Below are 1082884 nucleotides of genomic sequence, written 5' to 3' on the forward strand. Positions count from 1 at the left end.
GAAGCACCATGTGGATACATAGCCTTTAAAAGATATTAAAATTTTATAAAGTACACATGCAGCTTAATCTTTGTTTTCAAAGCACTTTGTTTAAATATTTTTCTTCAAATTTGACCTGAAATAAGAACAGCGATCTCTGCCGACAGAAAATTGAGGTTAGGGCAGGACGAAGGTAAGACTTGAATCCAGAGGTCCCGGGAAATTCCTTGGCTAATATTTTCATCAAGTTACAACTAAAATCCAGCTGCCATGGGTAGAGAGGAGTTTTGTCATTGGATCATTTCAACCAAATTAAAAATTCATTGCTTTCACTAAGTTAAAATGGAATCCTGCTTAAGCCAGAGACAGTCAAGATTCACTGGTTTATTTACTTTTACATAGAAAAGAGCCTAGATCTAAACAGTCTGTACTCATAAGACGGCATCACATCATGCCTGTAATCCCAGCACTTTCGGAGGCCGAGGTGGGTGGATCACTGGAGGTCAGGAGTTCGAGACCAGCCTGGCCAAGATGGCAAAACCCCATCTCTACTAAAAATGCAAAATATTAGCTGGGTGTGGTGGTGGGCACCTGTAATCCCAGCTACTCGGAAGGCTGAGGCAGAAGAATTGCTTGAATGCAGGAGGCGGAGGTTGTAGTGAGCCGAACTCCAGACTGGGTGACAGAGAAAGACTCCGTCTCAAAAAAAAAAAAAAAAAAAAAAAAAAAAAGAAAAAAAGAAAAAAAGAAAGACGGCATCACAAATGGGTTCTTGAAAACCATATTCCTAAGAGGATCCCATGAGTACTGTGCATTTCTTCCACAGAATGTGGACTCTAACTACCGTGGGTTTACGAAAATGCAACTGATAAACCATATACCCCCCAAGCATGTGTAAAACATTACCCCAAATACTCACTCATTGGATGGATGTGGAAAAGACTAGTCCACGTCTGATTTTGTGTGTGGACTATGCTGTACCTTCACATCAACTTTCTCATTTTAGCCAGGCACATAAATAACATTTTTATTTTATAGGTAAGGAACTTGGGTCCCAGAAAAGTTAAGTAACTATCCCAGGAAAATAATTGGTACTCAAACCTAGAATTGATCCCAAAGCGATGCTTCCAACAAAGTAGAGGAAAAAAACACCATACAGGTGGATTGAAACTTTAAAGCTCATGAAACATTCCAAATGTGACATCCAAATCCTGTACATACATGTTTGTAACATTTTGGAAATGGGTGTGGATTTCCTTTTCATAACCTCCTAGGTTTACTGCTTTAAACTGAAATACGATACAAATACAGAGCAGTGCAGAAATCGTTAAGTGTACAGTTCAATGAATTTTCAAAACCTCAATATATCCAAGTAGCCAGCACTCTGATTAAAGAATAAAACCAACCAGGCATGGTGGCTCAGGCCTGTAATCCCAGCATTTTAAGAGGCTGAGGCAGGTGGATCACCTGAGGTCTGGAGTTTGAGACCAGCCTGGTCAATGTGGCGAAACCTCCATCTCTACTAAAAATACAAAAATCAACTTGTACTGGCGTGTTGGTGCACACCTGTAGTCCCAGCTACTTGGGAGGCTGAAGCAGGAGAATTGCTTGAACCCGGGAGGTGGAGGTTGCAGTGAGCCAAGATGGCACCACTGCACTCCAGCCTGAGTGACAGAGTGAGACTCTCTCAAAAAATAAAAAATAAAAAAATAAAACTATACTAGCCCCTTTCATGCCATCATTCCTAAGTTTACTGTTTTTTTTTTCTTTTTTTGAGATGACATCTTCCTTTGGCACCCAAACTGGAGTGCAATGGTGCCACTGTAGCTCACTACAGCCTTGAACTCTCAAGGCTCAAGTGATCCTCCCACCCCAGACTCCTGAGTAGCTGGGACTACAGGCTTGTGTCACTGCACCCAGCTGTTTAAATTTACTTTCTAAGGCAGCCTTTAGAGTTTACAATTTAAGTTCGATGTCTGTCAGAAGCAACAGAGAAAAAATGTTTTTTTCGCAAACACCGAAATGAAAAAAGGTAGGGTTTAAGGCTCAAGAGGTACATTTTAAAAAATTATCTTTATTTAGGTTTCTGATTCAGCACATGTATCAAAGACTAATCAACATAAAGGAGTAAATAAGACATTAATTGAAGTCTTACATCTCTCTAAACTCTGACCAAGAATGTCAAGATTGCCACTATTACCAGAACTCCAACCTAGTCAAGTTGTAGACAAGCTATCATGAACAACATACAGTGTGCACAGATATGCAGAGGCAAAAGGCATGCTAGCGCTTGGCTCTCCTCTTTTCCTTGTTGACATCTTTCTGTTGGACAGTCCACTTTTGCTTTCCAGGCTAAGTTCCAAATCAAGTCCAAAGAAGGCTCAGGGGCAACCTGACCAGATACTCTTCTGGAGGAATGCATTCTTAAACTGTTGTGCCTGCAACTTTGTTTTTGCCAGGATGAAGTTCAGACCGAGATGTACGATACAATCTAGATGACGGTGCAGACTAAGTCAAGAACTAAAGTTGAGCAGTAACCCGAGTTAAGGCATGAATGCACACACACACATGCACACACACAGCACCCATGCTATCAAGACACAGGATTTTTTTCAGTTGCCTCACGAGAGGCAACCTGGGCTTGGCAGTTAATGAGAACTGCTGAGCATTCCAGAAAATGCCCCCCATGACTTTATGCTAACAGCTGTGTGTATGTTTTAATCAAAAAATTAAAGAAAAACTAAAAAAAAAAAAAAAAAAAGAAAAAAGAAAAACCAACCAAACAACAACAACAACAAAAAACAAACAAAAAAACCCACCAAAAACCTAGAAACCCCTTAATCTCTTACAATGGCTCTTGAGCATGGAACTCATGTAGCAGCATCAATGGCTGGCTCTTTAACAATTTGGAAATAAAAGGTTGTTTTACTATGTATTTCTTTGGTAGTCATCACTACAAAGTTTTCAGTGTTGGTTACCTATAAGACAAGTACTAGACAGAAGATCAAGTTACACAGAAATATTTCTTCTGTACTGATAAGATACAAATATTGAGCTCTCAAAGCACAAGTTACTATGCTTTTTCTTGCCTTATTGGGCATTCTCTAAAAGCAAGGCTTTGTGCAGGAAAAGTTCATGTCTACCTAAGGGTGATACATGTTCTATTTTCCTACAAGTGAACAATTAACAAAAATTCACATTATCAATTGTTTCTGGTTGAATCCATTAGAAGCCAATTACAAAGGGACAGCAGCACTTGGTGTCAAAGCCACTTTCTGGTCACACATTCATTCCATGGTTGCTAGTCAGTATCTCAGGAGGTCAGAATTTAAAACTCCTCTCAGTCAACAAAGGAGTAAGTTCAATTAAAGACTTCCACTATCTGCCAAATTTCTAGAATTCTGTCTCGAGTGCTAGCATGCTTGATGAGAGAAAGCAGTTCAGAGCCCAGAGAGGTGTCAGGTATTAGGTAAGTTAATTTGGTTTTGTATAAAAGGCATGGTAATCTGGCAACAGAGTACTTATCCTATTAGCAGCACAGTGGTAGCCAAGGGTCTCTGTCTGCAAGACAGGAAAATGAAGCTACTGAAGTCCCTGTTGCTCCCGCCTGCCTGCAGGATGGCTACTGATTTTACAAAGGCCTTCTGGGAGCCAATCCAGGGCTCACCTGGGAGAGTGGGTAACAGAATGGCAGTAACCATGTTTGGCCCCCATGAGAAGTGCCTGACTGAGGGAAGTCAGCTGCCCATGGGTGAGGGGGCTCTTGCCATTATGGGCTCAGAATCTGAATCTTACTGATCCCTGGTAGCTAGACAATTGCCAAGAAATTGTCCTAGCTGGTACTACCCAAGTGTTACAGTCTCTGTATAGGGTCCTCAAACACTTTAAAGGACATGAACCATCAAATTCAAAAGAGTAGTGTTTGTTCTATCAGTTCTGAATGTCCACAGGGAGAGGCAACTAGATTTATGCGGAAAAAGTGCTGTTTGAAGGAGCTGTGTTTTCTTTTGAACGGAAGTGACTTTGGGAACCAGAACATTTCTGCAGATGTCTGAATGTCAAGAACCTCTCTCTAAAAGGCATTTATCAGGAATTGTTTGCTCACTCCAAGTGCTTTTTAAAAATTCAACATATGGCAATGTTTTAATTTTTGTGCTTTCAAGAGGTAACTAAATCAATAGGAAGCTGAGGGAAGGACATTCCATTATGGACTTCCTTGTTTGGCTGCAAGACACTATCCACAGCACTGAAATCTATAATCTCATAAAAGATTCTTATAAACATCTACCATATTTCTCCTATAAGAAAAACTGAGAACTGTACCATGAAGGCAAAATGTTTGCCTACTCTCAGAATTCCTTGGAATGGCAATGTACCAGGAGGGTCAGTGAACTGTTGGTGAAAATTCCGGGTTTGACATGGCCCAGTCTGAAAGTATCAAAAACCTAAAGCCTTAACGATTAAATGCCAAACTTCTTCCCTGCATCTGAGAACTGTATTATGATTATGTATATTACACATACATTCTAAATAAAATTTATATAGACCTACAGTTTCTTCCCAACAATTGAGTGATGTTCTCAGTTTGGGGGTGGAAGCAGGAAGAGGTGAAAAAATCTTATTGTTGCTTTTACTCTCAAGTTCTTAAAATGCTAGTCAAACACTATTATCCAACAAGACTTTTTTTTCATTCTGTTAACTCTTAAATATGTATTCGAAGGCAAAAATGGAGGTTTCTATACTGTACAATATTAAATATCTACAATGTCATGGTTCCTTATTTTTAGGAGTGTGTTTAATAAAGAGTTGGCTATTAGAGATGGTTGTCACAAAACATGGACTCTTAAAAATTACTGATAAATTACTTTTCAGTTCTCTGATTATATCCAACAGATACACATTCTTGTCATAAAATATACATTCTCTAGTAAGTTATTTTCATCCACAGCATATATAAATATGCAAACACAGGTGGTAAAAATCACTTTACTACCAAAGTACAAAACAGCAACTGCTGAAAAACAAAAATTAAGATGTTGCTAGTATTAAGAAAAGAGTGACTCAGTGTTCCACTGCAAAGTGAAACCAAATGATTTGTGCTAAATGAATGAAAATAATGTATTCAGAATATACTTCTTTGTACACTGCACTTGCTTATACTGGGTGAAATGAGCAGCCATCATTGCTAATGTGCTACTTTCCTTTATACCTTTTTTCTTTTTGGCCAAGCAATACAGTATTTTCTGGCCATTATGCCAAGATATTCCGATAATGTCCATTTCAAATAGTATTTTCTAATAGTATTTTGCACCTTTAAAATATTTGTTCGAACTTTAAGAGAACACAAATGAAGAATGAAAGGGGAAGCCGCACTGTTTTTGTTACAATCATACTGCCTTCTGCAGCAGAAATCAAATAACACATTCTAATTAGCCATTGAAACCACGGGTGAGTAGGACAACATTTATCGACTCATGTTAGAGGGGGCCAGGTTAGGTAGATTAACATGAAGGATAAAAAAGAGAATCACATCTTAATATACGATAATTATCCATCCCATTTATGTGGAGAAGGTACAGCCACATGATTCATTACTTTAGGCCATCTGTTTTACAAGAGACATGGATGTCAATAATACAATGAAAATAACCTGTAAAAAGTGTATCTGTAGAAAGTTCTGTTAAACAGAAAATGTGTCTTGGGCACTGATTCATCTAACTTTCTGTTCTATACTGAAAGCCAGATTTTCAAAGGTCTCAATTGTAGTGCTGAATTATTGGTATGTTTGGTAAACACCGTTATAATGAGAGAAGAGGGTAACAACAGCTCAGTAATTTACTGCAAATTCATGGAAAAAAATATAAAAAAGATATCCCTTTTCCTTTTACAAACCTAAAAGCCAGGAGAATGAAGCTCTGGGCCAAGCAAAAATTGCACACTGCTGCTGAAATACCAAATACCGAATAGCGAAGGTTCCAGCCAGGGAATGGACGTACATGAAGATTCAAGTAAAACACTGATGGAAAAAGTCGTCTGGTTAGTGTTGTAGACCCACAACACTGGCTGCATTTCTGACAAACATTTACAACACAATGGATAGTGAAGCCTAGATAACCTCAGTGCAAATAAGTCATATCCAAATATGCCAGAGAAGGAAGCCTTTGGCGTTGAGTAGACGGCTCCATTGGATGAGTCCCAACTTGAAATTCAGACTAAGCTCATGCATTAAGGCTGGGAGGAGGGGTGCACCGAATGTTGCGAAGGAGTGGGCTGCGAGGTGGCTGCTGAGGGGACCGTGGGCTGCATGGGTGGCGGAGGTGGAGGCGGAGGTGGCTGGACTGGTGTCTGTGTGTTGGGAGATGGAGGCGGCGTGGGCCGTTTGAATTTGTCAGGACTGTTGCTTCTCCGTGGTGAAGGCCTCTGCAGAGGGGACAGGAACAGCAAGTCAGTCTAGGTACAGATGGCTCACTCTACCCAACACAGGCTGACTTGGCACTGGGACTAATCAAACACTAACCAACAAAGACAAGAAACCAGGGATTTCTTTCTTCATCCCTACTGGTTTCTGAACTAAGAATAAAATTTAAATAAGGCAGTGTTTACACTTCCACCTACGAAAAAGCTACAGAAAATGACTGCACAACTTGTGTTGAACAAATTGCTGGACTTGGGTCCTTCAATGAGAGCTGTAAAATATCCCCTTAAATCTTTCTTTCAGTGTGTGTCACCAATTCCTTCTATTGCTTATCTCCAACAAGTTGTCCATATCCTGAAAGATACAGCTCAACAAAAATGTTTCTATGTTTGAGGGCAGGCGCAGTGGCTCACACCTGTAATCCTAGCACTTCAGGAGGTAGAGGTGGGTGGATAACCTGAGGCCAGGAGTTCGAGACCAGCCTGGCCAACAGGGTAAAACCCTGTCTCTATTAAAAATACAAAAAGTAGCCGGGTGTGGTGCCATGTGCCTGTAATCCCAGCTACTCGGGAGACTGAGGCCAGAGAATCCCTTGAGCTCAGGAGGCGGATGTTGCGGTGAGCGGGCATCATGCCGCTTAACTCCAGCCTGGATGACAGAGTGAGGAGAAAGAAAAAAAGTTCCTACTTTTCCATAAAGTCCATCAAACTGGCAAAACAGCTTCAGAAATACCTTAAGTGCATTCTTAGAATAGGGTTCTTCTTTAAAATATTGGAATTTATTCTTTGAAATATGGGTATTTCTGTTATTGGAAATACCCTTAATACTGTCACTCTACTAGCTATATTGCTTATGGCTCTATTAGTCAACTATATTGCTGGCTCTAAAGAAAAAAGTCCCTTGGGTAGAGCTGGAACCAGATGCACTTAAGCTTCCTTGTAATTCAAGGAGAGAAAATTCTGAGTAACATTACAAATAAGGCGAACTTCAGGAAGAACACTGAAGGTCAGTGAACTGTGAAGGTGCGGACAATAAATATCTTTAGACACTACGGCAACCAACAATAATGCTTTATAGCAAGGAGCTGGCCAGAGTTCAATCAAAGCACTGGCCAGAGTTCAAATTATATTTCACAAAGGGGAATTTTTCATAGGAAGTGAAGTGAAAGTTTTGTCTCCTGGGAAGGATTTTAGTTTCAATACCAGAATTTGGTATCAAACTGTTTTGAAGTCTCTACAGTTTCAAGGTGAACGATGGAGGAGGCAGGAAGAAGGGCAAATGTCTAAGAGCACCGATCCTGTTCTCCGGAACACCAGTCGGTACCACTTTCAGGAGTGAAGTGCTGCTTCCTACCCTGTGGACACTTACTGTGATACCATGGGATGTTCCCATGTGCTGCACGTGAAGACCCGGGGAATTGTAATAAGACATTCCGGCTCTAGTCAGTGAAGTCGGTGGCGTGAAACCAACCGTGTGACTTGCATATGATAGACCTGAAATATAACAACAAATCAAGTATCATTTTAAGCTCAACTATCTGGTGTCTTCAACTATCTAGGAGGTTTTAAATTGCAGTAGTTCTCCATCACCCACAAAAATACAAACAGATGAAAAGAACGGTGGGCTCACTAAATGGTGTGGATAACAAGGGCAATAAAAATTAATTCCTAGGATAGAATAGAGAGCCCAGAAATCAACTCACACATATATGGTCAACTGATCTTCAAAAAGGGCACCAAGAATACACAATGAGGAAAGAGGACAGTCTCTTCAACAGATGGTGTTGGGAAAACTGGATATTAAGTGACACTGGACCTTATCTTACACTATATACAAAAGTCAACTCAAAATGGATTAAAGACTTAACTATAAGACCTTAAACTATAAAACTCTTAGAAGGAAAATAGGGGAAAAATTCCTTGACATTGATCTTAGCAATGATTTCTCAGATATGACATAGGCAACAAAAAAAAAGCAAAAACAAGCATGTGGGACTACATTCAACTAAAAAGCTCTGGGCTAAGGAAACAGTCAACAGAGTGAAAAGGCAACCTATAGAATGGGAGATGTTTGAAAACCATATACCTGGTAAGGGGTTAATATGCAAAATACATAAGTAACTCCTATGACTCAAAGCAAACAAACACACTCAAATAGTCCAATGAAAAAAATGCACAAAGAACTTGAATAGACATTTCTCTAGAAAAGATACACAAATGTGCTAATAGACATATGAAAAGATGATTATCACCACTAACCATCAGGAAAATGCATATCGAAACCACAGTGAGATACCACCTCACAACTGTTAAGTTGGCCATTATAAAAAAAAAAAAAAAAGAAAAAAGATAACAAGGGGTGGTGAGGATATGGAGAAAAAATCCTTATACATTGTTGGTAGGGATGTAAAATGGTGCATCCACTATGGATATCAGTATGAAAATGCCTCAAAAGATTAAAACTAGAAGTACCACATGATTTAGCAATCCCACTTCTGGGTATTTATACAAAATAATTGAAATCAGGATCTCAAAGAGATATTAGCACTCCTATATTCACTACAGTGTTATTCATAATAGCAAAAATGTGGAGGCCAGGCGTGGTGGCTCACGCCTGTAATCCCAGCACTTTGGGAGGCTGAGGCAGGCAGGTCATGAGGTCAGGAGATCCAAACCATCCTGGCTAACACGGCAAAACCCTGTCTCTACTAAAAAAATACAAAAAAATTAGCCGGGAGAGGTGGTGGGTTCCTGTAGTCCCAGCTACTCGGGAGGCTGAGGCAGGAGAATGGTGTGAACTCGGGAGGCGGAGCTTGCAGTGAGCTGAGATTGCGCCACTGCACTCCAGCTTGGGCAACAGAGTGAGACGACGTCTGAAAACAAACAAACAAACAAACAAACAAAAAACAAATGTGGAAACAACCTCACTGTCCATCAATGGATGAGCAGATGAAGAAAATGTGGTGTATATGGACATACAATGGAAAAAAGGGGAAATCCTGCCATATGCAATAACATATATTAATCTGGAGAATATTGTGCTAAGTGAAATAAGGCAGTCACAGAAGGACAAATCCTGCATGGTTCCACCTATATGAGGAGTTTAGAATAGCCAATCTCATAGACACAGAGTAGAATGGTGGTGAACTGCTACTCAGCAGGCATCAAGTTTCAGTTAAGCAAAACGAGTAAGCTACAGAGAGCTGCTGCACAACGTTGTACTATAGTTAACAGTACTGTATTATACTCTTAAAAATACGAGGATAGAACTTATATTAAGAGGTCTCACCACAATAATGATTTTTTAAAGTCAAACCCTGTCAGGAGTTCAACTGAGATTCAAGAAGGCAAAAGACATGAGAAGGAACAAGAATAAAGTGGAGAAAATAGAGCAAAGGAGTAAATATCAAATGCAAGAAAACCAGAGGTGTCAAAAAATGTATCAATAATTGACCAAACTGGAGATAGATATTAAGTAGCCAAATAACTCAACCTCCTAGCCAAAAAAAAAAAAAAAAAAAGAAGGAAAAAAAAATCAAGAAGAAGATAGGGAGAGTGTGGGCATGAGTGAGTGACTGAGAGAGAGAGAGAGAGTGAGTGACTGAGAAAGAGAGAGAGAGAGTGTATGTGTGTGTGTGTCTCAGCCATAACAGCAAACAAAAACACTGGGAATGTCACAACTTGAGGATATTCAATACAAGGAATGAAAGCCCTGCCAACGTTCCCTCAAAGAACCTGGTATTTAAGGAAGAAACAACCCCCAGTCCACCATAATGTTGTGCGTAGTCTTCATCTAGGACTCCAGGATCATCTCCACTGTGTTTTTAACATCTGTATGTCCAGACTCTCCTTACTGTTAGACAGGTTTTGATTGGGGTTCATATTCTGAAAACATCTAAAAGCGATCCTCACCTACATGTGGCATGTGCAGCCCTGGTTTCCAAGAGTTAGTGCAGAAGTCACCAGTTGGTCTGGGGTATTACTTGTTTCATCACTGCACAAATGTGGCTAGCTTTCTTTACACCTTTGAGTTCCCAACATCTACCACAATACCTAGCACGGGGTAGGCTCCATACTGGCAAAGTGAAAAGGGAAAACAAAGGAGCTCTTTGGGGAAATGTGGATAGAAATCACCTATGGACAATCACTCTGAACCTACTATCAGCTATTAGAGGCCAAGCAATGTGAACTCTACTTACTGCTTTTCTGAATTACGTAAAAACAAGAAGCTGTTAAGTATGCTTTTCCATCTGTCTTTTTTGTTTCCATGACAGAGATATTCAGCCAAGCCTTCCTTTAGTTGTGCTATTATCACAGGACTTTTCTGTGCCCTCAACATCTAATACTTAAAGTTTATTTTGTGATTTGATGATCAATTAGTGATGCTTTCTATTTGACATATTTCCATTTCCAATTGTGGAGTTTTATTCACATTTACAAAATGGAGGTCCAGGATAATGGACAAGTCTTTGGGAACTAAGTGGTTGTTTAATGTGGTATTTACTGGAATCACAAGAACTTTACTCATCTGGGAAAAGAAAGAAGTTGTTTTCTTTAAAATAACATTGGAGAATAAAATCTTAATTTTATTTCATATGAAAGTGATTAAGAGAAAGGCAATAAAATATAAAAGTTGGCTGGGCGCGGTGGCGCATGCCCGTAATTCCAGCACTTTGGGAGGCTGAGACGGGCAGATCATGAGGTCAGGAGTTCAAGACTAGCCTGACCAACATGATGAAACCCCATCTCTACTAAAAATACAAAAATTAGGTGGGCGTGGTGGTGTGCGCCGATAATCCCAGCTACTCAGGAGGCTGAGGCAGGAGAATCACCTGAATCTGGGAGGTGGAGTTTATAGTGAGCTGAGATCGCGCCACTGCACTCCAGCCTGGGCGACAGAGCAAGACTCTGTCTCAAAATAGTGGATCCTTGTCTCCAAATAGGGGATTCAGTTCATTTAAAAAAAATGCAGTCAATTTTCTGGTATCACCGAGTTAATTTTTCTGAAGGGTAATTATGAGTATTGCCTACTTATTAAAAAAAAAAAAAAAAAATCCTGGCCGGGCATGGTGGCTCATGCCTGTAATCCCAGCACTTTGGGAGGCTGAGGTGGGTGGATTACTTGAGGTCAGGAGTTCGAGACCAGCCTGGCCAACATGGTGAAACCCTGTCTCTACTAAAAATACAAAAATTAGCCAGGCGTGGTGGTGCATGCCTGTAATCCCAGCTACTGGGGAGGCTGAGGCAGGAGAACTGTGTAAACCCAGGAGGCGGAGGTTGCACTGAGCCAAGATTGTGCCACTGCACTCCAGCCTGGGCGACACAGCAAGACTCTATCTCAAAAAAAAAGAAAAAAAAAATCTCCTTCTCTAGCTGTTATCAAGACTTCTGCATTTGGCTTCAAACTATATTCTGATGCTCCAGGTCAGTGGTTCTCAACAGTGAATATCAAAGTTCTGCTTGCCTTATCCCAAACCAATGAATCAGACTCACAGGGAGCTGGACCCCAGGGCAGCTGTGAAGAGAACCACAGTGATTTTATTGCTCTTGATTCAGACCTCCATGCTTCTGTTAATGGTGTGCCCTAGCCTGAGAATGTCTTCTTTACCATAGCTTCTTCCTGTTCCCAGTGCCAATCAGCACCTCACTCATCCTTTGCAGAAGGCAAGGACCACAGAGTCTGGAGCCAGACTATGTTGGATCCTAGCTCTGACACTTGGCACTAAGTAGACAAGTTCCTTAATCTCATTGTGCTTTAGATTCCTGAGCTGTTCAATGGGAATACTGTAGCTACCTTGCAAGGTTGTCATGAGGATGAAATGAGATAATATCACAAAATGCTTCCAGAGTGCCTGGCAAAAGTAAGGTCTGATATGCTTTAGTTCATTAACTCCTCTCAAAGCCCATCTCAAAAGCTCTCTAAGCTGGTCACTCTCTCTTCTTTGAACCTCTTTTTAAACTATTTTGCCTTGGGTTTAAAAAAATTATTATTATAACTTTTTATTTTGAAATAGTTTATAAGTCACAAGAAACTGCAAGAATATTACACGGTTCCCACGTTGTCTTTCACTCAGCTTCCCTTGATGATACCCTATATAACAATAACACATTGTCAAAACTAGGAAATTGACATTGGTACAATACTAGTTACTAAGGTACAGACTTTGTTCGGATTTCATCAGCTTCCATGTGTGCTCTTTGTGTGCCTATGCATGTGTACAGCTCAACCATCCTTCTCCTAATCTTAACCTAGCAATGACTGATCTGTTTTCTATCACTATAATTTTGTCACTTTGCAAATGTTGTAGAGATGGTATCTTATAGTAGGTAACCCATTGAGATTAGGTCTTTTCATTCAGTTCAATGCCCCTGCAATCCACCCAAATTGTTCTAAGCGTCAATAATCTGTTTATTGCTGAACAGTATTCCATTGAATAGACATACTGCCATTTGTTTAACTACATAACTTTTTAAAGGGTATAAAATATACACAATTTATGCAATTTATTACATTTAGCCTTGTATTAAAGTTTTTTTTTTTTTTTTTTTTTTAAACTTACTTCTATAGGCCCTGCTGTTGATTACAAGCTCTTAGAGGTTGGAAACCATGTACTATTGATTTTTGTTTTTCCTTAAGTTCTAATTATCATGCATCTTCACCCTCTGACCCAGGAATACAATAAAGGATAACCCCTCCCCATCAAAACCTAAGTTGACATTGCCAAACCACAAACACCAGCTTACTAAGTATAGTCCTATTGTTTTATATCAAGTCTTTGCTGGAATAAACTTCTTTTGCTTTGATACGGAAATGTATTAACAAAAGCCAAAATTGTAAGATTTATTTCACTGTCAAGACTGCAAATTTAAAAAATGATTAATTAAAAGCGACTCATGACTGAGAAAACACATTAAGCAATATAAAACAAGACACAAAAGCATTTCATAATATGTATGGAACCAACTACCTGAAGGAAAATTGCAAGGGGTAGGATAGGAGACACCTGAAAACACTAAAACATTAACACTGCCTTTGGATGAAAGAATTCTGGATTTTATTTCTGGTTTATTATACCCTTCTGACTACCCCAAGTTTTTTTTTGTTTTGTTTTTAGATGGAGTCTCACTCTTTTGCCCAGGCTGGAGTGCAGTGGCGCGATTTCGGCTCACTGCAAGCTCTGCCTCCAGGGTTCACGCCATTCTCCTGCCTCAGCCTCCCAAGTAGCTGGGACTACAGGCACCTGCCACCATACCCGGCTAATTTTTTGTATTTTTAGTAGAGACAGGATTTCACCATGTTAGCCAGGATGGTCTCAATCTCCTGACCTTGTGATCTGCCTGCCTTGGCCTCCCAAAGTGCTGGGATTACAGGCGTGAGCCACTGCACCCAGCCCCCAAGTTTTAATATATCTTTGCTAAAGAAAAAAAAAATTGTGGAAACAAATTAAAGGCAGGCACCTTTTCTTCCTATTTGACACATACAAGTTATATATGAAAACATCTTCCTTGTTAAAATTCAAACAATTTAGATACAATATCCTCTTTAACTCTATCTGATCTGGCTGCTGTCCCTACCACTCCATCACAAACTGCTCTAGCTAAGGTCAGCGGTGAGTTCTGTGCTGCCAGTCGCCATCACAGATCTCCACTCCTAATTTTACTTGACCTTGCAGCTGAACAATCCCTTCTTGGTGAAATTCTTTGCCTTGACCTCAGTGACATCATATATCAATTTTCTTTCCACTTTTCTGGTAGCAACTTCCTAATCTCCTTTGCCAGGTTTTCATCTTATACTTGACCTCACAGTCGCATAGCCCACATTTAAGGAGTAGAGTTATTTCCACCTCCTTGAGGATGGAATATCTACATATATTATCTGGAATGCTCTCCATGAGGATTTGTGTCTTCTCCCTTATTTATTTCGTCATTTATTCATATCAGTATGGACTTTGGATATTTGTTTGATATTTGAATTAGATTTTATTATGTTAAATAATGTTATAATATAGTAATTAATACTGCTCAAATTGTTCCAGTTTTGGTGTCTGGGAGCTCCTGTATCCCTCTGACATACCCTCATCACTTTGTTGTCTCGGCACTTCTTTACTCTTTTGCACTACAAGATATCTCACCCAGCTCATCTCATACATTCTGTGCCCCAGCTCTAGAAATATTAATTTCTCCAAATAGCTCTAGTTCTTTCAATTGGCGAAAGGAATTCGAAACCATTATCTGCGGGGTATGTTCATTGCTATGACGGTGCAGACCTATTTTTTAGATCTCATTATCGCCTATCCTTAATTCAGACACATCAAAACAGGCTGAGAATGTCCTTTATTACACTGCATAAAATGATGGACAACCTGAAAAGATAACACTCTTCTTATATATAATTCATAAAAGCAGTCCAAATATAATAAAGATGATACTCTTTCTTAGTTTTAGGCTACATATTTTCAAGTACATTTTCAATATGTAATTTCCAATACTTCAACAAGTTAGTGAAAACACGAGATTTCCAACGTCAACCAGAAAGGGAGGAAAATTCAGAGCCAATATGTTTAAAATGGAAATGAATGCTATTCAAACAGCGTATTTCCACTAAGGAAGTGATTAGATATTCTTAATACTCAGAGCCACAAATGTTTCCAATAAAAACTAATGTGAAAAGAAAACTGGAATATTCAGATTTTGGTGATCTACTACCACTATGTATAGCACTACAATTACTAGATCAGAACAGAGTAATTCTGCTGCCAAATAGATACAATCTCCTTTGGTGATGTTATAGAATTTAAAATAGGATAAAAATATTCTCATTTAGGCTAGCTGTAAGGAAAAAATCTAGGTGTTACTTATGACATAGTTTAAGAAAAGTCAAGGCCGGGCGCGGTGGCTCAAGCCTGTAATCCCAGCACTTTGGGAGGCCGAGACGGGCGGATCACGAGGTCAGGAGATCGAGACCATCCTGGCTAACACGGTGAAACCCCGTCTCTACTAAAAAATACAAAAAACTAGCCGGGCGAGGTGGCGGGCGCCTGTAGTCCCAGCTACTCGGGAGGCTGAGGCAGGAGAATGGCGTAAACCCGGGAGGCGGAGCTTGCAGTGAGCTGAGATCCGGCCACTGCACTCCAGCCTGAGACTCCGTCTCAAAAAAAAAAAAAAAAACAAAAAAAAAAAAAAGAAAAGTCAAATAGCTTAACTATCCAAGCAAGCCTCACACTTGATGTAGGTACAGGCACAGTGAAAGTAAAAATTACGTAAATAGAGTAAGATTTTTCTGAAGAATCTTTGTTAAAATATAAGGAATATTCCAAACCAAGGTCTGACATTCGTTCTTTTTCTTTTCTCAACGATTGCAACAATCTTTTTAATCAATCGGAAATTACATGCCTCAAAGGCTTTAGGTTTAAATAAATCAAACAGGGTATTAAATTATATTTAATATGAATCAGCATCACTATCACAAAATAATGAAATAATCCTCCATTTTACTTCTTCCTGACTCACGACTTCCTTTTACATCAATAAATCAAAAGGCCAAAAGGACCTTTATCATGGTAATGAAACCCAAGTGCTATTTTGGGAAAACTGAGAGGCAGCTAGAAGAGAAGCTTCTGAAGAGAGATTTAATGGCACTGGAGGGTGGAAGAAACAGGTTTGGGAACATCCTTTTGGCAAGAACAAGTTGTGATGATCGCGCCACTGATCTCTGATAGAAAGTCCTTCTGCTTTGCAATCAGCATCTTTACCCCTGCCTCACACCAGAGAGCACACTGGCCCATCGGTACGAAGGCGGCCTCCCTTTGTACTAGACTTTTGACTTTTATCTTTTGATTGCCTCTTTAAATAAAAAAAAAAAAAAGTTAACGGCAGCACAGTGCTGTGAACTTTTGTTATCCTGATGCAAAGCTGTTTCACTTTATAAAAACTTTATGCTGCCATCCTTCAAAGCAGTCACCCCACTCTATTCTGCTGCAAAACTCTGCCTCTGTCACCCTTCCCTCCACACTTTTCTCCCAACTCCGTTGAAAATCTGCTTACCAGCAAGCCAAAGAAAATCAGTCTCATTATTTTGGTAACAAGATGCGATTCTTTGGCCCATCACCTTTTTTTTTCTCCCCCTATTCCACTGGCCACCCACTCCACCCTCTGCTTCCTCTTTCTCTCTCACTGGATCAGTTACTTGTCTTCCTGGCCTGAGAGCCCCACGCTGTGCTGGTACTGAGCCACAGAGCTCAGGAAAGAGTTTCTGGGGTCAGATGGAGACAAGCAAGCCTTTGAGGGAAAGGCTGTGAGGGCAAAGCCAGAAGCAGACAGAAGTTCATTCCTGACAGAAGTTTGTTCCCTCTTCTGCAGCCTGCCTACTAGGGCCAGGTCCCACTCACCAATCAGTGGAAATATCAGGAGGCAGCTCATGCTAGAAAGAACACATAGGCTTTGTAAACAGACAGGCCCTGCCTTGCCCCTTTCTGGCTGTGTAACCAGTAGTGACCCTCTGAATTGCTGGTTCCTCATTTTAACATGGGGAACATGATGCCTACATTAATTATTCTGAGGACAAAAATGAGATTAATGTATGTGGAATATTGTAAAAGAACCCGTAAAAGGTGTGCTATGATGCATCTTGGAAATCTACCTAAGGCTTTTTTGTCTACCCATCAGCACTGAAAATCATAGTCAAAGACATTCTTCATTTTAAAAAGGTGTTTTAAAGTCAAATTCCTTTTAGATTAAAAAAAAAAAGAAGAAGAAGAGAACCACCAGCTGACACTATAGCATTTATGCTCAAAATTTTCAGACTCTTAGCCTTGAGAGTGATGAGTTTTTGATGTTTTTGAAAAAGACATGATTATCATCTGTTTCCAAGGTTTTTATCCACTAGAAGGGAGAATAGTCACAGTTGCCTATTCAATGTACCAGGAATCAGTCACCAAAATAGCCAAAGACATATGCTTACCAGGTGATATAGGCCTGCTTGAACTCGGAGAAGGCGTGTAAGGGATCGGGCTGGACACAGTGCGAGGTCTTAATCCTTGTGCTGACATCTCATTAAAATACCTAAGAGGAGAGAGGAGGAAATGATAAAACCCCCTGTATTTAAATAGTCCTTAAGAAAGTTTTTAGGAGAAAATGTTTGGGGTTCACACCTTGAGGTCAAAATCCTGAATGTTTAGATTGATGTTATAGTTAGAAGGCATTTATACAATGGACTCCTGAGTGACACCACTCTGCTGTTTGACAAACCTCACTCCAAGGGGTACCGGTTGGGAGATCTAGGATGTTTTAGCTCAGGATAGAAGCCAGGTGAAAGAGGTGCACCACACCACAGAGAGGACCAGTTTTTCCTCCACCACACAACAGCTATGCTGGAATTCACCTCCACTGTCCCAAGAGTTACAAAGATATTCACGTGTTAGTGCCTACATTTACATTGTTATTTGAAACTCAAAACCAAGCAAGCCCTCTGAGATTTATGTCATAAAATTAAAGCCTACAGATACTTATTCCTGTGAACTGAGTATCAACTGTTTACAAGCAAGTCCTGCTTAACAGACAGTCAGTCACACACTAGGATTTAATGAGACTTGAGTACTGAACACCTACAGCAGGTCACGCTTAGCCACACCATGCTGAGTCTGCCTTTTTCCTGGATTCAGAAGTCACATCAGACCCGAAAATGCTGAAGTGTGATCATCAGGAACATCAGCTTACGCTCTGTGAAACGAGCACGGAGCGCTGACGAGGAGAAATTTCTGCTTGAGAGACTTCCTGATAAACCATCCTGCGCGAGCAACCCACCCTAGTGGCAACAGGTGGAACTTCTTGTACTCTACACATCCACTAGTAGACAAGAGGCATCTTGTGGTCTCTTAAGTGCTGGACCATTTTCCTTCTCCCAAATGTAGTATCATTGTTCCTAGTAGGGGAAGTATTTATTGGGCAGCTGTGGATAATCTGACCTACAAAAGGTAGGGCAAACTTTCTGAAATGAATACCGGTTCTGGAAAAAAATATTTATCTGGAAGGCTGAAACTGCTTCACTAGTGACACTGCAGTCAGAAGACACTATTTCCTCAGAGTGTATCTTACCCCAAACTGGGTCCCAGATGCTATATATGATCTGTATCTGAAGGTAGTTAATAAGCTATTTAGTATTCTAGCTGGCAGTTTTAGTCAAATAGTTCTTAAGGGATATAGATTTTAGAAAGAATAGGGAACTGTAGTTTTATAAGGCAAAGTTTTGAGAAAGAATAATCTTTTATTATTTCCCAATGAAGAGGCATATACATAGGTATTTAAAATAGGATAACCTGTTATTGTTTTCCTTTTTTTCTCATTATAAAAATATAGACTTTCATTACAGATAATCTTAAATTTTTCTTTAAACAATAATGTCACTGTCCACAGCAAACTGATCAACAGCGTTGTTAGTCCTCTAAATATATTCCATAACAGAAACAGAATGCGGATGTGCTAACATTGTCTGTATGTTTCAGACAGCTTGTATTGGCATCAACAGACAGTACTACTTGTCACAGCCATGAGTAGCCCTGGTTTCAGACACCGAATGCCCAGTCCTGCTGGAGGGACCCCCAAGAATACTCAGTCTTACCTCTCACACTAAGATATGGCCCATGTAACGCCAGGACATCCCTGATCCAGAAGAGATAATTTCCTTGCAGAAATGTAATTCTCTAACTTCTGGGTTTCTCCACAGATTAAACATTTTTTTCCAATTATATTTGTTTGTTTTCTTACCACTACCTTATCCCAAGTTTAGAGAGGAGGAAGAGGGAGGAGAACTGGATGAGGCACAAACACTTGAGACCATTTCTGCTACTTAACCAAAGGATGGGTCTCTCATTCCAGATCACTCACAGTGGGGCAATGAGGGGATTCACTGCTTAGGTTTGAACAGATGAATACAATCCATTAGTTTTATTTTTTTTTTAAGTGGCTACAAAACGGCTCAAAAGTTATCAAGTGTGTTAAGACAAGTCCTGGGGATTTCAACAACCTCCACCTGTGTCCCTGCTGATTCTTTTCAACCTATAAATGCACTGTTTTCCTGGAGCTGCACTATAGCTTGCTTTATCCTTGTACAGTACAGGAATTAATATGTGCCCATGCTTTAAACAAATATAACACTGGATTAAACTAATTCAACAACAAATGCAAACTCTGCTCCTTCTCTAATATAACGCTGTCTCCATTTCTCTCCCCACCAAATAATTTTAGAGGTGATTTTTTTCATCTTTTTGTGTTTAAGGAAAATGTTCAATCTTTATCCCATTCTCAGCATCTATTATAATGCAGTGGCATTCATTAGCACAATAAATACATATTTAAGCTATCCCCTTATACACCTAACAGGATACCAAAGAAAACCCCTGTAGAACCTGGGTTTTATTTTTTAAACAAAAACAAGGCTCATAGGACATGCACACACCTTTCGTCATCCATTTCTAAGCTGGACTCACTCTCGGAGAGCTGTCGACAGAGGGCTTCTCTTCTCTCCATCTCCCTCTGCAGCTTCCTCTGCAGCCTCAAGTTCTCTTCCCTCATGTGACGTTCCTCCTCCAGATACTGTGCCATTTTCTCTGAATCTGAAAAGTCAGAGTTTTCAATTAAACCATGTTTCATGCAATCATATCCAAATCTGAAAAAAGGAGACTTCAGTTCAGCCCCTATGCCACAGACAGAGTGAATTGTTACAAGATGGTCTTTCTGGTCGGATATGGTGGTTCACACTTGTAATCCTGGCACTTGGGGAGGCTGAGGAAGGTGGATCACCTGATGTCAGGAGTTCGACACCAGCCTGGCTAACATGGTGAAACTCAGTCTCAACTAAAAATACAAAAATTAGCCGGACGTGGTGGCAGGCACCTGTAATCCCAGCTATTTGGGAGGCTGAGGCAGGAAAACTCCTTGAACTCGGGAGGTGGAGGTTGCAGTGAGCCAATACTGAGCCACTGCACTTCAGCCTGGGCAATATAGCAAGACTCTGTCTCAAAAAACAAAGAAACAAAAAAGATGGTCTTTCTCATTCTCCTGCACATATATGAGATATGGATTTAAAGTTTATCTCAAGTATAAAAGTTTACCAATGATTTGCATTTAGAAAAAAATATAAAAGGCAGTGTTGGCAGGTTAGGCATTGTCAGTCCCCCTCATTTGCTTTCTAAAGTGCTTTAAGTAGACGAGGAAATGGTGGAATTGTAGCTGAGTCTACAAGTAGCCACTACCAGAGCTCTTCTCTACATTGCTGGAGCTGGGAAAGGAGGGAGGCCCAGATTCTGCCCACGGGCAGACCTCAATTTGGCTGCCTCTCAACTCCAGACACAGCGAGCCGTCTAGGGGAACCTGTGACACCTGTTGGCATCCCCGCTGTGCACAGCGGTGGTGGCACACCAAGAACCACCGTACTAGAACACATGTGATAACAGTTAACATTCTTTTCATGAGAATAGACATTGACATAGTAAACCAGAAAACTTTAGATTAATATTTCCAAGTCTAATTTGTGGTATGTGTGTGGCTGTCTGTCACCCTGTCTCACGCCCATGCTACGACAGAGGGCAGGCGAAGACCTGTATATAGCTGGCACCTCTTGGGATGGCATCTTGCTTATGACAAATACCCTTTCCTCAGGAGCTCTCCCACAAATCCAGGTCTCTGCTACAGCACCCATCTCCCAGGACAGAGCTGACTAGCTCCCGGACTAGATGTTGGACCCAGGCTGAGCCACTTAGACCACCTCTCCCAGGAATCTGAAATGGGGAACTGACATCTTTATGGGGATCCAGGGTCTCCTCCAGCTAAGTTCCCTGGAGCCATCAAAACTCTTGTCCTTCTGAGGTTATTCTTCACAAGATTCTGTGCCATACTCCGCAACCTTCCAAAAAAAGAAAAACACGTCTTCCTTCCTCTTTTGACAACCTCCCCGCCGCCCCCATTCCTTTCTGGTTTATCTCACGCAGAATCTGCTACCAAGTAACCAGAATTATCTAATACAAAATGTGGTGTCTACCCATCTTCTTGCTTCATTTCTTTTCCTTGTCTTTGTCAATGAACTTGGGAAAAGTAAAATCTCCATATACTTATCTTTTCTGAAAAGCAGTTACAAATTCAGAGTGGCCATAAGCACATCTAAGAGAGTTTCCTGTAGGCTGCTGTTCCATATTGTCAGTTCGGTCCAAATTTAGGGAAGAAGGAAGGAGCTGTATGCCACATTGAGCATTTTTCTCCCACAGACTGACTCTATTTCAACTCTCAATGCCCATCAAATTAGTTTTAGTTTTAAGCAACTCTACAAAAGTCTGACATTTTAGCCAATAAATACTTCTGATAAGTATTCAATGGTTTCCAAGACAGCATCATTACAGAATATACAAAAGCTCTTGAATATCCTTATTTTAGAAATTCAAATAAAAATATCAAAATTATTAAACACTATTACGTGCACTAAACACTAAATCCCTTGGCTGTTTCAACACAGCCAGAAACCCTGCTGTCTAATCCAGACGCAAAAATCTCTTTAATTGAAGGCATGCTGGGAAAATATTTACAAAGTACACTTTTAATATAAATGACTAAATTATTTCATCCCAAATATGCAAGCATGCAGAATTTTTCACTTAGCTCTACAGGAAACAAAAGATTGACCCCTTAGAGTATTTGCTGTTTCTAGAACTAGAAGGGTGACTGTCAGAGCACGCTGACCTTCTTTTCCATAATAGGAATCTTATAATGCCTTTTACAGGAAAGGTGCTGGAGACTGCCATGGAATCCTTTGCAGAATTAACGATTAGTGAGGCTCCAAGAACAATAACCAGAGAACACTGTCTTTCAAAGAAAATGATTGCAATCCTTTAGCACTGGGGTGGCCGGGGGTGGGGGGGTTGGGAACTCAGCAGGGGGATCCTTAAACAATATATCTATAGATAAGAATGTCCCCTGCAGTGACTGGCTGGGAAGACTTCCTGGCAGTTCAGCAATTGACCTAGAAGACAGAGGCACAGAGAAGGCACCAGGCCCAACACCTCTTGGTGTCACAGACTCATACACAGAAGGTTGTCACCAGAGCATTCCTTGGCTGCCCCCTGCTGGCACACAGCATCACCTGACTGGATCTGTTCCTATGAGTCCTCCTCCTTCCTCTTGCACACAGAGCTCCCTAGTACTTAGGGGCCACAGCTTGTATCTCCCCAGGTCTACAGCCATCTCCCAATATAGTAGGCCCTCACTTAACATCATCCACAGATCCTTAGAAACTGTGACTTTAAGTGAAACAACATATGTATGCGACAGGAACTTAACTCTTCTTTGTATCAGTAAGCCTATGGTAAAATTGGTTTGGTTATACAGTAAGTTGTTTCACTTAAAGTCTCAGTTTCCAAGAACCCAAGGATGATGTGAAGTAAGGATTTACTCTATTTAGTCAAAGATGGTGTGAACTGAGGATGACTTCCACAAAGATTCCAAAGAGGTGGCTCCCAAATGATCCAAAGGTCTGCATGGCTTGCATTCCCTTTCAAGTTCATGGTTAGGAAATACCAGTGCCCAGACCATACCCCAAGCCCATTAAGTCAGAATTCCAAGGATAAGTCCTAGCCACTGGTCTATCAAAAGCTGGCCAGGAGATGCCAACATTCAAACATGACTGAGAACTGTTGAGAGAGACGTTCAAGTTCAGATGCAGTCAGGCTTGGAGGATGAGGAGCCACCTCCCACAGCTGCATCCAAAAGAGGCCCAGGTCATCTAACCTAAGGAGAATGCAAGGAATGGATGATGAAAAGTCATTAACACATCCTTTAGGCCCAATCCAATCACTGCAAGCAGCTAAGTGCCACTGCTGCTTCTTTAGTTCAGCTTTCTCTGTCCTCACAAAATCGGAAATAGCACTTACAAATGCCTCTGTTAGTATCTGCAGTCTCTTCAGAGGCTAAACAGTGCAGCATGGAGACAGTAGTAAGCATAAATTCTCCCCAAATTCCTTCTAAAATTTTTGCTAGGGTCACAATGGAGCAGTATAAATGAGGAGGAAAAATGCAAACTGACAGCACTGGAAAGAGTTCAGGAAGGTGCTGAAAGATATTTGTGTACTCACATGGTAAAAACTCAAAAATCTTAAAATAATTAATATTTCATAACTATTTGGTATATCTCATTTGATTTTCACTGAATGAACACACATAGTAATTATCAACCTGAGGTTCACATCAGGATTACTTATACATATATTTTTAATATGCCCCTTTTTTACTCCATGGAGTAAGCCCAGAAACCTGTATGGTGCTAGAATCATGATTCTCTAAAGATGTCCACATGCTAATCCCCAAAACCTATAAATGCTACTAACCTCACTTGACAGAAGGGCCTTCACAGAAGTGATTAAGTTAAGGCGCTTCAGATGGGTAGATTATCCTAGATTATCAGAGTGGGCCCAACATAATCACAAGGATCCTAATAAAGGGAGGCAGGGGAATCAGAGTGAAAAGAAGATGTAACAACAGAGGCAGAGGTGGGGTGGTACGATTGCAAGGAAGGGGCCACGAGCCAGGGAATCCAGGCAGCCTCTAGAGCTGGAAAAGGCGAGGAAACAGGCTCCCCAACAACCTCCAGAAGGATGGCCGCCCTGATGACACCCTGATTTTAGCCTAGCGAGTCCCATCTTAGAACTGTAAGATGGTAAGTTTGTATTGTTTTGAGCCTCTAGGTTTGTGGTAATTTCTAATAGCAGAAATAGCAAAGTACCACACCATATTTCTCAAAGGCTCCAAGGATGATGCTGATGCACCATCCCAGATGCTCCACGGCACAGGAATTTGTAAGGAACTTCAGAGAAGAAAACAAAGGTAAGAACCACTGAACTTTTTAAAATGCATATTCCATGTGGCCCAACAAATCCCCTTTCTGGAATCCATCCTGAAGGTGTTCTTGCACAGGTATCAAACATGTGTACAGAAATGTTCATTGTGGTTGTAGCATAGCAACCAAAAAAGGGCCACTGGTATGGAACTAGTTGAATTATGGCATATCCATACAATCAAATACTATGCAGCCTTTAAATAAGGGATGAAGGCAGCTTTGTGTGTATCGGCAGGGGAAAAACTACAATGCATAGTAAGTGAAAAAAGAAAGGTGTAAAAAGGAGTGTGTTCATTGTATTACTACAGCTGTCCCTCAGAACCTGTGACTCCCAAGTATATCAATATGTGTGCATACTCAGGTCCCACAGTCAGCCCTGAGGAACCCACAGATAGGAAAAGTCAGCTTTCCACACCTACAGATTTGACATCCCATGAATATTGTATTTTCCATCCATCTTTGGTTTTGGATGCAGAACCTCCAGATGTGAATGGACAACTGTATTTATTGAAAAACAAATTCCACAATATAAGTAAACTAGCACAGTTCAAACCCATGTTGTTCAAGGGTCAACTGTATTTGTATAAATAAGTTTACATACAAATATATCTGGAAGAATACAGTACAAATGTATAAATTGTGGGAATAGGGTGGCTAGAGACTAGGAATGAGAGGAAGACACATTTTTTTCACTGCATACCTTTCACTGAATTATCTGTTCAAAAAAATAAATTTGAACAGCCAAAAACAAACAAATAGGAGAGACCCAAGAAACTACACAGGGACCTAATCAAGTATTCAGAAATCTAGTCCTTTAATTTTTCAATTCAACATCTTAGCCTCTTCCAAAATATTAAGTATACATTTCAAAAGCATTTACTCTTCAAATAGCATGAACAAATGTCAGCTAAGGTTGAATGTAGTAGTAAGGAAGGTAAACTACTCTCTGCCTTAATATTTTGAAAGTGCTTTGAGGTCTGCTGCAATATTTTTGTCAGCACAATCCTAGAGATAAACATGGCAGAGAAGATTTAAAATGTTACCTGTGATCCTGGATGTTGCTGAAATTACTTGAATTATTTTCTGGAAGTATTCTAAATGGTTTTGTTCTCCCCTACTATAACACTCAAAAAAAAAAAAAAAAAAAAAAAAAAAAAAAAAAAGAATCCATTCCAGGATAATAAACTTAGGTAAACATGCATCAGTAATATATGAATTTAATTATTGCATAGTCAATGGTAATTCAATATTGGTAATACCCTATATTTGGTAAAGTTATTAATTCTACGGGCATAAAACTAGTGAAACCAGAGGCTACGTACGCTGTAACTGAGCGGCTCTTAGTTGTTTCTTCAGCCGTTCCACTTCATTCTTTAAAAACCTGATGTGACGCATCATATTTTCTGGAGAATCAATCTCCATGGAGATATCTCTAGGCGATGGTGGAGCAGAGACGGGCTGGTCTAATTTTTCCTGCAGGATTCTTCATTGAAAAGAAAAATTTCAACAATGACAAACAGTTTTCCTTGAAAAGACAAAACAACACACTAGCTGGCAGGTTTGTTTTGAAAGCAAGCTCCTGTTTACTGCCAGAATTCACAGGGTTGCTTAATTCCTCTGCCCATTTTACATCAAACTTCTGGTTGCTCTTATCTGGTATCTCAGGCCAAAGGGCAGAGCTGATTCTAATCTCCTTTTTTCCTTTTAAATGACTACTGGTAATTAAACAATACTGAAGAGTCTTTATTTAACATCTGGATCTGATAATTATGCCTGGAATACAGTATGCACTTAGAATTATCTGCTGACTCAATGTTCAACTTCTTGGGTTTAGTGCATGAAGATGCTGAGGAAATTCCACTTTCTTATCTTCTAAGATACTATGAATCTCCTTGGAGGGTAAAGTAACAGAGACTCAACTTCTAAAATTCCCTCCTGCAAAACTAATTGCAAGGTAATGGCAAACTGGACTAGGTGCCCTTTGCTTTTGGGCACAGCAAAGGTAAAAAGTTAAAAACAAAACCAGAATTATCAGGTTAATAATTAAAAGTGCCACCTTCTTTACCAATTATTTTTATGTTGAATGATGATATTCAACAGCTTTGACCTACAAAATGAAAACTTCCATACTGTTCAATCCAATAATTTGGCACTAATACATGTAAAACCTCCAACTGCCTTCTACAAAGTCTTCCTTTGGCAACAGATCTCTAAATCCCTTTCCATAGCTGCTGGGGTTTTTGTTTTGTTTTTACTTTGTACCTTTGAGTTTGTCCAAGAGCAAACTGAGTTACCTCCATCCAGGTCTACCCTTGAGAAAAATAGTGTGTTAAAATATTATAATGGTTCCTGCATTTATTACATAGAATGACTTTTCATAATTCAACTTGTTACTGTTGCTACAATAATACGTATCAGCAAAGCAGAGTGGATATGATTATACAAGTATTTCTTATAGATATAGCTCTAATTTTCACTTTTCTTAAAGCTATGTGGTATGCCTATATTTTGCAAATGTAGACATGAACTCAAAACAATTACAAATATGCACCCAAACCAAATACTTAAGGAGGAAAGACTCTGGGTAGCAAACAAAAGATCTTGGTGAAATGGATTAATGACCATTTTTTAAAAACTCACTTTTTACACCCATACACACATTCCACATACAGAATCTTCTTCCCATTCTTACACGCCCTGCCCCATACACTCCCAAAGTACTCAGTGCTTGAAAACAAGGGCCTAACTATCTTGCACAAAGGGGTTTAAGAAATGTTTGCTGTTGAGTGACATTCCACTTGCAAGTATATACATTTTACACAAAGAATTCTAGTCTTAAGTATGTAAAGGTATTTCTTTACAGTAGGCTTTAAAACAATTTTACTATTAAAATCTCAGGCTTCCTAATAAAGTAAATGCCAGAGATGTATAAATAATAGTACATAGTATACCCTATATACTTTAGAAAACAACTGAGGAAGCCAGTTCAATAAGGTGGAAAGTTGAAATTGCAACCATCCTTGAAAAGACTTTAACGTGAACAACAGCAGCATGACTAATTCTCTCACAGCCTTGTAACACCAAATGAAAAGAAATTCTACTGGGACAGTATGATAGCAAACAATAAAGAGGTGCCCAACATGGGAATAGTTCAGAAGGCTTTCAACATATTTTTTCCTTTGGCCAATTAAAATGTGCATCACCAAAGAATTAAGGTGTCTTACTGCTATCCCTCAGTCACACCCAGAACAGCAACACACACACACACACACACACACACACCCCCCCCCCATATATTGAACAGCAAGACTAAACAAACCGCTTTTCAGCTTCAAGCTTATCCATCCTTTTCCAGAGGCGATTAACTAGTGCTTCTTGTTCTTGTTCCAATGTATTTTCAAGGTCAATCTTCTCCCGTCTCAACTAAAGGAAGGAAAAAAGTGTGCCAAAATGTCAGGCCACTTATACTTTGTTAATATATTTTTTGATTGAACAATTAGGACCCCTTTTCTTGGAGAAAACTGCAAGCATGTGGCCAATTTTCTGGCACAAACATATTAAGTGCCTCTAGTTCTTAAACTTTGAAAAAAACTAGACAGTTTCATTCTCGGATGTTAATGCTTAATTGTTGTCTGGTACATGAAATGCATTCCTTGTTTCCGCATTTATTCGAGGCATGTGGAAAGTCCTTCTCGGAGAGGTCTTTAGGGGAGTTTGGTGTAGTAGTCATATCAGGACTCTTCTGGGCTTGTCCCTTACAGTTCCGGGCTTAGAGTTACCCTTCCGGGCTTGTCTCTTACAGAAGTCAGAAAGGTTATATTACTATTTATATAAACAACTCTTAAAAGCTCCCAAACAACTCTACATACTGGCTAATGGAGATAAATAAACATGTACTAAGATATAAAAACATGCACAAAAGATGATAAACACCAAATCCACAATACTGGTTACTCTAAGGATTTACGGAAAGAAGAAAATTTGATTTGGGGGGAGGCTTTGCAGTTGGGGAGGGAACCCCAACAGTGTTCTATTTCAATGAAGCAAACATGAGAAAATTCAATTAATCAATATTGTAGTAAATACTGAGAACAATGACTGGATAATGGGGACATAGCAGTGAACCAAGGAGTCAGGAATTTCTGCCCTCATGGATCTTCCTTTTAGTGGGAGTCAAGACAGTAAATCAAACAATTATATACTTGTGAAATAGTATAAAAAAGATATGTGGAAAAAGAGGGCTGGTAAGAGAGACTGAAAGTGCAATAAGGTTTCATAGCAATGAGTAGAGGACATGTGTTCTATCATTCTCTATACTTGACATATTAAACAATTAAAACAAAATTTTCTTAATGCAGAGAGCCTGTGCTACTGTCTCCATGTTATTTCTTCAACCAGTGGCAATTCACCATTTCAACGGTTGAGTCAACAAATTATTCTTGATTGCACAAAGATGTTAATAGATTTCACATTTCCTTAGTGGGTCACAGAGGCAAGCTCCTCATCCAAAGATCCTGTGTGTATACATAAGGCAGAACCAAAAAGATGAATAAAATGTAGTCTTTTAAAGCAATCAAACATCAGAATATCCAAAGTGTGGTTTTATTTTTACAGCCAAATGACGTTCCCCTTTCTGAAACTCTTGGTAGCTTAGTCTTAAGAAGCACCAATCTCAATCCCCTGAGATGACTGGTACTACCAACACCACCCAAGGTCCTTAAGGAGCTCACAGAGAGCAAAAGACTCGCCCATATTCATACAGGAGCACAGGACAGCCACATGAAGGTGAGCAGCTACTTGTTCCACATCTGAACCAGAATGAATATGCATAAAATCAGCTGCCTTAGAACCTGAACAATCAAGACCTGAGAGGAAATGATATAAGGATAATGGTATCATCACGTTCTAAATTTAGAGAAAAAAGGAGGTCTCAAACAGATGGGAAGCACACTCTCATATGATGACAGAGCTCTAGGCTTTTCTCCTCTGAAAGCCATAAAAATAGCTGTAGAAACAACTGGCCATTTGAATATTTAAAATATTTCCTACAAACTTAGGTACAGTCACAAAACAGCAGCCAATGCATCGGGGGGAGACTCCTGTAATTACACTTCTGTCTTATGATCATAGACTTTGAGCCAAATGCCTAGGTTCAAATCCCAGCTCTATCAATCACTAGTTAGAAAATGTTGAGAAAATTAACCAGATATAATTTTATCATTTGCAAAATGAAGGACAAAAATAATGTCTGGCTCATATGATTACAGTGAGCATTACATTTGTAAATCTAGGTAAACCATTGATAATTAATTGGCACTTAGAAAGCACTCAACACTTTTTGGCTATGATAATCACTATATTTGGATATCCGTTCCATTTCTGTTCCAGCCCTCCAGAATGTTAAGTTCTACAAGGGACTTGTCTTGTCTGTTTCATTCACTGGTGTATCCCCAGTATCTAGAATAACATCTGGCACCTTATAGGCCATCAATATGTATTAGAGGGCTTATTTGACAAGTGAATAAGCCATGATTACATAGCAAACTGGAAACAGAGTTTCAAAATATGTTGTTTTTGCATGGCAGAATGTGATTCTGAAGAGAAATTCAAGGGCAAAAAGGGGGAGGTGCAGGGTGTCAAAATAAGTCAAATATATTGTGCTGCAAAGTTGGGACCCCATTAACGTGCAAATGCTCCTCAGAATGTTAAACAGTTCCTACCTGCAGCAACAGTGAGAAATCCTGGAACCCTTGTATGACTCCTATTAAACTTCGTGATTCTCTGCATTCATCATACTTTTTGGCCAAGCTTTGAAGTACAATCAACAGTCATTTCATTTCGTTTCTTTTTTTGAGACGTCTCATGCTCTGTTGCCCAGGCTGGAGTGCAGTGGCACGATCATGGATCACTGCAGCCTTAACCCACAGGGCTCAGGCAATCCTCCTGCTTCAGCCCCCCAAGTAGCTGGGACTACAGGCACACACCACCACACCTGGCTCATTTTTTCTTTTTGGAGAGATGAGTTTTTGCTATGTTGCCCAGGTTGGTCTTGAACTCCTGGCCTCAAGCAATCCTCTGCCTTGGCCTCCCAAAGTGCTGAGATTACAGGCATAAGCCACTGCCTCTAGCCTCAGAATTATGTTTATTTAAACAAATAACTATGAGGCATTTACCTTTAAGGATCCCAATTCCAGTGTTTAAAAGCATCATAGGAGGTAGAGATAGTTGATAAGCAAGAAAAAAATTCAAGCAGGCATCATTTTGCAGTACGATGTTTAGTGGAGAAATGCCTGCTCAATTACTTTTAGAGTAAATACTCGTAACACTAATCAATAACTCTGAGAAGCAAAATCAAGACAAAGCTGTCTTTACCCATATGTAACTAATGAGGCATGTGACTCTGAGCAGGTCACTCAGCTGCTGTAGCCCCGATGCCCTCATCTATGAAATGAGAAGTTTGGCCTGAATGATGCCTCAGGTCCCTTTCTGGCCTACCCATTCTGTCATTCCCTGCCCAGTGTCAAGACAGTAGCTGTCTTCAGTCAGAGCTAGTTCTGTCACACATATTTAGAGCTAGAAGCAGCAAGGCAAATCATCATTTTAAAACTGAGGAAACCACTAGCCTGCAAGACGACATGACTCAGGCAGTCATACCACCAAGATAGGAACGGATATTGGTCACCATGGCAGCCAAAATTGCTGGGTCCTGTCCAACCAGCAATTACAGAGGAACTTGAGGGAAACATGGATTTAGAGCAAATCATGCTGTGGTTTGTGGGCCTATCTCCTTTGCCAACAATACTTGGGAGTAGCAGAGTTGGGGGTAGCTGATGCCAGGGAAATAAGGGCAGTTTAGGGAGTCTATGAGCAATTTTGGAAACAGACAAGATCAGGAAACATGGTGGAGCTCTATGTGAGTCTTGGCTCCTTCCTGGCATCTGTTGGTAGAGTTACCAGCTATCAATCTACTGCCCACCTCAGCAAACCCGGGCACTCTGGGTGTGAAACCTGGGTTTGCTGTCCCAATTTGCTCTACTAATTTATTTCCACGACGCAGGCAACACAGGAGGCCCCAGCTCAGCAGTGTGGATTCTCAAGTACAGTAGGTCCTTGCATGTTCAACGTCCTGTTATTATAACGTTGACGAGGGGGGAAGAAAAAAGCAGATTCTCAGTGGGGCCTCTGTCTATATAGAGTTCACATGTTCTCCCTATGTCTGTGAGGGTTTTCTCCAGATACTCGAGTTTACTTCTATATTCCAAAGATGTGCAATCGGCATGTCTACATGGTCCCTCTGGAGTGAGTGAGAGTGTGTGTATAAGTGTGTCCTGCAATGGGTTGGTGCCCTGTCCAGGGTTGGGTCCTGCTTTGTGCCCTGAGCTGCCATGACAGGCTCCAGCCACCCTTGATCTGAACTGGAATAAGCACATTAGAAAATGAATGAGTACAAATTATTATAAAATACAAATTCATAAAGTATATGCCAATCATACAAATGCATGAAAATCAATGATGCAGTATGCAAGTGTGCAGCAAGCCGCTGTAATTGTTTCTATTTGCTTTTGAACTGTGAGTTGGGAGGAGGTGCTCCTTACAATTTTTACTTTGCAAACATTTATCCTTGATTTAACACATCACTACTATGACCATCACTCACTGATTCACTAAAAATGGGGTAATTAATGGTTTTCATTAATCTTTCTTTAATATATGCATAACTCACATTTGTTTCAATGTTTAACATTAGAATTACGTCGCGTCTTTATTTAGAAGTGTGATAATGTTTTTGTGACCAGAAATATGTCACAGGAACTTAAGTCTTGTTTATATCAATCAGCTTCTGGTAAAATTGATTTTCATATATGTTGTTTCACTTAAAGTCAGTTTCCAAGAACTATACTGACAATGTTAAGTGAGGACTTACCGTATTTCATTACATAGACTGGCAGTGCTATAGGACTCTATATTGTCTTTAACCCTGCAAAGAGCAGGGCCTCTTGTTTTTTCAGTTTTAAAAATCTCAACTTTTCAGCATTGCTGAGGAGCTCTGGCTGACATTAAAGAGCAGAGAAATTAGAAGAAATCATATTGAGTCCCTTGGTTTATTTCCCCTTAAGTTCTTTTTTTTTTTTTTTTTTTTGAGACGGAGTCTCGCTCTGTTGCCCAGGCTGGAGTGCAGTGGCCAGATCTCAGTTCACTGCAAGCTCCGCCTCCCGGGTTTACACCATTCTCCTGCCTCAGCCTCCCGAGTAGCTGGGACTACAGGCGCCCGCCACCTCGTCCAGCTAGTTTTTGTATTTTTTAGTAGAGACGGGGTTTCACCGTGTTAGCCAGGATGGTCTCGATCTCCTGACCACCATGATTGGCCTCCCGTCTTGGCCTCCCAAAGTGCTGGGATTACAGGCTTGATAAGTTCTTTATCAGTGTCCCCACCACTTCCTTCCCACCTAATTCCAAATCCTACATATTTAGAGCCAAAGTGAACATAAAACAGTAAAAACAGATTTTCAATGCTTAGTGTCCTGGTCATTGCACAATCTCATAATACATGTTAAGTTTCCAGGGTAATAAGTTGGAAATTCTTGCTTCAGGTGTAAAAAGCTGAGTGATACAGTGCTTTCAATATGCTGGTCTCTATCTGTAATAATCTCCCTTCCACATCCTTTCTAATAATATCTGATCACATAAAAAAAAATTGGTGTTCATGCAATATGTACCCCACTCATCCCTTACCAAACATCTAATTCTCAGGCTAACCCAAGTCCCGTACTGTGATTATTCCACAAGCACCCAGCACCAAGGGATATAGCTGATTTATTCATTGGAGCTGAATATTCATTGGAAAGCCTGCTTTGTAATTAAGTCAGTTCAATGAACTGCCAAATTCTTTACTCCTCTTGAGTAGCTCTACTTTTCACTGCAGGTTAATTAACATCAGACCAGGAGTTCTTATTATGTTCCCAAAATAAATTTAGAACTTCTTCAATGAATAAACTCAATATATAAAAATGCATCTGGCTTATTTGAATTCACAGCCAGTCCTACCTGTGTCTTCTCAGTAGACAGATCCTGACCACCACCCAAAGAAGCAGCAAGGGAGTAGGGCAGCCGAGAGGTGGCTCTCAATGCTACCACAGTTCTTTCTTACTATTGCATTTTTCCATTTAAAGAGGACTACGATGCTGGGGTGGGAGTAAGGAATGTTTGGCAAAAAAGTCGGATGAGAACTCTAGCTAAATATTATACTCAGTTATAGGATTTTGAAAGGTTTTAGTGAAACTTTTCAATCTGCTTTGAAAGGTTTTAGTCTAAGTACCTTATTATCATCATTACTATGGGAAAATATGTTTCGAAACCCAAACATCTGATTTATAAAACAAATTTTGGAAAGCAGTCCATTATAACTAAGGCATGCATTAATCCAGGCATAATAAAGAGAAGGGGAAGCCTATGAAATAAAGGCTATCATATAAATAGAACACAAAGTTTGCCAGGCACTTAAAGCCTGGGAAACACAGTGAGATCCCGTCTCTACAAAAAAATAAAAAATGAGTCGGATGCAGTGCCACGCGCTTCCAGGCCCAGCTACTCAAGGGGCTGAGGCAGGAGGATCTCTTGAGCCCAGAAGCTTGAGACTGCAGTGAGCTATGATTGTGCCACTGTACTCCAAAGTGGGTGGCAGAGCGAGACCCTGTCTCAAAAAAAAAAAAAAAAAAAAAAGGAAAGAAAAAGACAGCAGAATGCTTTAAGATCCACATTAATCAAACTCTTAAGCTGGACAGATTTTTTTTTTTTTTTTTTTTTTTTTAATAAGAGGCAAGTCCTAAGAAAACACAACAGTGTGTTGGGGATTTAACACAACAACTTCCCAAAGCCTTCCAGGTTAGGCTATATCTAAAGGCTATGTCTAAAGGCCACTAAAAGCTTAGCCCCATCTCCTATCACTTTACTATGTGATTTCATAGATGTTCAAGTGTTCAAAGTGCTGACCTGCGGGTACATCAACATCACTTGGGAAAATATAAGTATGTATTTTCAAAATATATACTTATTCAAAACTAAATCAAAGTCAGAAAAATGGTCACAGTTTTGCTTCTACTACAAGAGCAGAGATAATAAGAGATCCTACCTCATTCCATCCTATTTTCCCACACATCTGAGTTAATCCAGATTGTGCCTATATATTGGAAAGAATGACTAACAGAATTTGTGAGGGGGCTATTAAAATACATTACGTGCATCTGACATGAAAATAGCTGACAGCAAACCACAGCGGTCCTTGGCAAAGCCTTCACAAAGTAAAGCAATGGAGATAACTAAGGTAAAACGAGCAATATCTGTGTCAGCTGTCTCTACAGGTGATCAGTGGAATGTTGCTCAGTCCTGGCAATTCTCCTAAGGTGGAAGACATCTGACCCTTGCATTCTGGAAAACTGTCTTTTTAAAAAAAGACAAAACAAGTAGTCAGTCTGTGTTACAGATAAGCTAAGACAGGTGTTCACAGACCATAGAGTCCTCCCAGGTGTCTATTTGGTTAATCAAGCTGTGATTGCTTTCAGAATTTTAAGAACAAGCTCTAGGTCATCACACGGCCCATGCAATGCTGAGAACAGAAAGAGCCGAAGAAGTCTGCCGTTGAGGAGCAAGGAAAAGGGAGAGGAAGAGCGGTCACTTTCTAGACTAGAAGGTCAAAGTTATAATTGAAAAGAAACTTGCCTACATATATCTAAAATACAGGCAAAAGGAAAAATACACACAAAAAAATCAGAAAGAACTATACAGCAAGATAAATATGACTGTCCTTTGGGTGAAAGTTACGCTGTTGATAATTTATCTTCCTATTTTTTCCTGGCCTGCCCAATTTCTTAATCAACATCTGCTATTTTTATAATAGAAAAAAAATAGATATCTAATCTTAAAAAAACTGAGTTTCCTAGTGTAACTGAAGTAATAGTACATTCAAAAACAGCAATCCATTAGTACAGTATTATCTGACATATTTAAAATATAGAATGAGCCAATCAACCTTCAGAAGAATAAATGACAGTGAAAGTTCAGTTATTTGGAAGACAGAATTTTCCGGACAGCTCAGAGATAACCTTAATACAGCTTACATCTTTTTTCTTCTAAAAAATTATGTTCCTGTAAGAATTAGATTTGTTCTTTGAAACTGATATAATTTCAGGACAATATTAATATGCCATTATTAACATGAAAATGATACTATTTCATAACTTATCATCAGTTCAATAAATATTGCTTTCAATGAGAAATAACTTTTTAAATAGACACACATTTAATTACTGAGATTAATACCGTTTCTGGTCTTAACATTTTCATCACTTTGACATCAACATAATATTACAGAAATTTGCATACTGGGTTCATTACTCAAGGGAATTCTTTTAACAGACAATTGCCATTGAGGGAAAGCAAGTTTCACAGTATTGTGTATACATTCTTTTACTACATCAACAGTTCAGTGGAGAATGCCTTAGGAAAGAAATGACATCTGTAACTGTTGCAAATATACTATCAGATCAGTGGCTACCATCAGACTATTACCTAAAATAAGCATCTTGCTGGGTGTGGTGGTGCCTGCCTGTAATTCCAGCTACTTGGGAGGCTCATGCAGGAGGACTGCTTGAACCCAGGAGTTTGAGACCACCCTGGGCAACACAGTGACAGGGACGGGGGGCAGAGAAATTCTAGGCAGAAAAGGGCAGGTCCCTGGGAAAATCCTATCCTCAAGCCAAAAAGCCTGAAACCACAGTTCAAAGTGAGAATTCATATCCCTGTTTTTCCACTCAAATGTTGCCTTTTCCTAAACCACCCATGGCCCTGTCCCAACCCACCCAATGCTTATAAAAACAAACAAACAAACAAACAAACAAAAAAACCCAGACTCAGCCGGTAGACGGAACTACAGCTGGAGGTTAGAGAGAAGTGGTTTGACTTTGGAGGGACAGCTTGCGGCCTAACTTTGGAGAAGAATCCAGGCAGACTTCAGGGGAAGATTACCTACCTGCCCTATCCCCCTTTCAGCTCCCCTTCCCACTAAGAGCCACTTTCATCGGCAATAAAATCCCCCATATTTCCCATCCTTCAATTCATTCGTGCAACCTCATTTTTCCTGGATGCCAGACAAGAGCTCGGGAGCTATGAGTGCAGATACAAAAGGCTGTCACACTGGCCCTTTGCCCTTGCTGGTGGAGGGCAGCCGACTCACGCAAAAAAGCAAGGGGCCCCTGAACTGTTAACACTTAAGCCGTCCACGGACAGCAGAACTAAAAGAGTACTGTAATACGCCCTCTGGGGCTTCAGGAGTTACAGGCACCCCCACCTAAATGCTGCTATGGGGCCAGCACAGAGTTCTTCCCTGCCAGTACCTAAGCAGCCAGCCGGTGGCAGCACTTGTTCACTCCAGTTCCCACACTGGAGTTGAGAGTGGTGGGCTGAGTAAATGAGACACCACTGTCACAACTCCTGCGAAGGGGTCAGGGAAATATCCTGCTTCAATAGCAAGACTTTGTTGTCTCCCAGCCCAAAATATTATTAAAGTTAAAACAAGCTTCTTTAAGAAAACAACAGGGCAACTTCTCTTGCCCTAATGTGATTTATCCAAAACGTAAGTTTTGGGCAAACTTGATGTTCTTTATCCAAAATGGAAGTTTCCTTGATAAATCATTTTTTTCTTGTCATTACCACATTCATCCAACTTCCTTACATAGGGATGACGAGTTTACTTAGCCATTCATTCATTTGCTGTGTGTTCAGCTAGGGAGAACACCTAAGTCATCGAGCAAGTTCTTGTTCTGATCATAGAGAAAAAGACCTGTGTATTTCACAATTACAACTAGGAAGTCTCAGTACAGTATCTCTGGGTTTGACTGCTCTACTGCAGCACACCAGTGTCCTTCAATTTAACATGCAAGGTCTTTGTCCCCAGTGGATAACCAGAAGACGCACGTCACTGGATCATGACGAGCTGCCTCTCCTTTGACACAGGAAATACACTGAGTTTTTCCCCTCCCATCATGTAACATCATCTGTACAAGTTGATCTATATGTGGCATCTGATGCTTCAAAATAAAGTCTTACAAGACGGAACACAGTGAGTTTTTCTATTTAATTGAAATAGAGTCTAGGAAAGGAATTCTGGGGGATTTTTCTCCTTTTTCATGTCCTATAGAGAGACTTATCTGTGTCCCTTGACAGAGCTCAGAGTCTGCTTTCACAGGTCTGGAGCTGGCACCCCTTAGTTGGCTTCATTACATCCCAACAAATGGATTCCAAAGCAAATCAACTCAACAGAGAGCCTCCTGAAGCTTCTTTTGAGTATGGTGTATTGACCCTAGTTTTTTCACTTCCAAGGCACAAAATCCCACTTATTTTTCAGCTGTTATCTGAGGTTTCCTCCCCACCTCTCTTGGACAAGCAGTGGGTGGGATGAATGTACCCAAGCTTCTCACGCAAGTGAAACATCACCGTGGATTTGCTATAAACAAATTCCCACCAAACCGACTTCAGGGTTTACTATGATTATGTCTCCAATACGGCTTATCTAAATGTGCAGACTTAAGTTATTATGTTTTATTTTTTAAAGAGCAGGGCAGTCAATTATAAATCCACTTAAAAGGAAGAGGAAGAGAAAAGAAGAGGAGGAGGAGAAGATGCAGAAAAACATCAATAGCTGTTTTTCTAGGCAAACTGCAATCTAGGTCATATTTTTTCATTTTTGTACTTTTTTGTACTTGTTTTCCAAACTGCCTTGAAAGAACAACGGATTACTTTTACATTGCAAATGTTTGATTTAAAAAAGATTCCAAGACTTCCATAATCTGAAATTTGTATTTATAACTAAACTACAAAGTAAGCATGGTAGTCACTAAATTTCATTTCCTTAATGCAAGTGACTCCTCAAGGAACATGGTTGCTCTTTGTGTTTTCAAAATGGCACACAAAAATCAGTAGGTGCTCTACTCAGCACAATTTCAATGGATTCCTCTAGCTGTCAGAATCTGCAAGGGCAGCTTTTAGCATGAATGGAATTCTAAACAAGAGCCAGTATGGTCACACTACCTGTGAATTTAAGAAACAACCACTGATATAGTTTAGCTCTGTGTCCCCATCCAAATCTCATCTTGAACTGTACTCCCATAATTCCCACATGATGTGGGAGGCAACCGGTGGGAGATAATTGAATCATGGGGGCAGTTTCCCCCATAGTGTTCCCGTGGTAGTGAAAAAGTCTCATGAGATCTGATGGTTTTATCAGGGATTTGCGCTTTTGCATCTTCCTCATTTTCTCTTTGCCTGCTGCCGTCCATGTAAGATGGGACTTGCTCCTCTTTGCCTTCCGCCATGATTGTGAGCCTTCCCCAGCCACATGGAACTAGTCCAATTAAACCTCTTTCTTTTGTAAATTGCCCACTCTAGGGTATATCTTCACCAGCAGCATGAAAAAGGACTAATACAACCATGTTCTACAAGATTAGTAAAACCAAATCACCCAAGGATGCAAACGTGAATATGAGCCACTAGCCACTCTGTTCACTCATAAATCACAAGGACACAAAGATTATCTGTATAATTCACTAGAGTTAGTTGCTGTAGCTTCTAAAACAAGTAGCATCAGAATTGTATGGGGACTGGCTATGTCAGTTTGGTTATATTTTTGAATGAATTACCTTCTAGACAACCAAGGCAGAAAGGCCATCTTGTTTCCTTAGCAGTATCATTAACTGTTTTTAACATCTTAAGAGCCACTATTCTAAGAACTGGAAATGTGAAAAGTTTCTTTCCTTCCTGATAGACTTTAAAATATACTAAATATTTTCCTGCTTCATTAAGACAATGAATTCAAAAAATTTTGTCGTGAGGATTCAAATTCATCATTCTAAACCCTGGCCTCTGTGATTTGCTGCAGATGTAGATGGTGAGGGGCACTGAGATGAGTGAGGGTCACTCCCTGTGCTGCCCATGGAAGCTGGGGTCCCATCAAGCCCCTTTAAGTCACCCAGTATCATCTAGTGGCTGAAGGTAACCACTGAGCATGGTTAGCACTGAGGCTTGCACAAGCCCTGGTAGAGCTATGTGGCTTCTTTCCATCTGGCATTCACTGTAAAGATGAGCCTAAGCCCTCAAGTACACCCCACAGCAGATACCAAAACCTCCTCTTACTCCATGACTCCCAAAGTAGAGGCCGGGAGTCAACTTCACATCTCCTTCACAGTTCTTTTCTGTTCTTGGCATCTTTACGTAGTACCTGCAAACACTTTTTACTACCTATTTTCTCTCCTCATTTCTGCCTCCTCTCCCATCTCTGCTTCCCTGCAACATGGCTGAATGCAGACCCACTTAGCCAGTGGGTGTCTTTTCTTCTGCATCAGTCTCACAGCACCTGCAGGCATTCTCTGCTAGCTAGGGGGCTGGTGTGCTACGGTGGGAGCCCCACTCCTCTCCTCCACCACAGGACTCTGCCCAGTGCATCCCTCAGCACTGGCCTCCCTGGACCAGGCTCCTCAAGGCCAGGGACCTCCCATCATCTTTCTTAGAAGAGTTTGTGATACACAGCAGGCATGCAATACAGGTGTATTGGACTAATGCAGGATGCATGCCATACAAGGGCATCAACAGCAGCATGGGCAAAGAAGAAAGTTAAAGAGGCCAGATCACAAATGACATATGAGCATAAATATGTCCATAACTGAAGAGACAGATAACCAGTTCAAGGAAGATAGTGAGACATTTGAGGCTTAAATAATATACACACTTATTTTCCTGGAAAATAGGTAGGGCAAAGTACCATAGGAATTAGATGACACTTTTCAGTATAAGTGGCAGCAGCTACAATTTTTGGAGAGCTAACAGGTTAGAGTCACCAGGGGTACAGTGTTAAGGTCAACCTTGTCTCAGCCCTCTTTCATCTTATAGTGAAGCTATAAGAAAGAAACAATTAAACAGAGTACTGAATGTTACAAGAGTAGGTCTGAATATTATAGAAATTCCTCACAGCACAGACACCTAACTGACTGCAGGAGGGACACTAGTAAGGCTTGAGCAGGGATAGGATAGAGGAGGGATAAAGTGTTCCAGGCAGAGGAAACAGATCCATGCAGACCTGGAGGGAACAAAGCATTGGGCAAGGTAGAGCACTTTTTTCAAACTGGATTGTGAAATTAGTCTAGTCTTTTGTGATCTACATTTTAATAAAGATGAAATATAATTAAATAGAAAATTAGTGCAAAGCATGTAAGTACTGTTTTATGAAACTCATCACAGTGACACAATACAATTACACATAATCAGTGACTAGGTTACCATAAAAATGTATTTCTTGTTATGCAGTCCACATTTGAATAATCCTGCATCAGAAAGAACTTTAGTACACACATGGAGTGTGAGGACAGGCAGGAAGGACAACTAATCCTCCCCAAAATATACAAATAAGACTTGCGACTGCTTCACAAAAGAGGCCAAATTGCATGCATGAGGCCACACTGTTTATTACAGATGAAAGGGAGATTTGAACCCAGGGAAGTTTCCCTAAACCACACGGGCTAAGATGTCATTATAAATGGATGCTAATAAGCTAAAATTAATAAATCAATCCTAAATCCAACCTTTATATATGGGTTTTAGTGCTATGGAAGAAAGGGGACATCTCAGATAAGAAAACATGTCCCCAAATTCCAGGAATAACTGAAAAAAAGACACAGGGCCAACTACAGGAAGGAAAAAGTAAGGGGCCTGGTACACGGTAGGCAATTCTGTTACACCATGTAAGCGTTAGCTGAATTACATGACTAACCCTCCACGGATATAGTCCCCTATTTTTCTGTAGTACTACTTAATAACCATTGAGTGTCTAACACACGTACTGTATGCCACTGTTGTCTTCTTCCCCATGAGATAATTTTCAGAGCAGAGTACACAAAAGGCCCTCATATCTGATGAGATAAACTTCACTTAATATATAAACTAATGTGTGCCTTTTAATGCTAGACAGGTAACGAAAATTTTCCCTAATTGGCAGAACATATTATTCGGAAAAAGATTTCTTGACATGAACAGGAAATTCCAAGTTCCAAATGTTCTTACCATCACCTAAGAAAATGTGAATACCAAGTAAGAGATGTATAGTGACTGCGTTTGAAGAAAAATCTTCAAGTCAGGGTTTACAGGCACTGGCCATCAGTGTTTGTTTAGAAAACCCCAGTATCATTAAAGTCATGTTGACTAGATGAATCCAATTTACTAGTCTAATACTGTGTGCTACAAAGACCACACAATTTTACATGATTCTGAATATGCTTTTTTACATCTGCTTATAAATTGACTTTTGGCATCACGCATTTAAATGCTAAATAAATGACAAAAAGGTAACTAAAATAAATGATTAAGAACTAATGCAGGCTGTTTGAACAGGAAAGCAGCAGAGTTCTTTGAAATATAAAAGAAAGATGACATTGCCTTTACTTTTGCAAAGGCTAAAGTCTTTCCAGGGTCTGAGGATGATGGCTTCCAGCTTCATCCATGTCCCTGCAAAGGACATGATCTCATTCTTTTTTCATGGCTGCATAGTATTCCATGGTGTATATGTACCACATTTTCTTTCTCCAGTCTATTGTTGATGGGCATTTGGGTTGGTTCCATGACTTTGCTATGGTAAATAGTTCTGCAGTAAACATACATGTGCATGTGTCTTTATAGTAGAATGATTTATATTTCTTTGGGTATATACCAAGTAATGGGATTGCTGGGTCAAATGGTATTTCTGGTTCTAGATCCTTAAGGAATCACCATACTGTCTTCCACAATGGTTGAACTAATTTACACTCCCACCAACAGCATAAAAGCATTCCTATTTCTCCACAGTCATCCTCAGCAAACTAACACAGGAACAGAAAGCCAAACACCATATGTTCTTACTCATAAGAGGGAGTTGAACAATGAGAACACATAGACACAGAGAAGGGAACAACACACACCAGGACCTGTTGCGGGTGGGAGGCAAGGGGAGGGAACGTATTTGATGGGTCAATAGGTGCAGCAAACCACCATAGCACACATACAACTATGTAACAAACCTGCATGTTCTGTATGTGTATCCCAAAACTTACAGTAAAATTTTTTTAAAAGGCAAAAAAAAAAAAAAAAAAAAAAAGTCTTTCCAGGATCTGAAAGACCACTAGGACGAGAATGAGGGGACCACGTTTGCCACTCATTAGCTGTGCAGCTTGAGAAACCTGCCCGATCTCTCTCTGGGTTTCCATTTCTGAGAAGGGAGCATGAGCAAGCTGGGCCACTCACAGGCCAAACTGATCTATTACTGAGCAGTGATTCCCACCAAGCCCAACTCTGCAGCAAACTCTGGAGGGAGAGGAAATGGGAATAAGAGCCTGTTGTCCCAAATTCTAAGAGCAGAGCTGATGTCCCTACCCCTGGATTTATTCGTGATTTTCCCACTGTCTCATGTCCCCACTAGCATCTGGGGACAAAGGTAGTCTTCCCCACATCATGGACTTCTGGTTCCAGAATTCTGTGAATTATAATACTGCAAAACACCAACAGAACCATTTATAGCCCAGAGGCCTTAATGATCTAGCTGTTAACCTTCCCTGTTTGAAAATAAGAGAATTCCAGATTCGAGGCCTAAGAAAAGAATGAATGGTATCTGACTAATTGAAGTGTCCATACCAAAGGACTAACTTTCAGTGAGATAAACTTACAATGAGGCCCTGCTTGACACGTGAGTTAACTGGGGTCTACCTAGGAAGAAACTCAGCCCAGTTAAGTTCTGCTTTACAGAGGACAGGAAGGAGCCTACTCAGAAACCATGATAATCCAAGCTCTACTTTCAAAACAAACACGTTGTAACCAACTCAAATCTCTGGCAGGATGCTTTCCAATACCCCTTCTGCAGGTTCAACCCACTACATGCAAAGTATGGATTATTTTAAAATTACATTTTGGTTGCACAATTTTAAGGAGAGTTACCATGTGACCCAGCAATTTCACTCCTTGCCATACGACTAAGAAAAATGAAAACATATGTCCACACAAAAAAATTATACGTGAATGTTCACAGCAGCATTCTTCGTAATAACTAAAAGATGGAAACAACCTAAATGTCCATCACATGACAAACGGATAATTGATGAATGTGGTATGTCTATACAATAGATGATTATTTAGCCAGAAAAAAAGAAGCAGTACAGATACAACAGGGATGAAAACATTATGGTAAATGAAAGAAGTCAATCACAAAAGACCACATATATGATTCTATTCATATGAAATGTCCAGAATAGGTAAATACACAGACAGAAAGTAGAAGAGCAGTTGCTTAGAGGTTATAAGGGATTAGAGGTGACAGATGAACGGTACGGGGTTTCATTCTGAGTTCAAGACAATGTCCTAGAATTGATTGTGGTGATGGTTGCACAACTCTGAATATACTAGAAACCACTGGGTTGTACCTTTTAAGTGGGAGAATTGTAGGATATGTAAATTACATCTCCCTAGAGCTGTTAAAAAGAAAGTGAACTGGTGAAAGGATTGTTAAGTAGAGGGAACGGGTTCACACCTGGTTGCTTTGAAGTCAGTGCCCAGGCCCTGAACACTAGCCTGTGCTGCCTTCTAAAATACAGAGGCAGAGGACCACTCACCATTCACATGCCCAAACCTACACTTACCACTGATCTGACAAAGCAGTAGGACATGTGGGAGCATACATGATAACTGCCTTCAAGTGGCTTATAGTTTAAAAGCACTGACTGTCAGTAAAGCAAAGGCATAAACTACATGTCAATCATGATAAGGCATAGTGTAGTGCATGCCTTTGCTCTTCTGACAATAATATAGAGTACAGGATATCCTTTATAATATAATATAGACTATAACACATACTACATCATATCATACAATACAGATGATAATTCCAAGAGACGGTCTCAAGGGCTGGTCAGATTATATCCATGGAAACTAAGAGATTTCTATTAGAGGGAAAAACCAAATATGCCCCTTAAACGCTGATTAAAATTATTTATAGTCAAACAAAACACATTTAATTACCCCAGTAATACCCAAAGCAAAATGGGGTAAATGTTTATGACAATGTTAAATTTTTCCACTTTAATTAAAACACAGGCTTCATATGCTGGATCTGAGGCTTACTTCTAGAATGGGCTTTGCATTACACATATTTTATTGCGGAAATCTATTTCTTTACTATCGAGGACTGAAATAAGCCTAAAGGTCATTAAGTTATTAACTTGGTATAGAGAATGAATGCTTCAGACTTCATTTTAAAGGGGTTCAGCTACTAAAGTCTGCAAAGGGTCTTCAGACAGGAAGGCAGGACTTGTTCCCAGGAACACTAGGATGAGACAGCCCTTCTTTCTAACACTAGGCCACTACCTCCCCCTTGTGGCCATAGCTAAACCCTCTGGGTCACAACCCTAGTTTCAAAGTCTCCTTTAGGAGCCTGTGAACAAATACCAGAGAGAAGCTATTATATTTAAAATATTGACAACCATCATTGTGAAGGGCATGGCCAGGCAAAGCTCTCCTAATACCAACTTCTGTGAGAACTTCACTTGGTCACTTGGTTAACTCTTGATCAACAAGTAAATACTTGGTGTGTCAGGGACTTAAACACAAACCTTCGAAGCTGAACTTGAACAGAACTGGAGCTACTGTCTACCCTGGGAATTAAACGGCTGAACCTCAGAACAAAATGTTTTTAAACTAGGGGGGCACGGGGCATGGTGTCTGATTATTAATTTAGACACTGCATTTAAATTTGGAAGATGAATGATAAGAATAAATTACTCTAGATATGTACAAAATAGCTAACCCTTGAAAACTGAACTTTCATCACAGAAAAGAGGAAAACACTTTTAGGGTCATCATTCAGTGTTAGAAAACCCAGTACCATTCCCTGCTTTGCTACAGGTAAAAATAGAACAGTCTTACTTTAAGACAAACTCTAACTTCCCTTCAAACCTTGCAGCACAATCATTGTTTCATTCTCAGGTAAAATATTCAAACTAGAGCGGTCCTGAGAGTGGCTGATGGAGTGAGTCAACACGGAGTAAGGTGTACAGGGAGAATCCTGAGTGTGAGATAAATCAGACAACTTTAATGAGGCTTAGCCTAATCAGGGCAATCAGGATCTCAAATACAAACAGCTGGAAGATCTTCATCTACTGCATTTTACATGGAAACCCAGGTAGCAGTACACTAGCATCAGCCTCTTATAACTTAGGGGAACTAAAATTTCAGGACGCTAGCATGGGAAAAGGCATTGGGGAACACTGAGGCTAGCAATAATATAGTCTGACATACCCTGAATGGAGTGACAATAGCTACCCAGAGTTCTGTGTGATAATGGGGGTATACAGACCAAGTCCGAACTCCCAAGGCCAATGTCCCAACACCAACGCCTGCTGAGGGCAGAGGACAAAGGGATTGTATGCTATGACTACTTCCCACCTTTGTACCTTGTTAAGTTTGCCATTTCTGGTTTTAGTCTGTCCTGCTCTGTTTACAAATGGAGAACTTGAGCCCAGAGAAATTAATAAAGTTAATATAAGGTCACAGAACCAGTCAGTGGCTGACTCAAGGTGAGTTACTGAGTCTATGACCCTGTATCTGTACTAACAAGTCTAGACTGGGAGAAGAGAAGGCTCCTGTAAGGTTGCCAATCATTCAAAGAGGAAAATGTTAATTGTTTATTCTGAAGAAGTTTTGAAAGACCAGTTTTAGTTCCACAGCAACACTGTCTTAGAAACTTTCACAGAAACTATCCTGTGGTCAAAAACATTCTTCTCCCTTTGCTTTGCAAAAAGGAACCTGACATTTCCTGCTATAAATCAGTACATCAGAACTTATATCCTGAAACTTTATTAATTGTGGTTAAAAAAGAGAAAATGTGTGAGAGAACGATAGGAACTGTGTAAACCTGTCAATGCTCACTTCAGAAATGAAGTCTCCACTGCGGGGAGAGAAAGCTGAAAAATACTTTTCACTTAAATTCCTCCAGGCATCTTAAAGCTTAAAAGAACAAGCTGATAACGAGAAAATACAATGTAAAGGAAGAGCTATAGGTGCTTACCTGTTCTAATGTAAGTTGCTTAGAAATGGTGTCATTCTCCAGTTTTTTAATTTTCTTCATCAGTTTGTTGACCTGAAATTCCTGCTCTTGTTCAAGATGCTGTTCTAGTTCGGCTTTCTCATGCTGCAACTGGAAAATGAAAAACACACGGATGGGGAAATCCGGCAACTCAAATGCCATGGAAACACTGGCTCCAAAAGGTGACTATACAAAGAAGCTATACCATAAAAGTTACATTACCCATTTTTGCTCAAATTTGCAAGTGTATACCTAGTAATCTGTGCCTAACTGGTTTCTCTAACTTAAAACCAAAAGTCAGGCCAGGCGCGGTGACTCAAGCCTGTAATCCTAGCACTTTGGGAGGCCGAGATGGGCGGATCACGAGGTCAGGAGATCGAGACCATCCTGGCTAACACGGTGAAACCCTGTCTCTACCAAAAATACAAAAAATTAGCCGGGCGAGGTGGCGGGCGCCTGTAGTCCCAGCTACTCGGGAGGCTGAGGCAGGAGAATGGCGTGAACCCGGGAGGCGGAGCTTGCAGTGAGCTGAGATCCGGCCACTGCACTCCAGCCCGGGCGACAGAGCGAGACTCCATCTAAAAAAAACAAACAAACAAACAAAAAAAAAACACCAAAAGTCATAGGGGATGGAAATGAAATTTGTGTTTCGCAATATACTTTTTGCTACCTTTCAGATTTTATACTATAGGGCTACAAATAAATTTTTTTAAAAATAGAAATTTCATACAATTTTTATTAAATGAATTGCGGTTTATTCAGATTCGCATCATGTATGTAGACAGAGATGTCAAAATCACAGAATATACTTAGGTAAATTATTCAGAATGCTATTTCCTAGTGTACAAGGACATCTTCACAAAAATCAGCACAATTATTTTTCCATACAGAGACTGTACACCACAGTTCCTATATATTCCCTAAAAATCAAGAGGGAAAACATTGGCTAGGCATGGTGGCTCATACCTGTAATCCCAGCATTTTGGGAGGCCAAGACAGATGACCACCTGAAGTCAGGACTTGAAGACCAGCCTGACCAACATAGTGAAACCCTGTCTCTACGAAAAGTATGAAAATCAGCTGGGCGTGGTGGCAGGCACCTGTAATCCCAGGTACTTGGGAGACTGAGACAAGAGAATCACTTGATCAACCAACGAGGTGGAGGTTGCAGTGAGCTGAGACCACGCCATTGCACTCCAGCTTGGGCAATGAGAGCAAAACCCTGTCTCAAAAAAAAAAAAAAAAGATTCTTATTCATGCAGTAAAAAGATAAGGCTATGGTGTCATTACAAGAGAGAATTTAAAAACAAAAACAAACCAAACTCCAACCTACAAAACCAAAGGAAAATAAAAGAAATCCAGTGGACCCACAGGGACTTGGGGAGGTTCTCATTAATAATCACGCATTATTTTTTATAACACTCTCAACTGAGGGGTTTTGTTGATGCACAGCAAGGGTTGGCCTGATGTTTCAGAATTAAGGGAAAAAAGTAAAAGCTACTAAAAACAATGAAGCACACAAAAGTTTTATTTTGGGGCTGAATAGGACACTGCTCCCTAATTTTATGTTCAAAGCCGTTTCTTTTGGCAGACACTGTACACCAGGTTCTTCACATGCATGGAGACAGGCACGGTCACTTCCATTTCATATGTGACAAACCACATTATTAGACTGAAGCAATACAGCTGGAAAGTGACGGAGCTTGGGACCCAGACCCCGCGCCCAGAACCCCAACCAGTGCTCTCTCCCCCTGTATCACTGAGCAAACCCAAGAGAGGCCGCCTTCAGACTGCTCCGCCCATGAGTGCCTAGCACACCCTGAGCACCTGGAAGTCAAATGATTAAACACAGAAAAAAATACGCCACGTGTGCTTGCCCAGGGGATGCAATGTTTCTTTGGAAACCCTCCTTAGGGTACAGTGGACAACTGAGAGCTGAGGCAAGCCTGATCAACCTCAAAATGGCTACAAGTAACACTCTCCACACTTGACAGTGTCCACTGCCCTGAAAACACACAATCAGTTTAAGAAAAAAAAAATTGTTTTGGCCAGGCACAGGGGCCCAGGCCTGTAATCCCAGCACTTTGGGAGGTCGAGGCAGGTGGACTGCATGGGACCAGGAGTTCAAGACCAGCCTGACCAACATGGTGAAACCCTGTCTCTACTAAAAATACAAAAAAAAAAAAAAAAAGCCTGGTGTACTGGCATGCACTTGTAGTCCCAGCCATGCACCTGTAGTCCCAGCCACTCAGGAGGCTGAGGCAGGAGAATCCCTTGAACCCAGGAGGCAGGGGTTGCAGGGAGGTGGAGCTTGCAGTGAGCCGAGATCACACCACTGCACTCCAGCCTCAGCGACAGAGTGAGACTCTGTCTCAAAAAGGGGGGGGGGGAAGAAAAGGAAAAAAAAAGTTAATCTGACATAGTCTTCTAACACTGGAAATGTTGACTAAATAGATGCTGTTTTCCTTCCAACTGTTTTTGATGTTCAAGGCCAAAAAAAAGCTGGTCAACTTTGCAGGGACCCATGAGAAAAGCAGGTGTAAGGATGTGCTTACAGTGATAAGTCTATATTTAGCCAGCTCTTTAAAACTCAGGTTCTGCAAGACCAAGCAGCAATTAAAATAACTAAGATGAATGAATAGAGAACAAGAAGAGTTCCCAGCACTTTTGACAAAAAAAGAACCCAGTGGAACAAGCATCGCTTAGTAGGAAAAATATAGCAAAGCATGTACATCTGCGCCTAAGGCTTTCATTCAATAAGCATGCTGTGCTGTTTTCTATCTGCAGGTACTATGAGAGTGGTAGGCGAGATCTATAGCTAACATATCATCCTTGCCCTAAAAATAGTTACGAACACTAAGCTTTAACAGTATCTACTAGTTATTGGGAGATGACAAACTTGTCTTCAAACCTTTAAACTATTTGCATAGCTTTTTAAATATAGTAGCTATGTTTTCCTCCAATATGTTTTCAATTGCTGCCATTTTTATTTGAAAGAACCCTTCTTTTATTTTTCTCAGCATTATGCCTCTGCCCTGAGGTAAACTAAAACAATAAAGGATGCAATCTAACATTGAAAAATCTCTTGCCCACCAAGCAGCGTTTGTCACAGAACGTTAATCTAAGGTAAGGCTCTCATTGGCTTGCAGGAAAATATCCATATTTTGACAGATGGTCTAACACTGTCAGTAGCTTTAGGTACTTCCTTTAAGACTACACATTGAACTAGTAATAAAGCCTATCAGAGCTCTCAATTTTAGGAGGCAATTTCCTCTCAAGGGCTATACCCTAACGAAAATTTGATGGTAAAGCTGTCATTACCAGAACTCAAGTAAGGTCACTGGGTTACACTAACCCATTTGGAAAATACCAAGCCATTCTGAGATCTAACTCTGTTTGCTAAAGACTCACAGTTTTTATCGTCCCCCAAAGACAGTGCTAAAAGAAACAGTTCTGCTGCTTGCTTTGTTCTGTCACCTCTCAGGTGACATGCAACAGAAGCAGAGCATGGAGTTCCTGAACAAAGACAAGAAACAGAAAATATAGCTCTTCCTGGAACAAAGAAACTGCCAATAAAAAGAGAAACATGGCCAGGCACAGTGGCTCATGCCTGTAATCCCAGCACTTTTAGAGGCCGAAGCAATAGGATCACTTGAGCCCAGAGTTTGGGACCAGCCTAGGCAACACAGTGAGACTCTGTCTCTACAAAAAAAAATTAGCTGGACATGGTGGTGCACACACCTGTAGTCCCAGCTACTCAGGAGACTGAGGTGAGAGGACTGCCGGAGCCCAGAAGGTCAAGGCTGCGGTGAGCGTGAGTACACCACTGCAATTCAGCCTGGGTGACAGACTGTGACCCCGTCAAAAAAAAAAAAAAAAAAAAAAAAAAAGAGCTTGCTCGAGAGAAACACAGAAGTACCTCAGTCCCTTAAAATCATGAGACAAGGGTTAAGATGAGCAAGAGGTAGGAGGCAAATGTGCATAGGGACCTTGAAGAACTAATAACTACAGTATTTGTTTCATATAGTTTGTCTAAGAAAAATTCAAATATTCTCTTTTAAACAGATACCATGTAAACTCAAGCAACATGGTTCCAATAGGATTTGAACCACCACCCTGAATTGACTTGCCTATTTTAAAGTTATAGCTCATGGCACCACGGATAGAAAAATCCTGGGAAGCCTGGTGCAGGTTGACTCAAGACTAGCTGTCAGTTTCACCTCCAATGTCCATCTTCAATATGGGCAAACATTTCTAGGCATGACTTTAAATTTATAATCATAGGTCTTAATGTACTGTTACACGAACAACTTTAAATCTTCCAATAAAGTCAGAGATCCTGAACTAGAACAAAAATTATTCCATCTAATAACAAACAAGCATATTGATTAATATTTTGAAATGAAACTCATGTGTCTGCCTTAAATATATATAAAGCTAGATGCCTGGCAGATTAAAAGCTTTTTTCAAAAAACAGAATTTTCAACAAATACATTTTTTATAAAGCCAATCCTAAAGATTATGGAACACTTTTATAACCCTTATTTGTGCTATATGTTAACACTAATAAAAATATCCCTGTGGAATCAGAATCACATTATACAACAATGATCCCTCAGCAGATCACATTTTCAATGGAATTAGGGTTATATACATAAAAGTTTGTTCCTTAGGATCCAACAAGAAAAATATATTAACATAAATGAAAAGGGCGTAAATGAAAATGCAACTACATACTCAATTATAAATCAGTATAATTTTAAATTCTAAGTACTAAAGCAAGCATTTTCTTATATCATCCACTGATTATATAGTCTCAAAGTAAACTTCCAGCCCAATGAAATACACAAGTGTAGCATTAATTTGATCTTAAGCAGGCTAGCCTTAAGCATCATCCAATTACCAATAATTGTTGTGCTTATAATTTACAAAGGATTTCTGGAACCACTTCAATGAACCAGGCCTTTTACATAATAGATTCAAGAACTCTGCACCAAATGACTTTTTATTCTCAATAAATTCTCTCTAGCAGGTAGAGGCACTGAAAATCATTTACCTGGGAGAACCTCCTCCAACAGGTACCACAGGTGCATGTGTAGGCTGGATGCTGAGAGCACCTTCCCACCCAACATGCAGCAGGTTTGCTTTTCCTAGGTTTTACGAAATGTCAATCTGCAAGCCTGGGCTTGTTGTCAAGTCAGTCCTTGACAACTGAAGCAAGGCTTCTAGCCACTACCCCTAGGACCCAGGTTTTTCAAGACAACTTAAGAATAAACCAGGTCAGACGCGGTGGCTCACGCCTGTAATCCTAGCACTTTGGGAGGCTGAGATGGGCAGATGACCTAAGGTCAGGAGTTTGAGTCCAGCCTGGCTAACATGGTGAAACCCTGTCTCTACGAAAAATATGAAAAAATTAGCCAGGCGTGGTGGTGCATGCCTGTAATCCCAGCTACTCGGGAGGCTGAGGCAGGAGAATCACTTGAACCTGGGAGGTAGAGGTTGCAGCGAGCTGAGATCGCACCACTGCACTCTAGCGTGGCTGACAAGAGCGAGACTCTGTCTCAAAAAAAAAAAAAAAAGAAAGAAATTTGAGATGCCATGCCCCCAGCTTTGTTTTCACTAGTCAACTAATATCTCTATTACTCCCAGTACCACAACTAACATCCTTGGTTTACTGAAAATTACCAAGGAATGAGCTACCTGCATTGGACCAAGTAAAGGCCAGCCCAGGACAATAACTGCATTAAGCCATTAGACTGTCAAAAGCAATCATAATGTTATTAATATGAGCTTTGGAAAAAAGCTCAAAAATCTCTCTCAGAACATAGAAAGTCTCTCAAGAACCAACTTGTCAGCTGTTCTACTGAGCAAAAATTCAGACTCCCACCTCAAACTCAGTACTTCATCACTAAGGGCTTCTTGGGCCCACACTTATTTCCACCTCCTCCCCTTCTGTTACTGGTACCAGTATTCTGGGTCAATGCCTCACATCTCTTGAGTTACCAAGGCCCATGCAGTCAGCCTCCATAACAGCTGTCCCCCACACACACTCTCCTTTGTGTGTGCTATGTGCTCATGGCCCCAGTCTGGTTCAGGCCTTTTATTCCTTTTCCTTTGGGCTACTGCCAAAACCTCCTACTGGATCTCCCCAGGTCCACTGTAGATCATCCTAGCACAAGTCCTATTACTTCAATGTCCTGCTCAAAACTCTCAATGGCTCCCTACTACCTGCAGACTAAGTCCAAATTCACTGGCATAACATTCAGGTCCTTCCATGACCCAATCCCTATGCAAGCTTCCCACACCTTCCTCATGTTATTTTCACACTCAGTTGATGTGACAGTCCAAGGTTTGCAAGCATAAATGCCTTCAGGGTTCATGCATGCAGCAAACAAAGAATGGATGGGTTTAAGCCAGGGAGTGGTGGCTACTGTGGTTAAAGGAAAAGCTCATGTCCTTTTCTAGACTCTTAAAAAAAAATCCCATCATGCCAGCCAAACACTTTTGGTGACCATACTGGTCCAGGGGCCTCTAGATCACAACACCTGCTAGTCATGCCGGATCACTCTTACAGAAACCATGCCACTCACTCTGCCCACATGCCCCACCATGCTGTGCCTCTGCCTATAGGGTCTGAATCCCTCTCCTCAATTTACAGAGACTAGGTGATAGTGTAAGACTTCCCCAATGCTTTCCCCCAGGCCCTCAGCATAATGTGCACTCATCTTCCTTTAAGGTGTGAGAAGCACATTGTCATTCAAGTGCATTTTAATGTCTGTTTCATGATGTTTTTCTATATCTTTTCCATCAGCTACTTGTAAAGTCAGCTAATTCTCCAGGGTGATTATTACGTGTCAAGCACTTTATATACATCAACATACTTGATGGTTGAATCTTCATAACTCTACAGTAGAAACTGTTACCTGCATTTTGCAAAGAGTGAAACCACAGCTTAAAGAGGTTAGGTGATCTGCCTGAAATTTCACAGGTAAAGGGTAAATCCAGGGTTCAAACTGAGGTCCCTGGCTTCAAAGCCTTTGCCCTCATCTCTGATGTGTGCTGCCATCCTAGAACACTTGGGTACATTCTCAATCACTCTTTACAGGATTGCAAGCTCTAAGAAGGGCAGTGACTAGGATTTCCTTGATCCTACTCCAAAACATAGAAAATACATTGTGAATGCAAATACTGATTGAAAAAATGATAACACCCTCACTTCAGGATAAGCAAAACAACGGTTGGGGTGGGGGTGGATTAATCAAGATCTATGACATCACCCATATATCATGGTCTGCCCCAAAGCCCCTGTTTCTCTTCCTGTTTACAGACCCTCTCCAACTCCTAGACATAACCAATATCCTAATTCTTATGGTATTTACTTCCTTACATTTTTCCTAAAATTGTTTTTTTTAAACAACCTATGTATTCATTTATTTCCAAACATTAGTCTTGCTAGGTTTTGCATTCTTTCATATCCAGCTTCTTCTGCTAAATGAACTTGTTACTAATTGTGGTTTGCATTTTCATTGCTTTACAGAATCCAGCTATTTATACCACAATCCTCTCAACTGATGACAGGCACTTGGGTCATTTCTATTCATTTTTTTTTGAGAAAGAGTCTTGCTCTGCCACCAGGCTGCAGTACAGTGGTGTGCTCTCGGCTCGCTACAACCTGCGACTCCCTGGTTCAAATGATTCTCCTGCCTCAGCCTCCCGAGTAGCTGGGATTACAGGAAGGCACCACCACGCCCAGCTAATTTTTGTATTGTTAGTAGACACGGGGTTTCACCATGTTGGCAAGGCTGGTCTCAATCTCCTGACCTCGTGATCTGCCCGCCTCGGCCTCCCAAAGTGCTGGGATTACAGGCGTGAGCCACCACGCCTGGCCATTTCTAGTTTTTTATCATGATCAAAGAACATTCTTCTACATATCTGGTACACATGTACATGTAATATGATATATGCCCAGGAGTGAAACCACTGGGTCATAGACAATAAATATTTCCAACTTAATTAGGTACTACCAAATTGTTTTCAAATGGGTATAATGACTTCAGTTTTCTACCTGCAGTGCATAAGAATTTATTAGTAGTATCTTGTTGTTGTGGTTTAAATCACCTTTCCTGACTACTAATGAGGTTGTATACTTTTTCCATTTGTTTACTGGCTTTTTGGCCATGTACTTATGTGAAGAGTCTGCTTAAATCATTTGCCATTTTTTGTCTGGGTTGTTTGTTTTCTTGCTGATTTGTAGCTTTTTGTCATTACATATGGTGTGTATCTCTTCTCCCATTCTGTGGTTCATCCTTGCATTTTCCTTGTATGTCTCTGGTCCTTTCCTCTGGGCACACCTCCTGAGTAACAGCACTAATTTCCATGGCAATAAATAATTACTAAAGAAAACACTCCCAAATTTATATCTCTAGCCCCGACTTCTCTGTTGAGAGTCAGAACCTCTGTCCAACTGCCTGTCTGTTCTCTCCATTTGGAAGCCCAGACACTGCAAGTGAACTTCCGACCTTCCGACTCCAAACATACTCCACTTGCTGTCTTTTCCATCTTAAATGATGGTAACTATTCTTCCAGTCATTGAGACTCAAACCCCTAAGTCCTTCTTGATCCTTTTTTTCTATACCACTTCTATTCCATCCACAAATCCTATGAGGCTATTTCTTCAAAATGTACCCAGAATCCAAAGTTTCACCATCTTCACTAGTACTCCCTGAAAAATCCACTCCATCTCTTGGCATGTATTACCGAATATCCTTCTAATATGCATTGCTCCCACCTTGGCCCCCACTCCATAATCTCTTCATGACACAGCAACCAAATCAATCATTTTAAGAGTCACCTAGGATCATTTTGCTACTCTGCTCCAAACCCTGTGGTGGCTCCCATGCAGAATAAAAGCCAAAGTGCCAACAGCGGTTCCCAAACCTCTATCATATCAAGCCTCCAGACCCATTACCTCCCAATTTCATCTATCACTCTTCTCTCCCCATGATGTCAACCTAAACATATCAGTCTCTCTGCTGCTTCTCCAACATGGCAGGCACAATCTTACTTCAAGGCCTTAGCACTTTCTTGTTCTTTCTGCCTACAATACTCTTCCCATGAAAATCTATTTGGCTAGCTGCTGCTTCTCCCAGATTTTGCTTAAATATTACCTCAATGACTTGAACTTATTTAAAATTTCAACTGTCCCTATGCCCTTTACAGTATTTTATATTTTTCCATGGCACTTAATTGCTTCTCTTGGTTTTTTGATGCTTTCATATTTTCACATTTAACTGCTTATTGCTGGTACACAGAAATACAATTTTTCATGTGAGAAAATGGAATTCTAATTACTTATCTGTAGATTCTGAAGTTTTAAAAGTTTTTCACTTACACAATAATAAGTGGCAACATTAGTTCTTCCTTTTAATCCTTAACATCTTTTTCTTGCCTTTCTGCACTGGCTAGAAATCCACAACAAAAATCAATATAGGTAAATGCAGCAGGCATCCGTGTCTTGTTCTTGATTTTAAAGAGAAAGTTAACTTTTCATAATCAAACACAATAGTTTGGGCAGGCTTTTTGTAAACACTTTATTTATGTTATTTATTCTTGAGATGGAGTCTCACTCTGTTGCCCAGGCTAGAGTGCAGTGGTACGATCTTGGCTCGATACAACCTCTGCCTCCTGGTTCAACTGATTCTCCTGCCTCAGCCTCCCGAGTAGCTGGGACCACAGGTGTGCGCCACCACACCCGGCTAATTTATTTCTGGTGTTTTTAGTAGATGGGGTTTCACCATACTGGTCAGGCTGGTCTTGAACTCCTGACCTCAAATGATCCTCCCATCTCGGCCTCCCAAAGTGCTGGGATTACAGGTGTGAGCCACTGTGCCCGGCCTATGTAAACACTTTTTAAAAAATTCAGGTTGAAGTTCTATTCTTAGTTCACTAAGATTTTTATCATGAATTGTTACACTTTATCAAATCCTTTCTCTCCATCTATTAACATGATCATGACTTTTTCTTTCTATTCTGTGAATGTGGCAAATTACACTTGCTGATTTTCTACTGGTAAACTAAACTTGCATTCCTTGTATAAACCCAACATGGTCATAGTGCATTGTTCTTTTAATATATTGCTGACTTCATTTACTTATATTGTGTTTGGGATTTTTGCTCATGATTGAGGCTGCACTGCAATTTGCCTTTTCTGAACTACACTTAAGTTTGAGCATTAAAGGTTATGTTACCCTTAAAATATATTGGGGACCCATTTTGTTCCCTTTAGAATTTATGGAAGACAATTTTTTTTTTTTTTTTTTTTTTTTTGTGAGACGGAGTCTTGCTCTGTCGCCCAGGCTGGAGTGCAGTGGCACGATCTCAGCTCACTGCAAGCTCTGCCTCCCGAGTTCATGCCATTCTCCTGCCTCAGCCTCCCAAGTAGCTGGGACTACAGGCACCCACCACCACACCTGGCTAATTTTTTTTGTATTTTTAGGAGCGATGGGGTTTCACCGTGTTAGCCAGGATGGTCTCAATCTCCTGACCTCGTGATCCACCTGCCTCAGCCTTCCAAAGTGCTGGGATTACAGGCGTGAGCCATGGCACCCGGCCGGAAGACAAATTACTTTATCCTTGAATGTTTGGTACAACTCTCAATGAAACCATTTGGACCTGGAATTCATTGTTTATGAAGGTTGTTGATCTCTATTTCAATTTCTTTACGGGACAGAAGACAGTTTTCTTTTTCTTCCTCGGTCAGCTGTAGAAAGTTATGTTTTTCTAAGAACTTGTCCATATAATACAAATTTCAAATGTATTTCCATATAGTTATTCACTAGTTTTTCAGTTAACATTTGAACGTCTACAAGAAAAGTGATATGTTTCTGGTTTCCTGCCAAAGATTTCAAGGTCGGCTTTTATTTCTCTGAGTATAGTAAGCATGGTTGCTTTATAGTATAAGCCCGGTAATTCCAATATTTGAAGTATCTGTGAGGTCCATTTCTGTTATTTCTGGTCACTTACATTCATAGAATCTCATATCTTCATGTGCATGGATCTTTAACTATGGGCTGAATATTGTATTTGAAAATTTATTGGCAGGAGAAGCTTGTAGCCTAGTATGACAGTAACTTGCTCCAGAAAATTCCATTTTCTTTGGCTGAGCACCATGTTTGGGTCTACCTTAATCCAAAATCAAAGCCTTGTGTCTCTGATTTACCCAGCTGATACAAAACTAGTTCACTCTTAGCCTAAGGATGCAGCCCTTCATGATTCCAGCTTGAGTTAGGGTTGACTGATCACTCTCTCTTAACTTTGACCAAAAGCAATCAACTGACTTCTACAGCCCCAGCTCCACACAACGACCAAAACCACAATTCACTATCTCAGGTGTTTCTGGATGAATTCCAAGTGCCCTCTGAATAAAAGCAGCCTTGGGTGCTTCATTCCCACCCTCCTTCAGATCTCTGCCCAACAGTTCTTCACCATCATGTTAATTATTCGACAAAGAAGGATTTTGTTAAGTTTTTGTTTATCTTCAGTGAGGTATGTCTGAGTTATCTAATCTGCTATTTTCTACAGGAAAAGCCACAACATAACTTTTATAAAGAGAAAAAATAGCTACGTTCTTCCAGAAATTAGTTGTTATTTTGGTTCCTTGTTAGCAACACCGAGGACCAGAGTCAGGCCCTCACTTCTGAGCAGATGGCTTCAGGATAATATCAGACTTCCTATCTACTTGGAATACCTAAAGAGCTAAGTTTGAGTTTCCTGGATTTCCAGGAGCATGACGCCACTAAAAGCATTAACACCTTTAAAAAAAATCTGGTTAGGAGGAATATTTAAAAAAAAAAAAAAAGCTCCATGGAAAAGATTTTTAAAGTCCTTGCAGGGCATGGTGGCTTATGCCTATAATCCAGCACTTTGGGAGGCTGAGGCAGGCAGATCACTTGTGGTCAGGAATCCAAGACCAGCCTAGCCAACATGGTGAAACCCTGTCTCTACTAAAAAAAAAAATAATAAAAGAATAAAAAATTAGCTGGGCTAGTTACAATTAGCCCAGTTACTCAGGAGGCTGAGGCATGAGAATCACTTGAGCCCAAGAGACGGAGGCTGTGGTGAGCCAAGATCATGCCAGCCTGGGCAACAGAGAGAGACTCTGTCTCCAAAAAAAAAAATAAATAAAATGAAATAAAATAAAAAAGAAAAAGAAAAGAAATCCTTTTAGGCTCTGGCATATTGAAAAATCCATTCTGTAAAAACTGGCATTTTCTCCTGAGGAAGAAAGAGTGTTTAGCCCAAAGAATTCATTCTAAGATAAGGTATTATTGAAAATTAAAAGGCCTCATCTTTCTTACCAACTTTATGAATGGAGGAAACAGGAAGGTAAGGACAGCAGCAGGATATAACTCCGTATTTTAAAGTAATTACTGACTGGGCTGACTGTAAATTGTTTAAAAATGAAATGCAAAACATTGTAACATTTAGAACTACAAAGTTTTAAAGTTATTTTAAAACTGTTTTTAGTGATAGCTAGGGTCCATCAATAGTGGGGCCTAGTATCCTTCAATAGACAAGATTCACCTTTCCAACGAGAAGTAAGAATGTTTCTCCAACCTACTTTGGTAAATAAAGCAAGTTTAACTCCAGTTTCACCTAATTATTTTTATCTTTCTTTTCTTCTACCTTTATTTTTTCCCTCTACCTACTTTTTCTCACATTTTATGTCAAAAAAGTCAGCATGGGAAGCTTTTGAGCCCTTACTTTTGTCCTTGAGATTTTTTTTTGGAACCTGTGTTAGCACATCACATCTAGCCATAACCTTAGTACATGCACACATGCACACACACTTTAAAAGAAACTCAGTAATTTCAACACTGAAGAACTATATCAGGTTTATTGTATTATCTACTCATAACAAATGACATTGCAATGAGAGATTTTTCCCATGCTACTAACAGAATTCTGGCTTATAATTTGGCCACTGGTGGCTGTAGTATTTAAAATGCATTAAAAACAACCCAGTAGCTCTTTGTAGATGTACTGTGAATGCAATCTGTGAACCTCTTGCTCCTGAAAAGATCAGACAAAGCTGAGGTTCAGGTAATTTGGAATGAAAACAACAAGAAAAAGCTCTGTTCCAACTGTTTTGAAAGCTATTTTGTGATAGCAAATTTCTCTGATCACTATTAAGGGCCCTGAAAAACAAGCCAGGAGGGCCACAGATCTAGCCATCTAAATATAAAGGATATATTTCATTTAGATCTCTCCCCTAACATAGGGAGAACCAAGGTTTCATCTGAATGGATGCAATGGCGTCATGGTCTTGGTGCCTTTGAAATTAACTAAATGAAATTTCATACATTATTTATCAGCTTGACATGTGATTTTGCTGCTTGCATAAACAAAATAATTTCATTGCCATCTTAGTGGCTTGGGAAACTTGAAGGGGAGCGAGGGCGAAGAGGATGCTTCAGATTCTAGTGTACATGCTGGAAGAGAACTGGGAGTCTATACTCACTCCCTTTGCCTGCAGAAATGTCATGCTACTCAGAAAGAGACTCTTTCTGGGGTTAAGTAAGCATATACTCTAGAAAAGAAGGAATCCAGTAAGATGGTATTGCAAGGAGAAACCACTTCTCCAGAATTGACAAGTGAAAGAAGGCAAACGAAGTGCTAAGCCCTTTGTCTAGATGAACAGGCAAATCTGGAGACTTAGAAATTCTTCTTCCCCATTTTATTTCTGTGTAAATGAGATAGAAGAATAATTCTGTTGCATGATATCCTTCTGAGCTGCTCAGCTATAAATCATTTGGCAGAGGTAGTTTCAGCAGCAGTTTTGCCCACAACTTCCTTCCTGTCCTCTATCATCTTTCCAGAGATGCTAGAAAAACTCCAACTACTTTAGTTCTAGGAAGCATTCTTACCTCAGGAACCAAGTCAACAACAATAAAAATAAGCCATATCACCTCAATAAGAGATCCAGGACTTTTCTTCTTAAGTATTTCCAACCATCAATGTGTCCCCTTTATTAGGGTATGGCTATAATTTTTATTATAGTTGGAGCAGCATTATTTTCTGAGAATCAGATCCTATTTCAAATGTGAATTGAAAGTACCGTACTACAAATCTATTGATTATTTTAAGGTCTGAAATCTGCAAGCTGGATTAGATTGAAAAGATTAAGATATATGTAATATGCAGTACTCTTCTTAACCCAGTCGTAATCTATGGTTAAAAAAAGAGTTTATTAACTTTTGGTAGTGGTATTTGTTGAGAACAGTGTAGACAGTCCAGAACAAGCTGAGTGTGCTCCCAAAGAGCAGAAAGTCAAGTTGAGGCTTTGGCCCTGCATAAAAGCAGGTGGGAAAATCCACAATTCCTAAAACCATTATCAATCTCAGTGTCTGAGATAATTGATAAGTCTTCCAGTAGGCATTTGTGATTGGTGGTTAAGAGTTTGCCAGGGGAATTAGAATTTTTTTTTTTTTTTTTGAGACCGAGTCTCGCTCTGTCGCCCAGGCTGGAGTGCAGCGACGTGATCTCGGCTCACTGCAAGCTCCGCCTCCCGGGTTCACGCCATTCTCCTGCCTCAGTCTCCCGAGTAGCTGGGAGTCTAAAAGGCCATTCTTCAGAATGTTATAGAGTAATTATACTTGGGTGCTGAACTTACAGGTTATCTTATTTTCTTTGTGCCCTATTCCTTCTAATTTTGTAACAACAACATGATACTTTTGTAAGCAGAAAACATCTTATTTCTTGAAAAGGAAATTTTACAATTCTGATGCCTGGTTTGTCCTTACCTTTTGAAACCACCTCCTTCTGTGTCTTTGACTTAGAGAGCTCAGAGTCCTGCAATGCTAGTAGCATCTCTTTGTCATGGGCAGCAGTGCATGAAGCCTCCTGCAGAGTCAGGCTCATTTGCAAGTGGCAGGGGATTCTGGACTGCCCACATCATTAAGAACTAGTATAATCAGAATGCTCTAATGATTAGCTTAACTGTCTTGTCAGTCTTTGTATGATTCACTCTACTAGTCCTCTATTGTAAAACTTCTTTTCATTTTTTAAAAAAATTTCTAGGCTGGGAGTGGTGGCTCACACCTGTAATTCCAACACTTTGGGATGCCAAGGCATGCAGATCACTTGAGGTCAGGAGTTCAAGACCAGCCTGGCCAACATGGTGAAACCCTGTCTCTACTAAAAATACAAAAATTAGCTGGGCATGGTGGCGAGTGCGTGTAATCCCAGCTACTCAGAAGGTGAACCGAGATCACACCATTGTACTCCAGCCTAGGTGACAGAGTGAGACTCCATCTCAAAAATAAACAAAGAAATAAATAAGATTCATTATACGTCATTTCACTTAAAGACACAGTTTCTAAGAACTTACTGGCAACATTAAGTGAGGACTTACTGTATATTAAATTCTTTCTTTGAGACAGAGTCTCACTCTGTCCCCCAGGCTGGAGTGCAGCAGCATGATCTCAGCTCACTGTAACCTCTGCCTCCTGGGTTCAAGCAATTATCCTGCCTCAGCCTCCTGAGTAGCTGAGATTACAGGCGTGTGCCACCACACCAAACTAATTTTTTGTATTTTTAGTAGAGACGGGGTTTCGCCATGTTGGCCAGGCTGGTCTCATACTCCTGGCATCAAAGTAATCCACCCACCTTGGCCTCCCAAAGTGCTGAGATTAGAGGTGTGAGCCACCACGCTCAGCCTGTATATAAAATTCTGATAAGTTTGCTCACAAATGCTTCTTACAGGTTTTAATTACAAATAATGATTAAAGCACAACCTCTCTTCAAGGCATTCGAGAGTAGAATTTAGCTCTAATGTAGGTTCATGTTAAACAAAAGCAATAGAGTTCTTTTTGGAACAATGTCTCACCAATAAGGTAGTGAATCCCATGGCCTGGGCTCAGAGAGATGTAGACTTCTCAGTCAAGAGTTCTCATGAGATAAAGACACAACGTTGTGTCTGTACTGGATAGACACAAAAGCAAGGGAGAAGAGCTGCATGCTCCCTTTTGTGTGTGTTTTCCTGCTGGTGAGGATGAAAACATATGGAGGTGTTTAAGCCATCTCCCAAAATGGATCTTTTAAAGGGCAAAGGGATTTACTCTCATGTATACTGAATTAAACTTGATTTCATTTTTTAAAGGTATTGGATACCCAACTTGGCCATAGCAGACAGGAAGGGACACATCTCTTCTATAGCAAGTCTCATTTTGTTCTCAGGATCAAAGAATCCCTTTGAAATGCACATAAAAGCATTGTCCAATCAGTATTAGAAATAAAAGTCAAAGCACTCTGACAAAACAAAAATTGATCTGTCCATAGCCTCTCAGTGGCCTTTGGGTGAAAAATGTTGAACACTTTCATAGTGAACAGGTCAATGCACCCATCTGTCTGTGGGTGACACTTGTAGCATGATTTCTCTTAGCAGGTTTTTTTTAAAAGCAAGGTCCTATGCAGAAACAAACATCCTAGAAAGCCATATTAAAATAATTACGTAGTTGAAAAAGTTTATTAGTATCAAGTAGTCCAAAAATCTTCCAGATGGAAAACAGTATTTCCATGCTGGGTGGCAGAAAATGTGGGCATTCAACAAAAGACTGGTTAAACCTATTCAGGAAATACATATTGGGAGCCTGAGGGATGAGTATCATAGGCTGAACAGCCCTTCCCCTGCTGCAGCTATGATATCCCTCAATCGGCCAACAATGGAGGGCAGGTTCTTAGGCACTTATCAAAAAATAGACATGTTGTGATACCTGGTGTCTAAGGCAACAGATCTCCTATCATGCCTCAGAATGGCAACAGCTTCAGAACTTGCCAGAGACCTGAATCTAAAACTACCTGCTATCCATCTCCTTTCAAACACCTGAAGACCAGGGGAAGGGAATGGGCATTATTGTTTAATGGGCACAGAGTTTCAGTTTGAAAAAGTTCTGGAGATGGATGGTGGTGACGGCTGCACAACAAGGTGAAAATGCTTAACGCCACTGAATTGCACACTCAAAAATGGCTAAAGTGGTAAATGTTATGTTATGTAAATTTTACCACAACATTAAAATAAAAAGCCTAAAAACCAAGCTAGGATGCATGACAAATTGTCTCAGGGACATCCTAACCATCCATCTGTCCAGATTCTACAAGCTGAATCACCAACAAGCTACAGACCCATCCAGAGATTCCCAAACAATGTTTTCACAGAATCACACCTTCATACTATGCCCTTACTTTTGGCTGAAGGCAAACACAAGACAGGCCCGCTTGAAGGCTATGGCTACACATTGTATACCACTTTTGGCAAAAACAGTTCATTTTGTTCAGTTTATATACCATTCAATCCCTTTAGAAAGATCCACTATCCACTGAAAAATGTTTCCAAGTTTTTAGTCTATGACCTTTTTTTCTCCTGACCAAGATACACTGTTTTAGATATAAGAATTATGAAAACACAGTCACTACATTTCTATATCATAGCAATATTCAGAGGATGCTTAGAGCTTCAATTTTAAGTTCAAGCCTTCTTACACCAAGTATACAACTATAAATAACTTCCTTTGCTGTTGCATTATGTTCTTATGTTTTCATTCTTTTTCATGTTTTCATTCTTATGTTCTTATGTTTTCATTCTTTTTCAGTATCTTATTTTAAGGAACATCAATATCCTTGGGAGGTAGGTGGGTTACATAAGTGAATGAGAGGCCAATTACAGACTATACAATCATTCATACTGGAGATATATAATACAGAAAAGAAACATGATCTGGCTAGGTCTTGACTGTCCTATAATGTACTTTGGCTAAAGACTCCAAAAAACAACCATGTAAATTGGAAAAAAAAAAAAAATTCTTGCAGTGTCAAAAATTATGGCACCTGATTACACATACACTTAGGAAAAACAAACCATAATTACATCCCCATGATTCTAGAAGCACCAGGTAAAATAAGTCATTTAATGCTGCCCCAGTGAGATGTACTAAAAGGTCAAACTAACCTTCTCCATCCATTTCTCTCTAAATCACAATGCAAACGAGTCAACGAAAACTTTCAGTACAAAAATGTTGCCAAAAATCTCTGCTAGACAGTAATGCCTGGGTACCTGTTCTTCACATTTCAGGAACTACCATATAAACCAACTCTTGTGCAAGATTAACAGTATCTTTATTCAGTAATTAGGTAGAAAAATGAGACTAATAGAAAGACAGGGGTAAAAGCTGCCTGGAACATGTTATGGTCTTAACATTAAAGCTTCTTCATCATAGTTTCCAGTATCCTCTTACAGGACCATCTATGTGGGGAGGTAAGAAAATAACTTAGGAAGATTTTTTTAAAAGCCTCAAATAACTTCTTATTACAATCTCACTAATACATATACTTCAAGCAAATTAATGAAATTGTAATTGATGACGTCAAAATATATATATGGGGTTGTTTCACAGACATCTAAAGACAAAATGGTAATAATGTTCTGATAATTTTATACCTCCTCATTATTTTGGACAAGCTATGTTAAATAATGAAAACTCAATATCCCACTTATTTTTAAGTTCATACTAACCCACAAGATATTTCCCCTAAGCAAATTTTACTTCGTACTTTACCAGTAAGGTTTGAAGGGGGGAAAAAAAAGAAGGGGGAGAGAATGAGTCTCTGAAGTAGAGAAATCAAACCTTCCTATATGTTGTGTGTGGCACCTTCTATATATTACTTGTGATCAACGTTGAGTTTTAATAGCAGTCTGATATTTGTTCAGTAACATATTACTCACCCATTTGAACATGGTTGATTACGGGTAGTTTTAACTATCATGGATACCTTTCTATTTCCTAAAGATGTTTCACTTTATATCCTCATATTTTAGTGCAAAAGACCCACCTATGACTGCCAAAAAGTTTATGTACTTATTATCGACTCAACATAAAAGGAGAAAAATTTCACATTTGGCATTAGTCCCCATACTTCCAAAATGCTACATTCAACATCTCATGCCAAGATCTTGTGCTCATCAGCAATTTTTTAGAAATGCTCAGGGTACAAAATAGCTTACCTAACATATGCAGATGAGCTAGAAAACCACAGTCTTGACTATTACACCATTGCCACCCTTACCTGGTATTGTGAATCTCCAAAGAACTTAAGCTACAACCTCATCAGCAAATGTTACAAGTAAAGTGCCATATCAAAGTCATTTTCTCCTAGAGAGGAAAACAGGCAGGGAAGATGAGGGAGTAGAAAAGATAATTTACCTGCATCAATTTTCTGGAGAGCTCATTAGTGAGGAACTCTTCTTCTTTCTCATAATTTACAGCAAGTGTTTCCTTCTCCTTCTGCAAAGCCTGAATTTTCTTGAATAAAGTGTTACTAATGAATTCTTCTTCCTGCTCAGCCCTGGCTTGCTGTTTAAAAAAAAAAAAAAAAAAAAAAAAAAAAAGGAAAGAACAAAACAAAACACGTTAGGGAAACAGGAAATTTACTAATTGAAATATAGTTCTTATTTCCGGAAAGGGTACCCATCTTAAACAGAGCTCTATTTTTAGCTGTGAACCAACACACTCAAGAAATGCAAAACAGAGGAATTCAGCAGAGTCTATAGAAATGAATATTACTATTATGCCAAAGAGGCCCCCCTTCACTATGTGTGGTCCTTATTCTTAAAGTGATATTTCAAAGAAATTAGCAAAGATCACATTGCAGTTTTTATGAAACTATCCCGAATCAATAACCAGAATACAGAAAGATCCTTCTAATGTAGCAGACGGGTCCAGTCCTGTGCTATGTACATAAATTCATGATAACTCTCACAGGTTGCTACATCTCGAAGGTTTACAATTAAAATATCTGGGCAACATTTTTTTACTGAAGCAGAGCTCAACTCACTTAAAAGTAAAATTATATCACCTCTTTATAATGTCACCTAAAGGGTTTGGATAGGTTTGGATACGCCATTAAAAAGGCATTATGGGCCAGGTAGTGACTTCCACATGTAATCCTAGCACTTTGGGAGGCAGAGGTGTGTGGATCACTTTGAGCTCAAGAGTTGAGACCAGCCTGGGCAGCATGGCAAAATCCTGTCTCTATCAAAAATACAAAAAATTAGCCAGGCATCGTGGCCCACGCCTGTGGTTCCAGCTACTCGGGAGGCTAAGGCAAGAGGATCACTTAAACCCGGAAGACGGAGGTTGCAGTGAGCTGAGATCATGCCACTGCACACCAGCCTGGGTGACAGAGCTGACAGAGATTATGTTGTCTCAAAATAATAAATAAAATAAAAAATAAAAGGCATTACAAATGTACACGGACACATGTTCACTGAATAGCTGAATAATTACTAGAAAAAAAAATTACACCAAATGGCTGAAAACTAGTTATTAGGAGGTAGTGGGAATCTAGGGGTGAGGGGTAAAGGGGGGTGAGAGGGGCTTTATTTTTCACTTTATTTCCTTACTCGGAATTTTTTAGAGATGAAGTCAATAAGAGGGATTCGTGAATTTTAAAAATAGAAGAGAAGGGAGTCAAGCATTATTCAATGGAGATGAAAATATTCTTCTGTAGATACCCTCCTCTCTCCCTGAAAAAAATGTTTTAATAGATTAGGCTTATTATTATTCTGTCTAAACAGAAAAGCCTAACCATCTTTGAAGGAAATTAACCTTTTCAAAAAGGGCATCCGTGTTTCAAGCAAACTCAATTCTATTTAAAGAACTTTTTAAACCACAACATTTTGATTCATTTATACCAAATAATGCATTTCTGTTTTATCTGCCAATCGAGGGAGGAAGAGCCACATGAATTCCAAGCCTCCAGCACCTGTCATTTATAATATTCCAAGAGAACCAGACCAGCAGAAGACAAAAGGGCACCCACATTAAACGATTACCACCTCTTACTGTAAAAGGCTCCGACAATCAATCCCAACTCTGGCAGTTTCGATTTCTGTATATATTCACCAGCTTCCCCAACATCCACACACTCTAATATCCACAGTTTCTATGGAGTCCACCCTCCCTGCTCCCCATCACTGTGGCCCTACAGGAGGTATACCAGCTTTTGGTACTGCTTGCTGAGCAATTCTACAAAGAGAGTCACACATAGTACGCAGACTGAAAAACAGAGCTACACAAACACAAACAGTGGAGGCTTTGGGAGAAGGTCTAGTACTTACATTTTTTAAGCCATTCTGGGGCAGTCCAAGAGAGCTACGCAACAAAGACAAAATCCTTCAGCTAGTAAATTTGCATTACCAGCCAAGGCACCCAGTGAGCAGTCCATAGGTTCCCCCAGCAGTTCCCTTACATACCTCCTATTTCATTAACGCTTCTCAATGTCTTACTCCTTCCACTACAGTCAAGGAAAACTGCTAAGAACTCGTACTTCTCCTCCCCCTTTAAATCAATCCCCACTTGCCTTCCAAACTCTCAAACTTAAGGATTTCACACTAGTGCCATGAGCAGGAATCCAAAGTATTTATTTAAGACATATTTGACACATACATATCCAAGCCTGCCATCTATCCAAACTACTTGTTTTTCTGGTTTTGACCAACAAAGTCCTATATGATTTGAATTCTGACTATTCTAAAAGTTAAAGAACAGAAAGGTTGAGAGGAACTGTAGCGCTCTTGCAGGTGATTCTAGCCTTGGCATTCAAAAGGGTGGTTGCCATAAACTCATTTCATTATCAGATCAGACTCAACTTCTTGCACATTAACGCACATTTAGTATTTTAGATAACTGGTAAATTTTATTATAAGCAGTAAAAGTGAAGTGGACTCAGAGGCTAGGCAGAGCACCTTTCCCTTTACACAGGGGCCTGGAAGTGATAAATAGAAAATAAGAAACAAAGAGATTATTCCTGTGAGAAGCTGAAAATCAACCTTAATAAGAGTTTATTTGTGAAGCACCCCCCCCAAATCATCTAGCTACTAAGTTAGAGACAGGAGATTTCACTGTAACATACAAAAGAACTTTCGGTAGAAAGTAGATTGTGGCTCTAGGCCAGGCGCGGTGGCTCATGCCTGTAATCCCACCACTGTGGGAGGCCAAGGCGGGTGGATCACGAGGTCAGGAGTTCAAGACTAGCCTGGCAAAGATGGTGAAACCCCGTCTCTACTAAAAATACAAAAATTAGCTGAGCGTGGTGGTGAGTTCCTGTAATCCCAGCTACCCAGGAGGCGGAGGTTGCAGTGAGCAGAGATCGTGCCACTACACTCCAGGCTGAGTGACAGAGTGAGAACCTGTCTCAAAAAACAAACAAACAAACCCCAAAAAGAAAGCAGATTAGTGGCTCAAGCAGAGGGGATGGGGAATGACTGCTCAAGGCTACACAGTTTCTTTTTGAGGTGATGAAAATGTTCTGGAATTAGGGCTAATACTTTGCAAAACCTTCCCAATATACTAAAAACCACAGAACTATATACTTTAAAAGGGCGAGTGTTACAGCATGTGAATTGAATTATATCTTGATTTTTAAAAAAGGACTCATAATCAACACCCTGTATTCACAGAGGACCAGTTTCCTTTGCGTTTCTTCCCAAGGACGGCAGCAAAATGTAAAAATGGAGAGAGCTAGGCCTGCTCTAAATGTGCCTTCCAAAGATGTGTCACAGGTCCTGGGAGGCCGAGGCTTTGGCAAACAAAATTACTCACTGTTTTAGAATAGCTACTTATTTCTAAGCGAAGCTTATTAATAGAAAATGCCACTCTTCAGGACCACTGAATGAACATCAGAAACTGTTTTGGTGCAGCCTGTTAAAATCTGGCTAACTTAGCAAAGGGTTAACATGGCCTAACACAGCTTTAATCAGAGGTCTCCTTTAGCTAAGATTTTGCCAGTTCTTAGTTCTAATTGCCTCTTAGGGCATCTAAACACCCAGAGAAAACATCAGTACAGGATTTCCAGGTCCCCCAAATGTAAAACCCCAGCTCCCTCTTTTTCCAGTTGGTGCAGATCATCTTAGGAGTGAGCATATAAATGAGGACAAAAGGCAAACATGCTATATCCCATACAGTCTCAGGAAAAAGAAAATTTAAATTGGATACCGTGTCCTGACAATATGCATAAACTTAATTACCAGAGAATGAACCATGCATCATAAAAAAGTATTCAGTGTCCACTTGACCTCTCCCTGCAGATTTCTCCCCATATTACATGGAGTATCATCTCAATCTCAGTCTTAGTCCTGTTTGTTCCCCGCTAATCCCAAGGCAAGACTTTTTATTTAAGCTATAAAACAAATTACCTTTCCAAGGTATTGCCCCAAAAGCAGTCAGCAAGGAGCCAGGTAGACAGTGGCCTATAAGCAAAGAAGCAAGCCCCAGGTACCATTCACAAGGCATGAAGGTGCACAGAGGGGAGAAAAAACAGGCTACCTCATGAAATCTTATTATTAGGTTTATCAATATATTTCCCTTTTTACCTAAAATGCTTGCAAGTCTCAGCATATCTAAACACATCCCAATTCAAAATTAAAAATCTATTTCCAAAGCTAAATAAATGAAGCAACGTTTACCTATAGCTCTGTAAATTCTCAAATAAAAATGTGAACAAAAAAATTAGGAACTCTTTGAAGGAAGAAACATTTTCCTACTGTTTTCTGTTTGTAGGGTAGACTGGGAAAATCTGGGGGAAACAGAAAAATTTATGATATTTTCGTGTTCCATATTCCGGTTCTAGTAGCTATATTTAGAAATTAAATTTGGTATAATCATAATCAATTATTTGTGTAATTTAACACATTGCCCCTCACCCAGCAGTAATCACTGTCTGTTAATGTGAGGACTAGACCACAAAGCATCTCTTCCTCATTCTTTTCCCATCCTACTAAAATCTAATAAAAGGGAAATAAAAGGGAGAGTAGGAACAGGAGAAATTTACGAAGTCTCGTGGGAAAAATAAACACCAAAAATACAACAGAAAATATTTTCTCCTGAGTCACCACATATTTAGGCAACCACACTCTAAATGAGCATAATTTTCTGCAGATAAGGAAAACACAGTTTGTTCTGACCTACTGCTAACATGACCTGAGCACAAATTTGATAGATTCTAATGTGATTGTTTAGTGTTTCTGTTCTTTTATCAATGGCATTTTGGAGATCAAGGGTTAGTACAGAAAGAATTTTAAAACCCTTCACAATAGCACTCAACCACTGAAGAGAAAATCCAAGTGCCAAAACCAAAATCACGTAGGGTGGTGCAATTCATAATCTATTAAGCATAAGAAAAAGAACAGTTCTTCAAAGCAAGAAATGACAGACAAACATCTATTTGATAGCAGCCCTATGGATACGGTCAGGAGAAAGTTCAAGTGCCTACCAAGATAACATATTTGCACAGATTTTTTTTTAAAAGAATTACTTTTAAGTTAGTTGATGACTTGTTCTAATAACAAAGAATCATGAAACTAAGACATCTTGAAGCTTTAAGAAAGAGTCCAGGCAGGCTCTATTTATTATTCTCATTATTTAAGTTTACTAGTTTGTTGTCTAGTCACAAATTAATGATCTTAACATCTCAGTTTAAAATAGCATCTGAAACCACATTATTAGGATAGCAGGGACCACCCAACACACAGGCAACCGAATAAAAACTTGTTCTGTTTAAACTGTCCTTTCCTAGGTATACTACTGCACATAATGATTGTTCTGGGAGATGGTCAGAGTTTAGCAGAATCCCTCATGACCAATGGCTGGCAACTCTTATAGGATTAGCTTGACTGTTGGTCACAGAAATGGGTTTAACAACACCAACCGCTGTCCTGCAGGCATCTGTTTAATACTTAAGTGCCAGTGCAGCAGGGGTAGGTAACAGATGACATGGAGAACAAGCCTGTATGTGCCTTTATTTCTTGTATTAGAAGAAGCAAGAAGAAGATTTCAATCACATGCCTGAGAATCACGATTCTCCATTTAGTCTTAGGAAGCACTAGACTAGTATATGTTTCCTCCACATACTGTACACTAGTTCACAACAAAAGCAACTAATAGTTGATAATTGAAGCATTCATATTATTTCCTCCATTCCAGTATTGCCAGCAAGTCACTAATATACACAGGAATTGGAGCAGAATCATTATTAGCCCTGGCAAATGCGCTAATTCTGCCTCAGATACTAAGCCTAGGCCATAGTTACAGGACTGCAGGGCAAGAGAGACAATAGCACCAAAGAGTGACTTTCTGGATAAGAATTCTTAAGTTACTAAATTTTACCAACTGTGGTTTCTCTCAAACCAGCTTTCATGAAAGACCAGGTAGTCGTCAATGCCCACCCCCATTTGCAGTGGACAGACACATGTCCTTCTGGGCATGTTCCACTGCACATGACTAGAACACAGCTTTGCATACACACCTCATCATGTCAGTTCAACATCCAACCTGGTCCATGCCTGGTTCAAGAAGATGGATCCACTGGTCGCTTGCTTGGATACAGAGCAATGAGAAATTGCTAGAAAAGTAGCTAAATGTTTACGCTGGATTTATGAACTTATTTCCTTATAGGCAAGGGACACACAGTTGAAGTACTAGCCTGCAGACCACCCTTTAGAGGAGGTTCATAGACACTATCACACTTGACTCACACTGCCTGGTTTACAAGGTGGTTGTGCCTTTGTCCAGCTGTATGACCCTAGGGGAATCATAGAACCTCTTCAGGGTGCTGTTTTCTCCTCTAAAGTGAAAATAAGGGCACCTCCCTCTGGGTTGGTTGTAAAGATAAACTGAAATAATTCACATAAAGAGCTTATCCCTAGTGTCTTGCATGCATTAACACTAAAAAGATACAAAAAGAGTTGGGGAGGGGACATGAACAGAAGGATTAATGAGAAAACAAGGAAAGTTTCTGGAAAAAAAAGTGTGTGTGTGTGTGTGTGTGTGTGTGTGTGTGTGTGTGTGTGTGTATGAAGGTAAAAGAATCTCATGCTCTGTTCTCAAACGAAAATCATACAAAAGACACAAACCACCATAAATAAGTTCCAGCAGAAACAATCCATTTTGGATCCCATATATATGCACTAACTCCCCTAAATCCTCATCATCCACTAGGCCTGATACTCAAATTCTCAGAAACTATAAAATAGCTTTATAAAACATTTAGAAAACAAAATATGATGAATGAGCAGCAAGAGACCAACACAAAAGATCGGGCAGGTTTGAAAAGAAAACAGAACTTCTTAAATGTTTAGATTCATCTTGGGTTTTCCATTTCAATAGCAAATCTGACACCACCGAATAGCAAAGCAAGTAAACCAAAGACAAACCTAACAATTAATCCGAAATGTGGCATAAAGAAGCAAGATGATGGAAAATGAGAAAGATTATCAAATCACATAGGAAGGGAAATTAAAAGATTTAATACACATATAAGTAAAGACTAAGAAGACAAGTACAGAGAAAAAGAGGGAAAGAGTAACAAAAGATGATGGCTGGGAATTTCCCAGAACTAATGAAAGACATGAATCTAGAGATACAGAAACCACCACTTTGGGAGGCGGAGGCAGGCATATCACTTGAGGCCAGGAGTTCAAGACCAGGGTGGCCAATGTGGTGAAAGCCCATTACTACTAAAAATACAAAAATTAGCTGGGTGTGGTGGCACACACCTGTAATCCCAGCTACTTGGAAGGAAGGCTGAGGCATGAGAATCACTTGAACCTGGGAGGCAGAGGTTGCAGTGAGCCGGTATTGTGCCACTGTACTTCCAGCCTAGGCAACAGAGTGAGATTCTGTCTCAAAATAAAGTAAAATAAAATACCTTAAGCCACTCTGGGTGGAACAATAAACCCTCCAATCCCAGAGTCCAGGCAAAAAGGCACTGCTTCAGCATGAGAGGCATAAGCAAAACTGGTCTGTGTGTAGGAAACCCTCCCATCCCCAGGACTCAGACACAGATCCAATGCCCCCAAGGAAAGGCTGGAAACTCTTCTGCCCATATACACATCAGATTCAAGGCAGTTTGACTACCAGACGAAGAAGGTAAGAGGAAAGCTGAGGAGACCCTATCTCCATGACCCAGGTACCAGGGCCTACCTTAAACTGGATCAGAGGAACTGAGAACCATTCCCCTGCCTCTACAATGAGCCCAGATATGAGATCTAAACCACTAACGGTAATCTAATGCTGAAGAAGGGGCCAGGGCTAGATTATACTATAGCCCAGGCATTTGAGAACTTATAAAAAAGCTGAGAACATAAAGCAAGAACACTGAGGAAAGTGGGGCACTCCAGGCACTATTTTAAGTGTAAGGGAATAGCAGTTCACAGCTGGAAGAATTTAAAACCTGTGGCAGAATGAAGGAAATAACATGAAGACCCAAATCCAACTCAATTACTGATCAAATTAACTCACAATCCTGTATACGTGACCTAATAGAAGACGACGCGTGCTCATTTCTAGGCATAAAAATGACTGGGCATGATGGCTTATGTCTGTAATCCCAGCACTTTAGGAGGCCAAGGTGAGTGGATCACTTGAGCTCAGGAGTTCAAAACCAGACTGGGCAACATGGTGAAATCCCATGTCTATGAAAAATTTAAAAAGTAAGCTGGGTATGGCTGGGCACGGTGGCTCATGTCTGTAATCCCAGCACTTTGGGAGGGCAAGTTGGGTGGATCACTTGAGGTCAGGAGTTTGAGACCAGCCTGGCCAACATGGTGAAACCCCATCTCTACTAAAAATGCAAAAACTTACCTGGCCATGGTGGCGAGCACCTGTAATTGCAGGCACAAGAACTGCTTGAACTCGGGAAGTAGAGGTTATAGTGAGCCAAGATCTCTCCACTGGATTCCACCCTGGGTGACAGAGTTAGACTGTCTCAAAAAATAATAAAAAGAAATTAAAAAAAATAATCTGGGTGCAGTGGTATGTGCTTGTAGTCCAGCTATGCAGGAGGCTGAGATGGAAGGATCACTTAAACCCAGAAAGGTCGAGGCTACAGAGAGCCTTGATCGTGCCAATGCACTCTACTCTAGGCAACAGAGTAAGACTCCAACTCAGAAAACAAAACAATTTACTTTGGTCTCTACTGGTCTTCTACACACAATGTCTGGCATTCAATCAAAAAGTACCAAGAAAAAAAAGTCACAATAACATAAAAAAAAAATCAGAGATAAGACAACAGAAAAGACTCAGGGATGACCTAAATGTAGGAATTATCATACAGTGATCTTAAATAACCATGCTTAAGATGTTTAAAGATCTAATGGAAAAGGTAAACAACATACATAAACATATGGGAAATTTCACTGAGATAGAAACCAGAAGAGTTACATGGAAATGATAGGAATTTAAAAACTAATCAGAGATGAAGAATTCTTTCAATGGACTCATCAGTAGACTTGGCGTGGCTTAAGAAACTTTACTTAGCAAACTGAGTAAGTCAATAGAAATTATTTTAACAAATAAACTGAAACAAAGAATGATGGAGATGAGGGACAAACAGATTATCCATGGGTTATCAAATGGTCTAACCATTTTTTTCTTCTAATACTCCAGTTACACTAATAAGACAGAAGACTTGAGAAGATATGGAAAGTTTCTTCCAAAATTAATGAAACAGAATGAACCACAGATTCAAGAAGCTCAGAGAGTCCCAATCAGGATAAATTCAAAAGGAACAGAAAACAGACACATCTCCCCAAATAATTATAATCAAACTACAGAAAATCGAAGACAAAAAAGCAGCCAGAGAAAAACGACAGTATAAAAATAGTGAAGGGCCGGGCGCGGTGGCTCAAGCCTGTAATCCCAGCACTTTGGGAGGCCGAGACGGGTGGATCACAAGGTCAGGAGATCGAGACCATCCTGGCTAACACAGTGAAACCCCGTCTCTACTAAAAAATACAAAAAACTAGCCGGGCGAGGTGGTGGGCGCCTGTAGTCCCAGCTACTCGGGAGGCTGAGGCAGGAGAATGGCGTAAACCCGGGAGGCGGAGCTTGCAGTGAGCTGAGATCCGGCCACTGCACTCCAGCCTGGGCGACAGAGTAAGACTCTGTCTCCAAAAAAAAAAAAAAAAAAAAAAAAAGTGAAAAGGCAGCTGCGAAACTGAAGGATACTTACAATACACTGTAACAAACAAGTGACTTGTATCCTACATAAAGAACAACTTGATAAAGAAATATAACCTCTGGCCCAGCAAAGTGGCTCACACCTGTAATCCCAGCACTGTGGGACATAGTGGACGGGAGTTCAAGACCAGTCTGGTCAACATAGTGAAACCCTGTCTCTGCTAAAAACACAAAAAATTAGCCAGGCAGGGTGGTGGGTGCATGCCTGTAGTCTTAGCCACTCAGGAGGCTGAGGCATAAGAATCGCTTGAACCCAGGAGAAGGAGGCTGCAGTGAGCTGAGATCATGCCACTGCACTCCAGTATGGGTGACAGCCAAGCTCTGTCTCAAGAAAAAAAAAATTATATATATGTATATATATATACACACACACACACACACCACACACATACATATATACACACATATATACATATAAAACCTTCGATGGGAAAATGACACAAGCAGGCATTTTTTAAAATGAAGATTTAAATGACAAATTATTAAAAGTTCATAATCACCCTCAGAAGCAGTTAAAAAGGTTTAAGATCACAATATCTGATCTTAATCACAATATCATATCCCAGAGATTGACAAATAACAAGTTTGATAATATCAAGTGTTGACAAGTATGAAGATCAGTGGGAATTCTTATATAACATATATGGCAGTGTACATTGGTACAAATATTTTGAAAAACTAAGTATTTTTGTACTCTACTATGCAGCAATTCTACTGCTACGTATATGCCCTACATAAACTCTTCCACGTATAGAAGAAAGCAGTTGTAACATATTCATTGTATTGCTGATCCTTAAATAAAATACTGGAAAACACCTCAAATACCTATTCAGAAGAAAAACCATATATTCACACAGAAAATTAAAAAGCAAAGAAATCAAAAGAAATACAGTTAAATACAATATGAATAAAGCTAAGAAACACAGTATGGAGTCAAAGAAGCTGCAAGAAAGAACATTTTTTAATAAACTAAAAAAATCAGAAGAAATGATAAATTGCTTAGGGATACACTTATGAGATGAAGAGGTGGGAGGAACAGAATAGGAGTGAAATTCATAGGTAGATGCAATGGTATCAGTACCATTCTTGAGTGGTAGGAATCCAGGTGCTCATTCTGTCATGCTTTATAACTTACAGGTGTTATATGGTCCACTTATTCTTTTGTTTGAATAAAATATTGCATAATGAAAATGTTAAACAATGTTATAAATATAACTTGGTGGATAAACCATTTTCCCTCTTAGAATTCATACATGTTTTAATACAAAGCTGAAAAATATTATGCTACATGACAGAAGCTTGATGCCAAAGACCACATATTATATAACCTCATTTATAGAAAATGTCCAGAATGGGCAAATTTATAAAGACAGAAAGATGTGTGGTTGTGTAGGGTTGGGGCAGGGAAGGCTGGGTGGTGGGGAGAGGAATAGTGAGTGCTAAAATTAGATTATAGTTCAACTCTGTAAATATAATAAAAACCACTGAATTGTATATTTTACATGTGTAAATTTTATGGTATATAAAATTATATATCAACAAAGCTGTTTTTTAAAAAAAGCATTCTCTATAACATACATGTTTCTCATATATCAGAAATATCAATGAAATATAAAAATGTTAACCTTAGAAAGCAAGGAGATACAGACTTAAATGTATGACATAATTCAATAAAACGTGAAAAAGCCCTAACTTTACATCACTGTAACAATTCACTATAAAAAATGGGGCATGTCTAATACTTATCACTTTGATGTATTTAGAAAAATAGCTAGCCCATCGTTCAAATATCATTTCTACTATAGTTATAGGCACATTCCAACTTATAAATGCGCTAAAAGTTACAAATGTTCTAATTTATAAGTTAGTTGTTAGGATAACATTTTCTATTGCAACAACATAAACTGCAGTTAGTTCCTATGGCCAGCTTTCAAAAACTCATTCATGCCATGATGTAACTGAATTCTGCTATGAAAAGTAGCCTGAATCTGGGTTCTAAAAGCAGAGATTCAAAGTAGAAGAGAAGAAAGTCCCCCCACCTTTAAGTATGGAACCAGTTTAAGGCATAATTTTCAAAAGCTCCCTTGGTAGTTTACTCTTCCTCTCAGAATTCTTTACCACTTACTGCTATACTTACCAGAGGCACAGTCCACTCAAATTGCTAAATCCCTAACCCCAGTAAAGCATAACAACCAAACAATCCTTTCCCGAAAATAAATCATGCCCGCAAATCAGCAACCTTCCTTTCCTTACAAAACAAAGCTAGCGCCTAACAACCCTTTCAGTGGGCAACTGAGAAGAAAGCAATCAGACTGATCCAAATTATTAATATACTAAGATGTGAAAGGCTTTCTTAACGCTGATGATTATTTATTTTTTTTAAATTATACTTTAAGTTCTAGAGTACATGTACATAACGTGCAGGTTTGTTACACATATATACATGTGCCATGTTGGTGTGCTGCACCCATTAACTCACCATTTACATTAGGTATATCTCCTAATGCTATCCCTCCCCCGACCCCATGACAAGACCCAGTGTGTGATGTTCCCCTTCCTGTGTCCAAGTGTTCCCTGGTGGTCTAGTAGTTAGGATTCGGCGCGCTCTTAACCCTGATGATTGTTCTGTGGGGTGTAGGAGGGCATGATAGGATCCCTGCCAGAGTATTTTCTGCCAGAACAAGCTTACTCAATCAGTTACCTATTGTTATGTAACAAACCATGCCAAAACTTAAGGCTATAAACAACAACAATGTATTGTCCTTACTCTATGGGTTAATGGGTGGTTTCTTGGCTGGTTTCACGGGGCTCACTCACATGGCTGCATTCAGGTGGAGGTTCAGCTGAGCTGAGACCCAAGATCAAAGCCAAGATCAAGGGATAGGAAATAGACTCCCACCTCTTAATGACAGAAACAGTATAGACCTCCTCAGATGTATGCATGATATATACAAAAGAGATCAGACAAAAAAGGGCTGTGCCTAACAAGTCTCAAACCACACACATTTGTAAGAACGAGAGTCACAAACTACAAGGGAGCAATGAGTACATCGGTGTTCTGTGTTTGTGATTCATATCAACAATTAACTTAATGTGCGATCTTCAAGTTGATCAAATTACTACCTCCAAAACATTTCAGCTCAGAAGCTACTGGGGAAGTTTTTCACCACCCTTGGAAGATGTGTTGTTAATTATGAAGGCCTCTAACCAGCTTTTTACAAGAAACCTATCAATGCCCCACCCTCTACATCTCTACCTATCCCTGACACCGGAGGTTTCCAGCTCTGGCTCAGGGGCAATGTAACACCTGAAGAACGGGCTATAACATTTCAACAGTTATACATTCTTGGAAAATGTGAGGTGTTTCTCAGTTGCACCTGTGCAGAGAAAAGGAGGTAGTCAAGTACCTCCTAACTTCAAAGAATCAACAGGGGGAGCTCTGTGATAAAGTGACCTCTGCAACAGAAAGTAGGGCCAATTACAGACAGAGATGACTGCCAAATCCAAGGCTCCTCCCACCCTTCCCAGCAAGGTGCATTCCCTAGGACAGAGAAATCTTAAAGGAAATTAAAAACAACAAAACAAAATAAAAATCCAAGCAAAGAATAAAACTCACTGGCAGTTGATCTCCATGTGGAAGTTGATTGACTGTAAAATGACTGCAAAAGAATATGATTCCAGCTGGGTGCAGTGGCTCACACCTGTAATCCCAGCACTTTGGGAGACCGAGGCGGGCAGATCACAAGGTCAAGAGATAGAGACCATCCTGGCCAACATGGTGAAACTCTGTCTCTATAAAAATTAGCTGGGCGTGGTGGTGCGTGCCTGTAGCTCCAGCTACTCGGGAGGCTAAGGCAGGAGAATCTCTTGAACCCAGTAGATAGAGGTTGCAGTGAGCGAGATGGCGTCACTGCACTCCAGCCTGGCAACAGAGCGAGACTCCATCTCAAATAAATAAATAAATAAATAAATAAATAAATAAATAAATATCATTCCTATCATTCCAGATTAAATACTGGCCATGCATCATTCACTGTGTGCCTAATGCAAAGCTTCTCTATGCCAGGAATCCTAAATTTCTAAATAAGTTCCCATGACTTCTGACATGGGCAGAGAGAACCTCAACACTAGCCCCAGAAGGTTATCTTCCATCTGCCTCCTCTCCCCACACCCCATAATAAGTTCCTAACCAGAACTGCTGCCAAGTAGAAAAATAAGCTACAATCATTTGATTTCTAAAAGCTATCATCTATGATGGAGCGTCTCCTACATGGGAAGCACTGTGCGCATGTGACACTGCATAACACAGACACTGTCCCCACCCTGAAGGGGTACATAATCCTGCCAGCAATTAAAGAAAGGCAACATCATTAATCCATACATTTAGCAATTGGCCTTGGAATGATCTTGTCTTGGCTACATAAATAGCCTCAAGAATAAAGAGATTTAAAATGGGATTAAGCTGCACAGAGGAAAAAGCTAAGCATTTTTATCTACTGCAGTAACAGAAGAAACGAGAGACTACTCAAGGCCTGAGGTCTGGCACATAAGCATCCTCCTGCTGAATAGGGTGGAGCACGAACCTACAGAATTATACCAGCTGTATGGATGCATATACTCGTATAACACTGGACAATCACCCTTGATAATGGAGGAGAATGTTTAAATATTGATTGTGTTCCTGGCACCATGGCAGGCTCTTCCATACAGTATCGCATTTAATCCATACACTGACTCCACACATTTCGGCCCCACATCATATATAGGGAAAGTAGCTCAGAGAGGTCAAGCAACCTGCCTGAGGATCTCAGCTACAAAGTATGAGGGCTATGATTCAAGCAAAGCCTGGAATGGCTCCAAGGCTCCTAGTCCTACTATGGTCTAACTTCAATAATCCAGTAACAATACCTTCCTCTGATCCAAAGGCTGCAGCATCATTCTCCAAAAGTCACTAACTTGCCACAAAAGCCAACATTATTTGTGCTGCTGTCAGTGCCTGAACATCACAAAGCAGCTCTTCTTTAGAAAGACATGCCCTGTAATTTGCTTTCTCAAACTAAAGGGTAACTAAATGTTGGGTGACCAACAGGTACTCTTTAATATTTGCAAAAGAGCCACTTTCTGCTATTGCTGCCATCACTTCAAGTAGTAGAATACATATTCCCTGATGGCATACATGCCATATGCATAGTGTTCCTGTGTGTTGACAGCAAGTTGTTGTAGGGTAAATGCACCAGAGAGCAACAACTTAAGCACATCCCAAGAATGACCCATATGGCAGAGGCACCTGAATGTGTGTTCTGAGATAAAGAATCTGGGGTGGCCAATCTGGAGGTTCACATCTTCTAGACCAAAAATAAAATTCTAAGGCTCCCCTAACCATCTGAATGGACCCCTTCTCTCAGCCAAGAGTATTCCAAAGTTAGCCTGAAAAACTGATTCAGACCAAAAACTGATGGAAGAGAGGGTCAGACATGCCTCATTATACCCTCCTCCCTTTTTGAATTCAGGGAAAGCCAACCAGCATTAACATCAACATAGACCTTAAGTCTGGTAAGAAACATTTATAATCTGTTCTCTCTGAAGCCTGCTACTTTGGAGGCTTCATATGTATGATAAAAATGCAGTCTCCACAGCTCCTTAACATAACGCACACATTCCTTTCTATTGATAACTTTTTCAACCAATCGCCTTTTTTTTTTTTTTTTTTGAGACAAGGTCTCACTCTGTCACCCAGGCTGAAGTGCAGTGGTGCTATTACAGCTCGCTGCAACCTTGACTTCCCAGGCTTGGGTAATTTTCCCACCTCAGCCTCCCAAGCAGCTGGGAATACAGGCACGACACAATGCCCAGTTAGTTTTTGTATTATCATTATTATTATTATTTTGGTAGAGATGGGGTTTCGCCATGTTGCCCAGGCTTGTCCTGGGCTCATGCAATTCTGCTTGCCTCAGCCTACCAAAGTGCTGGGATTTACAGGTGTGAGCCACTGCTCCCGTCCCAGACAAACTTTAAATCTACCTACTCAGAGTGGAAGCCCCCACTCTGAGTTGTCCTGCCCTTCCAGATCAAAACAATGTAAATCGTATGCGCATCGATTGATGTATTATGTTTCCCTAAAGCATATAAAAACAAGCTATACCACCATGAGCACATGTCATCAGGACCTCCTGAGGCTGTGTCACAGGCATGTCCTCAACCTTGGCAAAATAAACTTTCTAAATTGATTGAGACCTGCTTCAGATACAATCTAAGCCCCCATCCCATCCTATGGCACATGGGCTGTACAGAGGATTAAGGCCCTGAGTTTTGGGGTAAATGAAGGTTGCCAGGTAGAAGTTAGTAAGGGGAGGGTGTGAAGTGAAAATTCTATACAAACTGCATGCTGTTTGCAAGGGTTGCTGTTTTCCTGCCAAGCCCATCACCACTGGACCGCGTGATTTTCCTGCCCAGTCCACCACCACTGGGCCATGCAGATATGTTGCCCAGCCCACTGCCACTAGACAGTTTCTGTAATTAAGGTGGTTCTTCTATTCAGCCCACTGCCACTGGATACTCTTCCCTGGATGAAAGCCCCTAATAAAACCCTACGTCTCATTTGCTGGCTCCAGGTCTCTTATTTGGCCTTTGAACCTGGTGCCCTCCCTACTGAGGTTGATAGGGGTTTGGCATGACAACTCTGCTAATTTAACTTTATTCTTCATGCTTTCCTCCCCTTCTCTTTCATGGTTCACTGTGCCTAAGCTTTACAAACAATATGGTTTATGATGAACACCTGCTTTCCTTTGAGATCCTGGAACTTTGGTACATGCCAAGCAGAGCCAGCCCCCAGTAAAAACCCTGGGCTCCAATGAGTATCCCTGTTACATGACACTTTACACGTGTGGTTATAATGCAATGCTGGGGGAATTAAGCACATCCTGTGTGACTCTACTGGGAGAGGACTCTTGGAAGCTATGCTTGGTTTCCTCTGGACTTTGTCCCATGCACCTTTTTCTTCTGCGATTTTGCTTTGCGGCCTTTTGTTCTAATACATCTTAGCCATGAGTATGACTAGATACTGAGCCCTGAGTCTTCCTAGCAAATCATCAAACCTGAGGGTGGTCCTGGGGACTCCTGACACACTCTGTATCTAAAAAGAATACCTTTTAACCTGTCTTTCAAAAGCCAATGGGAGCCACAGGAAAGAGCACACTTCATCCCTACCACGACCTAATGATCTCAGTGTAGTGGCATAAACCATAGCCCAAAGTCTTCCAGTTAAGTGCAACACGACTAAGAGGGACATGAGACCACTTAGCCAGAAAAGGCTCCTCAGATCTCCAGACTCCTTTTTTCTTTTTTGAGATGGAGTCTCGCTCTGTTGCCCAGGCTGGAGTGCAGTGGCGTGATCTCGGCTCACTGCAAGCTCCGTCTCACGGGCTCACACCATTCTCCTGCTTCAGTCTCCCTACCTAGTAGCTGGGACTACAGGCGCCCGCCACCACACCCGGCTAATTATTTTGTATTTTTAGTAGAGATGGGGTTTCACCGTGTTAGCCAGGATGGTCTCGATCTCCTGACCTCGTGATCCGCCTGCCTCAGCCTCCCAAAATGTTGGGATTACAGGCGTGAGCCACTGTGCCCAGCCAGATCTCCAGACTCTTAACCAACTGCCAACTTGTTGTCACCACCTAGAGAACATACAGGCACCTCTAACATAATCGACCCCAAACACCTCTCTGGATTCCTTCTCCTCTTTCCTAAGCAGTGAGACGTGGAGTTGCTCAAGCCAAAAAAAAAAAAAAAAGGCAAGAAGTAAGCCTTGGTTTTCTTTCCCTCACTACCCTTGTGCCTATTTAGCCCATCAGAAAGTCCTGTTTCTAATGGAAACAAATCTTGAATGTCTTTCTGGCATTCTCATTGCGTTTGCTCCAGCTCCTCATCAGGCTTACAACAGCCACCTACCTGGCCCTGCTGATGCTTCCACTCTCATGCTCATATAACCCGTGCTCATTCTGCACTCCCACAGTTTTAGAGATGGAAAGCTGACCCCTTTGTTGCCCTGCTCAAACCCTCCAATGGCTTCCCATCACACTAAGAAATAGTGATTCCTTACCCTGGATCATCTACCAGCCCTCCCATGGTCCAGCCTCTGCCTGCCTCTTGCCCCAACACTCATGACACTCCAGCCACTCCAGCATATCTGTTCCCACACATGCCACACTCACAATTCCTGCTGTGGTATCCAGGCACTAGCTAGGCTCTCTGCCACGTAGCAGGCTGGCTGTCATCTCAGATCCCCCCGAAGAGGCTGTCTCAGCCATCAAACCTAAAGAGCCCTCACCACCATTCACCACCCCATTACACTGTCTTCTTTCCACTGAGGATGCATCTTGCCTACTGCCACCGGGATATCTTTTTACTGTTTTTCATCCCCGCCAGAACAATCGGGGCCGCTGGTGACTTTAGAACCTAGAACTGCGCCTGGCATATGGCAAGTACTCCGATACCGGTTAACACATGCGCACTCACTGAGACGTGGAAAAAGGCTTCTCTCGATCTCAACCTTTTCTCCCCACCCTCCTCTGCCGGTTAACTGAAGTTCAAAGCACTGAGTCAAGTTCTCATGACAGAAAAAAATAAGGTACTACATCAGTGCTCTTGGAGGAGCTCAGAGTCTAGTAGTTCCAGATCCATCACCACTTTTCACACCCCCACATCCACTTGCACAGATGCCGCTGATACCAAAACACAGCACTATACTTGGTAGCTCTAACTCTTCCATCCTGTCACCACTGTTGGATCATGAATCAAGTTGTAGTGGATGGTACGTGAGTGACCCCCAGCATTAAGTTTCTTCATCCTCTTTTTGATAAGAGGACTCTCCTACATTCAGGTGGGACACAGGATCACCCAGCTAGATTACATGTCCCAGACTCCTGAGCAGCTAGGTGGGGCTACGGGGCTAATTTCTGATAAACAGGAGGTGGATGGAAGTGGCATGCAACTTTGGAGTCATAGCTTTTAAAAAGAAGCAGTTATCATCCATGCTCCTTCCCACTTTTCACAGGGTAGAATCAAACCAGAAGTTATAAGGCAGCTCCCACCACAATGGCAAGGCTAACACTCCACGAGATGGTACAGCTACAAAATAGGAAGACCCCAGCGAACAACCTCACAGAGGAGTCAACCACCAGCCCCGGACTATTAAATGAGAGCACCATAAACTGAGCAGCTGTATTTAGGGGTCTCCCCATCAGCAGTTTAGCTTCTGCCCTGTATAATTCCTGAAATGAAAACTCATCAGGATAGGAGGAGAGTCAGAGCTATGTTTAGAAATGAAAAGCTCCCCCAAGATACAGTAAATTGGAGAGGCAAAATGCTAAAGAGTATGCACATTATGATCCCATGAGTAAAGTTTTATTTAACAAGAATATATAAATAAAATGCTTTCATGTATTATACATGAGAGTTTATATTATATAAACTTGTATAAGTATCATGTATATAATTGTAAATATTTTAAAAATTAATAGAACTGTGTCTAAGAAATGTTAACAGTGCCTCTGGAGTTGTTAAAGAGGCTAATCTGTCACACCACATTCGCAGGGCTAAAAACACCACCTTGTATATACAAAGCACTCAAGTACATAAAAATAAACATTCACCTGTGTTTATATGTGTATGCACATACACACAAATCTAGGAGGGACTGCTTTGTAGGCAACGGACTCCCAAAGCTCAACATCAAGATTTCATTAGCATCACCTAATATTCATTTAAAAAAAAAAAAAAAAAGTTGATGCACTACTGATGCCCAGACCCTTGACCTGACAAACTGGGTCAGCTCTGAGAGATGGCGCCCCAAAGTTCCAATGAACAGTTTGGTTAGAGAGCCTGGAGCAGATAAAAGATAAGGCACTAGCTAATCAGGAGACCTCAGCCCTCGCCCTGGTTTTGCTGTTAACTCTTAATTAACCTTGGCAAGCTACTTACTTTCTTCAGCCTGCCTACATTTCCCCATCTGTAAAATGGGAGATAATGAGGAGTCCTTTATGGCACAGCACACATCCTGCCTTGTGAGGGGGCAGGGGACCCACGCTGCTTTGAACAAAAATTCCCACATAAGTATTCCCCAAATTCAGTTGCTATTTGGCAAAAAAAAAAAAAAAAAAAAAAAAAAAAAGATAGCACTCTGATTACATGTAAGGATACAAGTTCTCCTCCAATAGTAAAAGGCTCCTCAAACAAGGGACTTAGGAGGGAATAAGAGGGGAAATGGATTACAGAAAACTAGAAAATTCTCAAGTATAAAGAAAATAAGGAGTCAATTATGAAAAGCACTGCTAATATTATCCATCCCTTGTAACCTCTGTGCTTTCATTTTACAAAATTGGTTCACATTATATGCACACTGTATCCTCACTCTACTTACTAGATTTTAACTATCTCTACGATTAGATGTTCCTCCAATAATTTTTGATGTTGTAAACAACCAATCTCACTGATGTGCCAAACCATCTCTCTAATGCCTGACATTCCTTCCAGCTGTTTCCAATGCTTCTGCCCTAAGAAGAATCATTACAATGAACATGCTTGAACAGTCTGAGGCTGTGCTAGCTGGATGTTTCTTCCAGCAGATTCCCGAACCTTGGGTATCAGTATTCAGTTAAGATATGGAGGCTTAAGCTGCCTACATTTGCAGCTACAAAGCTGTGTCTGTTTCCTGTGCTGTTGCAGGTAAGAAAATGGTAGCCAATTTACATCCTGTTCTTTGTCTCCTTGCTCATGCGAAGGTATCCAGGGGTTGGGCTTCGGAACTGACTTACTATGGAAGCCAACTCCTCTGAAGAAGTAAAAGACACACTGCTTTAACTATAAGACTGGCTTTGTGAGTTGGAGGTTACTGATGTATGAACATTTTCTAATTTTCAGTGAGTAAAGAGGGATGGAAGGTTTAACCTCTAGCAAGGGGTTAACTTTCAGCATCAAGTTTCTATTCTAGTTGAACACAAGGATTTATGGTCAAACTAAATCTCACCACCTTGATACCTGGGGCTGCATCCAGTCAAAGAGAATAACTTTCCAGATTGCCGGCAGGGGGGCGGGGTGGGGGGCGCGGGGCTGCAGGGAGATAACAACATTAGATAGTGCAAGAGCAGTAACTCTTCCCTGCTAGAACTTCTAAGAAATATTGCTTAACCTGTCATTAGGAATTAAGGCGAAAGTCTAGCACAGGTCCTCAATCCTTTAAACACAATTCCAAAATCCAGAAGACTGAAAACCGAAAGCTACACTTGGCAAGTAACCAAACAACTGCGTTCATTTGGTGGCAAGACTGATCTGAATTGACATGAGGCTTTCTGCAGCTTTATCATCAAACTTAGCCTGCCTGTTCACATGTTTTGCTGAGGTGGTTTGATGTGTCTGCTGTTCCAACCCACTGGCGCTGCTACAGTATACGTGGTAGGTGCTCAGTACCTTTCCACAGCCCCACTCCCTTTTATGGGATGGATTGTGTCCTTGAAAAAGATATGTTCAATTCCTAACCTCACATACTTGTGAATGTGACCTTATTTGGAAATAGGTTCTTTGCAGATGTAATCAAGTTAAGATGAGATCATTAGACTGGGCCCCAATCCAGTATGACTGCTGTCCTTATAAGAAGGGAAAATACAGACAGAAACATACAAGGAGAAGATGACCATGTGACTTCAGAGGCAGGGACTGAAGTGCTGCAGCTGCAAGCCAAGGAACGCCTGGAGCTACTAGAAACTAGAAGAATCACAGAAGCATCTTCCCCGGCCAGAGGTTTCCAAGGGAGAACAGCCCTTACCAACACCTTGATTTTAGACTTCAGGCCCCTCCAGAACTGTGAGAAAATTTCTATTGTTTCATGCCACTGGGTCTGTGAAACATTGTTACAACAGCCTTGGGAAACAAACACCCAACTCCCACCACTGAAAAACCTAAATTCTAAAACACATCTGGTCTCATGGATAAAAGACTGTGGAACTATATTTTAATATTTAGTATTTCAATATGCCACTTTATTCTGAATATTTCAAAGTAACTGCAGGTTTTTCATTCTTGGTTTCTGGCAATGGTATTTACCTAAATTTGTGATGATTTTGTAATAGACAGCTAATTAAAAAAAAAAAAAAGGAAAAGGACACAGAACACATATTTAGCCTTTCAAATTATCAAAACAGAACAGTTAAAACAATCCAAGTACATCTTAAATCCTTTATATGAGAATGAATGTTCCCCATTTCTATGATGTTGAGGCAGTAGCACATTTGGACACAATACAGCTGTCAAAATCCCAAATGCTGCAAAATCATCCATGGTCAGTGAAGATCTATGACATCTAATACTGAAAGAAAACAAAGTGAAAGAATGGTGAAGCATGTCCGAAGTATAGACATTCATTTCCTTACACATTTACCTAGCAAATACACACACACACACACACACACACACACACACACACCCCTACGTCAATTCCATATGCCAGAAGGCACAGGGAATATAATAAAACTATAATGAGACAGGACCTTATACTCTAACAGGAATGTAACAGAGGCACAAACTGATCTTCTCCCAGTTCTAAAATGTTTTCTTTGGCACTAAACTTGCCTTCTGTTAGCCTATCCAATGAAGACTAGAGTTTCTATAATTTTATCATTTTTATCAAACATTAAAATTATCATTTTTATGAAACATTAAAATTATCACTTTGAAATACTCCATTTACTTAAAGGTGCTTCATGGATTAACCAAAGATATATAGAGATCAATATACAAAGATATTCACGGAAATGCCATCCATACCAATGCAAACAACCAATTCATCAACAATAGGAGACCAGTGAAGGCAGAATGCTCCCTCCTGCAAACTTTGCCTCAAGATGTCTACATTTGAATTCCCAGAACTCATGAAAATGTTACCTACATGCAAAGGAGAATTAAGGGAACAGATAGAATTAAGGTTGCCCATCAACTAACTTTAAAATAAGAAAATTATCCTGGATTCTCTGAGTGGGACCTGTATAATCACAGAGGTCCTTTAAAATGGGAAATGGAGGCAGAGAAGAGATCAGAGTGATGCCTAGTGACAAGGACTTGACTTGCCATTGCTGGGTTTGAGGATGAGGAAGAGGCCATGAGCCAAGAGATGCAGGTAGCCTTTAGAAGTTGGAGAGGCAAGAAAATGGGCTCTCCTCTGGGGCTTCCAGAAAAACTGCAGCCCTGTCACACTCTGATTTTAGTCCAGTGAGACCCATGTTGGACTTCTAACCTACAAAACTATGAGATGATAAATCTATGTTATTTCAGGCCACTAAACTTGTAATAATTTGTTACAGCAGCAACAGGAAACCAATATAGGCAGTAATAAATGATGGTTTATCCTGACAATGAAATGATATGTTGCCATGATTAAGAACAAGTGAAAATTGTCATGATATGTGTTCAGTTGGGGGAAAAAAAAAACCATGCCAGGAACCACAATATGACCCAAATTTTGCTAAAAGGCTCACACCCCCTCGGATACGTTAGAAATGACTAGAAGCACATAAACCAGAATAGAGGTTGTTGTGAGGGATGGCACTGATGGCCTAGTTATCTATATAACGAACCTGTTTTTCAAATTTTCTCCAAAAAATAGCTATTTATCATTACTAAAATATATTTAAAGTCTGGTAGAGATCTGCTCATCGAGGGTGGCTGTTACAGGGTACTCAGTGACTCAACCAGGAAAGGTTTGGGACAGGTGAAGTCTTTCTGAATTGAATACCACATAGAGGAAAAAGAAGGTTCGAAAGGCAGAGAAGTTCAAAGGTTCTTGTCCAGGTGAGCTTCAAGGACAAAGACCTTGTTTATCTTTCTATCTGTGAATGCTGAGTCCTTCACACAACTGGCACTTCAAGCACTAGCAGTTCATCTTAAAGTTGCTGATCTGTTGAAAACTACATCACAAGTCCAAGTTGCACCTCCCAAGGAACGAAAACCTGTTTAATTCTCTAGTTACAACATGGCAAAGTTTGAGTTAGTGGTCTACGCCAATGCTATTATTTCATCAAGCCCTAATATTTTTCGTGTATGATTCTGGAGAATGCAAAGTGTTTCAGGAACACATACATTACATTAAGACACAGACCTCTGTATGCAATTTGATGTTTAAGATCTACAAAGCAAGTTAACTAGGTAAACCAAGACAAAAGCTCTGCCCAGCCCAAGCCTGCCATATGACATTCTGAATGTGATTCATGATATTACACAAAGGAAATTGCTATTTGGACATTAACTTGGGAGTATATACTCCTATCAAAATACTAAACTCTGCAATCCCCAAAAAAAAATGGTTGTTAAAAAAAATCTTAATACATTTGCAATGCCAAGTACGTGGTCAACAAGCCTACACACATACACAAGTGCATGCACACACGTCTTTTTTTTTTGTTTTTTTTTTGAGACCGAGTCTCGCTCTATCTCCCAGGCTCACTGCAACCTGTGCCTCCCGGGTTCAAGTGATTCTCCTGCCTCAGTCTCCCTAGTAGCTGGTATTAAGGCACGCATCACCATGCCCAGCTAGTTTTTGTATTTTTAGTAGAGACGGGGTTTCTCATGTTGGCTAGGCTGGTCTCGAACTCCTGACCTCAGGCGATCCACCCACCTTGGCCTCCCAAAGTGCTGAGACTGCAGGTGTGAGCCACCACACATCATTTTTTAAAAAAATCACGGATGCATTACAAGCCCAGCTGCCTCACTAAATAGATTATTTGCCATCACTATTCTGCCACCATAAAAGTTTCTAACATTTTTGAAAAGGCTCCCTTACCTAGAAAGGATACCAGGCCCAGGCGTGATTTTTTTTTTTTTCCCTTAAATAGGCAAGGTCCACCAAACTTTTACGACAAAGACAGCTGCCATGTTATATAAACTACACCTGTCAAGGGGGGAAAAAATAAAGAAAAGCTATCCAAAAGTAGCCCTGCTTCCAAACTGGCCTATCAAAAAACCCAAAGACCATTTTTATATAGCACATATACAGAAATCTTGAATAAAATATTAGCAGCATGAGCACAGCAATGTATTAAAATTAAAAAAAATTATAAGCTGGTAGAGTTTATCTCAGAAATAAGTGGATAATTCAACATTAGACAATTGTATTTCATTACATTGAGATTTTAAAAATACAGTCAGGTGTTGCTTAATGACAGGTTATGTTATGAGAAATGCATTGTTAGGTGATTTCATCATTGTGGGAACATCAAAGTATACTTACATAAACCTAGATGGTATAGCCTACTACACACCTAGGCTATGTGGTATGGCCTATTGCTCCGAGGCCTGTACAGCATGTTATTATACTGAATACTGCAGGCAATTGTAACACAATGATTAGTATTTATGTATCTAAACATAGAAAAGGTACAGTAAAAATATAATATTTTAATCTTAAGGGACCACTGTCTTATACACAGTCCATCGCTGACTGAAATGCCATTATGCAGTGCATGACTACATAATCATCTCAATAGATGCAAAACATCTGATAGCAAAACAAACATCCTTCATCTAAGCATCTACCAAGAGCTTCCATCAGATAACATATTTAATAAAGCACCAGAATCTCTCCTGTAAAGTTCGAAACAAGAGTAGGATGTCTGCTATCATCAATATGACTCAACGTGGTACAGAATATCCTAGCTAATGCAAGAAACAGAAAGAAAATAAATGGAGGTGGTTCATCTGTTAGGGCTAGGTTCCAAGGTTAGGATGTAAGTGGGAAATGGCAGAAAGTCAGGTTCTCCTTGATTATGATACAGCTGGGGTAGGGTCAGGGAAAACGTTTCTGTAAAAAAAATCTGCACCAGTGGAAACCCGCACCAGTTCACAGAAACTGACGCGGTCATCTGAGGGAAGGAGACTGACTCAGGGCCTACAAATGTTTGCGGAGCAAGAGAGACAGTGGAGGAGCCAGCACTGTTTAAATTACCCCTCTCTTCTGTTTCGTAGGCATAGACAACAGAATATGTTAAGTTAAATGTGAGTATGACCCTATTCTGTGGTAAGAGATTGAGAGATGCTAGAAAGGAAGAGACACAAACTGTCACTCCAGACATCCACCTACAATGTGCAAGAAAACCAACCAATAATTGTTCATCAGTGAAACCATGTTTAGTTGGCATACACAACAGAATATGTTAAGTTAAATGTGAGTATGACCCTATTCTGTGGTAAGAGATTGAGAGATGCTAGAAAGGAAGAGACACAGAACTGTCACTCCAGACATCCACCTACGATGTGCAAGAAAACCAAACAATAATTGTTCATCAGGGTAACCAGAAGCCAAGTAACAACAAAAACACAAAACAAAATCACTTCTAAATACAATGATAAAGTAAAATTTTTAAAATCTTCACATTGGCAAGAACAAAGCACCTGAGAGAAATACCGAAAACCTGTACATCCTGTAAAAGTGTTTTCAAAAATACTTGAAAGTGTTAAAATAAAAAATGAACCTAAATAAATGGACAAACAGGAGATTTTAAAGACATAAACCCTCCCCAGTGTAAAATCCCCAAGGATTTCAAGGATGTAACATATGCAGGGAAAAATCATAACAGCCAAGACACTTTTGAAAAACTGTCAGAACTTGCCATTTGGGATATCAAAACCTAGAGTTATAACAATCAAAACAGACTTACTAACAGGAATAGAAATTTAAAAAGAGTGTACGCAACTAAGTTTGGCTATCTGTGGAATTTAGATGCCATTTCAAAGCATTCCAATGGAATAAATGGCCATATACTGTGTTTTGACAAAATTAGACAGTACCTCAGTTCCTTAGTATCTTAAGGAATAAGAAGTTACTAAAGTTCAATCCTATTTTAAGAACACCCATGTTATAAACTATAGATTTATGAAAAACAAGAGTCTAGAAATTTTTCTTGAGAAACAAATAAGTATCCAGGAGTTAATCGGACGCTCACAGCTAGACGTCATTATTACAAATATGCACAAGAAGCCCTACACTTGACAGCAAAATGTCTACATTTCCAGTTCCCGCCTTGCTTATTTCATCTACTTGAATTGGTCTGAGTTTTGATTCCATTGATCCAAGCACTCCTCTTCACCTTCTTTCCCTTTCCTTTCTTGAAAACTGTCAGGCTGGATACGGCAAGGGAAAACTCACCATTCATATTAGCCAGTTTCACAATCTGTCCCTCCCATGAAACCAAATGAGAAGGCATTCACAGCTGCAGTTTACGGATAAGGCTATGTAGCAAAACAGGGGTGCTAGAAATCAGAAGGTTAAATGCTCTGTTAGACAAGAAAATTAGAAAAGTATGTTCTGATCAAGTCACATCCCAATCCATGTGAGAAGATTCAGGAGTCTAAGGTGACCCAGAATGTGACACACCAACCCCTACCCCTTCACAATCAATCACACCATTGGGTTCGCCGAAGTATCAAGTCTTCTACTCACGCCCTGCTTTAAAAAGAGTCATAATGAGAGATTTCAGTGCCTCCATGAGGCATCCCAATGAAGTTTTTTTTGGATGAAGAGCCCCCTTTCAGAAAAATTTTTTTCATAGGCAAGGAATTATTTAACAATTGTGACTATTCATTTAGGCCAAGCCATAAGGGAAAGGAAAGGAAAAGATGCAGTTTGTGTGCTTGGAGGGAAGGGATATCTTCTTGGCCACCTCAAATCCACTTGGGAAGTAGGTATAGTATAAATAAGCAGTTATCATCTCACTGAGAGATCCAACAATTACTTCACAAGGGACCATTAAGAAATTTGGGTCACTGTTAAAATCATCCTCACTCGGGCCGGGCGCGGTGGCTCAAGCCTGTAATCCCAGCACTTTGGGAGGCCGAGACGGGCGGATCACGAGGTCAGGAGATCGAGACCATCCTGGCTAACCCAGTGAAACCCCGTCTCTACTAAAAGATACAAAAACTTAGCCGGGCGAGGTGGCGGGCGCCTGTAGTCCCAGCTACTCGGGAGGCTGAGGCAGGAGAATGGCGTGAACCCGGGAGGTGGAGCTTGCAGTGAGCTGAGATCCGGCCACTGCACTCCAGCCTGGGCGACAGAGCGAGACTCCGTCTCAAAAAAAAAAAAAAAAAAAAAAAAATCATCCTCACTCAACAGGTAAGGAGTAAACGGTCAAGTGCAACTACACAATTGCCAAAGGTCTACATGACTTGACAAAGATTACCTAAAACCTTCAAAATCAGTCCACGCAAGGCAACCCCAGTCACTTAAGAAGCCTGAAAACAAGGATCTAAAGGGTAATGTTCTAAATATACTTCCTGTTACTTAGTATCTTAAAGAATAAGAAGTTACTGAAGTTCAATCCCATTTTAAAGAACACCCATATTATAAACTATAGATTTATGAAAAACAAGAGTCTAGAAATTTTTCTTGAGAAACAAATTAAGTATCCAGGAGTTAATCAGATACTCACAGCTAGACATCATTATTACAAACTAGTCTGACACAGCTAACTCACATCATTCTACTATAGGAAGGACACAAGCAATCTCATTAAACATCTACACCAAACAAGGTCACTCTGAGACAATGACAAAGTGAGACAAAACAAGATCACTGTGAAACCCACAAAATACAAACATACCCCATTCTCGGCAAAATTGAGTAACCACCACTTCTTTACCAATTACGGCTGTAGCCTGGCTCTAATCTGCCTTCCCTAAAGGTACTGAGATACCCAATCACAGAATCGCTCCCACTTTCTGAAAACACCCAATCACAGAATCGCTCCCACTTTCTGAAAACACCCAACCACAGAATCGCTCCCACTTTCTGAAAACACCCAATCTGAAAGGAACCTTTGCTTCCCTGCCGCCACCAACCCTTCCCAATATTACCCAACCAAAGCCCAAAGTTCCCAATAGGTGCTTTCTAATACCCCTTTCCTTTCTTTAATGTGTTTTCCCCTCAATGCAATGAACAATAAACCCAAGTTTGTTCAATATGTTCCTAGAAGTCTCTGTCTGAGGGCACAAATGATTCATCATTTTACCAATTTCCCTTTTCTTTCACCATCAGGCTCCCTCATACACTTACATTTTGATAAAACCGAATTTAACTTCATTTGCAAATAAACTTTTCAGGATCCTAGCTATTGCATAGAAGCATGCTACATCTGTAAGACAAAATGTCTCTGGCAGAGACTCTGAGTGCATCAAGATTTTTAATCCAGGCCGGGCGCGGTGGCTCAAGCCTGTAATCCCAGCACTTTGGGAGGCCGAGACGGGTGGATCACGAGGTCAGGAGATCGAGACCATCCTGGCTAATATGGTGAAACCCCATCTCTACTAAAAAATACAAAAAACTAGCCGGGCGAGGTGGCGGGTGCCTGTGGTCCCAGCTACTCGGGAGGCTGAGGCAGGAGAATGGCGTAAACCCGGGAGTCAGAGCTTGCAGTGAGCTGAGATCCGGCCACTGCACTCCAGCCTGCGCCACAGAGGGAGACTCCGTCTCAAAAAAAAAAAAAAAAAAAAAAAAAAAAAAAAAAGATTTTTAATCCATTCTTCAAGAAATACTGAAGACATTTCCTTCTTAATATACAGAGAATCCTCTATACCAAGAACTCTGAAAACCAGGTAGCTTTTTCTTCTAATGCTCAAAGCATGGCAAACCACGATGACACCAATAGGACCACGTTTTCCAATTTTACAAGTTCTGAAAATACCGACTGTACACTCAGGGGATTTTACAGCCCTATAGTAACAAGCGGTTTTTCTGGACACTCTAGGTTCTAAGACCCAATCGCAGACGGGAAGAGACCAACAATATAGATAAATCCCACAGACATAATGCTGGGAGAAAGACATTAAACACTTAAAGAGTACGCACTGTCTAATTCCAGTTAAGCAGAGTTCAAACTCCGCACAGTGGCTACTCTTGGAGGGATAATGGCTGGAAGGGGGCACAGTGGGGTCCAGGTATTAGTAATATTCTGTTTCTGATCTGGGTGCAAGTTACACATGTGCCTTCAATCTGTGAAAATTAATCAAACTGTACACTTACCATATGTGTATAAGTTATACTCCAAAAAAAGTTTTTAAAAGGAAAAGATAGAGCGGTAGCATGTCACAGAGCAGCCTCCACTTAACTAAGGCTCTGACAGTGGCATACGTCCTCTATTTAGGCCAGTTCCTTAACCTCTCTGAGACACATCTTCCATCTGTAAATGAGGGTAACTCTTATACTCACAGGCTCCTTTTGAGAGTTATGTGAGTTACTGCTTGTATTGGGCCTGGTGCACAGAGGATGGTGGTTCAAACCACTGATGTCCTGCTGTCCAGTCTCTGCCCAGTGCTACCTCTGTGCAACTCGGGAAGGAACGATCAGTTCTGACATGATCACAGATAACCACCTTTCTATAATCTGGCAGAGCACGGCGTCATCTGCCCCGGCCCCTGCTGCACTCCCTTTATCTCCTCCTTCCCCAACCAAAGCCCTTCAGTCCCGCCCAGCAGGTCCCAACAGTCTCCTCAGCCATGTGCCTTCTGACTAAATCCACCATCACAGCCATCTTCAACCAATACCTTATCTACTGTTTTCACTGTGTTATCACAGATGTCACCATGAAGTGTGTTCACTTCCTACCACTCACCACTGTTGCTGGGCCCCGATACTGACAGCAACCCCAGCCCAGAGAATGAGAGGTCCAGGGCAATCCCTGAGAAGTAGGTGTGAGCCAGAGTGTGATGTGTCCTGTAAGACTTAAGAATGGTTTTAAGATGAACATCCCGGCAGCACATTCATAAGAAAAAAAGAAACTACTGGGGCTTTACATGGGGGAAATTCCACCTTCTTTATCTTGGTGTCCCAGAAGGGGCATAATGAGGTGAGACAATTTACACCCCTTTCCTCTGAGGGATCAGTTGAGGGCCTAGGAAAATTTCAGATTCATTTTGGGCTAATTTTTATACATCAATTCATTCTAAAATTCACTGGGGGGTTCTCTGCATAAAGGTGTAAGATTTTAAAGGGAGAGGAGGCATGGATGGCCAGAGGAGGAAAAAAGTCCAATATTCAAACGAAGCCAAAAGTTGAAATTACACACATGCTAATTAACAGGTAGTATGCATTTTGAAAACTTTGCTGAACATCCTGGCTGCCGAGCAGTTTTTGTTGCCCCAAAACTGAGGAGCTCTACTTGGTATTAAGACCAAAGAAAACAATTTTCTTGTGGGAGTCCCCATGAAGGGGACAATGTGTGATAGGGTAGATGTAACCTCAAAAACATCCTCACTCCACGTCCCTGTCCTTGGGAGGGGCACACTGAATACTTACGAATGAAGTGCTCTTATATCCAAAACCTGCTTTCGGATGGTTGGGCAAAAGGGAACAGAAACAGAGAGGGAAGGAGAGGGAGGGAGAACGAAAGCCGGGGAGAAGGAAAGGAAAGCCAGGGAGAAGTGGTGACATGGAAGTGGTAACCTTAAAAATTAGTGAAACTGGCCAGGCATGGTGGCTCACGCCTGTAATCCCAACACTTTGGGAGGCTGAGGCAAGTGGATCATGAGGTCAGGAGATCGAAACCATCCTGGGTAACATGGTGAAACCCCGCCTCTACTAAAAACACAAAAAATCAGGCGGGCATGGTGGCATGCGCCTGTAATCCCAGCTACTCAGGAGGCTGAGGCAGGAGAATCCCTTGAACCCGGGAGGTGGAGGTTGCAGTGAGCTGAGACCGCGCCACTGTACTCCAGCCTGGGTGAGAGAGCAAGACGCTGTCTCAAAAAAAAAAAAAAAAAAAAAAAAAAAAGAAAAGAAAAATTAGTAGAATTAGGTGAGGGGTGTAAGGGTATGTACCATATTGATTGACTTTAACTGAAAAAAAAAAAAAAACTTTAAATCGTAGGAAAAAGAAAAAAATGATATATTCGTACCCCCAAAACACTATGAGTCCCAGGGACCTGGAAGGGTCCTATCAACTGGGTCCAATGCCCACTGGGGTCTCTCCAGTCTCTGTTCCATCAATGGACTCTGAGTCTTAGTCTTTGAGTTAAATACCATGTATCTTTGCAATAAGCAGATAACACTGTCAGTTATGCAAAGGACTAAAGTATAGAAATGAGTGAAATGTGATACTGGAAGCTATAGGACAGGGAACAAGGAAAGGAAATAAACTCTCCCTTTTAAGACTTCCAAGTGAAATGATGGTATCAATACCTTGCAAAGTGTATTGCAGAATCAAAAACTAAGATGTACTCAGATGTCCCTGATGAGCCAACTATCACAAGTGATATTAGAAGCAATGCTAATACCTTTCATGGGAGCCATCATCTCCCTCTTGCTCTGCATTTAGAAATCTAGACTTTCCTTTTTCTTCTCTTTGCTCTTTCGAATTCTATCAGCTGAACCTATGTCAGCACAGGCTGAATACAGGGAAAAACTTAATGAATTAAAAAGTTTTACTGGAAGGTTACTCAAAATTATAAATCCTATCCAACTGGACCATAATATTAAAAGTTTATGTTCTTTCTGTTGGTTTGACGTACACAAATTGGAGTCAACTCAACTGATTATTTAATGAGGAAACGCACTTTCCTCCAAAACTCCCTAAACTGTATTTGAGAACAGAGGGCTAAGATCCCTATCACATATACTGATGGTGATCAGGATAGAGCCTGCTTTAAGAAACTGTATGCAGTATAAACTGGATAAAGTTTAATGTATTGTTGTCAGAGTTCAAAACCCTCACGTTTGACAGAAAGCCCCAAACTTTGAACAAATTTCCCAACATTTTCTAGCATTTTTACAAAGACCACCACCCTTCTTATGTGACTTGAGACGGTGATCCATACAAACAGGAGACATGTCTTTAATGGGCTCCAAAAACAGTTTTAAACTCCCAACATCAACCAATCTGCAGATTCTTACTAAGAAGGGCATTTGGTACTAAAAGCCATTTTATCTTTGTTCTCTCACTTACTTCTGAGGCATTTAAGCAAAAGAGGAGTTTAATGTTAAGAAAGTTGACTAAGTTTCAGGAAAAAAATAAAGGTAAGTAACATGGCAATTTGTTCTAAGTAAAAGCAACCCCTTCAAAACAAATACAAAAATAAGATGTTCCCTCCTACAGGACCAAAAAAAGAAGGCAAGAATACAAAAAGAAAAAAGGATTTCAGGTCGAGAGAGTGACGACAATAAACAAAAGATGACTTACTGCTGCCCAAGTGAATACAAACAAAATTTCAAAAGCACATACTCTAAAAACTGGTAATTCTACTCCTAGATTATCCTACAGATAATAAAAACCATTGCTACGACTTGTTAAAAAATTTTAAAAGAATGTTTCCTGCGACTTGCTTTATAGAAAGAAAGAGACTGAAAACAATTAACAGAAGAAGAGTTAAAAAGAGTACTCCCATTTCCCAGAATACTTTACAGCAAGCCCTTGAAAAGAATGGGGCAATTCTATACTCAGTGATGGGGATAAACTCATGAGATGTGTAAAGTGGAAAAAAAAATCAAGATACAGAACAGCATGTACAATATGCTCCCATTTCTGGGTATCTTTTAAGAGGACAATATAGGCACACAATTGCATTTGCATAATATGTATCCAGAAAAACACTTAAGGCATAAGATGGCCAGGTGCAGTGGGTCATGCCTATAATCCCAGCACTTCAGGAGGCCGAGGTGGGCAGATCACTTGAGGTCAGGAATTTGAGACCATCCTGGCCAACACGGTGAAACCCTGTCTCTACTAAAAATACAAAAATTAGCCAGGCGTGGTGGTGGGCGCCTGTAGTCCCAGCTACTCAGGGGGCTGAGGCAGGAGAACTGCTTGAACCTGGGAGATGGGGGTTACAGTGAGTTGAGATCCTGCCACTGCTCTGCAGCCTGGGCAACAGAGCAAGACTCCGTCTCAACAACAACAACAACAAAAAAAAAAAAAAAAAAAAAAAGGACAGAGAACACGTGTGAATCAGGGGAAGGAAGAGAGAAACCCAGCTTGGATACATTTGTTGTAGCTACAATCCTTCCATCTTCATTCTTTCTTCAATCCTCCGGCCATGTCGGGAAGTTTGCTTAACAAGCAGTAAATTATTTTGCCACATCTAGATTTTAAAACACTAAGGCTATTGGCAAAAACACATCTTAATGAAAAACTTCAAGAGAATGGATTGAAGTACCATTTTTGCAGGTCAAATTTATTCAACTAAAGAAAGTTCTAGATCAGCATGGTCCCCAGAATTTAAAAACCTATTCCTAATTTAAACGTACATATGCCAACATTATCCCTTAAATTAAATTCAAGGAATAATTCAAGTCCAATTCAAGACTGGTCTAATGCAGGTCCAATTCAAGATTCAGGACTGAGAGCCCTGTCAGACCTAGCCACACCTACTTCCAGCTTCAGGCCACATCCCAATCTCACTCTGACCACAACTGGTCTTTCAGTTCCTCAAACCTGCCCTGCAATTCTGTCGCTCTCAGATTTTTTGCATAGCCTCTTCCCTCGGCCCAGAACATTCCTTTACCAATTCTCTTTATGGTTAACTCTAAAAAAGATATACAGGGGATTACAGCCCACATGTCACTTCAGGGAAGCTCCATTGGCTGCCTTAAACTGCTCTGGTTCCCCCCATCATATCCTCCGAGAAACACATCTTTTGAAGGATATATCACAGTTTCAATTCTGTAACGTGAAATCAGTTGTCTGATGTCTATTTCCACCCACCCCTCCCCCGCCACACCCCCCAACTAGAATATCATCTGCCAGAGGCAGGAACTGTCTCAAAACTTCTTAGCACAACGCACAGAACAGGCTTATATACCGAATAACCTCAGAAATATTTGTATAATGAACAAAGAAGGTTTGTAATATGTATGCTATTTGTAATATCTGTGAGATGAACAAAGAAGATTGGCCAATATGAAAGAAGATTACATTTAAGGTCCACAGCTTTAAATCTATCTTTAAGCAAGGGAAATGGAAAATACTGCAGAGTAAAATAAAACCACCAGATAAACAAGCCCGAAACTGACCAGGATAGAAAAATAATGCCAATTACACTTGAATTCAGTTAAGCAGCAGCCTCTGGAGGAAGAAGGCGGCTATAATAGTATCCAAAATAAACAACTCGGTAATTGATCAATTAGTCAGAAGAAATTATCCTAATTCAAGATCTTATATGAAATATAAAGTGTTATACAGAGAAGGATGAGGAAAAAAGACACCAGGAGATGTATCTAATGTACAGTTGTGAGTTCAAGTGGTTTATGCAATTTAAAAGAATATCTGGCATCACTACTTCTATGCACTCTTCTGAATCTGTCTTAAATGCACTATCATTTAAACGAAAACACAAAAGTAGTCTGTCCTACTTTTTTCCAAAGAAGTAAATATACAGAAAGGTTTTACCATAAAATGTTAGCAATATTTCCTGTAGATTATAAATGACATCAAGAAACCATAAAAAAAACTTCACTGTGGCCAAAAAACACTGAAAGCCAAGTCAAAAGACAATTGACAGGTGGGAAATTTTTTTGCAACTCAAAATTGAAAAAAAGAGCAAGTCACTGTGTGACACAGAATGCTAAGAAAAATGGGTAAGAGAAAGACCAAGGTCCCCAAACACAAACAAGAAAGGATATCAACTATGCAGGTACAGAAAAAGAATACAAATGGCTCTCATAAACATGAGAAATGATGCTTATCCACCCCCTTGAGAGAAATGCAAAGACTGTACTAATATGTCACTGTCCATTTACCAGACTAACAAAATCCAGTTTGAGAAAACCCTCTGACAGTGCAGTATGGGGCCACATCTCTCTCATATCCTACTTATGGAAGTGCAAATTGTACAAGCAACATCTATTCAAATTTCACGTATATAGGGCATTCGACACAACAATGTCACTTCTGTGAATTTACCAAGAAAGGCAGCATCAAAAAGTGAGGGAATTCCTCTAGAATCAGCTTGCTTAGCTACGTGTCAATTCTGGCTCTCCTACTCTCTGGGGTATGACTTTAGGCAGGTCCCAACCCTCTCTGAGTCTCAGTTTCCTGTCTGTAAAACAAGGATAATATGCTACTGGCTACTTCACAGACTGATGCAAGGAGTGAGTCAATATAAGGAAATGGTTGAAGACAGTGGCTAGGAATTATCCCCTCTGATACACTCACCCACAGATACAATGACCTGTGTTCAAGGTGACTGTGACATTGTGAGACAAAAGACTGAAAACAAATTAAGTGCACAATGGTGAGAGATATACACACAACGGCTTACCATGCAACCATTAAAAAAAAAAGACAGAAAAAAGTCTCCAAAGTATAATTAAATGGCAGGGGGAAGGGCAGCACGGAATAGAGTATCGTACACACCACCTTTTGTGTTAAAGGGAAGGGGACCAAATACCAAGTGACGTCTTTCCTATTCAAAATAATTCAATTGAAAATATTTTTCAAATGAGGCATTATTTCAAACCTCAGGGGAAATTATTATATGTACTTACAAATGTATAGACTAGTGGTTCCCAAATTTTGTTGCTGAGTCAAAAGCAACATTGGAATTTCTTAGAAATTTTGGAATTGAATTCCCTTTGCTTGTAAGTGCTGAACTATCAGACCCCCTTTTTAACCTCCTCCTCTTCCAAGGAACTAACAGAGGAGAAAGAACCCTAGCCTGGGTGTGAGGCCACCTCCCTGGAAATCCCACCTGTCCCATTTACCAGCACTATTCCCTGGCCAATAATTTAACAGAATTTCACCTGAGCCCCAGATCCTTTATTTTTAAGGAGGCACACACTACCTACTCCCAGAGACTTGCCATGAGACTCAAATGAAGCAATTTAGCTGAAACCACTCCACAGATGCTCCCCAAGCTGCAGATTTCAGAGCTGGAGATTCTGGGCAAACACTGCTTGTTATTCTACCTGTCCAGAAAACGTGTCTGCACATACTGCCCACAGCTTCCTGTCTGGTGCTCTCCAGCCCTGCGTGGCTTCACACATAGCACTGCGCCAGACTTTCTGGAAGCCACAGATGCCAGTCCATCTTCCGAGGGCATGACTCCCCACAGATGCTCAGTCATGCTCAAGCTAGAAGCTTCCAGGGAAGGCTGCACAGGATGCCTCATTCAGATTTCCTTACCGTAGAGCCACAAAAGCCAGGTCTGCTTCACACAGGTGAAGTGGTGACCTAAAAGTCCCGCTGCTTCGTCATGGGGGCTGGGAAGCCAGTCTGCATACCTTCTGAGGGCAGAACCAGCAACACTGGGATGCTCAGAAGCTGGGGACCAGGAAACAGGGCAGCAGGTAAAAGGTCTCCGAGCCTGCCAACAGCTTTAGGGAGGAAGGTTAGAGCTAGGGCCAGCAGCCCAAGGGCACAGGGCTTAATAGCAAAGGGGAGGCAAGGATAATACCTTGATCACAGAAAAGCCTGTGATGTTTACCTTTCAAACACTAATTTCCCAGGGGAAAAACTGCTATTTTTGTCTGGTACGATAATGGTATGGTGGTTATAAAGTCCTTATCAGAGAGGCAAACTGAACCATTTATGGTGAAACTATTTCAAGACTATGTGTCAATAATTGGTGAAGTTGGTTTGTGGATTCACTCTACTTTTGTATATGCTTGAAAATTTCCATAATAGAATAAGCTTAAACAAAATTCACTATCATCATAAAAATAAATTTCACAGCAGGGAAATGTGAGAAAAGTATTCTCACAGTCTGATTGCATGCCAGACTTGCAGGGCCAAGAGATAAGGCCTCTAAGTCACTAACATGGACAGCCATTTCTCTTCCCAGGGTATGAGCATCCTCATCAGAGTTGGGGCCCTTGAATATCAAGGGACCCATGCACGCTTCACCCATCAAAACTGACTGGCACTGCTCATGAATTCCTTTCTAGGGCTACTGAGGCATCCCAAGATGCTCCCCACTGGCTACATGGTGCAAGCTCTGTGTCAGAAGCAGCTGGCCTGGAAGATATTCAGGTGCAGAGCTTCCCATCTGGCATTCCCTGCAGGAAAATGTGCATCAGCCATAAATGACAAATGACAACAGGGACACGTGAGAAAGCATTCTATGGGAGGGGCTTCTGAGACAGAAGGAGGATGGATAGGAAAGACCCAAATATCCAGCCATTCTGGGCTGCATGGGATGCTACAAGTGAGCCTGCTGCTTCAAGGTGCCATGCCTTCGTCCACGCTGATCCTTCTCTCTGGAATGCCCTTTACTCACATTTTCCTGAGGGAATAAAAACCTTTGAGTCTTCCAACCTTCTGCTGTCTACAAAGTACTCAACAGCTGTCCAGGCCAAACAGAGTTCCATATTCATTCATTTCTTCCTGGGCCAGCCCTGGGTCTGTCTGGCCCAAGATGCCTCACTACCCTTCTCTCCTGCTCTGCAAGGTACAGGTGACCTCTGCAGGCTGCATCTCCCAGTTCCCAAAGTCAGCCAATGAGATGCAGTCAATAAGAGGCACTAGCGAGAGATGGGAAGACGGAAAGGAGAACCTGGGGCATTTCTCCCCTTTCTCCATCTTGGGCAGCACCCACATCTCAAGGCCCACTGCGGTTCCAACTTCTTCTTGGTGACCGCAGCCCCTGCGCTCTGATAACACTACCTCTTCCCTTTATCCTCCAGAGGAGTTGTGGGAGCAGCGTTCTGCTCCTGCTTATCCCTGGGTTGTCTCATCACCCACCCCACTTCAGCTTCTCAGGAACTCTATCACTTGGATGACCAATCTCTGAATTACATTCTTCCCTCTCAATTCCACATGGTTTGTTTTCCTGTGTGAACACTAACTGATAAATTAGCCATCTTCCTTCACTCACCATGAGGACACTGCCTTCCCACAACTCTCCAAAAGACTCTGAGCTCCTTCATGGAAGGCACAAGGTCTTCCTGGGCTTCGGAAGACAGGAGCCTAAGGCAGGGCCCTCAGTTATTGTTTATACCCTGCCTTGCTATCTTAAAAGGACATCTCAAGCACATGGTTAGCACTTAGGATGTACATGAAAAATGTTGGGTTCAATGAATGCATGGGTGCCTCAATCTACACAAGTTAAGGAGGAAGGCCACAAGAAGAGAAGACTCCTGGAAACACCTTTCAGGGACAGAAGGAGGATTCTTTTGACAGGAAATTGATAAGGATTTGACACCCAAGAATTAATGCAACTGCCCAGGCTATAGGGCAAAGATTTGTATTACGAATTTTAAGACAAACAGCAGCAGCAACAACAAAACAGTGCTATATTCCAAACTCCTACAAGGAATTTCATGAACCCTTACTGCTGCAAGTGGTCTTAGAAATACAATGTAGTGTGGTAAGAAGAGAGGCTCCCAAGCCGGGCTGACAGATCCTACCCCCACCACCTACCAGATGAATGACCCTGGCAAGTTAACTTCTCTGCACTCCTGTTCTCTCCCTGGCCCTGTGGTTTTGTTTCAAGGGCTACATCAAGGTAGTGCACATTGGTCTTAGTCATTCATTATCGACGGCATACTTCAAGGGTCTCAAACTCAACTGCCATCAGAGTGGGAAGTAAATTAGTATGTGAAGCTGCAGAGGTGAAAAGCAACAGAGGGGCCGGGTGCAGTGGCTCACACCTGTAATCCCAGCACTTTGGGAGACTGAGGCGAGTGGATCACTTCAGGTCAGGAGTTCGAAACCAGCTTGACCAACATGGTGAAACCCCATCTCTACTAAAAATACAAAAAATTAGCTGGGCTTGGTGTGGGGTGCCTGTAATCCCAGCTAGTCAGAAGGCTGAGGCAGGAGAATCGCTTGAACCTGGGAGGTGGAGGTATCAGTGAGCAGAGATCGTGCCACTGCACTCCAGCCTGGGTGACAGAGCCAGACTCCGTCTCAAAAAAAAAAAAAAGAAAAGAAAAGAAAAAGAGAGAGAGAGAGAGAGAAAAGAAAAGCAACAGAGGGAGGTGATGCCTGCAACAGAGTAGAAGGTGTGCCCTTGCTCAGGCCTTTTCTTCGGAAGGTCTTTCACAACTCTAGAGCCAAACCCCTCACCTGTGGGCCAAATGCAAGCTGCCCTTTTGCAAACCCTGAATTCTAAACACACTTTTCTCAGGAAGCTGTGGCTCGTGAAAAAAGACATGACTGATGTCTCGTCCTGCAGAGAAGGCGAGGCATAGAGGCCCAGTTCTCCCAGTACCACTGCAGGCTGACGAGGAAAGGAGACATAAAACAAGGGGTTTGGTAACATGTGGCCAAGTAAAGGCAGACACCTGAGACATCCAGTTAATAATGACTTTCAGAGAGGAGGAAACTAGGAAGCTGGTGTGGAAGCACAGGAAATGTGAAAGCAAACTGAGAGCCGCTGAGGAAGAAGTGGAGGCACCATCCTGAGAAGACTCCAAAGAGCCCCGCAAAGGAGGCGATGCCATGTCGGCTTCTTCCCAGACAGCAACCTGGTCTCAGGCTTGTGGGGGAGGAAAACGGAAAAGGGAAGAAATGGGCAAGAAGCAACTCTATAATCATTGAATTGAGAAGGAAAAGGAAGAACCGTGCTGAATGCACCCTGAAAGCTTTCCTAAGTCACATCATTTATCCCCAGAACTGGAGAGCTAACATACTATGATCGCTTTTTAGAGAAGAGGGCAAGATGGCTTAGAGGTCAGCTAAATTGCCCCAGGTTCACACAGCAAGGAAGGGGCAAACAGATTTTTAAACACAGGTCCTCTAGGTTTTAGGACTACCAGATAAAATACAAGAGGCCTGGTTAAATTCGAATTTCAGATAAACAACAAATAACTTTCTAGTATATATAGGTGCCATGCAACATGTGGGACATATGTATACTAAAAAATAATTCATTGTTTATTTCTAATTAACATACAGTTGTGCATCCTGCATTTTTACTTGCTAACTGGTACTCCTACTTGGTTTCCAAGTTGCTTTCCGTTATTCCACGTTCTGCCAAAGCACCCTAGGGTGGGAAAATCAGAAAGCAGTTAATGAATAAAATTGAAAGGAGGGAAAATTCACACAGTCTAATACAGAATGCTAATTTGCAACATATAAAATAAAGAAGCATAAAAACAAAAGCAATAGAACCTATAGAAGACTTTGAGAACTGGGGAAAGAACACACTGTACTTATGAAAAGCAGTAAAGCCTACCGGTTTCCATTTGTGGCCCAACAAGCGAATCCCAGTTCCCTTTACACATCACTGTCAGGCAGCAATCACCCAGAGCTACAAGGCTCTGGGCCAAGTAAGAACCAACCACGGAAGGGATGACTGTCATTACCACTAATCTTCCTTACCTGAAAAAAGAGTTCAACGAGGTGTTCAGGCAAGTAGCAGAGAGGGAGGCAGAGAAACCAAAAGGCTCCAATAGTTTTGGCTAGAGCCCCCACAACTCTGGTGGACAGACAACAGCAAAAGAGGGAAGGGCAGTCGTGAGCTTACTTTAACTTGTTTATTTACAATGCAAGCAGAGTCCCTCAATCAGATAAAATATCCTCCTTGCCCTCTCTTATCATCCCAAAAGTCAATACAACTAAAATATTAATAGTTTGGGGAAAAGCATGCTCCTTAACCTTCAAAAAGTCCGCAGGCTAGAGAGCAATCCAGCGGCAGCAAAGAAAAGAGGTCACTTGAGGAGTCCCTGGCAGAGAATACTGCTGCCTCCCACAGACCACCCTGGCCCATCACCAGGGGCTGTCCTTCCATCATTTGGTTACTGCAATCCTGCAAAGTCAGTCCATTTCAAAGATTCACGGTTTGGTTTCTGTTCTTTAAACAAGCAGCTAAGGAGAAGTGGCACTAGGGCGTTGCCCCTCAAAGTCCACCTTCTAGAACCCGTACCCCCATGAAAGAAGGTCAAAAGTCTCAATCAGAGAGGCCAGCTTTGACAGTCTTCTGTCTGCCGACAGTACGTTAGTCAGAAAACGTGTACTTTTTCAAAAACACAATGGAAAGAGCTCTGTAACTGACCTACAGGGAAAAAAACCAGATCTTTTAGGAAGTGTGTTTACCTCCTGCAGTCCTGTTACTTTTACACAGTCACACAGACTGGTATAATCCTGGCTCCCCAAACACTCAGATACCCGCTCAGTTCCCAGGCATCCCCAAGCACCAGAGAAACACCGACGGTTGCGAGGTTGCGAGGCTCCCCAGCCTACGGTGCACAGGGAGCTTGGTGCTGCCTCAACCACCCCCGCTCAGCTTTCAAGAGGTTATTTTTCTATCATCATCTTGTAGGATTATCTAGAGCAGGACTGATTTTGAAATGTATTTTGGAGGACAATAGAAGGGGGCGGAGAAGTACTAATAATATTTAATATCATTTTCTACAGGAATAAGTCACACATTACCCCAAAACTTTCCTCTGTGTATCATCTCATTTGATCTTCATAACTGTGGGATGGGAACAAGATTTGTGTTAACTCTACAGTCTCTTACCAGGTAAATAACCAAGGCTCAAAGGCCCTAAATGCAATATAACTTAGCTAGTAGGGTAGCTAGAACCTCAATTAATATGCACATAAGTCCTGTAGGGCCTGTATGTCCTCTGCTGTGCCACACTCCTTTCATGTCATCCTGCTGCCCAGCACCAATACTGAGGGAAGGGGGTGGGGCCACCCAGGAAGCTGACTCTAAAACTGCAAATAATTTCACAGATACTTATGCAGACCGTTGCACAGCAATAAAAAAGAACTACCTCTATATGCAACTGCATGGATACTGTTTAATATTAGTGAAGGAACTAGGATAACCAAAGAATCCATATACATAAAATACGTTCTGTATAATTCCACTTACATGAAGTTCAAACACTAGCAAAACAAATCTATTAAATATATTAAGTCAGAAAAGGGTTACTTTTTTGGGGGGTACTGACTGGAACAGAGTTGCACATGACAGTGTCAGGGGTGTTGACAATTGCATGTATCCTAAGCAGGGTGGTGGTTACACCAGTGATTTCATTTTTAAATTCACAGAGCAGCCGGGTATGGTGGCTTATGCCTATAATCCCAGCATTTTGGGAAGCTGAGGTGGGAGTATCGCTTGAGCCTGGGAGCTAGAGATCAGCCTGGACAACACAGTGAAACCGTGTCTCTACAAAAAAAAAATCCAAGAAAAAAACAGCGGGCATGGTGGTACACGCCTGTGGTCTCAGCAATTCGGGAGGCTGAGGTGGGAAGATGGCTTTGAGCCCAGGAGGCAAAGGTTGCAGTGAGCCAAGATCGCCCCACTGCACTCCAGCCTGGGTGAAAGCGTGAGACTTTGTCTAAAACAAATAAATACATACATACATACAATGAGCACTGTTCGATAAATTTGTGCATTCAAAATTTGTACACTTTACAGTAAGTATATGGTTCTCCACTGAAGAGTTTACAAAGAAGAAAAGTGCGCACTTCCCAAAATCCATTCCACAAACTTTATTGAACAGCTGTGTTAAGCTTATGGAAAACACTAACGACCCTTCAAATGGCAGAGTCTTTACACGGCAGTCACCATGCAAGGTACCGTCCGACTGCTGTGTTCAATCCCTGCTCTACTGCTTCCTGCAATCTTCAAGGGGTTGCCGGGACTCCCCGTGCCTCATGTCTTTCATCTGTGACACTGAGATCACAAAGGGTTGTGCTGAGGAGTCAATGAGTCCCTAAAGGTAAAGTGTTGAGAAGTGTACCCAGAAACACCACAAGGCTGCAATATGTGGCAACTGTTATCATGGAATAAGATGGGTCATCCTACTGATAATAAATGACAAAAGACCTGCCTTCAAGTATTTCATTAAAAAGACACAAATAAACATCTGCACTAAGTAGCCAGAGTGGATTTCCAAGAGGCAGAAATGCTCTTACTGTTCCCCCGCCCTTCTGTAGTGAGCTCCTGAAGGGAATCCAGGCGCAGAGCCCAGAGTTGCCCAGCTGGGCACTGCTCTCCTCTCATCCTCATTTTTCTCTGGGCATTCAGGTTCTGTCTGGGTGTGGGAGGAGTGCCTTGTCCAACCATTACTCAGCCCCTGCTTCTTTTGAATTAACTTCGATTTATCCTTTAGATCGTGACTAAGAAACCTCCTCATTCCAGAACCTGCGCTCTCTGACTCTGCTTCCACTCCTGGATTGAATCAGGGGCCCACCACCAATGCCACCAGCACAATATCATCCCAGTGGTTATATACAGGCACACTGCCTGGCATACAGCAGACACTCGTGTTTGTTGAAGAAAATTTAAAAACCCACTTGCACTGTGCTCATCAGACTATTTTTAAGTAGAGATTGTAACATAAATGCAAAGGAAGGAACTGAGTCCAGGCTCGGATGGGGGTGGGGGGGCAGGGCGGGAATCCATAAGGCTATGCCATGTGAAGAGGTGGCAATATCCTGGGGTACGCTAAACAGGGTGCAGAAGTGGAGTAGACCAAGGCCCAACTGGAGGGCAACTGAGCCAGAAAGGGGAGCACAGACTGTCCCCCATGAGCTGAAGGCACCCTTCTCTGTTGTTATTTCTTTTCCAAGACAGGTAGTTTGCTACCCTGGCAACACTCCCTTAGGCCCAGCATCCTGGGAATTTGCTGTGGTAATGGGGCAGTCCTGACTATCCTAACAGAACAGAACTGTATAGGAACTTCTGATAGGAAAATGCCCACAACGAGACGAAGAAAAAACTGTTCCTGCGCTGGGCATGGTATCTTATGCCTGTAATCCCAGCACTTTGGGAGGCCAAAGTGAAAGGATTGCTTGAGCCCTAGAGTTCAAGACTAGCCTGGGTAACATAGTAAGACCCTCTACAAAAAATAATAATAATGACGCAGGAGTGGTGGCACATATCTGTAGTCCCCACTACTCCGGAGGCTGAGGTGGGAGGATCACCTGAGCTCAAGAGGTTGAGGCTGTAGTGAACTATAATGACACCACTGCGCTGCAGCCTGTGTGACACAGCAAGACCCTGTCTCAAAGACAACCGACCAAACAAAAAGGCCTGTCCCTAAATTAATTTATATGCCATCTTCCCGCAGACTGTAGAAGCTCTGAGGTCAGACCTGGGCTTAAATCCCAGTCTCATCTGATAGCCATGGGACCTCAGGTAAGTGATACAAGCTTTCTGGGCCTAAATTTGTAGGCTTATGGCTATGGATAAACAGTAGTACTGATCATATAGGACTGCGGTGAGGATTAAATGAGAGGATATACGAAAACCCCTTCCAATAGTTCCTGTCCCATAGTAAGCACTGGGTAAACATTCACTGTTATTACAGCCACACAAAAAGATTTGGAAGTGGGACAATGGTGGTGAATAAAAATTCTATAAGCTTTCTTTTTTCTTCCAACCTTTTAAAACTCTGGTTTACCTTGCACCCAAAGAGGTCTGGCCTTAGCCCTTGACTTTCTGGAGGCAATTTCTAACCCTTTGGAAGGTTATGACTGATAAGAGTGTCTTTTGTTTACGTGAGGGCCTTGAATCACACTGGAAAGCCTAACAGTGTGATTTAGCCTGAGTGCTTTGGGCCATGTGGTATCAGCACAGCCTTCTCAGGGCCTGGAGACTGAGATCTGCCCTGTGGATGGTCGACCATGTCTACAATGATGGAGCCCCAGTAAAAACTCTGCACCCCAAGGCTTGGCCGAACTTCTCTGGTTGGCAATACTCCATGTGTATTGTCACATGTTGTTGCCAGGAAAGTAATGTTGTGCACACTCCATGGGGAGAGGATAACTGGAAGCTCCACAGTGAAAAACGTTCCTGGACTCTGCCAGATAGGCTTTTTCCCTTGACTATTTTAACCTGCATCCTTTCCCTGTAATAAACTGCACCTGTGAGTATCAAAATAAGTAATTTAAAAAATAAAATCACAGTTTATTCCAACTGCTATCAAGGAAATTAAATGCATACATTTCATTAAAAATAAAAAATAAAAAGCAACCATCATCTGTGAGGTGTTGGGGGGAAGGTATCGGGGGGAAGACCCTTCCCTCCTGGAGGACAAGCTCTCGCCATGGGTTATTCCCTCATCCAGCATCTGGGGGCTTACTGGCACCAAGCCAGAGCTCGGCATAGGGCTAGGGCACTGCGCATTTGCTGAGTGATAGAAAAAGAACCATATATGGGACAGCTAACAGGCAGTACAAACTTAATTAAATAAGACATCAACACTTAAGGTCTAAATTTATAACTTCAAGACCAGGACAGTAAAAAGCAGCTAGCAGCTTTTGTAGACCAGAGTAAGTCTTTCTTTAAAAAAAAAAAAAAAAAAAAAATTAAAAGTCACTAGGAATAGAGCTTTGCCAGGGAGGAAAAAAAATGGGTATTATTATTTAATGGGTACAGAGTTTCCATTTGGGATGACGAAAAGTTCTGGAGATGGATAATGGTGATCTTTGCAAAACATTGTGAATGTACTTAAAGCCACTGAATTGTATACTTACAAATGGTTAAAATGGTGAATTATATGTTGTATATGTTTTTACCACAAAAAAAAAAAATGCAAGAAAAGTCACTGGTACTCTTCTTTGGGTACCTAAGGTATTTCTCAATATAAACTCCGTGCATGCAAGGTTCAAAATGGCATAAAATAGTTAATATACTTTTCAAGTGACATAAACCCTTACCAGGTAGTGATTTGAACCTGAAAAAGTCTAACTCTACTTTATGGAGAATACACTTAAAACAATACTCTTTGGTTAACAAAAGCATTAAAATCACCTAGTCAATTTTTTCCTCAAAGATTAGCGGGGCTACTAAATGAAGACACAATGTTTTGACTCAATAAATGTTTTTGTTTAGATAAACTCTGTCTAGTGAAGAACTCCACCCCATAAAAAACATCTCTCAGTAGAATAAGTTATCATTTCAGTTGGTATATTAGGATAATTTCTTTTTTCTTTTTTTTTTGAGATGGAGTTTCACTCCTGTTGCCCAGGCTAGAGTGCAGTGCAATGGCGCAATCTTGGCTCACTGCAACCTCCGCCTCCTGGGTTCAAGCGATTCTCCTGCCTTAGCTTCCCGAGTAGCTGGGATTACATGCCCGGCTAATTTTTTGCATTTTTAGTAGAGAAGGGGTTTCTCCATGTTGGTCAGGCTGGTCTCGAACTCCCGACCTCAGGAGATCCACCCGCCTTGGCCCCCCCAAAGTGCTCGGATTACAAGTGTGAGCCATCGCACCCGGTCTATTAGGATAATTTTTTAAAAAGTCAAGCTTGCATACAAGTTTTCTATATGAAACTCTAGGTATAATTATTTTTCTCTCAAATCTGTCCCTTTTAGCCTCTCTAAATCAATCTCGACAAGCAGATAGCACAAAAGACTCAAACTGTTCACTTATAGAAGCAACACATGAAATGTTTAACACAGGTAATTAGATTTCTAAGAATTTTCTTTAGTTCACCCGTAATCCCTGCTGCTTTCATTCTTTTACCCTCTTCCTTCCTCCTGTGGAAAACTTTTTGAATGATGACCTATGCCTGGCTGAACATCCCAACTCTGCTCTGCGGTACCAAGTGGCCTCATCTGATCCTCAGTGCCCTGAGATGCCCTGGTGAGCATTACCCAGATCACTCTGGACACACACCTGGCACCGCCAGGGCTGGATTGATCTGGAACAGATGCATGGAAGATTAGCCCATCAATCAGCACAGCTTTTGTAAAAAACTAGAATTCAAAATTGCCTATAAAATAGTACCTCTAATTTTACTGCAAGAAGTCTTTGCTTTTGGATAGTTTCAGATTAAAAACTTGAGAAATTCAGTCTATCCACCATTATTCCACGAAAGAAACATGGGTGGGCCTCGGAGTATAACAGGAATAGAGGGAAAAAACCACCTAGATAATTTCCATGTACTGACAGATGCAGATTATGAAATTAAAATACCAATGACATTTCTTTTCAATCATCACCACATAAAAACGAAAATTAAAAACAAACCAAAAGCCTCCCGGTGCCACCTCAGCATAAATTGAGCAACAGCTCTCCCCATCTCTGCCTTACAAAATAAACTACAAGCTAATTAAACTGCGAATGAATGTGATACACTGTTTTCCTTAAAGATATTCACAGAGATAAATGAACTTCATTTGGGAAGCTGCAAGGTAAAATTCCCCTCCCTGGGAACCCCTACAGGAGTCGGCCTAAGGTTCCCTTCCTGCGTCCATGTGGGTGTTGGTTCCTTCTGCATGCACTGCACAAGCCCCAAAGCTGGAGAGAAAGACTGTTTCCCTCTGCTCTGTATTCCCTACAGCACCAGGTCAGTGCCAGGCTGAATGAAAGTCTAGTATTATCCTCGCTATGCTACTGGGAGAGCCCTAACATTCCTTTTGGATATTTCTATCTAGCACACAGTATTATAAGCACTTGACGGCTGAATCCTGCTTCTTTGAGGCTATATTTATTTTATTTATTACATGCCATTTTGTACCTTACTGAACAAACAAAGGCGGGGGCAGAGACGGAGACCAGAAAATCTCCCAGCAAAAAAACAAATAAGTATTGTAATGAACTGTAATCATTACATTGCACTCCATATGTCTGATCTAAGAAACAATAAGTAAAGGGGAGGGTTAATTCTAAATGACCATCAATCATATTGTTAACCCTTTTTAAAAGAATACTTATCCCTGAAGAGAGAACCTACATGAAGTGACCTTTGCAATTTACTGGTATCAGGGTTGGAATAAACTTCACAGCTGTGGATTTCACAGCCATAAAAGATAAGAAAATTTGACAGCCTTGGAGAAGTAGGAAGTATCTGCAAGTTAACGCCACGCCAAGATCCTGACAATTAAAAATATTTTCCAGAGGATTAGTTCCTCTGTCAAGAAAAATTGCAACCACCACCAAGCAGGAACATACTGAACCTGTGAACATTTACTCTGCCAACTTTGACAATAATATACCTGAAAACAACCACACTGTGATTGAAAACAAAAAGCAACACCTACCCACTAAGGAAAAAAGTATACAGAGGGGACAGAAAAGATTACTATTATTCCTTACTCAGCCTGACTGCAGTTCGGTAGTTTGTATTAGCATTTTGAAGTGTAAACACAATTATTTTGGCAAGGCATGATTTAAGGAAAACACACACACACACAAATACACTGTGGTGACACTTGTGTCTCTGCAAGACACAAGCAGACATAAGAATTCAACAATCCCCCTACCCTGTTTTCAGATGCTTCCCCCATCACTGCTACAAGTCACCAGTATTTATTTGCATTAATGCATCCCCCTGCAATGGGCCAGAGTTGTTTCCCAGTGGGGCATTTCAACATTAAAGAGTCATACGAAACACCTGGAATGATCTGTCACCATCACCAAAACCAAAGCAGCAAATCTGAACACTTCCAGCGGGGCTACTTTGTCCTTCAAGCCTTACTCAGAAACACTTAGAAAGGAGAACCTGAAAATACTTTGTCCTCTTTCAGATAAAATGTTATCAGGAGCACCCAGGTATATGCTACAAGGTAGCCCACATCATCCAAAGCAAGAAGGCAAGGGCACACTGATTGCAGTGGTCCCCCAAAGTATACAATGTATCCATTCACATATCTGGTCTGTTTCATCAACTATGGTAAAGAAAGTGTTTGCTGTTGTGGCAGGGGAGTGGCTCTATGAAGACAAGGTCCTGGAGAGAGTGTTGGCACCTTCATGGCAGAAAGAAACAAGTACACACACACCCGTGCCTCTGGAGCCAGTTCAACAAATTTCTGAGCGTTTTCCCCATGCCAAGCGCTGAGGAATGCGATGAACAAGGCAAATTCTGCCCCCAAAGAAATTTACACATGAACTGGGAAAGATCTCTGCAGCCAAATGTCAGTGACAGAGGGAGGTCTACGGAAGAACCACGTAAGCAGGTGCATACCCCAGTGTGTGGCTGACAAAGAGGAAGTATCAGGGCATACCAGGAAGGGGTTCAGGTGAAGAAGGCAATACAGTCTACTTCAACTAACAAAGTAGAAAGGAGGGGAGGAATACAGAAGAACATTTCAGGGGACGAGGGGCACCACTGAGGAACCAGAGGAAACCTACTTAAGTTCTGGGTGCTAGTAGTAAAGGAGTGAAGTGAGAGCTTAGAGAATGCACCCTGGGCTAAATGCATGTAAGGGGTGTGGCTGTGAAGCAAGGAGGACATTCCAATCATGCAGAGCCTAGTAAACCACCAGAAGGTTTACCTGAATCCAAGGGCAATGGGGAGTCAGTGAATATTTTTAAGCAAGCAATGGCTACCTCCGATTTTTGCTATAGACCAGCCTCTCTGGTCCCGAACAAGAGTCACCACAAACCAGATACTGTGGATTCTCTAATGATTCCCCATCTCTAGCAAATAGGACAGCACTGTAAAAGACTGTCATGACCTTTAAAATTTTAGCTTTTGGCTGGGCGTGGTAGCTCACGCCTGAAATCCTAGCACTTTGGGAGGCAGAGGTGGGTGGATCACTTTAGGCCAGGAGTTCTGAGACCAGCCTGGACAACATGGTAAACACCATCTCCACTAAAAATACAAAACTAGGCCGGGCGCAGTGGCTCAAGCCTGTAATCCCAGCACTTTGGGAGGCCGAGACGGGCAGATCACGAGGTCAGGAGATCGAGACCATCCTGGCTAACACGGTGAAACCCGTCTCTACAAAAAAATACAAAAACAAAAACTAGCCGGGCAAGGTGGCGGGCGCCTGTAGTCTCAGCTACTCGGGAGGCTGAGGCTGGAGAATGGTGTAAACCCGGGAAGCGGAGCTTGCAGTGAGCTGAGATCAGGCCACTGCACTCCATCCTGGGCGACAGAGTGAGACTCCGTCTCAAAAAAAAAAAAAAAAAAAAAAAAAAGGAAACTAGATGGGCATGGTGGTGCATACCTGCAGTCCTAGCTATTAGGGAGGCTGAGGCATGAGAATCACTGGAACCTGGGGGGCAGAGGTTGCAGTGACCTGAGATCACACCACTGCACTCCAGTCTGGGTAATAGAGTAAAGCTGTCACAAAACAAAAACAAAAACAAAAAAGTTTTTTAAAATTAAGTACAAATAGAATATATGAAACACATAGAAGATACTTACAAATGTGAAAAACTCGTAAATGCTGAAGAAATATGAGAAAGTCCTCTTTAAGAAGACTTGTGTACAGTTAGACCTAACTGTGAGGTCATATTTTCCTCAAAGTTGTGTCTAAAATTGGGTGTTTCCATAAGAATCTAAGAAATACTTTTCTAAATGGGGGGAAAAAGATATCACACTCTCATCGTCACATTTATAAAGGCAATATCGATTTGTATCTTCAGAGTCTGACAGAAGTCTTAAAAATTGAAAATAACATATTATAGGCTTCCAGAGTAAATAATCTAAAACATACAACATCAACTATATGGCAGTTTTTACCAGTTAATGAAACCATTACACTGATGTTTAAAATAGCCAGGTTTTCTAACGATGCCAGATCAACATATTTTTTTCTATTATAACTTCAAAACAGCTTGTACTTCTGTATTTCCCTAAACTTCTACAATAAAGGATTAATTTTACAGTCAGAGAGACACTTACATATCAGTGATTTATTATAGGCCGTGATTTCCAAACCAAACACATACCAAAGGTCTGAAACTGCCTGGAAGAGGTACACACCCTAGAGAACCACCTGAGGCCCTGCTTATACACGGAGAATGCCAGCAACTAGTTGAGAACTTTGAAGCCATCCAATTACTGCCCACAACTGCATTTCCTCACCTTCTCTAAGACCACCACCCCTAAGACCACCACCCCACGATAACCCTCACTACACTGAATCATATAATTCACAGTCATATTCTCACTCATAGGACAAACAAACAGATCTGGCCTAACATACAAAAGCTACTCAAAAAGGTGACTATGCATTTGTTTATTTCCCCCACTCCAAAAAAAAGAAATTATGATCTGTAATCAGGAGCCTGATTCCCCTGCTGACTTAATGGGGAAAATTGAATACTCACTCAAAATATTCTATTCCACTTTTAAGCCCCAAATAAAATGGCCTAGGGCAGGCTATAACTCACAGGTGCACCAGGCACTTGTGGACACGACTGAAAGACTTCTTACAGCTGATTCTCTCCCACAGATGATGTTTACCACTGTTGTACAGATACTGAGAACACAGGCCCATGAAACTAGTCCTTCATTAAATGGGTAGTTTGACCAGAATAGCCACTTACATACCAGAAGAGACCATTGGTTAAGAGCTTCTATTAGCCTTTGGACTTGGCTTTAAAAAGGGCATAACAGAGATATTACTATACACCTATTGGAATGGTCAAAATCCAGAACACTGACAACAGCAAATGTTGGTGAGCAACAGCAACTCTTTTTTTTTTTTTTGAGACGTTGTCTGGCTCTGTTGCCCAGGCTGGAGTGCAGTGGCATGATGTTGGCTCACTGCAACCTCTGCCTCCTGGGTTCAAGCAATTCTCCTGCCTCAGTCTCCAGGGAGTCTGGGATTACAGGCATGCACCACCACCCCCAGCTAATTTTCCTGTACCTTTTTTTTAGTAGAGATGGAGTTTCACCATGTTGGCCAGGCTGGTCTTGAACTCTTGACCTCAGGTGATTCGCCTGCCTCGGTCTCCCCAAAGTGCTGGGATTACAGGTGTAAGACACCACGCCCGGCCCCGCAAAAGCAACTCTTACTCATTGTTGGTGGGAATGAAAAACAGTGCAGCTACTTTGGAAGACAGTTTGGCAATTTCTTATAAAACTAAACATACTCTTACCATATAATTCAGCAATCATGCGCTTTGGTATTTAAACAAATGAACTGATATCTTTCCAGACAAAACCCTGTACATGAATATTTCCAGCAGCTTTATTCATAATTGCCAAAAGGTGGAAACAACCAAGATGCCCTTCAGGAGGTGAATGGATAAATTATGATCCATCCAAACAATGAAATACTATTTAACCCTGAACAGAAACCAAGACATACGAGTTGGGGAACATAGAGAAAACTTAAATGCATTTACTAAGTGAAAAGGCTGCATACTGTATGATTCCAATTACATGACATTCTGGGAAAGGCAAAACTAAGGAGAGAGTAAAAAGATCAGTGGTTGCCAGGAGTTAGCAGGGAGGGAAAGATGAACAGAGCATGGAAGACTTCCAGGGCAGAAAAACTCTGCGTAATACTATAATGGTGGACATATGTCATTATACATTTGTCTAAACTCATAGAATATACAAGACCAAGTAAACTCTAGACTTTGGGTGATAATGATGTATCAATGTAGGTTCACTGACTAACAATGGACCACGATGATGTAAGACGCTGATGGTGGAGGAGGTCGTGCCTGTGTGAAGGCAAGGGTTATGTGGGAAATTTCTGTACTTTATGTTCAGTGTTACTCTGAAGATAAAAGTGCTCTAAAAAGTAAAGTCTATTAAAAAAACAAGCGGCGGCAGGGGGAGACTGTCTCTTCCCCAGGGAGTGACAAAAAGGCAATGTGCCTTCCTGAACATGCTCAAGGAAAAAGAAGGCCACAATCACCTTTAGTGCCCAAGAGCATGAACATTAATATCACAATTGGAACTAAAAAGAGCCAGAAAGGCAATTACCAGAATTATGGTACCATCTTCCCTTCAAATTAACAGTGAAAATTCTAACAGTGTTTTCACAGTGAAAAATCTAACAAGGTCTTCACTTAATTATCAGAAACTTCCTAGACTGCCACTAGCAAGGGTAATGCTTAAGTGAGCAATGTCAGGGATTGTACAGCTTAACCTTGATATAAACTACTAAAGTGTAGTTCAATGGACTCTCTGCATTCACAGACCAATTTCATGGAGTCACATACATTTCTCCTCCCACACTACATACCTGAGAGGTCAAACGTACCCCTACAGAATCTGGATCCTAGGTCAGTTAACACCTGCAAAATCTTGAAGGAATCTATTTCCTGCATTTATCATTCAGCTCCTCAGTAACAACTGCCAAGTATTAGGAAACCAGGCGAACCACAAGCACTTTTTTATTTGTCTCCCTGAATATATTAGTCAGAGATTAAAGAAGAACTGAGAGGCTTCTGGTACTTGTGCAGTGTCATCTAAAACAATTTTAACTTTACTCATTAACACCGCACGACATTTCACAAAGTATATTCGGCTGGATGTCAGTTTCAGTTAAGGGTAGTGCTAAGAAAAAAAGCCACCACCTTATACACTTTTCGAGCTAAGTACTCAGAAGGCCTCTGGTTTGAAACACCGGGAATGAACACATTTGTTCCTGCAAAGCCAACATGTGTAAGTACAGTTTACAAACCTACTTATAGTACGGTCGAAGTGTCAAACAGATAACCCTTTGATAGTCTCTGCATCCCTCATTCCTCCCTCCCCAACAAAACCAGCCTGAATTGCCTACTGCATGCAAAAGGCTATTTCACTTCGTGCAAGTTTTACTACTTTCCATGGTTCACAACCTCCAAGACACTAACCCTCTCATTTACTAACTCAAATCTTAAATAAACTGCCTCCACCAACTTCCCTCTCTTCTTAACCCCCACTCAGCAAAGACATCTCCGTCAGCCAAGAAAGCTGCATAGGAGGCTTGGAAGTGGCTGCCTCTGCAAATTCCCCGCCCCTACCCCCCTTCCTACCAAAAGGGCAGTTCAAGAACTTTACCATCTCACATGCACGTTGCTCCAATTCCATTCTCCAAAATTGGATTTGAACATGAAAAGTTTCTTTTTACAATCAACTGCTATTTAGGCTACTGATCACACTTAACCTGCAACTTGCTTTCTACACAAATTAAGAATGCCATCTAGTTCTCATGTATGAGCCAGCATTGGGGGTATACACACTCGCGCACATATATACACAGGCTCCTCCACCGTAGGCTATTTCCCGGCGCAAGGGGCATCCTAAACTTGCCCCATTTCCAAGATGGGACCCTCCATCCCCAAATTCAACCCTTTTTCTTTATTTCAAAGTTCAGCCTAATCCACTATTTTGCAGCAGCTATGGCAATTTATCCCCCTTGATTTCTTGACATTTTCTTCTCTCCTCCTGGCTGGGAAACTTCTGATTTGAATACAGTTGTCTGTGTGGGGATCCTGCATGTTAATGATGTGGTGAGCTGGCAGGGATGATAGGTGAGAGTACACAGTGTACTTTTTCTAGTTACGTTTCGCCTCATCACTGCTATACGGGCCTTTCTAAACGCTTGCCACACCAGGAGAGACCTGCAGACCCAAGCTTACCCTTTTCTGGGCAGCCTCCAGGGACCAGGTAGAAACAGAACTGATGGCCTGTTCTCCAGTATCTAGACTCAGAAGCAAGATGCTCCTAATCACTCTACGAATGGAGCGAACACACGTACCTCTGGCTCAGCCAGGGAGTCACAGTGGCTACCCTTCCCCTGGTTTCGGCCCCAGCCCTGTCCAGGCCTGAATGCTGCACTCTCCTTGCAGTAAACCGTCCACCCTCCCACTCCAAGGCAAAGAGCTTCCAATGGAGGTGGGAGCATTAGCTTGGTACCCGCCCTTCCCTCTCGATCCTGGCCAGAAAACTCCACTTCCCGGATTCCCGGCCACTCTCTCCCGCCCCGTACCCGGGCGATCCAGCTAGTGCCGTCCAGATGCCAGCTTAGTACCCAGCCCAGCTGCGAACCCCCACACTCCGAGCCAGGCCCCAGTAAGATATCCCAGCTTCCGCTCTCTCCCCCGGACTGGGGTTCCCCAGATTCTGGACGCACCCCTCAAGCATGCTAGGGCTGAAAAAAGTCCTACCCCGCCCCCCAGCCACGCCGCCAGCCTCCAGCCCAGCCCCGGAGGGGCCTCTTCTCCAGAGGCCAAAAGGGACCATGAATGGTTGCCACAGTAGCCTTCCCCCGCACCGCGCAAGGGTCCTCAGCCCCGCGAGGAGGACAGACCCGCGTGGCCCCGAAAGGACACCTCCCTCTCCTCCCGGAGGCCAGCAGGTCCCCGCAGAGAGTGTGCTCTCAGAGGGTCCCCGGGAATCTGGGGAAGACTAGGGGTTGCCTGGATGCGGGTGCAGCCCCTCCCGGGCCGGGCGGAGGTTGGCGCTGCGGCGCGCCCCCGGGGGGCACTCACGATGGTCACGCTGGCTTTGCGCAGGTCGCGGTTCTCCTCCTGCAGTGCCTTGCACTTCAGTTTGTAGGTCTCCAGCTCTATCTTCAGCACCTTGTTCTCTTGCTGCAGCGAGGCCAGGCGGTTGGTGAGCTCCTCCAGGCGGAACGGCGAGATGACAATGCCCCCCGACTTCCCACCGCCGCCGCCTCCCCCGCCGCCACCGCCGCCGCCCGAGGTCGACGAGCAGGACGACTGCATGGCGGCCGAGCTGCTGCTGTTGCCCCCCGCCCCGTCCGTGTCGCTCTCGCTGGCGCTGTCCGCCATGGCCGCGGCGGGCTGGGGAAAGGAGGAGGAGCAGCAGGGAGGCGGCGGCGGCGAAGGCCGGGCTGCGAATGAGTGGGCGCCGGGCGAGCACAGGGGAGCGCCGAGCTGAGCGCCTGGCACCAGGGCGCAGACTCGGAGCGGCGGCGAGAGAAAGAGAGGGCGCTTCCCGCTGCCAAGGGACCTCCTCTGCCAGAGAACAGAGACCCCGCCCGGGCTTGGGCAGTATTGCACTGGGGCTTGCTCCAGCCGGGCCGGGCGCGCTCACTAGGCCGCCCAGCAGAGCTGGCTGAAAGCTCCGGGACCCGCCCGCCGCCGCCTGGTGACCACCGGCGGGCTGGGAACGCGCAGGCACTGCGGGTGCGGGAAAGCCAAGTACTGCCCCCGCACCACCAGCTCGCCAGCCACACGTGTTCGAAGGGAGGGCCTATGAGCCCCCTGGTCTAAGCCCGCGGCCGCCCAGCCTCTTCCGGGCTCGCGCCCGCCCCAAGAAAAAAGAAACCTGATGCCCCACCAGCCTCGCAGGTGCCGGGGACACGTGGAAAGGTCAGCCGGGCTCCGGCGCCCATCCTCTACCGTGTTGTGGCCCCATCTTCCGCCGACTGTGTGTGCGCGTGTCTCCCTCTATCTGTTTCACACATACACGCAGTTTTATATTATCAAAAGCAAGGTGTTTTTGACTGGGAAGGCTTGGATAAACCTAAGAGAACAAAGTTCCTCTACAAGAGGCCGAGGAGGATGAAACAACAGCAGCCACAAGTTAACCTTGTTAAGAAAGAATTTGCGGGAGAGACACACACCCCCTTTAATAACCTTATAAACCACACTGCGCTCAATTGTTTAAACAAGGTGCAACTGTTTTTTTTTCTTTTTCTCTTTGCATTTTGCAAACATTTCCAGCACATGTCACGCAGTAGGATTAAGACAGTAACATTTATCTAATGAAGAAAAAAAAAAAGGAAAGCGAAACACTTTTAGCAGAAGGTTGAAACACCTCTTTAAGTGCCAATTTTCCAAAGTAACCGCGGACATAACATTATGCTATACAAATAGTAATGATTGAGTGGGAGTACAACATCACCCTTCTTTGCTATCCTGTTGCTCACTCCTAGAAAACTTTAGCATGTAAAAATAAAACAGTAATTACTACAACGCGGTCTAATTCAGGGTTCTAGCTTTGCAGTTTAAGAAATTAAAAATCAAAAACTTTTATTCCCCCTCCCTCTTCCCAAAGGCTTGCAGGCAATTGGCCCAGCAGGTAAGATGATTCTAAACACTTTGCCCTGTTGACACAAAACAGCTTTCACTTATGTATAAAAATTGGAAAGTGAAACTGACCAGACTAGTTTTATTACCCATGCTTAGTTAACATTAGAACAAACACATGGAAACAGAAAATAGAAAAAAAAGTGTAATTTTGTTTTCTGTTGCGTTGAACTTTCTGAAAGATTTCTAAAGCGTTAGGAAGAAGGAAGAATGATTCTTATTCCCACTCCCTCGTTATCTTTAAACTTAAATTTGATCTCATGATTAAACGGTGATTCAATGGCTCTTGGAAACTGGCACCTCAGAATAAACTCGAAAACACCAAGTGTTCCAAATGACATCATCTTTCACCAAGATGGCTGCTTTCAGCAAACAGCTTAAATGCCAACAGCAACTAAACCCCCATTTCTCCCAGGTAGTTTAGCTTAGTGCTAGAGGGCTTCTGAACTCTGTCACTGTTTGTGTAGCAGGAGGGGGGAAATGCTTGGCTTTGCTCTTGAGAAACATATAGGCAATCTAAATCATTCTGTTAAAAGTGATCCAGTTTAATTTGCACTGAAACTTAGTTCTCTCACTTTTTTGGGATCTAGTACATCAGACAATCAGCTAGTTAAGTTGGAAACGGATTCTGGAAAGCTCACTTGAGGAGTGAAATGGAAGAGTAAAGCTAGGAGGGAGCAGCACCACAGGGGGAAACAGATTTAACAACATTCTTTCCACTTTATTCAGCACTGTGATCGAATCTTAAGAGTGGGGCTGGCTGCCATACCTCACAAGTTTCTATTGTTCCCTATTCCATAGTATCTTAAAGCTTCCACTTTTGGAGCTTATTGCAACAGGAACATTCCTTCCAGGCAGAGCAGGGGGCAAATTAACTCTCTCTTAGCGTCACCACAAAACTAACCGCCTTGGAAAGGCGGACTCACACTGCTTCAAGTCAGCAGAGGGGTGGAGTTTGAAGCGCCTGGTTTTCTTAAAGGGCCCACGTCATGGTAAGCTTAAGAACGTAGTGGCCTTCAATAGGATTTGGAGGAAATTTGCATTTTGACATGGTACTTGTAGGTAGTAATCGTGTTTAGAAGACTTTAGGGAGAACCCATCTTCTAAAGCTTCCCTGCTGATACAGATGGGAATAAACTGGAGAATATTTTTTCTCCGTGGTTTTTATTGTTATCGCAAAGCAGAAGCGTGTCTAATTTTCTACGTCTTGTAAAAGTGATTTCCCTTATACACAGATCATTTATCACAACACTGGTTCCGTAATAGCATTACAATGGAAACACCAGTTACAAAACCAATAATATCATTATAAAACTCCTTCTCAGCTTTCTAGGGGAAATGAATCAGAAGAACAAATGGTAGTATGTGCTGCCTGGAGGAAAGAGGGACAGATTTAGGTAATCACCTCCTTTGGAGAAATAATGAAATTTAGCTTTGTCCTAAATTTAAGCTGCAAAAACACATGAACAAAGGAAAAGAATACCTTGTAGCCTAACTGCAAGGCACAACATCAAGATTTTTCTTTGTCTAATGCCATTTTTGCAAATGACTTACTCTATGGCCTTGGAACTTTAGTGTTTTCAACAATAAAATAAAATAATAATGGCATAAATCATAGAGCAATTTTGTTAATTTTTAATATCTATAAACAAATTGTTGCACATATCCAGTTACATTAATGTCAGATCTGAGTAATTTTATTCAAATTCTAAATGGATTTAGTTGTTGCAGGACTCACCATTACAGTTTTGAAAAGAATTAGGGTGAGCCGAGTATGAGCGGGATGTCACAGAGTGTCCGAATTTGGATAGAAATATAGAAGAATGTGTCCATGTAGCGCTATCATTTCTCCTTCTTTTTTTTTTTTAAGAAACTAGGTTTCTCTGTGTTGACCAGTCTCATCTTGAATTCCTGGCCTTGCACTCCTGGCCTCAAGTGATCCTCCTGCCTTGGACTCTCAAAGTGTTGGGATGACAGGCCAGAGCCACTGTGCCCAGCCTAGGGCTATCATTTCTTGAAAAGTAGTTGATAGTTTATTTATTTAATTACACCTTTAATTTAGAAGCTTTGCCTAGGTCTAGCAAGGCATTTCTGAACACTGACATTTGAGACTGGGTAATTTTTTTGTTGTAGGGAGCTGTCCTGCGCATTGTCGGATGTTTAGCAGCATCCCTAGCCTCTACCTAGTAAATTCCAGTAGTATGCCAGCCAAAAATGTCTTCAGACATTGCCAAATATCCCCTGGGCCGCAAAATTGCCTCCAGTTTGAAACCACTGGGCTACTGGTATAAAAGACAGCCCCATTTTGGAGTGGTTACACATTGATTAGATACCACTGAGTCATCAAGAGAATTTGCTTCTCATTTCATCTTCTCAGTGTCAATTAGACAAGAGATCCTGGGCCCAAACAACCATATCCACACTTTATACTATTGCTCTCTTTAGCCACTCTATTTCTTCTTTTTTTTTCTTTTTGGAAACTGAGTTTCGCTCTATCGCCCAGGCTGGAGTGCAGTGGCACAATCTCTGCTCACTGCAACCTCCGCCTCCTGGGTTCAAGCAATTCTCCTGCCTCAGCCTCCAGAGTAGTTGGGACTACAGGCGCCAGCCACCACACCTGGCTAGTTTTTTGTATTTTTAGTAGAGACCAGGTTTCACCATGTTAGCCAGGCTGGTCTTGAACTCCTGACCTCAGGTGGTCCATCCACTTCAGCCTCCCAAAGTGGGGGGATTACAGACATGAGCCACCGTGCCCGGCCCAGCCACTCTGTTTCTACAACATGCATTTTCAATATTTTACACTTGTTAACATTAAACTAGCCTTGCACATGCAACATCTCAACTCGGCAAGAGATCATGACTACAAAATTAATTACATATCTCATCCCTGTGCTCCTGTTTTTATTCACTTATTATTGGTTCACAGGAATCAAATACAGATGACAGTTTAAAGAAATAAGCCATCAGCTAAAGTAAATAATTTGAGAAGTAAGAATAGCAGACTGGGAGTAGTGGCTCACACCTGTAATCTCAGCACTTTGGGAGGCTAAGACAGGCAGATCACCTGAGGTCAGGAGTTTGAGACCAGCCTGGCCAACATGGGAAACCCCATCTCTACTAAAAATACAAAATAAGCCGGGTGTGGTGGTGCATGCCTGTAATCCCAGCTACTCAGGAGGCTGAGGCAGGACAATTGCTTGAACCCAGGAGGTAGAGGTTGCGGTGAGCTGAGATTGCGCCCCTGCACTCCAGCCTGGGCAACAAGAGTGAAACTCGATCTCAAAAAAACAAAACAAAACAAAATACATATGATTTATGGGTCTGGAGCTTTGGCAGTCAGTAATATCTAAAACTTTCCCTGACACAGAACATCTAGAATTGCTGACCAGGAAATGCTGCTTTAATCCTATTCAATACACAGCAGAGCTCAAAGAAAGTAAAGAGAAATCCCAGGCTCCAGTAGCAAAGAGGAAAATGAAACAACCCAAATGTCCACCTATAATATAAATCCTGTTGCATTTGTTCAATGGAATAATAACATTAATGAGAATGAACAAACTGTGGCTACATGAAACAACATGAATGAGTCTTACAAACATAATTATAAGCAAAGGAAGCCAGACACAAAAGAGTATATGCCATATAATTGCATTTATATGCAGTTCAAAAATAAGCAAAGTTCATCTATGGTGTTAGATGTCTGAATAATGATTCTTGTTGGAAGAAGGGAGTGATTGGAAGAATCCTATCAGGTTTCTAGTAATGTTCTTTTTCTTTAGCTGAGTTCTTGTCGCATAGGAATGTTCCCCCATGAAAAGATGTTGAGCTCTATACTTATGATTGGTGTACCTTTCTGTATATACATTATATGTCATTAAAATGTATGTATGAAAAAAGGGGAAGAGATAACCAAAAACCAAAGATGTAAACCTGGCAGCTAAAACTTGGGCAACAGGGTTGGGCACAGTGGCTCATGCCTGTAATCTCAGCACTTTGGGAGGCCGAGGCGGGTGGATCGCCTGAGATCAGGAGTTCGAGACCAACCTGACCAATATGGCGAAACCTCGTCTCTACTAAAAATACAAAAATTAGCCAGGTGTGGTAGCATGCACCTGTAGTTCTAGCTACTTGGGAGGCTGAGGCAGGAGAATTGCTTGAACCCAGGAGGCGAAAGCTGCAGTGAGCCAAGATCGTGCCACTCCATCTTTAAAAAAAAAAAAAAGACACTTGGGTAACAGCATTGTGGGTTTTATTAAACATGGAGTTTTAGTTTAATGTCCATCAAGAGGAAAACTTGAGGCCTTGGAGACATACAAGAAAAGAAGATTTAACTAAGACATACGCGGAATGCTGGAACCATCAAAAAGCTACACCCACACCAAAAGGCTGAACTAGAGGGAAAAATCTCCATACCAACAAACAGGTAGAAAACAATGAAGCTTGTTTGCCTTAAACAGAATTCAGAGTTTTGTTTCTTTTTTAAAAAATGTCTCTTTAGAAAATTATAACCCAGACCTAAGCCTGATGAAGTTAGACAGTTCACATACATACTTCGTACTACCTACATGGTCCAGAATTTTCCAAGATGGCATCTTATTTTGAAGGTTGACCTGAAATGGAAACTCTGGGTGACAGAAATGTTCAATATCTTTTTTTTTTTTTTGAGATGGAGTCTTGCTCTGTCATCAGGCTGGAGTACAGTGGCGTAATCTCAGCTCACTGCCACCTCCGCCTCCTGGGTCAAGCAATTCTCCTGCCTCAGCCTCCTGAGTAGCTGGGACTACAGGTGTGCACCACCACATCCAGCTAATTTTTGTACTTTTAGTAGAGACGGGGTTTCACCATGTTGGCCAGGATGGTCTTGATCTCTTGACCTCATGATCCGCCTACCTCGGTCTCTGAAAGTGCTGGGATTACGGGTGTGAGCCACTGCACCTGGCCAGAAATTTTCAGTATCTTGACTGTGGGAATGGTTACACAAATGTACATATTTATTAAATCTCCTCATACATAAAGAGTGAATTGCATTCTATGTAAAATATCACTGAAAAAATAAACAGACTTTAAAATAGTTGGTGCTGGAATGGTACTATACTTGGTACACCTAGCAGAGGCAAACACAGATTCACTAAGGAAGGACATAGTTTCAAAACGAAATGGGATTACAATGGAAAATTATAAAACACACAGAAATAATCTGTTTTTGAACAAAAATTAGCAAAAAGTAAATAGTAGAATTATGTCCCACAACTTCAATCAATACAAGTGTTGGATAGACCTGGATTGGGAAAATTAAATACGTTTAAAATAATTAGAGCTATAAAAGAAGGAGTAGAAAATATAGAAAAGAAAACACAGTCGAAATTAAAAACAAAACAGTCAGATTACAAACAAACCAAATAGAACACCTAGAAGTTAAAAATATAGTATATTAAAACCCACTTTGAAGCTATTTGAAAAAGCTAGCTTTATTTTGTTTCCTGCAGCAAAAAAGAAAACACACCAGAGGAATTGTGCAATGGGGATTTGCACTTGAACTGGCTATTTGTAAGCAGGAGTTAGCCAGGTGCTGCGGCTCATGCCTGTAATTCCAGCACTGTGGGAGGCTGAGGCAGGCAGATCACGAAGCCAGGAGTTTCAGACCAGCCTGATAAACATGGTGAAACCCGTCTCTACTAAAAATACAAAAATTAGCCAGGCATGGTGGTGGCCCCTGTAATCACAGCTACTCAGGAGGCTGAGGCAGGAGAATTGCTTGAACCTTGGAGGCAGAGGTTGCAGTGAGCTCAGTTCGTGCCATTGCACTCCAGCCTGGGTGACAAGAGCGAAACTCCATCTAAAAAAAAAAAAAAAAAAAAAAAAAAAGCAGGGGTCAGTTCTGGATCAGATGCTGTCAAGAAATGGAGGAAATTTGGTGATTTAATAACTTGATAAGTATCAGGAGTATTAAAGGAGGGCCAGAGGTATCACTGGCAAAAGAGCAGTAGTCACTTATATTAGTCAAAAGTGAGAAACTTAGTCATTTTTGTAGTTGCAAAGTGTCTTTTCTGTTTTGCTCTAACCATTGACATGAAGTATCTTTATATAGACATTTTCTATTCTGTTAGCATTGTTTTATTTGAGTTAGGAATATCATGATCTAGCTAGCAGCTGCTAGTTAGGCAGTTTTTAATTTTATCACATGATTAAAATGTTAACCCCTTGAGGGGTAAATTAATCAGCAAATTAGCTGAAGAGAGAATTAGCAAAATTGAAGTTAGATCTGAGGAAATTAGAATGTAACACACAGACTTACAGAGATGGAAAATTAAGAGCAGATGAGAGACTCAGAGGATAAAGCAACAAGGTCCAACATGCATATAATAGGCATTCAGGAATAAGAGAACAAAGAGAAAGAAAGGAGCGGCAATATTTAAAGTGATAACATCTGAGAACTTTCCAGAATTGATAGAAGATGTGAATGTTCATGTTCAAGAGGTACAATGAGAATGCAATAGAACAAATACAAATAAAACTGCATTGACAATATTTAAGCATATACTGGTAAAATCTGTACACCAAACCCCCACAACACACAATTTACCTATTTAGCAAACCTGCTCATGTACCCCCGAAACCAAAATAAAAGTTAAAAATATTTGCTGGCTGGGCATGGTGGCTCATTCCTGTAATTCCAGAATTCTGGGAGGCCAAGGTGGGCAGATCACTTGAGGTCAGGAGTTCCAGACCAGCCTGGCCAGCCTTGTCTCTGCTAAAAATTCAAAAATTAGCTGGGTGTGGTGGCAGGTGCCTGTAATCTCAGCTACTCAGGAGGCTGAGGCAGGCGAATTGCTTGAACCCAGGAGGTGGAGATTTCAGTGAGCCAAGATTGCACCACTGCTCTCCAGACTCAATGACAGAGAGAGATCCCATCTCAAAAAACAACAAAAAAAGAAAGTTTATAGAAATTACTAAAATTTATCAGGAAGCACAAACTGTAATTAAACCTATTAAAACCTACCTATTAAAACACAGAAATGATTAAACTGGAAAAAAAATATTCAGTCATGTGTTTTACAAGACTTAAAAGACACTAAAACCAAAATCTTGGAAAATTTGAAAGTAAAAGAATGAAAAATATATATTATGCAAATACCTACCAAAAAAACCCTAGAGAAGCCCTAATAAAATAAGTTCCTCAAAGAAATTTAAAAAAAAAAAACCACTGTGATATAAGAAAGGGTAGACATTTAATAATTTAAAAAATAACCAGGGAAAATATAACAATTCTAAGTTTTTAAACACCTGTTAATATAGCCTCAAATATGTAATATATAAATATATAAAATTAACAGTATTATACGAATAAGTTGACAAATCCACAATTATTGTAGGTGATCATAGCAGTTTTCCGTTGAAAAATCAAAGAAAAATTTAAAAGCATGTGGATGATTTGCACACTATTAACAAGCTTGATCTAATATACATATATAGAATTGCACCCAACACTTATAGATAAAGCGTTTTATTCAGGCACACAATATACCAAAACTGACAATGAACTTGGGCCACAAAGGAGGTCCCAGCAGAGAATCCCTCATATGTATTAGGCATGTACCCTGTGCCAAACTAAATGCTTTAGCGCTTTATATATATAATATGGAACAATACAACATTATATATAAAATTTAATCCTCACAACAACCCTACTTGGGTGGGCACTATTGTTATCCCCATTTTAAAGACGAGAAAACTCAAGCTAGAAGAAATTAAGAAAATTGCTGACGTTTATCAACTGATAAATTGGAAGATGGGGTTCAACTAGCACAATCTACAGATGTGCACCTTTTAGAAAAAAATTTTAAAGATACACACAAGCACATAGTCTCAACACCCTGAATTAACAAGTTTAACCATTTAGTTGTATTTCCTAGAATCTTTTCCTTCTTTCTAAAAGATATACCACATTTGACCAAGAAGCAGCTTTTCTGCTCCTTCTGGGATCGCCGTCTGGTTTGGCCCACCCACCTCCACTCCTGCCTCCACCATGTCCATCAGGGTGACCCAGAAGTCCTACAAGATGTCCACCTCTGACCCTCGGGCCTTCAGCAGCCGGTCCTACATGAGTGGGCCCGGTGCCCCGCATCAGCTCCTTGAGCTTCTCCGGAGTGGACAGTAGCAGCTTTCTCGATGGCCGGGGCAGCAGCTATGGTGGGGCCAGCGTCATGAGAGGCATCACCACAGTCGCAGTCAACCAGAGCCTGCTGAGCCCCCTTGTCCTGGAGGTGGACCCCAACATCCAGGTGGTGAGCACCCAGGAGAAGGAGCAGATCAAGACCCTCAATAACAGGTTTGCCTCTTTCATAGACAAGGTACGGTTCCTGGAGTAGCAGAACAAGATGTTGGAGACCAAGTGGAGCCTCCTGCTGCAGCAGAAGACCGCTGGGAGCAACATGCCCAACATGTTCGAGGGCTACTTCAACAACCTTAGGCGCAGCTGGAGACTCTAGGCCAGGAGAAGCTGAAGTTGGAGGGGGAGCTTGGCAACATGCAAGGGCTGGTGGAGGACTTTAAGAACAAATATGAAGATGAGATCAATAAGCCTACAGAGATGGAAAGTGAATTTGTCCTCATCAGGAAGGATGTGGATGAAGCTAACATGAACAAGATAGATCTGGAGTCTCACCGACTGATGAGATCAACTTCCTAGGGCAGCTGTATGAAGAGGAGATCCAGGAGCTGCAGTCCCAGATCTCGGACACATCTGTAGTGCTGTCCATGGACAACAGCCGCTCCCTGGACATGGACAGCATCATCGCTGAGGTCAAGGCACAGTACGAGGAGCTCGCCAACTGCAGCGGAGCTGAGGCTGAGAGCATGTATCAGATCAAATATGAGGAGCTGCAATGTTGGCTGGGAAGCAGGGGGATGACCTGCGGCTCACAGAGACTGAGATCTCTGAGATGAACCGGAACATCAGCGGGCTCCAGGCTGAGATTGAGGGCATCAAAGGCCAGAGGGCTTCCCTGGAGGATGCCATGGCAGATGCTGAGCAGCATGGAGAGCTGGTCATCAAGGATGCCAACGCCAAGCTGTCCGAGCTGGAGGCCGCCCTGCAGCGAGCCAAGCAAGATACGGCATGGCAGCTGCGTGAGTACCAGGAGCTGATGAACATCAAGCTGGCCCTGGACATCGAGATCGCCACCTGCAGTAAGCTGCTGGAGGGCGAGGAGAGCCGGCTAGAGTCTGGGATGCAGAACATGAATATTCATAGGAAGACCACCAGCAGCTTTGCAGGTGGTCTGAGCTCGGCCTATGGGGGCTTCACAATCCCCGGCCTCAGCTACTGCCTGGGCTCCAGCTTTGGCCCTGGCGCGGGCTCTAGCTCCTTCAGCCGTGGTTGTGAAGAAGATCGAGACCCGCGATGGGAAGCTGGTGTCCGAGTCCTCTGACGTTCTGTCCAAGTGACAGCTGCGGCAGCCCCTCTCAGCTTACCCTTTCTGCGCTGCCCCAGAGCCTGGGAGGGAGGCCACTGTGCAGGGGAGCACAGGGAACCGGAGACCCACCTGAGGCTCAGCCCTAGCCCTCAGCCCACCCGCGGGGGAGTTTACTGCCTGGGGACCCCGCTTGCCCATGCCTCCAGCTACAAAATAATTCAATTGCTTATTTTTATTTTTATTTTTTGGTCCAAAATAAAACCTCAGCTAGTTCTGCCAACTGTTTAAAAAAAAAAAAAAAAAGATGTAGCACACTTACAGTCAAGTCCCCTTTGACAACCTCTCACAGTTTGACTCCCAATGCCTTTTCTCCATGGTGGGTATATATCCTTCAAGTTTACATTTTATATATTTTTAATAACCATTGCCACCATTAGAATTATACAATATTGCTTTGATGAGTATGGACATGTAAATGTGTACATATGTATGGTATAAATTTTAATAGTTATATGGAGAACATAGGGTGGGGCATTTTGAGTAGGAAAAAAATAGTTTATGATATAAACCAAAAACAGTGAGAAATTTAGTGAGGCTAGAACATAAGCTGTATGAGAGCAAGTGTCTAGAGACATAAATTGGGACCAGATTTAAAACACTTTTTTTTTTTTTAATACTACAGTAACAAGATTGGACTTTATCTTGTAGGAATAAGAACAGTTATTTTTTCTTTCTAAGGAAGAAAGTGGTGTATTCAGATACTTTTAAGTAAAATAGAGACGTCATAATGTCTTATCTCAAATAATGTTCCTGTACAACATAATACAATTATTATCCATAATACAATTAATAGTAATTTCCTTAATATAATAAAATATCCTTTTGATATCAAAATTTCCTCAATTATCTCCAGTATGTCTTCTGAAACTGGTTTATTCAAATCATGTTCTAATCAAATACCACACATTGCATTGCAATTGGTTCATCTCTTCAATCCCTTTTGTTTTAATAAAGCCCCCATCACTCTTTTCATATCATTAAAATGCTGAAGACACTTACAGAACATCTCACGTCTAGATTTTCCCCAATTTTTCCTTTTGATATTGTTTTAACTCTTTCCTCTGCCCTTTGTATTTCCTACAAAACAGAATTTAGGTTTAAAGCTTGTTTTGAATCAGGTTAAATATTTTTAGCAAGAATACTTGATAGGTGATGGTGTGTTCTCCACATTGTAATACATCAGGAGGTACATGATATCTGGTTGTTGACTAAAAATGGATGCTAAGATTAATCACTGAGTTAAGCATTGCAGGTCTCACCATTGCACTGTTGTAGTTTATGTTCTTCTCCCAGCAAGTAATCTTTGGGGTGATGACTTGGCATTGGATACATTGTCATCCTGTCTCTCCTTATCACTTGACAAATGGCTCTGGCATACATTGGTGATCCTAGTTTGAATCACTAATTTCTTTTTTTTTTTTTTGAGACGGAGTTTTGCTCTTGTTGTCCAAGCTGAAGTGCAATGGCTCAATCTCGGCTCACTGCAACCTCTGCCTCCTAAATTCAAGCAATTCTCCTGCCTCAGCCTCCCGAGTAGTCGGGATTACAGGCATGCACTACCACACCCAGCTAATTTTGTATTTTTAGTAGAAACGGGGTTTCTCCGTGTTGGGCAGGCTGGTCTTGAACTCCTGACCTCAGGTGATCTGCCTGCCTTGGTCTCCAAAAGTGTTGGGATTACAGGCTCACGCCTCAATCAGTAATTTCTTTAGGGGTTACAAAATGGTAATTTTCTAGTTTTGTTACTTCTTCTAGATGTATTTGCTGTCATTCCTTTGTAAAGTAGAGCCTTTTCTTATTAGCTGAGATTATTTAGTTGCCCTGATATATAAATCTTACTAAAAAAATACTTAGTTATAAATACTTAATTATAGGACATATATGACCGGGCTATTTTGCCTCTGCAAAGAACCACTATGAAACTTTCTGATCATAATGCAATTGAATGAGAAATCATTAATAAAAATACCTGAAATAATATTTATGTTTAGATATTTAAAATAGGTTCTAAATAAATTGTGGATCAAAAGCAAATTGAACATGAAAATTGACCGATATTTATAAAAATAATAAGCTTAAACAAAGTAACAAAATACCAGACAAACAATGAGATTCAGAAAAAAAAATAAAGGGAAAACAACTATAAGCAATTTTACACCAAGAAATTAAAAAATGTAGACACAATGTACAACTTTTTAAGCAAAAATAATTTACCAAGAACAAGTAAAACACTTGAATATAACTATTGAATTAATTTAATCAGAAGTTTAAAATGTTCCTCCACTAAAAACACTGTCCACTGAGGTCAGAAAGATTTATGACAGAGTGCTACTGAACAACTAAAGAACAAATAATACTTGCCTTGTGCAAACTGTTCCAGAGAATAGAAAACAAGGCAATAACCCACAGCTATTTTATGAAAATAATATAAATGTAATACTCAAAACAGACAAGAGCAGTGTGAAAAATATTAAAGGCTATTAAACTGCTAACTGTTCACCAGAATTGTTCTCTCTTTTTTGGGGCATGCGATGAAACAATATTTCTTAATCTTCTTTATAGTCAGATGTGGGCATGTGACAATGTTATATTGTAATAAGTGGAAGTGATGTATCCCACTGACAAAATATAGAGCATAAAAAATTCCAGCCACAGTCCTCCAGGCTCTTCCCCTTTGTGACTGACTGTAATGGTGACCCCTCAAGGCCACCACAGAAGACACAGATTCATGATGGCAGAGCCCCAGACTGTGTCCCTGAGAAACCACATGTAGCAGATATTTACATTTCATATAACTGACAAAGGATTAGGATCCAGAGTATAAAAACAACTCTTATAAGTGAGGGGAAAAAAAAAAAAAAAAAAAAAAAAACCTTGAGAAGACAAAGGATATTGATCAGATAATTCAGTAAAAGTAAAAAAAAAAAAACAAAAAAAACAAAAAAAAACCAAACAGATGGCCAATAAAGAAATGCCAAAGTGCTCAATCTCACTAGTAACCACTGAACTCTAATGCAATACTGCACTGAGATACCCTTACTAAATTTTGTTTAGCAACAAAATTTATATGTGACGATAACAAGTGTTGGTGAGACTAGGAAGCAACAAGAATTCTTTTCTTTGTTTTTTGTTTTTGTTTTTTTTTTTTTTTTGAGACGGAGTCAGGCTCTGTCACCCAGGCTGGAGTGCAGTGGCGCGATCTCGGCTCAGTGCAACCTCTGCCTTCCAGGTTCAAGCAATTCCTTGCCTCGGCCTCCAGAGTAGCTGGGATTACAGGCGCCTGCCACCGTGCCTGGCTAATTTTTGTATTTTTAGTAAAGACGGGGTTTCACCATCTTGGCCAGGCTGGTCTTGAACTCCTGACCTCATGATCCACCCGCCTTAGTCTCCCAAAGTGCTGTGATTACAGGCATGAGCCTCCGCGCACTGCCAAGAACTCTTTTCTTTCATTCACTGATGACAGAAGCATAAATTGGAGAATAATTTAGTAAAATCTAATAAAGTTAAAAATAAATTATTTCTTATATTCCAGCAAGTCCATTCTTTGGTATACATTCTAGAAAACAATCACACATGTGCACAAGAAACATTGACAAGAATCTTTGCAGAATTTTATCTTTGCATAAAGAGCAAAGCGTAGAAACAAAAAAACACCAGCAAGAGAATGGCTAAATACAGATATACTATATAGCAAGAAAACTAAATTCTCTTAAGTAATATGTATGAACCTGGATAATTCTCAAAAACTTTATGTTAAAGGTAACACAGAACAAGTAGCAGAAGCATAGTACAGAAGATTTGCCTTACACAAAGTTCAAAAGCAGGCAAACCAATCATTGTGAGTACTTATATATGTCATCATGTAAAGGCATACATAATGATAAACACCAAATTCAGGATAGTGGTTGCCTTTAGAAAGGGAAAAAAGTTGTATGGCCATATCACCCTGAATGTGTGATCTTGTTTGAGAGCAGAAGGTAATCAGGGTTGGAACTGGTTAGTACTTGTATTGCAGGAATGAAGAAAGATGAAAACAGGGAACTTCAACTGAGTCTGTGATTTTTTTTTTTTTTTTCCTTTTTTTTTTGAGGTGGAATCTCCTTCTGTTGCCCAGGGTGGAGTGCAATGGCACGATCTCAGCTCACTGCAACCTCTGTCTCCCGGGTTCAAGAGATTCTCCTGCCTCAGCCTCCTGAGGAGCTGCGATTATAGGCACGCACCACCGTGCCCAGCTAATTTTGTATATTTTTAGTAAAGACGGGGTTTCACCATGTTGGCCAAGCAGGTCTCGAACCCCTGACCTCATAATCTGCTTGCCTCGGCCTCCCAAAGTGCTGGGATTACAGGCGTGAGCCACCGTGCCTGGCCAAAGTTTTATTTTAAAAAATAAGTGTATGAAGGACCTCATATAAATATAACAAAATGTTAGGATTTGACAAGGCTAGATCTTATATTTTAAGGTGTTCAATAATTTTTTGTATGTTTAAAATGCAGTTGATCCCATTATTTATGGATGCAACATTCATTAATTTGCTTACCTGCTAAAATTTATTTGTAACTCCCAAGTCAATACCCATTGCACTTTTGCAACATTTGCAGATATGAACAGAGTGGTGAAAAAATTGTCACCCAATATGTACATTCTTACCTGAATCAGAACGAGATGATACTCTGCCTTCTTACTTTAGCTCTCATACTGTGAAAAATGTCCTTTTCACAGTCTGTTTAGCACTACATTGCTATCGTTTGGATGTTTGTTCTGATGCAGGGCAGGTGAGTCCCCAAATTGGAGGTTATCATGGGAAGGTTCCTGGCTTCACTCAGGAAATAATTGATTGGTGTTAGACAGCAACTTATATTGGAGCGGCAGTGTACAGCAGCAGCAGAGAAACTGCTACTTGCAGAGAAGGGCTACCCCATAATAGTGTGCCCAGAGTAGCAGCTCAGAGGCAGTTCTGTAGCCATGTTTATACCCACTTTTAATTATATGCAAATTAAGAGGAGGATTTTGCAGAAATTTGTAGAAAATGGGTGGTAACATCTGGGTTGGTTTGTTGCCATGGAAAAGGGTGGTAATTTCCAAGTGTTGCCATGGCAATGTAAACTGACATGATACTGGTGAGTATGTCTTGTGGAGGGTGCTTTCACCTCCTCCCTGTTTCAGCTAGTTTTCAGTCAGGTCTGCAGCCTGAGCCCTGCCTCTGGAGTCAAGTCCTGCCTCCTACCTCAGTTCCCTCAAACCTCATGTTGAAATTTGATCTCTAATATTGGAGATGGGGCATCATGGGAGGTGTTTGGGCCATGGGGATTCCTTATGAATGGCTTGGTTCCATCCATGAGAGCTGATAGTTAATGAGCCTGGCACGTCTCTCCCTTCTCTCTTGCTTCCTCTCTCACAATGTGATCTCTGCACATGTTGGTCCCTTGTCACCTTCTACCATGAGGAGAAGCAGCCAGTGGCTCACACCAGAAGCAGATGCTGGTGCCCTGCTTCTTGTACAACCTGCAGAACCATGAGCCAAATAAACCTCTTTTCTTTATAAATTACTCAGCCTCAGGTATTCCTTTGTAACCACACTAAATGGACTAAAACACATGCATTTCACAATTTTGTGTTTTTGTTGGTAATTTCACTCTTTAAATAGCTCCCAAGCATAGTGCTGAAGTGATAGCTAGTGATTCTAAGTACAAAAAAGGCTGTGATATGCCTTAGGGAGAAACTATGTTTGTTAGGAAGTTACATTCAGGCATGAATTACAGTTTTGTTGGCCGTGAGTTCAACGTTAATGAATCAACAAGACGTTAAGGAGGTGTGTTTAGATAGAAACACACATAAAACAAGTTTATGTATTGATTAGTTGATGAAAATATGGTGACCAAAGGTATATTGGAGCCTAACCCTATATTTCCTCTAGGAGCAATGACTCAGTATTTACTAATTCTGTGTTTGCAGCAACAGTATAGAACATAACTACCATGAATAACAAGGATCAACTGCATTTAATTTAAAATAATATATACTTCCAAGAAAGGGGCAGCCTTTCAAATTTTTTCTCCCTGAAAAATTTGAAAATATATAGGAAACAAAGTATTCTAAGAAGATGGCAGAGTAGGAAGCACCAGGAATCTCTCTCTGCATATTGACAAAAATTGCACTAGCAGAATCTGTCTGATGTAACTACTGTGGAACTCTGTAGTCTACTGAAAGCTTGCAACTACCAAAGAAGGTTAAGATGGTAAATTGTAGCTAATTTTAGTCAATTTTAGCTTTTAACACAGTAGCAGCCACTCATCCCTACGCCCAGGCAAGTGTGCCTGTGTTCCAGGAGCAGCTTGCTCACAGCTTGTAGGAGCCAGGATGAACAAAAAGCATTCTGTTTTCCAAATATTGAGGATTTGTGCTCTGATTGATGATTGCTCCTCCTGATCACTGTGGTACAGACAAGAAGCAGGCGGCCATTGTTTTTGCACTTCTCTCATTGTTTCAGGCCTCTTTTCCTCCAGTGGAAGTGACCTCCAAAGAACTTAAAGGCCAGTGGCCTTTTCTTTCCCCCCTCGTTTTCATTTCTTTGTTTTTTTCCCCTTTTGGGAGCCAGGCATTAAAGACTAGAAAACTTGTAAGACAACCATAAAATCTAGGAAAATTAGAAAGTGACCATGGATGCCAAGGAGAAGATGCAGACCCAGAAAAGACTTAAGAAGACCTTAAGTTTATACCTCAGGCCGATCCTTGGCAAAGAGACACCCTCCAATAATTGAAAAACCTCCAAAACAATTTTAAAAAACACAATAACAAAAATCAGCAAACCCTGGGAGGGAGAAAAATCTGATTTCCAGAATTACAACATTATTAGATTCAAATGTCCAGTTTTCAACAAAAAAAATCACAAAGCAAAACTAAAAAAAAAAAAAAATCACAAGGCACACAGAGAAATTAAAAATGTATGGCTTCACATAGAAAAAAAATAAACCAACAGAAATTGTTCCTGGAAAGACCTGATGGAGAACCAACTAGACAAATATTTGAAAACAACTGTCTTAAAGATGCTCAGTGAACTAAAGAAGATGCAAAGAAAGCCAAGAAAACATGTATGAAGAAATGGAAATATCAATGAAGAGATAGAAAGCCTAACAAGAAACCAAAAAGCAATACTGGAGCTAAAATGTATAATAACTGAAATTAAAAACTCACAAGAGGGACCCAAAGGCAGATTTGAGCAGGCAGAATGAATAATCGGGAATCTTGAAAATATGACAATGAAAATTATAGAGTCTGAGAACAGAAAGAAATAAAATTAAAGGAAGAGAGCCAAAGGGACTTGTGGGACATCGTTAAGCAAACCAACATAACTAACATGAGAGTCTCAGAAGGAGAAGAGATAAAAAGAGGGGCAGAGAGAATATGCAAAAATAATAATGGCTGAAAACTTCCCAAATTTGATGAAACATATGAATATAAACATCCAAGAACCTCAATAAACCCCACGTAGGATGAACTGAAAGTGTCCCACAATGAGACACCTTGTAATTAAACTTTTGAAAGAAAAAGTAAGAAAGTGGCAAGAGAGAAACAACATGTCACATACAAGGGATCCTTAATAACATTATCAGCATATTTCTCATCAGAATCTTCAGAGGCCAGTAGGCAATGGGCCAACATATTCAAAGGGCTAAATCTAAATGGAAATAACTACCCACCAGTAATTCTGTATCTGACGAAACTGTCTTTCAAAAGTGAGGGAGAAAATAAGACATTCATGGATAAACGAAAGCTGAGGGAGTTTGTGACCATGAGAACTTTTCTGCAAGAAGTGCTTAAGGGAGTTCTGCAGGATAAAATAAAAGGATATTATACAGTAACTAAAAGCTGTATGAAGAAATAGAGATCTCAATAAAGGTAATTACATGGACAATTATAAAAGTATTATAATGGTTTGTAACTATATTTTTGTTTTCCATATGACTTAAGAGACTAATACATGAAAACATTATTAGATTAAAATCTAGTATTATTATACCATTGGCTTGTAACTTCATATTTTATTCTCTACATAATTTAAGAGACTAATGTATTTTAAAAATTATTAGTTTATGCTTTGGGGTACACAATGTATAAACGTAATTTTGTGATATTGACAATTGAAAGAGACGAAAAAGAAGCTGTAAAGGAGCAAAGTTGTGTGTTATTAAAGTTAAGCTACTATAAATTCAAATTACAGCATTATAACTTTAAGGTATTAAGTGTAATCTCCATGGGAACCACAAATAAGAGATATTTGTACACTCAAGTCTTTAGCAGCATTATTTTTAATAGCTAAAACATGAAAACAATCCAAGTGTCCATTGATGGATGAATGGATAAGCAAAATATAGTATATACATACAAAGAAATATTATTCAACCTCAAAAAGGAAGGAAATTTCAACATATGCTATAACATGGATGAACACTGAAGACATTATGCTACGTGAAATAAGTCAGTCACAGAAGGACAAATACTATATGATTCCACTAATATGATGTGTTTAGAGTAGTCAACACCATAGTGACAAAAAGAAGAGTGACGGTTGCCAGGGAATAATACAACATTTCAGTTTTACAAAATGAAAGGAGTTATGGAGATAGATGGTGGTGATGGTAGCACAACATTATGAATGTATTTAATATCACTGAACTGTGGTTAAGGTCATAAATTTTGTTATGCGTACTTTACCACAATTCCAAACTGATTAAAAAAAAAAAAAAAAAGAAGACAATATTCAGGTTGGGTCTAATCTAACTACAGAATGACTTGAATTGGACCATATCTCCTTGTTCTAAGATATATTTTTATTATTTTATTATTTATTTATTTATTTATTTTTGAGTTGGAGTCTCATTCTGTCACCCAGGCTGTAGTGCAGTGGCACGATCTCTGCTCACTGCAACTTCCACCTCCCAGGTTCAAGTGATTCTCCTGCTTCAGCCTCCCAAGTAGATGGGATTACAGGTGCATACCACCACGCCCGGTTAATTTTTGTATTTTCAGTAGAGACGGGGTTTCACCATGTTGGTCAGGCTGGTCTCGAACTCCTGACCTTGTGATCCTCCCACCTTGGCCTCCCAAAGTGCTGGGATTACAGGCGTGAGCCACTGCGCCTGGCCAAGATGTATTTCTAGCTTATGCTTTTTACACTTTCGAAACTGGAATGCATCCCACACAATCTATGTGCTCATTTAATGTGGACATACTCTTTTTATTCACCTTAAAATGTTTTCAAACTGATGATGGTTGTACTATTGATGGTGTTTGGAATACAGGCAATATGGTCAGTTGAAGTAACTCTGATAAGCTGTATTGAATGATATCCAGTGATTCCATGGAGTGGTGGGAATGTGGTCTGTGATTGAGTAGACACCTGAATGTTCCACCTGAAGCCCTTGCTAGTCTCTGCTCTACTTGGGCAGAATATATCATTAAGCTCCATCATAGTATTTTTCCCTTTCCTGATTAAAAACACTGGAGGAAAGAGGAAACAACCTCTGAAGAATCACTATTTCGGGTAGGAAAGGCTAAGGGATATAACAGCATTTGGGGGTATCAGCAGATAAGTGGGAGTAAAAGAGTGATTTTTTAAAGGGAAAAGAAAGAAGAATAAGGTAAGATGGTATGAAGCCAAATCTCGGAATGTATCTGGTTTTAAATTTTGATTTTGGAATCATATGAATATTCTACAGAACTGAAACAAAACAAAATAAAATATTTTACATAATTTAAAAAACAACAAATTTCTAAAAGTCAAAACTAACCCGAACAAAGGAATATGGGAATTATTGTATGTTCCATCTTTGCAACTCTTTGGTAAGTCTAAAATTATTCTGAAAGAAAAAGTTTTTAAAAATTACCTAAACAAGTAATCTTAACTATGTATTAAGTTGGTGACATAATCACAGAGAAAATAATTTTTTTTTGAGACAGAATCTTGCTCTGTCGCCCAGGCTGGAGTGCAGTGGTGCAATCTCGGCTCACTGCAAGTTCCGCGCCCCCGACCCCCCGCGGCCCAGGTTTACGCCATTCTCCTACCTCAGCCTCCCAAGTAGCTGGGACTACAGGCGCCTGCCACCACGCCCAGCTAATTTTTTTTTTTTTTTGTATTTTTTTTTTAGTAGAGACGGGCTTTCACCGTGTCGGCTAGGATGGTCTCGATCTTCTGACCTCGTGATCCGCCTGCCTCGGCCTCCCAAAGTGTTGGGATTACAGGCGTGAGCCACCGCGGCAGACCGAGATAATCATTTTTTAAATGTCTATATGTGGTAGGCAGAATAATGGTCTTCAAAGACATCCTCACTTTAATCCCTGGACCTTCTGAATAGGTTACATTAAAATGGCAAAAAAGACTTTGCAGATGCAATTAAAGGTATAGACTTTATACAGGAAAATTTGCCTGAAATATTTAGGCGGGTCTGATCTAATCACATAAACCCTTTAAAGCAGAGAACTTTGACTGAAAGCAGAAGAGACGTTGCAGAAGTGGAAATCAGAGAGATTCCAAGCATAAAAAGGACTCAATGTGCTGTGGCTGACACTGAGATGGAGAGACCCATTCCCCAGAACTAGAGGGTAGCCTCTAGGAGCTTACAGTGGTCCCAAGCTGACAGTCAGCAGAGAAATGGGGACCTCAGTCCTGCAGCCATAAGAAACTGATTTGTGTCAACAACCCGAGTGAGACTGGAAGTGAATTTTCCCCCAGAGCATCCAGATAAGTGCCCAGGCTGGCCAACTCTTGATTTAGCCTTGCAAAACCTGAAGCAGAGAAACCAGTCAAGCCAACCTGGACTTCTGACCTATAGAACTGTGAGATGACACATTTGTGTTGTTTTACATTGCTAAGTTTGTGGTAATATATTATGGTAGCAATAAAAAAGCAACACACTTTAAAACACATTTTGGCTATGTTTTCCTGGAGGGATATTTTGTAAGGATAAAAAGAAGTACAAAAAATGGTGAAATGTTATACTGAGTAGTCTTATTTTAATAATTGCAGTGGCATTATTTGAAACTCTTATCAATAAATATATATTAGTCATGGTTCTAGCAAGAAACAAGTAACAGACCTAAATTAGGACAATTTGAGGCAAATTTAATAAAAAGTGCTACAGGTATATGGGCAGAATATAGGGAAGCACACAAAGAGTGATGTAGGAATCTACCTGAAGGAGCAAAGGACCTGTAAGGAGAGAACTGTGTGAACTCTGCTACCTGACAGAGTGGTAGCATAGAGGTAAATGTTGAATGAGTGAATGAACTAATTTTGTTAAATAGCAGATCTGATCAAACTACCCATCCATGACATATAAACAAAGAAAGCACTATGAATCTAATGCGAAAACACTTTCTCTAACTTGTCCCTCATACCATCTTTACCCCCAGACTTTTTTCAATTCAGGTAGTTTGTCCTGGTTACTCATTTCTCTCTAATAAAAATACACATTTACCCCTCTTTTCCTTAGCTTTGCCATACCCTGTCTTTCCGAGCAGAGTATATTTCCTGTCCCATTGACATAAGCAGAAACTATAGAGGTGTTTTCATGGCTTGGACTTAGCCTCGTGCACTCCAGTGATCCAACAAATATTGGTAGCCACAGGTTCAAAAATACTGTAGAGAAGATTTAAACCCAACTTCCATTCTAGAGTCTACTGCCTCAGTGTAGAGCCATAGACGGTCATATGCAGTTGAACCCAGCTATGCCCAGACAAGCACAACCAAACTGGCGAACTTATAGACTCACATTGATCCAGAAACATTGAACTGGTGGCTCTAGCCATAGCAATTTAGTAAGAACAAGTAGCAAAAGGCATCCAGATTGGAAAGGAAGAAATAAAAATAACTCTTTTAACAGATGACATGGTCTTTCCTTAAAAAAAGTTTAAGGTATCCACTAGAAATTATTAAAAGTAATAAATAAATTTAGAAAGTTTGCAGAATTCTGTATCAGTATATAAAAATCAGTCATATTTCCATACACTAGCAATAAAAACTAAAAAAAGAAATTAATAAAGCAACTTCATTTACAATGGCATCAAAAAGAATAAGCACTTAGTAATAAATTTAACAAAAGAAGTGCGAAACTTTTACACTAAAAACTATACTACATGGCCGGGCCCAGTGGCTCACGCCTGTAATCCCAGCACTTTGAGAGGCCGAGTTAGGCAGATCACCTGAGGTCAGGAGTTCGAGACCAGCCTAGCCAAAATGGTGAAACCCCATCTCTACTAAAAATACAAAAATTAGCCAGGTGTGGTGTCACGTGCCTGTAATCACAGCTACTCGGGAGGCTGAAGCAGGAAAATCACTTGAACCCGGGAGGTGGAGGTTGCAGTGAGCCTCACACCATTGCACTCCAGCCTAGATGACAGACCAAGACTCCATCTCAAAAAAAAAAAAAAAAAAAAAAGAACTGTAATACGTTTTTAAAAGAACTTAAAGAAGATCTAAATAAATAGAAAGATGTCCTATGTTCATGGATTGGGAGATTAATGTTGTTAGGATGGCAATACCTCCCAAATTGATCTACATATTCAATCCAATGCCTAATAAAATCCTAGCTGCCTCTTTCACAGAAATTGTCAAGGTGATCACAAATTTCATATGAAAATTCAAGAGATCCAGAATATCGAAAATGATCTTGAAAAGAACAAGTCTGGTGGACTCACACTTCCTTATTTCAACACTTACTGCAAAGCTACACTCATGTCACAGACAATGTGGTACTAGCATCAACATAGACCTATAGATTAATAGACTAAAATTGAGAGTCCAGAAATAAACTCTTACATTTATATTTACTTGGTTTTCAAAAAAAAAAAATGCCAAGACAATTCATTATGGAAAGAATTCTTATCTACAAATGGTGCTATGCAACTGAATATTCATGTTCAAATGGATGAAGTTGGACTCCTACCTCACGCCATATACAAAAAAAATTAACTCAAAATAGATTTTAGACCTAAATGAAAAGGAATAAAACTTTCTTTTTTCTTTTTCTTTTTTTTTTTTTTTGAGACAGAGTCTCACTCTGTCACCCAGGCTGGAGTGCAGTGGTGCAGTCTTGGCTCACTGCAATCTCTGCCTCCCGGGTTCAAGTGATTCTCCTGCCTCAGCCTCCCAAGCAGCTGGGATTACAGGTGCCTGCCACCATGCCAGGCTAATTTTTGTATTTTTAGTAGAGATGAGTTTTCATCATGTTGGCCAGGCTGGTCTCAAACTCTTGACCTTGTGATCTGAGCACCTCAGCCTCCCAAAGTACTGGGGTTACAGGTGTGAGCCACCACACCCGGCCAAAACTTTCTTTTAAGGATTCTCCTAAAAGAAAATACCTTCATAAATTTGTATTAAGCATTGACACCAGGTGCAGTGGCTCACGCCTGTAATCCCAGCACTTTGGGAGGCCAAGGTGGGCAGGTCACCTGATGTCAGGAGTTTGAGACCAGCCTGGCCAACATGGTGAAACCTCGTTTCTACTAAAAATACATAAAATTAGTTGAGCATGGTAGCGGGTGCCTGTAATTCCAGCTACTCGGGAGGCTGAGGCAGAATTGCTTGAACCCAAGAGATGGAGGTTGCAGTGCGCCAAGATGGTGCCATTGCACTCTAGCCTGGGCAATAAGAGTGGAACTCTGCCTCAAAAAAAAAAATTTTTTTTTTTTGTATTAAGATTGCTTTCTTAGACATGACAACAAAAGCACAAGTGATGTAAAACAAAAATAGATAAACTAGAATTCATTAGAATTTAAATACTTTTGTGTTTCAAAGAACACCATCAAGAAAATGTAAAATAACTGCATAATGAGAGAAAATATTTGCAATTCATATAGCTAACAGTGGAATGTATCTAGAATATATAAAGGACTCTTATTACTTAACAATAAAAGAAAATTTCTCAATTTAAAAAATGAGCAAAGAAAAAAGAATAAAAGATTTAACTAGGCATCTTTTTAAAAGAAGACATAAAAATAGCTAACAGCACATGAAAAAGTGCTCAATATCCAATATCATTAGTCAGTAGGGAATTGAAAATCAAAACCATAAGATACTACTTCATAACACTGCAAACAAACAAAAACAGACATTATCAAGTGTTGGTTAGGAGGTGGATAAATTGGAATCTTCATACATTGATAGTTGGGTTATAAATTGGCAAATACTGGAAAACAGGTTGGCAGTCTCTCAAAATGTTAAATCTAGAGTTACTATGGTACTCAGCAATTCCATTTCTAGGTATTTAACCAAGAGAATTGAAAACATATATCCATACAAAAACTTGGATGCAAATGTTCATAGCAGCATTATTCAGAATAGTCAAAAAGGAGAAACAACCCAAATGTCAATGTACTGATTAATGGATAAATAAAGCGCTGTATATCCATACAATGGATATAGCCACTACAAGAAATGAAGTGCTGATATATACTATGACATGAATGAATGTTGGAAACATTATGCTAAAAGAAAGAAGAAGACATAAAATACATACATTGTATGATTCCATTTGTATGAAATGTTTAGTTAGGAAGATCATAGGGGTAGAAAGTAGACTAATAGTTTTCAGGCACTTGGGAAAGGGAGAAATGAGAGACAAATGCTAGTAGATATTGTTCAAAGTCACACACACACACACACACACACACACGAAGGTAGGCTTCAGAGTTGTATTTGTTTTTAAATGCATGTTCTCATATGATGAACAAAGCAGGGTATGTTAAGCCTGAGTGATTATTTTATGTATGTTTGTCACTCTATCTTTTCCTTCTTTCTTTGTTTCCTTTCTTCCTGCCTTCATTTTTCTCTTTTTTCTTTTCTTTTAATGTGAACTTTTCACTATAGATATTTTAATACAATAGAGATGACAATGGACTTCCTATTTATATATTTTTTGATAAATTTTATTTATTTATTTTTATTAGGCATTTTATTCCTTTTTTTTTTGAGATGGAGTCTCACTCTGTCGCCCAGACCAGAGTGTAGTGGCGCAATCTCAGCTCACTGTAACCTCCACCTCCCGGGTTCAAGCAATTCTCCTGCCTCGGCCTCCCAAGTAGCTGGGATTACAGGAGTGTACCACCACACTCAGCTAATTTTTGTATTTTTAGTAGAGAACAGGTTTCACCATGTTGGTCAGGCTGGTCTCGAACTCCTGACCTCAGGTGATTCTCCCACCTCGGCCTCCCAAAGTGTTGGGATTACAGGTGTGAGCCACCATGCCCAACCAGCAAAATTTTTTAACTTTTATTTTGGTTTCAGGGGGTACATGTGCAGGTTTGTTAAACAGGTAAATTGTGTGTTGTGGGGGTTTCGTGTGCAGTTTATTTCATCACCCAGGTAATAAACATAATACCCAGTAGGTAGTTTTTCAATCCTCACTGTCCACCCTCAAGTAGGTCCTAGTGTCTGTTGTTCCTTTTTTTGTGTCCATGCATACTCAATGTTTAGCTCCCACTTATAAATGAGAACATGTGGTATTTGGTTTTCTGTTCCTGTATTAGTGTACTTAGGAAAATGGCCTCTGGCTCTATCCATGTTGCTGCAAAGGACATGACCTTGTCTTTTTTATGGCTGCATAAGTATTCTATGGTGTATATATACCACATTTTCTTTATCCAGTCTACTCTTGATGGGCATTTAGGTTTATTTCATGTCTTCGCTATTGTGAATGGTACTGAGATGACCATATGTATGCATGTGTCTTTCCGATAGGACAATCTATATTCCTTTGGGTATATACCCAATAATGGGATTGCTGGGTTGAATGGTAATCTGTTTTAAGTTCTTTGAGATACCATCAAACTGCTATTCACAGTGGATGAACTGCCACCAGCAATGTATAAGCCTTCCCTTTTCTTTGCAACCTTGCCAATATCTATTATTTTTTGACTTTTCGGTAATAGCCGTTTTGACTGGTGTGAGATGGTATCTTACTGTGGTTTAGATTTGCATTTCTCTAATGATTAGTGATGTTGAGCATTTTTTCATATGCTTATTGGCTGTATGTTATTTATTTATTTATTTATTTATTTATTTATTTATTTATTTTGAGACGGAGTCTCGCTCTGTCGCCCAGGCTGGAGTGCAGTGGCGCCATCTCGGCTCACTGCAAGCTCCGCCTCCCAGGTTCATGCCATTCTCCTGTCTCAGCCTCCCGAGTAGCTGGGATTACAGGCACCCGCCACCACGCCCAGCTAATTTTCTGTATTTTTAGTAGAGACAGGGTTTCAACGTATTAACCAGGCTGGTCTCAATCTCCTGACCTTTTGATCTGCCCGCCTCGGCCTCCCAAAGTGCTGGGATTACAGGCATAAGCCACCGCGCCCGGCCTGGCTGCATGTTATGTTTTCTTTTGAAAAATGTTTGTTCATTTGACTTCCTATTTTTTAGACCGTACAGTGGATGATTAAATATACCCATCATCTACCTTTGACAATTATCATCAACAGATGGCCAATTTTGTGTGTGTGTGAGAGAGATGGAGTCTCGCCCTGTTGCCCAGTCTGGAGTGCAGTGGCACCTCTTGGCTCACTGTAACCTCTGCCTCCTGCCTCAGTCTCCCGAGTAGCTGGGACTATAGGCGCCCGCCATCACGCCTGGCTAATTTTTTTTGTATTTTTAGTAGAGACGGGGTTTCACCGTGTTAGCCAGGATGGTCTCAATTTCCTGACCTTGTGATCTGCCTACCTCGGCCTCCCAAAGTGCTGGGATTACGGGTGTGAGCCACCATGCCCGGCCAGATGGCCAATTTTTAAAACTCAATATCTCCATTGATCTCTGTATGTTAGTTTCAGAACTCTGAGAGGCAAATGTGAAGACAGGGTAAGATGGACAAGAGATTTATTGGGGAAAAAAAGGAAGGGAACTAGAGGGAGCTAACAGAGCTGTTAGAATGAAATGCAGGTTTAACTCCTGTAGAGAAGAGAAGGGAGGAAGGAAAGTTGGGTAGGAAATGTCTTAGACCTCAGTGGAGTTTTCAAAAAGTTTCAGCAAAGCCAATGGGAAATCCTTAAGCCAAGGTGACATGTGAGAAAAGTACCCCAAGAGGCCTGCCTAAGATCTCTGCTGCACAAAGTCATTGACTGGGAATAGTCCATGAGAAACATGACCTCTGTGTAAACTGGTGATGAATTGATTTCAGAGCACAGCAGCTGGAGCTAGTCCATTGTGCTCCTGGCAGTGGAAGATCTGAGAGGCATATTTCATGACCACCACCACCCTTCTCTCATCCAAGTAATTAAGAAGCAAACTCAGCGTTATACCATTTCATCTTCACAGTTCTTTTTAGTGAAATCAGCATAATACCTATACCAAAATTTAGCAAAAATGTCTTGAGAGTGGGAGATGGGAAATAAAAGCAAACCTACAGATTAATCTCATTTTATATAAAAACTTTCAATAAAATGTTAGTAAATAGAATTTAGTAGTAAAAAAATTATAAAATAGGATTCATCTCAGGGATGCAAGGAAATTTATCAATAAAATTTACCACATTGGCAGTTCAAAGTAAAAATAATACAGTAATAGTGGGAGATATAGAGCTTACTTGTAAGATAACTCATGAGATAACTTACACTATACTGGGGTGAGACAGGCAATAAACAAATAAACCTACAGTATAATGCAGGTATGGTACTGGTGCAGAAATAGCAATACGGATGACCAGAAAAGAGGAGAAAGTACAGAAATGAACACAAGTAATACTCATAACTTGTGCATAACAAAAAAGGATTTCAAAGCAGTTAGAAAATGATAGACTATACTAGAAATTGTGTTAGGTATTTTGCTAGCTATTTGGAATTTTATTTTTTATTTTATGTATTAATTTTTGAAACAGGGTCTCACTCTGTTGCCCAGGCTGGAGTGCAGTGGCATGCTCTTGGCTCACTGCAGACTTAACTTCCCAGGCTCAAGTGATCCTCCCACCTCAGCCTTTCAAGTTGCTGGGACTATAGGTGCATGCCACCATGCTTGGCTAATTTTTGTATTTTTTTTTTTGTAGAGATGGGGTCTTGCCATGTTGCCCAGGCTTATCTCAAACTACTGGGCTCAAGCAATCCTCCCACCTCAGTCTCCCAAAGTGCTGGGACTACAGTCATGAGCCACTGTACCCAGCCTCATTTGGAATTTTAAAAATAAATAGCTAGATCTACCCTATATCCTCATATGAAAATAAATTCCAGGTGGATTAAAACTTTGTCAACAGAGAACAAACAATAAAATTACTACAGTAAAATAAGTAAGCATTTATATTTTCTTGGAGTGAGGGAAGTTCAGTGACATGTTAAAAATTATAGAAACCTGATGAAAATGGCAGCACAGATTTATACACATTAAATAGTAAGAAATGTATATACTAAATACGATATTTTACCTTGAAAAAGACTTGAAGTTTGGATGCAGAAATGGGCTCAGTAGAATTGCCTCTTGTGAATTCTTGTGTGGTGATCCAAGAAGGGTTTTCTGAAATTAGAAAGTTTTAATGTGAGATGTGGGTGGGTGGGTTTGTAGCACACATAGTGATCTGAAGTAACTGGTAGATGTTTGATGTGTGTGCAGTATCTTTTATGCATTCTTATTTGAGTGTGTTCAGTTGGGTGCAGTTTTCTAGTTACCCCTAGTGTTTTACACCAGTAAAAATCACAGATAAACAAGCAAAAAAATTGCCTTACACTCAAATTATCTTCTAATACATCAGTTGCATTGGAATAAATTCTCGTTTTCAAAATAAGTGTCATAGCAGAACTGATAGAATAACAAAGATCTCTCCAGCTCTTCAAAGCAGCACTGAGAAAATACATTGTAAAACTGTGGGAGTCTGATGGGTCGCTCGACTCACTCCCTGTGCCCCAGGAAAGATTATGTGCCATGGATCTTCCTGGGCTACAGTTCCATCTCATTTCCTTGTAGCCTATGCATTTATCTACTTGTTTGTTAGAAAGGATGAGGTAGAATCAAACATGCCTTTGAAATTAAGCTTCTGTGGTCCAAACTGAAAGGGAATTTTCTAGAGCAGTTTGTATCATCTGGAGAATTCTCTTTTTTGATTCATTGATTTTCCAAGTTGTTCACTGAGTGGGCCCATTTTTCTCTTCTTCCTCTTTCTTCCAAAAGTCGTCAATTTCAAAAGAAATTTTACTAAAGTTCTCAGAAATCGCTAACCATTAGGAAATGAATTTTTTTGGTTCAGGAAACTTTTAATCACAATTTTAAAGGGCCTTGAGTTCCTTATTCCCCACAAGAAAAAATATTGTAAGACATATGTAATGTTGGCAGTATTGATAGAGTATTTCCTTAGAGAGTAACACATTTTTGAAGAATGTTTCTTAACATTTCTGTAATTCAGGAAGGAATGGGGTAGTATAGGAAAAGGTACCAAATGAACATAGGTAATTGAATTATGCAGGTTTTGTTTTTACTTTATTGTGATATAGTTATAATTTCAGGCCCCATAACATTGCCTGGAATAAATATTTATTGGAGTCTATGACAAAATAAATTTTAGAGACTATATTGTAAGGAAAATGAAATATTTTCTCTCATCCATTGCTAGGTTCATGACTAAAGCACTTATAACAAAAGACAAATTAACAAGAGAAAAGCATATGCATTTATTTAATGTAAGTTTTACTTTACATGGGAGTCTTCAAAAATGAAGACTGTCCCAAAGAGGGAAAGCTGAGTAGTATTATGCTTAAGTTTGATGAAGAGGGAACAGTCATGGAGAAAGATGACTGGACAAAGGGGGTATGATGTTATGGTAATAAACTGGGGATAATGTAGCAATCTCATTTGTCAAATTATTCTCTGTCTTCCTTTCTTTAGAGATAAGAACATTCCTTTCCTCCACATATAGGATAGGCACCGCTTACATGAGGGTCTTATGACCTACTTCAGGAGAAGATCAGGGAATTCTTCTACAGCCTGCTTCAGGGGGAAGGGCAGGAGAAGGTCAGAGAGATCTTCCTGCTTCCGCAGTTTTTTTCTCAAATGCCAAGGTGCCATATTTTGGGGTAGTGTCTCTACTGAAGTTTTTATTTGTTTTAACTATGGGAAACAATCAATTAACTATTAATTATAAATATTTATAACATATAAATAATCGATTAACTATTAAAGAAATACTTTTTAACCTTCATTTATTTAATATGATTATTTCATATATTTTTATTATTTCTGTTGATAACTTTTTATGATTTGGCTTCTTAAGATAACTTTATTGGATGGTAAAAGCACCAAACATAGTATAATTTTATAGGTAATAATTTTTCATCTTTGCAAATAAACTTCCAGTAGTTCCCATTGGTTATTCATTCCTTTAATAAAGCAATATTTGAATATTTAAATAACGCTTGAAAAAAATAATGTTTGCAGCAGTAATTTATGGAAATGAATTACTAGCCACTTAAGTGCTGCTCTTTGAAATTTCGTTCTTGAATATGGTGAATTTTCAGTTTTATTCTTATGTGTTGACATAATAGTTACAGAAATAAATTGCATTTTGTAGATTGTAATTAAAATGTTGTTTTCCTCTTCTTTTATTGAGAAGATTAGAGAGAATTCCTTGCTTTTGGTTTGGAAATATTTACTCTGTTTCAAAGAATAGAAACTGTCTCCTTAAGAAAAACCATAGAAGAAAAACCACAAAAATTGCTTTTTCTTTTGAGACAGGGTCTCACTCTGTTGCCCAGGTTGGAGTGCGGTGGCACGATCATGGCTCATTGCAATCTCTTCCATCCAAGCTCATGCAGTTCTCTCACTTCAGCCTCCCTAGTAGCTGGGACCACAGTTATGCACCACCACACCCAGCTTATTATTATTATTTTTTTAATTATTTGTAGAGACACGGCCTCTCTATGTTGCCCAGACTGGTCTTGAACTCCTGGGCTCAAGCAATACTCCCGCCTAGGCCTCCCAAGGTGTTCGGATTACTGGTGTGAGTCACTGCACCTGGCCTCATTCTTTTTTTAATTAAAGAGAAAGAAATCAGCATTTACTTCTTGTATAAGAAGGAAATATAGTTTCATTCCAGTTAATAAGAATACATGCTCTTTTACAAAAGACTGCCAACTAAATAAATGTAGAAGAGGTGATGTAATTACAAAGTCAGCATTCTGCACACCCTTCTGCCCCATGAAATAACAGACACAGGCGAAGGACATCAGTACATGCTAAATAACTCAGTGAAAGGTTGTTGGGAAAAGGGACATTACCACGTTGCCAAAGCATTCCCCTAAGATAAAGAGAAAACGGTATCTTTACTAGGAAACAGCCTAACAGTTATCATCTTAACCAACTCACCTAATTTAGCAATACAAGTAATGGGATAGGGAAATATTGTGTGACTATTACTGGGATGCAATATGAATTACACAGTGTCATCTATGAAATATGTATGACAAAAATGTTTAACCCAAATTGAACCAGATCTTTAGATGTAATTTCTAGTTTATGGTAAATAAAGGTGATAGAGCATCAAGTTGAACACATCATAAACAGTAAATCAAATCCAGAAGGTAAGATATTCTACAACACAATGACCTGGACTCTTAAAATACTCATCATCAAAGAAGAAGTGGGGCAATTTCTAGATGAAAAGATATTTAAGAGACATAACAACCAAATGCAGTAGAGAAACTTGATTGCTTCCTACTTTGGAGGAAAAAAAACAGCTATAGGAGACTTTTTGAGATTGTTGGAGAAATTGGAAGGTTGACTGTGTATTGGATGATAAAGAGGAATTAGTATTATTTTTTTACATGTGATAATGGTACTGTAGTTATGTAGGATAATTTTCTACTTTTACTGTATTTATGTAGGATAATTTTCTTACTTTTAGCAGATGCATGCTGAAGAGGTGTTGCCTGTAACTTCTTTTGAAATGATTTCTCAAACAAAAATATAAATATGTATACAAACATACATATAAAAATATTTTTAAGTGGCAAAATGTAAAAAAATTGCTGAATATAATGATAGGCATATGAATGATTATTGTACTATTCTTTCAACCTTTCATATTTAAAATTTTTCATAATAAAAACATGGGTGGAGGGGAAACTTCAATTTTTATTTTAATGAACTAGGCATTATTTCCTACAGCCTATATCATCATATGGGAGACTTAAGAATATGTAGGAACTCTGTAGCCCAGAGGAAAATTGGAAGGGAGGTAAGGGATTTAGTCTGTTAGCATTGCATGCATCTATGGACCAAGTTCCTTGCATAAAACTAGAAGCTTTCTCTGAACAGAGGTAGCTCTTGGCATAAGTCCGTGGGAGAAAATAATTCTCTCAGATGCCAAAATTATCTATGAATATAGATATAAGTAGGAAGAAAAGACAGGCTCAAGACTCCGAGGTGTCACCTTCAAGTGATTTTATTGCTCTGGATCATTGCTCAGCTTGATAAATACTAGGAATCTTGGCGAGTTTTGAGTTGAAAGTACCCTATAGATATCACTGCAGCTTACTGAATTCCACAGTGAAATGATCTTAAATAACATTAGTTTGAGTCCTAAGAAATTGCAGATATGTGACCCTTGTTGACCAACAAAAACAGAAATTTCATGTGGTTCTACTTAGTACTTCACGCTCCTCTACAACATCCTTGACAAAGGGTCACCCATTCTCTTCATATACAAGAGAAAGGTTCCAGAAGTTCATTTCATTTTCTGACAGACTTATTAGGATAGTCTTCCTTACATCCAGATGACATTTACCACCAGCCTGTCTCCATTATTCAACTTGCTCCTTGACTCTTCAATTTTTTTTTTTTTTGAGACGGAGTTTTGCTCTTGTTGCCTAGGCTGGAGTGCAATGGCACGATCTCGGCTCACTGCAACCTCTGCCTCTGTCACTGCAACCTCTGCCTCCCCGGTTCAAGCAATTCTTCTGCCTCGGGCTTCCGAGTAGCTGGGATTACAGGTGCCCGCCACCACACCCGGTTAATTTTTGTATTTTTAGTGGAGACGGGGTTTCTCTATGTTGGCCAGGCTGTTCTCAAACTCCTTACCTCAAGTGAGCCTCCTGCCTCGGACTCACAAAGTGCTGGGATTACAGGAATAAATCAGGGCGCCCAGCAGACCCTTCAATTTTTTTTTTTTTTTTTTTTTAAGACGGAGTCTCACTCTGTCGCCAAGGTTGGAGTGCAGTGGCGCGATCTCTGCTCACTGCAACCTCCACCTCCTGGGTTCACGCCATTCTCCTGCCTCAGCCTCCTGAGTAGCTGGGACTACAGGCGCCCGCCACCATGCCCGGCTAGTTGTTTTTGCATTTTTAGTAGAGACGGGATTTCACTGTGTTAGCCAGGATAGTCTCGATCTCCTGACCGCGTGATCCGCCCGTCTCGGCCTCCCAAAGTGCTGGGATTACAGGCGTGAGCCACCTCGCCCTGTCTGACTCTTCAAATTTTTGAAAGCAGTTCTCATGCTCTGCGAAGTTTCCCCTTCTCTGTATTAAACATCTATGGCTCCTTCAGTCATTCCTTTATCTAATACAATCTTAAGTTCTTTCATTATCATCTTTGAATTTCTCCCGGAGAAGCTTCCATTCATGGATGACCTGGTGTTCCTCACGTTGGATCTATTGTTCTAGACCAGATCTATTATTGTGGACTGAATAACTCCTTGTTGTGAGGGGGGCAGCTGTTCCTGTGCATCCTATGTTGCTTAGTAGCATCCTTGGCCTTTAAGGCTGGATGCCAGTAGTACCACTCCCCTTTCCCCTGATTTGACACCAAAAATATCTACAAATGTCTCCTGTGGGACAAACTGCCCTTAGTTGAGAATTGCTCGTCTAGCCACCAGAAAATAACATAGTTATTATTCCAAATGTAACAAATACTTCAATTTTCCATCGGAAAAACAAGGGACTCTTGCAGTTTGGGAAGAATTGATTGCTCTTCATAACAGAGGAAAGAAAATTTATAGTTTAAGAGGATGCGGTGAGGGTGAGAGGAGGAAGAGGGGGCATACTCAGAAGGAAGTCCTGTTTTTCTGCCTAAGGGGATTTCAGTACACAAATGTCTATTATGAGATTTTTAGAATTTGCTGCTGTGTTTATTCTGTAACAATTTATAATCAAGTTTACTATATTTTGGAAAGCTTTGGGTCAGGTTTTATGTTTTGTGAACCAAAGAGGGAGGCTCAGTTTCTGATCTGGGCTGATGCAGTGAAAATGCAAACAAATTATGTACAACAGGAGCCCAGAGACAGCGGAATCTACAGAATTCTCGTGGAGGACTTTGACCTTTTGTGAGGTATGTACTGTAGATTCAAACCAATCTGATCAGGTTCTTTTTTCTTTTTCCCCCTCTTCCAGCCGCCGAGATGCAGTCTTGCTTTGTCACCCAGGCTGGAGTGCAGTGGCACCATCTCAGCTCACTGCAACCTCTGCCTCCCGGTTTCAAGCAATTCTCCTGCCTCAGCCTCCCGAGTAGCTGGGATTATAGGCGCCCACCACCACTGCACCCTGCTAATTTTTGCATTTTTAGTAGAGATGGGGGTTTTACTATGTTGGCCAGGGTGGTCTCAAGCTCCTGACCTAGTGATCCGCCCGCCACTGCCTCTTAAAGTGCTGGGATTACAGGTGTGAGCCACCATTGCCCAGGTTCTTAAGAACCTGTGTAATCCCACCTGATATGCCTGTATTATGTACATCCTAACCATCAAAGCAGGGGAGGACTATAACTTCTCTTATTTATATTTCTGTTTATATGCACTAGTGTTTTTCTCCCAGCCACATTACGGTGATGATTCCTTCTATTAATATATGTATCTTTTGTGAGAAGTATTATTTAATAGTCAAAAGAACTGACTCTGAAGTTAGACTGCTTGAAATCAAATCATGGCATCATCACTTTTCTCTGCTACTATGCAATGCTACTTCCTTAAGCTTCACTTTCCTCATCTTTAAAATAAGGACAATAAATCTCATGGGGATACTTCTGAGGATTAAATGAATTAGTGTACACAGTACATAGCAGAATCTGAAAAAGCATAAGCCCTCCATAAATGTTGGCTACTATTATTTAGTCTGTACTCATCTAAAATGTGTGTTTTCTTCCACATGTGCTAACTCTAATACTTCTGTCATCCTGGGTTATATTAGGCCATTCTTGCATTGCTATAAAGAAATTATCTGAGACTGGATAAATTGTTTAAAAAGAGGTGTAATTGGCTCATGTTTCTGCAGGCTGTACAGGAAACATAGTGCTGACATCTGCTTCTGGGAAGGCCTCAGGAAACTTGCAATCATGGCAGAAGGGGAAACAGAAGCAGGCATCTCACCTACTGAAAGCAGGAGCAAGAGCAAGAGTACAGGGGTGGGAGGTGCCACCCTTTTTTTTTTTAATGGAATTTCACTCTTGTTGCACAGGCTGGAGTACAATGGCACGATCTCAGCTCACTGCAACCTCCACCTCCGGTTCAAGTGGTTCTCCAGCCTCAGCCTCCTGAGCAACTGGGATTACAGGCGCCTGCCACTACACAGGGCTAATTTTTGTGTGTGTGTGTGTGTTTTTTAGTAGAGATGGGGTTTTGCCATGTTGGCCAGGTTGGTCTTGAACTCCTGACCTCAGGTGATCTGCCCGTCTCAGCCTCCCAAAGTGCTGGGATTATAGGTGTAAGCCACTGTGCCCAGCCAAGTTTTGTATTTTTAATAGAGACAGGGTTTCACCATGTTGCCCAGACTGGTTTTGAACTCCTGACCTCAGGAGATCCACCCGCCTTGGCCTCCCAAAGTGCTGGGATTACAGGTGTAAGCCATCATGCCTGGCCAGTGCTACACATTTTTAAACAACCAGATCTCCTGTGAGCTCAGAGTGAGAGCTCACTTATCACCAAGGCACTGGTCCAAGTCATCCACGGGGGATCCACCCCCATCCAAAGACGTCTCACAATTTCCCACCTCCAACATTGGGGATTACATTCTAACATGACATTTAGGTGGGGACACATATTCAGACTGTATCATTGGTTTATGCTGTGTTTTGTTTTGGTTTTGGGGTTTGTTTGTTTTGGCTCTAAGTGCAGAAATTTACATTCATCTCTTCTTAATTTCGTCTTGATGAGAGTATGCCACCTGGTAATCAGATAACTTTGGTTTCAATTTCAATCTACCTACCTCTTACCACAATTGTAAGAATTAACTATAAATAATATGTGGTAAAGACCAAGTCAGTTGTTCTCATCTGGGAGTAATTTTACCTCCCTGGTGACATTTGGCAATGTTTGGAGACATTTTTGCTTGTCGCAATTGGGAGCTGCCACTAGTATCTAGTGGGTAGAGGCCAGGGATGCTGTCAACCATCTTACAATGTGCTGGACAGATCCTCACAAGAAAAAATTATCCAGCCCCAAATGTTAATAAGATCGAGGTTGAGAAACCTGCATTAAATTGAAAATGTTAGTTTTTATCTACTCTAGCACCAAACAAGCCTGATGAACTAATTTTGAATTCTGATTCTGTCCTCTAATACATTATCTCCTTCTTCCTGCTTTGGATTATGCTTAAATTTGACCAGCATGCCATCCACATCTTCATCCAAAGTATTAACAGAAATAGCATATAAGGACAAAGTCCTCCAGTCAGGTTGCTGTTGAGCCAGTATACATGGCCATTGAGCAGGAGTGCACTGATATGAATCTGCTGGAGTTTAATTCCCATGTCTATTGATTAACTACCATGTGACCATGGAAAAGTTATTTAATGAATGTGTGCCTCAGCTTCCTTACCTGTAAGGTAAAGAAAGAGTAATGATACTCCCATAGAGTTGGAGTGAGTATTAAATGGAATTAAAGCATACAAACCATTCAGTCTGATGACTAGCCCATAGGAAGTGTTCAGTGTTAACCAATCATTGAATATTCTTTGTTGTTAATGTTGCTGTTGTTAGAGACAGAGTCTTGCTCTGTTGCTCAGGCTGGAGTGCAGGGCAGTGGTGCGACCATGGCTTATTGCGGCCTCAAACTCCTGGGCTCAAGTGATCCTTCCACCTCAGCCTCTTGAGTAGCTAGAATTACAGGTGTGCACCACCAAACACACCCAGCTAATTTTTAAAATTTTTTGTAGAGATTGGGGTCCCACTATGTTGCCCAGGCTGGTCTCAAACTCCTGGCCTCAAGCAATCCTCCCTCCTTGGCTTCACAAAGTGTTGGGATTACAGGTGTGAGCCACTGTGCCTGGCTGAGTATTCATTAGTTGTACTTGTTCAGGAGTTGTATATTCCCTGCTCTGTAGCTCAATCAATAACATTATGATACTATTTGTCATATGCCTTGAAATCCTCTCATAATACACATTTTACTAAAAATATTCTCTAATGACTTCATTTCTTTCCTTCCTTCTTTCGGTGGTGTGTGTTTGTTTGTTTGTTTTTTGAAATGGAGTCTCACTCTGTCACTCAGGCTAGAGTCCAGTGGCTCGATCTTAGCTCACTGCAACCTCTGCCTCCAGGTTCAAGTGATTCTTCTGCCTCAGCCTCTGGAGCAGATGGGACTACAGGTGTGCACCACCACACCCGGCTAATTTTTGTATTTGTTTTTTAATAGAGACGGTGTTTCACCATATTGGCCAGGCTGGTCTCGAACTCCTGACCTAGTGATCCGCCCACCTCAGCCTCCCAAAGTGCTGGGATTACAGGCATGAGCCACCGCGTCCTGCCCTTTCTGTGTTTTTAAAAGACAACTGTCAGAACTTCAGAAGCCTGAGCTTTTACTACCTTAAATATTCTCTTTGAAACGACTGTAGGAAAATGTCCTAAAAATTTAATGAGACAATGCATGTAAACCACTTATCACTGAAATGGCCACATCCAATGCTTTCAAAAATGTCAACTCATTGTTATTAAAAGTATCACTACTCTTTTTTTTTTTTTTTTTTTTTTTTTTGAGACAGAGTCTCGCTGTGTCGCCCAGGCTGGAGTACAGTGGCGCGGTCTCGGCTCACTGCAAGTTCCGCCTCCCGGGTTCAAGCGATTCTCCTGCCTCAGCCTCCCGAGTAGCTGGGACTACAGGCGCCTGCCACCTCGCCCGGCTAATTTTTTGTATTTTCAGTAGAGACGGGGTTTCACCGTGTTAGCCAGGAGGGTCTCCATCTCCTGGCCTCGTGATCCGCCCCCCTCGGCCTCCCAAAGTGCTGGGATTACAAGCTGGAGCCACCGCGCCCGGCCTTTTTTTTTTTTTTTTTTTTTTTTTTTTTTAAGATCTTATTTGGTTACACTGGATTTCTCAGTCATGAATATGCAGGATAGTGAGACCCTTCTTTTGAAGAGGTGTTCAAAATATTTTAAACCGCCAGTGCATTAGCCTGAGTTTCCTATTTGAGAGAAGTGTTTGGGTTGAGAATCCTTAGAAAAGTGGCCAAGGGAGTCCAAGGTAGGGCTTAGGTGATGCGGGGGAAGAGCCACTGTCAAGGGATGGAGCTTGAATGTTGTAAAAAGATGGAGCTGGCCTTGGAGTTCTAGAGCCTTAAAAGAAGGAAGGCCTGAGTAAGACAGGGAACCAGAGCTCCATAGAAAGGCAAGATTAGAGAGGTGTAAGACCAAGAGCTGAGCCTCAGTCTCCCGCTGACCCCGCACCTCTAGCAGTGGCACAGTGCGAGAAAGCAGAGCTGACAGCCGCGCAGGCGCAGGTGTACTCTTCAGGTGTGCCAGGACGACTGCTTCCAGAAGACACCGCGGGCCCAGAGGACGCTGGGAAAGACGACTAGGCACTTTCTGCAGATGCCAGTGCTTCATTGCCCACTGCAACTGCCTTCTCCTGGGTATTGGGATCAGACAGCGGTGAGTCAATAGATGACTGCATCTACGAGTAAATAAACACACAGGGCTGATAGTCCGATGGCATCTTCAGAGGCACAGGTACAAAAAGGGACCTGGCTGGCCTCAGGCTTGTCCACCTGGATCCTTGAGGTGCAGGTGGGACAGAGAAAGCCTCAGAGGATGAAGGAGGTGATCTGCTGAAAAGACCATTTTTAAATTTTGTTACATGATAAACTCATATGACGTAAAACAGCATTCTATCCATTTAAAAGGGTACACTTTAGTGTCATTAAGTATCTTCACAAGCCATTTTTATTGTTAAAATAAATTTTAACAAAAAAAAATTATTGAAGTCTTACAGTGTTATGGTGCAACACTATTAATAAAATTCAGAGTGCTTATCCTGGCTTACAATGAGTTGCTTTGACCTTCCTGCAAGATTGGAAAGTATTCCTTCTTCAAAATAGTATCTGTTGAGTTTAATTTACATTTCTTTTCCCTGGTGATTAGTGATATTGAGCATTGTTTCATGTTTGTTGGCCATTTGTATATCTTCTTTTGAGAAATGTCTGTTCACATCATTTGCCCACTTTTTAATGGGATTGGTTTTTCCTTGCTGACTTTTTTTGAGTGCCCAGTAGATTTCGGATATTAGTCCTTTATTGGAGTATAGTTTGCAAATATTTTTTCCTATTCTGTTGGTTACTTGTTTTCTCTGGTAATTATTTTGCTGTCCAGAAGCTTTTCTGTTTAATTGGGTCCCATTAATTCATTTTTGTTTTTGTTGTCTTTGCTTTTGGGGGCTCATTGGTCACCGTTGGACTAGTTGCAACAGAGAGCACATCACTCAGCCCAGAGAAAGGGTGAGAATGCCTTTTACAAAGGGTAGTTGCATCTTGTTAGGAATAAGGTGTTGTATGGAAATTTACATATGTGTAAAAGGATGAGTAGCCAGAAAGTGAACAGTGCAGACTTTTAAACTATGGCTCTTAGCAGCCAATTTGCAGGAATCTCAAAGGGCAGAGGAATATTTGAAGTTTGTCGTGTGTCAGCAAAACCAGGCAGTAAGAAATGCTGCAATTGTTATGAGGAAACTTCAGACAAATTAAATTGAGCAAACTTTAATTGAGTAAAGAATGATTCATGAACTATGCAGCCCACAGAACCAGAACAGGTTCAGAGTGACTCTGGGGCTGCCACATGATAAGACAATATTTATGTGTTGAAGATGAAAGTGAGGTTTAGAAATAGCTGAATTGGTTATTGCTTGGTGTTTGCCTTATGTCAACATGATTTTAATAGTTGGCAGCCTATGATTGGCCAAACCCTGTAATTGGTACAAGAGTAGGTTACAGTCTGTTTATACATCCAGTTAGATTATTTTCACTATGTATGGAGAGAACTTCAGGCCAAACTTAAATAAGAAGGTAGCTTTAGTCTAAACTTAAATTAACAAGGTGAAGACCTAAAGGAAGAGAGGGAACATGCCTGGCAGGGGAATATCTAGGGGTTAGGGGAATGTGAATTCCAGGAAACAAAGTGCAAGGTCCTTGAGACAGAACCATCCTAACGTGTTTGAGAAAAACCCAGGAGGTTAATTTTATGGGGCGGGAGTAAGCAAGAGAGAGCATGAGAGCACTTGCATGCCACAGAAAAGATTTTGGATTTTGTTTTGAATGAGATAGAAAGTCATTTAATGGTTTTTCCCCACCCCACTCTCCTTTGTGGTGAGGAGAAAGTGGACAGCGATGTAGATCAAACATAAATGGCCGCAATTGTTGAAGCTGATGATGAGAAGGTATGGGAGTTTTATTACATTATTATCCTTTCTTTTGTATTTGTTTGAAATTTTTCATAATAAAAATAAAACAATCAAGAACCCTTCACTGCTGTGTTAAAAGTAGATGGAAGAGGGGCAAGTGTAGAAGTAAAGGGGATCAGTTAGAAGCCTCCTAGACTTATCCAGGGAAGGCTAGGGATGTTTACACTGAAGGTGTTGAGAAGTGGGTGGATTCTGGATATATTTTTAAAGGGGAAGTAGAAAGGATTGGTTAATTAGCTGGTTGTGGTGGCACGGGCATCTTGGGTGTTCCCAGCTACCCAGGAGGCTGAGGTGAAAGAATCACCTGAGCCCAGAAGGTCAAGGTTGCAGTGAGCTGTGATCACGCCACCAACGCACTGCAGCCTAGATGACAGAGTGAGACTCTGTCTCAAAAACAAAACAAACAAAAAAAGAAAACAAAAGAAAGAAAGGACTGCTTAAAGGATTTGGATGAGGAATGGGAGAGAAACAAGAATTAAGGATGACCGAGCACCTGGGAAAAAGGAGTTGCTACAAAATGAGATGGGAAAAAAAGGAGACGCCTTATTTGCCATAAGCCTAGTCTTTTTTTCATAAGGTTAGGTTTTTCTTTGTATAACTCCTTTACATAAGTTGACTTCCAATAGGAAGCCATGTTTAGATTTAAACATGGCCTTAAAGAAAAAAATGAAAAAGCAAGAGCTTTGCTACCATTAGTTGAGAATCCAAAGTTTAGTTTTAGTCTTGTAAACTTTTAGATGTATATTAAAGTAAGTGTTGATGTCAAGTAAACCATTGGGTATAAGAATCTGAGGATCAGGGGAAGGTTAGGGCTAGAGATATGAATTTGGAGCTGGAAGTATATAAATAGTATTTAAAGTCGGGTGACTAGATGATACCGCCAATTCTAATTCTCTAATATTCTGTAATTCTATTGGAAAAAGAGAACCCTCCTTCTACAAAAAGTTTGCATGCACATATGTGCACATTTGTTTTGTTGTTGTTGTTGTTTCAGATGGAGTCTTACTCTGTTGCCCAGGCTGGAATGCAGTGGCGCCATTTTGGCTCACTGCAACCTCCGCCTCCTGGGTTTAAGCAATTCTCCAGCCTCAGCCTCCCGAGTAACTGGGATTACAGGCACCTGCCACCATACCTGGATAATTTTTGTATATTTAGTAGAGACGGGGTTTCGCCATGTTGGCCAGACTGGTCTCGAACTCCTGACCTCAGGTGATCCACCCACCTTAGCCTCCCACAGAGCTGGGATTACAGGCATGAGCCACCATACCTGGCCACACATACACACACACACACACAGTCAGTTCTCTGAATGTAGAAACAATAGATTATCTGAAAAACGTACTCAGAACTTGGAGTGCACACATATTAATCACTTTTATTAGGGTTTCCAAGTGTCATTTAATAAATTGTTTGGTCTTGGGCAACACCAAATGGAGTCCACTTGTTCTGGCAGCATGAAAGGAAATAATTTTACATCTTGAAGGGTACAATGGGAGATAAATAAGTCATTCTCTTTTTCAATGTCAGTAATCTCAGCAGTTTCATTTAATATAAATTGTTTAGTGTATGAATATGCTAGTCACCCTTCTAATAACCTGCCAGTGAAGATGCCCATAATTATTTAAACCGAAAACCACATGTGAGAGCTATGAGAGTCACATTGTACTTTCTCGAGTCTGAACCTGTTGAGTATTATGCTCCATGGGTTCTTCTAGATTTCTTTCCCCACAGATAATCCGTGTTGTCCAAACTGGCTGATCATTATAATTGCTAGCAATGATTCTTGGGTCCCAGCTTTAGAAACTCCAAGTTAATGTGTCTAGGGTGGAGCCGAGGAATTTGTTTTTCACAAGTGCTCATGTTTGGGAAATACTGCTAAACAGTTTCAAGTAGCATTTGATTCTTTCTCTCGAGATGTGCGTCCTAAGCCTCATTCTCCTGCCCTATTCCAAAGTATTTTTTTACTTCTGCTTTCCTTTTGCTGTTGGCAGCAGGGAGCCAAAATCACAGATAAGATGGGGTGGGCTATGGAGGTGCTAAGTTCAAGTTGTGGGGACTCTTACCCTAACCCCCCAAGTTACTCTCAATCTGGTCACCTTCCATAAGCCTAGGTTTCTCTTTGTATAAGTCCTTTATGCAAGTAGGCCTCCAACAGGATTTAGTTTTAAACACAATTATAGAGAAGAAACAGAAAAAGGAAGAATCTTGCTATCATAATTGAGGATCCCACTACCCTCCTGAAGCCAGAGACAATGATTTAGATATTTTGGGAAGATGAATTGTAGGGTTGACAAATAGAGTAATTCTGAGGTTTTTTTCTTCTTTGAGGGGCTCGCCAGGTAATTTTCTCCCATTCAAGGTAATGAAGTTCCTAAATTCTATCTACGAATGTCTTAGGAGTGTCTATGGATCTCATGCTGGGAATCTCTGCCGAAAATCTATTTTCCACAGTCAAGCCAGAGTGAAAATGTGAAAAATATAAATCAGAGCATATCCTTCCCCTGTTAATACTCTTCAGTGGCTTTCTCTTGCACTTAGAAACCAGACTTCTTCTTTTTCCTTTTTCTTTTCTTTTTCCTTTTTTTTTTTTTTTTTTTTTTTTTGAGATGAAGTTTCACTCTTGTTGCCTAGGCTGGAGTGCAGTGGCATGATCTCGGCTCACTGCAACCTCCGCCTCCCAGGTTCAAGCGATTCTCCTGCCTTAGCCTCCCAAGTAGCTGGGATTACAGGCACCTGCCACTACACCTGGCTAATTTTTGTATATTTAGTAGAGACGGGGTTTCACCATGTTGACTGGGCTGGTCTTGAACTTCTGACCTCAGGTGATCCACCTGCTTCGGCCTCCAAAGTGCTGGGATTACAGGTGTGAACCACCGTGCCCGGCCGAAACCAGACTTTTTCAATACTTACCTTCCCCAAATCCCTCCATGAGTTGTCCCATGTTCACCTCTCATCGCATAACTCTCTCTTGCTTACTCCCTCTACTCCTACCATACTACAGAGCTACACACACTGGCCTTCTTTATCTACTTTAAGGCCTTTTTACTACTGTTTTCTGCACCTGCAATATTTTCCCTCAATCTTCACAGGTCTGATTTTATTGTCATAGTTTAGTCTCAGGTATGATAGCACCTTTTTATTTTCTGCATAATGCTTATTGTTAGCCAGTATTTTTCTGTTTATTAATTTGTCTACTGATTTACTTTTTGTCTTCTCTCACTAGAATTTATAAAACATCCATGAGAACAGGGATCTTATTGGATTCAATGAAATACCAGTGTCTAGAATCAAGTCTGGCTCAAGGTGCTCACTCAGTAAGTATTTGCTGAATCAATAAATGAATAAACAGGAGAGAAATTGGCAAGACTGATAAGGACCAAACTGATAAAGGTGGCTATCTCAGAGATGGGGGTGGTGAGATTGGAGGGGAAGAGGAAAACGCTTACACATGTTTTACTTTATATTATTTTCCACCACAAAAGGAGAAAAATGATTATACGTGATTTTAAATTTCCTTTTTGGGTTTTAACTTATTTTTCAAATTTTCTAAAATAAACACTTTTTACTTGGAAATTAGGAAAGTGAAATACAGTAAAAATAGCATATAATTACTTACCAAGTTTTGCATTTTTGGAGCATGGTAGCCTACACATTGTTGTACAAATGCCATTGCTTTTTTTTTTTTTTTTTTTTTTTTACAAAGGACCTACTCATCTGTTTTGGTGTAAAGCCACATATTAGAATACTTTCTCGATAGGTAACTGTCTGGATTTTCTTAAGCAATGCTAAGGGAAAAACATAAGACTTAGTTGGTCTCCATGGTAACTAACTCACAGCCAAGACTGATCCCTGAGGACAACAACAGAAAATATTCCAGCACTGGAAAATTTTTAAAATTGCCCCCAGGTTGGGGAACATCCTGGGCATTTAGTTATCTGAGTATCCATCTCAGAAACCTTCTTTAGTCAAAGGCTGCTTTCCAATTGTGATCTGAATCTAAACTGGGGAAAAACCTGCTATGCTGAAGCTGCCTCAATACAATCGTGTCCCCACTACACAAGTCCTCTCCTATCAAAATTTTATTTATGTTTTGCTCCTCAGATAAGAAGTTAATTTTTAGATGGAGTGAAACTTGAATTCTGTGTACCCCTCATTAGCCCTTATTTTATTCTACTTTGTAAATATGACTCTTACATGTCTATTTATTTCCTGAGATACTGACGGAAAGACCAAGTTATTTAACAAATATTAACAAATGTGATGGTTTATTTATTTATTTATTTATTTATTTATTTATTTATTTATATTTTTTGAGACAAAGTCTTGCTCTGTCACCAAGGCTGGAGTGCAGTGTCGCGATCTCGGCTCACTGCAACCTCCGCCTCATGGGTTCAAGCAATTCTCCTGCCTCAGTCTCCCAAGTAGCTGGGGATTACAGGCACATGCTGCCACGCCCAGCTAATGTTTTGTATTTTAGTAGAGACGGCATTTTACCGTGGTGCCCAGGTTGGTTGCGAACTCCTGAGCTCAGGCAATCTGCCTGCCTTGGCCTCCCAAAGTGTTGGGATTATGGGCGTGAGCCACTGAGCCAGGCTGTGATGGTTAATTTTAATGTATCACTTTGAGTGGCCCATTTGGCACCCAGATATTTGGTCAGATATTACTCTGGGTCTTTCTGTGAGGGTGTTTTTGGATCAGTTTAACATTTGAATCAATAGACTGAGTACAACAGATTACCTTCTCTAATGTTAGTAGGCCTCATCCAATTAGTTGAAGGCCTAAATAGAACAAAAAGGCTGAATAAGAGGTAATTTCTCCTGCCTGACTGCTTTTGAGTTAGGACCTCGGATTTTTCCCACCTTGAACTGAAACACGTGTGTGTGTGTGTGTGTGTGTGTGTGTGTGTATACATGTGTATACGTATATACATATATATATCATATTCTGTTTTGCTGGAGAACCCTAATACAATAAAGGAGATACTGTTACGTGTCAAGCCTTAGACTAGGAGATGGATTCCCCAGCTGTCTAGCTCAAAAGAGATGATAGGCTAGCTTCAATGTGAAAAGTGCTTTACAAAATGTTATAATTGCCTAAGGAGTTGAGGGGACTTCACTGAAGAGATGACATAAGCAGGGTTGTGAAAAATGACACCAGGTTGATAGGATTAAATAAAATTACTTGGTACATGTAACAACATGGATGAATTTCACAGTCATAATTTTGAGTGAAAAAAGTCAGACACAAAAGAGGACAGATGAATAAAGGTGCTATAGCCATCCTTGAAAAACAAATCCTTCCTAGCACTTTGGGAGGCCAGGGTGAGCGGATCACTTGATCCCAGGAATTTGGGACCGGCTTGGACAACATGGTGAAACCTCCTTTCTACTAAAAATACAAAAATTATCCTGGCATGGTGGCATCACCTATAGTCCCAGCTGCTTGGGAGGCTGAAGTGGAAGGATTGCTTGAGTCTAGGAGGCTGAGGCTGCAGTAAGCCAAGATCATGCCATTGCACTCCAGCCTGGGTGACAGAGTGAGACTCCGTCTCAATTAAATACAACAACAAGAAGTTCTTGATGCTGAACTCAGGGAGAAAACATCCCACATGTGACCATTTATTATGGTGTTAGCAGTGATATACTTAGCGTATATGACACCCCAAGAGGATCTTTTGTTAACCTCCCCCCTCCTCTATAAAAATTATTGTTTAATAATAAAGTAATAATCAGTAAAAATTGTTTTCTTAATATTTTAGCTTAAAAAAAGAACAACTTAAAAAGAATATATTCCATTTTATAGATTCTATTAAAATTTAGCAAAATATTTCATGTAGGAACTAAATTTACTCTTACTAAAACAATTACACTTCACAGTTAACACTGTTTAATTATTTTAAAATTTTAACAGAAATGAAAGCTCCAAATAGTCACATTGAATGACAGAATTGAAGTAACTTGTGTTCTCTTTGTTTTTACAATCACTTTTCTCATTGTTTTATTTTGAATTCATTGTTTAAATGCTGGAGTGTGTAGTACCACAGAGGTGGAAACAAGAACGATGTGTCAAGCAAGCTCAACTGTCGATCGTTATGAACTTTTTCAAATTTAGGCATGTAGCCGAGTCTGTGTGTAATTGAGCTAACTGTAGAAGTAGAGTCCTCCGAATTAACATATGCAAATAATAAAATGCTTATTACAGAGCAAGTGATAATAATGTACTAATTTGATAATTACATGTATTACTAAAACTCAACAATAATAGCAGTTGTTTAAAACAGCAGTGCTTAAACTTTTTGGTCTTAGAACATCATTCTACTCTTGTAAATTACTGAACTCTTTGGTTTTGTTTATGTTGGTTAAATCTATTGATATTTACCCTATTAGAAACTAAAACTCAGCAAAAGTATTAATTTTAAAATTAAGTTTACACCATATAAACTCATATTAACATACATAATATATTTATGAAGAATAATTAATTTTCTGAAACAAAACAAAATTTAGTAAGAAAAGTGGTCTTGTTTTACATTGATGCAGTTAGAGTCTCAAATATCCTTCTGCATCCAGTCTGTTTCCATATATTGTTCTAAAGCAGATGAAACAAATCTGGCCTTACATGAATATGTAGTTCAAGGAGGGAGGATATTTTAGTAGGCTCTTTAAATAATTGTAGGCTGTTTAAATAATTATTCTTTGACACTACATCAAAACTTGACAGAAGTTAATTTCTTAGGGTTAGTTATAATGTGTTCTGAAACCATATAAGTGAACTTTTCATACTATCTCACATTAAAATCTGTTGACTTATCTTATATTCTGAATCAATCTTTTTACTGATGCCTGAGTTTGTAGCATTATGCATTAACAATTTGGAAAATATTACTTCTCTGGTTTAATTCAACTTTTCCACAAGTTGACACATTTCTTTTTTAAAATCATTATATACAAAAAGTTTATTTTAGAAATCACATATCTTTAAAAAATCACAGAGGATATAAGTTCTTATCCTGACAGATATTATTCATTATTTGAATGCCACAGTGTTGTGTGGTAAAATTAACAAGATGCAGATACCAAGTCCATATAATATTCCTGGCATTTACACCAGGCTCAAAACATTGTGACTTTTTCTTTTTCTTTTTTCTTTTTTTTTTAAGTTATTGGATACACGTGCGAATGTGCAGATTTGTTACACATGTATACATGTGCCATGGTGGTTTGCTGCACCCATCAACCCGTCATCTGCATTAGGTATTTCTCCTAATGCTATACCTCTCCTGGCCCCCCAACCCCCGACAGGCCCCCGTGTGTGATGTTCCCCTCTCTGTGTCCATGTGTTCTCATTGTTAACTCCCAATTATGAGTGAGAAGATGCGGTGTTTAGTTTCCTGTTCCTGTGTTAGTTTGCTGAGAATGATGGTTTCCAGCTTCATCCACGTCCCTGCAAAGGACATGAACTCATCCTTTTTTATGGCTGTGTAGTATTCCATGCAAAAAAAAATAAAAACACAAAGCCCCAAACCCACAAAACACAAACCAAAAAACAAAAAAACAGCTATTTTTGAAACACCTAAAAGTATCTTGATCTTGTAAATACAGGTCCTGAAACTACAGATGCATTGCTGAGACTATTCCAAAAACTGTAAAATGTGGGCATTATTTTAATTAATGAACAACTGAAAAGATCCAGTGGAGTGCTGTGTGGTCATTTCAGTATGTGAGGCAAAGCAGAAAAATAGGGAAATGTTAAATCTGTGCTTTAGAGTTTAATAGGCTGAAAGAAAAAGGAAAGTCTGAAAAAAAGAAGTGGGGAGATTTGGTTGGTAATGTTTTTGGTAGAACTGGTTATCCTTGTTCCTATTTAGTGGGTGTTTTATAGTCTCACAAGAGTGGCACTCACAGATGACCAAGTTCAAATATTGGAGAATCAGAACGCAAATACAACCGTAAATTTATACTCACTATGGACCAAAAAATATGGCTCTTTGGAAATCTGAGCTAAAACCCTGTGATTTAACATGTTAAGAATGCTTAAGATAATTTCACAGATAAAAGAGTTAAAGTAATCCTCAAGGATGACTAAGGCAGAATTTTTACGCAATAACTTCAGTAATTTCCTATAGGTACTCCTACCCAGACCATAAGGTATTTCTGTTTTGTTTTGTTTTGTTTTTGTTTTTTTGGTTTTTTTTGAGATGGAGTTTCACTCTTGTTGCCCAGGCTGGAGTGCAGTGGTACAATCTTGGCTCACTGCGACCTCCGTCTTCCAGTTTTAAGCAATTCTCCTGCCTCAGCCTCCCGAGTAGCTGGGATTACAGGTGCTCGCCACCACGCCCAGCTAATTTTATTTTTAGTAGAGACAGTGTTTCACCGTGTTAGCCAGGCTGGTCTTGAACTCCTGACCTCGTGATCCGCCCACCTCGGCCTCCCAAAGTGCTGGGATTACAGGCGTGAGCCACCATACCCGGCCAGGTATTTGTTTTTTGGGATAAATACAAAGCAACGTTTATGTTTGTATGAGGATTTGAGTTTGTATGAGTTCAGGGTTCTCTGACTCAGCTAGAACTGAATCCAGAGAAATATTGTCGTCTTCTAAAAAGTTTCAAGAAAAAGAAACCTTGCATCAATTGGTTAATTGCATAAATCTTCTGAGAATGCAGTTACTATGTGCATCCATGATGAGAAGCTACAGTTCATGCTGAAGAGAACTGAAACGATTTAAAATCACCTAAGAACAAAGTCAATAGATATTAATCATTCGTGAAGATAAGCAACACCTGAGAGCAATAGTAAGCCGACTCAATTTGATTAGATCAGATATATTTTCAATTGGTTCCCATCAAATCATAATCTTATCAGAAATACAGTTACTAAAGAAAAGTATTGCAGGTACTGGAGGATAATGTGGGTGGTATGATGAAAGATACCATTCCTATAAATTGTCAGGAAAAACCAGTCATTAATTTTATTGCAGTGAAGAATGTATAACATTAAAGTTGCCGATCTGAGCTTTATTATCAGAATAACATCATTTCGGATAGAATTGAGAGATTCTCTAAAATACTTTTGATAGACACATTTCATTTTATAATAGCAAAAACACTACATTTATTAATATCATCACCAATCTCATCAGAAGAGTTTTCAAGCTCATGGCAGCTTTTGTGAAAGCTCACAGTAGCAGATATAAGTTTCCAACATGCAATTTAGGTTTGAAAGCTCAACTTTTAGATAACAGATATTTTAGTTCTTTTCCTTGAAGTGCCAGGCTTACTTTGATCATTTTAAAGAAAATTTCTGCGAAATAACTAAGTCTGAATAACTGCAGCCTATCAGTTGTTTTTTTTTTTTTTTTTAAGTCAAACTGTGTTCCATAAAAAGAAAAAAAAAAAGTGGCTAGATTAGCTCACAGTCAAATAATCAAAAAGTGCTTTTCCTTGAGACAACAGAACTGCTTTTTTTTCCATGTCATCATGTAAAAAAGATGGGTATGCTAAGGTCCATATTTAATAAAATCTTTTATTTTAAAGTGTATTAAGTCATTTTTTTTCTAGCTTGAGGTATAGTTGATTAAAAAGTTATATATAATGGTACATTGTGAAGGGATTACCACAGTCAAGCTAATTAACATTTTCATCACCTCACAGAGGCATTTTTTGGTGGTAAGAACATTTAGGATTTAATAAAGTTAAATGTTTTAGTAAATTTTTAAATTTTAATTGCAATTTTAATTAAAAAGTTAAATGATAATAATTTTTTTTTTAAGACAGAATTTCACTCTTATTGCCCAGGCTGGAGTGCAATGGTGCAATCTCAGCTCGCTGCAACCTCTGCCTCCCAGGTTCAAGCAATTCTCCTGCCTCAGCCTCCCTAGTAGCTGAGATTACAGGCATGTGCCACCATGCCCAGCTAGTTTTGTACTTTTAGTAGAGACAGGGTTTCTCCATGTTGGTCAGGCTGGTCTCGAACTCCCAACCTTAGGTGATCCGCCCGCCTCGGCCTCCCCAAGTGCTGGGATTACAGACATGAGCCACCACGCCTGGCCATAAAAAGTTAAACGATAATAAAATGTTTACTGCTTCATTAGCTGTATTTCTTAAGTAAAACTAGGTTTTTCTTATTGTTGTTAACTGTTAGCGTGTAGTGGTGAAGAATACATTGTGTACTAGTCTAATCTGTGCCACTGCCTTGTTTCCTGCTAAGGAACAAGTAGATTTAATCACCATTGTTTTGAACCATCAGCGCACACAGTCAACACAATGAAAAAGGAAAACAATATTTTAGTTATGAAAATATTCTGACTCCATGGACTCTGAAAAGATCTTGGATTACTCCAGATCTGTAGATCATACTTTCATTTAGAACTTAAACTAATAAAAGATATTTTTTTCTAGATGAATATTTTGTTATGACAATGTTTAGAACTTCCAGTGCATGATAATAATCAAGTACAGACTGACTTTCAGTGAGTTTTAGTATTGCTTTTACATTGTCAGACAATAAACCCTTTTACTGTCTGCATGCAAGGCAGACTTTCCCATTACCTTGCCCTTGGTACACCACTGGATGATGGCAAATACCTTCTCTCAGTCAGTGGTTTGTCTTTTCCTTCTCTGAACGGTATCTTTTGATGAACAGAAATTCTTAATTTTAGTGAAGTATAATTTAACAATCTTTTACAATTTGTCCTTTTTATGCTCATCCCAAGATTGCACTCCTGGCATAAATCCCACTTGGTCATATTATCCTTTTTACATAAAGGAGAAAAAGACATATATATATATATATATAAAATCATCTCAATAGATACAGAAAAATTTTTACATAAAATTTAATACTTCTTTACGATCTCTCAGTAATCTCGGAATAGAAAGAAGCTTCGAGGTTATGCTGATCTTATAAAATTAGTTGGAAATGATACCCTCTTCTTTTCAAGTCTCTGAAAAAGTTTTCTGTAAGATTGTTATTATTTTTTACTTAAATGTTCAGAATTCATCATTGAAGCCATTTTGATTTGAAATTTACTTTGTGGGAAGGATTTTTAAATGAAGGATTCAATTTCATTGATATTTAATTTCATTCGGATTTTCTATTTCCTTCTGTATTAGTTTTGTTAAATTGTGTTTTTCAAGGAATTTGTCCATTTCATCTAATTTTTTAACAGCTTTATTGAGATGTAATTCACATGTCATAAAATTTACCTATTTAAAGTATACAATTCAGTGTTTGTTTAGTATATTCTCAGAGTTGTGCAACCATTCCCACAACCTAATTTTAGAACGTTTCCATCACCCCAAACAGAAATCTCACATTCATTTGCAATCACTCCCATTTCCAACCCCTAACCCTAGGCAACCACTAATTTACTTTCTGTTTTTATAGATTTTTCAAGACATTTCTTAGAATATCTTGAAAATGTGCTGAGACAGCAAAAGTGCTGTATTTTTCATTTCACCACATGAAAAGGATGGGTATGAAAGGGTACAGATTTAATAAAATGTCACTAAATGTCAGTGTATTTTCAAGGAGAGAGGAATTAGGCCATGCCTCTTACTAGGAGGGGCAGCGAAGAATTTGTGGATGTACCTAATCTACTATACCAAATATACCACATCTGTTGGACCACAGTTCTGTTTTTATCTACTTGCATCTTTCCCAATTCCTCAGGTTGACAGATTGATATTCTTCCAAACTTACCTCCAGTGTCACAAGGCCTTTCTTGAGTAACAGGACGCCTACATGTTTGTTTTTTCTGTGATGCAGTTATAGGCCACGTCCCTTAAAAAACAAGAATAAGCCGACCTCTGGCTGATGAACTATAAACTGTCTAAGCTGAGTTGATCTTTCTTTTTTGTACCATGACAGTGTATTGTATTTATGCTTCGTCTTTTTTTTTTTTTTTTTTGCAATTCTTTCTGTGTGTGGTTGCTGTGCTACTAAATTGATCTCAAATCTCTGATTTTTATCTAAACGTTCTCAGTTTCAGGTAGTTAAAATCAGTGTAGTGAAAAGTATGCATGGGAGGAGGGCAAGAATTATTGCCTCAAGGTCACAAAATTGATTTTAAAAAAAGGGTGGTGGTGATATTGGCTTGTGGCAGGACTGGATCCAAGCAAACAATGCCGAGTGGTATGCTTCTTATCTTCTTTTCCCTTCCCCCTTCTTTCTTCTTCCTTCTCCTTTTTCCTCTCCCTTTCCCTTCCTTCCTCCTGTGTTTCCATCTGTGTGGTGGCTTCACTCCTGTAGGCACTGTTCCTCCAAGATAGATAGGTTTCCAAAATGGCGTCCCCAGGGGTACTAGGTTTCCAAAATTGCGTCTCCAGGGATAAGTGGGAGTCCTTCCTGATAGTTCCAGAGGAAAATTCCTGGAGGAAAGGTTCTGACTGAGGCCAGAGGGATGGAATACTGTGGTTGGCTAACCTGCGGTGATGAGGAAGGGTTTGTCTGTTATCAGAAGTGTGGTGGGGAATTCTTGCTAGTCAAAAGGCCACATTGAATTTGTCTCTTCCTCCAGAGCTCTGTTGAGTTATTGGCAAACAGTAGGAGCTTCCTAAATGTTTATTGAAGAAAATGAATGAATGAGTAGAAATAAAAGAATGAATCTGTGACTTGAAATGTTTTCCTTTTTGCAAAGAGGCTTTTGACCCTATGACACTCTCTCTAGGATATTTCTCACTGACTACAGAAGTCAGGGATTTTGTTATTTAACCATTTCACGGCCACCTCTGTGTCAGCTTACCTTCAAAGTACTAAAGTATGAAAGAACATGACTAAAATACCAAATCCCTTGGCTACCTTTGGGGTTTCATCTTCAGTATAGGTCTATTAGGTCAAAGGTTTAGTTAAGTGTGGTGTGTCCTCATGAAAGCTCCGTCTGGAAATCAAAGAGCCTCGTGGTGAGTCTGTGCTGGGGTTGCGGCTGAAACATAGCTTTAAGTCTCAGTAGCTTGTCATTATCAGCATGTGCTTGCCTTGAGAGCTATGGCAGTTTCTGATGACCTTATTGCAGACAGCAGTCAATCCACAACTCCTCGCAAAGGCTAGTGATTGAGCAATAAGCTTTTTGAAAACTCTTCCTGAGATCTTTCATTCACATTCACTGTGTTCAGAGAGTAGAGAATTTCAAAGACCCTTCATCATTTCATTCTCACCAGAGGTTATTCCTTTTGTCACTAGTGAGAAAAATCACAGAGTCTTAGAGAAAAAGAGAAGGACAGGGTAAATCATTTCTGCAGCTCGACTCCAGAATCTGCGAACCACTGCGGTGCCGCATCCCCAGCCCGCCGCCATGGCCGCCTACAAACTGGTGCTGATCCGGCACCGCCAGAGCGCATGGAACCTGGAGAACCGCTTCCGCGGCTGTTACTACGCCGACCTGAGCCCGACCGGTCATGGGGAGGCGAAGCGCGGCGGGCAGGTGCTGCGAGATGCTGGCTATGAGTTTGACATCTGCTTCACCTCAGTACAGAAGAGAGCGACCCGGACCCTCTGGACAGTGCTAGATGCCATTGATCAGATGTGGCTGCCAGTGGTGAGGACTTGGCGCCTCAATGAGTGGCACTATGGGGGTCTAACTGGTTTCAATAAAGCAGAAACTGCTGCAAAGCATGGTGAGGACCAGGTGAAGATCTGCAGGCGCTCCTAGGATGTCCCACCACCTCCGATGGAGCCCAACCACCCTTTCTACAGCAACATCAGTAAGGATCGCAGGTTTGCAGACCTCACAGATCAACTACCTTCCTGTGAGAGTCTGAAGGACACTATTGCCAGAGCTCTGCCCTTCTGGAATGAAGAAATAGTTCCCCAGATCAAGGAGGGGAAACGTGTACTGATTGCAGCCCATGGCAACAGCCTCCGGGGCATTGTCAAGCATCTGGAGGGTCTCTCTGAAGAGGCTATCATGGAGCTGAACCTGCCGACTGGTATTCCCGTTGTCTATGAATTGGACAAGAACTTGAAGCCTGTCAAGCCCATGCAGTTCCTGGGGGATGAAGAGACGGTGCCCAAGCCATGGAGGCTGTGGCCGCCCAGGGCAAGGCCAAGAAGTGAAGGCCAGCGGGGAGGATACTGTCCCCAGGAGCACCCTCCCTGCCCAGTCTTGTCCCTCTGCCCCTCCCACCTGCACATGTCACACTGACCACATCTGTAGACATCCTGAGTTGTAGCTGCAGATGGGGACTGGTGGCTCCCATTTTCATTTTAGCCATTTTGGTTTTTGCACCCACTCCCTTCGTACAATCTAGTCAGAATGGCACTTCTAGAGCACAGGTTCTCAGTCCAAGCTCTGGAAAAGCTCCCCTTATCCAACACAGTTTAAAGGTAGTGACCTGGGTTTCTGCGAGTTCTTTGTTTACTAAGGACTTGTGGAGAGGAACCATGCTAAGCCATGACCAATGAGGAGAAGCACCAGAGCCTGTCTGTCCCCAGGAGCCAGTCCTCTGCTCTTCTGCAGTCAGGCCACTGCCTGGGGGCTCTAGTCATTCCAGTGGAAGATGAATGTAACCTGCATGGTGATGTGACAACTGTTTTCTCCCTGACCCTAGAGGACCTGGCTCTAGAAGTTTGGGATCAATCCTGAATTTAGTTATGTGTTACATTTACTTTTATTAAAAAAGTATAGTACATATAAATAATACAAAATAATAACCCTTCTGGGGTTTCTTGTGGCGGTTGAAGTAGTCCCACATGTGGTCATCAGAAAATAAGCCATTCCTCATACCAGTATGGGATCAGTTCCTTGACCTCTGAGGAGCAGGTGTGCTTCCTGCTGTGTGTGTTAGAATCCCTTCTTGCCTTGCTTCATGGCAGCGAAATGCCCCTTGGTCCTGTCCAAGTGTGTCTTTCACTGATTTCTGAATCATGTTCTAGTTGCTTGGGTCTGCCACATGGGTCCAGTGTCCACCTGAGCATAACTGTACTAAATCCTTTTTCCAGATCAGTATAATAAAGTGAAAAATCAACCCACAGCCTCATTTCCTTTAAAAAGGTTTTCATGTTTTGATTTCTTTTGATCCCTCTCATTTGCATGCATTCCAGTATGAAGATAAAAATACCAATTAAGTTTTTCACTTAACATTATTTCAGACCTTTCATCTCATTGTTTTATTTTGTTCTTAATGAATGTCTGTATTGTCTTCATAGATTTATTTAAAGGAACAACGTTATTGATACAGCTTAGTTGCTGTTGCCATTATAATGTTCCTCAGTGTCATGAGAAGGAAAACACAGTAGCAAAAGGACAAAATCATATTTGTTATTTTTAAAAGCTGTTCTTTTTAAACTCTTCTGGTTTGAGAAGCATGTAACCATGAAGAGTTTATTTATATTGTATGGATCACTCAGTTGAAAACTGCAAGTAATCTTTGCATTTAAGCATCCCAAACTATTTTTCTTTTTTAGAATTTTTAATTGACACATAACAATTATACATATTCATGGGGTACAATGTGATGTTTCTATAGATGTATACATTGTGTAATGATCAAATTGGGTAAGGAGCACATTTGTCACTTCAGACATTTATCATTTCTTTGTAGTGGTAACATTCAAAATTCTTCTAGGTATTTAAAAATACATATCACACTACTGTGCAATAATAGCACACCACAACCTATTCCTCATAGCTAATTATAAATTTGTACCTGTTGACCAATCTTTCTCCATTCTCCCGTCCACCTTCCTCTCCCTAGTCTCTGGTAACCACTGTTCTATTCTCTATTTCTGTGACGTCAGCTGTTTAGAGTCCACATATGAGTGAGATCATGTGGTATTTGTCTTTCTGTGTCTGGTTTATTTCACTTACTGTGATGTCTTCCAGGTCCATCCCTGTTGTTGCAAATGATAGGATTCCATTCTTTTTTATGGCTAAATAGTATTCAGTTGTGTATCTATACCACATTTTCTTTATCTCTTGGTCTGTTGGTGGACAATTAGGCTGATTTTGTATATTGGCTATTGTGAATAGTGCTACAATAAACATAGGAGTGCAGATATCTCTTGAATGTACTTATTTCATTTCTTTTGGATATATACCAAACAGTGGAATTGCTAAATTATATGGTAGTTCTCTTTTTAATTTTTTTAAGGATCCTCCATATTGCTTTCCATAATGGCTGTACGAATTTACATTCTTACCAATTCTCTCTCTACATTTTCCAATATTTGTTATCTTTTGTCTTTTTCATGGTAGCCATTCTAACTGGAGTAAGGTGATAGCTCATTGTGCTTTTGATTTGCATTTCCCTAATGATTAATGATGTTTAGCATTTTTTCATATGTGTGTTGGCTATTTGTATGTCTTTTGAGAAATGTCTATTAAAGTCTTTTGCCTATTTTTAAATTATTGCTTTTTTTAAACTGTTGAGTTGTTTGAATTTCTTATATGTTCTGGATTCTTTTTTTTTTTTTTTTTTTTTTTTTTTTGAGACGGAGTCTCGCTCTTTCGCCCAGGCTGGAGTGCAGTGGCCAGATCTCAGCTCACTGCAAGCTCCGCCTCCCGGGTTCCCGCCATTCTCCTGCCTCAGCCTCCCGAGTAGCTGGGACCACAGGCGCCGCCACCTCGCCCGGCTAATTTTTTGTGTTTTTAGTAGAGACGGGGTTTCGCCGTGTTAGCCAGGATGGTCTCGATCTCCTGACCTTGTGATCCGCCCGTCTCGGCCTCCCAAAGTGCTGGGATTACAGGCTTGAGCCACCGCGCCCGGCCCTGGATTCTTTTTTATAACACATTTCCTGTCCTCTGATAAATGCAGTCATAGAAAAAAACCAACATATTGATAACTTAGACTAGGTGCTTTGACAGTAGAGTTGGTGAGAAGTGCTTATACTCAAGGTAGGTTTGCAGATAAAGCCAGACATTTGCTTATGAATTGGATATGGGGAAGTGAAGGAAAGAGATAAACTAATTATGTTTGAAGGCCTACTTTGGTGTAGAGAGAAAGATTAGAAATGTTTGCCAAAAAAAAAAGGATCTCTGCTGGCTCAGTGGGATAGAACTCATCGTTTAACTGTAGAACCTTTAAAACTGCAAGAACCTTTAAAACTCACTGAGATACATATATGACTAAAAAAAAAAAAAATACCTGCAGGAATGGGTGGGGAAATGGTGGATTTGGGAACTTGTTAATACATGTGATTGACAGGTCAGTGGGATCCATTGCCAAAGTGGTAGGAATCATTCTTAGGAAATTTTGATCAGTACTGAGTCAGGTACATGGATACCCTGGAAATCTCACTTCTGATTACAAAGAGAAGATCTCTTTTCCAAGCCTCTACCAAGTGAATTATTTTCCTTTACATTAAAACAAAAATTGTAGGCTGGGCACTGTGGATCACATCTATAATCCCAGCACTTTGGGAGGCTGAGGCGGGAGGATTGCTTGAGGCCAGAAGCTTGAGACCAGCCTGGGCAGAAAAAAAGACTCCTTCACTACAAAAAAATACATAACTTGGTCGGGTGTGGTGGCATGTGTCTATAGTCCTAGGTACTTGGGAGGCTTAAGTGGAAGGATTGCTTGAGCCCAGGAATTCAAGGCTGCAGTGAGTTGAGATTGTATCATTTATACTCCAGCCTGGGCGACAGAGTGAGAACTTGTCTCAAAATAATAATAATAATTGCTTCACTTACTTTTCTCAAGTTGACAAGTTTAACTTGACATTGTAGGTCCTGAATGAAGGTCATTAACAGGAAAGACAGGTACTGGGAGGCTGCTTAAGCACTTTAATGGGAAATTAGTAATTTGGAAACTATAGGAGCAAATATGTTGCACTGTGGCTCATTGTTTCTGTTCATGAAGGGATTTATTTTTGTAGAATAGGGCTGCACAGGAGAGGAATTTATAAAATCAAATTGTAAATGCTTACTTGATTTCTTAAAGACTATGTGATGTCAGGCAAACCATTTACCATCTCTGGCCTTTTATTTCCCCACCTATGAAATGAAATTAAAATTCCTGCTCTGTCTGCCTTATAGAAATATTATGAGCTTTAAATTAGATGAAGATAGTAATGATAACACCATTACATTTGACATTTAGTAAGTACTTACTGTGTGCCAGGCACTGTGCTAAGCCAGACACCGTGCTAAATTTAGTGGCTTAAAACAACCACCATTTTATTTGCTCACAATTCTGTGAATCAGCAATTTGGGCTGGACTCAGCTGCATGGTATTTCTGCTTTTCTTGCCTGGGATCATGCATGTGACTGCAAATTATCTGTCAGCTCTGATGGCCTAACTAGTCCTCTCTTGTATGTCTGGCAATTGGAAATGGCTACAATCGGTTAGCTGAGGGGGCTTCAGCTGGGAGTTTGTCTGTCTTCCATGTGATCTTTCATCCTCCAGTAGGTTAGATCAGGCTTCTTCACATGGGACTTTCAGAGCAGAATTCCAAGAGGTGTGAGAAGCTGCAAGCTACTTGTATTCTAGGCCTAGAAAACATCATTTCTACCATATTCTTTTGGCCAAAGCAAATCACAGGATCTAGGTACAACCTAGATCTATGGGGGAATAAAACGCCAACTTTTGATGGGAGGAGTGGAAAAGTCACATTGCAAATGGACAGGTGTATAGGAACAGGAGGATCTATCATAGCCATCTTTGTGCATAATCTATTGTACTTGTCAACATACAATCTCACTTAATCTGAATAGCAACCCTGTTATTCTCATTGGACAGGTGAGGAAACTGAGGCACAATGAGGGTGAATAACTTGTTCAAAGTCACATAGTCAATAAGTGTCTAAGCTGGGAGATGAACCCAGGCAGCCTGACTCTAGAGGCTATCCTCTGTTTTAATGATCTTCAAAATGGAAATCACATTGTGACAGAGATTACTTGTGTTTATCTATATCCAGTTTTTCCTTCTGGGGCACATGAGAAACCACACTTCCCATCCTTTAGAATTTAATTGCGGCCATGTAACTTGATCTGGGCCAGTGAAGGCATTTAACAGCAGGTGTAAATTCTTCATTCTCTTTCATCCGCTGTCTCTGTGTCTCTAGAAACCGCTGGTTAAAGTGGTGGAATTATAAGATAGAAGTAGACTGGATTGCCAAGTTACTATTTGAAAGGAAGCTGCCTGACCTGCAGCAGAAAAGAAATAAAATTGCACGTGTTAAGCGCAGGTTTTCTGATTTGTTGTTTTAGTGAAACCAGTTCTTTTCTAATACATGCCTCATTGTATTATTCTGCTTATAAAGTGAATCTGTAATTATATAAAAATTGTAGTTAAAGGCTGGGCACAGTGGCTGATGCCTGTAATCCCAGCACTTTGGGAGACTGAGGCGGGTGGATTATGAGGTCAGGAGATCGAGACCATCCTGGCCAATACAGTGAAACCCCATCTCTACTAAAAATACAAAAAAATTAGCCAGGCATGGTGGCACGCACCTGTAGTCCCAGCTACTCAGGAGGCTGAGGCAGGAGAATCACTTGAACCTGGGAGGTGGAGATTGCAGTGAGCTGAGATCACACCACTGCACTCCAGCCTGGGTGACAGAGCAAGACTCCATCTCAAAAATAAATGAATACGTTGTAGTTAACCAAAAAAGAATAAAGAAATATTTAAAAGCCATTCTAAATCCTACTCTTCAGGGACAACAATTCTCAATCTCTTGGCGAATGTCGCTCCAGATAACTCTGTGTGCATAAAGATACACAATTCGTATAAATAATTTCATGCTTTCCATATTGTTGGGTAGTCTCCTTTTATCATCAAACAGTATTATTTCAAAATTTTTCTTAGTCAAATAAGAGAGATCTATGTGGGAAACTCTGCTAATTATATAACACGTAATAAGAAGGGTTTTGAGAATATATCTAAGAGTATGGGTTCTGCGCCAGAGTACTTGAGGTCAGATCCTCATCCCATCATTGATTTACAGAAAGTTACCTCATCATACTGTGTTTCAAGTTCTTCAACAGTAAAAGGAGGATAACAATAGTAAGAATAGTACCTACTCCACAGTCAGGAATAAATAAAATTAGGTTTTATTTAACATTTTGTACAATGCCTGGCCTGTTGTTGACACTCAATAAATGTTCATTTGATAACAGGGTAGCAAGTTTACGCATTCTATTGAAATATACAAAGAAAATGTAGCTCTTTCTTTTTTTCCTTTTTTTCTTTTTTTTTTCAAACAGAGTCTTGTTCTGTTGTCCAGGCTGGAGTACAGTGGCGCTATCTTGACTCACTGCAACCTCTGTCTCCCAGGTTCAAATAATTCTTCTGCCTCAGCCTCCCAAGTTGCTGGGATTATAGGCGTGTGCCACCACATCTGGCTAATTTTTGTATTTTTATTAGAGATGGGGTTTCACCATGTTGGTCAGGCTGGTCTTGAACTCCTGACCTCAAGTGATCCACCTGCCTCGGTCTCCCAAAGTGCTGGGATTACAGGCATGAGCCTCTGCACCTGGCCTACTTCTTTTAATAGATTTTTCTCCTAACCCTTTGCTGGATAGCAGGGTGTGGCTCATGGTGGTGGAAGAAACTATGTTACATTTTGGTTTTAAAAGCCTTTCAAGGAAATATTTAGTCAGTCTAAAGTCCATCTTTATAATGAGACTGTTGCCTCCACACTATGTAATTTTCTTTTAAAGATTTCTTTGTATAGGGTAAAAGCTTATGAGGTTTCCTGGTGACAGAGGAAATTTACCTGTAATCTTTCTTAATTTGTCTCCCCATGGAATGGATGATTAGTCACTGCACTGGCATCTATTGCAGGAAAACTGGTTCCTTTGGGTCTTTTGGTAAACAATGGTATCCATTGCTGTCTTTACATGCCTGACTTGACATTGCCTCTAGCCATTAAAGGTCCTGAGCTTGCAGACCTTCTTTTCCCAACTCTAGGCCTCTGCAATTCCAACAATCTTCCCAGCCTCTCCCTATTTCCTCACCAGTACACACAGGAACTTTCTAGATTCACTGCATACCATTCACAGACCATAGGGAACAAAAAGCACTACCTGCCTCTCCCATTTCTCTTCAACCCATCCACTCTAACCCTCTGCCAGAGGCTGGCAGAGTGCCTTGCATGGAGGTCTCATTCTCATTCCAGGGTTTCAAAATGGCAGTAGATCAAAACTCCTTCTGTTTTGGGTTTTTATTCAACTTAAGTACCAACCCTCTGCCATTCCAGCCAAATGCAGTTCATCTGTCAGATAGCCTGCTTCCTTGACATTTTCCTCCTCTCTTGTCCATGATTTTTAGGTGCTGATTGGGATAGGCCTTCTCCTTTATCTTCTTGTTTGCAGGAACTTCCCTTATACTATTAAGCTCCACTGCTCAACTTTGATGACAGAAAGGTTAAATCCCTACATGATAAGAAACTGCATGACTCTTGATGTGAGAATTACAGGTCACTTAAGAACTAGAGTTAATTATAAATACAAATATATTTAATACTTTCAAATATTGCCCCGTTATGATATTATCATCATCATCAGCATGTAGGACATACTTATTTCTTTCTCAGTGCCCTTTGACTTTTTCTGTGATCTTGCATTGCCCATCACATTCTAGATTTTCTAGCTGACTTGCCTGTTAAAAGGCAGTAAGAAGGCAGTCCACCTGCTGTTTGCTTGGAACACAGGAAATGAACATCATACCATATGGGCTGTTTAACACCCACCCACATGGCCCCAGACACAAGCATCAGATCCTCTGGCAACTGTGGGCCAGGCACCAATGGGGTGGTTGCTTTACTTAGGAATGACATATTTTAAAAATCTTCTTAATTAAATTTTTATTGCACTGAAGCAAAATTAATTTTTGGTCTTTCTGTTGACTACAGACTGACCCAGGATCTCTCTGATTGTCCATTGTATGTATAGCCTAAAAATGAATAACACGTGTATATCATTGGCAACTGCATAATTAACACTATCACCTAGCAGACCTCACGTAGATTAAATTTAAAACTCTGAATGTGAGGCAAGGGGCTGCCACTGAGACCTTTCCTAAATGTGTACTCATGCCTCAAATACTACACTTTGTCATGTATTTCTTTAAATCAAGACACAGTTTTTTATAGCTTAATATAAATGTGTTTGCCAAACAATTTAAAAGTTAATTTTTGTCAAGGGAAGGAAGCTTAGGCTCCTATATCTCTGGGAGAATGAAGATTTATATGCCAAAGGAGAGACAAGTATAGAAAAGGAAGTATAGGGAAGCAACACAAACTTTACAGTTTATCAGAAGCAGGTGCTTAGGAGGAGTGGAATCTGGAAGAGAGGCCTACTGCGTTGCCATAGCTCTGTAACAGGCAGCAAAGTGATCCCAGTCGTACATGTCAGTTAGAGTGCTTCCCTAGGTGCTTTTTCAGCTGGAGTGGACTGGTATTGCCCCACAACAATTGAGAGGTGCTGGAAGTAGAAGGCCAGCATCTGCATGCTTGGGTAAACCTACCTAGTAAAGTGGAGATGGTATCTCTTGACTTGTCTTCATGGCTGCAGGCTCTCATTCTTTGAAACATGATCCCTTAATACCTATAGCTGGCTACAGGAAAGTGTCTGAATAGATTCCCTGCAGAGGCCAGGTGGGTCCTGTCAGTGCAACATTTATCAGCTGGACTTGGGGACACTATCTTCATATCTATCTTCATAGTTCTCTACAGCAGTATATCTCCTCCCCAAGTCACTCAGATATACACAGGTATTCTCAATAAAAAGAGTCAAACAGGGAAGATACCTTAAGGAGCAGCTAAGAGTGAACAGCAGAAAAGATCAAGGTAAGAGAGAGCTATCAATTGAGTGGAACCAGGACTCAGAAGGAAGCTTGCCAGCATCAGACCTGGAGAACTGGGATAGGCCTAGAAGAGGCCACACAGGTATTGGACAGTTACGGAGTGAATTCTCACAACTGGGAGAATTTTATGAAGAGGGACCTAAATGTTCCATGGAGCCCTTTCCATAGTGGAACCCTTTGAAATTAGAAAAAAAAAAAAATGTGTGTGTGTGTTTCCATAAACACATTGGTCTATGCTGTATATACGAATATATACTGGTTCTAGCGTGCTGGGTATGGAACGCCTGTTTCTTGTATGGCGCTGGTAGTATCTCCTTTACGGTACTATCTGGAAACCAGCCCTTTCTGTCTTTTATGGTGGAGTTTCCTCAGGGAAAATAAGCAACCTCAGGGAAAGAAAGAGAAAATATATAGGTAAGAGAGTGTAGAAGGGAGAGAGTAGCAGCCTAAAGGGAGCAAAAAGGAAAAACCCAGCAAAACACAGTGCATGCCTATGAAACAGAAATGGGGGTGTCAACCCTGCAGGAGAGAGAGAGCAGCCAGTTGCTGGGAAGAGGGATGTCAGCGTTGTTGGGATCTTGTATACAAGGGTGATATTCTGCAGGACCAGGGAGACGTGCATTTAGAAACAGTCATGGCCACAGTCCCGCAGAAGGAGAGACTGATAGTCATAGGAAACTTAAATTGGTGGAGTGTACTCTTAGGCATTTTTCTAATTAGTTCGTGTTCATTAAAGGATTCCAGATTATAGTTAAGCTCTAGTACTTTGTCGGTGTAACAAATTATTGTCCTCTAAATACCTCCTAAGAACCCTTGCCAGGTGCTGATTATGTCTCTCACACCTGAATCTAATGTGTCTGGCCCTCACCCTGATGATTTGCCGGAACTGATCACTGCTAGTCTCTCCTTCCAGAGAAACAAGGGGACAGAATTATTAACCAAACAGGAGGACAAAACGGGAAAAAAGCCTACATCAAAACAAGAATAGACTACTCTGCTGACCTGAGTTTCAGTTAGATACAAATTGCGTTTTCACAGAGGAGCTCAGCTCTTCAGGTTTAAATTAAACTTAGTCCAATAGACATTTATAGGGCACCTATTTTGTACTTGGCACTGGGCCATGTGGGAAACGGAACTGGCTTGGTCAGGTACGGTGGCTTAGGCCTGTAATTCCAGCACTTTGGGAGGCTGAGGCGGGAGGATTGCTTGATTCCAGGAGTTCCAGACCACTATGGGCAACATGATGAACCCCTGTCTCTACAAAAAAATACAAAAAAATGTAGCTGAGCGTGGTGGCATGTGCCTATAATCCTAGCTACTCAGGAGGCTGAGGTGGGAGGATCACCCGAGACTGGGAGGTTGAGGTCACAGTAAACTGAGCCATGATTGTAGCACTGCACTCCAGCCTAGGTGACAGAGTGAGACCCTGTCTCAAAAACAAACTGTAAGACATGGTTACTGCCCTTGAGAAGCTGAAAATATTCCCAAAGAGGCCAGTGTGAATGAGTATACAATAAGATTTTTAAAAGAGAGAAAAATTCCTTGTCAGTAAAAATGCGAGGAAATTCAGAGAATGGAGGCACTATCTCAAACTGGAGTGAGGAAGCTCTGGGAAGAATTTGGGATTTGGGACCTAGGCCCTTGGAACATAAACCAGATTTTGAGGTGAGAGTAAAAGAGATGAGAGCACCCAAATGGAGAAAACAGAATGATCTTATCAAGACAATCTCAGAACTACTGAAGAAGCTATTTGATAAAGGTGATCAACAGGCATGAATCCCTCAGTGGACTGTGAGTTCTTCAAGAGCTGGCATCATGGCCGGGCACGGTGGCTCACGCCTGTAATCCCAGCACTTTGAGAGGCCGAACAGGGCAGATCACCTGAGGTCAGGAGTTGGAGACAAGCCTGGCCAGCATGGTGAAACCCTGTCTCTACTATAGATACAAAAAATTAGCTGGGTGTGGTGGTGGGCACTTGTAATCCTAGCTACTCGGGAGGCTGAGGCAGGAGAATCACTTGAACCCCAGAAGTGCAGGTTTCAGTGAGCCGAGATCATGCCATTGCACTCCAGCCTGGGTGACAAGAGTGGGACTCCATCTCAAAAAAAAAAAAAAGAAAAAAAAAAAAGCGCTGGCATAATGTCTTAGGCCTCTTGGAATTCATTCATTCAACAAATCTGGGTGTTGAGGATAAGCAATGAGTGAAACAGACAGGGTCTCTGCCCTCATGCAGTGCAGCTTACAGTCTTAATGGCAGAGGCAGACATAAACAATAGACAACTGGCCAGACGCGGTGGCTCCCACCTGTAATTCCAGCACTTTGGGAGGCCAAGGTGGGCGGATCACCTGAGGTCAGGAGTTCGAACAGCCTGGCCAATGTAGCGAAATGCTGTCTCTACTAAATATACAAAAATTAGCTGGGTGTGGTGGCGGGTGCCTGTAATCCCAGCTACTTGGGAGGCTGAGGCAGGAGATTCGCTTGAACCCGGGAGGTGGATGTTGCAGTGAGCTGAGATCGCACCGTTGCACTACAGCCTGGGCAACAAGAGCAAAACTCCATCTAAAAACAAACAAACAAACAAAAAAAAAAATTGCAGGAGGCTAGTTACAGACTTCTTTTGCTGGAAAGAAGAGAAAAATATCTACATTTTAGATTAATTTATTTCCACATCCAAAAAGTCCAGCTGAATGGACTCTGTGGAAGTAGTACACACATATACATACAACTTAAAAATCAAGCTGTCTGTAAAGATTATTTGCCTATGTTAACTTAGTGAGCCTGCAGCAAGCCAAGTTCCTCTTTTTATTATTTCAGTGCTTACTACTGTTTTCCACATCATGTTCACACTGAAGATGATAGTATTTGTGTGGCTCACTGGGGTAGAGAGAGGAGATTGCACTCAGTAGAGGGAATAGCATTGGAGGTTCCACCCTCAGGCTCAAAGGGGGCAGTATTTCAGTACATCTCTAATCCATTTGGCTTATTAACTAGAAAGTTCTATTTTATTTAATCACAGAAAAGTCTATTTTTATAAAATACTTATAACCTTGATCTGTCCCTCCCACAAGTATCACCATCTCAGAGAATGATTACTCCACCTTTCTAGTTGCTCAGGGCAGAAATCTTGGGATCATCTTTGATGCTTCTCTCTCTCACTTGCATCCTTTCAGTCCATTAGTAAATCCTGTTAGCTCTACAGGGTCCCACACTTCTTACCACCTCCTCTGTGCTACTACCCTGGTCCACAGTCTTTTTGTGCCTGGATTACTTAAAATTCTTCTGTCTGGTCTCACTTCTTCCTCTCTTGCTCCTCTGCAGTCCCTTCTGTAAATAGCAGTGGGCACAATGCTGCTAAAACAGAAGGCCAGTAATAACATATCTTCAAAATTCTCTCATGACTCACAATCTCACTTAAAGTAAAGATCAGAGGCCTCACAATGGCCTGCAAGGCCTTCCCTCTAATGGCCTACCAGACCCTGCCCCATCTGCCTCCTCCTTCCTCTCTGAACTCACCTTTTACCATTTTCTCCTTTGCTCATTTCTCTCGAGCTACACTGGCCTACCTGTTCTGCTTTGAACACGCCAGACAATTCCTGCCTCAGAAATTTTGGTTTTGATGTACTGCCTGCCTGCAATGCTCAGATATCTTCATGGCACTCTCTCACACCTGTTGGGCCTCAGTTTAAATGCGACTTTCTTAGTGGGTCCTTCTTTGATCACACTATTTACCATCGGCTCCCACCTCCAAACTAACTCTGTTATATCCTATTACTTTCCTCTATAGCACTTATTACTGTTCTGTTTATTGTCTGACACCCTCACTGGAATGTAAGGTTCTTGAGGGCAGGGATTTTTTTCAGTTTTGTTCCCCTGTTGTAGCTACAGTACACAGAACAGTACCCAACATATACTAACAACTCAATAAATGTTTGTTGAATTGATGAATAAATTAATGAATGAATTCATATGCTACTTGGCATTCTAAAACCTGAAGTTGCCAGTCTGATCAAAACTGTTTATTGTTTAGAAAAAAGGCAGAGGACCTGGTTACAAGGTTAACCTATGACTGTCTCTGAAATATTACAGTGTTAAAACTTTGCTAACGGGTTATTTCCGAATGTTATCTGATCATTTCTTGTTCCATTATGATAATGTAATGAAACATGTCCAAAAGTGCCATGAAGAAAAATAAAGCAGGGAGAGAGGGCTTAGAGAATGATAGGGCTGCTTTTTTAGTTAGTGTAATCAAGGAAGGCCATTTATCAGAGGCTGGAATGAAGGGAGGGACAACCCTCTAAAGGGCTGCGGGCAGAACATTCCAGGCGGAGTGAACAATGAGTGCAAAGACCAAGCAGCTGGAACAAACTTGATGTTTTTGAGTAGCTGGAAGAAAGATAATGTGGTCAGACCAGAGTAAACATGCTGGAGAGTGGCAGCAGAAGGGGTTTGAAATGTAGCCAGAGGTCAGATGGTGTACGGGCTTTGATAAGGAGTTAGATTTTAAGTGTGATAAGAAGTCACAAGAGTATTTTGAGCAGGATAATAATATGGTTATATTTATGATTTTTTTATTTTTCGAGACGGGATCTCACTCTGTCACGTAGGCTTGAGTTCAGTGGTGAGATCTCAACTCGTTACCTCTACCTCCCAGGCTCAAGTGATCCTCCCACCTCAGCCTCCTGAGTAGCTGGGACAAAGGGGTATGACACCACTCCCAGAAAATTTTTGTATTTTTTGTAGAGATGGGGTTTCTCTATGTTACCCAGACTGGTCTTGAACTCCTGGGCTGAAGCCATCCGCCCACCTTGGCCTCTCAAAGTGCAGGGATTACAGGCCTGGGCCACCACATTCGGCCTGTTTGTTTGTTTGTTTTTTGAGATGGTATCTTGCTCTGTCATCCAGGCTGGAGTGCAGTGGCACAATCTCAGCTCACTGCAACCTCCCTTTCTGGGTTCAAGAGATTCTTCTGCCTCAGTCTCCCAAGTGGCTGGTATTAGGTGCACACCACCATGCCTGGCTAATTTCTGTATTTTTAGTAGAGACGGGGTTTTACCGTGTTGGCCAGGCTGGTCTTGAACTCCTGACCTCAACTGATCCACCCACCTCGGCCTCCTGCAGTGCTGGGATTACAGGCATGAGCCACTGCACCTTGCCCTGACCTGTATTTTTTATTTTAAGAGATCACTCTGGCTGCTGTGTGGGAATTGATAGTAGAGGCAAAGACCGGTTAGGAGGCTATTGCAGCAGTGTAAGTAAGCAAGGGAAGACGGCAACTTGGACTAGGGTGATGGTAGTAAATTTGATGAGAAGTGGTTGGATTCAGGACTCAGGGGTTATTTATTTATTTTGCCTTTTCATTTTGAAACAATTTCGATGTTACAGAATGCTTGTAATAATAGTGAAAGGAACTTCAAACCGTGTACACTTTAGAGGGTCTCATTAGTAACTCTTAAAGTTTTTCACGTTGGCATTCTCTCTTGCCACTCTCCCCATTTGCTCTCTTTATTCACACACAGACTCACACACACATTTATGGATCCTTATCCATGTCAATATTTATATAAATTGTTTTCTGAACCATTTGGTTATAAGTTACATACATTTTACCTCTTTACCTCAAAATTCTTTAGTGTGTATTTTCCAAGAACAAGACAGTTCTCCACAGTACAGTTACCAATTCAGGAAATGTAAAACAGATATAATACCTGTATCCAAGCTGCAGTGCGTATTCCAGTTTCATCAGTTGTCCCAATAACGTCCTTTATAATAAGTAGAATACAGTCCAAGACTTGTCTATTTGGTTGATTTTTACAAATTTATTACTTTGATCTATCTATTCTTCAGCGTAGTAACTTCTGATTTTTTTTTTTTCCCCATCTTAAGTTTTTGTTTTTTTTCCTAGTTTTTTGAGTTGGAGATTTGGAGATTTAATTCATTTATTTTTTGCTTTTTGTTTTCCTTGATATAAGTGTTTAAGGCTATGAATTTTCTTTTGATTATTGCTTTAAATCTATCCCATAGATTTTTACATAAAGTGTTTTTACCTCATATAATTACCATTTTTCAGAAATTCTTTAATTTTTGCTTATATTTTATTTAACCTGAGCTGTTTAGTAGATTTTGCTTTTTAACTTCTAGTTTTATTAAATCATGATTTCAGAGTGTATTCCTATATATATACATCCATATTTCCACAAAATATGGCTTATTTTCTCACTTATTCTTTGTCTAATGGTCTCACTTTGTGCTGAGGGTGATGTTAAAGGCTGTTATTATTATTGTTTCTGTTTCTTTTTCTTTTTTTTTTTTTTGAGACAGAGTCTCCCTCTGTTGCCAGGCTGGAGTGCAGTGGTAAGATCTCAGCTCACTACAACCTCCAATTCCCTGGTTCAAGTGATTCTCCTGCCTCAGCCTCCTGAGTAGCTGGGATTACAGGCACATGTCACCATGCCCAGCTAATTTTTTGTATTTTTAGTAGAGATGGGGTTGGCCAGGATGGTCTCAATCTCCTGAACTTGTGATCTGCCTTCCTCGGCCTCCCAAAGTGCTGGAATTACAGGCATGAGCCACAGCGCCTGGCCTATTACTTTTTCTGTTTCTAACTCTATCGCCTTAGTTTTGACTGTGTCCTTTTTTGGGTCTCATTTAATACTTTTGGGGGCTGAATTTTATTTTGTTTGAGATAAGAATTGCAACCCTGCCTTTAAAAAAATTACGCATTTTTTTTTTTTTTTTTTTAAAAACATACTTCAATTTTTAGGCAATTTTAGGCTCACAACAAAATTGAGTGGAAGATTTAGAGATTTCCCATATATCCCCTATGTCTACACATGCGTAAGTCTCACCCATTGTCAGCATCTCCCCCGCAGAGTGGTACATTTCTTACAACTGATGGACCTACACTGAGATATTATAATCTCCCAAAGTCTGTAGTTTACATTGGGGTTCACTCTTGATAGCGTACATTCTATGGGTTTAGATAAATGTTTAATGACATATATCTACCATTATAGTGTCATACAGAATAGTTTCACTGCCCTAAGAATCCTCTGTACTCCAGTTATTCATCCTAACCTCCTACCTCCAACCCCTTGAAACCACGGATCTTTTTGTCCTCTCCATAGTTTTGCCTTTCCCAGAATGTCATATAGTCGGAATAATATGGCATTCAGCCTTTTCAGATTGGCTCCTTTTATTTAGTAATATGCACTTAAGGTTCCTGCATGTGTTTTCATGGCTTGAGAGCTAATTTTTTAAAGTGCCAAATAATATTCCATTGTCTGGATGTACTGCAGTTTAGGTACCTATCCACCTACCAAAGGGCATCTTGGTTGCTTACACGTTTTGGCAATTATATCTATTCATAAGCAGGTTTTTGTATGGACATCAGTTTTCAGTTCATTTGGGTGAGAACCAAGGAGCACAATTGCTAGATTTTAAAGTAAGAGTATGACTAGCTTTATAAGAAATCACCAAACTGTGTTCCAAAGTGGTGGTTTCTTTTTTCATTGCCACCAACCATGAGGGTTGCCGTTGCTCCCTATTCTTGCTAGCATTTGGTATTGTCAGTGTTCTGGATTTTGGTCATTCTAGTAGTTATGTAGTGTTATCTCGTTGTTGTGTGGGGTTTTTTTTGTTTTGTTTTGTTTTTTGTTGAGACAGAGTCTTGCTCTGTCACTTAGGCTGGAGTGCACTGGGGCAATCTTGGCTCACTGCAACCTCTGCCTCCCAGGTTCAAATGATTCTCCTGTCTCAGCCTCCTAAGTAGCTGGGACTACAGGTGCTCACCACCATGTCCAGCTAATTTTTGTGTTTTTTTTTTTTTTTTTTTTTTGAGACGGAGTCTCGCTCTGTCGCCCAGGCTGGAGTGCAGTGGCCGGATCTCGGCTCACTGCAAGCTCTGCCTCCCGGGTTCACGCCATTCTCCTGCCTCAGCCTCCCGAGTAGCTGAGACTACAGGCGCCCGCCACCTCGCCCGGCTAGTTTTTGTTTTTGTATTTTTTAGTAGAGACGGGGTTTCACCGTGTTAGCCAGGATGGTCTCGATCTCCTGACCTCGTGATCCACCCGTCTCGGCCTCCCAAAGTGCTGGGATTACAGACTTGAGCCACCGCGTCCGGCACTAATTTTTGTGTTTCTAGTAGAGATGAGATTTCACCATGTTGGCCAGGCTGGTCTCAAACTTCTGACCTCAGGTGATCCACCTGCCTCGACCTCCCAAAGTGCTGGGATTACAGGAGTGAGCCACCATTCCCTGCCTCATTGTTTTAAGTTGCATTTCCTTGATGATGTATGATATATTTTTATACGTTTATTTGCCATCTCTATAGCTTCCTTGGTGAGGTGTCTGCTAAGATCTTCGCCCATTTTTTAATGCTTGTTTTCTTTTTATTGAGTTTTAATAGTCCTTTGTATATTTTGGATAATAGTTCTTTATCAGATATGTCTTTTGCAGATGTTTTCTCCTTTTGGTGTTATATTTAAAAAGCCATTACCAAACCCTAGGTCATTTAGATTTTCTCCTGTGCTATTGTATTAGTCCATATTCATGCTGCTTATAAAGATCTACCCAAGACTGGGCAATTTACAAAAGAAAGAGGTTTAATGGATTTACAGTTCCACATGGCTGAGGAGGCCTCACAATCATGGCAGAAGGCAAGGAGGAGTAAGTCACATATTACATGGATAGCAACAGGCAAAGAGAGAGAATGAGAGCCAAGCAAAAGGGGTTTCTCCATATAAAACCATAAGATCTCATGAGACTTATTTACTACCACAAGAAAAGTATGGAAGAAACTGCCCCCATGATTCAATTATCTGCCACTGGGTACCTCCTATGACACATGGGAATTATGGGATTACAATTCAAGGTGAGATTTGGGTGGGGACACAGCCAAACCATATCAGCTATTTTCTAGGAGTTTTATAGTATTACATTTACATATTGGTTTATTTTCCAGTTTCAGTTAATTTTTGTGAAGAGTATAAGGTCCATGTCTAGATTTTTTTTTTTTTTTTTTTGCATATGGACATCCATTTGTTCCAGCACCATTTGTTGAAAATACTAAAATACTGTATTTTCTTCACTGTAATGCATTTATTTCTTTTTCTTTCTTTTCTTTTCTTTCTTTCTTTTTTTTAGACAGAGTCTCGCTCTGTTGCCCAAGCTGGAGTGAAGTGGTATGATCTCAGCTCACTGCAACCACCACCTCCCTGGTTCAAGTGATTCTTCTGCCTCAGCCTCCCAAGTAACTGGGACTACAGGCGTGCACCACCATGCCCAGCTAATTTTTGTATTTTTATTAGAGATGGGGTTTCACCATAGTGGTCAAGCTGGTCTCAAACTCCTGACCTCATGATCCACCTGCCTCAGCCTCCCAAAGTGCTGGAATTACAGGCATGAGCCACCCCACCCAGGGACATTTATTAATATAACTGATATGTTTGGCTTTGAATCCCACATTATTTTATATTATAGTTATTGTGTTTATTAGATATACTTTCTTTTTTCTAAATGGTGTAACTTTGTGGCTCCTTCTTTAAAAATTTCGTTTGATATTTAGGACGGTTTGCATTTTTGTTCTAATGGTTAGCTTTGTATTTATAATTTAGACAGTGCTTAGTCATCTCTTGGTTGGATAAAGCTTATCCTGTTGTACAGGAGTCAGCAAACATTGAAAGAGCTAGATAGTAAATATTTAGGCTTTATGGGTTAAGAGGCAAAACAGAGGCTATTAGGAAACTACTTATATAACAGTTTAAAATATAATTGCTTAAAAATGTAAATGCCATTCTTAGTTCACACACACACACACACACACACACAGTGGCAGCTGGTCAGGTTTGACCTATGTGCTGTGGTTTATTAACCCTGGTCAAATATATTCTCTAGGAAAGATTCATGAATAAATTATTCTTCAGTACTTATATGTTTAAAATTGTTTTTCTACATCTTAATGCTTGAAGGATGACTTGTCTGGATACAAAAGTCCTTGATATGTACTTTCTTTCATTGGCTTTTTCAAAAAAAATTGCTGTTCTACTGTTTTCTTAGTCATATTTTTGACACACTCTTGACATTTTGTGTCAGGTTTCCTATATACATAGTAGTACATTTCATTTTATAAATTTTGGATTAAAAATAGTTCTGGAGAGTTTTGATTACAGTTTTAAATATATAGTCATCTTCCATTGTTTGCGTTATTGTCTTCATGGTCTGCAATTATATATATGTTGGATTATCTTTGTCTTACCATTCCAGACACTTTTCTTCTGACCCTTTTTACTTCTTTCTTCATCTTATTTTCATTATCCTATGGGTGTTTTTTTGTTTAGTCGGTTTTGTTGTTGTTTTTTTCTTTTTCCTGTGTCCCTTATTACATTTTCACTGGACTCTATTCTCAGATACATTATAATGTATTCATTATTCTGAGATATCTGTCATTAAAAAACTCTTTATTGTATTCACTTGTCTCATTTCACTCATTCCTATTTTTTTTTTTTTTTTTTTTTTTGGAGACGGAGTCTCGCTCTGTTGCCAGTGCAGTGGTGCGATCTTGACTCACTGTAATCTCTGCCTCCCGGGTTCACACCATTCCCCTGCCTCAGCCTCCTGAGTAGCTGGGACTACAGGTGCCCGCCACCATGCCCAGCTAATTTTGTATTTTTTTTTTTAGTAGAGACAGGGTTTCACCATGTTAGCCAGGGTGGTCCTGATCTCCTGACCTTGTGATCCACCTGCCTCGGCCTCCCAAAGTGCTGGGATTACAGGCGTGAGCCACTGTGCCCGGCCCATTTATTCCTAATTTTTTATATTTTTGATTTTAGTTGGTTTCTTTTTTCTTTTTCTTTCTTTCTTTCTTTTTTTTTTTTGAGGCAGAGTCTTGCTCTGTTGCCCTGGCTGGAGTGCTGTGGCAGAATGTTGGCTCACTGCAACCTCCATCTGCAGGGTTCAAGCGATTCTCCTGCCTCAGCCTCCTGAGTAGTTGGAATTACAGGCATGTGCCACCATGCCCGGCTGACTTTAGTATTTTTAGTAGAGACAGAGTTTCATCATGTTGGTCAGGCTGGTCTCGAATTCCTGACCTAGTGATCCACCTCCCTCAGCCTCCCAAAGTGCTGGGATTACAGGCATGAGCCGCCGTGCCCAGCCAATTTTAGTTGGTTTCTTTATCTTCAAATACTTGTTTGAGGATATACTCAATTTGCAATGCTGTGTTACAGTTTGATTTTGCTTCAGGGTTAGGTTCGGGGAAGTACATTTCATTAGCTGAAATGTTCAGCTTCTCAGTTTCTTTCGTCTTCTTATGGTAGCTTTGTATAGCAGTGGTCTGATTATTTTTTAAGTCTAGGCATTTGTTGATAGGGTTTCTAATTTATGAGTGCTTATTCAGACAGTTCAGACAGCATAGTGAAATGTAATTTCGTTAATAAAAGGTCTTGGTGGTGATGTAGTAGAGGAGGGGAGAAGAGTTGGCATGTCTTGTAATTCTCTTCTGTTTTCATAGGATCCTTAATTTTTTCTTCTTACTTTCTTTTTCTCTCTGTGGCACACATCTGAGGGCATCACTACTTCTATATATTTATCTTCTTTTCCCCTAGAAGCAGTAATTCCTCAAGGCTGACATGTCTGATATCTCACTTCATTTATTTATTTTTTGAGACGGAGTTTCCCTCTTGTCTCCCAGTCTGGAGTGCAGTGATGCGATCTCGGCTCACTGCAACCTCTGCCTCCTGGGTTCAAGCAATTCTCCTGCCTCAGCCTCCCAAGTAGCTAGGATTACAGGCAGCTGCCACCACGCCCAGCTAATTTTTTGTATTTTTAGTAGAGAAGGGGTTTCACCATGTTAGCCAGGGTGGTCTCAACCTCCTGACTTCAGGCTATTCTCCCTCTTCAGCCTCCCAAAGTGCTGGGATTACAGGCATAAGCCGCCGCGCCCAGCTTGATATCTCACTTTCAAGCCCTTTCCTGTAGGTAGTGCTGTGTAGTATATTAAGTCCCAGATTTGTTTTCAGTATTTTAGCACTCAGTTTCAGAGTGTCTCTGTCTGAGGGTGATTTTCTCTGTGTTCTAAGTAGTAATCTCACTTCTTTCCTTTTCTCTTCTCTTTTCCACATAGAATTTTCACTCCCCTAAATTTCTTATTCATAGGGTTGTGGTGGCAATGTAAATGCTATTGTAATTTTGTGTTTATATCTTACAAGTAATTTGAAGTTGTTACAGTTGAAGGCATGGGTCATGTGAGACTTTAATTACACTCCTTCCACCTCTTAGGTTTGTTTTTTAAAGGATGTTATAGTTTGAGTGTGTCCCCCGCCAAAGTTCAGGCATTGCCAATGTGATAATATTAAGAGGTGGGGCCTGGCTGGGCACGGTGGTTCACCTCTGTAATCCCAGCACTTTGGGAGGCCGAGGCAGGTGGATCATGAGGTAAAGAGTTCAAGACCAGCCTGGCCAAGATGGTGAAACCCTATCTCTACTGAAAATACTAAAAATTAGCCGGGCATGGTGGTGGGTGCCTGTAATTCCAGCTACTCGGGAGGCTGAGGCAGAGAATTCCCTGAACCAGGGAGGCAGAAGTTGCAGTGAGCTGAGATTGCACCACTGCACTCCAGCCTGGGCGACAGAGCAAGACCCTGTAAAAAATAAATAAATAAATAAATAAATAAATAAATAAATAAAATAAATTTAAAAAGAGGTGGGGTCTTTAAGAGGTGATTAGGCCATGAGGGTCCCTCCCTCCTACATGGAATTTTGTGCCATGTTATAAAAGGACTTAATGTTAAGAGAGTTCCTTCTCTTTTGCCCTTCCATCTTCTGTTATGTGAGTATGCAGCAAGAAGGCCCTCCCTAGAGGCTGGTGTCTTGATCTTGGACTTCTCAGCCTTCATAACTGTGAAAAAATAAATTCTATGTTTTATTATTCTAAAGAATAATTCTATTTGTTATATGTTACCCAGTCTTAGATACTCTGTTACAGCAGCACAAAGTGCACTAAGCTGTGTAGGCAGAACCTGTATTTTAGGGCTGACTGAAACTCTGAGGATTTATTTTAAGATAGAAAAAAGTAGACTTGTTGGCAATTTGAATATGAGCTTTGAGAAAAAGGGAAGCATCAAAAGTGCTTCTCAAATTATTGGCTGAGCAAATGAGGAAAAGGAGGTTGCAGAGAGGAATTGAGATAGAGGAAGTGAATAAAGATTTCAGTTTGGGATATGTTAACTTTGGGAAATTTTTGAGACATCCAGTTGGAGATATTGAATAGGCAATTGACTCTACAAATTTATATTCAGGGAAAGGTTAGGATACATGTGTTATGGATATGATAAATCTTTCACTCATTTTCTACTAAGAGAATTTTGAAAATGGTTGCTTCTGAGTTGAGTTGGGAAAACCATCTCTTTTAACCCCTAAGTTAAGTCTTGCTACAATTAGAAAAATGTGTTTTCCAGTTGTGCTTTCTTCAGAAGATTAGCAGATAATTGATGTCTTTTGAAAAGTTTAAATGGTCAACAACGTTTAAAAATACGGTGCCTGTATTGTCTGGAAACATTTAAAAACAGAGGAAAGAAAAACACTAAATTCAAATGGAATCTTGCCACATAGAAATAATCACTACTGATATTTTCATATATATTCCACTTTTTTGTATGTATATTTACAAATCAGAGAGAGACGCACTTAAAAACAAATAAAACAAAGAAATGATAGATGCTTGAGGTGATGGATATCTCCATTACCCTGATTTGATCATTATACATTATTTGCTTGTATCAAAATATCATATGTGCTCCATAAAAATGTATAGCTATTATGTATTCATGATAAAGATGCAACCATGCTATTTGCTATGGTTCTTAACTTTGTCTGCACTTCTTTCTTCCCAAAAGTCAATGCTAAAAACGAAAAACCAAAAAACCAAAAACCAAAACCAAAAAAACCTGCCAAAAAACCAAACCAAGTCAATATGCAATCTCACATTCCTGTATAATTAAATAAGAGCCTAAGTTCTGGATGATTCTTTACTTTTAACAAGAACTCCAGGTAATTAATATGATCAACCTCAACTTCAGTTTTTTTCTTGATGACTGCATATTATTTAAAAACCAAACCAAACCCTGCTATTCGTTTCCTCTTTCAGGTTAAATTATTCCAAGTGATTCCGATTAAGCAATTCTCATGTGTATCTCTTTAAGCTGTGACCAGGAAGATCTAAGAAGGTTCTATGGCATTTTGGAACTTTTTCCCTGACTTGATTGTATTTGAAGTTTTGCCAAAATGAAAAGTCAAGACCTGTGCTTTGGGGCAGAGCTGTAGAGCTACATCATGACTCTTGGTTTTCATTTAAGACAGGGAGGCCATTCTGGAAATCAAACTTTAATTAAGCGCACAGCTGGGAGCAGATAAGGGTCAAAGCCTGGAACTTGCCCCTCCTCCTCCTCCTACTATCCCAGGTGAGATGTATTTTCCTGGTATGAGAACCATTGCTGGGCTGCCTGAATCTTTCTGCAGAGAATTTCAGAAAGCAGCCTGTGATGCATGTTCTAAGGTAGGATTTGTCTAATTTCTTTTGAATTGGTGAAGATTGTATTGGGAACTAGGGTTAGACTGTTTCTAACCTCAGGAGAGTCACTTCCATACTGTTCCAGCTGATAGCAAACACTGATAACAACTTTCACAGCAGGAAAATAAATGTAAATGGCAATAATGTAGAAAAGTGCGTTGGTTTCAAAACATGTTGATAACTACTGCTCCTTTGTTACTCAGTTTTGCCCTCTATAAAAGTCTGCTATTATTTCAAATGCTGTTTCCTGAGTAGTTTTCTGGTCAAACAATATGAGGGATTAAAATGGTGCCTGGGGCGGGGGTGGAGGTGGGGGCGGGGAGTCAAGCTGAAGTTTCAGTACCCAAGTCTCATTGTACTTTGCTAGGAATACCTATGGCATTAAAGTAGGAGATTTTCTCTTTTTTTTTTTTTTTTGAGATGCAGTCTCGCTCAGTCATCTAGGCTGGAGTGCAGTGGCGTGATCTCGGCTCACTGCAGCCTTCACCTCCTGGGTTCAAGCAATTCTCCTGCCTCAGCCTCCCGAGCAGCTGGGATTACAGGTCCCCGCCACCACGCCTGGCTAATTTTTGTATTTTTAGTAGAGACAGGGTTTCACCATGTTGGCCAGGCTGGTCTCGAACTCCTGATCTCAGGTGACCTGCCCACCTCGGCCCCCCAAATTGCTTGGATGACAGGCGTGAGCCACTGCACCCAACCTGAAGTAGGAGATTTTCATCTCTTAATATTAAGCAAAGTTTTGGGTCATCAAGAAAGGGTTGTGCATATATGTGCCTGTTGTGTATACACGCAGAGTGGAGATGTTGAAGCAGTTCTAGACTGGTAGAAGCCAGAGGAAGAAGAGAATGGGGAGGAGAGAAAGGGAAAAAACAGAGAACTATTAAAACCATAGATGCTATACAGTGCAAAGACCATATTTTGTTTAGGACCTCCCTGCATCTTTGACTTTGTTATTCTCCATTTCAGGTCACTATGTGCTTCTGTCAGAGACGTAACGTCATATTCTAATGAGTCTAATTTATTATACTTGTTTATTCTATCATTCATTCTCCACTTACTTTTTTTTTTTTTTTTTCTCTTGAGACAGGGTCATGCTCTCTTGCCTAGGTTGAAGTGCAATGGTGGGATCATGGCTCACTGCAGTCACCATCTCCCAGGCTCAAGTGATCCTCCCACCTCGGCCTCCCCAGTAGTTGGAGCGACAGGCATGCCAGGCTAATTTTTAATTTTCTTTGTATAGATGGGGTCTCACTGTGTTACCCAGGCTGGTGTTAAACTCCTGGGTTCAAGAGATCCTCCTGCCTTGGCTTCCCAAAGTGTTGGGATTACAGGCATGCATCACTGAGCCCTGCCGTTCCCTTATTCCACTTCTGAAAATGTGTTTTCAGGGGACAAAGATTTGTCTTTATTCAGCACCGAATTTCTAGCACCTAGTAGGTGCTCAGCTTGTTGAATGAATGAAGGTTTGAATACACTAAGCACATCACTTACATGACCTCTCAATAATCTGAGCTCTAGAATGTTTTGGACTAGAGACAGGATTTTTTCCCCCTTGTTATTGTTGTTATATATATTTAAAGACAAAAACTTATGGGTAACTAGTTTGAATTCAGGGGTTTAGGGTATGTATGGCATTTGGAATGTGATCACTATATCACTAGGTATGTGCCACCATTCTATTATTTTTATGGAGTCCGTACATTTCTCTGATACATGAGCTAGGAGTTGAAAACAGTCTATTAAGTTAGTGTGCAACCTATTTTAGGACTGTTAGTCTCCAGGGTCTGACCACAACTGTTTAAACTTGTCTGTCATTGTCAGTCTTCATTGTCTTAAGTCTAGCCGGGAGCTGCTACTCACTGTTAGCAGAATCCCAAAGTTAAAATGAAGAGTATTCCAGAACCCATATCAAGGCCTCCTCATGTGGGCTTCTAACAGCCCACCTTAGTCTGTTACTGCTTTCTAAATCTAGCACCCTAGAGCTTTAGAGCTTCAATACTTCTTTTAAAGAAAGGTTAAAACTTGGAACAGGCAAGGTAGATGCATTGAGAGTAGAGAAACTGATAGGATATTTTTGGATGACAATTGGTTCATAGATTTTAATCCCTCTTCTCTGTTAAATCTCTCAAAGGAAATCTCTAGGTTTTGCACTCTTTGACTCTTATCCTCTGCTCAGTTTTGTCTTTTGTAAAGTATGTCCCCTTTTAAAAAAATTATAAAAGGACACATTTGCAGTCTCGTATTAGCACTCTGAAACCAGAATTGTTATCAGTAGGTCAACATGTGCATGCAAGACTACATTCTCCTCTGTAAGTTACAGATCTGAAAAAGGGGAAAGAATTATAAATAGTTATTCACTACTAATGTTCATCTATTTTTAAATCTACCATTGTATTTCTAAATTTCTTGATTTAGAAAATGTTCTATTTCTAAATCGCTTGATTTAGAAATAGAATCTTTTCATACTTGCAAGCTTTTATTTTTGTCTCCTTTCTTAGATTTTAATTATTCTTTTCAAAACTCAGAGTCTAAGTTACTTGGTGCCCACTGAGAAGGTAACATGTTATACCTGTTACACTAGAGGAAGAAAAAAAAAAAGATAATACCGGAGACAGGGTCTGCTGCATTAAAAGTGAAACATCCACATATGTCTACTCACACTTGGCTGGTGGTAGGGGCGACTCAGGAGAACTGATTTGAGAATCAATTTTACATAATAGTAAGAGCTGTTCATAGATTTTTGGCCTGATAAGTCCACTTTTTGTTGGAACATTTATAATATTTGGAAAAAACTGAAATATCGAAATATCAGAAAGTATAAATTATGTAGTCATATAAATTATATCTCTATTGGAAAGAATATCTAGCTTTTGAATTATGAAGGTCCTGGAACAGGATTTTCACTTTTTATTGGAACATTTATAATATTTGGAAAAAACTGAAATATCGAAATATCAGAAAGAATAAATTATGTAGTCATATAAATTATATCTCTATTGGAAACAATATTATCTAGCTTTTGAATTATGAAGATCCTGCATGGAGCAAAGGCTTTTTTTTTTTTCCCTTTTTTTTTGAGATGGAGTTTTGCTTTTGTTGCCCAGGCTGGAGTGCAATGGTGCAATTCCGGCTCACCGCAACCTCCGCCTCCCAGGTTCAAGTGATTCTCCTGCCTCAGCCTCCTGAGTAGCTGGCATTATAGGCATGTGCCACCACGCCCAGCTAATTTTGTATTTTTAGTAGGGAAAGGGTTTTTCCATATTGGTCAGTCTGGACTCGAACTCCCGACCTCAGGTGATCTGCCTGCCTCAGCCTCCCAAAGTGCTGGGATTACAGGCGTGAGCCGCTCTGCCCGGCCCTGGCAAAGCCTATTTATAAATGTAAGTGAAAAAAGGAAACATAAAGTTACACCACTCTTATTCACCTGTGGAAAAGAAAAATACATTTGATGCAAACTGGAAGAAAATACTTGTTTAAGGGTGTTAGAATTAAGCATGGTTTTATTTTTTAGTGTTTTTGTTTTTGAAGTAGAAAAAAATTAAATATGCTTATCCTAGAAGGTCATGTGATTTTTTAGCAAATGACTACACAAACTACGTTGATATTGTAAAATTGGCATAAGCCTTTACTAGAAAACTGAAATAACAAATGCCTCTTGGCCGGTCGCGGTGGCTCAAGCCTGTAATCCCAGCACTTTGGGAGGCCGAGACGGGCGGATCACGAGGTCAGGAGATCGAGACCATCCTGGCTAACATGGTGAAACCCCGTCTCTACTAAAAAGTACAAAAAACTAGCCGGGCGAGGTGGCGGGCGCCTGTAGTCCCAGCTACTCGGGAGGCTGAGGCAGGAGAACGGCTTAAATCCCGGAGGCGGAGCCTGCAGTGAGCTGAGATCCAGCTACTGCACTCCAGCCTGGGTGACAGAGCTAGACTCCGTCTCAAAAAAACAAAAACAAAAACAAAAAAAAACAAACAAAAAACAACAAATGCCTCTTGGTTACGCAAAATAGTCCGTTGTTCAACTTCATTTATTCTATCACTGCAAATGTTTGTAACCCAGCTTTTGTGAGCCTCATAGTGTACATCCACTATTTTTGAAAGCTATTCAGAAATATTCAGAATTATATGTAGTACTGTTCAAGGTATATCCAACAACACTGTGAGGAAAATAAGGGCCCAGGTCACACAACTAGTGAGGGATACTTCCTCCAGGAGTATAATATGTACCCCTTATTGGCTAACTTAAGGGAGAGAAGTTTATCTGAGGAACCCTGGCTGATATTACTGCTAGGGATGCCCTTGGGAGACAGGGCCTAAGACAGAAAGGTGAAAACTCAGGGAAACCAGACAAAGGAATACTGGGTAACCAGGAAGGAGACAAGTCAGGAAACAAACTAGTGGGTCTGAGATTGATGCCATATTAGTCATAATCCTTAGTTTTTAAGGAACAAAAACCGCAATTTGGACCATATTAAGTATAAAGAGACTGTACTGTTTTATGTAAGTAGGAAGAACCTAACTTCTAAGAACTCAAATTACTTCAGAATTCTTTCGCTGTCTGTCTTCATGTAACTTTCAGATCTGCTCATTTGTGCATTTTGGTTGGCCTCTCTCCTGTTTTATTTATTTTTATTTTAAGATATTTTTGTGTTTAAATTTTGTGGGTATAAAGTAGGTATTATATATTTATAATATATATACTATATATTATAGTATATATGCCTTTTGATACAGGCATACAATGTATGATGATAACATCAGGGTAAATGGGATATTTGTTACCTCAAACATTTATCTTTTGTGTTATACTCTTTTAGTTATTGTAAAATGTACAGTTAAATTATTGGCTGAACTCTGTTGTGCTATGAAATACTATATCTTATTTATTCTTTCTATGTTTTTGTACCCATAGGCATCCCCACTGCCCGAGTCCCCACCCTTCCAGACTTTGGTAACCATCCTTCTACTCCCTGTCTGCATAAGTGAAATTGTTTTAATTTTTAGTTCCCACAAATAAGTGTAAACATGTGAAGTTTGTCTTTCTGTGCCTGGCTTTTTTCACTTAACATAATGACCTCCAGTTCCATCCATGTTGTTGCAAATGATGGGATCTCATTCTTTTTTTGACTGAATAGTATTATATTGTGTATATGTACTACATTTTCTTTATCCATTTTCCTGTTGATGGGTACTTAGGTCGCTTCCAAATCGTGGCTATTGTGAATAGTGCTGCAATAAATATGTGAGTGAAGATATCTTTGAGGTATTGATTTCCTTTCTTTCGGGTATGTACCTAGCAGTGGGATTCCTGGATCATATGGTAACTCTATTTTTAGTTTAAACTGTTCTCCATAGTGGTTGTACTAATTTACATTCCCATCAACAGTGTACAAGTGTCCCTTTTTCTCTGCATCCTCATCAGCATTTGCTGTTGTTTGTCTTTTGGATAACAGTCATTTTACCTGGGGTTAGATGATATCTCATTGTCGTTTCGATTTGCATTTCTCTGATGATCAATGATGATGAGCACCTTTTTGTATATCTATTTGGCATTTGTATGTCTTCTTCTGAGAAATGTCTATTCAGATATTTTGCCCATTTTTAATCGGATTATTAGATTTTGTTCCTATAGAGTTGTTTGAGTGCCTTGTATTCTGGTTATTAATCCCTTGTCAGATGGATAGTTTGCAAATGTGTTCTCCCATTCTGTGTGTTGTCTCTTCACTTTGTTGATGATTTCCTTTGCTGTGCAGAAGCTTTTTAATTTGATGTGATTCCATTAGTTCATTTTTGCTTTGATTGCCTGTGCTTAGGGGTATTACTCAATAAATTTTTGCCCAGTCCAGTGTCCTGGAGAGTTCCCCTAATGTTTTTCTTTAGTGGCTTCATAGTTTGAGATCTTAGATTTAAGTCTTTAATTCATCTGGATTTGATTTTTGTATATAGTGGGAGATAGAGGACTAGTTTCATTCTTCTATGTGTGAATATCCAGTTTTCCCAGCACCGTTTACTGAAGACTGTCGTTTCCCCAATGTATGTTCTTGGAACCTTTGTAAAAAATGAGTTAAATGTAGATGTATGGATTTGTTTCTGGGTTTTCTATTTTGTTTCATTGGTCTATGTGTCTGTTTATATGCCAGTACCATGATGTTTTGCTTACTATAGCTCTGTAGTATAATTTGAAGTCAGGTAAAGGGATGCCTCCACTTTTGTTCTTTTTGCTTAGGATAACTTTGGCTATTCTGGGTCTATTGTGATTCTACAAAAGACCATCCTAAAATTTACAAATTTTAGGGTGGTTTTTCTATTTCTGTGAAGAATGCTTTTGGTATTTTGATAGGGATTACATTGAATCTGTAGATTGCGTTGGGTAGTATGGACATTTCAATAATATTGATTCTTCCAATCCATGAACATGGAATATCTTTCAATTTTTTCTGTCCTCTTCTATTCCTTTCACCAGTGTTTTATAATTTTCATTGTAGAGGTATTTCACTTCTTTGGTTAAATCCTAGGTATTTAATTTTATTTGTAGCTATGGTAAATGGGATTACTTTCTTGATTTTTTTTTCAGATTGTTTACTGTTGGCATATAAAAATGCTACTGATTTTTGCATGTTGACTTTTGTATCCTGCAACTTTACTGAATTTATCAGTTCTAATAGTTTTTTGGTGGAGTCTTTACATTTTTCCAAATATAAAATCATCTCATCTGCAAACAAGGATAATTTGACTTCTGCTTTTCTAATTTGGATGCCCTTTGTTTCTTTATCTTATCTGTTTGCTCTAGCTAGGATTTCTAGTACTATGTTGAATAACGGTGGTGAAAGTGGGCATTTTTGTTGTGTTCCAGATCTGAGAAGGAAGGCTTTTAGTTTTTTCCCTATTCAGTATAATATTTGCTCTAGGTCTGTCATATATGGCTTCTATTATGTTGAGGCGTTTTCCTTCCATGCCCAGTTTTTTGAGGGTTTTTATCATGGGGGATGTTGAATTTTATGAAATGCTTTTTTAGCATTAATTGAAATGATCTGATGGTTTTTGTCCTTTATTCTGTTTATGTGGTGTATGACATTGACTGATTTGTGTGTGTTGAATCATCCATGTATTGCTGGGATAAATCCCAGTTGGTCATAATGAATGATCTTTTTAATGTGTTGCTGAATTCTGTTTGCTAGTATTTTGTGGAAGACTTTTTAAAATCAATATTTATTGGATATATTTGCCTATAGTTTTCTTTTCTTGATGCGTCTTTGCTTTTGGTACTAGGGTAATACTGGCCTCATAGAATAATTCTGAAACTATTTTTTGAAATAATTTGAGTAGGATCAGTATTAGTTCTTCTTTAAATGTACAGTAAAATTAAGCAGTGAAGCCATCAGGTCCTAGGCTTTTCTTTGCTGGGAGACTTTTTATTATGAGTTTAGTTGTAATGGTTGTTACTTGTAGTGGTCTGTTCAGGGTTTAGATTTCTTTATGGTTCAATCTTTGTAGGTTGTGTATGTCTTGGAATTTATCCATTTCATCTACATTTTCTAATTTACTGGCATATAGTTGCTCATAGAAGCCTCTAATGATTCTTTGAATTTCTGCAGTATTGGTTATCATTTCATCTCTGATTTTATATGCTTGGGTCTTCTCTCTTTTTATCTTAGTCTGGCTAAAGGTTTGTCCATTTTGTTTATCTTTTCAAAAAACCAACTTTTCGTTTCATTTATCTTTTATATTGTTTTCTTCATTTCAGCTTCATTTATTTCTGTTCTGATCTTTATTATATTTTTTCTTTTACTAGCTTTGGGATTGGTTTGTATTTGCTTTTCCAGTTCTCTAAGATGTCTCATTAGGTTGTTCATTTGAAGTTTTTCTTTTTTGATGTAGTCCCTTATAACTGTAAACTTTCCTCTTAGTACTGTTTTTGCTGTGTCCCATAGGCTTTGGTATTCTGTATTTCCATTACCTTTTGCTTCAAGAAATGTTTCTATTTCCTTCTTAATCTCTTCATTCACCCACTGGTCATTCAGGAGCATATTGTCTAATTATCATGTGTTTGTAAAGTTTCCAAAATTCTTCTTGTCATTGATTTCTAGTTTTATTTCATTGTGGTCAGAGAAGATACCTGAAATTGAATTTTTTTTGAATGTTTTGTCTCCTGTTTTAATTGTCTTTCCTCTGGCGGGGGAAGGCTTTGCTACTGGACTACTCCAGCTTTGTCATCTATCTTAGAGACCCCAAACAATAAAGACTGCCCTTTCTCATTGTCCATATGTAATATATCAGAGGAGAACTCTGGCTAGATTTGAGACATGCCTTTCCTTAGGTATGTCACTTATTGACAAGGGGCACGAAACATCTTGATTAGCCAGGTCTGGGTCACAGGCCCATTCCATTTGTCCTGGAGATGAGATGTTATCCTTGTCAGCCCCAGTACAACCACCTGACATGGTAGACTGGCAGTTTCCTAAAGGAAGAAGGTGTTCTTACTAGCAGAGAGGGGAAGCGATATGTATTACAGTATCTAGGCCAGAAAAAGCTAAAGCAAATAAGCCAAATAAAATAAGGAAAAGGAATACACCAAGATGGAATATCAGGTAGAACAGAGAGGGGGGATCCAGGCAAGCACTTGGCAATCACCTGTTGCAGCATCTGGAACCTTTTAAATATCAGCTGTCTTCCCCCTGGGAAACGTGGAAGAAGACTTGCTTTCTTTTTTTTCATAACCACATTTTGGTCAAGAGAAAGACTTTCAAGTGGAAAGTTCCAGTGGTACGGTCCTACTTGAAAATCGTATCCTGGGATTTGTCCATCCATTTATGGATTGGGGGATTGTGTAATCTCATTGCACTCATATGTTTGAAGATAATTTTTCGAAAACACAAACTTATGGACTTCAGTTTGGCAGTCATGATAAACATTTTAATTGGCTTACTCATTGATGCAACAGTTTTCTGAGAATTTACCTAACCAAAATGCTTTGTACAAATGTGTAAAGATATGCACAAGTATGTTTATTGCTTCATTGTTGTAAGATTGAAAAATTAATGGCACTAAGAGTTTGCCAATAGAAAACTGATTGATTTGTACAATAAACTACTAGACAGCCTTGAAAAAGAGTGAAGTAACCATATATATATTAATGTGGAAAAGGTTCCAATATAAATTAAATAGAAAATAACAGGGCAGTTGGTATAGTATATCCTTTGTGTGTATGTGGAAGTTATAGATGTTTGCATGTAGGATTGTGGGTATGAGTATACATGCCTTTTGTGGATAATGCCTGAGAGCATGCATAGCTGCCTTTAGTGGAGTGGTATTTGCCAGGGGTGGGAATGGGAGGTGTTTTTTCCTAGTGTGTCCCTGTGTTGTTTTAATTTTTTAATGATCATGCATTATTTTAATAATATAAAAGAGTTTTAAAAATTGTACTCAATCAAACTTTAAAAGTGATAATAACTGCTGGCTGGGCACGGTGGCTCAAGCCTGTAATCCCAGCACTTTGGGAGGCCGAGACGGGCGGATCACGAGGTCAGGAGATCGAGACCATCCTGGCTAACATGGTGAAACCCCGTCTCTACTGAAAAAATACAAAAAACTAGCCGGGCGTGGTGGCAGGCGCCTGTAGTCCCAGCCACACCGGGAGGCTGAGGCAGGAGAATGGCGTAAACCCGGGAGGTGGAGCTTGCAGTGAGCTGAGATCCGGCCACTGCACTCCAGCCTGGGCAACAGAGCGAGACTCTGTCTCAAAAAAAACAAAGTGATAATAACTGCTTAAACGTTCTTTGGAAAGATTTATTCTTTAAAAATATCATTTTATGTATAGATACAGCGCCTGACTTGAAATTAAGAGAAAAACACCTGTTTTACAGTTCCTACCAACTCAGAGGTTAAAAAAGCAGCCACTGGCTTGGGCAGATTTTTCTTTCAAGCTTTTAGTTCTCACAGTTTCCCCTAAGTAGCTTTGTATGACTGGTTTAGATGTGTTCTGCAAAGCAGTTATTTTGTCTATTTGATAAAATTCCAAATCCATTATTTCCCTTCTCTCTTGTACTAGGTTTTCATTACAAAACCTCCGCATGCTGCCAACACTGAAGGGGCTGTTGATACTCAGGGATACTGTGTAGTATAACTACCAGGTGTGCCTTGCCTGTGATATCGCATGTGCAAACGATAGCTGGAGTTTTGTGTACCTGGTGCCTGTGAATTGTACTTACAAGTGAATGTTTCTTGCTGAGGATGCTGTGCCTTGGATGCTGACTGCCAGTTGTGGCTGATAATATCAGAGCCATCTTTCTGTCCCTGATAAAAATACTGATACTGAGAATCTCCCCTTAGTGAAAAGTTAGCCCAGAAGTAATTGAGTATTATTGTAAAAAATCCCACTAGAAGTAGTTGTCTTAAAAGAGAGAGAGAAAAAAAAGAGGATTTTGCTAACCAGTGTCCTCTATAATTATAGAATTTCAGACAATGGAACAGAGCTCAGTGAACAAACTCGAGATACGTTGGGGAAGACAAGCTATTTTACTTATTTCTATTTCTTCCCTTTCTTTTATTCTGAATCCCCAGCTTCTGTAAAACCTTCCGTTTTCCTCCCCTCCCTACCTTGAGTGGTTCCCATGGCGACAGCAGTCTGGTGGGGTGTAGCAGTAGTGTGTGTCTGGGTCATTTGTAAGTAGAGTGTTTATGAGGTAGGAACTGTCTGTACTGCATTAGTCATTTGTATCTCAACATCAAAGTAGGTTGGCTCTCTTCTAATGAGGAAGTATTTGTTCTTTTAATATTCTGGCAAGCTTACGCATTCTCTTCCTCATACAAGTCATAGAGACAAATGTGTCATAGGATTTTGATCCTCAGGAGGTATATGCAGTGAAAGGAAGCTTTATGGATGAAAAAGAGGAACAGATGGGAATAGCAAGAGTAGAAAGCAGGAAAGAGTTTTGGGTCTCTGTGAGAATGGTGGTAATTCCACAATGATTCAATCATATAGAGTAAACTATCACAAGTGAGCAGTATCCATCCTCAGTCAGATTTTGCATGAAAGTACAAATATTTGGTGGCTGTCCTTCCTAAAAGTTCTTCCCAGAAGGCTGTTAATGGGCCTTGGCTTCTTCATTAGCTGGTGTTCCTTGAGGTTAAGACACTGACAATTTTTTTGAAAAGGCAAAAATGTGAGGGTGGAGGTCACATTTACATTTATTTTCGTGCCTCCTGAGCCAGCTCCAGTGCCCAATAAATATTGAGTAAATGACCTGTCCAATATTATCAGCTAAGAATAGTTTACATTAGGTATTTTTAGCAGATTAATTCTAGTTATTTAATCATTTATTCAGCACATGTTTCCTAATGGTGAAGATAATAAAGAACTTTTGGCCGGTGCGGTGGCTTACGCCTGTAATCCCAACACTTTGGGAGGTAAAGGCGGGCAGATCACGAAGTCAGGAGATGGAGACCATCCTGGCTGACATGGTGAAACCCCATCTCTACTAAAAGTACAAAAAATTGGCCAGGTGTTGTGGCACATGCCTGTAATCTCAGCTACTCAGGAGGCTGAGGCAGGAGAATCGCTTGAACCCAGGAGGCGGAGGTTGCAGTGAGTTGAGATCGTGTCACTGCACTCCAGATTGCCCCACCGCAGTCCAGCAGTGAGAATTTAAGAGAAAAGAATGGATAATAAAGAAGGCTCATATTTCTTGTCCAAAAAGTAGGAAAAATTATTTATACTCCAGTAGGTTATTAGAATTAAATTACAGTTACACTACCTACTAGCTATGTGACCTTGGTCAACTTACTTAAGCTTTCTGTGCCTCCATTTCCCCATCTATGAAATGGCGTAATAATCTGACCCATCATATTTGGGCTTGGTGACCACTTGGATAGGTAAGGGGAAAGAATATTTGATATTTCAAATGAGAAGATTATAATTTCATTTTTAAGTCATCACTGCTTGAAAACTTATGTAGTCTCCTTAATGTATGACATATATTATTTAATTTAACAGTGAAAGAGAGGGATTATTCCCATTTAAAGATGAAGAAATTGAGGCTCAAAGGAGGGGTCTCTGTGTGTGTGTCTCTCTCACTTCTGGGGAGGTTTTCGTGCTGCTCTCCCTTCCTTTCTCACACACAGAGTTAAGATATTGATGTGACCATTTTACAGAATAATGAAAATAACAGAGGCTTAATCAGCATTAAAGTTTATTTCCCTCACAATGATAGGCAGATGATCCAGGGATCTTCTGTTTTGCTGTTTCACCCTTCTCTGGAGTTCTGCCCTAATCCACGTGTTTGAAATTGGTTTACCAGCACCCATTGAAGCGGGAAAAGGGAGTGGATGCCAAGTGGTTAGCTTTGAAGTAAAGAAGTTTTCAGAAGTTGCACCATTGTTCCTGTTCATATTTTATTTTATTTATTTATGTATTCATTTATTTCTTGAGATGGAGTCTTTCTCTGTCATCAGGTTGGAGTGCAGTGGCACCATCTCGGCTCACTGCAACCTCCAACTCCCTGGTTCAAGAGATTCTCCTGCCTCAGCCTCCCGAGTAGCTGGGATTACAGGCATGCACCACCATGCCCAGCTAATTTTTTTATTTTTAGTAGAGATGGGGTTTCCCCATGTTGACCAGGATGATCTCGATCTCCTGACCTTGTGATCCACCCACCTCGGCCTCCCAAAGTGCTGGGATTACAGGCATGAGCCACCACGCCCAGTCCCTGTTCGTATTTTATTGGCAAATATTTAGCTACATGGCCATGGCTAGGTGGAGACATGCTAGGTTGTGTATCTCTAGCTGGGCAGAGGAGTTATATTACAAAAATATAGAAAGGATAAATGGATATTGGGGGGATATTTAGCAATCTTTCCACTCTTCCATTTCACACCTCTCTCCTCTGGAAAGCATACTCTAGTATTTTCTCTATTTAAGGAGGGGAAGTCTTTGTTGTACAGAGAAGGAGACTTTGTTGTACAAACACATTGAACTTTTCAGGGAGGCAATTTTAATAGTTGTGGGATGAGGCTGATTGTGAACATTCCTGGGACAATATGTAAGTCCTAGGAACACACCTGGAGTTGGGGTGGTAGGTAAACTGGAGAGGTGCTGACAGCAAAATTTGGTTGTTTCACAAAGAACTGCCAAGATCTAGACCTTTGTCTAAGCCCTGGTTTAATTCTAACTCTAAGCCTAATCAGTCATTCTGCCAAAAACATTTTCTTTCCTCTAAGATTATAAACATCTGAGGTCAGTGCAAATGTCCTTATTATGCAGGGGTGAGTTCATTTTTACAAATGACATTGTGCTTCAGAAGCAAGTTCTTCTACTCCAGTGTTTGCCAAGTTAAATAGTTCATTTATTAGAAATAAATTTCCAATATATTTCACCCTTAACTGAATTGAAGTGAGCTGGAATTCCTTTGTTCTTGCCAGGACATTGATAGGTATTTTCAACTGCTTTTCTGTGCTGTTGGTGTTTTTGTGTGTATGACTCTTCAAACTTGTTTGTTCTTGCCGGTGAAACTTGAAGCAAGTGAGCAAGCACATTAGTCTTCTGTAGTAATTGTGGAGAGAACAAGAAACGTACAGAACATTTTTATTTCCTGGGAGCTTTATTCCTAGATCCCTTATTTTCTGTCTAGATGAATGATTATTTTTTATATAAAGGAAACAAAGACCAAAGTAAGAAATTTTTAAAAGGATTTAAATGCTGCTGTTGCTGCCATTGGCCTGCAGAGAGGCATGGAGAAAGAATACTGATTGGCTTAGAGTGGATTCTAACTGCCACTTACTAATTGTGTGAATTTAGATTAGTCGCTTGACCTCTTTGAGGCTCATGATTCTTGTGCAAAAAGTAGGAAAAATTATTCATACTCCTATGGGTTATTAGAATTAAATAACAGTTACACTACTTACTAGCTGTGTGAACCTGGTCAACTTACTTAAGCTTTCTGTGCTTCCATTTCTTCATCTATGAAATGGTGTAATAATCCTATCGTACAGTGTTTGTGTGAAGTAAAGTGCTTACAATGGTAAACTCTATATAAATGTTAGCTATGGTTACTATTCCATGAATATGTCGTAGCCACCAGTGTGCACAGGCCTTGATTGGGACATTGACAAGGTAGGGAAGGAAGTCAGTCTCCAGCCTGGTTCTTCTGTGCAGGCTGGAATTCTTATGGGCACCTACATTTGCAGAAGACAGTATGAAGGTTACTCAGAGGTGAGTTACAGTGTTCTTTTAAGATCTGCTGGGGATGCATCTGAGAGAATGTAAAACCATGAATTTTTGCTGAAAACGTAAGAGAAAATTCTTAGAATGAAAATATTTTCTTGGGGTAAAACAAATGCCACAGATGTGTAAATGGGAGCAATCCTAGAAATAGATTCCAGTGAAACACATTCAGTGATAAGTTTTATTTCTTTTTTTTTTTTTTTTTTTTTTTTTTTTTTTTTGAGACGGAGTCTCGCTCTGTCGCCCAGGCTGGAGTGCAGTGGCCGGATCTCAGCTCACTGCAAGCTCCGCCTCCCGGGTTCACGCCATTCTCCTGCCTCAGCCTCCCGAGTAGCTGGGACTACAGGCGCCCGCCACCTCGCCCGGCTAGTTTTTTGTATTTTTTAGTAGAGACGGGGTTTCACCGTGTTAGCCAGGATAGTCTCGATCTCCTGACCTCGTGATCCACCCGTCTCGGCCTCCCAAAGTGCTGGGATTACAGGCTTGAGCCACCGCGCCCGGCCAAGTTTTATTTCTTTTTAAACTTTTAATTATTTTAGTTTTGGGGGTTTTATTTCTTATAGTCCTTGGTAACATGAACCCCATCCTCCTCATGTGCATGATTTATTTTCCTCAAATGCTTCCTGGGATGAGGGGCCCAAACCTGTTAAAGTGATGCAGTTCTTATGTTAACAGGAAATAGCAGATAAAATGTTTCCTAGGGTACTGTTATCAAAGATTCTATCTCAAGATTTCACTCAATAGGCTACACAGAAAAGTCAATTCTTCGACAGCCCCACTTCCCAAATTTTCTACTTTTGAGATTCAACATCTTTAGGGATATTTAGTTCAAGAAACAAGAACAGCATCTGATTTAGAAAAACACACTTTTTTTTCCTCTTTTTTTGGAGACAGAGTCTCGTTCTATCACCAGGCTGGAGTGCAGTGGCACAATCTTGGCTCACTGCAACTTCCGCCTCCTGGGTTCAAGCGATTCTCCTGCCTCAACCTCCTGAGTAGCTGGGATTATAGGCGCCTGCCACCATTTCTGGCTAATTTTTGTATTTTTAGTAGAGATGGGATTTCACCATGTTGGCCAGGCTGGTCTTGAACTCCTGACCTCAGGTGATCTGCCCACCTTGGTCTCCCAAAGTGTTGGGATGACAGGCATGAGCCACTGTGCCCGGCCACACATTTTTAGTTCAAAAAACTGTGTTGTCATTTCCCTTTTAGCCTTTTTTTTAGTTCTTTCCTTGATCCTGGAAGAAGGTAGGGATTTATATCACATTTTATTGGTACTTTTCTCTATCATACAGATGATAAATTATCGAAAAGCCATTTGGTCTATAAAAATGAAATACACAGCTCATCCTTATCCAGCAGGCTGCTTGGACTGGTTCCAGCTGCTGTGAACTGCTAGGGCCCTGGAGTTGAAAAAACAAAGCAAATCTCTTACACATTATGGACTTGGTTATTTGTGGAGGGATAGAGAGAACAATGACCTGGTGGACTGTTGGCTCAATGGATGCTACTGAGGGCCACAGAGAGAGTCAGTTCTTTTATTGCCCCCCAAGGATCTTTAATTCATCTGAGTGTTGGAGTTCAGATTTTGTACCTACATTTTAGCTAGTTTTTGTTTTGGGCTCTAATCAGAGATAGTCATAGCTTCCAATAACTGACAAGGTTTTAAAATTTTCTCATAATTTCCTACAGTCAATATCAACCCTCATGTGGGTCACATACACCTTTGAGAATCTGAAAAAATTTCTAACTCCCTCCCCTCTTTTTGCACTGATGACACTTACACACAAACACACACAAAGCTTCAGAGTATTGGTGGACCCCCTGACCACTCAACTCTTCACAGATCCATGAATCTCTTATTAGATTATGTTTTTCCCTGTGGTTTTTAAAAATCTATGTTTGAAAACATTGGTATATTTTTTATTTTTCAACAATAGAAGATTATTTTACCATGACCTTCTATGTGAAGATAAAATCAACTAAGGGTTGTTTTAAAAGATTTAATTTTAATTTTAGGACACCTATCTTTTAAAATTCTTAATATTTTAAATCTCAAATTTAGAGGCAGAGAAAAGTACTTCATATTCTAAAATCTGTAACATTTTAAAACTAAAATCCAGGAAATTAATTGAAATTGAGCTAATAGTCCCATAGATAGTTTTTTTGATAAATATAGAAATTAACCCTTCTGGTCTTAAAGCTTGAAGTTTACATTTGTTATCTGAGTTCCTTCCTCAGGAAATGACTTTCAGGCCTCTAAAAAAAAAAGTATCAAAATACTGAAACATATCAGTATTTCAGGCTAAAGCAACCACATCCAGACAATGAGATGTGGGACCCTCATCATGATTGCTTCTTTGCCCCTCCCTAGTTCTTATTTTCTTACACATTGTTAACATTTCTTCTCTGCTATATAGACCCCTAGTTTGAGTGGGTCAGGGAGTTGTATTTGAGACTGAGCTGCCATGTCATTGGCTGTAGCAACCAATTAAAATTTTCTTGCATGGCAATACTTGTCATCTCAGTCATTGGCTTTCTGTGTGGCAATCAGCAGGACCTAGACCAAACCCCTGGTGTTTCAGTGATATAATAATTAGTTTTTCCCCAACTTAAATTTTAATATATGTAAACTAATATGCCTGCAATATAATAGAATGGCATTTATTTTGTCCATTTAATTAACCTCTAGTATTATATTAAAAGTTTTATGAGAACCATATTGATCAGATATTTTTGGCGAACTCCTGCTCACTTGTTTGAGCTGGAGGTGTGAAGGACTCCTTACTTTCCATTATCTCCTACTCATGTTCAGTGATGTTGACAGAATCATCAATTTTGGTTTTAGAAGGTAGTTTGTCATTGGCAGGCAGTTATGGGTATCTAAATCTTCCTTTTCACTACCATGCTGAAAATATTTAACCTCTTAAGTGTTCCATTTAGGTGTTTCAGGTTGTTTGTGTGGTTTTTTTTTTTTTTTTTTTTTTGAGATGGGGTCTCGCTTGGTCACCCAGGCTGGATGGAGTACAGTGGCACAATAATGACTCACTGCAGACTTAAACTCCTGGGCTCAAGTGATCCTCCTGCTTTTTAACTCAGTCTCCTGAGTAGCAAGGACTATAGGTGCATGCCAGCATACTAGCCTAATTTTTAAAGTTTTTTGTAGAGATGGAATCTTGCTATGTTGCTCAGGCTGGTCTCAAACTTCTGGGCTAAAGAAACCTTCCTTCTTCCACCTCCCAAAGTGCTAGGATTACAGGCGTGAGTCGACTGTGCCTGGGCTTAATGTTTTATGTCTAGGTGTTGTATACTTGGGTGCCTTCAGGGTCTGGATTCCATCATGAAGACTGCTTTTTACTACTGCTGCATTGATATGTTATAAGCCATCACTTGCCTCCCTGCTGTAAATGGTGACACCAGGGCTAGTTGACCAACCAGTGAGACCTCATCTCTCGGTGCATAATCATCATAAATCTCGGCATAGAGATAATGCTCAAAATAGGCATGTGAAAGGAGTGCAGAAATGAGTATGTGAGCAAATGTGCCCATTTATAATCTGAAAAACTAACTGGGGACATTGTTTCTTGTAGATATCTCTGATTTTTACTCCCATCTCCCTTGGTGGATGCTGTGGTTTGAAGGTTTCCCACAAAGTTCATGTGTTGGAAACTTAATCCCCAATGCAACAGGGTTGGGAGGTGGTGCCTAATGAGGAGAGATTAAGTCATGAAAGCTCTGCCCTTATGGTTGGATTCATGTTGTTATTGAGGGAGTGGTCCAGTTATTTTGGGAGTATTCTTATACAGGTGAGTTTGGCCTCCTCTTGCTGTCTTGATCTTGCTCTTTCTTGCCCTTCTGCCTTATGCCATGGGATGACACAGCATGAAGGTCCTTGCCAGGTGCCAGCACTATGCTCTTGAACTTTACAGCATCTAGAATAGTGAACTAAATAACTGCTTGTTATTAAAAAGAAAATCTACTGGTCACCACTCCTGTGGCACATTTGGGATCCCCTACCACTCACGACAGGAATTGTGCTTTGTGTGATGTCAAGTTGATAAAACTCCAGTTTTTTGTTAGTTAAGGATGCCTGTCTTCTCTGTTGTTAAGCTGACCTAGTGAGAACGTTCATGGCCTAAGATCCTGGTCTTTCATCTTAGGTAGATGTGAGTTTAAATTTCAGTTTCAACACCTGTGGAGGCTAAAGCGACTCTGTCTTGTATGCTAATCTGCCACGTTGACTTCTGAATAACCCTAGTTCCAGGAATGCTTCTAAGATTTCTGTTTTATCATTTCCTATGTAAAAGGAGGTATTTACTCTTAGGTCTAAACACCCTTAGTCATAAATCCTGCCCTTATGCAGATTAACAGCATTCTTGCCTTTCGCTGTAACTGCCCTACACATTACTCCCCTATGGGATGTAAGCCCCACGTCTGGAGAGTAATGGTGTCATCTCGCCACCACCTGAGACACAAGCATGGCTTCAGTTCTTAAGTCCCTATTATGTGTTTCTTTCTGAGAAACTGGCTATGTCAGTCTCTTTCTTCAACCTCTCTACTTTCTTGGACTTTGGGGCTAAGTTTGCACAGACCTGTCCACCACAGAATAATACCTAATGATTCTGGCCAGACGCGTGGCTCATGCCTATAATCCCAGCACTTTGGGAAGCTGAGGTGGGCAGATTGCCTCAGGTCAGGAGTTTGAGACCAGTCTGACCAACATAATGAAACCCTGTCTCTACTAAAAATACAAAAAAATTACCTGGGAGTGGTGGCATGCGCCTGTAATCCCAGCTACTCCAGAGGCTGAGACAGGGGAATTGCTTGAACCAGGGGAATTGCTTGAACCAGGGAGGTGGAAGTTGCAGAGAGCTGAGATCGGGCCACTGTACTCCAGCCTGGGGTGACACAGCAAGACTCCGTCTCAAAAAAAAAAAAAAAAAAAAAAAAAAAAGAGAGAGAAAAAAAACCTAATAAAAGTGCTACCACTTTTGCTGGGTTATTCTAAAAATGAAAGACAAGGTATGTAAAACACTCTTAGGTACTCAATGAGTGGTAGCTGTTCCTACTATGACTTTCTAGCCGTATTCCCTATCTGAAATACTAAAGGGAACCAACAGGTGTTTGTTTGATTTGCACAAATGTAAACTAGCAGAATATTTAATATTGGCCTGGGACAGCTATGATGGTAAGCGGGACAGAGAAAAGACAAGGGTTGCTGCCAATTGTTAATGCAGTTCTCATGTTGAAACAGAGCCCATTTGGAAACACATTACAGTCGTTTAAGGACTAGATCATCCAAGGTGAAAGTTATTGTTACTCAGAAAAAAATGCAAGTGAGGTGAGGGGATCATTAGCTACAAGTGGAATTTCTCACTAGTTTAGAAAAAATACTCCCGATCAGACTTTACCCGTGAGTGCAAATAGATTGCCTGTGATGGTTACAATTATGGAGAAAATGACTTCTTTGCATTTTGCAGCTTCACAGGAGACATAAGAAAAATTGATGTTTGCAGCTATAGAAAAACAAAATCACGGTCTTTGCAGCAACATGGATACAGCTGGAGGCCATTATCTTAAGCAAATTAATGCAGGAACAGAAAACCAAATACTGCATGTTCTCACTTATAAGTGGGAGCTAAACACTGGGTATTCAGGGACATAAAGAAGGCAACAGTAGACACTAGGGACTATTAAAAGGAGGGGAGGGAGGAGAGCAAGGATTGAAAAATTAATATTGGGTACTATACTCACTCACTGCCTGGATGATGGGGTCAATTGTATGCCAAAACCATCATGCAATATACCCATGTAAGAAACCTGCACATGTACTGTAAAATGAAAGTTGAAATTATTAAAAAAGAAAAAGGAAATTGATTCTGGGTTTTTCTTTATTTTCTTTTTTTTTTTTTTGAGATGGAATTTTGCTCTTGTTGCCCAGGCTGGAGTGCAGTGGCACAATCCCAGCTCACCGTAACCTCCGCCTCTGGGTTCAAGCAGTTCTCCTGCCTCAGCCTCCTGAGTAGCTGGGATTACAGGCATGCACCACCACACCCAGCTAATTTTGTATTTTTGGTAGAGATGGGGTTTCACCATGTTGGCCGGGCTGGTTTTGAACTCCTGTCCTCAGGTTATCCACCTGCCTCGGCCTCCTAAAGTGTTGAGATTACAGGCATGAGCCACCGTGCCCATCCTATTTTTTTTTTTTTTTTTTTTCTGAGTGCTTGTGGGGAAAGCCTAGTACTCTTTTCAGGATGCTGCTTTCATTAGTTTTAGACTGGATTGCTTGGTCTTTGAGGCCCTACTCTGGGAAATTAAAGGCAGTCTCTTTGTGTTTCCCACATGGAACTGATAAGGGGCAAAGACTTGTATTTAGGCCTCACTTGGACACACTGTTCACATCATGAAAAGTAAACTCAGTATCAGTCCTTGGAAAGATTTGGGGCAATTCTTGTCTGAACTTGCATATGAGCAGGGTATCTGAAGCTATTTTTACTGTGTCCCACATCTGGAAGAGAAGGGAGCACAGTGGAATCCTGAGAGTTTAATTGTGACCCCAAATTTACTCTGCCCATATTTAAATTAAGTCCACTCGTTTTTTAAGTTGGCTCAGTACTATTTTTGCCCAAAAATCCGGGTGCTTTCTGGAGTACCAGTTGTTTTACTCAGTGTTTGCCCGTATTAGTCTTTTTGGGAAAGAGAGCATGTGGGGACTCAGACCAGGATGGACTGTTAAGTTATCCTTGGCCATGAACCCTGCCTCACACTTAGCACTTTGTGACAAGGGCTCTGGGACAAAGTAGGTTCACACAGACAACTCAGCTGGCTCCTTTCTGAAGAACTGAAATGCTAAAGATTTTTGGTATCTGAACTGTTGCAAATGGTTTCTTTTCTCTCTTATCCTCTCTGTAGTTGACACAGATACAAAGTCTCTCTGTACTTGAGGGTCCACGGATGCTAATTTTCTCACTAATTAGTGAGTGTCTGCCAGGGTCATTACATATGGCTGTGTAGGTTGAGCATGCCATAACTCCCAGGGATGCTATTCACATAACTACAATGTGTTTGGTGCCCCTGGAGTTGAGCACAACTGTGCCCAGAAGCCATTGTGTTTGCTTTAAATGTAGAGTAGCAGGGGTTTGCAATTCCATTTCTTATGGTAATTGCACTTCAGATGTTGGCTTATTCTGGCAGAAAATGGTGGTTCCCATTTTTTAGTTTTTGCAGAACAGGAGCAGTCAGGGGTCCTTGCTCTAAGAATTCTAAGGATTGTATGATATCTCTTCTTCACAGCTGGTTCCCGGAAACCTTGATCCAGCAGCAACAATTTGGTCCTGGCTCAGGGCCAAGCTACTGAGATTCTGCAAGGTTCCTCACAGCCTCCTCTCAATTAATCAATCCTTTGGAGGGCTAAGATGATAAGACACCTAAACTATTTTTTTTTGGCTGAGTAGGGTGGGGGATAAGGCAAACTTTGAGGTCCATGATCAGAGCTGGCTCCAGGCAAGGCTGAATTGAAACTGGTTTGCTTCCCACACCTCTCTATCCACTGTTTCAAATAGGGTTCTTTTGGTTAGAAGAGATAGAAATCCGAACTCTAAGTGGCTTAAATAAAAATTAAGGGGATTTATTGGCTCATATTACTGAAAAGTATTTGTTGGCTTCAAGTGCTCAAATGATGTCATTAGAACCTAGTCACTTTCTCTCTTCTCCTCCTCTGCCCTGTTTTCCATCTCTCAGTTCTACTTTCCTATGTGTTGGCCTTATTCCCAGGCAAGCCTTCAGCATCTGGTGGTTTCCAGCACCTCCAGGCTTATGTCCTGCAATTTCAGTAATACTAGAAGGAAGATATTTTTTTCTTGGTAACCCCAGAGAAAAGGAGCTCAAAAGCTCTAAAAAAGACATCCTAATTCACACCAAACAAAAAGTACGAAAAAAAAAATATGCCAACACCAAAGGATTGTGTTCATGGTCTGGCTTGGGTTGTGGTTCATCATGGAATCAATTGCTATGGCCAAGGGAATGGAATCCTATGATTGGCCAGGTCTGAGTCATGTGTCCATCTGGTGTTTAGGGAATGTCTATCCTAAACCAAGTAGACTCTGAGAGATGGAGGGTTAGTTGCTAAAGAAAAATCAAGATGCTGTCACCAGAAGAAGGAAGAATGTATATATTGACAGCAAAACCAGAGTCATAAGGTCAGGCCTTTTCATCTTTTTTTCCTGAATCTATCATACAGGGTCAGTGGGTTGGACTTTTCAGTATGGACTCTACTTATACATGCCCTTCCTCAGATATATTTCCCTGTTTGGGGGTAACCTCTGCCATTCATTAAGACTGTTTATACTGCTTTTATCAAAAGTCTAAAGGCCTTGTTAAATATCAATAAGCATGTCTCTGCTCTTAACTTACTTGATCTTTCCATTACATTTCATACTGTTGACATCCATCTCCAATTAAAGTTGTCTCCTTTGTTGACTTTTATGACACTGGTATCCTTGTTCTCTTATTTCCCTGATTTCCGTAGATCTCTTTCCCTGATTTTCATAGATCTCTTTCAATGGCAGCACACTAGGTTAATCTACAAATCTATTAAACCACTAAATTCGTTTCCAGTCTTATCCCCTTGATAGTCATTAGATCTAGCATTTCTCCATCTCTACAGATACTTCATTGAGGTCCTCATTATCTTTCATCTATGATGTTGCTCTCCCTTCTAATAACTCTTTGCTTTTGTTTTTATGCTTCCTTAAATCTTTACTCCCAACTACTTCAGATCCTCTCAGTTTCCGCTGTTCCCTACTTGTCTAAAGATGGTAATACTAGGTCCTCTATTAATTCACTCTAGATCTTCTCTGTAGTTTCATTTCTTCCTTGCGTTCCCCTGGATTTGTCACATTAAACATCTTATAGAGCCCATTATACATATTACTTCAATCCTACATGTCTTTGCACCTGATGTATACTTTGCTTTTCTCCCACTTATCTACCTGGGGATCTCCTTTGATCTTTCAAAACCATTTTAAACAGGCATCATGTCCTCTTGAAAAGTTTTCTAACACCTTTACCATTCCACTCTAGGCAAAACGAATAACTCACTTTCTAGTTTCTGAATCAATTTGTACGTACGTTATTGCATATAATGTCCTATGTTTTAATTCCTTCTTTACATATATGACTTTTTCTTAAAACATGAGATTGAATACTTTTGGGTAGGACTTGCCATAGGCTCCACCACTAAATACTGACACATTAAAAAAAAAAAAAAAGCGGCTTCACACAGCCTCTCTTACCTTCTTAGCCACCAATGGCATTTGAGTTTTCATCCAAACTCCAATTAAACTGTTAGTATGTAAGCTTCTCGAGGGTAGTAACCTTTGTCTTATTTGCTATGCTTACCAAATAGTAGTTACTCAATGAATAAGTAGATGAATGAATGGGTAAAACAGCCCATTGGATTGCTCAGAAACACCTTACCTTTCATTATAGTCTTTTGTCAGTTTCGACACTTTGAGGAGGTTAGATGGGTTTCCTGTGGTCATCTCATTTCTAAGAGGTAAAGCCTTGAACTAGATATGGGTTTTTGAATGACTCAGGCTAAAGCTCCTTCTTTCACAATACTTGGCCTCAATCACAGACTGGAAGATTTTGCTTTTAATACTTTGGCCAGTGACATGTAAAGATTTTCAGCATTGTGTATTAGTAGCCCTTTATATATAAACCTCAAGAAAAGTGATTCAAGAAGACTGAAGAGCAAGTTCTAGAAACGCTGTGGGCCGGGAGTGCCTTTGTACTACTGCTACTACTACTGAGAAGAATGTGAGAGGGAAAAGAATAAAAGGAAAAATAAGAAAAAAATTTCTTTTTCTCCCTCTAGCATCTTTCTGCTCCAATTTTCTAAGGCCTTTCTGGCCTTGTCCCATGGCTTTAGGTTTCATTCTTTTGGTTTAACACAGTCATCGAATCAGTGTTTTTTTATTGTCAGCCTTCATAAGTGTTCTCTGAAGGTAGAGAGAGTATAGAAATCATAAACACAAAGGAAACCTTCTGTGAGGGAAACTTGGCATTTTGGGGAGGCTGCCAAACGTCTAAGCCACCTTCTGTTTGGTGAGTCTGGTAGGAGGTGAGGGTTCCACTTTAAACTGTGGAAGTTGAAAAAGGCCAAATGTTTAGACCGCTGAGCACTAGGACACAACCTAAGCTCCCGAGCTCAGTCCGTCAGGCCATCCCCGCCAGAACTTTGTGTCTGGAGTGAGTGTCACAAAGAAGAAGGGACAGTTTCAGATTCACGCCAGTGCCAGCAGTGGTAGCACTGAGTGTCCCTCGCAGTTGCAAGGTCTCCCTAACCAGGCTAACTGCAGCCTCAACCTCCCTGGGTTTAGGTAATCCTCCCACTTCAGCCTCCCGAATAGCTGAGACTGCAGGAATGTGTCACCACACCCGGCTAAGTTTTTGTATTTTTTGTAGAGATGGGGTTTTGCCATGTTGCCCAGGCTGGTCTTAAACTCCTGGGCTCAAGTGATCCACCAGTCTCAGCCTCCCAAAATGTTAGAATTATAGGTGTGAGCCACTGCACTAGGTGATTTTGTACTTACTGTTTTCCTCCTCCTCCTCCTTGTCATTCTGTAGCCATCAATACCGCTTCAGCTCCATTTCAGTTCCAACTAGTGGATTACACTAGATACTTGCATCTGAATCATGAATAATCAGCTTTCCTCCATATGGGAATGGCAAGTGTGACAAATACTGGTAATCGCTTTGCACAGAATGCAAACATACCTAATATGATCCTCAGGGAATATAGTTCCATGACAACAGGACGCTTGAGACTTTAGACAAATAAGGGGACATAAATATACTTAAAACCATTTTTTTTTTCTGTGCAGTACAGACAATAAGCAGACTTCGGATCTAACAGCAATCCCCAGAACTCGGTTTTAGAAGTCAATAAAATATACTTCATAATAAGGTATCTGAAGCATTATGTGTTTTCTAAGATATAAACAAGTTTTGCCCCTTTTCCCCCTCTTTGGAGTAGGTGGTAAAGATAGACATTTTCAGTTCCATGTGTCAAGAATAGATAGGTCTTTTTTGGTATATGTTTTGTTACAACTTAATTTCTCTATAAACAATGTGAAACCTGTCTTAGTACAAATAGTTTCCAGAGCAGTTATAATGGGGCACATTTAAAGATAAAGAATGTTTTTGACTCACAATCCATTTGCTCTCTGCCCTTTTTCTGTCTTTTATTCCTATCCCACCAGGCTGCATTCCTGCCACCGTGCAAGAAACCTTTAGAATGATTTCTTAGCTATGTCTGAATAGTGTTCAACCTGACCCTGTTAGGGCCATGGTAATTTAATTTCTAATCAAAATTCTGTCTCTGACTAAAATAACAGCTACCATTTACTGAGGATCAATTATATGGTAGTTATGGGATAAGGATATATTGTCTTGAATCCTCAAATACCCATGCAAGGTAGGGTTAGTGTCCTAGCCACATATGGAAATAAAATTTGCCTACAATCAGAGTTAGGATTTGAACCCATATCTTGGACACTGAGAAGCCTGTGCCTGTTCACTTCTCCATATTCTACCTACTTGCTTGATGTCTTCAGGACACTGTGACAACAGAACAAGTTCCTTTTAACTGGTACTAAAATTAATCATGTTGTTGTTTTAAAACAGACTTAAACTTAAAAAAAAAAGAAAGCTTATCACACCCAGAAAACTAGAGAAATCAGGAGAAAATAACTCTTTGGCATCTAATATTCCTTCTTTCCCCTATTAGTTACAAAGTAGCAAAGAAATAAAAGCAACAAAGCACTGGAATTAAGAATGTCTAGGCCAGGCACGGTGCCTCATACCTGTAATCCCAGCACTTTGGGAGGCTGAGGTGGGCAGATCACCTGAGGTCAGGAGTTCGAGACCAGCCTGGCCAACATGGAGAAACCCTGTCTCTACTAAAAATACAAAAATTAGCCAGGCGTGGTGCCAGGAGTCTGTAATCCCAGCTACCTAGGAGGCTGAGGCAGGAGAATAGCTGGAACCCAAGGGGCATAGGCTGCAGTGAGCTGAGATTGCACCACTGCACTCCAGCCTGGGTGACAGAGCAAGACTCTGTCTCAAAAAAAAAAAAAAAAAAAAGAACACCTAGTCCCTTGGCCAAGATAACAGACAGTTGTGAAAAGCAAACAGACTTTGAATGGTTTCTGATGAATCAGTGCCACCATACACTGTTGATAACAATAGCATTAAAAACAACCTGTGTTTTTGAGGCACTTTGTACTTTGCAGAAGACTTCCAAGGTGAGTGGTACCTTTAAGATGCTCCCAGAGTGAACAGTGCCACATTTGAAGGTGGCAGACCCAAGCAACAGGGGAAGCATTTAACAACAATCCTGAATTATTTCCTGACTCACCTCCTATCCCAACTGCTTGGTTGCCAAACTCAGCTTTGCCTCTAGGTTCGTGCTGTCAGAAGCTTTCCAGTATCCTCATGAGAACACCCAAGGACTGCGCTGACTTTACTGCCCACAATTACAGATCTTAAGTGTGGCACGGTGTCTCATCCATACCTGTAACTCAGCATGCTTTCTGGTTTAGGTCACTGCCCAGCTTGTACCCAGAAGAGGGAGTTCTCCCTTCTGATATCCTATTTAATTTTTCCAGGGCATTCACTCATTTATGACTTGGTAAGCTTTGAACATTACCTCTTCATCATCCCAAACCGAATTAGATAAATCATCCAAGAACCAAAAGCTTTTTATCTTAATCATTTGGCATAGTTAACTGATGTGGGCTCAACTCATAAAAATAGGTCCTAGATAGAAGTTTCCCATGACTCAACCCCTACTCCCCACCCAAGGTAGACACATGTTTTATGACTCTGAACAACAACAACAAAAATATCCCTTTTTCCTTGGAGCAGAAGTGGATGTAGAGAAACACGAATGAAATTGGAGACTGTTATTCTAAGAGGGACCTTTCTACTTTAGAGAAGGGAGTCAGTGATTGACTTTAGAGAGGGAGAGCTGCATGGTAGAGAAGGGGTGAAGTTTCTTAGGCAGGATCCTCACTTTTTGTCTCTGGGCTAGGAATGGAGGCCCATTTGCCTTGGAGTGTGGGTGGGAGAGAGAAGACTGCTGGAGCCCTGAGGTCTTAGAAACAGATTGGAGGCAGGACTGAAGGGGAGGGAAGCCAGAGTGGGTGTCCCCAGGCCTCTGCAGCAGCCTGTAGCATCCTAGAGCATGAAAGGTTGTCGCGAGCCTCCCACCTGCATGCACCACTACCCATAAGCCAGAGAGACCCAAGCAAGGCATTTTCCTCCGCTTTACCTCCAAGCATAATCCACCAGCACTACCAATAATAAAAAGCAGGTAACATTTGTGGAGCACACTTACTCTGTGCCAGATACTTTTTGAAGTGCTTTATATGGATGATCTCATCTTCACCATCTGTGGTTGGTAAAACTATCACCCCCATTTGCCAGATGAAGAAACATAACGGTTATGTAAATTGCCCTAGGTCATATAACTAGTACAGCAGGATATAAACTGCATAAAAGCATGTATGCACATGAAACTGTTTTCCTTGTCCTTGATATCTAAAAATTGGGACGGTTTTGGATATTAGTCTCACTTTGGCTGAATGGTCATAAATGCAATGTGGAAGGCTGTAGAGAACAGGCCTTACATTGCTCTCTCGTGCTTATTGTGATCCACATGGAGTCAGTCCCCACCCCCACCCAAGAAAAACAAAAAGAGTGCTGGCTTCTCTACTCTGTTCAGCTCATTCTATTTAGTCCCTCACATATGATGGATTTTCCTCTTGAACTCTTGGGGCTGCTCATGCCATTGCTCTCACTGTTGCTGAGGAGCTTCTGCCTTCTGTGGACTCCTTCATTTCCTCCCCTCCAGAGTCCTTCATCCCTGCTACACACCCACTCCTTTTTCTTCAAGGTCCAGCATATGTAAACATTTAGATTTTTTTGCACTGTCAAAAGTAACCAGCTTTGCAGTATTACAACTAAAAGGTTTCTGGCCCTTTCTTTTCTTGTAGTCACATTACAAATGTTCTCTTTAGTACAACTGTTTTAAAAGGGCACAGACCAAGAAGACATTGAGCAATTCCCCCAACACACACACACGCGCGCGCGCGTGCGTACACACATAGAATCATACAAATAACTGAGAGGGAAATTACAAAAACAAAATGTAATTGTCTTGGTATCTGTGTGGGATTGGTTCCAGGTCCCTTTGTGGATACCAAAATCCACAGATGTTCAAGTCCCTTATGTAAAGTGATGTAGTATGTATATCATATGCATATAAAATCCATGCATATCCTCTTATATAGAGGCATACCTCAGAAATATTGCAGGCTTGGTTCTAGACCACTAATACAAATATCACAGTAAGTGAGTCGCACAAATTTTTGGTTTCCCAGTGCATATAAAAGCTACTTTTATGCTATACTGTAGTCTATTAAGTGTGCAATAGCATAATGTCTAAAAAAGTGCATACCTTAATTAAAAAATACTTTACTGCTAAAAATACTAACAATCATCTGAGCCTTCAGTGAGTCATAATCTTTTTGCCTCAGTGTTGATGGCTGCTGACTGATCCGAGTGTGGCTGCTGAAGATTGGGGTGGCTGTGGCAATTTCTTAAAATAAGACAGTAATGAAGATTGCTGTATTGATTCACTCTTCCTTTCATGAAAGTTTCTCAGCCAGGCACGGTGGCTCGCTCCTCTAACCCCAGCACTTTGGGAGGCCAAGGCGGGTGGATCACCTGAGGTCAGGAGTTCAAGACCAGCCTGATCGACATGGAGAAGCCCCATCTCTACTAAAAATACAAAATTAGCCGGGCGTGGCGGCACATGCCTGTAATCCAAGCTACTCGGGAGGCTGAGGCAGGAGAATTGCTTGAACCTGAGAGGTGGAGGTTGTGAAGAGCTGAGATCACGCCATTGCACTCCAGCCTGGGCAACAAGAGCAAAACTCCATCTCAAAAAAAAAAAAAAAAAAAAAAAAAAAAAAAGAAAAAAAGAAAGTTTCTATGCAGCAGATGATGCTATTTGATAGATTTTTTTCCCACCGAACTTCTTTCAGAATTGGAGTCCGTCCTCTTGAATGCTGCCACTGCATTATCACCTAAGTTCATGTAATATTCTAGATCCTTTGTCAGTTCAACAGTGTTCACAGCATTTTTACCAGGAGTAGATTCCATCCCAGGAAAACCATTAAATTTTTTTTTTTTGCTCATCCATGAGAAGTAACTTCTCATCTGCTCAAGTTTTATCATGAGATTGCAGAAATTCAGTCACATCTTTATGCTCTACTTCTAACTCTAGTCCTCTTGCTAATTCCACCACATCTGCAGTTACTTCCTCCACTGAAGTCTTGAATCCTCATAGTCATCCATGAGGACTGTAGTCACCTTCTTCCAAACTCCTGTTAATGCTGCTATTTTTGACCTCCCATGAATCATGAATGTTCCTAATGGCATCTAGAATGGTGAATCCTTTCCAGAAGGCATTCAATTTACTTTGGCCAGATCCATCAGAGGAATCATTATCTATGGCAGCTGCAACCTTATGAAGTATATTTCTTAAATAACAGGACTTGAAAGTTTAAGTTAATCTTTGATCCTTGGGCTGCACAATAGATATTGTGTTAGGCATGAAAACAACATTAATCTCCTTATACATCTCCATCAGAGCTCATGTGTGATGAGGTGCATTGTCAATGATCAGTAATATTTTGAAAAAAATATTCTGGGCTGTAGGTCTCAACAGTGAGCTTAAAATATTCAGTAAATTATGCTGTAAAAACATATGCTTCATTCAGGCTTTGTTATTCCATGTTTAGAGCACCACGCAGAATAGATTTAGCATGATTCTTTTTTTTTTTTTGGAGATGGAGTCTCACTCTGTCACCTAGGCTGGAGTGCTGTGGTATGATCCTGGCTCATACCACAACCTCCACCTCCCAGGTTCAAGTAATTCTCATACGCAGCCTTCCGAGTAGCTGGGATTACAGGCACTTGCCACTACGCTTGGCTAAGTTTTGTATTTTTACTATAAATGGGTTTTCTCCATGTTGACCAGGCTGATGTGGAACTCCTGACCCCAAGTGACCTGCCTGCCTCAGCCTCCCAAAGTGCTGGGATTACAGGCATGAGCCACCACACAAGAACTATTTAGCATAATTCTTAAGGACCCTAGGATTTTTGGAATGGAAAATTCACATTGGTTTCAACTTAAAGTCCCCAGTTGCATTAGCCCCCAACAAGAGAGCCATCCTGTCTTTTGAAGCTTTGAAGTCAGGCATTGACTTATCCTCTTTAACTATGAAAATCCTAGAGGCCTATTCTCCCAATATAAGGCTGTTTTGTCTGCACTGAAAGTTTGTTGTTTAGTGTAGCCATCTTCATCAATGATTTTAGCTGGATCTTCTAGATAACTTGCTGCAGCTTCCACATCAGCACTTGCTGTTTCACTTTGCATTTTTGTTATGGAGACAGCTTTTTTCCTTAAACCTCAGGATTCCACCTCTTCTAACTACCAACTTTTTTTCTGTGGATTCCTTACCTCTCTCAACCTTCATGGAATTGAAGAGAGTTAGGACCTTGCTCTGGAATAGGCTTTGGCTTAAGGGAATATCGTGGCTTCTTTGATCTTCTATCCAGACCACTAAAATTGTATCCATATCAGCATAACGCTGTTTCACTTTCTTATCACTTTTCTGTTCACTGGAGGAGCACTTTTAATTTCTTGAAGGACTTTTCCTTTACATTCACAACTTGGCTAATTGTTTGGTGCAAGAGTCCTAGCTTTCAGATTATGCTGGCTTTGGACATGCCTTACTTACTAAGCATAATTATTTCTAGCTTTGATTTCCAGTGAGAGACATACGGCTCTTCCTTTTACTTGAACATTCAGAGGCCATTGTAGGGTTATTAATTAGCCTAATTTCAATATCATTGTGTCTCAGGGAAGAGGGAGGCCCAGGGAGAGGGAGAGATATGGGGAACAGTTGATCAGTGGAACAGTCAGAACACAAAACATTTATCAATTAAGTTTATTGTCTTACATGAGAGTGGTTCATGGCACCCCAAAACAATTAAAATAGTAACATCAAAGACTGAATACAGATCACAGTAACAGATATAATAATAATGAAAAAGTTTGAAATATTGCAAGAATTATCAAAATGTGGCACCAAGACATGAAGTGAGTGTGTGCTGTTGGAAAAATGGTGCTGATAAACTTGCTAAATGCAGGGTTGCCACAAACCTTCAATTTTTTTTTTCTAAAGAGGAGTGTATGTGAAGCACAATAATATGAGGTATGCTTGCTGTATTAGGATTCTTTAGAGGGACATAATTAATAGGATATATATATATATGAGTTTATTAAGTATTAACTCTCACAATCACAAGGTCCTACAATAGGCCATCTGGCAGAAAAGCCAGTCCCAGTCCCAAAGCTGAAGTCTGGTATTTGAGGGCAGGATGCAGCCAGCACAGGAGAAAGATGTAGGCTGGCAGGCTAAGCCAGTCTAGCCTTTTCACACTTATTTTCTGTCTGCTTTATATTCTAGCCATGGTGGCAGCTGATTAGATGGTGCCCACCCAGATTAAGGGTGGGTCTACCTTTCCTAGCCCAGTGACTCAAATGTTAATCTCCTTTAGCAACATCCTCACAGACACACCCAGGATCAATACTTTGCATCCTTCCATCCAATCAGACACTCAGTATTAACCATCACACTTGTGCTTTAAATAATCTCTAGGGCCTGTAATCCCAGCACTTTGGGAGGCTGAGGCAGGCAGATTTCCTGAGGTCAGGAGTTTAAGACCAGTCTTGCCAACATGGTGAAACCCTGTCTGTACTAAAAATACAAAAAAATTAGCTGGCGTGGTGGTGTGCACCTGTAATCCCAGCCGGGTATGGTGGTACATGCCTGTAATCCCAGCTACTCGGGAGGCTGAGGCAGGGGAATTGCTTGAATGAGGGAGGTGGAGGTTTCTGTGGGCCAAGATCACATCACTACACTCCAGCCTGGGCGACAGAGTGAGACTCCATCTCAAAAATCCCTAGGTTATAATACCTAATTCAATATATATAGATATAATACCTAATTCAATGTCAATGCTATGTAAATAGTTGTTCTGTATTGTTTAGAGAATAATGACACAAAAATGTCTATAATTGTTCAGTACAGGTGCAACCTTTTTTTTTTTTTTTTTGAGACGGAGTCTTCCTCTGTCGCACAGGCTGGAGTGTGGTGGCACGATCTCAGCTCACTGCAACCTCTGCTTCCCGGGTTCAAGCAATTCTCCTGCCTCAGCCTCCTGAGTAGCTGGGATTACAGGCATGTACCACCATACCCAGCAGATTTTTGTAATTTTAGTAGAGACGGGGTTTCACCATGTTGGCCAGGCTGGTCTCGAACTCCTGACCTCAGGTGATCCACCTGCCTCGGCCTCCCAAAGTGCTGGGATTACAGGCATGAGCCACCGTGCCTGGCCGCAACCATCCATTTTGTTAAAGAAATTTTTGATCCATGCTTGGTTGAATCCACAGATGCAGAACACATGGACTGGAGGGCCTGGTGTAGTCATGATGCTAGTAGGATTTTAGGTGGCTTTTTTTCTTCTTTCAAAATATCCTTGATATTGTTGTATTGTTTCATTGGTAAAGTACTAAGTATATTAAATCTATACTTGTTTATTTGATTCAATCTGGCCAGCTTTAATATATTCTATTTTATCCATTTCTTCAAGTCTCTTCTGTCCCAGGATTTTCCTAGATGTCTGAGCAAATGGAAAACTAGGTTATGTTAAGTATCAATGACTTTCAAATGCAGTAAAGATGAATTGGGGATTTAAAAAATACATGTTTCCATTTAAAGTCATTGTGAAGCCAACCCAATTGCCCCATGGAGTGTTCTATTTGATAAACGTAGAAATGGACCCTTCTGGTCTTAAAAAGCCTGAAACTTATATTTGTTTTATCTGAGTTCATTCCTCAGGAAATGACCTTTAGGTCTCTCAGAAAAAGTATGAAAGAACTGAAACCAGATCACCATACCAGATGCCGACTCCTAATTTCCCACGATTGCTTCCTTTCCCCTCCCAAGTTCCTGATCTCTTACACATTTTTATATCTCTTGCCTGCCAAATAAACACCTGGTTTTAGTCAGGGAGATGGATTTGAGACTGAGCTCCCGTCTCCTTGGCTGCAGCACCTGATTAAAGCCTTCTTCCTTGGCAATACGTCGCGTCATAGTGATTGGCTTTCTATGCAGCGAGCAGCAGGACCAAGACTGAACCCCTGGTGTTTCAGTAACAACTTCTTCTACTCAGTATGAACATAGTAACCAGAAAAGATTTTCTCTGCTTTTACTGAAAGAATATGAAAATATTTCTTATATTTATAAATTAGATACTAGAAGGCTCTAATGTGGAGAGGGAAGAAAAGAGTGGCTTGAATGCCAGACCCTACCACCCTGCGCCAAATACATCCTGGTATTAATGGAAAATCACTAAGATGGCCACAATTTCTTAGTATAGAATTTTCCCCTTACTCATCATGTAAAATACAACTGTAAAAATAGGGCTTACCAGTCTCCTTGCTTGGAGATTCCATCTTAATGGGCCTTGTATAGACCCCAGAAATGATATTTTTGACAGGTACACTCCAGATGATTCTTATGTCAGGGAACATTAGTATTACATGACAAAAATAGCTACCATTTACTTGGTACTATTTTGTTCTAGGTATGATAAGTATTTTACAAGAATTATTTCATTTAAGCCTTATAACAATCCTCTTGATTTGAAATGATAAATTATTTTTCCATTTAAAATTGACATGACAGTTTCAACTCTTCCTGCACAAAAGCATTTATTTTGTTATTATAGTAAAAGTTAGGGCAATTGTTTATAAGGTAGTAAGTCCTTCATAATGCTGGTATTTTTAACTCCAATTTATGCCTAACCCACTCTTCTTTACCCTTCCTTGACTTTTCTCAGAATGACCTTCACATTGGTGGTTTCTGAATAATTTGTAGTTCCCAGAAACTTTAATAGTTTCATCCTAATAAATGTATCCCATGTCCAAACCAATGGGACAAAAATTTCCCACTTAAAAAGGTCTTAAGAGTTACTAGAGAATGGAAAACCAGCCCTTGCTTTTCTGAGCCTTTGCATGTATGGGGAAAATAGTCATTTAAAAAAATCTGATTATAGTTATGCATCTAGTTGTATATCCCTGTACTAATAGCACTGGATCTGCCACCGCAACTCTGCCACTGGCTTGCTATGTGACACCTGACGTTCTTTGGTTTCTGCCCTGTCTACGTCCTAGGACGGTGACATCAAACAAAAAAATGGCTGAGAAAGAGCAGACAGAAGAAAGGAAGTGTATTATTACTGTTCGCAGAATTTTCTTTGACCATGTACAGTCTTCCCACCATATCCATGGGCTGCACTTCCATGGATCCAACCAACTGTAGATCAGAAATATTTTTGGGGGGGAAAAAAAACTGGGTGGTCGCATCTGTCCTGAACACGTGTAGGCTTTTTTCTTGTCATTCACTAACTAGTACAGTACAACAACTATTTATATAACAAGTACATTGTATTAGGTATTATAAGTAATCTAGAGATGATTTAAAGTATATAAGAGGGTGTGCATGGGTTATATGCAAATACTATGCTATTTTATATCAGGGACTTGAGCATCTGTGGATTTTCTTATCTCCTGGGGGTCCTGGAATAAATCCCCTATGGATTCTGAGGGATGGCTGTATTAATAAAAGGAAGTGAATTTTTTAACAAAGTATGCTATGCTCAAAGAATTGGTTGAGCATACAGTAGTACGATAATCAGACAGCTGAAACAGTGGGAGTGAGCTGTCAGGGGGTAGGATGGGCAGTCCTCACATTTCATTGAGTATTTAATACAGCAGAACAAATAAGGCCTGATCACTTATCTTGAAGAGCTCACAATTAATAGAGAGGGCAGAGAGAAGAAGCGATAGGAGAATAAACAATGCTGTTAAGCCACAGGGCAAGGGGAGGGAATCTAGAGAGGGGAGAATCTAAGTACTGCCAAAAGTACTCTTGTGAGGGAGCAGATGTTGGAACTGAGTTCCATCTCAGTTCCTGAGATCATTCCAGAATCACATTTTCTGAGCGGGTTTTAACAAAATTTTTTAAAGGACCAGTGTGAGCCACATAATGAAAGAGAATTGAGGGCCTACAGTTAGTAATAAACCCCAGCAGCTGCAATCCACTGAATGCTTCCTTTGTGTCGGGAACTTTGCCAATCATTTAACCTGCATCATTCAATCTGATTCTCTGCATAATCCAGTGAAGTATGGATTATTGACCCATTATATGGATGTGGAAACTGAGGCTCAGAGAGATTAAGTGACACGTCCAAGGTCTTACAGCTAAGTTTTATATGGTATTCAAAGGAGTTCATTCTTCAGAAGTAATATGATTAGAGGTTTTGAAAGAAATATATGCTCATGACCAAGCATGGTTGCTCACACCTGTAATCCTAGCACTTTTTTTTTTGTTTGAGACAGAGCCTGGCTCTGTCACCCACGCTGGAGTGCAGTGGCATGATCTTGGCTCACTGCAACCTCTGCCTCCCGGGTTCAAGCGATTCTTCTGCCTCAGCTTCCCAAGTATCTGGGACTATAGGCACACACCACCACACCTGGCCAAGTTTTGTATTTTTACCAATACAAAATTATGGAGTTTCACCATATTGGCCAGGCTGATCTCGAACTCCTGACCTTGTGATCCACCCGCCTCAGCCTCCCAAAGTGCTGGGATTATGGGCGTGAGCTACCACACCCAGCCAATCCCAGCACTTTGGGAGGCCGAGGCAGGTGGATCACCTGAGATCAGGAGTTCAAGACCAGCCTGGGCAACATGGTGAAACCCCGTCTCTACTAAAAAAAATACAAAAATTAGCTGGGCGTTGTGGTGGGTGCCTATAATCTCAGCTACTCAGGAGGCTAAGGCAGGGAGAATTGCATGAACCTGGGAGGCGGAGGTTGCAGCAAGCCAAGATCGCACCACTGCACTCTAGCCTGGTTGACAGAGTGAGACTCTGTCTCAAAGAAAAAAAAAAAAAAACTATTTTCAAGTGTCAGAGGTAGGAAGACCAATTAGGAGGTTATTGCAGTTACTCAGATGAGACTGGGGGACCTAAGGTAGGGCTGTGTGAAAGGCGACAATTGAAGAGACTAGGAGATATGATAGACATGTTTTTGAACTGGATGGGGTAGGGTAGCAGGGTGAGTACCTGAAGGTTTTTCAAGTGTCTGACCTGGTCACGAGATGGATGGTGATGCCATTCACAGAGAAGAGTATCTGAGCTGACTTCTTTTGAGGGAATGGGCATGTATTCATGTCTGGATATGAGGAATTTGAAGAGTCTGTGAGGTATCTGAGTGGACAGACCTCTGGCTACTGATATATGAGGTCTGGAGATTAGGGCAGAGATATGGTGGTGGGGGGAGTTAAAGACTGGGAATTATCAGCACATTAATATTTACTAAAGTTTTGGGAATAGATAAGATCACTCAGAGTTTTGGTCTATCCCAATGGTAAAAGGATGGGTAGGAGAAGAGGATCTCCTTGGGACCAACTAATCAGGAACACCTAGAGAAGTAGCAGGAGACCCAGCAAGAGGACTCTGAGGGAAGACAAAGGAAGAGAAAGGATGCTCAACAGGCTGAATGTTTAAAGGAATCAAAATTGCAGCTAGATAGGAGAAATGAGAAATAAGTTCTAGTGTTCTATACCACTGTAGGGTGACTATAGTTAACAATAATATATAGTTTCAAATAGGAGGATATTAAACATTCACAATACACAAAAATGACAAATATTTGAATGATATATATGATAATGACACTAATCTATTCACTACATTATATGTACCAAACATCACTCTGTACCCTATGAATGCATACAATTATTTGTCAATTAAAATACACTTTAAAATTTTCTCTTAAATAAAAGGTAAGGGCCAACGAGTCCTCATAACATTTCGATTTGCAGTCACAAAGACCTCAGATGAATCCAGCTGGAGCAAGATACCTTTTTGCACCGTCCCCTATACATGACTCTTTAGGTTCATCCATAAACCAACTGAGAGGCAGTAGGGTGTGGTGCAAGATGTGAGTTCTAGTCTTGATTCTACCACAAGTTGTCTGTGGGACACTGAAAGAGTCATTTAGCTTCTCTGGGCCTTAGTTTGCTCATGCTTCCTCATGTCAGTCAGTCAACAATTAGGATTTCATAAGTAGTTGTTTCTTGTTCTGCAGTTGATATTGGTTAGCTTTTAAATCATGCAAATGACACACACATCCAATGGCTTCTTTATTCTTTTTTTTTTTTTTTTTTTGAGACGGAGTCTCGCTCTGTCGCCCGGGCTGGAGTGCAGTGGCCGGATCTCAGCTCACTGCAAGCTCCGCCTCCCGGGTTCCCGCCATTCTCCTGCCTCAGCCTCCCGAGTAGCTGGGACTACAGGCGCCCGCCACCTCGCCCGGCTAGTTTTTTGTAGTTTTTAGTAGAGACGGGGTTTCACTGTGTTAGCCAGGATGGTCTCGATCTCCTGACCTCGTGATCCACCCGTCTTGGCCTCCCAAAGTGCTGGGATTACAGGCTTGAGCCACTGCGCCCAGCCCTTTATTCTTTATTCTTATTCAGCTGGCTTTAGAAAATGTGTTTGGTGAAAACTATGCTTCACTTACTTGGGAGAGGGATGAGAAATTGCTTTGTTAAGGTTACATGAAGATGGATTCCTATGGTACATGTCCAAAAAGATAGGTTTTCAAGCCCATGTATATCCCCCAGGTAACTCAGGAACACTTTTCAAATATGGACTCGGGTTTCCAAGCCTTAGAATCTTGCATGGTGAACCCAGTGTGTAATAGAACCTTGCACCTACTTTTTGCAAACATGCTGATGCGAGCAAACACACAAGATATGATTGATGAAGATGGCTGCTGAAAGCAGTGCCTAAAATTCTTGTGATGTCTAAGCTCTCAATGATAAGTCACTCTTTTCCATCTTTGTTCCTCCTTTCTCCTCAAATTCTGATTCAAACAAATTTTGCTCATGCTTCTTTGGATGGCTTTATGCTTCTAGCCTCTTTATTCCTTTTGCCCAGACCTCCTTTCTTCACATATTAAAGTCATACTTGCTTCTCAAGTTCTAACTCAAATGCTGCTCTTCTACTAAGCATTCATTCATTAAACTAGTATTTATCGTGCATCTAATAAGTGCAAGGCTCTCTGCTAGGCCATTTCCAGTTCACTTCATCAACCAATCCTGAGATCATTATGATAAGGGAATAATACTGTTAACAATCATAACAGCCAACATATGTGGCACTTACTGTTTTGCACTTTATACTAATATATATTGTAATGTTTTCTTGAGAAGAAAGTGGTACAGAATTACAGCCTGGTACGAATTCTTTATTTTGATACTGGTTGATGCTCTGCATAGCACTGCTCTAGCCACACCAGCTTCTTCCTTCTATTCCTCAAAAAATGTCAAGTGCGTTCTTTTCTCATCCCATCCCATTTGTACTTATTGGTAGAGGGCTGCCAGGCAAGCTCCATCTCAGCTTCCAAATGTCACCCTTTCTACGCCTTCTGTGCATACCCTCTCTCGAGTATCTTGATTCTCCCCAATTATTCCATCACATCACCATTTTTATTACCTTCATAGCATCTGTCACTATAATTACCTTGTTTATTTGTATACTTGTTTATTGTCCTTCTTATTCATTGCTGTATCCATAGCATTTAACACAAGGCCTGGCAATAGTAATCATTCAAACATTTGTTGAATAAATAAATGAGAGATGAAGGGAAGCACAAACAAGTATAGCTTTGGATAAATACCTTGTGAATGCTGTGAATGTCAAGGAAAACCACTCACATCTTCAGTGACTCACTATAAGGTATCAAAACTTCAGTTTGCCTTTGAGGGTTGCTATGCTTCCACCCCCAGTGAAGTCTTGCTGAGAAGAGCTTTATAACAACTCCCCCACCACAGTATTTCATGAGATTTCTGTTACTGTCAGGTGTCATAGTGTTTTTCCATTCTGTGCCAAGGACATGTGATGGGAAGGTTGTTAAAGTCATCTGGTATGTGTCATGGCATCAGATCTTTAGATGACTCTTTGAATCACCCAAGTACTGCACAGCCTCTGCGAAATTGGTGCTAGAAAAATGAGCCATCTTTCTGGCTGAAATGAAAATCTTGCTGGTTGAACAATAACAGAAAAGAACTGTTCAGGCAGCCTGAGTGAATACGTTCTATAATGTCTGCAACTCTTCTGACCCTAGCGCGGCAAAATGGTAGCTGCCATCTAAACTCTTTTGGCTTTACAATGGTCAAAAATCAAGTGCCACAGGACCCTGTGCAAGGCATGACAGAGTAGTAGAGACTGTAGAAAACTTGAGAGCACTTGCTCCAACGAAAAACAGTGCTAGTTAGCTCTACCACAATACTACAATGCAGGAATTCAGGCCCAGAATGGCCAGCTCTTCTGATTTTTCAAGAGAAGCTTGGAATCTGCATGAGGGGATGAAAGTGGGACATGGATGTATGTGGGTATGACTGTAAATCAAATTCAGCTCAAGCGGTATTTGTTTAGTTTATACTGTGTCCAAGTCACTGTTCTAGACATATGTATGTATCAGAAATAAAAAGGAATAAGAGCTGAGGCCCATGGACTCAAAAAAAGCTTTATTCTAGTCATAAAACCAAGATATGTTCTGAAATAAATACAACATAAGACTATATGGGGAGTGCTATGTATTACATAAGTTAACATACTGTATTTTTTTAATCAGCCGAACTAAAGAATATGCTTAGTAATGCAGTCGATTTACATTCTGGCTCAGGATTCTTGTCTCACTGCAGCCAGGTAACAAGGGATTCTCAGTCTAGGACCAGCCATGGGCTACACTTTATCACTGGTCTAAAGTGTAATGAGAGAAAGAGATAAGATGGCATGAGATGTGGTTATTACAGGTAGGCAGGGAACCATGCCAAGCCCAGATGGTATGGTGAAGTCTTCACTAAAAAGGCAATACAATGTGAGTAAAAAAGCTTAAGTGACTCCCTGAGATCCTCAGAGTCCTAGGGTTTGAAATGTTGCATAGAGAAAAACCAAGCTGTACTGAGGGGGGGATAAGAGGTAGTCTGTGAATCTGACTCAGGAGTCATTTGCTTATGCACACTAGTCTCACAGGGTGAGATAAAAAAAATCATACATTAATATATTTGTGTAGCATGATCTAAGAATGTGTCCATTTTGCAAATGCCAAGAGCTAGTGGCAGAGCTTGAAAACCGGCAACCCACAGGCATGTTTCATTTGGCCCATACACTATTATTAGGGAAAAAAATTAGTTGCCAATATTTAAAAAACTTCAAATCTGGCAGAGCTGGACTTATATTCCCACAAGGTAGCCTCATTAGAAGAGGAATGTGCTTACCCAGCACCCATCAGTCCTTAATGTCTTATACCTGACTTGTATATTAATTGGGATAGTGGTTATGCCACAGTAACAAATGACTAAAACATCTCTGGCTTACTAGAAAAGTTTGTTTCTTGCTCACATTGCTTATCCATGGTGGGTTGACTGTGGTTCTGCTCCACATCATCTTCACCCCAGCACCAGAGCAGGGAGCAGTCTCTCTGGAGCATCACTGGAGTGAGGAAAGGGTACATGAACAAAAATACACTACCTCCTAAAGTATCTGCTGTTATTTCATTGCCCAAAGCAAGTTCCATGGCAAAGGTGAAGGCACTGGGGCTGGGAAGTGTAATCCACCCTCAGGGAGCGGCAGCTAATATTTATGTACAATAGTCCACCACAACCCCTTTGCTCAGATGACCTGTCTAGTCTCCATAGACACTTCAATGTGACCACTCTGGGCTAAGGAACTTGAGAATCTAGTTTTATCATGGCCAGAAGCATGAGGGCTACTCCAAAGCTTACAATGCTACAGCTGTCACCACTACATTTGTTTTATCATTCTTTAGAGCCACGTGTTCTTAAATAGGTTAATATTTCACAGGCTTTTCCCTCGATACTCTTTACTTCTTATTTCAGGCTCCACTTGGGCAAGGCACACTAACTATGATAGCAGTGTCAGAAAGCCAGGCTGTGTGATAGCTCTAGCTCCACTCTTCACCGCACTTAGGCACTGGCTTCCAGTGGGTGGGGTGTGCGCCCAGACTGAGCTATCAGACGTGTATTGCAGCATCGTTGAAGCCTAAGGCTTTACCATAAAGAACAGGTAAATGATTAGGCATGTGAAGCTCAACATTACAAACTGTCTGTGTACCCAGCTCTGCTCATGGAAATGTGGAAAGCACAAGCCTTGCTAGAGAGCAAGGGGACTACCAGAGGATGTAGATTTGAGTGCCAAATTGTGAGGTATTCCTTTAGTTTGCCAGTTGCCAGTGTGGACTGGCATCGGTAGGGGTAGGCTCTGTGAGGTGGTCAAATTTATGTAGGAATTGGCATATGGAAGGAGAACATTGTGCATGAGTTCAAAGTTACTACTGGTTTCACCTAAATTCAGAATCTCTGGAAGTCAGATGGGCTTATACAATATTATAGAGTTGGTTAGCTGCCTTTAAAATGTTTTTAAAGTTTTCTATTGAAATATTTTTGTCAGGTCTTGAGTCCCACTTAATTCTGACTAGCAGGCAGAATATGGAAGTGCAGTGGGGCTGGGTGGCTCACGCCTGTAATCCCAACACTTTGGGAGGCCGAGGCGGGCAGATCACCTGAGGTCGGGAGTTCGAGACCAGCCTGGATTACATGGTGAAACCCCATCTCTACTAAAAATACAAAAAAAAATTAGCCAGGCATAGTGGCGGGTGCCTGTAATATCATGTGCTTGGGAGGCTGAGGCAGGAAAATTGCTTGAACCCAGGAGGCGGAGGTTGCAGTGAGCCGAGATTGCGCTATTGCACTCCAGCCTGGGTGACAAGAGCAAAACTCCGTCTCAAAAAAAGAGAATGTGCATTGGTTATGCTCAGCAGCCACAAGGCTGTTCCTCCCCACCTTATATATCTTCTCACATTCTTCAGCATGCACTGCCTATGATGTGCTGCAGTAGTTTTATTTCCACAAGTCGTTCTATAATTTCCTGTCCTGAGGAGCCCTAATTTAGATTTCACACAGAGGCTGGTGGTATTCTCCTCACTTTGACGGTAGTGGGTAGGGAACTGATGTATCCTGTGCCTGGGAGAGCACCTGGAAAGTGGCAGGCACTGAGTTACATGTTGTGAAATGAGACGAATGATTGGAGGGATGCATGGGTTTGGAGAACCACATGATGCATCCTTCTCTTCTCAGTTACATGCTCCTTTATTCCATCCTCTTACTGGCATTGAGAGAGACGGGATGAAAATGAGGTAGATATCTGACTTGCCAGAAAGAAGGATTTTAAACAGCATAGTATCCATTTGCCTTCCTTTCCTTCCTCTAATGATATTAAACAGAGATGTGGGATAGAAATGAATAAAGTAGGTTGGATTTTAGAGGAAACGGGAAAGGAGGAGGAGCTGTGGTGAATGGTGAAACACATTTACTCAGCAACACCAAGGTGGAGGCAACCAAACTAACTTTGTTATAGACAGGAAGGTTCATGATGGGTTATCCACACTCTTGCCTGGTTTCTCAGTGGCCAGTCAGTGATGAGGATGAGCACCATCGACCATGGCCACAGGAAGGATGGCAAGTCATTATTCTCTCTCAGCTCTCAGAATTATGCCAATGGTTGAGTTAGATGACAAAGGAGAAGTGGTAGTTGAGGATGCTGGGGATGTGGGGGGGGGGTGCGGAATCAGGCAGGGAGATCATGTTTTTTGGGATATCAGAGTTATATGGTGGTCCTAGAAAAGAAGTCCTCAGAGGTATTGCTTCTGGTGTGCTTCCTGTGGCATTCTAAGATAGTTCTTCTCACTGCCTTAGAATCCCCTGAGCATGTTCATCTCAACTTTGCTATGGAACTCTTTTGGAATTGGTGAGGAGTCTCAGGATGTCCAGTTGGAAATGCAACCCTCAGGGCATCTTATTCCCTAACTCAGGAAGCACTAGGGGCTGAAGAGTAAAAATTCTTCACTTTATGTTCACCTGCTTGCACATATCGTATGTAGCTATCAGTGAATAAGTGTAGCAGATACGATGGTAAATTTCATTTTACTCTATTTTGAACTATCTGCATTTAATTCTATTAAAGAAATGAAAGCTGTTGGGCTTGTTACTAAGGATACTTACCAGAATCTGCTCTATTATTTAATTTTTGTATTGGTACATATTTAGCCAGGTAACCGTGTAAAGAAATTACACCACTGCCTTCCACCTCGTATTATTAAAATAACTCTTGAAAAGTTTGGTTCAAATCTCAATCTTGTAAATGTTTACTTCTGGACAATTTGATCATCAATTCATGAAACAGAAGCAGTGTGATATGCCTGCGAAATTACACACCATGTAATATGCCACAGCCTCTTCAAGCAAAGCAAGAATACCAAGACTCACTCAGATAAGAAGTTAGTTTTTGGATCACTGGCTTCTTTAGAGAGACTCAGAAGATGCCTTATTATTTTTGTGATTTATTTCTGGGCTTCTCACATATCCCTGTCATACAGCCAAACATGAGCTGATGCTGATAATAGTTTATTGGCCATGGAGAAAATCCTCAGTCTTGATGGAACTCCAGGATGACACCAAATGAACAGCGAGGAACATCAGGATGCCAAAAAAGTCCTTATTTACAGAGGAAAAGAGGCTAGCTGCTTATGTGTTCAATGAAGAAATAGATGCCTCTTAAAAGTATTGAAATAATACTGCATAGTGTATTGCCATAATTTGGCAATACAGTGATAGCATATTTTAATTTAATAAATTCAATAATTTAGTTAGAATATAAAATGAAAAAAAACAGCAAATATCCAGAACTTATCAATCACAATTCATTTTTTACAGTAATGTCAATCAATGAAAAGCTTAAATACATATTTATAAGCTGGCAGGCCAAATATTATGTTAGAAATACATAATGTATGTCACATTCAATCCACACATACATGTATAAATATATTCATATACACACATATGCAAGTTAAATCTTGAATGTCATATTTTGGATACTTCTGAGTAAACTTATGACCTTCTGCTTGATTGGAACCAAAGCATATCACATATACCTAAAGTCAAATTTTTGGGTATATAAACACAACTATTTAATACGTAAACAGGTATACATCATTGAGTTTCTGGTTCAGGATAAACACCTTCTCTCAAAGACTGAGTCAGAAATTCATAACTCTTAGATAGGAAGTTAGGACACCTATATTCTGATCCTGGCTTTACAGGCTCAGAACTTTTTGGGAAAGTTTTTTTTTTTAAACTTCTCAAGGGTCTAACTTTACCCATCATAAAATAATTTTGGTGCAAGGGTAGTGGCACATTTTTAAATTTGGGATACCACACAGATGCAACCTAGCCCCATTCTTTATGCAAAGTAGATTATCTGTGCATTTCTTCTGCATTGATAGTGAGTCCTTACTGGGGACAACTCATTCTACTTGGCAACAATCTTTAATGAACAGGCAATATATAACATTGCTGAAAGTCTCTAAGCACTCATGTAATTTTATAAAAGGATCATTACCATCAAAGAAAGACAGTACCTAATTCATAAAGGAGATATAAGGACTAAGTAAGTAAATGGAATGTGCTTAGAACAGAGAATAGCATGTAGCGAGCACTCCAGTTTTAGTGGTGATGATGACAGTTACTACTATCACTACTACCATATGCTAAGCTGGTAACTAGAATCAAAGTTAAAACAGCCATGGTCTCTGCCTCAGTAGAATTTAGATTCACGCAGTGTATGGGTTGCAAACTCATTGTCAGGATGTACAAATATAAGAAATGAGGCTGTGGCAGTGATACCTGTAGACCCCATACCTGGCTGGAGTGGGCAGGGACAATTTGGCCCCAGCAGGTTGTTACCTTCTGGGAATGAGGTCCATTGTTGCCAAATCTTGCTTTTTAAGAGAAGTTAGCAACTTGATTATGTGAAATTTCCCAACTTGTAAGAATGGACAATAAATATAAATTAATAAAACAAAACAAATGCTCTGTGGGCTAAAAGCAACTGCATGTTGATGGCTCCTAGAAGTGCCAGTCAAGTTTTTGACATGCTGGCTATGGTATCTCCAATTCTCCACTTTTTGAGATGGCCTGAACAGATGTGGGCAAAATTTACTTGTCAACTAATCTTTAATTCTTGGCTCCCCCAAGAAATGCACAGAATTTATAAGCTGGGAGCTTGCAGGGCACATATGAATGTTAGAGACTGTCATCTCATCAGTGACCACAGAGGCACAAAGAGGACCAACGGGGTGGATTGACCAGGACTCATATGACAAGGGATTAGACAACTACCTTTTGCCAGAAAACACAAGGAGACTGTAGAGCACAGATAGGTGAAGAGTTTAACACAATTTATTTTATGCTTAAATAATCGACTAGGTCATCCAGTGTATGGTTTTTCATACATATGTCATTAGAGCTATGTGTCAATGAATGCTGATTTTATGTGAATATAATCAACAAATTAAAGAATTTCACCAAAACCCAAATAAAAATGCCCTTGAAAACACAGCAGCCTTATTAACCTAATATGACACTGCTAGAATGGTTACAAATGATTGGCTTACTGAAAGGTGTCTACATCTTATAGCCAGTACACAATACAGTAATAATTTTACAGCGTGCTGCCATTCTACTAGCTAAGAATTTCTGTTCAGTCCGTTTTAAATACCCCCGACTGGGGCCTCTTATGAGCACCATCCACCTCTAAAGCGGCAAGCATTTACCCCCTTTTAAGCACTAACAGTTAGCATCCCCCCACCCCCTAAAGCAACTACTGTATAGGTTATTTTTTTTTTGTTGTTTTTAGGTCATTTCATTGAAAAATTGGCAATAGCAACAAATATTAGATGAAGGGCTTTGTGTTTACAGATAAAATCTTTTGTGTTGCAGTATATTGTAGTGTTTGCAAAATTGGAAAAGATTTAATCAAAATAAGGTGATACACATGCATCAAAATATTAGTATTCTGAAGAAAAAATTTTTTCACAGAACTACAGAATTCCTCATTTTGGGAATTATTTAAATTTACAGCAGATTTTAAAGATTTGTTTTTCTTTTTAAAATCAAGCTAGCAGTTTTGCATATACAAACATTATAATTGCTAATATACAAGAATCAGTGAAGAGTCCCTCCCCCACCCAGAATCCCTCCCTCCTCTTCTAGGGTGAAGTCACTTGAGACCCCTATTTGTTAAATGCATTTGCAATATTCTGTTTGTGTTCTAAGAGGCAGTGCCTTATCAACATTTTATTCTATTTTTCTGTTAGAATTTATACAGTGTTATTATTTACAGCAAAACTATCGATGTTTTAAAAAAGAAACAAATAGTGTTTATACCCTGACAGTTTGGGTCCAAGAAAAATAAGGCGAGCTGTTGTAGATTTAGTAATTTTAGTGTTTCTCTGTGATTTGATCATTCCATCTCCTTCTGTCCCTTCTGATGGCAGGAATTTCTTCCTTTTGTAAATGACACCAAATTACTTGAGATAAACTGTTAACAGCATGGCTTCTTGTATATACACTGCATTGCTAATTGCACACGCGCCAATCCGGAAATGAAAGTGATTTCCATGCTCTGTAAATTGGCTCATGCTAAATTAAAATGTGGGTGGTTTTCTTTTCTTTTCTTTTTGCATAAAAAAAATCATGCCATTAATGTGTGGAAGCAGCGAACACACACATACTTCTCGGTGAATTTTTACTTCCTGCTGACATTTCTTCCATGAATTTCTCAATACTGGCAGTAAAAACTTATGATCCTGTGGAAAGAGACAGTAGACAGTGAGTTTAGCTTTCTTTTTTTCTCTTTTCTTCTTCTTTTTTTATTAAGAGAACTAGTGTAAGCCTTACTTGCCATTCAACAGAAAAGTCTTAGAGAATAGAGGCCCTCCATTCCCTATGGGGTGGTTTAACATGATGCTGCTACCTGCTTGATGCCTTAGAGGGTGTACTGGAAAGCTCTTAGAAGGCAGTGACCTTTTCTAGGTGACCCTGTGACCTCCGGGAGCCTTGCTTATTATTGTATTTGTGTTTTGTAATTGTACTAGACCACCTGGTTCAACGTTTTTTTTTTTGAGACAGAGTCTTGCTCTGTCACCCAGGCTGGAGTACAGTGGCCCGAAATTGGCTCACTGCAAGCTCCGCCTCCTGGGTTCACACCATTCTCCTGCCTCAGCCTCCTGAGTAGCTGGGACTGCAGGCGCCCGCCACCACGCCCAGCTAATTTTTTGTATTTTTAGTAGAGATGGGATTTCACCGTGTTAGCCAGGATGGTCTCAATCTCCTGACCTCGTGATCTGCCCACCTCAGCCTCCCAAAGTACTGGGATTAGAGGCGTGAGCCACCGTGCCTGGCCCTCAACTTTTATGTAACAAAGTTGTGAGTTGTTTTTGAGTTTCCATGGACCCCCCTAGGTTGAAGGTCACATAATCTGAGCATGCCCAGATGAACTAAATATGCAACCATAGGAGGAACCTAAGTTTTCAGACTGAGGAGCTAATTAAGAAGCTTATGCCTCATGGCAGGATCCAATCAGATAGAGCCTTGGTGTCACCCCATTGCAGGATCCAGTCAGATCATGCCTCATTACCCTATGCTTCTAAAACATGACCCGGCCCCCAGCTTAGAGAGACAGATTTGAGTGGTTCCTCCTGTCTCCTTGTCAGTCAAGCAGCAATACACCTTTCTTCTGCAAAAACCTGGTGCTAGGTGTTTGGTGTTTGACTTTCCTCTGTGCACGGGCAAATACCCAGTTTGGTTCAGTGACAGTTTTGGAGACTGTGTTGGGAAGACCCTCTTCTAGTTCTGTCTGAAGCTCAGGTTATTCAACTGCTTGGGGAAGCCATTTTGTAGCCCTTTGGGCCTTAGTCTTATCTGTGAAATGAGGTGGCTGAGAGAGGTAATCTCTGAGACTTCCCTAAACATCAAAATGTAAGGAGTCTGGGACTTCCATGAGCAGAAAGGGCCAAGGATATGGAGTCAGGATAAAGCATCTCAGCTATTTCTGAATGCTTTGTAAGTCTCTCACTTCTCCAAAAATTCAACTGATTTTTCAAAAGGAGGAAAAGTGTCATTACTTCATTACAATGAAATTTGTTTTCCATAACCAAATTAAAATTAAAGAGAAACTTCTACCACTGCAAAGAACTTTAGCTTTTTTTGTCCCTGTCAGTCATAATGGGACAAATTAATTTTATTTGAGCTTTTCAGTGGAGGCTCCACTGAGAACGTCTTGTCTTGCTGGATGATTCCTGCATAAAGCATCTGTGTTTTATAACCAGTCTTACTGTGTCAAAATAAATCATTCTTTGGCAGAGGTTTTCATACTTTTGTGCACTATTGTGGTATGAATTTGCCTTTTCCATAAAATGAAGTTCTTCCCATATATTGTCTCTCCTCCTTGTTCAGTGTGAAAAGCTGACAAACTTGCATGCCTGCCTCAGAACAAGATACAGCTCCTATAGAAATCCTGAGTAAGACAAGAACAATTTTAAGAATAACCCTGCTCACTCACATATAAACAACAGACTATATCTGCAGATCTAGGACAACCTTTAGAATTCGACCTCTCTTGGGGCCCAGGCGTGTTTCCAGTGACCTTGAAGATGTTTACTTACCTCAGACAAGTATCTTCCTCTTTAGATGGGTCACCTAGGACACACTGGCTTATGGAAATATGTTGGGTACAGCACTTCCTCTCTCTGCCCCACTACAGGCCTTGGCTTCCTTTTTAGTATTAAAAGTGCTACTGACCTCCATGCCCCAGGTCACTAATGCTTGGAGCCAAGAACATGAAAGTATCAATTCCTCCTATGTGATTTCAACACCCCTCCCCTGTGACTCTGTGAGGTTCCAAAGAAGGAAAGTGACTCACTTGGGTAGATCATCTTGCAGAGGGTGGGCAAATCAGAAGATGATGATCAGGGTTTCCTCACCTGCTTTTATCATTTAATCCTAATCTTTTAGGCACCAGGCTTCTTAGATGGTCCTATGATAATGTTACTATAGTCTCACTCCCTGCTTTCTCTAAACCCCTCCCCCTGACTTTTTGAAGCTTAATATATAATTTATATACCATACTTCAGCTATTATAAATACACACCCAGGCTGGAATGGAATGGCATGATCACAGCTAACTGCAACTCTGCCTCCCGGGTTCAAGCGATTCTCCTGTCTCAGCCTCCTGAGTAGCTGGGCCTACAGGCGCACGCCACCAAGCCCGGCTAATTTTTTGTATTTTTAGTAGAGATGGGGTTTCATCATGTTGGCCAGCCTGGTCTTGTACTCCTAACCTCGAGTGATCTACCTGCCTCGGCCTCCCAAAGTGTTGGGATTATAGACAGGAGCCACTGCACCTGGTCTGGCTTGATAATTTTTAATAAATTTATGTAGATGTGTGATCATCACTACTTTTCTCCATGTCTCCTAAAAACCAATCCAACTTCCCAGGTTAATTTCTTAATGAGTAGCAAGGCCTTTCTCTTCTCACCTCAATCCAAGCAAATGTTATCTTTCTAGATATACTGGATATGTTTCTATCATTTTAAAAAATGCTGTGAATGGCCGGGCGCGGTGGCTCAAGCCTGTAATCCCAGCACTTTGGGAGGCCGAGACGGGCGGATCACAAGGTCAGGAGATCGAGACCATCCTGGCTAACACGGTGAAACCCCATCTCTACTAAAAAATACAAAAAACTAGCCGGGCGCGGTGGCGGGCGCCTGTAGTCCCAGCTACTCGGGAGGCGGAGGCAGGAGAATGGCGTGAACCCGGGAGGCGGAGCTTGCAGTGAGCTGAGATCCGGCCACTGCACTCCAGCCTGGGCGGCAGAGCGAGACTCCGTCTCAAAAAAAAAAAAAAAAAAAAAAAAAAAAAAAAAAAAATGCTGTGATTTATGCCTACTTATATTCCAGTGAGGATGATTTGGGTGATTTTTTAAAAGTGGGAGTTAGTTCCTCTTATACATTTTTCTTTTCTTAGTTATGCAATCAGAGCATGTTGGTCCCAACCACACTGGGTACAGGAAGGTCATTCATTGGACAAAAGACTACACCAGGTACCATGTTGCATAAAAAGCATGAGAACCTTGGCTAAGTGACTGTGTACTTACTGTAAAAACATTGACACTTGGTATAAACTGTGATGACAGCGCCATCTGATGGGAAGGTGTGAGGGCAGAAGCCATCAAGATGACATTTCAAAAATAGAATTTTGAATCATCTCCCTTTTCTGGTTTAGATAATGGATATTGAGATAGATGCAGTTACACTTAGGAATCTGTCTTTCTTTGGGTTTTGTATGCCTTTCAAACCTAAAGGTGGGAGAAACTAAATCAGAAAACCAATCATTCCTTTTAGCCATTTCACTGTATTTTTAAGAAACATTTTAAAATATACAAAAATAGGGTCAGGCACGGTGGCTCATGTCTGTAATCCCAGCACTTTAGGAGGTCAAGGCCGGGGTGGGGGCGGATCACCTGAGATCAGGAGTTCAAGACCAGCCTGGACAACATAGTGAAACCCAGTCTCTACTAAAAATACAAAAAATTGGCCGGGCGTGGTGGTGGGCACCTATAACCCCAACTACTCAGGGAGGCTGAGGCAGGAGAATTGCTTGAACCCAAGAGGTGGAGGTTGCAGTTAGCCGAGCTCGCGCCATCGCACTCCAGCCTGGAATGACACAGCGAGACTTCAAACAGACAAACAAACAAAAACAAACTTGGAAACAGCAATTCATTGGATTTTCGTGGCGGTTGATACTTTACAGTTAAATATGTACTGCATACATTCAAGTCAGGAGCATGCTCTGGTACAGAACTGATTTGTCTTTTATAGGCGAATGGACATACCTGTGGATTTTAGACCCTAATGCCTAGCTTTAAAAAGGGTCTCCTATCTTTGATTTGGCATTTGAAACTCTCTGGTCCAGCCCAATGAACCTTTTTAGGCTTAATTCCTACTATCCTCCACTGAGGACAGATTGTTTTGCAATCTCCAGTGGTTCTCAAACTTGGTTGCACATTAGAATTACCTGGGAAAATTAAAACAACAATATCCAGGCCACATCCCATACCAGTTTATATAGAATTTTTCGGGATGGGGCCCAGCATCAAAAATTTTTAAAAACTCTAGATAATTTGAGAGCCAGTCAAATGTTCTGGAGCAGTGCTTCTCAAAGTTTAATCTGCATTACGTAGGAGTCTTTGAGTGCAGATTCTGATTCAGTAGGTCAGTGTGTCTGAAATTCTGTTTTTATTTATTTATTTTTGAGATGGAGTCTTGCTCTGTTGCCCAGGCTGGAGTGCAATGCGTTCTTGGCTCACTGCAACCTCCGCCTCCCGGGTTCAAGCGATTCTCCTGCCTCAGCCTCCTGAGTAGCTGGGATTAAAGGTGCCCACCACCATGCCTGGCTCATTTTTTGTATTTTTAGTAGAGATGGGACTTCACCATGTTGGCCAGGGTGGTCTTGAACTCCTGGCCTCAGGTGATCTGCCCGCCTCGACCTCCCAAAGTGTTGGGATTACAGGCATGTCACCACGCCCAGCCTGAAATTCTGTATTTCTAACAGACTTTCAGGCATGCTAGTCATGCTGATACTGTGGTCCACAGACTTCACTTTGAGGATCTAGATTACATGCCAGGTATCAACTACAAGTTGTTTTCCCACTTCATTGTCTTTGCTCATGATTTTGTATCCACCTATACTTGCTTCTCTGATGATCATTTGTGGCTAACTCCTCTTCTACCCTTCAAATTTGTTTCAAATGCCACCTCCTTGAAAGTGCAGACTTCACTCTCCCTAATGAAATCTACCTTTGTAGTTCAACTCTTACTCATCTTTAAGACTTAGCTGTGTCATGGCTTAAGGAAAGCCTGAGCCCACTGAGGACAGAGAGGTCTTTACTCTAGTTCTTTGTTTCTCTCCCTACCCACCTCTCCCTTTCCCTTCTTTTCTCTTTTTCCTTCTCTGTAGTTACAGAAATCATGCACTAAGACTTTTTTCTAAAAATTAATTTTAATTACTTTATGTAACTAAAATAAACTACAGTGCAGTTTTAACATAATTCCCAATTCAGGTAGCTTTGTTTTTTCACTAATACCAAGAAATAGGGCTTTTTTGTTTGTTCTTTTCTGTTCACTTGTGAGTAAAAAGTATCTTAAGTCAAACGGCTGGAAAAAAAATACTGGAAAACTATTCATGTTTTAGCAGTGAGAGAAAAACATAACAGTAATAAAATTTTATTACTGTTATTATTTTTATTAGGTAAAGGTATTCTAAACGGTTCTAAAGTGGGTTAGCTAATTTAATCCTAATAACCGTGAGGTACTATTATTTTTTCCATTTTATAGATAAGAAAATGGAGCCACAAAGCTTTTATTTATTTATTTTTTTTATTAATTTAGTTTTTTTGAGATGGAGTTTTGCTCTGTCGCCCAGGCTGGAGTACAGTGGTACGATCTTGGCTCGATACCTCTGCCTCCTGGGTTCAAGCAATTCTGCCTCAGCCTCCTGAGTAGCTGGGACCACAGGCACGTGCTACCACAGGTGCGTGCTACCACGCCTGGCTAATTTTTGTCTTTTTAGTAGAAATGGGCGGGGTTTCACCATGTTGGCCAGGCTGGTCTCTAACTTCTGACCTCAGGTGATCCACCTGCCTCGGCCTCCCAAAGTGCTGGGATTACACTGCGTCCAGCCAAAAAGAGAGCCATAAAGTTCTCTTAAATAGCGAGCTCAAGGTTACAGTTAATATATAGTGGAACCAGAATTGGAAATCAAGCCTCTAGCTCTTTATCTTGAAGCCAAGGCTTTTGTTAATAGGAATTTTTTAAGGGTAAGAAAAATAAAAAATATATAATACAAAAACGCATTTACTCTATATGAATTCTGGTAAAATATTGGGGAGGACAGGGCCCTGAATTTGTAGTGAAGCAATTCAGCCCATAGCTCTGACTTCTGAGAATCAGACTCAGGAAATCCAGACCTGTCATTAACTGCACTCAGCCTTAGAGATTTTGCTGTCTCTTTGTAACTGTTAATTCCTTAGTAAAGAGGAACAAGAATACCTGTTTTACTAATTTCCTAGGGCTACTATGAGAAACAAGCGATACGGAATAGAAACTTTTCTGAAGTGTAAACCACCATCACATGCAGAGGATTTCACACACTGCTGTTCTCACTTCTCCCAATATTATATTCTAGCATCACTGGCTGCTGCTTCTTAGTCCACCAGCTTCTGTAATCCAAAGCTCTTCAAGGTTCTATTCTTGGTTCTCTTAATACTAGTAATAGGTGACACTTATTGAGTGCTTACTAAGGAACATCATGGTTGGAGTTCTGCAGGAAGAGAGAGGTCAGAGGCAATTTTATTTTATTTTATTTTAAGATGGAGTCTCGCTCTGTCACCCAGGCTGGAGTGCAGTGGCGCGATCTCAGCTCACTGCAAGCTCCACCTCCCGGGTTCACACCATTCTCCTGCCTCAGCCTCCTAAGTAGCTGGGACTACAGGCACCCGCTACCACACCTGGCTAATTTTTTTGTATTTTTAGTAGAGATCGGGTTTCATCGTGTTAGCCAAGATAGTCTCGATCTCCTGACCTCGTGATCCGCCTGCCTCGGCCTCCTAAAGTGCTGGGATTACAGGTGTGAGCCACTGCATCCGGCTGAGGAAAGTTTTTAAAACTCTGAAATGTTGCTTTTGAGGACTCAACATTTGAGCCCCTTCTTGGCTTACTTCAGCTTTCTCCCTAGGTAATCACATCCATTCACTGGTATTCAATACCCAGGTCTTTTGTGATGATTTCCACATTTTGATATGCACAGCCCCAACTTTTCCTCAGAGCTTCGGACTTGTGTATGTAACATAAATACTTGGATGTCTCATAGCATTTCAAACTCAAGTCCAAGCCTGAATGCCTGCCACTCTTCTTAAAACTCACTCCTCTTCCACTATCATCTAGTTGCTTATACCAGAAATCTGGGAATCATTTTTGACTCAATGGTTCTTCTCCACTCTGCCCACCACACTAATCTATCAAGTGCTGTCAGTCTTCCCAGCCGAAGCCACCATTATGGCTTAGTTGAACTGAAGCAATAACTTCCTAATTGGTTACCTTCATTTTATTCTTGTCCCCCTATCCATTCTCTACATAGTCCGTGCTCTTAATTTTTTTTTTTTTTAAGAGGGAAAAAAGACCAAGTTAGATCCTTGCTTAAAATCCTTCAGAGGCTTCGAATTCTTTTACACACACACACACACACACACACAAAATTATTTTAAATTCAAGGGTACATGTGCAGGTTTGTTACAGATTATTTTGTAACCCAGGTACTAAGCCTAGTACCCAATAGCTAATTTTTCCTCTCCTCTCCCCTCTCCCCAGTGTCTGTTGTTTCCCTTTTTGTGTCCATGTGTTCTCATCATTTAATTTCCACTAAATGAGAATATACAGTATTTGGTTTTCTGTTCCTGGTTAGTTGGCTAACCAGGTTAGCAATTTTGGTTAGTTTGCTAAGGATAATGGTCTCTAGCTCTATTCATGTTCCTGCAAAGGACATGATCTCGCTCTTTTTTTTATAGCTGCATAGTATTCCATGGTGTATGTGTGTGTACTACATTGTCTTTATCCAGTCTACCATTGATGGGCATTTAGGTTGATTCCATGTCTGTGCTATTGTGAATAGTGCTGCAGTGAACATATGTGTGCATGTGTCTTTGTGACAGAACAGTTTATATTCCTTTGGGTATATACACCCAGTAATGGGATTGCTGGGTCAAATGGTAGTTCTGTTTTTAGCTCTTTGCGGAATTGCCACACCGCTTTCCACAATGGTTGAACTAATTTACACTCCCACCAACAGTGTAAAAATGTTTCCTTTTCTCTACAACCTTGCCAGCACCTGTTATTTTTTGAGTTTTAATAATAGCCATTCTGACTGGTGTGACATGGTATCTCATTGTGGTTTTAATGTGCAATTCTCTAATGATCAGTGATGTTAACCTTTTATTCATATGCTTGTTTGCTGCATGCATGTCTTCTTTTGAAAAGTATCTGTGCATGGCTGGGCACAGTGGCTCACGCCTGTAATTCCAGCACTTTGGGAGGCCAAGGTGAGTGGATCACTTGAGTTCAGGAGTTTGAGACCACCCTGGCCAACATGGTGAAACCCCGTCCTATGAAAAACACAAAAATTAGCTTGGCATAGTAGCATGTGCCTGTAATCCCAGTTACTCAGAAGGCTGAGGCACGAGAATCGCTTGAACCCGGGAGGCAGAGGTTGCAGTGAGCCAAGATTATGCTACTGCACTCCAGCCTGGGCAACAGGTGAGACTGTCTCAAAAATAAAAGAAAAAACAAAAAGCGTCTGTTCATGTTCTTTGCTTACTTTTTAATGGGGTGGGTTGTTTTTTGCTTGTAAAAAGCAAAAATTGACAAACTGGACCTAATTAAGGAACTTCTGCACAGCAAAAGAAACTATCAACAGAATAAAGAGACAACCTACATAATGGGAGAAAATATTTGCTAACTACGCATCTGACAAAAGTCTAACATCCAGCATCTAAAAGGAACTTAAATTCCCTTTAGAATGAAATCTAAATCCTTTCCTCTGGCCTACAGGGCTCTGAATGATAGTGTGGCTTTTTTTTTTTTTTTTAAATGTTTTCTTGTGCCTATCTTACCTACCACCAGCTCACCTAACATATTTGAAGAAATGGAAGATCACACACCAATCTTACATATTTGAAGAAATGAACGATCATACACTGATCTTTCATTTCTTCAAATATGTTAGGCCTATTTCCTACCTCAGGGTCCTTGCACATGTTGTACTCTTTGCTTGGGGTCCTCTTCTTCTCCATTATTTTCATAATTGGTGCCACCCATGAGGTCTTAATGTCACGATTTTAGAGAGACCTTCCCTAGCCCCCAAGTCTAAGTGCATTCTCACATTCTTTCATTGGATCCTGGACTTTGTATTTTCAGTGTTTAAACATTTGTACCATTTCTTTTTCCCATTTACGACTGGGAGATCCAGAAAGACAGGGACCACGGAGAATTTATTCACTATTGTAAATCTAGTCCTTCCGCTTTAAGCCAGGCAGATGGCCAAATATTGTTAACTTTTTGGCCTCAGATAAAGGGCTGCCTTGACAAGCGTCACCACTCCTGCCACTCTTGGCTTACACATGGCTGTGAGAACTTGAGCATTTTCCTAGAAGAGGTTTAGAGTACAGTATGTATCATGGAAGTCTTTGCCATGGCTTAAATGACCTTTTATCTGGGGATCTTCCCTTGCTATGACCTCACTAATCAGCCCCCGTTTTTGGTATTTGAAGTAAACTCTAGAGATTTAGAAATGAAGTCTTGCTTTGTTAAGAAAAAAGAATAAAAAAACATGAGTTCTTTCACTGTGTAGAGTAAGAAGAAATTTACGATGGGTTGCTCTTGTACCTGCATTTGATTCAGAATGTGTTTTTGGGTCTCTAATGATCAAATATTATTTATTAATATAAGTAGTAGTTAAGATCTATGTTCTAGATAAGTTCAAATTTTATTCTTTTGCTCCCTATCTGTAGTACCTTGAGTAAATCATTTAAGTTTTCTAAACCTCAGTTTCCCCATTTTTTAAAAAAAGGTGTTGGGGGATAGTTGTATTTACCTTATAGCATTGTTTTGGGGATTTCCTAAGGTAATATATAATTATTTACCTAGTGTCTGCCATATAGCAATCATTTCACAGAAGATGACTATTATTATTCTTTGTAAATACTTTGAGAGAGATAGCTTAATGTAATAGAAAGAACGTCAGGCTGAGAATCAATAATCTTGACTTCAAGTCTTAGCTCTACCAGTCATAAACTGTGTGAAGGCAGAAACATCATTTGACCTGTCCGAGCCTTAATATCCTCATCTGTAAAAGGTCACAAGCAAAATGGCCTGACTTGCCATAAGGATTAAATAAGATAATGTAAATGTACTTTGTAAAGTATAAATCACTCTATACTATGTACAAATCTTGGAAGTCATTGGCTTTTCTCTTTAAAAATAGGATGGCTATGACTCAATATTAAAGAAAAGCAGGTACAGAGTTCAGATAGCTCAAAATTCAACTGGTTCTACAATGGGAAATACAAATTTTGATGTTACTGTCTAGGACACAGTCATATTTGGCAGCATTCTACTTGCTTAGTTATTTTGTCTTTTTTTTTTAAAGAGGCAGCCAGCATGACTATAAAAACTCTCACTATAGTTGCAAATCGATTTTTCTGGAGCACATATATTCAGCCTCCTGGAATTCCAGGCAGTATTCTTGGACTCATTCCCTAAGTTCACTTATGGAAAGTAAGTACTACCTGGAAAGTAAAATTAGGCTTGTCAAGTCACTGTTCTTTCAGTCTGACACATTGTTTGCTTTAGCTGAAGTTATTTTCACATTCATATGAATCTACCCAACGTTCTCTCTCCTTTGAGTGGTGCAGCAAGTGAGTCTGACAACTTCTTTAGAGGATGATTATTTAAAATTTTAAAACCTCCTTTATATTTAGTGAGCAAGCTGTTTTTAAATGAACACAGTCTAAAGGACCCTGGAAGCATAGCACTGTCATATTTTTTGTGTCATTTATTCACAGATATTAGGAATATGTCATTGCAGAAAATGGCTCAGCCAGTGTAGGTAACCTTTTTGGTTCTTTTCCACTTGGAGCCTGAGAATACGATTGAACAAGCTGCTAAACTTTAGGGGCGTACTACAGTTGACTGAATTTTTTTCTACTTTTGTTTCATTTTTCACTTAGAATTGCATGCATGGACGAATTCAAGATAATAAACTCATGCTTAGTATTTTGTGGATCTGCTATAGAGAGGCCTTTCACCAGGTTCAGCAGTAGGGCATGCATAGGAGTGGGTTCATTCTAGATACCGCTACATTGATGTCGTCCTTCATGTTCTCATCTTGGATCCTTCTTATCCAATAAAAACCAAGTTGTGTTGATCTTTTTTGATTTAGCCATCCTCACTGCCAAGCTAGCTTCTGCAATAGTCTCTCAACAGGTTTTCTGTTCATTAATTCCCCGGCATTTAGAGCGAGTGATGCAGAACATAAACTAGATCATACCTCACTCTTGCCTAAAATCCCTTAGTGCTTTCCCACTGCTTTTTGGGTACAGCCCAGAAGCCTTACAGAGATGACTGACTCCTACTCATTCTTTAAAATTCAGCTCAAACATCATTCTCAAGGAAACCTTCCCCGTCACCTCTGACCCAGGTTAAGTCTCTGGCAAACAAGTGGACACTGGAGGCAGCTTGTTTGGGTTTGTATCCTAGTTCTGCCACTTTTTACTTTTGTGAGCTTTGGGCAATTTATGTAACCACTTTGGGCCTGTTTCCTCATCTATCAAACGGGGATGATGAAGGCCTTATCCAAGAGGGCTGGCTGTGAGGATTGCCTGAAGAGCACACATAAAACACTGGGAAGAGGATGTATAGTAAACATTCTTTCCAGAATGCTCTGCAGTTCTTAGTGGTTTTGTCACTGCCATTAAACGGTCATGTGAGAAAGTCTCAAAGAAATGAAGTAAATGTTATACTGAATAAACAAATGATAAGGCTGGGGGTGGGGGAAGGAGAATTGAGAACTTATCTGGACCTTAGTTAGCTCACATATAAAATTACAGGCAGTGAAACTAGGTTACTTCCCAGCTACTTCCCTCAGCACTCTGCATACCAGTATTCTGGCAAGTAGGGAACAGCAGATGCATGAAAATGAAAACTAGAATCTGTTTACTCTTTCTTACTACTTTAACCTGTGGGTCTAAGAGGACTGGAGGTGAACTAAAGAAATGATTTTGCTTTACCTTACAAACTATAGAGGATTTTCTTTTTCACCCCAAATGGCCTTTCTAATTGTAGCTAAGTATAAATAAATAGGACAATGTAAAAGGAAAATAATGTGATCTATAAAGAAAAGTCCAGGCAAATGTAAACAAAGCTCACTTACTAAACATTTATCTTAAACAATAAACAATAGTGCCATTAACCTCCTATTTTTTCCTTTTGTTTATATAAAACACCAGATAGATATGTCATTTAATTTAGACTTGGAAACTCACTTTATTTTAACCAAAATGATATCCTCAGATGCTGTTCTGCTAAAATGGTGAAAGGCTGGATCAATAAAACTCTCAGAGTATAACTGTAAGAATTATTTGTGGCCAAATAGTCTTCCTGTTAGACTGTATAAGGCTATTGTATTTCATAGTCAGCCTTTACTCTTATCACTATTTATATTTGCTCCTGGAAACATAATTTACAATAAAATTGCTGCCTAATTTATGAGGAGAAAGTTAATGGACTGTGAAACCGAAGTCAAGTTTCATTGTGTATATATATGCAAACATAAACAGAACTTGAAGAACTTTGTATTTGATTTTCCAAGCTGGAATTCAGTGAAAAGGAAAGGACGGGGAAAAACCTGAATCACTTATTTAGTGAAATTTTAAGTTTCACAGGAATTTAAGTCCTACTGTTGTTGATATGAACACACCTCACCTTGACTGACCGTTCGCTGTTACGAGTGGCTCTTCTTTTCGACGTGCCGGATTTCTTTCTTCGTTTTCACCTTAAAACCTTCTCCCTGCTTTAAAAGGAATGTACATATTAAGATTTCATAGTAAAAGAGTTTTGGTTATAAAGCAGTCCCATTCTGATCCTTGGAGGCTGGATTAGGACAAGTGAAACAGTTTAAAGCACTTTGTCACTTCATGTCCAAAAATACATACAATCTTTAGCTTAACCACACAGTTTAGCATCATCAAGGCAAGCTAGAGAGCACTGTCAAAGTGAATACAACATAATCGTACTTGACAATAATTCAGTAGGTTAGTGATAAATCAAAATAATGAGCAGCCTGTCCATTTCCTATAGCAGGCTAAAAGAAATCATCACCACAGCTCACAAGGCGGCAGAATTGTAACCAATCTGTTGCAATGAGACTCAAACTTCTTAGTTAAGTACTAATCCATGGAAATGCTGTTGATCTGAGGGACTATTTTTTAGTGGAATTGCCAATGACTTCCTCTTACTGTCAGACCAAGGTAGCATCTATTTTCTATAAACAAATCCTCTCTCTTCACTGAGAATCAGGAATATAGCTCCCCAAGAGCAAAGTTGTGGCACACATACTCAGTTTTTACCCTATTTTTAACAGCAAACAAATGAAGCCTTTTCAATTTTCTGATTTGTACTTCTGATAAATTTTCAGTTTACTTTTTCTAATGTAAACATAGTCTATTGAAGTTTCTATTTTTAAATTGAAAAGGGTAGAGATCTGAGAAACAAGTGAAAAATAACCAGAGATGTTTTCTCTGAGAGAAAGGGGTTGATTGGAGGGATTCTTTAACTGGCACATTGGAAATGGGCTGTTATAAACCCAAAGAGGGGAACCCCCTCCTCAGATTAGGATGGAGGAATTCAGATTTGCCACAGAACGTGTTGGAAAGAGAAAATGCATGGATTTGATGTGCAGATCTTGAACTGAGCCTTTTGCCTTTCTAACTTTTAAAGCCTGTGCTGTTGGAGTGCTCTCCGCCCATGTCCCAACAGACACGCAGCTGAAGGCCAAGCCCTGGGTGGGGCTGAGGCACTGCTCTGAGGTTTGGTGGTGAAGGGTTTTATCTTCTTTCTCCCTCAAACTGGCACATTCTGTCCCCTATAAATGACCTTATCTCTGTGAAAATTCTGAAGACAGTTAAAAAAAAAAAAAAGTATGTAACAAAGAATGTTAGGAAGAAAAGTATTTTTCTTTGACTCCGATCAAATGCATAAGATGTCAAAAGCAGCAAACACTTCAAGCTGCCACACTGCAGATGCCAGCCTGTTAGCAGCAATTTCTAGGGAGCGCACAAAGCTTTTGTCCTCTACATTCTCTTTGGCAATCCCTCTCCATTACCACATCATCATGTTTTCTCTCTTGTGGGATAACAATTCGTCTTAATACTTTCCGAGTGATCTGTAGGAAGTAATGGTGAAAAGTAGAGATTTTTCTGTTTCAGGAGGTGACACTACAGCACAAAAGTAGCAGAGTTTTTAATGTAGAAAATCTAAATTCCAAGAGAAGTATGAAATCTCAATGATGATTACTTTTCTGGTGATGAGGTTGCCTTCTTCATCGGTAAATTGTTCTTCTGTGACAGATTCACCAGGAATGTTTTTTGCTTCCTCTCCCTAAAGGATGTGGCATAAAGATTAGCAACATGCTATGGAGAAATCACACTAATCCAAACACCACACACATGCTCTGGAATTTTAGAGAAAGAAGTTGTAAATTCTACTTGCTACTCCAGTGCAAGGAAAAACGGCTGACTTCACTGACAGTTATTTAGCAGTCAACAACATTCAAGCATTAAACCTCAAGGATGTATAAGAGTGATGGTTAGCAACAGATTCTAGAAGGAAGAATTTGAAAATACATAATTATAGGATGCAGTTACACACTGTAAACCAAAAGGCTTCATATGTCGAAACAAATTTTAGCCAAGGATTAGAGCTCTGATTAGATCGTCTCCCTTTGAGCACTGTTTTTTCTTCATTAGTTCTACCAAATCTCTAGAGATTTTTGTGGATTGAGTTTAATCTAACTTGAACTAAGATAGTACCTTAGTTTGGGCATGATATTTATCACTCTGGTTTATTTAAAAATTCATTCATTAAAGATAATACATACATTTTTTGAAAGATTATGAGAAAAGCTGAGCGTACAGACAGAATACTGTTTTAAAGACTGAATCTTTCATAGCTCTTAAAATAAATGAGAATAACTGTGTCTGATACAGTTACATAGTTTATACACTGAAGTATCTTCATTGCTATAGGTAAAAAAATAGATAAAATCAATACCAAGGGAATTTAAGATGATATCTTCTGATCTATGCACCCACAATCTATAAGAACATAAAGTTGTTTTGTAATAAAAAAAAATGAGAACAAAACAATAGTGTTTTAGTCTTTATTCTGTCATTTTAAGTCAGAATTGCCTCTCTACTGGCTGTAATATATGGCAGTCATAGAATGTGCTCACCATTGGCTGGCATTGACAAAATTATCAGAGCCACTATCTTTTACATTCCAGTAGCACAGAGTTAGAATCTGGCTTTCTGGTTTGTTATCTAATTTTGGAGGGGAAAGTCTGAGAGGTCTCACTCTGTTTTAAAAATAGAATACATTCTTAACTCTCCAGGGTGGGTGCCTATTTTCCTGTTCATAGACAACTTGGTGGATTTAGATGGCTCCACAGTATCTCTCCACTAGCTCTATGATTGTATAATAAGACAATCTACTCAGCAAAAGTAGAACCATATCTGCAATACATTACCTTCATTTGTGTTTAACTTAAGATATGTGCCACTTATAATCTGGGAGAACAAAGATAAAGATCTTAAGGATGGATTAGTATTCCAAGGACCTATTGATCTTTCAGTCACACTTCTTATTGAAAAGGTGAAATGGATAATGATGCTTGGCAGTGTACAGATGTGGCTTTGTTTTGTTTTAGGGTGAATGGCCAATCACAAAAACAGCTGCCTTCCTGGAAAAGTGAGATTCTAACTCTTTGTGTTACTGGAATGGAAAAGATAGTGGCTCTGATAATTTCATCAGTGCCAGCCAATGGTGAGAACATTCTATGATCGCCATATGTCACAATCAGTAGAAAGGCAGTTCTGGTTCAAAATAGCAGAAGACAGACTAGAACACTATTGTTTTGCTAACAAAGTTTTGTTCTCATTTTTTTTTCTTATTACAAAGTGACTTTGTGTTCTTACAGTTTGTGGGTGCATAGTTCATGACAATGGGTGGGACATTTACCTGGTTTTTCCTCACTGATATAGGTGGAATGAAAACAAAACAAGGTGTTTCTTGATCTTGTTTAGTGCATCCCCAATCTTGCTTATGACAAGCTTGAATCAGCACAGTGAAGAGAGGGGAGAAAAACTGGGAAAATGTAGAGGTCTCATGTAAATGCACTAAAATTTGCAACACATTTTTAATGGGAGTGTTATTTGTATTTTCTATGGTTGGTGGGTTCGAATGTTTGGAAAAAACCCCAAATTTTATTTTAAAAGTACAGTCATAAAGACAGCAAAGAAAAGCCAACAAAAAGTAATGAAAGTTTTCCTTATAGCTTAAATATGAATGACAAATATTTTTGAGCTAACTTTTGGAAATGTCCACCTCTTTGAGTGATAGACAGTTAAAGAACCCAGCAAAATCGCTAAAATGGTATCCTGTTGGGCAACTAATGAATGAATCTTTTTGTGGGAAAAGATGCCAGTTAATTTTCAAATTGTCTGGACAATCTCTGAAAGGAACTATGAAGTAAGCATATGTATAAGCATAGTGAATACATACAAGTGTATTGACTTAGATTAATAGCCTTACAAAAGCAAAACCCTACTTATAAATAATAAGCCCAAATGAATAGGGGAATAGATTAGATAGGAGTTGATTAAATAGATAGGAAAGACAGTAGGGAGTCATAAAATATGTTTTTAAAAAATTTACCCATCTTTAATTCTGTCAACTATATTAGAGACCAAATGTTACCTAGGAGAGAGCTCTGAGGCCTCTCTTCCTTGGGAGAAAGTAATCTCAATGAGTTTTTAAAGTTCTTGAAAACACTTAGTACTTTTAAGTAAACAAAATTGTCTCCGTGGTCTTGTTGACAACATCATTTCTGGCAACCTCCCTTCCCTTCCCCCAACCATTATAAAGGAAAGTTATAGCACGTGTGGTGTTAAATATTCAGCTCTGGTGACGGCCTTAATGAAAATTAACTGTACTTCCCTCTGGACTCCTGCTAGAAGCACTACATTTTATAACCTCTATTTCTCTTTGAATTTTTGAATAAAATGGAAGAGTGACAATATGAAATGTACCAATCTGCTTTGATGTATACATTAAAACTTGAATTGTCCAAAAATAGGATTGATGTGTTATATTTTACAAAAAGCAAGTACTAAGCAGTATCAATAGTATAATCCATTTTTCTGTCTAAGAAACCTACATATTTTACACACATATTTGTATATGTGTGTAAAAACAATCTGAAGCTTGTGAACAGTGGCTACCTCTCGGAAATGGAATGAACGGATAGAACTTACCATACGTTTGAACTGCCTGATTTCAAACGTACGGAGAAACATACATATAAGCTCTTATTTAGAAAACCAGTAAAAATGTTGAAAAATTGAAATAAAAATACAGTTGTACTATATAGTAAAAATTTAGTTCTTTGAATTTTATGAAGCTTCACAATAGTTTGGTTGTGTGTTGGTTTAAAGATTTTTACCTTTGCAGTCACTGGATTTGCTAAGCAAATAAGGTAAACTCAGGACTGGTTGGTAACTTAAATTGCTTCTAAGCATTTGAAACCACTGTGATATTATCAAATTGTATCATCAGCACATTCATTTAAGTCCCATGATAAATGGGAGATTTTGTTAACTTGACTCATAGGAGTTTGAAAACATTAAATGTAAAAAGTTAAAACTTCATAGAAAAAGAATGGATCCACTTTGAAAGTAAACAGAAAAGTCACTGTCACCTCATTTATTACACAAATGGAATTCTAAGAAGACAGATTTGCCCAGACTTTCAGCAATCCAATCCTTAGCATACATACTGCTTCCTCTGGGAGATACTTCCCAGCCAGAGCTAGCTCTGGGAGGGATGGAACAACCCCAGAATAGTTTTCAGAACTGGGATACTAAGTGCTAGGGGCCTTACTATGGCAAACAGTGTTAACTATGTTGGTTCAGTCCACGCTTGGGCAGCATCCATGAGGTAGGTCAAATTCCCAGCATTCCAGCCCCATCAAATGGTTCCCAGGAATGACAGCCCAATGCTGCCCTCTTCTGTGCGGCTGAAAAGGTCTGAATGGCCAAATACCTGATTTAGTCTAGCAAAAAGTATTCCTTTTTCATTTGTTCTGGAAGAGAAATACATTTGTTCCTTAGTATCCACAGGGATTGGTTCCAGGACCTCTGCGGATAGAAAAATCTGCAGATGCTCAATTCCCGGATATAAAATGGTGTAGTATTTGCATATAAACTATACACATTCTCCCATATACTTTAAATCACCTCTAGATAACTTATAATACCTAATATAATGTAAATGCTATGTGAATAATTGTTATACTATGTTGCTTCTTTCTTCTATTGTTTATTGTTTTATTTTCTGAAAATTTTAGATCTGAGGTTGGTTGAGTTTGTGCATGTGGAATGCCCAGATATGGAGGTCCAATTGTATAGTATCGTGGAAAATGCACTTCACTAGAGGCCTAGGGATTAGGTTCTAGTCCCAGAGCTGCTGCTGTCTGGCTGTGTGATTTTGAGTAAATAAATTTATCCATCCTGGCTAACACGGTGAAACCCCGTCTCTAAAAAATATCAAAAAAAAAAAAAAAAAAAAAAAAAAAAAAAAGCTAGCCGGGCGAGGTGGCGGGCACCTGTAGTTCCAGCTACTCGGGAGGCTGAGGCAGGAGAATGGCGTGAACCCGGGAGGCGGAGCTTGCAGTGAGCTGAGATCATGCCACTGCACTCCAGCCTGGGCGACAAAGCGAGACTCCGTCTCAAAAAATAAATAAATAAATAAATAAATTTATCTCCAATCTTCAGTTCTGAGATCTTGGAAAGAGAGTAGTTTTAGTCTCAATGACCCGTTTAGGTACTACATTCCCATTTTGTTTTGGACAAGAGATGATTCCCATGTCATATTTACCATATACTATTATAGTCCTTGAGCTCTTTTCCATTAGAAAGATAGCAACGTATGGAATAAAGAGAAGAGGAACAGAAGTGTGACTCTTTGCAATTGCCCCAAAAATTTGAACAGAAAAATAAAGTGTTTTTGTTATACCTATAGCTTCCAATGATGATTATAACTATTTTTTAGCCTTTGTTTTTTCCATCTCATACGAAAGATATCTGTCAAAGCTTGTTTGTGAATGATCCTATTGTTTATACAATGCCTTCCTCAGTTATAAAACCTATTCTCTGATGACTCCACTCAATGTCTCTAAAATTACATTAACTTCAAGAAGTAATGGGGCTGGGTGCGGTGGCTCACACCTGTAATCCCAGCATTTTGGGAGGCCGAGGCAGGCGGATCACGAGGTCAAGAGATCGAGACCCTCCTGGCCAACATGGCAAAACCCTGTCTCTACTAAAAATACAAACATTAGCCAGGCGTGGTGGTGCATGCCTGTAGTCTCAGCTACTTGGGAGGCTGGGGCAGGAGAACTGCTTGAACCCAGGAGGTGGAGGTTGCAGTGAGCCGAAATTACGCCACTGCATTCCAGCCTAGCCACAGAGCGAGACTCCGTCTCAAAGAAAAATAGTATTTGGGGAGAATACAGACTACCCTGTTTCATGAAACCTACAACATTATAGTGGATTTTTGTCTTTTAAACCTAAGTTCTTGATAAAGATATTAATATGTTATAATCATATTTTAAGCTGAAAAACACAGATAACTTACTTAATAGCTAACTTGCTGGTGCATGTCTAGAATTCTGGGAGACCAAAGGAAACAGCCCTTATTGATTGGAGAGGTTTTTGTTTTTGTCTTCTCAGGGAAAAACTCCTTTATCCCCTGCCTTCCACTTTTTTTGCATGGCTATATTTGTTTTCTTTTGTCCTGGATAGAAGAAAGTCAACTTCTATCATGGGCAGCTATTATAAAGGACTGTGGTAGATTTAGATGTAACATTAGTATATGATGTGTTAAGCATAAAAGACAAGTTCAAAGCACTATGTGCTTTTTCTAGATGTTTCATTTTAAAATATCATTTCTTGAAGATACTAAGTATGAGAATAGTAAAAACTCAGAAAAACTGAATCAAGCATTCCCCCACCCCATCCCAGAGAACAAATGTGAGGTGACTGATTTTGAGGATTTTATCGATAGCAGATTAAATACTTGCAAATGTGCTAGACAGCAATAAGTAATTTGGCTTGCTTATATATATGGAATTTTCAAAGAAGTGATTCATGGTTTTTAAAGGAACCCTATTGAGCTTCCAACTGATTTGCAGGATAACTCAAAATTTAGACAAGGATTTATTTTCTTCCCTAATGTTTCCAGAGTCTTAGAAAAACTGTATTAGGGCAGATTTGGTGGAGTTTCTTCCTGAAAAGTGAAAAGCAGCAGGATTAAGAAATTTTGGACACCTGTGCCAACTTCTCTGCTTTCTGTTGGGTCTCTTGACACTTTGGGATTGGATATGTTTGATAAATGGTTTTCAATAGATATTCTCTTCCTCTTCCTCTCTAGGGCGGTAACCAAGAAGCCTCAAGTTATTTGGATCATATTCAAAAGGCTGTGCATTGAAAATGGCTTTCTAGTTCTCTGAACTCAATTATTCTAACCCTAAGAAAGATCTAATGACGAAGTAATGAAGACAAGTGGCAGACTGCAAGAAGCATTCTGTGGAATCTTACTATGCAAAAGGTAAGTGCTTCAACAGACCTTTGTGAAGGAAAGAAAGAATATTTATTAATAGCGTTTTCAATTGTGCCGTAATAGGGAGGAATTCTATTTTCCATTTTTTTAAATTGACTCCTATTCTTAAAAATACAGCTTGATTTTTTTTTTCTTGTGTGTTAGTAAAGTTAAACACCTATTTCAGATTTTTTTGTTTTACTTGACTTGCATTTTGTCACATATATCCATGCCAGGTTATAACCTCAACTTCTCAGCCACTGATTGCTTATGAAGAACTGGTTTTAATTTAATTCTTAAGGCAGTAGGAATTTGAGACTGAGAAGGAAGCCTTTTAATTCTTTCATTCTTTCTTCTTTATCTTGCCTCATACCTTATTACAGTTTCAAAGGTTTCAACTGAACATTTCATTTGATATTAACTACTGTGTCACCAAGACAGAATCTTTGCTCATTCACATAACACTTCTTCAAGGAAAGCAGGATACAAATGCCAAGAATTCTCAAATAAAACTACAACCACCACATATCAAATAGGCCTATACAGAATACCATGCAACAAGTTTTTTTTTTTCTTTTTGGTTGTTGTTTTTACAAGCTTTCAAGGGTGCAAAAAAAATTACACAAAGCCATTTCATTATCAAGCATGCTGAAATTTCAAAACCACAAAGAAGGAGTTTCTAATAGTACAGCAATGCCACATAATGAGCCAGCTACAGGATACCTTTATAATCAAACGCCGGCGAATAACTCGGGTAGTGACTCTCCGTTCTTCCTCTGAGCTTGAATCACTCTCACTGTCTTTCAAGTCCTGATAAATGCATTTTTAGTATAATTTTACCATCACACTTAAAATAAAAGACATTCTGAGAAGGGAAATCAAGAAAGAATTACATTTACTTGATTTTTTTTTTTTTTTTTTTTTGCCAACTAAAGAAAATCATGATGTATATTTGTGAGAGTCTTTAAAAAAATTTAAGTGGAAGAAAAATTTTGGCCAGGATTCTAAGTGAAATTACTCTGTGCATGTCTGTGTGTATGTGTACAGGTAAAGATCAAGGTAGTTATAAGTTATTAAAAAATAATTATGGAGACTTTTGGCATCAGAAACTATAATTAATCATTCATATTCCTTTTAAAACTAGTTTAAAATCTATATTCATCTGCCATGAATGTGTATACCTTTGTAATTTGGGCCACATTTCATTTGATCTACAGAAAGAGGCATAATTTGGAGTTTTAGGAAATCTTGGTCAAATTTGACAACCTTATCAAAAGCTATTTTGAACTTTATTAAAAATTAAAGAATCTAGCTGGGTGTGGTGGCTCACACTTGTAATCCCAGCACTTTGGGAGGCTAGGGCAGGTCGATCACTTGAGGTCAGGAGTTCGAGACCAGCCTGGTCAACATGGTGAAACCCTGTCTCTACTAAAATACAAAAACTAGCTGGGCGTGGTGGTGCACGCCTGTAAGCCCAGCTCCTCAGGAGGCTGAGGCAGGAGAATTGCTTCAACCTGGGAGGCGGAGGTTGCAGTGAGCTGAAATTGCATCACTGCAGTCCAGCCTGGGCAATAGGGCAAGACTCCGTCTCAACAACAACAAAAAGTAAAGAATTTTTATTAGCATATCTTAGCACATATATCAAGAGATTAATATCAGCATAATTAGTACCTAACACATAACTGGTACTGAGAAAGAATTTATTCAAATGAATGAAGGAATAAATGTGTAAAAGCTTGAAATCTTTTTTTAAAGAACTGATTTGAAATTAGAATATAAAATAGAATACTTCACAGACAAGAATATAGTTACTGCACAAAATATTAATTTTTAGGCAAGAAAGGTGGGAATCTGGAAAAACTACCAAGGGGAAAACAGTTCATAATTTGAAGGAGAAAATATCTTTAGCTTTCACTTAGATGCCTTGGGGAAGAGTATTTACTGAGTGGTTATATTTCTAAATTTTAATGGTGGAACTATGAAAATAATTCTCATACTTTATCTTTGAAGTTAATTCATTACCTCAAATCTAATAGTCCCAGAGATAGAACTTAATTAACATCTACTGGAAAAATGAATTCCAGTATTTGTTTAAAAAAAGTGGGAACAAAATAAAATTGCTATAGGAGGTACAGGTGTTAGATAAAATGCTTTATGGAATGTTAGTTGAATAGATATTAAACTAGGCCATTTTTTTCATCAACAGTAAACTTGACAACTTGACAAGTATTTAAAAATGTTAAACAGTAATATCAGCCTTGACTTTATAGGCAATTCACCTCAACAAACCACCCCACCAAACAATACTGTTTTAAAAGGAAATCATAGCCGCTATGCTTACAAGGAGTAAGAACTTGAACTAAGTTTGCTATTATTATTTTAAAGTTTTCAGTAAAGGACAGTAAATTTAGGAGACTTAGAATGATCTAAGTATTGTGGAAGGAAGCTTTGCAAAGGCTCAAGAAGGCAGAAAGAGGTAAAAGGAATCTGTGTTGATGAAGGAAAAGAATTGTTAGTCAGTATTCTGGGATTAATGGGTTGGATGAGGCAAAAGGGAAAACTGAATGTGAATTATCTGTACATGGAATCTTAAGTTGAGGAAAGGTTTTCACTTGGGTGAATTCAAAAGTAGAACAACATCTATGTTAAAGTAAACACAAACAACAAACCTAGAATTGATTATAGCATAATCCTACAAAAAATCATGTGAGGCCACACCCCCTTACATAAAGAAAAAGTGGCCATTTGGTCATTGTTTCAGTTTCCACTTTTTCCCTGGAATCTCTGCTAACCTTAAAGTGAAAATGGAAGAAGAATCTCAGACTCAGGATTCCTTTTAGTGAATTACTAGGAATTGGTGAAGGGGAAAACAAGGAAACCAAATGGAATTTTCTCAGTACTCCTTTGCCAATGGGTCGCTGCATGGAAACAGGTGGAAAATAGCAGAATTTTACCTTATAACAGCAGGCAGTCATCCGTGTAAGAGCCGCACCCGGACTTTTGACCTGATTTTTTAGGGGATAAAAAGGGGTCTGTTTTCTGAGATCATACATCAGATGACCTAGTTGGTTGCTATTATACTACGGTATAGTCACAAACGACACCTCCTAAACATCTTTGGATTTTTTGTGAGGTCAGGTTCATGTCTCCTAAAAGCTTTAATTCCATTATGGAATTTTTAGGTCATGAAGTCTTTACAAATTAGATAGGACTTGAAACTAATACCAGAGGTACAAACTCATTTACAAGAAATCTTGAAAATGTTTTCTAATGGCAAATTATTTTCCATTACTGACAAACTCGGCTGAGTTTCCACTCAGGGTTTAAAATGTAATTTTCAACAGTCTTTATGCCAATGGCCAATATGATTTTCCAGTGGCCCACACTTATGCACATGTACTCACACAGCGGTGTTTATATATACGTGTATAGTAATTTGCCTTTAGATCTTTAACAGGCTTTTGCAGAATAAATATTCACAGGAAAAGTACCACTATGTTATTGCTTCTCTCTATATTTTGTGGGATCATTTTAAAAGGAAACTTATCTAAAACTCCCACCACTTAAATATACTAAGAGTCAAGTCAAAGACGGAAATCAATATTCAAAACCACACTTGTCAGGACGGAGTTAAAGAAAGGCCTGAAAAAGACTTAAAAGAGCTTACAACTAAAAAAAAAATTAATAAAAATTTGATGAAGGCAGTTATTAAATGAGCTGGAGATTATTTTAGGATATCATTTAAGCAACTGATTACCACCCCAAATCTTATATCAAAGCAAATAACAGGGAAAAAATAGATGATCTGGAACTATACTTCCTCTTACTCTCCCTTCTAACAAGCCTGAAAATAGTCAAACATTGTCTGCAGAAGGGAAAAGGAAAGGATATGATTACTGATAAGCTGAGAATCAGCTCCTGAGCGATGGAGAGTTTGCTAAAAGTCTTCCTAAACCTCAAATCAATTTTAAACTCATTATTTTAGAGAAGACTTGTTTTTTCCTCCCAAAACACTAAAGTGGGTCTTCAGTGAACTGGGTATGTCTCAGCGAAAACTGTAAGTGCTACTATTAATCTCTGTCTATTGCAGAGTTGATGAAAAGACATAAAAATTGAGAGACTAAAAAGCAGTAAAAAATGTTGGAAACAGAGCTGGTTTTTATTTTCTTATATCCATGTATGAGTCATAATTTCAGTTTAAAATACTTTTAATGTCTAAAAATAGACTAAACCTCAAAGAAAAAAATCTATTAGATGGTACCACAAAAGTACAAAGAACAAGCAAATCTATCACAGTAAGGATTTAAAGTGATTAGAAACATGTTAAGACAATCATCATCAATTTATGTAAATTATAAAAATTATACTTCTAATTTTAAATTTCTAACTGCTGTCAACTCAGCTCATTTTAGGCTTAGAATTTCATCTCTTTAATTTTTAAAACACCCTTTTAGACAACAGACCATATAGAATAGAACTTAGATGGGTCAGATGCTATAGACTGTTTATGCCAAGGAGCCAGAAAGGATCAGAATGATTATCCTCCTCCCATAAGGAAGAACACGGAGTGGGAGTGGGAGTTAGGAGACCTAAATCCCAGATAAAATACTGGGTCTTAAACTAGTTACTTAACGTCTCTCTGGTTCTTGTCCCTCCTAAAAATGGCTAAACAGATACTTATTCCCTTTTACTGCACAATGAATGAAGGTATAATCAAATGGCATACATTTTACTAAGAACTTTTTTTACGTATGTGTTTAACTCAGTACTTTCTTTACCTCCACCATTAGTGCTACAATTTCACACATTTATAATTTAGAAATTGTAAAAAACCTTGGGCCCCAGACTACAAGATTAATCCAAAGAAGCAAAGCATCAATACTTTCCATTTCAATGACTGCTACCGGATGACTAGATGACATACCTTTTGCTCAGACCCACTGGACCCCTCTTCTTCGTGGAGGTTAAGCCTTGGCTTGCCATCTGCTGGAGAAGTCCTACTCATCTTTTTCATACTGACAGGCACACAGGGTTTAGTCTCTTCTATTACAAACTTGCTGGTTTCTTCTAGAGATTTCTGATACGCTGCTAGTGGTGATGCTGGTTCTTCAACATGACCAGATCCATGTATTTTTGGTTTCAGAGTTTCCTTGGTACTCTGTTTTCCCACATCATTTTGGGATTCTGGAAAGTAAGATTTTGTCTTTGCTTCCGGAGTGATTTCTGTATGGCTTCCATTTGCTTCAAATTTTCCAGCTTCTCCTTTGAGATATGAGGTAATGGAATCTCTACACTGGTCAGGGCTGCAAAGGAAAATTTGCAAATTTACAATGGCAACATATGCCTGAATATAGGTTTCAGAAACGAAAGTTTTAAGAACTGTGTCTTTTGACTACTTCTGAAGGCATAAAATAGAAAAGTTCGAAAAGTGTGGCCACTGGATTTAAAATGTAGCTGGGTGCAGTGGCTCGTGCCTGTAATTCCAGCACCTTGGGAGGCTGAGGCAGGCAGATCACCTGAGATCAGGAGTTTGAGACCAGCCTGGCCAACATGGCGAAATCCCATCTCTACTAAAAATACTAAAATTAGCCAGACGTGGTGACACGCGCCTGTAATCCCAGCTACTCGGGAGGCTGAGGCAGGAGAATTGCTTGAACCCAGGAGGTGGAGGTTGCAGTGAGCTGAGATTGTGCCACTGCACTCCAGCCTGGGTGACAAAGCGAGACTCTATCTCAAAATAAATAAATAAAATGTAAGGGGCTCTCATGGGTGAGGTGTCAGGAGGGGCTACACAGCTTCTAGACATCCCCCACATCTCAGTTGCCAAATTGCCTAGCTATGCTCTCATCTAAATATACAAATTGCAGTTCTATAGCTACTTGAATTACATCATCTTGATGAGTGATCCTGAGAGGCTCATGGACATACCTAGAGTTCCAAGCCCACCAATCTTAAAGGAGAAGATATTTCAGAATGCTTTTCTATCACCAGTAAAAAATAACCTGCTGGTCGGACTCATGGTTCTTGCCTATATTCCCAGCACTTTGGGAGGCTGAGGCAGAAGGGTCCCTTGAGCCCAGGAATTTGAGTTCGGCCTGGGTGATGTGGTAAAACCATGTCTCTACCAAAAAACTACAAAAATGAGTGGGCACAGTGGTGCACACCTGTAGTCCCAGCTACTCGGAGGCTGAGGTGGGAGGATCACTTGAGCCTGGGAGGCAGAGGTTGCAGTGAGCAAAGATGGAGCCACTGTACAAAAATTGCACCTTGTCTCCAAAAAAGAACAAAACACATTCCTGTGGTCAAGACTGTGGTATTCCCCCAAGAACCCCAAATTCCAATTCTTTGTATATGTTTTCAGTCATGAATCCTGTCATTACTTTTCCAACTCTAATACCTTTACTTGAATCTCATTTTTCTCTCCTCTTGACCTCTGCTAATCTCACTAGTGAGTTGAGTGTTGCACACTCTTTTCTACCTACTGAGAGAACTGTTTTTCCCTTAACTATTAAAACTCTTTCCTTTCCAACGCTTTCTTTTAAATTGACTTCTAAGTTTTCTACAAGTTTCAGTATAGACTATTTTTCACTTTTTTTGTAGCTTGTGTATTATTTTTAGCATGTTTGCTTATTACTGCTAGAAGGCAATAACTAGTACAATGCTTTATATGTATAATATATACTTATTTATGTGTGTGTATTCCTTTAAATCAGATTCTGATTATCTGAACATACTTATTTTTAAAAGACATCTATAGCACACTCTATTCTTTATGTGTAAGGATAAATAATCCAAGCATACTGTGAAGGTCTTGTAACATACAGCTTTATTTGACTTTGGTTTAATTTTCTACTCCCCAGTCCACATTGCTTGCGTACGTTCTTCTACTCGACATATTCTGAAGACAGGAGCAAAGTGACTGGCATTTTCCTCCTTCTGTGGAACCAGGGAATTCACTAGTGTTTTTTCTATATAATTCACTGGCAGAGCCTATATAAAACAAGGAATTTCAGCTGGTTTAATAATAATGAACACCTTTCCTATATCTATTCCCTGATATGCAACTATAAATTGTGTGACTATATCTGAACATCAAAATAAGTACTGTTTGTCGTCGTCTTTGCAATTGTCTCTTTTGTAGGCTGTAGAGATAATTCATTCATGCCTGCAATTTTTCAAAAGTAGTTTTGTAACCTCCCTCTTTGAGAATTTTTACTGAGCAAGAAGCTTATTAATGACATAAAAATATAAAATATGGTTATGAAATAATATAAGTAATGATTTGTGCCCAACTTAAGTTTATCACTAGCTGTCACTGAAGTAAAATATGTTTTAGTCTAATGTGTATGTAAATAAAAATAATGCCTAGTGCTACTGAGAAATTACTATTTGTGTCAGTCATTTGGTAGACATACATCCTCTCTTTTTCTATCTATAAATCTGTTTAAGGAAGGTAGTAGTATTCTTATATTTAAAGATAATTAGAGTGACGTTCTTAGAGCTTGGACATTCATCCCAAATCACAAAGTACATTCCTAATGGTGGTGGGATTTGAACCTATGTCTCAGATTCTAGACTCTCACCTTTCTAGAGCAAGGCCAGTATAAGAATTAACCAGATTCATGACCAGGAAATTATTTTTAGGTAAGGACAAATATTCATCATGGCAATATTATTTGGTGTAAACAACTGTGTACCTTTCAAATTATGAAAAACAGGACTCGTGGAAAAATAGAAAGGATATGTAAAATCAGTTTTTCCTAGTATGGTAGGAGAATGGATGGCTTTTCTTTTTGCTTCTCTGCACTTTTTACATTAAGACATTTAAAAAATCATGCATAGAAGAAAATCCACCAAAATGTTATTGGTAGATGATGGGGTGTATTGATTTGTTTAATCTGCATTTTAAGTTTTAATAATGAACATATTTATGTTTGCAGTTAGGAAAAAAAACAGTAATGTTTATATTTCTCAACAACATGGACTTTCATTCATTATTATTCTTATTTTTTTGGACAGAGTCTCACTCTGTCGCCCAGGCTGGAGTGCAGTGTTGTGATCTCCACTCACTGCAACCTCCACCTCGGGGGTTCAAGCAATTCTCCTGCCTCAGCCTCCTGAGTAGCTGGGACTACAGGTGCGTGCCACCACACCTGGCTAATTTTTGTATTTTTAGTAGAGATGAGGTTTCACCACGTTGGCCAGGCTGGTCTCGAACCCCTGACCTCAGGTGATCTGCCCACCTCATTATTTTAAATGAACAAGAATTACTGGCTATATGAAAAGAATCATACAAGTAACAAAGTAGAAAATAATAATATTCTAAAGTAAAGATGACATATACATCTTGGGCATGTATGTAATTTTTCTTGCATTTTATTTCAGCCTCTCACTAGTTTTGAATTTAAATTCACTTTCCTTTCCAGATTAGCATGATGAACTGGTCTTTAAAGCAGGTTTTATCCCAGAACTAGAATGGTAATTTAGAAGAAGTCACCGCTAAAAAGCATGTATTTAAGATAAACTATTAACAAGTAACCTGTGTTTCCCTTTCCCTTTTTTGAAACAGCCATACCTGTCATCCAGTCGATCTAGTAACCCACCAGTTACTCTTCGAGCTTGAGCGGGAGCCTCTAGGTTTCCACTTGATGTCTCATTCTGCCAACCTGTAATTGAAGACATTTCCAGTTCTGCTTGCTGAACACGCTTAAGAATAGCCTGTACTTTTTCTTCTGTCATCTCCTCAGACTCTACTCCTTCTTCAAGTTGAATGTCCTCAAATAGAGATTTGAGTTTCTCTTCCGTGATCTCCTCATCAGGACCAGATTTTCCTTTCTCCTGCTGTTCAGAGCTTACTCCTAGTTTTCTAGGCTCTGCTGGTTTAACATCTTTTGGGGACCCAGCCAAATCTCCAAGGTATTGAGGATACTCACTCAGACATACATTCTCCAACTGGCTCTCATCTACATCCACTGCTTCAGGCATTTCTGTTAAAGGCACTGAGTCTTCCAGTTTGCTGTCTTCTAAGGAAGTGTCTTCTGCAGTTACGACTGGAGGTCCATCTGCGGAATGCTCTATGTTCCCCTGGGAAGGCACTAGCCCATCACTCAGTCTACTGGGGGTTCTAAGGGGAGATTCTATGCTAGAGATATCACTAAAATAATCATCTTGCTGGAAAGGGGTAGGTGGTGTGTAGTGCAACCCTGTGGGGGTTTCCAGTTCCACTTGAAGGGAAGGATAACCTATGGAAGATAGTACATTTGGACTGACTGGAATGAATTAGAATACATCAAACAAAAACACATGGAATGACTAAAATTATATCAGGCATGAAAATGTATGATGAATTACAGATTAATGTCAATAAATTTATCGGTTTAGTTCAATTAAATGTAACACAATGAAATAAAAAGCCTAGTGCAAACTCCAATAAAATAGAATACTAATTAAGCTATCAATTGTTTCTGTTTTAGAAATTATGATACAATAAGTAAATATGCACACTAATCCAGAGTATGCAGACTAATCCAATATAAAGTTAGTTGTCATTATATGAGATACTTATTATCTTTCTATATTTAGCATGCAAAGTTCATACTGTGGTGGACTGAATACAGCAAGCCACAAGAAACCAATTTTTGTAATTAATTACCTACAACTTCTTTTAAGAACTGTACATATGAGCAATGCAACCTAGTTCTTACTTCTTTCACATGAAATTATAACACAGAAAAATGGATTTAATCTTTGGAAAGAAATGATTATTAGATTTTAGAGCAGTGGCACTGGGAAAAAATTTTAAAAGATGTTAAGAAAAGGATTGAAAACACAGACCAAGTTTAAAAGACTCCATGTAGTTCTAGGGTGTTGTACAAAAACAGATATGACCAAGATGAAAGGGTTGTGGAGTACATGAAGGTCTTGGTGAAGTTGGTGGTAGGGTCCACTCAGAACCACGAATCAAATAAAGAGAAATGATACACAACAGAGATAGTAGGAAAACCATTTGCAAGGAGCACTCTGAATATTCATGACAATGCTATGAAACGCAGAGTTTATTAACCAGCCTACGCAAAAGGGGAGAGGGGAGCTAATAATCCCTTGTTTTAAACATTGCTGCATGGACTATGGAAGCATTTTTCTGCCTTAGCAGAGAGAAAAGTCAACAATGGTCTGGTCATGGTGAGGAAAGGAAGTTTCATAAAAGTTCAACGAAGAGGAGAGACAGGAAAAAAGCAACAAAGCACAGTTTCTGAATTGTTGGTCTACAAAATGAAAGTCTAATTTTTCCATCAGTCCAAGGTAAATACCAACTTAGCTGCTGTTGTAAACTCAAATTGCTATAGGTAAGTGAACATTTTTCAGTTATGGTCATCTATAAACCAGATGCTTGTCGAACAGCTGGCTAAGACTAGCTGAGGTTTATAATCTGCCTTAGTGAAATTACTTCATATACATGTTTCTAAATTTCCCTAAGAAATTTTGAACAAGGAATTTAAAAATATTAAGATACAGCAACAAAAAGCCCTTTCATTTTTGACTATATTTTAAGGATATTCCAATTTAAAAATGTTCAAATTAAATAAAGCTTTCAACACTACTTCTGTTGTGTTCTGATTATCGTTTTTATTACAGTTACTTAAAAAATATTTGTTCCCAATAAAGAATATAAGAAGATTGTATAAACTATAACTTATCAATAATTTAAAATTTGATGATAAGAGGATCTATATTTATCTAGTGCAAAAAGCATGTGGTTACTAATATATGGCCTTGCATGTAAGACAAGGCCTCAAAGGGAGCATTTTTCCAAGGTGCTATGGTCTTTATAAACTTAAAAAGAATCACTTTTTACTTCATTACCTATTGTGTTTGTTACATGGATAACAAATATGCTTTAAATCTTTTGTTGACTTTAACTTTTTTTAAGAGACAGACTGTGCTCAGCCAGACTTAAACTTTTTAATAAGCAGAAACTTTCTAAGAATTTTGAGACATATTTCCACAAAATATATGCAGAATTCGAAGTTAATTAGAAGTTAGTGACTCTTGTTAGTCTAACTTTGCCAGTTTAAAAATGGAATAGTAGAAAAATATCCTTAGTTCCTATTCCTGCCTCCATACCATCATCAAATTTTCTACTCAAAATTCATTATAGAGGCTAGGTGGGGTGGCTCATGCCTGTAATTCCAGCACTTTGGGAGGCAGAGGCGGGTGGATCACTTGAGGTCAGGAGTTCGAGACCAGCCTGGCAAACATGGTGGAACCTCATCTCTACTAAAAACACAAAAAAGTAGCCGGGCATGGTGGCGCACGCCTGTAATCCCAGCTACTCGGGAGGCTAGACAGGAGAATGGCTTGAAGCCAGGAGGCAGAGGTTGCAGTGAGCTGAGATCATGCCATTGCACTCCAGCCTAGGAGATAGAGCGAGACTTCGTCTCAAAAACAAAATAAAAATTCATTGTAGGAATAAATTTTCATTTGTGAACGTAAGACGGGACTATTTTGAAAAACATAGGAAGATATTTATCATGTTTTTCTTAATATTTCAGTGAAAAAAGCACCAATTTACATAGTGAGGAAAAAATGACAAGATTATTATATAAATTAAGCTAATGTGAAAGAGGAATTATTATTAGTAACATCTATGCCGATTGAATTAGAAATTGCACTGCCTTTGAGATCAAGTAGTTTTCCAAAAGAATAAATGGCAGCATATTCATGAAGTTAAAATAACAATGCTAAATAACTAAAGCACTTACTTGAATGATACATTCAATTTTTTCAGTGCACATTTAAATACTTGGTGCCACAACAGTAAATTGCCATTTTACCTTACAATTTGTATACTATATGCTTACACTTTACTCAATACCTTGCTTCTTTGATAAAAATGGCTCATCATTTGTTTGACCTATATATGAATAAAAGAGGTAACTAGTTTGGGGGTTAAAAATTGAAAGTGACAAAAGATATTTAACTTTTATGAAATATTAGAAATACCAACTCTTTCAGATACCTTAGGTGTTCATACTTCGTGATTTCTATTGTATATAAAGAGGTATTTACCAAGTTTGCTCTGATATCAGAGTGTTTATTTGCAGACTCTGGCAGAGAAAATGCTGTGAAAATGAGAAACTAAGTCAAGCAAATCACAGTTCAGTTGCTTTTAAGTGACTGCCTTGTCTGACTGCACTTTCAAATTTTATCAAATGATTAAATAATTATGAACACTAAATTCAATTACCATCAACAGGGTCATGGAAAACATTGTTCTCATCTGCAAAACTTCTGGTGCCTGAAATATTTCCATAATCAAATATTGGTCCTTCTAGCAGTGTCACTATATCTATTCGATTAATTTTTGTCAAGACCGAAGTTAAGGCATCAGCTGAAAAGGAGAAAAAAAAGGTTGAAAACTCAATTAAATTAGGTTCTTTCAGTCAGCACAATATCTACACAAAGGCATGGCTTTTGCAGCCCTGTTGACATTTTAGCTCCTTCTTACTCCATCTCTGCAATCTCCCTATCCAGAGGACTCAGAATGCTCGCTGCTACAGGGAAGGTGTCAGAGTCTTAATCGCTTTGTAAAGCTGTGTTCCACTGGAACAGTGCCTTAAAATAGCTACATTCCTTTTGGTTATAAGGGGATCTAATAAAGCTAAAGTTTCCTTTCCTCTTAGAGTGCCAAAATAGGTCACCCTCGTATTTGGTACTTCGCATTTTAATGACTTTCTGAGGTCAAGTTGACACAGGCAAACCCGCAATAATGTATTCCACATTGTTGTGGGTTGGCACTTGCCAAAATATAGGACTACCACCCAATCCCAGCAGCCAACAAAACCAAACCCAACAACAGTAGAGCCAACCAAGCTGAGTAAAACTATTTGCTCCCCTAATATGACCCTGTCGTCCCTCTCTGCACATCTGCCTCCAACCATAGTGGTAACTTCGGAGTGTTTCTGATCACTGTGTCCCATGATTTAACAACTAACATTATTTTTTGCAGTTTTAATGGTCACAGAGAGAATGACAGGTCAAATGTGAAAAATTCCCTGCTACTTGCTTTCCAAAAAACTTCTGAGGAATAGAAATTTAGACTGTTAACACTAAATTAAACAAGTATAACGTCAAAAGACTTGCTGTTACCTCATGATCATTTATTTTTCTATATTAAAGATTACAGAAAATTAGAAGAATACTTGAATGAACCTAACAGTTGGCTCATCTAAAATATTACATTTATGCAGTTTTGAAAGTTAAAATAATATAATTTCGGCATACTTGTGGCATTTTTTCCGTCTCTGGTAACCCATTTTTTTAATAACATGAAGCTTTGAGAAATTAAAGAATTTGGGTTTTCCACACGTATTTGATTGATTTCATCCACTGAAAAATTCAGTTCCCTTGCCAGTTCTGTAGAAAAGAAAGAGAGTTACTAAGATTGCATACTCTACTGTTATCACACATGTTTCATAAAAGTAATTCTCAACCGCCACAAAAAGAAAAGGGAATTTTATAGTCAAGCTCAAGTACAGCCTCAGACATTAATTTTTATATACTTGGTTTCATAGCAAAGTAGTGACCATACGCAGGCTGTGACTTAACTCTCCTTAGGTAATGACTTAAAATCAGTTTTTTTTTTTTTTTAAGACCATCTTATAAAGATTTTTAGACTTAGGTTGGGCACAGTGGACCATACCTATAATCCCAGCACTTTGGGAGGCTGAGGCAGGTGGATTGCTTACACCCGAGTTTGAGACCAGCCTGGGCAACATGGCAAAACCCCCATCTCCACACACACACAACAACAAAAACACAAAAATTAGCCAGGTGCGGTGGCGCATGCCTGTGGTCCCAGCTACTCAGGAGGCTGAGCTGGATCACTTCAGCCCAGGAGGCAGCGGATGCAGTGAGCTGATACTGGGCCACTGCACCTCAGCCTGGGCAATAGAGCGAGATGCTATCTAAAAAAATAAAAAAGATTTTTGGAGTTTGCAAAGAGGATGTTGCATGATTCTTTTAACTCAGCCAAATTCTCTACAATCTGAGCAAATTACAAGATACGTAGAGGTATACAATTCATGTATATGGCACAAGAGATGCTGATAGGGTTTGTGCTAAGCAGTCTTCATGAAGGTATCTTTTACTCACATAATATTCCACCCTCTATGCCTTCAAGTTTCATAAACTCCACACAGGAGGTTATATGATGACTCCAGGCCAGATCATCTTATATGATATGAAGCTACTGAGTAAAAAAATAAAAGGGAGACAGCTTTCTGTCCACCTACTTGTATATACTCATATATACTCATATTCAATCTTGTAAATTGCAGAGTGTCTTTGGAAAGATACATATGATCTCAGTATTAGTGGCTGCCATGGAAGGGAAACTTAGCAGTCAGAGAAGGGAAGGAGACTTAGTTCCCACTGTATTTTTTTTTTATATTAAAACAATTTATCAAGTGTGTGTTACCTTAAATGATAACAAAAAGTAAGAAATGGGCAAAAATGATCCCATGGAAAAGGAATTGGTCAAGACTCTATCCCCCTTACAAAATACTTCCAGCAATTTTGCAAAATGCATTCAGAGACTCAAAAAAGTCCGTTATCTTTTGACCAAGTGATTCACATTTAGAAATTTACCCTGACAATATATGAGTTGTATACAATGATTTATATACATGAATGTTCATTGAAAACAATTGCATGTTGAACAAAAGGATAAGAGTTAATTTAAGGCAGTGGCTTGCAAACAACTGTTGTGATCATGGCCTACAGTTAGAAATACATTATATATCATGGTGTTTACATAAATAAAATCAGATCTCCACAGAGCAAAATTTAGCCTTAATACACATAATACATAGTCATTTTCTTTTATATAATATTCCATTTAAAAACAAAAACAAAGCATGAACTGATTTCACGTGTCATTGAAGCATTGTGAACCACAGTTAGAAAACCACCATCATAAGGTACATCTATTGGATATTTTTTATGCATTAAAACCAAGATCAGAAAATACTGAATTTTGTAGAAAGACACAGTTACAAATAAGCAGATTACATTGTATGTATAACATGATAAAAAGTTCTTATTTTAAAAAAAGCACATAAGATGTTAATAGTGGTTTCGAGGGACAGATGTAAATTTTGTTCTCTTAAATGCTTAATATTCTTAATAATTATCATTGAGCATACAGTAATTCTAGTTAGAGAAGTTAATTATTTTTAGTTCTTCATCTCTGTGTCTTAAGAGACAATACTCCTACTGCCCAATAAGCCTTGAGGACAAAACTGTATCCATTGCCTAGAGACTTAATAAAGAGCAAAGACACTGACACTAGGAATTTTAGGTTTATGGCTTTTTGTCTGGCTACTATGCCATATCTCCAAAAATTTACTCTGACTGTATTTGCTTAAGGAAAATAACAGTTCTCGGCATATAATAATGCAAAAGAAACATTTGCTCCAGTATATTTTCAGATTACAATGTCCAATGTCAAAATATAAATTTGATATTAGTAAATATTTATACATAATAAATTACCATTAACTCTCAACTGCCTACAAAACATTACTCAGACCACCTGTCTTTTCAGAACTCCACTCAGCTCCCAGCCATTAGCAGTATACCTGAGAGCAGAGACTAGGTTGATGAAGAGAGGAGGGTTTGATATGGGGTAGTGGTGGTGGGGGTGGACGGGGACTGGGGGCATTCAAAGGAAAAAACAATTAGATGAAATTGCTTCCTATTATCTAGTTTCATATTCTCCAATTAAATAGAGATAACTATATGGAATGTATGTTGCTAATGGTATGCAAGATGAATTTAGATGTGATGATAATGAATATTTATTATTTGGCCATGCATTAAAAAATATACTTAACCCATAAAACTTAAAATTTCTGATTCATGTGAGGTAGGATTTTAAGGGTCCTGTTAAGCTCAGAATTACAATGCAGAATTGTCCAATTTGTCCAGTTGATATGGAATCTCATTATCTTTTATTTTATTTTGTTTTACTGAGATGGAGCCTCGCTCTGTTACCCAGTCTGGAGTGCAGTGGTGCGATCTCAGCTCACTGCAGCCTCCGCCCCCCGGGTTCAAGCGATTCTCCTGTCTCAGCCTCCCGAGTAGCCAGGACGACAGGCATGCACCGCCACACCTGGCTAATTTTTGTATTTTCAGTAGAGACAGTGTTTCACCATGTTGGGTAGGCTAGCCCTGATCTTAAGTGACCTGCCTGCCTTGGTCTCCCACAGTGCTGGGATTACAGGCATGAATTTTATAGACTTCAACTTTTGTGAATTAAATGTATTTATTTACATACATACTTATCATATTTTAAAAATCACATTAAAAATTTTTAATTCAAAATTTAAACTGTCATTGTTTTCTTGTTTACAAAGATAATGCAAATAATCCTTTCCCATTATCAAAGTAATATAAGATTTTTCTTTTAAATAAATTTTTGAGCATAAAAGTGAGTTTACTTAAAGAAGAGTATCAGGTAAATAGAGTTTTATGTGTATATATCATAAAAATTGTGAAGAGGACTTCACAGTGAAGGACTAAAATTTGTGCAACCTAGGCATGGGTTAATTGAACTGTTGCCTAGAAAGCTGCTCTAAGGACATAAACCATGTGAAAGAATTTTGATTAATTAAGTCACAGGCCTTAGCTGTGTTTTCTTTTGTGCTACAAGATAAATTTGCTATTCAGTAAAAGGTTATCCTATACTACAGAAGTGACGTGAAGAAAATGCTTAAATTTAAGGTAAAATAAATTTAAATTTCTATTTCTTAGTGCATACGCATAGAAAAGGCTTTGGAAAAACACAGCATACAAGGTACAATCAGTATTTATCTCTGGGTAGATAAAATTGGTGATAAAGATGTTTTTTACTAGTTGCTTGTTTCTATTTTTAAAATATATATATTGAACTGCTTGTGAGTAAGACAAAGAAATGAAGAAACTAATTTGTTTCATTCAGCAGTGTATACACTTACCTGTCCAACTAAGTCCCAGGTGATCGGCTACTATTGCCATCCTGATATCTGTCCGTTCACATGGACTCTGTGGACCTACGATTTACAATTTCTTAATTAAAATAATCATCAAGAAAGATACGATACTGGAAAATTGCTTTTAGCAGTATGCAGATTTTACAGAGAGACTAATGCTAACACTGTACACTTAAATGTGTCCTAGTCACCTACATGAACACTTCTTTGCACATGGCTCACTTGTTTTTCACCTGCATCAGGCCAAATGTCAGACTACATGGATGCTCAATGTAATGGGATTGAACATGCTGACGAGCTAGCTAGTTTACAACGGTTACAGAAGTGTCGTGTTGGTGAAAACACCATGATGGGATTTCAACATCTGTGCTTTTACTTTGACAGAATCATATCCATTAGCACATTAAAAAAAAAAAAAAAGGTTGTTCATCTTGAATGACACCAATATCTTCAGCATGCTTCCCTAGCTGTCTACCGTGTAGTTTGGTCAAAAGGCAGAAAGAAGAGTATATACGACAGCACATACAGATGACAATGACATAATGAGAAACTACGGTTAAGTCACTCCACAGGCAATCACAACAGTTCATGCACTAGGGTCTACGAGTTGGAAAGTGTTTACAAACTATGCTCGTTCTCCAGGATGTGAGCAGAGTGCTCGAGAGACCTGACTGCCTTCATTCTCACCAGTCCTTCTACTGCTCCTTTTCTCACTGCCGGCCTTTTCACTCTTTGATTTTAAAGGTGCTGCCTCTGTTTTCTTATCTCTAGCAGACTTCGTTGTAACCGAAGGCTGGCCACCCCGGGAAGTCTCGGACAACGACGTGTTTCTTGAGGTACTTTCTTCCTCATCGGACAACTCGGACTGCATCTTTTTGTCTTCTTCAGAGAGGCGGTCCACAAGCTTTAAGGTCTCACCACTAATTCCCTTAAAATATTCAATGGAATGTTTACATACTTCCTTGAGCTGACTTTTCCTAACTTTAACTGTGCAGCTGGTGGTGGTGGTGGTGGTGGTGGTGGTGGTGGCAGTGGTGGTGGTGGTGGTGGTGGTAGTGACACAGGTGGATCTTACCTTTACTGGCAACTTGGATGGAAGCTGTTTGGCCTTGCCTTTCTCTGGCTGCCCTTGCTTTTGTGTGGCACATGCTTTTCTAACTGCAACTATGTTATCCCTGTGTGTGTTTTTCACTGGAATTCTGGACTTGGCATCTACACATGAAGAAGCAGTAAGGGCTTTGGTTTTCTCAGATTGACTAACCTGCTTCATTTTACTCGCTTTAGTGTTTGGCATATGGTTCGGTGGGAAGGTATCTTTTGGTGAAGTGGCCTTTACGGGAAGTTTGGATTTTTGCCTAATCCCTATCAATTCCTTTGTTTTTTGCTGTTCTCCAAGAACTTTCTGCTTATCTCTTATACAGTGTCCTTGTAGTACCCCTGTCTTTTTTCCTGATGAGACTTGCACTGGGTTGCCTTTCTCTGTGGTACAAGTGGGTGCAGAATGTTCTGTGAGAACTACATTATTTATAATGTTATCTGTCTGTATAGTGGAAGAATCCAAATTGTTGTTGTTATTAAAGTTATCTTTTTGAAAATCATGTTTTTCATGGGGCCTAACGCCCGTCTGGCTATTGGCTGTATTTGAAATCACTGTTAGAGTTTCATTTTCTAATCCCTGACAACTGGTCATCACCGCTTCTATCTTATCTGTTATTTCTCCAGGGCCTTCTTTCTTCATGGTCATGGTGGATGCAGAAATTCCCATTTTTATAGGCGTGCGCAACTTGGGGTCAACTTTAGAGGTGTTAGTGGCTGCTGCTGCTTTCTCCAGGGAGCCACTACTGGATGTGCCTTCCTGACACTCTCCGCTGGTCGGGATGCTGGGGTTAGGTTCCACTGTAGGTGTCTCTACATTTCTCTCTAGATTGGTTTCTACAGTGGTGTCCCCTGACTGTGGCTGTGGTGTGGCAGTGACCATACTTTTATCCCCTTCCCCCTGGTCCCCTGACTTCCCTTCAGAAGTATGCTCACCAATCTGGAAAAATTGGAGCCTCTCTTCAACAAAATCCCTCTTGCTCATGTCAATTGCACCACTGCGAGTCATCTCAAACATTTTTCCTTCATGAAATGGGAAGGGGTTAGGCTCACTAGTTGGGGTACTTTCATCAGTTGGCGTTCTGGCTGGCGTTGTATCAGGGGTTGTTGCTGGAGAGCGGTCTTCTACTGCCAGCCCAAATGGCTTAGTTTCATCTTCCCGTGATTTACTGTCAAAAACTTCATCATCCCCTCGGTTATTGGACCAAGGGTCAAAATCTAGACCTTTGGTAGCTACTGTTTTAAAAGGAGTGGCAAATTCTTCATCTACTTTGTAACTGAAGTAAGTATCAGGAAACACTGATCTGTCAGGATGTCTGCCTTCCAGCGTGAAGAACTGGGCCCCTGACTTCTGATCGGTCTTATCAGGAGTCCTTTCAGATGAAGAACTTTTATAAGGTGGCTTGTCTTCATCTGGTCCCACCTTTCCCTCCTCCTCAATAACTTCGAGTTTACTTTGGCTAAAAGAGCGGTCAGCTGGCTTCAGAATGCCCTCTGTGTTCCAGATATCTTTCTTAATTTCCATGACTTGACTTGGGAGTTTAGAATCACTCTCTGTCAAGCCATCATCTTCATCTTGCAGGTCATAGCCATCCAGAGAGTCGATCTCTGTGGCATCCGTGTCATGAGAAAACTCTGCTGTGGTGGCAATGGAACACTCTGTGATGGACTGGTCATTGTTCCCATTCTGGGCAGTTTCATTCTGAGGTGAATCAAGGCCAAGGCCAAATTCATTATCTTTTCCAGATCCATTACTTTCCAGTTCCTTCTGGTTGGAAGCCTTTTCAGCAGAAGCTTTGGATTTTTCTTTTTGTTCGTCATCCACTTCCTTTAATTTGAACGTATATTTTTTAACTGGGACTGGCTGATAAATAGATTCGTCATCACTCGAATCACTGACGTCTGCCCCGGGAGGAACTGGTGAAGGTGGCTGCACTCTAATGACAGGTTCAGCCAGCTGGTACTTGTCATGCTCATCTTGCAGATTGACTTCAATCATGTCAACCTCTTTTTCTGGGAGAAAATGATGCTTCTTATCTGACTCAATCTGGTCCGCATCCAGTGGTGGAGGAGGGGGAAATTCAATATAGGCAACTCTGTTATTTTTGGGTCTTTGGTTAGAGTCTTTGCTCACGTCATTAGGCATTTCACGTGCGACTGCTGTTTCCTCCACTGTAGTCTGCTTTAGGGAGGTTGACTTGGCCTGTTCCTCCTCCTCTGACTCCTCAGAAACCTCGGGAATTGGGCTGGGTTTGCCTGGTATATAAGCTATGAGCGAGTCAGGTGTCTTAGATGTAAATTCGTAACTCACTTCCTCTGAACTGGGCGTTTCTGGGGTTAAAGGGCTTTTCCCAGAGCTGTCTAGAAAGGATACTTGCTCTAGAGTATCATCTTCTGGACTACCTTGGGGAGAAGGAGGTTGCTTTTGCTGTCTAGTTGTATAAAAGGTGCCCCTGGTTTCTTGCACTGTCTTACATTCCTGACTTATGATTTTTTTTACACTTCCTTGTTGTATCTCCTTTTCATATTGCTTCCCCACTTGTACAAAACTGACATAAACGGGTAAAGTTTTTATCTCTTTCCCTCCCTCTGTCTGGGCTAGTGGTGCGAGTTTTTCCAATCCATCAATGGGACTGTGGTCGAATACATCACTAGAGGGAGATTCCTTTCCTGGGCTAAACTCTAAAGAATCAGGAGATTTGGTGGGGGAGGTTTCGGTTTCCTCGAGAGGTGGGCATAAACCTACATAACTCTGGTGTTTGGAAACTTTGCTGATTTCTGAATAGGTAACTTTTTCATCTTCTATAGAATTAAAGTGCTGTGTCTCAACTGTCTCTTTACTCATGCTTGACTGGGACAATTTTGGGGATAGTTCATGTTTTGGAAAGGCCGACTGTTCACAAAAACCATCGGAAATGTCAGAAGACAGCATTCTCCTCTCATCAGCAACTCTGACGGGAATGTGTGACATTGCTGAGCTCTCGCTCCTCCTGGAAGGCTGATCAAGCAATCCACCTGGATGGTCCCCTTCTTTCACAACATATTCCCTATATAAGACTTTTTTGGAGGGAGATTTTACAGTCATTTCTTTAATTTCTGAGAGAGAGCCATTTGTTAACAATTTGTGTTCTCTCTCAGTCACAGACATAAATTCACTCTTTTGATCAACACTTTTACTCTCAGGGTGACCAATGTGATTCTCTCTTACATCATGAACAAGTACATGCGAAAGTTTCTCTTTCTGAGACTTATTGTTAGTGGCTCCCGAACTCTCCCAGGTTCTAAAGACCTTTTTGTCCCATGGTCCCCTAGTTGCTAAATCTGAGGTTATATGACATGCCAAGTCTTTAGCCTGCTGCTCAGAAAAAGAGTCAGGCACTGCTTTACTTGACATTTCAGTTCTCTGTTTTTTCACATTATCAGAGCCAGAATCATTTACAACAATTTCGTTGCTTTGGGCATGCTCATCTTTGGCTTTTAATACCATAAAATCTTTTTGCACAGATACACTTTCATCTGGGAGGTCTATGGCCTTCTGCTGTTTTTCTCTAGCAAAAACTTGGTAGACGGGTAGCTTGCTCTCCTGTATTTTTTTAACTGGGATTCTGGACTGGCCATCTGACTTTCTGTCTTCTTGAGACATGTCCTTACTTTTTGCATGTGTGCCTTGTTCAAATTTTAATCTAATGGAACTGAGTTTAGATTGTTTGAGCTGGAATCCAGACTGGGGCCCATCCAGTGCTTTGCTCTGTGAAATACTTCCTTTGGCTTCCACTGTGGACTTGCTGTCCTCAGTCTGTTGGGAGAGAACCGTCTTCTCTGGGCTGCTGGGGAGACTGGGTGCCTTCTCCTCGGCCTTGGGGAAGCCTTGTCCATCAGGGCCATGCTGTCTTGTCTTCACCCATTCATCACCGGATGCCAGCAGTTCTGTCAGCAGCACTTTCTCAGGGCTGCTACTGGTAGGGCTTTGAGAAGAATATTCTTTGCCATTTTTAGGGCGTGCCTTTTTCTCTGGGGACTGCAGTTCATCATTGAGCTTTTCAGTTTTGTCACGAAAAAACTGTGACACTTCAGTCAGTTTTTCTTCAGCCTCCTTCACAGTCCTGTCCACCCTATCTTCATAAATCAACTTCTCTCTACCTCTGTCTAATCTGTCCTCAGTAAAGCGCATCCACATGGCATGTTTTGGACTACTAACATTGCCAGAATAGTGCAACACTGTCACTTTATCAAAATGCTCATCTTTAGACACTTTACCTACACCATTTTCAGAAACATCTTTATAGATTTTGGAGAGAATTTCTTTTTTGGGGGCAGTGGCTACTTTTTCTCTGGACCGCTTATCAGACCCCTGTAACTCTGAGCTAGGGGGTCCTGCATGGTCTGTAACCGATTCCTCAGTATCAGAATGAGATACATCTAGCTTTTCTGACAGAAGCATTTTCTCAGCAAACCTGTAAGACTCCCCTCTTAGTTCTGACAACTCATCGTCATGGTATTCTATTGAGTGTTGACTCAAAAGCTTCAATGTTTTATAAGAGTCATCAGATATGAGTTGAGCAGAACTAGGGCGGCTATCTTCTTCTTGGGACACAGGAGTGTTTACTCTGGAAGACTCCAGATAAGAAGGCAATGACTCTTCAGCAGTAAGTTCCTCTTCTTCTTGCTGACCCTGTTCCTCTGAACAAGGAAAAGCATCGTGTTTTTCTGGCAGAAAATCTTTTAGGTTAATATCTCCCCGGGATAAGTCTTTCTGATACACATACATTTCTTTTTCTGGATGCTTTTTGGTTTCTCTAATAATGACTTCAGTGGGCTCAGCTTGGTTACCTTTTTCGATGTGGACTTCTATTATACGCTCCAGTTTGGGTTTCATTTGGTTGTCCTTCTCTGCATGCTGGGCTGAGGTTTCAGCAGCAGACTTGTGAACATCTGGAGACACTGCCGACTTATGTTCAAACAGACCTGCCAGTTCTTTGGAAGGATCCCGCCCGGACTGAAAGGCCTTCATGATGTCATGGACTGACATGGTTTCTTCAATTCTTTCAGATGCACCTTCACCGCCTGGTGGAGAATGATAAACCATTCTGGTGGTTGTGGTTATGTGAGTTTCTTCTTTAACACGCATGCCTTTGCTTAAAACCCGATTGTGGTCATCTTCTTCGCTACTGGCTTTCATTTGAAATGCTTTAACTTTTTCTTTAATACTAGAGGTGGTGGGCGTTGGTTCCAATTCCATAAAAGTAGGTGAAGGTTTAGGTGACACAGGCTCCTCTGGTTGGGTCTGGGGAATATCCCCAGCTGAGGGCTCATAGCTCCTGATAACATGAACCACTTCAGTTCTTGTTTCTGTAATGACAGGAGGGATGGGAACTTCATGAAAAAGTGGTTTAGGACCAGTGCTTTCAGCGCTTTGTGGGGCTGAAGGTGTCTTTTCACTTCTTGTTTCAAAGCCACTGTCAGACAAGGGACTTTTATCTTGGTCATGTTGAGAAAAGTCATCAGGAGACTCTAAGATAGTATCTGTTCCAAAAAAGGAATCAGCCATTTTACACAATTCTTTCTCAGAGGTGGAAGGCCTCATGGAGGCTGGAGGCATTTTGAGTTTGTGTTCCTGCAAAGCGATTGCTGGTTTTAAAACTCTTTTCTGTCTCTCCTCACCATCCTTCTTTGCGTCTTCAAACTTGTATTTTAAGTTTGTCAGTGAACTACTCCCAATATCATTTGTTAGGTAATCAATAACTTTGGTCAAGTTATAATCCTTTTCGGAGGCGGCTTTTGCTTTTACTTGCACTCTCTCTGGCAGAGATGGAGAATGGCTCGCAGCAGCTTGTTGTCTGGCTTCCCGGATTTCTTCCGAACTAAATTCTATCCAGTCATCTTCGGGAGAGTGTCCTTTGTCACTCTTTGGTGATTTGGGTGATCCTTTATTATCTACACACACATCCTTTTTAAGGATTTCACTAACTTTCACTAAGTCTTCCTTTACTTTCTCTACAATTTTGAAAGGTTCTTCATCATCAATTCTCCCTTCTTTTGGGAGTTCAGGTTGGAATGGCTTCTCCTCAGGCACATCTGTCTGTAGTATTGCGGTCATCCGCATTAGGTCCTCTTTCATTTCAGCCACGTCTTTTAGTATCTCCTGACTGGAAGATAAAGAAGATGGTGTAGACAACTTAAGGGCAGAGGGTGCAAGGAACAAAGAGGACTTAACTGGAGATGAAGTTCGATTGAAGTGAGGCTGAGGACGTGTCTCCGTAGTCAATGTTTTAATGGGTGACAGCAAGGCTGCTGCTGATTTTGTAAATGAATTAGAGTCTGGAAGTTTCTTTAATGCTGGTTCTGACAAAACATTGACTACAGAGTATACTGGCACTGTTATAATTGATGAAGTTACAGATGAGGTAGTTGCAGATATTGACGACCCAAGGGATGTATAGAGTGCACTTGCGGAAGGAGTTCTTAGAGACTGAAAAGCTGATGGTGCTGCAGAAACATAGGACCTGAGTGGGGAAAATGGCATTGCAGTCGTGGTAGAAAACACTTTCTCAACTGTGTCAGTGGCTGCACTGACCACAGAGCTCACAGAGTTTGTAGCTGAAGAAATTTTTTCCTGTAACGTGGCAGTGGCTTTGCATCCATTAATTAAAGTTGAAGATGATGGATATTTTAGAGGGGAAATAGATCCGTTGACTAATGCTACCTCTGCATGTCCAGGCATCTGCTTCACAGGTGATGAGAGAGAAGATGCCATTGTAACTTTGGCTGATGAAATGACATCAACTGCTGATTTAACTGGAGACACCACTGACTTTAAAGGTGAAGATATTAGCGGTGCTGCTGATGTAATAATTGACTTAAATGGCAAACTTGAGGAATACATATTAATGTTTGATTTGGGGGAGGCAGGGGGTGTCATAGTAATCGATGACCTCTCCAAAAGAGACCCTGCTGTAGTCACTGGAGAGGTTCGAGAGGAAAACGTAGAATTGGATGCCAGCCCTTTTAAGGGCGTAGCTTCCGTGACTGCGGGAGCTCTAGCCAGGGTACCAGAGGAAACTTGGATATTGTATGGAGATTGTGACACCACAGTTTTTATCGGCGAAGAAATTGTCCGAAAGGATCTAATTGGAGATGCCACGTCACTAATGGATTTAACTGAAGATGTAGTTGACGCGCCTAATGTGGATTTGATTGGAGAAGGCGTCGAAACAGACCATATTGATTTTAACGGAGAAGCTGATGGCGTATTAGAGGAAGAACTTGATAAAGAAGTGAAGCCTGACTTGGCTGGCCCGGGCACTGTAATCGGAGCTGTTGTCCAGGACTGGTATGGTCTTGTAGAAAAGAATGGCTTGTATGAGTAAGTGGTGGGGAGGGATCTTGTTGCTCCTGTACTCCGTTCAACTGTTTCTTAAATTTTAAAATGAAATCAAACACAAAAATCAACAAAAATGGTTGAGAAACAGAGAGACCAGAGAAAAAAATTGGTCAGTAAACTTTGAAATATTACAAAAGCAAGTACAATTGTTTGCATGATTTAGAATGGAAGAGGCAAAAGGAACAATTAAGAGGAAAAATAAATTTCTACAGACATAACTAATCCAAAGTTAAAAAAAAAAAAACCACTAAATAAAAAAACAGAGTAATGTGAAATGAAAGAAAAAGCACATTGCAACCAAAGAGGCAAACAATGAAAAATAGAAAACACGAGGAAAGAATTAATGATGAGAAAAATAACCATAATGGAAAACTGTTCCCTACTTCCTATTGACTTTCTTATGTGTTGGTTTTGAAATATCAGTAGCCGTTCTATTTTGCCTGTATAGGTACATGTTTGTTTCGTGCAACCATACAACTTTCATTTTAGTAATTTCTAATGTCCTCTCTCTCCTTTAGCCTTTCCATGATACAGATTGCACCTACTTAGAACCATTTCAATATATGTAGCTATACATTAAATATCTAAAACTTTTTTCAAAAACCACTCAAGCCTATTTCATGCAGAATCCAAAATAACTTTTAAGTGACAGGCAACTGATGTGCAAACTGTGAAGCCACTGGATTTTAAATCTGTATCTCCCATGCACAGTTCGGTTATGCTTTACACCCATAAAAAGCCAATAAGAGCAAGAAGTTTTCTGAGTCAGAATTAAAAAAACAAACAAACAAACAAAGAAAAGGAATGTTTGCATTTATCTTTTCCATGCAGTATATTCCTTTTGATGAGGGGAAAAGAAAACATAATATGAAATGACTTTAAAATGCATGTGTACATATACACACACAAAGAAAAAAAAAAACAGAAAATATGGTTCATGGTTACCATAAGCAAGCAAAGCAACTGAAAACATTTTATCATGCACAATATATCATGGCAAACAAGCCAATGAAGTAATACAATTCCTATGCCATATTATGCACAATATATAACCTTTAAAAGATATTTTCATGAGGGCATTTAGAAAGAAGAGTACACTTTTTCCATGAGATATGAAGTCTTGGTACCTTTTGAGATTTTAGGAAAATATTTTCTACTGCACATTATAAAATCACCTGCAACTAAATATGTCCACGTCTGTAACTCTTCATTATGGATAAAAGCATATAGTTTATCTCAGATATTTTTTCATAACCTAATCTACATTTAATTTTCAAAAGCTGTCATGGGGGACATCTAAAAAGTACATTTGTATTTTTGACACCCCATATTTAAGTACCTACAGTAGGATATGTGGGGTGTGTGTATATATGTTTATCAATTTCAAAGGGACCAGTTCTGGTGCCTTCCCATAATATTCATGGGACTCATGGATATCACAAACACCGAAGCAGTCATGAGGTAGACCTGCCACTAGGAAGAATGGATATAGTAATACCAGCATTTCTTCTGGCAATGGAGCAAGAAACACACAAATGAAGTAAGCACACTTGCTGGGGAGCACAAACACATACTTGGTCCTCTCTGCCTCTACAACTCAAACAAACCAAGCTGGTCACAGAGATTTGCAAGGCCTGCCAAAGGCTAACGTTCTACATCAAAGTTGAATACAGCTTTGCTCCAAGAAAGCCCTGGTTCAGAATAGTGAAACTCAAAGAGAAAATGAGAATCTGCTTCAGCTTTTATGTTGTTCTTCATGCGGTGCCCGTGCCATTGCTACAATCCAGTCCTTGGATTAGCAGCACTCCGACAAGGGTGAAGATGTTCATTCCTAGTGTACATTTAAATTCAAACATTTCGAACATATCTTTTCCTAGGCTTACATATTATTCTAAAGAAAGTGGAAGAACTAAGGAAAAACTCGCCTATTCATTATCCCTTCTTGCCATAATTCTCAATATTATACTGCTGAACTCTTTTGGAAATGCCACGCTGCAAATGGAAGGTTCAGGGATTCCCTCAATTCAATGATTTGAGCTTAGTCTGTGTCTCACAAGCATTTATTTTTGTAACTATCAGACACTGACAAAGCATGTGTCCTTTACCACTGAAGGCTGGCTCTTTCAGGCAAAGAAGTCTTTTGAACCATGTCTATGGTTTTATACTTTGCAAGGAATGACCAACCTACCAATCTGTTACACGTTTTATGCTTTAAAGACATATGTTTTGGGATCCCTTTATAACAGGGAATTTCTGGATGTCAGGCACTGAACTAATCCAGAATCTTTTTCCTGGGGGGGAAGGGGTTGGAAAGGCAGCATGGTGAGGGAAAAGTGGCATTCACTTGGAGTTCCCATAACACCAGTTTTGAGACTTAGTTTTCTTTTAGTCACTTCCTATGCCTATTCATTTCCTTGTTTACCACGCTTATGTACCCTTTCATAAAACAGAAGAGTTCCCTCCTCTTCTACCAAAAGTCCGGGAACACAAGCTGTATACGCCTTAGCTGGATCTAATCTGTAACACTATGATAAGTGGGAAACATTCAATGGACTTGGCCTTAGTGACCAGAATCAGACGGAAACTCACCTGCCTGAAGGGGCCTCCGACCTAAAGCAGCTGGTCCATTGATCCTGTCCAAAGGTTAACAATGTTGCCTATGGGGTCTTAACCAATTACCCACTGAGGCTCTCCAGGGAAAATAGTATTCCAAAGAAAACCTCCTCAATGTATTCCAGTTCTACTGGAAACCATCTAGCTACACACACACACACACACACACACACACACACACACCCCTCTTCTGCTCTGTAGCATAATATGAGTTAATTTCAGCCCTTATGTTTCTGGGAGGATTTAGACATTTCTGCTAGAGGAGAACTGAGATCTGAGGAAACATTCTTGAATGTGGTAGGTTTCTTTCATTTCTCTTATATTCTCCATTTTGTATTTGAATATAAAAACTTCTCTAATAGACAAGGGGCTAGGCTCCAGAAGATAATGCTAAGACCATCTCAACTAAGTAGCGCAGTAGTGTCCTGCCGCAGATCTTATATGCTACGCTGTTGGCCCACAAAAACAAGACTTCAGAAAAGGTGGGAAAAGCCAAAGTTGTGACTCTTACTGGCAAATTTCCAAACCTCCTTGAACTTAAGAAACTGTGTCAATGGGAAACAGCCAGCAATTATTCACTAATTAAAAAATAATTTTTGTATAATTTCCTCTCATTTAGAATGAGGAGAATGGTTAAAGTGGCACCAATATGTCAGTCAAATACAGTGCTGTGCTCAGTACTCTTAGTTCCCTGCTGGTGGAGAGTGTTATCTTGAGGGCTGTAGAGATCACCAGAGGTGATGATTACAAGGATGAGGGAAGGAAAGGGAAGAGGAGGCAGAGAGAGAGAGAGAGAGAATATATAAACAGATATGACTGAATGAATCTGTATCTTCATAAGTGCATGCCAGCTAACAATGAATGAAAACAATCATTGAGAAAAGAAAAGGGCCTAACTGGTCTAGTGAAGACCAGCCTTAGCACCGATATTTTAATAAAGGACAGGAGGAGAGGAAGTGAGAGTGAGGGAAGGCGGAAAGAAGAAACCTGTAAAGAAGTGCTACCTCAAGAAGGCAAGGAAATGTGATTCTTGCAAAGTAGGAAGAAAAAGAATCGGGACTAGGATATGACAACCTATCTATACTGAGAAAAATGAGATGACAAAGTGTCATTTTTCTACCATTCCAAATATGAGTAATTTTTTTCATCTGAGCATAGATCTAAAGCAACTTTCATATTTATCTCCTAGCATAGTTAAAGTAAAAATCAAGGTGTTAAAAGAAAAGTAATAGATATTTCTAATTTAAAAATAGGTAATGGCTTTAAAAACTGTTTTGAAGTATGAGCTAGGGGTGTGTTTACCTCGCATCTTCAACTAGGCACAAAATATTACTTAGGTTTGTATGATAGGGTTTTCCTGCAGGCAATTTTTCTTTTACCATTGACTTTCCAAATGATAAAATTTGCTTTGTATAGAAAAAATGTCTCTTCTTATGAAAATCCACATAGATTAGTAAATGTGTTAGGAAACTCACTCATTCCAGGCTCAGTCAAGTAGCTGTAGCGCTTACGTAAAGCTAAGGATGCGAAGCTCTGTCGTCTATCTGTTTTCTCAATCTGAAAAGGAAAAAAATAAAAAGGCAACTCTATTTCCAACTTCCCTGTGACATCTTCACAGTTTTAAAACATTTTGTAGGATGGCATGTTGATAAGTTGTTTATTTTCCTTCTTAGGAAATGTTGATTTCCTACTGGGATTTTATAGCCCCACCCCCCGTGTCTTAACCAAAATCATTATTTGGCAAATTTAAGAGCACCAACACAGCAGACTACAGGGAAGTACAAGTAAAAGACAAGCATTACAGAGACTTCTGATGCTGAGCAGTAAATTTTCCTGGATCTGTTCATATCGAAAGCACATATATCACAAAGTACACTCACTCTATGTGAGTACATTCAAGGGAGAAAGGCAGACAAAGTTTATTATTCCAATTACTGCTGGGGTTTCTGTACGTTAATAGGCATAAAGTGTAGATGAGGAGATTGAAAACAGATGAATGGTTTTGTTAGAAGTACATTTTTTTGGGGGGGGGGAGGGGGCGGAGCGGGGTAGGGACGGAGTCTTGCTCTTGTCACCCAGGCTAGAGTACAGTGGCCAGATCTCGGCTCACTGCAACCTCCGCCTCCTGGGGTCAAGCAATTCTGCCTCAGCCTCCTGAGTAGATGGGATTACAGGCATGCAGCACCACGTCCAGCTAATTTTTGTATTTTTAGTAGAGACGGGGTTTCGCCATGTTGGCTAGGCTGGTGTCGAACTCCCGACATCAGGTGATCCCCCCCCACCCCCGCCTCGATCTCCCAAAGTGCTAGGATTACAGGTGTGAGCCACCGCGCCTGGCCAGAGGTACTATTACTGAGTCCTAAGGCTACTTGATTCTATTTATTACTATTGAGTGGGATTTAAAAATCTAATTGTCATATAACTTAGAGAAACATTAGGAGGCAACTTGGTTGAACTATATTCTTAAAAAAAGGTCAAGATAAATTTCTTTAGTGAGAATATCAAAGATTTATCAATAGCTAGTAAGCAAATATTTTATATCACATACAACATAAGTTATTTGTACAATAAAATTGCACATATTAAACGTGATCTTGATTTAAATGTTATAACATGCTGGATAGTAGGATATAGTTGATAGTAAAATAGGCACATGAAACTTTTGCAAAATGTCTATTTGGCAGGTCCGAAGGTAGTGGGTTATCTCAATTGACTGTTCACAGTCAGTCATAGATAGACTTCCTGGTCCTACTCTTTCCCCCTTTCTCACTATTGCACTTGACTTGTCTAAAAAAAATTTTAATGTTTATTTATACATGCCAATCTATCACATTTAAAAATGTTTAAAGAACTTTAGTTTCTAAATCATTAGCTGTATTATAATTTTGTTGAATATATTTAAATACTCTTAAGTACGTGTGGAAGAAGAGTGAACCATTTAAGAAAAATATATACCCTTTTACCTACTTAAGACCTGCAAAAATATAATTTATATGTTTCCCACACTTTAGTCCTCTGCAACTTCTGTCATACAGATTCAATTTCTATTCTACTTCTGATAGAATAAAAGCAGAAGTGTTTATATTACCTCATCATCTTGATCTGACTCTGTCTCCTTTTGGTTCCAAGATGCATTGCAGAGACAAGGAATATTATAATGTACAGCAGGGAAAAGAATATCAGGATATGAAAAGGACTGAGTAGGGAGCACAAATGCAAGCTGATTTAGAAAGCAAAGCAAATTAAAAAAAAAAGCCAACAAAAAATATCAAGAACTGTACATCCATGGCAAATTAACATATGACATTATTTGAAAGCATAAAAATCTATGCGCTACCAGCAGAAGCAAAAGCGATAAACAGAGAAGACTCCATCATACAAACTGTAAGAATTTGACACCACATTAACAAGACTTAGGCAATCTACACGAGGAGACTAATACAACTTCAGTTTTAAGAGCTTTATTCATGTTACAAAGCATTCCTTAATTGCATACCAAAGGCCCACTTCTTCAAGACCAGGGAAAGATGACTTAAAGCAGTACTAAAAGATACCTTTTTATGTGCTGGCAGAGTGATATTTAAGTTGCAAACCGCTGTCTGAGGCAGTCCTTTTGTTGTCTTTGGTTCTTTCAGAAAAGACAGACGACCACAGGGCTCTTGGCTGGTGTCTCTAATCTAGAAGAATTTTGGTAGTTGATGGTTATAGAATGAGACTTATCTGAGGATTTTTAACTGTATAAGAGTTAAATATGTTTGTTTTAACAAGCCCTATGAGAGGCAGGAAAGGTAAAGGGAAAAGATGATTACAATTATGAAGCAAATGGGGCAGTCACATCTGAACTCAGCAAGAGTTAGATGCCCGATTCCTAAACGCAGGATTGTTGTGTCTGATGATCTAATCCTGACAATTCATAATATAATCTGAGTTATGTGCATTTTCCTTCTAACAGTTTTTTTTTTTCCTGAAAGCTCCAGCTTTTGCAATAGTAACAGCAAATAATAATAATAAAACAATTTTCCTATCTCCTTTTATTCTTGGAGAAAGAAGATCCCTCTAGAATGTCCCTGGGCTCTACCAGAAATGAAAATGAAACTTGAATACTGAATTTGCATTTCATCCATTATTTAATTACTGAATATTAACCAGAAATAATACATTGTGTTACTCTAGATTGTTTGGTTTTACAAATGTTTGCTTAAACATAAATGTTATTGAACTCTTTAAAAAATAAAGATCCTTTTTACCAGTTATAAAGCTTTACTGGTTTGAAAGTATAATCTGGTAGAACCAGAACAAAAATCTGACTTTATGAGTTCAGCTTTGATGGGATATTACAAATTAAATAAATCATTAAAACCTTTTATTTTTATTCTCTAAGAGTATTTTTTCCCCCATAATTCACAGATTCTCTGTTAAAGACGATTTACCTTGATGGAAAATGGCAGTCTATTTTCTTTGAAAGCATAAAAATTAAAAACAAGTTGCTGTCCTCCTTTGGTAAGTGGGGCCAAATTTCCATAACAATCAACATAAATAGGTTTTCCTTCCAGAACCTTTTAGAGTAAAAGAAATAAATGATTTAATGTTAATCTGAGTTTGAAATATTTTGAGATTTTATGTCACATAACATGAAAAGACTGACATGATACTGTGTCACATTTGTCTCTGTTAGGCAGTTACTTCTGTGGTGCTATTTGCAATAAAAATAATGTTGTGTGCTTACAATTCACCAATTGTAATTGGAATCCATAGCATGGACATATACAGAACAGAATTATACATTTATTTTTATTCTGGCAACTTTAAAAATATTTAATAATGTGCCTGACATCAATCACTTATTTGTACAGAGTTTGAAAGCTATCTCTCTTTTTTTTTTGGACTGTTAGATCCTTACATGTTCACTGGGTTTGAAAAAGGAAAATCATAGTAATGTGTATAAACAGTGATTCTGGAAAGTAGGTAACTCAAGTGGCCACAAAAAAATGGAGACCATAACTTAAATTCATTAGTACTATGTTTTAACCAGTTAAGACAGCACCAAAGACACTTAAAATAATTTGAGTATTGGCCGGGCGTGGTGACTCATATAATGCCAATGCTTTGGGAGGCCAAGGCAGGTGGATCACGAGATCAGGAGTTTGAGACCAGCCTGGTTAACACGGCAAAACCTCATTTCTACTAAAAATACACAAAATTAGCTGGGTATGGTGGCAGGCACCTGTAATCCCAGCTACTTGGGAGGCTGAGGCAGGAGAATTGTTTGAACCCAGGAGGCGGAGGTTGCAGTAAGCTAAAACTGCGCCACTGCACTCCAGCCTGGGCAATAGAGCAAGGCTCTGTCTCAAAAAAAAAAAAGATAAAAAAAATTTGAGTATTAATCTATATCACATTTTTTAAAGTAAAAGTAAAATTAATAATGCACTTGGTATTTTATAGTAAGTGCTATTAAGGCCACAAAATAAAACCCCATCTCATGTAATGAAATGAACTTGTTTTTGTGAACAAGGTACCTCAATATCTTTGCTTCTTGCGACTTCCTCAAAATTCTCTTGTTGCTCTAAAGTTTTGTCCACTTTGTCATCTGTCATGCAGAAACATCGCAAGGAAGATTCTACAGGATCATTCATTTTGGCAAAAACAACAAACTTGGCCATATATGGAACACATATCAATTCTCTGTACAGTTGCGTGGCTAACCCCACAGTTTCTAAAACTTGATGGCAGTCTGCAAGCCAAAATCTGAGCAAAATGAAAAACAGAAGTATGAAAATGTGGCCATTTAAAAGCCAAATCTTAAAAAGACTCACAATTTAAAAAATCAGAATATACAAAGGAACTAACCCAAAATGTGATTAACTTGTTCATTTAAATAGCAAAGATGTTTTTTCCATGTATCAAACACAGAAACCCTGTGTTTGTCATTTGAGGATAATTTTGATAAGCAAATACTAAGAATTTTTTTTTTTTTTTCTCACAACATTGTTTTTTTAGTATTGAACACAACAATTTTTACATTCCAAAAGGTAATAAAAACGAATTCCTTACTGCTTTTTGGAATCCTTTATTTCCATACCTGGCTGAAACATTGGTTGTAAAAGAGACACAGTCTTTTATAAACGTCAAAGGAGTTGTTCCTGTGATGTCTTCCCACTGAGCAGGCGAAGTGCCCCCTGAGAGAACAACAATAGATACGTTGACTTGATCATGGGAGATGCTCCTCGTAAAATTTTCATCATCTCCTGTTCTTCTTTCTGCATAGCCACAAACTGGCAAAACTTCAGCACCTTCAGTTTAATAGTGTGTACTAAAGGTAGTTTTCCTCTCTACTCTCCGTCTATACTTTTACCAGGCTTATTGTGATTTCCTTGTAAGATGTTATTAAATTTAAAAAAATTCCTTGTTTTTTTGTCTGGGTACTAATGAATGGCTTAAACTTGGGGCAGCCACAATTTATAAGTGTATTTTATAAATGCAATGTGTAAGTGCAAAGATTTGTTGTTTCAGATGGATAATTAAGTCTCTTACTCTTTTTTTTTTTGTTTGAGACGGAGTCTCGCTCTTGTTGCCAAGACTGGAGTGCAATGGTACGATCTCAGTTCACTGCAACCTCCACCTCCTGGGTTCAAGTGATTCTCCTGCCTCAGCCTCCCCAGTAGCTGGGATTACAGGCGCCCGCCACCACGCCCAGCTAAGTTTTGTATTTTTAGTAGAGACGGGGTTTCATCATGTTGGCCAGGCTGGTCTCAAACTCCTGACCTCAGGTGATCCGCCCGCCTTGGCTTCCCGAGGTGCTGGGATTACAGGCGTGAGCCACCACGCCCAGCCTCTTACTCTTTAAAAAGGTAAGAACTACCAAAGTTAAGAAACAGCTCAGTCTGTACACGGCATTCTGTACGATTAATTACCGAGGGTAAAAGGGGGCATCAGCCATTAAAATTACTCTTTGGAGAACAAAAGAAGAACAAAACAAAGCCTATCTTTAATAATCTTGCAACTGCAGTTAAAAATCAGATTAGGATAATCAAAGGATGAATGGAGCTCTGGATTCCAGGTGCTTGTCACAAAATGTGTTCTTCTGAGCCCTGAATGTTTAAACTCTCGGATTACACTGGTGAGGAGTACAGTAGGTGAGAATAACCATGTACTCAACATTTTCCTATTACTAGTGCTCTGTGGGACATGTATTTTTCCCAAAGTCCACCCAATTTCCTTGTAGTTTAAAGTATGTTGCTAGGTCCATTACCTCTGTCTAGGTCACCAAGAAATTACCTAGATTGAATCTAGAAATTACCTAGATGCTCCAGGAGATTCAATGATACGTCTACTAATGCTAACCTTGATAGGAAAGATGCTATCGCTAAATTTTAAATGAGTCATGAGACCAGGATCTTAAAGAAATGATCCTTGGGAAACCAGGGATGAGGTGATGGACAAGTAAAATGTTTTGTTCTTTTATTTTCTCTTATAATGTTGGCATGGACATTTCAAAGGTTTTATGTCTTTGTACAGAATCTTTGGAATCAATAGGAAGTACAGCAGTGACTTAACCAAACCTGTAATGCTACAGAGAAGACGCAGATTGGGTGTACTGTCCCCTTTGTATCCATTGGATACACCTTCTCCTGAGGGCGGGGGCACCGGAATGGTCATTGTGATTGGTTTATGGAATTTCCTTCTTCTTGGTTCCACAGTGACAATTGGGCTAAACGTTGCTTTGTTTCCAAGGATCTTTTTCACAATTTCATCTGGAACAGGCTGGGCCTAGAGACAGAGAAAGGACTTTAAATGAAAGTGACTTCCCCCCACCCCCCATTCAGGAAGTTTACTTTTTAAGTGAGAAGGGAAAAAACAAAAACAGACAACCAAAAAAAACCCCATGTCTTTTTTAACCTTTCTTACTATTTTAGGAAAGCATGAATAAACAAAACCAAACACTAGGACAGGAACTGGTCAGTCTGAGTATTTCCCCAGTAGAACACAAATAGCACTGGCTTGCAGGAAAGAGAGGGTATCCAGTCTCATGGCATACAAATTTCTTAGTCTAGTCCAGATCAAAGGACAATAAATGCTGAGTCCAGTATATTTTAAGCCTATGCAGGACACTCAGTAAAACCTCATAAAGGCAACTCATACCCACATAAAAACTGAGGCTTTCAGAGTTAATAACAAAAAGGCATTCAAAATTTCAAAAGATTTCAATTCTAGTTGACTAAGCCTCTCTTCTACCATTTGGTTTCTTTTCTATTTGGTAAAATAACTTGATATGGGAGGCAGGTGAAGGGAGCTTCATACCCCTGAAATGTAAGGTGGTCTCGTTAGGGCTAAGTACTTAATCAAGGTCATTTCAGGACTTCAAGTGGGCTTGGCTCAAAACAGACAAACAAAACCCAGTAACTCCATTGGGCAGGGGAGTCCAGCCCACGAGAAGAGCAGAACCTTCAGTTAAACTATTAGTTACGATATTAATAATATCAATTAAGTTACTTTAGTTCATTTTCCTTATTCAGTAAGGAAAAAAATAACTAAGGTCTAGCTGAAATAAATATAAGAAAAATCTTTTTTTTCCAAGATTTCCAGTCAACTTTCCAAACCAAATCAAGTTCCAATTGGTTTGGATAAAACCCAGTATTTATGATTTACTTCAATCAAATGAAAACACTAAAGCTTGCAGGCTTCACTCTAAGTGATTTTTATGATGTGGCCTATCATAAACCATGGCTTGGTATGTTGTTCCACATACTGAGACCAATAACCTATGATTGAAAACATTATTTTTCATCAGAAACCAACTGAGACTTTTAAACAGAACAACCCTAAAATATGTATCTTATTTAACAAGCCAGTAAGCTAACTTTATACTTGGTGCTTTTTATTTGAAATAAGTAAATGATTCCCCAAATGGCCTAATTAGCAGTATCATTAAGGATGAGTTAGAATAACTATTTCCAGAGCAAAACATGCACTCACATGCTCTCTGCACATACTGAGGGAAACAACTTTTTGTGAACATTACCTGGAGGCCCACTCGAATTCTTTTAGTTAGGGCACCCTCTGGGAAAGATGCTTGAACAAGGGGCACTGTGGTGCTGCTCAGAATGCCACCTTCAGGACCAATCTGGTTGCTTTCTTGCTTAATCCGTGAAACCACTGCAAAATACTGGGGGAAATCTTTCGTGATAATCCTGCAGATACGCTTTTTCCCTAACTCTTCTGGGCTATCAAGTTCTGAAAAGACAAATGAAAGAAAATGCCATGAGAAATAAGCATATCTACAACATACCTTAAGTCAAAATGATGCTTATTTATTTATTTATTTATTTTGAGATGGAGTTTCACTCTTGTTGCCCAGGCTGGAGTGCAATGGCATGATCTTGGCTCACCACAACCTCTGCTTCCCTGGTTCAAGCAATACTCCTGCCTCAGCCTCCCGAGTAGCTGGGATTACAGGCATGCGCCTCTACACCAGCTAATTTTGTATTTTCAGTAGATACAGGGTTTCTCCATATTGTCCAGGATGGTCTTTAACTCCCAACTTCCGGTGATCTGCCCGCCTCGGCCTCCCAAAGTGCTGGGATTACAGGCGTGAGCCACTGGGCCCAGACGATACATCATTTTAATAGACAAAATCATTTATGCTCCATAGCCTAAACAGTTTTTATGATAAAGAGAAAATGGCAGTGACCATAAAATACTGGGTTTTGCAAAAATATTATAAAACTATTAATGTAAGTATTTGTAGAAAATATTTTTACTGAGTGGGAACAAACATCTTCAAGAACTGACATTTTACCACCTGTGGATAATTCCCAGTTTTCAAGAACAAGAGTGGGAATTTACAACACTTTGCCCCCAAGCTGCCAAAAGTAGAAATGAGTTAGGAAAAAAAAAAAAAGTGAGGCCTCATAAGAAAGTGAATAAGAGCTTAAGTATGCCTGAAAGCTCCAGAACTTCATTTAAAAACCTCTTTCAAATAGTTTAAAGTTATCCAAATGTTTAGCATCATCATCACCAATTTCTTCGTGTCTACTGATGGCTCTCATGCATGGAACTCAACCTGTCCACACATGGATACATCTTCTTTCCTCCAGTTTACCTCCAAAACTACTTTCCTCCATAGTCCTAACTCTAGGAAGGGTTTACAGTCTGCTCACTCCTTCACTCTAATAGTTATGACTCAGCTTCCTTCATACTTTACAAATGGTCAAAGTCCAAGTCCAGTTGATTCTCCTTTGGACGTGGCTCACCCTCCTGTCACCTGGGTGTTCAGGCCCTGTTTTAGCTTTGCCTAATTGCTAAGACCACCTCCCAACCAACTCACCTCTCTCACTCCTGTCTATCCCCCATAGTGCATCCAGATGTGTGTGTGTGTGTGTGTGTGTGTGTGTGTGTGTGTGTGTGTGTTTCAAAGCCAAATTTTATGCCTACTTCTGGTGGGTTTCATTGGAATAAATTAAAAATGTTTTCGAGACCATCCTGGCTAACATGGTGAAACCCCATCTCTACTAAAAAATACAAAAAATTAGCTGGGCGTGGTGGCAGGCGCCTGTAGTCCCAGCTACTCGGGAGGCTGAGGCAGAAGAATGGCGTGAACCCGGGAGGTGGAGCTTGCAGTGAGCTGAGATCCAGTCACTGCACTCCAGCCTGGGCTGCAGAGCGAGACTCCGTCTCAAAAAAAAAAAAAATTTTTTTTATAGCATAAGTGTTTGAGATTAGCAAGAGTATTTTGAAAAAGTAGGTTTGTGAAGGAGAATTTATCTTATATGATATTAAAATTTACTCGGAAGTACCATAAACAGCTAAACACACACATTATAGAAATACAAGAATTATACATAGGAATAGACAAATAGGTTGGGGGACAATCATAGAGATTCAACAAATAGATTCAAGTTTAAATATGTATACTATATATATATAAATCCATATATATTTACTTTTATATATGTCTTATGTATTTAAGTTATATTTAAATCAAGGTCATATATTTAAATTTCAAATAAGTGGGAGAAAGATGATTTATTTAAAAGATGGTATTTACATAATAGGAAGTCTACTTGGAAAAACAAAGCTAAATCACATCTTATTGTATATAAATAAAAAATTCCATTTGCTTAGGAGACAACTATTTTTAAAAATTAAAATCTGGCCAGGCGTAGTGGCTCATGCCTGTAATCCCAGCACTTTGGAAGGCCGAGGCAGATCACGACGTCAGGAGTTCAAGACCAGCCTGGTCAACAAGGGGAAACCCCATCTCTACTAAAAAGTACAAAATTTAGCTGGGTGTGGTGGCGTGTGCCTGTAATCCCAGCTACTTGGGGGGCTGAAACAGAAGAATCACTTGAACCCGGGAGGCGAAGGTTGCAGTGAGCTGAGATCACGCCACTCACTCCATCCTGGGCGATAGAGTGAGACTCATCTCAAAAAAAAAAAAAAAAAAAATTAAAATCTTACCAAAAAATTCAGGAAAATATGGTTCGGCTTTAGTTAGGGGAAACTTTCCTATACGAAACTGGAAACCCAGAAGCCTAAAGGCATAATATAAAAGGTAATATATTTGACTACATAAAAATGTAAAGATTTCCATGACAAAAAGAGTAAACTTGAAAAAGAAAAAGTAGACTGGAAAAATAGCCACACCTGACAAATAAAAGATTAATATGCTCAATACCAAATGTCTTAATAACAGGATAGCAGACAAGTCAATAGACAATAGCAAAATATTATAAACAGGCAATTCACAGAAGCTGAAAAATGGTCAATAAAACATATTACAAGTTCAAACTGGATAATTTATATGGAAATGCCAATTATAATGAGACACTATCTCCCTCCACACCCACTTCTTGGATTAGCTAAAATGAAACACTAATAACATCTTGTTATCAGAGAAAAATTCAGGGAAATAAGTGCTTTCATTATTGCAAGTGCGTATGAATGGCAATAATCTTTTAACAGTGTAACTGGGCATCATCTATTCAAATTGAAAATGCACCTACCCTGGACCCAGCAATATCATTTACTGACATCTTTTTTTGTTTTTTTTTTTTTTGAGACAGATCTCGCCTTCTCGCCCAGGAGTGCAGTGGGCACGATCTCGGCTCATTGCAACCTCTGCCTTCCCGGTTCTAGTGATTCTCCTGCCTCAGCCTCCTGAATAGCTGGGATTACAGGCACAGGCCACCACACCCGGCTAATTTTTGTATTTTTAGTAGAGACGGGGTTTCATCATGTTGGTCAGGCTGGTCTCAAACTCTTGACCTCAGGTGATCCCCCGCCTTGGCCCCACAAAGTGTTGGGACTATAGGCGTGAGCCACAGCACCCAGCAGCATTGCTTATAAAGACTAAAGCCTGAAAGAACTTGCATCTTTATCAATAAGGGAATGGTTACATAAGTAACAGTTTACCCATATTCTAGACATTCCTGTGGTTAGTAAACAGAATGATTCCAATTCATTCATTTACCAAGTTTCTACTGAGGGACCACCATGTAGAGCACTGATCTAATCACTGGAGATAGGGTAGAGAGGAAATTAAAGTCACTCTCACATGGAAATTTTATTCTAATAGGGGATAAAGAGGGGTAGGTACATCACTAAACAAATACGAAGAAAACATAAATCAAGGCGAGGGAATAGAATGTGACCAGGGAGGGTGGGGGTGGGAGGAGAGGTTCTCATTTGAACAGGATGATTTGAGATGTGACATTAGAGGGTAGACCTGGAGGGAGGGAGGGAGGGAAGAAGGGAGGGAGCCAGGCAGACAGTGAATGCCCTGTATAACCTGCAGAAATCGCTGTACACCTGAGCAAGATGCACAGCAATGTGCATGGGATGATCCTTTATAGGGGAAAATGTAATCTGCATTTTGTTTGTTTGTTTTTGTTTTTGAGATGGAGTCTCGCTCTGTGGCCAGGCTGGAGTGCAGTGGCACAATCTCGACTCACTGCAACCTCCACCTCCCAGGTTCAAGTGATTCTCCTGCCTCAGCCTCCCCAGTAGCTGGGACTACAGGTGCGCGCCACCATGTCCAGCTAATTTTCATTATTTTTAGTAGAGACAGGGTTTCACCATGTTGGCCAGGATGGTCTCGATCTCTGACCTCATGATCCGCCTGCCTCGGCCTCCCAAAGTGCTGGGATTACAGGTGCGAGCCACTGTGCCAGGCCATGTTTGTATATTTTCATAAGAAATACATAGAAGAAACATTCTAGGCTGTTAGCAATGGTTACCTCAGAGGAACAGGAAATGGAATTGGGGAGGGGAGATAAGAGGGTAGGGAACAAGGAGTATTACCCTTGAGTTGATATAGCTGCACTTGTTTTACCTATTAACAAAATAAAGGAAAAAATTTCCCAAACTTTGGGGGATGGGGGGTTGTTTTTGCTGTTCATTACTCCTATAGGCCTCTTTTCATACCTCAGATACATACTGCACATGTCCCACTGTCCCTTCACTATTAACATTTCTGCCTCCTTTATCAGATAATGTGAGGCTGAGATTATGGCTTATTTCAAATAGAAATTTGTAGAATGACAAAATGAATGATTAGGTAATTGGATCAATACATCTTTTCATTTTATGGATCAACCACTATACTCTGAGATGGGAGGATCAAATTATCAACTAGGAGAGAAACAGGGTTCAACCCAGATTTTTAAAATGAGCCACCAACAGAACTTTTATTATCAAACATTGATTTCCCAAATGGAAGAATGACTATAGAACTATTTTCTTCTTTAATTAAAAACGGCAACTATTAGAAAAAAAGAAACTGGAATTTTACTCCTTTTTGCCTCCTCAAGTATCTTCTTCTCCTCTGTAAACCTAAACACTGAAATTCTAGTGTAGGAAAAGAAAAGAAAACAAAGAATTTTGTTTTGTTTTGTTTTGTTTTGAGACAGAGTCTCTCTCTGTTGACCAGGATGGAGTGCAGGGGCACGATCTCAGCTCACTGCAACCTCCGCCTCCCAGGCTCAAGCTTCTCCTACCTCAGCCTCCCAAGTAGCTGGGATTACAGGCGTGTGCCACCATGCCCGGCTAATTTTTGTATTTTTAGTAGAGACGGGGTTTCGCCATGTCGGCCAGGCTGGTCTCAAACTCCTGATCTCAGGCAATCCGCTTGCCTCAGCCTCCCAAAGTGCTGGGATTACAGGCGTGAACCACCGGGCCCAGCCAGAATTTTTAAAAAGAAAGTTTTCCTACAGAAAAACAGGAAAGAATCAGTCTACTAGGGAGTTTTTACAGTCTGGAGGAGTTTTTACCTATTCAATGTAACTGAAAGGAGATAAACGTTTTCCATAGAGAACAAATATAGTTCCCTCTCCATGATTTGGCTTACTTAAGAGAGTGGATTCCTCAAGTTCATAACTCATGCTGTAGCTGAGAAAGTTCTGATTATCTATTTAAATTGCTATACAACATATCATCATCAGCTAAGCAGATATTTTTTCACTTCAGCTACAAAGATGTCATTTTGTTCTCCTTCAAAATAGCTCAGGACTCCTTATGGTGCTAGCAATTTAAGGAGAGATGACCATGAAATTACATCCTTCAAATGGGGCAGATTTCCTAATTCTGCTTACAACAAACTGTGTATCCTGTGAGTATGAAATTTACTTGAGATCAGTCTAGACCCACCAGAGGAACTGAGGCATCTTTTGGGGAATGGCAGTATTGTACACTTCTTAGCTACTTTTGTGTGTGAGAGAGTTCTGGGTATATGTGCACACGTTTGTGAGGATTAAAAGTAGAAAGAAACAGCTATAACACCCTTGAAAACGATGATAGCACTGAATTGAGAAGAACTGCCACTTTGTGTAATAGAGGCAGGCTGACCACACTTAAGCTATACTTTGTCACCTTTGATTGCCACTTTGTGTATTAGAGGCAGGCTGACCACACTTAAGCTATACTCTATCACCTTTGATAAGGCATTAAAGCCACCCCAAATATAAAGTGAACATGTACATTTCAGATGCAGCAGACAAGTTGTAAGTGGAAATGCTCAGATTTCTAACTATATAAACAGAGAAGCTCCCAGTACCCTCCACGTTCAACTTCTGACATATTTTAGAATTTCCCAGCAGCTCGGGGACCCTCTGTCTTGTGTCCATGTTTTTCAAAGCTTTTAGCAATTCTTTTGACACCATTAAAATTTGCATGGTTATTGACCTTCAATATACATTTTAACAGTATTTTGAAGATAAGCCCCAACTCAAAGACACAACTAATGTGGGAATTTCAGGCACTGCTGAATGCAAGGGGGACATTTAGCATCTCCATGTACTATTCCTTAAATAGAATCACATACACTGCCTTCTTCAACACTCAGATTTCCAGGTGTCTACATGATGAAATGGAGAAACAGTATTCTTTTTTTTTTTTTTTTTTTCGAGACAGGGTCTCACTCACTCTGTTGGAATAGAGTGCCGTGGCATGATCTCTGCACACTACAATTTCCACCTCCCGGGTTCAAGCAGTTCTCACGTCTCAGCCTCCCAAGTAGCTGGGATTACAGCCGTGCGCTAGCATGCCCAGCTAATTTTTGTATTTTTAGTAGAGATGGGGTTTCACAATGTTGGCCAAGCTGGTATTGAACTCCCGAGCTCAAGTGATGTGCCCGCCTTGGCTTCCCAAAATGCTGGGACTACAGGTGTGAGCCACCACGCCCAGCCCTCTCTGGTTTCTTATAACCAGGTTTCATCCTGTTTGTGTGCTTAAAATATTTATAAGTTTTTTTTCCCTGAGAATAAAAGCCAAGAAAACTACAAAAATATACAAATAGTATTACTTAAATATTGTTTTGTAAAGAAAGGCAAAATCTCTTAAAGGGCTGCAGTTGACGACTAGGCTATGAAATTCTAGGATATTGCATAAGTTAAAAAAAAATGACGTAGATGGTAGGTAAGTGTGAGAAGGCAAGAGGAAGAGGTAAAGCCGTCAGTAATGTCACTACATAATTCTTAGGATCTGAAAATTACATGACCATTAATAAGATTAGAATTAATAAATATTATATGTAAATAAAACACTAGATAACATTTTAATGTGTTAATACATTCAACTTAAACACGTTTTCCCCATTTCTTGCTTTTAAAAAAGGAAGGTGAAATACAAAACAAAATATCCTTAGCTCAGTGCTGGAAAATAGAGAACTAAATGCCCGTCCAAGGGGGAAGGAGGCAAGGGCCCTCCACACTCAGCTAACTCTCACACCCTGACTGTGGCCGCATTGCTCGGCATCATTAGTACCTTCCCCTAAGGCTTTTGAGTCTAATAAAATTATTAGTGTGTTTTAAAAATCAGGTGTTCTTTTCATAAAAAGTGAAGTAGCCATAGTTAAACTATATTAAACTAAATGATGTTTGATATTGAGACCTGGCACACAGCAGGTGCTAAAGGAGCATCCACTGAAGAAATCAACTGGGAATCAATGAGACTCAGACACTCTTCATATCAAACAACTGTATAGTTCTTTAAGTCTTGCTATAAAATACACGTAGTAGTAGAGACTGGTTATTGTTTGTTCTTTTAATTTATTATTTCATTTTATTAGGTATGAGGTTTCACTTTGTCACTTTGGCTGGAATGCAGTGGTATGATCATAGCTCACTCCAGCCTTGAAATCCTGGGCTCAAGCAATCCTCCCACTTCAGTCTCCTGAGTAGCTGACACTACAGATGTACATCACCATGCCCTGCTAATTTCTAAATTTCTTTTGTAGAGACTGGCCCTTGCTATATTGCCCAGGCTGGTCTTGAACTCCCGGCCTCAAGCAATCCTCTGTCTCAACCTCTCAAAGTATTTGGATTACAGGTGTGAGCCACTGTGGCTGTCCTAGTTTTAGTTTTATTTAAAAGAAAAAAATGCATGTGAAAAAGTGGTTCTAATCTTCCTACTTTTTAATCCACAGTGAAATCTATTATGTCCATGTGTTTATAACTCAAATTACTGTTTACCTAATGAACATTTACACAAAATGAGTTTAACTTTCATGAGAATATAAAACGCCTTCTGAAAGTTTTGTATTGCATATTTAAAAAGTATATCAGAGGCCAGGCGCAGTGGCTCATGCCTGTAACCCCAGCATTTTGGGAGGCCGGTGTGGGTGAATCACCTGAGATCAGGAGTTCAAGACCAGTGTGGGCAACATGGTGAAACCCTGTCTCTACTAAAACTACAAAAATTAGCCAGGTGTGTCAGCGGGTGCCTGTAATTCCAGCTATCGTGGGGGCTGAGGCAGGAGAATCACTAGAACTTAGGAGGTGGAGGTCACAGTGAGCCAAGATCACACCATTGCACTCCAGCCTGGGCGACAGAGCGACACTCCGTCTCAAAAATAAATAAAGAAATAAAGAAATAAAATAAAAGTGTATCAGAGAAGTCAGATTTCCAAACAAATAGTAATAAAGCCTGATAACATAAAAATGAACAGTGCCAATATTCTTTCTGGGACTGAACTTATGTGTGTTTAGATTTTAAAAACGGTCCTTACTAATTAGGTCAAAGAAGCAGCAATATATTACCAAGAATCTTCTGTTTTGTCTCATCCTATACATCACAGAAAAAAGCTCAACAAAATAATCTGTGGCACAAATGCAATGCCTCTATCACATTCACATCTGCAGAGTTCCTAGCTCCTAATGCGATGTTCTCCAACCTGGCCAGTTCGTTAAGAAACAACCGTACTACATGTTAGTACCACAGATTGCTGGCCTCCTGACTAGGCAGACCCGGGGTGAAACCTGCAAATCTGTTTTCACACTCTGTCCAAGTGACTTTTTGACACATTTTAAAAAGTAATGTCTTGGTAGACTCTCATCCTGTACTTTGTCTTAAAAATTCAGAACCCAAATTGTTAAAAATGTGACAACAGGACCCTATAAAAAACAAGAATGGTTTAATATGAGAAGAGAAGCTTATTGGCAAAAATATTCATTACTTTTATATGGTTTTGTTTTTTAGAAGGATATTCTAAGTAACTCCATAGCTACTGAATCAAGGGAGAAAATGGCATAAGTTGCTGTAAGGTAAACAATAGAACATAAACATAAGAGCTTCTTACCTTTCAGGGTGATTCATAATGCCATAGACTATGAAAAGACCCTGAAATTCCTCTCTCCTCTCTCTTTTTAAAATCTTTACTAACATACAAAAAGAGGATTAAAGGGAAAAGAGAAGTAAGTTCTGAAACAGGCAGTTTTGGCCAGGAGGAAGATTGAACTTTACACTTACTGAAGATCTATTTTGTGTCAGGTCAATTATCATTTGGCCCACGCAGCATTTTGGTAAAATAGGTGTCTGAAGTTCAGAGAGGTTAAGTGACCTGACCAGATGGATTTAGCTTGTCAGTTTTAGAGCTTAGAACCTAGGTCTAGGAAAGGGGCGTTGGGAAGAGATGAAGTCACACAGACATGGACTTCAACCACTCTTTAACACAGTGTCTTTGCAGACTGCCTGACACATGAGTGGTGGTTGATAAATGGATGAATAATGAATAGATTTGCAAGTGCCTTGGTGGAAAAGGTGACCTGACTTCTCATTGATCCATCGAAGCAGCAGGCCTGATTACAGAGCCACTAATGTTCTATAGCCTTCTTGCCTCATAAATAAATGATACGTTTCTTAAGCACCTTGTAACTCAGTTTATTTATAAAAGGTGGGACAACACTCTCTGTGACTGAGGTTTTGTTACAAACAATAAGAATCATAAAATGCTTTGTAAATATAAATGGTTATGGAGACCATAATACAATGAAGCATAAATAACATGACTGAAATCATGTTCTGACTAAATGGGTTATTCTTAATGCTTTCAAATGACCATCTTGATTAGTTTTTGCCTCACTCAAAATTAGATTTCAAAGGCTATTTGTGACCTGGGGGGTGTGAATAGTCCATGGAAGGAATACAAATGGCCTCAAGGTTTCCCAAAGGATGATTTCTGTATCAAGGTTAATTTCTAGTCAGATGCATGCCTTGCTCAGTTCCTGTAAAAATGGGGTGTTTGATATTGAGAGGTGAAAAAATAAAGGATTTTTAGAATGTTAGATTTCAAAAAGCAAGTTATAGCATCGTGGAAAGTCACTGTAGACAGGTGCACAGGGTTGAAATCTAGCTCTGCAGTCAGTGCACCTGGACCTTAGGCATGGTCCTGACCTTCTCTGAGCCATATGTTCCTCATCTATGTGATTAGGATGAGAAGTTTCCTCTGGGATGGATATGAAAATAAATGATAGAAAATCACCCAGCACAATTCTGTTCATATAATAACTTAGAAAAGGTATATATTCTTTTCAAGACCACACAGCTTTTGAGAGCAGCCAGAGAGCCAATCTGTAGCAGATCTAAGGGAATACACAATTTAGATTTTTAAAATAATTCTCTACAAAGTATAAATCTGAATTGCTATCATTTCCATTTCATTCCATTAAAAAAATCACCAATTACTGAAAGTTGAATATCAAATAAGTTGAGAGAAATGAGGAAAATAAAAAAGAAATCTATAATATTCAACTCTAGTTGTAGAATATGTAGAACAACATAGCATTTGTAATATATTCACTGAACTAGTTTAGAAAACTACAGGCATTTATCCCTTTGGAATTAAAGTTCAGCTCCATCAAAATATGCAACTTTCATAATAAGTTCACCTAAGATGTTATAGGGAAAAATCCTCAAATGATATAACTTGGTCCTTCTTCCTTGAAGTAAACATCATAGAAATCTTTTCAATTTTTAAAAAAACGTTTACTTTAAAATAATTATAAATTCATGGGGCATGGCAAAGATAATATGAAAGGCTCCATGCACCTTTTATAATTTTAGTGTTGAACTCATATTCTTATTCAATTCTGTCATCTGCTTTATATCTATTTGGGTCAGCATTATTTCACATCTTTATTCAGAGTAGAGATCCTCTTTGTTGTTTAGATTTGCATAGTGTAATAAGTGCTGATGATGCAGAATGTCCGGAAACAATGATATACCTGCTTGTTTTTCCCTCCAGTTTTCGCAGTCTATTAATATAATTTCTGACAATCATATATTTTTAAAGCTATTTTTAGAAGATTAATTTTTAATCATGTGCTTATGAGATATTACTTTAAAAATCAAGGAGAAATGTGACTAGTTTTTGAACACTACCTTCAGTGTTGATGTTTAAGATTACTTTGTACTCTGTGTGTAGAATGACTATAACCTACCCCAGAGCCTTCCCCAGGCCCCAGACTTCCTCTCCCCACTTGGTGTAGCCTCTCTTCTTCCAGAAAGTTTTTCTCTCTCTTGGGTATGGGTCACTGGATTATTGAGAAAAAGTGTCACCAACAGGGGGGCATAAGCCTGACACAAGTCATTATTTCTCATTCATTCAACAGACTATGATGAAGTGACAACTCTGTATCAAGAGTTGTTATATGCATTGGACATAATGGCTGTCAACAAGTCAGAGCTGGTCTCTGCCCTCTTGGACTTTTGCAGTGCACCAAGGAAGATATCAAAACTCAAAGTTGCAGTTATGGTGCTGTGGGTGTATTTACCAGTTTGATCTGAGTCTGGGGTTTAGGGAGGGCTTCCTGGAGGAAGAGAAGTAGGGGATGTCTGGCCACGTTGGAATAATCTTCTAAGGTTTTCTTTTATGACTGCAGATCAAGGGACTTACATTTGCTTACTTTTCCATTTGTGCAAATAAAAACATGGTTTCAGGCAATTAGTCCCCATATGTCACTTTTTTCACCCCATTGTTTAAGCCATTACTGTTACATCTAAGGGGAAATTCAATTAATATGATTCTATCTTCAAAATCCAGGATCATAAATAATGTCTTAAACACCATGAATCAATAGCCTCGCATGAGCAGCAAATACAGAACACACTAAACTCTAAAAGCTTAGACCTGCAGTTTCTGGCACATTGGTCTCGCTGTTCACATCAACACTAAAGGTAGCAGAGGCTCATGTCCAACCTCTTGGACCTGCTTCACTGCCCTCAGAGGGCTAAAAGCTCTACTGTGCCTGATATGGGGGGTGGGGGGCAGGATGGCTGATGTCATTATTTTGATCCACCAATGTTTCATAAAGACAGGTAATTTCTGGCAAATCCATATATACAAATGCATTAAAAACTTGCCCTTATTAATGCTCATTTGCTTTGGTCTAATTTTCATTTCTAAACTAGAATTTTTACTTCTATACTAGTTTGGGGGACTGTTCTGGTACAGTTTCCTTTCCTTTACAACATGATGGACATCATTCAGTTGATTTAAAATGTCAGTTTATGGCAATAGGCTGAAAGTCAGTATTTTGCTTTTTTTTTTTTAATTTTTTTTTTGCACTCCAGCCACAATCCTGATTCGGTTAAATTCCATTTTTATCTCCTTTAGAATTTTTCAAAACTGTTACTAGATTTCTCCAGCAGAGGGTGCTGTGCACAACATAAAGCTACATATTTCACTTACCAGTGCTCAACTGCTTCCACAATGACTTGACATTTTAAGACTACTATTGGTCTCATAGCAAAAACAATTAAATTATATTGAAATGAACCCAAGTGGCAACTTCTGAGAAGTCTGTTTCTAAGATATTGTTTATGTAGTCAGATAGTAAATTTACAAAATTTATTTTCTGTTACTTAGCAAGTATCAATTTCCCTTTCCTGTTTCTGTTTACAAGAAAATAGTGTAATTATTCAATCTAAAATGTATTCTCTTAAAAACTTCATTTGCTCTCATTGGAAAGTTCAGTAATGACAAGAAAATATGTTCCTAGCATTGTAAAATTGTTTGGGGGAACTTCAGCAACATTTTGTTCCAAGATAGTGATTGGGATTTTTAAATAATGACATAATTCATACATACTCAAAGCCTTCTGTGTAATATTTAGGTAGCAACAATTTTTATGTTAAAACAAAATAGATATGTAAAACAAAGCATACACACTGTCCAGACAGGCACTGTCCAGTAAAAATATAATGTAAACTGGGTATGTAATTTTAAATTTCCTATAGCCACACTAAAAAATAAGAATAAACAGGTGAAATTAATTTTTTATTTCTTTTTTAGAGATGAAGTCCATGTTGCCCAGGCTGAGTTCCTGAAATCCTGGCCTCAAGCAATCCTCCCACCTCAGCCTCCTGAGTCACTGGGATTATAGGCACGTTTTATTTAGATTAATATATCCAAAATATTACCATTTCAATGTGTAACCAATGTAAAAATTAATAATGAGATATGTATTTGGAGAAGGGTACTCATCTTCATGTATCTGGTGTATTTTACATTTGCAGCGTATTTCCATTTGTACTAGCTTTATTTCAAGTGCTCTGTTGTTCCATGGAGCTAGTGGCTACTGTACGGGACAGGGCAGGACTAGAACATTTCTGGAGCCTTTGATTTGTAAATTAAGCACCTCTACAGGAGGAAGGACTTCTTCTACCAGAAAATGCTCCCAGATCCAAGATAACTGTAAACTACAAAACACCCTTTGGGGTCTGACTTTGGAGGTGTAATTTTGAACATGTTTAATTCAACTTTGTGAGTTTAATTAAAGTTTTCATTAAACTTAAAAAGTGAATTCAGTTCGGTGCATTATAATTTGGTGGGGGGATGAATGTTTGTCTTCTGTTTGCAGCATCTTTCTCTCTGCTGAGAAAACAAAAATTGACAAAGACTAGAACAAGATCTATGTCTGCTGCCAAAGTGAAAAGTTGTTCCTGTTGCATGATACCTTAGTGGTGATGGCAGGTTCTTCACACCCAGACCAACTGTCCTTTGTGTGATTCTAGCCTCTTCAATAGATCTTTGCTAACACACCTACTTCATTAGCCAAACCACTGATGTTTTAGTCCCTGGGCTTGCTGGCGATAAGGAGTAACTTTTAATTCCCCCTTATTTTGCAGCTACTGTTTTTCCTGAAAATATACCATGTTTTTTTGTGTCATACAAAGAAACTAAGAGGTGCCTTCATTAGTAATGGAAAATTTAAATACTAGCTGACATATATGTGGCTCTTTTGTTCTACACAAAGCACTTTCACAGGCATCATTCATTTGAGAGCATACAGAGGCAAAGGAGCAGTGCAGAGAGACAACTAGGTGTGGAGACAGAAGTCCAGGTTTTGGAAGACTAAATCTATTTACTGTTTCCCAGCTGGGTGGTGGTGATGTTGAGTGTGTGTCACCATAATCAACCATGACCAGGGCTTTCACTAGCTGATGTAGTGTCTTTGTACGATTTGGAAAAGGGTGCCCACTTGGGGTGTACACGACCTTGTAGGTACACAGCTTGGCAACTAGATAGCAGCTTTGAGCAAATTAGAAAAAAGTACCCCTATGTCTTACAGGCCAGTATCAGGGCAGATGGCTTGACAAGTGAAAAGGGCAGGATTTTAGACCCCATTTGCTCTCCTGCACAACTTACATGGCAGCTGTGACTATGACTAAATACTGATTGATTCTCATATATCAGGCATCATGCTAGGAACTTTACATATATTAGCTCCTCTATTCCCTATTCGTTCACTATTAGACATCCTCACTTTACACATTTAAACCAAGGCTCAGAGACTGAGTGCTTGGTTACAGTCACAGAACGAATAAGTGGTGGAGCCAAGATGAGAAGTCTAGTCTATGTAACTTCCATAAATCATGATCCCAACCACCACATTACATGGGGCAAATTATCCTTCCCAGGAGTTATTCTAACAGCTAAATCTGATTGCATACATGGAAAGGCTTCACACATTTTAACACACTAAACCGATCTTTACAATTGTGTTAATAAAAATCAGTGATCAGAATATTTGCTAAGATGATTTTTAAATACTTGAATTTTAAGATTTTCAAAGAAGAACCTACAACAGAACTGGTTATAAAAGTAGCATATAGATTGGTTACAAAGTAGCACATAGAATTCATCTATGGAGAAGGGGGTTGATAAAAATAGACATTTATAACAAGACAGGCATTATCAAGAGTCACTTGCCACAGATGACAGATAAAGCTTAATTGTTATGAAATTAGTATGTTATATTAAATACTGGTAGGACAATTTATTTCTCTTTTTTTTTCTGAGACAGAGACTTGCTGTCACCAGGCTGGAGTGCAGTGGCGCGATCTTGGCTCACCGCAACCTCTGCCTCCCGGGTTCAAGCGATTCTCTTGCCTCAGCCTCCTGAGTAGCTGGGACTACAGGCACACACCACCACACCCAGCTAATTCTTGTATTTTTAGTAGAGATGGGTTTCACCATGTTGGACAAGATGGTCTCAATCTCTTGATTTCGTGATCCACTTGCCTCGGCCTCCCTAAGTGCTGGGATTACAGGCGTGAACAACCGCACCCGGCCTATTTCTCTTTTTTAAGGAAACCTTGAGTGATCTGGTCACTGGTTTCATTCAGGAACTATTTTTATCTTGTTAATTAACAGTTATTCAGTAGCAACATGGGAGAGGAACAGAGTAGAGAGGAGAAAAGAACATAAAAAAGATGAAACCTCTTAAACTATGTTTATGCTTCTCTCTGAACTAGAACTTTGAACAGTTGCACCTTCAAGGAAAAAGATAAGTTGTCTTTTTAAAAAGACAGATTTGGGTTTTATTGTTGCCGGTCTGTTTTTGAAGAGAGGAAAGTTCTGACAAGAATGAAGTGTGGTTGGGGATATGAAAAGAGTGGCGAGAAGGGCTCGAGTTTGGCATACAATTTGATTAACTGAGCTTTAATTATAAAATGTGCGTAATGGTTCCTTCATTACTATTAAGTTTAATACATGAAGAAAACCTGTGCCTTGAAAATTCCATCCTCATTTTTGCTCTAGTGGCCTCCAGTGCTTGATTCTTTAAGCCTGGAAGTATTTGCATTTCATCTAATTGTCTAAAATGGAACCAAAGTTTATCTGGTCTTTAAAACTGTGGCAAGGAAATGCTATCCAGTTTTTCCAAAATAGCTCATAGAATCTAAGACAGAAGATTATATCATTGTTTCTTCATACCTTGGAATATTATGCAGCCATAAAAAAGAATGGGATCCTGTCTTTTGCAGGAACATGGATGGAGCTGGAGGCCATTATCCTTAGCAAACTAATGCAGGAACAGAAAACCAAATACTGCATATTCTCACTTATAGGTGGGAGCTAAATGAGAACTTGTGGACACAAAGGGGAACAACAGACACTGGGGCCTACTTGAAGGTAGAGGGTGGGAGGAGTGAGATGATCACAAAAAATAACTAGTAGGTACTAGGCTTAGAACCTGGGTGAAAGAATGATCTGTATAATAAACACTGGCAACACGAGTTTACCTATGTAACAAGCCTACACGTGTAGGTTTGAGTTTAGTTCTCAATCTTTCTGAGCCTTAGTTTAGGCTGAGGCAGAGAATTGCTTGAACCCAGGAGGCGGAGGCTGCAGTGAGCCGAGATTGTGCCACTGCACTCCAGCCTGGGTGACAGAGTGAGACTCCATCTCAAAAAAAATAAAATAAAATAAAATAAAGAAAAGAAGTAGACCTAGATTTGGACCCCAGCCTTACTACTCAGTGGGATAACCTTAGATATGTTACTTGACATCTCTGAACTTCAATTTCTTTATAAGTAAGGTGGAATTAAAACCACCTGATTTGCAGTGCTATCCTTTCTTTTGAAATTTTCACATATGAAGGTATTTATCAGTGCCTCATGAATGCTAGACACTCAACAATTACTATTTTCCCTCTATTTTGCTGTAAAGGCATCTTTTAATTCATGGTAGGTGGTAACTGTGTCTTATACTAAACCTTTGGCATGACAATTTTTTCTATAGAATAAATATAATGTGATAATGACTCATAATTATCAAGGGCTTACTACATAACAAGAATTGTATTTCATATGTGCCTCACCTAAATTATTCTATTTATTCTCAACAATAACCGCAGGAAGTTAGGAAGGTAATCTCCATTTTGCAGAAGAATCAGAGGCTCAGAGATCAAGAAATCTGCACAAGGTTATTCCTCAAGTACCCTACACTTCATCTTGCTCCTTTGTTCACACCTTGAAACCGACTGGAGACTATGCTGAGTGCATTCCAAAAATCAGTGAATTAAAAAAGAGTGGATTTTCTGGAATACAAATTATATCTCTAATAAAGCTGTTATTTAAATAATTCCTAATTTGGAGTGATTAGGAAGTGAGTATAAAGGAAGAATTAGCTCTGATATTTTTCTTTTGGCATCAGACTATGGTGAGCCTGTTCTCTAATTTTTTTTTTTTTTACATTTTTAAAGGAAAACTCTGCATCAAACACCTAGTCTCAAAACCAGACTATTCCCAATGTCTACTAAGAAAAACTGCTCTGGTTCTTAGGGTCAGACAGCCTGAAGAAGTTGTGTATGACAAAGTGACATGCTCAGACATACCAGTCTTACTAAGTCAAAGAATAAGACACTGAAACACCACAGACTCCAATAATTACCCTGAAACATTTTTTAGAAACTAATTACGGCCCAAGAGAAATTAAAAATTTATGAAGGATACTGAAATTATCTGGGAGAAACTTGAAAAAGCTGAAAGAGTCCAGAAATAATTCCAAAAAGAAAATGTGAACATATTTTCTTCAAAATGCTCAGCATGCCTTGCATACCTTCCATTATTATTTCACCCTCTGTTTGCCCAGTTTTGACTTAGAAAACTTTCTTTGGTATTAGAAAGACTGATATATGTGATTAAAGATGGAATCATCAAAATACTTACACTTCTATATTACGGAGAACAAAGTTTGTTAGACTAAACGGAACTTCATGCCTTATGATATAGAAAACAGCAATAAAAGCTGAAAAACTTGGCCAGGTGTGGTGGCTCACGCTTGTAATCCCAGCACTTTGGGAGGCAGAGGCGGGCAGATCACGAGGTCAGGAGATGGAGACCATCCTGGCTAATATGGTGAAACCTCGCCTCTACTAAAAATACAAAAAATCAGCCGGGCGTGGTGGTGGGCGCCTGTAGTCCCAGCTACTCGGGAGGCTGAGGCAGGAGAATGTTGTGAACCCGGGAGGCGGAGCCTGCAGTGACCCAAGATTGCGCCACTGCACTCCAGCCTGGGCGACAGAGCGAGACTCTGTCCAAAAAAAAAAAAAAAAAAAAAAGCTGAAGAACTGGGGTCCTAGCTTAAAATATAAATGTGTGAAATTCAAGTCCTGTTTTACGTAATCTAGTCATTCCTTTAATTTCTGCCTGCAGACATTTACGGAACCAAGGAGCCATCATTATTACCTTCATCCATGCCATTAAGTAACTCGGTTAAATCTTCATTTTTGCTGTCAAACTGATGCTCCTTCCAAGTTTCACCATTTTCACTTCGAAGAACAATGAGTTCTCTTTCTTTTCCTCTCATGGACCCAAAGTGAGGGATTTCCACTATGACAGGGCTGGAAAAAAAATCCACATTATTTTGGTATCAAATTAAATATATTTAGAGTATCGTACTTAAAAAATGTTTCATTAACAGTATTCATTTGAAAATCAGAGGTGCCACTAAGGTTGGGAATGATTTCAAAGCTGCAGAATCATTTGCTAATTAAAGAATATTTTCGAAGCCTGATAACATGCCATCATTCATTCACTCACAAACAGTTCTTGGAGGACTACCATATGTTAGGCATAGGATTTAACAGGAGAAATTTTTCAGTACATATAAATAGGAATTTTGAATCAGAATGGAAAGTTATTAAAGTAGACCATAAGAAAGTTGGTCCATTTTTAAAAGACACAATAGGTGTATTATACAAATGCTAATGATTTAAAAGGACACAGTCATTTCTTTAAAAAAAATTCTATAAAGTTCCTAGTTTGAAAGATGATTGCTATATTTTCTCCTTAGCAAGAAAACAATCAACATGATAACGACTCCTCCAACAGGCAGATTCCATGCCTTTCATGGCCATACGGTTAAGAGAGTTCCTGTGCTTTTCAATTTGTGAAATGGTAGTAGGTAGCTTCAATTCCTGGCTCTAATATAACCTGCATAGGAATACTTACACTTTCTGAAAAAGTACTTGTTGGTTTGCAATGGTCATATAACGACACAGTAATTTTTGACAGTGTCCTTTTGCAAAGGAATGTAAAAGAATGGCTGCAAATTGAACATAGCCAATCAAGCCACGGGAAATAATTTTGTTAAATTTTAAAATAGGATAAATACTAAAAGAGATGAATGGAAGTAAGCAGACCACAATCACACACAGTTTATGTAGTTGGATTGTGCAGCTTTATTTTATGACATTTAAGTAGACAGTATCATTATTCTCCTACAGAGGTTGTATGGAACCCCACTTCTTAACCTATGTGTTTAGGTATATGTGATAACAGAAGATACAGACTTAAATAAGTAAGAGCAGAAAAAGAGATCATCATTATAATGATCAAATAACATAAATAAAAACATGAATATCGATTTATTGGAAGAGCATTCGCTTAAAACGGGGATGATAAATATGATCATTTTGCTTTTGGCAAAATCAGAATTCAAATTAAAGATTAAAAAATAATTTTTATAATGCCTTTATTCTTCAATAGGTAGAAACAAAATCAAGTGTTCTTAGCAGTATTCATAATTTCAAGATTAAGGTATTTACAAGAGTTTTTAACTACACCTTATAATTAAACATTAAATTGTATTTAGTTTTGAGAACAAGATACAATCTTTGCAGGTTAATGTGTCAGATACTGTCTCTGTAAATATTTAAGGAATGTGGCTTTATGTATGATGCTCAATGATATTGGAGAGAAGGTATGAACAAGGGTCTTTGACCAAGGTGAAAGCCAAGCATAGCTTTTCATTAACAGGGTTCTTCATGCAGACTGCCAAGGCAAATACAACAATCAAACAGACAAGCGAACAAACAACAAATACCAGTGCATTTCAGCTTAAACAAAACCAAACAAAACAATTTTATAACTTTCAAAGAATATTCTATCTGCTGTCTATTTACTTTTATTTAAATATCTTATTGTCCCAATACTTTTCAAAATCAGTTTACTTATTGATGACTTCTTCTCAAAGCCCATAAAAAATTACACAGTACTCATGTGCTTTTAAAAGATCTGATTACACACACATACATGCACGCACACACACACACAGGTGTACAGACATGTAATTTATAGCAAATTTTGACTCAAAGCCTGCAAATACCTTCTCTTACACTGGGTTAAAGACTGTCGCTGTCTTTAAAAAGTATCATATTCAGAAGAAACATTTCAAATTAAAGAAAGGTTTACAAAAGCACGAAGTTATGAAAGCAGAATGCTTGCAGTGAATTCCACATGCTTGAAAAGCACAAGATAGGTAGCGGTGCTACATTAAGTCAAGCCACTATGATTTTTTTTTCTTTCAGTGACACACATCAACTGAAAGCATTAAAAAAAAACTTAAAAAAATAAAAATAAACTTAAGACAAGAATCAGACCATGGGTGTGACAGAAAAAAATTGAAAATGGAAAAAAAAATTGTAGACATTCTGTATCTTGTCTATAAAGGTCCTACCCAATAAATTTTGTTCCTTGAGGCCCAAGCTGCAGGATTCGGCTAACCAAGCTCTCACCCTCATTTACAGGGGGAGGATTGGTAGGAAGATGCAGTTTACTGAATAACATCCATGCAGCAGAAAGAGAAACGAGAAGGGGAAATTGTGAACAAACTGTCAGTCACGACAGAGCCTGCCTGATTTGCACCCAAGTGCCACCTCAGAAAATGAATTAACTTTATTTTTCCTTTTTGTAAAATACCATATCACAATGAACTGTTTCCCGAAAAATTTTCTTTAAAAAGACATGTCCCCAAAGCAGCCATAGATTCAACGTGGTAAAATAATTCCAGCATCTGTATTTTTTCCCTAGAATGGTGCCTTGACTTCTACAGGGACCACTGGGGTTCCGTGCACTTGCTGAGCAGAGAACATGCTTCTCGGTTAGTAAAAGCCTTGACCAGCAAACTGAGTTAAGAAAGTATCAGCCTATTAGCCTTTCACAGAATCACACAGCTTTGTGACCTTTGACACTTTACAAAAAGTATACTCAATCAGGTCCAACTAAGCAGTTTTAAGAGTTAACTCTTTGAGTTAACAAGGGTCAAGAAAATCAAAGATGCGTTGTGAGGGCCAAGGTTAACATTGACAAAACAACTTACCCTAAAAATTGTGCCCCTGCAGGACCCATTTCTACCAGCCTACTGGCTAATCCCTCTCCTTCCACCATGGGGGGTGGGTTGGCCAGTTTATGTCTCTTTACCAAACGGCAGGTGATTCGAGTGGGGGCCGTACACTTGCGTGGAGGAATGATGATTCTCATCCCATGGTGACGGCTTCCTCTCATGGAACCCCCTCTCGCGTCCACCATAAAGCTAACCAGAAACCTGTGGGGAGAAGATCAGAGGCCAATTCAAGGATGGAAATAAACTGTGTTCACAGCAAGTTTTGAAATTAAATGTTAAAGTTTATTTAAAGTGACAGACAACGTAGCTATCACTTCCTCTCTTTAAAGATAAATCGGAAGTAAATACGGTGGAGTCACATCAAACATGTATTTAACTTGTGCACTTTGCAAAAACTGAAACACAACTTATTTTTGGTGGAACATGGCCCCCAAACAGAAAAGCCAACTACTTTACCAGGCTCAAATGGAAGGAATAAGGGAGGTTTCAAAACTGGAGTAAAAACTGTCTATTAAGAGGATTCTCATGCATTTAAAACAAAAAAAAACTGTGGTCTTTATATTCAAAGGTCATTTTAACTATGAGTGGTTTTTGCCATATGCTGCCATATGGTTTCCTACAAGTAAGATGAAACTCCACAGTATGTCTTGACATTTATGACTCATAAAATGAATGTATATTTAATCATACCAACACTAATTTTTACTATGATAAAGCAGAATATAGTAAAAGCAGGAGATGACTAGATTTGCTAAGGTGATTTTGATGGAAAGGGATTAAATGTTTTCAGTATAAATACGGGCTTAAAAGCTGTCTGAAATAACCTACATTTGAATATTTTATACAACAATTAAAAAATGGAACTTAGACTTTTAGAAAGTGGCTCTAAATTATATAATTCTGTCATTGGCCTTTTATTAAAGCTAATAAGGAAAAACAGTCTGCATGTATTGATAGGTATGGCAGTGTAAAGAAATTAACTGTTATATTCGGGTAGAAGCATATTGGAATCACTGTCTTCTATCACGTATGCACGGTTCCACTCTCATCATCACAGACTTTTAACACAGTTACTATCACAGAGTTATAAGTAAACATCAATCGGTGAGTCCAATGTGTGGAAGAGTTAAGGTCAGATAGCGGAACACAAATATATCCCTGTATTCTAGTTTCCACATATGAAAATATAGATTACTAGCACAGTACAAAATGGTGATAACTGGAAAATTGTCTGAATTCTTAAGGGTTTTTGGAAAAAAAAATCCCATCCATCAAAATTCTTTACTATTTTTTCCTCTAAAAACAATGCTAACATCCTGCAAACAGAATTTAAGACCTTGCATGGACTTCCTAGCTGGGGACCCTCTTCTGAAGAAGAATACCTCTTGACCTTGAAAGAGTGACCTTTTCAAGCCAACTGGCCTGTGATCCCCACAGGGAGAGGCAATGGGCTGGAGATCATTTTTCAGCCTATCAGATTCCTAGAACCAACTCTCCTCATCAGTAAGGTGGATTCATCTTTACACCCTTTTGCTCGTTTTGGATTTAACCATTTTGCTCTGAATTAATTTATGTCTTTTATAACATTCTATTGATTTTGGGAGATTGGGACCACTATGCTAATCAAGTTAAAGGGGAAAACACTGACTCTCTCAAAAATAAAAATAAAACAAAAATCACTCCTCCCTAGTCAAAGAAAAAGATACTTGTTTGCTTGTACAAGTGTTGGGATGAATTGTTACCAATGCTAAAAGACATGAGGCTCACCTGAAATTGCTCTGGGCTGCCCACATTTTCTTAGACATATGTATATTTAACAACTACTTTTATTCAGTAACAAGGCAATATGGCAATATTATAAGACAAAATCGAATCATTCCCTGCATTTAGTAGTTGTAACTACAAAATCAATTTTTCATTAGGAATAACAGTAACAGAATGGATTTAAAATGATTCACGACAAATTTTGGGCTTGAAGACTCTGTTGTGTCAGTACACACATACACACACACTGGAGTGTTTCCACTGAGAGGGGAATATTTGCCCTGGCAACCGCTGAGTCTCAACAATTTAGATAGTAATTCTGATTGGGTCTGTCTTGTTCACCGCTTGACCTGCAGAGCCAAGCACAATTCTAGCACAAAATAGGGACACGATAAATATTTACTGAATAAATCAATGAAAAAAACTATTTTGCTTAGAAACTGTGTAGGTGAGACTTGGTTACTAATACTAATTGACTGATGGGTGGATAGATAGGTAGATAGCTGATTGGAGCTGAGTGGACTGAAGGTACGGTTTATCAGAATTAAAATAAAAATAGCTCAGCTGTAAAGAATATCAGAACCAATGGAAAAAACACTAGTTAAGATGATATTAACAACAAACTGGAAGCGTCTCTTTCTCTGTATTCTGTATAGCACACAGTGCATGGCTGGGGCTCATCAGCAACCATTTATTGTTCTGAGGTTCTCAACTTCATGGAGTCAACAGACTGAGGAAAAGTGGGACTATTCATTAAACAGGACATGGGTCCTATTATTTAATAACATTATAAAATACAGTGATTTGTTTTACAAACCCGTCTTACATATTCCGTGTAAAAAAGTCATGCAATATAACTTCTAGAACAAATTAAAAGGTAATATGTAATAATATTTGTATCTTATTAATATTTAAACATAGCACAAATTCTACAAATGATCCTAAAACTAATACATGAATGTTTCTAGTTTTAGGAACAGCAGGATGACAAATGCTGATATACTACAGACATTGACACAATCTAATTATGGGAAAAATTCACATAAATTAAAAATACAAAAAGGATGGTTCACATAAAGGACACAGTTATCACCTTGAATCATACTGAGGAAGTGGAGAAGAATAGCTGCAAAATAATTTAGAAAGCAAATGGGAAAAATTAATGTAATATAATTAGAAGCAAGCAACAGAAAATGTCAATGACAAGCAAAGGAAAAATAAAAACCATCAGAAAATGAAACCAGGGCATTTGGCATTTGTGGGACAACCTAGAAAAATATCTGCCTTACGTAGGTGCATAAACTGCAAGGATCAGTGAAATATTTCTAAGTCTACACCAGGTCTATATTTTCCTTTTCCAATAAGCCCACACCTGATGCCATTACTTTTGCTTTCCTGCACGTGTCTATTGTCTCTGTTGTCTTCAATAACGTTCAAGGTGAAGGGGAGATAACTTGCATACTCAAATGCTTCATTGTTTTTAATGTATGGGAAAGTTCATTTCTGATTTTATTATCATGTTTCTTCAACTTCTCAGTTTACTAAATTAAGCCCTAGTACCTTGTCTTTGATTTGTAGAGAATACAAAGTGATGGTTTCGAGTCTTTGAAATATGGTGGCAATTCATCAAGCGTGATTCAAAAAACTCAACATGTTTGCTCCCTGAATGTATCCCAAATGTTGTATATTTTCCTTCTTGAATCCGATTTTTTTTTTTGCTTTTCTAACATTAGACTGATATGCATCGAATATAAATTATATAAATATTTTTAGCAGTTTAAAATTAAAATAATTCAAGGTTTTTCTAATTGAGTTGAAGAAATGCAATGTTAATAACTCAAAAGCCACCATAAAGTTTATAATTTATGAAGCACTTTCATGTCAATTATTCCCATTTGAATGATATTGATCTGTTTCTCAGAATCGTAGTATTACAAAGCCAAAATCTATAACTATACTTTAACCTGAAGCATTCCTGAGTCTGATTTTGTATTAGTAAAATGAGGATAATGAGTAATATGTATCTCACAGTATCATTATAAGGTTCAAGTAAATATAAATGAGACAACACATGTAAAAGATTTAGCACAATGCCAGGCACATGACAAGAAGTTAGTAAACGTTAGCTATTACAATTTATTTTAATTAGGAGCAGCAGCAAATATTTCATATAATATATGAAGCACTTCATGAATATTAATTATTGTTAATTTATTTAATTCCAAAATAATCTGCCCTTGTCCTTGACCACAATTAACTTATGGCCTAAATGCCAATTTCAAAGGCAAAAATACTTTGAGATATTCATCATTTTAATGAATTATTTTGATTCTACTTATATGGATGTCAATTATCCCAAATTTGAGTTACCCAAAGATGAAGAATCCAGTATCTAAAGATACACTAATTTATTAATTCAGTAACTAAAGCAGGTCCCCTTTTAGCCTCCTGCCTCAAATTCTACTGACCAGGGAGGCAGCATGAGGAGGCTGTCTCCTCATGTAAAAAAAAAAAAAAAAAAATGGTTTTTTTGTAAGTAAATATCTTTATTCTTTTTACTCATTTCTTTTTTTCTAATTACAAATTAATACAACTTAATTGTAATTTTATTTCAGAAATGCAGAAGGCACCAACTTGAAAGTTCAAATTTATATATTCTTTTAAAAGGAAAATCACAGAAAACAAATCATTTGTCAAATCAAAGACCTGTATCATATGAGAAAAAAATGACAATACCAGAGCTTACTGCTCATTTAAAAACTAAATATTTGCTGGGTGTGGTGGCTCAGGCCTGTGATCCCAGCAGTTTGGGAGGCAAAGGCGGGCAGATTGCTTAAGCTCAGGAGTTTGAGAACAGCCTAGGCAACATGGTGAGACTTCATCTCTATGAAAAAATACAAAAATTATCCGAGCATGGTGGTGCGCACCTGTGGTCCCAACTACTCAGGAAGCTGAGATGGGAGAATAGCTTGAGCCCAGGAGGTAGAGGTTGCAGTAAGCCAAGACTGCACCACTGCACTCCAGCCTGGCCGACAGAGCCAGACCTAGTCAAAAACAAAAACCACCACTAAATATTTGAGAGAAATTCTTCTATCATTAAGGGAAGCACAAAAGTCAGTTAAGGTAAATTAACAGGCATACTTACATATTTAATTTTCTATTGGAAAGAAAAATCAGACACCTAGAAAAATTTCTTTTGAATAGAAAAGTAAAACGGAGAAAAATCACTATGTTTCAAATTTTAAAAAATTTAAAAAGGAAATTTTCTGAAAAGGAAAAGTAAAGACCTAGAAGATTAGAATAGCCAGGAAAGTTTGTTGTATCAATAATTTCATTATTTTTTCTAACAAAATTAAATTTTTCTCAAAAAAACTCATACAGAATTACCTAGAAAGAAAATTTAATAATGATTTACAAATATGTTTCACATATACTAATGAATATACATTTCATACATGAATATATTCATATATATGAAGCTTGTTGATGTGAATTTATAACTGTAAATAATAAATGCACTGTTCATGTAGTAGGATAATGAAAAGTGACATTTAGGTTACTTACCCAGAATGAATGGGGCTTGAAACAAGATTGACATTGTCTAAAGTGTCTGCAGCCCAGCTGTAATGTCTAAGAGAATCTGAATCAAATTCCCTTGTGAATGTTAGATGCTGAAAAATAAAATGGTAAATTAAATTACATCAAAAAACCATACAAGACTGGTTTCTCTACACATATAAAATATATCCGTATTCCTCTAATTCCGGGTAGACTTACATTCAACATAAATAATTTTTAAATTTTCCTCTATAGAAATACATTGAAATCTGAGTATCGTAATGTTAGAAAATAAAGTCTATTGACATCTTGTTTTATTTTAATCTTTTAAGAAAGCTCCCTGGGTAACTGACATGGCAAAGAAATATCATAGAACTAACTCCAACTATGATTTTAAGCACTTCAACATGTCTCCAAATTAATCCTGTAACAACTGTAATTTTTTTTCTCAATTCTCAAAATAAAAAACGAAAAATTCAATCTTGATGACTTCTGGTTCCAAATGGGGCAGAGTAGCTAGTAGCAACCTAGTGCTTCTGCCAAGTAAGCCAGATAAAATACAGAAATTGTATCGGAATGCAGCAGAGAGCGCGGCTGAAGCATCAAGAACTAAAAGAACTACCGAACTCTGGGAGGGGGAACATCTTCAGGAGTTGAGTTGACTTTCTGTTGCCCATTTTTAACTTACAGGCTTTTGTCAGTTACCAGTGCAAACAGATTTGTACTTTTAACCTACAGGGATCACTGTTATTGAATAGAAAAGCCAGGAGAGTTTTGGTGGATATTTGGGTGGCCTCAAGCATGCTACAGTTTCCTGCTAAGAACATATGCTGAATTCTGAAGCTGTGCAGAACAGGAAGCTCAAAACCTAACCAGAAATATCTCTGAAGAGCGCAATGGAGATTTTTGGCAGTTAATAAGAAAATGACCTAAACGTTTAGAACTTAAAATGGGAAGAGATTTGAAGATCATACCACAATTTTAAATAAGGAGGCTGGTGAGCTGGAGGGAAAACAGAGGTAGTGTGAGCTTTCACCAGGGCTGCAGACCAGCCTCATTTCAGCAAAATCTTTACTGAATTAAAATTTACTATTCTATTTGCCTAGCAGAGGGAGGGCAAACATTCTGTGGAGGAATATATCACCTTTGGGTGTGTCCACAATTTTTTATACACCATGTCTAGTGTGTCCACAACTTTTTATACAACATGTCTAGCATAAAGTGAAAAATTGCCAAGCATGGTCAGAGTAGGTGGATAAAAACAGAAAAATGAAATAAAACCAAACCAAGCTAGATAGACACTATAAACAGACTCCTAGGCCATCCAGATTCTGAGGTAGGCTAATAAGTGCTTTATAATAACTATGATTAGTATGTTTACAAAAACACAGGGAAAGATAGAGAAAATAAATTAAAAGGGATAGAACACTAGAATATACATAAGAAGCAATCCAACGGGCATCAGTTCAGTGCTAAATACAATGTCAGTTCTTGACTTAGACACAATATAAAAGAGGGTTAAGTTAGAGCCCTAAATGGAAAAATATACAAAATGAAGGATAGGTTAAAAAAAAAATAGAAAACAGTACAAGACATGGAACACTGAGAGATTTTAACATAAGTGTAAATTGGACCCTTAGAAATAGAAGAGAAGAAGAGAATAAAGTAGAAGCTGTATTTGAAAAGATAATGGCTAAGAATGTACCAAATCTGATAAAAGGTTTTAGCCCACAGTTCCCCGCTAATCTGCTTCCTACTGAAACCTCAGTAAAATGACAGTCACATATTTAAAAATACACACACAGAAAGGACAGAGAGAATAAGAGAAAACACATCAGCAGAGAAACAGGATTGGCCAGAATTATCTTTAAAAAGTGATTTGACTTCCATAATCCCCTCAGTTGTCAAATAATGATCCCCTGCCATCACTACCACCAACCCTAGCAGAAGACTAAAGGCGGGAGACTAGAAGGCTAGAGGCACCATACTGAAAATGGGGATTGTATACTGAATATTCAGACTCCCAGCCTTCCTTTACTGGTCTCCCAGACACAGTTAGGGACAGAATTCTAGGCAGAAAAATGGGAAGTCTCTGAGGATTCTGACCTGCCCACTGGAATTTCCCAGTGAAATGTTCTGGCTTATTACTTCAGTGGAAATCACGGATAACAACCTCCACAAGATATAGAGAGCTTCCAATGAGCTTATTAATGAGTAGACAGTTGTCAGTCACTAGACAGTTGAGAAAAGCATCTAGTATAAAAACAAAACAAACAAGCAAACAGAAGGAAAGCAAATTGGAGGAAACAGGCTTTTCAGGGAGAAGAAAACAAAATTATTCATTATTATCTAGAGAGAGATGAGATATTTTTACACCCATGAAACAATAGACTACTTATTTAAAAAAAAAGAGACATTCAGGGAAAAATAATTCTTAGAAAGCAACAAATATATTGAAAAAACCCTAGAAAGTATAGAGAAATTTTTAACTCTAGAAAACAGGAGAGAAAATACAAGAAAGCAAAAGATAAGTTCAGGAGGTTCAAATCCTCCTCCTCAGTCTAAAGAAAAGAAGTTCTAGAAAGAAAAAAAAAATTGTGAACAAAGGAAAATAAATTAAGGAAACAATTTAAGAAACTTTTCCAGAGCTGAAGACAGAGTTTGCCAGAGTCAAATGACCCAGTGAGTGACCAGCACTGTGAATACAGAACCCATTATGGTACATCATTGTAACATTTCCGAATGTGGAGACAAAGACAGAGTCTATAAACATGCAGAGAAAAAATGGTCACAGATGGAGGGCCTGTATCAGACTTTTAACAGCAAAACGTGAAGGTAAAAGGCAATGGAGCAATTCCTTCAACATTCTGACAGGAAATGACTTCAAGTCAGAATTCTATAACCAGCTAAACTAAAAACAAGCATGAACTAGACAGATATTTCCAGATATATAAAACCTTAAAAAACGTTTTTTTGGTGCACTCTCTGAGGAAACTACTGGAAGATGTACTCCACCAAAATGAAGGACTAACCCAAGAAAAAGGAGGTCATGGACTCCAACACAAGAGAAATCAAAGGGAATTTTCATGGTTATGATGAAGGAAGACCCCAAGAGCACATCTGCGTGCAGTGGACCTACAAGGAATATGACAAGGAAGAAAGCTCTAAGCAAGATGAGGTAAGTAGACAAGACAGATAGATCACCTAATGAATGTGAACATATTGAGAGATATGTACACCTTGGGGAGAGTTTTGGGGTTGGACTATTGATATGCACAGAGGACATCAAGCAAGTGAAAAAACCCCAGGGAAAATAAAATATTGTGCTGGAAAGAAAAAGCAATCAGGTCAGGCGCGGTGGCTTATGACTGTAATCCCAGCAATTTGGGAGGCTGAGGTGGGTAGATCACTTGAAGTCAGGAGTTTGAGACCAGTCTGGCCAACATGGTGAAACCCCTTCTCTACTAAAAATACAAAAAATTAGCTGGGAGTGGTGGCATGCACCTGTAATCCCAGTTACTCGGGAAGCTGAGGCAGGAGAATCGACTGAACCTGGGAGGTGGAGGTTGCAGTGAGCTGAGATTGCGCCACTGCACTCCAGCCTGGGTGACAAAGCAAGACTCTCTCAAAAAAAAAAAAAAAAAAGAAAGAAAGAAAGAAAGAAAAAGCAATCACAATATAAGCCACATATGTAACATTTACATAGGCATAACAAGATAAGCATCAAATACAGCTATAAGCAAAATAAATTACAACTGTTTGGGGAAATGAGAAGATACAAACTGTGCATGGTTGGGGAGGAAAAGTGTGGGAAAAAATTAAAGCTTCAGCTTTCATTTGGGGAAGTCAATAAATCATTCCTGAAGTGGAGAAAAATCAACAAGAACAATATACATGTAGTATTTAGAGATATGCAAGCACAACATAGGAGTCATCAAAAATTATTCCAAGCACTTATCTCTGGAAAGGAGAAATTGGGGACTGAAGGTGTATATGGGGATTATGTTTCTTCCTAACAAGTGTGTCTTGTAGAATGATATGGCTTTTTATTTAATTGCATAACTTTGGTAATAATAAAATCTAAATTTAAAAACTTACTCTGAATTACACAGATTTTAAAAAAATAGCCCTGAAGTCAAACTGAAAAATAAATTTGTAGAGCAATTATATGCAAGTCACTATCTCACCCACATCCTAGGAAAATGCAAAAATGAATGAGGAACAGCTTTATCTGCATTTAATGAGCAAGGACACATCTAGTGAATGGGTGTGCAATTAAGCTTCTAACAAGAATCCAAGAAACCAAGATTCTAACCTGCCAAAGGCAATAAACCATTTAGGAAAGTTCTCAAATTCTATATGGGTTAACCAAAGATGAGGTGTTGGCTTCAGTCTGGCCTTATTTAACAACAACTTATACTGACTTTTGGAGAACCAAACCAACAAACCTTCAGAGTAGGGCAAAATACTTAATACAAAGTAGTGATGTTCCTTTAATTTTTTTGGCATGAGTGGAGTGGAGGGCAAGCTACAGTTCCTACACTGGGGAGCCTAAGGTTATTTTTCACAAAGGTTCATTTTTTTAAAAAAAGTTCTCATAAATAAATAATATCATTCCTCTTTGGTAATTACAGTAAATTATTTACCTTTGGTACTCTTAGAAACATGTACTGGTGCCATTAATTATTGAAACAATGAATTATATCTCACAAAAAGGTATCACTGCAATCATGTAATATTTATCAAAGCCAGAGTGTGCCAGGACATGGATTCCACATCCCTCTGAGTCCTTTCTTAACTTCTCTACTCTTGCAACTCTGCCACTCATTGAAGCTTTGTTGTAACACGAACAAATCTCATACCTGATCAAAACAATGAGCTATATTATTTTGAGCTATATGTCCCAATATTTGTCCCAGATAGTAACACTTAACTATGTTTTTAGGTACCTTAGTACTTTCTCTTCTGAGTTTTGTGTTTTCAGAGAGGTTTGCTCAGGTTTATGAACAGACATAACTCAAGTTTAATAACCTAAATACAGGCAAACAAAATACTCTTCCTACGGAGCATCCATCTAGCTATAAAATGAAGCAATTCAATGGAACCTATGGTTTTCTACATAGATACGGAATTAGTATTTCATTTCCATGCTACCTGTCTGCAAAGACTTACTCCTACAGGTTAGAATCTACTCAAAACCGAAATATAAAATTTCAACTATTCACTTACATTCGTTCTGACATGTTACTGCGCATAGCACCACAGTACTAGCAAAAAACTTTGCTTCTATTTAATTACTGAACAAATAGACATTTAAAATGATTAACAGGGCTTGGTGTGGTGGTGTCTCATGCCTATAATCCCAACACTTTCGGAGGCTGAGGCGGGTGGATCACTTCAGGTCAGGAGTTCAAGATCAACCTGTCCAATATGGTGAAACCCCATCTCTACTAAAAATTCAAAAAGAAAATCAGACAGGTATGGTGGCATGCACCTATAATCCCAGCTACTCGGGAGACTGAGACAGGAGAATCACTCGAACCCAGGATGCAGAAGTTGCAGTGAGCCGAGATCGTGCCATTGCACTCTAGCCTGGGCAACAGAGCGAGACTTCATCTCAAAAAAATTACAAATAAATAAATAAATAAATAAAAAGAAATAAAGTGATTAACAGATATTCCATGTTCATAGATTGGGAGAATGAATATTGTTAAATACTTAACAGTATGTTCACACTGCCCAAAGCAATCTATGGATTCAATGCAATCTCTATCAAAATAATGATATTCTTCACAGAAATTAAAAAAAAAAAATCCTAAAATATATGTGGAACTACAAAAGACTCAGAACAGCCAAAGCTATCCTAAGTGAAAAGAACGAAACTGGAAGAATCACATTATCTGACTTTAAATTATACTACAGAGATATAGTCACCAAAACAGCATGGTGCTAGGAAAAAATCAGACACATAGATCAGTGGAACAGAATATAGAACCCAGATATAAATCCATACATCTACAGTGAACTGATTTTTGACAAAGGTGCTAAGAATGTACATTGGAGGAATAATAGTCTCTTCAATAAATGATGCTGGGAAAATTAGATAGCCATATGTAACAGAATGAAACTAGGCCCCTATCTCTCGCCATATACAAAAATCAAATCAAAATGAATTGAAGACTTAAATCTAAGACCTCAAACTATGAAACTATTAAAAAAAAAACACATTAGGGAAACTCTCCAGGACATTGAACTGTGCAAAAATTTCTTCAGTAATACCCCACAAGCACAGACAACCAAAGCGAAAATAGACAAATGGGATCACATCAAGCTGAAAAGCTTCTGCACAGCAAAAGAAACAATCAGCAAAGTGAAGACACAATCCACAGAATGGGAGAACGTATTGACAAACTATCCATCTGACGAGGGATTAATAACCAGAATATATAAGGAGCTCAAACAACTCTCTAGGAAAAAAAAAAAATCTAATAATAATGGGCAAAAGACCTGAATAGATATTTCTCAAAAGGAGACATAAAAATGGCAAACAGGTATGTGAAAAAGTCCCCAACATCACTGCTCATCAGAGAAATTTAAATCAAAACCATAATGAGATATAATCTCACCCTAGTTAAAATAGCTTTTATCCAGAAGTTAGGCAATAACAAATTCTAACCAGGATTTGGAGAAAAGGGAACCCTCTTACACTGTTGGTGGGAATGCAACCACCACAGAGAGCAGTCTGGAGGTTCCTCAAAAAACTGAAAATAGAGCTACCATGCTATCCAGTAAGCCCACTGCTAGGTATATACCCAAAAGAAAAGAAGTATATCAAAGAGACATCTGCACTCCCATATTTATTGCAGCACTATTCACAACAGCCAAGATTTGGAAGCAACCTAAGTGTCCATCCACAGATGAGTAGAAATAGAAAATACATACACAATGGGGTATGTATACACAATGGAATACTGTCCAGCCATAAAAAAGAATGAGAGGCTGTCATTTGCAACAACATGGATGGAACTGGAGGTAATTATGTTAGCATAAGCTGGGCACAGAAAGACAAATTTCTCATGTTCTCACTTCTTTGTAAGAGCTAAAAATTAAAATAATTGAGTTCATGGAGATAGAAAGTAGAAAGACTGTTACCAGAGGCTAGGAAGGGTAGTAAGGGAGTGCGGGGGGTGGAGGATAGTGGGAATGGTTAAAATGTACAAACAAACAAAACAGAAAGAATGAATAAAGGCAGGGTGCATGGCTCATGTCTGTAATCCTAGCACTTTGGGAGGCCAAGGTGGGTGGATGACTTGAGCTCAGGAGTTTAAGACCAGCCTGGGCAACATGGCAAAATCCCATCTCTATAAAAATTACAAAAAAGAGCCAAGCGTGGTGGTGTATGCCTGTAGTCCCAGCTACTTGGAAGGCTAAGGAGGGAGGATGGCTTGAGCTGGGAGGTAGAGGTTGCAGTGAGCCAAGGTAGTGCCACTGCACTCCAGTCTGGGTGACAGGGCCAGACCCTTTCTTTAAAAAAAAAAAAAAAAAAAAGTATAAGACCCTAGTATTTGGTAGTACAACAGAGTGACTATAGTCAAAAGAAATTTAATTGTATACTGTAAAATAACTAAAAGTACATAATCGGATTGTTTGTAGCACAAAGGACAAATGCTTGAGGTGATGGATACCCCATTTACTCTGATGTGATTATGCATTGCATGCCTGTATAAAAATATCTCACGTCACCCATAAATATATATACCTACTATGTATTTACAAAAATTTAAAATAAAAATAATAGGATACCACATATGATGATGGTTAAAGATGAACTTGACCCGACTTTTAAGTTTCCTCAGCAAGGAGGGGTGTTGCCTGGGCTTAATGGAAAAGCTTGGCTTTGAAGTTGAGTCACAGACTTAGATTTGGAAATTGCCTTTGCCTCTTGTTAATGGAAACACTTCTTTCCCACTCCCGATTTTTCCAGTTTGAAAAGACAACTCAGTTGTGTAACTGTGGGCCTCTCCCTGCCCCTTTATATTCACTTTAGCCCTGGAAATTAAAGTGATGTATCTGAGTGACAGATTTGGGAAAGGTAGCTGGGAAGGTTCTGCTCAGATCCAGTTTTCAATCTATGGGCACAGAGAGTGAGCAGCCTCCTCTTCTCTCCAAAGCCTACTTTTGCAAAGAGTATGCCTGGCCTGGGCCAGCACCACAGTCAACAGGTAGGGGAGTATGCCTATCTCAGGGGTTCAGTTAGCAGGCCGACATGGCTTAGACACTAAGCTAGTCCTCGCCTGGCCTCCATCAGGAATAAAGGAGATATTTTTCCATTGACCTTTCTTTATCTTTACTTATTGAAAGCTCCTTCAGAGATGCCCCAGCATCACCTGCTGGTTTTGTGATCATTAGCAGATTACTCAACTTTTCTCAGTCTTTGTTTCTGCATTTTCAAATTGGGGATGGTTGATATGGAGATAAAAGAAAACATACGTCAAAGTCTGGCACTAATGCAGTGCTGGTGTTAGCATGGAATTATAATAACGTCTCCTTATATGTGTAAAGCCTTCCATACTTTTCAAAGGACTTTCACTTATATTAATTAGCTCATTTGTTACAATCTGATCATTTATGGGGGAAAACAGCAAAAATAAAAATATTCCAGTCCCAGCACTGGGGCATTGTAGTAATATACACAGGATGCTTTTATCACACCAATGGAAGCCATTTAAGAATGCATCTTATCAATGCCTAGGTCTTATTTATTGACTCAAAATATTTACATTCCTTTGTTAACAGCAATACCACAACTTACTGTGCATTAGTTCAACGGCCAAGGACTGACCTAGCCCTATACATTCATTTTTTTGTTTGAGTTGTCAGAACCTATTAGCCCTGGGAGTAATGGAGCCATTTGACAGATGAGGAAACTGAGGTTTAGAGAGACTTCAAAAACCAGGTCATACAAAGTTAACACCTAGCACTGGGTGGCTTTAGTAGAATACTATGTTAAAGAAAAATTCAATTGAATTTTTAATAATTTTTATTCCCATGCCAAAGATAATATGAATAAGCATATCACTTTTCATTTTGGAAGTGATGTCAAGGATTATTAAAGTGAAAATGCACATTATTTAATAGAGTCCAAAGCCTGACTAATGATGATATCATTGTCTCCAAGAGCTTAATACTTTCCAAAAATAGTTTCTCACTAGTCCTATTCATCAGAGGAAAGAGGAGAACAAGTACATACTGGCCTTACAAACAAGGACACACCCAAATGCCCAGGTCTGGAAATAATTGTCTAGGCAAGGAAGAAAAGAGGCAGGGTCAAGAAAGTGTTTGCAAGAGAGAGACAAAAAAGGAAATCCAATTAACTCCAATATTAGTAATTCTTTAGGTTGCTGACTGTCAACCTCCAGTGTTAGATGACATGAGTTAAGGACCAGAACTAACTCTGCGAGTTTCCTTATCTCAACAGCTCTACCACCTATGGGGGAAGGTGGTCTTGCATATTAACTGGTGGCCTTGACAGGCTAATGTTAACAGCAACCAGCAAATCTCCCAGTAACAGGTCACATGCAACACTCAGTGCAACAATTCTGGAAGACTGTAAATACAATTTAGTTTAGCAACAGTTGGATGATACAATCAGACTGGGAGCCACAGAAAGTAAAGGGCTATTGGGGATAACTTCACTCTCGGCCACAACTTGGACAGGGCCAAGGCAGGGGAACCCATGAGAGTGTCAGTTCCCCACACAAACAATAAGATGACTTGGGTCTGAATCAGGCTCTGTCACTCCATAGCCCAGTGAATGGCAAGTCAGAAAACTCACTAAACCTCCATTTCTGCATTAGGGTGACAGGTAGAAAATATTAATTGCCCTGATTCACTGTGAGAAGGTAATGGCCCAAGTAATGTGAAAATGACTTGAAAATTCTAAATTACCATGTAAACAAAAACATAGATGATGCTAATCTCATACCCTAGATATTTACTTATTTATTTTATTTTTTGAGGCAGAGTCTCACTCTGTCGCCTAGGCTCAAGGGCAGTGGCGCGATCTATCTTGGCTCACTGCAACCTCTGCCTTCTGGGTTCAAGTGATTCTCCTGCCTCAGCCTCCCCAAAGTGCTGGGATTACAGGCGTGAGCCACTGTGCCCAGCCTACCTCTAGATTTTTAATAATTGAAGATCATTTATTTCTTATATTTCTCAACTTTTCTCAGTCTTCGTTTCTGCATTTTCAAATTGGGGATGGTTGATATGGAGATAAAAGAAAACATACGTCAAAGTCTATGTAATGTTGCATCCCTCTATGTAGATATTTAGGATAGCATATCCTTTTCACACCACAGGGAGAAGTCAGAGCTGCCTGCTGGATTAACAAAAATAATAGTAGTGTTTTTGCTTTGCAAAATACTTGTCTACGCATCAATTCTTCTCATGGCTAATCCGCTTTACTCAGATCTGCTATGCTTCGCTTATTAGAGTGGCACTATTGCCTAGCGGCCAGGAGGAGAATGGATTTAAGCACCCATCAGATTTACAGTCCGTTCTCAGCTCTACCGCCTAATAGCTGTGGACAAGCTATTTAACTGGACAAGCTAAACACTCTTCACAGTCCTAGCCTCCTTGTCTGTAAAGTGGTAATCATAATACCCATTCCATTAGGTAGCCAAAAGCATGAAATGAGATGATGCATTTAACAAAATATTGTGGCAGGTACCGTATTAAGTATAATTATTGTGATGTGCAGTGGATATTGAGTGAAAAGGCAAACTCCTACCCAAATCGATAGTAGCAGGTTTAAATATCCAGCACAACTACATGGAAACACTTTTACAAAATGGATTCCATAAAAGGAAACCTGACACAAGTAGTAAAATAAAATAAAAATTAAAGGCCTACTATAATAGAAAAAGCAGGTCTTTTTTCCCTTACAGTATTTATTTTCTTGAAGTCAACTCTTATTACTCTTAAGACTTATTTTATTTGAGAATAGCACATAAAGAAACTATGTTAAATTTTCAAAGTGGATTGATTTCAAGACAATCTGGTTATGAACTTGAACAGAGAAAGTGAATCAAGGTCAGGGTGGAAGCTGAGTGTGTCAACACCCAGTTTGAGACATCAAAACTAACTGCACTACCTTAAGGAAGTCACAATACCAACCTCTCTGCCTTAAAAAAAAAAAAAAAAAATCTGTAATCTTGCTGACCAATCTTTGAGAAGTGTTGAATGGATCACCTGAGTAATGCTGGCAAAGCACTTTGAAGAGAGAAAGCAGCATATTAAATGTCACCAGTCAAATGTGCTTATCTTCTAGGGGGACTATCTCTAGCAAATCTTTAATCTGAGGCTGGCTACCTTCTGCCACCATGCACATTTCTGAGCACCCCCCCTTAGAAATTAGCTTACATGAAAGAAATAGCAAGGTTAATATGCCAATGGGTGTGGGAGATGGGGGTGGGAGTGTGGGTGGAATAGGGTTGAGAGGTAGAGGAGGAAAATCTGACTGTTAGCATAGGCAGCCTTTTGGGTTAGGTATTCTTCTCCCTTCGTATTACTGAGATAATTGAAAATGCCTAGATCTTGAAAATACAAGCAGGTAGTTTCTTCTGAAGAACTCTCCAATTTTCACACTACTTGCTAACATATCAAATTGTACATTACACATTATATGACTAAATGTATATGAAATCATCCTTAGCCTCAAAAAAGACCAAGTTCAATCCAAAGGAATCAGGATCCTTGGCTGTGAGATAAATGCAAAGAGTTATGGGGTAGAAGATGTGACAGCAGCCTTCCTGTACACGATGGCTATAATGAGGCCTCCAATATCACTTACAGAATGTTCTCCACAGTCAGCATTCAAACAGCCAGTGCAACTGTTGACATGACAGTCTAGTTAAGCCTTCTACACCGGTCACTATTGAAGGCCTGCCACTAGTCCCCTCAGGAGCAAACCATGTAGGCAAATCTGGTCTGAAAAGGAAGTCTTCAAAAGAAAGAAATCTACTCAGAGAGAGAGCAGGGCCAAACAGCTGTCCTATTCCTCTCTTCTCATAGATACACTGTCCTGAAGTCAACAGAACTGTAAGGAAATGGAAGGTGTTCAATTTAGAGTGATCAATTGGCAAGGGGCTCCTTTCTAAAATTTTTGTTTAGAAATACCCAAGTTTATCCAGGAGTGGTGGCTCATGTCTGTAATCTCAGCATTTTGGGAGGCAGAGGTGGGCGGATCACATGAGGCCAGAAGTTTGAGACCAGCCTGGTCAACATGGTAAAACTCCGTCTCTACTAAAAATACAAAAAAATTAGCAAGGTGTGGTGGTGCGTGCTTGTAATCCCAGCTACTGGGGAGGCTGAGGCATGAAAATTGCTTGAATCTGGGAGGCGGAGTTTGCAGTGAGCTGAGATCACACCACTGCGCTTCAGCCTGGGTGACAGAGTGAGACTCTATCTCAAAAAAAAAAAAAAAAAAGAAAAAAGAAAAGAAAAAGAAAAGTAAAAAGAAATTCCCAAGTTTATAGCATTCTCTTAAATCATAGTTCATTTTCTTTTTCTTTTGTTAACACTAGATTTATTTAATTTTAGAGAGAAAGCATAAAATAACAGAATCTCAAGGTTGAACGGCACTTTAAGATGCTAGACTTTTTATGTTTCCATTGATATGTGGTTGCTCCTACTAGGTTTCATTACCACCAACAGCAAGCACATTAGTAATGACAGAAAGCCAAACTGAACTGGTTTAAGATACTCCCTTTCCAGGGATGGGGGAGATTGAAATTAAATTGCTGGTTTATACGGCAAGAAAATCTGAATGATGCTAACTTCAAGGTTGGTTGAATCCAGCTCAAATGATAGTAGGAATCATTTGTCTTCACATTCTACTCCCAGCAGCTTTGGGCTTATGTCATCTTTATAGCTTAGGAACCCCAGTGGAGTTTTTCTTTCCCAAAAGGTTAGATAAAGTCTCAAATTTGAGTCTCACTGGACGGGCTCAGATTTCACTTTTCATCCTAAAGTAACTGCTGTAATCCAGGAGATACGAACGCTCTGAACGGCCTGATTTGGGTATCGGTGTTGCAGAACAGGAGGGACTTATGCCCTGTCTAAACAACATTAGCTGAGAAATGGGTAGGGGTTAGGGATTTGGCCACCAGATCCAGGCACTGCCATGGAAATGGGTATATGCGGAAAGCCAAATGGGTGTACTCAGGGAAAACCAACCGACATCGGTGACTTCTGCTCTTCTCCCGTCTTTGAACGACTCTATAGAAAGTCATACTGAACTAAATGCTTCTGCCTACAGTATATACATACCTTTCCGTCTTAGAACTAATTCTAGGGTCATTTAAAGGAAGATAAATTAATTGGTTAGCCTGCTATTTGTTTTTTGTCTGTTTGTTTGTTTGTTTGTTTTTGAGACAGAGTCTCGCTCTGTCGCCCAGGCTGCAAGTGCAGTGGCTGGATCTTAGCTCACTGCAAGCTCCGCCTCCCGAGTTCACACCATTCTCCTGCCTCAGCCTCCCGAGTAGCTGGGACTACAGGCGCCCGCCACCTCGCCCGGCTAGTTTTTTGTATTTTTTAGTAGAGACAGGGTTTCACCGTGTTAGCCAGGATGGTCTCGATCTCCTGACCTCGTGATCCGCCCGTCTCGGCCTCCCAAAGTGCTGGGATTACAGGCTTGAGCCACCGCGCCCGGCCAGCCTGCTATTTGTAAACTGATGTCATGCCTTCTACCTTTTATCTGTATGAAGGTCATATATTTCCATTCCTGTAATGATGCCTTCCATGCCATAATTTTTAGTTCTTTTTTTTTGAGACAGAGTCTCGTTTGGTCTCCCAGGCTGGAGTGCAGTGGTGCGATCTCGTCTCACTGCAACCTCCACCTACTGGGTTCAAGCGGTTCTGCTGCCTTGGCTTTCCAAGTAGCTGGGATTACAGGCGCGTGCCACGACGCCCAGTTAATTTTTTGTAGTTTTAGTAGAGACAGGGTTTCACCATGTTAGCCAGGATGGTCTCGATCTCCTGACCGTGTGATCTGCCCACCTTGGCCTCCCAAAGTCCTTGAATTACAGCCATGAGCCACCACGCCCGGCCAGTTCTTCATACTTTTTATAATTGTTACTGAATACATTATATCAGTTCTTTTTAAAGCACATTGAATAAATAAAAGACTTTATTAGGATTAGAAATAAATGTAATGAAGAACACTGTCTAAATATAATCTTTCATGCTAAAAAATAGATCACGATGGGGTTCTGTGGCCCGATCAAGAATACTAGCAAGTACAAGATCCCGGAGGACAGACTATAAAATACCTGGACTCCTTACAGGCCTTTTTCTTGCACTGAGCAATGCAGATGCAGAGTGTTCAAGATAAAATGAGGCAATCTGGAGCCAGATGGCCAGTGACTCTGCCACTTACAAGTTGTGTCCCCGGGGGTGAGTTACTCAAGCTGTCTGTGCCTCAGTTTCTTCATTTTCTTTTCTTTTTTTGAGATAGGGTCTCACTATCTTGCCCAGACTGGAGTGCAGCGGCGCAATCTTGACTCACTGCAACCTCTGCCTCCCAGGCTCAAGAGGTTCTCCTACCTCAGCCTCCCGAGTAGCTGGGATTACAGGCATGCACCACTACCATTCAGCTAAATTTTGTATATTTAGTAGAGACAGGGTTTCACCATGTTGGCCAGGCTGGTCTCAAACTCCTGACCTCAAATGATCCACCCACCTTGGCCTCCCAAAGTGCTGGGATTACAGGTGTGAGCCACCGTGCCCGGCCTCTTCATCATTTTAATGGTGTTAACAAATTATTTCATAGGGATATTGTGAACTGTAAACAACTTAATACTGCTAAATCACTTAGAATAGTTCCAGGCACATAATAGGAGCTCAAAATTAGCTGTTTTCACCACCACCATAAGTGTTACCACCATTATATCTCCTGACACTGAAGGCATCTAGTGAATAGCATTCCATTTATGTAATGAACACTGTCTGATGTGGATCACACACAGTAATGTGTCTTAAGTACATTAAGCTGTACCAGACAGTTGCTTTCAATAATTACATCAGAAGAAATGAAAGCACCATGCTATTACAATCATCCCAGACAATCAGGCTTCAGTTTAGACTCATCCCTTTTCTTTATTTATTAACTCCTGTTTGGGGAGGAATGTTTCCAAGCACAGGTGTTGCTCTCAATCTGACACACACAAATCTGAGCTTATAAAACAAATACATTAGATGTTGACTGACCAATACACACCAAGCTTCCAGTGAGAGTTGCCTTAAATCGGTAGTTACTAACTAATGGTACAACCCAGACATGGAAATTCTGATTCTGCAGGCAGCTTGCTTTTAAAAGAGTCACAGGTAATTCCAGTGTGCACCCCCACTGAAGAACACCGACTATGAATCAGTGGCTTTCAATCTTGGGTGCATTTAGAATTGCATGCCCAGGCTCTACACAGGCCAAGGAAATCAGGAACTAAGCAACTGTCTTTTTAAAAGTTCTCCAGGTGGCAGGGCATGGTGGCTCACACCTGTAATCCCAGCACTTTGGAAGGACAAGGTGGGCGGATCACTTGAGGTCAAGAGTTGGAGACGAGCCTGGGCAACATGGCAAAATTCCGTCTCTACTAAAAAATACAAAAATTAGCCGGGCGTGGTGGCACACGCATGTAATTCCAGCAAATAGGGAGGCTGAGGCACAAGAATCACTTGAACCCAGGAGGCGGAGGTTGCAGTGAGCTGAGATCATGCCACTGCACTCCAACCTGAGTGATAGAACGAGACTCTGTCACACACACCTCCCCCCCCCACACACATATCCCCATACACCAAAGTTCTCCAAGAGATGCTCATAAGTGGTCCAGATTGAGTCATTGCTTTAAATAGAAAGATCTTTTGACAAATCCAAGACATGATTTCATTTACATATACATTTTCCATAACATATCTTCAGGTGATTTTTGGCTAACAGACTTCTTTCATGTTTTCTGAAATTATTGCTGTGGAAAGGCTACATTTTGAAATTTATGAATACAGAGTTAGAGGAATGAAAGACATTAACTAATGATTTTTTGTCACTTAATTCTAATAGAAAATGTTTAAATGCACTTCTGAAGTAAAGGGAAGGTAAAAGAATAGGAAGTTCACGATAACCTGTAACAAAAGAGTCTACTCTTGACTATCCAGGAGGGAATTAAGTGGGTTATGGACTAATCAATACTCAGGCTCAACAAGGGGTGGGGATGGCTCCACCTCTCCCACTCCCCTCCCCCAGCTCTGGCCTCCACAGGTGCCTTCAGCCAGCACAGGTCCCCAGAAGGAGAGGTGGCAGGCCTACACTAATCACCCTGGGTCTCAACTGCACTTTAACCGTGGTTAATATGCAAACTGATTAATCAGCAGGCTAATAAAGAGGCAATTGTACTTTGTAAGAGTGAGATCTACTCATTGAAAAAGAGAAGTGTAGGAGAGTTCATTTTTACTCATTTTTCACCTTTACTTGTCAAGGCAACTTTAACTGGGCAATGACAGTGTAGTTTTAAATCTGACAACAAGTTATATGTCATTGATTTGGGAATTCTAAATACTGAAAACTTGTTTCATGCTTTCCAACAAAATTATTACTGTGGAAGAGCTATATTTTGAATATTATAAATATAAAATTAGAGAAATGAAAAACAGAAACTAATAATTTTTTGTCATTTAATCCTCAAGTGTTTAAATGCACTTCTGAAGTAAATGTTTCCCATTAGTCTTGCATAGTGTATCTAGACACTTCTGTCTGCCAGCTTCTTCTTTGAGGAATTAGCCGTTTCCTCCTCCTCTACAGCTATAATTTTATTTATCTATAATAATAGAAGTTCATTAACTTTTTTAGTCTCGAAACTAGAGACTTCAAAAGTTAATGCACCTCTTTCAGGATTTTTCCTCCTTCCTCCAAGTTACTATTTTGAAATTGTTCACACAAATAAAAAAGTTGAAAAACTGTATAAAAAATACCCATGTACCTTCCACCTAGATTCAACAATTAACATTGCTATATCCACATGTGCTTTTTTTGGCTGAACTATTTGGAAATAAATAGTTGAATTAATGATTGCTTAATTCTGGAAAACTTCAGCATGCATACCCCAATATTCTGAGTAGGTTCAGTAAGTAGCAGTGATGAGCTAAGAAAATTACCAATGCTAAAATTATCACTGCTAAGAAAATTATCAATGATTTCCTACATACACAGGTACCTCCAAGACATTTTCAAATGCCTTTAACAATCCCTAAAATGTCTATACAACTTTCATTTCCCCCTCCAAAATCTGCCAATTTATCCTGGATTTGCATGGCTCTGAGTAGTGTTATATGCTCATTAAACATGCTGGTTCCACAGGGAATGCCTATGCGGGTATTCTGTGCTCATTAAAGAGAGCAACTTCCTGTTTCTACATTATCAACTTAAAGTTTATTTTGAAAGATTTTCAGATGTCTTATGCTCTCCTTTCCTCTGATAGGTCTATAGACGTGTTCACGATGTCCACAGAAGTATTTCTGAGTTGGAAGCAACAACTGACTACAAGAGCATCAGTTTCATCTCAAAATTTCTCTTTGTCTTCTACTTCTGTTCACGAATCCTTAGTTCTGAGTAAATGCTGCCCCTCCAGTCTACCTCAGTAAGTAAGTCTTGGTAATAGTTAATAGGCAATGGTGTGAGAACCCTCAGAAGCCATTTTGTAGCACCACAAACACTTGCATTTTACTTCAACACTGATCTGCAGAAGTTGGGTGGTAGAGTAACTCTAACTATGGTGGTAATAGTGGTGGTGGTAGCGGTGGTGGAAGTGACAGTGATGATGGTAAGGTCATGGTGATGGTGGTGGTGGTTCCAATTTCATACCCTTAACCCGTGGCAAGTTAATATGCAGAAATATAAGCCACAATTAGGTTTGATCAGACATTCCCTGGCACATGCTTTCTACATGAGCAAAGTGTCATTGATACCTGGGGAGTCTCCTTTCACCTGTGATTTTGTAAGTTTTGTGGGGTTTCCTTAGAATGTAGAGAGTAACAGGCATTTTTATACTTATAAGTGTTATCAATATCTCCACTGCCATCTCATTTCAATTGGGAATATGAAAAGAGCAGGATTATAGACTAAGATAATGACCACGGCCAACCAAGCAGAAAATGTCAACCAATTCCTGGCAACACCCAAGAGCTTAGTTTCATTATTTGAGACAAGTGCTTTCTCTGGTACTAATACCCACTTAAAACCCATGACATGCTATTGCACTGAAATGGTTTGTCTGTGTCCCCACCCAAATCTCATCTTGAATTGTAGCTCCCACGATTCTCACCTGTTGTGGGAGGGAGCTGGTGGGAGGTAACTGAATCACAGGGGCAGGTCTTTCCTGTGCTGTTCTCATGATACTGAATACGTCTCACGAGATCTGATGTTTTTATAAGGGGGAGTTACCCTGCACAAGTTATCTTCTTGTCTGCCACCATGTAAGATGTCCCTTGCTCTTCCACTATGATTGTGAGGCCTCCCCAGCCAGGTGAAACTGTGAGTCAGTGAAACCTCTTCTTTTATAAATTACCTGGTCTCTAGTATGTCTTTATTAGCAGTGTGAGAACAGACTAATACATGCACCTGTAATTTTTTTTTTTTTTTTTTTTTGAGACAGAGTCTCGCTCTGTTGCCCAGGTTGGAGTGCAGTGGTGTGATCTTGGCTCACTGCAACCTCTGCCTCCCAGGTTCAAGCAATTCTCCTGCCTCAGCCTCCCGAGTAGCTGAGATTACAGGTGCCCGCCACCACACTTGGCTAATTTTTGTATTTTTAGTAGAGACGGGGTTTCACCACATTGGCCAGGCTGGTTATGAACTCCTGACCTTAAGTGATCTGCCCACCTCGGCCTTCCAAAGTGCAGGGATTACAGGCGTGACTCACCATGCCCAGCCTATAATCATTTTTAAAAGAGTTTTTTTTTTGTCTGACCAAATACTGAATAACCACTGTATTCACCTCTGTAAGGCCTGCTTGTTAAGAATGTTCTAGAGAGTAAAAAGTAATAAAATATTTATTGTAGGTCCCTATGAAGTACAACACACATGTGTATGTCTAGACATCAGCATCTGCAGACATGTGGGAGTCCCAAAAGTCTACCTACTGCTTAACCTCTACCTTGGCTATGATAAGTGACTATCACTTATTCATCTGATCCAATTCACCTTCATTGTGCAGTGAGTCAAAAAGCCCAGCATGATTTCACCATTTACATTGTTTAAATATTATACGTCATCTTTAAATGTTTTATTGTCCAGTTTCATCTATCATTAAATCACTACTGTGCATACTTAAAGCCAGGTATTATCTGTGTATTAATTATTCCAGGACCATCCTGAGCCCACATGCAGGAAAGCTGTGTTACTGGAACTTCTTAGAGTAACCCACTATCAATTCAACCACAATTATTGGAAGAAAAAAATTACACAAACACCAAATGCATATAGCAGAGATTCTGGTAGAAAGCAAAATACTATCACATCTTTAGACACCCATCAAAGGCAACTTTGAAGCTAAGGGAACAAAAAATGACCAGTCTCATCTTTACTTATTAAAAACAATTCTAACAAATTCCAACATAGATACACAGTTTGTTTAGCAAAATTCAGGCTGGGTGTAGTGGTTCACACCTGTAATCCCAGCAATTTTGGAGGCCGAGGCAGGTGTATCACTTAAAGTCAGGAGTTCTAGACCAGCCTGGCCAACATGGTGAAATCCCGTCTCTACTAAAAATACAAAACTTAGCTGGTTGTGGTGGTGGGCCTGTAGTCCCAGCTACTTAGGAGGCTGAGGCATGAGAATCACTTGAACCCAGGAGGCAGAGACTGCAGTGAGCTGAGATCACGGCACTGCACTCCAGTCTGGGTGACAGAGACTCTGTCTCCAAAAAACAAAACATTTATGAGGTTAATACCAGCAACTTCAGCTACTAATGATTATTAACTCTCCTTTTAAAAAATTGAAATAGATTTGACCTAGAGAAGAGAAAGGTAACTACACATTTCCTAGGACTTTCTGAGTTCCTCTCTGATATTCCTATCTTCCTCACCTGCAGAAGACAGGAATATTTCTGCTTATAGTACAACTTATTTTTTTTTTTTAAACTGGCTAGTACCAGAAGATTTACAAATGCAAAATCAAACATACAGAAATATATTTTTTGTCACAAGACAAAGAGCTTGTTTAAATCATACAAATGTAAGTTTAATAGTCAAAGGCTATTTTGAAAAGAATGCATACCTGCTCTTTGGATGGCACAAGGAGTTCTTCAATCATCATGCTGTCCCGTGCATAGGAGCTTCTGTTCAAGGTGTAAGACCTATCCGAACTGAAGGAGCGGAGGCTGTTGTATTTACAGTTAACCATTCAACAGTGGTAGATGATGATGAGATGAATAAAAAAAAATTAATGCATGCAACTTTAAGAACAGGCAAGATGGCTAAAAATATCAACAAAAGTTGTTCTTGAAAGGACATAGTGAAAAGTAAAATCCCTTATATTTGAGAAAATGTCTTCAGTGTAGACAATGTTATGATTAGATTTTGTTTAAAATTAGGCCAATTTTGAGAATATGAAATGCATGAAAACTTTGGATGTTTCACTATGAAGTTGAACCGACATGACAATTGAGAAGAACCAGATGATTCTAGAAAGTTGGTAGATTTTTCTAGGACAAGATCTTATGTTAGAATGTCTCCTCTTTCTGGTCTATGTCTACTTGACATGTGCTACTGATTAGAATTATGTCTACTTTAAATGGGTCTGTTTATAAGTCTTCGGGACTTACTGAGAACTCTGGTTTGTTGTTGCTACTCATAGAAAATATCAAGAAGGAAGTAGTGTTACGAATACACTTTGCACGATCCTCTTTGCCATCTTCCTGGCTTTCAGGAAACATTCATATTCCCTGCATGGTTATTTGTTCTTCACTGCAAATATTCTTTCTTTGCTCTACTGTTGTCTTTCTTGCTCCTTCGACTGTTCTTTCCAGTCTCTGTAAATCCTCCATATGGCCCTTGAACTTCTCAGATGCAGGTACCCTGATGCCCTGATATGCCATCATCACAGTGACCTCTAAACTAAAACCCAATAGAGTCAGGGCCCTTGGGAGAACAGTTCTGCCATGTCACTCTCATGACCTTGCATGTATTCACATAAGTCATACAGGCAAAGACCAGAATTGAAGCTAATCTGAGCCTTCACAGAACACCCTGTGATCTTCCAGGAACTCAAGAGGATGGAGGTTGGTGAGGAGCTTCCACGAGACCATCTGACTCAGCTCCCCGTCTCACCTGGGAGGCTGCCATGAGATAGCTTTCATCACTTCCTCTTTCTAATGATGTATGAGGATTCCTATTCTGCTCTCCTTGGAACAGAGCTGCAGAATATAAAACCATTTAGCTGAAGTCTAGTATTGGCTCCTCAGCAATGGGGTATCCCACAACTAGCATTGTAGACATCCAGCCCCTTTTGTTTTGGTGTCCTTTTAGGTGTAGGGGACAAGGATCATGAGAAGCCAGCACCTTCCACTTCTTCCTTTCACTGCCTGTATAATTAAAAAACCATCTGGATCTAAAAGTGGCTTCTTGTATCTTTACCAGTGGAACTAGTCAGACTTTGGCTTTGGCCTTGCCTTTTGTGTGCTTGATGGGGAAATGAACAAAGATGATATACATAAGAAGTAAATAAATGATTCTTTGCATAAAACAATTTCTTTTTCCCACTGCCTGCTATACTAAAGAAACCAGAAAGTGGGTATCCTTTTATCAAGGTACAGTGCATCCTGATATTAAAGGCCTCATTCTAAGTGTCTACACAGATAGGTATGTACATTCTTCTAGGATTGGGAGCCTTCACTTTTATGAGAATCTCAGATGGACCTCTCTTATCCCCAAACAACCATCATTCTACAGAGTCATTATTTAGTGTATTCAGCAAAACTTACTAAAAGACCATTATAAGCATAATTCCTGCACACAGGAACTTATCTAGTAAGCCACATGACTCTGGCCACTTGCACAGTCAGGCCCTCCATGCCCAGTCATGGAACCCATTACTCTGTTTTTTCCCCAGTTTCGATTGCAAGCCCTTCTTTCTGCCATTCCTGTTTCTAGTCTCTTAGTCTAGTTTCTAGTTTCTTCCCTCAAATACAGTAGAAGCTCCCTAAGAGCAGGAATTCTCTAACTCAACGCTGTCCGACAGAACTTTCTCCTATGAAGGGGATGTGCTAAATCTGAGCTGTCCAACAACACTGGCTACTGACCACTTGAAATGTGGCTGGTGTGAATGAACAACTGAATTTAACTAATTTTAATTTAAGTAACTATAGGTGGCTAGTGGCTACACTATTAGTGCAGCTTCTAAGTACTCATAACAACGTTAACTTTGCTCCAGTGGTGTGATTTGAGAGTCGCTGGCCACTGTCTGCATTAGACATTCATTTCTTCAAATTACGGTCCCCATGGCATGATATGTTAACATTGGTGGTGTATGAAACAGTTTTCTATGTGGACAAACACTTAAAAGTTTTAAAAAATAATTATCCATTCATTTTAATTTCTATTTTTAAATTTATCTAAAATTTGTTGATACTTTTTAAACATCTCCTCCTTCTTTTAATTTCTCTGTGAGTGCCAACTGCAGAACAGAGCCCAGAATTGGGAGCTATCAACAGAAAGGCCTAAAGATGTCTTCATTTTACATAATGTCTGAAGTTCCTACTTCTGATCATTCCAGACCAATTTAAGTTAGACATATGGAGTCAATTAAATCCATCAAGCTTCACTCTGAATCCTGAATACTTCCAAGTACTTCTAGCCTAAAATTAAAGATTATTTGTATGGGGATCTAGAAAGCATTAAATTGTTTTTAACTAAGGCCAACTATTTTATTTGTAGCCATCAGTACACCCTGAGTGTTAAATATAGGAAGTGTTAGAAAAACATGCCCCAGAATTCTAAATTTATACTAATTTACCTAGCACAACTCAAATAAAACAGCAACCAGCAAACAAACAGCCCTTCACATCAGGACTTTTCAAACCCAGTGAAATTTCTTTAATTACTTCATGCACTATACAAAACTTGTTAAGGGAAAGAAATTCCTTAAGTATTTGATCAATTTTGCATAAGTTTTATTATACACTTTCTAGTTTTCTTAAAATCACAAAATTTTTACTGATTTTTCTAAAGCTGAGCAGAAAAAAAGAAAGCACATCGCAGCACATCACAGCACATCACATTACAATGCTAAAGAAAATAAAAATGAGAGCATGAGCCAGGAAAGGGAAGAGAAACACTATAAAAGTGCCATGTCTTCTTACCTTATCTTGGGACTATTTTAAAGTAATTTTAGAAAAAAAAATAAAACAATAGAAAGCAAAAAATCAGACAGAGAAAAAAGAAAAAAAATGTTATGGTTGAATGAGTTACACATTTAATGTATTCCTTTTAAAATGTTACACTCAGAATATATTTTACTTGATAATACTCTAACATTGTGCTTAAAAATATTGGCTTTATAGAGTTTTTAAAAATGTTTGCCTCTGAGCATAACATGAGTCATCAAAGTAAAAAAAAATGAGTTACATATAATAGCAACAAATAATAGTGCAATCAAAATTAGAAGTATGAAAGCCTTGGAATTATATTAAGAAAAAAAATACAGTGTGATATTCTGGTTTCCTATGTCACTGGAGGTCAGCTACTACAGTTTTCTACATAAAAATGATTGATCACAAAATGTGTCATATATTATCAGAAGAGAAGACAAGCTAGTTGTTGGATTTCAAAAGTTATAAATCTCTAAGATTTAAACAAGATCTAAAGGATCTCAAGAACCTTAAACGTTCTACATATTTTCCATTTTAACTTGTTGCTATCTTTGATCGCCTAAAATATTGTATATTTTTTTAAAGTTATTTTTCCTCTTCCTGTTAATGACACCTGCTACAATAAGACTTTAAGGCCCTTTATAAATGTATTTATAAGGCAAAAGTTCTACTAAGCTATGTGAGTTTCAAATTCCTACTAAAAAAAGACTAGAAGAAAAATCAATTCAACATCCATACTGGCCACACCAACTACAATGAGAATAAACTCCAGGGTTTACTTTGTGGGAAGTGCCATTTACTATTAGACAATGAAACTTTTTACAACAGATCCTTAAACTATAGGAAAATGTCCTCAGGGCTCTGGCTTAGAAGGTTTAATTATTAGCTTTAAAATAACTTCACTGTCAGCAAACACTCTGTTAATCCACACTAGGGCAAAGAAGTCTCCAAATTCTGCACAAGGTTCTGTTTCTTTCAACAGTGTAAGAAAAGTTTGAGTCAAGGTTTTCCCATACAGAAGTTTTCCACTTCAGTTGTAAGAACTGAATTTGTCACCATTCCTGTCTGTGACTTTTGGTAAATCACTGTTATACTTCCAACATGTCCCTTATAAACAAAATAATGGAACAGTTTTAGAAGAGATACTCAAACACTTGGTGGACAACTTTAATAAACAATATAATTTTTTTTCAAAAATGCTCTCTTTTAATCTTGAATTATTATTTCAATAACAAAGAGAGAATAGTGAACAATCTACACATGTATTTCTTATTAGCAAATAATATTTTCTTTCAATATGGAACAAAACTTAATTTTGAAATATGTGACTCAGATTGGTTCTCCCAGTTTTGTCAGTGAGCTCTTTTGCTACTGTGCTGGAAGCATGACTGCAAAGTGGGAAAAAAAAGAACACACAATTAACATGGTCAATCACATGAAATTAACAACTACAAACCACAAAAGAAAACAGCAGAGCATGTGTATTTGCGTCGAGAACATTTCGCTAAATTCATGTCTTCATCCAAAGAACACATTTTGGGATAATGTGAAAAATGAACATGATTTTGATTTATGGCAAATCATGGTTGTTTTAAATTAACTATGAAAGACAGCAACAATGAAGTACCTGGCAGAACGCGCTCCGAGACTAAAGCCCATGTAACCCTCTGCAGGCAGGGAATCATCACCCAGTTCCTTAAGGTCCTGTGGCCCAAGATATTTGTCTGTGTCCCCCGTCATTGCATCTTCACCTGCAGATGTAGAGAGCAAGCCTGCATCAAAAGCTTCCCTTTTGAATGTGTCAGCTGTGGAGAAAATCACTCCTTTGATTATCAGCAAACCCTCCATTATCTCATATTCACCTTCCCCTTTCCCCTGGATAATTTTTTGTAACTCCCGTTTAGAAGGAAAAGGTACAGGTAAAGGTTAGTACACAATTTCAAGAGTGAATTTAAGTAGCGGAAACAATTCCTGGTATTAAGTACGAATCTTAAAACATTATCCCTATCCCTTTGCTTCCCCGTAAGCCTCAGCTGACTAGACAGGTAGATGTTTTATGTCAGAGTTCTCCTCACCTCACCTCACCCACGATGAGGGCAGCTTGTTTGAATGGACATGGATTACAAAATAAGAACCACCTCTTCATTACTGTTCTTGAAATTATATGTGGGAAGGAAACAGACATTTAAAAAAAAAAACAACCGGTTTTCTCACACACAGGATTTCAGTTTGGGGCTTATGTAAGAAACTAGCAAGTTATGTGAACCATAAGTTGCTCGGTTGGAGAGCCTTGGAACACGTCAATTTTGAAATGTTTCTAAACCTATCAAATTAACAACAGCCCAACTGTCCCAGTGCTTGAAATCTACATGGAAAGCAAAGCAGTATTCTCCAGTGATAATATGGGTGCTCTAGCACTTTGAAAGGACTATATAAATTGCTCTTTAATTATCAAGACAAAGAGTTAATTATGTGAAATACTTTTACCAGCTACGTATGCAAAACATGACCTCACAGGGAAAAACCACATTCCAAGAGTGACAAGGCAGGTTTTTCAATTGTCTTTTGCCCTCTGGGACATTTCCCATCCTTCTCAAAAGGTAGCACAGGCTGCAGAAAAGTTCCTTCCCCACCCAGGCAAACTCTTACCCTCTTTCTGGACACAAGCTTCGCTGGCCAAGAGATTGCAAACGTGTACATGTTGTGTTTTCTCAAAGGTACGTGATTCATTTCCCCAGATATATTTTCCAATTCCTATATTAGGTACTGTTTACAATTTCCATTCATTTAAACTCAGGAAACCGCAAGAGCTCAGCTTTTAAACTACCAATCAAGTCTAAAAATACACTGTCAACTACTGTTTTTGCAAATGTAAAAACTAAACAGATCAACTTTCTACTGCTGCTACCCAGTACCAAGAGATTATTTTAAGTAACTATTTACGGCTGGGCTATTTGCACATTCACTGCATCTCAAACAAAAACAGCACACACCAAGTACAACTCAAAGATCTTACTCTGCGGTAAAGCCATTTCCACTAGGCTTGGATGATCAAATGTTTTCCTGATGTTTCCAGGAATTCCTTAAGCAGTGATTTAGAATCAACCTCCAAACCAGCTCAAGCAAACCAGTGCCTGGTTTGTATCCACTCTCTTCACCACCGCTGAATTCCTCCCAGCATCTTGATATCCTCATAGGCAATTGAGGAATTACACATCTTTCCCCACTCAGGGTTCGAAGATTTTCAAAATTTCAGGCCTCCCAAAAAATCTTTAAAAAAAAAAGCCACTTAATTGAGATTAAGATCCTTTTGACCACTCCGCAGACATCCTTTTAAAGCTCCTTCTGATTGGATTAAAAACTCCTCTGGCAAGCCTCTAGCAGGACAGAATGGTGACATAAATGCAAGCCCCTGAGTTATTTGTATGTAAATATGAGGACTGCTCGGTGTAGACTTTCGGTAATTTGATACCAATGCGCGTTGCCTAGTCGGGTAACCGAGACAGCCTTCATGTAGGGAGAGAGAGCGAAGTGCTACATTTAATCAGGAGGTGACTCTTCTCAAATATGAATGAAGAAACAGCCAACCCAGGTAGAGGAAAAACATTAGAAGAAAACAAAGCAGTGGCCCAGGAGGGGAGTGGCACGGAGCTCCAGGCAAACTTTCAACTTTGTTCTCAGCTGGGAACACTGGGAGCCTCAGTTATTTATGGTCCCTGTCAGGTGGAAGGAGGGGAAAAAGAGAGAGGGAGGGCCTGCCCTTGAGTTGAGGTTGTGAAACTGGGGCTGAGGAAAGCAGCAGTGATTCCCACAACTCTCCAAGAAGCACTTTGCAATGCACTAATTGCCGCTGCTTTTTATCAAGAGTTTGAAGAAGGGAACAGAAGTGAGACAAGTTGGAAAAAGCAAATGGGTGTTCTGCTTTATTTTTGGCCCAAGTTCTTTCAACTATTTAATATGGAGGGACTCACTGGTGCTCCTTCGAAAGGTCCCTGGTGGAAGTGCAAAGTAAAGGGAGAATTGGGGTTGACTGGAGAGGCCTCTGTTGCCCCAGATAGGAGGCAGGGCTGAGTTCTGTCACTTTGCTGTTACATTGTTTCTTTCCCTCTCCACCAGTGGCCTTCCTTCTCAGCTGCTCCACCCTGTTATGTTGGCAGTAGAGGAAAAAACTAGCAGGACTTCCCCATCTTCCATCTGGATACACTGGAGAGGCCATTTTAATTGCTTTTTTTTTTTTTTTTTTTTTTTTTTTGCGCTTCCCCACTGCCCCTGGAAAGTAAAGGGTTTAGAAATTGTCTTGCTGAAGGAAGCACTCCTTTATAAGAGCACATCTATCCCCTTGGAATGTTACCTAAATACACAGGAATCTTAATCGTAGAACTGATAAAGTAGGGAAAAAAATCTGTTTTCCCTGGATACACGCATAAATGAATGGATAAATGCATGATTCATGTAATATTAGGATGCTATGACACCTGGTGCTTTACTCTGATCAGCCTGACCGTAATCAACATGGTAAATACATGGAAATAGAAGGGAAGTCATTTATAATGTCTGGAACATATTGAAAACTATTCCCAAGCAGAGAATAATTTCCAACTCTAAAGAATAGAAGGGGAAGTCTTGTTTAAAGAGAAATGTCTGAATGTTCATCGGCTTTTTAAGCCTGCATTTCGAACCCAAACTACAGTACTGAGCAAAGCCTTATTCAAAGACTGTCATTCATTCCAATTTCTGAGCAAGGCCTATGATGCAATGTTCCTTCCACTGACTTCTTGGCTATTTTTCCTTCTTGGCTATTCTTCCACACCCACCTTCCCTCCTGTTATACAGAATTTTTTCAGTCCCTAGAAGTCCTTAAACTCTTTAGACTTTGAGCCTTTACTAAGGTGTATTCTCTTGGTGGAACCTTTATTGTTTTTTCCAGATGAACTTCTCTAATCTTTGACTCTTTCTAGAAGCCCTCGCACCCTCTACTCACCATTAGGTGTCCCTCATCAGAATGTATTGCCAGTAAACACATCTGCTTAGTCTCTCCTATTGGCTGGTGAGATCCTCTAAGTTAGGAGCCATATTCTTCCTGGGCCAGGTATATTGGAAGTTCTCATAAATAATCTTGGAATCCATAACTGATAATAAATATGTTATTTTCATTTTTATCTTTTAAATCTACATGTCATGGCAACTTAGCACTCTTTTCAAATATTATGCTAAATGACTGGTATACAGTAAAATTTCAATGAAAGTAAGTTTCCATTATTCTTTAGCCACACTTCTTAGACTTCAGAAATGGTCACTATGAAACCAAAAGAAGTCTGGGGTAGGGGTGGGAGTTGTCAACACATTTAGCCAAAGATTAATGAAAATAAAATAGCCTTATAACATTAAATAATTATCCACTTAGCATTTTGGAATGGTGAGAACATTTCTTAAAAGACATAGAATTTAGAAATAAAAACAATGGTATTCTTTTAATGCTGTTTTGCACAGTAGGTGCTCTAGGTTCAAATTCAAGCTATACCATGTATTCATTGGGTGACCTTTGAAATACCATTTAACTGCGCTGAGTCATAGTTCCAGCCTCTATAAAACTGGGGGTAATAAGTCTGCCTCTACCCTCAGGCCTCCTGGGGAGATTCAAATGAAATAATGCACAGAGTAAGGGCTTAATCAGCACGGTTACTATTATTCTGTGGCACAGCTTTTTCCAGTGCCCAAATATCTGAATGCATGAACTCAAATAGCATTTAACTTGCTACTATTTATACTGGTAAACACAAAATCCAACGACAGCACTAAAGTGTCCCTGTTCTCCATTACTTATGATAAGCAAGGCACTGTGTTAGGTAATCACAAAAGTTGTTGATGGAATGAATAAATGAACAATAACAACAACAAAGTTCATTTACACTCCTTTCAATAAACAAAACTTTCTATCATTATCATATAGTACAACACACTGCTGTACCAAAGATTAGAAAGGGATGAGATGAATTTTATTGTGTGATTTGTTAACTTTCTCTAATCCACTATATAATCCAAACACATTTTGGCTACTGGCAGCTTCGAACAGGTGTGTATAAGCCAACTAAGGTAATTTTATTAAAAGATGACATGCATTTCATATCAGATATATTTAACTTAAAAATGTTACCAAGAGTCAAATATTTTCACTCACTAAAAAGGAGTTGTGTAGGTTTATGTTTTCTAGAGGTATTTGGTGCAGTGAAGTAACAGTTGTGTTATAGAGGAATTTGACTATTTTTAGGCAAAGAGGATTTTGGTAGCTCGTCTTTAAAATGCCCTCCTCACCCCTACCTCCAATGAACTACGTTTCCTTCTATTCATGCCCTTGTGTAATACCCCTACTTGAATCTGGGTTGGCTGAAATTTTGAACAGTAAAACTTGGCAAAGTGATTTTGAATGAATGAGTTTGTGTTCAAAGAAACCTTGCAGACTCCTCAAGTCTCTTGAAACAGTGGTTTGGGGGAAGCCAGTCCCAGTGTAAGAAATCTGACTATGATGATAGCACCATGTTATAAAGAAGCTCAAGGTAGCCCATGGAGAGGCTGCTTAGAACCAGAGAGAGAGAGAGAGAGAGAGAGAGAGAGAGAGAGAGAGAGAGTCCGAGAAAGAGAAAGAGAGAGAGAGAGAGAGAAATGCCCAGCCAACAACGCTCAGCTGTTGCTGCCATCCTAGCTGAGGTGTCAGACCTTTGGATGAAGACTCCATCTTGGACATCTGGTCACGTTCCTCTGCCTCAGCTGCTATCTGACTGCAATCTCTTAAAAGATCCCAAGACTCAGCTGAGCCCCAGTTAACTCACAGAACTGAGGGAGATAAAAAGACCTTAAATCACTGAATTTGGTGGGGGGGCTGTTATTTTGTAATAGGTAACCAAAACAAAAATGAGAAATGACAAGGTCCAAAGGTAAGCCAAAGGGGTTGCACTCTGGTTGCCTAATGTATCACTAATAAATTAAAGTTAGCTCTGTAGCGCAATAAATGATGTGTATACATAAAGCCCAGGAGCACAGTGGCAAATGCCATTAGAGAAGGCCTCACTTACTTAGTATTGACTTGATGCATTTTGAAATATTTATTTATTTATTTATTTTTATTTATTTATTTTTTTGAGATGGAGTCTCCCTCTGTCGCCCAGGCTGGAGTACAGTGGTGCGATCTCGGCTCACTGCAAGCTCTGCCTCCTGGGTTCATGCCATTCTCCTGCCTCAGCCTCTCGAGTAGCTGGGACTACAGGCGCCCGCCACAATGCCCAGCTAATTTTTTTTTTTTTTTGTATTTTTAGTAGAGACAGAGTTTCACTGTGTTAGCCAGGATTGTCTCGATCTCCTGATCTCGTGATCCACCCGCCTCGGCCTCCCAAAGTGCTGGGATTACAGGCGCGAGCCACCGCGCCCGGCCTGAAAGTTTTATCTTGAGCACTGATGTTCTTATTGTTAATGTACTTCCGTCAATAAATTATCAGAGCCTACAAAATATTTAAAAAGAATACAAAACTCCCCAAATCTACCTGACCCCACCACTAACCAATTAATAAAAACGGTTCAGAGGCATTTTACTTTAACTACCCAGCAATCTCCTCTTCCTAGTCCTCCCTACATCATGACTAGGCTGAAAGAAGAGATGGCCTACACCATAATCAACCATTGAAAGATCCATCAACTTTGTCTGCCAGGAAAACAATACAAAATAGAAACATGAACAAAGGACAGCAAGAGAGTATATTAAATGATTATCAGGACTGTGGTGGGCCAAACAGGTGTACCCTCATTCCTTTTTAGACTCCAAGTCAATGGTCCAGTATATTGTGTAATATACCCAACCCAACATCCTTGCAGTCTTTCATTACGCCCCCAGTGATCCTTTTTCATATCGAATAAAGGAAATAGTTATTGGCCTAATATTTAAAAGTATTTTCTTATCCTAGAAGTTCTTTTCTCTCCTTTTCTTCCCCTACGCGATCTACTTTTCTTCTAATCTCTTTCCACCTTAAGACCTTAAGACCATCACCAAGGAAAACGCCTGTCACTTTTCCACGGACTGAAAGTTGTTTTCCCATCTGGCTGGAGACTTGAGTCATAAAGTTCCTTAAGATAAGGATACCAAATTGTATTGTTAGAAACTTTGCTCAGAAGTGTTTAATTCTGCTGTAAAATATAGAATCTCCCATTGTAAAGTTTAAATTAATAGTTCATAGTACAGACCAAATAGTACAACCCTCCAAATTACACGGGATTAAAAAAGATTAGAAGGAATAAAGAGAAACAGTGTCTCTATACTCTACTGATTTACTAGGAGTTGATTTCTTAATAGAAATCAGCAAATAGTCTAATACACAAGAGTTTAATGATCAAACTTGACTTAAATTTACTGTTGCTTATCCTTTAGAAAGTGATTTTCTTTGATCATACAGCAAAGAGAGGAAATGAAAACTATTGGGAAAATAAATCCTTTAACTATCTCTAGTCAGCATTACAGAACAGTAGAATCAGATCAATTATAATTAACACTAATACTTATTGAGCATTTACTATGTTTTAGGCACTGTTTGGTGTTTTATATGTGTTATTTCATTTAATTCTCACAATCTTATAAAACAGAATTGTTATTTCCATTTCAAAATAAAACACAGTTTAGAGTGGTGGAATAAATACTCCAAGATGACTTAGAACATAGAGAAAATGGGATTCAAAATCAGTTGCTGTCACTCTAGAGCCCTTCTTTTAACTACCACAGTGGGCTGGCCATACAAAACTTAAGATACTATTGAATGAATATTACAAGAAATTTGTAATCAAAATGTAAGCTCCTTGAGGGCAGGGGGCTTTGTCGGTTTTGCTTCATATCATTGCCCAGAACAGAACCTGGCACATAGTAGGTGCTCAATAAATGTGGAATCAATGAAAAAGCAGTGATTGCCTTTCAAGATGGGAACTGTATTTACTGGGGCAAAGAGGAGGGAGACTTACTTTTCACCGTAAACTCTTGTACCTTGGGAATTTTGTACCATGTGCATCTATTACCTATTCAAAAAATGAATACAATTAACAAAATAAAACAAAACAAAATATAGGGACTGCAGATAAGTCATATAAGCTCTATGTTCCATCCACCAGAAGCAGTATCCAGACTTACGTAAGTCTGCCATGTAGATACAAATATGTGTATGTGTACCAGTGGGTATCCAGCAGTTAAGCAGAGGGAACACTCAATACTTTGATATTCTACCTTACATGCCACTTTAAGAGATGGAACAGAAAAAGTGAAGTAACAAGGCAGGAAGAAGGAGATGCACACTATTAATGTGGTACTTCTAGTAGTTTCAGGGGTACGTATGCAGGTTTGTTACATGGGAAATCTGCATGTCACATGGGGTTTGGTGTACAGATTATTTCTCATCCAGGTAGTGAGCATAGTACCCAATTGGTAGTTTTTCGATCCTCGCTTTTCTCCCACCCTCCACCTCCAGGCAGGCCCTGGTGTCTGTTGCTCCCTTTTTTTTTTTTTTTTTGAGACACAGTCTCACTCTGTCGCCCAGGCAAGAACAGTAGCACAATCTCGACTCATTACAACCTCTGCCTCCTGGGTTCAAGCAATTCTCCTGCCTCAGCCTCCTGAGTAGCTGGGAGGGATTACAGGCACCCGCCACCACGCCCAGCTAATTTCTGTATTTTTAGTAGAGGCAGGGTTTCACCATATTGACCAGGCTGGTGTTGAACTCCTGACCTCAGATGATTCAGCCTCCCAAAGTGCTGGGATTATAGATGTAAGCCACTGTACCCAGCAAAGATTCATATCTCATATATCTCATTCAACATTTAGACAATAAATTCTCAGCCTAGAGAATCCCAATGACTGTATTTGCTCACATTACTTTTCCCTTGATCTGATATTTTCATTCTCAAAGGAACAAGGAAGCAGGAGTCAGAAAAAGAAATTATGGTAGGATTAGGATCCTGATCCCTCAAACTTGGATTCTAAAAGTCTAATTCTAGCCCAGAGTTACAGAATAGTTGATGGGAACATTAGTTAGATGCCAGATCTGCATGTATTTCTCCTTTCATTTTTCAGTTTGGAGCAAGAGCTTGTGTTAAGTAAGGTTTCCTGTGAATATTCTGAGAAGCGACAAAAAGCAGGAGGTGGTGTTTGGAGGATGGAATTGTGCTGTCTACTTCAGGAGGTTCCTGCGTGTAGCCCAGGATCTTCTGTGTTAGGCTGGAGGACCTGCAAGCCCTGCAGTGGAGATGATGCAAGCCCAGCTCATCTCTGTACCTTCTGGCAGGACTGGAGGCTCAGAGAAACGCTGACAGTCCCATGCTCAAGGTATACAATAGAGTGAGCACTTACTTACTGCCCCCTTCACTCTCCACCTCTCTTCTCAGTAGGAAGAAGGAGAGGGTCTTCACTGTAACCCTTTGTTTGCCATCATATGCTGGCCATGGTTTTCATTCTTTCAAAACATAAAATAAGTGCTAGGATATACTTTTGACATGGTTTGGCTCTGTGTCCCCACCAAATCTCATGTTGAATTGTTATCCCCAGTGTTGGAGATGGGGCCTGGTGGGAGGTGATTGGATCACATGGGTGGATTCTCATGAATGGGTTAGCACCATCCATCCCCTTGGTGCTGTTCTCATGAGAGTGAGTGAGTGAGTTATCATGAGATGTGGTTGTTTTAAGGTGAGGGGTACCTCCCCTTCCTCTCTCTTCCTCCTGCACTGGCCTTATAAAGTATTGGCTCCCCCTTTGCCTTCCGCTATCATTTTAAGTTTCCTGGGGCCTCCTCAGAAGCAGAACCTGCTATGCTTCCTGTACAGCCTGCAGAACCGTGAGCCAATTAAACCTCTTTTCCTTATAAATTACCCAGTTTCAGGTATTTCTTTATAGCAGTGTGAGAATGGATTAATACAACTTTCTTGCTTTCCTTCTGAAAATGGGTGGTAATTATGGATTAAGTTAAGAAAACAGTTAAATAAGCATTTAACTAGGTAACCGAAGAAGGCCGAAGAAGTGTGTTCTCGTTTTAAGAGGTGCATGTACCTCCTGTGCGAGGGCCATCAGCAGCATTCTGCCTTCCTGTCCCTAGTCCTAGGTGCTCATGAGAGCCTGGCATTGTAGGTGGCCAAAAAAGAATCAGGTTTGAATGACAAAGTTTGCACAGCTCTGAAAGAACAGCAAACTGCCATTATTCATTCCACAGAACAAATGACTCTTTCTGCTTAAGCTGTTTTTTTGAGTACAAACTCAGTTTGATTCTTTTTCTACCTGTTCCCAGGAAAAACCTGAATTCTCTTTCCTTTCTGAGATGGGTTTGTTTATTAACCCAACCAAGATCACGGAGGACATTTTTCATTGCTCTGCCTGGAAAAGTTCCAACACTGAGTCATGCGTGCTTACTTTAGAAACTATATCTAGCCTGGATTAAGGAGCAGTAAAGTGCTATACAGGTTTTAAACAGAAGCACAGCTAGACACAAAGATAAAGATAATTCAGATTTTTCCTATGAAGAGGCAGAAAAAGACAATGTTGGGACAGACTCTAAAATGTCTTCATATTCTTTCTTATTAGTACCCCTTAACTTGGATACAGAAATTCCTTTAGTCCTCTAAGTAAGACGAAACACCGCACTGACTTGGTCAAAGGAGCACTGAAGTCTAAAGACAGAATGCAGGTAGAAAGAAGTACAGGATTACTTACACGGTTCTCGTTATCTAAAATCTAAGCCACTTGTGAAGAAGACTAGACAATGAACTAATTGCTAGCCACAAACTAACCCTGGAAAATCAGGCACAAAAATGTTGGTTCTCACTTGCAGAGAAACTAGGTAGCTAAATTCAAGGTGGCAGTGTCATGACAGCTGGTTTGTCCTATTCATTCTTCCTTAGCTATTTGTCTAACCTCAACCCCAAATCCAGACCTCATTATTCTTGCTTCTTCATTGCCTAGGCGCACAAGGACCATGAGTACAACACAGGAACACGTTCACCACTGTTCCCAGGTATAAAGAAGTACCAGGCTTGTGTATAAACAGCGATTTTGGCCTTTTCTTTCCCTTACACACAAATTGCCTATCATTGTGCCTGGCAATAAACACCTATTTATTGGTTTGCTTTGTATTTCCAACCTATACCCCAAAGATGTGTACACACGAGGCAAAGACACTTGGGGCCTGTCTTCAGTTCTCATTCTCATTGGGGTTCTGACTCACCCCTCCCCATTTGGACATCTTTCCCGGGCTCCTCCCACTCCTCTTGCTCCCAGCTCCCTGTGCACCACCCTGTCTTCCCCTTGCTCATTCATTCTCACTGTTGTGTTCGCCGAGCTAATGAGGGGGTTACAGGGTGGTCACATTAGGACAGCCTTCCATAGGAAGCAGGTTAGACTTTTCAGGTAGATGGAAGGGACAGACATGATTCAGGGGGAAAAGTATTCAAAATTACAATTTGTTTGGGGCAAATAAAAAAACCACAACAGCCTATTGTTTAAACAAGCACACAATTTCTTGGAGTCTATTAAATATCTCACAGGCTGCTCTAGCTGCTCATTCTATCATAGCTTCTTGGAGGAAAAAAATATACTCGCTATGACCTTCTCTACCTACACTAGAACTCCTGTCTTCTGTGTCTATATCCAGGATATCCCGTATGGTATGGCAGCTGCTGAGGTCACCAAGGATTCCTGTACCCCTTATTTAGTTTTGTTGTTGTTTGAGACCAAGTCTCTCTCTGTCCGTCCAGGCTGGAGTGCAGTGGTACGATCTCGGCTCACTGCAACCTCCGCCTCCTGGGTTCAAGTGATTCTCCTGCCTCAGCCTCCTGAGTAGCTGGGATTACAGGCAGCCACCACCACGCCTGGCTACTTTTTGTATTTTTAGTAGAGACAGGGTTTCGCCATGTTGGCCAGGCTGGTCTCAAACTCCTGATCTCAGGTGATCCACCCGCCTCAGCCTCCCAAAGTACTGGGATGACAGGCGTGAGCCACCATGCCCGGCCTCCTATACCACTTGTGCTCTTTTGATTGGAGCTTTCTAGGAAAGTTCCTCCCAGGCTTCCTTTAGCACCCACTCCTCAGGGTTTTTCCCCTTCATCCTTCACCACTTTCTGTTCATGTCAATTAGCATTCTTCTTCCTCTTATGTGTGCCCAGAGTTTTCTAGAACCGCTTCTCTTCCTCCTTGTGTGCTGCCCTGGGACCTCATCTGGTGCCCGGCATCTGCACCCTTGTCCCCACTCCTGTATGCTGAGCTCTCATGTGGGGGCCTGTGCTTTCCTGTCTCTGATACTTTGACCAACAAGTTTTCTAAATATGAAACACCTCTTCCCGATCCCCATCCTTCTACCCCTGCAAACTTTCTGTGTGTCCAAATCCTATCTATTCTTTAAAATGCCTTTCAAGGTTGTTTTTGAGGTCTTTAATAATCTCCCTGTCTTTTTAATTTTCTTGTCACTTGATCTGTTATTCTCTCATGGCACCTGATATGGTTTGGATGTCTTTACCCTCAGAATCACATGGTGAAATTTGAGCCCCACTGTTGAAGGTAGGGCCTTGTGGAAGGTATTTGGGTCATAGGGGCAGATCCCTCATGAATGGCTGGATGCCCTCCTTGTTGTAATGAGTGAGTACTCACTCTATTTGTCCACACAACAGGTAGTTGGTTAAAGAGCCTGCCACCTCCTCTCTCTCTTGCCATATGACATTCCTGCTCCCCCTTTTCCTTCTGCCATGAATAGAAGCTTCCTGAGGCCTCACCAGAAGCCAAGCAGATGCTGGTGCTATGTGTATACAACCTGTAGAACCATGAGCCAAATAAATCTCATATATATATCTCCCCCAGTCTCAGGTATTTCTTTCTGGCAGTGCAAAACAGGCTAACACAGAATCTTGAGTAGAAAGTCTAGGTCAAAAAATTATAAACGCAAATTCCAGTTTCCGTAACTGTGTGAACCTGAGCAAATATCTTAAACTCCTTGAGACTGACTCCTTAATGTAATTAGGCCTAATAGTACTTTAAATTAGGGTATTAAATTAGGACATAATATAAATTAGGAGTAAAAATAGTATTAATAATGCTGTTGAATACTTTGAGAGAAGTAACAAAGATAAAGCACCAAATAAGTAACATTTCCTGAGTTCTTACCACATGCCAAGTTCTAGGCTAAATGCTTTTTATGTATGTCATTATATATACTTTGAAGGTCTGTCTCCTCCAAATCTTATGTTGAAATGTGATCCCCAGTGTTGGAGGTGGGGCCTAGTGGGAGGTGTTTGGGTCATGGAGGCAGATCCCCCATGAATGGCTTGTGCCATCCCCTCGGTAAAGAGTGAATGCTTGCTCTATTAGTTACCGTGAGATGTGGTGTTAAAAAGAGGCTGGCCTAGGCTTTTAAGATTCATTCATACTATTGTACATAATTGAAGTTCCCTCCTTTCCTCTCTCTTGCTTTCTCTCTTGCCATCTCTCCTTTACTTTCTGTCATGAGTAAAAGCATCCTGAGGTCTTACCAGAAGCAGATGGATGGGCAAGGACAGATACAAAGTAGAAGAAAAAAAAAGTGTTCAAAATTATAATCTGTTTTAGCCACCATGCTTCTTGTACAGTCTACAGAACTGTGAGCCAAAATAAACCTCTTTTCCTTATAAATTATCCAGCCTCAGATATTCCTTCATATGAATGCAAAACAGATTAGCATAGTATTCAAACATGCAATAACCCAACCGTTATGGGGCTCTTATCTAAATTACCAGACAACATCTATATTAGAAGTACAAGGATTTGAATACTAGCCCCAGCACTTATGTTGTGTGACTTTAATCAAACTCCTTAATCTTACTGAAACTTATTTTCCACATCTATGAAATGAAAGTGACAATGGCTCCAGTTTAATCATTGTGAGGGTTAAATTACATAATGCATGAAATGTGTCTAGCTTAATGCCTAGCACATAGAAAGACTCAATAATGGTAAGTACCATTATTGACCAACAAGTTTTCTAAATACTTTGACACTTTGACCAACAAGTTTTCTAAACATGAAACACCTCTTCATGAAACAAGAAAACTTGTTGGTCAAACTTGTTTCTGATGGTGAGAGTATTAATTTATATGGAATCCTGAGAGGGGACAGAGACACAGGTAAATGTGTGGAATTAAGCCAGTGGATGCATTCATGAATGAAGGTACAGATGTATACACCCTAAGACCTATGACAGGGACCAGGACAACTCTGATCCTATGGCACTGACTAGTCTAGTTTGAAAGAAAATATAAAAAATTAACCATGAGTTGGCAAACTACAATCCATGGGCCAAACCCAGCCTCTAGCCTATTTCTGTAAATAACCTTTATTAGTTTCACACAATCAGGCTGGTTGGTTTAGGTATTTTGTACTACAAAGGCAGGGTTGAGTAGCTGTGACAGAGACCAATACAGACTAAATATTCAAAACTATTTACCACTGGCTCTCTATAGAAAAAGTCTGCTGACTCTTGAAATTAATGACTAATAAAATGAGATGAGTATTAGGATGACATAAAAAAGCATAAGTGAAAGGAAAATGGAAAGGGGGTAGCCAGGGACCGTATCATACAGGACTTACTAACCATGGCAAGCTACTGAAATTACTCTAGATGCAATATAAAGCCTTGGGTAGGTTTTAGCTTTGTATTTGTACTACTTTAGGGGTGTATTTATATTATTTGTTTGGCTTGGTTACTTTTGTTACAAAACACAGCAACCATACAGATAAGAATATAAAATATAATATATATTTTAGCAAACTGTTATAAAATAAGCACCACCCAGGTCAAGAAATAGAACATCATTAGCACCTCAGAAGACTCACACATCCCCTACCACAAGCACAGGCTAGGCCCCTCTTACCTCCTCAAGGTAATTGCTTTCTATATATTCTTTTCCTTGCTTAAAAATCTCACTAATTTTACTAGCATAGTTTATTGTCATCTGGTTCTGATGAATTCTGTTGTCTTTGCATAATATACAACTCAGCAATACTTCTTCCAGGTTTACATCCTACAGAAATGTATGCATATGTGTATCAGGAAACTTATATAAGAAGGTTTGTAGCAACAGTTCAAACTCAAAACAACCCACATTCTCATCAACAGTAGAGTGGATAACTCCATGTGGTATAGGCAGACAATGGAATATTATATAGAAATGAAAATGAATGAACTTCAATTATATGCAACAGTATGAATGAATCTTAAAAGACTAACTATAAGCTTTGGATGGTTTTAAGCTAAGGAGTGGAATAACATGATCCAGTGTATATGTTTAAAGGCTTGTGTGGATGCTGTGCAGAAAGCTGAGTCTACTGGGTAAGAGGAGAAGTGGAGATCTATAAGGAGGCTCCTGCAATATTCCATGTGAGAGATGCTGGTGGCCTGGATAGGGGTGGTGAAAATGGAGATGGAGAAGAGAAGACAGATTTGAGATGTATTCTGAAAGTAGGATTGATATGACTTGCTGATGGACTGTATAGAAATTTTATGGGAAGACAGAATGCATAAAACTCAGATTTTGCCTTGGGCAATGGAGCCATTTATTGAGATGGAAAAGGGTGAGAAGAGACACTATTTTCAAGGGGTATGTTTAGGTATCTTAAGGTGACTTAAGGTATCAGAACCTAAATGAAAATCTACATAGCTGCATAAGTGGACAGTGTGGGTGATAATCACTATATAATTCCAATTACAAAGACAGGATACCAATGATGGAACAGACTTTGCTTTAGAATAAAGGCCCTTGTCCCCGTCCACAGATCTTCTTTAGCTGGTAATTCTTTTAAATTCATCAACCAATCCTTGAGATGCAGATATGCTTTGGGAGAGTCATTATAAAGCTGTTTATCAACTTAAGACATAGCCTAGGACTGTGTCAGTAAAAAGGAGTTGAATGGAAGGAAAAGGTAGCATTGTTGGCAGTCTTCATCTTGCTTCATCTCAGAAACCTGCAAAACTATCCCTTGAGTATGCCTTCAAGTTGATGCAACCAATCAAACATGTATTGAAGATCTCCGTGTGCCAAGCAGTATACTAGGTTCTTGGGATAAAACAGAGAATAAGATTTAGTCTTTGCTTCTGGTATTTTCAAGTTGCCATTTTGGCTTTATCCCTGAGAGATGCATGCAATTATGTAATGTCTATCTGAAAGGCCAATTGTAAGCAGAGAAATCTTCAGGCAAAACGCTAAATGATATAAGAGGTTCTTGTAAAACAATAAAATTTCAGGTGAAGAATTTCTGAAGCTGCTAAGAACAGTGACTTAACGAAACCAAACCCTTGAATCACCTGAGGGCAACCTGATTTCCATAGTCTCTTTCCAGATCTATTAAGCTATTTATTTAGGATGATTAGGATATTAGGGTAGCAGGAGAGTCCTAGACATTTGGCAAGAGGAGGTCCTAACGAATTTTTTCCTGGTGGCCTTCTTCAGATCTACCTTCACATTTCCCAAAGTAATTCACCCTACTTTTTTGAGTTTTGGATTGTGTCAAGTCAAAATCTGTTTATTCGACCAGGTGTGGTGTCTCATGCCTGTAATCCCAACACTTTGGGAGGCCAGGGCGGGTGTATCACATGAGGCCAGAAGTTTGAGACCAGCCTGGCCAACACAGTGAAACCCTGTCTCTACTAAAAAATACAAAAATTAGCCAGGCATGGTGGTGGGCGCCTGTAGTCCCAACTACTCAGCAGGCTGAGGCAGGAGAATCACTTGAACCTGGGAGGCAGAGGTTGCAGTGAGCCAAGATCATGCCACTGCACTCCAGCCTGGGCGACAGAGTGAGATTCTATCTCAAAACAAAACAAAACAAAACAAAATGAAACAACCAAAATCTGCTTAATCTTTCCTAATGAGAATACACTGATACGTTTACTAAAACTACTGGCTTTTAGTTCTTAAAATCTATTTGAAATCATGTTTATATTTATTTTACTTGAATTTTCATTTTGGTGTACATAGTTCTTTTGCCAAAATAAACAGAGGAAGGTTCTCTAAATATTTACTATTATTGTAAAGGGGAGGAGAGGTAGAGAAAGATGGCCGAATAGAAAACTTCAGCGATTGTCCCCTCACAGGAACCCCAAACTGAACAACTATCAATGCAAGAAAGCACTTTCATAATAACAAAAAAATTAAGTGAGCAATCACAGTACCTGATTTTAATGTAATATCATGGATAGAGGCATTGAAAAGCTAGGAAAGACAGTCTTGCATTATCTACACCACCCCTCTCCCAGCCCCAGGCAGCACAGCAGAAACAAAGAATCTGTGGGCTTGGGAAAGAGCACAAAATGAGTGTGCAACATTGCATTGGAGCTCAGCGCTGCCCTGTCACAGTGGAACACAGCACAGGACAGAATTCTGCCAGTTCCCACGGAAGGAGCATTTAGGACAGTGCTGGGCCAGAGGGGAATCCTCCACCCCAGAAAGAGGAAACTGAGTCACAGCCAGCTTCACCATTGGCTGACTAAAGTGGCTTGGGGATCAGAATAAATTTAGGTAGCAGTCAGGACACAAGGACTGCAGTCCTTGGGTAAGCCCTGGTGCTACACTGGTCTTGGAGGTTGTGATAGTTAATACTGAATGTCAATTTGATTGGATTGAAGGATGCAAAGTATTGTTCCTGGGTGTGTCTGTGAGGGTGTTGCCAAAGGAGATTAACATTTGAGTCAATGGACTGGAAAAGGCAGACCCACCCTCAATCTGGATGGGTACCATCTAATCAGCTGCCAGCAAGACCAGGATAAAAGCAGGTAGAAGAACATGGAAGGACTAGACTGGCTGAGTCTTCTGGACTCCATATTTCTCCCATGCTGGATGCTTTCTGCCCTCGAACACCTGACCCCAAGTTCTTCAGCTTTTGGACTCTTGGACCTACACCAGTGATTTGCCAGGGGCTCTCAGGCCTTTGGCCACAGACTGAAGGCTGCACTATCGGCTTTCCTACTTTTGAGGTTTTGGGATTCGGACTGCCTTCTGGGTCCTCAGCTTGCAGACGGCCTAATTGTGGGACTTTATCCTGTGATTGTGTGAATCAGTTCTCCTAATAGACTCCCCTTTATATATCATATCTATCCTATTAGTTCTGTCCCTCTAGAGAACCCTGACTAATACAGAGGTGGTAGACTTCAGATGTGACACCAGCTGTGGTGGCCAACGGTGTGCCTGTGTCACTCATCCCCCGATTCCAGGCGGTACAGCTGAGGGACTCTTTACACTTGGAGAAAGGAGAGGGAAGAATACAGAGAGCTTTGTCATGTAACTTGGGTACCAGCTCAGTCACACTAAAATAAAGCACCAAGGAGACTCCTGAACCTCCTGACTCTGTGCCTTTGTTTCTGGACAGTGTTTCTAGACCCACCCTGGACCAGCAGTGAATCCACTGTCCTGATGGGACAAACCCAATTCTGCTGAATAAAGCGGCTTTGGCCTGTAATAAACATCAGCGACAGCCAGGCAGTAGTGACTACAGGTGTGGGGTGAGCCCCAGTACTGTGCTGGGCTACAAGGCTTTACATGTGACCCTGTGTGGTGCCAGCTGTCATGGTCATGAGAGTGGACCGCCTTATCCCTCCCCCAACTCCAGGCAGTCTGGTGCAGTGAGAGACTTCCTTTGCCAGAAAGAGAGGGAAGAGTGAGAGACTTTTTACCTGGTAACCCAGGGAATTCTCCCTCATTTTCCCCAAATCTACCAAAGCTATGTATCAAGGAGTCTGTAAGAGTTGCAGCATTCCAGGGCTTAGGGCACTCCCTAGTGCTAAAATGGCTGCAGTGACCATAGGCTTAAGTCACAACACTCAACCTCTTTTGAATTCTTAGAAAGTCCTCTCAAAAAGGATGGCTAAAAACAAGCCTATACTGTGAAGACTGGAATAAATACCTAACTCTTCGATGCCCAGGTATCAACAAATGTCTACAAGCATCAAGGATGTCCAAGAAAACATTACCTCACCAAATGGACTAAATAAGGCATCAGTGACGACCAGTCCTGGAGTGATGGAGATATATGACCTCTCAGATAGGGAATTCAAAACAGCTGTCTTGAGGAAGCTCAATGAATTTTTTTTTTTTTTTTTTTTTGAGATGGAGTTTCACTCTTGTTGCCCAGGCTGGAGTGCAATGGCACGATCTTGGCTCACCGCAACCTCCGTCTCCCAGGTTCAAGCCATTCTCCTGCCTCAGCCTCCTGAGTAGCTGGGATTACAGGCATGTGCCACCATGCCTGGCTAATTTTGTATTTTTAGTAGAGACGGAGTTTCCCCATGTTGGTCAGGCTGGTCTCGAACTCCTGACCGCAGGTGATCTGCCTGCCTTGGCGTCCCAAAGTGCTGGGATTACAGACAGGCATGAGCCACTGCGCCCAGCCTTTTTTTTTTTTTTTTTCCAGAAGGGTTCTCACTCTGTTGCCCAGGCTGGAGTGTAGTGGTGCAATCACAGTTCACTGCAGTCTTGACCTCCTGGGCCTGAATGGTCATACCACTTAAACACTGCAAGTAGTTGGGATCACAGGTGTGTGTGCCACCATGGCCAGCTAATTTATTTTTATTTTTTGTGGAGACAGTCTCCCTATGTTGCCCAAGCTAGCTCAATGCACTTCAAGATAACAAACAGCAGAATTTTATCAGATAAATTTAACAGAGATAAAAATAATTTTTAAAAGTCAAGCAGAAATTCAGGAATTGAAAAACTTAATTGACAAACTAAAAATGCATCAGTCTCTCAATAGCAGAATGGATCAAGCTGAACAAAGAATTAATGAGCATGAAAACAGGCTCTAGGAAAATTCAGTCACAGAAGAAAAAAACAAAAAAATAAAAAGGAATGATGCATATACCTACAAGATCTAGAAAATAGCCTCAAAAGGACAAATCTAAGTTATTGGCCTTAAAGAGAATGGTGAGACAGAATGAGAGAGGGAGAGAGAGAGAGAGAGAAAAGCGGTGGCAGGGAAGGAGGCAGGGAGATCGGGGTAGATCATTTACTTGAAGAAATAACAACAGGGAACTTTACAAACCTAGAGAAAGATATGAATATCCAGGTATAAGAAAATCGAAGAACAAGCAGATTCAACCCAAATAAGACTACCTTAAGGTATATAGTCATCAAACTCTCAAAGATCAAGGATAAAAAAAGGATCCTAAAGGCACTGAGAGAAAAGAAGTAAAGATAAAGACTTTCCCAGACAAACTAAAGCTGAGAGATTTCATGAAAAATCAGACATATCTTATAAGAAATGCTAAAGGGAGTTCTTCAGTATGAAAGAGAAGGATATTAATGAGCAACAAGAAATCATTTAAATGCATACAACTCACTGGTAAATGTAAGTACACAGACAAATACAGATTACCCTAACACTGTAATTGTGATGTACAAACCACTTACACCTTTGTAGGAAGACAAAAAGAGAAACCTATCAAAAATAATAAGTACAGCAACTTTTTGAGATGAATAGTATAAAAAGATATAAATAGAGGCAACAAAAGTCAAAAAGTGGGGAGGATGAAGTTAAAGTGTAGAGTATTTCCTTTTATTTTTGCCTGTTTTCTTTGTAATCAGAATGAAGTTGTCATCAGTTTAAAATAAATGATTATAAAGTGTTATTTGCAAGTCTTATGGTAAGCACAAAAAACCTATAATAGATATACAAAATGTTGAAAGCAAGAAATTAAACATACTACCAGAGAAAGCACTTTTTTTTTTTTTTTTTTTTTTTTTTTTTTGAGACAGAATCTCATTTTTCACCCAGGCTAGAGAGCAATGGTGCTATCTCGGCTCACTGCAAGCTCCGTCTCCCAGGTTCACACCATTCTCGTGCCTCAGCCTCCCGAGTAGCTGGGACTACAGGCACCCACAATTCTCCCACCTCAGCCTCCTGGGTAGCTGGGACTACAGACATATGCCACCATGTCCAGCTAATTTTTGTATTTTCAGTAGAGATGGGGTTTCACCATGTTGGCCAGGCTGGTCTTGAACTCCTGGCCTCAAGTGATCTACCTGCTTCAGCTTCCCAAAGTGCTGGGATTACAGTCATGAGCCACTGTACCCAGCCAGTAAGAAAAATCACTTTTTTTTTTTTTTTAATTTATTTAGACGGAATTTTGCTCTGTCGCCCAGGTTGGAGTGCAGTGGCATGATCTTGGCTCACTGCAAGCTCTGTCTCCCGTGTTCACGCCATTCTCCTGCCTCAGCCTCCTGAGTAGCTGGGACTACAGGTACCCGCCACCATACCTGGCTAATTTTTTGTATTTTTAGTAGAGACGGGGTTTCACCATGTTAGCTAGGATGGTCTCGATCTCCTGACCTCATGATCCGCCCGCCTCGGCCTCCCAAATCACTGGGATTACAGGCATGAGTCACGGCGCCCAGCCAAGAAAAATCACTTTTGTACAAAGAAAGGCAAGAAGAAAGGAAGAGAGGACAAACAAAACAATCAGAAAACAAATAACAAAATAGCATAGTAAGTTCTTACCTAGTAATAATAACACTGAATGTAAATGGACTAAATTTTCTAATCAAAAGATGTAGAGTGGCCAAATGGATTTAAAAACAAGACTGAACGATATGCTATCTACAAGAAACTCACTTTACCTATAAAGACACATACAGACTGAAATAAAGGGATGGAAAAAGATATCCCATGCAAATAGAAGACAAAAAAAAGAACAGGAATAGCTATACTTAGATAAAACAGATTTCAAGAGAAAAACTGTAAAAAGAGACAAAGAAAGTCATTATATAATGATAAAGGAGTTAATTCAGCAAGAGGATACAGAAATTATAAATACATACACACCAAATGCTAGAGCACCCATATATATAAAAGCAAATATTATTAGAGGTAAAAAGAGAGATAGACTCCAATACAATAGGTGAGGACATTAACACCCTATTTTCAGCATTGGACAGATCATCTGGAAAGAAAATCAACAAAGAAACACTAGACTTAATCTACTACAGACCAAATGACCCTAACAGACATGTACAGAACATTCTATCGAACACCTGTAAAATACACATTATTTCCTTAGCACATGGAACATTCTCAAGGATAGAACGCATGTTAGACCACAAAACAAGTCTCAAAAAATTTTTAAAAAATTGCAATCATGTCAAGTCTCTTTTCTGACCACAATGGAATAAAAATAGATATCAATAGCAAGAGAAACCTTGGAAACGATGCAAACACATGGAAATTAAACAATATGCTCCTGAATGACCATTATGTCAATGAAGAAATTAAAAGGAAAATTTTAAAAATTTCTTGAAACAAAAGAAAATGGGAACACAACACACTAAAACCTATGAGAGACAGCAAACGTAGTACTAAAAGAGGAGTTAATAGTAATAAATGCCTACATCAAAAAAGCAGGGAAACTTTAAATAAACAACTGAATGAGGCAGCTTATAGAATTAGAAAAGCAAAAGTAAACCAAACTCAAAATTTATAGAAGAAAATAAATAGTAAACATCAGAGTAGAAATAAATTAAATTGAGACTAAAAATGTACTACAAAAGATCAACAAGACAAAAAGTCGGTTTTTGAAAAGATAATCAACAAGCTTTTAACCAGACTAAATAAAAAAAGAGAAGACTCAAATAAATAAGATCAGGGATGAAAACGGAGACATTACAACTGATAGTGCAAAAATTCAAAGACTCATTAGAGGCTGTTATGAGTAACTACTATATGCCAATAAATTGGGAAACCTGTCAGAAATGGATAAATTACTAGACACATAAAGCCTACAAAGATATAATCATGAAGAAACAGAAAACTTTAATAGACTATTAATGAATAACAAGACATAAGTAGTAATAAAAAGTCTCCCATTAAAGAAAAGCCCAGGACCTGATACCTTTACTGCTGAAATTTTACCAAGCATTTTAAAAAAGAACTAATATTAATCCTACTTATATTATTCCAAAAAAAATTGAGGGAACACTTCCAAACTCATACTATGAGGCCAGTGTTACCCTGATACCAAACCCAGACAAAGACACACACACAAAAGCAAACGACAGGCCAATATTTCTGATGAACATAAATGCAAAAAATCTTCAAATACTTGCAAACCATATATAACAACATATTAGAAAGATCATTCATCATGATCAAATGGGATTCATCACCCAGGGATGCAAGGATGGTTCAATATATGCAAATGAATCAATGTGATACATCATATCCACAGAAAAAAGGACAAATCCATATGATCATTTAATTCATGCTGAAAAAGCATTCAATAAAATTCAATATCCTTTCATGGTCAAAAAACTAGTATAGAAGGAACATACCTCAATACAATAAAAGCCGTAAACAACAGGCCCACAGCTAGTATCATACTCAATGGGGAAAAACTGAAAGCCTTTCCTCTAAGATCTGGAGCAAGACCAGGACACCCACTTTCATCACTTTCATTCAACATAGTACTAGAAGCCCTAGCCAGAGCAATTAGACATGAGAAAGAAATAAAGAGCATCCAAATTAGAAAAGAAGTAGTTAAATTATCCTTATTTGCAGATGACAAAATCTTCGATTTAGAAAAACATAAGGACTCCTCCAAAAACCTATCAGAACTGATAAAACAAATTTAGTAAAATTCAAGATACAAAATCAACATATAAAAATTGGTATCATTTCTATGTCCCAACAGCAAATGGGGAAAGGGAAACCCTCATACGCTATTGGTAGAAATGCAAATTAGTACAATTACTATAGAGAAAAGTATGGAGGTTCCTCAAAAAACAGAATATTATATGATCCAGAAATCCCACTGCTGGGTATACATCCAAATAAAATAAAGAAAATCAGTATTGCGAAGTGATATTTGCACTCCCTTGTTTATTGCAGCACTATTCACAGTAGCCAAGATACGGAATCAACCTATGTGTCCATCAGCTGATGAATGGATAAAGAAAATATGGTACATACACACAATGAAATATTATTCAGTCACAGAAAAGAATGAAATCCTGTTCTGTTTTGTTTTTTTCAAAAACATGGATGGAGTGGGAGACATTATCTTAAGTGAGGTAAGCCAGGCACGGAAAGATAAATTTAGCATATTCTCACTCATATGTGGGAACTGAAAAAAAAATTGAACTCATGGAGATACAGAGTAGAATGATGATTTCAGGAGGCTGTAAAGAGTGGGGATAAAGAGGGGATGGTTAATTGGCACAAAAATATAGTTAGCTAGAAGGAATAAGATCTAGTGTCTGGTAGCACAATAGGGCAACTATAGTTAACAATAATTTATAGTTAACAATATATTTCAAAAGAATTAAAAGAGTGGAACCGGAATGTTGCAAACACAAAGAAATGATCAATGCTTGAGGTGATAGATAACCCAATTACTTTGATTTGATCATTACACATTGTATAATTGTATCAAAATATCACATATATCCCATAAATATGTACAATTATTATGTATCCATAATTATAAATTAAAATATTCTTATTACCTTCTGATAGTTTCCAAGAACATGATTTGTTCCTTTTCCTTAACACACACCCTTTTTTGAAGCTAAAAATATGCATTCTTGGGTTCTATATATAAGAAACATTTCAAGTTGGAATAGCAATGAAAGAGATGATCTATGCAGTGTTGTCTGCAAGCAACTGATCACAACCAGTTACAGATCTATGTGTTCCTTCTCTACTGCCAGTGTTTTACTTGACTGGACTTTGAGGGCAGGGGAATGAGATGATCTTAAACTACAGAGTGTCAGATCAGTCTTCTTGTCCAGCTCTGCCACAAACCTCATTGGAAAGACCATTCAGTGTGTATTTGGGCTTTCCTTCCTCATCAATGTAATGGCAGGAATAGACATACAAGACTCCAACTTGCCCCTTCAGTTCTTTGAAATCGGTGGATTTTAATTTGCTGTGGCTTCCACTGGCCACCAAATTTGGTGCAAAGCTACATGACTTTTCTTACCCCTCATGTCACTCTATTATCTGCTAAAATTTTATTGCTTTATTAGATCTCAAACTTACACCTACTTGATATTTTTACATGTATACTTAGCCTCTTATTTTTTCTTTTAATATTTAGTGTCTGCATTTGATTCAGAAAGATATTTTTCAGCTCTATCAAATTCAGAAGTAGCTTAGAATTAGAAAATTCTTCCTAGCAGGAGTTTGTCTCACCAGCTGCTGTCTCGTAAACCTGTTTAGTAGAGTCATATTTCATAGAGCTGCCTTTTAGATTTTTACTTTGCATGGCCTAATTCCGCTTCTCATTATGTCCCATCTATAGTTTTTTCGATCTGTAACTACAATCCAATCCACTAGAATTCTCAAGCTGAAACAACATTTTATACCCCCCACCCCGATTCATAAAATACATTTTATAGGCAGTTGCAATTTAAGATCAGAGTTGAACCAAAGCCAATGTGAAATCCCTTGGGAGGAGACACCAAACTCAATCACTTGAAACTTAATCTCAATTTTCCCTCTTTTTCTTTCTCTCCTTTCTCTTCCTTCTTCCTTCTTTCCTTCCTTCCTTCCTTCTCTCTTCTTTCTTCTATACACACACTCTTTCATATTTTCAATTACAAACAGAATTGCAAAACATAAGAATCAAACTAGCACTAAAATCAAGGTACTAATTTTGTATGTATATTAAAGTTACATAAATGTTATATGAATAGGTATTTTCTGGAACAGGAGACAGTAGAGCAGTAAGGTATCTACAAATGCATCTGACCCTCTGAGGAGCTCTGCTTAGCCCCCACCTGCCTAATGTGAGCTTAAAAACCTGCCTTGGACAAAGTTGCTTGACCTCTTCTACTGCTCTGCTTTGCTGATGCTTCGATCTGTGTTCAACTTTGCATCTTGGCCCCACTGTTCTCCCACCTCATTAAATGATAACATTGTCTAGTCTTGTATTCCTTAATTTTTTTTTTTTTTTTTTGAGAAATGAATCCAAACATTCTTTCACTTACACTAGTTTCTCATAGTGTACAAAAGAAAGAGGAAGATGGTAAGGAGAAAGCAAAGCAGAAAAAGGAAAAGAGAATGAAAAAGAAGAGATAGACTACTCTTGGCATTTCTCCCTTAATATTTATTTTACTTTTGCTTTTGTATTTTTTATCTTATTCATTTTGAATTTTAAATATCTACTTACAGCAGATTAGTTTTAGAATCAGATTAAAATTTTATTTTCCCTTATTACAAACTCATTTTTATTTTCTTTCTTGAGACAAACTGGCAGCCTATATTGCTTATTTTTATTTGCTTTTAAAAGCTGCTATTATTCTTTAGTACCCTGGGATACCAATGTGATGATGTCTCACTGGTTCTTGTAGATAGTTATACTCACAACATGCCTATGGCTTCATGGAAATGAACATTTGCCACAGCTGCATAGGAGCTTACTCAAATGGGTGACACTAAATCTAAGTAAAATGACAATCAAAGCTCTGGCAAGACTATCAGGCAAATGAGTCAGAAGTTAAAATTATCATTAAAGTTGTAGGGGTCCTTTTAGAATAAAAATTGCTAAATGAATTGTTTTGGAATTTGCAGTAGTTAGAAATGCTAATTTATACAGCAGAGGAAAACATAAATACATAATAGGGCAAATGTGGCTTACTAAAGCTCTTGTAAGCAAAATTTAGGGGCCTTAGCAGACAGTAATACTAATATGACTCAAATTAGAAGTGTATTATAACCTCAAAAGTATCTTAATCTTAAAAAATGAACTTTTAACATCTTTCATGAGAATGCAATAGCCCTGCTATACTCTGCTTTAATGAGACTATACTCAAATATTGTGTTCAGTTCTGGTCACCTCAACTTGAGATGGCACAGACATGTTGAAACATGCGCAGGAGAGGGCGACCAGGTTGGTGAGGGGAACAATAGAAGGAGGTAGCAATGATATACCTGAAAAAGAAATAATAATAAAACCAAGAAGAAATAGAAAAAGTATTTTTAAATATCTGAAAGATTGTCACACAGAAAAGGCAGATTTTGTTCCAAATACTATGTAGAATATAGTCTTCCCATCAACTTGGTCAAATATACCAAAGCTTGACTCAATGAGTAGAAGCTACAGGAAGTTCAATAACGTGAAGAATTGTTAAAGACAGAATTGTCCAAATGTACTGGGCAGTTTAGGAATTAAAGAATTCTCATTATTTGAAGGGCTTGGGCACAGGAGATCCTAAGCAGATGAGATTCTAGCAGATGTTTGTTCAGACTGAGTGACCTTTAAGGAATCCTTTTCAACAATTAAATTCGGCAATACCACAAAATCAAAAGCCATTTGATTCCGACAGCCCTGGACATACTAAAGTAAGGGCCAAAGATTTTAAAGAAAAGATGGATAAAATGAGAATTTAAAATTGCCAATTTCAAATTCTCAAGCTGAGATAAACACATTTCTAATTAAGTAACAAGGTCAATTAAGTTCAAATTTAGAGATTCAAAATCTCCATTTTTGAAATTATGTGGTTAGTTATTCATATGTATAAGGCTGTTAGATAGTCCATTCAAACTTGGCCTCTCATCAATGGGGATACTTTTGGACATTTTGTTAATGACCAGTACATTTTTAGGTCTGTGATTGTCATACTATGATTCCTAATAATTTCATTTGACAAACATACTTTTGACATCATGTTTTGTGTGTGTAAACATCTATGTAAGAATATTATTTTTTCTTTTATCTTCTGCACAGAAGAAGTTACTCTGAAATGTATGAGAAGGCAAAGAAACATAATGACAGTAGGCATATTACTCTGAAAGTCCTAAAGACGATAATAAATATTATCCATCTGGGGATAGAAGGGAGGTAAATGTATAGCTGATGTTTCAGAGAAAAAGAAAGAAAAGCGAGTAAATGTCTTTAGCATTAATCAAAACAACATTTACAAACATTGAGCCAGATCCTCCAAGGACCCTAAATGACCACCAGGACATTAGCTCATTGGGGTGTGTAGTCCCTGGCCACAATGCATTATAGTGGGAAGTCACTGGTTGAATAACAAAAAGATTAAAGTGGCTTCGGACCAGGTAGGCTTTCCCACTATGTAGGTTCCCACTGAAATTTGTGCAACTCAAAGAAAGAAATCATATGAATTAAAATAGGGAAGATTACTTAAAGGCAAAAAAAGACTAGCAACACTAAGACTAACCCAAAAGAAAGCTACTATATGAGAGGTGGCAAATGGAGGTCACAATAGGGTAGAATGTATTTGATGATCTCCCATCATTTGGGAGATTCAAATGATGTAAGAAAAACAGTTAAACACAATTTTCCCATGGTAAATATTTTGTCATTTCAGTGAAACTCCAAAATGTGTCATCTGTACAATATTTACTCACTATAAAAATGCTTGTTTTCCAATGGACCTCTTAAAGATGCCATTCATTGATATATCTGTATATTATGACCTGGTCAAAGTATTAGTTTTTAAGCAAGACAGAAACTAATTTCTGAAAACACATAAAGTACAGCTACAATAATATTTTGATCTCTCTCATTAAATCATTATTGAAAATTTCTATTTCAAAAGTTTTTTTCAGGTTGTTTTCATTATCAGTTCAAGATCAAAAGCTGCTTTTTCTACAAAGTTTAGCAGAATGGGCAAATCTTAGGGCATTTAAAAGGATTTCGTATAAGGAACCTTCTCGTTTTAAAACATAATGTAATCATAAATATTAATCATTTTTCTCTTTCTAGATTTCAGATGCAAACATAAAAGCATCAGTATTCTGTTTGATAGAAACAAATAGAAGGCAAGTAATCCAGATAATTAGTGATACTTTTATATTTTAAAGTTAGGAAACGGGTTCAAGGAAAAGAGGATTCAGAGACTTAAAAAGGAGAGTTAATAGTACCAGATATACATTATTTAAATAATAGTCAGATATACAAATTAATAGTCTCAAGATAATATGAAAAATTAGTAGCTCAAGGAAATATTATATTTCAAAGATAAGAAATGAAAGATAATGTTGGTAGTAGTTAAGTTTCATCACAGTAAAAATTTACAAATACCTTCTTCAACATCTGAGATATATTCGCCATCACTGAGCATTTCAGGGGCATTGGCTTTACGAACTGCATGATTTAAGTGAACAATATAAGTGGATGAAAAAATACATACTCTTGATATTACAACAAAACATTTCAATATTCCTGAAAGACATTTTTGCAATGGACTTTCTTCAGGAAACAAACGAAATACACAGTCACTTATAATTATTGTGAACTCAAAGAACATTTCATACCTTCATCATCAGACATATCAAGAACTTCATTCATCGTTTCTGGAACATTCATTTTGTGCTTCTCTGTGACGGTCTAGTAACAAAAAAGCAGTCATTTCAGTGTGAGCAGATTGTACACTTTAGTGGGCCTTTTCATTTATCTCTGAATTAATCAGTTTCTTGTGGAATGCATGTGTTGAATATCCTGAATCTCCCACATGTAAAATGACATCAAAATTGTTGTCCCTTAGTGGCACAAAGGTTGTCACCATATACAGAACACAGGAGTACACAGTGAAAGAATTCTAGTGGCAAAGTACCACAGCTTAAAAGATTTAGGTCTCTAATAAAGCTTTTCAAAGGAAAAGAGAAGATTCTGCCCCTCCTACTCCACTGCTGTACTTTTTCATGGTCTCATGAATCTACCACCCCATTCCATGAAAGGTCTTGGCTGAGGAAAAGCCAAATGAACTGCAAGAAATATGTGTCTATTACTTGTGCCAAGCTTTCCATCTATTTTGTGTTCTCCTCTTATATGTAATTTTAATTCCTAGGATAAACGAAAACATTAAAATAATATTTACAACAATAATCTTTACAACAATGTGTATGAAAAAATACTTTAAAGGTGATGCATTGGCAGATCATTTTAGCCTTCCCCCAAATCTAAAGAACAGTGTATTATGCAGCAAATGCCTACTGCCTCTTTTACTTGCTCTTTAATAGCTTAGATTATATCCATCCAAAAGACACTGTCAGAATCACTGATAAGGAATTCTTAGACCATATCTATCCAAAAGACATTGTTAGCATCACTGGTAAGAAATTCTCAATGACTTTAGTTTAAAAGAGAGTTTTTTTTTTTTTTTTTTTTAAATTCTCAGCATACGAGACACTAATGGTACAAGAGAAGACACACACATGTTTAAATAAGACAACTGAAAAAAAACCAGGTTGTTAAAGCTAAAAAAAGGTACAAATTCATAGTTTCTTAGAGATAATACTTGGTAATGTGATTTCTACCCCTATCCCCAATTATTGTGTTGAAATAAAGCATTATTTGACGTCTTTTCCAGCATGTAATACTGCAATGGAGCAGTTTTAAAAATAAACTTTTATTTTTAGAAGAGTTTGAGATTTATAGAATAATTGTGAAGATAGTAAAGACAGGTCCTATATGCCCTACACCAAGTTTCCCCTATTATTAAATTCTTTATTAATATTATTATTATTGAGACCAAGTCTCGCTCTGTTGCCCAGGCTGGAGTGCAGTGGCATAATCTCGGCTCACTGCAACCTCTGCCTCCCAGGTTCAAGCAATTCTCCTGCCTCAGCCTCCCGAGTAGCTGAGATTACAGATGTGCATGGCGAAGCCCGGCTAATGTTTGTATTTTTAGTAGAGATGGGTTTTCACCACGTTGGCCAGGCTGGTCTCGAACTCCCAACCTCAGGTGGTCCACCTGTCTCAGCCTCCCAAAGTCCTGGGAATACAGGCATGAGCCACTGTGCCTGGCCTATTATTAAAATCGTTCATTAACATGGAAAATATCACAATTAATGAATCGACATTGATACATTATTATTAAAGTTTATATTTTATTCGTTTTTCTTTAGTTTCTGCTTAATGTCCTTTTTATGTTCCAGGATCCCATCGAGGATACTGTATTACATTTAGTTGTGTCTCCTTAGTTTCCTCTGGGCTATGGCAATTTCTTAGACTTTCCTTGTTTTTTTAAAAAAATTAATGTAAAGTTCCAGGTTAAATGTGCAGGACGTGCAGGTTTGTTACATAGGTAAACAAATGTGTGCCATGGTGGTTTGCTGCACCTATCAACCCATCACCTAGGTATTAAGCCCCACATGCATGAGCTATTTATCCTGATGCTCTCCCCCTCCCCGCCCCCAGGCCCTAGTGTGTGTCCTTCCCCTCCCTGTGTCCACGTGGTCTTATTGTTCAGCTCCCACTTATAAGTGAGAACATGTGGTGTATGGTTTTCTGTTCCTCTGTTAGTTTGCTGAGGATAACAGCTTCCAGATCCATCCATGTCCCTGCAAAGGACATGATATCATTCCTTTTTTATGGCTACACAGTATTCCATAGTGTATATGTACCACATTTTCTGTATCCAGTCTATCATTGATGGGCATTTGGGTTGATTCCACATCTTTGCTATTGTGAATAGTGCTGCAATGAACATACACATGCGTGTATCTTTGTAATAAAATAACTTACATTCCTTTGGGTATATACTCCTTAATGGGACTGCTGAGTCAACTGATATTTCTGGGTCTAGGTCTTTGAGGAATTGCCACACTGTCTTACATAATGGTTGAACAAATTTACATGCCCACCAACAGTGTAAAAGCATTCCTATGTCTCCAGCTTCGTCAGCATCTGTTGTTTTTTGCCTTTTAAATAATTGCCATTCTGATTGGTATGAGATGGTATTTCATTGTGGTCTTGATTTGTATTTGACTTTCCTTGTTTTTGATGATCTTGACAGTTTTGCAGTGTACTGGTCAGATATGTCCATCAACTGGGGCTTGTCTCATGGGTTTTCTTTTTTCTTTTCTTTTTTCTTTTTAATGAATAGACTGGGGCTGTATGTTTTAGGGAGGAAGATCATAAAGGAAAAGTGCCATTTCATCACATTGTATCAAGGGTACATACCATCAACGTGACTTATCATTGTTGATGTTGACCTTGATCATATGGCTGAGGCAGGATTTGTCAGGTTTCTCCATTGTAAAGTTATCTATTTCCCCCTGCTTCCATACTGTTTGCTTTGCAAGAAAATCACTATATTCAGCCCACATGTAAGCAGTGGGGAACTATGTTCCACTTTGAGAGTGAAGTATATTTTCATACATTATTTGGAATTCTTTTGCCTGAGACATTTGTGTCTTCTTTTCCATTTATTGAATTACTTATGTATAATAGTATGAATTAATGGATAGTTATTTTACAGTTTGTACCATACTTCAATACTATTATATTTATTTATTTTTGCTCAAATTGTTCCAGCTATGGCCACTGGGAACTCTTTTAGTTAATTCCTATGTCTCTTCGACATACCCCCCACCACTGTGTCTCTGTATTAGTTTATTTACTTTTGTTGGGGGAGGGAGGAGCATTTCCTTACTTTTTGACACTCTGAGATGTTCCAGGCTCATCTTATATGTTTCCTTTGCTGGCCTTAGATTCAGCCATTTCTCCAAAAAGCACTGTTTGCTTTTAGTAGAGAATGGTATTAGCAACCAATATCTGCGTGCTAGAGGTATTCTGCTCCTTACATATGAAGTAATTGGGTATTTTAAACAATGCAGTTTCGATAGATACAATTCACATCTTTTGAATATCAGTTTCTATCCATTCAGTTTGGTATGCTGTGTTGATTGTAATCTAATTAACTAAACCATCTTTCTCAGCATTGCCACATCATGTATTTTACTAATATGGAAAAGACATTCTCTTTGTTTTGAAAGACTGAAGTCTGCTTATAGAGTCAATGGCTGCTGGAGTCCCAGTAACTGGCTATACAAATATCATGCCCGTGGTGGAGGCTGAGCTATAGTTATTAGCTTAAAGTCATAGACTCCACCCTGAATTACATCAGTCCTGTCTAAGCTAGTTTACACGTAACCACTAAAGCAAGGCTGACAAGGTGGTGTCTCAGCTCGAGAAAATGTACCAAATACCACAATGCTGGACAAAATTTTAGAGACTTCTATGGACTGTTTTTTAATTGATGTGAACACTTCTTTTGGTGGAAGCCTCATTTCTTCACTAGGCAAACTGGACCTTTCCAATTAGCATGCATAGTGTCTTCTCTTTTTTGCAGAAAGTCACCAACAAGGATGACTGACGATGTTGAGAGTGAAAAGGCGCTACTCCTGTAAACATTCTCTTCTCATGGGAACCTGATGGAGCTCTGAGACCTTTCTCTGTCTTTCAGTCGATTTTTTGAAGCTATAACTTTGTTTTGTTCTTAACTCTACTTTCTCTTAAAGCTTTTTTGATTTTGAAGAAACGTTTTGAAATTTCCTAATAGGTGAGAAAGTCATTTACATTCAACCAAATAAGATATTTATTTTGAACTTTTACATGTCTCAAGTCTTTTAACATTGAAATAGAAGTATTAATATTATCTATTTACTGCAATGGCTTCAAATCTTTATAGCATTGTGACACTTGGCTGTCGTTAAATAGTTTGTCCTCTTCTTCTCCTTTCCTATCCTAGATAGAGCTACATGGGATATAAAATTAAAGGTAATAAACATTATTGGTTTGAACACTTTTTTTGAGAACTTAATGATATATTTTAATATAATAAAATCCTCAAGAGCTGTATGAAAGCAACATGTGGAAATTTACCTCTTAGACAAAGTATATCTTGAAGTTTAGAATGTGTGCTGGTTGATAATCATTGTTCTATTCCATTAAAACAATTGTTTTCTCTTTCACAAATTACAAATTTTTTCTCCCGTAATCAGCAGGTTTGTGAGTAAAATTGCCAGAAAACTCAAACTGCAGGTAGCTACAGAGACCCTCAACCCTTTTTGTGAAACCCATTTTTCACAAAAAGCACTGGGTATACAAACTAATTTGCAGATGCTAACCATTTTCTCCTTCATGTTGGAAAGTGGTCGAAGAGAAAAGGGGACAGAACTGATAATTCAAAATGTTCCAGAGTCCTAAATTTACTTTGTTAAGAGTCAACCTCAGGCCTATGTGTTGAGTTATGGAGTTAGGAATAACTCAAATAAGCCTCTGATATCATGTAATATTTGCCCTTAATTCCAAAGTTACCAAATCTTGATGCTGTTCATAGGTACCAGATGGGGTTGGAAAGAAATGACTTATCCTAGAGACTGCAGCTTGTAAAAATGTAGTTGATGCAATAGGGCCTCCTGGTAAAGATCCACTTTAAATGTTAACAAAACAGTCTATTGTGTTTCTATGAAAACTCCAGGTGGACAGAAGATGAGTAACAGTAGCAGGCAAAACCAGTTCTGATTCATCTGGATTTTTTTAAAACAATGTAAACATTTTTCACAGGAATGATAATGGATCCACGTACCATTTGTGCATTAAAACATTTTTAAGGAAGCAACTTAGAGTTTTCAATTTCTTTACATTGCCAAGGAAGGATGTTAAAAAATTTCTGCCTTCACCATCATTTCATTAAAAACTTGTTATATCAAAGCAAACAAATAAATAAATACATTTAGCTGTATATTGAAGTAAAAACTCTATAGCTACAAATGCATCTTTTAAATAGGTATTCTTAGTGTTTTAAATTTTTATTCATATTAGCAATAAGAGTTTTCCTATCCTGACTACCAACAATGAGGTGACTGTATTTTAAAACATGGTGCTTAGTTTATGAATGGGAAAAAACCTTCATCTCAGAAAAGCCCAAGAAAACTGGCTGAAAGCTGGTTCCTAGGGTAACAAGGCTCTGCATTCCTTACTTACAGTTGTGGTCATGGTCTCTTCGGTCACTATCTTCAGGGTGTCCACTACTGAGATGTAGCCGAGGCGCCGGGCAATGCCAAGGGCAGTATTCCCATTCTGGCAAAAGGAAAATGTGAATGAGGAATTAGCAAGCCTCATTCCACATTTTTTTGCTGATACAAAATGTAAGGTGAGTGTCTCATCAGACCCATCCCGCTGTCATACACAAAAAAAGTGTTTCATTAGAGACATACCTTGCACAAAACCCACCTAACCTGTTTGTACTCACACAGTAAAGTCTGGGCAGCTACACATGCAATCCAAGAGGCTTTTTAACGTTCTAAGTAAGCAGTCAATGAAACCAACACAATTTTTTTTTCTTACATGTGTACTTCCTGCTAGGTGACAATACAGCAGGTAGTTTTCACATATAAAACACTAATCATCTGTCTCTGAACAGTCCAGAACAATATGGTTATTGTCCTTCTTTCCTCATTCTACTGAATGCTCCGTTTATGCCTCTTCATGAAAGTACAATGAAAAATGTAAGAAGACACCAGAGTCCAGGCCCATCTATCTCCTCCCTCTTCTCCTGAGCTGGCCCTGAGTGCTTACCACAGTGAGTTCATTGGGGGAGGCATTGTTCTGAAGTAAGACATTTATTATATGCGTATGTCCCTGCTGTGCTGCTTGATGTAATGGTGTATATCCATTCTGTAGAAGGAAGATGGAAGAGATGATTCTTAATTCCTTTGAAACAAAAATAAATGATTCTGGCAGAAACAAAAAAGGAAGGAGCTTACCTTTGTTTTGGCATTAACTTTTGCAGAATGCTGGAGCAGGAAATTAACAATCTTGATATTTCCGTAGTGGCAGCCCACATGCAGTGGTGTGTATCCCATCTGTAATTATTATTTTTTTTTTAAAAGAAGCATGATAATTATACTTTTACTAACAGCTATCCTAAACAGACGTAAAATCATTATTTAACCTTTCTTTTTGAGCTGGAAAAAGTAGGGTTTTTTTCTTCTCTATATAAAAAAATTGCCCTTGATAATTCTCAGCATAAGACTTAGGTATAAATTAAAATACCATTGCCCATAAAATTGTTAGCTCCTCAGAGTTCTTGCTTTATGTTTTATCAGCTCATCTTGTTCTTAGAACTCTTCAAGATAGAAAGGAAAGATGGACCAATTGACAGCATAGACAGACTGATTCAGCAGTTTCTTTCTCAGGGACAGAAGAGCACTTTATTGAGACTTGACTTGTTTATTGAATACTTTCTGAAAGCTTTAAATCTAGGCAAAAATGAAGGGGCTAAATAATAACACACGGCAGGAGGTGATCATCAGAATGCCTGATAGAGGTAGGAAGAAGCACAGAAACACTAAAAGGAAGAGGGAGGCTGGTGTGAGCTCGGGTGGTCTGAGAAATATGAACTCGAACAAGGTATATCAAGTTAGTTTTTTGCCTTCCTACCTAGAGTCCCAGAGTTTGAAAACCACTGATTTAGACAAAGAAATGGATTGTTTCTCAAATTAGTATCCACTGACCCCTGAGAGTCTATAAGTTCTCTCTCTCTCTCTCTCTGTGTGCATGTATGTGTCTGTATACAATCTAGGTAATTATTATTTTTTTTTAAATAAGGATATTCCAGATCCTTCTCTAGATGGCTGTGTTCATTATAACATACTACCCTGCAATTTCAGAGCCCCTGTTCATAATGACACGGGCAGTACCAGATCTCTGAAAGGGAGAACATTGACCTTTTATTACAATACTTCTAAACAAGAATAGGGGTGGGTGATCCATATTTTCAGGGGTCTGTATCTTATATGATGTCACTAGTGTCTTTATGGTGGCCCCAGCAAAGGAATACATTTGAATTTGAAAAAGAGATGCCCAAACCACTGTTGACTGTAGGAGGTGAAGATACCTTACCAGGGATGTGCTGCCCTAGAGAGGTGACTCTCGGTAGACTTTTTTTTCCCTTACATGTGTACTTTTTTGTCTCACAAAACAAACTGCCAGTGTACCCACACTGACCAGACTGTCCCTGAAAAGCTCATCATAACCACATAGAGGAAACTGACTTACAGCCTCTAATGCCACTTAATACATGATGGAGGACATGCCTTTTCGGTGACCAGAATCCATTTGCCTGCTTTGCAGGGTTCTCCTTTTCAGTACAGAGGAACTCAGATACTGCACTCATGATCAGAATACTGCTTAATAAGGGAAGCTTGAAAATAATGTGTCCAATAATGCTCAGTACAATTGGTTTAATTGATTGAAGTAACATTATTTCCAAGTTCAAAGAACTTCCCTTACAAGTCAAAACCATGTGGACCCAATATTTTCTAAAAATCTAAATATTAAAAAATTCTTTGAGATTTTAGTCAATTTGCCTAAGTTATAATACAACCATTTCTAATAGTTGTTGAGATGGATGTGTTGATTATATATATATATATATATATATATATATATATATATATATATATATATATATTTAAGACAGGGTTGATTATTTATTTATTTGAGACAGGGTCTTGCTCTGTCACCAGGCTAGAGTGCAGTGATGGGATCATGGCTCACTGTAGCCTCCCCTCCTAGGCTCAATCTATCCTCCTGCCTCAGTCTCCCAAGTAGCTGTGACTACAGGCATACACCACCACGCCTGGCTAATTTTTTCTATTTTTTGTAGGGCAAGGTCTCACTATGTTGTCTAGGCTGGTCTCAAACTCCTGGGCTCAAGTGATCTTCCTGCCTTGGCCTCCCAAAGTGCTGGGATTACAAGTGTGAGCCACCATGCCTGGCCTACATATTTTAATGAACAGGTTCTATTCATACTCATAGCTTCCCATCTAATTCTTACTAAAACCCTAAATCATTATAAAACAGTGTTAGGAGTTCTCTAATTCTAGTCTCCCCTATCCTCCTCATCCTCCATCCATACATCTTTTAATCCTCCCACCATTCTCTCCCTTGGTCGCTATGCTCCAGGGCACTGGTCTTCTTGCTGTTCCACAAACACTAAAGTGTTTTTTCAAAAATACGTGGGCATGGCCAAGAAGATTGAACTTGCATTCAGAGAAATCAGATGTGGGCTCCTCCATTCATTGGGGTTACCGGCATTCCCATACAAAATAGCACCTCACATAAATACGCTCAGAGAGGTGGGACGTGAGCAATTCTTTCCAATCAGCAGTAACAAATATTTCAAAGACTAGTTTTTTCTTGAGTAGCTAAATAAACAAGCAAACATATAAAGAGCCATAGCCCAGCAAACAGAGTAGCCTCTGCCTCTTTGCCATGGCAGCCTCACTGATAACATCATTACAAGCTGATTAGGTTTTTCCTTCCTTCCTTTGGGCAACACTGGATAGAGCTCAGGAAAACCCTGCAAAATACATTCGAGTCTTTAACTACTTTCCTTCCTTTTTTCCTCTCTTGATTACCAAGTAGTAGATGTTTACGTCCATTCACTGATCAGGCTGCACTTCTGACTGATGAGAACAGGGGAAAGGAGGGTCTCAGCAGCCAGGAGCCTGGACCTCAGAGGCAGACTGTCTGAGTTTGGGACCCAGCTCTGCTACTTACTATCTGTGTGGATTTGGACAAGTTACTGAACCTCTCTGTGCATTGGCTTATGCATTATAAAAGGGACTTTAGTAATAGTACCAAGCTCATTGTGTTGTCATAAGGATTAGCTATGTTAACAATTATTTCACCAGTGTCTGACACATAGGGTTAGCTATTATTACCTCATGCTGAAATCAGTGCCTGGCACATCATCACTGCTCAATAAATATCTTAAATATTTGGTAAATTAATGATTGAAAACAGGAAAAGATCAGGCCGGGTGTGGTGGTTCATGCCTGTAATCCCAGCACTTTGGGAGGCTGAGGCGGGCAGATCACCTGAGGCCAGGAGTTCAAGACCAGCCTGGTCAACATTGCAAAAACCCAGTCTCTACTAAAAATACAAAAAGTAAAAAAAAAAAAAAAAAAAAAAAAAAAAAAAAATTAGCCAGACGTGGTGGCATGTGTCTGTAGTCCCAGCTACTCAGGAGGCTGAGGTGGGAGGATCACTAGACCCTGGGAAGTTGATGCTGCAGTGAGCCATGATCGTGCCCATGTACTCCAGCCTGGGCAACAGAGTGAGACTCTGTCAAAAAAAAAAGAAAAGAGAAAAGAAAAATGAAAAGAAATTGTCATTTCTACCTGTGGCTCAGCCTATCCCATTTCTGATACCCCTTATAATTTTGCTAACCAGGCCAGGCATAGTGGCTCACATCTGTAATCCCAGCACTTTGGGAGGCCGAGGCCGGCGGATCACCTGAGGTCAGGAGTTTGAGATCAGCCTGCCCAATATGGAGAAACCCTGTCTCTACTAAAAATACAAAAAATTAGCCAGGCGGTGGGTGCCTGTAATCCCAGCTACTTGGGAGGCTGAGGCAGGAGAATCACTTGAACCCGGGAGGCGGAGGTTGCAGTGAGCCAAGATCACACAATTGCACTCCAGCCTGGGTGACAAGAGTGAAACTCCATCCCCCACCAAAAAAATAAATAAATAATTTTGCTAACCATTTTTCTTTCCTCTGGCATGCTCATCTCAGCTTATAGACATATTTTTACGTTTCCATCTTAGAAACAAAAAGTACTCCTTTCAAATATTTGTCCTTTTCTCTAGGTTTCTATCCTTTCAAAACTAAACTTCTTGAAAACAAAATCTTCATACACTATTCCGCCCATTCTCCCTACATTTCATCATCTCCACTACTCTAGTAAAACTGCTTTATAATATCCCAAGTGCCCAGCCATGCATGGCATGCATGGACTTTGAGCTTCTCTTATCTGAAACACTTTGACAGTTTTTCATAATTTGACAGCCCTATCATATTCTTTCGTCATTTCTCCTCTACCTTTGGACAGGCCCTCCTTTGCCTCCTTCATCCACTATAAAATGGAGTGGATCCCAAGGGTTTTGTCTTTGGTTTGTGCCACATTTTTCCTTGAGGATTACACCTACTTTCACAGTGTCAGCTAATACCTTTATTGCGATGATTCAGAAATCTGCATCTTTAGTCCAGCCATCCTTTCTGTGTCCAGATCAATATGTGAGTCGTTTATTGGGTTTTCCTACTCGAATGGCCCCTAGGTAATCTATAATTCAACACACTCAATACGAAACTCATAGTCCTCTTTCCCCAACTGGCTTTGTCTCCTTTATTCTCTGTCTCATTGAATGGTACTTGTGATCACCCAGTTGCACAGGTCAGATCCTTAGTTTCATCCTGAATTTCTTGCTTCTCCTCAGTCCCCATACACACATGGTCTTCAGATCTTTTTTTTTTTTTTTTTTTTTGAGATGGAGTCTTGCTCTGTTGCCCAGGCTGGAGTGCAGTGGCACCATCTTGGCTCACTGCAAGCTCCGTCTCCTGGGTTCACACCATTCTCCTGCCTCAGCCTCCCGAGTAGCTGGGACTACAGGCACCCGCCACCACACCCAGCTAACTTCTTTGCATTGTTTTAGTAGACGGGGTTTCACCGTGTTAGCCAGGATGGTCTCGATCTCCTGACCTTGTGATATGCCTGCCTCGGCCTCCCAAAGGTCTTCAAATCTTACCTGTTTGTATGTCTTTTAATTATTTCTCTAATTTCTCTCCTGTTCCTCAGTGTCTCATCTGCCACTTAGTTCAGGCCTTCTTCATTCTTCATTTGGATTTCACAATAGCCTAACTGCCCCTGCTCCAAGGTTTAAAATCAACTTATTCTTTGCATTGTTTCCCAGGATCTTTGTAAACCAGACTGCTGATCTTATCACATTTGTGTTTAAAACCTTCAGTGGCTTCTCAGCGCACACAGGATAAAAAGCTGAACAGCTTAGCCTGGTACATTAAGGCCCTCTGAGATCTTCTTAATTTTCTAGCAATATCTTAAGACATAATCCCCATTTTTCTTCTCACATTCCCATGATACTGAACAAGCTATAGCTTCCTCTATCCTACCTTACCTTTGTCAAAAAACTTAGTTATTACCTAATACTCTAAAATTATATATATATTTCTAGATATAGGCCTATGGTCAAAATCAGGCTTTGTAATAATTAGCTTTGGGACCTTATGCAAGTAATTACTTTTTCTGTGCCTCAGTTTTCTCATCTGTAAAATGAGGATGTTAATTTCACCAGCGTCATAGGGTAGTTGTAAGAATTAAACAAAATAATAACTATAAAGCACCGAGAATAGTACCCGGCACAGAGAAAATGGGTAATACATTGTTTTATTTTATTATGATGATGACTTTGTTATTATAATACTATGTGTTTTGCTCTCTAAACTATGAATTCTATGAGGGCAAGGAATGTATCTCCCAGGTAAGAATTTGGTCACCAGTAGGGAATCTATAAGTAAATGTGAAATGAGTAAGCATCACATAAGTTCTCAAAGCTTTTTACGCTTTTACACACATTTAAAGAAATCCAGTGTAACTCCTGATCCCTAATTAGTGTCCTCTAAGAATCAATGCCTTTCAGGGGTGGTCTAAATAAAATGCTTCCGGACATTATCCTTCTAAAAAGCAAAAGCAGTGGCTTCATCTCTATCAAACAACATTGATTATTATACCCTGTGGCACAATTTAGCTTAAAATCATTTGGTGAAACTTCAAATGCAAAAGGGGGGTGGGGTATAAAGGGTCAGCAAACTGGAGGGGTGCAGGGGGAGAGGACTTCAAAGGCTGTTACCAGGATTTTCTAGTCTTTTCCTCGTCAGCGAGAAGAGGTCTTGATATTTTATTATTATTATTGTTTCATGTAAGCTAGTGAGTTGAATGGTATACATCCCACCTGTGGGCTGCTTGGGGCTGTCTTCTTTACCAGCGAGAATGTGAACATTCCTGGGATACAACAAACTCCTTATGCACAAAACTAAGCAGCAAATGCAAGCAACCCAGCTATCTGCACTTCTGCTGTGCTCTAGTTATGGGACAATCATGGCTTCACTTCCTTTTGGTGGCTGTGACCTTTGCAGAGAAGAGAAAGGAAAGGAATAGAGGTTGTGAAGGACAGAGAGATGCTTTCTGAAGTGAGATGCTCTGCTCCGTTCATAAAGGGCAGGAAAAGTTACATGCCGCAAGGTATTATAAGGAGTATAAAAATGACTATGTGGCCAGGCACGGTGGCTCATGCCTGTAATACCAGCATTTTGGGAGGCCAAGGCAGGTGGATCACCTGAGGTCAGGAGCTTGAGATCAGCCTGGCCAACATGGCGATACCCTGCCTCTACTAAAAATACAAAAATTATCTGAGTGTGGTGGTATGCGCCTGTAGTCCCAGCTACTCAGGAGGCTGAGGTGGGATCGCTTGAATCCGGGACGTGGAGGTTGCAGCAAGCCATTACATTCCAGCTTGAGTGACAGAGTGAGATTACCTTTTGGAGGAAAAAAAAAAAAAAAGACTACCAAATGGAACCTGAGTTGGGCTGGGTTAGGAGGAAGCTGTGGTGGAGTCCTGAGACTCGTACACATCAAGGGGCCGTGTGTGCAAATGGAAAACAGACGGAGGCAGAGCAGTACTTGTTTCTCTCCTCCCCCACCTGGCTTTGAGAATCTTCACCATACTCCCTGGCTGAATTTTAGGGCATGGCTTGGATGTGCTGGGGCAGAAAAATGTTGAGAAACTTGACCCAGACCTTGCCTTCTAGAGTTTCATATCTACAAAAAGGAGAGAGAACCTAATAAAGTGTTTGAGTCTGTCTGTCTGTCTGTCTCTCTCTCTCTCTCTGTGTGTGTGTGTGTGTGAATAAGCAATATGGAATGAAGATATTTACCATGAAGTTGCAAACTTCCAAAGTCAATAATTATTTCCTGATGAAAGTATTCAAGCAACATAAGAAAATAAGCTAAATTCAATCTCATTTTGGTGTCAATACCCTTTTATCTAGCTAATTTGGGATAGTATTTCTATATTACTAGTTACTTCAATATGTCCATATACATCAGAACCTACTTATATTACATATAAAAATTTTATTCACAATATTTAGTAGTCATTCTTTTTCATGTCAAATATGGCATATAGAAAGAAAACATATGTGGCCGGGCGCTGTGGCTCACGCCTGTAATCCCAGCACTCTGGGAGGCTGAGGCATGCAGATCATAAGGTGAAGAGATCAAGATCATCCTGGCTAACATGGTGAAACCCCATCTCTACTAAAAATACAAAAATTAGCTGGGCGTGGTGGTGCACGCCTGTAGTCCCCGCTACTTGGGAGGCTGAGGCAGGAGAATTGCTTGAACATGGGAGGCGGAGGTTGCAGTGAGCCGAGATCAAGCCACTGCACTCTAGCCTGGTGACAGAGCGAGACTCTGTCTCAAATAAAAAAAAAAAAAAGAAAACATATGTTATAGTAGATGACACAAATCTGATATTAAGCATATAAAGAAAAATTTCAGAGAAATGTGATTAATGTGAAGCTATATCTTTGACGATGACATGAAAAGTCTTTTATTTTTCTGTGTTTGAATTGTGGCATTATATAAGACTAATCAGTAATTTTTTTTTTTCATTTTGAAATGAGAGTTTTTTTGTCTAAGAGAGGGAGAATGCAGGCAAGACTGCACAGACCATTAGGAATTTAGCAAGTGAGTAATATTTAAATAAGCCTTAATTTATCCTGTTTCATAAATCGTGCTGAACGAACATAGGGGTCATAAATTACAAGTTTTTCTATTTGTCTATTTGTCTGCATTTAAAAAATCCATCACACAAACTAAGAGAGGTACAAGCTTTCACATTCTGCCCCTAAAGGAGCATCTGTTGTAAGGAGGCTCAATAGTGTTAATATAGTGGGAAATTATTATACAGTTAGGATCAAGTACCCAGGCCGTTAAAGACAAAAGTCCCTGGAATATGGCCATCAGAGACTTTAGTGTTCCTTGCATAAATATATATTTAAAATACTACATAGAAAAGAGATGATTAAAGGGTTTGTTCTCCTAATATGAGTATAGTTTCTTCCTTACTGCGGTCACCAAATGGACACATTCTTTCCCGTGTGGAAAGGGAGGGGTGTATACCTTTGTCTGAGCGTCCACATGAGCCCCTTGGTTTACGAGGACTTCTGCCACATTCACTCGATCTTCTTGAGCAGCCAAATGGAGTGGGGTCAGGCCACTCTGCAAAAGATTCAAAGGGCACAGTCATCTTACGGGAAGTAATGTCACACACATAGCCACCATGTTTGAGAAACCACTTGTGAATTCTAAGATGGTAAGCCAAGAATTTCTATGTAAGAAAAAGCCTATGGAATAAATTTATATGCTTGGGAGGCTGAGGCAGGTGGATCACATGAGCCCATGAGTTTGAGACCAGCCTGGCCGACATGGCGAGGCCCCATCTCTACAAAAATTAGCCAGGTGCAGTGGCATACACCTGTAGTCTCAGCTACTTGGGAGGCAGGAGAATTGCTTGAGCTCAGTAGGAGGAGGTTGCAGTGAGTGAGAGAGCGCCACTGCACTCCAGCCTTGGTGACAGGAGTGAATAAAACCTCTCTCTCTCTCTCTCTCTCTCTCTGTCTCTCTCTCTCTCTCTCTCTCTATATATATATATAGTATACTGTCTTAGCACTGTGGCAACATTAGTATCTGTAGGCAGGAAAAATTGTAGGCATACCCAAAAGTGTAAGAAATGGAGTGAGCCTTGTATACTCATCACAGACTTAGCAATTATCAAAGTTTTCCTATATTTGTTTCATCTATTCTTCTTTTCCTTTTCACTCATTTACTTGTGGCAGTATTAAAACAAATCTAGACATTATAACATTTACCCCCATACACTTCAGTGTTCATCTCCAAAAATTAGACTTTATTTTTTACAAAATTATGCAAGAGTTTTAATATATTGTCAATGGCACTAGCTTTACCAAAAATTATTTAAATGATATCTGTTTACTAAGTGAACATTGACATATGCTGATAATATTTTCTCCATATTAATTCCCAAGGTCTAATGAATATTTTCTGTATGTCACTCTGGGTAGGAAAGATCGCCTGTGGAATGTAATGTGAATGCAAGATCATGAGAATTTCCAGGTCATTTAGATGATGTATGGGTTTAACAAGACTGACACAGTATTTGAAACTAACCCTATTAGAGAATTTGCAGAACACGTGGTTGCTCTCATGACCAAGAAAAAAAATTACTAAGACTATTCTCTGGTTGTAAAAAGCCTCTTTACATTGTAAACCATTTTTTTGTAATATTTAAGAGAAAGTGAGCTGGTGTAAGTGCTTTCAGATTTTTTGCTTTCATCCATTATGAGCACAGAAGTTAATATCTTAATCCTGGAAGTCTTTTCTCCCCCTCTAGCATCTGTGCAATGAAAATATCAGCCTGTCCTATTTGTCAGAGGAAAGGAGGTAATCAAAGGCAGTTTTAGGAAGAGCACAGAGCCTTCTAGATGTGCAACATTATTTATTCAGGGGTTGTTATTCCATCAGAGCAATTATGGAATGCAGAGAGTGTCAAGCTGGGACTTTTTAATAATGTTTACAGAATTTTGGAGGAAGCTCACTCGAACTGAATCAAGGGGGAAATGTGAAAAGCAGGACTGATGCATTCACTTGCAATTCAAGAAAAATAAGCCAGGGCCAAAATTGGCACCACCCAAACACTGACCTCATCATAGAACCGTGTTCCATGTTCTACTTCAGAGGAAATAATATTGTCAGCCATAATATTTTGTGAGTGTCATGGTCACCTATTCTAAGTTTGAGACTTTTGACACTGACGGTGCTTTACTGAGTAGCTCTCAGCAAAGACTGAGAAATGAGTTGTGGGCACATGTCCTCTCACGCTCCCACGTCTAGGTGCCTGCTGCTCACCTGGCTTACCCACTCACTGATGGAGTCACTTCAGGCTTCCCTGGCCTTTCTCTCTTCTCATTTCAATAAAGGGCCAAGTTAGTACATTTATTTGCAAACCTACTATGTGCTCACCTCAATTAAAACTATCATAATCCTGCATTTAAACTCTGTTTTCTTGCTTGTCTTCCTCAAACCACTGTGAGCTTATTGAGGCAAGTATTGTATCTTTAATTTTTATATAACCAGTGTCCAGCATCTAGCATTTAATCTACCCATTCATTGATTAAATCAGAGAAAAAAAGTCAAACATTTTTCTTAGGTAGAACAGGATAAATTATATAAATAACATTTTATTTTTATATTCACGGCTTTATTAAAAGATTTTAAAAAACAACCACAGCCCTGTTTGAGTTCAGAAGTTACCTGTTAATCTTTTATGGCATTTTGATCATTGCTCATTTTAAAAATAGCACTTAGGGCTGGGCGTGGTGACTCGTGCCTGTAATCCCAGCACTTTGGGAGACCAAGGTGGACGGATCCCCTGAGGTCGGGAGTTCGAGACCAGCCTGACCGATATGGAGAAAACCCGTCTCTACTAAAAATACAAAATTAGCTCGGTGTGGTGGTGCATGCCTGTAATCCCAGCTACTCGGGAGGCTGAGGCAGGAGAACTGCTTGCACCCTGGAGGCGGAGGTTGTGGTGAGCTGAGATTGCATCATTGCACTCCAGCCTGGGCAAAAAGAATGAAATTCTGTCTCAAAAAAAAAAAAAAAAAAAAAGAGAGAATTTATTTGAAACAGAGAAAACATCAAATTAAAATAGCAACAGCTCTGTTTAATATTCTTCCAGTTGTATAAAAAATATAGCATTGGGGTCTGCAAAACCTATATGGAAAAATAGGGACATCAAAAGCAAAATTGAATCAAATTGAACAGTAGCACCTCAACAATAACTTGGGGTTCATGATCATGATCTTTCCTTAAGAGTACTGGGAAAGTCCTGGTTACTAGTAAAAAAAAAGAAAGTAAAAACAATAAAGTGTTTAGTTCAACATAAATTATGAAAGCTAAATCTTTCTTTCAATAGTTATTTTTTAGCAAGGAAATAAAATGTAGTGTTATATGAGAAGAGGGAAAGGTAGGCAGGAGAAGGGAGGAGGGAACAGTGAGTAATTGATGCTTAAAACACTGACAACTCAGGAAAAACTGACAAAAACTGAGAGACAGTTCCTTATTGAATAATAAAAACTTTTGCTGCTTTTCTGTTTTCATATGAGGGCATGTTTAGTGCTTTATACTGAAAATGACAACTGAGAAAGGATGCAAGGATTTACAAATGCCTTCTCATTAGATCGTTTCTAATGAGAAGTTAGAAGTTAAAAGTATTAGAAGTTCTCAGAAGTTCCTCAAGTTCAACATGCTAATGGAAAGCCAGCTGATCTTTTAGAATTCCTCTAGGAATATCTCTGTTTGTGTATCATTTATTTAGGAAGGTGGCCAGAAATTTCCAGGTTTCCCTGGTTTACTATATGTCTTTGAGTCTTCAGAATTCCTTTCGTTAATTTCCACTCTACTAAAGCAAGCACAGAGAAAATTTTTGCCCTGAATATTTTTAGCCTAAAATCATTCTATGAGTCTAAGGTGAATTCAAGGCTGGGTATATATTGTACCAGTTAGCTGCAGGATTTTGAAGAAACAAAGTCGGTCACACTGCAGTTTGGTATCAAACCTACTGGAAATATTCAATGTAAACCAATTGTGAAAGTACTACATTGTTTCTGGAAGAACTGGTGAAATACAATATTATGGGCTCAGAAGAGAAAATACACTCTGATACCAGCATGTGCTTCAATTTGGGAAACAAAAGGTCCTCTTTGTCATAAAGACAAGTTGAGTTTTGAGGCAAGCCATTACAATTCTTGTCTCTAAATTGGTATATAAAACTATAGAAAATTCAAAAGATCAAACAAATCTTAACTATAATGACTATTATGAAATTGCTTTGTTATTCCCATTAATGCTGAGACATGCACTTATAAAAGGAATGTTTAACAAGAAAAAAATAAAATTAAAAAAATTAAAAAAAATTTTGCTCTGTAATGACCAAAAAAGATTTTCACAATACTAAAACTAAAAAAACATATCCCTGGTCTCCCGTATATGTCTTTTGGTCTACAGAATTTGTTAAATGACAAACTTGAGAATTCAGATTGATATGGAGTGAGCTTTTTCCAAAATTGTAAAAATTCTAAAATTAAAAAAAGATTTTTTCTTAGTCAAAAAAGTGTTGAATGTTATCTCAGTGAATCCTCACAGCATCTCCTGAAGTCAGTATTATTATCTCCACGTACTAAAGGACAAAACTGAGCCTCAGAGAGGTGATAGAACTTGCCTGAATGACACAGGAAGAATCTGACTTAGGATTCAAACTCTCTGTGATTTCAAAACACACACACATGTGTTAAAAGTATTTAAATTACTTGTTATTTGTCAACATAAGACGATTGCTATTTTGAAACCCTACTCCAATATCTGAGCTAGGGCTGAGAAATATCATAGCTATGCCCACACCCAGCAGGCAGAAGAGAAGCTAAATGCCAGAGAGTGGAGCTTATCATGAATCTGAGGGCCCTTTTGCATGGTTTCCTATTATCTGAAGATTTAGAAACACCTGTCTTGTGTTTTGGGCAAATCTTAATGAGCAATTCAGCAAAGCTAAATTCTTTGATATATACAGGGAGAGGCAGTAACTTCATTAACATGTTTCTGGTTAATTGTGGGCTGAACTTTCACTTTGCTTGATAAAACTCTAGTCTTTTCTTTATGAATAATGAGGATATCAAAGATGACAGCATGGGTGTTAGAAGAGTTTAGGGAATAGTCTTCACAAGTTCCTTCAAAATTGCCAGCAACTTCCCCTATCTACTCCATAAAATAGCTACGCTAAATTTGTTATTAAAATGAACTCACAAAGGCAGCAATATTTCCCATTTCTCTTTGTAACCTAGAACTTAAAAACGGATGAGCAAGGAGCAGGACCCCAAAAATGTTCGTGGAATAAAGCAATGGGCTACAGTTTGCAACTACTTATTTGCTATGTTATGGTGAAGTAACAATGGTGCTCTTTGAATTAACAGTATAACAAAACTTTATGTTACTACAAAAACTTCCTGGACTTCATTTTTATGGCTATATGTATATAGAGTCACCTGCAAATACACTCATTGTCTGACTGAATTATCTGAATTATTTGTTTACCATTATCTTTCTCTCTCTCTCTCTCTCTCTTTTTTTTTTTTTTTTTAAAGACACAGGGTCTCACTCTGTCACCCAGGCTGGAGTATAAAGAAGCAATCACAGCTCACTGCAGCCTCGATCTTCTGAGCTCGAGCAGTCCACCTGCCTCGCCTTCCCAAAGTGCTGGGATTAAATGCCTGAGCCAGAGCAACTGGCCCTATTGACTGTTTTTCTTATTGTTTAAACAGATTGTTTCCAAATTTTTGCTCTGTTAAGTAACACTTCGGTAAACAACTTGGTGCAATATTATACTTTACACATCCTATTTGACCCAGATCTTCTGTGAATTCTTAGTGACCTTTCTGAGGGGTGAGGTTTTGGTGTGCTGCATGCTTTGTCAAGAAAGAAGTGGGTTACCTTATTGCTCAGGTTCACATTCGCATTTCTACTAAGGAGCAGCGACACCATGTCCACATGCCCTTCCTGAGCTGCGAGATGGACGGAAGCAATTCCTTGCCGGGTAACTGCGTTGGCATCAGCACCATATTCCAGCAGAGTTGTTGCTATGTCCATCTGGTTCTTTTTGGCAGCGATGTGCAGTGGCGTATAACCATTCTGTCAACACAAATCACTTGGTCACATGCCCAGGAACAAGATAAAAATGTGTACAGTGCATTTTCAAATAGTAGCTGTCTCTTTCTAGTGGTTTTCTATGATTGCTGAAGAAATCATGATTAAGTAAGCAAATACTGGTAAACCAAGTGATACTATGAATATAGTGCCCTCATGTCTCCTGCATTCCTAAGTAGTAGGGAAAACATAACTTAATATGGACATTTTATTTAATTATTTATTTATTTTATTTTATTTTTTGAGACGGAGTCTCACTCTTCGCCCAGGCTGGAGTGCAGTGGCGCCATCTCGTCTCACTGCAAGCTCCGCCTCCCGGGTTCACGCCATTCTCCTGCCTCAGCCTCCGAAGTAGCTGGGACTACAGGCGCCCGCCACCGCGCCCGGCTAGTTTTTTGTATTTTTAGTAGAGACGGGGTTTCACCGTGTTAGCTAGGATGGTCTTGATCTTCTAACCTCCCGATCCTCCCGCCTCGGCCTCCCAAAGTGCTGGGATTACAGGCGTGAGCCACTGCGCCCGGCTTAACATGGACATTTTAAGCAAAAAGAGTCAGAGTATTATTGGTTTTCTAAAAGGAATATAGATTTCCCTTTTACAGGAAGTTATGTTACAACATGCTCAATAATTACTTGCTTTATTTAAATTGAGGACAGGAGGAAGAAGCAACAAACAATCAGTTATCACTAGGGCATGTTCAGAGCCATTCATTCTTTTCTTTAAAAAAATACCTTTAATGGCCATCTATTGCTTACAAGTTGAAATTTTTAATGTTCATGGAAGTTAAGACACTATAATCTCTTCTCATGTGGTCCTTTGATTTCCTCCTTTACAAAACTTGTCTTTATGCTGGTCTGTCATCCTGCACATCCCCCAAACAGAATAGAGTCTCATGTTTCTCTGTCTTGCCTTACTCTACAAGAATGCTCTTCCCTAACATGCCCAGGAGCCAGCATCTGTCAGCTGAAAATTCAGCTCAACGGTCACACCCTCCATGAGGTTTTTTATTTCTTCCCACCCCTCAAGCCTCAACCCCTACCTCCAACCCTGACTGACTCTTATCAAAGTCCTGGGGATATTTAGTGGTACTCTTTTGTTTACTTATCTATCCCCTCCTACTAAATATACATTTGTTAAGGGCACATATTGTGTCATATTTGTCTTTGTGTCTCTCTAGTGCCTCACAATAACTGCCACGTATTAATTACAGGAAGAAAGGAATCCTCAGATTTTGAATCAAGAGTACCAGAGCTTTCAGCACATTCTGGCATCCTTCTCTTGGCTAACCCCTGATAACCACAGAGAGACAATCAAGATTCCCTTGATAAACTGTTGGTCAGCTGTGCCTCAGGAGCCATCAGGGTCTCCTGCCCCAAGAAAGAGTTTTGGGGGATGTTGCCCTAGTTCACAGTCACTTACAAGAAGTGCAAGATTACATTTTGACATGGACATAAACCTGAGTATATCGAATATGCTAATGACAAATTAGAATGATTTTTTTTTTCCACAGACAGGAAGGTTTAGAAAAAGAAAATAGAATCTAAGAATTTGTATTTGGAAGTACGATCCAAATCTGGACAATGGATCAGTCACAATCCTTTTGAGCCATGTAGAAGGATCAGAAACAACACAGAGGGTTTTGAGGGTCTGCTGCACTCAGTACTCAGCCATCCTGCTGCAATGACCCTCACATTTCAGTCACTGGCATGTCCAAGTCCAACAGCATTCCTCACTTCACAAACCCTTATATCAACCCATGAAAGTGGAAATGTCACTTCTAGACTCTTCTGAAACTAGCCTCTGCCAAACTGGATGAGCCAGGGTAAAAGAAGATTTTATATCCCTATTTTTAATTTTGACCTATTGCCATCTGAAAACCCCAGCTGCCCTGAGAAGCATTTGGCCCTCTGCTGGGACACACCCTTCAGAAACCGATGCCCTCAGAGCCAACTGCAGAGCTTTGGTCTGAGCCCAACGCTGCAATGAGGGACAGGAGGAGGGGAGTTGGTTCATCTCCCCAACACTCCAGCATAAAAGAGAAAATTCACAAAGCAGCACTAACATAGGAAATATAATTAGTCAATGTGTCTAACACTAACCTAACTACTTCAAGTGGTAAAGACAAGATAAACTCAGAATTTAGCTTCTTATCATGTATCTTCTCTCTTTTTGCTTTTGCTGTTGACATAATCTTCAGGTTAGTCACTTCTCAACCCCTAACTAAGGTAAAGTAGCTCAAAACCCTCTCACACATGAAAATCTTGTTTACTTCTAATGCCACCAAAAAGTATCCTATGTCCTAAAAATTTTTTTTAATCAAGAGAACCGTAGCAGTCAGGCATGGTGGTGCATGCCTGTAGTCTCAGCTACTTTAGAGGCTGAGGCAGGAGGATCACTTGAGCTCAGGAGCTCAAGACCACCCAGGGCAACATAGGGAGAGTCTGTCTTTAAAACTCTGAGAGAGACAGACAGACAGAGACAGGGAGAGACAGATACAGAGAGAGAGAGACAGACAGACAGAGACGGACAGACCCAGCTCTGTAATATATGCCAATTCCAGACACATTACTATTATTGCTCAAGGATTTATCTTGAGCTCCTTACCTGAGACACAAAGGAAAGTACAAAGCAAGGGAAAAATGACTCACGTATTATTTTACTATGAAAAGTTAATCTCAGAAAGACTTAATAAATATCTTCAAATAATAAGCACATTTATCTTGAGGCTTCTAATGGAATTTTCTAAATTTTCTAAGTTGTTTCTACTTTGTGAAAAATAAAATGATCCTCACTTGCCACACTAAGAAAGGCAGATGCATCTATCAAAAGAAAAATTAAATAGCAAGTGATTCAACTGTAGAATAATTTTGACCTATATGTTTTTTTCCCTCTTGATGTAGAGGATAAAGCGCTTGCCACATGTGCTTTTGTATTTCAAAATTAAAGTAAAAGCAAATGCAACTTAAAATTATCAAAAGTAATATATAGCATTTAAATCATAATTGAATTTGTTTCAAGAACTTTCACAAATATACTGATCCACATCAATAGATATGTTGCATATTTTATGGAAGAGAAACCTGATAAATAATACTTAAAACTTACTATCTCTTCTACAATTAGTATCCAGGTTATACCTGAACTCAAGCCAATCCTCTTGCCAGCATAAGGTCCTGCCACAGGAAATAGATTGGACTAAAATAGATTAGAGCAGCCCATCTACTTTTCAGTACCCCAATTTCCTGAAACCTCATCACATTTCTAGGACATGTATGAGTAAGACAATACATTGGTAATTTTAAAAGAGAAGAAAGGAGAAGAAAGGGTAAGAAGAAGGCATCACATACTCTAAGAAAAAGGACAAAGGATGTGATTTGATGAAGAGTTAACATTGAGGTTGCTGCTGTCACATCCATATAGTAATCATGCCCTATTGAGGCTCTGTCCCTTATCTCTCACCACTGTCAGAATTCAGGAATGCCTGAACTTCCCTAGAGTAAAGAAGACCGATTGCCTGCTCTGTATTTGTTCTCCTTTCTTTTTTAGCAAAACCAAACAAACCCCCAAATCAAAACACAAAAAATAAAAGCAAAACAAAACAAACACACAAACTTCTCTGGCAGTGTGCTCAGCACTATTTCTCAACTTTTTTTGCACATAGAAGTGGCCAGTGGGGTGTAAGGAGATGTGGTTTGGTGGAACTTCTGGGAAAGCCCTGTTGTGCTGACTTTCTTGCTGCCTGTGGCTTGAAAGTAAATTTGGCAACCAATCAGCTCTCTTTGAAGGGAAAAGCCAAAGATTCATTGCAATCCATGTTAAAATATCCACGTCATTTTTCACAGAATTAGAAAAAGCAACCCTAAAATTCATAGGGAATCAAAAAGGAGCCCAAATAGCCAAAGCAATCCTAAGCAAAAAGAACAAAGCTGGAGGCATCATATTACCTAACTTCAAATTATACTACAAGGCTATAATAACCAAAACAGCATGGCACTGTTATAAAAATATATGCATAGAAAAATGGAACAGAACAGAAAACACATAAATAAAGCCACATTCCTTCAGTCAACTGATCTTTGACAAAGTTAACAAAAATAAACACAGAGAAAAGGACATCCTATTCAATAAATGATGCCTAGGAAAATTTGATAGCCACATGAAGGAAAATGAAACTGGACCCATAACTCTCACCATATACAAAAATTAACTCAAGATAGATTAAAGACTTAAATGTAATACCTGAAAGTATAAAAACTCTAGAAGAAACCATAAGAAAAACCCTTTTGGACATTGAGCTAGGGAAAAAATTCACAACTAAGACCTGAAAATCAAATGCAGCAAGTCAAAAAATAGACAAATGGGACTTAAGTAAACTAAAAAGCTTCTGCATAGCAAAAGAGATAATCAATAGAGTGAACAGATACCACATAGAATGGGAGAAAATATTCACAAACTATGCATCTGACAAAGAACTAATATCCAGGATTTATGAAGAACTCAAACAGCTCAACAAGAAAAAAAAAAAATAACCCCATTAAAAAGAAGGCAAATGACACAAACAGACATTTTGTGAAAGAAGACCCACAAATGGCCAAGAAGCATATAAAAAATGATCATCATCACTAATCATCAGAGAAATGCAAATCAAAACCACAACTGGATACCATCTCACACCAATCAGAATAGCTGTTATAAGAAGTCAAAAATAATAGATGCTGGCAAGGATGCAGAGAAAAGGAAATGCTTATACACTGCTGGTAGGAATGTAAATTAATATAACCTCTAAGGAGAATTGTAAGGAGATATCTCAAAGAACAAAAAATAGAACTACCTTTGATCCAGCAATCCTACCACTGGTTAGATATTTCCCAAAGGAAAATAAATCATTATATCAAAAAAGATACTTGCACTCATATACTTATTGCAGCACTATTCACAATAGCAAAGTCCTGTAATCAACCTTAGTGTCCACCAATGGATGATTAGATAAAGAATATGTGAATATGTGGGATATATACATTTTATTTATTATTATTATTTTTTTGAAACTGAGTCTCACTCTGACACCCAGGCTGGAGTGCAGTGGTGTGATCTTGGCTCACCGCAACCTCCACCTCCTGGGTTCCAGTGATTCTCCTGCCTCAGCCTCCTGAGAAGCCAGCCACCATGCCCAGTTAATTTTTGTATTTTTAGTAGAGAAGGGGTTTCACCATGTTGGCCAGAATGGTCTCCATCTCCTGACCTCGTGGGTCCTCCCGCCTCAGTCTCCCAAAGTGGTGGGATTACAGGTGTGAGCCACTGCACCCGGCCTATTTTATTCGTTTTTATAGCTGAGTAGTATCCCATGGTACGTGTGTGTGTATACAGATATATATACATACATATAGTAGTATTCCATGATATGCACGTATCGCATACCCTGTGTGTATGTATACATATATATGTATATACTATATGTTTATAGCTGAGTGGACTATTACTCAGCTATGAAGTCTTGTTTGACAAATATAAAGCTGGAAATCAATTATATATTATATACAATTATAATGTATATAATTTATGTGTGTATACATATATACACACATAAATACACACACACACCACAGAATACTACTCAGCTATAAAAAAGAATAAAATTATATCTTTTGCAGCAACACAGATGAAACTGGAGGCCATTATTTTAAGTAAAATAACTCAGAAAGTCAAATACTGCATGTTCTTGCCTAAAAGCGAGAGCTAAATGTGTGTACATGGACATAGCGGAATAATAGACATTGGATACTTGGAAAGGTAGGAGGGTAGGAGTGGGGTGAGGGACAAAGAATTCTCTAATGGGTACAATGTATACATTTTGGGTGATGGTTACACTAAAAGCCCTGTCTTCAGCACTAGGCGATATATCCATGTAACACAACTGCACTTGTACCCCCAAACTGAGTTTTTTAAGTCACAGGGAACTTGCCTCAACACCCTATATCAACATCAACAACTGCCCTGTCTACCTCCTGACTGTTTGTGCCATGAGAAAATGGAGGCTCATCAATTTAAAGCATTGTAGCTAGGGTTTTATTTTCCATAGCAGATAAAGCCAATACCTAAAATTATATGACTGGCTTTGCTTAAGATTAAAGTCTAGAAAAAGTTCCTGACCAGTACCACTGCCCCGAAGACAGGGATTGTTGGACATGTGCCAGAGATGGCATTACCCAGGCTCTTATGGAAGCAATTGTGCATGGAAATGAGAATCAATGTCCCATTAGAAACACCTGTGTTTAATTGACTATAAAAATATGCCTAAGGCTAATGGAATGTTATAAAAAATTATTTAAAGGACTGCTTCTCTTTTCAAATCTTTGTAAAGGATGTTTTGCAGATAGGGAACTATGAATACTAAGTCTTGTTGGACAAATATAAAGGCAAAATGAACTAGGAATATACCAACTATTGCCCTGTTTAAGTGTTATTTGTGGGCCTAGCACAGTAGCTCATGCCTGTAATCCCAGCAGTTTGGGAGAATGAGGCGGGCGGATCACCTGAGGTCAGGAGTTTGAGACCAGCTGGCCAACATGGTGAAACACCATCTCTACTAAAAATACAAAAATTAGCTGGGTGTGGTGGTACATGCCTGTAGTCCCATCTACTTGGGAGGCTGAGGCAGGAAAATCACTTCAACCTGGGAGGCAGAGGTTGCAGTAAGCCAAGATCGTGCCACTGCACTCCAGCCTGGGTGACCAAAAAAAAAAAAAAAAAAAAAAAAAAAAAAAAAAAAAAAGTTATTTGTGAACAGAAAGAGATATTGGAGTCACCTGCTGTACTAATTGCTTTATAACTTTGGTCAATTTTACACTGCTTTTTGTGCCAAAGTTACTATTCTCATTCAAGGAAAAAATAGTTCACTTACTAATTATTTACTTGTTATCTATGAAGGATGAAGGACTTGGGGTTACTTATACATAGGTCAAGGTAGCTCACCCCTGTAATCCCAGCACTTTGGGAGGCCAAGGTGGGAGGATCACTTGAGGTTGGGAGTTCGAGACCAGCCTGGTCAACATGGTGAAACCCCATCTCTACCAAAAATACAAAAATTAGCTGGGCATGGTGGCACATGTCTGTAATCCCAGCTACTTAGGAGGCTGAGACAGGAGAATTGCTTGAACCCAGGAGGTGGAGGTTGCAGTGAGCCAAGATCGTGCCACTGTACTCCAGCCTGGGGGACAGTGAGACTCCATCTCAAAAAAAAAAAAAAAAGAAAAGAAGGAAAGAGAAGAAAAGAAAAAGAAAAAGGAAAGTAGCCCACATATACCTGGGTAAAAATGAAATGAAATAAAATGTACAACCATTAAATTCCTTACAAATCTTTCTCCTTAAAATTATGCTAAAATATCATAACAAAATTTCCCATTTAAAGCATTTTTCAGTGTACAGGTCAGTAGTATTAAGTTCTGTGTATTCACATTGTTCTCCAACCATCACTATTATACATTCCCAGAACTTTTCAGTCTTCCTAATTCAGACTCTGTATCCATTAAACATTAACTCCCCATTCCCTTCTCCTTCTACCCTTGACATCCACCATCCTCTGTCTGTCTCTATAAATTTACTACTCTATGTACTTCACATAAGTAGAATCGTACATCTGTCCTATTGTGACTGGCTTACTTAGTACAACGTCTTCAAGATTCCTCCACGTATTATAGTAGCGTATGTCAGAATTTCCTTCCTTTTAAAGGCTAAATAATATTCCCTGTGTGTATATGTGCAGTGAGTATATGCATTCATCCATCAATTAATATTTGGGTTGATCTCACCTTTTGGCTATCATGAATAATGCTGCTATATCTTTTTTTCAAGATAAAGTTTTATCAAGTCAAGTCGTGGTTTTGTAATAGAAAGAATGTTTGTCAGGGTCAGAATTTATGGAGGAGAAAGCTACATTTAGATTAAAAGCAAAGTTGGGAGTTTGATTTTGAATTTGAGATTTCATTTTAGATTTTGAGGTATAATTCTGGAGAGGATGGGGCAGAAAATGATTGAAAGTTTCCAGGAAGAAATATCTATCAAAGATAACATACTCTCTAAACGGAGACAGTACCCAAAAGTTGGTCTCTTAGTGTATCTAAAGTAACCTAGAACAACCCCAGTTCATTCATCTGTGTATACAATGATGTGATCTAAACATTAGGTTTAAAGGAGAGCACTGCAGCTGCCCCGACATGGAATAGTAAGTCAAAGATGTAAAAAGCATAAGGGAGGCTGGGCGCAATGGCTCATGCCTGTAATCCCAGCACTTTGGGAGGCTGAGACAGGTGGATCACAAGGTCAGGAGATCGAGACCATCCTGGTTACGGTGAAACCCAGTCTCTACTAAAAATACAAAAAATTAGCCCTGCATGGTGGCGGGCACCTGTAGTCCCAGTTACTCAGGAGGCTGAGGCAGGAGAATGGTGTGAACCTGGGACGCAGAGCTTGCAGTGAGCTGAGATGGCACCACCGCACAGGTCTCCAAAAAAAAAAAAAAAAAAAGCATAAGGAGCATAAGGGATACTCAAGGGTCCTTCAACCAATAGTGTTTAGCGAAATAACTGAACACTGAAATGGTGGTGTGCATCATTTCAGTGTTCTCTGATCACAGCCACCTGCTCAACAATAGGAAGCGTATTAAAGCAATAGCACTCTATTAACCTGTCTTTAAGGAAGCTCTTCTTTATGATTTGTCCCTCAAATTAGATTACTAAAATAATAACATAGCTATATACCCACTCAGTTTCTCTCTTTTCTCAGAAATCTAAGTTGTCTACTGATCAAAAATGCCCTAACAATAAAGATCCTCCTTAGCAATAATAAAAACACACATGTAAAACCTCTCAACCTATTTTACTAAATTCAAATAAACAACTTGAAGGCAATTAGATGGCCAGAAAAATGTAACACATATTTCATAATTCTGACAAATCAGAACTTTCTTACTCCCTCAGGCTGTGCTTATGTTTTTCATCTGGCTAAACAGTGTTCCAGCTCTCCTTCCTCCAGGAGGTCCTGGATTGTCAAAGACAATCAACTGACAAGTAAATATTTCCTGAGCATCTACCATATTAGCAGACTAAATCACTGAAGGCACAGATGTCCTAAGGTGCTTCTATTTCTGTGATTTTTTTAGTGGTGCCTAAACTAGGAGGGTGCTCCTGGTGAAGCAGGAGTAGATGTGCAGATAGAGACTGATAGACCTTACCCATCAGTCTCCTTAGGCTGTGGAATTATAGGTACCTTTGCGGCTGCATGAGGTGAGGCTCCTTGGTCCAAAAGCAGAAGGGCCACTTTCTGATTATCGTAATGTGCAGCTACATGCAGTGGGGTTAGCCCGCTCTGAAAACACGTGCAGAAACAACAACCAGTGTCAAAGGTGTCTTAATACCAGAGGCCTAGATTGAGGAAATGAGATTAGATTGGATACAACATAGGGCATATTTACATTCCGGTTTCCACAGTACTTGGACCTCAGCATTTACCTTTTATTTCCCAAGTGCTCTTCATCCTAGTGGGACTTAAATATTTAGTTACAACTCAGGTGGCCATTAGTGAATATTAGCAAGTGTGTGTTTTGTTATCGGGGAAGTGGCCTGCTTCAGGGTTGCTGGTGACCTCTTACCTTCCCAGCAGCATCTGGAGATGCACTTTTCTGTAGCAGGAGATTGGCGACTTCAAGCTTTCCATACTTTGCTGCCACGTGGAGAGGGGTAAATCCTTTCTGGAAAAAAAGAAACATAAACATAATGAACAATAGAAATGACATAAGGAAAACACATGCAAAACCCAAACCAAACAATAAACAAAAAGATATGACATAAGGGCACTGCCTTCCAGAACTGATTAATTATTCTAGTGATGATGAGCAATGAAGTCTGCATTTAAAGTCCAAGACTCATAGATAAGAGTTCAAGAGCCTTCTTATCGACAGGGTGTGAGCACAACATACCAGGATACCTAATCTTTCTCCCTTCTGCTGACTGAACCACAACATGCTATTGGTTCTGGGAGTCATCAGGTATCTCACCAGGATGAAGTTGGAAAGCTGGATCTGGGGCTTATTCTAGGACTGCTTTTAGAGTTTCATATTGTGGGAAGAATAAGTTACAGGGTCCCAGACTCAGTTTGCACGGTTTGGGAAAATCCAGGGGAAGTCTGAACCTCTCACAATCTCACATCACCAGACTGGACACTTTCTCTTCTTCTTTCCCTGTTTCTCCATGTATACACAGTCCTTATGTGTCCTCTAGTCTTCAGGAGGAGTCAGAAATTCTCTTACCTTTAACACCAGAGGTGAACTTAATGACATGGTTTTAGAATGATGAGACGCCTATTCTGTAGGTGAACTGAATAATCACACATGGACAAACATGCAACAATTGGATGTTAATAGCTGAGTGGCTGCTCCCTCAGGCTTCCAACTCCTACAAGAATCTGTGTATCAACCAGCCAATCAGCACACTGTTGTGGGGGTCCCAATCATGAGTCAGGGATTAGGGGGTCATCAGCACATTTGACCTCATGAGACTACAGCAAACTAAAAGGAATGTGCAGCTGGTATGGTGAAATGCCTGAATACTCAAGACTCCATCACCCATTGCTCCGTTTCACATCAAATGAGCTTCCTGAACTTGCATCTCAACTCTACTGAAGAGCCCAAAGAATCACAAGAAATGAAATTTGAGGTAGTCATCATTTATCCTGATAGTTCTCTATTTGTAATTATCTTCTATATTGATTACACATTAATCTTTCTTATCTGCATCCAAATAAAAGAGTGCAGTACCAGTTACTAGCTTTGGAAGGTGCGCCACAAGCCAATTCATCTTGCTATCACATTTGCTAGGCTTATGTAGTATCATAAGAAAAATGAGCTCCAAATTTTGCATTCTGCACATGCAGAGCAACTGTTTATGTTAGGGTATTACTCTAAGGCATCAGAGTTGAGATAAAAATAAATCAAACCATAAATCGTGACAACAGACAATAATGACAACAGAAAGAACAAAAACAAACAAAAACAACCCCAAGAAAAATTTACTGCCAGTTTTCCAAGTGTTATAAAAGCATCTACCAACCAAGCTGTGATAGTGTGGTTTGTGTGCTTGGCCTGAGCATTTTGCTAATCTGTAGCTCTGTTTTTAAACTAAAATTTAAGGCCATCAAATAATTTACAAGAAGTCTGACTCTGGATATCATTAAGGTTTCATTGGAAGATAATGTACTAAGAAACTTAAGGCAAAAAAAACACCACAAAATACTATCAGTTACCCTCTCCCACCACAGAGCTTTGCTGGCCATATTAATGACTACTGTGGGATCGCAAGAATAGATGCTGTTGTGCGGCTTCTGGACCTGTGACTGTGCTGGGAACTGTAAGGAAGATGTATTTGGGGGAACAGAGCAGGATTCTGAGATACGCTTTCATACCTTTGTTGTTATAGATAAAGATGCTCCATGATCCAAAAGGAATGCGGCCACATCCTCATGCCCCTCTCGGGCGGAAAGGTGAAGTGGGGTGTACCCAGAAGTTGTGGCTGCATTTGGAGATGCTCCTTGCTGCAATAACTGTTGTACTATGTCTGCTTTCCCCAGTCGGGCTGAAATGTGGAGTGGGGTTTGGTCATCCTAAACAGCAAGGTAGAAATGTAAGGCTGATGAGCTGAGGAAACAATGGTGCCTTTATGAAAAATTCACGGAACATTAGATGCTTAATGTAAGAGGTACAATCAACTTTTTGAGTCAATGCTAAAAAAAATCTTATTTGTCTTTTTCTTCAATGTTCAGAAATGAGGAGATGGTAGGTCTAAGCTCATTAAATACCTCTGGAGAGTGAACCATTAATAAGAAAACTGTGAAAGGCAGTTCTGTCTATAAATGACCCCCCAACAACACCTGCCACAGAGAATCAAATTTGAACTTTAATTGCTCCTTCTTCGGGAGATAAGACAATGTATCCTCGTAAAACTCATATACCTGGGAGGGATATTATACCTCCACACCAGTTATTATCCACTCACATGGAATGAATTATTTTGTTGGTTCTGTCTTCCCATAGACAAACGCAGAGTGTGAGGAAGGCAGTGTAGGGTTGCGCAGTATACCTGTGCAAAGGCTCCCAGCCGAAGGGTCAGCAGGGGCTGATGCCCTCTGCTTGTCAAGCTGTGTATCCTGGTATGGGCTGCATCTGTCTAGACTGGAGAACCACCTCACTACAATTCACCCAAAGGCAGGAGGTACTCACCAAGTCCTGATCCCCTAGGATCTTATCCCCAAGTGGGAGGCGCAAATCATCTTAATTTGCTCAAAGATCCCTGTGGTAGTCCTCGAAATAGAAATTCTCTACTGAATTGTGATAAGGTTGAGGTAAACGGTTTAAGTAGGAAAGGTAGAGAAAATAGGCTAGAATAGAGGACACCATTTTGGAAGAATAAGGAGGACGAGGGTCAATGTCAAAGTAAGAGGGGCTATCTAACCAGTAGGAAGCATGAGAGGAGTTAGGGAGATGCCGCAAGAGAGAAGGGGAATATTGAAAGCAGAAAAAAATAGGTGCCAAGGAAAAATCTCATATACTGCTACTACTGCCACCCCTTAACTTGAAACTAGAGACTGCAGACTGTGCAAATGTATATTTACATATTGTAGGTTGAAATTAAATGGTTTATGATTCTGGACCTGAACTGCCATTCTGATAACCAGACCAAAGTATCCATCCCTATAGCAGCAGATAAGTGGGTTTCTCCTGCAGGTGAAATACGAGGCCAATTCTGAAGTGGCCAAACAGCTTGTATAGAAAAAAAAAAAAAAAAAATCCCTCATTTTCCTTTTGTGGCTGTTGACAGCTGACTTACAAGTCAACCAAAAAGGCTCAGTTATTCTTCCAGATTGTGATTGTTCTAGAAGCTTTGTGCATAAGCCCTTCTCCACGGAGTGTGAAGAACTTTGGACCAAGTCTAGATTCAGTCCCCAACCTGTTAGGGACTAGCCATGTGCTGACAGTTTCAGGCACAAGTTCTCATCTCATCCTATTTCATTTTGTTAAATAATTGAACGAACAAATGTGGAGGGAAGGGATTTTTCACAGTGTTACTTGGGTAGGGACTTTCCTTATTGGAGGTTGTTCACTATTTTTAAAGTATTCTTGAAAGACGGCATAAATATACTTAAAAGTTTTATGAAAATCAAAGGGTTTTTCCTCAATTTCAAACACTTTTCAAGTATTGCGCATACCTTAGCTTTAGCTTCTACCTGAGCTCCGTCTTGTACCAGATACCGCACAACTTCAGCTTGGCCGGAGCGAGCTGCCATGTGCAGCGCTGTTTCTCCTCTCTAGGGAACATGAGCCAAAGTAAATTAGCTGCAGCTCTGAAGAAGAGTGGTGTATTTTATTTGGCATAAAGCTTATGATGGACTTTTTTCAAAAATAAAAAATAGTCCTAAGCACTTCCTTATTGAAAAGATAGGAAGTCAAATGCATAAGAATTTCACAGGAACCTGGTCCATGAGGCAAAGACTTTGACATAAGCCTAGGGAGTCTTGTCACCCACTGTGCCAGGGGCGCTGCTCAGTAACCTACAATGTGGCCTCCCTTGGGGCTAGAAAGGCAAGTGCTCATAGGAGCTAAGCAGGCGGGTGAGTGAGTGCAGCTGGGCAGATGTGGAGTGCTTGAGAGAGCCCACACCTGCGCCGAAGCAGGCAGCCACTCCCCCCACACACACCCCCAACATCTTCAGCTTGCTGCTGTCACTATGCAGGATGCCAGCCTTACCATGCCACACCATGCAAGTTTTCAAAAGAAGTGGCAGTCTGGATTTTATATAAATTTTCCTATTCTTAAATATTGACCATAAATTCAGAATTAAAAACAAAACACTACATGGGCAACATAAACATAGTCAAGGGCCGGATTTGGCTTGTCAACAGTTGGTTTGCATTTCCTGTTTGATCTGAACAGATCAATATCTTAGTCTTTGGACATTTTTCCCAGTGGATCATTTTCTTTGCCCTGGACCACCCTCCCGCTATTTTTTCACCAAGTAGATTCTAATTCAGATTACTTCTTTACTTGATTAAAAATGAAAATGATATTAGAAACAGATACACTGAAATGGACAAAAATAAAAATGAAGGCCGGGCGCGGTGGCTCAAGCCTGTAATCCCAGCACTTTGGGAGGCCGAGACGGGCGGATCATGAGGTCAGGACATCAAGACCATCCTGGCTAACACGGTGAAACCCCGTCTCTACTAAAAAATACAAAAAACTAGCCAGGCGAGGTGGTGGGCGCCTGTAGTCCCAGCTACTCGGGAGGCTGAGGCAGGAGAATGGAGTAACCCGGGAGGCGGAGCTTGCAGTGAGCTGAGATCCGGCCACTGCACTCCAGCCTGGGTGACAGAGTAAGACTCCGTCTCAAAAAATAAATAAATAAATAAAATAAAAAAATAATAATAAAAAAAAAAATAAATAAAAATGAAATATATTCTCTCACATAGGTGATGCTCACTTTTAAACTGCCTTTATAAATTGAGCTTTGCTTTATAGGCCACCTACTTCCATGGAAGGACACGTGAGGACAGATTCCACAGGAAACTGGTGGATTGTGTTTATTGGAAAGGTGCTGAGGATGTCGTTTAGTGTATTACTCAGTGTTCCCTCTACGAATGAAAACATTCTCTGCAATTAGTACCAGGAAAGACTGCATTTCATCTGAGAAGCTGGTCTATTTCTATGTTGTGGTTGTGCTGCTTGGGGCTGCTGGAAGATGCAGTCTTACTGGGGAGCCCCACTCTCAGGGTAAGGGTGCAGGACCTCATAGCTTGCCCCTTCTGTGCCAGGATGGTGCTTGTTTAATTGTTACTTCTTTAATGCTCATGAGTCCAATGAGTGTTATTATGTTTATGGTCTGTTGTGCTAATATTATGATGTCAAATTTGAAACCCTGTAAAACAATGCCACATGCAGATCACGGGTGGTAAGTTACCACTCTGATAGCTACTCTGAAGTGAGCCTCGTGGTTCCTACAGAGCAATGTTTGGTGTGAGAAAATAATACCATTGAGTAATCTATGGACACAGAATTCCATGGGTTTGCTATAACATGGTGAAGCACATTAAAAAGAGACTACCTTGAAGTTAGTTGAAATCACTTCTTTTTTTTTTTTTGAGATGGAGTCTCACTCTGTTGCCCAGGCTAGAGTGTAATGGCATGATCTTGGCTTACTGCAACCTCTGCCTCCCAAGTTCAAGTTATTCTCATGCCTCAGCCTCCTGAGTAGCTGGAATTACATGCATGCACCACCACAACCAGCTAATTCTTTTTTTTTTATTTTTAGTAGAGATCGGTTTCACCATGTTGGCCAGGCTGGTCTTGAACTCCTGGCCTTAAGTGATCCACCCATCTCAGCCTCCCAAAGTGCTGGGATTACAGGCATGAGCCACCACACCCTGCTGAAATCACTTCTTTGTATAAATAACCATAGTGTCTAAATGACCTCTCCAACATGTGGCACTTTTTAATGTTTTTGTTGTAGAAAAATATTCCCCACACTTTATTTTTTATTTATTTTTATTTTTTTTGAGACGGAGTTACATTCTTATCGCCCAGGCTGGAGTGCAATGGCGCAGTCTCGGCTCACCACAACCTCTGCCTCCCGGGTTCAAGCAATTCTCCTGTCTCAGCCTCCCGGGTTGCTAGGATTACAGGCATGTGCCACCACACCTAGCTAATTTTGTATTTTTTAGCAGAGACGGGGGTTTCTCCATGTTGATCAGGCTGGTCTCAAACTTCTGACCTCATGTGATCCACCTGCCTCGGCCTCCCAAAGCGCTGGGATTACAAGCGTGAGCCACCGTGCCTGGCCACACTTTATTTTTTACAATATAATATCCAGTAGTAACGCACCTGTAAGTTTAATGAACATAGTTCATAAGTCCTAACAATTTGTGGCCAACTAGAGACTGAGCAGATCTTGCCTTTGAAGTAAAGGAAACAAACATATTCTTGAATTTTCTTCTTTTCAGTAGTCATATTAATTACATATTAATTAATTATAATAACAATAAGGTAGGGCATGGTGGCTCATGCCTATAAGCCCAACAATTTAGGAGGCCAACTCAGGAGGATTGCTTGAAGCCAGGAGTTCAAGACCAGCCTGGGCAACATAGTGAGGCCCCCATCTCTACAAAACATTTAAAAATGAGCCGGGCATGATGGCACATTCCTGTAGTCTCAGTGAGTTGGGAGGCTGAGGTGGGAGGAGCACCTGAGTCCAGGATTCTAGGCTGCAGTGAGCTATGATTGCACCACTGCATTCCAGTCTGGGAGACAGAGTGATACTCCAACTCTTAAAAAAATAAAAAACAAAAAAGTAGATAAAAATCACCTTTGCCAGTTTATTAAATACTCACAACGGACCTCCTTCATTCAAAGAATACTTACCACATTGGTGGTGTTTGGTGAGGCTCCATGATGCATTAGTTGTGATACAATATTTACATGCCCCATGAAGGCAGCAACATGGATTGGGGTAAGGCCCGACTAAGGGGAAAAGAAGAAAATGGTGGTTTGTTGGCTTAGCATAAAAAAGGTTTGTCAGTGAGCCTGCCTGCCTGCCTGCCATGCATCCATCCATCTAAACCAGTTTAATGATCAGATTAGAAGAATCAGGACATTCACCATTATGTTACAGATTCTATAATGGTAAATATATCAACACATAATCATCATTTTCTTAAAGCAAATTCTGTTACTATGAAAGACTTATGTCATACCTATTAAAAAAGAAAAAGAATTTATTTCATACTTTTAATGTAGATCTTTGAAAAAGCTGATAAATAACTTGAAGGTTGTTTTTCCCCTTTACTAATAAACCTTCCTTATCCATATGTGTGTGTGTAGAGGGAGGACAGCGGTGATTTCATATATATTAGTAAAACGTCAACTTTTATTTCAGATCCTATTCTGGGCTTTAAAGAGGATTCCCATTTATGTCACATATAAAAGAGCAGGGTACCTAACACGAAGCTGTTTCTTTAATAAATGAACAAATCAGCATTAATAGTTTCAAACATTTAATTTTTTAACTTTATGGGTGTTACAAATTAAGGCATTAAAAATAAAGCAAATATTACAATGTTCACTAGACTAGACTTGAATTGCTTCAGATCCTATGCACACATACATACACATACATGTACGTAGACCCCAGAATACTATTCAGCATAAAGCAGAATTTATTGATTCCAGGATATTTTATATTGAATATGCCCATGATTGTGAGATTTAAATAGAGTGAATAAGAAAGATAAAAATCTCAAGCCATTAATTTTTTAAAGAGTATAATTTACTTATGCTTTTTATATGAAATGATTCCATTTTAAATTTTTCAGACTTTAATTTAGCTTATAACATGAACATCATAACTTGATAAAACTTTTTTTTTAGTATATCTAGAAAAAGCTAACCTGTTTTTTAAAAAGGGACAGAAGGGGATAATTAATCTCAGCAGAAATTTGAGAAATGCCAAAAATATATGAAAGGAATTCTATACAATCAAAGTGAGGTAAAAGACAGAAAAGGAATAATTCTGGCTGCCCAGACTTCAAAAAGTGAGAAGAATGGAGGACAATTAGGAAAATGAGAATTTTGTTATAGTCTTGGCACCTTTTTCCATCGGCAGGGGGAATAGTTAGAGCTCGTGCAAGGCAAAATCTTGGTCTAAACTGCCCTTTAAAGCTCTTAGGGAACAGAGAGCTGGATTACTGGTTGACACCTCTGGACATTTACTCAAACATCAGCCAAGAATTTACTTTTATTTTAGAGCCTGTTCTGATCTCTAAGAGGGTTCCTATGCACTGAAAGTAAACTTTCTATTTTATACTTAAAAATAACAGGTTGCCTAATATGAAGCCATAAGCCTGACAGTATGGCAAATCAGTATTCATATTCTCAACCATTTCATATTTTAAAAATTATAAGTGTAAATCTAGGCAAATATTCCATTTGCAGGCAAGAAACTGAAGCCAAGCAACAATCACTAGACTAGACTTTAATTTTTATGTTTGCTTCAAATCCTATAGTTAAACATCAGGTATTCAACAAAACTTTACTGAATGATCTGCTATGTATGGGCCAGACACTGTGGGTATATGAAGACCAGTCAGACACAGCCCTACCTCCAAGGAGCCTTCAGCCTCTGGGGGTCTTGGGGGCACCACTGAGTCATAAGTCAGAGAGTTAGATAAGGGCACAGGATGAGGTGATGGTTCCTAGAAGGGACATGTAGTCCAGGCTGGGGAGTGAGGGGAGGTTTCCTGAAGAAGGTGGCTCAGATCTGGTTCTAAAGGATGTGCAGGATTTGCCTGGCCAAGGGGGTGCGACACACAGAGGTATAGACATACAGAGGCAAACAAGAGAGTGTCTAGTCTATGGAAGTGCCAAGGGTTAGAATTAGAATTAACAGAGATCAGGGTGCTAGGAGGTAGTGAGGTGGAGGTTGGGGGTCTGGGACAAGTCTGAAAGGGTAGGTGTCAGGCTTGGTTTGCTTTGTAGAAGGTGCAGCCCTGATTCTGATGGATCATTTATCTGAGTTCTGAGTTGGTTACTATGAGAGAAACTTAGATCTAATCCTTTACTAACCTCAGCAGCAGTTTCATTAATTTTGAGTTTTGAGACAGAGTAATCCTTACTTGACAAAAGCACCAAGGTCGTCTTGCGCAGGGTTTTGACATTTTGAATCAGATGATTTTTTGTTGCGGGAGACTGTCCTGTATACTGTAAACTGTTTAGTAGCATCCTTGGCCTTGACCCACTAGATACCAATAGTACTATCCAGTTGTGACAACTAAAAGTACCTCCAGACATGACTAAATGCCCCTTGGGGGACAAAACTGCACCCATTAGAGAAGTACTACAGTTTAGGATTTGATACAAATTATGCTTTCTGTGATGGGGCCGTTCCCCTTAAGCATATGTTTTAGGTTACATTTCTTGACATAGTGATACATTTGCATCCAACTCACCCACCAACAGGCTTGTCTGCTTCTCCTAAGGACTGGCAGCCCTTTTGCTGAATAGTTCAGAATGCAGTCTATGGCCATGATATACCAACAAACTAGCTGGTCCCTGGAGATGGCCCTGGGGCTCTGGCTTCTAAGGCTATACTCTCGGTATCTCAGGACTCCCAGAAATCTTAACTCTTCTCACCTCGGTTACAGCTTGGATGGATGCACCGTGTTTCAGAAGGAGTTCCATTACTTTAATTCGATTCTTCTTGCAGGCAATATGAAGAGGGGTAAAGCCATTCTGCAAGGGACAAATACATATACCTGCTTGACTACATTCCATCAAAACCCAGTTTCACTATGTACAGTAAAATAGTCTTGCTAAAATGATGTGCGGTAAATTGAAATGAACAGAAAGTACCAGGGTTAAGCAGCACGTAGATTCTATTCTGGAAGTAGTCTAGCTGCCCTAGGAATCCAAGGTGCCCTGGTAATTGTGAACAAAAAGTGAATTTTTGTTACAGTCTCCTTGTTAGCTGAGGTAAAAATGATCATTCATTTCGTTGTTTTATTTCGGAATTCGCTCTTCCAAATAATATGTTCCCGGCTGGGTGTGGTGACTTACAAGTGTAATCCCAGCACTTTGGGAGGCCGAGGTGGGTGGATCACCTGAGGTCAGGAGTTCGAGACCAGCCTGACCAACATGGTAAAATCCCATCTCTACTAAAAATACAAAAATTAGCCGGGCATAGTGGCAAAGCACCTGTAATCCCAGCTACTTAGGAGGCTGAGGCAGGAGAATCGTTTGAACCCAGGAGGCAGAGGTTGCAGTGAGCCGAGATTGTGCAATTGCACTCCAGCCTGGGCAACAAGAGGGAAATTCTGTTTCAAAATAACAAATAATAATAATAACAATAATAATATGTCCCTCCTCTACCTCATTTCAAATACGGACTGAAAACTCCTGGCCCCAACATTTGTCCTCACGGCTCTACTTCACCAAGGTTTATTCTGTTCTCTTTGCTGTGTTTTAGGACAACTACAAGGCCAGCTCTAAAATGTTTTGATTTCTTCTCTAGCTTTATGCTTCAAGTAGGTGTTTACCCCAAGGATGCAGAAATGTAAATAACCCATTATCTGAATAATTTGGTTTACTATTTAATCTAATAAAAGAATCTGCTTTTTAATAAATTATGTCCCAAGTTGTCCTGCCTGCCAGTTGAGACTGTGGCATGTATTTCAGCAGCCAGTGGAGAACTATAAATACCAGAGTGCACCGTAAAAGCTTAGGTCAAAGTCACTGCAGGTGTTTTCACTAAGACTTCTCAGACCATTTGGCCACAGTCCATCCCAGGATGACTGGCTATAACCTCCATATGTTGTAAAATCTTCAGAGTCACAGGAAAATGAGAGTGGGAACCCACGCCCTGTTTTGGGACTTATTTTTTTTTTTCTTGTATGGAAAAATGAGTCATGACTGTTAATTTCCTTTCTCCCTTCTCAGAATTCAGACACGTTTGATAGACTGGGTGGGTCAACAGACAGATCTTGAAATGCTGCTTTGGTAAAAGGTTTTGGAAATTATAGTGGCAAGGAGGTGTCTGGGGTCTGGAGAGTTTCTCTTTCGTCATTCTTTCCTGCCCACTCTGAATTTTAGAGCCCACAGAGTACAAAAGGTGGTAGAGATCTATCCAGACAGGATGACCACACTCTTTGGAAAGGGGTAAAAACCCTTCCTTAAAGGGTCGATTGGATGATGACAAACTTTACCTCAAAATTGCTAGTAAACTCACATGCTTTCCCTAAAATTGGGTGACTTATTTTTTCCTAAACATGGGTACTTATTCTGAAATAGACAGCTTACTAAGTTGGGACCATTTATTTTTGCAAAGACAACAAACACCATTTTGCTGAGAAAACCAAAGTATAGCATGGCTAAAGGTTAAAAGAACAAATTACTTTAAAGTGAAGCCTATAAACCAGACCAAAATTCTGATTGGCAAAAGGAAACAGAAGATTACAGGCAATATTTCATTAACTTACAAGGTTAAGATAATATAAAATTTTAGCTCACAAATTCCTAGACCGCTTATGTTTAAAATAGATATTTTTGATAACTTTGCCTCGTTTTCAGATCTCCGAATAAAATTTTAATTCACAGAATTATAAGTTTATCCACAATAAGATGACATTGGCCACCTTAGTCTTTTTATAATTGTGTAGTCTTTGGGTTCATAAAGGTCACTTACGTGACCATAAAAACATTAACAGTTTGGCTCCATCAGCCTTTCTCATGTCGGAAATAGAAAATTTTGTAGACTTTCCTGAAGGATATTTGAAAAAATTGACAAGAAGTACACTTTAACTAGCACCTTCCATTTTAACCTCCTCAAAGCATTCCCTTCACATACAGAGGCAGCAGGTTGTAAGCAAGACAACTGAGGCTGGACTCGCTGGTTGAGTCACTCACCAGGGCTTTGGCATTGGGGTTAGCTTTCTTATCCAAGAGAACCTTGGCGACTTTGTAATGGCCACAGTGGGCAGCCACGTGTAGGGCAGTCAGGTAGTCATTGGTGACATCGTCCACGGGCACATTATGCTGGAGGAGAAGCTGGACGCAGTTTAAGTGGTCCCCTTGTGTGGCCATGTGCAATGGAGACAATCCATTCTGGAACACATAAGGAAATCAGAGTTCATTTTTTTACCTTTTAAACACAAATGTGCAGAACACAAATAAAGTGCAAATATAAACAGATAAAAACTCCAGTTCTTCACATGAAAATACCTTCTATTTGTAAAAGCTTTTGACAACTATTTTGAACTACAGCTATTTTTAAAATTGGCCCTCCCAACTGCTTATGTCAGTCAATAACAAGTCGTCAAGGAAATGTCTTTTCCTAATTTAATAGAAGTGTGAATTGCAGCATGGGTCATAACCCAGATGAATAGAAATTTTACTTTTCTTTTTATTTTAAATAGAGTTATGGTTTCACTCTGTTGCTCAGCTGGTCTCAAACTCCAGCCTGAAGTGATCCTCCTGCCTCAGCTTCCCAAAGCACTGGGATTATAGGTATGAGCCACTGGAACTTGGCTGAATAGGAATTCTTAATATTTAAGACTAAAAGAAAATTAAAGGTAAGAACAGATTGGTATTCATTAGACTGGTATTAATTTTGTCCTTAGAGATTACTGATACCCAATATTGAAGACTACATTGATTTGACTTTAAAAATGGTCCCAATGTAATGCATTTCATCTCACATCAAAGAAAGGGAAACGTTTCCCTTTTCTATCAATCTGGTGCCCCCATGTGTCTATGATGAGGAAAGGCAGGGCATTGACAAAGCCAATAACTAATGCTCACCTTGTTAGTTTAAATCAACTGGGTTCAATAACTCAGTTAATCATGTGCAGTAGGAATGAGTTGAAAATTCATTTAAAGAGCAGAGAGAACAAATATATGTGGTCAAAGGTAAATAAAACCTAGAGTGACACCAGCATTCAATATGTTTCCTAATGAAGGCAAAACAAGGTATGAAGATGTCAATCCTTTCTTTTAACTATGATGGCAAAGTGGGGGAACCTGGGAAATTCCTAGAGAATTCAATTATCAAAAGAGGCTGTATCAATTATTGTAACATAGTTTAACATGTTTTTGGGAAAAGTAAGTTGACAGCAAATTCAGTTTCTAAAAAAATTGTCGTCAATGAATTTTGACAATGACAGATCAAATATGCACCAAGGAACCAGAGGTTTCTGAATCCTCTGAGCCAAATTATTTGCTCCAAATTTATCAATGAATGACATAAAGAAGGAATTCAGGATAAGAAAAAGTAATATGAGCTCCTCGTTAACCATTCCCGTGGCATTATTCACTCTCTGACATATATTTCAACGATTTGGGTTCCTTGAAGGCAAGAGGTACATGGTTATTATTTTTTCCATCGCACAGAAGAGAGCTTTGCACATACAGAAAGAATTCGGCAAGTTCTAGGTCAATTTAAAGGCCTCGTACACTGTCAGTCTATCAGGATATTTCTGCCTAAAAAATTTCCCTCAAATATTTTAAACCATAGAAATGAAGGTGCAGAAAAAGGTAGGAACATTTCCCATTTGAGATACTGCTACCCACGAGCATATGGACTGCTTTATTCCTGCCAAAACATTCTTTTGCTTTATGTTTTGATACAGTCTTAGAGGAAAACATGAAGTAAACAAGCAAACAAACAAAAAAACCCCACAAAATCTGAGAGAACAAAGAATAGTGGAGAGTAGAAATGGAAGGCAGTGTCAATAAAAAAAAAAAATTCTCTAGCAATGCAAAGACACAATGATTGTGTGGATGGGAAACTTAAAGATAATTGGAGAAGGACAAGAAAACAGTAAAGAAAAGACCATCTGCCCTATGGAAAGAGGTGGTATTACATATGGTGCCTGAAAATACTGATCCAATGTAATGGGCTTTCTTAGCTCCGTAAGACGAAATTCTTGAAGAACCGGTCAGATGGCCTTAAGCCTAGGAATGTACTCATTCACTTAATAGTCATTCAACAAATATTTACTGAAGCCCTACTGTGTTCTGGGCACAAATACAGGTGCTTGTGGGTATTGCACTGAACAAGGAAAAGTTCTTGCTTTCATTCTATTGAAGAGAACCAGACAGCAAGCAAGTAAACAAGCATATAATTTCAAGATGGTGTTAAAAGCTCTAAAGAAAATAAAATATGGCCAGATGGCACTGGCAGGGGGTGGTGAAGATGGGAGGGGTAAATCATGGGAAAACGCCTGTTTATGAGGAAGACATTTGCGTTGAAGAATGTACGGGGACCGCAGAGATCTGGAACAAGCTGAGGGAACTCAAACCAAGCAAACAGAAAATGAGAACAAAGGTGTAGTCTAGGAAGCAAAATAAGGCTGGTTAGCTGGAAGATGGTGAGGAAGGAGCAAAATGGGAGGAGATGAGGAAGAGAGGTGGTCAGAATATCTTAAGAAGTCTATCCTCAGTGCAGAGGGAGATTTCTGATCAAACACGGCAGATGTGATAGCTATATTTATCCTTCCTCTCCCAAAACTCCACCAAAAAGCAATAATAGATTTAAAGGGTGAAATCCAGAAGGGCACACATGTGCGTGTCCTTTTCCATTCCCACATATACAATGGGGAAGAAATCAAAAACAGATGAGGGTTGTCTCCAAACTTCAGAATATGAAAAGAGGATTTGAGTGTGGTCATTCATCCAGTCGAAGAGAGAGGCTGAAACCTAAATGTCTGAAGCAGTAGAATCAGTGCTGTGCTGACAAATGTTTAACATCCAACTCCTGGAAAAAGAAAAGCCCCAGTGTGTAGCACTAGCCAATTTCCATGCTGTCAATCCCCCCACAACAACCAATTTCAAGCCGTCCATCTGATGTTACTGAATGAGGAATTGGGAAGAGATGTACACAACCAGCTCATGAGCCAATACAATCAGGCTCCAGCACACTGCTGGGAATAAAAAGACAAGCTGATTTGCCTTTCAAATCCTCAAAAGGTGGAGGCTATGGAAGCGTAGTACCTCAGAAGATAAGATGAGACTTGGGGCTGCAAGTAAAATCGGATCAAAGACTGTGTATGGAGCTGTCAGGTCTCCAGGCCCTTCCCAACTCAGCAAAGTCAGATAACTGCCTCCTTCTAGCCTGAAGGACACCAGAATTAGTGTCTGGAGAAGGTGAACTAGAGAGATTCAGACTCAAGGGCCCAGACAGAACAGAGGGCAGTGATGAGGATTTGGACCGAGAATAGGTGATCACAGAAAAAGGAAGGAGAATGCAGGCGTTAAAGTTAGGCTGCTTGGGTTCAAATCCTTGTTCTGCCACTAACTGAGATATTTTGAGAAAGCTACTTTATCTCTTTGGGTTTCAGTTTCCTCATCTATTAAAAGGGAATAACAGTAATACCAGTATCTCACTTAATGAGGATTAAATGAGTTAATACGTGTAAAGAACATAGAGCCTGACAAGCAGTAATCACTATGTAAATATTAGTTATCAATATTATGATTAAAGTATGCATAAAGCACAAGACTGGCAGCCTCTTTCCCCTACTCAGAAGGTATTCACACAGGTGTGCACTGCAAAGGTTGGTGGATTTGTCTCTCAAAAAACTGTACCACCTACGGTAAAGGGAACATAATCCTGACATTAAAGAGCCCCTCTTAATCACTGCCACCTGATCAGCACTGCCTAAACTCTTTAGAGCTGCCACTCACATGTTTGTGCCTGACACAGTCAGGTACAGCCATTGTGGAAAGCCTTCAATATAAAAGATAGAGCCAAAGCAAAAAAAAAAAAAAAAAAAAAAAAAAAAAAAAAAAAAAAAAAAAAAAGAGGAAGAAAAGGAAATCTGAGGAATTAGAGACATTCAGGAAACAGAAAAACTAAATTGCAAGAAAGTTATCTCAAATGTTCTCAGAAAAGTAACAGAAAATATTGTACCCATTAAACAAGAACAGGATACTTTAAGAAAAGAAGCTATCAGATAACAAGAAAATGTTCTTGAAAATTAAAAGGTTGGAAGAAAAAAATCAAGATTTCTCAGAAAAAATCCAAAGCAATGAGATGAATAGGAGAAAAAAGATGAGCAACTCTCTGATTTTTAACATTCTTCCTTATTGCTTTGAGAAAATGAAAATCAATTTGAAAGAGAACAATGGGGATTAGTGGGAGGGTTTTTAAGCAGGAGGCTGACATGATTTGGATGACAGTTTATATGGCGACTTTGACTGCAAAGTGGGAACTGATTTGTGAAGAAGCAAAAAGGTAAATGGGGGACCAACAGGAAGCTACTACAGTGGTTCAGTGAGAAATGATAATGTGGCTTAGAAGACAGCAGTGGAGGAGGAAAGAAAATAGATACGGGATATGTAAAAGGAAAAGAACAAATAGAATCGTCAAGATAAGAAACACTCAAAAGGCCAAGATGTCATCATATACAATGAAAACATCATGGACGTTTAATTCCATTAGACAACACCCTCAACAGCTCACCAGTCTAAACCCTACATTTTAAATGAGTGATGGAATTGTCCAGACCATCTCAACCCTGTCTAGTCTTCCTAATATTGTTGAGGAAACACTGACCAGAGTGAAAATAGAAATAATACGTGCTTTTGTTGCTTTGATAATGTTTAGAGATTAAAGCTCTTAGTAAAGCTTAGTATCTTTTCCAAAAAAATCACTGGTTTAATAAATAAAAATAGTAGTGACAATGAGGTGGTTTATATGTCTCAAAATTTATTTGCAAATATTCTTTTCTTCAGATGATGTCAAATGGTTTTACTATTAAAAAAAAGTCTAAAAGAGAGTCAATCATTATTTTTTTTCAGGCAATCATCATGTGTTCCTTTCAGATATATCAACATTCCCAAAAGCCCAATCAAGGTGCAATATTTCCAAAGTTTCCAGTGTTCATCAGCTAAGCGATATCCTCGACCTTCTTAATAGCCTGTGAACTCTCAAGAAATAAGCTGAGGGGCTAAACACAGCCAGCATCCATACTTTAGAGAGTGTAGAAATTTTAGTCTCTCTTAACCTGACAAGCAATTATTTCTGAGCTATGAAAATTTCACAGAGTAAAATCAAGTAGTAAGCATTCCTGAAACAAAACAGAAACCACACACACACAAATGACTTTGTGGTGTAGCACATTCTACATAAAATTTTAATAAGCTCCAACTTATTTTGAGGTTCTGTAAAGATTTGGTGAACATAACTACTCTGATTCATTTTCTATGTGATTCAAAAGGCTGGATCATATAACCATCAAAACAAATACAGTCCAATGTCCAGAAACCTGAAAAGAAATTACCTTGGTTTTTGAAAGAATGGGGGCAGCTCGATCAAGCAACATTTCTACCACCTGCTCATGGCCACTCCTTGCTCCACAGTGCAGTGGTGTCAGACCATCCTGTTGAACAAAGGAAACATTACCAATTAAATTTGACAATAAATTCTATGAGTGCAGTGTACTTCTTCAAGATCCAGTATGGCACCCAACATGCTGTGGACAAGTGGGCTTCAAACATTTGCTCGTTTATTTCATAAAATACTTTCTTATTTTAGGTTGAAAACTACATTTTTTCATAAGTTTAAATAGCTGCAAAGTATGTAATTTCCCACAAGTCTGAATATCAACATTTAAATGTGTAGCTTTTCCACTACTGTTTTGAATAGCCAATAAAATCTAAGTACTACAAGAAATTTGATGCTCACCATTAACAAAAACACATGAATAAACTCTTAAATAGAAATCTGTAATAGAAATTCTACATTGGTTCTTTTTCCTCTTGAGTTTCTATTTCCATTCCATTTCCGCATACATAATTTTATCTTACTGTAATTTTATGCTTGAAGGTTTTTTATTGATTACCACATATTTCTCTGCCATAAAATTATATCAGTTTAAATTTAAGAAAGGTTTAAATATTTCCTGACAACACATGCCTCTAAGTATAAAAAATGAATCATCTATTGGATTACTATAATTATTTGAATATAACCAATCAAAACAGCAAAAATATATAAAAAGTTTTGTGACCATTCCACAAAAACAATGTATTAAAAATTTCTCTTTTAATGGGATATGCTTTTTTCATGACTAGTTTATGTATCTGCTAATGAAGATTCGTTATTGCTAGAACGAGACAGGGTTCAGCATCAATATTAGCCCTGATTTTTGCTTTTATAGATATTAGTGCTGAGAAAACTTGTTCGCATAGACTGTTGTAGTAGAGTTACAAATTCTTTTTTTTTTTTTTTTTTTTTGAGATGGAGTCTCGCTCTTTCGCCCGGGCTGGAGTGCAGTGGCCGGATCTCAGCTCACTGCAAGTTCCGCCTGCCAGGTTTACGCCATTCTCCTGCCTCAATCTCCCGAGTAGCTGGGACTACAGGCCCCCACCACCTCACCCGGTTAGTTTTTTTTTTTTTTTGTATTTTTTAGTAGAGACGGGGTTTCATCGTGTTAGCCAGGACGGTCTCGATCTCCTGACCTCGTGATCCACATGTCTCGGCCTCCCAAAGTGCTGGGATTACAGGCTTGAGCCACTGCGCCCGGCCTAGAGTTACAAATTCTCTGAATTCCATGTGACAAATTACTTAATGATCTTTTTTTGTCTTTCAAAAATTTTTAAAAAAATTTCTTCCAAAAGAAATAAATGGGATACATGTGCAGAATGTGTAGGTTTGTCACATAGGTACATGTATGCCATGGTGGTTTGCTGTACCTATTGACCCATCCTCTAAGTTCCTCCCCTCACCCCCCAGCCCCCAATAGGCCCTGGTGTGTGTTGTTCCCTTCTCTATGTCCATGTGTTCTCATTGCTCAACTCCCACTTGTGAGTGAGAACATGAGGTATTTGGTTTTCTGTTCCCATGTTAGTTTGCTGAGGATGATGGCTTCCAGCTTCATCCATGTCCCTGAGAAGGACATGATCTCATTCTTTTTTATGGCTGCATAGTATTCCACGATGTAAATGTACCACATTTTCTTTCTCCAATCTATTGTTGATGGGCATTTTGGTTGGTTTCACGTCTTTGCTATTGTAAATAGTGCTGCAATAAACATACGTGTGCATATGTCTTTATAGTAGAATGATTTATATTCCTTTGGGTATATACCCAGTAATGGGATTGCTGGGTCAAATGGTATTTCTGGTTCTAGATCCTTGAGGAATTGCCATACCGTGTTCCACAATGATTGAACTAATTTACATTCCCACCAACAGTGTAAAAGTGTTCCTATTTCTCCACAGCCTCCCCAGCATCTATTGTTTCCTGACATTTTAATAACTACCATTCTGTCTGGTGTGAGATGATATCTCACTGTGGTTTTGATTTGCATTTCTCTGATGATCAGTGATGTTGAACTTTTTTTCATATGTTTCTTGGCCGCATAAATGTCTTCTTTTGAGAAGTGTCTGTTCATATCCTTTGTCCACTTTTTGATGAGGTTTTTTCTTGTAAATTCGTTTAAGTTCTTTGCAGATTCTGGATATTAGCCCTTTGACAAATGGGTAGATTGCAGAAATTTTCTCACATCCTGTAGGTTGCCTGTTCACTCTAATGATAGTTTCTTTTGCCGTGCAGAAGCTCTTCTGTTTAATTAGATCTCATTTGTCAATTTTGGCTTTTGTTGCAATTGTTTTTGGCATTTTTGTCATGAAATCTTTGCCCATGCCTATGTGCTGAATGCTACTGCTTAGGTTTTCTTCTAGGGTTTTTATGGTTTTGTGTTTTACGTTTAAGTCTTTAAACCACCTTAAGCTAATTTTTGTATTAGATGTAAGGAAGGGGTCCAATTTCAGTTTTCTGCATATGGCTAGCCAGTTTTCCCAGCACCATTTACTGAACTGGAGATCCTTTCCCCATTGCTTGTTTTTGTCAGGTTTGTTGAAGATCAGATGGTTGCAGATTTCTGAGGTCTCTGTTCTGCTCCATTGGTCTATATGTCTGTTTTGGTACCAGTACCAGGCTGTTTTGGTTACCGTAGCCTTGTAGTGTAGTTTGAAGTGAAGTAGCGTGTTCTTTTTGTTCTTTTTGCTTAGGATTTTCTTGGCTATATGGGGTCTTCTTTGATTCCATATGAAATTTAAAATAGATTTTCTAATTCTGTGAAGAATGTCAATGGTAGTTTGATGGGAATAGCATTGAATCGATATATTACTTTGGGCAGTATGGCCATTTTCATGATATTAATTCCTCCTATCCATGAAGATGGAATGTTTCTTCATTTGTTTGCATCCTCTTCATTTGTTTGCATCCTCTCTTATATCCTTGAGCAGTGGTTTGTAGTTCTCCTTGCAGAGTTTCTTCACATCCCTTGTTAGCTGTATACCTATGTATTTTATTCTCTTTGCAGTGATTGTGAATGGGAGTTCATTCATGATTTGGCACTTACCAGTTTAAGGAGTTTTTGGGCTGAGATGGTGGAGTTTTCTAAATATAAAATCATGTCATCTGCAAACAGAGATAATTTGACTTCCTCTCTTCCTATTTGAGTATGATTTATTTCTTTCTCTTGACTGATTGCTCTGGTCTGAACTTCCAATATTATGTTGAATAGGAGTGGTGAGACAGGACATCCTTGTCTTGTACCAGTTTTCAAAGGGAATGCTTCCAGCTTTTGCCCATTCAATATGGTATTAGTTGTGGGTTTGTCATAAATAGCTCTTATTATTTTGAGATATGTTCCATCAATCCCTAGTTTGTTGAGAGTTTTTAACATGAAGGGATGTTGAATTTTATCAAAGGCCTTTTCTGCATCTATTGAGATAATCATGTGGTTTTTGTCTTTGGTTCTGTTTATGTGATGGATTATGTTTATTGATTTGCGTAAGTTGAACCAGCCTTGCATCCCAGAGATGAAGCTGATTTCCTCGTGGCAGATACGTTTTTTGATGTGCTGGATTTGGTTTGCCAGTATTTTATCGAGGATTTTCTCATCAATGTTCATCAGGGATACTGGCCTGAAGTTTTCTTTTTTTGTTGTGTCTCTTCTTGGTTTTGGTATCAGGATGATGCTGGCTTCATAAAATGAGTTAGGGAGGAGTCCTTCCTTTTTAATTGTTTGGAAGAGTTTCAGAAGGAATGGTACCAGCTCTTCTTTGTATTTCTGGTAGAATTCAGCTGTAAATCCATCTGGATCCTGGGCTTTTTTTGGTTGGTAGGCTATTAATTACTGCCTCAATTTCAGAACTCGTTATTGGTCTATTCAGGGATTCGACATCTTCCTGGTTAATCTTGAGAGGGTATATGTGTCCAGGAATTTATCCATTTTTTTCTAGATTTTCCAGTTTATTTCCATAAAACTGTTTATAGTATTCACTGATAGTAGTTTGTATTTCTGTGGGGTCAGTGGTGATATCTCCTTTGTCATTTTTTATTGTCTATTTGAGTCTTCTCTCTTTTCTTCGTTAGTTTAGCTAGCAGTCTATCTATATTGTCCATTTTTTCAAAAAAAAAAAAAAAAACAGTTCCTGGGTTCATTGATTTTTTGGAGTGCTTTTCATGTCTCTATCTCCTTTAACTCTTCTCTTAGTTATTTCTTGTCTTCTGCTAGCTTTTGGATTCATTTGTTCTTGCCTTTCTGGCTCTTTTAATTGTGATATTAGGGTGTCGATTTGAGATCTTTCAAGCTTTCTGATGTGGGCATTTAGTGCTATAAAATTCCCTCTTAGCACTGCTTTAGCTGCATCCTAGAGATTCGGGTACACTGTCTCTCTGTTCTCATTGGCTTCAAAGAACTTCTTGATTCCTGCCTTAATTTCATAATGTTTACCCAGGAGTCATTTAGGAGCTGGCTGTTCAATTTCCATGTAATTGTGTAGTTTTCAGTGAGTTTCTTAATCCTGAGTTCTAATTTCATTGCACTGTGGTCTGAGAGACTGTTTGTTATCATTTCAGTTCTTTTGCATTTGCCGAGGAGTGTTTTACTTCCAATCATATGATCGATTTTTGAGTAAGTGCCATGTGGCACTGAGAAGAATGTGTATTCTGTTGATTTGGGGTAGAAAGTTCTCTAGACGTCTACTAAGTCCACTTTATCCAGAGCTGAATTCAAATCCTAACTATCCTTGTTAATTTTCTGTCTCATGGATCTGTCTAATACTGACAGTGGGGTGTTAAATTCTCCCACTATTATTGTGTGGGAGTCTAAGTCTCTTTATAGGTCTCAAAGAAAATGTTTTATGAATCTGGGTGATCTTTTATTGGGTGCATATATATATAGAATAGTTAGCTCTTCTTTTGAATTGTTCCCTTTACCATTATGTAATACCCTTCTTTGTCTTTTTGGACCTTTGTTGATTTAAAGTCTGTTTTGTCAGAGACTAGGATTGCAACCCCTGCTATTTTTTTGCTTTCCATTTGCTTGGTAAATATTCCTCCATCCCTTTATTTTGAGCCTATGTGTGTCTTTGCGTGTAAGATGGGCCTCCTGAATATAGCACACTGATGGGTCTTGACTCTTTATCCAATTTGCCAGTCTGTGTCTTTTAATTGTGGCCTTTAGCCCATTTACATTTAAGGTTGGTATTGTTATATGTGAATTTGATCCTGTTATCATGCTGCTATTTGGTTATTTTGTACATTAGTTGATTCTGTTTCTTCATAGTTTCATCGGTCTTTATATTCTGGTGTGTTTTTGCAGTGGCTGGTACTGGTTTTTCCTTTCCATGTTTAGTACTTCCTTTAGGAGCTATTGTGAGGCAGGCCTGGTGGTAATGAAATCCCTCAGCATTTGCTTGTCTGTAAAGGATTTTATTTCTCCTTCGCTTAAGAAGCTTAGTTTAGCTGGATATGAAATTCTGGGTTGAAAATTCTTTTCCTTATGAATGTTGAATACTGGCCCCCAATTTCTTGGCTTGTAGAGTTTCTGCTGAGATGTCTGCTGTTAGTCTGATGGGCTTCCCTTTGTAGGTGACCTGGCCTTTCTCTCTAGCTGCCCTTAACAGTTTTTCCTTCATTTAGACCTTGGAGAATCTGAATATTATGTGTCTCGGAGTTGGTCTTCTCACGGAGCATCTTATGGTGTTCTCTGTATTTCCTGAATTTGCATGTTGGCCTATTTTGCTAGGTTGGGTAAGTTCTCCTGGATAATATCCTGAAGTGTGTTTTCCCGCTTGTTTCCATTCTCCCTGTCTTCTTCTTGTACTCCAATAATAGGTTCAGTCTTTTTATGAAGTCCCATATTTCTTGGAGGCTTTGTTCATTCCTTTTCATTCTTATTTCTCTAGTCTTGTCTGCATGCCTTACTTCATCAAGGTGGTCTTCAAACTCTGATACCCTTTCTTCTGCTTGGTCAATTTGGCTATTGATACTTGTATATGCTTTGTGAAGTTCTCATGCTGTGTTTTTCAGCTCCATCAGGTCGTTTATGTTCCTCTTGCAGCTGGTTATTCTAGCTAGCAATTCCTCTAACCTTCTATCAAGATTCTTAGCTTCTTTGCATTGGTTTAGAATATGCTCCTTTAGCTCAGCGTAGTTTTTTATTACCCATCTTCTGAAGCCTACTTCTGTCAATTCATCCATCCGATCCTCCATGCTTCATGATCTTTCACCCAAAATTCTTCTCAATGATCCATCACAGGACAACTTCATTAGGTCTTTGATTTTTGTGGGCAGCAAGGGGTTAATCAGATCACTAGAATCATGCAGTTCTCAGCAGAACACCAATATTTTGAATTCTTCTGTTTGCCCCCACCACCTCAGGAGTTTTTGCACCCTTGGGCAATGTGTGTGAGAGAGAGCTAGGCTTTTCTTAGTACTAGGGCAGAGGGAATATGTGTTAAAGGACAGGTGGGAAGGGAGACTCTGCAGGAAGCTGAGGAAGTAGAGAGTTATTCACTTAAAACTAAGTGGTCCCAATCCTGCTGGAGAAGTTTTCACAAGTGTTCTTGGTTTATGAGTTCCTCAACTTGAAGATCCCTGAGACTGGTACTTAGTCATACTTAAAAATACAAGAAAATTTGATTCATTATGTTCATATAACTTTCTGGACTGTGTGAGCAGATCTTGAAAGTAAGCCTAATTATTCTAACTTATAAGCAAAAAGGTACTACCCTATTTCTAAACTACTAGCCAAATCTCAATAGTATTAATGTTATTTAAAAATAAAATTTTAATTGCAAATAGTACATGGCCTAATTTGAACATTCTTTGGAACATGTTTATATCTTCTGCCTTTTATGTTGATTTAAAACATTTGCTTTTATAAACCAAAGTAAAGCAGCCTTTCAAGTGAAAACAGCATTTTGCTAATAAAATAAAATAAAATCTGGAAACATGCAAAAAATAATGTCCAAATGTCTACTTCATAATGTAAAACCTGAAAACATATGATGGAGAAATAATACACAAAAATCACATCCACCTTCCACCACCTACACACAAAAAAATTTCATACAGACTGCAGTACAGTGATTGTTTTTTATGAATTAAAAGGTCAAAATTGTTTCATTTTCTCTTCTGCAGATTCTAATAAGTAAAAAATGACAAAATATGCATAGACATGTCTGTAAACCAAAAATAAAATTCTAAGGCCCCCCAACCATCTGAATGGATCCCTCCTCTCAGCCAAGAGCATTCCAAAATTAACCTGCAAAACTAGTTCAGGTCATGATGGGTAGGGGAAGCCAGGCATGCCTCATTCTGCCCTCCTCCTTTTTGGAATTACTGCTAGAACAGACTCTGTAAGTCTGGAAACAATAGGAAACATTTACAATCTATTCTCTCTGAAGCCTGGGAGGCTTCATCTGCATGACAAAACCTTGGTCCCCATAATCCCTTATCATAACCTAGATATTCCTTTGTATTGATAACTCTTTCAATCAGAGTAACTCTTTCAATCAAAAAATCTTTGAATCCATTGATGACTTGGAAGATCCTCCGCTTCCATTATCCTGCCTTTCCAGATGGAAGCAATGTACATCTTTCATATATTGATTGATGTCTCATGTCTCCCTAAAATGTATACAACCAAGCTGTACCCGAACCACCTTGGGCACAGGTTCTCAGGATCTCCTAAGGGTTGCATCACGGGCCATTAGTCACTCATATTTAGCTCAGAATAAATGTATTCAAATATCTTACCAGGGTCTGACTCTTTTCATCAATAATTTCAAACTATGGTCACACAGAAAAATGCACTAATTCATCCTTGAAAATTATCTTCCACAGAGCAAAATGCTACATACTGAATGCAAAGTGTTTGGCTAAGAGCAAAATCTATCTCAACCATCAACTCCTTAATATTGTGAGGTATACTGTTTCACTGTTTCTTCTTACAGATACACATTTTTTGTTGATTTTGCCTTTTTTTTTTTTTTTTTGAGATGGAGTCTCTCTTTATCGCCCAGGGTGGAGTACAATAGCGCGATCTCAGCTCACTGCAACCTCCGCCTTCTGGGTTCAAGCGATTCTTCTGCTTCAGCCTCCTGAGTAGCTGGGATTACAGGCACCTGTCACCACGCCTGGCTAATTTTTGTATTTTTAGTAGAGACTGGGTTTCACCATGTTGGCCAGGCTGATCTTGAACTCCTGACCTCAGGTAATCCACCCGCCTCAGCCTCCCAAAGTGCTGGGATTACAGGTGTGAGCCTTTGTGCCTGGCCTGATTTTTGTCTTTTCAAGAAAAGTTTTAATTATAAAAATTTTCAAACAGATTGCAGATTAAAACAGACAGAATATTATAACGAATCTCCGGGTACCTAACTCAGCTTCAACAATTGTCACCCCATGCTCAGTCGAGACTCGTCTATATCCTGACCAAAAGTCAAACCCTTTTCTTGTATTATTTTGAAGCAAATCCAAGACAGCATATTATTATATCCTCATGATTAGTCTTATAAGAGTATATTTATTTGATAAATAGAGACTCCAAGTTTCAAAGAAGTGAAATTACTCATCCAAGGCTGCCGGCACCAAATTTAGAATGAGGCTTGAACTATGAGTGCTGGCTCTACAAGACAATCAAGGCATGTCTTCAGAGGGGTTACTAAGGCAAAGTCCCTGTGCTCACACTTGCAGCCACTCTTAGCCTTCCCTTAGCTACATTCAGAAGCTGCTACCTCTGATCTCTGTTTGTTTACTAACAACATGTGGCGTCTAAAGACTCAGCAGGGAAAGGTGACATTTCACCAGTGGAAGAGCTATGAAGTGTTATCTTCTTTAGCCATTGTTCCTTTAATCACCTTGCTTCCATGACAAAGTCAGCTGTTTCCCCAAGGTACAACTCATCAGCTCTAGCTGAACTGCGAAGAGCTACCTGAAGCACAACTCTTTCAACTGTAGTTTTCCTTGTAGTATTTTTAACACTGACTTCAAGTGTCAGTCTCCTTTGGATGGTCTACAAATTCAATCTGGCTCTTTTCAAAGGCGTGTAGCTCTTCGAGTAGCCAAAATTGCGGCCGGAGGGATGCCTCATCAGGAAGCTGCACAAGATGTCAACGATGCGACTGCCCCGCTGCACAGGCAGTGCTGGCCCAGCTGCTGGGACATTGACAGGTCAGTGGAAAACGAGTGCCTAGGGTGAATGTAAGATCTTTAATTAGCATCACAGTTCTTGCAGTCATGAAGACAGGCAAGACCAGCTGATCCACAGTGGGACTGAAAAGTACCTGCCATTTAATGATTCACACTTAATTCAGTTAAAAAAAAAAAAAAAAAAGAGGAGGAAAATTAGCAGGCATTGGTTCTACTTCACTCCTACTTTTTGGTTAAAAAAATAAATTTTGAACTAATTTCTTTGGCTTTGAAGTTGGTGTGGCCTATCGCTCACTTTCCTGACACACGGTTCTGATTTAGGATGTCATTCTGTTCAAAATGATCTTCAGTAACTGTCATTCACAGTTACTCCTCAGTCAAGTCTAAATTCTTCGTTAGCATTCAAAGTCGTCTAAAATCAGTTCCTGCTATACTTGGTCCAACTTGGCCTTTCCTGATTCCCTTAACTTATACTGCAATTAACAAACTCTCTGCAGCTTCTGGTAAGAGTCCCTGCTTTTCTTGTGTTACTGTCTTGCCCACGCCACTTCATGTACCTGAGAGTTCCCTTCCCACTTCCTACAGGATCCTTACTATCTTAGAGCAGAGCATTTCTTTGAAACCTTTTCACAAATTAAATGGAATCTTTCTACCTTCCAGACTCCCTATTTTCTATACCTCTTTTGGGGGACCTGTAACTTTTTACCTAGTATTTTCTTTACCTGTGGGCATGCATGAACATTTCTCGTGACAAAGATCCTCTTCCTTGACTTAACTCTCGTCAAGCTTCTCTGAATTCTCTTCTCATCTAGACCCTGACTTTTGGACTTCCATGTGTTAGTGTCTGCTTAGTTCAGTTTTAGCAAGCCTCCTACTGGGTCAGTTTAATGAAAATCCCAACCCTTACTATTAGATCAAATTCCTTATTTCCCACCCTGCCTCTCTTATTAATCTGACCTGCCTTTGGCAATAATCTAGTCAAGCCAGTTTAGCCAGAATTGCCCCTACCTTTGACATTTCCTCCTTGTAATTTTCTATTTACTGACCTCACACCTTACTCCTTGGCTATAAATTCCCACCCTTCCTTGCTGTATCCAGAGTTGAGCTAGATCTCTTTACCACTATAAAATTCATTTGTAGCGCCCCCTTTGGATAAAGTCAGCTTTACTGTTTTCTTACAAGTATCATGAATAATTTTTTTATTTAACACTAGTTTATCTCTGAGGACAAAGCTACCAGCTTAAGGGATAAATGAATCTCACAGAGGAGGTAACTTAGTACTATGTCCATGAAAGTTGCCTAATAAAAATTACTGCGTAAATGAATGAATGGAGTGAGTGAATGAATGTGTTTTCAGGCGAGTTAAAAAATATTTTCTAGTAAGTTGTTTAAAATTCTTTTCCTTGTTATCCTTTTTAAGAGGAGACTCATTTTGGCTACTTCAGTAGCACTATTAAAATACCTTATTTTTGCAGAAAAGTAAAATTCTTAATAGAATAAGTGACTTGTAAATTGGGATTTAAGGATGTGACTAAGTCTCTTAGCTTTCAAAATTTGCTCTAAATAAGATTCCCTTTTTCTACTCGGAATACTAATAAGCGTAACAAAAGAACTATGGTTGATACTGTGCTTTGCAATGCAGCACAGAACTGGCATATTCCTTTCCCTAAAATTAGAGCCACGCTTTTTTTCGATGCAGAATAAGGATTCTTACTTGCTTCCAACTCCTAGAAATGTATAATTAATGAACAAAGTAACTTAGAATGAGCTGTAGACCAAAAAGCAGTTTTTCAACTGCATAGAATAGTGTTGATCTCCAGTTGAAAAATGCTAGACAAAGGCAATTTTGAGGGATTGAGAGGGGGTTGCCTCAAGAAAGGCAACATATGCAGTTGGACTAGAGAGAAGGAGAGGGATGCTGAGTTGCCATAGTAACATTATGGAAGGGAAATGAGATTGCGTGGGGTTAGCAATATTTTCCAATTCCCTTGATTTTTAAAGCACTCACATAACAAACAAGTTTCCCTTGGGCAGAATTCTAAAGCAACACAAACTGGCTAGTCGAGATCTCATATTTCGTTTTAGTGACAGTAATCTTATTAGTGAGGAGGGGAACTGCACGTTACTGGCTGGACGGAATGCTCTCGTGTTAGCCTAAGAGCAAAACCTTGCACACACGAAGGTCAAAAGACTTTCAGGTCTGATTTTTCTGAAAAGCATGAAGCAGGATATTAAGGCATCGCACCTAGGACTATGAAACCAGAATGTGTCTTTAGCAGGTCAAATTTGCTCAGTGTCACTGGAGTGACACAAATGCGTGGTTTGGGAAATATTTTCAAGAAGAGACATATTTATTTTGAGTAGTATCCTTTAGGATACTCTTTCCTTCTTTTCTTTTTCACAAGCAAAATAAATAAATAAATACAAACCCCTCACTCAAGAGAAGGAAAAGGAATTCAAGCAGAGAGAACTCTGCAGATAGATCATGGCTGTAGAACAAGATATAACCTTGAATTAAAAACTGAAAACAATGAAAAAAATGTAGAGAGTCCTTCAGGAGAAGAGAGCTATGATGACACTGAAAGGTAAACTAAATGGCATCACTTACAGTCTAATAACTAAGCTCTTTTTTTTTTTTTTCTTTTTGAGACAAAATCTCGCTGTTACCCAGGCTGGAGCGTAATGGCACAATCTCAGCTCACTGTCACCTCTGCCTCCTGGGTTCAAGCAACTCTCGTGCATCAGCCTCCCAAGTGGCTGGGATTACAGGCATGCCCCACCACTTCCAGTTATTTTTACATTTTTTGTAGAGATGGGGTTTCACCCAGTTGGCCAGGCTGGTCTCAAACTCCTGGCCTCAAGCAATCCTCTCACGTCAGCCTCCCAACGTGCTAGGATTACAGGCATGAGCCACCACACCTGGCCAGCAAAGCTATTTCATATTGGCATTTTCACCAAAAATTTGGACTGTGTCCTCATTTTTTTGTGTGTGTGTTAGGCAGTTATTGAGATAGCCTAAGAGGTGAAATAAAATTTTTTGAATGTCCTCTATGTTATAGGCTTATTATAATTGTGATCTTATTTAATCTTTACAGCAATTCTATGAGAAAAGTATCAGTAGTTACATTTATAGACGAGAAAACTGCTCCAGGGGATTCGTGTACCTACTACTCAAGGTCACATGGCAAGTACATAGAGTAAACCGATGGAATTAGAATTTACATTCATGATTGCCTCCTTTGAAGGACTGGGTTTCTTCTATTATGCCAAGCAACCTCTTCAAAAAATATAAGCAGTCAATGTTCTATTTAAGATCAAGAGTTCATTTCTGCCATTTATATATAGGAGGGAAAATATATTAATTAGCTTCCTTGTTCTACTGTTATACCATCGATATGTTTAAATGAAAATAAGGTAAAATCCTCTTATGTCCTCTCTACTTGGAAAACTACAGCCTTCATTCTGTGACTAGAACACACCCTTATGTTATTAGTATTGTAGTTTTCCACTCTGTTCTTTGTGTTTATTGTCCCTCCTTGCTTGTCTCCTTTTGGGTTGAGAATTATTTAGTATTCTAATCATTGAAACATCATCTATATCATTGGCTATCTTCTGATTTTTTTAGCTAAATATTTTTTGTGGGGGAGAGTTGTTTTATAAATTAAAATGTGTATCTTTGACTTACTAGTGTGAATATTATAATATTACAAATTGTAATTCCTATAATGTAATAATTGTATATTATATATAATATTATATATAATATATACTATATATACTCTATATTATATATAATATTATATATGATATGGAGTATATATAGTACATATTATATATAATATAGAGGATATAGTATATATCTAAACAGTATTTATTGTAATATATAGTATATATTATATATGTGGTAATATATAGTATTATATATGTAATATATGTACTATGTATATATATTATATTATATAGTATATATAATATAGTAAATTATAGGATAATAAATTATAGTATAATATAGTGTAACAATATGTAATATATAACATACTATATAATATATACTATGTTTATAATCAAAATACATACATAGTATATAATATAGTATATATACTATGTATATAATCAAAATACATACATAGTATATAATATATATACTATATACAATCAAAAGCAAAAGTCAGTATAATATACAGCATATATAATACAGTATAACATAGCATAATATAGTATACTATAACATAATATATATTATATAGTATATATAATACATAGTATTCATTATATAAATATATTATAAAGTAATATTAATATTACATATATTATATACTGACTTAATATTATACCACTTTATGTATAATGAGAATTCTGCAATATTATAATTCTATTTACACTATTAGTTGTATCTTTTGTGCTATATATTTTATTTCTACCTACTATTATATATTATAGCCCTCACAATAGATTGATATTTTTGCTTCAACAATTGACTTTTAAAGAACTTAAGAAGAATAATATTTTATTGTATCCACATATTTACTCCTTCTAGCTCTTCTTTCCTTTATGTAGACCCAGTTTTCTTTTTGGTATCATTTCCCTTAGAGGGAAGAAATTTCTTCAGTATTTTAGTTAGTATGGGCCTGACGGTAACAAGTTATGTCAGCTTTTGCTTGTATGAAACAGTCTTTTTTTGCTTTTAGTACATAAATATAATTTTAGTAGATATAAATATATTTATTAGAATTTATATCAATTATATAAATAGATTGCTAGATATTTTTCATTCAGCACTTTAAAGGTGGCCCATCATTTTCTGACTGTCAGTGTTTCTGATGAGAAGTCAGATAACATTCTTATAATTGTTTTTCCCCTTCATGATATATCTTTTTCTCTGGCTACTTAAATGTTTTTCTTTTTGATTTTTTGTGTGATATGACTCTGTGTGGTTTTCTTTGTATTTATCCTCTTTGGGGTATGCTAAGTTTCCTTGATTTGAGGCCTTCAGTTTATGATCAAATTTGGAAGTAAATATAAACTTATTTTATGGCCCATTCTCTTTCTCCTTTGCCTCTTGGACTACATTGTACAGATTTAGTCAACTTGTTATTATTCCACAGGTTACTGACATAGCTGTGTATTTGATTTTTAATCTTTTATTCTTTCTGTGCTTTAGTGTGGATGATTTTTATGACTTGTGTTTAAGTCCTCCAATTTTTTTCTTCCTCTGTATTCAATCTATTTATCCTATCTAATGATTTTTAAAGTATTTCTGATATTGTGTTTTTCAATCTTAGGATTTCCTTCTGGTTCTTTTCCCCCCGTTATACTTGTTTCCCCTATAGCTTAACATATTTACCTTAGTTATTTTAAATTCAGCAAATTTCAACAGTGGAGTCATCTGTGGGTTTGTTTCTATTACCTAACTTTTCTTTTGACTATAGGTCACATTTTCCAGTTGACTTTGTTTAGTAATTTTAAAATTACATAGTGGGTACTTTGTATGATATGTTATAAATAATTTGGAACTTACAGCAGCTTGGTTTTGTCCAGAGCCAATGATTTTTCTCAGCAGAAGGCTTAGTCCAATGCAAGCTATTCCATCATAACTTAATGCCAGAACTCTCATACATTTGAATAAAAACAGGATACGTGACCTCTGCATATTATGCCATCATAGTTTGTATTTGTTTCTATCATGCACACTTATGAATATTTATTCTATGAATACATGAGAGAATTCTTGACTTTCCAGTTGGTAGATATTGAATAACCTACTATAAAATATGATTTCGGTCAGGCCAGTGGCTCATGTCTGTAATCCCAGAACTTTGGGAGGCTGAGGAGGGTGGATCACTAGGTCAAGAGTTCAAGACCAGCCGGGCCAATATGGTGAAACCCCATCTCTACTAAAAATACAAAAATTAGCTGGGTGAGGTGGTGTGTGCCTGTAATCCTAGCTACTCAGGAGACTGAGGCACGAGAATCACTTGAACCCAGGAGGCGGAGGTTGCAGTGAGCCAAGATTGCGCCACTACACTCCAGCCTGGGTGACAGAGTAAGACTCTGTCTCAAAAAAAAAAAAAAAAAAAAAAAAAAAAAAAATTAAATAAATAAATAAATGATTTCAAACATAAAAGGTGCTTTTATATGCTTCTTATAAGATGTTACATGTTTGAAACAATTTAATATTCACAATTTACAAAACACTAATAATTTCTTTTATCTTTATCTTTCCTTTGAGGAAGGAGGGTAATTAAAGATGGTTATAGTTGACAGCTATAGAGTAACTGTGTGCCTAACTGATGAAGAGCTATTAAAAAAAAAAGTTAGATGTGAGCATTACTAACATACATTAAGACAAAGTAGGAGAAAAAGCAGACAAGATTCTGACCATTAGCACTTGGAACCACATAGCAATTAACTAAAATAAAACTGTCCTGAGCCTATTTTGTAGACTCTTCAACAGAACGAGGCATATGACATTTATTAGGTTGGTGCAACAATAATTGTGATTTTTGCCATAATACTTTTAGATCTCTAATTTGGCAAGGGAAATGAGGTTTACAATGTAGTGTATAAACATTAGGAGAGGGAGAAAAATAGAACAAAAGATGCTCCCTCCATGTTCTCAGAATGCTTTGCAACTGTAAAAAACATTCTTTCCGTCAAAGATATTCTCTCGTGTTTTGAAGGCTAGTGGCATTTCATGATTACTGGTCCTTCTTTTAATCTAAATAAATATTTTCAATTAACTTGTAATCTTTTTGACAAAAATGAAAAAATTGATATATTTTTATATGACATGAAGAAACATTTTCAGGCTAGTTTCAACTAATATAGAATTCCAGGGTCTTCTTCACTATTTCTAATGTTCTTGTCAACATATCTATTTTAGAACTCAAGGAGGAAGTATTGTTTTAGAATTTCTTTTTCAGAGAGAGTATTCTATGACTTTGAAATATTTAATATTTTATTCAAGGATTTATTTTTAACTTTGGACAATCACATTCCTGGAAATATAATCAAAAGCAAAAGTCAGTATTAATAATTCTTTTTTTCTTAGTATTTAACCTGAGAAACAGAACCAGTTACATTTCTGGGAAAGCATGGGCTGATATTATAGTACATCCAAGTGTCCCCTGACACCTTCCCAGGCAGTAAAAATTTAACAATTGACAGATTGGAAGTGCTTTGAAAACACTTCATCTACCTGAGCATAAATACTTCTTTATTCTTGTACATAAACTGGATGCCATTAACTTCAGTGGAAAAATTACATTACCATAGGACCAGTATAAAGTCAAGTAAATTAAGATGTTTTGACAAATGTAATATTAAGAAGTATATCTTATTAGGCATTTAATATGCACCCGGAAGTTTGCTAAGTATGCTAAGTGTGACAGACACTAAGATGACCATGCGCATCTTAGAGTTAAGGTGTAGCTTTGCAAGTAATGCTGTGGTAATGGGATTCTCTGAGGATGCAGGCAGTGGCAACCTGCTAGGAAGGCTAGAAGTTGGGAGGGGCACAGTTAGAGTAACATTCTGGCAATCAGAGCATTGTTATTACCAACACTACCAGGGATTCTGCATCTTCTCTGAAGCACTAAATACAAGTATAACTGCTTTTATTATTAGATGAAGAGGAGTCAGTAAGAAGAGACAGAGAACTCAAGTCTCAAAATGGTTCTGATTTAGGGTCTATATTAAGTCTCTGATTGGTCTGTGAATTGATGCAGAGCAAACTAAAAATGACAAGAGACCAACCATTGCAAAGTATCTTCCTTCAACATGTACCAAATAATCATGTTAGCTTTAAAGAGGGGAAGAATTCAGTGGAAAGAAATAGGAGGCCATTCTTAGCAAAACATTTTAGTCTATAAAGAAATGAAGCCATTGTGATCTTGTCTGAAAAATGAACTACATAAATCATTTTAAAATTAGAAATCTGCATATAGACCAGACTGACAACTATGCCTTGATAGGTGTTTCTATCTCAGCACATGTCCCACCACTATGACAGAGATCCTCTATATACTTACTCTTGGCTATCAACAGGAGCGTGAGTTAACAAGCCAGTTGATATTAATTAGCATTATGGGGCTGGGAAAATGGGAAAGACTTTCCTGAAATGAGCTAAACAGAAACCTGAAGGGCCTGGGGGCTGGACGCGGTGGCTCACGCCTGTAATCCCAGCATTTTGGGAGGCCGAGGCGGGCAAATCACGAGGTCAGGAGATCAAGACCACCCTGGTTAATATGGTGAAATCCCCTCTCTACTAAAAATACAAAAATTAGCCGGGCATGGTGGCAGGCGCCTGTAGTCCCAGCTACTCGGGAGGCTGAGGCAGGAGAATCGCTTGAACCCAGGAGGCGGAGTTTGCAGTGAGTCGAGATTGCGCCACTGTACTCCAGCCTGGGCAACCGACAGAGTGAGACTCCGTCTAAGAAAAAAAAAAAAAAAAAAGAAACCTGAAGGGTCTGTAATTCATCAGATCCTAGCTAAACACCTCCAAGAAGATTCATGTGCAATCATCCTAAATTTTACAGTAACTAATTATTCTTAAGGTTACCATTTCCAGTGCCCTTCCAGCTGAGAGAGTGAGATGGTCAGGAACAACTTTCTGTCTGTACTGGCTGGAAAACTATGACTCAGGAGGGTGAACTTTTCTCAGGTCACAATTTCACTACTTGCTAGTCACACTTAAGCTTAGAGATCAGGCACTAGGGTGAAATTAAATTCACTCATGCTGCCTTTCCAGCTGGTAATATCTTGCTCTGATCCTACCTAAATTACCCTGAACACAATTCCAGTTTATATCCTTGAATGAAAGAGCTCTAAGGATCTTCTTTTAAAGTGAATCCTCCATTCTGTGAGCACCTAGGCAGGGCACAGAGCAATAGGAACAAGGTCCCTTACAGTGCTGGCCTCTGAGGTGAAATCCAGTGATGCTTTCCTGCCTCTAAAACACGGGGGATAAGTGTCTATACCAGGTCAGATTTACTGAATGCAAGCAAGGTTGCCACAATAGGAAGTACGCGGTGGCAGGCAGATGGGTAGATAACGGTATCTATTTTCTCAGGGGCTACTGGATTGGGTAGTTAGAACTTGTTTCTTTTGTGACAAATTCTCTTTTCTATTTTTAGGCTTGCCCCCATGGCTTTCTGACATTTTAGCCAGCTCCTTCCCTTTCACCCACACACCCAATCACTACTTTGTCATCTCAGCAGGAGGGAAGGGACACTTTGATGAAGAGAACACAAACAGTTTACATATTTCGGGTATATGCTATAATTTCTCCGATTTAGTCTGCCAGAAATTCAGTCTGTGCCGAAATGACACCCTTCCCCCAACCCATTCCATTCAGGACAACTGCAGAAGAATGTCAGGCTTTTCTGTCCTGTCATTCTCCGTGTCTTTCCTTCACATAATACAGGAGGAATGTAAATCCGAGTCAAAACTGAATGGGAGGTACAAAGGAATCTATATTTTTGTCGAAAATAAGACAGCCCTTCAGTACAGGGAGGCAAAGTGGCACAGAAACCAAGTTGCACACCAAACTTTGCCTATGTAGATGATTTCCTATCTTTGGTAGTTGCATGCAGAGGAATTTGTATGTTTTTCTCCTGGCCCTTCCCTGTGACACTCGATGCCCTCTAAAGATGGGGCCTGAACTTCCTATGTATCCTTTTCTCCTCCCATTGAACCAAATAGAACATGTAAGTGTTTGACAAATGATGAAAAATTACTGACAAATCATTTTGCTGTTCTGTAGATTGACTATATCAACAAAGAGAGAAATAAGGTAATTTCCAATCCATATACCAATTGAAATCTGTATATCCAGGCACCTCTTCAGACTTCTCTTTTCTGCGTGTCTTGGTAACCCTCATTTCCCTTTGCCAAGATTCCTCCTCTTTACAAATGTTCCTTTTCCTCCAGGTAATAATCAGGCAACAGACGCAATGCATCTCTACTTTTTATTCCTTACAACTCTTTAAATAGCCTATGCTTAGCAGAAGACCCCTGCCATTTAAAGCAATGTTTCTAGCATTCTTTACATACTGATAATTGCTTCTTATTGGAATGATGAATAATCAGTTCAATCAAACCTATATTCAATTTACCTCCCCAGTAAGACAGTCATTTAGGGGTAGGCTTCCCTCTTTCTTCCCTTTTCCTATTTAGAAAGTTTGTTTCTTTTAAGGTACATAGATGGTTTCCAGGTTCAATAGTAATCAAAAAAAAGAAGTCTGGGTCTCCTGCCTATGACTGGGCTGTCTTAGGGTCAAAGTACAGAATACAAACTAGACTTTTTGTTTCATAAGGGCAGGGGAAGTTGTGTCTTGCTCTGTCATCTGCTATGTCTGGCCCACAGTAGACACTCAATGATCATTTATTGGTTGAGTAAAGAAATGCGAGGAATAAAAAATGAAGTAGTAAATCAAAGCACTACAGAAATTAAGCTGAGGTTACCAGGCCAGTTTTAGGAACATGGAATCAGAATTTTTAGAAGAGGGAAGCACAGGATTGCAGGAGTTGCAGTTACAAGAAAACTACTTAAAACCCTTCGATAGATGGGTGTTTGTGCTGAGACCATCTTTTGATTAGATCGCTTCCTGCACAAGAAATACTGAATAAGAAAACCTGTGTCTAGAAGTTTAATACTAACTGGAGCTCTGAGATATACTAGCAGTGGCTAGAATTTATTTCTGGCCTACTTTATGCCAGCACAGTTTGCAAACATTACCTTGATCATCGCAATAACCCTACAAGGTGGCCATTAGTTTTCTTTATTTTCAGATAGAGAAAGTGAAATCAGTAAAGTTAAATAGCCTAGCTAAGTCAGCTAGCTAAGTTTAGAATTTGGATTCAAATCAGATTATAAGTCTCGGTTCTTTCCCCTAACCACAGTGCATCACACCAAATAAGCAACATGCCATAAACACCTAGATTCGACATATTTGTGGGTTTTTATAATTTTTTAATTTAAAAAAATGTCATTTTGTTTTGTTTTAGAGACAGGGTCTCATTTTGTTGCTGAGGTGTGATGAAAGCCTACTGTAGCCTTGAACTCCTGGGCTCAAGCAATCCTCCTGTCTCAGCCTGTTGTATAGCCAAGACTATAGGTGCATGCCACCACTACCAGTTAATTTTGTTCTCTTTTATCGGTAGAGATGAAGGTTTTGCTGTGCTGCCCAGGCTGGTCCCAAACTCCTGGACTCAAGTGATCCTCCTGCCTTGGCCTCTGCAAGTGCTGGGATTATAGTTGTAAGCCACTGGGCCCAGCCTTTAAAAATTTATTAATTGTGGTAAAATACCTACAACATAAAATTTACCCTCACAATCCATAAGTGGACGCTTCAGTGTTAACCACATTCACATTGTTGTGTAACAGATCTCTAGAACTTTTTCATCTTGCAAAACTAAAACTCTATACCTATCAAATAACTATTTCCTCTACCCCTAGTCCCTGCCAACCACCATACTACTTTTTTTCCATGATTTTCACTACTCTAGATGTCTCCCATAAGTGGAATCATACAGTATTTGTCCTTTTGTGACTGGCATATTTCACTCAGCATAATGTCCTCAAGGTTCATCAATGCTGTATCATGCAACAAGATTTCCTTCTTTTTTAAGGGCTGAATAATATTCCATTGTATGTATATACCACATTTTAAAATTCATTCATCTGTCCATGAACATTTGGGCTGCTTTTACCTCTTGCCTATTGCTGTATGAATGTGGTTATGCAAATATTTTGAGATCCTGCTTTCAATTATTTTGGACATATACCCAGAAGTGAGATTGCTGGATCATATGGTAGCTCTATTTTTAATTTTTTTTGAGGAAGCTCCACACTGTTTTCCATAGCAGTCACATCATTTTACATTTCTACCAGCAGTGCACAAGGGTAGACAGATTTGTTTTTAAATAGAATAACTTGCAGTTTTAGTATCAAACTGACCAAATAGCTTAGCTTACAGTGTCTTGAAAATTAAATGCAACAAAAACTCTAGACCTTTTAAAGCCAGGTACCATTTAACTGTGAATTAAGTATTTACAAATATAGATGGATGGCCATCCCATTTTAAAAAGAATAAAAGTAGCAATCATTTTCCAAGAGACTATAACAAACAGAACAAAAAATAAAGCTCATGTTGTATCAGTGCGAAGGTATTAGGAAAAGTGTTCCTACTTCCTGAATGTAAGTAGAAGCAGGTACATAAGTTGCACACTTACCCTGGTTTTGGCATCGATTTTAGCTCCTCGATCGAGCAGTAGTTTTACCATATTTGCATTTCCTCTTTTTGATGCAACATGTAAAGGAGTGATGTCATTCTGAGAAGAAGAGGAAAAAAAAGTACAGATTTGATATTTTTGGTTTCAACAAAATGTTCCCTTCTAAACTTTCCCCAACATATCCCCATTTTCCCCTCTTCTTTTCTAAACATCCTTTATGAACAGTGTGCTTCCTAACACTTCTGACAGGAATTTTCTTCAGAAGGCAACTTTAAAAAGGATGAATTGTAAGGGAATCTGTGAGGCAGGGTCCAAGTTAATTTATTTCAGTCACTTGAGGTGACTGATGGTTGTTTTTTTTTTTTGCTCAAAAAGCCTGCATTTTTAAGTCAATGTATTTTTCTATAAATGTGAGTGATACATACTGGCTAGTGAGTGGTTGACTAACAGGCTAATTAAGTCAGTACAGACTGAATTTAAAGGAGTGTCATATGACTTGGAGCCTTTCCCAGGTTCCGTTGGGAGCATCAGGTTGTCAAGGAGAGACAATAGGAACTCAAACTGGAAAATCTGTTACTTCTATACATAGTCACGTGACTTCCCATGTCCATGGTGTTTAAATGTGTTTACAGGCATTTGCTAGCAGTCTCATGAAAACTGTAATTCTTATCTGACAAATATTTGAAGAATAGCCAGATTGTTAGGGTTATCTGAAATTCTAATTGTGTTCTCCTTGATTTCAGTGGAAGGCTACCATAGTTATTCTTCTCTCCAAGCATCTTACAGGCACTATGATTGTTTCCAGACTGTCAAGGAAACATATGCACACATTGAAAACAATTCCCTGATTTCTTGTTTTATTTTATTTTTTTTTCTTTTTAAGTGACAGAGTCTCGCTATGTTGCTTAGGCTGGTCTCAAATTCCTGAGCTCAAATGATCCTCTTGCCTCAGCTTCCCAGAGTAGCTGGAACTACAGGTGTGCACCCCCATGCGTGGCTTATTCTTGTGTAGCAGCAATATGAGTTTAAGTTCTGTTGTTCACAAAGAATCAATTACATCATAAATGAACTAGGCTCACAGGGATTATTGATTTATAAGTTGATAACAGAAACAATATAGTAACTATCAAGTATTGATCACTTCCTACATGTCAGGGACTGTGCTAAACTCTTTACTATCTCATTTAATTCTCACAATCCTCATAATATCGTATATAATCTGAATTGCAATCCCCATTTTACACATGCAGAAACAATTGGCAGAACCAGGATTCAACTCTTCAACACTTAAACTTTTGAATGCATGATTTTAAAAACCACAATAATGAAAAATTCCAACATACACAAAGTTTGGGCAAAAAACCATAATGAATTTCAAGTGCTCCTTACCCTGGTTCAGTAAACACCAACCTTTTGCCAATATTGTTTCTTTTATGCTCCCTACGGTTTTTTTTTTTTTTTCCTTTTTTATCCTGAAGGAGTTTAGGAAGAGGAGAAAGAAAAATCTTGGCATCATGTTATTTTACCCATAAATACTGCAATTTATCTCTAACAGATAAGGACATCTCAAAAAATTACAATACCATTATCATAACGAAGAAAGTAAAAATAATTCCTTTATGGCACTCAAGACCGCCTCCATGTTCAAATCCTCCCATTATCTCCAGCTATCTCCATGAGTCTGCTCAAGTTGGAAGGTCGACATATTGCACTAGGTTGAAAGTCCTTTAAGTCTTTCTTAATCTCCACAGCTCCTCTATCCCACCTTTTTCCCCGCTGCGTTCATTTATGTATTGAAGAAACTGGGTAATTTATTGTGTAGACTTTTCCACAGCCTGGATTTGACTGATTGAGTCTTCATGGGGAGTTAACATGTCCTTTTCTCCCTGTATTTTACATAAACTTTTCTAGTTAAATGCTTTTAATGGTTGTAGGGTTAGGGTTAGGTTTACAACCTTTCCACAGATGGAAAGGTTGCATGTTCTCTTTGCTCACTATTCTTAGATGCTAAAATATAAATCTTAAATGAAAGAAGAAAGAGACCTGAGGAAAACAAATTTCTCTTAGTAATGCTGGTGGAAAGGAAACAGACTAATATTGCTGTTCCCCAGGGTGTAGGTAAACTTTTTCTGCAAAGGGCCAGATGACAAATATATTCTGTTTTGCAGGCCATACAGTCTCTTGTATCTACTGAACTCTGCCATTGTGGCATAAAAGCAGCCACAGGCACATGCAATATGTAAAGAAATGGGAGCGGTTGTGTTCCTAAAACTTTACTTACGAAAACAGGCAGTGGGCTGGATTTGCCCTGTAGGCAGTGGTTTGCTGACCCCTGCTCTAGGCCTACCAGCTTGCAGCTGCACAGCTTTCAACTGTGTATAACAGGTTACAAAAGAGGAACTGAAACTATAGGCTGTGCCATTGTGCACTCTGTGGTCTTTTTTGGTGTGGAGGACTATCTGTTGTGAGTGAAAGCTGGCAGAAGGAAATAAATTTCATGACAACTTTGAGATCTGCTTGCTTTTCTCTGTTTTCTGAGTACAAGTGTGTGCTGCTCTAGTGACTCAAGCGGCACAGTGGATGAATTCTAGAGCTGAGACGGCAGGTGGAGGGTCAGATTGGGAATAAGGGAAACACCAACCAATAGGAGAGCTCACTGAGCCCCAAGTGGGACGTGACATGAAGCCCTCATCACTTCCTGGCATGCGTAAGGGCTGGCATGCCATTTCCCTTTAAAACTATGACCTCACTGGTTGAGAAAGACTTACTTAAACTTTACACGAACAGGCTAGGTTTAGTGAGAGGAAGAAATCTATTTCTAATTTCACTCTATTCCATATTTACGCACTCTCTCATACTGTGGATGTGGAGATGACTAAAAGGTGTCTTGAGTTTCTAATTCTCACATTTTCTCCACCTCTCCGGCCCTTCCTAGAGAAATACTTTATATTCTACAGCACTTAAACAGTGTTGTAATTTCATTTTACCCTCACAACAATCCACTGAAATAGGATAAATATCATTAACCCCATGGGATAAAGAAAGTGGGGCACAGAACTGGTAATGTGCAGATTAGGAAACAGCTAATTAGAGGCAGAATCGGGATTAGAATTCGGGCTTCCAGACCCTCAGGCTGTGGTATTTTCAGGCAGGGTTCCGAAGACCTCTGTTTAAAAACCCTAGCTTCTCATCTCTGTCAAATGCAGCTGCCAATAAAATGCAAACACCTTTTATTCCTGAGTCACATCGTGGATGTGCCTGTGAAGTAGAAACAAATCAAAATGAAAGTGGTACCTCAGGGCCACACAATGGACTACTCGTATTTTGATTCCTCAGCTAACCAATAAAAATGCATTATGCCCTACTATGAGTAAGGCTGTGTGTTGCATTTCCACTGTCTAAGCAAGCAACAGAATTATGCAATCCCAACATATCAAAGAAACTCAGTGATGTTAGAGCTAGAAGGCCTGCCTAAGAGATCCTCGTTTGCTGCTGGTGAAACGTAAATTTGTACATTCTTGCTAGAATGCAATTTGGCAGTTTATATAAAGAGCCTTCAAATCTGTAACCATACATTAGGACAGAGTTTGGCTGCTGTGGTGGAAAGGGCAGGAATGTGGAGAAAGATCCAGCCTTGAACCCAGGCACACACCCTAAAGACTGAGTCTGAGCCTACATGAAAGACCCCCGACCCCTAGCACCAGCCTAGCACAGAGTAACAAGCAAGAGTAGTCAACTGCTGAGGTAAGGCAGGAGTGTGGGGGGACCTCCTCTGTGCTGCAGGTGTGCAGAGAAAGCTCAGGGTGGAGCACTAACACTAAGCAAAATTCTCTGATGCCCCAGCCTCCACCCTAAGCAGAAGGCAAGATTCCACTAGAGGAATCTGAAGCCTGAAACAAAATGTAAACTCAGCTCAACTCCTGCCTAAACAGGCTCCACCTCTCACATTTGCAGCACAGAAAAAAAGTATGAGTATGCTCAGTTCCAGGCCAAAATATTATTTAACTCAATCTCTCCCCTTCTACACACAATATCCAGTGTTCTATCTAGTAGGAACAACATGCATGAAAAGATAGGGAACTGCAGCAAAGGCATGGGATTTTTAGCAAAGAGTCAAATGGAAAAATTGCAGTATCGGAGTGAATTCCTTTTTTGGGCTCCTCAGTAGACTTCACACAGTTGAGGCAAGATCCATTGAACTCAAAGATATGTCAATTTAAGTTATTTAAAATAAAAACATGAAGGAGAAAAAGGAGTGGAAAAGAAAGTACAGAGCCTCCAAGAATTGTGGGATGATACAAAACAGCTAATGAGAGCTGTATAAGAAGAGACAGAATGGTACAGAAGACAAATTTGAAGAGGTAATGAATGGTCAAGAATTTTCTTGGAGTAATGAAAGGCAGAAAAATACAAACCCAGGAAGCTCAGGAGATACCAAGCAAGATAAACAATAAACAAACTGACCAACTAGACACAACAGTCAAATTGCCAAAAATGAAATATAAAGGGAAAATCTTGATGGTGGCCCGAGGAGAAAAGACACACCTCACACAGAGAACAAAGATAACAAGTAGAATGGACTCCTCATGAGAAATTATGCAATCCAGAAAAAAAGAAGTGACATCTTTAAATACTGACTGTCAAATAAGAATTCTACACCAAATGAAAATACCTTTAAAAAATTCAAGGAGTAATAAAGACTTTTTAAGATAAACAAAAGCTAAGAGAATTCATCATCAGCAGACCTAGAATACATAAAATGTTCAAAGTTCTTCAGACAGTAGGAATATGATAGTAAACAGAAACTTAGACCTGCACCAAGAAATGAAGGGCTCTGGAAATGGCAAAAAATGAAGGCAAATAAAAGAGACAACGGATGGTCCAAAGTAAAGACAAAAACAATGAATCATGGGGTTTCTAATATATGCAAAAGTAACTTGTTTGACCACAATCACACATAGATGAAAAGGAGGAATTGGAACTATACTGTTGTCAGGCTCATACCATATTTGAAGGTATACTGTGATAATTTAATGACATGGAAAACATGGATATATTATTAAAGATATCAAACTATGACAAATAAGAGCAATTATTATACATAAATATATATGCATTCTAAAATACACTGATCCAAATATATATATGTGTGTGTGAATACATATACATATATATATATATGTTTTTTTTCTTTTTTTTTTTTTTTGAGATGGAGTTTCGCTCTTGCTGCCCAGGCTGGAGTGCAATGGCATGATCTCAGCTCACCACAACCTCTGCCTCCCGTGTTCAAGCAATTCTCCTGCCTCAGCCTCCCTAGTAGCTGGAATTACAGGCATTTGCCATCACACCCAGCTAATTTTGTATTTTTAGTAGAGATAAGGTTTCTCCATGTTGGTCAGGCTGGTCTCAAACTCCCGACCTCAGGTGATCCACCCACCTTGGCCTCCCAAAGTGCTGGGATTATAGGGGTGAACCACCAAACCAGGCCAATTTTTTTTTTTGAGACAGGGTCTTGCTCTGTTGCCCAGGCTGGAGTGCAGTGGCGTGATCTCGGCTCATTGCAACCTCTGTCTCCCAGGTTCAAGTGATTCTGCCACCTCAGCCTCCCAAGTAGCTGGGATTACAGGTGCCTGCCACCATGCCCAAATGATATTTGTATTTTTAGTAGAGACGAGGTTTCATCATGTTGGCCAGGCTGGTCTTGAACTTCCGACCTCAAGTGATTGTCCACCTTGGCTTTTCAACATGCTGGGATTACAGGCATGAGCCACCACGCCTCGTGAGATATTAATCCAAATGTTAACAATTTCTTTCAGTAATGAGATTATAGATGACTTTTTGCTTCTTCATGCTTTTCTAAAAAATTTCTACCATGTACATTTGTACAGTAGAAAAATGGCTGTACTTTAATATTGCCTAATTTGCAGCCCACTACCACCATCTGTTTCAACTCTCATGCCTTACATTCTATAATCTGAATGCCCCAGAGAGGTTTAACTTAGCCATTAACTTCTCTAATACGTAAACTTTGAAGGAACCTGGTAAACCTGAGGATATCCTGCACCTAAAAATATGACTAATTTTTAATGGCTAGTGTTAAAGATCTATTTGCACTTTGTGAGAAGAAGCATGAATTAACATTTGGATAAAAACAAATTCAACCTGGAGTTTTGAATTTGACCTGATTTAGTGCAAACAAAAAAGTAAATACTATTGTAATTTTGTATATATTCGTTTCTTAATAGAATGTTTGCGCTTGTACCAAATAAATTTTTTCTTGTTCATTCAAAATGTTATAGAATACATTAGCATTTGGGAAGTTTCTGAAAGACCTCCGAGTTCATTCAGTCTAATCCCCTATATTACAGGTAAGGAAGAAACCAGAGAGCAGACTAAGTGATTTACATGGAGTTACAGAACTTGGTGCTTGGCCAAGACCCCAGGTTTCCCAACTCCCAGGTACTACCCCTTCCATTTCACTAAACTCTTTGGGCTTATTTATAAACCACTATTTTCATCACCAGCACAATAGCATCTTATTTAACTTAACTTTTCCATCAAATGATTCAAGGTGATACTTATTCACTCTAAAAAACTTAAGTATACATATGATTAACCAACAGCTTTTTTTTTTCTCTAGTATTTACTTCTCCTTAATCCTTTTTGAAAAATGGTGGACAAAGACAAAAAGGGGATCACATATATACACAGATACATTTTATGAACAACTAAGGGAATCGGCTATACATACATTTATATAAAGCATTAATGAGACCTGGGTAAATATTCAGAAATTTGACTGAGCAAAATTACAGTACATAGCAAGTTTACTTCTCTCAAATTTCTAGGCCAATAAATTAATTAAGTGCCTAAGAAAACAACATGGATCACTGCTATATCCTCTAATGTGTGGATTTTTGTTCTTACGTATAATACCATCTCTAGCCCTTTTTTCTTTTGTAGTTTATTCAGTTTCTTCTATGCGGATGTCCTTCCATCTTGATTTTCAGATAAGGTATTTTGTCTGTAACCTATACTCCTTGAAACCCCCTACCACTGAAGTTAGGGGATAAAATTCCAATTTAGAATAGGTTTTGCCTTCTACTTTTAGGAAAAAGAGAAGCAAATCACCCAGAACAAACGAAGATCGCTTAGGATTTGTAAAAATCCAATATATTCCTTTACAAGTTCATCATACTGCTCTACAGTAATGTATGTGTACTGTATGTTACATTAGCTCATCTATTTTAGAATAACTCTTAAAAGATCATCTAACTCCAAAAATAAAGATGACTTTTTACAGGACTTCCTAAACTATAAAACTGGCTTAGAAATGTACCAAAAAATTTTAATAATGAATTGGGTGGGGAGAGAAATTCTATCCTGGTTATAAATTTATTTCAGTCCCGTCCTTAGCATATGTCTAGTGGGAAGACATTTCATTGGGAATGAGAAGACAAGGCCCCACTCTCACCCTTCCACATCCACTTTCATGAGAGCCAATACTGAGAAAGTGCCTTATCCTTAATGAACTTATTTCCTCATCTGTGCAGTGGGCACAATGCCTCCACTGCCTCCATCACAGGGGTGTCAAGAGGAGACATGAGATAATTTGTGTTAAAAGAAGGAAATTCACAGGTATTTCACATCTTTTGTTTCACTTAATATACACAAAAACCCTACAAAGAAGTACTATCGAATGTTTTTCTTTATTTTACAGATGAGGAAATCTTTAAAAATCTGAAAAATTTGATTTTTTGAAGACTCTAAAAATCAAAATACCTTGCCAAAGGTCACAAAGCTGCCATCAGTTGTCTGATCCAAAGTTCATATTTTTTTCGCTAGACCAGTTCATGCCATCACCATACTTCGTAGCATACTAACATTTACTGATGTCTTACTATTAAAACATTTCTGGAGCACCTAAGAGTATGCTAAGAGAGGAAGGTTGCATTGTGGCAGAGCAGGACAGTGGTTAAGAGCTAGATTGCTTAGGTTCAAATTCCAGGCCTGCCCCATACTAGCTAATTAACCTTAGGTATGTTTACTTAAATTCTCTGTATCACAGATTTCTTATCTGTAAAATTAGACTAATAATAGTACTTACTCATATCATAGTTGTTATGGTTTGAATATGCCCCCCCTAATTTTATATGTTAGAAACTTAATCCCCAAATTCATATGTTGATGGAATTTGTAGGTAGGGAGGGTCCTTGGCAGGGATTAATGATTAGATAAGATCATCAGGGTACAGACTCCACAATGGGACTGTTGGCTTTACAAGAAGAGGAGAAAGACCTGAGCTGGACATGCATACTCTTGTTCTCACCATATGATGTCCTCCACCATCTTAACAAGACCCTCACTAGATGCAGCCCCTCCGCCTTGGACTTCCCAGCCTCCAGAACTACAAGAAGTTTTTTCTTTATAAATTACTCAGTCTGTGGTATTCTGTTATAGCAACAAAAAATGGACTAAGACAATAGACTGTGATGAGGATAAATGAGTTAATAAGTGTAGAGTCTTAAGAATGGTGCTTGGCATTTAGTAAACACTATAACTATTAGGTGTTATATTATTTTTATTACTTATTATACAGACATTTAGAAATGTATGAAATGACTGCATCTCACAAAGATATTATAAAATAATTTGGGTGGAAAGACACAGCGATCTAAAGTAAGCCTTGAACTATAAGGTACTAAATCAGGTGGATCTTACGAGGGATGCAAAAGGTCTTAGAGGAGAATCAGCTCAGAACAGGCTGTGTCTGTGAGCTATGCTGGGGTCAGGAGCAGCTGAGAGGAATGGGAAGCTCAGGCCAAGCTAGAGCTGATTTAAAATGACAGACATATGTGGTTTATAACATGATATATGTGATAGAATATGAGAGAAATATATGGGTACTATTGATGTCAGGGACCTGAAAAAACAACTGCCTTTGCTGGGAAATGGTGGAATTGCTTGCTTATTTCTTCTTTCTCAGTGTTTCTGAAAAACCCACCCAAATTCATTTCATGCAATAATCACCAAAACAGGAGCATGTCTGCAACTGCCCAAAGTGAAATCAGGGCCATTTTCTATATTACTTGTGATAAATGGGAAACTTTTCATTTAAATATGTAAAGGATGAATGTGAATTACTGGTGTCTCCCTCAACCCTCCATGTCTCTTCTTTTCTTTAAAAATGTCTGGGAGAGGTTATCATTAAGGGAAGAGTTAAGTGGATGATATCACTCAAACTCTTGTAGATAACGAAAGATTAACTTATATAGCTTTTTAGTTTCATTCCTTGACATGTTCCCATTGATGACAAATTCTAAAATAATTAAAGTTGAGATGGAATCCAGTATCTTCTGCTACTTCTTACCACTTGTCATAATTTTTGTGACAAGTTACTATTACGATTAAAAAATAAGTTAGTCAAAGTGGCGTAACGAATTGAAGATCAAGATTTCAGTGTGTGATTTACATTTAAAACCATACATTTTAAGATTTTTATGTTTTCTAATTCTATTCTCTTATACTTTAGCATTATTTCTAGTATATACAGAAACGGAACAATGATTAGTGAATAAGTTCACAGAGAAAGCACAGGAAATACATGGAAACAAAGGTTACTATCATCCTTGTTCACCCTATAAATATGTATCTTTTGAAAACTCTTTTAGCCTCTAAGGGAAGAGGTTGCATCTGCTAACTGTCCAGTACAGAACAGGTAATCAATAAATGTTTGATAAATTCTATTTAACAGTCATATAGGTTTTGATACAATGTAGAAAATTAGAGAACTGAATTTCTGTTCCCTTTAATTTTCTTAAGAGTATGAAAAGATATTTTTTCTGTAAGTTTTTGTTATCTTCCACTGAAAGTTTTCTCTAATGGTTTATTTTTACAATGGCATTATTAAGATTGACATATCATAATTTTCACCATTTTAAAGTGTACAATTCAGTGATTTTTTTAGTCTATTCACAAGGATCCGCAATCAGCAGCGGTATCTAATTCTAGCACATTTTCATCATTTTCAAAAAAGAATCCCATACCATTAGGTGGTCACTTCCCATTTCTCTGTCTCCCAAGCCCTTGTTAACTACTAACCTCCTCGCTGTCTCTATGGATTTGCCCATTCAGGACCTTTCATAAAAATGAGATTATATAATGTGTAATCTTGTGTGACTGGCTTCTTTCACTTGGCATGTTTTCAAGGTTCATCCATATTGTAGTACTCATCAGTACTTTATTTCTTTTCATGAGGACGCATAGTTTTTAAATTCCTTAAGAATCTCAGAAAACATATGCAAACAATGATAACTTCCAATGATAAGGATTTGAGATTTCAAGGATATACTCAAGAAAATTTCTAGTATTTGAATAGACTGATAAGAAAACACTCTAACCTTCCTAGGACACTATATGCAGGACATTTCTTTTTAAAAATTTGACTTAGATGACCTATTATTAGTGACACAAGTATAAAATAAACTCAGAAACTTCCTTCATACCATAGTGATCATTATTAAGATGACCACTAGGCCCGGCATGGTGGCTCACGCCTGAAATTACAGCACTTTGGGAGGCCGAGGCAGAGGATTACTTGAAGTCAAGAGTTCAAGACCAGCCTGGCCAACATGGAGAAACCCTATCTCTACTAAAAATAGAAAAATTGCCAGGCACAGTGGTGTGTGCCTCTCATCCCAGCAACTTGGGAGGCTGAGGCACGAGAATTGCTTGACCCTGGGAGGCGGGGCTTGCAGTGAGCTGAGATTGTGCCACTGCACTCCAGCCTGGGTGACAGAGAGAAATCCTATCTCAAAAAAAAAAAAAAAAAAAAAAAAAAAAAAAAGAAAGAAAGAAAAAGAAAAAAAAGATGACTACCATTGTCAGTAAGTTTTTTTTGTTTTTTTCCTCTTTCTTCATGAGACTTTAATTAAATGAAATAAGTCTTTTTAGACAAAGTCCTTTTCTCTTTTCCAGTTTTGCTAACTGTTTGCTTATTCTACACCAACTTTTCTCTGTATGCTTTCTGGATAAGGAGATTAAGTCCATAGTGGATTTGCTGAGACTGACACCGAAGATACTGACGCCAGTGACATTTCCTTAACCTCACTCCTCTCAGAGACACCAACTAATCCCATTTGATCAGACACCTGACAGTGCTGGCCTTCCCAGGAAGCAGCAGCAAATGCTTGGATGTTTGCTGTTTGTTGTGAAGTCAGGCTCTGAGTGTTGGGATCTGTTCTGCTCTAAATAACTCAAAAGCCTTATTTTCTTTTAAGGATAGTATGAGGCTGTTTATTGTTAATCCTGTCAGAGGGATCCCTTTGAATTAATAGAGATAGCTCATCAACAATTCACATAAGGCACTGCCAGGTCTTCCTTTGGTTCTCAAGTGATTTAGGGGAAAGGCACACCATGTTTAAAGATTCCCACACCTGCTTCTCCCCACGCACACCCTCAGCCAATACACACAATCCCAGGAGTTGCCAGAGGAGGAGAAAGACTAGGATGAAAGCTGATCTTGGATCTCCTCCCTTAATTACAAATTGTCTTCCACCTTTGCATGATTAGATGTTACAGGTGACTGGGTCTTTTTTGAGACAGAGTCTCACTCCGTCTCCCAGGCTGGGACAGTGTTGATAATCCCTTAATATAGCCTTGAATTTATTTTATGTCTTACATCTTACAAAACACATTTAGGTATAGTACATTTATTTAGGGATTCAAAAATGTATTTAGTTCATCTCACAAGCCTGGCCTAGGCAGAGACCAAATCACCAACAGGAACACAAGAGGCTGCTGTCAATTCTGATTTTCTTGTGATGACCTTGGATTACGTCAAAGCCCAAATACACATTGCCTTTGATGTTACAATATTATTAACTACACAGTTTTTATTGTCTTACTTTACTGTATCTTAGCATTAGCTCCACTACTTTGTGTGGCTTTGTACAAGTTATAGAACTTCTTGCTTCCTAGTGTAAAATGGAAATCATATCCACACCTCATGAAATTATTATGAATAATAAATAAAATACTTGCTACTGTACCTGGCACCCCATGATACATGAAAGCTATTAACTAAATTAGTTAGAATTTTGTGTTGTTTTTTCCACCTCATATTTCAGTGGGAGCTGAACAGAGCCTCAGGGTCTTCTGACCAACTGCTCTCTAGGGTGCTTTGCTGGGGGATGCTAGACACTTTCCGAGGAGCATCCCAGACCAACCATGGATTTCTGGGCCCTTCCTTCCCATCCTGGGACATCTCACGCTCCATTTCTTGGCTGTAAAGAGATGTTCAATCCCGCATGTCTGATGGGCGCATCACTGGCCTTTTGGTTGGGACACTATTATTTGTGTGAGACTGCCCCCTTCATTGAAGGAGGCTAAGTCATCCTGGCCCTCTCTCATTACATGCCAACCACCACTGTGACAACCCAAAATTCCTCTACAAATTTCCAAATCTTTTAAGGCAGATGATGCTCCTTTTTCCTCCATTGAAAACCAGTGGCTTTGGCCAGACTCCACAGAGGTCATCAGCAAGGAGAAGTGCATTATACTGGGGGCAACATGCTGCTCCTGTCCGTTCTTTTCTTTCTGTGACTGGAGTCAGCCACAGCCTGTAATTTCAGTTTCCTGATTTCCCCTTCATATGTGTCATAATTCACCTTAAACACTACTGCCATCATTCTACCCACTCAAAGACCTGCAATAAGTAACTCCCTCTGCCTGTAGGATCAAGGCCAGTGCCCACAGCCCAGGCTGGCATTCACTGAGCCTCTTCCCCACTGGGCTGGACTCTCATAATTCATCTCTAGTCTCATTTCACACCTGCATCTGCGCTTCAGCTTCCTTTTCTTGGAGCTGATCCCCATTTCTATATTTCCATCACAGCCTGGCTTTGCAACTTTTTCCTACTAATTATCGGTCCGTGCTGATCTTCTATCTGAATTTGTTTTCTTAGAACTTCTTGCTTAAGTTTGGAAGAGGGCCAGTAAATGATCATGCCTGTGTCCAAAGGGGCTGACACCTGTGCAACCCTTCAGTGCTATGAACCCTAACCCCTATACTCTAGGTACCCCTTTGCCCTTTCTGTATATTCTTCAAACCACCAGAGGAAGAAGAGCAATATTTTTTTCATTGCCATGGAAGAACTGCAGCGCTCAAGGAGGGGACCAGGGTTCATCTGAGCAGATCCAAATGCACTGTCTGATGACAAGGAGAGTAGACAAAGTGCTGGAACATTTAGCAGAGGATCAGTCTGGGGCATGGCAGCCCCTAGCTGTTATTTTCACTGAATGGGGGAAATAACAATTCTGCAGCTAATGAATAAATTCTCTTTTAAGGTGCAAATGAATAAAGTGAGCTTTGCCAACTCCTACCTTAATAGAACTTTATTTCACACAACTTCAAAATAGGATTTTTTAGGGTCATTTAAAAATGTTCTCAGAGCAACAACTCTAGAGCAGCACTCCAGGTGTCAGGGCACATATTCAAAGAAAAAAAGTGAAAAACCTTCCAATTTCTATGATTTATTTGATTGGCTTTCTTATCGTCTCAATGTCATTAATTAATGGTTTTTTAAAGGTTGACTTTCTCATACTGACAACCACCACCGCAAACAATGTAATTCATTCTGAGAAGCCACATCCCTTCTAGGTGTACTTTAGAGGGCTACCTTGGTGCCATTGACCTGACCTGCATCATGCTTTACATGGGAACGTGCCTTGCAGTGCCAGGATCCCCTCCTGGATGCAAGCAGTGACAACCACCACCATGTCTTGAGTCCCTGCCCATGTCTTGTGGGCCAGGCACTGTGTTAAGCAATTTCTGTGGATTATTTCATTCAATCATCACAATGAGAACGCATTAGGTTCTATCCACTGGACCCATTATATGGATGATTATGCTGAAACATAAACAACTTACCAAGAGCACCAGGATAAGCCGCAAGGCCAGTGTGGGACTCAGCAGTCTGACAGTGTGGTTTACTTTACCACTGTCCCATACGTACTCTATTGTGAACGGGGGAGGGAAGCTGAAGACTGCCTCCATTGCTGTCAGACAAGGTGCTTGGGCAGAGGGCAAGGGCCTGGGGTTGGCTGATGTCTCTCTCATTTGGCTAAAATAACTGTAGACCAGGTGATAAAGGGACTTGCCCTGGACCACATCAGCGATCAATGATACAGCCAAGACCAGAGTCCAGGGTTCCAGCACATGTTTCTCCCCTCACTCCACTGTCACTTAGAAATGGCACCTCTTCAAAGATCAGATGGCTGTAGATGTGTGGTATTATTTCTGAGGACTCTGTTCTGTTCCATTGGTCTATATCTCTGTTTTGGTACCAGTACCATGCTGTTTTGGTTACTGTAGCCTTGTAGTATAGTTTGAAGTCAGGTAGCGTGATGCCTCCAGCTTTGTTCTTTTGACTTAGGATTGTCTTGGAGATGCGGGCTCTTTTTTGGTTCCATATGAACTTTAAAGCAGTTTCTTCCAATTCTGTGAAGAAACTCATTGGTAGCTTGATGGGGATGGCATTGAATCTATAAATTACCTTGGGCAGTATGGCCATTTTCACGATATTGATTCTTCCTATCCATGAGCATGGTATGTTCTTCCATTTGTTTGTGTCCTCTTTTATTTCACTGAGCAGTGGTTTGTAGTTCTCCTTGAAGAGGTCCTTTACATCCCTTGTAAGTTGGATTCCTAGGTATTTTATTCTCTGGGGAAAGGATTCCCTATTTAATAAATGGTGCTGGGAAAATTGGCTAGCCATAAGTAGAAAGCTGAAACTGGATCCTTTCCTTACTCCTTATACGAAAATTAATTCAAGATGGATTAGAGACTTAAATGTTAGACCTAATACCATAAAAATCCTAGAGGAAAACCTAGGTAGTACCATTCAGGACATAGGCATGGGCAAAGACTTCATGTCTAAAACACCAAAAGCAACGGCAGCAAAAGCCAAAATTGACAAATGGGATCTCATTAAACTAAAGAGCTTCTGCACAGCAAAAGAAACTACCATCAGAGCGAACAGGCAACCTACAGAATGGGAGAAAATTTTTGCAATCTACTCATCTGACAAAGGGCTAATATCCAGAACCTACAAAGAACTCAAACAAATTTACAAGAAAAAAACAAACAACCCCATCAAAAAGTGGGCAAAGGATATGAACAGACATTTCTCAAAAGAAGACATTCATACAGCCAACAGACACATGAAAAAATGCTCATCATCACTGGCCATCAAAGAAATGCAAATCAAAACCACAATGAGATACCATCTCACACCAGTTAGAATGGCGATCATTAAAAAGTCAGGAAACAACAGGTGCTGGAGAGGATGTGGAGAAATAGGAACACTTTTACACTGTTGGTGGGATTGTAAACTAGTTCAACCATTATGGAAAACAGTATGGCGATTCCTCAAGGATCTAGAACTAGATGTACCATATGACCCAGCCATCCCATTACTGGGTATATACCCAAAGGATTATAAATTATGCTGCTATAAAGACACATGCACACGTATGTTTATTGCAGCACTATTCACAATAGCAAAGACTTGGAATCAACCCAAATGTCCATCAGTGACAGATTGGATTAAGAAAATGTGGCACATATACACCATGGAATACTATGCAGCCATAAAAAAGGATGAGTTTGTGTCCTTTGTAGGGACATGGATGCAGCTGGAAACCATCATTCTTAGCAAACTATCACAAGAACAGAAAACCAAACACCGCATGTTCTCACTCATAGGTGGGAACTGAACAATGAGATCACTTGGACTCAGGAAGGGGAACACCACACACCGGGGCCTATCATGGGGAGGGGGGAGGGGGGAGGGATTGCACTGGGAGTTATACCTGATGTAAATGACGAGTTGATGGGTGCAGCACACCAACATGGCACAAGTATACATATGTAACAATCCTGCACGTTATGCACATGTACCCTACAACTTAAAGTATAATAATAATAAATAAATTAAAAAAAAAAAAGAAATGGCACCTCTTCAGGTGAGGAACATAGATCCCACTCCACACAGGAAGATGTCAATGAAGTTCAAATATATAAGTGGATATCAGATAAAAATATTTCTTTAAAAAATGTATGCAAGAGATTCTCCTTCGATATGGCATTCAGGAAAAGGCAGAAATGAGATTTCATGGCATAATTATAAGAGCAAATCTATGTAAACACGCATCTCCTCCATTCTGCCACCTTACAAAAACTTACTGGTTTTGTTACTCCTGAAATGTTAATATCACCATGGCAACAAGAATATATTTAATGCAATAGACACATGGCTACTTTCCCATAACTCATATTCCTTTGCTAAGGCTCTCAAATCCCCATTTTCATTCAGGAGGTTTACATAACCCTTAAAGGAAAGAAAAGAAGTCTTTGTCTTTAATGCTGTTGAGCCTATACTAGGAGATAAACCTATTAAAAAACATGTACCCATAAAAAAGAAATGTATGCGTGTGTGGTCTCTGTTGGGATGAACATTCAAATGCTAAAAAAAAAATGACTGCTGTAAGTGGTTTTTATTTTCTCACTTGTGATTTATCGTATTTTGTTTAAAGCATGATTTGTATAACGAGAGGAAAATACACAATCATGCCATGGTATCCATGGGGATTGGTTACAAGACTCCTGAGGATGCCAAAACCCATGGATGCTCAGGTCCCTTATATAAAACAGCATTTGCACATAACCTACACACACTCTCTGTACACTTTAAATGATCTCTAGATTTATAATGACCAATACAATGTAAAAGTCATGCAAATTGTTATTATACTGTTTTAAAATTTGTATTATTATTCTATGTTGTATTATTTTTTATTGTTTTTTTTTCCCCCCAAATATCTTCCATCCATGGTTGGTTAAAACCATGGATGTGAAATCTAAGACTATGGAGGGCCAATTGTATTTTAAAGATATGTTTGCAAATGCATCACTACACAAACCAAAGTAGAGTCTCCAAAAGCCCTCCACCCTTGAAAAGCCATCAGGAGTTTGCCATACTCTTACTGGAGCCAGGCTCCCCTCTTCTCCATGCTCCAGTAGCTGATGTCCTTTCTAGCATCTTCTGGTGGTCATTTTGGGCCTTCACAGCCCAGAGCCTGGGGCTCTGCTTAAAACACTCTTAATTAAACAAAGCTTGGCAACAGACTTTTGTACTAGGCTTAGCCCAATTAGCCTGGGCCTGTCTTCCAAGGTCATCTACAGAGCTGAATGCAAAGTCTCCTTGCTGCTCAAATAAACTTGTCCCTCTGCCTCTGACATTCAACACTTAGGTTTGGTGCACTGGTCTAAAATTCTATTAGTATCCTGTGAATTTTTCCATTTCCCTTAATGTATCTGAGTTTAGTTTGGAAAGCAACTCCTAGACCAGGAGAGATTCAAGTTGAAGTAACAGGAATTTTGATAGGCTAGGGAGAGGAAAGCAGGTTTGCATAGGTGCTGGGTGATCAGGAGTGGTGGACAGAAAGACCTAGAAGTGATTTATTCATTCATTTTTGAATTCAATAAATATATACTGAATCCTTCCCAGCACCAGGTACTGGGCTATACTCCAGGTATTCCAAAGTATGTAAGATGACACAGGTTTGTTCTTGGGGAATTCAAAGTCTGCATGTGACGTGAAAAAACAGGATGTGGGAGAGTGCTATATTTTATTACATTTTTACTTTAGCCCTCATAGGATTGTTATATGTCAATAAGTGTAAAATGCCTAATAAAGAAGCTGGATAATAAATTACAAGTTAAAAAATCATTATTACTATAAATCTCGCCTGCAGAAGAAAAGAAGGGAATGGACATTTACTGAGCACTTATTCTGTAGCAGGCAGAATTGCTAATGTTTTTACATTCATTGCCTTCTAGCTGAATGAAATGCAGCTGAACATTTTGTTGACTCTATTAATATGTCAAGAAAGGCAGATAGAAAAAAGCCTATCAGGCAGCAAAATCAAATCATCCACTGAAAGACTAAGAGAATTAAGTTCATGTTAAAGTCACTAGCACAGAGCCAGGCACACGGTAAGCACCTGGGGACCAAAGGAAAACCTAGAGACAGAGGATGACTAGGGCATCTCAACCTTCCAGGGGCTTAGATAGCAAACAGAGTGTGTAAAATGGACAATAGCAGATAAATAAAATTATATTTGAGGCCTAATGTGAGTAGAAGTACAGGCTGTGATGCTCACCTATGGAGTCAGGGACTAACCATCTTCCTTGAGGGAAATGTTGCATTTTCAGGTCATTATGACATTGAAGGGAAGGAAGGCCTAAGATGGATGGTATCACAGCTTTGTTCAAAATAACTTTCTATGATGATGGACATGCGATATATCTGTGCCATTGAATAAGACAGTAATCACTAGCTATTGAGTACTTGAAATGCTCTTGAAAACTAAAAAAAAAAAAGTATTTAAATAGCTAGTTCCCCAAGTTAGTGGCTACTGAAGTAACATAGCCCAGGTATAGAGAAAACAGAGTTTCCTTCCTCACCGGGGCCCAGAGGCGGTTGAGAGGCCTGGACTCTGGCTAGGAGAGATCTGGTAAAGGGGTTCCCACTTGGGGGAAATGAGATAGACCCTGCCACACAATAGTCTCTGGCGGCTCAGGAGGGGTCACCAGACGAACTCCAAGGAAGGGGGCACAGCCTGAGGTCTTTGGGGACACTGTTACAGAGGACCTATCCTTCAGCTTTGCCTTTCTGCTTTCAACTCCTTTCATCAGTTCCTGAGTTTTTAGAAAAGTCCTGTTCAGCATTATAGCCTAGATGTAGTTACGCTTTGGGGACTTACAGGAGAAAGTATTACAGGAGAAAGATTGTATTATATGGTTTGGCACCTTGGTGCCTGAACAAATTGGTAGAGTAGGGACTATTAAAGTACTAAGCATTCTCACATTAGTAATAAGTACTAATGGTAGAGTAGGTAACTCAAGTCTGAACCTTCAGGTCCAGCTCATAGTAGATGCTCTATAAATATTGCTAAATTGGATTGAATTTAGAAAAGAAATTCCCAGATAATGCTCATCCATGGATACTGTTTTGCTCATGTATGTGCTAAGCCATGTTGGCCTCAGGTTTGGACAGAACATAAGTCTTTTATTAAAAAAAAATTCAACTTTTATATTCAGGAGGTGTATGTGCAGGTTTGTTACGTGGGTGTATTGCATGACACTGAAGTTTGGTGTACAAAAGATCTCATCACCTAGGTTGTGAGCATAGTACCCAATAGGTAGTTTTTCAACTCCCCCACAACAGTAGTCCCCAGTTTCTATGGTTGTCATCTTTATGTCCATGAGTACCCCACATTTAGCTCCCACTAATAAATGAGAACATGTGGTACTTGGTTTTCTGTTCCTGCATTAATTTGCTTAGGATAATGGCCTCCAGCTGCACCCATGTTGCTGCAAAAAACATGACTTTGTTCCTTTTTCACGGCTGTGTGGTACTCCACAGTGTATACGTACCACATTTTCTTTATCTAGCCACTGTTGATGGGCACCTAGGTTGATTCTGTGTCTTTGCTACCATAAATAGTGCTTCAGTGAGCATGTGGATATGCGTCTTTTTGGTAGGACAATTTATTTTCTTCTGAATACATATCCAATAATGGGATTGCTGGGTTAAGTGGTAGTTTGGTTTAAGTTCTTTGAGAAATCTCCAAACTGCTTTCCAATTTGTGGCTGAACTAATTTATATTCCTACCAACAGTGTCTAAGTGCAGAAGAGAAGTCTAATACTTTTATTTTTCCACCAAACAGGCTTAGTAGTTCAAGTATCTAAAAACATTGCTCTCATTTTATTCAAACATTAAAATATCTTAAATAAAGTAACCTTTTATATGATTTAGTAGGATTCTGAATGTGGTCCAATACCTACCAAAACCTTGTATAAAATACCCAATATTTGAAAAAGGTAGTCCAATGGACATGTTAACCAGTCATTGATCTGTGCCATACATGTCAAGTTCTTTCCTACACAACTAGAACATCATAAAGCTAAGTAGCTGGGCCACAGTCTCTCAGCTTCTCTGGGCAAGGTGCCTTCACAGATGGAGATAGAGCAGTCAAAGGCAGTAGGAAGTAGAATTGAGCCTTTTGAAGTATAGTAATTAAAGATATTGCTATAACTATATAATTCTCTGTTCTTAAGGATTCATATGATAAAAATAATGTTTGAGTTATTTCACACAAAAATTGTCTCTATAGGTAACTATAAGATTTCAGTTGTCAAAAATGAAAACTCTATTATCTATGCTTCCCTTTCCACTATATACATCAAAGCTTTTAAGGCCTATATTTATTTTCCATTGTATTTACTGGCTCATTCCTGCTGCTTGGTAACATTTACTTTTTTGGTCCCCTCCTTCACATCTGTATATTTTAATCTGTAAACCACCCGAAATCTTTTTGGAAACAAGTGAGGTGTAGAATCCAAACACATAAATCCCTAATCCTTTCAGAGATCAAAACAAGAAGTGCTAAATGGCAAGACTAATAGAAGAATGCTTTATTCAATTATCTTCTCAAAACGGGAAGTTGAATAATAATTTACAAGAGAAAGGCCAATGACAAGAGTGAAGATTAGATTAGGTGGTCCATTATATTTGATGAAAAAATTCAGCCAGCAAAGTATTAATCTATCTTCTTCAATCAATAAAGGGAACTTTGCAGGCATCCACATAATATAATTTGGCCTTTTGTTACTCTAGTGCACACATGCTCCTTACTGGAATGACAATCAGTAGTAGCTCTGGTATGTTTTAGTTACATTCTCTTTCCCAAGAGAGCTAGAATGATTTGCAAAGAGAGCAAGGGTCATGCATAAATTCAGACAGTGTCAGTGCCATCTCAGCAGACTCAGTTCAAAGAATGAAGAATGCTGACGCTGCATTGCAGCATTCAGCAGCTACTGCATTAACTCCCTGCAGCAGACCCATGAGCCTGAATAGATCTCCAAGGATAATCCAAAAGGAAATACTGACGATGTCAGACAGCATATCTTACATAAACATAGTAAAGTTACAATGCAAAAGTCAAAATTGACATCATAATAAAAATTGAAGGAAAGGTGTTATTAAAACCGTTAAGTATGCTATAAATCAGTTACCAGAACTGCTACTCAGGGGTACACGTTCACCACTGACTGGGACATGCTTTACTGCTGCATAAATTAGTTGGCACTACAAACGAACAGAGAAAGCAATTCCTTCTATGGTGTACTCCCTTCAGTCACATCGCGTTTATTTCTGCCTATTATCTGCTTTGGAAATGAACATCTATTGCATGCAGGAAATGATTCCAGAAGGGTTGTCATACTTGCTCTTCCCCAGCTCTCTTTGCTAGCAGGTGGTCACTCTCTGGGACATTCCCTCAGTCTACGGTGCTATAAAGAACTGCAAGACTTTATCTGCCGTACTTCTTTCTTCACTGATTTAAATTTTCCACTCCCTACTGTATTTTGTCACAGGCAGAAAACAGAAATCGCAGCCCCCCAAGACAAAGGGTGCTGGTGTTCTTTAATCTACTTCTAACCACCTCGTCCATACCTCTCTCTAAACCTGGCTCTGAAGCATATGATTTATGGTTACAATTTGCAGCCAATTCTCAGCAAATGAGGCTTAATGATGCTCCCTCTATTGCTCTGACTGGATACAATTTGATCCTGTCTGCATTCAGGGGCATCTTACTTTCACCTGCTATTTCTATTACCTTCCTGAGAGAACTATGACCTAGAAAGACCCCATGGAAGCTGGGAAGGGAGAAGCCCCTGAACTATGAAAGTGGAGATGCTAGATTATTATATAATAAAATTGCTACAGATTTGGAACCTAAAATGGATTGCTTGAGGCAGCTGGCAGTTGCCTCAGTTTAAGCTCTTTATAAAGAGTTCTCAGGTACCCTAAAGCCAGTCATTAATCACCCACTGCAGAGAGAAGCATAGCTCGTTGGGGAATATGCAACAGCCCAAGCCTCCTATTAAATAAAATCAAATTCCACCACAGCCTTCAGCTCAGAATGCTATTAGACCTCATTAATTAGGAAAGACTGGGGAAAATGCATTTCTAGATCAGTGAAAAGTCTGAATTTTAACATATTTTAAACAAAAGCACAGTGTAAGTATTTTAAATCATATATGGTAACTCAGGGAGGTTAACAACATGGGTCTGATGTCTCCACTGATTTTTAATCAATAAATAAGCATCTTTTGTAATTACCACAGTCATTGTTTTAATGCAAATGAACACTTTAGAATCACTTGAAAAAGTCTGAAAATACTGTAATATGTCCTCTTAAATTGCTTAAACATTTCTCTAATCCTCTTGTTTTCAGCAACATCAGGAATTTTCTGAACAAAGGCACAAAGACAAACTTCAAACACCACCCTGACATAAATTTTCTAAATGTCCTAATTAGAAGATGTCACTTAATGAGGTTTTTATTATGCTGTGAATTACAGAAATAAAACCAGAAGAATGCATCTTGAAATGAACTTCAGCTTCAACATTGACACACCCTGTTTATACTTGACTTAAAGAAGGGCTTAACTTTGTCCTTCAAAGTGTCAACCTAGGACTTGGATCTGCCACATCAAGGATGTAGTTAATGCAGTAAGAAAAATTGTGAATAACATTGACTGACGCTCTCCAGTCATTTAAACGGATGAAGGCTTTCAGCAAGCCCATGACAACAGGGTAGGAAACAGCGTTTCTATTAGTACAATCTCAGCCTTTATTAATTTTTATAGAACTAATGAATTACAAGAGGAAAAGTAAAATAAACCCCTTATGTTACCTAGGGGAGAGAATAGTGGTTAAGAGCTTTGGGGCTCAAATCCTGCCTCTTCCAACCTGCTAGCACTGTGATCCTAAAGCAGCTACTTCTTATCTCTAAGCCTAGGTTTCTTCTAATGTAAAATAAGGATAAATTATAACTTTCCTTATATTAGTATATGTGAGATAAAATGCATAGCCTGGCATCTTACAGTCAGGAACGGCTTCAGAAATGATATTATTTTCACTCCCGATGCAACTACCACTGTACTGCTGGTGCTGGCATTATACACTATCTCCCTATCTCGTCTAGCTCCATTTCTCTTCTAAGAGGTGAAGCTTCAGCAAAAAATAAGACTTCAAATGTTACATTCAAAATAACAGTGCTGCTTGATATAGTGTAGATGTATGTCCCCACCCAAATCTCATGTTGAAACATAGTGCCCCATGTTGGAGGTGCAGCCTGGTGGGAGGTGACTGGATCATGGGGAAGGACTTCTCATGAATGGTTTAGCACCGTATGCTTGGTGCTGGCCTCATGATAGTGAAGGAGTTCTCATGAGACCTGGTCATTTAAAAGTGTGCAGCACTAGTCTTCTTGCTCTCTTGCTCCTGCTCTGGCCATGTGATGGGACTGCCCCTGCTTTGCCTCCTGTCGTCATTCTTAAGTTTCCTGAAGCCTCCCCATGAACTGAGCTGAGGCCAGTATCATGGTTCCTGTACAGCCCGCAGAACCAGGAGCGAACTGAATCTCTATTCTTTATAAATTACCCAATCTCAGATACTTCTTTATAGCAATGTGAAAACAGACTAATACACTACTACCGCTGCTGTTAGTGATGATACTACGTCAGGCACTGGCTGAGTGATTTACATATGCTATCTTTTTCAATTTTCACAGTGACTCAGTGAGGGAGAGGATGATATTTTATAACTGTTTATTTAATTTCATAATTCATATTATTTCATCTTATAAATGAGGAAACTGATAGACGCAGGGAAAAAAGTGAAAGCCAAAATTTGAACCCAAGGAGTCTCAGTCAGAGTCTAGGCTTTCAGCCACTACTTCATCCTGCCTCCAGCTTCACTTGTACTTCTGACAGTGTTTCTGATGGTAGCTGAACACCAGTTTTTAAATTGAGGGCAGTGCTACCCTATTTGGATGTACAACCTGCTGTGCAGTGGGCCATATGACATTGTAATCCCTTTCTTCAATGGATATGAGCTTATTCAGGTTACATAACCGTGTTACTCATTACAAAAGTTTGTAGGGGACAGAAGATAAAGGCAAAAGATGGTCTCATTATTTGGGTTCTGTAGTTTAGGCCTCACCCAGATATTCCAGAACATTCCCATTGTAAGGTCAAGACCCTGATCTCTAGAGCACTGAGTGCCATCTGACCAATTTCTAAGAGTTTCAGAAATTTTAACTTAGGGAACCATTTGTTGTCCCCAGCCATGATTCCTTGAATCACATCTTCTATATATGTATTTATATATTTATTTATTATCCATTTCAGCTAGCATTCCTGATCTTGGTTTACCTCTCCTGCTAGGAAACAGGCACACCTACATAAAAGCAAGAACATACACTAGGATGAGTAGAAATCATAGCCTTCACTGAATGGAAAGACTCTTGGTGGCAATCTGTCCCAACCTTCTCATGTTAGGGAAAGAGAGTATCAAATGATTTCAAATGCTTTAAAGGCATTACACATTGCTGTGCTCTTACCCTTGCGGTGAAGTCCACAGCAGCCGCTCGGTTTAACAGCAATGTGGCTACATTGATATTTCCATAGTGAGCAGCTATGTGGAGCGGAGTGAAGCCACTCTGTAAAGAAAACATAGCAGACGTTCAATTGATTCCTGCCAGCCCCCTGCCTGACAGGCAAATATCATAACCCTACCCAAATAAAAATGAGGAAGCAAAATATGCTGAGGTCTATGTTCCATTCTGTACTAGGTTTCGATCAGTGCCAATTGCTCACAGGGTTTCTAATAAACCCCAAACATACAGGCAGAAGAATAGCCAGGGAGGAACGAAGGGCGGAGACTGAGCAATTTTAGTAATCCAATAACAGAACTATATAAAAGCCAACATTTCAAGAAATTAAGATAGAGATGAGAAAAATCTTTATAGCTGATAGCTTGATTAGTGCCACTGTTTTATTACTGATGATAGAATTGTGCATTGAAACTCAAAATTCAGTTAGTTTATATATTTGATATAGATTCAAATTAACCAACAGTAAATGCCAATTTTAATGACAAAAGCAATTTTGGGGGGAAGAGGTACTACCACAAAATTTGTTTTATATAATGGGCAATTTTTTTCCATGAAGAATCCACAAATTAAACTCTTTGTTAGCCAATGCCTATTCAATAACACATTTTTGGATTGTTTATACTAAGGTCATTTTACTTCCTTAAAAAATGCTAAAACATGCAGCAATTCACTTAGTCCCCAAAGATTGAAACCTTATAGGAACTAGATGCATTTCTAATTTGTTAGCAAGCTTCTTAGCCATGCTAGCTATCTCACTGAGTCTTGTAGAAGGGTGGGTCATATTGACGCCATTCTGAAATACCTTTCCTTTTGCTGACACCACAGAGGGTAAGTGTCATGCACAACCCTAAAAAACGAGTCCTGGATGAGTAGAATGACAGGGTTGTCTGCAGCTTTAGATATAGCTGATAAACATCTAAAGTATCCAACTCTTCATCTCACACAGCTCTATTGCAATAACCTTAAGAGTCAAGGATTCCTCATTCTTCTCTTTCAAACACCAGGTTCAGCTGCAGAAAGCCCTGGTAATCAAACTACTGCTATCTTATCTGGCACATGCTCCTTTGGGGAGAGGAGGGATTGGGGATAAAGCAGGTATCTAGCCTACAGAAGGCGATGCAAAGAAGAAGGGAGAGACATGAGGCAGCAGCACTAAGTCATGGGAAAATGATGATGCAGATATAGACTACACGTATATGCATATATATATATACCTCTGTTGTTCTATTCACCACCATCTAGGTTAACACATTTGGAAGCAAAGAGGAGGAAAAAATGAACGGTTAGTTCACTATTGGTGATATGGATTGCAGAAAGCTCATGACAGCTAAGTAATGAGGATGGAAGCTCTGATGAAAGCACAATAGGCACAGAAAGAAAGCTAGACTGAATGATGGGCTATGCAACGGCCTAGTCCAAATGCCACATTTCCGTCACAGAGACTTTCAGGTACCACATGTCAAGACGATGGGAATTTTTGGCTGCGGCTCTCTCGCTGCTGGCATGCTCTCCGCAGCTGATCTACGCTCAGTGCCTGGCCTGTCATCTTGGATATCAACCAGAGGTCTGTGTACACTGTCTTTAGCATTTTGTAATTTTTCACCCTGATGTTTGAGCTGAAGTGTTGAATATATTCCAAAACTATATTCAAAGGAAGGAAATCATCACTGCATAGAAATTGACTTCTTTCAAGGTGGCCTCCCTTTTAGCACGCATAGGGCCACATCCCCCTTATCCCCCAGCTTCTCATGTGAAGGGAGGCTGTGCCTTCGGTGGCTAGCTCAGACACATATTTTTCTTCCCTTCATTGAAATTAAAGGCATGGCATAAGCTTGCCAAGAGGGAGACCGAGTGCTCTTAAAGGTTGCATATCTAACACTGGAGAGTTGCATGACAGGCCCGTGTCCCTCGTGCCTCACCTTTGATTCCACATCCGCATTGTTGTCATTCTGCAGCAGCAGGGCGGCGGCTTTCGTGTCATCTTTTCGGGCCGCAATATGAAGAGCTGGGAGACGCACTTTTCCTTTGGTGTCATTCTCTAGCAGGAGCGAAACGACTTGGTCGTGACCTTGTTGCAAAGCCACTGCCAATGGTGTGAAGCCATCCTGCAAATAAATGGATGGGTCAAGATTGGCTCCAATGAATATTTTCTTTTTTATTAAATAACAAATAAGAAGGCAACCAAGTGACCAAGCATCAATTTTTGTTTGGGGTTATTAAAACTAACAACATATTCGAATGGACAGAAAAGTGAAAACATATTTTCAAAAAATATTATCTATACAACCAAAGTAAAAAACACTAAGAAATTTGTAATAGGTTCATGGGTTTTGGGTTTTCCATTAAAAAGTAATATACAGTAATTAGGAAAATTTTGAAAATGTACAAAAATGCTACATATAAAAAGTTGCCATAATAGCAATATCCATAAAATAATCTCAGGGCCGGGTGCGGTGGTTCACGCCTGTAATCCCAGCACTTTGGGAGGCAGAGGCGGGCGGATCGCCGGAGTTCAGGAGTTCAAGACCAGCCTGACCAACATGATGAAACCCCGTCTCTAATAAAAATACAAAAATTGGCCAGGCATGGTGGAGGCCTATAGTCCCAGCTATTTGAGAAGCTGAGGCAGGAGAATAGCTTGACGCCTGGAGGTTGCAGTGAGCCGAGACCATAGCATTGCACTCCAACCTGGGTGACAGAGCAAGAAAGAAAAGAAAAGAAAAGAAAGTGAGAAAGGGGAGGGGAGAGAGAGAGAGAGAGGAAGGAAGGAAGGAAGGAAGGAAGGAAGGAAGGAAGGAAGGAAGGAAGGAAGAGAAAGAAAGCAAGCAAGCAGGCAAGCAAGCAAGCTCAGTCTAAATCCAGGCAAAATTTTCAAAGGAGCTCATTTAAATAAGATGTAAAAATTTCCACGGATTTTTAAAAACTGAGATATACGTCTGTCTGGCTCATTACTGTGCCGTGTTGCCTCGCATACTCCTGCTCTGTCAGGATATGTGAATTCATGAACTGTACTCATGGTTGCGTTACGAAAGGTCTATAGAGACTAAGGTCTCTAGAGTTAAGAGAAAGACTCTTGGCTTCTGTGACCAATGAAAGAAGACAACACAAAGATCACGCAAAACATGACTCTTTTTATTTATTCTGGTTATTGCCTTTTTTCTTTTTTAATTTTATTTTAAATTAAAAATTATAATTATCAATATGTATAGGGGTACAAAATGATATTATGATTTATGAATATAACCTGGAATGATCAAATCCAGCTAATTAACATCTTCATCACCACAAATACTTATTTTTTTGTGGTGAGAACATTTGAACTTTATTCTCTTAGCAATTTTGATATGTACAATACATTATTACCAACTCTGTTAACCAAGTTGTGCAACAGATTTCAAAAAAAGCAAAATAAAAACAAAAACTTATTCCTCTTCATTGACCATTACCTCCTGTCTCCCCATTACTACCAGTTCCTAGCCTCTGGTAACCACCATGTTCCTCCGTGCTTCTATGAATTTGATTAAAACATGGCTTTAGAATAAATTCAGATATAAGTGCACACATACATACTCTATACATTTTGAATCTTCCGTTTGTGTTACCCTGGGACTTGATAAAGGGGACACAGCTACAGATTTCACTGCAGTTAATTAATGTGTGGATTACCTGGAGTTGCTGAATGTAGAGAAAACGGCACAGAGTAGAAAATCCTAGGGCTGGCTTGCAAATTGTTAATTCTGCAATGGTTTCATTATTATATACTCAAAAGGGCATTAATTTTTTTAACAAGAGAACTGGCATGCAAGTGACTTATTATTTTATTTGGATCATGGTATTTATTTCTGTAGTCCTGTGGTATAGAAAAGCATTTGGAAAACACATAGGAGCACATATGCACCTAGGTCTTCCTAAAACATCCCTTTCAACATTCCTTCCCTTGCTAGCATATAGAGAAAGGCTCTCCTAATTCATTTGATTGAATGCAAAGCAGCATACTTATATCCAAGATGTGAAAAACATTGACCTAAAGCTCTTAAGGGACCTTATTGCTCAGTATTATCCCCTATAAAATCCTTTCGGCCAGTGTCTGTACTGATTCTGGACATACAGACTTAATTCTCCTCTGATACCTGTACTCATGCTATTTCCCCCACCCTGGAATGCCCTTTTCTTTTCTCTATGTATGCAAATCCCATCTACCCTCCATGCTTCAAGATCTGGCTTAAATGCCACCTGTTTCTTTTAACTTTACTACCCAAAACAGCAGGAAAACGGAAAACAATAACATAACCAAATCAACTGGAAGGTTATTCCCTGAAGCCTTAAGAAAGACAACAAACAGGGAAAGACTGGATACGTCCAAGACGTCACCAAAATGATATCATAGGTTTATACCTAAAGACAGGAACTTTAGGATATAATGAGAAAAGTAGTCTACATGTCTATGTAAATAAACACTTTCATTTTCAAAAAGATAGATACACGTATCTAATATGTACATACGCAAGCAATCGGGTAAAATGTTATCTCTAGGGAAAATTAACAGAGACTTCTTGCTTTTTATTGTACTTTCTCATTTATGTAATGTATTACTTTTGCAAAAAAAAAATGCATTGTTTAAATGAGAGTATGGCAAAAGGAAAATTGTGTTTTAAGGTTTAATTTTGCATCTCACTCAAAAAACCTGAATAAAACCTAAGGGGTAAAAATGACAGTCCACTTCTGTTCTGAATCCAAACAAAATGCCTACATTTCCGCTGATGTGAATTTTAAAATTCACAGGACCTACACATAAAGGAAACTACTTTGTACCAGAAAATAAACTGCAACTGAGCCGATTAGCAGTGACAAGAATATGTTTCCTGCACAAGCCAATTAAAGACACAAAGATACCAGCTCTAAGGTGTTAATAGCTAAAATAAGCAGCTCCAGATTTTATTTCAAAACCAAGTTTAAATGGTGTGCTTTGCTTTGTGCAGTTATCCTTAAGAGAAAAATGAGCAGAAAGGAAATGTGATAGAGGCTACTGGTAAAAAGGTCCATCCCCTGGTTGCTCAAGGATATCCAGTACCTTGTGAAGTATCTGAAACATAATAGGTGCTTAATAATTACTCATGGAATAAATGAACAAACAAGTATATGACATGCTTCAGAATGGTAATTAGCAAAAGGAAGGTATATATAAATATATGTGTGTATATATATATGTGTGTGTGTATATATATATGTAAAAGATATGAGATGCAGTACACAGTAATATAAAAACGTTTTAAAAACCACAATTATACAGAAATCTTGCTACATATATACATATATACAAGATTTGAAGTGTGCCAGGCTTACTGAAAAAAATACATTTGAAAGAATTTGGCAATATCCCACCGTGTAGTGAATTAAAGATTCTATTAAAAACTTGCTATTTAAAGGATTCTTAAATTACCCCCTACTGTTTGTTCTGTAAATACAGACTTCTCTATAAATGACACCAATATTATTGCTAATGAGAGAGCAATACAGTAATTAGAATATCATTTGAATAAAATGTCTCATTTCCTGTTGTTGTTCTTATTCTCCAATACCAATAATCCAAAAGAAGAGAAAAAATTCAAAGGTTCAAACATCTCTAGGTAATTAGATGTTGTTTATACAGCAATATAACAGCAACCTCCCTGAAGACATGAACGTGACTTATTAGACACAATGTTTGTTTTTGCCCTTAAAACTATAAACATAACATGAAATTAAATCAATGTAAAGGCATAAAAGCTTTTAAAATATATATCCTTTGCCAAAAGACTGAAGTAGTGATTTGAAGACCTCACGTACTATTTTTCTTCAAGTTAGCTGTAGGGCTTCTTTTTGGGCCTTGAAAACTTCAAAAAGTACTGGAGAGCTCTGAGAGTTACTGGTCATTGGTTTACAATCTATTTCAAATCTATTAGCAGTAAATTGGGGTTATGTTTGCTTCTAAAGGAGAGATACTTAGTGATCTGCACATCACAGTGTAAAAAAGTGAGGTACTACACCATCTTCATGAAGAAAGCTATGGAATAACTCATTAGGTTATTTACCTTACTTAGTATTTCCATCCAAAAATGAGGATGGGTTTTCTCTTAGCCAAAAGTCTCTGCCTGTCTCTATTTCCCCTGTCCACTAGGACACCATGTGTGTATCGTACTGTGCTTAGAATAGCTACTCTTGAGTGTGAAGAGAGGCACCGTTCTCTGTCTAGCAAATGTTTATTCTGTTTTGTTTGTTTAGAGACAGGGTCTCACTGTTGCTCAGGCTGGAGTGTAGCGACTACTCACAGGTACAACCGCAGAGCACTATATCCTCAAACTTCTAGGCTCAAGTGCATCCTGTCTCTGCCTCCTGAGGGGCTGGGACTACAGGTGTGCACCCTTGCACCCGGCTAAACGTTTGTTATTTTGATATCAACCAGCAGTTATTTCCTAACTAGCTTTAAGAGTACTATTAAAAAAAATAGTGCATTCTCATGATAAAAATTCCCCAAAGTACTGATGGGTATAAAATAAAAAAAGAAAAAAAAAATGGGTATAAAAATCCCCAACAGTACTGATGGGTTCAAAGGCTCCCTCTGAATTCTCAGGGCAAACCACCGATAACAATCTACTATGGACATTTTCCTATATCAGTACATAGAGCCTTGTCTCATTTTTAACAATGCTAACAGCATGTTATTCTATAAATATATGAACAATTTACTAACAGGTTTCTTTTTTGTTTCTTTCGAAGACTAATAGTTCTGAATAAACAGGATTCTTATTGGTGTAAATTTAGATTATTTCTGATTTTTTAAAATTGCTGTTACTAATTGTGTTGACAAACATCCTCACATACTACTTTTGCATCCCAATGCAAATGTATCCATAATACATATTTATATATCTAATATTTCTATAATATAACTTTTTAGAAGTGGAACTGCTAAATAAAAAGGCTTGCAAATATTAGTATTTGATAGTTGCTGCCAAATGTTCTGTAAAGGTGTTGTAACCAACAATCAATTTCACCAGTATTGTAGGAAGTTCTGGTTTCCTCTCCCCATCAAATTTTTATTTTTAGTCTCATGGGCAAAAAGATTAGATCTTATTTTTTTATCTGATTAATAAATTAGTATTTCTTTGACTATAAATGAGGATGAGAATTTTTCATATATTTATTTGTTTGTGTGAGCTATCTCTTAATTTATTTAGTGGTTTCCCTAGAAGGTATAGTCTCAAAAACTAAGTGAGATTAGATGCAGTTTCTCTATTGCCATCTTTTCTGTGCCACTTAGGAAGCACATCAGCATGCAAGCAAGAGTAGTGGTTTATAATAGGGATAACCCTGCATCTGCCCTAATTCACTGTTTTGTTAGAAATAAAAATTACTCAAATGTTGATCCTCTATTATTAGCAATAGATTTCTGGTGACACGCTTAAGTGACTCCAGTCTTCCATCCAGATTAGTTTCAAAAATAAACAACATTACCTAAGACAGTACCAATGGCCTAAGTAACTTTCTATTTTTAAATAATTTTTCTAGACTGCAAAGATTTTTTTTCTTCAAATACCACATCTATTTAATACTTAAAAATGTGTCATAGTTTTGGCTGGGCATGGTGGCTCACACCTGTAATCCCAGCACTTTGGGAGGCTGAGGCAGGTGGATCACAAGGTCAGGAGTTCAAGACCAGCCTGGCCAAGATGGTGAAACCTCATCTCTACTAAAAACACAAAAATTAGCTGGGTGTGGTGGCGGGCACCTGTAATCCCAGCTACAAGGGAGGCTGAGGCAGGATAATTGCTTGAACCCAGGAGGCGGAGGTTGCAGTGAGCTGAGATCACACCATTGCACTCCAGCCACAGCAACAGAGCAAGACTCCAAAAAAGTATAGTAGTTTTATTTATAAGTATGAATTAAGTCTAATTAGTTAACTTAACAAATATATAAATTCAATCATTATAATTAGGTTAACTTAAATTTGGAGAAACAATGTAAAACTAATGTTTTATTGAAAAGACAGTTCTCATCAATTATTCCAAAACAATGATTGCCTTTGCCTATAAGGCAAAATTGTAAGAGTCAGAAAAGAATTCTCAAGCAAATATGTAAAATATTTAAATAATAGCATAATTACAGCATAGAATCAGGCATTTAAGAGCAGAAAGGGTATCTATGCAACAGAAGATTTTTAAAGATTAAAAGTAGACTTATAGTAGTGTATTTCATAAAACTTACGAACCCACACATTAATATAAAACATAAAACTTCAATTGAAATACTAGTAGGACAAATTCACAACTCCAGGTTTTCAAAATGCCCTGTAAATATGTGAACTTACCCACAGGAACAAAACAGTGTCTTACCTCTGTGGCTAGGCTCTGACTTGCACCGTTGTCAAGAAGAAACTTGACAACTTCCAGGTGATTTTCCTGGGCTGCCATATACAATGGCGTGAAACCATTCTGAAAAACAAGAAAAACAAATGTTTGTCTGCAGCCTTCCAGAGACAATCTATTTTTCCATGATACTCATGATTTATGCTCCAAGAAGTGCTCACATACAATAACTTTAATGATACTTTCATATAGATATAAATATTTATTAGAAAACCCAAGCACCATAGCTTAAGCTAAATTGCTAATCTGTGTAATTCAAAATTATATTTCATAATTCATAATTTGGGTATAGATCATAGTTAATAGTTCATAGTTAATAGTCCAAGTATAATTGAAAGCAATTTACCCACTTTAAATAAATAAGTTCACTCGCTTAGTCATCAACCACTTACTGAGAGCCTACCATGAGCAAGTATTTTACTAGATGCTATGAGAATATGAAGAAAAACACATTTAGTCATTGTAGCTCCCAAGCATCAATTATCTGTTTTAAATAAACATGTAGTATTTTCACACAAAAGTAAGCATCTAAACTAGTTGAAACTAGTTCAGGGAGGAATTTATATTAATCTCAAATAGCTTCAAAGTTACCACAGATGTGATCTTTTAGAGCAAAACAGAAATGCCAATTTGCTTAATGGTATGATTCAATCTAATTCATAGTCTGTTTTTTGTAGGTCTCCTTCCTTTGTATTTTTTGTCAAGGTAGTTTTATGTTCAGAATACATATATCCACGCATATTATACATACATACATACGCACATATAGTTTGTGTGTGTGTGTGCCTCTCTGAAATATGCATCAATGCTTAAAGAATTTGGATTTAAGCAAATTAATATACATATTTCATCTTAAGTTTCTTATTAAAAACATGTTGCATATACATTTGTTCTCTAGAAGAATGTATTTCATATCTATGAAATCCTATACTATTTTAAAATCTTATTGCAAGATATAAGCATCAAACAATTTTCAAACTATAATAAATTGTTTTATTATTATTATTTTGAGACAGGGTCTCGCTTCATTGCTCTGTGTCAAAACAATAATAAAAAAACCAAAAACAATGGAGTGCAGTGGTGCCATCATAGTTCACTGCAGCCTTAATCTCCTGGGCTCAAATGATCCTTCTGCCTCAGCTTCCCAAGCAGCTGGGGCTACAGGCATACACTGCCACACCTGGCTGATTTATTTTTATTTTTTTATAGAGACTGGGTCTCCCTGTGTCACCCAGTATGGTCTTGAACTCCTGGACTCAAGCCATCTGCCTGCCTTGGCCTCCCAAAGTGCTCGATTACAAGTGTGAGCCACCGCACCCAGCCAGTAAATTCTTTTTGAATATACTTTTCAGAATGCAGTTCTATTTAACTGAATGTCCTAAACATTTTATTGTATACATTATGCAATTTCAAAGAATAAAAGTAAATATATTCTAAATGACAATGTTACCAAATATTCAACCTTTTGTGATTCAAAAGGTTCAGGTTCATTATTATAAATATCAACTACTATACAATTACTTTGCTTATCCATAAGTTCAGCCTCTGGTAAACACACTGCTTTTGGCTTATAACTGAGAGTTAGAAAGTAAGTTAAAAAGATCCTTCAGCAGATAAATATGATGCCACATAACAAATCCACCATGGCTATGTACTTATCAGAGAGTTCCTCTATTCTACTTCCTCTATTTCGCACAGAATTGTAACAAGTTAGGTGATCTAGTTGCTAAGCTCAAGATTAGAAACACAAAATTAGAGGCAGTGGAATGCACCATCACATTCAATCTTCTTCCTTTTAAATTGTCTACCTGATAATATCTCTGGAGTCTGCTGTTACTCTGTTTTATCGTGAAAGATTCTACCACATTTAAACATGAAGCATGGAGTACTTGGAACACTGTGGGAGGGGTGTGTGTGTGTGTGTGCGCGCGCGCGCGTGCACACCCATAGGTCCGTGTGTCTTTCATCTTTGTCCCTCCTCCCAGCGCTATGACGCTATGAGTGAAACTGAAAGGGAGTTGAGGATTACTCTCATCATATTGCTATTTTCTCATTTTCTAATTGGACTAAAATGAAAGATCATTACATCCTTAGTTAATTTAAATATTCTTTAAGCAACAAAACAAAAAAGAAAATAAAAGAAAGTCAAAACCAGTATGGCTTTTTCTCATAGCTAAACTAAGTGTCGATCTTCCCTCATCAAGTGCACTCTCTGAAAGCCGAAACTTCCAGAGGGCAGGTTCAGAGTTTTAGAAGTTTTGTTTTTTGTTTTTGCTTTTGAGACGGTGTCTCGCTCTGTCGCCCAGGCTGGAGTGCAGTAGTGAAATCTTGGCACACCGCAACCTCCACCTAACAGGTTCAAGAGACTCTCCTGCCTCAGCCTCCCGAGTAGCTGGGACTACAGGTGCCCACCACGACACCCAGCTAATTTTTGTATTTTTAGTAGAGGTGGGGTTTCAACATGTCGGCCAGGATGGCCTTGATCTCCTGACCTCATGATCCGCCTGCCTCGGCCTCACAAAGTGTTGGGATTACAGGCGTGAGCCACCACACCCAGCCTTGTTTTTTTTTTTTTTTTAATTCCAAAATAAGCATTTTTCTCTCAGACATGAATATCAACAAGATATTTATGTCAAGACAAGTAACGCCAGTTCGTTCTCAACTTCAATATAGAGGTCTGCTGTGGTCCAAGATTGCCTAAGAAACACTAGTCTATCCACACATGTCTGGCTCTAGTGAGTGTTCACTGTTCTCACAGTTTCTTTCCAGAACCAACCATTTCAGGATCCATGAAGAAAGCCCAGACTCAGGCACTGGGTTTTAAGGTAATGCTTTCTTACAGACCTGGAACTTCTCGAGAATTATTCTTAAGAGGCACAACTCTGAAATCATTCCACATGCCCTGCTTTACAATGACAGAAACTGAGATGCACAGAATTAGGACTACTTAGAAATATTTGTAGACAAGAGTCACAGCAAGATGCAGCCCTGTAATTAATTGTTTTCCTTCTCCACAATAGCCTTCCACCTTCTTTTCGAGTGCTTGCCATCCTAAGATTATTACCTGAAAGTTGGTCATTTTCTGAATGGTTACATACTTGCTTGTTTTTTGATTTTAAAAATATTTTTTATTGATACATAATTTGCATATCATAAAGCTCACTTTTTTAAAGTGTACAATTTAGTGGCTTTAAGTATATTCATAAAATTGGGCAACCCTTCCCACTATCTAATTCTAGAATATTTTCATCACCCCAAAAAGAAGCCCAACATGCCTTAGTAATCACTCCCCATTTCCCCCTAGTAACCACTAACGCACTTTCTGCCTCTACAGTTTTGCCTATTCTGGATATTCTACATACACAGAATCATACAATATCTGTCCTTGAATGGTCTGATACTATTCCTTTCATTTTTTAAGAGATAGTGATATGGTTTGGCTGTGTCCCTACCCAAATCTCACCTTGAATTGTAATAATCTCCAGGTATCAAGGGTAGGGCCAGGTGGTGATAATCATGGAGGCGGTTTCCCCCATACTGTTCTTGTGGTAGTGAATAAGTCTCATGAGATCTGATGGTTTTATCAATAGGAGTTTCCCTGAACAAGCTCTCTTGCCTGCCACCATGTAAAACGTGACTTTGCTCCTTATTTGCTTTCCACCATGATTGTGAGGCCTTCCCAGCCATGTGGAAGTATGAGTCAATTAAACCTCTTTCCTTTATAAATTACCCAGTCTCAGGTATGTCTTTATTAGCAGCATGAGAACAGACTAATACAGATAGGGCCTTGCTCTTATTGCCCACCCTGTTGTGTAGTGGTGTGATTATACCTCACTGCAGCCTTAATGTGGGCTCAAGTGATCCTCCACCCTTAGCTTCCTGAGTAACTAGGACTATGGGAATGCACTACCATGTCTGGCTTTTTCATTTTTATTTTTGTGGAGATAGGGTCTCACTATATTGCTGAGGCTAGTCTCAAACTCTGGCCTCAAGTGATCCTCCTGCTTTGGCCTCTCAAAGTGCTAAAATCGCAGGCATGAACACCGTGCTTGGCCTTCTTATGCTATTTCTGCTATCTATATTGATAAAATGTTTTTGGTGAGTGTTTCATGGTGGAAATTTCAATTTTATAGTAGTCATTTGTAGTGCATGGGTGTTTGTTTTATTTTGCTTTAGTTTTGGTCATCAGTGCCCACACACCTATTTCCCTTTCAGAGAATTACCTATTCCCCATTATGCAGGTAGGACTTGTCCTGGAATGGACTGAGACAAAGACGCTTGCACTTCATTAATCACAGGGTAGACACACAGGCAGGCTATCTTCTGTTTTCTCTTTTAGGTCCACCCTTGATTCTCCCTCTCCAGCTTTGATTGACCTGCAGGAACCAGGTTAAAGCAATCCTACTCTCTTGCTTCTCCATGTTCTCCCACTCTCCGCTCCAGCTATCGGGTTTCCAAAGCTTTCTGAAAGCTTCTTTAGCTTTCCATTCTCTGGGTTCCTCAACTAATTCCAACAAATTCCCTCTTGTGCTTAAGTTAGTTTCTGTTCCCGTAATTCAAATAACACCCCAAATTACAAATTTTATCTTTCGAGAAATGGTCAAGACATGAGAACCCATACATACCATTTACTTATGATTCTAGAGAGAAAATCAGAAGTGTCCTTTGGAAACAGTGAACAAAAATATTGCCAACACTCCCTAGCTCAAAGAGGTTGAGGCACCATTAACTCAATGTGTTGTCATTAGACAACCTAGAGCCATAATTGTTTGCTGTGAAATAGCACATGGGTTGGAGAATGGTCAGATTTCAAAATAAGAGGAAAAAGTACACCACTGTTTTTATAATTCCTAACTTAGAACATTTCCAAAACAAAGCTAGCTGAAAAGGAATATACGGGTGCCCAATTTGCATTTTCTTTTCTGTAGCTACAACAGATTAAATTCTCAAAAGGCAGAGCAGCTTAAGATGGAATGAATATGCTATTTGAAGTCTGATTTTATCCAATATATTCAATACCTTCTGCTCTGAATGTTTATAGTGGTGCTATTATAAGCATGCAAATCTGCAGACTTATAATTTTGTAGATAGTACCGAGGCATGCTGTCTAATACACATCAAAATAAAATAATAAGTATTCCTATGACTTCATTTGGAGAAGGGCTTAAATTTCATCTATGAAATTTTTCTATTCATTCTAATTTTCTATGGCCAACCTTTGCACATCACTAAGTGCTGTCCTTAATTAAGATGTTAAGGTCATGGTGAAAGATTTGCATTGATTCATATATGTTACTAATTTTCGTGAAGGTCAGTTAGATAAGAGGTGCAATATAAGGTCACAGAGGCTCAAGCTGAACCATATCCAAAGTCCCATACTTGTACTGTCTAACTTTGTCAGGATCCGACTTTCCCACCATAGGGAATATCAGAGTACCCAGGAAGACCAAGGAGGAACTAGTTAATCTAAAGGGTCTTACCTTTGCAAACACCACTAGGAAAATCTGTTCATTTAAAACACTTTGGTACTTAAAATATTATTGGAAACAGACTTTGCTTCTTTATAAATTCAGTTGGTATTTTATATTATAACGACAGTGAAGGAGGGAAGAGTAGGGGATGTCATTTGACTGTGCAGTTTGAGATTTTTCAATAGCAAACATTGTTAATCATTGTTGTATATCTAGTATAAAGTATTAAGGACTTAATAGAATTCTTTATAATCACAATTTAGTCAATTCAATTTCTTTCTTAGAGTAGGACTAAATGATTACTGGAATGTTAAGTACTAAAAGAAAGAGTTAACTTGTTAAGACCTAAGATCAAGGCAATGACAAAAATTACTTTAAAATCTACAAATTCCTAGTTTATAGAGCCTTGGTTTATAAGATGAGAACTTGATATTGCCCAATGTCATTTTTATGTTTAAGATAAGGAGAATTTCTATAGTAAAGAAGAGTAAGGGGCTCTTTTCACACTATTTTGTGTTGGCTATTAAATATTGCTTACAGGTTAAAATTTCATGTCAACAGAGATGCTGTCTGTCTTGAATATTAATATTTCTGTACTGTTTTATGTGCTGCTTCCTAAATGGAGTTGACATCATTGCTTGTTACTCTTTATAACAGTTCCTACTGAAGAGTTGTTACCAGGAATTATCATAGAAACTCCATTCCTCTGCAAGGTCATGTCATTACTTATTCCATCCACAGAACAATGCAGTTCAGAAGGCATATGAGGGCAGGTGTTCAGATGAAGGGGGAAATGCTTTGCTGTGCCATGTGTGGCTGGTAATTCCAAGCACAACTGTAAGTAACAGGGAATTTCACATATTCTCTCTTACTGCATCATCAGTGTGGAATGTGTACAAATTGAAATTAGAACTGATTAGGATTTTATTTCAACTGCAGCTTCTCCCAAGCATTGCCAAGCCAGTTCAAAACGATGGCTAGTCTAAGCGTTAGTCAATAATGGATGTGATGTTTGAAAGAAGGAGGTCGATTTTCTCCTCCCTTGAGAAAATAATAAAATAAATGAAAATGGATTAAAGAATTTTCCCACTATCTCAGAGCTTAAAACTACCTAGCCGTAATTCAGTAAAATATTATTGGGATATTTGGAAAAACATCCATTTAAAAGCATGATGCTTCTATTGTAGTAAGCTGGTCTGTATCGCTCTGAAAGTACCATACTTGCTGCTCTTCAATTTTACACCTTTCCTTTCTGGAAAAACGTTATTACTCCAAGGGAACTCTCCTAGGGAATCAGAATAATTGGCATAGATCATGTAACAAAGGTCCAACCACAGGGAACTAGAATGAATTTAGAGCAAATATACAAGAACCATGCAGTTGCAAGCACTGTGCAGTTTCTTTTCTTTCACTGTGACATTTGATGGCATCAGAGCTATCATTGCTATGTCTGTAGTAAACAGGGGAGGAAGTCACTACAATTCTGTGAACCCATAAAACAGAGGAGACTCCCGATATCCAACGGTAATCAGTACTGGAAAAATCAAGTGCATTTAAAATGGAGAGCAAAAGGCCATAGTAAATAATCTTTTTAAAGTTTGATTCACACTTACTCTTAAAAGATAAAACTTGAAATTATAAAAATAGGCTTATATGATTTAATAAAATGTAAGTTATAACTGGATTCATGTGTAAGTTCTCAGAATGAACAAAGACTAAACCAAGTGTTATTTTTCCCAACAAAATGATATATGTCAACATTCTTCACTTTTTAATTTTCATAGCATAAGCAAAAAAGACTGTCTTTTGGGAGAAGTATTTGCCATCCAGAGATCTCACTTATCTTTTTGTCTTCATTTAATCTATGTACTTTCAAATCATTCTTATATGAAACAGCTATCAGGAAATCATCCTAACTTTTCACATGCTTCCTAGCCTAATGCGGCCAGAGTACTGCGTACCCACAGCTCAGCTGTGCACCCAGAAGTTCTCCAAATCACTTTCCTTGACTTGAGGAAACTTAGTGTCTTTGTCAAAACTTGCAGTTTTGTTCTGCAATCAGTTTGTTCAATATCTAACACCCCTGGGAGACACTGACAAATAAGGATGGAAGTCAGCATTCGACTGGAAGGAATGTTTGAGTGGGAACCAGTTTTAAATGCGGTCATGTTCTTAGTGAATATTTCTGAATTACAATGATGTTTACTTTCCTACATGACCTGTCTGTGGAGACTCAAATAATGAATACTTGAATAATGAGGACCTATATTTTTAAACAAAATAAAGCAACGTTAATTCTTCTAGATTCGAAGTCTGTCAAATGATAACCTATTGGTGTTCCTCTTAGAAATTCATGAAAGACCATGAAAGATTTATCGAACCTATGTTCATTACAAAGAATCTGAAAATTTTTAAACTTGAGCACTTTTAAAGCTCCTTCTGCTTGTTTTTAAAAAGATCGAACCTAAGCTAGCATCATAAAATAGTGTAAGACCCTGCATTACAGATACCCTTTAAACATTTGTATCTATGACTAGTATCTTTTATAGACAGACCGCTTTAAAAACCTCTCTCTCTCATATATATATACATATATATATATATATAAAAAAAACAAATGAAAACACACATGAATTTAAATAATCTGCAATAATTTAACTTTTTTTTTTTGAGACAGAGTCTTGCTCTGTCACCCAGGCTGGAGTGCAGTGATGCAATCTCGGCTCATTGCAACCTCTGCCTCCTGGGTACAAGTGACTCTCATGCCTCAGCCTCCCAAGTAGCTGGGATTACAGGCATGTGCCATGACGCCAGGCTAATTTTTTTGTGTTTTTAGTAGAGGCAGGGTTTCACCATGTTGGCAAGGCTGGTCTCAAACTCCTGGCCTCAAGTGATTTGCCCACCTTTGCCTTCCAAAGTGTGCAATAATATAACTTTTTAAATATAGTTCTTAAATATTGTGTTCTTAGAGGACATATGAACTAAGCAGGCACCTGACCCAAAGAATATTGCTTGTAAATGATAACACAATGTCTATGGCATGGAGTTGTAGACTTACCTGAGATTGTGCATTGACATTGGCTCCATTTGTAACCAAGACTTTTACCACCTCTGCTTGTCCAGCCAAAGATGCGATGTGCAATGCTGTGTTTCCTTTCTGTGAAATGAAAGTCAAGATTTATCAACTCATCGACCTTTTGAATTTTTCTGTTCTTCCCAAAAAGAACACATTTGACAAATACCTTATGAGAGTTGTGCCCCCATTCTTACTGAGGGCTGAATCCTCACAGAACATGGTGAGTGGTACAAAAAGCATTAGATACATGATACTGACCTTTGTAGCTGCGTCCACATTGGCTTCTCTCTGTAGCAGCTCAGAAACAACTTCTACATGGCCTTCTTTGGAAGCAAGATGGAGAGCGTTCAACCCATTCTGATTAAAAGTAAAGGAAAAGCTTTACTCAGCAGGCTGAAAATAGAGCAGTAAACAGTCTACCAAGGACTCCTGAGCTATTATAATGTCCCACCTGATGATCACTTGCATGTGTGCAGTGCAGGAACTTGAATCGTGAATTAGGAATCAAAGTACTTGAAAACCGGATGGGTTGTTCTATTATCACTGTTTACTAAATTTTAGAAATTAATTATTAAGGGACATATGCCGACATTTCTGAATGTTCCTCTAACAGGGAATAATTTGACAATGACAAGCTGATAAAATTCAACGGAAAAAAAAAACTCGCAAAAAAATAAAGTCTTTAAGGACTTTGAAGTCTGGATTTTTAGAATTTTAAGTAAAAAATTCAATAATAACTCCAACTAACCTGATTGCAAATGTTGATGTCAACTCCATTTTTTATGTAGTCGAGGGCCTTTTCGAGGTGTCCAGCTCTAGCTGCTCTTAAGTAACTTGCATTGGCATCAGACTAAAATGGAAAAGAAAAACATTTTGATGAGAAAAGAAGCTAATATGCATGTTTATAAACTATCCAGCTTAAGGTCCAAACTAAAATAATTGAACTCTTATTTCTAACAATGAAAATATGAATAAAAGTTCTTTGTAAAAAGAACCAAGAAAAGGACGCATTTTTTAGAAGTTAGCTTCAAGAGTACAATGTTATCCCTTGTGTGATGTCAGAGTTCATTCTGAATTGACAGAGAAAATTTCCTGTAATGTACAGGCACCTTAAATCAACACACAATTTCCAGAGGGAAAAGAGAAATTCTGTAAGTTATTGATAATTACATTATGAAGACCCCACTATTTTCTTGTAGCAGAAACGTAACATCTATTCCTTTTATCCATATCTATCACAGCAAGTTTTTCAATTAATAGATTCAAAATGGCATTCTTCTTCTTCTTCTTAGAGGCAGGGTCTTACTCTGTTGCTCCGGCTGGAGTGCAATGGTGCAATCACAGCTCACTGCAGCCTCGAACTCCTGGGCTCAAGTGATCCTTGGCCTCAACGTCCTGAGTAGCTGAGACTATAGACATGCGCCACCATGCCAGGCTACTTTTTTAGTTTTTAGAGACAGGGGTCTCGCTATGTTCCCAGGCTGGTCTTGAACTCCTGGCCTCAGGCAATCCTCCCACCTTGGCCTCCGAAAGTGTTGGGATTATAGGCATGAGCCACCATGCTTAACCCATTTTATGTTGTACTTAATAGTCTAACAGAAATTTGCAGGCAATGATGTTCTACTGGATTTTCCTACAGTACATAGCCATATGTTGGAGCAGCAGCAGAAAGGAAGAAATATATATAAAATTTTAAAACAAGACGTGTAATTCACTCACTGAAAGCTTGCAGCTTTTAACTACTGCTAAACTCTCACATCTATAATTTCATAGTTGAAACCACCTGCTATTGAAATCTTTGATAGAAAGATGGTGAGGGGAAAGACACTGCAAAGCTGGGCCTGCAAAATCTGTAAAGAAGTATTGCTTAATACAGTACAATACAAAAGCAGGTTTTCCTGAAAGAGCAGCCAGATACATCTTGTCACCAGTTATAAATGCAATCATGCAGGGTATGGCTTAAAAGAGAAAAGTGTCTTCTATCAGCCATATGGTAAACACTGCCTTCAAACACTTTGTTCAAATGCTGCCTCATCCGTGAAGCCTGCCCAGATCCCCCAGGTGGAGTTTAGTTTCTCAATGCTCCCAGTATTAATTTCATTGAACTCGCTTTGTATTTACCACACAACATCACAGATTTTGGTATACCTGTCCTTCTTCCACCCTAAATTATCAGCCCCTTCAGAATATGCAGAGGAGGCAGATTAAGGAGCAGGCAACTGGACAGCAGCCAAGATGCCAGTCTTTAAGACAGGAATGCTAATTCTTTCATGAAAATGTAATTGAGAAGAAGAAAATTCTACCCCTCAGAAGGGTCTTTGGTTCCAGTGTGGGTCAATTCACTAAGAGTCAACTTGCTCAGAACCTCAGAGGCGAGGCGACTGCCTCTGGAGTCACCTGCCCCCTTCTCTTTTACAGTAGTGAGCCTTTCTCAATCACTACTGTGCCTCTAAATTGAGGCTTCTCAGCCTCAGCAGTATTGGCATTTTGATCTGAATAATTCTTTGCTGTAGGGGACTGTCCTGTTCATTGTCCAATGTTTACCAGCATTTTCTACTGACCAGGTGCCAGTGGTATCCCCTATTTCTGATAACTAAAAGTGTCTCCAGAATTGCCAAATGTCCCTTGGGGGAGGGGGCAAAGTCTTCCTAGTTGAGAACCACTGCTTTAAATAAACACTAACCCAACTTACATAAAGATTGTATGCTTAAGGAGGCTTCACTCTTTGGCCTGTTTGGGTTGCCACAAGCCTTGACTCAGCACAAGGCAATGTGACTCCATGTGTAATCTTCATCTTACTGTTTCCCCTGCAACTGGAAGCATTCTTGGCATATAGCAAGTGCCTATAAGTGTTTTGGGAATGAACGAATCAACAAATAAGTAAATTGGGTGGAAATAACTATTAATCAAATTATTGCCTGGAATAATACAAGAGGCTTTATTAGCAGCAGCAGCAGCAGTTTAAGTTGAGAATCTGATAGATACAAAGGTGAATACCAGATAAACTAAGTCACCGAGTCAGGTGTCTGAGAGCACACATAGCTATTACTTAAAATAACATAAAATTGGAATTTGAGATAAGCATGAAAATCATTTAATCAGAGCAGAGGTTTAGGCAGATGATAAGAGATAAAGGTTCAAGTTAAACAAAGGACGAATCAAAGTTTCCAGGGATTTAAAGAAAAACAGAATGCAGTTTTTAAAGAGGATCACTATTTAGAGGTTAGTTTTTTGTTTATAAGTTCAGTTAGAACTAAATTAGCTACGCAAGGATGGCTCATTGCACCATAAAATATCATCTTCTTTGTGCCTGTTCAATGACTTATCAGTGAATTTGCCCAGAAGGGCTCTGATGCCGTTCTGGGAACAAATGACATCAGTCTGCCTGGATATTTCAACTGCCAGAGATAACAACTGTGAGTTAAGCATCCCAAACTCCAATGTGGAGTGCATAACAACAGCAGCTAAAGATGTTAAAAAAGAGGTGTTGGAATTCAAGAAGAAAAGCCTTTGAATTGATCCCTTATCTGGAAAGATTTAATAATTCCATGCACTGTCCAATTTCCTCTCAAGTTTCCTCAGAATTTTCCCATCCAAACCTCTAAAACAAAACAAAATCAGTATAAAACAAATCTTTGAATTCAGTGGTTCTCTACCTATTTGGGATCTGGATTCTTCCGAGACTAATAAAGGATGGTGAATGAATTATCTTCCATCAACAATTGTACATACACATGCCAAATCTACATCTGCATACACAATTTGCACATAATTTCATGTGGCTCAGGAGCGCTAAGCCTGCTCATCAACTTGCATTTAAGAATTCCTGCTCTACTGAAACAAATTCTCTGGTGGACGCCTTCATTATATCTATTTTTTTCAACAATCCTGATATCAAACAATTCTCTGAGATAGCTAACTGACTGCCTCAGAATTTTAGGAAGTACAAGCAAAAACAGATATTAATTTTCTTCACTTTCCTTGGCTCTGTTACATACCAACATGCTTACCACACCAAAACCATAACCACCACCCACTTCAAATAAAAAGGGGGAAAAGATAGAGAAAAAGCAAGAAGAGGGGAATGAAGACTGCCCTGAAGAAAATTTACATCTTAGGAAGTGACATTATAAAGCCCCCAATAAGTTCTTCCTTTCACTCTTAGCCATCAGCAAGCAATATGCCATATCTTCCTTCCTCAAATATTTGTTGAATGTCGACTATGTGTTAGTCATTGTGTCAATATCTGGATACACACTGGTGAACAAAATAAATGTGGTACAAATAATGAATTATTTGCTTTCATTTCACAGCTTCTTATTCTCTCTCCTCTAAAATAACCTTGCATAAGTGGCAGGGCAAATATTGGGTTCTTAACCATTTTCCCCCCAATTTTTCCCATATAGAGTATATAATACTTAGGCATTGTTGTTTATATCCTTCATGTAAAAAACACAGTATTTGGTACTAGACTCAGTATCAGTGGGTTGTATCTCGTTGCCGTCATTTCATGGAATAACTAGGACTTACCCTTAACATAGTCTATAGCTTGTTTTTCTAACCTTTTGATAATCTTGTATCAAAACAATGCCTCTTTTGATGCTGTATCTAAGATGCATCCAAAAACATCAACAAACTACTATGGAGGAAATTAGGTTCAAAGACAAATTGGGCTCCGCCACATGGAAAGTCACACAGACAAAGCCACTGCCTAAGGAATTAGTTGCACAAAAATGAATATGAACAGGTTGTTCAACACTTTTTTTCCTCTGGGTGACCAAAATCTGAGGAATTTGGAAAATGGAAGCTTATTTTGTTACCAGTTAATATCCTGTCTACTTAATCATTTTACTAGGAATATGAATCATGTATGTTTTTCAAGGAAATAGCTTCAGGGATAGAGTCAAGCACTATTATGAATTAATCTAGTAACTCAGCATCTTTACTGGCAGTGGAATATTGATATTATTCAACAGAAAGCAGTTATTGGAAAGAATAAGCATTTTCAGAGTGCCAACACTGGTAATACTTCATACCTTTGGCTATAAGTTAGACATGATTACAAGCACTTAATATTAACTTAATTATATTATTCATCACTTAATATGTATTAATTTTATAAGTCCTTATGTTAATTTATGTAATCCTTATAACAATTCCATTAAGTAATGGAGCGGGTTGAATGGTGTCTCCCCAAAACCGATGTTCATTACGAACCTCAGAACATGACCATATTTGGAAATACAATCTTTGCAGATATTATTAGTTAAGAAGAGGTCATACGGGATTAGAATGGGCCCAAAATCCAATGACTGGTGACCTTATAAGAAGAGAAGTCACATGGACACAGAAGATAGATGATGGCCAAGTGAAGAAAGAGGCAGAGACTTGAGTTAATGCTACCTCAAGGCAAGGACCACCAGAAGTGGGAAAAAGCAAGGAAGAATTCTCCCGTAGCGTCTCTAGAGGAAGTGTGATTCTACTGACACCTTAATTTTGGACTTCTGGCCTCCAGAACTGTGAGAGAATACATTTCGGTTATTTTAAGCCACCCGGTTTGTGGTGGTTTACTACGTCAGCCCTAGCAAACTAACACAAGTAGGTACTATTACTAGCTCCATTTCATAGATGAGAAAATTGAGCTGCAGGATGAATGACTTTCCCAGGGACACAGAGCTTGTGAATGGCAGGGATGCAAACCCAGTCTGGCTCTGGAGTCTAGGCTGTTAATCAGCATTCTAAGAAAGGGTTTACATGTTTGGTCTATTCCAAATGAGAATTCTTAGCTCATTCATTCATTCATTTTCCATCAGTCCATCCATTTGTCCATCCATCCATTGAATTAACTATTTTAGGCACTTTTAGGTTATCTTCCATGGATCAGGATTTTCTCATTCAGTTTATTATGAGACTCAAGATCAGGCTAACAGTGGATCACCTGAAAAAATGCAGACTGGAGAGCCAGTAAGTACATAATATAGCTCTGCTCCTTTGCTTCTAAACCTTTCTGGGGGGCGAGGGCAATTTCAGGAGCCTCTATCTACTTGATGTGCCAATTCTCTAATCTTTCCCTGTTATCCCATCTTCCCAGCTACCTGGGAGCCATGTGAAGGGTCAGATGATCCTTCCTGTAAACTTCAAATTCCTTTTTTCTACTGGTGCCCTGCCTTCTGCCTACCAACATAGAAAACAAAACAAAGCCCAAAATACAAAAAATTTTCCTTCTACTTTTCTACCCAGCACCTGATTGCAAGTAATGATCTCCTCTATTTCCCAGCGCAGTGGATGAGGTAAGAACCAAAGCACTGGAATCACACAGCCCAAATCTGTATTTCAGCTATTCTACCTCTTAGTGTTTGGCAAGTTTTTGAAAATATATATATACCTTAGTTTTCTCAGCTGTCAAATGGGAATAAAATAACCTACTGTTAGGATAAAATTAGATAATTCAGGTAAAGTAATTAACAATGTGAGTGCATAGTTAGGCACTCAATAAGTAGATGTTTAGAAGTTCTCCTTTAAATATCCAACATTTTGAAAGATTGGTTTAGGTTCACACTGACTTATATCCTTAATACTAATTCATATTTGCACTTCTGGCAATATGGTTTCTCTCACTCATCAATACTGTCTCTCTGTATAAAATCACCAATGACCTTCCAGTCATCAAGTTCCATGACTTTTAAGTTTCTCCTCTTATAATGTTGAACCATTTGACAGTACCGATCACCTTCTCTTTCTTGAAAATCTTGTCTTTAGCTTTTCCTCTGTCATCTCTTTGTTCACTTCCTTCTGTGCCTCACTGCGTCAACCCATCACTGAAAATGTTCAGAACTCACATTTCTTTCCTTCCTGTATGCTCTTTCTAGGTGACCTAATCACTTCCATGGCTCCCACCATTCTCTCTAAGCCCAGCACTCCATATCCACATAGTGCTCATCCTCACCCCCAGACATTTCCATGTCCCACAATTCCCTCACTCAACAACAGCAACAACAAAAGTGTGCTGAGATATATAATGCATCTGCCTGCAACCAGATAACCAGATGCTAATGACAGAAATATGAACAATAGATTTCCTTGTTTTTATTTAAACATCCCAAGATTATCCAAGCCACCCAGGCATGCAATCTTGGTGTAACTCTCTGATTACCTATTTTACTTCACTCTCTCCCTCAAACCCCCTTCCAGAAAGTTATGTGTACACATCTGATTCAATATTCCATCTCAGGGACTTTTTTTAGTTCTTTCTCCTTTTTTTAAAAAAGTATTTATCATGATGCATATCACACATTTAAAAATACATAAAACATATATGAACAGTTTAAAGAAAAATCATAAGATGAACAACCACGTACCCACTATTCAACTCAAGAATGCAACTTACAAGTGGATTTGAAGACTTCCAGTGAGTCCCTTCTTGAGTGGTTCTCCTAAGGCATCCTCTGTTTTAGTTAATTACTCTCACGCCTTTCTTTATAGTTTTAACATTTATGTACCCCTCCCTAAGCTAAATATTATGTAATTGACTTAGTCTTAGTACTGAGTACTCAAGAGTCTTAGTACTTCATGTAAGTAAAATTATATATTATGTATCATTCTGTCTTTGTTTGTCTAATGTTGTGTTTCTTAGAGTCATCCATGTTGACATGTAATATGTGGGTAATTTATAATTGCTAGCGTAGAAGAGTCCATTATGTGATTATAGTGCAATGTATTTATCCACTGTAGAGTTGATGGATGTTTGTCTTGTTTCCAGTTTGGACTCACTACGAAAGATATTGCCACTAATATTCTGGCACTAGTTGGGACACATAAGGGCAAGAGTTTTTTAAATCTTAGGATCATAAATGCTGGATCACTCAGTATGTGCTTATTCAGCTTTACTAGTTAATTTCTAGTTAACTGTATTTCAAAGTGATTGCACCAATTTACATTTCTGAGGCTTGTGACTGTTGCTTGTGATCTCATATTCCTTAGAAACTAATCTTTGGTAATTCTTTAATGCCTAGGTTAATGTTGTCATATTCCAAACAGAAATTTGAGATTGGTTCTGTCAGTTGCCTAGAGGCACTATCAACTCAAGATTACTTTAAAAATAAATGCTTGGCTTGAGGTTTTTTGTTTTTGTTTTTGTTAAGACTACACGGATAAATTTAGATCTCAAATTGGTATAGATATGAGGGATTCTTTATGGTTACACATTCTCAGGACAGATTTTTTTTCCCTTCCATCTGGTGACAAATGGAGAGAGGAGTGTTTTTCCTGTCTCTTCTATATGGTGGGTTTCTTTCCTGTCCATTCTTATATTGGGGGCTCACCATTTGGGGCCCAGGTTAATGTGGGGTCTCTTGTCAGACTATCCACCTTGGGCAAATCCTAGGCTTTGTGTCCTGTACTCTGTATTCACACAACCAAGTAAAACAGTTTTTGCTTTCACACATATATATATATTTAAATCTCTACAGGCCTCTTACCTTTAAAATGCTAGTTCAAAGATGCACTTCAAAAGACTTACTTTTATTGTTTCCCTAACTTCTTAGCTTTCCCTGCAGCTGAAAATATGCTAGCTTTCTTTTTCCTCATTCATCCTGCTCCCTGGCCAGTTCAGGTCCTTGCTATATAATGCCTAGATCATTTAAAAAATCTCCAGGAGGTTGTAGTTGGCACTAATTGAATCGGCTAGAAGCACTGAACAGTGTATGAAGAGCCACTGAGGGTTCAAAGAAAGTCAAGACAAGGAAAATAGCTGCAATTAAATGAGTGCCTACTATATGCCTGGGACCTCGCTAAGCATTTTACATGTAGTACTATTATGTACTATGTCTTACTATACATGTATTATCATTTATTTCTTAAGTATTCAATCAAAACAGGAATCTCATTACAGAGGCGGAAACCTAACTTTCTTAAAAATTAAATGGCTTGCGCAAGGTCACATAACTAATAAGTAAGCAGCAAAGAATGAAACGTAAGACTGCTTGATAACAAGCCCAGGCTATTCCCTCAACACCAGGGGTTTTCCAATTGAGTTCCGTGGAGCCCCAAAATTTAGAAACACTGAGATCAAGGGTAGGGCTCAGTGAGCAGAGTTCTGTGTGCCTATCTTCAGTTTCGCCCCAATAGGTGTACCCTTATCTGTTTCATATATTGCTGTTTTATGCCATACCTCATTTGTTCAAATGTTGTTGCTGTTAAACCATAAAATCCACTTCTATGGCATAGGCTCACAGGCCCTTTAAAACCTGTCCCAAACACATACTTCCAGCCTGAAACAAAACGTGAATCAACACTAATCTTGAAAGCAACCTAGATATCTTTTTATTCCTCAACTGCCCCCTAAAATTTCCTGGCACTGCAACTCACCTGGGTCATTGGTAATAGTACTAATGCTCTGCTAGTAATGCTCACCAACACTCCTCACTTCCCCGCACCTGGCCAACAGACTCACCTACTAAATTCTGGGTCCAGCTCAAAGATCCCTTTGTATTTGCTACTTTCCCTGATAAGCACTAGGCATGACCCCTTCTCGCTCTGGACTCCTACAGCACTTGGTCTGTTCTGCTTAGGATCACATATCCTACAAAGATGGACGATAATCTCTTTTAGGTAGGTCTTTGTCCTCCACCTTGAGGATGCAGCTTTCAATAACGTTAAAATCTAGCTGTGCACACTGGAGCCTGAATTCATAGTAGATGAACCTACGGAAGTTGATAAAGTCAGAGAAGCTCATTGGGAAGGGCCAATTCTGCATCCTGGAAATAGCTGGGAAAACAGTGGGTAGCAGGAGGCAGGATTTCAACAGGGTATTTGGTCAGTGAGAATAAAAGGAAGAAAAGATAGGTAGAAATAAAGAGCCAGAGAGGTTTGAGGAATGGTGAATAGACAATCTCTACTCAAAGGGGATTCCCCTGGGAGAGGGGAGTAGGCAAAAAGACAGGTTCAGAAGAGGTTTGGAACACCAGATAAATCTGATTTAACTTCACCACAAAGATACCGGGAGGAAATAAAGAGTTTTGAAGAGTGAAAAGACATCATTAAAGCTATATATTGACCCAATTAATTGACGTCAGAGTTGAGTGTGGGAGGAAATGGAGATAAGACCTGTGGGTCCTTGTTGTCAACCCCCCCATGCCTCAAGGATCTCCCAGGCAGGAATAACTAACACACACACACACACACACACACACACACACACACACCCACAGCCAAGGGATTCAGATTCAATTGGTCTGAGATGGGACGTTTTGATCAATGCAGCTCAAGTCGATCTCCTTTGGTGGCACATTAAGTTATCCTTCACCAAAGGAGAAAGCCACTGAAGTAGGTTACTGTGAAAATATGTTTGTATGTGACAATGTGATAAGATGACCTGGGGGGCTAGCTGTGGAATGGACAAGAAAGTGTGATATAAGAAGCATTCTGAAGGTATACTGACAGGCTTTTAATTTCACATACAAGATTAAGATCTCAAGGCCAGATTTTAAATTGTTGACTTTTATAATTACCTCCCCCAACCCTTTTTCATCTATGCCCTGCCTTTTTTTTTTTCTTTTTCTTTTTAAAGAGATGGGGTCTTGTTCTGTTGCCCAGGCTGTATTCAAGCTCCTGGGCTCAAGCAATCCACAGTTTCTGGCTTATGCAACCCTCTTTCTTCTTCTCCCCTCCCCTTCTCTCCCCTCCCCCTTCCTCTCTTTCTCCCTCCCTCCCTCCTTTCTTTTTTGGAGACAAGGTCTCACTCTCGCACCCAGGCTGGAGTGCAGTGGCACTATCATGGCTCGCTGTAGCTCAGGTGATCCTCCCACCTCAGCCTTCCAAGTAGTTGGGACTTTAGGTACACACCACCACACCTGGCTAGTTTTTGTATTTTTTGTAGACATGGGTTTCAGCATGTCACCCAGGCTAGTCTCAAACTCCTAGGCTCAAGTGATCTGCCTGTCTCAGCCTCCCAAAGTGTTGGTGTGAGCCACAGTGCCCAGCCTTATGCCCCCTGCTTTTAAAGGCAAAGTTTTATAGCCAGAAACTAAAGATGAGGGGCTTTGCTTGGTAGCACTGAGAAGTAATTTTTAGTGAACAAAGTAACATGAGTTTGAAAATTATTCTCCATCAGAAAGGGGACTTGAAGTTTTCAAAATCTAAAATGTGTTTATTTAGAATAAGATAACTTCCAACAAAAAAAATTAGTCAAATGACTTGAAAGGCCCATTCTTCTGTGTTTAAGACTTTGGTATGGGATACAGAGCTGTGGCTCTGCCCAAGCACATGAGAGGGGAGCCAAAGGGTGGATTTTTTTTTTCCTATGAGACTAGAGCTGAATCACTGGGACATGGCCATCGTGATTGTGACCACTCAGTTGCCAGTTATTTTAGAGTAAGATATTGTGCACTGATATTTTTATAGATATCTTGCACAGTGATCTAATTTCCCACCAATTTCAAAAGAATGCAACCAATTACACAAACGAAAACAATGGTGACATTCATGTTATAATCTGCTGCCTGTCAGTAAAAACCTTGGATCTTTAAGAGATTGGTATTTCTCTTTTTAAGAGATTGGTTTATGTCAGCAAATGCATTCTTTTCAAGTATGTGTTTTGGGTGTGGAGATCTTAAACAAAGGGGAATTTTATGTGTCTTATCCATGGCAAGAGCTTGAAAAAACTTGAACCAGTTTAGTTAGGAAAGACCTCAGATTATTAAGCTTTTATTCTTTTTTTTACTTAATTGCTATCCAGTTATTAGAAATAAACCAGCACTTCTCATCCATAAATCAGCCAGAAGAGGAGTAAAAGGCGGTGGTTACTTAACCAATTAAAAAAAAGCTTCTAAATTTCTAAAGGTGGCCTGTATTAGTAATCATCACTATCAAAACCAACTGAAGTAAATGGGGCTGGCTCCACGGATTCCCTCTGATTGCTACAAGGCTGCCTTTGCGTGGATTTTGCTTGGAAGTAACCTCAGTTCATCCCTGAAAATGAGGTCACTGTCCCCTAACACATGTTAGGCATGGTTAGCATCTTCACACTGGGACCTGTGCCAGAAAGGCCCCTGCTGGTGCACATTTCCAACCTGCTGGGGTGTCTGTGCACAGTGGCCACTCTCATGCTGAAAGGCAAAACAACGTTCCCATCTTTATCTTTAAATAGAGGGGAGTGGGACCAGTTAAAAAAATACAGTGCTGGCAGGCTTTTGTTTTTGTAAAGGCAGTGTTTTCAAGAGATTTACCTTGCCATATGCTGATAAAACATACCCTCACCCAGTCTGTCTACTATGATCTGGTTTACATCAAAAGGAGGATCTAGAATTCAGGCCCTGGGGGTATTTTTTTCTCACTCAGAATTCAGACTCCTAAAAATTCTCTTGGAGACTGATTAGCAATGGAAATAAATACAGAGAAGAAAAAAAGTTTTCCCATGGGGGGAAAACGCATGTCAGGTGCTGGTGGGTGGGTGGGTATTTCTAATATCCCTCAACGTAATCTTTATTGTGTTCAGCTGCAAAACAGGATTTGCATTTGTCTCAAATTTTCTGATAATATAAAGTAAGATCTTAAAAAGCCAGTTTCACTTTTCTCTCAGAGGATATAAAATCATAGGGATCAGGAGAGGAGAATTTGTGCCTTAATAATATGAGGTCAATATAGTAACATTTTGTCTTGATTTGTACCAGGCTATGGCCAACTATTTTGACTTCAAACTATTTTGACTCATAACTTTCATTTTCCTTACACTACGGAAGTTGCAAGGTATCTTACTGTGCTGCAGACACAAAGTCATTATGCTGTATTAGGCAGAAAGCTATACATGATGTAAGGAACTGGTAGGATGATTTGACTGGATGACAAGCAAGATCCCCCCTGCCCTAAAAGCTCCATGATATTATGCAATGTGCAAATGCTTCCACTGCTAATGGTAAGTGTTTAATTTTCCAAATAAACAAAGATGGAACAGTGTTAATAAAAGTTCTCTTGTGGCCAAGGTACCTAACCCAAGATATGAAAATAAGTATAGCCCTTTATCCAAGATACTTTTCTTTTTTTCTTTTTTGCCAGACAGTCTCTCTCTATCACCCAGGCTGGAGCTCACTGCAACCTCCATCTCCCAGGATCAAGCAATCCTCCCACTTCGACCTCCCTAGTAGCCAGGTCTACAGTGCACACCACCACACCTGACTGATTTTTGTATTTTTCAGTAGAGATGGAGTTTCGCCATGTTACCCAGGCTGTTCTTGACTTTTGGGCTCAAGTAATCCTCCCATCTTGGCCTCCCAAGTGTTGGGATTACAAATGTAAGCCACGGTGCCCAGCTCAAGATACTTTTCAAATTTAAAATTAAAAGGAATCATTCAACTTTATTTCATTAGGAAATTTTAGGGCAGCATGAGTTTGTCATGACTTTGGTGAAGCTATACAACAGGAAGAGCCAGGCCATCCTTAAAATTAATAAAATATTTGTCTTTGACTATTGTGAAATCTAAAGATTCAAATAAATAAGCCAGGAAAATAACCACAGATGGAGAAACCATTTCTGATAAGTAGGTTTTGCGGGTGTATTCATTACCAGACTCTTTTGAAACCTCTGCTGTGTTTGAACCTGTTTCTTGTTAGCTCTTGAGACAAAGAAGTACAAGAGAAATAGTAATACGTTGCTTTGGGGGGGGGGTGGGGAAAACAAGTCTATCCACCGCATTCTCAGGGCTAGGCAATTCAAAACATACAGCAGCCCTGGAGAATTATTTTTCTTTCTTAATACACACTAATGGAATGTTAATATAAGGAAGATTTAGTCCTTTGGAAAAGTGTAATCATGCTTATTTCAGGGAATTTTTTTCCCCATTGGGTTAAAATAAGATAGTAACACTGGTTTAATGAAACAGTAGTTAACGCTGGTTTGTAATCTGTAAGTGTTCTAGATGACAGCCTTCCCAAAAACACCTAAAGTATTTTCCATTTTTTTGGCAGAAGGTGCGCGCTGAACAAAAGAACATAAAGCCACTGGGGTCCTACACTTTCTTTTTTCTTTTCTTTTCTTTCTTTCTTTCTTTTTTTTTTTTTCCTTTTCTTTTCTTTTCTTTTTTTTTCTTTTTTTTTTTTCTGGATGGAGTCTCACTCTGTTGCCAGGCCAGAATGCAGTGGCACAATCTCAGTTCACTGCAACCTCCGCCTCCCGGGTTCAAGTGATTCTCCTGCCTCAGCCTCCTGAGTAGCTGGGATTACAGGTACCCACCACCACACCTGGCTAATTTTTGTATTTTTAGTAGAGATGGGGTTTCATTACATTGGCCAGGCTGGTCTCGAACTCCTGACCTCAGGTGATCCACCTGCCTCAGCCTCCAAAAGTGCTGGGATTACAGGCATGAGCCACCGCGCCCTGCCCAGGATCCTAAACTTTCTATCAGTCACCCCCTTCTCTCTTTTTGCTTTGCTTCATCTAGCTCACCTGTCGCAATTATTTCCCACGTGAACATGTCGGTTAAGAAATTCTCATTTGCTTTCCTGTGAGCCAAGCTGCCTAGGAAATCCTTGATGCATAATCTGTTCTTCCTTGTTTACCAGAGAAAGTGGCTGCTTTAAACATCCCTCTCCTGGAGGGATCTGCTGGCATGCATCTCATCGCGCCTTCATTTATCATCTTGTGATAGCATTAGTCATTTACGTACAAGCCCTCGACTCACCTCAACATTTACTAAATAATCTCATGGTTCATAGCCCTGAACTAGTAAACTGGTAAGCAAAGATACCGTAATGATTAACTCTTAGTCTTAATAAACAATTTGCTTTGTATTCAACAAGAAATATGTACAATTCTGTCTGTTATACACATCTTATATTTTGGGGTAAGCAGCGGTCACTGTATCATCTCTATTAAATAGATAGAAAACTGAAGCAACGAGAGGTGTGATTTTATAAACTATTTAGAGAAAGTGTTGAAAATAGAATTTGGGTTCCCTGGCTTTAATGTTCTTCCTACCACCTAATGATACAGAACAAGAATGAATTAGACCCACTCCTCACACATGAAGATGGCTACAAATGACCGACAACTTTGTTTCATTAAACATAAAATGAAACAAGATAGTATTATGCAGTTAAAATCTGGCAGTCCATGGCAATCTTTGTTTATAAAACAGATTCCAGTTTTTTGCATAGCTTGACTACACAACCACCACCATAACAAACTGCTGAGTCCCTTAGAGGTGTACCTCATAATACTGAGATGTTGCTATGTTCTGCTCAGGAAATACATAGCAGTAACTTCTGGCATTATACATGATAGATTATATAAAACATGACAACTGTTTGGGATTTTTCCATTTATTTGGTATGTTATGAATCAGAAGAAGGATTTCAGGCCTTCATGCTTAAGGATCCTTATTATGTGGGAGGTATTGGCATGAGTCCTAAAATATTTAATCCAGGCAAGTATTCACATTTTATATATAGCAACTGAAAACAGTGATAAGCTAAAACTGGTCTAGGTAGCAGAAAGAAGAGAAAGTATTTGAATAGATGAACATTTTCCCAACAGCTTTTTTTTTTTTTAGATCAGGAAATAAATAGCTTGATTTTTAGTGTGGATAGACTTAATACTGCAAACATAACTATTTTCTTGCAATGCATAAATATACTCTATATGGTGTGAATCAGCTAGGAAATTACAATACCATGGACTTCAGCTTCCTGGTCAGATAATTAGAGGCCTGAGGTTTAAAAGCCCAGAGGAACTGAAGAGTGAGGCCATGGCACCAGAGGGAGAGGAGGCGTTAGCTAGTGAGTTCTTGAATTTATCATCCTAAAACGTTGTGCACCAGCTGATGCAGCTGGAGCCTTGCTAGAATTGTTGGTAAATGAAACTATCTGTCTTTTTTGGGAGGTAGGGGGCTTGCAGGGAGGATGGTTTCATGCTGATTTAAAAAATATATATATACCAAAATGCTATTGTTCTTTTCACTTAAAATGTTTCATTTCCACTTAAGTCTGTAATCAACAAAGGGATTTTAGGAGCCCTTGTTGAAAACATAGCTAAATAAGTTCTTATTTGAATGTATAAAAAACAGTTTTAAAAACAAGGTTAGCTCACTAGAGAAGTCAGATAGACAGATAGATAGACTGATTTGGGATCATAAATAATCGGTAAGTGACATTTATATTTTTCCTTGACTAGATTTGGAATTGGGAGGCTCAAACAGCTTCACATTGAATACAACAAAAGGACAAAATATAGAAAGAGCACATCCATAGACACACAAGAAATCTTTCTAGAAGTGTGAAGGAAACATGTAGTAAAGAAAATAAGGAAAGATGTTATTTTTTATGATGTAAAATGAAACAAGTTAAGAGTAGACTTTATCCCAAAGTTAAGGTAACCATTGGAATCTGTAGTTATAAGTAGTTAAAATACAGAAGGTGACTTTCAGTTATGTTATAGTCTAACAGCCAAAACGTACTGTGAGGGTTACTAGGAGCAAAGGCTCCTACTTAAGGAGCTATGTAATAGGTGTTTTCTAAGTATTTGCAAATAGATCTAGACTAATATGTCACTTTCTATTGGCAAGTCAATATAGTTTAGTGATTTCAGAGTTCAGACTCTGGACCCAGGATGCCTACGTTCACAACCTGGATCTGCAATTCACAAAGGATGTGACTTTGGTCAAGACACTTAAACACACTGTAGTTAAATTTCCCTATCTGTAAAATGAAATTAGCAGTAAAATTTAACTCAGAGGGCTGTTGACATTAAAGGAGATAATACGTGCCGAGCAGTTAGAAATGGCACGGCACACAGTTGGTCTCCAATCAACATTATCCTTTATTAATTATCACTTTAAACTTATCTTAAGTTAATATTCTAGTTTGGCTACAATTATAAGCATGAGAGTCAAATAAACATACAGGGACTGAACCCATGAACTTGACCTCATTTGCCCAATGCTTTCAGAAAGTAAGGGAAGCAAACAAAGCCGAGAACGCTCACACTGTGATCTATCTACAGCAGTGGTTCTCAAACTCATTACTCAAGATGACTTTATACTCCTAAATATCACTGAGGAGCCTCAAAGAGCTTTTGATTATGAGGATTATAACTATTGTTATTTACCACATTAGAAAATAAAGCTGAGAATTTAAAAATTAATCATTAATTTATTTTAAAATAACAAGGGCAATCTTATTACATGCTCATTTAAAATACGTATCTTATGAAACATAACTGTATTTTCCAAAACAAACAAAAAAGATGAGATGACTGGTATTGTTTTATGAGTCTGCAAATCTCTTTAATGTACATATTGTTTTGGTTGAACTATGTCAAGGATACCAGTCTTCAGGGTACTTTAGAAGGGTCTCAGGGACACCCAGGGTTCTTGATTGACCTCATGATACAAAGCCCTAACACCTCCGAAGAGAATACTTTAAGCAAAAGGCATGACTGAGCAGGAAGACAAAGTCTAAATAAATATAGTGCTGCTATTGCAAAGTACAGACTAGGATCATTCTAATCAGTACCTATTCACTGTTTTTCTGCTACCTTGCTTTAGTTCTCCTAGAGTCTTTCCAAGTGGCTATGTCCACACAGTCCAAATACTTGGACACTAATACACTTCCCTAGTGGATAACTCTGTCCATAGGATGTCCACTTAAGGTCCTTGGAAATGACATGTGAGAAATAAGCAACAAATTCCACTGCAAGTGATGCTGCCAGAAAGACAGCATGAGAATTCCTTAAGGACAACTTGTCATTGTTGGATAAACACAATCACAGATACCAATCCTTTGTTCTGGGAAACTTCTACATGGAAAATGACAGCCTGATTCTAGTCACTAAAATGGAAAGTTAACTAGAGCATGTTCCCTTAAAAAATTTTTAAAAATATTTAATATTTTAAAATAGTCTCTTGTACGACTAACTGGTGACTAGAAGGCCACAATTATGAGAGGCTATACCCTTCAAAGATGAAGCTTTGTTTAAAACCTTAACAAGTATTGAATACATGCTATGTTCCAGGTTTTGGGGATCAAATAATGAGCAAGACATAGTCTGTGTTTAAAAGTCTACAGTAGGGCTGGGTGTAGTGGGTCATGCCTGTAATCCCTCAGCACTTTGGGAGGCTGAGAGGAGAGGATCATTTGAGCCTAAGAGTCTGAGACCAACTTGGGCTGAACATAGTGGGACCCCGTCTCTACAAAAAATATTTTTAAAATTAGCTGGGGGTGGTGGTGTACACCTGTAGCCTCAGTTACTCAGGAGGCTGAGGTGGGAGGATTGCTTGAACCTGGGACTTCAAGGCTACAGTGAGCTGTGATTGTGCTACTGCACTCCAGTCTGGGCAATGGAGTGAGACCTCGTCTGAAAAAAAAAAAAAAAAAAAAGTATGCAGTGTTCAAAATATATCTTATCTTACAGATGTAAGTGTTTTCAAAATATGACAACAATCATTGAATTACAGAAGTATGTAAATTTACAATACATCAAAATAATGTTGAGTTAGAATACAAAATAATCAATAATTCAAGATTAAATAAAGCTGAAACATATCTAGATTCTGAAAAACAATTTTTAACATTATTGGCTTCTACTTTTCAAGCTGGTTGCCATCACTCATTGTACTCGACTAAAGAAAAAGATGGCATTCACTACCCAACATTATTCTCTGGAAATGTTTGCTATCATGAATACCTACAAAGATATTCTTACAAAAATCTTACTTACAAAAGTAAAAAGAGACTCCTAAAACAGAAGAATTAAATTCCTTACAGATTCTTAAGCTTAACAGGTGATTATTAGTAACTATGAATATTTTCCTGAAATACACTGAAATTTATGCTATATAATATAATTATATATTTGTCAATAGTCCAATTAGAAGACACAGTTTAATTTTTATTACTAGGTTTTGCAATATATTCTTAGGATCATGATAAAACATCTAAAAAATAAACATTAGAATTAGGATAGAGTTGGCAAACACATATTTACTTTGTGACTAAAAATGTCTTAACATTATAAAGAGAATGACTTCAAAAGGACACCACATTAGATTGTAAATTCTTTTTGGTCTTACAGATAACTTGATTATTATCCAAATTTATAACTGACCTGAGGTAGCATCTTTATATTGTCACACAGCACAAATTTATTTGGTAAGTAAATATTACATTTACTATATAACTAAAAGTTTGCATTTCAAAACAAACACTATAATAGTCTCAGCAGTAAAAGACAAGTTTTGTGATTCCTTTTTTTGAGTTTGACTGTAGAAAATATCCTACTTGCCCACAATTTTCTTAAGTGAAAATCAACAATAAAATGAGGGATTCCTCCAATAATTAGATATGTATTTATTAGTGGATCAATCACTGAAAATATATATATATATAAAATAGGAAACAGCCGAGTTCAAAGATTTTCTATTTGGCATTATAGGGTAACGTCACGGGATTTAAAATTAGTGCACATCAGTTGCTATTGAGGGATCTTATTATGAGCTACTTCTAAAAGGCACATTAAAATTGGATTACATTTGGGTTTTGTTCAATATTAAAGTCTAGGTTTTTTTCATGAGCATTATTGAAGAGTTAAACTTTAAAGTTAACTTTTCATCAATCATTTATGTCAAAACTAGTTCTAGTTCTTCCATACAGAAAATCTCTAAACAATACCGTAAAAACCACAAGCCGGACAGAAGCAGCAGGAAGTATTAATGATCATTCATGAAAATGCAATTATCTACTATACCCTCTTTGCAAGGATTTTATCCATAGTTCAGCTCATGCAGATAAAGTGTTCAGTCTTTCATTCAAGTCAGAGACGAAGGCAGGAGAGGAAAAATTCTTCTTCATTTTCCAGCAAAACCCAGTACAGCAATAGTATATGCTACTCTATTGTGATGGAACTTCTATATGATTTGTATCAGGTCAGTACCCTTCCAGAGTTACTGCTTAGGGCATGATAATTTCCAATTCAGTCTGTCATTTTATTACACGTTTTTCAAACAGCATGCCCACCAAAACAGAAAACACTGCACATATGGGCTGAGATCAAATGCTTTCACCATTTAGTTGATATATTCTGACAGAAGGCAGAAACAAGATGGTCTACTTTTATTTGGGCTTTCTTTTGGATCTCAGATTTTTAAAATTTATTAGTTAACAAAAGGCCAGAACTCTTCAGGTACATTCTTTAAGATTTGTTATAGCAAACCTTATTGCTCAAACCCTTCCCAGCAATATTTCTCAAAGCTGTCTAACTATGTAATTTATGATTATGCATATGTAAAGTTTTCAAATCCACAACTGATGGAACAGAATACACATCATAATTTAACAGTACAGTGTAAAAGTTTTGGACGGGTAAGTTGATAATTTTTAGAGTGATATAACACGATTTTTAGGACTCACTTGCCAATATGCTTACATTACTAGTACATTTCAATTGGCATTAATTACATTACTAGTAAATTTCAATTGGCATTAATGTCTGGCATTCATCTTATAGCTTTATTATGAATCTCAAAGTTTACCCTTAAAAAGGCTTTCTTTGAGACACAAAGAATGTTTTACAAAATCTCACTCAGATTAAAATTTCATAATTGTACATATGCAATATTGCCACATTCCATGAAGGTCACGAAAGGTTAATCTTTTTGCAAAAAATATTCTGTCTTTAAGAGTACAAACAGGAAAACTGAATCCATTTAAAATAAAGATAAAAATTGTAAGTTTTCCAAATTGCTTTTTGTAACACTGTGAAATGACAGCTGTTTTCTCAAAACCATTAGCACGTCTGTCCACCTGACATTAGAACAAGCAACATGTCCTCATTTTTATGATGTCTCATTCTAGTCATTATGACTATTTCACTAGATGTTTAAACACAATCTTCAGGAATCTAAGGTGTTCTCAGAGTTAGATACACTGATGTTAACTGTATAACATCGCACAGTTAGATGAAAGGATACAGGTAGAAACAAGAGATCACATGAAAATTTTCAACTATACCATGATCTACATAGCATTAGGTGAATCCCTCAATATCAAATACTTCAAAACTTCACAGACACAAAGCAAATATTTACTCCCTTTATCTATATAGTATACCTTAAGGAGGCAATGGCTTACTATGCCAATTCTCTAAAATTATTAAACAAGATGACTTATTTATATCTATCTGCAATTCTATTAAGATAGAAATAAAATCACATTTTCCAAATTCTAATTACATCCTTCATCTACCATTTATATGAGTTTCGAAAACAAATTTTAATTCTATGTTTTCTCCCCCAACTGTAAAATTTCATATTGCCCTTTGTAATTAATACATCAGAAAAAGCTGAATTTTAAAGCTGTTGGTTTCTCTTGAAGAAAGTGCAACCATGTAAACCTTTGTACACTCTTGGATTTACCAGGCTTTTCCTGCACTCCTAATCTCCCCCTGTCTTTTTGTATTTTGTTATGCATCCTCTTAAGGCAGGCCTTAGCTGAACTCACTCCAAATTACATCACAGGCAAAACATATCTAGAGTACAGATCGGAACAAAACAGAAAGAAAGGACGGTCCATTGTTCTACACATATTTAACTCAAGTGATCCATGGTGCAAACAGGTTAATTTCCTTCCTACCCAGCAACAAACATTTTTTAAAAGGCACAACTATTCAGGGCAAAACAGAACTTCTATAAGAAAAGCACATTTCATTTAGAAGCTGTAAATGCTTACTTGTTCTGGGAAGCTCTCTCCCTCTTCCACTGCCATTCCCCGTGGCCAAGTAAGAAACCTGATAACTCAATTAGTTAACACTTTGGACAGAGCATCACATCTAAAAATATCTGCCTTCGGAAATGTAAAGGTTTCCCCCACTTCCCAGGAAGGAGGTAGGAGCTGGGCAGAAGCAACTAACTAGAGTATTTAAATGGGGGGTGGGCGGGGCAGACAAGAGTACAGAATCTGCTTGGGCCTTACAAACAGCATAGTACCTCCCAGAATTCCCCACAACTTACCATATTGGCTCTGTGGATTTAGTCATGATACGTGGAATACCGAGAATAGCAGGGCAATCAGCTGGGGATTGTATCCTGGCTTTCTGGCTGCTTGGAATTACTCATGAGACCAGCTTTTGTCATTCTGCTTATCAGCACTTTCCTCTGTACGCACGCTACTCTGACATTCCTTCTAAACACAATACCACCATTTTCTCCTCTGACTTTCTGGAATCCAGTCAGCTTGACTTTTACTATTGGACTTTTTAAACTTTTAATTTCCTTCCCTGTATTGGCTTTTCTAATGAATATATGTCTGTGTAGACATGTATACCTACAGTAATATACACACTCACACACATACACATGCACACTCTGAGGGCACACTTTACTGCCAAGGAGAGTTACTTTACTAAACCAATTTCCTTTTATCAAAGGGCAAATGCAACTGATGATCATCTTTTTAAAAATACAGCACTATGCCAAACTCGTGTATAGCCAGGGGAAGAGAAAAAAAAAAAAACCAACTCATTGAATACTTCCGAGATATATTGAATACTTCCTCTCTATACACACACACACACAATATACTTTTTTTTTTTTTTTTTTTTTTTTTTGAGACAGTCTCACTCTGTCACCCAGGCTGGAGTGCAGTGGCGGGATCTCAGCTCACCGCAACCTCCGCTTCTCTGGTTCAGGCAATTCTCCTGCCTTAGTCTCCTGAGAAGCTGGGACTACAGGTGCCCACCACCACACCTGGCTAATTTTTGTATTTTTAGTAAGGATGGGGTTTCACCACGTTGGCCAGGCTGGTCTCAAACTTCTGAGCTCAAATGATCTACCTGCCTCAGTCTCCCAAAGTGCTAGGATTATAGGCATGAGCCACTATACCCAGCCCAGATAAGTCTTTTCTACTTAGCTTTTTTCAACTAATAAAATTCAGCTTTTCAGATATGCAACTCTTTAGGCAACTTTTTACTGTTCTCACACAAGAATCAGAGCCCTAAAGAACCCATCATTATAATAACCTGCATTTATATTTTATTTAGTACAGTTCTAATCAATAGTTCTCTTAAACCTTTAAGGCTTGAAGGAATGTGATCATGGTAGGCTCAGTTAAACTTCAGGAAGATCAGTGTAAGTCTGTTCACTCAACACATAATTTACACAGAGCCTAATAAGTGCCAGACATTATTCTAGGCACTGAGGTACAATGTGGAAGGAAAAACAATGAAGAAAACTGAGAAAATTCCTATTTTTTATGAAACTTATATACACCAGCAGATGTGGGAAGACAGATGATAAACCATAAACATAATAAATACCTTGTTGAATACGTTCAAAGTGATAAATTCTATGGGAATAAATAGAGCAGGGAAGGGGGAATCATAAGTGCGTGTTTAGGAAATGGGTATATAGGCTTTAATATTGGCAATAATGTCATAATAATGTAGATGGGGAGGATATTATACAAAATATTATGTTGAACCATATGAAATTGCCATTTTTATAGTTTAAAAATAAGTGTATACCAGCAATTTTATATGGATCAACATGATATATCAGCTATTATAATATCAGATCTTATAATAATATTTATCAAACATGCAAGGCACTATATTAATTTCTTTACATACATTATTTTATGTATGTAAAGAAATTACATACATAATCACAGCTATGTTGTGAATCAATTTCTCTGTTTATGAGAAAGAAGCTAGAGTTCAGAGAGATCAAGAACTTGCCAAGGTCAGCAACTAGTACATAGGCAGTATTTATATCTAATTCTACATGATTCTAAAGATAAGGCCACACGCTGGCAGCAAATAGTAAACATATATCTTCTTGACTACCATAGTATTTAAAAATAAATTTGAATTAGCAAAACAATTTTGAGCAAAAACAACAAAGCTAGAGCTATCAGACTACCTGGCTTAAGAATACATTACAAAGCTATGTAATCAAAACAGTCTAGTATTGGCCAAAAAACCCAGACAATTTAGAAAAATGGGACAGAATAGAAGGCCCAGAAACAAATCTGTGTGTCTAGTCAATTGTTCTTTGGCAAGGGTGTCAAGAACGCACAATGGGGAAAGGATAGTCTCCTCAGTAAATGGTGCTGGAAAACCTGGATATCCACAAGCAGAAAAATGAAATCAGATTTTATCTAACACTACATACAAAAATTAACTCAAAATGGATTATAAGCTTACATGTAAGATCCAAAACCACAAAACTATAGAAGAAAACACAAGGCAAAAGTTCTCTTAACATTGATTTTGGCAATGATTTTTTTGCATATGATGTCAAAAGCTCAGGCCACAAAAGCAAAAATTATTAAATGAGACTACATCAAACTAAAAAGCTTCTTCATAGTAAAGAAAACAATCAACAAAATGAACCAGCAACCTATGGATTGGGAAAAAATATTTGTGAACCATGCATGTAATAAGAGGTTAATATCCAAAAAATATAATGAACTCATACAACTCAGTAGCAAGAAATCAAATAACCCAATTTAAAAAATGGGCAAAGAACCTGAATAGACATTTTTCAAAAGTTGACTTCAGGAAGGCTGGTATGTAAGTCTGGCCTTACAAATGACCAGCAGATATATGAAATGGTGGTTGACATCACTAATTATCAGGGAAATCCAAATCAAAACCACAATGAGCTACAACCTCACACCACTTAGAATAGCTATTATTAAAAAGACAACAGATAATAAGTGTTGGTGAGGATGCAGAAAAAAGAGAACCCTGGTACACTGTTGATTGGAATGTAAATTGGTACAGCCATTAAGGAAAACAGTATGGAAGTTTCTTGAAAAATTTAAAACAGAACTACCTTATGATTCAGCACCCCACTACTGGGTATATTGCCAAGGAAATAAAATCAGTACCTCAGAGAGAGATTTGCACTCCTGTGTTTGGTGCAGCATTATTCATAATAGCCAAGACACACAAGAAAACTAAATTGTCTGTTGACTAATGAATAAATAAAATGTGGTATACACACACACACACACACACAAATATATATAATTAAACACTATTTGATCATAAAGAGAGATAAATCCTGCCATTTGTGACCACATGGATGAACATGGAGGACATTACGCTACGTGAAATTAGCCAGACACAGAAAGACAAACATTGCATGATCCCATTTATATGAGGAACTGAAAAAAGTCAAGTCTACAGAAAGAGAGAGTAGAAGGGCTAGGAGTAGAAGGGAAAATGGGAAGATGTTGGTCAAGGGGTACAAAGTTTCAGTTATGAAAAATGAATGAGTTCTGGAGACTTAATACACAGTAATGTGAATATAGTTAACCATGCTTTATTATATTTGAAATTTGCTGAAAGGGTAGATCTTAATTGTTCGCAACATACACACAGACACAGCGAAAAAAAAAAAAAACTATAAAAGGTGACAGATACTAATTAGCTTGACTGTGATGATTATTTTACAATGATATGTATGTCAAAGCATTGGCTGGGGGCGGTGGCTTATGCGTGTAATCTCAGCACTTTGGGAGGCTGAGGTGGGTGGATCACCTGAGGCCGGGAGTTCAAGACCAGCCTTGCCAACATGGCGAAACCCTGTCTCTACTAAAAATACAAAAATTAGCTGGGTGTGGCGGTGCACACCTCCAATCCCAGCTACTCAGGAGGCTGAGGCAGAAGCATCACTTGAACCCCAGAGGCAGAGGTTGCAGTGAGCCGAGATTGTGCCATCACACTCTAGCCTGGGTGACAGAGTGAGGCTCTGTCTCAAAAAAAAAAAAAAAAAAAAAAAAAAAGAGTTACATACTTTAAATATATACAATTTTTATTTGTCAATTTTACCTTGATAAAGATGGAAAAAATATTGAAATTGGTTGCCACCGTTTGAAAACTGAGAGACTGCGTATCAAAATCTGGAGTTCCAGTTACAGGTTGTTCATTATTCACTGCCCCTCTCCTCTTTCCCACCTCTGCTTCATTCATTCATGTATACAATCACCATGCATAGGATAGGCACTTAGTATGTGCTGGAAACTGTGCTTCAGCAGGGAAGCCTGGAAAACCATCACCCTGCTTGCTCTGTGCCTGTTTCTCAATGGACACACAGTGAGGTGGAGCCAGTCCTCTCTGGAATATAGCAAATCTGATCTGCCTGCGGTAGACACAGTGGGTAGGGGAGACAGAAAGGGAAGAAATGCCATAAGTTGATGCTCTGGAGGTCAGGCTGGCTTAAAAAGTCTTCACTATCTTCATGCCCAGCTCTACCCAATTGAGATCAAACTCTTCCATAAACTTCCAGGAAATACCCCAAGCTCAGCTAACTTCCCTGAAGCTGCAGATTTTGTTCTGATGGCAATTGCTGCGTTTTTTGGTCTGTTCTTTATGTCTGTGTGGAGCACCTTTGTTTTATCAAAATGCTGGGGGCCAGGAGTCCAGGCCTGGGGGGTCTGTCCCTCAGATCTTGCAGGCAGACCTTAGTGCCAGCAACAAAAACCAGAAAATAAGACGTCTGGCTCTAGGCTGGGCATTCGCGTCCTCCTATCCACGGAGACCTCCCCTAGGAACTTGCTTGCGAGTTTAATCATGCTTGCTGGCAAGATATTACTCCTCACATTTAATTTAGACCTTTGCTATCAATTTCTTAATCTCTGTCTTTAGTGAGAAGACACAGCAGTTGGTTATCATCTTTTTAAATACTCCATGCTGTTACTCAGTCATTTCCCTCCCCACAGTCTTCCCCACTCCAGGATAAATAATCCCTACTCCTTCAACCTTTTTGTGGTGCTCTTGAGAGAAAAACATGCTATAGTTATATGAAATAAGAAGACTAATAATTCCCATAATTGTGTCTTTCAACCCACCCCCAGGCCAGGACGTTTTGTTTCTCAAACTATTGTCACTCATCTCAAAGATACTGCAGCAGCAAAAGGAGATGGAGGCAGAAGCTGAATGCCCCAAAGGGTGAGCCCAGGCAGATGGGGAGGCTGGTGGAGCCTGAGCCGGGACTCTGGTGGATGGTCTGAAAGTGCTGCATTCACAGTGGGATATGGCGTTAACTTTTTCCATCTCATTTGATGACAACAATATGCCTTGCCTCAAGAAAAGTCAATATGTAAAAATACCTTTTTTTTTTTCACAGAAAATAAACCGAAGACATCACATAACCTCAGAGCCCATTTAACCGAACCCCATCCTTTTTAATTATTTCCATGGTTTTTGGAGTAAAGGTGGTTTTTGGTTACATTGATAAGCTATTTAGCAGTGGTTTCTGAGATTTTGGTGCACCCATCAGCCAAGCTGTATACACTATACCCAATGTGTAGTCTTTCTCACTCCCTCTCAACTTTCCCCGCTAAGTCCCCAAAGTCCATTATATCACTCTTATGCCTTTGTGTCCATCATAGCTTAGCTCTCACTTATAAGTGAGAATATTTGATATTTGGTTTTCCGTTGAGTTACTTCACTTACAATAATGACCTCTATCTTCATCCAAGTTGTTGCAAAAGACATTATTTCACTTCTTTTTATGGCTGAGTAGTATTCCATGGTGTATGTGCATATATATACACACATACATACACATGATATATATGTGAGAGATATATATATATATAACATTTTCTTTATCCACTTGTTGGCCGACGGGCATTTAGGTTGATTCCATATCTTTGCAATTGTGAATTGTGCTGATATAAACACGTGTGTGCATGTCTTTTTCATATAATGACTCCTTTTCCTTTGGGTAGATACACAGTAGTGGGATTGTTGGATTGAATGATAGTTCTATTTTTAGTTCTTTAAGGAATCTCCCTACTGTTTTCCATAGTGGTTGTATTAATTTACGTTCCCACCAGCAGTGTAAAAGTGTTGAACCTCATCATTTTTTAGATGAAAAAAAGCCCAGAGTGACTGCATGATGACACATTGTGAGTTGATCTTGCTGTGTCTAGAATTCATAACTGTATTCTGTGAACAAGCATAAAGACTTAGGGTATTTACGAGTGGTCCTCCTGCCCTGGCCTCCCGAGTAGTAGGTGTGAGCTACCACATCCATCTAATTTTTTAAATTTTTTGTAGAGACAGGGTCTATGTTGCCTAGACTGGTCTCAAACTTCTGGCCGCAAGTGATCCACCCCCTTCAGGCTCCCCAAGAGCTGGGATTTAGGCATAAGCCACCATGCTCTGCCCAGCTTTCACATTTTTAAATGGTTGAAAAAAATCCAAAGAAGAAAAATATTCTAACAAGAAAATCATATGCCATTCAAATTTCAGTGTCCACAAATAAAGTTCTATTGGAACACAGCAATGGTCATTTGTTTACAAATTGTCTATGGCAGATGTCACACTACAATGACAGAGTTAGCAGTTGTCAGAGACTGTATGGCCAACAAAACCTAAAATATTACTTACCTTTTCAGAGAAAGTTTTCTGACCACTGATCTAGAACCAGGGGTTTGGCAGTCGTGTCCTCATGATGTAGTTCTAAATTTTTTGTTATTTTTTTAATAGAGACAGGGTCCCAGTGCCAGAGCACAGCGGCATGATCACAGCTTACCACAGCCTCATCCTCCAGGGCTCAAGCAACTCTCCCACCTCAGCCTCCTAAGTAGCTGGGAATACAGGTGTGTGCCACTATGCCTGGCTATTTTTTTTTTTTTTTAATTTTTAGTAGAGATGAGGTCTTGCTAAGTTGCCCTGGATGGTCTCAAACTCTTGAGCACAAGCAATCCTCCTGCCTTGGCCTCCCAAAGTGCTGGGATTATAGACATAAGCTTCTATGTTTGGCCTACAATGTACTTTTAAATGAAAGGCTGTGGACTCCCGTGAACCTAGAATGCTGTGTGATCCTGAGATTGAAAAAATGGTAGAAACCACATATGCCCCAGAAGAGTCCACTTACCCATTAGCTTTGTATGAAAAAAAAAAAAAAAGCCTACTATCTTTTCATGTAATAATTTAAAGCATTAATATCCTCTCCAGCCTCTCTTTGTGTGTCACACATGAAACGCGGAGCCCCAGGACCTGGATTCTATATAATTTACTCTGTTCAATATTCAGTAAAAATAGGAAATGCTTTCTATAAAAGAAAATGTGACAACAGCATTTATATCACTGATGTGACTCCTGAAAACTTGTAGTAACAAAATGTGCCCTTTTTCTTGTTTTCTCCCTTCTTTCAAACTGAGGCCATGACACAGACATTATTCAAAGGAACACATGGAAAAAGCAGCTCATTGAGCTTGTAAGAGGGCAAATGATCTAATCTACAAGGAAGCTTTTAAGCAGCCAATTAATCTAGATTGGCTGTATTCAATATTTCCTATGATCTTCATTAGAACATATTCTACTTTCCTTTATCAGCCAAGATAACAGATAAGATAAAGGATTAAAGAAAAGTTTAGAGACCCAGCCTTGATAGGAGACCCTTGACTTTGGATGGAATCTGAATTTTTTTTTTTTTTTAGATGGAATCTCGCTCTGTTGCCCAGGCTGGAGTGCTATGGCGCAATCTTGGCTCACTGCAACCTCTACCTTTCAGCCTCCCACGTAGCTGGGACTACAGGTGTGCACCACTATGCCCGGCTAACTTTTATATTTTTAGTAGAGACGGGGTTTCACCATGTTGGCAAGGCTGGTTTCAAACTCCTGACATCAGGTAATCTGCCTGCCTTGACCTCCCAAATTGCTGGGATTACAGACGTGAACCACTGTGCCTGACCGGAATCTGGTGTTGGATGTCTGTTGTGGGGACCACGAGGTCAGGGACTCAACAAGCTGAGGGAAGGGAAGAGGGAAAGCGGTTAGGGGAGGCTGTTTCCAACTGCATTTTCTCTCCCATCCCTCAGGTCCTCAGCCCCTACTATCCAAAACCCAGCGATACTCTGTCCAGGCAGGGGCACATGACAGTTACCTTGGAGGTTGCTTTTACTAATATAGCTGATTCTAAGGTGGGAATGATCACTTTACTGAACCTCAGGAGGCCTGGTTTATCCCTAATAGAAAGTAGTCATAACTTCCCTGGCACTAGATGCCTGGGGGAACTTTTGCTTCAGGTGCTGGTTTTCCCACTGAGTTCATAACTTCCTACTCACATTCATAATACCTCTCCTGCCTAAGCTCCACTACCACATTCCCTCAAAATCTTGTAATCCAGGAGAATTAGAATAGTTGAATTCACACATCCTACCCTGTTCCCCTTCCTTAACTTTTGCAAATGGCCCTAGATGCAAATAAGGCCAGTAGAAATAAGAAAAGACACAAAAGAACAAATCATGTGCAATAATAATGTCTTCAGGACTTCATATGTGTGTTCTTGACACCTGCACACTTTACAGCTAACACATAAAAGGTGCTGTCCCTTAATGACGAAAGCATGCTGATTTTTAGAAGCCCAAATCACATTAGGAAAGCCACTTTATTTCTGGACAATCAAAGCTGTGTTCAGTGTAGCCTGAAGAAACACAATGATGAGATATTTTTTTATTATTTCATATGCTCTTGAATATATAAATGTGAAGCATGAAAAACTCAGAATTGATTATGAAATGATTACTTTTTTCCCCTTCTCTGAGGGGCTCCATTGAATAATATTCTTAGCTAGATGAAATTGACTACTTTTCTGCTGTCACGCATAATGAGGGCTTGAAAGATTTTGAAAATGTAATGAACTCTGTGGGGTTTGATTAGCCGAAGAACAGGACCTTTAAAGTTGATGAGCTTACAGTTGTGCATTTGACATTGACACATTACTCCAGGAGGGCGTTCTGAAACTATGACACCAACACACATCTCTGGAGATGAATAAGAAGGTTGGAATAACTTGCAATAGGTAGTTTTGTCTGCAGTTTGAAAATTAACATACTCTGTTTAAAATACTTGTGATTAAAGAAGAAACAACTGTAGAAATATACTAATCCCTTTAAAAAATTCTCTATTTAAAGCATCAGGAAAACAAATAAAAACAAAGGTATGAAACAAAGGAATAAGAGTTAGGTATGCAAAATCAGTCATCCCAGAATCAAGCAGTTAGCAGTTTTATAATTGGCATTTTATCAGGCATATATCAGTGAAATCAAATTATTTTCTTCCTTTCTCTTTTTTTTTTTTTTTTTTTTTTTGAGACAGGATCTCACTCTGTTACCCAGGCTAGAGTGCAGTTGTGTGATCATAGCTCACTGTAACCTCAAACTCTTGGACTCAAGTAATCTTCCTGCTTCAGCTTCCCAAATAGCTAGGACTACAGTTATGTGCCACTATACCTAGCTAATTTTTAATTTTTTGTAGAGATGTGGTCTAGCTATGTTGCCCAGGTTGGTCTCAAACTCCTGATCTGAAGAGATCCTCCTGCCTCAGCCTCCCAGAGTGTTGGGAATATAGGTTTGAGCCACTGCGCCATACCGCAGTTTTTTAAAAAGTCATTTCATGAGCAAAACAGATACACATGTGCACACGCACCCCTAGGTTTCCAAGAATCTTCAATAATTATTTGATTCTAATTGCAATGCTTTTATTCCAAGTTTTATTTATGGAAGGCAGATCTTCATCCACAAATAAAAGGAACAAACTTAGATCCTATTTCCAGGCACTGCTTTTGTAATAAACAAATAAACACATGCATTTTTATTATATGAATGAAAAGCACTATTATTCCAGAAAATTATTCTTTGAACAAAATTATGCATGATTCGAATACATGAGAAAAAAGAGTAAATAATAGTCTAATGCAAGGAACTAAAAATGCATATATTAACAAAAGTTCAGGAGACAGGAAGAGAACAAATTAATAAATCAATGTGATGGTACATTAAGAAGAAAATCTAGACTTAGGAGCCGTGATGCCTATGCCAGACAGATCTGCAATCAATTCTAACACAAGTAACTCCCAATGTCTAAAATGTGTAGAAATAATATAATTATTGAAGTTACCTCCTTTCTACTGAATTTTTTTCCCAGAAATTCAAAAAGGAGGTAGAACTAAATATCGTCATTCATCACCCCTCTCTGCAATGCCCTTTTCTTCAACTCTATAAATCAAAAGGTCAAGTGGAGCAAGTCACATGACAGTCCACTACTCTGCAGAAAGGACTGGTGTATGTCATGTGTTTCGTTTTAAGGGAGAGAACACTTAATGACTCCAGCCTGCATTCCAGCCACCTTTAATCTCTCTCAGGCAAAGGATGAAGGGGGATTGGGGAGGAGTAGTCAGTTATCAGAGATAGGAAACAAAAAGAACTTCTCTCATTAAAATGCCAGACTTAGTGGAGAGAAACCATCTTCTGGTGGTGGTGGTTCAATTACAAAGACTTGTGGAAGTGCCCCTCTGCCTGCTTCTTTATCCCCTAAACCATGTTAGAGGGCTGTTGGCTACTGGGTCAAAATAACATGCAATGAAATAGCACACAGATGAACTAAGAAGCAAGGAATGAAACTCTGTCCTCAGATGGTTACTGCCGAAATAGCCATCAAGAAAGGGCTGTTCAAACCTACTAGGCTGTTAGATGTAGCCCACCCCTTCTGAATATTCCTAAGTCAAACCACTGAAATGTAACCCTACTTTGCTACACTAAATACTACATGATTAGTGAGTTCCTCATATTCAGTCAATTAACTAAATAGTAACTAAGTAACTGGGTATATGGAAGCCAAGAAAAAAAAAAAAAAAAAAAAAAGACAGAATAGTCCTAGTTCCTTCTAGAAATTTTTACTCCAACAGGGAGAATGGGGGAAGAAAAATTCCTTGTTTTCTTTTTATACCTGACCAAATTCTCTGGTCTGGTCTCACCTAGTACCTCTCCCCTCTGCCTCTAATTTATGCTCCAGACAGACTGACTTCTTATATATTCCTCCTAAAGGCAGTTGTATTCCTCCCTCAGGGACTTCGAATTTGCAATTCCCTCCACCTGGAATGCTGTCTTCCTCCAGGTCTTTCAAGGCTGCTTTCTTCTTATCAATAGGTCACAGAATATATATTGCCTCCTGAGAGGGGCCTTTCCTGGTCACTCAATCTAAAGTAGGTCTGAAATAACTACCACATCACCCTTATTTTCCAGGTAATACCATTTGATCAATTTCTCACTTATTACTGGTTCATAGTTTGTTTCCTCCTTGCCTCCAGCCCTGCAGAATTTTAGTTCTTAAAAGCAGAGCTTTTGTTCATCTTGTGAACAGTACCAGGAACATAGTAGATGCTCAATTAATATTTAAATGAATGTGAGCAAGCAGAGTTCAGGGTTTGTGGGCAGAAATAAAAGAGGATAGACTTGAGCTGGATTTTGAGAGTAGTTAAAATTGCTAAAGAAAGATAAACATATCCTAGGCCAAGGGAAGAAGTCAAGCAAAATGAGTTCTGGAGGAATTCTCCATGGCAGCAGCTTCAGGGAAGGAGGAGAAGAAAACCAACAATTATTACCATTTTTTTAATTACACTTTATGTTCTACGGTACATGTACACAACGTGCAGGTTTGTTACATATGTATTATTGAGCCCTTGTTCTGAGCCCAGTGTTGGGCTGGGTGCCCGAATGTCAGAGCTAGAAATAATAAATCTCCTTATCAACATAAAGAGGCCTGAAGGACGGTGACTGGCACAGGGCTTGGCACAGTGAAAGCTCTTGATAAATGACTGTTGAATACTAGAAATATCTACTCCTTATTGATGTATTTACTGATGATCCAGAGAGGTAGACATGGCACATGCTCTGTTCCTACATTAAAGGGGTTTGGCAAGGTGGACACAGTCCTCTTACCTACAGACCTTGTCAAGTCATAGCAATTCTGTCTTGGCTTCCAACTATCAAACATTGAATCTTAGGCCTAGGTGGGACCTCATAGTCAGTGGGTCCCAATTTTCCTGATAATGAATCCATACAGGAAAAACAACTTGTTCAAAGTCACACAGCTTGTTAACAGGTCCCACATCTCCTTTAAATACAATCTTTATTAGGGTTTAAAAAAAAAAACAACTAATTAATTTCCAATATTCACATATGAAGAGATTTTATATGAGTTCAGATTTTTGCCTCTTCTTTCAAAAATCAGATGTTTTAAGCCAAGTTATGCCTTCATTTCCACGTAGCAACAACTGGCTGCATCAGAGCCGCAGCTATGGCCTAGAGCTGGGCATTTTCTCAGCAGTTTGCTCTAGTTCTCCTCAGCCTTGTCTTGGTAGACAGTGGACTTTGCAGCTCCATGATTAACAGCCATCAAGGGGCCAAACTGAAGACACCTGGGGCCTCCCCAGTGTGCAAAATAGGGTGGGGCTCTTGCTGGGAAGGCCAGTCCCAGTAGCTATGGTTAATCTTTAGGGACAGGCATCCTCTTCACCTTTGCTTCTTTTTCACAGAGCACACAATACCTGAGATATGTCTGCAGAACTGACCAGAACAGTACTGAGCACGTCTAGTGGGGAAATGGCGCTTACTCCCAGGGTCCTGGGGATAATATGAGCTGCAACTTTGTTAGGGTCAACACCACTGTCAAAGAGATATCCTCAAGAGAGTCTGGAGATTCAGTTGAAGTTAAAGGAAGCCAGTAACTTCTGAGTAATATATGAGTCACAGGAAAAGGAATAAGCATATTTATGAGAACCATGTAAATGTAATATTGTAAAATATAATTGGGATTAAAAAAAAAAAAGAGCCTCATTTGACTCAGGTAGATAACATTTTGTGCAGAGAGTAAGGAAAAAGTGCTGACTTCATGATATCATTGGTTTGTCTTTCCTACAGGAAACGATGAGCTGGAACATATAGATCTCCTGCTGTCCACGGCTTATCTCTTTGCCTGTCCTCCAGGGGCCACTCATTTCCTCCTTAACTTCAGTCATCAATCACTCTATTTTCTTGAATCGTCAATTGGTCTTTTCCTGAACTTGGCTCTCCTGCAACTACCAGCACTTTCATAAAATATTCTTTTCTCCAGTTTCAAACCAAGTTCATGAAGCTCAGCTATCCTAACATCCTCGATATTTACAGAAATGTTTAGCAAAAACAAAAAGTCCCAAATGAAACATAAGAATAAAAAGTCCAACAGTTGACATTGAACAAAGTTTATACATCACCTCTAATCGATGATAATATCTCATCTGTAACCTTGTCAGAGAGATTTATCCTGAATATCTTAGCTAAAAAAATAGCACCTCCAGCCTGCATCACCCATTACCCTTGCCCCTGCCTCTGTTTTGTTTTTGCTTTATTTTTATTTTTTATTTATTTTTTGCTTACTGGCTCTTATCTCTATCTGAATTAATATGTATCTCTGGTAGTTTATTCTCCATCTCCCTGCTAGAGTGTGCGCTCTTCTTACTGTAGTGTTCAGTAAATATTTTTTGAGTGATTGAAATAACATTTACTACAGTGGTGATTCTGATTAGGAGGATATTTTGAGAGAATCAAGTTAAAAAGCAAAAATTTTCAACTGTCTTAGCTTTCATCAAGTGATGTCTAGTCACTCTTTTTAGTGTAGACAGAAATGCACAATGCTAATGCTATTAACTGAACATGGACAATATATTCCAGGCACTGCACTAAGCATTTTGCATTCATTTTCCCAGTTAATTTTCACCATACTGTAAGAAGTCATTGTTATTCATTTTACAAGCAAATCACTCAAGGGCTCTTTACTATATTGTGTTATACTGGAGAGAGTTTGCAGAACATTAATCTCAACAGGAGTTAACAAGATTAACCCTTAAAATAGCACTTTTTCGATTATGTTATGTAAATAGAGCGAGGTCTAGTCCAGGCAGGAAACGCAAATGAGGGCACACTTCTGGGAATCTGTGTTATATGAGTAGTACATGACTCACTGGAAAGAGAATAAGCATATTTCTGTGGAACAATCCCATGAACATACAACTGTAAAAGCATAATTGGAACTGAAGACATGAGCTTCACTTTCATCAAACGGGGAAAGTTTTATGCAGAAAGCGTAGAAGCTGATAAGTGAAGGTACAAACTCCATTCGAGGAGGACAGCACACACCTGGCTCAAGTTGACAGGTGCAAGAATGTGGGTCTTCTAATAGTTCAAGAAAGGCTGTAAATCTGGATGTTTTAAAATGCCACTCTCCAGTTATTATACATTGGCAACTAATTTAAAAAACTGGACATAAACTATGAAGGGCAGATCTGAAAGGTAAATCCTTGTGTTCTGGATCTGAGAGTTATGTTAAAATTCACATGATTTCAAGTCTAAAGGTAAGGCTCTTACATTGGCTTAGACTTCTGATACCACACGATTACAGAAATGTAGACATATAATGGTATCTTTCACTTTCTCATGGTACTTTGCATTAGAGTGGAATTTTCCAGTTTACACAGCCCATTATCCACCCTTTTATTCTTTCCTAGCGTGGCCTAGCACTATACAGGATGGTAGGGGTTGGGATAGGGTCCACAGGGGTTTAAAACAGAACTGTAGGGCCAGAGATAGAGGGGATAAAAAGTGTAAGTGCATAAATAAGTAGCAGCTATGAGTTCTTCCTCTGATAAACAGAATGGATTCCCAACTTGACATTGCTTTTGTATTTCCTAGAATATTATGTTTTTACGTAAATTCTTCTTGAAAGTATTTTTATATTACTGTGTTTTAAGGTCTGTGTAACTTTCACTGAGGTGTGCAAATGAAATCCACAGTAGATCACTGGTTAAATCCAGTAAATGCAAGGACCCTTCCAAGAACCCAAGAAGAATTCTGGCACAGAACCCAGTCAGAGCTCACTATGGTTGCAATGATTCAAGCACTTATCAATTAAAAAGTAAAAACAGGTCCAGAATCACTGATTCTGCCAAAATAGCTGTTAGAAATGCGTTATTTGTTAAAATAATAACAATTAAAATGGAAATGACTTAGGAAGTTGTCTAATCTATCCACCTGTTACTGTGGAGAGAACGTTTTGGTGAAATTTAATTTGAAGATTTAGCTTCACTTGTTTAATTTTTTTCCCACAGGATTTGGGAAAGTTCAAAATATATATATACTGCCACTCTCTCTAACTTCTTCCTCATCTCAGCAATTCATGGCAGATTTACTGTGCCAGGAGTGAGCTGGCCGCACTCGCCACCGTTCTCTCCCCAACTAGCATGTTAAGAATTTATTTTAAGTGTTACAGTGAGATTCTGCCAGCGTATATTATGAGCAATACGGTGGCAATTCAGTGTATTCTGATGGTTGCATTCCAGGAGTGTTTGAAATCTCCTCAGCTTTTACTCTAGGTGCTAAGGTGGGCTAATTGCAATGCAAATAATCAAGAAAAATGCTTTTGGCTCAGCAGATAGGATTTCCAGAGACTCAGGGCTCCCTTAACATCAAAAACCTACTGAAACCTAGGTTCCCCTGCACCACAGCTTCTGTGGAGAGAGACAGGAGGACCTGAGAACTCCACACAGCTTGGTGAGCTATGAGGACATGCGTGTTAATCCTTGGATTCTCCTAAGCTGCCATCAAAGCCAGTCTCTGGGGCAGCCTGGTGCTCACCCTGTGAAAAGCTAAGTAAGTAGAGACAGAACAAGAAATGCTAGGTAAATGTATGACCCCTTAGCAAACTAGATGTCCTCACACAGACAAAAAAGCAGGAAGTCTCATGGTTCCCTACCTTAAAAGTCAGGTTAGGGGCGGACTACCTGGGTTTAAAGTTTGCTCGGCTTCTTCCTAACTCTTAACCTTGGGCTACTCAGCTTCTTTTCATCTTCTTATTTCTCACTATTTTCATCTTAAAAATGACATAATAACAGTTTTATTTCACAGGGTTTCTACAAGGAATAATTTAATATAATAAATGTAATATATACAATGAGGTTAATTAATGTATATAAAGTAGGCATTCAACAAATATTAGTTGTAATTTCCATTGTTTTTGTTTACAAAAAGGAAGAGAATGTGGTTTTATAATTATCTTTTTAGAGACACTGCAACCCTGTCTCACATATACATACATCTTAAGTATAGTTTAGCCATCCATATTCCATATTGTTTTATTTATTTGTTTTTATTGAGACGGAGTGTTGCTCTGTTGCCCAGGCTGGAGTGCAGGGGCATGATCTTGGCTCACTGCAAGCTCTGCCTCCTGGGTTCATGCCATTCTCCTGCCTCAGCCTCCTGAGTAGCTGGGACTACAGGCACCCACCACCACGCCCGGCTAATTTTTTGTATTTTTAGTAGAGACAGGGTTTCACCATGTTAGCAAGGATGGTGTCGATCTCCTGACCTCATGATATGCCCATCTCGGCCTCCCAAAGTGCTGGGATTACAGGCGTGAGCCACTGTGCCCGATCCCATATTCCATATTTTATATGGACTTGGATTTGCACATGGCAAGGTCAAATTCCATCCATATACACGCATGCTAACTTTTATTGAACACCTGATAGGTTTCAAATACTTTGTATACTCAGAGTCCTACTCAGATGCCCAGGTTGGAGTACATTGGTGCGATGTCTGCCTCCTGGGTTCAAGTGATTCTTGTGTCTCAGCCTCCTGAGTAGCTGGGATTACAGGTATGCACCACTGTGCCTGGCTAATTTTTACATTTTTAGTAGAGAGGGGGTTTTGCCATGATGGCCAGACTGGTCTCGAACTTCTAGCCTCAAGCGATCCCCAGCTTTGGCCTCCCAAACTGCTGGCATTACAGGCATGAGCCACCGTGCCCAGCCCCTACTTGGACAAACTTTTTAAACGCCCTTGTGTCCCCCATCCTCCTTAGCCTGCTTGATTTTTTCCCACGGCACTTAGCACCTTCTATTATATATATATATATATCATATAACTTACTTTTGTATATATCTATTTTTTAAAAATCACTAAATAAATGAAATTTGACTTAATGCCCATAGCATGTCTATAAAGTTGGTATTATTATCTCCATCTGACAAATGAGCAAACCGAGGTCAGAAAAGTTGCCTGAAATAACATCATCAGATATATGATGAGCTGTAGCTATGGCCCCAAAAATCAACTCATGGCAGAATTTTTTTTTTTTTTTTGAGACGTAGTCTTGCTCTGTCACCCAGGCTGGAGTGCGGTGGCGCTATCTCAGCTCACTGCAAGCTCCGCCTCCCGGGTTCACGCCATTCTCCTGCCTCAGCCTCCTGAGTAGCTGGGAATGCAAGCACCCACTACCACGCCCAGGTAACTTTTTTTTTGTATCTTTTAGTAGAGACGGGGTTTCACTGTGTTAGCCTGGATGGTCTCCTGACCTCATGATCTGCCCGCCTCAGCCTTCATGAGAGAATTTTGACATATTCGTAAGGTTATAAAAAATACACAAATGCTCCAAAGAAATGCCATTTACTATGCACAATTTATACAAATAGTTTACATTGGGTTATCTGCATCTATTTCATAATTTTTAAAATTTTAAGTTCTGGGATACATGTGCAGGATGTGCAGGTTTGTTACATAGGTAAATGTGTGCTATGGTGGTTTGCTGCACTTATCAACCCATCACCTAGCTGTTAAGCCTGGCATGCATTAGCTATTTATCCTGATACTAGTTCATATGTTTAAATAATAGTTTTCCAATTATCTACTCAACATCCAGCTTTATAAACATTTCCTAGAGTGCCCTTCTTAACAGTTCACAGTGCATTTTCACTTAGACTATACAACCAGTAACACATCCTTCTAAAAATTTAACAGATTAAAATTTGAATTTCCAAGATCAGACTCTCAAATCAATGGTTGTAGATAACGGGATCGACTTTACCTCACAAGCCAAAACCAACAGAGCTCTGACTTACTGAACATCCTTCATGACCACATACAAATTGACTCAAAGCAAAATTCAATTGTGATATACCAGATCAGGTAGTCTTAATGTCACAGGATTTAGTGGTTCTCTGAACTGTGGGAAGCAGAGTGCAAATTGCTTTTGTGTTTCCGCATGAGGCCACTGGGGAGAGGAGGGGGGATCATAATTCAACAAATTAAGAGCCATCACTCCAGAACAGGAAGAAGAAAAGGCCACTTTCTTGCCACCCTGCCCCCTTTCCAAACATTATCTCTTTTTTGAAATCTCCCTCTTCATGTTATGACACAAAACATCATCTCTTAATGCTGATAGTGATCAGATTCTTAAATAACCGGATTAGAAAATTGCCAAATGCTATGATAATTTATGGAAGAAAACTTTCCTGGATCTAAGAAACACCGACAATTTCCCGGAGTGCTCGGTGGCATTTTAGGTTACTGTGATCCTAAGTATGAAGCCATTTGATGTCACTGAATTCAGAAGAACTCTTCACTCATCAGCAGCGCCTTACAGAGCCTAATGTACTTGATGATGAAGACTTGCACTCTTGTTTGTTCACTACGAAGACGGATGAGCTGGCAGTCTTAATGCAAATGATTACTGATTACTTCAAAATATTGCTGGACTGTAAATTCTTGCCTTTGGAAAAAACTCTATTCATAGGCTGCTATAATAGACATTGGCAAAGGGCAAAGGGGTGGTTCTGGTTCCAAGGCTTTGTTCCAAGTTTTCTTTCATTTGATCATCACTAGTACCTGAGATGTAAGGTACTCTGGGCAGGTTTGTTATTATTATCCTTCTTTAATAGACGAGGAAACCAATGCTCACAGAGATTAAAAACCTTTCCCCAAAACAGGTAGTCGCACTAGAACTAGGCCTTTTAATTTCTAACTTGTGCTCATTAGCATAGTCTCCCATCATGACAACAGTAATAAGACAACACAATAAATGCCAGCCTGGGGAAAAAACAACTGGATAGTAAGTTAGAATCTGTTATAAAGAAATACATCTTCGGCCGGGCACGGTAGCTCACGCCTGTAATCCCAGCACTCTGGGAGACCGAGGCAGGCGGATCACGAGGTCAGGAGATCGAGACCATCCTGGCTAACACAGTGAAACCCTGTCTCTACTAAAAAAATACAAAAAATTACTGGGCGTGGTGGCGGGCGCCTGTAGTCCCAGATACCAGGGAGGCTGAGGCAGGAGAATGGCGTGAACCCGGGAGGCAGAGCTTGCAGTGAGCCCAGATCGCGCCACTGCACTCCAGCCTGGATGACAGACTGAGATTCCATCTCAAAAAAACAAAACAAAACAAAACAAAACAAAACAAAACATCTTCTCTTCTGTACCCAATGTTTAGTATTTAAGTACATCTTTTTGCCAGTCCCCAAGATGCTTTAAAACATGTCCATTTATTGATTCAACAAGTACCTAATGATCACTTACTGGGTGCCAGGCACTGCACTCCGTGTTAGGGATTCAAGGAATGAAACCTTGCCTTCAACCATAGGTAACTGGCAAAGTGTTTAGAGACAGCTGTGAAGAAATCTTTCTCTACTTGGCCACAAAAATCTAACAATCCTCAGATTTGAAAAAATGTTACAGTATATTGACTGGCCTAAAAGTCCTATCTCTGTCTTGCCCATAAACTGTGCCTCTTCACTACTGATCATGACTACTTATAACCTAAATACTCCCTGTTATCTCTTCCCCTAGTCACCCCAACCTTCCCCATGACATTCCAGACAAGGGTTTCTCAAACTGGTACTCCAGAGGAATTCCTGGAGAAAAGAGACATCAGTTTCCCTCAGTCTTCTATGTCCCTTCTTCATATACATCATGTCTAACTAAACTAGGCTCTCCTTCCTTGAATGCCTTCAAAGTTGTTTCTCCTCAGTTACAACCATTTTCTTTCCTGGATTAGAAGGAGCTGGGCCCTGTGCCTAACTTGCGGCAGCAGCCCTGATACCACCTACAATTTCCCTCTTGGAGTAACTTGGAACCATTTGCTTGACTTGGTCTCGAATCTTCCATGTGCTTTGCCCATGATGGGTACCCCAAAGCATAGGAATGCAAGGCTGGATAAAGAAGGGAGCTCACTGCTCCAGCTCTCTCTGGTCTTGTATTAAAAAAAGCAACACGGGCCTGGTATGGTGGCTCATGCCTCTAATTCCAGCATTTTGGGAGGCCGAGGCAGGCGAATCACTTGAGGCCAGGAGTTGGAGACCTGCCTGGCCAACACGGTGAAATCCCGTCTCTACTAAAAATACAAAAAAATTAGCTGGGCATGGTGGCACATGCCTGTAATCTCAAATACTTGGGAGACTGAGGCAGGTATGAGAGTCGTTTGAACCCAAGAGGTGGAGGTTGCAGTGAGCTGAGATCGTGCTACTGCACTCCAGCCTGGGCAACGGAGTGAGACTCCGTCTCAAAAACAAACAAACAAACAAAGCAATATGTTTAAAGGCCTGCTGTGTGCAGAGCACAGGAATAGTCTTGGTGGTTACAGAAACCTGAAGGGAACACACAGCGCGTGTACAACCTATAGAATGACTTCCCTATCTATTTTGGGTGGGATAGTGCGAGTTGAGAGAAAAGGTTTGTTTGGTGCACACCAGTATAAAATACCACCAAACAGGGTGTTCTCAATCTGTGGAATACAATCTCTCCCTTCTCCGCCACTCCATTTGCAAGAGTGACTTCATGCAGCAATGATTCAGACTCTCTACTGGGTATGTGTGGGGTGGGTGACAAAATCCTCCCAGCAAGCTCTGTCACAAAGTTCCCCAGTCTGGTTGAAAATCACTATTACAGAGAAACTTTCTAAGCTTCCTTAGTAAAATGAGGACAAAAAGGTATACCTTCCAATTACAATGATGCTATTTCGAGCATTAAAAGTGAAAGGTGTTATACAAACATAATAATGATGCTATGTAAAATCACAGCTGGCTGGGCATGGTGGCTCACACCTGTAATCCCAGCAATTTGGGAGTCCAAGTCAGGAAGATCACTGGAGCCGGGAGTTTGAGACCAGCCTGGCAGCATAATGAGACCCTCCTCTCTACAAAAAATTTTAAAAATTAGCCAGAATTGGTGGCACACATCGGTGATCCCAGCTACTCAAGAGGCTGAGGTCAGAGGATCGCTTGAACTTGGCAGGTCAAGGGTGCACAGAGACATGCAGTGAGACCCTATCTCAAAAAAACAAAAGGCAAAGAAAGAAAAAAAGAAAAGAAAAAAGAGAAGAAAAGAAAAGAGAAAGAAAAGAGAAGGAAAAAAAAAAAAAAAAAGAAAAGGCACAGCTTACATATCTTGGAACTCACAGTATAGCCTAGGAGAAAAGACAGGTTTGGTTCACATGTGGACATGAACCAAACAGAAAAGAGTATCTTCCACTAACTCAGGGCTTACTCTCACTAGGCATTCTGCTCTGAACTCTGCATGTATTAGCTCATTTAATTGTCACAGTGACCTTGTTAGATAGACACCACTAGTAGTCTCATTTTATAAGTGTAGAAACTGAAATTGGAGAGGTCATATAACCTTGCCCATGGTCACACGGCAGAAGTGGGAGTCAAAGCTGGGGCTAAAATCAGCAGGCTGACTGCAGAGCCCATTCTCTAACCGCTGTGCCGCCCTGCCTCCCCTTTGTTGGTCATCAGGGTCATGAGAACAGTACATTTATTGACCCTGAAAGTAATTCACTTAAAGTGATTCTGGACATTTCAAATTTTTTTCAATATGCCCATATGAATGGATCAGTTTCTGTAAATTTGAGCAAACAGAACTGTTGTGGTGGGGGGTGGGAGCTGGCAGAATGCATTACTAAAAATGATTCCTTAGTTTTTTTGACCTCCCTACCTTTGTAACATAATATTTTACTGTAGTGCCCTATGGTGATAAACCTTGAGTATCTACAGTTATCTTAGGATTATTTTCTAGTTGTATAAATATTTTTACAATAAAGACATTCAGTCTAGTCTGGAAAAAAGTACATTCATCCTCCCCAAGCATTCTATGTAGCATCCTTTTATCCCTTTGTTCCCCAAGGCCTTTTCTCATTAACCAACTTTTTAAAGCATCCATGCAACTCTTTTAGCAAATTTTTTTGTGTGTTTTATGTATGCCAGACTCTCTTTTAGGCATTGAGGGTACAGCAGCAAACAAAACAAACGAACATTGCTTTTCTCATAAAATTAATTGTCTGAATATAAAAAATTTTGAAATGTCAAATATTATACTATTCCAGAGGGTGAAAACCTATGGGGGAAAAAAAAACTAGTGGTTGAATTTGGGGTATATTTTAAAGGCAGATCTGCTGACTAATTGAGTATGAGGTATGAGCACAAGATTTCTGACCTGTAACTGGAAGAAGTTCCTCATTTACTGAGACAGGCAAGACTATGGGAAGAGCGTGTTGGACAGGAAGATCGTGAGCTTGGTTTGGGGCTTGTTATTACTGAGATGCCCATTTGACAACTATCTTTGGATATCCCCACAAGCAGACCTTGAGACACATATTTGAGTGCAAGTAATCTACCTGGGAGATGATCCCAGGAAACATCACAGGGAATTGAAGTGAGACAGGTAAGAAAACGACTCCAGTAAAGGGTGTATTACCAATCCAGTTGATATCATAGGCAATTGGAACTCAGTTTCTCTGGGGAACTCTAGGAAACAGAAGATACCTCAAAACAAATGTCTGTGCAGGAGCATAGAAGTCCCTGAGAAGTGAACGAGTTGGAGCATTCATCCTTTTGCTCTCATCAGTCACTGGTTGACAACAGCTTATGGAGGGAGTTAACTCAGCCTCATAAGAGGCCAAGTAGGCTGACTAGGCTCTAGTGCTAGAAAAAGCCTCTGGCTAAGTTATAAGTATTTACGACTGGAAGTCAGACCAAAATGCATGGGAATTGTGAGTTCCAAAGCAATATGGATATTACAACAGCATTGTTTATCCCAACATGTGGGTGGAGATTTTAAGTAGGCTGTTAGAGATACACACACTCTCACACACACGCACACACACTCACACACACCCCTGGAGTTTAGGGTTTAGCGGAGATATCTGGAATGGAAATATGAATTCGGTAGTCATCAATATATTGCCAGGTTTTTTAAGCCATGAGACTGGATGATATGACCAAGGGAAAAGGAAAAATGGACAAAGGATGTCACCTAATGACTGAGCTCAGGGGTATGCCAGCATTCAGAAGTTGGAGAGATGAAAAAGGATCAGCCAAGAGACCGAGAAAAAGTAGCTACCAAGGTAGGAAGACAAGCAGGAAAGAGGTGTCCTAGAAGTGAAGTGAAGAACATGCTTCAAAGAGGAAGAGGTGGTAAAATGTGTCAGATGCTCCTGCCAAGTCAAGTCAGACCAGAGCTGAGAATTGATTGTAGCATTTATGGTAGAGAGGATACCTGTGTTCCTTCCTGCAAGAGCAGCATGGATGATGTGGTAAGGGATAATGCTGTTTAGAGAGGGTTCGTGGGGGACCCAGAGAAGAGGCTTGGAAGCAATGAATGTGAGCAATGCAAACATCTGACTATAAAGAGAGACAGAGAAAAGAGGTAGTAACTAGAAGAAGGCAGGGGATGAGCATGTGAGATACTAATGGGAACCATCCACTACAGAGAGAAATGTGACAGCAGGAAGAGAAGGGAGAAATGCTAGAGCTATGTCTTAGAGTTGGCAAGAGTAGATGAATCTCGTGTGCATATTGAGCATACGTACTTAGACATGGACAGTTGGTGCCAGGACAGAAGACAAAGTACAAGTGGGCAGTGAATATGTGTGGCAGCAGGGACTTATTAGTACCATAATTAGCTGAGCGCTCATCTGGATCTCCAGTTTAAGATTTTACTTAGGGCGACCTATGGAGTCTGGTACTGCCAAGAAGAAATATTTTCTCTTTCTCTCTGATTACAATATTGCTCAAATTATCTCATTTCATGTCTCTGTTTCTCAACGACAGTGTTCCTTTACTGAGCTCTCATTAATTCACTGAACTCTAAGTGAAGGTTGTTCTCAGTCTCCCTATCTCACAGAATCCATGCAATCCCTCTAGAACATTTGTAGTAAATGGCCAGTCAGCTTCAGTTTGAAATCTTTCAGGAATGATAAGCACAGAGACCCCTAAGTCTTCTTATTTTTTTTTCTTTTTTTTGGAGAGCTCTCCCTTTGCTTGCCTAGACCATAAAATCTTTTCCTATTCTCACAATTCTAGAATATTCTCCATGCCATGCAGCAATTCACCAACCAACATTATCTGACTATTAAAAATGTAAGGTCATTGAGAAGTAAAATTGTGTTTATTGTGGCCACTGCTATATCCCTAGTGCCTAGAATAGCATATGGTAGTTTAATAAATATTTGGTGAATACTGAAATGAGGTACTCCCAGCAGCCTCTAGATTGAGGTGGATATTTTTGCTATTAAACAAACAGCTCATATTCATATCCTAGGCTGCTCCCTAAAATCATTTGATCTCCTTAGGGTTTAACTCTTAGCCCGTCACTACCCATAATGTACTCTGCTTACCCTGGTTAGACGGTGAACACCTGAACCAAGCTAGGCTAATCAGATATTTCTTCTGATATTTGAATCTTAATGACAGCAACAATGAATCTGAGTATTGTTCAGCTTCAGCTGTACCAGTGGAACTGCCCAGGCAAGACGATCTGAGCTAAGGTTCCTGTTATTCCTACTTCCTCAGTCTCTGGACCTGTCCTGCTTCTTGTCCTCATCATAGAGGCACTGAATACTTCCCTATACATGGTTTTCACCTCTTTCTGTGCCCGTGAGAAGATTACATCTCTCTACAGTTAGCAGGAGACGAATATCCACTTTTGGCCAATGGGTGATAGCTGGAAATTATACATGTCCCTTCCCGGCTGGAACACTTAACTGCCAGCCTGAAACCACCCCCCTGCCCCTGCCACCACCAACCCAGGGCTTTCTTTCCTAGCTGCAATGACCATAAAATTGTAAGATGGTTTGCATCAAACTATGAGGAGTGGATTTTTATGCTCCCCATTCCTGACACCTAAAGCGAGCAACACACTTTCACTGATTCTGTTTTCCAACCCTGGGTCTCCTGCCCCCATCTTAGATGCAAGCTCCAGGTATCTTTCAGAAAATTACCCTTTGCGAATGCTTATACACTGTTGGTGGGAGTGAAAATTAGTTCAACTGTTGTGGCAGACGGTGTGGCAATTCCTCAAAGATGTAAAGACAGAAACATCATTTGACCCAGCAATCCCATTACTGGGTATATTACCAAAGGAATAGAAATCATTCTATTATAAAGACACATGCACACATATGTTCACTGCAGCACCATTCACAATAACAAAGACACGGAACCAACCTAAATGCCCATCAATGATAGACTGAATAAAGAAAATGTGGTACATATACACCATGGAATACTATGCAGTCATAAAAAGAACAAGATCATGCCCTTTGTAGCTCATGGGTGGAGCTGGAGGTCATTATCCTTAGCAAACTAACACAGGAACAGAAAACCAAATATTGCATATTCTCGCTTACAAGTGGGAGCTAAATGATGAGAACGCACAGGCACATACAGGGGGACAACAGACACTGGGGTCTTTTGGAGGGTGGTGGGTGGGAGGAGAGAGAGGATCTGGAAAAACAACCAATGGGTACTAGGTTTAATACCTGGGTGATGGAATAATCTGTATAACAACCCCCCATGACACAAGTTTACCTATAGAACAAACCTGCACGTGTACTTCTGAACTTAAAAGTTAAAAAAATAATAATAAAAATAAATTACCTTTTGCTTAAGAAAGCCAAAGCTGGTATTAGTTTGTTGCATCACAAAAGCCTCCATGCGTCATTTCACTCAAGATCAAGGGGGAAGTTCTGATGATTGCCTCTAACAATTTCCAGTGGTAGCCTGTACCTTACTTTTACCTCCAAATCCTTCCCTATCCTGATGTGAGTCTCTATCTTTGCATTTTTTTTTAATATATACCATGTCTAAATATTTGAACTTGAGAAAGTATTTTTCATCTCTGGGTTCTAATGCTTCCTCTCCCCTCCTTTCAGTTATAGGCTCACTGGAAAACTCTCTGAGCATCATGGCCACCTGTTCTCTAAATGATCAGCCAAATCTCACAACCCCTCTCAGGTACCCTCCTACTGACATTCAGTGATTTAAATGAATAGGTGGATGTGGATTCCCTGTCTTCTCTCCTTATTAAAAAGTAAGCTCCCGGCCAGGCACGGTGACTCATGCCTGTAATCCCAGCACTTTAGGAGGCTGAGGCGGGCAGATCATGAGGTCAGGAGATCAAGACCATCCTGGCTAACATGGTGAAACCCCGTCTCTACTAAAAATACAAAAAATTAGTCAGGCATGGTGGCGGGTGCCTGTAGTCCCAGCTACTCGGGAGGCTAAGGCAGGAGAATGGCATGAACTTGGGAGGTGGAGGTTGCAGTGAGCCAAGATGGCATCACTGTACTCCAATCTGGGTGACAGAGCGACATTCTGTCTCAAAAAAAAAAAAAAAAGTAAGTTCCCTCAAGGCAGGGACTGGCCTTCATAAAGCAAGTCAGATCTTTATCTGAGCATGCAGCTTTCATATAAACATTCGGTGGGATGAAGGCATAAAAGGAAGTGCCAGATTGATTGATTCAAGTGTGGCATCAATGGAGAGTGAGGTAACAGTTATGATCACCCTTCACTTCTATGCCTATTCTTTCATAGGTTCTTGGGCTACTGATATTCAGGGTACACATGGATTTAAGCAAATAAATACTTAGGGAGATTGTCCTCTCTCTTTTGAGATAGGAAGGGGACAAGAAACATTTTTCTCTTATTTATTTTTTATTATACTTTAAGTTCTAGGGTACATATGCACAACGTGCAGGTTTGTTACATATGTATACATGTGCCATGTTGCTGTGCTGCACCCATTAACTCGTCATTTACATTAAGTATATCTCCTAATGCTATAAGGGGAGCATCACACACCGGGGCCTGTCGTGGGGTGCAGGGAGTGGGGAGGGAGAGCATCAAGACACATTTTCTCTTAGGTTAAGATAGCAAGCTATTTTTTTGTTTTTTCTTTCTAAGTGGACAGATACAATACATATTAGCATGTAAATTTAGAACAGTGGGATGGTTGGTAAATACTGCCTATACAAAAACTTATTTTTGCACTGACTCCCACATTCTACTAATCTTTTCCTCTTCTTATACTGTAGTAAAACTGTCTTCTAGATCTGTAGTCCCTCACTGTCCTCTTAAATGGTCGAGAAAAGAATAAGGGTGAGGATATGGGAGAGTGCTGTGTGATTTCTTGGAAGTAAAAGAGAGGCTCAAAGGCTATGTCACTGTAACTAATAGACTTTCCTCACTCTTCCATGCCTTCTTTCTTCTGTTTGATGTCTTTTTAGCATCGTAAGATAAAGCCTAAGAGATGCCCTTGACTCTGCAGCTCCCCAGCCTGGCTGATCATCAGAATTGACAGGTCAGATTTTAAAAATACCAGTTCTCTAGGGCCACTCTTTGGACGTTCTGTTTTAGCAGACCTAGTAAACTGTATTGTTAAAGCACTCTTCAGGCAACTAGAGTCTCATCCAGGTTTGCAAGCTACTGCTTTAGCGTCAAAATGATTTATTTTTAGAAAGGTGTGTGTGTGTCAATGGAAGTTTGGTAAGTTTTTCTGTATTTTACACACCCTTGGGCTGACATCAATTAAATAAACTCTTTAGTGAACATTTTCTTTAAAAAAAGAATCCTTTCTAAAAGGTATCCAATGGTTTTCAAATTTGTCTGTTTTGTCTATTCAAATGTAGGCTTGATTCACTTAAAGTAGCTATTTCCAAGATAGGGAAATGAAGTCGATGCAGTGGTGACTTTTCTGAGAGACAACAATTGAAACAATGGAAGCAAATACAACAAGAAATAGAAGTCTCAGTGACATTTTTAATACCTACAATCTGTTTTATTGAATTATGCAGGCTTATGAAATCAGTTATAAGATGGTGGCACCTTCAGATGATCAAAGTTAGAGTTAAAAGTGTTATTGCTAAAGAAATAACACTAAATTTGGACAAAGATTTACCAGTGAATATTCATTGCATCCTTATTTATACTTAGGAGCAATTGTAAGCAATGTTTAATAATAGAGAAGTGATTAAATAAAAGGATTATCTCTCTATGGTGGAATATACTGCAGGCATTAAATTAATGTTTATGCACCTCTACACAAATAAACTAGAAAATCTAGAAGAAATGGATAAATTCCTGGACACATACACCCTCCCAAGACTAAACCAGGAAGAAGTCCAATCCCTGAATAGACCAATAACAAGTTCTGAAATTGAGACAGTAATTAATAGCCGACCAACCAAAAAAAGCCTAGGACCAGATGGATTCATAGCCGAATTCTACCAGAGGTACAAACAGGAGTTGGTACCATTCCTTCTGAAACTATTCCAAACAACAGAAAAAGAGGGACTCCTCCCTAACTCATTTTATGAGGCCAGCATCATCCTGATACCAAAACCTGGCAGAGACACAACAACAACAAAGAAAATTTCAGGCCAATATTTCTGATGAACATCAATGCAAAAATCTTCAATAAAATACTGGCAAACCAAATCCAGCAGCATATCAAAAAGCTTATCCACCATGATCAAGTTGGCTTCATTCCTGGGATGCAAGGCTGGTTCAACATATGCAAATCAATAAACGTAATCCATCACATAAACAGAACCAATGGCAAAAACCACATGATTATTTCAATAGATGCAGAAAAGGTCTTCAATAAAATTCAACACCCCTTCATGCTAAAAACTCTCAATGAACGAGGTATTGATGGAACATATCTCAAACTAATAAGAGCTATTTATGACAAGCCCACAGCCAATATCATACTGAATGGACAAAAACTGGAAGTATTCCCCTTGAAAACCAGCACAAGACAAGGATGCCCTCTCTCACCACTCCTATTCAACAGAGTGTTGGAAGTCCTGGCCAGGGCCATCAGGCAAGAGAAAGAAATAAAGGGTATTCAAATAGGAAGAGAGCAAATCAAATTGTCCCTGTTTGCAGATGACATGATTGTATATTCAGAAAACCCCGTTGTGTCAGCCCCAAATCTCCTTAAACTGACAAGAAACTTCAGCAAAGTCTCAGGATACAAAATCAATGTACAGAAGTCACAAGCTTTTCTATACACCAATAATAGACAAACATAGAGCCAAATCATGAGTGAACTCCCATTCACAATTGGTAAAAAGATAATAAAATACCTAGAAATGCAACTTACAAGGGATGCGAAGGACCTCTTCAAGGAGAACTACAAACCACTGCTCAAGGAAATAAGACAGGATACAAACAAATGGAAAAACATTCCATGCTCATGGATAGGAAGAATCAAAATTGTGAAAATGGCCGTATTGCCCAAAGTAATTCATAGATTCAATGCTATCCTCATCAAGCTACCACTGACTTTCCTCACAGAATTGGAAAAAACTACTTTAAATTTCATATGGAATAAAAAAAGAGCCTGTACAGCCAAGACAATCCTAAGCAAAAAGAACAAAGCTGGAGGCATCATGCTACCTGACTTCAAACTATACTACAAGTCTACAGCAACCAAAACGGCACAGTACTGGTACCAAAACAGATATATAGACCAATGGAACAGAACAGAGGCCTCAGAAATAAAGCCACACATCTACAACCATCTGATCTTTGACAAACCTGACAAAAACAACAATGGGGAAAGGATTCCTTATTTAATCAATGGTGTTGGGAAAACTGGCTAGCCATATGCAGAAAACTGAAACTGAACCCCTTCCTTACACCTTATACAAAAATTAACTCACAATGAATTAAAGACTGAAACATAAGACCTAAAACCATAAAAACCCTAGAAAAAAAACCTAGGCAATACTATTCAGGACATAGGCATAGGCAAAGACTTCATGACTAAAACACCAAAAGCAAAGGCAACAAAAGCCAAAATAGACAAATGGGATCTAATTAAACTAAAGAGCTTCTGCACAGCAAAAGCAACTATCATCAGAGTGAACAGGCAGCCTACAGAATGGGAGAAAATGTTTGCAGTGTATCCGTCTGACAAAGGGCTAATATCCAGAATCTACAAAGAACTTAAACAAATTTACAAGAAAAAAAAATGAAAAAGCAGGCAAAGGATATGAAGACACTTCTCAAAAGAAGACATTTATGTGGCCAACAAACATATGAAAAAAAGGCTCATCATCACTGGTCATTAGAAAAACACAAATCAAAACCACAATGAGCTACCATCTCATGCCAGTTAGAATGGCGATCATTAAAAAGTCAGGAAACAACAGATGCTGGAGAGGGTGTGGAGAAATAGGAACACTTTCACACTGTTGGTGGGAGTGTAAATTAGTTCAACCATTGTGAAAGACAGTGTGGCGATTCCTCAAGGATCTAGAACTAGAAACACCATTTGACTCAGCAATCCCATTACTGGGTATATAATCAAAGGATTATAAATCATTCTACTATAAAGACACATTCACATGTATGTGTATTGTGTCACTGTTCACAATATCAAAGACTTGGAACCAACCCAAATGTCCATCAATGTTAGACTGGATGAAGAAAATGTGGCACATATACCCCATGGAATACTATGCAGCCATAAAAAAGAATGAATGAATTCATGTCCTTTGCAGGGACATGGAGGAAGCTGGAAATCATCATTCTCAGCAAACTAACACAGGAACAGAAAACCAAACACTGCATGTTCTCACTCATAAGTGGGAAGTGAACTATGAGAACACATGGGGACAGGGAGGGGAATATCACACTCCAGGGCCTATCAGGGGATCGGGGGCAAGGGGAGGGATAGCATTAAGAGAAATATCTAATGTAGATGACGGGTTGATGGGTGCAGCAAACCACCATGGCATGTGTATACCTATGTAACAAACCAGCACGTTCAAGTATACTAAGAAAATATCAATGTTTATGAAATATTAAATGATCTGATAAAAATGCCTAGGCTGTAATGCTAGTAAAATAAACAAGATCTGGAGTATTTTTATAAATATGTATCTATATGTGCTATATGCCAAAATCAAACAGAAGACTGGAAATAAAATAAACCAAAATGAAACAGTGTTTCTCCCTGGTTGGCGAGTTAACAGATGACTTACTTAAAAAAATTTCGACTATGGGAATGATTACGTTTTTTAAAAGTTAAGATCTCAATAATTTGGAGGAAACCCTCCTAGAAAGTTGAAACAGCCTAATTTTAAAAAAACCAAAAGACTCTCATTTCAGCGAACTTGCAGGTCATTCTTCAACCTTGCTTGTAGCTTTAGAATCCCTGTCCTGCCCTCCTTCTTTCAAGGCAAATCCAAACAGGTCAGTCTTTTTGACAAATACATTAACCTGTCCTTGAGTTAAAATTTGCTAATCAATAAACCAAATCGATTTTCTCCAGGAGATTTAAAAAATAGTTTATATTTTAAACTAAAACCTACTAATATATTGCAAGGAGCAACCAATTAGAACTGAAGACCTGACTTCATTCAGAAACGAATATTAAATATTAAATTACCTTTGCAGAGAAACCATTTTAAAGATAAAATCAGAAATTGATTCTTTTTACCCTTTCATTAGGTAACATCTTTTTTCTTTTTTTAAACTACAGACCTAGTCTCTGAGTAATTCATTTGAACAACTCATAACATCAGGAAAGTTAGCCATATGGCTAACTCAACTTCTTTTTGTTGCAGTTTAAGCCCATTTTCTATTGTGCTAACCTCAGCAAAAAAGGACATCAGCTAGTTATCATTCTTCTCATGATTAAAACTAATTAAGACATCCCTCCATCTCTGCCATTAGAAGCACATGCAAATGGGCATGTTTCTTTAATGTTCTGATTCTAAATTGAGAAAAGTATAAAGAAGCAATTCTGGGCTTTATTCAGAACGACTAGCAATTTCCTGGTGAAGACATATGTAGCTTAATTATATGCATAATATTTAATACAATGTGTTGAGAAAATAGGACACAATTTCCCTTTAGAAGCTCACCTCATATCAAGTACATATTCTATGGCAAAGTATGAATTTTGCAAAGGGCTGAGTATGTAGGTGGTGGCGCCACTGTTCTGATGTTAGCAACCAGCATTTATTTTTCTAACTTTTAGAAAGATAGTTACTAGTTTCTGCCAGTTGCACCCCTTTGTAGTCACCTCCCAGTTGGCCCAGTAAGAGGGACACATGGAGGGGGACAGAAGGGAATGGCAAGCCTGCTGTAAAGTGACAACTGTCAGTATTGCCACATTTGTTTGGCAGCAGCCACTGAGGAGGAAGAAAAGGAATACAACAGATATTTGGGAAAGGCCAAAAACAAATATATAAATAAGAGTACCCTATTCTAATTTCCAAACCATATTAGATGAAGGCATCAGTATATTTTGATGGCACTGTGCTGCCTCTGGAATTGCTGCCATGTGGTTTAATTTTGACCATTCCAAGAATCGGTGCTTTAAGATAGTATCAGATAAATCACTAAACTGTGAAAAGTGATTACAAGACAAAGAGAATGGATCTGTTGGGAGGATTAACAGAAATGAGAATAAACCGCACCATTCCAGTGTTCTAACATTAAGCAAATTCACAGGGTCTATTTACAGTGTGTATACATATATATACCTTTTTCGGGCACTGAAGTATAAAAACATACAATTTTATAGGTTATTTAAAGGCTCTTTAATCTCTTTATTTTGATAAAGAACTATAAAATGGGACATATGGATATACGTCTAAAGTCTCTAAATTTCCATAGTGTGTTTTTTTGAGCATCTTATTATTATTATTATACTTTAAGTTCTGGGATACATGTGCAGAATGTGCAGGTTTGCTATACAGGTATACACGTGCCATGGTGGTTTGCTGCACCCATGAACTCATCATCTACATTAGGTATTTCTCCTAATGCTATCACTCCCCTTACCCTCCACCCACTGACAGGCCCCAGTGTGTGATGTTCCCCTCCCTGTGCCCATGTGTTCTCATAATTCAACTCCCACTTATGAGTGAGAACATGCGGTGTTTGGTTTTCTGTTCCTGTGTTACTTTGCTGAGGATGATGGTTTCCAGCTTCCTCCATGTCCCTGCAAAGGACATGAATTCATTCCTTTTTTATGGCTGCATAGTATTCCATGGTGTATATGCAGCATATTTTCTTTATCCAGTCTAACATTGATGGGCATTTCGGTTGGTTCCAAGTCTTTGTTATTGTGAATGTGCTGCAATAAACATATGTGTGCATGTGTCTTTAAAGAATGATTTATAATCCTTTGGGTATATGCCCAGTAATGGGACTGCTAGGTCAAATGGTACTTCTAGTTCTAGATCCTTGAGGAATCGCCACACTGTCTTCCACAATGGTTGAACTAATTTAAACTCCCACCAACAGTGTAAAAGCGTTCCTATTTCTCCACATTCTCTCCAGCATCTGTTGTTTCCTGACTTTTTAATGATCGCCATTCTCACAGAGTTTTTAAAGAAAATTTTCTTTTCTACAGACAAGCCCAAAGAAAACACATATTATCCTGTTATTCTGAACCTGGGATACTATTTAGTTTCTAATTATATATATTTTTCTTTATTTCCATCAATTGTCCAGTAATGATGTATATATGTATTGGTTAGTTGTGTTTCATTTCCTACCTATGTGCTCACAGGAATTTCAACAGAGAGCAGAAATTAACACTAAACTAAAAAAGGTTAAAAATCCCAGGTGATGGCAATTGGGTAATCTCTATTAGTCTGTTACATAGACTCTTACACAATGTCTGCAGTCTTGAATACGTTGGTTACTAATTATCTTACACTTTTTCTCCTAATGAAGACTTTTACCAACACTTAATGCAATGAATATGGGCTTCACATGTTTACTTTGACCACATAAAATAATCTTTGTAATTTATTTAATTTGAAACTGCATTTCAATGACAAATGTTTCCCCTGATAAAAGTGATCTATATTAATAGCACCCAAAAGCCGCCACACCACAATCCTCCCCTCCCCCCACACCTCATAAAATATTTACTACCATGGTAAAAATTTGCATTCTTAGCAAGCCAGCATCACTGGGCTTTATTACATATCTGCCAGCTAGAGAGGTTCAATTCTCTCCAGGTGCAGAGGAGCAGAGTTGGAAGACCCAGATGAGTTTCCGGGGCAAATTTACTGATTGATCCTAAGTTGCTGGGCCAGGGTCTCTCCCCGGGACTCCAGGAGGTTTAAGGGAAAGCAGTGGCCTTGCATAACTTCGCAGCAAGTTTTTTAATGTAAGATGATGGATTTCTGAAATCTTTTATGATGCAGTAAAATGTTTCTTACCTAAGAAAAGTGGGAAATGTTTTATCTTAAAACTGAGAACAAGAGCCCAGCACAGTCCCCTTCTAGTGATAAAGTTATTACAACTTAGCATCTTATGGGCATAAAAATAATAATCTAAACTTGAGTTTTCTATTTATTAAACTGGACTCCATGGGACAAGTTCGGGAGATTCATGAACCTCAAACAATTATGTGCCTACTGGGTGTTAATGTGCATCTGGAGTGGAAAGTGGAGTCTATAACTTCTATCAGGTTTTAAGAGGTTTGAAACACTGCACTGGCTTTATACGTCCTTATATTTATATTCCTACTATTAGTCTAGCTTCAAGGAGACACTTGACATTGGGGCTAGGTCCTCTATTTCAACTTACGCCATGTTGAGAAAACGGGATTTTTGGAAAAATGTGCATGCATGTGTATGTTTGGGGGTTAAGGAAATAGAAAAATGATTACAATCTAGGGTATGGAATGCTTACAAAGTTGGCAGTAGGGACTCCTGGATGCTGAAGAACAAGAATGAGGTTGTGGCTATTGAGGGAAGTGAGGGTTACAAATAAGAATCTTAAAGACAAGCTCTATTTCACATTCAACTGCCAAGCAGCTAGAAAAAAAGTTTTTGTTTTCTCAAAGGAATAAAGCTACTGTGGGACATTTGAAAAAAAAAAAAACCTGTAAACAAATGATCTCTGCATAGTAGAGGGAATTTTCTTTTGGTAGGCTTTAACCTGGAGGTTGTTCTTTTCTAGACCATCTATAAAATTTTCTCTTCTGCAAATGAGAAGTCAGGCCTGGACCATTCCTGTTGTTCGGCAGAGTGAATGCGGCAGGCTGGCCCACCTAAATTCCAGCCTTTACAAACAGCTGCAGAATAGCAAACCAGGGCAAAATATCAAGCTATATAAATACAGGCAAGGAAGGCAGTTTTGGAACTTAGGATTTTGAGCAACTACAGATGGAGTGATCAGAATTTTTGTGAGCTCATCAGTCTTGACTTAAAAACTAACCTTATAAAATGGGCAGGTATGGGAGGACCTCATCCATATCATCATTTATGATTGTTTCTTGAGGTAATAGTATAATTGATTTGTAAATTTTTAACTCATCTAATCCTATAACAACCCTACCCAGCAGGCTCTATTATTATGACCGATTTACCAATGAGGCAAACAAAACATAGAGATGTGGAGACACTTGTCCAAAATTACACAGCTACCTCTAGATGGCAGAGATGGAAAGCCAGCCAGGCTTAGATACAGAAGCCAATAGACTATAATTTTAAGGAGCAATAACCATAAGTGCCCACTATAATTCAGAAGACCAGTAAGAAAAAGACCAGAAAATATTCTTTGGATGCAGAAGTTTGATGATCGCTGGTGCATTATTGAGAGTATTTTTAACACAGTTTGGGGGAGGGGAACCTGGTGTCAAGGAGCAGGCAAAAGTCACATTGGGGCAGGTTGGGGAGTGGAGGCCACAACTAGAGTACTCTTGCAAAAAGTGAGGTTAAAAGGGGAGAAGCAGGCATTGGAGGTCCTGGGGGCAACCAAGGCTTAATTAGGCTGGGAGAGAATTGAGCATATTCGCAGGAGAATGTGAAAGTTCTTGAGAAGGAGAAAAGTTTAAAATGTAAGTGAGAGGGAAGAGATGAAAACCCAGATTTCACTTTCTGCTGATGTACCCCTCAGTTCAGTAAATCATAGTAACTGATAGCTCACAATACAGAATGTAAACTGTAAGCCCTGGATGCTCTTGTTCCAATGTGTTTTTCCTGCAGGAATGTATTTCCTTTTGCTAGGACACAAACACATATATACACAAAGAAAAGCACAATGCCAAAATGGTCACAGTAGTTGCATATTTCTGGTATGGTGGAATCTGGAGAGCTAGCTAGCTAGCTGGCTTATCTATATTTTCTAAAATGAATGTATGTTTTAAGAAAAAACTATCAGTGGTTTACTAAAAAAAAGAAGTTAAATGTGCATTTTGTGCAAGGCAACTGTAAATGAATAGCCAGCATATCTACTGATGACAGATGATGCTTTTGACCAGCTCAGACCCCTTTGAAGATTGAGAGCACCTTCACAGAACAAAATGTGTATTCAGTAAGAAAAGTACCCAATGTTTAGACAAAGAGAAGGACTCCTCCCTCAGATCATTTTGTGTGCATCTACATTCTCTATGCGGTCCAGCAGACAAGGGATGGCACCTGAATGATGCACTGACCCCTGAACCTGCTGGCCTGGCCTCTTGGTTTTCAGACTGAAGAAAGGAATTGCTGCTCAGTGGCTTGTCATCAAGAGAAAGCCTCTGAAAAAAAACAGTGGAAGAGAAAGAATTTCTGTTGCCAAGACCAAATTATGTAGTGGGGGCTCTCTGGGGAGACAGTTGGACAGTTGTGGGGACACTGACAGATGGTTTAATTATGAGTTAGACTTTGCTTTGGTTATGAAACAATAAGGTAACAATGAACTCTGAAGTCTTTAAGTCCAGATGACCAAGTAAAATAGAAAATACTAATTCCCCGGCCCCATGCTTTTTATCCTCTCCTCTTCCACTGCTCAAGGTAGTTCCATGTCTTCTGTGGAGTCTTTTCTTTGCTGCCCCCGTCTTGCTCCATTCCGTTTTCTGAATCCTCCATTCTTGCCAAGCCCTATAATCTAAGTTCTTCTCCTTATACATGACCCTCTCTGCTTTCCTCCAAATATCCCATTTTCCCACCATTTCCTTTCTCTTTTCAATCCCAGACTCCTACTTTCAATCACAGCATTTTCTCTGATCAGGCTCCTACTGAATACCCTATTAAATTCCATGTCTCCTCTTTGACCCCACAATCTCTTGAGCTTTTCCCCAGTTTGTCTTCTTAGTATGTTTCCCCTTCACTCTCAGTGATGTCTCTTTTATCTCATAATTGGCAAGCGTGCAGCTTGCCCCAAACCAGAAGTGCCTGATTCAATTCCACAGTTATCCATTAAGACCCCTAATATAGGTTAGGTAGGTGCTAAGACATACCACAGATGAAGAAAGCAAGATATTCCCTGACTTCACAGATTTATAAACATAGGTTAACAAGTAATTCTTATGACTCACATATCCTGGCAAGTGCTGTAGTAGAAAAATATATTATTGAAGTACCATATTAGGAAAAAGCATTTTGTATATGACTGACCAATGAAGAAGCATTTGATTTACCCCATTATCTGATTTTATATTTGATTTTTCCATATGACATTTCATCTAGCTCCACTTTTTAACCTCAGTCCCACTGTTTACATATGCTTGAATTACTGTTGTGAACTATGAGGAAAAAGCTGGATGCCTGACCTCTCTTACCTCTACTGAGAATGATGTACCTGTGTTCCTGCTTCTCTTTCCATCTCTGATTTCTTCCCGAGTCTTGGCTCCCACTTCTCTGCACTCTGAGGTTCAGTATAGTGTGAAACAGAGCACTGACTGACTTGAAGTACAAACAGTTAACTAGTGGAAAGATTGGGCAATAGGCTAGAATAAACCTTCCCCCATCCAGCAGGCATAGAAAGCAGTACTCAGGCTAACTCAATACTTAGACCAGTTGCATCAGAATCACCTGGAGAATCTGATGCCCGGTTGCATCAGAATCACCTGAAGGACTTATTTAAAACACAGGTTAGTGGGCCCCACACCTCAGAGGTTCTGATTCAGTAGACCTGGACTGGGGCTCAAGAATGTGCATTTATAACAAGTTCTCAGATGATGCTGATGCTGCTGGCCTAGGAACCACACTTAGAAAATTGATAGTTTAAGAGAAATGGGCTATAAGCAGACATCTCTCAAATTCAGTAGAATGCAGAAGGTCAACAGCATCAGGACACGCCCGTGGTATGTCAGCATGTATTGAGCAATGGAAATTCAAGGATGTGTATGACATTGTGTGACCCCAGCCCTTGTGGGAGCTATTGCCACCTCAATTTTCATCACCTCCTGTGGTTATTTATAAGGTAGAGAAGACTGGGCTGAAAGTTCTCCCCTTTAATAAAATTGTTATACTGCTTTTCTCAATAAATCCCTACTTCAGGGTGCCTTTTAAACACTTCCTAGAATCTTTTCCCACATAGAAGTTTAATGTACAAAAATTTTAGTTATCTGAAGGTTTTGTTTGTTTGGTTGTCTCCAAATAAATGGGAGCCGTATTTGGTTCTGGAAGCCATGAAGTCTTGGGGAGAGCTTCACAGATGTTTGGTGGGTTTCCAAAGACAATTAGTATATACTCCAAGAGTGGAGTGAAATAGAATGTGTGCTTGTGTCTTTTCTTTGTTAGTACCAAAATAGATTTTTATTTGCTAGAAAAAAATTCTAGCATGATTAAAAGGTTCAGACATTAAGTGGTACATTTTGAAATTGCTGCATAGCTATATGGCTTCCACTAACATCTGTGGGAGTTTAATCCTCCACATTGCAATGAAAATGCAATCTACTCAGAGGCCAAAAATATTTCTGGATTGTGGAATAAAATAAAAATATTAATAGAGAGATAAAACAACAGCAAACCTTAGAATCCTGTAACTCTTCTCTTAGGAAAGGATGGATACCTTATGATACTACCTGTACATGTCTCACTTAATTATAAACATATCCTCGTGTCCCATGCACATGCCTATTTCTCCATAATCCTCTCACATGGCCTTTAAGTCAGTTCTCCCTGTCATGTAAAACAAGGACAGACACTTCATCTGAGCAGGCTCTATGTGTTAACAGAAAAATATACACAAAGCTAAGCTTATATTCCAAGTTTATCAGTCTATCACTTGAGGCCACTTAAGGCTTTTCAATAAGGAGCAGAATATTTTCTTTCTCTATAAGATGCAAAACAAATGTATCCTACACTGTTTGTGAAAATACTAAATGAAATAATAAAGCCAGAGTAGCTCCTCTGATTTGTCCAGACAACTTTCTCCCCCCAGGGCAGGATTGAGGCTTTTGGTGAACAGAAAACATGAGTAGAAGCGCAGGTAAAAATACTAGGAATTACAGGAGCAGCAAGAACAGCAGTAGTAACAGTACTAGCTTGAATTTACAACGCGCTTGCTGTTTCCCAGCTTTCTGCCAACAAATATGACTTTTTGCAAATTCGAAAATAATTGTCACTTCCTCAAGAAAAGGTACTGATGATTACATGTATCTATGATGACAGTGAGCAGATTGATGCTGCCCTTGAAATACGCAGTGTAGAAGTCATGCAATAGGAAGCTGCAGCCCTGGCTAAGCTTTCTGCCTACTTTCTCATGTAATTCTCACAAAAAAATTCATGTATGAAGAGGTACTTTTAAAAATTTTATTTTAGAGACAGAATCTTGTTCTGTTGCCCAGGCTAGGGTGCTATGTTGTCCAGGCAGAACTTCTGAGGGTAGGGCCCAGTAACCTGTGTTTAAAACAAGCCTTCCAGGTGATTCTGATGCATGCAGATGTTTGGGAACCACTGGTGTATGTATTGGTTAAAGTATTGAATTATCCAGAGTACTGAACTATAATGGCATGATTATAGCTCATTGCATCTTTGAACTACTGGGCTCAGGCAATCCTCTTGCTTCAGCTTCCTAAGTAGCTGGGGCTACAAGTTGTACACATCCAGGGCCAGCTATTTTTTCTTTTTCTCTCTCTCTCTTTCTTTCTTCCTTCCCTCCCTCCCTCCCTCCCTCCCTTCCTTCCTTCCTTCCTTCCCTTCCTTCCTTCTTTTCTTCTTCTTTTTTTTTTTTTTTTTTGAGGCAGAGTCTCACTCTGCTGCCCAGGCTGGAGAGCAAGTGGTGCAATCTCAGCTCACTGCAATCTCTTCCTCCTGGGTTTAAGTGATTCTCATGTCTCAGTCTCCTGAGTAGCTGGGATTGCAAACATGTGCCAAAACACCTGGGTAATTTTTGTATTTTTTAGTAGAGATGGGGCTTCACCATATTGGTCATGCTGGTCTCGAACTCCTGGCTTCAAGTAATCCTCCTGCCTCAGCCTCGCAAAGTGTTGGAATTACAGGCATGAGCCACTGTGCCTGACCAGAGGTACCATTATTACCTTTTCCTACAGATCAGAGAAGATACTGTAGAGGCAATAGTACAAACAGTAGCAACACTGAGCAGCCAGCATCAACTAAGCACTTAATCTGTGCAAACTCTGATCTAAAGACTTCATGTGCAAAATGTTGCTTTATCCTGACAATGACTCTATGAATTCTATTATCATTACCATTTTACTGATAAGAAAACAGAGGCTTAAGGAGATTAAAAATCTTGCTCAAGTTTTCAAGCGAAGTATTAGATCTGGGACTCAAACCCAGGATTATTTGACTCCAGTGCAGAACAGTTATCATTCTATGTCGTCTGTCTCTTATCCCTTCTAGAGTCTGCTCAAAGCCACTGCCATCTGACCACTTCCTCAGTCAGTGATGCTGCTCCTAAGAATTCTGATCTTTCTTTTCTCTCCAGTTTTGACATGGGCTACTCAACTCTACATTGTTATTACTAAGCATCTGGGACATTCTGATTTCTTGAGAAAGTATAAAAAATGAATCAAAGCCAGTGGGGAGAGTATTGGAAACTCAAATCTGTTCATCTGGTGATTAGTCATGCTCTACTTTATAAGAGCTGATATGTCTTTTGGCTTATGTTGGTTACCTCTTCAATTATTACCTTCTTTTTTTGCATTCATGCCTTGTCTTCTGATTTAAGTTTTTCAAGGGCATAAAACAGGCCTTATGTTTCCCTAGATTCTTCCCAGGAGCTACCAATTAGGGTTCATAATTGATATGAGTGGATAATATCAAAGGTCCCACTAAACTAACTTAAATATGAATATTATTTTTATTCAGAGAATAGGCTTCTGCTTTGTGCTTTATCCACTTATGCGCATGTCCAATTTTCCCAATTAAAGAGTGGGCATTTAAGAGATCGTGCCTGGTTCCTTTTTGTGTTCTGTTCTGTGCTTGGCATAGTGCTTTAAACAGAGTAGGCACTCAGTGATTGGTTTCTGAATGAATGATTATGCAAAATACACAGTTTAGCCAAAAGAAACCTAATTTTAGGTTAAAAGTGTTTAGATTGGTTTTTAAGTAGCCCACGATAGGGTTAATTCATATGAGGCATAGGTTGTTTTAATATCATATTTTTAGGGTAGATGGTTGTCATCTTCACACAAAAAAGAAGTATCTCAATGGTGGTTTAGCTAGAGATATCTTCCAGAAAGATAAATATAAACCAGCTTCCTACACATTCATGAGAGGGAGTAGGTTTGGAAGGGAACCAAATTTGTAGGAGAAAAGGTAGGAAAGTTTCATTTGGTAAAAGTTAATAAATATTTTTATTAAGCATCTACTCTGTGTCCCACTTCATGTGCTTGCCTCCACTTTGCAATATGCTGCAATATGACAAAACCTTTGTCCTCAGGATGGTATGTTTTATTCTTGAGAAGTGTGAATCAGACTGAAATTAAATGTCTCCTACACTGCAGTATTCCAAAAAAGTCCTTTCCAAAATAAAAAAAGTTTTTATTTCAGTAGATAAGAATTCAGATATTGAATCATAAAATTTTAAGAGCTGGAAATGTACTTCAGGGGTTTTCTTATTAAATGAGTCTATTTGTTTTATTATTAGATGGCTCTGCTTTTCAGAAAGAAAATATCTTCAGAGGGGTAGGTTGCTTAAGGTTACTACTTCTAGGGCAATTTGGAGGAAAACTTAAGAGAAACCAAGCATTTAGGACACATGCAAATCACCACGATATGATCTGATAAAAGACAATCAGTGAAGGAACACTCTGACTGAGGCAATGGTATTGGCAGTACTTGATTGCATCATGGATCATACACATTAGCTCTTTGAAACTAATATGGTAGCTGAGAGAAAATGTATTTTCTTGGGTCGAAGTCAGGGCTTGGATCTCAGTGAGCAGTGGCTCACTAAGCCTGAGCATTGAACCAGATAAGTTAGGTAATAGGCTGGATGTAGAATATAGGCAGAAATGAGGTCATCTGGATCTGGAATCGACAGATCCTATATGGTAGTATTTTCCCAAATATTTTCTACATAAGATGAATTCATTGAGATAACTTGTGAAAAAGGGGTTCCATGACCCAGTACATTTGAGAAATGCTATATACCAATCCCTGTCTTGAAGATTAACAATTCTCATCAGAAACTAAAGGCTTTGATGAGTTCTACAGTCGTGTGTTTGTTTACTCAAGTGTTTGCCAAACTTACTTTACCATATTTTTCCTTAAATCCTATAGAAAATACTTTGGGAAATGTTCTTATGATACAATGTAAGGCTGCAGACCAAACCCAGGCAAGCAATCAAGGACAGGAGGACACGCAGTCGTGGGTGAGGTATTAAGTCAAAGATCAGTCCTATCCCTTTATTCTGCAATGAATAATATTTATGCAATCATCCTATTGCAAACACTATTTCCAATTTTCAGAAGCAATGTATATACAAATTATTAGATAATTTATCACAGTAAAATAAAAGTGTCAACAATCTAAAGTTAGTGGTTTTGCATTCAGCATAACAAATAAAATAAAAATTAATGGTTTATCTGAAAGAGGAAGGGAGGGAGAAAAGCGGGAATAGGGAAGTGGATATCCATTTATTTTACATAGTACTCTCTAAGTTCAAAGAGTAAAGACTTAGGAATTTAAAGTTATAAACGTAATCTCTGGAAGAACTGAAATTTCAAAAAACTAAGTGATAAACAATTGGGAGGAGCCAGGAGAAAGAAAGGGGAGTATAAGTAAGCTAAATCCTCATCTCTCAAAGCAGGTTGCAATAAATGGTTATCAGAGATGATAATAAAGAAAATATTTAAGAGTTGGGAAGGAGTACCAATATATCTAAAACCAGAAATGTTCAGAAATGGCTCCTCTGAGGAGTGAGAGTGGAGACAGATCTAGAGGCACCTTTCTCTAAAGTTTGAAATTGGATTTTATGTATTAAGCCATCATAAAGAGAGGTGATGACAGCGAGGACATAGTTGTGGGTGAAGTTTCTGTTCTCGTAACAGTTGTGTTGAGCTTGAACATACATGACAGTCACCTGGAGGGCTGGTGGAAACACTGCTGGGCCCACCCCAGCATTCCTGGTTCAGTCTGGCTGATGTGGGGCTGGAGAATCTGTAGTTCTAACAGGTCCCCAGGTGATGCTGATGCAGTTGATCCAGAGACCACATTTTGAGAACCCTTGCTACGGCAAGTGCCAGTTCTGCACATCCATGGACCTGGGCCTGTATTTTTCTAGCGTGCTTGCTCCTTTGCGAACATGCGAAGGGGCAAAGGGAGAGACAGATCTAATAACAGCCTAGTACTAAACTAGCTCATAAAAGCAGGCCCTGCCTGCCTGCCATTGCCATTTTCACCTAAATCAACTGCTTCCAACATCCAAAATCCAGCAGGTAACAAATGAAAAGAGAGCACGGAAAATCACCTATGAACTAATTTCAGGCCATCTAATATCATGTCTATAGCTTAAACATATTCCACATTAGTTAATATTCCTAATTTCATATTCCATATTAATTCTTAATTCCACATTACACATTTCTTGGACGCTAAGGCAAATGTCTGAAAAGGTACTTTCATAGCTGTAGAAAACTGAAGAATAAAACAATAATATAGTTACTAAACCAGATTATCCCAATGCCAAAGATGTGATGGGAGTGCCTAGATTTCACAGGAGATGTGAGCAACACAGACAACAGTTCTGTTTGAGGAACGCTACAAAGACACACAGCGAAGAGGTACAAAAAAGCATTCTGGGCCGGGCGCGGTGGCTCAAGCCTGTAATCCCAGCACTTTGGGAGGCCGAGACGGGCGGATCACTAGGTCAGGACATCGAGACCATCCTGGCTAACACGGTGAAACCCCGTCTCTACTAAAAAATACAAAAAACTAGCCGGGCGAGGTGGCGGGCGCCTGTAGTCCCAGCTACTCAGGAGGCTGAGACAGGAGAATGGCCCGAACCCGGGAGGCGGAGCTTGCAGTGAGCTGAGATCCGGCCACTGCACTCCAGCCTGGGCGACAGAGCGAGACTCCGTCTCAAAAAAAAAAAAAAAAAAAAAAAAAAAAAAAAAAAGCATTCTGCATCCCCAAGGTATTCCCATGCACACAGGCCATTATAAAGAACACTCCTCTTAAAAATGTTGCCACCACCCTCTTGAAAATATGTCTTTCATATTTGTTATTGGCACTAGGTACACAACTTCAAAACTCTTTTAAAAAACGTTAGAACAAAATATATGGCTATGATATTTTACCAAGAACAAGATTTCATTAAAATATACAACATTGAAAACAGAGCTTAAAAAGTGGCTATCAGTGGAAGGTACTTCACTTATTTTGTAGCCACAATAGAATCCACAGATATGTGCATCAATCGAATTCACTATGTGATCTGCAAATTCAAATGAAATATTGGGTTAACTTGGAAAGACAAAAGAGATTTAAAGAAATGTGTTGTGTGTGAACACAGAGAATGGAAAGTAGGCATCATTTTGGGACATGTTCATTCTGAAAAGGTTAATAGAACTTCTGACATTTGTATAGGTGGGTCTTCAAATACAGACCCAGGTCCATGGATTTGCTAGTAAATATCCTTTTGTTTTGCTCCTTTCTTGCTGCAAAGAGCTCAAAATATTGAATCAGCAGCCAATACTGTGAAACAAAGCCCAACTGAGGATGCTGTACATGTACCTGTGCCTCAACCGAGCATTAAACTAGATTCATGGTGCTATTTGTTTTATTACTGTAAAAACAAAAAACTAGCATTAACATTTTGAAAATAAGCAAGTGGGGTCTGAAGTATTACCTCCCAGTACAGCTTATCATTTTTCATGTAGCTCATTCTAGGTTTTTCCCATTTTGTGCATGTGTGTATGTGTGTTTTAATAGTTGGCCTGCCATATCCCTACTCTTTATATTTGTTTCTAAATTATTTTGTCAGTCAATCATCTTATTGGTCACTTAGATTACCTGCTACCAACATTTTGCAAATATAAAGAGTACTGGAAGGCTAATTTTTATAAGTGTAATTTTCCCTTTCCTTTTTGATTCATTTTCTTCAGATAGATTCTTAGAAAGTTTTATGGTTTTGAATATATAGTACCCAACACAAAATGGCTGAATTATATCCATTTAGGTGTATTACTTTCTTATCTGGATGAACTATGTTAGCCTTTTAGAGAGTAAAGAACAGATATGACAATACTAAAGTTCCAGTTCATTCATCCAACACATATTTATTAGGAACCTGCTCTTCTCTGTGCACTGCTCTAGGTCCTCACAGATCTTACATTCTTGGAGATTATATTCATTAAAAATCATGAGTCTTATATTCTTAATAAAAATACTCCTTAAAACTGTTTGCATCTCACTTCTTTTCTGCAAATTACACTGGAGGCAGTGCTGAGAGGAAGCTGTTTTGACAAATGTGGTCCCTTATTAACTAGCAATTGATTCTAGGAGCATAGACTGGTATGGGGAAGATGCCAGGAAGTCTAAAAACTAGTTCAAAACTAATTAAATCACTTAAGTAAATTTTGGAGTTTAATATATAATAGAGGTAGAATTTGAAATCAGTAGGGAAAGATAGATTACTCATATGATTGGGTCGAGAACATGTGGTTGGCCACTAGAAGAAAAAACAATGAAGCTAAATTCCTTCCTCACTCTTGTAACAAAGAAAACTTAGATTTCTTAAAAATACATGTATACAAAATAAAACCAGAAAACAACTGGATGAAAACATGGATGATAATTTTGCTTTGAAGCAGGAAATTCTAAGTAGGAGAAAAATGCAAAAGTCATAGGGAACATAGAATTTATACTTTTGTGTACATGAATATGTAACAGCTCTCTATGGCACACAAAAAAGTAAGGTTAAAAAAAGAACAAACAAAAGAAATATATGCAACTTATACAACAAAGGCTGCTATCCATACAGTACAAAGAACGCTTAACAATTAAGGAAACCCTTTAATGCAAATTATACGCAAAGGACATAAAATGAAATAGGCATACAAAAAAGTACTCAAACGTATAAATCTTTAAATAAATTCAGATAAAAACAATATTTATCTAAATATTTAACTAAATTAGTAGAGATTAAAATATAATAAATGCCCCATGTTAAGGAATAATAAACACCCCATGTTAAGGAATACAAAGAGAGGTTATCACACACTGTTAGAGAACTATCTACTTGCAGGGGATGGGGGGCAATTCAGCAATTACTCTTGATGTTTTACATGTACATACATAACCAACTCTCATACTTTGGAAATATATATGCAAACATATATACACAAAAGTACATACACAGAGTAAGCTATGCCTCATGTCTTTTGCCCTAGGCCCAGAGTAACTAACTTCATTTTATCAATCACACAGACTTATTCTTCTGGAAAACATTGGTGGCTTGAATTATTTACAGAGAATGGGTGTTCTGAGCCTCACTGATCTCACCCTTTACTCAACCACTATTACATCATGTTGTTTAAGCCCTGATATTCTATCTTTTATTGTTTCCTAATGATTTCATACGTAAGAGTCTTTTAAACAACTTGAGACCATCTATCATTATATTTTTTAGTTTCTATCTAGTATGTATGTACAGTACTGCAATATGTATACACTGCATTAGTACTCCCTAATGCAGTACTGTACATACATACTAGATACATGTTTATTGAATGATTTGCACACTAGCAGGTATTCAAAAATGTCATGGACTTCAAATATAACAATTTACACAGTATTCCATGATTATAAACTCTACACAGAAAGACTGCACGTTTAATCTCTTTACCATAACCCCCTAGTCTAGAAGAGTTTATGTAGATTTTCAAGGGAATATCAGCTTGATTAACTCTGCATGCTGAAAAGGTTAATTTCATCACCATGAAAGTATGTAGATAGTAGGGCTTTCCAATTTTTGTTTGTGTATCTGTCTTTCTGCTTGACTATGAAGTATTTCCTTGGGATTGGATATTTTCAGAGCATGTTTCCAGAAATGTGAGTCAAATCCCAAGACAAGTATTTGCTGTGTGATGTTGGACAAGTCAACTAACACCTCTGAACCTCTGTTTCCTCATCTGGAAAATGAGGATAAAAATATCCTACAGGGTTGTTTTAAGGATGAAATCAATTGAAATCTAACAAAGTACCTGACACTCAATAAATGGTAATGAATGAATAGTTAAGTTCCAAATAGGTGAATTGATACAATCATAAATCTGTTACTTTTTTCTTATATCACTAGACCTATTTGTAATGATATAAAAAGGTGTACCTTAAATCAATGGTTGCAACACTTCACTATGCATCAGAATTTCTTTGTTAAGACACTGATGGCTGGAACTCACCCCCTGAGAATTTATCTTTCCAACAAGTTCTCAGCTGATGCTGATCCTGTTGGTCCACAGACCAAGTTTTGAGAACCACTGCCTTAAGCTCTCAATAATTTGTGGCTATATTTGGACTGCAGCTTTTCAGCATGAGAACATCAGATGGGCTCTGAGTCTCAGGTGTGACTTTGGACTTTTAGCTCCGGCCTCCAACCCCTCATCACCACCATGCTTTGCTTTGTTTGCTTGCCTTGTACTGGAAGTGTCAGCCAGAAAGTGGGCTTTGTTTCCTACACTAATTTAGGGCCTTATATTCTCTCCAGCCTCATTAGCAACAGGATGAGGATGGATCACAAATTCTTTAAAGGGCCAAAGGAGGCTCCTCCATCTTGCTTCTGTTATTTCATACCAAACACACTCATATTTGAGTCTTACATCTTTGACACCCCAGCTAGCCCATTCTGAGTCTAGGTGACACAGAAACCTGGAGTGTAGGGTTTTAATTATTCATGTCTATGTCTTATCTGTCATATGAAAGAAAACCCTATCACTAGCCAAAAAAATGATGAACTGGCTGTCTCAGGAAGCACTGGCATTTGAAAACCTTCCGGAGACAGTAGCAGATAGTGACTAAGGACACAGACTTGGGGTAAGATCGACTTGGGTTTGAACTTCAGCGCTGAAACAAATTAGATATTTGACTCAAAACAAGTAATTTAACTTCTATTAGCCTCAGGCTTCCCAACTGCTAAATACAAATACATTACCCACTTCAGAGGGCTGAAAGGTTCATTATAGTGTCTGGCATAGAGTAAAGCCCCTGTATTTGGGAGGTGCTAACAATAGCAGTGGTGGTGTGGTAGTAGTGGTTTTTACACTCATGAGACACTGTATCTCTATTTTATAGAAGGGGTACCTTTAAAAGAAAATGTGATTTCATAAGCCACACAAGAAATCAATTGATAGTGGTCTCATCCAGACCATACAGGCCCACATTGTATGGTACAGTAAGTGACATGCACATGATAAGGTCTCCATAATTGTACGTTGAATGAAAGGGGTATATCCATTATCCGTTAAAATATCTTAGACTATAATATAAAAAGACAGAAGGGATGCTAAAGCAATGTGTACATCTCTCATACATATTTATAGGCTCTCTACTGCCATTTCAGCCTCCCCAGCATGAACTGTACTTGAAGAAACCTTGCTCTAAGGCTAAGCTGTAACAAGATGGGCTCATGAGAAACACAGAGAGGGAAGAGCGTCAGTACCGCCACAACTTAGTTGAGCAACAGCGGCTTGAAGGAGAAAAATGTAGAACATTTTTGGTGCAAACTGTTTAGTGTTGCATTTTGCTTTTCATTTGCTACTTGAACTTAACCTTTCATTCAACTTGTGATCTCATGAGTTCAACCAGAGAAATCAGAAAAGAACTTTTTCTGCAAGACGTCTATGCAGACAGCTTGAATTCTGGATTTCATCAACTACTAGAGAAAGAGTACAAAAACCTCATGTGTTACAGCTCTGGCAGGAAATTCAAAACTGCAGGAAATAGGAATTTTAGTTCTCTTGAAAATAGTAAGCAAAGATTAGTTAAGGATAATCGTTTGATGCTAAGGAAGATAACTGCTTAGTAACCAAATCCATGAATTATTCAGTGCATCTAGAATCACATTTTTTAAAAAACACAAAAAACTCTAAAATGTATGAAAATCTTAATCCTTACTCTTGACTTGTAATCATTGCTCCTCATAAAGAGAGACTCAAAATAACTCAAATTCTTTGGCTACAAATAACTCTATTTATCTGCGAAAAGCCCACATGAACCCTAATTCTTTCTAAGCACAAAGAAACAGAGGAGAGGATGTAAAAATAGTAGCAATCATTGGAACAAAAGTTGAAATGAGGGTAGAAATAGAGACTCCCACCCTCTGTTCTCCCTTCTAATAGGCACAAATATTCATGGAAGAATAAGAAACTTCAGAGCAACATGGGTCTCTGGACAAGTCATATTGTTTAGAAGTGGAGACTTAGAGGGAACAGTAAGACAAGAAAATAGCAGAGAAAGACAATAAAGTAAGGGCCTGTCTAGTTACTAAGCATTTTCCTGGAAATGAATGGAATAGGATACAACGGTGAGAGTATACACCTAATAGCTAACATATCCATTTCTTATATATTTCAAGTCGAGTCATAATCACAGTGATGGCCTCATTTATTCAGCACTTCCTAAGTGCAAGGCACTACACAAAGGAGAGGCAAAGACAGGTAATGCTTTGTCCTTGATTTTAAGAAATTTACAATGTAGGAGGGGAGATAAGACAATGTATGCAGATATTTATAATATGCATAGTAGAATACATAGTCAACAGCCAATAAATGTAGGCTAGCTAATTATCGGGCAAAATGGTAGCTAAAGGTTTTGGCTTTAAGGAGACCGACTGTATATAGCAGTGGATGGGGTGTGCGGGAGGGAATGAATTAGGGATGAGACAGCTTAAACAAACAGAGGAAAGAGCTACGGCTTTAAATAAATGTGGCTGAAAAACTTCAGGTCACGAAGAGCTCAAACAATATGGGGTCTTCTAACTCTTGGGATGTTACAAATGACGGCAGACAGGACAGATAAGAAGTAATTCAGAGAAGCTATTCCAAGTTTGTCTCATAGTAATAAAGCGTCCCTTAGCCTGTTCAGGCCGATCCTCTCAATCCTATTTCCCCAGGAAAGAGACTCAAAAATCTAACCAAGAGAGTCTCTTAAACCTCAGCTCTAATCTCTAAAGGAAAAGCAGCAGCTGTGGAGATCTACAAATGTAACTGTTGCCAAGACAAAAGCAACTGAAGGTTGCTGGTACAGGCAGAGGGGAAATACCACAGCGTGAGCAGTTTTTCAGGTCAGCCATCACAAAGGAAAAAGATCCCAGGAAAGGTGAGCTGGGTTCCACAGTGTCTCTGAAGCCCCTGGCTCACCAGGTGTACAAAGGTAATGATGCTGCTGCTGCCCACTATGGAGTTCCCTGTGCCCTTCGATACTTCTCAGGGCCACTGACCTGGCTGTGTTCTAGGAAGAATAATTTAGCTCCAATTACTTCAAACTGCTTTATTGGCTTCATAGAGAAATAAAAAATCTCCTAAGTCGACTTTTATAAAACCAGGCAATACCATTCAGAGGGCATATAGTTCCTCATTTTTTTTTTTAAAGAAACAATTGGAATTTAAACAATGACAAAGGCCAGGCTTACTTCTTTCTGTTCAGTGAAAATCTTCCAATTCAGTGCTTCCAGTAGTTACTATGACCACAAACATTTAAATAGAAAAGATCCATTTAGAGATTCAGACTGAGAAAGTTTTGCTCCCAATAGTTAATAGGACCACAAACATTTAAATACAAAAGATCCATTTAGAGATTCAGACTGGGACAGTTTTTCTTTTGGGGCAATCACTCAGAAAATAAAACAATGAGAGAGAAAATCCTGGTTCCCCTTCCTTCACTATCCTCTACCCCAAAATCTGCCCATAACCAGTCAATAACCCCTCAGATGCAGGCTAATGGCAGTCACCCAGAACGTACATCTGCTGTGTTTATGAGACTTGCTTTGACATAGAACTGCCAAGTCTAGAATTATTCACTTCAGTGCTATCACAGACTGCTCCATCCCAGGGCAGGAGCATTGGGGAAGTTCCTTATTTGAAGAAGAAAAATAAAAGACCACTCATTTGCATTTTTTAGTCCAGCTTCTTTTATTAAAACACACAAACCACAGACCACGGAAAGGTGTTAAGTTCTGTTTTGAACCTTATTGGGAAACTGTATGACAGGATCAGGTAAAAGTGCAGTTACCTACAATTCAGACACTGAAACAATCAAGACAAGTCACAGGGAATGTAATGGGGACTGGGCAGCCACAGATGGGCAGAGGATCACTGCTTAGTCCATCGGGGTCTCAGAGAACAGTTCAGCAAGAACCCAGAATGTAAAGGTACACCTCCCTGTTATTTTTAACACTTCTTTCTAATAAGGATTATAAAACAAGTAGCTCAGATAACAATGCATTAAAAAGACCAAGAAATGCATTTAGAATGGAAAAAATACCACTATAAAAGTATAAGCGCACAATGGAAATTTATGCTCATGATCATTTGAATTCTGTATTAAAATAAATAGCAAGGCCGGCACGTGGTGGCTCACACCTGTAATCTCAGCTCTTTGGGAGGCCAACGCAGGCAGACACCTGAGGTCGGGAGTTTGAGACTAGCCTGGCCAACATGGTGAAACCTTGTCTCTTCTAAAAGTACCAAAAATTAGCTAGGCATGGTGGCAGGTGCTTCTAAGTCCAGCTACTCAGGAGTCTGAGGCACGAAAATTGCTTGAGCCCAGGAGGCGGAGGGTGCAGTAAGCTGTGATCGTGCCACTGTACTCCATCCAGCCTGGGTGACAGAGCAAGACTCCATCTCAAATAAATAGCAAATTGGAAAACAAAACAAAAACCCTTTCTCACCTGTGATAATCAAGTCTTTGCTGAAGGTTTGTCTTTGGACTTCATTCACTCATGCACATAAACACAGATGCTAATCCTGAACACACGATGGGACCGGCTAAAGTAAGAGTTCTCATTTAGACAAATGCATAATCTAATTTCAGTCACTGCAGCACTCGGTAGTTCAAGTTAGTTGGTAGCTGTGGAAGTATGATACCAGATCCAAGGCAACTATGGTGTCTGGCATATATGGGTATTATTATGGCCCCTGAGAACACAGGTAAGAACTTCCTATGATGTTCTTCAGAATGACTCTACCATCTTTGGACTGCTCCTTCAACTCTTCCAACACATGCTTCTCCTCTCCTTACTATCATTCCCAAAAGAACAGCGGGTAGGATTCTTAGCAAGTAGAAGATGTAAGTGTTGAGCCATTTACTTTTCTATTTCTACTAAGAAACTAAAAATGTTAAGACTCAGGGATGGTAAACACTATGTTGTGCTATGTATATGTGCACAGCACAGTTAAATTATACTTGTGTTTAGCGTAAGTAAATGGAACTAGACTCTCTAAGCAGAGGGAGGGAAAAAAGAGGCAAAAAGGGATGTAGAGAGAGAGAGAGAGAGAAAGAGAACATGAAGAAACAAATGAAAAATGGGAGGTGTGAATTTTTTCTTTTTCTTTCTTTTTTTTTTTTTTTTTTTTTTTTTGAGACAGGGTCTCACTCTGTCACGTCGGCTGGAGTACAGAGGCATGGTCTCGGCTTACTGCATCCTCCACCTCCCCGGCTCAAGTCATCCTCCCACCTCAGACCCCAAATAGCTGGGGCTAAAGGCACACCATCACACCCAGGTAATTTTTTTGTTGTTGTTTTTTGAGACTGGGTTTCACCATGTTGCCCAGGCTGGTCTCAAACTCCTGAACTCAAGCGATCTACCTGCCTCAGCCTGCCAAAGTGCTGGGATTACAGGCATGAGCCACGGCACCCGGAGGAACTGTGAATCTTAAATCTACTATTTCTTTGGTCCATGAGTTCACCATAACTCTTATAATATGCACTGTAATAAGCCAGGAATAGAATATTTTTTCATTAGTTATTTTAATTATAAGCCCCTTTGTAAAACTTTCCTTGATTACCCCTGCCTAACACAGGTCTTTGGATTCTCATACTATTTACTGCCTATAGGATTTCCTGCCACACAATCTTCCTTTTGTCATTAATTTTGCTCCTTAACAGAAACTGAGCCTACTCTCCTGTGAGGGAACTGTCTGTTATGAAGATGCTAGATGTGATTAAGACCTTTGGCCCACTGCCCCCCCCGCTGAGTAGCCAAGGCAGAAGATAAGAGGCGCCATCTCTCATTCTATTCCCTGCATGTGCTGTTGCTTGTTCTGGGGAAAGGAGAAACCAGGAACATTCAGTAACCACTAAAGGAATACAATGATCACAGGGGCAGTTTTTAGAATGAAGACCAATTCTAAAAGAAACATTGCCTCAGAAACCTACTGTTTCACCCCACTAACCTTTGACTTAATGCTCCTAGGATTCCCCAGGGAGATCCCAGCCTGTTAATTTTCCCCAGTAGTTGTCAGCAGGCAGGGCCAGCAAAGCCACGTGCATTGTTATCAGTTCAGCCTGTGACCAGGCACGAAATGGCTGTGCTAGGCTTGCGCATCTCCATACCCACGTGCAGTCCATGATGTCATGGAGGCCGTGTTGCCTGCTGCACAGCACTGTATACTATCTATCAAAGTTGAATAAGTAGCCCAGTTTTCAGTTCCATTCCACCTTCTCCAATACAGTCAGCTAGACTTGACCACTGAGTACTTTGTGAATTGTGAATTGTTGCAGAATTGTGAAAATCAAGCCTTAGGGTTTAAGTGATTCTTCCCTTTCCCCAAGATGAATGGCACATCTGCCATAAGAAATGTGAGAGATCTGAGAAACCTTTAAGTCTGAGTGCTTTATGCCTTTCAGATAACTCAGTGGTTCTCTAGGAATTATAGCTGTCTTTAAAGACACAAGATGGGTTACATCTTCACCTGCTTGAAACATTGTCCTCAGTAGTAAACTGCTTTCATTACCACAAAAAAAGACAGATACTATGTTCAAACTCAACAGAATACTGAATTTGACATTGTCTAGTAAGTCCTTAATGAAAAATAACTGAACCACTGTTGTTTTTTAATAACACTTTCCAAATAAACCAGAGTTAAGAACAGCAGTTAGGAAACCGTTTGCTGCCATTTCTCTTGCAAATCCCAGAAATAAAGAACATATAACATAAAAATAGCTCTTGCCCCAGTTCTTCCTGGCTCTTGCTTACTGATAAGGAGAGGGAAGATAAAATGCAAGTTGTGTTTAATATTAATTCTTTGTTTTTGTCCTATTTTAGAAGAGCTACCCCCCTACAATGCGGTTGTATAAAAAGTGGAAAGTTATTATAATACATGTTTATCTCATGCTTGCGAATTTTTAAATGTAAGAAAAATTTTCTTTTGTATTTTTAGATATTGATGGTTTTGAATTTTCCAGAGAATTCTACATTTGATATTTCTGCTAAAGAAATAACCCTGAGTCTGATAATCTTCATAGTTAACTTTACAACTAAAAGATTTTGTTTCCTTGCTTAATGTAAGGACAGATTACACATTTATTTTATCAAGACTATTTATAGTATATAATTTAGCCACTTAAGAAATAGTACATAAGAAAAAAGACTAGAAGGAAATATGCTACATTGTTAACCATGTTTAATCCTGGGTGTTGAGGCCATTCATGATTGCTATTTTCTTCTTTTTATAATCTGTATTGCTAATTTTTTCTTTTCATAATCTACATTTCTCATAACTTCAAATGAAAAACAACTGTATTCTCCAAAAAGTGTAATTGAAACAAAAACAAAACCTTATCAAAAAATCAACATCTTTACTTTCTTCTCAAAGACCTAAAAGGGAGGAAATCAGTGATCATTTTTTTTGAAACCTAAGTTTAGCTTTTGTGCCACTGTCTTGAATACCCTGTTCCCTTGGGAGCCTTTAGTGGCACCACTAGTTTTTATTGGATTGTCATTGCCCATGACCTTGTTGGACAGAGCTAGGAGATTGGGCAAAGTTCTTCCATATGGCTTTATCACTTTTGGTCACTATGAGGTATCTGAAGCCAAAAATAGTTCAGAAAACATTGCTCTCATTGAGGAAAAAGACAAGCTGGCTGAACAACTGAAGGTTCTCCCTTCTAACCTACTCACAAAAGACAATGAAGTGCTCGCTCACCTCCACAGTCATAGTGCAATATTCCTTTGCTTGCCTGTTATAAGGTGTACTTCAAGACCTTCCCCAACATCTCCCTCCAGGCTCCTTTTCTTAATGTGCCTACAATTAGTCAGTTGTATTTTGCCATCTCACAACTTTAAACAAAGTTCTACATTTCAGACATAAGTGGAAAAATGAGGTCAGTAAGGATTCTCTTCCTTCCTTCATTTCTCCTTCCTGTCTTCTCAAGATTCCTTTCTTGCCCTCCCACAAAGGACAAGGCAGAAACAGAAGCCAGATATTTCAGAGTGTTTTTCAGGGCAATTTAACGTGGGCATTGTGGTAGGATTCAAAGATCTCAAGAGTCCAGTAACAGAAACACATACATAAGAAGTTCACAAGAACAAACAAAATATGTGCTGGGCTGCTTATGTGAGAGCCCAGGGAAGTAGCGGTGAATAGAATGCACTTTTCCAATGGAAATAATCTGAGACATGGTGAGCACTGTAGTCTCCTTAGACCTCTGGTTTAGCCATCCGGCATATGAAATGTCTTCATGCACTTCCCTGAGAATGACACCCTCTGTTATTAAACGCAATTTTCACAGGAGAATACATTCTGACTTCATATACATAGATTTCTGAAATCACTTGGGAGCTGAGAACTGCTTCTGGGAATGTATCTATATACTGGATTCAGTCTACACATACAGTCAGTAATAACCCTACTGACTCTGGAAAGATCGTATGCCCAGAGATTTCCACTTGCTGAATGTCCCCAGAAGCTACGGCATCTACTGGCTTGAGGAGAATGACCATTCCAGTTCCTCCCCTGGGGACTCCTAGCTCAGGAAGCTCCCTTAGAGAAAAAATCCCTGTCTACCTAACTGTGCAGTAGCTAGAGGATAGAACACTTGCACATTAGCTCCAGCTAAATGCTTTGGACTCTATTGGATTACCAACCATCCTCCTGGAGAGATTTCCAGGAGCAGTCTCAACTCACCTAATATCCAAGATCCCCCTGATCACTATCAAAAGTCCATGTTTCCCAGACACTTACTATGTTTTCTTCTTTCTTTTTTTTTTTTTTTTTGGAGTCTCGCTGTATGACCCAGGCTGGAGGGCAGTGGTGCAATCTCAGCTCACTGTAACCTCTTCCTCCTGGGTTTAGGTGATTCTTGTGCCTCAGCCTCCCAAGTAGCTGGGATTACATGAGTGCGCCACCATGCCCGGCTAATTTTTGTATTTTTAGGAGAGATGGGGTTTCACCATGTTGGTCAGGCTGGTCTTGAACTCCTGTCCTCAAGTGATCCACCCGCCTTGGCCTCCTAAAGTTCTGGGATTACAGGCGTGAGCCACCATGCATGGCCCACCAGACACTTACTATGTTTTCTGATCACCCTACTATTTCTATATACATACAATACCCTTGGTCATTGATGATTACATTCCTTGGCCCATCATTTTTACTCCACTATTGATCCTGGCTTTCTTTGTAGCTTCAACATTCATGTAGTGACATTTCTGAGCCTCTGGCCTCTTACATCCTTGACCTCCTTCACTCCAAGGCTCTTTCTCCAATCCACTTCAGCCATATACTGGTGTGGTCATATGCTAAATTTAATCACCAATAGCTGCGCCACCTGTAAAGTAACTATTGTGGGTATTTCCAGTTAACCATCCCCTTGTGTCTCTTGGCTCCCTCGTTCTTGTACTCCATTCCATAGAGACCTTCAAATCCACAGACTCCGCCACCTTTCCACTATCCATCATCTCCCTCTTATCTTCAGTTTCCTCCTTATCAGCTTATATTCTATGACCTCCTCTGCAATCACTCCCTTTATATGCTTTGCTCTCAACATTTCAACCATACATTCAATATGTATAAGGAAATCTAGTTGTACCTGGATCTGGCCAGTTGAACAATCCCAGAGAAAACCACCTGACTTTGCTGACTGGACATACTTCAGATTTGTTACCATGAATCTTGAGTGGACCCTCAACAGTGCTAGAAGGTCTTATAAACTTCCCTAGCAAATTTGCTTTTTCATCCAAATAAGACAATTATTTCATACCTAATCTTTCTCCATTCTTTAAACTCTCTTCATTTTTCACTTCCAGCCATCCCCTATACTTCACAGAGAACATGAATGTGATGTGATAAGTACTACTTCATCTCTGACAGCCACTTTGCCAACCTTCTGAATCTGTTCCAGGAGAGAGATCTACTCTCTCTCTTTCCGTTCCTGTTCCAGGAGAGAGATCTACTCTCTCTCCTTCTTCAATGGCAGAAGCATCCCTGCTTTTCTCTAAGGCCAACCCTTGAATGTGGATGCTGACTTCCTCACATCATTCAGGCCTTCTCTTGTCTTCTCAAAAACTCAGCTCTTGCCATTATCTCCTGTCCCTTTTATGTTGTCAATTTCTCCATCTCCACAGTCATCTTCCCATCAAGGAAATGCTTTTCCTATCCTTCTCATACTTAAAACATGCATACACACACCCCCCCCCCCCAAACCTCTCTCTTATCCCACTTTTCCAGCTACTATGTCATTTATCTGCTTCATTTCACCATAAAATGCTCCAATATATTGTTTTACTTCTTTATCTCGCTCCTCTCTTTAACCCACCTAGCAAGATTGCCAGTAACCTACATCTTACAAAGTCATTTATGTAGACAGGGCATGCAATCACACGGCAAGTATTCCTTGAGCACCTCCCTTGTATCAGACACTGTTGGTTGGCCACACCCTCCTTCACAAATCACTTTCCTCCCTAGACAATCAAGCAGGTTTACCTGGTCTTTCTCCTGCCTCACTGTGTGTTACTTCTCAGCCTCTCATTTGGTTTCCCTTCCTTTTCTAGATCTCTAAATGTTGGGGTGCTCTGTGCTCAGTCATCCTCTATTCTTTAGTTTCCTTCTCATTGGGTTCCATTGGTTTAAAATTCAATACACTCCCAGATGGCTGTCTCATGTCTCAGATTTAGACGCCTGATTGACATCCCTACTTCCATATCTGACTGATTTGCTGATGTAGCTACAGCTGGCTGTGGAACAGACCCATCAAGGTTAAATTTAACTTCACCTGCTGCCTTTTTGTTCACTTTACTCCTAGAACATTGGCCACCTTTCTGAGCTTAACACACACCAGCTTAGATCAATCCACAGGGTCTTTGCACTTGTTGTTCCTTCTGTTTGATAAACCTTTTTCTTTGTTTGGAAAAGATTTTTTCTTTTAGTAATTCAGATTATAACTCAAATGTCTTCTCTTCTGAGAGGTCTGTCCTAACCACTCTAAATAAATAAAGCAACTCTTCTCGTTACTACCTACTCACCTTAGCCGAGTGTACCTTCTTCACACATTTATTTGGACCTGAAGTTATCTTATTGGCTTACTGTTCACATGTTTATTGTTTGACTATCTCCACTAGCTATAAGCCCTATTCTTGCAGGGTCTCATGCTGTCTTATTCACTACTGTAACCCTGGTGTGTAAAACAGTGTCTGACACTAGGGAGGTGCTCAAGGAATGCCTGATGTCTGCTTGCATGCCATGTCTACATACATGGTAATGAGAAATAGCAGTGGTTCATAAAGACGTCTGGCTCTCCTCTTTTATAAGCACCTGCTACCCTCACTCTCCCAATTTGATTGAGACCCAGTGATGTCAGTGGCCTCAATAGCACTTCTCTCCAGCTAAAGCATATGCCTCACACCTTGATTGGAAGTGTTGGCCTGAGTGGCTCCCTTGGATCAATTTCTCTCTACAAATATATACCAAGCCCAACTTTGGTGAAGAGCTAATAACATCTTTTCAAGTCACACATAAATTAACTATTATTATTTATTAAAGCACCCTATCATATACCAGTCAGTTTGAGGTTCTTTTAAGCATTTGTCACATGTATTCTTAAGTTCAGATTATATTTTACTGGTGTGATTTATGATTTCCTTAGAGTAATTTGATCTAAATCCTTGTTAATTGGTTTTTTAAAAATCCCTTTAAAAACAAAGCTATTTGGACTAGTTGTGGTGGCTCATGCCTGAAATCCTAGAACTTTGGGAAGCTGAGGCAGGAGGATCGCTTGAGCCCAGGAGTTCAAGTTTATGAGCTATGACCATGCTACTGCATTCTAGACTGGGTGACAGAGCAAGCCCCTGTCTCTAAAACTAATCAAAGGATTATCAATCAGTCAAAGCTCTTTTAAGTCACATGCCAATTTGAATCAAGAGTTCAGCCGTACTATCTAAAATGTAAAAATTCCTAACCATTATACTAAGTAATCAAATTAGACCAAACTTAGAGGACTAAGCACCACTCTACCATTCCTTTCTGAAATATCTGTTTGGTATCAGTACTCTCCAAACTTCTGAACTAGTATAATAAAATAGTACATTAACTGATTCCTAAAAGATATCATTTTTAGGATCCATAAAATAGTTTTAATAGTTATAGGGCTTCTTAACCACAGTTTCAAATCTTGTTGCATCTGGTACTCTGTGTGTGTATGCGTGCCTATATGTGTGTCTGACAGAGCGAGAGACAATTGCAATTTTTAGGCTTACTTTATTTGCCTGTTTTGACCAAAATCTTAAGGAATTAAATGAGGATCTAATTTTATCAGAAACAATTCTTTTATTCCAGGGAGCTAAAAGAATAAGAGTGCTCATTAAAAGGTCAAGAAACTTACAGTGGGACATCTATTTCATTTTGTTTTTAATAAAGTTGGTATGAAATATTTCTTACTATGTAAAGAGAAAATAAAGAGTACTATCTGGGGCCTGGAGCATTGACTCATGCCTGTAGTCCCAGCCCTTTGAGAGGCTGAGGCAAGAGGATTGCCTAAGCCCAGGAGTTTGAGACCGGCCTGGATAACATAGTGAGATCCTGTCTTTACAAAAGATTAAAAAGTTAGCTGGGCTTGGTGGTATGCACCTGTAGTCCTAGCTACTGGGAAGGCTGAAATTGGAGGATTGCTTAAACCCAGGAGGTTGTGGCTACAGTTCATGCCACTGTACTCCAGCCTGGGTGACAGTGAGACCTGTCCGGAAAAAAAAAAAAAAAAAAAAAAAAAAGTACTATCTGAAATACTCTCTTTTCCTTCTAGTGACAGGATATCCCAGGAGACAGGAGCTGGATTTATTGAAGCTTAAAGAATTTTTTTGGATAAAAAAATCACATTTAACCTTTAAATCTAATGGTGCAAAACCCTTATTCAAAAAGAGAAACTATTATTTTTCTTAATTTCTACCTATGATCTATCCATGAAAGAAAAAGGAATATTTACAGAGAAAGATTATCAATTTTTTCCTAAGAGATATTGGTGAAAATGAAAAATGCCATACTTGCTTAAACTATTATTAAAAACAATAGACCGGATAGATTTTCTGAATTAATACAATGTAAAAATCTTTACTAATTGGTCTGAAAACTCATGCAGGTTTATATCAACAAGAAGATGAGAGATACTGGACATATTCTAGAATCAAGACATTGGATCAATTCTATTTTTTGAAATCTTTCTTCTGGGGTTTTCTTCTCTTTCGTGACTAAGGAAGCTGTTTAGTAATCCACAGAATTAATGTGTACCTTTATCTTTTGAATACACTCTCCACTCGAGTCAATCAGAATTTTGCTACTAACCATGACTCTACTTACAAAAAAGCGGGGCAATACAATACTATGAGTGGACTGCTCTCGGGAGTTTTCACCTGTATTTGTGGTTAATAGTAATAGTCCTTTGATACATTGGAATTTCAAAGCGAGAATCTTAAAACCATTTCTTCAAAGTTGCTACAGTAAATGCTGTATTTATTGGAATGTTCAGGGAATACAATTGTGAATTTCATTTTTGGTTTAACTCAAGACTTTTCAGAAAATATCTTTTGTTTACATCTTGATGTTGAAAATATTTCATCAATGTATTATTCCACTTGTGTTTCATAGAGTTCAGTCCCTTTATTCAGTAAGAAAGGAACTGGCAGGAGTTTGTAGTCAGGGAGATTGTTGTTCATTGTAGTGGTACAAGGTACGGGGGAAGTGGAAGAGATGTAGTCCGAGAAATACTCTGAAGATTATTATTTACAATATATTCCTGGTCATAGTTCACTTTCTGTCCTGATTTTCCACTCTTGTGAATTAGAAGACAAAGGTCGTTAATCCAGTTTTATTGTTAATTTGGGTCTAGTCAGTTGAAGTTTCGTACATAGTTCTTTAGACTATTTTATTTTTTTTCATTAACCTAAAGCATTTTTTGGAAAAATAATGTTTTGTGAAAACTACTTTTTCTTACTGGAAAACACACACACATGGTTTCAAAAATAAAACAATACAAAAAATCTTAAAGTTGAAAAATGTTACCATGAAGAGATAATCATTATTTAACACTTTGGTGAACAGCCACCCCTATATGTGCATAATTTCAGCTTTGTAAACAGAGAAGGTCACTTCTCATATACACACAGCATACTTCAAATGCCTCACAACCTATCTATACTCTCAGGCTGTCCTGTGTGATCACTTTTAATGATTCAATAGTGTTCCATTATCCATTTAACCTAACTTCCTAGTGAAGAGCTGGAATGTTTCCAAATTTCATTAAAAAACACTGCTAGAAAAAACAAAGCAACTTTGTACATGTATCTTTGTACACTTGTTTAACTATCTTATTTGGATAAATTCCAGGAAGTATAAACTATATTTTGATTTATATGCCTATTCAGACATAACCAAGAATAATTCCTATGAATAGATATTTTGTACATTTTCTCATTTCAGAAAACTGCACTGATTGTTATGCTGAGTTGAGATTTATACCATCAAGAGACTAAATGGCTATCACTATTTAAAACTGTGTAAGAATTTTAGGAAGGCAGAAAGTTTACTGTCCCAAATGAGAATATTTCTATCACACGTGAGCCTGCAAGGGTTTGGCCAAAAGCTCCCCATAGGATCTTAAAGAATACGAGTGAGTGGTCAGGGCTGTGGTTTCACATTTCATCAAGGGAATGTCCAGGGACAAGGATGGAATGTCAGGTGGAAAGGAGAGTTCCTCATTCAGCACTCTGCATACCTTCAGCAGCTGGCTTCAGGCAACATCAAGAGGATCCCCACACATTCATTCATTTCTTAGCAAACCTTCACTGAGCACCATCTCTCAGGTACCGTGTGTGGTGATGGAGCCCTCGCCCAGAGAGCACACTCAGTCTAGTTGATGATGACTGCAGTACCAGGTGGGTTCACAGAGAAAAACTCTGAGGAATTTGTGAATGGCTTCAGCTGGGGACGTTAGAGCTGGTCCTGGAGAGTAGATAGGATGGGCTATCCTGGACATAGATGACTCATTCTCTGTTCTTCCACTGGATATTCCCAAGCCCTTTTCTTCTGCTACCCTTTCCAGCAGAAATGCCAGCTATTTACTTTTTCAGTCTCCCTTGCAGCTGGGGTTGTGGGGGGCAATATAGTATGTGGTTCTGGCCAGTGGGATATGAACCCAGGTTGGTTGGGACTTCTGGGAAGGCATTTGCTTTTTTTTTTTTTGATAAAGGCACTGAATAGCTGACCCTGTCCTTCACTTCTTTCCATCTTGAATGCAGATTTGCGGCATGGAATGAAGGGAGTGAAGGCCAACATCACTAAACTGAAATAGCACCAGCAGCTGTCTACCTTCAGACTGCTTGTTTTGTGGGGGAAAAAGAAACCCCTCTTTGTTTACCTCACTGTTAGTCAGACGTACTACTATTTGTAGCTAAAGACATTCCTAACAAATATATCACTCCTCCAACCACTTGTATCTGGATAGAGGCAAGAAAATTAGAGGAGAATAAAGGGCCCACATAGGGCAAAATAGGGAAGATTCCATAGAATTGAGAATGTGCAACTTAAATGACTATCTGAGGCTCTTGACATACGACCCTTTCAAGGTTGGGAGGCGTGGCTAAGTGTACAGGGCAACACTTCTCTGACTGTGATGGCTCCAAAGGGCATATGAGTATGTTTTCATTAGAAACTATAATGACACAGCCCAATAAGAAATTCAAAACATTATAATTTCCTTAAGTCACACCAATGTCAACAGTCCCAAAACAAAACAACCTTAACATGAATCGCAGAAGAGTAAATATGATGTACATATCAAAAATGAGAATGAAAAAGGCAGTACAACCAGGAAAATGGAATATATGCATATAATGTTCTTTCCAAATCCTTTTTCTTATAGAAAAACATAAGTTTTAATAAAAAGAGAGGATTCATTTGTTTTTAAGCTAACAACCAAGGTGTTATCAGCCCACTGTAGTTAAAAGGAAGGAAGGAGAGTTGGTTTTTTTTTTTTTTTTTTTTTTAAACAGAAAACAGGCCAGGGTCAGTGGCTCAAGGCTGTAATCCCAGCACTTTGGGAGGCTGAGGCAGGCAGATCACTGAAGGTCAGGAGTTCGAGACCAGCCTGGCCAACATAGTGAAACCCCATCTCTACTAAAAATACAAAAATTAGACAGGCATGGTGGCAGCCACCTATAATCCCAGCTACTGGGGAAGCTGAGGCAGAAGAATTGCTTGAACCTGGGAGGTAGAGGTTGCAGTGAGCCGAGATAGTACCACTGCACTCCATCCTGGGTGACAAAGCAAGACTCAGTCTCAAAAAAAAAAAAAAAAAAGAGAAAATGATTAAGGCTGCTCAAGTGAGCTAGATATGATGTATAGAGGTATCTCAAGAGAACAGTTAATAATAAAAATGGATATGTTAGTTTGCTGAGAATGATGGTTTATCATTCTCAGCAAACTAACACAGAAACAGAAAACCAAACACCGCATGAAAACACATGGACACAGGGAGGTGAACATCACACATCCCTGGGACCTGTTGAGGGGTGGAGAGCTACGGAAGTGATAGCATTAGGAGAAATACCTAATGTAGATGACGGATTGATGGGTGCATCAAACCACCATGGTACGTGTATACCTAAGTAACAAACCTGCACGTTCTGCACATGTACCCCAGAACGTAAAGTATAATTTAAAAAATGGATGTAATTTGTTAGAAAAATAAGACAATATAGCCATAGAGCCTACTAGTAAACTGTTTCCTAATGTAATGAGACAATAAGGTAATACTTTTTAATGTGGACAATTTACAAAACTGTAAGTAAATGGGGAAGAACTGCATGTTTTAAACAAATAACAACAACAACAACAAAAAGAAACATAAATTCAGAGACAGTTTCTATATTTCCAAAGGGTAAAGATAACATCCACCTTTTGTGGATATTTTTTTGAGAGCAAATACCCCCAAATTACCACACATTTAAATGTGAAATACATGTGTAATATATTTCAAGGAGTGAAAACCACAGACTTTAAATTCCAAGTCAAGGCTTTGGCTATTATTTGACATCATTTTCCCTCATCTTGTATGATGCCTAAAAAATAGATGCTAAAATATTTGTTGAAAAAAGGAAAGAATAGAAAATGAGATGAGGGAAATGAAAAAATTCTTATATTAGCAAGAAGTTCTTTATAAAGATCTTAGCCTTTTCTGTTACAGAGATATCATTCAATGTAAAAGACACATAAGTTGCTAAATGATATTCAAGAAATCAAAAACAACAAAATACTTTCTTATGAAGTTATAGATTCCCATGCTTTGAAGATTACTCCCAAATTCCACTTTAAATTCTATTAATCCAAATCTGATAACATCTATCACCATTTTCTTTGAGCAGTTTTCATGTTTGTTGTAAAATAAATCTCTAAAACAATAAAGAGCAATCAATCTGCTCTTAAAAGGGAAAATTGAATTACATGATATAGCATGACATTATAAGCATTTACCACTTATCAGAAGCATTTCTCTCTTGGTTGTCTAGTGTTTAAGAAATACCTGCTGTTGACAAGTATTGAGAAATCTATAAAAGTCTCAACCGATATGTAATCAGAAGTATATTCTTTAAATGGAACGAGAGAAAAACATCAGAGACTTATTTAGCAGTTCTAAAACAATTTATGTTGACCATTTCAGGAAATTTTTCCAAGGATCCCCTTGAGAGACGGATTATTGTTGTCTCTATCTTATACATGAGGAAATTGACTGAGGTTAATTAACAAGCCCAAGGCCACACAGTTAGTAAGTAACAGAGGTGAGACGCAAAAATCCTACTCCAGAGCTGATTGACTCCTAACCACCAAGATAAACTGTGATTGTGTCAGCAGCAGTGAGAGTGATAACAGTAATAATAATATGATGATAAATTACCATATATACACAGTTACTGAAACAACTTCGCACACATTTAATCTCTGTTAAGTTGTACCAAACCTTAGTTGTCTCTCACCTGTTAAGGGCAAAATACTTGTGTTTTAGGACCAAAATATTAGGCCAGGCATGGTGGCTCACACCTGTAATCCCAGCGGTTTGGGAGGCCAAGGCAAATGGATCATCACTTGAGGTCAAGAGTTCAAGACTAGCCTGGTCAACATGGTGAAATCCCATCTCTACTAAAAATACAAAAATTAGTTAGGCTTGGTGGCGCGTACTCCCAAGCTACTTGGGAGGCTGAGGCAGGAGGACAGCTTGAACCCAGGAGGCAGAGGTTGCAGTGAGCTGAGATCATGCCACTGTACTCCAGCCTGGGTGACAGAGACAGACTCTGTCTCAAAAAAAAAAAAAAAAAAAAAAAGTTAAAACCCAACTGCTCTTTCTCTGTTTTTCTCTTAGTGATAATGACCCTGCCAGGAAAGGAGGCACTTTCAGCACCTCTTCCAGGTCTCTGCCATACAATCTGGTTAGGCTTAGACTTTTCTTTGCTGCTTTCACCATGGGTATGTGCCTGAAATGCTTTCTCTAGCAGAATAAGAGGAGATACTAGGCTTTTCACATTTAATACATTGAAGGAAGAAAGAAAGGGGGGAAGAAGAGAGGCAGGAAGTGAGGGGGGTTGGGGAGGAAGGCAAGGAGGGAAGAGGGGAGGCAGGGAGGAAATCACTCAGGATTCAGAGTAACTTGGTAGCCAACTGACCTTGAGCAAGTAGTATAATTTCTGTGAGAATGACACTATCCCTTTTCACAGAGTTACAAGGATCAAATGTGATAATGTATATGAAAGTCCTTTGTAAATAATAAATCAATATGTACCGCTTAAGACTTCAGAACTTTTATTTTTTCTGTTTCCCCTTCAGTGTCCTTGGAGGTCCTTCTCAAAGCACTGTATCCCATCCCTTTATCCGATGAACAAATGTGCTCTATTATCATTTTTATTCTTACTATATTTACCTAATTATAGTACTGCATGAACATTTTATTTTACTCTCCAGGGAGAGAATATATATCCTCCTTTCCCAACACTGTTCTAAACAGATTAACCTTGTTAAAATTTTCTGTTACACTTAACAGAGGCAGAAATCCCACAAACATGAAGCCTTCAGGGAGAGACAGCATTAGAGCTTCCTGGACTCATCTATCTATTACTGAGATAGATGGCACAGACTGCCTTACATAACCGTTCCTACCAAATGGGAGCTTGGCGTGACATCTGACGGAAGACTTGCTCCTAAAAGAGTTTGTTTAAATTTTTCATCAGACTGCCTTTATGAAAAATTGAAACAGAATATTCTCCAAGTGGGGGATTGGTTTGCTAAAAAGAGGATTAGAATTTACAATTACCTTCTTAACTATCTTTATAGGACTCTATGCTTTCTATGCCTAAAATGTCAAGCCAATGTTTGGCTTGGAAATTAGAGAAAGAAAGAAACGAATTCTTGCTCTAGCCAGAGAAGGAGGCTTTCACTTTTACATGCCTTGGTTGGCAATTTCCCATTATTAAAAGCCTTTGTCCTTCAGGCAGTGGGGAAAAATGTGCTAAAACGACAATGGTTGCCTTGACTCTGGAGTGATCATCGGCACACTGCAAAAATGCCTTTTGTTTTCCTTCCGAAGGTGATTAGGCTGGTAGGGTGATAGAAGCAGAACTACAGCAGAATTACCAAGCTGGGAACCCATTCATTTCCCTCTGCTGCACTGCAGATCTTTCTGACCCAACTCCTGTGTCCTCGGTGACATTTAAGTATAAAAGGCAAGCTTTCTCTTTAAAATGGATGCAGCAGTCAAAAGCACAGATGAGGATAACCATCACTTTCAGAAATTAAATATTATAATTCTCTTGATCCCCGATATTAAAATGTTTCAGTCCTGGGTGTTTTCAAGAGAAGGGGGAAAATCTGTATTTCAGATGGTGGGAGCCTGCTGTGAATGCAGATGGAAATTTTATGGCTTGTCTAATGCTTGTCTATTTTAATAAAGAGAATAAATTACAACAGCAGTGCAATTTGATTGTATACTCCATGTGCTGCAATAACAAAATACAAGTAGCCCTGTATCCTAGAATCGTGTATGTCACTGCATTGTTTAGTTTATTACAATCTTGCCTCTGAAATTTATTTATCAAGAAGAGCACATTAGCTAAAAGAAGGGAAGAGAAAATCTCTAGGGGCAATACATGATGCCATACACCAGTGCATGTACACACACACACACACACACACACACACACACTTCCCAAGAAAAAGAACAAAAGTATTGTCTGGCTACCATGAGCTCCAAATGACAGAGCTTCACATTTCATGCAATGGCACATAGTCATGGAGAAGGTATGTATGTGGGGAGTGTTTGACTCGATCTCCTATCACCCCACAGAGGCTGATAGATACCAAGGCAAACACTGCTTCTCCAAACTCAGTGCGGAGGGTGTACTGAGCTGTTTGGCTTTATTCATGATGTTTATTGATTGTTCTTACTAACTTTACATGTATTGATCATCTACACCCTACACAAAGGGAATACACACCACACAAAGTTAAGGTATAATCATGATGGATTGGCAGCAATTTTTTAGGATAAGTGGAAATTAAAATAGAGCCAAATGAAAATACAAGAAGAAAGAAAATTACTTGAAATATTTTTGACAGGCTGGAAACTGACCTGCCCCTCCTTTAATAACAATTAGACACAGAATGCTGTCGTGTGTTTTAGAAGCAATAGAATGGAAATCTGCATCACTGAGTTTTAAATCCCCATTCATGTACTTCTGAATAATTCTCTAGGAGAAAAAAGCTCCTCAAAGAAAACATAGTTTTGAAAATCCTTTTTGACATGTCAGTCTGGCATATAACCTCTATGAATTAACACTAAGATCCAACCTGGTGCTGGAAATCCTAACATTGACTGCTTCAAGTAGCAGGGGGATACTGACTATAGAAGGGAACAAAGGAACTTTCAGGGCTGATGAAAGGTTCTATATCTTGTGGAAGGAATAGGTTAAATGACTGTGCATTTGTCAAAGCTGATTAACTATACCCTTAGGATCAGTGCGTTTGACTGTATGTAAATTATACTTCGGTTTAAAAAAAACCTCCCTAGAAACAGTAAAAACTAGTAAGATCTAAGCACAGAGTTCCTTTCAGAATTTTCTGCACATATAATTGTAAGGCAAATAAGTAAATAAATTGAACACCTTTGGCTGCACATTTACAGGAAAGCTGAGGGATTCCTTGTGCCACATGTCTCGGCTTCAGTGCCACACTTTACTAGGACATTACCATAAACAGTTTATTGTTATGAGATGAAAGTAAACATTGCCGAGAATGCAATTAAAAGCTCAACATTATTAAATTGCAAGTTCAAGCTAACGTTCTGGGCTATTCATTCCTGTCATATTCCCCATGCTGACAAGAGGGACTATGGGACTTCCTAGTCCTATCTGAAGTAAATGAACCAGCTGTGTTCTACAGCACAAAAGACTGACGCTAAGAAGGCTTCTTGCTTAAAATATATGTATGCCTCATTTTATGATAATTGAATATCTGACCTCAAACACAGGTACAAGAAGACACAATTATTCTTATTATAAAAAGATTCCTTTACATTGTTAACTGTCATTGAATATTTTACAATCATTCCATCCAGGGAACTTCCTGTTTAACATAACTATTTGCGCAGTAGATACCTGTTTCATCTTTAAAAAAAATGAACTGTGAACTGTTCTCTCTCATGTTTGTCTCCTTTGACTCTTATCTAAGATAAACCCTTATCACGTTAGATTATCTGTTTATTTATTTCTGCTAGAACTAATAACTGCCAATACTGATATACAACTGTCAAGTTAATGAAATTAAACATACAGAGAGATTTACAAACACACATTAACACACCCTACAAGAAGAGTTAGAAAATTAATCTCATGGATTTTGGGGTAATGGCATTCTTTACTGGCAATTTGAGATTTAATATTAAGGTGACATTTTTCCATTAAAATATTATGTACACTTCTTCAGAAGTATTTTATAAAAAGATCAGCCAAGTGCACGTTAATATTCTTGCAAAAATCTTTAAAATGCGGCTTCAAACTTTAAACAATCTTTCAATAAAGGCAGCACATTTCAGAAAAGTGAAACCTAGTCCATATTGTTTAGACTTAGCTTGGTAACTTTTCCGAGCATTCTTACATCTCAAGTGTAATTACGCCTATTTCTGTTAACAAAAAGGTTTGAAAGGAAAAACTATTCTCATATAAAATTGTTTTTCAAGATGCTTCCTTTTTCATTTCTCTAAACTTCTGAAAATTAAACTTTTAACGCTATTACAGCATGTGAAAAAGAAATGAATTGTATTAATCATGCAGAATTTACTGTGGATGATTTTCTTCTACTTTTCTATTTTTTAAAAATCACTATGAATAGCATTGAAAAATTAATTTAAAAAGACAAATATATATAAATCACTATTAAAATACTGCTCTCAAAGAAGAATGCATTAAAACATGACACTGTTTTAAAGGCCCTATCATGAATCCAACAAATACAGCACAGTAAATGGGAGAACACGACTATAACATCACAGTTCTTATAAAGATTGTCATAGTCTAGGTCTGAGAAGTCTTTTAATTAGCATTTCTAACATTCATCATGCCCAATGAATGACAGCTTAGACAAAAATCAGTGGCTTCAGCACTCCTCAAAATTATTCACTAATTATTCCCCAGGTTTCTAATTCATCAGCTTGGTAGATTTCTGTGTTCTCGGATGTTCCAAATCCAGAACTTCAGCATTCGTGAGCTAGCTCTGAAAACTCAAGCTAAACATCAACCTGAGATAAGATTTCTTAATTTGCAAACATACTGTTAATAGTTGAAAGTAATAGGGGAAATCGGGAGGAAAGGAGGGGGCATACCCTAAATAAGTGGAAACCAATCCCTGTGCATTCCATTCTCAATATAAGGTATCACCATATATTGGTTACAGACGCTAACACATGACATCTCTGACAGGTTCTTTCGGGATCCTTCCCTTCTCTTCCAATCACATTCTGTAACTCATCATCCCCCTTTAATTCTCAAAGCGTTTCTACCTGTGCTCCCTACAATATCTGCCACACTTTTCAGTTTTCAAGACTCCAATCTACACATCTGTCTCATCTCTACCCTCTGCCCTGGTAGATGTGCCCCTTCATAAGATCTCCAAAAGAAGACATGTAAGTGGCCAACAAACATATGAAAAAACACTCCACATCACTAATCACCAGAAAAATGCAAATCAAAACCACAATGAGATACCACCTTATACCAGTTAGAATGGCTATTGTTAACAAGTCAAAAAATATCAGATGTTAGTGAGGCTGCACTTTATACATTTTCTATATCAACTGTAAGACTATTTTAATTACTTTAAAGTTGCCTCTCTTAATAGGCTGCCAGTTCCCAAGGGATTGGAAGCATGTTTTATTTCTCTTTGTACCCCTGGAGCATATAAACATTTGTTGAACTGAAATGTTGAAATATTGTTGAATCAAAACATGTATGTTTCATATTCACTGCACTACAACAAATACTCAGATGTTTCAGAATTTTGTTCTTCTTATGTCCTTCTTATGGGGTAATTTTCCAGTCAAGATAATTCTACATACTTGCTAGTATCTAAGAATTCAGTCCCTAAGAAGCCAACTGTTTATTAAATTTGTTATTCTGAACTATATGAAAATCAGCCTTTCATAAATTTTAACATGTTACATAACTTGTTCCTTTCTGGTATCCAACTGATATTAAAATATTTCCATCTGTTCTAGTGAATTTTAGTGAACACTTCTATGATGAAGAAGGTGAGAAAAGAAAGCAAAAACATACATAGAGGACAGAAGCCAAGTGGAAGTAGAAAAAAGAGAAAGCAATGTAGACCACAGGGCTGCTCCTTAATATTTAGAATATAATTTCTAAGTGTGAGGCATAAGGTAATGGGAAATACTACAAAGGAAAACATAGAAGATAGAATATTAGAGGGAAAAAGCTTTCACATCTTTATAATTCTATGCTTTACTGCTGTTTATAAATGTTGCAGTATATTCACAAATGAGTTAAATGCATATATTTCAAAGCCAACCAAGAGATAAAACTAAAAGTTAAAGAGGAAGAATAAAATTTATGTGAAACAGAAACAAAGTTCCCATGAAAATAGTCTGAATGGGCTCTCAATTGCCTTCTCCCCAAAACAACTGTGACCTTGGCCCCTTTTACCAATTGTGGCAATAACTGTGGGCATGCTACAACAATATATTATGATCTAGACAACCCACACATGAAATACAGTGTCAATTCTAGTTGTCTCACGATGGCTAAGAGAGGATTTAAGGGGTATCACGACTCTCTGTCTTATGAAGACTGGCTAAAGAAACAGGGAGCATTTAACTTGAAGAGAAGCAGCAGCACCAACATATCACTATCTTCATCTATATAAATAGCTGGCATATGGGTGGCCATGACAGGGTGCTAGGTTTAGTCTCAAAATAAGAGAGCATGTTCTAACAATCAGAACTGTTCAGCAATGGGGGCTATGTTCAGAGATAGGGCATTTCCAGTCACAGGCAATTCACAAGCAGAGACTGACGATGCATAGAGCTATTGTCAAGGAGAGGCTGGCTCTGCAGAGGCCCCGGCTCACTGACCTCAACAATCCCTTCCATCTCTAAGATTCCTTGACTCTAGAGCCTCTTTGGGAATTTTCCATACAATTCTGTCCTTCAAAACTGATGTATTTATATAAATCCTATAGATTTAAATTCAGATGTCTACAGTAGCTTTTCTTTTCACTTAAAACAAATGAAATCATCCATTTACTCACTGTAATGAAGTGACTGAATCATGTGTTTTCATCTGCAGCCTATAAAGTCATTAAAAATGCATTAAATGTGATTTGAGTGATTGGTATAAAAATTGAGGCATGGAACAGATTTTTTTAAACCAGTGTTTATTGTAAAGTAACTTGAAATCATGTTTGTCATCTCCATCATATAAGTTTGAGTAAAAAGTGATTCTCTTGCACACACAATATTTTAGTTACATAACTTTGTAGCATCCCCCATCAAAATATTTTCTAATAAAACAATGGTGGGCTCTCTCTGACTGGGACAGGAAAAAATATGAAACTAGAATTAAATTAGAAAGTAGTAATGATCTTTATGTCTGTTTGTCCGATATATCATCAGGTAGAAGGTGGCAGCCAGGCCAGGGGCTTCTTGTGTGGGGACAAAATTTAAATGTCCATCACTTGACTAAGGCAGTATAGGCAGGGGAATGTCAAAGTTGGAAATAATCAAAACAAGAATGCAAATGAATAAGAAACAAGGTCCTGGGAGTTGAAGAGAGATAAAAAACAAGGCAAAAATTGGGTCCTGGGTGAGACCCTAAATAATGAAAGCAGGAGTTGGCATGCCCAAAGCTGAATTTTATGTACTTTCATATAATCGATTCACCATGACATGGCATCGGGAAGATGTCACTGTACTTAAATAGTCAGGAGATGATAGGAAATTTAGGAAGGAATAAAGCCTATTGATGACACTGGAAATTACAAAATGGGAAATGGTCTCCTAGAGGAAAAAAAGTGATCTCATAATCACAGATGGAAGGCAAGACCCCAAAAGGCAAGTAAGGCTGAGATGGTTTTAGAGATAGGTAGCATGCAGGATCTCTCCCTTGCTTTACAATTTGCCCCACCACACTCCATGAATTCTAATATGCTCTTGGAGTGAGGGGCATGGCCATCCTTGTTCTGGCACTGAAAGTGGAATCCTGGGAAACCTTTCAGTCCTGGGCAAACCAGGCCAGGTGCTTACGCTAGCCCCAGGTGAACCGAATGAAGCCTCTTCTCTGCCAGTTGAGAGTCACTGGCCTAAAAGAATTGCAGATGAGTTAATGAAGACTGGAGGAAAAGTACAGAGCCCTGGGCAGAGAGCTGTGTACCTGCTATTATTTCTTCATTCAACAGGACAGAGTCAAGGGGCTAGAAGAGGACACACTGTGATTTGTAGTCCTGCCCAAGGAATGTGTCCTGCAGTGGGAGCACAAGGGATACTATTGTAGCTGGGAGGGACTCTCGGGACCAGTGTGTCAGGGTCCTCGAGATAAAACATACAAGGAAAGGGGCTCCAAGGGGCAACCTTAGGGGCCTTACCAACATTCCAAATCAATACCTGGTGACTTTTCATCAGATGTCTTCACAAAAACGATAATTCCATGTAGACTATCTTTAGTTTCGTGAGAGAGACAAACAGTTGTAAAATAATAGTTAAGATGAAAGAAATTCCTTCCAGCTGGATAAACCGGCATTTCAGGAAGAGGGTGAGGCTGGAGATGAGCCCCAGGAGTTGAAAGGATTTGTATATATGAGAGAGAAGGAGGGACTGCAGGCAGACCAACACAAAGACCCACAGGGACAAAGTAGGGTATGCTATGGGGATGGTGAAAAGTAGAGTTATTCTGACCAGAACTAAGGTCAGCTAGAGGATTTTTGGGAAGTGAGTTCTAAATACCAGCTCTGGCTTAAGAATGGAGGACCTGGAATACAATGTTAAAAACAAAACAAAACAAAACAAAACAAAAATCACCAGAAAACCAGGAGAGCAGAAAACAAGAACACAAGAACACTGTGGGTTTAGGAAAAAGATGAAGTGCTGTTGTCCTTTGTGGCATTTTTCATTAAAAAAAAAAAAAAAAGAAAGAAAACAAACTGAATATAGAAAAATAAGAGATTAGTTGGCACTTTTTGGTATATTCATAAAGTAGAATGCTATAGGTCCTTTAAAAATTTAAAGAAATATATTTATTGAAGTGGACATATGTTCATTTTTTATGTTCATATTATAATTTTAGTGGAAAAATGAGGTTACAAAAAAAGGAGGTACTATTATTATCTCATCTTCATTTGGGAAGAGGAAAAAAGGGAAGAGAAACGAAAGAGAAGGGAGGAAAGAAGAAGTGATGTATATACACACACAGAAAAACATTGAAAAAATCTATTTCAAAATGGAACAGCCATGTTTCTCTGGGTGATCTTTGCCTCTCTAGGTTTAATGCGGTTTCTACAATGGACATCTATTTAGATAGTGAGAAAAATAAATCCGAAGAATACACACAATGCTCTAGTACATTACAAGTAATCAAGCAGGCATACAAGGGGAACAACAGGTATTAAATACTGTCACAAGCTCTGAAAGCAGTCTTCTTTGCATTGACAGTTAATATTTAGCAAGAAAACCCATCAATTCATGGTTTGCCTACTTCTAATTGTCCCTGAGAAATTGCATATCAGCACTCTTATCAGAATCACTAGAACTGAACTTCTGCTGACGAGTTTCTTCCAAGTGGTTTTTGCTCTGGGAGTCAAGCAGCACTACCATTGGGAGGTCTTTAGTGGGAACTCAAGGTGAACCCATTAAGGCCTGCCTAGGGGAAAAAAAAAAAAAAGAGGACTGGCTTATCACAACTTAGAAAATCTCCCAAGCAGACAGAGGCGCGTGCATTGACTGTTGGGGTGCTGGTGCGCAAGCAGCTAGAGCTGCACTGGGTGGTCTGGGGAATACCACCACACTTCGCTAGAACCCAAGCCTCCTGCCCCACGTTTAATGCCTCCATGATCCACATTTCTTCCTAATACAAATTTGGCTCTGGTTTTAACTGTCCTTGCTGGAATACATATTCCCTACTTGCCCCAACATAAACACATACAGGTACTTATCATTTCCTTATTTATTTACCCTCAGCTTGTAATTCACTTTAGCAAATTCACTTTGCCCGTTTCCACGGATGACTCTCACTAAATATGCTTAGCATAAAATAAACCCTCATTTCTTCCAGGTGGACAAGGGAACAAAGAAAGGAGTGGGGAAGTGGGAGGAATTAACATTTGTTGAATCACTGCATTGGGATGGCCACTTCATGTTCGATTTAATTTAGCCTTCGTATTGTCTCTTCATGGTAGGCGTTATTATGGATGAGGGCACAGGGGCTCAGAGAGCTTAAGTAACCGACTTCAGACTCCATAGAGAAGAAGTAGTAACTGTGTTAAGATTCAAATGCAAGCCGGTCTGCCCCCACAGCCCACGTCCAGGCCCTTTCCCTCATTCCACAGGGCCTCCAAAAATCTGTTTTCCTATTACTTCAGAGATTCCTGGCAGCACTTTAAAAAACAGGCTGGATAAAGCTCTCCGCACAGGCACAATACAGATCGTATTAATAATTTAGTTTCCACTAAAGCTGAAATGGAGGTCTAGGAAAACAGGTCAAAGCTGAGAATGCCAAATGAACATAAGTGTATTCTCCTTTCCTGTGCCACAACAGAATCCTAACTAATCCACCAGAAAGCAGATAAAAACATAATGTCTATCAGATGCCAAATGGATGGCTATATAATTATTTGAATCTTATCCTACAGAAAATCCACTGAAACACGTTATGTAAAATCAAATTACAACCTGCCGCTGAAGACAAGCTCTTCCATGTAGAGCTCAGGAAAAAACCAGAACCTGGACTCACATACTTTGGAGCAAGAGAAAACTCATGCTACCTTAGTCACTGGGCATGACTGGAAAATCAAGACCAGCACTTGCATTGGCCAGGCCATGACCCAGTCAGCAGGGTAAACACATATTTTAAATGCATTCATGGTCACCCTCAAAGATGCAATTTCAGCAAAGATGAGGCACACTCAAAATCTTTTGAAACGAATCAGACTGGAATTGAGGAGATCAGGATCACTAATTCTATAATAATGAAGGCAAACGAATGTGTGAACTTCATCTGCCTGGATTCCTAGTATTAATATATTAACTGTATTTGGAATAAATGCAGATGGAATAAATGTGCATAACAAAGCCATTTATTTTTAGATGGCAAAGAATGGCTCCAGCTGAAGAGGCATAGTAAAACAGGGATCGTTAACAATGGCCATGCTTCAAAGGAAAGAAATTAATTACAGGCAGCACTTTTAAACATCAATATGGTTATCTTCCTGTTACTTAAGGACAGGCAAATGTATTCTGGGGTTGACAGAGCTAAGTAAATATACTCATCACGTTATTGAATCGGGGTGCAGTGGCCAAGCCACTGAACAGAGGGACAGCAGGTCCTTGCAGAAGAGGGGAGGGAGCAGGGAACAGTGTGGGGATTCAGTGACCTCAGAAGCTGTGTTCCTTTCAGCATATCCTGTCTCCTTCACCTCTAACCAGTCAGGTAGCAGATATGTGGCCGGGATTTTTAAAACTGGACATTTCAGGGGGTTACTAGAAGAAAACAAAATGCATTGTTCAAGGTTATGATTTTGACAAATGTTACTTCCCTAGACTATTGTAAATACACAGTGCCAATATCAATTATGCGCTTTACGCACCTGATTCAAAATAGCTTTGTGCTTTTGCAATAATATTTAACATCCCCATGTAATATTTGAAGTTAAAAACATAAAGCTTCAGTCATGCACCATTATTACAAAGCACTTTTTAGCTAGTTTTACTACATAAAACAAATGAACAATACTGGTGATGATGAGGGAGGGATAAAAATTACATGACATAAAAATCATTTATATATAGAAAATAATGTAATAAAAATAAAAATAAAAGCCTTCTCCAAATGCATGAATCTTATATGACTGGTGAATAATCTGCAAACAGAATAAAGGCCAGGGGCAGGGTGCCTTAGAGTCTGATAGCCATGGCTTCAAGTTCAGCCTCTGAATTTATCAGTAATAGTGATAAAGCAATTTCTAAGCCTTGATTTCCTCATCAGCAAAATGTGAATAATGTCACCTTACTCAGAGGGTTCATTTAACTGTTATGTGAGACAACAACCTTTGACACCTACCAATTATTTTTATTGTAAATTGAACCTAACTTTTGCTAGCAGGTTTCCTATCAATCCAAACTGAGGTTTGCTAGCAAAGTCTAAAAGCATCTATTTTTGTCTAATCAACTTTTTTTAGAACTTTAGTAGTTTTTGCCAAGTCCCCTCCCTCAAATTCAACTTTTTATTTATTGTTTATATTGTCAAGGAGCAAAACAATCCCCATCACTTCATAAAGCCTATGAGATTTTTCTATCCTGATAATAAGAAAAGAATATGGTAAAGTCGAAGGTGACTCATTTCTAACATTTTGTCTATATTATCAGCTGAAGTAGTTTTTTTGATGCTGGTGTTAATTTCTTACCATTCTACAAATTGCATTTAATTTCTCATCTAAACTCTAAAAATTAGTCTGTTTTAAAGCCCTGAGCAAGATATTTAAAGCCAGATTTTTCCACAGTTTTCTCATAAAAATGATAAGCATAAAATAACAGGCACTGGCAAAACGTGGGAATAGATTCATTTCAAAATGCAAAAAATTGACACTACCAGACTTAAAATATACCACAAAACTATAGTAGCCAAAACAGCATGGTACTGGCATAAAAACAGACATACAGACCAATTAAGCAGAATAGACAATGCAAACATTAATCCACATATCTACAGCCAACTGATTTTTGATGAAGGTGCCAAGAACACTCATTGGGGAAAGGAGAGTTCTTTCAATAATTGATGCTGGGAAAATTGTATATCCATATGCAAAAGAATAAAGAATGAAACTAGACTTTCCCTTCTTACCCTACATAAAAATCAACTCAAAAGGAATCAGAGACCCATATATAAGACCCCAAATGATAAAACTACTAGAAGAAAACATACAGGAAATGCTTTAGGACATTGGCTTGAGAAAATATTTTATGAATAAGTTCTCAAAAGCACAGGCAAAAGCAGCAAAAAGAAACAAATTTGATTATATCAAAACTAAAAAACCTCTGCACAGAAAAAAAAAAAAAAACAATCAACAGAGTGAAAAAACAACCTACAGAATGGGAGAAAATATTTGCAAACTACTCAGCTGACAAGGGATTACTATCCAGCATATACACGTAGCTCAAACATCTCAACAGCAAAAATCCCACACAATCTGATTAAAAAATGGCCAAATTATCTGAACCGACATTTCTCAAAAGAAAACATACAAAGGGTCAACAAATATATGAAAAATGCGAAACATCACTAATCACCATGAAAATGCAAATCGAAACCACAATGAGGTATCATCTCACCCCAGTTAGGATTGCTATTATAAAAAAGACAAAAAATAGAAATAAAAATAACAAATGCTGGCAAGAATGCAGAGAAAAGGGAAATTTTATACACTGTTGGTGGGACTGTAAACTAGTACAGCCAATATAGAGAACAATATGGAGGTTCCTCAAGAAATTACAAATAGAACTACCATATGATTCAGTAATGCCACTACTGGGCATTTATGCAAAGGAAATAAAATCAGTATGTTGAAGAGATATTTGCACTCCTATGTTTTTTCTGCAGCACGATTCACAATAGCCAAGATATGGAATCAGCCTAGGTGTCCAAAAACAGATGAATGGATAAAGAAAATGTGTACATACACACAATGAAATACTATTCAACCATAAAAAGGAATGAAATCCTGTCATTTGTAGCAACATGGGTAGAACCGGGGGACCTCATGTTAAGTAAAATAAGCCAGGAACAGAAAGTTACACACTGCATGTTCTCATTCATACGTGGAAACTAAAAAAAAGTTGATCTCATAGAAGTAAAAATGACAGAATACTAGAGGCTGGAAAGGTAGGGGAAAGGCAGGTATAGAGGAAAGATTTGTTAAAGGATACAAAATTACACTAGATAAGGAGAGTAAGTTCTAGTATTCTGTATCACAGTGGGATGACTACAGTTAACAATAATATACAGTTTCAAATAGGTACATGGATGATATCAAATGTGTCCAACACAAAAAAAGATACAAGTTTGAGATGACAAATATGCTAATTATCTTGATCTGATCACTTCACATTATATTGAAACATCACTGTGTAACTCATGAATATGTACATTTGTCAATTTAAAAAAATCGAAGAACCCCCCCCACCCAAATCAGCTGACACAAAGTGATTTTGTCACTTATCTTCAAAAATACAAACGTATTGGGAATTAATCATATTAATTTTTCTTTATTTTAGCATTAATAGAATTATAGTACTGTTAAGGTAGAATGCATTTCCAGTAAATGAAGTACAAGTCATTTGAAGTTGAGTCAATTTATTTATTACATCCAGTAATATCACCCTCCTACTATCTATGTCCCGCTCTTAATGTTCTTTTGGGAGAAAGAGATAAATCACAAAAATGATTCTATATGAGATTTCCTAGGGGAAGAAACCCTTGCATGGCATTTCATGGTCCAGAAAAGATTCATCTCAGGGAGCTCAGTATTCTGTAAAAATGATGCTTTCAGTGTAACACAGAGGCAACTCCAGATGTGAAGAGTGGTGGAAAAAGCACAGGGCTAGAAATCAGACCAATTGGGGTTTGAATTACAGCTTTACACTTACTAATTGTGCAATTTTGGGCAAGTTTTTGAAACTTTCAAAGTATAACTTCCCTAATCCAGAAAATTGGAAAATAATATCCATGCCACAAAGATTCAACAAAATGATCTACATCATGCACGTGGTAGAACGCCTGGCCCACTGTAGTCCCTCAATGAATTACAGCTCAACAAATAACAGGACAGGTAAATTCTGCTTCAGATACTTTTGCTGTTGGATGTCTCACTGGGTAGATCCTCCTGGAACAATAAAAAAATCACAGAGGGTCTATGATGAAAATGTCTAAGGAAAGATGTCCAGGTTTCAGACTCAGTTCTTCTGTTTGGTTTAAGATGAGTGGTAGCATATGAATACACTGATAACTCTAAGTGGCAGTTATGGAAGTGGGCCAGTTTGGTCAGGTGAAGGTTAACTAGCTATATGGAATTGAAAATTTTAGAGACTCTTGCAAGTAGCAATCAGATCACAGGGAGAAGGGAATCGCTGACAAAGGAAGACAGCCATCGGGCCACCTTAGGTTCAGAAACCAGGTACGACACATAAGTCTACATTGGTCAGATTATTCATTCCTCTCCCAGTCCCCAACTATGCCAAAACTGTAACAACACCGCTATTGTGGACACTGCCTAGATTGGGGGATAAACTGGTGGGTAATGAATCTTATATTGTATTTTGTTTCTTCTCCATAATCACAATACATAAACTATATAATGAAGATTTCTTCATTCAACCCAAGTAGTCTTTTTTTTTCCTTTTTCAACATTTATGTTCGAATCTGCAAAATAAAGTTCATTTATTAAAGGAATCATTTGGTACATTTGGTACTTCCTGTGTCTGTGCATAGGGTTCTTAAGTTTTCTTTAACATCTACCTCAGCAATCATTTAACTACTGAGAGAAGCTAATTAGTACTAATGTTAATGAATGGAAAAATGTATTTAACATACGAATCTTCAGGAGTATTTCTCAAAATGACAGATTTAACTCCCCAAGGGCTGTGGAAAGTTTGCAAAGAGCTAACTGTGGGACTTTAATGGTTGTCTGGGAATGGCAGTCTCTTAGTAAAACTTCATTCACTATATCAATTCAGCAAATAATTTTGAGTGCTTATAAGGTGCAAAAGTTGTTAAAAATATTCCCTCTTTTTCTCAGTTCTTCCACCTCATTCTTGACTACAATCCCTCAATGACATTTGAGAACCTATACTTTAGGAAGGGAAGTTGGAAACTTGCTAAATACACTTTTTATACAAGGAACCTGGCAAAATGCATTTATTTGCAGTATCTCTACTCTTCACAGCATGTATATAAAGAAAAAATAATATCCCTATTTGATCAATGTGGAAACTGAGGCCCAAAGAGATTAAGTTCATGGCCACACAGCTAATTAGTAGCAGCTTCTCTGCGAACTCACATTGAGCCTCAAGGCCCATTCTCTTCAATACCATGAATTGTAATACTTAGCTCCAGATACTTCCTCACATCGCTCCTTATTGTTTGCCTGTTTTATTAATGTTTCTAATCTTCTATTAAACAAAATTTACCATGTTTTCATACTTTCTTTCACTGTATAGATATTTTACAAAATTGTACTTTATTAGGATAAAAGAATGCTATTCATCTGATTGGTTCCAAGACCAGGTATTTTTGATTTCAGGGGTACCTTCACAGTACCTTACAAATGTCTCAGTCTCTGACTTTCAGTACCTAGAAAATCTTGAACTAACTTTCTTCCAACCCTCTTATGGCCTAGTTCTATTTCCCCATTTTTTACCAGGCAGTCCATACATCCTTCTTCTCCTATGATGATGGTATTAGTAGACTTTTTTTTTCTGCCAAAAGTTGAGCTATATCCAGCAGATATGAATGGTAGTCTCTCTTCTTCCCATTCTAATGAGATATGTCTAAGTTCAAACAAAACTGAGGATATGATCCTAATTAATCAGAAAGTCACCCATGACTGAGAAATCATTTACTAGAACCAATTAAATCTAAATTGAAATCTATATATTTTATAAGCACCTCCCACATTTGTCAATAATAGATGATCCCATTTCATGACTCCACTTTGGTTCCATGAAAGCAGGATCTTGAGTGAATGGAATAAGTACCAGAAAAAAAATCTGACCTATATGTAAATGATTCAAGCTTGATGTCCTTTGGTTTGCTTTTAACTCTCCTACTTTTAGTTTACATAATATAAACTAGAATAACAATTTTTAGTTTACATAATATACACTAGAATAACAATTTGGGCAAAACTATAGCAAATTGCTTTTTATTTCTTGAAAATAAAATGTGAATTATGTAACTGACAATATAATGTTGTATTTAGATATTCTCCTTCAATATTTAAGCTACACCTAAATCTATCTATCTATCTATCTATCTATCTATCTATCTATCTATCTATACCAATGCTTTCACTGTTTTTTCAGTAAGTGGATTCTATTTAAAAATTTTAAATGCAGAAGTACACTAACTTAAGTATGAAAGAATATACAAATCTAGATTTTGCAGTTGAATTTAAATGATTTATTAAAATTTGAATTAGTAAATAATGTAACTTTCAACAGCTCAAAAGTGATCATTTTTTTCTTGATATAAGAATTCACCCTGGATGTCCATTGATAAGAATCACCCTTAAGAAAATCTTTCCTGTAGAGGTTTTGATGGCCCAAGCAAGAAACTTAGAACCACACAGGCCTTGGTTCCAAGACCTGGTATTGCTGTGACCTGAGGCAAGTTTCATAAACAAACCTTGGCTTTGGTTAATGCCTCAGTACATTGGCTAACACTAAATACTCACACTAAAGTCCATTTATTCTTCTGTTCATTTGTCTGTACATTCTGAACAACAACAACAACTGCAACACCATGGCTCTTACTTTGTGCCAAGCGCAGCTTTAATACGAACTCACTGAAACCCCATTACAATCTTATACTAAGCACATCCTACTATTACATCCATTTTGCAAGTGGAGAGCCTGAGGCACAGAGAGACTAAATAACTTCTCCAAGGTCAACATCTAACTGATAGTGCCAGAATCTGAACTCAGACAATCTTACTCTATTGTTCACACTCTTTAATCATTACATGATACTGCCTCTCATCCACTCATTCACCATCCAGCAAGCCGCAGTTTGGCTGTAGTAGATAATTACACCATCTCTGGCCTCAAGGAGCTCACAGTCTCTTGGTAAGACAGACAGGTAAACACGTAATTATGGTACAGAATATCAAGTATGCTAATTGACCATGCTCCCTGGAGACCTGGAGTCCATATACTCGATGCAGCAGGGAACAGAACAAGTTTCCTTGATCTCATAAAGATCGACACAATCTTCTACCATAGTCCAGCTGCTGCAGTACAAAACCTTACTCTTGCCTGGCATCTTAGATCAGGGTGTCAGAGATACCCAGGTAACTAGGAATGGGGAAAGCCTATAAAATATCAGGATGCACTGAGCTTCAATGGCAAGAAATAACACTATAGTCCATGTCTATAAAAAATCTGTTCTCAAACCCTTAAATTGTGGTTAACCTTAAAGGAGACAGCTAGCACCTCATTACAATAAACCCAGTGGTTAAATAGAGATCCCAAAGTCCTTTGACCCAAGTTCAAGTCTAGGTCCACCACTCACTAGCTATATGACCTCAGACAAGGTATTTTTAAGCCTTAGTTTTACCTATAAAAATGGAGATGAAAATAATGCCTGCCTCATAGGAAAGTCATAGGGAAGAAAAAAGAATAACCCATGGGAATCCCTCTGCACATTGCTGACATACAGTAGGCATCCAACACACTGTTAAGTTGTCATTACACAATGTGTCTGAGGATTTGAAATCCTTGTGTTGGTAATTTTCATTTCTAACTTCCAAAAAATTTTAAAAAAAGAACCTTAAGAAAAAACATTAAAATTTACTGCAGAGGGTAAGAAAAACAGTCACTACAATACTGAATTAGTTAGAGACATAAAGCCTGTCGTTTAAAGTTTCACATGTCTAGAAAATAGCTTATCACTTAGAAGATTTTCTGAAACAAGCCCACTTTGATGTGCAGCTGTGAAAATATTAATGTCACATACTATACACCTTGTATGGCATAGTAGTTAAGAGCGCAAGCTGGAGAGTTAGACTGCCCCAGTTGGAATCCTAGCTCTACCACTGTCTGACTAGGGTGAAAACTTTCGGCAACTAGCTTCAAGGCTCAGCCTCAGTCTCCTTGTCTGTAAGATGGGGATAATAAAAAAAAATACTTTCTCTTCTCACAGGGTTATTAGGAAGATGAAATGAATCTCTACCTATAAAGCAATGTAACACCCTACCTACTGCAGAATAAGTGGTCAATAAATGGCCTGGGAGAAAAGACATGAATCCAGGACATTTAATTCTTCCTCTTCCCCCTTCAAGCCAGGAACTTGGCAGTTATCCTAGAATCCGATCTCTCTCTCACATCCTGCCTACAATCCATTGCCAAGTTCTACTGAGTCTTCCCCTAAATATCTTTGGTACGCAACACCCCCTCTCCACTGGCATAGTCTCCGCCTTGGTTCACACTCAGCATTTCGTGCCTGGATCCCCATCAGAGCTTCCTGACTGCTCTCCCTGCTGCTGCTACAACACGGATGCTTGAGTGACGGCTCTACCCCATAAAGCTATTCACAGTCCTCTCTTCCACCACCACCATTAAGGTCTCTCCCCGCTTTTAGCAGGATGATTTCCAAACTATGCAAGATGGCATAGGAAGATCTTTATGCTCTGGCACCTGCCTACTTTTCGTGCCACGCACTCAGGTCCCATTTGCTCCAGGAATTCCAAAATACTGTTTGTTTCCCACACAGCCTAATAGTCTCTCCTACTTCTATTACTTTGGGAATGAGATTCCTGTTCTTCGGCTTGATTATCTTGCTGACTCCTCTTTCAACTCCACTCAGCTTCACTGAGATTCTCCTCTGAGCGCATCTGAGCCAAGTGAGGGTCTTTCTGTGGACTCCTGAGGCTCTCTCTTCATTCTTTATGGAAAGTGATTAATGGCTCTTATCTTTCTCCCTCCCTGCCTCTTCTGGGCGTTACTGTAGTGTTGCCACTATGCTTTGATTGGCTTTGTCTCCAACATTTGATGCAATGCCTGATCCACAGAAGTCACTCATTAAATGTTTACTGAATGAATACATGAATTCAAGAATGAAGCAATGAATATTTGTTCCCGCTCTGTCACTGACTGACTGTATGTTTGACATCAATAATCAGAAAATATGTTAATCATGGAATTGTCATTTTATCCTAGTATCTAGCACTGTGTCAGGTGCATATATAGAGAGAGATCTACCTACCTATCTGTTGAGAGCAAACTCCACAATGTTTTCTTTTTTAATATAAATTTCATTAGGTCACCTCAAATTTTTTACAGGACCTGGTAAATATATACAAGCATATATTCATATACTAACAAAACCCACTTATGGAACAAATTAGGGTTAATTCCAGTAATATCCCTCACTGTTGAAATGTATTTTATAGTTTATGTGGGGAGAGGGCATGACAGGCAGGTAACATGGTACCAGAAGCCAACAACGACAGGGAATGTGCAAGGACTGCAGCCTGACCACGAGGAGAGCACGTGTGACTTCAGCCCATCATGGCTTTATGGTAGGATGAGCCACCTACCGACCACCGCCCATGGGCCTGGGCCCTGCTGGCAGCAGGGGATATAAACAGCTCTTCTCTGTAACTCAGTCAGGGCAAGGATCCAGTAAAAACCCACCCAAAGGCACTCTATCTACAGTGGCATGCCTCCCACTGGTTGCCAACCTAGGCAGCCCATGAGCAGAGAAGTGTGGAGGGAAAAAGATACGGCAGGGAAGGGCAATTGGAAAGTATGGGGAAGGGGCATTTGTAAGTGCATTGGTAAGCACCTTTTAAACAAGATACTCATTCAAACTTTTTTTTAAAGCCAGACAAATTAGTAATAAAAAAGTAAAGGTTCGTCCACCTAGATGCATTTCCTTTCAACAAATAGGAAGATTTTCTTTTTCTTAACACTACTTAAGTTATGTCAAGAATAAAACACATCTTTATTAAAATTCAACTAATTATAAATTCCTAGAAGTTCTGTACTGCTTTTTTTTTGGACTGGTAATCACATATTCATGATTAACATATTCAAAATAGACCATATGCACAATTCACTGGGTTTTTAAAAACTTGATGAAATGTGAATCCAATGTTAAGTCTACATATGCATTATGATTTCATGATAACATATAGTGATATCCCATACTATACGATTCTGTGTCATCAGACCTAATCAAGAAAGCTTCGTCTTTGGCCTTACTCAAACCTGAACTGCAGGAGTGTCATGGACCAAATTCCTTATTTTATAAACTAGATACTCTAGGATTTTCCCAAACTTTTCTAGTTTGTGATTTTACGAGAGTATCCACTATTACTTTTACGTAATTAAAAGATCCTTGCCAGGCTCGGTGGCTCACACCTGTAATCCCAGCACTTTGGGAGGCCGAGGCAGGTGGATCACCTGAGGTCAGGTGTTTGAGACCAGCCTGGCCAACATGGCGAAACTCCATCTCTATTAAAAGTACAAAAATTATCCAGGCATGTTGGTGGGTGCCTGTAATCCCAGCTACTCAGGAGGCTGAGGCAGGAGAATCGTTTGAACCCAGGAGGCGGGGGTTGCAGTGAGCTGAGATCACGTCACTGCACTCCAGTCTGGGCAACAAGAACAAGACTTCATTTCAAAAAAAAAAAAAATCCTATACAGTATTTCTGCATATGAACAAGAGTAACTTCCCCATAATATCCCACAAAATACTTAGAAGAAGCATTTTTGATTGACATGAGGTGTACAACATGGAACAAACTAGCCCACAGGCCTTCATTAGAATCTTAGAAAAAGGTGGGGAAAAAGAAACCTAAAGTCATAACAATTCACTTTACAGGGCATGAGGGTCATATATGGCTATGCCACTGAAGGAAATCTAGAGTGTCTTCAAAATAATTCAGTCTTAACTTTGTATATCACAAGTAGTCCATGAAATAATTTGACTATGAATATTGTATCTTCCATAATATACTGTATCTTAGAGAATATACCTATTTTACTATGTTAAGAATGAACAACAGCAATGAAAGTGCTATCCATGCGCTAGTTTTAGGATCTACTCTGAGAGTCCTGAGAACAAAACATTTAAATCCACTTGCACATTTACAATAGAGATATTGATATTTCTCCATGTTCCCTTCTGGTTGCTAAGTGATTTACATTGGACAGACTCTGTTGTACTGGTAACAAAGCACTTTGGTCCACAAAGCATTTGCTACAGCTCAGTGAGTCCAGAAACTCCCTTTGCTTCACCCCTTCCCTATCTTGCTTCCAAGTCAAACAGGGGCCCAGGACAAAGGTGACAGATCTGTCATCACTGCTACAGAAAACTGCTGTACATAAACCTAGCTAGTCTAACAACCCTAACATATAGTGTCAATATTAATATGACACCATATCTTCATACAAATATATGTACCTTTTCCATGTTTCTTAGAAGCTAGTTTATCACGGTGGGGGTAGGCAGAGATGTATGGAGAGGGGGCAAGTGGTAGTGACCTACCCACAGAGAAACCTCATACAATAAAATTAGACCATAATCTAGCAAAGTATGGCAATTTCATAACAACTCTGCCGTGCAAGGCTTTGAAATACGCCTGCACACAATTTCTTAACCCAAGTTTGTATTTTTATGAAAATATATTCAAGAAGTTTATTTACAAGAATATCAAAGTAGGAACTAACTATATTTAACCTCTTGCAGCAAAACAACTGCAGCTCTCCAGCTTCAATCTCAAAGTCAGCTATGCAACAAAAGGCAGAGAGTCTTCTATAGATCCTAATTCTGGAGAAAATGGCAAGAGTACCAGGAATATTCACGGTTACTCCTGAAGAGGGGTCCATGTGGGGGATGAAATCTGCGTGTCATTTAGAAAGCACATGCCTCACTGCTCACAGCAAATTAAGGATATCTTTCCCTTGGGAATTTTCACAAAGACACATAAAAATGCTTTATGACCTGCCTTTCCTATTCAGATCACAGTTTTAGTCAATTTTTATTAATTATCGTGGAGGAAAAGTGCTTTGGGGTCTTACTCCTGGTTCAGCACCTAGGAGTCATATTTAAGGGCAAACACTCTAATTACTCATGGGCTACAATAAAACACCTCTGACCCAGAATTTTCCTCCTATTTTCCCCCTGCCTTGGAATATCAGTAAGGAATCATCAATGCCTATGCTTTGATCTAAAGCGATCAGTGTTGAAGGTTTCAGGTCACTGGAATTCCTGCGTTCAGGATAATCACTCTCACCCAGCAAATTACCAAACCTCTGTGATTTCAGCTTTATTTAACAAAAGAAAGTTATTTCTAGCAGTTTATTTCCATTGCACAACTTGACAAAAAGCACCTTATAAGAATAAGAGGCAAAAGGAAAGAAAGAGGAAATAAAAGCAAAGCAGGAAATGACTTTTGTGCTACGTCTCTAAGGTCACAGATCTGCCTGGGAAACGCACGCATGTGACACAGTTCCAGCACAAAAGCTCTTTTTCCACGAGACAAACCTCTAAGAAGTACAAAGCCTGGCTCTCTGGCCTCTCCCTCTAACCCAAGGCACCGCAGTGCATTTCACCTTGACTGGGCTGTGAAGAAACTACTTTTGTAACTCCCTCACAACACCTTTCCGTGTCATGGAAACATGCCCATGCCTATATAAAGTGAAGCACACTTTCCGCATAGCCCTGCAATCACCCCACAGGAGAAAACCATCCCTCTTGCCTTGCCCATCCTATGGCCATGGTCTGCCATAGGGTTTATCATCTGTTCGCAATTTACACACCCAATTTACACTCTAGCCAGCATGTAAAAATAAGCTTTAATGCTCCTAACAGATGCCAGGCGGAGATTACAACAAAAAGAATCCAGGCAAGATACATGCTCTGGCATACATAGATACCTTTTTCTTCCGATCCCGGGACCGTTTGCGGTGTTTCCTTTTTTTCTCAGGCTCTTCTTCAGCATTGATTTCTAAATCCCTGTTTTTCTTTAATTGTGAGGCTGCATGAGCCATAATGCATTTAAAAAGATCCTCTCAAGCAGGCACGGCTTCCTTGTAAAAGGTGATATCCTCAGGCACCTTTAATCAGGCTTACAGCAGCATTCCAATCACTAGAGAGAAAGCTTTGACTAGAAGCAGGAAGATATTCACAATGCAAAGATGCTGGAGAAGCTGAAGCTTTTAAAAACCCAAATGATGATGTCCGGACTTCATCCTACACCTTCCTCTACCTGAACCTTTACAGGAGAGTGCAGCCATCGTAATGCATTTACCGTAGTGAAGAAGACAGCTGGGACAGAGGAAGCTGTATTATGGCTGTATCCCCTGCCACCAGCTGGAAGTGTCTAAGTGATTCCTCCGAAGGGGGAATGCTGCAAAGGATGCTTCTCCAAAGAGGAAGAATCAAGAGTCACCACACATGCAGAAGCAAAAATCCAGCACTAATTCTGAAAACCTATTTTAGAATCCTTTGAAAAAAAGAAAAGGCTGCAATTTATACATCACCACTAGATCTACACGGAGAATAATTTAACCCCTGATAGAATGGAGCTGTTCCTACTTTAGTTCAACTGCTGATGGTGACAAAATATATAAAATAAGATTTCAAAAAACACACTACATTTTGCTATGGAGATCCTGACTGCATTACGGGGAAAACAATGCATGTATTGCCCGTCTCAACAGTGCATCCTTTATGCTAAACTATCAGCCTAAATGCATTTTGCGGAGAAGACTACACAAGGGCTTGTTGTCTTTTAAAAACAACATGCTGATTACAACACATCATACAGAAAGATGTGAGCATGTTGGTGTATGGAACAGATGCCTGATTCATAGGAGGTTCCCCAGGACTCTCCTCTCATGGGGTCTGAGGGTCAGGAATCTGTGCCGTAATCAGTGTTTCTGAGTCAGTGAAATGCAGATTTGCTTTCATGTTAGGGTTTGCTTCAATCACCTTACTATTTTTGCCACCTGAGTTCTCAATGACCGCAGCCTCTGAATATTCATTATGTGAAGTGAAGCAGCAGCAGTGCTCAAGGCCTGCTGGGGTGTCTTCTGCTAGGATGCACACACTGGAAGAAATCTAATAAGTCGGGAGTCATTTGCACACATACTACACAGTATTCACAGTAAGTGCTTTAGCAAGAAACTGCTGAAATGTCAGGCTGGGCCTAAAACATATGAGACCTAGTAAAAAAAAAAAAAAGAAAACACACACACATACACACACACCAATTTCACCAAGAAAATGAGCCAGGGAAAAAAAAAAAGAAAAAAGATGTTATGATGAAAAGACTTTGTTAGCATGTGCCCTTCCAACACAAAAGTCCGTAACTTTGGCGGCCGGTGCATTTGATTTTGTAGGGCTGAGTGTGTAGGTGTGTAAAGGACAGAGCACCAGGTCCAGTGCATCATGTGAGGATTTGGTTGGGGTTCTCTGGAGTTGTTGTTCGTCTGCTTCACAAAGAGTGCCAAGCGTGAGTTCCTGCAAACAACTTCTACTCACCATACGTCTAGATTTGGGGTTCAAAGGTCTTTCCTCTTTTCCTCTTGTAGGATGCTTTATAGTCTCTGTGGAGCAGTGATGAAAATGGGAAGGGAAATTCAGGGACCATGGCGTCCCATTCCTACTACCAATGGACTGCGCACTTCTCTGAGGCCTCAAGGCGAACTACAGGGAAACCACGCTGGTCATAGAGTTACCATGGGCCTACTATGTGCACCGATGCTCACGTGCTTGACTTCCACACAAACTGTCTTCATGAAGAAAGAGTTCTGGAAAGTTTCTCCGTTGCCTATGAAACTACACAAAAATGGGGAAAAATGAAGGTGGGGGATGAAATGTAACTCAGATCCGAAACCAGATGAAAGATATTTGGGTCTTTGTAGTAAAAATGAGTGTTTTTGTACTAGGATATTTTACTGTATTAGTAACAGGTGGGGCAGAGTAAAACTTAAACCTTTGTATGCATTTTCCCAATATAAATAATCTTATACTTTTGAAAACATTCATACAATTTCTTTTATTTTCAGTAAGTTGAAGAGAACAGCCAGCTAAAAAGCTGGCGGCTTTCCCACTGGCTCCTGGATCATCTTTTCCTTCTTCCTTTATAGACACTAATGATACTTTAAAATATATTTAGAAGTGTGCTTGATCAAGTAACTTCTCCATCTGAGGCTGGCAAAGCACTATACTTTCTCATTGATTTCTATTGGCAAAACCATAGTTGGAAATTAGGAAAATAAGCCACAGGTATTTTTGAATGTATTTCTCTCTAGAATAATTCTTTGCTTCCCCCAAATGTTCAGAAGTTGAGAATGTGTCATGGCTTTTTAGGACTCCATAATGTGACTTTCTCGTTGCCTTGGATTTTCCCTTATCTCAGTAAGTGGTTAGCCCATCAAAAATAAATCCTAAGGTATAGCTTGCTCAGATTACCTTTTTTACAGAAAATGTGATCTTTTATCTTCCATTTCTAAAGTAGAACTTTGAACAGTGACTCTACTAAGAAAGGCAACCCTGTGGGTCCTAGGTTTTGACTGATATTACTAAAGGCTAAATCCCTTTCTCCCTACACAGCAGACATCCTGACCAGTAACTCTCAAGCTCCTAGTGTACTTATTCTCAACACAAAGGCATTGACTCAAGAGAGCCACAAATGCCAGTTCCCCTCAAAACTGAATTGACAGTTTTATCAATAGTTCTAGAAAGCCTTTATTATAGCTGAAATGAAAACATTAAAAGAACTTTTAAAAACTTGATTCCTTGACTAAATTTTTATCAAAAATTTCCACTTAAATTTCAAGAACTTATGGTCATTTGGGAGATTAAAAACTAGTATGAATATTTAAAGTTCAACTAATTGTCCAACTGGTACAAGCTCATGTGTCTGAGAAGTGGGGCAGATCCCTGGTAGCAACAAGAATGAGATACAAACATGGCCTTAGAGGAAACAAGAGTAAAAGGTTCAGTCAGGCTGATGGTCACCTCCCTCTACCACAACTTCCCCAGTCCTACTACTTGCCATTGGCCATGAGAATGTGTACATAGGACTTGCATAGGATGGGCGTGGCCTATGCACGGAATGTCAAAGCTATTAAAAGCTGAGGGTAGGCCAGGCACGGTGGCTCATGTCTGTAATCCCAGCACTTTGGGAGGCTGAGATGGGCAGATCACTTGAGGTCAGGAGTTCAAGACCAACCTGGTCAACATGGTGAAACCCCATCTTTACTAAAAATACAAAAATTAGCTGGGCATGTTGGTGTGCACCTGTAATCCCAGCTACACGGGAGGCTGAGGCATGAGAATCACTTGAACCCGGGAGGTGGTGGTTGCAGTAAGCCAAGATCACACCACTGCACTCCAGTCTGGGTGACAGAGCAAGACTCCATCCCCCCGCCATCTCCAAAAAAAAAGAAAAAAGAAAAAAAATTCTGAGGACAAAAATTCTTAAGTGACTTCCCTTTCTCAAGAAAAAAAGAAAGAATCTGTTCTTGTTTTAGAAAAGTCCCAGGTACAAGAATTCCTAAACCATGCTTTCAAAATATAGTACAGAGCGATCTTTCAAATTTTTATTAGCTGAAGAAATCATTCTTTGAATACGTCCTACAGGAAAGGTACTTATAATAAACATAACAGTGGAGCTGCATGGCTGAATGGAAAAAATGGTGTCCTGGAGCCCCAGCCCTTTGGCTCTCTCAGCCCTCCTCCAGAAGGCAGCTTTGGTGAGCACAATTTGAAAGCCACCACACTGCCTCAAAGAGCACACTGTCCCAAAGAGTCTCTGTGTTTTCCCTGCTTGTAGCTTTGTTACTAGAAGTTATGTCAAAAAAAGTGATTCTCCATGCACACGTATGTTTATTGTGGCACTATTCACAATAGCAAAGAATTGGAATTAACCCAAATATCCATCAGTGGCAGACTGGATTAAGAAAATGTGGCACATATACACCATGGAATACTACGCAGCCATAAAAAAGGATGAGTTCGTGTCCTTTGTAGGGACATGGATGCAGCTGGAAACCATCATTCTCAGCAAACTATCGCAAGAACAGAAAACCAAATACTGCATGTTCTCACTCATAGGTAGGAATTGAACAATAAGATCACTTGGACACAGGAAGGGGATCATCACACACCAGGTCCTATTGTGGGAAGGGGGAGAGGAAGGGATAGCATTAGGAGATATACATAATGTAAATGACGAGTTAATGGGTGTAGTACACCAACATGGCACATGTATACATATGTAACAAACCTGCACGTTGTGTACATGTACCCTAGAACTTACAGTATTAAAAAAAAAAAAGTGATTCTCTCTACTAAAAATTGTCCCAAATAATTGTTTTTATTTCTTACCAGAACTAACAAGTTTCATGCAGAGTGCTTCCTGCCTGGGCATTATTAGAGCATTAATCTTCTATAAAAACAATTAAAATATCTTTCCACATTGGGCATATGGAGTAATGGGCACACTCCAGATAATATCTAGTCCAGGAATCAAACAATTGTGACTAAGTATGCCACTGAAAATAAAGCCCAAATCAGTTCATTCGGATGCCTTATAGACTTTAGATACACAGCCAAGTATTTCTCCCCACTCATTTTTCACATACACCTTTTCAGGATTTCAAGACAAGCTCCAAATATTAGTTCAGTCAATTAATAACTTGACTACTCTCTCTTGTCATTTCATGTTGTGTCTCTACCTTGTTAAGCTGAGTTGACACACAAACCAATAACAATATATGTGGTTTCTACAGAGATGACACTGTCACATGGAGATTCTGAAGTTACAAGAGCTGTGCACATGTAAAAAATATTACATTGTGATATAAAGAAGGAGAAGTTGGGGAGTATATACAATAATAGAGGATGGAGGCAAGAAAGAAACTAAAGAGAGAAATGGTTCCAGGGCTGCCAGGGAGGGTGTGCCTCCTCAACCCTACTCCATGTTCCTGGTAATGAGGCAAGTGTGTGTTTTGATGGAATGAGAACGACTTCATGCTGCACCCACTTCAGTTTTCTCAGAAGCAGAGCAGCCTCGCCACAAGAGATAGTCAAAATATTTCTTCTTCACAAAGAAATCTGGATCCACGATCATTTCATGAATTTTTGGCATCCTAGATGATACCAAAAGACCTAGAGCAGGTTTGGAACAAGGTGAAGGAACAGGAAAGAAAACAAGCACTAAAATTGTCAAGGGTTATAAATGACAAAATAAAAAACACACACCTGGAAAATTTTTAATTCACAGTCTCATATTATTTTTCACTTTTAGATGAGACATATGAAGTTCTTAAAACAAAAAACTGTGAGGGGATAGCACTGAGGAACTGGTAGCCATTCATACACCCCTTGAAGGGGGTGGCACCTCTGGATAACAAGCACTGGCCTTGGTGCCATCTGTCTTAGCACTTAGTCTGCCCTCTTTCCCCATCCATCTGACTATGCGGCTTGACCTCAGTGCTGGAGAGACCGCCAGCTGGTCCCAAGCACACCAGCTGCTTCTGTGACCTCACATGGGCAGACAGGGGCAGGCACATGAGGAGGCTTCCCCAAGGTCTCTCCATCACACCCACACTGGCCTGCAGAGAGGAGGAGATCCTCCGTTGCACATAGAAGTATCCCACAGCTATATCTGTGGTGTCTGTTCAACCCGAAGGAGTAGACTGGTAGTGCCTGGCAGAGTTCTGAGTGCAAAGCAGGCACCAAGAGAGGGGTGCGAGGAAGATGAACCACATGCCACTTCCTCTCCCCACTCCGGCTCTTATAAAAGGAGGCAGCTGGACTAGATGACTTCGATGACAGTCCTCAGTCTTCTAGAATGCTGTGATTTATGTGAAAGGAGGGCTTCAATGTTTGCAAATTTAAAAATATACATAAGAAAGGTTTATTCAAACAGAGTTTATTCAAGCAGAGTTTACTGTATTCTACACTGGCCAATACAGTAGCCACTAGCCATATGTGTCTACTGGGTAGGGAAATGTGAGTAGTGTAACTGGAGAACTAAATATTTAGTTTTATTTAAAATTTCAAATTGATATTCAATTCAGATAGTAGAACACATGCAAGTGTGTTTGGAACAATTTGGATATGCAAATCTACTTTTCTAACTTTAAATTTTATGATATAACATACAGATCAAGTATTTCCGACAAAAATTTTGCATCCAAATTGAGACGTAAAATATATCCCAGGTTTCAAGATTTAGTACCAAAAAATGCAAAGTAGCTCAATGATTTTACATATTGATTCATGCTGAAATAATATTTTGGATACGATCAGTTAAATAAAATATATTACTAAATTAATTTCACTTTCTTAAAGCTTTTTAAATGTGGCTATTCAAAATTTGAAATTAGATGCATGGCTTACACTCTATTCCTACTCGACAGCACTGGTCTAAAGAACTTACACAGTACTAACAAAAAGAGAGCCCGATCAGTCAGAAATTGTCTTCCTGAAGGCAGCTAATTCATCAAACAAGCAGAGAACACTTAGCAATCAACTACTATGCCTCTTTCTTTCTTTCTTTCTTTCTTTCTTTTTCTTTTTTTTTTTTTTTTTTTGGTATAGGTGATGCATAAACATACAGTATGTTCTCAGGCACTTGTGCTGAAAGAAGCATTTGTGTGCTCATGGACACATTCCCTTACCCTGCTGGGCACTGTGTTCAGCACCAGGGATGTATAGAGGAATGAGACTTCATCCTTTCCCTCAAGTTTCCATGGGCGAGAAAGACAAGGACACCAATAATTAGAACACACAGACAGGTGCTACAGAAGCAGGGGTGGGGTAATGTAAAACATAATGAAGAGGTCAGCACTCAGCACAATGCTTTCTAGGTCGGATCTCTTTTCCCTACCCATGGAACTTACAATTTCACAAGTACCCCTTGACATTCTAGTCAACATGCTGAACTGCTTGTAACCTGAACAGAAAATACAAAACTCCCTTTATGCCCTGGCTACTGCTATTAGTGCTGGTGATACAACAGGGAATGAGGCCGATAAAGTCCCCTTTTCAGAAGCTTCAATTCTTGAATATTGAGCCAGGGAGGAAACAAATAAAAAATGAACAAGATAATTTTCTATAGTAACAAGTGCTATGACGAAAATAAAGTAGTATGAGTGAATTGAAAGTGACCGGATGGGGAACAATTGTTTATGAACTCTTTGCTTCATTCCATGTTTAGATTCCCTAGGAAAAATAAATCATGATAGTGAGGAGCCAGCTGAATCAGGTAATTCACTCTATTAGGGTACTAATTCTCCAAAAGTTGCCCTCTAAACCAAGAAATTCATTTAATAGCAAAGAGCGAATGGCTTCTCAAGTAATGTGTTCAATTCAAATATACTTATTACTGAAGATAATAGATATGCTTTGGTAACACTTATCTCTTAAACTATTTGTATAATTCTAGCTTCCATCACCTTTATTAACTTACAGCTTAATAACAATTCAAAAAGACTGATAAAGTATAACCACTGAGTAATGAAATAAATTTTCCTGTGTAACTTGTGGAAACAAGTCTTGTTGTTTCATAGCCAAATATAATATTCTATGAAATTATTTCTTCTGATAATTCAATAAACTCTTGTAATTTAATGTCTATATAATAATTATATTTAAGTTGGCCAAAAGGAAATATAAGGAAAGTAACTAAGTAAGGCAAAATAGCTCTTACCCCAACTTTGTTGCTAAGTAGCTATGAGATCTTACAGAGACTTTATCCTACCTAGTTTCTGGTTCCATATCTGTAACATGAAAGGAATTCTAAACTCTCCCAAAATACACGCTCTGTGATGCTGAAATACAATTACAGTAAGGATGAAGTGACTGATTTTTGCATCATTTTATGTTGGTGAGTTCTGATCAAGATATAAGGAAAGTAAATTCACTTTCAAAACATTTCTTTCAAGAAGCTACTAAAAGGCAAAGCTACAAAGGAGATTTTATTTGAAGATTCAGGAAATTGTCGGCCCAGGAATTATTTGCTGACCCTGTGTAGGAGGAATGGAGCAGCACATATAAGAAAGCAAAGGATCTTATCTCTAGAGAATGAAACATTTAATTCATTGACTTAGGAGGTCATACTTATAGTAGGATTAAAAAAAAAAAAAAACTAAACAGTACTCCAGATTCTATAATGAAAATCAGTCAAATTTCAGACTAAAACTCAGATAATTATTCTTTAGCATATCGAGGGACATATCAACCATGCAGAAATTTATGTCTAACAAAAAGACATCCTATTTTCTTGGATGTAGCACTGAGCTGACTTCCTGCCATGGAAAGGGCTACATGTAGAGTTTATAGCCTCATCCTTCTGTAGAGTGGAAATAACACCTGCTTCTTCCCTATCTTACCAGTGTGTTTCAATACCCAATGTCTATGAAGCAACATGGACATCACAGAGAACAAAAACATTAACACATAAACACAGGACATCATCCTGTTGGGGAGACAATAACGCAGATTGGCACTCAGGGTTCCTGAGTAGATTTGGGATTCGCTCTCTTCCCACTTGTCCTTGAACTCAGCAAGTGTTAGCAGGCTTTCTCTTTCATGTTGTTTTGGAAGGCACATTGGAATCAGACTAATTGAGCTTCATGTTATATGTTCCACAACTTTGCAACTTTTTCCTTGCCCTTTCATTAGATCATGCCAATATAATCACAAGAATGATAAAAGTTTGAATATTCAAAACAGCCTGTTTGGAACATAAGGTCCTATGTTTTGGAGATAAAGATGGTGAGGTCCTTTGAAAAAATACAACTCTAGAACAATTTTCTCATTCTTTCCCAAGATCTTTTAAAAAGCGTCTGAGAGTGGGACAGCATCGTTTGTAATACTGGGAGGTATTCCTTGATGCAGGCAGATTCATCCTGCTTATCTTTTGTATCTTCTAAGGCAGGAGTCAGCAAACATTTTTGTAAAGGGCCAGAGGGTAAATATTTCAGGCTCTGAAGGCTGTTTGGGTCTCTGTTGCACCTAATGGACTCTGTGAAAAAGCAACCAGAGACAATATGTAAGGGTGTCAAAGTGTCTCTCTAATCTAATAAAACTTTATTTATGGACACTGAAATTTGAATTTCATATAGCTTTCAGGTATTACCAAATATATTTCTTCTTAATTTGTTTCTAACCATTTAAAGTGTAAATAACATTCTTAGCTTTCAGGCTATATCAAAATAAGGCTGGATCTGGCCTGCAGGCCTATTTGCTGACTGCTTGTCTGAGGTATCACACTGTTAATAACATCATTCTGAGGGTCTTTAGGAAAGGGCGAATGGACAGCATGGTCAAAACTTGGTGCTTGGAATTTTTATGTGTACATTCATGTATATGTGCATACCTGTATACCTATACACATAGGTACATGTGCATACATGTATGTATACATGTGTGGATGTGTGTATTTACATAAATCCCATGAAAAATTGTCCTTTGGATTTGAACATGATAGCCAACATGTCAGTGATGGAAAAACATATGTTGCTATGCACATTTTCTATACCAAGTCCACACAGATAACATTCCTTTAATTCACTCATTTAACAAATATTTATTGGGTACCTCCTTTAAGGAAGCAGCATAATCCTATACATTATTTAAGACACCCAAACTCAACAAATGCTCAGCAAGCATAAGAAAACAATTTTAAGTAGTACAGGTGATTGCATATGGCATTCACTCAATGGGCATCTTCCCTGGGTGAACCTCCAACAGTATCATAAACATGATGCTGTGTATGCAATGCATAGGATATCTGGTTCACTATGTCCGGTTCCTCCCTTAGGGTGGGAAGAGGGCATAGGAAGTTCTGATGCTTTGTATTTTAAATGTAATTTCCTATCATACACTATACATATCTTCAATTACTTTGTAGAGCACATAAATTACTTCAATTACTTATAGGGCAACACAAAGGAATACACAGATATTTATGGGGTATCTCCTATGTACATAATACTGTACTAAACCCAGTGAAAATTAAAGAGAAAATGCATAATCTTTTTAAAAATCAGAATCATGATTACAGACTTACAGGCTTCATTTTGGCATTATTTCATCAAAAAAACCAAACTTGGAGGTTTGTCAACAGTTAATGAGTGGTGCAAATTTTAAACAATTATCTGGCATTAAAGATGTGGAAGCTATGGAAAGAATGAGCTCAGGTCTGTGACCTAAAAGAAACTAACTACACCGAAAGTGAATACTTTGTCCTTTAAGAAATGTAAGATGTTTGTTCCCCTTCTCTCACCCCATCCTCCTCCCTCCCACCACGCATGCACAAAATTGTTATTCAGAGAAAGGGAAGGGCCAGATGGTTTTGGGGATTAGCAATGAGGAAAGGCCCAAGTTTCACCTCAAGGTTGTTATTAAATTCTAGTTCAGATTGGCAGGGATACAAAACCAGGGCCACGGAGAGCTCTCTGGGAGTCTTGGTCCAGTTCCTAATGAGCAGGTGTTGACATGGAACAAGCTGCCTGAACAACGGAGCTGCAGGCAAGGAGCCGCTACAGTTACCCAGGTGGACTGAATCTGCCCCAGTGCTTCTGCCGGCACAAGAAACCTTGCACTAAACTCCGTACACTCAGCCATCAGTATCTAGGTTTTGCTCCTTCCCGCAACAAACCGAATAATTTAATGAAAAAATTTAAACTGTGGTCTTTTCTGCAGAGGTGGTGATATTGCAACACTTAGCTCCACTCTAAAAATTCTTTCCAGCATACATCTAATTTAAATCAAATTTAATTTGGGTTACAGAAAGTTTCAATACCCCTGGACATTACCGAGTGTCCATCACATTAACCCTTTTCTAGATGAAAATTCGCTTGAACAATCTATTCAATTAAAATAAAATATAAATCAAAACCTCCAATACAATGTGTGTGTGTGTGTGTGTGTGTGTGTGTGTGTGTGTGTGCAGCCGTGGCACTAAAATCTAGTAAGATTTGGTTAAAATTTGTACTACACCAGTGATAATAGTGGGATTTACTAAATAGAAATACCGTTTTACTATATGTAATGGATATTACTTTGTCAGTGAGTTCTTCAGTGAGACTGGTGAGACAAGCCCAGGATAACAACCAGTGGTTTAACACAGATGCAATATTTGTGTCTATTTTTAACAATAATTTTCTAGCCAATTTGAGTTTTTAAAAAGATTTCAGATCCTATGAATAGGAGTTATGGGAAAGGAATAAGAATGCTGATTCGGCTTCCAACCAAAACTCTTCACAAGGCTTTCTTGCAATAATGGCAAATTAAAACAAAATCATCATGCTTATTAAAAAAGAATTGCCCCACTTTATGAGTACTTGTGAGTATTCACAGCAGAAACAACAATCCTAAGGTAACTACTGCATTTCATGATAGCATGTTCTATCAAGGTGGCAATAAAACCAGTCTTGGGGATAAGCAGATCATTCCAAAGGTTTTTGTTTGTTTGTTTTTGTTTGTGTTTTTTTTACATTACAATAAAAACTTTATTTATAAAAGCAGGTGAACAGTCTGCAGGTGCAGTTTGCCTTTAGATTCTCAAGAAACAAGTCTTGCTTCAGCTCAGGGGAATTTCCTGTCATATCTTGAATTATATTTTATTTTTTAATTTTTAAGTTCTGGGGTACATGTGCAGGATGTTCAGGTTTGTTACACAGGCAGATGTGTGCCATGGTGGTTTCTGCACCTATCAACTCATCACGCAGGTGTTAAGCCCAGCATGCATTAACTATTTTTCCCAATGCTCTCCCTCTCCCCACCCCACCCTCCAACAGGCCCCAGTGAGTGAAGTGGCTCTGCAGGCTTTCTAAAGCTCAAGAGCTCCTCCTGTATTGAGGGTGGCAACAAAAAAATAAAAATAATTTTGAAAACTGTGGCTGTGTGGAGCTTTTGTGTAAAAGTCATTTTATTCATTTTTCCTGTCTTCAACATGTATTCACTCTAAAAATTTCAACTCATGGATTTAAAAATCAGAAAATGTAAGTCAGTCACAGAAAGACAAATCCTGCATGATTCCACCATATGAGGTATCGAAAACAGTCAACTTCACAGAATCAAAAGAGTGGAAGGGCGGTTCTCGGGGGCTGCGGAGAGTGGGAAATGGAGGTTATTAATCAATGGGCATAAAATTTTGGTCCAGCAACAGGAATAAGCACTGGAGACTTGCTGTACACCTTTGCACTGATAGTCAATGATACTACACTGTACTGTACACTTAAAAATTTGTTAAGAGGGTAAAGCTCATGGTAAGTGTTCTTACCACAGTAAAATAAAATTTAAAAACTGCCACTTAAAAAGCACAGGATAAATAAAAGGAAAATTTCAACTAGGAAGAATTTTTAAAAAATCATATTGCCACTGCTCAGAAATGAGTACCATTAGTATTTTGTTGTATATTATTCCAAGTCCCTCTTTATGTTTATATGTATTTAAATGTAACTATTTTACCAAGAATATAATCATTCAAGTAGCTTTATAATCTGCTTTAAAATGTATTATGTGTTAATGCAGATAATGAATATCCATGCAAATCACTAAGTCCTCTTCTATAACTTTTAAAAGGTTATATAATATTCCATGTGATGTACATGTCATTTTTTAAACCAGTCCCCTTCTATTATACATTTAGATTGCTCCAATTTTTTTTATGAGAGAAACAATGCTATATATGACCACTTATTGCAGATGAGTTCACACACCCATTAAGTAACTTAGGATAAATTTCTGGAGGTAGATTTCAGGAAAGGTGAAATCAACCTGACTTAATGGCTAGGCTAAAATATTTATTTAGAGACTGGTGGAATTAAACCGTACTTCTATCATCCCATTCCCAACTCTACTTATATATTCTCTGTCCAAGAATCTTATGTGATAGTTGGCAGACAGAATAGGGACCTGGAGAAATATATTATCTATGCTATGTTTCATTTTACTTACAACTTATTAACAGCTATAAATCATTTAAAACCCAAGCTGTTTTTTAAACCCAAAGTCACTATATTCATGATAATATTTACCAGTGCCACATTTTGAATTATTCAAGTATTATGGATCATAGAGTAGTAACATTGATCAAAAAAGAGCTTAGAACTATACTGGTTTGGGGTTGTGTGGATAACCAAAATAAATGATGTATAAAACTAATAATATAAACAATAAAAAAATTCATAAATATTAATGGGGGAAATGGTTTTGATGAGACACCAAAGAACTTACTGCTCAGTAAGGCTCCGGGAAGATGCCTGAGGATTACTGTATCATAACATTGATGGTAACATTAGACTACTTACATGAACTGTTAAATTCATAACAAATGGTGTATACATTTGTAATATGCCTTAACATGCAGGAGATTGAAATAAACGATCCTATATGCACACACACTTGGAATTGTTGGTGAACTATGTTTTTCCTCCCTATAAGTTTAAGTCATTCATGTGACTGACTTTAGGCAATACAATGTATAGAAAAGAACAAAAGCAATTTTGTACTAGTCCAAGTCTACGCCTCAAGAGAATTTGCACACTTCCATTCTGTTTAGGAACATGGCCAAGCTACAATGTGAAAAAGCCTGGGTTAACCTGGTAGATAATCAGAGACATGTGGCTCATCACCCCATGCCCCAGAAAATAGCCAGCCAGCACCATCACCTAGCAGACTGGCAGGTAACCAAAGACCATGTTTGTGGGAACCTGCCTGAACCACAAGAACTGCCTGGCTAATCCCAGCCTAGTGGTCTGCCTAGAGTTACACAAATGGTTATTATTTTAAACCACTAAGTTTGGGGTGGTTTGTTATGCAGTGCAAGTAACTGATACCAAAAAAGGCTGAGAATATGAATCACAAATACTAGGCGTAAAAGAGGGACTATCACTACAAAGCATATAGATATTAAAAAGGAAAGTAAATATTATGAACTTTATGCTAATTGAAAATTTAGATAAAATGAATATATTTCTCAAAAAAATGCAAATTATCAAAACTGACACAAGATGAAAAGGAAAATCTAAGGAGGCTATGTAGAAATGGAAATTACTACAAAAACAATCATTACAAAAACAATTACACAAAGAAAATTCCACACCTACATGGTTTTGCTGGTGGTTTCTATTGAACACTTTGGGGGAAGAAATCAATATCACACTAACTGTTTCAGAAAATAGAGCAGATGAGGACACTTCAATTGTTTTATGAGGCCAGCATAATCTTTGCACCAAACCTAGTAAATAAATTAAAAATATGCATACATACATAACCCAGACTGATCTCTCTCATTGAGAGAAATGTAAAAATCCTTTACAAAATATTAGCAAAATCAAATTTAATAAAGTGAGGCGTATCCCAGAATACAAGCTTGGTTTACACATATTAGTGAAATGTTGAATGCTTTTGCTCTAAGACTAACAAAAGTATTGGCACTTTTTTTTTTTTTTTTTAAATATTGAGATAGAGTCTCGCTCTGTCGCCCAGGCTGGAGTGCAGTGGCTCAATCTTGGCTCACTGCAAGCTCCACCTCCCGAGTTCACGCCATTCTCCTGAGTATTGGCACTCTTACTACTTCTATTCAACCTTATACAGGAGACCTTAGACAGTATACTAAGGCAAAGAAAAGAGAGCCACAAGATTGGAGAGGAAGAGCAAAACTGGCTCTTTTTACAAATGACATGATGGTTAACATAGAAAAGCCTAAATAATTTATGGAACAACTCCTAGAACTAAAAAGTGTATTTAGCTTGGTTTCAGGATACAAGATCAACATACAGAAATCAGTTGTATTTTGTATGATGGCTGCAAGTGATTGGAAAATCAAATTTTAAAAAAAAGAACAGTTCTACTTTTGAAAATACCAAAAACCATAAAGCACTTTGGATAAATTTAATGAAAGACATGTGTAAATCATCCACATTGTGAACTATAATCATTGCTGAGAGAAATTAAAGATCTACATTAAGGTAGAAATCTACTACACTCAAAGTTTGCAAGATCCAATATTATTAAAATGAAAATTATCCTCAGAACTGCAGATTCAACATGATCCAGTCATAACACCACAAGGATTTTTTTTTAAAAAAATAGACAAACTTATTATAAAACTTGTATGTGAATATAAAGAACTTTGACTATCCAAAACAATCTTTGAAAATAATAACAAAGTTGAAAGAGTGACACTACCTGAATTTAAAATTTACTATTATAGAAAGAAACAATAATCAAGACAGCATGGTACTGGCATTAAGATAGACACAAAGATCAATGCAAGGGAAATAGACTTGCACTTATATCATTGATTTATTTTCAACAAAGGCACCAAAGCAATTCAATAAGGAAAATGACCTGAACAAATCATGTAAAACAACAGAATACTCATATGAATACATATAAACCTCAACTCCCACTTTACACACTACAAGTAATCCAAGAAAAATCATACATCTAGACATAAAAACTAAACTCTAAAGCATTTAGAAGAAAACATAGGAAAATACCTTCACAACATGGGGTAGGCAGACGTTTCTTAAGACAGTATATAGGACATAGTAGTCACAATATTTAAAAAAAAAGTATGTTAGACTTTGTTAAAATTTAAAGCTTCTGTACTTCAAAGGTCACTGTTAAGAAAATGAATAGGCCACAAGTGGAAGAAAATATTCTCAAGAATATATCCGACCAAGGATCAGTGTCCAGAAAATATAAGTGTCTCCAACAAATCAAAACTAAAAAGATAAACAACCCAGTTAAAAAATGAACATTAGACTTTAACAGACACCTACAAATTGGTCAATACATAAAAAGTTGGGGACTAATGCAAATGAAATCTGACATGAGATACTACTATCAACTACCAGAAAGGCTAAAATTAAAGACCGACAACACCAAATGTTGGCAAGGATGTAAAACAACCAGAACTCTAATATGTTGTGAGTGGAGGGTGTGAAATTGCACAACCACTTGGAAAAAACATTTGGCAGTTTCTTATAAAATAATACAAACACCTACCCTATAACCTAGCAATTCCACACCTAGATGTTTCCACAAGAGATAGAAAACATATGCCCAAGAACACGTGCATAAGAATGTTTATGGAAGGCTTTATTTGGAACAAAAAATTAAAAACAGCCCAGATGTTAATTAACAAGTGAATGGAGAAACAAACTGTGGTGTATTCATACAATTAATCTTAAAGAAGAAGGAAAAAAACCCCTACTGTTACTGAGCATATTATGCTGAGTAAAAGAAGCCTTTCTCAAATGAGTATATAGTGTATGTTCCATTTACATGAAGTTCTAAAATAGGCAAAACTAATCTATAGTGAAAAAAATCAGAACAGAGGTTGCTCCTGGGAGTGGAGTGAGGTGGGTATTGACTGGGAAGGAAGAAAGTTTTCTGGGGTGATAGTAAAGTTTTGTGTCTCAAAAAAGTCTGTGTTACCAAGTATATGCTTTTGCCAACATTCATCAAATGGTACCTTTAAGTTTTGTGTATTTCATTGTGTGTAAATTTTACCTAAGAAAAAAGTAAATAAATACCTCCAACTAATGACAGCATGCAAGCTAATGTGTTTAGGGTGAATTTTACTGACATCTATGTATTGAAATACATAAAAAGAAAGATAAATTGATGAATGCATAGAGAGATTGACAGGTGGGTACATAGGTAATGAAACAAATACAGCAAAATGTTAATTGTAGAATCTAAGGGCAGGTATGTGTGCATTCATTGTATATTCTTTCACTTTTTTGTTTTACATTTGAAAATTCTCCTAACAGCATGTTGGAAGAAAAAGCAACCAATATTATATGGTAGACCATTTTTCAGTTTATGTACAATTTTCATATAACACTGTACATTAGACAAGGCCAGCAACATTATCTCTGTTTTCTTGTGGAAGAAACTCTCAAAGAGGACCTTGCTCAAAGTGTCAGGGCAGTAAAAGGGGTCAAACTTTTTCTGTCATCAAACTTTCTGTAAAGGGCTGTATAGTAGCTATTTTAGACTTTCCAGACCATACAGAATATCACATCAATTGAACTCTGCTTTTGTAGCATGAAAGCAGCCATAGATGATACATAAATGGACATGGCTGCATTCCAATAAAACTTTATTTCCAAAAACAGGCAGGCACTAGATTTGGGTCATAGGTTGTAGTTTGCTGACCCCTAGATCAGCGGTCCCCAACCTTTTTGGCACAAGAGACTGGTTTCATAAATGACAATTTTCCCACGGATGGGGACATGGGGTGGTTGGGAGATGGTTTCAGAATGAAACTGTTTCACCTTAGATCATCAGGCATTAGTTAGATTCTCATAATGGGCAAGCGATCTAGATCCCTCACACGTGCATTTCACAATAGGGTTTGTGCTCCTCTGAGACTCTAATGCCACTGCTGATCTGACAGGAGGTGGAGCATAGGCGATAATGCTCGCTCACCTCCTGCTGTGTGGTCCAGTTCCTAACAAGCCCACAGACTGGTACCAGTCCAGGGCCCGGGGGCTGGGGGTTCCTGCACTAGATAAGTTAGGTTTTCTCATTAAAGGTTACCAATAAAAGGATTGACTTAGAGTCAGATTAATCTGGTTTTTGACTATCACTTGGGGTTATTATGGCAGATAAATTAGATAACTCTTATAAAGTAACTAGCACAGTGCCTGTTTTATAGCAGATATTTGGTAAATGTTAGGTGTTTTTTTTTCTGTTTTCATCACCTTGCCTTTTCCTCATTCACCATTTTTGCCACCAAATCTTTCACCCGGGCAAATTACAACAGGAAAGCAAGCCGTTTAATGTCATTTGACCAAATTAATCAGCCATAATAGATCTTTTGTTCAGTCAATCTATAATAGTTGCACTATAAATGGAAATATATCATTTTCCCTGCATTTTCTAGGCAAACTTTCAGATAGAAATTCATTGAGAACCCTGCAGATTTTCTACTCTGTTGTATCATATGAAAGTCCCAGTTACTCTTTCTCACTCTAAACTACAGCAAACAAATTGGTTAACCCAAGCTTTTGAGTTTCTCTCAGGTCATTTCTGTAATCCACATTATTTCTTTATTTCTTGGTGCCAAGCTGTATATTCAAAATCCCACTGAAAATTGGTCTTTTCTTGAAGTACGTGGCACCTCTAAACTCTTATTTCTGGCCTCTCTCCAAATACCTTGAAGGAAACAGAGGCAGGAAAATGTTAGTGATAATTATAATTTATTCTCCTCTACAAAATTGTGAGGATGCAAATTATCCAACCATTTCTCAACTAATATATCAATGGACAAAGTTGCAAGGGTATATGTGAGTGTTATGTTACAAGGGAAGAGACATCATCCACTTTCTTTAATGGCTTACAAAAATAATACCATCATAGCAATAATAGATCCATTTAATAAGTATTATGTGCCAAGCACTGTGCTAAGTAATTCATTCATTCATTCATTTACACATTCATCAATGTGTATGGAAAAACTGCTACAGGATTTATATAAACCATCCTATGACTTCATAATTCCTGTTTTACAAATTGTGTAAACTGAGGCTCAAGAGTGATTAAATAACTTTCACATAGTGCTCAGAAATGGCACAGATCAGATATAGCAAATTATCTGAAGACTTTCAATAAATATTATGACTGGATATTTTATGTCACATATTTAATGAATTTCTGCCCTTTTGAAGCAATATAAAACGATGCTACACTTTTCTAGTGTGTTTGTCCCATCTCTGCCACTTGATTATTTCTGTGAAGAATGAATGAGGAGGCTCACACCTTAGCCTGCCCTGACTGTGTCTCCCATACTCTGCAGGCAGTGGATAATCAATAACTTTTGCTGACTTGTCCCTACCCCTGTTGCCATCTGCTCAGGCAACTTACTTTCCAACACACCTATGTGATGTTTTCTCATTTTCTTCCTGGCTTCTCTGGAATAAATCCATGGAAGGCAATAGAATAAGGAATTCCCTTTCCTAAGAAATACTCTTTCCATTTTGAACTTTCTGTTATACTCTATCAACCTGACTGCTTATGATTTCTCTGCCACTGCAGTATAGTTTGGACCTGTGTCCCCATCCATGGTCAATTGTCAACCCCATCATGTTTAATTGTCAACCCCAGTGTTGGGGTGTGGCTTGGTGGAAGGTGATTGGATCATGGGGACAGAGTTCTCATGAATGGTTTAGCACCATCCCCTCTTCCTACTGTAGGTGAGGGCATTCTCATGAGATCCGGTTGTTTAAAAGCGTATGGCACCCCCTCCCCAACCTTCCTCCTGATCCGGCCATGTGAAGATGCTCGCTCCTGCTTTGTCTTCTGCTATAAGTAAAAGCTCCCGGAGGCCTCCCCAGCCATGTTTCCTGTATCGCCTGCAGAACCAGGAGCCAATTAAACCTCTTTTCTTATAAATTACCCAGTCTCAGGCATCTCTTTATAGCAACATGAGAATGAACTAATACACACTGTAACAAGAAAGAATAACTCTAGAGAAATGAGCAGTAAAGATCTCAACATAAAAGAAAGTACCAATCTCTTTACTCCTTTGTGGACCAATGTGCCATCTCAAGAGATCCTTTCCCTTAGTGCATACACAGAAAATGCTTCTGTCACTCGGCCTGATACGGAAGCTTTCCTCCTGCAGTTGGGTTTTGACTTTCTTTTCCTCTTCTTCCCTCCTCCCAAACTCCTCAGCCAGACTTTTATATGAACTCAGCTCCTTCTGAGTAAAGATATGGTTCTGAGATCAGTTAATAACACTGGGCGCATTAACTAATTAACAAGAGTAAGGAGTTCAGAAAACAAACAGGCATGGAGCAACGCTATCATTATGTGGCTTCTGCCTGACTCTGCTGTCCCCCTTAAGCAGGCAGCGATGTCAATATATCTGGGAAGGCAAAGTGAAAATCCTTACTACAAGTTGCCTGGTGAGTTCAAATTTCTTTTTCCTAAATGTACAGAAATAGCTAGCACTGCAGTGAGGGTTACAGCTGATTTCTCCATTTTATGGGTTTCATTAAAAAGAAAAAGGCTCCCTTCATGCCATGTATTATCATCTTGCATTGCTTGAAAGTTCAGTTCATGAAACTTGCTACCCAACCCAAACAGCAAATTTCTCATTTCTGGAGAAACCAAGAGAAAAAAAATAGCATTCATTTCACCTTTCCCACCAATTGGTATTGGGTCTCCATTCTCCAATGAAGAGGTTATTGCAAATATTCCTGCATATAGCTCATGGCGGAGAATATCAGTCTATGTGGGTATCATTTGTTTAAAACACAATGAATTATTTTTCTGATTAAGTAAAAAGATGTACACATAAAGATTGGCTGATTCACTTTCCACCGGTTAGTTTTTTTAAAAAAAGAAAATGAAGCTTAGAAAGTAGCTTTTGCAAAGCAGTTCCTTTTCTCTTGTAAAGGAGTCGTGCTCCTTCTGTTTCTGATGCATAGCAGCTTGCTTTCCCACTGAACATTAGAGGCCCTCCAGTCTCCACCTTGGGACTTCTCCTCTCCCACTCAGTACTCTCTGCCTAGGACACCTCATTCATGCCCACAGCCTGAATGATCATCTATGTGGAATGACTCATAGCCTAGACCCCTCCTCTAGCTTCTGATCTCAAAATTCAACTGCCTATTTGATGTCTTCCCTCAGAAGTATCAAACTCAACAACATTTAAAAATATATGATGTGCCTCCCACGAGTCTACCAGTGTTCTTAGCTCAGAATGGCGCCATCTTCTGCCACCTCCCTTTCATCATGGATCACATGCTCTGAGCCCTAGTCTCTCAGCTTCGTCCTGTCTAGGTTCATCTCACTCCACAGGTGCATCCCCTCTGGTCCTCTACCAGTCCCTCCACTTCCCCTCTCCACCTAGATGATGCCTCCGCAGCCTCCAAGAATCAGCTCAAGTATTGAATTCTTGATATCCTGATTGAATAAACTCCTAACCTTGTAGGTTTCATAGTATCACACATCTTGCTTCAAAGTACTAGGCAGCCCACATGTGGTGGCTCATGCCTTATCCCAGCACTTTGGGAGGCTGAGGCAGGAGAATCACTTGAGCTTAAGAGTTTGAGACAAGCCTGGGCAACACAGTGGGACCCCACCTCTTTATATAAAAAAATTAAAAAGTAAAACAAACAAACAAACAAAAAACACGCATTACTCATAGTTGCAACTTTACATTCTTTGTGCGTGATTTCCCTGTCCCAGGTGTTTAGCTCCGTGGGGGAAGCGGCAACATCTGTTTTTCTTCACTAATGTGTTCCATAGAGCTTAGAGTGTTTGACACTATCAGGTGGTTCTCCTTATATATTTGTTGGAAGGATGGAGGGAGGGAAGAAGGAAGACATAACAAAAAGAATATTCATTTTTATCAAACTTTGGTTGGTGTAGCAGAGACTGGCTAGATATTTTTCAAACAATTTTCATGATCCTGGGTGAAGCCATGTGACTTAGGATGAAAGGGGATGCCGATTGATGTTACATGTGGCACCTCCAGGACTGGCCTCCCACCCAATTTTTTTTTTTTCTTGGAGACAGGGTCTCACTCTGTTGACCAAGCTATAGTGCAATTGTGCAATCATAGCTCACTGCATCCTCAAGCTCCTGGGTTCAAAGAATCCTCCTGTCTTAGCCTCCTGAGTAGCTGGGCCTACGGGTGTACACCAGAATGCCTGGCCAAATGATTTTTTCATTTTTTTGCAGTGACAAGGTCTCACTATGTGTTGCCCAGGCTGGTCTTGAACTCCAGGCCTCAGGCAATCCTCCTGTCTCTGCCTCCCGAAGTGCTGGAATTATAGGTGTGAGCCACTGTACCTGGCCTCTCCCATCCAATCTTTATCCCTCTCCTTCCTTTTTCTTCTACTGGCTTTTGACCCAGCTACGAAGAGTCCACTGGGGGAACTCCAAGGAACTGGTGGATAATGGAGCCCCAAGCTGGAAGGCACTTGGTTTCCAAATAACTGCAGCCCCTACACCAAGCCACATTGGACTGTGATGTGAACCAGAAACAAACTTATACTGTGTTAGATTTAGAGGTTGTTTGTTTTAGCAGTTAGGTTACACTGACTTACAGAATTAGGAAGAGGAGGGACAAAGTAGTTATTACCTTCTGTGATTTTCTTACACAGAATATTTTATTTTATTTTTCACTTGAAAAAGAGAAACAAAAATTAGGCCAGTTATGTTCAGGGTTCAGAGGTAAATATCTTTCAAAATGTACAACTGGTGAGCAATAACTGTACTTTTTGGTCAGGGCAACCTAATCTGAGAAACGCTAAACTTCTTTAAGCCAGAGGCAGTTGTTGTGCTATTAAGGATAAGTAGACGAGATGTTTTCTTGATGGTTCTTTTGTGTGTATGAGAAAATAACAACAACTAAAAGAGCACCACTTCTAATAGAGCAGGCCTGGGGAGAAGGGACCGTGTGGCAGGCAGTCTGCTTCTCAGTCTCTGGAGGGGTGGAGGTGGGGGACACTGGCAGAGAGCCTAACTCCAGCAGGGGCAGGTACCTGTGTGCCCCTCTCACCAACCTTGAAGAATTAGGAATATAAATGAATTAAGCAGCACCACAGTGGACTAGAGAAGAGCCCAGACTCCAGGACCAGACTGCCTGGACATGAATCCCAGCATGGTCACTTACTAGGAAAATAACCTTAGACAAGTGACCCCATCTGCCTGTGCTTCAGTTTCCACACTTCCAAAGCATAGAAATGAGGATATAGAAGAAAGTACTCATGAGGTTTTATGGAGATGAAATGAAAGAGTATTTGTAAAGTGCTTAATCCAGTAAGTACTATATAAAAATAAGGAGTCCAATTTAAAAAAATAAGAAGAGAGCCACGGCAATTAATCCCAGCTGTGTACTGCCTAGTTCTAATGGATCCTACAATCTTTCTTGAAGAAAAGCTACTTTTGAATCTCTAAAAGGCTTATGAACACCATAGGAGAAATAAGAAAGTAAAGAGCCCTAAAAGTGACTGGTAGAGGGTATGTGAGGAGGGGATTCCTCAACGGCTGCTGGTTAGGAAGCAAGTAGGAAGACGTTCCCAGCCACCACGCAGACAAACTACGTGTGTTAATTTTCTTTGTCAACTTGACCGGCCGCAGGGTGCTCAGGATGCATTATTCTAGGTGAGTCTGTGGGGGTGCTTCTGGATATGACTAATGTTTGAATCTATGGACTCAGTAGTGTAGATTGCCCTCCCCAATGTGGATGGGCCTCATCCAATCCCCTGAGAGCCTGAAGAGAACAAAAGAAATTGATCTCTTCCTGCCTGATTGCTTGAACTGCTACATCCATCTTCTCCAGCTTAGTTCTCAGGCCTTCAGACCCACATTGGAATCTACATCATTGGCTCCGCAGGTTCTCAGGCCTTCGGACTGGGATTGCATTACACCACTGGCTTTCCTGGGTCTCCAGCTGGCAGATGGAAGATTGCAGGACTTCTCAACCTCCATAATCACGTGAGCCAATTTCTGACAACAAATCTCTTTCTGTGTCTGTTTCCTATTGGTTCTGTTTCTCCAGAACACCCTAACTAATATGCTGTGTGACTGTTAAAAAAATCTCACTGTCAGTTACTCACTAGCTATTAGGAAGCTTTAGCCATAGTAGCCCCCTTACAGCTGAGACTGTCTATAATTTTCACTATGGTAGCCCCATTGCTAATTACACCTAGCACAGAGAGAATGTGCAACAAACATTTAACTGATTAATTTTCTCTCTTTAATGACAATCAGAACGCTCTATTTATAATTATGATGATTTCAATGTGTGTGTTTTACTTCTCTCTAAAGTCACTTGAGGACAGAGTGCACACTTCATTTATCTTTTTATTCCCACCCAGCATGCTATCTGGTACATAATAAGGACTCAATAAATAATTGAAAGAGTTAATGAATCGATACAAGTTTGGATCATCCACTAAGGTCTACTTATTAATAATCCTTCCTCCTAGTTTCAGAAACAGTAAAACTTGACTTTACAAAACTGAACTGTAAAGAACAAAATAATTATCACCTTTCTGTGACACTAATATTGAGCCTTTTTATAAAAGAGGATTGTAGCAATTCTAGCCACTTCTTCCTCACTAAAGTTTTATGACATTGAATGAAGACTTTATTTTGGCCAATTTACTAAAGGCGATATTGAGTTCATAAAAGAAGTCTATTTCCTCTTCTGATGCTATGGCACATAATATACAAGTGAATAATTCATGAAATGAATGGAAATGAATATGAAAGTGTGGGCTACCACATTACTTTATGTTAGTACCTGTAAAACTTCCATGCCAGTGTCTCAGCTAAAGCTCTACAGAATAAGTGTTCGAAAAGATGACAGATAAAATTTTTGTTATACTGACAATCTTCTCTAGTTCCCAAGGTAGTTATTGAGTAATTTCTCTTCTCTTTGGAGAAAATATGAAAATCTCTAAGACCTATTACTTGAATTCCAAAACAATATTGTTCAACATCAAATATCACATTAACCTCTGGGAAATCTGGGAGATTCTGCAAAACAAAATAAGTATGTAATCCTACAGAAGTATGGGGAGAAATCAATTTTACCCCAGAAAAAAGGGACTCGAAATGTTCTATTCAGAATCATGCAGAGTATTTAACAGATGTTTCATAAACTAAAACAGGTGGGGTGTGGCGACTCATGCCTGTAATCCCAGCACTTTGGGAGGCCAAGGCAGGTGGATCACTTGAGCCTAGGATTTCAACACCAGCCTGGGCAACATGGTGAAACCCTAGCTCTACAAACAAAATGAAAAATTAGCTGCGTGTGGTGGTGCTTGTTTGCAGTCCCAGCAGCTCAGGAGGCTAAAGTGTGAGGATCACTTGAGCCTGGGAGGTTGAGGCTGCGGTGAGCTATAATGGTGCCACTGCACTGCCGCCTGAGTGAGAAAGTGAGACCCTATCTCAAAAACAAACAGAAAAAACTAAAACACCCTCTCAAATGCTCTGTAATTCATAATGAAAGTTGAACATAAAAGGAAATACTGATATTACAATATAAGCACTGTAATTTTGTCTCCGATTTTTAAGACACTTGTGATTTGAAAAAAATGGTTTCAATTAGTCTCACATCACAGCAACAATGGCATTTTAAGTTACCAGCATTTAATATTTATCATGTAAAACATGCCTACAAGAGATCTCTTCTGTAGAATAGATTCAATCCTATTCCCAGCAAGTCCACTAACGCACTTCCTGCTGAGGAGGGTGGCACTGAACCATAGCCTGTTGTGTTCAGCCATTCAATGCACTCCCATATCCATGGGGATTGGATTCTGAAACATAACAGGAATATACAAAATTTCTCAGGAGCATGCAATGTTATTTATAACAATGAAGATCGATCTTCAGTGCAGTTCAAGGAACACAAGGCATATCCACAAATAACCACAGTAAAGGACAAGCTTGTCTAATTAATTACCAAAAACAAAAAAAAAGGTGGTATAAACAAGAAGCTGTACAATTTTTTTTGAGTGAGATCTCATTTGGAGATAGGGAAGGAAGCCATGGTGGAGGAACAGGCATTGGAGGGTGGGGAAGGTTTAAATAAATACGCCTTCTCTCCTATGTGCCATGGATTACCAGAGAAGGGTAGATGGTGCAATGCTGGCAAAAATCTTATTTTATATATTACGGGATGTTCAAATGATATGGTTCCATCGCTGTTTTTGGCTGAAGGCATAAAAAGTTGGTGGCAGCTACCTCCACCTTTCAGAGTGAGCTATCAGACACCTGGGCAGCATTTGCCAAAGGAGTAGCCTTAGCATTCTCACTTTCAGACTGTATTAGAAAGGCTGAGAGGAGGCACTGCAGATTAGAGAGGAATCATTTGGAGATATTATCAGTGCTCTGACTAATCTCCACCCACAGTGACTGTGAGAACAGAGTCGAGGAATTTCCTTTGAGGTCCTCTGGAATTCCAGGAGCTGAGTGGACCAGTCCCTGACACACGCCTGGGTAAATATCCATGCCAGAGGCTTTGGCTATTGAAGGGAGGCGGCAGAAGGAGAAAGAACAAACCAGATTGTATTGTCAGCTGCCTACAATTCCCTGTCCCACCTACAGCAATGCCAGAGTGCACAGGTGTTTCTAGTGATCAGCTGTGGGGCATGGGGTACAAAGAGACAGTCTGGGCTGGAGCTACTGGAAATCCTGCCTATGAGGATTCCTGTAAGGAGCATCATGCCTCCAGTATTCCCAGAGGCCGAGGGAGGAAAACGAGCAGACCAGCCTGTGTTTTTGGAAGGAAACTCTTAAAAACTACAATCAATCAGGGGCAGCCTGGATCATCTGCAAAGTGCAAAAAGGAGAAACCTTTAAATTCCACTTAAATGACCAGTGGGAACTACTGCCAGATGACCCTGCCTCTGCTCCCTCCATCTGCTGCAACCCCAGAGTGTCCAGAGTTAGCCGCCTGGGGCACGGAGGATAAATGTGCAGCAGGAAAGTGGGCACAAAACCGCTATGCTCCCACCCCCTGCTACAGTTTTCCAATCAGACTGGAGCTGGAGGAGGGAGGAGGCTTGATCGTCCAGTGAAATTCCGGGTTACTATCATTGTTATTATTATACTCGAATGAACCTGTTAATTTCCTAAATGAAAGTATTTTGGGGACCAAAAGTGGCCAGAGGCTGTTTGTTGTAGGAGAGTCATGGGGATTTAAGCCCTAATATTTCACCCAAGCAGCAAAGAAAATAGTTCCTGACAAAAAATTTCAGTGGGCAATAGGTGCATGGGATAAAGTTCCTGCTCATTCAGATACTATTACACTTACATATGGCATTGGTAAAAGCAGTAATAATTTATATTTTGGTTTATCACATGGTCTGAATTTGTGTCCCCCCACCCCCATTCATGTGTTGACATTCTACCTTTCAATGTGATGGTATAAGGAGATGAGGCCTTTGGGAGGTGATTAAGTCATGAGGGTGGAGTCCTCATGAATGGGATTAGTGTGCTTATATATATAAAAAAAAGATCCAAGAAAGACCCTCATCCTTTCTACCATGTGAGGACACAATGAAAAGACACCATCTATGAGAACCAGAAAGTGGGCCTCAGACACCAATCCTATCAGTACCTTGATCTTGGATTTCTCAGCCTCTGAAACCGTGAGAATTAGATTTCTGTTATTTATGATCCACCTAGCTTGTGGAATTTTGTTATAGTAGCCCAAATGGATTGTTTCTACTAAAATAGAAAATGGATAATAATGAACAATTATTGTTACGTGCAACCACACAGATGAATCTTAAAAACATGTCGACCAAAATAAGCCAGACACACATATCTGTGAATATACTAAAAATCATAAAGTACATGTTAAATGGGTGCACTGTGTGGTGTGCTTACTATATCTCAAATGTGTTTTTAAAAAGCCAAACTGGGCTGGGTGCGGTGGCTCATGCCTGTAATCCCAGCACTTTGGGAGGCTGAGGCGGGTGGATCACCAGGTTAGCAGATCAAGACCATCCTTGCTAACACAGTGAAAGCCCATCTCTACTAAAATTACACAAAATTAGTCGGGCATGGTGGCGGGCGCCTGTCGTCCCAGCTACTCAGGAGGCTGAGGCAAGAGAATGATGTGAACTTGGGAGGTGGAGCTTGCAGTGAACCAAGATTGCGCCACTGCACTCTAGCCTGGGCAAGAGCGAGACTCTGTCTCAAAAAAAAAAAAAAAAAAAAAAAAAAAAATAGAAGAAAAAAAAAAGAAAGAAAAAAAAAAGCCAAACCAAAGAGGATATCCAATATGATTTCATTTATATGAAGTTCTAAAGTGACAAAATTCAGTATCAGTGGTGCTTGGTGGGTTGTGGGGGAGGGGATTGACTGTGAAGCGTTACATTAGGAAACTTTTGGAATGATGGAAAAGTTCTACATCTGAGCTGTGTAATCAGTAGCCATCTAAGTCCATTTAGATGTATTAACATTTTTAAAATTAAACGAGTTACAAATTCATTTTCTCAGTCACACTAGCTCATTTCAAATGCTCAATAGCAACATGCAGCCAATAGCTACCATGGTAGACAGCATAGAATATTTTTGTCGTCACCCAAACTTTTACTGGGCAGTGATGTTCTATATCTTCATTTCACTGGTGGTTCCAGAGGGTCTCATTTGTTACAACCCATAAAACCATACACTTAAAGCTGAGTGTTTTAAGATATATAAATTACACCATAATAGAATTGACTACAAACATTGTTTGAGAAAATTGTACCAAGAATAAACTGTTCTCCAAGACTAGGAGAATGAGTCTAAAGGGAAGGAGATGGTGGCAAAGAAAGGACGGCTGAGAGAAGTGGAAGCTAGGAAAGATATTCAGATGAAGTAGGAAGATCTAACGGAGGATAACTTAAAGCAAACAGCAGGCAGGAAAGAACTGCATTAACAACGCGGAGTTGAACTGACAAGAAAAAGTTCGAGATTAAGCAGAGATCTCTGGGGACTATGCACACTCAGGGGAAAAGTGAGTCCTAGATATTTAGACACAAAGGTTCTAGAAGAAGCTGTGAGTAAAAATGAAGCATTAAGCCCTGATCCAGGTGGTTTGAGAAACAGCAACTTGACGGGGGTCAGCTGAGAAAACTGAGTGACCCCAGGGTTAAAGAAAAAGTTATATACCTGGTCACTGCCTGAAACCTGGAATGAAAACACACAGAAGCTGATCTGACTGTCCAGCTAGTTTATTAGTACAGGCCTGGATTCCTGGGAATGGAGGAATTCTGCATAAGGTTGGTGTTTTATAAAATAGTCCCGACCTCAGAAACAGATGTCTGAGCAGGCATTGTTTGCAGCAGAATGCAATTGAACAACGGATGAAGAGAAAGATATAAGTGAAAGGTGATGTGCTACCTATGAAGTTAGCGACCTGCAGAAAGAATGGATGAAAACCTGCAGAACTTCTGTGGTTTTCATGGAAAACTAGTTGGTACTATTGGAGGCCACAAACTGGCAGGTGGATGATGTCACAATTAGGACCAACAGAAATAAATCAGATCCTACTCCCTAAAGAGAACTCTGGGGAAGGAACATTAAGAAAATGGGTACCAGTGTCTTTTTCTTGAATACACTTGGATCCCCTGCTTAGTAAACAGGCATTCATGTAGATACACTATCAAGATAACCACTCAAAATAAAACATATGAATCATAATTGAAAGGTTTTTTTAAAAATATGCTTTTACCACGTACACATTTCTATTTTCTTGAAGTGAAAAAACCGTATCTAGTTACCACCTACTATTTGTGAGATCTACATCTAACTAACAAGAGATGACAGGTGATTTTGTCTGTGGCACATTTTTTTGGTCTGTTCCTTCTCCTTCAGTTTTCAGAGCCCTAGTTCTGACTCATGATTCCTGAGATGGACTATTGCAGCAGTCTCTAAGCTGCCTTACCTCCAATCCCGGCCTCCTGATATGCACTGTCCAGGTCACAGCCAGAATGGTCCATCTGAAGCACCATTGTGGCGATGTTTTCAAAAGCTTCCTCAACTCTGACTTCCAGCAGAGCCGCAACAAATACACACAATAATGACTCACTGTTCCCATTGCTTCCGCCTGGAACCCCCTTCCTATGTCTCATGAGGTGGTTAACATTCCCTCATCTGTTACACCTGTGCCCAAGTATCATTTCCAGCAAAAGCCTTCCCTAATCACCAGGTTGCCCAAGTACCTTTCTGTTTGCTTTCATATCTGTACTTACTGCATTATTAAGGTTATCTGTTCATATTTCCTCTATATTTCTTGAGGAAAAGTAGGTTTTATTCATTTTCTAATGCCTAGCACCTAAACTGTGGATAATCTAAATATAGTAAGAAAGTCGAACATAGTAACATTAAAATAATAAATATAATGAAAATTGGGTTGCCAGATTCAGTAAATAAAATATAGGCCCCTCAGTTAAATCTGAATTATCAGATAAACAATGAATATTTTTAAAAGTATAAATATGTCTCCAATATTCCATGGGAGACACTTATACCAGAAGAAAATATTTCTTGTTTATCTGAAATTCAACTTTAACTGGGCATTCTGTATCTGACCTGGGAACCCTAAATAGAAATTTTGAGAGAGCTTAAAAAATTATTTAAGTCCTGTATTTATTTAGGGTGACCTTTTCAAATGTATAAAACACATTGAGTTTCATAAAATTCTATTTTCTTAAGCTGATCAAAACTGAGGTCCTAAATCTATATTAAGTCTTTTGAAGGCACGTTAGAGTTGTATTTATATTTATGATGCATATTAAAAAAACAATTCTGTCCAAAGTGTTTTTGATTTCAAAAACAAAGTACACGTTTTAGATTGAAATTCTGAATTTGATTATCTTAAACGGCTGTGTGAATCCAATCTTCTACTGAATATAAACCTGTTTGTTTTTAAATGAAGTTTAAAGTTTTGGAAATATTTACAAATGTCCCACAAGCTCTTTTTAAAAATCCATTGAAAAACGATAAATTTAACAGAAAAAGTACTGGGTCAGGAGTTTGGAAACCTCATTTCAGCTTCATCTTAGGCTTGAAATGGGATCTTGGGCATTGCACATCATTCATTCTTCTCACCTATTATATGAAGAGCAAAATTTTAAATGATATCAGAGGCCCCTCCTCCTACTCTAACAGTCTATAACTGTATTAAGCCAAAGACATGGGTCCTGGTACCACGGGCTCTAAGTTAGCAGACCTGGCCCTATCCTGCATCTGCTAGAAAATTTGCATATATAAAGAGCACTTGACATCTAGGGTTGGCAGAAAAACTCCATGCACCCCGGTTCTTAAGCCTCTGAGCTTTACATTCCTTCCAAGGTTCATTTCATTTTGCTAAAACAGGACCTCATTAAAGACAAGAATGTCAGAAGCAAAGAGTCTGCATTGATATGTTGGATGCCCTCTTGGCCTGTTACATTCAGGAAGAAACCAAATCCCTTCTCCTGCCTACTTAAGCCTGCCTTCTAATTTTTAGTCCAGGGACCTACCTTTTTAAAAGAGAAAACAGACACCTGGAATGAATCCTACCTTCAGGTGAGGCCACACTTTCACAGGGATGCAGACCTCAGTAAAACATCAAAACCGAACTCGATAACTCCAGTATTCATCTGTGGTAGTGATTTTGTTACTTCCAACCTCTCTGGGCCTTGCTTTTCTTTTCTCTACACATCTTAGAGTATTTCTGCTAGCAGTCATTACCTTTTTTTTCCCATTAGGATTCAATCTCCACTGTAGCAAATTTGCCAATGACCTCTCATTAAACAACAAAAACCAAACATCTGACATGGATGATCTCCAAATAACAAGTCCACTTCGACACCATTAAGCAAAACGTTGTACGGGCTGCTCCCAAAGGTAGGCAGAAACGGAGCTTTGCGCACCAGGGTAGCTCTGTTCCTATACTGTAGGGAAGGCCTAGTGAGCCATCTGGAGCAGTCACCTAACATGGATTGATTGCCTCGTTTTGACTACCACACAGAGTCATATTTTATCACCCAATTTATTAAATGTCTATGCAAGACTATTTAAAAACAGAACAAAATGGTCCCCAAATCACTTGTACTATTCACTAGCTCTTTATTGTGCAAACACCATGTTCAGGGCACTGACCCAGGTTAAAAGCCTAGGACACAGACAGCATCTGCTCTCAGAAACTTAGAGTCTAGCTGAAGAGAGAAGGAGCTTTATAAATAAGCATCAGAAGAGAGAGAATGACCCCAGACTTTTTGGCACAGTCTTTCCTCTTCAGAGTGTAGATCATACAGCTACTGAGACGGTTACTGGTCAGCTTATTAGAGAAATGCAATGAGATTCCACCCAGAGAATAGAAAGTAAGTGTCCCCCTTAGTGGGCATATATTAAAGAAAATGTTTCCAGGATAGTATTGTGCCTTGATTTAGTCTGTGTCAAAATGAATCGTTATTACATCTGACATTCTGTTGTCCCCTAAATGAACAGTGTTTACACATAGCATCTGGCTATCTTCTGGCTTGGCAGGAAGAGAAGGAGAGATCCCTTTTACAAAAGGGAATAAAACGTTACCTTAAGTGGTTCCTCCAAAAGTTAAACATGGAATTACCATATTACCCAGCAATTGCACTGCTAGATACATATCCAAAAGAAGTAAAAACAGGGATTCAAACAGATACTTATATGTGAAATATTCATAGCATTATAGCCAAAAGGTGGAAACAACCCAGCTGTTCATCAGCCCATGAATGGATAAACGAAATATGGTAATTACATACGATGAATACTATCCCGCCGGCAAAAACAGTAAAATTTTGATACATGCCACACAGATAAAACTTGAGCACATGTTAAGTGAAAACACACACCAAAAAAAAAAAAAAAAAATGCCGTATGATAATACTTATATAAAATATCTAGACTAGGCTAGTTCACAGAGAGAGAAAGATAAGAGATTTCTGGGGGGAAGAGGAGAATTGGCAGCTATTGCTTAGTAATAGAGTTTATGTTGGGGTGATAAAATAATTCTGGAGATAGTAGGGATAGTTGTACAACATCTGAATATAATTAATGCCAGTGAATTGTGTACTTAAAAATAGTTAAAATGGTAAATTTTGTTATATATCTTTTATTACAATAAAAAAGTGGAGAAAAAAGGGGAAGTCTTAATAAATGTGGGGGAGGAAAGGAAAGCTTGCAATCTCTGAGTACTCTACGCAAACTACAGTGATGCGATGAGAGTGGGGAGGGGGCAGCTGCACCACCTACCAGCCTGTGAGACTAGAGAAATCAGGTTTTGATTTCTCAAAGGAAAATCAAGTGGAGGACAATGAGGGGAGGGAGTGCACCTTTACTCCCAGAAAGTACTGTAGGTAGACAATGGCATAGTCTTGTGACTGACCTCCCTTGATTCCCTAGGAGTTCCCCTCCCATCCTCACCCTAAAGAGCAGCTACCATAGATGTTATAAGTAGACAGGTACTCCAGGGGTGTGTTAACCAGGCACAAGTAATCCCACTGGATCTTTTCAAATATGTAGTTAAAAATCCAACCACACTCTTACATTGTAAACACAGCATTTTTATCCTCCTTCAGAATTGATCATTACTGTATAAACAAGCGGTATCACTCAGGTCTATATTTAAAACCCTACAGGTTTTAATTAATTTAGGGGATACTCTGGTGACCAAAAGGAATAAGTTTATTGAAATGCGGCTTTAGTTTGGAAGGCCCTGACCCCAATGTGGATTGTTAAAACTAAGGGTATAAAAATTTTACATTTTTATAAGTAAATAAAGGGTCTTAGACAAAAGTTCAAATCAGATATTATAGAGGAGTTTGAACATGGTTTGAGTTTTGGTGATGAAGAACTCTATTTGCAGACTCTGATTCTATGCTTGTAGTTTTTAAATGTTGACCTTGTCTTGCCTTTTAATTTTGAATAACTTCCACCAAAGTCTTTCCCCAAAGTTTCTACCATTAATTACCCTTGGCTAAGACTTAGAGCCACAGATTCCTGGTTACTAAAAAGCCACAAGGAACAAACATTCATTCATTCTTCCATTACCTTATTCATCTATACAGTTGCCAACAAATACCTGCTGAGCATCTTCTACATACAAAATTATTCTGCTTCACATATGATTAGCAATGTAAATTTTAACTGACAAAGACTGCTCTAAACTTGCAGCGATTTGCCAAGAGATACAGATCCTCTATTGCTATCCAAGTTCATTGAAGTAATCAAAAAGATCTACCTAAAATATTAAAATCTATGCTTCTAGGGACAAGTGGTGATTTGTCTTTTTGCAAGATTCTTATCTTTTGGATTTCAGTTCTGCTTGGATTCAGCAACACATTATTTTATTCATTTCTAGGTAATAAAGCTTGAGCAATCATTTTCTTTAATAATGCCTTTCATTAATTTGGTTCATAAACATAGCCTATTTCTTTTTTCCTTCCTAAGCTGTAATGGCATTTACACAGCTGTTGCAATAAGGGAAGTTTTTAAAATGCAAATAAGAAGTAGGTAGACTGCACAAGCTAATAAAGAGAGCTTTGCCAAATATTAAAAAAAGTTCTCAGTCAGAATAATCATACTAACAAAATGGAAAGCTCATGTGGGAGTGATTTTCAGTAGTTTTAAAACATGAAAATATTGCTTTGACTTTTATACATATGGAGAAAACAGAGTACATGTTACCAAATCAGAATACATGCTCTCCATACATTTCACAATGAGGCACTATTGACATTTGGTGAAGGACAATTCTTTACTGTACGGGACACTTCTGTGTACTGAAGGGCAAAGGACTGTTACTACCCCTGACGTCCACCCACTGATCCCAGTGGTGTCCTTTCAGTCACCATGACCATCAAAACACCTCCAGATAATTTCAAAAGACCCATAAGGAAGCAGTGTTTGTCTACATGAAAACCAATCTAGTGAAATTCTCCCTGAATATGTCCTAAATATACTTTTAAGGCAAGAGGAGCACCAAAGAAGACAATTACTTCCAAAAAACTTGCTTGTGGTCTATTTCCACATTAGGTATTAGGTATCTGCACATGACCTTCCTTTACTGACAATCATTTGATTTTTAAATAAAAGAAATAAAAAGAAAATAATATCCATAGTTGCCTCTGAGTCAAAAAGTCTTAATACAAGGTGGGGTAGGGCAGTCTGGAATACCTATTCTGCAACAATGATTCTCCATCTTTTTATTTTCACAGCACACTCTTATTATTTTTATTACCAGGACTTTTAATAATCAAACTATAACATATACTAGCTCAGAATATCTAGAATAGCATCTGTGGTTGTCACTCTTCATTGGGATAACCTTCAGGCTGGAGTCTCTGTGGACAACTGCCTTGACTATATCCCTTATGTACTAATAAGACAAAGTTCTTGTACATCCCCATTAAAAAACTCTTTATATTTACCAACAGCTTCATGTTACCCAGCATTTTCTCTCTTAAATAAGAGGAAGTTGGTCCCCACTCTCCACTGTATTTTATGAACAATTAAGTCAGCCAGGATGCTACCAGACAGGTATGCCAATAAAGGTATGAAAACCCAGAATATACACTTTATACGCTGATCCAAATTTGGTAGTATCCCTGGGCAAGGTTTATGTATTCTAGAGGGCCACAGCATGCTGGTTGCAAACAACTCTCCTATCATTCTTTCATAAAAGTTACCTCTGCTGGTGGTTTTAAAGAAAAATAAACTTAATTTTGAGGTTCACATAAGCATTTTAATGTTGGTAAATATATATTATTTCCTTGGGCATTCCAGATTTTGTCAAGGAATTTTACATTTTGAGAAGCTGTGCTTGACTGTCATCATTTTGCTATGCTATGATAAACTTAGAGGACAACAAAGGTTTGATTTAAGGGCTTGGATAAAAGTGTTGAATTTAAGTTACCACTATCTCTGAGTCACTATACTTAGGGTGACCACACATCCTGGTTTTGGCCAGCACAGCTCCAGTCACATCAGTCCTCTTAAAATAATTGTTAATAGTGTTCCCGTTCATTCTCAAAAGTGTGATAAATTATACCATCACTCTCATTATACTGAGAGTCTATGAGAGACATTTGATAAGGTCACCAATAAGAGAATCTAGAAAACTAATTTTAGGGAAAAAACCAATCAAGTCTTTCTTTAATATTTGTCAGTTGAATAATTGTGGAAATAGTGGCGCTTTAGTATAGACAGTATTCAAAGATAGAGATGGAAACTATCTCCAAAATAAAAATAATCAAGAAGGGCATACGAAGAAAATTCGGGTGAATTACACCAAACACTTTTGAGCTCTTCCTATACTAATATGCTTGGGTTCAGGAAATAAGAAAAAAGTTATTTCTGCCCTTGAGAACCTTACAATTCCACTCTTACAATTTGCTGGAACAGATAGAAATTAAAGCAGAATTACGGGATGCATTGTAGTGTAGCAGTTAGTTCCCTCCATTTCCTAGTTTTGAACCTTGGGAAAGATAGCGAGTTGCTCTGAAAATGATTTTTATCACATGAAAAACCTAGATGATAATATCCCTCTTATAGGTTGATTCTATTCAACAGACCTTTCCTAATTGCCTGTGTGCCAAGTATGAAGTGGTTACAGGGACTACATGAGATGTGAACAATGGTAAACAATGAAATTTAAAGACATTACTCTGCAATCACTTACTTATTTCAATTATAATACACAGAAAGGCATATATAACCCCTAAAGAGGGTCCTTTAGGCCAACTAGAAATGGGAAAGGAGGATGGTTCAGGGAAGAAAGGCACAGAAAGGAAGGCACAGAAAAAGGAAGCAGTAAAGATATGAAAAGGCGACACTATGTTCATAGGGTGCTTGTGGAAATACAAGTGAGGTGAAATACGTTTCAAGGTAGAGAGTGACAAAAAGGGAAGCTGGAGAGCTGGTGGGGCAAGTGATGGAGTCATTGTATATCCAGTTAAGAAGGCTGCATTGTTCCTCTAGACAAGTGAGGGAACTGCTGAAGGGTTTTACTAGATAAGTCACAGAGTCAGATTTGTGTTTTAGATCAACAATTTTGGCAGCACTGGAAAGATGGATTTGAGTTCAAAGGATAATAACAAAAGAACACAAAAGGAGTTTGGAAGCTACTACATTGATAAAACTATAAAATAAGTATTGGGAAGAAATATCGGAATATGTAGTGATTCTGTTCTCCTTTCCACTTCCATTGTCAAGTTCTATGTGTTTAAACAATAGATTTCTTGCCGCAGTTATGGCCATTAGTAAATAGGAAAGGTTTTGCCTTTCATTTCACCTCTGCAAGCCAAGCTGATGCAACAATGTATCCTTCATCACATGCCATTAATCTCGGCTAAAGTCCTTCCTTAAGTAAACAACCAACCCTGATGATACAGTCATAATCTGTGAATTCAAGATTTTGTTCCCAAGGCAGGCAGTTTCCTTGCTTAAAATATACATAGCAAATAGATAATGAAAGGTGAAGAAAGATGAAGGAAGCTAAGGTGGGCTCCTCTGGCATGACAGGGAATGGCTGAGGTAGTCAGCAAAAGCTACATAAAGGACTGGGTCTTGGGCTTAAGGTTCAAATAGGCTTAGAGATAACCAAGGGGGAAGAAGAGGAAGTAGAATGAGTGTGAGTTACCAGAGGATTAAATGACATTAGGTTTGTTTGTTTAGTCTTTGCCAATTACCATGGGACCTTGAGAAAGTCCTTTAGGTTCTCTAGGCCTCAGTTTTCTCATCTGTTAAAATGGGTATAATATGAATCATCCTTTTTAAATCTCATGTTTGAAAAGAAGAAAAAAGAGTACTTGACTAAGAACAAACCTTGGAGATTATCTGGGGAAGCAAAAATACTTGAAAAAGCTTGAAGTGGTATACAAATGTTTATCAGCTTTTAACTACCTTTCTTCCTCTTCAGTTGATTTGTATTTTCACCTTTCTAGCCCACCACATTCTCTAATCTCTCTTGATCTCCCCTTGACTCCTGCTTCCAGTTTGGCCAATAAAACTCCTGCTGTATGGTTGATGCCTTTTCATCATAAGCCTAATGCTCCTCTCTCCCTTCTCCTTGTTTTAGCATAAATCTATATTCCATCTCACCTGCTCCCACAGCTACCATGTCCCTAGATTTAGCCACAACCTCAAGTTGCAATATTACTGTCTTCTATAATTTAATAACCTATACACAGCATCCTGTGTTTCTTTCTCATCTCATAATTGCATATCTCATTATGATAACTAATACAAAGCCAGGACTTTGTCTTATAATTTCTTTAATCCCAATAATTTAGACTGAACTCATGGGCAGGACACACAATGGGTCATTTGGCCAATCCTTGTTCAAAGTTTTGTTGAATCATCCAGACAATTAAATCTGTTGCTATAGTTCCACAGGGATGTTGACGATAAATGTGCTAATATGTAAGAAGTGCTTTTAGCTCTTACAAGAAAGAAACTCTATCAATCCAAGAGATTATTATTTCAGCTGAAAGGCCGTCAAGAATCTTCCCACAATTACTTATTTATATCTTTAGAAGCTTTTAGCAAAGCAAAAATCAACATCTTCAATTAGGTAACCCAAGTTCCAAAATTATGAAGTACAGAAGCCGATACTTAAAGAACAGCTGATGGGAATAGATCCTATGAAAAACTGTAAGCATTGTAGAGGCGTCTTAAGGAAGAGGCTGAAATTTAAGCAAAATCACACCTGATTCCCACTGAGACTCAATTGCAGTGAACATGGAGCCTCGGGTTCTCTTCTGTAAAACTGAGAGGACCCAATCTGATGCTCCGAATTCCTTTCCTGCTCTGACAATTCCATGCCACCAGGCTGGCAAAATTACAAGTGATAAAGAATGTGTTACCACACGGAAAACAACTGAGCATTTGCTGAAGTTCATGAAGAGAATAATTCACAGACTCAAAGCAATATTTATACCCAACATTCCAATTTAGGTAACCAATTCAACAAAATGCTACATGAAAATCAAATAAGCAATCAGAGAATATCAAAACGGAGAGCAGTAAACATTTCTTTCTGTTTCAGATTAACTACTGAAAGGTACTGAGAGAAAGAGAAAGAGAGAGATAAAGAGAGAGAGACCAACTGATGAATCCTGACTCTGACCTGCACGTGTGTGGGCATCTGATGTGAAAGCCCAGGGATGTTCACAGTCAAAATGGAGTAAACAGTAAAGTAAGCTTTCCTGACATTCTTGTTGAGGAACCGCAGAGATAAGAGAAAACCAGAAAGTGGTTCTTTTGAAAGCACTTTTGTCTAAATAGGTATCATGACAGAATATAGGGTTTCAGGGCCCTAAAAAAAAAAAAACCTCAGGAGTTCAAACTTGGTAAGTGAAAGAAGTGGCACATATCAGAATCAAGTTAGTGTCAAATATCTTTCAAAAGAACATTATCCAATATGAATGCCATTTTGATTATAGTTACTATGGACATTTTGTGATTTAAAAAATTAGGGAAGGGCATGAAATTTTAATGTTTTTGAAAAGATAGGTGGGTTAATAAAATAAAAAAGGTAAAAAAAAATACTGATGTCATCCTATCTTCATGCACAGAGAGTCAAAGCAATTTTCCCAAGGTCATACAGTTAGTTGGTGACTTAGATGCACAGCTAGACTAGAACCCAGATTTTCTGACAATGCACTGAACAGATGAGATTACTCAAGTATCTGAGAAGGACACATTTGAGTAAGCAGTTAAACAATGCACAATTACTAGTGAGCATCTTAGCACTTCAGATCTTCTTTGAGGAAGAGGATGACATTCACTTCTGAAGGCAATCTGGACCATAACCTGTCTAGCCCCAGAGCCCACATCAGCAGTATCCTGCTACTTATCTTTTTCCAACTGCTTCATTTCTTCTAATACCCAATTCTGAAAGGTTTATTAAATTACATTTCCATGCAGTGAGTCTAGGCAGTGAGCTCTCTTCATAGTTGTTTATATAGAGTCCCTCAAAGACCTGAATGCGTCAACAATGAATTAAACAAGCACATCAAAACATGAAGTTCAAACAATGAGGCTGACTGAAACATGACCAAGCACGAGAAAAACACTTCTATCAAATTCCTAAGTGTGGAACCATGCCTCGATTCTGTGCTCATCCTTCCTTTGAAAGATGGTTAGCTTCTGAAAACACAACTCCTCATTTTACATGGTGCTGTGACTAGCTTTAGTAGTTTAGCTCAAGAAAGACAAATTGGGACACTATGAAGATTGAAGGATTGAAAATAGGCTGATTCTTACAGTTTCCTATTGCTCACGGCTATCCTTTAAGTGACTTGATTGCTTCATCACTATACCATGACATCGTTCCCAGAGGTACCAGGGTTGTAAGGAGGACATCACAACCCTGACAACAGTGACTTACTGAAAATTCAAGCAACATTTGTTTTTAGAAACTGCATTGGCATTGAAATCACATCTTAAGACTCAAGGAGGAGCTAGATATGGAATATGTTGGGTTTCCCTGAATAAATCAGTATTATCTTCTCCCTTTAATAGAAAGGGCAAGATAATTTCCAATCTGGTTTCCATGGACATAGAATGAACTCTGACCTCTTGGGACTTGTATTAAATATGCACAAGCAAAGGAGAAATGCTGGCAGAAAGGTTTTCTAGATTTGGTAGGAGAAAGACATGTCTTAACTTGCCTTGTGTGTTGTGAAGAAGATAATTCAAAGAAGAAATTAGAAACATGATTTCCTATCAAATCTTCAGGAATAAGGGCTGCTCATTTTAAATGTCTATGTTTTATTGGATAATATAAATAACTTATGTATTTGGAGCCCAAAAGTTCAGTGTTAAAGTCTAGCTTTAATTCAACTGCCAAAAATAAATGTGATTATAGGACCCAGGGACCCCGTCTCAGGTATTTTGTGACAGGTAAAAACCCAAGGGACTTCCAGAGCCTGCTGATATGAAAGTCACATGGTTTTGAAGTTATGATGCTGACTTTCTGTAATCCATCAGATCCAACTATTTGACAATTGTTGAGTCACTTATAAATAACACATATTGAGGTGCTTTTTTATCTTCTCTCAAGCAGCCTATATCCTTCCTGTTTCTCTGTAAGTCTAGGAGAAAATAAGAAAGAAAGGAAGTAAAAGGGACTTATATTAGGAGATGTGGAATAGGAAAGAAAGGCAAGGAGAAAAAGGGGGAAAAGAGAGTACACATATTCCAAATAAAATAGGGTACTCTTACCCCAAATAGAATGGATAGAATTTTATCTAAAAAGGCTTTACAGATTAGTAAAGATTAAGAATTTATTTTTGTAGGAAAAATAAGAAGTGAGTATAAGAAAGCAAGTGTGATTTTTAAGCTTTTGGGTGAATGTGTTGACGGAACAGAGATGAACATTGGGAACATTGGTTCAGTGGAAGGCTGTTGACCTGGAAGGATAGTTCTTGGTTTTGGCCCTGGCTTTACTTCCAAGTGGCAAAAACTCACTTAGCTTCTCCACAGTTCAGGTGCTTCCTCTATAAAAATGGATAAAATTCCCTGTCCTACTTTCATCACAGGAGTGCTGGAGGATTAAGTAAGCTAATAGATGCAAAATTTCTTTAAAACACTAGAGTTCTATATACAAACATGTTATTAATAGTATATATTATTCAGTAAGTCATCATTTTCAATCCCATATTTTAACGTAACATTTAAATACAAACCATTACTTTGACCATCATACCATTTTTCTAAAAGAAAAAAAGGAAGGTTTGGAAATTGTTAGTCCTACTTGACTGCGGTGACTGGTAAAACTATATTTACCCTATGTGGATACAGATCTGCTTATGTATAAGTAACAAACAATCATATGAAGTTATATTTTTGGAAAATTTACTTGAGCTTTTTTATCTGGCTCATAAAAATATAATGATCATTTGAGAGTCCACTATTTAAAGTTTTTCTGACCAACCAATTCATTTAACTAGCACCAGTGTGGTAGATGGCTCATAGGCTTGGAAGTCTGGACAGAAAGTCTGCCTGAAGGCTGAACGCCAAGAAAATCAAAGAGGAAGAACTGGAATGTTTAGATATAGGAGTGTGTGGAAATACCATGCCAGAATTCACCGGTCTGCACCCCATAACATCTACCTTCAAATAGTCCAAAGACCAAACGTTGTCATTCTCCTAAAGATGCCTAGAATGAGGTGGTATTGGTGGTCCATAGAGTGCAAGAGAAGTGACTAGTCAACTGTTCACCAACTCCAAACTCGCAGGGCTTCTCTATTCTCAGAATCTGCTCTGGCAAATGAGGAGGTTAAATTCAGGGTCACCAGGTAATTCATTGTTCAAATCGGGACACTATTAATATTGAAAGGGGATGCTATCAATAACTGCACCAGGGTAACAGATCTGAACGATCTGTCCCAGGCAATCGATGGGTATGGTTATCCTAGTTACATGTATTATTGCTGTTTTCTACCCCAGAGAATTTTTTATTAGCATAAAATACACACAGTCAACTTGTGGGTAATAAGAGAAAAATCATGACTTCTTGTTTCCTCATTTCTCAGAAGAATAAGTTTTATGGAGTTTTAAAGACATAACACAAACATGTTTGAAAAAAAAAAAAAAAACTTGGATTTGAATTCTAACTCTCCTATCTCTTAGCTGTGTGACCCCAGGTTAAAGGAAAAACCTCTCTGAGACTTAGTCTCCTCATCTATAACATAGGGAAAGAAATGTAAGCCTTTTAAGTTTTTTCTGAGGATTAAGTTAATGCATGTAAAACAGTGGTTCCCAATCTTTTTGGCACCAGAAACTGGTTTTGTGGAAGACAATTTTTCCACGGACCAGGGGAGGGGGATGGTTTTGGGATGATTCAAGCACATGACATTTATTGTGTACTTTGGTCCTATTATTAATACATTGTAACATATAATTAAATAATTATACAACTCACCATAATGTAGACTCAGTGGGAGCCCTGTGCTTGTTTTCCTGCAACTAGATGGTCCCATCTGGGGGTGATGGTGATAGTGACAAATCATCAGGCATTAGATTCTCACAAGGAGCATGCAGCCCAGATCCGGCACATGCGCAGCTCACAGTAGGGTTTGCCCAGTTCACAACAGTGTTTGCCCAGTTCACAGCAGGGTTTGCCCGGTTCACAGCAGAGTTTGTGCTCTTCTGAGACTCTAATGCAGCTGCTGATCTGACAGGAGGCGGAGCTCAGGTGATAATGTGAGCCATGGAGAGCAGCTGTAAATACAGATGAAGTTTTGCTCTCTGGACCACTGCTCACTTCCTGCTGTGCAGCCCAGTTCCTAACAGGCCACAGACTACCACTGGGGGATAAGGACCCCCGATGTCAAGTATTTACCATAGTTATTATTACCATCATTAAAATATAAATTACTCTTATAAGTGGGAGTTGAACAATGAGAACACATGGACACAGGGAGGGGAACATCACACACGGGGGCCTGTTGGCTTGTGCGGGGCTAGGGAAGGGATAGCATTAGGAGAAACACCTAATGTAGGTGACGAATTGATGGGTGCAGCAAACCACCATGGCACGTGTATACCTATGTAATAAACCTGCACATTCTGCGCATGTATCCCAGAACTTAAAGTATAATTTAAAAAATGTAAATTCCTAGGACAACATCTAGCACAAAAAGGTCCCACATTCAGTCAAAAACATCTAAATTCTTCGTGGTGTCTTTGCCCTTCTGACTCGTTCCTTCCCATCTGTCTGTTAGCCTGTTTTCCATGCCACCTGGATCACAAACTGTTTGTATGCCTTAACTCTATCCTACCTACTCATGAAATGAAATTGGAATTCCAAACATTCAAAGAAGCCTAAAATGTGTCTGAAGAGGTGATCAATAAACATTATTCTGATGGCTGTTTGCCATTCCGGTTTATAAATAAGTGCTCGATTTGCAAAGTGGATACTGACAGTATCACATCAAGTAGGCCTAATGTCCATACAAGTCAGAATAACTGTTCCTTCTTGCAGGGCTTTGGGGCTGCTTAACAATTGCTATTAACATATGAATGGTAATTTTTCATCAAACCAGCTGGATCTTTCTTTTCTGTTTGCTTTACATGAAGGTATTAAGAGTTTGGTGCCCCCAGGAGAGGGCTCATCTCTAAGGTATGTTGTATTTTCTTGGGAATAAACTTTCAGAGAGTTCACACAAAGGTATTCTCTGAAGGACGTTAGGCCACAGTATCTGATGAACATAACTCTTACTTCCTAGTTCCTCCCTTGATTCGGGGTGACGCTGATAGCAGAAGATCTCCTAACACATATAAAGGTAAACATCCTTATTGGCACTTTTAATGCAAAGACATCTACTGTATTCCTTATTAACTCTATGAATTGACTACCCATGGAGTATGCCAGCTCCCTTCTTAAATGATGATGACAAAATAATAAAAAGGGCTAACTTTTAAAACACAGAGTTGCATTAGAAAAAGCTGAACAAACATGAGGCCAAACATTACAGCTCTTGTACATTTAGGTGGAGGCCTAGGAGGAGGCCCGGCATGGGTACAGGAATAAAATGTTTCTCAGCATTATTCTAAGATCTTGCAGTAATGAGGAGAGCACGACAAGTTCTTACCAAGTAAAATTATCCCACTGTGGCTCTGCTGCTGTTCTGAGAAAGTCATTTACAGAATAAACATCTTCAAGAACAAGTTGAAAATTTGACCCAGGCCCCTCTTCCTGCATCAGCCCACTCCATCATCACCAGTCCCCTTCCTTTTTCCAGCCTCAGCCAAAAGTTGGCGACAGCAATAGAGCCCCTTTGAGACTAAGACAGTGGGATCATGATGACAGAAACTGCCACCAATGCTCTTTAAAAACTGTCCCACTTCAGGTGCTAATCACAGTCTAAATGGCCAGAAATGATTGATAAAAAAGAAACATTAAAACAACAAAAAGACAAACAAAGAACAACACTGAAAAAGAGAATGTAAGTAAAACCGGGCGTGGTGGTTCATGCATCTAATCCCAGCACTTCGGGAGGCCAAGGTGGGCGGATTGCTTGAGACCAGGAGCTTGACACCAGTCTGGCCAACATGGTGAAATCCCGTCTCTACTAAAAATACAAAAATTAGCCCCTGGTGTGGTGGTGCACAATTATAATCCCAGCTACGTTGGGAGGCTGAGGCACGATAATCGCTTGAACACAGGAGGCAGAGATTGCAGTGAGCCGAGATTGTGCCACTGCACGATCGTGCCACTGCAGCCAGGGCAAGAGAGTGAGACTCTGTTTCAAAAAGTAAAAATAAAAAGCAAATTTTTAAGTTGCCTAGGGATGACGAAGGAAGTAGGGAGGTGGAAGGCGGAGAAGGGTGTAGGAATCAGGAAGAAGGCTTGAAATAATCTAATTATGCTTTTAGAATATTTTAGAAAGACACTCTTACTACCTAATCGAGATAATCACCCAGAGTATATCCAAGTTCTTGATCTATTTCCAAATTCTGAGTACATATATCAAATGCAGCTCGAATGAGTAGTGCTTTCCTTGGAGGATCCTGCCAGCAGGATATGCATGGCTTGCAGAATAACTCTGAAATCTCTTACTATGCATCGTCTCCAGCTGCTGAAACTTTCTACACTTGGCATGTGCTAAACAGATCTTGTAGAAATTCACAGCAAGTACCAGCTATGTTTATTACTCATTAGCCTTCAAAAAGTCAACTGTGTCATAAAAGTGGAACAAATAGAACGTACAAGCAACTAATTTTAAAATACTTTATATAACAATAAGGAAGGCCTTGATTAAACATTCAAAACCCCTATGGAATATCAAAAATGTGTTCGTGTTCTCATATTTCTTGATCCAAGAAAATGGTTTTACCTTTACTTGTGAATATTCATCCTAATTTTAATATAACATACAGATACTTGTCAGTTTATAATTTTGATTTTCAAAAATTTATTTTCATGTTAATGGCCCTATAGCATAGCCCATGTTTTCAATATTCAGAAGGAATATAGTCTACTTATTATACCATAGGTAATTTGAATGTGGCATTTAAATCACACATTGAATAGAGTACATGAAGTCACTTTTTAAAGAATATTAGTGGTTTTAACAAAACAAAATAACAAAGTCAAAAAATTTGTAATGTGAGTTATCTTCCAATTTGTTTCTTTAAAAAATTAAATCCACTTGATCATCAACTCCTAGTTCAGAAAACAGTCTTTTGTACATAGAGAGCCTTAAATTCTTTGGCAGGTTCACTTTGAATAGAATTGTTAACAGCATATGGCTTTCCTGTACTGCCACCCTGTGGAATATTCAGAGAAAACAACCAGACTTGGAAAAGCATAAACTTAGGAACTATGCCCCTGATCTGCATCCCAGAGTACGACAAGATCTTTTTATTTAGTACAGTGTATGCATTTTTGCAGAAGCTCAAATCAAATGGTTTCAGAATTTATATGCCTGCAATAACTTTACACTTTAGAATTTTTCAGAGCATTCTTCAAACAGAAAACTCCGTGATGTTTTATTTTTTATTAATATAAAAATTTGTTTTATGTGAACTTGAGTTTCTTTTCAGCAAGTATGCTCACTTTTTTTCTTTTTTTTCCTTTTTTTTTTTTTTTGAGACGGAGTCTTGCTCTGTAGCCCGGGCTGGAGTGCAGTGGCCAGATCTCAGCTCACTGCAAGCTCCGCCTCCCGGGTTTACGCCATTCTCCTGCCTCAGCCTCCGGAGTAGCTGGGACTACAGGCGCCCGCCACCTCACCCGGCTAGTTTTTTGTATTTTTAGTAGAGACGGGGTTGCACCGTGTTAGCCAGGATGGTCTCGATCTCCTGACCTCGTGATCCGCCCGTCTCGGCCTCCCAAAGTGCTGGGATTACAGGCTTGAGCCACCGCGCCCGGCCTGCTCACTTTTTTTCAAAGACGATTATGAATAAGGCTCTGTGAAAATGCCCAACAGAAGTAAATGAAGGAGTGTATTTGGCAATAAGCTATAAGTATAACTCTGAAAAGAGGGTTGCGATTACCTGAATACTACACCTTTTCCTATGGACCCACCTCATTCTTGAGAATTGTGTTACTTTAATAGCGATCACTGAAATAAAATGTCATAATGCATTGCTCAGTATTTTGTTTTTTAATATATTGTTTCTTTGTGTTACAAAACAGTATAGGATTACGGGTTGAGTTTGTTTTCCTTTGTTGGTCATTGGAATGTTTATTTTTGAAAGTTTGTAAACTTTCCTAAGAAAAGTTCTTCCTACTAATTTGACATAAATGATATTTTACATTGGAAATAATAATCCATTTATCAAAATAAATGTATAAACCGATGCCTTAAAAGACAAATTTAGTTCTGTCTCCATATTACTTTCTCTTACTTCCAGCACATTTTCTTTTCGTAGAAAAATCTTTCCTCTAGATGAGTCCTAATCACCATATAGACCTTTCTCAAAAATCTTCCTTGAGCAAAAATTCTTTTTTCCTTAAGATGAATTTTCATTTTTAAAAAGATATTATTCAGATATAATATTCTCCCATTTAACAAAGCTATAGAATTACCACTATCTAATTTCAGAAAATTTTCATAATCAAAACAAAACAAAAACACACGGACCCAAAAAACCTCATGCCCATTAGCAGTTACTCCCCATTCTCCCCTCTTTCAGTCCTTGTCAACCACTAATCTACTTTCTGTCTTTCTGGATTTGCCTACTCTGGACATTTCATATAAATGTAAACATGTAATATTTGTCCTTTTGTGTCTGGGTTCTTTCATTTGTCATGTTTTTAAAGTTTCATCCATGTAGCATGAATCAGTACTCTAGTCCTTTTAGCAGCTGAGTAATATTCCCTTATATGGATATATTATGTTTCTCTGTTCATCAGTTGATGAGTGTTTAGACTGTTTCCACTTGTTGGCTATTATGAACAATGCTGCTATGAACATTTGTGTTCAAGCTTTTGTGTGGAAGCATGTTTTCAATTCCCTCAGGAAAATACCTAGGAGTGGAATTGCTGGGTCATATGGGAACTGTTCAATTTTTTGAGGAACTGCCAAACTGTTTTCCAAAGTGGCACTATTTTACATTTCTACCAGCAGTATGTCAGGGTTCCAATTGTCTACATCCTTGTCAACACTTGTTGTATGCCTTTTTTATAGTTATTCTAGTCGGTATAAAATGATATCTCATTGTAGTTTTGATTTAGATTTCCTTGATGGCTAAAGATGTTGAGAATCTTTCATGTTCTTGTTGGCCATTTGTATGTCCTCTCTTGACAACTATCCATTCAAATGCTTTGCCTATTTTTCAATTTGGTTATTTATCTTTGTATCATTGAATTGTAAGGATTTTAAAAATATATTCTAGATAAAAGTCCCTTGACAGATAGATGATCCGCAAATATATCTCCCATTCTCCAGGTTGTCTTTTCACTCTGATAATGTCCCTTGAAGCACAAAAGCTTTTTTATTTTGAAAAGTATAATGTATGTTTTCTCTGCTTGCACGTGTTACATCAACACAATCTATTTTAATCCACAAATATTGTGGTGGATTTAAACAGAAACAGAATAGATTTAACCAGGACATTGCAAAGAATCAGTTATCACATGGGGTATGTCAAATCTTCATCTAGTCTGAAGTAGACTGGAGTCAGAATGCACAGGACCCCAACATGTAGCCTTCAGGCATGTGGGCCTTTCTTCCACCTGGAACACTGCTCCTCTTAACCAAGCCTCTAGTTGAACTACCACTGACTCCAAATTGTTTAGACCACTTGTTTGGGCATTACAAATTCACAATTACTATTTAAATGTGGTGGAAACTGAACAGAGTCTGAGATTCATGAGCACAGGCAGATGGTCCTGATAGAGAAAGTTAGAGTCCTAGAGGACTCAGCACTGGCCAGACGACAGATGGGGGTGGGATTTCTGGGTGCCATATTTCATGAAAGATATAAAAAAGTTGAAATGCAACTAGGCAAAGGTAGACAGGATAGTGACAGGTGGAAGAAAATAGCTGAAGATACTTCAAAGAAGAAAAGATACAAGAAAGACCTTTGGCATGTCCTTAACTCAGCAGTAGCGCTGTCATGTAGGGGAACCTGCAGTGCTGCAGGGGCCAGAGGACCCAAAAACAGAGTTACAGAGACAGGGACTCAGGATTTGATGTAAAGCAAAGTTTGTTAGCACAGTGCCTGGCACTGAAGAGGGACTTAATAACTATTGCTAAATAAAGGAATGAATGAATGGATTCAAGCTTCCAAACAATGCAAGTGGCTATCCAAAAAATTAATAGGTTCCATGACCCTGGAATACTCAAGCAGAAGGATATGACAGAAAGGATTCTTACAGTATGCATAAGGGGAAGAGGGGAACAGGGATATAAATGTATTAATCTCTTGACCTAGAGCTAGCACTTACATCAAGATTACACATTAGGTCTTTTCATCCTAATTGTCCTGTCAGATGAAGAAACAGACTCAAAAGGATTAAGCAACTTATGCAGTACCTCACAGAAAGTGAGACTTGATTTGGAGCTTGCCTCCAGGATGCATGTATTTCCATTTAACCACACTGTCATGAGTTGGCTCAGAGGTTCTTATGTACTCTCAAACTGTATGCTTTTATTACATTTCTAGCAATTATTATATAACAGCAAAGGGTTATTTACATTTTTTCCAAATGGAAAAGCTGAAGTGTCCATTAAAGCTGAGAGGAGGCAAACTTATCTTGGCCAGAAATTCATGCTGACCCTTATGTATGACGGTCATACCTAATTTTCTACTCTCCAATTCCTACATTAGCTAGTGGTTTTAGGAACACACCTAGCTTAAAAATAACTTTCAATACACTGGTTGTTCTTACCCAAAGTTGTATACATACATGTATGAATTGAGGAGTGAGACTTGAACGGCCAGGATAGGCATTAGAAATGAGAACTCCATTTTCTGAAATAATAGAGCCTCACCTCCACTTACCGTTAGGCCTACATTGAAAGGATGGGATATGAAGCTTCTATGAAAATTTACTCTCTCACCTTCCCGCTCATCTAGTAAATCCCTTTGAAGACCTAACCTAGTTCCTGCATCCCACCATCTAGTACTTTAGTTGTTAAAGCAATAAAAAGCCCAGTTTAAAATGCAAAGTGTGGGGAGGAGTAAGGCAAATGTGAATGCCTAAGCCATTTCCAGCTATTCACAACCTCACAAAGATTGGCTGATTACGTGTTAGATGAAAAACATAAAAAGTTTCTATTAGGTGAGGAAGACCAAATAAGTGACCAGTACAAAACCTCAATGGAGCCTTGAGTGGCCAGCAATAATAACATAAGGAAGGGACAAGCAAATAATAATTGTGTTCTCTATAATTTACCATAAGGGAAAGTGCATCAGACCTCTGAGATATTTCCGCTGATAACATTTTGATTCTGATTCCCTTAAGAGCAGATGAGCTGATCCTTTGCTGTGGGGAGGGAGGAAAAGAGGGAGGGAGGAAGGCAGGAAGAAACATTTTAAAATAATGGAAAATCCCTTTGGCCATTTCACAGAATGAGCATGTGTCCCCTAAGAGTCTTAAAACATAGTGAGCCAAGTCTGTCATTCCCTTAGAAAGTCTCAGGGATGTGGGAACCCCTGGGATTCTACTGTTTAAAATAATATTTTTTTCTTGTAACATGATCCTAAACACAAACCAGACAATCCAACTGAAGAAAGAAAGATCTATTCCAAAGCTGCAGGAAATGTTTGTACTGTTGAAATTATTGAGAAATGATAGATTTTCTAGGAGCCTTTCAAGGTGAATTTTGATGAGCCTTGACTTCGAGACCTTAGCCACTGAGTAAGATGTGGTTCCGCTGTAAAAATGACTCAGTGTGGTGGCTCCCTGTAGCTACTTCTGTGAACTGCTAGAGAAGGGAATATCTTATTTATCAAAAATATTGCATTAAACAGAATCCTGTGGTAGAGACTGGCAAAAGCATTTTGTTATTTAAAATAACACATAATAGGCTGGGTACAGTGGTTCATGCCCATAATCCAGTACTTTGGGAGGCCAACGTAGGAGGATCACTTGAGGAGTTCAAGACCTGCCAGGGCACAACATAGTGAGCCCTCATTTCTACAAACAAACAAACAAACAAAAAACCCAAAAACAAACAAACAAAAAAAACAGACCTTATTTGAGAACTTATATATGAAGTTGTGTAACACCAAAAGCAGCCACTATGGAACATTTTAAAATGTTAAGCCCTTGTGAGCCTCAGGAATGCCATCCAACCTGAGGATAAAAGCAAACACTAGACGGAGGTGGTTCTCCAGGATGAACTAGTTCTAGAGCTGATTCTGACTATAACTTGCTATGTGGCTTTGGGCAAGACATTTCACCCCTCTGGGCTTTAGTTCCCTTCTCTGAGAGATAAAAGCATTGCTTCCAATGACATCTGAAGTCCTTGCATCTCTGACAATTCATGACTGTAATTTTTCCTAAATTTCCACTTTAGCTAGATATTCCTCCTTCCAGCAGCTGAGAAACCTGTGTCAAAACTTAAACCGATTCTAGCACATTTCACTTCATGGAAAAAATTAACACATTCTGCACTCTGAGTTTTTCAATCTGTACAAAGTACATTTCAATACGTCTCCTTGCCCTTGACTTGGCGGAGTTTCTCAAAGTGTGGTCTCAGAGCAGCTGTACCAAATGACCTGGGATGGAAGTGGTCTAGTGTATTAGTCTGCTCTCACCATCCTACAAAGAAATACCCAAGACTGGCTAAAATTTATAAAGAAAATAGGTGTAATTGACTCACAGTTATGCATGACTGGGGAGGCCTCAGGAAACTTACTGTCATGGTGGAAGGGGGAGCAGGCACCTTCCTTACAAGGCAGCAGGACAGAGAAGAACCAGCAAGAGTTCTTCAACAAAGAGTTCTAACAACCAAACACTTATAAAACCATCAGATCTCATGAGAACTCATTAACTATCATGAGAACAGCATGGGGGGAACCACCCCCATGATCTCCTCAGTTCCCACCAGGTTTTCCCTCAACACCTGGGGATTACAACTCAAGATGAGATTTGGGTGGGGACACAAAGCCAAACCATATGGTGTAGGAAACAATGCAGAGTACTGAGACTCCCACCCAAGGACTCACTGACTTAGGATCTTTAGGAGTGGGGAACAGGAATTTGCATCTTTGCCATGTTTCTCGGGCGACTCCTTTGTACAGTCTGAGAGCTCCCAATGTTGAGACACTTACATAACAAAAGGTACATCAATTTCATCCAACCACCCAAATTAACATAGGTAGTAAAGTGTGTGAGGTGGCATATAGCCTCAACAATTGGAACTAATAGTAGAGACATTTTAAATGGAAAACTAAAAAAGCATAGTTCTTCATACACCAAATTTAAAATATTGAGTTTTAGGAGCTTGTGGGACTTCTGAATGGCATCACTCTGGAGACAGATCTGAACTGGCAATGCTGATTTAAGAGTATTGCCTACAGGCAGGAGGGTGGGCAAGAGAGAGAAGAGAAAAGAAACAGAAAGTAGGAAAAAGTTTAGAAAGATGTTCACCAAAACATTAACAGTCACCAGTCATGTCTGGGTGGTAAGATGGATTGCGAGTGACTGCTTTCTTTATAATATCATTCCTCTTGCATCGTTCAGATTTGCTTTTCAATGAGCGTTACTATTCTTATAATCATTAATCAAAACATCATTCCACTTCCGATTTTAGAGTTGAGAAAAACTGCCAAAATAGCCTGAGAACAAGCAATTTCTTGAGATTTAGAAATCTAGGATTATTATCCTAATACACTTTCTAAAAAATCTAGCTGAAAGCATTACTTTTATTAACAAAGAATGCACTAATACATAATGAAACCTCTGATTCATATTATCAGAAGCCATTTTTTCCTCTGGATATTTTGTTAATATGTAACGTTTATGAAACTTGATTTCTACTTCTCCTATCTTGAATTTTTCTCTTAGAAATGCTGTATGTAGGTCCTATACAAACACACAATAGCAATTACATGGCTGGAATCCCTATTAAAATCTGTTTCATGCTTAAACAACTTAGGTGTAGAAAATGTTTATATCTGGCATAATAAAAAATAAATTATATTTATAGTAAGTACAATGAGATCTCTTAATTCCTACTCATTTGTTTTGTTGCTATTCACAACACTTCCCTCTAGTGTTCATACAAGTATATAAATTTCAGCAAAGCACCAGAGACCTAGATTTTTGTATATGGTAAGCTTAAAATTCCAAGTATTTATCATAATTTGCTTATTTTAACTTTCTCTGCCATGTAAACTAGCCGAGAGAATTTGGGATATATTCTCTTTCCCCATGGTCTGCAGCCATGGGTTATTTTTCACTCAGCAGAATTTTAAGACACATTTTGCTTAAAATTTTGCACTGAAGAGCAAACAAATATAGTTGTCTCTCCGTAACCACGAGACTGGTTTCAGGACCCCCTGCAGACCCCAAAATCCAAGGATGCTCACACCTCTGATGTAAAATGATGTATCATTTGCATATAACGCATACACATCCTCCCATATACTTTTTTTTTTTTTTTAGATGGAATCTTGCTCTGTCGCCCAGGTGCAGTGGGATGATCTTGACTCACCGCAACCTCCACCTTCCGGGTTCAAGCAATTCTCCTGTCTCAGCCTTTCCAGTAGCCTGGACTATAGGTGCACGCCACCATGCCTGGCTAATTTTGTATTTTTAGTAGAGATGGGGTTTCACAAAATTGGTCAGGCTGGTCTCGAACTCCTGACCTCAGGTGATCCACACACCTTGGCCTCCCAAAGCGCTGGGACTACAGGCATGAGCCACCACGCCGTGCAATCCTCCCATATACTTTAAATCATCTAAGGATTATTTATAATACATAATACAATGTAAATGCTATGTAAGTGGTTGTTACATTGTGTTTAATTTGTTTTACTTTTTATTATTGCACTGTGATTTTCTATTGTGTTTTTTCCCAAATATTTTCAATCTGTAGTTGGTAGAATCTGCAGATATGTAACCCATGCATGTTGAAACCACAGACACAAAAGGTAGACTGTACTTAATAAATTTTAACTCAGTATTGCATTAGGTATTACATTAAAAGAAAAAAACTAAAAACTCATGATTCACTTGGAATACAGTATTCTTCATTCACTCAATCATTACTGAGTAACTTCTTTTTATTTTACACATTATGCTAAATGTCTTACATAGATCCCCCCAAACTCCATGCAGCAGATGTTATTATCCCCATTTGACAGATAAAAAATTAAAGCACAAGCAGGCGAAATGATTTCCCCAAGGTAACATACTTATAGAGATGATTCAAACTTAGACTGCTAAATCAAACCCAAGGATCAATGTGAAAATAAATCTGTGGAAAGTATACAGTTAGGTACTCATACTCTCTGTCTTCAACTTAGAGCTTCATGATGGTATAAACATTGTATCAGCACATCAAGTTTCAATGAATGCTTTTTTGGAGGAGGAGGCCTTTGAGCTGAGCATTAAAGGATGTCTGTCTAAGCATTTTCTGAGTTGACTGTTCATTTGAAAAGTGTTTATTATGTATCTGCTTCGAAATAGGCATTGTGGCTAAGCTAGCACCTGGGTACTATAGGTGAGGACAGAGGAAGGTTAGTCTAAGAAGGTTAGTCTAGTAGCTAAGAAGCTACAACTGGAGGAAAAACATAAAGGTGGGAAAACATAAAACATAAAGGACATTTGTTAGAATAAAATGCGTGTGTGTGTGTGTGTGTGTGTATTAGAGTAGGAATAGGAGTGGGGTGTGGGCTGAGAATGGATCATTGCTGTCTCATAATCTAGATGAAAGGCTTCACTTCATTTTTTCTCGAATCTGCATTATATTCCTTCTGGGAGCCTGAGAATGTGAAAGTGAAAAAAGATTTTGCACCACTCTTGCACAAAAATATCAAATCACAAATTTCCAAAATGGCCCAATCGCATCTTTCAATGCTTACTGCCAACATAAACTCCTTCATTTCAGAACCCCCACCATGACCCATTGCTTTTTGCCCAATTTACTTCAAGCTAAAATGCTATTTTTTCCTGGGGGATATTGTACTAAAAAAGACGACTAAAAATAAAAGCCTTTGACATTCCAAGGAGTGTATCCCAGTGTGATACTGAGAGATGTTTAGTGGCAATCAGAAAATGGATGTCCTTCTTGGCTAAATATATCACAAAAGCCCTGCTCAGTTCAAGCTTCTTCCTACTCTTCAAAGCTTTTGTTTAATAGTGAGGTTACTTCACTCATTCTTTTAGCAAACATTTCCTGATCCTCTGATAGGTGCCAAGCAAGATGGCAGCTGCTGCTTATTTGGGAGCCCATGTCCATCTCAGATGTACTAATATCAGAATCTACTCAAACCTACGTTTGCTAAGGTATCTTGGGCCCTTGAACTCACCTTCAGTTAACCAGAGGCCCACCTCAATGACACTTATGCAGAGTTTTTAGGATGAAAATGTCAGAATTTTCATTAAAAAATCATGAAAAGATACATATATCTCAAATGTTAGTATAGGTACTTCGCAGTAGTGGGATTGTGTTTATTTTATTCTTTTGGCTTCTTCATTTTTTCTACTTCTTATCTTACATCCACTTATTGTGTATCACTAGCACTAAAATTCTGGCAGGTGATTACGCTATCAGAATTAAAATAGTTAACCCTAGCTAGATTGCAAAACTGAGTAATTCTGAGGTTAAAATGCTAAGTAATTCCAAATCAATCTCCAAGCTTGTACATCTGAACTCATTCACATGATATATGCTCCTGGAAAAAACCCATATATATAACATATATGTGTATATATAACATATATAATATATACAATATTATATGTATATATAACATATATGTATATATATAAACAAACTCAAGACTATTAATGAAAGGAGAAACAGACTGCACAAAAAGTGGCAATTAACACTTAAAAACAAAAAGTAAATGTTCTCCATTCACCTGCTTTTCTACATTTTCATTTCTTTTGATTCCAGCCATAAATCTTTTCATCTAAAATACAGGGCTTTCCACCTCCACAGTGTTCGGAATTTTAACTGAATTTCATTTTGTGGCTAATTTTTACTTCGTCACTAGAGGGAGTGGTGGATCTTTTTTTCTTTTTAAGCTCGTTCTTAAATTACTAAGAAAACATCCCTTTTTTCTTTAATATGCTTAATTTAACATACAGTTTTAACCCGTGAATACATGGTAAGAGTTGTGGGTATTCATGAAGTGTCTGAAGGGACTTCTAATTTTCTGTGTTTTTGGTTACAATTTTGTAGCTACTCCTATTTAATTCAGCACAATTTTGAGGTTGGTAAGTTAAATTTCTAAAGACTTTTTTCTTGCATTTAAATTGTTTTAAAAATGAACTCCTTCTGCTAACATCACAATTACATAGCTGTAAAAGTAAAAGTAATGTAAGAGAAAGTCATTAGTGTTTTGAAAGATAGTTTTATTATTTAATAAACGATTTTGGAGTAATTCTGAAAGCACATTTAATGCAATATACTAGATTAGAAGAAAAATAATTATTGAAACTATGTTTTAAAAAAAGATAAAATGGTTCTTGGCCTGGTATAGTGGCTCATGCCTATAATCCCAGTACTTTGGGAGGCCAAGGTAGGAAGATCGTTTGAGCTCAGAAGTTTGATACCAGCCTGGGCAATATGGCAAAATCCCATCTCTAAAAAAAAAAAAAAATATATATATATATATATATATACACACACACACACACATACACACACATACACACACATACACACACAAAAAAAATAGCCAGGCATGGTGGTGCATGCCTGTAGTCCCAGCTACTTGGGAGGCTAAGATGGGAGGACTGCTTGAACCCAGGAGGCAGAGATTGCAGTGAGCAGAGATCATACCACTGCACTCCAGCTTGGGCAAAAGAGCAAGACCCTGTCTCAAAAAACAAATAAGCAAACAAACAAATGATCTTGGTATATACTTCGATCACAGTAAATAGTTATTAAGCTGACAACAATGATTAAAAAAAAAAAATCAGGGCTCCAGGATTAGTCAATCTTTAGTTTGTCTCATGTTATCTTCTACTAAAAAAAAAAAAAAAAAGAGGGCTGAAATTCAGATGTAAACACCATTTATATTTGTACAAATCTCTCTATCAAATGTAGGTTTCACACATTATCAGCCAACAGAATTCCCTAAATAACTGCAATAACAATTTTAAACAAGAATTTCTGAGTAACTCTCAATCAGAAGGGTAACATAAGCAGTGCACCACGGTTCTTAAGCATTTTGGGCAGGCCAGGTCATCAGGGAAATTTTGGAAGGGGCTGCTGCAGAATTGTATCTTGTGTCCCAGGCCTGTTACCAGCATGTCAATCAATGACAAAAATACAGACATTGAAAGTAGACAAAGGCTCTCTCAGATGATCACAGAATACGAAAAAGAACATAAAAATATAGAAAGCTGTTTTATGTCTGCTCAATGTAACCACTGGTATTTGTCATCAACATTTTTCTCCATTAGCGCTGCTCTTAAAATTACGACCTGTTTGTTCAGAGGAGCAAAAGGAAGAGAAAGCAGGAAGCAATTTGTGACCTGCTTTAAATATCCAGCTTGAAATCATAGCAAATCTGGTGCCTTGATGCACTGATGCCGGGGTACTTCTGATGATGGCTAGCCATTTAGAATTTTAAGCCATGGAGGATTTTGTGTTTCTCAACCATGAAGAGGTATATTTTAAAGAGCAATTTTTCTTGCCTGCTGTGAAAGAAACCCCTCCCAGGAAGCAAATATCTCCTCCGTCAGATTGGAATGCACTCATCCAGAGCCAACTAAGTTTAAGAAAATTGCATTTCAGAGCATGGTCCATTATACCCTGTGAACTTACTCTTCTCCGAGGCCTATGCAACTTGACTAGGGATCAATTGGCACTAATTCTGGGTAGTGCCTGATATTCCTAGTGAGCTCCCCCTTCCTCTTCATCTATTTATTCCTACAGTCAGCATGACAGTATAAGTTCCCAGTTTACAGATGAATTAAGGGTTTGGAGACTTTCTGGTGTCTTCTTTGGGTTCAAAGACATTCAGTAACAGAGCTTTATCCAAATAAAATATTTTACTCCTCTTTATCTCTCTCCTTGTTTGTTCTTTTGAGCTTTTCCATACAGCCAAGGGCAGATAACATGTACAGGCTCTGAAGCTTGATACCATTTTTCCAAATAGCAATGCCAAGATTGCTTTCAAAGGAGCTCCAACTTAAAAATTTGGAGGTTTATCTGTGAGAAAGAGGCTACGATACTACAAGATATTTTTATATTATCAAGACAAATGGTCTCACCCAAAACTACCATAGCTAATAAAAATGCCTTTGAAAAAATAATAAAATGGTACCCAACAAGTACCTGGAAGTGAAGCACCACTTAAGATGAGCTTACTTTGACATTTAATCATTCCATTTGACCCACAGATTACTCTGGGTCTTGCATGTAAGAAATGCTGCGGAAGCAGGAAGTGTCTGCTTAAAATACAGGCCTTTGCGGGTTAGCGAAGGTAATAGGAAACAAGTTCCACAAGTGACAGGAAATACCCGGGGAGTGAGAGGCTGGGCACTCTCCTAGTGCTGACTGCTCTGCCAAAGAACACACGGCCACATCCCAGGCATCTGTGCACACTTGCTTCCATTTGAGGGAAGGGGGTGACTTGTGTGGTCAAAGACTAGAGGGCTTCCCTCAGAGAGGAAGAAGAAGAAACCCCACAAGAAAAATGAGGAATTTCACTTTCAAGCATTCTAAAAATATCACAGCCTGCGACAAAGGGGTATCAGGACAAATGGAGAGTAGAGATAAAGTATCCAACTGAGGGTGTTGAGAAGGATGGTGATAGTTTAAGAAAGGTAAAAATAGAACCATTTCTAAGGCTGCTAGACAGGGTAATTCTTCCCTCAAAAGCATACCTATTGAAGGACACTAAACATTTTTTTTTTCTGGTTAAAAGGAAGGGGTCTGTGCTACTCCAGTAGTAAAAGCATCTCAGTTCTTGTCATTGACATTAATTGAAACAAACGATGTCTGCACGTGGGAAAAAAAAAAAAAAAAAAGCAAATAACAAGGGAATTCCAAAGTCATTGTGAGACAGGGTGTTCCCTGGGCAAAAAGCAGCATGCCCAGATTTTCCTATTGAATGTCAAAAATGACATGTATTCCTGACCTTCATATAAAACTAGTCTCTTGCCCTCTACCTTATTCCTGTGAATGAAATGAGGGACTTGGAAGCGGTTTACTGAAATGGGATGGCCTGATATGGTGGAAAGAAGGCTGGACTAGCAGTTGGCAGGCCTACATACATGACCCTGCTTGAGTGAGTTAACCTTGCTGTGTCAATTACCTAAAAACTAAGGGGTTGTGACAGATAATTTTAAGAATCTTTCCCTTCTCTAAAATCTACGGTTTTGTTCCCCTCAGAGGAATGACATTCACAAATATAGGGATCCTTAAAATTACTGTGCTCTATTAATGAAGAAGGGGCAGATAGGCTCCCCCGCCAGAGGGAATCCTTTCTGACATCCTTTGCAAAGCCCATTCATTCACAACACAGCAGCTTAGATGAGACTCACTTTCATACACCTGGGAATCCAGGGAACAGGCAGGGAAAGCCTGCAGCATTCTGCAACTGCAATCAGAGACGGCCATACTGACCACAGTCTACGTGCTAATGTCTATGTTCTACGGCTGCAAAATTGGGGAGATTCATTATATTTCTGGGAATTAGCAATCAGAGAGACTCAGAGCACTGAAGAAAAGCCAAAATAATTATATGAAACTACAGCGCTCTGGAGAAAAATAAAATGTCATCATAACATTTCAGAATTTATTTCTTCATTAGAAAGTCAGGAAAATTAGGGTTCTCACATCCTGTCTTTCCTTCTGACTCAGACTGGAACATGTGAGAACTCCCCTGGCAGAGGAACAGAAAAGCAGAGAGGCTGGTAGATGCATTTTGCTGACATTTATTGATGTTCCATTTTCTGTTTTCTAAGACAGTTAGTTGACCTATTTACACAAATTGTTCCTCTTCTTCTATTACTTGCCTCCTGTCATAACCTGGTAGGATAGAATGGCTAAGTTTTAGTTACCCGCTTCGTGCATTTTCTCTACTCATCAGTTTACAGTGACTCCCCAACCAACCCCATAACTTCAACCTAGCTAGTTGGGGAGAACAGCAGGATTCTAGCATGGCTTATTTTGTGTTTGCTGGAAGCAGATTCCTACCCTAAAGGAAGAGAGGAATTGATTACTAATTCCTTTGAAATATCTTCTTTTGAGCTGTCGCTGGTCTCCAACTGAGCAAACATAAGAGTTATTGTAACCGATATTCACAGATTATTCAGAGATAAAATTTTGGCCAACAGCTCCAGCCTTGTCCCATGAATTCCTGGATGCCTGACCTTTTCACAGGATGCCAATTTGACTGAACCACTGACCTTTATCTCTTCATTCACAACAAATGCCTCATCTCAAAGGGTCAATCAAATGACCAAGAGGCAAATTTCAGAGGAGGTTAGAAACATGTGAAATAGTCTCTGAATGAAATAGTCTCTGAATGAACATGCCTTGGCCCTGTGCTAAAATAAGCATGGGTCTCTCTGGACATATAAATGCTAGCATAGTAACAAGGTGGCTAGAAGAGAGTTCCAGGTCCTAGGAGACAGTAGTCTATATTTCTATGACAATATAATGCCAACCACATATGTAACCCATACATTTTCTAGTACTCACATTAAAATACAAAAAAATTTTATTAATAGATATTATTTAGCCCAATATATCCAAATTATTATTTCAACATTTCAATTTTTTTTTTTTTTTTTAGACGGAGTCTCGCTCTGTCACCCAGGCTGGAGTGCAGTGGCCGGACCTCAGCGCACTGCAAGCTCCACCTCCCGGGTTTACGCCATTCTCCTGCCTCAGCCTCCCGAGTAGCTGGGACTACAAGCGCCCGCCACCTCGCCCGGCTAGTTTTTTGTATTTTTTAGTAGAGACGGGGTTTCACCGTGTTAGCCAGGATGGTCTCGATCTCCTGACCTCGTGATCCACCCGTCTCGGCCTCCCAAAGTGCTGGGATTACAGGCTTGAGCCACAGCGCCCGGCAACATTTCAATATTTAAACAGCCTTTTTTTGCATAACAAATGTTTGAAATCTGGCATGTGTTTCACACTTCTCAATTTAGGCTAGCCACATCTCAAGTGTTCAGTAGCCATATGTAGCCAGTGGCTACTCAATTGGATGGCAGAGGTCAGTCTGGGATAGAAAATTTCATCTCATTAAAAAGTATTCACATAGTACCATTAAAAAATATTCAGATAGTACTTAAGAATTTAGGATACAGGCTCAGACTCCTGGGGTCCACCTATTAGCTGTGTGACTTTGGACAAGATACTCACCTTTCCAAACCTCAGTTACTTTCCGTAAAAGGGCCCAATAATCATACTCTGTGCTTCACAGAGTTGCTGGGACAGAGGCGGCTCAGCAAATGTGCATTGGCATTACTCTCTTCATTTCTTTACCCGACTCTTTTTACTGAGAGCCTTTTATGGATTAGGTGCTGCGAAAAATAAGACAACTCCATATATTTTCCAGAACACTGAATATTCGTTTGGCCTCAAGGGACTCAAAATCTAACACAAGTGATGGCTACTTACATAACTAAGTAATAGATGGTTAAAATGTTAAAATAGAAGTAAACATAAAATGCTCTAAAAGTTTAGAGAAAAAAAATTCAGTGCTGCGATGGAAAAAAAAAAAAAAAGAGGAAAAGAGAGAGAGAAAGAGGCCGGGCACAGTGACTCATGCCTATAATCCCAGACACTGGGAGTCCAAGGCAGAAGGATTGCTTGAGCCCAGAAGTCCAAGACCAGCCTGGGCAACATAGTGAAACCCCATATCTACAAAAAATAAAAAATTAGTTGGTCATGGTGAAGTGCCTGTAGTTCCAGCTACTTGAGAGGCTGAGGCAGGAGGATCACTTGATCCACCAGCAGGTGGAGGCTGCAGTGAGCTGGGATTACACCACCGCACTCCAGCCAGCCTAGGTGACAGTGGGAGGCCCTGTTTCAAGAAAGAGAGAGAGAGAATGAACAAACTCTGATTTGCGGTATTTGCCACTTTCCATGATGTAAATACTCCCATCATGGCTGATTTCGAGCTGCCAAAAGTATTACTGAATATTTAACAATCAGCAATCAGCTCTTTCTAGACAGTATGAACTAGCTCCAGCACACCCCTGGAAAAATTTCAACTTACAGGAAGAAGCATAGTTAGCCAAAGAAGTGGGCTAGCAGCCCAGCCTAGAGAGACAAGTAGGAGAGGAAAGAGAACTTACAGTAAAATAGAAGAATGAGTGAAAAAATTAAGAGGGATGAAAATGCATGATGAATCAAAAAAAAGAGTGATCTCTTTGGGCTGGAGTATAAGATGCCTTAGAGGATAAAACAGGAAATGAATCTGGAAAGATGGTGTGGGATCATATCATAATGAAAATGGAAGGCAGGAATAGGAGAGGAAAACAGGAAATTTACCAAAGCCACTGAGTTGGAAAGTAACAAGAAAAACGTAGCACTTCATATGTCACAGAACACTTAATATGCATTTTCTCACTTTTTCCTAATACAGACCTATGCAGCAGGCACTCCTGTAGTGGATTAAATACTGGCCCTCCAAAAGATCTGTCCACTTGGGAACCTCAGAATGTGACTTTATTTGGAATAAGGGTCTTTGCAGACGTAATTAAGGTAAGGATCTTGAGAAGCGATTATCCGGGATTAGGGTGGACCTTGAATCCGATGACACGTGTCCTAACAAGAGACAGGAAAGGAGAGACTTGGAGACACAGAGGGAGAGGCACGGGAGGAAGGTGAAGGCAGAGACTGGAGCGATGCATCTGCAAGCCAAGGAACACCGAGGATTGCCAGCCACTCTGGAAGCTGGAGGAGAGGCACGGAAGAGAGTCGCCTTCAGAATCTCCACAAGGAACCACCCTTGCAGATACCTTTGTTCCAGACTTCTGGCCTCCAGAAGCATGTGAAAACACATTTCTGTTTTTTAAGTCACCCAGTTTTGTAGTCATGTGCTATGGCAACCCTTGGAAAACTCATACAGCCTTTAAAAAGAGATGAGCATGAAATTCAGGCTTCGGAGAGGTGTAGTTACCCTTTCAAAACCATTGGCCTAGAATTTGTGAGGCTGGAGCTGGAACTCAAGTCTTCCGGCAGCTGGTCTAGTGCTCAATTTATTATTTCCCATAACCTTGCCTTTTGAAGAACACACAGGGATCCAGGAAAAGTGTAGAAGCTACATTAGGCTGCTTCATGCTAGGGAGAAGCAAAATGTAAGCTTCACTTCCTACCCAGAACACAGAATCAGACTTTTTTGTCTTTTCCTCAACATTCCCAATTGCCTATACCCGTGAATGTGTTTATAAGAACCCAGACCAGGGCAGTCGGCTGGGGCCCAAGGACTAGCTGGCATTGTGGTAGTGCCGGGCCTCTAGGCAGCTCCAAATGTGGTTGTCTTTGGGCTATTTGTTCTCACGGCTCATGCTCTGCGGGTGTGTGTGGAGCTACCCTTTGGCCTAGCCTGAGAGAGAAAAGCCACTTGAAGAACTGAGTGATTTTTGCCATCCCTGAAGGATTTGGCAAGTGTACCCCAAGGTTTTCCACTGTCTTCAGGGACACTGAACATACCCTGCAGGACCTGTGGCAAGGTTACTTCTAGAAACAGGATGGAGTCTCACCAGCACATGGGCGTGGGGCACATTCGCTCTGTCTTGCTCTATAAACTCTGCTGAAGTACTTTGCCTTCTGGGGGGAATCAAATGGAATAATATGTTTCTGAAAATTCATTGAAAATGTTATCTTTACATTTCTAGACATCCCCACGATCCTAGGGGTAAGAAAGGTGACATCCAGCCTCTAGTGGTGCACACACAGTGCAAACCAGCAGAGTGGACTGATCCGCTCTGGAACTCTTTTTGCCATTCTTTCTCCAGGTACGAACTTCAAGGAACTGTTTCTTGGCTATTCATGCTGCCAGGGCTGTGCCCTTATTAATTTCAGTGTAACTACCATAGTTATGTGCACCCCCAGCACCAGAGGTTCTTCTATTGTGGTTTCTTCATAGCAACCAGGTTGTTCCTTTGGGATGAGGTTCTAGCAGGAGGCAAGAATGGCTGCTCATTGTCAGTGTTGCTCATTGGCAACAGTGATTGAGTTCTTCCAAAGAGAGCTTTGGTGAGTACAGGAAATAACTTCAGGTATCCTGGCACTTCCTCTCATCTTGGATGAGAACCTCCTATAGATATCCACCTATATTCTGATGGAGGTAGCAACAATTGTTGCAACCTAAAGCTGGCAGAACCGAGCTGCAGGAAGGGCAAAGTCACCTGAAAGAATGCAGCTCTGGCCAAAGTCCCAGCCAGTATTGTCTGCTGGATCTTTCAAAAGCATCACTGAAAAAAAAAATCACCTACTGTACTCTTTTTTTTTTTTTTTGTACTTTTTTTCTTATTTTCTTTTATTTTTTTGAGACAGGGTCTCCCTCTGTTACCCAGGCTGGAGTACAGTGGAGTGATCATAGCTCACTCCAGCCTTGACCTTATGAGCTCAGGCGATCCTTCTGCCTCAGCCACCTGAATAGCTGGGAGCTGAGGTGCAAACCACCACACCTAGCTAATTTTCTATTTTTTGTAGAGATAGGGTCTTTCTATGTTGCTCAGGCTGGTCTTAAACTCCTAGGCTTAAGCAATCTTCCCACCTCAGCCTCTGCACTGAGCCACTGTGCCTGGCCATACCCTTTTAGTATTCTTGATACCCTATCCTTAGTGAACTAAAAAGGAACCTTAGAGAACCAGTCTTCCTCCCCTTCAATTGCCTTAAAAGGAGGGGGAACCCTCATAACAAATCTTCTTAATATCACCAGAGTAAGGAATGCCAACTGCAGTTCAGGAAGAGAATCTTCTCATATCAAGAGCTTCCAAACTTTGTAAAGGTACTCAGAAGTTCAAGCTCCACCCAACTATGTGAGTTTTTACATTTTTAAAATAAGATTTCCAAAAGTTCACCTTTGATTTAAATTGTTTTCAGGTTTCCTGCAGATTTGAGTGTCTCTTACTTCTCATTTGATTTTTCCTTTTATTAATTGTGCCGGGTAGGCTTTTTGTTCTGTGACTAACGGAAAGTTCCACATAAACTGAGTTCAAGCTAGGCAGGTGCTCACAGCTTTTGGAGAAGAATGCCATCACATATACCTGGACACCAATCATCCCAGCACATTTCCTGTGGTGCCCAGGCACTGCTGACCACATCAGTCAGACATCTTCTCTGTTTCACATGGCAGCAGGGGCTGAAAGAAACTCTACAAATCCAATTTGTAGTTTTAAAGAAAACTAAATTTATGAAAATGATCTCTAGGGGAAGTTCACAGTGGAGTGGAAAGAACACAATCTTTAGAAATGAAGACTTGAATTTGAATCTCGGTTCCAGGATTTACTAGCAATGAAAGCCTGGCAAGTTGCTTAACCTCTCAGCCCATTTAATCCTGCATAAGGAATCAATAATAACATGCAATCTACAAAGTAGCTTCGAGGACTGAATTGCACACTGCTGGCAAGTGCCAGCACAGACTGGGGGCTCTTTTCACCCTCTTTCACCACTCTGCACAGATGCTTTCTGGAGAAGAAAATTCTATGACCTACTTCCAAAATCTATTCTAACTCCTTCAAGTTAAGAATTCTTTGTTGAATTTAAATACATTTTCCAGCCATTTAAATAGTCTTCGTGGCGTTCTGTTCTCAAAGAAAATTTAAATGTGTCCCAAATGTATCTGTGTGTGTGTATGACTTCAAAATCCTCCATGTCTTAGAGACTTAAAAGCTGAACAGTAATGATCTTGGGATTCAGGTAGGATCTAGAAGATATACATGAAAAAGTGGCTGAACAAATGTCTGAGAAGTTAAACTCCCCTTTACTGTTTTCTTTGTTTTCTTCTATACCCTGACTGAAAATGGACCTTTTTTTGACACTAGACCAAACCGACAGGAAACAGCCTCTCTCTCTAAACACACAGACACAGACACACACACAGAGACACACACACACACACACACACACACACAGTGTGTTAAATAGAAATCTTGGACTGTGATTGTTTCTGAAGTCATAACATCATTCTTCAAATGTTATGCCTAAATATTAGCAATCATTCTAGATATTCCCATTATAACTCCCATATGACTTACTAAAATGTGGTTACTGTTGGTAACTAGAAACTGAGAATAAATGAAATATAAATTTAGAGCCAGATGAAATATGACTGGTTTACAGGTTTCTCAACATTTTAAGTTCAACAATGAATCAAACAGCTGGCATTTTTTTCCTATATGCAAATTAGGCCTTTTTAAAGCCATTCTTGTCTACCACTTTCTTCCCTTCCCTTTTGAAAGTGTAGATTTAAATTCACAAGAACTGGATGCTTCCTTTGCATTTTTGTTCATCTACTAAATTATAAGAGTTGGATTATAGGTGCTGAACTGTTATGTTGACTTGGAGTAGAAACTTCTCAAGGACTGTGTCTTTTGATAACATTGTTCTGTCTTCCTCGACATTAAAATGTACTGTTCTGTATACACTGGACAACGAGAAAGGGAGAAAAAGCACAATCCACAGAAAATCAGTAGAAGTAAAGCACAATCTAGGATGACACTTTTCTCCTTCTCTTTTCCTATCCACTGACTTCCCTCAGGCTCCTGCCTTCAGTTTCTATTAATGCCAGCCCAGCCTCTTAGGATCTCTCCTGTGTCTCCCGGCGGCTTTAGAGCCCTGTGAAATTGTAACCCCAGCATTGATAAGGACAGGAAGAGCACTTCCTTTACAATAGGGAAGAAGGCCAGGACGGTCGGTTTACAGGATGCCCCCTGCCAAAGAGAAGCCCCGTTCAAAGCCCCAGGACAAAAATAGGCCACCCTTTGGCTCTGCCTGAACTAGGACATCCTGGGATGACGTTTTTATTACATACACAAAAGGGTTCCGCTGTTCAATTTGTTTCTACCCGCAAACCAAAGTTAAAATAATTTATCTCCTGACTTGAAGTTGTTCGAGTTCACAAATAAGCTTTCTGGGCTTGAAGCGATAATTGAATGAGTTATTACTGGAAAAATTCAGTCACAAAATAATCTGAAGTTAACATAGTGAAACCTTATACAGCACTGCAACTAAGTTCTCAAATAGTTTTTTAATCACTCAAATTGAACAGGGGGGAAGTAAGATCATATTCTTAAATATGAAAATGTTGGACATTATTGTAAAACCTCCATTTCTGTAACATGTGGCAATAAGTAAATAAATAGCATTCTTTGGTGTGGTGTGCCCCAACATTTGAAGTTTTTGCTGTTAAAATGTCTTTAAAGAAGCATAACAACTTTCAAACAAGATTTTAATAAGAAACTCCAATGAATAAAACAGAAAAAAAGAGGTTTTCAGTTATTAAAATTATTTTACAAAATCCAATTTCACTACCAAATTTACCTACTACAAAGTTAGTTAATGAGAATAATACGGTTGCTTTGATTTACCCCAAAATTTCAAACTGGGCATTATAGATAATAATATTTATGTCAGCACTGCATATTTTCTTTTTGTTTGCAGAATACTGAAACATTCCCAGTTAATACAGACAACTAATTTCAAAGAATAACAGTTCTTAATTTTTCACCCTGCCGTGTCAAGACATTCTTCAACTGAATATAGGTAATCAAAATCTTTATTCAAAGTATGCACAAAACAACTTAAGCAGGCAACAAATATTAATGCACTAGGGGCCTTCAATGTACTAACATTTTATATCTCATAACAGTTTTTAAACAGTTTATAATTGGTCACCTTAAAACTATGATATGTTCATTGTTTAAATAGTTTAAAATGTTTCCTTTACTCTGCCTATAAATATAAATCACTTGTCTACATCACACTCAGAAATTACATTGACTTTATTAAAAGAGGTGACTATAATTTTAATTATGTGTCTGTCTCATTGTTGTATATATTTCAAATTCTCTACATTTGGAGCATTGCGATCTCATTCATAGGCTAACCCTATAGGAGGCTTTGACCATTTTTGGCCCTTATCAGCCAATGTCAACTCAGTCTCAGCTACTTGTCTAACAACAAATCCTTCTTAGGTCTTCATAGAATCAGTCCTTCTTCCACTCTAACTTCAAGAGTCACTCTCCTTGGGAGATGTGATGATATGGGAGAAGGTATGTACAATGAGGTTATTAAACAGTTCCCTCTTCAATCCAGCCAACCAAGTTCTGTGTGACCAAAGGTGAATCTGTATTATAAGCACCCTAGGCAGGGAAAGCCAGGTCTCCGTAGCTGATTTAATTCAGCATGTCATTTTTAGAATAAATGTCACACATGTGACAGAATTTGGAGATCCACCTATATGAAAAGCCCTGAATCAACTGTCCTCCCAATTAGTGGAGGATATCTGCCATGGGGTTTTCTTCTGAGAGGACATCCTTCTTATCCTGCATCTAACCAGGGAAGTAAAATGCCTGTGAGAGCTGGCAAATAATCCAGTTAGGAGTCAAGCCACCAGTGCCCCCTTTGGGAGAAAATAGCTCATCTTCCCTAGGAGATTGATTCACTCACTTTCTTGGAATGAATCACTCTATTTCCTATCATTAGTCAAAAAGATCTCGTTGAGCATTAGTTTCTATCATTTATACTGTAAAAACAATGGGGCTATTTTCCCCATGAGTAAGGAAATTATGTTACAACACTAATCAATGTTTTTCAAACAACCTCCCTCCTACCCTCATCCCACAGAGGGAGGAAACATACCCTGTCCTGACACTATTCGCCTAACTGAACTAACCAGCAATGAAACTATAATAACGAGCGAGACTGCAACTGCCAATTGGAATTTTGATGATGTCTTCTTACTGTACCCAGCTAATTCCCTACATTTGAGGCACTGTGATTATCAATAGGATGGTCCCATAACAGGCTCTGGCACCATTCATTCTTGACCCTCATCAGCCAACATCAACTCAGTCTTAGCTGCTAGTCTTCCTTTGGTCCCATACCCAAGTTCCTCTAAGACTCAAGTCCTGGCTTATGAAAGTCTACTCAGGGATTGGCACCTGACTTCCAAATCACAATCTCCAACACTAGATCTTTGCTTCCTGCTGCTGGGTCTGGTTAAGCTTAGTTTATTGTCTGACTGCCCTCTAACACTGAATAGGATTCTTCTTACTGCTCATCTCTCCCTTGAGCCTGGGCCATGTACTTAGTTGCCTGCCCAAGTCTTCAACTGTCAACTATCTTTGGGACTTTTCTATTCTTCTGGCCAAAAGGCCAAACATTGGTGGGTCTCCATTCCTGGAGTCAATCTAAGGAAGGGGCATATTTCTTATGAAGTTGGGCCTGTAAGACAGCCTTAAGTAAGAGACAAAGAGAGTCTCTCTACCTTGGCTTTAACCATGGTTTGTCATACTCGGAAGGAGCTCCTGGGCAGCACCCTCTGCATAGAAAGAAGCTAAACATGTGCAAAGTTAGAGCTAAACTGTGAATACCAGGAAGGGGTAGAAATCATGGGTATAGTCATTGAAAGGGGCCTAAAAATTCCTAAGTACAATAAATGTTGTCTCTGCACTAAGTACGTAAAAATTGCCCTCATAACGGACAAAACCATTAGGATCACTGTGCTAATGTATGGATGTTGAAGGAAAAGAGCAGAAGATAAAGGCTCTGCCAGTTCTGGCAGAAGATGAAGTCAGGTAGAACAGAAGCCTGGAATTTATAGACTAGATTGCTAATAAGTTCTAAAATTGTGTTTATGTCCCTTTTGCTCTCCCTTGGTATTTAGCAAGTTCTAGTGGTCTCTGTTGTGTTAATGGAATGAAAAAGGGGGATTCCCCCTTCATATCACCCTTTAAAATGATAAAGATAAAGATAAAATGATCATCAATGTCTCCTTAAAGTGGAGTACGGGAAGAGGAACATGAAGGGATGTAGCCTCATGGGGAAGGTGAAAATGACAGGAAAAGAGTTAGAGTTAAGGTCTCCTGATTGACTTTGAGAGAATATTCTCAAAGGTTCTAGGCTCTGTTTTATTATTAAAGCAAACAACCCCTCCTTCATGTCTGCCTTATCTTTGGGTCCTCACTGTTCCTAGTCTGGTATATCCTGCCAGAAACCATTTAAGTCTGAGAGCGAATCAGTGAAATGCAGTGGGCGGTAGTGTAGTAGAGTAGAGAGAAGACGTGGCCTGAATCAGGAACAGGCACAATCATGGGTCTGTTGTGCCATTTCACAAATGTTCTGGGGTAAGTTAATTAACCTGTCTCTTTCTATTCTCATACGTAGAAGAATATACAATCTTTTTCACAGGGTTATTGTAAGGAATAAAAGGGGTGAGGATGGAAAGTGCCTTCAGCTATCTAGCACATAGCATGAACAAAAAAATGCTGGCTGTTATTATTTCCCATATATAAAAATTGCCCAGGGAAGATGTGATGTTTTGTGCACAAAAATCTCTGAATCAGCATCCTGCAAGTACAGATGGAAGTTACCGGGAAATGAAAGTGTACTCTCTCCTGTCATGTTCTTTCATTTGAAACTAGCTTCTTCCAGTTATCTCATATTGCCATCAAAGTAACTCAAGAAAATGAGATTTGCTAGCAGCCCAAGTACTCCATAATCCCATTTACAGGGAGGTACAATTCAACATCTCTTAGGGAGGGTCCTAATATGTGTCCAGTACACCATAAGTTATTGTGATAAGTAATAATTAGGTACCCCTCCAGACCCCAAAGGCATTCACAATCCAGAGGAAGAAACAGGCAAATACCAGCTGATGATGAGCTCATATACAATGGTTGTATGTAGTAACAGCAGTACTGAGAAAATTCAGCCAGAGCACAAGGGAGAGAGAGACTAGTTCTGACCTTTGGGAGCAGAAGAGATGAAAACAGAGGTTACTTTTTCTTGTGAACTTGCAATATTATTTTGGATGACTAAATGAGAGAAAGAGAAACAGAAAACAACAAGCTCAAGTAAAAATATCTACCACATAGCAATGGATAGTTTAAGGGAATAATAATAGAAGAAGGTTATTAACATCAGACATGAGGCTCCCAATTATTTCATTGGAGTTATGCCTGTGTGAAGACACTGGGGTCATGCTTGAGGGTCTGCAAATAATGTAGTGAAAGTGAGAAGACTTACTTATGTTATTCAGGTCTAAAACAACAAGGAATTTATGAATATGAATCACCTTTATCAAAGAGAATTGGATTGGCCTTAATGCTACTAACTAAAAATGTTGATGACATTTATTCTATGCAAAATATGGGAGAGTTTTTTTTATATAAAATTAGAAGGACACTAAAAAGTACCATCAAATATAATGCATCAAAATGAGTGATAGTGCATATCCAAAAGCCTAAACTGAAAAGTACTTAACTGTGTCTTGACAGAATCAGTTTACAAGGAACAAATAATTCCCTTTTCAAAGGATAGATAGATGTGTTATACACACAACAATTTGGGATTGTGTTCCTGTGACATGTTAAAGGTTGTTAAGTCTCTTGGACTAAGAGTGAAAAGCTTTGCACATATTTTCAGTGTTTCCTTTGTCTGAAAGCCACCCACATCTGTAACAAACAGCACACCTGTCTGTCTCATTCACCATATTTCTCACTTGAAAACCCTGTATGATCTGGCAGGTCGGGGACACTGCCACTGGGTCCTGTACTAACTAGGAACTTCAACCCGATGATCACATAATGGATGCGGAAGGCACTCTGGACATTTACAGATACCTGTTCCTGATACCTTTGTTGAATAACTACCTCAGAGTCTTTACTCAGCTATTTTTTGCAACTGCCTAGAATGCTCTTCTACTTTATTAGGATCATCTGCTTTAAATACCGAGGCATCATTCTAGGTCTTTTCTCTTTCTGACTGATTGCTTCTTTTGTCAGCTTTAATTAATGATGCCTGGTGGTTTAATTAATGATGCCTGGTGGCATTTAAAACTGTTTCCATAAAGCTTTCCCAGTCTTTCTCACCCAGCAAGTAAAATGCAGCTTCTTTCTGGAATATGACTTTAATGAACCAAACGCATCTCAGATCAGTAGTCCTGAGTTCCTTCAATGGGCTCCTAGTAATCTACTGTTTTTAGGAACTTACACACACTCTCCTAGACATTTGCCAATCTCCTTTGCCAATATTTTCAGTGCTTCCTTTATCTGAAAGCCATCTGTCTCCAATTGGTCTTTGTAAAACTTCCTTGTGTCTCTGAAATATACCACAGCTCTGGTGGCAAGAGCTTCAAAAGCAGAGTCGAGTGTATGAGACACGAGCCTGAGAAAACTGGAACAGCTTAGCTCAGAAAAGCAGATGGCAGAACGGTTTTCTCACCTTTGCCCTCTAACATCTGAAACATGGTCTGAAGACAAAAGCCAGCCTAGAACACACCACTAATTCCTTTGAGCACACCCACATGAAATTCCCTATTCTTGAACTTAGCTGTACAGTCCCTTCACAAAAACTGTGATTTATCTAAAAAGAAGCCAAACAGCAGAAACACCTAAGCTGCTAATATGTAAGGAATCACTTGTCGTCAGGAGCAAACCCTTTGGGAAATAACCACGTGTCTCCCAGAGGTGGATACAATGATTCAGCAGATGAAGACGCCAGAAAGGCAATATTTAAGAAAGCAAGAATCATTAGAAACTTGGGGAGAAAATACAACTTTGCATGGAACTTACATAAGATATTTAAGGCACAAAAAGATGATTGCCAGAGTCAGCCAAACAGATACGCTTTTCCTAAGTCTCTTGAATATTTCTTGGAGAACTAACAAGGTATCTCCAGTGGCATTCAAATTAGACTGGCTGGTGTGTTTCTGGTGTTCTGCGGGCCCTGTTCTGATTTCACATCAATGTATTATTTATTTTGTGTCATTTTATATTTGAATTTATGTTAAATTTATACCATCACTAATATTCTGAAATATCTAAGAAGCTGAGGAGAAAGTGTCCTAGTTCTCTGGATTTTGAACGTATTACCACCAAAAAAAATTGTACCTCAGAGTTCTTATTGTCCATAGTCCTAAGAATTCATTTTATTCACATATTTTCCACATAAAGACACTAACAACACAATGCAGACAGAACCATAAATTTATAAGTTTGAATGGACACCTCAATTATTGCTGAATTGTATTAACATGCAAATCTATGGCATAATACTGTAAATACACGAGATATGACTTTATAATCCACAATACCATAGAGGATTTTGAGTAAGAGGTTTGAGTAATTCTTTCAAACAATTTCACTGTGCAGAGAAAGAGAGTAACACCCAGGAAAGTAGTGACTTCCAGGGAAACACTGGCTGGAAGCAGGGATGCAATTTCAGCACAGGTCACAGAACTCAAAATGCATGTTCATTTTCAACTAAGCGTGAATCTACCCTGAATGGTCACATTGGCCTCTATCATATGCTCTCTCTCAGCACGTCACATCCTACGACAGGCTGCTCATATTTCATTAAAATAAAGGCCCTTGTTTCTGGTCCTTTTTCTCAAGGGGAGAGCATCCTTTCCCCAATATTAGATCTGAAGAGGAAAACTCTTCTCTCAAACCTAAATCACAATCAATGAATGCTATACTTTCCATGCTACTTCTTTATACTAACAAATAATAATTATAATTAAGATTAAAAGAACTAATGCAGTTTAATAAGTCATGCTTTACAGTTATTAAAATAATCACCCTACACATAACTGAATCAAAATGATATTTTCAGTGCATAGATTTGTTGCTAATGGATAGGAACATCCAAACATGTTATGAAGCACAGACAGACACATCAACAAGCGGGGTGAATAAAGACAGTCAGGGTGGGCCCAATAATGCATTTGTTTAAATTGAATCTGTGTACATAAGACATAGTTTGTCTGACTTCCTTGTCTAGGTGTATGCCCTGACTTCAACATTCCATCAAAAATTGCAGCAAAATCGTCCTTAGGAATAGGCAGTCACTGACTTGAGGACAAGTTAATAAAAAGACAATATAACTATTATTTGAATGGCTTAATATCAGGGAAAGTGTTTGGAATGACTCCCCTGAAAACTCAGATTGGGCAAGGTCAAGAATTACGCAATCAAATATAAATTCACACATTTCACCCCTGACAGAGTAAAGAGATTGATGTGAAAATAGCTTCTTCTCACATTATTCCCTCTTCTGCGATCACCAAGTCAGCACTGGATACCTCCCTACCACAAGACGGGAAGAAAGGGGAAGCTCTCTATAATGCTGCTTAGATGCTTGAAAGAGGTAGTCAGCAGGTGGGGTGCCCAACAGGACTGAGGGAGAACAATGGAAGTACAGGTTTACAGATGTGCAATTTGTGCTGAGAGAGAGAAACTAGAAAAAAGAAGAGATTTACTAAACTAGCTAATAAGGAGGGGCAAAATGGGAGGATTTGGTCAAGAGCTGGCAGAAGTCAGTGCTTTTCCATGATTGGAAGGCCAGGGTTCTATATTCTAGATAACTCTGTTGACAAAGTTAAAAAAACAAAACAAAACAAAAAGGTTTGATACATGTGTCCAACTCCAAACTACCAAAAAGAGAAGACTCGTTTTAATGAGGCCCCTATTTCTTACAGGAAAGCCTCTGTGATATTCTGATTCTCTACAGACAATCTAGTCTATATTTTTGGAGTCATTTCCAAATAGTAACCCCAGTTTTCTTTGATAACCCTGAATGTAAAAGTATGCTTGCTAAGATCTGTTCCTTGAACTTGTTTACTGCCATATATGTGTTTATATTAAGAGTTTAAGTATTTTTACAATTTCTTAAAGAGTTCTACGACTTTGAATCAGTTCACCATTTTAGTCTTGTTCTTCCTGTGCAGACTTCCTTTTTCCCCTAAACTGCTCTAAATGTGATCAGATCAATAAAAAATTTAGCTTCTTTTTTTTTTTTTTAAGAGATGGACAGTCATGTTCTGTTAGTTATTTACTGGATTTATAAATCTATCTACAAAATAAAAAAAAAATCAGTGGTTTTCTATTTAGGATGACCTATAATATCACCTGGGGAGATTTTTAAATGTATCAATACCTGGGCTTCACCCCCCGAGATTCCAACTTAATTGGTTGTAGTGATGCTCAGGTATTGAAATTTCTTAAAAATTCTCCAGGTACCCACACAGAATGTATAACCAAAGCTCATAATTTCTGTCATACCTCTGTTCTTTGCTATCTTCTTTCCCTAGGTTCTTTTCTAAAGTTTTATTTCTTTTTTTATTATTTGAGACAGGGTCCCACTTTGTCTCCCAGGCTGGAGTGCAGTGACGCGATCACGGCTCACTGCAGCCTTGACTGCCCAGGCTCAGGTGATCCTCCCGCCTCAGCCTACTCAGTAGCTGGGACTGCAGGCTTGTGCCACCATGCTCAACTAATTTTTTTATTTTTTGTAGAGACTGGGTTTCACCACGTTTTTCAAGCTGGTCTGGAAGTCCTGGGCTCAAGTGATCCATGCGCCTTGGCCTCCCAAATTGCTGAGGTTACAGGAGTGAGCAACCATACCCAGCCTCCCTAGGTCCTATAGCTAAGAAATTTCTTTCCTCTTTTTGACTTATTCCATAAGTTTTCTTAAACCTGACATTTATCCCTATTAAGAGTCATCTCTTTGACCCACTTTTTCAGATCTTGTTATGACATTTTTGTCAGTCTGCCTAGATTTGAGGGGATGAGCACTGTGTCTGTTTTACCCTGGCCACTGACAAAAACAGTGGCTAGGTCAAGGCCCAAGACAGAACCCTCTGGCATGTTTCTGTAAAGCTCCCTGTCATCTTTGGGTAAAATCACTCAACTATTTTCCATTATTTCTCTTCCTTGCATTTCCCCATCTTTTCCATAAGAATATCAAGAGTGGTCTTATCGAACATACGTTACAATTCTCTATCAGGTTAGCGGCCCTGTTGCAAAGGACAGTCTGACATAACTGTTCCATTTTATTCTCAACGGTGAAAATTTTACAATCTTGCTAAAAAGAAAAGAAAAGAAAAACCCCAAACCAAATAGTTTCCCAGGATATTTTTTTTTGAAACAGATAATAGATTTTCTTTACAAACACTTTTCATTTCCACTTTTTTTTGGAGCCTTAAATTTAATGAACAAATATAATTAAATAGGCTCAAGTCTTTCTCCTCTAGAAAGATTTTTTTTGTATGTGTGGAGGAAGGGAGTTTTTTGTATATCATGCTCCAAGGGGAATGATGGCTACATTCCACCAAGAAGACATTTTTAACTCTCTGGTGAGGAGCTAAAAATGCTGCCTTCTTTGCCAAGAAATGTACTCCACTAAAACTACGAAATGGTCCAGAAACACTGAAAAGATTAGCATTGTTTCACACAGAGATTTATCTCCACACTGTATGAAACTTTATACCTTCTATGTGGGTACCACAGGTATATATAGTAAAGAAGAAACAGCTGTAAGTCTGCAGAGAGATGATAATGCCAGAGATTGAAGGTGCTAATCGGTGCTGTTGTCGCCATTCATTAGAACAACTTATATCACAGCGCTAATGAAGAGGTGAGAAAAATGTTAAGTATTTATTCAGGAAAGAAAAATTCTATGTATGAGATTATTGGTTTTCTTCTCATCTTTACATTTTTAACTATAAACACTTCTATGTTTTGCTTTAAAATATGATGCTTCTAATTAACACGTATCTTTTTTCTAACAAATAATTTTTCTGAAAACCAGATAATAGTAGACAAAGTAGTAACCTGCTATTTATTCCAAGATATCTGACATAATTGGTCAAAGAGTCACAAAGCCTTGTCTGTGGACAGGGAGATAGGCTGCCTCTATAAGAACATTCTCTAACTAAAGCACGTTAAACATTACCTAACTAAAAGTGATCCACATGCACAGAACACCCTGACATAATGTGCTGAGAAACTACTGTTTATCAAAGTGTTTCTGATTCTTTTCTTTAGCATACAAAGATGGAATATTTTTGCTCTATTTCTAGTTTTCAAAAATTTAGTGTATTATGCTTAGCTCTACTTGGTAACCCCAAATATCATACTGTCAAAGTGCCTCATTTCAAATATTCGACAATAAAATTATAACATAAATGTCACTTTTAATTTGGTGCAATGTGTGGAACTAATTCTATGCTCGTGATATTAAAAATGCAAAGTCACCCTAAAGCATCAAAAAAAAAAATGCTCAGAAAAACATTTCCTTAGCCTGCTGCACTCATCATCTAGAAATCAATGAGCCACACTCTTAGGCTTTCCAAAGCAAATGTTTCAGTGCTCTATTTTCTAACTATGTTTCTGTGGTAAACCAGATTCTCATGAGATGTTCCTGGTCCGAGCACAGTAGCTTACACCTGTAATCCCAGCACTTTGGGAGGACAAGGTGGGTGGATCACTTGAGCCCAGGAGTTCGAGGCCAGCCTGGGCAACATGGTGAAACCTGTCCCCACAAAAATTAGCTGGGCCTAGTGACACATGCCTGTAGTCCCAGCTACTCAGGAGGCTGAGGTGGGAGGATCACCTGAACCTGAGAAGTTGAGGCTGCAGTGAGCCACAATTGCCCCACTGCACTCCAGCCTCCAGCCTGGGTGACAGAGTGCGACGCAGTCTCAAAAAAAAAAAAAAAAAAAAAAAAAAAGAGAAGTTCTTCATCTACTACTGAGACTTGCGCAGGAATTTTACTCAGGATTTTTAGATCCTATGTCAGCTACGAAAATTCCCATGCACATTGCACAAAATTACAGATCAATATGTACGATTTCCTAGTTGCCTGGAATAACAAAAATCCACATCTAAATGACCAGCAAAAATAAATCTATTCCTGATCAGTCATCATGTCTTTATCCATAGGGCAGGAAACTGTAAAATTCAAAAGAAAGGAAAGACATTCTTCTTGAAGAGTTTTGGGAGGAAATTAAACCAGAGTGAAATGAGTAAGAGAGTGTGACTAGAGGGATATTGAAAGGCTGGGTCACTTCTGCCACCGAGGCCAAACACTGCAGGATGTTTCCCTTTGTTAGAAGACAGGGACATTTTCTCAAACAATTTCCAAAATAAACTCAATAGTAAAACTTGACAGAATGCTTTACAGCAGTATAAGCATTCCTAATAGGAATCGTTTTCTTTTTCTTTTCTTTTCTTTTTCAAAAAAAGAGGACCTAGGATGAAGAGTTAGGGTATTTCTTTGGGAAAAGTCTAGATATTTGTGAAATTAAGCTCTTTTTCTGGCATAGTAGAATCCAAACATTAAGTAGAGCTGGAACTACCCCAGAGATCATCTCATATGAGACTTTATTTTATAGAGGCATTAAGTAACTGTTCAATGATTCACAGTTCGTTGGAGAGTTGGGAGCAGATTCTAGTCAAGAGCTCTTTCTCTGGCATCACACCGTGGTCATGCCACTCACTCCCTTCGTTTCTCTTGAACACTTCTATAATTATATAAGAAACAATACTTGGGTCTATTTATGAAAAACATGTAAAGAAAATAGATTATCACTGAATTGGTCTAAGTAAGGCCTTTGATAAAGAGGGCATGTTGTCTTCTAGTATCTGAAGGACTAGCTTTGGAGGAGGCAGTAGATTCATTCTCTTTCTCTTCAGTTAAAGTCCTGTGGCTCAAGATTTTGGATCAAGATAAGAGGTGTTTCTAATAATGACAAGGAAAAGAAAGAGACATTTATTAAACCCTCAATATGCCAATACTACTCTAATCACTTTAATGTTTGCCTTGTTTAATCTTCAGAACAATGGTGAAATAGGTTTTATTATTCCTATTGTAATGATATAAGAAGTCTCATACACTGCTGGTAGGAATGTGTAGCTGCTTTGAAAACAGCCTGGAAGACTCACAAAAGGTTAAATATAGTTACCATTTGACATAGTCTTTCCACTCTAAGATATATATACCCCCCAAAACTGAAAACACATGTCCACACAAGACTTGTACATGAATCTTCCCAGCAGTAATTATTCATGATGGGCAAAAAGTAGAAACAACTGAAATGTCCTTCAGCTGATGAATAAACAACATGTATATATCTCAATGGAATATTACTCAACCATTAAAAGAATGAAATACTGATGCATGCTACAACATGGATGAACCTTGAAAACATTATGCTAAGTGAAGGAAGCCAGAAACTAAACACCACATAATGTATGATTTTACTTATGTGAAATTTGCATAATAAGCAGATGTGTAAGGTAAAAATGTACATCACTAGTCACCTACAGTGCTGGGAGATGGAGGGGTTTCCAGGGTAATGGAGAGTACCTGCTAATAGGAGTAGGGTTCTTTTGAGGGATGAAAAGCTCTGGAATTAGACAGTAGTGATGGTGAGACAACTCTGTAAACATACTAAAAACCACTGAATTGTATACTTTAAATGAGTAAAATGTATGGTATGTAAATTATATCTCAATAAAGCTATTAAAAAGAAAAAGATATGGAGAGTGAAGTTCAGGAAATATATGCAATTTATCCAAGATTAAAAATTTATTGGCTGACTCAAAATGCAATTACTTGGCAATTTAATACATTATCAGCTTACTACCCTTACGAAACAGAAAATGAACAAACTTTCATAGGAGAAAAGAACAAACTCAAATATTATCACGTAGCCACTGCTTAGACTTCAATGCAGCAATTCATTAACATATAGTTGCTCTTCTACTCCCCATACTGCCACTCTAGAAGCTTCATTTCATTTTGATAATAAAATTATTCCAGCAACGCTTATATCCTAATCCTGAACACATCTTTAGCAGGATGTGGGAGGATCAGATTTTTAAAGAAGTAAGGCTCCATTCTTTACAGAAGGTTTTTAAAAAATTGGCAGACAGGTTTACGTTTATGATATTTAAGTATCAAAATTATTAATAGAGGCATATTTAGCCACTGGCTGGCACTATTAATCTTTTATGGGAACATCTTTCACCTAAATATTCACCAGTACATTTAAAATACATTCATACTTTTTATAATTAAAGAGCAAAAATTATTCAATTATTTTATATTATTCTTTTCAACTAAAAATATTTCCCAGTAAATCATGTGAAGTATGTACTTAAACTGTTTTCTCAGAGAAGAACAGGTAATTAAAGAAACAGGAAACTAGTTTAAGCAAACAAACTCGATTTATTCCTTGGAAATTTTATAGACTGTTTGTGAATACGTAAGTTGGAGAAACCTAATAAATATGGAGTTGCAAATCATTGAAAGGTAAAGTAACTGAACTTACATAAACACAATGTGAAATTACTAAGACAAAGTTAAATTTAATATTTCAAGATAAAATGGAAAAAATATATAAAAACTTTTTTTTTTTTTTTTTTTTTTTAAGATGGAGTTTTGCTCTTGTTGCCCAGGCTCCCAGGCTATAGTGCAGCGGCATTATCTCGGCTCACTGCAACCTCTGCCTCCTGGGTTCAAGTGATTCTCCTGCCTCAGCCTCCCAAGTAGCTGGGATTACAGGCATGCGCCACCACGCCCAGTTAACTTTGTATTTTTAGTAGAGATGGGGTTTCTCCACATTGGTCAGGCTGGTCTCGAACTTCTGATCTCAGGTGATCCACCTGTCTCGGCCTCCCAAAGTGCTGGGATTACAGGCATGAGCCACCGTGCCCAGCCCAAAAACTTTCACAAAAATATGTAATTTAGCACCATACATGCTTGAAGTGTGTATTGTCTACAAATGTGTGAAGAAACTGAATTAAGTAAAAATGTGGAGAAGCTCTCATTTGTGAATTAATTTTGAATATCAAATTTCTGAAAGAAAAAGGAACAGCAAAAACTAGGCTGTACTCATATTTAAGCATGGGTGTCTGATATTCTACAAACCTACAATTTTCAACTAAAATAGCAAAATCATATTTTACATACTGGACTCTCTCTCCTTCTATTCCAACCAAAATGTTTCCCTGACCAATCTCTTGTTTATCATGATTACTGATTTATACACAAGGATATTCTAGCCTGGTTTCCAATCCCAGCTCTGTCATTTACTAGATGGGTGGACTCTGGCAGATTTTGCTTTCAAATGCAGCTTTAAAATAAAGCCAACATTAAGGTGAGAATCAATGAGATGGCATAATGAAAGAACTTCAGCATAATATATTACATCACTCAATATACACTGGTTATTGTGATTTGTTATTGCACACCATACATTAATAAAAGATAAGGCTAAAATGAAATACTAAGACAGACTTATCTTTTTAATATTCTTTCTAATATTTATTTGTGGTCATATACAAAGTGGTGTGTGCATGCATGTGTGTGTATGAATACACACATACACACATATATATATGACAAGTGTATATAGGACCAATATATATATACCACTTTTGGTGTGTGTGTGTGTATATATATATATACACACACACACACACTGCTTTTTAGTATATACTATATATATACTAAAAGTGGTATATATATATATATATATAGTGGTTCTATATGCCATTTTTAATCTCACACTGAACATGTGTTGAACACAATATTTCTTTTCCAATTGTAAATTCTGACTAATATTAAAAACTGGCTATCATCACTTTATCAATTAGTCACACCCTTTCATTTATCAGATTGGAAAATGAATCCATGCCAATGAAACCCATTCTCTCACCAAATTGACTGTGCCTCACGTGTGGAGCTGTGGTCTCATGGACATCGAGCTTTACAAGTTAATTGAGTGGTCAAAGATAACTTCTATAATAATCTATTTATCTGTGTGTAATTTCATTCCCCAACTTTAGACTTAGTGATAGAGAAAAGCCAACAGGGACCAGAATCAGAGTTGAATAGTTTTCCTCTTATAGATGGGGAAATATTTACAATAATCCTCCATGTCAGTCTACAAAGTTTTTTGGCTTTCCTTGGTTTGCCAGCTAGTCAGATAGGAAAAATCACAGAAATAGTGGGATATTAAGCATTTGAGCATTAAGGAACTTACAATGTCACAGGGGAAATGTGTATTTTACAGCTCTTTGTTGTGATTTTAGTTGGATAGAAATTCGTCATTTTGGTTAACTGTGTGGGCCTCAGCTGTTCAATTGCACAACTGCACATGAGGGGAGCTATGCTTGGTAAATTAAATTAGATAGCCAAGACAATAAGTAAACCGCAATGATTTCCTGCAAGTCAATACTTCTGCTATCATGCAATACTTTACATTTTCCAATAATATCAATGGTTAAGCAATTTTATACTATTTTTTGAAACAAACAACAACAACAAAAAACCCTATCTATTCACTGTCTTCTAGTACAAAAATAGAGAATATCAGAATGAGTTGACTTGACTAGAAGAAATACACATTTGAGGTGGTTCAGATATTAGGCTGTTGGAGGACATCACCCCTGTGGCTGGTCAGTGATAAGAACAGGATAGACACTGATGTTGACTTTGATAACGATACCCAAAGCCCCGCTCCTACTGCGACCCTACCAGAAAAGAGGACAACAAAGAACCACACAGACCAATAGTTGGGAGTGGGAGGAAATGGAATAGCACAGAGTAGAGAGATAATCTAATAAAGAAGCCAAAGAATAAAAACAAAAAAGTACAAATAATGTTTACAGAGAGAACAAAACTTGAAGAAAGTGAAGTTAATAAAATTAAAACCAGCCATCCTTTCCCACATCCCCCAGACAGACCCTTTTTCTCCTATTTTTCCCTAGTTGCACTCTTCTGACTTTCTAGGATATGCCTTTTATCTCCCCCGGTGCCCTTATTATTATTTCTTCATAGCACTGATTTTTAAAAACCACTTTGAAACAATATCAATATTAGCACTGCTCTAGACTTTTGACATGTGTTATCTCATTTGACATTTACAAAAAAAAGACCCCAAATCACACCATCCAGATACCTCACACTGACCAAAAAGAGTAATAAATGCAATTGGTTTGAAATTCCGAACAATACAGAAAAATATAAAAAGCAAATTACAAGCCAATTGGTCCCTATCCTCAAGGAAAACAAAGCCAAGAGTTCTTGCGCAGAGTTTCAGAAAACAAACAAAAAGGTATGTAAACAGATACACCGTATGTATATGTATGTGTGTATTACCTTTTTGTTACTGTTATTACTTTTAAGAAGATATTCCGTATAAACCACTTGGCATCATTTTTCCAGTTCCTGGTATACAGTATACTGGTCTATGCTGAAGATCTTCCCATGCAGATATATTTATACTTATTAATGGCTGCCTGGTATTCAGTTGCATGGATGTACCAGCAGTCATTTGTTGAATGCCTTGTAGGAGGACAAAGCTGCAATGACGATTGTTATACATTATCATGAGGGCTTCTTTTTATGAGGATATCCACTGGATACATTCTTAGTAGTGAAATTGTTTGATCAAACACTATATATCTTGTGACTATTGAAAAATATTGCCAAATTGACTTCCAAGAATAACATTTTAAAACCCCCATCATTATTCTAAGAAATTACTAATTTTTTGCCTTATATACATCAAAATACTTTTTACCCATGGCCTGACAACAAAACATTATGCTAAAATGCTAAATGCGACTGGAAAACATACACACATCAAAGGAATAAGCTGAGATGAAAATGTGCTTTCATGCAGTGGAGCTGCCACTAGATACTGGCGCTTTCCTATACCGCAAATAAAGGCCCTCGAGAGAAGAGTTACAAAAAGGAGCCAAGAGCAGATTAATAATAATATTAATATTTGATAAGGAGTCATTATCAGTGAAAGCCCTTGTATGCTCAGAATTTATTTCAGAGAAATTTAATAGAAAAAGTTTGAGAGAAGGAGACTTAGATCTTATCAGATAGAGTGGCTCTAATTTAGCATTTCAAGTGATGCTTATGACAGATGTCAAAGACTTGGAAATAAAGATTTTCAGAAGTTCCAGGCAAAGACTAATTGAATGATCTGCAAGCAGACACGTGCTTAAGCACCACTGCAATCCTCTTTGCAATTACCTAGCAGTGCTGAAATCTCAGGATAGCACTTTGGTATCGATAGTCCTCATGCTATTATTTGAGACTAACTCAAGATCAGAAAAAAAAGTCCCTTGATAATTTATATCATCACATAGATTATTTCCAGTAACAATTCAACCTTCAACCAAGAACTAAGCCATCCCAAAACATTGTGGTGCTAAATAATTTACTGTATTCATTAGGAGAATTCAGGGACATCTCAATGTGTTCGGATAAAGGTTTCTGTGATTAGAAAAGTTCTGGAAATGCTTGATTTAATAAAGCTGAATAGAGTTGGGTTTTTGTTTAGTTTTCTTTTTTAGCTATAGGACTTCTCAGAGCTCTGTTTCAGAGAGTGATATATAGTTGCGGCGCTTTATAAACTTATCAGAACAATGAATGATTTTCCTCTTAAAAAATTCATTTATGTCTTAACAAGCAACATTGTTACTTTCAACAGAGACTGGGTGAAGCAACAGCAACTGCACAAGCATTAAGGATAGGACTATGTCTTATTCCATCTCTACTGCTCACACATTTCTTGACACATGGTAGAAATTGACTGAATATCTGGTGAATGAACAACTTACCACAATAAAGAAAAGCTGAGATTTTAAACTTACACAACATTTGTAAAATCATAGCATTCATTGCCTGTGAAGGCATCTTCTCCTACTTGGAGCTCAAAGATTCAGGAAAACAACCTGAAACTCCTGATAACAAGGGCAACAACCTACAGTTCCCCAGTCCTTCCGCACATGCAGCTGTAAGGTAGGAATTATTTAGTGTATAAGTAACAGAACACACAATTGAGAGTATTTTTAGCACAACTGAAGAATATTTCATGACATCAAAGAATGTGCACAGAATATCAAATAAGGATACAAACCTGAATATAGAACATGATTCCAATTTTGTAATATCCACAGACATGTCTATAGACACCCACAGAAATTCACACTCATGTATTTAAATAGAAAAAAATCTGAAAGGAAATGCCTAAAAATATGTTAATAGTGATTTTTGTCTGAGTGATGGATTACCATTGTTTTTTTCTTTGTATTTCTATTTTCTAAATGTTTACAAATAACTACATCAAGAACTTACATTTATTCATTTTATAAAGAAAATCCAGGATATAAATCTATTTCCTAATGCTTCAGAAACTTCCGGATGCCTAAGTATTCTTTGTCTTAGGAATTATATCCTATATTCAAATACTAGAGTATAAGTCAGGATTTTACATTCACTAAGATGATCAGAAGACATAATCAAGGCAATAATGCTCATCTCAAATGTGATCCTATCATGAAGATAACAAAAAGGCGAGCATGAAGGAGCTCCAAGGAGGAGCATGAAGGAGTTGTCCTTAAGAAAAGGACAACTTTCCTATTCTGTTCATTTAGGAGCACTAGGTAACGGACTTCACTGAATGAATGACTAACGTGACTTCTTAACCTCAAGTACACAGGCTGGGGGTGAGGAGATTGAAGCATAAAAACCCAAGGGCAAATGTAGACATCTTCCTAGAGTGCTGGTTTAACTTAGGGAGGGTGAATGGTAATATGACTTGGCAAATTACCCTTCTATGAAAACAATGACATATGACAGAATGGAATGCCATGTTTACATGAACTTTTTGAATAAACAGGCTAGGTGCAGTGGCTCACCTCTGTAATCTCAATACTTTGGAAGGCCAAGACGGGAGGATCACTTGAAACCAGGAGTTCAAGAAACAGCCTGAGACCCTGTTTCTACAAAAAAAAAAAAAAAAAAAAAAAATAGCCAAGCATGGTGGTGCACACCTGTAGTCCCAGCTACTTGGCTGAGGCAGGAGGATTGCTTGAGCCCAGGAGTTCGAGGCTGCAGTGAGCTATGACCATACCACTGCACTCCAGCCTGGGCAACAAAATGAGACCCTATCACTAAAAAATAATAAATTAACAAATTAAATAAATATTTCCAAAGAAATTTCAAACTTGCTACAGTTAGTAGCAGATACAAATTCACTATCCTTCAGCAGATTTTCAAAAAGTCCAGGTAGTGCAGGAAAGGGACAGGAACACACACTTACAGAGAATGGACATGCTCAAACTTATGGAGATAGTGCTCCCACGCCCAGGCAGACTTAGAGATCTTTACGGCATTCTAATGCCAGAGGGCAGGACCAACATTTCTTTAGATCACTGAAGTCACTCTGAAGAGAAGGCTGCCAAGAAGAGGGAAAGGATGAAAAATGCCTCTGCCTCCCTCTGAAAGCGCGGGTCAGTGATAGGAATAGTGGGTTGAATCAAAGGAAAAACCAATTTCCCCGCTTATATTAAAAACTTAAAAAAGATGTGCAATAAAATGGTTAAGATTGGGTGATTTTAAGATCTGTGATTTCATAATTTGACCTCTAGCAATTGTGGCCTTTCAAATAGTAATCACACCTGAGTTTTTCTTTTGGTTAAGAATAAGACTGAATAAGAGTTTCTGTAGCATTTAGAGTGTTTTCCAGTATGAATTTAAAACCTAATTATTACATATGCAAGTCTATTGTTTTTTAAATATTCCATTCTCATTTTGAAAACAGCACACATCTCTGTGCGTGTGTGTATTCACAGAAAAAAGGATAGAAGAATATATACTACTATGTGATTAGTAGTCCTTTCTAATTAGTGGGAATGTAGGAGATTTTTATCTTCTTTATTATGTTTTTCTGCATTTAAATTTTTTTCTGCAATGTTTTCATATTTTAAAATATCTAAAAGAGAAATTGTTAATCATCTATGTAATATAAATGTTATCTTGTTAACCCCAAACCTTTGGTCTTACCTATTGAAGTGTGTGTCATTCAGGAGCTACCATTCACATCCAATCAGAAATTTAAATAAAATTTATAAAACTTGCCAGCAGCATTGAAAGTAGCACATTCAATTGAAGGATCTGGAAGGACTAACACACATATGCCACTATATAGTAATGCTGAATGAAAATGAAGCAATGATATGATTCTCAACTGTTTTTTTATAAAAGCATATGGATCATACTGATAGCCATCTATGACCATAATCCTTATCAGAAAAATGCTATATACTAATATATAGTAATGTGTATACATAGTAATGTCGAATGAAATATATATATTCATTCTATATATAGCATATATATAGAATGTTGAATGAAAACAAAGCAATGATATGAATCTCAACTTTTTTATAAAAGTAAATGGATCATATTGATAGCCATCTATGACCATAATCATTATCAGAAAAATACACAGAACAAACTACGACAGAAAAAGTTTTACCATCTCCCCATTTCATATAAATCCAAGTTGAAAATAATCATACTGTAACTATAGTTACTGATCACAGATAAGTGTTGAATTTTCTGTTCACTACTGTTCCTTATGTCTGTAAATTTTGACTTCTGTTTGTCACATCAGCTCTATCGACATGTTTTCGTCCTATTTCAGAGCTGACAATAGAAGTCTGATTTTACCCATGTAGGAGAAAAAGCATCTCTAGATCTGTATTATACACAATTTTTCCTACCCCAAACAAAAGCATCTGAACAAAAACCTGTTTTGTTAAGAAAAGTCAAATAATTTAATTTTGAAACAGTCTATCAGATCAGGAAACAAAACCCAGTTATAAAATTTAGAGGGATTTTTTTTTCTCCTCAAAGAAGAGAACATATTACTAAGTGATAATTATTGCCACTACCACTAGTGTATCTTCACTAACTAGAGAGCCCTTCTCAAAGACTCTGGCCATATCCCACCAGCCTGTCTGGATACATCTCCACCGGTCTCATGGGACGGAGTCGCTTTCGAAAAAAATCTGGTTCCAAAACAGCCAAGATGCACCAAAGACACGCACCATGCTGATATATTCCAACTCCACCCAAAGCAGCGCTTTAAAAGTAAGGGTTTATAATACCAAAAATACTGTCTCTAAACAATGTACAAAGAAGAAAACAACTAAAAGAGAACTCTTGATTAAATCAAAACAATAGGACTTAGTAGGACACTCCATATTTTATTGCTGTTGTTTTAATAATATTGTATCTTCAACGAAGAAGCCAGAAGCTAAGAGAAATGAAGTCATACCTACATGTTTGTTATGAATCTGGTAACTGGGATCTCAGAATAAAATAACAAATAAAGTGTTTTTAAGAAGACTTTAATGGAGGAAAAGAGAACAATGAAGTTCCAAATTTGTTCTCCAAAATCATGTTCATAATGAAGGAGTTAGTAGAGTTGAAGGAACAAAAGGAGGAGCCTTTAGACATATCAAATGCTCAAAATATGGCAGCCCACACATGACTTGATGTAAATTGTATAGAGGATAAACAATAATATAATTTCTGTAGGCACAGCACATTATATAACATCCCTTTTTAAGTGATTTAAACTTTTTTGCCTTGGTTACCTAAAAGAACGATCAGGAAATAACGAAAAGTAGGTAGAAACTATTTTCTATCAGCTAACAAAGAGCTTCATATAAAACTATAAGCTCCTACTCTGCTATTTTAAACTACATTATGCAATGCCAAAAATTATATGTAGGCACTAACCATATGTTTTTGATAAAGTTTAAGGGGGCAACTTCCAAAATGTAGCTTTACTCTAGTGGTGAGAATATTGAATTTACAGTCAAAATTCTGGATATAAATTGGATTTACAGCCAAAACTCTGAATATGAATTCAATTTAGAGCCAAAACTCTGGCTTTGTTGTTTCATAGACGGTATCAACATAAGCCAGTCAATGGACCGTCTGGAGATTCAGTCCTTTCATTTGTAAAATGAAGTCCTTGTGTAAAAATTAAATTGGATTACAGGTACGAAATGAAAAACAACAATCATTTTCGAATTCTAGTTGAAAACAATCCAATCATGAAGAGAGAAGTTTTTCTCCTAAATTAATATGAAAAACTGTTTATGAGCATCTTCCAGCTTCAAAATTGCTAATGGTGGCACCTTAAAGGAAAGAAAGCCTGCAAAAAAATCTTTAGAACACCCGCCAAAAAAGGTAACTTCTATTCTTAAGTGAACCCTCTTTATAAAGCACGTGCAATTCCACAATTCTGCATGCCACAGAAAAGTACTGCTTAAAATATATACTTATTTTAACTTCAAGAAGTGGGGAGAAAGTGAAGAGGGCCTTTGATGCTAACATTTTTGAAAAAAATTAACATCTTCCTGGAGACTTCATAATTATGGGATTTAATTTGTGGGAAATAAACATGGCAATGAGTAAGAAGTGTAAGGGGAATGGCCAGTTTCTGTCTGGAAAAAGCAAAGATCATAATTCTCAACTGGAACAAGATCTTGCAAGTCCAAATACCTGAATTATATAGAATAAGCAGCAAAATGCTACGCTGAAAGTCAAGGAAAGAATCACAGAAATTATATTTTTCTGTACTCTTGGGCCTTGAATTACGTTCTAATTTAAAGCAAACATGATTTGGAGACATGAAGTACAGGTAAATGCGAAATATACATACCTACAGACAGACACACACACAGACACACACACACACACACACACACACACACACACACACACACACACACCAGGTAGCATGAAGAACAGTGGAAAACAAAGTGTTACAGGGCTATTACAACCAACAAGCACAGTAACATAATGAATGCTAGCTCCAGTTTGGTCAAGTCAATCTAAAATAAATAAATAAAAATACATAAATTTAGAAAGTTCTTAGAAAGCCCAGGAAGTTCCCACATAAAAATTACATAAACGACTGAGAAAACAGGTAAGCAAAAAAGGATGATAGAGTTATTCTAAAAAACATTTAGCAAAAACCTAATGTGTATCCCTGTTCTTTCCACAGTAAAGAAACAATTAAACTAAAAAAGGTTGCAAATGAACAGATTGAAACATTTTTATGTAATCTATTAATTATCCTGAAAGAAGGGCATTCCTAGGATAATATGAAGTCAGGTAACTTTGTAAAACTTAAAGTATATAATTGGCAAGTATGTAAAAAATCAACTACCATTACCCACTAAGTGAGACTTTCTTTTAATGAGAAATGAAATGCCAGTCTTCATCTGGGCAAACAGAAAGGGGGAGAATGAATTCATCATTAATCTTCAAAGAGATGAGCTTCTTTCCTGACACAGCATTTATGATAAGAGGTTCTCCACAGTCCAACCATGAAGCAGTCAAGAATTAACCTTTTTTTTTTTTTTTCCTCTTGAGATGGAGTCTTACTCTGTCACACAGGCTGGAGTGCAGTGGCACGATCTCGGCTCACTGCAAGCTCTGCCTCCCGGGTTCACGCCATTCTCCTGCCTCAGCCTCCTGAGTAGCTGGGACTACAGGTGCCCGCCACCACGCCCGGCTAATTTTCTGTATTTTTAGTAGAGATGGGGTTTCACCGTGTTAGTCAGCCAGCATGGTCTCGATCTCCTGACCTTGTGATCCACCCGCCTCAGCCTCCCAAAGTGCTGGGATTATAGGCGTGAGCCACCGCGCCTGGTCCCAACAATTAACATTTTTAAGAAACAAACCTGAAGAGGTTATTAGTCTGACTCAATGGGTTTCTTTTCATGGTCCAATTTCAAGTTCAAAATCCAAACTTTAGAAAATTGCCAATTTTCATACTTTCTGATTTTGTTCGTAACAGTCACATATTTTTCTGTAATGCTAAAAAAATCTGTAGCTGTTTCAGTAGGTTATACGATAGATGATTTTATACAATGGTAAAAACAAAAACTGAATTGAATGAAGAATGACTAATGGAACTTTGTGAAATTACCATTATAGCTCTGCTTCAAATCTGACAGCAAATATTTAAAGACAACTGAGATGAAATAAACAGTTATTCTTTCAAGTGGGTACAGTCATTAATACGAGCCAATTATTGCTCAAAGCAAGGAAATACTGTACAATAAAGATATACATTTCTGATAACTTTTTTTAGCCTGAAAAGGAAGGTGAAAGGAAAAAATGATGTTTTTGAGCTAATCATTTTCATTGACAGAACTATTGTTTTTGAAAAAAGCAGAATTTGATAAATATATTTCATTAACACAAATCATGGAAAACCAAATGGAGCATGTTAGTGGTTAACAGCATAAGCTTTAGGGTCAAAAGACCTGGATTACAATATCTCTGAAACTTAATTTCCTCACATAAAATAAGGATTGTAATATCTACCTTAATAACCATAAGGGTTATTATGAAGTCTGAACTGGGTAGCTAATGAAAAGAATATATTATAATACTGTTCTTGGCATATGAACATAGTGGTTATTTTTACTGTCATTATTGTTGATATTTTTCAAAGAAAAGGCAGCTGTTCCCAAACCACGATGTCACCTTTATTACTCAAATTTTCTAAATACATGGAACTAAAGCCTCTTCTAAGATTTATTTTATTTACCAATATTTAACAAGCTGAACTTGGTTGTCCTAGAAATTGCTTGAAATTTAATAAAAACATCATAGCAACTGAATGATTTTTTTCCTTAATAAAAAGTGTACTGTCATGCACCACATAACATTTCAATGATAAACCACATATACGATGGTGGTTACATAATATTATAAAACCACATTTTTGTAGTTTTTTTTTCCTATGTTTAGATAGATTTAGATACACAAATACCATTGTGCTACAATGACCTACAGTGTTCAGTACAGTAACATGCTGTACAGGTCTGTACCCTAGGAGCAATAGGCTATACTATATAGCCTAGGTGTATAGTAGGCTATACCATCTAGGTGTGAGGAAGTACCCTCTGTGACGTTTGCATGACAAAACTGCCTAACTATGCATTTCTCAGTACTTATCTCCATTGTTAGGTGACACATGACTGCATATTAAGAGGATTAGCTGACTCATTTCTGGGTTTTAAGAGTTTTCAAAATCCTAAAATCAAATTATAGAATTATATGTCAGCTAAAAATTTTCAAAGTCATCCAGTGAAATATATTTATTTCCTACAAGGCTATCAGGAAACCGAAACACCAAGAAGTGGAGACACTCCTATCTTAGATACCTCTTCTTATAGGCTGGTAGCATATAAAGAGACAGCCAACTATGTTGGTCAAAATCATCCCTCAAGGTTCAGTTCAAACACAATCATCTCCATGAAGCCTCACACATAGCCAAAATTAACCTCCAGAATTTCACAATGCTTTTGATTATTTACCACACATTAACTTGTTTTCAACATGTTTATGACAAACCTCTTTCTCCTTATAGATTACTTGAGGGAAGGGGGCTGGTCTTGTTTATCTTTGATTGCTCCCATTACATCATATAGAATAACTATTCAGTATATTTGGAGGTTAGCAATAAATACAAAAAGCTGGTGGGCACTGCCTTGGTGAAACAAAACTATTGTTTAGGAAATGTGGCCACTTATGACCCCTGACACAGCAGTATCAATTAGATGAGTAGCAGTAGAGGCAGGAAGGGTCAGGGACTACTCCTAAGGCTCCAACATGAGCACTTGAGTCATTACAAGGAAGGAAATTTCTAGAGAAGAGTCAATTTGGGGTGATATGATGAGTTCAGTTTGGTTTTTTCCAGTTTAAAATGCCCATGAGAACTCAAGACCTATTAGGTTTACAAGTAGGGATCATAGCATTTTAAACATGTTCAAAGCCATGGGCACAGATGAATGCTTGTGGAAAAAAATACCTTGAAGGGGAAGAGGAGAATGAAACTAGAAAAAAATTCACACCTAATGAATGAGATTACAAAGTAACCTGATTTGTGGCCCAGAGATCTGGGAACATTCAATTTCAATTGGAAGAGGTGAAAGAAAAAGGGATGTGAAAACTAAAACAAAACTGTTACTCAATTTCCAAAAAACATCAAGTCAATATATTTGTGCATCTACCATTCAGTCATTCAGCAAATATCTCATAAGCACTTTGTTAGAAATTGGAAATACAATGATAAATAAGACAGAGTTTACCTAAGAAGATAATGAACATGGAAATAAGGCAGCGGGAAAGGTTTTCACAGAGGGCTCCCTGGCCAGCCAACTTGGTTATTCATTACTTTTGGTAGTTCGATCTGTGAACTACAGATAAAAATTACAACTTGATGATACTTGCCAAAAAGTTCACTCAAATAATCCCCTAAGCTCTGTGCAAACTCTGATAGTAATGTCCTTTTTAAGTTAATTTTCCTTTGGGCAGAAAATTGCTAACAAAAGTTTTGATCCATTCATGCATCATTATAAATTACCATGTTCATTTATACATCAGCATCTTGTAAATTTGGTCTGTTAGGATCAGTTGTCAGGAACTAGACTCCCAGTGCACACACTGATAGATGGTTTTGCTGGATTTCCAAAGCTTAAGTCCCAGATCTTAGAAGCTAATGGCCTCCATGAGATACTGTATCTTGTGAATCTCTGACTGAGTAACCATTCAATCTCCCTGGTTATTCATCTCTATGAAACTTTCTTTTAAAGATTAATCAAAGTGATCTTAATAAGCCTGAACAACAGAGGATACTGAATGTCAAATAGCAGCAAGGAGTACTTTACTGCTAAAGGCTGATCTTTCTACATGCCTGTGTCCAATCCCAGTCATGAAGATTTTTGGAAATCCTACTGAACCACTGGCACAAGGCAACATGAGCACATGTTTTCAAAGTGATTTCACTGTATCTGCCAGCATGACTAATATCCAGGCCTTTAGCCAAAGCCAGCCTTACATTCTGCTGCTGGCTTTTGAGCAAAATCCCATAGTTCCTATTGGTTATGAACACAAGGCAGATATATATATATATATATATATATATATATGTGTGTGTGTGTGTGTGTGTGTGTGTGTATATATGTGTGTATATATGTACATATATATGTGTGTGTATGTGTGTGTATATATATACGTGTGTGTGTGTATATATATATATTTGAGATGGAGTTTTGCTCTGTTGACCAGGTTGGAGTGCAGTGATGCAATCTCGGCTCACTGCAACCTCCACCTCCCGGGTTCAAGCAATTCTTCTGCCTCAGCGTCCCGAGTAGCTGGGATCACAGGCACCTACCTGCCACCATGCCCGGCTAAGTTTTTGTATTTTTAGTAGAGAGGGGGTTTCACTATGTTGGCCAGGCTGATCTCGAACTCCTTACCTCAGGTGATCTGCCCACCTCGGCCTCCCAAAGTGCTGGGATTACAGGCGTGAGCCACTGCACCCAGCCACAAGCCAGATATTTGAACTTCCTATTAAACTTAAGAGAAAAACTGTCATACCATACTTTCATTTGCATCCTAGCACAGACACCAAAACATTCATATTGTCTTTATCTCCAGTGAATTGCAAAGGCCTAGGGTTTCCCCCAGAATTTGGGTTTACAGTACACACTCCCTGAGAGATATTCCTTAAAACAGGCATGTCCAGAAGCGTCAGTGGAGACTGCTATGAAATCCTGGCATTGCTCAAAAAATAAAAGTCAGATTAAAGTTCCTGGCACTGCTCTCCTTTTCTGTTCTTCAGTTCTCATATTTCCTCCTACTACCCATATTGTTCCCTTGATTATGAAAAGTAATGCCTTCTGTCATCTCCTGTTGTTCCTTAATTCCTGCCTCAAACTCATCAGCCTTGCTCGCCTTGTTGCTCTGACTCAAATGGCAAAGCTCTACCTGCCCAGCAATAAACACAGGGCATTGGACCTGAAGCACCTGCACTATCACCTATTCCAAACCCCACATTCATAACAGGGGACATTGGTGTCCAGAGAAATTAAGTAAATTGCCTGAGAGCAGCAAACTGATTTCTGCCAGAACCCAGACCTCCTAATTCCCAAACCAAAGATATTGCCAGTTTCTCCTTTAGCTAATCTTCGACCATTTTAAAATAAAATCTCCTTCACCAGATTTACAAGTTTTCTGAGATACCTACCCAAAATAATCACAACTACTGTCTAACAACATCTTTTTTTTTTTTTTTTTTTTTTTTTTTTTTTTTTTAAGACAGTCTCACTGTCACCCAGGCTAGAGTGCAGTGACTGATCACAGCTTACTGCAACCTCGACATTGTGAGCTCAATAGATCCTCCCACCTCAATCTCTCTAGTAGCTGGTGCATGCCACCATGTCTGGCTATTTTTTGTATTTTTTGTAGAGACCAGGTTTCACCACATTGCCCAGACTGGTCTTGAACTCCTAGACTCAAGCAGCCCACCTGCCTCAGCCTCTCAAAGTGTTGGGATTACAGGTGTGAGCCACTGCACTCAGCCTTCTACCAACATCTTATGATGTCTCATTTACTAAAGTAAAACAAAAAGCAAAAAGACTTAAGATTTCATCCAAGAGACTCTGACCCTTAACAAAGGAAAAAAGAAATAAAAGACAACAGATTATATTATAGAATAATGTTCACAAAGAAAAATTAAAGAACGAAGCACAGGATTTTTCTAAATGTTGAGGATCAAGGAAGAACACATGAGCGTCACGTCGTTCTCGTGCTTAATGTGGATATGTCAGTGCTGAATTCTGTTAGGTATATTACCTTGTTTAATCCTTGTGACAATTTATAGGGAGTATTTTTTATCTGAATTGTGCAAACTGAAAATTAATGAAGTTATGTATCTTGTTGGTCCCAAGAATTGGTTATTAAGTGGCAGAGCTGCTGTTTGGAAAAAGGTCTGTTTGAGTCCAAGGCCTAGGCATTCAATCATCATAAAACACCTGATCTCTGGAGGAGAGAAGCATGAAATACCATGATTCATACTAAGCAAAGAGACTTCTATCTGTAATATCTCTTTTTAAAAAATTTAATTCCAAAATAATGAAAATACCTAACACTTTCAAAATATTTTTGCATGTATATCTTGTGGGACTTTCATCAAATATATAGCCATAGCAACCAAGGCATAAGTCTGTAAATAACTACATGTCCTTTTACAAGCTTTGCCGCCCATTTTCTCCGTTCCTCAGGCTCATGTTCCTTCAAAGATAATTTTCAGCATGGTTAAAAATAAGATGACAAAGACCTTTGATCCAATGGGTTCTGTTCGGCTCTTTCTGTATGCTTACCAAAGTTAACTGATATTTTTTTCTCTTCGATTTTATATCAATGTGTAATAGCAATTTTAAAATGACACAGAGCATATTTTGTTAGGCTTTTGCTTTTAATGACAATGATTTCAAAGCCTGAATGTTTTCTGCAACCTCCCCCTTCAGCCCCCAGGAACTCATAGAGCTCTCATCATGGGCCCATGTCAGCTACACACTCCACATGCTTATCTATACCTCCGAACAAGACCTTACGAGAAGGCAAGGAGAGAATCCGTATTTACGCTTAGGTCACGAAGGGCTTGAATAGGCTTGCAAAAGATACGACAGTCGGACAGAACAATGCCCAGGTACTGTCCACAATTTACAGATAAGCAAAGTGACTAGTTGGCTTGACTAAGCTAACATTGTTAGAGAACAAAGTTAAGATAAGGAGCCTGGACTTCTACCTTCTGATACCATGTGCATTCTTTCTGGAGATGCCATTTTCCCCCCTTTATTAAACTCACATCCTAAATGAAGATAAGCAATAATAAAGTATTGCTAACATTCACCATCAATGATGTTAAATAGGGAAATACTGAAAATGCATAAGCCATTCAACAGAGATCTAAGATGGAAAAACCTGGAAAAGAAAAGCAATAAGGAAAACTAAAAATCATTGAGGGGGATGGAAATGAGAGACAACCTCCAATGATGGTTGTGTCAACTGGGCTTATAATGAGAATAAAGCTTTATCAAGTTAATTAGTAAAAGAGAGGCACAAATCTAGGGTATTCATTATTCATATCTTGACTCTTCCAACTGGGGAAATTTGAATGAATGTGAATTAGATGATATCAAAGGATTATTTTTTAGATGCAATAATGGTAATCTTGGTTATATTTTAAGTGCTATCTATTAGAGATATGTGGGAAAGACTAATGAAACAAGAGTCGCAATGAGTTGGTCATTAAGTTGGGTGATGGGTAATCAGTGGTTCATTATATTATTCTCTGTTAAAAAAAAATCTAGGGTGTTAATTATCAGAGAGAATTGAGTGAAGAGCTTGGTACGACACATAAAGGGGAAACAGGAACACCTAACTATGTCTGTGGAAGGACTCACTTGTTCTCTCCTGATGATGGATTCAGCATTACTATTGCACATGTGAAAACAAAGAATCTAAGCAACTTCCACTGATCACACATTAGGCCACTGAATTGAGTATTTCTCATTCCTGACTCAAAGTTGACCTTTTCAAAAATTTATGACATGGTTTATAGTTAGAAACTAATTTAAGATGAATCCAATGTTACTTCCCCTTTATATCAAGTTAAATAATGAATTTCAAAGCTACACACACACACGTATGTGTGTCTGTGAATTCTGGCATTTCTAAAAATGACATTGACTTAACTAGATCATTGATATAATTAAATCTGATATTTCTTTGATATTTCTTTCCTGAGAATCATCAAAGAAAAATAATACAGGGCTAATCTCAAAAAGTAGTCTAGTAGAAAGAGTAACCGAACAAATGAAGAATTAGGCCTCCTAGGTAATAGTGCTAGAAAAACCTCTTGCTAACTCAAGGCAAGTCACTCAACACTTGAGTCAGTTTCATCATCTCTACCATGACTGGATTCTATTACATGCTACACAAGATTCTTTGGGTTATAACATCCTAGAGGCTGAAATCTGTTTCTTTCCATGTCTACACCTGTTCAGGAACCCAGTGTTCATCAGAAATTATGACACCTCCAATTTTAGGAAGGCTACAGGTCTCGGCAAGTCCGACTGATGGAACAGCAAAGAGAAGTCTATTTCTGGCTTTTCTCATCGGATATGAATGAAGCCATGTGAACAGGCAGGGAATCTGGGAGATATGTTATAGTCATCTGGAAGGGATTATCCTCAGGGAAGACTTTAACAATGTGATCAGTTCTGTGGCAGGGATTATGGGGTTCTAGGGACATCAACAAGGGACACTAAACCTCTGGGAGAGGGCGGGAGGCAGGTGGTGAAGATGCTGGTAAATCAGCCAAGCACAGCTCTCTAAGGGCGGGGTAGGTATCCCCACCTGGTGTTCCCATTGTCTCCATGATCAAATCTCTGTACATCTGCCATACTGAGTTAAAATTAGCAGTGGGCATTGTTGTGGCACAGCCTATAGCTTTCTTATTTGTGGTGTATCTCCAGCTTTCAGTGTCTAGCACACTCGAGTTGTATTTGCTGGGACAGTCATGACAACATAGGATGCCATGGAAAATGTCGGCATGATGGGCACATTGAGAACATTCTATCTCAAGCAACTGTAAATTTTAAAGTAATACATTGAAAAACTGGCTTTTGGGATACTAAAAATGGAGGGGATTGGAAAAGTTATAACTAAGAGAAAGTATAGAAAGATGACGAATGAATGAGATGGAAAAATGAAGGAAAAAAAGTAAAGAGGAAACCAGTGGAACAGGAAAGGGATGCTTGAGAAATGAGGACCTACTCAAAGAAAAACTTCACTCAAAAAGAATGGAACATCATGTTTCATAGGCTGATGCTCCCGTTTTTCCAACTGTCAAGAGATTGACCCAGACACTAGAAGCAGTATTTCTGAATAGGAATTCCCTGGAAGTGATACAAATATGTGCAATGAGAAAAATAATTAGCAATTTCTTAATTAAATCTCATTTATTCTCTAATAAAAAGAATAGTGAATAAAAAGTTGTTTATTAGTTTTAAATAAAATATTAAGCCTCAATTAAAATCTATACTTATTTGTGGCCAGGCACAATGGCTCATGCCTGTAATCCCTACCCTTTGGGAGGCCGAGGTGGATGGATCACTTGAGGTCAGGAACTCAAGACCAACCTGCAAAACCACATCTCTACTAAAAATGCAAAAAATTAGGCCAGGTGTGGTGTGCACACCTGTAGTCCTAGCTACTTGGGAGACTGAGGCAGGAGAATCGCTTGAACCCAGGCGGCAGAGGTTGCAGTGAGCTGAGATCACGCCACTGCACTTCAGCCTGAGTAGCAGAGTAAAACTGTGTCTCAACACAACAACAATGAAACCTATGGTTATTTGTAACAAAATTGTGGTCACATTTTATAAGCACATTTGAGTTCCAGATTTTCTGATTTTGTTCTCCAATCCCTCTGTAGTCAATACTTTATTCTTAAAACATTCCGAGCCATGGAATCTTAAGCTAAGAAATAATAGTTTAACTATATATTAAAATAAGCTAAATTAATACCTGCTCTGACTGATGTATTCATGTAAACACCAAGAAATGTGTCCCTCCAATTTTCTGTAGTATATATAGCAATACAATTTTAAAAGATACTTTTGAAAATAGACTTTAATTCTTAAAAGTTATATGCTAAATTTTAGTGTTTTATAATATAATAAACAAAAAAAACATTTTTTACTTAAATTCCATGCTATTTATGCACAATGCTGAATTTTTAAGTTGAGGAGCCATATGTAATTCTTCCCAAATTTAATAACACAAATATATTATTTGTTCTAAAAGTTAGAGCGATGAGCAATTAAAGGAAAAAAGAAACTTAAAAAGAACCTAATTCTTGAAAGGGGAAAATAACTAAACCAAATAGTAACAACTCTATACTGTCAATTTTTTTTGAAAATATCTGCATTTTATTAATCCTGCATTACTCAGAATATCTAGTGTTTAGGACAACACCTGGAATCATCCAGTACTTTGCAGGGAGTAGTACAAAGGAAATAAATTATTCAAAGAAAAGTAAGATATTTAGAAGGAGTTCTCACAAGGAAATCAAATATCTCAGGTAACCATTTTGGCCCCAGTCTTCATTAAGCAAACACTAAAGCAAAGGAGTTTCCTAATAGCCTGAAAGAATAAGCCAAATGAGATAGAAAAGACATGAATAATTGTTCAGCATGACAGATGGGCAGGACCATTAATAAATTAATAAGCAGTGATTCTTAAATTTTAGTGCACCTGAGAATCACATAGGGATGGTGGCAGGGCAGAGGGAGGAATACTTGGTAAAATGCATATCTCCAGGTCCCAGAAAGCAAAATCTGACTTGGAAAGTATACTTGGTAAATCCCAAGAGTCTCGGGAAGCTAGACCTAAGATCTGCATTTTTAATATTAATAAATTCACCAGATAATTCTGATGATGTTGGTTCACGCATTTTTTGTTTGTTTGTTTGTTTGTTTGAGATACAGTCTTGCTCTTGTTGCCCAGGCTGGAGCACAATAGTACGATCTCGGCTCGTCACAACCCTGCCTCCGTGATTTCAGCAATTCTCCTGCCTCAGCCTCCTGAGTACCCGGTACTACAGGCATGCACCACCATGCCTGGCTAATTTTGTATTTTTAGTAGAGACGGGGTTTCTCCATGTTGGTCAGGCTAATCTCGAACTCCCAACCTCAGGTGATCTGCCTGCCTCGGCCTCCCAAAGTATGGATTACACTTTTGAAAACCCTGGGCATCTCATCAAAATTTCCTCCTAGAAGTTGAGAATAAACACATAGGAATAGAATTCAAGTTGAGTGCTTTTTCTACTATACCAAAAGAAAGTAAGATACAGGGAAAAAAGAGGTGTAGAGAAGTAGAAACAAATACTAAAAGTGTTTCATTAAATGAGATAGATGCCATCTGGATTTTCTTTGTATGTCAGCTAATTAAAATGTTTGCCAAAAGTAGCTCAACTTGAGAAAAATCCCTTAGGCCAAGTTTTGTTTTGCTTCAAAGTCTAAATGCTTGGACAAGTTTACACATGCCCTGGAAGAATGGCAAGGTGAACAGGAAAGGGCAGGCAGACGAAGAGTTCTTGAAAAATACGTTGAGAAATATTATTTAAAATGTTTTGTAATCATTTTATTGAGATATTGTTCACATCCTATACAACTCACCCATTTAAAGTGTAAATTTCAATAGCTTGAGTATATTTACAGAGTTGTGCAACCATAATTAATTTTAGAATATTTTATCACCCCCAAAAGAAACCCCATCCCCATTAGTAATCACCCACTGTTCTCCCCTTTCTCCCAGCCCTTTCTCCCAACCATGAATCTGCTTTCTGCCTCTACAGATTTGCCTATTCTGGGTATATCATATGAATGGAATCATAAATCATATGATATATTGGCCTCTTGTGTTTCACTTCTTTCACTTTGTTTAATGTTTTCAAGGTTCATCCACGTGATAGAAAATATTGGTACTTTATTCCTTTCTTTGCCAAAAAAATGTATTTTTCAATCAAATGTTTAGAAAAGATGAGTCTTGATAAAAGCTATCATTTATTCATGCATTAGACAACTGTACCATATGTTACTGGAGGATGTTAAATTGTTTAAATCAAATAATTCATCTTATTTGCTATGATTTGACATTACCAAACATAGTCTTGGAAATTTTGCTCATTTCCATGAATAGATTCCAACCAGAAATGGATACGGTATACTATTTTTATTCAGATGAAATACATGTAATATTTTTTTCCAGGCAAAATTATAGCGCTTTTATTACAAGTGGTTATTTTGGAAGCAAATGACAATTTCCACAATGACCATAGTCCATAGTCTCAAGAAATATATAATCCAAAAGAGGCAAAAAATATAAACATGAATAATAGAACTTCAAAGCAAAATATACATGTGCAGTTACCCTGTGCCAAGATACCCACTAGGATCAATAGCTTCTCCAATGCACAGTGAGTTTAGTCATTGATATTCCAAATATCAACCCTGAAAGTAGAGGGACATTTTACTCATTCATTGATATATCCCAAGTGCCCAGGAGCCAAGACTAATGCACTAGACATAGATTAGCTTTTATGTTGTTAGTTATTATTACATGTTACATCATTTATTATGAGTAGTTTGTTTTAAAAATAAGTTTTATGAAAATGACTCTCAGTTTAGAAACATAAAAAGCAGAAAAATATAGAAAAATTACATTAAAACCATCTGTGATCATATAACTCAAAGAAAAGCCACAGTTAACATTTAGCACATTTCCTTCTACTTTTTTTCTGTAAACATAAACAAGTATATTAATTGGTATTACTATTTATAGTTCAAATTCATCTTTCACCATGACTGTGTTGTTTTTCAATATAATTCATGTGTATACAACAAAAAGCTCTTTAAATATTAACGGATATTTTTACAGTCATATTTGCATAATTTTAAAAAATATATATATATGTACCCTGGGTCCACAAAAGCATGTGCAGGCAAATAAAGAACCAGCCTTTTAAAAATAATGTAACCATATCTCCATTAATGAACATCCTAAGAACAAACCTTCTTCATAGGAAAAAAAGCAAAGCCCTCCTAGAATCTGAAGCTATGCTCATATGTACTGAATAGGACAAAAACATTTTCTTGCCCACATTTATTCATCAAGGAACAGGCCATAACAAACTAAGGTGGCCTTAACAAGATTTGCTTTGGTGATGTCAGTTTCTCCTTTCTCCAAAATTCCCTGCCTAGTGCACACTCCCCACTTAGCCCCTGGAACCCACTGCCTTCTGCTGCTCTCCCTCCCTGAAATCAGAGTGCATATGTAGGATGAGCCCAAGCTGGAGGCAGCAGCCTGGACTACTTACTAGTCACAGTTTCATCACCTTAGATGAACCATTTTATTATTCAAAGCATGAATGTCCCAGCTATAAAAGTGAAAGCTCTACACCAGTGGTTCTCAGAGTCTTATCTAGATCAACATCATCTAAAAACTTCTTGGCACATTCTCAGGGTCTTTCCCAGCCCTACTGAACCAGAAACTCTGGGATGAGGCCCAGAACATTTGTTTTAACACGAGCCATGCTTCTGATACATGAAAAGGTTTGACGACCACTGCTCCGCACTTCCTCAAACCTCCTGCACCTCCTCCATCCTTAACCCTCACTAAAAACTGTTGTTCTGCCTTCCTACTTCCCTGTGATAAATCAGGCAAAGAAGACTTGGGTAGACTCAGAACACCAACCAGCCATCATCATTTACAGCTACACATCCTGTCTTTATCCATGACTGTTCTAAAGCTAGTCCCTCCGCCTGTGTGCTCACTCCTATCCTCTCTCCTGCTCAAGCACATTGCTCCACCAATTCTCCCTTCTCTCTTATTCATCAATACTTTTCTTCCACTGGATCATGTTATTTAGCATATAAACTTGCTGCTATTTATTCTATCTTGAAAAAAATTCCTGGACTCCCACTTTCCTTGCTATTGCCACCATTTCTTAAAAATAGAGGCATGACTGGCATATAATAAAATGTACAGATTCTAAGTGTTCAGGTTAGTCAGTTTTGATAATTGTCTAAACTTACATAAAAATCACCCAAAAAAAAATACAGAGCATCTCTGTCACTCAACAAAGTTCTTCCCTGTCCCTTTCCAATAAATTCTGCCTCACACACTCAGGCCACCACTGATCTGATTTATAGAACTAAGATTAACTTTGCCTGTTCTGCAACTTAATCTAAATGGAATCATATATTATGTACTCTTTTGTGTCTGGATTTTTTGTTCAGTATAATGCATTTGATGTTCATCTGTGTTGTTGCATGGTATCAGTTATTCATTTCAATTTTTAATTGTTGATTAGTATTCCATTATATGAATATAGCACAGTATGTTAATTCATCTATTGGTGGATATTTGGACTGATTCTAGTTTTTTAATAATATGACTAAGGTTGCAATCAACATTTGTATATTAGAATGACTTGTGTTTGATGAAGAAACATACAAAGTGAGGGATCGACCTGGGTGAGTTATTGTCTTGCATAAATCAGCTGTTCTTAAATTGCAGACTTGGCAAAATGCAGGAAGAACCTCTTTCTTAAACGAACTAGACGGCTCAATCAAAAACCGTGCCTCTCTGAATGCAAATCATAATAACATTTTCAAGGCATTTGAGAGAAATGTTGACTCATTTCTTTACCCATAAATACTTTACTAATCATTCTTTCCATTCCTTTCCGTCCACATCCTATCAACACTTTGTGCCAACTGTGTTGAGGACTAGATGTGCATAAGAATTGCTCCCCTAAAGGAACTTTGATATAGTTGGGGAACTTAGGCATGAAACACAGTGCAGTAAAATGTCTTAAGTGCAAAATAAAATGTATCCGAGGTAAAATGCTTCCCAAGAAAAGACTGATCAAATGATTGAGACACGGTACAGTGTAGTGCTTAAGAGTACTGATCTAGGAGCCAGACTGCCTAAGGTCAAATCTCATTTTTACTCCTTGGTACCTCTGAGCCCTTGGGCAGGTAGTTTCATCTCTCTGTACCTCTGTCTCCTCATATATAAAATATGGACATAAGAGTGCCTACCTCACAGTATTTTTGCATGGCTTAACATGTGGAAAGCACTTTGAACAGTGTCTGGTGATATATACGGTCATGCACTGCATAACGATGTCTCAGTAAATGACAAACCTCATACACAACTGTGGTCCCATAAGATTGTAATGTAACTGAAAATTTTCCATTGCACTAATACCTACCATTGTGTTATTATCTTCTTACATTATTCAGTGGAGTAACATGGTATTCAAGTTTGTAGCCTAGGAGTAATAAACCATACCATACAGCCTGGATGTGCAGTAGGCTATACCATCTAGCTTTGTGTAAGGATGTGCTGTGATGTTCACATGCAAAATCACCTAACAATGTATTTGTTAGATTATATTCCTCTCATTAAGCAATGTGTGATGACTGCATTAGCTACCACCACCATCACCATGATCTCCTCATCCTCAGTTCTCCTGGTGGTGTGAAGGGAGTGAAAGAGTTGTGAGCTCTTTAAAAGGGGATAATGATTGTCCTGAGACATAAAAGTAAATGAAACAGCATGAGGATAGACACTGTCAGAAATGACACTGTGGGGCTGGGTGCAGTGGTTCACACCTGTAATCCCAGCACTCTGGGAGGCCAAGGCAGGTGGATCACGAGGTCAGGAGATCGAGACCATCCTGGCTAACATGGTGAAACTCTGTCTGTACTAAAAATATAAAAAAAAAAAATTAGTCGGGCGTGGTGGCGGGCGCCTGTAGTCCTAGCTACTCGGGAGGCTGAGGCAGCAGAATGGCGGGAATCCGGGAGGCGGAGGTTGCAGTGAGCCAAGATTGTGCCACTGCATTCCAGCCTGGGCGAGCGAGACTCCATCTCAAAAAAAAAAAAAAAAAAAAAAAAAGAAAAAAGAAAGAAATGGCACTGTGTGTTTGGGGGAAAATAATAAGAAAAGCTAACTGAATTGTAAGTTTCAAAGATGAGGGCAGTGGGAAAGGCAGGACCCATTGTCATGCTAAAGAGGTAAGATTTAGAAGGTCCTGATATATAATGGCTAGGAATATCACTAGACAAATGGGAGTTGCTGACAGTAAGCAGGAAGTGTCAAGATCAGATATAACTTTGAGATGTTCACTTAGTAAATGTGAAGAAGAAATTGCACGTGGGGAGCAGCATGAGTGGAGATGGAGAGATCAGTTAGAAAACAACACTCAAGACAGAAACAGTAAGAGCCCTATGGAAGGAGGCAGCAACATGGAGAGGAGGAAGAGAAGAATGAACACAAGAGAAGGGAAGGAAGACGAATCAACAGAATTTGGTTCCTGACTCATTCAGTGGTCATGGATGACCCTTAGGGTTGTAGTTTAAATGACTCTCCAAGTTGCTAGTAGAGGATTGGGACTTTTAGGTAGAGAGAATAATAAACTAAATTTTGGACTATATTGAATTTGAGATTGTGCTAACAGTGTCAAGTTGAGTTTTTTTAAGGGAGAAATTGCATGTTCCCACATCTCAATATAGCCAACCCCAAAAAATGGGTTGGCTATATAGAGATGTAAGAACTATATAGCCAACCCCCAAAAATGGGTTGGCTATATAGAGATGTAAGAACTATCATTATACATGAAGGTGGTTAAGTCACAGAATTGGATAAAATCACCCAGAGGGTATACAGTAAGAATGAGAGATTCTCAAACACAATCTTTGGTAATACTAACATTTTAAAGTTGTCAGAGAAAGAAGATAGTGGACACTGTGGTTGACTGCCCAACATCCCTTTCACCTTACTACAAATGATCAGAACATATCAATCATGATAATATAATTTCCTCTGCCAGCAACTAGGAAAGATATGGACCCAGTCAAGGCCAAAGATAAGTATGGTGAGAGACTTCTGGGGAATTTTTCTTTGTTTATAGAAATAGAAGAAACCTGACCTTTAGTGAAATTGTTGAACTAATTTATCAACCAGATCCAAAGCCTGTCCTGCAGATTTTGGACTTTCGGTTATATGAGAAAATAACTGTCTTTAATGTATGAGCCTATTTGAGTCAAGGTTTCTATTACTTGAAGTGGAAAACATCCTGACGGAAAAAAATGTATCCACACCAGAGATGGACGAAAATCATTAGAATGGAAATGGGAAAAGAGTGCTTTTATTGAAACCAAGAGAATAAACTTCAATACGGAAAGACAAGCATAAGAGATATATTATCGGACCTATGAACACATTACATGTGTGTATGTGTGCTTATCTAAAAACATTATTTATGCTGATATATAATTCTATATATCTCCATTTAGGCACTCTTGTGCTATCTCTTTTGATCATTGTATTAAAATATTCATGATGAAGAATAATAAAAATCCTAAACACTTGCCTGTTCTCTCTCCACAGTATAACCTGATGCTTGACATATAGTTTGTGGTAAATATTTGTAGAATGAATGGAAACTGGTTCCAACAAGGTAAGACATTTTATTTTAGCCTTTTTTTTAAAAAGTTGAGTGACCAGTTTTATTTTTTATTAGTTACATAAAAGATCCTCTCTCGTTACATTTAAGAAGTACACACTTTAACATTCAGGAATGTTATACGTTTCTGGGAACATGATTTGATTTTTTTAAAGTATTACCACATAAAGTTAATACTATGAATGACATAGCACAGATTTGATGGTATAGTTGTAAATATATAAATACTTACAGATACAGCATCATGCAAATGATTTGTTTCACCATTCTAAAGCATTACCACAGAATAAGATGAATTCTACAGAGATTAGCAAAGAATTCACAAGGCTAGACAATTCTAGCTTTACAAGGAATCAAGGAATCTAACAATACCTTTTTCACAAAAGATCAGATTAATAGCAGAAGGCAAGACAAAACATATCATCGCTCATCACTCATTCTTTTGTAAAAGAGAGAAACTCTATCTCCTTTAAGAAATGTTCGCAAAGTAGCAAAAAGTTCAGGTCAACAGCAAAGGACAATTATTTTGTAGTGTAGACTGGTGGGGCAATTTTAAGAAGTTTTCCTAAAGTTTTATAAACCAAGACTAACATTTCAAAGTCAACATCATCTATAACTATACTAAGATCCCTGAGGTTAAGGCTCATGCTATAGTTCTAGAATGCTACTACTCAGAATGTGGTCCATGAATCAGCAGCATTGGCATTACATGGTAAGATATTGAAAAGCAGATTCCTGGGCTACACCTAGACTTACTGATTCAGAATGTGCATGCTGACAAGATCCATCAGTGCTTGGTAGACGCATTACAGTTTGAGAAGCACACTTCTAGAGTATCCTCTATTTGACCTCTGGCTTGAGTTCTCATTGAAATAATACAGAGCCCATCATTCACAAAAGCTAGTCTCAGAATTTGAGTGCAATGCTAAATTGCTCATTGTGCACATGGGGACTTCAGCAAAAAGCCAATAGTCTGACTCAGGACAAAACAATGTTATGACAACTGCCTTTATGAAGTAGTATGAAGAATACTGGAAATAACTTTGAATACTTAGAGAGAAGTTTCCGTGATCTTACTGCACATTCTAGCATATAGGATAGAGGAAAGAGAAGAGAAAATAAATTTGCAATTATATAATTATAACATTAAGGGGGGCAAAGAGAGTTAAAAGACGTCAGCCCTCAAGCACAGAGGCAGCAGTTAGTTGCAATTTTTTTTATAAGACTCCCAAAGGCTTGTCTCTAATAATTAACTTGTCTTTGCAAATCCCTATTCAGAAAGGCATTTAATAAGTGTTCTTATAGCTGATGTAATCTAAATTAAGGACAGATTACTGGTGTGTGCATTTTTAATTTTTCTTTTTTTTCCCTCTTGTTTCCAATGTCAAGAATAGCAAAATTGTCTGCTTCTAATTTATATAGCTAGGGTCAACATAGTGTCTGGTATATCTATGATGGAGCTCAATGTGGAATGAGGAAATTCAAACAAAAATAAATGTTCATTTCTCCTGGTGAATAATTTATGATTTAGATGCAGATACTACCAAGGTTCAACATGGAACTCTACCTGCTGTATTCCCAGTCACCCATCGAACCCAAGAGTTTCCTGAGTTACTAAATACCAAGCAGTACTTACCAATTCAGATAATTGGGGCATAATAAAAATTTCTTTAGACTTTCCCATGTATTAAACCAACCTACTCCTAACAGACTCTGTAGTACTCATGATGACAGAATTGTGAATGAGGCCCTTTCCTATGCATTGAGCAATGAGGTTGCTTCCAAACAACTGAAGATAAGCTCAAAACAAACCCTTGATAAAACAAGCCAGGCAAAATTCAATGTAATCTTCTTCCTCTTTCTTTATCACTTTCATTTCTTCACAGAAATAATTAAATTCCATCTCCAGGGGAATTTAATCTACTCTTTTTTTTTTTTTTTTTCCCAAAACGACTTCAAGAAGAAAATCTTCCATACAAACATTAGCTTTCCTTTTTATTATTATGGCTCAATTTATTCAACTTTAATTACTTCAAAGCAACAGTACTTTCTGTCCAAGGTAAGACATATTCAACTCTCATTTGGTATTCTCTACATAACTTTTTGAAACCAGAAATAAATAAATAAATAAATAAATAAATAAATCATCCTAATTTACAAAGGAGAATGCCACAAGGCATGGGAAGGTTGAACTGCTTGGCCAGGAGGTAGGTCAGAGGCAGGTGGAAGAATAGGGCCTGGGTCTCCTATTTTCTACCTATTTGTACCAAATCTTTGTATCTTTATTATTTACCAAAATTATATAGAATACCATTGGTGTTCAATTCTCTCTGAAAATGACTTGTTGCAGAAATAATTTGTTTTTCTTTTTGAATACAACATCAGCTTTAGAAAAAAAAAAAAAAAAAAAAAACAGGCTAGGTGTGATGGCTCATGCCTGTAATCCCAGCACTTTTGGAGGCTGAGATGGGAGGGTCACTTGAGCCCAGGAGTTTGAGACCAGCCTGGGTAACATGATGAGATGCTGTCTCTATAAAGAAATTTAAAAAATTAACCAGGTGTGGAGGCACATGCCTGTGGCGCCTACTCAGGAGGCTGAGGAAGGAGAACTGCTGGAGCCCAGGAGATCGAGGCTGCAGTAAACACTTCAGCCTAGGTGATAAGAGTGAGACCCTGTCTTTAAAAAAAGAAAAAATGGCCCAAGTAAGTTGTAATAAATAGGAGCCTAGTATCAATCTTCTTAATAGCACAGTCAGAATAATTGTGGCTGTTCTGGTACCCACTTAATTACATTTAAAAATGCTTAACCCCAAAAGCCAACAATAGAAAACACAAGGTATATGCCTGTATATGCCTCTCAAGGTTCTTATAAGGAACAAAGAGAAGGGTTCTTTGGTATTTACTGACTAAAAATGTTCATTTGATTGGCACTGTAGCCATCTGTTTTAAAAATAATGCTCAGATCCCCTTCACAGTTTTAAAAAGCTACTGACAACTTTGATGCACAAAGTTTGAAAAGTACTGTCCTAGATGATAATACAGAGATATAGATGTACCATAGAAAGCACCGTACACTCAAAGACAAAATATGGTTGCTATAAATCACCCACAAAATTTCATTTTACCCCTGTATCTCAGAGAACAGAACTTTCAGCATCTCTTAGGAAAAGAAAATATTTTTAAAGGTTTTTATCTGCTGTTGTGTTTACCTTTTGTTGGAACATCCATTATCACCGTCGGACTCCTGACAATCCACCCATAATCTCTAACTCCAAATTACCTCATCTTGTGTTCTCATACAAGGTTTTTTCTAAGCCTTCCTTCCAATTTCTACCTCGCTGCTCCCCAGACCTTTTTCTCCTTTCTCTATCTTTGAATCACTGGGTATATTCAACCTTCTATGATTAGAACAACTGTTCTTCACATTCTCTTGATCTTTTATAGCTCAAAGCTAATTTCGTAAGAAAACAAAACAAAACAAAACCCCTCCAATTTACAGAGCACAGTTTGTGATATGTAGTTCTGTAAATATGTTGACTCTGGTTGTACTGAAGAGAATACCACGAAACTTCAAGTTTGAAGTTAGCTTATTTTTATCTTTTGACTTCGTGACTTTTTTATTTTTATTTTATTTTTTGTCACAGGGTCTCATTCTGTCACCCACGCTGGAGACAGCACAATCACAGCTCACTGCAGCCTTGGCCTCCTGGGCCGAAGCAATCCTCCTGCCTCAGCTTCCTGAGTAGCTGGGACCACAAGTGTGCAACATCATGCCTGGCTAATTATTTCTTATTTTTTGTAGAGAAACAGTCTCACTGTGTTTCCCAGGCTGGTCTCAAACTCCTGGCCTCAAGTGATCCTCCCGTCTTGGCCTCCCAAAGTGCTGGGATTACTGTAATATTATAGCCAATGATAATACATTTTTAATGCACACACTAACTCTTTCAATCAACATTCTATCCCATTTCATTGTCTTTAACTGACTTGATTTTGTCAGGTAAATTGCCATTCGAATCATTACTATTGTATATCATTAAAATACAAAATTGTAAGGTGACTGTCAAGCATATTTGTAAAACAATCAATATACCTATGTTAAGGATAAAGATTTTATAAGTACTTCACACTAATTCAATAAAAATGATTGATTTCAATCTATACTTGTCATATCAAGCAATTAATTAAAAGTCCAGTCACATTATCTTCTCACAGCATCTTAATCACTTTTGTAAAGTGGCAGTTCTTTTAACCACTGTTCATTTATTTGTTGTCATGGTCAAAGTACCCATTATATTGTCCTCCAGGATGTTGCAGGGGAGAAAAGAGATTAAGACACATTCTCACCCTCAGAGGATCTAGTAGCCTCAATATGTCCATAAAAATTCATTAGAGTCCTGGCTACTTGACAAAACTGCATGTTCTTCCTCAAAAGGGTCATGAATAATGCCATACACATCACTTCTAAAAAGTAACAGGAATCATATTTATAATACACCATGCAAAAATAAAATTAGCTAACTCATATTCAGCTGCATGTGGGCACCTGCAGGTAGCAGTTACCAGTTATCTATAAATTATGATTTATAGTGCTCATTATAAATATAATACATATTTTTATAAGTCATCAATAAAGGAAAAGAAAGCTAGAGCTCAACTTTTCAAAAAACTATACACAATAGGGGAAGCATTATGCAATATCACAATCAAGGGGTCAAATTACTATCTACATAACACCAATTTCATTTTACCATTTCTGTCCAGATTAAAATGTGAGAGATATGGAGAGGAAACACCACATTCATAAGGGCTACTTAACACACAATGTTTCCCTAACACGGGTGCATCGTCCCATTCCATACTCAGCTACCCGATCTACACAGCAAGGCCTACAGAACAGCCAGACACTGATAGCATCAGAATGCCACATTACTAAGGGGCTAGCTCAAAAATAACAAAATGGAAGGCTTGACCATGTTTGGTGAAATGTTTTAAGTCCATTTTAACGTTTTATGGTAAAAATTTGAAATGCACACATAAGAGAGTGTTGTATAATTTACTACTCTGTGCCCATTAGTTAGCTTCACTGACTATCAACACCAGGACAATCTGCTTTGTCCATACTGTTCCCAATCCCCACTCCCAAGCCCCATCCTATACTTACTGAATTATTTTAAAGAACTGTTTAAATATTTACCTTTCATATTTTTCAGAAACACTTAGGTTGACTAAATATCATCTTTTATAGAACAGAAAACTATGGCACTTATCAAAAGTCAAAGAGCTTGACTAAATTACCTGAGCTCCTGCTGCATCAATTATTGAGCAGAAAATGCTACCACCTTGGCTTGGTTGATGTCAGGTCTTAATAACATCTTAGGTGTTGCACGATCGGAGCAGTTCCAAGAAGAATGATCCTTGTCCTAAATCATGTCTTCCCATGCACATTCCCCACATCTGCCTTACTAAATTTTCAGTATAAGAGTTATTGATCTGGGTTTTGTAAACTGAACTCTGGGAAGGGTTAACACTTTAAGCAACTGTCAATCATGCATACCAAACCTCACATTTGGCTTTTATGGGAAACAGCTAGTTAAGCATGACGAAGAAAAAAAGAATTCCAATTTGTGGAAGGTATTAGGAATATAACTGAAACAGATAATGTGAGGAAACCAGGTACCTTGTGCACAAAAAGAGGTGGGTGGAGAAGGGCTGAAAAGGCTATTCAGTTGCTTAACCTACTCTAGGCTCTATCCCAACAGTAAGTACAGATACTCTAAAATAACAATTGAAAATACAGTGAGGTTTTGAGATAACAAAGCTGACCTAGAACAATGATTCTCCAGGTGTTTTAAGAGGATCACCCGCACAGAAGCAACTGGTATAATGTTTTAAATTATCCAGGTTTCTGGGTCCTGCCTCATCCTTAATCTGAATCTCTATAGGTGTCATCCAAGAATCTGCATTTTATAGCAAGTACTTCAGGTGATTTCTACAGTGCCAAAGTGTAAGAACAACTGCACTAGAGAGTATTAATATTTTTCCTTGAAGGCCAGAATTCTCACCTTGAAATCTGTCACATACACACATAATATCATACTTCTCAATTACATATTTGATTGTGGTAATTATATCCTTTTATTAAACAAATATTACCATTTACAAAGCACTATTACCTTGAGATATGCAAGAAAACCATATAAATATTCTGCCTTCCAAGTCCTTACGGTCTCAACTTAATCAACCATGTTATCAAATTGAAACATTAAAAGGTAGAGAAAAAAAAAAAACACCATCAAGAAACAAAGAGGCTGCTATACTCAAAGGTATTCTTTACCAACAGGTAAATTCTCTGCAAGCCCAAATCAACACAACCCTGAGAGCTTTTGACTTTAAGACAACCCAAGGAGGAATGGGGCAGAGAGGACAATGGGCTGAGAGCAGGCAGGAGGTGAGAGGAAGAGGACGGAATGAAAACGTCAGTGCTGAACACTCATTCTGATTTAAATCCTAATAGACAGCATGCTACATTACAGGGAACTCGCTTTCTTAAGGAAGGTGTATTTTTCTTTCCAAATGACAAACCACGGTGCTGACAAAGTGAATGTATTTCTTCAAGTAATGAACAGCACCTAGAAAATGAAAACTTGGCTGGGTGCAGTGGCTCATGCCCGTAATCTCAGCACTTTAGGAGGCCGAGGCAGGAGGCTTCTTGAGGCCAGGAGTTTGAGATCAGCCTGGCCATGATGGAGAAACCCTGTTTCTACCAAAAATACAAAAATTAGCCAGGAGTGGTGGTGCACACCTGTAATGCTAGCTAGCTGCGAGGCTGAGGCATGAGAATTGCTTGAACCCTGGAGGCAGAGGTTGCAGTGAACCCAGATTGTGCCACTGCCCTCTGGCCTGGGCCACAACAGTGAGACTCTGTCTCAAAAAAAAAAAAAAAAAGAAATGAAATGAAAACTTGTCCTTTAAAAGAGGACATAGTTTGAGACCAGCCTGGGTAACATACTGAGACTCCATCTCTAAAAAAAAGAAAAAAAAATTGAAAAATAGCCAGGCATGGTGGCGCAAACCTGTAGTCTAGCTACTGGGCAGGCTAGGGCAGGAGCATCACTTCAGCCCGGGAGTTGGAGGTTGCAGTGAGCTATGATTGCACCACTGCACTCTTTAGCCTTGGTGACAGGATAAGACTTTGTCCATTAGGCGGGGAAAAAAGAGGATACATTTTAACATCTTCCCGAACGACTACAGGATACCCCAAATTTAAGCAAAATAATAGAAAATACTTTTACCAGAACTTCTGACCAGCTAGAAAAGTTTTAGCTCAAGTGACAAAGCTGTCTGAAGCCTCAAGAACGAATTGATGGTAGCCTAGGTACTAGAGCTACAGGGACAGTTCATGTAGTTACAGCCCCTGTAGCAACTCCTGGACCACAAGATGCAAATACTTACTCTTGCCTCATGGTAACATATCACACTAACAAACAGATGCCAATAATAAGCCCCTCGATTGAAAACACGTTTGGAAAAAAACAGAGCATGTGGAAGGTAACGAGTGGCTCCAGAGCTGGACAGACCTGAGTTATATTCTAGATCTTCTATGTTCTAACAGTGCGGCCTTGGCCCTCAGGATAACAGTGGCAGGAACTATATAATCATTGCCAAAGCTCAATGACATATCTATGTAAAACATTTGGCAGAATATCTGGCATTAAAAAAAGCTCTTGCCGGGCATGATGGCACATGCCTATAGTCCCAGCAACCTGGGACACTGAGGCAGGAAGCCCACCTGAGGCCAAGAGTTTCAGGCTGCAGTGTGGGACGACTGTGCCTGTGAATAGCCACTGCACTCCAGCCTGCGTAACATACACGGAGACCCTGTAGGAAGAAGGAGGGAGGGAAGGAGGGAAGGAAGGGAAGGAAAGAAAGGAAGGGAGGGAGGGGGAGGGAAAGAGAGAGGGAGAGAAAGAAAGAAAAAAGAAGAAAAGAAAGAAAAATGAAAAGAAAAGAAGAAAGGAGAAAGAGGAAGGAAAAGAAAGAGAGAAAGAAAGAGAGAGAGAAAGAGAACAAGACAGACAGAGAAAGAAAAGAAAGGAAGGAAGGAAGGAAAGAAGGAAGGCCGGACAAGCAAGCAAGCATACTCTCTGTTCAATTATGCATACGTAACTCTGCAGCCTTATGTACGTGACCTTACATAAATTTATATTAATATATATTTGGAATTTAACATCCATTTATACTCTTGTACATAAACTATCAGCAAGTAGGTTGAATGGATTCTGTTGACATGCTGCTCTTTAAACTTTTTTAGTTTAGTGTTTATCATTAGAGGATTTTGGCATACAAAGAGTAATTCTGTAAATGAAATAACTCTCATTAGCCAATGAAATCTAAATGTTGAGAAAATGCAATTTATAAATTTAATTCTCTGCCAGAATTTGCTATGAAGTTTTTAATGAAGGGAACAAGCATTAGTTATGATCAATAATAAAACAGTAGACATGACATTTATTGATCATTTCCTAAGTACCAGAACTATGCAAGCACTTTATACAGATTGTCTCACTAAATCCTCATAATAGCCCCATAAGGCCAACGTCTATTACTCTTACCATTTTACAGATTCAGAAACTGAGGCTTCTCAGAAAGTTAAGTAAATTTTCTAAGGTCACAGGAGCAAGAGGAGCAAATACCATCCACCCATTGTGAATCTGGAGCTTGTGCTGTTGATCACCAAGTTACACTGCCTGGAATCCAGGACTGAAGCTTGGTATCTCTTTACTCCTCATCCACTCTTCCTTCTACAGACCACAGAGCCTGGGCTAGGCATTATCAACATAATTCAGTTTATTAGAAACCAGAGGCAATAATCCCAAGATATCTCATATTCTCGTTTTGAAGTTCTCCACTTCTACAACAGAATTTGGTCTTTACAAGCTGTTTCCCAGGTGTCCAGAGCCCAAGAAAAATTCCCAGATGAGATGTTCGTCCAAGGTCAAGACATTCCTTGGATAGTGCCTACCAAGATCATCATCTCGCTTTAAGCGACAGTGAGTCTTATATATGTGTTATTTTTCCCAAGTAATGTGATACCTTGATTTCTCTTTAATAAACATTTCCAGAAAGCCCATAAGGAATGATTCTAACAGTGAGAATTTCAGGCCCTATGACTAGAAGTAATGGAGATGTTGAGTTAAAAATACAAAAGTGGCCGGGCGCGGTGGCTCAAGCCTGTAATCCCAGCACTTTGGGAGGCCGAGACGGGCGGATCACGAGGTCAGGAGATCGAGACCATCCTGGCTAATACGGTGAAACCCCGTCTCTACTAAAAATACAAAAAACTAGCCGGGCGAGGTGGCGGGCGCCTGTTGTCCCAGCTACTCGGGAGGCTGAGGCAGGAGAATGGCGGGAACCCGGGAGGCGGAGCTTGCAGTGAGCTGAGATCCGGCCACTGCACTCCAGCCCGGGCGACAGAGCCAGACTCCGTCTCAAAAAAAAAAAAAAAAAAAAAAAAAACAAAAGTATAAGAGGGAACCAAATGGATACAGCAAGGTCTGTAAGCAAACCAAACACATATCATAATTTCTTGTTATCTGTTTTACTCATAAAAGACATATATTGGATGTTTATCCAAAACCTAAAAACATCATGCTTTAATATAGAGATGGGAGTAGAACCTTGGTGGACATCAAAGCTCCAAATAGCAGGTCTGTCTCAGTAAGAGTTCACTAGAGTATGGAAATACCTGCTCACAACAGGAGCAATGTGAGGGAAACAGGTTCAGTCTGACTGGCCACTGACAGTTTATGACAGGCATTGTAGGTGCAGCTTTCTTTATGCATGGCCAAATTTAGAGAAATTAAAGGGTTCACCTTGTCTCTGGTATTTTTCATGCATCAATTAATTGAAGTTTACCCCCATAAGGATTTGATTATAATAAAGACTTACTGGGCAGGAAAAGGCTTTTTTCCCCCCCTGGAACGTAATTACTTTTTAATATTGCAGCAAGAAGTCCATTTGAAGAGTGGAATAAAATCACATTAGTTACTAAACAAATGTGTTTGGGATACTGAGCGAATGTATCAAAACCTCATCTATGAAGTATTCTTGTTGAAAATATTAAAATAATAGAATCCCTCAGATTCAATTTCTAGCTTACACGAGTATGGGGGATAGAGGAACAAATTAAAAAATACAACTAGGATGAAATCAGGAAAATGCAGTATATAGAACATTCTATAGGACCCCTGGTCAAATTTCATCAATATCAATGCCAAGAAAGAGAGAGGAGGGAAAAGTAGAAATTGTTCTAAAATTTAAGTCTTGAGAGACATAACAAATGCGATGAGTGGAAACTGACTTGAATTGAGATTCAAACTAGCTACAGAGGGCATATTTGAGCCAGTAAGGGAAATTTGAAAGTAAACTAGGGATTAAAGGGTACGAAGGGATCATTATAACTTTTCTATGTGTGAATATTATTATAGTTATCTTAAAAAATCTCCCTTTTTTAGACATGTATATGAAGCATTTAAAAGCAAATGATATGTCTAAGATTCATTTTATAATATTTCAGCACTCTCCACCCCCAAAGACAAAATAGCAATATGGCAAAGTGTTGATAACTGTTGAAACTTGCAAGATGGGATTTATTAAATCATTTTCTCCACTTCTGTGTGTGATTTTTATAGTAAAATGTTTTCTTTAAATAGAGATAATCTAGAATTCTAAATATATAAAACTATTATACACAGTGTTAACATGAATTATAAAATGCATGACCTTTAAAAATTATAGCATAAAAGATATATATATATAAATTATATCTTTGAAAGAGTTGACATTTTACTTGCAGACTAAAAAAATTCACTCATCTCATTTGCCTAATATTTTATATTAAACATTAATCTCTTATTTCGTCTACCAAGATAGATTTTGTCTTTAATATTTAAGTTCTTGAAGACTAATTTTTGTTCAAATTAAGCATTAGCAATTGTTCTTCTGGAAATTACAAGAGATCATATTTTTCATCAGGGAAAGAACCAGAAGTTCTTCCTGATCAAGATTCTGAATTCGACCTTACATTTACTGGCATTTCCAAAGCTATGACATCTTCAATTCCTTATGCTACAAAATCCTTTTGGCAGAGGAGGATCCAGAGGTACAATGAACACCCCAAGTCCTCATTTCCTCCCACTCCAACTCTTTCAGAATATTCCAGTTTCTTTTGGACCCCATAAATTTCCAGCATCTGTATTAGAAAACTCTGAAATAAGTTAGACTACTTTTAAAAACCTCTCTATTTTTGATTTTACAAAACCTCAAATCTGTATTTTCCAAGCACAATTAATCTCAAGCAGATCAAACAACCTATTGTGGTTTATACAGTGAAATGGCGAATATCACTGTGTGGGAAAGTTTCACATTTGTCCAGCCAGCCCTCAGAAACAACTTGCTTCTGCAGCCACCTGGATCAAGTTTCTCCACCCAATTAAGTAACTATTCATACTCACAATAAACCCCCCAAACCTATTTTCTCAGAAGAGCACAACAGAAGAGAAAAAAGGACTGTGTGATTATTTTATATATTTTGAAATATAAACAATAAAACTGATGAGAGTGCTCACTGATGCAGGAAAATATGCAAATGCAGTTATTTCCTTCCCATCCAGTTGTATTATTTTTGTAACAAAAAAGTACTGTTCTTCTATAACAGCTATTAAAATGATTCTGCTCCTATAAGGGAAGTAACTCAGTTACCATCAGCACCATTTAAAGGACTATGCAAATGACACATAATGCAAACAAAATCACTCAAGAAAATCCCAAAGTGACTCTAGAAAGCTTATCTGGGAATAACAACTTCGGCGATTTCCAAACTTCTATTAAAGAGAAAGATGTGGCTGGGGCATCTTCCCAAAGTTTGGAGACTTAAAAACATGTTATCATGTGAACCATATACTCCAAACATAAATACAATTCACTATATATTAAGTTATCTTTAAGTTTCACAGGCTTCTAAAGAACCTCCAGTTTTGCCAGGATTAAAGGCTCTGGATTTCAGCAGATGCAGACATGACTCTGCTTCTAATCAGAATTAAATACTTGTGTGACCAGGAGTAGCCCGGTAAAATCCACAATATTTGAAACTAGTAGTATGATGTTTATTGGGTCAAAGCAAAATGTTGATTGAGATTTTAATTTCTGATGAATAAACTAGAAATAAAATTTATAAGATTCAAGGTCCAGAAGGAGGTAAACTAAAAATTTCATAGGTCTGAAGTTTATGCCCAATTCTCTCAAGGCCTCATCTTGAAAGTTCTTATGTCCAATTTTTTTTAAAAAAGGACATTTTCCCATTAGCAGTGAAAGCAGTTATTTTGCAAATAATATGTGAGAAAAATATTTTATTATTTTATTATTATTTTATTATTTATATTTTATTTATAATTCATAATCCCCAATTTATAAAATGTGAAAGATATTAATTTGTTGTGAAAATAACCACCATTAAAAAATGGCATTTATTCACACTTCCATCCAGCATTTAGAAATGGGTTGTTTAAAGAAATGGTAGCTGTTTAAGATGACAGATATGCTAATTACCCTGATTTTATCATCACACAAATATATACGTAGATGGAAACATCACATCATGCCTTCTAAGATACGTAAAATTATTATGTATCAATTTTTTAAAAAGAAAGAAACAGTTGTTTAAAAACTTGTATGAAACTTAGTGCTTTGGTGGGGGGTATATATTTGTTTACTTTAACAATAATCATTGCCAAAAATTAATATGTCACAATGGCATAATAATTAAAAGAATCATACCACCTAAACATAGAAACACTTAGAAAGAAATCAAAATGAAATAGATCAGCATTTAGAATACTTGTAACATTGAGCCACTCAAGTAAAATTTCTAAAGGTAATGACAAGATTTCTATACATTTATCCCAGATGAAGCTATAATAAATAGGAAACCAATGAATCCAGGTACTTCCTAAGTATGTCAATCTGAAAACACACTTAGGCATATTTCAACAAATGCTTTAATGCAGTATCTGTTTTCCAATAATAAATGAAAATAAGAAGAGCAAAGAAAACCATCAAGAATTTATATTTAAGTGTAATTTTTCTTAATTTTCAATGGTTTAGAGTGAAAAAGTAGTAACTATTCTCAATGTAAAGAAATAGCCAACTAGTAAATTAACTTCAAATTTTACCAAAAAAAGCAAAATGTTACTAAACTCCTAGAGAATTAAGAACAATGAAGATATTTAAAGGATTTAGCTATAACAGTCCTATAATGTTTTTTAAAAGCTACTTAATACTTTTAAAAGTCTATAATGACAGTGTATTTTTCCAATAATGAGTTGAATAGGAACCCACATTCCTGTTTAGCTTAAAATGCCTCTAGACTTCCTTCTAAATATAGATCTAACATTTGAACATCAACATAGTAAATACAGTCTTCAAATATTTAAAAAGGAAACTCCAATTATGCTTCTTTGATCAGAACTGTGATTTTTTTTTTTAAATAGAGGTCTAATAATACTCTAGTCTTGAGGCAACTATTAATTTAGAACGTTTTACTTTGGGTGGGACTTCAGACCATTCTTTCAGCCAAGTGTTTTTCTTTTCTCTAAGCTACAAAAACCACTTCATGACAATTACATCACTGTAGTCTGGTGATATTCTAAGTTTCATTCCAAACTGGCCAGATGTGAAATGCAATGTGCTGTGATGCAGATGCATTGAAAACACTAACAATGCCAAATGATTTCAGGCTTTTGGTAAAAATTATCCTCCAAAAGCTCATCCAACAGGCTTGCAAAACGAATCTCATTTTTCACTATTTCAGCTTTGCAGGGTAGAGATGCTTACTAAACCAAGAGAGCCACTTTTGGGGGAAGACGGGAGTCAGGGAGTGAAGGGAGGAAGGGAGGGGGCAATTTGATATCACGAAGTATGTTTAAAATGGAAAACCAGCACTTACCCTCTCTCTTAGGACACACACTCCAACAGCATCCATGACACCTGCATATCAATATTTTTGAACTGCCTTGAGTTTTAGTCCACCAAATGGCAACATGAGTAAGAGCCAGACAGGAAGCATAATAAGCAATGGCCAATGCCAGGTTCACTTACCTACAAAAGGAAAAGCAGAGGTTTAAATCTCTCTAATCATGAAGGCACAATTATCTCTTCACATCTCTACTAATTAGCTTTGACTTAAAGCAGATTATGTGACAAAGAAAAAGACAAATATAACCTTGTGGCCTTTAATAACACTGTTTGAAAATAGAAAGTCCCCTCCCCCACTACAATCTATAAATTCTTTGACAGATACAAGTTAATTGGATGCAGAAGTAGAATATTTTCTTTGTGGTGAGTTGATAGACAATTGCTCTTCAGTTTGTTGAAGTGCAGATGTGACAATAAAACAGGTGATTGAACCAGGAATCGCTTAAGATCTTGAATATGTTTCCCAGGAAGTGTCTAATGATTGTCACTGGATCAGTTGCAACTCTTTCTTTATAGGACTAAATGGTGCTAGTTATTGCTGGGAGTTTGCCAATGTAGTTCTAAGGCAAGTGGCAGCTAAAAGAGCTGTAAATAGAGCAGCAAATACCATCAATGTTCACTACCCTGAAGTTTTCTGCCCTTAAACACTTTGGTATGCACATCCTCAAAAGTATATTTTAACACAAACATTCCTCTTGTCTTGAGACATAGGAAATATGAAAAATAGTGAAGCACCAAGGACATATAACTAGCCAAAAAAAAAAGTCAACATAAATTAATCTCCTCTATCTCTAACACAACTAGCATGTATGAGCTCATATATTGTGTCAAATACCAAAGCATTTTACATGTACAAATTCATTTAATATTTTAAACAAGTCTTTGAGGCATAAATTAGTATTATCCTCATATTTTTTGTAAACAAGGAAGAAAAAGAAGAGTTAAGAAACTTGCTGAAAGCCACATGTTCAAGAATGGCAAAGCTAGAATAAAGATATGTATGTCTTGTGGGATTCATATAATGTTTGTATTTTGTGTATTATTATCAACTCAGATTTCATAGATTCATGAGTCAAGACATCAAGTTCTTTCCCTCATGGGATTCATTTTGACATGTTCTTGAAAGACTGAGGAAGAGTCTGCAATTGTGCACTTCAAAAAAAATTAAAATAACAGTATGGTTTTATAGCTGTTTTCTCTAAGACAGTGAATATAGTTCCCTTAGAACAAACGGTTAACAATCAGTGTTTGGTAGAAATAAAATGCTTCAGTGGATCAAAGTTTGTAAAACATCAAATTATTATTTGTCCTTAGATGAATTCTCTAAAACATGTCTCACAAAAGTTTCTTCAAGGATTGCTCATAGGACTGATACCTGATATATAAAATGAGATAATAAATACACATAACACAACCTTCTATAGTCAATGACATCAGACCTCCTTTCAAAGCATCCCCACATGGAAGCATCATACTCTCATTTTTTTAGAGTTACCATCTCTCATTTTTTTTAGAGCTGTCTTCAGATATTATATGAATCCCACAAGGCCATGGTCTCTTTAAAACATTTTGACTTAAAAACGGTATTATTTGGTGGAAGTAGTCCTTCATCTAGTATCAAATAACTTGTTATTTTTGAAAAGTCAAATCTCCCATTACAAAATATTTGTATTCATTAAGGTCATTGTATAGACACATAGGTAAGTGATAGGTAGATAGAGCTTTCATATATATATCTACATATCAAAGCAAGTATCCCTTGAATACAAATAGTACTTTCTATCGTGAAGACTCTGAAGGGCAAAATATTCCTTCGAATGTTCTGGCACAAGTGTAGTTTTCTCCCTCCACTAATAAACTTACCATTGGGGCCAATCATATAAGGGATCTGAGTCAAAAGTCGTTGATTACCCACTATGTGCTAAGTACAATAATAAGCATTTCACCTATGTCAGCTGATTTTAGTTTAGTAAATAGCCTCTTAAAAATACAGGATAATTCTTATTTTACAGATAAAGAAACGGATTTAGAAATGTAGCGTCAGAGCCTGGCACAGTAGCTCACGCCTATAATCACAGCACTTTGGGAGGCCCAGGCAGGGGGATCACTTGAGGTCAGGAGTTCAAGACCAGCCTGGCCACAACATGATGAAAGCCTGTCTTTACTAAAAATATAAAAAAATAGCCAGCCATGGTGACAGGTACCTGTAATCCCAGCTACTCAGGAGGCTGAGACACATGGATTGCTTGAATCTGGGAGATGGAGGTTGTAGTGAGCTGAGATCATGTCACTGCACTCCAGCCTGGGCGACAGAGCAAGGCTCAGTCTCAAAATAAATAAATAATAAAATAAAATAAGAAATGTAGTATCAGAGGGGAAAGCCCACATGGGTCTCCACTGGGATTCTACACTATAAGACATACTTTGGGCTGCCTGTTTCTGTTTGACTGCATGACTATCTCTGCTTCATAAGGAAAAAGTGATATGTGTTTCTACAGAGTAAGAAAACTTTTTTTAAAGGGGAAAACAGTATTTTTCAGGTCTAGTTAACTTCTGTTTCTTATGACTATATTTTAGATCTATGTACCCCAAGTTATTAACTGCTCTGGATACCACTTGAACACAGGCATGAAATTAAGCAGGTATATTCATGAGCCAATTTTATTTCAAATAGAAATGGTCACAATTGCTTAATCCTTATTTATCTCCTTTCTACTCTCAATTTGTCAGCAAGAGAATGTTGGCCAATAAAAAACAGGTCTGGAATGGGCATTTTGTTACCATGGCTTTAACTTTTAGCCATGAAAGGATGAAAGAGGAATATGACAAGAAAATGAACAAGGCTACAAAACAGAAAAGTCCTCTCCAAATAATTGTTTTCTGTGAATTCTACAAGATTAAAAAGTAACTGTTGCATTAGAAGAGCAGTAGTATATCTGTGCTTTGCCCTAATAAAGTTCCATCTCTGAATTACATAATAAAAGCTATTAGCTAAAGATAAAATAAATAATGTATCTCACAGAGGGTATCCTTAATACAAGGGTTATTTTATGCAAATAGCTCTTCATGTGTCTCAGAATATTATTTTCAAAGCATTTACAGATGACTGCATGTGGCCTCCAGCCTCTTATGACACACATTTAAGAGACAAGACCTCAACTCCCTATGGAATACTGAAAGGATAAGCTCAGTCCCCTCAGTACCAGAAGGAACCCCTGCTTTTTACCTACTGCTTCCCCCACCTTTCTCACACAAGCTCAGTCCCCTCAGTATCAGAAGGAACCCCTGCTTTTTACCTACTGCTTCCCCCACCTTTCTCGCACTATCAGCAGGACAGTGGAGAAAGGCTTTTTTCTTTTTTTCTTTTTTTTTTTAATGAGAGGAGACTTCGCAAACTGCGCAGTACACAGAAGATTTTCCTTTCTAAAGAGAGATTCGAATGCCTCTGGTAATGACAGAATTTCAGAGACATTTAAAGGTCTCAATGATTGATGTAAACATTGAGTCAAGACTGAAATAGCTATCCTGAAATTATCTAGATTTTGGAAACCTTAGCAGCTCTCCATAGAGCACAGAGTATCCTTCTTTACTGTGGCAAGGCTCAGGGAATCCCCTTTCCTGGGCAAGAGGCACACATCACACGTTTCCAGGAACTTTCGTCTTTTCCATCAATTAAAAAAAAGTACAATGTGCAGACACCAGTCTGGGTCTTATCTTGTATAGGAAAAGTTCATTTTCATCTCCCAGAAGTCAGGGAAGTAAATAAAACAAAAACAAAACCCATAAAAACAGAATTGAATAGGGTCATTTTGCATCAATGATCTTAGTGCAGTCACTAAAAACCACCACTCTCATGTCTTCAGCTGCTTTTACCCCCTGCATCAAACAATGTAAATAATCCTTGAAAAGCCTTTTTAAACTAAAGAATAAAGAATCCTAAAGGGAAATGTTCATCCAATTAGTGAAAAAGCCCTACTGATTTTAAGTGTTTAAGATACCACCAATTGGGAAAGTATCATGATAGACATGCCAGGGGTTATTTTTCATACTGAGGAAATAGAAAAAAGATCTTTCTGCAGGAGAAAAGAAAATTCTTAAGCAAAATCAATTATTCACTGCAGTGCAAGGAAAACGATGGTCTAGGATGCTATCAATAATTTCCTGGCCTCAGACATTCTTAGTCTCTTCATTTAATGGGAAGTTGTTTCTTTCAAAACCTTATGGCAATCTGGAAAAATTGTCCTCGAGGGAATAAAATTTTTCAGAATATTACTGACTATGGTTCTGATTCAGAACAAAGAAATATTAGCCATAAGAAAACTACTTTTGTGTTATTGTTTGTATTACATATATGCTAATGAACAAGTAGAATTAAGAGCTGCAGGAATGGTTAGAATATAGCAGTAATGGTGGCCTCTATTGCAGGAGACCCAGGGAATTCCTGCAAGGTAAACTACAAATAGAAACAACAAGGAACAACATAATTTTCCATAATTTACATGATTCATATTTATTTTTGTTAAAAACTTACACTTAGGAACTGCTGAATCATGAACAACTTTAATGTTAAAAACATAGCTGTGTTTCAATTAATGAAGAAAAATTTAAAATTGACAGAAATCTGAATTTGTTTCAAGATGTTCATACCCTTATTAGTGTTTTTCCTCTCTAAACTATGCATCTTCTTCCCTCATGAGATAATAATTGAAGAGAGCAATTCATTCATCTTTGTATTTCTAGCATCTAAAATAGTGATTGATCCATAGGTTGTGCTCAGTATTGCTCAATAAATGAATAAAGATACATGCAGGTGCAAGTAGCTATAATGGAAACAAAGATTATAAGATATGGTCATTACTGTCAAGGTTAACAAAGTAATTGGGGATATTTAAACATAAAAATCCAACTACCAGTCAAGATTCTACTTTATATGAGGGTGTTTGTTCTGATGGTGTTACTATCCATGGGGGTTCAGACTAATGAGATACCACTCTAGGTTGGCAGCGAGAACCAGGGAGACTTTTTTGAGGGAGTAAAACTCAAAAAGAAGTGAAACATTGAAAGGAGTTCAGTCTTAATGTAAGGGAAGTTTGGCTAGAATAGGTGGTTAGTGTTGAGTAGGAAAAAAAAAAAGGTTGGTAACATATGGGTCCAAATTTGAAAGTCATATGGCTTCAATTTGATAACAAATCAATCTCTCGCTAAATATACTGTATTGTTTACCTTCAACATAATGTGAAAATTTAGAGACCCTATCTTTTTAATATCTTTTAAAGTAATGCATAGCATATGGAAGGGGAAACATGTTTCTTAACAGATATTCTTATGCATAGCACTATCTCAGGTAGTCATAAGAGACAGTAATCATTAATGAATTAAAATAGCCTTACATATAAACAATTGAACCCTGAGCAACATGTGTTTGCACTGAGCAAGTCCACTTATACACGGACCTTTTTCAGTAAAAGTTACACCGAGTGTGTCTGCCTCTCCTTCCCCTTCCTCCACCTCAGCCTTTGCCACCCTTGAGACAGCAAGAACAACCCCTCCTCTTCCTCCTCAGCGTATTCAATGTGAAGACAATGAGGATGAAGACCTTTATAATTATCTACTTCCTCTCAATGAATAATAAATGTTTCCCTCCTTATAATGTTCTTAACCTTTTCTGCAGCTTCCTTTATTGTAAGAATACAGTATATAAAACATATGCAAAATATGTGTCAGTCGACTGTTTCCGTTATCAGTAAGGCTGTTGGTCAACAGTAGGCTATTAGTAGTTAAGTTTTGGGGAAGTCAAATTATACACAAGAGTTTTTACTGTGCAGGGGGTCGGCGCCCCAGCCCCCTCTCTATTCAAGGGGCAACTGTATAGCCCAATCAGCAGATGGATAAAATGAAAATTCCAAAAAGAAGCAAACCCTAATCAGGAGTGATATTTAAAATGTAATAGCCAGTAAGGTTTTAGGTATTAAGCAATCAGAATGGCCCAGTTGAATGGGCTTAGAGTTCGCCTGGATGATTGTCGGCTCCAGTTCTAACATCTCCTTTCTCAAAACTACCTATTATCAGCTGCAAGATCCATGTAAAGAACATCTAGTGACCTGCCTGACTTCATGTATATGAACATGGAGCTGTGGAATAACCAGGGAACTTGAATCCCATCTCTGACACTGGTAATGGTGTTGCCCTGAGAGATTCACCTCACACCTCTGGGCCTATTTCCTCACCTACCCCATCAGGATAAGGATGTACATCCCACAGCAATGCTCTGGCGATTAAATGAGATACTGTATGTGAACATTCCATATAGTCTGTAGCACCCTATTCAAATATAAATTGTCAAAGATCTAGAGTTACTAAAATGATCAAGGATTTGATGATGATCAACCTACTTTAAAAAGAGAAAACCGGCTATGGTGATCTTTGCCCCTTTGCTCTCATATTTTTCAGGGAGAATGTTGCTGCACCGCAGGCCCTCCTGGAGGGGTGGCATGGGGCCATGTTAGTACTGGATGCCCCACACGCTACCCAGAATTGACTGAACAACGACAGACACGTGACCAGAGCTACACTGATCAGAATCTTTTGGAAACTTGAACTAAAAATGCTGAAATCAAATCAGGCCACCATTTGAGGCTGAAGTGACTCTTACAGGAGGCTATCTGAGGCCACAAAGAAGTGAATGAGTGAGCAGAAACGTCTGTCAAGAAAAAATGAAGTAGATGGACAGAGAAAAGCTGAGGTGGAGGTCAAGCCACTCAGATGGAGAAGGAGAGCCCTCAGCTGCCTGATGATTTTCTCCTTCTTCACGGTAGCAACTCTACATCTTGCAGTTGGATCCCCCAATATGCATCCTTTAATCCCTTAAAATAAGCTATTTTCTATTTGAGTTTTCTTGAGTGAGTTTCTCTTCTTTGAAATCCAAAACAAATAGGAAAAACACAAAGCAAATGGATGGCCTATATACCATCCCTCACTGCATGTCACCGTTATTCTGTGACAGTCGTTTCAGGGGCCTTTCTTCTTTGAGATTGGCAATAAAAAATGTTCTCCTAATAAAGAAGAAAATAGACCACTAAAGGATACAAAACTAGTGAATATGTTTCCAAGTTGCTTCTATGTCAACTTATCTGAATCATAAGTGATTTAATAAAAATAAACACATTAAGGTGTATCTGTTTCTCTCATATTTCATATAAAATGACAAATTTTATTGTAGAGAGTTGTGTCTTTGGTTGATAACTAACTAGATATCTAGGCTGTAAAATAAAACTGATAATTTTTAAAAATATACTATTGCCAAAATTTACATATACTATTGCCATTGGATAAATAAATGTGAATATGTTGCACTTAAAGCTAAATAGGCTTAATAATACGTAGGAATACTAGAGCTATACTATTTATTCATTCAAGAAGTTCTGATCAGGAACCTATATAGGTAATGTATTATATTAGACATTTTGGAGTGATGGAGGTATAGATACTTCCAAAAGTCACCTGATAACACAGGCAAACAAGGGCAGAAATTATTAAATCAACTTGGCAAATACTTTCCAGTGTTGTTATTACTTAGGAAATGAACTGAGACTGCAGGAAGCATCGACCATAAGCACTCCCCAGCAGTTCTAGCCCCTGCACTTTCACCAGGGTCTGGGCTGGCCTAGCATGAAACGAAGAACCTCCAGGCAAAAATCACAATTTTATAGAAATGCTATATCCAGAAAGAGGATCTTCATGATTACACACGAACTTTTCTGGCCTATGAGAAGAAGGGAAATAAGTTTTCAAAATAAAGCAGTGATAGACAAGGCCCAGAATAATGATTAGTTCACTTTAATAAAGTGCTTTGATATAATTATAAATCATTATTAAAATATCAGTGCCTGGGGTTTGCTTGAAGCTGTTGTATATTCTAGTAGTCAACCAGCAGGGTATTTTAGAGCCACCATCATCTCCCTCAACACCAAGTTCCATCCTTACTCAAGTGCCACCAGGATTCATGGTTATGGCCTTGGGACATCAGAAATTGGCCTTTCCTCATATTCTGTCTTGCTTAGAGTTAGAAATCAAAGCAAGCAGCTAAACAGAGAAAACCAGAAGCAAACAAACTGATAAACATTAAAAGCTAAAAACATGTCATTATACTAGTAAAAACTATTCATTCCACTGGTATCTTTTGGAACCAACTATGTACCAGGCACAGTGCTAAGTGCTGGATAAACACCAAGTAAATGCATTCTCTTACAATCCAGAGCTTGCAATCTAGTAAGGGAGACAGATGACCTCAAGCAAATAAATCAGTGTGTCACTACCAATTGTGGTCAGTGCTTTGAACAAAATGGACAGGGGCAGGGATAATGTAATAAATAGGGAACTGTGATCAGGGAACAATGAAGATGTAAATGAACAGTCACCAAATGATTATAACAGTAGCCCCCCAAAAGAGAAAAAGATATCGAGAACCTTGGCTGAAATAGAAGAAAAACCTACTTGTAACACAAATCCATGTGACTGAGGGCACAGGTATTGGGAGCCAGGATCTGTTCTGGGAAATCTCATTTAACAGACTTAAAACTACTGACAGCACCCCTGGAAGACAGAGGGACAGAGTGGTGGGAAAACCACAAGATTGGCATCAGAAGAGCAGCTTCAAGCTTGGTTTTCGCTGTAATGTCCTACTTAAATTAGCCAAGTGTCTAATATTTTGAAAGACTGTAGCAACTTACTCCTGTAGACAAAATAATGAGGCTGCTGTTTTGCCAAATATTTTCTCACCACCTCTAACCACTCCCATCAGAAAATGGAGGAAAAAAAATTAGTCAGGAGTAGTAGTGAGCACCTGTGATCCCAGCTACCCAGAAGATCACTTGAGCCCAGGACTTCAAGGCTGCTGTGAACTGTGATTGTGCCTATGAATAGCCACTGCATGCCAGTCTGGGCAACACAGCAAGACCCTACTTTGTGTATTTTTTTAAAAATGCACCAACACTCCAAATATGTAGGTTTAGCTATCACTAAAGGCATCACAGAGCAGAATTTTCTTTTTCCTAATGAGGAGGGAGATAATGCTCTTCTTAAAACCTCTGTGAAAAATAGCCTCCTTGATTGTTGCAGACTAAGGAAAATACTGCAGAGTCACGTTCCAAGGAAAGAGCTTTGGAATGGAGCTGCTCTGGCTTTCAATCCTGGACCTCAATTTACCATCTCTGGGTGGTCTTGGGCAAGTTATCTGACCCACTCTGATTCTTAGTTTTTTTTTGTTTGGTGTGGTTTTTTAAAAAGATAGTCTCACTCTGTCACCCAGGCTGGAGTGCAGTGGTGCAATCTCAGCTCACTGCAACCTCCACCTCCCAGGTTCAAGCGATTTTCCTGCTTCAGCCTCCTGAGTAACTGGGACTACAGACACATGCCACCACGCCAGCTAATTTTTGTATTTTTAGTAGAGTCAAGGTTTCACCATGTTGGCCAGGCTGGTCTCAAACTCATGACCTCAGGTGACACATACACCTTGGCCTCCCAAAGTGCTGGGATTACCGGTGTGAGCCACCGTGCCCAGCCAATTCTTAGTTTTCTTAGCTATGAAACCGGTAGGCTTGTGAAGATGAAATGGGATTACCCATCTATGGCCATATCATCCCGAACATGCTCCATCTCATCTGAAACGAGATTACCCAGAACATGCACCCTTTGTACAATTTGAATGTGGGGCCACTTGTATGTATTTATTACCTGCCCAAAACAGCTAACGAAATAAAAAGACAGAAAAGTAAAAGCTATAACTGCAAACCTGGCCAAGTCATGACTTTCTGAGACTCAGTTCTCTGGTTTACAAAATCGAGAAATAACCTCTCAGGATTGTTGTGGGGACTCACATAAGATGGTACATTTCAAAGTACTTTGCAAACTGTAAGATATAGACCAATATAAGACTCTAGTATTGAGAGAGAGAGAGAGAGAGAGAGAGAGAGAGAGAGAGAGAGAGAAAGTACGCTCTGTATAAAACAATTAAGATGACTCTCCCAAGGTATAGACAAATCAGCCACTGGAGCCTCCCTCCCCCAGCAGACAGTAAAGGGTAACTGGGAAGGGGAAGGCACAGGAACCAGATAACCACCCCACTGGCTAGCTGTGTAAACTCAGGCAAGTTGCTTAACCTCGCTCTGCTCCTATTATACATCTCATCATAAACATAAGAATAATACTGTATCTCAGAGAAGTTGTGCAGTTTAAGTGGCATGACTCACTGGATTAGCAAAGCCCTGAACAACAGAAATACTGAATAAATGCAGCCAAAATACGTTACCACCACGCTACCTTAGAGGTCGACATAGCTAAATCTTAATCTAAAGCCTGGGGCAAGAAGGACATCATGGAAGAACTTGTATCCATGCTGCGAAGTTTCTGGTGTTGTCATCCCATAATTTATGTAAAATGCACCTACTTTTTCTATCTTCAAATGACATGGTGCATGTCGGCAAATGTCAAAAGACAAAAAATAGCAAGCTCCCATTTCCCAGCAGATGAGATGCTCCTGGTGACACGTAGCAGGCCTGTACTGTTGCTGCTCTGGACTCCTTGAGCCACAAGCCCCCTAACTTTACTACAGGAAGGTGGATTCTTCAGATACCTATGAAAGACACACAGCAGGTTTTCTCACTCTTAGCCCATCATAAGAATCACCTGGGGTACTTGTTAAACACCTAGACTCCAGGCTCTACTCAGAACTCCTAAATCAGAATCTCTAAGAGCCCTGAGAATCTATACCCCAAATGAACCTTAGGATAAGGCCTGTTTAGGATACAGTGTACTCAGAAGCCTAGCTGACTACTAGACACCGATGGTGATTATCACTTTCCCTCCCTTCCAACTCCCAATCTCACGGCTTGTGAAACCATTATCTGCAGCTTCATAGATAAACACACATACACACTTACTAATTAACTTTAATGACAGGAAGACTATTTTCACCTGAAGACTACCAAGGGCTTGAATACGATTTTTTTTTTTTATGGAAACAGCTTTTAATTATCCAAACCATCGCAATATGGCTTGCGATGCCTGAAGGCATTTTGATAATTCATGACTTATCCAAAATGATATAAAGAACCTAGCCCCGGTGTTGCTGGGAGGCACTGGGAGGCATCCCCATCTCTTCCTTGGCTTAGTTCCCAGCCTCCTTTCTACCTGGTTTTCTTTTGCCTTAGGGATGAGCAATTAAGTTATTTCCCCTTTATAATAAAAGCCTTTTCTGTAGATGCTGGAGAACACAGCAAACGAATCTTACCTTTGCTTCCCTAGTTGCTGTAGGGTAAAAAGAAGAATAAAGAAAAAGCAAAGTTGCAATATCTATGGAGCTGATAGGGTCCCCTGGCCTGGACCCAATGCCCCAGGTGAGATATTAAAGAATGACAAGCTCCAGCAAAGAGGCTGACAAAGTTGCTTTTGTGGCTTAAGGCACTTACTGGAACATAGGCTAGCTCCTCTGTCTATCCACTCACCAAATACCCCACAGTGTCCTGTATATTAAGACACTAGACAGGTGTTACAGGAAATAAAATCCACGTTCAGGCAAAATCCCTGCCCTCCAGGAGCTTATAGCCCAATGCTGGTGGAAATATTAATCAAAAGGAAGGATAAATGACAATACGTCCCAGAGGTCTGGAGAAGGAAGAAACCATTTTCTGCTAATTGAACTGCAAAATACCTTGGACACATTTATCTTGCCCCAGTTCCTCATTTTGCCAGTAGGGAAGCTGCCTCTCACTCTAAATTCTGATAACCTAAATAGGTTCTCAGAGAAGACAAGAGCTTGAAAATGAACTAAGAACAAGCCTCAGCATTCGTCCTAGGTTTTCTAATTTTAAATAAGTCAACAAATGTATATTCGACACCTACTATGCTCAAGGCCCTGTTCATACTGGGGACACCGGACAAAAAGAATAAATCACTGTCTTCAAAGAGCTTATATTCTGTTGTTCATTTTGTCACACCTGACCACAGTAAGAACAAAGGTATAGAATCATAAAGATAACACTGGGAAATACAGATGACATCAGAAACGATGATTTGTGTATGTGTGCATATAGGATCAGGAAGATGGGTTAGAGGGTTGATCAGTTATTAGATTATTGAAATTTTTGTCATGAAGTGTTGAGATATTATGCTCTGATCACGAGTTTCAATTTGAGCAGTGTTAACACAAGCAACACAAAGTCAAGTAACTCTATTGTATGTGATGGGCCCAAGATTCAAGCTCTGGTCTGTTGATGGAAAATTCTATTTTAGTGGTACATAGACACATGGAATACTACATAGTCATAAAAATGAATGAAATCATGTCCTTTGCAACAGCATGGATGCAGCTGAAGGCTGTTATCCTAAGCAAATTTATGCAGAAACAGAAAACCAAATTCTGCATGCTCTCATAAGTGTGAGCTAAACATTGGGTACACATGGACACAAAGATGGGAACGATAGACACTGGGGAGGAAGGAGGGAGGATAGCAAGGGTTGAGAAACTACCTATTGAGTGCTATGCTCACTACCTGGGGTGATGGGACCATTCACATCCCAAACCTTAGCATCATGCAATATAACAATTAACGAACCTGCACATGTACTACCTAAATCTAAAATAAAAGTTGAATTTTTTCAAAAAATAAATTTTGATCATCTCCATTCCATTCCAATCCATGCATAGGAATGCAAAAAAGTCATGAAATAAGAAACATTTCAAAGGATTAAAATACGGCGATGAAAAAGTTATCTTCTAAGAGGCCTGCTCAGTTTGCACACAATTCCAGTATGCTAACAATCTTTTAATTGAATTTTTGTCTGTATATTCTCCAGACCATCTAGGTCATAAACTTCTCCAGCAAAAGCCCAGTCTTTTCTATTTTTTTGTATTACTCCCTAGAGTACTTACTGTGGTGTTTCTGCTCATTGTCATCACTCAGATCATTTTGACTGGCAAACAGAAATTATTTGTCCTTCTAAAAACTGTTTGACATGATTTCTTGGCAAAAGTGAAAATCAAAAACAATTTTTACATATTAATAGACCAATTATACATAGTGACATGTTTCGAACTCTTTGTTTCCTACATTGCTCAAAAGTCCTAATCATTTTTCCATTTTACAATTTTTGTCTTTTTTTTTAAAATTTGATTCACAGACTAGCTCAGCATTCTATCTTGAGTGCTGTTTCAGCAGCCAACTAGCCGTTATAATCTACAAAATCTGTTGTCTCAAAAATAAAAGTAGTTAGAGCTGTCAAGTGTTATCTATTTTGTCACAACATAAATAAATCATGCCTAGGAGACTAGGTTAATAATTATGGACCTTATATTATTTTATTTACTTTGTATCAGCTTTAAAGAAGTTATTTCTCTTCTTTGTAGAACACCTATATATTTACATCAGCTGAGTTCTAATGAATCTGCCTTATGAGTCAAGTTGCAACAGTATATTATTTTAAGAATGAATTACATCGTATTGCAACTAATTTCTTTTTAAAATATCTAGTAGTTTTCCATCCTTTAAAGGAATATATTATACACTATGTAATGCAAAAAGCTAATGTGTCTATAGCAAAGAAGTACTCTACCTAGAAGCTATTAGCTACTTAAGCTCCTGATCAGGCTGAGGAAAAAGCATACTGGTATTAACTGTATTACAGTTTAAATAAAGCCTAGAGTTCTGAGCAATGGTTAGTATCTGAGCACAAAATATAACTAGAAAATTCGTGACAGGACTGATGACATTTATTTGTAATGATGATGAGTTACCTTTGCAAGACCCATAGGTAAAATTAAAGACCAACGTAGACAGTAGCTGCAACGCTGGATGATGGTGTGGAATTAAGCACCCCAGTCATTTTAATGTTTTACATTAGAAACATGATTTGTGGTTTTTTAGAAGCCATCCCAGGGCCCAATCTGAAATAACTTTTTCCTTTGTAATGATCGAAGTTGTGAAAAGGGTTGCCTTAACTTAAAGACGGTACTACTCCAAAAAAGCAATGACAAAATCTCCCATTTTCTAAATCACTTTCAATACATCACTGTCTTCTGCCTGCAGCAGATAATGAAAGCTTCTAAAATATCAACACTGCTTCCACATTAGAATGGCAGCAAACATAACCTCAAGAATAATTTAAGCATGGAGGGATGGAGGGGAGACTAGGTAGCATTGCTGCCATTGAGGGACTAAGAATACCTTGGGCAGACAAGTTTCTTCACTTTGAACACAGTTTGATTAATCAGGGTAGTAAGAAAATGTCAGCTCCACGGGGATTTGGAAAATGTGAGCAGTTTTCTGAAATAAACCACATGCCTAAAAATCAATGCAATTCCTTGCAGCTGAGCCCAGCTGAAGGCCATTGTCCTTATCTAGTTATCAGGAGTTGCTGCCTGTCTCAACCCACAAGTGCCTCCGTTTAGCCAGGTGTTTCCAATTTTATGCTTAGTTTCAATGCTCACGCTGGGGTTGTTTCCTGCTGACACAGGATGACATAATGGCTCTGACACAAAGGGACTGCTAAGGTTCCATATTGAGACTCTTTCTTTTTTGTAGTCAATGCATGATTTTGGGCCAGATTTCTGCTTGGAACATGGCCCTTTTCTGTCTCCTTTGCTAGATTAAAAAAAAAATTCCTTCCCTATATCTCAGCTCCTTCCCTATATCCCACAGTTGTTGCTTGTATAAATCTTTGAGCTTTTACCTGGACCCAGGTTTTGGATCCGTACCCATTGTCTAGCTTTGGGTTATCTGAGCTGACACTCAAACCTCCTGGGTTCCAGATCCTCTGGTCCAGCATAACTACAAGTTCCTAAGCACTTGTCCATGTCTAAGAGGTTCCTAATCCTATCCACTGGCTGAATTCCTATCCACTCCTAAATGGAGACAGTAATATCCATTTTATAATCCTCATAAGGCTTTATAAGGATGATATGAGTTAAAAGATATCTTTAAAGACAAATGATTCTTCTATGCATATGAAACAGACATGTTTCAAAGATTTTATTGAAATCCTTTAATTAGTGAGGAAACCAGTAAGTTGTAATGTAAATATTACAACCAGTTCAAATAGCAGACACATACATGGACAATCTGAAATGCTGAAATGAATTAGAAGACACAAAACCTCTTCTACAATAAAGATGGGTGGTATCAATTGAATCTTCATAGATAAAATTTATTTGCCTTACTATCAGTTTTCTACAGCCTATATTAAAGATACTGAAAAGAACAGACCTCTAGAGAATTAGATAACCAGGAATGGTATACTAGACATCACCTAACAGTCCATTAAAAAGACATCTAGTAATCTACTTTTGCCCATTTCAGAGTCTTTTACAGCCTTTCCTGGTATATGCAGAAGTGGATTTCTGCCAAAGAATTTTGAGAATAATATTTATGCACCAAAAGTAGTTTGTCAAGAGATACACATTTTTCTACAGATAAAAGAAAAGCATGTGGTCATATACACTCTTTGTCACCACCATTAAAAAATAAAAGTTGTTGTAAGATTAAATGGGATGCTTACATTCTGAACAATGATACCAGGTAAAAACAACAAGCATCTACATCTGCACACATATGTATAAACATACACTGGTCTACTCAAAAGGTGTACAAACCTTTGGCCAGGTCTTTTCTTCTATTAAATTAAAGGAATGCTATGGTGCTCTTTTACTCACAAGAGTAAAATAATCTATTCCTTCTGGCCTCTCCGGTTTCTTCATTCCACCACTACCATCTATGTTATCTCTAGGTCCACTAATGTCCTGTCCTAAACTCGGTGGTATAACCAAATGGTTACAAAGTTCTGATAATAAGAATCCCCTGGCTAAATCAAACCTCGTCTCCAAGAAAAGGTCTTGGGGATTTTAACCAACCATCCCAGGTAATTCTAATTATCAGGCAAGTCTGAGAAACACTAGGTTAAGCAGCAACCTGGAGCCTGGCAATGAAGAGAGTAATCCACAGAAGAGTATAGACCATTGATATGATTTGGCTCTGTGTCCCCATACAAATCTCATTGTATAGTTCCCATAAGTCCCACTTGTTGTGAGAGGGACCCAGTGGGAGATGATTAAATCATGGGGGGTGGGTCTTTCCCGTGCTGTTCTAGTGACAGTGAATGAATCTCATGAGATCTGATGGTTTTAAAAACGGAAGTTTCTCTGCACAAGCTCTCTCTTTGCCTGCTGCCATCTATGTAAGATGTGACTTGCTCCTCCGTGCCTTCCACCATGATTGTCAGGCCCCCCAGCCTTGTGGAACTGTAAGTCCATTAAACCTCTTTCTTTTGTAAATTGCTCAGTCTCGGGTATGTCTTTATTAGTTGCATGAAAACAGATTAATACAACCATAAAAGTTGCTGACTAAAACCATACGTTTCATCATGCCTGGGGCGTGGAAGTTACTGAGATTGGGGTCAAGTGAAATTTGATTTGTCATAAACTCCCATGATGACACATGTACAAGGATGAAAGGGAGCCTCACCTCAAAAGCATGAAGAGTCCATGAATCTACAGTTCACTTGATGAACTGGACCCATGAAGTGAAATGTTTTCCAATGTAGTCATTGAATACCCTAAGCTGAATCAATAATTCAGCATTGTATTTTGTCAGTTTTTGCTTATTCAAATCATTGTGATATTCAATATCAAACCAGAAATTATTTAAATTAAGTACTTTATCTTCCCTTCTAATAATTTCATCTGACATTAATTTATTTGTAGAAACTCCAACCCACAGGACAGTTCTCCCATGGCCAATTGTAGGAGAAATTGGTTAAGTCTAAAACCACAGCAGTTTCCATATGTAAACAGAAGCATCTCATTTTGAGAAAAATCTCAGAAGATTCTATTATAAATATAAACATCCATCTTGAAAAGAGAGAGGATTTTAACATTTTCACTCCCAGAAACCATGTAAAAATGTCAAAGCTGATTCTCAATAATAATAGTCACAGCTGTCCTTCAGCATCTCAGAAAATCCATGTGAATGCTCTTTATTGATATGACTATAAGGTATACTAGGAAAATTTCATTTAATACACATGTTGTTTCAATAATATATAAAATTTAGAAGAGTTGAAGGAAACTGTTAGTTCCTTTTGAAAGAAAGAGAACACGGTATTTAAAGAACTCATTAGGTGTTTTAGATATTAAGTACTTGCTGAGAGCCTACTGTATGCACTAAACTGCAGTGGTTACCAAGGAAATAAGAGACGTGGGTTCTGTCCTATATGACTGCAGTCCTTTTCTGGAGGAGACACACCAGACTTTGTCAACTATTTTTATTTTGCCAATATAAAAGGATTCCTGTCCCTTTACCATGTATTTTGTTCATATCTGTTCAAATTGTGAATTTGGACAATCATTTAACTTCCTTGCAACATGGAGGGAATAGAATGCCTGCATCATTTGTGCTATTGTGGGGAACAAATGCATGTGAATGCACTTGGTAAATGATGAAGCACCTGGCAAATGCTAATTCCTGTGAGTTCACTTATTCTGCGCAGATGTGAAAGCTCTAACATTATTTGCAGAAAGGGGAGCTGGTCCAGACTGCCTGATGCTGCATCGAGGAAAACCAGGCCAAATTGATTTAAGCTCTTTCAGAGATTGTAGAGAAAGGCTAGTTGAGCCTTAAAAAATCTAGAAATAAAATGTAATGTGAGCTAGCCCAGGTTTACAAGGAACTTGTCAGAAACTCTGACTCCTCCAGGACAATGCAAAACAAGTCAACTGTGAAAGAATTCCCCATCCTAATGGTATTTTTCACTTGCATAATTCCCTTAGTTAACAGAGTCCTCTCAGTGAAATCAGATACAGTCATTCTTTACACACAGTTGACAGAAAAATTAGGAGGCCTTTTGAAACTGTTATTTTCTTCAGTATACAAAAGACGTATTTGATCGATTGTTCTCTGAGTACTGTAATGTTGGTTTCCTACGAATGATTTCATCAATGTTATTGGAACAATGAAATCAGTAGCAACTTTAAAAACAGTATCAATCTCAGCTGAGGCGATTATAAAATATAACATTATCCCTAACACTCTGCTTCTATACATTGGAGTCCCTTTTATTGTGTGTTCCATCAAACAGACATTCTTTGAATTTTGCAGTGACTCATAAAAATGTCAGGAGTGATTATTCCAGATCGTTGTGACAAAACAGCTCTTTAGTGTAATACGCTTACCCATCAAGAATTTGAAACAAAAAAGGCATTGTGGTAGGAATATATTAGAATTGTTCTAAAGAGGTTGTTAGGATAGAGATAATCAGCTTTTCCCAGTGCTAAATTAATATTTTCTACAACAGATTTCCAAAAATTATGTCAATGCAGTGGAAAAGAAATGAGAGACTCACATGATATATTTAGAAAAAGACTAGTATGAAGAAATAAAAAAAATGTAGGTTGATAAGGAAGTACAGGCTCGGTGCAGTTTGTTGTTTTTTAATGCTCACAGGAGAAAAAAAAATGCAAACTGGACAGTTAGTGAGTCTCCAAACCCCAAATCTCACTCAAGTGATCAGCATTAAAAATTTTGGTGTGTCTCTCTAGAATTCATTTTCTGAATATATGTATTGTGTGAATGTCCATGTTATACACACGCACATACACACATATATATACATACATGTATACATCTAATAAATATCCATGTCTTGCTTTTTTCACTTCAATATATAGATATTGGAGACCATTTACATAGAGTGCTAGATAGGCAGTTAAATTAAAAAAGAAGTTGTACAAAACAAATGATAATTAACTTCTAAGTCAATGGCTCTCAGCGCTGACTGAAAGCTAGAATCACCTAAAGACCATTTAAAAAATACTGATGTTAGGGATCTACCCCAGATCAGGTATCCGGATCTTTCAAAGCTCCCTAGGTAAGCCTAACATTCATCAGTTGCTTAAGTGCTAGGAAGATAAGCACCAGATCTCTTCAACGTGCTTCATAAGATCAAAGTATACTACGGTAACCATATGCAGGAGAAGTCTTTTGTTTTTAGTAGTCCATATTAATTGCAGGAAATTTAAGAATACAAAAGAGAGAGAAGGGTTCAGAAACACACACCCACATGAGTTCTTAATAAATACCAGCAGATAAGCCAACAAAACAAAAATAGTATATAAACCTGCCTAAGGCTAAGAACCTTAAGAAAACCAGATTTTTTTCAGAAAGTATTACTAAAAGAAAAAATTTGCCTTTCCATAGTTCAAAGTCTTCCTCAATTCAAGTAACATTTTCTCTGAAATTCATTCAAAAGAGCATTTATTGAGCAGTTGGTACGCGCTACGTACTGAGCAGAGAGAGAAAGCAAATCCCTGTACTTCAGAAAGTTACCATCTCCTTCAGTGGTTTTCAAACGATAATTTTGCCTCCTAAAGTCTCCCTTGCAATGCATTCTAAATGAAGGGTGGATATCTTAAGCATTTCAGGGGAAAGCGGATTCAATTGAGATGGCAAACAGGATTAGAGCCCAAATTCCTATAGGTCTGTCTGCGCTACCCGAGGCAGCCAGTCACCCTAGACATCACCAAAGAACCCCTAACTGCTCCAAAGAGCAAGTAGGAGAGTGCTGTAGTCTAGTAAACTGTTGGAAGTCACATCAACTTTTGGATTAAACAAAAGTCTAGAACAGTGCTCACCAAGATGGGATACATGCAAAAAGATCCATAAGCAAACAAAAAGAAAACATTAAAATTCTCAATAACAGCCTTTATAAAAGTCAATGTTTTTGAATTTTTTTTTTTTGTTTGTTTTTTAGATGGAGTTTCGCTCTTGTTGTCCAGGCTAGATTGTAATGGCTCAATCTTGGCTCACCGCAACCTCCGCCTCCTGGGTTCAAGCGACTCTCCTGCCTCAGCCTCCAGAGTAGCTGGGATGACAGGCATGTACCACCACACCTGGCTAATGTTATATTTTTAGTAGAGACAGGGTTTCTCCACATTGGCCAGGCTGGTCTTGGACTCCCGACCTCAGGTGATCCACCCACCTCAGCCTCCCAAAGTGCTGGGATTACAGGTGTGAGCCACCATGCCTGGCAATGTTTTTGAATTTTAAAATGTAAATAATTTTTTTGTACAGCAGTTTATTCAGAAATCCATAATTACACATATTAGGTTGAACTGTATGAAACTTCCATTTTTACAAATCAAAGTATTTGCAATTTTATAAGACTCAGCCTAATATGTATTATTTACAATTGTGTGCATTTCATATGGTTCAACCTATGCATCAGGATTTTGAAACTTCAGCATTATTGACATTTTAGGCTAGATCATTCTTTGCTGTGGGGTGATGCCCTGTGCATTTAGAATGTTTAGCAGCATCCTTGTCCTCTTCCTCCTAGATGTCTGTAGTACCACTCCTGCCCCTCCTCCCCAACCACTGCAGCAACCCAAGTGTCTCCAGACATTGTCAGTTGTCCCCTGGGGGACAAAAGTCATCTCCTGTTAATAATCACTGATCTATATTGAGTACAGATGCTGAGTTTTCACTACTGAATGATTAAAATGGTTTGGAGACCACTGCCTAAAGAACTGAGATGCTGGACATTAACATTTATAACAATGCTGAGATACTAACCCAATATGGACATTTCCATGAATTGCACATTTGACCCATCTGTTAAAGATATGACGGGTTCACCATTACCATGAATGTTGTGATCTACCAACGCTCAAAGGATACTCACAGCAGAACCATGCCATGCACAGAAGGTATGTGCAAAGAACCACCAGCAAGGGAATGCACATCAGCTGCTTTCCCGAGATAAAGTGGGGGTAGACAATAAGGGTGAGAGAAAACATATCTGCAAAGTGCCAGAAACAACAGTCATATATATATGTGTGTATATATATGTGTGTGTGTGTGTGTATATATATATAGATATAGATATATATATGCCAGGCTAGCATGCAGTCATCAGGCCTGAGTGTGCTTTTCCCAAGCAAAGGCTTTCAGAAGGCTCTGAAACATTGGATCACAAACTGTTCTCAAATGCCTAGGCATAAACACAATGACAGTGGCAATCAGGACTGTCTTCACAGATGCACATGGTGGAAGAGGCTGTCAGTCACCAACTGATCTATGTGCCACCCCCACACATCGATAGAGGTTTAATCAATACAATTTATTTTGAAAGTTAAGATTGATTATATACAGACATGTTTGGGGGCTCCCGTGCATGTACTCCAGAGTGTTGTAAATATATACATATAGTGAGCTGGTTTTCCTCCTATCAAAAGCAAGAATGGCAAAGTTCAAACACATGTTTATTTATTCCCGTGCTCTGAAGGAACATTTATTCTTAAAGAAAAGAAAAAAAAGAACATGCCTTACAAATGCCAGCTAACAGCTTTTAGTCATGAATCTGCCAGTCTTGGTTCTGATTAAGCAGTGGCATATATGAGATGTGACAATATAGCATTTAGACATTACATTAACACCATCTATAGGCAACCCCCAATCATCTTACTTTCTAAACCAATATATAAGATACATGATAGACATTTTCAAAGGACTTACTTAAAAGCCTCAGAATTTGTTTTCGTTCTCAGGCATTAATATTTTTGGATATTGAGTGGGAGGAAGTGTGGGAAGGAGGGAATTCTCAAAAGGAATTGAATAAAAGCTGGCATTAAAAAGGAATTGGGATTCCCCCATCCCACCCCCTGCTTTTGAAGGAGAAGGAAACAAGACTCCAGTCTTGAGAACCGTCTCCCCCTGGCCTGACCCCTTACAGCCAGCTGGCCTTTGCCAGAACCCTGCCCCCTTTCCCCCCACCACAAGCAGAAGCCAATCTCGGTGCCCAGGCAGTGGTTTCTGTTGGGTAGATTTTTAGGAGATGATGACTTGAAAGGAGATGTTGGGATCTTCCTATTTAAGTCAGTCCATGAAAGGAAGCTCACGAGAAGTCATCAAAATTTTTCTTTGTTCTTTTTAAAATTTTTGAGCATCTGGAATCCTATTTATTTAATCAAGATTATGACTGTTCTACATAAGGGAAAAATCAAGAAACTGAATTTAATGATAACTAAGTGTAACTGGAACTTATAATAGGTGAGGGAGGCACTTCTAAATATTTTATGTGCTTAAATTTTATTAATCCTCAATTCTATTAATCTTCACCAAAAAACCCCTGTGATATAGGTACAATTTTTATAGATAAGAAAACTAAGGCCCTGGGGCTGACTAGACTAGGACACATGAGGCACCTCGGGCACACGGGCATGATTCTGAGTGGGCACCTCCATAAGTTTGTTGCCCTACGTGCCCTCCTCACCTTACTCTAAAGCTGACCCTGCTAAGGAAGGTGGGATTTGAGCCCCCATGGCCTTGGGCACCCCTAACCTGAAGACATTCATAAGGGAACGCACACACAGGGTTCTGAATTTTGGAAGAAGTGAGTTAACACCTTAGCTCCATTGTTTGCTAGCTCTAAACCTTAATTTCTCAGAGCAGGATGCTATTTTGTGTGTGGGGGTGGGGGTAGGGGGGTGGGTAGACATATCCACCAAGAGTTTGCCTCCTAATCATTGAGTCTGCAAACACCTCAATCCAAGGACATGTCCCTGAAGGTGCACTCAATAAATATTACTCTCCACCCTTCCTTACACAAGAGGACTCTTCATTTTATACATTAATCATAATTTTTAAAATTATATTTTACATTGAGCAAAACTAAACTTTGTTTTTAGAATCAATGAGAATACAAATAATGGACAACGTTCAGAAGGTGATCTCTTCAGGAGTGAAGGGAGAGGATAAGGTGATTTGCTCAGATGCGATGTTTTTGGACTTTGGGTGGCTGCTCGTTATTTGTGGACTCCATGACTGGCAACTCTATGCCCATAAATAGAGGCTGTTTAAATAGATTATGAGACAATCATGCAATGAGTACCACACAACCACACACAAAGAACCAGGGAGCCTTGTAAGTACTGAAAGGGAAAGATTCGCACAGTATATTAGGTGAAAACAGCAAGGTACAGAACAGGGAATGCTAGGATTTTAATTACAAAGGAGGTTCAGTGTGTATATATTTATATACATATGCTTTTGTAAACATAAATATCTTTGGAAAGATACACAATTAACTATAATATCAGTTGCCTCTGGTGAGAAAAAATCAGTGGGTGTGGGCTAGAAGAGAGAAAATTTACCATATGTCTTTTCATACATTTTATTTTTCTTGTTTTTTGAAATAGCTGACATATTCACATAATTAACTTTTAAAATTTATTTTATTGTATTAAAATATATTTTTATCAAATATATTTTAATAAATATTAAATATATTTTATTAAATATATTTTAAATATATTGAATATATTTTAATAAAATATAAATTTTATTAAAATAGTTAAATGTTAATATTAAATATTAAAAGTCATTAACTTTTAATTATGTGACTATATCAGCTATTTCAAAAAATAAAGAAAATAACAATAAACAGGAGACTTCAATGAGATTGGTACAAGTCTTGGTGAGCTCATGGAAGTCAAGCCTAACATTTATTTGGGAGCTCAGAAGTTCGTATTGCAGCTTTCTAGGTCAGAGTGCTGAGGTCCAAGAACCAGTATCACCTAGAAGTCTGTTAGAAAAGCAGATTCCTGATCCCATTTCAGACCTCTTGAAAAGATATCTTTAGAAATGGGGCCAGGAATCAGGCTTAAGAAGCCCTCCTGGTGACTCTCATGTTCACTCACGTTTGAGAAGCACCATCCAGATCAGTGATTCACAAACACTCTGCAGACTGGCTGCAGACACACCTGGAAGGTGTATTTAAAACAGGCACCTGGGCCTCAGATTAGACTGAATTTCAACATCCCAGGTGAAACATAGGAATGAATATTGTTTAAAAGCCTGATTATGACACACAGCCAGAGCTTAGGAACCACTTTGTAAAATCAGAATGGGCTGTGATCAATTCGAGTGATTTTTACTGAGATTCATCTGCATGTTGCGGCCTAAAGAGACCCAGTTCCATACTTCTCACAATCAGGCCTCTCCGTTGAGTGTATGTGTGATCATCTTTGTGCAGCCGACCAGATTTTAGCAGGCACCAGAATGCTAGATGGGGTGCACTCTCATTTACACAACCAGGGTGCCGCTGTGTCTCCTAGGGCCTGGTAGCAGCTACATTTGGTCGAGTCCTGTCCAGATTAAGTGGCAAGGACCTGGGGCAGGCAAGAGCTGAGTTCATGAGAGCAACACTTCTCAAACCTTTAGAGTCCCAGGATCAAGTTCACACACAAGAAATGCTGGAGGAACATTTCAAGGAGTTGCATTCCAATGTGATACACTCTATTTTATGACTTTTGCTGGATGAGAAGAACTGTTTGCAGCCCTTGTTCAAACACAGATTGCGCTATCCCAACCGCAGGGTTTCTTAAGAAGTAGAGACGGGGTCGTGGTGATCATTTGGTGATATGGATGGCGATCTCTTGGTTCCAGCGCTTTCAGAAACACTTCTTTAGACCACTGGTTTTCAACCAGAATGCTATAGGCCGTTTTCAAGCATCACCAAGTATAATAAATTTTGCTATAACTGAAGATGCATAATGTTATGGGTATAGGTGTGAGACCTTTGAGCTGAGCAAGTTGTGCTGGGAAATGTTGGGCAGGGAACAACCTAGTGAGGGTAATTCTAAGAGGAGTGGCTGAATGTTTAACAGGTACCCTCAGGAGGATGTAAGAAAGCCTGCTCAGGGCTGCAAACAGTTCTTCTCAGCCAGCAAAAGTCGTAAAACAGAGTGTATCATGTTGGAATGCAACTCCTTGAAATGTGCCTCCAGCATTTCTTGTGTGTGAACTTGGTCCTGGGACTCTAAAGGTTTGAGAATTGCTGTTCCCATGAACTCAACTCTTGCCTGCCCCAGGCCCTTGCTGCTCAATTTGGACAGGAATGGACCAAATGGAGCTGTTACCAGACCCTGGGAGGCTCAGCGGCTCCCTGGTTGTGTAAATGAAGGCATGACCAAGAACAATAGAATTTACGAAGATTGAGAACTTTAGAGCTGGACTGAATCTGTGTGATCCCGAAGAATCCCATCATGTTTGGGTCAAGGAAGCTGTCACTCAGAGAAGAGCTCAGCACCCTCCCAGGAGCTGGACAGAGGGTTTCTTTCTTCAGAGTAGCTGAAGAAGGGCTCCAGGCTCTCCAATCTTCTAAAGCCCAGCCTAGGCACTCTTCTTTACCAAAACACTCCTACACACATGCCAGTAAGTACTTCTCAGACACAAAAGATGAAGCTAGTGGCAATTACAGCCTAGTAGTATCATGGGAAGTAGAGTTAAGAAGAAGAAAATTCTGTGGGTCCTGGGGGAAGTATCAACAACCCTGCAAAAAACAAGTGGAGGTTGAGGGTGAAGAGGTAACGAAGTGTACAATAAAACTGAATCGGTTTCTGACCCCATTATTTGTAATGCATGTTCATTTTGTCATGAGCTGGGCTGAATTATGTTTAGGGAATAGCTGTTTTATATTCCAAAGGTAAATGTATAATATAAGATTAGCTTGTAGAGAAGAAAGTTAAAGAGGAATATGGAATATGGACTATTGTTCTCAAGCCACTTTATACCATCTACTTTTATCTAATTGTAACAAAGACTTAATTTAAGAAATTATTCCATTATCCATTAGAATATCAACAAGATTTATCTTGGTAATACGGTAACACTGGATATATTAAAATAGTTAATAAAAAATTAAGGTGTTTTGTTTCTTTTGTTATATTCAAGCCTCATGCCAGTTGGTTTCTTTCCTCTGCTGCTTCTTCCTGCCCTGACACACCTAAGGATTTATGACACAACCTTTTCACTATGGAAGTGATTCTCAGCAGGCCCATATTAGAATCTTTAGTTGGTGGTGTTAAGAGTCACTACTCCGATATTTCAGAATAGTAACAATAACAAGAGAGTGCTGATATTTATGACTAGATAAGCTAGAGATCTCTGTGGCTCCCCAGATTCATGGATCCATCCAGCACATAATTTCCTCCCTAGGTACAAACAAATAATATAGGACAGTCAGAGTGCAATGGGTGGCAGGTCCTGAGTGGATGGCTAGGCTTGTTCACCAAGTGAATTGCTTCTGCACATCAGCTTTCCAGAACTCCAAACACATTCATGTCTCAGCAGAATTGCAAATTACTCTGGATCACTTGGGAAATACTGAGACTCTGCTGTTAAATCTGTAAAGGTCAAGGGTCAACCACACGGTAAAAGATAAATGGGTGTTCTAAATTGCAATAAGTCAAATAATTCTTCAGGATGTATATATATTTCTTCTCACTGAAGTTGCTTCAAAGAGTCCTATGCATAAAATATATTGGCACTCAAGAAAAAAAATACATCTCATTACTGTAGGGCAGGTCATTAAATCTGCAACAACCTAAATTTCCTCCAGGACGTACACAAAGTTTTCACTTCTCAGAAGCTTGTCAGTTCTACCTGAGAGAGTGATTATTTAAAAATTCTACATTAGAGTTATTAGTATATGTGAGAAAACTGTAATTAGTCTGAAATCATAGCCATAAGCCGGCTGTAACAGTTGCAATGGTAATTTTCTGTTTTCAAGTATGCAGAAAATGCATGTTTCTTATTACCACAACTGGTAAACTACTGGCTTGTCATAGAAGTCCCAATGCTATAGGATGGAAAAGTAATTCCCTAGCTTTTCAGCAAGAAATAAACTCGAAACAAAAATCCCCAGCAGGATCATCTAGAGTCAATGAGCCTCCACTGTTAAACCTTCATGGATCCTTAAAACCAAACTAATTTCATCACAGCTGGGTAAATATTCACACAACTGCTGGAAGCAAGTTGGGCTCACTGCAGCTACAGCTCCAGAACTCCTACCTTGAGACATGTCTTTCTTTTTGTGAAAGTATTCAGCATTGCCACTAGCAATACAGGTCACTGTAGACTGGCAGCCTTAAATCATAGCACTTGTAGATTTAGAAACATCCAAGTTTATTGGACTCTAATGTTTGCGGTTTCACAATCACTCAGTGTCAGTGGGCTTTTCAATTTAGGTCAGAGATGAAACCAATATACTATGTGAGCCAAATCCAGAAAGGGAAATTCCTCACTCTTCATTTCTCTAGTTTTTAGCAATGAAAAATACGTTCACTCAAAATTTCTGATTTGGTGATGCCCAACAGAAATTATCATTTCTCAAAATAGCCCTTTATTGCAGAAGACTCTGAAAGCCCCTTTATCTTAAGAGACCATTATTTTCCCTTTGAATATATACCAAATACATACTGGTTAGCTATATATAGTGGAAATAATATAGTAAGGCAGCCCAACGTTACATCTAAGAAAATTATGTACCCTCCACATGACTTAGCAATAAAGAGGAGGGGCTGTAACTTCCTGGCTTGTTACTGACCTTACCTCAGTCAGGGTTGAATGGAGTTTACTCTATCTAGATCATGCATTCCTGGCGGAGGTGTTAATTCGCCTCACAGGGCAAATATTGGTTCTGGGGTTAGGGGAAGAAAAATCGTGTACATTGCACATTATTTTTATGCATAAAGTACCGATATACATACACTACATAAAGAGATAAAAAGTAGATCTATAGTACTAACATTTCACTGTGGGGAGATTATTAGAAAAAAAATTGTATAAAGAGGCCCCTTAAGTGAGCAATTATAATGAAACAATGGTTGCTCTAAATATCGGCAAAACAACTGTTTGAAACCTCCAGCTAAAAAAAAAAAAAAAAAATCACAAATAGTATTTTGGAAACAACATTAATTGTTTAAATTCAAGATTTCAGTAACAATCAAATTATTTTCTCTTTGAGGATGGCAATTGCAAATTGCAGCTAAGTGAAAAAGAATTCTATGTGGTTACAAATATTTTACGAAATGCTTGTGATCTTATCAGGAGTGACTAAAAACTACTTTCAACAAGTTTATCTGGTTATTTTTCAGGAATTCACAAACTATTTCTTATCAAACCTATTATAAAATGCATATGTAATTATTTTTGTTAAGATGGTAATCACTGATTTTATAATTGCAGATGAAAAATTTGACAATCCTACTTTAAAGATGTAACAATCTGCATCCCCTTAGTTAAGCTTCAGAAAGCTTGTTTTGCAGAATAGAGCACACATATATTTTAAAGCATGCATGAAAAATTGAACAAGCTGTGTAGTTACAATGATGTAATAGCAAAAATTAGAGAAATACCACCTGCAATCCATCTGCTTTCCTTCTCTAAAATCCTTTTAAATAAAATTTTACAAGCTAAACATGAAAATATTGCCTTCATAAAAAAAGTAATAGGGTATGCTTCTAAAATAGTTGACATGTTCAAGGAGAGGAACGTTCTTTTCTGAGTATCCTGAAATATACCCAACACGAGTTCATATATAAGATTCCTTTTTCAAGGATCTTCTCATACCACTTCAAGAAAAGGTGAATGACATAAACAAACAAACAAAAATATCCACTTCTACTGAAACGAGGGCCAAGCAAGATGCATCCACTCAGTTAACTGTGGTTTGATGGGTGACAAAGCTTTCCACAACAGAGTCTGACTCATCTCTAATAAGTCATCTTCTTCTAGTTTCTTCTTCTTTAAGTAATAGTGCACCCAAGAGTATAAGAGTCAAGAAAACAGGTCTGCTGTCTATAAAAACTTTTAATTTGATTTATGCGAGAATAAATCATGCTCACTAAAAAGGACTGGCACTTTTCTAAATTAAAGTAATCCCAATAATTGTAATCAAAATTCTTCAGTTAGCTGAAACAAAGCCAGCAGAAGCATTAACCTAAATGTCTGACCCACCAAGAGCCAGAAATTGCTACTGTTGACATTCAGCTTCAAGAAAAATTATACAGGGAAAAAAATGTCAAAAAAATTCACATTTCAGTGGAAGGATTTAAGAAATGAAAATTAAGGGGAGGATTTTAAATTCCACATTCAACTAAACAAACGTTTTCTTTTCATTCAGGGACTGTCATTTTGTAGAATGAAAACAGTTATCGTATTTTCTGAAATGTCTTTGTTATAGCTGCTCAGTTCTTCTAACAGTTGGTATAAGATTTGGGGAGAAAATATAAAAAAGGATGTGTTAAACAATTCAGCAATTTAATGTGATGCAAATCTAGTTTTAGATTTTTCATGTATTTCTTGAACATATTAATTATTTTAAGATTGTTATATGAAAAATACTTTCAAAGTGGACAGTAGAGATCATTTTCAATTGAGAACCTCAAACCATCACATCATACGCACAGAAAACAGAGGGATTAAAAGGTGGGATTAAGTCAAATATCTACTAGATAACCCACCTGAATATTCAGTCACTGTTGGTATATATTGCAATATTATATTCACAATACCGCAATTCAATGGCTTAAATGAGAAGGCTGCTTTTGAAATTTATGGAAGAAAATGGAAATTAATTTATGTCACGGAAAAACTATATTCATTAATTTCTGTATCATAAAAATAAGGCATTGCTCAAATGAAAGAAATATTCCTGAGCAACCTTATTTCACTAATTAAAAATTCATATTTGATTTTCAAAAATATGGTAGAATTGGAATATATGGTGTATTGGCTATAGGCTATAACTTAAAAAAATATGAATTTGAAACCACACAACATAATGGAACAAACAAGGTGACATTTCATTTTCCTTTGTCACTGTTTCATTTGTGTACAATGACTAAAATGCTCCTATAATGTGTGATTCATGATGAGTCATTCTTATAAGGGAATACATTTAAAATGTATTAGTATAATGAATAAATTCTAGGTTCTTTTTAAAAATCTGAGTGCATCAAAAATAATTTCAGATAAATGTCATTTCCCTCTAAGCAGGGCAACTGTGGTTATACTTAATTTTGTGTTATTCCTTATCCATGGGGCCGCCAACCATAGTTTCATATTTGGGTTGGGTCACATGTCCCTTGATAGTTGTTTTTAGAAGGAGAGAAGATATTTCAGGACGATGATTAAAACTGAATGAGGCAAAGAAAAGGGCCAGTGGTGAACAAGGATAACAGATAAGGGAAATGCATTCTCTACAGAATTCCAAATTTGTCCACCACTAAGGAAAAGTCTTATACACTAGACTTTTCTGTATAGTCAGGTGTACAAGATTCTTAAAAGCCAACTCTTCCCAGTTACCTGTTTGTCAGCAGGCCTCATGACATAGTCCATTATCTTTTCCTTCCTTGGAAAAGGAAATCTACTCTCATTAATTCTCTCTGCCTGGAATACTTGCCTTCTGGCTCCCAAGTTGCCTCTTAAAAGCCTACCTCTTTATCAAGCCTTTTGCTCTAATCACTCTACTTGGAGGTTTGTTCAGGTATCCAGTCATGCATTTATTTAGCCATTCAACAAACATCTATATACTCTATTCTATATGCTATGAAATCCACTAGCCACTGGGCCAGATATGTAGAAAGAATGCTCACACACATTTAACATACACCATGGTTCTGCAGTTATTTTTTAATGTGACTTTTTCTTCTGCATTTAAAACTTCTTAAGGCAGGGGTTATCTTCTGCCATATAGAAAATAGTAAATATATATTTACTACTGAATGAGACATATACCAAGAGCATCCATTTTAATAACCTTTACACTTTCTTAAAACAAATGTTATCTTTAAAAATATAAGCTCTGTGCCATGGATATTGAAACAATGGCTTCTAATGAAAATATTTAGCCTATACATTTCCATTTTTTTTGTTGTTGTTCGTTGTCTACATTTCACTGACCCAAGCTTTTTCCATGAAGTTCTTTAAATGTAGCACGCAGTAATCTCTCCATTAACAGTGAGTGAATAAGTAGTAATAAAAGCCAAAGGAGGGCAGATGCAGAGTAGCACAGCATTTGTTCTCTGATAATACATTTTCAGAGATCTGTTACCAAGGGAAGCATAAAACGGGATATGAGTAAAAAAATGAAACTACCGTTAATACTTGAAATGTCACAATTATGTCGACATTATCTTGAAATAGAAATCTATGAAAATACAACTACTATTGTTAGAAATTTCGTGCATATAAAATTGATCCACAGGAAGTTTAAAAAAGCAGATATATACTATAATACCATTGATTTTTCTTGGCATGGTCCTTTGTTGTACCATATGAAGAAATAGCACTTTTGAGTTGGAACTAAAAGTTCCTTGTCAACTCCAAATAATTAATCCTAGGAGCTAGGGATTATTGAGAGGAACCCCAGCAAAGACCTGAGTTCTAGAATGAGCTCCATTGTCTACTAGGTATTTGATTTTGAACAAAGCATGCAACATCTCAGTTAATATATCTACCAAAGAAGATGATACCTAACTTGCTCACCCTATGTGGTTGCTATGAGATTAAGTTAATAAAACTGTAAGCAGTTTGAAGGTAGGCGTGCCCTGTTTAAATCAAGAGGTAGTGAAATACATGGTCTCCAAATAAGAGAAGTAGTCAAATGCACATATAGGACAAAACAGCTCTGAGAGAAGCTGAAATATACAATTCCACCAGCCACTAAAATCCCGAGACACCCTCTGCAAGACAAAGGGGTGTCTTCTAGGTCTGTCCACCTCAGTCTTCACCTACACATGTATTTATTGAGTTACTGCTATGAAATCAAGCCCTATTTCAGGCCCTGGTATTATGGCAATGAATATGATAGATATGTTTTCTTATACCACGAAGCTAATATTCTAGTGGGAGAAAAAAACAAACAACAAAGTAGCTCAAAATTAAGTGCCTTGAAATAATAATATAAGATCAAGAGAGGAAAAGTCATGGACAAGGGGTACATTTTGGGTGGGTGGAAAGGCCTCTCTGAGATAGTAACATCGAGAAGGAGGAAGTGATTGAAAAGAAGAAAATGTCAGGCTTCTTCACCTTCATTCCCTAACTATACCAGGAGTGAACACATGACTACACCAACCAATAAAACATTCTGTCCTAGGAAATCTGGAAACATGACTCTAAGAAAGTTGATCTTGTTAAATGCTTGATGGCTTTGGGTGGCTTGTTTCCACTTGATGGGTCAAGATAATTGATCATCTAAAAAATGAATGAGAGCAGAGACACAGAGATGAGAAATCCCAAGGTCTTGGGAAGATGAAGTGACCTCAGTTCTATATGTCTTTTCAGTTCCTGGTTCTAATCTTTTCTGAGGGGCAACTGCATTTTAAGCCCATGGGATCCATGAAATTCATCTGGATCTTTCAGACAAATTCCCTTCTTTGGCATAAATTAATCCAAATGGTTTAATCTTTCTAAAACATGGTTATTACAACTGGGTTAAATTGTTCTCTGAGCTCCATCTGGAAGCACATTAGGAAACCATTTATCGAGTTAATCCTAAACACTGTCAGCTAAGAGAAAGCATGGTACAGTGGGGAAGGTACATGGATGAAGATGGCCATGACAATGAGACTAAGAGACAACATGGTGAGAGCTTCACAAAGCCACACAAAGGACGGTTTATAATGTCTCTAAAACTCAAGAGATTGGGCAAATCATTGCATCCTGGCATTTTGAATGTGGAGGTGATGGGACCTATCACAAACATAGCCACTGGGTTTAGGCTTTACTTGGTTTCCTAAAATAACTCTACCTTTAAAAAGCCTGTCACGACAGTGACAATTTGCTCATTTAAACGCTTCAGTTTTTTTAAATGTGCATATCAAAATTTCACTCCAAGTATATTGTAAAAATAAATATCTCCATGTATAAAGATATTTATTACTATAGTATCATCTAAATGAAAAATTGGAAATAACAAATATATATCAAAAGGCAACTGGTTTACTAAACTATGACATAGTCATAATGGAACATCAAATAGTTAAAAAGTAATCCAGTAATGCTACATGTATTGGCATGCAACCATGAGCAAAACATATTGACGAATGGGGAAAAAAAAGCAAACCTTCAGGAAAGAACATATAATATCATCTTAGGTCAAAAATAAGCATGTATGCATGCACATCTACATATGTAATAAAAATATGCAGAGAAAAGTCTGTATGACTCTCCTCAAAACTCTCCATTGAGATTTCATCTGATGGGGATTAAAGGGGGATTTTCATGTTCTGATTTGTTGGTCTCTATATTGTTCATATTTCTTGCTAGTGTGCATCACTTTTCTAATCAGTAAACCAATATTGGTATTAAGCTCAATCTATGCCTGTGCAGAAAATAAAAGATAGGTTTAACAATGTAAAAATGGCAAGCAAACTCAGATTTAGAAATGTGAGATAATATTACATTATCTCTCTTTTTGAAACTGCTCTACAGTACTGTAAAGAAAGAAACCTAGTGATTTTTACATCTTGTTCATAGAAGCCGACAGTTTTGGAAAAACACAAAGTGCCGAAAGTACTAAAAATAACCCCATACCACCACAGCACCCAGCTTTCACTCAACTCCCTTTGCTATAAATAGCCTAAGAATAACACCCAGAGTCTCTAGAGTACTCCTAGAAGTGTGGCTAAAGATGAAGTCTCACTACTTACAAGGCTAGAATATGGCTTTGGCAAAGGAGGGAGTTCCTCTGGGGAAGGAAAATGAGGATTGTCATAGCACCCTGACAGGCTTTTCCCAAAAAGCTAAATTGGGAAATCACTGTACTTAGCTTAAAAATAAAGCACAGACTTTTATTCAGGAACAGGTAACTGAATTATTGCTTTATTTGTGAGGATCCTTTTATCTGGTACAGTAGGCAAAGTTCCTTGTGGGAATCCTTCATTTCTGAGCACTACAAACTAAAATCTACTTCCTTGGAACTGAGCTGCCGTAGATTAGTGTGCTCTTAATTTGTAAACACATTTGTAGTTTGAGAATAAAATGCTTGAGCCAAGAAACATCCTCACTTCCCCTAGTTCATACTAGTGAACACCACACACCAATTACCAACTGTTTGGCTGTAATTTTTTTTTAATCCTTTTTTCTCCTTCCTGTGAATTTTGGACTCATTTGATGATACTTCCAAAAAATAAAAAAATATATTTATGCATATATATAGATATATATATATAAATATTTTTTGGATGGTACTTCCAAAAAAAAAAATATATATATATATATATATACATGAGTCCTATATGAGTCCGCACCCCCAGGAACTGTCTGGTTCTTTTATTGTGACTGAGACCCTGCATTACAGTTACAATAGCAGAAATTTATCCCAAATCCCACCTTACTTTTCCTTACTTTGGGAATGACATTCCCTCATTACACCACTTTACAACATGAAAAAATGCTAAGAATGTTTGGATTGGCTGTATTCTCTTTTATAAGCAGGGCTGGGTTTTTTGGTTTTATTTTGTGTTTGTTTTTCTACTAAGAAGACAAATCCCGCAGGTTTATTAATTTTAAAAATGCCTTATAGCAGATGTGGATAAAAAGAAAGGAAAAATCACAGAAATCCAGAGCCATTTGATCAATAAAGTACATTATTTATTATTACAGGACACTAAGGATAATATAATGCATATTTCTTCATTCTGCCCTTGATTAGTCTTTGGGTGGAGAGTGAATTAAAATAATTAGATAATCAGAGAACAAAAGTAGAATGTGAGGTTTATCTCTCCTGCCTTGAAATCTCACCTTTCTAAAGGGTAAGATTCCCATTCATTCACCGAGTCATTAATCCAAGCAGCTGAGAGCCCATTCGGCACCAGGTTGAGGTTTGAACCATTATGTTTTCTTTTACTTATTTTAATGATGTTTAAAGCTGTGGGAGCCAGAAAAATGTACAGCAACAACACTAAGGTAATTAACACCCCACATACCCAACATGATTCAGCTTGTCCTTAGTATGGTTTTGTAGCTGTTACTGAAACCAGTAAGTATCCAATAAGTAATCTTTCTAGTAAAATGTCATGTTTCAAGTTGTCCACAAGGGATTGTGCTATGCATATTACTTAGAATCTCATGAAAGTAAGAAACGCACATATTAACTACAATGAATATACATTTTTCACGTTTCACATTGACAAATATCAAAAAGTCTGACAAATCTATGTGGAGGCAGAGCTGTAGGGAAACAAGATGTCCCATATGTGACTGAGAGGAAATATGGGATAAATTGGGAGATACTCTGTGGAGGGAAATTTGGCAATATCTATAAATTCAGAGTATACATCTTTTGCCCCTAGATTCCTATTTCTAGGAATGTATACCACAGAAACATTGATATGCACAAAGATATACATATAAGAGATTTACTGCAACATTTGTAAAAGCTAAAGATTGGAAATGACCCAAATATCTATTAATAGATGAGTGGCTAAAGTATTTAAATAAAGTGGGGCCGGGCGCGGTGGCTCAGGTCTGTAATCCCAGCATTTTGGGAGGCTGAGGTGGGCTGATGACGAGGTCAGGAGATCAAGACCATCCTGGCTAACACGGTGAAATCCTGTCTCTACTAAAAAATACAAAAAAAATTAGCCGGGTGTGGTGGCGGGCACCTGTAGTCCCAGCTACTCAGGAGGCTGAGGCAGGAGAATGATGTGAACCTGGGAGGCAGAGCTTGCAGTGAGCCAAGATTGCACCACTGCACTCCAGCCTGGGTGACAGAGCAAGACTCTGTCTCAGAAAAAAAAAAAAAAAAAAGTATTTAAATAAAGTAAGCAGCACTACCTTCATATATTGACTTGAGCTGTGGTGAAGAGGAAGGTATCTCTTCATGGAAAAGGTCAGCTCCGGGGAAAAAATACAGACAGATAGGCAAACATACATGCATTTTTGTATACACAGACTATCTCTGAAAGGGAATTGGTAACAGTGATTGTCTCTTTGGGGAGGGATTTCCCTGTCACTGGGCAGGTACCCACTATTTATACATTTTTATTTTTATGTCATGTACATGTATTTATTCTTAAATATTTTTAATCTCATAAAATTTAATCTAAAGTTTTCAATCATTCATTCCTGAGATATAAATTCCATTTTCTCACAATGCCCACCTTCTCCCACCTACTTCATTACAACTGTCAAAACCTTCAATGCTTACCTCAAATCCCAGTATGGTGCTTTCCCTAGTCAATTTGTCCAGACTCAATTCTTTTCTCTTTTAAACTTCTATAGAACATACAGCTTATGCCTCAATTTGACTTAATAAGCTACTTGTGTTATTGTTTTTGTTGCTTAATTTCCCATCCTTTCAATAAGAATGTAAACTCTTCAAGGAGAAAGACAATAGAATGGGAGACAGGGCTGTTCCTCTCTCCCTGGCTTGCTACAGTGCAAAACACTCAGTAAGCTCTAGATACTTGTATGTTGTATGCCCCAAAATTTGCAGAAAGCAAAATGTACTGTATAGAAAACACCATCCAGAAGGCAACCCAGAGAAGGGTGCAGGCATCAGTAAATATCCATATATGCTTTATTCGAAGAGCCCACTCAATGTGTCCTGGCAGGAAACAGTATTCATCTTCTTATACTTCAACCCATTTTGAGATAATACCCTTTAACTCAACAGACTATCTGATGTTGATGCTGTTACATAACAGTTTTAAATTAGAATGTAATTACAGTCTCCAAGAAGCAAAGAAGAGTAACGAAAACATGATTACTAAATCCTAAATGCATAAAATAATTTAACATTCTCCTCTGCCACCCCTGCCACATTTCTGCTTTCTTCAGTACCTCATTTGAAATATGGCTTTCCATTTTTCCCCTATATTTAATCACCATTAATAACTTTCAAACTCTGACAGGTTAACAAATTCTTCCTTTAAAACATAATGACTTTGCACTGAACTTCAAGTTATCTCTAACTGGCAGTTACACATATGTAAATATTATTAGACAGCTCACTCTAAAGTGACACACTTAGATTTTAATCTAAAACAACACATACAGATATCAAAATAATGTAAAATTAGTAAGTTCTAGCCATGTTCTCTCATTTATAAGGCTGTCTTGATGATTTTGTTTGTGTTAATCTATCGTACTCCTTAACCTAGGACAGTTGAAGAAGTCTAAATATTCATCACCAATGTTTGAAAATTTCCATATTGCTTTATCTCAACAAATAATATTTTAATACAAATCCATTTAAAATCCCTAAGTAATTCAGTGGTAGATGTGTAGTTACGTGATTTGCTAGTGAACTAATCATTTTAGGGTGTAGACAATATTTTCAGAAATGGAGCGTTGTGCCATGCTATCTTGGCTAAGATAGCCCCTTCTTGATTCTTCCCCGGAAGGCTCTCTTAACTTGTTAATAAACACCGATGTTTTAAAAAAGTTAAACAACCATAATCAGTAAGTACGAAAGACCCATAAAATAGTAAATCCAAATAATGATGAACAGTGATGATGCTAGAGTGGGAAGAGGATGGATAAAAGACTGTAAAGGAAACCTAGGGATGCTTTTAGAACGACATGATCAGCGACATCAGATGGAACAGAAGAGATGGAAGCCAAATGATACAAGAAAGACCCCAAAGTTGTGGGAGAGAACAGAAAAATGAGACTTGAAAACTAGCAGCATCAGAAATTATTTGTCCAGGGACTGCAATTTCATCTTGTTTTCCAGCTATGTATTCCTGGGGAGCGTATTGGTGTCTTTTATTGAACTAAACGTTTTCTGGAGGCACTTCTAGAATTGAAATTCTGTGGTTCTAACTCAAATAAAAAATAGTTCTATAAATAATTCATAGAGTTTCTAGTCAATTTTGTGCTAGCAAGTATTATAAACCTTGGTTATAAAACTTGAAGAAAAATTCTAGAAGGCTTCAAGCCTGCAAGTATGATGGCAAGAACAGTTCTTGTAATTCTCATGAATGTGTAAGATTTTCAAGGGATTGAAAGAAATACTAGATCTAGTCTAAAATATTTATCAAGTCAAAGGAAAGAATATTGTATATCTAGATCTGACTCACAAGGTCAAAAGATCAGGATAGACATACAGAGGGCACTATAAATTAAAATCTGGTTATATGATATTTAGATTTTCTTAAATTAAGGACATTGCACAATGGCAGTATCACCTCAGTTTATATCATTAAAATTATATAATTGTCACAATGCTAAGCCTGTGCTATCATCCACTTACAAGACAAGATAATGCTATAATGAATTTTCAGAAGGAGGCCTCAGCCCAGAGAGACTGAGAGATAACTGGCTCCTCAAACCAATATGTTAATCCTTGCTATGTCTTCCAGAAAGCAAAACTCCTCTGCAGAAGGCAAAGATACAACAGATAATAACAACCCACGTCTGGATAGTCTTTTTATTATCTAGAGACAAGGTCTCACTCTGTCACCCAGGCTGGAGGGCAGTAGCACAATCATAGCTCACTGTGGCCTCAAATTCCTGGACTCAAGCAATCCTCCGACTTCAACCTCCTGAGTAGCTGGGACTACAGGCATGCACCACCCTGCCTGGCTAATTTTTTCATTTTTTGTAGAGACAGGGTCTCACTATGTTGCCCAGATTGGTCTCGAACTCCTGGCCTCAAGTGATTCTCATGCCTCAGCCTCCCAAAGAACTGAAATTATAGGCGTGAACCATGGTGCCAAGTCTGGATAGTCTTTTTTATAATTACAAGGTATTTCCACATTCACAATTATAGTTACCATGCAATATTATTGCAATTCTTTATTCCATTTTTATCCTTCTGAAAGCAATTGAATTTACAGCTTATCTCTGAAACTAAAAGGATCTACAGAAATGACTAGTCACTTAAAATTTGAAGGTAAATACTAGGAGTTTTGCATGACTTTAGGGTAAATTGTCTCATTCCAGTATATTCTGTACTGATTTTAACTTAGCAATAACCAACATTCCATTACATTCAACTGCTCTATTTATTTCTGCAATTTCACTTCCTTTAGACATGTGACCCCTCCTACAACAAGCAACTGAGCTTAATTTCTGCAAAGAGGTGGATCATACAGAGGAAAAACAATAATTACAAAAATGAAACCATACTGAATAAACATTCGAATTAAAAGATCCAGAAAGTTTACAACATTAGACCACTCTATATGAGGCAGATCCCCTCATAGTGCTTCCCAGTGCCAGGGACGTTTTAACTCATGTAATCCTCATAGTGATTTCATAAGGTAGATAATATTAACCTCATTTTACAAAAGTTAAAACGGAATCACAAAGAGGTAAAGTGATTTGTCCAAGATCACACAGCTGGTAAACGTCAGAGCCTGAACTTGAAATCTGGCATACTTTGAACTACTACTAATGTTGTCTTTGCTTCCTCATCTTGTCAGCTCCCTCAATACAACTCTTTTTTTTTTTTTTTTTTTTTTTTTTTTTTTTTGAGATGAGTCTGTCTCTGTCTCCTGGGCTGGAGTGTAGTGGCGTGATCTTGGCTCACTGCAATCTCCACCTCTTGGGCTCAAGCGATTCTCCTGCCTCAGCCTCCTGAGTAGTTGGGATTACAGGCACCTGCTACCACGGCTGGCTAATTTTTTTGTATTTTTAGTAGAGACAGAGTATCCCCCTGTTGCTTGACTGGAGTCGCGCAATCTCGACTCACTGCAACCTCCACCTCCTGGGTTCAAGCGATTATCGTGCCTCAGCCTCCCGGGTAGTGTAGCTGGGATTACAGGTGTGCACCACTATGCCCTGCTAATTTTTGTATTTTTAGTAGAGAGCTGGTCTTGAACTCCTGACCTCGTGATCCACCCGTCTTGTGTGTGTGGAGGGGGAAGCTGGGGGTGCAGAGAGAGAGAGAGACAGAGACAGAGACAGAGACAGAGAGAGAGAGAGAGAGAGAGAGAGAGAGAGAGAGAGAGAGAAGGGGTGGGAGGTGGGGAATGGGGAAGAGAATTGCCCTTATCAAGCAAATTAACTACATATTTAGGAAGAGGATAGAACAAAAGGCAAGCTGTTACCTATTCAAACTCTTCAAAGTAGTATGAAACCCTGTTTTACAAACTGATCCACAAGCAATATAGAAGGTTGGAGCCATCTGGACATCATATCCCTAAGCCCTTTTATTTAATTTCTAAGAAAAAAGAAACTACACAAATTTCCTTTCAGTAGAAATTATTAGTTAAAATTACAAGACACTGCAAAGGAAACACACAAGTCTGAAACAACATAATAAGCACCATTTGCTCTGAGGACAGGTTCTCATCATTTTCTCCCAAAGAGGAAAATTTTCCAAAGTATTTGAAAACATTCTCAGAGAACTTTCATAATATCCAACAATAAATAACACAGTTTCAGAAAATATCAAACTACCTGTTTTATATAATCAAATGAATTTCAAAGCCATTTTTAAATATTTCCTTTTTTTTTTTTTTTTTGAGACGAGTCTCTGTCACCCAGGCTGAACTGCAATGACATGATCTTGGCTCACTGCATCTTCTGCCTCCCAGGTTCAAGTGATTCTCCCACCTCAGCCTCATAAGTGGCTGGGATCACAGGCGCTCAACACCATGTGCAGCTATTTTGTGTGTGTGTGTGTGTGTGTGTGCGCGTGTGTGTGTTTTTAGTAGAGACGGGGTTTCGCTATGTTGGCCAGGCTGGTCTCGAACACCTGACCTCAAGTGATCTGCCCACTTTGGCCTCTCAAAGTGTTGGGATAACAGGCGTGAGCCACTGCACCCGGCCATATTTCCCAAATATTTTAAGTGTGAAAGTTCAGAATAAGGGTTGGGTCCTGATTTATGAACATTCCTCACTTACAGACTTAAGTAGTTAAATATACCTTACTAATTCCCATTGATTGCAATAGTTTATTCCTTCATTCTAATGCATGACTAATTCCTAAAATACTATAGCATAGGATTATTATAATTTACATTCTATGTAAATTATATGGTTATAAACCATAGAAAAAGTTCCCATTCCCAATCTCATTTAATTCTTACAACAATCTCATGAGGTAGACAAGACATCATGTTATCCCACCCTTATGGCTAGGAAAGCTAAAGCTGAGAGTTCAGGGCTTTCTATAATAAGAATTTACAGCTTCTGCTCACTTAATCCACAACTTGATACCAAAAGCCAAATCATATGCACAACAGAAATGTGTAATTGTTAAATTCCTCAATTGCAATATTGTGGACATTTCCAATTCCCATGGAAACTAAGAAACCAAGCCTTTATTACCAGTCCTTCTGAAGGATAGAATTATTAAGGAAACCAAGGTAATCGATAATTGCTACACATATGAGTGAGAGAACGGCATGTTTCATGCACACACACACACACACACACACTATCATGTTGACCAGCGTGTACACAAAACCACCACGGTTTTCCAGGAAATGTTAGATACCATGAGTTTAAAATATTTAATAACGTTGAAATAGGTTTAAAAAGCTGTAGCTTAAAATATTAATAATATTTGGCTTGCTGTTTATGATTCAAACTTTACAACAGGGATAAATGTTGTATAATGTTTTTGCTATTAATTTACTGCAGTTTAATATTTTATTCTTATTCTTCAACAGTATAAATACTATAACAACATTTTTCTTACAACTAATGTACTTGCTGTTTAGAGAACAATCCCTTTACTTCTGCCTCCGGGAAAAGGACTAGTATTTATTTCTAAGGTACATAATTAACTGAACTAGTGCTTATAACATATTTTAACTCACTGAAGCACTGAACTATATTCCAGACACAAAAAAAGATTAATCTGCCCAGAATTCTAGGCAATTTGGCCACTTAACTTGGATTTTATTGAGGACTATCAAATTTATTACTTCAGGAGGAATGGAAATTATATATTGAATTTTTTACATCAAATCCAAATATTAATATCATAATTGACATTTGAAACTATAAATGAAAGAGAAGATCCAAAGCAGTACATATACAGGCATTGTTACAAGGCATTTTGAAAAAGACCTGTTCTGTGAAATGGCTTTAATGCATGATGGGACTATTGGTTGAAATTGTGAATTCTTTACAGAGTCACTAGGTGGCATATTACTCTGGGTTGTTTGCACAGGTACCGAGAAGGAGTATGCTATCAAGAAGAGTAGAAGGCATGGAATGCCTTCAAAGAAATAAGCAAGAGTATTTACCGTGCTTCCAAAAGGAAGCTTTGTTTTCGCTGAAGTGAAGTAGAGTAATTCAAACTGAAAGAACACACCTGTTCAGTAATCTGTCACATCACATGAAAATTATTGAAACTAAAAATCATAACAGTAAAATCATATATAAAACACACCATTTTTATTAATAATTATAAGACTATAAAAATACATTTATAAACTTTATATAAGTATATATTTTAATATATTGCATATTTATGATTACATAAATGTAATAATGTGTAAAAATATTCATGTGTCTGATTTGATTTGCATAGGTTTGATTAAAGTAAGATACGTAAGCAGCTTTTAGATTCCTTTCCTGTAAGTGACTAAATAAGAGGCATTTGCCATGTGTGATTCCTTTAAAGCTTGATATAAATGTATCCTGAAAAATTTCAGGTGAATATATCATTTTTATTAGAAGAAAGGGAAACTATAAATGCTTAGTGTTTTTAAAAGAGTATAGAAAGGATGTAAATTTCTAAAAAGTCTAAAACGCTAAAAAGAATTTTTTAAATGACTATAAAAATTTCTTCTCTTTTTTTTGTATTTTTCTGATATTTTTATGACAAGCTGTATTTCTTGCATTCTTAAAAGAGAGTAAAATACACTCTCCAAAAAAAGCATAAAACAAAATGGCATAAAGTATAAAGATTAAAGTATAAAGTATAAAGACTAAAAAATAAATGATATCTAACTTTACAATTATGCATCTGCCTTTTAAATTCAGCAGAAAAGCATGAACACAGCACATTCTGGCAGCTAATATAGCTTTGGAGAAGTCATTGCTATAATGAAGTGAATTTTACTTTATGAGTTTTTCATAAACTGGGAAGTTTTTTGAGTTTGTTTTTGGTTTTTACTCATACACTAGATTTTATGCCTTTTTGTAACTTCTGTTTAATATATCAACCATATCATTCCAAATATTATGCAATGTCTCTTCAGGAGTGAGGCTTCCATCACTTCAGTATATCTACAATTTACTAAATGGTTTAGTGTATCCTTATCAAGGATTTTCTATGCACAAAAGTTAAGTTAAACATTTCCTATGTCTTTAATTGCACATTTTACCAATATCATGATACTGGCTCTATTTTCAACATATTACACAATAAAGTGCCTGGTTTGGATTTTTTGTTTGCTTGCTTTTTCAATGTAACAGGATTTTATATATGAATTTAGAATCTGAATATTCAAGGATATCTATCACTGTAATATTTTAAAAGTGCAGATTCAAAATGAAAAGGCATGGTCAATACATTCAATAACAGATCAAAGAACAACTGTTTTAAAAAAATAAGAATCAGATTGAAAAGAGTAGAAATGGCCATTATTGATGAAACATTTACAGAAGGAATCCAAGTGAGAGCCAATTAATTTTTAGTTCATTCAATTATGTTTCTACTTTTGATTTTACCTTACAAATTTAAATTAGTACACAGTGCTGACTTTTGGGATGCCATTTACAAATTGAACTACAAAAATTTAAAAGAAGATATGTAAGTACACACAAACTTAATACTATTAAGTTTCTAATTTTAGTGATGAAAATGAAAATTATTTCTGAGCTTTGAATTTTGATTTGAAGTGTTGTTTACTACTATGTTTAATCACATTTAAGATGCTATTGCTTATGAAATGTTCCCTTTTTAATTCAACACAAAGAAAAATACTGTCAAATTATGACTCAATTGATTATCACATGAACTTTCAAATTTAACCTTTTTGAAAAATTAGGCTCATTTATATAGACTTTTATCTCATATGACCTTTATATGCATGTAAAACGGGAAAATATAAGTAAAATAAACTGGTTAAAGTATTCTTAATACTTCTTCATATTCACAGTCCTACTCTTTTAAGTCATCGATGACTTGACTTCAAATCATCAATGCCTTGTTTCACATTAACATCAACCTCTGTGCCATCAAGATGGGAGATGATGCAACATTTCTTAATGCGCTCCACAACTGTCTCCAGGAACTTCTTCCGACCTACTATCTGAAAATTCCTCTCAAAGGATCTTTGTTTGTTGACTAAAATTTTGAGGCACTGCAATCATACTACCTGCAATAACAACCAAGCCTGCACACATGAGAGCAATGACAACTTCATCAAGGCCGCCGCCTGGACAATAACAAGGATAAGACTTTATCAATTATAAGATACACTCCAATTTCAGACAGTAAGATATTGTATCACTTAGAACTGAGAAAACATGATATTCATATTCGTTTCTTGTTAATCTACAATTAGAAATAGGAGTCATGTATCTTCTAGTCTATGATTATAAAATGTAAGCTAATTCTTGTGCTGCTCTCAACTATTTAATGAGATTGAATGCATAACATTTTTAAAATATCCATGTCTCAGATTTCACAACCAACTAAAATATATGTGAGATTTCAACAAAATACTTTTATTACAACAATAAATATAAACATCACCGGCTTCAACGTTTTATGGATAATTACAAAGTACGAGCATATGTTTTTGTTAAGGATCTTGAACACCTTGTGAATTTGGTATTGCACTTTAGTGAAGATAGGTTTACTTACTACTGTTCATGTATCAGTCATGGACTCTCAATATGTGAGATGTGAACTGTTTTTATGAACCTAGTTTGCTGTAGAATCTTGGAAATTTGCTGAATGTAGGAATAAAGTGTAAAGAACTAAATCTACTAAAGCTTTGTTAAATCTACTAAAGCAGGTGTTCCTGCTTCCTTCACTTTGTGGTTGATATGGTTTGGCTATGTCCCCACCCAAATCTCATCTTGTAGCTCTCATAATTCCCACATGTCGTGGGACGAACTCGGTGGGAGATGACTGAATCATGTGGGCGGGTCTTTCCCATGCTGTTCTTGTGATAGTGAATGGGTCTCATGAGATCTGATGGTTTTAAAAATGGAAGTTTCTCTGCACAAGCTCTCTCTTTGCCTGCTGCCATTCACGTAAGATGTGACTTACTCCTCCTTGCCTTCCACCAGGATTGTGAGGCCTCCCTGGCCATGTGGAACTGTAAGTCTAATAAACTTCTTTCTTTTGAAAATTGCCCAGTCTCAGCTATGTCTTCATCAGCAGCATGAGAATGGACTAATACAGTGATAATACCAACTGATAAATTACAATTATTGGAATTTAATTGCACTGTCTAAATGGCAAACTTCCCTAATATAAGGAAGTGCTAAAAGGGCAAGAGAGACGATACTAGGCTTTGGATTCTGAAGGGCTAGAATCCTTGGTGGGCCTTATACCCACTGGGTAACCTTAGACATGTTTCTGAGATTAAGCTTGATCCCTAGTGAAGAAACGAAGAAAACACTTCATTGGTTTGCTGTAGGACTTAAGAAGAATGAGGTAACTTACATAAATCTCATAGACTATACCAGGCACATAGAAGGGATCCAGAAAATGTTAATTTCATCTTCTATTTTTCTGAAATAGTTAATTCATAATATATTTTTAAATAAATACCTGCTGATAGGTATAATTTGGAAATCTGAAATTCTACCTGCATTTGTAGTTCCTGAGCTGCTCAGATGTTATCCAGATTTTTTTCAGCTACAGTCTCTGTATTCCTTCTATTACTCAAAATTGTCTCTTCAGTGCCTTGGGGAACATGATGTATCCAGTGCTCATTAAACCATTTCTCTAAGAGGCATTGCCTGGGGCAAGGGGAGGAGGGGCAGGTGAAATCTGAAATCAGCATTTGAACAATTAAAATAGTAAAAAAAATTTTTTTTTGAAAACCAATAAAGGAAAAGAAGATAGGCATATATTAGGTAAACATTTACCGCAAGATTCCCTGCATAGGAACTCAGTTGCAATGTTCTGCTCAGTGATAACTGATGATGGTAGCTAGCCCTTTATAACACAGTTCAAAACAGTTACAGATTTGGAGTCCAAGGACTGAGCTGATTGACTCGTTGGTTGTTTCAACCCATGCTAAGTTTTTAAACAAATATTAGTTTCAATATTTCAGCATCAAGAGCTTTCACATAGAAATTAGATTTCTGGCTTTTCTTAAATAACCATTAAAAGCTGGCAAGACTGGCTCCAATTTATTCAATTCTATTCTTCAGCTTTTGATTTATATGAATTTGCCACCAGCGTTCAAAACAAGCTTTCTCCCCTTTTTCGTATACACCATAGCACAAAACGCATCTTTAAGTCTGTGTTCTTCCTGGTCTTAAGCTACGTTTTTAATTTTTTTCATGTATTACCCTTTTCAAACCAAATCACTTACAGCCCTTTCTCTAAGTAAAGTTCAAAAGTAGTCAACCCATGAGACTGTAGTCTCCCTGACAGCAGGGACAGGACTGCACCCAGGGAACTCAGGACAGTGTGTTGCACATAAAAGCAGGGAAGCACAGGTGGTCCTGCTGGGCTCCAAACTGGTGGCAGCTCAAGGAAAGAGCCTATAGTGCAAACTCCTAGACTTTCTTTGCTGTAGCATCTTTTCACAAATGATATCCGCTTGCTGCTGACCAACTTCAAAACAAGGAAGCCAAAAATTGCAATGGTATCAGGTTTTGTAGCACAAAAATAAAGGAAGTAAATGAATACATTCTAAAGTAGATGATGAGCCAAAAACCACTATGAATTTCGTTTAAAAATCCAAACTCCATCCAATAGATGCTGACATCTTCATGTTATCAAGCTGCATTCCAAAGGGAATTTTCTTTTGTTACTTAAAAATAATAGCAAAAACCACAATACTTTTGTACCAACCTAAAACCAAATTTATTTTCCTGATAAAATCAATCATATATTACCAGGTATATTTGTTAACCTGATAATTACACACAGCCTGAATAATTATTAGACACTATGTAAACATTACATTACATCATATTAATGCCATGAATCAATATACTGTGTCATGTAAGACACTAAAAGATTTAGGGAAAAATGTATTTGGAAATAAAAAGATGAAATAGCTTCCAAGTTGATTCTCTCCACAGAAATATTCTCAACTTTTCAGCTTTGTAATTCTTTTGTTTTAAAATGGAACCAGAGTACAAAATTCTTACAGAAGCAGGCTGGGAATAAGAGACACATTTATGAGAAAAAAAGATAAAAACTTCCAGTTATAAACAAATTTAAAGCAAGAAATTTTAAGAAAATGTTAAGGAGATCAGATTTTATTAGAATATATCCTACTAGAATTGAAATTACAAAACTTGGCCAGGCACAGTGGCTCACACCCATAATCCTAGTACTTTGGGAGGCTGAGGCAGGAAGACAGTTTGAGGCCAGGAGTTCGAGGCCAGCCTGGGCAACATAGTGAGACTCCCAACTCTACAAAAAATTTAAAAATTAGCTGGGTGTGGTGGTGTGTACCTTCAGTCTCAGCTACTCAGGAGGCTTGAGCCCAAGAGTTGGAGGCTGAAGTGGGCCATGATGGAGCCACTGTATTGCAGCCTGGGTAACACAGTGGGACTCTGTCCCCAAAAATTAAAAATGAAAAAAAAAAGCCGGGAGCGGTGGCTCAAGCCTGTAATCCCAGCACTTTGGGAGGCCGAGACGGGTGGATCACGAAGTCAGGAGATCGAGACCATCCTGGCTAACATGGTGAAACCCTGTCTCTACTAAAAAATACAAAAAACTAGCCGGGCGAGGTGGCGGGCACCTGTAGTCCCAGCTACTCGGGAGGCTGAGGCAGGAGAATGGCGTAAACCCAGGAGACTCCAGGTTGGGTGACAGAGCAAGACTCTGTCTCAAAAAAAAAAAAAAAAAAAAAAAAAAAGAGAGAAATTACAAAATTTTTTAGTTATAAATAAATATAAGGCAAGAAAAAATTTAAAAGCATTCAGGCATCTAGGCGACATTGTATTTTGAATCTGAAGACCATAAAAGAAACTTGGATGGTTCTTCTGAAGAGGTCATTGTAAATCTTCAATATTGTAGCATATGTCATGAATAGAAAGTACCCTATGGAGTAACACCAGTTTGGACTGGTAGACTGTGGAATAATCTGCACTATTTGCATATGTGTATAAGGTTAGGTATCAGCAAAAATGAAAATAAAAAACCTACCCCACCCAAAAGAGATCTGGGTCCCTGATATGTGGGAATTTTCCTGTGTTATCTGTAAAGCTCATGTGATTCATAAGCAAATAAGTTTCCTCCACTTTTTTCATTCCTGCAATGAGCAAGGCAGTAAATAATTGTTTGATGTCAACTTCCCCATTACAATCACATATTCAGCAGGACTTTATGAAAAGAAATTCCCAGTGTTATAGCTCACCTAGTACTGCCCAAAATCGTGGGCCAAAGTTGTGGCTGCAGTTGTCAGTCACAGCCCACCTGCTTCAGAAACCTCTTTAAACCTCTTGCTCAGGGGCATCCTCTGACTCCAGATATTAAAAAAAAAATCAACTGAGGATGACTGAACTTCTACTAGAAAATGAGAATTACATATTATTTGAGCCATGGTTAAGTTAACCAACAGGTAGAACAGAAGGCATATATCTTAAACCTCTAAATTACTTCTCTTGAGAAGAAACCTTAAGCCAGCTGTAGCTAAGCGCACCATCTATTTTCTGGCTTAGTGTAAATTTCTTTTTTTCTGGACTACTGTTCTATCTTATACCCTTGGTTCTGGAACAGTTTATGTGTTGTGTTATGGGATGTAACAGGAATTGCAAGTCTTCTCAGTTTTGCCACTGTTCAAAGTTTATACTTCAATTACAAAGTCCTCATCAGGAATGTGACCAGTGATTTCACTTGTCTCCGGAGCTCTGGAATGCACCTGCTGCCGTTCACTAAAAACTCATGCAGGGATCCCCTATTTGCAGCAGAATAGTGTCTCTGTCTTTATCCACACATCCCATCCCACTATTTCCATATCTTTATGATGAATATATACAAAATTGTACCCAAAATCTTCCAAAAGAGGAATATGTAATGTGACTAGATAAGTAATAAAACAGTAAACTATTTAATACAATAAAAATCAAAGTACAGAAATCTATCAGAGGAGAACAGCTTGGCAGTTCCTAGATAAGTTAAACATGGAAGTATAATGCTAGGCCATGGACCGGCACTGGTCTGTGGCCTGTTAGGAACCGGGTAACAGCAGGAGGTGAGTGGTGGGGAGTGAGCATTAGCACCTGAGCTCTGCCTCCTGTTGGATCAGCGGTGGCATTAGATTCTCATAGGAGTGTGAGCCCTGTTGTGAACTGTGCAAGCGAAGGATCTAGGTTGCTCTCCTTATGAGAATCTAATGCCTGGTGATCTGAGATGGAACAGTTTCTTCCCAAAGCCACCCCCCTCCTCCATTGCCATGGTCTGTGGAAAAATTGTCTTCCACAAATCCGGTCACTGGTGCTGTACCATATGACCATTGATTCCACTCCTAGGTATATACCCAAAAGAACTGGAAACAGGTGTTGAAACAAAAACTCATACATGATGTTTGTTGAAACTTTGTTCACAATAGGCAAAAAATAGAAACAACACAAATATCCATCAGCAGATGGACAAAATATGGAATATCCGTACAATGGAATATTATTCAGGAAAAAAAGAAATATAGCACTAATAAATGTGACAACATGGATGAACATTAAAAACATGCCAACTGAAAGAAGCCAGACATAAAAGGACAATATTGTATGACTCCCTTCATATGGAACATCAAGAATGGGAAAATCCATAGAGAAAGAAAACAGATTGTGGTTGCCAGAGCCTGGGAAGAGGGAGGAATTTGGAGGGACTTAATGAGTACAGGGCTTTTGTTGGGGGTGTGAAAGTTCTAGAACCAAAGAGTGGTGATAGTTGCTCAACACTGTGAATATAGTTAATGTCACTGAACTGTATATTTAAATACATATTGTAACCAATATATTTTGCAATATAATAAATAATTATTACAATAGTAAAGTTTATGTTATGAGTATTTTGTCGCAATTTAAAAACTCAGAATGACAAATTGCCCATGACCTACATGTAAGCAATTCACAAAATGTCCCAGAGGAAAATTCGATAAAAGGCCCAGACATAAAAGGGTTCAACTACTTTGACATTAAAAGGGGTGTTCTTTTAAAAACGATTTTAAAATTCAAAATGCTTCACTGCATTGTTGTTACTAAATATAATATAGGATGGCAATTGAAATTCGACTTGAAAAGATTAGGAAACGTTTCTTGTTTTCTTTGCATCTCAATGATAAAAATACAAAAGCTAGAACACAAATTAGTAAACAAGGTGGCTATATTGTTAGAGACACTGTAATGTTAGAGATGTTGAATGGAAGACAGTAACTACAAAGAAGAGGTTCTCCTAGGCCTTTGCACCTCCTTCAGCAAACACACAACAATGCAGCAAACCCCACCTATTACAAATTGCTTTGAAAAGATGAATTCAACATCTTTTATAGAGTAGTACGCTCTTAAACCCATAAGGGTCACAAGTATCATCTCATTCAACTGCATTTCTGATATTAGAAAATAGGAGTTTCAGTTTAACGTCACACAGTAAACTCAATGAACATTATTATATTTTCATGTATATTGTCTTAAAATACAAACAGTTGTGGCATTTTAAGCATGTAAGATTGTAATAATTTGAAGTACGTGCTAGGTATTCATGGCAGAAAACAGTGATGTTTGTGTGTGGTCATATAAATGGCAATGGGAAATTCCACATCACCTGACTCCAAATCTCATAATCCTTGCCGCACACTACCTCTTGCTACTATTATACCAGAGCCAAGACAAAGAACCAAGACTTTGAACCCCTCAGTGCATAGTTCTCTTATATACCACCCTATTCCCTCCTCCTAAACAAATGAGAGCGCCAAGGATTTTTAGAACACCAATATGTGTAAAACACTATTATGCTAACATACTAATGTTAATAATCCAAATCCTATCTAACATGTATCATCAGAAGTTAATGTTACACAAATATATTAAGAACTATCTCTGCCAATTTTTATGATTATATAATTCACTATGTTCTGTAAATTTGTTCCAGCATCAAAATTTCCCTAGAGATAGAGTAAATACATAATTTTCTAAAGCAATTTATAAGATAATGTTTGTACAGCTTGGAAGACAAATTTCTAATTTTCTTATTAGGGAGGAAGGAATCAACATCACACATTAATTTTACCATCATGGAACAAATTATTCTGATTTGTAAAGAAGAAAATAAAGCAAGTCAGATTAAGAGGACAAAAATTCTGACTTGGGAGACAAGGAACTGTATTTACAGGCCCCCAAATTTGCTTTCTTATCAAATGTGATAAGTAGCACAAAATCTACTCTTATGCTAGCAATGCTTTTAACACTAATGAGAACAATAGCTACTATATGCTCTATGCCTACTTTAAAAAAAATTCAATAGGTTTTTGGAGAACAGATGGTGCTTGGTTACATTAATAAGTAGTGATTTCTGAGATTTGGATGTACCCATCACTTGAGCAGTGTACACTGTACGCATTGTATAGTCTTTTATCCCTCACCCCCCATCCTACCCTTTCCCCAGAGCCCCAGAGTCCACTGTATCGTTCTTAAGCCTTTGCATCCTCATAGCTTAACTTCCACTTATGAGTGAGAACATAAAATGTTTGGTTTTCCATTCCTGAGTTACTTCACTTAGAATAATACTTTCCAATTCTATCCAAGTTGCCATGAATGCCATTATTTCATTCATTTTTACAAATGTGTGCCAACGTTTTGCTAAAAACTGTGCTAGCTGCCTGACATATACTGTTTCTAATCCTTACATTAAGTCTCTAGGTAGGCAAAATACCCCTATTTTACAAAAACAAGAACTTAGAAAATTTAAGTAATTTAAACTTTGAAGAGCTCTTAAACAGTTGTACAGAATTCAGACTCTAATATATGTGGGTCCATTCTCTGTTCTTTCCAGGTCACTGTGCAGAGTATTCTTTTTCTACCACAAGCCCATGATTAAAAAATTTTTTGAAGAGTCTCCATGTTAAAGATTCTAGAAAACCTCTATAAGTAGCAGATAAAAGGCATATGTTGACACATTAGTTTAACACAACCACATCAGTACATCAATTATCTAAAAAGAAAAATGTTAGCCTGGCCAACATAGTGAAACCCCATCTCTACTAAATATACAAAAATTAGCCAGGTGTGGTAGTGGATGCCTATAATCCCAGCTACTCAGGAGGCAGAGGCAGGAGAATCACTTGAACCTGGGAGGCAGAGGTTGCAGTGAGCCGAGATCATGCCACTGCATTCCAGCCTGGGTGACAGAGAATCTGTCACTCGAAGATAGATAGATAGATAGATAGATAGATAGATAGATAGATAGATAGACAGACAGACAGACAGACAGATAGATATAATTGGAGTATTTATAACATATATAATATCTAGAGTTTACCTCCAAAAAATCTTTTATACAAAGATAAGAGATTTGTGTTAGAAACACTTTCATCAAGTGGATTATTAAAAGAAAATTTCATCAAGTGGATTATTAAAAATGACAAATTTCTTTTAATTTTAAAGCAATTAAAATTAATATTTTGTAGTTTATACATGCTGATGATATCAAGGTCATTCGTTCATTTTTAGAGCTTTGTTCTAGAAATTCCCTAAAATAGCAAAATTCTATGAAAGACAGTGAAAACTTCTCAATTAAGGACTAATGTGTTGGTATAAGTTGGTACTAGCACCTATTTCAAACATGTTCACATAATTGAATTCATCAAAAGCCATGTTTAGCAATTTTTTTAAAAAAGCTGGAATCTGGAGCAGACTGCTAGTTTAACTTTATAAATGCCCTGTTCATTCTTAAATTTTAACTATAAGACATTTAACTTTAATTTTTAACTTTAAGACATAGAGAACAGCTGTGGAGAAAGCACGCCGCTTAATGGGTCAGAACAGGGAACTTCGAATATCTGAAACCACGCTGTTTCCTGAACTTCTCTATTTGTCCAAAACAGATTGAGTGAAATAACCCCATATTTGTAGTAGGAGGAAATCCATTAAATTTCTGATAGGCATCTCTGTTGGGGGAAAGGGATGAGAACCCATAAAATCACAACCACAGTTGCTTTTGTTTTTAAAAAGAAACTTTGAAGTTAATTCATAAATATTTACTCGAATACAGGATTCACTTAATCACCTGTAATTATACATAAAATCTTTTTCATTAATAGACCACCATGGTTCAACTTCTGTATGTATTTTTGATGTTCCTGCTATGTTAAAATGAACTGGCTTGAAAAACAGAAACCATCACTCAAGATAATATGAAAATATTCCAAAGAGATTTTTCAACTTGTAAAATGCCAGGGTAAATTATCTAGTGGTAAAATCACTGCATGTAAAAACTAAATAAGTTAGCACGCAAAGGGAAATTACACAATGTTTCCAGAAGTTATCTAGAGGTTAAACTTTGTTTCAAGGAATTAGTGTGGTTTGCTATAATTATTGCTTAATTTTTTACTAAGTACACACAAAATGCTGACATTAAATATGACACAGATGCATGGAGTGGTGCAGCCTGTATTCTAAGGCAATATTTCATAAGCTTCATTGATGTCATTTGCAAAAATTATCATGCATTAGCATCATATCAAGGTTTAAGTTTGTGATGTACACATATCTTTATTTCTGTTTTGTCAAGTAGACTGTGTACCAAGGGGAAAAGTAATTGTTAAATGGAGGCTTGAGAGATGTGGTTTCCTGCAAGAAGTTTTAAAAGTCCTCACTTACATAAGTCACAGTGGCTAACAAGGAAAGTGGAAAGTAAAATAAAAGTTCATCATTCATTCACTCAGCAAAAATTCACAGGATGCTGTATTGTTCAGGTATCATGTATCCCCAGCTAACTCCCTAAAATATTTTTCCTTACATTTAAAATTCACAAAAAATTGGTTGGATTCTGGGAAGAAAAAATAAAAGAAACATTTGAGGACTGTGTGAAGAAATCTTTAAAGTTCCTGCCAACTGGGAGAGTCCATGATGAGGTCAAATGATGTTTCTTCCTTAGAACCTGAGCACCACAAGGCCTTTCCCAAGCAGTTCCTTTGTCCTGCAGTGTCTTCTCTCCAGAGTGGACCCAAGTCCCTGTGGTGACTGAGCACACTCACCACTCAAGAGTCATCTTAGCCAGACCTTCCCTGGCTACCCTGATCATGAGTTGTGTCTGAGCCCTAGTCTCTCTCCACTGTAGCAGCCTCTTGGGTAATTTTAAGTAGTGATAACTAATGATAGTTAGCATTAGTTATGCACTGTCTGTGTCTATTGTCTGCCATGTCCACTCACGTATTCCTTGCACCTAGAATATTAATGCTTAAAACAAATGAAGGAATCAATGGTATGGCACTGAGGCAGAATTAAAATAATAAAACGGACCTATTAAATAGTTTTGCATCATTACACTTTATTTTAAAACACACACTTGGTAGAAATGCCCAACAAACATATCTCATGGAATACATAACTTAAAAGACTAGTGAGTTAGAAGTGAAAGATGAAAGTTTTAAGGCTGTCTACAAAGACAGCCTGCATTCAGCAAATTGTTTAATGTTCCAAATTTCACTATCTAAACTCTTCTCATGCATTAAAACTTCATAATTGATTTAGAGTTTTGTTTTTCTTATGGGTGCTGTTAAAGCTAGTATGTTAATTTGTATCTCTAAAAATGTTAACAATATGTCTTAAGGCAGGTTTTTTTTTTTTTTTTTTTTTTTTTGGTGGGGGAGGGTAGGGGACAGAGTCTCACTCTGTCTCCCAGGCTGGAGTGCAGTGGCACGATCTTGGCTCGCTGCAACGTCTGCCTTCCGGGTTCCAGCGATTCTCCTGCCTCAGCCTCCGGAGAAGTTGGGACTACAGGCTCACACCACCACGCCCAGCTTATTTTTTGTATTTTTCGTAGAGACGGGGTTCACCTTGTTTTAAATACACTTTGTTTCTGTTACTTCCCTGGTGATGAGAGAGGATTTCAATGACAAAGGTTGTAAAACCAATAAAGGTTGAAAGAAATTTCTAGATTTTTAGCTATTAACATAGCCATGGGATAAATTACATTATCTGACAGAAAAAAAAAATGCATTGAAAACTTAAAAACAATAAGGTGCATAAAAGCCACATCCATAGATGGGAATTTTTATTTAAGACGGATGACAGAGAAAACCATTGTATGTGCTAATTGTGCAACATTAATTATTCATATGATTAACATTATTTTCTTGGCAAGCAGATACAATGACTCAAACAACAATTTCCCCAAAGTCTGCATCCTTTCTTTCAGAAAAGATACACCAGAGTTATTTATTATAACCTCATCAGATGGTTGTGAACAACAAAAAAATGAAGAATTTCCAAAATAGTATTGGGACCCCTTTTTTTCCTTTTATTATTGATAAATCACAATACATTAAATTTACTGGGTTTTAAAAAAACCAAGCTTTATTAAACATCATCTTGAAAACCACCTGGCCCAAATGTTCAGATTTATGATTAAGCAAGCAGTTTTCTGTTAGAGTGCTTCTAGAAATATTTTTCCTACCAAACTGAAAACTGCATTACAGACTTTTGCTATAGTGCTTGGCATTACAGAGCATCACTTTATCTGGAATTTATTAAGGACAAAAACAAGCACCTTTCCCCTCACCCCAAGCTAAGCTTACTGGCTCCCAGTCCCAGCTCAGAACTCAATACAGACTCATAACCCATGATCTGAAATCCTTGCAGACAGCCAAGCTTTAGAATTCAGAACTGTTTCATCTTAGAAAGGTATGTATAAATATTATGAACATCCCCAGCGGTGTCTTGGGGCAGCATCCCATAAGCAAAGAATTGTTACTTTTACAGCAAAACATATGAATACTCACACTAAGTAGGATGAATAGACTATAAAGAGCTTCACGTGAGATCAGATCAGGTTTTTCTACCAAATGTGTTCAGGTCAGGTCAGATTTTGCCGCCAAAGAAGTTAAGGAAAAAATTTCAGTTTTTCATTTTGGATTTTGAAATTATGGAAAAGGGATTGTAAACCAATTGTCAGTGCCTCAGTCTAAAGCCATGCTCAGAGTCTATGCCCCAAGGCTGTTATATATAAAATAAATTTATATCATGTTTTTTCCATCCTTCTTATAATAAAAAATTTGAAGAAAATCTCCAGGTAAACCTATCTCACTAAGTTTGATTTTTAAAAGGTGATATTATACTAAAGGTCTAACATTTTATGAAATTCTGATATCAAGAAGTAATATCCCAGGTTCATCCTATCTCTCCCTACAAAAAGAAAGTTCCAAGTGCACAATTACCTTGTGCAAAGACAACATAAAAATCTTTGTACTAAAATAAGCAAATTCCAATGCTAAGTTAAAAAAATCATTTCAAATTAATTACTGGAAGAGTCAAAATTTCAGTTTCATGGATGTGGATGCACAAGACATTGAATCACTTTGAATGCCTACTGACTATAAAATGGATAGCATTTATAAAAATAAAATTAACAGCCAAGTAGAAAACATTTTTTTAAAAAAATTTATAGCTACATAAGACTAAGAGAAAAAAAAATTCAGCAATGATGTTTAAAGTAAAATGGAAAAGGATTAAAATGCCTCTTGATATGGAGTGTATCATTAGAAGAAACAATGCACTGAACACGTGACCATGCTCAGTACATCATTACTCAAATCACCTGCTCAACAACAAAAGACTTCAGGAGGTTATTTGCCTGTAGAGCAGGAGCAAGCAAATTAAGCAATGTCCAAACACAAGAATGAAAATTATAGGTCTATGAAACTGCTGTGTGCTCAAGGTCTGCTAGCACACCACCAACTTAGTAAGAGGGCATGGTGTATTCAAGACATCCTAATCAAAGACTCCAGGACCAGATAAGAATACAATACAATTCCAGCAGCACTAAGAATAGGAAATGAAAAATTAGAAATGGACATTCCTTTGACTCTCCCTTAAAAAATGAATGTATGTTTGGATAATTTGAGATTCATCAGAGAAGAAACAAGTACAGCTCTCACACATAAGGCAAAGCCATGGTGGTGTGGTAGAAAGGGAAAGAAAGAATGAGATAAGGTTATGAAGTCTACCCTTAGAAGAAACACAAACCATAAAAACTAGTTTAAATAAAGTAAGATAGTTTTTATCCTTAAGATGGAAAAGGCGGCTGAACTGAAATAGTGAAAATCCTTCTTCTGACATTCCCTAAAAAATAAATTTTTTATTTTTTAATAAACTCACTGCAGTGGGATTCTTTACCTAGTAGAATCCTAAACATATAAATATTTTCCTCCAATTTTCCCCTTAAAAAAATAATCACTAAAGGAAGCACTCAAGGGACCAAGTCTTCAGTAATCATTGGGCCATGGTCCAATGGAACATATAGTCCTATGAGATAGATGATGGTACAAAAGTAAAGACCTGGCCTTTCTACCAAATAGTTGGGATGCTTTCCGGTGAAGTAGTGGTCTCCAACGGCACCAGAGACCACTTTTGTAGAATACAATTTTTCCAAGGACGGTGGGGATGGTTTCAGGATTAAACTGTTTTGCCTCAGATCATCAGGCGTTAGATTCTCATAAGGAGTGCACAACCCAGATCTCTCGTACGTGCAGTTCACAATAGGGTTCACGCTCATATGAGAATCAATGCTGCCTCTGATCTGACAGGAGGTGAAGCTGAGACCGTAATGCTCATTTGCCTGCTGCTGTGCAGCCCGGTTCCCAACAGGGCACAGATTGATATCAATCATGTCAAGGTAGTTGGGGACCCCTGCTATAAAGTATATCTGACCTTAATATTTCCCTGCTCAAAGCCTTTGGGGAAACTCCAGGACAAAAATGATGTTGTTAGCTAAGATTCTTTGGGATGGTCCTTGTTTTTTTCTTTATTATATCTTGCTGTAACTCACCCCTGTACTCTATAGTCCAAATATACAAACCAATGTTTAGATTCATAAGCTTACACCTGGCAGCTCTGTATCATTTTCTCTCTCATCTCACACTCTCTAACTGGAACGCTCTTACCCCTTGTCATCTGGGAAACACATATCTTCTTAATCTCAATGCAAGCATGCCTTCGACTACCCTTTCATGACTTCATCCTCCAAATGGAATTTACCACTCCCTCCTTTCCACCACCAGTAAAGCCTGAATTCGGCTTTATTTTGTCCCCTTAACACTTTCTACACAGATCTGTTTAACATACCAGCATACGTCATTTTATTGTGCTTTGCAGATATTACATTTTTTACAACTCAAAGGTTTATGGCAATCTTGCAACGAGCAAGTCGATCAGTGCCATTTTTCCAACACCATGTGCTCACTTTATGTCTCTGGGTCACATTTTGGTAATTCTCAAAATATTTCAATTTTTTCATATTATTATATCTGTTTCGGTGATCTGGGATCAGTGATGTTTGAAGTTACTATTAATATTGTAACTATTTTGGGTAGCCACAAACCACATCCATATAAGACGGAAACCTTAATTAATAAATGTTGTATGTGTGTTCTGGCTGCTCCACTGACATGTTCTTACATCTCTCTCCCTCTTCCTGGGCCTCCCTATTCCCTGAGATACAATAATACTGAAATTACGCCAAGTAATAACCCTACATTGGCCTTTAAATGTTCAAGGGAAAGGAAGGGCCACATATCTTCCTCTTTAAACAAAAGCTACAAATGATTAAGCTTAGTGAGGAAGGCATGCTAAAAACTGAGAAAGACCAAAAACTAGGGCTCTTTCACCAGTGAGCCAAATTATGAATGTAAAAAAAACAAGTTTTTGAAGGAAATTAATGTGCTACTCTAGTGAACACGTGAATGATAAGAAAGCAAAATAGCCTTATTGCTGATAGGGAAAAGTTCTGAGTGCTGTGGATAGATCAAACCAGCCACTAGCCAGGCATAGTGGAGCTCACACCTATAATTTCAGCACTTTGGAAGGTCAAGATTGGAGGATTCCTTGAGACCAGTAATTAGAGACCAGTGTGGGCAACATTGCGAGACCTCATCTCCACAAAAATAAAAATAAAAAAAGTTAGCCAGGTGTGGTGGAGCACACTTGTGATCCCAGCTACTTGGAAGACTGAAGTGGAGGATTGTTGGAACCCAGGAGTTTGAGGCTGCACTGAGCTATGATCATGTCAATGTGCTCTACCTTGGGCAACAGAGAGTGAGACTCTGTCCCTTAAAAACAAAACAAAACAAAAACCAGCCACAACATTTGCAGAACATGGCCCCGACTCTCTGCAATTCTGTGAAGACAAGAAAGTTGAGGAAAATGCAAAAGAAAAGTTTGAAGCTAGTAGAGGTTGATTCAAGAGGTTTAAGGAGAGAAGCTGTCTTCATAACATAAAAGTGCAAAGTGAAGCAGCAAGTACTGATTTAGAAGCTATAGCAAGTTAGGCCAGGCACGGTGGCTCATGCCTGTAATCCCAGCACTTTGGGAGGCTGAGGCGGGTGGATCACAAGGTCAGGAGATCGAGGCCATCCTGGCTAACACAGTGAAACTCCATCTCTACTAAAAATACAAAAAATTAGCCGGTCGTGGTGGCAGGCGCCTGTAGTCCCAGCTACCCAGAAGGCTGAGGCAGGAGAATGGTGTGAACCCAGGATGTGGAGCTTGCAGTGAGCAGAGATCTCGCCACCACACTCCAGCCTGGGCAACAGAGCGGGACTCCATCTCAAAAATAAAAATAAAAATAAAAATAAAAGAAGCTATAGCAAGTTATCCAGAAGATCTAGCAAAGAAAACTGATGAAGGTGGTTACACTAAACCACAGATTTTTCAATGTAGACAAAACAGCCTTATACTGTAGCGGGAGAAGATACTACCTAGGACTGTCATAACTACAGAGAAGTCAATGCCTAGCTTCAAAGGACAGGCTGACTTTCTTGTTAGGTGCTAATGTAGCTAGTGACATTAAGTTGAAGTCAATGCTCACTCACCATTCTAAAAATCCTAGTCCTTAAGAATTATGCTAAATCTACTCTGCTTGTGATATATACATGGAACAACAAAGCGTGGATGACAGTATAACTGTTTATAGCATGATTTGCTGAATATTTTAAGCCTACTGTTGAGACCTACTGGCCAGAAAAAAAATTCCTTTTAAATTATTACTGCTCACTGACAATGCACCTGGTCACCCAAGATCTCTGATGGAGATATACAAGCAGACTAATGTGTTCAGGCCTGCTAACACAACATTCATTCTGCAGCCCATCACCAAGGAGTAATTTCAATGCTCGTGTCTTATTATTTAAGAAATGCACTTTCTAAGGCTATAGCTGCCATAAGCAGTTGTTTGTCTGATGGGTCTGAGCAAAGTAAATTCAATATCTTTTGGAAAGGATTCACTATTCTAGATCCCATTAAGCACATTTGTGATTCTTGGGAGGAGGTCAAAATATCAACATTAACAGGAGCCTGGAAGAGGTTGACTCCAATCCTCATGGACAACTTTGTGGGCTCAAGACTTCAATGGAGGAAGTATTAATAATTGCAGATGTGGTGGAAATAGCAAGAGAACTAGAACCTGAAGACATGACTGAATTGTGGCAACCTCAAGATAAAACTTGAATGGATAAGGAGTTACTTCTTATGGACGATCAAAGAAAGTGGTTTCTTGAGATGGAATCTACTCTTGGGTGAAGACACTATGAACATTGTTGAAATGACAACAAAAGATTTAGAGTATTACATAAACTTTTTTTTTTTTTTTTTTTTTTTTTTTTTTTTTGAGACAGAGTCTTGCTCTGTCGCCCAGGCTGGGGTGCAGTGGCCGGATCTCAGCTCACTGCAAGCTCCGCCTCCCGGGTTTAGACCATTCTCCTGCCTCAGCCTCCCGAGTAGCTGGGACTACAGGCACCCGCCACCTCGCCCGGCTAGTTTTTTGTATTTTTTAGTAGAGACGGGGTTTCACCGTGTTAGCCAGGATGGTCTCGATCTCCTGACCTCGTGATCCGCCCGTCTCGGCCTCCCAAAGTGCTGGGATTACAGGCTTGAGCCACCGCGCCCGGCCTGTCAATGTGGCAAATTTCACTGTTGTCTTATTTTAAGGAATTGCCATAGCCACCCCAACCTTTGGCAACCACCACCCATCAACAGCCATCGACATCAAAAAAAGAACTTCCACAAGCAAAAAGATTAAGACTCGCAGAAGGTTCAGGTATGTGCATTGCCTTTTTAGACATAAAAAAATACATACTTAATAGACTATACTTAATAGACTATAGCATAGGGCAAACATAAGTTTTACATGCACTGAGAAACCAAAAAATGTGCATGACTTGCTTAGTTGTGATATCCACTTTACTGCGGTGGTCTGGAATCAAGCCTACCATATCTCTGAGGTATGCCTGTAGCTGGCTCTAGTCAGTAATTGAAGGCTGTCCCCTACATAGCATCTGCTAAGTGAATTGAATTAATATAATTTCAATCAACATCACATGATTCATTAAGAACACCTAAGTTGTGAACCTGGATAATACACCCTTCTTTGGATGCTGCTATGGATAAAATTGTGTCTCCCCTCAACCCCCCAAATTCATACGTTAAAATTCTAACCCCCAATGTGACTGTATGTGTAGACAGGGATTTTAGGAGATAGTTAAGGTTAAATAAGGTAATAAGGATGAGGTCCTAATATGATAGGATTGGTGGCCGTAAAAGAAGAGGAAAAGATGCCTCTCCTTCCACAGATACACACTGAGGAAAGGCCATGTGAGCACATAGCAAGAAGATGGTCATCAGCAAGCTGGGAAGGGTGTCCCCACCAGGACCTAACCATGCTAACATCCTAATCTCGGTCTTTCATTCTCCAGAACTGTGAGAAAATAAATTTGTGTTGTTTAAGCCACCTAGTCTATTGTATTTCTTTAATGGTAGCCCAAGCTAATACAGATGCTAAAGAAATAAAATCTTTAAGTGTCACTTCCTACATTTTATCCTTGGTGGCTAGTTAAAATAAGCACTTCTGCAGTATAATATCAGAGGGGGCAATATGTTCTCCTGTGTTATCTCTTCTGTAGGATCAGTTACTCTACATCAAGTTGAAATTCCACTATGATGACCACTTCGAGGTTAGGTGTTATCGTTTTAAAAACTCTTTTAAAAATATGGTCTTATTGATTATTTCTATTTTACTTTCCTAGTATCCTGGCAGCTACCTCAGGCACATGATCCCCATTTTGTAGAAAAAGAGAGTTTAATTAATCTATTCAAGACAAGATATCAAGTTACAAGCAAGACTAGAAGAGCACCCAGGTCTCTTCAAGCAAATCCTTCTTTCATAACTAGCATAAAGAGAGATAAACAGCTACAGAATATGGATATACATAGATATCCTCTTCACATTCCAGAACAAAATACAGAAATTATTAGAAAAAGCATTTCCTAACACCAACTTGAATCATTATATTCCTGATCAAAATACAAAAATATTATATGCTAACAGAGGAATAATATGATTCCATCACATTTATCTTGATAACTCAATATGAAATGTCTCAAGAGAGACTTTATACCCAAATAACCTAAGCATGTGATCTGTTTTTCTGAAAACACTCAACACCAACACATAATTTTAAAGGCCATTTTAAGATAGATTCTTTTACAGAAAATGATGTCACACTAAATGTTGTATTAAAATAATCCCATATGTCACTAGGAAGTATTTTGAATGCTTGGGGAGCTTGTTCCCACAGAGTTTGGCAGGTTGCGTATATTTCCCACCTGAAATGCTTTTATTTGACCACACCCTCCCCTGCTTCAGTATAGGTCATCTGGAGCACCCAGAAAACTTCTGGAATATTTGCTTCAGAATAAAAAGATATATAAATATGTATACATATTTTTCAGGAACAAAATATTGTATCCCTTTTCCAGAAAATATGGGGAGAAAAGGCCTACTCCTTTGAAAGATATCTGCTCTAGCACTGAAAATTCTTAGTAAACTCTGGTCAGTAAGCTGGTAGAGATAATTCAATGGGACATTTATTTAGTGTCAACTGCATACAAGGAAGCATGCTGAGTGCTTCTGGAGGAAAATATCAGAAGGTTCAATGTGGTCAAGAGAATAAAGCAGCTATCTGATAGCTTGAAAAAGAAGCAGAATGTGTTAAGTGTCCAGAGAGTATAAGGTGCTGTGTTCATCCAGAAGACTAACTTCCAACTAGAGTGAATCAAGAGATTTCAAGAAGAGGGCAAGATCTGGGTTTGACCTTCAAAGATGGATAGGATGTCACCCAGTGGGCTGGCACAGAAATGCGTTCTCAATGGACAAAGAACAAGCATCAGAAGAATGATTTAATTCAGGGACTGGTAAAAACCCTGGTCTGGATAGAGTTAGATGTGAATGAAGTATGATGAGGGGAAAAAACCTGAAATGTGGGTACAAGTTAGACTGTGGAGAGCTTCAGGCCCTATGGTCAGGAATTTGGTATTCACTGAGCAGGCAGTCAGGAGTTTAGAAGGTACTAGGCAGTGGATGATGATCAAAGTTTTCATTAAGAGTGCCCTAGTATCAGTTGGGAGAGTGTGGAATGAAGGAAGAAGGGCTCAAAGCAATTGACTTCATACTGAGCTCTGAGCAGGATAACCTCATATGAGGAGACATGGAACACAGCTGGGAAAATTTCAAGGTAGAGAGAGGAGGGAAAAAAAGCCTATGTTAAAGGATTCCACATAAAAGCTCAATGATTTACAATGAATCCAGCCACTGCTCACTCTAATCTGGATTGCACTGTCGTGGTTCATGTGTCTGTCTCGGCTCTCTATGACACTCCGTGTTCAGAATCATGGTGGAGTCTGTCAAGACACTTAAAGCCATATCTCATAAACATGAGCAAACCTGACATTTTTTTTTTTTTTTGAGACCAGCGCCACTATGCTAGGCATTAAACAAATCATTTGTGCTGTGCAGCTGAGACCTGCTCCCTTGGGAAATCAGACTAACACCTTTGCAACATCATCAACCCCTGCCAAGGCAATGTACAAGAAGTCAAGGCTGATTTAAAACCAGTCTGCACAGATTCACTATCTGGAAGACGTTGAACCACTGCCCTAGAATGTTGGCATGTACATAGACGTGACCTCAGAACAGTCTGCAGGTAGTAGGTCCCTTAAGAACATCATATTCGAATTAATCATATTCGAATTATAAAATTAATTTATAATTAATTGATTAATTATAAATCTTTCAATTAATAATAAACAGACTATGAACATTTTTTAAATGCCTGATATATTCTACGAGGAGCTGAAATATTTATCTTCTCTACTATAGCCACCATTCTGTATGTGTCCACTGTCTGAGCATACATTACATTGGGCCAAGGAAGCATTTTAAAGAGGTAAAATTATACATGAGTCCTAGTAATTAAAATATTATATCTGAAGATTTTGACTATAGATTTTTAAATACAGCACACATTCTCCTTAAATATCTATGAGCTATAATCCTATTTTAGATACTTGTTTTTCTTTGTTACAGATGCACAACTGTCTTTTCCATTGGTGGCACACCCTAAAACCAAGACAATTTATAAACCACAATGGATTAAAACCAAATGACAGATCTAGGGAATCATCTTTTTTCCCCATTGCAAAATGTATTAAAAAGTTAGGAGCACCTTTGAGGATATACACATTCAAGAAAACCAAAATGAATCTACAGGTTTACCATAATCATCTATTAATATATTGATGATTCCTCAATTTACATGGAAAACAAAATTAATTTTATGGATTATAATAGACAAACTGGGCATCTGGCTGTACAACTGCAGGGTAGAATGCAAACCTGAGATCTGTCAGCCATAAAGTGATCAATAATTAAAATGGAGTTCACCTCCATCCTGTAATTTTAAAGTATAAGTACAGGTTTCTCTAAGTTTCCCTAAAATGTATGTTCAAGCTAAACATCTATACCATAATAATATTCATTAGTAATTATACCCTGTTGATTAACGAGCATTCTGTAAAATTTAAAGGAGAAAAAAACATACCCACCCACATAATTAGGACATGTGTTTACTTAATAATCCTGAATATCACTATGAAAAACACACCACTTCAGTGAAATCTAAATGACTCTATTTAACTGTTTAAATATTTTAGCAATGTATCCGAGTTGTGATGATTTTCCTCCAAGACAGAACACACCCATTAATAGACTGGAAAAACAAAAGCATTCAGATTCTAGCAGCTTCTTAAAAATCTAAAGCCAATCTCTTAAAAATTCAGCCTAAAGATCACTTCCTCCCCAGAGCCAGAGAACAATGAAGAGAACATGTTGCTTATTCATTTCTTACCTTTTTTCCTTTCCTTTTCCTATGAGCAGGTTTTGCATTTTTCTCCTTTGGTTCTTCACTCATCTTTCCTTTAAATCAGGTGTGTTTATAAAAGACAGATCACCGCCGGTATTCCAACATCCAAAACCACGACAAAGAGTCAAAGCATTGAGACCAAAGTCCATTTACGGGTGCTCCCCAGGCAAAGCAGCCGCTGCTTAAACCCAGCCCCTGCTGCTGTCAGAGAGACACGGACTGCTAATGTAGCCCTGTTCAGCTTTCCTCAGGAAGAAACTGGGTGTTCTCTGCATCAAACAGTCAATTATTCTTCTAAAGAAAATCAATATTTTAGCCTTTCATTTTTAACTAATCGTTACCCTGAGATAAGATCCTGACAAGACTTTGTTGCTTGTTCCTCCACAGTGATTTGAGCCTGGAAATGGTGAGAGAGAGAGAGACACACACACACACACACACACACACACCCTCACACACACAGAAATAAGCTACAGACTGCTGACAAGTCTCCGAAGCCTTCCCAGGGGCTGATTTGCTGCTTCAAGCAGGCTGGGAAGCTGAATGTAAATTGCTCTCCGTGCTGCTAGCCTCTCATACTAACACATGTGTTGAATGCATCAGGGCATACCGGAGGAGGCAGTCGGGAGAGTGATAAAAGATCAGGTTACTTGGTTTGTAAAAAAACACTCAATGATTCAAACAATAAAAGAGACCTACCACTACTGGAGAAGCCACATCACAGGCTAGATTTTCTCCGTGATTACTTTTTTTTTTAATGTGACATGCAAAAAGATGCCAATCTTCACCCAAGGATTTCTAATGCAGGGTTAATGACGGAAAGCCCCATACCCAATTTGCCATGATTCATATTTAATCATTGGTTTTCTTCCATGAATATACTAGCCAACCAACCAACCAACAAGAAACCCTCCAGAATATTCAGGAAATACTAAGAGCAAAGCTGCTGTCTCTGTGGCAGAAACATTCTGTGCTTCTTGACTGTGTTTAGGGCAGTGCGTCTCAGATCACATTACACACTCCCCAGCTGCCCTGGCCACACACTGTGCCCACACTTCCCACTGCACGCCATCCTGATCCCCAGGAATCTGGATATTTTCTGAGTATCTGGGATATTTCACACCTGGGTGGAAACCCCCTCACCACGCCTTCCATCCATTTAAACACAGCCAAATTACTATTATGAGCTGTCATTTAAGCATCTTTAGAAGCATGCCAGATACATTCTGATTCAGGAAAAAATAAGGTTCTAGGAGCCACCACAGACAACCACTAAGATGAAAACAGAGCACTTTGAGCAGATAACTGACACGGGTAGAGGGTGGGAGTGGGGTAACAAGTGGAAAGGGAGAAAGAAGGGGAGAGCGGGTTCAGGTCCATTCCTAGGGGCTGGGAGCCAGGAATAAATCATATTAGTTCTACACACTAACATTTTTATTCAGGAGACATGGCATTCAAATGAATATTAACTTTTTTGTCAGGAGAAATGGGATTCAAATGAATGTAAAACACAGCCATACAGGAAAAAACAAGTAGCAGAGGGCTAATTTTTCAGTGGTATGTGTTGGGGGGACTTAAAAATGGTTTGAGGACATAATGCTAAAATATTAAACCAAAAGAACAGATCTCTTTAGGCTGAAATCGTCACCATTTTTTGCCTATCATGTAAAGTAGGTTTGTGTCCATATTCAACCAAGATTCCTTCTCCTACACCTGAAACACCAGTCCCGGAGAAAAACATGATTTAGAGGGATGCTTAGATGCTTTACCCAGGGCTGAGCAGGCCAAGCATAGGGATTCAAGTGACATGCTCAGAGAGCCACGTGGATTTTACCAACCATAGGGCAGCTATTTGAGCTACTTTCTATTTGAGATGTGCGCATTAATTATAATAATATACATCTCAGTAAGTCTGGGATGGCCAGAATTCTGAATGGTGTTAGGCATCTAATCCCCATGTTCCATATTTCTGCTCAGATACTGAACTGCTATTTAACCACAGTTTCCATTTTCTGCCACTATTCGGTAACATTCCTCTTGTCATGCAATATAAAAGGTAGAACATCTCAAGATGGCAAAATAAATCTTTCAAGTTCTTCAGTGATTCAACCCTTGCTCATCTTCAAAAAACATAGGGAAATCTGGGGGGCAGGCAATACCTTTACTGCTTCTACCGCTCATTGACTTCAATCAGGTGAACCTTGTTTATTAGCTGTGTGTCTTTTGAGGGATGAGGATGAGGAAGGTGCTTTATACAAATTCTTCATAAGCTGAAGAGTCTAAGCAGATGGATTCAATTTCGACTTTCCGACCTAAATCTTGATATTCTTCACTAGGCAAGCAACTGAGATAGTACATCCACCTAAAATAATTTGTCTATAGCAGATTCCAGGCAGTAGGATTTACCTCCCAAAAAATGCCTTTGTCAACAACTATTTACTGACTCTCAGAAGAGCATGGGTCTCTTTCTTTAAAAACAGAAAACAAACAAAAACAACTGAAGGGGTACAAAAATTGAGATTAAATTTAGTTCATTTACATAAAAATTTACAAGTTAATTGGGATTATAAAATATACAAAATACAATTAACATGATATGTCTGGCCAAGGGCATAGCACAAGAACATGTTTGAAGAAAATGTCATCATAAAATTATTTGTAAACTATAAACGTGTGTTTAAATTAATGCAAAATTTAGGAAATTGATCGAATAAACATGAACTGGCAGGAAATGAATCAACCTGTGACTTAATGTAGTTGTTTGCCCATTTCTTTGATAAAGCATGATCTTGGCTGTATTCATTTGTATATGTAAGGTTCATATTACAAGCTAAAGTGCTCTCTGCTGGTTGGATGGGAAAAAAACAGCACCTTTAAAGACTGGATTATGTGGCAAAATTCTACAAAAGATCATTTTAAGAAGGAATTATTCTTCCTGATGAGGAACTCGTAACTTTGAATAATATTTCAAGATGTCACGTTGTTTAATTAGGTCTGACAGAAAATCCAATTTTGAAAAATATGTTTAAAATATGTCAAATTATTTAGATAGCAAAATGTATCATTTAAAGTTATAATTTAATAATAAAACTATGTGGCATATAACATGTTTTATGTCCATTTTCTGTAACTTGATAAGTTCCAGACTTTTTAAAAGAAACAAATAATTACATCTCTGAAACTATGTAAGGCAAAAAGAGCTACTATGTTAGAGTTAAGGCCTTAAATCATGACAAAATCAATGGTAATTTAATTTCTAACAATGTAAAAACATATTTTCACTTTATAAAATAGGACAAATTTCATTTCAAGGTTGAAAATTAAAACAACTTACCTTTAATAGAAAAAGTATTATTATTTAATGATGTTTCTCTACATCTCTACTCTAGAAATATGCATTCAAAGAAATAATGATTGTTTTAATATGCCCAAAGGTGTACCAGTGCATTTTAAATTAAAATTGCTCTGTGTAAAAGAGTAATTTGATTGACCTAAAAACAGTCTAGGGGTGATTACTTGTTTCAAAAATGTTAAATGTTAACTAGTTTGCAGCGGTAATCTCTTTTCAACCTAAATTATAAAATTCCCTCAGCTCTTGGGGAAGTTAAATTTAACCTAAGAAAAAACATAAGCTGAATACACGAAAAATATCAATTTGGATGCAAAGCTCTATTAGTTCACCAAAGAGGAAAACACGACTGGATTACAATGTTCCCACACTTTACTCCACAGAATTCACTGCCTACTTAGAGTTCACTCCTGATAGAAGTCATCATAAACTAGTTGATACAGATCTGAGACTGTTCTATTTTTAAATTAAATAACTCGCATAAGAGGACACCAACCAGGGCCAACTGAAGTCTCGTAGAACAGATCTATTTTTAAAACATAAAGTAACTTGCCATAGGAGAAATAACAGAGTTGGGGTTATTAGGAAGCACATTTTTTAAGCTATCTTCTGCATAAAATTCACTTGAAAACACTAACACTGAATATGATTGTTTGACTGACATGAAGGTATGTCATATTAAAGGTAAAACAAAATGAAGCAACAACCTTCCATTGAAGTTCAGCAGAAATGCCTATATGAATAGGCTAATTTTATTTTTAAGGTTAGGACGTCAGGCACTTACTGTAATTTACACTGCTAGTTGGCAAGCTAAAATAGTTACTAAATCTTACTAACAGCATTCCTTTGATACCATTCCTCGATGTTTAAAATACTTGTAAAAGTGAAAGACAAATCCACAGTCAAATAAGCTGTTTTTCTGAAAACAAAGGAATCTTTAGAGCCGAGTGAAACACTAAGATGCTGTGCCCTCTTCCTCCACTTGTGGCAAGGGTTTCCCTGAGTCACCTAGCCAGTGCACAGCATAGCTGGGACCAGAAACAATTCTACCAACTGCTCTGAAGAGCTTTCTTTGCACTCCACCAGTATCTCCCAGAGAATGCCAAATTAGCAGTGAAATGTGAGATGATATTCAATAGTAAACGAATTTGTCCTTAATAGTTATGCATTTACCTTCAATTTGAAAAAAAATAATAACTAAGCTCCATCAGGTGCATTTCATGAAAACTTCACTGTGGGGTTTTGGTATTTACTTTGCACTACTTAGTGCAAATGCCATCAGAGAAGGGAACAGGATAAAGAGAGTGAGAGGAACTAGGTGGCCATTCTTCCCATAGAGCTGGCATTGCCTTAGGCTAAGGATGGTCTTGAAGTTAGTTCCACCACTACCACCAGTATTCTTTCATTCTCCTGCTTGTCTACTATCTCAAATGATGTTCCTGGGGCACTAAACTTCTAGGCCATAGAAAAGATTTACAAATACTAAAGCATCAGAGTATAATTGTACTGATATGGTTTGGCTGTCTCCCCACTCAAATCTCACCTTGAATCTTAGTAGCTCCCACAATTCCCACCTGTTGTGGGGGGGATGGGTGGGAAGTAATGAATCATAGGGGCAAGTCTTTCCCGTGCTTTTTTTTATGATAGTGAGTAAGTCTCATGAGATCTGATGGTTTTATAAAGGGAGTTTCCCTGCAAAAGTTCTGTTACTCTCTCTTATTTGCCACCATGTAAGATGTGCCTTTCTCCTTCAACCATGATTGCGAGGCCTCCCCAGCCATGTGGAACTGTGAGTCCATTAAACTTCTTTTTCTTTATAAATTACCCAGTCTCAGGTGTGTCTTTATCAGCAGCATGAAAACAGACTAACACATGTATGTATAAAAGTCATTATGTTTTATAAAATGTCTTCGTATTTTTAATGTGATGAAAGCATCTGAAGAAACCTGCTTTACATATTAGGCTTCTAGTCTTCTTTGAGTCTTCATGAAAAATGGTCACAGTGACATTGGTCCACCTTCTTACAGCAACTGGAAATTCAGGTAGGTATGGGGCGTAAGGTGAAGCAGAAATGAGATTGTGAATTGAGTTGCAATTTTCAACCCATCCTCAAATATCTACAATGATTTTTGCCATATCTAATGATCATTTGTAAATTAAGATAGAATTTTGTAAACCTAGTTTAACTGTAAGCAACATTATTTGTGACAGTATGGTTTTGATACACTAGATTCATTTTTGACAATGCATTGAACCCTTCAACCAGGTCCATAACAGGATTTTCCAGTTTTGTTCCAAGTTTTCTTTCTTTCCTGGTTATTCAGCCATATCACCATTAAAATACAATGATATAATAAAAGTACATTAGTAAAGTAGGGAGAGACAGAATGTTCAAGGAGACATAGCTGGTAAATGCATGGTTTGCTTTTTGTTTATTTACTTCCTTGAACCTTTGCATTTTCATTGGTATGGTTTTTTGAGCAGTGTAATTTTCTTTCACTAGGCTAACAATTTTCTCTAGAGGCCCAGTGATATTTACATGGCAGATGTACATTCTTTTGTGAGATGAGGAACCGATGAGCCATTCCTTTGATCTTCCCTAAATCCATGTGTTTTACTTCATAATAATAAAGATCCTAAATGATTTTAAAAGAACCATGATGATACAAAACCTTGCTTTGTAAAAGGTAATCTCCAACAATGCTCATATTAAAATGACTAAGAACTACGGCTGCTTATATTTGAGTCCATGGTGAAATGGGGTCAGTATTTCTGCTTGGCTTTCTTTTATTGCTGTGGAAAAGTCATACGAAAGATGGACAGATACAGCTCCACTGGAGTTCTTTATTATCAAATATCCATCCAACATAGCAGCTTCCCAACTCTCCATATTCCAACAACATAGAACTATCAAGACCCTTATTTGTTCATCTCCTAAAATAAAAGGGATTAGAAAAGGAATTAGATTTCTTAAAATTTTAACTTAAATGATATTTCCTAGTATCTTAAAACTTTATCCTAACCTTGATGGTACCTTGCCTAAGACCAACACGATATAATGATGAGTATGTCTGGATATCTCCTACCTTTTATTTGGTTTTGCTTAATAATTGTTGGCATAGATGTCTGAAATAATTTATTCAAGGAACAGGAGAAAAAAAATGAGCTTAAAAGATTTTTCTGGCCGGGTGCTCATGCCTGTAATCCCAGCACTTTGGGAGACTGAGGTGGGCGGATCACAAAGTCAAGAGATCGAGACCATCTTGGCCAACATGGTGAAACCCCGTCTCTACTAAAAATACAAAAATTTGCTGGGCATGGTGGCACGCACCTGTAGTCCCAGCTACTCTGGAGGCTGAGGCAGGAGAATCGCTTGAACCTGGGAGGCGGAGGTTGCAGTGAGCTGAGATTGTGCCACTGCTCTCTAGCCTAGCGACAGAGTGAGACTCTGTCTCAATTTAAGAAAAAAGAAAAAAAAAGAATAAAAAAGATTTTTCTAGTCACACACACACAAAAAATAAAATAAAATAAAAAAGGAGAATAGGAGAAAGTACAATGAAAGAGGAATGAGCTATTGAAGTGGGGAGTTTGTGGAATGAAGATTATGCAAGCTGTTCTAAGATGCTCCTGCCTTACTTGTACCCTCACCTGTGACATCAAAATATTGCCTCAGCGCCACGATCAAAAATGATACTGACATGAAAACCAGGACCAGGTTCTAGCCCATGATATTTTCATCATGTCATTATTAACCCTCACATTAGTTGGAAGTCATAATTATAAAGTTGAGGTAACATCCTTAATTTTAAAATAAGTTTATACTGATTGTCATACAGTCTTCTGGATTTGTCATGGTCCTTGACCCAGGTTTCTCCAACCAAATAACTGAGAACACATATTCCTCTTAAAGTGAGGGACTGCAGGACAATGTCAATCCTTTTATAATTATCCTTTAATTATTTGTAATATTGATGGTTTTGACACACAAATATGATTCATACATTTAAGACATGGTAAAATGATTCAGAAAATCCTATAAGAATCAGCAGTGAAAATGACATTTCCTCTGGAGTTTACCATTCATTATCAATCTAAACATTCCTCAATGAGGTATAAGGATGTGTGTTTGCTTATAACCTCATCAACATAAGTTAGCAACAATCTTTTGTCATACTTACCAAATTGGACAGATACAGCTCCACTGGAGTTCTTTATTATCAAATATCCATCCAATATAGCAGCTTCCCAACTCTCTATATCCCAATATTATGCTATGTTTTAATTTGCATTTCTTTGGCGATAGAACACTCTTTATATTTCTTCACATTCTTCACATTTGCTACTAACTTTCATTACTTATTTCCTATTTTGTAAATTTTATTTTCATGACTATGCTCAGTCTATCAAGATAATCAATGAGGATGGATTTATTTTTAGGTCTAAGAAACAGAGGACAAAAGGACACACAGCCTCTATTCTAAATCAAAGTGAGAAATGAATAAGTGATTGGAGAGCCACAGGTGATATCTAAATAAGTTTCTATAAATTCCTATTCAGATGACAGCCAGCATATAAACACCATGGTTTCTTTGGTATACCGTATTTAGCTAACTCAAACCTACCACTGCTATTATAAACATATTCCAATTTTGCCTTTTTCTAACTTCCTCTACAAAAGAATTTTAAAATCAGAATTTTCCATGTAAATTAAAGTTAGCTTGAGATAATTAATCGTTATATGATTCTGTATGAAAATTTATTTATCCTCTGGGATTATACAAAATCCTCCAAAGTTATTAAGAAATCTCTCCAAATAATTAACCTCAGTATACAGGTATTCTTTATTATTTAATTCTTGTAACATAGTATATAAAATTTCTTTTTCACTAAAACAAACCCAACTTTTATACTGACTTTGACTTACAAACTGAAGATATGCTCACTCAGAAACTGAAAATGTCCCCAAATAACTGAAAAGAACACCTAAGGAGGGAATCTGGCATAGCACCGCTGTCCAGGCATTTTTCAGGCTTGAAGGGTGGGAAAAATTATGAAAGAAATGAACTACAAGCTTGCTTTCTCTGCCTATAAAGGAGAAGACAGAGTAGGCAAAGATGGTCACATCTAGGTCCAGGCAAACTTTTACCATCTTTGAAAATGCTAGCAATATTCTGGTTCAGTACAATATTCTGAGACTTAATAAACATGCATAGCCTGTAAGCTCCTGGCACAAAGCTTATATCAACTGATATGTATATCTCAGGTGCCAGCCCAGGGCCTGGTACAGGCGAGGTGCATTATAAATACCATCTGAATTAAAGAACTGACAAGTAGCGGAGTTAGAGAGTTTTGTGTCATGCTGGACATTGTCCTACACGGAAAGTGTTATTCTATCTAAAAACTGAAGCCCAATTTTACAATTTGATGTGGTGTGAGAGACAGTATTGACATAGAAAGCTCAGCAGGCCACTTCTCACACACCACCAAAATATAAAGGTCATTCATAATGTGCATGTATCTGATGATTAGGGGTACCAAGCATCTTTACACACATCTGTTTGACATTTCTATGTATGTCTGCTTTTGAAAACTGCCTATCCAGGTATTTGGTCCTCTTTTTTTTTTTTTTTTTTTTTTTTTAGACAGAGTCTCGCTTTGTCACCCAGGCTGGAGTGCAGTGGCGCGATCTCAGCTCACTGCAAGCTTTGCCACCCGGGTTCAAGTGATTCTCCTGCCTCAGCCTCCTGAGTAGCTGGGATTACAGGTGCCTGCCAACATGCCTGGCTAATTTTCATTTTGTTTTGTTTTGTTTTTTGTTTTTAGCAGAGATGGGGTTTCATCATCTTGGCCAGGCTGGTCTTGAACTCCTGACCTTGTGATCCACCCGCCTCGGCCTCCCTAAGTGCTGGGATTACAGGCGTGAGCCACAGTGCCCAGCCATTTTGCCCATTTTTTAATCAGGTTATTTGCTTTTGTGCTGTTGAGTTGTTGGAATATATTTTAGGAATTGGAAGCCAACATGAGAAAAGACTGCAGCTTACTATTCACAATAGCAAAGACTTGGAACCAACCCAAATGCCTATCAATGATAGAGTGGATAAAGAAAATGTGGCACATATACACTATGGAATACTATGCGGCCACAAAAAAAGGATGAGCTCATGTCCTTTGCAGGGACATGGATGAAGCTGGAAACCATCATTCTCAGCAAACTAACACAGGAACAGAAAACCAAACACAGCATGTTCTCACTCATAAGTGGGAGTTCAACAATGAGAACACATGGACACAGGGAGGGGAACATCACACACTGGGGTCTGTCAGGAGTTGGGGGGCTAGGGAAGGGACAGCATTAGGAGAAATACCTAATGTAGATGACGGGTTGATAGGTGCAGCAAACCACCATGGCACGTGTATACTTATGTAACAAACCTTCATGTTCTGCACATGTATCCCAGAACTTAAAGTATAATAATAATAATAATAATAATAATAATAATAATAATAATAAAGAAAAGGCTGCAGCTTGTCCAGAACCACCAAGTGACCTTGAGGCAGTACATCCATCTGAGGCAGTACATCTTTCTGAGGCATTTCTACTGAAGTTCCAGTTGTTTCCTGAATTTTCCTTCCTTCCTCTCTTTTTGTCTGAAACTCAGTGATGCCCCCATATAATTAGATTTGTACACATTCCCAATCCAGTTTGACCAATATTCATTATGCCTCTAATATGTGCCAGAGCTGAGCAAAGGGCTGAAGAGGCCAAGGTCACCAAGGCCCAGTGGGACTTGAGGCAGATGTACTGCCTCAAGGTCACTCTGTGGCTCTGGACAAGCCACAGCCTTTTTTCATGTTAGCCTCAGATTCCTAAAAAACATTTTTTATACAATATATTATATAAAATATAAATATATTGATTCTTTCTATATTTTGGATATGAGCCCCTTTTCAGGTGTATAGTTTGCAAATATATTTTCCCATTCTGTAGGTTGTCTTTTTGTCTGTTTACTTTTTCCCTCGCTGTGCAGAAGCTTTTTTGTTTGATCTTATTACCTCACTCCAGTCAGAAGGGCTACTATCAGAATAGCAAAAGAAACAAGTGTTAGTGAAAATGTGGAGAAAAGAGTGCTGGTAGGACTCTAAATTAGTACAGCCATTAAGGAAGGAACAATATGGAAGTTCCTAAAAAATTAAAAATAAGACTACCATGTGATCCAACAATCCCACTACTGGGTATATATCCAAAGGATATAAATTCAGTATGTCGAAGAGCTATCTGCACTCCTAGCTCATTGCAGCACTATTCACAATAGTCAAGATATGGAATCAGCCTAAGTATCCATCAGCAGATAAATGGATAAACTGTGGTACACATGCACAATGGAATACTATTCAGCCATTAAAAAAGTGAAACCTTGTCATTTGCAGCAATGTGGATGAACCTGGAGAACATTACCTGAAGTGAAACAAGCCAGGCACAGAAAGAAAAATACTGTGAGGTCTCACTCAGATGTAGAATCTAAAAAAGTTACTCTCATAGAAGTAGAGAGTAGAATAGTGGTTACCAGGGATAGCGAAGAAAAGAGGGAAGGGGGATAGTGAGAGACTGGCCAATGGTATAAAGCTATAGTTAGATAGGAGGAATAAGTTCTGGTGGTTTATTGCATAGTATGATGATTAGAGCTAAGAACAATGTATTATATATTTCAATATAGCTTACAGAGAGGTTTTTTAAATGTTCTTATCATAAAGAAGTGATGTTTAAGGTGATGATATGTTAGCTTTCCTAATTTGATCTTTACACAATTTACACATGTATGGAACCATCACATTGTACCCCCAAAATATGTATGATTGTGTGTCATTGTTTAAAAGATGATGGTTCTTATTATCTTAAACCATCCCTTTCCTTAACCTTAGCCGATCTCATCCTAATTATGATCACCTCTCTCTACCTCCACTTTTCACCAGAATTTCAGAGGTAGGTGAGAGGAAGATTGGGAATTACGGTTAAGAGGTCCATATGCTGGACCAATTACTTGGTTGTTTTTAAGCTAAATAGTAAATGGCTTATTATTAAGATGACATCAGAATTGCTATCTGGTGTCAAAACTATGTCATCAAAATGTCCTTAGCATTTTGATTATGGAAGGAACAATAGACATGAGGCTGGGTGTAGTGGCTCATGGCTGTAATTCCAGCACTTTGGGAGGCCAAGGCAAAGGATTGCTTGAAGCCAGGGGTTCAAGGCCAGCCGAGGCAACAAAGAAAGACTCTGTCTCCACCAAAATAACTAAAATTAGCCAGGTATGGTGGCAAGTGCCTGTAGTCCCAGCTACTCAGAAGGCTGAGGCTAGAGGATCACTTGAGCCAGGAGTTTGAGGCTGCAACGAGCTATGATTGCACCACCGCACTTGAACCTGGGCAATAGAGCAAGACCCCATCTCCTAATGAAAACAACAACAAAAAAATGAAAAGCACGAAAGAGTACAAAATACACACAGCAAAGCCATGTAGTTCCTCTAATCTACACCTCTCCTGAGGCATTTCTACTGAAGTTGCAATTGTTTCCTGAATTTTCTTTCCTTCTTCTCTTTTAGTCTGAAACTCAATGATGTCTTCATACAGTTAGACCTACACATTCCCAATCCAGTTTGATGAATATTCATTAAGTCTCTAGTATGTGCCAGAGCTGAGCAAATGGCTGAAGAGGCCAAGGTCACCAAAGCCCAGTGGGACTGGTAGATGTACTGCCTCAAGGTCACTCTGTGGCTCTGGACAAATCACAGCCTTTTCCCATGTGGCTTCCGATTCCTAAAATGAAGGGGCATTGGATGTACCTCAGGATCTCTAAAGTCCCGCTTTAGTTCTAAAATTTTCTGATCCTGTGACAGTCCCTAATACAGCAGCCAGCATTACCCTAACAAATACTGAAATTAGTACCTTCAAGCGAGATCCTGCCTAACAAATATCTAAAATTGGCCTAGCAGTTGGGCAGCAAGGAAATTGATGTTGCATGCTGGAGAGTTAGAGTCTTGATGTACACAGGTGGTGAAACACTTGGTAAACCTGGCCTGCAGTAACTTGAAAGGCAGACTGCATGCTTGTTGTGCCTGTAAGTTTTATGTATATTGGTTGTTATTGTCAACATTTGGGAAAGTTTTGGAAGCAATAGATGAGCTTAGGCAAAAATTATGAGAAAGTTTAAGTATAGGATAGAGAACATTAAGAAATTTGGGGACTTGCAGAAGTGAAAAGGCCGAGTGCCCCCAAAGACCCCAGACAGTAAGATAGGATACTGAGAACACTTTGAAGGATAAAACCCATTGAGATTTAGTCCTGGAACAAAGGTCAGATTAAGAATATGCCCTTCTCTCTATCACTTCAGGTAACATATAATAGCTGCCTCTAGATGAGAGATATAGCCAAGGGAATTAGAAAGTAAAGGAAACAATAAGGTTTGGTAGTTATACCCTGACAGACCTTTGGGTGAGGTTATTGGCAAATGGAATTAACTGGAAGCATATAGATTAGACGTGTACCAAGGTGAAGAATTGTATTACTAAGCTGCGTGCAGTGGCTCACGCCTGTAATCCCAGCACTTTGGGAGGCCAAGGTGGGTGGATCACCTGAGGTCAGGAGTTCAAGACCAGCCTGCCTGACATGGTGAAACCCGTCTCTAGTAAAGATTCAAAAATTAGCTGGGCGTGGTGGGAGGTACCTGTAATCCCAGCTACTCAGGAGGCTAAGGGTTGAATTGCTCGGGAGAATTGCTTGAACCCAGGAAGCAGAGGTTGCAGTGAGCTGAGGTTACACCATTGCACTCCAGCCTGGGTGACAAGAGTAAAACTCCATCTCAAAAACAACAACAAAAAAAAAAGACTTTGACATTTTGAGTGTTAAAAAAGGGGAAAAAAAACTTAGAATTTCCAAAGTTACCTTCAAACTTGCAAAGGTAGGAAGCAGAATGCAAGAGATGTATAGATTTCAAAGATGGTACAGTCTTCAATAATCACTTTAAATGTGAACATGGATGAAAATGGATGAGAAAGAATTTTCCAGAGTAGTGACAAGGGCTACAGAGAGCAATCAGCAGGGAATTGCTCTCAGAGGGTAGAATTTGAGCCTAATCAAGAAATTTTATTCAATGTCAGAGCAGAAGCACCTCATAATGTATACCCAACAGTAGCCCAAAATTTCTATGGACTAGGGATAGCTATGGCTCACCTTCATTTTTCCAAATGGCAGTTTTATTGTGGTTACCTGTCTTTACCCCACCACTATATATTTATTCAATGTGATGGAAGATACTATACCTTGAGCCAGATGCAGTAACCATCTAAGACTTTGGATTGACTCTGGAGGAGTAGGGGAGGGCACACGATTTGCAGTGATAGAAGAGCTGGTCTCTGGCAGAGACAGCTTGACATCCAACCAAGATGTGTGCTCTGCTTCTACAATATATTGTACAATGTGTATTCTATACAATGTGCAATATCTATACTGTAGATATTGTAGCCAGGGGCTACATTTAGTACCATGTTGCTTTGAGGTGGGACCACATGACTAATTCTCACTAATAAAAAGTAGAAATTGCATGTATCACCTCCAGAACAAAGTAGTTAAAAAGTAGGTATCTGTCCACTTTCCTTTTTGTATTTGTCCACTGAAAGGACAGGATTCTGAGCCACTAGGGGTTATGGTAGCTGTAAGATAAAAGGCTTCTGGGTCTGCAAATTACTGCATGGAAGACTGTCTGCCAATATATTAGGTGTATTAGTCCATTTTCAAACTGCTATACAGAAATACCCAGGACTGGGTAATTTATAAAGGAAAGATGCTTAATTGACTCACAGTTTTGCATGGCTGGGGAGGCCTTGGAAACTTACAATCATGGTGGAAGGGGAAGGGAAAGCAAGGACTTTTTTCACATGGCAGCAGGAGAGAGAAGAAAGCATGTGTAGGAGGAACTATCAAACACTTATAAAGCCATCAGATCTTGTGAGAACTCACTCACTCTCACGAGAACAGCATGGGGCAAAACTGCCCCCATGGTCCAATCACCTCCTGCCAGGTTTCTCCCTAAACACCTGGGGATTACAATTCAAGGTGAGATCTGGGTGGGGATACAAAGCCTAACCATATCATTAGGTGAAGATGAACTTGAATTACATTAAGCCACTGAGATTATGGCTACTTTCATTAGAGTTTCCGTAACTAATACAAACTCCAGATTAAAAATTCCTAAAACTTAAAACTCGAGATGCCCAGGTGCTGTCTCTAAAAGCATTTATTCACCTCTAGAAACCTTGTAGAAATGGCTGATTCAAGATCTGGAGTCAAGATCTGGAGCAGAGAAATGTAAGATGAGCCTAGAACATCTTGGCACTACAGAAAGCAAGGAAGCTGTCAAAATCCACTGCAGTCATGTTAAAAGGACTCAGTGCCAACTTAAAGAGGCTTCCAAATAGCCAGAGTGAGGCATCAAAAACAGTAATAGATAGAATGGATTAAAATACATTTAATATGTTTAAATCCAGAAATTATAATAATACTTTAAAAAATACCCCAAAACATTATTTACCTTTGGAGGATACCTCAGGGAACCAACCGACCAAACTATTAAATAAGGAAAAAATCAAAGATTAATCCTTTGTTTCAGCAACTGTACCTCAAAGTAGCCAAATTGTTGATAAAGGCAAGTTTTTCTACGTCAAAATATTCCAGGTAATAAATTAAGAAAGAATGACAGTTTTAGAATTTTTGTGATCCTACTGAAATGATGGATCAAAGCAATCATCATCAATGGCTGCTAAACCCATTAGCTGAAAATTTGATGGGGAACTTTATAATGGATGGATGGTCCAAGCTAGTAATGCACAAACATGTTCACCAATGTTAACATCACAAAAAGAGAGACGGCTAGACAGTATGTGTTTCTAAAGGAAAGCACACAACAGCATCTATGAAATATTTCTAGCAAAAAATAAATAAATCAATATAAATCTGGTTGAGTTTCTCAGTATTATTATTATTATTATTACTATTAGAGACGGATTCTCACTCTGTTGCCCAGGCTGGAGTGCAATGACGTGACCTCAGCTCATTGCAACCTCTGCCTCCCAGGTTCAAGCAATTCTTCTGCCTCAGCTTCCCAAGCAGCTGGCATTACAGGTGAGTGCCACCATGCTTGGCTAAGTTTTGTATTTTTAGTAGAGACAGGGTTTCAACATATTGGCCAGTCTGGTCTTGAACTCCTGATCTCGTGATCCACCCACCTTGACCTCCCAAAGTGCTGGGATTACAGGCATGAGCCACTGCACCCGGCCTGTTTCTCAGTTTACTTATTATTATAATTATATTATACAAGAAATGCAGGAAATAGAGGCACATGATACCAGTATCACTGGGATGCAACCAGCAAAATCTGAACTGTGAGAAATTCTAAGAACAAATTACCTAATTCTCTCAAAAAATATATTACAAGGGGACTGGGTGAGGTGGCTTACACTAGTAATCCCAGCACTGTGGGAGGCCGAGACAGTCCAGGAGTTGGAGACCAGCCTGGGCAACATAGTGAGACCTTATCTCTACAGAAAATAAAAAAATGTAGCCAGGCATGGTTGTATATGCCTACAGTCCCAGCTATTCAGGAGGCAGAACTCAGAGGATGGCTTAAACCCAGGAGGTTGAGGCTGCAGTGAGCCATGTTTGCGCCACTGCACTCCAGCCTGGACGACAGAGTGAGACCCTGTCTCAAAAACAAACACCAAAACAAATGAACAAAAATATATTACAAGGGGGAAAGGGGAGAAGGAGGAGGTCTGTTGATTAAGAGACAAGCCTATCAACCAAAGGCAACATGTACATCTTGATTGCATCCTGACTCAAACAAGCCTATTATTTTAAAAAAGATAATTTCAGAAATACAAACATTTAATGTTTGATGACATTAAGATTCTTAAATTGTTGGTGTGATGTAGTATTTTATTAAGGATACTGAAATTACTTATAGATTGTCAATGATTCTAAAATTCTACTTTCAGGTAAATGGGGATAGAGTTACAGATAAAAAAGAAATTAGCTACCAGTTAAAATTGTTGAAGCTAGACTAAAGGTTACATGGAGGTTAATTATCTGATTCTAATTTTGCACATATATGAAATTTTCCCTGATAAAATGTTTAGGCAAAATAAAAAACAGTATCAATCTCATATGAGCTCTTAATAAGTCTGATCCCAAAGTCCAAATGCCTAGTAAATATTTATGCATCTTCTATATGCAATGGCATCATATAAACATGGTTTGTTTTTTTTGTGTTTTTTTTTTTGCCTGTTACAATAAACTAAGTTACTGATAGACTTTTTTCAAGTTCAAGGTAGCACATTGACTTGGCTCATTAACCATGTGGATAACAACTGAAGTCACAGATGACTGTGGCTTGAAGCAGGATAAAACTCTGGCAACAGATAGCATGAAAGAAGAGAGCACCTTAATCTCCGTGGCAATGCCTTCATTCCATAGAAGACAATGAAACTAGTTTAAAGAAAAAAAGGCATTGGTATGCCCAATCAGAAAATAATCTTGTAATTCTTTCCTTTCAACAATTACCATTCTGAAAGGTCTTACATGGAAAAAGATTTCATTGGCTACTATGGATAATTTATCATGACCATTTTTTAAATGTACTATTTCAACCAACTTCCTTTCAGTATTGCTAAATTGCTATTGATTTTCCTCTCAACCAATCCTAACTAAAGATACAGCCTTCCTTTCAATTTCCATAATTTTGCCCCTCCCTAATAATTGTTGGCTGCTACTTGGATTTCTAAAAAGAGTAGGTGTCGTCTTTGAGCCACAAATTCTTTTTTTATGTTTACTGTGGATATACTTTATAAAAAGCGCATAATGAAAATACACTTTAGACAAGTTTGATTTATTCTATTTCTGTATTTCTCCTTCCAGGTGAAGATCTGAGAACAGTCCAAAACTATTTACTGAAGAATTCACGGCCAACTCTTGGAATCCAGTACCATAATTTAGCCCTGCCCTATCCAATATAGTAGCCGCCAGTCATATGTGGGGATTGCACCCTTGAAATGCGTTGAGTGGGAATAGGGATGTGCTGTAAATGTAAAATACACACTGGACACTGAAGACTCAGTATGAAAAAACATGTAAAATATCTCTTCAATAGTTACTTATACTTACTACATGTTGTAATGATAATATTTTGAGTACATTAGATTAAAATGTTATTAAAATTAATTTCATCTCATTCACTTTACTTCTTTATGAGGCTATTTGGGAACTACTTGAAAAGAAAACTGAAGATAAACGGAAATGACAGTCAATCCACACAAATAATTGGGACTGAGTGTTTCAGATGTAATGGTTCTAGTTTACTATGTTTTTAAGATCAACTTAAAAGTGAAGAACAACATAAAGAATGCTTATATATATCTGCAGTAACATCGTAAGTATAGTTCATGAGTCTGTTGCCTAGCCCTTCTCAAAGGTCCTTGTGGCCATTTAGCAGACATGGACATTGGGAAATCTGCAGATACTCAAGTCCCTTCTACAAAACAGCATAGTATTTGCATACAATCAACTCACATGTTCCTGCATACTTTAAATCATCTCTAGACTACTTATAATACCTAATACAATGTAGATGCTATGTAAATAGTTGTTTAACTGTATTGGTTTTTTATTTGTACTTTTATTGTTGTATTGTTATTTTCTATTGTTTATTTTTCTGACATATTTTCAATCCACAGTTTGTTGAATTCGTGAATGCAGAACCCGTGGATACAGAGGGCCAACTGTAGTTAATGACATTGAAGACACCATGCAGAAAGGTGCTGAAAACCTAGCAGTTATCCCAGATACCTCAAACGACACGTGTGTGCCAGACAGCAAGAGACACAAAACACAGGGGCAGCAGCAGGTTATCACAGAAGTCATGACTGGGGTTGGTGTTCAGCAGCAATCATGACCAGCTCCATTAGTAAAGTCCTAAGTGGACATTTTCTGGGGTATGACCTTGGCTGTATTATTTAGCTTGCCACATTCTTCTGCTCCTGCCATAATTCCAAGCCTTGTTCTCCAGGCTTCCATTCAAATCTGCAAGCTACCCAACATCCTTCATTTTTTATTTTATTTTTAATTTTTTTTGTGGCAGAGTCTTGCTTTGTCAGCCATGGAGTGCAGTGGTGCAGTGGAGCAGTGGAGTAATTACGGCTCACGGCAACCTTGACCTCCCAGGCTCAAGCAAATATTCTTCAAATGGATGATTTTTCTGCTAAAGTTAGCCAGAATCACAACCACTATGGAGAACAGTTTGTAGGTTCCTCAAAAAACTAAAAATTGAACTACCATATGATCCAGCAATCCTACTGTTGGGTATATACCCGAAAGAAAGGCAATCAGTATATCGACAAGATATCTGCACTCCCATGTTTGTTGCAGCACTGTTCACAATAGCCAGATTTGGAAGCAGCCTAAGTATCCATCAACATATGAATGGATAAAGATGGTACAACATTCAACATATGAATGGTACATATACACAATGGAGTACTATTCTGCCATAAAAAGGATGAGATCCAGTCATTTGCAGCAATGTGGATGGAACTGGAGGTCATTATGTTAAGTGAAATAAGCTAGGCACAGAAAGACAAATATTACATGTTCTCACTAATTTGTGGGATCTAAAAATCAAGTCCATTAAACTCACAGACAGAGAGATCAGAAGCATGATTACCAGAGACTTGGAAGGATAGTGGAGGCTTGGGGGAGAGGTGGGAATAGTTAATGGGTACGAAAAAATAGAAAGCATAAATAAGACCTACTATTTGATAGCACAACAGGGTGACTATAGTCAATAATAACTTAATCGTATAGTTTGAAATAACAAAGAATGTAATTAGATTGTTTGTAACTTAAAGGATAAGTGCTTGAGGGGATGGATATACCATTCTCCATGATGTGCTTATTTCACATTGAATGTCTGTATCAAAACATCTCGTGTACCCCATAAATATATACACCTACTATGTACCCACAAACTTTTTTTAATAATTTAAAAATCTAAGAAAAAATAGAAAAAAAAATAAAGTTAGCTAGAATCAATTTCTTGCCTGCAACCAAGAACAATATTTTGATTTCAGATTATAGAATGTACAGGACAATGAACTAGACAGTAAACACAAAGATCACCATCCCTGAGTGCACACCATAACCAGCCTACTACATGTGAAGTAAGGCATGGAGAGATTGGAGGGGAATTAAGTTAATAATTGAATTGAATAACTGAGTTAATAGAAATTTTGGCTGGGCATGGTGGCTCACTCCTGTAATCCCAGCACGTTGGGAGGCCAAGGCAGGCAGATCACCTGAGGTCAGGAGTTCAGGACTTGCCTGGTCAACATGGTGAAACCCTGTCTCTACTAAAAATACAAAAATTACGTTAGCCAGGTGTGGTGGCAGTCACCTGTAATCCCAGCTACTAGGGAGGCTGAGGCAGAAGAATCACTTGAACTCGGGAAGCAGAAGTTGCAGTGAGCTGAGATTGTGTCACTGTATCCAGCCTCGGCGACGAGTGAGACTCCATCTCAAAAAGAGAAAAAAATAAATCTAGACTGAATTACTTCAAGACAGACTGGCGTTCGAGAGTGTTCCCCTCACACACTCCTCCTGATGGTTCTGGTAGGCTCTTTGAGCTGTTGACTGGCTACATATAACAAGAAGTTACAGCTGAAAGTAACATTCCACAACAAATCCAAAGAAAACACGCCCTAACCTTCTTTCTAAGACCCAGATCCTGGTGGAGAGAAGGGGTAGAAAAAAACTCTTTTCCTTTTGTTTCCCTCTTTTGGAAACCTACTTAGAATTTCTGTTAGTCAAGAGGCATGAATGACCCCTATGTCTCTGATGAGATCAATATCACATAGAAATTTTTAGAGTTGCCAAGGGCTACCTGAAAGATAATTAGCAGTGGCTAGAAAGGTAACATATTTAAGTGAATACAACAATTAATCTTAAGGATCTTTACACACCTATTAATTAACTCTTATTATCATAGGTTCTCCAAATCCAAGGAACTGATGACCATTTTCCCCCCACCCTTTTAAAACATTCTGTGCCTGTCCTGTAGCCAGGAAGTAAAGAAATTTGTTTTAATCAAAACATATGAATTATTACCTTATGTAAAATGTTATCTATGGATTTCTATCCCAGGATATCTTGCCTTGATCTCAAAGGACTCACTATAAAGAGAATTAAGTACTTAAGGGCAGGTAATACAAAATAATAAAAGGCAGTTTTAGGACAAATAGCCTCCATATCTTTTTCATGTAGCAAACAAAACATTTTAATCCATAATTAGGAAAAATTTTTTTTTTTAATCATGACCTTTGAGGTTTCTATTGCTTTCTGGATATTCTCAATATTTCTAAAAGTATGAACAATGTTTATTCATTTCCTTTAGGGCCTTTGAGGCTAGGAGGCCAAATGTGTGTTTACTATAAGAAAATTAAATATGTACTAAAGGTAATTTTGATGGACATGTTCTAAGAAAAATATCTCCTGTTCAAGGGAACTGTGATGAAGTGGATGGTTGTCTCACTCAAGTTTTAATCCATTAATATTTGTGCTGACAAAAAAAGCTACAAACAGGAAAATGAAGGTGTCTACATGGGTTTCTGTGAGTGAAATTTCCTATAAACTTTGACTTAAAAGCGGTTACAGTGAAAGCACGTACTTATACATTAAAAATAGATGGCCTGGAACCAATACCTATTTTCCACATGCTCTAAACCGCAAATTAGGATAAGTCACATGTTTATGTAGTCCCATTGAAGCTTCCTTCCCTACATCATTGCACTGGGCAAATGACTGATATTCATAGAAGAGATTTATAGAACTAAAACTTATTAAATAATTCTCTGTTTTAATTTTCATACGAAATGTGAGAAAAAATTAAAATAATCAGTTTCTCTTCTTCCTCTCTCTTTCCCTGTTCATCTACCCATATAGAAATCTTTCCACCTACCTTTCTATATCTTTCCCTATAATCCTTTCAATGTTTCTTTGTAAAGATTGTTATAGCAGGGACTATAGCCACAAAAAAGGCTCACACAATCTAAAGCTAATCCCTGGACTACAGCTTTCACACCCATCATACTAGGCAACAGTTAATAATACGGTGTATGCTACTTGGTCCTTCGGGGGCTTTCTCTAAAAATAAATACATTTTTCAGTTAAAGACTTTATGAACTTCTTCTAAAAGTCTGGATTACAATATGTACCTGATTCTTTCCAGTCTCATTCTTTCAAAAATATATTATTTAGTCATTCATTACATTTAATAACATTTTGCAAATTAATGTTAACTTACTATCATACTTTTTGCATTTCAACTATAAGGATAAAGATATATGCCTCTTTTTACACACACACACACACGACTATATGTGAAAAAATATGTATGTAAGAAAAGTAAAATGCAGACAGAGAAAATTTTTTATGAGTTTTGCCATTTGTGATCTGTAATTAATCTGCATAAAATTTACATTCATAGCAATGTTAGGTTTTTTTTTTTTTTACAGGCATTCCTTTGTGAACTATTGCTATGTTATAACAATAGTTTCACTATGATGAGGTCTTTGAGAGGTTTATAAGGGTTAGTCCTGCTGGTTTTGCCTGAGAAACACATGTTCTCTGGCTTCCTCACCATTACCTTGTAGGGAATGACAACTGTTCTTTTCAGGCAACCATTAGCAATTTCAGACTGATTCTGGCTTAATGGGATCCTTTAGATTATTGCTACTTCCAACAAGGTAAGTATCCACTGAAGTCTAGGGTGTCTGAAGGAGTGAAACATTCTAGAAAAATAAATAACATATTCAGACCTTGATATGAAGCACAGAAACTGTCAACTCAAACAAGTCCCTGGAAAATCAATGTTTAAAAAAAGATTGATGAACGGTGGCAGGTAAAAGGGCTTCACATTTTTGTAACTGTCCCGTGGCTATTTCTTGCCCACAGCCCAGGGAGAGCTAACTTATCAAGATAGGAGAATTGCAATAGTGAAAGTGTAACACATGTAGAGCTAACCAAACAGGAGGCTGGAGTTTTATTATTACTCAAATCAGCTTCCACAAAAATTCGGAGGCTAGGGTCTTTGAAAGAGAGTTTGGTGGGCAGGGAATTAGGAAATGGGGAATGCTGATTGGTTATGTTGAAATGAAATCATAGGGATTGGAGCTGTCTTCTTGCACTGAGTCAGTTCCTGGTTGGGGCCACAAGACCAGATGAGCCAGTTTACTAGTCCATATGGCACCAGTTGGTCTATCAGAATGCAGGGTCTGAAAAATACCTCAAACACCAATCTTACATTTTACAATAACAATGTTATCTATAAGAGCAACTGGAGTAGTTAGAAATCTTGTGGTCTCTGTCTGTATGACTCCTGAGCTGTAATTTCCGATCTTGTGGCTAATTTGTTAGTTTTTAAAAGGAGGTCTGGTGCCCAAATAAGAAGGGGTTTTGTTTTAGGGAGGAACTGTTATCATCTTTGCTTCAAAGTTAAACTGTGAACTAAATTCTTCCCAAAGTTAGTTTGCCTGCAACCAGGAATGAACAAGGGTAGCTTGATGATTAAAAGCAAGATGGAGTTGGTTAGGTGAGATTTCTTTCACTGTCATCATTTTCCTATGTCAGATTTTTCTCACTATCATAATTTTTGCAAAGGTAGTTTCATTTTCCCCAACATATTGCCAACAAGAAAGTAAAACAAAAAAAAAAAAAAGAAAAAGAAAGGCACGAGAGGACTGATTGACAGTTCACACTGAATCCTTCCCCCATAATTCTTCAGCTTGAGACTCAACCTTTTTAGTATTCCTAACAGCATGCCTGCAGCATCATGTACAGCATCCCTGCTAACAGGCTCAGTGAGGAAAAGAAGAGAAATTTGAGAAATGTGGATTTTACCTGATATGAATAAGACTGTGATACAAATAAGAATGTAACACTTCTGGAATTGTCAGTTTTGCACATGTGAATTTATTCTACATATTGTGTGTTCTCTTTAATAATTAGATACTGGGAAACTGTGCTGAAGGAAAAACAAATGCTTGAAATAGATCTTTAACAAGCTGTGAAATGGCTGAACACTCAACAATAATGAAATCACCAACACTGAAATTAAAATTTACCCAAATAAATCCACTGCTATGAACATTAATGAGAACAATATTTTATATGTCAAATATGCATGCCCTAATCAAACATGGAAACAGTCCCATAGGCAGTTGCAGCCATTACCTAACTATACGCTACAGTAGAATAAACTTATTTTTAATATTGTGTCAGAAAAAATTTTCCAGATTGCCTATCCACTAAATCTGATAGGATTTGAGAATAAATGTTGAGAAGTACCAGTAGATTTGTCCACTGGATACTTTAATGGTCTTAATATAAAGTCAATAGTATATCAGACATGTTTCACTTTAAGCAAATCCAATATACAAAAGTACATTTTTGAAACAAGTATATTACCAGAAGACTACTTAAATCAAAAAATTAATTCATATCAGGGAATCCACTGAATATAGAATTCTCCTGATTTTTAAAAAATCCAACTATTTAAATGTAATCTTTGAAACTCTTTTAGGATTCCCATCACTAATGTGAATGCCCCCAAATAAGAAAACAGAAGCATGGAATCACCTGTTCCCTTACAAACTTTCAGTAGACTGGGACATTAGAAATCCAAAAATTAAATCATATTTATAAGAAACCAAGTTTTTAAAATCAGTAAATTATAGAAAGACTGTTTACATAAAAAATTGATTCCATACCACATAAAAAGATTCAATCAGTATGAAATTTTCCTGATTTAAAAAATGCAGTTATTTAAGTGTATTCTTTAAAAATTCTTAGCATTCCCCTCCACTAAAGCAAGCCCCCCAGTGTAAAAAAATAGAAACCATTAAATCAACTCTTCTTTGACAGACTCTTAGACCAGGAGACTACAAACCAAAAGCTCATCTCAGAGATGTCTATCAACATTTAACCAGAGGAATCCCTATGAATTCTCCCTCTTATCACACATGTTCTTTCTTCTTTTGATCTGCAGCAGTCAGACTAGGAATTACAAATGAGATGGGAAGTAAATAAAACAGACCGCTGAGATATCATAACATGAATGTAGCTTATGGGATTCTGTTGCCTTGTTTAATTGATTCAAATACACATTAGTAATCTGTATGCAAATCAACATGCAAATGTGTTGTCCATCTATACTACTGTATGTATTTAGCAGCCTCTCTGTTCAGGGTACCTTTCAGACTTACCAGTGACCAGTCAAGCAATGGGGGCACAATCCCTGGGTGGGCCAGAATGAGTGCTGTCATTTCCCACCTCCTTCACTTCCCCCAAGGCTTCTTGTCATCTCCCTTTGTTTAAATTAAATTCTACACACCCTTGAAGAATCAGCTGAAATGCTAGATGCCATGGAATTTCTCAAGAATTTCAACAGAGCTTTCTTTCCTCTTTGTTCAAGCAATGTAATCAAAGGATCGACATGATTCATAATGCCAACTTTTGGTTTTGTTTTTTGTTAACTCAAGGAGAATAAAATCTCCTTGAGCCACAGGAACTGCTATCATTTCTTAAGAATAACAAGATAAAATATCAAAATATTCTTATAAGGACTGAAGCAAGTTTACATATTTCTTCTTATTTTCATAATTTTAAAGTGTATATTCTACAGTGGTTCACGAAGCTTGGTTCCTTTTTCTGGACGTCATATACTAAAATACTCCTAATACTTTTGCTGAGATGATGCTAAAGATATTCAATACATAGAATTAATTATATTCCTAATAATAAATTTGTACAGAATTCTTTGTTTGAAACTAACAGGTTATGATAGAGAAATCCGTTTCAACTTATAGCATCTTATTCTTTAAAAAAGAACAACAGCTGGGCATACAGGAACATCTGTTACATCATAGCACAATCTAAGTTAGCTGAGTGTTATCAAATTAAAGTAGAGTTACACCTGCCCTAATAATCAGACAAGAGCCATACACAGCATATCAACAACATCCCTTTGTTTAGCTTTGGTGATATCCATACACTTATACAGTATTCTTTAAAATTTTATTAAAGAGACAAATATTTCCCTTCTTTTTAACTCCTCAGTTCCTTAGCAAATCCTTCTTTCTAGGATACAAAAATAAATTCTACCTACCTTGCCCACTTTATCTAAAAATATTAAATTGAGCCTGACTAATGAAGTTTTTGTTATATTAACAATAATGTTTCTTTATACAGAAAAGATTACCTTGGAAATTTAAAGCAAAGCAATTGTATAAAATTAAACTCCAAGTCCTCATAAAATGAATTGCTGTATTTGATATAAGTCAAGATGTCAAAATTGTGACTATATTTAGTTATTCATTCCAAAAAAAGCTTTGTAAAACCCTTTATCAAAAAGTATTTTGCATGAAAGTAACAGTACAAAATTAAACGGTTCCTCAGTAATCTCAAAGTTAAACATCAACGTATGATTGAAACTATTCTGCTTTGCTAAATAGTCACATCATTATGACATAAAAGTAATTCACAGTGACCATTACATCAGAAATATTATTACTAAAATGAGAATTCCCTGAGGATTAATGATTAAATAAATAGGAAGGCTAATCCTTCAGTTGAAAATTAACTGTTAAAGACAAAGTCTTAACGCTGTGTGTTTGGTAGCTATTTGTGTTGTTGTTGTTATTGTTGTTGTTGTTGTTCATGTTGAGACAGGGTCTTGCTCTGTTGTCCAGGCTGGAGTACAGTGGCACAAACATGGCTCATTGCAGCCTCGACCTCCTGGGCTCAAGCAATCCTCCTACCTGAGCCTCCTGAGTAGTTGGGACTATTGGCACACACCACTATGCCTGGCTAATTTTTTTCCCACAGAAACAAGGTCTCACCATGTTGCCCAGGCGGATCTCAAGCTCCTGAGCTCACGCGATCCTCTCTCCTTGGCCTCCCAAACTGCTGGGATTACAGGAATGAGCCACTGAGCCTAGCCTGTGTTTGGTAGTTATGACAGACTCATAAGATGGTAAAAATTAAGAACTCACTAACTTGGTAAGCAAGGTTTCTCTTCTATTACTAGATATGTTAACTAAGCTATAATGGACATGACTCCCTAACTTATTCCTAGTATGTTAATGTAGATATTTGATATCGCGCTTCTTTTAATGTATTAATTAAGAACATAAAGTCAAATACTTTCACATTACTCACATGAAAGATTATTTCTATTTGAGGCAGTTTATATAACATCTTCACCTTATCATTCCTATTGATTCCTGTCCGCAATAATTTATTCCAATTAATCGACTAATTCTAACAGTTCTAACCGCACAATATATCCCAATCTGTCTACTTTTGTCCATGTCACTGTTACTGCCCTAGTCCAAACCATCATCTGTCTCTCACAAGGACTCTCACAATGATATCCTAACTAGTGTTCTTGCTTCCTCTTCTCTCTCTGTAATCCATTTTCCATACAGCAGCTAGCAGATTATTTTAAAACACTCACGTCTTTTAAAACTCATGTCCCTCTCCTCTGATTAAAGCCACCTAGAGATTTCATATAAAATTCAACTTTGCCTGTAAAGCCCCACATGCACCAGGCCCTGCCTTCCTCTGTAACCTTTTCTCTACTTCTCTGTCCTCTCTTCTACAACTCTGGCTTTCTCTTTGGTTTTTTGTTTTGTTTTGTTTTTGTACAGCAACCATTTTACTAAATAATTAGAATGTGCCAAGTTCCACATTAAATATTTTACATTCTTTCTTTTACTCCCTTCCGTCCACCCTAATAGACTTTAAATAACCCGTTTGTAAACTCAGAAAAATGACTAAAATGACTTGCCTAAAATTATATAGGTAGCAAACAATATTTGACTCAAAAGCTTCTACTTTTAACTGGATGTTAGTTGTTTCAAGTGCTAGGAGATATTGAAGAATTTAGGATTCTGTACTCATATAGTGCCTTAGACAATGACACTGTTTTCAGTTGAATTTAATCAACATTTGTTTAAAATCTACTTGTGTCTGACCTTCTCTTTATTCCTGGAATTTGCCAAGACTACTCCTAACTCCAGATTTTGCTGAATGTTCTCCCAGGTGTTCATACATCTGATGCTCCTGCATACCTAGGCTTTAGTTCAATTGCCATCTCCTGAGGGCTTCCATGGTCATAAAACTTACAGTAGTCCCTAAATAGTCATTATGACCAACTAATTCACTAGCACTTCACCGGGCTTTCTGTTTTTTTTCTTTAAAGCACTTACCACTCACTCTCTAAAATGATCTTTTCCATTAATTTTTAATGTGTTTATTCTCTGTGTCTCCCACTAGAATAAGAACCTTCTCATAGCAGGCATCTAATTTGTCTTTCCACCAAACCATGGTGAGAACACAGCAGAAGATCAATAAATAATCTGGTAATTGAATACAGAGCCCCAAAATTTATGAGTGCATACTGAAGTTTTACATTACAAGGTTATATGTAACCTTTGATAAGACAGCAGCATGCTTAGATATTAATGATTTCAAAAACATAGCTCTATGATGGACTGACTATTTAGTTACCTGGATCAAATAATTTGCTGTGAGGTAAGTAGCTTAGCCATCCTTATCTATGAACATAGATGAGAACAAAGCCAATAAAGTAGCTCATTGTTTATTTTGAATTCAACTATCTACACAAAGCACGACAGAAAAAAAAAAAAAAAACTAGAAACTTATTTTAAGACAAACAAAAAGAAGTTTCAGGGAAACCAGACAGAGGTGTCCCCAAATAAGAAATATGTATGAAGGGAGAGGTTAGATTTTGGGAAACATCTTTTGGAACTCTAAACCTAATTTTTATCTGGGGAGAATTAATAGATGTCAAAAATAGACTTTCACATGTCTTGTAAAGTCCAATGGATGATTACAAAGTCATTAAACGCGTACACACACACACACACACACACACACACACACACACCCAACATCCCCCTCTCAAGGAAGTGGATCTTATTTAACTTCCCACCCCTTGAGTATGGGCTGTACTCACTGCCTTGTTACAAAAAAAGCAGAGTATGGAAAGAGAGGGAAAAAAAAGTTATTTTATAAGGCAAAACATGGCAAAAGTTGCCTTGTTCAGGTCATCAAGGTTAGCAACATCAATGGTAAGTCATGTTGACACCAGATAATCTTGCTATTAGTGATAAGAATGGCACTTCAACTCTGTGGTCAAGCTCCCAAGACCCATAATCCCAGTGTCACCATCAGAAAAATTTCAGACAACCTCAAATTGAGGGGTATTCAAACTATCTAACCAGTATCCCTCAAGACCATCAAGGTCATCAAAAACAAGAAAAAATGGAGAAACTCTCAGACATGAGAAGAGGCTATAGGAGACCTGGATAATGAGGGGGATCCTGGAACCAAAAAATAAAAAAGGACATTAGGGAGAAACTAGCGAAATCTGAATAGAGTGTGGAGTTTAGCTAATATAATGTAACGTGGTACTGACGTTGATTCCTTCATTTTGACAAAATGTGTCATGGTAATAGAAGATGTTTACAATAGGGGAAACTGGGCGTGGAGTCTGCAGACTCTGTACTGCATTTACAACTTTTCAGTAAGGTTGAAATTATTCTAAAAGACAAAGTTTACTTTTTTAAAAACAAGGCAATTCTATATGAAATAATCTCAAATAAATGTATTGATATGCTCAGGGTGAAGTACAGCATATATAGATGCAGTCATAAAAAGACTGTGTGCACAAACTTGCTTGTGCATGAAGTCTTCCTTTAAAGATAGATGGATCACTTTTGTAAAATGTAGTAGTAATAGCTTACACTGGAATGGTAAGAGTAGCGTTAATACAGGGATTACCGTGTGTCAGGCATGACTCTAAGTGTTATGTACAGATTAACTCATTTATTTCTCACAAAAAATCTGTAAAATCAGTATTATTATTTATGCAGAACATTTTCAATATGACTACTGGCATTATTTACTACCGTGTTGGTACATTTCCCCTTGGTAACTTACAGCCTCTTCAGATGAAATTTCACCACTTAAACTATGACTTCATTTCTTATCCTCCTTCCACAATATAATGGAAGGTTGGCAGTAGGCCCAGTCATTTGGCATCTTTTGTAAAAATCTACCATTCTATTGATAATTAGGCTGCACGGAAAATACGCATGTTTGAAACTCACTTGTCTCTGCTAATATGCATGCTTAATATAGTTTGAGTGACATATATCAACTGGAATTATCCCCCAACGATACCAACACTAGAGACCTTACCATTTGAAAAGGGTATATCATAACCTTATTTTAATATTAAATGTTATGTTTTATGTCAATGGGGACCATGTAATCAGGGGTTCTTAAATTGGGATATATGGACCCCTCCAAATGGGTCTGTGGATAGAGTTTGGATGGGAAAAGTACATCTTTATTTTCACAGGCATCTCACTAAAATCGAGCATTTCCTTCCATTATAAATACAGGCATGATACAAGTCACAGTAGTATTCACAGATTACATTTAGGCAGATACCTCCTGATATGACCTAAAACATCATGAGATCAAAAATATAGCTGGTGTTAGACCCTCTCCTAGATTTCATTACTTAATGCAACAGTAATCTATAGCTATTACTTTATCACAATTTTTAAATTTTTCAATAATGATTTCAATACAATTTCTTATATTTCATTTTACACATTTAAATTTTTCCTTCTTATAGGTTCATCAGTCTGCTAAAGGGATCTAAAAAAAGGGGGACAGAATGAGAGTTTAGTACATGATGCAGAATGTATCTGCTCCACTTGTCTCGAAACCAAAGAAGGGCCCTACTCAGCAAATGCTTGTGTGTTGAAGAAGTGAAAGAAATCAACATCCCTAATTTGTGCTTTATGGTTTGATTTAAAATGGTTCATTCTCCACTTTTCTATGAAGAACTCAAAAGGAGTTTGGAAACTAAGAGGCGGTATCAGGCCTTTTTCCAACAGCCATTAGTGCACTGACATAGCAAATGCAATCCCCCAGCAGTGACAGGGCCCTAACTAGAACCTCACTTGCTCTAGGAGGGCACAAACGGTAAAGACGGCTCATCCTGAATGTTTTGAATCACACTTTCCTAAAATGTGAGTGTGGCATCATGCAATGCAATCAAGTGCTAAATATTGACTTTAAAAGGCAAAAGAGCAAAAAGGATTTTCCTATAGTAGGCCAAATTAGGAGGGGGAAATGCAAATTATAAAGTTTATATCCAAATATTATATCCCTGAATTTCAACACCATTTACATCAGTTTCAATGTTGTTTCATTTCTTCAAATAATTTAAATAGAAAGCCATTTGCAGTAAAAAATGCTAAGTGCTATTTCTAAAGCATTAAAATTAGAGATTACCATAATGAAATGTTGATTATCACAAGAAATATTTCATCAAACGAGTTACCAAAACCCATATCCAGTGGCTATGGAATTACAAGCTATTAGTTCCAGAACCCAGACTGCAATTTTGCCAGATACTGGTATCAAGCTAATTGATACGTAGTTTCTGTAAACCATCTTTTCCATTTTTGGGACACTGGACAAGAGCTGTCTCATTTTAGTGTCCCCATATCTGCTTGTCTACCTGTAAGAATACAGTGAACAGTTCTGACGTGCCCTCCTCAGCCTCACTCAATACACATCCATGTATAATTGAAAATAGATAATGTAAATATAAACATTGGTTACAAGCATTTATTCAAGCATTTGTTTAAAAACTGGCTCATTAGTATTGGAAAGACAGTATCTGCTAAGGTTAAGAGGGATTTAACTAAAAGATGGCTCCAAAGAATTCAGCCAGAACGAATCCTGACCATAAAGTTTTAAATGATCTTGTATTCAGAGATGACTTTCAAGGTCAAGAGGACAAAGGCACAGTAGGTTTCGAGTCACTGATTTATGTCAAAAAGCACACAATAAGTAAAAATAAGCAGTGGAAAGAATGCAAAGCTACATATATGTTTTCTTAATAAGATAGTAGCCAAAGCAGTATTGTGACATCATCACGTTTTTATAAGAACTCTTTTATTTGCTGCAAGGTCTAATTCAATACCTACAGCCTTTGAGGTGGAGCTCACCTTTTAATGTAGCAAGATCAAACCAAAATGCCTTCAACAAATAAAGTTTCTCTGGAAAAGGTATTTCTACAAATAAAAACTTCCCAAAAGATGTAAACAAACAATATCAAACACAAAAGTTGACAGAAAGAGAACACACATGAAATAAAATATTGCCTCTCATTTGATTGCTGGCTTGTGACAAAGCTTGTGAACTTCTCTCCTGGTTGCATAGCAACCAATCTAAGCAGCAGCTCTAGCCTGTAAGAAATTTCCATGCCAGAGCTGTGGAAATAGAAGCTAGCTACTCAGTATATTTTTCAAGGTTACCTAAATTTGCAAAAAGTAAAAAAGGAAAATAGAATAATGCTTCGGGGGTTTCCAGAACCAAAGATCTGGAAGGAATTTCTCCAATGCTTTAAGCCCATCTATCACATTTTCAGTGAGTGGCCACCACCTACGCTCAAAAGAGACAACTCCCATATAGGAAAGAAAGGCTCCAACACTCATAGATAATGTGCTTTATTATTGAAACAAGTAAGCTCCAAACAACTAAATCACCAAGTTCAAGAGCTAGACGGTAGAAAGTGGACTTTCTCTCCATAAACACCAACATTGTAGTCCACTTTCTATGCTGCTCCCTAGATGGCTATTGAACAGCAGAATGAGATTTAAGTTTTGCTGTCAAATTTTCCAGTAAACACATGATTACAGCTTAATCTTTTAGTATATTCCACCACTCTTGGAAATGGCTGATCGCAGCCCTGTTCAAGTCCCTAAAATGAGCAATTCATTTCCACAGAGCCTCATTTTAAAAGCTTGAGCCTGGTAAACGTGATCGGTAAACTGAACTGGCATCAGCACAACTGATAGCCACAGACCAGCTTTCAGTCTCTCTCCCTTTAGGTTTTACAGGAAACACATAAAGGACACATATGACAAGATGTGATCTGTCTACAGACTCAAATGCTCTTAAAGAAGGGAAAGAAGGCCAGGTGCAGTGGCTCACACCTGTAAATCCCAGTACTTTGGGAGGCTGAGGAAGGAGGATCGCTTGAGGCAGGGAGTTTGAGACCAGTCTAGGCAACGTGGCAAAATCCCATCTCTACAAAAATAAAATAAAAATATAAAGAAATAAATAATTAGAAAGGAAAACAGAGACACACACAGAAGGATTCATAAGCATTTATGAACTAGTCTTAGTTTCTCTATACTTAGTTGCAGATTCTATCCATTAGTTATAGATTTTATCCATTCATGTTTAAAGTCCAGGCCACCAGGGAACAAAGCTTGCTTGCTTCTTACAAGGAAAGTATGTGAATGGGAGTATGTAGTCTCTTAAAGGAGTTCAGTCAGATAATGGGATGATGGAAAAATCAATGGACAAAGGCCTGTGCTGTATTCATAGGTGGGTCAATATGTGGCTTTGTGCAAGTCATGTAAGCTGAGATTCAGTTTGTTTATCTATAAAGTTGTATTAATAAGAGCTTCTCTGCTCATTTCATAAGGATGATTTTTAAAAACCAAATAATTTCAAGTAAAGTGACAGAAAGCACTTACAAACTTCTGAATACTCTTTCTGACTTCATGCAACAGTTCCTGCCTCCTAAAGTCATGTTGTAGGAGTGCCATATTGGCACTGACAATTTCTAGAGCTTCAAATTATTAGTTGAAAGTGGTAAATTTTAATTTGTTTCTGTCTATAAAGAAGTGCTTGAAAAAAAGTAGAAAATGTAGCTTTATTATTAGACTTTAAGCCATCAGAAAATTTAGTATCAGCAGTTGATGAGTAGCAAGATTGACAATTAGAAGAGGAACATAAAAATGGAAGGTAGTCAGTCTCTTAGTTCCCTGTACTTCCTGATTTTTAAAAATGATGCATTTCTTAGTTTTTTGATGCTGAATTAGAAAAATAATAAGCACAATTATAAATTTGGGTTGAGGAACATTTTCTTTTGGAACACAGTACAATACTAAAAATAATTTAAAAGCTTTTTTATTAATCAAATTAATTGGTCTCATGAGATGATTTTTTTAAAGTACACAGGATCCTTTCTAAAACACATGTTTCTGTAGAGAGAAAGTCTTCCCACATTTGGTGATTAAAATATTATGTTTTCATTTAAAAAGTATGGCTTCTATATAAAAACACTTATATAGCTGTTGAATTAAAAGCAAAAGAACAGTTAACAAGTTTTAGACACTGGTGAGTATGTCTAAGAGCTGATTAAGGTAAAACCTTGCTATGTTTGTACTCATCAACTGTAAGCCTTTGTTTGGCCACATTTGACACCATTGGCAAAAACTCTTGAGTTTACTTTAACAAGGTATCCTGGTAGGAAAGGCCAGTCTTTATCAGGGAGCATGGAATTCACAGAAGAGAGGAGTCTGAGAAGAAACACATTCCCTACCCAACCGAGAAGTGGTTCCTTCTATGGCTGTGAGCCTTGACTTGCCACATTACTCATTTCAGCTTCCTGCACAATTTCAAAAGCATCCCCTATGTCATGATAAATGTTGTGTTGAAATCATCAATAGCTAAGTCTACTAGCAAAATGTGACTCTCACTGCTCCCCAGATCCGGCAGGAAGAACACTTGCACGTAACAGATGTATGGAACACACCCAACAAGCTGTTGTATGTTGAGTTCAAGTCTTATCTCATGCAGAGGTATCAAGGAAATGAGAGGGCTTAAACCTTCCTTTGAGTTGGAACAGATAAAGGCCTATAAAGAAAAACAGTCTTTATGTGAGAAAAGGCTTAATCAGTCTTCCTGTACATATATATGCACTCATTGAAGACAAGAACTTTGGAAAGCATTATCTTCCAGTCAAGATGAAGAGAACTCATATTTGCTCAGTGATGGCCTGTGCTATGCACCATACTGGGTGTTACAAACCACCCCATAAGGTAGGTATCACATCTATTTTGCAGATGGATAACCAGAGCTCAAAGAGGTAAAGTGTGAAGTCCAGGGACATGCAGACAGTAAGGGGTGGCATTAAAATTTGAGTCTGAATCAGTCTGACTTTCAGGCTCACCTACTTTACCTTATACCACATACTGCCTCCCTTTCTAATATATATATTTAAAAAATTACTAAGGGAGGCTGAATCCAGCCCAGAATACCTTAATCATTGCAAAAGGCTGACTATTGAATCCTGGAAACTTTCTGTTAAAGAGCAACATATTTACATGCCAGAAGGTTTTAGCATATGTTCTATCTATATCATTTCCAAGTACCTATCAGCATAGTGCTCCGGAATCCTGACAAGGCTGACATCTTAATTGCTGACTCTTTTCTCAGAAGGTTATACATGCCTCAAATTATAGCTAGATATTCAAAACACTGGATCAAAGTTGAAATAAATAAGTGAAGCAAATAACTGTCACCAATATGGCTTTGCTGGTTAGAATGCAAATCCAGCAAATAAAAAACTATGGTGGAAAATAGGAAGTAGGGTCGAAGTCAGAGCACGCAGGTAAGTAGCCAAGAGTGAAGCTATACCCAAAAACCAGAGAATGGTCACAGAGAGGAGAAGCTTATGGCTGAGGGAGAAACCTACCTAACGCCATTATCAGCCACAGCAACCTCCAGTTGATTGCCCTGGGAGTGACCAGCCGGGACCAGCACTTCAAATGTCATATCTGGAAATCCTTGACCAATTTTTCTGGTTTCCTTTATCCAGATGTATCAGTAGGCAGCATGGCCCTGGGAAGGGCATGATTTGGGGACTCATTGAAATCTGGGTTCAAACAGAGCTTTGCTATATACCAACTATTTTGAACCTCTGCTCCCCCATCCATAAATTGAAAGTAATCAAGCCAGTTTCACAGAATCAGTGGAGAATCAAATAAGTTAACATCATATAGCACATAATGGCCACTCAATAAAGTTAGTTCCTTTACTTTCATTTTTACTGCACCATTTGAAGTAATTAAGTATCAGCAGACTGGCCATAAGCTCAAAATACAAACCACAATCAGCTACATCAGGAAGTCTTTTTCTCCTTTGTGAAACTAAGAAAGAATATATATATATATGTCCTACTTTTCTATGGCCTGAGAAAGAAGCACTTTTTATTGCAATGACCTCTTGAGTTGGCAGCTACAGACTAAGTAGCAGGTGATATGCATTATACTTTATTGTGAAGAGAGAAGCATATCATTGTAGCTTAGAGACTATAGTATTTATCACATTGAAGCTCCTCCCCCTGGGATGAATTAGCAGAGTAACTCCCACCAGAGGCTCAGCAGGGATCTGAGACTTTCTAGATCTCTAACTTATATCATTATATATTTTAAACAAATACACATGCACAATATGAGTTTGCGTATACAAATATATATATATATTTTGTGTATATATATACACAAAAATTTGTGTATACAAATATATATATATTTTGTGTATATATATATATTTGTATACACAAATGTATACACAAATTTATATATATAATGTGTATATAAATATATATACACAAATATATATATATTTATATACACATTATGTCTAGGAATATCCAGATTATATATATTTAGTGATAGTACACACACTAGATAGACAGATAAAGATGTATTACTGAAGACCAAAGTAAGATTAATATCCTCAAATCCTGTTCCTCTATTTTGGATCCCACGGTTAGAATATCTTAAATGTGGAGTATGTGACATGTGAGTCAGGGAGATGGGCATAGGAAGAAACCTTGACCATTTTGAAACTGAACTGTAAAGCATCTTTTCCTGGCTCCATCACCAAGTTCTTGTCTACTGCTTTACTACTAGACTTTAAAATTTTTTAAAGCCCTCATGATTTTCTATGTTTTAGCACCATCTTCTTAAAACCTGCTACCTGGAAATGGGGTTAGAATGCCATCAATTGAAGGAAAGGAAAGAGGAAGGAATGACAGTATGGTAGTGGTGATGATAATTGAAATTTATCAAACATACGCGCCAAGAGCTTTTTGAGAACAGTACATTCTCAATTAATTATCCTAACAACCCAATGAGATAGGTACCTGTTATTAATTCCCTTTAGAAATGAGAAAATTGAGGAATAAGGTGGTCTAGTAACTTGTTCATGATTCCTAATGAGTAGTCAGCCAGACTCCAACCGAGGCATTGTCACTGCAGAGCTCTCACTCTGAATTACTAGGCTACACTGCCCTCCAGATGGAGGGAGCTTGTGATCGAGAGCTCTTGCACCACCCAAGTTAGGACCACAACTTCCATCACAGAGATCAAGATTGTAGAGCAAGAATTTACCTTAGAATTCCAGGGTGTGTTTAGATGTGATAATAGATTTATATGTGACATGAATAAATCCACAAAAGGGTCCACCAGAAAGGAGACTTCTTTTTTTCTTTTTTTTTTTTTTCCTTTCCAACTATGGTAGATTCAAAAGGGGACTTCTATGAGAGTTACAAAACAGTGAGATCATATGACAGAATATGAGATAATATGACAGTGAGATATTACAGAATGCAGGTTGCTTGAAAACCACTGCACTGCATCAAAGAAATTAGCATTCATGGATACCTTACCATATCATAACCCATAATTGCATCCAACAACATCTATACTTGACTGAAACACATTTATACTAGATGATCTCTTGCCTTAGAATTTAAAGCCTAACTTTAGCTTATCTTTCAGCCACATTTACCACCCTAACAAAAATATGATCCTTAATTGTGCCCAAATATATTTTCTAAAGATTTACATATTTGAAAACAATTATACAGTTAACCGTTCCAGCACAGTTGGAAAACAATTGTTTACTAGATTTTTAAATTAAACTTTAAGGGTTAATCAGAATATAAAGAGAATTAGAAGGCAAAGGAAATCTAGAAAAATATTTGCCACCAAAATGATAAAGGAATAATAGTATTAATATATAAAAAGCTCATATAAGTTAACAAGAAAAATACTAATACTCTAATAAAATAATACCCAAAGACATGTACAGACAATTTACAGGAGTTGTCAAATATTTACTAAGCATGAAAAAATATTCTATCCATTAGTAATCAAAGAAAGGCAAGGAAGACCCCTTTTGTAGAAAGATTCCTTCCTGCCTGTAATCCCAGCACTTTGGGAGGCTAAGGTGGGCAGATTACCTGGGGTCAGGAGTTCAAGACCAGCCTGGCCAACATGGTGAAACCCTGTCTCTATTAAAAATACCAAACATTAGCTGGGTGTAGTGGTGAGCACCTGAGTAATCCCAGTTACTCAGGAGGCTAAGACAGGAGGATCGCTTGAACCTGGGAGGCGGAGACTGCAGTGAGCCAAGATCGCGCCATCGCACTCCAGCCTGGGCAACAAGAGCGAAACTCTGTCTCAGAAAAAAAAAAAAAAAATATATATATATATATATATATATATATATATATATATCCTTCCTGAGTGTAATCTTCATGGTTGGTCTCTAAATACTGTGTTTTTCTAAAAGAAACTTTACTAACTGCCAAAATCTTGAGTTTAATAATAAACCCAAACTTGTAGAGATCCCTGCCACATTTTTAAGTCATTTTCCAGGGTAAATAATATCCTCACCACAGACTTGAGCAAAGCAAATTAAACCTGTAGGAAAAAAATAAATAAAATGGATTCTTCTTCTACCTTCAGGAACAATCAGATGTCTGCAAGAAAATACTGTGATAACAGACTTCGTTTCTGAAATCTTTAACAACTTAAGAGTGGTTCTAGAAAACAGAGGGGCAATTGAAAAATGAGATTTTCTCAGGGGCTAAAGGATGCTAAACAGTATGATTTGTGTGAGCATGAGATAAACAGTTTGTGGCTATGCATCTTTGGGTCTGCCAAGCCAGAATACGAAGCTAGTGGGCTCAATGCTGGTGTCAGTTACTTGTAATGTGATAGCTAGATGTCAGTTAATTAAAGTGATCATTCATAAGATAATTTCTATATGAGTAAATTATATACTTTTATGACTATTCTAAGTAGTATTAATATTTTATTTTTCCATATGCAAATATTTGCATTCCTAACACATTTGTTAAAGGGCCTACAATAACACTAGTCTCCTTAGAATAGAAATCAATACAAATACACCTTCCTCCAACGTCACAGAAAGGTGTTTAGGGACCGATACTCCAAAATGAAAACAGGAGTCTTTTCCTCCTACAGAGCACACACCTTCAGGAAGGGCCCACTTGAATCAGCAGAGGAAGGACACACCTGGCCCCCCGCTGGCTCAGTCGTGAGGATAAATAAATGCCAGAGGATGTAGCCAGAGCGCTCGCACTTCTGAACCTAACAGAAGGCAGTCTCCTCACACAGAGACCTTCAGGGCAGCCTCGCGCTGGAACAGTGGTAGCTCTGATTTCTTCTGAATGTAAAATGAAAACAAACTTTTGCAAGCAACCAAAATCACCCACCCATTTTTAGTCAGCCTCATTGTAACCCATACCCTTACACTGGGCATGAGTCAATTCTGACAGTTCTTAGAATTGTGTCACTGGGATTCAGACTTTGCCTGACATGCTGCAGCATTGTTCCTGGTGACTCATATTCCACAGTTCAAAGACAAAAGAATTCTACAGATAGGCTCACACTTTCCTTCATCCTTTCTATTAAGTAAATCGAATGCCCTGACAGCACACCTATCTATAGATGTCAAGTCACATTTACAGGCATCTAAATCAAAGGCTTGCCTAGGCAAGTGTTTGGCATACAAGATCTAAAAAGTGACCTCGGTTTCTTAAATGTTGCCACGGGTGTCATATTCTATAGAAACACATTATCAAAGCAGTGGAGGGGTGGGGCGAAGAAATGGGGAAAGAATCAGATACTACACAACATAAATGGTTTTCCTTTTATTTTCATTGACACTCTTATCTCATTCAATTCAGAATTCATCCAAACTACCACTTCAATTTGTACACTATGAAGTGTACACTGTCTCATTCCCTAATCCCAGGAGGATTTTAATATTTTAGCTGTGTGAGGAGATTCAATAACAGAGATTCTGAAAAAGGATTCTGTATTTTCCACAGAGGCCCCAGCCATTTTGCTGGCAAAGAGGGCTGGACCATTAAGTGACAGGAGCTGTGGGAGCTGAGTGGGTGCCAAGCAGCAAGTTATCTCTGTCGAGTTCAGAGCTCTCACGTCTGAAATGGACATTCCTTGAAACTATGTCAAGGAAGAAAGAAGGCAAACTGAGCAGACAGGACAGTCAGGGTTCCAAAGCACCAAGGCAGATGAGTATATACCAGATGGGTCCCAGGCCAGAAGAAATGCTCCCAAGATACCAAAAATGTAAAGTAGAAGATACTTTTAAGTTGGGGATAAAAGGTATCAACTCTCACCTCTTTTTGCCTCACTCAGTATTTTGCTGTTTTTTTTGTTTTGTTTTGTTTTTTCCTCTCTTTCTTTTGACAGAGTCTTGTTTTGTCGCCCAGGCTGGAGTGCAGTGGCACGATCTTGACTCACTGCAACCTCTGCCTCCCAGGTTCAAGCGATTCTCCTGCCTCAGTCTCCCGAGTAGCTGGGATTACAGGTGCGTGCCACCACGCCTGGCTAATTTGTTGTATTTTTAGTAGAAACAGGGTTTCACCATGTTAGCCAGGATGGTCTCGATCTCCTGACCTCGTGATCCGCCCGCCTCAGCTCACTCAGTTTTAATCACTCTCCTAACTGAATTCCTGGTGGTGTTGGAGCCTCTAAAGAAATCATTTCAGCCTCGTATTCCCAATAGCCTTTGTGTCTTCTAGCATCATGGGCACAGAGTCAGAATTTCAGTAAAGACAGCATTTATACCATATATAAAAATTGCTACAGAAGGCAGCATAACCACACATTCATTTCAGAAGCTGTTTAAATGGCTGAGTGCTATAAATGAGGTTGGACTGTGCACAAATATGTGCGTAAAACAGAACAAGAAAGTCCTAAATCCATATATGAATAGTTGTTTCATTCTCGTAGAAGGTTTAAGATAAACTAAAATATTACAATCTTGAGATATGACAGCCTATATTTCTGTTCTTCATCAGAGTATTGGTGAAATTCATGTTCCATTCATTGTAAAAATTTTATTAATTATTAACTATACTAGATATAAATTTCTAAAACATAGAGAATGCTTTTGAGTAACCACGGAATATAGTAAGAATGAGAGAAATTGGGAGGATTTTATTTATCCAATTATATCAAATGAGTTTGCGATAAGACCTATAAAAGCCTACATTAGCTTTGAAATTATGAAGACCTTTATTTAACTCTCTGAATAGCCACTAACTAGATCTATGCTCCTGATCAAATTAGTTAACATATGACTCCATTTTTAATCTTTAAAGGATTAAGATAGTTTTATTTTTGCTCCTTAAAATTATTGAGAAAGTAAATACAGTAAAAATGGAAAAATACTTTGATAAGAAGAACATATCATATGGCTGAGATAAAATTGTGTGCCTGACCCACATAAATCTGACTTTAGCATATTATTGGTGACACAATTAATATTGACCAGCAACATTACAACATCCTGCTGAGTTGGAACCCACCTAGTATCACGATGAGCCTACTGAACCAATGTCAAAGTCTTCCTAGACTACATTATCATTCTTAGGAGTCATTCAGGAAAAAAACAGCATCACTCAGTCCTTTTGCTGAATAAAAACAAAAACAAAAAATCATTTTAGGAAGACAATTCAGACTGGGCACCGTGGCTCACGCCTGTAATCCCAGCACTTTGGGAGGTCGAGGTGGGTGGATCACCTGAGGTCAGGAGTTCAAGACCAGCCTGGCCAACCTGGTGAAACCCCATCTCTATTAAAAATGCAAAAATTAGCCAGGCGTGGTGGTGTGTGCCTATAATTCCAGCTACTTGGGAGACTGAGGCAGGAGAATTGTTTGAACCCAGGAGGCAGAGGTTGCAGTGAGCTGAGATCGTACCACTGCACTCCAGCCTGGGCAACAGAGCAAGACTCTGTCTGAAAAAAAAAAAAAAGAAGATAATTCAAGTGTATCACAGAATTGTGTAGTGAATATGTTACAGAAACAAAATAACCAAAACACCATAGACAGAAAATAGAATTATATGTTAATTCATAGTGTAATCACATGAAATTATTGGTGTTAGACTATTTTTTACTTACCAAAATGGCAATTTCACATGATTCAACCTAGTAAAGTATATACATATGAATGCAGAAGTCATCTTAGGAAAAAAATAATAATAATGTGAATTATACTGATATTTATTAAGCTCTTATTATGGTACCAAGTTAAATGTTTTGTTTCAATAAATTCTCACTACAAACTTATGAGGCAGATACTATTATTCGTCTATTTCTATAGGAAGAAAACGAAGCAAGGAGAACTGACATTCTAATGCAGTCTGTCCTAACCCTTACCTGACCCTGCTGGTTGAAAAGAATAGTGGATGGCATGAGCATATGGAAAGATGAATGGTGACGACTCCAGGAAGATGAGAGGCCAAGAGGGAGAGAGTTGAAGCATTTACACATCACTGTATAGGGGAAAGGTAGCCTGCATAGCCCACTGAGCAGAATATCCTTCAAGGTTAGACAGACATATCAGGTTACCACGGCTAAAGGTCTTTCACTATTAAAATAATTGAAGTGACTCTCCTTGTTCTAATTCCAGATTTAGAAGCAAACACCGGATCATAATTGCACTCCCATGTAGACTTTTCGGTTTAGCTAAATCAAACATTTAATTTTCATGGCATTGTCAGTGGAGAAATGGATGTTGTATCAGTCTCCAGGGGGTCTTGGTTACTCCGTACATGCCATTAAATCAAGCCTCAAACTGCACAGCTGAGAAGCAGATGTGAAACACAACTAATAGCACCAAAGAATTATCCTACCATGAGCACATGTCCAGGTGACCAGGTTGCCCCACTAGGCAAGAGTATAAAAGCCTTCAAATTTGACAACAATAAACTGGTTTAAAAGGACTATCTCCTGTAAATAATTCATTTGAGTCTATGTTTATAAGAAAGAAACTTGTCCACACAAAATAATATATTTGTTGAGTTTAGTGGTAATTTTCATTACCTTTCTAGAGCTTCGTGGATAATCGGATCCAAAGTCACCCTAAAAAAGTAAAGAAACAAACATTTAACAAACATGAAAGAATTCCAAATATTTACCATGACAGTGACACATGACACATGCACATTATTAATTGACTTATATACATAGTAAGTGCCTTAAAGGGGGAGAACACAAAGTAAAATAGAGGAAATAAAATGAATCCTACTTAAAAAAAAAAGACCTCTGCAGGAAATGCTTAGATAACTACAAAATAAAGAAAAGCAGGGACACCAAATCAATAGCATCAATAGTTTGAAGAGAATTTTAAAAAATGAAATTGTGCCAGATACATTAAAAAAGTATGATCTTGAACTTGAAATGAATATGCCAATGAGATGCAACTGTAACAGTAGTAATAAAGATAATTTAAAAATTTTTCCCTCTGCATGAAAATGCTGGCATCAGAAAACATTTTCCCATATAACTTTCTTGCACAGCGATTATGAGAAATCCATTTTCTCCCAAACTTCATTACTGTAAATATTGTTTACCAAGGGTCAGAATAGCAAGACATGTAAAAGCCAAAAGTCTGATTATGCAAGAGATGATATGGTTCCTATAATATTATTACAACCTCAAAATAGAAAACTAAGGATCTACTCTGACTGCAGGAACTCCAAGATGAAGATTAAGTCTGACTTTCTGTTTTTACAAAATGCTAACTTTATTCCATCAGGGAAGAAATGCCTTTATCTCATTTCCTATCAGAATATAGTAATATGTGCAATATGCAAATTATTCCAACTGGTACTGAAGTTTAAATATGTAGAATGTAAAGAAAGGAACATTCTACTTTGTAGTTAACTCTAACTTCACTTGTGTACAGTTCATTCGACTCTATCAAAGTCTATTCAAATTGACACCACAAAAATTATTTCATCTTGTCAGCCTTAAAAAACCCACTATCAAGTCATACAGAATTAAATCTGCAATTTCATGTTTCTATTTGAGCTTCCAATAAAGAAAAAAATAGAAGGAAATTAACATTTCTAAAACCTTAACTTTATTCCTGGTATCTCAGCTACATTTTCTTATTTAATCTTCACAACTTCTAAAACAGTAAGTGTAATAGCTTTGTATAATCATAAAAGCAATGCACATTCATTACAGAAAATGTGCCAAGTACAGAAAATGAAAATCAATCATAGTCCTACCATTAGAGGAAAGTTAATATTTTGCGGTGTTCTCTTTCAATACACACAGTTTCACATATACAGTGTTTTAAACAAGATTGGAATTATTCCATATATACAGTATATCTTGCCTTTTCCCCTTAAAATCATATCATTTTTCCATATCATAGTCTCAAAATGTGGTTTTGATAGTTGCACCCTAATCTACCTATTCACATGGCAAAGTTTTTTCAAATACTTCCTACTATTTGTGATATACATTTCTGTCTAGCACATCTAACATTGTAATAATCTCCTTGCACAAAAATCTTGACTTTGTATCTGCTGCTTTCCTTAAAAGAAATTCACCAAAATGGTATTGTTGAAGAAAAGGAACAAACTTTTTTCATGGCACTTGCCTATCATGTGCCCACCAAAAAGGCAAAATCTCTAGATTGCCCATCAAAAGAACAATTCACAGTGCAGGAAAGTGCCCATTTCTCTAAACATTCACAAATGTATCTTAGTATATTCGTAAAATGCTTTTTTATTTCATAGTGAAACGGTATGTACCTTTTATTGGAGTTACTTTTTCTTGCTATTACAATGAAGCAATTTTTACAATCTATTGCAGTTCTTCCCCTTTATGCCTTTGACTGTCTTTACTTAGAAGGTTTGTGGTCTTCTATTGATTTATAAGAGCTCTTTAGACAATAAGGATATTAATCATTTGTGTATGATAATTATATAAATATTTTCATTTGCTTTCCCAGTCCATTATTTGTATTTAGGTTTGGTTTATAATGGTTTTGATGCACATAAGTTTAAATTTTATGTAATGAAACATATCAATCATTTACTTTGGGATGTCTGCTCTGGACTTCTATGCTTAGAAAGTTCTTCCTCCATCCAGTATCAATTAAATAGCTACTTATGTTTTCTTTTGCTTGTTCTCCCAGTCCCTATCACTACCTTTTACCCTTGGCTTTTTTTTTTAAACCTATGTGGACTTTATCATAGGTATAACGTGAGATGAGTACTTACCACAATTTTTGACCACCACCTCTCACAGACTTTCCCCAGCACCACCGGTGAAATCACTTACTCCTTCCTGGTTCATCAGTGCAAAATTTGCTTTGAGGCACACCTGAGCTCTGATGTCAGTTTGGACACCTGGGCAAGTCTAGCTTGTCAATGTTTATCTTGCAGCCTTGTTGTAAGGATTAAACCAGATAATGTACAGAAATCTCTTACTTCAGTGTCTAGCACAGCATAAGTGCTTGATTAGGCCAACTAGACACTAGATTCAGGGTTGTTCATTTCTCTTCCTCTGATCCATCTATCAATACTTGTGCTCACAGCATAAACTTTATAGAGCACACAACATTTGGTCAGAAAAGACACTTTGAACTTCTTTTTCAAAAAACGTTCTTGGCTATTTCTACCTGTTTGTTCTTTACACAGGCCCAACTCACTTTTCATTATAGTTATTCTTCAGCTGGTCTTTTCCTGCAATTCTCTCTCTCATTTTCTTTTTTGCACGTCTTATTACATAGGCCAGAATTTCCAAAACAATGTTTAAAAGTAATGGTAAGCACAGATATTCTAGTCTTTTAACTGATTAAAATAGCAAAGCTTCTAGAGGCTCATAATTGAGTTTGATGTTGACTATGGGCTTAAGACAGGTAGTCTTCATAACATCGTGGAATCATCCTTCAGTTCTTTATTTTATGATATTAATTTTTTTTAATCTCCTTCCCACAGAGGAAACTGATTTTTAAAGCAGTAATGTAAGTTGTCCAAAGTCATGCAGCCAGTACAGGATGGAGCCTGAATGCACACCCAAGTTATCTGGTTCCAGTGTCTTTCTATTTACCATTGCAACCATGCCACCATCCTATAATGTAGTCAGTCTCCAACCCAGTAATATGCTTTGTCCAAAATTTATATATAGCCAAAAAAATTGTTGTTTAGACCTTATAAAACATCTTCTTATAAAAGTAAAGCGACAAAGGATGGCTAGTTTATTAGCTCACCTAAAGAAATGTAGGTCACCCATTATTATCTGTAGAAATACTTTAATATTCACCAGTGTTTCTATGGGAAAGCAAATTAGTAGGAGACACCAGAGACACAGATGGGACTTCTCCTCAGTCATCCTCTAAGCAGAGAGAATAAAAAACTCTCATAGCTTTGACCACTGGAGTTGGTACAAACACTGAAGCAGAAAAGCGTAGGACTTTGAAGCAAAACAGAAACTCTTGGAGGAAAAGGATTGAGTTAGCAGGTAAGAAGGAGATGGTGGTAAACAGCAAAGTAGAAGGAGAAAACGAGAGTGAAATGTTTCTGTGGCACCCCGTGGCCTTCTCCTTCTTCCTCATACACCCATTAGGATTGAAGCTATCTGTCAGAGCAAATGCCAAATATAAGTAAGATTTGGCCCATCCGCTTTCCTTTTCATGACCACCAGCCAAACTCTTCTACAAATTTTTCTCCTTTACATCTCACCACATTATGGAAAGACAAGTTTTGCTCCTATTCACCTGTAAATACATTTCTTTCTGTGCTACCCTAGGACAATTTAGCAACTGTTGAAAAACTGACAGGAAATTAAAACTAGAAATAAGAAAAAAAAATGTCCAGTATTAAAAAGTTTCGTAATCAAAGTTGACCCTATAGTGATTCCTAGAAGAAAACTACCCAGGCCATCCTCTTTCTCTAGGTTAGTTCTACCCCCTTCTGGAAGAGCTCCTCCATCCCCCAGGCTGTCTCCCATCTCCCTAACAGGAACCTCCGATCCTGCCCCTCCCAAACCTCTCTGACCCCCAAAACATATAGATCCTACCCTCTTTTCCTTCCCCATGCCCCGGCCCACTCCCAAAGAATCTTGAGTCTATTTTGCTAAGACCTCATCTGATAACCAAGTCTTGAAAAACACACCCACACCCACCTTTTCTGGTAACCAGCTGCACACCAAGACCCTCTTCCTCCCTAACTCTGCCCCCAATCTAAGTTCCTCTTCCCAGATCTCATTCTGCCAAGCAGGTCAAAATCATATGCTATGAGGTAAAGTGATGTGCTTAAGTAGAATCTGAATACACAGAATTAAAATAATTATAATTAAATTTAGTGAAATACAATTTAAATAGAAAATATCTCTTTTGCTTTGCTCTTCTCATAGGCCAGGCCACGTATTCAGGTTCCACAGAAAAACAAAAATGCTTCGTTCTTGACTCCTGTCTTGACATTAGTAAAAATGGAAATCTCAATCATGTGCCTAGGGCTCTCACATTTTATCTTCTTTGGCTCACAATCCTGTAGAACCTCGGGGGAAATGTTATTATTTTTATTTGATAAAAGATGAAACTGATGAGCAAAGAAATGAGCGAATTGCCTGGAGTTACACAGTCAGTAGTGGAAGCAACAGAACCTGAACCCAGGACTTCTGTTGTCAAATGCCAAGTTCTTCCTGTTTGCTGAAACTGATGCCCACAGTCTCCAGAACCATTAGTTACCAAACATTTACTATTTCCACTAGAGCTACAGAAACAATCATGGTTCATTTCTCAGCAATTGCTCTCCAATAAGACTATTCTGAAGTCCACAGTAATTACTTTGAGATTGTCTTACACAGTTCTTGTTTCTTCCTTGACTGAATAATCTCCTGTGGTAACAAGCCAGGATATATGGGCCAAATCATGCCTGCATTTATAAAGCCAGCAATAGAAACTATAATATTACTACAAATGCTAAATTTAAAAGATTGAACATTATTTACAATAACTACATACCATCTTATAAATGATTTCTTTTAAATAATGACCCTGTTTCCAAGATCTTGCATTGGTGACTTTCCATATCTGACATATTTCTTATTTCACATTTCCAGCTAGTCAACGTGTATGATAATAAAGAATTATTCTATCCATGATTCAAAATGCATCTCCATCAAAGGTGTTTATTATATATGTGTGAAAATCAAGTTTAGTTATATTAGTACCATCCATCTAAAATAACTGCAGTTAATCCTTGTATCTGCCAGGTACTGTTCTAAAGAGTTTACAAACATCATCTTATTTAATCCTCACCTAACAACCCTATGAGGCAGGTACTTTTATTACTTCCATTTTACATAAAAGGAAACTGAGGCACAAAGAGAATCAGTAACTTGCCCAAAGTTACACAGTAAATAAGTAACAGAGCCTATAACTGAACCCAGGTTGAGTGACTCCAGAGTCCAGAGAGTTGAATAACTTGTAGTTTCCAGAGGCTCATTTGATACCAAGGATTAGCCATGAAATTAAATGTTTTTATATTGACCACTAGTATCAAAGTGTGACATTTTGACAACCCACTTAAGAAACCATTTGTTGTGTTATTGCTTTTTGTTCTTCCTTGAAGTGGCTTTTTTTGTATTTAACAATGACGCTAATTACCAAGACCACTTATTCTTTTAAAGTGGTGATTTTTTTAATGAATAAAAAGAAAATGGATACTTTCTCTAATAACAAGTAAAACAGCCTTCTGGAGCTACTGGGCATTTAATGTACGCCCAGCATAAGTCATATTTGATCATTTAAACAACATGAGGTAGGAATTAGTATTGTTCTCATTTTATAGATGAAGAATCTGACACTTACAGAGATTAACTAATTTGCCCAAAGTTACACAGCTTATATGCATGGCAAAGACATGCATGGCAAAGACAGCATTCAAACCCAACTCTGTCTTCAGAGCCCTGCTCCTAGCTGCTCTGTGACCTGCCTGCAATCTGCTCTACTGAAATAACACTGGTTAAATTAGAGAAAAGAAATTTGGGCAAATATTTCTCCACTGCAAGCAATGCAAGGCAATGCAACGCAATGTGTTCACTTAAACCTACAAATGTACCTGCCAAGATGTTGAAGAGAAGTGCCTAGTGGAAGGCAGCATTCTAAAAAGGACCTTTGAGAGAGAGTGGTGCTAGAACAGTACTATTTATCTCACCCATTTACATAACTAAAATTCTAGATTGTTTTGTCCTGAATTTGACATTTTATTTTTATTTCCTTAAAGAAATAAGTCTACTACAGAGCTCAGAAAGTACAAATCGCCAAATATATCATTTCAAATACACTTGAATAAATAAACTGAGATGATTCTTATTTATAATATTTTTGCATTAGAGAGCAGTGAAACAATTTGTCACTATCACACCAACATTCCAGACTCTCCTGGGGTCGTGTAACTCATGGCAGGTTTGAGGAGCATAATATCAACCAATTTGTTGAGAAAAGTCATCATTCACTTGTTGAACTCAGACCAACTAATACAGTTACAATGAACTACTAGCAAATTTCAAGTAGCACATTTATTGTTAGCAATTTTTATTTAGTTAAGAAATATTTCTAACATCATCTATGTTTTTTTCAAGATGATATTCAAGCAATATAATGAGGCTCTGTAAAGAACAAAGACAAATACTACCACTGTGGATCCAGGAACAGGTTTGATCCAATTACTCAGCTGATAATATGGTAGCAACTCAAATCGTAAATTTTAACACAGTCAGATGGGAGATATTTGAACCCTGGCCTGTAATAACAATGCAAGATCAAAGTCAATGCAAGCAAATTGGTGCTGAGGCTTACTTAATCTAGTAGTAATCACACAGTGGTGAAGAGTACAAGTTTTAGAACAGGCAAACCTGAAATATCACCTCAATTTTCTAATTTATGATGGAATAATGATTATGCTGCTACCTAAAGGGTTGTTAGGATGAAATGAGTTGATGGATGCAGAATGGGTAAATGCTGTTGTAGATGTTAATAAATATTAGCTGTTGTAGATGTTATCAATTTAACTCTCCAATTTCACAGACTTGTTTGGAAAGCCAGTAAGTTGGTTTGGAAAGACAGTATTGTAGGTTAACTAAACCTATAAAAAATAGGCCTGAGGCTTTTTTTTTTTTTTTTTTTTTTTTTTTGAGATGGAGTCTTGCTCTGTTGCCCAGGCTGGAGTGCAGCAGCATGATCTCGGCTCACTGCAACCTCCACCTCCCAGGTACAAGTGATTCTCCTGCCTCAGCCTCCTGAGTATCTGGGATTACACGCATGTCACTACACCCGGCTAGTTTTTGTATTTTTAGTAGCGATGGATTTCATCATGTTGGTCAGGCTAGTCTTGAGCTCCTGACCTCATGATTCACCTGCCTCAGCCTCCCAAAGTGCTGGGATTATAGGAGTGAGCCACTGTGCCCTGAGGCTTTAAAGTCACTTCTAAGAGAGAAACTGAGGGCAGGAGCTACTGCTGTCTTGTTTACCACTGTATCTCTTGTACCTGACATAGCATCTGATAAATACATGCTCATTAAACACATGCCGAATCATTATATGAATGAATATATTAAAAGATCTATCTTAGTGAAATACATACTAGAATTCTGGCAGGGTAGACAACGGGCTTTTAAAATGAGAGAGAGGAGAGAGCACAGATCTGAAGTTGAGTGAATCCTATCAGGTTATTTTTCACATGGGACCAACAGAACCCAGTCAGATCCTTTAGGTTAGATTCTACAAAATCCCTGATCTATATGTAGTGCCAAATGCTGCATACTGACCAAAGAACGCAATGCTAGTGTTTACATGCTCAAGTGAATTCAGTTATTTAAAACTCCTCAAAAGAATTTCCCCTAACCGGCCGGGCGCGGTGGCTCAAGCCTGTAATCCCAGCACTTTGGGAGGCCGAGACGGGCGGATCACGAGGTCAGGAGATCGAGACCATCCTGGCTAACCCAGTGAAACCCCGTCTCTACTAAAAAGTACAAAAAACCAGCCGGGCGAGGTGGCGGGCGCCTGTAGTCCCAGCTACTTGGGAGGCTGAGGCAGGAGAATGGGGTAAACCCGGGAGGCGGAGCTTGTAGTGAGCTGAGATCTGGCCACTGCACTCCAGCCTGGGTGACAGAGCGAGACTCCGTCTCAAAAAAAAAAAAAAAAAAAAAAAAAAAAAGAATTTCCCCTAACCACCACAGCCCATATAGAACTTAAGGGGGCTTATTACAGAAACTATTCATTTGGCTTTAACACAACAAAGAAGCCACCATTTTAAGGACTCTGTACTTGTGACAGTAAATATGTATTGAGTCTTCCCCCAGAAGGTAGGATTTAGATTCTCCCCATATTCCATCCCTTCCAGATTCAGGCATGATCTTGGCTTTTACAGGAAATATGAAGAGGAATAAGGTACGATCTTTACTCTGGAGGCACTTACTGTCTTAGAGCATAAAGCAGGTACAAAAATAACTGTAATGCAAAGCCAACCGTAGCAAGTGCCACAGAGATGTACAAAGAAAGGGATCAAAAAAGGAATCAAATAAATTTATTTTAAGCAATTAAGCTTTTTTGACAGTGAGGGCACTATCAAACACATGATACCACAAAGATGAGTTGGAGTTCGAATGGGCAAGGACACAGCAGGTTGAGAACACAGCAAAGGGAAAGGTCAGGTAGGAAAACGTAGGGTGATTAAGTAACCTGGGACCACTTTGACATTTTGCTGGTTTATGGGGCCAAAAAGAGAAAATATTTATAATAAAAGCCACCTGAAAATAAGGAACATAGGACAAAAATGTATTAAGACGATATCATAGGTTGTTGAGCAGAAAGTGACAATGACTAAGACTGTTCATTAGAGAATTTTACCTGGCAAGGATATTAAATGGACTGGAGAGGGAAGGAGATGAAGGACCTGAGCAGTAAGGAATTAACCTTGCCCAAAGAGAGGTCTGGTCTTCACTCTTAGCACCCAGGCAGTAATCTCTAAGCCCTTGGGATATCCTGCCTGAAAAGAGTGCCTTTGTTCTCCTTGGGGCTTTCAGCCACCTCTCAGAGTCTATGCAAACAATGTGATTTATGTACAGTAGGGTGCCTGTGGCTACACGATATCAGGAGCAATCAACAGTATCTCTGTGACCAAACATACCCGTGTGACTGAGCCTCGGTCACATAACTCTATATGTTCTCACTTAGGAGTGGGAGCTAAACACTGAGTACACATGGACACAAAGAAGGGAACAGACACTGAGGCCTACTTAAAGGTAGAGGGAGGGAGAAGAGTAAGGATGGAAAAACTACCTTTTGAGTGCTATGCTTGTTACCTGGATGGTGAAATAATCTGTACACCAAACCTCCATGATACAATCTACCTATGTAACAAACTTGCACATGTACCCCTGAACTTAAATTAAAAGTAAAAAAAATAAATAAAAATAAATAAATAAATAAATAAATAAATAAATAAATAAAAAGTACTCACCACTGCAATCAAAGTTAATGGGGATGTATGTAATATATTTAATACAGTCAATAAAATACAAAGTACTTTTAAAAAACTCTGCACACCAAGGCTTGGGTGTACTTTCCAGTACACCCATGTATGTTGTCACACAGTGTTGCTGGGAGAAGTGGCATCATCCCCACAACTACACTGGGAAAGAGCAACTGGAAGCTTGGAGCTCTTCTAGACCCTGATTTGTGTTCCCCTGTGTTCCCTTGCTCGATCTGAATCTGTATTCTTTTGCTCTAATAAACTGGAACTGTGAATATAACAGCTTTCGGAGTGCTAGGAGTCTTTCTAGCAAGTTATTAAACCTGAGGGTGGCCTTGGGAATTCAGAAACTTACAGTTGGTGTCAGAAATGAATATGGTCTTTGGATCTTCCTAACTTTACACCAACTAACACAAGAAACCCTCTGCAACAGTGCATGAGGTTATGGTGGCTTAAAAACAAAAACCAAACCAACAACAACAAAAAAAAAGTGGTGGAATTGAGGAGGCATGAATGCTAGAACTTTATAGAAAACAAACAAAAATGAGTAGAGATCTGATTAGATACAGGAAACTTAAAGGAGTTTTCTTGAGAGAAAATAATCAATTAAATTGTTAGTAAATGAAAATTGAGAACTAATAAGGAACATCTAGTTTGAGGAGAACAAGGTGAAGTAGGGGAAATGAGTAGTACACGTGACTTCAATTCCTTCTTCCCTGTGTACACACACACCAATACCCCGCTTGAGAAGAAGTCTATTCTTTTACCCTACGGAATCTTGTCTGGCCATCAGAACACGCACCCACCATGTGCTATAGCCACTTTGAACCTAGCCTTTAAGGGGACTGGCGGGCCCTGCTTCCTGCCTCTTGGCACCCTGAGCCACCATATGAAACAGTCCAGGATATTCTACCGAGAGAGGGAGCCACAGGGGAACACCGAGGCACCAGACCTGGGAGTGCAGACACCTCGATGTGCAGAGCAGTGGGGACTTTAGATGGCTGCACACACACAAGAGACAAGAACCCCACGGAGCCATGAGAGATGATAATGCATTGTTGTTTAAGCCACTATGCTTTGGGATGGTTTGTTATGCGGTAATAGACATCCAAATTGCAAGATAGTAAATATAATTCACCTACATCATTGTCCCTAGCTAATTTCTTTATTTAGAAAGTATGTGATCACCCAAGACAATGGAGGTCAGGAGTCATAAGAAGAACTAATTAAAATCCACAAATGATGCAAAGAGTTTGACAACATTATTTTATGTGGCTATAGATTATCAAAATTAGTTTATTTCTCAAAGTACCTAATTTATGTGTTGAGGAGCCACTAGGCTAATGTACTCAATTGCATCTCTGATTATACCTGGCTCATCCTCCCCACTTATTTCCTATCTCCATTATTTCCAGCTTATTAATATCTATAATCTCATCCTGTTTGATAAATTACTGGCAAGCTCATTTAGCTTTGCTTTATTTGCCGTGATACTAGAAGGTAACACACATACACACATCTTTATCTTAGGTTTATTTTGCTGTTCTGAAAGTTTTTCAAAAGAATCCGTGGTTCTTATAAAATTATGATATTTTGATCCTAAAAACTGAGATGAAATATAGATTAAAGTAACACCTAGGACATTAGTACATATTTTTAAAATGCTGAATGAATAAACAGAGCAATGACATTCAAAGCTGTCAACTTTTATATGAGCACTTGTCCCAGGAAAATAAGTGTTCTTATTTTTCTTTATTGAAGAAGAAAAGAAAAAAGAACAAGAAACATCTTCTTTTGGAAGATGGTCCTTTTGGGAGACTGATGAAGCCTCTGGAGCCCTTCTCAGAATAGTGTTTTTAAAGGCATAGAACAAAACAGGCGGGTAAGGAAGACAAACAAATTGAAATACCATTATTTCTCCCTACTTCCATTATCTTGGGTGATTACATACTTTCTAAGTAAAGAAATTAGCTAAAGACAATGACATCATTGAATTATGTTTACTGTATTGCAATATCACAGTTTTAAGATATTTTAAAAAACAAATTTGTGATAATACATTTGCTTCTTTATTAATGTATTATATTGTACAAATAGTAGGTCTAATAAAAACTATAATTTTTAAATAGTTAAGAGCATAAATAATACTTCAAGATATCTTCAACAAAGATAATGAAATATAATAATATTCATAATTACTACAGTGACAAAGTCACAATTCATACTACTGTGGTTTATGCCTGTGTTCATAATTAAAGAAATAGCTAAATTTTCATTTAGGGATTACTAAATTGCATATTTTTTACCATCCAAGGAGACCTTGGAAATTGTACTCACAGCCAGTTGGTTTAAACCTTCTGTATTAAAGCCCTGGACAGGTCTATTGTTAATTACACTGAATTCACAGTTCTTCCAAAACATTGAGCCTTAGTGCCTGAGAGATGCTAGCACCCTGACAAAATTTAAAAGGTAAAAGGAGACACCTGCTTTAAAAGACAGTGTGAATGAGGTTAAGAGGTAGAGTTGGACAGGGTTAATAGGTACAAAGGGCCTGGGGCTATATGCTTATTTGAAGTTTTAGCAGTATAATACTCAAGTGGAAATACTAGCATGTAGTCAGACTGAGGACCACCTGGGGAGGGAGCCCAGGACAGGGACAGAAAGATTTTCAAGAAAACCACACAGAGGTAAAAGTGGGACCATGAGATTGGAGGAGGGAAATAAAAAACCCTGGAAAAGATATGAGGGAGAAAGAGAACAGAGCCTTGGGATTTGCCAAATTTAGAGAGAGAAGCAAGGGTCTGAAGACAGAGAAAGGCCTGAAAGTAGTGAATGAAAAATAATAAAAGGCTCATTCAGTCCAGGGTCACATCAGAAATGAAACAAGAGAGTCTGAATCAGAGGTGTAGATTAGCTGTGATATCCAATTTAAACATACAACACTAAATTCATTGATATTGAAGGAATTTAACTATAACATGAAATTACATAGCAAATCAAACTGCAATATCTAGAAAGAACTGTACTTATCTTCTGTTTAATTCTTCTGTTAATACTGACTCAAGATCTATCAAGGGGAAACAAAGACAGGTAAAGGGGGATTATATATCATAACAAATTCTACTTTACGTCATTATCTTCCATCACTAAAAAAAAAAAAAAAATCTGCATTCTGCTGCCAGAAACCTCTATACAGGGAATGAAGGTCATAATGATCAAGGCTAATTAATCCTTGTTGGATAGGCTTGATAGCAAATGGAACCTTGGTATACAGTATAAAAGACTACTAATGTTATGTCAAAGTCTTACATGCAATTTTTTAAATCTGAAAAACATGAAACAAGCTAATTAGCTATGGTATTGTTTAATCTGACTTATTTGATATCAATTAATCTTTTATTTGGTCAAGAGTTTGCCCTCTGATCAGCTATGATCAGTTGGATGAATCTGAACCCCAAACTTCCTTTAATTAACATACACCTGAATAGTACTTTTTGTATACCAGACCCAATTCCAAGCCCTTTACAAACTTAAATACATTTAATTCTCAAAATAACCCCATAACATCATTAGTGTTATTATCTTCATTATATGAATAAGGAAACTGAGCCCTGGAGAGGTTAATTAACTTGTTCGAGATCACAGAGCTAGTAAATGATCAAGCCAGAATTCATGCCCAGGGAGTCTAACTCCAAAGTTCATGCTTGCAAGCAGGACATTCTGTCGCCTACTGCTCACAGATATCCTGTGACAGAGAAAACGAACACACAAAATAATATTTGTAATGTATTCTCAACAATAAACCCTTAATTTGCTAAATGCCAAGGATTTCATTTTATACTTTGCCTAAATTCAGTACTCCCATCCTCAATTGATAATATCCATTAAGTTACTAATTCCCTTATCTGTAAAACTATCAGGACTATATCAAATGCCATTTATAGGTGAATGTCATTGTTTGATAACCTTATAGCTTGGAATTCAGGGTAATTTGCTCTCATTTTACTTGGAGCTACTCTTTGCTAAAGGTTTTATGATATGACAACATCATGGATTAGAATATCTGCTTTTGATTTTCTATCAAACCCAACATACCTCCTCTATGCAACCTGCACCTGATAAAGCATTGTTTGCGTTTATCTTTTTCTCTCAAATCCCCCATGATCATCCAGTAGCAATTCATGTGTTCTCTGATTCTCTGAAGTGCTGACTTATGACCGGATGATTCTGTGCTTAGCCTCTGCTGCAGAAAGGAATAGCTTTACATGTCTCACGGGAAACCCCAGCTTTCAGGAAAGATTGTTGGAGAGCTCCCAGACAAAATAGTTTCAAGAAAATAAAACAACGGAGTCCCAACATCATACATTGCCACAATTTCAGAGGAAGAATTGGCAAGTTAAATAAATAAACCAACAAACAAACCAGGTCACAACATTAAAATTATAAAACCTGAAGTTCACTCATCTTTAAAAAAAAAATCGTTAATATATATGGATTTAATTTGCTGACTTGTGGTCATAACACTTTTCCCACTTAATGGTGTGTCACTCTATGAAGTTAAAATGATTTTGTAGACAATTTGACAGGACATGCCTAAGATTTCCAATTGGTTAGGAATTTCAAAATGATTGCTAAAGGATTGAATGTATCAAAATGTTTTTGAGTAGTATGCTTAAAACTTCTCTTCAACTTAGGTATTTGCCATTTTATTGAAAATAGTTTCTCTGCTTTGTTGTTGTTGTTGTTGTTCTTTTGAAAAGCCATATTGAGCAACGAGTCACCAGGTGATTTCCCTTCTTTATTTCTGAGTCCCATTTCAAAGACAAAAAAAAAAAAAAAAAAAAAACTCTTCCTCTTCTTTATCTTCTCACATGTACCTGAGCTGCTAGGGTTCAAGGTTGTTAATGAGACCATTAAAACAAAAACGTACGCTTATTTGACAAGGAGCTTTATTACATGGAAGTTTACATGCATGTCAAACATTTAAGGCAATTTAAATTTTTAGTATCTCTAGAGACCAAGTTAAATGGCTGCTAAAAACTAGCTTTTTAGAGCAGTTTTCAATTTCTATTTTATTTATTTGAATAAAAGGTAATAAGCATCATATTTAAAATATCTGTTGAGGTTAGCTAAGATATCAAAATAATATGTTTGCTTTATTTTTCATTATTGGATCACTAAATAAATATCATTCAGATTCACTATCATCTCAAGCTAGTTGATATTGAAAAATACATAATGGCGGATTGTTGCCATAGTAACTCCTCTACAACCACACATTTTCTATGGCAACCGAGGCTCCATGGAATACTAATGAAAACCCATAGCAACAGAGAGTCAAAGAGGTGATGTCTGGAGACCAAATAGCTCATGTAACATTTATTACAAATGTCATGAATGCTTTTGTATATTTAACAAACAAAATCAGTGTTTGAAGGCAATATTAGCTAGAAAATATAAAAGACATATTTAAAATCTTTTCTGAAAAAAATGAATGCCTCTGGTACTTAAAGAATCTACATCAATATAATAAAAAATGTGAGAACATATAATTTATATTTTTAAAATATAGACTCATATTTTTTTATGAAAATGGATATACCTTTCCCCAGTTGCAAAAGATGTGCATGCTACATTGCAATGTGAACACTCAAAGCAACTCAATAGCACTTGGTTTAGATTTTATTTTTTATTATTTGATTTTACTTTATTTTAACATTTTTCAAGTTCCTATTCTTTTCAAGAGTCCAGCTATGTAACCTCTGAAAGCCTTGGGTTCTCATTTGCAGGAGGATGTTGTATTTAAAGGACATTAAAACCTCTATGATTCACATTCTACATTTACCAGCATATGAATTTGCATAAATCATTTAATCTGAGTGTCAGTTTCTTATCTGTCAAAGGGCATGATATCTCCCTCCTCCTCATTACCAATTTGCTACAAAATGTGCTAGATATACAAAGTACTCTGAAAAAAATTAATACAGCTAAAGAAAAAAACTAAAATGTTTCTCTTTACATTTTTATTTTAAGACATTAGAGTTAATTATAAAGATCCATTTATAATCCATGCATATTATAAATTATTTTGATGTATAATTATTTATTTTGTACCTACCATGTTAACAATTGTTGCTGTAACAGCAAGATGAATAAAATAGATAGTAGGTAGGTCCCTGCATTCATAGAGCTTATATTCCAGCAGAAAATGTTAGAAAATAAGTAAGTAAACAAAGGCAACTAAGAAATGTGAAAGTGCTACAGAGGAACTAATCAGAGTGACATGATTAGAGGAGTCTCAAGATGTGGGCTAGTTTGGGTCAGACTGCAGGTCAGTGATCTGGGAGGAAGGAAGGGGCTGTGAAATTGAACTTCCAGGATGAGGAGCCAGCCATGGGAGGAGATGGACAGCCAGGCAGCAGGACAGCTGTTATAAGACACTGGAGTAGGAAAGAGGTTAATATGTTGACAAAAAAGCACAGAGGTCAGTGGGGGTAAAGAGCATAGAACAGGGACAGGATAATGTGTTATGAAAACCTAGATAGGGAGAAAAGCTAAAGTAGGGCCCTGTTTTTATGACTGTGTGGACAATAGATTGCACAGAGGGACCAGAAAGGAGGCTACAATATCACCAACATGAGAGATGATGGTATGACTTGTGCTAAGGAAGTGGCACTGCTAACAGCAAGAAGTGAACATAAATAAGACCTACGCTGGAGGTAGAGAAAACATGACTTGCTGATGGATTTAGGTACAGGAGAGAAAAGTGAGGGAGAATCAATTATGACTCCCAGGTTTTTGATAAGAACAACTGGGTGGCTGATGATGCCATCTCCTACAATGGAGATTATGAAGAGGTGAACAGGTTTGGGATGGCAGGAAGAGGTGGACTGTGCCAGGTAATCAGGGCTCTATTTTGTACTGATCTGCCTGTTAAATATTTTCCCAGTCCAAAGTCATAGATTTCCTTATAAATAGTTAATACTAGCCGGGCATGGTGGCTCACACCTGTAATCCCAGCACTTTGGGAGGCCAAGGTGGGTGGATCATGAGGTCAGGAGATCGAGACCATCCTGGCCAACCAAGTAAAACCCTGTCTCTACCAAAAATACCAAAAAAAATTAGCTGGGCATAGTGGTGTGCACCTGTAGTCCCAGCCACTTGGGCGGCTGAGACACGAGAATTGCTTGAACCCAGGAGGCAGAGGTTGCAGTGATCCAAGATCGTGCCACTGTACCCCAACCTGGTGACAGAGTGATACTCCATCTCAAAAAATAAAATAAAAATAAATAGTTATTACTATTTCATTAATTGTTATCCATAAATGTAAAACCTATAGAAATCCAAAAAGACTCTTCTTTCAAAACATGTATCAAAATTATACACAGAAATTGTTAAATCATCAAAATTGTAAAAGTAGATTAAACAAATAATACTTGTGTGATAATGAAATAACACAGGGAAGAATACAGATCTAGATCAATACATTCAAACTTTGGAAAATATGGAATAGTTTAGAGAAAATAAAAATTACCTCTAATCCTATCATCCAAAGATAAACCCTGTTAATATTTTGATTAATACAGTTGAATTTTTTTATCTTGGAGTATTTAACTATTTGTGGTAAGGATACCTAAAATTAAAATTTACATTTCCAAAAGTGTTGAAATGAACTAGGGGATTACAATTTATGCCTCGATATTATCAAAATGCCTTAAAGTCTAGTCTCAGCCAAGGAACCCAATTAAAGACGTAAGAATGGAATCGGTTGGTGGGGAGGGCCCAGACCACCTTTGGGATGCTGGTGTTTCCCATCAACTAGTTCCCTGCTATCAACTGCTAACTTCAAACCCTGCATCTACAAAATCAGACATTCAGCTCAGATTAAATGAACTTAAAAAAATACCATTTAATGTTATGTCGCCTTATAATTGATACGCTACCTGTTTATTTAGGTAAAAACCAAATTGCTTTCGTCAGCAGCAAGACATTCATCCTTTAATCACATTTCAATCTCTTCTAATTTACTTATAAGACAAAACTTACATATAGTTTTTAGAATTCTATATTATAGCTCAATAGAATTCAAAACATTTGCTTTTCAAAAATCTTGACTGTTAGCAAAAATAAACAAAACAGATTTAGGAAAGCATAAGCTTTAAAATGATAGGTCTTTATTTAAAACTACTTATTCTTGCCAGGGTATGGTAGCTCGTAACTGTAATCTCAACATTTTGGGAGGCCAAGGAGGAAGGCTCCCTTGAGCCCAAGAGTTCAAGAGAAGAGTGGGCAACATAGTGAGATCCTGTCTTTACAAAATTTAAGAAAAAAATATTAGCTGGGCATGGTGGTTCGTGCCTATGGTCCCAGCTACTCAAGAAGCTGAGTCAGGAACATCGTTTGAGCCCAAGAGTTTGAGACCAGTCTGGGCAACATAGTGAGAACCCACCTCTATAAAAAAATTTAATAACATTAGCCAGGCACAGTGGCTCATACCTGTAGTCCAGGTCCCCAGGAGGCTGAAGCAGGAGGATTGCCAGAAAGCCGAGGCTGCAGTGAGCCATGATCGTACCACTGCACTCCAGCCTCGGTGACACAGCGAGACCCTGTCTTCAAAAATAAAAAACAAAAAAACCCCTACTTATTCTTGCTTTGATAGTTGACTATATTATACAAATTAAAGCTGTAGGAATTTTTAAATATTCTGAGGTTATTATCTCTATTAGGTATTTCCAGATAGACTAATGTATATAGAGAGTCTATACTTAGCTCCAATTTGATAAATTCAAATAAAAGTTATGTTTAAAATTTTAATATTATTCACATTGGGTTTAACTAAAATTTTATTTAAAAATTCTGAAATGCAATTCCGCCTAAATTAAATCCAAGTTTAGCAGGTATGCAAAACAATGCAGTCATCACACCTACTAAAAATAATCACTATCATGACATACAGCAAAGCTTAAGACATTTTATCATGTGCAATTATTGCACATTAAATAAATGCTGAAAATATGCCTCCCAAGACTGAAAAAAAATGTAAATCACAAATACTTCCTTAAAGTGAATTTTAAGTGTTATCATATGGCTAGGAATAATTTATTTTCTAATAATAGACTGCTGGAGTTTTTTTAAGCAAATACAATGAATCATCAAATAAGTTAAAAATAATAAACATTTATTGATACAAAGGAAATACTAGTTCCTAGAGAATGTCAAAGCATGTAAACCTTATGCAATATGAACATATATATTTAAGGAAATTTAAACAAATGTACAGATTTGAATACAAGATGTGGTCATGATTTATTGCTTTAAATTTTAGCTGGCCAAACCCATAAAATCAAACAAGGATTTTTTAAAACTAGAGCTGGGCAGGGAGGTCAGGGCAGTGGGTAAGGGTATTCCACCTCTTTGGTTTTCTGGATAACTATAGGTGATATTTACAATTATGCAACATGGTAAAGGAAATCACTGGCAGAGCAATTTCCTAAACCTCCACACCACCAGAAGCATCCATATTGGATTCGCTCTCTTTTTCTTTCATTTTCTCTTGAGTTGAAAATCCATGCTTGCCACTGAATATCTGCTGTTGTTTTTGCCTAAGAAATATTGCCAAGGCTTCCTGCCTTAGAGTCAAACACCAAAGAGAGTGTATTTTAACACAAGATGAGCAAAGAAATAGAATATGAATCTCATGAAACTTGTGTAAACTAATGCTTTGATCAAACTAAGAGACACATCTCAATTACAATAAAGTCTGCATGGAGTTCAGTTGTAACTATTTGAATGGGGAATAATTCACTGCAATTGATTCATTCATTCTGTATAACGGGATATAACAAGCTTTACAACCCACAGAATAATGTAGAATCCTTGAGATTACTTTGGAAGTTTTTTACCTACTATTTCTATTTGGGTTTTGTTCAGCTGGTCTAGTTTGGTTGGGTGGAAATCTCTGAAGGCACATGATAATTCAACAAGAAGAGGAAAATAGTACAAGATTGTCAAGTATTTGTATTCCAAAATTCTCCCCTAAACCAACTTTTTAATGATTTATACCTTGAGTAGAAAAATGAGCTAATAAGAATTATGATTTGCTGAATATTAAACAAAGTTTGATGATACTATTGGGAGCTCATGCATTTTTAAAACCTTAATAATTCAGGGGTTAAACTTAAGCATATTTCAGTTTTCTTAACTCTCTATCCTACTCTCCACCTCCAGATACAGTCTTGGTGGAAAGACCTCTCATTATTTAAAAGGTAATTATACCTAAATTCTTTTTACCTATCTGTAGAGAGTGGCCTTTCTGAGACTTCTTCAGATTTAATATCTACTGGTTTATATGTAACTTGAATAAACTCATAGTCCCAGTCCGGCATGAATGATATTAGAAGCAGTTAATATAAATGTGAGAGTAGCAAACATACCAAACATACCTAAGAAAAAATCTATAAAATTAGATTGAATAGATAGAAGTACAACCACCAATGGCCACTCCACTCCTTCTAAGGCCTGACAGACCTAACATCAATAGCTTCTGAACACCTTATCAGTTTGTACCTGATTTCATACAAGTGGTTCCAGGTCATTCATAGAACATTTCACATATGCCCTCTATACTAGTAAAATCCAAACCATGAGGAGGTATTTGCCCAAAACTCAAGCACAAGTCCATTATTCAGGACTTAAAATGTTTGTAGTCATTTTAAAAAATAAATTATTATAACTTAAACCCTGGATATTACCAAAAAAACAGCTCATTGAAGCCAAAAATAACTGAAGAATCAGATTAATAGTGCTTTAAACAAAAATTATAATATACAGCCTCGAACATCCTTTTCTCTCATCTCACATTGCAAGACAGGTAAAAGTCTTAAAATTATGGCATAAGTAGAGATAGACAAAGGCCAGGGATGTCCACAAGCAGGACAACTACTCTGATTTTAACTCTTGACATTTGAGAACCCTTAAGGAAATATTTGACAGCCATATAAGCACCTTATTTTAACTATATTCATAGTGAAACATTTTAAGCTTCAATATCTGCTAAGATAAATGAAAAGTAGCCCAATATATTTTGCTTAGAAATTAAGTTGACACATCATGGTGAGAAGAGAATTAGTTTAAAAACTGAAATCATGCTTATTAAAAGAATCTTTGGCAAGCTGGAAATTTAAATCATTACATAATATAGCTAAATGTTGCTTTTAATAGGCAACACAAATTTAATTTCTATATCCACTATGAAGACATTTGGCTTCTCCTTTTCTAAAAAAAAATTTAACCCTTGCTTACACATTCAAAGCTGAGATCCAATCGGGAATATAAAGGCCACTTTATACACCAAGAAGCAGGGGTTCAAAGGGATTAGTGACTTAACCAAGATCACTCAACCTATTAATCCCTAAGCTAAGCTGGAAAAAAATCAACCTCCAAAGTCTCAATTGCTCTGTTCTTAACGTTGTCCAACTTTCTTCTCTTCCTGTGATGGCTAACTTTGCATTTGATTTTTCAGTACAAAATATCTATGATTTGCTTATGTTCTAATGAGGCAGACAGCCAAGATGAAATCTTCACCCTGAGAGAGGCTGAGTTAGTAAGAGCCCAGACGGAACACCCATCCAGGAAAAACAGCAGATTCTGTGTTCAGCTCAAGAAAGATGGCTTCAGGCAGGGCTATGCCTGCACAGAAGTACAATGTCTACTGCTTAGATGACAAGAAAGAATCAAAACTACTGAATTTACAAGAACAGACAAGACATCAACCTACTCTCCTAAAAAACAAGCAAAAAAAAGAGTTGCTACCATATTTAGCTGCTGGGTGTTAACTCTCAAATGAAACAGGGCCCAAGATATGAAAAGATTTGGGAACATTTGTAAGAAGTAAGAAAAACAAAACCAATGGTAAGCAGTTGCACTTCACTACATTTAAGGTTTCTGTATACCCATGAAATGGAGAAGATTGGGCAGTGCATTTCACTTGCTCAGGACCATGCAGAACCCTTCACACCTGTTTCTTACTTTCAAATTCTGCTTTATTTCCTACTACATTCTCACTCCAAACGCACCCATAGTGCCAGCTAAACCATGCAGTGCCTATGCCATGCTGTTTCACATTTCAGTCACTTTAAATAATCCATTCATCTTTCCAACATTTTTCATCTCATTAACCTTATTAAAACTGCTTTTCCTCAAATACTTAATTTAAAAAAAAAACTTTGCAGGTTCTTCCTAGGCAGAATTTGATCACCCTTTTCCCCATGCTACTAAGTTCCCCAATTTACCACATGCAGGTGATTGGCTTACTATCTCTCTTTATGACTCACTTATGAGCCTTTAGGGGAGAAAGTTGTGTTTGATTCTTCCTGGCAATGGATGTCGCACAGCAATTGCATTTGATACACATTCACTGAAAGAAGAAAATAGACAGTGCTATTGAGGGTGGGGCAAAATGAGTACTTTCATACAATGCCAAAGGGAAACTGGGACAATCTTTCTAGAAAGTATTTAGCAATATATTTGTAGAATCTTACTACTCTCAAATTCTTTGAACTAATAATTCCACCTTAAGACATATATCACAAAGATATAGCTGGATATATAAAACAAAGTTTCGTGTTCAAGGATATTTAACATGGCCTTCTCTGACATAATGAAAAACTGGAATCAAGTATAATATTCTAAAAATAAGGGAAGAGTTAAATAAATCATGGAGCCTCCTCAAGGTGAAATGAGATGATACCAGATGACATGAGAAAAATACTATCATGTTAAGCGAAATAGGTATTTATGAAATAAACCCAACTACACAATATTTCTTATTCCTGTTTCTAACCCTAAAAGATTAACTGCTATAGGAATTTCCTTTCTGATGTAAAATAAAGAATATTTGTTACAATGTTTATTCAGACATTGAAAAACAAGCAGCTCTGAAGTGTGATCCTTGGAAGAGGGAGGAGTGGGTTCAGCCTGAGTGCTCATTTTGCCACACTCTCAATAGGTTGGTCCAGCTCTCTGAGAGCCAGTTTCAAGCCACAGTGCAGGAAGGAAGAACCCCAACATAGTGCAACAGTCAAAAATAATTCGAATTTGTGAGCTGAGTGCAAGAGGGGAGTGAACTGCACTGAAGGTTCCGAAGATCTGCAAAGAAGTTCACTGCATCATTAAATGAGTACAGATCTCTGCATGGATGAGGTGAAACTCCGTGAGGTAGAAGAAAGAACCAGTAGGCTGAAAAGTTCCTAGAGCTTACACAGGGTTACAAATAATTCATGTTGCCATCAGCCAGAGTGGAGAGACTTTGTAATAATACATGCGATATTGGGTAGACCTCAAGAAGGTCATGTCTTAGTAGTAGGGCTAAATTAGCCTGAGAACAAATACTACTCTGGACCTGCCATAACAAAACTTACAAGCAGCTCCAAAAGATTGAACTGATCTGCAAGTTAACAACTACCTAACAGAGCAAAAAATCCAATCCTATTTAAAGGAATAAACAAAATCCAGCATTCAACAACATAAAAATTTTAATGTCTGATACCTAATCAAAAATTAGCAGACATGCAAAGAAGCAGAAAAAAAATCCATCAAAACAGAAACAGAAATGACAGAGATGATGGAATTAGCACATAAAAATGTTAACAAAGTTATTTAAAATACTATAAATATTCTCAGGCTACAATGGAAAATACAACCATACTAGAGAAATAAAAAAAATATATAAACATCCAGATAAAATTTCTAGAACTGAAAATATGCTCAATAACTTCTAGAGTCAAATATACTCTAGATGAGCGTAACAGAAAATTAGACATCATAAGAACAAAAGATCAATGAGTTTGAAGACAGAAATATAAATTATCCAAAATAAAGTACAGGCAGAAAAAAGATTGAAAATGTGAACAGAGTATCAGTGACCAGTGGGACAATATCAAGCAGTCTAGCATATGTATAATTGTAGTCTCAAAGAAATGGGGCAGAGGTACAGAAATATTTGAAGAAGTTATGGCTGAAAATTTTTCAAATTTGATAAAAAGCCTATAGATTTTAGAAGCTCAACAAACCCCAAATAGAATAAAAATAAAGAAAACAACACAAAGATACATCATAATCAAATTGCTGATAAAAAGTGATAAAATGATAAAGAAAATATGCTAAAAGCAGACAGAGACAAAAGGACACATTAAGAGCAAAAATAAGAACAGCAGAAGATGTCTTATCAGCAACCAAGCAAACAGGAAGATAATGAAATGCTAGCTTCAAAGTTCTGAAAGAAGAGAATTATATAGCAAAAATATATTTCAGAAATGAAGATGAAATAAAAAGTTTTAGACCAAAAAGGAAAAAAAAAAGCTTAGAGAATTTATTACCACTAGACCTCCACTAAAAGATGGAAATTTAGTTCTTAAGGTCTTAGAAGAGAAATGAAGAGTGCCCAAAGCATCAAATATAAGAAGTAATTTTTAAAATATTTTAATCTATTAACAATATTATATATATTTAAAGTTACTTTTTAATGTAAAAATAATTATATATTGTGGTGTTTATAACATGTGGAAGTAAAATGTGTAATAACCTCATAAAACAATCAGATGAACAAATAGAAGTATACTGTTGTAAGATTCTTACATGGGTGGTATATTAGAATTTGAATATATAATGATATTAAATATACATAGGGCAAACCATAGACAAACCACTAAAGTAAATAACTGCTAAAGATAAAACACAGAGGTATTTCTAATAAGCTAATAAATGAGATAAAACAGAATCCTTGAAAATAGTTATTTCAAAAGAATGGAAAACAAAAACAAAGAACACATGGATCAAATAGTAAACAGATAGCAAAATAACAGATGTAAACCAAATCACAACAATAATTACATTTATCATAAATCATTTAACATTCCAATGAAAAAGCCAAGAGTATCAAGCTGGATAAAATAATAAGACTCACCTATATGGTCTCTATGAGAAGTCTGCTTGAAATTTATAGCCACAGGTTAAAAGTAAAATGACGAAAGAAGATAAATCATACAAATACTAACAAAGACAAAAAAAAGCCAAAAAGGCTAACTTCATATGAGAAAAGTAGGTTTGATAATAAAGAATATTATCATCAGTAAAGACAGACATTTTATAATAAGGAGTTAATTTAACAAGATTTAATAATAATTTACAATATGCATATGTACAATAACAGAGCTTCAAAATATTATACATGATATAAAACTTGATAGAACAGAAAATTCAGCTACATAATTAAAACATACACACACATATAAAAACAAATGTATTATAATAAAATGTTAAGAATTATTTTCTCTTTTATACTTTTCTGTATTTTGAGATTTTTTTTCAATAAGCACATACTCAATGTTAATAATTCTGGTATCCTGGCTCCATCTTATTTTTATCTGTCAGCCCTCCCTTGACCTGGTGACAGACTGTGATGGTTAATACTGAATGGCAACTTGATTTGAAGGATACACAGTATTGATCCTGGGTGTGTCTGTGAGGGTGTTGTCAAAGGAGAAGAACATTTGAGTCAGTGGGCTGGGAAAGGCAGACCCACTCTTAATCTGGGTGCACACAATCTAATCAGCTGCCAGCACAGCCACAATAAAGCAGGGAGAAAAATCTAAAAACACGAGACTGGCCTAGCCTCCCAGCCTACATCTTTCTCCTGTACTGGATGCTTCCTGCCCTTGGACTCCAAGCTCTTCAGTTTTGAGACTCGGACTGGCTCTCCTTGCTCCACAAGCTTGCAGATGGCCTATTGTGGGACCTTGTGATTGTATAATACTTAATAAACTCCCCTTTATATTTATCTGTCTGTCTATTTATCTACCCATCCATCCATCCATCCATCCATCCTATTAGCTCTGTCCTTCTAGAGAATCCTAAAACACAGATTCTCATTTTACCTTCTAGGGACCAACCTTTCTCACACGGTAGAGTTCTCAATTTGAGTGACTACAACCTCTGCCACAGTGATGGGCATATCCACATGGCCCAGATTGACATGTGACCCCATCCCCCGAAGCCCAGTGGTTAATCCACAAATGGAACATGACTCAAGCAGAGCCAATCAGGTTTCTTGTTCAAACATTTGTATGGATACTGGAAGACATTTTTATTTGAGGGACTTGTAATCCAGGACCAGAAAAGAAAATCTTTATCATTCACAGAGAATGTGTTCTAGGACAAGAGTCTACCAAGAGGGAAGTTGTGCTGAGTATCAAAGGGAAAGAAACATAAATGTGACAGTGCTATTTGAGTCCCTGTCCCCAGCCCTGTATGCCTAAAAATATCCCCTTCTGGACCTTTTAACTCCATTAGCCAGTTATGTTCCTTCTTTTGCTTAAGCTAATTTGAGTGTGGTTTCTGCCAGGGGAAACCAAAAGAACCCAGACTAATAGTAAAAGAATAATTTAATGAATGTCTGTTTTGCTTATCTGTTGGAGAAGAGTAATGAACATAAGATGACTTCCCGTCTCTTGGTTTTATCTACACTCACCATGCAGGTATTGGCTTATCAGGCATGGCCAATCTCTTGATAGAGGTGCCCAGAGAAAACAAGGAGAACATAGCATCTGCCCAAACCAATACATATACAAGGTAGATTTCACTAATTATTTCAGCCTTTAAAACATAGTTTTATTCATATTTTAAAATGTTTTCATGTAGCATGAAAAAGGATTTTTCAAAAATTTCTACTCTAGGTTCCTGAAGATTTTTCCTTCATGTTATGTTTCTAAGTAAATAAATTCATCACTAAATAAAAACCAGTAGGTTTTAAATTATTCTTTGAACCAAAAGAAGGCATAATTGTCTTTTAAAGTACCACATTTTCTACTGGAAAAAAAAATGCAGCAAAGAGATTTATGAGTCTAATCACCATCACAACAGGATTCTTAAAATTGCAGCTTGGTTTATGGGATTGATTACACTATTCTTGGCAAATAATTCTCCTCCAGCCACACACTGATCCTCTTCAGCCTCCCCTCCCTCTTCTCCTAGATTAAATAATGGAAGAGATCATGTATCTTACAGAAAAGTATAATTGTGAGTCATGTAGCAGGGAGGTATTCAATACTTATTATGCCAAAAGACAATTTTAAAATCAATAAGAAAAACTATCCAAGGAAGTTAATTTAGTTAAAAAAAAAAAAAAGAGATTCAGGCCTGAATTACAGATAGTTTTAGTTTAAAAAAAAAAAAAAATGATGAGTCATTGCTGCTCTTCCCTGATGTTCAAATTTAAACATAAAACCTGAGTTTATTTTTAGGAGTAATTGTCGTCTACAAGGTTGATTAGGACTAAAGTTTCATTTACTGTAAAAAATTATGAGGCTTTTATACAAATATCTTAATGCTTTTTCCATTTAATTTTAGATATTTCTGGAAATCTGGGCTAGGATATATATAATTCTCATATATCCTAAGAAAATTTTTCCTAATGAGATTTTTTTGATGCCCAGAATTTGAAATCCTCTTTTTTCACCTAATTTATTTTTTCCACAATTTTCTATAGGCATTGCAAAAACAAAACAAAATAAAAATGTGTATACATTCTATTAAAAAATTATTGATCTGTAATCTAAAAAGAAAACTAAGCCACTTCTTATAAATACACCTGTTATTCTAAAAATTGCATTTTGACATGAGTAATTTTAAACATATTTCTCAGAATGATATTTTTACCAAAGTTGTTGGTCTAGTAAGTTAATATATAATCTACGACAATGAAATGCTAAGCTTTAGAAAATAAGAATAACCCGGCAGCAGTAGCTCACACCTGTAATCCTAGCACTTTGGGAGGCTGAGGCGGGTGGATCGCTTGAGGTCAGGAGTTCGAGACTGGCCAACATGGTGAAACCTCATCCCTAATAAAATACAAAAATTAGCTGGCCATGGTGGTGGGCACCTGTAATCCCAACTACTAGGGAAGTTGAGGCAGGAGAATTGCTTAAACCCAGGAGGTGGAGGTTGCAGTGAGCCAAGATCACGCCACTGACTCCAGCCTGGTCAGCAGAGTGAGACTTTGTCTTAAGAGAAAAAGAAAATAATAATAAAATGTTTCTGAAGTTCCTGAGGCATTTATTAAACACTGTTGATCTTATGTTCGTAGGAGCCTGGTCTGTCTCAAAGATTTTGCTAAGAATCAGGATACAAAAAGAACCAGGTAGTAACAGCCTCCTCTCTTGCAGAGCTTACAGTCTAGGAAAGAACACATGGTTACACAAAATTATATTTAATTAGAGTTGTGTTAAATGCTCTAAAGTAAATGCAACATGAAATGAGAACTTATTACAGGAGGAGGATCTAATATCAACTATGGGAAAGAGAAAGAGCTCTTAGGAAAGTGGCATTTAAACTGACACCGGGTTGGTGGCCTTCAAGAGAGTACCAGGCAAAGATTACAACATGTTCCAATATCTGCAGGCAGGGAGCCAAGGTCTTTTGTGGAAATGAAAAAAAACAAAAAAAGCTATTTGGTTAGAGTACACTGAGTGAGGGAGAATGGCTCAAGATTGACCTGACAACATTAATTGGGCCAGAAATACAGTAGGGTGTTAAGGATTTGGGACTTTATTCTTAAGAGCAATGAAGAAACATGGAAGTGTTCTACGAAAAGAAGTAAGATCACTTTGGAAAAGCTCTTTCTGGAGAAATGTGGAGAAGGAATTAGTAGAAGGCAAGTCTAAAGATAAGAAAAACAGATAAAAGACAACGGCAGGCTGGACTAGGTGGCTCATGCCTACAGTCCCAGCTACTTGGGAGATGGAAGCAGGAGGATAGCTTGAGGCCTGGAGTTCTAGACTAGCCTAGGCAACATAACAAGACTCCATCTCTTCAACAACAAAAAGACAACTGCAGAGATCCAGTTCCAGGCTCAGGGCCTATGGCATCCCTGGGGTAGGAGCATCTGTCATGGAGAGAAGTCACTGGTTTGATTATAGGGCATGAAAGAAGGATGTCAGTGATTACCGTGACCAGAGGAAACCCAACATATAGCTCAAGAAGAAGAGGAGGAACTTAATGACTCTTAAGCAGTTGCTGCTGGAAAAGGAAGGGAAAATAGAGAAATGCAGAATGCTATAAGCCAAGAGACCCCAGTATAGAAGTTGCTAGGGACAAGGAAGATGAACTCTAAAATGTGTCCCTGGGATTTAGCAACATGGAAATTCCTGATAACCTTCACGGAAGGTTCACATATGAAACTTTCTAATATAAATTATTCTATGTAACATGGTCATTGGGGTACATTTATATGTGGTGTGTGTGTGTGTGTGTGTGTGTGTGTGTGTGTGTGTGTGTGTGTGATGTATATAGACATTACAGACTATCAGGGCTTTATGAGACAATGTTTTGAATAGAAAGTACATAACAATAACACATTTGAATCATTTTTAAGCTAAAACACTGATGAGCAAGTAGGTGAGCAATTGCGCTGAGCAATGTTTAGAGGAGAAATAAAAGGTATAAAGGTATAATGTGTTACGCCTAACCTCAAGGTCTTGCTATGCAAGACACCTGAAATGATGTAATTCAGGTTATAATCAAGGAAGAAATTGCTCAGATCTCATTTAAAAGCTTTTTGGTTGAAAATATACTTTTCTAAACGAAATATGAAGTCATTTTGCCTTAATAATGCCAAATTGCAGCTGCAATACAATGTCCTCAGCAAAGTTTTATTTCATGTACAACGCCATGCTGCCATCTACTGGCTATTGCTTAAATTTTCTGTGATAAGTTTTTTAATTCATATCACTGGACAACTTAATTGATGATTGATTGGGACAGTAAAATATTTTTTAACTGCCCTATGACAAAATTTAAACACAATATAAATACTTAGATGATACATAAGAATCTCAATTTAAATAAAATTTTAAACTCATAGTGTCTTAAATCAGTAAAAACAAAAAAACAAAAACAAAAAAAAAAACTTGCCTTGTGAAAAAGTTCTATAATATGTCCTATATGGACTTGTAAAAGAGAGGACAAATTCTATCTATAACGCTGCCCATAGGTATCAGTTGCACAAGGAACAAGTTAGGGGCTAAAAACACATCATTGTATATAGCACAGAATAGAGGAAAACCTTTTCCTTTTCAACTGAAACCAGATTTTTAGGAATAAAAACAGGTTTTTCAAATTTTCAAGACAGAAAGAAAATTTGCCTTTTGAGAAATTTCTTGGTTTTTTGTTTGTTTGGTTTCTGAGACAGAGTCTCACTCTGTCACCAGGCTGGAGTGCAGTGGTGAGATCTTGGCTCACTGCAACCTCTGCCTTCCAGGTTCAAGCAATTCCCCTGCCTCAGCCTCCCAAGCAGCAGGGACTACAGGTGTGTGCCACCACGCCTGGCTAATTTTTGTATTTTTAGTAGAGATGGGGTTTCTACTCTAGAAAACGAGAGCACATGGTGGTGTGGTGGCATGTGCCTGTAGTCCCAGCTACACAGAAGGCTGAAGCAGGAGAATCGTTTGAACCCAGGAAGTGGAGGTTGCAGTGAGCTGAGTTCACACCACTGAACTCCAGCATGGGTGACAGAATGAGACTCTGCCTAAAATAAATAAATAAATAAATCTTGTTGGGAGGAGATACTGCTTTTGCCCCTCTTCCCACCCCAGATACACCCCTTCCAGCTATTTCCAAGCTCCTTCTGCTCCTGCTCCTACTCCCCTAAAACCAAGGAGAATCTGCTAATCATATTGGTCAGAGCCCAAGGCAACCATAACCCGCAGGGTGACTGCACCTTATGAAGGCACAAAGCTGTGCTCCCACGACTCTTTTCTTGGTTCCAGGCATCAGCGAGTATAAAGGGACATAGTGTCCTTCTTAGGAACTGGCCATTCCTGGCTAATTTTCTGTGCAGAACCACCTAACCCTCTGTTCCCAAGACGGATTCAAGATACCCCAACATAGCTTCCCAGTTACTAAGAGAGAGCATTTTGCTTCTTGGCTTGCCAGTATTCTGACAGATGCTCTCCCAAGAACTCCACAGGGAGGAAGAGCATAGAGCAAGTCTCCCCATCAAAAAACCACCCAGATCAACACCAACTCCTAATAAATACATTAAAAAGTATATTATCAAAAATAAATAATACTTTTTAAGGTACACTGTCTCTACAGTTCTCTAATAGTGTAATGATTTTTTACCATAGTAATCATTTAACCTATTAAAACATAGTAATCTTAGTATGCTTATGGGAATAGTACTTCTGATAACATCCTAGATAAGTATCTTAAGATGAAATACCAAGGGTAAGAATTATTACAAAAGTTTAGCAAAGTCAGTGAATTGCTTCAAAAATGATATCTTATGTGAAATCAATTCAGCTCAACATATTTTTGACACAGATCTTTGAAATCTAGAACTAGTTCTCCCAATTGAGTAGGCAGTTGTTTTCTCTAAAGCAGAGCCTTTTAAACTACAATCTACTGAGCTCTAGGAGGCCCCTGAAGGTGCCTTAGGAGACAGCCTTTAGCCACCTCACTATAGCTTCGGCCTGAGCAACTCTGCGTTTATATGTTTTTCTGCTTTTGTATGTTTTATCTGTTATCATTCTTGGGCTATTCACAAATACTCCATTTCTCTTTCTTCTAGGTTCATGATAGGATTATATCTCCCTGCCTGTTCCCTTTGAAGTTAGGGTTGGCTATGGGACTTGTTTCAAACAATGAAATGTGTTGTCTTCAGATGGAAGCTTTAAGAGACAGTTCATGATTTGCCACCTTGCCTTTTGTTTACTGCACGAGAGCACATGGCGAGACGAAGTCTCCATCAGCCTGGGACCTTGAGTGTCTAGAACGAGCAGAAATCTTCTGCCAATTCCCACTAGACAGAAAGCATAAGCAAAAAATATGCACTGATATACAAAGTCACTGAGATCTTCGAATTATCTGTTACGCAGTGCAGCCTATCCTTCTGACTGCTAGATAATGTGCTAAACTTATGCTGTAAGGAAGGGATCAACAAACAGTGGCACAGGACCAGATCTAGCCTGTTACCTGTTTTTGTAAACAAAGTTCTGTTGGAACACAGCTTCACCCATTCATTTACATATTAGCTAGGCTACTTTAGAGTTACACCAGCAGAGCTGAATAGCTGTAACAGAGACTGAATAGCTCACAAAGCACTATCTACTTCTTTACAAAAAAAAAAAAAATTTACAAGCTTCTGCTTTAAAGTCCTATGCTAGCTAGGTACTGCTAAAGGAAACTAAGGTGAATAAGATCCATGCCCTTTGCAAGTGCTGAATCAGTCAAAATAAACATAAGGCAAAATTTGCTCCCTACGTGAAGTACAAATGTGTAGTTCTAATATGCATAATTGTGACAATTCTCTGGCTTCTGTGAAAGATATTGTGAAAAATTTGAAATTTTATAGAGGGAAGACTTTGACTTACAGGATGGAGAGACTGCTTTGTAGACAAGACACTAATCTAATAACAGACCCCAGGAGACTGTTTACAACAATTGTATCTTATCACAACTTTGTTATTCTCCACTCAGCTTCAAAGTTTTCAAATAAACTGTCATGAAAGGTCAAAAATATTATGTATCTGGGCCCAGCATGGTAGCTCATGCCTGTAATCCCAGCATTTTGGAAGGCCAAGGCAAAAGGATTGCTTGAGTTTAGAAGTTCTAGACCATTCGAGGCAATGTAATGAGACCCCCGTTCCCATAAAATTTTACAAAAAAAAAAAAAAAATGGCCAGATGTGGTGGCACATGCCTGTAGTTCCAGCTACTCAGGAGGTTGAGGTGAGAGGACTGCTTGAGCCCAGAAGTTTGAGGCTACAGTGAGCTATGATTGAGCCGCTGCATTCCAGCCTGGGTGACAAAGCGAGACCCCTTCTCTAAAACTATATATATACACACATATATATGCGTGTGTGTTAAATATATATATGTTTATATATGTGTGTATATTTTTATGTATATGAATGTATACACACACACACACACACACACAATGTACCTGTATAAAATTAGCCCTGTAATAAAATTAGCTACTACTGAAATAAAATTAGCTGATAGAAGTAATGAAGCCTTAGAAAATGTTCTTAGCCAGAAAACAGATACTTTGTATGTTCAAGGGTAACGCATCAAGATCAATGATCATTCCAGCTTTTGACATAGAGAGCCTACTACACTCTCCTATAGAAATCAGTCAAACTGTTTCAGCAAGGGCCTCAGTCAAAACTAATAGAGCTAATCACATAAAGCCCAAAACTTTAAAGAAATTCATAAAGACATTTAATTTGGCAGATTGAGGGCATACATAAGAAACATACTTTTTTGAGTAAAATGCAAATGAACTTCAAGTTCTATTTTAACAATAACATTGTGAATTAACATGCATGTTTTTGCTATATAATGCAGCACAGATTAGCAATTTAGATAGACTTTGGGGCCAGACTCCCACTTCAAATATGAGCTCTGTTATTTATTAGCTGCCTGACCTTGCTGCTGATTTCCTAACTCCTCTCTGCCTCAGGTTTCTCATTGGTAAAACAGAGATAATAGAGAGTATCTACTTTGTTGGGTTTTTGTGAAGAAGAGTTATATTTGTGATAGTGCTAAGAATAGTGCCTGGCATATAGGAAGCACTATAGAAGTGTGTGTTAATTAAATGTACCCAACTGTCCTCCCTTCCACTCTAGTCTCTCTGACCTATCACACACAACAAAACAAACACTCAAATAGTGCTCAGTTAAAAGACTGCTAGTCTAAAAACTAGATAGTAAAATCTTATAAAATATAATTTTAAGAAAAAATATTAAACTTACTTATAGTTGTTTAATTTCTGCCTATCAAAATAACAGAATTTTTCTGGAAGAACTGGTATCATCTGAGTGAGTTCAAAGACTATACTAATAGTCTGGGACAGTGGCTTATGCCTGTAATCCTAGCACTTTGGGAGGCCAAGTAATCCCAGCGTTTTGGAAGGCCAAGTAACGCCAGCACTCAAGTAATCCCAGGTAGGAGCATTGCTTAAGCCCAGGAGTTCAAGACATAGCAAGACCTCGTCTCTACGAAAAATAAAAATAAAAAAAAAACAATTTTTATTTTTTTTACGATATTTTTTCACAAAAAAATTTTTTTACTAAAAAAAAAAAAAAATACAAAAATTTTTAATAATTTACAACCACGCCTGTAGTCCTCACTACTCAGGTAGCTGAGCTAGGACGATCACTTAAGCCCAGGAGATCAAGGCTGCAGTGAGCCATGACTGCACAATGCACTCCATCCAGGGCAACAGAACGAGACCCCGTCTCAAAAACAACAAAAACTATACTACACTAATGGAATTAAAAGAAGGAGAGATAAAGAACCTGACAAAAGGTTTTATTAGGAAAAAGACCTTAAACCCTTAATCAAAAGCCAAGGAGAAAAGGAAATGGAGACAGAGGCATAAATAGGGGCATGATCGTGTAAAGAGTAACAATTAAGAACAGTATTAGTTAAGTACTGAAATTCCTTGGGACATTTTTACTGGGGAAGGCAGACACCAGCCTGCTTACCATTATTATTGTTTGAGGAGTTGACACTCTTCCAGACAAAATGTAAACAAAAAAACCTAAACTGGGCAAAGAAATGGGACCATGAAGGTTCCAGTCTGATAACTTTGAACCAGGAAGTAGTTAGAAGTCAAAGCAGAGGCAGGATAAAGAATGAAACCAATATCAAAAACTATACTACAGAAAGACTAGGCAAGGGCTCTCTAGAGACCAGATAGGAGGTAGAGTATGGGTAAGTTCCACAAAGTGCAGGCCTTTATACATTTGTAGTTTCCCAAACACCACTCACGACGGTGAGCCTCTCCTGATATGTTTATTTGACCAATTGCATATTTTCATTTGTGAAGTGTCTTTTCTTGGGTTGTCTTGTTATAATTATAAGAGACATCTATAATTTCTAGGTACAAATTCTTAGATATATATATCATAAATATTTTCTCCTATTCTGTAAATTTTCTTTTTTCTTAATGTTTTTCAAAAAGCAAAAGTTTTTATTTTGAGAGTAGCCATTTGATGAATTATTCTCTCTTGTAGTCACGCTTTTTGTGTCCTGAGAAATCTCAGACAAGATCACAAAGCCAAAGTCATAAATATTTTTCTTCTAGTTTTCTTCTAGAAGTTTTAAAGCTTTAGCTTTTATATTTAGGGTTACAATACAGTTAGAGTTAGTTTTCTAGTATGGTATGGGGTAAAGACTGGTGTTAATTTTTTTTTCCATACAGATTTCCAGTTGTTCCAGTAGTATTTTTTGAAAAGACTTTTCCCCCATTAAATTGCCTTGATATTTTTGTTGAAAATTGGTAATATATGTCAGTCTTTATCTGGACTTTCTATGTTGTTCCTCTGATGCGTGTATCTCTCCTTTCTCCAATTCTGTAGCTTTACAGTAATCAGTTCCTCTAATCAGAATCCTCTAATTCAAAGTCTTCCCTCTATAAAATTTCAAATTTTTCACAATATCTTTCATAGAAGCCAGAGAATTGTCACAATTATGCATATTAGAACTACACATTTGGACTTCACGTAGGGAGCAAATTTTGCCTTATGTTTATTTTTACTGATTCAGCACTTACCGTCAAAGGGCATGGATCTTATTCACCTTAGTTTCCTTTAGCAGAACAATGTAATTGTTCTTTTTAAAATGGCTTTTTGGGCTGGGGGTGATGGCTCATGCTTGTTATCTCAGTACTTTGGGAGGACAAGGCGGGAGGATCCCTGGGGAGCTCAAGACTAGCCTGGCCAACACAATGAAACCCCATCACTACAAAAAATACAAAAATTAGCTGGGCATGATGGTGCACACCTGTGGCCCCAGCTACTTGGGAGGCTGAGGTGGGAGGTTCACTTGGCTGCAGTGAGCCAAGATAACACCACTGCACTCCAGCTTGGGTGACAGAGCGAGAACCTGTCTCAAAAACAAACAAAATTGCTTTGGCTATTCTAGGTTGAAATGTTTATGGGCATTGTGCTGACACTATAGATCAATTTAAGGAGAAAACTGAGCTTTCCAATTCACAAATCTATCTCTCCATTTGTTAGAGTGTTCTTAAACTTCTTTCAGCAGTGTTTTTGTATTTTTCATTGACAGATCTTGTGCATCATTTAATATTGCATGTTTTTGAACGCTATTGTAAATGGAACTGTACTTGTATGTTATTTTTGTTTGTTGTTACTATATAGAGATACTATTGATTTTATATATTTTTCTTATATTCTGCAACCTTGCCAAATTCACTTCTTAGTTCTAGTAGCTTTTATACATTCCAGGGATTTTCTACAAATAGACAGTTTTACTTCTTTCCGATTTGTACATATTTTATTTATTTTTCTTGCTTTACTACATTAATTAGGAACTCCAGTACTGTGTTAAAAAGAAATGAACATTCTTGCCTTCTGCCCAGTGTTAGGGGGAAAGAATTTAGTCTTTCACCATTAAGTATAATGGTAGCTACGGATTTTTCACAGATGTCTTTACTGAAGTTGAGGAAGTTCTATTCCTTATCTGTTGTGAGTGTTTATTACGAATATCAATGGTAATAAATTATATCATATTATTTTCTTCATCCATTAAGATGATCATAAACATTTTCTCCTGTATATTATTGCTATGGTAAATTACATTGATTTCTGAATGTTAAACTTGCTTTCCTGAAATAAATCCTACGTGACCATGACATGTTGTCCTTCAAAAAATGTATTATTGGGCTTGTTTCTGAAGATTTTCTGAAGTTTTTTTATATCTATGTTCAAAAAAGATATTGATTTATAGTATTTTTCCTTGTAATGGCTTTAAGCATCAAAACAATTATGAATTTAGAAAATGGATTGAAAAGTATTCCTTCCTCTATTTTCTGAAAGAGTTTGTGTAAGTTTATTATTATTCCTCTTTTAAATACAGTCATACACTGCACATTGACATTTTGGTCAATGACAAACCACATATATGATTATGATTCCATAAGATTATAAGGGAGCTGAAAAACTCCTATATCCCGGTGACATCATAGCCGCCATAACAGCGTAGTGCAACACCTTACTCACATGTTTGTGGTAAGACTGGTGTAAACAAAGCTACTGTGCTGACAGTCATATGAAAGTATTGTATAATTACATATGGTACATATTACCTGATAATGATAATAAACAATTATGTTACTGCTTTATGTATTTACTATAGTACACTTTTTAATCATCATTTTAGAGCATACTCCTACTTATAAAAAAAAGAAAAAAGAAAAAAAGGTTAACTGTAAAAGAACCTCAGGCAGGTCCTTCTGGAAGTATTCCAGAAGGCACTGTTATCACAGGAGATAGCAACTCCAGGCATGCTGTTGCCTCTGAAGACTTTCCAGGAGGACAAAATGCTGAGGTGGAAGATGATAATATTGATGATCCTAACCCTGTATAGGCCTAGGATAATGTGTGCATTTGTGTCTGGCTTTTAACAGAAAAGTTTAAAAAGAAAAAATAAAATGAAAAAAAAATTTCAATAGAAAAATGTTTCAAGAATAAAGATACAAAGAAAAAATATTTTTGGACATTTATACAATACATTTGTGTTTTAAGCTAAGTGTTACACAAACATCAAAAAGTTTTTAAAAAATAAAAGGTTTATAAAGTAAAAAATTTACAGTAAGCTAAGGTTAATTTATTATTAAAAATAAAAATATTTTTATAAATTTAGTGTAGCCTAAGTGTACAGTGTTCATAAAGTCTAGAGTAGTATACGGAAATATCCTAGGCCTTCACATTCACTTATCATTCACTCAGTGACTCACCTAGTGCAACTTCCAGTCCTGCAAGCTCCTTTCATGGGAAGTGTCCTATACAGGTGTACCCCTGTTTACCTTTTAGACACATATTTTACTGTATCTTTTCTATGTTGAGATACATAAATACTTGGCATCGTGTTACAATTGCCTACAGTATTCATTACAGTAACATACTACACGGGTTTGTAACTTAGGAGCAACAGGCTATACCATATAGCCTAGGTGTGTAGTCCACTATCCCATCTGTGTAAGTACACTTTATGATACTCACACAATGACAAAAATCACCTGACGAATTTCTCAATGTGTGTCTGTATCATTAAGCAATGCATGATTCTGTTTGATAGAACTCACTAGGAAACCATCTTAACCAGGGGTTTTCTTTGTGGAAAGGTTTTTATAACAAATTTAACATTTTAAATAAATGTAGGTCTAGTAAAATTTTCTGTTTCCATTGTTTGTCAGATGTGATCATTTCTGTGGTTCAAAGCATTAGTACATTTCATCTAAGTTGTTAAATTTATTGGTGGTTGTTAATGATATTCCAGTATTGTCCTTCTAATGCCTGTAGTATCTGTCCTGGTATCTTCTTTTTATTTTGTGAAAATGGTAATCTGTGTTCTCTCTGTTTTTTTAAATCAGTCTAGGTAGAGATTCATCAGTGCTACTATCTTTTAAAACAATCCACTTTTGGTTTCACTGATTTCCCTCTATTGTTTTTCTTTGTGTCTATTTTACTAATTTCCAATGTAAGCAACCCTCTAGTTGCTTAGGGTTTACTTTGTTTTTCCTTTTCTAGTTTCCTAAAGTGTGAATGAATGAGCCTAGATCAATGATTTTGCAGTCTTTCTTTTCTAATATAAACATTTTAAAGCTATAAATTTTTCTGTAAGCACTGTTTCAGCTGTACCCTATACAGTTTATTTTTTACAAACATTGATATGCTGTATTTTTATTATCATTGAACTCAAAATATCTAATTTCTTTTTTTTTTTCTTTGAGTCTGGTATCCCTCACATTGCCCAGACTGGAGTGTAGTAATGCGATCATAAACTCACTGCAGCCTTGATCTCCTGGGCTTCAGAAATCCTCCTGCTTCAGCCTCCTGAGTAGCTGTGACTACAGGCACATGCCATCTTGGCTGGCTAATTGTTGTTAGTGGTTTTTGGTTTTTTGTTTTAAAAGATGTATCAGTCTGTTTTCATGCTGCTGATGAAGACAAGACATACCCAAGACTGGGCAATTTACAAAAGAAACAGGTTTAATGGACTTACAGTTCCACATGGCTAGGGAGGCCTCACAATCATGACAGAGAGCAAGGAGGAGCAAGTCATATCTTACATGGATGGCAGCAGGCAAAGAGAGAGAGCTTATGCAGGGGAACTCCTCTTCATAAAACCATTAGATCTCGTGAGACTTATTCACTATCTCAAGAAAAGAATGAGAAAGATCTGCCCCCTTGATTCAATTATCTACCACTGGGTCCCTCCCACAACACATGGGAATTATGGGAACTACAATTCAAGACAAGATTTGGTTGGGGACACAACCAAACCACATAGGAAACAAGGTCTTGCTATGTTGCCCAGGCTGGTCTTAAACGTCTGGCCTCAAGTGATCCTAAGACCTCTGTCTCCCTAGTCAGTGGGATTACAGGTGTATGCATCATGTCTGGCCTAATTTTCTTTTTGATTTCTTCTTTGACCTATGGTTAATTAGAAGAAAGTTATTTAATTTCCACATATTTGGGGCTTTTGTAGATACTTTATTGTTGTTGATTTTAGTTTTATTTTATTGTGGCCAGAGTACATATTCTATAAGATCTCAAGCTTCTGAAATCTATTGAAATTTGTGTTAGGGCCCAGTATATGGTCTATCTTGTGGAACATTCTATATGCACTTGAAAATAAAGAGCATTCTGTAGTTATGTGTAATGTGGTATAAATATCAATTATATTACAATGGTTATGAATATTGTTCTAATCTTCTATATCCTTACTGATTTTGGGGTTTAATTATATCCAAAAAACTTCATTACTAAGAGAAGTGTCTCCAACTATTATATGATTATACCTATTTATTCCTTTAGTTTTGTCCTTTCAGTTTCATATATTGTGAAACTCTGTTACTAGGTGCATATACATTTATAAGGGTTACATTTTCTTATTTTGACTTTTCTTATTATGTGTTGCTCATTGACTCAAATTTTACTCCTTATCTTGAAGTCTATAGCCATTCCAACTTTTTTTTTTTTTTTTTTTTTTTTTTCTGTTTCCATGGTGTATTATTTTCCAGGCTTTTACTGCCAATATAATTGCATTGTGTAATTAAAAATGCATCTTTGGTAGAGATCATTACTTGGTCCTTGCTTTTGTTAGATAGTCTGACAATTTGTCTTTTCATTGGAGTGTTAACATTTAATGTAAGTATCCATGTGACTATATTGAGGTTTGCCTTTAAAAAAAAAAAAGTCTCATCTTTTTTGTTCCTTTATTCCTTTTCTCCTGCCTTGTTTTCTATTAATCAAGTATCTTTTTAAAACTCAATTTATTGCCACTATTTGCTTTCTGCTGTATCTCTTCATTACTTTTTTAGCAGTTGTTCTAGGAATTAAATATGCATCTTTACCCTTTTCTAATTATAGTTGATACTGAATTCATCCAGGTAAAATATAGGAAACATGCAAAGGTATATTTCTACTGACCTGCCCCCACACACATCCTTAGAACTATTATTATCATTTATGTTATATTTATATATTATAAACCAGAGTTATAATATAGAGTTATAATTTTGCTTTAAGTGGTTATAGCCTTTCGTATTTACCCACATATTCACCATCTCTGGTGCTCTGCATTCTTTCCTATGGATCCAAGTTGCAGCTGGTATCATTTGCCTTCTACTTAAGTTTTGTCTCCTGAGTATAGGTCAAATGTTCTTGTTTCTTTGCATGTCTAGTGGGATAATACATGTGGCAACTCTGGATTGTGTTGCATTTCTCTGAAGATTATTGGTTTTTCATTCTAACAGGCAGTTGACTGGCCTATTGGGGAGGGGAAGGGTAGAGAGGGAAGGGTAGGGAGGGAAGGAGGGGAGGAGAGAAGTGAAGGGGTGAGAAAGAAAAGAGAGAGAAAGGAAGGAAAGGAAAAGAAAGGAAAGGATAGGAAAGGAAAAAAGAAAAGAGAAAAAAGAGGCAGGCAGGAGGAGAGGGAGGGAAAGGGGAGGGGAGAGGAGTGGAGAGAAGAGGGGAGGGGAGGGGAGGGGGGAGGGGAGGGGAGGCGAGGGGAGGAGACGGGAGGAGAGGGGAGGAACTTTTCAACAAATACTACTAGAATAGTTGGAAATCTGTAAGGGAAAAAATTAACAACATTCTTTACCTCATACCAGGCTAAATAATTAACTCTAAATGAATTGTAACCCTAAATATAAAAGCTAAAGGTATAAAACTTCTAGAAGAAAAAATCTTTGTGATCTTGAGTTACGCAAAGATTTCTTGGGACACAAAAAGTAGAATTAATAAAGTGGCTATTTTTTCCAGCTCTGATTTCTGATCCCTGGTACCTTTAGCCAGCAAAGCTGCAGTTTTGACATAATTATGGCAGGGAAAAGATACTATTGGGTCAGAATGACACAACTCATCATGTTGACCCCCTTCAGTCACAGTTCTTTTTTCCAGTCCTATTTGCTCTTTTCCAGTTTATTTTCTAGTTTCTATCTGCTCTGTGACACTTTCCAGTATCTGTAATTGTAGTTTCTTATTTTTAATTATTACTTTATTCTATTTTTACCATTGTTATCTGCAAGAGAGTTTGTGTGACCTTATCACCTCTCTGCTTATGCTAGAAGTAGTCGGCAGTTGTACAACTTTAAAACTCAAAGATACATAATTGTTATTTGGCCTTTCTGAAACACCATAATCATTGTACATGTAAACATTTTTAATAAAAGAGTGTATCCTTACTTTATCATAAATTTTTATAAGATACAATAATCATTAAAGTGATTAAGGAAAAGACTGCCCCTTGCTTTAAGGCACATTGTTGTAAATTTAAAATCTGTGGGGAAAAAATGCAAGTAGGAAAAGTCAATTGGCTGCCTTCTACACAAAGGCAAATTAAGATCTAGAAAGCTTAAAAAATGGGACAAGGGGTACAAAGGAATCTGATAATGGGCATCCTTTATATCTATGAGACTTTGAAACAAATAAGATAAAATATTATCAAATATTCTCTGCAAGCTTTTAGGATTTGTTCCTACTCTACTAATTTGATCACTAATCTACCTGTTCTTAAAATTTGGTAATATTAGAGATTGATTTTGCTATCCAGATAGAAAAGCAGGTAGGTAAGTAGGCAGATAGGTATATATGAAGGTACATAAGTATATTTCTCCTTGTGAACTCCCCGGACTCAGGGATTATGGCTTTCTGGTGGCACCCATTTTTCTGATTAGACAATTGTTTGTATAATAAATTTTGAGCTGTGTCAAAATAAGAACCCTCTTTTATTCACCGTCCTATTCACTGAAGCTCCTATATTTCTTGAATATACATACCTCTGCATGAATATGTCAAATATTTACTGCAAAGTTAACGTGTGTGGCACTGCTCTAGGCACTACGGATGCAGAGAGGCTTCAAATAGCAGCATCTCTCCCCTCAATCAGGTGAGATACTGTCATACTTACCACTAAGTAAAACACCTCTCAAGTCATAATTATTGTTGTAATAGTAATCATAGTTGTATTTATGCATATACTTATCATTTCTGGTGCTCTTCATTTTTTTCCTCTGGATCTAAGTTGCCCCTGTTGTCATTTCCTTCTACCTGAAAACTTTTTCCTGAATATAGGTCAAATGTTCTTGTTTTTTTGCAGGTCTAGTGGGATAATATAACAACGCTGGGTTGTGTTGGGTTCCTCTGAGGATTATGGCAGAAATGTGATGGAATAGGGAAAAATATTAATAGTTCTCTGGGGTAGAAGCTGGAAGGATTCCTGGAAGAGTTGGCATTTAAGTTGGTCCCTAAAGCAGAAGTAAGATGATTCTCCTAGACAGAGAAGTAGGGATAGGATGGGGGAGCATTAGAGGCCAATAACACAGTATGAGCTCAACAGTGTGACTCTGTAACAGTCATCTCAGGAATCAATAACTGATCTTGCCTAAAGCCTTGAGAAAAAAAGGAGCAAACCTCTCAGAGTTTTAAATACACACACACACACACACACACACACACACACACACACACCCCACATCTATAAGACATAACACATAATGTACAACCAATCAACTTGGAAAGTATATCAAGAAGTTCAGGCTTAGTTCTCTAAAAACTATGGAACCACCAAGAAAAGTTTCTAAGCAGGTAAGTAAAATGATCAGAAAGATGACTCTGGTGGCAATGTGAAAAATAAAATATAGAGGAAGAAGTAATGGGGCTAGGGGTAGAGCAAGGAGAGGAAGCGTTTTGTTTTGTTTTGTTTTGTTTTGTTTTGTTTTGTTTCAAACACTGTCAATGATGGAACCATAACCAGTGTCTAGGTTACAGTTTTATGTATACTTGTCACAATTACATATAAACATATATGAAAATATTACAAAAATAGTATATTTATACTTCTAATTCGTAATCATAAAACTAAAGAAATTGTTTCTTAGAAAGTGAAAGAATGAGAGCCAGAAATAAAACTACTGTAAATTCTAGCCATTTCTTTTTCCCTCTACCAGGTAATGCTCTTCGGGGAGTCCTTCCAACTCATAAAAGGCACCATGCCCAGACATACAGATTAAAAGGGCCTAATCATTTGCCCTTCTAGTTTCCTTTTCTTTAGCCTATAAAAACTTCATTGTTTTCACCTGTGTATTCCACAGCTTTGTTTACGGATATCAACTGACTCCAGGAAGATTCCACTAATTTTTATCCTATATTTTATCTTTTTCTATTGTCTCTTTACTTTGGATTTTAAGCTCCCAGCACAGTGATGACCTGCTCACTGTACACGACCTTGCAGACTTAAAAGTCTCAAGCAGCCGTTGCACAGATGAATGGCAAACATTTTGTTTCCAGGTGTACCTGCAAGAAAAAGCATCTGAAACTGGCATCAACAGGAAAGATGCCGGCCACCCACTGGGAGGCCTTGAGCACCCTCATCTTCCATCTGGCTCTGTTGGGCTACAAAAGCATTACTACTTCCTCAAAGTTAAACTTTTTTGAGCTGACTCAAACACCAGTATGCACTTTCGTTCCCCAAACAAAGCCAGACTGGGATTTGAACCAGATCGTCTGGTTCCAGTTTTAGCTCTAAGCTGCTGTACTACCAGGCTGTCAAGAGTAGGAATCAAGGCTAAAAGACTATTTTAAATCAATTCGATGAGATTTTTTAAATTAGATCTGATAGAATATATATAAAAAAGAATATACATTATAGACAAATTATGAAAAATTGTATACACTTTTTATCTATGACTACTATTGGTCCTTTTTGAGTTTATTTTGGAAAAAGAGAAATAAAGGATGAAAAAGTGCCATGTCTAGCCAGTTATAATTGTGGGATTGTCCTGCAATGAGAAGAAAATGCAAAAATGTTTTCAACTGGCCCACTGATACACTGTGATCTGAAACACAGTATGTGCCTACTTCATATCTGATGGATATTTTTGTTAAGTACTAAAAAATAAAAAAGATAAATGTATAACATGGAAATTAGATATGAATTCAACTAATTCTTTACTAATCTTTCTACAACAAAATTCTGGGGAAAATCAACAAAAATAATAGCTATATGATCTCTAGAGCCAAATCCTTAACAATCCTAGGATTTGTTAGAACCAAATCCTAACAATCTAACCTACTGCTAAATATGTGTATATATGTCTACACACATTCATTATTGTCTGTCACTTTAAAACATATAATCTGAATCATTTATTAAAATAAACATATAAAATATACTGACCGTTTTCTTAAGCAAGTTTTAATTAGAACAAATACCATTATCAATCCCCAGCAAATGTTTCTATCTATGTTTCATACTCCAAAACATAAACACAAGCTTCAAGAGGACAGGAGCCTCTTTTGCTCACTACATTATCCTGAGAATCTAGAGCCAGGGCTGGCATGTCGTTGGTGCTCAAAAGATATCCGTTGAATGGATGAATACATTAAGAGTACAGTCTGCTATTAAACTGGCCTTTAAGATAAACAATTAAACTATTCCAGGACTTTATGTTTTATTCATTTGGTTACTGGGATATTTACGGAACACTTGTGTAAGACCTCATGAGCTATACAAATAAGCCTTACATAAGGTCCTTCAAAAGTCCTGAAGAACAAACTACTTGGGGAAATGAGTCAAACAACATAAGAGTCCATGGTAATACCAAGTCTCTTCTCCTCCATGAACTCCCCTCACAAAATCAGTCTCTCAAAATGAGCAATTCACAGAAGAATAACGTGCTAGCTATGCAAATAGCACACGTTCCCCCATCAGATTGCTGCCATTAAAGCACTTCCTATTATACATTCTTGGCCACCAGGAGGTTTGAAATCCTGGTTCAAGAGGCTGGTACAAGCATTTTGTAGGGAAAGGGCTACTGATTTTTATACAGTGGTCATAGGGAGAAGGCAGAGGCAGATTCCACTGAGAAGGCTCCTGGTGGAAACTACTGGCTAATAGAAAGGGTCCCCAAGCCCCTCGTCTCTTGTTTCCACACAAGCAGCTCTACCTTGACCAGTGTTACAAGGCTCACCTGAAAGGAGATAACATGAAACCACAGTGGGTCAGCTCTGTCCAGGACTATGACTTCCTTACGCCTGCTCAAGAGCATGAAGGGAAAGCAGAGGTAGTGACAGTGGTCCAGGCCTGGAGGGTAGCCCCAGGGTCTCAACCCTTAGACTCCGTTCCTGTGACTTCAGTCACAGCACCAAAACCGACTTTTCTTATTCACAGAATACGTCTGATAATAGCATTTCCTCCTACCTTCACAATGGTGTTAAAATAGTCAAATGAGACTTACATGTAAAGGCACTTTGAAACTGTAAAAGTACTATTTAAAGTAAATTACTTTAATTCTTTCATCTTTAGTAGGTAGCACATTAACTTATTTCTCCAAATTAATACATACAAGAGTATTTCTGTATAAAGCTTTTGAATTTACAATAAACTTCCACAAATTGTACCTTGTTTATTCTTGCAACAATAAGCAGTGAGGTAGTTAGAGCAGAGCAGATCCTAATATTTTAAATAAGAAATGAAATGAGACAGATGAAAGGGCTTACTAAAAATCAAATGCATCTCATCTGCCTAATCATGTAGCACTCTTCCTCTTATTGCATCCTGCCTGTCTCAGAAGGCAAAACAAACAGCCTTCCTGTGAACATAAATGCAGTCTACCGTTTACCCACCCACTCAGCTTCCCATCGCGCTGTCAGGGTGCAAAGCAGAAAGAAGACACATGAGACAGCACGAACCCTGATAGGAACTCAGCTTAAAATCCGATCCAGCACTTGCAAGAATTTCTAGGTGGTTTGGATGAATAAAGAAGAACTTAGTGTCAAATTTCTGGTACTAATACTGTCAAGTTAGGGCAAAGTGTAAAAGAGATTTTATTATGGGATAATTTTATAATTGTACATGAAATAATAGTTATCACATTCTGTGAAATAAGGAGACAAAAATTGAGAAGCAATGACCTTGTCTTAAATCTGAGACACAAAATATTACACCAGATAAAGATATCTTTATCTGTGTGTACAAAGATAGCAGAGAACACTACAGAAAGAAACATTTAATCAAATGAGTTGAGAATCGGTCACCTTGATACACCAGATGGTCCTACTGTAAGCTTGTTTCACACAAAGTTAGCCATTGAAATTCTCAAAGCACAGAGAAACCAGAATAAATTAGCTCAAAAGAAACCACTGCAGGACAAAATGGTTAGCAGAAGGCTCATGAGTTAAGGCAGAAATAAAATCTAAAAAAGAATTGACCCCAAGATCCATTTAAAAGCATAAAATTCAAAATTCTAACAATGACCTCCATTAAATAAGGTACTGATCAATTACTTTCAGAAGGTATTGCATAGATATTTGCTTCATGTCATATATGATAATACTCAATTAAATCACAAAGTAATAATTAGTTCTGAATGAAGTTGAAATATTTTCAAATGCATAGATAGATGCTAAATGTCGATTAACAAGAATATAAGAGGAGTAAAATGTGAGGAATTTAAATTGCTTTTATATCCAATACGCAACTTAGTTTAGAAAGAATAAGCCTTAAACCATAGAATCAATTATAAATTTTTACAGGATCATGTTACAAAGTTGGAACACAGAAAGTACTTCCTATCCAGAATGGCCAGCATGCCTCAGAGGAAAGAATGAGAATGTTGCCTATAATGACTCAGCTGTTTCCCAGCCCCATTAGGTAATCAGATTAGAACCCTGTAGAAGTCGCTTAACAATGTGAAGCCTCTGCCTTCTCATCAATAAAATGAGAACAATATCTTCTTGAGGAACACTGAGGGCACAAAACACTGTAAAAAAATGTATTTTTAAGTATATTACTATTTTAAAAATATACAGGGGTAATATTGTCCACTCTCATTTTGTTTGAACTACCAGAGAATAGAACAAAAGACCAAAAATATCAAAATGCAGTTATATTCAAAGAGTTTTTTCTAAGATGATAAAACCTGCTCGTCACTGTGCCTGATAAGCACTGAACAAAATCTAAATGTGCTGATTCTTCTTTGTGTCCTCAACAACAAATGTGTTGCCTGGCATGTAGCAGATGCTCATGAAATACAGGCTGAACAAATGCTTTGACACATAAATCCTGCTCTTGAGGCTACCACATTGTCATGGGGAGAAGGGTGGTATTCTAGACAAAACATATTCACTTAAACTCAAACATGGACTGTGTCTTCAGTATTTGTTTTAATATGAATACAGTTGATATTCTGGGACTTTATGAAAAATAAATTCTATTCTATTAAGTGTATCTTGAGATATTTTGTTAAAGTTATCCAGTTTCTCCATCCTAATCCCAGTGTAATTTCTGCAAACCTAGCATCATAGAATAAAATAGCAGTTCTCAACCACCATGTAACATCATAGCCATGTACTTGAATCAAATAATATTACCAATAATGAAGTATTACATTTTTCGGTGACTTATTCTTTAAATATTAGAAGATTCCACCTCACATTCGTTAGGATGGCTACTGGAAATAAACACAAATTAACAAGTGTTGGTGAAGATGTGGAGAAATTAGAACATGTATGTACTATTGGTTGAAATGTAAAATGGTACAGCTGCTATGGAAAACAGTATGGAGGTACCTCAAAAAATTAAACATAGAATTACCATATTATCCAACAATTTCACTTTGGGTATAGACCCCAAAAAATTGAAAGCAGGATCTCAAAGAGATATTTTTACACCTATGTTCATAAGAGAATTACTCAAAATAGCCAAAAGTATTAGCAACCCAAGTATGCATCAATAGATGAATGGATAAATAAAATGTGGAATGGAATATTATTCAGCCTTAAAAAGAAAAGAAATGGTGACACATGCTACAACATGGATGAACCTTAATGACATTATGCAAAGTGAAGTAAGCCAGTCACAAACAGAGAAATACTGAATGACTCCACTTATATGAATTAGCTAGAGTAGTGAAATTCACAAAGACAGAAAGTAGATGAGGTTGCCAGGGGCTGGGAGGGGAGGGGGCATAGGGGAATGGAAGTTGTTGTGTAATGAGTACAGAACTATAGTCATTAAATCAGAATAACACCCACTTGCAACAGGAAAAGAGTTCTGGAGATGAGTGTTTGCACAACCGTGTGAATGTACTTAGTGCCTCTGAACTGTACACCTCAAAATAGTTAAGATGGTGACTTTTACTTGTATTTGAACACAGTTCTTAAAAATATATTAATAGGTTGTAGAAAATTTAAAAGAGAGAAAAAAAAGAGGTGTGCATATATTACCTATAGAAAAATTATATTGTAAGAAAAAGTAGACTATCTTCAAGATTATCTCTATAAGTCTATCACTCTCATTCACTGAATTCCAGTGTGATTTCTGGAGAAGGAAGGAAAAAGGTGGCATTTCCTTCAGGGCACCTAAAACTGCACATACTCCACGGCCAGTCTTATCCAAGACGATAACTCTTCTCTTAAATCTTTTAGTTAATAATAGCTGGAACAATTTTGAAAGACTGTAATGCTTAGATGTTTTAATTTTAGAGTTACTACCAATTTGGAGCTGCCAGATAAAATAGAGGATGCCTGTTAAAATTAAATATCAGGTGAAAAATGAATTCTTCACATAAGTATGTCCCAAATACTGCAGGGAGTACACTTACACTATTGCAAAAACAATTGTTTGAGATTTGAATTTCATTATGCAATCTGTATTTTTATTTGCTAAATCTGGCACACATACCAATTTCTTCTTAGTTTTTTTCCTGTGGTAAAACGTATTATATTATATTATATTATATTATATTATATTATATTATATTATATTATAGAAAAGAATAAGAGCCTCCCCATTCCAGAGATAAGCCAGGTTTTAGAGATATAAAAGAATCCCCCATTTCCTACTAGGAGGATGTAGAAAGGCCCACTCTTAAAAGTCTAAAGAACCAAAAAGGAATGTTCTTAACTACAAATAAAGAAAACCAAAAATGTGTTATAGACATTGAAATGAAAGATTAACATATTAAAAACAAGTTTTGCTGAACACAATGATTCTTACCATTGTTTATCAAAAAAAGAAGCCAAATGATATAAAAAATCATAAAAATTACAACTGTCCTTCTCTAAAGAGACATCAAAGTCGTCGTAGATATAGGAAGCTAGATAATCTTCTGGAAATATTTCTAACGCATATTTTTATACTTTACAACCTTGTCATTTTTTTTGTTCCCTTTGTAATCTAACTTGTCTTACTCAAGCTGTCTCCATTTCCTCCACTCCTTTCCAGTGAGTACATGGGACATCTCCAGGGCCTCAGAGTGGGTTCGGAACCTGTAGGTTCGTACTGACGTGTAACACGGTCAATCCTCAGCTCAGTTCTATCCTCAGTAATTTGTTTCAGTGTCCCTTATTCTGGAATGGCCCTGAATCTCTCTCTTTCCTGGTTAGAGCAATGTTTCTCAATCTTTAGCTTGCAACACAATCACCCGGAAGGCTTGTTATAAAAACAAGATTTTAATTAGCTTGCTTGGGATCAGATTGCTGGGAACCATCCCTCAGCTTGGATACAGTAAGTCTAGATTAGGGTTTTTAAAAAATCCACTTCTAGTACATTCCCAGGTGACTTTGATGATGCTAGCTTGGGGAATCACACTTTAAAGACCACTGCATTAATATGTGCATTCTTGCTTCTTGACCTATTCCAAATAATCTCACTTCACTTTCTAAAAAGGAAAAGGAGGAGGAAACTCAGAGGGGAACGTAATTCTCACCCTCCCCCACGGCAGAATGGACTAGCCATAGGAGCTGGAATAACTCATCAGAGGAAGGGCTGACTTAAATCTGGCCTGCCCTCTCTCCCAGTTACTCATGAGCAAATTAAGATCTTCCGTAGAGGAGGTGCCCCTGAAACATAAGAACTACTGAGGAAGTAGCTATTCATAGGCCCAGGGACCACTGCAGTGTGGCACTGATTATAGTACTTAAGGGGCACAGCAATCCACAGAGGTTGTCCAGCTCATGGTTATTTTAAATAAGTACCAGCTTTACAATATAAAGATCTGGTGGGCTGTTTTCACATCATTGGCATCAGGGGGTGGGCTTTTCTTGCTACCAGGTGCCAGGAATTTCTTATTCATAGGGATATTACTCATTCCTGCTGGAGAGAAGAAATGCAGAGAGAACAGAAGGGACTTTCTCTTCCACAGGGAGGTGGGAGGAAGTTTCAAGCAGGTGCACATCAGCCAGGCTCAGCTTGTTACCATCCAGAAAGCTTTGTCCAAGATTCTTTAAAAATTCTTCAAATGACCGGGCATGGTGGCTCACGCCTGTAATCCCAGCACTTTGGGAGGCTGAGGCAGGTGGATCACGAGGTCAGGAGTTCGAGACCAGTCTGGCCAAGATGGTGAAACCTCATCTCTACTAACAATGCAAAAATTAGCTGGGCATGGTGGCACGCACCTGTAATCCCAGCTACTTGGGAGGCTGAGGCAGGAGAATCGCTTGAACCCAGGAGGTGGAGGTTGCGGTGAGCCAAGATCATGCTACTGCACTCCAGCCTGGGTGACAGAGTGAGACTTCGTCTCAAAAAAAAAAAAAAAAAAAAAAAAAAAATTCTTCAAACACAAGAATTGACACTGTGGCAGCTGTGGGGGTCAGCAATTCTTCACTGTGATCTCCAGGTTCTGAGAAAGGGGCTAATTCAGACCTATGTTGTCTCCACACACGTGTCAAACAGGTTTTTCTCCTTTCAGACTGGATTGAGGATTGAACTGATTGTATTTATGAGCTACACTCAGGACAGGGCCGTGGACCAGCCTCTTCACAATCACATTTGCTCCTGATAAGTGTCGGCATAGAAGGGCAGTGCTAAATAACTTGACAAACTTTTCTTTTGTTCCAAAAGCTATTTTTCAAATGCATTCTAGCTGGCAGCCACTTACACCCATTTTATGGGTCCATTCTGCTTCTTCTGATTATCTACTTACTGGTGATTGTGGTTTTTCTGCCCTAAGAAACACTCTGACTTTCAGAGGCTTGCACCCTATACTCAGCAGTTGGATACTGCTGGGTCCCTAATCCCACTTCACTCCACCTTTGTCTGGCTTCCATTCTCACCACTCCACTGGAATGCTGCCCTGGGGAATCACTAGTGATCTCCAGGTTTCCAGATCTGATAGATGCCTTTCTGACCATATCTTAGCCTCCCTCTCAGCAGCCTTGGACAGTTCACACACTACATTCTGAAGCTCTGCCTGGCCAGGTTTCTACCTCACCACATACCTCCTGGTTTTCCTTGACCCCACCTCACTTTCTTTGGTTGACTTCTTCTCTATCCAACCTCGAAATGTTAAATATTTCTTGGAACTAGGCCACAGGCCCTCTTCCTTTCCCTTTCTATAATCTCGGCCTAGTTGATTTTACTTTTTTTTTTTTTTTTTTTTTTTTGAGAGAGGGCCTTGCTCTGTCACCCAGGCTGGAGTGCAGTGATGTGACTACAGCTCACTGTAGCCTTGACCCCCTAGGTTCTAGTGATCCTCCCACCCCAGCCTCTTAAGTAGCTGGGACCACAGGTGCAAGGCACTATGCCCAGCTACTTTTCTTTCCTTTTAGTGGTGACAGGGTCTCGCTATGTTGCCCAGGCTGGTCTCAAACTCCAGGGCTCAAGGGATCCTTTCATCTCAGCCTCCCAAAGTGCTAGGATTACAGGCATGAACCACTGTGCCCAGCCCTAATTGATTTTAAATATCCCATGGCTGCAAATACAATGAATATGCTCTGACCTCCCTGCAAACTCCTGAATGTACATCCAATTGTTTACTCAACACCTCCCATACCCTAACCTCTCAACCCTAACATGCCTAAAACCGACCTCCTAATTTTCCCTCTAAGCCAGTTCCTCCACCCTCCCCTGCTAGTCTTTCTCATCTCCATAAATTGCACCACCACCCTCAGAATTGCTCAAACAGGAAACCTGGATTTCATTCTGGATTCCTCCCCTTTCCTCACACCTCACTTATCACCAAGACCTGTAGATCTGAACTGGGTTATATATCTCAGATCCACCCGGTTCCAAACCACCACCTCTAACCTAGCCCAGGCTCATTATCTAACCTTTGGATTACTGCAATAGGCTTCTCACTGACCTCCCTGCTTCCACTCTTTCCCTCCGTAAACCATTTTCCACCAGGAGCTGGAATGCCCCTTTTATAAAGCACCGGATCACTGCCTGGCTTTAACCCCTGCAGTGGCTTCCCATTTGTGACACAGGCTGCTGGCTGCCTGCCCCCACACCCAGTTTCCCTTTCCACTAAGTAGCAGGGACATGATATTTAGTTGGTACTTTTTATCCAAAATAAAATGCACTCTCTCCCATGCAATTGTAGAAGGGCATGTGGCTAAGGTCTGGTCAACTGACTCCAAGTGGGAGTGTTGTGCGGCGCTTCTAAAGGCCACTGAAGGGGACTAATCAGCTGGGAGAAGTCCCTGTTTTGCTCTTTACATTTTCCTTCTTCTTCTGACCTACAGCAAAGATGTGACAACTGAAGTTGTAGCAGCCATATGAGGACATAATATAACTTTCAGGGTGAAAGTCACTGAAGCCAAAAATAGTTGAAAATATAAGTAAATCAATAGGAACCTGGGTCAGAAATTACCCTGGATTTCCTACCACATGACTCCTTTCTTTCTTTTTTTTTTTTTTTTTGAGACGGAGTCTCGCTGTGTCTCCCAGGCTGGAGTGCAGTGGCGTGATCTCGGCTCACTGCAAGCTCCGCCTCCCGGGTTCACGCCATTCTCCCGCCTCAGCCTCCCAAGTAGCTGAGACTACAGGCGCCCGCCACCACGCCCGGCTAGTTTTTTGTATTTTTAGTAGAGACGGGGTTTCACCATGTTGGCCAGGATAGTCTCAATCTCCTGACCTCGTGATCCACCCGCCTCGGCCTCCCAAAGTGCTGGGATTACAGGCTTGAGCCACCGCGCCCGGCCTGACTCCTTTCATAAGAGAAATAAACTCTTATCTTATATAAACTACCTTTTGGTTTCAGTCACATGCAGCTAAACCTAAATATAAACATACCATTGCATTTGTATTAACAATCCAACTCCATGATCCACAAGGTTCTGCATGATCTGACTCTGCTTACCTCCCCACCTGTCCCTTACCGTCCTCTCTTTTCTACTACATTTCAGTCACCTTGGCCTCCTTTGGATTCCTCCAATGGGCCAAGTGCTTTCCTTTCTGGAGGTCTCTGCACAGGATCTTCCCTCTCCTCTCCCAGCCCTTCTGTGACTGGTTTTTACTCATCCATCTGGGCTCAGTCTAAAGGTCACTTCTTCTCAGAGGCCTTCCCTGGTATCTCAATCCAAGAGGGTCCTCCCAGTTACACTCTAATTCAGCACTTCCTTTGTTTTTGTCATAGCACATTTGCCTTTATAAATATTCCTTTTTGTTATTGAACTTATAAGGGCATACATATGTAAGTGTTCCCCTGGCTGGGCTGCAAGCTGCAAGGCCAGGAATGTGTGTCTGTATGTCTGTTGTTCACTATTGCACCCCAATATGCAGCCCAGCCCAGGACACTGTGGAAATGCAGGAGAGTGCCTTATGAGGTTAAGTCATAAGATATTGCAATCTCCATCTTACTCTCTAGGACCACTCATAGTGGGGCAAATCCAGCAGCCATGTTGTGAGAATGCTCAAGCAGCCCAATGCAGAGTTCCAATTGTGAGGACTTTCAAGCACCCTATAAAGACGTCCATGTGTTAAGAAACTGTAGCCTCCTGCAAAAGACCAGCACTGGCTTGCCAGGCTTACAAACAAGCTTCTCTGGGTCATGTATGCAGACACTTGCAGTACCAGCTGACATCTTGGCACCAACTTCGTGAGAGATCATGAATCAGAAACCCCTAGCTGAGGTGCTCCTGGATTCCTAACCCACAGAAACTGTGTGATACAATAAATACTTATTGTTCTAAGCTGCTAAGTATTGGTGTAATTTGTTACTCAACAACAGACAATTATGACAATGGGATAAATAAAAAAGATTTGGTCTCCAACCCTGATTTCTGGGACAGAGCTCCTAAAACCCGTGTAATTTCCTGAGCAGAGGTGCTAGGTGCATCTTTCGTTTTGATATTGGGTCTTTGACCCCGATTGCTGACACAGGGCCCCTAATTCGTTGGAATTTCCTTGTTGATAGGAACATCTTCTGTTCTAATGAGGTGACTCTTAGAGGGCCCCTAGATGGGGTCTGATCGCTAGAAGGACCAGGCCATGATTAGAAGCTTGGAATTTTCAGCCCCATCCCATCCTTTGGGAAGAGGCAATGGGCTGGAGATTGAGTTAATAAGCAATCATGTCTACATGATTAAAAACTACATAAAAATCCCTGAACTACAGGGTTTGGAGAGCTTTCAGCTTGACAACACATTCATGTGCCTGGAGGGTGGTGCATCCCAACTCTATGAAGACAGGAGCTCCAGTGCTCAGGACCCTTCAAGACCTCACCCTCTGTATTTCTCCATCTGAATGTTCATCTGTATCCTTTATTAATATAATAAACCAGCAAATGTGTTTCTCTGAGTTCTGCTGGGAGGTATCCTAGTAAATTAATCAAACCCAAGGAATGGGTCCTAGGAACCCTGATTTACAACCAGTTGATCAGAAGCATAGGTGACAACCTACTATCGGCGATTGCTGTCTGAACTGAGGGGCAGCCACGTGGGACCTAGCACTTAACCTGGAAAAGCTGACTCTACTCGAGACAAGCAGTGTCAGAATTTAATTGAAGTATAGGACGCCCACTTGTTCACCAGAAAATTGGTTGTTAATAGGGAGAAATTCCCACACATTCTGGTCACAGAAGTATGATGAGTGTTCACTGTTCACTGTTTAAGAGAAGAAAACTTGTCTTGTTTTCTGATATAACAACTAATAAATATTTCTGTAAAATTTGGTAAAAAAGAAAAAAAAAATCACCTCTCCATGTAGATGAGGACCATCTATCTAAAACCTAAAAAAGGTAAAAGAGTTCATGTGACAGAATGATCTAATAATTCTTGAATATTTAGAAACTTCTACTGTAAACATGTTTTGCTCAAAAACACTTTGTTGTTTTTTTTTCTTTTTCATAGGCACAGAAGAGGAAAGACATTCATGAGAGATTAGAAGGCCCCATTCCTTCTCCTTGACAAGCTGGAAAAACTACAGAATAGGAAATAACTCATAGGATTAGAGATCTAACTTTAATTCTTACATCTCTTCAGACAAGTTTTTTTTGTTTTTTTTTTTTTGTTTTTTTTTTTTTTTTTGAGACAGAGTCTGGCTGTGTTGCCCAGGCTGGAGTGCAGTGGCGCGATCTCGGCTTGCTGCAAGCTCCGCCTCCTGGGTTCACGCCATTCTCCTGCCTCAGCCTCCCAGTCTCAGCTGGGACTACAGGCGCCCGCCACCACACCCGGCTAATTTTTTGTATTTTGAGTAGAGACAGGGTTTCACCGTGTTAAGCAGGATGGTCTCGATTTCCTGACCTCGTGATCTGCCCACCTCGGCCTCCCAAAGTACTGGGATTATAGGCGTGAGCCACCGCGCCCGGCCATCAGACAAGTTTTTAAATAAGGTCTCACAAGTGTTCACTGTAAAAATAAAGATTTTCAGGACAAAAGTATCTACTAAACTCTAATCTTCTTTTGAGTGCTGCTCTATTGGATCTCCTTCCTTCTGTACTCTTCAAGTTACCCTCCTCTCTCTTCCCCTAGGTGGCTACAATGGGGGAAAGAAGAATATTCAGAGGAATATTCCAATTAGAAGCCTGAGTTGAAATCAGCATGGTGCAAGGTGCTTGGTGGCATAAGACGCACTACATAGGGTGTCCTCCACGCTAGGCGCAAGGAGTCTTCACTGCTCATATATGGTCGAGTTCAGTTCACCAGGGCAGAAAACAGCACATGAGTTTGCGCCAAAGCCTACTGGAGTCACAAATGTTCAGTAGCCTTCCTTGATTGTGGGTCCCAAACTAAAGTCCATACATTCATTCTCAGCATATGAGAGTTCTTGCATTTAAAAAAAAAAAAAAAGTTAAATTTTGTGTCTTCATTCCAATAATTATTTTTCTTTACTAAGGTAAACTTTACTACAGTGAAATACGATGTTTAATTTGATGAGTTTTTATAAATGTGTGGTATTAATCTATTTCATTGCATAAAGGAATACCTGAGACTGAGTAATTTATAAAGAAAAGGGGTGTATTTGGCTTATGGATCTGCAGGCTGAACAGGAAGCGGGGTGCCAGTATCTGCTTCTGGTGAGGCCTCAGGAAGCTTCCAATCATGGCGGAAGGTAAAAGGAGAAACAGGCATGCCACATGGTGACACAGGGAGCAGGGAGGAGGGAGATGCCACACTCTTTTAAACAACCAGATCTCATGTGAACTCAGAGCAAGAACTCATTCATTATCATGGGGAGGACACCAAGCCACTCACGAGGAATCTGCCCTCATGACCCAAATACCTCCTACACAGCCCCACCTCCAACATTGGGAATTACATTTCAACACGAGATGTGGAGGGGCAAACATCCAAACCATATCATGTGTGTACCTATGAAAATAATGCACAAGTCAAGATACTAAAAATTTTGACTATCCCCCAAAATGCATCGTATGTCCCTTTGCAGTGAATCTACTCCATAGAGGTAACCACTGTTCTGATTGATATAACCATAGTAATTATAATCTTTAATAAATGAACACATATATTCTGAGTCATCTGGATGACCATCTCATAACTGATCAGTGTGTCTATTTTATGTTTACAGTAAAGTTGATATGAGGTAGTAATATTTCAAATATTTGTAAGCCAATTAAAAAAAAGAGAACAAAACCATAAACCATACGTTTGAGTCCTGGTATCAGGGGCAAGTTGACCTCAAAAGAACTGATGCCATAATGGCCAGCACCACATTTGCATTGCAAGTGGCAATTTATTTGAAGCAACATATCATTATCATTGTTTGTGGAATTTTTAAATCAGTTTTGGATTTTACAGTTGCATAAGAGTTATAAGCATAGAACATTCAGGTCAAGTTTTATGTTTTTACATATTTAAGTAACATTAAATAAAAATAATTTAAGTCAGCATTGACAGGCCACAATAATTTCCTTTTAAAAGGAGTCAGTACATTACTCAAGTTTGAAAAACACTGCTCTAGCCTACATACATATCCTATAAGGATCTAGGATATCTCCCTTCAAAGACAAAAGGATTCCAGGGTTTGAAGTCATCACTAAATGTTTGCAGCCAGACTAGCATCAGTCACTTCTTCCACCCATCTTCCCAGTTTTCTGAAGCCTAATTCAACCCAACATACGCAAGAACACCCGTGACCATTCCAGTTCACACAATTTGTCTTCTAAATTTGTGCAAAAGATAGTATAGATTTGTGTTTCTCTGAGAATTCCTGGCTTCCTCTCAGTACCTAAGTTCTATAGCATGCATCCACAAAACTGATGATTCATAAGTATTTTTTGAATGAATGGAAAGAAGTCCTGTAGAAATAAGAAGTTCCAATGAAACAAGAAACATATGCTAAATTAGAGTGGTTACTTTCTGAAATTAGACCAGGATAGTATCTACATATAGGACAGCGCCAGAGTTCATAAAATGCCTAGAATCATACACTAAATTTTGTTTATAAATATGTGCATTTTTCTCGAAAGAGTCAGTATCACATTCTTCAGATTTCAAATGGACTTCAGTTCCAAAAGGTGATAAGAAATCAAAAAGATATGCAAATGTCAATTCACCATCACACTTCTCTACATATCTGGGGCCACAGGTCTTCAAGAACACAGCCAACAAGGAAGTTGAAATATTGAGATAATTGGAGAATGAAAAAAAAAAAGAATCTACATTTAAAACAGTAACTTAAAAGTTAAATTGTACCATTTATATATCTAAATACAGGCTCACCTCAAAAATAAGAATATTCCATTTTTTCGACCTCATCTGTACATTGGAAATTACACAAATTATGACTACCTCAAAAGGTAAGGCTTATTTAATTTTAAGATAGAACACCATAAAACAGCCAATAAAACAAGTGAAAATACTATAACAAAGCAAAATATGTGATGCTGCAATTTTTAAAAGGAAAATTTCCATTACTTGCTCTACTGAACTAACAGTAGATAATTCTTGCAAGTAATTTGAAACTGTTTTACCTTTTCTCAATAGGAATGAACTAATAGAAATTGGCTTAAAAGGATATATGTGTTCATATGTCTATTAAATTTTAAAATATGAATTAGACCATCAATTTTACATACAAGCTTATTATTCTACATTTTCTATAAATCACTACAAGTATATGCTAATTGAATTACAAATTAAGGTCTGTTAAATAGATTTTCAGTAACCTGTTGTCATGACACATACCAGTAATTTGTCATATTTGCTGAAGAATCCATTTCTGTGTTTCTAAAGCAAAAATAATACTCATCCTCACGCCTGTAATCCCAGCACTTTGGGAGGCCGAGGTAGGTGGATCACGAGGTCAGCAGTTCGAGACCAGCCTGACCAACATGGTGAAACCCCATCTCTACTAAAAATACAAAAAAAAATTAGCTGGGTGTGGTGGCAGGCATCTGTAATCCCAGCAACTTGGGAGACTGAGGCAGGAGAATCGCTTGAAACTGGAAGGCGGAGGTTGCAGTGAGCCGAGACGGTGCCACTGCACTCTAGCCTGGGCAATAAGAACAAAACTCCGTCTCGAATAATAATAATAATAATAAGACTCATCAATTATAAAACACTAACATAAATACATTTCAAATCTCAGAGTAAAATATAGTCATAGGACTCATTAAGGATCATTAATCATCATGATTCCTTCAATGTCATGTTGAAAAGCAATAACTAGAGGGGGTACAAAATATTGGGAACTAAAGATGCTTAACTATGATGAAAGGACAGAAGCAAAGTGATTCCTTATTCATTCAAAAGCATGGGGTAAGGAGAATGAAGAGAGGTTGGTTAACGGGTTCAAATATACAGTTAGAAGGATACGTGCTAGTGTTCTTTAGCACAGTAGAGTAACTACAGTTAACAATAATTTATTTTATATTTCAAAACAGCTAAAAGAGAAGACTTGAAATGTTCCCAATACAAAGAAATGATAAATGCTTGTGTTGATGGATATCCTAAACAGCCGGACTTGAGCACCACATATTCTATGTCTGTATCAAAATACCACATGTATCACATATGTACAATTATTATGTATCCATTTTAAAACTTTTTTTAAGAATCTGAGGGTTAAGTGATTTTGTTTATGAGGTCTGCTCATACCTGAGAACAGGTTCCCGGAGCAGAGGGTGGCCAAGACCAGGTGCCCTTGAGTGGAATGGTACAGTTACAGTTCAGAGAAAGAACATCAGCAGTGTTCATAAATAACCTAGATCAAAGAAACAGCAATATTCTAATCATTGTGTTCTTTCAAAGAACTGACTGACCACAATTTAGTGAGACACATTGACTGTGAGGCAGTCAACTGGAGAAGGAAGTAAGACCAGAAAAAGAACTATATGTATTTATAGTTATACGGTGTTAAGAACATATTACTTTTTTCTAGATTTAAATCAGTACATGCTACTGCCCAGAGATATTAGTCTTACAATATATTATGTCATTTAAAAGTTTAACATTTATCAAAAGAAAAATCTTTGGTTTAGAGGCTGCAGAGATAAAACTTAAAAAAAAAAACTGATTTTAAGTAAGTCATTCAGTTTTCCTACTCAAATAAGCAGCTTACAAGGTTGCAACCTTACCATTCTAGTTTCCCAAGAAATAAGTATACTGGACATATCTGAACTCCTTAGATGTGCAAATAGTTATGGAAGGTTTAAAATTATTTATGAACGACAAAAGCACTGGCTTTTTCACTGAAGCGTTAAGTTTGATCTCCAGAGACTCTCAAATTCCAAGCTGTTTTTCAAAACCTCACCTCGAGACTGAACCCCAAACTAATCCTTTCTCAACTACCAAAAAAAAAAAAAAAAAAAAGAAAGAAAGAAAAGAAAAAAAAAGAAAAACCATCACCACACTGCTAGCTTTTCCTTACATGATACTCCTTTCAAATGCTAGATCCTGCTAGACTTCTACTGGTCCTTTGTCACAGAAGTCCAAATTCCATCCCAGCTGCCCAAATCCGCTCAGACTGCCCTACTTACTAACAGTACTTTGCCACACTAAGTTAGGGAAGAAATGGAAATGAGGCCGTTATCTGTAAGCTGGTGATTTTACCCTCACAGATGGAGAACAAATGATATAAAGCACAGACTGAAAAAAAGGCACGGTAACTTTAGAATAATTTTCTTACATTCCATGTACACAAAGGCAATGATAAAAGCTCTAAGAGTTAGCTTGAATATTTCAAAACCATAAGAGAAATTGAATTTTAAAATTTATTAAGGTTGCTGAATCCAACAAGAAAATACATTGATAAGGTTTTTGTGAGATTAAATTGTCAGCTTAGTAAAATAGGATATCATATGCTGACTGTTGTATTGGCTTTAACATAGGAAAAAGGGGAAAAACAAATGATTATTTAAGAAACAATTTAGTGGGCAAGGTTTCCAAACATTTGGGTCAGGAGAATAAAAATAAGAGAGATTGGCACAGCTTTTAAGAACCACAAAAGCCATAAGTCTAGATAAGATTATATGTATATAAGCAAAACACAAGGCTTACCTTAGTACATAAACACAATATGACTTCCTTTTCCTTAGAATTAAGAAAATACTTAATTTATAAAATGCTTCAAAAATTATTTACTGTATTATATCAAATATTATTCCTAAATAAAGTCTACAAAGGCTATTACAGATCATGTTAACAGACCACTAGCAAACATTTATTTTATTCTGCTTTAGTCAACATTTATATGTTATAGTACTCATTTATAGATTATTGACTATTAAGACAAAAATAAGGAGATGACTAAGACCTCACAGTTTCAGAAACAAAATATTTGGAGGTGAATTAATGCAGTTCTGTAACTTTTTTCTATAATGTTCAGAGACTCAGAAGAAAATAAAGACATACACCAACCATAAAGACATACCAACCATAAGCTTAACCCAATGCTCAGACTTCGACTTGGAAGTAAGTTAACTGGGAAGAGTCTAAGATTGGGTTTTAAAGGGTTGAATGGCTGATCACAGAAAACAGGTTGAACTGAAAAGCAAGGGTGGAGATCACATAGCAAAGGTATTTGACGAACAAGAAAGATGCTTGGTAAAGAGAATGCTCAGGGTGGAGACAGCACAGTGGCCTCAGCCTGGTGAACAGTTAAAACATGGGTCTCTGGATTATACAATCCGGGAGGGCAATGATCTGACCAAGGGCCACAGACTGCATATGAATGCCAAATACCAAAAATGCTGCATGGACAAGGCAGGCAAAGAGCTTAGTCTGAGAAATACTCTGGTAATGTATAATTGGGGCGTGAGTGGTAGTGAGATACTGTTACAGTAAGTAGTTAAGCAGACATAAGCAGGGCAGGAGAGGGCCCCCCTCCCACCAGGAATGTCAGACCATGGTCAGGCGGCTGTTAAACAGTTTCTCTAAAATAATAATTGGTTGCAAACCAACCCCAAGAAAAGGCAATCTCCCAATAGATAGAAAACACCTGAAGCTGGTGATTAGCAGCTTTCCATTAAGATTTCAGGAGTTGAGTGAGTGGGCTCAAAAATGCACACTACGGGGCAAAATGGCAGTTTAACCAGTATATGACCTTCTTCTAGGAACGCTTGACTGGTAAGGAAAAAATGCCTCAAACGAGCATGTGCACAACTCAGTAAACACACTGTGCATGTGCCCTTCTCAAGCGCTGGCAGACCACTGTGCATGTGGATAGCCTGCCCCAAGAAAGAATCAGGGAAGAAGAAATGCAAACCTAGGAATCATGCCAATGTATAAAAACTCCACATCAAGGGTTGGACAGGGCACTTGAATCTCTCAAGTCGTCCACTTGGCCCTCTTCCAAGTGTACTTTACTTCCTTTCGTTCCTGCTCTAAAACTTTTAAATAAGCTTTCACTCTTGCTCTAAAATTACCCTTGGGGCCCAGCGTGGTGGCTCATGCATGTAATCCCAGCACTTTGGGAGACTGAGGTGGGTGGATCACTTGAGGTCAGGAGTTCAAGACCAGCCTGGTCAACATGGTGAAACCTCTCTCTGCTAAAAATACAAAAATTAGCCAGGCGTGGTGGAGGGCACCTGTAGTCCCGGCTACTCAGGAGGTGGAGGCACAAGAATCACTTAAACCCAGGAGGCAGAGGTTGCAGTGAGCCTAGAGCATGCAACTGAACTCCAGCCTGGGAGACATAGCAAGGCTGTGTCTCAGGAAAAAAATAAAGAAAGAAAAAAAGAAAAAGAAAGAACAAAAGGAAAAAAATCGATTTAAAAAATATGAAATTTGCCTTGGTCTCTCTGCTTTAAGCCCCTCAGTTGAATTCTTTCCTCCAAGGAGACAAGAATCGAGCTGCTACAGACCCATACAGATTCGCTGCTGCTCACATCACAGTAATGGGCATGCCTTGAGGCCAGCGACAATGCAGTGAGTGCCAGCATGGCCCAGTGGTTCTGAGTCACAGAGGGAAGGGCAGTGGGGACTGGAGAGGCCTCCTTTCAAAACCAGTTACCTCCATGAAGATGTCACTGAATATCTAGTCCATGCTCTCCTGGTTTTCTTCTTACCTCTCTAGTCTTGCCTAACCTCAGTCTCCTGGGAATGGTTCTAAATGGGTGTTCCCAACAGGCCTCCTCCTCCATTCACTCTACCTCCTCTTCCTCACACAGGTCAATTACTATGTACAGGTAAATGTTTCTCAAATCCATGTCTCTGGCTTAAATTTTGTTTTTAAATGCCAAACCACCGTGTGACTCCATTTACATGTCTTGATGGTGCCTCAAACTTAGCATGACCAAAACTGAATTTATCTTCCCTATTGATAAGACAGCAGGGTGCAGTGGTTAAGAACCTGGGTCTTGGACGAGTCTGCCTGGTTTGACTTCTGGCTCTACCAATTTCTGGCTACGTGGGGAGGTTGTTAATCTCTGCATGCCTCAGTTTCTTCAACTATAAAATAGGAAAAAATACTAGTAACTATCTCATAAGGTCACTGTGAACAGTTAACAAGATAGTATCTATAAATCACTTAGAACAGTGCCTGGTACACATGAAGTGCTTTATCTAGGAAGTAAATAATAATATTTTTCCTCTTCACTTGGCACTGTCTGACTCAGGGGAAAGTTAACCAAGTGAAAACCTGAACATTATGTTCAAATTCTCTCTCTCCTCTACTTTCCAAGTCCAAGTCCTGACAGTTCGACTTCCTAAGTATTTCTTGAAGATATTCGCATCTCCCCATTTCTACTATTCTGTTGAAGTTAGGGCTCTCATCATCTTGTTTCCAAATCTTGACCTCCTCCCACCTACTTTTCAGACAATAATCAGAGTACAAATCTTATCATGTGGCAAAGTCCTTAAATTCCTTCAGTGGTTTCCCACTGCCCTCAGGTCCAAGTCCAAAACCATTAACATGACTAGCAAGGCATTTCCTCAGGTGCCCTTGCTAATGTTTCCATCTCAATTCTTACCACCTCCCACATGGGCGCAGGTTGAACTTTCAGTTTTTGGAAAACATCATGATCTCTTGCATCTCCTAGATTTTGCAAACATCATTGTCTCTGGAACACTCTTCTCCCTCCTCTTCACCTGGCTAAATCTGAATCATCCTTCATTCTCAATGTACAGTTCCAAGCAGCCTTCCCTTCCTATCCAGCCCCACCAGTCTCGGGTGCCCTCATTACGCCTTCCAATAGTATCCTATGTGGCTACATTCATTGCTTACACCACCATAGTACAGGTATCCCCAGTAAACTGTAAATTCCACAAAGGCAGAGACAAGAACTGTCTTGTACACTAGTATGTCTCCAGTGCAGGGCAGACTGGCTCCGACTTGGACATGGAAGTAGGTTACCATGGGATTGAGTATATATATATTAAGTCCTTGATAATGACGATGGGAGAAAGACAGAGAAATGACAAGGATCTAGAAAATGCCCCTAAAAAATAACTATCAGCTGGACACAGTGGCTCACGCCTGTAATCCCAGAGCTTTTGGACACCAGGGCGGGAGAATTGCCTGAGGCCAGGAGTTCAAGACCAGCCTGGACAATATAGCAAGACTCCATCTCTACAAAAAATGAAAAATTAGCTGGGCATGATGGTACCTGTGGTCTTAGCTACTTAGGAGGCTGAGGCGAGAGGATTGCTTGAGCCCAGAAGTTCAAGACTGCAGCAAGCTATGATCATGCCTCTGCAATCCAGCCTGGATGACAAAGCAAGACTCTGTCTCTAAAAAAAACAAAATAATTATTAGCACTCCCATGTTCTAAATGAGAAAACGGAGGCTTAGACAGCTTAAATAACTTGTCCAAGGTCAAAGTCACACAGCCAGATTCTAGAAGCCACATTACTAACACCAATCCATGCTGTCTTCCAGTGGAAGGCACATGCAACATCAAATAGGACACCCTGGGCTCTAATCCTGATTCTGCCACTTGATACCTGTTGATTTAAAACAAGGAACAACTTCTCCAAGCCCCCTTTTTCTTTTTTTTTTTTACATCAGTGTGATGTTATGATAGATATTGGATTTTGGCCCAGTTCCTGGCTCCTGACTCCCATTGCCCTTGTTATAGTCTTTTTTTATAATATTGGGTGTATTAGGCCTCAGGTGCAGGCCTCTTACCTTCTTCTGCCCTCCTTTCCACTGCCCCAAGGAAGGACTCCACTCTTCCCTGCCTTTCTGACTGAGGGTCTTAAGACCCTTCCAGGTTAGGGTCCTACCCCATACTCTGAGGGAAGGAATGCTGATGTCCTGAAGCTTCCATGAAAACCCAAGAGAACTGTATTGAGAGAGTTTCCAGACAGCTAGACACGTGGAGGTTCCTGGAGGGTGGTGTGCCAGGGGAGGGCATGGAAGCTCTGTGTCCCATACCTGGCCCTATGCATGTTTCCATCTGTATCTTTTGTAATGTCCTTTATAATAAACCAGTAAACATAGGTAAATGTTTCCCTGAGTCCTGTGAGCTGCTCTAGCAAATTAATTGAACCCAAAGAAGGGTTCATGGGAATCCCAACTGGAAGCCAGTTGCTCAGAAGTTCCAACTGTGGGGGAAGAAAGGGGTGGTCTTGTGGGACTAAACCCTCAACCTATGGGACCTGACATCATCTCCAGGTAGATAGTGTCAGAACTGAATTGAAGGACACCAGCTGGTGTCCAGGCTTGGTGTACGAGGAAGAACCCCCACATCTTTGGTCACAGAAGTATTCTGTGTTAATGACTGCTGTGGGGGTCTGAGAGCAGAGAAAACTCATGGTTTGACAAAGTTTCTGCCTACACACCAGTTAAACTGTTATCACAACATCTGTTTAGTAAGGTTATTAACATAAGTGACAACTGATGATTTCTGGCCTTTAGAAATTGTTCAGTAAGTGTTGAAACTATCCCACAGTATCTGGTACAGTTATCAACTCTGAGCAAGCATGGGCCTTTTTGGAAGAGACAGAATAGTAAAATAAGTAAAATCCATGCTACCAAACTTCATAATTAACGGGGGATTGACTGCAGCCATATCACTCTCTAACACAGGGTGTAGTACTTTGTCCTTATCCCCAAAAAGGAAGCCGAACTAGAAACATGATTATGAACTTCATTTTGAAGATACTTCACAAGTGGGTTTCCTTTTAGAAACAAGGTTTGCCTTCTTCCATATCCATTCTAAAAGTCAGTTTGCTCAAAATTTAGAGACAGCAAAATCCACCTGATTGCTCTCCTTTTATATTTTTCTAAACTCTTACTCTCCTTTCTTCAGTTTCCTTTCTTCAGAAAACAAGCATCAGCCTTGTTTTCCAAATTAGCATTGAGTTTCAGAGAATTTAAGTTGCCAAACCAGAACTACATCCACGTCTTCAATTCCCATGTCAATGTTCCTGTCCATACATGGCAACCACATAGATGCATTTCTTTTAATTAATAAAGGTAGGCATGCAGGAAGAACAGAAGGATTGAAGGACAGACAGATGGACAGATGGACAGATAGAAGGAAGGAAGAAAGGTAGGTTTACTTCAGATAAACTTACTCTTTAAAACTCATGGAAATACCATCATTATCTAAGAATACTTTTAAGCTATGTGTTCTTAACTTTTGTTTATGTGTTTGTTTAGTCAATGTGAACCAAAAGAATTATATCAAATGATTATACGGGGTCAAAATAGGTGGGCAATCATGGATGAAGCAAGAAAAGTATTAACATTAAATAAAGAAAAAATGAATAATTCTCTTGGAAGGGAGGGAGAAGCAGTTTGACATCTATGATAATCCTTAGTAGTGATTAGGGGCACGCGGGCAGGGGGCGGGGCCTGTCGCGTGGAGCTCCCTGACGATCACCGTTAAGGCAGTCTGGCGTGCGGCGCCCACCTGGCGCTCAGGCCTCCGCCACCGCCCACGCTTCCCTGGTGCCAGCGAACGGGTATCAGCACACTTCCCCAAGGGCTGAGAGATATAATGAGTGAAGGGGAGGGAAGGATGGTTAGTCAGTCTTATAGCTGGATCACCTACGAAGAGAAGTTCTAAAGCAAGAAGAGGAAAGTGTTTCAATTTGGACATTTATTTGCAGCTGGAAATGGGGAACTGACTATCAGACCAGACTTCTATCCTGTCCAGCCTGCCTTCATTTCAGTCCTTCCAGATTGTTATGCTGGGTTTGGACTGTGCTGGAAAGACAACTGTCTTATGCAGGCCGCAGTTCAATGAATTTGTAAATACTGTTCCTACCAAATCATTTGACACTGAGAAAATTAAGGTAACCTTGGGAAATTCTAAAACAGTCACTTTTCACTTCTGGGATGTAGATGTCAGGAGAAATTCCACACATGCCACTGTGGAAGTCATATACCAGATTGCACAGATGGCGTTGTATTTCTTGTGGTCTCTGTTGATATCGAAAGGATGGAAGAAGCCAAAACTGAGCTTCACAAAATAACTAGGATATCAGAGAATCAAGGAGTCCCTGTACTGATAGTTGCTAATAAACAAGACTTGAGGAACTCATTATCTCCTTCAGAAATTGAGAAATTGTTAGCAATGGGTGAACTGAGCTCATCAGCTCCTTGGCATTTGCAGCCTACCTGTGCAATCACAGGAGATGGCCTAAAGAAAGGACTTGAGAAACTACATGATATGATCATTAAAAGATTAAATGTAGCAGCAGAAAAAGAAAAGATGAATATCAATACCTATTATATCTGTGTGGAGGAGGTCTTCTCTGGTCTGATTTCGACAAATAGAAGAGTGTCTACAGCGTGGTTTGCCTGTCTGCCCTCCTGGATGCTATTAAAGCTTTGTTTTGTTAAACAATCAGATGCCCAACTTTGTTAACTTGTGGAGGATGAGTAAATGCAGTGCTTCTTAAAATGGTCTCTTATCCCTGCCCCACGAATCTTTTGGTAGTAGCATTTGGGGAAGCCAAGCAAGGATAGGAAATTGAGCAGAACACAAGTGTAGAAATTTGACCTGAAGTTAGTGAAACAAAACTTTAAAGAGTGAAAAAATAAATGTGGACATAGTTTTTAATGCCCCTCCTCAGTTATTAGAAAATGCTCACTAAAGTTCTGGACTGAGAGTGTGTTTTAAATCATTTAGATTTTCCTTGGCAAGACTGTTCAAAGCTCTAATGGAGAAATGCAGTTGCTCCATCCACTTAGGTCCCAGCTGCCTTCAAAATAACTCAAAGGAAGTTCTAGCATCTTGAGGAATGGTCATGCAAACCACAGTCTTATATATATTGTTTATGTTTGTCCTTAATGCAGAAAATCAGGAAGAGTGCTTTTCAGGCAGAACATCTACTCTGTTCATAATGCATAATGGCCAAATACCCTTTCAAAAACCCATGCAAAAGACAAGATGGCCAACAATATTTGATGTCCAAATGCTTTTATTTACCTTGATAAAAAAAGACCTTGTAACTGTACCAATATTAGTCTACAAAGCCTTAAAGTATAGTCAAATCGTGAGCCTCTGCTGAAGATTTACAACATGTTTATTATATAGAAATAACCTACACTCGTGAAGAGAAGGCTGGCAAAACATCAGCTAATCTAAAAAACATTGGCAGTACACTTCAGAATGGATAATATTTGTAATTGAAAAATGGGAATGGAAAACAAGAACCTAGAATGATGACCTTGGGAATTAAGAGCAGGACTAGACAAGCTACGAAAGAGACTGAGGATTCATTTCCATAAGGTGATAGTTGGAACTGTGAATGCTAGCACGATCTGTGAAGAAAATGTAAAGAACAGAGGACTTTTAATGAAGACGACAAACTCACCAATTAAGTGCATCTGCTCCAAACACAGAAGAATGGGAAGTAATATATAAACATATAAATAGAATAAGAAAAAATACAGAACAAAGTAATAGAGCAACTCTAGCTATAAATATAAAAAAAAGTTATTAGTAAAACTTTTTTTATGAGTCAGTTCTCCCCAAAATTGATCTATAAACTCAATTCCAATTAAAGTCAAAATCGTATTTTTATGCAAATTGACAAACTGGTATCAATTTTTTTAGAAGGCCAAGAATAGCTAAGATAATTTTAAATAAGTGTGCATGGAGGTGCACTATTAGACATCAAGAGTGTTTACAAACCTTAGTATTTAAGACAATAGGTAAAACACAAAAAGCCTTACAGGAAAGAAAATGAGTGAAGACTATAATTAGGCATTTTATAAAAGAGAAAATCAAAATAACATTAAATATATTAAAAGTTGTTCAATCTCATTTTAAATTAGGAAAATGTAGCAAATTAAAGCCACAATGAGATTCATTTCACAACCAAAAACTGACAAAATTTTAGATGTATTTAAATCTCATTATTTTAGTGGTAAAAGAATATAAAGAAATGTCATCTCTTACCCATGCTTGTGGCATTTGGAGTGGGAGGAAGCTATAAAATTCATTAGTACTAATATTTTGCGGAACAATCTGGCAATATCTTGTAAAGTTAATGATGTACATATATTTTACATAACAAATACTTGTATAGTATTTTCTATGTGCCAGGCACTATTAAAAGTTTTTTATAAATATTAACTCATTTAATCCTCCTAACAACTATAGGTATTATTATCTTTTTACTTTTAATTCTGGTGTAATCTTAGGCCTCATGTACACAATATTAAATTAATCATTATCCTTCATCACATAGTCTCTTCATAGGTCCATTTTTGAACCACATGAACTTATTACTTTGTTAATTATGTTACAGATGTAACAAGCACCCATAAACTTAGTATCCAATAGGATCTTCACAATAACCCACATCTACCCATACACAATCATGCACCCTGCAAAATAGTATGAAGTGTAACAATGTTTCAGTGAATGATTGACCGCATATATGATCATGGTCCCACGATATTATAAATATGATATTTTTACTGTATCATTTCTATGTTTAGATACACAAATACATCCATTGTGTTATATTTGCCTACAGCATTCAGTACAGTAACATGCTGTACACTTATAGCCTAGGAGCTATAGGCTATAGTCTAGGTGTGTAGTTGACTGTATCATCTAGGTTTGTGTAAACTCACTCTATAATGCTTGCACAAGGATGAAATCTCCTAATGACACATTCTTCAGAACATATCCCTGTCATTAAGCAACACATGACTATATACATCGCAGACCATTCCCCTCAATAGTTTAATATTTATACTGCAACCTAGGAAATGAAAATATTTGGAAACCATATCTGATAAGGGATTTAATCTCCAAAATATATAAGAAGCTCTTACAACTCAATAGCAAAAAACAAACAAACAAAAACCTAGGAACCTAATTTTACAATGGGCTAAGGGCTTGAACAAGCATTTCTCCAAAGAAGACACACAGATGGTCAACAGACATACAAAAAAAATCCTCAACATCACTAATCATTAGGAAAATTGAAATCAAAACCACAATATCAGCTCACATGCATTAACAAGCACACACATGCACAACAAGCATTGGTGAGGATGTGGAGAAACTGATGCCCTTGCACAGTATTGGTCACAATATAAAATAGCACAGCAGCTACGGAAAACAGTTAAGGAGGTTCCTCAAAAAATTAAAAATAGAACTACCATATGAACCAGTAAACACACTTCTGGGTATTTATCCAAAAGAACTGAAATCAGGATCTTGAAGAGATACTAATATTATCAGTTCCATGTTCACTGCAACACTATTCACAATAGCAAAGATGTGGTTATATAACCTAAATGTCCGTTCACAAATAAAGACAATGTGGTATATACATAGAATGGAATACCATTCAGCCTTAAAAAAAGGAAGTTCTGCAATATGCAACAACATGAATGGGCCTGGAAGATATTATGCTAAGTGAAATAACCCAGTCACAGAGAGACAAACATTTTATGATTCCACTTACATGAGGCCCTTAAAATAGTGAAATTCATAGAATCAAAGAGTGAAATGGTGGTTCCTAGGGGTTGGGAGTAGAGGAAAATGAACAATTACTACCTTTATTATTTTTTTTTAGACCTCTCCTCACCCAGGCTTGAGTGCAGTGGTGTGGTCTCGACTCACTGCAACCTCTGCCTTCCAGGTTCAAGTGATTCTTATGCCTCAGCCTTCCCGGTAGCTGAGATTGCAGGCACATGCCACCATGCCTGCTAATTTTTTGTATTTTAGTAGAGACAAGGTTTTGCCATGTTGGCCAGGCTGGTCTCAAACTCCTGGCCTCAAGTGATCCACCCGCCTTGGCCTCCCAAAGTGCTGGGATTACAGGCATGTGCCATCGTGCCTGACCCAGAATTACTATTTAATTAACATAAAATTTCAGTTATGTAAAATGAATAAGTTAGATCTGCCATACATTGTACTTATAGTCAATACTCTTATTGTACACTTAAAAAATTGTTGAGGATAGATATCATGCTAAGTGTTCTTACCACAATAAAAAGTTTTAAAATTGATATAGCCAGATTTTATTTCTGTCAGCTGCTATATAATATTCTACTTTGTGAATATACCATAATATAAACGGGGAAAGTAAAGCAAGAGGGATTAAATCACTTGCCCAAGGCAAGGCAGCTATTAAGATATAAAATCAGGCTGGGCACAGTGGCTCACACCTGTAATCCCAGCACTTTGGGAGGCCGAGGCAGGTGGATCATGAGGTCAGGAGATCGAGACCATCCCAACTAACACATTGAAACCCTGTCTCTACTAAAAATACAAAATGTTAGCCAGGTGTGGTAGCATGCACCTGTAGTCCCAGCTACTCGGGAGGCTGAGGCAGGAGAATCACTTGAAACCGGGAGGCGGATGTTGCAGTGAGCTGAGATCATGCTACTGCACTCCAGCCTGGGTGCCAGAGTGAGACTCTGTCTCATAAAAAAAGATAAAATTAGTATTTGAACCTAGAAAATACTTTCAGTATCCCTGTTTTAGCCACTATGTAATGCTGACTTTGTTTCTAATGTATTGGGATGGAAACAAATAAAATGTTTGTCAACAGAGAATGGATGCCTACATAGAGGTATATTTGGCTAGGAATGGTGGGTCACACCTATAATCTTAGCGCTTTGGGAGGCCAAGGCAGGAGGAGTGCTTGAGCCAAGGAGTTTGAGACCAGCCCTGGAAACAGAGTGAGACTGTAACTCCACAAAAAAAAAAAAAAATCAGCCAGATGTGGTGGCACATGCCTATAGTCCTAGCTACTTGGGAGGTTGAGGTAGGTGGATCACTTGAGCCTGGGAGGTCAAGGCTGCAGTGAGCTGTGGTCGTGCCACTGCAGTGCAGCCTGAGCAACCGAGTGGGACCCTGTCTCAAAAATAAATAAGTAAACAAACAAATAAAGGTGTATTTTTCAAATGAAATCACTTACAGCAGTTAAAAATGAATTAACTGGCTGGGCATGGTGACTCAGGCCTGTAATCCCAGCACTTTGAGAGGCTGAGGTGGGCGGATCACTTCGAGACCAGTCTGGCTAACATGGCAAAACCCCGACTCTACTAAAACGACAAAAATTAGCCAGGCGTGGTGTCGGGTGCCTGTAATCCAAGCTACTAGGGAGGCTGAGGCAGGTGAATTGCTTGAACCCAGGAGGTGGAAGTTGCAGTGAGCCAAGATCATGCCACCACTGCACTCCAGCCTGGGTGACAGAGCAAGTCTCCATCTCAAAAAAAAAAAAAAAAATTGAACTAGAGCCATTCATTTTGTAATTTACATTTATATGGATTTTTAGATTTATATACATAAACCTCAAAATTATATTGAGGGGAAAAAGGGCACAAAATTTTATATATAGTATAAACACAGTTATATGATGTTTGAAACATATTAAATACAAAACAATACTCCACATTCTTTATGGATGCAAACATGCCATTGTAGTATACAAACACGCTTGAGAATAGCAAATATTAACTTTAAGGTAGTATCCTGGGCATGTAATGAGAAAGAAATCAGATTAGAAAGCAGTAAAAACTAGGATAAATAGTATTTAAATAATTTATTTCTTAAGAAATATCTGAGGATCATTCCAAGATGGCCGAATAGGAACAGCTCCGGTCTACAGGTCCCAGCGTGACCAAGGCAGAAGATGGGTGATTTCTGCATTTCCAACTGAAGTACCTGGTTCATCTCACTGGGACTGGTTGGACAGTGGGCGCAGCCCACATAGGGTGAGCCAAAGCAGGGTAGGGCATCACCTCACCCGGGAAGTGCAAGGGGTCGGGGGATTTCCCTTTCCTAGCCAAGGGAAGCTGTGACAGATGGTTCCTGGAAAATCGGGACACTCCTGCCCTAATACTGTGTTTTTCCAACAGTCTTAGCAAATGGTACACCAAGAGATTATATCCTGTGCCTGGTTCAGCAGGTCCCACGCCCATGGAGCCTTGCTCACTGCTAGTGCAGCAGTCCGAGATCAAACTCTGAGGCAGCAGCCAGGCTAGGGGAGGGGTGTCCACCATTGCTGAGCCTTGACTAAGTAGACAAAACAGCTGGGAAGCTGGAACTGGGTGGAGCCCACTGCAGCTCAATGAGGCCTACCTGCCTCTGTAGACTGCACCTCTGGGGGCAGGGCATAGCTGAACAAAAGGCAGCAGAAACTTCTGCAGACTTAAACATCCCTGTCTCACGGCTCTGAAGAGAGCAGTGGTTATCCCAGCGTGCAGTTTGAGCTCTGAGAACGGACAGACTGCCTCCTCAAGTGGGTCCCTGACCCCCGTGTACCCTAACTGGGAGATACTTCACAATAGGGGCTGACAGACACCTCATACAGCTGGGTGCCCCTCTGAGACAAAGCATCCAGAGGAAGGATCAGGCAGCAATATTTGCTGTTCTGCAATATTTGCTGTTCTGCAGCCTCCTCTGGTGATACCCAGGCAAACAGGTCTGGGGCGGACCTCCAGCAAACTCCAACAGACGTGCAGCTGAGGGGCCTGTTAGAAGGAAAACTAACAAACAGAAAGGAATAGCATCAACATCAACAAAAAGGACATCCACACCAAAAGCCCATCTATAGTTCACCATCATCAAAGACCAAAGGTAGATAAAACCACAAAAATGGGGAGAAACCAGAGAAGAAAAGCTGAAAATTCTAAAAACCAGAGCACCTCTTTTCCTCCAAATGATCGCAGCTGTTTGCCAGCAATGGAACAAAGTTGGATGGAGAATGATTTTGATGAGTTAACAGAAGTAGGCTTCAGAAGGTCGGTAATAACAAACTTCTCTGAGCTAAAGAAGGGTGTTCGAACCCATCACAAGGAAGCTAAAAACCTTGAAAAAAGATTAGACAAATGGCTAACTAAAATAAACAGCACAGAGAAGACCTTAAATGACCTGATGGAGCTGAAAAACATGGCATCAGAACTATGTGACACATGCACAAGCTTCAGTAGCTGCTTCGATCAAGTAGAAGAAAGGGTATCAGTGAATGAAGATCAAATGAATGAAATGAAGTGAGAAGTTTAGAGAAAAAAGAGTAAAAAGAAACAAACAAAGCCTCCAAGAAATATGGGACTATGTGAAAAGACCAAATCTACGTTTGACTGGTGTACCTGAAAGTGACAGGGAGAATGGAACCAAGTTGGAAAACACTCTGCAGGATATTATCCAGGAGAACCTCCCTAACCAAGCAAGCCAGGCCAACATTCAAATTCAGAAAATACAGAGAATGCCACAAAGATACTCCTCAAGAACAGCAACCCCAAGACACATAACTGTCAGACTCACCAAGGTTGAAATGCAGGAAAAAATGTTAAGGGCAGCCAGAGAGAAAGGTCGGGTTACCCACAAAGGGAAGCCCATCAGACTAACGGTGGGTCTCTCAGCAGAAACTCTACAAGCCAGTAGAGAGTAGGGGCCAATATTCGGCATTCTTAAAGAAAAGAACTTTCCAACCCAGAATTTCATATCCAGCCAAACTAAGCTTCATAAGTGAAGGAGAAATAAAATCCTTTACAGACAAGCAAATGCTGAGAGATTTTGTCACCACCAGGTCTGCCTTACAAGAGCTCCTGAAGGAAGCACTAAACATGGACAGGAATAACTGGTACCAGCCACTGCAAAAACAGGCCAAATTGTAAAGACCATCGATGCCAGGAAGAAACTGCATCAACTAACGTGCAAAATAACCAGCTAACATCATAATGACAAGATCAAATTCACACATAACAATATTAACCTTAAATGTAAATGGACTAAATGCCCCAATTAAAAGACACAAACTGGCAAATCAGATAAAGAGTCAAGACGCATCAGTGTGCTGTATTCAGGACACCCATCTCATGTGCAGAGACACATATAGGCTTAAAATAAAGGGATGGAGGAAGATCTACCAAGCAAATGGAAAACAAAAAAAAAAATGCAGGGGTTGCAATCCTAGTCTCTGATAAAACAGACTTTAAACCATCAAAGATCAAAAGAGACAAAGAAGGCCATTACATAATGGTAACGGGACCAATTCAACAAGAAAAGCTAACTGTCCTAAATATATATGCACCCAATACAGGAGCACCCAGATTCATAAAGCAAGTCCTTAGAGACCTACAAAGAGACTTAGACTCCCACACAATAATAATGGGAGACTTTAACACCACACTGTCAACATTAGACAGATCAATGAGACAGAAAGTTAAAAAGGATATCCAGGACTTGAACTCAGCTCTACACCAAGCAGACCTAATAGATATCTACAGAACTCTCCACCCCAAATCAACAGAATATACATTCTTCTCAGCACCACATCACACTTATTCCAAAATTGACCACATAATTGGAAGTAAAGCACTCCTCAGCAAATGTAAAAGAACAGAAATTACCTTTGACAAACCTGACAAAAACAAGAAATGGGGAAATGATTCCCTATTTAACAAATGGTGCTGGGAAAACTGCCTAGCCATATGTAGAAAGCTGAAATTGGATCCCTTCCTTACATGTACACAAAAATTAATTCAAGATGGATTAAACACTTAAATGTTAGACCTAAAACCATAAAAACCCTAGAAGTAAACCTAGGTAATACCATTCAGGACATAGGCATGAACAAAGACTTCATGACTAAAACATCAAAAGCAATGGCAACAAAAGCCAAAATAGACAAATGGGATCTAATTAAACTAAAGAGCTTCTGCACAGCAAAAGAAACTACCACCAGAGTGAACGGCAACCTACAGAATAGGAGAAAATTTTTACAATCTACCCATGTGACAAAGGGCTAATATCCAAAATCTACAAAGAACTTAAACCAATTTACAAGAAAAAATCAAACAACCCCATCAAAAAGGGGGCAAAGCATATGAACAGACACTTCACAAAAGAAGACATTTATGCAGCCAACAGACACATGATAAAATACTCATCGTCACTGGTTATCAGAGAAATCCAAATCAAAACCACAATGAGATACCATCTCACACCAGTTAGAATGGCGATCATTAAAAAGTCAGGAAAAACAGGTGCTGAAGAGGATGTAGAGAAATAGGAACTCTTCTACACTGTTGGTGGGAGTGTAAACTAGTTCAACCATTGTGAAAGACAGTGTGGCAATTCCTCAAAGATCTAGAACTAGAAATACCATTTGACCCAGCCATCACATTACTGGGTATATATACCCAAAGGAGTATAAATCATGCTACTGTAAAGACACATGCACACGTATGTTTATTGCGGCACTATTTACAATAGCACAGACTTGAAACCAACCCAAATGTCCATCAGTGATAGACTGGATTAAGAAAATGTGGCACATATATACCATGGAATACTATGCAGCCATAAAAAAGGATGAGTTCGTGTCCTTTGATGGATGAAGCTGGAAACCATCATTCTGAGCAAACTATTGCAAGGACAGAAAACCAAATACCTTATGTTCTCACTTATAGGTGGGAATTGAACAATGAGAACACTTGGACACAGGGCGGGGACATCACACACCAGGGCCTGTTGTGGAGTGAGGAGATGGGGGAGGGGATAGCATTAGGATAAATACCTAATATAAATGACAAGTTAATGGGTGCAGCACACCAACATGGCACATGTATACATATGTAACAAACCTGCACGTTGTGCACATATACCCTAGAACTTAAAATATAATAATAATCAAATAAATTAATTAAAATTTAAATTTAAAAAAAGAAATATCTAGAGCTATTATGGCCAGAAGAGAGTAAGATTTTTGAAAGCTGAGTGGTACATTCACCAATGCTCATTATAATTCCCACTACAATTTCATATATTAGAAAAACTTAAGAGGATGTTTTTAAAGGAAAATGAGTTAGTTGTGTGATATGTACTAGTCACGACCCATCATAATAATTAAGGTAGGTACGTTATACAGACCTGAACTGTGGACTGATTTTACCGGTTGGATTTTTTTTTCTAGAAATCACCTCCCCCAAGGAGATAATCATTGCTCCAATGTAAGACTCATAGTATCTCTGTCTCTCAAAATTCGCAATTCATATTTCTTTTAAAAACCTGAAATATTGTATAAGGAAGTCCAAAGTAGTTCTTATTTTTACTAATAATTACAGAAAATAATATAATTCATTTAATTTTTTATAACAGGCAATGATTTTTTAAAATTTAATACTTTTATGTTTTAGAAAACTTAATACTTTCATACTTTTATGAAACATAAAATAAATTTTTGAAAAAAAAGAAATGAGGATTTTGTTGTGATTCTAACTAGCTAGTGCTTAAGCATTTTTAAAATATGCCTACTGGACAAATCCAGGGCTGCTGCCACCACCATCGTCTCCCAAATCTCTGGTAAAAATAACCAAAAAATAGTTAATACAGCCTACCAACCATGTATGACCTACCACCTCCTTTGAGTGATTTAACCAAGAGCTACACACTCAGAAGTCTTCAGAATCCAGGCAGGAAAATGTAAATGTGTGAAGCTTTGAGGCTACAGCATCAGTAGCAGCTGTTATTGAGTGTTTCTGCCCCCATGAAAAGACATTGCGAATTCTAATTTTATTTAAATATCATACTGGGCTATCACACAACCTGTAGGTTAAATCTGCCCATAGACCACTATTTTTTAACTCCTGGATTAAACCCATACAGATTTTCTTCACCATAAAGAACTCTATTAATAACTACACTGAACAAGTCAATTGTGTGTGTGTGTTTATTTCTTTTTTCTTTTTAGTGCTATAGAGTCCATTTATGGCATCTACCCACAGATCTATTAGATCAAAGTCAGCTCTCCTACACTCCATGGCAAGTCTCCCCATCTTTTATATTTCTTGACACATAGAGAAAATACTGGGTACTGTGCTCACTAGTTGGGTGACAGGATCATTCATACCCCAAACCCTAGCATCATGCAATATATCCAGGTAACAAACATGTACCCCTGAATCTAAATGAAAGATGCAAGAAAAAAAGAAAAGAAAATACTACTTGAAATTGTACTCTAGGGGAGTAGAAAAGGTTGCTCAGTGCTGTAGGCAAATTACCAGCTCTGAGACTGAGAGGATCGATATCTCTGAAACCCATTCATGAGGGTTATTATGAGGATTAAAGAACCAGTGTAAAGCATTTAGAATCGTACCAGGCACACAGAGAATATCCACTAAATGTTTGCCACTTTTCACTTACTTAAACTAATGGCAAGTCAAAGGTAATTTCTTAAAGGACATTTTGCCCTACAGAGGGGAGCCCCTGCTGCTCACAAAAGGTAAGGTGAGATGACCTTTTTCCCAGCCAAAATATAGGTCTGGATCCTTGACCTTTTATTATAAAAGGTCACTTAAACCTCTTGCATGACTAACAGATTACTTTTCTAACACAGCAATACCAAATACAGTATCTGCATTTTAATTCCTAACCCTAGGCCTTCATCTGCTCTCCTCTTTCCCTCAAGAGCTGAGCTGAGATTTTTAAAAAATATTTAAGAATGAATAATTTAAGGCTGTGGTTCTGAAAAGTTTTCTGCCAAAGCACATGCATCCTTATACACATGTACCTGCGCCACGAACTCATTTACATCAGGAAAAGAGTTCATTCCTATCTCTTAAACCCAGTAGGAGTGGTTATCAAGAATAGATAGCCTTAGCTGGTAAGGAATATGCCAAGTAGCCCTCTATTCCTCATCACTAGCTAAATTCAAGCCATCATCAAGTAGACTGACCAAAGCTATATGAACCACATTATTTAAGATCCAAATAGATGTTATTGGGCAGAATTAAAATCCAATGTGTGTTAAGGGATTTTGTTGTTTGTTTTGAGTGACCAACCATGTATTATCTTGCATAAAACATTCTTGTGAAGACAATATCAAATCACTGGGCAGTGTTCCTACATAAGCAATACTGGCATACGTTTTACAGAGCACAGGAGCTCTGCCTCTACTGGCCCCCAGCTGCTGTACATCTTGTTGTTCAACAAGACCAATGTAGCCCAAGGTATTGGTCCTTCTGTCATGGGCTGCCTCAAATGAGGATCTTCAAACTGGGGGCTACTAGGTGTAACCCACAAGGTTCAGGATGACAAATCTGAGCATAGGTATTTCTGTATACCTATTTCTAGGTTCTCAATTTCCATTTCTAGTTTTTCCTAAAACGGGTCTGTTAAGAATGGATGGAAGTGTCACACATTCTTCTCCTCTTCTCATAATTCCTGTCTGCCCAATTCACCCACAAAAGCGCAAACCTCTTTCCTACTCTGAATTTTTCTAGGGTGCATGGCCTCAGGCTATAACAACCACTGGGACTCCAAATAAAGGGACAATTCAAATTTTACTGCAGTCAACTTAATAAGGTAAAATCAGAAAGAAATCAGACATCTGATTAGCCAATCCTTTTGCAAGTCAGGTGATTTCCAATTCTCTGCTTTGAACAAAGCAGAAGGAGGGCAAAATTCAGGTGTTAGCTGATTGTTAAAAGTGATTTTTGATATCAGATTGTTGTGTGATTTTTGTCATATGATACAGAAGCAGGTCAAAGAATTGAATGACACAAAAAAATTATTTTATGACCACTTATTATACATGTGATCTAGGCTTCTTAAGATTATAGTAATAAAAACAAACAGGAAAAGAATTGATGAACCCTGTTTTATTCAAGTAATAATATTCAAAGAAGACATGTAAAAAGTCTCACCCATCTCTTTAAGAAATGCACTTCCAATAAAATTTTACTTATTAAAAACATACAATAATGATCAAATCTTTTAATACATTTGTGCTACTTATATAAACTTTATACTGTTAATTATAATAGAAATTTGAAACCAATAAAAAAATTCTTAGCACTTAAAGCCTATGGTCACAGAAAAATTTTAAACATTTTAAATTAATATATATGTTTATTACCAAGAAGTATAATATAGTGATAAATTTTTAAAAATTAAGTATAAAAATGTATTTAATTAAGATGTAATTCCATACAGGAAGAGGAAAGAAAAACACATTTAAGGAGAGAAGAAAATGTAAAAGTTGACTCTTAAAGATCTTAGTTCATATATTGTTTAATGATGACTGGAGGTCTTAAATTGTTAAGTTATTTTAATTTCATTGGATAAATTTTAAATAATGATGTAATGGTATCATTTTAAAATAACATATTTAACATAAACAGGAAATCACGTCATTTACAACTGTTTAAATTCACTGTAAAATGTGAGATGTCACCTAAAAAATGTACAAAGAGGCAAATAGTTTCTCAAAATTCTTTTAGGGGATGTAAAGATCCCACTGACTTAGAAGCTCATATAAATGTTGTAATTAACTGTAGACACTTCCAGCATACATTTCTATACCATCATCTCTCTTTACCATACCCACTCCTCTCCCAGTCAGCCTTTGGGGATTTTTGATTGTTTTTGGTTTTGCTTTTAGTGGGCTAGGGTAGAGAGCCTTTTGCTTCCTAAAGACACATGCATTAAAAATAACTTGAAATAAACTACAAAAGATACACTAGATATCAATGACCTAGATAATTCCAATATAGATAAATATAACTTATAAAGCAATAATTCTCAATTTTCCTACTTAATACAGTAAGTTTTATGAGATGTCTTAAGAATTAAAGTGTTCACATAATTTAAAATGCCTAAAACTTAAACAAGAAAGTAATATAAAACACACTTTAAGGACAGAAAAGTATACAAACTGGAAATTCTTTAAAGTCTTTATTAATTTGTAGCAACCGCTGTAAAAATATCATTTTTCCCCTGGAATTAGACATCAATTCTGAAGTTGATTTGGAAAAATAAACATATAATAAGCCAGGGAAACCCTGCAAAAGAAGGTGAGGCAGAAGTGGCCAGCTGTACAAGATACTAAAACATATTATAAAGTATCTAATATTAAAACAGTCTGGTATTGAAACAATAATAGGCAGACAAAGCAAGCAAAATACAAAATCCAGAATTACTTCTAATTACAAATGCAAATTTAATATTTGATAAAGATAGGATTTCACTCCAGAGAGGTAACATTTTAGCAAATGAATAGAAAGAATATAAATTAGACCCATTCCTCATATCATATGCTAAGATAAATTCAAAATGAATCAGAGATTTAAATGTAAATATGGAAGCCATCTAAACACTAGAAGATAACCTGAATGAGTTCTTCTATAATCAAGGAATGAGGAAAACTTTTGTAATTAAGATCCAGAACCTAAAAACAATAAGATAAAGAGATAAATTTGAATAGTAAAAATAAAAATTTATGTGGCAAGCAGAATCATAAGCAAAGTAAAATAAATGACAAGCTGGTAAAAATATGATTTACATCACAAATGAAGAGAGTTTTTGTCATACATAAATGATTTCTAGAACAATAGAGAAAAAAGATATTTTTAAATGGTCTACAGAAATAAACAGTTGACTGAAAAAAATTGCTCTTACTTATATGAAAAAAAGGTTTAACATTTCTCATAAGAGAAATGAAAAGGAAAACTGTCAATATATGATTATTTTACTCATTAAATTGGTAAAAATTATGTCTGGACATCACATTTTGGACAAGGCTGTGAGAAAAAAAACACTTTCGTATGTGGTTGAGAATGTAAAACAGTACAGGTTCAATGAAAGCAAATTTGGCAATATTTGAAGAAGTGAAATATTCATTTGCCCTTTGGCTCAAAAATCTAGTCTTAGACATTGATCTCAAAGGTAAACTAGAGAAAAACATGAAAAGATACAAACTGGAGAAAAAATTTAAAAAAATGAAAAGACAAGGCAATTCATGGCAGGACTATAATAGCACAAAACTGGGAATAATCGAAATACTCATGAAGAAATGACAAGCTAAACAAAATTATGGTACATTAAACACAATAACATTTATTGCTGTTGTGACTTAATCTCCAGGGTATCTTAAGTAAAACCAGCAAGCAGGGGGAAGTATGTTTAGCATGCTACATTTATCTAAACAAAGGGGAATATGGCAGACAGCCCTTCTCTGCTGTGCTGCCCATTGCACCCTTGCAACATATCTTTGTACTTTCTCTAATTAATCTGCCTTCCTTTACCTATAAAAAAATAAAAAATAAAAAAGGAGATACAAGTATATATCTATATATAAAAATGTATCAAAAGTAGCCTATAATGTTAAAAACTATGAAAAAATTAAACCATAAGCTTTAAAAATGGCTAAAGCGGAAGGAAATAGGATAGAAGGAAAAGATACAATTTACATAATTATAAACAAAACTTTAGAGCATAAATTCCTAAAAACAAAAATTAGGCTGGGTGCAGTGGCTCATGCCTATAATCCCAGCATTTTGGGAGGCTGAGGCAGGAGGACTGCTTGACGCCAGGAGTTCAAGGCCAGCCTGGACAACATAGTCCCCATTATCTACAAAAAAAAAAAAAAAAGTAAATAAAGAAAACATAAATAAAGAAATCAGCCAGGTGGGGCGGCACACATCTGTAGTCTCAGGTACTTGGAAGGCTGAGGTAGGAGAATCACTTGAGCCCAGAAGGGTGAGGCTGCAATGAGCTATGATTTCACCACTGCACTCCAGCCTAGGCAATAGGACAAGACCCTGTCTAAAAAAAAAAAAAAAAAAAAAAAAATGTGGCCAATTGGAGGCCTACCCATACAGAGAGGGACTATGCCAAATGACTTTAAAACAAACAATTTGTGTATTATATCCTAAGTGAGATATATGCAAAAGCAAAAAGAACCGGATACAAAACATTGTACAGTAATCATATTGTTGGTGGTAGTGCTGGTATTGTTATTTTGAAACTGTTGAGTATATACTGTGGGATAAACCCTAAGAGTAATTATTTGATATTCTGGTGTTATCATTCTTTGGGTCCTTGAGAAATGTAATTATTGGTGTATACAAAAAACACAGATGTAAGATAGGAGACTAGGGATCTAACTCATTATTTTGAAAACTTTCTATATGAACTATGCCAAAAGATAAGCAAATAGTGGATATAAGAGATCTTCTCTTATAGAAGCATCTCAGCTAATAAAGAAACTGAACTATGGGTTTAGAAAAGAAGAATGAATTATATAATCAGAATATCATCATGTTGTAGTTCCAAAAATTTAGTGGATCTGTGAATTTTCCAGCAGCGGCTAAGATCACAAAAAGAGACAACCAGGCAAGTCATTATTTTGCCTTCACATGGAAGAATATACCACAATCTAAAAAGAAGTCTTACAAAAAACTGTCCAAGCTTGAATCTGTTAGAGCTGCTAAATCCAACTACCAGTTTACAGGAAGCACAGGGAATAAAAGAACATATTTAATGACACCACAGGGATGCAATCAACAAAGGACTCAGTTTCATTGACAAATAAATTGCCCAAAATATAAAATCCAGAAAAGCAGAAACCCACAGATTAAAGAAGACTCAGGAGATATATCAACTAATCAAAATGTATGGACGTTGTTAGGATCCTAATTCAAACAAACAATTAAAAAATAGTATGATATTTATAAGACAATTGGAAACTTGAACTTAGTGGATATTTGATAATTTCCAAATGGATCAGAAAAACATTGAAGAAATTATTATTGAAGGTTTAGGTATGATAGAATATTTAGGTATTGTGAGGATAGGTTTTTGGTTTTTTTAAATTATTTTTATCTCTCAGAGATATAAGTGAAATACATGGGGCTGAAATGTTAAGAAGTCTTTCATTTGCTTCAAAATAATACAGGAGAAAGGAAAGTAAGGTATAAATGAAACCAAACTAGTCATGTGTCTATACTTGTTATGGTTGGTGACAGGTAGATGGAAATTCATTCTACCACTCTGCCTGATTTTGTGTGTTTTAAATTGTATACAATAAACAGTCAACCACAGCGTTTAGTTTCTATCCTCAAACAGCAAATTTATTTTGAAGACTATTTCCTGGATATTAAACTCTTCTTTAAAACAATGATGCTACAGAATCTAAAAGAAATAAAAAGTATATGTTTCTATTATGAAGTATTTCAAAAATACTAAAAAGCATAATAGAACCAACAGCTATGTATCTACCACCTCATATAAAATATATAAGAAATACAATGTTTCCTCACTCATATTTCACCCTCTGTGTACTTTTCCCTGCCCTCCCCAAAGGTAACCACTGTTCTGAATTTAGTGATGAGTAGTTCCATATGTGTAGTAGCTAGTCTTCAAAGAGAGTGTTCCAATGAACACCTCCAGGTGTTCATGCCCTTGTGCAGACCCATCTCCTTGAATTGGGGCTGACCTTAACGCTGGCTTTTGATCTGATAGGATGTGGTGGAACTGATACTGTGTGACTTCTCGGGCCAGGTCATAAGAAGCCCTGGAACTTCCACCTAGGTTGCTTGGAATATTTGCTCTTAGGCCTTTTTTGGGGGGGCCAGCTGCCACACTGTGAGAAGCCCACACCACATGGAGAAGCTATCCTCTCAGCCCTTATATCTTGCCTCTTATATCTTATTGCCTCTACAAAAGTTAATTCTACATTGCCAGATTAGCATAAGCTTAATAATACAAACATGGTATCAAAATCAAATACAGGCTGTTAAGCCTCCAAGATGTTTTAAAGTCACTATAGTAGGTAATGTCAAGTACAGTGTTTTTTAATCATTTCACATCAATATCAGTTTTATTTCTATTTTTACACTATCTCAATTTAATACCAGCTGAAATAAACAACAGACCTATAATACATTTTAATCAATCCAGACTGAATATTTAGCTTGCATAAATAGCAGCAATCAACATATGCCTAAATTCTGAACGAAGTTTAGTGTAATTACACAAAAAACAAGTATCTGAGAAATAGAGCTTTTAGAGTAAAAGGCCTTTATACTGAAACTCAGAGGGAAAAAAATAACCCCAGAAAAAGCAATAGATAATGGGGGTGAAGTTAGAAAAACCTAAAGAATTTTAATAACGTTGTCCTCCTGACCTTTTCCAACAAAGAAACTCTACAAAGAGGAAGTACAAAGGTCATTCTAGGAAATGAGTGTGAATGAAAGGAGAATCCAGATGCATCAGACTGTTAATGTTCCACTCAGATCAAATTCATTTTAATTCAGCAGGGGGTTAGCCAGTAATTTTCCTTTAACAATGCTATCATCGTGAGACAATTACAACATATTTTATTAATAGACCTCCTAGCACTCCAAGTTAGGTGCAAACAACTGAAAAACAATTGTGTTTTAAAGATAGAACTAGATCAAAAGTGGTATCTATCATTCTCTATATGAATCAACAGAATCTTCAGAGTTGGTAAATGAAATATTTTAAAGCTTTTAATCTTTATTAGGAAAATGAAAGCCAACTAACCCATTCAGGGACAAAAAATAGCTTTCCTAGAAAAGCTAAAAATAAATTAATTACTTAATTTTCAAAATATGCTTTGAATATCATTGTTTGATAGATATTATCTTTAATGCTTGATTATTCAATATTAAAGGCTGAGATTTCTCAGAATTTAATCAAGTTAGATTTTTACAAGACTGTAAGTCTGTTGTCTTTTCTGAGTTAAGTGAGAATTCTTTCCCTAAAATACCTTAGTTTCCTTTTTAAACTTCAGTACCTGTTTTGATTTATGTCCACAGAAGGGAAGACAAGTTACTTCTATAACCATTGACTTGAATAAATAAATGTTATGATGATAATAATAACAAACACTTCACCTAACATTCACAGAGGAACAGACACTGTATGATTTTTAAAATAATATTCACATTTAATTCACATGAGTATCCAATGAAGTAGGTATAATATTATTCCTAATTTATGATATAGGAAATTTAGCATATAGGAAAACAGAAGCTCTAAATTGTGATGAAATTAACTCAAGCACTGGTTCCAAAGTCTATGTCATTAATTAACCACAACACCCAAATGTCTCTAGAATTTATGACACATTTCCTTACTTAAAACTTAGATAATGGCATAGAGTAGATGTGTTTTTCCCCCACAAAATATGAATGTACAAAACCCACTAAAACCTCCCTTCAAGCAAGCAGTATCTATCTGTACAAGCTCATCTATTACAAGGAAAAGCTATCACCAGTGCTATTATGGACCATAGTGATTTAACCTCGGGTATCATTATACATTCCCAGTTCTGTTTTCTACTAGAGGTTTTATTGTTGTTGTTTTTTGTTTGTTTGTTTTTCTGAGACAAAGTTTCACTGTCACCTCCACTGAGTCAGTGGTGTGATCACGGCTCACTGCACCCTCGACCAGCCAGGCTCAGGTGATCCTCCCACCTCAGCCTCATGGGTAGCTGGAACCACAGGCACACACCATCATGCCTGGCTAATTTTTGTATTTTTTGTAGAGACAGGGTTTTGCCATGTTGCCCAGTCTGGTCTCAAACTCCTGGACTCAAGCAATCAGCTCCCCTTGGCGTCCCAACGTGTTGGCATGAGCTACCACACTGCTGTGCACCACTGCACCCAGCCTACTAAAGGTTCTTATTTTCTGATTCTCTCCTGACAGAGCAGAAGCATCACCATCTTGGACAAGCACCGCCATTCTAAAGTTCCCCTTGATCAAAACCACCTAAATCCAAAGGGCATCAGCCTAATGGATAGGTCAGCATGACCATAAACCACAAATGACATCTCTGACCAGAAACATTCCAACCATCAGATAAACCCCTCCCTGACCAGAGATATGCCAGCCCCAAGGTAACCTCCCTCCTGGCCGGAGAGATGTCAGCCCCAAGATAACCTCCCCTCTCACCAGAGACATTCCAACCCTGCCATAAACTTCTCCCCAACACAGAAACATCCCAAGCCTGTGATAAGCTCTCTCACCAATAAATACTCTCAGTTTGTAAGAGAGAATGCTCCTAACCAAAAATCAACTAGAAGCCCCTCTCAGGTATATTCTTCCAAAATAAACCTATCTTTGACTGTTGAGCTGCTTTTCATGTTTCTTTCCTCTTTCTTTACTCTTACATCTCTCCTTCATATTTTAGAGTATAGTAGGGATAATGTTTGCATAATAAAGCTTAAGATGTTTATGAGTAGTAGGATTATCTTTTTCTATGGCCTTATTGTTCTTAAGATGGCTGCAATTACTACTATTGTTTCCAAATTGTTCAGCTTTATTAGACAATTAACAAAGTCAAATCAAACAACCTATAGAACACATAATAAATAATTAAATCACAATAAGTTCAGGTCTGTAAATTAGTTTGAACTTGCCATTCCCAGGCATACTTTGAACATAATTTGACTATATATTTGAAACCAAAGCAAATGAAGATGGTATATATGTGTGTTCATATATACATGCTTATGTTTCAAATCTAATAATAATATATAAATGTATGTTTATATGTAACTATTTCGTCACTATAAATTCTAGGAGTTCATAGTCAACAATTACAGTAATGCCACTTTTTTGCCAAAAAATAATTTTTAAAAAATCCACAATCTAACCCTAATCTTATAGTCAAAAATCACTGAATAATTTGATTCATGTAAAATCTAATTTTAGACTACAGATATCCTAATATGAAATTATTAACAAGCTACATAAAATCATTCAATTTTGAATTATGAATTCTCAAAAGCCAATCAATATGAAACCTTACATCAAAATATGACATTTTAACCACTCACTTTAAAACCCCATTTGTCACATTTCAATTGAGTTAAGAGATTGGCTACCTTGCTTGAGTTAATACAAACACAAGTGTGGAGCAGGTATGTAAAATTAGAGCCTCAACTGTAACCTTGATAAAGTGATTTAAATCTAAAATCATCAAGAGAAAACACTATAATAATTAATAGAATGTGGCAGAACTACAGATACTCTGACTTGGGCCAGCATAGAAAGTTTTCCTGAAACTCCACAAAGTACAGTTCTGATACAGTTAGACATGATTATAGAATTTAAAATGCCGATTTTTAAAAAATTCAAGTTGATTTTGAAACAATTTCTGTGCATATTATGAGTTTTTGTAAGCTGGCAATTTGTACATCTTGCTGTTGGTGCTTCCTTTCCTAAATAAAAACTTCATTCCAGAAGTTTTATTGTTGCAGGAATTTTCCTTAGTTCGGCTAAAGACAAGATCCTTGTCACAGAACCACAAAAAAATTAGGCTCACAGACAATTTGAAGGGTAAGAAAAACGAGATTTATTGGACAAAAAGGAAAAAAAGGGAAACAGTGACACTCCGCAAAGCCAGAATCCTGCTAGCGCGCTTCCTGCCTCACAGATCGAATCCCAGGTACCACACCCTGGGACAGGAGAGGCCAGGCTCCTCCCCACTGCAAAGGACATGAACTTCCCATGTCTCCACCCCGTGTGCATTCCTCCCAATGTGCAGGCTGTCAGAGGTTCTGCCAGGGAACCCGTCCTACTTGGCTGTCTCATTATCCTATTTACCTCTAACCTTGCTAAGATACCCAAACCTTAGTCAAGTCCAGAATTCCAGTAATCCACCAGAGTTTAATTTCCCATCTGTCTTCAAAGTTCCTTTGCTGCTATAACAGGTAGACTATCCTGCCTACCTACAGAGAAATCCTCTCTTTAAGTCAAAACACAAAGCTGAATGTAATTCAATGCATTCCATATTTTTGGAATGTCAGAGGTACAACCCCAAAGGTGAGAAAACAAAATCCATGAGAAGAAATGGTCAAAACAGAACTTCACAGGGGAGAATACATTTAACATAAGCCTCGAATAATGAGTTGAGTTTCAAAAGGTAGAGATTTTTACCTCCAAGAGCCCCACAAGTTTCTCAGAGCAGATAGAAGAAAACCCCTCTCACGAGTCCAGCAACAGAAGGGGAAAAGTAGCCATTTTGAAATACACCCAGAACATTCTGTTTTCCTTAATAAAGAATTTCCTCAATGGAATCTGATTTGCCAGAGCCTAACTGACTTGGGATTTACCAGATCCTAATCCACCTGAGGGAAAAGAAATACCCAACTCCAGTACCCTCTAGCATTTCTGTCTCACCTAAGGGGAAAAGAAAGGCTGAGAAGCACTTGTGAAGGTCACAGCTCAGGAGTACAGGCACATTAAAAGACTGAGTGAGACCCAGTCAATCTGGCTTATGTGTAATAACAGGAAATTACACCTGAAAGAACTGCAAGTCTCAAACCCTATTTAAGAAAGGGAGGTTTCTAAGGAAACCTCAAGGCAACAGGAGAGACAAAAACAAAGACACTATGGGATATTTCAGCCACCACACCAAAGCTACATCAAACGGTAAACACAACCTGTTATCTAGCAAGATAAACACAAAACCTCACAATAAAGGCCTATTGATTTCAGTGCCTTGTACACAATTCATTGTGTCTGGCTATCAAAAACAAAACAGCAACAATAACAAAAAAAGCTTGCAAAGAATGCTAAAAGGCCGAAAACAGTTTGAAGAGACATAGCAACCATCAGAGCCAGACTCAGATATGACAGAGATGTTTGAATTATTAGACTGGAAGTTTTAAGCAAGAATGATGAATATACTAAGGGGCTCTGTATTAGACTTCTCCAGAGAGTCAGAACCAATAGGATATATCTATATCTGTATCTATATCTATCTACATAGTTTCCCCTTGAACAACATGGAAATTAGCCTAGGGCACCCACCCCTGAACAATCACAAATTTGTGCAAAACTTTGATTCCCCAAAAACTTAGTTACCACTAGACTACTGTTGACTGGAAGCCTTACCAATAACATAAATAGTTGATATACATATATTTTGTATGTCATATGTATTATGTACTATATTCTTACAGTAAGATAGAGAAAAGAAAATGTTATTAAGAAAATCATGACTGGGTGCAGTGGCTCATGTCTATAGTCCCAATGCTTTGGGAAGCTGAAGCAGAAGGATCCCTTGAGCACAGGGGTTTGAGACCAGCCTGGGCAACATGGCGAAACCCTGTCTCTACAAAAATAAAAATAAAAATTAGCCAGTCATGGTAGCACATGCCTGTGGTCCCAGTTACTCAGGAGGCTGAAATAGGAGGATTGCTCAAGCCCAGGAGTTTGAGGCTACAGTGGACCGTGTTTGCACCACTATAGTCCAGCCTGGCTGACAGAGTGAGACCCCATCTCAAAAAAAAAAAAAAAAAAGAAAAGAAAAAAGAAAATCATGGGGAAGAGAATATATATTTATAGTTCATACTATACTTATTAATATCATAAGTTTACATCATCTGTTTACAAGATGAATATCTGTCTGAAATGATGGGCAGCCACAGCTGTAGACCTCAATGTAAGGTACATATCAAGCAACTCAGCTTTTTCTTTTGATGACATGACTTTTTTCTGCTTCTTGGGAGCACTTTCAGCATCACTAGTGGCCCTTTGTACGGGTCCCACAGTATTACTCAAGGTTTACAGTATTGCACTAACCAGGGTGAAAAATACATAAGAACTGTAAGAGAGCACTTTTTACTGCAATACACAATTTCCTGGAGAGATGAACTGCTCACATGGAGATGATTAGCATCACAGGGCATTTTAAACAGATACTCAACACTTGAGCTCACCACAGTAGCAGCAGGAGGTGACTACAAAATTATCACAGTAGTACAGTATGTAATACAGGTAATTTTATAGAGTTAGGATTTAATACTGCATGTTTACAGTTGTTTACCTTTCTCTCAACCATAAATGGCACCATGAATGGTCTGTGTTTATAAGTTTTGGTAAATTTTAACTTTTTATAATAGAGTTACCTATATTTTATGATAGTAAATGGTAAAACAGACCAGTATCCACATATATTTATGCATTCATGACATATCTGTTTCTTAATTTTTGTCCATATTTCTACACTACATGGTTCATCTGTGAGTTTTTTTCAAATTGTTGCAAATCTCAGAAATATTTTCCAATATATTTTTTAAAACAAGTCACACATAAGAGGACCCACACAATTAAAACCCATGTTGTTCAAGGGTCATCTATATAATGGTTTATTATAAAGAATTAGCTCATGCAATATGGAAGCTGAGACGTTCCACAATGTGCCATCAGCAAGCTGGAGACCCAGAAAAAACAGTGGTGTAGTTCAAAGGCCAGAGAGCCACTGATGCAGATTCCAGTTCAAGTGTGAAGGCCTGAAAACCAGGTGTATCAAGGGCAGGGGAAGGTTGATGTTCCGGCTCAACTAGTCTGGCAGAAAGCAAATTCAGCCTTCCTCTGCCTTTTTGTTCTATTCAACCCCTCAACAGATTGGATGATGTCCACCCACATTGGGGAGGGCCAGCTACTTTACTAGGTCTACCAATTTAAATGCTAATGTCTTCCAGAAACACTCTGATAAACACATCCCAAAATAATGTTTAAGTAGCTAGTTGAGCATCTTTTGGCCCAGTCAAGGTGACACATAAAATAACAATTACATGTTCTAATGGGGAAAGTGAACAACACAAAAAATAGATGGGTAATGTAAGCAGAGAGATGTAAACTCTAAGAGAGAATCAAATGGAAATGTTAAAAATAAAAAACACTGTAACAGATATGAAGAATGCCTTTAATAGGTTCAGCTGTAGACTGGACACAGCTGCGGAAAGCATTAGTGAGTTTCAAGATGTCAGTAGAAACTTCCCAAAATAAAATACAAAGAGAAAAAAGAATATTTTTAAGGAAGAAATCAAATAGTCAAAAAGTGTGAGACAATTACAATAGGTGTAATAAATACATAATGGCAGTGCCAGGAGAAGAAAGAGAGAAAAGGACAAAAGAAATATTTGAAGAGATAATGACCAAAATTTTTCAAAATGTAACCACAGGCACCAAACTACAGATCTAGGGAGTTCAGGGAATGCCAGCAGAATAGATACCAAAAAATCTACATCTAGACATATTATATTTAAATTGCAGAAAATCAAAGATAAACAGAAAATCTTTGGAAGCAGCCAGAGGAAATAAACACCTTACCTAAAAAGGAACACGGATAATAACCACATTAGATTTCTCTTCAGAAACTGTGCACACAAGAAAGACAGTGGCATGAAGTTTCTAAAGTGTTGAAAGAATAAACCATCAACCTACAGTTTCACTTCCAAGAAAATTATTATTTTAAAAGGAAGAGAAATAAAGACTTTTCCAGACAAAAATTGAGGGAATATGTCACCAGAAGACCTGCCATGCAATAACAGTAAGCACAGTGGCATATGCCTGTAGTTCCAGCTATTCAGGAGGCTGAGGTAGGAGGGTTGCCTAAGCCTAGAAATTCAAGGCCAGCCTGGGCAACATAGTGAGACGCCCCCCGCCACCTAGTCTCTAAAATAATAACAAGAGTAACAAAGTATTCAGTGATTATAGTTTATTTGGTGGTTATAGCTTGTAATTCAGAGATTATAGCTTATCCTGCTGGATCTGTTAATTTACCAGTAATTTAGAGATCCTGCAGGATAAGTCAAATGAATGATAGCAATATTATAAGGGATGAAAGGAAGGAATTGGATAGCCTCTGTTATAAGGCACTTGTATTATTCACGTACTGGTATGGTATTAATATTATTTGAAAGTAAACTTGGATTGGTTGTTAATGCAAGCTCTAGGGAAACCACCAAAATATTTTTTTTTAAGAATACAATTTATATGCTTAGAGAGAAAATTGAATCATATAAAGGGCTCAATACCAGAGAAGAAACAGAGAATAAGGGCAGCAAACATAAAACAGTGAAAAATATGGTAGATATTAACACAACTATATAAATACTTTAAACACGAAGTGTTTAAATGCACAAATTAAAAGACAGAGACTGTTAGAATGAATTTTAAAAAGAACGCCTAACTATATGTTGTCTATAAGAAACCCATTTTAAATATAAAGAAACACATAAATTAAAAGTAAAAGAATGGAAAAGATACACCATGTTAACACGAATCAAATGACAGCTGATGTAGGTATATTAATTTCTTAAAACGCTGACTTCAGAGCAAGGAAAAATATCAGGAATAAAAAGGAGCATTATATAATGATAAAAAAATCAATATTCTAAGAAGACATAACTATTAATGTGTATAAGTCTAAAAACACAACATCAAGATATGTAAGGCAAAAACTAAAAGAACAAGGAGAAACAAATAAATCCACAACTGCAGTGGAGACTTCAACACCTTTTTATCAGTAATTGACAGATCTGCAGGCAGAAAATCAGTAAGGATATAGTTGAAATAAAAAACAGCATTAAGTAACTGCATCTAGTTGATATACATGGAATATTTCATCTAACAACAGCAGAATACACATTCTTCTCAAGCTCATATGGAACATTCCCCAAAACAGACCACTTTCTGAGCCACAAAACATACCCTAACAAATTTAAACAATAGAAATCATACAAAGTATGCTCTCATACCACAATGAAATTAAACTATAAACAAGTAATAGAAAGATAACTGAAAAAAATCTCACCATAATTGGACATTAAACAATACACTTCTAAATAACATGAGTCAAAGAAGAAATCTCAAGAGAAATTAAAAATATTTTGAACTAAATGAAAAGATGCAACTTATCAAAACCTATGAAATGCAGCAAAACCAGTGCTTAGAGGGAAATATATAGCATTAAAGAAATATATCAGAAAAAAGACAAAGATCTAAAATCAATAATCTAAGAAACTACAGAAATAAGAGCAATATAAGTCTAAAGCAATCAGAAAAGAAGAAATAATAAAAATTACAACAGGCTGGGTGCAGTGGCTCATGCCTGCAATCCCAGCACTTTGGGAGGCTGAGGCAGGCAGATCACCTGAGGTCAGGAGTTCAAGACCAGCCTGACCAACATGGCAAAACCCCATCTCTACTAAAAATAAAAAAATCAGCTGGGTGTGGTGGTATATGCTTGTAATCCCAGCTACTCGGGAGGCTGAGGCAGGAGAATTGCTTGAATCTAGGAGGCAGAGGTTGCAGTGCAGCCTGGGCAACCAAGGGAGACTCCGTCTTAAAAAAAAAAAAGGAAGAAGAAGAAAAAGAAAAATTACAACAGAAATCAATCAAATTGAAAATGTGAAATCAATGGAGAATATAAAAAAAAAAAAAGCTGGGTCTTTGCAAAGATCAATAGAATTAATAAAGCTCTAGCCAGGTTAACCCAGAAAAAGAAAAGACAAAACACAAATTATTCATACCATAAATAAAAGAGGGGCCACCACTATTGATCTCATGGACATTAAAAGAATAATAACAAAACGTTATTAACGCTGTATGCCTATAAATTTTATAACCTAGATGAAGTGGATCACTTCCTAGAAAGACATTTTAAAATCTACTAAAGATCAAATAAGGAGAAATGGATAACCTGAATAATCCTTATCTATTAAAGACATTGAATCAATAATTAATAACCTTCATAAATGGAAAGATCATTCCCAGATGGGTTCACTGGTGACTTCTACCAAAAATATGAGAAGAAAATACTAGTTTTCTACAATCTTTTCCAGAAAACAGAAGCAGAGGAAAAACTTCTTAGCTCATTCTATTAGGTCAGCATTACCCTAATACCAAAACTAGACAAAGACATTACAAGAAAGAAAAACCACAAACCACTGTCTTTCATAAACACAGATGTAAGAATTCTCAACAAAATATTAACACATCAAATCCAGTAATGTATAAAAATAATCACATCTTGACCAACTAAGATTTATTCCATGTATGCAAGACTGATTCAACACTTGAAAATAAATTAATGGGATTCATCACATCAATAGGCTAAAGAAGAAAAATATCAATAGATGCAGAAAGAGCATTTGGCCAAATCAAATGCTTAATCATAATAAAAATCTCAGTACACTAAGGATAAAGGAGAACTTCCTCAACCTGATAAAGAATATCTACAAGTTACTCAAGAAGCTAAGGCCAACTGCTTAAGCCCCTAGAGTTTGAGACCAGCCTGGGCAATGTGGTTGCCAGGGTTTCATGGGCAGGAGGGAAGGATAAATAAGTGGGGCACAGGAGATTTTTAGAGCAGTGAAATTATTCGGCATAATACCATAACGGAGAATATAAGCATCATACATTTGTCAAAACTCATAGAACTGTACAACACAGAAAGTGAACACTAATATAAACTGTGAATTTTGGTTAATGATCGTGTATGAATATTCTTCATCAATTTTAACAAATGTATCACTTTACACAAAATGTTATTAACAGGGGAAACCATGTGTGGGGTTAGGGGAGGTGGGATATATGGGAACACTCTACACTTTCTACTCCATTTTTCTGTAAACCTAAAACTGCCCTAGAAAATAAAGTCTACAATTTTTTTTTAATTTGGTACAAATTCTACTACATATATTTACATATATATGTGTGTGTGTGTGTATATATATATATAAAATTGCTTTCTAAAGTTCGTGAAAGCAAACATGGTGTTTGATTTACCATTATAAATCAAGTACTCCACAGAATGCCTGACACAAAGAGGTGTGTCACTGTCAGATAAATTAAAGGAACAATGCATAAAGGAACACAAGTTCTGAAAACACACACACACACACAATATCTGGTGGTGGGATAAACACAAATCCAAGATTTTACATAAGAAGTGAATTCAAAGAATGAGCATAAAGTGCATAAGACCTTCCCTGGGTAGATAAGGGTGGGGAGAATATACAAAGAGAACAATTTAAACAAAAGCACAGAGACAGGCAGGAGAGTATATTTAGGTCCTAGCAAAAGGAGTAACTTCTGGAGACTTTGTTTGTATTTCTTTCTAAAACCAGTATAAAAGTTATTTCAGATATTACAGTAGTAATATTGGCTGTTGATAAAATGTATTCTTAAATGGTAGGTTTTGCATATTTGCAACTCTGTTCTACCATGAATGTTATGACTTTTGTTCTATGATGTTTCTTTTTTTTTTTTTTTTTTAATTCAACTTTACAATGGCTTTTGGCCAAAACCGTTAAGGTTCTAATCTGAAGATCACAGGTTTAAAACTTAAGGAGCATGCTGACCAAATCAGCTTGGCTGTATTCCTTAACAAAAGACTCTCCCTTTACAAGAAAGATTAAAAACGTGTATGTACAAATTAAGGTAAATCTAGCGTCAGCATTAGAAAATGTGTTTAAGGCCGGGCGCGGTGGCTCAAGCCTGTAATCCCAGCACTTTGGGAGGCCGAGACGGGCGGATCACGAGGTCAGGAGATCGAGACCAACCTGGCTAACACGGTGAAACCCCGTCTCTACTAAAAATACAAGAAAATTAGCCGGGCGAGGTGGCCGGCGCCTGTAGTCCCAGCTACTCGGGAGGCTGAGGCAGGAGAATGGCGTGAACCCGGGGGGGCGGAGCTTGCAGTGAGCCGAGATCGCGCCACTGCACTCCAGCCTGGGGCACAGAGCAAGACTCCGTCTCAAAAAAAAAAAAAAAGAAAAAAGAAATTGTGTTTCAAGTGGATGCCTTTCAGGTGGTCAGTTAGAAATATCATGCTCTCATCTGAAAGGTAATACACTATCCCTACATGTGATACATATTCGCATATTCAAGTTTTTCTTGTACACCTATTACTAGACATGAATATTACATGAAAATAATTCCTATTGAGAATCATTAATACTATCTCTCATAAAAATTGTATTTTAACATCAAAATCAAAGAAAGTTAAAAAACATCATTCTCAGTATAGAATTAACTTTTAAAAATTAACTTTCTTGCCCTCTCTTAAGAAAAACTGCTTAGGGGAAAACAAAAATGTGTGGGAAAAAATGATTGCTACAATCAGAGTATTGCTTCTCATAAATAAAAGCAAGCAATTGGAGAAGCAAAATGTGTGTTGCCAAAGTATGCACTTAAATATAGGTTAAAAAAAAAATTCAAAGATAATAGGGACAATTCTTCATGAAACTCTAGCCAAGAAAATAAACCTCAATCTTCCACTCAAGTCATGGATTATTCTCTATTTTCTCTTACAATCTCACACTCAATTTAAAAAAAAAATGTAGGCAATTTAAGAAAAAAATTTTTTGTCACTGTGGCTGGAATGTAGTGGCACATTCACAGCTCACTGCAACCTCCACCTCCTGGGCTCAAGTGATCCTCTCACCTCAGCCTCCTGAGTAGCTAGAACTACAGATGCATGCCACCATGCCCAGCTAACTTTTTTTTACTTTTAGTAGAGACTAGATCTTGCCATGTTGCCCAGGCTGGTCTCAAACTCCTGCACTCAAGTGATCCTCCTGTCTTGGCCTCCCAAAGTGGTGGGATTACAGGCATGAACCACTGTGCCCAGTCTTCATCCATGTTAAAAAGGAAAAAGATGAGAGTGAAGATTGCCATATTCAATCTTCATGTAGTAACAGATTACACAATTGTAACCAGAAGCACAAAGTGTAGCTATGAAACAAGAGTAGCCAGGCTCATAAAAAACATATAAAGAGCAGAGACCCAGCAATTGCTACTTACACAGTCAGTGATTTATAAGATTATCAGGTATTAGTTCCTCCTCACTTTATCCCTTGAAGATTTTTTTATTAAGCCAGTATTCCACATTTTACTTTTACATTGACCAAAAGTTTATAATCACAATGTAAAGCAATGTGAGGCTACTTTTCACTAATCACACTGGCAAAGGTAAAGAAAAGATACCATGCTGTGAAAAGTTTAGAATGTGAGCTCTCTTCTACACTGTGAGGTGTAAATTGGTATAACCTATCAGAAGGAAGAAGTAGTCGTACTCAAAAAATAAAGGGGGCATAAAACTGTCAAAACTATCCACACCCTTAGCTCACATTCCACTTCTGGTAACTTATGCCTGGCAAGGGTTCTGGGAGTGAGGAGTTATTAGGCTTCAGGGCAATGGCAGAGTCTAGTGTAGCCACAGCCCCGCAGCATCAAATTCAGCTGGGAGCAGCCTGTCTCTTTGAGACCAGTGTGCCATGTTATTAAAAAGGTTCATGTCTGTATTGAACGTGGATTACCTAAGCAATATATAATAATAAACATATGTGAAATCTTTAAGTGTAACAATAAAAAGAACTTACTATGAACCAAGCACTGAGCTTTACAATTTGGTGCTTGTAACAATCCTATGGGAAGTTAATAATATTTATTATGCCCATTTTCCAGAAAAGAAACTGAGATACAAGTCAACAAAATCAAGTAATGAAAACTCAGATTAGTCTGACTCTGAAAGCCCTTCAACTTCATTACTATTCATGAAAACCATTTGTAATGAAAGATTTGAAAGTTATCAAGAGACTGAGAGATTGACACCAAATTGGTGAGATTTTCATTGTTAAAAGAAAAACTTCAGTCAAATTAAATTTAGTAGGGTTTATTAGAGCAAAACCAATTTATAAGACAGGCAGCCCTCAGAACCAGAAAAGGTAGAGTGAGCTACCAACATGAGCAGTCAGTATTTATAGATAGAAAAAGGAAATAACACACAGTTTCGCTGGTTACAGTTCAACATCTGCCTTATTTAGGCAGAATGCCATCAGGCATTTGCCTTATAAGAACATTGTCTTATCAATTATCAGCTTGTGATTGGCTGAGACTCAGCTGCTGTGATTATCTGAGACTTAGCTATTTGTTACAAGAATATATGCAGTTTGGTTGTAGTTTGCTTACATGCTAAGTTAGGTTGCAGTTCACTACATGCAGAGACAGCTTTAGACCAAATTTAATTTAATAGCATTTTTGTTGTTGTTTTAGAAGTAGAAGAGTTGGTTTTGTTTGGTATTTACCTGAACATGACTTTGATTTTTCAGTAATAAACAACCTTTGCTTTTGTAATTTAAAAAACATTATTTTAAAACATTTAAACTTTACAGGCAAAGTAATAATTTAAAATGGGAGGAATCGATGGAGGAATTTATTCACCTAAGCAATAATTTGAAATGGGAGGAGTCAATGATGCAGAGAATTTATTCACCTGAAATTAAAAATGATGAGGACAGGGCTACTTAATTTTGGGCTTCAAACATAGAAGGGGGGGAAAAAAAGCATTCTTAATTCTACTCTATAAAAACATGTTTGTGCTACCAACATCTGAACAAAAATGACACGCTCCAGATCAGTTCCAAATGTAATTTCTAAACAGTAGGACAGTATACACATCACCAAAAATCTTAACTAGGGATGAGAAATATTCCACAAGCACAGTTACCAAGCCATTTTATTTCACTTAAAAAAATTGTTTAATGACCATCCCATTCAGAGGGAAACCAAGCCATTTTAGAGAGGGGAATTCTATGACGATGTGAATAAGAAGCACTCATAAGACCAAATGTACAACAAATGATAGTACACAAAATTTTTGCAAGGAAAAGATATCCAAGAGAAAAACTGCTCTCTGCTTTTCCTTCAGCCTAAATTTTTCTTTTCTTGTGTTTTATTTTATTGGATTTATTACAAAACACATGCTTATTTTAATATATCAAACTACACAGCAGAAAGAAAAGCTAATAAATCTTTCTCTCCTCAAAATTCCATCCTCCTGAGACAACCAAATCCATGAACGGCCTTAATTCAGACAAATAGTATGACTTCTTTCTTTTGTTTTTTTGTTGTTTTGTTTTTAAACTAGTATTATGCAATACTCACTGATTGATAACTTGCTTTTTTACTTAACAATAAATAATGTACATCTTTTCATTTTACTATTTGTAGCTCTAACTCACTTTTAAATTATCACTTTCCATATAATAAAGAAACCATAAATATATTCAACCAGTCCCATAAAGGTAAATGTAGTTTGTTTCTGGTCTTTTTGCTTTACAAACACTGCTGTAATAAGCATCCTTGTAAATATTAATATATCCTTACATATTAATATTCTCATTTCTATTGCAGGAGTTCCCCAAAGTGGTTTGCTGTGACAAACAATAAGCATGTTTTTATTTTAAGAGATTAAACATTTGCCTACACTTCCCACCAAAAAAGTTGTACCAACTGATGCTCAAATCAGCAATATTTGGAAGTGTCCATATCCTCAACATTATAAAGATTCTTTATTTTTGCCAACCTGAAAAATAAAATGCTATCAAATGAAAATTAGTCATTTTAGTCTTTTGTAACTTGTTAATGTATTTTTCATACATTTATTAGCCAGTTACTTTCCTCCTTCTATGAGGTGTGTATTCATAGCCTAGAGCCATTTATCCTTTTGGTACTTTGTCCTTTTCTTCACAATATGTACAAGTTCTTTGCATACTAGAGATATAATATCTTGTCACATTACTATAAATATTTTCTTAACCCTTCTTCTGACTTTAATTATGATGCTATTTGCTATATTACTTGGTTATACATTTTATAAACCAATCAAAAATATATGGCATTGATTTTGGCGCAGTAAGCACATTATGGCACTGGTTTGCTTTATGCATGAGATCACTGGAATCTTCATAGACTTTAGCTGCTATCATAAGCAAATAGAAGAGAGATTGGCTTCATTTTAACATCAACTAATTATATCAATCTCTATTTTTAAGATCACTTTAAAGAAAAATGTTGAACAAATTCCCATCATTTTATTATAAGAGGATGAGAGAAGAGGAGGAAGTTTAACCAAAAGAATCTGATGTTCTTTTGCAATAGAGAATTTATGAGAAATGTCCCTTCTTTACAAGGATAATACACAGTAGAAATGCATATTATTAACATATATTAGCACAGATATTACACACACATAGTAAAACTCAATTTTAACAGTAGATGATCATAAGATGGTAGCTATGTGCGAGACACTGTTTTAAGTGCTTTCCATGAAGGATCACATTTAATTCTCTCAACAACCCTGTGAGAGATGCGCCCTATTTAAAGATGAGGAAATACGTCTTTGAGAAATGAATTCAGTTACCCTTGTCACACAGCTACCATGAAATCTACTACACTATGTTATTTAGCAGAAAATTGTTGCAGGGTCAAAGCTTCCAAAAATATAGAAATACAAAATACTATCAGGTTGGTGCAAAAGTAATTATAGATTTTGCAATTAAAAGTAATTATATTATAAATGTATAGTCGTGTCAGATTTCCAACACATTTCCAAAATCTTCTATATCTATATCTGACTTAAATATAGGTCTTTAAAAATCTTTGAAAGTTTTTTATTTGTTTTCAGATAGGGTCTTGCTCTGTCGCCCAGGCCAGAGTGCAGTGATGTGATCACAGATCACAGCTCAGTGCAGCCTCCACATCTTGGGCTCAAGTGATCCTCCCACCTCAGCCTCCTGAGTAGCAGGGACCACAGGTGCACACCACTGTGCCCTGCTAATTTTTGTATTTTTTGTAGAGATAGGGTTTTGCCATATTGCCTAGGCTGGTCTCAAACTGCTGAGCTCAAGCAATCTGCCAGCCTCAGCCTCCCAAAGTGCTGGGATTACAAGCATGGGACACCAAGCCCAGCCCTTTTGAAGGTTTCTGAAGGTCAAAGTGACCTTAATACTGTCCCACAGGAGACCATGTTAGTAAATACCATCCAACCAAGCATGTTTATGATTAACAGCCATCAACTGAGCACCAGATGTGCTAGATCCTAGATGTGAGTAAGCAGATACAAAAATATCCAATTAGTAAAAATACCCTCTAGAAGTCCACTGTCCAGTTAGTTAGGGAAGAAACAGTAACTAAATAGTTCCAATAAGCTGTGTTAAATGCCATGACGGCAGAATGCACATGAAGTACCACAACACTATAGAAGATAGACTGACTGTCACCATTTGCAGAAGACCATGAAAGTTGCCCAGAAGAAGAGTACTTGAGCTTGTCTTGAAGGAAGATTTGCCAGGAAGAGAAAAATGAGAACGGCACAAATTAACAGAGAGAAGACCTGTATGTTGGTGTGGAAAAATGCAAAGGCAGACTGCATTTAAAGAAAGGTCAAAAAAAATAAGTATAGCATGGTCACAGGATCAGATGTTTCACAAAAATAAAGAGTAAAATGGTAAATTGTTTTGGGTCAAAATGGCAAAAGACAGTCTGGACAACCCCCTAAGATGTTTGGACTTTATCCTATTTATAATGGGTAATCATAAAAGGTTTTTAAACGAGGAATGACATCATATCTTTGTTTTGTCCAGATAAACGGTGAGACCAGCTATCTATTAAAAGACAAGGCAGAAAAAAGGAGAAATTTTAAGCAGTTGTTCAAATGGCCCAAGTGAAAAATGATGAAGTCCAGAACCAAAGCAGTGGCATAGGGCTGGAGAGAGGATTGGATTCAATGGACATTTGTGGAGTAGTACTGAAATGATTTGTACTTCATTCCATGAGACAGGGAGAAAGGTCTTGTTAATGACTCAGATATCTTACTTGGGCAGACAATGATTACTAACAGATAAAACTGCTTCAAGAATCCACATAAATGCACATTAAGGTATTTACTCATCCCTACAGAGTCTTCATCAATTTCTGGGCAAACCTAGAGCTTAAAATTAGTTTCATGGGGGTTCTGCAAAATAGCATGTACTAGTTTTAATTGACACCTTCATTATAGTTCAAATCTCAGAGCATGGAGAATCTTTAAATTGGCTGTAATCTTACCAGTTGGGAGGAAACTCTGCAGAAGTGATTGTGCCAAGCGCATATACGTTTTCAATGATAGGCTGAACCCAAATTTCCCTACTCAGAGAGCAACTGATTACACTAATTTTTCAAACATCTGAATAATTTCTGGCTGATCAGTAATACACATTGAGACAGACTTAAGTCTCCATGGAGACTTAAGTGGACATCCGCACCAATCTAAACCATGCCATTTCATACCCCTTACACCCCATAGCAGCTTTTCAATCCAACCAGACTCTGTAAAATGAAGGACAGGGCTGCAAGGAAATTTTAATTATTGCTTATGCACCTGTTCTGTTGGACTCAGTAGACTAAGAAAGCACAGTTTTCTGGCATACCTGATGTTTAATAAAATTTAAAATTGCCAGCCAGGTGTGGCAGCACACCTGTAGTGCCACCTGCTCAGGAGACTGAGGCAGGAGGATCATTTAAACCCAGGAGGTAGAGACTGTAGTGAGCTACGATCGCACCACTGCACTCCACGCTAGGCAACAAAGTGAGATCCTGTCTCTAAAAAAAAAAAAAATTAAAAATTAAAAAAAAGGCCGGGCGCGGTGGCTCAAGCCTGTAATCCCAGCACTTTGGGAGGCCGAGACGGGCGGATCACGAGGTCAGGAGATCAAGACCATCCTGGGTAACATGGTGAAACCCCGTCTCTACCAAAAAAAAAAAAACTAGCCGGGCGACGTGGCGGGCGCCTGTAGTCCCAGCTACTCGGGAGGCTGAGGCAGGAGAATGGCGTAAACCCGGGAGGCGGAGCTTGCAGTGAGCTGAGATCCGGCCACTGCACTCCAGCCTGGGTGACAGAGCCAGACTCCATCTCAAAAAAAAAAAAAAATTTAAAAAAATTAATTGCCACAGCCTCAAAGAGAGGCTAACAATCCCAAATCTCTTATGATGTCAAAATTTAAAGTGTTCCATTATCACAGAGATAGTATTTGCTATTATTTATCATATTTGGCAAGATACTAACAGATATGGTTTGGATGTTTATCCCCTCCAAATTCCATGTTGAAATATAATCCCCAAGGTTGGAGGTGGGGCCCAGTGGGAGGTATTTGGATCAAGGGGGCAGATCCCTCATGAAGGGCTTAACACCATCCCCTTGGTGATGAGTGAGTTCTCACTGGGTGAGTTCATGAGAGATCTCGTGGTTTAAAAGACTTTGGGACTTTCCCCTTCTCTCTCTTGCTCCCTGTCTCACCATGTGATATGCCTGTCTTTGCCTTCGAAGCAAAATTGGAAGCTTCCTGATGCCTCACCAGGAGCAGATGCCAACACCGTGCTTCCTGTACAGCCTGTAGAACCATAAGCCTGTAGAACCACGAGCCAACTAATAAACCTATTTTCTTTATAAATTGCCCAGTCTCAAATATTCCTGTATAGCAACACAAAAACTAACACACTAAATTACTTCAATGGAAAAACTATTACATTGAAAAGAGCAGCTCATTTTTTGAAGAGTACATTAAAAAATCTTATATCAATATTTTCACATAGCACTAAGCAATTTGAATTAATTACCAAATCATACAATTTGATCCTTATGACTTGAGAGGAAGTAGGAATTATTATTCCCAGGCTGCATATGAGGAAGCTAAATGGCAGAACAATTCGGAATCATGCTCTTGAATCTAATTTTCACCACTTACACTCTGGACATTCTTTGTATCCCTTCTTGAAGATCATAACACCTTCCTTTTCTATTTCATTTCAGTTGTGGAGAAAACCAAAACACAGCATTGAAATTCATTCTTTGATGTCAACATTTCATTGATATTTATAAGAGGCACACTTACACAACAAAGCGTTAGTATAGATGAGACTCTTACACAAGAGCTAAGACTTTCCTTGCATTTTACAGATAAACCTGAAACTCTCACCTGTATGCCACTCACAAACAGGTGGACACTGGGGTCAAAGATGTAATCAGTTTCTCTCCAGCTTCTATACCTATCATTAAAATAATTGGGTGAACTTGTTTTCTCAGGAGAGTTCTCCTACTGAATACCAGCAACACCTCTACAGTAGCAATGGGTAGACACTCAAAGGCTGACCATTTTGAGCTGAACTTTTAACCATTAGGGCCCCTTTTTTTAAACAACCAAGGTAGCTGATTTTACAAAAATGTGCAGCATACATAAAACATAATTATAGCCATTTGCTATAACTATCATCTCAGAATTACAAATAGTGAGTAGAAAGGGAAGATAAACTGAAAAGCAATCTGATTGATGTGATGACTAAAGCTGGGGTCAGAGTGATGTGGGGTCAAGAGCCAGGAAGCATAGGCAGCCTCTAGGAGTGGAACAAAGTAAAGAAATGGATTCTCCTCTAATGCCCCCAGAAGGAACACAGCCCTGCTGACCTACAGTGGACTTTTGGCCTCCAGAACTGCACCTAGTATGTCTGTATTGTTTTTAGTCCCCTCCACCACAAAAGGGTGATCTATTATACTTCAAAGTAAACTTGGAAAACAAGTATTACAATAGAATGTGATATATTTGCCCTCCTCCCCCCAAAATTTACATATCGAAATCCTTTAAGGATAGTATACACACAGCAAACTATTTTTAGATACAATAGGATACTGAGAACCTTCTAAATCCATGAAGTATGATAAAGATACAACACTTGAAATATCACTTTAGAATTAAATATTTAGCATATTACATTCCAATTCTGTAAAAACTGAGAGTACTATATGGCACATCAGTCTCTATTATCCAAAATGCAAAATTAACAAGGAACTTAATTTTTAAATCACACTAAATAAAATGTACTGTCTTGTAAACATTTTAAAAAGAAAAAGATACTACTCTGAAATTTCACTTGAAACTTAGAAAACCAATGCAAATTTTATTTCACTTGGAACATCCATCCCATATAATGATAATGTGAGAATCTCTTTGGTTAAGCCTTGTGGTAACAGAGTTAATCACAATAAAAGGAACTCAAACAGTATCAAATAACAACATATTGTCTAGTTTTGTTTAACTTCACCATCCAGAGGGTTGAGTTAACTATACTTCCTGGTTCATGGCACATTATCATTATTTTCTTTCTTTATTCCTTTTTATCTCCATACCCACTCCGATGCTCTGGGTCCCACGCAGGCAGCCATTCTAATGTGTTTAGAGAGTATCTTTATGTAAGATGCATTTTATGTAAGTCCTCTTACAAAATGTGCACTGTGCTGGGCTAATGAATTTTAAACTCACATAAAGGATTTAATGTTTATGTACTTCACACTCTTACTTTTTCACCAAGCACTATATTCTTAAAATCCATTTGAGTTCCTTCTGTTTATCTAATCCTTTGCTTTTACGGCTACAGACAACTCCATGACATGCAACCACCATTTTTCCTCTCCACCGAGCAATGCTCACTCAGTTACCTCCCATTCCCTTTCACCACTAAAAACAGAAGTAAACAACCTTGGATATGTCCTCTTGGGGACCTCTGGTACACATTCCTGTGTCCACCTGTAGGAATGGAATTGCTGGGTCACAGAGTAGAGAACTAGTCAATTTGCTTAAGTAATGCCAGATTGCTTCCCAGAACAGCAGCCCCCATCTCCGCTTCCACCAGCGTACACAAGGCTTCCTATTTATTCCTTCCTTCCCTCATTTGGCTTTGCTGTTATACTTATTAGCTCCATAAGAACCGGGAACAAGTCTACCTCTGAACCTTGCTTTTCTTTTCAATACAATGAGACTCTCTACTTCAACTACGTGATATGGTTGTTGTGAGACATGAATGCAAAGAAATAACATGAGAGTACTTTTTAAAATACATAAATAGCTGCTTACAAAGGTAAGCAATTAGTGTTATTTTTGTTCTTATAATGAAAGTTTCTAACTATTGTCCCCCCATCCCAGCCCCACAAAGAAAGGAGATAAGTGAATGAGCCTAAAGCTTGGAAAATATACCTTTCTCCTGGATACCCCAACATGGGGAAACTGAAAAAGAATGGGGAAAATAATTTTTCTTGTTTACTCTTCTATGCATCTATTTCATCAAATATTTTATTAAGAACTATGTACCTGGCCCTCTACTAGTCCTAAAATATAAAAAATTATACAGCAAATATGCACAAAGTTCACATCCAAATTTTCCATGTATGCCTTGAATGCTGTAATTACTTCAACGATGGTAGCTTCTGATATCACAGAAGAACAGCTCCTATTTATTGAGCATCTACTATATCAGCACATCATATAGCTTCTCTCAAACACTTAGAACAATCCCACGAGATGGATGTGATTACTTTAATTCTTCATATAAGAAAACAGACACAGTCAAGTGATTTGCCAAGTCAAGCAATTAAATCGTACAGCCAGAAAACCCCAGCTCATTAAAGTCCAGGTTTCTCCTTTCCACTCCATCTAATTTCTGCCTAAAAGATAGGTTCAAAGATATTTGTAGCAGAGGCAGACATAAGGATATGAACAAAATGTCACAGAAAGTACAACGATGCACACAAGGTTCAACAACAAACACTACCATTTATTTAATATTCATTACATACCAAGTGCTCTATGTGCATTAGTTATAATCCTTACACAAATATTGTAAAGGAGCTGCTTCACCCCCATTTTAAAGATGTGGAAGCTGAGATTCAGTTTACCAAGGTCATGCAGTTGCCACACCAGTAAAACTCAGACTAAAACATAACTCTTCCTAACTCTAAAACCATGGTTTTGTTTTTGTTTTCTTTTCTTTTCTTTTTTACTGTAAATGGGTACTTCCTATTTGAGAGTGATAGAAATTTTCTAAAATTAGTCTGTGGTGGTGGTTGTACAACTCTGTAAATATACAAAATTCACTGAATTGAGCACTTTAGATGGGTGAATTCTATGGTATATAAATTATATCACAATAAAGCTGTTTTTAAAAACTTGTTTTCCTTCTGTAACTATACTTTATTTTACAAGCTTGTAAAGTCTTATTTAACATCAATGTCTTTTTTCAATATTCACATTTCATCAATAGTTACAATTGCATTTTAAAAATTCTCTGATTAAGTAAACACCGAAGGAACAATTTCCCCAATGGGTTTTCCTCTACCCTACCACTCTGATCTAAAATCTTTCATTCCCTAGAGATGTGAGATAAGACATGAATATTTTCTTACAGAGTTAAGTATATGCTAACCTTGGATCCTACAATCTCAATCTTAAGCACTTACACACCCCCCGCAAGCAAAAGAAAGGCAAAGGATTTTTGTACAAAAATGTTCTAAGGATCTTTATTTGTCAGAGTCAAAAGTTGAAAACAACTCAAATGTCTGGTGAATGGACAAACTGTGGCATGTTCATACAATGAAATACTACTTAGCAATAAAAAGGAATAATCTACTAATACCTAAAACAACATGGATTAATATCAATAACATCATGCTCAGAGAAAGAAGCTAGACACCAAAATGTGTATATAGGCAAAACTCATCTATAGTGAAAAAGATCAGAATGGCAGTCTCCTGGAGGGTTGGGAGTTTAACTGGAAAAGAACTCAAGTAAACTTCTCAGCTTGGTAAAAATATTCTATTGTGATAAGGTATGATAACTGTCAAAATTCAACAAATTGGACACTTAAATGTAGTGAGTTTTACTGTATGTGAATTATACCTCAATAAAGGTGATAATTAGACAGGTACACATAGCAACACATACACAAGCAGAACAAGAACCTATTATGCTTAACTTGACATCCTTAGAAACAGGGTCTTAAAAATCATAATCCATCATCCCAATATCAAATAAGCCAGTTACAGACCTCAGTTCTCTCATATCTAATCTAGGTATTTAAGGATCTACTTGGTATTTGTTTTGTTCTCAGTGGAAAAAGAGAGACCTAATCAACTATTCTCAGTGCAAGAGCCCTTTCTCTACTTAAAAGATCATTGAAACAGTCTGCTAAACTATGACATTTTGAAAAGTAAGAACTAGTTATTTCTCTGTGCTTCCCCATGTGTGCCTGATACCTGGTGTCATATAAATTTGAAAAAAAAAAAAAAAAAAAAAAAAAAACTGTTCATCCAACCGAAAATGAAATCCGTGCATCTCACTGTATGTAAGTGGTGTGCTTACCAATTCTGTGCTTCTCTTTCCAACTCCATGTTCATCGCCTGTTGGTAACTTGAAATCAGCCATAGTAGAGGTAGGAATAGGCAAATGCTACAACTCAGGGCTTTTCTTCTTTTAAGGACATTTTATCAGCATACCACTGATAATATTTCAACTTTTTTAAAAAAAGAAAGAAAACCTCAAGGACCCACAGAGGCCAAGCAGTTATTCTCAATTATTCTCCACCTACTATGGGAAATGTCTCCGTTCTTCTACACCCAAGTCCTTGTTCTTTGGTGAGTATTCAATTACCAGCACAAACTCACTGAGACGTCATCTTGCCACTTCCTGTTGGAACTAACAAATTTTTGTCGTCTAAGATGCCATCAATCACAGGGAGCACAATTGCTTTAAAATCAGATTTTCAGGGAAAAAGAAATCATTTTTTTTAAAAAAACAATAAACGTAAAAGTTCCAAACATTTGGAAAATTATTCTAACATAAGGAATGCCAATGTGAGGAGAAAAAGTGTTTCCTAGAAACAAGGAAATGTATCACTTTATTACTAATTGTCCATAACTCTTTTAGCATTTAAATTTTTTTAAATCGTAGACTGTTATACCTGGAATAAACTTTAGAAATACTTTATTCCAACCCTCTCCTTCGTCTAGTGAAGAAATGGAAGCCCAGGAGGTGATACGTTTCTGAGGTTACAGAACTAGTTAGTTGGAGAATGGGGACTTCATTCCTTGACTCCTGGTTTTACTACCATTGGTCTCTCCATCAGTTACCAGACAAAGGTTCCAACCCAATTTCAGGTTACCAAATTACAACTTGTATAGTCTTCCTGAAGGTCAATTTCATTATGTATAAAATGCCATCATGTATAAAATGCCAGGGGTGGTGGGTAACAATACTCACCCTCTAGTTTATTGTGAAGTACGTAGAATCTACTGTGAGAGGTACAATAAATCATGATTGTTATTATTACTAGACAATGCAGTTATATTTTCAAGATGCATATGTCTTCTCTATCTAGTTGGATTATATACTTCTTTTTACTTAACAGTAAAACCCGTAACCCATGTGTTCACTCTGTACCTAAGAGTGCCTTTTACATGACAGGAGCTTAAAAGTATATGTTGTTTAAATAATGGAAGCTGCTACTAAATCTGAATATCAGGTCCTTATCATTTTTAGGTTCTTAATTTAACAAACATTAATTGGAGTTAATGTGTATCAAGCCCTACGTTTGATGCTAATGAGCAAAACTGCAATCACACAGCTGCTTTTTGCCAGATTCCCTATAAAGCATCATGACATGAAAAAAGTAGGGAAAGAGAAGCCCTACACTTGTAGAGTATATCCGTAGCATGAAGCCTGGGCATCCCCCAGAGAAGTAGCACAGCCCAGAAATGCAGCTAGATGACATAATAGCTACCAATAAATCACCATAGTTATCTTCAAAACACATAGGAAAACAGCCTTTCCAATTTAGCAACACATAGTTCTTAATTCAACAATGGCATTCAAATTAACTTCAGTTCTGGCATTCAAATTAACTTCCCCTATCAGGCCAGGTCCAAAATATATGTTAGGGCCAATTTTTCATTACTTCCCTTCTCTTAACACCATCTGAAAATGACAGTGCCAAAGCATCATCTGATCAAAAAAAAAAAAACACCAAAATAATTTATTTCATATTTTAAAGCTCTAACTCCAAACACTAGATCACTTAGCCTCAGGTTATTAATATACATCAAATACTAGAGGCAATTTATTCTGGGAAAAATACCACCATCTGCTCAGAACTGAAAACATGTAACATCCATGTGATTGCTTTCTTCTTGCCCATCACACCACATGACACTTGGTAATTAATCCATACAAGACCTTCCTAAGAGAGAAAATTCATGAGTAATTTCCATAAAACATCAACAAATTGCTTCTATTTTGGTACCACAGATATCACCCTCACAGTCAAAGAGGAATATGATCAACTCCTGGAAAAATCTCCTTCCTTTTGAATGGACAAACCCTTTGGAAGATTTTGTTTGTCCACCTTCAAGCATGCTAAGACAAGTGTCCAGGACGTATTTCAACCATGAATGTAGATTTTGGAAATGTTACCACATCTATTAGAGTCTAATCAGGAAAAAAGATGCGTGGTCCTCAAATAAATACTGTACTTAATGCTAAAAGATTTTCTTTTTTTTTTTTTTTTTTTTTTTTTTTTTTGAGACAGGGTCTCACTTCACTGCACTCCACCCAGGCTGGAGTGTAGTGGTGTGACTATCGCTTACTGCAGCCTCAACCTTCCAGGCTTAAGTGATCCTCCCACCTCAGCCTCCAGAGTAGCTGGGACTACAGGCACTTGCCACGATGCCCTGCTAATTTTTTCATTTTCTGTAGACACAGGGTCTGGCTGTGTTGCCAGGGCTGATCTCGAACTCCTGGGCTCAAGTGATCCTCCCATCTTGGCCTCCCAAAGTTCTGGGATTATAGGCATAAACCATCAGGCCTGCTCTAATAGAACTTTCAAATTATAACTAATAACAGCTGAGCTTCTAGTACTTAAAACACATATCTAGGAGAAAGTAGACTACATTAAAACAACTTTTAAAATTGTATCGTGGATAGAAGGCAATTGAAAATTTTTAAGCTATTTTCATATGTCAATACTGGATGAAAATTAAAAATTGCAATTAAATGGTCCTATTGTTCCAAGTACCTTGACATTAACCCGGCATCTGACTGGCATTCACATTTGCAAGATCCAAGGATATAGTTATATGAACAGCAGCCCAGTCAATACATACAGGGAAAAGTTACTTCAGATCTGATTAGATCTTTAGTAACCTTGATCTTTCCAGAAGGATAAACCTTAATAATGTGAGTTTGGGGAAGTTGTATCAAGGCTAAACATTCCAATTAAAATTCATTATGTGTTCTAACTCAGAATCAATCTTGTGTAAAAGTGTCAGATGGTTGGACTTGTCAGTTTCAGGTATTTACTTCATTCAGAAAAGTAAAAATGCCATTTACATAGGCTAGAATTTTATATACTCTCCAATTTGGATTATACGGATTCTCTATAATTACAATAACACATTCTACAAAAATATACAGACATTTTGTGCATAAAAATGAATAACTTTAAATAAAGAAGTAACTAACTGGAGATTAACCTGGGAAAAACTGCTGAGAGTTCGTAACAATTATATTCTTCTCAGTTATCAACATATTATTCTAGAGTTAGGCACACTTACTTTCTTTAAACTCATGATCACTGTAAAAAGAAAAAAAATAAGTACTGAAAAAAAGAAAACCACAGATATACATACACTAATATGAGCACCACCACAAAAATGCAAACAGATTCAGAATCCACACTGTTTCCTCGGATTCCAAAACACATCATTGACCTTTACATTGTCTGAAGGATCTTGAGCTACAGTATCTGCTATGGAGCCTAACACATCACTGTGTAGATTATGAAACATATTTATTTATGCCTTAACAAAAAGAACACTGAGAACCATCATAAATAACAATCTAACTACAGTCCAAATTCAAAACTCACTTATTTATCCTCCACTGATTTGAGAACTAAGAGAAGTTGGCCCTCCAGATATTAGTAGCTGATTTGGAGATATTCAAAGGATTGTTTTGCTTCAGTCAGTTTTTGTTTCAGAACTGTGGTTTTAACTTTACATTCACTTTCAATACAGAAATTTGCTTCCTTAAACATGCACCGGTTTGAGCCCAGGTCAGCAGATTATAACGCTGCCTGAACTGCTAAAGCAGCAATCTGTGTCCACTCTGAGACTGTCTCCTTCTAAAGCCTACCTGCCCTGACCTACCCTCCTGGAATGAGGTACGGTATAACCCCAGGATGACTCCTCTATGCTTTTATTAATAAGAGAAAGTGACCTCTTCCAAAATTAGACCACCCACACTCTCAAACAAGCAAAATCAAAATCAGAATCCAGGTAGCAATCAAAACCACAAATTGACTTGGTCCAAACTTCAGAGTCTTCTTTTGAAGACTCCTCACTGATTCCCCGAGGATTTTTAGAGATGACAACTAAAGGAAAAACATGACATGCGCAAGATGTGTGTTTCAAAGGCAATTCTACATAACTTAAAACTAGGTGAGCTGTTGTTTTCAAGACGATTCAAATGTGCCTCATTTTTAAAACACGTAGTATTTATTCTTTGGCGAAAATAGGTAATGCAAGCCCACGATTTAAAAAAACAAAAGTCCTAAAAGGTATGTGAAAGGTAAGTCTCCCTCCTCACCCTCTCATTTGTCTCCCCAACTCCCCTTCCCGGGACAACTATTTTTTCTCAGGAACCCTTCCCTAGCCATTCTATACACATGCAAACATAAGCGAGTGTTTTAAACCAATTATGCCACATTATACACACCGTGGCCAAAATTGCTATTAAACGCCTCCGGGCGTAAAGGTGGCAATCTGCTGAGGGGTGGGGGGTGGAAAGAAGGAGACTACCTTGATGCTGCGGTTTTGGTCGTCAAGCACCCGATTTCTACTTCGTGTTTTTGTTTGCATGCCTTTACAAGGCTCTCGGAGATCGAGAAGGTAAACCCACTAAAGCCATCCCCGGGCACTGCCACGAGAGCCACCCTGCTCTGCACGTTTCTGTCTGAATATATAAAGTATATTCTATACTTTCAGGGAGTTAAATCGACTCACTTTCAAAAAAGAAAAAGAAAAAACAAAACAAAATAAACAAACAAAAAACGCCTAACTCTGAAGGTAACTTTCAGAACCAGGTGATTTCCTCCCCGCCAAACGTGCAGCCTCTGCAGCCTGCTTTAATCGTGTCCTTAGGAAGGGTTCAGCCTGGCACGGAGTTGGAGGGGCGAGCCAGGAACAGAGAAGCCCCAAAACGAGAGACCGAGGTGAGGGCGTACTGAGCCCGGGGCCCGCTTTTCTTTTTCTAAACGAATGTTTCCAAGCAGAAGCCCCAAGTCCTCGGGCCCCCCTCTCTCCTGGGGATGCTCCAGCACTGGAACCGAGTTCGAGCTCTCGCCTTTTTCCCGGGTCGCAACTTCCAGGCGCAACTGGGCCCCCACGATCCGCAGGAACCGGGTCCCCTCCGCTCGCCCTCCAGGAGCCTCGCGGCACCGCCTGGCAACCCCAGGAAGGCAGGACTCCAGGGAGTCTCCAGAAGCCTGGGACCCCCGGCCCGGGCCTCCCGCCCGCCCGGGTCCCCGCGTGCCCCTGGGTGAAGGCAGCCACAGGTAGGGGGGCGGCGCGGCGCTCACCTGGGCAGGAGCGGAGTCCTCTGCGCCCGCGGGAGAGGAGGAGACGGAGGAGGCCATGTTGTGGGGCTGCTGCAGCTGCTGCTCCTTCCAGGAACTCTGGTCTCTCCTCCCCGTCCCGCTCCTCCGGCCTCCAAACGTGGGACTTCTTGGGAAAAAGTTCTACCGCGACTCAGGAATGCCAAGCGCGGCCCCGCGACGCCCGCCCCGCGCGGCGCCTCCTCCTGCTGCTGTGTCCGCTGCTACCGCCAGGTGCCCGCGCTGGCCGGTGCGCGGGGGGCGGGCCCCGCTCAGGTAGAGGCGCGGCTGGGCCGGAGGCGGAGGCTGCGCTGCACCTAGCTCCCCGCGATCACATCCAGTCGGCCAGGGCCCAGGAGCCAGGGTAAGAGGCGGGTGGCTTTAGGGTGACTAGGGGCAGCAGAGACAGCTCCAGGAAGATATGGAGGGCGAGTCCTCTTTCCTCTGGGCTGCTGAATAGAGTTTCATTAGCCACCCCCAATAATAATAATAATAACAATAAAATAACATGGCTTAAGGGAATAAAATCATCTTTAGGCAATTTTGGTTTTGCATTTTTATTATTATTAATCGGTAGCGTACAATCTATATAACAGCAGTTTCCCAGGCGGATAGCTTCTGAGCAATGCCCACAGCCTCCCTTCCACACCGCAGAGGTCCTGGCAGCACTCAGATTGCTTCAGCTACTTGCCCAATTAAAATATTAAACTCCGGAGCTGTCCGGGTTGTGAGGGAGGCACTGAATCTGATCCAGCAACGGAATGGGGAGCAGGGGACCTCTGAGTGTCCTTGTTTCTAGGAGCTCACATGATAAGGGTTTTGCTGCACTCCTGTCCTGGACAAGGCCGGTGGGATAGGTGGATATAAGGCCGCTGCCCCCACAGAATTCACTATTCTAGTTGGCGTGGGGCGAGGGGAGCAATTACCCTCACTTAATGTCTCCTAAAGGGAGGACATCTCTTTAGGATGAACTAGACGGAAGATAAGTCTAGTTAGTGCACCGAGCAGGGCCAGGGCATTAAATGACTGTGAATCACATAGTAAGAAACGGATTCCTTTTTGGATTCTCTTTCAGTTCTTCTGTATACAAGGAGAAGTATTCTCTCTCAAACAGTAAACTCCCTTTTATCACAGAGCAGGCTCCAGGCTCAAAGCCCTAGGTAAGCACTGGTATCTAACTGGAATTTATAACATTGTTTAATTTTCATTGTTTACTTCCAACGTTTATTGTTACTGTTATTTTATATTTAAGGCAAGTGAAAGTGGGTTTTCTATTTAAGGTAGGGATCCAGAAGTTCTTTCCTAGCAAGTATATATGTTTAAAAAATATTTTAAAAGGGTAATTGTCCAGGTGGGACTGGGATAAGCAAACTTTCAAAAGGTAGGCAGGGAATTACTAAAGTATGGGAAACATACTTTTGCCAACAAGTAACGACTAAATACCGGAATGACTTTATTACTAGAGAACACTGCAGTGAGTTAGCTATGTCTCCTATCTAACATCTTGCTCATTTTCTCCGTAACACACATTAAACTGAAATAACATTTGTTGGGCATTAGCTCGGTGTTGGACCCTGTACTAAGCACTTTATTCATATTTTCTCACTTAGTCTTCACAAAACCCTTGCAAGACAGGCAGCATAATCTGGAAACTGAGTCTCAGAAACATTATTTAGCCAAGATCACACACTAATAGAGCAACAATAACTCTTTAGGCATTCTTAACATGAGCTTTATAAACCACTTCGGAATTTAGCAAGTCCATAAACCTCTTGAAATTTTATGTTAAATTTCATGTGCTATTTCATAGGGTGAAAGCGCATCATTTTCATCAACTTTTCAAAAGGATTTATGTGTCCCCAGAAAGTTAAGAACCACTGTCATCATTCTTTCCAAGACTATCCTATGCCTTGGATTTTAAGGTCCGTTGGGGCAAAGGTTTTCTTTTATCTCTCACTGTGCCTGGCCTAGTTCTCTATCCCCTCGGGCACTCATAGGAATTGGTTGCCCAAATCGAACGTGTGAAGCAGACAATACAGACTACAAGGGCCAGGTGCTGGTGGCTTGGGAGGTGCATCACCTTGGTTTAAAGTCTGCACAGACACAGGTATTTTACAAGCCAACTCCCTGGCACCGATACAGCCACAAGAGCCATCTTAAACAAGAGGCAAGCAGCCAGCCAGGCAGACAATAGAGAGAGAAAAAACTCTACAGGAAGTTAGCACGAGGAGCAGCACCTGGGAGAGAAGCCCAGAAAGGGGTGCTTCCCTGTAGAGCTATTCCAGGCCAGTCTGTTTATCTGGCCATCTGTTTCTGAGAAATACTTGTGTTCAGGAGCATCAGAGACACTTCCCCTCCTCCTGAGGCACGCTGCGACACAGCTGAAAAGCTAACTGGAAGAAGTAACTGACAGGCTGGCAACATCTCTCCTACCTTTAAAAACTAAACCAAAAATCTTTCCACGCAGCCTATGTTTGTCTCTGAGTTTGTCCTCCTCTCTGTTTCTCTTTTCACAGCTAACTATGTTAAAGGGATAGTGGTTGACACTGGGGTCCCTATTTTCTCACTTGCACACTACTTTATTTATAGTCATCAGGCCTCTGCCCTTCCTCAGCTACTGAAACTTCTCTTTTCAAATTATGGTTCATCTCCTCTTTGCCACAGCCATGAAAGACTTTTCTAGACCATATCTAGGTTATTTTTTCAAGATCATTTCGTATGGCTGACTGTTATCTCCTCCTTAAACATCTTCTAGGATTTTGACCTCGGTCTGCCTTATTTCTCACATCATGCGCTATCTCTTTGTGATCTCATTCACATTAAAGCTTAGCTATCACACAATGACTCCCAAATCCAACTAAGACAATTACCCTGAATCCCAAACCCAATTTCATCTCATCCAAAAGGGAACATGCCATTTCTCCTTTCCTACTCCCAAGGACAACAGAATCGTGTACTCTACCAATGCTCCCTAGCCTAGCACCACCAAGCAAGCAAGACCTTGAAGTCAGGGGAGGAGACTCTGCCCCCTACCTCCCAATCCAATCAGATACTGAGTCCTTAAATGTCCCTTCTTATACATCTCCACTACATCCCTGCCTTTGATTCTCTAATGGCTATGATTTATTGAGCAATTACTATGTGCCAAACCACGCCAACTTGCATTTTCTCATTATCTCTTACCTGGACGACTTCAATAATCCTCCTAATTTTGTGTAGTGTATCAGCTCTGTCCAATCTTATGATTTGTCTAAAATTTCAAATCTGTTCATATGTTTATACAATGTTAAAAATTTTACTTGGTAGCTCATTCTATCTTTCACAATAAAGGTTAACTCAACGTGGGTCCTTGTCCAATTCTTCCACTACATCTCAGTTGCTCTTCATCAGCATTTCCATCTCCATTCCCTTCTCCCTCTACCTCAGGCAACACACACACACAGCCATCATGAATTTCTTGCAGTTCCCCGCAAACACCAAGGCCATTGTCCTTCTACGAGCCATTTCTTCTGCCTAGAAAACCCTTCTCCCCATCCTCCAGTTATCTGCTTCACCCCCTGCCTGGTTAACTCCCATTCATCCGTCAAGACTCCTCTCAGAAAATACATCTTCGAGGAAGCCTGACTCTTTTTCTATTACAATGTAGTTTGTTGCCCTTTGTTCTGCCAAAACACCCTGCAGCCTGCCTCTAACAATTTTGAAGAATTTGTTCCCAAACATTTTCTGCAATTCAGAAATCTAAACAATTACAAAAACTAGAAACCTAAACAGAATTGATATGAGGTTATTTATAGTCTTTTTCCCATTTAGTATGACTAGTTCTGTGTCTTAACTATGAAGTACTTCCCCAGGCCCTTTTACTGGTATTATGTGATATACAGTGTGTGTACCATATCACTATTCTAAAAATTCTGAATCGCAAACGTATTTGCCTTCAGGGGTTTCAGATAAGGGTTATAGACCTAGATAACCATTGCTTTCATTGCCTATGTTTTAATCATATGCTTCTTGATGCTTTGATTATCTTTTTCATGTCCAAATCACCATGACCTAATGCAGTGTCTGGCTCACTCGAAGTTTGCTGAATAAATTAAGGGTGTAGTTTTGAATTTGGACTGTATTTCGTAGAACTGATTCCTGAGGTTGAAACCTGACACCTCCCCTTGCTTCCCAATTGACTGTTCCTCCTCTAGGCTACTATACCTTGCATGCACGTCACATTTCTAACTGTAGAATAATTTTTGCACTTCTGTCTCTCCAGTGAGATTGAGCAGGTTGAGAAGAAAGAGGATGATATATTTACTAATCTTTGCACTTCTGAGTTTGAAATGCCTAAGACAATGTCAGGCACATTATACACACTAGCAATCCATTTTGTTAAATGATAGAGGGTAGAAAGGAAGAAGGGAGAGAGAAAGAAAGAAGTTTTTTGTTTTGTTTTGTTTTTTTAAGATGAAGTCTGGTGGAATGTGAGTTAATCTCTATTTAGAGAACTGTAACAGTGGGTTCCAAACTCAGTCACTTCATAGCATTTGTCTTTTTTTTTTTTTTTTTTTTTTTTTTTTTTTTTGTCACCCAGGCTGGAGTGCAGTGGTACAATCATAGCTCACTCAACCTCCTCAGTAGCTAGGACTGCCAGCAACGTGACACCCTACTCAGCTAATTTTTTTATTTTTTCATAAAGACAGGGTCTCACTATGTTGCCCAAGCAGGTCTCAAATTCCTGGGCTCAAGCAATCCTCTCACCTAGGCCTCCCAAAGTGCTAGGAATTACAGGTGTGAGCCACCGGATCCTCTAGTTTGTCACATTCTTGTACCACCTTTGTTACCTAATGTTTTTATTTACATTAATTTACTTTTTATCTAAACACATATTTTAACCTTTATCCCATTTTATTAAAGGGAAGCTGAGGTACAAGGAAATACAACCACTGAGTCAAGGTCACATAGACCATGACTGGCCAATTAGAGCCACCAGATTTCTGTCTGTAGTCATAGATCTTCCTTCCTAGGCACCCACTGTTTGAAGCTGGAGATTCTGGTCTGTTCCTCAAGATGACACTGTGGTTATACTGTTGGGTCCTTCAAATGGTGCAATGTGTAAGTCACTGGTGTTTCAGTTAGACTCCCTCCAATGTGGACAAATTTGGTCAAACTCTAGTCGTGTTTCCTGTAGTGGATAAATGGTCGGAGCCTCCCCAACAGTCCCAGGCTGGCTGACCGTGGACAACAGGACTCTCACTTTACTTGGTATCATAAGGAATGACATAGTGCCTCACATTTCCTAGTTTGTTATAAAGGATATTACAAAGAATACAGATGTAGAGGTGCATAGGGCAAGGTATGGGGGAAGGAGCGTAGAGCTTCCATGCCCTCCCCGAGGGGCCACTCTCCAGAAACCTCCACATGTTCCACTATCTGGAAGCTCTAAACACATTTATCTTTAAAAGAAACTTTCTTTTAGTACCTTAGGAAAAATCACTTCCACTTACACTAAACACACAGGATGAAAACATTATTATACATTTCTTGTTTTATTCTGTATTCTGTCTGAACCCCTCTCTGTTGAAAAGAAAACTTAGCGAGCACTAAAGGGGCACAAAAACCAGAAAGGGATGCAAATTTTCTCCTTGATATTATCAGGAGGGAAAGAGAAGCAAAAAAGTAGTCTCATATTATGTGATTCAATATTATTTAATCCCCTATCCTTTAGCCACCTACTGTTATCAAGAACCGTCAGTAGAAATGGGTTTGAACTTTCCTCTCCCTCACTCAGCTTCCGAATTTATGACATTTCCCCACAGCTACAATGAGACACTATTCTTTCCAGAGTAGTTTCTACTATAATTAGACACTAACAATTATGTTTAAACAGCAGAATTTTTTTACCTGACCATTAGCAAGAGAGAAAAGCTGCTTTTTTACGTGGTGTCTATGAAATCTCCAAGAAACAAGGAAACAAGAGTTAATACAGAAAGTTTTAGCCTGTGAGAAATTTTTTGTAAAGTTCAAGAGATGATGTTTAATGAATATGTGTTTCTTTTTTTTTTTTTTTTTTTTTTTTTTGAGATGGAGTCTTGCTCTGTCACCCAGGCTGGAGTGCAGTGGCCGGATCTCAGCTCACTGCAAGCTCCGCCTCCCGGGTTCACGCCATTCTCCTGCCTCAGCCTCCGGAGTAGCTGGGACTACAGGCGCCCGCCACCTAGCCTGGCTAGCTTTTTGTATTTTTTAGTAGAGACGGGGTTTCACCGTGTTAGCCAGGATGGTCTGGATCTCCTGACCTCGTGATCCGCCCGTCTCGGCCTCCCAAAGTGCTGGGATTACAGGCTTGAGCCACCGCGCCCGGCCGAATATGTGTTTCTTTCACAAAAGAAGCAATAGAAAACATTTCTCAAATAGAAGAGATGTATATTTGCTTACCACAAGCCATGGGGAGTATGATAGTATGTAGAAATATGGCCCTTAATTTGTGAATTTAATGAGGGAAAACAGCTCACCAAGCACAAAGTTGAACCAAAATGTTTTCTCTCCTGTGGCTTTTGGCCTTTCCCCTCCAGTATGGTCTCGACTGGGTAGAAACTCATACTTTTAAATACACAGTAAAGATCATGGCTTAGCAATCTTTTTATCAAAATCAAGTGGAATGAGAGTATAGTGTTTATTTATCGAGTTAGTGTTGCAATCCCATGTAGAATATGGTTAAGTAACTTATTTTAGTGTCTATTTCCATTTCTTAATCCTTTAAGTTTTTTCTAAACATTTGAAAGGAAATAGAGATTATCTGATGTATTCTATAAAATGACAAACATTGTCTGACTCAACATATTTGAGATAACTTATTGTTGATTTTAAAAATCCAGCCCCAAAGTAGTTTATGAAATAGGATAAGAAACTTCATAGCAGAGTTACAGAAGACAAAATAATCAGTGTGATTCATTCTACTTTATCTCCACATTTTGATTAGAACTTTTCATCACTTCTTTCTATTCACTTTGGGATTTCAAAAACATTTAAAGTCATGGCAATATGTATAATGGTCACATCAATCCTTAAAAATATGCATAAAAAGTTAACATAAAGCAAAACTAACTAGTGAGAGAAAATAAACTGGTAACTTTTAGCCACTTATTAATAAGGAAAAGCGAACTTGTTATCTTTGCCTGACTTCCCAGTGAATTGAACTGTGTTGGTTCTAGTTGAGGGTGTTTGGGAAAGAAAAGAGAAACTTTATTTTGTTCATTGGCATGGCATCTAGGACACAGGGGAAGAGGAATAAAAAAAGTGACACCATCAGAACAGAATTTGGGGGAATAAAAAGGGCCAGACTTTCAATTAAAATATTTTCATTTAGCCAGGTGCTCTATCTCACACCTGTTATCCCAGCATTTTGGGAGGCTGAGGCAGATAGATCATTTGAGCCCAAGAGTTTGAGACCAACCTGAACAAGCACCATCTCTACAAAAAAACAAAAAAGACTTAAAAATTAGGCAGGCATGATGGTGCATGCCTGTGGTCCCAGCTATATCCAAGGCTGAGGTAGGAGGATAATTTGAGCCCGGGAGGTGGAGGCTGCAGTGAACTGTAATTGTGCCACTGCACTCCCGCCTGGGCAACAGCGAGACCCTGTCTCCAAAAAAAAAAAATTATTTTTGTTTCTTCCCACATACTCCTCCTAGTTCTTTCTCATTTCACCCTTTACTCTCCTCCATTCTGATTCTAAACCAGAATCAGGCTCTCTCAATTCATACCTGTTTTCATCTTATTTCTGAACAAAGGGAAAAAATAATCATCATGAAGGTACTTGATCTACTCCATGCATGCTTTGATTCTAGTGCCTATGGAATTGCCTGTTTTAGCCTTTGTATTTTATAAAACTGTTTCTAATGGCCATGTATGGAACTTCTTCACCTAGGAATTCTAATCATTTACTACTTATGTGATATGAAGTCTGGAACTTCAAATCTGGAGTTTTCTATTTAAACCAGAAAGTAAGTACATTCAATAAAAATAGAAACATACCAACACACTCCCCAAAACTATGTGCAGCCACTCTGGCTCCACTCTCAGAGAGACCCCAAAATTTTTGGTTACTTGGACATCCTGTAACTGATCATTTTGTTTTGCCACACTCTTCTCCTTGCCCACTCTTTCAAATACAGTATATAGCTTGCTTAAATTTCACATTGAAAGTTTTGGAAAGCCATATGAAATTATTCCAGATACCCGCAGGTTACTAATAAAACCATAATTATGGATCACCAACTTAGTGAAAATTGAAACTACAGAAACAGTCTTCATAATCTTCAGCCCAGGTAGTCCCTTCTTTCCATATTATCATGACTTTCCGTCCTGAGCACATACCTTTCATGCTTCTGCATATAGTTAAACATGTTTCTATACTCCAAAAGGGTGTCATACCCCAGAGCCATTCACATCATAATTACAGTAGAGTTGAACATTTATATTAAAATTGTTGGCAGATGGCAATTAAGGTGCTAGAGAAATTAATCTTTCTTGGAATGTTTCTTTCACATGGCGATAAAGCATCTTGAGGAGGGAGGAGAGGGTATTTCTTCATACACAAAGATATTCATATGAACCTGGGAGCAGTACTTCCCCAAAAGGAAACACTAAACTCAAAGTTCCGTGAAAGCAAGGACTGTGGCACTGTGACTGTAATGTCTACCATTGTATATCCCACCACCTAGCACTGGACCTAGTACAAATTTTGTGCTAAATTAATATTTATTGACTGCATTGATGAACTCTCTACTTTATTTATGGTTCTTCCACTTTATTGCTGTTTTCCATTACTTGTCTTTTCTTACCCTGAAATTACGCATCTAGAATGAATTATTTTAGTAAAATTATTGATGAACATAATGGAAATATAGGGGCACTATATAAATGTTACATACTATTGGTTGATTTGTGTGATGATGACATTTGAAGTTTATTTTAAATGCTTCCTTTTATTAATCATGTCCTTATAGCTGGGGCCTTCTCTTTGGCAGAGCACTTACAAAATATAGTGCATGACACACCACTACTGTTTCTCTGAATTATCTGCCTCCTTGTACAGATACATCCCATCTCTCTTACATTCCTCCTACCCTCTACTCTTCATTACAATCTAGATCAGGGATCAGTAAACTTTTTATTTTAAGGGCCAGATTGTAAATATTTTAGGCTTTGCCAGCCACTATAGTTTCTGTTGCAACTATTCAACTTTGCTACTGTAATGTGAAAGTGGCCATACCTAACAAACAAACATGGCTATATTCCAATAAAGTTTACCCACACAAACAGGTGGTGGACTGAACAGGCCATAGTTTGCTCACTACTGATCCAGATTGCTAGCACACTATCCTTTCGTTTTCTAAAATGTCATCGTGTACTTAGTATGTCCTGGGGATGATCACACTTAGTCCCCAGAACAAATTTCCAAGTGGACATTATTATACCCTTTTTGTAGGTAAGGAAATTCATGCTTAGAAGACTGATTTGATCAGCTTCACCTAGCCAGTGAGTCAAGTAGCCTTGTCTGTCCATACGGCAGCCCCATCTCCTTTCAGTGTCCACTGTCTCTCACATGCAGTACAGTCATTGTCTCCTAATTTGCCTCCTTGTTTCCCTTCCTCCTCCCTACAATTGACTCTCCTAGCAGCATCCAGAACGATTTTTTTTAATGTAAATTAGATCATGTGGCTTCCCTACGAAAAACCCTACGGTGGCTTCTCTTGCCTTTGAAGTTAAAACCAAACTCCTCACCCTGCCTACAAAGTCTGACATTGTCTGGCCCCTGCCTGCCTCTCTGACCTCATCTTTGCCCTATTGTTCTTCTCCTGCAGGCCCCAGCCACACCAGCCTAAGCTCTGTTTCTGAGCCATGTCTCGTCCCTTATGGTCGCTGCACATGATGTTCCTTCTGCCCAGATCATCTTCCCTGCTCCTCCCCCAAGTCCTTCTCATTTGCTTTCTTCTTGTCATCACAGCATCCAAGTCACTCCCTGTCCCCTGCCCCCTGCCCCAAAAAAGCATTTCCTGATCCTCCAATCTATGCTTTATCATCAAACACTTTTTTTCTCTGCATAGTGCTTATTACTATGTAGATTTGCTATTGTTCTTGACCTCTCTACTTCACTAGAATATAAGCTCTATAGAAGCAGGGATCTCTTTCTCTCTTATTCACCATTATATTGACTCTGAGTGTCTAGTAGTGCTTGGCATATAGTAAGGACTTAAGAATTATTTATAAATATTTGCTAAATTAAGGTTTATTAACCAAACTCTCATGCTCTTCATCACATTTTACTGCCTCCCAGGACTGGCTGAGGCCATTTCCCATGACACACATCATAGCATTTTTGCGGGGAAACGTTTGATTTGTGTTGTTCCATTCACATCCCTTAAATTATAGTCCCACGGACACAGCAGACAAAAACAAAATACATGAACTATGTTTGGCCAGTTCAATGGCCAAAGATGAAGATATGCTCCATTTAATGAATAATACCCGTAAAAGTGACAGCCCCATCTTGATGTGGGTAGAATTTGATTGTCCAGACAGGCAGTCTTGCTGAAATGATTTAGCTTTTAGAGTGCCATTCTTCAAATGTCTCATTTAAAAATGAAAAAGTTGTGGTCTAAAAGAGAAATAACTTTGATTTCATACAGAATGCAGGGGAAATTGACAAAATTTACCCATAATTATGCCCTGTCATAAATAAGGTCATGTGTTTCTATGAAGATATATGATTAAAAGTTCTTTGAGGGTAGGGTAGGGTAGGTACCATGTCTCTGCTTTCCCCTTGGCACTGAGCACACAGGATATTTAATAAATACTCCAATGTCTTAAGTGAAAAATAAGGGGGTGGGGGACAGTTGAAGTGATTGATTTCAAGGCAGATTCAGACTCTAAATTCTGAGCCTATTAAAAGGAAATGAGAAGCACCTATCTTGTAATACTAAAAAGTATGATAAAAGGCCAGGATAAATATTTAGAAGAACTACTCTAAGGCCCTGGATAAATAACTTCAGTTTTTTCAATCTCAGTTTCCTTATCCACTGAATACAAAAAAGGATTAAATTATATGATTGTTAGGGTGTGTTCCAGTACTGACTTTCTATGACTTCATCAAGACTTTAATCTCAGAAGGAAAAAAAAAAAAAAAAAAGCTTGAAATCTAGTTAAATAAAGCATGGCTATTAATATAAAACATCATTAATATAAAAAATATTAAAAAGAGCAACTAGAATATTTGGAGATGCTTGTAACTATATTCTTCATTCACTTAGTTGCTCATTCATTCATTAAATGATATGCATTTGAATTCTTTTAGGCATTTTACTAGATGTTTTGAGAGGACTGAAACTTAGGGATATTTATCAAATACCCAGTACATGATGAGCTTTAGGAATATTTGTTAAATACCTAGCACATGCTGAGCTTTAGGAATATTTATCAAATACCCAGGACACGCTGAGCTTCCTAAGGAAAGGGGAGAGACAGCATGAATCTTAGAGTGTATCTACCTGATTCTAGTCCAGTCTCTACCTCCAACTTTCTGGGTAAGTAACATGGCATTTTTCAAGGATTTGGTTTTCTTATCTGTTGTAAAGGAATTGGATTTACTCTCTGAGCCTCCTTGAAGAGCTGATAGTAGACACATAGCTGAATAGAAGGCCTGGCTCCTGCTTCAGAAGGAACATTGCTTTGCCCACACTGAGGTGATCGCACCCATAGTGCTTGGGAAGGAACATGCCTAACTCGGTGCGCCATGATATGTGCTTGGTGCCCTTTGCAAGGGCATGATGAGTTGCCCACATCATGGTTTTAGATATTTAGATGCATCCCACTTAGAAATAAAACTTGAGGACATTAGGACGAACTGTTCAATGAGTGTCATTTACCCATAAGACTGTTTCTGATTACACACTGCACAGCAAACTTGAGATGCTCTAAAATCTTAGAGCTCATGTATGAAATAAAATTGATAATGGTTTTCCCAAATTAGAGAACACCTTGAAAATTTACATGGCATAATCAATAATAAGTCTGAAGCCAAAATATTTTTTTCTGAACAAATTTGGATCAACCCAGAGGAAAAATTAAATTATCTTTTCATTTTCTCTATAGAAAATATTACAAAACTGTTGTCAAGTTTCAGCCCTCTCAAACTCTGAATTCTCCCTTGAATATATCAGTATCAAAGAAGAGAAATATAGGAGAGACAACAATATGATAACGAGTGGCTTCTCAAAATACGTAAGATGGGGCCTGGGCTTTAATGAAAGGGTAGAATTCAGAAACTACTAAGTGGATTCACAACTTGAGAAGAGATCACAGAGTACCTCATCTTCAAATGCATGTCATATTCTAGGCATGCCAAATGAGTTTCCTCTGCTATGTTACCTCCAATTCATTGGTCTGAGTTCAATGGAGAGTGCCACCATCCATTGGTGATGCCTGTCACAGGTCAGAGATGGGGGGAAGGGACCATGTGTGTCACATGCTTGCCTTACCTGTTCAACTCTCTCAAGGATGTGAGAAAATAACCAGAGACATTTGTTTTCAGGAAAGGGTCCTCTTTCTTCCTCCCCAGATCCTACTGCCTGTCTGCTCCTCTGCCTCTCAGACACCAGTAGGTGTATGGTAGAAGATGAAGGCATGGAGGTTTCTGGGACGATGTCAGTGCATGCAGAGAGATATGCATAGGGGCCTTTAAAGGGAGAGAGGAAAATTGCCTTGACAGGATGCCAGGTGAAGAGTGGCTCAATCTAAGAGGGTCAGACTGTCTATGCATGCATTTTCTCCACTCCTTATTCTTTTGGCTACAGCCCCTTTATTTTCTCATTTCTGGAAATGATCAGGTATGTCGAGGGAGGAGGATAAAGAAGCAGAAGAGCATATGCATGGCTTTGAAGCTCTTCAGGGACATGGGGTGTGGAAAGGCCAAAGGGGCCCTCTCCATCTGCTGGGCCCTAGGCCACCATGCCTGTGACATTGCTCCACGTACACTCTGATGGGCAGCCATAGCCATAGACATAAATGTACAATGATATCAATAAAAGCCAACGCTAAGACTTTACCACATGCCAAACACTGTGCTAAGTACTTGGGGGTACATTTTCTTTTGATCAGAAACAATGTAGCAAAATGGAAAGAGTTCGTGAGATCAGGCCGACCTTAGTTTGAATGTATGTTCCATCATTGATCACCTGTAGAATTTGGTATAAAATAGTTCATTTCTCTAAGCCTCTGTTAACCTATGTATGAGAATATATTATAATAATACCTACCATGAATTGTTGCTATAGTGATTACGTAGACTTTGTGTAAAGCGCTCACCACATAGTGGACCTTCACTAAACAGATATGATTGCTCTCATGGTTATTATTATCACCATTGATTCCTGGTGAGAGCTGGGGGGGGGAATGATTATCAGCTGCCAGAGATAATTAGACCAAAGAACATCCAAGAAGATTATAGACACAGGCTGTGTTTGGAGGTGTTGGTGGGTCTCTATGGCCAACAAGACAGATGGTAGAGTCAGAAATGAATGGTCCTGACCCATTGCAATAGCAACAAAAATGTCCTCCCAGGGCCTTGATGAGGTAATGTGTATGTGGTCCTAGAATGAACCTGGCAGGAATTCAGGGAACAGAGGAGGTAGGCTTGGACAGGTCCTTTACATGCACCCATCTACTCTCACCTCCAGCCCCTGTTCTCCTGGTGCCTTGTGCACAGCTGAGAGTAAGCCCATAATAACTTCTAGGAAGCATCCACAATATGCCAAGCCTTGGGCTAAACCCATTATCTACTAAGGCAGAGTGCCTGTCAAAGACAGTGCAATTTGAATAGCTAGTGGAACTCTCTAAGACCTAAAGAAAGGCAGCTCTAATGTTGAAGGGAAGGCAATGTGATTTATTGCTATAGCCATCCCTATTGAAAACTTCCACTTTTGGGATCAGGACAGTGTCATGCTGTTCTAAGCTTGATGCATCCATCTTTCATGGCTGCTGTAACAAATTATCATAAACTTGATGGCTTTTAAAAAGCACAAATATATAATCTTTCTGTTCTGCAGGTCAGAGGTTTGAAATAAGTTTAAAGGGCTAACATCAGGGTGTCAGCAGGGCAGGTTTCTTTTGGAGGCTGTAGGGGAAAATCAGTTCCCAGACCTTCCAGCATCTGGATGTTGTTCTCACTCCTTGGCTCGTGGTCTCACATCATATCACACTTTCTCCCCCACTTCTGTCATCACATGGCCTTCTCTTCCGTAGTCAAATCTTTGCCTACCTCTTAGAGGAATACCTGTGATTGCATTTGGAGCCTATCTAAATAAGACAGGATAATCTCCACCATCTCAAAATCTTTTTAAGATTACTCTTTTACAAGATAATCATATCTGCAAAGTTCTAACACCACAGAAGGTAACATTCACAGGTTCTAGGAATTCGGATCTGGGTGTCTTTGGGGTTCATTATTCAGCTGAGCATACCTGGTATGTTAAAGGATGACATGAACTACCTCATTTTGACACATTTGAGCAGACCTTTTAGTGTTCAAGTCAGCTATGTTCCAACCCTAGAGCCAGATCCTATCAGTGTTCTTGCTCAAGGAAATTTCTAGAATCGCAGCACTGCAAGAGACCTCTGAGAATAAATCTAAGTTCCTCATCTTATAGCTAAGAAGGCTGAATATTTGCAAAATGCCATGCAGTGACTTGCCCGGGTTGTTCAACCAGACTAGAGTCCAGGTGTTTACACTCCAAGTCTCCTGGTCTCTCCTTGATTTCTTTAGAAAGCTTTGAATGTAACTGTTACTTAATAAATGTCCATAAGGTTCTAAGTAAGCAAATGTTCTCTCTTTTGTGGAAAGACTGTGGCAAAACATTCCTCTAAAAGGCAGTACAGCTGGAAATGCACCTGTCAGAGGGTAGAACAACCAAAATGTATGTGTGTTATAGTATTGTGTATTTTTGTTTGAATCCATGAGCTTTGTTCCATAGCTTTGGAAATTTTTCATAGCCTTTTCCAAGCTCGGCTGGCATTGCTGGCAGGATGGAACTTGTCAAGACACATTGATCTTTGGGAGAAAGGAGGAAATAAACCCATGATCCTGCAGTAGGTGGGCACCCTACCTCAATCAGATTCACCTGGAGGGCTTTTTCCTCTGCCATTATACCTTATGGCAGTGGTCTCAAGATGAGATGACTGGAGCAGAAGCATTATCTGAAACTTGTTAAAAATGCAAATTATTGGGTCTCACTCCAAACTGGATTAGAAGTCTGGGGTTAGAGCCCAGCAATCCATGTTTCAGCAGGCCCTCCAGGTGACTCTGCTGTAAGCTAAAGTGTGAGAACAACTTCCTTAAAGTAATGCCAGTTTTCTCTGGGTGAAGAGGGGTGGTGGGCAGAAGGAAAGAGTGAGAACACAGCTAGCTTCCCGAGTAGAGAAGGACTGTGGAAATGATTATGGCTGAGGATGTTTTCTTTTCAGGAAACTCTATGACCAACTGGACAAAAAGCATTGTCCAGTCAAATGCTTGACTGGACAGCTCAAAATAAAAGGATGGAGGCATGCACATAATACTGTGTAATGCATTCAGGGAAACTCAAGAGTGTGGGTTGCGGTGACAACAAGGAGAACAATTCCAACCAGTATGACGGAGAGACTTGCACTATAGAGAAAAAAAAAGATCTCACTTCCCAGTAAGCCAGAGACCTTAAAAATAAAAATTTTTAAAAAAGTTATCGCTTTGAACAAAAGAGTAGGGAAAGAGAGATCGATTACCAGCAGCAAAATCATTAAAAGAGAAACTGGCAATCTATTGGGTAACAGCAAGAGAAAGTTGTTAAACTGGTTTAAAAAATGAAAGAATTTAGGAGCTTTCTGTTGGAGACTGCCCTGAGTTTGATTTATTATGGTGGGGTGTGAAGTGCAGTGACAAAAGGATTTCTTTCTCCTCTTAGGTCAAGGTGTGAAATATGGAGATAGGATACAGCACTCTTCAAACTTGCCAGAAAGCAGAAATTCCTCCTTATGCCTGATAGGACAGAGATCTAGCACAGTGGTTCTCAAGTGGGGGCTATTTGTCCTCAAGGGCACATTTGGCGAAGTCTGGAGACAGTTTTGATTGTCACAGCCTTTAGGGTTGCAACTGGCATCTAACGAGCAGAGGCCAGGGATGCTGCTAAACATCCTATAATACACAGAGTTAATATTATTATCCTCCACAAGGATTATTCAGTTCCAACATAAAACTAAAAAACTTCCACACAACAGTGGAAATAAGAGCGAAGAGACAACCTACCAAATGGGAGAAACTATTTGCAAACAGTGCATCTGACAAGGGATTAATATCCAGAATATATTAAAAACTCAAGCAACTCAATAGCAAAAACACCAAATAATGTAATTAGAATGTGGATGGAAGACCCGAAGACATTTCTCAAAAGATGACATACAAAAGGCCAACAGGTATATGAGAAAATGCTTAATATCACTAATCATCCCAGGAAATGCAAATTAAAAACCACAAGATATCACCTCACCCCAGTTGGAAGGGCTATTATCAAAAGGAAAAAAGTAAATGCTGATGAGGATGTGGAGAAACAAAAGCACTTGCACACTGTTGGTAGAAATGCAAAGTAGTACAGCCATTACAGAAAATAGTAAGGGTTCTTCAAAGAGAACTACCGTATCATCCAGCGGATCCCATTACTGGGCATTTATTGAAAGGAAATGAAATCAGTATGTCAAAGAGGTGTCCTCACTCTTGTGTTTATTACAGCATTATCCACAATAGCCAAGATATGGAATCAACCTAAGTGGCCATCAGCAGATGAATGGATAAAGAAAATGTAGTATAAATGCACAATAGAATACTACTCTGCCATAAAAAATAAAATTCTATCATTTGTGGCAACATGGATGAACCTGGAGGACATCATGTTGAGTGAAAGCCAGATACAGAAAGAGAAATACTACATGATCTCATTCATTTGTGGAATCTAAAATATCTGATCTCACAGAAGTAGAAAATAGAACAGTGGTTACCAGTGGCTAAGGAGAGTAGGAGGAGGGTGGCAGGAAGAGAGACTGGTCAGCAGGCACGCAATTACGGTTAGATAGGAGGAATAAATTCTGGTGTCCTATTGCACAGTAGGGTGAAAATAATTAAGAATATTATATTGTATATTTCAAAATAGTGTGGTGGCTTATGCTTGTAATCCCAGCACTTCAGGAGGCCGAGGCAGGTGGATAACCTGAGCTCAGGAGTTCGAGACCAGCCTTACCAACATGGTGAAACCCCATCTCTACTAAAAATACAAAAGTTAGCTGGGCGTGTTGGCATGCGCCTGTAATCCCAGCTATTAGGGAGGCTGAGACAGGAGAATCTCTTGAACCCGGGAGGCAGAGGTTGCAGTGAGCTGAGATCATGCCATTGCACTCCAGCCTGGGTGACAGAGTGAGACTCCGTCTCAAAAATAAAATTCAATTAAAACTAAAACAAGAAAATAGCTAGAAAAAAGGATTTTGAATGTTCTCACCACAAAGAAATAATAACTATTTGAGGTAACGAGTAAGCTAAATAGCCTGATTTGATCATTACACAATGTATACATGTATAGAAACATCATACTGTACTCCATAAATATGTGTCATTATTATGTGTCAATTAAAAATCAAATAAAACTTAAAAGAATTGCCTGTAGTCCCAACTACTCGGAAGACCGAGGCAGGAAAATCACTTGAGCCTAGGAGTTCGAGCCGCAGTAAGAAGTGATCGTGCTGCTGCACTCCAGCCTGGGCCACAAAGTGAAACCCTGTCTCAAAAATAAGTAAATGCATGAATACCTAAATAAAGAATTATCCAGCTCCAAATATCCATAATGCCAAGGTCAGGAATCCCTGGTCAAGGGTAAAGCACCGAGCCAGCACCATCTCTGTCACATATTAAATATCATGAGGAAACTATTGACATGAATCTTAGCTTAATGCAGATGCTCCTTTACATACAATGGGGTTTCGTCACAATAAACTCACATAAGTGGAAAATATTGTAAGTAAAAAATGCACTTAATGTATTTGAGCTTTCAAATATGATAGTTTAGCCTAGTCTTCCTTAAATATTCTCAGAACATTTACATTAACCTACAATTGGACAAAAGCATCTAACACAAAGCCTATTTTATAATAAAATGTTGACCTGCATGTATTGCTAGCCTAGGAAAAGATCAAAATTCAAAATTCAAAATACAATTTCTACTGAATGCATATTGCTTTTGCACCACTGTAAAATCGAAAAGTCGTAAGTCTAACAATAGTAGGTCAGGGACTGTTGGATATCAGTCTTAATGAAAACTTCATGTCTGCAGGCAGCAAAAGTTGTACTTTGGAGTATTGAGGCTGGGTTCAAGTGACTGAGGTGCACAATTTAAGTGATTGGGAGACCTGGGGATGGTGACAGAGACAGAGGTAGAGACTGATTGCTGGACACAAAAAAGAGAAAATCATAAACAGGTCAGATATGCAACCCCCAAGATTCTCCGGCTCAAGGACATTGGTGCCCTAACATCCAGTCACCTTATCCCTGTTCTTCCCCGGTGTGTGGGCAATGGCTGCCTTCACCTCAGCAATTCCAGCCTTACGAGGGGTGGTAATAGAGGATGCATATAGCTTTGGGATGGGAAATGTACTATTTAGCCAACCATTCTGAACATCAAACACAAATTATAGCCATCCTGAATCACTAGTACGATTTCATCATTTAACTAGAAAAAGTAATACCTATTCATTGTAAAAGAAGCCTTGTAATAAACTTCTCCATAACATTGCCTGATGAAAGATACAAGAGGCTAGTATTTTGCACTTAATGTGTGCCAAGAATGCACTGTGTATTAAACATAAAGATCTACCTACTTCCTGTCCAGGATCGCCCCAGGCTACCAGCTGTTCAATTAAGAGAGATTTGAAAACAATTCACTAAAGGCATAGACGAAATAAAAATGAGATCATACACATCTGATCTGATAAAAGATACCATCTCTCGTACCTTTTCCCCAAATTGTTCATATTTAAATATAATCCCCTCCCCACCGCCACATACACACACATTATTTTTGTTTACTTAAATAGATAGTGATGATGTAAAACTTCCTTTTCAGGTAAAATGTAAGTTCATTGGATTATTTTGTTGACTTTTACTGCTCTCTTAATTAGAGTTGAGTAACAATTCTACATCTGTCTTAATTGTTTTTTAACCCCTTAATTAAAAATTGCCTGGAATTTAATTAACTTCTAATTAATTCCTCCACTCTAACAAGCAAAGTGGTTGAGATAAAGAAATTTGGGGTATGGTTTTCAGTATTTAAACTGAAATTAAAGCAGTTGTAATTTTTTTTAAATGGATGATTTGACTAAATGAACTCAGTCCTCTATCAGGATGTTTTTTCCCAGGTCCTCACCTGGTCACCTAGAGCACTTGTAGTAATTTTGCTTCGGCCTCTGGGCACCATGAAGAATAAGCCTAGGCACTTCCCCTGTTTTTAAAAGGTTTTTAAAATTAGAAGTTGTCATATATTTATGTTGTCTGAAATAACAAGGGCTAAAATTCTGTCTGGATTAAAAAAAAAAAATTACTTTGAGGCTTGTTAATTTTTTCCCGGTCACTGAATAATGGGTCATCATACTAAGGACGTTATTCTGACTGCGTTTGCACGTGGTTACCAGAGTCAGTGAAAGGAAGTCATGTGCCGAAGCCAGAGCAGAGGGAACTGGCCTACTCACAATTACTGCAATTACTGTTAATAATGTCAGAAAACAAAGATGTGATGTGTAACGAGATTTAGTGTTCCACTAAATGTAACTGGTCTTTTTTTTTTTTCATCTTGTACACTCACATAGGCTTGCGCTTCTGTCTGCACACAATTTCTAAATCCTCCTTCTCCCAACTACTTGAAGAGACCCATCCACATAGAAAGGATTAGGATTCTTATCAGAAAAGTACTTTCTCACAATTTCAATTGATAAAACAGACTTCCCTTCACTTCAAGCTCCTATTAGAAGTGTTGCCTTACTGTTAGCCTCATTCCTACTCATCCTTTGAAACTCAGTGCAGTCACTGTCGCTTCCTCTGGGAAGTCTTCCAGGATACTCCATCCCAGTTGAAGTGAGTTATTCTTCCACTGGCTCTCAGGCAACTTGTGTGTTCTTCTATCTCTTTTGTAATGAACCAATGACTAGATAACACCCTTCCCCTGCCTCCTGCTCCAGCCTATGAGTTCCTCACAATCATAAACTGAATTTTTATCTTTGTACAGTAGGTGCCTAGAACACAGCTTGCTATGTGCTAGGTACTCAATACATGTGTTATAAATTTTCATTGGCAGGCTTAGTGATAGGATAAAAAATTATACCTCAACTGTACAGTACAGGAATGCATGACTGTCAGAAACAGGAACTTCAGAGTAATATGTCTGGACAGTTGTTTCTGACAGGCAACATAGAAGGAAAGCAACCTATACGATTAGGAACCATCACACTAAATCATATCCAGAGGGCCGCCAAAGCTGAACCACCTCACCAGCTTTAAAACAAATTCATTCATTCATCCAACAAACATTAAGTTGTGTGTTAAAAGCCAGGTGCTGAGCTAGTTTGCAGGAACCCAGAAATTAAAGAGAGTGTCAGGGTTGCCAGGATCGTATACTTACATTGAAGTGAGATAAGAACCCAGTACAGGTGCCTGTGGAATGTGAGAGCATAATCATGGCGGTTACATGTTTTAGAGTCAAACCGTCTAGGTTCATGATTCACACCACTGATTATATCCACGTGACCTGGACTAGGTAGATACCCTCACTAGGCCTTGGGATTCTTATCTGTAAATGGAAATAGAGTAACTCCTACTTCATGATACTGTTCTAATTATTAAATTATACAATTCTTGCAAGGTGCTTATAACAATAACTGGGACATGGTAAATAATAAATGTCAATCCTTCTACTACCGATATATGCTAGTAGTAGCAAATATGGAAGGACATACTGCTGAATGAGTAGAGAGAGGACAAGGGACAGTGAGAGGTAGTATTTTTTAAAACTTTTATTTACTTGATACATTAAAAAAAAAAACTTGTTAGCCTTATTAGAAAACAAAGATTAAACAAAAATCACCTGTATTTTCAAATTAACATTTTGGTGTATTGTTCCGCAGTTTTTCATTTGCATATATAGAGATCATACTATGTATACTATTTGGTATCACATTTTCCCACTATGACTGTTAATAAATATGTATTTACACCACAAGAACTCCATGTATTCACTGCATAATTGCACGTGATTGTACTTGATCAGTTGCCTATCACAGTTATTTTTCTTTGTTCTACTAAAAGCCACACTGCCATGAACGTCTTTCTCTCTCTCTCTGCCAGTTATCTGATAATCAACTGATAATTTTGTTTATGTTTCTAAGAGGTGACAGATATACAGCAATGGTTAAACAGTTTTATTTCAATAGATACAATATTTGCATATTTCAAATATTGAAACAATATCAAAAATCACAATTAAGATATCTTGCTTTCATTCACCTTGCTTTCTATTTCCTCCCATTATAGGAAACTGTTTTAATTAGGTTCTTATGTAACTTTTTAGTGTTGTTATGCAAATAATAGCAAATGCCCACATATATTCTTATTTTCCCATTTCTTACACAAAAGCTAGCATACAATAATCACTGTTCTGCATCTTATTTTATTTCCACGTAACAATATATTGAAGATGATACCATTTTGGTACAGAAAAATTTCTCTCTCTCTCCCTCCTTCCTCCCTTGAACCTTAATTTTTAATAGTAGCACAGGATTGTTTTGAGAAACTTCCGTTTGTTTAACAAGTCCTTTATTGATGTCAGCTCCCTGCTCTAATTCCTAGAGTAGGTTTCGATAGATTTGAGTCTGCCCTGTCTACCCCACTATCCCCTTGTCACCTATTAATGGCAAGGACAGGAAGGTCAATAGCAAACTGCCTGGATTATTCCCAACCCAGGTAGACAGTGAGCGTCTTTCCCAAGTCTAGGTTCTTGATTTCTGGGGTTCCTTCCAATAGCAACATGAGTATGAGAGACACTTAGAATCACAGGCTTTATTAGTTTTCACTGACTCTGACCAAAAATAGTGGGAAAAACACAGGTGCACAGTATCAGAAAGGTCTCCCAAGTGCAGGATCAAGTTAATCCGGTATATACATGCAACATTTCCTTTTCCTTCATGATTTTGTTTACCGTTTGCAGCACAGACCCCCTCCCAACATCATCCCCTGACTTTCTTCCAAGGATATGGTGACTAGTCCAAAATCCCTAATTATTATTTATTTCATTTGCATGTAGGTTTTCTCATTATGGAATAATTACCATAAAATCATGACCCCATTGCCAGGCCAACAAGAACTGGATACTAGACAATGAAACTTTAACTAACAGTTCTATTTCCTCTCCTTGTTCTGCTTCTCACTCTACAAGGCTACTCTGTCTCATATTCTGGCTGACCTTCTGTTTCTCTTGATGTTACTGAATTTATTGCCTCCATTCTTACCACCTAACTTGAAACTTTCTCCTCCACCAAGTCAGATTTTTGCTGAACCTTCTTACTCAACAAAGAGTAGGTAAAGTGAGTAGACATTCCAGACAGAGAGAGTGCAATGTGACATGTTTGAAGGATCACAAGTTATTAACAGTAGCACAGGATTATGTTTTGAGAAACTACAGCTTATTTAACAAGTACTTTACTGATGGCAGCTCAGTAAAGAAGATATAGTAAAGAACTAAAGAAGAAAGAAGAAGGTAGAATGGACATGCTGAATTAGGTGTGACTCAGGAGGAAAAATGGTCATCAAGACCAGCATTGAGATTTCTGCCATGAGTAAAAGTGGTAACAGTTACTAAGATGGACAGACTATATTGGTGGGGGCAGATATTGGAGGTTAAGATGCCAGTGGGAACTCCCACCCCTCTCCCTTGATACTCCTGGGCTCAGTTATACACTCCTGCTTTCAGTAGAAGTGTTATTTCCACTGAAGGCAGCTTCATCTAGCCAGTCATGGAGAGAGGAGTGCTTTTCTGTGACCGGTACTGTCTCCTCCAGGACTCCTCACACTTCCTCAACACCTAGTCAGGGATGGACTTTAACTTTTCCCAGCATATGAAGCTGGAGAAGTCTAGTATGTAGTAAACCTAGAACTCAGAAGAGAGGTAAGGATTGCAAATATGCATTTAGACAGCATCATTATGGTGGAGAAGTCTAGTATGTAGTAAGCCTAGAACTCAGAAGAGAGGTATTGCAAATATGCATTTAGACAGCATCATTATGTAAGTGATAGCTGTAATCTTGGGGTTTGATGAGACCATGCAAGGAAGGAGAATAGAGTGAGAGGAGTGCCCAGGACAGAACCCTGGGACCTATGGTATAGAGAAAAGAAATTAGTCAGTGAAGGAAATTGGGAAGCAGAAGTCCATGGTAAAATGGTCGGGCATGGCAGCTCATGCCTGTAATCCAAGTACTTTGGGAGGCCGAGGCGAGTGGATCACTTGAGGCCAGGAGTTCGAGAACAGCCTTGCCAAAGTGGAGAAACCCTGTCTCTACTAAAAAATACAAAAAATTAGCTGGACGAGAACAGCCTGGCCAAAGTGGAGAAACCCTGTCTCTACTAAAAATACAAAAAATTAGCTGGACGTGGTGGCACATGCCTGTGGTACCAGCTACTTGGGAGGCTAAGGCATGAGAATCGCTTGAACCCTGGTGGTTCAAAAAAAAAAAAAAAGTAAAGTAAGAGAAATCAATGATAAGAGAAAAACCACGAGAGAGGCTGGTAGTGGAAAGAATGCATCTATTAAAAAGGGTTTCAAGAGAAAAAGTTTTGGCAATAATATTGAATGTCTCATAGCAGTAGCATAAAATCATAAATACATGTATATATACACATATATATGTACAGAAAATGAGTACTTCTTGTCTGACTTTTCTGTGTGTATGAATAATGAACAAATAATTTTTATTTCTGTAGAAACTGATGAACTTAATTTTTTAAATTTCCTTTATAGCCTTACCTTCTATCTTCAATCTTTGTTAAATTGTCAATACATGCTTGTAATTGATTTGTAAGTAGCATTCTTATGCCACCCCCAGTCCAATTAATAACTATTTCAGTTTATTTCACTGCAAAAAAAATTTTTTTTCAGCTTTTTATAATCTTGAGTTTTACTTATTTATTTCCATTTGTTCAAATTTATGGAGTACATGTGAACTTTTGCTACAAATATATAATAAGCATAGTGATTAAGTCAGGATATTTAGGGTATCCATCATCCAAGCACAATACATTTTTGTTTAATTATAGCCACCCTACTCTACTATCAATTCATTCCTCTGTCAACTGTGTTTGTATCCTTGAACTCACTTCTCTTCATCTTCCCTTCTCTCCCTGGCTCACACTTCCCAGTCTCTTTTCTCTATCTTTCTACCTCCATGTGATGCAATGCACTATAAAATTATTTATTGGACCCTTACCAAGTGCCAGACCCTATCCTGGTCCCTGTGGATGCAAAGATAAACAGTCTTTGTCTCCAGGCTCACATAGTTTGCATTCTTATCTTCTTAAATTAAACAGCTAGAAGACGTGAGGAGACTGGGGAGAAATGCTGGATCAGATTGTAGCAAAGAAGAACTTTGCAGGTGAAGAGCAGAGAAAGCGAGTGGGGACAGACTAGTCTTAAGCAGTTGCTTCCCCACCCCTCCCCCTTGATACTCCTGGGCTCAGTTATACACTCCTGCTTTCAGTAGAAGCGGTATTTCCACTGAAGGCAGCTTCATCCAGCCAGTCATGGAGAGAGGAGTGCTTTTCTGTGACTGGTACTGTCTCCTCCAGGACTCCTCACACTTCCTCAACACCTAGTCAGGGACAGACTTTAGCTTTTCCCAGCAAATGAAGCAGGCACTACTTGTAGGACATAGGATGTCACAGGCTAAAACAAGCAGATACCTATTTATAAAGAAAAATAGCAAGTGATTATAGACTTCCTCAGAAGCAATGTTAGAAGAGACAATGAATTCAAAACAAACTTAAAACATGTATTAAGAGAAAAAAAATACATATAGTAAAAAAAAGAAAATTAGTGTAGTGGAAGGTCAGACTGAGGAATTCTCAACAAAGGAAGAAGAAGAAAAAAAGCTAAAGAAAAAAAAATGTAAAGCTAGGTGATAAGATAGAGTGTAATTGTTAACATCTGGGTAAAAAGAGTCACTAAAGTAGAGAAAAATAGAAATAGGGAGGAATAAATATTTAAAGAAATAATGAAGACAAACTCCTAAAATTAAAGAAAGATGAAAGACCTAGAATGAAATTATCTATAAAACCCAAAACAAAAGAAATAAGGGGAAAAAAACACTTCTCCTGGATCTACTAAGTGAAAAACTTAAATATCACATGAAAAAGAAATTCTAAAAGCTTATAGAAAAAGCAGATATGTTTTTTGAAAAAAGGAAAATGAGGGGCCGGCATGGTGGCTCACACCTGTAATCCCAGCACTTTGGGAGGCCAAGGCGGGCAGATCACTTGAGGCCAGGAGTTCAAGAACAGCCTGGGCAACATGGTGAAACCCCATCTCTACTAAAAATACAAAAAAAAAAAAAAAAAATTAGCTGGGCATGGTGCGCATGCCTGTAATCCCCTCTACTCTGAAGGTTGATTGGCGCACGAGAATTGCTTGAACAGGAGAGGCCAAGGTTGCCTTGAGCCGAGATCGCGCCACTGCACTCTAGCCTGGCAACAGAGTGAGACTCTGTCTTAAAAGAAAAAAAAGGGAATAATGAATCAGGACCTAGAATTTTTTACACAGCTAAAATATAAGGATCTGGCAAAATATTTTCAAGTATAGAAGACCTCAAAAAACTTACCGTGCAAAATTCTACCCTGAGAACAATTATAGATAAAGCACTCAAGTAAAAGACAAGTCTAGAAAATATGAAAGATATATATGAAGTAAAGGTCTTCAAATACTGGGTAAAGTTTGCGGTGTTTAAAACTTCTACTTGAGTTTTCTATTACTGCTATGACAAATTAACACAAACCCGGTGACTTAAAAACACCACCAGTGTATTACCTTTCAGTTCTGTGGGATCAAGTCCAATGCAAGTCTTACTGGGCTGAAATCAAGGAATGAGAATGGTATCGTTCCTTTCTGGAGATTCTAGTGCAGCAGTCCTCAACCTGTTTGGCACCAGAGACCGGTTTCATGCAAGACAATTTTTCCATGGATGGAGGTGGATGGGGGGTTGGTTTTGAGATGAAACGGTTCCACGCAAGATTCTCAAGCATTCCACCTCAGAGTCTCATAAGGAGCATGCAACCTAGATTCCTCGCATGCACAGTTCACAATAGGGTTCGTGCTCCTATGAGAATCTAATGCCAGCGCTGACGTGACAGAAGGTGGAGCTCAGGTGGTAATGCTCTCTCCCCACCGCTCACCTCCGGCTGTGCAGCCTGGTTCCTAACTGGCCACAGTGTGGCCTAGGGGGTTGGGGCCCCCTGCTTTAGGGGAGAATCCATTTCTTTGCCTTTTCCAGCTTCTAGAGGCTGTCCCATTCCTTGGCTCATGGCCCTGTTCTCCATTTGCAAAGTAGCAACTTTGATTCTTTCCAATCCTTCTTCAAAATGGTCACCTCTGGCTTTGACTCTCTGACCCCTTCTCCTACTTTTAAAGATGCTTGCCTGTAGTCCCAGCTACTCGGGAGGCTGAGGCAGGAGAATGGCGTGAACCCGGGAGGCGGAGCTTGCAGTGAGCCGAGATCCGGCCACTGCACTCCAGCCTGGACGACAGAGCGAGACTCCGTCTCAAAAAAAAAAAAAAAAAAAAAGATGCTTGTGATTAGATTGGGCCCACCTGGATAATTCAGGACACTCTCCCTATCCTCAAGGTCCTTAACCTTGATCACATTTGCAGAGACCTTTCTGCCATGTAAAGTGACATATTCGTAGGTCCCAGAGATTAGAATACAGTTATCTTTGAAAGGCTGTGATTCTGCCTACTGTATATCTGTGCAGTAGAGGGAGGGAGAGAGAAATATCTACAAATGCCCCAAATTTAATATTTTATATATTAAGGAATGTGAGGACCTGCCAAAATGGAAAGATATATAAAAAGAGGACTATAAAAGGAACACTGAAAAAGTGTTATGTATTTAAATAATAAACTATGATTATAGAAATAGTTACATATATTAATAATTACAATAAATTTAAGTGTACAAAACGTACTAATTAAAAGAGATGGTCACATTGTATAAAGGCAGAACTGAGGCCTAAAAACCTTACTTCATCAAATCTAACATGTCATAGAAATATTATGTAAATCGGCCGGGCGCGGTGGCTCAAGCCTGTAATCCCAGCACTTTGGGAGGCCGAGATGGGCGGATCACGAGGTCAGGAGATCAAGACCATCCTGGCTAACATGGTGAAACCCCGTCTCTACTAAAAATACAAAAAACTAGCCGGGCGAGGTGGCGGGCGCCTGTAGTCCCAGCTACTCGGGAGGCTGAGGCAGGAGAAAGGCGTAAACCCGGGAAGCGGAGCTTGCAGTGAGCTGAGATCCAGCCACTGCACTCCAGCCTGGGCGACAGAGCGAGACTCCGTCTCAAAAAAAAAAAAAAAAAAAAAAAAAAAGGAAAAAAGAAATATTATGTAAATCTAAGGGGAAAAGAAGAAATGCTATCAATTAATTATGACAAAAGCTTTCTGATCAGTTAAACTTCATTTTATGCTAGCTTAAAGGGTTCTTTTAGATATACTTAGGCATATATATTAATCATATATAACTAATGTATGCATAGAAAGTGAAATAGAAGCTGGGGCCGGATGCAGTGGCTCACACCTGTGTAATCCAGCACTTTGGGAGGCTGAGGCAGGAGGACTGCTTGAACTCAGGAGTTTGAGATTAGCCTGGGCAACATAGGGAGACCTCGTCTCTATTTTTTTTTTTTTTTTTAAAGAAAGTAAGTAAAATAGAAGCAAAAAAATAATAATTAAAGTGTTTGTAAAATTTCATCACACCCACTCAGCTCTCATGAATCACCTTTTTATTTCTCATTATAATTGTTCATGTTATCAAGAGCACTGGCAATTCAGCACCTCCTAAAATAATCCGTAAAATAACTAAAAACCACTGGTTCTGTGCTCTTTAGACAACCTTGCGATTACGTAGAGCTAATTATTTTGTTTATTCTTGCTTTATGAATGTTACCAAACATACTGGATTCACACCTTTCTCCACTCCTTTCCCACAACCATTTGAAGCTTAGGGGCTAAAAGAGTCCCACTATGCTCTTCTGAAGTTTGATTCCAAACCACTGACACCCGTTCTTCAAGTTTTGATATGCTTGTGCATGTACAGGCAATGACAACTATGATGCTTGTGAATGTACAGGCAATGACAACTATGTCACAAATGCCACCCGGCTGACAGAGATTATAACATTCCATTAATTATAAGATGCATCTTGATTTCAAAGTTGTCCCAATGCCAGATTTGATATTTATCTTAGAGTCCATAAAATAATGCATGTGCCTTTTACAAGGATACAGAGCTTGAGAATATAGTTTCAAATACAAGATGGAAAAAAAAATAACAGACTAACATTAACTAAATGTAAGCTGATACAGCTATGTAGAACTGCACTGTCCAATAAGGTAGGCACTGACCACACTCCAGGCTAGTGTAAATTGAGATGTGCTTTAAGTGTACAATTCATACCAGATTTCAAATACTTACCACAAAATATAGAGAATATACAACATCTCATTAATTATTATTATACTAATTATCTGTTTAAGTGATAATGTTTTGAATCTATTGAGTTAAATAAAATGTGTCATTGGCCAGGCACGGTGGCTCATGCCTGTAATTCCAGCATTTGGGAGGCCGAGGTGGGCAGATTGCCTGAGGTCAGAAGTTCGAGACCAGCGTGGCCAACATGATGAAAACACGTCTCTACTAAAAATACAAAAAAAAAAAAAATTTAGCCGGGCATGGTGGCACATGCCTGTAGTCCCAGCTCCTCAGGAGGCTGAGGCAGGAGAATCGCTTGAACCTGGGAGGCAGAGGTTGCAGTGAGCCGAGATCGTGCCATTGCACTCCAGCCTGGGTGACAGAGTGAGACTCTGTCTCAAAATTTTTTTTTAAAAAAAAGTAATATTAACATTGACTTCACCTGTTTCTTTTTACCTTTATAGTGTGGTTCCAAGAAAATTTGAATGTACACATATGTCTCACATATTTCCATCAGACAATTCTGATATAGGCTTTAAGAACAAAAGCATTATTAAGAAAAAAGATGATTGCTACTTAATGATTAAAAGTTCAATTCACCAAGAAGTTATAGAAATACTAAATACATAGCTGCACAATAAAATATTCTTTAAAATATAAAGCAAAATTTGATAGAACAACTGCTGGTAGAAATTAATAAATTCAACTATCATAATGAGAGATTTCAACACATTTGTCTTAACTATTGATAGATGAGGCTGTCAGGAGTTCAACAGAGCTTTCAACCAAACAAGGATTGAAAATTAAAAGAAAAATTCGACAGTGATAAAGAGATATGAGTAACACAAATAGTGAGCCTGAATTTAAAGGACATATATAAAATTCTGTTTTAAATTTAAATAATTTTAAAATGATAAATAAAGAACATTTACAGGTTTTAAAAACATACTTCTAAATAACCCTGGGTTAAAGGAAAAAAATTATACTGGAAATTTAAAAATAAAATGTAGGATACTATAGGTGTTTCTGCTTGGAAGCCTGGAGTGACAGGTACTGAATTTATTCCCCTCCCTACCACCTCAAAGAATTATACAAAATAATAAGATAGACAAAATATATGAGACAATACTTTTCAAAACACTTGACATCAGGCAATTTAAGACAGTGATCCATGAGAGGTGAGAATCAAATGGGGTAAGCCCAATGATTGCCTCAGTTCACTGCCTTGAGACAGCCTGGTGCAGGAAGGGGACCCAGGCAGAGCCAGTAAAATCTCTGAGTTGAAGAGACAAAGCTGAGAATCCAGAGAGACAAACCAAAAAGTCTAGCATTTACAGGACAGAGTCCTGGGGAGGAAAGCACAGAAGCCCCTGCAAATGTGACGCTGGTCTCCCTTGAGAATTCAGGTGAATGAACTACAGAGGACAGGAAAAGAACCATTGTAATGGTTAATTTCATGTGTCCACTTTACTGAGCCATGGGGTGCCCAATATTTGGTTAAACATTCTTCTAGGTGTGTCTGTGAGAGTGTTTTTGGATGAGATTAACATCTGAATTGATTGTCTGGGTAAAGGCGATGGCCCTCCCTAATGTAGGGAGAGGTTGAGCCTCATCCAATCAGTGTAAGTCCTGGCTAGAACAAAAGGTTGAGTAAAAGGGAATTTCTCTTACCTGAACTGGAACATCAGTCTTCTGCTTTTGGACTCAAACTGAAACATCAGCTCTTCTTCATTGTAGAACCCCCTTCTGGCTTTCAGACTGGAAATTACGCTGTTGGCTCTTTTGGGTCTCCAGCTTTGCTGGCTGCAGATCCTGAGCCATTTCAGCCTCCATAATTATATGAGCCGATTCCTTGTGATACACACACCACACACACACACACACACACATCCTATTGGTTCTGTTTCTGTGGAGGAGCCTAACTAATATAGCTGTAGCAGGGCGAGCCACAGACAAAACTCCTCAGACACTGAGTTAAAGAAGGAAGGGGTTTATTCGGCCGGGGGCATAAGCAAGACTCCTGCTCACAACTCTAAGGGGATCCTTGTGAGAGGGTTGTGATTGATTGAGCAAGCAGGGGGTACGTGACTGGGGGCTGTATGCACCAGTAATTAGATCGGAACAAAACAGGATAGGGATTTTCACAGTGCATTTCTATACAATGTCTGTAATCTAGAGATATCATAGTCAATTAGGTCAGGGGTTGATCTTTAACTACCAGGCCCAGGGTGTGGTGCCGGGCTGTCTGCTTGTGGGTTTCATTTCTGCCTTTTAGTTTTTACTTTTTCTTTCTTTGGAGGCAAAAATTGGGCGTAAGACAATATAAGGGGTGGTCTCCTCCCTTATTCCCCCTCTTTGAGACTCTCACTCAATAGTGGAAGTTCTCACTTTCATTTTTACTACCCATGTCTTCTCACAAGACAGATCAATAGTGATTCATATAGTACATGTGCGCTGAAGCATTTTGGTGAACTAAGGTAGCAGAGAAGCTTTTTATCATTTCAAGAAATACAGGTAGAAAACAAGGGAGCAGTAAGCAGGTTCCTATTACTATTATAATTCTTATTATAAGAGTTTTAAATCCTCCTAGCACTGGGAACCATTTTCCTAACATGGCCCCAGGATCAAATCCATGCCACGGACGCATGTGCCAGTTTTGTCATATCTCTATGTCTTCAACTACTTGCCCTTGATTATCTATGTGTAGGCAGCAATTAGTAAGGTTAAATTTCCTATAGACCTCTCCTTCAGCTGCTAGCAAGTAATCAAGAGCTAATCTATTTTGATAGATAGATAGCATTTCTCATCTGAGTTTCTTGCTGGGCCAGAATAGTCAAGGCTCTGCTGGTTTTATTAGTGATTATTTTTTAGACAGCTTGTAACCGTATGATTTGATTGATCATGTAAATGGGGGTTCGGTATCCCCACAAGCTGTCTTGTGCCTAAGTAGCAGGCCTATAATATTGTATGATTCTCTCAGGGGGCCATTTATCATTTTTTCAATTTCCTATAGCTATGCTTCTCTTTTCACGGGAAGCATAGACCAGGAAGCCCAGGAGTTCTCCTGTTTTTATGGGCAGTAGGAAGAAAGATGGTTTAATAGTGCCAATAACACAACTACCTGCCCACTGGTCAGGTAATTTGGCGTAAACTTTATGCCCACATATCCAGTATAATCCAGTGGGGGCTGTCCATTCCCGATGGGACTCCTGGGTGGGTCCACATGGTTTGCAACTTTGGGAATTTACTAAACGGATTTCTCTCTGTGTGATTTGAACTCCACCAAGTGACTGTTTTTGTGGTACCATTATACAGTTTCTATCCCAGACAACTAAGTCGTCCTGCAGGGTGAGTGAATCCTTTTCCTTCTCTAGCTATGCAATACTGTCCAATAATTGAGGCTTTTAGGACCCAGAAATTATCAGAGTGATTCTTTTGAGCCGGGAATTCATCAGGAACTGAGTCTGTAGGTACTAATTCTTGGGCTTCCAACGGCCATTGATCTCCTTTTACAGTTCCTCCACATACATAACATGAAGTGACCTTGAGAGACTGGGCTACATGCTCGGTTAATTGCAAAAACAAATTTCTTATTTTTCCTGGAATTTCTGGTACTGGCACATTTAGTTTATCATAGAAAGTTTGAAACACTGGCTCAGGAGAGCGTTTGTAAACTTCTCGAACCAATATATTTACTCGAGGATCCAGTCTGACCCCGTAAATTCCTAAGGTCACACATTCCTCTTTTTTCCAGTGAGGATCAAGGGGATTGGTTATTACTAGCTCTAAGGGGTTACATTGTCCCTTAGTACAGGAAGGGTCATTTTTTCCTTTCTGAAGGTGGACTGGATCCTTTTCATTTTTCTTTTTATCGAAGTGGTCTAAATGACACAAGACCAGTATTTACATTTATTTCCACACAGTCCTAATTTATGACAGATGTACTTATTTTCTGCCATATAGCCTCTTTTCTAATTAAGAGAACCACACCTTATTCCTAACTTATTACTATTAATGACAGCACAGGTATCAAATTTTAAGGTGACTTGTTTGGGCACCCCTTTTTCTTCTGTTTTGGCTAACACTTTACTCATATCGTTTATGAGTCCCCGCCAGTCCTCAGTCCTTAATCTTATTTTTTTTTTTTTGGGGGGGGGACGGGGTCTCGCTCTGTCACCCAGGCTGGAGTGCAGTGGCTGGATCTCAGCTCACTGCAAGCTCCACCTCCCGGGTTTACGCCATTCTCCTGCCTCAGCCTCCCGAGTAGCTGGAACTACAGGCGCCCGCCACCTCGCCCGGCTAGTTTTTTGTATTTTTTAGTAGAGACAGGGTTTCACCATGTTAGCCAGGATGGTCTCGATCTCCTGACCTTGTGATCCGCCCGTCTCGGCCTCCCTAAGTGCTGGGATTACAGGCTTGAGCCACCACGCCCAGCCTAATCTTATTTTAAAAACTGTGGTCATGAGAGGATGGGTCATAACACACATCAGGTTGGTCATTTCCTGGGTTACATACCTTGTGTAGAATAACATTATACAAACAAGTTCTTTTTACAGTTCCAGTATACTTATAATAACCATAAAATAATAGGACCATAGAAACTTTTTGTCCTGCCTCAGTGACTTGATGTATACACTGGGAGCAATCCTCAGTCTGAGGAAGGTCAGTTGAAGTCCTTACTATAAAAGTCCAAATTTTAAGGAAAATGAGTCCTGCGATGAGTTACCTCATGCTTCGGCCATGTGTGGACCAGTCTGCTTCCGGGTGTGACTGGAGCAGGGCTTGTCATCTTCTTCAGAGTCACTTTGCAGGGGTTGGTGAAGCTGCTCCCATCCATGTACCACTCACAGTCTACTGATGTTTAAGAATGGTCTTGGAGGTTGGGCCTGCTAGAATAAACTGAGTCCAAAACCTCTACACAGTTACGTTCAACTGGGCTCTCTGATACCGGGAGCAAGATGGTGGGGTTTAGGGTGTTGCAAACTTCAATGGTTATGTGGGGATTTTCACATAGCAAGCTTTGGTACTTGGTTAATCTAGCATTTGTTAACTAATGATGTCCTTTGGTAGTCATTAAAGTTACCACAGCATGGGAGGCCTTTATATTCAGGTTTTGCCTAAGGGTTAGTTTATCTGCTTCTTGTGCTAACAGGGCCTTTGCTTCTAGGGCCCTTAGACCTGGGAACCAACCTTTGGAAACCCTGTCTAGTTGTTTTGAGAAATAGGTCACTGGCCTTGGCCAGGGCCCCACAGTCTGCGTTAAAACTCCAGCTGCCATTTTTTCTCTTTCTGACACATAGAGTGTAAAGAGTTTTGTCAGGTCAGGTAGCCTCAGGACTGGGGCCGACATGAGTTTTCCTTTTAACTCATGAAAAGCTCATTGCTGTTGATTGTAATAGATTTAGTTTATCTAATCTACATTTTTATTAACTGTCACCCACCAAAATATTGACTCAAATCCTGCAGCTATTTGATTTCAAGCTTTAAATTGATCTGGTATTCCTAGTGGGACTCCACTTGTATCTAAATAGACATGAGAGTTGAAAGACCCATAAGGGGCTTCTCTTGCTTTACGATGTCTTATTTTTTCCCTCTGGTTGATGAAATGCCAGGGTGAAAGGGATAGCCAATTGGACTAAAGTACAAGTGCCACTTCAGTTATTCGGCAGAGTGCCCAGTAAAGGTCCACCACAATACCACCACACATCTGCTCGGGGATGAACAAGGGCTGACTGATTGATAAGCTCTTGAAAATTCTTAAGCTCACTGCATCCTTTCAGGTCTCCAAGGAATGCTAAGTTTCCTCCCTGTCGTGAGAGACACGAAGTGAACTTAGTGTTGAGAGACGGAGGCTGGATGATCCTCGGGGGCTGACCCGCAGGGTGCCAGACTTTGGGATATAACAGAGAGAGCTTGGCATGACTTATTACTCCAGGCTGTAGAATCCTGGAAAAGAGCTACCATGCAGCCTATGCCTGGTCGACTGGAGGACCACCTTAGTGGAAGGGGGACAGTCTGGGCCTCTGGCCTGCCATGTGCACAAGCATAACAATTGCTTGTTTAACGTGCAGATGGAATATTTGATCCATTTTAACCAGGCATTTGCATCTTGGCATCCTGTCTTAATTGCTAAAGTTTGTTTTAAGTCTTTAACTTCTATGATCCTCTAGTAAAATGAATGTATGATTTTAGGAAATTACAAAAACCAGTTGGGGCAGTCCATCCTTGCTCTTTAGTGGTCCACAGAACGTTGGACCAACTATGGCATGAAAGCTCTACATTGGGGGGCAAGACTCCTGTTTGGCACTGGGGTCTTTATTGAAATCTCCCTGGATTAAATGGTCCTAGTTTACTAATGCCCAGTCTGAGGAAAGTCAGGAGGGACAGAAGTACTTTTCTGAAGTAGAAAGCTGTCTTTGACTTGGCAAGTCCTTACAGGGTATAACAAGGCAAGCATTAAATACAGTAGTTTGAGGTGAACTTGACTTGGTTATGTTAATAACAAGATGGTCAGCAATAGAACAAGGAAAGAAGAAGGAGTAATAGAATAGATGAAAAGAGTTAAATTTTTCTTAGCTTTAGTTTGGTAGGGTTTTCCCCTGGGACTATAGCCCATGACTCTGGAGGGGGTGGCGCTTTCTTGACTTGGGTGTGATGAGTCCATCCTTTCTTCTTTTTCTTCTTTTTCTTCTTCTTCTTCTTCTTTTTTTTTTTTTTTTTTTTTTTCTGTACAAACAGCAGTCTTGGTGGTTAGCAGCACAAGGTAGGGTCCTTCCAAGGCTGGCTCAAGTTTTTCTTCTTTCCACCCTTTGATGAAAACGTGATCTTCAGGCTGGTGCTGGTTTACTGGAAATTCTAGGGGTGGTACCTGCTAAAAGAATTTTAATTTTTGAGAGAAAGGAAAGTGGAAGATAAACCAAGTATATAATTTTTAAGAAATTGACCTTTTGTTTTAAATGTGGGGACCTTGACAGTGGACTTGATAGTCCTTAGTGCCTTTTTACTGAGAAATTTCCTTTAGCACCTATTTTTATTAGTTTTTAAACCAAAGAAAGCCAAATACCATTTTACATTTAACGGTGCTTCTCATATGACTTTTATACCAGATAAGCTAAATTTTATTTTATATTGTTGTGTTATTAATGTTAAACCTAATTTTAATAAAACCTTGTAGGCATATTTGTCTAAATTTTAATGTTTGACCATAAGGTAAGATTTTACAGACTCTTTTTAACCTTTTATAATTTTTGCTAAAGAGCAGGTTAGTGCTTTAAGAAAAACCTGTTATGCTTTTACTTTAATGTCCAATTCACAGAAAAACTAGATGATATTTCTTTAACTTTAGCTAATATGTTTACACACAGAATTTTCTTCACAATTAACATTTTAAAACTTGCTTAAACCTTCAAAACAATAATTCTTTTTTTAACTTTTTAATGTAGGTAAAAATGTACATTCTCATGTCACCTTATAATCCTTTTACCAAAGATATATTTTCTTATACACTTTGCACATAAAATTTTTTTTCAATAGTTTTACATTCAGGAGGCCTAGTTTCTTTTAAATTATACAATATTTTTTGCATAAATTCTTTTTTATAACATTTTTCTCTTTCATGACTTTTGCAGACAATTCTTCAACATGCCTTAACTTTCTGACTTACTACAAATATTTCTTTCTTTAAACAACCGGTTAATTTATTTCAGGACAAGAACTTACAATATAATACTGGTTTTATATAAATTCCATCCCCCTTTTTTTTCCTTTTTTTTTTTTTTTTTTTTGGATACTTCTGAACTGGTGAGGTGTGCTTACAATGAGGTTTACTCTAAAAGCTATTTTTTTTTTTCACTTTGTTGTTGCTGTTGTTGTTAGCAAAGCAGTTGCCACTACAGATTGAATGCATTTGGGCCATCCGTGTGTTACTGGGTTAAGGATTTTTGATAGGAAGACCTCAGTGCTTTTGGGATATGCCCTTGTTTACGCTGACAACAAAGTGGTATTGGAGTGTTACAGGGTTACGGAGAATACCTTCAATTATCAATTACAGGTTTTAAATTTACCTTGGCTTTTAAAGGAATAGGGTACACTTTTTTTTTCTTAACTATTTGTATATCTCTCTCTTTCTTTCTCTCTTTTTGTCTCTCTCTCTTTGACTTTCCTTTTGCCCCGTCTCTTCTTCTCTCTCTCTGCCTCTCTCTTTCTCTCTCTCTCTCTCCTTAACTCTTTCTTTGTCTGTCTCTTCCTCTTTCTCTTTGCCTCTTTTCCTCTCTGTCTCTTTCTTTTCTCTCTCTCTGCTGGTCTTTCCTTGCCTCTGCCAGCCACTTATGCTACTGTTCTCTCAACCACTGTGTGTTGGGGGTGGGGGGTGTAAAACTAGCTGTAACCAAGTGTCTATGTACCGGAATTGGTCTGGGTTCCCAGGCTTACAGGTTACCTTGTGCCATACCTTTGAAACAAGGGACCTGTCCAGGCTTCCTTCTAATGGCCAGCCTACCTCTAATGCTGGCCAGTCTGTCTTACAAAAAGTTTTAAGTTTTCCTGGTGTCATAGTACTCCATAGTCTCCCTTAAATTCTTTTTTTGAAAATTTTCAACATAGTTCCTAGTAGGGTGGGCTTATTTGTGCCTGACCCATGCTTCTTTGAGACAGAACACCATGCTTGCACCACACGTACACTACAAAACAAAGAACAGGTAAAAAGGGCACACACACACTTTTGCAGTTTGAATCAAACCAAAATCGAAACCAAAATCAGAGTATCCAGAAATCCTAGCCAGGTCAAAACCAAAACCAAAGTATCAAGCAATCCAAATCAAAAACAAAAACCAAAGTGCCAGTACAGGCATACTGTGGGTGATCAGGCCATGCTTCCACTCAAATGGAGTAGACAAGTTCCCAAGACCAATCCTGTCAAGCAATTCAAACCAGGTCAAAACCAAAACCAAAACTGAAGTGCCGATAAAGGCACACCATGGGTGATCAGGCTACGCCTCCACTCAAACGGAGTGGGCAGGTTTCAAATACTAGTCTTACCAAGTTTTAGATGTCCAGACTCCAAGTGCCTGTTCCTTCCCAGTGTTCAGCCACTGTGTTGATCCTCCCGGAGGGCCTGCCACACACTGTTCTGGCGAGGCGTCCTACCAGGGCAAATGCCTACCTGGGAGTGCTCTCAGGATCTGCGTCGCTCGGGCTGGTCGGAGTCCCCCGCGGGATGTTCCACAGGGCAGGCTTAAGCCACCTAAGGAGCTGCCTCGACCATCCACCATTCACCTCGCTTCCCAGTCGGGGAACCAAGAAATGTAGCAGGACAAGCCGCAGACAAAACTCCTCAGACACCAAGTTAAAGAAGGAAGGGGTTTATTCAGCCGGGGGCATCGGCAAGACTCCTGTCTCAAGAGCCGAGCTCCCCGAGTGAGCAATTACTGTCCCTCTTAAGGGCTCACCGCTCCAAGGGGGTCCACTTGAGAGGGTTGTGATTGATTGAGCAAGCAGGGGGTATGTGACTGGGGGCTGCATGAACCAGTAATCAGATCGTAACAAAACAGGATAGGGATTTTCACAGTGCATTTCTATACAATGTGTGTAATCTATAGATAACATAACCGATTAGGTCAGGGGTCGATCTGTAACTACCAGGCCCAGGGTGTGGCGCCGGGCTGTCTGCTTGTGGATTTCATTTTTGCCTTTCAGTTTTTACTTTTTCTTTCTTTGGAGGCAGAAATTGGGCATAAGACAATATGACGGGCGGTCTCCTCCCTTACAGCCACCCCAAAAGATTAAAGGGATTAGTACCTGCTACACACCCAAGGCCAGGAACAGTGTCTAGCTCTGCCTACCAGAGTAGAAAAACTCATAATTTCTGGGACAACCAAAAGAGTAACCAGGAGGGTCTTGCCTCAGACATGGGGAATAATTAGCTCTAGACTAAACACAGCTCTGGTTCTATCTATTTGTTCTATCACAAATCATAAAAGCAGGACTGGAAAGGATCAGAATGTTTCCAAGGAGCTTAATCTGCACCTCAGAACAAAGTTCAGATATATTTATAGCAATACAAAGGGATCCGGCCCCCAACAAGGTAAAAGTAAAGGCTGATGCAGTAAAAATTACTGCATGCAAAGAAACAGAAATTACAGGCATGTAAAGAAGCAGAAAAATACAACCAGTAATAAAGAGAAAAATCAACTAAGAAGGAAGATGAACTGATACAGATGTCAGAATTAGCAGACAATGATATTTAAACATTTATTTTTACTGTCTCTATACATTCAAAAAGTTAAAACCCTGTATATCAAATCTCATAGTATACAGCAAAAATGACATTATGAGGGACATTTTAGATGTTAATACTTATATTAGGAAAGCCAAGATACTAAATGTTAATGTGTAGGAGGAAAGAGATAATACAAATAGAAGCAGAAATTAATGAAATATAAAATTATAGATACAATGGAGAACGTTAACAAAGGCAAACATCGGTTCTTCCAAAATAATCAGGCCAGGTGTGGTGGCATGTGTCTGTAATCCCAGCTACTCAAGAGGCTGAGACACGAAATCGCTTGAACCTGGGAGGCAGAGGGTGCAGTGAACCAAGATAGTGCCACTGCACTCCAGCCTGGGCAACAGAGCTAGACTCTGTCTCAAAAAACAACGATAAGAAAAAACAAACAAAGATAACCTTCTGGCAAGATTGTACTAGAAAAAGGAGAAAAGTCACAAATAAATAGTATCATGAATTAAAACAATGTATGGACCTGCTGGAGATATAAAATGTAATAAGAGAATTCTATTATCACCGATATACCAACAATTTGAAAAATTGTACCCAATGGAAAAAGTTCTTGAAAAATATGACTTAATAACCAAATATTGGCAGAATATCCACTTCCAAGCTCATTCACTAGCAGAACTAGTTCATTGCTGGCTCTTGGAAGGAGACCCAAAGGCCACTCCAACCATGGCCCAAGTGTTTTCATGGCATAGTGGCTAGAGGGAGAAGAATTAAGATCCACCTCATGAGTGGAAGAGTGTTAAAGAATTTATGCACACAACTATAAAGTGGAAAAATGTATATGTAAAAATTTTATTTTATTTGAGACTGTCTCGCTTTGTCATCTAGGTTAGAGTGCAGTGGCACGATCATGGTTCATTGCAGTCTCAAACTCCTGAGCTCAAGCAATCCTCCCACCTCGGCCTTCCAAGTAGCTGGGACTATAGGCACATACCACCACACCCAGCTAATTTGTTTGTATTTTTTGTAGAGATAGGGCTTAATGATGTTGCCCAGGCTGTTCTCAAACTTCTGGGCTCAAGTGATCTGCCCTCCTTGATCTCCCAAAATGCTGGGATTACAGGTGTGAGCCACCATGTCCAGCCTAAAATGAAAAGATTTAATTAAAAGTTACAATTAAGTGAAGTGGGCCACCTGAATCATGTCCCTCTCAACAGAATACAATGTGAAATGCACGACTTTGCTATTAAGTATCCTTACCAAAAATGCATAACCTGAACTTAATCAAATGTACCAGACCAATACACAATACAGAAAATATTGTATGCAATACAGGGATATTGAAACAAGTTAAATGACCCCAAGAAGAAATTATCAGATAAATGTACCACGTGGGAACCATTTTGGAATAACCAGCTTAAATATATGCTCACAAAACCCAAAACAGAAGATGGAAAACTATTAAAATAGAATTAGAGATATAATAAACAGATTCTAAAAGACTTTCTGGAAAATTATGGATATTTGAATGTGGATAATATATTAGAGAGTATTATGGAATTAGTGTTACTTTCCTTAGGTTTTGATAGTGGTGTTTGGTTATATAGGAAAACATCATTCTCAAGAAATGCAAGTGAGTCATTTGAGGAAGCCATGATGTCTGTAATTTACTTCAAAATGGTTCAGGAAGTGGGAATAGAGAAAAGAAGAAGAAGAAGACGAAGAAGAAGAAAGCAAAGAAAGACAAAGAGAAGGTGAAGAAGGGGCAGGAGGAAGAGGAAGGAAGAAGAATGACAGAAGAGAGAAGAGAAAAAGAAGAGGAGAGGAGAGAAGAGAAGAAAAATCAAATTTGGTCAAATGATAATTGGGAAATCTAGAGTAAGGGTGTATGAGTTTTATTGCTACTACTCTCAACTATTTTCAGGTTTAAAAAATTTTAAATAAAATTCGAGGGGACTTCTTAAGACTCTACATTCTTAAAACTATACAGATAAGACAAAACTAAATAAAAAGGTAAGCAAAGGAATGATGATTCAAGATAACAGCAGTTACCTGAGGTTTGGGCAGTGGTCAAATGAGATAATGCAAAGAGGAGCACACACACACGTAAATTATTGTTCCATATCCAGTTTTAATGTTGGGTTAGGGTTTCATGGGTGTTTATTACATTATTTCTATAAATTAATAATTATATAAATAAGGATGCCCATAAATGCACCAATAGTGACAATGTGTCATGAACTAAGGATTACATTAGTCCACTTCTGTGTTCTTATGTCACCCCCTGCGTACTCCCACAAAAGCAGTGAAAATAAACAACTATGTATCTTAAGTGGAAAATTCTAGTGATTAGCCTGGACTATGCAAGAATGCGTTCTAAAGTGTCTCATCCATTTCATCTGAAGCTAATGATTGTGATGTTCCAAGAATAATGAACAACTATTTTAAATACTCTACTATTAACCAATGATTCAACCTTCTGTAATCACTTTCTTATTTAAAGAAAATGATACACTTCTGCTGTGATTTAGGGAGATATTGGTGAGAATGTAATTATCATTCAGACACAACAGTGTAAGAGGACAAAATATGTTATTTCTAAATATCAAAATTAATATTAATAATATTTCACGTAATTTATCATCTTAATAGAGTGCCATGTATTTGTTTTATTGCACATAAGTAGAACATTGCGGGCAGGTAGAGAAGCTCAGCTTTGAAGTCAGGAAAAATCCTGGGTTCAAGTGTCCATTCTACCCCTTGCTAGCCGTCTGGCACTGCACAAATTATCTAAACTCTTGAGATGTCAGTTTCCTCATCTGAAGCTGGCTCTGCACCAGCAGAATTGTTGCATCTTTAAAGATAGTCGATTTAAAGTACTTAGAATAGTACCTGGCACAATTCTAAATATCATAAAAGATGGTTATTATTACCATCTTGAAACATTTAACTGATTTCTTTTTCTATCTACCTACCTACCTACACACAGAAACACACACAAACACATACACACGCACACATCCTACTTACTGACAAAGTTACACTATTATCAGAAGCTTAAATAACAAAACAAATTTAGTAAGTACATGTTGCTCTAAAAATGTAAGGAATGTAACACTCCTTAAGACTCTCTTCCCTTTTCATTAGGAAAATTAGGGTACTTTTCATCAGATGATTTCTAAGGTTCCAACAACTCTAACATTTTATTATTCTATAATTGTATGCTTACTGCCTTTGAGAGTGTTTAGAAGCCATTAGAATGAAGATGAATTTAGTTTTAGTTTAGAGTTTTGTTATGTTTTTGTTGTTGTTGTTTGGAGACAGAGTCTCACTCTCTCGCCCAGGCTGGAGTGCAGTGGTGCAATCTCAGCTCACTGCAACCTCCACCTCCAGTGTTCAAGCAATTTTCCTACCTCAATCTCCTGAGTAGCTGGGATTACAGGTGCCCGCCACGACACCTGGCTAATTTCTACACTTTTTGTAGAGTTGGGATTTCACCATGTTGGCCATGCTAGTCTTGAACTCCTGGCCTCAAGCCACCTGCCTCGGCCTCCCAAAGTGCTGGGATTACAGGCATGAGCCACCACACCCGACCTGTTATATTTTTAAAGATGGAAGAGGATGTTCAACTTCAGCGTTTTCATGACTGAACAAGTTTACGAAGCTTCTACTTCCTACAGTAGGACACACCCATTTAAAATTTGGTAATACACTGTACTTCTGTTATATGGACAAATTCCATTTCAGAATTCTGTTTGCTCTGCTGGCCTCTTTGCACTCCTTTCCTTAAGCTATTGAGGAAGGTACTTAATAAATCTTTTTAAATACTATAGCTTACCCCAGAGATATTTCATTGTAGATATGATAACAGATGCATTCTAGGAGTCTCAGTTCCCTCCTCCATCCCTCCCTTCCTTCCTTCCTTTGCTTCCTTTTAACAATATAAAGTTCTCAGGCACGATGGCTCACCCCTATAATCCCAGCACTTTGGGAGGCCAAGGTAAGCAGATCACGAGGTCAAGAGATCAAGACCATCCTGGCCAACATGGTGAAATCCCGTCTCTACGAAAAATACAAAAATTAGCCAGGCATGGTGGCACACACCTGTAGTCCCAGCTGCTTGGGAGGCTGAGGCAGAATTGCTTGAATCTGGGAGGCAGAGGTTGCAGTGAGCCGAGATCATGCCACCCCACTCCAACCTGCCAACAGAGCTAGACTTTGTCTAAAAAAAAAAAAAAAAATGAAGTAATCAAAGAGAGTTACTCAGATTAAAGTGTTAATCTATCATAGTGATCTTTGGACTGAAAAGTTGTAAGGTGTTAACTAAGTGGCAACGTCTTGAAATTGTAAGTAAAATATTATTGACAGTATATTAACCTTTTTGTGTGTGGTCATTATAAAAACAACATAAAACTAGTTAGAAGAAGTGTTTTTAAATGATGACACATCCCGTAACACTAAGTGAACAATTCTGTATCTACTTATTTTAGTATAAGTTCTTGCTTTTATAAACTTGCTATCACAGTATGTATGTCTGTGTATGTGGTATTTGATTAAGAAAAGTACCCTAATTTTCCTATTTAACCATTTCCCTATTAGAGTCTAGGTAGCCTCTAAATTTTTGTTAATTTAGAAATGCTATAATGAACTTTTTCAAGTATGTGGTTTTATTCATATAGAATTATTTCCTCATGATAAATTAACAGTAAAGAAAATACAAGTTGAAAAACAAAACAATATATGCATTATAGATCTTTATTGCTTATTACTTTCCAAAAATATATGTGTATGTGTGTGTGCTAAAATATAGCAATGTATACAATATAGCAGTATCTATTTTAGGATATTATCTGTAGATGAGTATACCAAAGAAATGCCTTCTCAACTTAAATTACTTAACTAAGAGTGCACACCAGAATTAACTTTTACCAATCTTTTTTTTTAATATAATCAACAAGATATTTGGATGTAATTTTCAGCATTCAATTTAAAAGAAGGTTTTCAGTTCAATGTCATAATGAGATATCGGTTATTGTAACAAGGCTAAAGGCCATCTAGTTTTCTGATTTTGTCAATCCAGCTTTATTGTCTTCTAAAAATTGATACCTTGAACTTACTAAACTGTCTAGAGCTATAACCCACTAAATGTACTTGTCATATTTTTCTTAGCCATGGAGTAACTAAATTAAACGTGCAACCAATACAAAACATAGACAAGAAAATAGTTGGCCTGTAGCAGGTAGGGAAAATAGCAGCCTATTTTACCAATTTGTCTCTACTACCCTCTAGTGGAATCACAGTCATAATATCCTTATGGCATAGCCTTCGGATTAAACACACACACACATACACACACACGCACACACAGAAATCGATTTTAGCTTTATAGAGTTGGTCCCAGACTTAGATGTTATGAACTCCTAGAGAGAATTGTCTTTTAAATGGCATTCTTGCTCCTCTGTCTTCCCACACTAATCCTTTCTGAAAGTACTGTCAGATTAATCTGTATAAAGGGAAAATGTGATTCTATCATGTCCCTGCTCAGTCAAAGAAAAAGAACCTTCCATTCTTCCCATTGGATTGCTTGAAGTGCTGCTGGTAAACTCCCCATGGTGGTTTCCAGAGCTCTTCACAATGTGAATCCAACTCTCCTTCCATTCCTCTAAGCCCTTCACCCCCTGTACCCACCCTACCCTCCAGACAAATCCCACTTCTGGATGTTCTCTCACCCCTCCCCATGTTTCCCTCTTTCTGCCCAGAATGCCACCCACCTGGTCGTCTCCACCCCACTGACTTCCTTCTTCCATCTCTACTTGCCAAAGTTGTGCTCATCTTTCAAGAATTATTTCATATGCACTCTATTCAACTGTAACAAGCTCCTTTCATCAGTCCCAAGCAAGCCAGGTGCCTTTATGACACTGCATAGGCACTGTTGCATATGCTGTTCCCCTTACATGGATGTTTAATCCAGTCCCACTCTCCCTCATTCCCATTTAAAAGGATAGCATCATCTTTCCTTCCAAACCCACTGCAGGGATGACATCATTAATGAAGCTTATCTGCCTTCCCAAGAGTTATTTTCCTTTCTCCTGTGACCCCATACCAATGTATGCAACTTTCTGTTCCAGTACCCACTACACGAGCTATTTTTGTAAGAATAGATAGTAATCAACAAGATTAAGAAAAAGAAATCATGTGTGAAGAGCTTACCTCAGGCTAAGCACTGATCTAAGTAAATGTTATATGGGTAACTCATTTTATGATCAAAGCATTACAACTGGGTACTATTATTATCAACACTTGAGTGGAGAAGGCACAGAGAAATGAAATTATTGCCCAGAGTCACAGATGAGGTAAGGCGGGAGCCAGGAGTTAAAAACATTTGAGTCCAGGTGGTCTCTAGATCTGAGCTTTGAACCACCATGACGGCATACCCATTTTAGAAGGGCCCTTTGTCATGATAGCACAGCCAACATGCCTTTTGAGTCTCTGGTTTAGGGATTGGCTGCAGAAAGAAAATATGATTCCAGGGTTGAGAAGAAGTTTTGGTTTTGCCTTGTTTAAGAACAAGTTGATTTTTCTCTTTAAATTATTTTTTTGTGTATATGTCTCCCCACCTAGATTCTGAAGCATGGAAGGACCACCTTGTATCTTAATCTTGTTTCTGTAGCCATTATTTAAGCTAGTGCTTGCTGCATAGGAAAGGCTCTAATAATGTTACCAAATGTTGTTGATACAGCAGATGAAACCTTTTCCTTTTTGTCCCATCTGGATGTGACCTCTTTTCTTTGTATCCCCACTGCACTTGGTTCAAAAACCCAGCTGAAGGAAGATAATCAGCGTAAAGGAAGTATAATCATTTGTTGCATTATTTCTTATTTCGGCTCCTTCTCTCAACCTCCAAAATCTCACAAATCACCACTAAAGAATTTACTCATGTAACCAAACACCACCTGTTCCCCAATAACCTATGGAAATTAAAAAAAAAAAATTAAAAAGAACCGGTAGTCTAGTTTATCTTTGTATCTTTAATGGTCCTCAGATAATTCCCGGCAAACAGAAGACACTCAGTATTTGGTGAGTGGAACTGACATAGTTTGGAGCTTTTGTATAGTGCCATGTGTTGTACTTCAGCAGCACATCCCTGCTATAAAATGATGCACAGCACAGAGCCAGATAAGGGACGTTCATAAGGAGGTCCTCAGGCACTACCACACTCTGAAGTGTTTGTCTCATTTTTGAGGAAAGAATACATTATGTTCCAGATGATTTTAGCAGTAAGAGAAATGTCATTGTAGCTTTGCTCTTTGAAATTTGTTAATTATAGTAAACATTTAAAATGAACTGGAGTATTTCATGATGTTAAATCTTCAGGCCTGTTTCATTTCAGATGACAGAATAGTGAGTTAAATTAGGACTTCATTTGTTTAACACCATTAGAAAATGAGCTTTTATATGAATTCCTTAACTTGCTGATTAGAGATCTAATCATAATCCATTGCCTTTGTTCAGTGGGATGACTTTATAAAGATAAAAACTTAAAGAATCACTTCTCACTCTGCATTTTTAGTCCTGGAAGAAAGGCCTATCTTAGGCATAAGTAGTATTGTGATAAAGTTTAAGGGACATCAGGAATCCATAAAAAATATAAAAAATACCTAAGCAATTCAACTACAATGACTGCCCTGATCATTTCTCTCAGCTTCAACTATATATAAAATTGTCCACAGGTTTCAGAGTTAGATGCACCATGATTCTAATGAAGGTTAAGTGTCCCTCTCACGGCTCTGAGAGGGACACTTAGCAACATGCTCATGTAGTCATGTTTTTGTAAAATGTATACAGTAAGATATTTTAACTACAATTGATTAAGGCTTCTGTTTGTTTACACTTCAATTCTCTATCAGTTATATTTCCCCACCTCTTCAATGGCATTGAGTGACTATGAACATTTTTGGGGTTCAGCCCAGGGGAAGTTGAGTTGAGGATACATTGCTGCGACCTAAATGTTTATGTCCCCTCAAAATTCATAGTTGAAATTCTCATCCTCAAGGTAATGATATTGGGAGGGGGGTCTTTGGGAAGTGATTAGCTCATGAGAAGGGACCCTGAAAGAGGCCTGAGAGAGAGCCCTTGCCCCCTCTACCATGTAAGGTTCGAGTGAAAAGAGCTGTCTATGCAAAATCAGGCCCTCGCTATACACTGGACCTGCCAGAGCCCTGATCTTGGACTTCCCAGCCTCCAGAACTGTGAGAAATAAATTTCTGTTGTATCTAGCAACCTAGTCTATGGCATTTTGTTACAGCAGCCCAAGTGGACTAAGACATACTTTAGATTGGAATTAATGGTATCCAGTTGTTTATCCACAGCACTTCCAAGGTATTGCCAGCAGTCCTAATGTAGGCCCAGCTCCCAGGAAACTCTTTCCACCTGCTCTGAAAACTCTCTTGGCATCTGGAAGTGAAGGTGTAGGGTAAAAGATCTTAACTGAACCAGAAGTAAGTAAGTAGTGGGTAACAGGAGAAGCTAACCTGTGGAAAGTTCTTTCAATTATCACATGTGGCTGGGCATGGTGGCTCATACCTGTTAATTCTAACATTTTGGGAAGCTGAGGTGGGAAGACTGCTTAAGCCCAGGAGTTGCAGACCAGTCAGGGCAACAAAACGAGACCCTATCTCAACACCACCACCACCAATAACAAAAAATTAGCAAGGTATGGTGGCATGTGCCTGTAGTCCCAGCTATTCAAGAGGCTGAGGCAGAAGATCACTTGAGCCCAGGAGTTCGTGGTTTTAGTGAGCCATGATTGTACCACTGCACTGCAGCCTGAGTGACAGAGCAAGACCCTGTCCAAAAACAAACAAACAAACAAATAAACTTAGATGTATAAAATTATAAGCAGACAGGATTTTGATTTTCATCATTACCTCATATAAACTGAACTTCTCTTGTGTCAGGAATACACTCATTAATATACGATAAACAATTATAAAAACATAAGATAATTTTTGGAATCTGGAATATTTGGAATCAACAAATCAGGATTACCATAACTCTTGCATTTGTAGGGCACACACTTAGAGCAGCAGTACAAACAGCTAAGATGTGAAATAAATGTTTCCTCAAATTGGACAGAAATTCTAAAAATTTACATGATATAACCAATAATGAGATAGGAAGCCAAAGAAACTTTTTTGAAATGATCAATCATTCAAAGCCAGTTTGGATTAACCATGCTAGAGGAAAGACTAAATTACCTTTTTTCTCTTTCTTTTCTTTTTTTTCTTTTTTTTTTTTTTTTTTTGAGACGGAGTCTCGCTCTGCCGCCCAGGCTGGAGTGCAGTGGCTGGATCTCAGCTCACTGCAAACTCCACCTCCCGCGTTTACGCCATTCTCCTGCCTCAGCCTCCCGAGTAGCTGGGACTACAGGCGCCCGCCACATCGCCCGGCTTGTTTTTTGTATTTTTTAGTAGAGACAGGGTTTCACCGTGTTAGCCAGGATGGTCTCGATCTTCTGACCTCGTGATCCTCCCATCTCGGCCTCCCAAAGTGCTGGGATTACAGGCTTGAGCCACCGCGCCCGGCCACCTTTTTCCTCTATATAGAAAATGTTATAAAGTTGCATCACGAAAAAACAAAAAGATGAAGGAGCTTGTAAGGTGAGTAGATAACAAAACAGTTAAAATATGATTCTAAAAAATGTAGCTTAAAAAAGTAGACAAAAAGCATTATAAAGATGTATCAACTAATTAATAAAAATATAATTTGTGGATTTTGTGATTTTATATGATTTTACAACTTAAAAAATTCTATAATTTTGTGATTTCTTATTCTCAATACATATTCTTCCTCACACTTAATTTTGGATTCCTTTTCTTGAAAAGGATCCCTTTTCTAAGTTTGTTCCTGCTGCTATAACAAAATACCATAGACTGAGTAACCTATAAACCATGTATCACAGTTCTGGAGACTGGGAAGTGCAAGACCAAGGCACCAGCAGATTTGCTGTCTGGTGAGGCCTGCTGTCTGTTTCCAAGATGGTGCCATCTTGCTGTGTCCTCACATGGCAGAAGGGCAAAAAGAATGGACTCTGGGTTCTCACACAGCAGAAGAAATGGAAAGATACCAGCAGCTCTCTGCAGCATCTATTATAAGGGCATTAATCTCATTAATGAGGAAAAAGCCCTCAAGGTTTAATAATCACCTCCCAAAGGCCAAACCTCTTAATACCATCACCTTGGGGTTTAAGTTCCAACATATGCATTTCAGAGGGGCACATACCTTCAAATCATAGCAATCCCCAAGTGATATACACTTCAGGCCCCATGGAACCTACACCTACCCTTGGCCATATCCAGCCACATGGATGTCCCATAGTACTTCACTATCAATATGCCCAAAGTGATGCTCCATGCCCCATAGCTGCCCCTTAGCATCTCTCTAGAAGAGCAGGACCCTCAGCCTGTTGCAAAGCCACACACCCAAGTCATTCCTGATGATTCCTTCTCCCTTGTTTAGCCCAGTCCCAGCTCCTAAAAATATCTCATTGTCATTTCTTCCTCTTGAAACTGACTGCCATCTCCCCGTGTTTCACACCTGCTGGGACTGCTGCAGAGCCCTTCATTGTCTGCTGGCTCTCATGCTGCGTCACCAGTCCTCCTTAGGACTCTTCCCTCCTAACTCCCACTTATGCCCATGTCACTGCCTTATTCACATTTTTTTTTTCAAGTCCAACCTCTAATCCAGATCTTTTAGCATGACCTTGAACATTACCTTCAAGGTATAGATATTATTTAACTCCCTAGCCTAATGTTTAAGACCGTTGCTCAGCCTCCAGACTCTGTTTATGTTCCAGTGTACTGAATTAATTTCAGTCTGCTAACTCACATTGTTCTTTGTTGTCAATGGATCAAGAAGCTCTCCACATTCATTAGTCTTCTTGGCAAACTCTTTTCATTCCTTAAGACTCAGTTCAGTCACCTTTGCTATGAAGCCTTGCCTGATGCCCTCTCCCCATGTCCTGCACACAGCAGTCTTCCACCATATTGCATTGTAAACATTTGCACCCCACCTAGGTGGAAGATCCATAGCTACTCACCTGTTACCCTTGATCCTCATTAGTCCCAAGGTTGATGTATGAATCTCTTCTCCCTACACCATGCCCAGTTTCTAAAATTCCAATGAGAGATTAAGGTGGGTTGACATGTATGCATTTAAATTACAACCACCAAGAGGTTTAGAGTGATCTCTTTCTCTTTTTTGGGGGGGGATGAAGATAGGGCGCATGGAGGTTGTATATGACAAACTTTTATTATCTATATTTTACACTTTGGATTATTTTTTTAAATTTACAGAAAAATCACATTACTTTTATAATCAGAAAATGCCCAACTCTGTCATAGCAACGATAGATAGTTCAGTATTTTCCCTTGTGGTGAAAAGACCTGAATCTCTATATCTTGCATTTTCTATCACTTTCCTTTCTGATTTAACATGAAGAAAGATCAATCTTCTTCTTTTGCATATATTTTGCAGCAACTTTTACACTTTATTTTCTTTTTATGTATTTGTCTGTATAGAGACAGGGTCTTACTATGTTGCCCAGGCTGGCCTCGAACTCCTGGCCTCAAGGGATCCTCCACCTTGGCCTCCCAAAGTGCTGGGATTACAGGTGTGAGCCACCGCGTCTGGCCAATTTTTACAATTTTTATCCAGTAGCAATGGAGGCCTTGGCAAGACTGATTCATTCATTCATTTATTTATTCTTTCATTTTTGGGCTAGGGTAGTACATTCACATGGCTCAACATTCAAAAGGTAAAAACTCTCCTTTCCACCTCTGTGCCAGGTCACTCTTGTGTTCCACAGAGGGCACATTTTTATTAGTTTCTTCCACTTCCTTCCCAATGTGTATTTTCTTTTTCTTTCTTTTTCTCCTTTCCTTTTTTTTTTTTTTTTTTGAGATGGAGTCTCGCTCTGTCGCTAGGCTGGAGTGCAGTGGTGCCATCTCGGCTCACTGCAACCTCCGCTTCCCAGGTTCAAGTGATTCTCCTGCCTCAGCCTCCCTAGTAGCTGGGATTACAGGCACGTGCCACCATGCCCAGCTAATTTTTGTATTTTTAGTATAGAGATGGGTTTTCGCCACGTTGGCCAGGATGGTCTCGATCTCCTGACAACGTGATCCACCCACCTCGGCCTCCCAAAGTGCTGGGATTATAGGCGTGAGACACCGTACCTGGCCCCGAGGTGTATTTTCAAGTAAATGTTCTCCAATTTTTCTTCTCTAAAAAAAAACACCTGTCTTGACCAGGGCTGCCATAATAAAATGCCATGGACTAGGTGGCTTAAACAACAAAATTTTATTTTTCCTTAGTTCTGGAGGTTCGGTGTGCAAGTTCAGAGGGCAGGCAACATCAGGTTCTGGCAAGGGCTCTCTTCCTCACCGACAGGTGCCTTATTCTAACCTCACATGGCAGAGTGAGAGCTACCAAGCTCTTGGGCCATAGCAATACTTAAATATAAGAAACAAAACCAAAAATACTTATGTGCAATACCAACTGATCTTTTTTTTTCCCTTCCAAAATGGAGTTTACCAAAATACAGATATGAAGTTTTTCAGAGCACATACCTTCCCCTGCTCTCCTCTTCAGTTTTTTATTTTTATTTATTTATTTTTATATCAACTCTATGGTCGTTTTCCTAAAATACGATTCCAAGGCTGTGTGTACCTCTCCTGCTCAAATCCTTCGGAACATTGTTCAGGGCTCATCAGGAGTCTGACTGCAGACTCCCTTCTCTGACTTTAACATCACAGGATGCAGCACTTCCTGCATTCTACTATGGGTGGCACCCTGAATTACTTGGGTTGACTTTCTGGCCTCTGTGCTTTACTCATACAATGTCCTCTGTTTGGAAGGCCCACTCCACAATTCTTTCCCCAGTCTTTGTTCAAATGTCACTTCTGCTAGCATTAGCAGTTTCCTCCTCCAGGTTCTCACATGGCCCTATAACATAAGTTACAAGGTAAGTACCGGAAGAGAATTCTCAATAATCATTGTGCTCCCCTACCCTCCACACCTCCAGCAGTAACTGTATCTTATTCATTTTTGTGTCTATAAAGCACAGTGTTGCACTTTAGAGACACTACATGGAAGTTGGCCCAAAGGGCAATAAATTGTATTTGCCAAGATGATAGCATGGATTTATAATAACCTCTGAAACTTTATAAAGAAAGATGATTGAGTTAAATTGATACACCTAGCATCACAGCTGTGGAAGCTTGTGGTCTTCTTTATGTTGAAGGTAAAATGGATATAATGAATTATTTGCTGTTTTTAGATGATACAGAAGTTGAATTCCTTGCTTAAGCCTCTCAAAGAGAAAGATATATTAAAATTCATTAAAACCAGTACCGTAAAGTGCACAGAACAGCCTGGTTCCCTAGAGCATTTCTCTGGGGCAGTCAGTTTTCATTTAAAAAATGAAGTTTGGATTTTAAACATAAGTTTTAAAAGTGATTAGGCTCCAGCAGGAGTTCTTAAATTCCTGCCTATACCATGAATCCCAAATGCTCTGCCTCTATCACCTATGAACAAAAATTGTCAAGGTTGAGCCAGATGCAATGTATAATACCAGATGATAGATGCAGCTCATTGTGTTAAAAGGTATTAAACACTTAAATGCATGTGATATATTCTATATCACAAGGGTAAGGAAGTTCCATTCCATATTCTAATTTGGGTCTTCTAATACATACTTGTGGTGTATGTGGTAATCAATCTTTGTTCTATGTCCTATTAGGATCAATGCAACCAGAAATCCTTAAAATGGACTTTTATTATCTCTAGCTCTGTTTTACTGTTCTATTTGTTTATTTTAAAAAGATTTTAGAATGGTGTTTAGGTTGGGCTGGTGGCTCACACCTGTAATCCCAGCACTTTGGGAGGCCAAGGCAGGAGGATTGCTGGAGCCTAGGAGTTGGAGACCAGCTAGAGCAACGTAAGGAGACACCGTCTCTGCAAACAAACAGGCAAAAAAAAAAAAAAAAAAAGTAAGAAAGAGAAAGAAGGAAAGAACAAGAAAAAAATTAACTGCATTAAATGCAGAAATCTGTCTTAAGGATATTGTGGATGGCAATGAAGACAGAGTTTTTGACACTGGATTATTTAAAGCATAATTTAAACCTCTTTTTCTCCCCTCATAGAATTGTGAATTTTTGTGTTTTAATAATATTTAAGCTGGTCATGGTGGCGGGTGCCTGTAGTCACAGCTACGCTGGAGGCTGAGGCCGATTGCTTGAGCCCAGGAGTTGGAGGCCAGCATGCATAGCATAATGAAACCCAGGCTCTAAATACATGCCTCTCTATATATATTTAAAATTCTGATGTGAAAATATTTTAAAATTTACATTTCAAATGTTTTTAATTGCATAATACACAAAATGTAAATAATAAAATAATTTAATATTAAATTCAAAAATGAGGTAGAAACAAAGCACAGCGATATAAATAATAAATTTTCCTTTACAGTTTTGAGACAGTCTTTTAAGTTTTCCATTACCTTCTTAAGGTCACTGAAAGGTGCTCCTTGGAGCCAGCCCGCAAATCACGCATTTAGAAAAACATAACTATACACTCCTAACCCTAAGTATTAGAAGTGAAAGTAATGGAATCTCGAGGTAAACCCAATATCACTTTTTTGATGAGCTATTTTGAGGATAATAATTTTGAACTGTGCCAATGCTCGGAGAAAAAATTTAAAAGAAGAACGGAGCGAACAGTAGTTTCCTGCTCCGCTGACTAGAAACAGTAGGACGACGCTCTCCCGGCTGGAGGAGAGCGCTTGCGCTCGCACTCAGTTGGCGCCCGCCCTCCTGCTTTTTCTCTAGCCGCCCTTTCCTCTTTCTTTCGCGCTCTAGACACCCGGGAAGGCCAGCCTAGCGTAGCTGGGCTCTGATTGGCTGCTTTGAAAGTCTACGTTCTACCCGATTGGTGGATCCGGGGTCCTTTAGCGCGGTGAGTTTGAAACTGCTCGCACTTGGCTTCAAAGCTGGCTCTTGGAAGTTGAGCGGAGAGTTACGCGGTTGTGGTAGCTGCCGCTGCGGCCGCCGCGGGATAATAAGCCGGGTACAGTGGCTGGGGTCAGGGTCGTGTCTAGCGGATGGCCCGGGGACCTCGAAGGGCGAGTATTGAGGAACGGGGTCCTCTAAGAAGGCCGGACTGGAGAGCAGGGACCTGCGCGGAGCCAGGCTGGGCCTCGGGGTGGGGTGGGCAGGGCCTTTGCCTGGGCCTGGGCGTGTGAACCACACTGCGCCGGCTTTAGAGGGAGGCTATGGGAGCCCAGCCTGGCGGGGTTAGGCGGCGTGGGGGTGGGGGTGGGGGTTCGGGGCTGCAGTCGTGAGTTCAGGTCGGCTGTTTAGGAACTGCCTTAGGAGGCTTTCGGGTCTTGATTGAAGCAAAATCCGCTCCCCCACACTGAGCGCCAGCGGAGTGGCAGGCTCCTTCCTGGGCCCGGCCCCTGAGCGCCCTCCCATCCCGCCTCGGAGGTGGGAAAGCGGGACCGCACCTGGGCCAGGTACAGGCGCAGATTCCTAAAGCGAGGCTGCCCTGAGAAACCGATCCCGGAACTCGTGGGCCTTCTGGGGCTTGCTCTGCCCACGGCCCCGGCCCACCTGGAGCTGTTAAGAACACTCAGCCCAGGCACTTAACACTCATGAGCAGTGTAGTGCAGTTTTTTTCATTTAAAAAGATATATCTCTGCTTCTTTCTGGATTGATTTTTTTCTTTGAAGATGAATGTGGGAAATAGAACTTAAAGGTCTGTTCAGAGCGGGCTTTATAAATGATCTTATCATCAGTGATGGGTGTTAGAAAAATCTAGGTAATTATGCCTGGAGTTCTGAAGTTTCATTGACAAACTTCAGAGGAAGTCTTGAACTTCTGGTTGTTTTTTGTTTTTTTTTTAAGCCCATTCATTGTGATTCAGGTATACAGTTTTTCTGCTTAGTCCTTGACATTGTGTAGGCTATAATTAGAATTTTATCTGTGGAATTGCACTTTTCATTCTTTTGTTTTAGGGTGCTTAAGTGATATTTCCGACTCTTGGAAAAAGTACCTTGAAAGTCTTGAGCATGTTTGTGACCTCTGCAAGCAGAGGAAAAAAAGATTAAAATTGTCACGTGGGCAACTGGAAACACTTAAAATGTTTTTGCCGCTTTAAACAAAATTTTCCTAATGAACAATCTGAACACATTTTAGTTCTCCCCTTATAACTATAAAAAATAGTGTTTTGAATAAAATTAGAAATATCATAAAGCGGTATAAATTTGTTGAAATATTTGGGTATAACTTTGGCACACTCAGATACTAGTGTCACAACAAGGGAACATAATTCTGGTTTTTCTTTGGAAAGAATAGACAAGTTGATATCTGAATTTGAGGGTTATTTTGATTGGAAGAAGCTAAATAAATACTACACTAGTATAGAATATACACGTTTCCAATGTCTCAGGAGTCCAGAAGGATGGAAAGTTATTGTAGGAGTCCTTACCCTTGTAAATATTGTTTGAATGTAGTTAATATTTATGGAATACTTATGTACTGCAGTAGGCACAGTGGAAAATGCTTTACATATAGTGTAATGCTTAAAACTACTCAAGTTAGTGGCATGTAATTAAGTCAGTTTTTCCTTCATTTTAGGATCTGCCATACCCATTGACTAACTATGGAAGATTATACCAAAATAGAGAAAATTGGAGAAGGTGAGTGGTTTTAGTAATATAAATTTTTGGGGATGATTTAACAATGCTACAACTTCTGTAATATGAACACATGTAAATATTTATTAAAATTCAACCATTAAGATGTCTTGTAGTACCAGTGTGCATTAATATATGTTCTTTACTTAATAAACGCAAATTTGTTCACATTTCAAGAGAATTGAAATTACTGAATCCCTAATGACCCATCCCTTCACCCCCATAGTCTTACAGTCTTCTGATACTAAAGAAGTATCAGAAATACTTGTATTTTGAAGACACTATTGATGACTTGCACATGTGTTGAGGGGCAGAGGTTAGGGATGCAGAATTATGCTAATTTCATAATCTATTTTTAGTCTCTTTCAATTATTTTTAGGATGATAAATATTTTTATCCAGCCTTTATAGACTGGTTACAATAATTGACTTAATCTAATTTAAATAAAATTTCTATTTAGTTACCGTAAGAAAAAAATGACCTGTCATATGTACATGTTTAAGCTATTCTAAAACTATAACTTACGTATATAATCATTCCCTTTCTGTGGTACTTGAAGGAATGATCAGATCTATATATGGCACAAATGAGGGGTATATCCCTTCGCCTGTTCCTTGACTCCAACAGAACATTCTCAATTCTCCAGGTACAAAATAATTTGCTAGTAGAATCCAGTTTATATCGGTTCTGCCAGAAGGAAATTCACAACTATATTTTTAATGTGATCAAAGACCTCACTTGACAAGAAATAGTAAAAAAACAAGGGGGGAATACTGGAGGGAATTTAGTGAAATAGGAATGACAAGTTAGTGTGGTGTTCGATTGGAGGGGTGTGTGTGTGTATTTATTTTTATTTTTAAACAAATTAAATACCTCATACCCATTCTACTAAACACATTTTGCTGCTGAATTAAAAATAATGTGATTAGTATGTCTAATGCTTTGTAGTATGTTTCTTAAATTCCCAGGGAATTTGTGTTGATTTCAGTTTGGCATAAAAAGAGACCTTCTTAAAGTATAAATATATTTTTCTTTAAGATGATAGAACTCCAAACCTATAGGAAACTACAGATTTGACTTCTGAGAAAAGTACTTTAATTGCTACCATAAATAAGAGCAGTTAAGAATGTAATTTTAAATGTAATCCATTACATGTATTAAGTCATATGACTCCCATTCTTTATTTCTATAAGTGTGACAGTGGTAAACCCTCTAACTTTTCTGGATCTCGGTTTCTGCCTCTGCAAATGGTGATAATTGGACTTAACACGAAAGATACGATTCAATTGAACAATATTATGGAAAGCATTTGTTTGAGTGCTTTAACTCAGAAAACCTTCAAATGTTTATCATTTGAACATTGTGTTATTACTATGAACACTGTCTCCAAAACTGTCTCTTTACCAGCCTCATCTAATGCCACTCAACTCTAATTCGGATTTCTTTGATGTCCTCAAATGTATCCTGTGATTTGGCCTATGAGTTTTGGCAATGGCTGTTCTTTCTACCTGGAGGCCAGTCTCTACTGGCTTCATTTTTTATCTCCTCCTCTAGTCCAAGAGCATTTTGTAGTTCCCTTTGCATCATGCTTAATGGCCATTTTAATTATTATACCATAGTATCCTTGAGGGCTGGGGTTTTTGTCTTGTTCACAACTGTTTGCCCACTGCCTGTCAGTAGTGCCCAACCCACAGGAGATAGCCAAATAGATAATAATAACATCTGTGTTCCTTGTTTGTTCTTCTGAACACTGTTTCTTTTTCTGGCTTGTATTGTTGTTTCTACTCCAAGCCTGATTGTTTTGGATTATGTGCTGGATGTTGTTTTGGAAAAAGGAACTTGTGAAAATAAATGGAGGCCTAAATGATCCACACAGAATTTTCTTTTGGTTCTGCTAGGTATCTGGTTAAAGTCTAGAATTAAAATACTACTTTAAAAGTTATATTTTTTCCCCTCAACTTTTCATTTTGAACATTTCCAAATCTATATTGAAAGGTTTATGCAATGAACTTGTAATAGTTTTACCAAGGTGTTGGTGTTTTGTCATATTTACTTTATTATCTGTGTGTATGTTAGCATTGTTTATTTTTTATTTTTTTCATTGACACATTTTAATTGTACGTATTCATGGGGTATGTTTTGGTGATTTGATACATGTATGTGTTGTATGATCAAATCATACAGAGTAATTAGCATATCCATCACCTCATGCATTTGTCATTTCTTTGTGGTGAGAACATTCAATTGTTTTGCGTTTTAATCCATTTCAAGTAAGTTGTAGAAATGTTCTACCCCTAAATCTGCATGTATATTCTGAATATCCACCCAAGGTCATGCCTTTCATTTGGCAGTTAATGCCTCTTTAATTCTGATTTAGAAGAGTCTGCCTTTTCTCTCACTTGACAGTGAGTCTTGACAACCTAATTCATTTCTTAAATATATCCAGACTTTACTATTTTAAATGTTACAAAAATTGTTCTCTGGTTTCTTCTGAATTACAGAAATCTGAGTGTTGTCATACTAATCTTTGAACTCCTTCCTGTCTTAAGAAAATGTCTTTTTGGATCGTAGAGTAGCTGTATCCATGATGGTGGAACCTTACCTGGCATTTAGTGGGCATTTGATAAATACTTGCTTAATGAAGGTTTTCTGCTTAAGGGCCTCCATAACTTGATCATATCCTACATATTTTTCTTTTGTTTCTTTTTGTTTCCTGGGATAAATCTTCCATTCGATTTACAGTGATCTTCTAGGCTTACCTGTGTTATGATTTTTGTCTCCTTAGTTATTTATATTTAGTTAAATACCCTAGAGTATTTCTGTCTTTAGAATTCCAAGTTCATTTTGGAGCATATACCATGTATTTCAAAAACAATTTTGGATGATTAACCAATAGAATAGTTCTGCTTTGTTTAACCCCTCTTCCAGTAGTTCAGTGAGAAGTGATATTATCTCTAAAATGCAACACATTGAGTGTTGGCCCCTGGTTAATTGTTAATTCTGAAAGCTATTTAGGGTTAGGTGATATTGTACACTTGAGGGAGAAGAAAGGATGCTAGAAAAAAAATTAGTTCTGAACTTAACATTAACTGCTTATGTTACTACATTATGCAAGTGACTGATTTTCCTGAGATCACTTTAACAGTATGCCAGATGATTGTGCTACTGGTTTACCTACTTTTTGTGTTTAATGAGAGCTTAATTTACATCCCCCCAAAAATGTAGATTTTAAGTTTATGAAGGTTATCTACTTTTAAGGATGACTGTGAGGATTAAATATAGTCAATTCTCCTTTAACATAGAGTAATTTTGGTTATCAAAAAGTTATACATTAATCCACAATTTAATCAGAATAGTATAAAATGGCTTTTATGTCAGTTTATAGTTTTAAAATGACACCAGTATTTAAGAAAACATAGACTTTTGTATAGAGGTTCTGTCAAAAAAATTAAGCTTAAGTAACATCAATTTGCTACTGCTCAAACTGTTTAATATTCTAACTAAGCAGTTGGTAATTTGTTGGTTTGTTAGCCTTTTTTGCAATATTGCTACCTTCAGAGAAACTCATAAAAGCTATAGAAGAGGCTTTTTTTTTCCTAGAACAGTGCACTCTAAACACTTTTGAAGTTAAAACAATGCCGTGGAAAGCAAGCTATTCAACAAAATTTTGTGTGTACTTAAAGGATTCAGGACCTCCCTAAACTCCAACTCAAGTTTAAAAAGACTTACCTAGGGAATTCAGCGTTGCCAGATATATGATGCATTTTAGCTAGTCTTCTCCCTTATTGCCATTTCATTCCCTGTATCCATCTCCTCCCTCCCTGCTATTCCTTATGATTAATACTGTTGCTCACTACCTGAAGCCCAGATATCGAAATCAGTATTTTTATCAACTTGCAAATGGGTGTGAGGCTTTCCTAATATGTAGTACATACTATGTGCTTTATTAGGTTTAATAAACATCTGGTCTTTTTTCTCCATTCTTTTGAGAATGAGGACTGTTGACTGTATTTTGAGATACAGATAAAAGTGTTTTGAAAAGCATAAAGCACTCTACAGTATTTTCTGGAAGTAGCATAATGACTCTTATCAGTAATATTTCTGGAGCCCAAATTTTTACACTATATTTTATGCCTGCTTTATTGCTGGGTAGGATATTGGCAGAAGGTTAATTTTAATTTGCAAATGATCTATTTTGTTCTGTAAAATATGCTGGAACATTAATGGTGATTTAGATGTATAGAAAACTTGTGATGACTACATGAATTTTATTTTTAAGCCATACAGATTGTAGTTACTCTCAATTTCTTTTTGGAAGCAATAAGGGTATGAGTAAGATACTTCCCATATGGCCACACCAGACATTTCTATCATGTGACCCTTATGAGATTCAATAATCTTAAAATCTTTCAGTTTGACTAGGTATGGTGGCTCACGCCTGTAATCTCAGCACTTTGGGATGGCGAGGCAAGTAGATTGCTTGAGCTCACGAGTTCCAGAGCAGCCTGGGAAACATGGTGAAACCCCATCTCCATCAAAAAGACAAAAATTAGCCGGATGTGGTGGCGCGTGCCTGTAGTCCCAGCTACTTGGGAGGCTTGGTGGGAGGATCCCTTGAACCCAGGAGGTGGAGGTTGTAGTGAGCTTTGATTGCCCCACTGCACTCCAACCTGGACAAGAGAACAAGACCCTGCCATAAGGAAGAAAAAAAAAAAAAAACTCTTTTAGTTTGTGAGTGTGTCACACAGCATATTATTTACTTTGTTTCAGGTACCTATGGAGTTGTGTATAAGGGTAGACACAAAACTACAGGTCAAGTGGTAGCCATGAAAAAAATCAGACTAGAAAGTGAAGAGGAAGGGGTTCCTAGTACTGCAATTCGGGAAATTTCTCTATTAAAAGAACTTCGTCATCCAAATATAGTCAGGTATGGTATAATATCTGAATGTAAGCCGTTTTCTGCATGCTATTTCAAATATAAATTTCAACTTGGAAATCTTTACATTTGCTTAATTTCTTGGTCTAGCCTTACCGAGTGGACTAGAACCCTATTTTTGTTAGTTGAGAATGCTGCACATATGTAAAAGAGAACAGGCTGTTAAAGCAAGAACAGAGTTAGAGGAGATTGGTGATGTAGATTAATATTTGGGGCTGGAAAAGCAAGGTAAATTGGCCATGGGAGTAAAGCCCTTTTCATAGAGCTTTGTCAACTCTCTCCTACTTGAGGAGCTCTAGTTCCTGAAGATCCTTTAGTCAGAGTCTTAAGAAAGGTAGCTAGGTCAAATGAAAAAGATTTTTTTCCTTAATATATTTGCATTGGGTGTTTTTGGAGAGCTGTCTTCCTAACAGTCCAAGTTAAAATCTAATTCTATTTGTCTGGGGCTAGAGATTAGAAGTAGCTTTTAAGGTCAGATACCACTTTAAAATTTATTTTTATAATTCACTTCGATGAAAAACTAAGCTCTCAGCAATTAGTAGCCAACCTAGATAATGTTCTTTTGGAATACAGGCTCCTTATAAACAAGCACCTCCTGTACTAGGCCTAATTTTAAATAGTTGCACTGAGATTCCTTTCTTAAATTTGAGTTTTGAGTCTCAGCCATTAGGGAAGTTACTACATCTTCCCCAGTTTTTATTATAGCAACTGAAATTATGGAAGGAGTTTTATTTTGTGAAACAGGTCAAAAATGTTTGCTGGATTCTTCTTTCATATATATCTATTTTTTTCCAGTCTTCAGGATGTGCTTATGCAGGATTCCAGGTTATATCTCATCTTTGAGTTTCTTTCCATGGATCTGAAGAAATACTTGGATTCTATCCCTCCTGGTCAGTACATGGATTCTTCACTTGTTAAGGTAAAAGCTTATCTAATTTTATTGATATTTATGCACTGTGGATATAAAGCGACTATATACAGAAGTCCCTGGGTTTTGTGGGAATATGCTTGGAAAAAGTGTTACAAAATAGAATAAGAAAAAGTATTTCATTTTTCTCCCTCATGGTTATACAGGTTAGAGTTACCCATGTTATTACCAGATACTGTTTCTAGTAAGTAAAAAGTAGTGCCTGAAATAACATAGAACTGATAAGTATTGTTGGAAACTAGGGTAGTCTGGTCTTTCTTTGGCTGTGAGATATATGTAAAACAAAGTAATGAAAGCCTAGGGCAGAGTAGTGGTTGTAGGTGTTTTATTCCAGTTTTGAATATGTTTTGCTCAATTTATTGTAGACATTTATTATATTTCAGTTAAATTATAAAATTGTACAGTTTTAAGTACTAAAGTATATAAAAGTATCTTATTCTTACACCAGTTCTACCAAACCACTCTGCAGAGGTAGTGCTGTCGTTAGTTTTATTGATAATCTTATACTTGTATGTTCACTTTGTATGTATATAAAGACTTTTTTACACAAAATGGACTTATTTGCATATGTATAAGTATACATATTTTCCCCTTTTTGTGTAAAACATTATGAAGACATGTAGATCTACCTATGTCTAGTTACATTTTTGATATAATTATTTAAACCACTTCCATATTGATGAACATTTAAATTATTTTCCAACTTGGTTATTGTTGCTCTTATTAACAGTACTGCACTGAATGTCCTTATAGATATTTATCTTTGTATGCAACTTTATAGGATAAATTTTTAAAGTGGGAATGATGGATTGAAGATGTTTATTTACATTTTGATAGATACTGCCGGTTGCCCTCTAAAAAACTTGTAGCAATTTACTCTTAAGTATTCATGGTGTGTAACACTTATTGTTTTAGTACATCATTACCAAAACTTGGTTTTATCAATCTTTTAACTATGTGAAAAAGGCATATTAAGATTGTTTTAATTTTATATTTCATGACAATTTAACACTTCATATTTAGCTATTATAAACTGCCTATTCCTATTCTCTACTATATTTTCATTAGGATACTGTCTTTAACAATCTTGCATGACTTTTGGACTTTCTGCTTTTATGTCTTGCTTTTAAGTCTTCCTCACTCAAAGATCGAATGTATTAGAATAATACATGTCAGTATTTTTCTGGTAGTTTTAGTAAGTCCTGTCTTCTACACACACTTTTTTTGTCTTAAATTCTGTATGGGTCAAGATTTATTTTGACTTAAAAACTGGGATACAGATTCGGCTTTATGTTTTTCCAAATGACTAGCCAGTTGTTCTAACTGGTTTTATGTACAGGCAACAATGGTTTTACTTACAATTTTTCAATTTTACAATGGAGCAGAAATGATGCACATTCACTAGAAACCATACTTCATTTACCCATACAACCATTCTGTTTTTTCACTTTCAGTACAGTATTCAATAAATAACGAGGTATTCAACACTTCCAACTATATGCTAATGTAAGTGTTTCGAGCACATTTAAGGTGGGCTATGCTTAGCTATGTTTGGTAGGTTAGGTGTATTCAATGCATTTCGACAAGGTCTTTTCAACTTAGAATAAGTTTATCCAGATGGAGCATCCGTTTTGTTTTGTTTTTGAACGCCACTTGTCCCTCTAAGATGGAGCATCTGTATTATTTCCCAATTTCAAACTGTAAGTCATTTTTCTGTGTACTTTGTTCTTGTAGTATTCATGTTACTTCAAATGTCAATGACATTGTCTTTGGCAACAAAGTCTTGTAAAGCACTTTTCTCTGAACTAAGCAGCATTTTATGATAATTTTATCTATTTCAATATATAATCATAATATCTTTGCCATCACTTTTAGAATCTAATTTTTTCAAAAAGGAAATGAATATGTAAAAATGAAAGATAGAAAAGGCCAACTGTATTGAAGATAGAAAATAGAGTTGGTAGAGGTACATGGAAGAAAATTCAAGAGGCTTCTATGTAGAAAACCAACTTGTAATTTAAGGATGGGGACCAAAAATGTTTAAAGACTAAGTGCATTGACATGATTATAGATATGTCTATAAGGTGAAGATCATTTTCTTAGGTATACAAATGTGATGTTGTATGTAAACGGCTTCCCACCCACAAATGCTTATTAGCCTAAAATGGCCTGAAAGCTCCAGTAATTAAATTATTTCTCTGGAACCTATTTTTTGGTCTTTGAAACAGATTATTTAGAAAATCATGTACTTTGCTTAAGTTTCTAACTTTTTTTGCTTTTTCCAGAGTTATTTATACCAAATCCTACAGGGGATTGTGTTTTGTCACTCTAGAAGAGTTCTTCACAGAGACTTAAAACCTCAAAATCTCTTGATTGATGACAAAGGAACAATTAAACTGGCTGATTTTGGCCTTGCCAGAGCTTTCGGAATACCTATTAGAGTTTATACACATGAGGTAAGTGGAATAGTGGTTTTTGATGGCTTTTGGATGTGTGTGATTGCTAGATTATTTTCTGTATTTGTGAAGTCAAGAAATAATAAAAGATATCTACTCAGTGCCAGTATCAATTTATTGCCTCTCAGCTCCAAATTCATTGATGCTATGTGAAAATGTAACTGAAGCCTTTAAGTATTTTTTCTTTGCCAGCTGCTATGTTAAGGTAGAGGGTACTAGAGAGACACAGCAGGAGGAAAGGATTTTCCTATCTACAGTTTTTACGTTCTCATTATTTTTTACTTTATTTACATTATTCCCATCCTTTGTTGTACTTTAATTCTTTATATTAAACTCTCCCTATGCAAGTCACCACCTCGGTTTCTGTCTCCTGACCGAACCCTTCCTGAGTATAGTCAGATTGATTCAAAGACAGGTTTTGTTCCTTAAGGTATATTATTTCTGATACATTTAGGAATTAATTTGTTTAATCTGTGTTATATTGCTGACTTGGCATTTAGTGTTTCTGAAGGAAAGGGAACATTTTATAGTAAAGGATTACTGAAAAGCTTTCTTCTGTGGAGTTGTCTACCCTTGACCCAAAGACTGCCTCCAGATCAAAACTAATAACAGTGCTCATCTGATTAGTTGTCTTGGCTTGTTGTTAGCTCTTTTTATCTTTTTTTTTTTTGAGACGGAGTCTGGCTCTGTTTCCCGGGGTGGAGTGTGTGGCGCTATCTCTGCTCCCTGCAAGCTCCGCCTCCCGAGTTCATGCCATTCTCCTGCCTCAGCCTCCTGAGTAGCTGGGACTACAGGCGCCCGCCACCAAGCCTGACTAATTTGCTAATTTTTTGTACTTTTTTTTTTTAGTAGAGATGGGGTTTCACCGTGTTAACCAGGATGATCTTTATCTCCTGACCTCGTGATTCGCTCGCCTCGGCCTCCCAAAGTGCTGGGATTACAAGCATGAGCCACCGCACCCCGCCCTTTTTATCATTTTCTTACATGGCTATATAAATAAGATTATTTTGTTTTCTTTGTCTTAAACAAATGATATTGATCTCATTAGCTTTGTTCTAAGAGGCAATATTTTTACCATATGATAAATATACTAAAATGGTTGGTTAGTTGTGTATCACTAATAAGCTCTTATTTGACTTATTCATGTTTTTTAAATAATGTAAAAATCGTTTTTTATGGACACATTATACATATTTATGGGGTACAGTGTGGTATTTGGATACATGTATGCAATGTGTGTTAATTAAATTGGGGTAGTTAGCATATCCATTGCCCCAAGCATTTATTATTTCTTTTTGTTGGGAACATTCAAAATTCTTTGTTCTGGCTATTTGAAAATTTACAGTAAATTATTGGTAACCCAGTCAGCTTACAGTGCTACAGAACACTAGAGCATATTTTTCTTTTTGAGCTGTAATTGTATCCATAAACCAACTTACCTCTATTTTCCTCTTCTAAGCCCTGAATAACCACTATTCTACTCTATGGCCATTAGATCAACTTTTTATGTTTTCATGTATGAGTGAACACATGTAGTATTTATCCTTCTGTGCCTGGCTTATTTCACAGCTCATCCTTGTTGCCTTAAATGACAGGATTTCATTCTTTTATTGTGGCTGAGTAGTAGTCTAGTATTCCATTGTGTGCACCCTCACATGTATGTGTGTGTACACTACATTTTCTGTGTGTGTGTGAGTGTGTGTATACACCACATTTTCTTTATCTGTTGATGGAAACATAGGTTGATTCCGTATCTTGGCTATTGTGAAGAGTGCTTCAATAAACATGGGAGTGCAGCTATCTCTTTGACATAATTGATTTTATTTATTTTGGACATACACCCCCAGCAGTGGGATTGCTAAATTATATGGTAGTTCTAGTTTGTAGTTTTTTGAGGATCCTCTGAACAGTTTTTCACAATGACTGTACTGATTTAAATTCCCACCAACAGTGCATAAAAGTTGCCCTTTCTCTGCATTCTTGTCAGCACTTTTTGTCTTTTGATGATAATTACTCTAACTGGGGTGTGATAGATCATTGTGGTTTTGATTTGCATTTCCCTGATGAATAGTGATGTTGAGCACTTTTTCATATACTTGCTGGTCATTTATATGTCTTTTGAGAAAGTTTTATTCAGATCATTTGACCATTTTTAAAATTGGATTCTTACTATTATTTTTTTATTCTGGATATTAATTCTTTGCTGGATGAGTGATTTGCAAATAATTTCTCCCATTCTGCAGATAGCTGCTTCATTCTGTTATTCTGTTATTTGTTTCTTTTGCTGTGCAGAAGCTTTTTAGTTCAATATAATCCCGTTTGTCTATTTGTTGTTGCAGAGACAGGGTGGAATGCCTATGCTGGAATGCAGTGGCGCAAACAGGGCTCACTGCAACCTCCACCTCCTGGGCTCCAGTGATCCTCCCTTGTCAGCCTCCTGAGTAACTGGGCCCATACACTAGGCGTGCAACACTATGCTAGGCTAATTTTTTAAATTTTTGTAGAGATGGGGCTGTCAGCATATTTCCCAGGCTGTTCTTGAACTCCTGGGTTCATGCAGTCCTCTCACTTTGGCCTCCCAAAGTGTTGAGATTATAGGCATGAGCTGCTGCACCTGGCCACCTCATTTGTCTAGTTTTGATATTGTTGCTTGAGCTTTTGAGGCCTTACCCATATGATTTTTGTCCAGGTCAATATCGATAACAGTGTTTGCCCTGTTTTCTTCTAGTAGTTTCATAGTTTAAGGTCTTTTTAAATCCATTTTGAGTTGATTTTTGTGTATGTTTAGTTATAGGGGTTTAGTTTCATTGTTCTGCATATGGATTATCCAGTTTTCCCAGCACAATTTATTGAAGAGATTGGCTTTTCCCTAGTGAATGTTCTTGTCATCTTTCTCAAAAATGAGTTGACTGTAAATACATGGATTTATTTCTGGATTCTCTATTTTGTTCTATTGGTCTATGCATCTTTTTTTATGCTATATCATGCTATTTTGGTTACTATAGCTTTGTAATACATTTTTGAAGTCAGGTGGTATGATGCCTTCAGCTTTGTTCTTTTTGCTCAAGATTAGTTTAGCTATTTTGGGTCTTTTTTTGGTTCTATATGAATTTTAGGATTTCTTTTTATTTTTGTGAAGAATGTCCTTGGTATTTTGATGGAGGTTGCACTGAATTTGTAGATTGTATTGGGTGGTAATATGGTCATTTTTATATTCTTGCAGTTCATGAACATGGGATGTCTTTTTTTTGTATCTTCCTAATTTTTTTCTTCAATGTTTTATAGTTTTTGGTGTAGAGATTATACATCTCCTTGGTTAAATTTATTCCTAGGTTTTTTTGCAGCTAGTATACATTAGATTGCTTTGTTGATTTATTTTTCAGCCAGTTTGTTATTGGTGTATAGAAACTTTTAATTTTTGTATGCTGATTTTGATTTTGTATACTGCAACTTTGTTAATCAGTTCTAAGAGTTTTTGGTGGACTCTCTTCAGTTTTTCTGTGTATCATCTCTGCACACAGGGACAATTTGACTTCTTCCTTTGCAATTTGGATGCCCTTTATTTCTTTCTCATGTTTCTTATTCATGTTATAATGGTACTGTTATGTACCATCTTAGCAAGTGAAAAGTACCTGCACTTTGTTCAGTATCACCCCAAATCTATTATCAGTGGGTTTGGTTTTTCAGTGAGGGGGAAGGTAAGGCTGTATAACTGTCTTGATCTTTAGTGATTTGAAAAGCAAAAAAAAAGATTTATTATGCTTTTATCTGTTTTGTCTTCTAATGAATAAAACTTAGAAATGAAATATTTATCTTCAATTTTGTGTACCTTTAATTGACTTAAACAATATTATTGGTGGCAGTCATACAGCCTTTAAAGGACAGTCCTAATGAAAATATAGATGTTCAAGTTTAGTTAATTTTATGCACCACATTTATTCATTGTAAAAATTTGTTTTCTAATAGGTAGTAACACTCTGGTACAGATCTCCAGAAGTATTGCTGGGGTCAGCTCGTTACTCAACTCCAGTTGACATTTGGAGTATAGGCACCATATTTGCTGAACTAGCAACTAAAAAACCACTTTTCCATGGGGATTCAGAAATTGATCAACTCTTCAGGATTTTCAGGTAGCTATTAAAAACTGAGATAATAAAGGTAACATATGTAACAATGAGATTACATTTATGCTTTAACTAAGAAATTTTTGTTTTCCTGTTTTTTAGAGCTTTGGGCACTCCCAATAATGAAGTGTGGCCAGAAGTGGAATCTTTACAGGACTATAAGAATACATTTCCCAAATGGAAACCAGGAAGCCTAGCATCCCACGTCAAAAACTTGGATGAAAATGGCTTGGATTTGCTCTCGGTAAGGAGTGCCCTTTATACTGAATTCCAAATTATTGGTGATTCAGAATATATTCAGTTCTTTCTTTTACCTAGAAAATAGGAAGAATGCTCACATTTTTTAGCTAGGTGTCTGTTATATACATTGTATTATGCTAGCTTCATTTTAGATATCAAGAGGCACTAGTGGCTTTGAGAGGAAGATTTAGCATTAGTTTTTGTTTTTTATCTGACAAGTAGCTGTGGACATTTTGAGGGAGAGACCAGGATTAATACACTTTTTTTTTTCAAGTTGCTGAATTGTAGTGGCTCTCTTTTCTAGCATTTTTGTCATTACTAAGCCCTCTTAGTTTATGCTAGATGTAAGCGTTTTTCTTATTGGTTGATATTTTAAATTATTAAAGCCATCTTCAGAATAAGCTTTATTCGTACTTTGTACCTAGCTTCTCCATCAGAAGGATCTATTGCTATACCATTGTATATGTTTTCTCATTGGTCTTTGGGTTACTTTCAGAGTGTGAAAACTCCTTATGCCACAAAATTAAGCTTAGATTTCCCTCAGATCAAATACAATAAATCAGATTCCTTAGTCTAGCCACAATTGACATACCTTGGAGTGGATAAATCTTTGTTGCTGGCATTGTTCTGTGCATCATAGCTTGTTTAGTGGCATGGCATCACTGTCTTCGACTCTCTAGATGCCAGTAGTATACTCTTCACAGTTAGGACAACCAAAAGTGTCTCCAGATATTGCCAAATGTCTCCTGATGGGCAAAGTCTATCCTAGTTGAGAACCATTATTGTAAATTAAACTTGGTTTCAAATTTGAACTTTATTCCTTAGCTCTGTGAACTTGGGCAAGTTACTTCCCTTTGAGCCTCAATGTCCTCATTTGTAAAATGGCACTAATACCTACTTTTAGCTGTGGGAATTGAGTACCATGATTTATCCAAAGCAGTTTGTATGGTGCTGGTTACATGAGAGTTCAGATGGTAACTAGTTAGTAAAATCTCTAGTCTGCTTGTTGATTTTATTTTATTTTTTTAAGATTAGTGTTTCTTAAAGATCAAATTTACAATCCTAAACTTTATTTAGCTTTTTCTGGTGCATAAACTAATTTATACTAAGTTGTCTGACTGTAATTCTTTTAGTGACTCAATTTTAGCTATTTTTATAACACATTGTGCTGTGAAGGGTTTTATTTGGAACTTGTTGGAAGCTACATCAGAAACTGCCATAGTTAATTGCCATTTAAAGAATGTTGTAAATAACTCAGGTGGCCATTTAATTCTCAACGTAAATATAATTAACTAGACATCTTTCCTATATTTATGTCTTAGTTTTAAAGCTATTTCTGAATGCTTGAGTCTTACCATAATTGATAACAAAAAGAGGTTATCGAGAGTATCTGTGATTTACGGAGTAGGTTATTCTAGACCTCAAGGGTGAAATGTAGGGGAGGAGACATTTGTATGTTAAACTAGTGGAAATGCTCATTTAATAGATATTCACTGAAAGTATTAGTTTTGGTTTATTGCTAGAAAAGTTGAGGTTTTATGGAGATTTTGTAAAAAATGATTTATTTCCTAAATAAATATCTCTTTTTCTTTTTTCTCCCAGAAAATGTTAATCTATGATCCAGCCAAACGAATTTCTGGCAAAATGGCACTGAATCATCCATATTTTAATGATGTGGACAATCAGATTAAGAAGATGTAGCTTTCTGACAAAAAGTTTCCACATGTTATAACAACAGATAGTTGTGTTTTTATTGTTAACTCTTGTCTATTTTTGTCTTATATATATTTCTTTGTTATCAAACTTAAGCTGTACTTCATCTTCTAATTTCAAAAGTATAACTTAAAAATGTAAATATTCTATATGAATTTAAATATAATTCTGTATATGTGTGTAGGTCTCACTGTAACAACTATTTGTTACTGTAATAAAACTATAATATTGATGTCAGGAATCGGGGAAAAATTTGAGTTGGCTTAAATCATCTCAGTCCTTATGGCAGTTTTTAGTTTCCTGTAGTTGGAACTACTAAAATTTAGGAAAGTGCTAAGTTCAAGTTTCATAATGCTTTGAAGTATTTTTATGCTCTGAATGTTTAAATGTTCTCATCAGTTTCTTGCCATGTTGTAACTATACAACCTGGCTAAAGATGAATATTTTTCTACTGGTATTTTAATTTTTGACCTAAATGTCTGAGCATTCGGAAGGAGAAAACTATACAGATTTGAGAAATGATGCTAAATTTATAGGGAGTTTTCAGTAAGTTAAAAAGCTAACATGAGAGCATGCCAAAATTTGCTAAGTCTTACAAAGATCAAGGGCTGTCCGCAACAGGGAAGAACAGTTTTGAAAATTTATGAACTATCCTATTTTTAGGTATGTTTTGAAAGCTTTTTGTCTAAGTGAATTCTTATGCCTTGGTCAGAGTAATAACTGAAGGAGTTGCTTATCTTGGCTTTCAAGTCGGAGTTTAAAACTACACATTTTGACATAGCGTTTATTAGTAGCCGTCTAAAAAGGCTCTAATGTATATTTAGCTAAAATTACTAGCTTTGGGAATTAAATTGTTTAACTAATAATGCTGCTCATTGTGATTCTTATGAGCAGCCTAATTTGAATTATTTGCTGCAATCAAGAGAAGTGTACAATAGTTTTATTACTTTTTTAGCGTACTTCTATCCTTTTTCCAACCGTATCTCCTCTATTTTTCCTCCTGGTTAACGGGCTAGAATGTGCATTCCTGGATTACTGATTTTTACACTCGACTGGATATGTAATGAGGGATCTATCTAATTCATCTTGTCTTGGAAATGTTGCACTCTAGAAGAAAGTGTGTGTCACGTTCTTCAGCAGCAGGACCTCTTATGATTGGTGGTTTGGTTGTCCTGTTCTGTAGTCTTTGGTGGAAGCCAGTTTGTTCTTAAGAGAATCTAGAGCCTATTAATGGAAGTCATTTAGGGTTATATTGTGGAGGGTTGTTTAGGATTGCATGGCAGGAATTGGGTAAATGAAAGGTAACACTAAAGACTGGAGATGGTATAATGGCGTATCTATAGGTCTGTGTTCCCTTGTCTATGAAGTGAGGCATTGAACTAGATCTGTTTTACAAATTGTGGCTTGCGACCCGTTAGTGATTTACAGCCAGCATTAATCACAATCCCTTTCCTACCCCAGTGTAGAACAGAAACTAGCAATGTATCCTATATAATTATTTACTTATTTATTTTTTCGGTAGTATATAGATACATGGGTGATACAAACGTTTGGGGCCTTGTAGATAATGTAGAAACAGCATTCAACCTCCGCTCTAGCTCCACGGAGTCCAAGTGTCTGAAGAGTTGACAGTACATCAAATTAGAACTGACTTGGTAGACCAGGGAAATGAGACAGATGGTAGGACACTGTCATCTCTTGCTATAGTGAGTGACCTACTTTTGATCCTGTGTCAACCAACTTCAGTGACTAGGTGAGAATCTACTGAATTGTGTCCTCATCTCAAATGTATGTTTAAATTAGTTTGTGCTGTGGTACTTCTGACTAATTTTAAAAGGGAGCTTGTCTCTAGGCCAGTGACCCTTAAGTCTGTTATGTGCTAGAAACGCCCAGAAGCTAACTCTGGCACTACCCTGAATTCAGATTTTGAAAATTGGGAAATGTATCCCAATAATGTGTTTTTTCAAAAGCTCTCCCCAAGCTGATTTAGATGAATTCCATTGTCATCAGTAGTGGTGAGTTTGACCATTTGGGGCCTATATTTGGTTTTAGTTGTCTTAAAATTTAATGACATCATGCAATATCTTTAAAGTTACTCTATTTCTCTGAGTTTGCACTCTTTAGTGGAGGGGAGAAAGCTGCATATTTCGTACGTATACTAGTATAGGCTTCATATATGTGAGCACAGCAGTGAAATCTTTACTAATTTATTTGGGCATGGCCTATATAAAGTAAAAGTTTTTGAAAAAATGGTATTTGAGAGTTTAATAAAATGGCCCAATAAAGCGTCTTTTGGGGACTTAGATTAACAGGGTAAAATAGTTTTTAATTTTAGCAAAATATTTTAAAGCACTTGAGGAGATTTGAAAACTCTATTAGGCAGAACTTTTTTTTTTTTTTTTTTTTTTAAACATTAGTTCCTTTGGCAAACTAGTTCATATGTCAACTTCAGTTTCATTCATGTTTAAATAATTGCCATATTCAAACGAGTCAGTGAGTTTTCACAGGACCATACTCATTTTGCATTGTGGACAAAGACGTGTGTGGGATTTGGAGTGAAGAGAGTAGAGGGCATTGTTTAAATGGGTTTGGGACAAGATGGCTAGAGTGAAGCATGACTAATGGGGACAGTGAAAAGATAGAGGGGTAAATTAAAGCTGAGAAGACTGAAGAGGGAGAGGTATTTCAGACTAAAAACTAGGTCCCAGGAGAAGGAAAAGGTAGGAAGGAAAATGGTAGTGGCATGGATTGTGACTAGTTTGTTAGGGGTAGGAGATGAAATTTAATGGATTTGGAAGCAATAGTATACATTGTCATCTCTGTGCCATAGTATAAATTGTATGTGTCTAAGATGCCTTAAAATCTTCGAAAGAAATGTACCTGGGCTTGGGCACAGTAACTCATGCCTGTAATCCCAGCATGGTGGGAGAATCACTTGAACCCAGGAGTTTGAGACCAGCCAGGGCAACATGGCAAGACCTCATCTCTTTAAAACAAAATTAAAGTGTACCTGAGAGTCATGGACTAAGGAACCACAAACAATAGCATTTTAGAAGCAATAGCAACATTTGAGAATCAATAGCTGCATTTTAGAATGCTGGTTTTCACACTCGGATTAAGATCTCCTGAAGAACTTGTTGAAACAGATTGCTGAACCCATTCTGTTTTTCGATTCAGTGGGTCTGTTGTGGCCTAAGAATATACTTTCCTAGCAAGTTCCCAGGTAATGATGCTGACCCGGTTAAGGGACCACACTTTGAAAAATCACTACATAGGCAATTCCCAGAATTACAGAGAGCTAAACAGAAGCTCAGCTATTTGGTCAGCTTGCCAGGTTTGTAGACAAAAGCACAGAGGTACAGAAGGAGAAATCAAAGGTCAGGCTACATTTAGAGGCTGAACTGGAATCAGAACCTAAATCTTTCATTGTCATCCCTGAGAAGTGTGTAGTATAATGTGAAGATTCCAGGCTTCAGAGTTAGATAAGAGCAATTCCTAGTTCTACCATTTCTGTCTGTAGTTGAACAAGTTAGTCAGCATCTCTCTCCTCTATTGTGCAATGGGAATGAGTACATACTTTGTAGGTTTGACATGAGGGATGGAGATAGGGTTGCTGAGCATCCTGCATATATATAGGACGTCCTAAATGTCCTGCATTCAGCGTTTTTCAATGCATTACAATTGGGCAGTTACAGCTGTTGCTTTGCAACAGTAATTGGCACTTAAATCCCTTAAATTGAGAGTACAGGTAAAGTGCTTGGCATGTGATAATATATTTTTCCTTTGAACTCTCAGCCCTTTTTCCTTATATTACCTTTTATAACATTTTTTTTCCTTTCATTACACATAGGCACATCCATTTTCTCCCTTACTAAAGTGTAAGTCCAGTGACGGAAGGGGCTGTGTCTTTTTCATTCTTATGTCTTTGTCTAATATCTTGAGCCTTAGATCCAATTCCAGTCCTTAATGTCCAAAGGTAGAGACACCTCACCTTTAGTAATAACTACTAATTACAGCTCATCCATTAGGAGCTGCCACTATGCTTTATATACATTTTGTTTTTTTCTTCCAACCATATCAGGGAGTGGGCACCTTCATTTTACAGAGGATGAAACTAAGACTTAGAGATTAAGTAACTTGTGGAAGGTCACAAGGCTAGTAAGTGCCAGACCATGGGATTTCAGAGCTTTCTGAGTTGAGACTGGTCTTTGCGTCATCTTGGTTCCCAAGATAAATCCCTAAAGAGAATGTATATTTAGTTTCCAAGACTTAAGAGGAAAGGAACAGGCAAATGCTAAAGTTAATGCAGGCCAGGTGCAGTGGCTCATTGCCTGTAATCCCAGCACTTCTGGAGGCCCAGGCTGGTGAATCACCTGAAGTCAGGAGTTTGAGACCAGCCCAACCAACATTGTGAAACCCTGTCTTTCCTAAAAATACAAACATTAGCTGGGTGTGGTGGCAGGCACCTGGAGCCCCAGCTACTCGGGAGGCTGAGGCAGGAGAATCACTTGAACCCAGCAAGTGGGGGTTGCTGTGAGCCAAGATCATGCCACTGCACTCCAGCCTGGGTGACAGAACAAGACTGTCCCCTCCACCAAAAAAAAAAAAAAAAAAAAAAAAATGCAATCCAGACAGGCCCAGAAGCACCAAAACCAATAGCACAAACCTACAGACCTCTCATTAGCACTGAATCTCCAGACAAATCATCAGAAACCTGCCTCAAGATTGAAAAGACCAAGGTCATCAAAGTAAGATGCAGTTTCCAGTCCAGCTGGTTTTCCTATCTTGTTTAGGCAGCAATGTCCCCTTTTAATTGTGGAACTCTACTGTTTGTGGTCCTCATGGGGCTTTAAATGCCGGCTCTCCACTCCTTGTTCACAAGGGTGACCCAGGTTGAATCCATCACAGTATGCCATAACCCAGCAGCAGTAAATCGGTGCAAGGCATAGGCAAATGACCTCGCAAGACCCAGGGCCCTTTTTGCTATAGAAATGTTGAGAATGAACTTCAGGAGACCAGGCATGGTGGCTCACACCTGTAATCCTAGCACACTGGGAAGCCAAGGCAGGAGGATCATTTGAGCCTAGGAGTTCCAAGATCAGCCTGGGCAACATAGCGAGACCCCCCTCTACAAAACAGGAATGAAGTTCTACCGACCTTGCTAAATTAGGATGACGTAACTGAAGAGCCTGAGAAACATCCCTATTCTGGAGCTAGCTGAGACGAGAAAGATCCCTAGGAGCATGATGTCCTTGGTCTGGTCCCGAGGCCCTGGTTCCTGCAATACTGCCTTACTATTTGTGAGCTGTCCGGTATTCCTCCTAGGTGCAGGAGGGTGTGTGTGTTGTCTGAACCTACTTTCAGTTGGATTTCTGTCATTTAAACCTCAACTAATCATAACTAATAGTTAATGAGTAGAGCCCCAACAAATACAGCTGTCAATACTAAGACAGCAATTGGATAAATAATTTTTTTAAAACCCTCAATTTAAGCACTCTTGTAGTTATAAATCATTCCATAATTAAACATCTCAAATTCCTTCTTTAAAAGCTTTTTGTATATTGCTCATACCGTTTTTGTTTGTTTGTTTGTTTGTTTGTTTTTGAGACGGAGTTTTGCTCTTATTGCCCAGGTTAGAGTGCAGTGGCGCAGTCTTGGCTCACTGCAACCTCCACCTTCTGGTTTCAAGCGATTCTTCTGCCTCAGCCTCCCAAGTCGCTGGGATTACAGGCGCCCGCCACCATGCCCAGCTAATTTTTTTGTATTTTTAGTAGAGACAGGGTTTCACCATATTGGTCAGGCTGGTCTCGAACTGCTGACCTTGTGATCCATCCGTCTCGGCCTCCCAAACTGCGGGATTACAGGCATGAGCCACTGTGCCTGGCCTAGTTACTGTTTTTAAATGCAGCTTCTAGTAAAAGTTGTGTATGATGGTACTGATATAAGTTGATTTTATACGTACTGATCTTTCAAAGGACCTATTTAATACAAACTTCTGAGGAATGTTTATATATGGTACCTACTCTTTACCAGTCAAGAGTAGAAATCTGTAAAATACAGTTTTCTACAGGCATTCATTCCTTATTATGATTTCAAAACCATGCTATACTTCTCTGTTGAGGAAATAATGCAATTACAAAAGCAGAATGTATTTGGAGAATTTATTTGCTAATGAGTATTAGTAGTTCTTTATATTTGTAAAGAGCTTTATAGTAATTAAGGGCCACATGCTATTTCAATAGACAGAAGCTTCCTATACTCTAAAAATGCTCTGAACTATAAAACCACAAGAATAAGTACACCATAACACATTCTTTCTAATGCAGAGAGAAAAGATACATTTCCCAACTGAACATAACCATTTGTCTCAATGGTTTTGGTATCATGACAAATGTATTTATGTGCAAGAAAATATAAATGTATTCTTCATGAAGTGTGTTCACTGCTTCTAGGATCCAAATGGGAAGCAGAGCATTTGCTCCATCTTAAATCTTCTTGCTAGAATCTGAACAGTTTTAGAAATGTGCTTTGGCTTCTTGTTTAAAATACTTCTCATGCACACGCAGTAACAGAAAATGGCTCAGAACATAAAAAGATTGCAATTTCCCAGATGAGCACAAAATGCTAAATTTTTGACCATTCAACATTGGTCTGAAACCCCATGAACTAGATGACAAATGCAATGTTTGGGAACTCTTAATTATCCATGCTAACGAAGGTCATGGCAGCTAGGATAACCCCCAAGAGCAAACACCTCGCCTCCATTGCGCCAAATTTTGGCATTCACTATGTAACCCACCTGCTTTTAGCAATAAATCTCATTTCCTACTTAGTGAAATCAAAATTTTAAAATGGAATTGGATGTTGAACATCATTCAATGCAGTCTTTATTTTCCCAGTGAGGAACCTTCAGATCTCAGCAACAGAGTGAGAAATAGAACCTGGGTTTTCTGATCTCCAGTTTAAAAAGATTTCTACTCTGTTTTAGATTGGCATCATGAGGTCAAGGAAGAAATTGTGTATTTTGAGGATAAAATGTCCAGGCAAAAGAGAATTCAAATGACCAGTGAGGAGAAAATGGAAGAGAAAGTTGCATAGAATGGGTTTTCAGTGAAATTAGATGTGTAAAAGCATTCACAGTCTACAGTGCAAATAGCTATAGACCAAGCATGTTGCAATGCTAAGTACTGGGTGTGTTCTCTGTAAAAGCAACAATAATTTTCATTCTCTACCTTTCTTTGGAGGGTAATTGGAGATTTAACTCATATACCGCAGGTATTTTTAAATAGCCATAGTCCAAACATAGCAACAAAAAGCTAACTTTATCCAACTTCAGTTTAATTAAAAGCATGTACCAGATAAGAGGTATTGTGATAGTTAATATTGCATATTCATAAAGTCACTGGCACAGAAACATCTAACGTATGTACAGTAAAGGAAAAAGGCAAAGAGCTCAACTTCATCTCTTTTATCGTGTTTTCAGGAGAAATATCTCATGCATTACCATGTTTGGAATATTTCCTAGCATGTGCAAAAAGCAAGGAATAAACAATAATTCAGTGTGCCTAATGGCATAAAATAAAAGGATTATTCACAAACAGAAAACTGGACTTTTGAGCAGATGTTTATTTAAATACAAACAGCAACTCCTACTTTTCCTGTTATCTCCAATTATGTGATGCAACATTTTTAGCAGAAGTGCTTTTTAAAAACAGCCTTCCAGGGAGTGAATAAACAATACTATATTTGGCTAGCAGCTGCTTTTGGAAAACGAGATGTCAGCAAAGCTGAATGTTGTTTAAAGAAAACTAATTATCCAGCTACCTTTGACTTGGATCAGAGTAAATAAAGCACTTCCTGATTTGCGCTGAAATGTTTTGTCTAGAATTTAAATATTAGGTATTAGTCAGCTATTTATCTTCTTCCATCACTTGCCTTATGGACCAAGTGGATTTAAATAAGTACCCTTTGTGTTTGGTTGTGCTGCCAGTACCTCTTTATGTTTTCTGGAGTGCATAGCATTTGTTGCTTCTTTTCTTATTTGCCAACCACTAGTTATTGGGCTTGGTGTAAAGCAATGTGTTTATGGATACATTAAAAACTAGATAATCTATGATAATATAGGATGGTTGCATTTGTATATATTTATGCAAATGTAAAATATAAAGTTTATGAGTAATTTTTAAATTTTATTTTAAAATTATGTGTAGAATTTGAATGAATGTAAATACCCCCCATTTTTGAAAATTCATTTCAAGGTTAGCAAGCCATAGAAGCTGCAAACTGGTTTATGCCGTTGCCACATGTCACTTTGGCCGGTAAAGAGAAATTCCTGCAGCCCTTTTTCAGGGTTGCATGCATCAGCCTGCCATGTCCCGGGATCACAGCTCCTGCAAGTACCTGTGGTGATGCCTTTCTACTTGTTTTAACATTTACTATAATTTGAAATACTTTTATATTCTAAAGCAATCTCACCTGAGCACTCATTAAGTGTGGATGACATAGTGGGCCTGAGAATTAGGAAATTTTGAAGAACTTGAGATGTTATTGTAATGTCACAAAGAAGGCCAAACAACTTCCACAGTACATTTTACAGTGAGCAATCCATACAACAGTGATGATTTTGAGAAAAATAAAAAGCTGCATTAAAGTACACATATACAATAGTTACAGATTTCAAGGAAGCATCTCCCTACTCAATACTTTACTGTGGAAAAATTTGTGTTGAATTATGCAAGTTCTTCAATAATATATTCTCTGTATAAAATCTGGTATATGATATTCATGTAAGCAGTGTTAATAGAAAACAATTCTAGGACAAGCAGAGATTTAATGGTTCTATAAATGTTTGTTCATCCGATGAGTATTGAGCACCTATTATGAGTCAGATACTGTGCTAGGACGTGAGGACATATTAATAGTGTTGAACTTAATAGATTTGTAGTTCTTTACCTCCATTCATGAGATATTATATGCAAGTGAATACATGTAACAGGATCTTAGAATGGAACTCTTCCTGCCTCAGTTTTGACTAAAGACAATAAGGTAGTTTCCAGAATTCTATATCTGATATACATATTTACAAGGCAGTGGCTCTAAGAACCTGTCCCACAACTTGTAGGTTCAGGACAAGCTACACAATTTGTAGGGCCCAGTGCAAGATGAAAGTGCAGGGCCTCTTGTTAAAAAACTATTAGAAATTCCAGATAGCAACAGCAGAGCATTAAACCAAGCATAGGGCCCTTCTACGTGCCCTGTGTGACTGCACAGGTCAGACATCCATGAAGTGTCACTCTGCTTGGATCCTTCAGCCAAAGAAAGAAAATGAAAAGGGCTTAGAGTGAAGAAGGGAGATTTGGGAGAGGGTGATTTTTGGAAGCTGTTGCATGCTTTTAGAATGCTGCCACCTAACATATGCTCAACGGAGAGTGCTTCAACGGGACCCCTTGAGGAGCTCTGAAGCGTGCCTGTTTGAGGTCTCATTTACACTCAGACTCGCCTGGGCTGTAGAGCCTACCCACACGATCTACAGGACTGTCAGGAGAATGCCACTGTGGTAGAATGCCACTGCTCGCCTAGAGGTGATGGGCGCAGGGGTTAATTGCCTAACCATGTTGGGTCCGAGAGAGAGAGAGTTGGAAAGGGGATGTCTTGGGCCAGTATGCACTTGGCAATTGCATCAAGTCCTGCCTCCAAAACAAAGATAATAGAGTCTCTTCCTACCATTTAAAGTAGCCAGGCCTGCATCACTCATACTCCTCTAAGCTCCTTTGTAAAATTAAAATTTAATGTATTATGAAATATTTTAAATGCAACATTATCAATAACTGTACAGTGACCTCATGTATCCATCATTCAACTTCATTATTATTACATTTGAAACCCTCAATGTCTCTCTCCCTGATTACATCCCCCTTTTGCCCTTACAATAAAGATTGATTTCTTTATTCTTTTTCAGCTTTTACAATCTATCTAGCTATCTGTCATCATCATATTGCATATAAAGGGTATTACACTATACATTTTGAAATTTATTTGTCTGGCTCTGCTTTGTGAGAGTTCTCCATGTTGATAAATGTAGCTATAGTTCATTTGCTTTCACTGCTGTAGGGTATTTCACTGTATGACTCCACCACAATTCATTGATCTCTTCTGTTGATAGACACTTGTTTCTCATGTTTTGCTTTTGAGAACAATGAGGCTATAAGTTCTAGTATATATGTCTCCATTTTCTTGGGCAAGGTTGTGTTTGTTTCTTTTGCAGATCAACTCCTTGCCTTTATCCTGCTGTGCTCTGTATCTCGGGACCAGACCCACATGGGTTTCATTTCCCAGGCCCCTGTATCTACCCGGCTTGTTTCTGGGTTTAGGCACTGGTGGGAGAGGGGAGAGAAAAGCCAGAGTGCTTGGCTCCCTGTCTCCCAGTCTCAGATGGCCTCATTCTGCACATCTAGCACCCACCCCAGTTCTAGTCTTCTCTCAGCAACTCCAGTTAACTCCTGGTGGGGCTACCCTTTTGTCTTAGACTAGGGGTGCCAGCGGTTTCCCGAAGTTGCTCATTCCTGGTTGCCTCGCTGACTACTCTTTGACTTAACTCTTTCAATTCCCAGATAACCTATTCTGTGGATTAAACCCCTTCTGCTTCAATACTTGGAATGATTTTTTTTGTTTTCATGGTTGTATGCATGGTTGTATACATCTTCAACTCCAAATGGCTCTCCACACATGCCGATTTAGACCTCTGCCTTCAGTGTATAAGAGTTCTCTTTGTTATAATCTTCACCAATACTAGGTATTGCCAGACTTTTTAGGTTTTACTAATCTGACTGGCCTGAAACAATATTTCACTGAAGTTTTCATTTCATTTCCTTTATATAGTATTGACCATTCGGGTTTTCCCTTTGGTGAATTGCATGCTTGCCCATTTTTTGATTGTTTGGTTCTTACTGACTTACAGGAATCACTCATATCTACATGCAAATCTTTTGTTATATGCGTGGCAGATATCTTCTCCCATTCTTTGTCTTGTCTTGCCATTTTTCAGTGGTATTTTTCCGAGACAGAAGTTTCTAATTTTAGTGTGGTTCTCAAACACTTTTAATGTTTCCCTGTGTGGTACAGAAGATTGCTGATGGGACAGGATTCTCCAATCATGAGCTAAGCTGTAGACCAGACTCTGTGTTGACAAGTCTTCTGCAACCCAATCCCCTGGACAGGGCATGTGCAGAGAAGTGGTTCATGGCTGGCTAGCCAAGGAACATAGATGGCTGGACTCAAGAAACATCAGGCTCTATTGGTGCAGATCCCAGCCAGGAGACTAGAGGAGGTATGGCTTCGCTAGGGGCAACTTCCAGGCTTTTCTAGCCTAACTGTACTCCAGGTTCAGCTGAACTCAAACCTATAATAGGAACTTGTTTCTTTCCGTTTTTACTGAGCCTGGTTTGGAAAGTTTATTGGATAGGGCAAGTCCCTGAAGCGTAACCAGCTCCATGCAATGTGGCCAACTGGCAGCCAAGAGCCATGCTGAGTTGGAGCAGAGAATACACAGAACTGTATGGCCAGAGCCTAGTGCTGCCACAGGAAGCAGAGAGATCTGAGCACGACTCCTCAGCAGGCTGAGGAATGAGCTTAGGACATGCCTGATGCTTCCCTGGCTGCACAGGCCGGGACATTCATCTCTCCACTGGCAATGGCAGCCTCAAGCACAAACCCACTGCGAGGACTGACTCCCCAGAGCAAACGTCAGGAACTTGTATAACGTGTGTATTTTAGATGAGTTATTACTCGCATATGCTCTTTTTAAAATTCACAGAATATCACAAAAAGAACACAAATTCTTTATTCTTCTCATCAGCTGGGTTCTCACCTCTTGCTCCTCTCTCCAGCCCCTTAACATTTTCTTTATACAAATTCAAGCAAATTTGAATATATCTTGTTATACTTCCCAATTTTTACACAAAAATAATATACAGGCAGTTTTTTTTTTAAACTACAGATTTAAAAAATGTAGTACAGATGTTTAATCAATAGTTTTTAAACTCAGGCTTTAATTTTTAATTAGATATTTCCTAATTAAAAATATTTAATTTTTAAATATATTTATTTTAAAAATAAATAATTTTTAAATAATTTATCTAATATTTAATTAGATAGTGGGTTGACTGTCATTTGGATAATTTTTTCCTTATCTTCTATGACAATTTTGAAGTTTTAAGAGTCTGTGGTTAGTCATCAATGCAAGACAAGTAAGTCTGGGGTGTCTTTGTTTTTATTATTTCAGAACCAGAAAAGTTTATATGTGTTTGGTAAAGAAAATTTGAAGAAAAGAGAAAAGCACAAAAAAAGTAATTCTACTACTCAGAAATATGTAATGATGACTGTTACTGTGTTTAGGACTTTGGTACTGTATAATAGATATCTTGAATGTCCCAATAAAACACATACAAAATTAACATTTACTTCAAATTGTAAGGTGGAAAAGCATTAGTTTACCATGAAATCACAAATGTTCAGCATTTCCAAGTTCATGGGTGACAGCAATGTGATGCGTTTGGCGGTGTGTGTTAACTTGCTCTCTCTGTATTTTATTTTTATCTGTCTATATATCCTCTTTATTTTATTTTTATTTTTATTTTTTTGAGACAGGGTCAGGCTCAGGTTGGAGTGCCATGATGGCTCACTGCAGCCTCCATCTTCTGGACTCAAGCTATCCTTCCTGCCTCAGCTTCCTAAGTAGTTGGGACTACAGGTGTGCACCACCATGCCCGGCTAATTTTTAAATTTTTTGTAGAGACGGTGGTCTCACTTTGTTGCCCAGGCTGGTCTCGAACTCCTGGGCTTAAGTGATCTTCTCACCTCAGCCTCCCAAAATGCTAAGATTACAAACATGAGCCACTGTGCCCAGCCTTATTTTATTTTTAAAAGGATTCTTAAATAGAGGTACATATTGATTGTGTGCCGAGTGTAAGGAATTACATCACCCCTCTATTCAGTGCAATGTACTTCAACAAGTATGTATTCACTACTTTAATTGTAATAGTAATTCTTTACATTGATATATAATACCATAGTTTGCAAAAGTCATTTGCTTTTCTCAACATTCCTTTGAGGGAGGTAGTACTATTCTCATCGGTTGGATGAAGAGACTGAGGGTAAGAGAGGTTAAGTGCCCTGAGGAGTTGGTGATTTGGACTCCAAGTCTAATTTTCATTCCACTAGACCATGCTGGGAACAGAAGAAAGGAGAGATGCCCCACATTCCTCGGCCTCTTTAAGCTTACAATGTAGTTGATAAGACAAGTCAAAACCATTAGACGCCCAGGTAAAAATACTTAGCCTAATGGAGGAGAAGATGGCCATCCTTGTCAGTTCTTAAGCACTCTCCATTTTGACAGTTTGCACTACTTCTCCCTGTTGCCTTTCTTGATCTTCTTTAGGTATATATGGTACCTGCCCAGACCCTGAAGGCCTTTGAAGGAGAGCTCCTGATAAGATATGAGGAAGAATTTGGCTGAGTTCTGGTCCCAGTAGTTCTAAATTGTAGGCAAGGCAGAAGTTGTGCATTCTACCTGTGAAGGAGACTTTTCACTGACAGGTGAGAGTTGCATCTTAATTGTGTTTTTCGTGTGGCTTAAAAATGTTTTTCACACATTCAGTCATTCATTCATTCATGTTTGATTTAAACAGGCATCCCTGAGGACCCAGTATGTCCCCTAGGGCTAGCCCTAGAGGGAGGCAAGATAAATAAAGCATGGCTTATCTCCTTAAGGATCTCTATTTCCAAGTCATTCTTCTGGTTACTCAGGCAACAGACTTCAAGTACAGCATTAGTAGATAATATGCAATCCACACTCTCAACCTAGACACTGAGGGACAACTCTTTAAAAGCATCACTTTAGTGTCACATAAGCCAAGAGTTTTTCATCTCTTTTTGAAATGACAATCACTCTTTTAAAGACAAGGTCTCTGTTCTGGGACCAGGATTTAAGGTCATGGTGTCCAACATGAGGCGCACAAGACAATCCACATAAGGCATAGGAAGAAAATGTTATATCTTCTTTAATGTTTCTTTTAATGTATCCTTTTAATATTTCTATGATTGGGAAGATGTTTTGTATCATGTATGTTAGTACAGTAGTATATACAAATGCTTTATGAATAAATAAGTATACATATATTGTGCTGCGTGCTCAATAGTATTTTATTGAGGAGGCAGGCACTCAAGAATTTGGAGTTTACTGCTCCAAAGCCACAGCCACACTGCCTCTTCTTTCCGAACAGCATATAAAACTCTGCTGAAAAGCTCATGTGGGAAGCTTTCCAAAGTCATTGAGTTCCAATTTGACCTGATGGCTGAGGAGATAATTAAATAAGGTTTCTAGAACGGTGAAGTTTGAATACAACATGGTAAAGTTCTGCAGACTGTGCCAAATCTTCTCTCTGACATAGAGGAAGGATAGATTTCTTCTTACCTGGATATGCCCTTTCCTGTCAGGATCCAGAGTTTTAAGAATTTCCTTCTTTTTCTTATTACTTGGAGAATCCATTTTATGTTTATTTTGTTGTTGGAGCTCTTCTCCACAGTTATTTCCCAGCCATTTTCCCAAGTCAGTGCCAGACATCGTTACTGCTTCCTGTAGCCCTGTTCCTCTTCTGGCTGCAGTTGGAGGAGCATCAGTTGGGCTCTTGAGTTCCCCTGTCTTATACCGCCAGACATTTACATTTGGCTTAAAATGTCCAATAGAGTTTTCCATTTGTCAGTTCCAGAGAGCATTCTACCAACTTCACTGACAAGTGTAAGATCTTCTCATTAACCTAATCTGTTCATTGAATATTCTTTACCTGCCTTCTTGCCCAGAAATCCTTTCTGCTGTGCAACTGTTGATGTCTGGACTGAATATTATTTTTCACTTTCGTCTAAAGCAAGTTGTCCAACCTGTGGCCCAGGATGGCTTTGAATACGATCCAACATGAATTCGTAAACTTCCTTAAAACATTATGAGGTTTTTGTGCGATTTTTGTTATTATTTTTAGCTCATCAGCTATTGTTAGTGTTAGTGTATTTTATGTGTAGATATAAAGACAATTCTTCTTCCACTCTGGCCCAGGAAAGCCAAAAGACTGGACACCTCTCATCTCAAGCGTTCTCTTGTCTTTTTCTTCATTCTGCCCCTGCCCATGCCTCAGTAGAATCATCATTGGTGGCTTCTGCAAAATGTAGGTTGTGTTTAACTAAAAACAAAACAAAACAAAACAAATCTATGATAATTCAAAAAATACTTAGGTAGAGAAAGTGGATTGTGATGATCTGAACTGCAAGAAGGTCTTTAAAGAGAGATTCTTCTTAATCTTCTTGATGTATCATCAGGCTCATAAAAATCTCAACTTTGTGTGACTGTTCTAGGAAACCACCTGTTGTGCAATGCAAATGTTGTGTAATGCAGTCTAGTTGAAGCATCCCTTTCCTCCAGTTCGGGCCATTACAAAAGCCTTTGCTTGGAGTGTCCATGTTTTGATACGAAATTTGGGAAATTGCCTCATCTACATCGGAGATCAACTAGTTGATCCTTGGAAACATCCACTCCTGGTTTTAGAGTGTTAAGAATGTTGAATGTATCAAACCCAGGGCCTCCTGGGGACAAAGGTAGGCTGGCAAAATAGCTTTTGGATAGGTCATTCAGAGTGATCGTTTCTTCCAAAGCAAATGAGGAATTCCTGTCCTTGAAGCCCAAGTATAATGACATGTTAATAACATATATATAATTAGATGGGGAAGGCTAACTGTTGTAAGCAATAGACCTTATGTTGTATAGTGGCTCAAACACATTAGAAGTTTATTTTTTGTTCTTTGTTTGTTTGTTTGTTTGTTTGTTTGAGACAATCTGGCCCTGTCGCCCAGGCTGGAGTGCAATGTTGTGATCTCGGCTCACTGCAACCTCCTCCTCCTGGGTTCGAATGATTCTTCTGCCTCAGCCGCCGGAGTAGTTGGAATTACAGGTGCCCGCCACCACGCCCAGCTAATTTTTGTATTTTTAGTAGAGACGGGGTTTCATCATGTTGGCCAGGCTGATCTCTAACTGCTAAACTCATGATCTGCCTTCCTCAGCCTCCCAAAGTGCTGGGATTACAGGCATGAGCCACCGTGCCTAGCCTATTTTTTGTTCTTATGACAGCCCTGGACAATAAAAAGGATGGCAGGATGGCTTTCCTGCAGCAAATCGTTCAGGGATCCAGATTGGTGATGCTCTGGCATCTTCAACCTGGAGCTTCCAGACTCTCGCCAGGAAGTGTCTGCATTGTAGCCATCCAGCAGGCACAGGAAACGTGGAGAAATGTACATGGCCAGGTCTGGACATGTTGCCCCTCACTTCTGCTCACATTCTACTGCTAGAACACAGTTACACACCATGCCTAAGTGCAAGCAATGCTGAGGAATGAGGGCTAGTTACACACGGAGGAAGAAAAGGAGAATGTCGATGCCGGTCTCTGCCGCAGTCTATGCACTCTTTTGCTCGTGGAAAAATTTATTTCAAAGTCCCCCTTTACCAACCAGTGAGAATCAATTGTGTATTCAGAGGTAGCTCTGGGATCACCACAAGCCTCTTCTAAGAAGAGTTACATGTCACAGAGTTGATTTGGGTTTTCAGTTGATCGGCAAATCTCCATTGGAGGAAGTAGCAGGGGTGACCTCTCTGGAACGGTACAAACTCGTTCAGCCCATCTCCTTACCGGAGCCTGTGATTCAGTGCTCCCAAGTGTCTGAAAAGCCCATGTGCACTGCTTCTCATGTGATCAGGGGAAATTCTGGTGTTATCTTCACAAATAAAAATAATTATTTTGCTAAAATTGCCCACTTGTTATCTGGAAAGACAGCAGGAATCCCTTAGCGGGAAGGGTCCCAGGAACACTGCCACAAATACGGGCCAATAAATGGGCAAAAGTAGGGAGACTTTCATCTTTTGAAGAAACTAATACATAGGGCATCAGCTGAGTTTCCATTTCAGTGCAACTTAAGCCTGAGTGATAAAGGCAACAGTGTTCTGTGAACCTTATATTACATAACCCTCATGTGATTCAGGGCTGCTATTTATAGTTTTCCATTGTGTAGGGCTCTAGACTGGGTTACAGGGATGCACCTTCCTCTGGACTCGGTTACAGGGATGCAGAAGGAGATCAAAATGACTCTGCAGTTGTACCCAGCTTCCAATGAGCTTAGGTCTTTCATGGCTGTTTCTGTTTTATTATCCAACTTAAGTGTTGGCTTCTACCTTACCCTATACTTGATTGTTCGTTCATTCATTCATTCATTCATTCATTCATTCATTCAACAAATACTTAGTCCCTGCTAGGCACTGAGGATAAACAGTTGAGTAAGACATTCCTTGGATGAAGGTAGGGAGTGGAAAACTGACTCCTAGAACCCATTCAAGACCAATTAGAACAGTGTCTGGGTGGTGAGTTCTGGGCATAAGTGTAATTTAAAATCTCCCTAAGAATTCAATGCACCGCCAGGGTGGAGAACCACTAGATTTGTAGATCCTGAAGCCAGAGGAATGTATGAAATTTAATATTCTGGGGAGGAAGACTAGGAAGATAATCAAAGAGAGAGTGCTAAGTGGGTGTCAAAAAAATAGTAGAGGGAGGATTGGGAAGTTGCTTGATACAGAGAAAGAAGAATAATTTTGTCGTCAGATCAATATGTGGTGGAATTTCAACTTTTCTACTTTTTAGCTTTGTGTGATTCTGGAAAAGTCATTTAAACTCTGAGCCTTTGCTATTCTTTTAAAAATGAGGATAATAAGAATTTTCACATCCTAGGATTGCTGTGAGCATCTAAGCAGAGTCTGGTGGGCAACAAATCTCAGTTGTTTTTGTTATTATTTGGAGTTCAGGAGGAGAGATCAAGAACAGAAAGGTGGACAATTTAAAGGTGATTCTGGGTCCTGAGGGATCCTCTCTTGCTTCCAAAGTTGGAGAGAAGGCCATTATTATTATTATTTTTATCTTAAAACTAATACAAAAATATTGTTAATTAGAGTGCCAGTTAATTAAAAAGAAAGGTTCATATGTTTTTAAAGGCCCCTTTTTTTGGAGGACATGTCAGGGAGTGCTCAGGCCTCCCTGGGGACCTTTCCCTGTTTTCTACTATTAGGCGAACCCTAGCAGGCAGGTGGAGAGCACAGCTTTGGGCACCATGAAAGTTCTCACCATTCTGATTGGGTGAAAGCAGCAGATGCTTTGTGGTTGAGCCATTCAGATACCATATTCTCTCTGGGTATTTAACTAACCACTGTTAGCACTTTTTGTTTGTTTGTTTGTTTGTTTTGTTTTTGTTTTCATTTCTTGAGACAAAGTCTCACTCTGTTGCCCAGGCTGGAGTGCAGTGGCACGATCTCGGCTCACTGCAACCTCTGCCTCCCGGGTTCAAGTGATTCTTCTGCCTCAGCCCCCTGAGTAGCTGGGACTACAGGCCCGCACCACCACACCCATCTAATTTTTGTATTTTTAGTAGAGACGGGGTTTCACCATATTGGCTATGATGGTCTCGAACTCCTGACCTCGTGATCTGCCCCCCTCAGCCTCCCAAAGTACTGGGATTATAGGCATGAACCACCACGCCTGGCCTGTTAGCACGTTTTTTAGTGATTGACTGTGCATACATAAGCAGAAATGTATATTCAGTATATTCCTTTTTTTCACTTATAACACAGTCCTAAGCCCTGTTTTTTTTTTCTTTTTTACCTTGACAATATATCTTGGCAATTATTTATATCAACCCATAAAGAGCTTCTTCATTTTAAAAATAGCTACACAGTATTCTTTAATGTGGATGCATTATAATTTATTTAACCAATATTCTGTTTGTGGATATTTATGATCTTTTTAGCCTTTTGTTATTTCAAACGTTGCTGCAGTGATAGACTGTGTACACATGTCATTTTGTACGTGTGAAGATCTTTTGAACTATAAATTCCTGGAGGTGTAATAGCTGGGTCAAATGGTACATGCATTTACAGGTTGCCTTTCACAGAGGTTGCTGTTGTATGCAGCTCTAAACCTAATTCCCACTTCCACCGGCAATGTAAGAGAATGCCTGTTTCCCTGTGCTGTCTGCTACAAAGTTTGGTTTCCACCAAGGTGCTTCATGCAAAATCATACCTCCCAGTAGTTGCTGTGTGCATCTCTTTGATTGTGAGTGATGTTGAGCCCCTTTTCATGTTTTAAGATTCATTTGAGTTGTCTTTGCTGGCAAGAGTTGGTTCATATTCTTTGTCTGTTTTCAAACTGAGTCATTGTTCCTTGTGGATTTTTAAGAATTCTTTATATATTTAGGAAATTTAGCACTGGGTCTATTGCAAATATAGTCTTCCTGTCAGTTCTGTCTTTTCTAGTTTGATCTTGATTGTTTTGCAGAATTTTGTGGCTTCCATGTTTTATGTATGTTATAAATAAAAATATATTATTTGCTTTGAGATTATTAATTCTTTTTAAAATTTTTTAAGTTTTTTTTTTTTTTTTTTTTTTTTTTGAGAGGGAGTCTCGCTCTGTCACCCAGGCTGGAGTGCAGTGGCTCCAACTCGGCTCACTGCAAGCTCCGCCTCCCGGGTTCATGCCGTTCTCCTGCCTCAGCCTCCGGAGTAGCTGGGACTACAGGCGCCCACAACCGCGCCCGGCTAATTTTTTGTATTTTTAGTAGAGTCAAGGTTTCACCGTGTTAGCCAGGATGGTCTCGATCTCCTGACCTCAGGTGATCTACCCGTCTCGGCCTCCCAAAGTGCTGGGATTACAGGCGTGAGCCACCGCGCCCGGCCAAAAATTTTTAATTTTTAAAATAAGTTAAAAATTTTTGGGTCAGTTTAGCCAGAAGAAATTATTAAATAATTCTTTCATGGTTTCTTATATCACTTGTAATATGCTATTTTTTATATTAAAATTGTTGCACCATTTGGAATTTGTCCTGGTATAAGGTGTGATGTTTGGATTTCAACTTTATTTTTTTAAATTAGTTAATTAATTATTCTGAGATAGAGTCTCACTCTGTCACTCAGGTTGCATTGCAGTGGTGCAATCTCAGCTCACTGAAAACTCTGCCTCCTGGGATCAAGTGATTCTCCTGCCTCAGCTTCCCAAGTAACTGGGATTACAGGTGCACACCACCACACCTGGCTAATTGTTTTTTTTTTTTTTTTTTTTTTTCAGTAGAGACAGGGTTTCACCAGGTTGGTCAGGCTGATCTTGAACTCCTGACCTCAAGTGATCCACCTGCCTTGGCCTCCAAAAGTGCTAAGATTACAGGAGTGAGCCACCACACCTGGCCCCAACTTTATTTTTAAATGGCCATCCAGGCTGGGCACAGTGGCTCACATCTGTAATCCCAGCACTCTGGGAGGCTGACGTGGGTGGATCATCTGAGGTCAGGAGTTGGAGACCAGGCAGGCCAACATAGCAAAACCCTGTCTCTACTAAAAATACAAAAATTAGCTGGAGGTGGTGGTGTGCACCTGTAATCCCAGCTACTTGGGAGGCTGAGGCAGGAGAATCACCCGAACCCAAGAGGTGGAGGTAGCAGTGAGCCGAGATCGCGCCACTGCCCTTCAGCCTGCGCGACAGAGTAAAACTCCATCTCAAAAAATAAAATAAAATAAAATAAAATAATAAAATAAAATAAAATAAAATGAAAGGCTGGGTGCAGTGGCTCACCCCTGTAATCCCAGCACTTTGGAAGGCCAAGGTGGGTGGATCACCTGAGGTCAGGAGTTTGAGACCAGCCTGACCAACATGGTGAAATCCCATCTCTACTAAAAATACAAAAATTAGGTGTGGTGGCGGGCGCTTGTAATCCCAGCTGCTTGGGACGCTGAGGCAGGAGAATCACTTGAACCCAGGAGGCAGAGGTTGCACTAAGCCAAGATTGTGCCCTTGCACTCCAGCCTGGGCAACAGAGCAAGACTCTGTCTCAATAAATAAATAAATAAATAGCCTTCCAGACACTCTAAAACCTTTAATTGAAATAATCTATCTTTTCTTCATTGATTTGAGATTCTATTCCTTAATATACATTAAACCTCTGTGATATATGAAATTTCCATATGCTCTTGTGTCTATTTTTGGACTTTCTATTCTTTTCCATTGATCTCTGTCTATTCACCCATCAGCATTACACATTTTTAATTACTATAGCTTTACAAAATACTTTAATTTCTTGTTTGAAAAAAATCTCATAATTATTCTTTTTCAGGTTTTCTTGCTCACTCTTGTTTATTTTTCCATTGGAACTTTAAAATCAACTAATTCAGCTTAAATCGTTAACATTTTATCAGTACTGTAGTACACTTATTGATTAGCAAGAAGGGGCCTGATAGCTTTATAGGTGTTACCTTCACAGTGCAGTGGTCCTGCCCCTTGGTTAGTGTGATCCAAGAACACCAATCAAATATACCACTATTCTGCCTAACAGGCCAAGTGAGGGAGGGGGAAGACGGGCAAGCTGAGGTTTACCCGTGCCACTGCATCCTGGGAAGTAGCGCAGGAAACCTCTCTTCCATGGAAACATGAGCAACCAATGGACAAAAAATGCTCACCTTGACAGTGGACCTTGAAGAGCACCTAATGGGGATTCTTCTTCAGGATATATTTCTACGGCTCTTAAAGGAATTTGGTCTTATGATTCTGAAGATGTGGGTCATTAAAAGTGTGTGTAGAGAATTCCACCTGCTGAAAAGGACAGTGAGAGGGAGGTATAGTACAAAGAACATGGGCCCAATAGAACTGAGTTTAAATCCAGCTCTGTTAGTTGTATGATTTGGGGCACTTAACTTCTCCAAGTCTCATTTTTCTCACCTTTATAAATTCATTGTGGAATTGTCAGGATTATAATTAATTTGTAAAAATTCTAGCACAGCACATGGCATATGTTAGCTACTGAATAATCAGGTGTACATTTTGCACCACAGACAAACTTGAATTATTTTATAGTCTCTGGAAGGCGTTGGCAAACCTCTGCTGCAGAGAGTGTCCCTCCTCATAGACCCCAGAGAGACCTTCTCCTACCCATCAGCTCCATGGAGAAGGCACCTAGGAGACTGATCACGTCTTTATATTTCTGGGATTCTAGGCATTTCAATGCTGTCAAGCATTTGCTGTTGTCCCTCCCATGATTCACTTAGGTTCTTGCATCTCAATGCATTTCTATGCATTCCACTTGCAGGAATTTTTTTTTTTTATGTTTGTGTCATCCCAAAAGGGAGATATTCTATATATAAACAAAGAAAAATTTGATCCTTTAAAAACTGCTGAGTATTTTTCCTGATTATGATTTTAACATACGCTCAGTTAAGAAGCAATGAAAAAAATAGAGAAAAACAAGAAAATTAATGAAAATAAGGAAATAAATGAAAACACGAAACAGAAAATATCAGTGTGTGTATTTCTTTCTGGGCTTATTTCTATGTCTACACTGTCCACATGAACCTTGATATTGATGTTGACATTCACACTTGTGTAGGTATTCACATCCATGTAGCTATTCACATTGATCTGTATATAGGATCGTACATGATACATAATTTAGTGTCTTGCGTTTTTAACATTATATCATATATTTCATGTTATGCCACATTTCTGGTAAACACAATTTTTGATTACTGTATAATATTTTGTGTATTTTTCTTTTAAAAGTCAAAAATGATGCAAGCAGATTTGATCTGCACTGACACTAGATAGTTAAATAATAACTCCACAATAGATAGTGTAGTGTTATTATCTATACATTTCTGTTTAAATATTATACAAGTGATATAAAGAAACCAATTCATTTCTGAAAGCTTAGAATTAGAATAATGAATGAAAGCCCATTTAGAGTCATTGTTTCCTGTCACTTTTTTTAGGAAAAATATTTCAATATTTTTCGGTCATTACTGAGTGACTTGAACAACACTTTTTATGAGGAGTCTAACAAAAGCCAAAAGCAAGAGTTATATTGCTCCTTTCGTTTCCAGAACACAGAGTGTTTATCCTTTCTATGGGGGCAAAGTTGAACATTTTCCATAAAGCAAACCAACGTGGAAATCCAGAGCAATTTGAGCCAAATGGTAAATAAAAAGCAAGTAAAGTAAATCAAGAAATGCTTGTGGGAGAATGAACTAGGTCACTCCTCTCATCCCACTGTGACGTGTTTTGCTGTGTCTCTGGTGGTTGACCACAAGATGTCACTGTGGCATCTTTAATCCTAATAGTCATGTAGCTAGCTGGGGGTGGGGAAAGAACAAGAAGAAAGGAAATCTTACAGTTCTATGCAAAACGGAATAGTACTTTTTTTTTTTTTTTTTTTTCTGGCAGGCAGCCAGGCTAATAAAAAAAATTTTTTTTTTAAACCAACACTATGAATTGAAAAGGCTTTCAAGAAACATCTGCACAGTGAAACTGTTAACTCCAAAGAAGTCCAACATCGTATTTATACTGTATAAATTAAAATGGAAAATAAAAACCTGTTTGGGCCAATGTGCAAAATCTCCAAAGCAAGAGAAAAATACTTCTGAAGTCAATCCGTTTTCAAAAACGATAGCATTAAATATGGAGGATGTAAGAGCTGAAAACAACTGAAATCTGGCACAGTGGAGCTTCAAATAACCAGTTTCCAAAAATGTGTATTGTTAATTGACCACATTTCCCTTCACACTCAAATTTTAGGAGAAAGAAACAAATCATTTTAAAAAGGGCAAACTCCTCTCGTGTTACTTGGGGAAAATGATTTTCAGAGATGACCAGCACAGTCAGCAGTGCCCCTCCATGTGACACATCTGTAGGTCAATAAAGGAGAGTTGATGTTCTCAATAATGATTCTGAGGAACTGAAAGTTCCCTGGTCATCAAAAACACCATTTCTTTATTTACATGGAAGGCAAAGAAGTACTTGTAAAAAAGCAGACACACATAAAATAAATCCTGGGATTTGAACGGCCACCTATTGGATGGTCTCCCGGCTCACCACCTTTATGTGAATGTCCATAATGCATCCCTCCATCCACATGGTCTTGGTGTGACTGGCATACGATGTGGCATACGACTGACCTCCTGGATGGCCAGTAGCCTGGCCAAAATCTCTTCCTCAGGAATTTGCAATTGTGTCACTTGAGTCACTCTCTAGATGACAGGACAAGCTCTGCAACTGCTGGTCACCCTATTTTCCATCTTGTGGACCAAGATGCAGAAAACAAAACAAAACAAAAACCCAAGTAAGAATGAGGGGGCACTGAGGAAGCCTTGATCACATTCAGGTGTCTGGTTCCAATTTGTCCTTTACACCCAGAGTCAGCCACTCTTGGATTCCAAGAGAAAGCCCTCATCGTAAATAATCATTTGTTCAACCAAATGACTCTGGTGGTTGCAATTAGTTGCAGCCTAAAGAGTCTTAATTTATGAGGAGACCTTTCAAGATAAACTGCAATCTTTCCTTTTTGCACCTCAACTCTCCTCTGCTCTCCAACTCTCCTCTCCCCCTATCATTTATCCAGGCATTTAGGTTATGGGGTATTTTATTCGGTGCTTTGAACCAGCTCTCCTGGCTTGTTGAGGGACAGTGGGGGTAATCCAGAAAATCTTCAAGGAATGCTTTGAAAGATGACTTTCAGCATCCATGATCTTTGGTTGAACTGTATCTGTAAATCCGAACTTTACAATAGCAGTTCCTGAAATGTGTTCACTAGAACATTAATTCTGAAAATGTTCAGAAAAAAAAAAAGGATTCTATAGTAAAATAAGTTTGGGAAAAATTGCAAAATATAACTCCCTTCTGGAGACTCACAATTCATGTTAATATATTAAAGGCTCTGACAAGTCGGGTGGTTACAAAAGGAATCTAAAGTTGCTTAACCTGGGATTTTACAAGCATATGTGATAACAGATTTATTTTGGGGGGTTACTCCTTATTTACAACATTTTAGAATGTTACTTAAGATGTTTGTTTAACTCTGCTTTACAACCAAACTGAGTTTGAGGTGGGTCCACTTTGGGAATTTTGATACTAAAGACCCTGCAAAATCTCAATCTCTCACCCGACTAGCCCTTAATTAGAGAGGCGATTAGTCAGAAGATCTGGAGAATGGCCCAGACATCAATGCTGTGGGAAAGACTGCCTCGTTGCTTCTTTTGAAGCTCCTACATTTCGCAGAGTCCTGACTCAATGCCCCGATTTTATGCCTTTTGCAATATATAATATACACAAAGAGGTGGAGTTTCACACAAAGTGTTTCACACGCTTGCTGCAACCAGCACCAGGTCAAGAAACAATATTCCTAGCTCTCAGAAGCCCCCTGTGTCCCTTTCAGTCATCCCCACCCCCATCCCAACTCCCAAAAGATAACCACTACCTTTAAGCCTTTTTTCCCCCAACTAAACGGATACATCCTGGAGGACTGGGGTCAACCCTTGATCTCTTTGTATCCCTGCAGTGTCCTGAATAGGACTTAGTCAGTGAAGGAGAGTTAACTGCTCATCTACAAGCATGAACCACAAAAGCACAGTTGCCCATCAGACTCCTTTGTAGGGTGATAGAAGACCCTGGAGTCAGGCTGCCTGGGTTCAAACCCTGCCTTTATGACTGGCTACCTATCTGACCATGGGCAATTGCTTCATCTTTCCAGACCTCAATTCCTGATTTGCAGAAAAGAGAAAATCTACTTTATGGAATGTTGTAGGGATCAAGTGAAATATTAACAAAAAGCTTCTTGCAAAGAGCCAAATAGTAAATGCTCAACACACACTTGTTTCTCAGATTTGTCGCCCCTAAATGTTCCTTCTGCATCCCATGTTCCCATTGTAAGTCAGCCAAGAGTGAAGGGGTCAAGTTAGTCTCACCTGGAACTTTTTGTAGAAGAGTGAAGGCAAGTGTCCACTTGTAGGGCTGGTGCCAGTGACTCTCCAAGCTATGACCCCCCTTCCTGTCCAAGCTATGATCTTCTTCCTGTTCATGCTCAAGGAATGTTGGTCAAAGGGCCTTTCTAGGTGATTGCTTGAAATGGGAATGGTGAATTTTTAAAAGGGGAGTGGAGAAAGATGCTTTCTGCCCTTATTAAGCCTACTATTCAAAGAAGAACTCAGCAAAATGGTAAATGGTACACTTACACATGTCTCCCGCACATTAAACAGCTGTATAGTAAGATATTGGGATTGGATTGGTTGCAGTTTTCAGTGTTTCTCAAACTTATTTTGTCTGAACAAAGAAAGCAAGAGCTTTTTAGGAGCAGCTACTTCCAAGTAGGGAGCCGAGGGCTTACATGCGTTCATCAATACATTTCTCTGTGCTATTATTAGCATAATCCAAAACAAGTTTTCAAATATTTTGAAATCAATTGGGTACGTGGGATAATTCATTTATTCAGCCATTATGTCTTGGTCACTGTGGTAGGTTAATCCCTAGACATGTAAATGTTACTTTCATGGCATTTACATTCTCAGGTGGAAGATAGACAATAAATAAATAGATAGATGCACAATCGTCTGTCAGAAGATTCTGCACTCTGTATACTAAAAATAAAGCAGGTGGCTGAGGCCCAGGGAGCCTGGGAGCAGTCAGGGGAATGGTAGAAAATGAGTTGCAGGCTATGAAGGGCTCTGCAGTGGGTGCACTATGAAGGGAGTAAAGGGTTAGTATTGTATTCTAAGTATGTCTTTGAGAGTTTTCAGTATGCTTAAGAAGCTAGTAGGTTTGCCCTCGAGATGTCCTGGGGGCTGACTGATGTTCCTGTCCTGATTTAGCCCTTAAGTCACTCTGTGACCTTGGGAGATTTCCTTGACCTCTTTAGATTTTAACGTCCTTAGCTTGGGTTCAAGTAACTATAATTTATAAGGTTCTTGCTCTTCAAATAAGAAACCAGTACTCGTAAACCCTTCCTGAACAGGAAGACATTAATCAGCAACACAATGGCTCCTCTGGCCAAGACGATCTAACTCAGGACCACTAGAGGGAGGCCGGTGAGGCTACCTTTGCAGAATTGAAATGTTAAGACTGAAGGCGTGTTGTTAAAAAAAGCTCTCACTCACTTTTACAGTCTGCTTCTAATTAGATACGGGGCTAGACTCTAAACCACACACATGTTCAGCCAACCCTAGAAGGCCCAGGCCCCTTTTTCAGTCTCAAAACAGTCAAGCCACAAGCCACAAGCGATGAGCTTTCAGACCAGAGGAGAGGAATGAAGAATCACAGATACAGTGTCTCACCCCTGACCCTGGCATCAAGGGCCTACTCAAATTGAGAAGCAGCTTCTGTTAACATTCCTTGTGAACTGCCCCAACTCCTGATGATTAAAGAGCTAAGATATGACTCAAGTGTCTATCAATTCTTCCAAGAATAATTTTATAATTTATCTTTTCCCTCTAGGTTCAGTGTTAGAAGCTGGTGAAACATCCTCTTTCCCCTACATCAAAGTGGAAAAAAAATAATTTGGAGTTCATGTAATGAAAACCTCAATTTCAGGGATCTAAAGGCCCTTTTAAGAAAAATCACAAGGAAGGAGGTAAATTCTGGAGGCATTTTTAGTACAAATGGTTAATGCAATATAAGAATATAATAATAACCATTAAGAGAATTTTCTTTTTCCTTCACTTCATCCTTCTAACACCCTCTAATCCCTAAATCCAAAAACTGAAGAAGGTGGGGTTTCTAGAAATGTATTCATTTAGTAAACTTAAAAAAAAAAACCTATTTTAACATAATGTCCAACAGAAAAGTTTTGCAAATAATACAAAAAATTCCTGAATACCCTTCTCCCAGATTCCAAATATAAACATTTTATGTTTGGTCACCTCTCTTCTCACTCTCTCATATTGCTTTCTGAACCGAGAGTGAACTGCAAAAGTTACACCCTTTCTCCCACTGAGTGTATATTTCCTAAAAGCAGGAACACTGTCTTCCATTAACTGCTGTACAATGATTAAAATCAAGAAATTAATATTAAAACAACATACTGTCCAGTCTACAAACTTTATTCTGATTTTTCCAATTGCCGTAAATATTAAAACAACATTTGGTAATCTACAGACTTTATTCTGATTTTTTTCCAATTGCTGTGCGTGTGTATAAAATTTAATTTTTTAAATCTAGTAAAAGAAGTTCCTGGATAATATGCGGCACTCAGTTGTCATGTCTCTTTAGTCTCCTGTAAACTGCTTTTGCTTTGTCTTTCTTGATACTGACACTTTTGAAAAGTACAAGCAAAATATTTGGTAGAATGTCTCTCCATTCGGGTTTGTCTAACGCTTCTTCATGATTAGATTCAGGATGTGCATTTTGTTAGGAATACCATGGAAATAATGTTGTGTCTTCTTATTGCCTGGCATCAGGAATATTATTGATTTGCCCAATCACTGGCGATATTAACTTGGATCACTTGTTAAGGTGGTATAAACATATGAAAACTCACTATGTATTAGGAAATATCCTAGGCTAATGGTTCTTAATCTTTTCATCTTAGAAATACTTTATACTCTTAAAAAGTATTGAGGCGCTCAAAGAGCTTGTATTGTTGTTAGTTATAGCTATCAATATTTACTGTATTATATTAGAAATTAAAACTGAGAAATTAAAAAAGTATTGATTAACTTGTTTGAAAGTAACAGTAATATACCTATTGCATAGAAACATGAATAATACGTGTTTCATAAAAATAACTATATTTTCCAAAGCAAAAAATATTAGTGAAGAGATTGCCATTGTTTTGCATTTTTGCAAGCTTCTTTAATGTCTGGCTTAATAAAAAGTAGCTAGATTCTCATGTTTACTTCTGGATTCAATCTAGTGCAATATATTTTTCAGTTGAAATATATGAAGAAGAAAACATACATCTGCAATTGGAAAAGGAAGGAATATTGTAGTAGCCCGGGGATTGTGAATAACGTTTTTTGATACTATTTCAAAACTCAATTAAGTAGTGGTATCTTAAAGGTTAGTTACAATGTAAAATATGAAACCATATCAATGAACATGTTGTTAGCTGTTAACATTAAAATCCACTGGTTTATTGTGCACTTCTTTTACCTATGCATGACTTTTGTAACATCATACATTGGTCATTTGGAAAATATTGGCTCCCTGAGTTGCACATATCATCCAAATGTTGCCACTTCTTTATACAATCACTGAAAATAAATCATATTTTTTAATATCACCACTGATCTCTTCAGAAAGCACTTAGGTATTGGGAAGCTGTGAAATTTACAGGGATACAAACAAATTTCCAAAATTTGAGTTTTCACTTTAAGGTTAAGTTTTATTATTGGCAATAAACATTGTTAGTTGTATTCTTTGAAGTCACAGGTTTCCTTTGTTTATTTTGAGAAAATGTCCTCTAAATTCCCAAGTCTGAATAACCAATGCTTGTCTGTCAGTTGTTCTTTCAAGTAAAAATGATGTTACATGAAGAAAGTGATGAGTTCAGCTCACAACTCAATTGCACAAACGCCTTTCCTGGACACGCATTGTGCTTCAGTATTCAGCACAAGTGCTGTATGCACTTTCCCCATTTATCACACAGACTATTTAAAAAGTTGAGCAGCCAAGGGTCAAGGTTTAATACAATTAATACATTTTTACTGCTTCCTCAGGGACATTTTAAAGTAAAACTTAACTTTCTCTTTTTAAGCCCAAAGTGCATAGCACTGAAGATGACAATGGCTACTAGTAAAGTTTGGTTATCACTACCTTGATTAAGGTGTCAGCAGTTTTACACGCTGTTGCTTTTGAAATATGTGTAAATATCAACACAGTGAAAAAGGCAAATAATGTCTTAATACCACTGTAAAAATCTTTTTGACCTGAAAGTGTCTCAGGGACACCTGGGGTCTAGGGACCAAACCTTGAGGAGACAAAGAGACACTAACATCTATATATGATACAAGTTCTGTCCTCCAGGAACTCAAAACCTAGTTAACAGGCAGACCAGCTGACCAAAAGCCGTTTGAAGGAAGAATCCAGATGTATATATAAGTTATTGATAATATTTCACTTCTTGTTTTGGGTTGTGAGTTCAACGGAGTTAGTTGTACTATAAACCTGTGCTGTGTAATATGGATGTTTAGTTCATTCACTTGAAGTGTGACTAGATCTAACTGAGATATGCTCTAAAGGTAAAATATATACCAGATATTGAAGTTTTTATATGCAAAAAAGAATGTAAATAACTCATTTATAATTTTTAGAATTGATTAATGTTGAAGGGATAACCTTTTGGATATATTAGGTTATATAAAACATTTAAATTAATTTGTCTGCTACTTTTACATTTTAAAATGGAACTATTAGCAATTTTAAAGTTACAAATGTGGTTTGCATTATATTTCTGTTGGGCAGTGGCTTGTATTATATTTCTCTTGGGCAGTACTGTAAATAAATACACAGATGAAATCAAATACTGATTATAAAACAAGGCCAAGCATAGCAGTGATAATAGTGCATTCATTACAAACCAAGGATTATTTTTCAACTGATTTCATGCATCTGAGGTCAAGGGTGAAAAAGAATTTTACTTAAATAGTGTGGTCAAGCTTATTTAAATCATTTGATAAAGATAGAGATTGCTAAGGGAACACAGAGGAGGGCACCTACCCAGTCTTGAGAGGTCACAGAGGCTTCTGAAAGAAAGAGATGTGTCAGCTGCAACTGAAGGAAAATCAGAAATTCTTTTTTTTGTTTTTTTTGAGACGGAGTCTCACTCTGTCGCCCAAGCTGGAGTGCAGTAGCACGATCTCAGCTCACTGCAAACTCCACCTCCCAGTTCAATGGATTCTTCTGCCTCAGCTTCCCAAGTAGCTGGGACTACAGGCGTGAATCCCCACGCCCAGATAATTTTGTATTTATTGCACAGATGGGGTTTCACCATGCTGGTCAGGCTGGTCTCGAACTCCTGACCTGAAGTGATCTGCCCACCTCAGCCTCCCAAAGCGCTAGGATTTCAGTTGTGAGCCACCACGCCCAGCCAGAAAATTAGAAATTCTTCAGGTGGATTAGGAGCAAGAGGGGAGATAGGAGGAGAGTACTCCAGGGAGAAGGAACAGAATTTGCAAAGTTTTAGCCATTGCTCCATAGCCCACTTGGAGAACTCCAAAATTTATAGGGGCTTGTTGTGATACTATTACATCACCACCTACAGCTATTTACATAAAGTTCTGTTTTCCCTGAGGCACTTATATATAAAAGAGAAGATTTATTTTACTTTCCTGCATTTCTCTGAAGAATCATGAATTTAAAACTGGATATTTAAAAATCTGGGAAACATGTTGGGCTCATAGTAAGAGATACTTTGCAATTACTATTTAGTTTTACAGGCACACACAGGGTTTTGCTTATCTGCATCTTGCCAAAAATTCAACCTTTTGCTCCAGAATAGTAACAACTTGACTCCCTAATGCAGAGAGCTGCACATGACTCTCAGCAAGAGGGAAAGTGAAAAAATAAAAGTCTGCAAAGGCATACAACTGACATTAAGTTAATTTTGCAGTGACCTCACATGGATGTTATGGTTGATGTCTAACTGAGCAGGGGGATCCCAGAGGGTCGGAATTGGAGAGGACATTGATGATGAGCAGTTTTCCAGCCCGTTTGCTACCCTGTCAATAATGAGAACAGTCCCGAGTAAATGTCAGAGCTAGGATTTAAACTCCTAGCTCTGACATCTGTCTGAGTTTAAAGATCTGTCTGGATCTTTAACTTGACCTCTCCTCTTCTTCTTGGATGACAAACATGTCTGAAGTCCTCAATCTTTCGAAAACTAGAGACTAGAACATCCTCAGTGTGAAAAAAGCATACCGAAACCCCAAACTAACTTCCTGAGCTCCACAATTTACTTTCAAGACCACCTCACTCGGGCAGCACCCTGCAAACACAGTCCTCATTCTCTGTGCTTGCTTAGATTTGCCTCACTTCTGCTGGGATGTAGGTGCTATGAGAGCAGGGGCTTCACCTGCCCTGTTGGTGGCTGTATCCTTAGGACTGGGAACAACCTTTGACACACAGTAGGCGCTCAAAAAATGTCATACTTGTTTAGCGTACTGCACGGTGTAGTTCCCGACTAGTGACCTATGCCAAAATTGTTCTATTTGGCATAATTGAGAATGATAATGCGTCTACTTAACCCAGATGCTCTCTTTTCCCCAGAAGGCTAAAAGAGGACATGACTCACTAACTGGTCTTCAGCAGTTAACCCATCCCCAACACTAGTGAAACCGCTTTGTAAAGATTATGACAGTGAGAGGAATCTAGCATGGCCGACTCCATCTTGCTTCTCGCCTCAGAGGCTGGTTGTTCTCACCCATTCTTGGCCATAGGCAAAGCTGACCATGTGAAGATCTAATTTGTAGTTTAGCTTTGAAGCAAGAATGATGATTGTCTTTCCCTAAAACTAGCCCCCTCCTTGTTCAGGGACGAAAGATCACCTTTGTAAAACGAATGAAAGGCCACGATATTAGGATTATGGGAGAAGACTAAATTCTGCTAAAATGTAGGCATAATTCCCATAATCCCTGGCTGCTCAGGAGTCATGTGGCCAGAGGTCACAAGAACTGTGACTTCCTCAATTGCTCCTACAGATAAGATCGCTATTGTAGAGCCTAAGATTGCTTTTTGGAGATGTTGTTCAGATTTTTGCATACTGGCAACCGACTGACCCCACCTGGACCTTTGGCTCACGACTCAGCCAGCCCTGTGGCTCCCACCCAGCGGGGGACTCAGTTCACAAGGACCATTTTCCAGACCCCTATGATTGCATCCTCAACCAATTAGTAGTACCCTTAGTCCCCTGCCCACAAAACTATCCTTAAAAATCCCTAGCCCATGAGCCTTGGGGATACTGATTTCAGTGACAACTGTCTTCTGCCTGGCCCAAGACATGTTACTTAAACTCTTTCTTTACTTGAATACCATGGTCTCACTGTATTGGTTTTGTCTGTGCAGCAGACAGGAAGAACCCACTGTGTGATTACACTGGAAGAGGAGGAGCTGGGACTAAAAGCTATTCTGCTTGTCTTCCAGCCCCTCCTTTCTTCCTCCTCATGATAATGGCCATGGACTCAGTGCCTCCTCAGTGCCAGGCACTTTACAAATGTTATTTCTAGTCCTTATAACAACCCTACAAGATGGTGGTTATTAATATTGTCATCATCACTGTTTTACAAACAAGGGAACTAAAGCTCAAAGAGTTGATGCCATTTGCCCAAGTCCATACTGTTAGTGGTAATGGATTTGTCTGGGATTTGAATGCTGCTCTGTGTCACTCACCCCAAAGTCTGGCCTTACTCTTCCATCCACAGGTAATCTGGTCTCAGATTCTGGAATGCAGGCAGCTTGAGGAGGAGAATCGGTGTTTTGGGGATACCTGGAGTAAAATGAAAGTGAAGAGCAAGCAGTACTTTGTACCACAACACTTCCTGGGCACATACCATCGGCCAGCACCACACTAAACATGTTATTGGGACATCTCAATTACTAGTGGGCACAATTTATAAGGAGAGAAGAATCTTAGGCTTGCAGAAGTTGTATGTTATTATACACCTTCACACTTTGCTCTTTTCACTTTATAGTATATAACAGTAACTTCTCTGTTGTGCACCACACCTAGTTCTGAGTGCTTCATGCATATTAATTCATTTACTGCTCTCATCAATACTGCGAGGTAAGTAGTGTTATTATCTCCACTTTATAAATGATTATATTGAGACACAGAGAGGTTAAGTGACTTGTCCGAGATCACACAGCTAGTAAGAACCAGGTTTCAGACTTGGGCAGTCTGGCTCCAGAGCCTGTGTTCTTATCCTCTACTCTAAGCTGCCTTTCTGATATTATATATTACATATTACACATAAAGAAAATATATCATGAATATATAATGCAGATAACGTATTAAAAAATCAATTGTCTCTTATAGTATGTGAATTATATACCTTCTGTATGGAATGTTAAATGCCTACCTTGTCAGTACATGGAGGGCTGTCTCACTTTTTAAACATCTGTTTAAACATCTGTATAGTACTCTGTTTTAAACATCTGTTTAAACATCTGTATAGTACTCTGTTTGAACTCTGTATAGTACTCAGTGTCGTGTAATTTATCTCACCAGTCTCCTATTGATGAACATTTTGGTTGTTCCCAAACCCTTTGCTATAATAACAATGATAATAACATAGAAGATAGTTATAGTACTTATATATAACATAATTAAAATGTAATTTATAATTAGAATAAAATCATGTCATAGCATAAATGCAATAAATATCCAGTGCATGTTTATTTCTTGCCTGTGCAGTTTATCTGTGAAATAAATATCCAGAAGTAGAATTATTGAATCATAGGCCATGTGCATTTGTAATTTTGATAGATTGTGCCAAGTTGCATTTCAAAGGACTTGTACCCTTTACCATCTTCACCAGCTATAGAGCACAGTGCCTATTTCACCATGGCCACACTCCCAGAGTGCTCTGTCATAAGACTCATGCTCTTCACCACTGCACCATACTGTCTCCCAAGGACAAATTAGTAGGAAAGCTGTGTAAATCCAATGAAAACTAAGTTATGTAAGAAAAGGTCAGAAACTTGACCTTGAGTCAAATGTCTGGCCAGAAGTATGAGAAACCAGAAGCAAAACAGAAGGTACTTTATAATTACACTCAAGAGAAATTGTAGCAAGACTTTTATGCCAATGACTCAGTCCTCATTCTGGGGAGCCTGGGTTTCTAAACTGTCCTCTTCGCTTGTAGAGAAAGGAAGGCAGTTGAATTCCAGGAAATACCACTGAATTCCAAACACAGACAGGAAATGTGTTATCTTCTGACAAAGGGGAAGAACTGGACGTCTGCAAGGCTAAAAGCCCTCTGAGCTTATGTGGGATAAAATTGCCTTTCTGGTTCTAATTCTGGTGACCTAGTTGAGTGCAGGTTTCTGGGAGCTCATCAAAGGGAGTAAGCAGGACCCAGCTTTTCCCATGGGCAGCAGCCTCTACAGGGGCTCAAGTGAGGGTACAGGGTATACAGATGGCCAATAAGTATATGAAAAAATGTTCAGTATCACTAATCATCAGGGAAATGCAAATCAAAACCACAACTAGATATCATCTCACCCCACTCAGAATGGCTATTTATCAAAAACACAAAATAAATGCTGGCAAGGATGTAGAGAAAAGGGAACTCACATACACTGTTGCCTGAAATGTAAATTAGTGCAGCCATGATGGAAAACATTATGTAGGTTCCTCAAAAGGCCAAAAATAGAACTGCCATATGATCCAGCAATCCCACTGCTGGGTATATACACAAAGGAAAGGAAGAGATATACACACTCCTATGCTTATTGCAGCACTATTCACAATAGCCAAGCTATGAATCCAAACTCCATGTCCATTAAGGGATAAATGGATAAAGAAAATGTGGTATATTAGTGGTTACTAGAGGCGAGGAAGAGTAGGGGTGAGATAGGAAGAGGTTGGTTAACACATACAAAAATATAGCTAGATAGGAGAAATAAGTTCTAGTGTGCTACAGCACTGTAGGGTGATTATAATTAACAACACTTTATTGTATATTTTCAAATAGCTAGAAGACAGGATTTTGAATGTTCCCAACACAAAGAAATGATAAATGTTTGAGGTGTTGGAGAAGTTAATTACCCTGATTTGATCATTACACACTGTATACATGTATTGAAACATCATTCTGTACCCCAGAAATATGTATCGTTATTATGTGTCAATTTGAAAAGTTTACATACAGAAGAAGAGAAAAGAATAAATTGAGCCTCCACTGCTGATAGGAGTTAAAATCAATCCAACCCAGATGGCAGTTTGCTAATACAGATGAAGATTCCAACAACGCAATTTTATTCTTGGGAATTTACCTTGAGGACATATTTTGAAATATGAAAAAAGTTGTTTACCAAAATAATTGCAACATTATTAATGAATCTAAAAATTAAGACATAATTTAAATGTTTAATAACAGGGAAATAGCTATATAAATTAGGATATATACACATCATACAACATTATGCAGCCATTAAGAATTTAAGTTGGCCAGGCATGGTGGCTCACACCTGTAATCCCATAAATTTGGGAGGTCAAGGAATGAGGATTGCTTGAGGTCAGGAGTTCTTGAACCAGCCTGGTGAGTGAGACCCGCTTTCTACAAAAAAATTATAAAATTAGCCTGGCATGGTGGTGTGCACCTATAGTCCCAACCACTCAGGAGGCTGAGGTGGAAGGATCACTTAAGCCTAGGAGTTTGAGACTTCAGTGAGCTATGATCACCACTGCACTCCAGATGGGTGACAGAGAAGACCCTGTTTGAAAAAGAAAAAAAAACAACTTTAAGTTATAATTTAAAATAGGAACTCATGTATCTGCTTTATAATTTAAATTATGTGAAAAATATGCTTAGAAAACTCTAATGAACGCTACTAAAATGTTAAATGTTAGTCTTTGGGTGGTTGGAATTGTGAGAAATGTAGTATTTTTTTCTTCTAATTTTTATAATGAGTATACATTTTTAAAAATTAAAGATATATTTATCTAAAAACATTAGTAGATTAAGGACTTTACATGTATGTACAATATATACATGATTAATTGCATTTCAATGTATGTACATGATTAATGTAACTATGTGTGAAAAAAATGGGTTAATTTTCTGAACCACTAGTGAATTAGTGAAAGGTTGACTTGGAGCTCAGTATATACAATCACTGAAGTCAGTACCAGGAGTCAATAAAATGCTTCAAGGGGTCCTGTTAGACGTATTTTAAATAATTAAAGATTCATTTTAAGTAGCACAAGTTTCATATAAGCAATAACAGATTCAATAAAGCCCTAAGAATTTTCTCCTTTGCTAAGTATGTCAAACTCCTGCAAATTCCACTTATGTTGTTACTTTGCTTGACAAAATATACCCTCATAGAAAACTCCCAGGTCAGTTTCAGACTGGACCAGATTGATTCCAATTGGATAATTAAAAATTAGTAAGGTTTTATTATTCATATACATGTATTTTTATTTAAAACTTGCTTACTAAACTTGAATTTTTTCTTAGGGTAGCTACGGGGGACCCAACTCTATAATCTGTACACCTAATTTAAATTTTGCTAGCTATGTTTGTGTATTAGTTTGTTTTCTGTTGCTTATAACAGGATATCTGAAACTGGGTAATTTATAAAGGAAAGGAATTTATTTCTGACAGTTATGAAGGCTGAAAAGTCCAAGTTCAAGTGGCCACATCTGGTGAGGGTATTCTTGCTGATGAGGGCTCTCTGAAGGTGACATGGGGCATCACATGGTAAGGGGGTTAAACATGCCAGCTCATGTCTCTCTTCCTCATCTTATAAAGCCACCAGTCCCAGTCCCATGATAACCCATTAATCCATTAATTCATTAACCCATTAATCCGTTAATCCATTCATGGATTAATCCATTCATCAGGGCAGAGCGTTCATGGTGCAATTATTTCTTAAAGGTGCCTCCTCTTGATACTGCCACATTGGGGATTAAGTTTCAAGATGGATTTTGGAGGGGACAAACATTAAAACCTTAGCAGTTTAGTATAATTTGCTAATGGCTTTGTGAGTAAATGAGATCCTACCTCTTTTTGTTTCTCTGGAAGGCCAGGGTTTGATAAACACTTGTTGAACTATTTTTAACCATGGGCCCAATGCAAGGGCTGTACTTTGGGGATTTATTGGCTGGTAAATTATCAAAAAAAAAAAAAAATCAGAAACATGCTCCAAAACACAGCTCTTCTATAATAGGGCAGAGGTAACAGTTCAGGGATATTTATTGTACCCATGCTATTTATCAGGTGCTGTCCAGGTGCTAGGGATGCAAAGGTGAATAGACATGGTTCCTGTCCATGCTGCCTTAAGCAAGTAGCATAATTTAGTTAAGTGGGCTGAATATGACACAGTAGGGCACAGTGAAGCTATGACAAGCAGGAGAGAGTTTTCCAGATTTAAAAGCTTTGTTCAAATCTTAACACTGGGTCCTCGAACTTTCAAGACATGCTAAAAAATGAATTTTTTCATTAAATTTCCTGTTTTTAAAATGCTGTTGGCTAATTTAAAGTTTTAAAAAATATCGTGATTTTGGATCAAAAAAGAATTTCATTAGGCTGCATTAGAACTCTGGGTTACTGGATAGCCAAGGCAAAAAGAACAAAGCTGGAGTCATCACGTTATCTAACTTCAAACTGTAACACGAGAGTATGGCAACCAAAACAGCATGGTGCTGGTACAAAAAAAGACCTATAGAACAATGGAATAGAATAGAAAGCCCAGATATAATGTCACACATCTACAACCATCTGACCTTTGACAAAGTTGACAAAAACAAGCAATGGGAAAAGGATTCCTTATTCAATAAATGGTGCTTGGATAACTGACTAGCCATATGCTGAAGACTGAAACTGGACCCTTCCCTTGCACCATATACAAAAATCAACTCGAGGTAGATTAAGGGCTTAAATGTAAAACCGAAAACTGTAAAAACCCGAGACGATAACCTAGGGAATGCCATTCCGGACACAGGCCTTGGCAAAGATTTCATGACAAAATGCCAAAAGCAATTGTAACAAAAACAAAAATTGACAAATAGGACCTAATTAAACTAAAGAGTTTCTGCACTAGAAAAGAAACTATCAACAGAGCAAACAGCCTACAGAATGGGAGGAAATATTTGCCAACTATGCATCCGACAAAGGTCTAATATCCAGATTCTATAAGGAACTCGAATTTATAAGCAAAAAACAACCCCATTAAAAAGTGGGCAAAGGACATGAACAGACGCTTTTCAAAAGAAGACATACATGCTGTCAACAAGCATATGAAAAAATGCTCAACATCACTAATCATTAGAGAAATGCAAATCAAAACCGCAATGAGATACCATCTCACGCCAGTCAGAACGGCTATTATTAAAAAGTAAAAAATAACAGGTGCTGGCAAGGTTGTGGAGAAAAGGGATTACTCATACACTTCCGGTGGGATTGTAAATTAGTTCAGCCATTGTGGAGAGCAATGTGGCGATTTGTCAAAGAACTTAAAATAGAATTACCATTCAAACCAGCAATCCCATTATTGGGCATATACTCAAAGGAATATAAATCGTTCTACCATAAAGACACATGCACCTGTGCAGAAAACCAAATACTGCATGTTCGGACTTATAAGTGGGAGCTAAACATTGAGAACCCATAGACACAAAGAAGGGAACAACAGACACTGGAGCTTACTTGAGGGTGGAGGATAGAAGAAGGAAGGGAATTAAAAAACTACCTATCAGGTGCTATGCTGATTACCTGGTTGATAAAAAATAATCTGTACACCAAACCCCCATAATATGCTACTTACCTATATAACAAACCTACACATGTATCCCTGAACCTAAAATAAAAATAAAAAATTAAAGAACTGTGGGCCACATTTGTGCAACTTCTGTCTTTGGGAAACTGTCTTGTTGGATGACAAAGCAATGAAAATGTGTCCAGTTGTAAATCAGTATAGTAATACTTAGCTCACAGGTTTATTAACAATATTAAGATATTGGGCATAAAGTATTTGACAAAATGATTGCTGTTAGTTATTATAAATTGGCGATAAAATTCATGTGTCAAGGATAGAAGGCATCAGATGATGGAGTTATAGACTGTTCAGGGAGAAATCAGAGAAAGTTCACCGAAAGTGGTGATATCTGAGCACTGTTTTTTGTAACAGCTTTACTGAGAGATAATTAATATATCACACAATTCACTCATTAAATTGTACAATTCAATAGCTTTAGTATATTCACACAATTGTGCAAACATAACCACAAAAAATTCTCAAACACTTTTATCACCCCAAAAAGTAACCTCGTACCCATTAGCAGTCACCTCCCCTTTCCCCCAATCCTTCTAGCCCCAGTCAACCACAAATCTACTTTCTGCTTGCACACTTAATTCAAATGAAATCATACAATATATGGTCCTTCGTGACTGGCTTCTCTTACTTAGCATAATGTTTTCAAGAGCCATCCATGTAGCGTGTATCAGTATTTCATTGCTTTAGATTGCCAAATAGTATCCTATTATATGAATATACTACATTTTATCGATCTGTTTATTAGCTGATGACCAACTGGGTTGCTTGCACATTTTGCCTCTTAGGAATAATGCTGCTGTGAACATTCATGTACAAATTTTTGTGTGGATATTTTCATTTCTCTTGGGTATGTGCCTAGGAGTGGGATTGCTGGGCTAAGCATTGTTTTGAATAATAAACAGGAGTTTTTAAGCTGAAGAGGCAGGGAAAGTCAGAGGAGGGAGAAAAGATGGGTTAGAATTGGGAGGATGTTTTCTATTTTGAGCAAAACCATGGAGGTCTAAAAGAAGGCATATGCAGGAAACTCATAGTGGTTCTGTATGGAGAAAGTGGTGAGAAATAAAGCTAAAGAAGAAAGCAGAATTCAAGCCATGGAGGAGCTTCTTGGCCTATACTTTCTTTTGAAGGTACTAGGGAGCCATTGAATGCTTTCAAGAAAGGCAGGACCAGACCAATCTGGAAACCATGCAGAGGGTGGGTTTTGTTCCACAGCTGGGATTCTTCCTGGCAGGCAGCTTTGGTCAACATTTTGCTAATCACAGAGAATTTTACTCTTCAGAGCACTCCACCTTAAATATTTGGACTGGCTGCTTGTAATCAAAATACTGTAATATGGATTTATGATATGTGATGTATTTATAACATAGGCAAGGGAGTTTTAAGCTAAACCATTTTGTTTTCTAAAAAGATATTGCAAAATTGAGCAAGTTTTATTTACGTTGGTACAAAAATGTGTTTAAATGGAGTTTTTGAAAATGAGTGTGCCAGTTGCTTAGATTCTTTTTTATTTTTACTTTTTGCAGTAAGAAATATTCATTTTAACCAATAAAAAGTCTACCAGAATGGTGATTGAAATGGAGGAAGATGACTCATGACTTGAACCTGAGTTTTCTGAAATTAAAATTCCTTCTGCATTGGCAGCTCTTGCAACAGAATATTCTGAGGGTACTCCTTGTTTATTCTCGGTTGAAGGACAAGAACCTGAATTGAGAAGCTGTCATCCGGAATGAATAGTTTTTGTGTCCCTATGGTATAAGAACTGTTAGATACTATTAAGAATGTTGTGTATTTCCTCTCTCAAAGCTGCAAATATTGGCTATGACTCTCTTCTGAGTTTTATTTAATATGTTTTCCAGTCTTTTTCAGTTATGGGCCTTCAAAAATAATATTTCTCTATGCTGATTTCAAATTGAATTTGTCTTACTATTAAAACAGCTTGTAGTTGCTTTTTAATTTCCCAAATCACTTGGTAAACATCAGAAGTGGAGCAGTACAAAAGCGTTTGGAAAAGTTGTATAAAACCTTCTATTTTCTAGCATTTAATTTATTGAATTTGCTTCCTTACTTTTGAAATACAATAGAAGTTGGGAAAGTTTAAAATGCCATCAACATACATTCAGTCCACAAATATTTCTTGATTTGTGTGTATCAGATAGCACAGGGGTATCAGTATACTATGACATAGTGTCAGATAGTATGGGAGGCACGGGGGTCAAGATGATGACGATAAAGGCCCATTTAACAGGGTTTACAACCTGCTGGAGGAGATGAGAAACATATACAAATGACTGCTGTGCGACAGTAAGGCAACGTCTGGGAGCAGCACAATTGCAGTGCATAGGGATGTAACAGTGACAGCAGTCCTTTGGGACTACTTTCATGTGCCGCTAAATGACGGGGTTATATTCTGAGGAATCCAACCTCAAGCGATTTCATCATTTTGCAAACATCATATGTAAACCTGGATGGCATAACCAACTAGACACCTCAGCTATATGGTAAAGCCTGTTATTCCTAGGCTACAAACCTGTACAGCATCTTACTGTACTAAATACTACAGGCAATTGTAACACAATGTCAATATTTATGTGTCTAAACATAGAAAAGGTACAGTAAAAATATACTATGAAAGATAAAAACACGGTACACCTGTATAGGGCACTTAGCAGGAATGGAGCTTGCAGGACTGAAAGTTGCTCTGGGTGAGTCAGTGAGTGAGTGATGAGTGAATGTGAAGGCCTAGGACATTACTGTATACTACTGTAGATCTTATAAATGCTGTACACTTAGGCTACACTAAATGTATAAAAAATTTTTGGCCAGGCACTGTGGCTCATGCCTGTAATCCCTGCACTTTGGGAGGCCGAGGCGGGTGGATCACCTGAGGTCAGGAGTTCGAGACCAGCCTGGCCAACATGGTGAAGCCCCATAACAAAAATTAGCTGGGTGTGGTGGCGGGCGCCTGTAATGCTAGCGACTCGGGAGGCTGAGGAGGGAGAATCGCTTGAATCCAGGGGGTGGAGGTTGCAGTGAGCCAAGATCGTGCCATTGCACTCCAGCCTAGGTAACAAGAGCAAAACTCCATCTCAAAAAAAAAAAAAAAAATCTTTTTAAATAAGAAACTAACCTTAGCTTACTGTAACTTTTACTGTATAAACTTTTAAATTTTTAAACAACTTTTGGCTCTTTTGAAATAACACTTATCTTAAAACAAACACATCGTACAGCTGTACAAAAATATTTTCTATCTTATAGTCTTATTCTATATGCTTTTTTCTATTTTTGAAACATTTTATTTAATTTTCAGTTTTTAAACTTTTTTTGTTAAAAACTAAGAGAAAAACACACACATTAGCCCAGGCCTACACAAGGTCAATATCATCAAGATGTCATTAGGCCGCTGGAATTTTTCAGCTCCATTATAATTTCGCAGGCCCATCACTGTATATGCTGTCCATCGTTACACACATTGTTATGTGGTGCATGACTGTATTGTTTTGGGTGATTTTTTAAGGGTCATGCAGAAAAGGAGTCTGTGACTGAACATGTTAGGAAGCATTGCTTTATTTTTATTTTTATTATTACTATGTTTTTAGATGGAGTCTTGCTCTGTCACCCAGGCTGGAGTACAGCGGCATGATCGTGGCTCACTGCATCCTCTGCCTCTCGAGTTCAAGCAATTTTCCTGCCTCAGCCTCCCAAGTAGCTGGGATTACAGGTGCATGTCACCACACCCAGCTAATTTTTGTAGTTTTAGTAGAGACGGGGTTTTGCCATGTTGGCTAGGCTGATCTTGAATTCCTGATCTCGGGTGATCTGCCTGCCTTGGCCTCTCAAAGTGCTGGGATTACAGGCGTGAGCCACCGTGCCCAGCCAGGAAGCACTGATTTAAACAAAATCAAACGGGGAGTGGCTAAGAGGTTCTGGGTTCAAATTCTGTTATCTTTCTTTATCTTTTTCTTTTTTTTTTGAGACAGAGTCTCTCTCTGTCTCCCAGGCTGGAGTACAATGACACGACCTCGGCTCACTGCAACCTCTGCCTCCCTGGTTCAAGCGATTCTCCTGCCTCAGTCTCCCAAGTCGCTGAGACTACAAGCACATGCCACCACGCCCAGCTAATTTTTGTATTTTTAGTAGAGACGAGGTTTCACCATGTTGGCCAGGATGGTCTCAATCTCTTAACCTCATGATCCGCCTGCCTCAGCCTCCCAAAGTGCTGGGATTACAGGCGTGAGCCACTTCGCCCAGCCTAAATCCTGTTATCTTTTAATTACCCATCGTGAGATTTTGGTCATGTTATTTAACCCTAGAATTTCCTCATCTATGAACCAAACAATCTATTCCATAGGTAGTAGAAAGGATTATATGAGACATGTAAAGCATTTAGAAGAGCTTGCTATAGAGTATGCCATCAATAATGAGTATTCTGGCCAGGTGTGGTGGCTCATTCCTGTAATCCAGCACTTTGGGAGGCTGAGGCAGGCAGATTGCCTGGGCTCAGGAGTTCTAGACCAGCCTGGCCAACATGGCAAAATCCCGTCTCTACAACAAACAAACAAACAAAAACAAAAATTAGCCAGGCATTGTGTTGAGCATCCATAGTCCCAGCTACTTGGTAGGAAGCTGAGGCAGGAGAAACGCTGGAGCCTGGGAGGTCAAGGCTGCAGGGAGCCATGTTCATGTCACTGCACTCCAGACTGGGTGAAAAAGTGGGACCCTGACTCTTTAAAATAACAAAAAAAGTATTCTTTGAATGTGGGACTTCTCAGAACCCAAAGTGCTAATATGCATTCTGAACTGAAAAGTGAGAGAGAGAGAGAGAAATCATGCAATTTATTTCAAACACTTAAAAAAATATATAGTGTCTCAAAGGCTAGTGTTCTAAGGAACAGATCTTGAAAACCCTAGGACAGGGAGGTTAGAGATAAAGAAGACAGCAGTTGAGCTGGGCATTGTAAGAGGGAAGTGACTTGATCAAATAAAACTGGGGTACAAAGCATAAAAGAGCAAAAGCAAAAAACAAAGTGTTATAATTGAGAGCCGCAAAAATAGTTTGTAAAAGTTATATTTGTTCCCAGGGGAAAAAATTGCCTTCTGGATGGAAAGGAAAGAAGCCAAAATGATTGCAGTGCATGGCTACTGTTTTTCCCCCTTCTTCAGGTAGCAGCATCAGAATTTCCTTGGGGAACCCCTAGAGGTGAAGAGGTGGATATACTGGGAAAGGGCTGCAGCTGAGTCTTCAAAGTCCTTGTGTTGTAAAACGGGCAAAGTGAGATACTTTAACCTCTACTGGTTAAGACCACTGTCTCTTTTTGTTCTGACATTTCCTCATTCACACTTCCATTGTGTTTGAGATATTTAGAAGGGCTGTTGGCCTATTTTTGAATCCAATTGAGGGAAGTTGAGTTGGGAATCATACATTTAGCTTCAGTTTAATGGATATATTTATGTGATTCACAGTCACTTCTGTGACAGTTCAGTTAGTGCTGGCATCCTAATGTAATTCCTGACTTCCAGAGATACCCCGTTACCCTGTGATGACTGCCTTGCTGTTGTGATGAGCGGACACCGACAGCAGACTGGTTAATGAGCATCATCTATTCTAAGAATATTTAATATCAGTCCCTGGACAAGAAAACTTGACATGTCTGGAAATCTTCCAGCTTATATGGAGAAGAAATTTGAGAGATTCCAAACTTGGCAGCAACGATAAAAATAGACAGAAAAGTATCAATAACAAGTTGTGAAGCTGAAAGAACATTTAAAAGCCATCAGTAAAATAAAACCACAAACAAAAGACCCCAACAAATTCTGACCAACATGGTAGAGGAAGGACTGAATTATCTATTTTCCTTAAAAAAATCATGCTTTGCAGTTATTGTTGTATGAAGAAGTAATTGAAGAGTATTCAGCCAAAAAACGTAGCGGGGAGAAAAAAAGTCATTATGGGCATAGGCCAGGGAGGATTTGGTGATGATTGTGGTATTTCTCAGCTTTTTTGGATCTGTGATTTGTTATTTCTTTTCTTGTTTGAAATATTTGCCTGCAATATCTAGTTTTATATTTGTTGTTTTCTATTCTTTTTCTTAAAAAGGGCTCTGCCAACTGAAAAAGCATTAGAACTCACAAAACTTGATCTGCCTCTGGGAATGGCCCTTGCCATCTCCCATGGTGGGGTCCGAGTGGGGCTGATTCCATCCCAGGCTCTGGAAGGGCGAGTCTTTCCAAGCTGGCCAACGGAGCACTGAAATCAGTCGGTTTGAGAGAACGGTTCAGGAATGGACACATGACACGATCAGAGCCAGAGACTCAGTTCTCTGGCTTGTGCCAGAAAGCCAGTTGGTTGGGAGGCAGACCCTTCCCTAAATGTGCAGGGCACAGGTGGAGGCTTTGTACCATGTGTCTAAAAATGATCAAGATATCAAATTGGTAATCAATATATAATCTTTCTAATGTGACTAGTATACCTTCATAAGGACACAATCAAAATATATATTTAAGTTCATGATTTTTATATGATTGAAAATTATCAAATAGTCAAAGACAAATGAATTAAAATTTTGTGAACATGATTGGGCATTCTGTTAGTATGCTGGCAATGATTAGAGGGATAATAAACATACATGGGCACACACATATATCCCAAATTATTATGTAATTATTTCATAACATGTATTTTCAAAATTTATAACAGCAAAAATAACTATTTTATACTCAAGATTTTACATAATTTGTTCTATTGACAGTAATGATCCAATGGATTTTTAAAATTTGAATATATTTTCATCAAAAGATACAGAATTAAGGTAAATGCATTCTAAAGAATTAGCAATATTTTTCTGTTTTCAGTTGTTTTGCTTCTAAGCTAGGTCTATTAAAATAAAATGTAAAATGCATATTACAGATAATATAAAAGTGTAAATGAAAGGTTTATGAATATAGCTTAAATTTCAAAATAATTTTGAAATTTAAATTCAATCTTATTAAATAAAAAAGATTCACATTTCCAGTGTTCAATATTCTTCTAGTTGCCATGGTATTATATCAGGATCACATCTTGTGCACAAAGCAATCTAGACCCATGTGTAAAAAATGTAAGGTTGATATGAATTCTTTAGTATTATAAAATGTCTCTCAGCTATAATGTACAAATATTAGAAATATTTCTCTAATTGCTGGCTTGCTCTGTAGCCATAAGTTGGGACATGAAGAAACACACAAGAAAAGGGTACTTGCCACTACTGGGAATTAATATTTCATTTGCAAGATTCTACTGCATTCATGCTAATTGATAGAAAGGACTTGACAAATGAATTAGTTTGTCTTTTTTTGTACCTAAACTCTTCCTCCTCTCAAATCCCCTCACACTTGTAATCAGTGTCCATCTGTGACATCGTCAGCAGGATAACTCACAAGATTTCATGGTATTCAGATACAAGTTAATTTAAGGACCCAGAACAAGAGATGGGGAGAAGCATTTCCTGGGGGTCTAAAAGTTGTGATTGACAAGAATGGATGTTTAAGACACTCTCTAACGAATATATACACAGTACATAGTTATGTGTGTGTCTATGACAAGTGGAGTCTAAAACCAGGAGACCCAGTGAAGAAATAATACCCTGCAGGATCATTCCGTTGCTACCCAGAATTCCCAGGGCTCGGTCTCCTAGGTGACTTCTCTCCATTGAGGGGAGGGGGAAGGTGATCCTACCCCTCACCCAGGCTGCTTCTTGAGCGATTTTCGTCTCTCTCTCACTATTTGTCTAATCTCTTCCATAACAAGTATTTAAGAAAGACTTTGACTCTAATTAGCTTCAGAGTTCTGCCCCTAGTAGGGGGTAAGAATCCCCGAGTCAAGGAATTATGAAGGTTTGGCAATCTGCTTAAAACAGGAAGAGAGGGCCAGGCGCAGTGGCTCACGCCTGTAATCCCAGCACTTTGGGAGGCGGAGGCGGGCGGATCACAAGGTCAAGACATGAAGAGGATCCTGGCTAACACGGTGAAACCCCGTCTCTACTAAAAATACAAAAACAAAATTAGCCGGGCGCGGTGGCGGGCGCCTGTAGTCCCAGCTACTCCGGAGGCTGAGGCAGGAGAATGGCGTGAACCCGGGAGGCGGAGCTTGCAGTGAGCCGAGATCTGGCCACTGCACTCCAGAAAAAAAAAAAGGAAGAGAGGCCAGGTGCGGTGGCTCACGCCTGTGATCCCAACACTTTGGGCAGATCACTTGAGATCAGGAGTTTGAGACCAGCCTGGTCAACATGGGGAAACCTCATCTCTTCTAAAAATACAAAAATTAGGCCGGTGTGATTGTGGGCCTATAGTCTCAGCTACTCGGGAGGCTGAGGCAGGAGAATCGTTCGAACCCGGGAGGTGGAGGTTGCAGTGAGCCGAGAACGCACCACTGCACTCCAGCCTGGGCGACAGAGACTCCCATCTTAAATATAAATAGAATATAATAAAATAAAATAGGAAAAGAGAAGAATTCAGGAAAAACAAACAAATTAATATATCAATAAATTATCCTGCCACAGTGACAATGGCGACTTGCTTTCCAAGTGGTGGGAAAATAAGCTTTAGTTGTTTCTTTCATCCCCTGTGTCTCAAAGGGGGCCAATCATTCTGGAAATCAGCTAGAGAAATGAGAACAAATATTAGAGAGAAGACCCCAAAGTCCTAACTGAGACTAACACAGCTTCATTAAGGGCCTGCTGACAAGGAGCAGGGGGCAGGGGCGGGGCCAAGACCTGGAGATTTTCAGTCCTAGAATTTATTTCAGAAGCATAGAGAGACAGTTGTCTCGATGAAACAGGTATTGTTAAATAGGACAGTAGCTGAAGTAGCCAGGTTATATTTTGGTGAGCCTAGCATGAAAAGAGAGAATGTTTTGCATAAGACTGAGCAGCGTAATTACAATATGGGTTAGAAGAATGGTAAAAAAAAAAAAATTAGGCCCAGAGGAAAATATATCAAAAGTAAATTGTAATTTTATGTTGTGAACTAATTGGAAGCTTAAAATGGCAATTGAAATTCTTTCTGGGCCTTAGGGAGATGAGGCGGCCTTCTTCAGGATGTTCGAACTTAATTACCAGGTGCAGCAAAAGCAGAATAGATTTTGTAAAATTACTTAAAATAATTGTGTTGGGCACCAGCAATTGTTATATTTATCTTAAGGCCTTAGCACACCTTTCAAGTTGAAAGGTAATTTGTATCATTGAAAATTTAGTAGAATTTCAGTGCATCTACAGATGAGTGGAAACAATGTTTGAAAAATGTGTTCTGTACCCTGTCAGGAATACATTTGAGTTTTAAAATGTATATGGATGTTTCTTTAATGGTATATTGGCAGAAAACTGTTTTTATGTTCTTAAAAATATTTTTAAATGCTAAAAGTAATATAACAACATTACAAAGTTTTAGAAAAATAGAAAAAAGTAATGTATAATCTTACCAGCCTACTACAAGAACTCATCTTCTTTTTATAATCCTTTGTGGGCATATGGTTTCCATATGGTTATGCAATTTTGTATCATGCTCTTTTTTCCCTTATTATAAAATAAGCATTTTCTTATGCTTTTACATACCCCATATTTTAATTTAAAATTTTAATGGCTGCATGGTATTCCTTTTAGGAACTGTGCCAAAATTAACTTAATGGCAGTCTCTAGGATAAAACATTTAGATTGTTTTCAATTTTTGCTATTAAAATAAAAATGCAATGAATGTACTCACATGGGAAATGCCCTCCTTTCATCTCTTGTCCTGGCTCCAAGTTTTGAATTATTTCTATGAAGTAAGATTAGTGGGTAAAAATGGGGATAGGACATTTTTTTGGCTCTGGATATGAATTGTTAATTTTTTTTTTTTTTTTTTTACTAAAGGGTAGTGACAATGAAATAAAATGTTACAATGTTTCAGACCAGCACATTCATCATTGTACTCGCTAGCATTTTGTCTTTCCCTCCCTCCCTCCCTTCCTTTCCTTTCCTTTCCTTTCCTTCCTTCCTTCCTTCCTTCCTTCCTTCCTTCCTTCCTTCCTTCCTCCCTCCCTCCCTTCCTTCCTTCCGTCTTTCCTTCCTTCCTTCCTTTTCTCACTCTGTCTCTAATTTAATACAGCTCTCTTTTCTGTTCATCTGTGAAGAGAGTTAAGCGTTTTTGCTTATGTTTATTTCTTCTTAGGTCTTTTATGAATTGTGTATTCAGGATCTAAAGGGTAATCTCTCAAACATGGACCTAAATTCAATTGATGACAAGTTCATTAAAAGTTCCTGAAAATTTGTTAGATGAAAGTAATTACATGCCCAACTCAAGTGAATGAAAAGAAACTCTTAGTTATATATGAATCGGAAATTAATATTTCTGGCCGGGCACGATGGCTCATGCCTGTAATCCCAGCACTTTGGGAGACCAAAGTGGGCGGATCACGAGGTCAGGAGATAGAGACCGTCCTGGCTAACATGGTGAAACCCTGTCTCTACTAAAAAGACAACAATTAGCCTGGCCTGGTGGCAGGCACATGTAGTCCCAGCTACTTGGGAGGCTGAGGCAGGAGAATCGCTTGAACTCGGAAGGTGGAGGTTGCAGTGAGCCAAGATTGCGCCACTGCACTCCAGCCTGGTGACAGAGCAAGACTCTGTCAAAAAAAAAAAAAAAAAAAAAAAAAAAAAAAAAAAAGAAAAAAAAAAAAGAAAGAAAAGAAAAAGAAATTAATATTTCTAATGAGGGTTAGTTAATACTTTCAGATAATGATTTTCTCTGGTTACCTCAATCCAAACTAAATTCCTTCAAAATGTTAATAAGTCTGGATGTTGTGGGGTCATTAAAAAAAGAGAATAAAAACATTTAAAAATAAGGATTCACAAAAAAGAGTTCTGTGATGACATAATTTGTGATATAACACTCAAGGGAATAGTGGGCAAAAAGAAGGACATTTCCTCTTTGTGACACTAAAAGTGCCTAGACAAATTGAATCATATAATCCAGTATGCCCAGTTTGTGTGATTTCCCAAATTCTGTTCCAGGGACCTGACTTCAGCCTCTTCTTGGAACTTATAAAGCCCATTAGCTAAATAAATCTGTTTAACAAATCACTTGATCATACAGTTTACATTCTTCATGGGCATGGTCATGAGAGATATGGATGCTTTTTGCTTTGAAAAGAGGAAGACTTGCTCCTTTGACTCTGCTCCTTCCTACCCTAGAAAGCCAAATGAGTAGCAAGGGAGGTGTGGGAACAGGGGGTGCTGATCTGGGCCTCAGGGAGAAGACTTCATTGCCTTGGGTTCATAGCGTTTTGCCTTTTTTGTCATTAAATTGTAAGATCTATAGCAGTGGTTAAGGCTGAGGATGCTTAGGAAGTACATAATAAAAATCCATGGGATCTTTAGACAAATGTAATAGAACCTCTAACTATTTTTATTTTCCATCTTATTTTTTGGATGTTTCAATTTCTATTGTGGAGTAGTATATGTTTATAATAAGTAAACGTATATTAAGGAGACATGTTCAAATTTGATACTAGTGATCTAAGATAGGAAAGAATAGGTTGTGGGCTTAAAAGAAAATAAAGAGGATATTTATTTTAAAAACATTCATTCAGCAAACAATGAGCGTCAAATATACTAGGCACTCGTATAGAGCATATAATAATAAACCAGAATCCCTTCCTTCCCAGAATTTTAAGGACTTGAGCCAGAAGGACAAAAGAAGTTCTAGAAACTCATGTGTAATCAATGTAGCTCATCAGGCAAGAACATTTGGATTTAGAGCATGTTTTTACTTGGAGTTTTCTTGCATCTCCAGTCTATGGCGGCAGCTAATGACTTGTTAAGAACCCTGTTTCCTGTCCATCTTTTTTTTTTTTTTTCCATGTCTTTCCATGTTAAAGATATGCACAATGATGCTTGATTCTAAAATCTATGATTCTCAAAGCTGGGTGCACTTCAGAATTGGTATAGCTAAAAACAAACAAACAAACAAAAAAACCCACAAAACCCAGAGTGTACACATTACTAAATCATTAACCAGATTTCTATAATGAGAAGGAAAACAAAAAATAACTGGTCTAGCTAAGAGGTTCATTATTATGTGAATTGTCTGGTTAATTGATATCAACTTGGGGTCATTTAATGGTATATTTGCCAGGACTCCTATAACAAAGTGCCACAGATTGGGCAGCCTAAACAACAGAAATTTATTGTCTTATAGTTCTGGTGGCTAGAGCCAGAGAGTAAGATGCCAGCAGGGTTGCTTCTTTCTGTGGGCTGTGTGAGAGAGAATCTTATCCTAGCCCTCATCTAGTTTCTGGTGGTTTGCTGGCCATCTTTTGCATTCTTTGACTTGTAGATGCATCACCCCAATCTCTGCTTTCACTTTCATATGTTTTTCTCCCTACATCTGTCCAAATTTTCCCTTTTTAGAATAACATCAGTCATATTGAACTAAGGCCCACCCTCATAACCTCATCTTAGTTTGATCATCTGCAAGCACCCTATTTCCAAAGAAGATCATCTTCACAGGTTCTGGGGATTAAGGCTTCACCATCTTTTTGTGGGACACAATTCAACCCATAACAGATGGTTAGAATATGCTGGCAGATGGAAGGATGGTTTGACAAATGCCACCATGATGTACAATGATTTTATGCTACAATATTTTATATTTTAGACTTAATCTGCCTTCTTTATGGGAATCATTTTGTAATATGTAATTACATTTATATATGCAGTTCCATGTAGATAAAGAGTGAATATTGATGTGATTTTGACAGGCACCATGCAATAGTTTGTAATTCTATTTGGTGGTGTCTGAGTCGTGCCTGAGCTCGCCACTCCTGCACGGTATCGTTCATGGATTCTGAACATTTTGAAAAGGCACATTTCCCATCTGATTCTGTTAGTCCAGATGACTCCAATCCTCTCTGCTCCAGGCAACTAGTTCTTACAGTTCTAAGTCTTATTTTTTGAGATTTACCTACCCCCTAGGGGGTTCATATTAACTCCTTCTACTTCCTCTATGTTGTCCTCTAGATTGTCCCCAATTTTTCTGAGAAGATTTCATGATATACTTGAAAACACAAGGCTCACGCCTGTAATCCCCACACTTTGGAAGGTCAAGACAGGAGAATTGCTTGAGTGCAGAAGTTTTGAGACCAGCCTAAGCAACACAGGGAGACCACATACAAAAAATAAACAAAAGCAAACCAGAAGGGAAGCAGATATACAGAAGAGCAATCCGATAATATGGTCCCTAAATGCTACTTCATGAGTTGGGTGCAACACAATCACTGGGGGGAATAAATATATTGATTTCAGACCCCATCCATGGAAATTCTGATTCAGCATGCTTGGGATTGGGCACAGAAATATGCAATTCAGGAAACAGGAATATAGCTTGCTTATCATCCACTTCCTGTTCAGCTCCTCCTAGTGACAGAAGCCATCTGTCCCACTCCATCTAGGGGTTTTCTCATTCATGTTGGGACTCCTAGAGGTCTAGATTGTAGACTCCAAGTCTTAGAAAGACCTGAGAATCTCCAGGGTGGCAGTGTGGTGTAATGATTGGGAGCCTGAGCAATGGATTCTGCCACTGTCTAGCTGGTTCACTGTGGGTTTAACCTCTGTGAGTCTCAGTCTCTTCACCTATAAAAGTAATAAAAGCCATTTTCTAAATTTGTGAGCTTTAAATGAGTTCCTACCTTTAAAGCACTTATGATAGTGCTTGGCACATAGCAGTCTCTCAATCAATCTTGTTATTGCTAACATGATTATTTTGCTGCCCATCTAAGGTTCAATGTCTAAATTCCAGTTTTCTGTCTAAGGAGCTACCTCATTCTAGGAGACTTAAAATAGGAATTACACATTTGATTTCAAATACAAACTCTTGCCATTGGACAAGTTGAACCTTCTCTTTACTCCTCTTTCAGTTTGGTATGGACTTACCCCAAAGCGGCAACAAGAACACCATATTAGAATGTATAAGGTCATGTGTCTATAATCAGCATAAGAGGTACAGTGGCAGGGCATTTCTTCCTTATAGCTGCAGTAGTGGAGTCTGAGTTGGTCTGCAGATGCACAGGAAGACCCTGGGTAACTCAAAGCACCTGGGTGAGCTGTAGACTTTCCCCCTTACTCATATCCCATTTGTCCAGTTCATAGCATTGGGCTGCAGCTTTTGACTTGCATGCTAGTTCCATGCTGGAACTGGAGTCCTATCCAGGGCCCTGCCCACGTAGCTAGAACTCACCCCAGCCACCCAGGCTACTCCAGCCTAGCTCTCCAGGATAATAAATCCTATCTTTGCTGTCTCAGTGCTAGTTTCGAACTTACTGGCAAAAAAGGTGGTAAGTGAGGTGGGGAACTGCAGAGGGTGGTTGGTGCCTCAAGAGATTTGGGAAGTTGTGTACTGATATTAAAAATGTGTGTGTTGATAGATATGGAAAAATGTCATGAAAATACATTGCCATCATAAACACAGAAGTGCATAAAGCAAGACAGATATGTAAGTGACAATTATTTTTATGTTAGAGGAGATATATTACTCAGCTCTCTCTGCAATTATTATCCATGCTAAGGATTCACTGGGAATCCTGCTTTTCCTACTTCCGTATACCATTTTTCCTACTTCTCTTTTCCTACTCTGTATATCATTTATTACAGGCTCTACTACACTCTGTGCATTTGTTTACTTACCTGACCCTTCAAAGGGCTGTGGCAAGGCCCTCAAGGACTTATTTTTACAGCTTATCACCTGACACAGTGCCTGGGACTTAGTAGGTGCTCAATAAATGTTTGTAAAATAAATAAAATATTTATGTAACTAATTTTTTATTAAACCATATGAAGATATCAAAAATTAAAAATAGCAAAAAATGGAAACCAAAAAAAATCATCAACATTGAGGGGTGGCTAAGTAAATCATGCCAAGAACTATGTGACAGAATTTCATGATTTGAATAATAATGTTTTCAGAAATATTTAATGACACAAGATAATACTAATCTATTAAGTTGAAAAGCAGCATATAAAACTCTGTGGTGTCATCCCATACGTTAGTATATGAAACATAAATGTGTGTATATATTAGATGTATGGGTCTAAGGAAGGAAAACAGTGTTACTGGTGATCATCTCTGCTTGGTAAACTAGTTTTTATTTTCTTTGTGGTATTTTATCTTACAAATTTTCTGCATGTATTTTTTTCCTCTGTGGATTTGCGTAGAGAAGTATGCATGCATTTTTATGTTCTGAGAGAAATTGAGAGATGGGATTTAAAAAATAAAATACAAGCTAAGAAAGCCTAGTGAAGCATTGCTAAGGCTGTTCTCATGGGGTGGGGAAGGGTAAAAAGAGGGACGAGATCATTTATTCAAGATTAAGTTAGAAATTTGTCCTCAAGATCCTCAGGATCTCCAGGCTTTAAAGGAACCTTCTGCTGGCTCCTTTCTGAAAATGACTCCTTGGAATCATGCCACCTTCTCCAGGATGACCTGGGTCAGTCTGGCTCTTGCCTCATGAGGGACAGCAGCTGTTTACAATTTTTGCTGTGCTCTCCCTGTTACAAGTCAAGGTGCTGCAAAGACAAGAACTCTACCCAGAGGTGTCCTCAAGGGGCAGCCTCCTCTCTTTGTCCCACCAAGGCAGATTCCTTCTCCTGAGGTGTGGCAACCTCACGGCAGGGCCGAAAATATAACACAACCATGTGTTGTGCAGAGCAGTCTGTCTGGTCACAGTTCAAAAGCCTTTCAAGCAAAAGTTTCTCATTTATTATAGAAAAGAAAACATTATTGCAAAGATTCTTAAATGAGGGCTAGTGAACCATGTTGAGGCTAACTTAAAAAGGGGTGGGGTTGCAAAATTGCCCCTGTAGAGGAAGATGAGGAATGGACTGGGAGCATTTGAAAGCCGAGGTGACCTAGGAGAGCAGGAGCGGCGGCTAAATTTGTACTCAGCATCTAGGTCATGCTGACCTGCTTGGGAAAGGGAGGTTGAGAGGAGGGTTGAGTGAGAACTGGGAGGTCAATGCATAAATAAATGTGGCTTAGGCCAGTGCTTCTCAGATTTGCACATGTACACAATCACCTGGAATCTTAAATGCAACTTCTGGTTCAGCAGGTCCGAGTGGGGCCTGAGAAGCTGCATCTCTAGCACGCTCCCATGTGTTGCTGATACGGCTGGTCCATGGACCACACTTTGAGAAGTCAGGGCTTAGGAGCTGGGAGGGGACACAAAAGGGGCTTTGAGGGGCTGAGAGGAGTGCAGTTTACCTTGTTGTCTGAGCACACAAGGCCGGTTGGGGAAGGATTTCCTAGTGATAGCAAAAATCATTTGATCAGGTTGGGAGGGAAGCCATCTGTTTTCAGTCAGTAATATTTGGGAAGCCCTGTGGTGTGGTGGAATAGATATCAGGATTTTGAGTCACGTTGACATGAGTGTGAATCCAAAAGAGCTTGGTGTTTATCTTGTAGCAGACAGGAGGCTTTGAAGGGTTTAAGCTTCTCCTGGTCAACGCTTTCCTTAGACTGTTGGCTAAAGGCCTCATGCGTGCTTCAGACATAGCTGGAAACTTCAGTGGAAATGGTCCATTGCCACCCTCCTGGCCCAGTTGAGGGACACTTCCTGGCCAGAGCCACTTGCCTAGAAAGGGAGAAAGGTTTGCAAAGCCAGACCTCTAGCCACAGTCAGGGTACACGCTGGGCTCAGGGCCCCTTCCAATAATGAGGTTGGCTTTCTGTTCTGTGTTATCAGCATCTCACACCCTTGATACTCAAACTCTGGTCTGCAGACCAGCCATGTCTGTATCACCTTGTTAGAAACTCAGAATCTTTGACTTCATCTCAGAGCTTCTAAATCAAATCTGCATTTTAAGAAGATTCCAAAGTGATGTGCATGCCCATTAAAGTTGGAGAAGTACTGCCTTACGTACCTCTTCCATCTGCACATTTCAGGTCAGGGAAAGAAACTTAATTAATAAATTAAACAAGTGCTTATATAGCCTTACTGTGGACCAGGCAATGTTCTAAGCACCTTTCAAATACTAACTCATGTAGTCAACCATCACCCACATCATTGCACTCTTCTCTTGCCTGAAGCCACACTGCAGTGTCCAGGAGGGCAGTAGGGTCCTGTCATATAGAACCCTGGCACCCACCTGGCCAGCTGGGACATAACTTCAGACTCTTTCTAGGGCTCAGCAAAAAGCACAGCCTATGGGGGAGATTTGCATGTGAGGGGCTGTCTTTGTGGAATCATCCTTTCTAAGCATCTTGGAAAGCTTTCTGGGTTCTGATAGTGATTGCATTCCAGAAATGCGTTGGTAGATTGGCTTTCATCCTCTCTTTCTCTCTAGCCATTCTTCGGATTCTAGAGGGAGGGGAAGGATAGCTGTTGGAAAAATCAGATCAGGCCAATGGGGTGAGTCTCTGGCATGGAAAACCGCCTGCTCAGGTTTTCCATGCCAGAGACTCACCCCATTGGCCTGATCCGAGAGTTCTGAAATAAGCCCACTCTCAGAGTGTGGACTTTTGGCCTACATCAGGCCATGGTTTAGATTTTGGACTCTGGAGAAAGCCTTCCTGGGTTCAAACCTGTGTCTGTCACTTGCCAGTTGTATGGACCATGGATAAATTACTTAACATCTCTGTACTTTAGTTTTCCCATCTGTAAAAGGGACATGTTAAAGTACTTCCTTTATAGATGTGTGGTGAGGATTAAATGAATTAATATGTGTAACATACCTAGACGCACTCAATGTTACCTATTGTTGTGGTTCTGTCGTAAGTCAGAGTTCACATCCCCTTCATCCAGGTAGGGCTGGATGGCCATGCTATTCAGGAGGCCCAGAACTAAGCTGGGGATTCCAGGGATGTCCCCAGAATTGAAGAGGGAGTTGACAACTCTCCAAGGGTGAAGAGGAATTAAAGGCTGCTTTCCTTTCCTACTACTGGTGTAACAAATTATCACTACTTGGCCACTTAAAACAATATCAATTTACAGTGTTACATTTCTGGAGGTCAGAAGTCTGAGATGGGTTTCATTAGACTCAAATCGAGGTATTGGCAGGATTGAATTTCTTTTGGAGGCTCTAGGGGAGAATCCATTTCTTTATCTTTTCCATCTTCTAGAGGCTGCCTGTATTCCTTGGCTCATGGCCCCTTCCTCAAGCTTCAAAGCCAGCAGCCTACCATCTACAAATTTATGTTCCATCATCCAGTGTCTGCTTTGGTCTTAACCTCTCCTCTCCTGACTTTCATTCTCCTGCCTCTTTCTTTCACTCATAAAAACCCTGGTGATGACAGTAGGCCCACCTGGCTAATCCAGGATCATCTGCCTATCTCACAATCCTTAATTTAATCACACCTGCAAAATCTCTTTGGCTATGTAAGTTAACACCCAAAGATTCTGGAGATTAGGATGTGAACATTTTGTAGAGAGGGGCATTATTCTGCCTACTACAAGGGCCAAGGAGACTCAGTAGCAGTTTACTTTGCCTTTGTTAATGCTCAAAAGAGATTGGTAAGAAGCTCTTGGATAAATGTCTGACATTTATCTGTGCTGAGCCCTACTGCAGGTACCTCCCATTATTTTTTACCATTTAATTTGCATAGAAGCCCACTTTACAAATGAGGAAACAGAAGCTAAGAGAGATGAGGCTGCTACTCCCGCAGTAAGGCTGGTATTTGAACTCAAGTGTACTTGGTTGCAAAGCCAATCCTTTCCACACACAACGTGCATTTCATTTAGAGTAAATAGAGCCCAGTGGGGCATGACTGTTAGAAGGCTTAATGTCCTCAATATAATCAATTTTTACAAATAATGTTTGAATATTTCTGCAGCTGGGAGCTGGCCAGAGCAGAATTTGTCAGTAGCCTTTGGAGTCTCATTTAACTAGGGCAAGAGAGGGCTGTGGGAGCACCCTGGGGAGGAGGTCTCAGTTTGCCCTCCTGGGCCTCATCTCAGAGCCCCATGGTTTCCAAGGTAATGTGGCCCAGAAACCCAATGCCCTCCACTATGTGGCCCAGTTTGATGTCCAGCCCAGGGCAGAATCCTTTCAGATAAGTAAATGAGAGCATCTCAAAGTGAGCAAACCACTCTACAAAATCGATTCTACACTTCTGGCAGCAAAGCTTTTGGCATTAAGAAAATTAGAAGAGTTCATGAATAATGGAGATCACACTAAATGGCAGGAGAGAGAGAAACATGGTTTGGTAAAAGTATCTTTTGTCACCATAGCCCTTGGAAGTGGAACATTTACGAAAACAAACAGACCTAGGCAAAGACCCTCCCAGATGGGATTATGAGCAGGGCAGAAGTCCCAGAGGTGATGATGATGGAGGTGCTCTTGTACCGTCAGGGGACAGTGCTTCGCATATACTCACATCAGTCCTCTTTTGTTCTTTGGAATCACCCTGCTTGTTGATGTCACCCACCTCCAAGTTACTTGAGGAAGACACTTCAAGCCCATCACTGCTGCTAGTGACTCCGTGATTATGTGGCTGATTGCCACACACTCTATGTGCCAAATGCACTGTATTCCCAAAGAATGGGAAGAAAGTAGTAAGATTCACTAGTTCTCCAGAAAAAAGAATAAAGGTTGTGATTCGTAGTGTTTTCCAAACTCTATAGTGCAAATGCTCTCATCATGGCTGATTTCAAACTACCAACTTGATGTCAAGTGGCTTTTGCAAAATTCCTGACAATTTCACAGTTTATTCTCTTAACTTGGTGCAGAAGACCACCAGCACACCACTGAAGCTAAGTTTTCACTTTGTGCCTATTTGACAATCCGTAACCCTATGGTGTGTTCCAGAGTCCATTATGAAAGCAGCCACTTGGTTTCTGCGCATAGCATTCTTTTCCTTAGGGGCCCACACCAAAGTTCTTGGGGGCAGGCTGGGGCAGTGCTTCCTGCCTCTGAGCGTCTGACCGTAAACTTACCATTTCAGGAGAAACCTTCCCGCGTGTATATCACTTGGGCAAACAGATACCTGGTAGAGCCTCCAGAGCCTCCCTCCAATCTCACTTTAAGTTCAGCTAGTTCCCCACAGTGGTTGATCATCAGAATTTCATGGAGAGCTTTCACAAATGTAGAATCCTGGGCTGCCTCTTCCTGCAGTGAATCTGATTTGGAAAATCTGTAATTTTCAAATGTTCCTTGGGTGATTCTAATATGGAAACATTTTGGGGAGTCACCACACCTTGCTACTTTCAGAAAGAGGTTAGAGAGGATAACCTTAAATGGCCCTTCCAGAAGAGTCAAAGCCATCAACTCCTACCATTATCTGCTTCCCAATGGGGGCGATGTCCTAAGGAGAGAAGCAGCGAATCCAAGGGATATGTCCCTATCGTCTTTCTCCCTGCAGCAGGGCAGGCTTAGGAAGCCAGTGGTCAACATATGAGAGTCCTAAGACAGCTGCCAAGTCCGAGTGTGGCAACTGCCTAAATTAGCGACTCTGGGCCATGTAACACCCAGTGCCAAAGGGCTGTGGCTGGATTAGCCCTTGCCTCTGCTAACCCTGCCCTTCTACCCTGTTCTTTCTCCTCAAGTCGTCTTCTATACCTTGGATCCTGGTTGCAAAGTTTGCTGCTCAGAGTCAGGCCTTGGATACTAGGTTTCTCCAAAGGGAAGAGGCATTTCCTTCTGAGCCTGGCCCAAGAGAAAATAACCTGAGAGACAAGCAAAAATCTAAGGTGGCTCCAGTGGGAAGACAGGAGAGGTTCATGCCACCTCACTGACACATACTGTCAACTTTTGACATAAGTGGATTCATTTTTTTTTTTTTTAAGACGGAGTCTGCTCTGTTGCCCAGGCCTTAGTGCGGTGGCGCAATCTTGGCTCACTGCAAGCTCCACCTCCCAGGTTCACGCCATTCTCCTGCCTCAGCCTCCCGAGTAGCTGGGACTGCAGGCGCCCGCCACCACTCCTGGCTAATTTTTTTTTTTTGTATTTTTAGTAGAGACGGGGTTTCACCGTGTTAGCCAGGATGGTCTCGATCTCTTGACCTTGTGATCCGCCTGCCTCGGCCTCCCAAAGTGCTGGGATTACAGGCGTCAGCCACTGTGCCCGGCCAACACATCGGTTTTGTTTTGCTTTGCTTTCCTGCCTTGGTATCCATAATTCATGTAGAATGCTTTGTTGTGGAAATGAAATCAGTTGTTCTCTTGGCCATTGTGGCTGGAATTGGAGACTGTCATACGAAATGAAAAGCAAATGGCCTTGGGGTAAGGGAGACTGGCTCTGCCCAAGAGAGGTGCTTTGTACCAGGTGACATTAAACTAACTCCACTGTATTTTATTTGGGAAAGATAAATGTGGAGTGGAAAATAAGAGGGCATCTCAGCTTGGAGGTCAGTCTCTGGTGCTGCTGTGCCCCTCCCTAGTGCTGTGAACCACAGGCATCCAGAACTGAAAGTGAGATTTGGGATGACTGCATCCATTCTCCTCCTATATGGTGTGCTAAGGATCCTTGCAAGGAAACTCTCACTGCTTGCTGGGATCTGTAGGCTCTAAGTGCATTTCTGCCCTGTGACCCTGAGGAACTTGACTAAATTACTAGATACTCACCCCCAGTGTTAACTCATCATCCAAGTATTATGATGCTGACTACGATATTCCCAAATTCTCCAATCCCACAGTGCCCGAGGTCATGCTTGCCTAGACGAGGATGAAGGGGCAGTCTCAAAGTGTCAACCCAGGATATAGACCCTGCCGTGAGAAACGAGGTTCGGGGTAGCAATACTGTGTACAGGAAGAGGCTTAGGGCTGGGAATGGGGATGGCAAACACTGAGGGGAGCCTGGGTGACACGCTTTCTCCAGCCTCAGTCTCTTTGTCTCTAATCTGCCCTTCCCTGAACTCCCAGTGTGTTCTGTTCCATACATGCTCTCATTGATTACCTAGGATCTCCAACTCTGCTCACTTTGATGCCTCCTGAAAGATGAGGGTGGCTTTACATGAGCTCAAAGGTGCCTTGTATCCTTCTAATTTCTGCATCTGCTGCCAAGACACTTGAGGGCAGGGAATAGGTTCTCTATGTCATTATCTCTCCTAATGATCTATCTTCTAAACTGGGATTATCAAAGAAACACCTACATCCAGCTGGCCTCTTGCCTCCCCGGAGAACAAAGATGCAGCCTCAGAGCCCACGGGTGCCAGACTCAGGGCTCGTCTGCTCACTACCTGTAAGTGCAGATTACAACGCTGGTGAACTTTGGACACTCCAGAATCCCATCACAGGTTCAACTTTAGTCAACTAGCCAAGGGAAAGTGAGATGCACATTTCATTAAAAGGATCTCAGAACCTAAAACCCAACCTCTGTGCACATAGTGATTAAGAGGAATTTGTGGGTGTGAGACACAGTTTGCCGGTACAGACCCAAGTAGAGAACAGGAGGGTTTGTCAGTAATGAGAATCAGGGCAGACAGCAGACAGAAATTCCTAAGAGTTGGTGGCCAAGGAAACTGACCTTGGACTCAGTAGCCCCACATGAACTCTATGTGACCTGGGGCAAGTCACTTACATTCTCCAGCCCTCCGGATCCTTATACCTAAGTGTGGGGTGCAAAGGAAAGAGTGAAAGAGTACTGAAGCAAGTTCAAATCCCTGCTCTGGTGCTAGTAAGTAGTTTAGTCTCTCTGGGTCTGTTTTGTCGGTTGTTAGACAAAAGAGAAGCTAGATAGCAGAGCACTGGAGAGTGGATCTAACATTCAGACAGACGTCTGGGCCGCTTACTAACTTTGTAACCTTGGGTAAATGACGTATCCTCCTAGAGCCTCCCTCTCCCCACTCAAAGCAGCGTTAGCATGAGGATCTTGTAAGACAGTGTCAGGGTCATAGTAAGTGGAAAAGAAAAAGATGGTTGGGCTCGGGAAGTCACCTAGTTATCTCTTCCTGCTTTCAGGTTCTAACTGGAGGATAAAAAATACAAGCAGCCAAAACGTGATCACTGTTTCAGCGATACTAGTGATACTGCCCTGGAATCCTGCATTTCAGGACTCTCTGGTCAAGGTGAATTAGAAACCTGGGCCTGGGGCCCTGGGCCAAGTGACAGCCTCCTGCTGCCTCTCAAACCCAGGCCTTAGCCCCTCCTTGCCTCCGGGGTATTGGGGCACACTGGGCTCCCATCATCCCTACCTGGCTGGCTTCAGGGAGGGCTGGGGCTGGCTCACACATCCATTGCTGGTACAGAGAGAAGGGCCTGTGAGAGAATGGCAGCCTGCGGGTTACCTCTTGAAGTCCCAATCCAGAGAGTCCTCGCCCTTTCTGCACCTCCTCAAGGCAAGGGAGAGAGAAACTGAGCAACCTGGTCCAGTGAGTATCCTGCTGACACCAACCAGGTTGGCCACTGCTCCACAGGGAGGAGTAGGTGTAAATCAGGGGTGTCCGATTTTTGGCTTCCTTGGCCCACGCTGGAAGAAGAATTGTCTTGGGTCACACGTAAAATATACTAACACTAACGATAGCTGATAAGTTTTAAAAAATTGCAAAAAGAAATCTCATAATGTTTTAAGAAAGTTTATGAATTCGTGTTGGCTGCATTCAAAGCCGTCCTGGGCCTCATGTAGTGCATGGGTTGTGGGTTGGGCAAGCTTAGTGTATATGGAGGGGCTCTGGAATTGGGGTTTTAGTAATCCACCATTGTGGAGAGAGTGTTGTTATGGCCTGCATGTTTGTGGCTCCCTCTACCCCTGATTCATCTCCAATGGGAATGGTACCTGGAGATGGAGCCTTTGGGAGTTAATTAGCTCATGAGGGTAGAGTCTTCATGAGGGGATTAGTCCCGTTATAAGAAGAGAGAGGAGAGTTTGCTTTCTCTTTCTCTCTCCTGGCTGAGGATATCAGGAGAAGATGGCTTTCTACAAGCTAGGAAGACAGCCCTCACCAGAACCTGACCACACTGGCTCCCTGATCTCAGGCTATCAACTGCCGGAACCCTGGGAAATAAATGTTTGTTGTCTGAGCCACCCAGTCTGTGGTAATTTGTTAGAGCAGCCTGAGCTGACTAAGACAGGTGTGAAAAATCTTCTCTGCTAAAGCTTGGACAGGTGGCTGAGAGTTCCTCCTAAAATGGCTGTGCCTGTGGTGATGAAAATATCAGTTATACTATGGCGAAGAGATTGGGCTCAAGATATTTCCGAGTCAGACAACTGGATGGCTCTAGGAATTCTATTAGAAGAGTATCCCATCTAACACCTGTTGTCGGCATAATCTGTCC

The 1082884-nt window shown here is 38.6% G+C and overlaps 3 protein-coding genes, 2 long non-coding RNA genes and 3 pseudogenes across 36 annotated transcripts; 5 read left to right on the top strand and 3 right to left on the bottom strand.

Moving 5' to 3' along the window:
- Nucleotides 1-5994: 5994 nt before the first annotated feature.
- LOC105466185 (coiled-coil domain containing 6) lies at nucleotides 5995-122143 on the bottom strand. Its single transcript, XM_011715208.3, has 9 exons — nucleotides 121512-122143; nucleotides 65666-65815; nucleotides 46392-46520; nucleotides 27588-27691; nucleotides 25591-25751; nucleotides 19847-20003; nucleotides 17354-17454; nucleotides 7763-7887; nucleotides 5995-6399 (listed from the first exon to the last, which is right to left on the bottom strand). Exons 1-9 carry the CDS (start codon nucleotides 121812-121814, stop codon nucleotides 6205-6207), a joined length of 1425 nt encoding a protein of 474 aa, XP_011713510.1. The 5' UTR covers nucleotides 121815-122143; the 3' UTR covers nucleotides 5995-6204.
- Nucleotides 122144-130738: 8595 nt separating this feature from the next.
- LOC105466230 (keratin, type II cytoskeletal 8 pseudogene) lies at nucleotides 130739-132834 on the top strand (annotated as a pseudogene).
- Nucleotides 132835-166415: 33581 nt separating this feature from the next.
- On the top strand, nucleotides 166416-268545 carry LOC139356237 (uncharacterized). The gene is made up of 3 exons (XR_011607774.1): nucleotides 166416-166473; nucleotides 200250-200354; nucleotides 268248-268545. It is a non-coding gene; the product is annotated as an uncharacterized lncRNA (long non-coding RNA).
- On the top strand, nucleotides 176446-177445 carry LOC105466184 (phosphoglycerate mutase 1-like; annotated as a pseudogene).
- On the bottom strand, nucleotides 246252-949343 carry LOC105466182 (ankyrin 3). Of its 30 annotated transcripts, XM_071069573.1 has the most exons (53): nucleotides 949075-949263; nucleotides 835151-835189; nucleotides 496484-496585; nucleotides 495994-496092; nucleotides 495718-495816; nucleotides 487156-487254; nucleotides 480703-480888; nucleotides 479998-480021; nucleotides 478730-478828; nucleotides 454193-454291; nucleotides 432789-432887; nucleotides 427414-427611; nucleotides 425146-425244; nucleotides 422380-422478; nucleotides 419175-419273; nucleotides 417375-417572; nucleotides 415567-415665; nucleotides 415185-415283; nucleotides 405710-405907; nucleotides 400268-400366; nucleotides 391988-392086; nucleotides 391800-391898; nucleotides 391206-391301; nucleotides 385748-385820; nucleotides 385515-385577; nucleotides 364447-364500; nucleotides 357080-357203; nucleotides 352362-352464; nucleotides 332047-332153; nucleotides 326695-326919; nucleotides 326053-326151; nucleotides 323781-323935; nucleotides 305557-305768; nucleotides 304097-304304; nucleotides 302617-302713; nucleotides 302054-302282; nucleotides 300968-301093; nucleotides 300092-300214; nucleotides 299626-299652; nucleotides 298013-298094; nucleotides 291374-293956; nucleotides 285434-285508; nucleotides 281700-281831; nucleotides 280663-280806; nucleotides 277349-277657; nucleotides 276991-277081; nucleotides 273340-273718; nucleotides 271370-271420; nucleotides 269139-269225; nucleotides 262056-262139; nucleotides 261865-261924; nucleotides 260466-260553; nucleotides 246252-247682 (listed from the first exon to the last, which is right to left on the bottom strand). In XM_071069573.1, exons 1-52 carry the CDS (start codon nucleotides 949129-949131, stop codon nucleotides 260485-260487), a joined length of 8655 nt encoding a protein of 2884 aa, XP_070925674.1. In that variant the 5' UTR covers nucleotides 949132-949263; the 3' UTR covers nucleotides 246252-247682; nucleotides 260466-260484. The 30 variants fall into 30 exon arrangements, with proteins under 30 accessions (XP_070925674.1, XP_070925677.1, XP_070925681.1 ...); XM_071069576.1 differs by lacking the exons at nucleotides 835151-835189; nucleotides 949075-949263 and adding an exon at nucleotides 792549-793181; XM_071069580.1 differs by lacking the exons at nucleotides 835151-835189; nucleotides 949075-949263 and adding an exon at nucleotides 727179-727324.
- Nucleotides 459845-478719, bottom strand: LOC139356238 (uncharacterized). The gene is made up of 2 exons (XR_011607775.1): nucleotides 470210-478719; nucleotides 459845-468449 (listed from the first exon to the last, which is right to left on the bottom strand). It is a non-coding gene; the product is annotated as an uncharacterized lncRNA (long non-coding RNA).
- Nucleotides 901883-902637, top strand: LOC139356245 (ADP-ribosylation factor-like protein 4A; annotated as a pseudogene).
- Nucleotides 949344-1003034: 53691 nt separating the features above from the next.
- On the top strand, nucleotides 1003035-1020168 carry LOC105466181 (cyclin dependent kinase 1). Of its 3 annotated transcripts, none has more exons than XM_011715177.3 (8): nucleotides 1003035-1003164; nucleotides 1004847-1004908; nucleotides 1009676-1009832; nucleotides 1010637-1010760; nucleotides 1013055-1013225; nucleotides 1017192-1017355; nucleotides 1017452-1017593; nucleotides 1019192-1020168. In XM_011715177.3, the coding sequence occupies exons 2-8, from the start codon at nucleotides 1004872-1004874 to the stop codon at nucleotides 1019288-1019290; spliced, it is 894 nt and encodes a 297-aa protein (XP_011713479.1). In that variant the 5' UTR covers nucleotides 1003035-1003164; nucleotides 1004847-1004871; the 3' UTR covers nucleotides 1019291-1020168. The 3 variants fall into 3 exon arrangements, with proteins under 3 accessions (XP_011713479.1, XP_011713478.1, XP_011713480.1); XM_011715176.2 differs by having other exon boundaries at nucleotides 1003159-1003275; XM_011715178.3 differs by lacking the exon at nucleotides 1003035-1003164 and adding an exon at nucleotides 1003171-1003330.
- Nucleotides 1020169-1082884: the final 62716 nt, after the last annotated feature.

The sequence above is a fragment of the Macaca nemestrina genome, chromosome 9, assembly GCF_043159975.1.
Source record: "Macaca nemestrina isolate mMacNem1 chromosome 9, mMacNem.hap1, whole genome shotgun sequence".
NCBI lineage: Eukaryota > Metazoa > Chordata > Mammalia > Primates > Cercopithecidae > Macaca > Macaca nemestrina.

Coding starts and splice junctions, on each gene's coding strand:
- LOC105466185 (XM_011715208.3), bottom strand. CDS start 121,814: ATGGCGGACAGCGCCAGCGAGAGCGACACGGACGGGGCGGGGGGCAAC. Junction 65,816..121,511: donor GCAAAGCCAGCGTGACCATC/GTGAGTGCCCCC, acceptor TTTTTTAAACAG/CAAGCCAGGGCTGAGCAGGA. Junction 17,455..19,846: donor TTAGAAATGGATGACGAAAG/GTGTGTGCATGT, acceptor CTCTCCTCTTAG/GTATTTTAATGAGATGTCAG.
- LOC105466182 (XM_011715179.3), bottom strand. CDS start 606,831: ATGGCTCATGCAGCCTCACAATTAAAGAAAAACAGGGATTTAGAAATC. Junction 425,245..427,413: donor ACCCCAATGCCAAAGCCCTG/GTGAGTGACTCA, acceptor TGTCCCTTGCAG/AATGGCTTTACCCCTCTTCA. Junction 323,936..326,694: donor GCAGGGGCACAATTTTTAGG/GTAAGTTGTTTT, acceptor TTTTTTTTCCAG/CCCTGTCATAGTGGAAATCC.
- LOC105466181 (XM_011715177.3), top strand. CDS start 1,004,872: ATGGAAGATTATACCAAAATAGAGAAAATTGGAGAAG. Junction 1,004,909..1,009,675: donor AATAGAGAAAATTGGAGAAG/GTGAGTGGTTTT, acceptor ACTTTGTTTCAG/GTACCTATGGAGTTGTGTAT. Junction 1,017,356..1,017,451: donor CAACTCTTCAGGATTTTCAG/GTAGCTATTAAA, acceptor CCTGTTTTTTAG/AGCTTTGGGCACTCCCAATA.